Source organism: Staurois parvus, unplaced genomic scaffold, assembly GCF_062004578.1.
Source record: "Staurois parvus isolate SC_StPar_1 unplaced genomic scaffold, SC_StPar_1.0 ptg000697l, whole genome shotgun sequence".
NCBI lineage: Eukaryota > Metazoa > Chordata > Amphibia > Anura > Ranidae > Staurois > Staurois parvus.
In genome coordinates, this window is record NW_028318493.1 from 707445 (window position 1) to 1771961 (window position 1064517).

At 43.0% G+C, this 1064517-nt stretch overlaps 4 protein-coding genes and 2 pseudogenes across 5 annotated transcripts; 2 read left to right on the forward strand and 4 right to left on the reverse strand.

Annotated features, from left to right (window-relative positions):
- Nucleotides 1–34910: 34910 nt before the first annotated feature.
- Nucleotides 34911–892203, reverse strand: ATRNL1 (attractin like 1). 2 transcript variants are annotated; one of them, XM_089653036.1, is made up of 29 exons: nt 890783–892203; nt 742503–742586; nt 725893–726006; nt 722864–722992; nt 722534–722742; nt 701371–701545; nt 698866–698953; nt 687952–688207; nt 667071–667254; nt 651034–651188; nt 615564–615648; nt 609195–609406; nt 600005–600123; nt 597942–598074; nt 585164–585345; nt 570237–570450; nt 561431–561619; nt 547437–547655; nt 539452–539589; nt 462755–462848; nt 440057–440109; nt 429490–429584; nt 427300–427378; nt 405054–405211; nt 358810–358871; nt 343240–343318; nt 228435–228542; nt 105199–105313; nt 34911–37665 (listed from the first exon to the last, which is right to left on the reverse strand). In XM_089653036.1, exons 1-29 carry the CDS (start codon nt 891007–891009, stop codon nt 37541–37543), a joined length of 4080 nt encoding a protein of 1359 aa, XP_089509162.1. In that variant the 5' UTR covers nt 891010–892203; the 3' UTR covers nt 34911–37540. The 2 variants fall into 2 exon arrangements, with proteins under 2 accessions (XP_089509162.1, XP_089509161.1); XM_089653035.1 differs by having other exon boundaries at nt 599972–600123.
- LOC149446066 (uncharacterized) lies at nt 126641–128826 on the forward strand. The gene has a single exon (XM_089653025.1). The coding sequence runs from the start codon at nt 126667–126669 to the stop codon at nt 128695–128697; it is 2031 nt and encodes a 676-aa protein (XP_089509151.1). The 5' UTR covers nt 126641–126666; the 3' UTR covers nt 128698–128826.
- LOC149446067 (U2 spliceosomal RNA) lies at nt 769585–769700 on the forward strand (annotated as a pseudogene).
- A 67709-nt stretch (nt 892204–959912) lies between the features above and the next one.
- On the reverse strand, nt 959913–996252 carry TRUB1 (TruB pseudouridine synthase family member 1). The gene is made up of 8 exons (XM_089653037.1): nt 996095–996252; nt 990470–990562; nt 988688–988743; nt 984472–984553; nt 976410–976482; nt 974935–975074; nt 969963–970019; nt 959913–960589 (listed from the first exon to the last, which is right to left on the reverse strand). Exons 1-8 carry the CDS (start codon nt 996201–996203, stop codon nt 960390–960392), a joined length of 810 nt encoding a protein of 269 aa, XP_089509163.1. The 5' UTR covers nt 996204–996252; the 3' UTR covers nt 959913–960389.
- A 14849-nt stretch (nt 996253–1011101) lies between these two features.
- On the reverse strand, nt 1011102–1036788 carry FHIP2A (FHF complex subunit HOOK interacting protein 2A). The gene is made up of 17 exons (XM_089653038.1): nt 1036580–1036788; nt 1034474–1034552; nt 1032565–1032734; nt 1028249–1028353; nt 1027507–1027629; nt 1024754–1025023; nt 1024476–1024672; nt 1022621–1022735; nt 1022040–1022116; nt 1021753–1021945; nt 1019705–1019874; nt 1018708–1018848; nt 1017813–1017903; nt 1017564–1017707; nt 1014292–1014432; nt 1013045–1013148; nt 1011102–1012293 (listed from the first exon to the last, which is right to left on the reverse strand). The coding sequence occupies exons 1-17, from the start codon at nt 1036622–1036624 to the stop codon at nt 1012188–1012190; spliced, it is 2271 nt and encodes a 756-aa protein (XP_089509164.1). The 5' UTR covers nt 1036625–1036788; the 3' UTR covers nt 1011102–1012187.
- Nucleotides 1036789–1039585: 2797 nt separating this feature from the next.
- On the reverse strand, nt 1039586–1039706 carry LOC149446070 (U2 spliceosomal RNA; annotated as a pseudogene).
- Nucleotides 1039707–1064517: the final 24811 nt, after the last annotated feature.

Here is a 1064517-nt window from a genome sequence, read left to right on the forward strand (position 1 = left end):
AGGTCAGTGTTTCTCAACCAGTGTCCCATCTGGGTTCCCCTGGGGAGTCATGAGCACAGAACCCAGCTTATCCTGCGTCAGTCTTGTTAGTTGCCATGGTGCGGATAGGCTGGTCTCCAGCCCATAACAACCAATGACACTTTAAGGTCAGGACGCATGGGGGTTTATTTACTAAAGCTGGGGAGTCCAAAATCAGACTCACTTCTACATAGAAACCAATCAGCTTCCAGGTTTCATTGCCAAAGCTTCATTGAACAAGCTGAGGTTAGAAGCTGATTGGTTTCTACGCAGAAGGGAGTCTGATTTTGGACTCTCCAGCTTTAGTAAATAAACCCCATGGTGTCATTCATCACTATGGCAACAGCAACTGGTTCGCATGATCCAGAGGAGGTGGCACGTGAAGAGGGAGTCATGTGATTGGAGGTTTTGTGATGGGGTGGTTGAGTGATGATTGGGGTCTTCTGAGAAGTGGGGGAGGACTAAATAATATGGTTGCATAAGTGTGCGCACCCTTAAACTAATACTTTGTTGAACCCTTTTTTGATGTGATTCCAGCACTCAGTCTTTTTGGGTATGAGTCTATCAGCATGGCACATCTTGACTCTTCCTTGGAAAAACATTCCAAATCTGTCAGATTGCGAGGGCATCTCCTGTGCACAGCCCTCTTCAGATCACCCCACAGATTTTTGATTGGATTCAGGTCTGGGCTCTGGCTGGGCCATTCAAAAACTTGAATCTTCTTTTGGTGAAGCCATTCCTTTGTTGATTTGGATGTATGCTTTGGGTCGTTGTCATGCTGAAATATGAAGTTCCTCTTCATGTCCAGCTTTCTAGCAGAAGCTTGAAGATTTTGTGCCAATATTGACTGGTATTTGGAACTGTTCATAATTCGTTCTACCTTGACTAAGGCCCCAGTCCAGCTGAAGAAAAACAGCCCCAAAGCATGATGCTGCCACCACCATGCTTCACTATGGGTATGGTGTTCTTTTGGTGATGTGCAGTGTTGTTTTTGCGCCAAACATATCTTTTGGAATTATGGCCAAAAAGTTCAACCTTGGTTTCATCAGACCATAACACATTTTCCCACATGCTTTTGGGAGACTTCAGATGTGTTTTTGCAAAATGTATCCGGGCTTGGATGGTTTTCTTTGTAAGAAAAGGCTTCCGTCTTCCCACTCTACCCCATAGCCCAGACATATGAAGAATACGGGAGATTGGTGTCACATGTACCACACAGCCAGGACTTGCCAGATATTCCTGCAGCTCCTTTAATATTGCTGTAGACCTCTTGGCAGCCTCCCAGACCAGTTTTCTTCTCGTCTTTTCACCCATTTTGGAGGGACGTCCAGTTCTTGGTAATGTCACTGTTGCGCCATATTTTCTCCACTTGATGATGACTGTCTTCACTGTGTCCCATGGTATATCTAATGCCTTGGAAATTCTTCTGTACCCTTCTCCTGACTGATACCTTTTACCAGTGAGATCCCTCTGATGCTTTGGAAACTCTCTTTACTCCCCCCTCCCCCCCCCCCCCAAAAAAGCTTTCGGTTCGTTTTTCAATTGAGTTGTACAGTTTATAGGTCACATTAAAGGTGCAAAAATTTCTGAAATGATTTATCTTTGTCTCATGTTTACATCACAGAAACCTGACATTTTAACAGGGTTGTGTAGACTTTTTATATCCACTGTATAGGGGAGACTCTGATGGGGGATCTCATGTATTGGGGGAGCTCTGATATCAAGGAGACTCTTTGATGGGGGCTATCAAGTTAGAGGGGTGACTAATGTGACAGGGACTGTCATGTATAGAGAAGACTGTTGTAATGGGGGCTATCATGTATAGGGGAGACTCTGATATGGTGGGGGATGTCATAGGGTAGACTCTAATATGATTGCGGCCCTCATATATAGGGTGACTCTGATATGATGGGGATCTCATGTATAGGGGGGCTATGATATAAAGGAGACTCTGTTGTGATTGAGGCACTCAGGTTATAGGGGTGACTAATGTGATGAGGGCTGCAGGGGCGGAATGACCATTTGGAAACTCGGGCACTGCCTGAGGGCCCAGGGTCAGTAGGGGGCCCCATGAGATGCCCCTGGTACCTTTTTTTTTTTTTTTTTTATAGGCTTTTTTGAGTTTGGGCAAGGACACGGGGCCCCATGATCCCCTATTGCCCGGGGGCCCCATGAGTTGCCAGTCCGCCCCTGGAAGGCTGTCATATATAGAGGATACTCTGATGTGATAGGGGATCTCATGTATAGGGGGGGGACATCAGGACGGGTTCTGTTTCCCGGGGATAGGCAAGGCTCAGTTCCACTCTACAGGAGATCAGATCCAGACATCAGCCGGGTTACTTTTGGCTCCCCTCAGTCACTGGCTATCTGGGCTGAGTATTCAAAAGGGGGAAATAAAATTACCTAGACAAAAAAATAAAACATTTAAAAGTCAAATAACAAATCCAGACACCTCCTCCGCGTTCTAAAACAAGAAAATATGAATTAGCAACTTTTTTTAAATGAAAATGTGCGAAACCTGACACGTATTTTATAAAAAGCATCGCTGGAGGAGCGCGGGCTGTACAAGTCATGATTTATTCAGAGCAATCCATGGGAAGGCAAATGGCTGGGATGGGGAAAGTGGCATCGGTCTTTATTTTTAGCTTGTGTTAACACATGTTTATTCAGTAAAGAACCGTCTGATTCCAAGGAATCTCCAAACATGAAATTGTAGCATCCATGCTAACGCAGAGACTCATCCTATCGGCTGATTGGTCCAAGTTTGCGCTGCCGTCCATTGTCTACGCCTGGCCATATCTTCTGAGCCTGTTGTCTGCATCCAGTGTGTCTGCTGGTTCCGGCTCTGAGGAGAACAGTATGGAGTCATGAGACAAGAGGTTGTAGTGCACCGTAAGCATGGATTAGACTACAGAAACCCTGTGAGGAGAAAAAAATATTCAGGCCATTATGGCTGTTGGCAGTGCTGTTTGCTGTGCTGTCATGCTAATCATCAGGCTTCAAAACGGCACCACTGACCTAAAGCACTAATGTAAATATTAGGACTACTGCTTCACTCTGACTTTGCTGGTTGCTCTCATTGAAGGCACCGATCACTCACTGTGTTCATTCATGAATATCCACTTGAGCTCTGGAAGATTTTACCTTCTTCATGGCCAAGACATTTTTTCCAAATGGTACTATGCTACTTTAACTGGTAATTGCGTGGTTATGCAACGCTGTACCAAAATTAAATTTGTAATTTTTTCCCCTACAAATAGAGCTTTCTTTTTGTAGTATTTGCTCACCACTTTTTTTTTTATTTGTTATTATTTAAAGGAAAAAAGACTGTATGTTCTTTTTAAAAATATGTTTTACTTTCTGATATAAAACATTCAATAAAAAAAAAATTCTTCATAAATTTAGGCCAAAATGTATTCTGCTACATATTTTTTGGTAAAAAAAGGATACAGAATTTATTTGTTTATTTATTTTACATACTAGTTATGGCAGCAATCAGCGAATTGTAGTGGGACTGTGATAGTGCGGCGGGCAATCTGACACTGACTGACACTTTGTGGGCACTGACATCATCAGTGATCAGTGCTAATACTATACACTGTCACTGTACTAATGACACTGGCTGGGAACGGTTAACATCTAAGGGCAATCAAGGGGTAAATTGTGTGTTTAGCAAGTGTTAATGTGTTTACTGTGTCCTGCAAATCGATTTATTTCCTGCTTAGCAGGGAAAAGAAACCAAGCAATCACTCCCTCTGTATAGAGCTCTGTGTTGTTTACCAACACAGAGCTCTAGGCTGTGTGGAGACAGCCGATCAGCAGGTCCTGGGCATGAATCATCTGCCAGGATCTGTTGATGAACTTCCACTGTGTCAAATCACAAGGGAGTAGGCTGGCAGGGGTGGAAATGGGCAGCAATGTACCAGTATGTTGCGGTGCCTGAAATTGCTGCCCCGCCGCTTTAAAAGTACTTTAGCGGATCGGCAAGTAGTTAAAGTGTAGTACATTGTGTTGTGAGTGAACAGGGCCCCCCCCCCCACAACATTGTAAAAACTGTAACTGCTGACTTTTAAACAGCCACTTACCTGTCCCACAGTCCCACGGTGTCCTCCCCGCAGCCTGTTTCACCAGCCGCTCTGTGTTCCTGGCACCGACATCTGCAGTGTGGGTATCCGGCTATGTTAGCTTTGTGGTTTCACAGCCGGGTGCCCACTGAGCATGTGCGAGAAGCGCTGTGTCTTCTGAATGGTCCCGTAGTCTTCTGGGACCTGTCATGTGTCCCAGAAGACTATAGGGAGGGAGGACACCTTCCGCTTCCAATCACCTAGGTGATCGCAGCTGAAATGGGAGTGGGTACCTGTCAATTTCAGGTACCCGCTCCCTACCCTCCCCCCCCTCCCCCGCCAATGTGCCAATCCTTAACGGGGAGCAGGGGACCAGTCCTTAAAGCGGAACTTTCATCTTTGGGAGGAAGGGGGGGTGGGAAGGATGGGGAGAAGGGAGAAGAAGAGGAGTAGGGAAAAGAAGTGGGTAAGGAAAGGGGGGGGAGGGAGAAGAAGTGAGTAGGGAAAGGGTGGGGGAGAGGGTAGGGAAAGGGGGGGGAAGGGAGAGGGTAGGGAAAGGGGGGGAGGGAGAGGAAGTGGGTAGGGAAAGAGGGGAAGGAAAAGCGGGTAAGCAAAGGGGGTTGGAGAAGTGGGTAGGGAAAGGGGGGGGAGAAGGGAAAAGAAGAGAGTAGGGAAGGGGGGGTGAAGGGTAAGGTGGGGGGAGAGGGTAGGGAAAGGGGGAGAGAAGGGAGAGGAAGTGGTTAGGGAAAGGGGGGGAGGGAAAAGTGTGGGGGGGGGAGAAGTGGGTAGGGAAATGGGGGGAGAAGGGAGAAGAAGCGAGCAGGGAAAGGGGGGGGGTTTGAAGGGTAGAGAAAGGGGGGGAGAAGTGGGTAGGGAAAGGGGAGGGAAAAGAAGCAGTTAAGGAAAGGGGGGCAGGGGAGAAGGGAGGAGAAGTGCATAGGGAAGGGGGGTGGAGAAGGGAGATGAAGCGGGTAGGGAAAGGGGGGAGAGGGAGAAGAGGAGGGTAGGGAAAAAGGGGGGGGGGGTAGGGAAAGGATGGGGGAGGAAGAGGGGGAAAAAGGGGAGGAGGGAAGGAGCAGAAGGAAGATTGTTCAATATTGTAAAACTACCAAAAATTGGAAATTAACCCCCCCCCCAGGAGAGAAGTGTGTGTATGGATGGTGCAGTGAAGTGAACACCTGCCATAGTTTGTCCAATACAACAAAGGATTCGTCTTTGAGGTTCTGGGTCTCCATCTTTTCTGGCTGACCTATGCTAAGCTTGGAAGCTGCCATTGCTGACCTCTTCTGCTGGAAATGCTGTTTGCCTGGCTGTCATTTCAATCCACTCACTTTAATAGGTTCTAAACACTATTCCAGAACAAGCATGCAGCAAGTGAGGCTGGAGTGAAAAGCAACTTTTGATTGCGTACTACCCCCATGTTACCCCCATGTTGCCTACTACCCCCATGTCTAGTGGATTGATGAGGCCAGTGGATGAATATGACAGCCAGGATGCTAGTATTTTTTAAAAGCCACATCAAGAAAAGACTCATGGGAAAATGTGTATTTGTGGTGTTATAATAACTCTTCCTGTGACTCATAAAAAAAGAAGAAATAAATGTCCCGCGATCCCTCTTTGTGTCTTTTCATATTAAGCTCTTCTTTCCTCGCAGACATGAAGTCGTGCGCGGCGTTTTCTTCTGAGCCGCCGTCCGCCCGGCTGTTTACATATAAGAAGAAAGACGCACGGCGTCATCTTTTTTGATTTTTTTTCATTAGCAGAGAGCGGTGGAGGTGACACGACCCGCTACCCAGACTGCCTCCGCCGAGTTATCAAATAATTGAGAGGGATTTATCTGGGTCAGGTGCTCTCTCGGCGGCTCCGAGCGTTTATCGCATTTGATGGCGCACCGGATCGTGCCGGATACACAGGTCAGACCGATGACATTTCAGGTGAAATTGCAATGAGAATAAGCAGATTGCCGACTTCCTCGGCGCAGTGCTTTATCTAGAGAGATTTCTCCGGGTGTTTTCTGTTTACAGCGCGGCGTGCATCAAGACGTGGAGGTCCAGCAATAAAGATTAGTATTCTCCATTCTATGGGGACAGACTACGTGAGGATCCGTGTGAATGTATTCCCAGGGGGGGTGTCAGAGCTGCTCCATGAGAACTGTCAGCGGCATTCATCCATAATACATCAGGTAAAGGTGCGCTTGAGGCGATGGTGCTTAGGGGATAAAGCAGTTGTAACTCTAACTGGATGAGATTTACTAAAATTAGATCACTCAGGATCTGGTGCAGCTGCAGCCAATCAGCTTCTAACTTCAGCTTGTTCAGTTAAAGTGCTACTAAACCCACAACAGTACAATCAGTCTGTATATACAGTAACATGCTTGTTATACTCAGTGTGGAACCTAAGGGGTTAATCCTCTGCATTGTGTAAAAAGGCTGTTTGATCCTGTCTTCTCTGATCCTCCCCTTCTTCCAGTGCCCCCTCTTATCTCCTGATAAGACATATCATGTGGGGTCACTCTGGATCTGCTCAGTTTGGTGTATATTGCTGTAGAAGTTTTTTTATTTTTTTTATTTTTTTCTTGGGAGAGTGCATGTGATCAGCACAGGGCCAATCAGCACTGTCCAGACAGAGGTCAGGGTCCTGCATCCTCCTAGAGAAAAATGAAAACTCCTCCTACAAGCTTTAACCGGTGCTTTGCTAGACACTGATAGAAGTCACAAGACTGCTCTTAGGCTAGGTTTACACCTATGCAGTTTGCGTTTCTCCCATTTTTGCGTTGCGTTTTGCATTTTTGCACCTGCGTTTTTGCTGCGTTTTGCAGGGTGTTTTTTTCTTGTTGCTAGGCAGATCTAAAACGCTGCAAAAAAGCACAACATGCTTTTCTGCAGAGTTTCCATTGAAGTTTATAGAACCAAAAATGCAACTTTTTGCATTTAAAAAAAAGTTCCTGACCCTTTCCAAAAAACGCACCGGGTGAAAACGCGGTGATGTGAACGTGTCCTATAGGAAATCATGTTAAATGGACTGTACTGCGTTTCTGCAAAACGGTGTGGAAACCGTTTGGGGACCACTGTTCTAAACCAGCAAAAACATTTCATATTTAAATTCTATTTCTGAAGTTGTTGCAGGTACAAATGAATAACCTAAGATCACAATGGAGGACCGCATGAGCAGACAGCACTAATATCACTATGCTGCACATGACATATTGCTGCCTAAAGCTCACACATTATAATACATCACTTACCTGCCTCGGACAGGTAAGTTTCCACCTCCTTTCCCTCGTAGACTGGCAAAGGGATCCCCCTTACCCTAAAGGTAAACTTGGAAAGTTTTCCTTTCACATATATAACACACAGCAGGTAAAATAAGTATTGAACACATCACCATTTTTTTTTGGTAAATAGATTTCTAAAGGTGCTATTGACATGAAAAGTTCACCACATGTCAGTAACAACCCATGCAATCCATACATACAAAGAAACCAAAACAAGTTCAGAAATTAAGTTATGTGTAATAAAATGGAATGACACAGGGAAAAAGTATTGAACACGTGAAGAAACGGAGGTGCAAAAAGGCATAAAAAGCCAAGACACCCGCTGAAATCTATCAGTAATTAGAAAACAATTCTGCCCCTTGTCAGTGCAAATTAATATCAGCTGATTGTCTCAACTGATGGCCTATAAAAAGGTGTCTCATTACCAAGAAACATCTCATGATGAGTAAAAGCAAAGCGCTCTCTCAAGACCTTCGCAACCTTATTGTTGCAAAAACATTCTGATGGCATTGATTACAGAAGGATTTCTGAATGTTCCAGTGAGCACTGTTGGGGCCATAATCCAGAAGTGGAAAGAACATCATTTCATCATAAACCGGCCACAACCAGGTGCTCCTTGCAAGAGTTCTGACAGAGGGGTGAAAATATTATCAGAAGAGTTGTCAAAGAGCCAAGGGTCACTTGTGGAGACTGTCAGAAAGACCTGGAATTAGCAGGTACAATTGGTTCAAAAGAAAACAATAGGTAATGCACTCAACCCCCATGGCCTGCATGCAGGCTCACCACGCAAGACTTCATTGCTGAAGAAAAAGCATGTTGACCCTTGTTTAACGTTTGCCGCACAACCACCTAACTAATTACACATAACTTAATTTCTGAACCTATTTGTTTTGGTTTCTTTGTATGTATGGATTGCATGGGTTGTTACTGACACGTGGTGAACATTTCATGTTAAAAGTACCTTTAGAAATATATTTACTGAGAAAAATGGTGATGTATTCAATATTTATTTTACCCGCTGTATAATAAAACTTCGATACATAGAAGGTTGATGGCAGAAAAAGGAGTATAGATCTTTATTTCAAGCATGTTTAAATTCAAGACTCAAACAATAAAAAAAAAAAAAAGAATATTTGTGATGTATACATTTACCACCAACACAAACATAAAAGTATCTCCATTTTTATTTTTTACATATTAAAAAAGTCATTTTGACAATCATAAATTCCTATAATTAAAACCATAAGAAAAATGACATGTCATGCGTCACAGGTTATCTGGCATATTTGGAATTTCATCCACAGTCATGGAACCAAGTCCACTTTTTCAGGGATGCACAGGCAGTTCGAATGATGATAATGTACAAAAAGAACAGATATATGAGGCAGTACCACATGTATATATCATACTATAGCCAACCATAGACGGTTTAAATCTCAGCTGGTTCAGCAGGGACTGGGCGAGATTTGAACCATGTATGGGTAGGCCGAATGTACCCAAGCTGATTGATCAACTTGGGTGCAACAAGCTTGTCGGATTTTACATGTGACTATTTCTAGGGGTTATAGCCGCTAGCAGGGGCAGACTGACAACTCATGGGGCCCCTGTGTCCTTGCTCAAACTAAAAAAGGCCTATGAAAAAGGTACCAGGGGCATCTCATGGGGCCCCCTACTTACCCTGGGCTCTCGGGCAGTGCCCAAGTTTCCAAATGGTCAGTCTGCCCCTGGCCGCTAGTAATAATCACTGTGTTCCCTCGGCGAGGGGGCGGGGGTAGCACAATGGCTCAGTGGGAGGGATTCCCCCATCAACACAGTCAGCCATAACCCGTGGTTGCAGGAAAGAAAATCGATCAATCTATGGCCAGCTTTTGTCATTCTATCTTACTAGATCCTCAAATACAGACTTCAGGTAATGAATAATAAATTAGTTATCCTTAATACCAAATTCCAGGGACTTCGGGTGTCTTCTAAGAGGTGATCTGACATTTTGCCAACAGTTAAATATTGTTGCAGTTATGGCTGTTTTTATATAGTTACGTTGGGCCAGCTTGGTCCAGTATATGTAAGTGCCATACCTGTGGGATCCCCTTGGAAGCTGGAAATCACTGTAATAGACACCACTACTTCACTGATCTCCCTTAGCTTTCCATTTTCTCAATGAATGAAAAGTGTTCTCTGATGGAGCAAGGTGGGGATTGTGACATCACCTCCCTGCCTTTCCAACTTGTCTCATCTGAGAACGCTTTGCATTCTTTGAGAGATGAAGAGTGTTCTTAGAGTTGCACCCATGCCAAATGGGTGACCTCCTGTGTTCACAATGCAGCAGGGCAGCCGCTCGACGTGGGACCTGGAAACAAGTGGGGATCACTGGAGTAGTGGTGTGTACTTCAATGATTTCTAGCTTCCAATAGGATCCTACAGGTATGCCACATACAGGGGCGGACTGACTATTTGGAAACTCGGGCACTGCCCGAGGGCCCGAGGTCAGTAGGGGACCCCATGAGATGCCCCTGGTACCTTTTTCATAGGCTTTTTTGAGTTTGGGCAAGGACACAGGGGCCCCATGATCCCCTATTGCCCAGGGGCCCCGTGAGTTGTCATTCCGCCCCTGGCCACATACATACTTACATTGGTCCAAGCTGGGCCAATGGGACTCTTACGCTTAGAAGATCACCTCTTAAGCTGTCCATACATGTCTCAGTTTTTTTTTCAATCATCCAGCAGGCTGATTCAAAAACAAACTGAATGGATTCCCCATCCACACGTAGGAGGTGGATGGAGGAATCCTCCCCGCTGTGTGTTTCTGTTCTGACAGCGAGGACTCTTCCCATTCACAAGAAACTGATTGTTAGAACGACTTCTCTGCAACAGGATTGACCATAGATAGATTGAAATTCAGCAGGGTTCTGCTGAACTGGGTGAATTTTGATCCATCTATGGCCAACTTTTAAAGGCACCAAAATAGAGGGACCATCACCAAAAGAGGTCAAAGAAGAAGATAAATAAAAAAAGATCCCATTAATTGCAGTGAAATGGCTAGATAGCCAAAGTTGTAAAAACCTCACACATTATTCCCCCAGATTAATCCCCAGAAGTATCATTTCTGTGTACCATGTGAGAAAAGGACTCCCTAACAAGATGCTGGGCTACATAAGAGAACAAGTCTGCCCAGTACCAGCCGCCATCTGCCAAGGGAAAAAGAGAGAGAGCACAGTGGCTAAATAGTTAGCACTTCCGCCTGGCAGTACTAGGGTCATTGGTTCAAATCACAACCATGGCACCACCTGCCTGGAGTTTCTATGTTCTCTCTGTGCCTGCGTGAGTTTCCTCTGGGTACTCTGGTTTCCTCCCACACTCCAAAGACATGCTGGTAGGTTAATTGGCTCCGGTCTAAATTGGCCCTAGTATGTGTATGTATGAATGTGACTTGGGGACCTTAGATTGTACGCTCCTTGAGGGTTAGGGACTGATGCGAATGTACGATAAATATATATAAATTGATGGCACTATAGAAGTACCTCTAGTAATTCAAATAAATAAATAGGCACCGCTCCCCTTTTAAGTGGTCACATGATGCACATGCCAACATAATGATGCCATTGGTGCAATGTAATGGGGTCCTAGGCCCTCCACATCTGCCCAATGGTATCCTTATTCATGTTTAAATTCACTTACTGTTGACTGACTCGCTGGAGCTGACTTACTAAAACTGGAGAGTACAAAATCTGGTGCCGCTCTGCATAGAATCCAATCAGCTTCTAACTTCACCTTGTTCAATTACGTTTTGACAATAAACCTGGAAGCTGATTGGATTCTCCGCAGAGCGGCACCAGATTTTGCACTCTCCAGTTTTGGTAAGTCAGCCCCACTATCTCTGTGGAAAGTCTGTTCCAGCAAAGGTAAAGAAACCAAAATAATATATATTCATGCATAATTACTGAAAATCACAATGATGTAAACTCAAAGTTCTCTAAAAAAACATTTTTTGTGGTGCTGTTCATGTTGACACCGCAGGATATCGATTTTCTGCAGATGAAAATGGACCTTCCAGGTCAGCTGCTTGAGATGCAGAATTTGTCGCTGACCAGTACTAATAAAAGTCTGTCTTGGCTTCTCCGCTTGACCGTTGGATAATCCGTTTAGTTTAGGATCCTCTTTCCGCGGTCGCAAAAGATAAACCTGCTTTAGGTCTGCCTGTTTTGTTATCTCTCTTCGTTTCTGAGATAATATTGGGAATCTTTTTGGAAAGTGTACGGCACGCATGTTACTGAACACAAAATATTGGGAGGTATCAAAAAGGAGATATAGTCATGTGATTCCAATGTTGTATCGATTTGTAGGACCATGCCTAGAATTTGGGGTCCAGATTTTGGCTTCTGAGGAGTTACAGAAAAGGTTCAAAGGCAAATTCAATTAACAAAAATTTGTTCTTATATGAAAAGGTAACAAAAAAAAATCTTTAACCACTTGAGCTCCAGAGGATTTAACCCCCTTAATGACCAGGCCTTTTTTTGCTGTTTGGCGCTGCACTAATTCAAATGATAATTGCGCGGTCATGCAATGCTGTACCCAAACGAAATTTACGTCCTTTTTTCCACAAAAATAGAGCTTTCTTTTGGTGGTATTTTATCACCTGTGCGCTTTTTATTTTTTGCGCTATAAACAAAAAAATCCACGAAAATGTTGAAAAAAAACAATATTTTCTACTTTCAGCTATAAAAAATATATCGTAAACTCAAAGTTAGTCATAAATTTAAGCCAAAATGTATTCTGCTCCATGTTTTTGGTAAAAAAAATCCCGTGCATTAGCGGGCAAACTGGCGCTATCTAGGAGGGGCGCTAACACTATCGGAAGTCACCAGTGACACTAATACAGTGATCAGTAAAAATCTGTTCACTGTAATCAATGACACTGGTGACAGGGCAGTGAAGGGGGTAACTGGGGGGGGGAAGGGGGGCGATCAAGGGGTTAAATGGGATTTCTGGTGCACTAGCGGGCAAACTGGCGCTATCTGGGAGGGGCGCTAACACTATCGGAAGTCGCCAGCGACACTGATACAGTGATCAGTAAAAATTGGTTCACTGATCAGTGACACTGGTGACAGGGCAGTGAAAGGGTTAACTGGGGGGGCAATCAAGGGGTTAAACGGGATTACTGGTGTACTGTCGGGCAAACTGGCGCTATCTTGGAGGGGCGCTAACACTATCAGAAGTCGCCAGCGACACTGATACAGTGATCAGTAAAAATCGCTTCACTGATCAGTGACGCTGGTGACAGGGCAGTGAAGGGGTTAACTGGGGGGGGGAGGGGGGCGATCAAGGGGTTAAATGGGATTTCTGGTGCACTAGCGGGCAAACTGGCGCTATCTGGGAGGGGCGCTAACACTATCGGAAGTCGCCAGCGACACTGATACAGTGATCAGTAAAAATTGGTTCACTGATCAGTGACACTGGTGACAGGGCAGTGAAAGGGTTAACTGGGGGGGCAATCAAGGGGTTAAACGGGATTACTGGTGTACTGTCGGGCAAACTGGCGCTATCTTGGAGGGGCGCTAACACTATCAGAAGTCGCCAGCGACACTGATACAGTGATCAGTAAAAATCGCTTCACTGATCAGTGACGCTGGTGACAGGGCAGTGAAGGGGTTAACTGGGGGGGGGGCGATCAGGGGGTTAAATGTGTCCTAGGTGTGTTCTAACTGTTAGTGTAGTGCTTTGTACTCACTTTTACTGTGTCGTCTTCTCTGTCTGGAACGGAATGTGTCCAGGCAGAGAAGAATGACATCATATCCTGCCCTGTGTAAATGTCAACACAGGACAGGATAGGACAGGGACCGATCATCTGATTTCAGCCAGAAATCACTGGCTGAAATCTAATGGTTGATCCCTCCTGGATCGAATCGTGTCACCCGCGGATCGGCGGGAGCGCGCACGCGCGCCCCCTGCCGGCGAAAACGTCGGGAGCGCGGAACCAGTTTTAAAACATGGTTTTGCGCTCCACTGCCGCCCTGCACACGTATATACACAGTGGCAGGGCGGCAAGCGGTTAATCTGTTCAGTTTGGAGTAGGTGTGTGTGTAGGTGTGTGTGTAGGTAGGTAGGTAGGTGTGTGGGTAGGTAGGTGTAGGTAGGTGTGTAGGTGTGTGTGTGTAGGTAGGTGTGTGTATGTAGGTAGGTTTGTGTAGGTAGGTGTGTGTAGGTAGGTGTGTGTGTGTGTAGGTAGGTGTGTGTGTGTGTGTGTGGGTAGGTGTGTGTGTAGGTAGGTGTGTGTGTAGGTAGGTGTGTGTGTGTAGGTAGGTGTGTTTGTGTAGGTAGGTGTGTGTGTGTTTGTGTAGGTAGGTGTGTGTGTGTGTTTGTGTAGGTAGGTGTGTGTGTGTGTTTGTGTAGGTAGGTGTGTGTGTGTTTGTGTAGGTAGGTGTGTGTGTGTGTAGGTAGGTGTGTGTGTCTGGGTAGGTAGGTGTGTGTGTGTGTAGGTGTGTGTGTGTGTGTGTGTAGGTGTGTGTGTGTAGGGGTGTGTGTATGTGTAGGTGTGTGTGTAGGGGTGTGTGTGTGTGTGTGTGTGTGTGTGTGTGTGTGTGTGTAGGTGTGTGTATGTGTAGGTGTGTGTGTGTGTGTGTGTAGGTGTGTGTATGTGTAGGTGTGTATGTGTAGGTGTGTGTGTGTGTGTAGGGGTGTGTGTGTGTGTGTGTGTGTGTGTGTGTGTGTGTGTATGTGTAGGTGTGTGTGTGTGTGTGTAGGTGTGTGTGTGTGTGTAGGTGTGTGTGTGTGTGTGTAGGTGTGTGTGTGTGTGTAGGTGTGTGTGTGTGCGTGTAGGTGTGTATGTGTAGGTGTGTGTGCGTGTAGGTGTGTATGTGTAGGGGTGTGTGTGTGTATGTGTAGGTGTGTGTGTGTAGGTGTGTGTGTAGGTGTGTATGTGTAGGGGTGTGTGTGTGTGTGTGTGGGGGGGGGGGTGTAGGTGTGTGTGTGTGTAGGTGTGTGTGTGTGTAGGTTGTGTGTAGGTGTGTGTGTGTGTGTAGGTTGTGTGTAGGTGTGTGTGTGTGTAGGTGTGTGTGTGTGTGTGTGTGTGTGTGTGTGTGTGTGTGTGTGTGTAGGTGTGTGTGTGTGTAGGTGTGTGTGTGTGTGTGTGTGTGTGTGTGTGTGTGTGTGTAGGTGTGTGTGTGTAGGTGTGTGTGTGTAGGTGTGTGTGTGTGTGTAGGTGTGTGTGTGTGTGTGTAGGTGTAGGTGTGTGTGTGTGTAGGTGTGTGTGTGTGTAGGTGTGTAGGTGTGTGTGTGTAGGTGTGTAGGTGTGTGGGTAGGTAGGTGTGTGTGTGTGGGTAGGTAGGTGTGTGTGTGTGTGTGTATAGGTAGGTGTGTGTGTGGGTAGGTGTGTGTGTGTGGCCAGTCCACTGCTTGCAACGAGACTGAGGGCTCTTTAGAGGGCTACTGAGGCAAGAGGCTGTGATGTTTTCAGGAAGCTATGTACAGCTTCCTACTGGCCCTTCCCACCAGCCATATTCTTCATGCATTACATAGAGTAACACAGAGACCAAGTGATAAGGTCAGTGGGTCTGAAAGAAGGTATGTAAAATAAAAAAGATGGATAGTTTTTATCTGATGTCTTTGGGATGTTGATAGAGGAAGAGAGGATCCAGGGAAGGCAAAATATTAGTAGATTAAACTCCATTTTTTATGGTCGGGTCAAAAGAGTGTGCCAAAACCTGGCTGTGTCTCATTAAACATCCCTGACATGTAAATAGATGGATTTCCTATCTGTCCTCTCTGTTTTGTTATGACTTGACTGATTCCCACAACACCACTTCTCTCTCCCATTTACTATGTAAATTGGATTTACAGGTGGTGATAATTAAAAAGAACCACAAGAGCTAACACTCCAATTAGAGTGTGACCTGTTCTGTCTGTGGATAGATTTCTTAGATTTCTCCTGTTTCTTTAGACATTACATTATAGGTTATTTTCAAGTTATGAATTATGTTTACAGAGTTTTTTTCTTTTTGTTGTATTTTGTTTTTTAATTTGTTTGTTTTTTTTAGTTTGTTTTTGTTGCATTTCCCCCTTTTTATTTTTTTTTCCTTTTTCACTAATTTGTTACCATTTTTTACAGTTTAATTCCATATTGTAACTTTTATGTCAGACGTGGGCCTCATACACAGAGGACGTTTTTATAACTCTCCTAGAAGTCTTTCTTCCTTTTGGCAGAAAAAACGCCTGTCGCTTGTGAAAGTGTGTTGCGGGTCTAGGCACATTTATCCGCGTTTTGGGCATGAATTTGTTTCATTGGCCAGAATAAATTAATTTATATTGGCCTTTAAAGTGAATTAATGGGCAGCACAGTGGTTAAATGGTTAGCAATTCCACCTGGTAGCACTAGGGTCATTGGTTTGAATCCCAACCATGGTACCACCTGCCTGGAGCTTGCATGTTCTCCCTATGCCTGCATGGGTTTCCTTCGGGTACTCCGGTTTCCTTCCACACTCCAAAGACATGCTGGTAGGTTAATTGGCTCCTGTCTAAATTGTCCCTAGTATGTGTATGTATGAATGTGAGTTAGGGACCTTAGATTGTACGCCCCTTGAGGGTTAGGGACTGATGTGAATGTACAATATATATGTAAAGCGCTGCGTAAATTGATGGCGCTATATAAGTACCTGTAATAAATAAAATGCTCGATCGCTAGAGTAGACGCGTTTACGTGTGTTTTATTTTTTTCTTTTTTGCAAAACTGCTGCTCCTGGATGCACTGGTAGGTTGTTTCCCTGCAGGAAAGGAAAACCGGCAGATGCCTCCTGAAGCAGCTGTAAAGACACCCGTGTGCATGAGGAATACATTTATTGGTGCCGCATTGAAGTCCTTTGTTTCGCTCTTCCTTAAAAACACAAAATGATTTGTTGGGATGATAAATATTTGGTTTTCTCATCAGCCTAAAATAGGAATAATTGTTGGACTTGCAGTGATGATTTTTCTGTAAATGAATATATCAGACGTTAAAGCATCACTCCACCTGAAAACAATGCTCAGTAATCAGTGGAGCCCAGTGAGCTTGTCACCAATGGCTTCTATGGGACTTGGAAACTCCAAAAACAAAGGATTTCCCAGCAACACTTACCAGCCAGCCTGCAAAACAACCAAATTGCCAAGTCTAACAGTGTGTGTTAAAAGCAGAGGGTTTTGTTTGCACGTATTTGCACATCTATGCGGAGTCCGCAGTGCCCACGTCCAGGGACCCCTGTATAATGCGGGTGTAGCTCTGTCCATGATGTGCGTTGCCTGTCTGTGTGCACCTTGCTGCAAGGCCAGTTATAGGTTGGGGTGCTTGATGCTGTTTTGTGACTTGGATACTCTAATGGTGAGTTCTTCCAACGTTTTATTAACTTCTTCAACTGTTCCTTTTGGATTTGTGGTTTCCCCTCCACACCTTTATGCTCCTTCTAGTCAACTTTCTATAATATAAAATAAATCCAGCAAGGTTGATGGGCACAGCAGGTGTACAGACCCGGGAACTCAATACAGGGATGGTGGGAACCCTTCATAATGGGCACAGCAGGTGTACAGACTCAGCACAGGGATGGTGGGAACCCTTCATAATGGGCACAGCAGGAGTACAAACCCAGGAACTCAATACGGGGATGGTGGGAACCCCTCATAATGGGCACAGCAGGTGTACAGACCCAGGAACTCAGCACAGGGATGGTGGGAACCATTCATAATGGGCACAGCAGTTATACGGACTCAGCACAGGGATGGTGGGAACCCTTCACAATGGGCACAGCAGGTGTACGGACTCAGCACAGGGATGGTGGGAACCCTTCATAATGAGCACAGCAGGTGTATGGACTCAGCACAGGGATGGTGGAAACTACAAATATTGGGCACAGCAGGTGTACAGACTCAGCACAGGGATAGTGGAGACTCCAAATAATTGGCACAGCAGATGTATGGACTCAGCACAGGGATGGTGGGAACCCCAAATAATGGGCATAGCAGGTGTACAGACCCATGAACTCAGCACAGGGATGGTGGGACCCCCTCATAATGGGCACATAAGGTGTGTAGTCCCAGGAACTCAGTACAGGGTTAGTATTAACCCCTCATAGTGGGCACAGCAGGTGTACAGACCTAGAAACATAGTGAATGGATGGTTGGAACCCCTCATAATGGGCACAGCAGGTATACAGGCCCAGGAATTCAGTGCAGGGATAGTGGGAACTCCTCATAATAGATTCTGGGGGTGTGCTGTGCTGTGCTGGCGAAAAAAAAAAAAAGGATGAAGGCATTGTCAGGGGAGTACTGTGAGAGGTAATAAATACCTGGAATTGTTACACTGACATACTTTCTATGCTTGACATGAAAAGTATATTTGATGACAGGTTCACTTTATTAGTCAGGCGCTCTCTGAGTTGTTTAGGTGTTGGGTGGTTGGTATGATTTGGCCGTACTCACTGTAAGCCCGGGAGACAATTTCCCTTTTCTGGCTCTCAGACAAAAACTTCAGAGGGCCCCGCGAGCCCCGTATTGTTCATGCAAATGCAAACTTTTTGAAGTGTATTTTCCCAGCCCGTCGCTGACTTAAACAATTCATTCTCTATCTGGTTGTCGGGCCGTTTTCATCTCCGCCACTTAAAAGAGATTTGCTATTCCCGCGTCGCACAATGTTTCTCAATGAGCAAGTCAACCTTGAAAATGGATTTCTCCCAAAAACACGCGGCGGCCGCTGAGCGCGTCACACTGAGTTTTTCCAACGCGGAACTCTTATTACCGCCAACGACTGGCCACCAGGAGTGTAGTGACAATCGCACAGTGCCTCTCCTGGTCAAATCACCATCTTTACTGTTCATACTATGGGGAGACGCCACTGAAATCACACAGAGGGAGTCTGATCATTCATTGTATATATGTTTATATAGCTCTGACATATACTGCAGTGCTGTACAGAGAACACCGAGACATCCGCATCAGTCTCTGCACCAGAGGAGCTTACACTCTAATGTCCCCACCAGGGGCAGACTGACCATTTGGAAACTTGGGCACTGCCCAAGGGCCCGGGGTCAGTAGGGGGCCCCACAAGATGCCGCTTGGTACCTTTTTTATAGGCTTTTTTGCGTTTGGGCAAGGACACAGGGACCCCATGATCCCCTATTGCCCGGGGGCCCCATGAGTTGTCAGTCCGCCCCTGGTCCCCACTAAAGACACACATTATTATTAACATTCATGTAAATAGCTCTGACCTATTCCATTGTGGTGTACAGAGAACACTGAGCCATCCGCATCAGTCTCGGCACCAGAGGAGCTTACACTCTAATGTATCATCGAATTCACACACTATTATTATACATGTATATAGCTCTGACATAGTCTGCAGTGCTGTACAGAGAACATGGAGCCATTCATATCAGTTTCTGCACCAGAAGAGCTTACACTCTAATGTACCCACTAAAGACACACATTATTATTAATATTTATGTAAATAGCTCTGATATATACCACAGTACTGTACAGAGAACATTGAGTCCTTCACATCAGTTTCTGCACCACAAGAGCTTACACTCTACTGTCCCCCACAGAGACATGCGCCCTTAAGGCGGTCCCAGCTTCAGATATATTTTCCATGTCCATGTTGAGGGCATGTGGCTTGTTATGGTAATCTGCGCTCCACTAGCTTCAGTTGAAGGCAGGTCTAATAGACCCCTGATGTCTTACTAAAGAGAACCTGTCACAGCAAACTGCTAGCACTCAGGCAATGTTTGGTCACCTATGTGATAATTCAAGTGTAAAAAATGTAAGTATTTAACCCCTTGCCTACCGGGCACTTTTACCCCCTTCCTGCCCAGGTCAATTTTCACCTTTCAGTGCTGTCGCACTTTGAATGACAATTGCACGGTCATGCAACACTGTACACAAACTAAATTTTTATCATGTTTTTGAGATGGATAGAGCTTTCTTTTGGTGGTATTTAATCACCTCTGGGGTTTTTATTTTTTGCTAAACAAACTACAAATGACTGAAAAATTTTTTTAAAAAAAGTTTTTTCTTAATTTCTGTTATAAAATTTTTCTCCTTCACTGATGTGCACTATGGAGGCTGCACTGATGAGCACTGATGAGGAGGTACTGGTGGGCATTGACAGGCATCACTGATGGGCACTGAAAGGCAGCACTCTGTGACTCTGTGACTGTGTCCGGTGGTCTGACTGTCTGGTGGTCTGGGTGTCGTGTGACTGTGTTCGGTGGTCTGACTGTTGCGTGACAGTCCAGTGGTCTGACTGTCCGGTGGTCTGGGTGTCGTGTGACTGTGTCCGGTGGTCCGACTGTCCGGTGGTCTGACTGTTGTGTGACAGTCCGGTGGTCTGACTGTCCGGTGGTCCGGGTGTCGTGTGACTGTGTCCGGTGGTCTGGGTGTCATGTGACTGTGTCTGGTATTTATCAGGCTCTCCATATTCCTGGTCTCCAGCCTCCACTGTTTACAGGACTCTATTACCCGCTCTCCTTGTTGTTCTGCGTAATTGAATTTCTTTTCCATCATCTTGAATGTCAGCGAGCTAACACACAGCGCCTGACAGCCGAGCACACCGCGAGCCGAGCGCCGTATTGGACTTTTTTTTCCATTCCTGCAGAATTTCTAAGTATTGTCACCTCGGCCCAGAGTCACATCACAAATACAAATTACACGTCCGTATCATGCTGCGCTGAGCCGAGAGAGGAAATCAACTATACAATTGCAGCAAAGGATGCGACCGAAACGTGGGGGCCGCATGAGGTGACAGCAGCAGATAGGGGGCTGGGTTCAAGAAGTAATCTCCGTATTCACAGGGCGCCCATAATTAACTTCAAGGCCTCTGCATGCCGCTAAATATTCTTCTGTACCTAAAGGAATAAATAAATCATCTTATATTGAAGACATGCAAGAACACACCATGTTTGTAAAGGAGAATCCAGAGAAATTCTTATAGCTCTGACATATACCACAGTGCTGTACAGAGAACACTGAGCCGGTCACACTTGTTTCTGCAGCAGAGGAGCTTACACTCTAATGCCCCCACATAGTCTCACGCTAATATTATTATAGATTTATAAAGCTCTGACATATTCCATAGTGCTGTACAGAGAACAGTAAGCCACTACACTCTAATGCAAAGATGTCAAACACAAGGCCTGACGGCCAAATTCGGCCCCCCCAGGCCATTTTACATGGCCCTCACACCTCTCCTGCAACTGCTGCACCCCATCGTCTCCACCCATCCATCCCTTCTTGTCTCGGTGGTCAGCAGCAGAGAGGAGGACAGAACTCCTCCACCAGATCCTGCACATCTCCATGCAACCACTTAGAGGCTTGTCTCCCACCTAGCAATTGGCAGCAGAGAGGAGGACAGAACTCCTACCGATCCTGGGCCTCTCTGTGCAGCCGCAGCACCCTCTTGTCTCCTCCTCCCCTGGTCTCTGCATTCAGCAGACTCTGGCAGCTGACTCCAGCACTCCTCTGGTCCTACTCAAGACTCTGCACTGTGGGGGTGCACTGTGATGTGAAGGAGGGTGAGGGACTCTTGACTTCTAATGGTGGGGGGAGCTCTTTACATCTGGGGGGGTGGGGTGCTCTGTACATCTAGTCTTGCTAATACAACCATAATGCTGATGCAGCCCCTGATGAAATAGTTTGACACCCCTACTATATTGCAACCCCCACAGTCACACACAATTATTATTCTTATTAACTATTGTTATACATTTATGTATCTCTGACATAGTCCGTTGTGCTGTAGAGAGAACAGTAAGCCACTTAAAGCAGAGGAGCTTACACTCTAATGTTCAATCACAATCACACACTATTATTCTTCATATGCACTTGTATAGCGCTGACATATTCTGCAGTGCTGTACAGAGAACACTGAGCCCTTTACCTCTGTACCTGCACCAGAGTCACTCACACCCGCCACATTCACATGCCGTCATTATACATGTACACGGCTCAAATAAATGAAAGGAACACTTTGAAAACAGATCAGATCTCAATAGGGAAGAATCTCCAGCTGGATCTCTATACTGATATGGACTGGGTAATGTGTTGGGAACGTAAGGATGCCCCATCGTTTGATGGAAATGAAAATGATCGACCTACAGAGGACTGAATTCAAAGACACCCCGATAATCAAAGTGAAAAATGATGCAGCAGGCGAGTCCATTTTGCTGAAATTTCATTGCAGCAACTCAGAATGGTCCTCAGTTTGTATGGCCCCCATGTGCTTGTATGCATTCCTGACAACCTCAGGGCATGCTCTTAATGAGACGACGGATGGGGTCCTGGGGTATTTCCTCCCAGATCTGGACCAGGGCATCACTGAGCTCCTGGACAGTCTGAGGTGCAACCTGGCGGCGTCGGATGGACCGAAACATGATATCCCAGAGGTGTTCTATTGGATTTAGATTAGGCGAGTGTGGGGGCCATTCAATGGTACCAATTCCTTCATCCTCCAGGAACTGCCTGCATACTCTCCCCACATGAGGCCGGCATTGCTGTGCACCAGGAGGAACCCAGGACCCACTGCACCAGCGTAGGGTCTGACAATGGGTCCAAGGATTTCATCCCGATACCTAATGGCAGTCAGGGTGCCATTGTCTAGCCCAGGGGTGGGCAAACTTTTTGACTTGAGGGCCGCAATGGGTTCATATATTGGACCCGGAGGCCGGACCAAGAGTAGATGAATGATGTGTATGTGTCATCCATAGTAAGTATAGTAATATTCCCCCATAGTAAGCATAGTAATTAATCCCCCATATAGCAATTCGTCCCCCATATAGCAATTCGTCCCCCATATAGCAATTCATCCCCCATATAGTAATTCATCCCCCATATAGTAATTCATCCCCCATATAGTAATTCATCCCCCACATAGTAATTCATCCCCCATATAGTAATTCATCCCCCATAGTAATTCATCCCCCACATAGTAATTCATCCCCCACATAGTAATTCATCCCCCATATTAATTCATCCCCCATATTAATTCATCCCCCATATAGTAATTCATCCCCCATATAGTAAGTCCCCCATATAGTAAGTCCCCCATATAGTAATTCATTCCCCATATAGTAAGTCCCCCATATAGTAATTCATTCCCCATATAGTAAGTCCCCCATATAGTAATTCATTCCCCATATAGTAAGTCCCCCATATAGTAATTCATTCCCCATAAAGTAAGTCCCCCATATAGTAATTCATTCCCCATATAGTAAGTCCCCCATATAGTAATTCATTCCCCATAAAGTAAGTCCCCCATATAGTAATTCATTCCCCATAAAGTAAGTCCCCCATATAGTAATTCATTCCCCATATAGTAAGTCCCCCATATAGTAATTCATTCCCCATATAGTAAGTCCCCCATATAGTAATTCATTCCCCATATAGTAAGTCCCCCATATAGTAAGTCCTCCATATAGTAATTCATTCCCCATATAGTAAGTCCCCCATATAGTAATTCATTCCCCATATAGTAAGACCCCCATATAGTAATTCATCCCCCATATAGTAAGTCCCCCATATAGTAATTCATTCCCCATATAGTAAGTCCCCCCTATAGTAATTCATTCCCCATATAGTAAGTCCTCCATATAGTAATTCATTCCCCATATAGTAAGTCCCCCATATAGTAATTCATTCCCCATATAGTAAGTCCCCCATATAGTAATTCATTCCCCATATAGTAAGTCCCCCATATAGTAAGTCCCCCCTGTGTCAATTCACTTACCTTTGCTCCTCCGCGCGTTCCTCTCGTATTCCCGCGCCGTTCTGGTCTTCAGGGAGGACTGTGAGAGAAGAGTTCGTCACGCTGCCCCGCCTACATCCTGGCTGCCCCGCCTACATCCTGACAGCTGCAGAGTCCTGACGCCCGAGAGGAGGGAGGGGGCGGCCATCCTAGAGGGGGGGCGGCCATCCGAGGGGAGGGGAGAGGAGGAGAGGAGGTCGCCCGCCCGCCCGAGAGGAGGGAGGGGAGCGGGCGCCCGGCACACAGGAGAGCCGCATCTATTGTAAAGAGCCGCGGCTTGCCGACCACTGGCCTTGCGGGAGCCTAGCTCCGCGGGCCGGATTAAAAGGTCCGCCGGGCCGTATACGGCCCGCGGGCCGTAGTTTGCCCATTGCTGGTCTAGCCTGTAGAGGTCTGTGCATCCCTCCATGGATATGCCTCCCCAGACCATCACTGACCCACCACCAAAACAGTCATGCTGAACGATGGTACAGGCAGCATAACGTTCTCCACGGCTTCTCCAGACCCTTTCACGTCCGTCACATGTGCTCAGGGTGAACCTGCTCTCATCTGTGAAAAGCAAAGGGCGTCAGTGGCGGACCTGCCAATTCTGGTGTTCAATGGCAAATACCAATCGAGTTCTATGGTGCCGGGCAGTGAGCACAGGGCCCACTAGAGGACATCGGGCCCTCAGGCCACCCTCATGAAGTCTGTTTCTGATTGGTCAGAGACATTCACACCAGTGGCCTGCTGGAGGTCATTTTGTAGGACTCTGGCAGGGCTCATCCTTTTCCTCCTTGCACAAAGGAGCAGATACCGGTCCTGATGATGGATTAAGGACCTTCTATGGCCCTGTCCAGCTCTCCTAGAGTAACTGCCTGTCTCCTGGAATCTCCTCCATGCTCTTGAGACTGTGCTGGGAGACATAGCAAACCTTCTGGAAATGTCACGTATTGATGTGCCATCCTGGAGGAGTTGGACCGCCCGTGCAACCTCTGTAGGATCCAGATACGGCCTCATGCTGCAAGTAGTGACACTGACCCTAGCCAAATGCAAAACTAGTGAAAAACAGAAAAGATGAGTAGGGAAAAAAAATGTCAGTGGCCTCCACCTATAAAACCATTCCTGTTTTGGGGGTTGTCTCATTGTTGCCCATCTAGTGCACTTATTGTTAATTTTGTTAATCCCAAAGCAGCTGAAACTGATTAACAACCCCCTCTGCGACCATAACTGACCAGATCAATATCCCAGGAGTTTCATTGACTTGATGCTATACTCTGATTACAAAGTGTTCATTTCATTTTTTGAGCAGTCTATATAGCTCTGACATATATCATTGTGCTGGACAGAGAACACTAAGCCATTCACATCAGTCTGTACACCAGAGGAGCTTACACTCTAATGTCCTCACTCCAGCCATATTTAATCTGAAGCATATGATTCCTCTGTTATGCTTTCTTGGCTGTAAGAGAAAACGGAAACAATCCGATAAACAAAACCACCAACATTGGGAAAACCCGACTTCAAAGTGCGCACAGAGCCCGGTGGGAGGTGACCCCAGGACGCCATCAATGAAGACTTCAATGTCTGCAATATGGTAAAACATCCGCCTGGATACATTCCCTCCTTCCATCTTTTGTTCTCGTTTATTCAGGGAACACACAGGCTGCTACATGTGACATATACAAAAATATTATCGCCGTGTGCTGCAAACTGCCGCTAATTAAACGTCTTGGCTGAGCAGTAAAAGTTCCTCTGAAGTTGCTAATTGCAGGGCATGTCTGCACATTCACACGTCTCGTGTTGTTCTAGTAGCATGCCACGTCTCGTCTGTGTGAATCCATCATGTGCCAGGCACTGGTGGGCAGAGGCCCCGCTGGCAGCTTGATGAGATCCAGGCACATGACAGCAATGTGTGCATTAATAGCAGCAAAGTGAACCTGTGCTTTGTCCATGCAGCGCATCACCGGGCACCAACACTGACACTTAGAGGAAGGAGGGATTGCTGTCCCTTCATACCTGGAAGTACTGGGAAGGTTGTTTGGCTCCCCAGAGGGGTGGGGGCAGGGGAGGACTGACAACTCATGGGGCCCCCGGGCAATAGGGGATCATGGGGCCCCTGTGTCCTTGCCCAAACTCAAAAAAGCCTATGAAAAAGTTACCAGTGGCATCTCATGGGGTCCCCTACTGACCCCGGGCCCTTGGGTAATGCCCGAGTTTCCAAATGGTCAGTCCGCCCCAGGGTGGGGGGCAGGGAAGTATTTAGTATTATAGAGCGTATTTGTTAAATTGGGGAGGACATTCTGTAATGCAAGTTACTCAAGTACCATGTCAGTAGCATTTTGTAGTAATCCAAGCATATGAATGGAGTAGTGTGCCATCATATGAGATTGAGAGCTGCCACAATCAGTTGTGTATGTTACTCCATAGGGGGCCTATGTTCTATGTCTGCCTTTCTCAACCTTTTCAACACAAAGTAACCCTTGAAAAAGCTTTACACTCTTCAAGAAACCCCTGCTAAGAATGACTAGATCTACAACTCATGATATATTCGTGTGATGGTAAGTAGGAAGAATACCCCCCCCCCCTTACAGATCGCTAAAAGGATCAACGGTGTCAGTGGGAACTTATCTGAGAGGCAGAACTTGCTCCTCGCTCAAGGAACCCCTAGCAACCTCTGGAGGAACCTTGGTTGAGAAACCTTGATCTATGTAGGGACCAATTGGTCCTTCCAGCAATTCATTGTTGGGTATTTTATCTTCTGTATAGGTCTAGCCAATAAGGGGAGGAGGAAATGGCACGAGAGGAAAGATGAGGCTCACCTTATTGGCTAGGGCTATGCATTGGATCTTTGGTTGCTCAAGAATGCTTCTTACATATTCTGTGATTAATTACTAGAAGTAGCAAGTGGTACATCTCCCAGTAGTAAGTGATAACAAGGGCCAGTTTATCCCTTACCTCCCTCCATACCTACCCTTTCATCTTTCTTTTGTCCACCCCGTCCTTTCCCTCCTTCCTGTTCTTCTCTCTCTTCCCTCCCACTTCCATCCTGCTCTTCTCTGTCCTCTCCATTCCTCCCTCTCTTTTTCCTTCCATTCCCTCTCCTCCACCTTCCCCTTCCTTTCCCCTCTACTCTTTCTACTCACCATTCTGCCCTTTTCCCCTCTCCTACTTCTATCCTCTTCCCCTCTACCCTTACCCCTCTCTCCTCTACCCAGCCCCTCTCCTCTACCCTTCCCCCCATTCCTTGTCTCCTTGCCCTTCCCCTTCTCTCCCTTCCATTACCCCCCTTCTTGCCCTCCCCCTTGCAGCCTTTTACCCCCCTCTTTCTTCTTACCTCTCCCACACTCCCCATCTCTCTCCCTATTTCCCAATTCCCATCTTCCCTCTCCCCTCTTCTTCCTCTCATATAGCAGACATAAGTACCTCTTCTGAATTCACAGCCTAATTTGCTTATTTTTTGCTCACTTTACTGTTCAGTTGCTGATCTGCCGCCTCTTCCCGTCGTATCTGGAGAACATTGTTCAGGGCTGTTGTTTCTTCTGCCATTTCTTGTTATTGAAAAATCTCCATTTGGGAGTGTTACACCCCCCACGGGATAATCTGAGCATTCACTTTGCAAAAATAATCTGAATCTGCACAGGACTGGAGGGGAAAATCAAATTCATACAAATCTTTAATTCTAATTCACAAGGCAAATGAGCGTTGGGGGCCCTTCACAGAATACAGTGAGTGGTGGTGTCCTGTAGAGTATTCAGTGAATGTGAGGGTCCATCATAGAATATAGTGAGTGGTGGGGTCCTGCAGAGAGGATACAGTGAACGTGAGGGTCCATCATTGAGAATAGTGAGCATGGATTCTGCAGAGGATACAGTGAGTGGAGGGGTCCTGCAGAGGATACAGTGAACATGAGGGTCCATCATCATCATTGAGTATAGTGAGTGGTGGGCTCCTGCAGAGGATACAGTGAACGAGAGGGTCCATCACAGAATACAGTGAGTGGTGGGCTCCTGCAGAGGATACAGTGTACGTGAGGGTCCATCATTGAGTATAGTGAGTTGTGGGGTCCTGCAGAGGATACAGTGAACGAGAGGGTCCATCACAGAATACAGTGAGTTGTGGGGTCCTGCAGAGGATACAGTGAACGAGAGGGTCTATCACAGAATACAGTGAGTGGTGGGGTCCTGCAGAGGATAGAGTGAATGTGAGGGTCTATCATTGAGTACAGTGAGTGGTGGGGTCCTGCAGAGGATACAGTGACCGTGAGGGTCCATCATTGAGTACAGTGAGTAGCATGACAAAGGTGACAGAGGACCCAGTGCCTGGCTCTCCCTGCTCAGGACAGCATTATTCCAGATGGCAGCACGTTTCTCCTCATATGATATACGACATCCTTCAGAGATTAGTATGGAATGAGCGGAGATACATAATATCCATCTGCAGATAATGCCGGGATACATTATGTCTCCTGAATGTGAATGAGGATGATGATGTTCTATTGAAATACAGAACATTGATCTATCTATGGAAACACAGACAATAAATCCCAGACAGAGAATTATGTGGATCCCACATACGACATTTGTACTTCACTTACAGTGGAGACGTATTTCCAGATTTACTAAAGGAGACAAGGCTGTTCATATAGTTCAATGAGTAAGAAGTTGATGTGTTCACTTCAATCAGCCAATCGTGTGCAAGAAGAATCCTGTTCTTATTTTCTTTTGCACGTGATTGGATATTCAATATGTATGAAGTCATCTCCTACCCTGCATATTCCTCTCCAATACACACTGCTCAGTGTCGTACACTCCTCTCCTGTACATTCTGCCAGCTGTCATATCCTCTACACTCTTCTCCTGTTTATACTGCCCGCTGTCGTACCCTCCACATTCCTCTCCTGTACATGCTGCCTTCTGTTGTACCCTCCTCATTCCTCTCCTGCACATGCTGCCCTCTGTCGTACCCTCCACACTCCTCTCCTGTACATGCTGCCCTCTGTCGTACCCTCCACACTCCTCTCCTGTACATGCTGCCCTCTGTCGTACCCTCCACACTCGTCTCCTGTACATGCTGCCCGCTGTCGTACCCTCCACACTCGTCTCCTGTACATGCTGCCCGCTGTCGTACCCTCCACACTCCTCTCCTGTACATGCTGCCCTCTGTCGTACCCTCCACATCCGTCTCCTGTACATACTGCACACTGTCGTACCCTCCACACTCGTCTCCTGTACATGCTGCCCGCTGTCGTACCCTCCACACTCTTCTCCTGTACATGCTGCCCTCTGTCGTACCCTCCACATCCGTCTCCTGTACATACTGCACACTGTCATATCCTCCACACACACTGACACACTCCCATACATTCTCCCTTCCTCTGTGTTGCCCTGTTCATCTCCCCTTTCCTCTTTTCCCTCACTTTGCCCCCTCCCTCTTTTCTTCTGTCATCCTCTTTCTGTACCCCCTAATTTCTCTCTCTCCTCCCCCCTCCCTCTCCCCCCACCCTCTCTCTCCCCCCTCCCTCTCCCCCCCCCTCCTTTCTCCTAGAAATAAAGAAGGGATCTGATTGTGAAATGGTTAAGGACCACTAACATCTATTTGATGTAAAAGAGTTTTTAATAATGTGGATGTCAGAGTTTCCAGCGATGCTCTGAAGATGTATGAAGAAGTCCACTTTCATTAAATTGATAAATCACATATAATTGCTGCATGAGCTGCTTTGTAATTTAACCTGATTAAAAATGACCTTTTCATCTCATTCTGCATCCGGCTACAATTTTCTGTAACTGCCATTAGTATTACAATTTTTCATCATAAAGTTTGCGTGCAGCTTTTCCCCACCCCCTACTCCTGTGATTGGTGCATCGCTTTCAGCAGGAGCCTGCACGGATCTTAAGGTAAAATTCCAGCCATCCCCTGCATGGCAAATAGGGGTCTTCACTAGCACACTCTGGCATAGTGATAATCTTGGCCCTTATTCATATGAAGTAACAAGCACCACAGGGCAACGATTCAAGGCTTTGCATGGTATCTTTTTCAAGGTATTTTCTTTTGGAAAAGACATTCTGCGAAGTCCAAAAATGTCAGCCTGTGGTATAGAGGCGTAGCTTGAAGCTTGTGGGTCCTGATGCAAAAGTTGACCTGGGGCCCCCAACTAACTTCCACCGTGCGCCTAGATATGATAGCTGTATGGGGGCTGTCTCTATCTATCTCTCCTGCTGCACACCAGGTAGAGGCAGACAGGCCACAATGTATTCTGCTCCATGTCTTTGCTAAAAAAAAAATCCCCGTAATTAATTGGTTTACTTGAAAGTTATAGCGTTTACAAATGGCGGTGTATATATACTGGAGTTTTTTTTTTCTTTATACTAGTAATGGCGGCGATCTGCAGCTTGTAGCGGGACTGCAATGGGCATTCTGACACTGGGTGGGAACTGTCACTGACATCCCCAGTGACACCAATACAGTGATCAGTGCTACTAAAAAGCACTGACACTGTACTAATGGCACTGGGCAGGAAGGGGTTAACATCTTGGGCGATCAAAGGGTTAACTATGTGCTGTTGTCAGTGTGTGTGTTGGAAGTGTCACAGGCAGGCCAAAGCACAGCAGGGATCTACGAGCTGTAAAACATCTCTGAGCTGGGTCCCGGGTGGTTTAAGAAGCTGAGCAATCTGGCACCTCGTAAAAGGATAACCCAAGCCTTCCCCTGAGTTCAAAGACATTTCAGAAGAGTAAGAAACTAGATGACACTTTTAAATCCATTTTTCCCCTATGTCTCATATCTTGGAATATGAAAGACTTACATAAAAACCAGGCATATCTTCAGATTGGCCACGAGAAGACAAACCGTTTGATATGTCACTCTCCTTGGCTGGAATATATAGGAAAGCAGAAAATTACATCTCTTGAACAATTCAAGTATGTATTTCATATTTCACATCTAACCGTTCCTCAGATGCGTCTGCATATTAATCTACCCGCGGGTGGAATGTTACTTGTGCCTAAGAAAAGTTATGAGCCAAAATATGAACTAGGAGAGATTTTGGTTCTAGTTTTGGTCTCTTAACATCAGAACCAACTTGGGAGACGGTGCCCTTTTGCTCTGAAACTTGATCTGCTTAACCCAGGACATTTTGGCAAGTACTTATCTACCTAAATTTCTTTCTGTTATCTTTTGCTGTGCTGTTGTTCTCTGTATATTTATATATATATATATATATATATATATATTGGTTACATCTTTTTTCTGTAAATATTTTTATTGCACCCTTTTGACCTTTTAAGTAATAAATCTTTCTTTCTGAAAGTGTTGAACTGTTTCTTTTAGCTCGTTAATGCAACTTACGAATTCCTGCTGCTGAAGAGCGCTACTATGTGTGTTTAACCCTCTGTATAACCTGTCTGCGGTGACAGTGGTATACAGACGATTATTTCAACCATTCTAGTGTTATTGCTGATATTGCCGAGTTTCCTCTTTCTCTGTACAAAAAAGGAGGTGGTGGCAGTGTGAAGGGTTAATTACGTAATTAACCTGACCCAGTAACAATCGCCCTCAGGCTGCCGGTACTTCGATTTGGGGTCCATGAGCTGGAAGATCATTGTGCAGGGTGCAGCTGGGTGTGGCATTGTTATGCACGTGACATCGCGGTTTTAGATTGGCTAGTCCTTCGATCACAAGTTTGGTGAGAAGGACTGGGGTCTGACGCGTGATCATCACAATCCACCCGGTATCTTTTTATCTCCCCAATGACAGCAGCTCCTGGATGGTGCTCTCCTCCTCCACTCAGCCTGGTGCCCATTCTCACCTGGTGTCAGTACTGACACTTTCCCATCCAGCAGGGCTGGCCTCACCCCATGATTCCTCCGCTACTCTCTGGCTCCTGCCACTTGAAAATTGAGCCAAAAGCTCAGAGCTTCTGCTTCCCCCCCCCCCCCCCCCCGGAGCATGAGCTAAAATTACTACATTGTGTAGAACTGAGCCTCAAAAAAGATTAATTCTCGTCATAAAAATATGGAGTTGCATTTTAAAGGTCAACTTCTGCTTATAAAAATTACTATAATGCTGCGAGGGTAAACAATAGACACCAAGTCCTATAAATCTCCAATGATCCCCTGCAGAGTGGAGCCTTAACATCTATCCGTGATTTACAAGAATGTTATTCTGAGTTATTTATAGCAGACCTTCCCAGGAGCAATTACCCCACCCTGGAGAATATCTGCCCCCATACACTGTACACAGAGATGGTTCAACTCCTTTTCTCAGAAGATAGGAATCTACAGCCCCCCCCCCCTCACTTGTTGACCTGAATGTCCCCACAAATAGCAATACAGTTTATCTCCGAGTGCTCTTTTTTCAGCCGCATTGCTGCATGCCGCAGTTTTGATCCAACTTTTTTTTGGAATACTGTAAGCTTAGGACCAGGAAATAACAAATGTGGTACAATACCCCCATTAGGAGCCAAACTTCATTCTCATGCTACGTATGCTACTTGAATGCCTAGTAATTGACTCATTGAAGCAGTATTAAAGGATAAGTTCACCTTTAGGGCTCATTTTCACTTGCTTCTACTTTAACACACGTTAAAGGACCTACCGCTTCAACATGCTCTTTTGATGTGTTTTTGGTGCTTCAGTGATGCTTTTTTGAAGCTTTCATGAAACCTGGTAAATGCCGTGTGTGTTGATTTTCTATTTGTTTTAAAGGGGCTCAGTAGTACCCCCAGTTCTGCTGATCCCCCGCTCAGTGGTAACCCCCAGTTCTGCTGATCCCCCGCTCAGTAGCAACCCCCAGCTCTGCTGATCCTCTGGTTTGCAGAAGTTGCTCTCTCTCTGCTCACCTCTAGATTGCTCCCACACTGCGTACCTTATGTGAGATTGGTAGTTTCTCCTGCTCCGGTCCCTCAGCTCCGAGGGAATACCCCAAACGTTTGCCCTGAAAAACTGTATGTTAGTGCAAATAAAAAAATGTATTTTGGACTAGTAGTACTCAGTTGTTTGTTGCAAGTGCACTAATATGGCTACAATCACCTCTGACTTGTTGCAGCTCACAGTGTGCCGTGAAATCAGAGTGAGCCATTTCAGTTCAGGAGAGGAGCCGGTACAAATGTGCAAGGCTGGAGGTCAGCTTTAACTGATTCCCCACCGCCCTATAGCACAAATACAGCTACAGGGTGGCAGAGCTGCACAAAATCACGTGATTTTGTATCTCTGGGTAGGGGGCGTGCGTGCCCCTACCCGCGCCACCATTGGCACCTACAGCTGTCAATCATTGGGTCCCAGACAGAGATTCCCCGTTTTTTGTTTTTTTTTCCCAAACTTCTTGGTCTTTTTTTGTTTATAGAGCAAAAAATTAAAAAACGCAGAGGCTTTCAAATACTACCAAAAAAAAGCTCCATTTGTGGGAAAAAAAGGACTTAATTTCATTGGGTGCAGCGTTGCATGATCGTGCAATTGTCAGTTAAAGTAACGCCATGCCATATTGCAAAAAATGGCCTGGTCCTCCGGAGGGCAAGTGGTTAATTTAAATCTTCTTATGGTGGTGTGTTAAAGTAGATGTAAACTCTACTTGGATGACATTTAGATTGTGCTGCGCATCAGCAGAGGTCTGTTACCTTTTTTTTTCCCCCTTTGTTACATCTCAGTGTTGCTGAATTCCTGCATCCTCCTTGCAGCCACTTGTGGTCTACATGCATTCCAGGAAGGCTGCATGGAGGGTATCCTGATGGTGACAACAGTGAACTGTGTAATGTGTTCTGTAGTCTCTATTTGAAGCTCGTGTGATAAGGTGACAAGGCAGGCGTACAGTTGGGAGGTGGGGGACAGAGCATTGCTTGTCACCTTACAACATGAAGTGCATAAACAAATCTTCATGGCAGAATAATTTTAATGCATATTGAATACATTTGAAAATATTAATACATTGGGAATGTGGTGGCTGGGTCCACATCTACTCAGTGCTGGATTTATGGGGGGGTAAAAAGGAGCAACTGCCCTGGGCCCTCCTGACAGATGGGGTCTATCTCTATACAAAAATAATATAAAACAATATATAAAAAAAAATAATAGAACAAATGATAAAATATATAATAATTACTTTCTTTTATTAAATGTATATTGGGAAGTAAAATGTTACCAACTATCAAGCTCAAGCAGACTATGTGGCTCAAGCAAACAACACATAGAGCGCTTACACTCAGTGTTACTAAACCCACAATAGTAAAATCAGTCTGTAGATGCAGTAAAGCAAGCTTGTTATACTCACTGTGGAACCTTCTCTGATTTTCAACTTCTACTGTCCCCGATCCATCTGCCATGGTTGGAGCAATGGGAAGATTGCACATGCTATGTCTGGTGTATATTGCTAAAGAGGTTTTTTTTGGGGGGGGGGGGGTAGGTGCATGCGATCAGCACAGGGCCAAACAATGCTGTCCAGCCGGAGGGTGAGGGGCTATGCAGCCTCATAGGACAGTCAGAGGAGACTGAAAACTCCTCCTACAAGATAAACCAGTGGTCAACTGGACACTGACAGAAGTCACGACTGCGATATACTGCTGATGAGAAAAGGTATTTGGCAGTTTATATTTATTTAAATAATTACATTCCCGTGCTGTGTATATTGTGGGAGACTAGATATAGTGAATGCAGGGTCTGGGGAGAGCGGATATAGTGAGTGCGGGGTCCGGGGAGAGCGGATATAGTGAGTGCGGGGTCCGGGGAGAGCGGATATAGTGAGTGCGGGGTCCGGGGAGAGCGGATATAGTGAGTGCGGGGTCCGGGGAGAGCGGATATAGTGAGTGCGGGGTCCGGGGAGAGCGGATATAGTGAGTGCGGGGTCCGGGGAGAGCGGATATAGTGAGTGCGGGGTCCGGGGGAGACTGGGTATAGTGAGTGCGGGGTCCGAGGTTTAGGCTGTACTCCAGCCTCTCCTTCAGTCTTGCCCAGTTGTATGCACTGTGTGTCCGTGCAACCACTGTATCCACTTCAGAGTCCCCCCTTACATCATAACTACTCGTTACATCATAATCCCCCTTAAATTAGTTACCCCTCACATCAGGGTCCCCATCACATCAGCGTTACCCCTTACATCAGGGCTCTCATCAGAGTCCCACTTACATCAGTTACTCCTCCCTTCAGGCTGAGATCGGATATAGTGGATCCTGGGTTTGGTAACACTTTAAGGAAGGTGGCCTATGAGTGTGTGTGTGCGCGCATGCGTGACAACAGAATGAATCATACATTTTATAAATGTGTGACTGTCATTGAGAATGTAAACCTATTCTATGTATGAAAGGCCCCCCAAACTGCCCCAGGGTCTTAATGTGGCCCTACATCTACAAGAGTCAGCGCACCTACTATAATTAAACTGTCACTTTGGGTGGAGAGGCCTATAATGGTAAAAAATAGTTAAAAAAAAAAAAAACAGGGAAAACCTCCCCATTTCTTCAGCTGCCCCATAGATGATTTGAAATTCTACTGGTTCAGCAGGGACCCCCTTTTGACCCATATATTGGCACTGTGGTTGTACGATCAACTTCTGTACAACCGCCATGCTCAAAAATGTTCTTTCCATCAGTGCATTCTGATAGCAGGGATGGTCTCCTCAACCCCAAAGGTGTGGATGTGGGAATTGGGTCGGTTGTCTGTTGTTCAATCTGCTGACTGAACAAAAAAATCAGACCCATCTAGGGCTAGATTTAGGCAGCACTAGTTATATTAATGCCCCCCTCCCCCATATGCTGGATTTTATCCAATCCGGAAGTCCATTGATCAGGCGATACAATTAACCTTTTCAGCCAGAGAGATCCACAAAACACAAACAGAGGGACGTTGAAGGCTCTTTTTATTTCTCTGTGAATTCTTGTCCCCGTGCGTCATTCAGACATTTGACAAAACCGCACAACTGTCATTTGAATTCCAGTGTGAACAAGAAAAAGACTCAAAATACCAAAAAAGAATTTTCAGCTTCGTCTCGATAAAAAGTGGAGCGCCCTCCAGCCTGACATCAGGAAGTTGCATATGTATCACCATAAAAACACATTTTTTTTTTTTTTTTTTTTAATAATTGGAATACTGTCGCATTTCCCAACCGAATGCAACGGCGAGAGTCCCTCCCCACCCCCATATATGACGTAGTTACAAACTGTACATCGTGTTCTATATATAATATTGTACATTTTCAGCAAAAAACAAAAAGCTGAATTTTCCCATAGGAACAGAATTACAAAATGAAACACATAAACAAATAATAATAATAAAAAAACCAGAAGAGGAATATAATATTCCATTGCACCAGAACGGCATGCATTACCTATAAAGTCCATTGTAAACAGTAAAAAATAAAACCCCGCCCCTCCCCCCACAGGAGAGAGATGGGAAAATGGGACATCCGGATCGCAAAACATCATTTTTCATTTCTGCTTCAGTATGTCTGTGATATTTACTATACCCCTCTGTGATACAAAAGGTCCTTGTCGCAGTGATCGCCTCGGCGCTACCACAACTGCAGCATGTATAAACAATGTCGCCGGTCACCCGTGATATCTTGTGTCAATATAAAGGAGCATGTTTCAGGTGCGTGCAAGGTGTCTGCCTCCGGCTTGGTACAAAGGCCCATCAAAATAGGTGTCGCTAGGAATAACAATCCGTTACATCAATCGCTTTGCGTCCTGACATCAACCAGCGAACGGCTTTGTACGTACACAGCGGCTTCACCTGCCTTTTAAGAGATTAGCAGTACCAGGAAACCGAGTTATGTAAATAAAGCGCTATAGAGATAAAAACTGTCATAAAAACACTCGGGTGTCCTTAACGTTAAAAAGGCTGTTTATTGCACTAACCCATTAACAAGAAAAAAAAAATCTAACTGAAAAAAAAAAGTTGAACGTTCTGTAATAATTACAAAAAAAAAAAAAAAGTGGGAGAAATTTGCAGCTCCTTGTAGTAAGTGGTGGATTTTTATTTATTTTTTTTAAACAATGCCGCTCGATAGTCTGAAATGGGAAATTACCCGCAGAAAAGTACAAAGCATAACCACATACTAAAAATTGGAAAGAATGTGGGGCTCCTTTTTGGGGATACTAGGTTTTTGTTTTTTTTTTTTAAATGATACCACTAGTTATTCTGGGCTGGGAAGCAAGTTAATGAAAAGCACACAATTCCTGACATGGATGCTGTAAAAAGAAGAAAAATTAAACCAACAGGAAAACGAATTCTAGTAACAGAAATAAAGTGGAAGAATCATGAGACTCCTTATTGTAAGTGGTGGACTTTTTATGAACGGTACCGCTAGACAGTCTGAATAATAAAATAGTGCAGGATTACTGATCTGGATGATTATTGTCATTTGCAATAAAAAGGACAAAAAAATTCTTACAAATAAAAAAGAAATTCCCATTCCCTCTTGTAACTATTTGGGTGTTCACTAGTCTAGAAATGGGTCCACTAAAAAAAAAAATCTACCCACAGGAAAAAAGTCAAAAGCAAAACCACATTTGAAAAACATGTGGGGATCTTCGTTGGACATAGTGGGTGGGTTTTTATTTTTTGAATGATACCACTAGTTATTCTGGGCTGGGAAGCAAATAATAAAAAGCACACACAGAAAAAAAAAAGAAAATTAAAAATTAAACCAACAATAAAATAAACTATTTCTGGTAAGAGAATCCTGGAAGAATCATAGGACTCCTTATTGTAAGTGGTGGACTTTTTTTTTTTTTTTTTACCGCATGGGGGGAGTGGATGATAAAACAGAACATGATTCCTGATCTGGACTATTACTGTATTTTGTGGTAATTCAAAAAAAAAAAAAAAAAACTTTTTCCTTTAAAAAGAAAAAGTGGTAATTCCCCAATGTTGGGTGTCCTGTAATCCGTACCGGGAAGCATATGAATAAAGTGAACGCAGGCCTCATGGTTGCCCGTCACCTGGTCTGTGTATTTTGCGCCGGGCCGGTGGTAGAATTATGTACATTGACTGCTCTGCTGTCCCTTTTGACAATAATTTAAAAAGTCTAGATAGTGCTTATCTTGTTCAAGTACCCCTTTTAATATCTACCCTCTCCTCGTTACTGGCTACGGACATGCTGCAAACTCACATTCCACCTTCCGTGGACGTTCACAATATATTTACACAGAATTATATTTGTCCATTTGTCCTTTTTTATCTGAACATTCGTCGGCTCTTTCAAGTCGCTCCAAGATGGCCCAACGCCAGGATTTCCTCCACTCGGGACACACACGGCGGCCTCATGCATGGATGTCCTCCCCGCAGCACCTGGAAGGTCCTGATGGCGAGAGTTGGTGGACCCATGTCGGAGGAGACAAGACGGCCGGTGGTGGCAGACCTTTCAGCGGAGGCCGGTTTTATTTTAGGTAAAGAAAACAACGACAACAAAATAGAAAAGAAAATCGACACTGTCAAAATCCGTCTGGGTTTTTTTCCTTTTTGGGTGGTTTCAGACACAAGTCCCCTGTCTGGTCGGCGGGTGAGGCTTCCGATTTCGCACACATGAACTTTTATCCTTACAGTCCAATGACTTCTGTTGGGATATGTCTATCAATGCGCTAGCGATTGCCAGACCTGAACGGAGAAAACAAAAAGGAAAAAAAAGTTACAATATGACCTGACAGGTATACTAGAACTCGGTTTGTAGAAAATATCAGCAACAATTCAACAGTTCATCAAATGTTCTCAATGAGACACAAAAAGAAATACTGACAGGGCCTCTGAACATTCTCTACTCAAAACTGAAAATCATTTTGAATTTAGATACACTTTAAAGGAAACTGTACAGAATCCCTTGACAGACACTGCACCACGGGGGGGCTTTGGTTCCTGCATGGCAACAAACAGCACTCTGACATTGTTCATTGGGCAAAACTGATCCTTCAAGATCTCACACAGACATAACAAGATTTTACACGCGCACATACCCCCTAAACACATGGAAACTCTACATGATTTTCAGGTGTGAAAGGGACCACGTTTTGTGTTAGAAGCAGAAGTGATGTAACATTTTTTTGCTTCAGCTGTGTGATGAGACACCTGGCTAACTGGTGGGAAGCCTCACTTTCCTCATTCACTGAGTGCGCTGCTAGTAATACAGAGTTTTGTCAGCGCTTACTGAGCATCAAAGAGGGCAAATTATTGGTGCTGCTTACCTGGTGGCTCTGTGACTGAAGTTGCCAATTTATTTGCCGTGTCGCGAGGTACAGTATCAAAGGTTAAGACAGTATATACACTTGCCGGGAAATCATCATCTGATGAACATAAGCGCGGTCACATGATCAACTGACCGAAAGAGACAAAAGGATAGTGTGCAGGATTGTGAGCCGGACTAAGAAAACAGCAAAAGTGACTGCAGAGCTCAATCTCAGTCTTCACGGGACTTAGATTGAGCTCGGCAGTCACTTTTGTAGCAGTTGTTTCTAATTTCCAGGTCACAATCCGGCGCAATGTCCTTTTCTCTCTTTCAACCTCTTTCTGAATGCCTCATCCAATAAAAAAAGAAGCATTTCTAAAAATGCTTTTGTTTTTTTTTAATCCCAGCAGTCCCTGTGTGTAAATAAAGATAAAGTAACATAAATATACTTCATCCTACACCCCACAATCCTTCTCTCAAGAGGAGGTGTGATAGGTAGAAACGTTTACTGAGCGGTTAGAGGTCCGCCTTTCTTGCATTTTCCAAACAAGTTGAAAAAAAAAAAATGTTTTGATCACCTAATAAAAATGGCTCCAGACATCAAACAAAGGCCAGGACATGAAAAGAAACCCTCACATGTAAAGGGAATTCATTGTCATTGTTTGAAATAAATGGAGGCAATTAGGCGGCACATTCATGTCCTAATTATTTCCCTAATTAAAATGTGTGTAGATTACAAAGGATGTGTACTGTCAGACTTGGAGGAGATGAATCGATCTCCATCCACACAGAAGTAATATAGGAGCGGTCCCGGGAAAGGATCAGATGGACCAGCGTCTTAAATCACCCTGTCATGGCTTTCTGATTGAAAAGTGACAAATGCAATATCCTGTTCAAAAATTCATTTATTTCTATCATTTCTTGGACGCAGTCAGATATATAACCTCATTCGCTTGATGTACGCGGCACACACACACTCTGCTGACAAACATCGCCCTTCTGTCTATCCTACGCTATTTCTGCATTTCATTCCGAGAAATACTAGACCGCGGATTTATTCCACCCTTCATTGTCCCCAACCTATACCGTGTATGTTCTAAGCTCTGGACGTTACTAGATTTATGGATATTTGCCCCCTCCAATTTTTTTAATTTTTTTCCCCTTGCAGAATTTCTGTTGCATTTGAAGCTTACATAATTAGATTGAAAGAAGACAAACTTTTACAAGCTCACCAAAGAGACAGAAAAGAATACATTATAGTGCATGTAACCTCCTGCTAGTCTGGTAAATACACCCTGTTCCAAATTATTATGCAGATTTTATTTATGTGTCACAAAGATTAAATATTTTGTTTTTCGGTTTAACTCATGGATGGCATTGTGTGTCAGGGCTCTTTTGATCTCTGAAAACAATCTCGGACACCTGTGATAATTAGATTGGCCGGTGAGCCCAATTTGAGGAAAAACTACTAAAGGAGGGTGTTCCACATTATTAAGCAGAGCACTATTTTCAAGCAATATGGGGAAGAAAAAGGATCTCTCTGCTGCCGAAAAGAGTGAAATAGTTCAATGCCTTGGATGAGGGATGAAAACATTCGATATTTCACAAAGCTGTAAGCGTGATCATCGCACTATTAAGAGATTTGTAGCTGATTCAGAGCACAGACGGGTTGGTGCAGATAAAGGCACATTGAGGAAGATTTCTGCCAGATCCATGCATCGGATCAAGAGAGCAGCTGCTAAAATACCATTACATAGCAGCAAACAGATATTTGAATCTGCTGGTGCCTCTGGAGTCCCACGGACATCAAGGTGTAGAGTCCTCCAGAGTCTTGCAAGTGTGCATAAACCTTCTATTCGGCCACCACTAACCAATGCTCACAAGCAGAAATGGCTGCATTGGGCAGAAAAATACATGAAGACTAATTTTCAAACAGTCCTGTTCACTGATGAGTGCCGTGCAACCATGGAGGGACCAGATGGATGGAGTAGTGGATGGTTGGTGGACGGCCACCCTGTTCCAACAAGGCTGCAACGTCAACAAGGCGGTGGTGGAGTCATGTTTTGGGCTGGAATCATGGGAACAGAGCTAGTCGGCCCCTTTAGGGTCCCCGAAGGTATAAAGATGACCTCTGCAAAGTATGTGGAGTTTATGACTGACCACTTTCTTCCCTGGTACAGAAGGAAGAACTATGCTTTCCGTAATAAAATCATCTTCATGCATGACAATGCACCATCTCATGCTGCAAATACCTCTGCATCAATGGCTGCTATGGGGATAAAAGGAGAGAAAGTCATGGTGTGGCCTCCATCCTCCCCTGACCTCAATCCTATTGAGAACCTTTGGAGCATCCTCAAGCAAAAGATCTATGAGGGTGGGAGGCAGTTTACATCCAAACAGCAGCTCTGGGAGGCTATTCTGACATCTTGCAAACAAATTCAAGCAGAAACTGTCCAAAAACTCACAAGTTCAATGGATGCAAGACTTGTGAAGCTGCTATCAAATAAGGGGTCCAATGTTACAATGTAAAGTGACCTGTTCAAATGTTTAAAAAGTTAAAATGTTGTTAAAAGTTTGATTGAAATAGCTTTTGATTTCAGTAAATATGCTGCAAACACAACAAATGACAATTTTCAGTTCTTTACATCCTATAAAGTGTTTTGAAACTTACTGTGCGTAATAATTTGGAACAGTGCATTGGAAGTGTTTTATGTTTAACAAAAATCCTGTTATCATTAGGAGGTTTGTTCAATAAAATGTGAATTGTACTCTTAATAGTTGATAACATGAGAATTATGCTGCCTGTTATTTACATCAATTATTTAGGTAAATGAGAAAAATATCATTTGCATAATAATTTGGAACAGGGTGTATATCATGGCAAGTGTTTCGTTATATCTGTTCAGTAAGCACGAAAAAAAAAATAACATCAGGTCCTGCAAGAAAAACCACAGGCTGCCTGTGCCAACTGTTATCAGTTATACTGTTTGTAACTATCCCTGAGGACTACAGAGCCCCTCCACTCTGTAAAGCTCGGTTCACACCTATGCAGTTTGTGTTTAATCCATTTCTGCAGTGCTTTTTGCAGTGCGTTTTTGCCGTGTTTTGCTTTTTTTTTTTTTTTATTCTTCAACTTGTTGCTGGGCAGAAAAAAAACACACAAAAAATGCATCAAAAAACGCACTACATGCTTTTCTGCAGTATCTACATTGAAGTCTATAGAGACAAAAACACAGCATTTTGCATTTAAAAAACTCCCTCACCCTTTCAAAAAAACGCACTGGGTGAAAATGCAGAGATGTCAACCTGTCCATTAGGAAATCATGTTAAATGGACTGTACTGCATTTCTGCAAAATGCATAGGTGTGAGCCTAGACTTACAGAAATGCAAAGAGGTTGAGGTGCTCTGTAGTCCTGTCCTAGGGTGAGAACACTGCTCATCTATACATACATTACCCAGGGAATCTATTCCTTAGAGAAGCACAGTGGTGTGCACATTCATGGATGGAGCTCTACTTAAAGGAGAAGTATTGCCAAGGCTCTTTTGGCTCTACTACTTCTATGGATTGCAGGAGTGCAGTTTGTCCTGCACTCCTATGACCCGTTTTCCATCAAGAGTGGGCTGAAGCCTGCTGTCGACTGACATCACAGAGCCAGAGCAGGCTCTGAAAAGATGCTGACCACATGGTTGGGATCCACCCAGAAGCCTGAACTAGCACCTGGCTCAGCCTCTCAGTGATCCCCCGAGAGCCAGCAGCTCCCACCCCCTCCACAGCCCAGCGCAGTGATCCAGTGAGCACTGGAGAGGCAGAGCAGGGAGCCAGAGACTGACTGTCACCGCTCTCTTCTCAGAGCAGAGGGGGAGAACTGAGCGATTGTGGTCTTTGATCGCTCAGTTCTCTGTATAGTGCCAGCTGGGGACAGATACAACATCAGATTGCTGCTGCATCCACCTAGTTGAGTATAAAGTTGTTGTTTTTTTTGTTTAAACCCATACTTCTTGTTTAAGGGGGCAGGGTAAATAAGGTAATGTCATGAACATAGCCTCGCTCTAGATGGTTCAGAAAAAAATGAAAGGTGAGCTAAAACCGTACACCTTCCCCACCCCTCATTCCCTGCTGTGCTTACCACCACTGGTGATGAGCTGTCAGTGTCCACACAGCCAGTGTAGTGGTCTGGGGATTGAAAATCGCTGTTCTTCTCTCTGCAGGGATTCCAGGACAGATCAGAGTGAGATAGAAGAGCTGAGAGTTCACATTTCTAGACCACACCAGCTGCTTGGGCGCTGACAGCTCATCAGCCACAGAAGTACAGCGGGGACCGGGGAGAGTGGACGGTGTTCACCTTTCCATTGTTTCTGAAAAGGTGAACTTACACTTTAACTCTCACTAGCAGACTGACAGATGTGATCTGATTCAGTGAAGTAAGGGTCCTTTTTTTTTCCATTATATTACAGCAGCCATGAAGTGAGACTGTCCTAAATGAAGAGAAAATGGGAATGGATGATAGACTGGCATTATGTGCTACCAGCTTCACATCTATACATTACATATACAAGTAAGTAAAAATGTTTATTCATGGATATGCAAAAGTAATGCTGACTGTGCTATTTATTTGATAAGAAAAACAACTTCTGCTCATGGCGAAGGTTTGAGGCCTTATTCACACTTTGTGTAGCGGAAATTCCTGTTCCCATTTGTGATTTTGTTGGGTGATTTTCACTCGATTCTGCATGTCATGCATAGGGCAGCCCATTCACTTCAAAAGACTGCTCTATCCGTGTTTGTTGCTGAAAAGGAACTCCTGATCCATTTTGGGTGAAAATCTTCATGCAATTTTTAAAGAAGCAATTTACCGCGATCACAGCACAATTTTGTTGTGTGACCAACACTGCAAAATCACACCAGATTTAGGGCACCATTTAGAAGAAATGGCACCCAAATGCATCTTGCACTGATTGCCTAGTGAATTGGAATCGCAGGCAGAATCTCTGTGATTCTGTCTACGATTCCAAATTGCTGAGTGTGAATGGGGCCTGAAAGTGGCCTGAAAGTTTATTTAGAAAAGAATAGTTACAAAATAAAGATTAGCAGTTGGAGAGAATAACGCACATGGAGATCCTTAGACATGGCAGTTGTATGAAGAATCTGACCTCTAGGTCAAATAGGAGGCTTTTAAAGTGGAATTAAACTCTGCTGTTTTCTATGAAATGGGTCCCCAGGAGCTGTTAGCTCTAGTATCAGCACATTATGACAGACTTACCTGTCAAAGGATGCCCTCCAACGCTCCCATTGGTCACATCCACCATCTCCTGGTCCTATTTCCAGGTTTGGTCTGTTTGGCCACTTGAATGGCTGGGCCTTGAGGACAGCACTCCCATGCAAGCGTACAGGAGTAACATCATCATGGCCATCAGATGAAAGCAGTCAGGCTCCCAGTCGCTTCTATGCAACCCCGGTAAATTTGCCTCCGCCCATGTCACAAAAATAGTATCACATAGGGGTACCTTTTTGTCCTTTACTTTCTTTTTTATAATAAACTTTACTTTCTGTCACATAAAGTCACACCGAAGTACTTAAACCTACCCATTTACCCTCCCAAAAAATACATGCACATATGTAAAATACATTACAGGGGCACCTATGAAAATGTTGACTGCCATGGGCAGAGCTTGAGGAGTCGCAATGGCAATTCCGCCCATGTTCCAGCAGCCTGTGCAGCTTTCCCATTATATTAGGCTTTATACTGCATCGCTGGGGAAAAGCAGCGCTTGCCGCGTTGTGCTGCGTAGCCAATTCAATTCAGCTGACTCACAGAGCCCGGGTTGAATAGGCTGGGGTCCACTCAGGCCCGTTGTGGATGCTCTGAGTTTCCAATTTCACCTACAGAGGGTGACAGGGACCCTAGGTCAGCTTTTGCATCGGGGCCCACGAGCTGTGCACAGCAGAGTGAGAGCAATAATTTGAGGACCATGAAGCTCTAAACTGATGACCTGTACAGGCTTTTAAAGCTTTGCCTATGAAAAATTTAAGATGCCAAAATTTTGTTTTCATTTTACTGGCGTGCACAGTTTTAAGGATTGACATGTTGGGTATCTATTTAATCGGTGCAACCTCATCTTTTATATTTTACCAAAGCATTTGATAATATAATGGATTTTTGTGCCCTAAAATTACCTTTTAGTGTATTTTTCATGTGACCCAAATAATTAGAACTGCCAGCATTTAATTTTTCAGGATCTCTGCTTTGAGAAATATGTTTTGGAGGTTTTAAGTAATCTTCAGGCCTAAAATGATTTTTAAGTGTGTGGCAAAAACCCCAAAAAACACAAAAATGGCAGCAAAAGGGTTAATCATTAGTACTGCATATAATCGCAATTTTCTTCATCATATCTGTCTTAAGGGCACTAAAGCCCCATACACATGATGAGAATATTGGATGAATGATCACTTTCGATATGAGACTAGCATGCAAAAAAAAAGTTCTGAAAATTCTTGTGTGACAGAATAAAAATTTGGAAGTTATGTTATGTATTATATTTTCGGACAAAAACTGTAATTAAAATGAAATTTGTACGATCTGGTATCGTACAAGAAACTTTTTTGTGCTTGTCCTTTCAAATAATATTGCAAGAAAGCTGCCTACTAACGATCAGATTATTGCACAATCGCTTCGAAAGCGGTATTTTTTTGTGCGATTTTCTGATCGTGTTTAATAGGCTTTAGAGGATTAGAACAGAATAAAAGCCATTGCAGTTTTATTCAAGTCCTCCACGTGCCTGGATGTCCTGCTGTGATATTAAAGTGGTAGCAAACACTTCTTTAATAATTGTACCTACAGGTAAGCTTATAATAAAGCCTGTAGGTAAAAGTAATATCTCCTAAATGTGAACCTTTAAGGAGATATACACCCCCTTCTGATAGCTGGCTCATGCGCTTTGAAGGAACGGCATACCCGTACCAAGCCTTCAGAGCACTGTGCCGTGGCCCGGGACTCCCATGCACATGTAAAGGACTAATGTCACCACGGCTCGGCCAGTCAGCCAGCTAGAGCTGATTGGCTACCAGGCACAGCTGCACCAGTTTTAGTAAGGTTACTCTCACACTGAGGAGTTTTTGTAGCATTTTTGCATTAAAAAAAGCGCCTGAAAAGCTCACCAAAAACGCTTCCCCATGTATGTGAATGTATACCTACGTATGTGAATGTATATCTATGTATGTTTTCACACTGAAGCATTGCGGTGCGGAGTAAAAAGTCCTGCTTGCAGCATCTTTGGGGCTTGTTCAGTGATTTCAAAAAAATGCCTCTTCCCATTGAAATCAATGGAAAATGCCTGAAAATGTGTCCCAAAAATGCCTCTGACAAGCGTTTTTGGTGCAGTTTTTAAGTCACGTGTCCTTTAAAAATGCTCAGAAAGCTGACACCCAACTCTCACAATGACACAGTCAAAATATGAAGAGGAGAATGAGGGATTCTATGGCCTGATAGGTGGAGGGCAGTCCTGAGCAGTGCAGGGTATTCCAGGAAATGATACCTAATGAAAAGAGCAGTCTAAGGATTCTAGGGCAGCAGTGCCAACCACTCAGCAACGAACAATGTGATTTTAATTAGTGCTGAAATCTGTGGTGACCCCCTGACATCCACTTCCATTTGTGTCCTATAAATCATGTCAGGTTGGGGGGGCCACCAGAGCCGCCTGGGCCTCAGAGGCTGAGATGTGATCCGGTTCCGAGGCTGACGCACAGCATCTCAAGTTTCACATGTGCTAAAAAAATATGCTCTCAGTCCCTTATGTAACCTGATCGCCGAGTTATAGAAAACGTAAGACTAATTAAGCAGCAGAAGATGATAAAATTGCCATTGATTAATTGGTCCCCCTCGCCACCAGGGGCCGGATCAAATGACGGCGCGGCGTTCAGAGGAGACTCGCCATCCATTTATGAAACACAAAGCAATTTCTCTGCTGATTACTCTGGAAATGAAAAGCCACATGCAGCAGACGTGCTGAGTTTTTATTCCGCTTATTTTTATAACCGGAGCAAGAAAAATGAAGGTAAGAAAAGTCGGATGCGGCAGGGAAGAGGCACAAAGATGTGCGCCCGACGCTTGTGACCTTCTGCTGCATCTGGAGAAAAGCAGAAAAATAATTCACCCCCGGGATCAGGTGGTAATTCTATATCTGGAATGAATACCTTCCTGACCCCAAAATGGAACTGTGATTTCTCTCTGGATCGTGCCATGTCTTGGAAGTAAATTAATGGTGTAACCCTTGATACTTCCCGGCCTCGATAACGAATTGCACAATTTTCTGTCCAGCTGCAAACACAGATAACCTTCCATGTCCAACCATCACACAGTTTTTTATAATGCTCTTATGTCAAGCAGCCCATCGAGAAGCGGGGCCAGAAGGACACTGGGCCCAGCCTGAACCACAGGGTGATGCTTCATCTCAGCTTATGGGTTCAAAGTCCTTCAAAGTTCTGGTTTTTGAACATTGCAGTTAATGGAACGTGCTTCAAGTACAAAGAAGTATTGTATTCCACCATAGTGAGATCATCAGAAGTGGACTACAAATGAAGAGATCCTCTTGAGGTATATAGTCTGATAATCAATGACAACCAGATAATGTAGAGAAAGAGACCAAAGCTCCAATCCTCTTCCAAAGCTCATCTGAACATAACCCTTGATAATCGCCTCAAGCAATACCCAGCCCAGTATTCATTCATCTAGAAAAGATCTATGATGAACATCACCAGAAACATTGATCATAGGGAGTGAACATTTTTGTCCGTTTTTTTTTTCATTTTATTTTTTTGATCATACATTTTTTTTAGCGTGGATGCATGAGACCACTGTTGGGATTTTATTGCTGTCAGTCTTCCCGCTGGGAAGATTCAGCTATATATGACACCAGGATAAAAATGAAGGACATACCTGGGAACTAATCAGAATTTCCCTGGAGAGACAGACTTTTTCCTCATGCTGCAGCCCTACAGCTCTGTTTTCTGGTTGCCTGCTGACTTACAGGATTGACAGCTTCTTCGCTCCCGTCAGACAGAGTAGGGGCCATTACAGTTACTAGAGGAAGCATTATGCTCTGTCCTCCCTCCAATGGCAGCCTACTGTGGGCGGAAGAGATCAGGGAGAGACCGTTTGCTGAGAATAGACTTTTTTCTCAGTATGGATGCCCACTGGGGTGCAAGGAGTGGACTTCCATTCTAATTGTCTGCCCTTGTCATATGACGTCACATGACCAGATACAAGGAGGAGAAGCTGTCTTTCTTCCCAGGCGGGTGCTGCACTGTGAGTACACGGAGGGTGGGGATAGCAACCCAGCCCCAGAGTTGCCCTCAAAAACCCAAAGAGCCCCATATCCACCCTGCCTCCCTCAGAGCTCTGAAGTTCCTCTCCATTCCCTACAGCAAAACAGGACCCCTTAGTTCAATGCACCCCAAAGAGCCTCCTGGCTCTGCCCCACTGACACATATGCCGAAGCAGTCCTCCAACTGACTCCAATGCAGCAGCATTTTTCCCCACTGCAATGACACAGGGACAATTTTTTACCTTTACCACTGTTAGCCCCAGAGGACAGTATGTGCGCTGCTATTAGACTCTTCAATTCACTGCAGCATTCCATAACCATTGTAACTATTTTGGCGCATGCCTCAACCATTACATACTTTTTTTGTGTAGCATGCTGCTAATAACCCCACCCCCATTCTCGGGCCCACTGTTTTTCTAAAGTTCCTAGATATTATGAAGGGAGATTACATTTTTTGCGGTTGTCACTGGACCAGGAAATGAGAGAAAAAAAGGACACCTGCCTAAGAGGGGATAACAGTCACAGAGATTTCTTCTCACTTTCTGTTGTGTCTCAAGACAGGAACTGAAGGGAAATTTCCTCTATAGGACAAAGACAACACAAAGAGAAAAACACCTGATCTGATTTCTAACTGTTCTCTGTTCTATCCAAAACTTTGCAATACAGCTATAGATCTACTTTAAGATAACTATACAATTGTGTATGCAAATTGTGGGAATATTTCCTGTATCTAGAAGTATATTTACATACAGTTAGTCTGGTTGAAAAAAGACACAAGTCCATCCAGTTAAACCAATTTAAAGTGCCATCCGATACCAGCATGAGTATTGTTTAAAGTGTATCTAAAGCCCAAACGTTTTGCTGTTGTTTCTGATAGAGTAGAGCAGCCTTTCTAAACCTTTTCAACAAAGAGGAACCCTTGAAATAACCTTTTGGTCTCAGGGAACCCCTGCTAAAAATGACTATATCTACAGTTCATGATACATTAGTGTGATGGTCAGTGGGAAGAATGTTCCTTACATTGATGGAATTTGAGAAGAGTTACCCTCTTACAGATAGCTATGTAAAAAGATCAATGGTGTCAGTGGGAACTTATCAGAGCGGTAGAAATCTCCCATTGCTCAAGGAACCCCTAGCAACTTCTGGAGAAACCCAAGTTGAGAAACCCTAGAGTAGGGAATGGAAAATACCTAATGGGAGTTTCTTTTGTGATCTGTGTTACATTGGAGAGATTTCCTTTTACTTCCTGTCCTGTAATCACAATAGGAAGTTAGAGGAAATTTCTCCAAAGTGAAGGGAAATCATCTCTTACACAGCAGTCATGGAGATAGAATCCTACTGTTGGAGGTTCTGTTTTCTCCCCTTACTTTTACAGCATTTTATGCATGGCACATCTAAAATGAACGTTATAAGCGCTTTTTGATCTTCCTTGGCTGTGGAAGTCAATTTACATATTGACTGTTGTGTGTGTGATTGGGCTGGAATGATAGAAATGAAACTTGGCTCTGATAAATATACAATGGAATACATCTTCCTTCAAAGAAGCTAACCCATGATCAAGGTGTTGTGCATTGGGACCTTGTTCTGGTCCTAGGCTGCTACCTCTTTAATCGCAACAAAGGAACGCTTAGCAGACGATAAACTCTGGGGTGGGTATTGAGGAGCGCCTAGTACAAAAGACCAAATCACTTAAAGCAGAATGCCACCCAAAAGGGGTAGTTTCGCTTGTCTGCCTCCCCCTCCACTTCCACATTTGGCACTTTTTAGAGGGGAGTGGGTACTTGTTTTTTCTCCCCCCTAACCCCCGCAGCCTTCTGGGACACTTCACAGGTCCCAGAAGACTGTGGCTCATTCACAAAGCACAGAGCTCTTTGCACATGTGCAGTAGGAAACTGGCTTCACTTGTGGTTTCCCTTACTGATGATGCTGGCTCCAGCACCCGAAGTGGATTGAAGAATTGGCTTGGGTGAGGACATCGCTGGACCCCTGGACAGGTAAGTGTCATTATATTAAAAGTCAGCAGCTACAGTATTTGTAGCTGTTGACTTTTAATTTTTTGGGGGGAGTCCGGAGCTCTGCTTTAACCTCCCTGGCGGTATGATCATGTCAGGAATTTTGTGCTGAAAGCGGTACCATTTTTTTGCATGGAAATATGTAGTTTTTAATTGTAGGCTGTAATTTTTAGGAATAACTCACTGAAATCTGTCCGAACAAGAGTCTATTAAACATTCCGGATATGATAAAACTTGAAACACAAAATCATAAATTATAATTTAATTAATAATCATAAAAAATAATAATATAATAATAATCAATTTAATTCAATAATATAATCAAACCAAAAACACTGAAATGTGAAATACAGAGGCAAATTCGCACATCGCTGAGCAAAGTCGCAAAATCGTTTTCAGTGTCTGATGACGAATTTCCCCACTAATCATTATCACTCAATTCTGCAAGTGGTTCTGATTTACTATCGCTGTTCTAAAACCGCTTTTGATGTAAAGGGACGCTTTTTGGCCGCCATGGACTTTTCTAAGTTTCCAGGCAGAAAGAACAGTCAAAATGCAGGCAGGGCACAGGACAAAGCAGTAGGGACAAAATGTATGTGAAATGCAGTGAAAAAGCAATGACAGCAAAAATGTAATTTTTTAAAAATTTCAAATTTCCCGCCGGTTCCGCCACCCGAACGTTCCGACGTCACGGGGACCGGAACACGGAAGTCAGATGCCGGCATCCGCCGGAGGAGATGGACGGGGACGCTGCAGGGGACACATCGTGGGAGCGAAGGACAAGGTAAGTGCTGCAGGGACCCCCAGAGAACGCTGCATGGTAAGCCCGAGTGTAGCTCGGGGTTACCGTTCTTGGTATAGAAATTCTACCCCGAGCTACACTCGGGAATACCGCTAAGGAGGTTAAAGGTCTTTTTGAAATGTTTATTGGTTAAGAGCATCAAAAACACTTTGGCTTTACCTTGACCCTCTTAACCAATAAATGTTTCAAACAGACCTCTAAGTAATATGAACCCTTGTACTAGGCGCTCCTCAATACCCAAACCAGAGTCAATATGGCGAGGAACTGTCCATTTTGAATGGAGACACAAGGGGGTTTATTTACTAAAGCTGGAGATTCCAAAATCAGACTGCCTTCTGGGTAGGGAGTATGGGGAGTGCGTCAAAAGAATATTCTCCTCCCAAAACCAACTGCTCTCTAGCTCCCTTGTTACCTCCTCCCATGCTCGCCTCCAGGACTTCTTCAGAATCTCTCCCATGCTCTGGACCTCGCTACCCCATTACATCCAGTTTGCTCATACCCTGTCCTCCTTTAGGCGAACCCTGAAAACTCATTTATTCAGGGAAACCTACCCCACCTCCATGTAAAAACTGTACTTCCTTCATCAGATCATTCCCTTCAGCTATTACCTTTTGTACCACCTTCTTTAGATTGTAAGCTCCACGAGCAGGGCCCTCCTAATCCTTCTGTATTGAGTTGCATTGTAATTGTACTGTCTCCCTTTAAATTGTAAAGCTCAAACTGTTGGCACTATATAAATCCTGTATAATGATAATATTCTAAAAGAAAATTGTAAGTAGTGCAATTCCCCAGATAAAGTCCAGAGTCCCGGAAGTACAAGGAATGAAGAATTCCCTTTTTTTTTTTTTTTTTGTTGCTCATCGTATCAGATGTATTGCAGGTCCACATTTCTTTTAAGATGGGTTTAATTTGGCTCTTGATTAAACTGGATAAAAAATTTTAATGGCAAACACATTTTATTGCTGTCGCTTGGGGAGAAATGTAATCTTGGTGACCACAGAGGAAGGTAGGGAATCTGAGAAGGTGTTCAGCTTCCCATACTATCATTATACTATGTTGGGGAGATTTTCTTAATTCCTGTTTTGGTGACAACACAGAAAATAAGGTGAATTTTCCCCAATGGTTACAGAAAGCTGACAAAGTTTCCATTCTGTTAAAAAGAAAGAAAAAAAAAAAAGGTTTAGCTAGAATTGTGCTTTCAAGTGGTAGTAAATCTAAAACAAACATGTAATATATTGCAGCTTACTAGTTCTGAGATGTGGTGAATGCATTTGTCTTCTTTTTTAGGATTCCTTGGCCTTTATGTTCTGGCCAGTAAGTCTGTAATTTTTCCTTTCCTTTCCATTACAAGACCAAACTGTCCAGCAAATGCGGTAGTAAAAGGGTTGAGACAAACCATTTAACACTGACAGATCTGCTTACAATGGTGGGCTTTTTTTTTATTTATGTAAAACCTTTATCCCAAATGGAGAAAAACTGCTGCTTTTAAAAAGTGTTAGATGGAGTTTTTTGTTGGAAAAAAAAACTATTCAAATATGTATTGTTCAAAAAAAAAAAGTCCCCTTTTATTGCGGTCAGTCTGCTCCAAATTCCTTCTTTTTTTTTCTCTTTCTTTTTGCTGCTGTGATCTGACTTCCTGTTAGAGGGTGGCTCTGCTCATTCCCCAAGGTCCCTCTGTATGTGGTCACCTCTCTTGCTCATTCCTGAGTATGGGATTTGTAGTGCTCATTCTCACAAGGGAAGTACACTGCTTTTTCAAAACAAATGGAAATGAAGGGAAAGGAGGGGTTTGGGAGCTCATGCAGGACGTTACAATGAGGCAAAAAAAACACAGTAAGCAACAATTTATTGAAATAAAATATAGGTTATAGAGTCATTACGTAGTGGAATTGTATGGATTAGTTTTGGAGAATTAAGCCTAATACACCCGGTCAGAAAATCCTGCAAAAAATACCGCTTTCAAAGCGATCGTACCATAATCTGATCATTAGCACAACGTTTGTCCGAAATTATTCGGAGGGACAAGCACGAAAATATTTCTCGTACGAAATCGTACAATTTTCGTTCAATCAGAACAGTTTTCATCCAGAAATATATTACAATACATTATATTACTTTGGAATTTTTTTATTCTGTCCTTCGAGAATTTTCATAACTTTAGTAACCTTTTCATTATCGTTATGAGACTAGCATGCAAAAAAATGGACAATCATTCATCCAATATTCTCGTCGTGTGTATGGGGCTTAAGGATATCGTTTAGTGTGACTTTAATTCATTAGTCATCTGCTGGTGCATCTAACACTACCTTCTCCCAGACTGACAATGCTTCTGTCCAAGGGTAGCTCCGTTGCTCCTCCAGTCCTAATACAGGAGGTGTGTTACTGGCTGGATCACCAGGTAAAAATAAAGGAAAACAAACCTAAAAAAGAAAACTAATGCAACCACCACATTTAAAGAGTAGTAAGCTGCAATATATTAGGTTTTGTTTTTGGATTTATTACAGTTTTAAGTGAATGGGAGGGAATGTATCAGAGGAGAGACCAATGGTTCCAGCTAATCCCACGATTGCACAAGATGATTAAACCTCTGATTGATTTTCCCCTTAAGAGCTTTTAACTGGCAGGAGTCTTCTGCTGCCAATATGTGAGATTGTCTGTCTGCGGGCAGCTAATGAGTGAAAAACAATGACTGCTCATTCACGTGGGTGCATTTTGGTAATGTGCACTAAAAAGCATGAGTTGATGCATGTTGCCACAAATGACCATGCACCTGCTCTATATTCAATGCCTTGTGGTGCCATTCATTGTGAATAACACACCAACTTACTGTACAGTAGATCCCAACATACCACAATGCATGCATATGCTACATTGTTCAAAAAAAAGAATCATATGTTTCTTCATCCACTGTGCTGCGTTGGCAGCTCATTCACAATAAATTGGCTGCCGAAGCGCAGTGCACATTAACGTACTATAAGGAACTGCAATGAAATCTTAGGTGTGAATGGGCCCTCAATGTAAAATAAGATCAGATCTCAGATGGTGATTAAGGGTTCATGTACACTGCAGCTGATAAACTGACGTTCAGGAGATGTTCAGCGTTTTATTCAGCAGCCCCTGAACTCACCCTAATGTTTTCCTATGTGTCCATGTACACATCGTCGTTTACAGGTAGTTGAGTTTCCAGTTGTTTTTTTGAACGCAGAAAACTTGCGTCCAGGAGTAGATTTTATCAGCGTTTCAACCGTAAAACGCTTGTAAACGCGGCTAACCGCGTTTATAGGCGTTTACGTTTGAAATTTTTTTTTATAACTCTTCCATTTCCAGATGCTGTCCAGAGCCTTTTTTCATCATGTAAAAGGCATGCAAAGCGTTTTCCCGGTGCCCAAATGGACCCAGTACACCATACTTTGAGGTTTCGCATGAAAAAAAAATATGTTAGACACTGCTCCAATAATTTCTGCACAGAAAGAGCTGGAACACATCCGAACACCACAAAAGAGAAAAAAAAAAGACAGCTAATCTAAACAAATGTATTTATTTATTTCAGGTGCTTATATAGTGCCGTCAATTTACAGAGCGCTTTACATATATATTGTACATTCACATCAGTCCCTAACCCTCAAGGGGTGTACAATCTAAGGTCCCTAACTCACATTCATACATACACATACTAGGGACAATTTAGACAGGAGCCAATTAACCTACCAGCATGTCTTTGGAGTGTAGGAGGAAACCGGAGTACCCGGAGGAAACCCACACAGGCACAGGGAGAACATGCAAACTCCAGGCAGGAGGTGCCGTGGCTGGGATCCGAACCAACGACCCTAGTACTGCCAGGTGGAAGTGCTAACCATTTAACCACTGCGCTTCCCATATCTCTATTCCTCTCAAAATGTCTGAAATAGTTAATTTACTGTTTTTCAGTGTTTTCTGGGCATTTTGGAATGTCTCCTGAGGTTATCTATAAAAAAATGCTTATAAACGCGGTATGCAAACGTGGCTAAACAGACATTTTTTAATCTGTTTTCCAGCAGTTTCCATTGTTCAGAAGTGTCACCTGTACATGGGGCCTAAGTCTTTTTTTCCAGTAAACGTATTTTTTTCATGTAAATCTTCATATTGAAAGGATTTTTTTACTACTCTTCCCAAACAATGAGCGGGTATCATCTGTTTGACCTGTTCACAACTGGCAGTCAATCTCTGATTAAAGTGTATTTTCCATAAATATTATCATTCTTATATCCACTGATAACTGGAAAATTAAAGTTACACACAGCAGCTGCTCCATCCCGTACTAGAGGGTGACTGTATGCGACAGCAAATACAATCTGCAGATGAAGGGGCGGCCCCACATACCTGTCCCTCAGATCCCCACTAATAGTGTTGGATTAAAGTGAGGGTGGGGGTGTCCCCATGCTTTTCCCTCATGTCCTCTCTGATAGGGTTGGATTAATTTGAGGATGGATAGGGGGGTGTATCTCCATACGTGTCCCTTCTAATAATGTGGAAATGTTCCTGGATTGTTTGTTGGGGAGAAGATAAGCAGAGCTGATCAGGAGAAGAATCCCCCCAAAATTGAAAAGGAAATACAACAGCATGCTGGCCCAACCTAGTAGGGCACTAGTAAATATTGACATTTTCAGCCAGGGTACAAGAAAACCATAAAATGGTAAGCAGGTCAATCCATTATGATGAGCAAGGTAAATGTGGTGGGAAGCTCAGTTATTGGTCTAAAAAGGGTCATGGCTAAGTGCTGTATTAATCCCCAAACCAAAAATGTAATATATTACCACTTACCAATCATTAGGTGTGGTGGCTGCATTAGTTCTCTTTTTAAGGCTTTTTCCCTCTACTTTCACATGCACACACCTCCTGTATTAAAGTGCCCCCACTCTGGATGAAGGAGCACAGGGGGCACCTTTGGAAAGCAGCATTGTCAGTCAGATTGTCAGGGCAATGTCAGATGCATTTACTATATTTAGATACACTAACAAACTGAAGCCAAACTCTAGCTCACACTTTATAATCAGTTACAGCAACAGGTTTTTTTTCCTTTTTGGGATAAAGGTTGTACATAAATAAAAGCTGCTCATTGTAATCCCCCCTGTCAGTGTTAAATGGTTACATCTGGAAGAGAGATTGTTCTTTTGGGGGAAAAAAAACAAACTTACTGGCTGGATCGTCAGATGAAAATAAAAGAAATAACGCCTAAAAAAAAAGAAAACAAATGCAGCAATCATATGTAAGACTTGGTGAGCTTTAATCTCTCCCTCTCCTCCGGCACTTTCCCCTCCCCTCTGAAACATGCACACATCACCCCCATACTTAAAAAGCCCTCCCTGGACCCCAATGACCCGAACAATCTCAGACCCATCTCCCTGCTCCCATTTACATCTAAACTCCTCGAGCGCCTAGTCTACACCCGCCTATGCTCTCACCTCAACGACAACAACCTCCTTGATCCCCTACAGTCCGGCTTCCGTCCCCTACACTCCACCGAAACTGCCTTACTCAAACTCTCCAACGACCTGCTAACTGCCAAAGCTAATGGCCACTATTCAGTGCTCCTTCTCCTTGACCTCTCCGCAGCCTTCGACACAATCGACCACCCCCTCCTCCTCAAAGAACTACACTCCCTCAGCCTCAGAGATTCTGCTCTCTCCTGGCTCTCATCCTACCTGTCACAATGCTCTTTCAGCGTTACCTATAATGCTACCACCTCCTCCTGTGCCACCATCCCCTCCCTCCTAGATTGTGAGCTCGAAAGAGCAGGGCCCTCGATCCCCTCATGTTTTGCATTGTATTGGTATTGTTCTGTCACATGTTCTGTCCCCCTTTGTAATGTACAGCGCTGAGCGAACTATTGGCGCTTTATAAATACTGTATAATAATAATAAAAAAACCGTTTGGTTTCAATATCGCTTTAAGGACCAGGGGGCTATGGCTAAGGAAGTGGTAGGGAAAGTGGGAACCCCTCATAATGGGCACAACAGGTCTACATACCTGAGAACTCAGTGCAGAGATGTTTGGGACCCCTCAAAATTGGCACAGCAAGCATGCAGACAAGAGAGCTCAAGCCAGGGATGGCGGGAACTCTTCATAATGGGCACAGCAGATGCACAGACCTGGGAACTCAGAGCGGGGATCTTATTTACAGAGTTCCAACAAGATAGAACAGACTGTCATTACTGGACTTTTAACACCAAACATTAATATCTCCCTTTTGGGTGGAGTGACCCTTTAAAGCATAGGATCTACAGCCTCATGATGACATTTTAATACTGAATTATTTTCCAGACAAAATGATTACAGAGGAGCTGAAGCCAGCAGCCTGACTCACAAATCACACATTTTCCTGAATGAGCAGTGACGTTGTTGCTCTCCTATTGAACAATAAAGGTGAAATGATCTTCTAGAAGGAGAATCTGATGGGAGGACAATACAACGTCTTATGCTGGAGGTTGGTGGTCAGGCTTGATGTAACAATTGGAAAAGAAGCAAGGGGCAAAACACGGGGTGCAGAAGGCCAGCCAGTCACCTGTCACTATTCTGTGTCTTCTACAATAGATCAACTAGGAAATTTGATTGGCTGCTACTTATATGACTTTGCGTGTGATATGTGATCTTAATAAATAAACCCCAATGTACATTCTTATGATAAAGTTTGCTCAACACAACCTCCACAGAGGTCAAACTGACGTAAAGTTTTGGCAAAGTTGCACCAAACTTGGCAGATAGAGAAAAAAAATTATTCATAGTGTGCCATGTGCCTTTTAAAGTAGATGTAAACCCCAACTGGATGAAGGCTTCATGCAATGTCCCTGGGAAGGTTTCCTGATGGTGACAACAGTGTTCCATGTAAAGTGTGTTGAAATGGCTACTTGTAGTATCTACCGGAAGCCCATGTGACAGGGTGATAACACAGGAACACAACTAGGAGACCAGGGCAGAGCATTGTCACCCTATAACAGGAAGTGCCTGAACAAAAACCTTCATGGCAGAATCATCAGGCATTTGTTGTTTTTTTTTTTTTTAAAGCTGAAGACTAAACATGACCTTTTTGAAGTGACATTAACATGTTAAAGTGTCTATGAGATTCTAGTGATTAGGTTTACACCTATGTTAACCCTTTCCAACCGGCCATTTAAGAAATCTAAACAGTGGAGGCATTTCTTGGGCTTCCTGATCATGTGGTCACTGTGATTGGCTGTCACATTGATCAAGTGATCAGGAGCCAGTCACCCTAGTGGTTACTGCATGACCCGGGGGTTGTCTGCGACAGCACAGTCACAGTGCTGGAGGCAGTGGTGTATTTAGGTTTTGTGCTGCCCTAGGCAACACAAGAATTGGCGCCCCCAACCCTCCCCCCCGGCATAAAGAGCCTGATATTGACCAAGAGCACCCCTGCCCTCCACCCGAGCCTTCCACTACCACTGCCCCCCGTACACCAGCCACCATCCCCCATGACGAGAGAGAGAGACATTCACCTTCGTAGCTCATCCCCAGGAACGAGAGTCAGACTATGCATACGCCGTCATGAAACCCACAGCATCTCCCGGAGCCCACCAGGTCTCCATGCCGCGTATGTCCCTTCTTCTGTCCCTTCTTCCAAGGGGCAGTGCTGCCCCCCCCCCCCCCCCGAAATATGCCGCCCTAGGCAAATGCCTTGTTTGCCTTGTGGTAAAGATACCCCTGGCTGGAGGTGTACAATTAAACATCGTGTGCACATGCGGCAACACAGAATGAGGCTCACCTTCATGTTGTCACACACATGCATATGGCTGGTGGGAAGGGGTTAAGGCTATTAGTATCTATAATTATCCCTTTTTAAAATGCAATTATCACTTTACAAATGATACAACTTTGAAATACAAATACTGTTTACAGAAGCGCCATTGTCACATTTATTACTACTTTAATTCACTGGATACAAATTGCTTGTTGCTAAATCTTTGCCTGAAGTGAAGAGACAATACAGCAAAGACACAGTAGGGCGCCGTATGTAAACAACCACAACAAAAGGCACCAAGTGAAAAGGAAGCTGAGCTGGGCTGAGTTCTTCCTGACACAAACAAAATATTCGATTTCTTAATGTCTTTGTTCAAGCCTATACAATGGGCTGGATGGAGGAGCCTGTGGGCACCTCCAGGGCTGGCGTAGAAGGAGGGGGGCGGGACAGTGACCAGACATAGCTTGCTGATTTGTTATTTCCACTGAGGATTGCCCACTGGCTGTGTCTGCAGTCAGCTGATGTGTATGCTGAGCTTTGCCTAGAGTGGCGGAGGTGGCAGACTGCCCCGGCTTATGTCAGTGACATCCACAGCAGTCAAAGCTGCGACCAACCATACATCTTATAGAGGCAGAATTACAGGATTTAAACTTTTTTTCCGTGGCTACGGAGGAATGAGGACACACAGCAGGCCAGTTATTTAATCCTTCCACTTGTGCTTGTCAGACAGTCACCTGAAACTCAACAAGTATGCTAAAGCTGCTACTATCTATTACTTTATAGTGGAGATAAACTCCATGATACTTACCTCCTTCAACAGTCCGATGTCCCTTTCCGGCATCTTCTATCCAGCTTCTTCTTCTGGGTCCCAGGCTGAAGCTTTTCTCATTGGCCAGTGCAATATATCACTCCTGTGCATGCGCAGGAGTGCAGTCATTCCGAAACACAGACGCTGTGCCATAATGTACATTCCACAGAAGACTGCGGAAACTGAGGCTTACCAAAACCACATGACCCTCAAAATATAGAGAAATTATGTTTGGCATTACAATCCTATGCAGACAGGACCAAGGATCCACTCCAGGGGCTACCAATTGCATATGGACAGGACCCAGGATACACTCCAGGAACCATCAATCATATATGGACAGGACCAAGGATCCACTCCAGAGGCTACCAATTGCATATGGACAGGACCCAGGATACACTCCAGGAACCATCAATCATATATGGACAGGACCAAGGATCTACTCCAGAGGCTACCAACTGCATATGGACAGGACCCAGGATACACTCCACAAACTACCACCTGGGGACACCGCCAAGTTCTCACTTTGCACTTCCATATAGATTGCACTCAGAAAGAAAAGAAAAGTAGACCCATGCTCCACATACTGTTTGTCCAAAAAAGTCCTTTATTAAAAAAAATCAATTATACTCACATTAATAAGAATAACAGCTCTGTATCATACATCTGGACCAGCCAAATTCTGATTCTGGGGACACTCTGACACTTCCAGTGGGTGAGGATGTCACATAGCATAGCTCTGCTCGATGCATTTCATCTAGCAAGGTACCCCCCCAGTGTTAAAAAACTTGTGGCCTAGTATGGTTCAGGAAAGGAAGGCCGCATGTTGCATGCCTGTGCTTCCTGGGCACCCTGGCTGCATGCTTTGAAAAGGGCTTTGTATGATCTGAAGAGGAACTCTACAATTTTTTTGTGTTCACTCCTTTTAAATAAATGGTGTAGGATCCCGCTTAAAATTTATACCAGGCCCTTATCCTGTCCATCCTATCACCTAAAAGGGAAGTGAGAGTTTGCAGGGATGGCAGGTACTTATTGGAATCTGGAATATTAAAGGGGATCCTCAGATATCCACTACCCCCCCCCCCCCCAAGGTGAAGGAGTACAGCAGGGACCATAAGAGATTTGATCCATTATGGCTGGTTTAAATCTGCTATTGCATCTAACACTCCCCTCCCCCCAGACTGACAATGCTGCTGTCCAAAAGAGGCCCTTGTGCTCCTCCATCCAGAGTGGAGGCACTGTAATACAGGTGGTGTGTTACTGGCCAGATCACCAGATGAAAACGAAGGGAAAAAAGCTTAAAGACAACTAATGCAGCTACCACATCTCATGATTGATAAACTGCAATATTTTACAATTTTGGTTTTAAAACCAATTCAAAAACTACTCCTCCGGCAGACAGAGACAACGCCTACAGGGGAAACACCACCAATGGATAATATATCCTCAGCTATCCGTAATCTGTACCCCAACATCTATTCACAGCATAGGAAATTGCTCCAGATGGAGGCATTCGACCTTATGTCTTTTCCATATCACAGTTGCCACATCAAGGGGTGTGTATAGTAACCTCCTTGCATATACTCTATATGTCCTGAATACAGGTCCGCAGTCTCTCCTCCCCAGTGGCTACAGCCCAATACCACTACTCTTATGCCAGGGTGTATACTAACTTCTAAAGGGAAGAGACTGATCACCAGCATGGCTGCCCTATGGTACTCTGTAAGGGATTCGAATTTCAAGGTCCCCAGGAAGAATCCACCCATGTGTTCAGAACCCGGAAACCTCCCAAATGGTACAAAGCAAAAAAAAAACTCCCTAATCTATTGAAAACATTGTCTAGATATACTGTATGTTATGTTTAGATCACATGTATACCTAAAAACATTATAAGAGAAGTGCAGGAATACAAAATAACAAACTTTATACTTATCTAGATGGCTGCAGGATCGATCTCATGCTGCATCTGTCCCTTGCCAGCTCTGCACTGAGAACCGAGCGATCAGAGCATTGATTGCTCAGTTCTCGGTCTTCAGTGAGCAGAGAGCTGTCAGTCTCTGGATCTCTGCTCTGCCCCTCCAGCGCTCACCTGGAGCGCTGGGTTGTAGAGGAGGCAGGAGGGGCTGGCTGAGAGGTTAAGCCAGATGGCAGTCAGGTATATGGGCAGATCCTGACATTATTGTCTGGATCCCTGCAGAGCCTGGACTGGCTCTGTGATGTCATCCAACAGTGGGCTTCAACCCGCTGTCGGCTGAATCTGGTTTACAGGAGTGCAGTTTGTTCTTCCTTTGATCCAATGGAAGAAGTATAGCCAAAACAACTTTAACCATACTTGTCCTTTAACAGGCTGCAGTTCGAGGTGATTTCTATTTGTTATATTTTGTAAGGTCTGCCAATTCCTCTACATTTTCACTTTATTTTTACACGTTGATTCCACATTAAACATTTATGAAATGGAAGAAAACCAGGGGATATTTTTCTGTTATATTGCTGATCTTATTAAGCAATATTTTGTTTCTTAGTCTATTTTCATCAGAGGAAGGTGTTTTCTATTCTAATCCAAAACGTTAGGTGTGTAAAGATTGATGACTTAAAGAGAACAAAAATGCACTATATTTCAGCTTACCAGTCCCTGGATGTGGTGACTGCATTAGTTTTAATTTTTCTGGTGATCCTGCCAGTAACACACTTCCTGTCCTAGGGTGACAACGCTCACTCACTGCACTGTATGTATGGAGGAGCAGTGTTGTTACCATAGGAAAAGATAGCAGACCACCTCCCCTATCTCTATAATATAGGGGGGAGATGTTCAGTGTTTTTTTTTTTTTTTTACACCTCTAAAATAACAAACACTTTCAAAAAATATTTTTTGACACACCAAAAGGGAGCAAATATGAGCAGTTTATTGTTAGGGATTGCATATCCTTTGACTAAAACCTGTAAACAAACTCCCTGGCTAATGAACACACTACTCTGGGGTCCCGCTAGTTAGCAGAAAGCGCTATTTATGAAGAATCTGCTGTCACACAATAGAAATTTTATGCAGAATCCCAACAAAATAGAGTTTATAGAAATTTATACGACCGCATCGGCACAGGAAATTTTATGCGTTTTATACAGAATAAAAAGCAATAAAACCTCAGGATTGTTGACAAATTTTGTAGTCTCTTGCCGGGCGACATCTCTGTGCTAGCTTTTTTTCCTTCTCCTTTTGTTTCGGCTAATAGAAACCAAAACATTTTGAACAGCCGCTCGAACGCCGACAGCCTAATCATAAAATTACTGGTGTGTGCTTTTAGCATTACACGGGACAATTAATAAGTAAAATCATAAAACAAGGCACATGACAGCAGGACGGCTCCGGGTGGAAGTGTCTTTTTGTTTCTGCCAAGAATGCAGTACTGTACGTCTGTATTCAACTAGAAAACTCCGCAGGATGGCCGCGCAATGTCTGGATTCCGCAGGGGGCGCTGTATATTTTTATACCGCCGCTAACGGCTTGGTTGTTGAGTGCGGAAGGTTGATAAGAGGTCATTAAAGGGATGCTAGGCTTGAAAATTTGGTTGGCTTCACAGCGTATAAAACATAGGAAAGTACATTTTCCTCCATATGATAGAGGAGCAAATTCAACAATGTGAGTGCTTTTCTTTTCCTGTTGTACAGTGTTGTCATGCCCCTCCCTCATTTACAAGCTGATGTACTGTGAGAGTAATAAGTACAAAATATACATGATAAAGGAGTAAAGAACAAAAACTATGGAAGGGTACATAAGTAGTAATATTACATGATATCATTATAATGTTGGTTTAGAGTTCATCTTGTGTCTCTACCCCTCCTATGTGGGCAAGATTTCCTTAAAGTGGTTTGTGTCACTGTCCCTCCTACATGGGAGAGATTTTCCGACAGCAATTTGTGTCACTGTCCCTCCTACATGGGAGAGATTTTTCTACAGGAGCTTGTGTCTCTGCCCCTCCCACAATGGTGACATTTCCTGAAGTAGTTTGTGTGTCTGCCCCTCCCACAATGGTGACATTTCCTGAAGTTGTTTGTGTCTTTGCCCCTCCCGCAATGGTGAGATTTCCCTGCAGTAGTTTGTGTCTCTGCCCCTCCCACAATGTTGAGATTTCCCTGCAGTAGTTTGTGTCTCTGCCCCTCCCACAATGGTGACATTTCCTGAAGTAGTTTGTGTCTCTGCCCCTCCCGCAATGGTGAGATTTCCCTGCAGTAGTTTGTGTCTCTGCCCCTCCCACAATGGGGAGATTTCCTGCAGTAGTTTGTGTCACTGCTCCTCCCACAATGATGGCATTTCCCTACAGCAGTCTGTGTCTCTGCCCCTCCCACAATGGGGAGATTTCCTGCAGTAGTCTGTGTCATTGCCCCTCCCACATGAACATATTTGAGTATAATTTTCTCCCACTTAGACTCAGCAAATATTTTTTTTCTATAGCACAGAATTTACCACTTATTGGCTTTGTAATGACAATGGTGTTGGGTGGAGCTGGGAATTTTGGTGAAGAGATCACTGAAGTCCCTGAAAGTTATAGGAAACCACTGAGTGGTATCTCTCTCTATACCATCTAAACCTCAAACATAAGTTTTGAGTGGACTGACTCAATTATCACTCTGATTTTTTGCCCACATGCTCCTTTTTTTTTTTTTTTAAATCCTAAAATGTGCAATGGAATCATAATGATCAAATCTGCCAACCAATTGAATAGCCATAACTTCCCTTCTGATCAACTTTAGACTCAAATTCAATCAAACTAATTCGATCAGCCAGGGCAAAATATTATCAAACGTTTTGTATCAATTGGCAGCACTGAGATACATGAATATGATCATGCTTTGAACAGATTATATTTCCATGGTGGAAACAGAGATGTGATCAATTGCTTCCGATCACAAGTTATGATAGTATCTTAACTACTAATCAACACTCGCTTCCCTATGTGTGACATAATTGGATCATTGGCTATAAATCGATTATTCCTATCGGAAGAGATCGATTGGAAAAGAGATTGATCATTTATTGAAGGGTATACGACCATCATTAGTCAGATAGTTGCTCCGATTTGTCCATGCAATACAGTCATCGTTGTTTAGGTTCCTGTAGCTCTCATATAATGGGAGCTGATAGAACCCAGATTGTGCTTAGCATAAAGCAGATTCACAGTTTGAATTTAATGTGTTTGTAAACGTTTAATATTCCGCAGCAATCAGGGCTCAACGACAGCCATCTCTAGTGAATTATTTCCTCCTTCCTCATCGCTACAGGAGAAAATGAAATGAAATTATGTGGGCATGAAACGGGACGGTTTAGCAGTGGTGCCACCTGCTCAGCGGTTCTGTCTGTGCAGAACAACCGCCAACTCTGTGTCCTCGCACATCACAGATTATAGGATGGCCTGCCTCACTGTGAAAGGTCAGCGGTACGGGTGACAGCAGCAGGGCAATGCCATCACTCCAACCAATACAATTGACCTGTAGATGTTAGATCACAGTTTCTCAACTAGGGTTCCTCCAGAGATTGCCAGGGGTTCCTTGAGCAATGAGAAATGTTTGCCTCTCAGGTAAGTTCCCACTGACACCATTGATCTTTTTAGCTACCTGTAAGGGGGTAATTCTTCCCAAGGAACACAAGTGTAAGAAGAATTGTTACCTCTGACCATCACACTAATGTATCATGAATTGTAGATAGTCATTTTTAGCAGGGGTTCCCTGAGACCAGAAAGTTATGTCAAGGGTTCCTCTGCGATGAAAAGGTTGAGAAAGGCTGTGTTAGATGATGGAAGTGACCTGTTGTTACAGAAGATGTACCAATACAAATGGTATGTAGATGTTGGACACTACAGTATGAATAAGCATTGAAGTGCAACATCACTGCTCAATAGTCCACATCCGGTTTTATTTCAAGTAAAAGTCAGATGAACAATCAAATAGGGGTGTCCCACGTGTTTCGGTGGTACAAAAATGGCTGCTAAACCAGCTGCTGATGAGACTTTTGCAGTTCCAAGTGTGGCCTTGGAAAAATACCACCTGAATGAGTTAAAAAGCAGTCCTTTAAATTGTTTTCAATACCAAGCCCTGATCAAGTGGATGTTTAACTCCCAGAATGCACTGGATACCCTCCTTTTGATTGTTCGTCTGACCTTTAGGCTAGGTTCACACTAGTGCAGCTGTGAATTGATCCGATCTTCTGGGTGATTATGCAGTGTGACTTGGTTGCATTTTGGACATACTATGTGTTTTTGGTAGGGGAAGGAGACTGGATACTGCTTGTTAAGAAACCGTAACAACCCACACCAATTGCATCAAAATCGCATGTACATGTGTTTTAGGTGCATTTTCATTGAAGTCTATGGGACAAAATTGCACTACAATCGCACCAAAGTAGCACAAGACCATTTTCCAAAAATGCACCCTGCTGTGTTGCATTCATGTGAATGGGCACAATAGAGAATAATGTGATTTTTATTGTCATGCGATTCTGTGTGACTCATTTTGCATCTGAAATCGCAGTAGTGTGAACCAGGCCTAAACTTTATCTGGACTATTGAGTGGCAGTGTGGTGATTTTAATTCTTATTTGTACTGGAGTACATTACAAACCAAGAAACTGTTTAGATTATCTGGGGTGTGGAGCTGCCTGCCTGGTAACCAGATCACCTACACCTTCACCTTTGTCGGATTTTCAAATGCACAATGTAAGAAGCTCACAGTGTGCAGTGAAATCATACTAAGCAATTTTAGTCCAGATGAGCCTGTACAACTGTGCAAGCCTGGAGGGAAGGCTTGAGTTATCTCTTCCTCCGGTTCCCTTCCATCCCAAGCAGCATCAAATATGTAAACAGCTAGGTATTCTTAAGAGTTGTTGCAGTTTCTCGCAAGACAAACCACACACTGGCCTAACCTTTACATATTTTCCCCCAAATACATCAAGTAGAAAAAGATAAACCTAGATCCAGCCAAAGTTTTGGTTAGATTGAAGGTGCCAAAAATGTTTAGGCTTCTTCAATCTTGAGGACCTCATCACCAAACTGTACCTTCCATAGTCCCTGGTTTGGTTTCTGCACACCTTGCAGTTTGGGCTGTTCCTACTCTTATTCTTCCATTCTTCTTAACATAAAGCAAATTAGGAATCCAACAGGGAGAGTAGAACCCCTTCCATGATGGGATTAGCCATATAGAAAAAATCCACGTGAGCAGGTCCCATGAATCACTAGCTTGGGCATTTCCAGTTTTACCCAAGGAGTCACTTATTGTCAAGTGAACTGATAGTTCAACAACAATCCAGGGTTTTTTTTTCAGCGGGAACGTGGGGAACACTGTTCCGGTACCCCCAGCACTAAATACAGTTGTGTTCAAAATAATAGCAGTCAGACATCACTAACCTGATCAATCACTGTTTTTGGTAGAAATGATATTTCTACATGGCAAATAATTTACTAGCCGATGTAGTAGAGTAATAGAAATCCAACAGACCCAACAGTCATGACATGCATGCTGCTGATTCTGTGTAATTGAATCACTAATTGAAAGGGGCATGTTCAAAATAATAGCAGTGTGGAGTTCTATTAGTGAGGTCATTTATTCTTTGAAAAACAAGTGGCAATTATTGTCCTTATTTAAGGAAGGAAGGCAGCAAATGTTGTACATGCTGGTTACAGTGCATTTCTCTCTGAAATTCTGAGGAAAATGGGTCGTTCCAGACATTGTTCAGAAGAACAGCGTACCTTGATTAAAAAGTTGATTGGAGAGGGGAAAACATATAAAGAAGTGCAGAAAATGATAGGCTGCTCAGCTAAAATGATCGCAAATGCTTTAAAATGGCAACCAAAACCTAAAAGACGTGGAAGAAAGCGAAAAACTACCATTCAAATGGATAGAAGAATAGCCAAAATGGCAAGGACTCAGCCAACAATCAGCTCCAGGAAGATGAAAGAAGGTGTAAAGTTACCTGTGAGGACTGTTACAATTAGAAGACGCCTATGTGAAGCCAAGCTATCTGCAAGAAGCCCCCGCAAAGTCCCACTGTTGAAAAAAAAAGACATGTGCTGAAGAGGTTACAATTTGCCAAAGAGCACATTGACTGGCCTAAAGAGAAATGGCGCAACATTTTGTGGACTGATGAAAGTAAATTGTCCTTTTTGGGTCTAGTGGCCGGAGACAGTTTGTCAGACGACCCCCAAACACTGAATTCAAGCCACAGGACACTGTAAAGACAGTGAAGCATGGTGGTGCAAGCATCATGATATGGGGATGTTTCTCATACTACGGTGTTGGGCCTATTTATCGCATATCAGGGATCATGGATCAGTTTGAATACATCAGAATACTTGAAGAGGTCATGCTGCCTTATGCTGAAGAGGAAATGCCCTTGAAATGGCTGTTCCAACAAGACAACGACCACAAACACACCAGTAAACGTGCAACATCTTGGTTCCAGACCAACAAGATTGACGTTATGGAGTGGCCAGCCCAATCCACGGATCTTAATCCAATAGAAAACTTGTGGGGTGACATCAAAAATGCAAAACCAAGAAATAGAGAAGAACTGTGGAATGTCGTCCAATCATCCTGGGCTGGAATACCTGATCACAGGTGCCAGAAGTTGGGTGACTCCATGCAACACAGATGTACAGCAGTTCTCAGAAACAGTGCGACTACAACCAAATATTCATTAAGGGATTCAAAGGAAAGCAAAATCTTCAAACATTTTTCAGTTTATATAGTGAATGTTTGAGTTTGTAAAGAAGAATACAAACACTGCAATTTTTTTGAACAGTCTAATATTCACTTTTCTTAAATTTTTTTAGAGGAACAACACAAATTTGATCTATTTTTCTTCATGTTTTGATTTGGAATAGAATGTGTCGTGTTCTCAATGCATTTGTGTGTATGGAAATAAAAGCTATTAGAAGGATTTTGAGCTTTATTCACTTTTTTCAACACACTGCTATTATTTTGAACAGAACTGTATATGTAATGGCAAAGGCTACTGAGGTGTGCTGGAGGGTCTATTGTTGCTGGGGGAGATCTATTTTTGCATGGTGGTCTATTGTTGCAGGGACAATTGTTGCTGGAAGGAACCTACTATTGAGGTAGGGAGGTCTACTGTTCCTTGCTGCTGAGGGATCTATTGTTACTGGAAGAAATCTATTTTGTGTGGCTGTCTATTGTTGCTGGGGGGATCTATTGTTGCTGGAAGGGATCTGCTGTTGAGTTAGGGGTGTATTGTTGCTGGCTGTTAGAGAGTCTATTGATGCTGGCTGCTGGGGAATCTGTTGTTGCTGCCAGCGGTGGAGTCTATTGTTGCTGGGGAGGGGGACCTATTTTTACTGCTTTTCTTGTTATTAACAAATTACTTAGCACCACATTATGATACTTGGCTGTGTATTCTTCAAAAGGGGTGGTACTGTTAGGTGAGTAGGAGGTGGAACCAAGGGATGGAGCTCGGAGGTAGGTAGAGGGCGGAAACAATAAGTGACTCAGAAGGGGAGAGTTCTTGCACCTATTCTCTGAGAAAAATTGCCAAAAATTAACCACTTCCCGTCCGGCCGCTGTTTATAAACGGCAGGACGGGATACCTACAGGAGCGGGTTGCCGTCTCTAAACGGCACCTTGTATCTGAGGCTCGTCCGCGGCTCCTAGAGCGCGCACCCGCGAGCCCGATGATCGCCGAGTCCGACGGACACGGTGGATTACGTGACATGGTATGGGACCAATGAAATCGGTCCCATACCATGTGATCAGCTGTGTCCAATAAGGACACAGCTTAAGTGTAAACAAAAGCCGCATGGTGCGGCTTCCGCCTCCTTCTCCTCTCACGGAGTTGTCTGTGAGAGGAGAAACAGCGAAGAAGAGGGTTGTAGCTAACTGCCCTCCACCTCAGTGACACCTGATCGCCCCTAAAGTGTCCCAGATCACCCCTAAAGTGGCCCTGATTGCCCCACGTGTCCCTGATTGCCCCACGTGTCCCTGATTGCCCCACGTGTCCCTGATTGCCCCAATAAGTGTCCCTGATCGCCCCAACAAGTGTCCCTGATCGCCCCCACAAGTGGCCCTGATCGCCCCCACAAGTGGCCCTGATCGCCCCCACAAGTGGCCCTGATCGCCGCCCCAAGTGTCCCTGATCGCCGCCCCAAGTGTCCCTGATCGCCGCCCCAAGTGTCCCTGATCGCCGCCCCAAGTGTCCCTGATCGCCGCCCCAAGTGTCCCTGATCGCCGCCCCAAGTGGCCCTGATTGCCCCAAGTGGCCCTGATTGCCCCAAGTGGCCCTGATCGCCCACAAGTGGCCCTGATCGCCCAACAAGTGGCCCTGATCGCCCAACAAGTGGCCCAGCAGTGTCCCTGATTGTCAGTGTCCCTGACCACCACATAGTGGCCCAGCAGTGTTCCTGATCGCCACAGTGTCCCTGATCGTCACAGTATCCCTGATCGCCGCAGTGGCCAAGCAGTGTCCCTGATCGTCACACAAGTGGCCCAGCAGTATCGCCGCAGTGGCCAAGCAGTGTCCCTGATTGCCACACAAGTGGCCCAGAAGTGTCCCTGATTGCCGCAGTGGCCCAGCAGTGTCCCTGATCACCGCAGTGTCCCTGATTGCCGCACAAGTGGTCCAGCAGTGTCCCTGATCGCCGCAGTGTCTCTGATCACCGCAGTGTCCCTGATTGCCGCACAAGTGGTCCAGCAGTGTTCCTGATCGCCACAGTGTCCGATTGCCGCACAAGTGGTCCAGCAGTGTCCCTGATTGCCGCAGTGTCCCTGATTGCCGCAGTGGCCCAGCAGTGTCCCTGATCGCCACACAAGTGGCCCAGCAGTGTCCCTGATCGCCGCACAAGTAACCCAGCATTGTCCCCGATTGCCGCACAAGTGGTCCAGCAGTGTCCCTGATCACCACAGTGGCCCAGCAGTGTCCCTGATCACCGCAGTGTCCCTGATTGCCGCACAAGTGGTCCCGCAGTGTCCCTGATCGCCGCAGTGGCCCTGATTGCCGCAGTGGCCCAGCAGTGTCCCTGACCACCACACAAGTGGCCCAGCAGTGTCCCTGATCACCGCATTGGCCCAGCAGTGTCCCTGATCACCGCATTGGCCCAGCAGTGTTCCTGATCACCACACAAGTGGCCCAGCAATGTCCCTGATCACCGCATTGGCCCAGCAGTGTTCCTGATCACCACACAATTAGCCCAGCAGTGTCCCTGATCCCCACATTGGCCCAGCAGTGTTCCTGATCACCACACAAGTGGCCCAGCAGTGTCCCTGATCGCCGGATAAGTGGTCCAGCAGTGCCCCTGATCACGAAGTGTCCCTGATCACCGCAGTAGTCCAGCAGTGTTTCTGATTGCCACACAAGTGGCCCAGCAGTGTCCTGATCATCGCAGTGGCCCAGCAGTGTCCCTGATCGCCGCAGAAAAGTGGTCCAGCAGTGTCCCTGATCGCCGCAGTGTCCCAGCAGTGTCCCTGATCACCGCAGTGTCCCCGATTGCTGCACAAGTGGTCCAGCAGTGTCCCTGATCACCGCAGTGTCCCTGATTGCCGCAGTGGCCCAGATCACCACACAAGTGGCCCAGCAGTGTCCCTGATCACCACACAAGTGGCCAGCAGTGTCCCTGATCGCCGGACAAGTGGTCCAGCAGTGCCCCTGATCACCGCAGTGTCCCTGATCACCGCAGTTGCCCAGGAGTGTTTCTGATCGTCACACAAGTGGCCCAGCAGTGTCCTGATCATCGCAGTGGCCCAGCAGTGTCCATGGTCGCCGCACAAGTGGTCCAGCAGTGTCCCTGATCGCCACAGTCTCCCTGATCGCCACAGTGTCCCTGATCGCCACACAAGTGGCCCAGCAGTGTCCCTGATCACCGCAGTGGCCCAGCAGTGTCCCTGATCACCATACAGTGGCCCAATCAGTGTCCCTGATCACCTTACAGTGTGCCTGTTCATAAAGTGTCCCTGATCTCTGCCACACCAGTGGATCCTGTTCACTGCCATCGTCTGTGAGGAGAGAGATCCAGTACAGCTAACTGTGAGTAATTTTCAGCCTTTGCACAGAGTTTACACACACTCACAAAACATTGCCAGCCACCTCACTGTATCTCTGATTTTTGCCCAACAGTGACTAGTGTGAACCAACTGCAGCCAGATATCTGTCCCTCACTGCAACACCATCCTGATCACTGCCATACCAGTGGGTCCTGATCAGTGTCAAAAATATGGCCAAAAGATCATATACAAGCGAGGAGGCATTTCAAATTCTGAGTATGACAGATGAGAGTGACGGAGAACTTAAAACATACCTTGGGGTGTTTGCTTTCCAAAATGGGGTCATTTTGTGGATAATTCCATTGCCCTGATGCTCCAGGACCTCCAAAACGGCAATAGGTAGTCAAGAAATTAGATGTGTAATTTTTGCCCTTAGAACGCTAACAGGTGCTTATTGGATGTGGAACCCCTCTATGTGGCCAGACTGTGAAAAAGTCTCACACATTTGGTATCGCCATATTCAGCAGGAGTTAAAGAATGCGTTTTGAGGTATCATTTTAAGTATGCCTATGCTGTGTAATAGAAATATCTCATAGATTGACAACTTTGCGTAAAAAAAAATACATTTTCATTTTCTTTTCACATTTTCCAAAAACATGTGGCAAAAAATGAAGTCTTCAGAGGACTCCCCATGCCTCTTAAAACATACCTTGAGGTGTTTTCTTTCGAAAATGGGGTCATTTTGTGGGTAATTCAATTGTCCTGGTGCTCCAGGACCTCCAAAACTGTGATAGACAGTCAAGAAATTAGATGTGTAATTTTTGCCCCTAGAACGCCTAAGGGTGCTTATTGGATGTGGGGCCCTTCTATGTGGTTAGGCTGTGAAAAAGTTTTACACATGTGGTATCGCCATACTCAGGATGAGTAGCAGAATGTGTTTTGGGGTGTAATTGCAAGTATGCCTATGCCGTGTGAGAGAAAGAACTTGTTAAATGACAACTTTGTGGGAAAAAAAAAAATAATTTTTTTTACTTTCATCATTTCCTTAAAAAATTGGCAAAAAATGACAACTTCAAAAAACTCCCCATGCCTCTCATTAAATACCTCAGACTGTCTACTTTCCAAAAAGGGGTCGTTTGGGGGGTATTTGTACTGTCCTGGCATTTTAGGGCCCCAAGAAATTATATAGGTAGTCCGTGCATCAGGATTGATACATTTTCAAATATATCAAATATATATACCATGGTCTGTGGACTCTATAACTTTCACAAAGACTAAATAATACACACTGATTTGGGTTATGTCTACCAACAAAATGTAGCACAATGGATTTTGGCCTAAATTTATGAAGAAAGTATATTTATTTGCAAAATTTAGTATCAAATACTAAGAAAAACATGTTTTTTTTCAAAATTTTCAGTCTTTTTTCATTTTTCTAGCAAAAAATAAAAACCCCAGTGATGATTAAATACCACCAAATTAAAGCTCTATTTGTTTGAAAAAAATGATAATAATTTCATTTAGATACAGTGTTGTATGCCTGAGTAATTGTCATTCACAATGTGAGAGCGCCGAAAGCTGAAAATTGGCCTGGACAGGAAGGGGGTAAAAGTGTCCGGACAGGAAGTGGTTAAAATGATCTTGGGTTCTTTCATCTGGTTTTGGTCTGGTGCTCCTTTCTACGGTTTGGGCTACTGTTGGCTGCCCATCGAGGGAAGCCCTCCTGTGGGAGAGCCACTAGCCAGACTTTTCTTCACCTGACAACACGTACAAGTCAAGAAGTTCCCATTGCCTCTTTGTTGTTCTTGAGTCCAAAAATGATGATAGTCCTTTTGTGATGTCTACTCCCAGAGATCATCCCCACACCCCACCAATTTTACATGGCAGCTACGTCTGCCATTGTACATGCTTATAGCGTGGAGATGCATTCTACCAAACATAATCCATATTGTATCTGAAGACAAAAATGTTTAAAAGAAACGACTTCTTCTCACTAAACCCAAGTGGGGACTGCTGCAGAACGCACCCCGGCACAATGTAATCTGTATAACACCTGGAAATAACCTTTCTTTATCCCGTCACGCCCCTCTCCATCAGGCAGCAAATGTCACAATAACAATAGTTCCTGGCAGGTCGGATGATGGTGTTTTATTGGTTCAGTTGCTATAGAAACTTTCAGAAAATAAGTGCTGAACTACTAGTCAGTAAAGGTTAATTGAAGTCTAATTACTAGTATGCACCGGCTGGAAAGCTGTTAGTACCTCATCTACTAACACTGTTATTTTCTTTGTCATTTAATAAAGCTTCCAAACAAAAGCAAAGTTTAGAGAACAAACCCGTAGAAGTCATAAACCGAGACATGCACCCTCAATTACCGCCACGCTGCTCTCCTTTCAAAGTATGATGACAACTTTTTCACCAGCCTCCATTTTGGTGCAAAACCGAGCACTCAGCTCTAAGGGGAAATCTACAAATAATGCAGGATTGTCTTAAAGGATAAGTTCACGTTTTGTAACATGTTACACCCATATTCAGGATGTAACATGTTATGATCAGACCAGCCCCCTCTCCTCCCTGATCCCCGCTTTGACAGCTAGCGGGGGATCTTCTTCCCCCTCACTAGCTGTCAAATTTAGAAAAAAAAGTGGCCATGTGAGGCTCCGCTCACTCGGCCACGTCACTTATTTACAGTCATCTGTGAATGAGAGACTACAAGTCCTGACAGCCTTAGCGGTGGTCAGCGTGTAGTCCTCAATGACAGATGATGGCTGGCAGAGTTCTGAACTAACTTCCTGAAAACATCACAGCACCCTGCCTCAGTACCCCTCTTAATAGCCCTCAGTTCTGATGCAAGCAGTGGGAGGAGTTATGCAAATATCAAAATGCTAAGATGGATGTCGGTCTAGAGGAGTGGGCGTTCCTAGGCAAAATTTCCATGCAGACCGCCCTAGGTAACGCCCACATATGATGAGACTCCATGATTGAAAGAACTGAAACCCCATGACTGAAAGGAACAGGCCAAGGATAGTTAGGATGGGAAGGACTTGCTGACTTGCAGCAGCTTGATTAACATGCCGTCTTTTTACATTAATTGAAAAGGGAAAAAAAAATAAAAAATACACCAACTGCCTTTTTTCAGTCCCATCATCCAAAATTAGGACCAGCCTCTACATATGAATAGATGAGCCTCCATTATTTCTTATCGCTACTCAATCCAACAATCAGGCCCATGTGCAAAAACTGAGAAAAGAAGGACCTGGTTATGGCTGCTCCTCCTCATCCACGTTTTACTGCACAGGGGAAAAAAAATAAAAGATTGCAATCCCACAAGGGTCTTCCCTTGTGAACAGGACAGGTCAGACACACTATTTGTGAGGGTGTACAATACCAGACTGTGTCAGCCGCCTTCCAATTAAAAGCATTAGCCATAGGTGGTTGCGCTTGTTCATTTTAGCACCTCCTCCATTTATTTTTAAGATACTCAAAGCTGAACTCCCGGCACAAACCTTTTCATTTAAAGCAGTAAACCCAAAACAAAAAATGTAATATCTTGCAGCTTACCAATCATTAGATGTGGTGGCTGCATTTGTTTTCTTTTTTAGGCTTTTTTTCACCTGGTGATCTGGCCAGTAACACAATTCGTGTATTAGAGTGCCCCCACTCTGGATGAAGGACCAACAGGGAGCACCTTTGGAAAGCAGCATTGTCAGTCTGGGGGGGAAGTGAGATGGACTAGCAGATTTAGATACACGAACAAACTGAAGCCAGACTCTAGCTCACACTTTATAATCAGTTACAGCAAACAGTTTAGTTCCCTTTTGGGATAAAGGTTTTAGATAAATAAATGAAAGCTAATCATTGTAATCACCCCTGAAAGTGGTTAATTGTTTTTTCTCTTCCCTGTTAAGTGATATGTCTGGAAGAGATCTTGTACTTTTTAAAAGCAAAACAAAAGACTTACTGGCTGGATCACTAGATGAAAGTAAAAGAAAGAAAACCTAAAAAAGAAAACAAATGCAGTTATCACATCTAAAAATGGGTAAACTGCGATATAATAAAAGGTTTGCTTTTGGGTTTAATACTGCTTTAAATATATTCCTCAGCAACCACAAAAAAGCTATAAATCCTCTTTTTGTGTATCAAATGCTGGGCTGTGGGAAGAGCCCAGCAGGTTCCACCCACTACAAGATGCCTGCTGAAAACTACAGTACGGGGCGGAGACAAGACCAGTCACCCTGCACAAGGAGAGAGAGCATCAGTGAGCGGTCTTTATTACAGGAAAGGTCTCACACTGGATTACTGCACAGATCTGGAAGAAATACACAAAGCACACCGAGATCCAAGGAAGAACACACATCTCTTGTATATTGACAATAATTCTTTATCCCAGCTTTAAAAAATTAAATTTTTTTAACAGAAAAAAAAGATGGCATACTGGTTTTACTGATTGCTTTAAGAAATTTCCCTTTTGGGACCACTGTATCTGGCGAGTCGCAGCGATGTGCACGGATTCTGGCAAACGGCTAATAAAATGCCGGCTGCAGCACTTAAGGCTTTTATTTCTACTGTATAAAGGTGTGTGGCTTTGCCATTGATCCCCTACCATGGTTAGCGGCGATGCGGCTGTCGTTATCAGACCTGCGTCTATGGCAGGAGCCAGTTCTGGGGGCGCCTGGAGTGAAGCCTGCTGTGCATGGCTGAGAATTAAAGCAATCAATGGCTTCTTCACCCCTGCAGCTCTCCGCCCGGGTCTCCTCTCCACATTGCCATTCCTCCCGCACCTCTCCCGCTTTACTATCGACATCTGGAGCGCTGACAATGTCTTTTACACACTTTCAGAGGGCATAAAAAATAAAGTGCACATTTGTCTTCCCGGCCTCATTTCCAGAACAGGTAGCTTTTATGTGACTTATAAAAAAAGAAACAGACAATTCTTTCAAGTGTTCTGTTGCTGTGTTCTCCGGGGATGAGGATTCACAAGGCTCAGCAAGAGGAGCTGAGCTACCAGAGGGGGAGCACTACCTATATGTATCCTCTTAAAGAGGACCTGTACTAGGCGTTGCAGACCGGGGAGCTCAGAGTAGGGGTGACGGGAACCTCTTAAAATGGGCACAGCAGGTGTACAGTCGCATAAATAGAGTGCAGCGATAGTGAGAACCCTTCATAATTGGTACAGCAGGTGTACAAACCTGTGAAAATGGGGCAGGAGTGGTGGGCAGGCCAGGGAAATTCAAGTCAGCAATGGTGGGAACGCCTCATAATGGGCACAGCTAGTGTGCAGACCTAAGAGCTCAACATGGGGATGGCCAGAATTCCTCAAAATGGGTACAGCAGGTATACAGATTCGGAAACACATGGCAGGGATGTGGGAACTCCTCATAATGGGCACAGCAGGTAAGAGACCTGGGTACTTAGTGCACAGATGATGGGAACCCTTCATAATGGGCAGAGCCAGTGTGCTCACTCAGGAACTCAGGGATGAGACAGTAATAGGTCTTTATATCTAAGCACAGCAGGCTACGGACCAAGGAACTCACTACAGGGATCTCACTAATAGAGCCGTTAAGAGATGGTGGATTAGTTCTTCAGTAGGTATGAACAAAATCAAGATTTTTTTTTTTTTTTTTTTTGCTTCCTCTACTTTTAGCAAAAATCACCATTTTGACAATATGCATTGGGAACCATGCCCAAGGGAAAAATAAAGTTCATCGTAATCACTCTGCTCATCATTACTCTCAAGCATTTACCAAACAGTGAACTATTAGCTTTGGGTGGAGTGACCCTTCACTATTCAAATAGCTGCTAAAATATCTTTTACCAGAAAATGGGTAGGAGGAGACCCTTCAGTTAATAAAAAAAATAGAAGTACTACCTGCGAATTTGCAGCGTTGAGTCTCCCAACATATGTGGCCATTAAACCTAGACTGCAAAAATCCTCTTTGATGCATTCTAAAGCTGATGGTGGTTTAGGACTTCCTAATTTTCTGATATATTAATATGCAGCCCAGATAACTCAACTGCTTAAAATATCATTCAGCCCAAGACATCCTACATTGGGTATGCCAGGAGACAATAGGGTGTGACCCTCTTATTCTCAATAATATCTTATGGCTCAAGCCCTCCAATTGCAAACATATCATTAATGCAATCATGCTGCACTCCTTTGGGCTCTGGGACAAACTTTGAGGCATATCTGAGCTAATGTTATCCCATGTAGCACTGCTTTTTTTTCTCTTTAAAAACCTCTCCCCAGCTTGCGTATTCTGGATATCTTTCCAAATATGGGCAAATTTGAACCTAACAAGGCTACATTACCTGTCACTATCTGGGTCCCTGAAGACTTTTCAAATGTTACATGACCAGCACAAGTTTACCAATTGGTAAACATTCCATTACCTTCAAATCAAACATTTCTTTAACAGATTCCAGCAGGTGGAACGTTAAACCAAATGACTGTATGTGAACACGCATGTCATACACTTGCATGCTCCAGGCCTCATCTCTAAATTATATGATCATTTACTGACTAACCTTCCAACATCCCTGCCTACATACATGACCCAGTGGGCAACAGACCTCAATATTTCCATAAAGAGACTAGGTCCTTCTCTCAAATGTTCTGACACAAGCAACAAACTTTAAAGTATCGGCCTGCTAGTATCTAGTCTGAGTCACCATGGTGGCCATAACCTTTGCCAAGGCCTGCAAAACTCACACAATCTGTATGCTTGAAACTAAACACAGGGTCACTCAGGCAATGATGCAAACTAAGATTGAAGGGACACTAGAGGACAAAATATACAAATAAACAAAAATCTGGCAACCATAGATTACCCATTTCCTCCCATCTAACTCTGATGAGTCTTTACTTGAGCCTTGATCGCTACAGTGATTGTAGTTGGAACCATTGGCGCCCAATTGTGTTGCATGCTAGGAGAACTCGGGGACTCTATACACCCCTTCCTCTTCCCTTTCTTGTATATTTTTTTCTCAATGAGTTACTCACGTTATATGACATGCTATCTATCCTGCTTGTAGGGTTCCCAAGTTGTGTAAATATTATCCAGGATGGATATTATTGCAAACTTTTATTCTACAAGGTTACCATCTTTCTTACTGACCTGTACATTTGCTCTATGAATATATTGCACTCAATTTTTTAATAAAAATGTTGAAGAAAAAATTAGAGGAAACATTACAATTTCATACCGAGAAATGCAAAATGATCTGATTGAATTGAAAATGTAAAAAAAAAAAAGTCACCATGGATTGGGAAATGCTTGAAAAACAATACAAAAAAGCGTGAGCCATAATGCTGTATTCCACATTTTACATTTTGTTTTGAATGGTGAGGGCAATAGTGAAAACCTATGGGGACAGTTCTACTGCAGTCAGAACAGAAAGTGATGGGAAAATCTCTCAACCACATACATCAGTAAGAATCTAAACCATGCTGTGATGGCATGAACCAGTGATTGCTAAATTACAAGCTATAGGGGGCCTTAACTGTGACCCATGACATCACAAAGGAGTCATTCACATACTTAGCAACATTTCAGCCAGAATGTTTCTGCTTTATGTCCTCTTCCTCCCCCTTCCTCTACCACATTAAACACATAGGTAACTGCTCCCACTTCAACTCAGACTGCCTACACGATCCAAGTGGAAGTTTGGCCCCCATCTCTTTGCCAGCAGCCTTGTGGGACACATCACAGGACCATTTACAAAGTTCAAATTGCCTTGCACCGTGGGAAGCAGACTGTGAAGCCACAGGGAGTCACATCTGGCTTCCCACAGTAAATATACTAGTGATGGGGACCTGAAGACCAGAGGATGATGCTGGATCTCTGGACAGGTAAATGTTGTTTTAAAAGTCAGCAGCTACAGTATTGGTTTGGCTGAGATCAAGTGTAGTGTCTGTTCTTGTCGGTGTCCAGTAGGGGTGCTCCACCATCATTCCTGCTTGCGGGGATGATTGGTTGTATAGTACCTGCTGGTAGGATGGGGGTCCTGGTGGTTGGTATAGGCTGGAGCAGAGACCAGGGCGCCCACAGGCTGCTGGGGCCCGGGAGTAATTCCCCCTGAAAAACCGGAGGGGCCCAGTTCCTCCTGATTTGAACGGATCTACCTTGTCTGGCCAGGGGCTGGGGAGGCAGAGAGTCCGCAAACCAGTGCCCCCCTGAGAGTGGTTGCCTCAGGGGTGCTCTTAGTAACACTTAGGTGTGGGACCCCAACGTGTGAAAAGGCACATGGTCACTGTTTCTAACACTTTTTCTGCACTGCGCCTTTTAGGGCTGGGCCTTTTGGCTAAGTCCTGGTCAATTTTTGCTACGGGCCTCAGGGCCTGGCCAGTGCACAATCTGCATGGCCACTTATTTATTTATTTAATTCATTTTCTCCCACGTTTGTCACTTTTCACTTTTGTGTGTGTTTTCTTTCTCACAGGATGGTAGGGTGTGGGTCCTCGGGCCTACCCTGACGTCTAGGAGGAGGATGTGTGGCCTTTTGGTTCTTTCCTCCCCTGTCCCTAGGGGGTTTTCTCTTCGGGAGAGCCCCCTTACCAAGTACTTGGTAGCTGGCTACAAGGAACGGGGTCCGCCAGGCCTTTTGGCTAGGCGGACCACATGGGAACCTTGTCCCTGGCAGGAGCTTCGTGCCCCGGGGGATCAGGGTAGAGGTCCATCCCCTTTGGGTGAAGGACAAAGCACACCCCTAAGTGCACTTTTTTGTGTGGTGTTTTGCACTTGCACGTTTTTTGTGAACACTTACAGTTTTTTCGTTTTTCGCACGTTCGCGGACTTAAAAAAAAAAAAAAAAAATTGGTAGCTGCTGATTTTTTTTTTCCTTCTAGAGTGAGGACCCTCTTTAAGTATATAATACTACAAGTGTGGTTAGAGATTGAGGAAATTCTACAGTAGACTGTGAATGTTCACGTTTATGTATGTCATGGGTCTCCAAACTTTTCAGTACCAGGGCAACATTGCATACTTTACAGATATTTTAGGGACCCAAATAAAATTCCCATAAGGGTCCCCATTAAAGTCCAGCTTACATCAGGATCCCTGTCAGAGTCCCCCTTTACATCAGCATCCCTAGTTACACTGGGGGAGTTGAAGCAGAGACCAGAGGGAGCTTCTGCTGACCTTAATCTTTGAACTGAGCATTACTGACCCTAGCTATGAGCTGGATACAATCTTGTGGCAGACCAGATGTGGCCTGTAGATCACAGTTTAGAGACCTCCGATCTAGGTCATTATGATCTAGCGGTAATTAGTCAGTCACATTCAACTGGACTTGTTCTGTAATGTTGAAGATGTTTTGTAGCTTGCCCAAGCTACTTCAGTAAGACTTGAAGAAGTGACTGTTAAAAGCTACAAAACATCAACATTATAAAATATGTCCATTTAAACATAACTACTATTTGATATCTACAGTAGACTGTTAAGTTCACTGCAGTTACAGTACAAGTCAAGGCTCCTACTCCCGCTGTTGACTTCTGGACTCCAAGGGCTGCATAGCAAGAACTAAAGTGCTGCATGCAATCCTAAAGCTTCAGGTTAGGCAAGAAAGGAATAACCTTCCTACTGCTGATTGCTGGACTCCAAGAACAGCACAGCAAGAACTAAAGTGCTGCATGCAACCCTAATCTTCAGGTTAGGCAAGAGGGGAATAAACTACTATCAACATTTTTGGAAAAAGAAAAATAGCAGTAACTATGTACAAATTGGTTAAAAAAAGATCTGCTAATGGCATATTTTCACTGTGGTAGAAGTGATGATGACAAAAGATGAGAGATAACAAATGGCCGACAGCAACTTTAAAAGACTCAAAACTATGTGTCTCTCCCAAAAAAAAAAAAAATAAAAAAGCCAATTTCCAGTTTTCTACAGTCTCCTCCATCTCTCGCCAATTGGTTTGAAAATGAAGCACAACCGTCAGATAAGACGTGACTGCTGCGACTTGCAAGCATTTTCACCTTTTAAATCTTCGCTGTCACATCTGTCGATCGGCCCCGAAACAGTCAGCATGGTAAACAGATCAATTTATAGATACGCAGCTAAGTCCATGAAACGGCTTCATAATTAACCTTCTCCCGACCAGAGCGTGAAATTGGAAGAGGGGGTGGCAGGTGGTATATAAATCGGTGGGAGCAGGTGGCATGGGAGGCGCTGGTTGGCACACTGGCACAGGCTGTCTGGCTGGTGCAAAAATAATGATATGTTTAACAACGAGAATCAACGTTGTGTCATGGATGTTCTGTAGGAAACAACAGATTTATAAAGACCCTGATGGAGGGCCAGGGACGGAGGTACACCGTGAAATTACGGCGGTGGCTGGCGCAGCTGCTTGCTGGCACACATCATACAGATTATGATGTGGAGAACCAAAACTGCCCTTTGGTGCGATTCATTAACGCTATAAATAAACAGATACAATTCAAGGTCGTTGTAACACAAAGCATGAACTGCAACTGGCTGCTGAAAGGAAGTTGTCAGAGGGAATTTCAGAGTCATAAAGTTCTTTCAGACTCCATGTATTGACGGCTTGAGGTAAAGTCTTTATGGTCTTCTGAATCTATTGTAGTTGGAATAGACATTAAAGGGAATGCACCCCCATTTCACACATTTCTTTGGCTATAATGTACTTAGAAATGTAAATATATTTATTAAAAGCCAAGTCCTCCTTTCTGTCCATTTTTTATGTTACACCAATATTTAATGGGGTTCTTCTCCCGCCAGCTCCTGTCAAATTTGAATTTGGCACAACTGTACATGTCGTTTACAGAGATCTGTATGAGAAAACTACCATCTGCCACTGCAGTTCTCAATGAAGCACATATGTGGGGACACCATCATGTCCGTAGACCATTGAAACCATCTGCAGGAGTCAGATCACTGCACCTGTAATCCACTGAACACAGTTACAATGCTTTGCAGGCTCCAATGTGAAAAAATAACAAACACACATTTTTGCAGTAAGGATGCATGTAGCCTGTAGGGTGTTAATATAGTAATATTAAATAATTTATTTAATATTAGTGTGATTTATAGATTTTATTTATACGGCTCTGGCCAGTCCCTGGGAAGTTGCCCAGATGGTGACTGGGAGTCTGTATAAATACTGTGAGTCTGAGAGCAGTCTGGTTTTTTTCCCTGAGGAGGAGATCACAGTCTTGGAGGGCTGCTAGCCCCCTAGGCACTGCTGTTACGTGCCTGCAGAAAGTTAAGGCCTCAGTTGGGTTAACTGAGGGCCTATGCAACCAAGAGTTGCTGAAGCTGACTGAGGAAATATTATCAGAGGATCTAGTCTGGTATCAAGGGTGAAAGTGTTGCGTAGATATTGGAAGGAGGAAACCAATTTCTAAGGACATTTCTGAGCACAGAACAGTGACAGAGATCCTAGAGGTGCTGAGGCCATCCCTCTCAAGTCACTACTCCACTTTTTATTTTTTAAGGGCTTGGCTAACTTCGACAAAAGTGAGTTCAGTGTCCTCAAATCGTTGCTAAAACCCCATACATGTGATGAGAATATTGGACGAATGATCATCTATTTTTTTTTTTTTGTATGCTACTCTTAAAATAGAAAATTAAAGGTTACGAAAATTCTTATATGACAGAATAAAAATACAGAAGATATGAAATGTATTGTATTTTCGGATGAAAACTATACTGATTGAATAAAAATCATATGATCTGTTATCGTACGAGAAACATTTTTGTGCTTGTTCCGTAAAATAATTTCAGATGAAAGCTGTGTACTAACGATCAGATTATCACACGATTGCTTCAGAAGAATATCCTACCATTACCTGCTACCTATGCAAGTTCTCAATAAAGCATCAGAAAAAGTATACTGTTAGACTGGTCAGTGTGTTTGCTGCAAAGAAATTACTGGGACAAGGATACAGGCAATCTACTTAGTAGCTCCAATGGGGGCGGGGTTGTGTACACACACACACACACACACACACACGTACACACACACACGTACACACACACACACACACACACACACACACACACACACACACACTTTAATCAATATCTCAATGAACACAAGAACAATTTCCAAACTATTGACAAAACTGAATTTTATAGAACATTTGTTTAGCTCATTACATGAAAGTATGTTTAATAATATAACTTAGATTACACAATCTTCAGTTTTACTCAAATTAGTTGATGCAAAAATGAATACACCCCACAACAAAAACTACTCCATCTAGTATTTTGTATGACCACCATGATTTGTAAGGACAGCACAAAGTCTTCTAGGTATGAAATGAGACGTTGGCAACATATTGCAACATATTTTTTTTTCTTTCTTCAATAACGACCTCCTTTAGAGGCTGGATGGAGAGTGATGATCAATTTGTCTCTTCAGAATTTCCCACAGGGGTTCGATTGGGGTCAGATCAGGAGACATACTTGGCCACTGAATCACTTTCACCCTGTTCTTCTTCAGAAATGCAACAGTGGCCTTAGATGTGTGTTTTGGAGCATTGTCATGTTGAAAAAGTGCAGGACGACCAAGAGCACGGAGTGATGGTAGCATCTTCTCTTTCAATATAGAGCAGTACATCTGTGAATTCATGATACCATCAATGAAATGCAGCCCCCCAACACCAGCAGCCCCACAGAAGGACACTGCCACCATCATGTTTCACTGTAGGCACCATGCATTTTTCTTTATACTCCTCACCTTTGTGACACTATATGGTTTTAAAACTATCAGTTCCATTAACCTATATCTTGGTCTCATCACTTCAGGGTACAGAGTCCCAGTAGTCATCTTTTTCAGCATGGGCCCTGGCAAATTCTAGGTGGGCTTTTTTGTGCATGGGCTTTAGGAGAGGCTTCCTTCGTGGATGATGCTCAATCGTGCCATTCCTCTGCAGTGTATGCCGTATTGTGCCACGGGAAACAATTACCCCAGTTTGGCTTTCTACTTCTTTAGCTAACTGCAGTGAACGTGCACAGTGATTTTCTTCAACCCTTCTCATCAGAAGACGCTCCTGAAGAGGTGTTAACTTCCGTGGATGGCCTGGATGCCTGTGAGATGGTTGCAGATCCATCTTTGTTAAATTTTTGTATCACTTTTGCTACAGTATTCTGACTGATAAGTAAAGCTTTCCTGATCTTCTTGTAGCCTTCACCTTTCTTGTGTAAAAAAAAAATATTTTCTTTCTAAGGCCTTTTGACATTTCTCTTCCATGTGGTGCCATTGCTGACACCATAAAATGGGAAGGGGTTTTCTTTGTTAAGCAACACCCTTTTATAATCATTTTGTCTGCTGGAACCCTGTTTAATGAATAATTAGACTCACCTGTAGTTGAATTCTTTTTAATTAGGATTTTGTTGCCTAAAATTTAGCTTGGCTCCTAAGACTTTCATTGGGGTGCATTCATTTTTGCAACATGGTCTTGAATGAATCTGTTTGGAAAAATACGTGTGTAAAAATTAACAAATCTTGTTTGCAATCAATGGCCCGCATTTGTGGGAGTATTTTGTAGTCTACTGCCCCATAGAAAATGTTGATTCTGAAAGGACAAGTAAACGTTTTCTGACAAATATGTTGGGGTGTACTCATTTATGCTAAGCATTGTATGTATGTATGTATGTATATATATATATATATATATATATATTTCATACACACACACAGAATATATATAGGCTTCTGCTTGCAATCTTCATAAAAAACCCAGGAGTCCCTCTGAGAACTTAGAAATCACATCAGGCCTTTAGTTACCCTTAGGACACCCCCAGGTCACCAGAAATCAAGATCAGAATCTACTTATCTAACAGGTAATACGGTCAGCAGCGAAAGCCCTGTAATTTTGGTGACATGACACTCCGTGGCTGCTTTATAAATGTCCCCTTCTGACATTCTCTGTCATGAACAATGAAACATTTCTGGTGAACCCTCTGCTGGTCCCAAGACACTTCTCCCAGGATCCAGCTCTACAGTTTCTCTTTTGGCAATCGATCTCCAGGGATGGGATTAACAGCTCTTATTTTCTTCTCTATCCTATGATGAGGGTTAAAGCTGGAGAATATGATGATGTCTCCGGGGAGCTGTAAAATGTAGATGAGAGTCAAGAATTCTGAAAGACGTTAAAACCACTTGTCTGCAATGTGCAGAGTGTATGTGCAGTAATATCTGAGAAGCACCTGCATACAATAAATGTCACGACTGCTCCATATTGTACGGGGAGAGCAGAACCCTCGCTGGGCTGATTCAGCGCACACGTCTTCGAGGTGTCGTGGAAATTAAGGGTACTTAAAGGGAAATGTGTCCTGATGTAAGTTTGTGCAGAAAAACACAAGGCATGTGTACCAGGCTTTAGTGTGCTTCCACCAATCAGATTCATGCTTTAAGGGTCCTTTCACATGGGCGTTCTGTTTTTTTTCATCCGTTCAGTCAATTTTTTCCAAAAAAAAAACCAGATCAGATTACATCAGTTTTTCATCAGTTCACACAAGTTTTTCACCAGTTTACATAAATTTTTCATCCATTTTATACCCTTTACAAATGCAAAAATGGACTGTATGTCCGTTTAGATCCGTTTTTTGTCCATTCCGGGTTTTTCTTACAGAAGAAAAAAAGTATGTTAAGGATGCAGACATTAATGGATGTAAACAGATGATCATCTGTCTACATCTGCTAGTCCATAGAAATACATTGGTGTCTGTTTTTCATCCATAAATGGACAGATGAAAAACGGACATATGGAACGCCCGTGTGAAAGGGGCCCAAGGGTCCATGCACACTGGGCTTAAAAAATGTTGTTTCTACAGGAGTTTTCTGTTTTGCTGTAGAAGCAGCTCACCGTTCTTATGTGTCCATGCACATTAGGATGTTATTTTTAGGACATATTTGAAGCTCAGCTTTTAGAGGCATACAAAAAGCCCTTTCTGGCTGGAGTTTTTGAGTGGAGTTTTCTGGCAGAAAAGCGCTGAACAAACTGTTGACGCTATATAAATCCTGTATTATGATAATAATAAATGCCTGTACAAAAATGCTCTATATCAGCGTTTTTCAACCACTGTGCCGCGGCACACTAGTGTGCCGTGAGATATTGTCTGGTGTGCCGTGGGAAAAATTCCAATTTCATCTGTAACATGTGGCTTCGGCTCACAAATAGACCAATCATTAGAATCTAATGATTCAGTGGTCGGCAAGCCGCGGCTCGCGAGCCACATGCGGCTCTTTACCCAGTCTAATGCGGCTCTTCTGTGTGCCGGGCGCCTGCTCCCCTCCCTCCTCTCGGTCGGCCGCTCCCCTGCCTCCTCTCGGTTGGCAGCCCCAAAAGTCCGCGCGGACCTTTTAATCCGGCTTGCGGATGTGGCTGTCAGGATGTGTGTAGGCGGGGCAGCGTGCCGAACGTGAGGGGAGGGGAGCTAGGCTCCTCTCACAGTCCGCCCTGAAGACCCGAATGGCGCGGGAAGACAGCGAGAGGAACGCAAAAGGTAAGTGAATTGACACGGGGGACTTGGCTTACTAGAAGGGGGGGGGGGGAATAGTACTGTGGGGGATGAAATACTATATGAGGGATGAATTACTTTATGAGGGATGAAATACTATATGGGGGGATGAAATACTATATGGGGGATGAATTACTATATCAGGGATGAATTACTATATGAGGGATGAAATACTATATGGGGGGATGAAATACTATATGGGGGGATGAAATACTATATGGGGGGATGAATTACTATATGAGGGATGAAATACTATATGGGGGGATGAAATACTATATGAGGGATGAAATACTATATGGGGGATGAATTACTATATGAGGGATGAATTACTGTATGAGGGATGAAATACTATATGGGGGGATGAAATACTATATGAGGGATGAAATACTATATGAGGGGATGAAATACTATATGGGGGGATGAAATACTATATGGGGGATGAAATACTATATGAGGGATGAAATACTATATGAGGGATGAAATACTATATGAGGGATGAATTACTATATGAGGGATGAAATACTATATGGGGGGATGAAATACTATATGGGGGGATGAAATACTATATGGGGGGATGAAATACTATATGAGGGATGAATTACTATGGGGGATGAATTACTATATGGAGGATGAATTACTATATGGGGGATTAATTACTATGCTTACTATGGGGGAATATTACTATACTTACTATGGATGACACATACACATCATTCATCTACTCTTGGTCCGGCCCCCGGGTCCAATTATAAAATACTTTATTATTTCATAATAAAGTAATTATAAAATAATTTCTTTGTGTTTGATTCCTATTCAAGAGAATTACTTTATATATAGTCAATATAGGCACAGAGGTAAATTTTTTTAACATTTTCTAATGGTGGTGTGCCTCGTGATTTTTTTCATGAAAAAAGTGTGCCTTTGCACAAAAAAGGTTGAAAAACACTGCTCTATATAACCATTTTCTTCTACCAAGGGAAGTGGTATTTTTTTTAAGCTCAGTGTACATGGACCCTTAGGGTGGATTTGATGCCGATTCAAAACAACTGCACTTCCTTGAGAGAACACACTGATACATGCAGCCAAATGTGTCCAGGAATGCCTCCTTTTTTAGCCCCATTTAAACGATCAGAATATCATACGAAAAATGCTGCTTTTAAGCGCTCATACAATAATCTGATCGTTAGTACCCAGCAATTGTCCAAAAAAAATAGAAGGGACAAGCACAAACATTTTTTATCAGGCTTTTTTTTTGCAAGCTATTTAAATGCAATCTGTGTATGACGTTAGCTAGTAGACGTACCCCTGAGGACGTGCATGCATATGAAACACGTTGGGTGGCGCCTTACCTGCTGACGTCACGCCTCCGTTGCTGGAGCTTGGAGCGGTGGCCATCTTGGTATGATTTTATATACACATTAATGAATGTATCCACGTGGATTGCTTTTAAATTTTTACAAATAAATACTACACTATAAGCCATACCTTCGGCTCTTTTGGTCAGCTTCTTTCCCCTAGGAGGATCCTATATTGGTTTCTGTAAGCCCTTTTCTGGAGAAGTCCGGTCCCTGCTTATGGCTTTCTGAGATCCCTCACAAGGATCAGCACAAACACAACTATACCAGTGAAGTTCTGGTGAGTGCATATCCATAAGAGGTGGTGGATTTCCACTCTGGATCATGAATACTTTTGAATATCCCACTTGGTATTGCTGCCCCTTGTAGTACCATGGATTTCTTCACTAGATAAAAAGCACTTATATCACCTTGACATTTCTGTGATTTGTAGTACCACGGACTGTGTTTGCCATAATTAACCCTGTCTGTGCAGGCAGACCCTCATCAATTGTAACTAGATTTGTCTGTCCTAACAAAGGGTTAACATTGTAGAGGCTTGGCTTCTTCCACTGTATGTTAATGAGGACAGACTTGAGACATGCTCATTCTAACATTGTTCAAAAAACCTTGCAGTTAGCCATCATGACATATCCTCCTGAGAAACATCTTCGGGTGCGCACTCACACTGAGATAATTTAAAACTGAACAGCACCCAAGTTCAATTCTCCTCCCTCCCCCGCTGGTCTGCGCTCACCCTGGACCATAAGGAAGTGTTCCCAGGTAAACTTCTCTGCTAACCCGCCAGTGACCTGTGCTTCAGTACATAGTCATCTTTGGAGTGTTTTAGGCTTTGGCATGGTTTGCACTCACAATGGAGCATACTGTATTGAACTAAAAGTGAATCATGTCCATGTGGTCCCAGGCAGAATATGCCTAACCGATGCAGGGTGCAGCTCAGAGCACTCATGTTACACAAACAAAGCAGCCCAAGGGGCCGAATAGCGCCCAGAATCACTTCCCCGTTGTCATTGCATTTAGGCATAGAACATAAAATAGTTTTTACAAGACAATATCACAAAAAAATCCCAGAAAAAAAAACCCATATGTAATACACTATTTTTAGTTATTGCTGCATTTATAGACCCCTAGCAGAAATGTAAAAATTGCTTTTGGTTCATGAAGGGTATACAGGTGCAGGAGCTGAAGAGGTTAAAACATGGACAAAGTGGGGGCTGTTTCATGTCTGTAGCAAGAAAATATAGGGTTTTTTGTTTTGTTTTTTAAAAGCTGTTTGCATTTTCTGCTGATTACATGGCACCATGAGCCAAAGCAGAAAATAGAAACTTTTCAAACTGTTTATAAAATGTCACCAACGCATTCAGAAGATAAATACATGTTTAGAATAATTATACTCTCGCCAACCCAGATCCTTCATATCAAAACAAAGTATATTCATTATTCCCTTTGAAATAGGACGTCTGCAGACACACGAGGCCTCCAGATCCCAGTTCTGAGACGTCGATTCGGCGCACCACGCGCTGCCAGACGCTGTCACCGAGGAACGCCGCCCGGGACTGGGTGTCGAGTGTGTTTCAAAGAACTTCGCACACCAAGAATAAAGGGTAGGGGTGTTCAAAGATGGAGATGACAGTTGAAGATTTTTGTCACCACTCTTATGTTATATTACTGTGTTTGGGGGTCAGTTACAAGTTTAACTATTTGAAGGCATTACGCAGTCAGCCAATCAGATCTTCCTCTGTGTCTTGAAGGAAATTTTGGTAATGGACAACACGGAGAAGATGCAGCACATGTGATCACCACTGGGGCCCCGTTCTCCCCTCTCCTTCCAACGCTGCAAAGGATGGCATCGATGGTTGCCAGGCAACATGCCAGAATGCTGTGGTGATGCATAATGATGGCGGAAGGTTCAACACTGCTGTGTCTTTAAAACAGCCACGCTAAGCCTCCTTGCACATATTTTACAGCGAGCAAAGAAAATGGGAGCGGGGAATGGTAGAACACAACAATGTGGGATGACCTGGCTCCAAGGTCCTTTGTTCTGTGACCTTGCCAGGTGTACAGTCTGCACAAAGAAGAAGGATGGGGTGTCACATTAATTGTTAAGAGTCCAAACAAATGTTTATTTCCTCAGACGATACAATCCAAAGCATTTTGGAGGCTTCCAAATGCCCCCTTTCATCAGGGCTTCAGTAACAGTAATAGAGCAAGAGAACTCTTGATGGTTAGAGACAACTTATTGTAGCCAATATTTCTTCAAGTCATCTACATAGAGAACCTATAAATCCTAATACTCCGTCTATAACGATTTATTACAGTGCAAAGCAGATAAGCAGCAACAAGTTACAAGTGCGAAATCCTCCATAAAGAAATGCAGCGTTTGGAGCTGCTAAATTGGCTCTTTTTTAAAACATGAGTGACTTGCATTTCTTTACAGAAGATTATGTTCTTTGCCTTGTTGCTGCTTATCTGCTCTTCATTTTATTAAATTGTTACAAGGGTATGGACTGAGTATTACATTTGATAAGTTCTTGTGGCTGTGGAAGATTTTTGTTTTATTGGAGAATTGTTTGTCTAATCCATTTAAGCTGTCCTCTTTTGCCCAAGGTATTCATTGTATGATATACTGCAGCCGTAGCAGTGTTTAGGCCAGAATGTAGCTGTTGTTCTCAGCAGCCCCAAAGACAAACTGCTGCTGCACAGGGCAGATCTAGCTTGCCTGATGTGGGGGTACAGTAAAAAAAATGTCAGAGGGGCAAAGGATAGGACCAGCAGTTTATAGGCCAGTGTACCGGCCCACATGGAAGAAAAATATATTTGAAATATATTTTAAAAATATTCTTCCCAAATACATTGACATATATTTTGAAATATATTGAATATGGCCAAAATTGTAGCATTTAAAATATATTTCAATAAATAAATAAATACATTTATTTGATCCTCTGCTGATTTTGAATGTTTGCCCACTCACAAAGAAATGATCAGTCTAAAAATCAAATGGTTCGGTGTATTGTAACACAGAGAAACAGAATAGCAACAACAAATTCAAAAGAAATGCATGTCTAACAAATGATGCACTGATTTGCATGTTCATGAGGGAAATAAGTATTTGATCCCCTTCACAATACATGACTTAGTACTTGGTGGCAAATCCCTTGTTTGCAATCACAGAGGTCAGATGTTTCCTGTACTCACCCAAGCTTTGACGATGGTGGTGGAAACATTCTGCTTTGGAGGTGTTTTTCGGCTAAGGGGACAGGACAACTGTACCGCATCAAAGGGACGATGGATGGGGCAATGTACCGTCAAATCTTGGGTGAGAACCTTCTTCCTTCAGCCAGGGCATTGAAAATAGGTCGTGGATGGGTGTTCCAGCATGACAATGACCCAAAACACACGGCCAAGGCAACAAAGGAGTGGCTCAAGGAGAAGCACATTAAGGTCCTGAAGTGGCCTAGCCAGTCTCCAGACCTTAATCCGATTAAAAATCTGTGGAGGGAGCTGAAAGTTCGAGTTACCAAACGTCAGCCACCAAACAATGATTTGGAGAGGATCTGCCAAGAGGAGTAGGCCATAATCCCTCCTGAGATGTGTGCAAACCTGGTGGCCAACTACAGGAAACGTCTGACCTCTGTGATTGCAAACAAGGGATTTGCCACCAAGTACTAAGTCATGTATTGTGAAGGGGATCAAATACTTGTTTCCCTCATTAACATGCAAATCAGTGCATCATTTGTTAGACATGCATTTCTTTTGAATTTGTTGTTGGTATTCTGTCTCTCAGTGTTACAATACACCAACCATTCAATTTTTAGACTGATAATTTCTTTGTGAGTGGGCAAACGTTCAAAATCAGCAGCAGATCAAATACTTATTTCCTTCACTGTGTATATGTATATATATATATATATATATATATATATATATATATATAGAATATGGCCAAAATTGTAGCATTTCAAATATATGTCAATATATTTGGGAAGAATATTTTTAAAATATATTTCAAATATATTTTTATTCCATATGGGGGAAGCTATTAGTTTTAAGGACAGCGTACACAGGTCGGCAGGGGAGTGCACAGGAATTGATCGTAGCTGTGTATACTTCCTTATACACAGCTACGATCTGCACAGTGTGTAGCTGGTTACTATGTTGTACTTCTGCTCTCTGAAATCCCCTGGTTGGAATGGCAGCATGGCTACAGTAACCAGCTACACACGGTGCAGATCTTAGCTGTGTATAAGGGAATCAGATTTCAGCTGTGTGAAAAGGACCCGAGAAGAAGATCTTGCTGTCTGTGCTCAGGCTGTGTATGTATGCTCAGGGATGGGAGACGTTTCGGCAAAGAGTCAGGTGTGGTGGGGGGTTGTGGGTGGAAAGCTTTGTGGGGGCACAGATGAAATCTGGGGAGGCACATGTCAAGTCTGGGAAGAGCTAAAGCGTGTCAACTTCTTCCATTCAAGCCTATGGTAACACTCCACAAACACGCCTGTAGTGTTTATAGTGCGTTTGACAGGCATTTAGCAAATATAAGTGAGGTGGAAAAAAAAAAACACTTTCCCCTTAATAGAAAAAAAAATTGATTGGAGGGCATCTGTGGGGCATTTTTTAACGCGCCTTAAACACATTAAGAATGCACATTAATGCTATAGGCACGTTGGTTTGCGTTCGTTTTGGCGTTAAGTGTGAAATTAGCCTAAAAGAATGTCTGTTCCACCCACCAACCGTTGATCGACAGCTGATCTCTGCTTCTGCACAGTTACGATATTTAGTATGCTGTGGGGAGGAGACCAACAAAACGTTTCTTGCAGTCACTGACAGTGCGCATACGCAGTACAATACACACAAGAGTGGTCCCGATGTCAGGGCTTGAGGAGGTGATTGTGCATGTTCTCCAACAGGAAGTTTGTGGAAGAGCTGTGAGAGGCAGATAGCAGCAGCAACAGGTTTAAAGGGTAAAAGAAAACTTTACAACCACAAGATTAAACGGTATTCTTGAACTTACAAAATGGTTTTAGGGAAGAATTATTTCACACAGTAATTAACCCTGTCAATAACTGTCACCAACATAACACATCTGCCTGTGACAGCAGTGGCTGCAGCAACTGGGAATGCATGTGAGCTTGTCAAGCTGACTGCAAGCTTTCTAACAAAAAAAAACCACCACCAGTAAAAAAAAAACAAAACAAATGTATATCCCCCTCTGCATCTACACTCATACATAATGCATAGGGTGTACCAAAACAACATTGTGCTATGTGTTACATATCGCTGTGCATGCCAGTGAAAGCAAAATCTTAGAGCCATAATTTATGGTCAACTCTGAACCAGGGTCTCCAAACATTCTAAACAAAGGGCCAGTTTACTGTCCTTCAGTTTTTAGGGAAGCTGAACGGGGGCCATTGCAGTAGAAAAAGACCCAACATCAGTGGGAAATGCCCCGTCTTTGATGTCAGTGGAAGGAATAGTGGCCCGTTGTTTGTGTCATTGGGAGAAATTGTGCCCCTTTATTAGTGTCAGTGAGGGAAATTTTGCCCTATTGTTGGTATCAGTGGATGAAATAGTACTCCAGAGACTGGATAAATGCAAGCAAAGGGCTGCATTTGGCCCCAGGGCAACAGTTTGGAGACCACTGCTCCATACTGATGATCTGTAAAAGGTTTTTGAAATGTCACCTATGGACAATTTTGGGAACAGAGGTTAATTGCCATTTCACAGGTTCACACAATTTTAAGGCTTGAAATGTTGGGTATGTATTTACTTGATGCACCTGCATCTTTTATATTTTATAAAAAAAATGGGCAATATATTGTGTGCCCTAAAATTAATTGTAATGTGTTTTTTTTACTGAAAATACTGTATATGTTTAATAAACAGTGGTGCTAATATTGTGTTGTATAAAAACTGCAACTACCACCCTCCAGGGTCTCTGCTTTCAGAAAATGAATAATATTTGGGGGTTTTAACTAATCTTCAGGTCTGAAAACCTAATTGGTTCCCTAAAACAATTTTTAGTGTTCACACAGCATCCCCAATACATAGTCTACAAATCTTTAAGTGTAAAATGAGCATTTTAACATTTGTGCAAAAATATGCAAAAGCAACTCTGCAGCAAAAAGGTAAAAAACACTTTAAAGTCAACAGTGAGCTGGATAGTAAATATTAATACTGTCCATATAACATGGTTACAGAGGTTCTAATGATTTTAAACACCCCACCACTTGTCCTAACCTCCTATCCCTGAACATGTACCGGACTCCTGTCACTGCTCCAGTACTGTCTGGGCTGCAACACCATTTCCCTCACTTCCTTGACTTAAAGGACACACAGAGTAATGGGAAACATAGGCTCCTGCTGCTGTCAGTCAAACTCCTGTAAGGAGGGAGCAGGGTGTGGCTTGTCAGGGCTCTGTGTGTCCAAGGATGCACACAGTCTAGCTCAGAAGTGCATGTGAATGGGTGCCTCCTTAGGACCCAGCTTGCTGAGGAGGCACCTAGAGGAGGGGGGAGGAGTGGACAGTGCTGGGGAGGGACTGCCAAAGAGGAGGCAAGGAACCCGCTCTATGCAATATCATTGCACAGAGCAGGCAAATATAACATCTTTTTTTGTTTTAACAACAACAAACACCAGCCTATAATATTTTATTTATTTCAGGTACTTATATAGCGCTGTCAATTTACACAGCGCTTTACATATATATTGTACATTCACATCAGTCCCTAACCCTCAAGGGGCGTACAATCCAAGGTACCTAACTCACATTCATACATACACATACTAGGGCCAGTTTAGATAGGAGCCAATTCACCTACCAGCATGTCTTTGGAGTGTGGGAGGAAACCGGAGTACCCGGAGGAAACCCACGCAGGCACAGGGAGAACATGCAAACTCCAGGCAGGTGGTGCCGTGGTTGGGATTCGAACCGATGACCCTAGTACTGCCAGGCGGAAGTGCTAACCATTTAGCCACTGTGCTGCCCAATATCATTTTAAATTGTCTGCAAAGGTTGTACTTATTACTGCTGGTTGCTTTAGTTATTATCACCTCTATCAAAATATGGAGAATAAAATAGAAGTATGAAAAAAAAACAAGCAATATAAATTTTGACCTTTATGAAAAGGCCCCTAAAAGGATTTAGAAGAATCTGGCATTTTAAATAAAATAAATAGTCCATTTTATAGAATAATTGCAGATTACAAGTCCTGGCTTCATGTACCTAGGAATTAGAGAGTGAAGGATCCAGGCACGGCGCCGGGAACCCTGCCGTGTATCAGTAGCCAGTCTGGTATTGTGCGGCTGAAGTGTTTGCACTTATGTTAATTTGTATTCTGTGGCGGAGTCATCATGAGCGCAGGCTGCCTGGGATGATGCTATTCACCGGCCGTGCAGAGAAGGTCACTCAAAACAAATGCAGAATCAAGAAACTCTGAAGTGGAGGATTAGACACAAGTCTGGGAACCCTGTGTTGTCGGCTCATTTACCAGAACTGTTGCACGGCTCTGACCCTTGCCAAGACTGCACAGCTTCTTTAAGATTTGGCCGGTGTTCTGAAACCCACCTAGGCAACAAAGGAGGTAAAGTCCAGCCTTGGACACCCACTGGAAAGTGCTGAGTTTTTACAACTGCCACAGACAACCAAGCAGCACCTACAAGGTGGCCAAAATAGAAAAGGAGGATATTTTTCCACTCCGGAAATGTTATGTTTTTTTTTCAGTTTGCTGCCTTACATAGAGAGCCTCTGAGGTCCTGGTCCATTCATACGCCCAACACTGCAATCTACTTGGGGCCCACTTTTTAGGTCCAATGCCTCTTTGAACCCTTCAAGCCTCACCTATGAAAGTTAAGCATTCATGTCCTCAAGCCATTGCAGCATTCAAGATAGCAGCCAAACCCCACCATCTGGTAACTGCCATTAACATTGCCAGCAGTAAGTGTGCCAATAAGTGTCAACCTAGCCTACAGGATCTGCCATGGCAGATAACATATGACTTCATCAAACAAAGGTTCAATACACTATATTATAGGCTCTATTCACAGTACCATGTCTCCAAATTCGCTCGATTTCTAGTGCGACTGTGATCTGACATTACATTCTCTGAACAAAGTCACATCTAAAGTCGCACCAAAGTAGTACAGGTCCCTTTTCAAAATTGTTGCAACTTTAAGTCGCACACATTTGAACGGGTGCCATTGAAAATAATGGGCTGCGACTTATGTGACTTTGAGAAGTCGCACAAGTGTGAGTGGAGCCTAAATAGTGATTTTAGGTATGTGTATGTATTTTTTTAGATGTGCAATGTGAAGCTATACTCTGGATAGGTTCATCTCTATATCGCTTTGTTTTATTGTTAGCAATGAAGATAGGAGAAATGTTTGCCCCTGAAACACTTTATTACAATACATTTGTATCTGGACTATTCTGTGGTTTGGCGCTACAGTGCCTTGAAAAAGTATTCATACCTCCTGAAATGTTCCACATTCCGTCATGTTACAACCAAAAACGTAAATGTATTTTAATGGGGTTTTATGCGATAGACCAACACAAAGTGGCACATAATTGTGAAGTGGAACGAAAATGATAAATGGTTTTAAAAAATTTTTACAAAGAAATTTGTGAAAAGTGTGGGTGCATTTGTACTCAGTCTCCCGGAGTCAATACTGTCTAGAATTACCTTTTTCTGCAATTACAGCTGCAAGTCTTTTTGGGGATGTCTCTACCAGCTTTGCACATCTAGAGAGGGACATTTTTGCCCATTCTTCTTTGTAAAATAGCTCAAGCTCTGTCAGATTGGATAGAAAGCGTCTGTGAACAGCAATTTTCAAGTCTTGCCACAGATTCTCCTTTGGATTTAGGTCTGGACTGTGACAGCCATTCTAACACATGAATATGCTTTGATCTAAACCATTCCATTGTAGCTCTGGCTGGATGTTTCGGGTCGTTGTCCTGCTGGAAGGTGAACCTCCTCTCCAGTCTCAAGTCTTTTGCAGACTCTAACAGGTTTTCTTCTAAGATTGCCCTGTATTTGTCTCCATCCATCTTCCCATCAACTCTGACCAGCTTCCTTGTCCCTGCTAAAGAAAAGCATCCCCACAACATGATGCTTCCATCACCATGATTCACGGTGGGGATGGTGTGTTCAGGGTGATGTGCAGTGTTCGTTTTCTGCCACACATAGCGTTTTGCTTTTAGGCCAAAAAGTTCAATTTTGGTCTCTTCTGACCAGAGCACCTTCTTCCACATGTTTGCTGTGTCCCCCACATGGCTTCCCGCAAACTGCAAACAGGACTTCTTATGGCTTTCTTTCAACAATGGCTTTCTTCTTGCCACTCTTCCATAAAGGCCAGATTTGTGGAGTGCACAACTAATAGTTGTCCTGTGGACAGATTCTCCCACGTGAGCTGTGGATCTCTGCAACTCCTCCAGAGTTACCATGGGCCTCTTAGCTACTTCTCTGATTATTGCTCTCCTTGCCCGGCCTGTCAGGTTAGGTGGACAGCTATGTCTTGGTAGATTTGCAGTTGTGCCATACTCTTTCCATTTTTGGATGATGAATTGAGCAGTGCTCTGTGAGATGTTCAAAGCTTAGGGTATTGGTATATGCTTTAAACTTCTCCACAACTTTATCCCTGACCTTTCTGGTGTGTTCCTTGGCCTTCATGATGGTGTTTGTTCAGTAATGTTCTCTAACAAACCTCTGAGGGCTTCACAGAACAGCTACATTTATACTGAGATTAAATTACATGCAGGTGGATTATTGACTAATTAGGTGGCTTCTGAAGGCAATTGGTTCCATTAGATTTAAGTTAGGGGTATCAAAGTAAAGGGGGCTGAATACAAAATGCCGCTACACTTTTCAGATATTTATTTGTAAAAATTTTGAAAATCATTTATCATTTTCCTTCCACTTCACTATTATGTGCCACTTTGTGTTGGTCTATCACATAAAATCCCTATAAAATATATTTACATTTTTGGTTGTAACATGACAAAATGTGGAAAATTTCAAGGGGTATGGACTTTTTCAAGGCACTGTAGAATCATACTGCAGATTCTTTTAGTTACATTACAAACCAAGGAAACTGTGTATATCCCTTGGTGTGAAAAAACCCAGAAACCATATTCACATGCCACTGCAATTCTTTGGATAGCAACACCAAAAGGATTATCCATTTCTTTCAACAAAAATATAGATTGATAGGGGTCCTAACCCTTCACTAATCTATGCAAACGCCAGAAAAAAAAAACATTTTGGGCTACAGCTATACATAAACATTAGGCGGAAGGCAAATTTTAAAAATGAGCGTATCTTATGTGATCCGTTTTAGTCTAATAGACATGCTATTGAAAGTCTTTTGCTATATATTTATTTACTACAGGTACTTGTATAGCACCATCAATTTAGGCAGCGCTTTTACACATTTATTGTACATTCACATCAGTTCCTAACCCTCAAGGGGCGTACAATCTAAGATCCCTAACTTACATTCATACACATACTAGGGACAATTTAGACAGGATCCAATTAACTTACCAGCATGTCTTTGGAGTGTGGGAGGAAACCGGAGTACTTGGTGGAAACCCACGCAAGCACAGGGAGAACATGCAAACGCCAGGCATATAATGCCATGGTTGGGATTAAAATAAGTGCCTAAAATGCCTGTTGATCCTGCCAAAAGTCATGAAAGAAGATAACTTCCTATGCTAATTTCTCATCAGTGAGGAAAGGGTTTCTGTAGTCCTCTCCTAGGCTGACAACACTGCTCCTCCATAGATTCAGTACAGTGAGTGTGTGTTGTCATTATAGGGCAAAAAGTGTGTCCGCCAGGTGAAAATAAAGGTGGGGTAGTAGGGATTTTGTGGGTGAAGAGACTTTGCTTGAGAAAAAAACCTTCTTTGTTCCCCAGAATTGTTTTGTTGACTGCTTATAATGTACAGTGCATGCTCTCAGCTCAATAACAGCATCTGTAAGATTGACTCGGCTGCCAAAAACAATGGGGGTTAATGCATGGCACAAAATCTGGTGCAGCTGTGCACAGAAACCAATCAGTTTGGAGTGGAATGTGCTGAAGTTAGAAGCTGATTGGCTCCCATGCACAGTTGCACCAGGTTCTGAGTGCTCCAGTTTTAGGCTGGCCATACATTATACAATTTTCTTGAAAATTTTGCTTTAGATTTACCAAAAACTATATAATAGGGAGTCAAACCTAAATAACACATTGAATTGTATCCAATTAGGCAGGCCCTTGCACTACATAGTTGAAGGTAAATCTAAAGGAAATTGGGCAGAAATTGGAAAGAAAATTGTACAGTGTATGGCCAGCCTTAGTAAATCTCTCCGTGTGCACAAGAGTTACAGTACATCATCAGTGACCACCCAGCAGCTGAAAAGGGTTGCCACAGGACCCAGAAGGGCATCAGAGATGGAGGACAGGAGAAGCAAAGGCAACAGGTGCCTGTACCTGCCATAGTTGGAGGACAGCACAAAAAGAGGTGGCTGTGTGGCTCAGACTGCAGGTTTGCTGTGCATACTTGCAGAATATAGTAAAGGTGCAGCCCACCAATGAGTTTTCCTCCACTTTTCAAAAAGTATTTGTGAGTGAGGAGGAAAAGCTCACAGCTGCTCTGCTCTCATTACCAGCTGCTCAGAACTCTGACTTTTCAAATAGACTCCACCCTGTGTACGATTCATACCGCCAGCGGCTAAATAAAATGCCTGGCTGTTAACACACTCCAAGCGCTGTACTGTAAGTTTCCATATTTGCTGCATCTATCCCATTAGAAGCGCGTGAATAAATCTGCAGTTCATCGTCTGTCGTGCTGGAGGGGGCGAGGCACAGGACAATGGGAGCAGATGCAAGGACATGATTCCTGTGTACATGATAAACTCATTACACTCCCCTGCTGCCTTCTAACTCAATAGACCTTCACTGGTTCCGTAGATTAACAGATGGAGGTCACCAGGTGCCAAGACATGATGGACACACTGGCGTTCACTGCGATTCTCCCAGACCGCAAGAGCTTGACGTTGAACTCCAGACCTTCCTTTCACTCTTGCACAGCTGTATTGGCTCCTCTCCTGGACTGAAATGGCTTACTCAGATTTCACAGCACACTGCGAGCTTCTCACAATGTGCATTAAAAGCTGCAACAAGTCAGAAAGAGCCCGCCTCACCTGGCAGGAGAACATCCAGCAATATCTAGCGCTTTTTTCCCCAGCCTCATTGTCCCTGTCCAGCCCATTTCGATGGTGTTCGGTTCTTTTATTGACAGAGGCTCAGCTTTACATATGGGTCACTACCTATGGTGGTCTGCTGTTTTCAGGGTGTACAGCACCCTGCTGCCCCCTCCCACCAGTCATGATCTGCCTGCATTGCATAGAGAGGCACAAAGAACCAGGAGTGGACACTACTGGATCAAAAACACCTTAACAAAAAAAAGGATTTTTTTTTATTAGCATGTTGATAAGGGGGAGAGAGTAACCAGGGAAGGCAAAATCTAAGCAGATTAATGATGAATTCCAGGTGTGGATATTTTTACATTGTTACATTAGTCCAGCTTGGACCACTGTAACTATATATCATTCATTCAGAAAAATCAAAGCATTCTCTAACTGGTGCCTGTGGTGAGGGGCTGACCTCCTGTATGCACATTACATGAGCTTGGCCGCTTAGCACAGGACCTGGAAGCAAGTGGAGATCACTGGAGTAGCGGAGTCCACTTCAGTGATTTCCTGCTTCCAGGGGCATCAGTCAGGCAAGCCGGAAAATACACTATATTGCCAAAAGTATTGAGACACCCTTCCAAATTATCGGATTCAGGTGTTCCAATCGCCTCCATGGCCACATGTGTATAAAGTCAAGCCCCTAGACATGCAGACTGCGTCTACAAACATTTGTGAAAGAATGGGTCGCTCCCAGGAGCTCAGTGAATTCAAGTGTGGCCCTGTGATAGGTTGTCACCTGTGCAATAAGTCCATCCGTGACATTTCCTGGCTACTAAATATTCCATGGTAAACTGTTAGTGGTATTAGCACAACAACAGTGAATAGAGAGCTTCATGGAATGGGTTTCCACTGCCAAGCAGCTGCATCCAAGCCTTACATCACCAAGTGCAATGTAAAGTGTTGGATGCAGTGGTGTAAAGCACACCGCCACTGGACTCTAGTGCAGTGGAGACGTGTTCTCTGGAGTGACAAATGACGTTTCTCTGTATGACAATCCAATGGACATGTCTGGGTTTTGCAGTTGCCAGGAGAACGGTACTTCCCTGACTGCATTGTGGCAAGTTTGGTGGAGGGGGGATTATGGTGTGGGGTTGATTTTCAGGGGTTGGGCGTGGCCCCTTAGTTCCACTGAAGGGAACTTCTAAGGCGTCAGCATACTAAGAAATGTTGGACAATTTCATGCTCCCAACTTTTTGGGAACGGTTTGGGGACGGAGGAACTTGCCTGGCCTCAACCCGATAGAACACCTTTGGCATGAATTAGAACTGAGACTGTGAGCCAGGCCTTATCATTTGACATCAGTGCCTGACGTCACAAATGCGCTTCTGAAAGAATTCATTCCCATAGACACACTCCTAAACCTTGTGGACGGCCTTCCCAGAAGAGTTGAAGCTGTTATAGCTGCAAAGGGCGGGGCCAACTCAATATTGAACCCTAGGAACTAAGACTGGGATGCCATTAAAGTTCATGTGCATGTAAGGCAGGCCTTCTAATACTTTTTCCAATATAGTTTACATAACTACATCAGTCTAAGCTGGACCAATATAACTATGTAAAAATATCCGTACCAGGAACTAGTTTTTAAACTTTAGTTTTAAAGTAAAACATATTCACATTGGAGTATCAAAGACATAACGCTACACCCTCCAGAGCAGTGTGTATGGCATTGAAGGGTAAGTGCACTTATCATTTATTACCCCTCCCAGATGTCTGCTCCGCTGTGGGTTCCAGCAATGTATACCTGCTTGGAGACCTGAGAAGATGGCCCCTTAGAAGTCCGTGGCTATTGCAGAGAAAATTTTCCATGGAGGCATGGGGGGCACAGTTTAATGGTAAATATACATCTGGGGAAAGGTGATGCATGAGGTACATTAGATCATAAAACGCACCCTAGGGTGGGACTGCAGAACACCTCCAACTCTCCTCTTCTCTAAAAATAAAGGGGCGGTGTTCTATAGTTCATAGAGAGAATTGTGAGCAATGCTAACTGATAAAACTCAGCACAGGCAGCAAGCACAGGAAGTTATCAGCTTACTTAGAGAACACATACAGTCATGGCCGAAATTGTTGGCACCCTTGATATTTCTCCAGGAAATCATGTATTTCTCACGAAACGTATTGCATTAACACATGTTTTGCTATACACATGTTTATTCCCTTTGTGTGTATTGGGACAAAACAAAAAAAGGGAGGAAAGAAAGCAAATTCGACATAATGTCACACAAACCTCCAAAAATGGGCTGGACAAAAGTATTGGCACCCTTTCACAACTGCGGATAAATAAGAATGTTACAAGCATGTGATGCTCCTGTAAACTCACCTGGGGCAAGTAACAGGTGTGGGCAATATAGAAATCACACCTGAAAGCAGATAAAAAGGAGAGCCGTTCACTTAACCTTTGCATTGTGTGTCTGTCTGTGCCACACTAAGCATGGACAACAGAAAGAGGAGACGAGAACTGTCTGAGGACCTGAGAACCAAAATTGTGGCAAAATATCAACAATCTCAAGGTTACAAGTCCATCTCCAGAGAACTAGATTTGCCTTTGTCCACAGTGCGCAACATTATCAAGAAGTTTGCAACCCATGGCACTGTAGCTAATCTCCCTGGTCGTGGACGGATGAGGAAAATTGATGAAAGATTGCAACGCAGAATAGTCCGGATGGTGGATAAGCAGCCCCAAACATGTTCCAAAGACATTCAAGCTGTCCTGCAGGCTCAGGGAGCATCAGTGTCAGCGCGAACTATCCGTCGACATTTAAATGAAATGAAACGCTATGGCAGGAGACCCAGGAGGACCCCACTGCTGACACAGAGACATAAAAAAGCAAGACTACAGTTTGCCAAAATGTACTTGAGTAAGCCAAAAGCCTTCTGGGAAAACGTCTTGTGGACAGATGAGACCAAGATAGAGCTTTTCGGTAAAGCACATCATTCTACTGTTTACCGAAAACGGAATGAGGCCTACAAAGAACAAAACACAGTACCTACGGTAAAATATGGTGGAGGTTCAATGATGTTTTGGGGTTGTTTTGCTGCCTCTGGCACTGGGTGCCTTGACTGTGTGCAAGGCATCATGAAATCTGAGGATTACCAAAGGATTTTGGGTCGCACTGTAGGGCCCAGTGTCAGAAAGCTGGGTTTGCGTCCAAGATCCTGGGTCTTCCAGCAGGACAATGACCCCAAACATACGTCAAAAAGCACTCAGAAATGGATGGCAAAGAAGCGCTGGAGAGTTCTGAAGTGGCCAGCAATGAGCCCAGATCTAAATCCCATTGAACACCTGTGGAGAGATCTTAAAATTGCTGTTGGGAAAAGGTGTCCTTCCAATAAGAGAGACCTGGAGCTGTTTGCAAAGGAAGAGTGGTCCAAAATTCCGGGTGAGAGGTGTCAGAAGCTTATTGATGGTTATAGGAAGCGACTGATTTCAGTTATGTTTTCCAAAGGGTGTGCAACCAAATATTAAGTTAAGGGTGCCAATACTTTTGTCCAGCCCATTTTTGGGGTTTTGTGTGACATTATGTCATATTTGCTTTTCTGCCTCTGTTTTATATTTGTTCCAATACATACAAAGGGAATAAACATGTGTATAGCAAAACATGTGTTAATGCAATACCTTTTTTGTGTGAAATACTTGATTTTCAGGAAAAATATCAAGGGTGCCAACAATTTCGGCCATGACTGTATAACAAAACGCTTACAATGGCAAATTTAACAGACCTAATGGGAGTCAATAAGAGAAGTTCACTGATTGAAAATACTTACCCTTTAAAGTTGTATTAAACCCAAAAGCAAACATTTATTATATACTGCAGCTCACCAATTGTTAGATGTGATGGCTGCATTAGTTTTTTTTATAGGCATTTTTCCTTTTTTTACCTGGTGATATAGCCAGTAAACGCTCTTGTAAATGTATGCTACAAGGATGACACAAACCATTTACCACTGGGAGGGGTGCTTAAAATGATCAGCTTTAATTTATTTTTCTAAAACATTTACCCCAAAAGGAAAAAAAAATATTTGCTGTAACTTCTTATTAAAGTGTGAGTTGGAGTTTGGCTTCAATTTGTTAGTGCATCTAAATCTGCTAGTACATCTAACACCCCCCCCCCCTCCATAGACTGACAATGATGCTGTCCAAAGGTGCCCCTTCATCCAGCCTGGAAGCGCTCTAATGCAGGAGGTATGTTACTGGCCAGATCGCCAGGTGAAAACAGAGGGGGAAAAAGAACTAAAAATAGAAATCTAATGCAGCCGCTACATCTAATGATTGGTAAGCTGCAATATATAATATTTTTGGTTTTGGGTTAAATACCACGTTAAGTAATGTACATCCTGGGCCTTCTGTAACCCTAATAACTTCCTCCTCCTGCCCATTATCCTAAGACTGAGCACTCCTACTGCAAGCCTGAATTCAGCCTTCTAGTTTGTGGTATTTAAATATAAAGAATGTTTTCAGGAAGTTCAACTTGAAATACTCTCACGACAATCTCCAGAATACATAATTGAACTAAATGATGTATTTATTTTCCTTCACATCTTTTTGAAACGGCTCAGATTTGATTCCACAAATTCCCAGAAATGTTTTGTGTCGGCGGTAGAAGCGTTCGCTGTTTTGTATTTCTTTGTGCGCAAGTTTCTGGTCCCTTTCCAGTGCTCATTACCATCAGACGTTATTGAATTTATCGTTTCTTTCCTTGTTTGGCCATAACGAGCATTAATTTATATTAACTGGCGGTTTCCTGTCAGGACAATCTGGACGTGGGGGATTTATGATGTGTTTCTGGTAAGATGACAGGACATTCGCAGCTGTGAACTCACAGTAACCCTGTCACGCGGTCCTGGTGACAACATACCGCCTGCGAAGCATCTTTAGAAAAAAAAAAACTGGGAGGAAAGGCCAGCATAAAGAGGGCCTGTCACTCACTGGTGGCCATTTTAATGGATGTCGGAGGAAATTCACCATCTAAGAATGAGCTATTGCACTATGGCACAAAGGGGTTGATTTACTAAAACTGGAGAGTGCAAAACTTGTGCAGCTGTGTATAGACGCCAACCAGCTTTCAGGTTTTTTGTTTTTCTTGACAAAACTTAGCTGAACAGGCTAAAGTTGGAAGCTGATTGGCTACCATGCACAGCTGCACCAGATTTTGCATTCTCCAGTTTTAGTAAATCTCCCCCAAAGGATCTTTGTCCCTTAAAAATGGCAGAGTGTCTACAAGGAAATATCAGAATGAAAGAGTCCCTTACCTGACTGCCCGGGCGGAGGAACCCCACTTATCCCTCTTGGCAAACAGAGGAAAACAGTGAGGACAGCGGCCTTATTTCCACAACACGGTTCTATGGCGATTGGTTTTGGCACACCCTGGAGGGAACAGAAAGGAAAACAAAATTAGACAAGATCCTATAATAAAAAATGTTCAATCAATCTCACATTCAGAGCAGAATGGCAAGAAAAATATACTCAATTATTATAATAAATATGCTCATTTTATCAACTCAGAAACCGTTGTCTAAAAATAAATTGTATATTTCTATACTAAACTCTTTTATTGACAGAATCAAACAACACAAAAGTAAAAAAACAGAAACATAGTACAACTGTATCTAAAGCCCACCTCCTGCAGTGGTGATGTGCCGGAACGGCAAGGTTAAAGTGGAATTCCAGTCAAGTAGCCTAAACCTAGCCTCCCCCACATTCTAACATGATTCTATCTACCCTGCTAAAGAAATGTTCTCTATACATACCTATGGTGAGGCTGCTGCGGTCTGGTCACACGATCAGGTCCGAGCACTGGCTTCGGTGTAGAGGGCTAGTCGACAATGGATGCCCCATACCTACCTGATCTTGTGTTCCTCCCTGCAGCTAGACCAGCCCCCCACCGCTTCTGCACCCCCACTCTCCACTGGTCTAAGGTCCTGACGTCATCAAGTTCGGAGCAGGGTCCATTGCCCTGTTCTGGACGCGAGGACACCGAAAAACAGTCCACTGCTGAATTGTGGGGGGTGGCAGTCTGCTGGGGGAGCAGAGGATCAAGTAAGTAAAAATGTTTCTCCTTACGCCTGGAAAAAAGTGGGCACAGCCTCACTGCAAGGGATAATTTTTATTTACCTGGTGTTGGGCCCTAAGCAAGAAACCAAGTAATTTATAAAACATAATGCACATGAATGCTGAATACATAGATACATACTGATCATTATCATAGCCTCATAACAACACAAAAAAGCACCTAATACTGCAGAAACCCAAACGATTTACATGGCGCAACAGAGAGGGTCTATGGCACACAACCATCATCTATGTATTCACCCATTTTCAAACCTATTCAAGTAAAGATTTGAAAAATTCTAGGGTAATAAGAGATAGATAGCATCACCCCGAAAGTGAGACTCCTGGAAGTCAGGAAGGTCAGTAGCCCTCCACGCCTTCAAACACGCCTGCAGCCCACATTTTTCTCCCTTAATCCCCCAAATCTTCCCCACATCATGGACAACAATGGACAAAACCACCTGGAAGACTATACATGCTAAAAAGAAACCACAGGCATTTATTAATGACAAGATCAGAGACTTTTGCTTGATTCATTGCCAGCTAATACTTTCCTTAGCCTCCAGCCCTGCATTACTTCAAGGCCTCCCTCTCCTGAAATACTCTGCTCTGCTGGAAGAGTCTGCTCTCTCCTCTATCTAACACTCATCTCCCAAAATACTCTGCTGGAGGACTCTCCTCCTTTCTCTATCTAACTCTTATCTCCTGAAATACTCTGAGCTTCTGGATATCTCTGCTCCTTCCTCTCCTTAAATACTCTGACCTGCCAGAGGACTCTATTCCTTTCTGTATCTAACTCTCTTCTCTTGAAATGCACTGGTGTGAACTTTAGAATGATAGGATGGCTGTGCAGGTCACCAATAAAGTTGTGTTGAGAAGCAGATGCACAGCAGAGATATTTGTTTTGTCTGTCTCTGCAGTGCGCACAGTGTCAGTGTCTTGTGATGTTTTGCTGTGTGACATTCTTCTACAGTGTAATTACAGTATGTCAGTGAGCACGGCATGCCGGTGGAAAGACGAATGAGGCCGTGGATCTGTTTATATGCTGACAAGATAAATGTGAGTACAAAATCCCCCCTACCCCCCCTCCAATCCTACCAGCCTCCGCTAACAGCAACACCTTGGCTGGGATGCCAGGATAGAGAACTCCGACAAAATTACTGTACTGCCAAACAAGTAGCATGAAGGCCATACCCAATATATTCTGGGAGAATCAGAGGATGGTGATGACGCGCTCAACTTCTGGAGAGGCCCTCAGACCTGATTCAAATATATAACTGCTCCAATATTTTATTTATAGATATGATTTATGTGATTTATAGGTATGCAGACATTACAGATATGACCATGGTTACCTTTTTATGATTCAATAGATTTTACATATTTGGATACAAATTATTATTATTATTCTATGTGTGTGTATAAACAATACCACTTTAATGATGACCTTATAGATATTTATATACATATGTATATTTATTTTACAATAGATCACATATCTTTGGCCTAAATAGTATTGATTTTAGATCCTTTCATTTACAGTATGTTTTGTTATCTTGTTTCTTAGCCCTGACAAAGGGGGACCTCTGATATGCTTCAGGTACATTTTCTGTGACTTTTAGGTCTAGTTCACACGGGCATTGAAAGCAGGAGTTTGAGGGGCGTTTTTAACGCTCCTCAAACGCCTATGCAGATGATACTATGGGCAGCACACAGTGCAGTTCACATTACCAAAACATGAAGCATTAGCGTCGCTTCAAAATTTAAGCCTCATGTCGAGTCAGGAGGAGTTTGAAGCCTTCCAATGCCTCCCATTCAAGTCTGTGGTGACGCTCCTCAAACGCACTGGTAGATGTTTGTGGGGTATTTGCGGTGCGGTCGGGGCGCGTTAATAACATTACAGTTTATGGAGTTGTGGTGTGGTTTTTCCATTTGTCAAACGCTTTTAAAACTGTTCAAAACTGCACACAGGGCGTTTGGGGAGCATTTTTAATGCTTGTAAAAAGCCAGTCTGACGCCCATACTAAAGCTCAATAACACCTACCAGGGGTAGGCAACCTGCGGCTCTCTAGCTGTTGTGGAACTACATTTCCCATGAGGCATTGCAACATTACAAAACTGACAGCTACAGCTATGACTTGCAGAGGCATGATGGAACTTGTAGTCCTGCGGCTCTCAGGTTGCCTACCCCTGGCCCATACTAAAGCTCAATAACGTCTATGATAAAGCTATAGGAGCGTTCGGTAAGTTAGAAATTGTCCAAGTGTGAACAAGCCCTTAGATGTACCTTATCAGGCAGATGACAGGGATTTGTGTACCCCACTTTGAGCAATGCATCCTCCCCCCACCTCCCGGAAGGTCACACTGGGTAGCTGCCTCATATAGAGGTCTCATTTGCTTCTGAGAATACTGTACCATCGCTAATTATACCGCTTCGTTTATGGAAGTGTCTGGCACGGTGAAATACAGCCGCTTTTACAAATATAATCTGCTGCCATAAAAATAGACTTGAAAAACAAATGAAAATCAGTAAAAAAAATGCCTCTAAAAGCTCCTCTAACAAATGGCTTATTAAGAAAAGAGCACTTCCCGCTGAAAACCTGTTATTTCAAATCAGCTGCTTTTATGAAGTTAAATCTGTAACAAAGGCGGATCATTATCATATACTGGAGGGAGAAGCAGACAACACGGAATGGGCAGGTAACAGCCAGGGCAATTTACTGGCCATATACACAGGCAAGCGCACACATACAATGAAGAAGACAGGCAAGGAGAACACTGACCAGCACACATACAATGATGAACAAACACATATACACAGAAAAGAACAAAACAGAGACTTACACCCAATACACACAATGAGAATATTGGACAAATGAATCTGCATTTTTTTTTTTGCATGCTAGTCTTACAGTTGCAAGAAAAAGTATGTGAACCCCTTGGGATTACGTGGAGTTTTGCATGAATTGGGCATAAAATGTGCTCTGAACGTCATCTAAGTCACAACAATAGAAGAACACAGTCTGCTGAACATAATACTACACAAACATTAGATGTTGCCATGGTTTAATTGCACATAACATGTAAACATTCACAGTGCAGGGAGGAAAAAGTATGTGAGGCCCTAGCTTAATGACTTCTCCCAGAGCTAATTGGAGCCAGGAGTGAGCCAACCTTGACTCCAATCAGTGTGATGATATTGGATGTGTTGCTGACAGCTGTCCTGCCCTTAAAAAACACACACCTGTTTTGGGTTTACTGGTTTCAAAAAGCACTGTCTGATGTGAACCATGCCTCGCAGAAAAGAGCTCTCAGAAGACCTACGATCAAGAATTGTTGACTTTCTTGAAGTTGGAAAGGGTTACAAAAGTATCTCCAAACGCCTTGATGTTCATGTGTCCATGGTAAGACAGACTGTCTACAAATGTAGAAAGTTTAGTACTGTTGCTACTCTCCCTAGGCGTGGTTGTCCTGTAAAAATGACTGCAAGAGCACAGCGCAGAATGCTGCATGAGGTAAAGAAGAATCCCAGAGTGTCAGCTAAAGACCTACAGAAATCTCTGGCACATGGTAACATTTTTGTTGACACATCTACAATAAGGAAAACATTAAACAAGAATGGAGTACATGGGAGGACACCACGGAGGAAGCCATTGCTGTCTAAAAAGAATATTGCAGCACGTTTGAAGTTTGCAAAAGAGCACCTGGATGTTCCACAGCACTACTGGCAAAATATACTGTGGACAGATGAAACCAAGATTGAGTTGTTTGGGAAGAACACACAACACTATGTGTGGAGAAAAAAAGCCACAGCACACCAACATCAAAACCTCATCCCCACTGTAAAACATGGCGGAGGAAGCATCATGGTTTGGGGCTGCTTTGCTGCCTCAGGGCCTGGATGGATTGTTGTCATTGATGGGAAAATGAATTCCAGAGTGTATCAAGACATTTTACAGGAAAACGTACGACCATCTGTCCGCCAACTGAAGCTCCGCAGAGGATGGGTGATGCAACAGGATAATGACCCAAAGCATACAAGTAATTCAACAAAACAATGGCTGCAACAGCACAGAATACGCCTTCTGGAGTGGCCCAGTCAGAGTCCTGACCTCAACCCCATTGAAATGCTGTGGCATGACCTTAAGAGAGCGATTCACACCAGACATCCCAAGAATATTGCTACACTGAAACAGTTTTGTGAAGAGGAGTGGTCCAAAATGACTCCAGATCGTTGTGCAGGTCTGATCTGCAACTACAGGAAACGTTTGGTTGAGGTTATTGCTGCCAAAGGAGGGTCAACCAGTTATTAAGTCCAAAGGTTCACATACTTTTTCCTCCCTGCACTGTGAATGTTTACATGTTATGTGCAATTAAACCATGGCAACATCTAATGTTTGTGTAGTTTTATGTTCACCAGACTGTGTTCTTCTATTGTTGTGACTTTCAGAGCACATTTTATGCCCAATTCATGCAAAACTCCACGTAATCCCAAGGGGTTCACATACTTTTTCTTGCAACTGTATATAGAAAGCGAAGAGGTTACTAAAGTTACAAACATTCTTGTACGAAAGAAAGAAGATTCAGGAGTGATGTAATGTACTTGTATTGCATTTTTGGACAAAAACTGTACTGATTAAGTGAAAATTGTACAATCTGGTATCGTACTAGAAAAATTTTTGTGCTTGTTCCTTCAAATAATTTAAGCTAAAAGCTGTGTACTAACAATCAGATTATCGTATGATAACTTCAAAATCTGTATTTGTCATACAATTTTCCATTGATGTGTACTAGGCTTAGGACAATGATGCTCCAACACAGACAAGCACAGATATACATTGATGAACACACAGAGGCAAACACACACACAGATAAGAACATACACAAACAAGCACACATCGAAGAACACACACAGACAAGAATACACACAAACAGACAAGAACATATTCAGTACAAATAAGCACACACTCACTGACAAACCCACACAGGCAAGCATACACGAAAACAAGCACACACATTCACGAACACACAAAAGCAAGCACACATACGTGTACAAACAAGAACATACACACAATGACAAACACACAGCGACAAGAATACATACAAACAAGCACACACACATCAACAAAGACATACAGGCAAGCACACACAGACAAGAACATACACACACAAGCAAGCACACATACCTGCACAGACAAAAACATACACAAACATTCACACACAAGCATTGACAAGCACACAGAGACAAGAATACATACAAACACACACACATCAACAAACACACACAGGCAAGCACACACACACACACACACACGAATACATACAAACACACACACATCAACAAACACACACAGGCAAGCACACACACACACACACACACGAATACATACAAACACACACACATCAACAAACACACACAGGCAAGCACACATACACACACAAGAATACATACAAACACACACACATCAACAAACACACACAGGCAAGCACACACACACACACACGAATACATACAAACACACACATCAACAAACACACACACAGGCAAGCACACATACACACACAAGAATACATACAAACACACACATCAACAAACACACACAGGAAAACACACACACACACAATACATACAAACAAACACACACACACGCATGAACACCCAAACAGAGAACATATACAGTACAAAAAAAGCATGCACACACACACACAATGAAGAAAACACACATTCAAGCAAACACACAAACAAGCACACACGTTTTAACAAAAACACACAGGCAAACACACACACACAGTCAAGAACATACACAAACAAGCGCACACACACATTGAAAAACACATAGAAACAATACATACAAACAAGCACACATACATGCATTGACAAACACACACAGGCAAGCACCCACACACAAAGACAGGAATACACACAAAAACATTGTAGAACACTCAGACAAGTACATACACACACACTGATGAACACACACAGGCAAGCACTCACACACATAGACAGATGAAAGGTAAAAGAAAGACAGAAAGACGCATATGCAAAGAAAAGCACGCACATATAACAAATCGTACATGCATAGCAGAAGAGTCGGAGCTGTCATCAAGCACTGACCAAGGGTGAATGGGACTTTGTAACTTTAATGGGCTGGCACCTTTACCAATAGGCCATGCAAATACAGGTGAAACTCAAAAAATTAGAATATGGTGCAAAAGTTCATTTATTTCAGTAATGCAACTTAAAAGGTGAAACTAAATATATGAGAGAGACTCATTACATGCAAAGCAAGATCGTTCAAGTCGTGATTTGTCATAATTGTGATGATTATGGCTTACAGCTCATGAAAACCCCAAATCCACAATCTCAGAAAATGAGAATATTGTGAAAAGGTGCAATATTCTCGGCTCACTCTAATCAGATAATTAAGCCATAACACCTGCAAAGGGTTCCTGAGCCTTTAAATGGTTCTCTCAGTCTGGTTCAGTAGGAATCACAATCATGGGAAAGACTGCTGACCTGACAGTTGTGCAGAAACCATCATTGACACCCTCTATAAGGAGGGAAAGCCTCAATGGTAATTGCAAAAGAAGTTGGATGTTCCCAAAGTGCTGTATCAAAGCACATTAATAGAAAGATATGTGGAAGGGAAAAGTGTGGAAGAAAAAAGTGCACAAGCAGCAGGGATGACCGCAGCCTGGAGAGGATTGTCAGGAAAAGGCCATTCAAAAGTGCTGGGGAGTTTCACAAGGAGTGGGACTGAGGCTGGAGTCAGTGCATCAAGAGCCACCACACACAGACGGATCCTGGACATCGGCTTCAAATGTCGTATTCCTCTTGGCAAGCCGCTCCTGAACAACAAACAACGTCAGAAGCATCTTACCTGGGCTAAAGAAAAACAGACCTGGTCTGTTGCTCAGTGGTCCAAAGTCCTCTTTTCTGATGAGAGCAACTTTTGCATCCATTTGGAAACCAAGGACCCAGAGTATGGAGGAAGAATGGAGAGGCCCAAGGACCCAGAGTATGGAGGAAGAATGGAGAGGCACAATGACCCCGAGTATGGAGGAAGAATGGAGAGGCACACACTGCAAGATGCTTGAAGTCCAGTGTGAAGTTTCCACAGTCTGTGTCGATTTGGGGAGCCATGTCATCTGCTGGTGTTGGTCCACTGTGCTTCATTAAGTCCAGGGTCAACGCAGCCGTCTACCAGGACATTTTGGAGCACTTCATGCTTCCTTCCGCAGACGAGCTTTATGGGGATGCTGACTTAATTTTCCAGCAGGACTTGTCACCTGCCCACACTGCCAAAAGCACCAAAACCTGGTTCAATGACTGTGGGATTACTGTGCTTGATTGGCCAGCAAACTCGCCTGACCTGAACCCCATAGAGAATCTATGGGGCATTGCCAAGAGAAAGATGAGAGACATGAGACCGAACAATGCAGAAGAGCTGAAGGCCGCTATTGAAGCATCCTGGTCTTCCATAACACCTCAGCAGTGCCACAGGCTGATAGCTTCCATGCCACGCCGCATTGAGGCAGTAATTGCTGCAAAATGGGCCCAAACCAAGTACTGAGTACATATGTATGCTTATACTTTTCAGAGGTCTGATATTGTTCTATGTACAATCCTTGTTTTATTGATTGCATGTAATATTCTAATTTTCTGAGATTGTGGATTTGGGGTTTTCATTAGCTGTGAGCCATAATCATCACAATTATGACAAATCACGGCTTGAACTATCTTGCTTTGCATGTAATGAGTCTATCTCATATATTAGTTTCACCTTTTAAGTTGCATTACTGAAATAAATGAACTTTTGCACCATATTCTAGTTTTTCAAGTTTCACCTGTATAAGTAGTGTTGGACATAGTTCCCCATGATGCCAGCTCTGAAGAGAGCAAAGAAAAAAATAAAGGGGGTCATGTAGACTCCTCTCCCTTGATTGTCTAAATTTATGTTTAATTATTTAGTCCGTCTTCAGTTATCTACACTCAAAAAAGAGTCAAGATCTAGAAACACACAAAGAGAACTAAGCCTAGGTTCACACTATTGTGGGTGAGGGAAAGTGTATAAATTGCACTTGTTCACAAACCCACAGGTAACTGCAGAAAAAAAACGCACTACTGTTTACTACATGTTTGGAATGGCACCCCATGCATTAGAATATGTTCAAGACACTTGGGGACCCAAGAGCAAGGGCACACTGCCATTTTAGTGTTCCAGAACACTGACACTTGGGGGTCCAGAACAATCGCACACTGACATTTGGGGGTCCAGAACAATCACACACACTGACATTTGGAGGTCCAGAACAATCACACACTGACACTTGGAGGTCCAGAATGATGACACACTTGACACTTAGGGGTCCAGAACAATCACACACTGACACTTGGGGGTCCCAGAGCAATGACACACTAACACTTAGGGGTCCAGAACAATCACACACTGACACTTGAGGGTCCAGAACGAAGACACACTGACACTTGTGGGTCCAGAACAATGACAGACATACTGACACCTGGGGGTCCAGAACAATGACACAATGAATCTTGGGGGTCCAGAACGATGACAAACTGACACTCGGGGGGGAAGGGGCAGAACAATGATACACTGATACCTGAGGACTTTAGAGTAATAACACACTGACACTTGGGTGTCCCAGAACAATCACACACTGACACTTGGAGGTCCAGAACGATGACACACTGACACTTTGGGGGGGGGGGGGGGCAGGACAATGACACTCTGAGGGTCACAAAACAATGATACACGGATACCTGGGGCTCCAGGACAATCACACACTGACACTTGGAGGTCCAGAACGATGGCACACTGACACTCTGGGGGGGGGGGCAGAATAATGACACTCTGGGGGTCACAGAACAATGATACACTGATACCTGGGGGTCCAGAACAATCACACACTGATACTTGGAGGTCCAGAACGATGGCACACTGACACTCTGGGGGGGGGGGGGGGCGCAGGCCAATGACACTCTGGGGGTCACAGAACAATGATACACTGATACCTGAGGACTTCAGAATAATGACACACTGATACTTGGAGGTCCAGAACGATGGCACACTGACACTCTGGGGGGGGGGGGGGCGCAGGCCAATGACACTCTGGGGGTCACAGAACAATGATACACTGATACCTGAGGACTTCAGAATAATGACACACTGACACATTGGTTTGTAGAGTCTGGAATAAGGCTTGTCTGGCAATTCTGCATCATGAAATCATCTTTTGTTTGTCAAACAATGTTTGTCCTCTTCCGATGCAGCAATTAAGCCGTGGGTGCGTTTGCATTTTAATATTTCAGGCACATTGTAGATCCATAATTCCTGGGCGCTGTAAAACTTTCCTTTGCTCCCTCTCTCCATAATTATTCCGACTGGCAGGAGGAACCCAGACCCATCAATCCTCAATTCCTCCATCCAATTTTCTAATTGCCTTCTTGGCATGCGGCAGAGCCCCCGACTCACATGATGCATTTGTTGAGCGCCGGAGTAATGTACTTCTTAAAATTAGATGCACTTTTTAAAATGACTCAAATAAAAGAGGAAATATGAAGCGGCCCAACATTGCTCGTTGGCGAATAAAGTTCTGTCCAAATGGAAGGACAATGCGATGTGAGAGAGAGCCAGTTGAGTCACGGATCTGCCAAGATCTTAAGATGGCTTTTACAACATTCTGATTAATGAGTCCTAATTTATTGGACCTCTGCAGCCTCACATATAAAAGATTTAAATGTGCCCCCTTATTTAACTTTACTGACATTGAGGATAAATCTGGAGGTGAGAGTCAAGAACTCAGAACCCCCGAGGTATGACAACTGCTGCACTGACAAGTGCCTGACGTCATTCTGAGACTCCAACTGCTGAGTCTGCATATGTGTAAAATTACTGGGCCTTGTCATGGTTTACAAATCTCTTAAGGTGCAACTTTCATGTTGCAGTGTGATCACTGGAAAGACGAGACTGAGGAAATGCTTCATCCGGACTGCAGCAGACTGACGACATCATCTCAGTTTATGTAAAGTATCTGGATGGAATTCAAGGGCGGCTCTTTAATTAGAAAAGGTGGAGCTTTTCTTAAAAAAGGTAACTGTTGCTGTTTATAGTGCTGTATATTTAAGAAAAAAGAAAATGTCTAAAAAACTGAATACAGTGATTGTTTTTTTTTTTGACATAGTGTCAGCAGTCAGTATCCCTGATCACCACCATACCAGTCATATGATGACACTATACTGCACTGGTAACAGTATTATATACAGTGTATTATATAACAGTATACTTTCCGAAAAAGGGGGATTTGCACTGTCCTGGCATTTTACGGCCTCAGGAAAAGAGATAGGCCTTCAGTATATCGGGATTAATCAATTTTCAAATATATAAACTATTGTTTGTAGACATTATAACTTTCACACAAACCAAATAATATACACCTATTGGGATTTTTTTTTTACCAAAGGACATGTCGCATAATACATATTGGCCTCAATTTATGAAGAAATTTGATGTCATTGGATATGTTTTATAACAGAAAGCAGAAAATATTTTGTTTTTCAAAAATGTCCTTTTTTTTGTTTATGTAGCAAAAATAAAAAACCCAGAACTGATTAAATACCACCAAAAAAAAGTTCTATTTGTATGAAAAAATTATATAAATTTCATTTGCGTACAGTGTTGCATAATTATGTAATTGCCAGTTAAAGTTGCGCAGTGCTGAATAACAAAAAATGGCCTGGTCATGAAGGGGGTAAAACCTTCCGGAGCTCAAGTGGTTCAATTAATTAAAAACTGGTGCTCCAATTCCACTGTGCCCGCACCAAATTGTTCCGCACTCACCAGACTGATTTGACCCTTGGTCAAAACAGCAATTGCCTTCACACGGAGCAGACTCCAAGTAGATCAGCAGGGGATCTTTCAGCTGGTCTCTTGCTGATCAGAGCAGAGCAGGTGTCTGTTCTGTTATGCAGAACGGACATGGACTAAGCCAGCTCCGCTCTATGTGTGACCAGATATAAACAGACTCAGGATTCCATTTACACCCGACTGCCCTCCAATCAGATCTGCCTAGACAGAGGGCAACAAAATCACTTCCATTTTTTTTTCTTTGGCAGAGGTAGGTGGGTGTATGCGAACACAAGTCTGTTTACACCTGCTGGTACATAGGGGTGAATGGAGGACCTGATCAGGTCCACTTGAAAAACTGACAGACGAACATAACCGACCCTTTGTGTGAAAGGGGCCATAAAGCATTTGATCATCTTTAAAGTATTATCTATGGTCCAAATCTGAAATCCTATATCCTTTTCTACATTGTATATCACTTATGTCTAACCTATTCTTATTTTTTTGAACAGTCTTGAAGTGTGTAAACTTACTTTCTGAATGACACACACAAACTGACACTTGAGTGTTCCAGAACAATGACACACAGACACTTGGGGGACCCAGAACAATGACACACAGACACTTGGGGGGACCCAGAACAATGACACACAGACACTTGGGGGACCCAGAACAATGACACACAGACACTTGGAGTGCCCAAAAAAATGACAGCTCTCAGAAAATTATGTACTAAAACTCCAGGTTCAAAAACAACAACACCCGGATTTTTAGAGGTCCGGAGACAATGACACACTGATGCTTGGGCCCCAAGAGCAATGAAACACTGACAATTAAAGGACCCAAAAAGATGTGTGAATATTCGGAGGTCCAGAATGATGACACACTGACACTTGGGGGTCCAGAACAATCACACACTGACACTTCGGGGTCTAGAACGATGACACATTGAAACTTAGGGGTCCTGAACAAACACACACTGACACTTGGGGGTCCAGAACAATGACACTATTGGGCAACTATGTGGTAAATGAGGTTTAATGTTGATAAATGTAAGGTTTTGCACTTGGGGGCTAAGAATATGCATGCATCATACATACTAGGGGGTGTACAACTGGGAGAATCAATGGTGGAGAAGGATCTGGGAGTTCTGGTAGATCACCAGCTTAATAATGGCATGCAATGCCAAGCTGCGGTTTCTAAAGCGAGCAAAATCCTCTCTTGTATTAAGAGGTATAGACTATATGATCTCCATGTATAATACATAAGGGGGGATATGATCACCATGTATAATACATAAGGGGGGGATATGATCACCATGTATAATACATAAGGGGGGGATATGATCTCCATGTATAATACATAAGGGGGGATATGATCACCATGTATAATACATAAGGGGGGGATATGATCACCATGTATAATACATAAGGGGGGATATGATCTCCATGTATAATACATAAGGGGGGATATGATCTCCATGTATAATACATAAGGGGGGATATGATCTCCATGTATAATACATAAGGGGGGGATATGATCACCATGTATAATACATAAGGGGGGATATGATCTCCATGTATAATACATAAGGGGGGATATGATCTCCATGTATAATACATAAGGGGGGATATGATCTCCATGTATAATACATAAGGGGGGGATATGATCACCATGTATAATACATAAGGGGGGATATGATCTCCATGTATAATACATAAGGGGGAGATGATCTCCATGTATAATACATAAGGGGGGATATGATCTCCATGTATAATACATAAGGGGGATATTATCTCCATGTATAATACATAAGGGGGGATATGATCTCCATGTATAATACATAAGGGGGGGATATGATCTCCATGTATAATACATAAGGGGGGATATGATCACCATGTATAATACATAAGGGGGAGATATGATCTCCATGTATAATACATAAGGGGGGATGTGATCACCATGTATAATACATAAGGGGGAGATATGATCTCCATGTATAATACATAAGGGGGGATATGATCACCATGTATAATACATAAGGGGGAGATATGATCTCCATGTATAATACATAAGGGGGATATTATCTCCATGTATAATACATAAGGGGGGATATGATCTCCATGTATAATACATAAGGGGGGATGTGATCACCATGTATAATACATAAGGGGGGGATATGATCTCCATGTATAATACATAAGGGGGGATATGATCTCCATGTATAATACATAAGGGGGGGATATTGGGCACACTCCCTCATCGTATCACGACTCGACTACTGCAACTCCCTCCTCACTGGCCTGCCTCGCCGCTGGCTATCCCCGCTTCAGTCGATCCTGAATACGGCTGCCAGACTCATTCACCTTTCCAACCGCTCCATCTCCGCCACCCCCCTCTGCCAATCCCTCCACTGGCTTCCGATTGCGCAACGGATCAAATTCAAAATCCTAACGCTGACGTACAAAGCTGTCCACCATACTGCCCCGAACTACATCACTGACCTAATATCCAAGTACCGCCCAGCACGCACACTCCGCTCCTCACAAGACCTCCTTCTCTCTAGTTCCCTGGTCTCCTCCTCCCATGCCCGCCTCCAGGACTTCTCCAGGGTGTCACCCATCCTCTGGAACTCCCTGCCCCAACCCATCAGATTATCACCTACTCTCCTCTCCTTTAGGCGCACCCTGAAAACCCATCTCTTCAGGGAAGCCTACCCCACCCCCTGCTAACTTGCCGACCTCCTCCACTCTTCCTACCACTCCATCCCCCACAGCTATCTCCTCCTGTGCCACCACCCCCTCCCTCCTAGATTGTAAGCTCGAAAGAGCAGGGCCCTCGATCCCCTCATGTTTTGCATTGTATTGGTATTGTTCTGTCACATGTTCTGTCCCCCTTTGTAATGTACAGCGCTGAGCGAACTATTGGCGCTTTATAAATACTGTATAATAATAATAATAATAATAATAATATGATCTCCATGTATAATACAAAAGGGGGGATATGATCTCCATGTATAATACATAAGGGGGATATGATCACCATGTATAATACATAAGGGGGGATATGATCTCCATGTATAATACATAAGGGGGGATATGATCTCCATGTATAATACATAAGGGGGGATATGATCTCCATGTATAATACATAAAGGGGGATATGATCTCCATGTATAATACATAAGGGGGGATATAATCTCCATGTATAATACATAAGGGGGGATATGATCTCCATGTATAAATACATCAGTGGTTCATATAGTGAACTTGGTGTAGAGCTATTCACCCTGAGGTCATCACAGAGGACAAGGGGGCACTCTGGCACTCTTTATATCTGGAGAAAAAGACATTTAATCTCCAAATATGGAAAGGCTTCTTCACAATCAGAGCTGTGAAAATGTGGAATAGACTCCCTCAAGAGTTGGTTCTGGCTGGCTCAGTGGATTACTTTAAAAAAAGTCCTGGATTCTTTCTTGGATACACAGAATATAACTGGATACTAACATTTATAGGTAAAGTTGACCCACGGAATATCCGATTGCCTCTTGGGGGATCAGGAAGGAATTTTTTCCCCTGCAGCAGCAAATTGAATAATTCTTTGCTGGATTTTTTGCCTTCCTCTGGATCAACTGTGGGTATAGGATTATAGCTTTTTGTTTAATGATTGAACTAGACACACTGACACTTGGGGGTCCAGAACAATGACACACTGATATTTGGGGGTGTCAGAACAATGGCACACTGACACTTGGGGGGTGTCAGAACAAAGACACACTGACATTTGGGGGTCGGTCTCAGAACAATGACACACTGACACTTAGAGGGTTTCATAATAATGACACACTGACACTTGAGGGTCCAAAAATAGTGACAGACTAATACTGGGAAGAGGGGGGGGGGTTCTGGAATAGTGACACACTGATCCTTACATTTGGATCTTATTAGGGTGGAAGGACAGAGTTTCCGCCATCGCTAAGTGCTTCTCGTGGATGACAAAAGCTGTACAGCAGTGGCGTTTAATCGTCTCTTGGCATATGCTCTGTTTACCAGCAGCCTCTTCTTGCTAAGCATGCAGAAAACAAGCGCACGCTTCACAGCTCATCAAACCGCCGACACCAGAGGATCAGCGCGAGAATTTGTACACTGAACGACAGACAGGAGCTGGCATTAGACGGGATCGGCACGTGGACAGATTGCCAGCACAAAGGCACGTAACAAATCCTCATTATCTGCAGAGTTACGGAATATTCACAGATCCCTAATCATTCACTTCACATTCCGCTCAGTTCAAAGATTTTTATATACAAACCGCGACTCCTAATGAATTGCTCTCCTGCCAAAGTGAAAGCTCCCATCTCGCTGCAACGCAATTCCCTGAAGGAAAGTGAATTAATGAGACACGGCCATATTTCATCATTTTAATGGCAAGTATATTGCAGCCTCTCCGGCAGGGAGATGGATGTGTGTGTTGAACAGACAGCCATCCATCCATTCTCTATTGATAACTCCGCTATTGATTGGAAACAAGCTTTTTCGCTCAGCGCTCCCCTCTGTCAATTTCCCCAAATGTAAATTAAAAGGAATTTAAGAAGTAACAGACGCAGGGGAGGAATATGTGATTGGCAGCGCTGATTGAATGCAGATGGTCCAACAACAAATACCCATTATTTACCGTACAAACACAGAGGACAGTCACATGTGACAGTGTTGGTAGTCCAACAAAACAAGCAAGGACCTCTCTCAAGTTGTGACATATGGCGATGAGACTCCAAATGTCTGTGAAACACCAGCACAGCTTTGGAAAGAGTAAGGAAGAGTTAAAGAGTGTGTAAACCCTAAGAATGAACTTCTCTTATTTGAAATTCTGAAATCAGGCTTGCAGGAGGAGTGTCCAGGCTAATGAGCAGAAGGGCGGAGGTACTTAGCTAAAGATACAGGTAGAAGCTGCTCAGGATGTACATTACTTAACAAAGTTCCTATCAGGTCACTTTTGTACATTTTTTGAACAGATTTTAAAGCCTTCAAAAAATGTATATAAATAAATAAAAATTACTGTATTCCCCCCAAAAGTATATATTTTTTTAAAGTAGAGACCATAGAGAATAAAATGGCGGTAGTTGCAATAATTTATGTTGCGTGGTATTTGCATAAGCGATTGATCAAATGCATATTTTTGGGAATTAATACACTATTAATTTCAATGCAAACAATATCATACCCAGTTTTGTGGTAAAATATACAAAAAGATTGGGTTGCGTTGAGTAAATAGATACCAAACATTTCAAGCCTTAAAATTGCTCACACTCGTGAAATCGCAAAAAACTATGGAAGAAAAATTTACAGGTCATCAGTTTTGAGTTTGTATAAGGAGAATGACAGGCGCATGGTTCAGCAGTCCATGTATATATTATAATAGGTTCCAATGTGGGCAGGGATAATCCAGTAGGCACTAAGGGCAGGCTGCGATGGAACAAAGAAAACTCTGCAGTAGAAGAAACAAAAGGGACACAGCGCCTCTAAGTGTAAACTGTGTGACAATATTTAATAAGAAGGGAAGTATAGCAATTCACATCTTGGATAATAAAAACAGGCTCATAGGGAGGTGATTTAAAATGTCTGTAGCCAGATGTAGATCGGGAGAGGAGTGAACCTTGGTCCGCCAGCAGGTGGTGCTGCATCAGGTGAAGCATAGATGGTGAAGCCTGGCTGGGTCTCCAATATGTCTGCAATTAGTCACGTTGGGCGCCTGACATCATCGGGGTGTGACACGTTTCTGAGCATGTGCGGGACCAGTGTCAACCGGCGCGCTCTTTCATCAGGCAAGCTTGCCTGATGGAAGAGCACGCCGGCCAACACTGGTCTGCGCTTTCATCAGGCAAGCTTGCCTGAAGAAAGAGCGCGCCGGCCGATGCTGGTCCCACGCATGCTCAGAAACGCGTTGCACCCTGATTACCTCAGACGCCCAACATGCCTAACTCCGGACATACTGGAGACCCAGCCAGGCTTCACCATCTATGCTTCACCTGATGCAGCACCACCTGCTGGTGGACCAAGGTTCACTCCTCTCCGGATCTACATCTGGCTATAGATGTTTTGAAATCACCTCCCTATGAGCCTGTTTTTATTATCCAAGATGTGAGTTGCTATACTTACCTTCTTCTTAAATATTGTCACACAGTTTACACTTAGAGGCGCTGTGTCCTTTTGTTTCATCAGTTTTGAGTTAACTGTGAATTATGACCATCATTGCTCTCAATCTGAAATTCATGACGATGATGCCTCACATGTGTGGTGCATCTGATGATTACATACATGTGATCAGCCTCCTAAAATGAATGGTATTTATTTTATTGAACTTGTATTTATTTTATAGAATTTATGCTATATAATAAATACATTTCTTTTATAGAATAAAAAAAAAATAACTTTAGTGCTATCACGAGGGGCTAACCTGCCCTGTACGTGAATAAGTAATGCAAGAACTACTTTAGAAATCACGCTGCAGCAAATCACACATGTTAAGACACTGACATTCACATTCATTAGATGCGATTTGACTTCCCAAATTGCACTTGTAATCGCACAGGTATGACTGGCACTTAATACCGCTTTAGGAACTAAGGGTATGCAAACTTTTGAACATGGTCATTTTGCAAATTTCTTTTATTGCTATGGTTTGATTTTTGCTGCTATCATAAATGATTCTGCCAGACACTGTCCACCTCCCGTCTACCAATTCTTTTACTGGCTTCCTATCGTTCAATGGACAAAATTCACAAACAATCACATAAGAACCCATTCACAACTCTGCTCCCGGCTACATCACACCTCATAGTATCACCCACAATCCATCCTCTTGCTCCTCCCAAGACTCCCTGTTCTCTAGCTCCCTTATCCTCACCTCTCATGCTCACCTCTAGGACTTCTCCAGAGCCTCTCCCATCCACTGAAACTTCCCACCCCAACCTGTCTGGCCATTTCCTACTCTGTCCACCTTTATGGGATACTTGAAAACCCATCTCTTTGGGGAAGCCTCTCCCACCTCCACCTAAAAACTGAGCTTTTACTTTCTCCATCATCTCATCCTCCCACAGATATCACCTTTTGTATAACTTACCCCTTCCTTAGAGGATTGTGAGCGCTCATAAGCAGTGCCCTCCTAACCCTATTAAACTGTACTACCTCCCCTTATATTGTAAAGCGCTGAACAAACTGTTGGCGCTTTATTAATTCTGTATAATAATAATATGCTATTCTGAGATGCCTTATAATTTAATTTGAATTCCATTCAAATTAAAAGAAATGTATTTGGTCTGATCACTCAAGTTTTCTTATTAAATACTCACAAGTCAAACAGATAAAAACTTTTGAGCACAACTAGAAATTGTGAGAAAGCAATTGTGACTGATACGGCTCATAAATGAACTCTTCTATAGAAGGAATATTAAATTATCATATTATAATACAGATGGGGGGTGAATTAAAATCCTTTATCTCAGATGATTTTACATTCTATGGAATATATTTGCATATATTTGCATATGTCAGGGAAGAGTGGCAAGGGCTGCTGGAGGCGTTTCCGGCGATCAACACAACAAAATATCACGATGAGTGTGAGATCATCGCTGGAAACCTTTCAGAATCATCACTTCTGCTTATTTAACAATAGTGAATGATATTTCTTCTATAGAATTATAGAGCAAAATGATAGATCCACCATAACCTGATCTATGATCGCAGCCAGGGGTGATAAACAATATACCGGATACTGAGAATTACACCCGGCATACAGGACAGGAGAAGTGGGACTGTGCAGAGTCCATACATAGAGAGTAAGGACAGATACTGAGAATTACACCCGGCATACAGGACAGGAGAAGTGGGACTGTGCAGAGTCCATACATACAGAATAAGGACAGATACCAAGAATTACACCCGGCATCCGGGACAGGAGAAGTGGGACTGTGCAAAGGGTGTGGTTTCCTGTGGAGCAGCTGCAGGCTGTGTGGTGCTGACCTCCTCTGATGTCTGGTACAAGCCCAGGGTTGGGCTGCCCTGGGCTGGGACACCTCCTAGGAGAGTCCCAGGCTTCTCGGCCTGCTCATGGAGGTGAAGCTGTGGTTGGTGGTGAAGCTGGAAGACAGAGTTCGGTGAATGGAAAGCAAATGGCAGAGACTGTGAGTAGATGTGGGAATGTTGGTGATGGAAAGTCCAGTGTAAGAAGTTCTGGTAATACAGAGAAGATGAAGTCAGTCCAGCAGTGTGATAGTGTCTCTCAGCAAAATGTCAGTTCTGGAAGTGCAGCACATGGCAGTCCACCATTGCAGCCACAGCATGCCCAGCAGAGAGGGGCCCAGTCAGTTCAGTCCAAACAGCAATGTAATGTTGTCACCAAGCAAACTCCAAGCTCTGGAGGAGCAGCTCAAGGCAGTCAGCCATTGCAACCACAGCAAGCCCAAGCCGTGCAGAGCGGAGCCCATGCCGTGCAGAGCGGGGCCCATCTAGTTCAGTCTGAACAGCAATGTAAGGCTGTCACCAAGCAAACTCCAAGTTCTGGAGGAGCAACCCAAGGCAGTCCACCATTACAGGCACAACAAGCCAAGCAGAGGAAAGTTCAGTCTGTCCAGCAATGTGATGTTGTTACCCAGCCTAGTCCAAGCCTTGGAGGTCCAACTCCGGGCAGTCCACCATTACAGTCACCGCAAGCCCAGCAGAGCAAAACCCATGCCGTGCAGAGCGGGGCCCATCCAGTTCAGTCAAAACAGCCATGTAAGGGTGTCACCCAGAGCACTCCAAGCTCTGGAGGAGCAATGCAAGGCAGTCAGCCATCGCAATTACTGAAAGCCCAGCAGAGCGGAGCCCATGCCGTGCAGAGCGGGGCCCATCCAGTTCAGCCTAAACAGCAATGTAATGTTGTCACCCAGCGCACTCCAAGCTCTGGAAGTGCAACTCAAGGCAGTCAGCCATTACAGTCGCAGCAAGACCAGCAGAGCAGAGCTCAGTCAATTCTGTTTAAACAGCAATGTAATGTTGTCACCCTGCACAGTCCAAGTCATGGAGGCCTAACTCCATGCGGTCAGCCATTACAGGCACCACAAGCCCAGCAGAGTGGGGCCCATGCCGTGCAGAGCGGAACCCATACAGTCCATGCAGCTCAGGAATGTAAGGTTGTCACCCGGCATGCTTCAAGTTCTGGAACTGTAAATCAAGGCAGTCAGTCATTGCAACAAAAGCAAGTCCAGCAGAGTAGAGCCCATGCCATACAGTGCAAAGTCCATGCCGTGCAGAGTGGTGATCACATAGTCCATATGGCTCAGGAAAGTGACACTATCACCCAGCACACTACCAGCTCTGGAGTAGCAACAAAAGGCAGTCAGCCATTGCAAACAAAGCAAGCCCAGAAGAGTGGAGCCCATGCCGCACAGAGCCCAGCACAGGCCGTTCAGAGCGGGGCCCATACAGTTCAGAGCGGAGCAGAGACAACTGTCACTCCCAGTACTCCGCGCAGATCTGCAAGGACTACGTTGGAGCAGAAAACTCTGAAGGAGAACTTACAGCAGTGTGTAATGGTGGGCAGTGGCAGGAACGCTCATTACGCCCCAGGTCCCGGCAGAAGAAAGATGATGGAGCCAATAAGCCTCCACAGTCTGGCCCGGAGAGTCCTTCTACATCCAGCAGAGACCCTTCACCCAGTACCGCTGATGGGGATCAGAATTTCAAGCATCCTGCGGATAGGAAGCAGAAAGTGTTGAAGTCACCTGTGCTGCGCCTGGCTGACAGGATTCCTGCTCTGGAGAAGAGAATGAAGACCTTGAGGAAAGCTAAGGCTTCGACCCAGAAAAGGATTGACTCCATCTACAGACTCAAGGCTGCCGACCCCGGGAATGAAGTCCTACATGACAGCGAGCTTAACGCCCTGGGCATTGAACTGGCCGGTATATCGAGGAACATTGATGCTGTTCTGGAAGAACTGGGACCAGGGGGGGAGGTGTATCGGGATTGCGATTGGGTTGGGGCACAATTAAGTGTAAAGATGGAGTCTTCTTCAGAGTCGGACTCTGGGGAACTGATCCAAGGCACGCTACCAGCAAATGTGCCTTCTGAAAGACAGACTCCAGTTCTGGAGGATAGCGGTAGCGTCAGCTTCACCCAGCAGACTTTCATAGTGCAGGAAACCCAGAGAAGCGACATGGACTCCCAGCACATGGACTATGGGGACGGTGTTGCTACCCCCGGTTCTCATGGTGGAACCAATGCTGAGGGGACTGGTGTTCGGGATGGGGTAGTTGATAATTATGCAGATGAAGCTGCTGATGCTAGTGGTGATATGGCCAGTGCTGATATCACTAATATTGATGTAGGGGTTCCTGATGTCATTAACACTGAGGTAGGTATGTCTGGATGGGGTCAGGACCAGTCTGAGGACCCTGTGAATGTGGCGATGGAGGAGTCAATTCAGGATAACACCCGTGATTTCCCCCCTTTGGTTGAGTCGCCACCTGCATCAGAAGGGAATAGTGGTCCATCTGGCCATGTCCCTCCTCGGAATGCCTGGAGCCGTGGGGCTCCTTCTTTTTCCAACAATGCCGGTTATACTGGTCAGGCCTTCAAGAGGAGGAACGTGGTCAGGTTGAAGCATAGGGGTTCCAGAGAAGAGCTCCCTGATAGGAGGTTTGTAGTTAGGGAGTTGCTGTGTCAGCAGATGGGGTTTGTGCCTGCAGATATCTTGGCAGTCATCAACCTCCCTGACAGACAGGGGTATGATGTCAGCTTTAAGCTCATGGCTGCCTTGGACAGGTTCTGGGCCGGCTTTAGTGGGTTTCGGGATAAAGAGGGGTGGAAGATTTTCACCTTCATCCCCATCTCCAAACCTGACACAGCAAACGTGAACATCATTTTCTGGAATGAGTCTGTGCCCCCCCAGGATATTGTAGTCTGGCTCAGAAGGCATTGTGAGATGGTCTCTGATCTGACCAAAACTAGGGACAGTGATGGGATCTGGACTGGAGGTTGGAGGGTTCTTGTCAAGCTGAGGCAGAGTAACAATGTCACCCATCACCTTCCAAACTCCTTTTTCATTGGGCGGGAGAGGGGAGTTTGCTTCTATGCAGGTCAGCCCAGGCTATGTTTCAAATGCGGTAGGTCGGGTCATGTGGCGAGTGTCTGCTCTATCATGAAGTGTAATGTGTGTGGGGAGGTCGGCCATGTCAGTTCTACCTGTGAGAACATCAAGTGCAATCTATGTGGTAGGCTTGGCCATTTGCACAGAGATTGCCCGGTGGCTTTCCACAATAGGGATGAGGAATCAGTGGATGAGGAATTTCTGGTGGTAGCAGAACACCTGGAGGAGGAAGCCTTAATGAATGGGGTCATATCAACTGAGGGGGAGGTAAACCCAGAAGTCCAAGGGGCCAGCCTCGGGCAGGAGGGCAGTGTTCAGCAGACTGAAGAGCAGCGGCCATCTGTGGCCATCCCATCCGTTTCAGTTCCTGCCTCTGTGGAGAACATTCCCAGGCAGAAGAGAAGGAATAGGAAGGACAAGGCCACCCGTAAACCTGAAAGTGAGTGGACCCGAGTGCAGAAATCCGTTAAGAAAGTGAGAAGGGTGCCAGAAGGTAGTATGGCAGTCAGCAACCAGTATGATGTCCTATCAGAGTCAGATGCCAACTCCTGTGATCTAGAGGCCCAAATGGAGGAAGAAGTAGAAAGGGAATCTGCAGCTAGTTCAGGGGAGGACCCGCCCACTAAGAAGCGCCCGCCCCCGGCTCCCGTATTTGTAGAATCCGATATGGAAACTGGTGGTCGGCGGAGTGACTCAGATTCTGATTTATAAAAAGAGTTTAGAGCCGAAAGGAATATAAAATGGGAGGAATTTATTTACAGCATCAAATTCTATGCAGAACTTTCATTAGTTTAATTTGTTGACTTTCTGTCGTGAAGATGTAGGCAGTTGTTACATTGTTGGTTTATGTGTTTTTTATGATGATGGTTACAGTTTTGTTACCTTGTAATTTGTTTGTTTATACAAATAAAAATATCCATACATACAGAATAAGGACAGATAGTGAGAATTACACCCGGCATACAGGACAGAAGTGGGACTGAGCAGAGTCCATACATACAGAATAAGGACAGATACCGAGAATTATACCCGGCATCCAGGACAGGAGAAGTGGGACTGTGCAGAGTCCATACACACAGAATAAGGACAGATACTGAGAATTACACCCGGCATACAGGACAGGAGAAGTGGGACTGTGCAGAGTCCATACATACAGAATAAGGACAGATACTGAGAATTACACCCGGCATACAGGACAGGAGAAGTGGGACTGTGCAGAGTCCATACATACAGAATAAGATAGCTTCCAATACCATTTCTATGCTGATGACACACAAATCTATATCTCGACTCCTCAGCTCACCCCATCAGTTTCCACACGTATTACCGATTTACTAACAGACATATCAGACTGGATGTCACTCCACTTCCTAAAACTCAATCTACCAAAACTGAGTTCATATTATTTTCTCCCCCACGTGCCCTTCCCCTGATTTCTCGGTCAGGACCAATAGCACCACTATCAACCCATCCCTGCATACCAGGGTGCTAGGTGTAACCCTGGATTCTGAACTATCCTTTCAGGCCCACATCCAATCCCTGTCCAAATCATGCCGCCTCAACCTCCGCAACATCTCCAGAATACGCCCCTTTTTAACCAATGATACCACAAAGCTGCTAATTCACTCCCTGGTTATCTCTCGACACAATTACTGCAACTCCCTCCTCATTGGCTTACCTTTACATAGGCTATCCCCCCTCCAGTCCATCATGAATACTGCTGCCAGACTCATCCATCTTACCAACTGTTCAGTGTCTGCTACCCCTCTCTGCCAGTCCCTCCACTGGCTTCCAGTCAGTGTCCTCCACCCCTCTCTGCCAATCCCTCCACTGGCTTCCAGTCAGTGTCCTCCACCCCTCTCTGCCAATCCCTCCACTGGCTTCCAATCAGTGTCCTCCACCCCTCTCTGCCAGTCCCTCCACTGGCTTCCAATCAGTGTCCTCCACCCCTCTCTGCCAGTCCCTCCACTGACTTCCAATCAGTGTCCTCCACCCCTCTCTGCCAATCCCTCCACTGGCTTCCACTTGCTCAATGAATAAAATTCAAAATACTAACAACAACTTACAAAGCCATCCACAACTCCAATATCCTATTGAACTTTCTACCCCAATCTCTCTGGTTGTCTCCTAATCTATTCACCTTTAGATGATCCCTGAAAGCCTCTCTCTTTAAAGAAGTCTATCCTGCTTCTATCTAGTAAACCATCATTTATTTCCTCCATCAGCCCATCCCCCCAAAACTATTACCTTTTGTATCACTCAACCCTTCTTCCTAGATTGTAAGCTCTAACGAGCCGGGCCCTCTGTTTCCTCTTGTACCGAATTGTATTGTAACTGTAATGTCTGCCTTCACTGTTGGCGCTATATAAATCCTGTATAATAATAATAATAATAAGGACAGATACCGGAAATTACACCCAGCATACAGGACAGGAGAAGTGGGACTGAGCAGAGTCCATACATACAGAATAAGGACAGATACTGAGAATTACACCCGGCATCCAGGACAGGAGAAGTGGGACTGTGCGGTGTCCATACATAGAGAATAAGGACAGATACTGAGAATTACACCCGAAATCCAGGACAGGAGAAGTGGGACTGTGCAGAGTCCATACATACAGAATAAGGACAGATACTGAGAATTACACCAGGCATCCAGGACAGGAGAAGTGGGACTGAGCAGAGTCCATACATACAGAATAAGGACAGATACTGAGAATTACACCAGGCATCCAGGACAGGAGAAGTGGGACTGAGCAGAGTCCTTACATACAGATACTGAGAATTACACCCAGGATACAAGACAAAAATATCCTGAAGACAAGGTGAGCGGTGACTTGGAGGTCGTAAAACGAATAAGGACACAGACGCTCATTTTTCTCATCCAGTGTTATACAATTTCCTGCTTTTGTCTGAGAAATCTGTGGAACAGTTCCCACTCTGCGGATGCTCATATGTGGGATATTTATGACACCCTCTATGCGATACATTGTATTTCCCAGACCACTAATCCAGCAGACTATATTCACACATCCAGCGAGCCGCAGCCGCAATATCACCACCATTAATTTCCCGGCAATCCCGGCTGATTAAAATACATTTGTTTCCCTGCAGCTGAAGTTCAGTAAAAGGCCGGAGAAGGTTGTCGCGGTGGGCTGAACAATTATTATTGAAAGATCCACTCCGATTCACAGAATCACTCCTACACCGCTCATACAAAAGAAGAGAAGACCCCATTCTCACTGACGGAGACAGGAACGCCCAGCTTCATTTAGGGCTCATTTACACTATAGTGTTGCAGTAATGTGTGCGTTACTGAAACACATGTTACTTGTGTTGTGGTGCTATTCCTTTTAATGGCACCTTCACACCCTAAGGCAAAGGACATCCGACATTATCTAGCTCTGTCCTCCCCTACTTTACTGCCCCTCGCCCGCCCTTTCATTCCTTGGATTTTAATTCTGTCAATCATGGAGGCCCAGTATCACGTGTGGGCGATACCTCAGGCAGTCTACCAATCATTAGCTGCAAGGTAAAGCGCAGGTCAGTGCTTGACGCTGTTATAAATGAGGTGCCATTCTAATTGATGTTCCTGATCAAAGTGGAATTAAAGTGACATTAAAGGCATTTTTTTTAAATAACAAACATTTTATACTTACCTGTTCTGTGCAGTGGTTTTGCACAGAGCAGCCTCGATCCTCCTCTTCTAGTGTCCCCCACTGCCAAGTGCCCCCAGAGCAAGCAGCTTGTAATAGGGGCACCCAAGCGGGCTCGCTCCCAAGCCACTGCTCTGCACATCCGTTCACACACAGAGCAACGGCTCAGCCCCCAGAAGAGGGCGGCACGCCGATCGCTGTACGGGACCGCTGTGTGAGGTCCTGATCATGTGATCACTGGTTGGCCAATCAGTGATCACATGAATAGTAGTAAGCAATATGTCACTTGCTGACATCATTGCTTACTACTAGTGAAATCTATGAAGGATCACAGAGGTCACATGGTACAAGGCTATTCGCAACAGCCTTGTACCATGTGACAAGCTGTGACCAATCACAGCTCGTACAGTATTTCTCAATGGCTACAAGAATGCAGTCAGAGAGAAGGAAGAAGGAAAAATTATTGCTTTTACAACCTTTATGGGTGTAAAAGCAATCAGTGTAAAAAAAAAAAAAATATCTTTATCACCCCCCACAAGTAGTACAGTGTCACTATGGTGACACTGTACTGCTAGGGTGACAGTATGTTAAATAAAATAAATAAATAAATAATAATATAAACAAATAAAATAAAAATGTAAAACATTTTTTATGAAAAATTATAATTTTTGGTTATAAACTAATTTGGGTTATTTTGTTTTTACTAAAAAGATAGCTGAATACATTTTGGCCAAGATTTATGAAGAGAGATTATTTATTTGCAAAATTATATAAGAAAAACATTTTTTTCAACATTTTTGGACTTTTTCATTTATATAGCAAAAAAAAAAAACAAAAACATTCCAGTGGTGAATAAATATCACTAAAATAAAGTTTTATCTTTCTAAAAAAATGCTAAAAAATTCATATGGGTACAGTGTTGCATGACCGCACAATTGTCATTCAAAGTGTGATAGCATTGAAAGCTGAAAATTGGCCTGGACAGGAAGGGGGGAAAGTGTCCAGACTTGAAGTGGTTAAAGCCTAAACATTTTTTACCTTAATGCATTCTTTGTTTAGGTAGTATTATCCCCCCTCACCCCTCCTTATACTTACCTGAGCCCTTATTTGATCCAGCGCTGTGCCCGTCTGCAGCACCTCTCTCTGTGGGAGCTGCTGCAGACAGCTTCCTATGACGGCACTTGCTGGAGAGGTGGAGCCAAAACGCAGGTAAGGAACCTGATAAAAAGAGGTTCAAGGCTGCTCTGTGTAATTTCATTACACAGAGCAGGTAATAATACATTTTTTTTTCATTTATGATCACTTTAAATCTCCACCTTTTTAGATGGCCCCCAAGAACCTTTAGCCATAATGTGCTAGTATGCACAGCTTACTTACCTGGCAAGTGAATGACTCCACCTCTGCGCTGTCAGCACTCGCCAGTCACAGGTGCTTCCATCTTCTCCTAGTCTACCTTCTTGGTTCTGAATCTTCAGCCACTTGCTTGAAACTCCTTCACATGCATGTGGGAGTCATGACATCACATAACAGAGTGGTGTCATAAATGTATACTGAGCTACGCATGCATGGCTCAGTGTACATAAACATTGACAGGCAGGGGGAAGGGTTTATGACAGAAGAGACTGATAGGGTTTCTTGTGTCATTAAAATTCTGTCAGCTTTTTTTTTTTTACAATTTTTTAATAGCTTTAATTCTACTTTGAGCCTGGGTTCACACTGATGCAGTGCGGCATATCGCACGTGATTCACACAAGAACTGCACCACATTCCTGTGCAAATCATATTTTGTATGGCTCAATTTGCACCAAAAAAATGCAGGATCCTTTTTTTGGCCCGTACTAAAATTGGATCGCATGGGTATTCACAGCCATGCGATCCGATTCTACACATGACACCACGGTTTGCGAACCGATTTCAGGGTGTTGTTAACTTAACATTTGCATGAACGGGGAAAGATTGTGATGCGGTGCGGAATTTGCACAGAAACCGCCACAAATTCCACACTGCATCAGTGTGAACCCAGGCTTAGCATATGGAAACATGTGAAAGTCAAAGTTGACCTTGTTCACCCTGAATTTGATACCCAAATTTCCTCCCTGTTATGAGCCCTATGGGGAAGAAGGAGATGAAATTGCAAGATGACAGCAGATTTTTAGTCACCCCCTTTCACGCTGCGCTCTTGTAAACGCTGTATTTTATATGTAGTGCAGTGGAACCTAAAGCAATCATTTAGCCAATCTCCACCAATGAGCCCCAGAAACATCAATTGCACTAAATGAATTCTGGATAGTTTATTACATTAAGGGAGACGTCTGGTATCATATATCTGCTAACGAGACCGGCTCAGCCCGCTGCACCCAGGCCCACAAAAAAGTTTTTTAATGCCGTTCCGACTCCGCGCATTGTTCCAGCCTCGTGGTCTCAGGGGACCCCTTTAATTTGATTCAGGTAACATCCTTCTCCAAATTGCTGAGCAATACAAAGCTGTTAATTGGCTTTTTCTTATTACTATCAGCAGCTCAGCGAAGATTTTAATCAGCCGTCAGGTTTCCGCTGGGAAGACGCGATTTCCTCCAGAAAAATTACACATCAAAGTTAACAACAACTAGGTCACTCGTTAACCCCGTCCTGTGCGGCCTCAGCCCCCTGCTGGGTAGATGGTGGGGCAAAAAGTTTTTAAAATTTTATTGCTGTGCTATCAGAGGGAAAGTAAGGCCGGACATACACATACAGACAAAGCTGACCGATCCAGTGGTGATGGAGCCCTGCGTTCAATTTCCATTCAGGCAACTATCTACATGGAGTTTGTTTTGTTCCCCAAACTTTGTGCTTACCTGCCCAAAAAACATGAGATTATCTTGAAGCTGACTAAATTGTATTTCTGTGGCCATCAGAGTGTTAGCTCCTTTGGTTCAAAGACTGATGTGAATGGCTCCTTCTTCTCTGTACAGCACTGCAGAATATGTCAGAGATATAAACAGCAAATTTATAAAAACTATAATGTGTGACTCTGTGGGGACATTAGAGTGTAAGCTCATCTGCTGCAGAGACTGATGTGAATAGTTCAGTGTTCTCTGAATAAGTTAGAATACATATAGTGTATACATATTTTCAGTATACAGTATAGTAAAGTACAAGTTGGTCTTTTATCAAGATATTTGCAAACAAACATCACTGTGAACTGTAAAAGAATCCCACATTGTAATTAAGGTGTACTTTTATGGTAAATAACCGTTCCTATGTTCTTGGCATTGTCAGAGGAGACGGCTTTCCTCTAAGTGCCTGTTAATGAAGGTGTGCAGATCACTTCTCCTGATGAGGAAAGAAGCGATCTACAAACACTTTGAACTCTGGAAAATGGCTGTTGTTGTTGTAATCTCGCGAGATTACAGTAACAAGAGATTAGTAAAAAACACAGCTATCAGTTTATTTAGCAGTGGTAAATTACCTCTGCTGGGGTGGCGGCTCTCCTCAGTACATACATACACAATAATACATTTTTTTTATATATATACTGTATATACACAAATAATACACACACACATATATATATAAATATATGGTGTGTGTATATATACACACACAAACACATATATACTTATAAACTGCTCTAGGGTTTTGGGGGTGTTGTGAAAGGCAGGGGGGCTTTCCGACTGTCTTGGAGGCTCTGAAGGAAGAAGAAGAAAGTCCAAAAACTTCCTCCTTCTTCCTCAGAACTCCAGTAATTCTCCCTTTGCTCCCCGATTCTCCACCTCTGGGCTGGAGAATCTGGTAGGGAGAATTTTCACACAGATCGCCAGTGAAGGGCTGACATTGCTCCTTCATAAACTAGCCGTTTCTGTGTCTGTCGATTGCAGATTCTCTGTGTGCAGAGATGATCAGCAGAGAACATGTTTTTCTGCTGAACTTCTCTGTTTCATAAAACCACTAATGTACTGAAATCAGCAGCGATCCTCAGGATCTCTGCTTATCTCAGTTTCAGTTTACAGTTTCTTGTGTTAAGTAATATAAAACATTGAAAGGCATTTTGGAACAAGAGCTTGTATTTATACAAACAATATGAAGAGAAGATTCTGATTTCCAGCTTTCTCTGCTGGATCGAGGTTAAAGAATAAGTTCACCTTTAAAACAAAAATAATAAATGCATATCTTTTCTGCAGATAAGAAAAAGTGAATTTATTTACTTTACTTGGAGCCTGTGAAGCATTGCACCCGCAATCATCAGGTTGCATGTGCCATGCAGGACTCCTGAATTGTCAGTGTATCTGTCTGCTCATGCTTCATACAGGCAGGCAGTTACTCACTGACAGGAAGAGACAAAGAACTACCAGAGGTCTCAACAGCACCAGGCTAATTCATTGAGAACTACATGCCGACAGCCTGTCGTTACTTGTAGTTTCCCATTCACAGAACTCTGTGAATAAAAGAAGTGGGCAGGCGACAGCTAGCAGCGGGAGAAGGGAGCAGAGCAGGTGGCAGCTGTAAGAGTGGGAATATGTTACATGTTCCACCCTAAAAACAAGTAAAACATAAAATTTTCCAACAGGTGAACTTACAGTGCATCCAGAAAGTATTCACAGCGCTGAAGTTTTGCCACATTTTGTTATGTTACAGCCTTATTCCAAAATAGATTAAATACATTTTTTCCTCAACATTCTACAAACAATACCCCATAATGACAATGTGAAAGAAAATTCGTTTTGAAATCTTCGCAATTTATAAATAATTAAAAAAAAACACATGTACACAAGTATTTCTAGCCTTTGCCATGATGCTCAAAATTGAGCTCTGGTGCATCCTGTTCCCACTGATCATCCTTGAGATGTTTCCAAAACTTGATTGGAGTCCATCTGTGGGAAATTCAGGTGACTGGACATGATTAGGAAAGGCATAAACCTGTCTACATAAGGTCCCACAGTTAACAGTGCATGTCAGAGTGCAAACCAAGCCATGAAGTCCAATGAATTGTCCATAGACCTCAGAGAAAGGATTGGATCAAGGCACAGATCTAGGGAAGGGTACAGAAAAATTTCTGCAGCATTGAAGGTCCCAATGAGCACAGTGGCCTCCATCATCCCTAAATGGAAAAAGTTTGGAACCACCAAGAATCTTCCTCGAGCGTGCTGCCCGGTCAAAATGACTGATCGAGGGAGAAGGACCTTAGCCAGGGAGATAACCAAGCACCTGACGGTCACTCTGAAAGAGCTCCAACATTTCTCTGTGGAGAAAGGAGAACCTTCCAGAAGAACAACCATCACTGCAGCACTCCACCAATCAGGCCTATATGGTAGAGTGGCCAGACGGAAGACACTCCTCAGTAAAAGGCAAATGGCAGCCTGCCTGGAGTTTGCCAAAAGCCACCTGAGGGACTCTCAGACCATGAGAAACAAAACTCTCTGGTCTGATGAAACAAAGATTGAACTCTTTGGCCTGAATGCCAAGCGTCATGTCTGGAGGAAAGCAGGCACAGCTCACCACCTGGCCAATACCATCCCTACAGTGAAGCATGGTGGTGGCAGAATCATGTTGCGGGGATGTTTTTCAGCGGTAGGAACTGGGAGACTAGCCAGGATCGAAGGAAAGATGAATGCAGCAATGTAAAGAGACATCCTTGAAAACCTGTTCCAGAGCGCTGTGGACCTTAGACTGGGGCGACGGTTCATCTTTCAACAGGACAATGACCCTAAGCACACAGCCCACATAACAAAGGAGTGGCTACGGGCCAACTCTGTGAATGTCCTGGAGTGGCCCAGCCAGAGCCCAGACTTGAACCCAATTAAACATCTCTGGAGAGGTCTGAAAATGGCTGTGCACCGACGCTGCCCATCCAACCTGATGGAGCTTGAGAGGTACTGCAAGAAGAATGGGAGAAATTGCCCAAAAATAGGTGTGCCAAGCTTGTAGCATCATACTCAAAATGACTTGAGGCCGTAATTGGCGCTAAAGGGACTTCAACAAAGTATTGAGCAAAGGCTGTGATACTTGTGTACATGTGTTTTGTTTTTTTTTTTTTAAATAAAGTGCAAAGATTTCAAAACGAAATTCTTTCTTGTTGTCATTATGGGGTATGGTTTGTATTATGTTGAGGGAAAAAATTAAATAAATCCAGTTTGTAACAAAACAAAATGTGGCAAAAGTTCAGCGCTGTGAATACTTTCTGGATGCACTGTATCCTTTAATGTGATAATAAACACACACTGTTTAATTTCCATTATCCCTTATCTTTTTGTTTGTGGATGATGGCACTGTAATTATTTTCATAAAAAACAAAACAAAACATCTAAGTACCTTTTTCGTAAACAATATACAGTCACCCAGCTCTTTCCCAGCCTGTCTGCAGGGAAACAGTGGCAGTTGCAGCTTCCAGTCCTCTGCTGCTGGTCACATGTTCAAAAAAAAAAACCTACTATAACACTCTCATCAAGACCCTCTCATCCAATCTTCGGCAACTCTTCTCTACCCTTAATTCCTTACTCCACCCCCCACTGCCTCCACCCACCAACTTACTTTTTTTTTTTAATTCAAATATTTATTAAATTTTCATATTTATAATTAAATATAAAAATAAAAAAGAGGAACATGAAAGAAGAACATAATACATTTCATCTACATTCTCATATAAAATTCTTACTCTTATTCTCTTTCTATTACCTCCTTTTTCTTCTTTTCCCTTCCCTCTACCCCTATACCCTACCACATCCCTCCACCCTCCCACTCTGCATTTTTTTCTTACTTCCTTCTCTATAAAATTAAGAATCTTCTCTTAGCATTACTTCATATATACTCCTTTGGTGTACAAAATCTTCCCATTTCTCCCATCTCCTATTATATATCTCCATCTTATCTTCCTGGATATAGTATAGTTTCTCCATCCTACTAATCTGATTTACTCTCTCTACCCAGTCCTTCTCTCTCGGAACCTCTAAGCTATGCCAGAATTTAGGTATCAAACCCTTCGCTGCATTCACAAAGTACCATATACCCGAGTTTTTATATTTATTCACTGGTAAATCTGTTTTATGTAATAAACACACTTGTGGGTCTAATCCTATCTTTATTCCTGAGATTTTCTCAATTGAGTTGACCGTTGTCTCCCAAAAGTTTTGTATCCTTGGGCACTCCCACCAAATATGAAACCATGTACCAATCTCTCCACACCCACGCCAACACTCTTGTGTTCTCTCTATACCCATTTTGTGTTCCACAATTGGTGTAATGTGCCATCTTACTAAACTCTTATAGTTTACCTCCACCTCTCTCATGCTAATGTTCTCGTGTGTGAGTCTATATATCTTCCTCTGTTTATCCTCATCTATCTCCACTCCCAAATCCCTTTCCCATTTTTCTATATAGCTTGGTTTTAGTTCCGTGACTAACTCAGTGAGAATTTTATAAATTTTTGCCATGCCCCGTTTTCCATCTCCCCACCCCCCCCCCCACCAACTTACTTACTGCACAGGAGATTGCCTGTCACTTCAAGAAGAAGATCGACACAATTCGTGATGAGATCTCCAGTGTCAAGCTTCCTCCTCTAACCAACATACCAGGCCCAACACCAAACTCAACACTCTCCTCCTTCGACCCTGTTACCTCCAAGGAAGTTACCGATCTCCTTTCCAAGGCCCACTTCACCACCTGTCCCCTGGATCCTGTCCCCTCACGACTGTTGCAGCCTCCTTCCTGCTCTATCCTAAACTCTCTAACCCACATCTTCAACATCTCACTCTCCATGGGCATCTTTCCCTCCCCACTCAAACATGCACTGGTTACCCCCATTCTCAAAAAACCCTCGCTGGACCCCACCTGTTTGAATAACTTAAGACCCATCTCCCTGCTCCTGTTTGCCTCCAAGCTTCTCGAGCGCCTTGCTCATAACCGTATGAACTGCTACCTCACCGACAACAGCCTTCTTGATCCCCAACACTGTGGCTTTCTCCCACAACATTCCACAGAAACTGCCCTGCTAAAACTCACGAATGACCTACTAACTGCTAAAACCAACATCCATTACTCCATACTCATACTCCTTGACCTTCCCGCTGCCTTTGACACAGTCGACCACCCGCTCCTCCACAGTAAACTCTACTCCATCGGCCTCCGTGACTCTGCTCTCTCCTGGTTCTCTTACTTTTCTCAGCGCACTTTCAGTGTCATATACAACTCCTCCTCCTCCGCTCCTCTTCCCCTTTCTGTTGGGGTACACCAAGGTTCTGTTCTTGGGCCCCTCCTTTTCTCTCTCTATACCTCCTCCCTGGGCCAACTGATAACCTCCCATGGCTTCCAATACCACCTCTATGCTGATGACACCCAGATCTATCTCTCCACTCCCCAGCTCGCCCCCTCAATCTCCTCACGTATCACAAATCTACTAAGCGACATATCAGCATGGATGTCACATCACTACCTCAAACTCAATCTTTTAAAAACTAAGCTTGTAATATTTCCTCCTCCCTGTTCCCCCACTTAAGATCAACAGCACAACCATTGGTCCTTCCCCTCATGCCAGGATGCTAGGCGTAATCCTAAACTCTGACCTCTCCTTTGGGCCCCACATCCACTCACTGGCTAAATCCTGCAACCTCCGTAACATTTCCAAAATCCGCCCCTTCTTGACCAATGACATTACAAAACAACTTATTCATGCCTTGGTTATATCCCACCTCGATTTCTGCAACTCCCTCCTCACTGGTCTACACAGGCTATCCCCCCTTCAGTCTATTATGAATGCTGCTGCTAGACTCATACACCTTACCAACCGATCAGTGACTGCTGCCCCTCTCTGCCAATCCCTCCACTGGCTTCCAATAACCCAACATATAAAATTCAAAATACTAACCACAACATATAAAGCCATCCACAACACTGCCCCTAGCTACATCACCGACCTCATCCACAGATACCACCCAAATCGCCCACTCCGCTCTTCCCATGATATCTTCCTCTCTAGCTCCCTCATCACCTCCTCCCACGCTCGCCTCCAGGACTTCTCCAAAGCCTTTCCCATCCTCTGGAACTCCCTACCACAGCATGTCCGGTCAGCCGCCACCCTGTCTGCCTTTAGGCGATCTTTGAAAACGCAGTTCTTCAGGGAAGCCTACCCCCACCTCCACCTAGGAACTGTACTTGAATCACCTCCACCAGATCATCCCCTGCAGCTATCACCTTTTGTATCACCTTCCCCTTCCTTTAAATTGTAAGCTCCACGAGCCGGGCCCTCCTATTCCTTCTGTACTGAAATGTATTGTAATTGTACTGTCTTCCTTATATTGTAAAGCGCTGCGCAAACTGTTAGCGCTATATAAATCCTGTATAATAATAATAGTGAGGAAATGCTCACCATAGAAACTCACTGAAAACTGAGCAGTAGCTGCCAACATTGCTCTGCAAAATCCCAAACTGCATTGGGGACATGAACAGATGGAGGAGATAAAGAACGACAGGATCAACCAGGTTATTCGCAGCATACAGAAAACAAATCCCATAGTGACCAAGTGAGTGTGAGCAGCATGTAGTACATCATTTGATAATTTTATTTATTTTTTTATTTATTGCAGGTACTTATATAGTGCCGTCAATTTACACAGTACATATATATTGTACATTCATATCAGTCCCTAACCCTCAAAGGGCATCCATTCTAAAGTCCCTAACTCACATTCATACATACACATACTAGGGCCAATTTAGATAGGATCCAATTAACCTTCCTGCATGTCTTTGGAGAGTGGGAGGAAACCAGAGTATCTGGAGGAAACCCACGAAGGCATAGGGAGAACATGCAAACTCCAGGCAGGTGGTGCCGTGGCTGGGATTCGAACCAACGACCCTAGTACTGCCAGGCAGAAGTGATGTAGGTTTTATGACATTTTAAAGCAGAACTTTACCCAAAACAACTTGACAAAAAAAAAAAAACACGTTCTTTAGCAAGGAAGATACATTCCGCATTAATAATTAAGCTACCAAAATGGGTGTAAATTGCCTCCAGCATTGTTCCTGTTTCTGAAGGCTGCCATTTTGCTGAAGCCCAGAGCCCCTGAGCAGCTGAGAAGGCCGTCAGCAGATCAACCTCTAAGTTTTCGGCACAGTGCAGAAAAATAGAGAGCAACTGAGCATACGCAGGGTTAACCCTGTGAATTCAGATGTTGCAGTTGTCCCCTCTACAAACCCCCTCCAGTCTTCTTACATCATGGCACCAAAACCCGTCCCCATATTCTATGGCCAGCAGAGGGTTAAAGTATCTGAGTGTTTCTTATATTCAACGCACGGAAGAAAACATGGGTTCCGCGTAATTGTGATTGTTTCAATATATCATCATTTTCAGATAAATGTAACCTAACAGTTCATCAAATCCTCTGACAGGCGTGACAAATTACAAGCAAGTGCATGTTGAACCCGGGCGTACCGCGGGAAAGCGGGGATGCACAACCGTAACAATAGGATGTTTGTGGAGAGAAGGAACCTTTAATTAACTGAGGAAATTAAAAAGTGACTTTTACAAAGCAGCTCTAATAAGAAGTCACAGTTAAACGCGCTCGCTAACATGTGTTAATCGAGTGCGCACTTGTTAGGGGGAATATCAATGAGGCGGTGGACGGTTCCAAACCAGAGACTCCCTAATGACACAATAGGAGACGTTCCCTTCGATCATGAAGCGGATCAGTCACAGAGTCTCTATGTCCATCGAAAAGGGTTCAGCGATCGGTTAGAAAGGCTGCCTTATCCTCTAGGGGGTCCCAGGGCAAAAATCACCAGTGGGCAGCAGTCACATGCTTGCAGTAAGAAATGTGTGTTATCTTTCTTGGCATTCCAACCCTACAATTTTTTTATAAAGCTGAAAAATAATCACTTTTCATTTCAACACACTGCAATTAACTAGTTCAGCTCTCACAGCTGTACAGCCCCTATGGATCCAGACAAAATCTACATTTCTGCTATGGGCCTGTTTATTCTGCAATAATTTTGTCATTACTGAAGATAGCAATATATATATACAGTATCTCCCAGAAATGAGTCCACCCCTCACATTTTTGTAAATATTTGATTCTATCTTTTCATGTGACAACACTGAAGAAATGACACTTTGCTGCAACATGACATAGTCAGTGTACAGCTTGTATAACATGTAAATTTGCAAATTTACATGTTATACAAGCTGTACACTGACTAGGTGAAAAAAAATGTTTTCTCCTTTAATCAGTGTTTGTTTTAAAAAAAAAACATGTTACTGTAGACCAGGGGTCTCCAAACTAGGGTCTGCGGGCCACACCTGTCCCGCTACCAGATTTTATCCGACCTGCAGTTAGGGTCAGTAGGGTTTCCTCAATGTGCAGTGGCTGCCTATGATCTTCATTTCTGATGCAAGGGGGGACTCTCATGGGGACCCTGATGAAGGTCAGAATCTGAAAGAAACCCTGATGTAAGGGGAGACTCTGATGGGGGCTCCGATATAAGGGGAGACTCTGATGGGGATCCTGATGAAGGGGGAATTTGAAGGGAACCCTGATGTAAGGGGTGACTCTAATGGGGACCCTGATGAAGGGAAGAATCTGATAGAAACCCTGATGAAAGGTGATACTCTGATGGGTGTTCTGATATAAGGGGGGACTCTGATCGGGTCCCTGATGAAGTGCGGAATCTGAAAGGAACTCTGATGTAAAGAGGGAATTTGATGGAACCTAGGTGGATGTAGGGACTCTCATAGGAAAGTTATTTTAAGTAATATTACATGGGCTTTCAAGGTGCCCAAGGAACTCACACACATACTAAAGGTTAAAAAGGGGGGGGGAACTTACTCCCAAAAATGTATTGATGTATTATGAAAATAAAAGAATGACAAAAATCTGAGATGCAATACATGTGTAGTGTATCTCAAATTCTTTTATCTTTTGTAAATTATCAGTATACTACATGGGGGAGAACCCCCCCCCCTTTTCAGCCTTCAATATGTGTGTGAGTTTCTTGGGCACCTTGAGAGTCCATGTAATATTATTTCAATAACTGTCCTATGATGTTGATTAGGATGTGATGCCAATGGTAGATTGTCCATTGTAACCATTACATTTGGTTTGATCTAAGTGGGGACTCTGATGGGGACCCTGATGTAAGGTGGAATATGAGGGGGCTCTGATATAAGGGTGGGTGTGGATGGGATCCCTGTTGTAAGGGAGGACCCAGATTGGCACCATGATATAAGGTGGGTCCCAATGGGGATTTTTGTTCTGCCCACGTTAGTAAAATATATGATGTGGTCCTTGTACTTAAAAGTTTGGAGATCCCAACTTTACAAAGGGCTTCATTTACATGAGCGCTGAGGCCTGTAGTCCGGGAACTGGCTGCCAAGTGCTGAGTGCAGGCAACATGTAACTATATGGGGATGCAATGGTTGCACGGACAGAGATGCTTGTCCCAATTTAAAAGGAGTGTGAGTGAGAGGCCCCAAATACAGACTGTGCTTGGAACCGCTCAACAACACCAGCACGTCTGTCAAATCGGGATTAGCGGCTACACCACCATACACTATAGGCTGCCCGCATACAGCACCTGGAGGCTCAAGCTGCATGAACACAGGACTTGCTCACAAACTAGGGGCCTCAGAACTCATGTGAATGAGGCCAAAAAGCGTTAAAGTATACATCTTTTACATACATTTAAAATTACAATAAAATCTGATTCTGGTACACAGCATTGCAAAGTTATTTACAAATAAAATAAAGGCTTTTTTTCAATTATGCCCTATTTTATAATGCGACAATGAAAAAAAGACAAACCAAACAAGTAAAAAAAAAAGCAGAAAATATCAGTAAAGGGGAAGAAGGTGTTAATTAGGTATAATTAAAGGTTAATAAGGGGTTAAATAGCTGATATCATATGGGAATAGAAGCTTTATCTGCAGATGAATGAAAGAGAGATAAGAAGTAACAATGTTTATTTCTTGCCTGAACAAGGTTTATAAACACTGTGTCACACGGTCCATTATGTAACACCAGCAGCAAGGCCTGGCGGAGGGGGAGGGCAGGGCAGGGCAGAAAGTTGGAGTGTTCTATACACATCCTACAACAAAAGTCCTCTCTTAACATAAAAACAACAGATTTTTTAAATTTGGCGCTTTTCCTGATATTTGGACAGCAAATGACTTGCAGACAAACAATATATGCTACATTTTTTAACAAAAGCAGTTGTTTACTTTAAAAAGCCAATTCGTCCAAAAGTAACATGTTCATTATAGGTATAGCCTGGTTACTTCTATGTCAAATGGGACATACAATATCAAATATCTTACGGTATATTAGTGGATGTTGCCGGATGCCGCATCTCACAGTCAGCTCCCAGCCCAGATTTAATAATATATTGGTATGGCTGGTCCTTGGCCTTTGTTACAGATGGTAAGCAGACGCTCTGGAGCAACTTTGTGAACTTTTGGATAAAAATCACTTTCACTCGGAGTTGATTTTTTTTTTTCAAATGATGATGAATGGAGGAAACTGTACAAGTGAAGGAAATCACAGCCGCTTCATCCTCATAAAACAAATGTTCCATCCTCAGTGTGGGCGCATTTGAGAGCACAAAGTGCAGATCTGGGCGGGTGCCCGTGTGAGGGCATCTTACCCAGAATTCCAGGCAGTAATGGCCTCTAAAGATACAAATTCAGTCGATCACAGTGTTGTGACCGAGGAGCAAAATGACTTGCACAGGACATAGCATTAAAGACACATATCTACAAAGACTCCCATGATTCATTGCATCTTCAACGCTGCAATGGTACATGAGAGCTCATAATTGCTGGCAATGCGGTTTTCCTGGTCCTGCTGTCATTCATTTAGCCTGTGGGCAGTGCTGTGACGAATGGGCGGATTTCAGAGTTTTTACACGCAGGAGCTGGATGCATCGGCACATACAAATGTCGTCCATTGTGGGAATGTGTTATGATGGTTAGCTTACAGACTACATACAATGGGATCATGTAGAGTCATGCGTGTCACATAAAATGTGGGGTCAGAAGACATCTTTAACATTTTTACTTTGGCATGTACTGTCTTGCTATTCCAAGATATCCAGGATGAGCCCATAGGAAGGAATGGAAAATGTTTATATTTTATTAGGTTTAGTGGCACTTTGTTTATATGAGCATAGTCTTCTCTTAGCACCCTTGCAAAGTTTTACAACTACCTGTTGATCCTGCAAGTGAAGTTCACATAATGCAGCTTACTGTGATGGGGTGGCAACGATGCTGCACAGCTCCTGAATTCAGAGCAGAATTGTCACCCTCATGTAGGCCAAGCCTGTTCCCATTACAGTTGGATGAGAGGGCATGGCTATCAGCATTGTCACTGCTGATTTGCAAGCTTGTCAATTAGCATCTGGCCACACCTAGTCCTACCCTTTGCTTTCTGGATTGACAGCCCTGCCTCTGTTTTTAAAACTCTCCCACTATGAGCTGCAGTGTCTGGGAAGGGGAGCATGTGAGACACAAATGAATGAGGATTTCTCGCAGTTAAGGAAAGTAGAGGAAGTTTTTTGTTGGCTTTATTTGGCTTGTGCATCACATAGTAACTGGATTTGTTTTTTGTTTAGGCTGTTATATAGAAGCCTTTAGTTGTACTTCAAGCAATGATGGTACAGGTGATAACTCTGTTTTTAGGGTTCAAATCCAACTCAAATGTAGGATACAAAAGGAAATTGTTGAAAGCGTGTCCATGCAGGGGAAATTTCACCTTACTTCCTGTTTACTCATTAGGACAGGAGGTGGATTTTACTGTTATTTGTTGATTCTTAACAGTAAGATATATAAAAAATGTAAAAGTGTATTGCCGCTAACATTTAGGTTGTCATTTGTTTTTTTTTTCATGTTGTCTAAAAAAAAAAAATCACCAAGAATCCCAAGCAATTATAATTTGCTTTTCAATTCTTATTTAGTTGGTGTATTTTACTGTTTATATGTAAAATGAAAAAAACAAAAAAAACAAAACAAAAATCGACAGTGTACTGAAGATACTATTTTTCAACATTCTTTGGTGTAAAACAATTCAAGTAACAACAAACTCCACTTAAAACAAAGAACTGTTAGTTTACAGCAGAGTTGCATTACTGCAGCCCGCTCATTCAGAATGGTTTTTCAGTGTGATTGTGTAGTGCAATTTGGATGCAGTTTGCATATTCTATGGAGTCAAAATACCACTGGAATCACACCAAAGTAGTACAGGAACCTTTTCCAAAATCGCTCCATGCTCAGATGTATTGATGTGATCGGGCACCATTAAAAACAATGTGATTTCCATGGTCATACGATTCTGTGTGACTGATCTGAAGTCGCATCTGAAATCGCACTAGTGTGAACGGTGCTTTAGATGGATTTGACCAAAAAATGAAAGCTGAACTTGAGCTTTTTTCTATTTATTAACTAGTTAAAGTGATTCTAAAGGCTTTTTTTTTGTTAAATAACAAACATGTCTATACTTACTTGCTGTGTGCAGCCCGGATCCTCCTCTTCTCGGGTCCCCTGCTGGCACTCCCAGCCCCTCTTGCCTGTCGGGTGCCCCCACAGCAAGCAGCTTGCTATGGAGGCACCCACTGCTCTGTGTGTCCATTCCCACACAGAGCCGCAGCTCGGCCCCGCCATCTTTCTCTTCTCATTGACTCACTGGTCATGATTGACAGAAGTGGGAACCAAGGGCTCCCGCTTCTGTCTCAGCCCATGAGAAGAGGGAGTCACAGGATAGCTGAGACTCCAGTGCACATCGCTGGATCGAGAGGGAGGGGGCTTAGATGAGTATTAGGGGGGAAAGCTGCACATAGAAGGTTTTTTTACCTTTATGCATAGAATACATGGGGGTAGAAAACCTTGAGCCTTTACAACCACTTTAATAAAATGAACAAGAGCTGACCATTGTAAGCTAAATGGTAAATGGTTTGTCTCAACACTCTAACTACTGCTTTTGCTGGAGAACTTGGTCTTTTAAAGGAAGTTGAATACTAAACATTAATGGCCAGATCACCAGGTGAAAGTAAAAGAGCCTTAAAAAAAAGAAAATAAATGAAGCCACTGTATCTAATGATTGATAAGCTGCAAAATAATACATCTTTGTTTTTGGGTTTAATTCTGCTTTAAAATTTTTTATCAAATGTCAACTGTGGAAATTCTGGTACAATTTGAGATTGAATCAAACCCGATCTCAACACTCTTGGAAGACCAACACTACCATGTTTATTATACCAAAAACATTTGGATTTAAATTGATAAATACTGAAATGGCAAGAGTCTATCCAACAAGGTGAATAACTGAATGCACCCAACACACAGTGTTTATCCACCTGAGGAATATGAATGTAAGAGATGCAGCCTACAGTTTTAGGATGCACTTCTTGCTTCAAGATTCTTTTCCCCTGCCAACGCTCCCCCTGCCGCTATTGCTGGCATATTCCAGTTGACAAAATGCAACTTCACCTATAAAAAATGACATTTTCAGTCACAGATTGTCTGCAAGTGTCATTAAAATGACATGTTTTGCATTGTATTGGTATTGTTCTGTCACATGTTCTGTCCCCCTTTGTAATGTACAGCGCTGAGCGAACTTTTGGCGCTTTATAAATACTGTATAATAATAATAATAAATGTTACCCTAAAAATTCTAATCAGATTTATGTGCCTGTGTCTTCATTTTGTTAATTTGTAAATCAAACCTTTTTTTAATTCTTTATTTGCGCCTAAATACCCGGTAATCCTGCCAGTTCTGCACAGAAGCAGATCCATACATTACTAACGTACAATAACTCAATGTGTTATTACACCGTATTTACTATTTTGATAATATGTAGCTCAGTTAAATAAAAAATGTAAATAAACTATAATCCTATTTAACCCTTTATTACACTGTTAGTTAAACCTAATCCGCTAATTAACTCAATTCTAATCAGCTAATTAACACTAATCAGATAATTAACTCCTTCCCCCCAGATGATATTTTTCAGTTGATTTTTTTTTTCTTACTATGAATACTTTTTTCCATTTTATTTTGTTAAATGAAGAAAATGAGCAAAATCTAAAAAAAAGAAGAAGAAACTTTTCACATTTGCTAGCTTTTGTACCAGCAACCTTTTTTTCATTGTGTCATTTTAAATGGTAAATATTACAGAATAAATTGTATATATTTTATTTACACTTTATTTTAATAAAATCAACAATAGCTTTTTTTTAATAAAATCAATAACACTTTAGTCTTTTTATCTAAAGATTCCATAAAATGATAAGTTTTGTTTTTCCCAAAAATACAATGTACTACTTTGTTATCTTGACAAAGTTATTCCAGAGCAAACTCGCCCATAGTGGAAATGTAAAAATTGCTGTGGTCCATAAGGGGCACACAGGTACGACAACTGAAGCGGCCAGTTAAGGTCTATTTTCAGGGACAAACATGCACTGTTGATTCACTGAAGCTTTTAGCATTAATCCCCTTTAAAAGACAGTAAAACACGTTCAAGAAAGGGAGATGCTAGGTCTGGTATATTTTGTTTGCTGCATTGAGGATATGTCAGGCAGATGGGAGATAAACACAGATGGGGCACACATGGTCTGTAAGAGATCGTTATCAAGATAAAATGCATTTATTATATTCTCTCCCGGCCATCTTAGTGATGGAGGAATGTGTAGAATCAGGACAGAGCATCATACATCGGGAAGGGCCATCGCCGGTACAGACTACCAGAGAGAAAACATTCCAAGACCCACATCTATTATTTTTTTTAATTTAAAATAAAAAAAACAAAAACTATACATAAAAAAAGTTTTAGATAAAAAAGAAATATGTAAAATTAAACAAAAACTCATAATATCATAAAAAACTATAAATAAAATAAAAAAGAGACTGGAATTGTCCCTGTAATTCAGTAACATCTTGTGACAATGTAGATTACCAGGAATCTTAGTGATGGTGACCAAAGGACAGAAGAGACCTTGCAATTGGTTCCACATCAAACATGGTTGGCTGAGTGGTCACAATTACCTCTGGCAGAAGGAACTGCGGGGCAGACCGTGCTGGCTCTGGCTAATCATGGCTGAAAATGGGTCTTCTAAGATGTCCAATCATTTATTCCCCCAGGAGAAAGTCAAATGAACATTTTGTCTTCTATGGGATTTGAAATTCTGCTCAGCCAGTCTTAGGCTAAGTTCACACTTTCTTTGTTAGCAGGCGTTAGACAGGCGTTTGGGAAGCATTTTTAATGCTCCTCAAACGCCTACGAAAATTCTCCATGTGGCAGCACACAGTGTTGTTCACACTGAAGCGTTAGCATCATGTTGCGGCAAAATTGACACCTCAGGGTTTTTTTATTAAAGTTGGAGAGTCCAAAATCAGACTCCCTTCTGCATAGAAACCAATCAGCTTCTAACCTCAGCTTGTTCAATGAAGCTTTGGCAATGAAACCTGGAAGCTGATTGGTTTCTATGCAGAAGGGAGTCTGATTTTGGACTCTCCAGCTTTAGTAAATAAACCCCCTCATGTCAAGTCAGGAGGAGTTGAAGCCTCCCATTCAAGTCTATGGTGATGCTCCTCAATGCCTGGCAGGCGTTTGCAAGGCGTTTGAGAAGAAGTAATACCATTAAACTTCATTATAGGCATTTGTGGTGCAGTTTTAACGCTTGGCAAACGCCTATCAAATGCCTCAAAAATGCTCATAGGGTGTTTGGGGAGCATTTGAGGAAAGTTAAAAACGATTCCCAATTGCCTGTCTGATGCTATAGGGGCTTTTGGCAAGAGTTAGTAATTAGTCAAGAGTGAAAGAGCCCTTAATATAAACTCACATCTATGTATCCAAGGGACCTGACTTTTCTCCCCTGCAGCTAAGGCAATAAAGTTTGGTGACCTTCCTGTCCCCCAGCCTGTGATTGGACAATGAAGGATCAGCTGTACACTGGTGATGCCCTCATGTTCTTTTCTCTGTGGTAGATCGCACTGGAAATCACAGTAGAATCTGAATATTTAGGTCTTGGAGAATTCCTGCTAAAATTAATTATTTGGGGTCAGCAGGAGGAATGCCGTGACATGGATGGTCAGTGAAAGAATTCTCACTTTACAATGATGGCCAGAATCCCACCTTTACAAACAATTACAAAGATCATTGGTGTCATGGTGCTGCCTCTGCTGAGTGGCGTTGGACCCAAAACTAAATGGGCACTGTCAGATCAGCCACAGCTTAAGGAACCTTTAGGGCAGCCTTTCTCAATCTTTTCAACACTCTTGAAAACATTTTTTGGTATCAGGGAAACTCTGCTAAAAATATATCTACAACCCAAGATACCTTAGCGTGGCCAATGGAAAAAATTCTCCTTACACTTGTGGCCATTGGGAAGAATTACCCTCTTACAGATACCTAAAAAAGATCAATGGTATCAATGGGAACTTATCTGAGAGACAGAAATAACTCATTGCTCAAGGAACCCCTAGCAACCTCTGGAGGAATCTCAGGGTTAAATGGAACCCTGGTTGAAAAACCTCATTCTAGAGGAACTCTAGGATTCCACAGAACCCTGGTTAAGAATTGGTTGGTTTACAGCAGGGGTTTCCAAACTTTTTAAACAAAGGGCCAGTTTACTGTCCTTCAGACTTAAGAGGGGAGGTCTTTGGCCATTGGAAGTAGAAAAGGTTACAACGTCAGTGGGAATAAACAATTCCCCAATGTTGGTATCAGTGGGCGGAATAGTGTCCCATCATTGGTGTCAATGGGAGGAATGGTTCCCCATTGTTGGTGTCATTGGGCCCCATCATTGGTGTCACTGGGAGGAATTGTGCCCCTTCATCAATGTCAGTGGGCGGGAATTCTTTCCCACTGTTGGTATCAATGGATAAAGATAGTGCCACAAGAGCTGGATAAGAACAAGCAAAGGACTGGATCTTGCCCCCGGGCTGCAGTTTAGAGACCACTGGTCTACAGTGATTCCCCTCTAACTCCCCATTCTGTCATGTATAGGATTACAAGAGACCAATACCAAGCCACATTCAAATATTATTAAAAATTAAATTTCAGTACATTATCAATCAGTACATCCCAGCATAGGGTTGGTAATCTATATCTGCCCATAGTTCTGCCCAAAGATTTATTGTAGGCAGCAGCAAGTGAGAACAAACATCTGGCAAATCCTGGAACTGCATATAGATCAAGCCCGAATTGGCAAATTTTTTTCTGACCTACATATTGTCCGCATACTTTTCTCCACATTTATACATTATGGCCTAGTCTAAGCAACAAGATGGAAACTTTCTGGGGATTTCTAAGATCCCAGTGTATTAACACAATCGTCCTCTTCTGCAAGGTGACCCGCCATGCTGGAGAGTTAAGAAATTCTCATTTTCATATCCGCCTCATTTGCTCAGCTCCTAATTAGGTGTTTTAAGCCGGAGTCACCGCGGTAAACGGCACCCCATGGACACAACCAAGTGCCATTTCATAATATTATCCCTGTGAAGGCTCCTTCTGCATATTAATTGAGCTAATCGCTCGAAATAAATAAATCAGCGGCCTTTTTACTCCGCCATGACAGCTGCAGCTCGGAGCAGGCATTCGATTGTTTGGGTGGCATTTTGATGCTGGGCTTGGCATTAACAGGAGCATCATGACACCAAGTACCTCTCTGGGACAACTCACTGAACAGCATGTGGGCCCCAACATTGGAATTTTAGGGAGCAAAGAAGAAAAAAAAAACAACAGTTAATCATTGCTTGAACACATCTAATACAATTCTTAGTCATGATTTCCATAAATGTCAAATATAATGAAGGGCTGAAAAAATGGAGAAATAAATAAAACTGGGAAAGGGAGAAAACAAATGAAAGACATAAAAAATACTATTTTTCCACTCCGCAAACAATGTGTGTATATAGAAATTGTAACAAGTTCGGGTCTAAAAAGAAAAAACTTCTAGAATGGAAGAGCGCAAAAGCCTATTAACTTTTATCTGGGTGTCCTATTAATATGCACTCCTAAAGCAAAATGTTTTTTATATTTTAGTTTTGAATGGATTAGGGAAGGTTATTAACAATGACAGTTTTTGTTTTTAAATTTGTGTCTCATTAGGTGGACTTCCCTGCACTTCCTGTCCTAGAGACACAACAGGAAATGACAGAAAACTTCTTTAAACCGAAGGAAAATTCCGTCTTAGGCAGTTGTCACTGGAACAGATGTCCCCATTGGGAGTTTTCCCCTTTCTTCCTGCTCTAGTGACAACTGTAAAATGCTGGCTTTTCTGTCACGTTCTTCCTCAGTGACACCAAGTCTAATATAAAGAACTAATCTCAGCAGAAGCTTACACAGCAATAAAACATTAAAGGGATCTGAGACTGAGGTGCCACACCATGAGGTAACAGTTCAGATACAAATTTATTCCAATGTAAAATCAGGTGGAAGACTAAATCAATGCGTTTTGGGGGCCAAAACTCACCCACTTTCATCAAAGCCTAGTATCAGGTGCAAAAGATCATCTGAGAGATTTCTCAGACAAAGGATCTGGGGGGGCAAGAGAGTCTGCAGAGACAAGCCCAGATTGAAATACCATATATGTTGTATCCTCAATTCAGTCTGTATACATTTGGGTGGATTTACTAAGGCAAATAGACTGTGCACTTGTGCAGTTGCACTTATTTTCCTTAGTAAATGTAATGTGGCAAAGCTTCACTTTGTAAAGAATACCCAATCAGGTGTAAGGAGAAAAAAACAAACATCATTGTTACTTGCACAGGATTGGATGATGGAAATCAGCAGAGCTTTACCACATTTACTAAGCTCCAGGGGAAATGAGTGCAACTGCGCACAAGGTGCACAGTCTACTTGCCTTTAGTAAATCAACCCCAATTGCTTCCTTTCGTTAAACCCTGATGAAGAAGGCAAGTTTTAGCCACTGAAAAGCTTTGGCTTTCTTGTATAGCCTACCACTTGTTCTTACAATAGACTATATCATGATCAATGAATATAATCATGATGTGCAATTCAATCTCAGATCCATTTAGATGAATGCATCAAAGGAAACCATGGGAATTCTTTGATGTGTGGAAGCTGCCAGTCCAAGATCCAGACACCCAATATAAGCACCACTGCATACTACTGCACAGTAATAACAATTAAACAATTCTGGGGTTCCTACACTACCTATTTATTGCTCCATTCACTTAAAAAAATGACAGGGGTTCTAACCCTTCTCCTTCTTATCCAAAACTAAGAAAAAGTTCTGAATTAGATAAAACAAAGGGATCATACACAAGGCCATTTTTATCTGTTATTATTATTATTATTATACAGGATTTATATAGCGTCAACAGTTTGCTCAGCGCTGTACAATATAAAGGGAGACAATACAGCAATGTTACAGTTCAATACAAGAGGGTTAGGAGGGCCCTGATCCTTGGAGCTTACAATCTAAGAGGGAGGGGCTAGTGGAACAAAAGGTAATAACTGTGGGGGATGGACTGGTAGGAGGAATAGAAGATTTGGTTACTAGCTGAGGGCAGGATAGGCTTCCCTGAAGAGATAGGTTTTCAGAGATCGCCTAAAAGTGGGCAGAGTAGGCGATAGTCTGATAAATTGGGGCAGAGAATTCCAGAGGATGGGGGAAGCTCTGGAGAAGTCCTAGAGACAAGCATGGGAGGGGAGATACGGGAGCTAGAGAGCAGGAGGTCTTGCGAGGAGCGGAGAGGACGGTTTGGGTGATATTTGGTAACAAGATCGGTGATGTCATTTGGGGCAGAGGTATAAATGGCTTTATATGTTATTGTTAATGTTTTGAATTTTATCCGTTGGGCAATGGGAAGCCAGTGGAGGGACTGAAAGAGAGTGGTGGAGGACACTGATTGGAAGCCAGTGGAGGGATTGGCAGAGAGGGGTGGCAGATACAGAACGGTTAGTGAGGTGGATGAGTCTGGCAGCAGCATTCATGACAGACTGAAGAGGGGATAGCCTGCGATGAGGTAGGCCAATGAGGAGGGAGTTACAATAGTCAAGGCGAGAGATGACAAGGGAGTGAATAAGTTGCTTAGTGGTTTCCGAGGTTAGGAACGGGCGTATCTTGGAGATGTTGCAGAGGTGAAGTCTACAAGATTTGGACAATGATTGGATATGGGGCTGCAAGGACAGATGGGAGTCTAGGATTACACATCTGTAAACTTTTATGCACTTACTTCAACACAGGTGTATTGCTTTTTATGTGCCTGTGCACACAGCTGCATAAAGATCTGTAAAAGTGCACAGCAGTCAGATCCATAAAAGAAACAAAAAGGACGTAAAAGCCACTGGTGTTCTAGTAACAAAATAGTATGTTGGCTTCTTTGAGAAGCTGCTGGCATCCTAGCAATAGAAGATACTAGTTGACTTCCTAAAGAAGCCTCCTGAGTTCTAGCAACAGAAGACGCTAGGTGGCAGTAGCCCTTTGTGTCCTAGCAACAAAGGACGCTAGGCAGTAATAGCTGCCTGTGTCCCAGCAACAGAGGATGCTAGGTGCTTTTCTTGAGAGACTGCCTGCATCTCAGCAACAGAGGATTCTAGGTGGTTTCCTTGAGAGACGGCCTGCATCTCAGCAACAAATGATGCTAGGTATCAATAAATACCAGCGCAAACCCACATAATAAATTGCATCACCCAACCTATTAGACAAACTAAAAAAACGTGACCACTTATATGCTAATGAAATAATAAAAAAATATATATATAAATAAATACATAAATAAATAAATAATTATTGAATTAATAAGTCCAGTGACAAAAAAATCCCAAAATAACAGTCCTGTGACAAAAATTGTAATTATACTGTAATTTTCATTGGATTCTTCCGTGCTTTTGATCCCTTCACCATCCACCAGTGCAAAAACCAACATTAACCGCACTCACCAGATATTAGTGAGTCACACGCCTTTCAGGAATATTAAGGGCTCCTGGACCCCCTTTACTTTATATAGGACCTCCAAATAATACCTCCTTTCAGATCTGGGTACCTCTTCTGGTTACTCCTCTCACCGAATCCCCCAAGGAAAATCAGGAAGAAGAAAAAACCATAGCGTAATACCGTAGTGATTTCTCATCAAAAAAAATCTCTCCAGACCACTCACATTTTAGCAGGATATAACCCACATTTTATTTGAAACAACAATGATCTTTCTTTAAAAACGATCCTCTTTCCATGTACAGCGACTCTTGCATAAAAGACCCCACAGCCTAGTATACAGCAGGATGGCAGACCTCAGATGCAGACTCATTCACTATTCAAAAATGGCCCCTTGGAACGCACACCGCTCGGCGTGCGTTCCACTCACCGGAAATGACGTCAGACGCCGGAACAGGCAACCGGAAGTGCGTCGTGTTATTTTGGGATTTTTTTGTCACTGGACTTATTAATTCAATAATTATTTATTTGTTTATATATTTATTTATATATATATATTTTTATTATTTCATTAGCATATAAGTGGTCACGTTTTTTTAGTTTGTCTAATAGGTTGGGTGATGCAATTTATTATGTGGGTTTGCGCTGGTATTTATTGATATAAGTTTTTTTGGTTTTTGCACCTGTGTACAGCAGCATCTCACGGGGAATTGTGTGTCTAATAAGAGAATCCTGGGCGCTGAGGTTTTTTCTTTTTGTCTACATAAATGATGCTAGGTGGTTTCCTTGAGAGACTGCCTGCATCTCAGCAACAGATGATGCTAGGTGGTTTCCTTGAGAGACGGCCTGCATCTCAGCAACAGAGAATGAAGGTGGTTTCCTTGAGAAATTGCCTGCATCTCAGCAACAGAGGATGCTAGGTGGTTTCCTTGAGAGACTGCCTGCATCTCAGCATCTATTGACTGTCATAGAGGATGATAGTTGGTAGCAGTTGCCCTTTGTACCCTAGCAACGGAGGATGCTAGGTGGTTTCCTTTAGAGACTGCCTGCATCTCAGCAACAGAGGATGATAGGTGGCAGTTGCCCTTTGTACCCTAGCAACGGAGGATGCTAGGCAGCAATAGCCACCTGCATCATAGCAAGGGCGTAATTTACACTGTAAAACTGTATGCATGTAAACTTTGTTCAAACGTTACATACATACAGGGCATAGAGCACTTTGTTATGCAGGATCTTGCTGGTACGCCTCTGCCAGAAAGGTATTGCGTACTAGTTACAATATTTTCAGATGGCTGTGTGCTTGTACTTTTAAAGAGTAACTCCACTTTTGTTGAGAAAAATCTCCTCTGGGTGAGCAGGGTACATTGCAGGATTTTTAACAAACTTTGTAGCAGATTCCTACCTGTTTCTTCTCTGAATAAATAGCTGTTTGTTTCACCATGTCCTGTGTAGACTGATTCTGAAGGGGAGGGACTGGTTCAGTATAATAGCCTGGTGCATTCTCAGTGTTCATGATGAGGAAAACTGCAGGGTCTGTATCCCTTTAGAAGTATTTAACCTTAGGGAGTATCTCACCAAAACTGATTTCATATTGCAGGGTGATGCCTAAATTTTGACTTTTTGTCTTAGTACAGACTTCTGGGAAAACCAGAAGCCAATTACACAAGCGGGAAATTAAATTTCTGGGGGTGTTCCGTACACCAACTATGTGTAGAATGCCTCCAGGCTGCCATATTGCATTACATTTTACGGAAAATTACAGCGACTGCAGACTGAAAATGTCATTTATAAAAACATTAAAGAATATGTCAATCCAACATTTCATATTCCTGATATGTGCCTGTTGTACCATGTACTTGTATGAGAAATGATTCCCTTTGCATTGTTCCTTTGTGTGAAAACCCTGGTGATCCTGCCAGTCCCCTATTTAAAAAAAAAAGAAAAAAAGCTGACCGCACTAGGCTTAAGAGCACAGCATGCTCTGTTCTTAAGCTGTGCTGAGAACTCAGCCTGCTTTCCTCCAATGATCAGAATTCTACTGAGAATTGCCCCCTCATTCACTGGGAAGACCAGTGTGCTACTGTTTCTCCCAGCCCCCAGTTCTCTGAGCTCCTTATGCAGCTGAAAACAGAGGGCATGTGATCAATTACTTAAAAAAAGGGAGGAAAAAGGTATTTATAATTTTTTTATATCTATACACAAATGTTTTGCTTTCCATTTCTATATTTAAGCTGAATGGATTGTTTTACAAGGTGATGGTTCAGATATACTTTAAAGTAGAACATGGCTTATAAAATAAATTGTATATGCTGCATTATTAACTTTATTTCCTATATTTGTTTTTCACTAAAGTGGAGTTACCCTTTAAGGTTGGCTTTACTCCTATATGTTACTGCAACACACGGTAACTTATGGCACTCCCCACATGGAAGAGAAATATATTTCCAATATATTTAGAAAATAAATTATATATGTGACATATATTTACAATATATTGGCCTAAGCTAATATTTTAACATGTATTCTAAAAAATGTAAATTTAAATATATTTTCTAAAGGCATATATTTAAAATTATATATTTTTTATCTATATTCTTCAGATTTTTTTTAACACATAAAAAAAGTCATTTTAACATATATTTGTTCCAAAATCTATTCCTACATTCCAAAACTGTAGATTAAATGTATTTTCAAAGACATATATTTGAAAATGTATTTTTTAATATATTAAAAAACGCATTTCAACATACAGTATATATATATTGAAATATTTTTGAAATATATTGAATACGGACAAAACTGTAGTATTTGAAATATATGTCAATATATTTGGGAAGAATATTTTTAAAATATATTTAACCACATGCCGCCCAGCCACTGTAGAAATACGGTGGCAGGGTGGCACGGCTGGGCAAAACCACGTTTTAAAACGTGTGTTTTCAAAACAGGTAGGGGGTGCGCGCGAGGCGCGCCGCCGCCCTACCTGTCCCGACGATCATGGCCGCGGATGTCAGTCGCTGGGTCACAGCCGGTCGTTACCGGCTGTGTCCCGGCGGTTAGTGGCAATCACTGACAGAGAGCACAGCTGTAGTAGCTGTGCTTTCTGTAAGTTCCCTGACAGCTCCTGACACGCTGATCGGGACAGAAGAGTTTATCTGTCCGGATCAGTGTGTCTCCGTGCAGTACACACCCCCGTCTCCTAGTAAAACACTCCCCTCACACAGTTAACCCTTTCAGTGAATAATAAAGTTAACCCCTTCCTCCCCAGTGCCATTAGTACAGTGTCAGTGTTTTTGTTTTGCACTGATCACTGTATTGGTGTCACTGGGGATGTCAGTGATCCCAAGTCAGTTCCCCCCCAGTGTCAAAATGTCCGCCGTAGTCCGGCAGTCCCGCCATAAGTCGCTGATCGCTGCCATAAGTCACTGATCGCCGCCATACGTCACTGATCGCCACCATAAGTCGCTGATCGCCGCCATTATTAGTATAAAAAAAATTAAAAATCCCAGTATCTTTCCTGCCATTTGTAAACGCTATAACTTTCATGTAAACCAATTTACACATATTGGGTTTTTTTTTTTAGCAAAGACATGTCGCAGAATGCATTTTGGCAGAAATATATGACTAAGTTTGATTTTAAATTTTTTTTTACTGGACTTTATAGCAAAAAGTCCAAAATATTGTTTTTTTTCTCAAAATTGTCAGCTTTTTTTTTATAGCGCAAAAAATAAAAACCGCACAGGCGATCAAATACCACCGAAAGAAAGCTCAATTTGTGGGGAAAAAAAGGAGGTAAATTTCATTTATGTACCGTATTGCATGGCCGCGCAATTGTCCATTAAACTAGCGCAGCGCTGTATAGCAAAAAAAATGGCGTAAATTGCAGTATCTATACCATAGTTTGTAGACGCTATAACTTTCACACAAAGCAATCAATATACACTCATTGGCATTTTTTTGACCAAAAACATGGAGCAGAATACATTTTGGCCTAAATTTATAACTAACTTTGAGTTTACTATATATTTTTTATAGCTGAAAGTAAAAAATATTGTTTTTCTTCAACATTTTTGGTCTTTTTTTTGTTTATAGCGTGAAAATATAAATCACACAGGTGATCAAATACCACCGAAAGAAAGCTCTATTTGTGTGACAAAAAGGACGTAAATTTCGTTTGGGTGCAGCATTGCATGACCGCGCAATTATCAGTTGAATTAGTGCAGCGCCGAGTAGCAAAAAGAGGCCTGGTCATTAAGGGGGTAAATCCTCAGGAGGGCAAGTGGTTAAAATATATTTTTCTTCCACGTGGGTCTGTGTGATGCAACGCAGTATGGAACCTCAATGAGCAGCATAGGTGAAGATGGACCTGCACAGCACACCACGCACTGGGTGGTTTAGTACGTTGCATTTACGGAAAAAAAAGTGCAATTTTAATTTTCACTGCTGCAATATTTGCTTGTTAACGTGCATCGGTTAGCGCAGTGCAACAGAGCAGCACAGTGTGACAGGGCCCTGAGGGTTTCCAATCTTATCTGCTTAAATCCATTCAATTTTTTTCGTTCCTCTCTGAAATGATATTGTTTCCTTACATGAACAATTTAAAAACCAAGCAAAACGCATAAAAGTAACAAATAGCGAGGAATTGCGGAGCATTTCACCTGTCATGGAGCGGCCATCGCCTCGCCCTGCTCCACATAATCATTTCCGTTACCTCTCGGACACAGGGCGAGTGGAGCCCATAATTCTGGAGCAGGGCGCAGACGTACGCGTCGGAGACGCCCCCCCCCCCCCAGTCCAGCCAATTCCCCAAATAAATAAGATTATGGCAAACAATCAGTGATATGCAGAGCCGTCCGCTATGGGGGCTATAGGGCGGCTCTGTACATACACACAGGGGAGCCAATAAAAAATGAGGACAAGCGCCCAGCCGCACCGGCCGAGTAATTCGGCTCCTTTCATTCCCGACAAGACCCGTCGGAATGTGCTGACATCTCAGCCTCGTATGCGCTGCGCTGACATTTTGCCTCCGGTAGACAAATAAAACGAGCTTGTCATATATTTAGCAGCGGAGAAATATATATTTCTGATTCCTGTCCTAGAACAGTGGGGGAGGGGAGAGGAGCCTTGTTTGTCACATCATGTGAAGCCTCCGAGACGCGGGGCCCCTGATGTTCAATCGCCTCGAATGCGGCCGGCTATTTTAATCCCTGCGCTGATATTGTGCAGGATGAGAACGCTTCCTCTGCAAGCGACAGAATAAAACAAAGCGCTGCGCGGCCGTGTTCAGAGACGCTTTGAAATGCGGAGGACAGATCGCGATAATGATCCGGGTGGTGAAACCCCAATGCTTCTTGTGATTCTCACCGTACACTCTAATGCTCCCCCCATTTCACATTTTCCTTGTGCATGTTTTTCAGGTGCCAGCACACAATATTATAAATACATAAACCTTATCAGTAAAATCTCACAAAACTTTTAACATATTAATTTTTAAAAAGTAATTCAGACTTCAAGGACGGCACCATCTTTGTTCGGGCATCTTTCAGGGTCACCCTTGCCTTTATTGCTTACTCAGTAGTCATGTAAATCCTTGTGGCTGTGCAGCTGCTGGCTGTGTTCACAAATGTCTGACACAGAACAGCCTCTCACTTTGTGACCTGCTACAAAGTCACAATATTGCAGTCTGATCACTGGGGGAAGAGAGATTGAAGAAATGCTTCCTCCTGCCTGCAGCAGACTGATGACATCATCTCAGCCTAGGCAAAGTTGGAGGCTTTTTAATGATAAAAGGTGGAGCTTTCCTGTTGTATATTGTGACATATCTGGAACGTATTCATGAAAACTTGTAAAGCTATTGACAGGTCCTCTTTGAAGCTGAAGCCCAGGAATTAGACAAAATCTAGTATTGCAGTTGGCCCCCTCGCCACGCACTGCAAGGGTTAAATGCTGATTTATATTATGGGTGCAGGGATAAAGCTTATTACTTGCTCTACTCTCTGTTCTGGAACTGTTCTCTTCTACCCACGCTCCATGCTATGGGTGGTCTCTTGGGGGAGATTTATTGGACTACAGAGTGCAAAATCAGGTGCAGCTCTGCATAGAAACCAATCAGCTTCCAGGTATTATTGTCAAAGCTTAATGAAACAAGCTGAAGGTAGCCGATTGGCTCCCACGTATAACTCCACCAGATTCTGAGTGCTCCACTTTTAGTCTAGGTTACACCTAATCGTTTTCCGTTGCATTTTGCAGAAACGCACAGCAGTCCATTTAACATGATTTCCTTTGGGACAGGTTCACATCTCCGTGTTTTCACCCGGTGCGTTTTTTGGAAAGGGTCAGGGGCTTTTTTTAAACGGAAAACGTTGCGTTTTTGGTTCTATAGACTTCAATGGAGAAGCTGCAGAAAAGCATGCATTGTGTTTTTGATGCTTTTTTGATGCATTTTGCGTTTTAATGTGCCAAGCCAGAAGTTGAGAAAAAAAAACCGCAAAATACACTGCAGAAACGGATGAAACGCAAAACTGCATAGGTGTGAACCTAGCCTTAGTAAATCTCCCCATGTGTCATCATGTACAGTGCAGGGCTATTAACTCTGCATTGTATGTGGAGAAGGCAAGCATGCACCTTATCACAGAGGCAGCAACTCTGGGCCAGTTGTATGGATATGGATGGAAATAATGTGCGGAGACAGAAATAGGACAAGTGTCACACCTTAAGCAGCCCACACATTAGTCATATTTTTTGTTCAACCAGCCGGTTGAATGAAAGAAAATGACTTGATTCCCCCATCCCCACATTCAATGTGGATGGGGGGATCCCCTCCACGGAGCCTTTGTATTATAACAACGGAGAGACTGCCCTGCCATCAGAATTCACTGATCAGCGATGCTGGCTATGGTGCTGATCATGTGGACATTTTCCAACAGGCCGGTTGTACAAAAGTCGTTCAGTAGGACAACTTCTGTACAACCAGTGTGCCCATACATGGACCAAAAGCTCTATTCCTGGGGGAAGGGGTGGGGTTAGCTGCAAGGGTGGATTTTGTATAGCTTTAGTAATGCTGTATAGTGTTTTTTCTTTACAGTTCCTTTCTTTGCTCCAGTCTAGAAGTCTGTCTAGCCTGGTGTTCTCTCTCAGCAGTTCTTTATCAGGAATGCAAGCTGCATTGCCTAATACTTCAAGTGATTGTAAACCTATTTTTTTTCTTTAAAATAACAATATGTCATACTTACCTGCTCTGTGTAATGGTTTTACACAGAACAGCCCTGATCCTCCTCTTCGCAGGTCCCCCGCCAGCACTCTGAGCTCCTCGCCCCTGCCAAGTGCCACGATTGCAAGTCGCTTGCTATGGGGACACTCGTGTGTGCTTGCTCCTGAGCCATCTCTGTGTGTCTATTGACACACAAAGCACAGCTTGGCCCCACCCCCCGCTGTCTCCTCACCGACTATGATTGACAGCAGTATGAACCAATGGCTCCCACTGCTACCTCCATATCCAGTGAGGAGGGAGAGAGCTGAGAGAGCCGCTGGTTTTGTGCACAGTGCTGGATTGAGAATGGGCTTAGAGAAGTATGGGAGGGCTGGGGGTGTAACCCGCAGGCACATGTTTTTCACGTTAACGCAGAGAATGCATTAAGGTAAAAAACCTACAGCCTTTAGAATCGCATTCAAACTACCAATGGAGGTGAAATCCACACAGCTGCGGAAAGATGTAAATATGGAACAGCATGTGAAATATGTAGTGACAAAATGACTCTCAGAAAAAAGTGACAACAGCTCAGAGAACCCCCCGAGGCGTACAGCTAAAAGTCTCAGGCGCTTGGTTTCGATGTGTAAGGGTAGGAGACGAAAGTCACATGATCCACAGTTCCTTCAAAGCCACGACCCTCAGAAATAAGAGTTGCTATCGGTGTCTTCAAATCCAGCGGCCCTCGGTCTTATTATTCGACTTTAACAAAATCTATTATTCCATCGCCGTCTTTCTGGTGGATTACGAGCTAACAATCCCTCACTTTACTGTCAGCCATCTCCGCGCCTCAATACGCTTGAACCCTTTTAGCGGTAATTGTCGGCGAGGACGGGCCGCTCCTGTGTTATTATCGCCGGTTTCAGGCACCACGCTGTAATTTCAGCTGTGTGTTCTCCGGCTAAAATGTACCGCGAGATGGAATGATTCGGGCCTTGCGTTTTCCTTGACAATAGATTAATATTTGCTGCTCGTTAGACTGTCAAGTCGCTCCCTGACAGGTGGGATAGAATTGTACATACACATTCCAGGAGGAAAAACAACATTGTTTGGCTCAATAGCGACTCTAGAAAAACAGAATGTAGAGGAAAATAAAATATAAGAAAAAAATAAAGAGGTAATCATTTCATGGCAGAAGGTTCGTAGACAGCGGTTAAAGAGACACTCCGGCCAAACAGTTCAAATACATGTGGATGGTTCTTACTGGTGAATTATTGGGAACTGTGCTCAGCCAGTCTTGTTCTGGGTTTGCCGTATTGCAAAAGGATTGGTAAAAACAGTAACTTCCCCTTGTTAAAGGAAACACAGGCTGCTAATGCTGAGCCGAGATATTTTATCGTATCACTGACCCTTCCAGACGCATTCCAACTAGCAATTCTTCCTTTCCCAAAATCAGTTGTTACAACAGTATTGAAGACAGATTAGCATTGACAGCACTCTATGTACAGCACTGCAGAATATATCAGAACTATAAAAATTTATAATAATATTAACCACTTCCCGTCCGACCCATGTACATAAACAGCCGGACAGGAGCAGTGCAGGAGCGGGTTGCCGTTTATAAATGGCTCCCGCAATCACTGCCTGTGCGCGCGAACACCGATCGCTGTATGGGACTTCTGTGTGAGGTCCCGATTCATGTGATCCCTGATTGGCCAATCAGTGATCACATGAATAGTAGTAAGCAAGATCTCACTTCCTGACATCATTACTTACCACATGTGAAATCTGTGAGGTCACATGGTACAACAGCCTTGTACCATGTTGCAAGCTGTGACCAATCAGAGCTCTCACAGTATTTCTCAATGGCTGCAAGAATGCAGCCAGAGAGAAGAAATGGTTGTTTTTACAGCCTTTATGGATGTAAAAGCAATCAATGTAAAAAAGATAAAATAAAAATCTTCATCACCCCCCACAAGTAGTACAGTGTCACTATGGTGACACTGTACTCCTAGGGTGACAGTATGTTAAAAAATAAAAACATAATTATTAATATAAAAAAATAAAATAAAAATGTAAAAACATTTTTTTAAATATAATTTTTGGTTATAAACTAATTTGGGTTATTTATTTATTTTTATAAAAAAATAGCTGAATACATTTTGGCCAAGATTTATGAAGAAAGATTAATTATTTGCTAAATTTTATAAGAAAAAAACTTTTTTTTTCAAAATGTTTGAAAAATCCCAGTGGTGAATAAATACCAACAAAAGTTTTATCTGTCTCAAAAAAATGCTAAAAAATGAATGTGTGTACAGTGTTGCATGACCGCGCAATTGTCATTCAAAGTGTGATAGCACTGAAAGCTGAAAATTGGACTGGACAGGAAGGGGGTGAAAGTGTCCGGACTGGAAGTGGTTAATAGTGTGTGACTGTGGTGAGAACATTAGAGTGTAAGCTCCTCTGGTTCAGAGACTGGTGTGGCTGGCTCAGTGCTCTCTGTACAGCACCATGGAATGTGTCTGAGCTATATAAATGTATAATGATAATAGTAGCATGTGACAGTGGTGGGATATTAGAGTGTTAGCTCCTTTGGTGCAGAGACTAATGTAAATAGTTCAGTGTTCTTTGTACCGCACTATGAAATATGTCAGAACTATAGAAATGTATAATAATAATAATAGAATGTGACTGTGGTGAGGACATTAGAGTGTAAGCTCCTCTGGTGCTTAGACTAATGTCACTGGCCCAGTATTCTCTGTACAACACCGTGGAATATGTCAGAGCTATATAAATTAATACAATATATTAATACTGCACCAAATTTCTGAATAAACCCGACAGCTCAGCGATCTTTTTTCAGCCAATGAATTGAGCAATTTTCACCCAATTAGATTTGATCCCAGAACAGCAGGGAGACTGTACAGAATATCCCCGGCTGAGGGTTCTGCATTCAGAGCAATTTCCCAACCTTGTAAAAGATAAACGGATTATGTCGGAGGATCAGAGCGGAAAGGCTGCGAGGAAATGTGGGGTGATTGGAGAGTCATATCTGCAGTTACTGCAGCCATTTTATCTGGGCAGATAATGAGAAGAACAAGGAGGTAATTAGAGATGAAAGAGGACTCTGAATGGTGAGAAGGTTTATTCATACTAGGCAGAGGGATGACAGAGGAGTTATAAAACCCTTTGCATTAATCAGGATGCCAAGTACAGGATGAATATTTAGTGGACCATGGATATTGGGGGATGGTTGCAGACTCCGAGATGGGGTATCTAAACAGTAAAGTTCCCCCATTTGGTGCGACTCCACTCTACTGCAGTCCACAAGGGCTGTATTTGAACCAAGGGTCTGCACAGAGGAAATAGTTTTACTGAACACAACCTTGTTTCTTCTTAGGTAGAGGGAGTCTAAAGCTATGGAAGAAACACAACCCTTCCATAAGGAGGTCTCATCCACTCTTCCTTTCACTCTTCCTGTGCCTCACTTCCCCTGTCTCTATCTCTTAGGCTACAGATAAGGGATAGAGAACGTGGAAGAGCTTACCTTGTATTGGGGTATGAAGCCGGCCATAGATGGATCTAATCTTGGTCAGTTCAGCAAGGATCGTCCGAGATTCACTTCATCCATGGGCAGGCTGGTTGTACCCAAGTGGATCCATCAATTGATTTGGGTACAAGCAGTTTGTTGGATTTTTTGCATGTGATTACTGCTGGAAGCTATAGCCGCTAGCAGTATTCATTGTGTTCTGCCGGCCAGGAAGGCTCCCTGCCTGCAGAACACAATAGCTGCGCGAGAGGGATTTGAGCGATTTTCTTTCCTTCCAGCTGTGAAGAGCTTACATACTATTTGAGTATTAGAGAGGATACAGAATGTAGAAGTGCTTAGGGTATAAGTGTGGATATTGGGGTACAAGGGAGGATACAGATGGTGAAAGAGCACACAATATTAGGGTATAATATAAAATACAGAAGATGGGAGAACGTACAGTCTATGACAGTATAAGGGAACACAACTATGTAGAAGCAGCCTAAACCTGTGGAAGGACCATAATCCTTCCACAAAGAGGATTTATTAGGGAACAAGCAAGAGACACAGAAGGCGGAAAAGCCTATAGTCCATATGGTGCAGAAGGAAGGGTATGGAACCACTCTTCCTACCACTCCATCCCCCACAGCTATCTCCTCCTGTACCACCATCCCCTCCCTTCTAGATTGTAAGCTCAAAAGAGCAGGGCCCTCGATCCCCTCATGTTTTGCATTGTATTGTATTGTTATTGTTCTGTCCCCCATTGTAATGTACAGCGCTAAGTGAACTATTGGCGCTTTATAAATACTGTATAATAATAATAATAATAATAATAATGGAAGGTAGAAAAGCTTACAGTCCATATGGTGTAGAAGGAAGGGTATGGAAGGTAGAAAAGCTTACAATCTATTGGGGTGTAAGGGAAGATACAGAAGGTAGACTAGCTTACACTCTACTAAAATATATGGGAAGACAGAGAAGGTAGAAGATACTACAATCCAATAAGGTATAAGGAAGGATACAGACAGTGGAAGAGCTTACAATCTATTGAGGTTTAAAAAAAGAATATAGAAGGTGGAAGAGCTTACAATCTATTAGGGTATATAAGGGAAGATATAGAAGGTAGAATAGCTAACACTGCTAGAATATAGGGGAAGACAGAGAAGGTAGAAGATATTACAATCTATTAGGGTATAAGGAAGGACACAGAAAGTGGGATCAGTGCCGGATTAAACTCTGTGGAGGCCCCTAGGCAGCGGAAACCTTGCCTCCCCCCCAGCTTTCTGTAGATTTCTCATGCACGCACTCTAGTGGGATAACATTGAATTAAGTAGTCTGCAGCTAGATGGAGATGACCATCGCCAATGTACACCACATGTATGTAGGTTGCACCAAAATTTTTTACAAAATAGACAGCTGAAAGAAGATGAGCTTTATAATATCTTTTGTAAACAATTTAAGAAAGCGTAATTGATTTTCTTTCAAGATCAAATTAATATTATTTTGATCAGTTGTCACAAGGCCCGTAAACAGAGTGGGGTCCATATGCCGGTGCCTACTAATCCAGCACTGGATGGGATGGATTGCAAGCTTATCTGCCTTCTGCATTCTTCTGTATACCCCAATAGATATTTTTTTCTTTGAGGATCAGGGAAGTTTTAACACCTGAGTGATCCCAGTAGCAGACATCATGGAAACCTGCCTTTGGCCATCTTTTTTCATGAAACAAATGTGATTTTAGAGGTGGTTGGTAACTGTGTCCCGATCACCATCAATGTTTTTTTTTCTCTGCCTTCCTCACTCTGCCCAACCCAACCACTAACATATGAAATAACGTATTCATTGTTAACATCAATTTAAAAAAAAATCATTTTCAGTATTTTAAAGCGGCACAGCTTTCATTAAAAGAGAAGCATGCTTTTTTTTTTTTTTAAATCATACATACCTAAGTGAATGCAGCACTGTTCTGATGCTGTATCTGTCCCCTGCTGGATCTAAGGGTAAAAACTGAGCAATCAAACACCACTGATCACTCAGTTCTCGCTGCCTCTCTGAGCAGAGAGCGTTGACTCTCAGTCACCGCTCTCTGCTCTGCCCCTCCCCAGTGCACACTGGAGAGCGGGACTTTGGAGATGGCGTGGGCTTTTGGCTCAGGGTCTCAACAGCTCGGTAAGAGGCTGAGCCAGGTACTGGGCCAGACTCCTAGGTGGATCCCGACCATATGGTTGTGAGCTTTCCCCAGCCTAGACGGGCTGAATGATGTCAGCCGACAATGGACTTTAGCCAGCTGTCAACTGAAAACGAGTCACAGGAGTGGAGAACGCACTGTACTCCTGTAAACCAAAGGAGAAGTACAGCCAAACAAGCTTTGGCTGTACTTCTCCCTTAAAATGAAACCTGGTGATCCTGCCATGAACGATCAGGCATTTCCGGATTTTCCTCTACTCCTTGTCTCCCAATTATGCTTGCGGGTTGTCACCTGTGACCTGCACCCATAGTGGAGACTAGAAAGCTAGATGGGGGAGATTTACTAAAACTTGTACACTCAGAATCTGGTGCAGCTGTACATGGGAGCCAACCAGCTTCTAACTTCAGCTTGTTCAATTAAGCTTTGGCAATAAAACCTGGAAACTGATCGGTTTCTATGCACAGCTGCACCAGATTTAGTAAATAAACCACATTGTGTCATATTACACAGACATGGTCCACTGTTGTCAGGAAACCCACCCTGAAAAATGCCATGCAGCCAGTGCTGAAATGCATGTAGACTGGAAGTGGCTGCAAAGAGGTAGCATGAGATCAGAAGCACTGAGATAAAACAAGGGATGAAAAAAATGAAAAGTAACATAAAAAAAATAGTTTAGCGAACAGAGCAAACCAAAATGTCATTTAGATAGGGTTTACATCTGCAATAACATTCACGGCCAGTAAATTGGTAGTTTGTGTATGGACATGAGAGATGCAGAGGCAGAAGGCTGTCTCCAATCACAAACACTGGAAATCATTAGAGCCAGAGAACCTGTTCCGCTGCCTACGCATCCATATTAAAAGCCCTGTGAACAATAGCACCCCCTGGTGCTCAGCCTGCAGAAGCAGCACTCGCACCCTGCCTATTCTCTTCTGCAATATTTTTGAACAAATCTCTCTCTAAATATAGTGCAAGACACAGCAGAAAGGAGCCTAATGTGATAATTATGAAACTTAAACAATATCTTTGATGATGATGTGCCCAGCCTGCCCGCCGCTGTCTCTGAATTAATAAACGGCATCACCCTGAGCGCTTAGCTTCCAGTGACACCCACAGATTCTGTGTAATTGTAGCCTGCATATACTGTACAAGGTATAGGACTTGCCGTAATGTATATAATCCTCCTCCGTACTGCCGGGTGACTGGAAGATTGCTGCCTGACAAAATCCATATAATCCCCTGTAGGTATCATCGTGCACAGCTGACGAAACTGCTATTGCTCGAGATCCGATCAGTATATACAAGCAAACCGACAGCACAAAGCCCCTCAAGAATATATAGATATGCATAATGAATGTATGGATTTATTTCAGGTATTTATATAGCGCCATCAATTTATACAGCACTTTACATATATGTTGTACATTCACATCAGTCCCTGCCCTCAGTGAGCGTACAATCTAAGGTCCCTAACTCACATTCATACATACACATACTGGGGCCAATTTAGACAGGAGCCAATTAACCGACCAGCATGTCTTTGCGGGAAACCGCAGTACTCGGAGGAAACCCAAGTAAGCACAGGGAGAACATACAGGTATTTCCAAGGCTGGGATTCAAACCAACAACCCTAGTGCTACTAGGTGGAAGTGCTAACCACTTGGCCACTGTGCTGTCCAATTGTTCTGAGGACCTGTTCATTACTGCAGGATAAAGAGGTGGACAAAATTACACAAACCCCACATGGAAAAGAAATTTAACTTTGCAGCATTTAAATCCCAATTCCCATCAAATTTGCAAAGGAGAGTCAAGATATAGTAACTGCCAAATGTCATGAGACAGGAACCTCTTTTGTGTCATCCTGGGTATGGACTCCCTCCAAAACACAACCTGGGGGCATTGGTTCTTCACTGAAAGCAGTAAGGAAACCTTATAGGGAACCTTATATTGGAAACCTTATAGGGAACAACTCATGGAAAGCCCCTGGAGAGGCACTGAAGCGGTTTGGGTGCCAGGTGGATGGTCAGAGCTGATGATGTTTAATTAAGCCTGGGTTCACATTGATGCGGTCCAGAATTCACAGCATTTTCTGTGCGAATTCCGCACCGCAATCGCACCCCGTTCATGCTAACCGCTGAGGGTGTGCATGTTAAGTTAACAACACCCCGAAATCGGTCCAGAAAACATGGTGCAATGTGCAGAATCGGATCGCATAGGTGTGTATACCCATGTGATCTGATTCTAGTGCGGACCAAAGAAAGGGTCCTGCACCTTTTTGGTACGGGTGCGGTGCGATTAGAGCCATACAAAATGTATGTGACCAATAAATATTATTTTGAAATTACCAAAATATACATGCAGCGTTCTGTAAATTATAAAATAAATTATATAATAGAAAAATTAATAAACAAAACGTCCATCAATAAAAAGTCCTTTTTGAATTCACCATGTGAGTTGAATTTTTCACCACTTGACTGTAAATAAAATATCCAAACTTGCTTTATTTGCCTCCCACTTTCATAGTTGGCAAAATGCGCTTTTGTTTAAACATATATTTCTCCAGACCAGGATAATCGCTCATATACATCGACTCTTCCCAGAGTAATTCCAACACTTCAAACCAATAGCCTCAATGTCAGACTTTCCATAGTAATTTCCCCAGAATGGCTCCAACACTCCAGACCTAGAATTCCTGGAGATGATTCTCCACATCAAGTGAAAGAAAGGAAATAGAGACCCAACATAGTGTAGTATCCTTTAAAACCTTTTAATCTCTGCTCAAAGAAACTCACTTACAAGAATAAAATTCCGCACAAGCCCTCAATGCTGCCGATTCTCACTCTCAAACAATGTGTGTCACTTCCGGTTTTTGCTTAACCACTTCCAGTCCAGACACTTTTACCCCCTTCCTGTCCAGGGCAATTTTCAGCTTTTAGCGCTATCACACTTTGAATGACAATTGCGCGGTCATGCAACACTGTACCCAAATGAATTTTCTACCATTTTTTTGAGACAGATAAAGCTTTATTTTGGTGGTATTTATTCACCACTGGGATTTGTATTTTTTTGCTATGTAAATGAAATGTCCAAAAATTTGGAAAAATTTTTTTTTATATAAAATTTTGCAAATAAATAATATTTCATCATAAATCTTAGCCAAAATTTATTCCATTATCTTTTTAGTAAAAAAAAAATGCAAATTAGTTTATAACCAAAAATTATAATTTTTAAACATTTTTTTTTACATTTTTATTTTATTTTTTTATATTATTTTTTATTTTTATTTTTTACATACTGTCACCCTAGCAGTACAGTGTCACCATGGTGACACTGTACTACTTGTGGGGGGTGATGAAGATTTATTTTTTTTTTTACACTGATTGCTTTTACACCCATAAAGGATGTAAAAGCAATCATTTCTCTTTCTCTGTGTGCATTCTTGCACTCATTGAGAAGTGCTGAGTGAGCTGTGATTGGTCACAGCTTGTCACATGGTACAAGGCTTTTGTGAATTTCCTTGTACCATGTGACCTCTGTGATCATTCACAGATTTCACACGTAGTAAGCAATGATGTCACAAGTGACATCTTGCTTACTACTTTACATGTGATCATTGATTGGCCAATCAGTGATCACATGATCGGGACCTCGTACAGAGGTCCCGTCCGACGATCGGTGTTTCACTGTGTCCGGAGGACACCGCGGGCACCGGATCGCGGTGCTGCGCGCTCCCAGGGAGCACGCACAAGCAGGGTGCGGGGAGGCCGTTTATAAATGGCCACCCGACCCTGCAGTGCCACCGTCCAGCCGTTTATATGCAACGGCCGGTCGGGAAGTGGTTAACCATTGACGCGTTTCGTCACATCCGGACTTATTCATAGGGGTCTTAGAGGAAAATCAGAAGGAGGACAACGTAAAACAGATAAAGATTTAGAAGAAGAGGACCCGGGTAGATGATTCCAGGAGTGGGGGGAGAGAAAAAGGAAGAAAAGAACTGAGAGGGGGATACCCATGGAAGACAACAAATTTTGATATCAAATGAAAAATAGACCTCCCCCCCACCCCAAAACCAGAAATGCAGAAAACTGAAATAGTCCCTGGCAGATCCTTTACTGTGCAGCCATCTTGCAAGAATCAAGGTAATTTAACCAGTTCTTGGACACTGGGCATGTATAGTATGCCTTGTCCTTCTGCCCTGGTGCCACTCCTCCCCCTTGCACTTGCCAGTAATTCTCAGCTATCAAAATTATAGTAAGAAGTTAGGCCACTTTCACACGAGTGATCCAATCAGTTTTTCAAGTGAACCTGATCAGATAGAAACATAGAAAAGTGACGGCAGAAAAAGACCGAGCAATCCATCGAGTCTGCCCGGATTTTTTTTTGTGTGTGTGGGGTTTTGTTTTTTTTGTTTTTTTGTATTAACTTTTTTGTCTGAGTAGATCTATGTTTGTGCTAAGAATGTTTGAAGCTATTTACTGTTGACTGGCTCACTACCACTGCTGGAAGTTTAAAGCATCAACTACTCTTTCAGTAAAATAGTACTGAGGTGGTCCATGTATTGCTATGGACCAGCGGATGTAAATAGACTTGTGTCCGTTTACACCCACCTACCTCCAATCTAATCCATTAAAAAAAATGGATAATGGTTTACACCCGGCTGCCCATAGAGCATAGCAAGCTGTGCTGGTGTTGGACCTGTCATCCGCCCGCCCGCTCTGCTCAGTGGGGGATCCCCCGCTAAGCAAAGCGGTGTCCACCCCATGTGAAAGGGGCCTTTCTGTGTCAATACAGATGATGTAGGAGCTGCTGCTTTCAAAAAATAGACCACCTGACACAGTGTCTATAAGCATTGTTCAGACAACAGATAGATAGCAAGTAACATTGTTTTCCTGCATCTACCCTGTTCCATTCATCTGCCGGTTAAAAGAGGTGAGTTTCCAACTGCATATGATGTCATTTAAAGAAACCTTAGATGTTAAAAAAAAAGTTTATTTTTTTTAAATAAAATTTGTTACTATTTAACACCTTATTACCCCTTATTGTGGGAAACCCCAAAATGGGCACTGCAGATGTACATGCATGGTAGGAACTCCTCAAAATAATCATAGAAGGAGTGCAGACTAGGGAACTCAGTGCAGAGATGGTGGGAACCCCTCATAATGAGCATAGGAGGTGTGCAGAGCCCTGAACACAGCACAGGGATGGTGGGAATCCCTATTAATGGGCACAGCAGGTGCTCAGCCCCTAGATCCCACCAACAGAACCCCTTATAAAAAAAAACTGTCAAGGAATCTTACTTTTTAGCATCTACCAAACACTGAAATACGGTATGAGTTCTGTTATCTATTTCAGAACAGCGTGCAGAGCATGGTTCTCCCTCCTGTACCTCGGAATGATATAATTAATCACCTTAAGCACTAAAAACAGGAAGAGGTCTGAAAAAGGTGAAAACCAACAATTTTAATGATAAATATAACTTTGGGCAACTGCTGCTATTTCTAAAGCTCTGTGCATTCCTCCATTCATTTCCGCCCCATTCGCCAAAATAGAAAGAAATTAAATTCAGCCGATAAATCTGAAAGTTTACAGGGACTGAAATTCTTCAGGAATGCGCTCCACCCTAAACCTGGCGTAACCTGTCATCTGCCTCCCTACCTTTTACTGTCATATCGCAAATTCACATATCAAACTTTTTAATGTGGAGTGAAACCGTATGACAGATAGTGAAATGGGCGCAGTTATTTCATCTGTTTTTACCCACTGCCCCAGAAGTGTAAAATGAGCTATACATAGAAAAACTGCGTCAGTTGTCCCTGACAGCCAAGCAGAGCGATGGCAGAGAGTTAATACAGCTTAGGTGCGGACTCGCTGTCACTTTATACTGCTGTTAACTCACGACAACCGATAGATGACTCCGCAGATTGCGTCTTCGGGACGGATATATACCATCGTTACAATAATCCAATTATCTCCCGGGACATAAACTGCTTTTATGGACTCCTCCGCTGCACACAGGACAGCCATATAGATCTTACTCTAAGGTCGCCTTTATTTGATAAGTCTCAGAGCCTCACAAATGACAAGTTATGTGTCCCTTTCCCTGCGGCCCGAAATACACGGTTAGCGTTGTTGGTTACAACAGAGCTGCAAAAAGGGGGTTCTCAGAGCTGCCCCTTGAACTATAAAGATGATGTGGGGTGGGCCAATTGTGAAGCCATTGTGTTCTGAAGATGCATTGGGGTGTCATTCAAAATAAACTCTTTTAAAGCGGAATTAAACACCACGATATATATTTTTTCAAAAGGGCCCCCGGGAGCTTTATGCCTCAATGTGCTAGTATGCACAGCATATTGGCACATTATGGCAGACTTACTGTACTTGTCAGATGAGTCGTGCAGCACTGTGTTGTCAATGCTCCCGCCGATCACTAGGTCTTCTCCAGGTCTTCCTCCCAGGTTTGCTCTGTTCTGCTGTTAGAATGGCCTTGCCACGATGAAGGGGTGCTTACAATAATCAGCTTTTAAGCATTTATATACAGCCTTTCTCCCACAAAGAAAAAAAACCTGATAATGTAACTGCTTAAAAGTGTTAGCTGGAGTTTGGTTTTAATTTGTTAGTCAAGTCCTTTTAAAACGGCTGGTGCACCTAACACTACTCTCTTCTTAGATTGGAAATGCTGCTTTCCAAAGGTGTCTCTGTTGCTCCTCCATCCAGAGTGGAGACACTCCAAGACAGGAGGTGTGTTACTGGCCAGATCACCACGTGACAACAGAGGGAAAAATAATAAAAAAAGAAGACCAATGCAGCCACCACTTTTAAGAATTGGTAAGCAGTAATATATTATATGTTTGGGTTTAGCTATCACTTTAATAGCTCATAGGGAAATGGAGCGCACTTTGGCTTTTTCGCCTTGGGTGCAAAAGAACCTTGTCTGGGCACAGAACCCTCTTGATAACCCCCAATGAAAAAATGAATCCTCCCCAAACACAAACTCTAACACCAAAACTGCCCTCAATACAGTATATACCTCTAAATTGGAGCTTCAAGCATGAATACATTCCTGGCATGTCTGAATATATAGAAATAGTAACTTTTTCAGAAACATTCCACTTTTTATCAGTAAGAAACCTGTCCTTGAGTCCAGCCAGTGACTTTAACTAGGCTGAGATTATCATCAGTCCGCTACAGACACTCCCCCTTCCTTTGTTAAATTGTGAATGAACTGTGATTAACCACATTTGTTGAAAAGCGAAGTTAAATTTCACATGCCACACCAGGGCTTGAATACCGCTAGACATGTTGAATCAAGAAATCAACATCATAAATAGAAGCTGTCAGACAAAGTGAAGTACACTATAAGATTTCAAATAGCAACACATCATGCTGCAATCTAAAGAAATTAAAGAACAGATGAAAAACAAAGTCATTGACGTATCAGTCTGGAAAGGGTTACAAAGCCATTTCTAAGGCTTTGGGACTTCAGCAAACCACGGTGAGAGCCATTTCCACAAATGGAGATAACTTGGAACAGTGGTGAACCTTCCCAGGAGTGGCCAGCCTACCAACATTATTAAAAGAGCACAACTTGTCCAGGAGGTCATAAAAGAACCCTAAACAATATCTAAAGAACTGCAGGTCTCAGTTAAGGTCAGTGTTCATGATTCAACAATAAGAAAAAGACTGGGCAAACATGGCATCCATTTCCAAGGTGGAAGCCACTGCTGACCAAAGAGAACACAAAGGCTCATCTCACATTTGTCAAAAAAAATCTTGGTTATCCCCAAGACGTTTGGGTAAGCATTCTGTGGATGGATGAGACAAAAGCTGATCTTTTTGGAGGTGTGCGTCCTGTTACATGTGGCAGAAAACTAACACCGCATTTCATAATAAGAACATCATACCTACAGTCAAACATGGTGGTGGTAGTTTGATGGTCTAGGGCTGATTTTCAGCTTCAGGACCTGGACAACTTGCCATAATTGATGGAACCATGAACAAAAAATTCTGAAGGAGAATGTCTGGCTCAAAAAAACCCAAAAAAACAAAATTGAGGTTATAGAGTGGCCTCCAGACCTAAATCTAATTGAGATGCTGTGGCAGGACCTTAAACAGGCCATTCATGCTCAAAATCCCTCTATTGTGGCTGAATTAGAACAACTCTGCAAAGAAGAGTGGGCCAAAATTCCTTCACAGCGATGTGAAAGACTCATTGCCAGTTATCTCAAATGCTTGATTGCAGCTGTTGCCACCAAGAGTGGCACAACCAGTTATTAGGTTTAGGGAGCAATTATTTTTTCACACAGGGCCTGGCAGGTTTGGACAGCTTTTTTCCCTTAATAAATTAAATAAGCATTTAGAAAATGCATTTTGTATTTACTAGGGTCATCTTTATGTAATAAAATTTGTTTGATGATCTGAATCATTTAAATGTGACAAATATGCAAAAAAAAAAAAAAATCAGGCAGAGGGCAAATACTTTTTCACAACACTGTATATAATGAATTTATAGACATTGTAATCTGTGTTTATGATGGACAAATAGATATCAGACTTAGGAAGGAATGATCGACAAGCTTGCTCTAGACATCCATCACTAGTTATTTATCCTACTGTTTATCTGACCAACTCTACCATAGTGCTCTCCTCATCAACCAGAGAATAGAGAAAGGAGGGGAAAAGAGAGGGCAAGAATGAGGGAGAGAGAAAGGAAGAAAAAATTGGTAGAGTTCAGATACAGGGACAGAAATTGGACATATCAGGGAGAGATAGATCAGAGGAAAAAGAGAGGGAGAGATCAGAGAGAGGGATAGAAGGGACATATCACAGAGAAAGATCAGAGAGAAAGAGGGAGAGATCAGAGACAGGTGGAGGTCAGAAAGAGAGAGATTAGAGAGGGGGGGGGGAGATCAGATAGAGGGAGAAATTAGAGAGAGAGGGGAAAAGCAGAGATCAGAGAGAGAGGGGGAGATGAAAGAGAGAGTGAGATATTAGAGAGAAAAGGAGATCAAAGAGACAGATAAAGGGAGGGATCAGAGAGAGAAAGGGGAGGATCAGAGAGAGAAGAGAGGAGAGATCAGAGAAAGATAGGACGAATATGTCAGAGAGAGAAATCAGAGAGAAAATAAGGGAGTGGTCAGAAAGTAAGGGGGAGATCAGAGGGAGAGGGGGAGAGAGAGATAAGGGGGAGATCAGAGAAAGGGATAGTAGATATATCAGAGGAAGAGATCAGAGTTGGAGGGAGAGGTCAGAGAGAGAGGTAGAGGTCAGAGAGATAGAGATATCAGAAAGAGAGAGCAAGAGGGAGAGGTGGGGGGGGGGGCACAGAGAGCCAGAGACCATACAGAGAGGGAGACAGAGAAAGATCAGAAAGAGAGAGGAAGAGACCATACAGAGAGGGGGGGGGGGCAGAGAGAGAGAGAGGGAGAGACCATGGGGGGGGGGGGCAGAGAGAGAGAGATTAGAGAGAGAGGGAGAGACCATACAGAACAAGGAATGGGAAAGACAGAGAATGATAGTGCAACAAAAGAAAAAGAAAAACAGGGAGGAAAGGGAGCAAGGCCCAGGAGGAGAAAGGGAAGGAGGGGGAAAAAGTTGGGGAAAGAAAGAGAGAGTCTAAAAGAAAGAGACAGAAAGAGTAGAAAGAGATATGGAAGGGAAGAGAGAGAGAGGGGGGGGGAAAGAGATTTCAAGAGAGAACTGAAGTGAGACTGAAAGAGTGAGAGAAGGACAGAACAAAGAGAGAGAGAAACTAAAATAACAAAGAAAAAGATGGGGATGGGGGTGCTGGAGAGAGAAAGAGAAAATGAGAGAGATGGATGTTAGGTAGACAGATAAATTTATAGATAATATTGGTTTGAACATCATCAGCTAATGATCACCTATGCTATTAACACTCATCAGTGCATTAAGTCTTCTATCATTTCTATGCGGTTCTCGGTAAGAGCCAGGAGCGATATAACTGCAGCTCGATTACCAGAAGGGAGGCAGAAAAAATAATTAAAAGCATTTGACAAGCGCAGGAAACGTGCTCTAATGTTCCTCACTGAGGATTTTTATTATACCTGGAATTTAGATACATTTGTACATTTTAATAACGTTCACGCAAATGCAATGCAAGGCAGCAAAACAGCAATGAAATAACAGATGTTCACCAATAAAACAGACCCCGAACTCAATGCCTGCGCCTCAAACTGCACGTATCAGAGGGAGCTGCAGAGACCCAGATATATGACACTACCTAAAACTGAATCAACTCCCTCCTCACTGGCCTGCCTCGCCGCTGGCTATCCCCGCTTCAGTCCATCCTGAATACGGCTGCCAGACTCATTCACCTTTCCAACCTCTCCGTTTCCGCCACCCCCCTCTGCCAATCCCTCCACTGGCTTCCGATTGCGCAACGGATCAAATTCAAAATCCTAACGCTGACGTACAAAGCTGTCCACCATACTGCCCCGAACTACATCACCGACCTAATATCCAAGTACCGCCCAACACGCACACTCCGCTCCTCACAAGACCTCCTTCTCTCTAGTTCCCTGGTCTCCTCCTCCCATGCCCGCCTCCAGGACTTCTCCAGGGTGTCACCCATCCTCTGGAACTCCCTGCCCCAACCCATCAGATTATCACCTACTCTCCTCTCCTTTAGGCGCACCCTGAAAACCCATCTCTTCAGGGAAGCCTACCCCACCCCCTGCTAACCTGCCGACCTCCTCCACTCTTCCTACCACTCCATCCCCCACAGCTATCTCCTCCTGTGCCACCATCCCCTCCCTCCTAGATTGTAAGCTTGAAAGAGCAGGGCCCTCGATCCCCTCATGTTTTGCATTGTATTGGTATTGTTCTGTCACATGTTCTGTCCCCCTTTATAATGTACAGCGCTGAGCGAACTATTGGCGCTTTATAAATACTGTATAATAATAATAATAATTAGTTCTGGATGGACTTTAGTGGATCAACCAAAAGGTTTTCACATCCCTCAGATATTTCAGTAGTGCGATTTAACTGCAGTGGTTTGTGTCTGCACCCCCCGCAAACGTGAGATTAATCAATATCAGTTTGTGTCTCTGCCCCTCCCGCAATGGGGAGATTTCCTGCAGTAGTTTGTGTCTCTGCCCCTCCCACAATGGTGAGATTTCCTGCAGTAGTTTGTGTCTCTGCCCCTCCCACAATGGAGAGATTTCCTGCAGTAGTTTGTGTCTCTGCCCCTCCCACAATGGGGAGATTTCCTGCAGTAGTTTGTGTCTCTGCCCCTCCCACAATGGTGAGATTTCCTGCAGTAGTTTGTGTCTCTGCCGCTCCCACAATGTGGAGATTTCCTGCAGTAGTTTGTGTCTCTGCCCCTCCCACAATGGTAAGATTTCCTGCAGTAGTTTGTGTCTCTGCCCCTCCCACAATGTGGAGATTTCCTGCAGTAGTTTGTGTCTCTGCCCCTCCCACAATGGTGAGATTTCCTGCAGTAGTTTGTGTCTCTGCCCCTCCCACAATGGGGAGATTTCCCTGCAGTAGTTTGTGTCTCTGCCCCTCCCACAATGGTGAGATTTCCCTGCAGTAGTTTGTGTCTCTGCCCCTCCCACAATGGTGAGATTTTACTGTAGTGGTTCTTTTTCTGTGCCCCGCTCACAGTGGAGAGACCCCACTCATTCACCCACCTGCTAGCCCATTGCTGCCAAGGGATTCTTACACAGCACATCATTAACTCCTCATGTATCTATCACTTCAGAGCAGAACCCTATATATGTCCAAAGCCAGCATATACCGAGTGCTGACACCAATTTGTTACTCTTCATTATGTAAATATCGCTCTTCATGGGAAGAAGTGTTAATTTATTTCAATACTTAATTATTTTGTATTTGAAAGATTAAAAAAAAACACATCTGGTGATTTATGGAAATATTTGATAATTTATGATAATTTCATTGGTGCGTACCGTTTTAATATCTCTTAATTCCGCTCGCTTTTATTAACACAGCTGTCAGTCGTGGGGATCTCTACGTTCCCTGAAGGAATGACTTTCTCTTATTTACTGGCTACATGGAGAGGTTACGTTTATGAACAGTGAAGCCTATTTAAATATATACACAGTAGATATACAAAGTGTTTGTATGTATATATATATATATAAAACATTTTTAAGAAATAATAAAGTGAATTTGATTTGAAACAGCCCCCAATGATAATACTAATAATAATGATAATAAGTTCACCTTTAGTAACATGTTACAAATGGACCGGACCCCACTCCCCAATGTGACAGCTGGCGGGGGATCTTCTCCCCGCTGTCAAAGTTAAAAAAAAAATGCGGTCGTACAGGGCTCCGCCCGCCTGTATCATTCAGAGTTCTGTGAATAAATGAACTACAAGTCCTGACAGCCTTGTAGTTGTCAATGGACTACCATAGAACTGTGGAGTGCCGTGGTAGTTCACTGATCCTTCCAGTCAGTATATCTGCTTGCTCGTACATCCCATACGGCCAAGCAGATACACTGACAGGTCTGCAGCAGACCTGCATGGCATCAGCGATCTACTGATCACTGGTGCAATGCTTTACAGGCTCCAGAAAAAAAAAATAACTGCAGATTTTTTTACCTGCAAAAAAATGTGCATTAATTTTTCTTTTGTAAAAAGGTGAGTGTATCCGTTAAAGATTTCCATTGCACTGAAAGAGAGAAATCCGTAGATTTCCCTATCCATGCTGGCAGTGTGAATGATGACTATCCCGTCAGCTATTGTATTCTGACAGCGGGCACCCTCAGTGGCTGCATCCCTTTGGCACAATCACTGTTCACCCAACTTTTTTTTTTATACCCAGCACCTATGATTTCTTATTCAGTTTGTCAAGCTGGGTGATGTTCACATGGCTTCCCATGACTTGAATTTCAGCCGATTCACAGGGTTCAGCCACAATTCGAGCCTCTATAGCCAACCTCAGTAAGAACTTCACCCCCCTATGGTTAAATTTTGATCTTAACCCCTGCTTACCTCGCCCTCTGGGTTGAGCTGAAATAGTATACACTTCAGCCAAGTGAACCCACTGCTGTCCTGCCGCCATCTTCCTCTTTGACATCATTAGGAGATCCTATCAGGCAGCCCTCTGATGACACTCTACGTGGGGGACACAGCAACATGTGGAAGAAGGTGCTCTGGTCAGGGGAGACCAAATTTTCACTTTATGGGCCAAAAGCGAAAGCTATGTGTTGCAGAAAACTAACACTGCACATCACCCTGAACACACCATCCTCACCGTGAAACATGGTGGTGGCATCATCATGTTGTGGGGATGTTTTTCTTTAGCAAGGACAGGGAAGATGGTCAGAGTTGATGGGAAGATGGATGGAGCCAAATACAGGGCAATCTTAGAAGAAAACCTGTTAGAGTCTGCAAAAAACTTGAGACTGGGGCGGAGGTTCACCTTCCAGCAGGGCAACGACCCGAAACATCCAGCCAGAGCTACAATGGAATGGTTTAGATCAAAGCATATTCATGTGTTAGAATGGCCCAAAGTCCAGACCTAAATCCAATTGAGAATCTATGGCAAGACTTGAAAATTGCTGTTCCCAGACGCTCTCCATCGACAGAGCTTGAGCTATTTTACAAAGAAGAATGGGCAGAAATGTCCCTCTCTAGATGTGCAAAGCTGGTCTATCACATTAAATCCCAATAAAATACATTTATGTTTTTGGTTGTAACATGACAAAATGTGGAAAATTTCAAGGGGTATGAATACTTTTTCAGGGCACTGTAAACAAGATTTTTTTTTTAAATTTTATTGTTTCACTGTTTATTTCCTGCATCCTTGTCTAGGCACAGATGAGGTAAGCAACATGATCTCATACCATAGAGGGTCCAAAGGTCCTGGCATAAACCCACAATGTGTCTGTGTGGGACGACGGTCCAAGGTGGTGGTCCCAGAGCAGAGTGATAAGAACATTGGACTGGAAGGAGGACAACGCTGGACTTCATGGACTAGTAAGTATGTATTTTTTAATTTACATACAGAAATAATTACCAGAACTACAAATACAATTTTAGCTGGGTAGGGTACAGATCCTCTTTAAAGTGGAGGTTTACTTTAAAAAAAAAGTTTTGAATAGGTATATGCTTTCTAATTATGAAGAGACACTTTCTGGGAGGGAGTGATGTCATCTCTGCCTGACCAATCAAACCCACCAAAGATCAGAACAAGGAAGAAAACCAGCCAAGAGTGTCAGAGGCCGGCAAAGGCGCTCCTAGATATCGCACCACTGGATTGTACAGTTTGCACTGCTCATTACCCACTTGCCCTCCTGAGGATTTACCCCCCTTCCTGACCAGGCCATTTTTTGCGTTATGGCACTGCCTTACTTTAACTGACAATTGCACGGTCATGCAACGCTGCACCCAAATGAAATTTACGTCCTTTTTTCCCCATGAATAGAGCTTTCTTTTGGTAGTATTTGATCGCCTGTGCGTTTTTTATCTTTTGTGCTATATAAAAAAAAAAAAGACCGACAATTTTGAGAAAAATTTTTTTTACTTTTTGCTATTAAATGTCCAGTAAAAAAATCTAATTTCCTCATAAATTTAGGTCAAAATGTATTCTGCGACATGTCTTTACTAAAACAAAATCCCAATACGTGTAAATTAATTAGTTTATGTGAAAGTTATAGAGTTTACAAATGGCTGTATAGATACTTTTTAATTTTTACTAGTAATGGCGGTGATCTGCGACTTATAGCGGGACTGCGGTGGGCATTCTGAGACTGGGGGGAACTGACTTGGTGTCACTGACATCCCCAGTGACACCAATACAGTGATCAGTGCTAACAAAAAGCACTGACACTGTACTAATGACACTGGGCATGAAGGGATCGATCAAAGGGTTAACTGCGTGTTGTGTGCCATTTTACTAAGTGTGCTGTGTTTGTGCTTCACTGTAAGCACACTGCTTATGGGCGATCAAAAAGTTAACATAACATATGAGGTGATCAAAGAGTTAACTGTATGTTGTGTGCCATTATACGAAGTGTGCTGTGTTTGTGCTTCACTGTGCTGTGCACAGCCATGCAAAGTAGTGTGCAGGAGCTGAAAGGGAAGAAAACAGTTTTGTTTACTGGAGTTCCTCGGCAATCACCGGGCACCGACGAGTAATCACTGCCCAGGATCCGGCGGCATGGGTAGGGTGCGTGCTTTTATACGTGATTTTGCGCACCGCTGCCGCCCTGTAGCAGTATTTCTACTATGGGGCGGAGCTGAAGCAGTTAAATATAAAAAGAAACAGTACATCTACAATACAATTCAAGATAAGAGGGTAAGGAGGGCCTTGCTCTGAACAGCTTACAATCTAAAAGGGAGGGAAAGTGATACAACATTTTTGGGGGGACGAATTGATGAAGAAACTAAAAGTACTGTTGTGAGGTGGAGGCAGGACAGGCTTCCCTGAAGAGATGAATTTTCAGGGATCACCTAAAGGTGGACAGAGTAGGAGATAGCCAGACAAATTGGAGTAGGAAATTTCAGAGGATGGCAGAGGCTCTGAAGTCCTGGAGACAAGCATGGCAGGGGGGGACCAGAGAGCAGGGGGTCTTTGGAGGAGTGAAGAGGATGGCTTGGGTGATATTTGGAGATGAGATTGATGATATGGCTAAGGGAAAAGTTGTGGATGGCTTTGTATTTTGTGAATTTTATTCGTTGGTCGAGCGGACATCAGTGGAAGGACTGGCAGAGAGGGTTAGCGGCACTGAGTGGTTGGCAAAGTGGACGAGACTGGTAGCAGAATTCATTGACTGGCAGGAGGATAGCCTGTGTAGGTGTAGGAAAACGAGGAGGGAGCTGCAATAGCCAAGGCAAGAGATAACCATTGAGAGAATTAATAGCTGGGTGGTGTCAGTGAATAAGAAGGAACAGAGGAAGATTCTGTAGCGACTGGATGTGGGACCAGAAGGAGAGGTCAGAGTCCAGGAATACACCTAGCAGCCTGGTATGAGCAGAGTGACTGATAATTATGCTATCAATCTCATGCATCCTGGTGCCCAACCTGTGGCCCTTTGACACTCTGTGCAGCCCTCAGGACCCCTGCAGACACTAATCTGTGATTCCTGATTGACTTATTATAGCAATCATTTCTAGCAGCCAGATGAAATATGTCTCCAGTCTATGCCTGTCTTCTGAAGCATGTCCCCAGTCTCCAACACCACTGGTAGCATGTTTGCAGCCTCCTGTATCATGCCCATAGTCTAACTATATTCTGTATGCCTGCTGCCTTTAATAATGAATATTTACTGATTTCTTAGTTCAGCCCTTGGTTATGTCGCTGGCCACACTTGTGGCCCCCATATCAAGAAAGTTGACCACCAAAGTCATATATAATGTGAATTAATTTCCACGCAGTGCCCTTTTAACGTATGAATTGCCCACTTGACATAGAAGGGTTTCTCCCTCTGTGCTGCGGCTGCAGAAAGTGATCCCCCTCGCCCATTGCATGGAAACCGCAAACATGAGGCAGAAGATAATTATGATATAATATATCCCAGATCAGATCTCAGCTTTCTCCTCATTTTGTCTGAAATACTAACTAGAAACTCAGGATAAAATCCATCAGTTCCCCCTGGAAGGGGGAGGGGAGACAATCAATTCTTAATGAGAACGGGAGAAAATGTTTCTATTGCGATTAAATTTCCATCTGCATGATATTTCGCCATTATAAAGAAATACAACAAAAAAAGAGACGATCACCTACAATGTGCAGACTTCATATACCATCTACAGCCCGAAATATTCTACATGATGGCTTCTGAGTCACAAAAAATACAATTTTAATAAAAAATGTATTGGATATATCTAAGTTCAGTGTCATGGTAAATCATAGGGTCAGACCACCCAAAAGTAGTGTCTTGGGCTTAGTCAGACTCGGTGAACTCCCTCTCTATAATGCCCAAAATGATCCTGTCCACCTGGGTGTTCCCACTCATCTCCCATCTCTCACTCCTCTGCATAGCAGATCTACAGATCTAGGAACTCAGGGCAGGGATGGTGGGAACCCCTCATTATAGGCACAGCAGGTGGCAGACCCAGGAACTCAGGACAGGGATGGTGGGAACCCCTAATAATGGGCACAGCAGGTGGGCAGACCAAATCATAATAGGCACAGAAGGCCGGCAGACCCAAGAACTCAGTGCAGGAATGGTAGGAACCCCTCATAATAGGCACAGCAGATGGGCAGACCCAGGAACTCAGGGCAGGGATGGTGGGAACCCCTCATAATAGGCACAGCAGGTGGGCAGACCCAGGAACTCAGGACAGGGATGGTGGGAACCCCTCATAATAGGCACAGCAGATGGGCAGACCCAGGAACTCAGGGCAGGGATGGTGGGAACCCCTAATAATGGGCACAGCAGGTAGGCAGACCCAATCATAATAGGCACAGAAGGTGAGCAGACCCAGGAACTCAGTGCAGAAATGGTGGGAACCCCTCATAATGAGCACAGCAGGTAGGCAGACCCAGGAACTGAGGACAGGGTTGGTGGGAACCCCTTATAATGGGCACAGCAGGTGGGCTGACCCAGGAACTCAGCACAGGGATGGTGGGAACCCCTCATAATGGGCACAGCAGGTGGGCAGACCCAGGAAATCAAGACCGGGATGGTGGGAACCCCTCATAATAGGCACAGCAGGTGGGCAGACCCAGGAACTCAGTGCAGGAATGGTGGGAACCCCTCATAAGGTGCACAGCAGGTGGGAAGACCCAGGAATCAGTACAGTGAAATCCCCTTCTATAATTCCCAACTTAATCCTGGCCACTTGGGTGTTCCAACTCACCTCCCGCCTCTCACTCCTCCTATTACATTAATATTATTATGCAAAATAAACAAAAATCACCAGACATAGTGGCAGCCAATCATAATGGTCATAGCAGGTTTTTAGACCCTGGATCCTGGTGCAAAGATGGTGGGAATCCCTCATAATAGACACAGCAAGTGTACAGACCTGGGAACGCAATACAGGGATGGTGGGAACCCCTCATAGTGGGCACAGCAGGTGTATGGACCCAGAACTTTGGTTGGAGTGACTCTTTATATATAAACTCACTTTTTGTGAGAAAGCAGAAAATATATTTTAGTAGTGAGTAATGAAAATGATCAATACCGCGCTGAATGATCAATATAACGAAACAGAATAATGAGACAATGATCGCGGGATAAAACACAGATCGCAGCTTGCACAACTTAGTGAACGACCCGTCACAGATCACCTGTACCTACAGATCTTCATAATACGCAGAGTTTTTGCGCAATGTGGCGGAGTCTGTGGGAAGCAGCGAGTTGAAGGATATGAATAAAGGTCTTCTTGTAATCTCCCTGACAAATCTTTGATGTTTCCTGTGATGCCGAGTAATAACATGACACATGCAGTGGACAGCCTGGGCTGCTGGTTGGCTTATGCGTCGCTTCGCTAAACAAAACCATTACTCTCCTCCTGATTGGCCCGAGCCGCCAAGCTCCGCTCAGATAATTAGTATTGACAGCTCAGAGAAGAAAAATAAACATTGCGCTCCTTTGTCAGCCGCCCTGTTTTAATTATATGTCATAAACTGCAGAAGAAAAAAATCATCAGTGAGGGGTCAGAGAATACTAATGAGGATATATGGAAAACAGACGGTGCAAAGTTCTCTATCCTGCCAAGAGGCTTTAAATCATCTAGATGCCACTGGGAGCGTTCCAGCTTATACTGGGTCTCTGTGCTTGTCTATACATGGCTGGTGGGAGGGGCCGGCAGGGTTCTGTACATAACTGAAAGGTTTAAAAGTGAACCTGTCCTGAGATATATGTATGTTAAAACGGAAATATACTCCCATGTCCCGGAGCGCCCTGCAGGCTGACATCTTCAGCCGGTCTGCTTCCAGGTATTGATCATCGGCCATTTTCATTGCCCATGACTAAATTACACTGTGTTCATTCATCTCGCCATTGCTGAAACTGTACACTGAGTTGCCTGCGTACGGTGCAGTCTACAGGGTGGACAGGCAGGTAACAAACTAGTGCCGGTTCACATATATGTGGATTAGATGCATTCAGTCTGCATGACATGTGAAATACCATTGCTTCCTATGGTGCCTGTTGACATATGTCCGGTGTACTGGCGGTGCAGATTCAGTGCGGTTTGAAAAAGAGTCCTGTCCGATTTCTGAGCAGTGCCTTCAGGTTCAGGTGCAGATTACAGGCCAGGGGCGGACTGACAACTCATGGGGCCCCCAGGCATAGGGGATTATGGAGCCCCCGTGTCCTCGCCCACACCCAAAAAAGCCTATGAAAAAGCCAATGAAAGGTACCAGGGGCATCTCATGGGGCCCCCTACTGGCCCTGGGCCCTCGGGAAGTGCCTGAGTGGCTAAATGGTCAGTCCACCCCTGTTACAGGCTATTGACTTCTATGGGAACCGTTCCTAAACTGTATATGTGTGAACAGGATAAGATCCTGAGCTGATCCTGTCCTGAACCTGATGTAAACCTGACGTGAACCGCTGAACAACTACTGTATAAATTAGTTGTGAAACCTGAGCTTCAATCCGCACCGCACATGTGTGAATCAGCTCAATGCAGAAGAGACATGGGTCGAAATTCAACCTATTTTTTGTCCGAAAATCGGACCTAAGAATAATCGGCCAATTTTCTCTCCATTAGTGGGTCAATGGCACTGGCCGATTTTTGTGGTTCCTCTCCTTTTCGGTGATTGGGCATGTTGAAAAATTTGTTAAAAACAATCGATGGTAAAATCATATGATCGGTTTTCCCGAAAAGAATATGCGCATGAGCCGTGACCTGGAAGGAACAGAAGTTTCACCTGTTATATGGGGTGAACATTATGACTTGGTCGGCCTGATTTTCTAAATCATTGATGGCACCATTGGATTACAGAGCGATCGACGTTTTCGATTTACGGACTTCGAACCATGTATGGCCTGAAAAAGTATGTCCCTTCTGCCTTGAAAATCCTGCCTGTTCACCATGTTTTTTCTAAAGTTCCAAGTGCAGCATGCCGAGTAATGTGTCAGTTTAACACTTCCAGGTATTTATTACCTTTCACAGATTTCACAGTACTCCTCTTAGCAATGCTTAATCTGCTTCCTTCTCCAGAAGGATGGCATCATCTTGGTTCAGGCATCATCCAGTGTTACACCACCTACTTCTTAGAGATATTGGCTCAGAGATGACATAACCATTTAGATCCAGACGGCTGTGTTCACAAATGTCTCACACGGATCAGCCCCTGCTGAAGACTATAACTATATTCCCTTCGCATACATTCCTGGACATATGGCTCATCAATAGCGGGTGCTGTAACGACTACCAGCTGGGACTGGAAACATCATAAGCAAACATACATATTCGCCAGCACACCACAGATCTCCAATATGGTCTACAAAAGGTTTTTATTGCAAAAAAGATCACAAAAGAAAGTGCAACGTTTCGGAGCCACGCAGGACCCCTTAGTTAGACATCACATGCCTGATGAAGGGGTCCTGCGCAGCTCCGAAGCGTTGCACTTTCTTTTGTGTTGTGATGTGATCTTTTTGGAATAAAAACCTTTTTTGTACCATATTGGAGATCCCTGCTGAAGACTCACACCTTTTGGCTTGTTGCAGACCAATCACTGGGGGAGAGGAGACTGAGGAAATGCTTCCTCCTGCCTGCAGCAGACTAATGACATCATCCCAGCCTAGGCAAAGTCACTGGAGTAAAGATTTTTAATGATAAAAGGCAGAGCGAAAAAAATGATACTCTTGTCATATATTGTGACATGTCAGGAATCGATTCATGTAGACCTGGAAAGTTGTTGAGGGGTCCACTTTAAGAAAGGATGAATCCAACTACCTGTGATCAAATACTGAGTGTAAGAATGCAAAGTTTGACCCCTGTCTCAGACCAGGGCCCACAGACAACATGATGAGGAAATGATGATTTATCTAGCAGATCAGCCAGGTGTAGAATGGCAGGATGAAGATTATAGATTGCTCACTCCCTATCTGCACCCCCCCCCCAATCTTCTTTGTGTTTCACCGGAGTTTGCCTTTAAAGCTCGGACTGATGTCACAGTGCGCTGCACTCTATAGGTGATGGAGATAAATGGATTTTATATCACTAGCAGCGGAAGGTTAAAATGTAATCCGTCACTTCTTGTATAAACCGTTCTCTCCGAGTTGGCTTCCTAGAAGTTGGATCCGGACCATTAATGAGCCAGCCAGGCAGGTGGAAAATGCTAGTTACCAGGTTACCCAACCCCGGGGCCGGAGACATTGATTAATCCCGGTTACTTGTCACATTCATCCACTTTACATCCATGCGATAAATAATGCATTTATTTCCATAACACCGCCAGTGTATAGTACGTGACGAAGGACTGTAAAACCAACTTTACATCCCAGAGACAATACTAGAAACACCTGTCTGCGTCTGAGAGCACCGCTGCATCCATTCCAGACGAGTTCTGGGGTCCCTCTATGGTGTCACATGTTCCAGAGTGTTCTCAGCAATTACACAAAATTATTTCACTTTTTAGCAAAATAGAAATAAAAAAACACTCATGGGTTTGTCAGCAGCACAGTGACATGGCTTTACTGTTCCATTATCAGACCAATCCCATCCTGATAGCCTGATATGTTTGTTCTGGGTCAGTGAATCACCAGGCAGTGAAGGGAGGATGAAAATGACAGCCTTGGGGGACCTTCAAGTAGCAATGGTTGTCCCCATATCTGCACCATGACAGGCGCTTCGGACAACACACCACTGCACAGATCAGTAGTCCATACCACACTCCCAGATTAAGTCTAGGGTCACATTTGTGGGTTGCAGGAGCATGTGCAAAATGGGGCCACATTGCAACCGCCCAGCAACCTGTGAAATGCATGGGGTTGAGCCCCATTTAGGGGGTAAAACAGACAGTGAGAAGGCAACATATTGCCTCCTTGCTGCCTGTCAAATACCTATGAAAAGTGACCCAAGCATAGATTGCTTTTCAAAGGTGCGGCAGTCCTTGCTGGTAGCCTAAATGAGTCCTTAGACCAGGGGCACTCAACCTTTTGAAGAGCGAGGGCCACTTAAGTGATTTAGTAACCAATCATGGGACACAATGAAATAAAATGGTTCAGAATTCAGAATTTTTTATTAGCATAATGGACATTTATCACCTGCAGCTGCTGAATGCAGACGGGAAGGAGAGGAGGAGAAGCTGCCTTTCAGCTGTTGCAGGAGGAAATGGAGAGGATCAGTTCCTGTATATTTCTCCCCTCCTGTCCAAGTGTAAAACAGAATGTGACAGGGAGGCCGCATGGGCACCCTGGAGCAAGGGGTAGGGTCACCATTGTGACCCCTGACGCTACATCTGGGTGATTAAAATGCATATCAGCTATTGGGCTTTACCTCCCCCCCCAAAAAAAAACTGCAAATGTAAATGAGCCCTTACTGTCCTGAGACCCCTTTAAGGCTTCCTTCACAGTGATGCGCTGCGGTTTACCAAAACTGCAGGTGCAGCTCAGTGCACCTGCAGCGTTCCTACGGGTTAGCTGCACTTTGCCATAGACTTCTATTATATCTTGAATTCAGTAGGGGGTCGAGGGCCTCTTCAGAGGGCTCCGAGGGCCACTACAGAGGGCTCCAAGGGCAGAGGGTGTGCAATCCTGCCTTAGAAGGTTAAGGAACACTGTCATCTCTGTAATTTACAATTGAATGTATTTATTTTCTTTTAAATTAAAAAAGTTTAAATATTGATGGTTAGATAAAAAGAATTAAAAAAAGATTAGCAGGAAAACAATAGTTATGGGGAGAAGGAGAAGAAGGCGTTAATTAGGGCTGATTAGGGTAAATTATCTATCTGACAATGTACTCTGTGTTCTGATTGGTGATCACAAGTTTCAAAGAAAGAGTATAGTTATTGCACGAAAAACTAATTCATGAACCAACACAGAAAAAAGAAACATTTGGTCAGGATCCAGCTTCCGCCCTCACCTTGGTCGTGGTGACGTCACTTCCAGAGCGCCGCGTTCCCTGGCTGCCTCAGCCGCACACTGCAACGAAGTCCTTCTCCCTGCTTGAGATTCGTGAGGAGCGGACAGTTCCACCGCACCACCCTGGCTGCCACTTTTCTATGTAAACAAAAATATTCCCCCTGCGCTCCACTGGTATAAACAGACACAACCCCAAATATATGCAAGCTGCTACCACCTATTCCCAATACCACAGGATGTATAACATAAAAAAACAATATTTGTGAAGCGCTTCACATAAAAAATTTGACATATAAAACTTGATGTGTAAAGTACAATGATATAAAATAAAGTGACCACACTGTAATGGTAAACTAAATATACTAGTGCTTAATATTCCCCCCAAAAAATATAAGTGCCAAGTGCTAAAAGTGCAAAACAGGTCATGCGGTTGCTGACTAAACAGTGCCAAAATACAGTATGTGCAAAGTAAACATGATTCAAAAAGACATTGCACACTCTACATGAAAGTGACAAGTGCTAAATATGGGTATAAATATGGGTCAGAAATGAAAGTCCCCAATAAAGTGCAATAATAAGTGCTTGACAGTTGATGTGCAAACAAACACCGCAATATCAGTGCTTCAATTCTTCACTCCAAACAAGAATGAGTGTTAACATGCCACACGTGTATATCTTAATCCAAAAGTGGCTAGAGTGCCTCCTCACCTTAACTATGCGTCCCCTAAGGGCCACAATGCTTAAAGCAATATTGCTCCACAAAACTTGGGATCTCTGTTAATTGGCTCCTGTAGTACCACTCAGCCTCCTCTGCCAGGTCACTTGTGCCCTCAGATGGTAACAACCCCAGGATTATCACCAGGCATGGTGCTGGGAGGAGGAAGGTGCAGCCATGGAGGTGCGAGGAAGGAGCATCCTTGTTTGGAGTGAAGAATTGAAGCACTGATATTGCGGTGTTTGTTTGCACATCAACTGTCAAGCACTTATTATTGCACTTTATTGGGGACTTTCATTTCTGACCCATATTTATACCCATATTTAGCACTTGTCACTTTCATGCAGAGTGTGCAATGTCTTTTTGAATCATGTTTACTTTGCACACTGTATTTTGGCACTATTTAGTCAGCAACCGCATGACCTGTTTTGCACGTTTAGCACTTGGCACTTATATTTTTTGGGGGGAATATTAAGCACTAGTATATTTAGTTTACCATTACAGTGTGGTGACTTTATTTTATATCATTGTACTTTACACATCAAGTTTTAGATGTCAAGTTTTTTTATGTGAAGCGCCACTTTTCTATGGTATTCATTTATGATCTTGCCATACACCAATAAAAGTTACACCTCCTTGGGATGTGAATATTATTCCACCATACTCTTACAGTGCTGTTTTCTTGGATTAATAAACTGTTTATCTATCTACAGTATCTACGCTAATCTCTGTCTTTACACATTTTCCCACTATTTCCCAGTATCTCTTAGAATCTCCGCCAACAACAATGAACATAAACCTTCCAAGTCAAAATACCCAGAACACCATTCCTCTGGGCCCCATCCATCTCTCTGCGCCTGCACTGGCTCCCCACCTGCTCCTCCTGTCATGTGCTGAATGAAGGTCTCCATTTGTGTGAAATCCCCATCCAGGAATAAGGGGAGACATAGCCAGCTCAGTTACAAACATGAGAAGTCTCTATTCCCAGTTCCAATCCCCTCCCTCAGGGACCTCCGACTCATCAATTCTCTTAACAGGATACCAAAAAAAAGCCCATTTCATGGCTACCCTGAGTCTGGTGCACTGGGCACAGCTGGGCCGCGTCTCCGCTACCTGATGACATGAGAGAAAATGCACAAAAGACCGCCTGCTGATGGATGACGCTGCTTTTAGAGAGGCCATGCATAAGGATTGTGTCATTAGAAGGATAATGACAGGTCCTCTTTTATGTCTCCGAACGCTGCGTTCTCTTTAACATTTCCATTCCCTCTTCTATTATCATAATTCTCACACTTCCTAAATAAAGAATTTACACAATCACACACAGGCGCTCGGGTTCATCTGGCTGTGTAGGAATGCAGACGTTGCGGGAGGGAGAACGGCACATGTGTCAAGGTTATTCTGCCAATTACCGGGGTTTGTTAGCAAGACAATTAAGCAGCCGCAGCGCACACGCTCACTTCCCGGCTATTTATGATCTCTTTACCCAACTAAATGAAGGTGTTTCTTCCCTGTTACCAACACAAAGCATCGGCGCTCTCTGCGCTGAGCAAACACTGCGAGCACCAAGGGCATTGTGTCAGTTTAGTGTCAGCAACAATTTAGCAAGTGAGCAGCTACAGAGCTCATTACTGTCTCCGCGCTATGCGGAGGAGGGGCCGGCCATTCCGTGAGTGGCTTTATCAATCAAGGCTACAAAGTGCACCTGTCTTGCCAACATTATGGGGGTTATTTACGAAGACTTTTTTCATACTGATCCTAGCAAAAACATATTGACGTTTTTGCCACATTTTTACAGGACTCAAAAACGCACAAAAAATGCACCACGGGGGGCATTTTTGATGCATTTTCCATTAATTTCAATAGGGAGGTGCATTTTTGATGCATTTTCCATTAATTTCAATAGGGAGGTGCATTTTTGATGCATTTTTTTTTAACCGCACCAAACATGCAGCAAGCAGGATTTTTTAAAAATGCACCTGACCCGCAATGGATCAGTTTGAAGAATTCCATAGGAATACATGGTCACACATTTTTATTTTGCTTTATTTAGTGTACAAATGGAAGAAAAATGGATCAGTGTGAAAGCAGCCTAACCCCCGGTTCACATCTATGCGGCCGTGTGGACCGCGTTTTGTACAGGTACGAGAGCCCATTCATTTGAATGGACTCCCGTGCCCATGACACGCAGGGAAAGTCATTGCTCCACTTCTTTGGAAAATGCAGCCTGCACGGGAACCTCGTATCCCAGTACAGTTGCGTTTTCTAGTGCGGGTGGCGTGCCATTAGAACTAATGGCACCTGCCCGCGGGTCCACATTTCTCTATGCGGGTGGTGCGGCTGCACGGATTTTCGTGCGGATCCGCAACGGCACCACCCACACAGATGTGAACCTAGGGTAAAGCTGGAGAGTGCAAAATCTGGTGCAGCTCTGCATAGAAACCAATCAGCTCCCAGGATGTACTGCCAAAGCTTAATTGAACAAGCTGAAGTTAGAAGCTGATTGGCTACCAGGCAGAGCTGCACCAGATTCTGAGTGCTCCAGTTCTAGTAAAACTCCCCCTATGGAGGCAGATATGCAATAAGCTAGATTGTTGATGTCAGTCCCTACATCAGAGGAGCTTACAATCTAATGTCCCCTCACAGTCACACACTATTATTATATATTTTTATAGCTCTGACTTATTCCACAGTGCTGTACGAAGAACACTGAGCCAGTCACATCAGTCTCTGCACCACAAGAGCTTACACTCTAATGTCCCCCCACAGTCATGTACTTTTATTAGACATTTATATAGCGCTGACATATTCCACAGTGCTGTACAAAGAACAATAAGCCAGTCACATTAGTCTGCACCACAGGAGCTTACAATCTAATGTCTCCCACAGTCACGTACCTTTATTAGACCTATATATAGCTCTGACATATTCCATAGTGCTGTACAAAGAACAAATGAGCCAGTCACATCGGTCTCTGCACCAGAGGAGCTTACACTCTAATGTTCCCCCCCCACAATAGCATACTATTATTATCACACATCTATATAGCTCTGACATATTGCGCAATGTTGTAAGGAGAAAACTGAATCATTGAAATTAGTCTCTGGACCAGATGAGCTTACGCTCTAATGTCCCCCCACAGTGACACACTATTATTATTATTATACATTTATAACTGACATCACAGTGCTGTACAGAGAATACTGAGCCAGTCCCATTAGTCTCCGTACCAAAGGAGCTTACACTCTAACATCCCACCACAGTCACACACTATTATTATTATCCATTTACATAGCTCTGACATATTCCACAGTGTTGTACAGAGAAGACATAGGAGTATCATGAAGTAAAACCCCAAACTCTTTGTGGGAACTGCTGACACTCTCAGTGTCCCCAATGTGGGACCCAAACCTCTGGCTGGTAATCAATAGGACCCCAATCCATCGGAGACAATTGTTCAGATGTTGGTCTGATCTTTGGCTGGCAGCGCCTGATAGTGCTTCAAAAGCATGGTGGAGCAGAGCTCTAGGAAGGGTTCATTCACAGTCCCGTATCCCTAGCAAAGGTCAACAAGAACATACAGTGCACAGAAGAGGAAATGGCTTCAATGGCCAAATACTCTTTCTCCACTTGGCCCGATATGGTATGTGTTTGCCACATTTTACAGTAAAGTGACTTAGGAGGCTATAGGAGAAGGAAGATTGATAACAGAGACAACCTCACCCTTAGCACCCATACCATCACACTTTATTACCCATGATCCCCTGGGCTCATCCTCTGGAGCGCCAAGACGATGTAAAGGGCAGATTGTACACTGATGTGAGCGCTGAAATATCACTCTCAGAACTTTCTCCTCCGAGGATTAGAGATCAGTCAATAGAATGTTCTGTCACTCTTCCACCGTGTTCCGATACAGTGAAGAGATGGATCAGCGGAGATCTACGACACGTCCACTGCTGCGGATTATACTGTAATGTCACCAACACAAACCCATCTAAATGTAAAATGGATGAAATGTTAAACCTTTCCTAATATGACCCCATCCTCCGATAATGACATCCGTCCACAGTGTTCAGTCTGGGCTGACCTACAGCTGCGGAAAATCATTGCGGAACTTTATCTTGGAGTAAGTTTGTAATAATATGCAGTGCAAGTCTTTTCGGTTGCTGAACAAATATGTGATGTTTTGTATGTGTGTGTGTTTTATTTACTTATTACAGGTACTTAGATAGCGCTGACAATTTACACAGCGTTTCACATATGTATTGTACAATCACATCAGTCCCTGTCCTCAAGTAACACACAATAAAAAGGTCTCCAACTCACATACACTCACATACACTCACCGGCCACTTTATTAGGTATACTGTACCTGTTTAATTGCTTGGTAACACAAATTGCTAATCAGCCAATCACATGGCAGCAACTCAAAGCATTTAGGCATCTAGATGTGATGAAGACAACTTGCTGAAGTTCAAACCAAACGTCAGAATGGGGAAGAGAGGAGATTTAAGTGACTTTGAACATGGCATGGATATTAGTGCCAGACGGGCTGGTCTGAGTATTTCAAAAACTGCTAATATACTGGGATTTTCATGCACAATCATCTCTAGGGTTTACAGAGAATGGTCCGAAAAAGAGAAAATATCCAGTGAGCGGCAGTTGTGTGGATGAAAATGCCTTGTTGATGTCAGAGGTCAGAGGAGAATGGGCAGACTGGTTGAGATGATATAAAGGCAACAGTAACTCAAATAACCACTTGTTATACCCAAGGTATGCAGAATGCCATCTCTGAATGCACAACACATCGAACGTTAAAGCAGATGGGCTACAGCAGCAGAAGACCTCACCGGGTGCCACTCCTGTCAGCTAAGAACAGGAAACGGAGGCTACAATTCGCACAACCTCACCAAAATTGGAAAAATGTTGCCTGGTCTGATGAGTCTCGATTTCAGCTGCGACGCTCAGATGGTAAGGTCAGAATTTGGCATAAACAACATGAAAGCTTGGATCTATCCTGCCTTGTATCAATGGTTCAGGCTGGTGGTGTAATGGTGTGGGGGAGATTTTCTTGGCACATTTTGGGCCCCTTAGTACAAAGTGAACATCGTTTAAACGCCACGGTCTACCCTACCTGAGTATTGTTGCTCACCATGTCCATCCCTTTATGACTCCAGTGTCCCCATCTTCTGATGGCTCCTTCCAGCAGGATAAAGCACCATGTCACAAAGATCAAATCATCTGACTGGTTTCTTGAACATGATCATGAGTTCACTGTACTCCAATGGCCTCCACAGTCACCAGATCTCAATCCAATAGAAGACGTTTGGTATGTGGTGGAACGGGAGAGTTGCGTCATGGATGTGCAGCCAACAAATCTGCAGAAACTGCGTGATGATATCATGTCAATATGGACTAAAATCTCTGAGCAATATTTCCAACACCTTGCTGAATCTATTCCACGAATTAAGGCAGTTCTGAAGCAAAAGGGGGTCTAACCTGGAACTAGCAAGGTGTACCTCATAAAGTGGCTGGTGAGTGTATATACATATATTAAGGCCAATTTAGACTGGAGCCAATTAACCTACCAGTGTGTGTGTGTGTGTGTGTGTGTGTGTGTGTGTGTGTGTGTGTGTGTGTGTGTGTGTGTGTGTGTGTGTGTGTGTGTGTGTGTGTGTGTGTGTGTGTGTGTGTGTGTGTGTGTGTGTGTGTGTGTGTGTGTGTGTGTGTGTGTGTGTGTGTGTGTGTGTGTGTGTGTGTGTGTGTGTGTGTGTGTGTGTGTGTGTGTGTGTGTGTGTGTGTGTGTGTGTGTGTGTGTTTACTTTTTTTTTCATATGTGCTAAATCTCCAGCCACAGGTTTTTATGTTCAATATTGCAATGGCATATTTGAGTGCTGTTTTGAGCCAGTCACATCAGTCTATGTACCACAGGAGCTCACACTCTAATGTCCCCAGCACAATAACACACCATTATTATTATACCTGTATATAGTGCTGTACAGAAAACACTGAGTTAATCACATCAGTCTCTGCACCAGAGAGGCTTATACTTTAATGTCCCACACTATTATTACTGTATATGTTTATATAGCTCTGACATAATCCGCAGCATTGTATAGATACCAATCCCAGAGGCATGTTCATGGATTCATACCTAGGAATTAGAAGTTTCTACCCTCTGTGGAGAGTCAGCCTGCGGCAGGGTCAATAGGGGGTAGTTGTAGAAGCCAGGTACTTCCCCTTCAGCTGGTTGATAAGCAGGGCTGAATGGGAAGTACCTGCCCTCTATGAACACCCTGCCCCAGACTGACTCTTCACACACCGTTATATTATGGAGGTATATATTAATACACACTCCCACAATACAATGGAAACTTCCCTGTTCATGCATGCAACCTTAGTCTTTTCTCATTTCAGGAGATTACCGAAATATCTCTGAAAAGTTACAGATCCCCATCAGTTAATTAACCACTTGCCCTCCTTACCCCCCTTCCTGACCAGGCCATTTTTTGCGGTATGGCGCTGTGTTACCTTAACTGACAATTGTGTGGTCATTCAACACTGCACCCAAATGAAATTTACTCCTTTGTTTACCACGAAGAGAGCTTTATTTCGGTGGTATTTGATCGCCTGTGCGGTTCTTATTTTTTGCAGTATAAAAAAAAATTTTTGGAAAAAAACAATAATTTTGACTTTTTGCTAGTAAACATGTCCAGTAAAAAAACGTAAAAAATCAAATTTTGTCATAAATGTAGGCCAAAATGTATTCTTCTTCATGTCTTTGCTAAAAAAAAAAATCCCAATACGTGTAAATTAATTGGTTTACGTGAAAGTTATAGCGTTTACAAATGACTGATATATACTGGGATTTTTAAAAAATCTTTTACTAGTAATGGTGGCGATCAGCGACTTATAGCAGGACTGCAGCGGACATGCTGACACTGGGGGGAACTGACTTGATGCCACTGACATTCCCAGTGACACCATTACAGTGATCAGTGCTAATAAAAAGCATTGACACTGCACGAATAGCACTGGGCAGGAAAGGGTTAACATGTGGGGCGATCAAAGGGTTAACTGTGTACCGTTTTACTAAGTGTGCTGTGTTAGTGCTTCACTGTAGGCACACAGCTTTGCATGGCTGTGCGTAGCACAGCCATGCAAAGCAGTGTGCAGGAGCTGACAGGGGAGAGAACTGTTTTGTTTACTAACAGTTCTCACCCCGTTGGAGATGCTTGGCAATTACCGGTTGGGAGCCAGTGATTGACAGCCAGGGCCACGAATGGCGGCGCAGGTAGGGCACGTGCCACCTACCCAGAAATGCAAAATCCTGTATATATACATGATTTTACTTACAACTACCGCCCTGTAGCAGTATTTCTGCTATGGGGCGGCGCTAAAGCGGTTAAGAACACCAAGTTACATCAAGTCTGGATGTCATCAGGTGGCCCCTTTACAGAAACTATACTCTACTATAAAAAGATCTGAACAATTTTCAGTGATTTGGCGCAGTACAGGTTCCAACAAAACACAGCACCTGAAATTCCTGTCCTGGGTTGAGCACCCCTTATATAGGGAGTGTTAAACACAGCACTGTACAAATTTCAATTACTTAGTAAAGGAATTACAACAGTACAGGCCAGCAGTGGACAGGATAATATACTAAAATAGATGCATATTCATGAGGAGGGAGATGTGAGCTGTGATTGTAAATCAGTGTGGATTATGTGTAGAGGAGAATATACACCGGATGCCAATACAGCTCATTAGTCTTCAAGAAGAGTCTTCCACCATAAACAAGCACCATTGGATAATAAGACTTACTAAGTGTGGGATTGTTCACTGTAATACAGATCCCACCACACACACACCGACTACCCACTAATCCACACAAGATCAACAACTACCCACTAATCCACACAAGATCAACCACTACCTACTAATCCTCATCACAACAATGACTACCCACAAGCCCCCTTTTCATGAGATGGATGGCTACTCACTAATCCCCATTACACCACTGACCACACAGTAATCCCAACCACACCACTGACTATCCATTATCCTACTTACCAAATGATGGATGAATAACCACTAATCCCCAGCACACCAATTACCCAGTAATGGACACCAGATCAATATATACATACTAATCTCCACTGCGTCAATGACTACTGTCTGATCCCCACCACAAAAATGACTACCCAAAACTCACTTTCCCATCAGAAAGATAACTAATCACTAACCCTCACTACATCAATAACTACACACTCATACCCACCACACCAATGACCATCCCACTTCCCAGAAGATGCTTAACTACCCACTAATCCCCAGTAAACCCAGGACTTCCCATTAATTTCCAGCATTCCATTGGTGATCCACTACCTATTTATGATGACTTCCCAACATTCCCCCATCTCACCAGATTGATGAATACCCATCACTCCTCATTTCTAACAGAACTGATGGTTGCCCACCATTCCATCTTACCCCACCTAAGCAGTCCAATTCTGTATCCCTTCCTTGTCCTACCCATGCTCAATGATTACGTGAACAGACCAATAGGTATTCACCAATTATATGGTCCAAATAAGGGCAATGACATCACAAGCGCCACCACCTCATCACAGACAATCACCTATTCCATTTATAGTGCACATCAGTTTATTCATCCAGGTTAACCAGTCCAACGTAATAATGACTCATGCTCCACCCAACATAATGATGACCCCCGCTCCCCTGTTCCACTTTAGAGCGAATTGCCATCAACCCAACCAACCTACCCCCACCTCCCACCAAAACCTCTGCACTATTTAAACTCCCACATTTTTAATATCAGAGTCGGGAACCCATGGACCCTCCTCTAATAATGTTGTATTAATTTAGCAAATCTTCCAGCAAAGCCCACTTGATCGCTTTGTAAATACGGCTTAATCAGCAGATGATGTGAAGAGCAAAAAAACAAAAAGAAGACAACAGCAGAAAGTCAAATTGGTGAACTGAATGGGTTAAATCATCAAACTAAACTAACGAATAAGCTTTAATAAATAAGTGTAAAATAATTAAAAGTTTGAAGGAAGAAGCATTAAAGCGATCGTTCTGTCTCTTTATAAATAGGCCTTTCTTCTTTTAGCACTCCTCCTATTTGAAACATTTGTTATTTTCAAAGGCGTTTATAATATAAAGGACAAGATTACAACGTATACATCGAAAATTCAAAAGAGAATAAGTTCATAAAGAAAAGATACCATGTATATGTTAGCGGAGTACAAACTGTTACAGTGATCAAAGCCTTTTATCTATAGTACATGGATAGAGGAAAAGAAAGAGAGCGCTGTATCTTCCAGTTTTATGTTTAAGTAACAAAAGGTTTAGTAAGAGGCAATTTATTTGTCATTTCTTTTAATTAAACAGAAGGGAAATCTCCCCAGCGGGGGGCTCAGACGGGTAAGAAAAGCACTTTGTCTCTAGTAATGTGAGGAGGGATTGAAATCTCTGCCTGGTCCCATATGTTGGAGTGGGAAGGGATCTTGGAGAAACCCTAGAAGAACCAGAATAGGAAAAAATCTGGCAGCAAAGTGCTCAACCGACGAGCTGGCTCAGGAAAACTTATACAAAGTACTATTTCATTGGTATGACTCTAGACCATATAGCCAAGTTCTTCGCTAGTGCTTAACAAAATCGCTTTTAAGGCTGCAACGTATGTGGTATGTCCATGGACATAGGGTCAGATTTAAACCTTGGGAGGCCCGGGCTCTTTATGTTCATATAAGAGTTGGTTTACAATCTCAACGACAATCACACATTTTCAAAATGCATGACACATAATTTTGAAGTCACGTGTGCGCACACACATGCAGTCATAGGGCCCTATCCTTAAGTGATCTATGTTAGGTTCGCTTGAGCTGCCAAAATTCCTTTTAAAAAATGATACAATATACCAGTCCAGAGTAAAAACTATTACAAATGATACCCAGCAAAATCTTACTTCCAAAGATACATTTAATAAAAGAAAGTAATTTGTAATTATTATATATTTTATAGTATTATTTTTTTATTTCATATCATTTTTTATATTGTTTCATATTATTTTGAGATAGAGGGGGGCTCCTTCTGTCAAGGTAGCCCAGGGTACTTGCTCCTTTTGCCCCTTGTACATCCGGCACTGCATGCACATCTGGTGGCAATGCCCTAAGGCTCAAAAACTTTAGATATAATTATATATCTTAATCAGAATCATACTTGCTACAACATAACCCCAAACTCTTGGGAAGCCCAACTAAATAGACCAATCTCTAGCCTCCCTAACTATTAAAATAACACTTGAACCCTTCGTCTTTTTTGGCCACCAGAAAATGCTAACTAAAACATGGAAACAACTGATAATGGGCACTATGGTACTGAAGAAAATCCCAGGTATCCTAAACAATGCTCAAAGCACATTTCTTATGAACCCTTCGGTTAGAATACAATTGCCAGACAGGTTTTCTGTAGTTCTATCACTACTTTAGGTTTGAACACGCTATGCAACTCCATTGGGGCACCATGCATCCCAGCCTGTTCTTACTCGATACTTTAGTGTCCGCTTACCCACTCCCCTCCCCACCCTACCCCAAATACCACCTGTATCCAACCCCCCCCGCCCTCCGCCCCCCCCTCCACTGAACTCCAGCTATCATTTTATAAGCAGCAAACTGTTTTTTTTCCCTCGTGGGCTAAAGGTTTTATATAAATAAAAGCTGAACATTGTAAGCACCTCTTACAGTGGTAAACGGTTTGTCTAACTGCTACATCTGCAAGAGAGCTTGTTCTTTTGAAAAACAACAGATTTACTGGCCAGATCACCAGGATGAAAATAAATATTATAATAATAATAATAGAATAAAAAGCCTAATGAAAACTAATGCAACCATCACACCTAAGAATTAGTAAGTGGCAATATAATAAATGTTTTGCTTTTGGGTTTAATACCGCTTTAGGGTGAGTATTCCTCTCTGCTAGATTGCCTAGATGCAATAACCTTTTCGGGTCTAGGTCGGAAGTGAGTATAATACTGCTTCTATTGCAGGAGACTGACTTTAGAATTTTTGAAACTTTACAGGATCGCCTTAGCCTGTCTTCTTTTTATTATCCCTAATGAGATTCTCAAAGTAGCAAAATCTGCCTTGGAATTGCAAAATACAACCAAACAAATAAAATTGGCAAAAAACATTAAAGCAGAATTAAATCCCAACACTATCCCTAAAAATATTACCCCTGCCCCCCGCCCCCCCCCCCCCCCACCTATCTTGCCTACCTAATGTAAAAAAGATCTGTGTACTTACCTTTTTCCAAGTCTAGCCTGGTCAAGAGGTCCTGTTTCATGGAGTTCTCAACAATGGCTGGGAAGTCTAGGAGCTGTGATGTCACCCATAGGCTCCCATGTTTCAGCCGCTGTCGACGCTTCCTCCTTTCCCCTGCAGCAGCCGCTCACCGACACACAGGAGCCTAAGCTGCATGATCATGTGACCGGGCCAGAGGGTAATTAATAGCTTTTTTACACAGGATAGGCAGAATAGGTAGGAAGGAGGAGGAAGAAACATTTTTAGGAAAAGTTAATGTTAAGCTTTATTTCCACTTTAAGGCAGGATTCACACTGTTTTGGTATGTTAAAGCACCGACGTTAACATGAATTCCCATTTGTGCCTAAGAGTTCATTCATATCACTTGTAGTGCATTGTGGTGTGTTAAACATACGCAGGTTATGTCAAGTATTCATGTGTGCCATGTAACGTCAGCCCATTAATTTGAATGGGCTGCCTACCCTACAACAGGCTAAATATTGCGATTGCACCATTTTCTTCATTAGGAGGGCACGTTGAGGTGACGTCCCACTGACAAGCTTCCACAACACTATGGAGTGAATGGGCTCCTAATGTTTAAAATGAATTCTACATGGATCAAATTAGCATGTTTAAGCTTTAAAAGCCAGATTTGTCATGGTTAAGCAGACTTGGGAGCTGAGAAACAGGGAAGCGCAGAGAACAGGTCTGTAACAGAACAGAGAAATCAACCACACGTCATCATTTGAAGAATATTAAGTTAACCATCCTGCAGGGTCTCATTTTCTCCTGGAAAATACAGAAACACCAAAAAAAGTGAAGGCAATCAGCTGATAAATATCAATCCAGCCAGAGGCCCAGTGAAGGTCCGATGATGAGGGCCATGACGACGCACAACACGCAGGCTAGTTAGATGGTGCAGCTGTCTTCAGCGGTACAGAGCTCCCTTTCACTCTCAATCACTGTCAGCAAATATAATTTGCGCACATCAGACACCGCCGCCTGCGTGCCAATGAGAAAAGAGGGACCGCTGCGGTCACATCTAGAGCAACTGGGGTGATGGAGAAAAGTAATTTCCTCCTTGGAGAGAGAGAAAACAAAACACTTCCCACCCGAACGTCTCCCTTGCAGACAGAATGCCACTACCCAGAGATCTCAGACAATTGTTTTTCAGTTGTCAGAGAAGGAGGAAAAACTGACTGCGGAGGTGGAAATAATATGTACTAAGAGATGCCAGTAAATAAAGATGAGAGATGACGGTCTGCAGAAGGGACCCCGTACTCTTTACACCATCAGTCAGCACAGATTCCAAATAATGAATGTGAATATGGGGTAATAAAGGTACAAATTTGCAGAAAATGTAAAAAGGACATATATGTCTCTAATGCTGAACCTAAAGGGACCCCATTAATTCCAAATGTTACTCATTTAGTAAATATCTTTGTATTCATTTGCTCATATTCACTAAAGGTCAAACCATACCTTTCTGCTGCAGTGTGGTATTGTGTGTTACTGCAACACATGATATGTGTGTTATGTCTAAAATGTGCTGCGTTAATAAAAATTAACCTATACAAGAAGTATATTTATTACAAACCAACATTTAGTGATCAATGAAAACAAATAAATCAATGAATAAAAATGAGAAATAGCCCAGCACACATACACTATATTGCCAAAAGTATTGCTCCCCCTACAAATCATTAGATTCAGGTGTTCCAATCACCTCCATGGACACAGGTGTATAAAATCATCACCTAGGCATGCAGACTGCTTCTACAAACATTTGTGAAAGAATGGGTCGCTCTCAGGAGCTCAGTGACTCCAAGCGTGGTACTGTGATAGGTTGTCACCTGTGCAATAAGTCCATCCGAGACATTTCCTTACTACTAAATATTCCACGGTCAACTGTTAGTGGTATTATAACAAAGCGGGAACAGCAGCAACTCAGCCACCACGTAAAATGACAGAGGGTGGTCAGTGCATGCTGAAGCGCACAATACGCAGAAGTCGCCAACTGTCTGCAGAGTCAATAGCTAAAGACCTCCAAACTTCGTGTGGCCTTCAAATTAGCACAACAACCGTGCATAGAGAGCTTCATGGAATGGGTTTCTATGGCTGAGCAGCTGCATCCAAGCCTTACATCATCAAGTGGTGTAAAGCACGCCACCACTGGACTCTAGAGCAGTGGAGACATGTTCTCTGGAGTGATGACTCACGCTTCTCTGTCTGGCAATCTGATGGACGTGTCTGGGTTTGGCAGTTACCAAAAAATTGGTACTTGCCTGACTGCATTATGCCAAGTGTAAAGTTTGGTGGAGGGAGGATTATGGTGTGGGGTTGTTTTTCAGGGGTTGGGCTTGGCTCCTTAGTTCCAGTGAAGGGAACTCTTAAGGTGTCAGCATACCAAGACATGTTGGACAATTTCATGCTCCCAACTTTGTGGGAAGAGTTTGGGGATGGCCCCTTCCTGTTCCAACATGACTGCACACCAGTGCACAAAGCAAGGTCCATAAAGACATGGATGAGCGACATGGATGATTCCCATAGACACCCTCCTAAACCTTGTGGACAGCCTTCCCAGAAGAGTTGAAGCTGTTCTAGCTGCAAAGGGTGGGCCAACTCAATATTGAACCCTATGGACTAAGACTGGGATACCATTAAAGTTCATGTGCGTGTAAAGGCAGGCATCCCAATACTTTTGGCAATATAGTGTATATTCCAGTGGGTTAATCAAAATACATACACTTCTGTAAATGAAATCCCCAAAGTCCATATGACATCTAAGGAAAACCAGAAGAAATGTCTAAATCTGCTTCATTCCCAAAATCCATTCCACCAACGTGTTACTATTAAGAGGCTTAGCAGAAACATATGACCCCCAATCACAGAGAAGTCATATTGCGCATAATTTTATTTATTTCAGGTACTTATATAGCGCCGTCAATTTGCGCAGCGCTTTTACACATATACAGTGAGGAACAGAAGTATTTGAACACTCTGCGATTTTGCAAGTTCTCCCATTTAGAAATCATGGAGGGGTCTGAAATTCACATTGTAGGTGCATTCCCACTCTGAGAGACAGAATTTAAAAAAAAATTCAAGAAATCACATTGTATGATTTTTAAAGAATTAATTTGTCTTGCACTGCTGAACATAAGTATTTGAACACCTGAGAAGATCAGTGTTAATATTTGGTACAGAAGCCTTTGTTTGCAATTACAGAGGTCAGACGTTTCCTGTAGTTCTTGACCAGGTTTGCACTGCAACAGGGATTTTGGCCCACTCCTCCACACAGATCTCCTCTAGATCTGTCAGGTTTCGGGGCTGTCGCTGAGCAACACGGAGTTTCAGCTCCCTCCAAAGATGTTCTATTGGATTTAGGTCTGGAGACTGGCAAGGCCACTCCAGAACCTTGATATGCTTCTTACGGAGCCACTCCTTGGTTATCCTGGCTGTGTGCTTCGGGTCGTTGTCATGTTGGAAGAGCCAGCCACGACCCATCTTCAATGCTCTGACTGAGGGTAGGAGGTTGTTGCTCAAAATCTCACAATAAATGGCCCCATTCATCCTCTCCTTAATACAGTGCAGTCGTCCTGTCCCCTTTGCAGAAAAGCACCCCCAAAGCATGATGTTACCACCCCCATGCTTCACAGTAGGGATGATGTTCTTGGGATGCAACTCATCCTTTTTCCTCCAAACACGACAAGTGTTTAGACCAAAAAGTTCTACTTTGGTCTCATCTGACCACACGACTTTCTCCCATGCCTCCTCTGGATCATCCCGATGGTCATTGGCAAACTTCAGACAGGCCTGGACATGTGATGACTTGAGCAGGGGAACCTTCCGTGCAATGCATGATTTGAAACCATGACGGCGTAGTGTTCTACCGACAGTGACCTTTGAAACTGTGGTCCCAGCTCTCTTCATGTCATTGACCAGCTCCTCCTTTGTAGTTCTGGGCTGATTCCTCACCTTTCTTATCATCAGTGATACCCCACGAGGTGAGATCTTGCATGGTGCCCCAGTCCGAGGGAGACTGACAGTCGTCTTTAGCCTCTTCCATTTTATAACAATTGCTCCAACAGTTGATCTATTTTCACCAAGCTGCTTGGCAATTGCCCTGTAGCCCTTTCCAGCCTTGTGCAGGTCCACAATTTTGTCTCCAGTGTCTTTTGACAGCTCTTTGGTCTTGCCCATGGTAGTAGTTGGCGTCTGACTGACTGTGGGGTGGATACGTGTCTTTAAAGAGCTCAGACAGGTGCTACTAAGTTAGATTGAGTGGAGTAGAGGTGGACTTTTTAAAGGCATAGTAACAGGTCTTTGAGAGCCAGAATTCTTGCTGTTTCTTAGGTGTTCAAATACTTATGTTCAGCAGTGCAAGACAAATAAATTCTTTAAAAATCATACAATGTGATTTCCTGAATTTTTTTTTTTATTTCTGTCTCTCGGAGTGGGAATGCACCTACAATGTGAATTTCAGACCCCTCCGTGATTTCTAAGTGGGAGAGCTTGCAAAATCGCAGGGTGTTCAAATACTTCCTCACTGTATATTGCACATTCACATCAGTCCCTAACCCTCAAGGGGCATACAATCTAAGGTCCCTAACTTACCTTCATACATACACATATTAGGGCCAATTTAGACAGGATCCAATTAACCTACCAGCATGTCTTTGGAGTGTGGGAGGAAACCGGAGTACCCGGAGGAAACCCACGCAGGCACAGGGAGAACATGCAAACTCCAGGCAGGTGGTGCCGTGGCTGGGATTCAAACCACTGTGCTGCCTAATGGGAATAAATATTACTTTCACAGGTATACACCCCCCTCCAGCCAACATGTACATGCCAAGAGAAAAAGAAAAAAGTCAAACACTCTCAATAGAGTAAATTCGATGATAACATTTATTAAAAGGTGCTAAAACCACTCACATAAAAAGATTGTAACCCCCAATTATGTCAATTATGATGAAATGCATAGGGCAGAGCTAAATGTCGTGATGTCACTACATACACTGGTGTACATGGATCAGGTCCCAGTAGTTTTATACTGTACAGTGCTGTTACAATCTTTTTATAGGAGAAATTTTAAACATTTTTAATACAATCCAAATTCCTGTGTAAAATCTACATAAAAACAGAATGCAATGAAACATCAAAGCTGAAAGATATATCCAGGTTTTAGAGCAGCATATGCTCCCATCCAGATGAAGTCTTTTTCATCAAAGGCCTTGCATATTTCAACAGGACAATGATAAATCACATGACAACAGCATGGCTTCATAGTAGAATCTACTAGTGCATCTTGACTGTTGAGTGATTCAGGCAAGAATGGGACAACATTTCTCCCCAAAACCCCAGTAACTGGTTTCCTCAGTTCCCAGACGTTTAATGAGAAGTTAAAAGAGGGGGTGCTAAACTGTTGTAAATATGGTCCCAACGTTTTTGAGGCATATTGCTGCCATCAATTTCAAAATGACCTTATTTTTTTCTTAAAATGGTACATTTTCACAGTTTAAACATTTGATGTTTTCTATTTTCTATTGTGACTAAAATATGGGTTTATGAGATTTGCAAATTATTGCATTTTTTTTTATGTTGATTTTACCCATCGTCCCAACTGAAATTGTGGTTGTTTTTCTTCATTGGTTTATTTATTTTCACTGATCACTGAATGTTGGTTTGTAATTAGCACACTTTGATAACAGTTCATTTTGATTACTGCAGCACTTTTTACACATTATATTTATGCTGTGTATAATTCATCCAATCATTGAACATTACAATGAATTTTCGAACGAATATTGTCATCCAAAAATCTACTAATGTATGGCTAGCATTAGGCGGACTCAAATAAGCAGATTCCAAATAGATCTGTGATTTACAGCTTGGAAGAGTTTCTTTAGAGCAGGTTAGGCCAGTGTTAGTTAATACAGCAAGTAATGTTCTGTTACCAACACAGAAAGGCAACGAAGCACCAACTGCAAACTCTACTTTACACAGAACATGTTAGAGTGCAGAAAAAATGCTCGCTAACACATGTGCAATAATGTAACACACCAGGACGCCGATGTCAGAATGGGCCCTAAGAATCTGCAAAGGAAATATAAAAGGGTATAAATACCAAAAACTTAAATAATATTTACCAAATTAATGTAATTTGAAAAGTCATTTTTAGGGCCCTTTCATACTAGAGTTCAGTCTGGATCCGTCTGTCAGTTTATCTGATGGATCCAGACTGAAGCACAATGTACGTCTATGAGTGGGCAGATGTAAACAGACATATACCCGTTTACATCTGCTTACATCCGAGTCCATTTATGTCTGCAGAAAAAAAACCTGACAGGTACAAATCCTTAGTGGACATAAACTGATGTAGTCTGTTTTTAGGCAAGAAACATATACTGTCCAGCTATTACTTTTTTCATCAACAACTAACAAAAATGATAAAAAATGGATGTATACTGAAGATGGATGTATAAACTGATGTAAAAGAATTCTATTTCCATACATTTTTTAAAATTAGTTTTCATTGTGGAACTGATGACATTTGTGTGAACAGACCCCGGTATTATATAATTATTATTATTATTACATATAATAATAATATATTGCAACTTACAAAATCTTAGATTAATTTTTTTTAAGTTGTTTTCCTTTTATTTTACTTGGTGATCCAGCCAGTAAATCTGTTATTTTTCAACTTCTTTTAACAGACAAAGCTGTCCTGACAAAGTAGCAGTTAGAGAATCAAGATGAGCCATTTACCACTGATGGACACAGCCACTGCTCCCAATTTGACAGCCGTGTGAGTGCAGGTGTGTGCGGCTGCCAAATTGGAAGCAGTGTCTGTGTCTGTGCAGTTGCTGTGACCCAAATGACAAGGATAGGACAGTTTGCGTGGGGAGGCAGTGAACACCTGTACATCCTTGTGGGGGAAAACATGGCCCTTGAACTGGGTTATGCCTAATAAGCTGCAACATAGAGATGTACTGTACATTGACGCGGAGAGGATATGCTGAGACACAGTGATGTACATGGAGGAGGAGCAGATATGCTGGCATGCAATGATGTACATGAATGAGGATTGCTATGCTGAGACGTAGTGATGTACATGGATGAGGAGCGGATATGCTGAGACATACTGATGTACATGGATGAGGAGTGGATATGCTGAGACATACTGATGTACATGAATGAGGAGTGGATATGCTGAGACATACTGATGTACATGAATGAGGATTGGATATGCTGAGACATACAGTAGTGATGTACATGGATGAGGAGTGGATATGCTGAGACACACGGATGTACATGGATGAGGAGTGGATATGCTGAGACATAAAGATGTACAGTTGCAAGAAAAAGTATGTGAACCTCTTGGGATTACGTGGAGTTTTGCATGAATTGGGCATAAAATGTGCTCTGAACGTCATCTAAGTCACAACAATCGAAGAGCACAGTCTGCTGAACATAATACTACACAAACATTAGATGTTGCCATGGTTTAATTGCACATAACATGTAAACATTCACAGTGCAGGGAGGAAAAAGTATGTGAACCTTTGGACTTAATAACTGGTTGACCCTCCTTTGACAGCCATAACCTCAACCAAACGTTTCCTGTAGTTGTAGATCAGACCTGCACAACGATCTGGAGTCATTTTGGACCACTCCTCTTCACAAAACTGTTTCAGTGTAGCAATATTCTTGGGATGTCTGGTGTGAATCGCTCTCTTAAGGTCATGCCACAGCATTTCAATCGGGTTGAGGTCAGGACTCTGACTGGGCCACTCCAGAAGGCGTATTCTGTGCTGTTGCAGTCATTGTTTTGTTGAACTACTTGTATGCTTTGGGTCATTGTCCTGTTGCATCACCCATCCTCTGCGGAGCTTCAGTTGGCGGACAGATGGTCGTACGTTTTCCTGCAAAATGTCTTGATAAACTCTGGAATTCATTTTCCCATCAATGACAACAATCCGTCCAGGCCCTGAGGCAGTAAAGCAGCCCCAAACCATGATGCTCCCTCCGCCATGTTTTACAGTGGGGATGAGGTTTTGATGTTGGTGTGCTGTGCCTTTTTTTCTCCACACATAGTGTTGTGTGTTCTTCCCAAACAACTCAATCTTGGTTTCATCTGTCCACAGTATATTTTGCCAGTAGTGCTGTGGAACATCCAGGTGCTCTTTTGCAAACTTCAAACGTGCTGCAATATTCTTTTTGGACAGCAATGGCTTCCTCCGTGGTGTCCTCCCATGTACTCCATTCTTGTTTAATGTTTTCCTTATTGTAGATGTGTCAACAAAAATGTTAGCATGTGCCAGAGATTTCTGTAGGTCTTTAGCTGACACTCTGGGATTCTTCTTTACCTCATGCAGCATTCTGCGCTGTGCTCTTGCAGTCATTTTTACAGGACGACCACGCCAAGGGAGAGTAGCAACAGTGCTAAACTTTCTCCATTTGTAGACAGTCTGTCTTACCGTGGACACATGAACATCAAGGCTTTTGGAGATACTTTTGTAACCCTTTCCAACTTCATGCAAGTCAACAATTCTTGATCGTAGGTCTTCTGAGAGCTCTTTTCTGCGAGGCATGGTTCACATCAGACAGTGCTTCTTGAAAACAGTAAACCCAAAACAGGTGTGTGTTTTTTAAGGGCAGGACAGCTGTCAGCAACACATCCAATATCATCACACTGATTGGAGTCAAGGTTGGCTCACTCCTGGCTCCAATTAGCTCTGGGAGAAGTCATTAAGCTAGGGCCTCACATACTTTTTCCTCCCTGCACTGTGAATGTTTACATGTTATGTGCAATTAAACCATGGCAACATCTAATGTTTGTGTAGTATTATGTTCAGCAGACTGTGTTCTTCTATTGTTGTGACTTAGATGACGTTCAGAGCACATTTTATGCCCAATTCATGCAAAACTCCACGTAATCCCAAGGGGTTCACATACTTTTTCTTGCAACTGTACATGGATGAGGAGTGGATATGCTGAGACATACAGTAGTGATGTACATGGATGAGGAGTGGATATGCTGAGACATACAGTAGTGATGTACATGGATGAGGAGTGGATTTGCTGAGACATACAGTAGTGATGTACATGGATGAGGAGTGGATATGCTGAGACATACAGTAGTGATGTACATGGATGAGGAGTAGATATGCTGAGACATAGTGATGTACATGGATGAGGAGTGGATATGCTGAGACATACTGATGTACATGGATGAGGAGTGGATATGCTGAGACATACTGATGTACATGGATGAGGAGCGGATATGCTGAGACATACTGATGTACATGGATGAGGAGCGGATATGCTGAGACATTATGATGTACATGGATGAGGAGTGGATATGCTGAGACAGTGATGTATATGGATGAGGAGTGGATATGCTGAGACGTAAGGTTGTACATGGTCGAGGACAGGATATGCTGAAACGTAATGATGTACATGGATGAGGAGAGATATGCTGAGACACAGTGATCTGCATGGAGAAGAGATATGTTGACATTCTAGGCAATAAATGTATGTTTTATAGCTGGCTGTAGCGGCGGGGGTCCCACTGCGAAATGTTAGGAAAATTATCAGTACATAAGGACTAACCGCCTCTGTTTATGACCCAAAATTGCAGACTCCATGTGTTTCCTGGCGCATAAGTTTGTTTTTCTCCTAAATTTATGAGCGCCCCGTCCATGTCTGCTGGGCGCACATTTCATCTGTACATCATCATTCGCACCATCTGACTGCGCCGTATCGTCTCACCCGAGGTGTCTGTCTGAACACCGCTGAACAGGAGACATTCGGAATGAATCTCTGCAGGGAGAGGGATGGAAATGAATATTATCTGGATTGAAATATATCTGGGAATATTCCGGAACACTTATAAGGAGTCCCAGCAGAGGCGCTCATCACATGATGGAGCTGAGACGACACAAAAGGCGACTTCGAATTCTCTCTAAAACTCAAAAGGACTCTTTATTGATGCCTACAAATTTGCCGCATCTTTGTAGATGTCAAGGGAGCAGCATGTGAGATGTCCCCCACAGGGCTGCAATACATGTTAGGGTAGGGAACAATGGGGGCTCTGACACCACAACATCAGGCAAGTGCATATAAGATCAAAGCCAGAGCCCCAAAGATGTTTATATTTCTTTCATCTACGGTGTTATGTTATTTGCAGCTGAAGTTTAATTTGCTTATATTTTGCCTTCCTTGTTTTCCCCCCTTCCCCCACATCAACATGCTAATGATATTTTTAAACAAAACATTAGATTTTTTCATTACATAACCAACTTTAGGCTCAGTAAAGTCATTAATGGCTCTCTGTGCTTCTATATGCATTACAGGCAGATCATGGCTGGTGGGAGGGACCTGCAGAGTGTTGTACTTTCTAAAAACATCACAACACATCCAATCAAGAGTCCACAGTCCTGATGCAAGTAGTAGGATGGCTCTTGGGAGGAGTTTTGCAAATAGTAATTCGACTTGATGGGTAGATAAGTTAGTTGGAGGAGTGGGTATTCCTAGACAGACTATATTTGCATGCAGAAAGCCTTAGGTAATGTCCAGATGTAAAGCCGAGCCTCCATGACTGAAAGAACTGAAATCCAATGAAAGGGACAGGCCAGGTTCAGCAAAGCTTTGAAGGAAAGCCTAGATGATGCTGAACATCCTCCATCCAAGAAATGAGGCGGGCTCTATCTGACTTGCTGCAGCTTCTAATGCACATTGTGAGAAGCTCACAGTGTGCAGTGAAATCAGAGTAAGCCATTTCAGTACAGGAGAGGAGTCGGGACAACTGTGCAAGCATGAAAACAAAGTCAATAGTTCAATAGCAAATTAATTGACAAAAAAAATTTTGCAGGGGTCCTCTATAACCTAGGCAAATTCTTCTGCTGATCTGTGCAGGTCTGGTGAGAGATCTGGGGATGGAAAGAAGATCTGGGGTCATAAGGCAGATTTGAGGACAAATGGAAGATCTAAGATTGGAAGGCAGATCCGGTGAAAGAAGGAAAATCTAGGGATGGACGGCAGATCTGGGAACAGAAGGAAAATCTGGAGTCGGAATGCAGATCTGGGGACAGAAGGCAGACTTGAGGATGGAAGATATAGGCATGGTAGGCAGATCTCGCGAAAGAAGGCAAATCTGGGAAAGGAACGAAGATCTAAGGAAGGAAGATCTATGGATGGATGGAAGATATGGGAACAGAAGGCAGACGTGAGGACGGAAGGAAGATCTAGGAAAGGATGGAAAGATCGGTTGACAGAAGGACGATCTGAGGACAGAAGGAAGATCTGCAGACAGAAGGAAGATCTGGGGACACAAAGCAGACTTGAGTAGGAAGGAAAATCTAGGGAATGAAGGCAGACCTTGGGATGAAAGGCAGATCTAGGGATGTATGTCAGATCTGGGAACAGAAGGAAGACCTGGAGAGAGATATAAGATCTGGGGAGAAAGCAGACTTGAAGACTGAAGGAAGATCTAGGGATTGAAGGCAAATCTGGTGAAAGAAGGCAGATCTGAAGATGGAAAGTAGATATGGCAATCTGGGAAAGGAAGGAAGATGTAGGGTTTAATGGTGGATCTGGGGACAAAAGAAAAATCTGGGGAGGAAAGGCAAATCTGTTGACAGAAGGCAGATTTTGGGAAAGAAGAAAGATCTAGAGACAGAAGGAAGATCAAGAGATGGAAGGAAAATCTAGGAATGGAAAGCAGATCTGGAGACGGCAAGCAAATCTGGGCACAGAAGGCAGATTTGGGGATGTAAGGTAGATCTAGGAATGGAAGGCAGATCTGGTGAAAGAAGGCAGATCTGGAGGCAGAAGGCAAGTCTGGGGGAAAAAAAGGCAGATTTGGGGATGGAAGGTAGATCTAGAGATGGAAGGAAGATCTAGGAATGGAATGCACCTATGGTAAAAGAAGGCATATTTTGAGACAGAAGGGGGTTCTGGTTTTTTTCTACCCCCCTCAATATGTCTCCTGACAACTGGCAAATTTAGCACCATGCGACCTCAAGAAACACCTCACAGGTGTTGCTGCATCTTGACACCCTCTGAGCTTTCCTAATATTTCTCCACCACGTCGTAAAAGTTTACACAGAGTAATTTCTACATGACCCGCGACGCAGTGAACGCATTATCCTAATGTAATCTCAGGATATCGTTATACGTGATTTATTGCGCAGACCTCTTTCCCCATAAAATCCATTATGGAGTAAAATATTAATACAGAGAGCAGCGTTCATTCCCAGAACTCTCACCGGAGTCATCAGCAAACCGTGACAAGTTCTCAAGTCTCCTTCCTGTGATGGGAGCGCAGAGGGGGGCCCCACATGGTGCAGAATGGAAGTGCACAGTACAAGAGGAGTAATGGATACTGAGAATTACACAGTGGTACAGTGCAGAGTCCATACATACAGAATAAGGACAGATACTGAGAATTACACCCGGCATACAGGACAGGAGAAGTGGAACTATGCAGAGTCCATACATACAGAATAAGGACAGATACTGAGAATTACACCCGGCATACAGGACAGGAGAAGTGGAACTATGCAGAGTCCATACATACAGAATAAGGACAGATACTGAGAATTACACCCGGCACACAGGACAGAAGTGGGACTGTGCAGAGTCCATACATACAGAATAAAAGCAGATACTGAGAATTACACCCGGCATACAGGACAGGAGAAGTGGGACTGTGCAGAGTCCATACATACAGCATAAAAGCAGATACTGAGAATTACACCCGGCATACAGGACAGGAGAAGTGGGACTGTGCAGAGTCCATACATACAGAATAAAAGCAGATACTAAGAATTACACCCGGTATACAGGACAGGAGAAGTGGGACTGTGCAGAGTCCATACATACAGAATAAAAGCAGATACTAAGAATTACACCCGGTATACAGGACAGGAGAAGTGGGACTGTGCAGAGTCCATACATACAGAATAAGGACAGATACCGAGAATTACACCTGGTATACAGGACAGGAGAAGTGGGACTGTGCAGAGTCCATACATACAGAATAAGGACAGATACCGAGAATTACACCCGGCATACAGGACAGAAGTGGGACTGTGCAGAGTCCATACATACAGAATAAAAGCAGATACTGAGAATTACACGCGGCATCCAGGACAGGAGAAGTGGGACTGTGCAGAGTCCATACATACAGAATAAAAGCAGATACGGAGAATTACACCCAGCATACACAACACCCTGGAGGATCCTTTGTCATCTGGTAAGCCCAGCATCCCCTTGTGTGCATCCCATGACTGAGTGCATCTACAGCAGGAGTGACAAACTCAATTTCATCACGGGCCGCATCAGCATTAGGTTGCCTTCATCCTACTTCGTATCTGTCAGACTATGTAAGCAGAGTTCAGGAGTGTTACGTACAGAGTGCATAGTTTACAAGTATGTGTTGTGCAGAGATCAGAAGTGTGCTGTGTACAGAGTGCAGGGCTTAGGGGTGTGCTATGCACAGAGTGCAAGGTTCAGCTCTCTTTCAAGGGCTGTCCACATCTCCTTTACACCTCCTCCTTTTCAGCTTTGACCTCTGCACAACTCTGCCACTTTTTGGCTAAAAAAGCCCTGGGTGTGAGGGCCATAGGAAATGGCTTGGCGGGCCAGATTAGGCCCCCAGGCCTTGTGTTTGACACATGTGATCTAGAGCATGCTGTGTCATCTAATTACTCCAAAATCAGCCCAGAGCACTCTGTATCATCTCCCCAGTACACCCCCATAATTCTGGTGCTTCCTTGAGTATCCTGTGTCATATAGTGACTCCAAGTGCCCCCCCCCCCATGTCCTCTAGTGACACCGAAGCACTTCTGTGACAACTGTGTCTCCACGCAGCATTCAATATGTTTTGCCATAATCTAATTTACAAAAATATCTTAATGATAATAAAAAAATACATTTCTTCTGAAAATGTTTTTAAAAATCCTACAAATAATTTCTACTTTCCTCCACCCGGTGGATGCGGAAGAAGAAACTATCAGAGTGCAGTCATTGATTTGACTTTGCTGCCATTTTTTTTTTCCCCCACAGAATTTCACATTTCGGTTATTAATAATATAAAACCTTTTATAATCTTATATAATATAGTAATATATAATTTCCCATGAAGGTGGAAATTTTTTGGTAGTCAGAGAGACGTAGAGATGTTTTTGTATCTCCTCCATTGTCTCCTTGTCTGGTGCCACGTTTCCTCGTATTGGTGACACAGAAGATGAACGCAAGTCACGTGCAAAATCAATCACTCCTCACAATCGCCTTCTGATGAGATACAACGTACCTCGGCTCTATATTCCTCTAGAAAGCATCATTCAGAGCGCTGGATCGATTGTGCTAAGCAGAGACCTGTAACTCCGGATACATCAATAAATCCATCACCAGATTTACAATATTTACTTAAACAAACGTGAATCTCTCTCGGGGAAGGATTGCAGAGTCAGTGCAGAGATGGGCAGAATAATATAGAGGAACGTCAGTGAGTACAGTGATTTTTTTACACAGCAGAACAATATAAAAATACTCTGCAGCTAGTCAGAGTAAAGAGCCTAATAAAACTGGTTTAACATTTTCAATTAAAAACAGAACTCAGCTTATCTAGTTCAGCTCTCACACTTGTGCACTGCCTATGGACCAGAGTTTTTTTCACATTTTGCCAATAAGCCTATTGATTCAGCAATAGCTTTTTAATTACTTAAGATAACAAAGTCATATATATAGTTTTGGTGATATTGTCTTGCAAAAATTATTTTATTTTATATGTTATGCAGCGACTAAAAATAAGGAAAGATTTCAATGAAAAAAAGAGACCTCCGCACAAGGGACACATCCTGCTTACTGTGGGTTATGTCCCTTGTGCTGATTTTTCTGGGTTTTTAATTCTATTCTAGCTACACTTACACCCCGATCACATCAAATCCGATTTTGAAATCGTGCGACTTACAGTGAAGTAGCACGATTTCAAAGTCGGATGACTTGCCGATTTGAGGTGCGATTTGTAAGACATCTGACACAGATGTCTATGCAAACAGCAATAAAAATAATACATGTACTACTTTAGAAATTGGTGCGGCTCCGGCCAAGTCGGAACCGCACCAATATGACCGCTCTAATAGCGGACAATGGGGTGCGACTTGGCATACAATTTGCAAGTCGCACCCAATATGACCGGGGTGTTAGTGGTGCATTACTAAATCTGGAGAGTTCAAAATCTGGTGCAGCTGTGCATGGTAGCCAATCAGTTCTAACTTCAGCTTGTTTAATTAAACTTTGACAAAAACACCTTGAGCCTGGGTTCACACTGATGCAGTGCAGAATTCGCAGCGGCTTCTGTGGGAATTCAGCACTGCATCACAATCGCACCTCATTCATGCGAACCACTGCAAGTGTGTATGTTAAGTTAACAACACTCTGAAATCAGTCCGCAGAACGCGGTGCGATGTGCAGAATCAGATCGCATAGGTGTGAATACCCATGTGATCAGATTCTAGTGCAAACCAAAAAAAAGGGTCCTGTACCTTAATGGTGCAGATGCAGTGCGATTTGAGCTATACAAAATGTCTGGCTCAAATCACACTGCACAGAATTCGCATGTGATTTGCACAGGAATGCGGTGCGATTTCTGTCCAAATCACATGCAATATGCCGCACTGTACAAGTGTGAACCCAGGCTGAAGCTGATTGCGTTCTATGCAGAGCAGAACCAGATTTTGCACTCTCCAGTTTTAGTAAATCAATCCCTTAGGCTTTAAAAAAAAATTTTTTATAGTAGATACAAGCATACATTTTATTCTACTGTTTTTCTCATTTAAAATTACGCTAAAATAATGATTCCAGTACAAAACATTGCAAAGAGGTTTTTTTCATTTTTTTATTTAGACACTAGAAAAATATATTCAACAGAATGAGTAAAAAAGGAAAAATCGTTTAAATAATAAAATTAAATAAAAAATCGGGAGGAAAATAATAGCCAATTGAAGAATAAGAAAACAAAGAAGGTAAGCTAAGAGTTAATAAGGAGCTAAACAGGATCAAGTTTTATGAAAAAAAAAAATGTTTTACTTGATAGGTTGCTTTAACGGACATCACCTGCAGATGTAATCTCACCACTTTATATTCTGCAGATGTAATATCACCCCTTTATGTTATGCAGATGTAATCTCACCCCTTTATGTTATGCAGATGTAATATCACCCCTTTATGTTATGCAGATGTAATCTCACCCCTTTATATTCTGCAGATGTAATCTCACCCCTTTATATTCCTTTATATTCTGCAGATGTAATCTAACCCCTTTATATTCTGCAGATGTAATCTCACCCCTTTATGTTATGCAGATGTAATCTCACCCCTTTATGTTATGCAGATGTAATCTCACCCCTTTATATTCTGCAGATGTAATCTCACCCCTTTATATTCTGCAGATGTAATATCACCCCTTTATGTTATGCAGATGTAATCTCTCCCCTTTATATTCTGCAGATGTAATATCACCCCTTTATGTTATGCAGATGTAATCTCACCCCTTTATATTCTGCAGATGTAATATCACCCCTTTATGTTATGCAGATGTAATCTCACCCCTTTATATTCTGCAGATGTAATCTCACCCCTTTATATTCTGCAGATGTAATATCACCCCTTTATGTTATGCAGATGTAATCTCACCCCTTTATATTCTGCAGATGTAATCTCACCCCTTTATATTCTGCAGATGTAATCTCACCCCTTTATATTCTGCAGATGTAATATCACCCCTTTATGTTATGCAGATGTAATCTCTCCCCTTTATATTCTGCAGATGTAATATCACCCCTTTATGTTATGCAGATGTAATCTCACCCCTTTATATTCTGCAGATGTAATATCACCCCTTTATGTTATGCAGATGTAATCTCACCCCTTTATATTCTGCAGATGTAATCTCACCCCTTTATATTCTGCAGATGTAATATCACCCCTTTATGTTATGCAGATGTAATCTCACCCCTTTATATTCTGCAGATGTAATCTCACCCCTTTATATTCTGCAGATGTAATATCACCCCTTTATGTTATGCAGATGTAATCTCACCCCTTTATATTCAGCAGATGTAATCTCACCCCTTTATATTCTGCAGATGTAATCTCATCCCTTTATGTTATGCAGATGTAATCTCACCCCTTTACATTCTGCAGATGTAATCTCTCCCCTTTATATTCTGCAGATGTAATCTCACCCCTTTATATTCTGCAGATGTAATCTCACCCCTTTATATTCTGCAGATGTAATCTCATCCCTTTATATTCTGCAGATGAATGAAACATAATAAATACAAAAAGTAATAATGTTATTTTGTATCTCTCTATCTCTGAAGGGTATATACTGTATAAACACAGTATTAGATGGTGTGTTTTTTTGTCAGCGGCACTATTGCTGTCATTTTGACAGCTGGGGATTGCTGGCAAGTGTTAGAATTAAGGAAGAAAAAGAGAGATAGGCGCTAAAGAAACACGTAGTGCTTGAGACCAAGTAGGAGAAATAACCATAAAAAATCTCATTAAAAGTCCATAGTAAATCCATCAAAAGTCCATTGTTATAAAATATATAGACACCAGCAGCAGCACCATCCAGAGTGAAGCTGAAGCTCTAGCTGCTGTATGTAAAGAAGACACAGAGGGGCGCCAGACTTGTCTTAATACTGCACTTAGTCTGGCGCCCCTCTGTGTCTTCTTTAGAATTAAGGAGCGCACTCTGTAAAGGTAACTTTGCACAGCAGTGCAGCATTAAAGGTAGCTTGAAAAGAGAGTAGTACTGAGACACGGAAACACGGAGACACACACCAAGTAAGGGGTTGGGCATAGTTCTTCCTCGGCTCTGATCACATGACACAGCTGTGGGAGGACTTCCCCTCTCTTTGAAATGCTTTGTCTGGTGAGTGGATTTCATGGATGGAATGGGAGGACCTGTACTGGTGGGATGGGTAGAGGGGAGGTCTGAGCTGGAGGTATTGATTCTGTATTGTGGAGGGGGGGATCTTTGCTGGGGGGGGGGGGGGGGGTGGCTGTACTGGTGGTGGTAGGATGGGAAGCTGTATTTGGGGGAACTGCAGTGGTGGGGGAAAATCTCTTGGCATTTTACAGAGGGGGAGCTGTATTGGTAGTGGTGATTAGAAGGAGTGGCAGGGCAATGAACGTACTGGTGGCAGCTGTACTGGTGGGGGAGAAATCTGTACTGGGAGGGGGGACTACATACTGGGTGGAGAAACCTCTACTGGGATGGAAGTCAGCAGAGCTTCTGCTCATTTACTAAGCTCTGGAGCAACTGCACTTTGCAAAGTACACAGTCTATTTCCTTTTAGTAATTCAGCACCGCAGTGGCCTCACCTGTGCACAGCACACACAATGACAGAAATCTGTATTATAGATTGCTGTAATGAATAATTCCTCTGTCTTACCAGAAAAAACGATGCAAATGTGTAAATCAAATGTACACTCTGACCGCAGCCACAATTAATGTCATTATGTTCTGAAGATTGACTGCTCGTTAGAACGGATCAATCTGCAAACCATAATTACCATAATGGCAGCCGCGATCGGTTGTTTACATTTAATCCGGAGTTTGGTGGAAATTTACGCAGCATTTATGGGATCCGCTAAACATCAACAAAGTAACTAATTACAAGATGAGTTCTTTCTGTTATCTGAAGCCTCTGTGATCAGCAAATTTCCCTACAAGCTGAAGAAATACAATTTTATTGTCTGCGTTTGCATCTAATGAATATACAGGCTCCCAATTAAAGAGAACCAGTCATAGCTGAATTTGAAGTGTACATAAACACTCACAGTGAACTTCTCTTACTTGCTTGATCTTGGTCTGTGTAGGTAGAACTCCAGGATTTATTTTAATTTGTAGATTCCCTTTCTAGTCTGCATAAACAAAGTATTGCCAGTCATCACTACTCTAAAGCTGTCCCTGACTTCCTCCTTGGTCCAGCACTGGCAATCCTCTATGGGCAGAAAGACACTCTGTGAGCCCAGCCTATTGTATATTCCCCCCCCCGAGGCATGTCAACACGCAGGTGGGGTTCACAGTACTTGAAGACTGAGCAGTGCTCACGTAAATCTGCTTATATAGTAGAGGACCCACATGAGATGTCACTGGGCCAGTGAGAAATCTTCAAGAATTCTGCTTTAAATATACAACTGAAATCGTTTTGTTATCTGTTGATAAGTGCAAAAAAAAAAAAAAATCCTGTAAGGCAAGCCATAGATGATGCAATTTTCTTTACTGCAACCACAGATTTCAGGAAACAAAATCACTCGATTCCCCCAACAACTCAGTCAGTGTTGATGGGGGAATCTCTCCCACAGTGCTGTTGTGTTCTGCCAGTGGGGAGCCTACTCTGTTGACAAAACACAATGATTACTGCTGATGGCTATAGCTGCCGGTAGTAATCGCATGCGAAAAACTCCACAGTCTGGGTGTACTGAAGTCGATCAATGATCGACTTCACTACAAACAGCCTGCCCACAGATGGATCAAATCTTGGCCAGTCCTTGCTGAAAAGGGTGATATTTGATCCATCTATGGTCAGATTGAGTCTATAAATTCCTGTTTTCCCTACCTGTGCTGCACTCTTTTCAGTCATATTGTTCCCAGCTCTCTCTGAGGACTACAGGACCCCTCTCCTCTATGTTATAGAGATGAGGAGAGAGGAAGGTGTTAAGCTCTCCAGTTCTAGAGGCACAACACTGCTCCTCAATAGATACAGTAAACTAAGCGTGTATTGCTGCCAGAGACCTGCTGATTCATGGGATTCTCAGAGCACTATGGGATAGCTAGTGAGCACAGTTCATGTACAAAAAGAAACAGCTTCACTTTCTATCAATCAACCCGCTGGCAGATCAAAAATACTTGAGTTATCTATGGCCTGCTTAATACAAAAGCCATGTTAATCGCCAAATCACCAGGTGAAAACTGCAGCCACCACATCTAATGATTGGTAAGTTGGAATATATTACATTTTCAGTTTTGGGTTTATTACTGCTGCTTTAGGTAATGACAGTTGATGCTGAATAAAGAGGCCTATAGCAGAAATGTAATGCTGCTACAGGGGGTGTACAGGGCTGAGAGCTCACTGGTTAAAAAAAACAAACACTTTTTGGTCCGAAATAATTTCACCTCACTTTGCCGCAAGATAAAGTCAAAGACCAATTTTGATGATTTTGAAATGAGTAATTTTGTAGTAAAATCAAGTTGGGCAAAATTGTCCGCTCATCCCTACTGCTTGTATGCCTCTGTTCCAGCATGAGCTACTGAGCTCTGTAAACACCAAGCTTATTTTCAGCCACAGGGGTCAAGGAGAGCCTCTATAAAACATGTGAAAAGGAGCACAGAGCACGAATAACACTTTGGGAGGAAATAAAGATAGGTGCAGGCTTTATGTTTCTTCTAAACTGCAGCTCCCAATTAAAAATAATGTAAGCCCCTTTGTTATTTAGGAGTGATCTTCTCCCTGCTCTATGCTGTGTCTTTGACAGATACAGCACAGAGGGAAGTTCAACTGAAGTGATCTACTGACAGTTCATATTCCGTATGCCAGGTCTGAGACCTAGTGGAGCTCTGCAGCAGTTCACTATAATTATTAGGTGAAAAAACCATCCAAAGTTTCTATTTCACTCTGAAATAGAAACTGACATTGGTGGCTCAGATAGACCTGCAACAGGTCTATCTGTTCAGTTAATGTAATGCACGCTACTCATGCCAGTTTCCTGATTATCAGAACCAAAAATGTAATATATTGCAGCTTACCAATCCTTAGATGTTGTGGCTGCATTAGTCTTCATTTCTTTGCCTTTCTACCTCGGTTTTCACATTGTGATCTGGCCAGTAACACATCTCCTATATTAGTGAGACACCTTTGGAGTGAGCACAGGAGGCACAGCAGACAGCAGCCTTGTCAGTCTGGGGGTGAGGGTTGTGTTAAATGAATTAGCAGATTTAAATACACTTAACAAATTATTATTATTATACAGGATTTATATAACGCCAACAGTTTGTGCAGAGCTTTACAAAATGAAGACAATACAGTTACAATACAATTTGGTACAAGAGGAAACAGAAGGCCCTGCTTGTTAGAGCTTACAATCTAAGAGATTGAAGCCAAACTCCAGCTAATGCTTTATAATCTGCTTTATAGTCTACTACAGCAAACAGTTTTTTTTTCTCTTTTGAGGTAAAGGTTTTACATAAATAAATAAAATCTGATCATTTTAATCACCCCTGTCAGTGTTAAATGGTTTGTCTCTTCCTTGTAAACGGATACATTCTGCTGGGGAGCTTGTGCTTCTGAACAAAAACAGACTTATTGGCTGGTTCACCAGATGAAAATAGAAGAAATAAATAAAAATGAAAACTAATGCAGCCATCACATATAGGAATCGGTTAGCTGCAATATAATATTTTTATGTTTCATACCGCTTTAATTCCCCTTTTTGAATTCAACCTGATGTATCCATTGTGCTCCTGTTTAAGGTGAGGCCCCTCATACAACATTCCCCATAACTGATCTCAGCCCAGTATTGGTACACGTCTTCCATTCCATTATAGAAATAAACATTTCCTGTAAACAAGCCTGTCTAGGAATTCCTGATCACCATTCGTGGAGTTGCGCTGTTTATATAATCCAGTAAAATCAGGTAGATGGCGAAGGAGGTGATATGAGTTCCAGCTGCGATATAGATGAGGTGGCCCAGACCCAGATCATGGCTCCTATAAACAACTCTGCGCTGTTTACTGACTCGTCTTACAATATGACAAGAGCTGACTTGAGCAAACAAACCCAGAAGACAGATAAAGCTGAAGAATGTCGGCTCCAATTAAGTAATGGCTAACGGAGGACCCCCAGAACACAGATCCGCTAAGTTTAAAGGAGAACTCCAGGTGGAACTACATGTAAGCCTATTTAATGACTTCATTCTCATTAAACAATGAAACAATTAAAAAGTGTTATTTTATTCAACTATACTGCTTTATTTATTTTTATTTCTTACAAGTACTTATAAAACACCATCAATGTACGCAGCGCTTTACATATATTATACACTAACATCAGTCCCTACCCTCAAGGAGCGTACAATCTACGGTCCCTAACTTACATTCATACATACACATACTAGGGACAATTTAAACAGGAGCCAATTAACCTACCAATATATCTTTGGAGTGTGAGAGGAAATTGGAGAACCTGGAGGAAACCCACGCAGGCACAGGAAGAACATGCAAACTCCAGGCAGGTGGTGCTGTGGTTGGGGTTTGAACCAACAACCCTAGTACTGCCAGGCGGAAGTGCTATCCACTCAGCCACTGTGCTGCTTTCCTTAATAATCTCCGGTGACCCTTCCATGAAGGTTCTTGTATGGGCATTCCCTGTTATAGGGTGACAACACTTTTTCCCTGTCTCCAGTTGTGCTCTGCGTTGACACCCTGTCACACAGGCTTCCAGACTACAAATAACCATTTAAAGACACATTACACACGTTGCCTCTGTTGTCGCCATCAGGAATCCCACCCTGAGAATTGCCATGCAACCATGGCTGGAATGCATGTAGATAGGAAGTGGCTGCAAAAACAAGGATTTAAAAAATGGCAACTTCTTATGATACACACAACATAGAGCAAGAGAAGTGAAAGGAAAATAAAGATGAAAAAGGAAAGCCTCCTGAATTTGTTTTCTGTATTTTAAGAAAGCCTCCTGAATTTTTAGACAATAAAAATATACATTAACATGTATCATAATTCATTTAAAAAAAAAAAAAAGATTTCAGCAGGCACAGTATACACAGGCAGTGACCCTGGGAAGGCACACATGAGCAGTGACCACTGGGAGGCAAACAACGAGAGTCACTCAGGGAAGCCCACAAGGGTGGTGATCCCGGGGGAGATACACAAGAGTAATGACCCCTGGGAGGTAGACATGGGTGGCAACCCTGAGGAGGTACACACATGAACGCTGACCCCAGGGAGGTACACATGATCTGTGATCCCGGGGGAGATACACAAGGGTAATGACCCCTGGGAGGTAGACATGGGTGGTAACCCTGAGGAGGTACACATGACCGCTGACCCCAGGGAGGTACACGTGATCAGTGATCCCGGGGGAGATACACAAGAGTAATGACCCCTGGGAGGTACACGTGATCAGTGATCCCGGGGGAGATACACAAGAGTAATGACCCCTGGGAGGTGCACGTGATCAGTGATCCCGTGGGAGATACACAAGAGTAATGACCCCTGGGAGGTAGACATGGGTGGTAACCCTGAGGAGGTACACATGACCGCTGACCCCAGGGAGGTACACGTGATCAGTGATCCCGTGGGAGATACACAAGGGTAATGACCCCTGGGAGGCAGACATGGGTGGTAACCCCTAGGAAGTACACATGAACGCTGACCCCAGGGAGGTACAAATGAGCAGTGATCCTGGGGGAGATACACACGGGTAGTAACCCTGAAAGGTACACATGGGCAGTCACCCAAAAAGGTATGCACAGGCAGTCACCCCAGGAAAATACACACAGTTAGACACCCCACGCAGACACACACAGGGGGAGGTACATATGGGCAATGAACCCCAGGGATGTATAAATGAGTGGTGATTCCAGGGAAGACATGCACAGGTAGTGACCCCTGAAAGGTAGACATATGCAGTCACCCCAGGAAGGTACAAATGGGGGTCACTCTAGGGAGGCACACACATTTTTTTTTTTTTTTCCGCAAACGTGCAAACACTAACGAAAAACCCGTAAGTGTTCACAAAAAATGTGCAAGTGCGAACACCACACGAAAAAGTGCACTTAGGGGTGTGTTTGTCCTACCCCCGGAAGGGTTGGACCGTTACCCTGATCCCCCGGGGCACGAAGCTCCTGACAGGGACAAGGTTCCCATTTGGTCCTCCTGGCCAAAAGGCCTGGTGGACCACCGTTCCTTATGCCCAGCCGAAGCCGGACATCCAGTACTAGGCAAGGGGGCTCTCCCGAAGAGAAAGCCCCCTAGGGATCAGGGGAGGAAGGAACCAAAAGGCCACACATCCTCCCCCTAGACTTCAGGGTAGGCCCGAGGACCCACACCCTCCATCCGTGAAAAACACACACATAAGTAAAGTAAAAAGTGACAAAACGTGGGAGTGCGTAATAAATAAATAGAATAGTAAAGAAAAAATAGGAGGCACACACATGGGGAGGTACACATGGGCACAGACCCCAAGGAGATATACATGGGTGGTGATCCCAGAGGTACACATGGGTAGTCACCCCTCAGCGGTGAACTAGGGGAGTTACACAAACTACAGACTGAAGACATTCACTTTAAACATCTGTTTTATGTTTTACCATGAAGAGGACAGAAGAATGCTGACCACCTTGCCACCCCTTGCCTCCTTTCTGCGTTTTATAAAAAAAATCAGACTGATGTTGCGGCGAGGAACGTGGTACATTGTAAATCACAGCGGGCCATTTGTGATCTTTGCATGTTTCTGCCTCTTTGTGGATGACAGTAAAGGGCCCATTTCACGGGCGATTGCATTCTTGTAACACTACGCACAGCAATTTCCACTTTCTCCCTTCCATTAAGACAGCTAGAGAGTCGATAGCACGGCCATTAGCTGCAAATGAAAACATCGCTCGGCGCTGATACTCCTTCAAACTCCCAAATGAAGAGGCAGCGCTGAAGTGCGGCTTCACACACAGAAAACAACTAATAAAGGTGCGTTCGGAAACAAGGTGATCCGAATAAATGAGGTGTGAACATGTTTAAAGAGCGGCAGCTGCAAGAAAACAGCGGGCACACTCTACTGTGTCTAGTGACATCGAGGCGACAGGCCGGGCTCCTTTCATCCCTGGCCTTCTAAAACTGCTGCTGTTAGCCAACACAATTTCAGTGATTACTAAGATCGTACAGGGTTTCCATATCGTTGGTAAAGCAAGACGGAATTGGCAGCTCCTACCTCCACCGGTGCTCGTAAATATTCCACCTGCTCTGCTCCCACTTCTAGCGTCACGTCCACGGATGCAAAAGGACGACTCGCCATCTGCTGACGCTCTCGCATGAGTTGCTGCAAGGAACGAAAAAAAAAGGATACTATAAAAGAAATAATATCAATTTATTATTTATAATAATATCATAATTAACACCTGGAACAACGTAACAAAGCAAAACACTGAGAACATTTTCAATGTGAACTGAGGAAAATGAATCATTATAATGTTTCCTTTTAACCCTTTCCTGTCCACCCTGGCATCCCTTTAAAAGCTGCCAAACGCCCAGGGAAGGGTCATCAATCATGTGATCACTATGATTGGCTGTTACATTGCTCACATGATCAGAAGACGGACAGTAGTTGGGACCAAGTCTCTGTGCTGGAAGAACAATCTCAGCACATGAACATCAGCCGCCCAGTGACACATATGTACACATGTGGGCATTAACATCCACCTTTTTGCCAGCACACATGTTTAAGTGAGCGGCCACAGGTTAAGGTTACAACAAAAGCTTTATCATTTAAAAATTTCAAAACTGAATATACCCAACACATTGTAACCATTCACATCAAATTCGGCACCAAAGGAACTTACACTCTAATGTCTCACCGCAGTCACACACCATTATTATTATACATTTCTATAGCTCTGACATATACTGCAGTGCTGTACAGAGAACACTGAGCTGTTCACATCAGTCACTGCACTAGAAGAGCTTACACTCCAATGTCCCCACCACAGTCATACACCTATTCATTTATATAGTTCTGACATATTCTGCAGTGTTGTACAGAGAACACTGACCCAATCACATCAGTCTCTGCACCAGAGGAGCTTACATGCTAATGTGCCATCACAGTCACACACCATTATTATACATTTCTATAGCGCTGACATATTCCATAGTGCTGTACAGAGAACATTGACCCGATCACATCAGTCTCTGCACCAGAGGAGCTTACTCTCCACATTGGGCCTACAACACAGCAGTGCCCCTCATGTATGGCCTCTTCCGTGGCAGTTCAAGGACTACTCCATTTTCATAGCTCAGTTTCTATAATTTAATTATAGGCAGAACTAGCTGCTAATTAAATGTCTTCTAATTACGTGTCTCTAATAATGGATAATGTATGTGTAAAGCATCTAATTCACGACAAGAGGGAAATTAGCCATCACTAATTGTACGCTCATTAAAGGCGCCTCCCCTTAACGGGTTAAACGAGAGGATGAAGCATTGTTTGGAGATTCATCAGAGTGCAGTGCAGGGACAGTCAGCACACAACTGGGTGAAACTTCTAGGATGCCATTCACTGGTTACATAACACCAACCAATCAAAGGATACGATATCAGATTAACATTAACAGATTTATATATGGAGGAGATCAGCTTGGTGGAAGTGATTCTATGAGTATCTGCTCATGTTTATAAACATTTTTCCTCATTCTAAAATGTGCGATTATACCTGTATATGTTTACGGGGAAGACATATTTATTTATTACATAGGCAATCTCTTCCTGCTGCTTTTATTATTATTATTATTATTATACAGGATTTATATAGCGCCAACAGTTTGCTCAACGCTTTACAAAATGAAGGTAGACATTACAGTTACAATACAATTTGGTACAAGAGGAAACAGAGGGCCCGGCTCGTTAGAGCTTACAATCTAGGAGATAATAGACAGATGGATATCAGATAGCTAGAAAGTTAGACAACAGACATGATAGATAGATAGATAGATAGATAGATAGATAGATAGATAGATAGATAGATAGATAGATAGATAGATAGATAGATAGATATGATAGATAGATAGATAGATAGATAGATAGATAGATAGATAGATAGATAGATAGATAGATAGATAGATAGATAGATAGATAGATATCATAGATAGATAGATAGATAGATAGACAGATACCATAGATAGATAGATAGATAGATAGATAGATAGATAGATAGATAGATAGATAGATAGATAATCATAGATAGATAGATAGATAGATAGATAGATAGATAGATAGATAGACAGATATCATAGATAGATAGACAGATATCATAGATAGATAGATAGATAGATAGATAGAGAGATAGATAGATAGATAGATAGATAGATAGATAGATAGATAGATAGATAGATAGATATCATAGATAGAGAGATAGATAGATAGATAGATAGATAGATAGATAGATAGATAGATAATAGATAGATAGATAGATAGATAGATAGATAGATAGATAGATAGATGCGATAGATAGATAGACAGATAGATAGATGCGATAGATAGATAGATAGATAGATAGATATCATAGATAGAGAGATAGATAGATAGATAGATAGATAGATAGATAGATAGATAGATAGATAGATAGACAGACAGACGGGGAGAGATATACTGTAATAGACAGACAGACATATAAAGAGCAATATAGCGGGTAAAATAAGAACCTGTTTGTTTTGGTTTCTTTGTATGTACGGATTGCATAGGTTGTTACCGACACGTGGTAAAACTTTCTTGTCAATAGCACCTTTAGAAATATAGACTAGAAATATAAACACTTTTTAATCAGAGTCTAGCATCAAGTCAATGAAACTCCTGGGATATTGATCTGGTCAGTTAAGTAGCAGAGGGGGTTGTTAATCAGTTTCAGCTGCTTTGGTGTTCATGAAATAAACAGGTGCACTAGATGGGCAACAATGAGACGATCCACAAAACAGGAATGGTTTTACAGGTGGAGGCCACTGACATTTTTTTCCCTACTCATATTTTCGGACTGTATTTCACTTGTTTTGCATTTGGCTATGGTCAGTGTCACTACTGGTGGCATGAGGCCATATCTGGATCCTACATAGGTTGCACAGGCAGTCCAACTCCTCCAGGATGGCACATCATTACGTCCCATTGCCTGAAGGTTTGCTGTGTCTCCCAGCACAGTCTCAAGAGCATGGAGGAGATTCCAGGAGACAAGCAGTTACTGTAGTAGAGCTGGACAGGGCCTTAGAAGGTCCTTAACCCATCAGCAGGACCGGTATCTGCTCCTTTGTGCAAGGAGGAAAAGGATGAGCACTGCCAGAGTCCTACAAAATGACCTCCAGCAGGCCACTGGTGTGAATGTCTCTGACCAAACAATCAAACAGACTTCATGAGGGTGGTCTGAGGCCCAACGTCCTCTAGTGGGCCCTGTGCTCACTGCCTGGTACCATAGAGCTCGATTGGCATTTGCCATTGAACACCAGAATTGGCAGGTCCGCCACTGGCATCCTGTGCTTTTCACAGATGAGAGCAGGTTCACCCTGAGCACATGTGACGGACGTGAAAGGGTCTGGAGAATCCATGGAGAACGTTATGCTTCCTGTACCATCATTCAGTATGACCATTTTGGTGGTGGGTCAGTGATGGTCTGGGGAGGCATATCCATGGAGGGACGCACAGACCTCTACAGGCTAGACAATGACATCCTGACTGCCATTAGGTATCGGGATGAAATCCTTGGACCCATTGTCAGACCCTACGCTGGTGCAGTGGGTTCTGGGTTCCTCCTGGTGCACGACAATGCCCGGCCTCATGTGGCGAGAGTATGCAGGCAGTTCCTGGAAGATGAAGGAATTAATACCATTGAATGGCCCCTACGCTCGCGTGACTTAAATCCAATCACCTCTGGGATATCATGTTTTGGCTCATCTGACACCACCAGGTTGCACCTTAAACTGTCCAGAAGCTCAGTGATGCCCCGGTCCAGATCTGGGAGGAAATACCCCAGGACCCCATCTGTTGTCTCATTAGGAGCATGCCCCGATGTTGTCAGGCATGCCTACAGGCACCTGGGGGCCAAACAAACTACTGAGGACCATTCTGAGTTGCTGCAATGAAATTTCAGCAAAATGGACTAGCCTGCTGCATCATTTTTTCACTTTGATTTTCGGGGTGTCTTTGAATTCAGTTTTCTGTAGGTTGATAATGTTCATATTCATCAAACGATGAGACATCCTTACGTTCCTAACACATTACCCAGTCCATATCAGTATAGATATCCAGCATGATATATGATATTCTTCCCCATTGAGATCTGATGTGTTTTCAAAGTGTTCCTTTAATTTTTTTGAGCAGTGTATTTACCTAGAAAAATGGTGACCTGTTCACTACTTATTTTACCCACTGTATATAAATACATACAAGCATACATAGAAACTATAATAGATAGATATCTGAATGATAGATGGATTTTTTTTAAATAAAATGCGTTCCCAGCGAACCCTTTATTAACCCTTGCTTTACCCTAATGAACCCTAATTTACTCCTTCTTTCTCTTCTCCCTTTAACTTATTTCCATGCTAATTTTTTTTTCTTTAATTATTTTTTTCCAACGATTAATATTTATTCATTTTTTATTGTTTTGTTCATTTATTTTTTTAGTGCTGAATCAAAAAATGCACAAAATAAAAAAAAAAAAAAAAAACTTTGAAACACTTTGTATCAGAATAAAAACAGATGTCTAAAATACTTTGCACTCTATTTTCCCCTCTAGCAAAAATTTTCTCCTCCAACCCTGTACGGTGGCTCATCTCCCTCTCTAGCCATTTAATTGGATGAGATCTGCAACAGTGAACGGAGTCGATTGAAGATCACAGCGCACCTAATCACACTTTCCTGCAAATGAAAGGCAATTAAGCACATGGTCTGGGCTGCGCAGGAGAGTTCGCGCAGCAGGCGCCATGTCACTGTGACTGTGTCCTTCCTGCAGATTTATACCTGCATTATCCCGGTGTATCCTAACAGCGGATGTCAAATGTGACCAGGATTAAGAGATGTTTATAACGACAGGGTGCAGGAGCCTGAGCCATAGGAACATTCCTGCTATCCCTTCTGCTTGCTGAATGTTATATCTGACCAGCCAGAGGAGAGAGAACTGTCCATGTTCCTGTTACTCTGACCATATCCTGAACAAACTCCCCCACTACTAAGTAACAAAAATCAGAATCAAAGAAATCTGGGTGCTGTTGGCTTGTAGAAGTCCATGCTCATGGTCCATCTACGGTCAGAATGGGGGGCAAGTACACCATATAAATTACCTCTAGGACTTTGCTTATACAGGCAGACGGGGGCGGTAAAAATTGGTGGTTGAACCATGGATTACCACTTCCTGACTGCCTAGCTGCAAGTTACCACAAACTATGATATTACACACTGCCAAGATGTGGCGGAACAAAAATGATGACACAGGTCACATTCAGCAGGCAGTAACCGCCACCAAACACAACCCACTCAAGTCAATGGGGCAGCTCTGCAACCACATGTAATACACATGGGTGCAACGCAGTGCTGAAGTCTTTCAAGGGTTCACTCACACTTGCATTGGTTTCTGAAAAGGAATTTGCATTCAGGTCTCTCTTCAGAGAGCATTTGACAGGCAGTGAGAAGGTTATGTATCACTTCCTTACTGCTAGATTTAACCCCATGAATCCCACACTGCAAGTATACGGTTGTGGGGCTGTGGCAGAGTGGCCCCATTTATTTGCATGGGTCATGCTTTGTGGGTGCCATACCAGCTGAAAGCGAAAGGAGGTATAATTTCTACGGCAACTGTGGCATTTGTACACCCCGAGCTGCTGCCTCTGCAGCTAAAGGGGGAGCAGTTGGGATGGCGGTAAAAGCAGCTCAACTGTGGGGTTTTACCACCTCCCAACTGCTAATGTGAACCAGCCCTAAAAAAGGCATCCATGAGGGAACACATCGCCTTGGAGCCACCTGTCAAGTGCCTCTAAAAAGTGATCCAACTTGGATTGTTTTTCACAGGGGCAGCAAACACAGTTGCTAATGTAAATGATCCCTTCCCCTAACATTGCCTTCATCTGCTTTTCTCTGAAGAAAGATTTCATCATCTTTGTTCAGGCATCATCCAGGGGTCATCATCTACATTTTGGACTGCGATGCCAGCTCAGACATGACACAATCATGTAAATCCTGATGCCTGTGCAGTTCATGCCTGTGTTCTTGACCGCGGTCACTATGAGAAGCAGAGGGGTACATTTTCTCATCAGAGAGAAAGACAGGTGGCAGGGGGTGGGAGGTAGAAAAGCAGTAGTGCCACACCAAGAGGCAGGGGCATCCCTAGGGTTGGTGTCACCCGGTGCGGTAACACCCCCTTCGACGATCCCCGTAGGATGGATCGGCTCTGTGGATTGAGCATAATGGATCAGAGTCCAATCCATTATGCTCCCTAATCCGCAGATCCGATCTATCCTGCGGGGATCGTCAACATGCAACATATAGGGGGTGACGCCGGACCCGCTCCATGAAAAGAAAAGTTGTAAAGAAAGCCGATGATCCCCGCAGGATGGATCGGATCCATCATGCTGGGATCGTCGGCTTGCTTTACAACTTACCTTTTCGTGGAGCGAGTACAGTGTCACCCCTTGCGGCAGGTGTCACCCGATGTGGTGCGCACCCCCCGCACCTGCCTCAGGATGCCACTGCCAAGAGGTTAGAGTCCAAAGATTGCTTATTTAATGTAAAACATACACACAAGAGTTGTAGATATAGCCAACACGTTTCAGGAGTCCAAGACTGCCCCCCTTCGTCATGGACACTCTCTGGGACTGCAGCTTAAAGCACAAATATTAACGGTATTATCAGGTACAATTTCCTTCTCACTTCTGAATGACGCTGGTGGGGGCCTCTTTGGTGAGATTTATGGTGCAGGCTCTCGGAGCCCGGAATAACCTGAAGGAGGCGGAGCAGGTGACGGAGCAATTTGCAGGATATCCATAATGTAGATGAGAGCTGAGCAGTTCAATGTGCTAATAGCAGAGTAATCACATTCCGCAGCAATTTTACATTTTGAAGCCATCCGGTAATGGCCGCACTCAGGTCATTTGTGCCATTACAAAGCGCTGTTTGCCGAGCACAAGCAGTTGTTGTGCAGAGCTATTAAAGAGCTTTACAGACCAGCAATGTCTTTTTTTTTTTTTTAAAGCCACAGTGTCCGCCGTCTGCCTGGATTCTTTTAAAGCGTATTTTATGATCTGACTGTGGCAAAGCCACCAGTTTATTTGTTAAATCTGAACTCTGGCCTTTCCCTTCAGTTTTGCACAGTTGTACCAACTCCTCTCCTGTACTGAAATAGCTTACTCTGATTTCACTGCACACTGTGAACTTCTCACAATGTACATTAGAAGTTGCAGCAAGTCTGACAGAAACCATCATACAGTATTTCTTGGCTGGCAAGATGTCCAGCATCATCTAAATATTTCCTCCCCAGCCTGACTGTCCCTAGCCTGCCCCTTGTCATTCATCATACTTACATAGTTAGTTTGGCTGAAAAAAGACAAAAGTCCATCCAGTTCAACCAAAAAAAAAAAGGTAAAATACTTATGTTCAGCAGTGCAAGCAAATAAATTCTTTAAAAATCATACAATGTGATTTCCTGATTTGTTTTTTAAATTCTGTCTCTCAGAGTGGGAATGCACCTACAATGTGAATTTCAGACCCCGCCATGATTTCTAAGTGGGAGAACTTGCAAAATCACAGGGTGTTCAAATACTTCTGTTCCTCACTGTACATGGTGATCATATCCCCCCTTATGTATTATACATGGTGATCATATCCCCCCTTATGTATTATACATGGTGATCATATCCCCCCTTATGTATTATACATGGTGATCATATCCCCCCCCTTATGTATTATACATGGAGATCATATCCCCCCTTATGTATTATACATGGGGATCATACCCCCCCTATGTATTATACATGGTGATCATATCCCCCCCCCTTATGTATTATACATGGTGAACATATCCCCTTTTATGTATTATACATGGAGATCATATCCCCCTTATGTATTATACATGGAGATCATATCCCCCCTTATGTATTATACATGGAGATCATATCCCCCTTATGTATTATACATGGAGATCATATCCCCCCTTATGTATTATACATGGAGATCATATCCCCCTTATGTATTATACATGGAGATCATATCCCCCCTTATGTATTATACATGGAGATCATATCCCCCCTTATGTATTATACATGGTGAACATATCCCCCCTTATGTATTATACATGGTGATCATATCCCCCTTATGTATTATACATGGAGATCATATCCCCTTTTATGTATTATACATGGAGATCATATCCCCCTTATGTATTATACATGGTGATCATATCCCCCCTTATGTATTATACATGGAGATCATGTCCCCCCTTATGTATTATACATGGAGATCATATCCCCCTTATGTATTACACATGGAGATCATATCCCCCCTTAATCTCCTCTTCTCAAGAGAGAATAAATTCAGTTCCTCTAATCTTTCCTCATAGCTGATCTCCTCCATGCCTCTTATCAGTTTGGTTGCCCTTCTCTGTACTTTCTCCAGTTCCCCAATGTTCTTTTTGTGAATTGGTGCCCAAAACTGACCTGCATATTCCAGATGAGGTGTTACTAATTATTTGTAGCGGGGGAAATGATATCTCTCTCTGGAGTCTATACCTCTCCTAATACAAGAGAGGATTTTGCTCGCTTTAGAAACCACAGCTTGGCATTGCTGCCATTATTAAGCTTGTGATCTACCAGAACTCCCAGATCCTTCTCCACCATTGACTCCCCCAGTTGTACCCCCCTAGTATGTATGATGCATGCATATTCTTAGCCCCCTAGTGCAGAACCTTACATTTATCATCATGGATTTGAGTTTTGTTTTTCAACCATGGAGGCTCAGCATTGCATGTGGGCATTACCTAGGTTAGTCTGCAAGGAAAAGCAACCTGCCTAGGAACGCCTACTCCTCCAGACTCCAAACAGAATAATCCCAATGCACATGTTCCTGAATATGGCTGTAGATGTAAAGGGGTGCTGCAGCAGAGAAAATATGTAACCAGCACACCAAGGATCTCCAGAATGGGTCAAAAGCTTTATTCAGCAATCATATTATAGTTACAAAAGCAATGTTTCAGAGGCTTGCAGGACCCCTTCACCAGGCATATGATGACATTGTGTGACATCAGGCACTCCTCCAGACTGTAACCCACCCCTCAAGGCATTTTTAAATTTGCATAACTCCCCCCAAGAGCTATCCCACTGCTTGCTGGGGCAGGCTACTATGATATTTTCAGGTAGTAATGTACAGCCCCCTGCCAGCCCCTCCTACCAGCCATGATCTGCCTGCATTACATAAGGAAGCACAGAGACCCAGTGATGACATCACTGGGTCTAAATTAAGGTATGGAATGGAAATGAAAAGGATTTATTCAAAAATTTTAATTAGCATGTTGATGGGGAATGGGGACCACGGAAGGCAAAATATAAACAGATTTAAATTCAGCTTCATTGCAATATATGGTATGTGGGTTGCAGTGCAGTATGGATCCATTGAAACCTACTTTACTTGTGTGTTGAGATCTCACTGTAAATGAAGAGTGCAGCATACTGTGGTAGTGCACTTAAAAAGTACATTTTACCATACCTGCAATGCATAGGTTGAAGGCGCTCTTAGGAAGAGAGAGCAGAGCAGGATGGTCATACTCATTCATAGTCCAATGAACAGGCTGGAGACAGTGGAAAACACAAGAAACTGCCAAACTGAATCTAGAGATCCACAGTGGTAACTTCAACAAATTACAAACTTTTTTTGTCAATTTAGTATTTCTACTTCAGCAGGAATTTCACAATAAAGAGATACATGTCCTTATTGGATGATAGAGGACATGGACAGGCAGCCATTGATATAATCGGGCCAATAAGAAATGGCTCCTGGGTTGCCATGGGTTACAGCCCCCAGCGCTCTTTAACATAACAATAATTATATGGAAAGGCGCAGTCGATTATGATCCAGCTGACATGAGCGATACATAATTGTCATAAAATCAGGACTATTCATTACTATAACACGGGACGTCTAATCTACAACAGATGATCCTACTGTTAACGGCGCTCATGTATTAAATTCCCGGCGAGTGTTTACAGGCAATAGCGCCCATTAATCACGGCATGGAGATAGTTGAATTATTTTCCAGCAGCTTTATTTCACTGACGCTGCTGATAAATAGAGAGGAGATTGGAGCTGTGCACTGCAAAATGAATTGTGACCGCAGAATAAAATCCAGGTGTCTTCCCAACCAAAGTTCTGCGGTCGGGAAGAAATGGCATTAGGGAGATATGGAACAAGCCAACTACTACAGTTTTCACAGACAGGTGTCTGTCTTCCCCTGTCAAGGAAAATACTCCATTTTAGTGCCGTCACCAGAAAAGAGGAAAAACCTCCTAAGGAGGAGTACCTTTTGGTGACAACTCTTTAAAGACTATAAGCCGTCCATTGACAGAGTAAAATTTGGTCGGTTCAGCAGAAACCAACCAAATTTTGATCCATCTATGAGCAGGATGATTGTACTGAAGGCGATCTACCAATTAACTTCAGTACAAGCAGCCTGTCGGATTTTTTTTCATGCGACTAGCTATAGCCACTAGCCATGATCTTTGTGTTCTGCCAGCAGGGATGGCTCCCCACTGGCAGAACACAGTAGCTCTGTGGGAGGGAGTCCCCCATCAACACTGACTGATGGGGGAATCAAGCAATTTTTTTTCCTTCCACCCATGGTGGGAAAGAAAATTGCATAAGCTATAGACTGCTTAATTTCACCTTTTGGACCATGTTACATGTTTGGGGTGTAACATGTAACATGGTGCAAATAAGATCCACTCCTCTGCCCCTGCAGGAACTGTCACTCCACCTGCACAGCCACACCATTCATTCACAGAGATCTGTGATGAATGAACTACAAGTTCTGTCTGTTTTTTTGTAAAAGGTGGACTTAAATAGGGTCCCTGCCCCTTGCTTAGGCACTTCCGGTTATAGGGTGACAACACTCTGTTCCTGTCTCCTAACTGTACTCCTGCATTTACACAATGTCACATGTGGAGAAATCAGTAGCACTGAGTGAAAAAAGGATAAAAAGGTGAAAACAGGATGAAGAAAAACAATTTGTTTATGAAACACAGCGTACAGAGCAAACTAAAGGCAATCCATAGGGTTTACATCTACTTTGTTGAATGGGGGTCAGCCATAGGGGTTGATTTACTAAAGGCCAATAGACTGTGACCTTTGCAAAGTGCAGTTGCTCTAGAGTTTAGCAAATGAGCAGAACCTCTGCTGGCTTCCATCACCCAATCATGTGCAAGCTAAAATGCTATTTCTTCCTTGTATGCGATTGCGTATTCTTTGCAAAGTGAAGTTTTACCTCAGTTACTAAGCTCTAGAGCAGTGGTTCTCAACCTTCCTAATGCCGTGACCCTTTAATACAGTTCCTCATGTTGTGGTGACCCCCAACCATAAAATTATTTACCCAGAAATTATAATTCATGAATGTCGTTTTACCTCCAATACTGCTGCTTTCAACACAGTAGCTGCTTTTAACAGAGTAGCTGCTTTCTACACAGTAGCTGCTCTTTACACATCGGAAATATGTGTTTTCTGATGGTCTTAGGGGACCCCTGTGAAAGGGTCGTTCGAACCCCAAAGGGGTCGTGACCCACAGGTTGAGAACCACTGCTCTAGAGCAACTGTACTTGCAGAGTGCACAGTCTCTTTGCCTTTAGTAAATCAACCCCAGTATGCACATTGATCCTCCTCTTCATCACATGACCAAATACCTAGGCTTTTGGTCACATGGCCAGGACTTGTGGGAGCCTGGAATAGCAGTTTCCCTAGGAAACGTAAGCATCTTATCACTTATATTACTCTTTAATCCTCTAACCAAGCAGGACTATTAACATTGCTCCCAAATGTAGGACAAAAAAAAAATGAATATTACATTAAAGTAGAACTACACTGCATCTGAGTACCACAAACCATTAACTCTATTTAATTAATTGTTAATATTCAAAGCAAGCCCCTTGCTCCATCCATCCATGTCTCTATGCTTTACTTTGCTGAGAAATCACTTTGAAAAACAATGCCTAGCATTTATGGCTGTAGCCATCTTGAATAAGAGCAGAGGACTCATGTAGCATTTACTTCCTGGATTCCATCTGCCCTTAGCTCAGGCATGCAGACAGCAGGGTGAGCTTAGCTGAGAAACCCTCCTCTCCTCCTGAAGACTCCTGGGATATATGACATCATTTGCCTAGGACTGGAAACCAGGAAGTAACTGAAGAAAAAAAATGTAAAAAAAAAAGTTTAAAACAAATACCTGATATACATTCCTATTTATTTACTAATGCTAGCACCATAAGGATTAAAAATAGTCAATGTTGATTGAGAGACTGAAGTTCCGCTTTACCATGTTAAAGCTTCTATGAAGTTTTAGTAATTATGTTAAGATCTACTGTAAGCACAGACCCACTGCCTAGAGTCCAGCAGCACTGAAAGGAATGTAGAGCAGCATTTTCTCCAGAAAGGGTAAGCATATCAGCCATCAGTGGTTGAGTTTATTATTATTAATATTATTATTATACAGTATTTATAAAGCGCCAATAGTTCACTCAGCGCTGTACATTACAAAGGGGGACAGAACATGTGACAGAACAATACCAATACAATGCAAAACATGAGGGGATTGAGGGCCCTGCTCTTTCAAGCTTACAATCTAGGAGGGAGGGGATGGTGGTACAGGAGGAGATAGCTGTGGGGGATGGAGTGGTAGGAAGAGTGGAGGAGGTCAGCAAGTTAGCAGGGGGTGAGGTAGGCTTCCCTGAAGAGATGGGTTTTCAGGGTGCGCCTAAAGGAGAGGAGAGTAGGTGATAATCTGATGGGTTGGGGAAGGGAGTTCCAGAGGATGGGTGACACCCTGGAGAAGTCCTGGAGGCGGGCATGGGAGGAGGAGACCAGGGAACTAGAGAGAAGGAGGTCTTGTGAGGAGCGGAGTGTGTATGCTGGGTGGTACTTGGATATTAGGTCAGTGATGTAGTTCGAGGCAGTATGGTGGACAGCTTTGTACGTCAGTGTTAGGATTTTAAATTTGATCCGTTGCGCAATCGGAAGCCAGTGGAGGGATTGGCAGAGGGGGGTGGCGGAAATGGAGCGGTTGGAAAGGTGAATGAGTGTGGCAGCCATATTCAGGATCGACTGAAGCGGGGATAGCCAGCGGCGAGGCAGGCCAGTGAGGAGGGAGTTGCAGTAGTCAAGTCGTGATATGATGAGGGAGTGGATGAGCTGTTTAGTGGTTTCTGGGGTTAGGAGTTTAGATGTTTTCGGTGAAGAGTACTGTTCATACAACAGCATACCATTTTTGGACAATTCTGCTCTTCCAACATTGTGATAACCGTTTGGTGACGGTCCTTTTCTGTTCCACCATGACTGTGCCCTGTGTACAAATCCATCTCCATAAAGTCATGGTTTGATCAGTTTGGTGTAGAGGAACTGGACTGGCCTGCACAGAGCCCTGACCTCAACCCTCCTGGACACCTTTTGGATGAATTGGAACACTGATGGTGAGCCAGGTCTTCTCATCAAATGTTGGTACCTGACCTCATAAATGGGTACAAATTCCCACAGACACCCTCTAAAATCTTGTGGAAAGCTTTCCCAGAAGAGAGGCCAGAAAAGGAGGACAAGTCTATATTAATGTCTATGGTTTTGGAATGGGATCATGCAATAAGCTCGTATAGGTGTGATCGTCACGTATCCACAAAACAATGGTTCATGCAGTGTATTTTTGTCCAAACTTAGACATGAAATCCTGAACACGCAACCCAAGGCTGCAGCAAAAATATTTCTGAAACCTTTCTATCAGGACAGTGATGGGACTCAAAAATCAGTAAAGCATCCACAACCCCCAAAGCTGCTCTAAAAACCAGCGTGCCAATACACACCCTCAACGTTGCCGCTCACCCTCAGCATACCAGCGGTTTTAGCTGGTACTCATTACAGAAAACCGCGAGTTCCACAGAACCCATGATCAATCCTTCAGAATATTTTTGCTCCCCCGAGAATTAATTTGCTGCGAGCTGATTTTTTTTTTTCTTTTTTGGCGCTTGAAGAATCAATAATAAGCCTGAGATTCAATTGTGAAGAGCCCAGCACAGTCTTCGCACTTTAGAAGCTCTCAATGAGGTCTAATCCTGTTATCTTTTTCACTTAACGCTCCAGCCTCCATCCTCGTCCCGCGTTTAAGCGGCGACCGGCAATTATCATTCCCAACCCTCCTCTCGAGAGGCACTTAAGTCTTCCTACAGGCAGAACTGACCCGACTCCCGCACCTCTCTCTCCCTAATCAAGTGCCTTTGAAAAATTATATTTGCCGAGCAAATGTCATTATTTTGCTGTTAGCGCTGTCAGTAATTTGGCAGTTAATAGCGGAACGGGCTAAAACAGGGTTCCTTTTAAAGTCTCTCGACCGGACTGGATTAAAAGGTCTATGAAAATTTGATCAAATAAAAAGGCTTTCATTTCAAATGGTGGGTTAGAGAGAGTTTAAGGAGGAAGGAAAAAAAAAGGACTTCTGCTCATTAAATAGATTCAGCATAAGGAGCCGAAGAAATGATCTGAAAGGGAATTTAAATGTGAATTAGTTTTGCCTAGTTTGAGAATTCTTGCTAAAATTGGACCTGAAATGTTTGCGCTGCGCCGCCGGGTGCTGTTAGCGGTAAGCGAAAACTTTGAGAAGGAAAAATAAATAAATACATTGCACAGTATAAAAAAAGTTTCTATTAAAAAAAAAAAAGTACAGAAGATTGCAGATCTCATTGATCAACAGCAGTTGTTGGCAAAGGTGGAAAGCAGCGTTTTCTTTGGGGAAAAGATATAGGAAAAGGAATTACGAGATTCCTCCTATATACCTCTGACTATGAATGGGGCTTTGCTCTACTCATAAATGAAATATCAGGTTTTGGGGCATCAGATTGCAATATTATAACTTTGCAGCAAGTCACAAGGTGACTGATCTGTGTCAGATAAGAATTGCACAGGCCCCAGGACTTATGCAGGCCATACATGGTTCGAATTCTGAACGATTTTGCGTCCGAAAATCAAAACGTCGTTCATTCTGTAATCCGATGGCGCCACCAATGATTTTGAAAATTGGTCGTTTTTCACGAATTTTCCAGCATGCCCGATAAACGAAATGGGGAGAAACTAAGAAAATCGGCCGATGCCATTGCCCCAATAAGAGAGTGAAAATCAGCCGATTATTCATCGTTCGGAATTCGAACCATGTATTGCCTGCATTACATGACTGTGTTATCTCTGATCTGGCATCTCAGGCCAGGAGGTAGATGGTTGAGGAAATGGACAGATGGCACTGGATTGCATGAAACTTTGCTATTGCTGCACAATAGGGTAGAGACTGTTTATGTCTATGGTGTTTAACCAAAGGAGGGACAGCTTTTGCACACCAACGGGCTTCCTGGGTCACCATGGGTTGTGACTAAATAAAAGGATTGTAGAACTGAAGCACAACTCCGCAACAATGGAGTCTAGATAGCAGGCTTATTTAAATGTGAACTGTACACACATTCAATGTGCTTTGGGGTTATGCACTGCTCCCTTCACTAGGATTGGACTAAAATGTTTAATATGGAAAGTTATCAACTGCTGGTTGTTGTTGTGCTTCAATTCCACATTCACCTTATCCAGGAAGTAGATGGTGCTTCTGGAAGGTGCCTGAACAAAGATGGTGCAGTGCTTCCAGGGAGAAAAGCAGGTGAAAAGATTGCCAGGGGAAGTACTGTGATCTCTGTGAAAGGTAATAAATACCTGGTTAAGTGTTACATTGACACATTACTGAGCATGAAAGCAGAGACTGAGTGCCTCAGTGTTTTCTGTACAGCACTGCCGAATATGTCAGAGCGATATAACTGAATACTAATAATAATAGTGCATATTTATGGTGGGGCATTAGAGTGTAAGATCTTCTGGTGCTGAAATGAATGTGACTGACTCAGTATTCTCTGTACTGTATCACAGTTTATGTCAGAGCTATATAAATGTATAATAATAATAATAGTGTGAGACTCTGGTGGGGACATTAGATTGCAAGTTCCTCTGGTGCAGAGACGGATGTGTTCTCTGCACTGCACCATGGGATAAGTCAAAGATATACAAATGTATAATAAAAATAGTGTGCGACTGTAAAAGGACATTAGAGTGTAAGCTCCTCTGGCGTAGATGTTGCTGATATGATTAGCTCAGTGTTGTCTGTACTGCACCATGGAATATGTCAGAGATATATACAGTTGCAAGAAAAAGTATGTGAACCCCTTGGGATTACGTGGAGTTTTGCATGAATTGGGCATAAAATGTGCTCTGAACGTCATCTAAGTCACAACAATAGAAGAACACAGTCTGCTGAACATAATACTACACAAACATTAGATGTTGCCGTGGTTTAATTGCACATAACATGTAAACATTCACAGTGCAGGGAGGAAAAAGTATGTGAGGCCCTAGCTTAATGACTTCTCCCAGAGCTAATTGGAGCCAGGAGTGAGCCAACCTTGACTCCAATCAGTGTGATGATATTGGATGTGTTGCTGACAGCTGTCCTGCCCTTAAAAAACACACACCTGTTTTGGGTTTACTGGTTTCAAGAAGCACTGTCTGATGTGAACCATGCCTCGCAGAAAAGAGCTCTCAGAAGACCTACGATCAAGAATTGTTGACTTGCATGAAGCTGGAAAGGGTTACAAAAGTATCTCCAAAAGCCTTGATGTTCATGTGTCCACGGTAAGACAAACTGTCTACAAATGGAGAAAGTTTAGCACTGTTGCTACTCTCCCTAGGCATGGTTGTCCTGTAAAAATGACTGCAAGAGCACAGCGCAGAATGCTGCATGAGGTAAAGAAGAATCCCAGAGTGTCAGCTAAAGACCTACAGAAATCTCTGGCACATGCTAACATTTTTGTTGACACATCTACAATAAGGAAAACATTAAACAAGAATGGAGTACATGGGAGGACACCACGGAGGAAGCCATTGCTGTCCAAAAAGAATATTGCAGCACGTTTGAAGTTTACAAAAGAGCACCTGGATGTTCCACAGCACTACTGGCAAAATATACTGTGGACAGATGAAACCAAGATTGAGTTGTTTGGGAAGAACACACAACACTATGTGTGGAGAAAAAAAGGCACAGCACACCAACATCAAAACCTCATCCCCACTGTGAAACATGGCGGAGGGAGCATCATGGTTTGGGGCTGCTTTGCTGCCTCAGGGCCTGGACGGATTGTTGTCATTGATGGGAAAATGAATTCCAGAGTTTATCAAGACATTTTGCAGGAAAACGTACGACCATCTGTCCGCCAACTGAAGCTCCGCAGAGGATGGGTGATGCAACAGGACAATGACCCAAAGAATACAAGTAATTCAACAAAACAATGGCTGCAACAGCACAGAATACGCCTTCTGGAGTGGCCCAGTCAGAGTCCTGACCTCAACCCAATTGAAATGCTGTGGCATGACCTTAAGAGAGCGATTCACACCAGACATCCCAAGAATATTGCTACACTGAAACAGTTTTGTGAAGAGGAGTGGTCCAAAATGACTCCAGATCGTTGTGCAGGTCTGATCTGCAACTACAGGAAACGTTTGGTTGAGGTTATTGCTGCCAAAGGAGGGTCAACCAGTTATTAAGTCCAAAGGTTCACATACTTTTTCCTCCCTGCACTGTGAATGTTTACATGTTATGTGCAATTAAAGCATGGCAACATCTAATGTTTGTGTAGTATTATGTTCAGCAGACTGTGTTCTTCTTTTGTTGTGACTTAGATGACGTTCAGAGCACATTTTATGCCCAATTCATGCAAAACTCCACATAATCCCAAGGGGTTCACATACTTTTTCTTGCAACTGTAAATGTATAATAGTAGTGTGTAGCTGTGGTGGGTACATTAGAGTGTAAGCTCCTCTGGTGTAGAGGCTGATATGATTAGCTCGGTGTTGTCTGTACTGCACCAAGTTATATGTCAGAGATATATATAAATGTATAATAGTAGTGTGTAGCTGTGGTGGGGACATTAGAGTGTAAGCTCCTCTGGTGTAGAGGCTGACATGATTAGCTCAGTGTTGTCTGTACTGCACCATGGAATATGTCAGAGATATGTCACTCTCTGCTCCTTTGGTGCAGAGACTGATGTGAATAGTTCAGTGTTCTCTGTACTGCACCATGGAATATGTCAGCTACACATCTCCTGTGAGTATCATTGAGTGGTTCTGGTGACAGGTCATCATCTTTCTGACCCGCAGGAAATAGAACAATGAAGATTTCTTGCTTTAGATGACATTTAAATGAGTCTCTGTCACCGTCCCGTACTGACAGCTTTCATTTTTTTTTATTTAATTCACAAAGGACGGCGGAGAGTGACATCGTCAAACAATCACTTCTCCGGGTTCTCAGAGATTAATGAGAGTTCTGTTCTTTATGAACGGCTCACAAAGACTCCCTGAGATGTACTGCACATGGCAATCTGCTGAAGTGATGAGGATGGGTTGCTGTGAGAGCGCCGTGGAATTCTCAGGGAGCAACAAACTTCTAAATAGCCCGGGATAAATTACAGATGTACCCAATGTACAGAAATTACAAGACTTTAACTGGATGCCATATAGCTTGCTCTGTGCACCATGTACTGTCCTTGTATTCCAAAATCCTTTTTTCATCTTCTTCCCCATCTCAGTGCTGCTGATCTCCTTCATCTTCTTTTAACCACTTCCCATCTTTCATGCTCTAGCTTCAGCATCGGCTGCACATCATTACTCTGAATCAGCTTTCTTGCAGTGACAAAACTTGACCATGCCAGAGCAATATGTGTCTGTACAGCTGGTTGTGGCAGGGTGACAACGCAGTCAAAATGAGAAGAGAGGGAAAGAATGGTGTCACCTATAACAGGAAGTACTTAAAAGAAAAACTTCACTTCCCCCAATTTTTTTCCCTTCTTTTTAAATTGTTGGGTTATCTTCAAAACACATTCTCACCCACTCATCGAATCCAGCATTCTCCTGCTGTAATATGCTGTTCAGGTGACATACCCTGGGTCCCATACCACCATCTTGATCCTCCTCACTGATGGAAGGAGGCTGCCTGTTCTGGATTCAGGTAGCAACTCCTGGATAACACCTGTCAGGCCCACCCTCTGTCTCTAGTCCTGTAGCCTCCTGGAAGACGAGGTGAGGGTATCCCAGAGGGCTGCAGGACCAGCAATGCATCATTCACCCCTAGGCAACAAAAGTGGTGGAGGGGGAGTCAGAGAAGGAAACAAAGTCCCTTTTGAGAGGTAAAGTCCGCTTTCTTTAAACAAGGACCTCCATGGTGAGATCACCACAGATTTTTATAATGAAAGCCAAAGATTTAAGAAGATAGAAAACAACTTTTGGAATGCCATTGAAGCTCAACTCCGTGCATGAAAACATTAAATATATTCCTAAATTCTCTTTGTGTGCACAAAATGTCTTTGCAAACCCAGATGTTACACTGAAAAGTAGCAGTGACATCATCACTGTGCTGTACATAGCTTGTGCAGAGAGCAGAGCTGTGGGAGGAGCCCAACAGGCCCCACCCACTACTGTCTGCCTGCAGAAAACTATAGGAGGGGGCGGAGACAAGACCAGTCACCCTGCACAAGGAGAGAGAGCAGCAGTGAGCGGTCTTTATTACAGGAAAAGTCTCACACTGGATTACTGCACAAATCTGGAAGAAATACACAAAGCACGCCAAGATTCAAGGAAGAATACACATTATGAATGGATTTAGACAATGTTTGCTTATTCCAGAGTTCAGCTTTAACCTTTTAAAGTTTATATGAGATTGTAGTGATTGGGTTTCCTTTAAATCTCACACAATAGAAGGAAGCACATTGCTGAAGACTATAAAGATGCTCAAACACATAACATCCAAACCATAACATTTCCAACAAATCTGGTAATCTGATGATGATTGCGATAGTCAATTTAAAAAAGCCATAAAGAAGAAAAAACAAGAGAGGAAAAATAAATCAGCGGGAGTACAATCAGTATTATAAACATCAACTGAATGTAATTTAAATCGGTCATCAAACTGAAGATCGACTGTAACCTGAATGGACAACATTGTAATGATGTCATTGTTCCTAACATTCATATAGCGCATTTATTTTAGGGGCCATTCACACTTAAAGCAGAATTACACCTAAAGGTTGTGAGCAGGCAGTACTTTATATGTGTTAGAATCTAGCGTGCAAGTCCAACATAAATAATTATCAACCTTTCACAGTCATATATTGTTTGTGCTGCAAGATTGTTTTTAACCACTTGCCCTCCTGAGGATGATTTCCCCTCCTTCCTGATCAGGCCATTTTTTGCGTTACGGAGGAGCGTTACTTTGACAATTGCGCAGTCATGCAACATTGCACCCAAATAAAATTTACGTCCTTTTTTTCCCATGAATAAAGCTTTCTTTCTGTGGTATTTGATCGCCTTTGATTTTTTTTTATTTTTTGCGCTATTAAAAATAAAGACCGTCAATTTTAAGAAAAAAATCAATATTTAAAAAAAAAAATCAAATTTTGACATAAATTTAGGCCAAAATGTATTCTGCTACATGTCTTTGCTAAAAAAAAATCCCAATACATGTAAATTAATTGGTTCATGTGAAAGTTACAGCGTTTACAAATGGCAGCATATATACTGGGATTTTTTTATTTTTAATAGTAATGGCGGTGATCAGCGAGTCATAAAGGGACTGCAGCGGACATTCTGACACTGGGGGGAGCTGACTTGGTGTCACTGACATCCCCAGTGACACCAATACAGTGATCAGTGCTAATAAAAAGCACTGACACTAGAGTAATGGCACTGGGCAGGAACGAGTGTGAGTACAATAGCACTGTCAGTGTTCTATTGCTATCAGGAATACTACGACTGTATGCATATTTTGTTTGTTTGGGAGAGTTGTTTTAAGCAGTAAAGAAAAAAAAAAAAGAAGAAGAGGGATGCAAGATCAATTCATGTAGAAGTAAGAAAATTTGGATTGGAGGGTAAAAGTAAGGATGACAGATATTGGGGTGTTATCATGAGGTGGATAAGTTGGCACAATATTTGCATGGGTTATGTGAGTTTAACCACTTTGAACCAGCGCCTCCTGGCCATTTAAGAGTTTCAGAAGCAGGGAGGTGGGGCAGGGTTTTAGGGTCATATGACTGCCGTGATTCGCCGTCACGGCAGTCACATGATCGGAAAAGGTCCCGATCGAAAGGGGAGATTGGGACCTTTCCGTGAGTCACAGACATATGTGCTTGGAGCGCGCGCTCTCAGCACATATGTATTTTCTAATTGCACGCAAATATGCGGCCGCTCGGCGTCAAGGCCCAGATGTCGAGAGGCCGTATATTTGCGTGCACTCGGCGTCAAGGGGTTAATACATAATTTAAATTGTGATTTAAGGAGATAATGCACTATATGCGGTTTTTGTATGTATTTTTTCATGAGGAGAGAGAATTACCCTAAAAGAAGAAGAGGGGTTCACACTTTTACAAATTCACATATGAATTGGAGTATTTGATCAACTTTGTTATGTGGTGAGAATTTATGGAGAACTGAAGACAATCTTGCAGCACAATCTCATAGGACTGTGAAAGGGGACTAATTATTTATGTTGGACATGCACACTGGATTCTAACACATATATATGCACCTTCCCGGGGGGGAGGATTGTTCTAGTGGCTGGAAACTTAATTTGGATATTATTTGATCTCTTTTGATTTATTGTATGCATTTTGGTGGCAGTGACTATAGATAGTTCCCAGGCACGGGTTTCACCATACATTATAGGTAGCTCTTTATAGAAGAGGAGACATGCAGACACTTAGGGTCGGTTCATACTGGGATCACCCAGAAAGGCGCATGTGTTCCTATGTAATTCCTGTGTGTTCCTGCGCAGGGCGATTTTACAGCCCATTCATTTAAATGGGTTGAAATCACACCAGAAGGCAGAAAAAGTACTGGGGTACCATGCAATTTGATGTCCGCAAATGTACTGCATTTGCGATGTGCGTTTGGGTGTCGTTAACATTACATTGGCACCTGCAGCAGATCGCAAAGGCAGCACATGGAATGCGCCTTTCCCACACAATGTCCTGGTGTGAACCAGCCCTTACCTACCTGCTCACAGTCTTCTATTGAATATTATTATTATTATACAGTATTTATAAAGCGCCAATAGTTCGCTCAGCGCTGTACATTACAAAGGGGGACAGAACATGTGACAGAACAATACAGACACTGAGATGCACGTGTGCAGCACAATGTGCATTCCCACCACACTCTGACTGTGCCAGAATGACTGACTCCTGTGTACGTGCATGGAATGACCACCAGCCAATCACGAGGCCAATAATCCAATACCTGGAAGACGATGACAGCAACCGGCAAGGGATGTAACCATGGCATTGCTGATTCCACTATGTGTTGGGTTGCGTTGCATTAATGCAAATACAACGGAAATTATAGTAAAGAATATGTAATCCCAACATTTCATATTCCTGATGTGTGCCTGCTATACCCTGTACCTGTATGAAAAAGTATCTTGTTCTCTTTGTATTGCTTTTCTTTGTGTGAAATCCCTGGTGTTCCAGACCGTCCTCCTGCTTACCTATTAAAAAATTACCACACTAAGCATGAGAACACAGTGTGGTCAGTTCTCTAGCTGTGCTGGAAACTCAGCCTGCTCTCCTCCAGTGATCAGACTTGTCCTGACACCCCCCCCCACACAGAAATTCACTGGGAAGTTCAATGTGCTGCTGTTTTTACCTCCCTCACCTTTCTATGCAGCTGAGAACAGAGGGAATGTGATTACTTATAAAAAAGAAAAAAACAGAGGTATTCATATCTATACTAGCATTTTGCCTTTCATTTCTATGTTAACCTTTTCAATACCAGGTACTTTTACCATCTTCCTGCCCGGGCCAATTTTCAGCTTTTACCTCTGTTGCACTTTTGACTGACAATTGCGCAGTCATGCAACACTGTACCCAAATAACATTTTTTTGCATTGTTTTCACACAACTAGAGCTTTAGTTTGATGTTGTTTTATCACCACTAGGATTTTTTTATTTTTTGCTAAATAAATAAAAAAAAATACCAAAAATTGTGGGGAAAAAAAGTGTTTCTTCATTTCTGTTATAACATTTTGCAAATAATTAAATTTTTCTATTTTTAAACAAACTGTGACTAGGGCAGTACAGCGCTACCATACTGACATTGTATTACTCTGGGGAAGTGATCAGGATTTTTTTTAAATATGATTGCTTATAGCAGAGAATTTAATTGCTATAAGCAAGCCTTTTAACTGAATGAAACCGATTCATTCAGTGTGTATTGCTGTGATTAGCTGTGATTGGCCACAGCTAGTCACTTGGCACAGATGGCTGTGATTGACCCCGTCTGAACCATGTGAACACTGTGACCAATCACAGCTAGCAACACAATTGTACACAATGAATGGCACGATTCAAAGCCATTCATTGTTTACAACTGTTATGTGATCTGCTGTGATTGGTCACAGCGGGTGACAGATCATGTCCGCCCAGTCAACTTATTACAATAGGCTGGGTGGGACGTGGCAGACTGACGACACCAGAAATCTTAAGCGACATACTCGTGCGCTGGAGTGACTGTGGTGTAAAACCAAATCTCAGCAAGCTTTCACCTGATATAAATCTGCTTTCTTAACCTACAACCTCCCTCCATGTTGCCAAACAAGCCTACTTTGTCACTCTCATCAATACCTTGTCATCCAGTCCTCGCTGTCTCTTCTCCACTTTTAACTCTCTACTTTCTACTCCTCCACCCAGTACCTCACTCACTGCTTACGAGATTGCAAATCATTTCAAAAACAAGATTGATGCAATTTGTAGGGGCATTTCCACTGCACAGACATCTATCCCACTTAGCATACCTTATACTAAACCTCCCTCAATACTTTCCTCTTTTAACCTTGCTACTACTGAAGAGGTCACTAAGGTTTTCTCAGAAGCCCATTTCACTACCTGTCCCCTGGATCCTGTCCTCTCTCAACTACTACAGTCACCCTCTTCTTCTATCCTATGCTCCCTCACTCACATCTTCAATCTCTCCCTCTCTAACGGTGCCTTCCCTCCCCTCTAAAGCACGCACACATCACTCCCATACTTAAAAAGCCCTCCCTGGACCCCAGCAACCTGAACAACTTAAGACACATTTCCCTGCTCCCATTCACCTCTAAACTCTTACAGCGCTTTTTCAACAATCGCCTGAGCTCCTACCTCACTGACAACAACCTTCTTGACCCTTTACAGTCTGGCTTTCACTCACTACACTCCACTGAAATTCACTAATGATTTACTAACTGCTAAAACCAATGGCCACTACTCTGTACTTTTACTACTTGACCTCTCTGCAGCTTTTGATACTGCAGACCATCCCCTTCTCCTCAAAAAACTCCACTCTCGGCCTCTGAGACTCTGCTCTCTCCTGGTTCTCCTAGACTCCCATCTGTCCTTTCAGCCCCAAATCCAATTGCTGTCCAAATCTTGTAGACTTCACCTCCGCAACATCTCCAAGATACGCCCGTTCTTTACCTCGGAAACCACTAAGCAACTTATTCACTCCCTTGTTATATCTCGCCTTGACTATTGTAACTCCCTCCTCATTGGCCTGCCTAATCGCAGGCTATCCCCTCTTCAGTCTATCATGAATGCTGCTGCCAGACATATCCACCTCACTAACAGTTCTGTATCTGCCACCCCTCTCTGCCAATCCCTCCACTGGCTTCCCATTGCCCAACAGATAAAATTCAAAACATTAATAACATATAAAGCCATTTATAACTCTGCCCCCAATTACACCACCAATCTTGTCTCCAAATATCACCCAAACCATCCTCTCCGCTCCTCGAACAGCCTCCTGCTCTCTAGCTCCCTCGTCTGCTCCTCCCATGCTCGTCTCCAGGACTTCTCCAGAGCTTCCCCCATCCTCTGGAACTCTCTACCCCAATTTATCAGACTATCGCCTACTCTGCTCACTTTTAGGCGATCTTTGAAAACCTATCTCTTCAAGGAAGCCAATCCTTCCCTCAGCTAATAATGGAATCTTCTATTCCTCCTACCAGGCCATCCTTTTGTACCTCTAGCCCCTCCCTCTTAGATTGTAAGCTCCAAGGAGCAGGGCCCTCCTATCCCTCTTGTATTGAACTGTATTGTTGCTGTATTGTCTCCCGTTATATTGTAAAGTGCTGAGCAAACTGGCGCTATATAAATCCTGTATAATAATAATAATAATAACAGTTTGTTTTACATGGTGAAGGCTCACATATACTTTAAGGCAGCTTATTCATTATAAATGGTTGCCAATATACCTCAATGGCTAAAAAAAAAATGACCCTATTTTGAGAATGCAGCACACCACACAACACAATATTTGTGTTGTATGTGTTGTGGTGCTTTTTACAATGAATGGCTCTGGACGCACCTCACAGAAAATAGGTGAACTTGCATTGTGGTAACACACATTAACACAAGTGTTTTAGCAAACATTGCCACAACACACCATTGTAAATGGGTACTTAAAATGGACCTTAGTAACTTTACAGCTGTGATGGAATCGATTCCTGGCATGTCACATCACCTTTTATGATTAAAAAGCCAGCTTTGAGCTCCAGTCAGTGACTTTGCCTAGACTGAGATGATGTCATCGGTCTGCTGTAGGCAGGAAGAAGCATTTTCTCGGTCTCCTCTCCTCCACTCATTTTATACCTTGAAACTCTGTAGTAAGTCACAAAGTGACCAGCTGTAGCAGGGGCTGACCTGTGTCACAGACATTTGTGAACACAGCCACCAGGATTTACATGATTCTGAGCCAGTATGTCAAATCAGGGAGTAAATGATGACCGTGGGTGATGCCTGAGCAAAGATGGTGCTGTGCTTTTGGGGTTAAAAACAACAAAAAAAAAAAAGATGAGGGCACTGTCATGGGGAGTACTGCAATCTATGTTAGAGGAAATAAATACCAGGAAGTATTATACTGACATATTACTTAGTTTGCCGCATAAATCATGGAAAAATAAATCTGATGATAGGCCCACTTTAAGTAAGCTGCAGTTTTGATTCATCTGCTTCCTCAGTGACAATATATTCCTGTGAAGAATGGCAATTTCACTCATAAAGGGTCCCTGGCTCATACACAACCAGCCTAAAACAAAATCATCCCTGGAAATCCTTTTATGGTACTGACGCATCACTGCGCTGGCCTAAAGCAGAATTCCGATACGTAAGCGCTTTGTGGAAATCCAGCAACATCAAAACACGCAGAACGCTTTTCTCCCTGCGCCTCCTATTCTATGTGCGCCCCGCGGCATCTTGTCTGCATTCAGTAGAGCGCAGCTTTCCTCGCCTTGCCGCACGTGTGCCAGAGCGTCAGCCATTATAAAAAAAAAGAGTCTGCAGAGCCTTTCATGTCACGCTGATACGCCCGCTGCCACACTTCAAAGGTCATTTTCTATTTATCAATTATTTTCATAATAATAGCTGCACAGCACCAGACCCCCATCGATCCGCGGTCACAGGGCACGACACTGAGAAAAGACGCACCCAATGTTTTTTAAATTTGTTTTTGTGGTGATTATCTAGATTATCTCTGCTCTCTCCTAAGGGTTCTGTTCAGAGTCACCCACCACTCTGAGCTTTAAGAATGTGGAGTGGAGGAGTGACATGGCACTCAGAATAAAGGGCTAATTCCATCCAGAACCAGAATTCACTGGTCTGCACACCCGCTGTACCCATTAAGAGGGGTTCCCACCATCCCTGTGCTGAGTTCCCAGGACTGCACATCCCCTGTGCCCATTATGAGGGGTTCCCACCATGTCCGCGCTGAGTTCCCAGGTCTGTACAACTGCTGTGCCCATTATGAGGGGTTCCCAGCATCCCTGCGCTGAGTTCCCAGGTCTGTACACCTGCTGTGCCCATTATAAGGGGTTCCCACCATCCCTGAGTTCCCAGGTCTGCACACCTGCTGTGCCCATTATGAGGGGGTCCTACCATCCCTGTGCTGATATCCCAGGTCTGCACACCTGCTGTGCCTATTATGAGGGGTTCCCGAGTCTGTACACCTGATGTACCCTTTACGAGAGGTTTCCACTATCACTGCACCCTACCAACCTGAAAGAGATAAAGAATTATAACCAAAACAGCAGCAGGGTATTGCTTGTAACTAGTTCAGTGCTCACCCTGTACACCCTCTATGGACCAGAACAAATTTAGCATTTTCACTATGGGCCTACATTTTCTGAACTTTGTCATTAAATAAAGAGTAATTTTGTTGCAGATTCCTATTTTTTCTTATTCAGAAGATATAGTTGATTGTCTGTGTCCATGTGCAGCATGAATCTGTATGGGAGTGGATTTATAATTATCAGTTAGCTGCTGCACCTGTAGTGCTTTAATAAGGAAATTGGCAGGGTCTGCATCCATTTGGATGTGAATTCTCTTTGGGAGTATCTCACCAAAAATTAAATTTTTGTTGCAGGGGATGCCAAAAATCTGACTTTTATCTTCAGACTTCTGGGAAAGTCAGTGAGTCAATCACACAAGCATGAAATGACATTTTTAGGGGGAATTTTCTACACTATCTACACTGGTACACTGTACAGAATGCCTCTAGGTAGCCATATTGTATTGAATTTAACCAAAAATTACAGCGCTGTAGATTGAAAAAGAAAAGGTCTTTTTTAATAACATTCAATTACAATATGACTTGAGCTGCAATTGTATACGATATATAATTTTTTTTTTATTTGACATTTTTTCCCATGAAATTGGAATTAACCTTTAAGATACCAAAGAAAAACATGTTATTTCTGGTCTTATTTTTTAAAGCAAACTGCAGCCCATAGGCCAGGCCCTTTGTTTGTCTTTTTCTAACTCATGTTTACTCCTACCATTACCAGGGCATTTTCTACTCCCACTGGGCACAGAGCGGCCCCCTAAAGTGTGAAGGGTAGTAAACTGGCTCTTTGTTTTGAAAGTTTGGAGACCCCTGATAGACAAACATACAGGTTAAACTCGAAAAATTAGAATATCGTGCAAAAGTTCATTTATTTCAGTAATGCAACTTAAAAGGTGAAACTAATATATGAGATAGTTCAAGCCGTGATTTGTCATCATTGTGATGATTATGGCTTACAGCTCATGAAAACCCCAAATCCACAATCTCAGAAAATTAGAATATTACATGCAATCAATAAAACAAGGATTGTACAGAGAACAATATCGGACCTCTGAAAAGTATAAGCATGCATATGTACTCAGTACTTGGTTTGGGCCCCTTTTGCAGCAATTACTGCCTCAATGCGGCGTGGCATGGAAGCTATCAGCCTGTGGCACTGCTGAGGTGTTATGGAAGACCAGGATGCTTCAATAGCGGCCTTCAGCTCTTCTGCATTGTTCGGTCTCATGTCTTTCATCTTTCTTTTGGCAATGCCCTATAGATTCTCTATGGGGTTCAGGTCAGGCGAGTTTGCTGGCCAATCAAGCACAGTAATCCCAGGGTCATTGAACCAGGTTTTGGTGCTTTTGGCAGTGTGGGCAGGTGCCACGTCCTGCTGGAAAATGAAGTCAGCATCCCCATAAAGCTCGTCTGCGGAAGGAAACTTCACACTGGACTTCAAGCATCTTGCAGTGTGTGCCTCTCCATTCTTCCTCCATACTCTGGGTCCTTGGTGTCCAAATGAGATGCAAAAGTTGCTCTCAACAGAAAAGAGGACTTTGGACCACTGAGCAACAGACCAGGTCTGTTTTTCTTTAGCCCAGGTAAGACGCTTCTGACGTTGTTTGTTGTTCAGGAGCGGCTTGACAAGAGGAATATGACATTTGAAGCCCATGTCCAGGATCCGTCTGTGAGTGGTGGCTCTTGATGCACTGACTCCCGCCTCAGTCCACTCCTTGTGAAAGTCCCCAACACTTTTGAATGGCCTTTTCCTGACAATCCTCTCCAGGCTGCGGTCATCCCTGCTGCTTGTGCACCTTTTTCTTCCACACTTTTCCCTTCCACATAACTTTCTATTAATGTGCTTTGATACAGCACTTTGGGAACATCCAACTTCTTTTGCAATTACCTTTTGAGGCTTTCCCTCCTTATGGAGGGTGTCAGTGATGGTTTTCTGCACAACTGTCAGGTCAGCAGTCTTTCCCATGATTGTGATTCCTACTGAACCAGACTGAGAGACCATTTAAAGGCTCAGGAACCCTTTGCAGGTGTTATGGCTTAATTAGATGATTAGAGTGGGACACTTTGAGCTGAGAATATTGCACCTTTTCACAATATTCTAATTTTCTGAGATTGTGGATTTGGGGTTTTCATGAGCTGTAAGCCATAATCATCACAATTATGACAAATCACGGCTTGAACTATCTTGCTTTGCATGTAATGAGTCTATCTCATATATTAGTTCCACCTTTTAAGTTGCATTACTGAAATAAATGAACTTTTGCACGATATTCGAATTTTTTCGAGTTTCACCTGTATATAAAAGAAAAAACTTTGCTTGGTGCAAAAAATATTAAATAATAACCATGAGAAAACAAATGTATGGCAGCACTCAAAAACCTAGATAAAACCATTTAATACATCCAAAAACAAAAATGGTTGTGCTATACCTTTAAATTAATAAGGCATACATATCACCCTTAAGTGCAAAAAATGTGTATATAAGTACAACACATCCACACATCCAACATAATTGTGATCCAGTAATATGGAAGCTTCTTCAAAATCCCTTATGACTCCACCACTGATATATAAAATGGCAGCCTCTTATCAGATGAAAAGACCTCAAAGCTTCAGAGGTCAGTTCACACACCATGCAAATGCCTTATGATGATTCGGAACCACACGGCACACCAGCAGAGATCAAAGGAATTCTGCTACAAGCTACTGACTTTTGATTTTTTTTGGAGACCAGAACGCCACTTCAGACTGCAGAGTATATCAGCACAAAAAACCCAGCTACTGCTCATTCCAGCCGCACGATGTCAGGACAGGCCCCACCCTCTTGAAAACATCTTTTGGGACGAAACATGTCAGGGTAAGATTCTGTCATTTTACATACTGGTGGTGAAGCCACAAGGGATTTTGAAGCAGCTTCCATGTTACAGGATTACAATTATATTGGATGTGTTGGACATATATACACATTTTTTGCACTTAAGGATGTTATGTATGTTTTATTAATTCAAAGGTATAGCGCAACAATCTATAGACAAAAGCATGTAAAAAAAAAATTAATAAATAAACACAATTTTATTTTACTTTGACTGGTGTCAGTTTGGCAGACATCACACATCGTTGTGATCTGTGCAGGGCAATGGCAGATCAGTGGAGGTCACTGGGACAGAAAATGGCAGCGCAGCACAACGCAATGGCAGTTAATGACAAATCGCTGCTTCGACTGACATTCAAACTGGTGAAACCTCATAAAGGGGCTTTGCATAGTCAGGTGACTTTATAGTAAAGTTCAGTAAAAGTTCCCTTTGGAGAGTTAATAAATTCATCGCCTGAGTCCCATCACTGAGCAAAAGAATAAAATGAACAGGGAAAATCCACAGGTGTGTAGAGCTACAGCAGGACAACAAGTACAGCAAAATGGATTGACATAATAGTGATTCTGCTAGTACCAGAAAACACTTGCTCTCCTGGATTTACTGAGGAGCAGCACTGTCACCTTGGACAGGACTACAGAACACCTCCCTCTCTCCTCTTCCCTCCTTGGGGAGGGGAAGTGAGCTGGGTTATGCAGTCCTCCAAACAATGTAACTGATATAAGTGCAGCACAAGCAAAGGGTTCAGGAAGTCATCAGCTCTCAAGATTCTGGCTGGATCAACAGGTATTTTAATGTACTTATTGGACCCCCCCCCCCCATATGTTCCAGGCTCACCTGTCCCTCTCCATGAGGGGTATCAAAATGGAGAGTGGTGGGAGATCAGAAATGATTTGTAGTATGAACCTGGAAGCACTCAACTCTGATCACTTCCAGGTTCAGAGCTGCCAATACTGTAAAGTGAAGCAAAAAGAGAGCGCACCAACCTTGCACATTACCTCAGTAAACTGTGATTTTATTGAATAAAAAAAGAAGTATAACATGCATTACAGATCCTCAAAGGAACTGGAAGTGTAGAACCAGTGCAAGTCACATCACGAGGGTAGACTCTCAAAGTGAGGCTGACACATTTCAAAGGGGGACCCTTCTGCATCATGAGCTCTGATGACGAAGGGTTCCCCTTCGAAACGCGTCAGCCTCACTTTGAGAGTCTACCTTTGTGGTGTGACTCGCACTGGTTCTACAATTCCAAGTTCCTTTGAGGATCTGTAATGCATGTTATACTTCCTTGTTTGTGAGTATATTTTTTATTCAATAAAATCACAGTTTACTGAGGTAATGTGCAAGGTTGGTGCGCTCTCTTTTTGCTTCACTTTACAGTATCGGTTGGGCTTCCCCAGCATTGTTCTAGAGCTGTACAACCTTCCATGCATTTGTGGAACTGTTTCAAGGTTCCCTTCCACCCTTGTTCTGAGTCCTAGAGTGCAGGAGGCATCGTTTCTGTTTCTATCAGATCTGCCAATACCTGACTTCTCTGGCCAAGAGAAGGTTCTGATTGAGAATAGTCTGTGCTCAGTTGGCTTCAGCAAAGTGCAAAGGTGACACTTGGTGTCTAAAAGGTTCCTAATATCTCTTTAAAGAGAACCTGTCATCTGCACTATGCTTTTGCAAATCCTGTTAAAAAAAAAAAAATAAATTACACACGCACACACACACACACATATATATATATATATATATATAAAAAAAATGTTTTTAATAAACATTTTAAATGTTTTTAATAAAACTTATGTATGAAAAAGATACCTTATTAGGTATGCCACACAGGCCCAAGTGAGTGAAATACTTAAACTTATATCTAAAGTATATGTGAACCCTTTTTTCTTTTATTCAATATGTATTCACGACCTATGTTCTCATCTGCATAAAGGGCTTAGAATGCTGGGGGTGGAGACTGCAGTGGGGCATGTCAGCACAAGGAAGAGTAACAGCAGTACACCAATTTTCCCAGTGATTACCTGTGCAGGGGGCGTATCAGCACAAGTCTGACCAATTAAGTACAGGCAGGCTGTTCTCCCAAAAAGAATGCAAAGAAGAAAACTGACCACGCTGTGTTCTCATGTCTAGTCTGGTCAGTTTTAAACAGGAAAGTAGAGGGACTAGCAGGATTTTACACAAAGGAAGCAATAAAATGAGAAGAGGATGCTTTTTTATACATGTATATGGTACACGGTGTACAAACAAGTACATGGTACAACAGACACATATCAGGAATATGAAATGTTGGGGTAACATACACTTTAATTATAAATTGATGAACTGGAAAGTGTTGACTATGGACAATTTGAGGTACTGAAGTGTTTGCCTGCTTCACAGGCACATGCCATTTTACAGCTTGACATAAAGTATTTGGTATCTATTTACTCAACACAACCTCATCTTTTAAACCTTGCAAAAAATGTGCTATTAGATTATGTTTGTGTGTACTAAATTTAACTTGAGTAGATTTTTTACCAAAAATATATGTTGCCTATGTGCACCCCAGATGCACTGAGCAGCTACAATGTGTATTGATTATAAGAACAAAATATTAACGCTCAGAGCAAAAATGCTGAGAAAAATAAACATTTACCACCCAAACTTTGGAGAGAAGATTTGCAGCGAACAGGAAAGGCTCAGAGAATAAAGAGTTTCTCTAGCGAAGACAGGGAGATCCTTGTTTTGTGGACTAAACGGCTGTTCAGCCCAATGACCCAGAACAGCACCGGATCCCGCTGTGTCCCCCTCTATTCAGTGATTAAACCCTCTTCATCCTCGCTCTGCGGCCTCTTTGTACAAGAGGAAGGGCTCGTCTTTGGTGGGCTTCGGCCTCCAGCAAAAGTTTACTGAGAGGTTACAAAGTTTTATCTTGTTAGCGCTAACGGGAGGTTTATAAGTAGACCACTACGCTCCGCTAGTCTGAACAAAGTTTTCATTACTCATACAATTGTTCAACAGGATTCCAATGACAAACAACTGATCAAAGGGGGCCGGTGAAGGGGGGATAATCCTGCTGTCACAGTCCAAGTGCGCTTCACAATCTGTAATCCTAAAGGTACAGCCATGGCCAAAAGTTTTGAGAATGACACAATTATTCATTTTCACAGTCTGCTGCCTCAGTGTTTTTAAATCTTTTTGTCAGATGTTACTATGGTATACTGAACTATAATTACAAGCATTTCATAAGTGTCAAAGGCTTTTATTGACAATTACATTAAGTTTATGCAAAGAGTCAATATTTGCAGTGCTGACCCTTCTTTTTCAAGACCTCTGCAATTCGCGCTGGGATGCTGTCAATCAACTTCTGGGTCACATCCTGACTAATGGCAGCCCATTCTTTCAAAATCAATGCTTGGGGTTTGTCAGAATGTTTTTTTTTTTTTATTTTTTGTTAACCCGCCTCTTGAGCATTGACTACAAATTCTCAATGGGATTAATGTCTGGGGAGTTTCCTGGCCATGGCCTCAAATTTTCGATGTTTTGTTCCTCAAGCCACTTAGTTATCACTTTAGCCTTATGGCATGATGCTCCATCATGCTGGAAAAGGAATTGTTCACCACCAAACTGTTCTTGGATGGTTGGGAGAAGTTGCTCTCGGAGGAAGTTTTTCTACCATTCTTTATTCATGGCTGTGTTCTTAGGCAAAATTGTGAGTGAGCCCACTCCCTTGGCTGAGAAGCAACCCCACACATGAATGGTCTCAGGATGCTTTACAGGACGCTTACCTTAGCGCTTACCTTTTCTTCTACGGAGAAGGGTTTTAACAGATTCCCCAGTCAGAATGGGGATTCATCAGAGAAAATGACTTTACCCCAGTCCTTGGCAGTCCAATCCCTGTACCTTTTGCAGAATATCAGTCTGTCCCTAATGTTTGGCTTCTTTGCTGCCCTTCTTGACACCAGGCCATCATACAAAAGTCTTCGACTCACTGTGCATGCAGATGCACTCACATCTGCTTGCTGCCATTCCTGAGCAAGCTCTGCACTGGTGGTGCCCCAATCCCGCAGCTGAATCAACTTTAGGAGATGGTCCTGGCACTTGCTGGGCACCCTGAAGCCTTCTTTACAATTGAACCTCTCTCCTTGAAGTTCTTGATGATCCGATATACTGTTAATTTAGGTGCAATCTTAGTAGCAATAATATCCTTGTCTGTGAATCCCTTTTTGTGCAAAACAATTATGACTGCATGTGTTTCCTTGCAGGTAACCATGGTTAACAGAGGAAGAACAATGATTTCAAGCACCACCCTCCTTTTAAAGCTTCCAGTCTGTTATTCTAACTTAGTCAGCATGACAGAGTGATCTCCAGCCTTGTCCTCATCAACAATGACACCTTTGTTAACAAGAGAATCACTGACATGATGAAGGGCAGGGCAGAAATGCAGCGGAAATGTTTTTATTTGTGGGGGATTAAGTTCTTTTTCATGGGAAAAGGGGGCTATGCAAATAATTGCACTTCATCTGATCACTCTTCACATCATTCTGAAGTATGTGCAAATTGCCATCAGAAAAACTAAGGCAGCAGAGTGTGAAAATTAATATTTGTGTCATTCTCAAAACTTTTGGCCATGTATGTACACTCCGGTCAGATGTTGCAGTTTCGCATTTAAATTCAGGGGACCCCGGGTCTAATTTCTACCCTAGAATTTACCCTCTGTGCCTGGTTGGCTGGTTGTGGATTCCAGTGTCCTCGTCTCCATTCTGAGCCTGTAAAAATAGAGGCTCGGGGATTGGGGTCTATTAAAGCATTCTGATTGCTACTGTACATTCATCAGTCCCTGCCACCAAGTAGTTTATAATCTAAGGTCCTTATCTTGCATACAGCCTAGGGCCATTTTGGATTAGGGCCAGTTAATGCTGAATTCCAGGTATGGCTTCTATTGCATAGTTACACTGGATCAGAATGGACCAGTGTAAGCATACATATTTCAAACCCGTGGGACTGCTGTGGAAGTGAGGAAACACTGTAATAGCTGGAGCTACTACAGTGATTACTGCAGTCTTCTGGACCCTATGCAAAGCGCCTTCCCTTCTGCGCAATGAACACAGGGGGCATGGCCGCCATGTGTAGAATGCTTGTATTTTCTAATAAATACAAGGCATTGTTTTATTGGATGAGGTAGAGATAGTGATGTCACCTCCCGGCCTCTTCACACCTTGATGCTGTGTTTTGCGCATTTTTGGCCACAAAGACTTTAATTGAGCCTCATATAAACATGCAGCATAAGCATTTTTGTGTATTTTTTCACATTGTTTATGCGCCTAAACAACGGTTCTTCCCCAAAGCAAAACACTTGAAAAGCATGCGTTTACACATACAAAAACTTTTTCAAGTTGTCTGAAAAAAGCTTAGGTGTAAATGGGACTTGGGGCCCACTATGCTGTCTGGCTGCTATTGAATTACAGTTTGCCTTAGCATTGGTGGCTCTTTGCATCTTCTCAGTCTACTTAGTTCTGCATAATGATGTGGCACATCAAAGGCTTCCTCCAAACTGTGAAGCTGGAGAAAGCTGTAGGGGATGGTCCAGAGTTGGCACTGTCAGACATTCCACATGACAAACCTTTGTGTGATTATAAGAAGAATTCAAAGTGATTGTGTGATCAGGGGAAGCCTTCAATGTGATTGTGTGATTAGGAGAAGCCCCCAATGTGATTGTGTGATTAGGAGAAGCCCCCAATGTGATTGTGTGATTAGAGGAAGCCTCCAATGTGATTGTGTGATTAGGAGAAGCCCCTAATGTGATTGTGTGATTAGAGGAAGCCTCCAATGTGATTGTGTGAATAGAGGAAGCCTCCAATGTGATTGTGTGATTAGGAGAAGCCCCTAATGTGATTGTGTGATTAGAGGAAGCCTCCAATGTGATTGTGTGATTAGGAGAAGCCCCCAATGTGATTGTGTGATTAGAGGAAGCCCCCAATGTGATTGTGTGATTAGAGGAAGCCTCCAATGTGATTGTGTGAATAGAGGAAGCCCCCAATGTGATTGTGTGATTAGAGGAAGCCTCCAATGTGATTGTGTGATTACAGGAAGCCTCCAATGTGATTGTGTGAATAGAAGAAGCCTCCAATGTGATTGTGTGATTAGAGGAAGCCTCCTGATGTGATTGTGGGATTAGAGGAAGCCCCCCGATGTGATTGTGTGAATAGAGGAAACCTCCAATGTGATTGTGTGATTAGAGGAAGCCTCCTGATGTGATGGTGGGATTAGAGGAAGCCCCCCGATGTGATTGTGTGATCATAGGAAGCCTCCAATGTGATTGTGTGAATAGAGGTAGCCTCAGATGTGATTGTGTGATTATAGCAAGACTCCGATGCAATTGCGTGATTATAGGAAGACTCCGATGTGATTGTGTGATTAAAGGATGCTTCCAATGTGATTGTGTGATTATAAGAAGACTCCAATGTGATTGTGTGATTAAAGGATGCCTCCAATGTGATTGTGCAATTAAAAGATGCCTCCAATGTGATTGCATGGTCAAGAAAATGAGTGTGATTATAAGAAGAATTCAAAATGATTGTGTGATCAGGGGAAGCCTCCGATGTGATTGTGTGATTAGGAGAAGCCCCAAATGTGATTGTGTGCTTAGAGGAAACCTCCAATGTGGTTGTGTGATTAGGAGAAGCCCCCAATGTGATTGTGAGCTTAGAGGAAGCCTCCAATGTGGTTGTGTGATTAGGAGAAGCCCCCAATGTGATTGTGTGATTAGAGGAATCCGATGCAGTTGCGTGATTATAGGAAGACTCCGATGTGATTGTGTGATTAAAGGATGCTTCCAATGTGATTATGTGATTATAGGAAGACTCCAATGTGCTTGTGTGATTAAAGGATGCCTCCAATGTGCTTGTGTGATTAAATGATGCCTCCAATGTGATTGCATGGTCAAGAAAACTTCTGATATGGTTGTGTGAATAAAGGAAGCCTCTGATGTGTTACGTCATTATATACAACTAATTATATGGAGTAGATGTATTATATCTGCCTTTGTGTCAGCGCTCTTGGAATACACGCCCATCATCTACAGAGGAAAGGGCGCGCACTATATGATCAAAAGTTTGTGGACACCTGACCATCACACCACAATATATGAGTTTGTTAAATATGCCATTCCAAACCATGAGCATTGATACACGACTGAACAACATTTTGGGTCTATAACAGGTTCCACTGGAAAGCATGTCTGTGGGAATTTGGCCCATTTAGTAAAAAGAGCATTTGTGAGGTCTAGTACTGATGTTGAATGAGAAGGTCTGGCACGCAGGAGTATATCCCAAAGATTTTCAATAGGGTTGAGGTCAAGGCTCTGCGAAGGCAACTCAGGTTCCTCCACACCAAGCTCATCAAACCATATAATTTTGGACCTGACATTTGGGCACAGTCACTTCCTAAAACTGTCATCACAAGGTTGGAAACACACAGTTTAATATTTCTTTGTATGCTGTAACATTAAGAACCTTCATTGGAAACATCTGCACTCAATAATTAGGAGGGGGTGTCAGATAATTTTTGCCATATACTGTAGTATATGAGACTATCAGGTGTCCACAAACATTTGATCATATAGTGTAGAATGGAGGGGTTTGTGGAGTGCAAATAAAGAACAAAAAACAAAGCATTTATTCTGCAATTTTAAGAAATCCATTTTAGAGACTGAAATAGCAATGTCACTTGACCTCCTTGTTGCATTTAGTCTTTTCAACAACTTTAATTCTACTTTTTTGCCATATAAAATGTCACTCTGAAATTCCGTGCAATATACAAAGTGCTGTTGTCATATCGCTGCTATTTATTGAAGAGTTTTATTGTGTGTGGTCTATTTTTGTGTCAGACTGTGAGAACGCACACATTAGCATTTTACTGTACTTGCTACATAATTAAATAGAAAGGATGTGAAGCTGAACTCCAGGCAGATACAAAGGACTCTGATTAATGCAGCTCTGTGGTCATTAATACATCATTAAATGTAATTTTCGATTTGGCTTGGTATTAGTCCGTGCGCAGATTGGAGAAGAGAGAAGCAGCACAATGGGCCAATCAGTGTGCTACAGTGCTCATGTGCTAACAGGAGAACAGAGAAACAGAAAAATTAGCTCATCAGTCTGCTGCTTCTCCTTTCACTGTCCATTCAAAGGCTGGGTTAAGGACAAGACCTGTAAGTGTTACTGAACTGAAGCAGAGAAAAATCTGGTCCACTGACCTGTCAGATCAGGCTGAGCTGTGGCAGAGCTGTGTAAATATCAGGATTGGATGGACAGAAATACATATATTTCATCTGTATATTTGGCTTTTTGTCTAGAGTTCAGCTAGAAGACGAAATTAATAAATTATTCGGCAAATCTTTGCAAAATGTAAGCGTGCAGACCGTTCTTATGATGAATACAATATTCATCTCATGATTACAAATGGAGCTAAATGCAGTTTGATTTTTATAAACGAGTCTGGAATCCCTCAAAAATATATTATTGTTCCATTCATAATTGTCGATCCATAATGCGGCACTCATTCCTCTAATAATACTTTATTGATCGGGCCCAGTAATCTTACATAAAGAGGGCATAAATCAATTCTTATCAAAAGAGATCTTGGCATGCCGTAGTGTGCGCTGTAAGCGTGGAAACACAGCGAGGGAGATATCAAGGAGAAAAAAACGATTATAGAAGGAAGTTTTTACCATATTTGGAGATTGGGGGGGTTTATAATCAGTGATTGGGCGTACAGCTGTGATGGGGAGCGGGAGGCGCATAGTAATGTAGGACCAACTGACTTCCTGTGGGAGGAGGAAGCCACATTCTTCTCTGTGTTAAAGTGACCAAAGCACTAAGATCCCATATTGGTCTCCAGAAGAGTTACTTCCATCATTCCACAGTTTATTAAACTTGACCTCCAGCCTTCCATTCAGTCTTGCTTAGTTGTACCGGCTCCTTTCCTAGACTGAAATTACTTACTCTGATTTCACTGCACACTGTGAGCTTCTCACAATGTACATTAGAAGCTGCAGGGAGTCTGACAGAGCCCACCTCATTTCCTGGCTGGAGAGCATCCAGCATCAGCAAGGTCTTTCCTCCCCAAACCAGCATGTCCCTGGCCCACTCCTTTCATTTATTGGATTTCAGTTCTTCCAAACATGGAGGTTCAGCATTGCATGTGGGTGTTATCTAGGGCAGTCTGTCTGCATGCAAATGAAGTCTGAGGAGGAAGGCCACTCCTCCAGACTGACATTCACACAGCTGCTGATAGATTGCTGAATGAATTCACTTTGATCCCTTGATAAAGGGGGCAGCAGCACAGTCCTTGAAACACTTTGGTATTTAAATAATTATATTCTGCTCCATGTCACCCATTGTTCACTTAAAAAATACAAACACTCTAGTGAGGCATTTACTAAATGCTGCCAAATTTATTATTCCTTGCCAATGAAAATCCTCGTATACTCCTAAGATTAACCACTTGCCCTCCAGAGGATTTACCCCCTTCCTGACCACGCCATTTTATGCGTTACGGCCTCATTATTTTAACTGACAATTGCGCGGCCATGCAATGCTACACCAAAATTGAATTTTTTTCCCACTAATTGAGCTTTCTTTCGGTGGTATTAGATCGCCTGTACGTTTTTTATTTTTTGCGCTATAAGCATAACAAACCTGACAATTTTGAGAAAAAACTATATTTTGGACTTTTTGCTATTAAAGATGTCCAGTAAAACAATTTAAAAAATCAAATTTTGTCATAAATTTAGGCCAAAATGTATTCTGCTTCATGTCTTTGCTAACAAAAAAAATCCCAATACGTGTAAATTAATTGGTTTACGTGAAAGTTATAGCGTTTACAAATGGCAGCATAGATAGTGGGATTTTTTTTTTTACTTGTAATGGCGGCGATCAGCAACTTTTAGAGGAACTGCGGAGGACATTCTGACACTGGGGGGAACTACCTTGGTGTCACTGACGTCCCCAGTGACATCAATACAGTGATCAGTGCTAAAAAAAAAGAACTGACCCTGTACTAATGGCACTGGACAGGAATGAGTTAATGTGAGGGGCGATCAAAGGGTTAACTATGTGCTGGGAGTGATTTACTAGGGGGCGGGGGTGTGCTTTACTGTTCTGTGCACAGCCATGAGCTGACAGGGAGGAAGACTGTTCCCCTTCGGTGACTGTCGGTAATCACCAGGCATCGGCGGGTAATTACCGGCTGGGACCCGGTGACTGTCATCCGGGGCCGTGAATAGCAGTGCAGGTAGGGTGTGCGCCCCCTACCTGGAAATGCAAAATCACGTATATATACGTGATTTTGAGCACAGGTGCTGCCCTGTAGCAGTATATCTGCTATAGGGAGGTCCTTAAGCGGTTAAACAATGGCTCTGTTAAATATCATACGATGTGGAGGCCTTGGGTTATGTTCATGCACTCTGACTTTTATGACCGTCTTTACACTGGCTGATTAGGCTGATATTCAAAATTCACATTTTTGCCTTTTCATGATTGAGTTGTTCTTGACCATGTAACATACTATACAGTAGTTTATGATTTATGTTTTCTTTTTATCTTCTCTTCCATATCTTTTATGTCATATTTCTTCTCCTCTATATAAAAACTAAATATTTAACACAACTTTAGCTGCTGTATTGTAACTCCTTGTTTCTGTAATGCTTAATTACTGATACGTTTGTTTATCAATGCATTTGTTTCATGTACTACTTGTTTTCTGTACAATGTGTTTTGCTACAAATACACTTATATTGGGAATAAACTTTTACGTGTGCTGCTTCAGTTAATCCCACCATCCACTTATCAAACCATTTCTGATAATTCTACAACTCCTACTCTAAACCCAGAGATAACATCACTTGGTATAAAATAGGGTCTGTAATGGAAACGGAAAGGTACAATTAAAAAAATGTCATTAGCATGTTAATGAAAGGAGAGGGGGGAAAAAGAAAGACAAAATATAAGCAGATTGGGCTTCAGAAGGCTGGTTCACACCAGAATGCAGTGGGGGAAAGGTGCATGCCACCTGCGTGCATTTCCTGCACCATGTTCAATACCCGCTTCCTTTGTGATCTGCTGTGGGGGCCAATACATTATCAATGGCAACCCAAATGCAGATTGCAAATGCAGTGTGTTTGCCTGCACCAGATGGAAGGATACCCTTCTTTCTCTCCTCCAAGCTACCCACCATCATCCTTTGGGATTTCAACATCCCTGTCAACATCGACAACCCTGCCACATCACAATTCCTCCACTTAACCTCCTCTTTTGCACTCACACAGTGCATACACTCCACCACCCACTCCGACGGGAACATCCTGGACCTTGTCTTCTCCCATCTCTGCGCTCCCCACAACCTCACAAACACCCCCTTCCCTCTCTCTGACCACAACCTGATTACCTTCTGTCTCCTCGTCCTCTAACACTTACCCCTCCAAGTGTCATACTACTACCAGCCGTAACCTCCGCAACCTGAACTCTGCCCCTCTCCACTCCGCAGCTGATCAACTCTATGACAGAATCCTTCCCCTGTCCTGTCCCGACCTGGCCATGACTGCCTACAACAACTCGCTGTCAGCCGCCCTTGACTCGCTAGCGCCTTTAACCACAGGAAACATCAAACCCCGACCGCTCCAGCCCTGGCAGACTGAACACACCAAAACTATCAGTGATGCGCTGGAGCGACTATGGCGCAAAACCAGATTTCAATTAGCCTTCACTCGCTATAAATCTGCCTTCCACACCTACACCTCCTCCCTCCACACTGCCAAGCAAGCCTACTTCCTGACCATCATCAAGACCCTCTCCTCCAATCCTCGCAGGCTCTTCTCCACCTTTAACTTTCTACTCTCTCCGCCCCCACCTCCACCCAGCTCCTCACTCACCGCCCTTGAGATTGCCAACCATTTCAAAAATAAGATTGACACTATTCGCAGGGACATCGCTGCTGCTCAAACTTCCTCCCCACCTGTCCCCTCTCACACAGCAACCCCCTCATCACCCCTCTCCCTCGGCCTCACCACTGTTCTGACCTCCACCCCAGCTAACATTCCTCACACTGAAGCCCCCTCAACACTCCACTCCTTCGACCTCACTACCATCGAAGAGGTCACCAAGGTCTTCTCTAATGCCCGCCTCACCACCTGCCCCCTCGACCCTATACCCTCACAACTCCTATGACCCCCCTCCTCCTCCATCCTACGCTCCCTCATCATATCACGACTTGATTACTGCAACTCCCTCCTCACTGGCCTGCCTCGCCACAGGCTATCCCCGCTTCAGTCGATCCTGAATACGGCAGCCAGACTCATCCACCTCACCAACCACTCCGTTTCCGTCACCCCCTCTGCAAATCCCTCCACTGGCTTCTGATTGCCCAACGGATCAAATTCAAACTGCTAACACTGACGTACAAAGCTGTCCATCATACTGCCCCAAACTACATCACCGACCTAATATCCAAATACCACCCAACACGCACCCTCACAAGACCTCCTTCTCTCTAGTTCCCTGGTCTCCTCCTCCCATGCCCGCCTCCAGGACTTCTCCAGGGCGTCACCCATCCTCTGGAACTCCCTACCCCAATCCATCAGACTATCACCTACTCTCCTCTCCTTTAGGCGCACCCTGAAAACCTACCTCTTCAAGGAAGCCTACCCCACCCCCTGTTAATTGCCGACCTCCTCCACTCTTCCTACCACTCCATCCCCCACAGCCATTTCCTTCTGTACCAATATCCCCTCCCTCCTAGATTGTAAGCTCGAAAGAGCAGGGCCCTCGAACCCCTCGTGTATCACATTGTATTGTTTTGTACTGTCGCATGTACTGTCTCCCATTGTAATGTACAGTGTTGAGCGAACTGTTGGCGCTTTACAAATACTGTATAGTAACAATAATAATAATTTTAAAATAGTAGTGCATGCACTATTTTTCTGCAACTTGAACCCATTCAAATCACACGGGACAACGAACAGCGTTAATGTGTGATTCAGGTGTGAACTGGTCCTAAAAAAGCTGCTTGCTGGCATCAGAAGTCTAATCATTGGAGGAAAGCAGGCCAAGTTCTCAGCAGAGCTAGAGAACTGACCATGCTGTGCTCTCATGCCTCGCGTGGTCAATTTTTAACAGGAAAGCGGAGGGACTGGCAGGAACACCAGAGGTTTCACACAAAGGAAGCAATACATAGAGAACAGGATGCTTTTTCATACACGTACACTGCTCCCACGCTTGCCTCCAGGACTTCTCCCAAGCCTCTACCATCCTCTGGAACTCCCTACCACAGTATGTCCGGTTAGCCCCCACCCTGTCGGCCTTTAGGCGATGTTTGAAAACTCACTTATTAAGGGAAGCCTACCCCACCTCCACCTAAGAACTATACTTGTGCCACCTCCATCAGAACATTGCCTACAGCTATCACCTTTTGTACCACCTCCCCCTACCTTTAGATTGTAAGCTCCATGAGCAGGGTCCTCCTATTCTTTCGGTACCGAAATGTATTGTAATTGTACTGTCTTCCTTATATTGTAAAGTTCTGCACAAACTATTGACTCTATATTATCGTGTATTATTATTATTACATCAGGCATATATCAGGAATAGGAATTGTTGGGTTTACATATTCTTCAAAGTGTATCTAAAGCCAAAATGTAGGTTTTTTTTAATTCGATTAGGGAAATTAAAAAAAGATTTCCTTTATCTTTTGGTCTTTACATACATCAGGAAACAATAGGAAATCTCTCCAAAGTAAAAGGAAATGACATCTTAGACAAGCCTTTTTCAACACAGAGGAACCCTTAAAATAAGTGGGATAATGAATAAGCGCTGTCTTTAGCTTGAAACGCGTTTACCTGCCAGTCCCCCACTGTATTTCCACCTGTCTGTATTGGTTTAATATTGTTTCAATAAAGTGGATAGTTTAGAGTGCAGCCGATCGGACGTCCTTTGTTCTCATCTACACAGCACACGAGCTGGGCTAGCACCTACAGGAGGAGTTGTGTTTGAAGATTGGGAGTCTCTCTACGTTGAGCAGCGGTAAATATATATGTGTGTGAACCCTTCAAATAACTTTCCAGTCTTAGGGAACCCCTGCTAAATATTACTATATCTACATCTCATGATACATTAGTGTGAGGGTCAGTGGGAAGTACACGCTCCTTACACTTGTGATCATTGGCAATAATTACCTCCTTGCAGATAGCTAAAAAGAGCAATGGTGTCAGTTGGAACTTTTCTGAAAGGCGAAATTGCTCATTGCTCAAGGAACCCCTATCAACCTCTGGAGAAACCCTGTCTCATACAGTTTTCACCAGAACTAGTGTCTCCATTGGATGATTTCTCCAGTTTTCCTGTTCTGGTGATAAACACAAAATTTGGGAGTTTTTCTGTCTTGGTGATAATGGTGACCAAGATAAACAGAGAGGGTGAATCACCGCAGTGGGGACACAAACAGCAATTAAGTCCTAATAGGGGTTCTCATCCCCCCCCACCACCACCACTCCATCCAAAAGAAAAAGATTTGGTTTTATAACTTTAACTTTCCAAATCCTCGACTAGATGCCTGTAAGTTTTTGTCACCTATTTATAACAGAGTGTTCCTGTGGGATGGTTCAGCCACACACCCAAAGCACTTAAATATAAGTCCTGTGGTTTCACCGCCCATAGCCATTAATTGTGACGTGCTCCTGTGTGTCACACTTTGTCGGAATTGGTGGCGTACTGGGCTGCGTATTCGCTCCCTGCTCGAGCTAACACAGATCCCTCCACCAGATGCTCTGACACACTCATTAACTTCCACATCTCACTGCTCCTATTCCCCAACAATAACTGGTTTATTTAAGCCAACAAGCTCACGGCGGTAACAAGACTCAGAGGAGTTCTGCCGCTGTAGCGGGACCCGACGTCGCCATGTGCACCGGATTCTGACAATTAGACTTCTCCAAACTATCTGCTGTCGGCTGGCCTGTGGGCTGTACTGTGCCAACATGGCTGCTGGGTGGGAATAATGATTTGGGGCTCATTCTCATTTAGATGTGTGATTCAGCGTTCCTGGTAATGCTCACAAGTAGGTGTGAATGATACCCAATAGTTTCCATTTATAAATAGACAAAACCAGCCACAATGTGATTTATAACTAAAATGCAAATTAAATAAATTCCTTCATTTTACTGCATAAAAATGAACAAGATTTGAAAAGACGCTCACAGCTACAGTAGGGAGGAATGTGAAGCTAAGGCCGCTGATAACATATTTCCAGACTTAGAGGAATAATCCCAGTGTAAGTGTCCACAATGGAATACCGAATGCTCCATCCAGGCTGAATATTTGATTACCTACAGATCTTTAGACTGGAATCAATTTTGGAAAATGATGTTGTAGGAAACTGCCAACAATAATAAAAAAAAAAAATCGGGCCCCAGCAGGTTGAAGTCATATTGCACTAGTATTCACCACATACTATTACATTATGACAGACTTTCCTTGGCACGCAGCACTGTCACAGCAACCGGGCGTATACAATTTTCAATCGGTCTTCCTTCCAGGTTCGCAGACTCTGGCTGTATGGATGGCCTGGGCCAGGATGACATCACTCCCATGCATGCACGCAGGAGCCCCGACATGGAGTTCTGAAGGTACAGTACGGGTATGCCGTCCCTTCAGAGAGCACGTGCGAGTGACGACACCGGCTCCATGCTGTGTGAAGGGGTATCCAAATATTCTAAACAAAGGGTTTTGTTTACCATCCTTCAGATTTTAGGGGGTTGGACTGTGACAATCAGAAATAGAAAAGGTCCAGATGTCAGTGGGAATAAGCAATGCCCCTTCATTGGTGTCAGTGGGGGGGAATTATGCCTCATTGTTGGTATCAATGGAAGAAATGGTGCCCCAAGGGTCAGATAAAAGCAGGCAAAGGGCCGGTTCTGGCCCGTGGGCCACAGTTTGGAGACCACTGTCTTAAACAGTGCGAGTTTAGGAGGTATTCGCTGTACCTACAGGTAAGCCTATAATAAGGTTAAAAAGTGGAATTTACTTCCACTTTAAAAGCGTTTTTTTACTAAACCTGGCGCAGCTCTGCATAGAAACCAATCAGCTTCCAGGTTTTATTGTCAAAGCTTAACTGAACAAGCTGAACTGAAAGCTGAAGCGGAATAATGTACAACTGTACCAGATTCTGAGTGCACCCATTTTAGTAAATCCCCCCCCAAGTGGCGCTAAAGCCTAAATATTTTTTATATTAGTGGTATTAAACCCCAAACTAAAAATATAATATGTTGCAGCTTACCAATCCTTAGATGTGGTGGCTGCATTAGGTTTCCTTTTTTAGGCTTTTTCCCTCAGTTTTTACCTGGTGATCTGGCCAGTAACACGTCTCCTGTATTAGAGCACCCCCACTCTGGATGAAGGAGAGCAGGAGGAACAGCACACAACAGCATTGTCAGCCTGGCGCAGGGGAGTGTTAGATGTACTAGCAGATTTAAACACACTAGCAAATTGAAGCCGAACTCCAACTAACACTTTATAAGCAGTTACAGCAAACAGTTTTTGTTTTCTTTTTCAAATCATTGTAAGCACCCTTCTCAGTGGTAAATGGTTTGTGTCGACCCTCTAATTGCTACATCTGCAGAACAGCTTGAGCAGTTGAAAAACAGCTTAATATCTGGATCAGCAGGTGAAAATGAAGTAAAGAAAGCCTAACAAAGATAAGTAACACAGCCATCACATGTACGAATTGGGATTATTACTACTTCAATGCATTAAGGTAAAAAAAAAACCACACACCCCATTACATATCCTACCCACCTCTATCTATAAACACTTACCTGGCTCCATGTCTCCGCCTCCAGCACTGCTCCCTTCACTTTCTGCTTTCATAGGAGCCATAGGCTCCTGCTGCTCCTCAGTCATACTCCTGTGACAAGGGAGCGGGCGCAAGGCTTACCGCTGTGCACAGTGTGGACACGCACAGCCTAGCTCAGGACCCAGTGGGACTGGCTTGCTACAGGAGGCCCCTGAAAGAAGGGAAGTGCCTACAGCACCAACTGCCAGAAGAGGAGGAAATTGATCTTTCTGTACGCAAAGCAGTAAGTATAACCTTTTTTTAAAATAATTTTGCCTTTAGTATCACTTTAATATTATATGTGAAATATGTGATGAGTGTTATTTTCTAAATAACAGTTGGGATGAAACTAGTGACACCAAGGCACAGTACTGCATCAGACTTGACTGCTAGATGTGTGTTGAGAGAGTGGAACAGTAAGGCTTAATTCACACTGGCAGCAGAGGGCCAGTAGAAAAAAAAAAAACACGGGCAGTTGATAAACCTTCTACTGCCCATCTCCAAATTTACATGGTGTTGGACAGGGGCAGTTCTTAATTTTATCTCAGCATGTCAAGTCTGACAGGCATCACCATCTGTCAAACCTGCACTATGAAGTCAATGGGACCACTTCACAACAGCATGCCAAAACTGGCCATGGCCATCTCAATGTAAAATCCCAATTGTGATAGGAGATTTACAGGAAATGCCATTCCAGCCCCTGAATGTGTGTAAATCAGCTGAAAACCATGATCTAAAAAGCCATCCATTGTAGATCACTTTTCAGAGGGCGGTGAAGCATGCCAGCCATGTGAAGGTGGCCTAAAAGGAGAAGCAATGTTAGCACTACTACAGAAACTGTGTATGCAATAAACAAAAATAGGCTGTTCCCCCGTTTGCATATAATAAACTATACACAGCCATAGGGTTTATAAAACATTTATATATACTGGTAACAATATTTTGCTCTCCTACAGTCTGATCACTGGGGGGAGGAGACTCCTGAAATGCTTCCTCTTGCCTGCAGCAGACAGATGACATCATCTCAGCCTAGGCAAAGCCACTGAATGGAGCCCAAGGATGGCTTTTTAATGATAAAAGGTGGATATTTTCAGAAACATGATACTGTTGCTGTATACTGTATACTGAGACGTCAGAAATGTATTCATAGAAACGTATAAAGGTAATGGCGGATTACATTACGTTTTAAAAGACGTTCCACTATGTACAAATCTCAGTGTCTGTTGTGACAGAGGAGCACCCCGAGCCAACACAGCATAGCCCGGAGGCTTTCTCCTGCTCTCCATGCTTGGATGACCATATGGCCAGCTGGACGGAGGCCCAGGGAAGGACGATTCTGGAGTACATAATGACTTTGGGGGACAAGACATCACTTTCCTGCTGTCATGATCTTTGTCCACCTGCTTTGCTACTCCACCTGACATATGTGCATGACAATCCGCAGGGCTCGACGTGCGTAGCCAAATCACTGAGGTCATATGTTACAGCTGAGTGTAATATATGAGTGAGTGGGATGGAGAGTGACATATGAGGACTGCAGAGTCCAGTAAATCTGTTCCCCGATGGACAGTATATAGAGACACGCAGAATGTATTGTGAGGTTTATAATGGTGATGACAGATCCGTCTGCGGCCTGTTATCTCATGGAGTTATTGATGGCCTTTAGTCATCTATTTGGTTGTTTTCAGTATGTAATACATTATAGGGAATTAAAGTGGAACTCTAGATATAGCATAGAGCAGTGGTCTCCTAACTGTGGCCCTTTGCTTGCCTTTATCCAGCCCTTGGGGCTCTATTCCTCCCACTGATATGAGGAACTATTCCTTCCACTGACACCAACACTGGGGCACTATTCCTTCCACTGACACCAATATTGGGGCATTATTCCTTCTACTTGCATCAATGGCAGGGGAATTTTCCTCTCACTGACACCAATCATGGAGTACTATTCCTCTCACTGACACCAATGATGAGGCACTATTCCTTCTACTACTACCAATGATGGGGCACTATTCCTTAGACTGACACCAATGATGAGGCACTATTCCTTAGACTGACACCAACGATGGGGCACTATTCCTTCCACTGGCACCAACGATGGGGCACTATTCCTTCCACTGGCACCAACGATGGGGCACTATTCCTTCCACTGGCACCAACGATGGGGCACTATTCCTTCCACTGGCACCAACGATGGGGCACTATAGCCCCTCCCTCCTAGATTGTAAGCTCCAATGTGCAGGGCCCTCCTATCCCTCTTCTATTGAACTGTATTGTTGCTGTATCATCTCCCATTATATTGTAAAGCGCTGAGCAAAGTGTTGGCGCTATATAAATTCTGTATAATAATAATAATTCCTCTCACTGACACCAATCATGGGGTACTATTCCTCTCACTGACACCAATGATGAGGCACTATTCCTTCCATTAATACCAATGATGGGGCACTATTCCTTCCACTGACAATAACGATGGGGCACTATTCCTTAGACTGACACCAATGATGGGGCACTATTACTCCCACTGACACCAACAATGGGGCACTATTCATCCCCCTAATACCAAAGATGAGGTATTATTTACTCCCATATCAGGACATTTTCCACTCCCAATGACCACAGTCCGGCTCTTCTTGAAGTCTGAAGGACAGCAAGTTGTCCCCTTTGTTTGGAATGTTTAGAGACCCCTGGTATAGAACATTACACTGAAAGAAGACACCCCCATCCTGTGATGCATTATTTCTTAAAGTGAACCAGAGCTCAAAAAGTGAAGATTTAGAGAACATCCAGAAATGCTCATTGTGCCTAAGCAGTACCGTTTGATTTGAATTCCTCCTGAAAACCAACGTACTTTCTGTGCCTACGTACTTCTGTTTTGTAGCCTCATAACCATAAATCTGCAGTGTGAGATCATCGAAGACACTTCTGCCTCTTTCTACTAGTCCCTGCAGATTTGGAGAGAAATTTGGTGACGTCACTTCTCTGCTGCTCACTGTTCTCCTTGCTGGAGAAGAGACTGTACCTGAAGATTTGCAGTGGAAAGACCTCCCTGCTTCATCTATTCTGTGGATCTGTACTTTCTCCACCTCTGTCATTATCCAACCAGTCATCAGGGAAGCAGTTCTGACACAAAGAAGCAAAGCCCTGCCTCTAACAAGATGGCCGTCTCCACACAGAGAAACAGCAGAACACAGCATGGTAAGTCAGTAATAGAAAAAAATATCAACTGCAGAGAGACCCCATGCAATACCAGTGACTAGTCATTTGTCCTCTGCTTGTCTTTTTTTTTCAGCACAGCCTCCAGAGTTCAGTTCCTCTTTAAAATTTTCTAAAGTGGAGCTGTCAGTAACTTTCAGAGTCTGCATAAATAAATTCCTGATATGTCACAATATTATTTTGGAGAAAAGCCCCACCCTTTATCATTAAAAAAGTTGCCCTATCAGTGACTTTGCCTATATGCAGTTTACAAGTAACTGGTAACTGTGGGTTAACATTTTGCAGAAATATCTTCTATTTAAATGAATTCTCAGTAGATGTTGTGTTAGTTCTTTACATTAAAAGCTGATTAATTTTACTAGGGGTGCCAAGACTTTTGCATTCAGCTATATCCCTTTATTATGCACTCTAATGCACATTGCCACAGTCTCCATGCAGAAATTTTAATTCAGCGTATGGCAGGCAACACCGTCTGTCAACCCGCCCATTGAAGCCAATAGGACCACTTTGCAAAAGAATGCTACTCTAATACATGGAATTTCTCCTGGAAGGTTTTTTAATTTTGGTTACCTAGCTGCCTACACACAGATATCTCCATCCCATCTTTATTCACAAATATCTCACATAGACCAGCCCCGGTCACAGACTCTCACCTTGTGACTTGTTACAAAGTTATAATGTTGCAGTCTGATCACTGGGGGAGAGGAGACTGAGGAAATGCTTCCTCCTGCCTGCAGCAGACTGATGACATCATCTCAGTTTTGGAAAAGCCACTGGATTGTAGCTCAAAGTTAGGTTTTTAGTGATAAACAGTGGAGCTTTTATGGGAAATAATTGTTATTGTTTATTGTGACATGTCATGAACTTGTTGATGCAGACTTGTAAAGTTACTGATAGGTCCACTTTAAACTGCAATTGATCTTTCTAGAAAAAAAAACATTGGCTCTGCAATAGTACAACAGTAAGAAAACGTTGGCTCTCTGTAAATATTGGGCGATTGTGTGATTTTTATAGAGACAGCTCCAAAGAACGGTTACAACACATCATCCCCATTGGAAACAGATAACGACGTTCTCATCCTAAATCGTATCTCTCAGTGAGTGTTCGGACATGTTGATCAGGTCTCTGTGGGTCTTATTTGTCTACTTCCTTCCCATTAACTGTTGGTTTATAGATCCCTGAAAATGACGCAGAGCTGCAAGACGGTAATAGGGCCTCTGTCACTTCATCTCACAACTGCCAGGGTAAATGGGCCTGAAGGAACTGTATTAAGAACTTCACCATACTGGAGAGGGAGTGCCGTAGCTCAGCGCTCCAGGACACAATTGTGTTTGTGAGAATCACCCAGTTGTACAGGCTCTCCTCCTGTACTGACATTGCTTACTCTGATTTCACTGCACACTGTGGAGAGTGTGATGAAGCTGAAGCATTATGGGTGGAACTGCATATGGATGTGCGTAGTTCAAAGGTAATCATTGGAGTTTGTTACAGGCCACTGAGTGTTAAGGAGGAGATGGAGATTCAGCTCCTTGTACAGACGGAATGGGCTGCAAGGGCTTTGGACAGTGATAATAATGAGGGATTTTAGCTACCCTGATATTAATTGGAGTATTGGCAATGCTGGCACAGTTAAAGGGCAAGCATTTCTAAACCTATTACAAGAACATTTTATGGTACAGTTCATAGAGGTCCCAACTAGGAATGATGCTCTGCTGGACCATGCAGAGCTTATTACTAATGTTCACATAAAGGAACATCTGGGCAGCAGTGACCATAACATGGTTTCATTTAATTTTAGCTGTAAACAAAAACACATACTAGAAAGGTAAAAACACTCAATTTTAAGAGAGCAAATTTTCCAAGGATGAAGGCTGCTCTCCATGACTTAGATTGGAAGGGAATATGGGCATTGATTAACACAGAACATAAATGGGAATTCTTAGATTTGCGAAGGTGTGGAACCCCTAGATTGCATACCTCCAAGCCCACTAGCTGTCAGGACATCTTGCGGCCGGAGATCCAGATCGAGAGGACCAATTCTCTTCCAATCCTCTTTCCTTTTCTTTCCTCCACTTTCTTTTCACCTTTGGTTAATATTAGAAGATTGAATATGGATGTTAAGATGGGGACCTTGGAGCCCCCCCCCCAAACTTTTATGTTTAAGGGAGCACGGCTCCGGGCTTCGTGGTATTGGGAATATCTCCTGACCTTCTCACTCCCTCATCTCTTCATGAAACTGAGATGTTGTTTGGTCTACACTTCACGCTAATGTTCATTCACAATGGTATCTTTAATTGTCTTTTGCGATTGAGTGACCACATTTATTGAGCTCCACACCCTTGGTGTACTGTTGCTCCATCTTGCAGGGCTAGCCTGTTAGACTTGGTTTTTATGGCTTGTATGAAGTATGATAGTTACAATCTGGCCTTGGATTGTACTGGAGGGTGCATCCACCTCTTTTATCTCCCTCCCCCCTCTTTTATTTTTCTTTTGACATCTGCTTGATAATGACTGTATCATTGTCTTATCTTAAAATTTGAATAAAAAATCTATTGAAAAAGATTGGGAATTCTTCCAAAAGACTGTATGTGAACTCACTGCAAAATATATCCACACGGGCAATAAGTATAAAAGACTAAAAATTAAACCTATGTGGCTCACACTCAAAAGTTAAAAAAGCTATAAATAATAGAAGAACTTTTAAAAAAATCTAAAAATGAAGGAATATTGTCATTGTTTAAATGTTACAAAGAATGTGACAGAATATGTGAAAAGGAAATCAAGGATGCAAAAAATCAAATCGAATGGTTGCAAAAGTAGAACAAAGACCCCAAAAATTTTCAAATATATTAATAGTAAAAAGGTCAAGTCTGAGCATGTAGACCCTTTACAAAATAATCCAGAATGGGTGACTGGGGACAAAGAAAAGGCTAATTAATTAAATACCTTCTTCAGCTCTGTGTATAAAAAGGAGCATGGGGGAGCTCAAGTCCATAATGGATGATATTGACACAGCTCCAGATGATCCACAATGGTTCAAAACTGATATGATCCAGAAATATTTAGATAGAATAAAGGTGAATAAAGCACCTGGACCGGATGGCATATATCCACAGATCCTAAAAAGCTTAAGCTCTGTCATTTCAAAGCCATTGTTTCTAATATTTAGAGACTCTTTAATGACTGGCATAGTACCACTGAACTGGCATCATGCCAATGTGGTGCCTATATTTAAAAAGGGATAAAAGTCTTTACCAAGTACTTCAACTTCTATAGTTGAAAAGATACTAAAGAGAGTTTTATTAAAAACCATGTAGATGAGTTCTTGCTAGAAACAATATTTTAAGTAACAGACATCATGGATTAATGAAAGACAGAAGTTGTCAAACAAATCTGATTTCTTTTTATGAGGAGGTAAGCAAAACCTTGGACAGAGGGGTGGTGGTGGACGTGGTATACTTGGACAGAGGGGTGGTGGTGGATGTGGTATACTTGGACAGAGGGGTGGCTGTGGACATGGTATATTTGGAGAGAGGGGTGGATGTGGACATGGTATACTTGGATAGAGGGGTGGCGCTGGACACCGTATACTTGGTGAGAGGGGTGGCGGTGGACGTGGTATACTTGGATTTCGCAAAAGCGTTTGACACAGTTCCCCACACATGGCTAAAGTGTAAGGTAAAGTCTACGGGCTTGGAAAAATCTGTATATAAATGAATAGAAAGCTGGCTAAAAGATCGTATTAAGAGAGCAGTGGTTAATGATTCATACTCTGACTGATCTAGGGTTGTCAGTGGTGTTCCCCAAGGTTTAGTGTTGGGACGCTTACTTTTTATATATTTATAAACAATATCGGGTCTGGGATTAAAAGTATAATTTCAGTCTTTGCAGATGACACCAAGCTGTGCCGTGGAATAACGTCCTTACAGGATGTCTCCAACTTACAAGCCGACCTCAATGCTCTGTGTAATTGGACAACTATGTGGTAAATGAGGTTTAATGTCGATAAATATAAGGTTATGCACTTGGGGGCTAATAATATACATGCATCATACATACTAGGGGGGGTACAACTGGGGGGGTCAATGGTGGAGAAGGATCTGGGAGTTCTGGTAGATCACAAGCTTAATAATGGCATGCAATGCCAAGCTGCGGGATCTAAAGCGAGCAAAATCCTCTCTTGTATTAAAAGAGGTATAGACACCAGAGAGAGAGATATCATTTCCCCCGGTACAAATCATTAGTAAGACCTCATCTGGAATATGCAGTTCAGTTTTGGGCACCAATTCACAAAAAGGATGTCGGGGAACTGTAGAAAGTGCAGAGAAGGGCAACCAAACTGATAAGAGACATGGAGGAGCTCAACTATGAGGAAAGATTAGAGGAACTGAATTTACTCTCTCTTGAGAAGAGGAGATTAAGGGGGATATGATCACCATGTATAATACATAAGGGGGGATATGATCACCATGTATAATACATAAGGGGGGATATGATCACCATGTATAATACATAAGGGGGATATGATCTCCATGTATAATACATAAGGGGGATATGATCTCCATGTATAATACATAAGGGGCGATATGATCTCCATGTATAATACATAAGGGGGGATATTATCTCCATGTATAATACATAAGGGGGGATATGATCTCCATGTATAATACATAAGGGGGGATATGATCACCATGTATAATACATAAGGGGGGATATGATCTGCATGTATAATACATAAGGGGGGATGTGATCTCCATGCATAATACATAAGGGGGGATATGATCTCCATGTATAATACATAAGGGGGGATATGATCTCCATGTATAATACATAAGGGGGATATGATCTCCATGTATAATACATATGGGGGGATATTATCTCCATGTATAATACATAAGGGGGGATATGATCTCCATGTATAATACATAAGGGGGGATATGATCACCATGTATAATACATAAGGGGGGATATGATCTGCATGTATAATACATAAGGGGGGATGTGATCTCCATGCATAATACATAAGGGGGGATATGATCTCCATGTATAATACATAAGGGGGGATATGATCTCCATGTATAATACATAAGGGGGGATATAATCTCCATGTATAATAGATAAGGGGGATATGATTACCATGTATAATACATAAGGGGGGATATGATCTGCATGTATAATACATAAGGGGGGATATGATCTCCATGTATAATACATAAGGGGGGGGATATGATCTCCATGTATAATACATAAGGGGGATATAATCTCCATGTATAATACATAAGGGGGATATGATCTCCATGTATAATACATAAGGGGGGATATGATCTCCATGTATAATACATAAGGGGGGGATATGATCTCCATGTATAATACATAAGAGGGATATGATCACCATGTATAATACATAAGGGGGATATAATCTCCATGTATAATACATAAGGGGGATATGATCTCCATGTATAATACATAAGGGGGGATATGATCTCCATGTATAATACATAAGGGGGGATATGATCTGCATGTATAATACATAAGGGGGATATGATCTCCATGTATAATACATAAGGGGGGATATGATCACCATGTATAATACATAAGGGGGATATGATCTCCATGTATAATACATAAGGGGGGATATGATCACCATGTATAATACATAAGGGGGATATGATCACCATGTATAATACATAAGGGGGGATATGATCTCCATGTATAATACATAAGGGGGATATGATCTCCATGTATAATACATAAGGGGGGATATGATCTCCATGTATAATACATAAGGGGGGATATGATCACCATGTATAAATACATAAGGGGGATATGATCACCATGTATAAATACATAAGGGGGGATATGATCTCCATGTATAATACATAAGGGGGGGATATGATCTCCATGTATAATACATAAGGGGGATATGATCACCATGTATAAATACATAAGGGGGATATGATCACCATGTATAAATACATAAGGGGGGATATGATCTCCATGTATAATACATAAGGGGGGATATGATCTCCATGTATAATACATAAGGGGGGATATGATCACCATGTATAAATAGATAAGGGGGATATGATCACCATGTATAAATACATAGGTGGTCCATATAGTGAACTTAGTGTAAAGTTATTCACTTAAGAGGGCACTGTTTATGTCTGGAGGAAAAGAGATTTAATCTTCAAAAACAGAAAGGTTTCTTCACAGTAAGAGTTGTGAAAATAATGAATAGACTCCCCCAAGAGTTGGTTCTGGCCAGCTCAGAAGATTGGTTTAAAAAAGGCCTGGACTTTTTCCTAAATACACATAATATAACTGGTTAGAAATATTTACAGGTAAAGTTGATCCAGGGAATATCCGATTGCCTCTTGGGAGATAAGGAAGGCGTTTTTTTCCCCTGCTGGACCAAATTGAATCATGCTTTATTGGAATTTATTGCCTTCCTCTGGATCAACTGTGGGTATAGAATTGTGTATATAGGATTGTATACTTTTTTCCCCTTTAATTGGTAGAAGTAGATGATCTGGTTTCAGCCAGGCTAACTGTGTAGCTATGTAAGAAACTGTAGCAAGTCAGATAGCGCTCAACTGACTTCCAGGCTGGGGGGCATCCAGCATCAGTTAGTGTTTTCCTCCACAGCCTGACTGCCCCTGACCGGCCCCTTTCAGTCATTAGATTTCAGGTCTTTCAATCCCGGAGGCTCAGCATCACACGTGGGCATTACCTAGGAAATGTATCCTGCCTAGGAAAACCCACTCATCCAGACTGACACCCACCCATCAAGGCATTTTAATATTTTTATAACTCTTCCCAAGAGCCATCCCACTGCTTACATCAGGGCTGAGAGCTTTTGAAAGGTGTACTGAGGCAGGATGCTGTGATGTGTTCAGGAAGCTATGTACAGCACCCTGCTGACCCCTCCCACCAGCCATGATCAGCCTGCATTGCATAAAGAAGCACAGAGACCCGATGATGATATCAATTGGTCTAAAATAAGATACAGTATGTAATGAAAACCTAAAGGTTTTATTTAAAATGTTCTATTAGTATGTCGATGAGGGGGAAGGGGCAAACTAGGGAAAGCAAAATCTAAGCAGATTAAACCTAATCTCTAAAATCCTGAATTGTATTCCCACAATGCACATCCACCAGCCGGATGAGATCATTTCCAAATGTCGAGCAATGCAATTGTGGCAAGATTTGGAGATGAGTTTTCTCTTACTACTTTGATGCAAATACAGATTTCCCTACAAGTGGAGCCTTTGTGTTTAGGAAGGCTGGCGGCTGGAGGGAGGTGAATGATAGCAAATCCTGCTGTGCAAAGTCTGAGGTCACATGAAATGGCTGTTGAAGGAAAACTCCAATACAACAGATACATGCTGGTTGAACTACAAAAAAAAAAACTACATGTATACCCAGCTTTAATCTGCATCTCAGTCCAGAAAGTAGATGGTGACCCTGGATGATGTCTTCCTTCTGGAGAGAAAAGCTGATAAAGGCATTGTCAGAGGAAGCACTGTAGTCTCTGTGAAAGGTAATAAATTCCTGGAAATGTTAAGCGGACACATTACATAGCGTGGTTCACATGAAAAAAAGATGATGTGACAGGTCTGCTTTCAGTAAACAAGGGAGTATGTAAAAATCTCAGCTCTATGTTCTTGATAAAGTTTTTAAAATTAGATTTTTCCAGCAAAACCACAGAAATCCCAGTGTGACGGTAAAATTATTTTTTTTAATAGTCTCTCAGCAGGGTTTACCAGATTAAATCTTTAATAGCAGGCAATATGGGCTAATAAAGCACATTGTAATGTGTACAAAACAAGCCGTTAACACCTGACGCATGGAAAACATCTATCAGCCAGTCGATTGGATAATTAGCGATTTTCAGATCGGCACAAAGCACTTGTCAGCGAGTATAACAGACGGATTCCTCGCAGCCGGGGATTATCACATTAATGCCTTGACGAGCTAATACCAGAATCGTGGAACGTTGTGTAAGCGTTTAATTAATACCGCTCCGCCATTTATCACTGGATGTGGTGTGATGAGATTAGCAGACGTTCTGTGTGTTTGATTATGTACGGAGTAATTCTCCGAGATTAAAGGGGCAAGGACAGGAGAAGGCAGGTCACACTGCTGGGCTTCCGTGGATGGAATTAACCTCAAAAACTCCAACCCTATCTTTTCTTTGCCACACTTGTAGCAAGTCCTCTTCTGTGTTGAAAATGATTACTCTCAATTCCCTATAAACTGCAACAGCAAACTTGAGCCTGCTTCACTGCTTGTATGACTTGAATCATCATTCATTCCCTCTGAGCTGTGCTGTTGTTGCTCCCCTGCCCCCACCATGGGTATTAGCTTTTTTGCCATTAATCGTTATGCTCTGGGTGTGATCTTTAGCATTGGGGACAGTCACTGTACAACTTTACCCAAGAATGATTACAAAGAACTCATCCCCTGCATCCTTTGAGACATGCGGACATACTAGCTACTGGGTGCAGCAGACTTTAGCTGTGTAATACACTGATCACTTGCTTTACACTTTATTAGACTGATCAGCAGATTGCACAGCTAATATCTGCAGCACTCAGCAACAAACATGTCTAAAGGGATGTCATGGATCTGTACTTGCAAGGTAGGCAAAGGCCAGCAGACAGACCTAGTGATGATATCACTGGGTCTCAGAAGACACATTTTTTAAAAACAGAGAGATTTAATAAAAAAATTTAATTCCAAGTTAATTGGGGAAAGGTAGGAAGGGGGGAGGAGTTAGGCTACAAAGGGAATATATTATTTGCCTACATCACACCTAAAGTGGTTGTGAAGGCTAAGGGTGCTTTACCTTAATGTATTCTATGCATTAATGTAAAAAAACGTTTACGTACAGCTCCCCTCCAACCCCCTCAATACTTACATGAGCCCGATCCTGAGCTGCTCTCTTGCCTCACTGGACTCAGCAAGAACAGAGTGAGCAGTTGGCTCCTGCTGTTGTCAATCAAAGTCAGTGATGGGGTGGGGCCGAACCACACTGTGTGTGTCAATAGAAGCACACAGTGCAGCTCAAGTTCAAGCCTGTACGAGTGCCCCCATAGCAAGCAACTTGCTATGGGGGACACTCAGAAGGCAGAGGAAGCAAGGAGTGCCGGTGGGGGACCCCAGCAGAGAAGATTTGAGGCTGCTGTGTGCAAAACCATTGCACAGAGCAGGTAAGTATGACATGATTGTTATTAAAAAAAAAAAAGAGCATTTACAGTCATTTTAAGCTTTAATTTGGAGCATAAAAAATGTGTGCTCTGAAAGATGCTGATAGACCGAGCAAAGCAAATTAAATGTGCACTTCAGTTCACCACAAAAACCTTTACATTTGAGGGCTCTTTGTTACTGGCCATTCCTGCTTATGTTACATTTTAAAATGTGGGCACAAAGCACATACTCAAACATCTGTGTTGCAGGGTGCAAAAGAAGATCCCCTATATAAAATATCAACTTGCTGTCTTTCGCTGTGACATTAAAATTAGTGTCTGGAACAGTGTGCATACCCCTTGGTGTGAATTTCTGTACATTTCTGCTAAAATAATCCCTAAAGTGAAATAATAAAGGGCTTTGATCAACTATAAAGATCTTTTAAAAATGATATAGAACAGTGCGCAGTCTGATCTGACTCTCCTGGCAAGCTTAATGGCATTACAGTAAAACCAGCTGGAGAACACTTGAATAGGACCCCTACAAGTTGTGGCATGGTGCACGTGGTATAAATTGCTGTTGAAAAGGAGCCCAGAATGGAGATTATCATAGGTTTTGGTCACGTCTAGTACCATAAAAAAAGATATAAAAGTTTCTAATCTAATCTCCCTGGCTCTTCTAGTATGATTTATGGCATCACAGTAAAACCAGCTAAAGGACAGTTGAATGGGACCCCTATAATTTGACAGCCATGTAGGAGCAGGTGCATGGCCTCAAACTTACACTGTCTGGATTTGGGACCATGCACCTGCTCCTGCATGGCTGCATGCGGATATCTCTGTGCAGTCGCTGTGTCTGCAGCTGGGGGGGGGGGAGGGGGAGTCGCAGAGTACAAAACAAATGCCTTCTGCACACAGTACGGGTGCCAGCTTCCATCTGAACGTGGTCTAAGTATGACTGTGCAGTCCAGTGCACTCAGTAATTAGCAATGGCCAGGCACGCCCTCTCTGATCACACACACGTCTGTTCCCGATTTCTGCAATACACATCTGTGGGAGGATACTTGTGCTGAGGGGTGTGGCCATTACTCAACTCTGTTAGTAGACAGCACTGGAGGGGGAAGGAAGGAAGTAGTATTTTCAATGAGGGAAAATATATTTTGACTGATTTTAAAGTGTAACTACAGTGCCTTGAAAAAGTATTCATACCCCTTGACATTTTCCACATTTTGTCATGTTACAACCAAAAATGTAAATGTATTTTATTGGTATTTTATGTGATAGACCAACATAAAGTGGCACATAATTGTGAAGTGGAAGGAAAATGAAAAATAGATTTCAAAATATTTTACAAATAAATATCTGAAAAGTGTGGCATGCATTTGTATTCAGCCCACTTTACTCTGATACCCCTAACTAAAATCTAGTGGAACCACTTGCCTTCAGAAGTCACCTGATCAGTAAGTAGAGTCCACCTGTGTAAATTAATCTCAGTATAAGTACAGCTGTTCTGTGAAGCCCTCAGAGGTTTGTTAGAGAACATTAGTGAACAAACAGCATTATGAAGGCCAAGGAACACACCAGACAGGTCAGGGATAAAGTTGTGGAGAAGTTGAACTACATGCCGCCCAGCCACTGTACATATACGGCGGCAGGGCAGCACTCGCAGGTAAAACCACGTTTTAAAACGTGTGTTTTGTAAACAAATAGGGGGCGCGCGCGAGGCGCGCCGCCGCCCTATTTGTCCCGCTGATCACCGCCGCAGATCTCAGTCGCCAGGTCACAGCCGCTCCTTAGCGGCTATGTCCCGGCGATCGGCGGCAAACAGTGACAGACAGCACAGCTGCAGTAGCTGCGCTGTCTGTCATTTCCCTGTCAGCTCGAGGATGAGCTGATCGAGAAAGAACAGTTTCTCTTTCTCGATCAGCCTTGTCCCGCCCAGCACACACCCCCGCCCCCTAGTACACACTCCCCTCACTCCTATAACCCTTCCCTGCAAAATAAAGTTAACCCCTTCCTCCCCATTGCCATTAGTACAGTGTCAGTTTTTTTTTTTTGCACTGATCACTGTATTAGTGTTTTTGGGGATGTCAGTGACCCCAAGTCAGTACCCCCCAATGTCAGAATGTCCGCCGTAGTCCCGCAGTCCTGCCATAAGTCGCTGGTCGCTGCTATAAGTCCCTGATCGCCGCCATAATTCGCTGATCGCCGCCACCATTATTAGTATAAAAAAAACCCTAAAAATCCCAGTATCTTTCCCGCCATTTGTAAATGCTATAACTTTCACGTAAACCAATTAATTTACACGTATTGGGTTTTTTTTTAGCAAAGACATGTTGCAGAATGCATTTTGGCAGAAATTTATGACTAAATTAGATTTTTGCATTTTTTTTTTACTGGACATGTTTTATAGCAAAAAGTCCAAAATATTGTTTTTTTTTCCTCAAAATTGTCAGCCTTTTTTTTTTATAGCGCAAAAAATAAAAACCGCACAGGCAATCAAATACCACCAAAAGAAAGCTCAATTTGTGGGGAAAAAAAGGATGTAAATTTCATTTATGTACCATATTGCATGACCGTGCAATTGTCCGTTAAACTAGCTCAGCGCTGTATAGCAGAAAAATGGCATAAGTTGCAGTATCTACACCATAGTTTGTAGACGCTATAACTTCCACACAAAGCAATCAATATACACTTATTGGGTTTTTGTTTACCAAAATCATGTAGCAGAATACATTTTGGCCTAAATTTATAACCAACTTTGAGTTTACTATATATTTTTTATAGCTGAAAATAAAAAATATTGTTTTTCTTCAAAATTTATGGCATTTTTTTGTTTATAGCGTGAAAAATAAAAAGCGCACAGGTGATCAAATTACACCGAAAGAAAGATCTATTCGTGTGAAAAAAAGGACGTAAATTTAGTTTGGGTGAAGGATTGCATGACTGCGCAATTATCAGTTGAATTAGTGCAGCGCCGAGTAGAAAAAGAGGCCTGGTCATTAAGGGGGGGAAATCCTCTGGAGCTCAAGTGGTTAAAGCAGGGTTAGGTTATACAAAAAATCCCAAGCTTTGAACATCTCATGGAGCACTGTTCAATTCATCATCCAAAAATTGAAAGAGTATGGCACAATTGCAAACCTACCAAGACATGGCTGTCCACCTAAACTGACAGGCCGGGCAAGGAAAGCATTAATCAGAGAAGCAGCCAAGAGGCCCATGGGAACTCTGGAGGAGTTGCAGAGATCCACAGCTCAGGTGGGAGAATCTGTCCACAGGACAACTATTAGTTGTGCACTCCAAAAATCTGGCCTTTATGGAAGAGTGGCAAGAAGAAAGCAATTGTTGAAAGAAAGCCATAGGAAGTCCTGTTTGCAGTTTGCGAGAAGCCATGTGGGGGACACAGCAAACATGTGGAAGAAAGTGCTCTGGTCAGATGAGACCAAAATTGAAATTTTTGGCCTAAAACCAAAATGCTACATGTCGCGAAAAACACTACACATCACCCTGAACACACCATTACCACTGTGAAACATGGTGGTGGCAGCATCATGTTGTGGGGATGCTTTTCTTCAGCAGGGACAAGGAAGATGGTCAGAGTTGATGGGAAGATGGATGGAGTCAAATACAGGCCAATCTCAGAAGAGTTGATAGTGGTGTAGAGGTTCACCTTCCAGCAGTACAACAACTCTAAACATACAGCCAGAGCTGCAATGGAATGGGTTAGATCAAAGCATATTCATATGTTAGAATGGCTGTCACAGTCCAGAACTAAATCCAATTGAGAATTTGTAGCAAGACTTGAAAATTGCTGTTCACAGACGCTCTCCATCCAACCTGACAGAGCTATTTTACAAAAAAGAATGGGCAGAAATGTCCCTCTCTAGATGTGCAAAGCTGGTAGATACATCCCCAAAAAGACTTGCAGCTGTAATTGCAGCAAACGGTGGTCCTACAAAGTATTGACTCCACATATTTACTTGTAAAAAAAATTTGAGAGCCATTTCTCATTCTCTTTCCACTTCACAAATATGTGTCACTTTGTGTTGGTCTATCACATAAAATCCCAATAAAATACATTTATGTTTTTGGTTGTAACATGACAAAGCGTGGAAAATTTCAAGGGGTATGAATACTTTAAGGCACCGTAAAGGCACATGTTAGGTTTTTACTGCTGTCTGTGTCCCCGTTAGGGAGATTCACCCTCTCTATTTGTCCTGTGTATCATTAGCATTGAAAGTGAAAGAAAAAGAAACCCCAAATTTTGGATTGTCCCAGAAAAGTAATAGAGGAGAAATATTCCATTGGGAACACTAGTTCTGGTGATCTGGGGGGCCTCAAAGATTTCCCTTAATTTGCAGAGATTCTCTCTCACTTCCTGTTTTGACTATGGGACAGGAAGTGAAAGGAAATCTCCCCAATGGGACACAGATGGCAAGAAATCAACGGACAGGGGTTATAATAAATCTCCCTCACTCTATCCAAAATGAAAAAAAAAGTTTTGCCTGTTCTACTTTAAGGCAAAAAACACTTATACTGTAAATGATAGCAAGTGGGGATACGGGACTATGAAAGACAAAAATGTGTGAGATTTCAGTTGAGCTCTTAGTAGGGATGCGGCTTTGTAAAAAAAAAATTCATAAAAATGCCAAATTTGGAACCCATATGAATGATTTTTTTTTGTCCGTCATCCTACCACCAACATGCCAGCACCGCCTAACCCGTGAGACGCGCATACATATTTGTGTAATTCCCTTGACATCCTTGTCCGCCCGCGACTTACAGAGATCTCACGTCTTATTTCCACAATAAACTAAAACAATTCGCCCGGCAAACGCCAAGCGATGGCGTAAATACCCAACCATCTGGCAGGAATAATTAAGGAAGCCTGGATATAAAACATTAATTAGCGCAGTATTTCAAACGACCTTCAGCAGCTATTTCTATGGTATTCAATCCAAAATCTGTAATCGCTTCTTCCATGTTGCTGTTAAATTTAACAAAGCACGCATAAAAAATATCGCCGTTCTATTTTTTGTTTCTTAATAAATAGACCTAAATTGTGGATGATTCAGTCACAGAGTGTTCAGCCTGCGTATAGGACGTCAAGCTAATGCAATGGGGAAAAAGAAGGGGCGAGGGGGGGGGGGGGGGGGTTTCAAGGCATGCTGGAAAAGGGATGACTTCAATTAAAGGAGAATAGACGATTTAACATTCACTGGGGAATATTTAGAAGGAGCAATCGACTGGGGGGGGGGGCAGAAATAGAGACAATCCGCATATTGCAATATACAAAAACATCCAGAATATAAAAATGGATCAACAAAAGTGAAAATGTTGCCAGCCAATTCACCATCATTTTTTTTTTTTTTTGAGCTTATCAAAGGCTCCTGACATGTCACAATATACAGCAACAGCATCATTTTTCAGAGAAGCTCCACCTTTTATTATTATAAAGCTCCAGTAAGTGACTTTGCCTAGGCTGAGATGATGTCATCAGTCTGCTGCAGGCAAGAGGAAGCATTTCCTCAGACTCCTCTTTCCCAGTGATCAAATTGTATCTTTGTAGGAAGTCATCTCTGAGACAGCATCTCAGTCCAGGAAGTAGATAGAGACCCTGGATGATGCCAGAAAAAATATGGCTCTATCCTGAAGAGAAAAGTATATGAAGGAAATGTCAGGAGGGGGTCATGTGATCTGTAAGAAAGGTAGCAAGGCCTCATGCACACTGGCGTATTTAAATACTTCTATCTAAGCTGGATCTGTCTGTCAGGAGATGGCAGAAAAATCAAGCATTAAAAAAACGCTCGTTTTGGCGCACAACTACACGCCTTATGCGCGTATACAGATGTATGGCGTTAAGCATAAACTCATTCTACTGGCGAGAATATGAATTTATTCTGACCACAAGAATACATTTACATGTTTTTGCACATATGCATGTCAATTCTCATGCTCATAAGCTGAAAGTGGGTTCATTTTTTATGCCTATCAACTCTGCTCTTAAAATACCGCTGTAAATGCTCGACGTGCATGGCCACATAGGCGGACATAGAACTGCGTTTAAAGGTATAGAAATAAAATGCTGTAAGCATGCCAGCGCAGTCCCATGGCACCCCCCACCACATTATTTACATCACGCCTAATGGAAATGTCTGGTCTCCGGTGTGGCTAGTTCACACCACTGCATTGAAAAAAAAAGTAGCGCATGCAGCACTTTTCACCAGTGCAGCGCAATCAGCACACGCCAGCCAATAGAATTTTATGAAATGTCACTGTGTGACATTTCAATAAAGTTCATTAAAAAAAAAAAGTAAACAGTGCGATGAGCCAGGATCAGTGCATCAGCACTGCCTGCACTGCAAAGCACACCAGCCACTGAGTTGTAATGCAGCAGCTGGTGTGAATGAACCCTTACACTGACATATACTCCGCATGCAGTACTTACCTTGAAAAAAATATATCTGATGGCAGGTTCACTTTGGCATCTCTTTGTTAATGTACTTGAATGGCAATGTGAACAGCTGTATCTCTGCAGCACTGAAAAAACGACCTACTGTATGACTGATAATAATAATGATAATAGTTTGCTCACAACATGTCTGACACAGATCAGCCCCTGCTGCAGTTTCTCCCCTTGTGGCTTGCTACAAAATTACAATGTTGCAGTCTGATCACTGGAGGAGAGGAGATTGAGGAAATGCTTCCTCCTGCTTGCAGAAGAGTGATACATTCATCTCAGCCTAGGAAAAGCCACTGCCAGGAGCTCAATGAGAAAAGATACGGTTGCTGTGGGGCCTTATTTACTGTACATTAATGGTTGGGAAGCCACACAGTTGAACCACCGTATTACCACTCCAAATTGCACCCCTTTTAGTTGCCAAGGCAGTGGAGGGGTGTGTAAATATGCAATGGTCGCATTGCTTTGGACAGTGGCACAGCAAGAATTAACCCCGCTCACAACTGAATGGAAGAGTGCTGCAACTGGATACAATGTGGGTGCAGAGTTCAAGGGGTTAAAGCAGGTGGTGAGGAGGCGATATGGCATCTCCTCACTGCCTGTCAAATTCTCTCTGAAGAGCAATCTGAACGTGACTTGCTTTCCAAAAAGCACCATAAGTTTTAAAAAGGCCTTAAAGTGATTGTAAACCCTTGCAGATGCCCAGTGAATTGACTGGCCTCAGGTGATACACAGAGATGAAACTAATCCTCCTACACAAGTTGTATCTGTTTATCTACACCATCTGTCCCCTACATCCATTCAAAGTGCAGAATGTACACAGGATCTCTCTTCTATGAAAAGCAGGGGGTGGGAAGCTGAAGCTACATCAGGCGGGAGAGCTCTGAGAGCTGATTGGAGGGAAGGGACATCCCCTTTTGCACAGCACACAGGAACAGAGATAAGGCTGTCAATCAGCTGGAGATCCCACTCTGTCACTTTTTTTCTCTTGGTGTGAGGAAAACATGCCAGAAGTGACTTCTGCAGATAGCAGAAGAATGAGGCAGCAGACAGAAATTACACTTGGTGCTCTGGATTGAGAAAAGTACACACTATCGAGGGATATGCTTTGTTCATATTGTATGTCAGGGATTACAACTATTTTAAGTGACACAGAGGTAACAGCACCAACAAAGTAGAAGAGACCATATTAACTTTTTGTGACCTTTGTGATTCTTCGTGCATGCAGGCTGTAAAGTTACTGACAGGTCCCCTTGGGTGACATCTTTTCTCTATCCTCCTGAACATTCCACTGTGCGCACAATTATTAGGCAAGTTATATTTTTGAGGATCAATTTCACTATTGAACAAGTACAGTGCTCTCGGTCAATCCAAAATGTTAATAAACCTCAAACCTGAATATTTAAGAAAATAAAAGTGAGGTTTTGGATTTCTTAGGAGAATATCTGTGTACAATTATTGGGCAATTATTAGTCTGCAGAATTATTATGCAACTAAATGAAAAAGGAAAACTTCCCCATCTCACTTGTTTATTTTCATCTGTTAAGGTGAGAATAATTAACAAACAATTCACAATTTACAAATAAACATGTCTGATAAAAAAAAAAACAGTGACCAATACAGCCACCCTTCTTTTTCTTTCAATACATTTTTATTGTAATAACTTTTGTAAGATATACATTTGTTACCACTAACAAATATACTGATAACAGCCTGCTTTTCAAGAACAGTCATAAACCTTTCATTCATGGAGTCTGTCACTTTCATGATCTGTTGATGAACAACTTTCTGTGCAGCAGCAACCACAGCCTCCTAGACACTGTTCAGAGAGGTGTACTGTTTTCCCTAACCGTAAATCTCCCATTTAAGAAGGACCCACAAGTTCTCAATTGGGTTTAGGTCAGGTAAGGAAGGGGGCCATGTCACTGTTCTTTCATTTTTAAGACCTTTACTGGCTAGCCATGCAGTGGAGTACTTTGATACATGAAATGAACCATTGTCCTGCATAAATATTATGGTCTTCTTGAAAGATGCAGACTTTTTCCTGTACCGCTGCTTGAAGAAAGTGTCTTCTAAAAAGTAGCAGTAGGTTTGGGAGTTGATTTTGAGTCCATCTTCAACCCGAAAAGGCCCAACTAGCTCATCTTTAATAATACCAGCCCATACCTTGCTGGCGTCTGCGTCGAAGTGGAGCTCTGTGTCCGTTACTGATCCAGGCATGGGCCCATCCATCTGGTCCATCAAGAGTCACTCTCATCTCATCAGTTCATAAAATCTTTGAAAAACTATCTCCAGATATTTCTTGGCCCACTCTTGAGGTTTCAACCTATGTGTCTTGTTCAGTGGTGGTTGGGTTTCAGCCTTCCTTACCTTGGCCATGTCCCTGAGCTCTGAACACCTTCTGGGTACTCCAGGTAGGTTGCAGTTCTGGGATATGACAGCAATGGAGAATAATGGGTTCCTGGTAGCTTCACGTTTGATTCTTCTCAAATCTTTAGCAGGTAATTTGCATCTTTTTTTCTCAACACGTTTCTTGCGACCCTGTTGACTATTTGCAAAAAAACGTTTGATGGTTCTGTGATCACACCACAATATCGTAGCAATTTCAAGAGCCCTGCATCCCTCAGTCTAATAATTATGCACACCTTGATGTAGGGTGTTGATCTCTTTAGGCCACACCCTCCCTCCTTACACAAATACACATCACCTGATCTGCTAAATCCAATAAGCATTCAAGTTTTTACAGCCGGGAATTGGACAATATCCATAAAAATGATGATTTGGTCAAAATACTCATTTGCCTCATAATTGTGCACACAGTGTATGACGCATGGCGCTTCAAAAATGTCTGCAGACATCTTTGTACTCCGGCCACATCTGACAAACACAATTCTAACCACCTTGACTGGCTCTGCACTCCAATTCGACAATTAGCGCTCCTATGGTGTGGCGGCGTGCTCACCAATCATTGCCACAGGTGACTGATGGACGGGTCATTCTGTCTATCATTAAAAAGCCAAAATGCCTCCCAAAAGCATTTATTATCCCAGAAAACCTCTCCCAGCAGCATGTGGCGCTCCGCACAGCTCGGATAAGCAGATCATTTTATTTCCTGTACTATGTCACCATAAAGTGGTACGCCCCCGCAAAACGTGTAATATATCTAAAGCCGCCCGGTGCTGGGAAAAGTATTTCCATTAGGCGTAATAGACTGTTAAATTATAGAGATTTGCTGCATGTTATTCACTCGCTAATACCGCCATCTGAATATGGCCTGAACCCCCGCCGATTGGAGCCGATCCCCATCACAGTGGCTGCATCACACTCAACACTGACAGGCTGAAGGGAAAATCAGATGTGTCAAAAATAAAGAAACTGTCACTTTGCAGCACTTAACTGCCATTTACCACCCGCAAAGCTAAATGGAATGAAAAGTAAGAAACGTCAGCCTGATACCTTCCAGCTGAGGAAGAACTACATGTCCCAGCATATCCTGTCCCGTAAAGGGTTGTCAGCAAGACAGGAAGTCAGTGGAAATCTCTCTAAACAAGCCCTGGATAGCAGTACAAACCTGACAGGGGCTCTAATCTTCCCCTACTCCATTCACAAAGAGGAAATAGTTTAGGATAGAGCGGAGATGGATTAGAACGCCTGTCAGTATTTGATGCTGTGTGTGTCCCCGATAGGAAGAGTCACCCTCTCTATTTGGCCTGTTTATTGTTATAACCCAGAGTGAAAGAAAATCTCCAATTTTGGGCTGAAACCAGAACAGGAAGAGAGGGGAAATCTTCCAATGGGGACAATATTTCTAGGGATTTCCTCACTTTGGAAAGATTTCCTCGCACTTCCTGCTTTGGCTGTGGGACAGGAAGTGAAGGGAAATATCCCCAATAGGACACAGGAGGCAAAAAAATTGACAGAGATTATAACCCTCCATCCCATAATCAAAAAAAAAAAAAAAAGAGTGGCCTTTGGTTCCACTTCTGTCCTCCAGCCTTCCTCTCAGTTTTGCACAGTTGTACAGGCTCCTCTCCGGTACTGAAATGGCTTACTCCGATTTCCTTGCACACTGTGAGCTTCTCACAATGCGCATTAGAAGCTGCAGCAAGACAGACAGAGCCCACCTCATTTCTTGGCTGGAGGACATCCAGGATCATCTAACCCTTTACTCCTCAGACTGACTGTTTTCTGGCCTACCCCTTTGATTAATTGGATTTGAGTTCTTTCAGTCATAGAGGCTCAGTATCAAATGTGGGCATTATCCGAGGCAGTCTGCATGCAAATACAGCCTACCTAGGAACACCCACTCCTCCAGATTGACTTCCAGCTACCAAAGCATTTACATAACTCCTCCCATGAGCCAGCCCACTGTTTGCATCATGGCTGAGGTCTCTTGAGAGTAGTACTGAGACAGGGTGCTATGATATTTTCAGTAAGCTATGTACAGCACCTTGCCAGAACCTCCCATCAGCCATGATCTGCCTGTATTGCACAGCAATGCACACAGACCCAATGATGATATTGCGATCACTAAAAAAGGTATGGGATGAAAACAAAAAGACTAACTCCATATATTGAAGGCAGGCACTAATACAACCTTTATATATACTCCTAAACCACCTTAAAGTGTTACTAAAGCCACAACAGTACAATCAGTCTGTATATGCAGTAAAGAATGCTAGTTATACTCTCTGTGGAACCCAAGGGGTTAATCCTCTGCATTTTGTAAAAAGGCTGTTTGATCCTGTCTTCTCTGCTCCTCTTGTTGAAATGACCACCTGATACAGACTGAATCCGTAGTCACATGAACATGCTCAGTTTGGTGTGTATTGCTAGAGAGGTTTGTTTTTTTTATTGGGAGAGTGCATGTGATCAACACAGGGCTAATCAGCACTGTCCGGACAGAGGGTCAGGGGTTCTGCATCCTCCTAGAGCAGAAAGAAAACTCTTCCTACAAGCTTTAACCAGTGCTCTGCTGAAGTCACAAGACTGCTCTAACTGCTGATGAGAAAAGGTATTTAGCAGTTTATATTTATGAAATTAATTGCATTTCCATGTTGTGTGTACTGTGGAAGACCAGATATAGTGAATGCAGAGTCCAGGGAGACCAGATATAGTGAATTCAGGGTCCTGGGTTTAGTATCACTTTAAATTAAATATGTGAAATAAATGGACACCACAATCTCAGAAAATCCAAAGTATATATTCTGTCCATAAATCAAATCAAGTGTGTCCCCACACTGCATATATTTTATTCTTGCTACCATGCAAGCCGGTTGATAATGGAAACACACTTACTGAAAAGAATCCTGGCTTGAAATATAATCATTACAAATTGGCAATAGTCTCCCCATTTAAAAAGGTATGTAAAAACAAACTTTTTTTTTTAGTTTGGATTCCGTGTTACAGGGTTAGTGTCTGACCCCTGTCAGACTTTTATTGCTGTCCGTGTCTTCAGTGGAGACCTCCACTCTCTCTATTTGTCCTGGTGACCATTGTCACTGGTACAGGAAGTGACAGGAAATCTAAAATTTTACAGATGTGATGTTAACAGGAAACGAGTTAGACACCTGTTCTGGAGGTACCTGTCTAAGAGAATTCCCCTCACTTTGGGAAGATTCCCTCCACTTCCTGTTGTGTCCCTGGAACAGTAAGTGAATGGAAATCTGTCCTGTGAGACACAAAGCAAAAATTAACTTGAAAGTGGATTTTACCTTTTTCTATCCTATAAAAAAAAAGTTTAGCTTATACCTACACTTAAATATACAAAGAACGGCGATGCTGGTCATTGTTTTGCATTAGGTGTTCACACTGCGCATAACTCAGCAGCTCCAGCGCCGATGCGGATGGAGACAAGCGACATTAATATTCACAGCGTGGACAACTTTGGGAATCATTTCAATATATACATCAGTTCAGCTCTGGTGGCGTCTCCCGCTAATTGAACGACCCCATAAATACAGAGCACCGCGTGGCCTTATCGTGATCTATTATGCAATATAGCCCCGAGTGCTGCCGGATGGACCCGGTCCAAACACAAATAGCTGGGTCAGCCACCCTGTCAGCGACAATTAACCCAAAGAACGGCTGCCATACTTCTGCCCGTCTTCCCCTCCCCTGCCGCTTCCTGCAATCAAACAAACTTTTATACCGGAACATAAAACTCCTTTAACTATAGTCATGGCCTAAAGTGGACCTGTCATTACAACTCACACTTTCCATAAACCATTGAAGCAGAGCCATAACTGTGTGTGACAGGATGCCTAGCAAAACCCTTAAAGTAGAACTAAAGGCAAAACTATTTGTTTTCATTTTGGATAGAGTAAGGGAGGGTTAGAGCCCCTGTAAGGTTTATTTTTGCCATCGGTGTCCCACTGGCAGGATTTCTCTTCACGTTCTGTCCCATAGCCAAATCAGGAAGTGAAGGAATCCATGGTTGTCACCAAGATCACTAGAACTAATGAGCCCATTGGAATTTGTCCAGAGCCTGTTTTCATCATGAAAAGTGCATGCAAAGCATTTTCCCGGTACTCAAATGGACCTGGGACACCATACTTTGAGGTTTTGCATGAAAAAAAATATGTTAGACACTGCTGCAATAATTTCTGCACTAATGAGCTGGAATGAGCTGGAACACATCCAAACACCACAAAAAAAAAGACAGGTAATCTCAACACATACTGCTCTCTCTGCTTCTCCTCTCTCTATTTCTCTCAAAATGTCTGAAATAATACATTTTTTACTGATTTCAGTGCATTCTGGGCATTTTGGAAGGTCTCCTGAGGTTATCTTTAAAAAACGCTTCTAAACGCAAACGCTCATTAATGCGCATAAACGCAGTATGCAAACACAGCTAAACAGACGTTTTTTCACCTACGATTTCCAGCAGTCAGTTTCCATCGTTCAGAAGTGTCTCGTATACATGGGGCCTAAATGGCACCCCACCCCAGCCCCTTCAATCTGCATCACAAAGGCAAGAAACTGAACAACATACAAGGGAATTTTATCAGAATTCACAAACTAGAATGATACATTAATTGCATCCAGATTTGTTTGCCAAATGCATAGCTCACCATGGCAGTTGTGGGCCCCTTTGCAGTCCCACAGTCTGCCATGCCTTTAGTTATATCTCATTCTTGCCATGAAAACAAAACCAGCCTTGGCACCCAAGATCACCTGATCTCTGACTACCAATTACTATTGCAGAAGGTCTATTAGGTCCAATCAGCAGGCAGATAACAAGACCAGGAACGGGCACCCACGTCAATGGATTATTACAGAGCAGACATAGGAACGGCATCTTAACACTCTACAAGAAAGAGAAAGTTGAGGGCTGCCATCGCTGACCCCCTTTTAAAAATGCTATTTGCCTGCCTTTTGGCACTATCCAGAAAAAGCATGTAGCCAATGAAGTAAAAAAAGTAGAAGATTTAATAAAAAAAAATTTTAAGGTCGGTGATTCAGAAAGTATTAGGCTTCATTCACATGGCTGTAAGAAAAAAAAAAAAGGAATATACAAGTGGGTTTTTTTTTAAACCCTCCACGGCAGCAGCTCCTGGCCCTTTAAGGGGTTTCTGACGCCGGGGTTTAGGGTCATGTGACCACCATGATTGGCTGTCACCGCAGTCACATGATCAGAAAGATCCCAATCACAAGGAAAGAATTGGACCTTTCCGTGGGATGCCGACATGTTCTGGGAGCGCGCTCTCAGCACATTTGTTTACAAATGGTACACAAATATGCGGCTGCTTGGCATCAAGGTCCAGCCATCGAGAGGCCACACATTTTTGTACTGTCAGGGTGAAGAGGTTCAATTATGGATCTGAATGCAGCTACATTGTTTTCTATGAAGCCAATAAAACTGGGGCATAAACATGAGCAGCTTTTAGATCCGTAACGCAGAATCCAAATATCTGCATCTAAGAACATGTACTTACGTGTATAAAGGAATGTATTTCAGTTTGTGAGTTAATTAAGTCTAAACAAAAAGGAAAAACAGATTATTATGTGCGCATACAGGTTTTTACGTGTTTAAAAGCATCTATATGCAAGTATTTTACTGATCATTACGCAGAAACTTTTCTCCTAGAAAACACATGTAATAACTTCAGTAACATTTTTATGGTCATGTGAATGAGGCCTTAAAGTTTCAGTGTGACAGCAAAGCAACGAGTCTTTTCAAAAGGGGAGTTCAGGAATGACTACATTCCCTCTTCTTTTAGACATGCATTCTTTGTGATGTAGCAGCACTGAACCTTATGGAGATGAGTTATAATGCAATGGGTGGTTTACGGTCCTACAGGCTGCTCACCAGCAACTGTGAGGTCTTGCTGGACACCCAGAGGTGTTTATTGAAGTTCTGATAGGATGGGAGCAGCACACCAGCTAATATAGAACTTTTAAAAGATTTTTATTTTGTAACCGCCAACTTGTTTCAGGAGCTCAGCACTTCCCCTTCATCACTGATAAGATGATTTACATTTAAGTGGACCTATCAGTAACTTTACAAGTCTGAATGAATACATTCCTGATATTTTCCAAATATACAGCAGTATTATTGTATAGAAAAAGCTCCACCTTGTATCATTAAAAAGCTATTCTTGAATTCTAGTCAGTGACTTTGCCTAGACTAAGATGATGACATCACACTGCTGCAGGCAGGAGGAAGCATTTCCAGTGTCTCCTCTTCCCTAGAGATTGCTCATACTGTACAATAAAACTTTGTAGCACGTTAATAGGCCCTATTTGGGGCTGATCTATGTTAGGCATTTGTGAATTTGTGAACACAGCCAAAAATGGCACGGGCACCAGGATTTACATTGGGCCCATATCTCAGTTGTTGACCCTGGATGGCGCCTGAACAAAGATGGCTCTGGAAATGTTTCACTGACACTAATATATACAGATTTGGCACTGGAGAGGTATGTATATATGGAGCTAAAAGAAAGTCCAATATGTCCATCAATAAAGTCCCGGGGGGGTGGAGGAACTATGAGTGTTCACAGTGGCACATCACCAAACACACCCCTGTGCAGTATCCTATCTGTCACATGAGAAAGTCTGATGTATTAACGTGCATCAGTACAGGAACTTTATCGCAGAATAAAGAGGGAGAGAAAAAGAAGAGGGAGAGAGAAAGACAAGAGAGAAGGCAATGAATAGGGGTGGGGAGAGAGAGGGTGGGGGGCAAAGGTACACAGCGAAGGCTTCAGGAAGCATACCCACTCACCACACCTGTGTGGAGCTCTCTGGAAACTGGATGCCGTTTACAAATTACTCAAGGTGAACTGAATGATCTTCCTGAACTAAACAGTGTTGGCTGAATAGCTAAGCTGCTCTATGATTTGCTGTTCTTGGTGCCTGGAATCGCTCTGTAATAGAATGCACAATAACACAATAAAATGAGCATGCCTCTTCAAGCAGCCAAGTTAGGATATACAGAGTCATCCTGAAGCTTCCTAAGTGACTGTGTGTGTGTATATTGGGATTTAGGAACTGTATGTAAGTAGACAGGCTTGTGTCTATGGTATCAGTCTAAGACACTTATGAGATCATTCAGAGTTCATTAAAAGGTGCATTTGGCCTACAGTTGATCTCCTTCTGACCTGTAGTTATTCACCTTCTGACCTGCAGTTGTTATCCTTCTCACCTGCTATTGATCATCTTCTGATCTTAAGTTAATCTCCTTTTGATCTGCAGTTATTCTTCTTCTGCCCTGCATTTGATCTCTTTCTGACCTGCAGCTAATTTCCTTCTGACCTGCAGGTATTCTCCTTCTGACCTGCTGTTGATCTTCTTCTGATCTGCAGTTGATCTTCTTCTGACCTGCAGCTGACCTCCTTCTGACCTGCACTTATTCTCCTTCTGACCTGCAGTTATTCTCCTTCTGACTGGCTGTTGATTTTCTGATCTGCAGTTGACCTCTTTCTGACCTGAAATTATTCTCCTTCTGACCTGCTGTTGATCTTCTTCTGATCTGCAGTTGATGTCCTTCTGACCTGCAACTGACCTCCTTCTGACCTGCAGTTCTTCTGACCTGTTGTTGATGATCTACTGATCTGAAATTGATCTTCTTCTAACCTGCAGTTGATCTTCGGACCTGCAGTTATTCTCCTTCTGACCTGCTGTTGATCTTCTTCTGACCTGCAGTTATTCTCCTTCTGACCTGCTGTTGATCTTCTGATCTGCAATTGATCTCCTTGTGACCTGCAGCTGACCTCCTTCTGAACTGCAGTTGTTCTCCTTCTGACCTGCTGTTGATGATCTACTGATCTGAAGTTGATCTCTTTCTGATCTGCAGTTGATTACCTTCTGCCCTGCAGCTGACCTCCTCCTGACCTGCAGTTATTCTCCTTCTTACCTGCTGTTGATCTTCTGATCTCAAGTTGATCTCCTTCTGACCTGCAGCTGAACTCCTCCTGACCTGCAATTATTCTCCTTCTGACCTGCTGTTGATCTTCTTCTGATCTCAAGTTGATCTCCTTTTGCCCTGCAGTTGATCTCCTTCTGACCTGCAGTTGTTCTCCTAACCTGCTGTTGATCTTCTCATCTGAAGTTATTCTCCTTCTGATCTGCACTTGATCTCCTTCTGACCTGCACTTGACCTGCTTTAAGCATGTTTTGCATTCCCATAGACTTGAAATAGACACTAGAACTGCAAAGCCCATCAACACAGGCCCTAATGCTGACTCGCCAAAGCTTTCCTGAAAATCTCATTCCGCATGCCCTGGCCGTGTATCATTTTACCAGCAATCACATTACATTCAGTACATCTCTGGCACAGGCCGCTGCACAGAGGCGCTATTCCGGAATCATCATGAACCTCAAATGACAAACCGCTCAGGCGGACGGCGATGGCCCAGGTCTTTGAGAGAGAAAATTCTTTTCTTTTACAATTAAAAGTCACTGATTAGGAAAAGAAAGCCGCGCGCTGACTTTTTATGTCCCCCCCATTTGTATTAGTCTGCTTATTTAACAAGCCAATCTCACGGGCAATTGAGCAATGCGCAGAGAGGTGTGCGGATGTCCGACCCGATCTGTTCCACCCTATTAGTTTTCTCTTTGTTGAGAAATGCAGCGGCCTCCTCTGTGGCCATACTGTATGTTTCTGTGCTGAGAGACTCAGCGAGTGTATGGAAGAAAGCGACTGTGTTTATCTTGCGTCTACGGAGAGATTGAGCTATAATACGCAGAACAAGAGGTTACACAGATTTCTGCTGCTTCTCAGTAATAGGGATGCATGCTGCTTATCTCCTACTAATAGTACCTTTACATGCTAGCTGTGTTCACAAATGTCTGACACAGGTCAGCCCCTGCTAAAACATTTTACCTTGCTACTTTCTACAAAGTTACAGTATCGCAGTCTGATCACTGGGGGAGGGGAGACTCTGGAAATACAGTACTTCCTAAACATGGGCTTATACTTACTCTTAGCCCCAATTTATCAATATTACCACCAGAACTGAAGCTGACTGACACCTCTTTATTCTGCGCATGCACGCCATGACCTATTCATTGATATGGGAGAGCCGTATGACAAACGACTGCTGGAGGCAGTCATTGGTATGGCTGCCAATTAAAATGAATGGGGCCTAAAGAGGGCATAGGAAGGCTGATAAGGGGCCAGCCAGGTTCATGCTGAAGGTAAGATCGCTGGATGGTGGAGGACTTTATTAAAGGTGAAGTTGTCCTTAAGAACTGCAATGTTACTGGCTTACAGGAAATGTTTCTTCATTCGGACATATTCTCCTGGCACTTTTTAAAACTGACAATAATATAATATAAAACGCTCTGCTACCCATCTAACTGTAACCTAATAGTATCAGCAGCTGTATTTATACAGATCAATCTGATCTGCATCTCACCGCCACCTAGCGTCCTTGTCGCCCATGACAGCTGCCACACGATACATCACACATTTAAAAACAAAACGGATATATAAGAGCCAGGCCTCGTGGGGGAGGAAGCTTTGAAAAGTGATTACACCAACAAAGCGTGCACCACATACCTGCGGGCCCTCTCTGCGCGCCTGCCTTTGTTTTAATGACTCCGCGGGCCTCTGTTAGCGGGAGAGCGGAGACGGCGTGGCACACATGAACAGACAAGACGCACATCAAGGACTGCCGAGAAGCCGATTTGAAAGAGAATAAAAATGTTTCACATTTGCTTATTGTTGTGAAAAGTACAATAACTGCGGGCGAAGAGACGATTACAAGAGACTGAAATGCGAGTGACTGCGTGAAATATCACAAGTTACTGGAGCAGAAATCAGTCGGAGCATGAAGACTGCCAAGGGGGGAGAAAAACCAGAGTGGGAGCAAGATACAAACACTAGAATAGTTAGGGCGTGCTGAAATCATTTCCAGGGACTGCATTGTTCTCCCCTCAGTGATTTAGTCCCCAGGACACCTTGGCGGACACAGCACGGTACAGAGCAAGGAGGGCGAGTTAGCGATTGCTTATTTTAAAAGAGAAATGCAAGGCAGTAATCAATCAGTGACCTTATAATGCGATATAACAAATTCTGCAGCTGTGTGAAAGTCAGAAAGTTCACCTGATTTGTTGCGATCACCACTGCAGCCATTTTCCTGAGTGCTGCTAAGATGTGAGCTGGGTGGGTCTGCTTCCTGGAACTGGATGCATCATCAGACCTACCAGATTACATGTGATTGGTATCTTGTAACTTGTTGGTTATAAATATTTTGATACATCATACTTTCTGTATTTGAGCAGTAAAGAGACTGTAGTGGGTGTATCTGGGAATTTCTGAACTGAATTGCAAGTCAGGGGTCCCAGATCACCAGATCATAGACAAAAGAAGTGGGGTAGACAGGACTACAGCAACATCTGGACAAACAATGAGGCCCTGAGCAGATGGAAGTCCAAAATAGCAGAGAGTTCCGACCACGCTTGAAGCTGCAAGCTCACTGGGGTTTTGCATGGAATGTGTCAGATTTGGCTTTTTGTTACTCTACTTTTTTGTGTCATACCAATACAAACAAAAGAAATAAACATGAGAAATGCCAAAGCATTTATATTTGCAACAATTTTCTGAGCAAAGTGGTGCATTATCTGACAGAAATGCAGGGGTGCCAATATTTTTGGCCATGACTGTATGGTCCATTTGGTAATGTTAGGGGGCGCCTCTATGCCTGGTAAGATGACTACCACTGGTCTAACCCATCCACACTCCATCCAAAATTGCAAAACACATTGCCTTTAGATAACCTTGAACAGTTATTGAAACATTCAGGTACATCAAGTATTGTAATTTGCTCTCTACGTAGAATGAGGCACATCCCCCCAACTCAACCCAAATTCCCAATTCTGGCCACAGTCATCCAGAATTCTACATTTAGCTAATATATTTCTGTATGCTGTAAAACAGGAGTCTCCAAACTTTCTGAACAAAGGGTCGGTTTACTGTCCTTTAGACTTTAGAGGGGCTGGATTTTGGCCAGGGGGATAGAAAATGCCCTAGGCCTGGCATCAATGGCAATAAACAATGATTCAGGTGTGGTGTTCAGTTACAAAGTGCCTGTGGCCAGTAGGAGGAGGAATAGTGCCCCATCATTGGTATTACAGAGAAGAATAGTGCCCCATCATTGCTATCAGTGGGAGGAAAAGTGCCCCATTATTGGTATTACAGGAAAGAATAGTGCCCCAGCATTGGTATCAGTGGGAGAAATAGTACCCCATCATTGCTATCAGTGGAAGAAATAGTGTCCCATCACTGCTATCGGTGGCAGGAATAACGCCTCATCATTGATGTCAGTGGGAGGAATGATGTCCCACTGTTGGTATCAGTGTTAGGAATAATGGCTCAAATCAGTGGGAGGAATAGTGCCCCATATTTCCTATAAGTGAGAGAAATAGTACCCCTTCACTGCTATCAGTGGGAGAAATAGTGCCTCATCACTGCTATCAGTGCAAGTAACAATACCCCATCATTGATGAAAGTTAGGGGAATTATGCCCCACTATTGGTGTTCGTGTTAGGAATAGTACCTCAAATCAGTGGGAGGAATAGTGCCCCATAATTCATATATGTGGGAGGAATAGTACCCCATCACTGCTATCAGTGGGAGGAATAGTTCCCCATCACTGCTATCAGTGTGAGTAAAAGTACCCCATCATTGATGTCAGGGGAATTATGCCCCACTATTGGCGTTCGTGTTAGGAATAGTACCTCAGATCAGTGGGAGGAAAATTGCCCCTAGGACAGATAAAGGCTAGCAAAGGGAAGCAGTTCAAAGACCACTGCTGTAAAAGATAAATCAGAAAACAATCACTTTACATACACATACTATAACCCTCATAGGAGACAACTGAATTTTCTGCTTCAAGGGAATGGGTGAGGGATACATTATGGGAGGTCTCTGCCTGAATCTGAACTCAGTGTCGGTCTGTAGATTGTGTCACTTTGGAATGAGACATCTGACTGTCAGAACAGAACAGCGATTCTTCTGGCTGAACGAACCCCTCTGATCTGGTTGGGTTCTGCATTCATGTAAAATGATCCTGACATTTGTGCCTGGGAGAGACACTTAGGACCTTGTATTATCGGCACCCTGTGGCTAGAGGCCTTTATGTGTCCTTAACAATTGCATGCTTTGCAGGAGAGAGATCTATTCCGGGGAAGAGAATTTTGCTGATGGAGACAAAAAGCAAAATACAGTGAAGGGTCATCTGCAAATACTGAAAAAAAGCTCAGATGGCATGCTATGTTAGCCCTCATCTGCCTGAAAACACTACAGTACTACTGTCACTGATTTCTAGAAAGAAGTTAACATCAAACTTGTTTCTTTAAAAACTCGATTTAAATTTAACTATATTTTGAGGGATATTTACTAAAACTGGAGCTGATTGGTTTTAATGCAGAGTTTCACCAGATGTTGCACTCTCCAGTTTTAGTAAAGAACCCTCTTTATCATCCCTGATTTTTCCATAAAAAATGTTAAATACAATCTTTCTATTTGCATTATTATGATTATTATTATACAGGATTTACATGGCATTCCTTATTTTGGAGCTAGTGACATTATTACCGGATCTCTGTGTTTTTCTACTCAGTACAGGCAGATCATGGCTAGGGGGAGAGGGAGGGGTCAACAGGGTGCTGTGCATAGTTTTCTGAAATCATCACAGCACCCTGCCTCAGTACTCCTCTTAAGACCCCCCACCACTAGTCCATGCAAGCAGTGGGCTGAGCCCTTGGAAGCAGGTATGCAAAAATACTTAGTACTCCTTTCTCAAGTGGGCTAGTTTCTGGGCAGAGTTGTATAAATATAAAAATGCCTTGATGGGTGGATGTCAATCTGGAGGAGTGGGTGTTCCTAGACAGGATGGATTTTCATGCAGACCACCCTAGGTAATGCCCACGTGATGCTGAGTCTCTATGGTGAAAGAACTGAAATCCAATGAATGAAAGGGGTGGGCCAAGGACAGTCATGCTAGAGAGGAAAGGGCTAGAAGATGCTAGACGTCCTCCGGCCAGGAAATGAGGCGGGCTCTATCTTACTTCCTCCAGCTTTTAATGTACATTGTGAGGAGCTTACAGCGTGAAATCAGAGTAAGACATTTCAGTCCAGAAGAGGAGCCGGGACAACTCTGCAAGACTGAAAGCAAGGCTGGAGTTCAGCTTTAAGGGCCCTTACACACCCATAAGTGGATCTGTTTGCTCAGGATCTGTCCACTGATCCCCGCTGAGCAGGCAGATGACAGGTCAGTGTCCGCGCAGCTTGTGCAGAGCAGACACAGACACAACCCACTGTTCTCTATGGTTCGGTCAGATGTAAATGGACCACCTGTCCGTTTACATCAGACTGTCATCAGATTTGCTAGGCAGGTGGGGAATGGCTCCGCCATCCGTCTGTTTTTAGGAGATTGGATTCAGACGAGTGCAAAGGGGCACGTGCCCATTTACATCTGTCTCCCCACAGAGAACAATGGGGACCCGAAAAACGGATAGGTGAACCCAATCGGTCCACCCATGTGAAATGGTCCTAAAGGTGACCGTTCTTTTAAAACTCAAACATCGTAGCAGATATAACCTCTTACCTCTGCCTTTTTTCCTGTGCTTTGAGATCTCATTTCTGTGACATAAACACTGCATTGCTTACATTCATCCTACGCAAACTACACTCCATTTGCAGACTAGGACTTAGAACAGCATGGAAAGCATTTACTCCCATTTCTCCAGTGAAGAAACTAGAAGTTATTTTCTTAGCTGAGCTGCACTCATATAATCACCAGAGAGCCAATTCACAAATTGCTGGAAGCAGGCATGCCTATGCCGATCTTCCAATGCCATGCAGTTCCATCCAGGCAAGTGTCCATCTGTAAGGATCCTGGATTCTTTTCTTGCTCTCACTACTGATTCCACCATATGTCTCTCTGTATTGGAACTAAAGATATGAGGGTCTACAAGCAGTTTGTGGTCTTTTTCTGCAGTGATTACATGAGGACAAGAGGTCCGTTTACATCTGATCGACCCCATAGAGAACAGTGGGTTGTGTCCTTGTCTGCTCTGCACAGTACAGTACAGAAATCACCGCTTTTGCACCTGGCAGTAAATAAAACAAGAATGTGTACAGATTATTTCCATGCTGTCGTCAGTCCTGGTCTGCAGACATGCGTCTTTCTACCTTGTGATGCTGATCAGTGCAGACTGCAGACAGGCTGAATGTAAACAATGTAATGTTTACAATGTCCTGGGCATGTGATAACACCTCTCAAAGCCCTACATACACTTACAGATGAAGCAAAGATCCTTCCCCTGTGAGGCAGCCTTTGCCCTCCAGCAGAGAGAGTGAAGTTGGGCAAAGTCTACTGTGGTGCATCCTCCCAGAGCTGAAGCCCCAGATTGCTGCTGTAATGGTTCAACTTAGAGGAAACTGAGCTTGGGTGGGGGAGCTCCTGGGGACCCTTAAAGTATGTGTGAAGCCTTACCTTGTAAAACAACCTATTCAGTTTAACATAGGAATGCAAGGCAAAACATTTGCGTACATATAAAAAATATATATACAGTTGTGTTCAAAATAATAGCAGTCAGACATCACTAACCGGATCAATCACTGTTTTTGGTAGAAATGATATTTCTACATGGCAAATCATTTACTAGCAGATGTAGTACAGTAATAGAAATCCAACAGATCCAACAGTCATGACATGCATGCTGCTGATTCTGTGTCATTGAATCACTAATTGAAAGGGGCATGTTCAAAATAATAGCAGTGTGGAGTTCTATTAGTGAGGTCATTCATTCTTTGAAAAACAGGTGGCAATTATTGCCCTTTTTTAAGGAAGGAAGGCAGCAAATGTTGTACATGCTTTTACAGTGCATCTCTCTCTGATATTCTGAGGAAAATGGGTCGTTCCAGACATTGTTCAGAAGAACAGCGTACCTTGATTAAAAAGTTGATTGGAGAGGGGAAAACATATAAAGAAGTGCAGAAAATGATAGGCTGCTCAGCTAAAATGATTGTAAATGCTTTAAAATGGCAACCAAAACCTGAAAGACGTGGAAGAAAGCGAAAAACTACCATTCGAATGGATAGAAGAATAGCCAAAATGGCAAGGACTCAGCCAACAATCAGCTCCAGGAAGATGAAAGAAGGTGTAAAGTTCCCTGTGAGTACAGTTACAATTAGAAGACGCCTATGTGAAGCCAAGCTATCTGCAAGAAGCCCCCGCAAAGTCCCACTGTTGGAAAAAAGACATGTGCTGAAGAGGTTACAATTTGCCAAAGAGCACATTGACTGGCCTAAAGAGAAATGGCCCAACATTTTGTGGACTGATGAAAGTAAGATTGTTCTTTGTGGGTCTAGTGGCCGGAGACAGTTTGTCAGATGACCCCCAAACACTGAATTCAAGCCACAGTACACTGTGAAGCAGGGAAGCATGGTGGTGAAAGCCTCATGATATGGGGATGTTTCTCATACTACGGTGTTGGGCCTATTTATTGCATACCAGGGATCATGGATCAGTTTGAATACATCAGAATACTTGAAGAGGTCATGCTGCCTTATGCTGAAGAGGAAATGCCCTTGAAATGGGTGTTCCAACAAGACAACGACCCCAAACACACCAGTAAACGTGCAACATCTTGGTTCCAGACCAACAAGATTGACGTTATGGAGTGGCCAGCCCAATCCCGGATCTTAATCCAATAGAAAACTTGTGGGGTGACATCAAAAATGCAGTTTATGAGGCAAAACCAAGAAATAGAGAAGAACTGTGGAATGTAGTCCAATCATCCTGGGCTGGAATACCTGTTCACAGGGGCCAGAAGTTGGGTGACTCCATGCAACACAGATGTACAGCAGTTCTCAGAAACAGTGCGACTACAACCAAATATTCATTAAGTGATTCAAAGGAAAGCAAAATCTTCAAACATTTTTCAGTTTATATAGTGAATGTTTGAGTTTGTTTAGAGAAACAACACAAATTTGATCTATTTTTCTTCATGTTTTGATTTGGAATAGAATGTGTCGTGTTCCCAATGCATTTGTGTGTATGGAAATAAAAGCTATTAGTAGGATTTTGAGCTTTATTCACTTTTTTCAACACACTGCTATTATTTTGAACACAAGTGTAAGTACACATAATCTCTGTTGTCAGCTGCATAAGGGGCTCAGGGAGGTGGGGGTGGAGAAACAGAAGTACACTGATCTCCCTAGTGAATGGTTGTGCAAGGGGGCAGGTGGTGTGACAGCACAAGTCTTGGCCATTGGAGGACAGGCAGGCTGTGCACCCAGCACAGCCAGAAAACTGACTATGCTAGAATGGATATGCTCTCATGGCTAGCGTGGGCAAATTGTAATAGGAAAGCAGGAGGGCTGGCAGAACACTAGGTATTTTACACAAAGGAAGCAATACAAAGATAACAGGATACTTTTTAACACAAGTACACGATACAGCAGGCACAGATCAGTAATATCAGATGTTGGGGGTAGGTAACATATTCTTAAATAATATCGGGACACCCAGCAATTGCCCAGTTTGCCTATTATTAATAAAATCATGATGGGGCTTGCAAAGAGGTGACATAATAGGGATGTTATGCTTAAGATGAACCCATGCTGTTAGCTCGACTACTGGATGGATTTCACACCAGACATTCTGTAGTTGTTGTTACCTGCAGCCTTAAAGTAATTTTGTCTTTTAACGTGTGTCATTTTACAGCCACATACGGACCAGGAACAATGGCTTACGGTTAGGGTGTGACAGACAGCATCATACGCAAAATGATTCCAATTCTAAACTCACAGAAATTAATAAGCCATGTCCTGTGTTAGCTGTCCGCTGAAAGTGTTAGTTTTCTCCAAAAGGCAAAAAATCATTTGCTGTGAACACAATAACCCATACATTTTTATTTTAGGTTTGTGCCATGCATGGTGTATATATGCTGTATATATATTGTGAGAGTGGGAAAGGCGAGGTGATTGATGGACGCTATGGGGTTTATTTACGAAAGATGGAGAGTGCAAAAACAGGCTCACTTCTGCCTAGAAACCAATCAGATTGCAGGTTTTATTGCCAAAGCTTAATTGAACAAGCTGAGGTTAGAAGCAGATTGGCTCCCATGCACAGCTTCACCAGGTTCTGAGTAAACCCATTTTAGTAAATCTCTCCCTATGTGTCACCTCACATGCATTCATATGTGGGAAATGAAGGTGGAATTGCCTTCAAAACTGCCTTAATGCTTCATGACATAGATTCAACAAGTTGTTGGAAACATTCGTCACAGATTTTGGTCCTGTTGCCTTTCTATCATCTCCAACCAGTCTGCCCATTCTCCTCTGACATCCACAAGGCATTTTCATTCACACAACTGCCGCTCACTGGATATTTTCTCTTTTTTGGACCATTCTCTGTAAACCCTATAGATGGTTGTGCGTGAAAATCCCAGAAGATCCGCAGTTTTTGCAATACTCAGATCAGCCGGTCTGGCACCAACAACCATGCCATGTTCAAAGTCACTTAAATCCCCTTTCTTTCCCATTCTGATGCTTGGTTTGAACTTCGGCAAGTTGTCTTCACCATGTCTAGATGCCTAAATGCATTGAGTTGCTGCCATGTGGTTGGCTGATTAGCAATTTGTGTTACCAAGCAATTGAACAGGTATACCTAATAAAGTGGCTGGTGTGTGTGTATATATATATATATATATATATATATATATATATGTGTGTGTGTGTATTGTGGCAGAGCGTCCCAAAGGAACCCTGGGAAAGTCCTGTTCGGGGTTTATAGATCTCCCAGGTTCCTTACCTGTACCTTTAGAGATCTCTGATGTGAGGTCCAGTGCAGGGTTTACCTCTCTCTCCTTGGGCAATTTAATCCACCTGGGACCTGTAGCCAGAGGTCTTGGCCTGGGAATCAGACAAGTCCTCTCTGGAGAACTGAAAGGATGGTAGAAACGAACTAGCTATGTATGTTGTGGCTGACAAGCAGTAGGCTTGATCAGCCTGGTAGTTAGGACCTGCAATACTGTGTAGTGAGAGCCGGGACACGGCTAGGGTTTTTGCTTGATATTTTCCTGCCCTGTTTATTTTGGTTAAACACTGTACAGCACTTTGTATATAGTTTTGTAAATGGCACTAAAAAACACCTTCACTGTTTGCCACTAATCTCATTGGACTTGGTATCTGTGCCTGAAAGACTGCTTAACCCAGGAAGCATATATCCTGGGCTGCCTATCCCCACCTCTATATATATATATATATATATATATATATATATAGTTATATCACACATACATATTCTTGCATGTCGAAGTTGGAAAAAATGTAATTCAGCGTCTCTCGAACGGAAGGAATGATTCTGATTAGCTTTGCATAATAACGCCTTTAACAGGGAGTTATTTTCATTGCGGTGGCCTCCATGTGAACGGATTAATGTGTGTGGTTGTCACCGCCACCAGCACTCTTCTGCCTGTCTGCTCTCATCAGACGCGCTCCTCGCAATCATCGCTCTGTGAGGCTCTGCATACATTGTGTACTACGGCGCTCCACTGGTCACTGACCGCACAGGATGGAGATGCTGTTCTGGGGAGGACAGGGGTTGGCTTCAGATGCTGGATACCTGCTGCCTGGTGCACAAAAGGAAAAGTCTAGTTTTGTCACAATGATAAAAGATACATAGCGGCTACATGAGTCATTTTATAAAGTAAATTCCCATGGGTTTACTGCCCTGTGAAGTCATTGTTGGTGAGATGCTGGCATTGGGAGCTGCAAGCTTGTTCTCGCTTGCGGCAGCCCTTGTCAGCCCGTGGTGGATCATTTTCCAGGGGGCAACTGACAGGCAGTGAGGAGGCATTATGTTGCATCTCCACTGCCTGATTTAACCCTCAAAAGACTGAACTAACACAGCGCAACCACGTGCATTGCATTCACTTGCAATGCAGCCCCATACATTTAAATGGGTCAGGTTCTGCGGCAGTACTACTTGTCAAACGCAACATGCAGTTTAATTTGAGACTGCAGCATGTTTGAGATTGGGTTGGAACCCGTTAGGTCTTTATTTCAGTCTGCACCACTAGGGGAGAGTTACCCCTCTAATTTCTTGGTAAATGTTATCAAGTGAGGGAAAATCAAAAACTTTGAGTTGTCACAAGAAAAGGAATAAAGGAGAATTCTTTAAATGAATCCACCAAAAACTGAAATCACCTTTGTGGGTGGAGTGGCCCTTTAAAGAGAGACACTTAACACCAAACTCACTAGCATCAGAAATGCCCATTGCACACAAATCTATGGAGCGTTAATGACAGGGAGGAAGGTGGACCCTGTACCGAGGAAAGAGATGTTGTACGGGAGATAAAACGTATCCAACGCCAGCAGATGGCCAGGTGGCGATATAATGGCTTGTTAACTTTGAGGCGAGGGCATAAATGTTTTCTCCTTGAATTACTTGATTGACTCGGCTCGGAGAGAGACGGCGTTTTATGATTCACTGGATGGAAGTTTTTCCATCTCGCTGGAGATGCCGAGCGGCACTTTCCGCCTTCCCCGGAACACAGCTGTAAACTTTATGAAATATCCAGAAAGTGATTTCAGCTTTCATTTATAACTCGGAACAAGCGAGACGGCGAGAGAGAGAACTTTCCAGATCTCATTAAGTTCATCCATCTTCCCTCCAGTTCTGAAGGGCCGACCAATGTATTTACCGCCGAGATGACGGCAAAGGAACATGGAAAAGGACAGATATAGACAGACGGACAGGCCAGGTGGCTGGTATGGGGCCCAGGAGTGAGAGGTTGCTGAGGCAACGTAAAGTGCAAATTCACCTTTTCAGAAAAAGTGAACACCCCACACCCTCCCCACCCCCTGGTCACAACTGTACTTCAGTGCCCAAGCAGCCGATGCAGTGGTTTGAGGATTTGAAATCCCCACTCCCACTTTGGGACCAATCAGAGCGACGATCTGTGATGGTGCTGACCACTCAGAATCGCTTTGATCTATGCCAGAAGCTCTGCAGAAAGAAAAGGGAGAAGAGCAAAGATTTCAATATCTCAGACCACTGCACCGGCTGTGTGGGGCACTGACCGCTCATCACTCATGGAAGCAAATACACCGGGGGTGGGGAGGGTGTAGAGTGTTAGTTCATAGTACCTTGCTGCCTGCAAGCAATGATTCCTGTACTGACTCCGCCTCCTGAAAAGCCTCCTCTCAGCACCTCTGTAGTTCAGAAGGCAGGCTCTGTGAAATGTGTGGCACAGCAGTGCTACTCAGATGGCATGGTGACTACAGGTCACAGAAGTAAATGTGTGGGGATCTTCCCAAAGTAAATTTACAAACTTCAATATCTTTCAGACTAATAGGAGGAGGTAATAAGTAATTGGAAAACAATGTGGAAAGGAATATAATTTTACATTTTGACTGTTTAAGGTCTAAAAGCAGCCAAAATAAAAAGCAGAAAAATCAGTACAAGGAACATAACTTACAGTGAGCAGGATACGTCCCTTGTGCTAATGCCTTTTCTGTTAGGTGAAATGTGATCTATAAATGGAGGGGGTGGACCTTTCAATCATATCGCTGTCCTCCGTTCATAGAAGCTGTAGTACAGCTTCTATGAATGGTAGCGCTGTGCGGAAAGTCATAGTGGGGCTCTCTTGATGGGAGCCTCTCATAGTCCCTTAGTTCTACTGACACCCTCTGCACCAGAAGGTTAGGGCATGGATAGATACACTATACTGCCAAAAGTATTAGGACACCTGACTTTACACACAAATGAACTATAATGGCACCCCAGTCTTAGTTCGTAGGGTTCAATATTGAGTTGGCCCCGCCCTTTGCAACTATAACAGCTTCAACTCTTCTGGGAAGGCTGTCCACAAGGTTTAGGAGGGTGTCTATGGGAAGGTTTGACCATTCTTCCAGAAGCACATTTGTGAGGTCAGGCACTGATGTCGGACGAGAACGCCTGGCTTGCAGTTTCCACTCTAATTCATCCCAAAGGTGTTCTATCGGGTTGATGTCAGGTCAGTCAAGTTCCTCCACCCCAAACTGGCTCCTCCATGTCTTTATGGACTTTGCTTTGTGCACTGGTGCGCAGTCATATTGGAACAGGAAGGGGCCATCCCCAAACTCTTCCCACAAAGTTGTGAGCATGAAATTGTCCAAAATGTCTTGGTATGCTGACGCCTTAAGAGTTCCCTTCACTGGAATTAAGGGACCAAGCCCAACCCCTGAAAAATAACCCCACACCATAATCCCCCCTCCACCAAACTTTACATTTGGCACAATGCAGTCAGGCAAGTACCGTTCTCCTGGCAACCGCCAAACCCAGACACAGCCATTGCATTGCCAGACAGAGAAGCGTGATTGATCACTTCAGAGAACACGTCTCCGCTGCTCTAGAGTCCAGTGGTGGCGTTCTTTACACCACTGCATCTGACGCTTTGCATTGCACTTGGTGATGTAAGGCTTGGATGCAGCTGCTCGGCCATGGAAACCCATTCCATGAAGCTCTCTATGCACTGCTGTTGTGCTAATCTGAAGGCCACATTAAGTTTCTTTAGCTATTGACTCTGCAGACAGTTGGCGACTTCTGTGCACTGTGCGCTTCAGCATGCTCTGACCCCGCTCTGTCATGTTACGTGGCCTACCACTTGGTGACTGAGTTGCTCTTGTTCCCAGTTGCTTCCACTTTGTTATGATACCACTAACAGTTGAGAGTGGAATATTTAGTAGCCAAGAAATGTCACAGATGGACTTATTGCACAGGTGGCAACCTATCATGGTACCACGCTTGGAGTCACTGAGCTCCTGAGAGCGCCCCATTCTTTCACCCATTTTTTTTTATATGCAGTCTGCATGCCTAGGTGCTGGATTTTATACACCTGTGGCCATGGAGATGATTAGAACACCTGAATCTAATGATTGGAGGGCTGGCCCAATACTTTTGGCAATATAATGTAGACTAGATTGGGTAGACTGAGAAATGAAATTAGTAACTGATATTATATTATTGTTACTGTCATGAATACACCTCCATTATTATTATGATTTTTTGTCCTCGATCCCCGCTCCATCCACTTTCATCACATCACCTGAACGGGCCATAAAGCGAATAAAGTAGTGAGGAATAAATTGTCATGTGCTGGTGGATGGTGTACTGGTGGACGGTGCGCTGTGTGTTCTCGGTACTGTTGGGCTCAGCACTCAGCACTTTCCCCGACTGGAAAGGCAGCCACTGGAGTAATTATCTTATAAATGTTACAGGGAGGAAAGTCATTACTCGGGTACAGCTCGTCCTGTTGGCGTCCCCGGGGAGTGGAACAATATGTAGTCACTACAGAGGGGAGCGTTGCGGCCAAACATACAGCAAGCGTCGCCCGCAGGTAATGTGATGTGGACGCAGGGCCTGCACTGCCATCAATCCATCTCGTTAAGTGGCGGCAACGCAGCTGCCATGTAAGCGGAGGCGAGTGGAAGGCGGGAGATGGTAATGGCAGGAGGACCGGGGGAGCCCTACAGCTGATATTTATCACTATTTTCTGTGTTGCCGGACACGTCTGTGACCCCGCCGGGAGACGCGTATTGTTCTCTGTGCGATATAAATATAATACTGTCCGGCTGCTGCTGAGAATGACACCAAGTTCTCCATCCATTACATGGCTCTGATGACATTGCAACACACAGGGCAGAAATGTACCAAGTCAGGCTGTCCAAACGTGATCCAATCTGACTGCTTTTCTTTTCAAAAGGATGATGCCATCTTTGTTCACATATCATTCAGGGTCACCATATACTTCCTGGACTGAGATGCCAGCTCAGAGATAACACAGTCATGTAAATAGTGGTGCCTGTGCAGTTCTTGGCTGTTCACAAATGTTTGACACGCACCAGCCCCTGCTTCATCCTTTTACCTTTGACTTGCTACAAAGTTAGTGTTGCAGTCTGATGACTGGGAGGAGACCCCTCTCCCCTGCTGCTTGCAGGTGACATATTTCATAGTCTCAACCTAGGCAAAGTCACTGACTGGAAATGAAGGATGGCGTTTTACTAATAAATAATACATAATTAAAGCTTTTGTGAAAAATTATACTGTTGCTGTATATTGTGAAATGTCACAAATTTATGAATGCAAAGTTATAAAGGTACCTTAGTTATGTGTCTGTATGGCTTGAGATCAATGAGTGTGTCCAGAGGTCAGAGGGAGTGTCTGGATGTCAGAAAGTGTACCCTGAGATCAATGAGTGTCCAAAGGACACCTGACCATTTGGAAACTCGGGCACTGCCCGAGGGCCCGGGGTCAGTAGGGGGCCCCATGGTACCTTTTTCATAGGCTTTTTTGAGTTTGGGCAAGGACATAGGGGCCCCATGATCCCCTATTGCCCAGGGGCCCCATGAGTTCTCAGTTTGCCCTTGATCCAAAGGTCTGAAGGTTTATCCAAGGATCAGTCAGTGTGTCCTGAGATCAGTGAGTGTGTCCTGAGATCAGTGAGTGTGTCCTGAGATCAGCGAGTGTGTCTGGAAGTCAGAGTGTGTACCCCGTGATTAATGAGTGTCCAGAGGTCTGAAGGTTTATCCCAAGATCAATGAGTGTATGCAATAATAAAAAACAAACAGAGGGCACACTGGCCTAGTGCATTATCCTTTAAAGGCTTTAATATATAAAAAGGTAAGTTAATATATAAAAAGGTAAGTATTATACTCACAAAGTAAATAAAGGTATAAGTTCATTTTATGAGTACAGTACGCAAACATCAAGATGTGACAGAATGATGGAACATCCACAGACTGACGCATTTCGAGGACTTATCCTCTTCCTCAGAGCGGTCCTGCACTGGCAATCACCAGCATAGGTGTGAACCTAGCCTAAGAGGAAGATGCTGGAATCGCTACAATCTGGCGACATGTTGACAGTTCCCTGTAAGCTGGTCAAACTTGTCACAATCTAATTTTACAATTTTCTTTAGCTCTCCCAACAGCTATGTGCCATAAGGTCCTGTCTGATATAGAAATTAAATGAAATGTTTAGTCAGACTGTCATCTGACTGGCCATTTTAAATGAGATTGTATGCAGAAAGTTTAGAGTTTAAGTAATACCCTTAACTGGCCAGATAGAATGTTTACATTTCATTGCCCTTCATTGTCACTGTGTGTATAAATACCTGGATTTGGAATCATTTTAAGAACTGTAAAGGCCAATCAAGTGCCGGTGTCACCACTCTGAAATCGCTCCAACGCTTCACATCTGACGGTCGGGACAGCTGTGGTGTTACAATCAAGCAGCGGCGTCTGTTCTGAGTTCCCCTGAACGGCTAAGTTATTAAGTTTTCGTTGATTAGCGAAAGGTTTTTAAATATACATAAAGCTTCCGGCAGACACAAGTCAATTGTGTTTGTGGCAGTTTCATTTTGGTTAATTACATGTTTAAATTGATTGGTGGAAGAGTCGGGGCTAATTTGCCGGGGTTATAATTTAGTTTTCTCGGCTGTCAAAGTAAATGCATTAAAATAACACACCCGGCCCCAAATCTCACCATTTTCCCCGGCCCGACGTACATATTAATTAAACACAGCTGATTAAAATAATGGCGCGTTCAAATATTCATCATCTTCCCAATAGAGGCTCCTTGCCGTCGGTCCCCGAAAATATCGCGGCATGAATTTTAATTTCGTTTTGCATTTCAAAGCTTCTCCTTTTTTTCTTACACGAGACTTTTTAATTCACACCGACTTCTATCAATACTTCAAGATAAAAGACGAGGCAAAGGTTTTATGTAAATTATTAATTACGCAAAGAAAGGCAAAATGAAAGCGGGTGCGGGCTTTGGGGGCTCTCGGTTTTGTCAAACAGCCAGGTGACGCGAACGGGCAGGCATCGAGGGGTGTTAAGCACTTTTAAAAGATAAATTGTTTTAAATGCATTTTCTAAACGAATCTCAGTTGGCTTGTCGAGGTTTCCTACAAAGATTTTGGCTGATTCCTCTGTTACACTAATTTGGGCTTGTAGATATAAGATGTCTGAAGTCAGAGAGTGTAGCCGGAGGTCAGAGAGTGTGTCCACAGATTAATGACTGTGTCTGGAGGTAAGAGAGTATGACTGAAGGTCAGAAAATATGTCCAGAGATCAAAGATCTCTTCTTGATCTCAGAGAGTATGTCCAGAACTCAGTGAGTGTATTCAGACAGAGAGTATGTTCAGGGACCAGAAATTATGGATAGAGGTCAAAGACCTTTTCTTGAAGTGACAGTATGTGTCCAAAGATAAGGGTGTGTCTGAAGATCAAAGAGTGTGGCTAGAGTTCAGAAAGTATGGTCAGAGGTCAAAGACCTCTTTTTTGAGGTCAGAGAGTCAGTTTGGAGCTTAAAGAGTGTATCTAGAGGTCAAAGAGCATGGCCAGAGTTCAAAAAGTATGACCAGAGGTCAAAGACTTCCTCCTGAAGTCAGAATTTATGTCCAAAGGTCAATGGGTGTGTCTGGAAGTCAGACAGCATGGCCAGAATTCAGAAAGTATAGCCAGAGGTCAAAGACCCCTTGAGATCAGAGAGTAAGTCAAGATTTTAATGAGTGTATCTCGAGGTCAGAGAGTATGAGCAGAGTTCATAAAGTATGGCCAGAGGTCACAGACCTCTTCCTGAGGTCAGAGAGTGAGTCCAGGGCTTACTGAGTATATCTTGAGGACATAAACTAAACTGGCCAGAGGTCAAAGACCCGTTCTTGAATTCAGAGAGTGAGTCTGGATCTTAATGGGTGTAACTAGAGGTCGGAGAGTAAGGAAAGAGGTCAAATACCTCTTTTTGACTTCAGAGAGTGTGCACAGGTGATAAAGGAGTGTGTCTGGAGGTCAGAAAGTGTGACCAGAATTCATACAGTATGATCAAAAGTCAAAGACCTCTTCTTGAGATCAGAGTGTGTGTCCAGAGAACAATGAGTATGTCTGAAGGTTAGAGAGTATAATCAGAATTTAGAAAGTATGACTAGAGGTCAAAGACCTCTCCTTGAGGTCAGAGAGTGAAGCCAGAGCTTAATGAGTGTATCTAGAGGTCAGAGAGTATGGCCAGAAGTCAAAGACCTCTACTTGATGTCAGAAAGTGAGTCCTGGGATGAATGAGTGCGCCTGGAGGTCAGAGAGCATGTCCAGAAATCAAAGACCTCTTCTTGGGGTCAAAGAGTGTGTTTGGAGCTTAACAAATATATCTAGAGGTCAGAAGTCAGAAAGTTTGGCCATAGGGGATATACCTCTTCTTGAGGTCACAAGAATATTTGGAGATCAGTGAGTGTGTCTGGAAGTCAGAGAGCATGGCCAGAATTCAGAAAGTAGGGACAGAGGTCGAAGACCACTTCTTAAAGTCAGAAAGTGTGTCTGGGGCTCAATAAACATGTCTGGAGGTTGGAGAATGTGTTTGGAAGTTAGAGAATTCAGCCACAGTTCAGAAAGTATGGCTAGAGGTTGAAGACCTCTTCTTAAGTTCAGAGAGTGTGTCCGGAGGTCAAGGAGTATGGCCAGAGGTATGGCTAGAGATTGAAGACCTCTTCTTGAGGTCACATAGTTTGGCTATATGTCAAAGACCTCTTCTTGAGGTAGGAGCGTGTGCCTAGAGGTCATAAATGGTGGCTGAAGTGTGTGTACCGACCATGATGTACTGTAGCTGAGTAAGTTCACATCTAAGAGAAAGAAGAAAGCGTCTGAACAATTTTCTTTGGATCTATCAATAACTATGCAGCACAAGGGCACGATTGAACAAACACAAATAATTGTTTAGCTAGAATGTCATATTACACACGTATGCTGTACAAGTACAGTGTATGCTGAGTACAACCTCAATAGAATAACCACTAAACCAACATCTGTGCAGTGTGAGGTGCTTTTATGATTTATACAATGTATCAGTTTACACAATGTGGTCAAACATCATCCTTCTGGATGTGGAACCCAAGGGCACAGGACCCTTAACCATATCCCTTTTTTATGCAGAAATCGTTTTTTATACAGAGGATGTGAAAGCAACTATTCTGTATAATTCCATCTTAAGGGTAAATTTACAGGACGGTGAAAACCTATAAGCCATGGTTTAAGGAGGAACTCTGGTAAAGGCCATCTCTATGATGATGACACTCAAATCTATCTCTCCACCCCTCGCCTCACCCCATTAGTCTCCGCCCAAATCACTAGCCTTTTGAACGACATATCAGACTGGATGTCACTCCACTTCCTTAAACTACTCCTTGCTAAAACCGAGCTCCTAGTTTTCCCCCCAGCCCGCGCCCCCCCCCCCCGACCTCTACATCACGACCAACAACGCCACCATCAGCCCCACCCCGCAAGCCAACGTACTAGGTGTCATAGACTCCAATCGGTCTTTTCAGCCCCAGATCCAATCACTGACAAATTCATGCAGACTCCACCTCCGCAACATCTCCAAATACGTCCGTTCCTAACTCGAGACCACAAAGCAACTCATTCACTCCCTTATCATATCACGACTTGACTACTGCAACTCCCTCCTCGCTGGCCTACCCCAACTTCAGTCTATCCTGAATTCTGTGGCCAGAATAATCCACCTCACCAACCGCTCCGTATCTGCCTCCCCCCTCTGCCAATCCCTCCACTGGCTTCCGATTGCCCAACGCATAAAATTAAAAATATTAACATTGACGTACAAAGCTGTTCAGAACACTACCCTAAACTACATCACCGAGCTGATATCCATCTACCACCCAAAATGCACTCTCCGCTCCTCACAAGACGACCTACTCTCCAGTTCCCTGGTTTCCTCCTCCCATGCCCATCTCCAGGACTTCTCCAGGGCTAACCCCATCCTCTGGAACTCACTACCCCAATCCATCAGCCTGTCACCTACCCTTCTCACCTTTAGGCGCACCCTGAATACCCATCTCTTCAGAGAAGCCTACCCCGCCCTCACCTAATTGCTGATCTCCTCCGCTCTTCCCACCACTCCATCCCCCACAGCTATTTCCTCCTGTACCACTCTCCCCTCCCTCCTAGATTGTAAGCTCCAAGGAGCAGGGCCCTCGAACCCCTCGTGTATTGTATTGTAGTGTTACTGTACTGTCTAGTGTACTGTCTCCCATTATAATGTACAGCACTGAGCAAACTATTGGCGCTATATAAATACTGTATAATAATAATAATAGGCAAAAAAAAAAATATCATCCATCTACACAAAACACTAAACCGTTTGATAGAATTTTGAAAATCTTTACCATGTCGGAGAAAAGTATTTTAATTTTCATGACCTCATCTCTGTAATTCAAAAGATAACAGCCTCTGCTCTGCCCGGGAGGAGGTGAAACAGCAAGGACTACATCATATCCTCTCCTCTCATTCTCTCTGCAGTAAAAGGAAACTACAGTTCCCATCATGCACAGGGAGTTGTAGTAAATGTGAGCTGGGGGAATAGGCCTGTATATGTTGAATGTGTGTCCGCTCACCACTGCAAGTGGGGCTGATTTACACCACTGCTTCCTGGAGAAAGAACTACAGAAGGGATGTGCCAAGACCAGTGGTTGGGGGAATAGGAGTCATATCGGCCATTGGTCTTACAAACAGGAAACCAAAGAGAATTAATGGTTTCATCTGAAAACATATAAGCTCTTTCAGAGCAACTGTAAAAGTGGGACTCAGCGAGTGCTTAATAGAAGCTAGTACACTAAAAAGGAAACCGTATACCTTCTAAATGACAAATAAATATATATATGTGCAGCGCTAAAATGGATATGCGTAAATGACTGTATAATCTCAAGGATATATAAAGTGCTAGATATACAGTACTGATGATCCGGAATAAATAACGGAGGAGCCTGCACGCCGTGTCGTCGCGCCGCCGGATCACGGAGGTCCAGCGGCCATCTTTGCCTACCAGCTGGACAGTGTATTAGGCAGCTTTAAGCTGCATGTCACTCCTATTCATACCGATGTTTTCTGGATTTTAAATCTTTGCACAATAAAACCCTATAATAATACCAAATTACTACACTATGGGCACCATCTTTTTTTGCTCTGTATCAAGCATTTAATCTCTCAGGAACCAAGGTGACCATCCCAGTATCCAGAGGAGGGAGATCCACATCAGGCCATATTCCAGCTTACCTTAAAGGGGACCTCTGGCTGACTTCTTACCACCCCAGGCTCCAAAGGAGGGTTATCCATCCCAGGCTGTATTCCATCCTACTGTAGAGGGGACCTCTGGCTGATTACTACATATTAACATACTGCGCACTTAAAATGCGCATCTGGTGAGTGTGCATTTTTACTATACCCCGCACATCACCAGAATATTTGTTTAATACTGGGTTAAAGAGGTTCACCTTTATCTGGATTACTGATATTTATTGGAACTCTCATTTATCTTTCAGAGAAACTGCTGAGTGACCAGAAGATGGATGACATATTAAGTGAAGTTAGGAAATCAGCAACAAGGACATGTAAATAATTTTTTGCCCAGAGCTCTGCTTTAAAGTCACTAAGCAGAGAAGTTCTTAGTGAAACTGTGTTTCATTTACTCCTACTCTGCCCTCTCATTTATCTTTCAGAGCAACTGCTGAGTGACCAGAAGATGGATGACATATTAAGTGAAGTTAGGAAATCAGCAACAAGGACATGTAAATAATTTTTTGCCCAGAGCTCTGCTTTAAAGTCACTGAGCAGAGAAGTGCTTAGTGAGACTGTGTTTCATTTACTCCTACTCTGCCCTCTCCTTTTTTCAGCTGCCAAGCTCCTCTGCTGCCAGCCTGATCTGAAATTACAGATGAGATGATGGGAAATAAACAGATATTATAAGAAAATATTACACAAACAACAGGGTTTTTATGCTTGCACAACATATACGTGGAGTAACTCTTATGCATAAAACTGGTTTGGATTACAAATCCCATCTTAGTCCTAATGATGTCATCATTGGGTCTCCATTCTGCTCTATGCAATGCAGGCAGAGCAAGACTGGTGGGGAAGGTCCAGCAGTACATACAGTAGCTTCCTGAAATCATCCCAGCACCCTGCCTCAGTACTCCTTGGGAGGAGTGAAAATAAATGATCACGAAGGTTGGTGTGAGTGTGGAGGAGTGGGTATTCCTAGACAGGCACATGAAACACCCACATGTGATGCTGAGCTCCTTAATTGAGAAGTAAAATCCAATGAATAAAATGGTGGGCCAGGCAGGGAAGCAAAGATGCTAGATGATGCTGGACATCCTCCAGCCAGAAAATGAGGTAGTCTCTCTCTCTCTCTCTGACTTGTTGCAACTTCTAATACACATTCAGTAAGTAATTTCAGTACAGTAGAGGTGCCTGTGGAACGGTGCGTAATGGAAGGGAAGGCTGGAGTTCAGCTTTAACACTGAGGGTCGGGAAGCCCTGGCAATGCCCCCAAAATCTCAGCTCTGTCTGAAAGTGTTTATTAATTTTTCTACCGTTCTTAATGGGGTTATCACACTGCTCTGCTCCCGCCTGCAAATACTGCTGATGAGAACATTAATTTCCACGTAATTTGTGTATTTTAAGGATCTTCTGCAGGCAAGTGTCTCATTAATAAAAATGTGATTAAGAAAACCGGGGCGGCTGTCTTCATTAACACCAGAAATGAGGTCTGATGAGTTCTCGAGGAGGAAACGTCTTCCGCATCACATCAGGAGGAATGCTCCTACGAGCGACCGCGGGAAAGTGAGAGAAGCAGGGGGTGCACTGGGTATTAAAGGGGGATTCCAGACCACATTGTGACATTTGCAAACAATACAGAAGAGGCAAATGAGGGTTGGGTTTCATATGTGTGCTCTGCATTTTTGGCATGTTTTACACATATTTTTAGGCATGCTCTCATTGAACTCTATTAGAATGCGTGGTTTCATGAAAACGCATCCAAATCCTTCATGCTGCATCTTTCATAAAAACACACGATCTAATAGGGGTCAATTGGAAACACAAATGTATAATGTGCCTAATCCTATGCTGCATTAAAAACCCAGAGCACACATGCGCACCTGGCCTTAAGAGCTGAGCTGCCCTTCCACCCCAATAGATCAACAAGCCCTTGTAGACAGTACCGCTCCCCTCTTATCATTCTCTCATCTTTTGTACAAGTGATATATAGTCCAGCACCTTACACCCTCATCAACTTTGTGTTCTTCCCCACTGACCTGCACAGGAGCAGAGCAGGGAAAATGGTGTGCCATGGGAAGCAGGTTTTCTGAACTAGATCAGCACTGGTTATAGTGGACCTAGGGTCAAATATACAGTGCTCAGTATAAATGAGTACACCCCTTTTGAAAAGTAAGATTTTAATCAATATCTCAAAGCACACAAGAACAATTTCCAAAATTTAGAAAAAACTGATTTATAGAACATTTGTTTAGCTCATTACATGAAAGTAAGCTTAATAATATAACCTGGTTTACAAAATCTTTAGTTTTACGCAAATTATTTGATGCAAAAATGAATACCCCCCACAACAAAAACTACTCCATCTAGTATTTTGCATGACCTCCATGATTTTTAGGGACAGCACCAAGACTTCTAGGCATGGAATGAACAGGTTGGCGACATATTGCAACATCTGTCTTTTTCCATTCTTCAAGAACAACCTCTTTTAGAGCCTGGATGCTGGATGGAGAGTGATGCTCAACTTGTCTCTTCAGAATCACCCATAGGGGTTCGATTGGGTTCAGATCAGGAGACATACTTGGCCACTGAATCACTTTCACCAACAGTAGCCTTAAATGTGTTTTGGATCATTGTCATTTTGGAAAAGTGCACAACAACCAAGAGCACGGAGTGATGGTAGCATCTTCTCTATCAATATAGAGCAGTACACATCTAATGAAATGCAGCTCCCTGACACCAGCAGCACACATGCAGCCCCAAAAAAGGACATTGCCACCACCATGTTTCACTGTAGGCACCATACATTTTTCTTTGTACTCCTCACCTTTGCGATGCCATACAGTTTTGAAGCCATCAGTTCCAAAAACATTTATCTTGGTCTCATCACTCCAGAGTGTAGCAATCGTGTACACAAATATGGACGTGGACGTCCATGTTGCTAAGGATCCTCCATCTTGTGTCATTCTCACTCCAAAATCAGCCCACCTCCATTTCTGTTGAGTGACATGTGGTCTGGTGTGGCTGAGTTCAGGAGTGCACAGGGCACAGCTGGATACCCTTGATGGTTGTAAACCCAAATAGCTGATGCCAGGGTGTTTGTTCCACTCTTGCTCTGAATGCTCTGAAGCTGATCATAAAGCTATAAACCCATCAGTCACTGGACTTCAAACACATTCCGAAATAGCAGTAAAACCTGCATCCCATGTGAAAACACTTTTTCATACAATTTCATAATTTCTCGTAGGTAACACATGCAATAAAACAAGACATATATTCAGAGAGGTAATTTTAATACAAGTCACCTGATACCTTACACCCCAAGATTACGTCTACCTGAGAGCAGAAAGCGATATCTCCTTAACCGTCACAGCCAGATATGTCATATGTGATCTCTGGATGTTCAGAATATCGTTCTGCATATTATCCTGCCAGTGGATAGAATGCTACATGTACCTAGGGAAGGTTATTGACCATGATATAAACTGGGAGGGATTTGGTCATAGCCTGAGTTCCCCGCCTAAACACCCCTCCCCAAATGAGGTGATTGGTTCTCTGCTTTAAGGAGACACCCTGCTAGGTTTCTAGAAAAAGGCTGTTATGCTTGGAGAAGTAATATGAAGAACTCTCCCTTTTTAACATCAGAAACCAACTTGGGAGAACGGTACCCTTTTGTTCAGGACCTTGATCTGCTTAAACCAAGGCTGACGGCAAGTATTCTACCTCTCTAAACTTCTTTCTGTTATCTCTGTTGTGTTATTGCTCTCTGTATTTATATATATATATTGGCTACATCTTTTTCTGTAAATATTTTTATTGCACCATTTTGACCTTTTTAGTAATAAATCCTATTATCTGAAAAGTGTTGAACTGTTTCTAAAGCTCTTTAATGCAAACTAAGAATCCCTGTCTCTGATGAGCACTACTGTGTGTTTTTAAACTTCTGCATACATCTGCCTGCGGTGACAGTGTGTATACAGACGCTTATTCAAACATCATAGTGTTACTGCTAAAATAGGGGAGTTTCCTCCTACTCTGTACAAAAAGGTGGTGATGGTGGCAGTGTGAAGGGTTAATTGTGTAATTAACCTGACCCAGTAACAATCGCTCTCAGGCTGCGGCACATAGGTTGTGGTCCAGTGAGCTGGAAAATCTTTGTGCGGGGTGCAGCTGAGCGTGGCATTGTTACGCACATGACAGCGCGGTTTTAGATTGGCTAGTCCTTCGGTCACAAGTCGGTGAGAAGGGCTGGGGGTCTGACGACACGACCATCACACAGAGTACTAATAGTCTTCTTCTTTTTCAGCATGGGCCCTTGAAAACTCTAGGCAGGCTTTTTTGTGCATGGGCTTTAGGAGAGGTTTCCTTTGTGGATGACACTCATGCATGCCATTCCTCTGCAGTGTGTGCCCTATTGCGTCACAGGAAACAATCACCCCAGTTTGGCTTTCTACTTCTTTAGCTAACTGCAGTGAACTTGCATGGCAATTTTCTTCAACCCTTCTCATCAGATGACGCTCCTGTCGCAGCGTTAACCTTCGTGGATGGCCTGGCCATCTCTGAGAGATGGTTGCGGTTCCATATTTGTTACATTTTTGTATCATTTTTGCTACAGTATTCTGACTGATAAGTAAAATTGTGCTGATCTTCTTGTAGCCTTCACCTTTCTTGTATAAAGAAATTATTTTCTTTCTCAAGCCTTGTGACATTTCTCTTCCATGTGGTGCCATTGCTGACAGCATGAAATGGGAGGGGTTTTCTTTGTTAAGTAACGCCCTTTTATAATCAACTGTCTGCTGGACACCTGTTTACTGAATAATTAGACTCAACTGTAGTTGAATTCTTGTTAATTAGGATATTGTTGTCTTAAATTTAGCTTTGCTCCTAAGACTTTCATTGGGGTGTATTCATTTTTGCAACATGGTCTTGAATGAATTTGTTACAAAAATACTTTTTTGTGTGTGCCAATCTTGTTTGCAATCAATGGCTGACATTTGTGGCAGTATTTTGTAGTATAGTGTCCATTGAAAATGTTGATTCTGAAAGAACAGTAAAGGTTTTCTGACAAATCTGTTAGGGTGTTCTCATTTATGCTGAGCACTATAATTATGCATGATAAGTACATTTAGGTGATTATTACCTCTCACAGAGATCACAGTATTCCCCTTGACAATGCCATCATCTGCTCTTCTCTCCAGAACAATGGCACTATCTTTGTTCATGCATCGTCCAGGGTCACCATCTACTTTCAGGACTGAGATACCAGCTCAGAGATGACACAATCATGTAAATCTTGGTGTCTGTGCAGTTTTTGGTTGTGTCCACATATATCTGACACAGATCAGCCCCTGCTGCAGCCTCTCACCTTGTGATCTGATGCAAAGTTACAAAGTTGCAGTCTGGTCAGTGGGGGAAAGGAGACTGAGGAAATTCTTCCTCTTGCCTGCAGCAGACTAATAATATCATCTCAGCCTAAGCAGTTCTTAAGTCACTGACTAAAGAACACAAATGTCAGCTCAGAGAGCTCTAGATTATTCACCCACCCCTACAGAGGAGAAGAGCTTAAAACCGTATGCACCTAGCTGCTGTGTCCTAATATGACATCCGTGTGGGTACATGCACTTACACAGGTGTCTTATTGCGACACAACACCTGACATATCGTGTCCGCATACCTGCTGTGACCCAAAAACAAATTAATAGGACTGCCTGCACGTGCAGGTAAACACAGCCCTGCATGGGTATACAGTACAGTACACCCCCCTGTGAACAAAGGCCATAGCCCTAGCATATCATAAATAGTTGGTTTTATTTTTATTCAAATCTGATTATAGAAGCACAGTCTGTCCACACACAGGCAGTACTTTACAGATTTCCTCTACAACATCTTTTCTGGGGAAACAATATCAGATACAAATAGGAATGTAATAATTAGGACCGATCCCGCCGATAATTAATTCTACTTCTCCCCTCGCTGGCAGGTGTCTCAGGAATCAGTAGGTGTAAAGAACCTCATCTCAATGCAGTGATACCCCACACAGAGCTCCTCCATTAATTACAGCGACCCCACACAGACTCCCGCCCAGTGTAGCGCCAAGGGCTGCTAATTACTGCGCGCAGGCGGCACATTACCCGAGATGTGACAATGGTGTGTCTCATCTGCATCGTGTGTCACAAGAGCGAAGGTATACAATGATGTAAACATAGATCTGTGACTGCGCTGGTGACATTATTATCGGGAGAATTATTGTATAGGTGGAGAATTCATTCCACAGGTCGGCGTCTAAAAGGGCTGCTGAACACGGCGCTGAGATTTCCACTGGAAAAGTTGTGAGCAAGTCGAATCTCGTAACAAATCAGGGACTCCGCAACATACAGCTCCATTTAACTGCCATCACACAAATCGATGGTGTCACTCTCTTGCATATTGAGAATAAATAATAATGGTAACGTTCACCATTGTGGCAGGGGAAGAGAAACAAACTACTGCAGGAAATGGCACCATTGTGGGAGGGGCAGACACACAAACTACTGCAGGGAAATCTCACCATTGTGGGAGGGGCAGAGACACAAACTACTGCAGGGAAATCTCACCATTGTGGGAGGGGCAGAGACACAAACTACTGCAGGGAAATCTCACCATTGTGGGAGGGGCAGAGACACAAACTACTGCAGGGAAATCTCACCATTGTGGGAGGGGCAGAGACACCAACTACTGCAGGAAATGGCACCATTGTGGGAGGGGCAGAGACACAAACTACTGCAGGAAATGGCACCATTGTGGGAGGGGCAGACACACAAACTACTGCAGGGAAATCTCACCATTGTGTGAGGGGCAGAGACACAAACTACTGCAGGGAAATCTCACCATTGTGGGAGGGGCAGAGACACAAACTACTGCAGGAAATCTCACCATTGTGGGAGGGGCAGAGACACAAACTACTGCAGGAAATCTCACCATTGTGGGAGGGGCAGAGACACAAACTACTCCAGGAAATCTCATCATTGTGGGAGGGGCAGAGACACAAACTACTGCAGGGAAATCTCACCATTGTGGGAGGGGCAGAGACACAAACTACTGCAGGAAATCCCATCATTGTGCAAGGGGCAGAGACACAAACTACTGCAGGAAATATCCCCATTGTGGGAGGAGCAGAGACACAAACTACTGCAGGAAATCTCCCCATTGTGGGAGGGGCAGAGACACAAACTACTGCAGGAAATCTCCCCACTGTGGGAGGGGCAGAGACACAAACTATTGCGAGAAAATTTCACCATTAAATGGAAAGTATCACAAAATAAAGATAAAGGAGCTGATACTGCTCATGTGCTTTTCAGCTGCATGTTCCACATCTGGTAATCAAACTTTTGGTGCACTACCAAGCCCGATTGGGAAGAAGCCTGTACTTATCAGGTGTCCTGACACTTACATGTGCACATGCTCTAGGTACCTGGCCCTCTAATGTAGGATGTGAAGTATGACAGCCCTGGAGCATGTCAGCAATGACAGCTACCATATGTCTATCCTACAGGTTCTTTTTATACATCATTGAACCTTTATGTTACATGCATTTGGTGATGCATGAGACTGTCTCTTCACAAACTCATTATAGTCCAATTCTAAGAGTGAATATTTTCTTTCTGCATCTCCTATTCCTCTTCACCTGCACTGAAGATGAAGGGTTAATGTACGAGCAGCCATTTATTTTTATCCTGAAATATCACAGACGGATAATGCGATTAGAGCGGGCGCTGACAGCTGCCATCGCAGCACTGTGGCATTATCCAGGCTCCCTCAGCCTGATTTGGATACAATTAAGTAGCTAGATATTGATACGAGGACAGGCAGAGAGATAATCAGGTACAGACATGAAAAGTTTATTTTTCTAGTTAAAGATCAGGAAATGTGAAGAAAGGACGATGTTTACAGGAATTTCTCCGATACCATCTCCTGTCGGAACTGATAAGTACGAGCGTCCTGGTGAAGGACAGACGACAAGTGGCGGAGAAAAGTACAAGGAGGGAAAATGCAAACATGCATCTATTTCAAGTAATAGATGGGGTAAAACAAAATATGTACATTTTTATAATACACAGTACTTATTATTAATACAGGTATATACACACAGTATGTTTTACATTCACATCAGTCCCTGCCGTCAAGGAGCTTACAACCTAAGGTCCCGAATGGCCTGTGCACACGGTAAGAAAATCGGACGAAAATTTCCATACAAGGAACGATTGGCCGATTATCTGATCGTTAGTATAGTTCTTTCAGCAGCTGATTCTGACTTTTCGGATGGCAAAAAACAAGGGTGCAAGCGAGAAATTTTTAATGTACATGAACACAACATTCAATTTTTGTTTAATGTGTATAGTAATCGTACGGCAATAATTGAATAGAAAAAAATGATCAGATGCATAGAATAAGCCTACATTTTCTCTGCTACTATGCTAATACATAGCTACAGTCACTTTTGTCACCCAAGAGTCAATATCATTTCAACTACATCATGATATGCACTTTCATAGAAAATCAGACGATCGGTCATCTAATTTGCTCATAGTGTGTACTAGGCTGTACTCATATGAATACATACACATACTAGGGCCAATTTAGACAGGAACCAATTAACCTACCAGCAAGTCTTTGGAGTGTGGAAGGAAAACAGAGTGTGGGAGGAAACCGGAGTACCCGGGGTAAACCGTGGTCGTGGCTGGGATTCAAACCAACTACCCTAGTACTGCCAGGTGGAAGTGCTACCCATTTACCCTAGTACATCACCAAAGTCAAAAGACTTGCAAGCAGCATTACGTAGGGAAGATCAAGGGATGCCTGACATTTTACCTCAAGCTTTATTATATTTATGAGGAAGGTAGTGAGCCAATCAGCAAAGCAGAAAACTACATTCCGGTTTCTTTGGTGACCCCAGCATCTCCAGGAACCCCTGTGCTCCTGTTTCAAGATAGTTTCCAATCTCCCCAGTGACCCATACGCTTGTGGGTCTCCAGTGACTCCTGTCGAATGACAGTGACCCCTGTATTCCTGTGTCCCAGTATCTCTGGTGAGCCATGCACTCTTGGGTCTTCGAAGACCCCCAGCATTTCCTATGACCCCTGCATTCCTGGGTCTCCAATGACATCTGTGTTTCCAATGGCAACTACACTCCTGTGTCACCCATTCCCAGAACATCCTGTGTCATCTAGAGATCTCACAGCACCATGTGGCTGCCAGCGGCTCCTCAGCATCCAGTGTCACCCAGTTATCAGACCGTGACCCCAGAGCATCCTGTGTCATCCTGGGACTCCAGTATTCCCTGAGCACATTTGTGACACCTGTGTATCACGCAGACTCAGGTATGCTCCTGTATATTCTGGACTGTCTCTTTCTCTCTTTTTCACTATGGGTACGGACCCCTGTCCATGATTAAAAAATGATATACATTTTAACCCTTAGGAGTTAGCATTAGGTTTCGGTTATTTTGAGGTTTCAGATTATATGAGGGTTTGGGGATGGCTGATTTCACTTCTTAAATCTGAAATATTACTTGGCACCAAAACTGAAGAGCCCAAAACCACCACAAAGAAGCAGTCCAGCCTTGGGCCCCGCTCAGAGGCGAAGCCAGGGTAATCCATCGATCGTTCCTGTTCCTTTCCTGCACCATTGACAATCTAGTGCAGACTCGCCATCTGCAGTGTCTCTGAGCCGCCGGTCCCCACGGCACATATTGCCTCCGGAACCGCCCGGCCGTTTTGAGGAAGAATAAAGCCTTTTCTGATCCAGTCTGTGCGCCCCGGGCAGGTTTCAGGCTTTTGATTTTATGCTGTATTACATGGACTGCCTGAAGCCAGGAGCCGTATAATCTGCAGCGGAGCAGTAATATAATATGCAACATTCCGATTAAACTGGGGTTAATCTTTCCCTTTCTACGAATAAAGGTTCAGCCACTGCAAACAGTAAAGATCTGTGAAATAATGAGATTTAGCACACTTCATAGTGTACTGACCCAAGGCTTGGCTGAAAATGGCGAGCTGAAGAATAGCGCTGTCATCCATTATCTTTAGAACTGTCCAAGAGTCGCCAGCACACCGTATAAAATCAAAAGGAAAGTATTTATTTTGTCACAAAGAAAAAAATGTGACGTTTTGGAGCCTCAAAAGGGACCTTCATCAAAATAGCGGTAAAAATTGTAAAAATATTGTTACAATATACAGTATTTTGTTAAAGTGGAATTTCACAAAAAACATATTCTTTGCACCTGACTCCAGCCCCTCCCTCCCCCACAATTGGATTTTTAAAAAAAGTGATTTGGACTTTTTTATGCTGCGCGATAGCAATTCCTCCTTTCCCACCTAGGCAAGAATGACATGCAGTTGATTCCACGCATGCGCAGAAAGGCTCTGGCCAACCTTCAAGGCCTGGAAAAGACCTTCAGAACATCTGCGCATGTGCAAGTTTTGCCCTAATTCATGCGCAAAGATGGTGCAACTAACGAGGCCCCATATCTATATTTTTATGTGCATGTACAGGGAAACTCAGCACATACATAGATCTGCTACAGGGCTCTGCCAGGTCCTGAAAGCCAGCCAGAGCCGTTCCGCATATCTGCCCATGCACCGAGCCTTCAAAACCTGCAAGACAATGGCAGATTGTGCTAGCATGTATTGCATACTAGCACATTATAAGAAACCTATCTTAAAACGAAGCCCTCCAGCGGCACGCTGTCGCTGCTGACAGGGCTTCCATCTTCACCAGTGCTTCTTCTGGGTTCACAGGCCAAGTCGCAAGAGTCACTTTTTACAGCACACAGCTCTGAAGGAACAACACAGGCATGCCGCTCCTTCAGATCGCATGTGTCGGTGCTCTAGACAGGTAAAAAATCTCCTAAACAGTGCACATTTAGAGGATATATACAGTACCTACAGGTAAGCCTTATTATAGGCTGGGTAGGTACAAGTACAAAAACTGACTTTACTACCACACTAAACCCAAAAAGCAAACATGTATTATGTTGCAGCTTATCAATTCCTAGGATGTGATGACTGCATTCGTTTCCTTTTTAGGCTTTCTTTATTCTATTTTCATTTAGCGATCCAGTCAACAAGTCTATTGTTTTTCAGAAGCACAAGCTCTCCAGCAGAATGTAGCAGTTTACAGGGATGAGACAAACCATTTAACAGACAGAGGTGATTAAAATAATCAGATTTTATTTATTTATGTAAAACGTTTATCTCAAAATGAAAAAAAACGGTGTGCTGCAACTGATTATAAAGTGTGAGCTGAAGTTTGGCTTAAATTTGTTAGTGTATATCAATCTGCTAGTACATCTAACAGTCCCCTCCCCCCTGACTGAGAATGCTTCTGTCAGCTGTACCCCCTGCCCTATTTCATCCAGAGTGGGAGCACTTTAATACAGGAGGTGTGTTACTGACCAGATCACCAGGTGACAACAGAGGGGGAAAAAAAGCCAAAGAAAAGAAAACTAATGCAGCCAGCACATTTAATTATTGGTAAACTGCAATACATTACATGTTGGTTTTGGGTTTAATACAACTTTAAATACTATGCTTCAACCAAGTGGTTCCACGTCAAACTCCTGCTATCAGCACTAAGGGCAGGTCAGATGGGAAATTAACTGCTGATACAAACCACTAATGCCAGTTAACAGCGATTTGCAGCTAGTCATTTCATTGCTAGAGTCGCTGACATTTTGCTGCAAAGAAGCGACTGGTCGCTGCTACAAGTTGAACTAGTACTACAGCACTGGGGTGGTGTGCTCCACTACAAATAATTCTCTTTCATCTATCTCTAGTAAAGCCATAAATGTGAATGCAAAGTGTTTGTCACTTGCAGGCTGGTTGCTGACATGAAATGCTGCTCAAACTCAATCACTGAGCTACTAAGCTGCAAACTAACTTACAATTACTGAGTTAGCAATTTTGTAGAATTATCTATGATTTCTTCAGCCAGAATCCTTTAGGGGAAAAAAAAAAAAAAAAAAAAAGATTACTTCAAATAAATCATTTGTCTTACATGGCCCTAAGAGCCCTGAAGAAGGGGGGAGCCGATATCACTGAAACTCATCGGCATTATTCCTTTTACTCATTATCATTAACCCTGGAATCAAATCTTTCCAGCGACCTGGCAAGTAATACAAAAAATGCTATTTTATTATTATTATACAGTATTTATATAGCGCCAACAGTTTGCTCAGCGCTGTACATTACAATGGGAGACAATACATGCGACAGTACAATAACAATACAATGCGATACACGAGGGGTTCGAAGGCCCTGGTCCTTGAAGCTAACAATCTAGTTATCCCTAATTGGAAACTTCCTTCTGTTCTGCCTTCAGCTAATATTTTTTTGCACAAAATGAACAGAATTTAGCATAATGAACATTATGAAATTTGCACTTTTTATCGAAACTAACACTGATAAAACTAAAAAAAAAAAGACTTTGGGCTTTAAATAGCATAAAAATGAATGCAAATCCAAAAAAAATAGGTGTTGATGCTGAAGTGGATAAACTGGTTGTAAAGGCTGAAGGTATTTTACCTTCATGCATTCTACGCAAGAAGGTAAAAAACCTTCTGTGTGCAGCAGCCCCCCCCCCCCAAATAACCACCTGAGCCCCCCTCAATCCAGCAGGAGCCTCGGCTGTCCCGGTCTCTCTCTCCTCTTTGGCTAAGACACAGCAGCGGGAGCCATTGTCAACCACATAAAATAGGGAAGCACTTAATGATTTGCAGGTGTAAAAGTGATGACGTTTCACGTTGCATGCGGAAGTGATGTAACATACTTTTACTTCCACTGTGTGATGAGACACTTAGCTAACAGGTGGGAAGCCTCACTTTCCTCATTGACTGCATGCATTGCTAGTAATACGGAGTCATGTCAGAGCTTACTGAGCTTCAAAGAGGGCAAATTGTTGGTGTCGGCGTAGCTGGTGCCTCTGTGAATGAAGTTGCCAATTTATTTGCCGTGTCGCAAGATACAGTATCAAAAGTTATGGCGGCATATACAGTTTTTGTGAAAACGTCGTCTTATTAGCATAAATGCAGTCACATGGTCAACTGAATAAAAGAAACAAAAGAACATTGCGCAGGATTGTGACCTGGAATAAGAAAACAACTGCTGCAAAGGTGACTGCAGAGCTCAATCTCAATCCTGTGAAGACTAAGATTGAGCTTTGCAGTCTTATTTGCAGCAGTTGTTCTCATATTCCGGGTCACAATCTTGTCCTCTTGTTGCTTTCAGTCAGTTGACCATGTGACCGCACGTATGCAAATTAGACAATGTTTTCCCAAAAACTGTATATGCCGTCATAACCTTTGAAACTGTAGCTTGCAAAACGGCAAATAAATTGGAAGCTTCATTCACAGAGGCATCAGCTAAGTGGGTACCAACAATTTGCCCTCTTTAAAGCTCAGTAAGCCCTGACATGACTCCATATTACTAGCAACACACGCAGCAAATGAGGAAAGTGAGGCGTCCCATCTATTAGCTAGGTGTCTCATCACATAGCGGAGGTAAAAGTATGTTAAATCACTTCCGCTTTCAACGTGAAACACTTCATCACTTTCACACCTGCAAATCATGAAGGGCTTCCCTATTTTTGCCTAACCCTTGCTAAACCCTGTATATCTAAAAAACTTTGAAGGGACAATAAGCACCCTTAATAGAAGTTGCAGGAGAGCATGTACATGCCAATGCATTAAAGCTGCCTGAAGGTGGAAATTTCCATTCATCCTCCACTTCCAAACAAGACGTATTATAAAGGTTAAATCAAACATCCAGCATCACAGGTGTGTACGAGGAGACACTTGCACTAACAATGTTATGGTGTACTTGGGTTACTGGTGCACCACATGGCACTGCGCATCCCCATCTTCTCCTGGGGGTTGTTGGGGACAGCAGCGGGCAGCTTGTCTGCGTGTCAAAGGCAATCCCTTAGCGTGCATACACCTGTCAGTACATCTGCCATATGTACCAGCTCACAGATCAAACGTCTGTTTTCCATTTCAGAGACAAGCGCTGCCCGTAATTACGGCGGAGATTATGCAGCTGCCCAGCAACACAGGGAACAGGAACTCCGGAATACAGTGACAACTCCCTGAGCAAGGCAAAGCGTCCTGGCCATGCGGCACCCGCTCACCTAAAGCGACACTTTGGACTTGATTTACTGAGGCATATGTGCGTAAGATCATGTATAGATGCTGCGCCAACATCCCAATGCTTTGCTCATGGAATGTGTTATTCAACCACAATGTCTGCCAGTGCCCACACAAGATACAATAGAAAAATGTGGAATTTATTAATGGGGGGTCCTTTGCTTTACAATGTACGCACCAGCAGCCAGCTGTACGCCAGCCAATTTACAGTGTGCCCGAAAAAAAAAAAAAGATTTTTCTCTGTGGTTTTTGGGTCTATTTATTTATTTATTACAGGTGCTTATATAGCACTGTCAATTTACGCAGTGCTTTACATACATACATATATACATACACATACTAGGGCCAATTTAGACAGGAGCCAATTAACCTTTCAGCATGTCTTTGGAGTGTGCGAGGAAAGCGGAGTACCCGGAGGAAACCCACACAGGCACAGGGAGAACATGCAAACTCCAGCCAGGTAGAACTATGGTTGGGATTCAAACCAGCGACCCTAGTGCTGCTAGGCAGACGTGCTAACCACATAGTCACTGTGCTGCCCACAGCTTTATTAACCACTATAAAGAATTGTGGTGCACTCAGCTATCGGTAAAGGAAACTGAAAAAAATATTAACAGTGAACTGTATGCATGGGGTACTGTACTACGCATCCAAGGCCTTGACTACAAGTGTAGAAGATTATATGTGCCGGTGCTAAGAATAGAGATTCCTGTGGTTAAAATGTATACATTACTAATGTACAGGTTCTTGATATATGCATGCGTAATGAGATGTCATCCCTCTTTTATTGTATTTCTTTCCTGAGATGGACTATAGACTATGGGTGTGTGCCTAGAGCAGTGCACATGACCGAAACGAACATGCACTGCTTGGACCAAACAACTGGGCGTGAGAGGTAAAGGGAGAGGTTCAGGAGCTCACGGAGGATGTTACAAGGAGGAGGAAAAACAATTTTGTGAAAAAATAAATTACAGGACCACACACTTAGGTTTCATCTGCTGGCCCCTACGTCACTGCTATGTCCTGCAGTGATGTAGGCATTGTTGGATTTAATAGGGAATGCAGGTACAGTTGTGTTCAAAATAATAGCAGTGTGTTGATAAAAGTGAATAAAGCTCAAAATCCTTCTAAATGCTTTTATTTCCATACACACAAATGCATTGGGAATACTACACATTCTATTTCAAATCAAAACATGAAGAAAAATATATCAAATTTGTGTTGTTCCTCTAAAAAAATTTAAGAAAAGTGAATATTAGACTGTTCAAAAAATAGCAGTGTTTGTATTCTTCTTTACAAACTCAAACATTCACTATATAAACTGAAAATTGTTTGAAGATTTTGCTTTCCTTTGAATCACTTAATGAATATTTGGTTGTAGTCGCACTATTTCTGAGAACTGCTGTACATCTGTGTTGCATGGAGTCAACCAACTTCTGGCCCCTGTGATCAGGTATTCCAGCCCAGGATGATTTGACGACATTCCACAGTTCTTCTCTATTTCTTGGTTTTGCCTCAGAAACGGCATTTTTGATGTCACCCCACAAGTTTTCTATTGGATTAAGATCCGGGGATTGGGCTGGCCACTCCATAACGTCAATCTTGTTGGTCTGGAACCAAGATGTTGTACGTTTACTGGTGTGTTTGGGGTCGTTGTCTTGTTGGAACACCCATTTCAAGGGCATTTCCTCTTCAGCATAAGGCAGCATAATCTCTTCAAGTATTCTGATGTATTCAAACTGATCCATGATCCCTGGTATGCGATAAATAGGCCCAACACCGTAGTATGAGAAACATCCCCATATCATGATGCTTGTGCAACCATGCTTCACTGTCTTCACAGTGTACTGTGGCTTGAATTCAGTGTTTGGGGGGCGTCTGGCAAACTGTCTCCGGCCACTAGACCCAAAAAGAACAATCTTACTTTCATCAGTCCACAAAATGTTGCGCCATTTCTCTTTAGGCCAGTCAATGTGCTCTTTGGCAAATTGTAACCTCTTCAGCACATGTCTTTTTTTCAACAGTGGGACTTTGTGGGGGCTTCTTGCAGATAGCTTGGCTTCACATAGGCGTCTTCTAATTGCAACAGTCCTCACAGGGAACGTCACACCTTCTTTCATCTTCCTGGAGCTGATTGTTGGCTGAGTCCTTGCCATTTTGGCTATTCTTCTATCCATTCGAATGGTAGTTTTTCGCTTTCTTCCACGTCTTTCAGGTTTTGGTTGCCATTTTAAAGCATTTGTGATCATTTTAGCTGAGCAGCCTATCATTTTCTGCACTTCTTTATATGTTTTCTCCTCTCCAATCAACTTTTTAATCAAGGTACGCTGTTCTTCTGAACAATGTCTGGAACGACCCATTTTCCTCAGACTTTCAGAGAGAAATGCACTGTAACCAGCATGTACAACATTTGCTGCCTTCCTTCCTTAAATAAGGGCAATACTTGCCACCTGTTTTTCAAAGAATGAATGACCTCACTAATAGAACTCCACACTGCTATTATTTTGAACATGCCCCTTTCAATTAGTGATTCAATTACACAGAATCAGCAGCATACATGTCATGACTGTTGGGTCTCTTGGATTTCATTTCTACCAAAAACAGTGATTAATCAGGTTAGTGATGTCTGACTGCTATTATTTTTAACACAAGTGAGACCGTACCTCTACAAAGGAGTGAAGATTAGAGGAAAAGGGGGATGGGGGGGTGGAAAGGTGAGTATTAAAGCATTTTCTAATCACAAGCAGCAGATGTATTGTTAGTGTAGTTTACCTTCAGCTATGTAGTGCAAGGGTCTGCTGATTGGATACAATTTTAAAGTATTGTTTAGGTTTGACCTCATATTTTATGGTTTTTGGAAAATCTAAAGGAAAATTGTACAAGAACATTTTAAAATATAAGGCCAGCCTTAGTATCCTTCATGTATTTCCTCTGCAGAAGAGCAGTAATCCTGCTTGAAACAACTTCTGTACTTTGCCACAATGGAGCCTCCTGTAACAAAGACCAGCTGCTGCTGCTCTCTCTCCTTGTGCAGGATGACTGGTCTCATTTCCGCCCCCTTGTAGTTTTCTGCAGGCAGCCTGTAGTGGGTGTGGCCTGTTGGGTCCCTCCCACAGCTTTGTTCTTTGCACAGGCTATGTACAGTACAAATCTACCATTGTACTTTATGCCTGCTCTGCATATCAGTCTCATTTTAACTTTATGCAGCAACAAAATAATGTTTTATGGGTATAAGAAAATTCCAAAATAGACAGACCTCTCTCCGCCGCGAGGCCCAGCACGTTTGCTTAATCTTCCAAACCACCGCAGCCACCAGCAAGAGCGACAGGAAACAGCTAAAGAGAGATAATCAGATAAGAGATGAAAATATTACACTAAGATACAACAAAACAATCACTGAGGACAAACACTAAAGCAGATGTAAACCCAAAATCCCATGTATTCTTTAACATGTTAATGTCATTTCAGAAGTCATTTGCAACCTTTTTTAAATCTGCAGCTTTCATTCAAATAATCCCTGGTGATCCTGTCATGAAGGTCCTTGTTCAGGTGCTTCCTATTATAGGGTGACAACTGTTCTATACATTTTAATGAAGAAAGGAGAGCCAAAACCAAAAGATGAGAGTCCAAAATGTCCAACACATTTCAGGGGCCAGACACACCCACCATTAGTCAGGGACTAACGAGACGAAATAACGACTTTGGTGGACTCACAGGGGGTTATTTACTAAAACTGGAGAGTGCAAAATGTGATGCAGCTCTGCATAGAAACTAATCCGCTTCCAGTTTTTATTGTCAAAGCTTAAGTTAGAAGCTGGTTGGCTACCAGGCACAGCTGCACCAGGTTCCAAGTGCACCAATTTTAGTAAATCTCCCCCTATGTGTCACCTCACATGCATTCATATGTAGGAAATGAAGGTGGAATTGCCTTCAAAACTGCCTTAATGTTCCATGGCATAGATTCAGCAAGTTGTTGGAAACATTCCTCAGAGATTTTGCTCCATATTGACATTAGTTCCTGTTGCCCATCATCTCGAACCAGTCTGCCCATTCTCCTCTGACATCAACAAGGCATTTTCATCCACACAACTGCAGCTTACTGGATATTTTCTTTTTTTTGGACCATTCTCTGTAAACCCTATAGATCAGTGGTTCTCAACCTTTCTAATGCCGCGACCCCTTAATACAGTTCCTCATGTTGTGGTGACCCCCAACCATAAAATTATTTTCATTGCTACTTCATAACTGTAATTTTGCAGTGGGAGGAGTAGTGCCATGTCATTGGTGTCAGTGGAAGGAGTAGTGCCCCATCACTGATGTCAGTGGGATGAATAGTGCCCCATTGTTGGTATCAGTGGGAGGAATAGTGCCCCATCGTTGGTATCAGTGGGAGGAATAGTGCCCCATCACTGATGTCAGTGGGATGAATAGTGCCCCATCATTGGTATCAGTGGGAGGAATAGTGCCCCATCGTTGGTATCAGTGGGAGGAATAGTGCCCCATCACTGATGTCAGTGGGATGAATAGTGCCCCATCACTGGTGTCAGTGGGAGGAATAGTGCCCCATCACTGGTGTCAGTGGGAGGAATAGTGCCCCATCGTTGGTGTCAGTGGGAGGAATAGTGCCCCATCGTTGGTGTCAGTGGGAGGAATAGTACCCCATCGTTGGTATCAGTGGGAGGAATAGTGCCCCATCGTTGGTATCAGTGGGAGGAATAGTGCCCCATCGTTGGTGTCAGTGGGAGGAATAGTGCCCCATCGTTGGTGTCAGTGGGAGGAATAGTGCCCCATCGTTGGAGTCAGTGGGAGGAATAGTGCCCCATCGTTGGTGTCAGTGGGAGGAATAGTGCCCCATCATTGGTGTCAGTGGGAGGAGTAGTGCCCCATCATTGGTGTCAGTGGGGGGAGTAGTGCCCCATCATTGGTGTCAGTGGGGGGAGTAGTGCCCCATCACTGGTGTCAGTGGGGGGAGTAGTGCTCCATCACTGGTGTCAGTGGGAGGAATAGTGCCACATCATTGGTGTCAGTGGGAGGAATAGTGCCCCATCATTGGTGTCAGTGGGAGGAGTAGTGCCCCATCATTGGTGTCAGTGGGAGGAGTAGTGCCCCATCATTGGTGTCAGTGGGAGGAGTAGTGCCCCATCATTGGTGTCAGTGGGAGGAGTAGTGCCCCATCATTGGTGTCAGTGGGAGGAGTAGTGCCCCATCATTGGTGTCAGTGGGGGGAGTAGTGCTCCATCACTGGTGTCAGTGGGGGGAGTAGTGCCCCATCACTGGTGTCAGTGGGAGGAGTAGTGCTCCATCACTGGTGTCAGTGGGAGGAATAGTGCCACATCATTGGTGTCAGTGGGAGGAATAGTGCCCCATCATTGGTGTCAGTGGGGGGAGTAGTGCCCCATCATTGGTGTCAGTGGGGGGAGTAGTGCCCCATCATTGGTGTCAGTGGGAGGAATAGTGCCCCATCACTGGTGTCAGTGGGGGGAGTAGTGCCCCATCACTGGTGTCAGTGGGAGTAGTGCCCCATCACTGGTGTCAGTGGGAGGAATAGTGCCACATCATTGGTGTCAGTGGGAGGAATAGTGCCCCATCATTGGTGTCAGTGGGAGGAATAGTGCCCCATCATTGGTGTCAGTGGGAGGAATAGTGCCCCATCATTGATGTCAGTGTGGTGGAGGGGAGAATAGTGCCCCATCGTTGGGGTCGGGGGGGGGGGGGGAAATAGTGTCCCATCGTTGGTGTCAGTGGGGGGAGGAATAGTGCCCCATCATTGGTGTCAGTGGAAGGAATAGTGCCCCATCATTGATGTCAGTGTGGTGGAGGGGAGAATAGTGCCCCATCATTGGGGTCAGTGGGGGGAGGAATAGTGCCCCATCGTTGGTGTCAGTGGGGGGAGGAATAGTGCCCCATCGTTGGTGTCAGTGGGGGGAGGAATAGTGCCCCATCATTGGTGTCAGTGGGGGGAGGAATAGTGCCCCATCGTTGGTGTCAGTGGGGGGAGGAATAGTGCCCCATCGTTGGTGTCAGTGGGGGGAGGAATAGTGCCCCATCGTTGGTGTCAGTGGGGGGAGGAATAGTGCCCCATCGTTGGTGTCAGTGGGGGGAGGAATAGTGCCCCATCGTTGGTGTCAGTGGGGGGAGGAATAGTGCCCCATCGTTGGTGTCAGTGGGGGGAGGAATAGTGCCCCATCGTTGGTGTCAGTGGGGGGAGGAATAGTGCTCCATCGTTGGTGTCAGTGGGGGGAGGAATAGTGCCCCATCGTTGGTATTAGTGACACAAATGATGGGGCACTATTCCTCCCACTGACACCAATGATACTTACTTTGCTGACCCCTGCTCCAGCCTGGGCTCGCTCTCTCACTTACCTGTCAGCTGTCTTCCTTCTCTGGCCGCTCTCCTCTTCACTCGCTCCGGCAGCTCCCTCGGTCTTCTTTGATGTACGCGCGCTGCCGCTCGGCTCCTCCTCTCCAAGCTCCACCTCCTCGCCGGTGATTGGCCGCCTGTGTGCCTCTCCTGAGCTACAGTTCCGGTGGCCAATCAGCGGCGAGGAGGTGGAGCTGCTGAGCGATCCCGGAGGTGTGGCCAGGTGACAGCAGCGTATCATCCCGCCCACACATCGCCGTAGACTGCAGCGGTGTCTCGGTTCCTAAGACCATCGGAAATATGTGTTTTCCGATGGTCTTAGGCGACCCCTGGGAAATGGTCGTTCGACCCCCAAAGGGGTCGCGACCCCCAGGTTGAGAACCGCTGCTATAGATGGTTGTGCGTGAAAATCCCAGTAGATCAGCAGGTTTGCAATACTCAGACCAGTCTGTCTGGCATCAACAACCATGCCATGTTCAAAGTCACTTAAATGTTTCCCATTCTGATGCTCAGTTTGAGTACTACAGTATTAGTAAATCTCCCCCAAAGGGACTAGTCATTAAGCAGATCTGTAAAAAGACTGACTTGAAACCTTCATATCCTACAGCTGATTTTATCGACACAGCAAAATACATTAGGAGGTTCAGGGCCAATCTAATTACAGATTGGCACTTTGATTACACCAAAGTCCTTATTTTGTTTTGTTTTAAAATCTGATGAAAGTGGCGCGTTTCAGGCCCCGAAATGTATTGGGTGTTTTGTGTGCTTAAATTCTTGAAGTAGTAAAAAGCATATTGGGTTCCATTATCTGTTGGTTTTGGTACTGATTTCCATATTATTATGGTTTGAGTCAAACCACCCATCAAGAGAAGTTGTAATGCATGGGAGCTGCCTGACCAGAGCCAGTGAACTTGTCCAAAAGTTTCCTTTAGTTTTTGAAGTCTCAGCACTTTCTGAATATGTCTTTCTGGACATAGTGCTCTTGTGTTGTCACTAGGATTGCACAGATACTGGTATCGGTGCCGATACCAAGTACTTGCACGTGTAAATGCTCCTGATAACCGAACCAATAGGTTTGTGGTGAGATTAGAGCCCATACAAGATTAATGGGCATAAATTGCACTGCAAAGAATCCTGTCTTTCTATGATGGGATCACATGGGAGCAGTGGGGCAAACCGCATGTGATTTTGACAGGAATCGCATGCAATTCTTTGCAGTGTGATTTGCGCTCATTAATTTTGCATAGGCTCAAATCTCACAGCAAATGTATCGGTACTCGGTATCGGCAAGTACTTGACCGAACTTATCAACCCTAGTTGTCACCATGTCACACAGGCCGTTTCACCATATAGATATGGTTCATTGTCATCACCATCAGGAAACCCACCCAGAGGAATGCCATGCAGCCATCGCTGGAATGAATTTACACATGAAGTGGTTGCAAAGAAGCTGCAGGAGATCAACCCCACCGAGATGTAACAAAGGATAAGTAAAAGGTGAAAACAAGGATTATATTTAAATAAATAACAATGCTCAGAACAAACTATTTGTTTCTACATTAAAGTGGTTCTAAGGGCAGAAAATATTTTACCTTAGCATGGAAGTCCAGTCAAAAGCTAACTACACTTAAATGTACTCCCACCCTCATTCTATGTCATTGTCTACCTACCCTGTAAAGGAAAGATATGTATAGTTATCTATTCTGAGGGCACTCCGGTATGGTCATGTGATCTCCTCAGCGGCTAACTTCAGTGAAGAGAGAACGCCAACAACGGCTGCAGTGCCTGGGAAGTGACACCACGCAAAAGTTTACTATGGGACTTCCGCTGTTAGCTGACTATCCTCTACACTGAAGCTGGTGCTGGGACCTGATCATGTGACCGGACCAGAGTTCCTTCGATTAGGTAAGTATATACATCTTTCCTTTACAGGGTAGTCAGAATAAGCTTAGATGGGGTTAGATTTAAGCTTAGTTAGCTTTTGACCAGACTTTTACTTTAATGCATTCCCTGTATTAAGGTGAAAAGAAGTCCTAGTAATTGTATCGCCCCTTCACCTTCCTGTATACATGCCTACCTCGATCCAGTGCTGTGCCCATCTGCAGTAATGCTGGCCTGTGTTCCTCTTTTCACAGTACACAGAGGCAGGAGCATTAGCCATTGGCTCAATCAAATCCTATGAGGAGGGGGCAGGGGGGGGGGAGTGAAGGACCAAAAAACTGCACTGTGTCTATGGACACACACAGTCCAGCTCGGGAGCGAGCCTACAGGTCCGTCCTCAAAGTTTGAGCGGACAGGGAGACCCTAGAAAAGGAGGTTCAGGGCTGATCTGTGCAATACCAGTGTACAGAGCAGGTAAGTATAACACATTTGTTAATGTATAAAAAAAAAACAAGCTTTTTACAACCGCTTTAAAAAAATCACTCCAAGCAAAAAATGAATCCATCCTTCTTTCTTTTCTTAGTTTATTTTATGTCTTGGGGACACCAGAGAGTTCTCCCAGGTATACATGAACAGAGTCAGAATTATGGCAAGGAGATCTCAGGGCTGGATTATGCAAATTACACAAGAGACTAGGGGCTGTCTCAGCACACATAACTAAAATGTAATTTTTGTGACTCTTTAGTCACATGAATATGTCATTCCAGGCTAGACAATCTGAGGCCTGTTGCATACGGGAGTAAAAAATGCTGAGTTTTTTACTGATCTGAAATGAGACATTGCACACAGCTGAGTAAAGATCAGTGATACAGCATCGAGTACATAGCAGTGAAACAAAAAAAAAATTTTTCAGTTTACTCGCTTAGGCCTCTTGTACACAGGCATCAAAAATATAAATGAGAACATTACAATACTGGCAATGAAGAAGAATATTGCTCATCTATACGTTTACACACCTTTACTCACCTATACTCAACAGTACTCAGGTCTTTACACTGAGTTTTTGTGCCCTTGCACATGGGTGTCACAAGTTGCTGAGTATATATCAGTAAATTATGATGCCCATGTGCAAGGGGCCTAAGCCGTTCCAAGCACCAAGTGAAATCAATCTATGGACTGCTAATATCAATCAGAAAACTAAAGTGTCCCCAACTTGTGTCATTTCCCACGATCCCCTGCAGCAATTATCACCTAATAAAGTAAGAATATTATACCAGGCTCCTCTCTCCTCCAGCGTTGCTGGAACTGAAGGCTTCTAAAATGTTTGCCGACAATGTCATGATACAATTTAGATTTTAATTTTACAAACGGAGGCAAGTTCTTTAGTAAAGTGACATATAATAAGCCATGTCGCCGAGCGGAGGGAGCGAGCTGCAGAACACCCACACAGCGCCGGGTGATTGATGGCGGCTTAGCTGGGGAATAAGAGACGAAGTTCAGGCAAACCGCTCCTCCGCTTTAATGCAATAAGTCGATTTCCACTTAATGGACAGAGCCAAACATCGCAGTCCCTTGAGCTTGAAGCGCAATTTACTTCAGAGGGTGAATAGATGGCAGAGAAACTAAACAAAGTTCACCACGTCCCAAATGAAGAGCGAAGAATTTTAATACGGCTCTCATCGGCCAGAGAAAGTACTTGGCGGAATGACCCTCTCGGAAGATATGATTATGACTGCAGGAAAACATAACAAGTAATGTTGTTGTAGCACAGGAAGGACACAATGTTCCATCCTACCATTACAGAGATCTTATAAGGTGATCCAGAGCTTGGTGATGCATTTCAGAGTGCAAACAAAAAAAGACCTTATTCTCATGAACAGGATAAATGGGGGAGTTTTTAAAAGGTTGTGATCATCAACAAAGGTACAGAGTATGAGATCCTCATGAAAACTAAACATAATATACAGATGGTAAGACTTACCTCTGAAGGTTCTAAGAAACCAAATATAATGGAAGATGCAACCTATGAGAAACTGTATCTGTCTCTCCACGCATGTGTAAAATTGGTTGTGCTTGATGCTCGGGGACCAGTCCAATGTCCACTTGAATGGTAGGTGAAGTTGGTGTGTTCAGATAATAAACAAACATTTTGTTGCACAAGTACCCATAGGAGGATAAAGTACTATTGTGTTAGACAGCGAGGGAAGAAATATTTTGACCAACCGTTTATTGAAAACCCCAATGACGTATTTATGACAACGTTTTAAAAAAACTGGTGTGTGTGACAGAGATTCTCTGTCTAATAGAGCAGGTGTCTCCAAACTACAGGCTGCTACCAGATTTTATCAGGTCCGCAGCAAACCTGGCTGGCTGGCACTGGATATGCCAGTCTGTGTATCTCAATACAGAGTCCGGCACATCCACTGCTAGCATGATATGCCCCATTTCCCAACACAGATCTCCACTCACACTGTGGTTGGTTGCTAGGACCCCCAGCATCTGAGCAACCAGTGACACGACTGCCCCACTCCCAGCATTTACAGGAGTACTGAGCCTCCTTCTTCAGGATCTACTCCTACCTCTTGGCTTCAGTACCACTGCTCTGCCATTTGAAAGGGAAGAGTGGACTCTGTTGGGCACTCCTGGATGTAGGAACAAACTCTGCTGAGCACTCCTGGATGTAAGTAAGGGCTGTACTCTGCTAGGCAATTCCGAGGGTAAGAGGGGACTCTGCTGGACAATTCTGTATGTAAGGGGGAACTTTGCTGGACACTCACAATGGGGGGGGGGGGGGGTCATCGATTAATTTAAGTTGTATGCATTTATTTATAAAATTATTTTTTATTTGCAATAATTTGTAAAATATACAATGTGGCCTTCCTACTTACAAGCTTGAAAGTCAATAGAAGATAGGGAATTCACCGGATTCCCTTCTTGCCGTTTGTCCTTACTAAGCCAGTATACAGAATTATGCCATAGAGGACAAGAATGATGCCTGATCCCCTTCTTGTCTCTACTCCCTACTACACTAACATGGGTCCATAAAAAATAAGGATGAATCCTATTCCTATTCTTGTCTCTCCTCCTTACTACACCAGCATGTAGTACTGGTCCATGGAGGATAAGGATGACACCTGATTCTCTTCTTGTCTCACCTTACTACACCAGCATACAGCATAGGTCAATAGAGGATATAATGAATCCTGATCTCCTTCTGGTCTCTCCTCTATACTACACCAGCAAAGGTCCATAGAGGATACGAATGTCGCCTGATTCCTTTCTCGTCTCTCCCACTTACTACATCAGCATGTAGCATGGGTCCATAGAGGATAAAGATGATGCCTGATCCTCTTCTTGTCTCACCTCCTTATTATCAGCATGTAACATGGGTCAATGCCAGTGTAGTAAGAAGGAGAGGCATGGAGGATAGTAGGAGTCATCCTTGTCATCTATGGACCCATGCTACATGCTGATGTTGTAAGAAGGAGAGACAAAAAGGGGAACAGATGTTATCCTAATACTCTATAGGAGGGTTGTCTGGAAATGTGTAATTGGTATTAACAAAAAGGTCGAGACATTTCTGCCTGTTTACTATACCGGTACATTACCCACCTATGGGAACCTCTGTGACAACACTTTTGGATTTTTTCTGACAACACCGTTTTTTTGAAGAAATGTTCATTCTGTAGCACATCTCGAATGCATGGCCATAATATTGAATATCTGTTTTATTATGCTTTATCAAATTTGATAGAAATTGTTCTATACATACATAGTGATCTGCTTATGGGACTTCTACACTTCTCCATCTGATCATCACCTTTCTATTAGAAGTAATGAGCCATCAAGTGAACTAATCCAAACTCTTCCTACGCTCCATGACCATTCTCCAGGTAGAAGTATTAGCTTCGAGTCCGGGATATTAATGGTCATACACTGAGCGCTGAGCATTGGTATCATCCCGCTGTAAAATTATTTTTTCCACTTATACACCCAGAGATGTGAATGGCTGGCAGAGTGAGGCGGCTTCATCCTGTATGCAGAATAATTTGAGGGCACTCTTTATCGTCAGCCCATTTTGCTGCTTGGCCTGCTATGTTATCTACTCGATTGTTGAAAATTCCAAATTGCTGGATGGTAAGTGAAGGAAGGCAAGAGAAAGTCTGAGCCAACTTAATAGCGCTGGAAGTTATCGAGTCATTTGTGCACTCGACGGATTTTAAATAGATCTGTACAAAACACATCTCGCAATTCTCCTTCCCGCCGGGGATGAAGAAGATCCCTCTTGCAGCACAACGGTTATTGCTGATATTCAGAGAGGGGAAAACGGGTGCAATTTAATCGCTAAACTGAATTCATGACCCCGAAGCTAAATGTTTTCTGTATAATATTACTTTTCTAATGGCAGCCATTACTGTACATCGGACTGACAGTGACCTAACATGAATGTGACAATTCAGTATGATGGCGAAACCAGGTTCCAGACCCAGTGCCAGGATGATGTCCTTTAGCACCCAAGGCAAAAAGGTCACAATGTGCCCCCATGAACTGGGAACTTCTTCAGCAGCATTAGCTGCAAATCCTGCCTTTTTTGCACCCCTTCCTGCTGAAAGTGTGGTCACCTCTTCGGCAAACCCCTCGGCCAGGCTCTGCCAAAACCACATCCTCAAAAATCAGATATTAGAGGACCTCGAGGTATAATTTTTCACCTTGGGTAGAGTGTGGAAGGGTCAGGACCTCCAATGGACTCTTACTTCTGTGTTGAGGATGCAAGTGGAAGTTTATTCTATCTCCTGCATATTCCATCCAAAACAGAAAATTCCAGTTGGAGTTCTAATTTTAATTCAAGCTTGCTGCTATTCTCCCATGATCAATTGCAGGTAGATTACTAGAAATTTCACATTCTGAATCACGCCATATCACTCAGTCTCCTTGCTTTAAATATGCATCTCCCCACACAACAGAAGCAGACTGAGATGTGAGAAATTTTGGAATAATGACAGGTACAAAAAAATTGAAAAGTAGTGAGATTGATGGAGGAAGCTAAGAATTCCTGGCCTGTGGAATAAGCCGAGGATTAAATGTTTTCAAAAAATCACCATTTTTTTAAAAGCTGATCAACAGCCTTCCACAATTGTACAGGCTGTTCTTCTGTATTAAAATTGCTTACTCTGATTTTACTGCACACTGTGAGCTTCTTACAAGGTGCATTAGAAGCTGCAGATACAGCGTGCCTCATTTCCTGGTTGGAGGACCTCCAACATCATCTAGCCTTATCCACTCCAGCGTTATTGTCCCTAGCCTGCCCCTTTCATACACCATAATGGTCAATACCCAGAGTGGTTGCATGCTAATTCAGCCTGCCTTGGAATACCTAGTCATCCCAACTGGAACCCAACGATCAAGGTATTTTGATATTTGGTGGTCTACTTGTTGATTACATTGGGCCTTAAGTGCAGCCCCTGACATATCCAGAAGGTTGTACTATACTATGTGTAAATGACAACATACCCCTCTTAGACCCCACTCACATATATTTAGTCCGGTGTGTTACACATGCACAGTGACATGCGTTAACATGTGGTGTGGTAAGGCAGCTCATTCATTTTAAATGGGCAGCCAAAGTACCACACAATGGACCAGAAGCTGCACCTACACTATTTGTTTTGATGCATCATACCACAACATGATTATACAATACTGTGCATTGCCATGTGTTGCAGGCAGGAGCATTCCATTAGTGCGCTGGGGTTCTATTCAAAATGAATGGAACTGCAGTGTACTAATTGGTGCAAAGGTGTGACCCTAAAGAGTTATCTTCTCCAGCATGAGCAAAGTGACATTGTCTCTAATTTTCTCTGCAGCTCTCCCTCTCATTTCACAGGGGTGGACTGAGCCATTGTAGGGATATTAGTAAGAGCACCACACAAGCAGACCACCTCCTGACATCCCACCTGACTGGGGCTGTATAGGAACTGCAGGAGTGGGGACCCACTATGTACTACGGTAGTAATCAGATTCCTCTGGTATAGCGATTCAGGTGGCATTTTAGTAGCTGGCACCTGTAGATTGATGGGCCAGTGCATCGATGGCTTGTTTCCCTGGTGGAGGCTCAGAGGGCTGTACACACAGAGGTGGCAGGCCACATAAAGGCCATGGCATACACCAACTCAACACCAACTCAACTCAACCTGTGTGTAGCACAGTAAAGACCTGGAGGAGACATGTCTCACCCTCATGCTTTCTAGTTGGGTCCTAAGCCCTGCTCCATAGAAGCCATGGTTTCCATACACTGCACTGATGATAGCCAAAAAGCCTTAAACAGCTATATAGAGCTTTTAATCAATGGCTCTATAGTATTAGACTGTATCTATTATACACCAGCAGTTCTGGATGTAGAGTTAGCCATTAAGGCATAAAGGAACAATTCTCATGCCTTTGACGTCGGTCCTGAAATGAGAAATATTCCTCTTATTTTTGGGATATGTGGTGAAATGAGGTATGTGAATACCTTCTGTTTCAAGAAGGATCTACTGTACTACTTACTCTATGTACATTTCTAAACAGTTGGCAACAATGTTTCCTGATGCTAAATTTTTTCTCTATAAACCACTGATGTCTTCTTGTCATCTGTACAGTCATAGGTATCAAAGTTCATCGGCCTTGATCTTACATATATGAGATCACCTTTAAGACATCCTTTCCCCAAACTACTTAAAGTAGAACTTCATTCTCTCACTCAACATGGACTATTTTTATTCCTTATGCTGCTGGCATTAGTAAATAGATAGGAAAGTATATCATATTTGCTTGTTTTAAACTTTTTTTTTTTACATTTCTTCAGTTACTTCCTGGTTTCCATGCGTAGGCAAATGATATCACACATCCCAGGAGCCTTCAGGAGGGGAGGGAGGGTTCTCAGCTCAGGTATTGGCAGATGGATTCCAGGAAGTAAATGCTACATGAATCATCATCTGCCCTTACTCAAGATGGCCACTGCCAGAAATAACAGGGGGTGTTTTTTAAAAGTAATTCTCAGCAAAATAAAGCATGGAGACATGGATGAATGGATGGGGGAGTTTGCTTTGAAAATTAACCATGAATTAAATAGCATTTTTGGTTTGTGGTGCTCAGATGCAGTTCAGTTCCACTTTAATTTCAGCATTTCCAATCTTTCATCTCTTTCTGAATGAGCTATTCCCCTCGTACGCCCCCATCTCAAGTTTCCATGTCCTTTTGAACCCCCGTAGTCTAGACAAGGCCTCATCACTGACGCCCTACTGAAAGAGTTTGTAAACTCTGGTGCCCTCTCTATGGACTTAAGTTGGGCACACAAACCACAACAAACCCATCTGCTAAACAATAAAAAAAAAAGCTTAAATACCTTTTCTTAATGCGATTTTTGTACGTCACATCATCACGATCCCTCTCCTTCACTCTGTATGGCCCAGGTTAGTGGGCGGGGTTTGTTTTCAGCATGTCACATGTCTTGGTGACATCTTTGTTGCTTATTTTCATTCTCTAACCCCAGCCGTGAAAGGCAGTATGCATAAAATGTGATCATCTGACTTATAACATATAAAAATATAATGAAAGTTTATCCTGCACAGCTTAATTGTGCATTTTATTTAGGGTTTGAGGTTTTTCAGCACTTTACCATAAATAACTGGAGATGGCATCAGGTATAAAATGCAAAACAGCAAAAGCTCCCTGGAGGTGCCACTGTCACTCATGTGCTTAGAATTAGCCAGGCAGGCATTGCTGTATGTGACATGGGACAGCTGAATAATTGAATGAGACACAGCACACATGGTAGAATGAGAGCATGCACAATATTGTGACAACACTGCATAAGCTGGATCAGCCTGTAGATGGTTTCTACCAGGGACATGGATGTAAAAGTGACTGAGAGAATAATTAGGTATTTTTATCCACACTGAAAGGTTTTTGAAGTAAAGGGCGCACATAGTTATACTAATTTTATAGAGGGGCTTTTATGATTAATTTGTTTTTGGGTGTACAGACAGTTTCAAATATTTTTAATACCCATACCAAATATTTAAGATGAGGAGAGCTAGACAGAGGAGGGAGCAGATTCACCGAAGAGTGCAGAGTATGTCAGGAGAGGAGAGTAAAGCTGGCCATAGCCAGTTTTTTTTACTCAGCCAGTGAATGGATGGGGTATCCCCATCATCACCATCATGGGACTTACCGCAGTCAGAACACCTTAACCAACAAATGCAGCTGCTGATCGGGGAATATGTTCCCCTGCCAAACCCAATACATTTTGCTCTGTCTATGGCCAACTTTAGATAGAGGTGCAGAGTAGTTCTGGAGATTAGAGAAGTAACAGAGGCCTCCAGCAGGTCAGATTATTTCAGGAGAGAGACTAAGGCTGGCCATACATTATACAATTATCTGCAGATTTTCTGCCCAATTTCCTTTAGATTTACCTTCAACTATGTAGTGCAAGGGCCTGCCTAATTGGATACAACTGAAAGTGTTGTTTAGGTTTGTCCTCCTATTATATGGTTTTTGGTAAATCTAAACCAAAAATCTGCAGATAATTGTATAATGTATGGCCAGCCTAAGGCTGCCCATACACTATACAATTTTCTTTAGAAAATTCCTTTAGATTTACCAAAAACCATATAATATGAGGTCAAACCTAAACAACACTTTCAATTGTATCCAATTAAGCAGGTGCTCTACACAGCTGAAGGTAAATCTAAAGAAAATTGGGCAGAAAATGAACAGAAAATTGTATAATGTATGGCCAGCCTTATGCAGGCCATAGATGGGTCGAAAATCGGCCGAAAATAAAATCGGCCGATTTTCGGATCGTTAGTGGGCGATTTGGTCGGCCGTTTTTCGGTATTTTGGCCGTTTTTTTTTTCCGGTAAAGTTGGAAAAAAATCGGCCGATTTTGCCGATCGGCCGATTTTCGCGGCAATTAGTGGGCAAATCGGCCGATTTTTTACCGATAAAAAATCTGCGCATGAGCAGTGACCTGCAAGAGGAAGACAAAAAGAAGAAAAAGAAGAAGAGGAAGACGATGAAGAAGAGGATGAAGAAGAAGAAGAGGAAGAAGAAGAGGATGAAGAAGAAGAGGATGAGGATGAAGAAGAAGAAGAGGATGAAGAAGAAGAAGAAGAGGATGAGGATGAAGAAGAAGAGGATGATGATGAAGAAGAGGATGAGGAAGAAGAAGAGGATGAGGAAGAAGAGGATGAGGATGAAGAAGAAGAAGATGAAGAAGAGGATGAGGATGAGGATGAAGAAGAAGAAGAAGAGGATGATGATGATGATGAAGAAGAAGAGGATGAAGAAGAGGATGAGGAAGAAGAAGAAGAAGAAGAGGAGGATGAGGATGCAGAAGAAGAAGAAGAAGAGGATGATGAAGAAGAAGAAGAGGATGAGGATGATGATGAAGAAGAAGAAGAGGATGAGGATGCAGAAGAAGAAGAGGATGAGGATGATGAAGAAGAAGAAGAGGATGAGGATGAAGAAGAAGAGGATGAAGAAGAAGAAGAAGAAGAAGAGGATGAGGATGAAGAAGAGGATGAGGATGATGATGAAGAAGAGGATGATGATGAAGAAGAGGATGAGGATGAGGATGAAGAAGAAGAAGAAGAGGATGAGGATGAAGAAGAAGAAGAAGAAGAGGATGAGGATGAAGAAGAAGAAGAAGAAGAAGTAGGATGAAAATAAGAAGAATTCCAGTCCAGCAAAAAGTGTCTCTGCAGAGAGCTCCGCTATTTCTGACAGTTCTCTGACAGTTCCTTGACATTTACAGCGGTTGAAACATTGTATCTATTTGTTTCCGAATAAAAACATCTGTATCCTAAATGGAAACAAATAGATACATTGTTGCAACTTCTATAAATGTCAAGGAACTGTCAGAGAACTGTCAAAGAAATAGCAGAGCTCTCTGCAGGGACACTTTTTGCCGGCTCTAGACGGGTAGAAAATCGGCCGATTTTTTTTACCATTGATGGTAACGTCGGCCACTTGAACAACCGATTTTTCGTGTTTTAAAAGAAAAATCTGCAGTTTTTTTCCCCATCTATGGCCTGCAATAGATAGAGGAAGGGACTACATTTTTACAGCAGACTCAGTGCCGGATTAAACTCTGTGGCAGCACCAAGGCATTTGAAACCTTGGAGCCCCTTCACAGATTTCTCATGTGCATGTTCTAGTGGGAAAACATTGAACATGTATGTAGGTTGCACAAAAAATGTTTTACAAACTGACAGCTACAATTAGATGAGCTTTTAAGAGACAAAATATAATGTGAACCTGATGTCTGTGGTTTATACATTTTAAGCTGTTATACATTAAAACAGTATTTTCTCTATAGGATATAACTGTCAAGTTTTTGATTCTTTGAGTTATTTTTTGTAAACAATTTAAGAAAACTTTATTGTAATTTTCTTTCAAGATCAAATCAATATTATTTTGATCTGTTGTTGTAGGGCCTTTAAGCGGCATGGGGCCCATAGGCCGGTGCCTACTCTGCCTATCTGGTAATCCGGCAGTAAGCACACAAGGGGCAGGCACATTACAGTGCAAATCAGATCTTACCTGAAGAAGGTGACAAAGAACTGGACCAGGTCCATGATGGTATTGTGTTGGGAGAAGGCAATCTAAAAAAAATAGAGGAATGAGTCAGAGCAGGTTCTCATATGTGTGTATACAGTCTGGTTAACATTAGGAAAAACTCTTAGCTGAAAAATCTGCAGTTCAACTCAAAACCCTTGGACAGAATACAACTGACAATGCGAGAATTTAGCTGCTAGAAGAGGGCAAGTAAACATGACATAGTCCTTGGCAATTCAAACTGAGATCCCTTTATATTGTAAAGCACTGAGCAAATTGTTGGCGCTATATAAATCCTGTATAATAATAATAATAATAATTATGATGGCAAAAATCCTTAAGTAAAGGGTACTGTAAAGATGGCCACAGGTAACTCCATTTTTTTGATCAGCGGGCTGACTGAAAACAAAAACTGAATAGATTTCCCCATCCACATAAGCGAAGTGGATTGGCAAATCCACCCTGCTGTGCTATTGTATTCTGACAGTGGACACTGCTCCTCCGATTGGCTGCATGTGCTGACTGAACAAAAATGTACCAACAGTGCCGTTCAGGAAGAATCGATCATAGAATCAACTCCTCTCGAACAGGAAAGGCTATGGATAGAAATTCAGCTGATCCCTACTGAACCAACTGAATTTCAATCCATCTATGGCCAGTTTCAGCGAGAAATACATATCAAACCAATCTGTAGATCCTGGAATATGGTCATCTGAACTTAAGCTGACCGCATACTGTGTGAACTTCCGCCAGTTCCCAATGAACCAGCCAAAGTTCACTTTGTGGGTAGCCCTGTTGAAACCCATCTGGCTGACTTCCTGAGACAGAAAAATGGAATGAGCTGTGCAGAAAACTGTTGGCCAAACAGAGGTTCAACCAGATGCAGTCAATGTTCAGGTATTTTGATATCTGCCCCTGGCGGCTGGCAGAATATAGTATCTCAGCAAGAGATTTCTCTATTCGTGCTATTGAATCCACAGGTTAAATGGAAACTATCTTGATTTTTCTGATAAAACTTCTAAGTATCCCTATTATCTGTGAATGTGATAGACAGCCTCCTCATCAACAAGGAAGCTTGGGAAGGGGTAAGCAAAGGTAAATTATACAGAAATAGTTAATTCTGAAATTTAATCTGCATATATTCTGCCTCTCCCCCATAAACATGCTAATAAGATTTTAATAAACAAACTTTATTTTTTAATGGCATTCCTTTAATTAGACCCAGTGATGTCATTACGAGTCTCTGTGTGTCTCTATACAGAGCAGGCAGATCATGGCTGAGGGGAGGAGCCGGCAGTGTGCTGTATATAGCATGAAATTGAAATTGCAATTGTTTGATAGAATTGCCACTTATATGGGTAGCTCAAAGTGTATGTAAATCTAAGCACAAAATGTAATATATTGCAGTTTTCCAGTTATTAGGTGCTGACAGCTGAACTAGTTTTCTTTTTCCAAGACCTGACTCCACACATGATACGTTTCACCCAAAATCAGGGGGCCAAGCATGATCCCTTACCCTGAATGAAATGTGTCAGTAGAGTCACAATTGGTGGAACAATTAAAGAAAAGCCATATATTGATGTAAAACAAAGTACACAAAATTTCGACACACAATATCTTCTCCAGTATACAGTAAGTTTTATTTCATGTCATCTTGTCCATAAAACAGTAACTTTATGCATTTTCAGTTATGACTTAGGCCAAAGGAGCCTGAAATAAAAGTTACATCAGAGAATAAACTGTGTGCCCGCGTTCACATATTTGGTCTTGCACATCCTGAAAAGGAAGATTAGTTTTGTACACCATAAATGAGGAGGAGGGGTGAAGTTTACCGTGGAGTGATATATCCTTGGAATTTATTCATATAGTAGCATCAATAAAGTTTATTGAAACTCAAAAAAACCAACAGTGAGCGTCTTTGCCTTTAGTTTGCCTGTAAAAAATCTTTCTAGATGCCCTTGATTTGTCTTTTTACTCTTCCGCAGGTTTTTTTTGTCCGGCTCACCCGCTCGGAGCTGACCATATGTTCTGAGATACATCCGGAGCTCCTCCACCTGACAGCTAGGTCATCAGCTGCATATCCACCCCACAAGCACAACCTTCCCCACAAATCACCTCCAAGCATGCAGCCAAACACAAGTCCCTCTCAGAGGCTTTAAAGTTGGATAACATATGAGACCATAGTGCACGAGGTGAGCAAAGCCAACTCCGTGGCTGTTGAGAGCCAAGACTCAAATGTTGGCATCCCAGCGCTAAATGGGAGAATTGACATTCAGCTCAGGATAAACTCTATGTCTGGGATAAAAATGTCATTAGGATGGAGCTCAGGAAAATGTACATTGAACGCAGGAGAAGCATATAATATTAGATTAGTCCGAGCGCTGAGCGCCAAGTCATAATGATAATGTGGAGTGGTCAGTTCCATCTGCAAGAACTCTGCTCCAAACTAAAACTTTTCTCTAGTATCTTTACAAAAGGCTTAATGATTTTGAGACTCCTTTAAGCCATGTTTTAGCTCAGCTTAAAATGTTGTTGTCTCGTTATTGGAAGGAAATAAGATCACTTTGTCGGTTTTGCTACACTGGGAATATCCAGAGTGGAAGAACACAGCCAATTTAGCGAGTTCTAGTAACAATCTGTTTTCCTTGTAGCAGACCTTTCCGAGCTGCCCACTCAGGTCGGCAGAGACCCCGGTGTATTGGGGCTTGTTCTCCGCACACCGTCCAGCCGGGTGACATTTCAAACACAAATTCATTTCTCAAATCTGTGTCATCGGTTTGTTTTATTCGTTTGTTTGCGGCGCTGACAGAAAGGCCACCTTATGAAATGTTAATGTCTGGCTGAGGGGGGAATTATCCGCAGTGTAATGATACAATAACACTCCGACACTGGCAGCTCCTGCCGTGCCCAGCCCTCCGTAATGTGATTATTCTCTATCACCGGGGACAGGGCTCCGCCACAAAGTTGGTACAGTGTTACAAATTGGATGCGGTTATTATCAAAGGCTGAAACTGGGGTGCGTTTAGCAGAGGAGAGAAACCACATGAAAAATAAATGCCGAACCTAAAATACTGTTCAAATAGCCTTATATAAAAAGGGTCAATAAACAAAATTGGCTTATAAGTTACAGAAGAGCAAGTTTGTAAAACTAAAAGTTACAAATAAATGCAGGGACTGCAGTCCTTAATACTGTGAAACGTCCTCACTGTTTTGGTAGCCAGAGACCATGTGACCTAGGTCTGAGGAACTTACACTGTAAAGTCTTTACCACAGGTACACAGTTATTATACATAGCACTGACCTATTCCATATTCCATGATGTTGTACAAAGCATATCAGTTTCTAAAAGAGAGGAACGTGCACTTAAATGTCCCACCAAAGTCACACTTTATTATTAATATAGACGTACTTATATAGCTCTAACATATGCTGCTGTGCTGTACAAAGAACATAGAGCCAATCACATCAGTCTCTAGACCCAGGGAGCTTATGCTCCAATGTCCCACCATAGTCACACATTATTATTATTATTATACATTTATATAGCTCTGACACTGATACTGCAGTGCTGTACATACTGTAGTCATGCCAGTCTCTGCACCAAAGTTTCTTACACTCTACTGTCCTGACACAGTCACACAGTTATTGTTATATATATATATATATATATATATATATATATATATATCTATCTATCTGACATATTCTGTTGTGCTCTAGAGAAAACCAAAGTACAATGTACACTGTACACTATATTGCCAAAGTATTGGGCCAGCCCTCCAAACCATTGGATTCGGGTGTTCCAATCACCTCCATGGCCACAGTTGTATAGAATCATCACCTAGGCATGCAGACTGCTTCTACAAACATTTGTGAAAGCATGGATCGCTCTCAGGAGCTCAGTGAATTCAAGTGTGGTGCCGTGATAGGTTGCCACCTGTGCAGTAAGTCCATCTGCGAAATTTCCTTGCTACAGCATCATGGTTTGGGGCTGCTTTGCTGCCTCAGGGCCTGGACGGATTGTTGTCATTGATGGGGAAATGAATTCCAGAGTTTATCAAGACATTTTGCAGGAAATCGTACGACCATCTGTCCGCCAACTGAAGCTCCGCAGAGGATGGGTGATGCAACAGGACAATGACCCAAAGCATACAAGTAATTCAACAAAACAATGGCTGCAACAGCACAGAATACGCCTTCTGGAGTGGCCCAGTCAGAGTCCTGACCTCAACCCGATTGAAATGCTGTGGCATGACCTTAAGAGAGCGATTCACACCAGACATCCCAAGAATATTGCTACACTGAAACAGTTTTGTGAAGAGGATTGGTCCAAAATGACTCCAGATCGTTGTGCAGGTCTGATCTGCAACTACAGGAAATGTTTGGTTGAGGTTATTGCTGCCAAAGGAGGGTCAACCAGTTATTAAGTCCAAAGGTTCACATACTTTTTCCTCCCTGCACTGTGAATGTTTACATGTTATGTGCAATTAAACCATGGCAACATCTAATGTTTGTGTAGTATTATGTTCAGCAGACTGTGTTCTTCTATTGTTGTGACTTAGATGACGTTCAGAGCACATTTTATGCCCAATTCATGCAAAACTCCACGTAATCCCAAGGGATTCACATACTTTTTCTTGCAACTGTCGCTAAGTAGTCCGCTACTACATGTGGAATGCACGGTGTCAGGTTTCTATTCGCAAAAAAGTCCTTCCTGTTGAGGTGGTGGTGCATAACATTCTGGGTGAGGTTGGGAAAATTCAGGGTCTTGAGAAGGACGGGTGGTGGCCGGGGGCATGGACAAAGGCGTGGAGGAATGTCAGGTCCCCGTAGCTCCTGTCTGTCAGTCTCTGGGGGGCATGGCTTCTCTGTCCATTCACGTCCCCTAGATTTTTGCAAGATCAGATTTTTGAAAAAAGGCTGCATGCATGGGAAAAATGTTTAATTGTTTCTTAGCCTGAGGGGGTGTAGCTTGGTGTAGGCAAAATAGACAGTTGACTTCCCCGACCTACAAGAAGAGGACTGGGAAGACATACAATTCAAATTTCTACATTGACTCTATTTGACACCTGTCATGTTACTTACCCAGGGCTATCTGCTGATTGTTGGCAATGCCCCAATTCTCCAGCTGATTTCACTCATGTGTTCTGGCATTGTACAGCGGTTCATGTGGTTTTGGTCAGAAGTGACTAACTGCACTCTAGATGTTTTGGTTTTGCCTGTACCGATGACAATTTCTGTATGCTTACTGGGATTGGTCCCGATTATAGCATTCCGAACCTTACTTACTTTCCTTTTATTTTACGCCCACAAGGCGATCATCTTACACTGGAAGAAATTTACAGCACCCACCTTAGCCTCTTAGAGAGCCCTGGTAAGTGCCATAGTTTCATTTTATAAACCCACATGTCCCAAAAAGTTTGTTAGGGCATGGCAAAGCTGACTATCCACACCCTTCACAAATACCAAAGTGTTCTCCTGTTTAATCTCTTCTGTTATACTGCTGTACTTACTGAATTGTCCTTACTGCCTTGTACTGATTAGTCTGGATAATATACCCTGAATGTGCCCCATGATGTTTCTGCTGTTTGTTTTTTATGGTCCTGTGCATATTTACTCATACGGCATTGAAGGAGTCACTTCAGATAAGTCCCCTGTCTGGGGACCAATATTAGTGTCCTTTCTTATTTAACCTGGCTCTATATATTTGCCCATGCTTGTTCATTCGAGCTATGCCATCCCTGTGTTGAGGAGCAATTGGGATTGGGCAGGTGAGAGGTGGGGGACTTTGCCGTTAATAATTTTTTTTTACTTTTGTTTTGGTCTTTTACTAGTTTGTATATGTGCACAATTGGTAACTTCGTGAAATGGCTTATCAGTATCTTGTTTTTTGTATTGGGGCCCTGCATTGCTGAATTTTGGCTGGGTCACTTTGTGCATATTGATTTTTTTTTTTCATTTTTCTTGGCACCTATCAGTACAAAGTTTGCAATTTCTTAAGAAAAGATGGGGAGCCCAACTTACTACATTGTAAAAAAAAATGTGCAAAGAGCAACAAGTACAGCCCTGTTTTACTTGAATTGGCCATCACTAGGTGGTCTATTGGGACTGAACAGTTCAGCAAAGCTTGGACAATTGCTGAGCTACTAGATGGTAAGGTGTTCCGTGAATCCCCCCCCCCCCCCCTTGACGGAAGCATAAATTGAACACAGAAAACAAAATGGCTTCTACTTGCTTGTGCGGAACATAACAGGTGCAATAAATGATCCTTTGTGGTCATATCTGATTATCTGACTGTACAAGATTGACTCGTCTCTCCTGATAGCGGTTTAAGCATTGTAGAAAATCAGCAGGTGATAAGGCTCGACTTTCGACAAAGATGACAGAGGCAATGCATCGCGCCACGCTGCAGTGTCGTTTACCTTTGTTAACCTCGTGTTATCTTACTTCTCAACACCATAATAGTTGAGTGAGAGCTGCTGCGCTAACAGTGGCAAATTATAGTCATTTCCAAATCTAAGGGTGATCAGAAAACAGAAGTGTCATTTCAAGAGGACAAGCAGTGGCATAAAAATAACCATATCAGCCCACACGGCTGCTGTGGTGCTGAGGGGTGGAAGTGGCCCCATTAGGAGGCTACTGAAGCAGTTTAAACATAACAAATCTGTGTGCATGTGAAAACAACGCACATCCGATACTATAATATTGGAGAATGAAAAGGTTGCTGTTGACACCGACCGTGTACCTCCTGTGACATTTCCGGTCAAGAATGGCTGACATCAGATGTACAGGAGGAAACTTCAGAATCATTGTCGCCAGTCAGATATACACCTTTGCAGGCTGTGCAGTAAGGACAATCTGTTTAGCTGCCTTAGTAGTGCATATTTATTACCCTTAGAGCTTCTGGTCATCCTAGCCAGCACTGAAATTAACCCTGTATGTCTAACAGTCTTTAACAGGGTGTAAAAATCCTACAGCATCTCCTCAGCTAAAAACTAAAAGCTATGGGGCCCCATGATCTGCTGTTATGCCCCTTGTGACATGCAGAAAAAAGAAATGGGAGAAGTGCAGGATTATCTCCATACTGGGCCCTCTGATGATAGCACCTGGGCCTTGGAAGGGTGGAATGAATACTATACACTGTCACTGTACTAATGACACTGGCTGGGAAGGGGTTAACATCTCTGGGTAATCAAGGGGTTAAGTGTGTGCCTAATAAGTGTTAATGTGTGTATTGTGTGCTGCTTTTTGGTAAAAATCCCTTTGTTTCTTCTTCCTGCCTTACAACAGATTGTTCCCCCTGTACAGAGCTCTGTGCCATTTCTCAATATAGGGCTCGGGGCTGTGTTTGGAGGGACCTGCTGACAAAACCCTGCTGTGTACAATCACAGTGGGAGTCAATGGGCGGAGGGAGGGTCTGGGGGTTCTGCGCCCCGAACCCAGAAACCATCAGCAATATACACTTGTACCTGTTTATCTATGTTCAAAGTCAAGAATTTATAAAGCTTGTCTGAGCTGTCAGAAAAAGGGGGTGGGAGCTGAAATTACACTCTGCAGAGCTCAGTGAGGAGAGCTCTGAGAGCTGATTAGAGGGAAGAGACACCCCCCTCCACACAGGTCACATGAACAGAGCAAAGGCTGTCAATCTGCTAGAGGTCCCTCCCATCACAATTTTTCTCTTGGTGTTAGGAAAACTTGTCAGAAGTGACTCATGCTGATACCAGAGGAACGAAGCAGCAGACAGAAATGACACCTAGTTTTCTGGATTGAGACAAGTACACACTATAGAGGGATATGCTTTGTTCATATTTTATGTCTGAGATTTACAACCACTTTAAGTAAAACAGCACCAACAAAGTAAAAGAAATCATATTAACCTTTCGTGACCTTCATGACTTCTGGTCAGATGTCTCTGCTGGTGTGAAAATCTGATTTTTTCACAAAAAAGATGTCTGCAGAGATTTCCCATCAGTAAACAAACACGAACAACAACTTGATACATCCACATAAATAGAAGTCAGGGGATTGGGTGTCCGGTACATATTACAGAGGTTACAGAGCTAATTAGAGGACAAGCTGCCATGTTTGTACTGCGCAGATAATTAACACCACCAAACGTGCAGGTATTATGTTTCTATAATCATTAGTGACCGCAAACCCTTAGCATCATTTGCCGGATCCCAGATATGTATAGAAGGATGTACCTTGAAGAAATACGATATATGACATCCATCTTACATCTGGTTCTCGTCTGTTGATGACTGCACATTTATCATTTTATAAAGGTGAACTTTAAGGATAAAGAGCACCTGTCATCAAGAGATAGCAGTCTTTGTGCTGAACCAAAATGGAACCATCAGCTTAGAGGCAATAATGACACAACTGTGCTGTGCTTCATATCACAACCCCTAGAATATGCCAAACTGAAAGTCTGGGCTTTCTTAAATATTGATCCAGACCCATTAAATGACCAAGTTAGGAGTGACAGGTCCACTTTACAGAGTCAGTCCAACCAGAAGTGATATTTTAGTTACCACATGGAACCTTACAGGCCCAGGAAGTCCCTGGCTTCCTTTCTATAAAAGTGAGTGCAGAGCTCAATCTCAGTCTTCACAGGACTCAGTCTTCACTGGATTTAGATTGAGCTCTGCAGTCACTTTTGCAGCAGTTGTTTTCTTATTCCGGGTCACAATCCTGCACAATGTTCTTCTGTCTCTTTCGGTCAGTTGACCATGTTTATGCTTATCAGACGATGTTTTCCTGGAAACTGTATATTCCGTCATAACCTTTGATACTGTACCTCGCAACATGACAAATACATTGGCAACCAGTCACGGAGGCATCGGCTAAGCGGGCACACTTTGAAGCTCTGTATTACTAGCAGCGCACGCAGTGAATGTCAAAAGTGAGGCTTCCGACCTGTTGGCTAGGTGTCTCATCAAACAGAAGAAGCAAAAGAATGTTACATCACTTCCGCTTTCAGCGTGAAACTTGTCGTCACTTTTACACCTGCAAATCATGTGGTGTTTCCATTTTTTTTCTCTAATCCCCTTTATCAACAGCAAAGTCTCCTGGCCAAAATTCCCAGCTCGCAGTTTTGGATGTTTCTGCGTTTTCCTACTGTTTTTGCAGTGCTGTACCAATCTGATCACCACAGAAGCTTACACTCTAATGTGCCGACCACAGCCACCCACAAACTATTATACATTTACATAGCTCTGACATACACTCCAATGTCCCCAGCACAGCCACACACTATTAATATACATTTAATATACAGTAGCTCTGACATTATCCACAGTGCTGCTGAAAGAATCCTCAGACAGTACCATTATCAGAAGAGCTTACACTCTAATGTCCTATTACAGTCACACACTATTATTATACATATATCTGACATATACCGCAGTGCTGTACAGAGAACACAGCCATTACCATGATCTGCATCAGAAAAGCTTACACTCCAAGGTCCCTCCACAGTCACACTATTATTATTAGACATTTATATAGCTCTGACATACAGTCAGGTCCATAAATATTGGGAAATTGACACAATTCTAACATTTTTGGCTCTATACACCACCACAATGGATTTGAAATGAAACGAACAAGATGTGCTTTAACTGCAGACTGTCAGCTTTAATTTGAGGGTATTTACATCCAAATCAGGTGAACGGTGTAGGAATTACAACAGTTTGCATATGTGCCTCCCACTTATTAAGGGACCAGAAGTAATGGGACAATTGGCTTCTCAGCCGTTCCATGGCCAGGTGTGTGTTATTCCCTCATTATCCCAGTTACAATGAGCAGATAAAAGGTCCAGAGTTCATTTCAAGTGTGCTATTTGCATTTGGAATCTGTTGCTGTCAACTCTCAAGATGAGATCCAAAGAGCTGTCACTATCAGTGAAGCAAGCCATCATTAGGCTGAAAAAACAAAACAAACCCATCAGAGAGATAGCAAAAACATTAGGCGTGGCCAAAACAACTGTTTGGAACATTCTTAAAAAGACGGAACGCACCGGTGAGCTCAGCAACACCAAAAGACCCAGAAGACCACGGAAAACAACTGTGGTGGATGACCGAAGAATTCTTTCCCTGGTGAAGAAAACACCCTCCACAACAGTTGGCCAGATCAAGAACACTCTCCAGGAGGTAGGTGTATGTGTGTCAAAGTCAACAATCAAGAGAAGACTTCACCAGAGTGAATACAGAAGGTTCACCACAAGATGTAAACCATTGGTGAGCCTCAAAAACAGGAAGGCCAGATTAGAGTTTGTCAAACGACATCTAAAAAAGCCTTCAAAGTTCTGGAACAACATCCTATGGACAGATGAGACCAAGATCAACTTGTACCAGAGTGATGGGAAGAGAAGAGTATGGAGAAGGAAAGGAACTGCTCATGATCCTAAGCATACCACCTCATCAGTGAAGCATGGTGGTGGTAGTGTCATGGCGTGGGCATGTATGGCTGCCAATGGAACTGGTTCTCTTGTATTTATTGATAATGTGACTGCTGACAAAGCAGCAGGATGAATTCTGAAGTGTTTCGGGCAATATTATCTGCTCATATTCAGCCAAATGCTTCACAACTCATTGGACGCCGCTTCACAGTGCAGATGGACAATGACCCAAAGCATACTGCAAAAGCAACCAAAGAGTTTTTTAAGGGAAAGAAGTGGAATGTTATGCAATGGCCAAGTCAATCACCTGACCTGAATCCGATTGAGCATGCATTTCACTTGCTGAAGACAAAACTGAAGGGAAAATGCCCCAAGAACAAGCAGGAACTGAAGACAGTTGCAGTAGAGGCCTGGCAGAGCATCACCAGGGATGAAACCCAGCGTCAGGTGATGTCTATGCTTTCCAGACTTCAGGCTGTCATTGACTGCAAAGGATTTGCAACCAAGTATTAAAAAGTGAAAGTTTGATTTATGATTATTATTCTGTCCCATTACTTTTGGTTCCTTAATAAGTGGGAGGCAAATATGCAAACTGTTGTAATTCCTACACCGTTCACCTGATTTGGATGCAAATACCCTCAAATTAAAGCTGACAGTCTGCGGTTAAAGCACATCTTGTTCGTTTCATTTCAAATCCATTGTGGTGGTGTATAGAGCCAAAAATGTTAGAATTGTGTCGATGTCCCAATATTTATGGACCTGACTGTATTTCAAAGTGCTGTACAAAGAGACCTGAGAAATTCACATTATTTGCACAAGAGGAGCTTACACTCTAATGTCCCACTACAGTGTGGAGCAGAACAGTGGCTTAATGGTTAGCACTTTCCCCTGGCAGTACCAGGGTCGCTGGTTCGAATCAAAGCCACAGCATCACCTGCCTGGAGTTTGCATGTTCTCCCTGTGCTTGCGTGTTTCCTCCGGGAACTCCAATTTCCTCCCACATTCCAAAAACATGCTGGTAGTTTAACTGGCTCCTGTCTAAATTGGCCCGAGTATGTGTATGTAGTTAGGGACCTTACATTGTACACCCCTTGAAGGTTGGGTACCGATGTGAATGTACAATATATGTATGTAAATTGACAGTGCTATATAAGTACCTGACATAAATAAATACAGTCACACACTATTATTATTGTACATTTATAGCTCTGACCTATTCCGCAGTGCTGTACAGACAACACTGAGTCAGTCACATCTGTCTCTGCACCAGAGAGGTTGCTTGTGCTGTTGCTCTCTCTCTCCAGACACTAGGGGGCCAGGCCTGCTTGCCTGGCCCCAGCGAAGATGAATGGTTTTGGGAATGGCCCAGGCCATGTTCCCCCTGAGGGACCCAGCTTGTGCTCTCAAGCTTCATCTACACCTGAAGACCTTGGCTGTGGCCCTAAAAAAGGGGAATCCCTCCCTGCCTTCAGAGAGCAGGTTGCTGACTATTTGGTGAAAATTGCAAAGGAGGTGGAAAAGCTGGTGAGCCTAAAAGCAGATTAAAATAAAAAGAAAGTTTTGCATGATAAGGCATAGAGCAGCAAGCAGCAGAGTCTGGAGCCGGAGATGAACGTTTTGGAGGATGCCATCAAGAAGAAGCAGAGTTTGGTGAAAGCACTGAAAGAAAAGAGTGGAGCTTTCAAGGAGAAATTCCAGAATGAGGAAAGTTTCCAGAAAATGAAGGGAGACACCAGTAAAGTTTCAGCATCAGCGGTCGCAGTATGGGTGGAGAGCGTGGAGGGGGTCCTGGATGCTGCCCCTGCTATCCCATCCACCTCAGCATCTGCTTCACCAGAGGAAATGGCAGCCTCTGGCTCACTCTCTCAACAGCAAGCTGGAGGAAACGGCACAGGAGGTAGAGGAAAATGGAGGAGGGCTGCTGAACTTTAATACAGAGATGGAGTCTCCATTAAGTGGAAGAACCTTCCGGTTTTCAAAGGATTATGCGGATGAGGATGATGATGAGGACTCTGTACCTGGTCCTGTAAAGGAAAAACCTATAGAAAAGCCATTCTTCATTAAAAGTGACAGTATGGACTCCAGTATGGAGAGCGGTATGTCAGGAAATCCTCCTGTGTCTGCACAGAGCTCTGCAGGGAAGATGGCTGCTGTGCTTGCAGGACTGCACTCTGCTCAGACTGTGATTTCGGTGACTGTGGACTCTGCTGGGAGGAAGGTAAAGGTGGGATGTGACATTTTGGCTGAAAAATCCCTGCTGGTGGCTGCAAGTGCAGCAGAAAATGGTGGGAAGAAAAATGTCAGCTGCATTGTGAAAGGTGTTGCTGAAACCCGGGGGAGAGTGACCAGGAGTGGAAGGCTTTTGCCTAAGAGGAGTATGTTGGGGGAGGAGGAGGTGAAGACAGGAACATCTGGTGTAAGTGGGTCTGCTGGGAACAGTAGTGCCACAAGTGAAAGAAAGTATGTGACTGATAAAAGTGCTTGTAATGCTGGAAAGGGGAATGCATTTGTGGTGGTGGATGGAATGACTGCTGCTGCCTCTGATAGTAATTTGCAGAGCAGGGGTTCTGAGGCTCCTGCAACCAAAAGGCAGGGTGCAGCTTTAAGGTCTGGTACATCTCATGCTACAAATAAAACCTATGCTGGGGCTCTGCCTGGGAGGGGGGGTCACATCAGGCTGTCAGCTCTGGGGGAAGACTGCACCCCTGTCTTTCAGGCAGTGAAATGTGGTGCAGTTCAGGTGGGACGGTGGGGGTGCTTCCCCTATTAGGAGGTTGGTTGTGGACAAGATTTTGGTGATGGGTTTTAAGGCTGCTGACACCCTTGCTTTGATCAGTCCGGTGGGCTCCTATGAGTATGACTTGTCCTTCGTGCTTGCTGAGTCTCTCAATATTTTCTGAGAGAAGCATGAACATGTGTATAGGGGTCTGCCATAGTGGAAGGGACTCATCCCAAAACTTGTCTCACGCCAACCTCTTGTTAAGACTGTCACCATCCTAGTAAGGAATGAATCGATCCCTTCTGCTGACCTGGCTGTCTGGTTGAGAAGCTTTGGGGAGCTACTGACCCCACTGAAGAAGATTGTGTAAGAGATGGGGATAAGGACTGGTGGGTGAGCGGTGCAGATGAGACTGTATGTGTGTGGGAATGTGGTCCAGCATCTGCACTCCTCAGCCTTCTTTGGGAAGGATAGGATTTTTGTGTTCTACTCTGGACAGCCTAAGCTCTGCAATAAGTGCGGTTCTCTGGGTCATTTCACCTCTTCAGGTCCAGAGATGAAATTCTCTCTGTGTCAGGATCTGGGGCATCTGGCTAAGGATTGCAATATCATCAGGTGCAATCTTTGTGATAAGGTTGGCCATACGTACAGCCAGTGCCCTGAGGCCATGAATAGCCTATCAGCTTTGGTGGAAGAGTTTTTGCGCCTGGGCATGGAGGAGGCAGAGGAGAGGGGGAGTCACCAATGTCTCTGTCCCTGTTGTCTCAGTGATATCGGTGTCTAATGATCCATCCAATGTGTCATCTCCTTGTCTTGTGCCCTGAGTCAGTATCAGTGGATGTTGTGTCTGATCCCCCTGTGTCAGTTTCCCCAGAGATAGTGGAGGCTGTGGAGGGAGCTGGACCAGTGTGTATGGTTGCACTGACCCCCGCTCCCCGGCGTCTGAGGATTGGAGGGCGTGAGGCACTGGGGGGTGGAGTGGATGATGGTGGGGGTGCTGGGATAAAGGTTGGGGGGACCATTGTAGTGAATGGAGAGAGTGGGGTGGATTACGTTGTGGGTGATGGTGGAATGAAAGGGGAGGGGGCTTTGCAGTCTGGGTTGTCAAATGATATGGAGGCAAAAAGAAAAGTCTGGGAAGAAGAAGAGGAAGAAGGGTGTGCCTGTACCTGAACCTGGGAAGGTGGAGGTGTCTAACACATTTGATGTATAATCTGAAGAGGAGGGTGAGGGTTCTTCGGGTGATGAGTCAGTGGTTTCCATGGAGGAGGAATCACAGAGGACACTGAAGACTGGAGGGTCTCCAAGTAGGGAGGGGGGTAAGCAGGCTAAGAAATGTGTACCTCAATCATCCTAATGACAGTTCCCACTCCTTTGAAGGTGGCGACCATTAATGTTGCCAGCATAAAATCTGTAAGTGCTTGTAACATGACATTATTTTTGCTTAGCAGGTTTGATGCTGATATTTTCTTTTTGCAAGAGACCAGGCTGTCCAGTTTGGGGGATATTCGTATGGCGAAGAAGAAGTGGAGGCGAGGCCCCTCCTTGTGGTCTCTTGTGGCCAAGCCTTACACCGGAGTTGCGGCACTTTTTTCTGGCATGGTAACTTGTCGACGGATTATTGAGGTAGAAATGGGGAGATGCATGGTCTTAGACGTCTCCATGGGGGGGGCAGGACCTGCGCCTGATTAACATCTATGGGCCCCAGACAAAATGGGACAGGAAACTGAACGCCTTAGCTGCCATTGTGCTACATGCTGGATGTCCAGTGTGCTCCTGTACCTTTTAAGGAGGTGTGGGCTCCCTCAGGTTCATCTGCCCTTGGTCTATCCATTAAATACATGTGCCTCTACTATGGGGGCTCTTAAAATTGGAGAGTTAGGAACTACAGAATACTGGGGTTCTGTAAAGAGGCTCTGTAGCTTATGCATGTATTTGCAAATGTGTGCTAACTAAACCAGTTTAATTCGGTTTGTTTGCAGGCTGGCTGGCAAGCTAGAGCTGGGAATTTTTATTTTTTGTTGTTTGTCTTCTTAGGAAGGGCTGGAAGAATCTGGAGAGAATCCCTTTAAAGTTTCGTGATTTGGCCTGGCTCTCGTTCCATGCAAACTCTACATGAAGGGCAACCTGGAGCATCGCTCTGCGGACAACCGTGGTTGTCCAAGAGTGGAGTGTGGTGGGGTGGAGGAGACGATGGACCATTTCTTGCTTCAGTGCCTCTTCAATATAGAAATCTATAAGCGGATGGGTGGGGCTCTAGGTATCCCTTTCCTTTTCTGCTTGAGTTATGCGGAATGGTCCTACAAAGCCTTTCAAACTCATCGGGACTTTGATTTCGAGACACTTTTTCTAGTTAGCTCTAGTCCGTTGTGACACATGGAATGCACAGTGTCAAGTTTCAATTCGCAAAAAAGTTCTTCCTGTCATGGTGGTGGTGCACAACATTCTGGGTGAGGTTGGAAAGATTCAGGGTCTTAAGAAGGATAGGTGGTGGCTGGGGGCCTAGACAAAGGTGTGGATGAATGTCAGGTCCCCGTAACTGCTGTCTGTCAGTTTCTGGGTGCGTGGCTTCTCTTTCTGTCCTTTCGCGTCCCCTAGATTTTTGTAAGATCAAATTTTTTAAAAAAAGGCTGCATGCATGGGATAAATGTTTAATCATTTCTTAGCCTGCGGGTGCGTTTAGGTGGGGGATGGGTTTGTTGAGATACAAGATAAAGATAATAATATTAAAATATGACTAGTTCTGTTTATGTTTTCTCCCAGCAAAAAAGCAGTTTCCTGTTTTCTATGCTGAAGTAAGCTATTTTTGTTTAATTATATATATTTATATTTTATTTATGCTTTATATATGTATGTTTTTATTATATTGTTTGTAAGATTTTTAATAAACAAAAATTTACACTCTAATGCCCTACCAAAAAAATAACGTGAAATAACTGAAAAATTACTGTAAATTCTGTTTGAGGAAAATAAACGTGAAACTCTAATATGTGACATCTTATCTGTATTTCAAACAAATTTCTGTACAATAAACGGGGGGAAAAAAATTACACATTATGCATTTGTTGTAAATAACTAACTTCACAGGACATAGCTTCCAGCACCCCTCTTAAAGGACATTTATTGGTTTTATCAAACTTTTCTTTTTATCTTTCACTATTGTCTAAAAAAACAACCATTATATGAAAAAAAACACAATTTGTGCAATTTTCCCAGAAACTTCTATGCAGCAACCAGAACTTCTGTAGAGAATCAAAAAGAGCTACAAATTTCCAATTGGTGGCTAGTAGATGGTAAACACACTGGTAAACGTCTTATTATTTTCCTGCCCAGGAGGTCACTAATAGCTAGTATTTAAAACCTGATTCAGCAGCTCTATAATTTTGTGACTCCGCTTTTTTCACCACATTACCGGTCCGGAGAAGGTAAAAGCTTCTTACCAACATCCCTGCTGTTTGTGAAAGGGCAGTTTTCAGCTAAACAAACACCCCACAGCTCCTAGAAATGTACTTCATATTAACATCTGATCACTGATGGCACTTTACAGACTAACTGCAATTCTGCTGATGTTTTTGCAAGATACCGCGCATATAAAGGGACAGACCCGGCGCAAAAAAAAAACAAAAAACAGACATTTACCAGAAAAAAATATATATATACATATAATTAAAAATAAGAAGAAAACAAAAAGGTATAAAATACATGCAATAATATACTGTATTTCAGCATTTAAGAGCTATAACATATTCTACAGTGCTGTACAGAGAACACGGAGCCAATTACATTATCTGCACCAGAGGAGCTTACACTCTAATGCAGGGTTTATAATTTCAAGTCCTGAGCTACTAGGCAGGCCTTAAGAGTTACTCGCCACCAACCAACACACACAAACAGACACCTGTACACACACAGAGACATGTACATACACATACACACACAGAAACATATACACACACACGCACAGAGACACATGTACACATACATACAGACACATGTATACACACACAGGCACGTATAGACACGCATACACACCGATACATGTACATACACAGAAACACACACACATGTACATACACACAGACACATGTACACACAGACACATGTACATACATACACATACACACATGTACATACACACAGACACATGTACACAGAAATACATGTACATACACGCAGACACATGTACAGATACACACAGACACATGTACATGCATACACAGATACACACACATGTACACACACACGCACGCTGTTAAGTGCTCTCTCCTCTCCCCTGAAGCCACGACTGGCTGACAGAGGATCATGTGACCAGAGTGAGCTGACATTAGGTAGGGCACACACACACAGCACCCTATAAAACGTTGCTGCACTTCGTTGTTCACTGCAGAGCTGGGTACTGCACTCTAGGGGGAGGCAGAGAGCAGAGCACACTCTCCTTCCTTTGCTTTCACTGCGCTCAGCTATTGAGCAGTCTGACAGCTCCCAGTGCCAATGGCAGATCCGGCCTGAGCTCTGAGCCTGCTCAGCAAGACGGCTCTGGGGGACACACTCGCCCCCACCATAATTTCCACTCGCCATTGGCGAGCAGGCAATTGGAAATTTCAAGGCCTGCTCTAATGTCCTCACCAAGGTCACACACTATTATTATTAGACATTTATACAGTGCTAACATATACCATAGTGCTGTACAAAGAACCCTGAGCCACAGTCTCTGCACAGGAGGAGTTTACACTCAAATGTCCCAGCACAGTCACATGCTATTATTATTATTATAGGTTTATATAGCTCTGACATATACCACAGTACAGTATAGAGAACACTGAGCCAGTCACATCAGTCACTACAGCAGGTGGTGCTGTTCTGCAAGGTGCTGCTGGCTCACTCTGCCCTGGTCACAGCTAGGAGTAACATCCATCCTGGGGCTCTACTATAGCCCAATCCCCAGCCAGGATGCAACAGGCTGGGGAGGATGAAGGCAGGGGCTCTTCAGAGGGACTGAGGCCTATGCCGCATGCTCAAGCTGCCATGGATCCTAAGCTTGGCCCTTTGCTGGGGAAGTCCTTACCAGCTTTCCAGGACAGAGTGGTGAATAAACTTTGCCGTATAACTAAGGAGAAACAGAAGCTTGCTGCCCTGAAAGCAGAATTCAGGAAAAAGAAAACGTTGCAGGGCAAGACCTGGAGCAGTAAGAAGAAAGATTCCAAGCTGAAGTCTTTGCAAGAGGCATTGAGCCCGGGTTCACATATATGCGGTGCGGTACATAGCATGTGATTCGCACAGGAACCGCACCGCATTCCTGTGCAAATCACATGCGATTTGTGTGCAGTGCAATTTGTATGGCTCTAATCGCACAGCACCCGCACCAAAAAGGTGCAGGACCCTTTTTTTGGTCCACACTAGAATCGGACCGCATGGGTATTCACACATATGCGATTCGATTCTGCACATCGCACCGTGTTTTGCAGACCAATTTCGGGGTGTTGTTAACTTAACATACACAGCTGCAGCGGTTTGCATGAACGGGGTGCGATTCTGATGCGGTGCGGAATTCGCACAGAAATCGCTGCAAATTCCAGACCGCATCAGTGTGAACCCAGGCTGAAGAAGAAGGAGAAGTTGGTTACCTGTCTGAAAGAAAGCAGAGGTGTGTTCAAAGAAAAATATGAGAATGAGGAAAGGTTCCAGCAGATGAAGGTGTGTGTGCAAGTACCACCCAGATTAGGGGTAAAGAAGCGGTTTCACATGGTGGCCCCAGTACTACCCATCTCAGGATCTGTGGCAACCGAGTCAGGATCTGCCCCCCTCCCCAGCAGCCTGGGTCATCCCAGGAGGAGGTAGAGGAAACAGCGGATTGCTGCAAGCCATTGAGGAAATGGAATCTCCCTTGAGTGGCAGGAAGTTCCGATTTTCCTCTGACTCGTCAGATGAAGATGAAGAGAAAGATGTAGTCCCTCGGTCTGTAAGGAGAAAGTTGTGGAAAATGTACCATTTGTTAAGTCTGATCAACATAGCGGCAGTATCTGCTGATGGAGGATATGCTGGAACTGTTTCAGTTCAGGAAAATGCTTGCAAGGGAATGCTTATGAAAAATCTCCATGCGTGGAGGACTTTCCTATGATTGCTGCTACAGAGAAAGAGACTGCATCTGCGGACAGACCCTTTCAATCGGACTCAAAGTTTCTTAACAGAGGACTTTATCTGATAATGGAACTGCTAGTAATTGTGGTAATTCTGGGAGTATGGTGAATGGGATGGGATGGCTGTGCTGGAGGGGAGGAGGGGGGATCAGGTGGTGAGTAATCTTCCAAACCTGAATTCTGAGGTTCTTACACAGCCAGTAAATGTACCTAAATCTGGGAATTCTGTGTCATCTGTCTCGGGTAGGAGCTATGCTAAGACTGTGTTGGGACAAAGTAATGCTGCTGCTGGAAGGGAGCCAGTTGTGGGACTTTTACCTGATGCACCTTCTTCCTTTAAACGCGGGAATGTGGTACAGGTCAAGTTGACAGGATCCTAGCCATGGGATTTAAGGCTGAGGATAGTTATGCTCTAATCAGTCCGGCGGGTTCCTATAAATACAATTTGTCATTTGTGCATCCAGAATCACTAGATCGCTTTTGGAATGATATGAAAATGTGTTTAGGGGCCTGTCGGCCTGCTAGGGACTAGTTCCCAAGGTAATATCAGGACAACCCTTGATTTAAAATGTGACTATCCTGACTAGGAAAGAATCTATACCCCAGAGGGTTTATGAGTCTGGTTGAGGAGGTTTAATGAAACATTGTGTCCCTTAACCACTTCAATACTGGGCACTTTTACCCCCTTCCTGGCTAGGCCAATTTTCAGCTTTCAGTGTTGTCATACGTTCAATGACAATTGAGCGGTCATGCAACACTGTACTCATAAAAAAATATATAATTTTTTTCCCACACAAATAGAGCTTTCTTTTGGTGGTATTTAATCACCACCTAGTTTTTTATTTTTTGCTAACTGAACAAAAAAATAACTGAAACTTTTGAAAAAATATATTTCTTCGTTTTTCTTGATTGGTCAGTGATATGTCATCGGCTGTGTCCCATGGGCACAGCCAGTGACAGATCACCTCGCTGTGCGGCCCCGTGAGCAGCTGCTTTTGACAGGACGTCATATGACACCCAGTCACAACGGGGAGCGTCCCCCCCCCCCCCGCTCATCACTCTGCTATAGGTCGGACGGGAAGGTGTTAAAAAAGATTGTGGATGATAGAGGAATAAGGACGGGTAAGTGGTCGGTGGCGATGAGGTTGAGAGTGTGTGGGAATGTGGTCCACTATTTGCCTTCCTCTGCATTTATTGGTGGAGAGGATTACAGTCTTCTACCCTTGACAACCTAAGCTGTCATAAATGTGGAGTCAAGGGACATTTCTCCTCTTCCTGTCCAGAGCAGAAGTGATCTGTGTCAGGGCCTGAGGCATCTGGCAAGAGACTGTAAGATCATTAGATGTAACTTGTGTGATGAGATTGGTCACCCTTATAGCCAGTGCCCCGAGGCTATGCACAATAACCAAAAGTTAGTGGAGGAATTCTTTCGCCTGGATAGGGAAGAGTCTGAGTTGGCTGAGGTTGTACCTGGGGACCCTGGTCTCTCTGTCCCATCAGAATCTGTGAGGCCGTATGAGGTGTCAGTGTCCCCCCAGTCTGTGGTTCCCCAGTCAGTGTCAGAAAGTGCGGTTGTCAAGTCTGTGTCTAAACCTTTTTTTCCTACAGTAGTGAAGGGTCCTGGACCAGTGCATCCCCTCTGGTGCTGGACCACTTGTTGCACTGACCCCTCTTCCTCGGTGTGGCAGAAGTGGTGCAGCAGATGCCGTGGGTGGAGTGGTTAATTGATTGGATGATGGGTGTGTGTGTGTGTGTGTGTGTGTGTGTGTGTGGGGAGGGGGGGGGTGTTGTTGGGAAGGGGATGAAGACGGCTGCTGTAGAGTGTGGGGAAGACAGGGTGAATGATTTGGGGAAAGGAGTAAGCGGGAGAGGTTTGGCTGAGGAAGTCCTGTTTGGTGGGAGAGGGGGGAAGGGGATCTGCTATCAGGATTGTCAAGTCAGGATAGGGAATGGTTGGAGGCTAAAAAGAAAAAGGTTAAAAGGAGGAGTTGGGAGGATGTCAGTGTTCTAGAACCAGTGAGGGTGGAGGTGTCAAATATATTTGAGGTGTTTTCTGAGGTGGAGGGTGAGGGTTCTTCTGCTCTGCTGAGGAATTGGTGATTTCTATGGAAGAGGAATCACAAAGAATATTGAAGCACGTAGGATCTCCAAATAAGGAGGAGAGCAAGTAGGCCAAGAAGCGTGTAACTCAAGCATCCTGATGGCAGTTAAATGTCTATACATTTCTTAGCTTGGATTGTGTTTAAGTTGAGGTTAGGGTTTTGTAGTCTTTTATATTAGTTTTTTTTTTTGTAATAAAAATATGTTTCTTTCTAAGGTATTTTGTCAAAAAGCCGTTTTCTTTATCTGCAGATGTAAGCATGCTTGTTTTATTTATATATATATTTATTTTGTTTGTATTTATATAAATGTATTTTTATTAATAAGTTGCATGTTTGTAAGCTTTTTTTTAATAAACAAATGTCCAAACACAGTCACACAATATTATTATTATTTGTATTATTAATATACATTTATATAGCTCTGACATATTTCACAGTGCTGTACAAAGAACACTGAGCCAATCACATTATGTGCACCAGAGGAGTTTACACTCTAATGTCCCCATCACAGTCACACACTATTATTATTATACATTTATATAGCTCTGACATATTCTGCAGTGCTGTACAGAGAACACTGAGTCAGTCACATCAGTCTCTGCACTAGAGAAGCTTACACTTTAATGCCCCATCACAGTCACACACTATTATTATACATTTATAAAGATAGGCCAATCAGATATCCTGCAGTAAGCACATGCTGGCAAATGGAGAGCAACGGTCTGTGTAAATCAAAGAAGTAGAAGGATAGAAATACAAATCCTTTGATAGATAAAACACCTCCAATAAATGTATTTTGCCTATGAATTTTGCGGTTTGCATGGAGTTCATTTTTAAGCCAGTCCCCCCTCTGACATGGGAGAGTAAAGCTGTCCTTAGGTTGGTCAATCCCCAATGATTCATGAGAGACGGTTGAAATGATTTTCTCAACAATCATATTTTTATGAAAGGTGATATATCAAGTTTTAATGACCATTTCCCAATGGGCGCATCCAGCCCATCCCCAGGCCGCACACATAATCCCACTCCCTCCCTTTCAGTGTGAATTTTGTCAGTCAACCCAGAAGCGGATCAGATCTCACCCTGTGATGTGAGCATGAAAGCTCGGCGTTTCTCCAACAACAATATATTCATACTCCGACAGATGGGGAGACCTGCCAACTATCCCATAACAAGAAATTACAAGATTAGCATCTTCATAAACAGACGTTAAACACTTTGCCAAGACCCCGCAGAGAGAGATTCGGCATGAGAAGATGATGGCTCTGCCACAAAGTAAAAGTTCATTTTGTTAATGAAATATCAGCAGGATGAGGCTTCTGTGGCATGACAAAATAGTCTTTTTTCCAAAGTTACCGATGAATACAGAGACCCCCCGATACTTGCAAAGCGGGAAAGTAATGAATGTCAGCCGGTGACAAACAATATAAGTTTTTTGGCCAATCCATGTCTGACATGAACATTCTGTAATGAAAAATGACTTGGCTGACTACGGAATGCACATATAAAACCGTCATAAGATGGTACATGGTTCCAACTAGATTAGCACATGTCTATACATCTATTTCTGATACATGCTCTGATGATAGCCTCTGGCGATGTTGTGCACACGTGTTCCAGGCTCACAATGTTCTGCAGCAAAGTCCACAAACTATTACAGAATCTATTCAAAAGCCCCTCTCAAAGGACCCTCGGTTCACACTGCTTTAGCTCAACCCACAAACATAACTCAAATCTTTGGTGACATACAGTACTGTGCAAAGGTTATAGGCAGATGTGAAGGAATGCAGTAAAGTAAGAATACTTTTAAAATATATATTTTAATTGCTTATTTTTATGCATTTACAAAATGCAAAGTGAGTGAACAGAAGAAAAATCTAAATTAAATCAATATTTGGTGTGACTACCCTTTGGCTTCAAATCAGCATCAATTCAATTCATCAAGCTCTTTCGAAGATGCACAAAGAAATGAGCAACGTTGAGGACCGTAGATGCAGTTTTGGTCACCCAGAGCAACTTAATGCAACAGATGAAAGACATATCATGATTACTTCCCTTCAACATTGGAAGATGTCCAGCAGTGTCATCAGCACAGAACTGGCAGAAACCAGTGGGTCCCAGGTACACTTATCTACTGTCCAGAGAAGTGTGGTCAGAAGTGGTCTTCATGGAAGAATTGTGTACATACAATGTTGAAACAAGGCTATGTGACTCAACTATGCACAAAAACAAGAACTGGGTGCAGAAAAATGGCAACAGGTGCTCTGGACTGATGAGTCAAAATTTGAAATATTTACAGTAGTTGTAGCAAAAGGCAGTTTGTTTGCGAAGGGCTGGATAACCATCATTCAATACCATCCAGGAGACGTGTGATTGGCCCCAAATGTATTCTTCAGCAGGACAACCACCCCAAATATACAGTCAATGTCAGCGTAAACAAAAACAAGAAGTCCTGGATGTGATGGTTTGGCCCTCACAGAGCCCTGACCTCAACATCATGGAGTCTGTCTGGGATTACATGAAGAGACAGAAGGATCTGAGACAACCTACATCCACAGAGGATCTGTGGTTAGTCCTTAGAGATGTTTGGAACAACCTTTCAAAAACTGTGTCCAAGTGTACCTAGATGAATTTAAGAATTAATACTGTTTGGAAAGCAAAGAGTGGTCACACCAAATATTGATTTGATATGGATTTCACTTCTTTTTATTTACTTTTTACATTTTGCTAACTGATACAAAAATAAACTTATAAAACTTCGATTTCTGAAAGCATTCTTCATGTACAGCATTTTTTCACAACTGCCTATTACTTTTGCACAGTATTATACATCCTATTGGCTGCCAAACAAACCATAGCAAAAGCTTGGAATAAACAATTCACTTGCTTTATAGAAGCCATCGTATTGATGCCTTCTTCATTAACAAAAACTTACTAGCATTCTTCTGAACACTCATATGAAATTCCTTGCAGTGCGGTCCCCTTAGATTCGGTATACTCAGCCTTCAATGTCCATGGCATGCTACGTAGCCTTTTAGGCATAGAGTTCTATGCTCCCTCCAGAGAGGCCTCCTTTTTATTTCTCCCTACCCTTTACCCTTCTTTCTGAACCCAATATATTGATCTCTATCCCAATTTCTTACCCCTTCCTGTTTACCTACCTATCTTCCTTGCTACTACAACTCTCTGTGCTTTCCTACTCTTTTGCCAAAAGGGCTTCCTAGTTTTTTCTAGCCTTTTAGCGAGTCATGCCCCCTACAAGTTCCAAACTTTCTCTGGACCTGCATTTAGCCAACCACCTACATATCTTCAAGATGCTCATTTGTTTCTCATATGTCACTAATCTGCCTTCCATTATACCTATTGACTCCTATCCTACTTACTTATAACCTAATATCACTTACTTTGGCTTTTGTAGTTACCTGGTATTCTACATATTTATGTGCACAAATTGTCTAACTATTGTTTGTATTTTGAAATTTTCTAAATTTATTGAACCTGATTGGCCGGTGATTGGCTGTTTGTCTTCCACATCTGGCATTCATCTTCCACATCTGGATGCCCTGCCAGCTTAAACCTTATCCAAGTACATACAAAGAGAGATGCTAGATCTTCTATTACTACTATTCAGTATTATAAAGGACTCATTTCTACAACTGACTTGCATTGGTAAGGCTGCTCATATACGGGGGTTGGACAAAACTATGGAAACACTACAGGATTTGCAGGTGTAAAAGCGATGACGTTTTGCACTAAAAGTGGAAATGATGTAATATTCTTTTGCTTCCGCTGTGTGATAAGACAACTAGCTAACAGGTGCGAAGCCAAACTTTCCTCATTTACTGCGTGCGCTGCTAGTAATACAGAGTACTGTATGAGTTTACTGAGTTTCAAAGGGGGTAAATTGTTGGTGCCGCTTAGTTGGTGCCTCTGTGACTGAAATTTCCAATTTACTTGCGGTTTCAGGGAAAATGTCATCTGATAAGCATAAGCACGGTCGACATGGTCAAATGACTGAAAGACAAAAGGACATTGCGCAGGATTGTGACCCGCAATGAGAAAACAATTGCTTCAAAAGTGACTGCAGAGCTCAATCTCAGTCTTCCAAAGTCCACAAAAACTGTGTGGAGGGAATTCCATAACTAAAACATTCACGGGCAAGCTGCTAAGCCAAACCACTAGTGACCAATATTAATGCTCAGAAGAGAAGAGAGTGGCGCAACACCCATTAATCATGGATTATTATTATTATTACTACAGGTACTTCTATGGCGCTTTAAATTTATGCAGCGCTTTACATATACACTATATTGCCATAAGTATTGGGATGCCTGCTGTTACACATACTTGAACTTTAATGGCATCCCAGTCTTAGTCCATAGGGTTCAATATTGAGTTGGCCCACCCTTTGCAGCTATAATAAGCTTCAACTCTTCTGGGAAGGCCGTCCACAAGGTTTAGGAGGGTGTCTATGGGAAGGTTTGACCATTCTTCCAGAAGGGCATTTGTGAGGTCAGGCACTGATGTTGGACGAGAAGGCCTGGCTCGCAGTTTCCACTCTAATTCATCCCAAAGGCGTTCTATCGGATTGAGGTCAGGACTCTGTGCAGGCCAGTCAAGTTCCTCCACCCCAAACTGTCTCATCCATGTCTTTATGGACCTTGCTTTGTGCACTGGTGCACAGTCATGTTGGAACAGGAAGGGGCCATCCCCAAACTCTTCCCACAAATCATGAAATTGTCCAAAATGTCTTGCTATGCTAATGCCTTAAGAGTTCCCTTCACTGTAACTAAGGGGCCAAGCCCAACCCTCTGAAAAACAACCCCACACCATAATCCCCCCTCCACCAAACTTTACACTTGGCTCAATGCAGTCAGGCAAGTACCGTTCTCCTGGAAACCACCAAACCCAGACACATCCATTGTTTTACCAGACAGAGAAGCATGATTCGTTACTCCAGAGAACACGTCTCCACTGCTCTAGAGTCCAGTGGCGGCATGCTTTACACCACTGCATCCGACACTTTGCATTGAACTTGGTGATGTAAGGCTTGGGTACAGATGATCAGCCATGGAGACCCATTCCATGAAGCTCTCTACGCACTGTTGTTGTGCTAATTTGAAGGCCACACAAAGTTTGAAGGTCTTTAGCTATGGACTCTGCAGACAGTTAGCGACTTCTGCACACTGTGCGCTTCAGCATGTGCTGACCTCGCTCCTGACCCATTTTACTTGGCCTACCACTTCATGCCTGAGTCGCTGTCTTTTCCAGTTGCTTCCACTTTGTTATAATACAACTAACAGTTGAACGTGGAACATTTAGTAGCCAGGAAATGTCACGGATGGACTTATTGCACAGGTGCCAACCTATCACGGTACCACGCTTGGAGTCATTGAGCTCCTGAAAGCGACCCATTCTTTCCTGAATGTTTGTAGAAGCAGTCTGCATGCCTGGGTGCTTAATTTTATACACCTGTGGCCATGGAGGTGATTGGAATACCTGAGGGGAGGTGTGTCCCAATACTTTTGGCAATATAGTGTATATTGTGCATTCACATCAGTCCATAACCCTTAAGGGGTATACAATCTAAGGTCACTAAGTCACATTCATACATACACATACTAGGGCCAATTTAGACAGGATCCAAGCATGTCTTTGGAGTGTGGAAGGAAACCGGAGTACCCAGAGGAAACCCATGCAAGCACAGGGAGAACATACAAGCTCCAGGCAGGTGGTGCCAAGGTTGGGATTCAAACCAACAACCCTAATCCTGCCAGGTGGAAGTGCTAACCATTTAGCCACTGTGCTGCCCCAATGAAAGACTGTAATATGGTCAGATGAATTGAGCTTCACACTGTTCCCAACCACTTGATGTGTTTACGTGTGGCAAACATTCTCCCAAGCTTACGACCAGGACTGTTTTGTGCTAACGCTAAAGCATGGTGGCGGCACAATCATGGTTTAGGCAGCCATATTTTGGTATTCTGCAGGCCCCATCATCACCTCGAAAGATAGAGTCACTGCCAGCAACTATGTACAAATTGTGGCCGACCATGTGCACCGCACACTACAGACATTATTTCCAGCAGACAGCGGAATTTACCAAGATGACAATGATCTGATTCACACAGCTGGTTTGACGAGCATGCAGACGAAGTCTCGCACCTTTCCTGGGTGCCGCAGTCACCGGACTTCAATATCATAAAGCCACTATGGTCAATGTTGGAGAACAAGGTTTGGGCTCAATTTCCACCTCCGGCATCTCTGAGAACTGGAACGATTTTTCCATGAAGAGTGGTAGCAGGTTCCATTATACACCATCAAAGACTTATATTTGTCAGTTGCCATGAAAATTCAGGCTGTCTTGGATGCCAAAGGTGGTATTACCACATTAGGTAATGATTTTGTTCTTTTACCTGGTGTTTCCATAATTTTGTCCAACCCCTGGACAAAATTAAGAGAAACAGCCCCCAAGAGAGGGGGCTCCTTATGAATGAGAGAGAGCCAACATGTATCAGGGCTACAACACAATTAGGAAAATATATGGAAATGAATGTGAAATATAACATACAATGTATGTTATAAAACAAAAAAAGAGAAAAATCGTATTTAAATACATCACTGGTGTAAAATTTCCACCAGAGAAAACTTTATGGCTGCCAGTATCTAAATCTTCTTAATGGCTATGATTCTGAGACTGTTTCTATGTTCCCTGGAAGCATGATAAAAAGCCTACTGAATGTGGTTCAAAAAGATTAAATAAAACTCAGAATAAAGGTGGAATTATTAGATCTTCTGACTGCAGCACATTTGCAGTGTTTCTGGAGATCATTTGCAACTTATTTCTGTTGGAGATATCCTTTAAATGTCTCTATCATTATTTTCAATAAAAATAGGGCATCTTCCATCCTAATTGACCTCTTAAAGTACCACAAGGCCTCCAGTACTGTACCAAACTTATATTAAAAACTAATATGGATACCTACCATATGTCCATATGTTTTTTGTGAACCATAACTCATATTTAAAGTGACAGTTCTGCTAAATTTGAGGATGAAGCCTTGTAATGTACAATGGTTAAAAGTGCCAGATCTGCAGTCCAGTTTTTCTTTCAGGTATTGTTCATTTACACCAGTCCCTCTCTCCCGTGTCAGTAATCTGGAGATCTGGTAAACCTGGTTTGAGATGGATGGGAGGAATTTTCAAATATTCTCAAAGCAAAGGGAACGTTTTAGGGAAGATTTACTAAATGAAAAAGAACAAACGGTGACAGACTAGTGGGATAGTCCTATAAGCTCTGTTTATGATTTAAAAAATTTGCTTCAGGAGTTATAGGGACCCCTTTAATGCTTCAAACATTTGGGAAATAGGAATACTCGGGCTGTAAATGACTCCGATTTGCAGATGGTGGGATCACTCCAGCAGCTGGCAAACCAAACAACCCAGAGTTCTCCCCTTCTTTAAAGAAGAACTCCAGGAAAAAATCACCCATTAGTACACCCCTCTACACGAAACACTAAACAGTTAATAACATTTTGAAAATACTTACCATTTAGGAGAAAAGTCTAATTAAATTTTCATGACCTCATCTCTATAATTCAAAAGGAGGAGGTACAACAGCAAGGATTACATTATATCCTGTCCTCTCTCTCTGCAATAAAAGGAAACTGCAGTTCCCATTAACCACAGGAATTTGTAGTTAATGTGGGCAGGTACACTAGGCCTGTACATGCTGAATGTGTCAGAGTCTCAATCCGCACACCACTGCGAGTGGGGCTGAATTACATCACTGCTTTCTGAAGAAAGAACTACAGAAGGGATGTGTCAAGACCAGTGGCTGGGAGAATAGGAGATATAGCAGCCACTGGTCTTACAAACAGGAAACCAAAGAGAATTAACGGTTTGATTTGAAAATAAATAGGATATTTCAGAGCAACTGTGAGTGACCAGAAGATGAATGACATATTCAGTGAAGGTAGAGAATCAGCAACAAAAGATATGTAAAAAAGCTTTTGCCCGGGGTTCACGTTTTAAAAAAAATATTAAATGCACATCTTTTTGCAGGTTAAAAAAATGTGCATTTATTTATTTATTTTATTAGGAGCCTGTAAAGCATTGTACACGTGATCAGTAGATCGCGGGTGCAATCTCAGGCTCCTGCAGACTGTCAGTGTACCTTGTATGGGCAGGCAGTTACATGTAACATGTTATGAAAGCTGAACTTATCCTTTAAAGCTGACCTTCCTCCTACTTGACAACTTAAAGGGGTTGATTTACTAACTGGAGAGTGTAGTATTTGGTGCAGCTGTGCATGGTAGCCAATCAGCTTGTTCAAATAAGCTTTGACAAAAAAAACTGGAAGCAGATTGGTTTCTATGCAGAGCTGCACCAGATATTTCACTCTCTAGTTTTCGTAAATTAACCCAAAAGAGTCTATTAACAACTCAATACATTTTGGGGAATTATATGGAAACTTTTTTTATCAGGCATTAAAACTTTCAAGAGATTAAAATACTTTGAGTAGCCTTTCTTTGCCTCTGACCTTGCCTCTGGACAGCTTAACAAATTCAGTAACAAGCCAACACATTTCAGGGGTTTATATGGGACCCTCCTACATTAGGGATTTAAACTTTCAGGGATAGACGTACTGACCCTAGCTTTTCTCCACTTCTCACCCAAGGGCTTAAAAAATCCAATAACAATTCAATGCATTTCAGGGATCTACAGAGGAACCTCCTTCACCAGAGATTTAAAATTTCAGGGATAGACTTACTTTGACTAGTCTTTCTCTGCCTCCCATCCATTGTCTAAGTCCAATAACAATCCAACACACTCCAGAGGTTTATACGGAAATTTCAGAGATAGACAGTAACATAAGACACTGGGACTTGTCTTCCTCTGCCTCCCACCCAAAGGCCTAAACTGCCACCACTCAGTGAAATAGAAGACATGGCTAGATTGAAAAAAACAGAAGATCCAATTGTGCAATAGACAAGCAATTAAAAAAACAAAAAAAATATTTCTATATCATCTTTGACTTCTCTGAATTAACTTACAAACTACCAAATTTATTATTAAATCCTGAATATTTATGGCTAAGTTGATGTGACTGACGGGCCCGTTCCTTTTAAGAGCAGATATCGTTCTGCCCAGGGCGACGCAGTAGGACTGCGATGCCTTTCTAGGTACTATTTGCCTTATCCCCCACCCGAGCTGCTAATATGTCTATTTGTGCAGCGGGAGCAGTCCTCTAACTCTGGCTGTGTAAGTACATTATTAAGACGCATGGCGGATCATTCCCGCTAATGATGTAGAAGCTCTTGGTCCTTAACGAGTCGCTTAACCGAGCGTACAATTACCGGCCACCAGCTGAGTCCGAGAGCAGCTCCTCCACTTTATGAAAATTCATTTTATCAGCTTGATTAACTCAGGAAGACAGAAAATGAAAAAAAATAAATAAAAGAGGAGAAAATGTAAACTGTAGCTCCGTGGTGAGTTTTGACAAAGACTGCCGTACAAAGCCGAGAAAGCGGCGGGACAAACAAAGAGAAATTGTGTTCACTGCGTCTTAATTCATAGAGTATCCGCTGCTAAATTAATTCAAGGACTTTGTGAGTGTGTGTGTACGGACTGTGCCTGCTGTTACGGCAATAGTGCAGACGGCTATACAGAATTGCAGCGTACGACCGCAAAAATGAGAGTATAATATATTAAACAGACACATCACACTCCATTGACCTAAACAGCCAAACCAAAAAGGAGAAATTAATGGGGCAAAAAAAAAAATATCCTCCCGTAGGATGAATGTATGTACCCACCACTAAAGAAGAACTCTCCACTTGAATTTATAAAAAAAACTGTCTTTAGATTATTTTAGCTTTTAAGCATTTTTTTTCCAGGCAAGGCTTGTTAGTGCCCAGCTGAGGGATGATATCCATCACTGGTTTCAAAGTACTTTCCCAGTAAGGTGTTTTCTGAATTCTGGTTAATGCAAGTTCAAATACTTCAGTCTATTTTGAAAATGCAGCCTTGAGATGCTACAGAGAATGAAGACCACTTAAGATTTGTCCACCCCACTCCCTGGTGTCCATTGGTGATTTGAGAAGATGTCACTCCCAGCAACCAATCTATTAAATCTTGTCTTCCACATGTGGATATTATTGGTGATACAGGAGCAGAGAAGGCCTTAGCAAGTACACTCTGAGTGAACATGTGAGGTGCCCTCTGGAACCTGGCTACAGAGGAAGCCAGATATAGTTACATTGAGAGGACCTGCTGAATTAAACACAGCTGCAGTTATTGCAGGATAGACTTAGCAGTTCAAAAATTGCTTCTCATATTGCTTGGAGTCAGGGGCATATGTACAGGGGTCACAATTGTGACCCAGTCCTATGTTCCAGTTCCCTGCACACCTGGATAGGAGGAACGGCATGTAGAGAAACAGATTCCCTCCATTTTCCTCCAGCAGCTTCTAAAATGGAGGGGATCAGTTCCTCTACATGCCACCCAACCACCCTTCCTATCCATCTCCTGCTGTGTTTGGGCTGCTGTGTGATCCCTTGCCCCCCCCCCCCCCGCACCACATCGCTATCCCGTTCCCCCTCCCCTCTCCCACCAGCTGCTGCGAGGGATGTTGTCAGGATGGAGAGCAGTGAAGGAGCAGGTAAATGTATCATTTACTAGCCCCTTTCTTGTCTTAATAAATAGAGTCAGTGACCAGTACCAATCATTGACTCTAATTCATAACTAAAGCATAGTAAACTGTTTACTTTTCAGTTTGTGAATAAACGGGAAGTTCAGTACAGAGCTATTCCTGTCCAGTCATTCGGTGTTGCTGAGCCTGCAGAGGAGAATGAGGGTGGTGTCCTCAATCTCCTTTCTTTGACTCAAAGGTGAAACATCAGAGGTGTGTTTAGGCCTCGGATATCTCACCAAAGCCCCCAACTTTGGAAAGATAATACTGGAAAAAAAAAACCAAAATGGTGAAAAAAATAACAAATAAAAAACTACTGACACTAGTGGCAGAACTACCAGGGTTGGTAAGGATACACTTGCAACTTGGCCCTGGCGTTCTGCCACCCTGGGGGCCCCAAAATGGCAGGAATAGGGCACACTGTAGAACATGTAAATTGGTTCTGCTGTGGGACTGTAATAAAGGACCACATAACGAGAATAAAGGGCCCTGAGATCAGTGGGAAGGGCCCTGGACATGGGTCAAGGAAGCACTTTATGGTTTCTTGCACCGTGGTCCTGAAGGTTATAGTTACGCCTGGAGCTGCTCTTAAAATTTAAGGCTGACCTACAAGTGCTTGCAGATAAAATGGCAAGATCAATGCAGAGCTTGGTGAAAATAGCAAACAGTTTATTATAAGCAGCTGGAACTGAACGGGAGAGACCGAACATGCAATTGCCTACCGAAACATGACAAGATGGAGAAGCACTGATGACCTGAAGACGGATCTTAGGAGCATCCAGAGTCCATCCTTTCATGTATCAGAGAATGCTAACAGGAGATAATGGCATACACTGATGAGCTGGAATAGCCACAGCAGATCAGTCATTTTGCTCCAGGTGATATAATACAATCAAAATCTGCATTTGGAAAATCGAAGATGACTAAATATAGAATGGCCATAAAGTCGATATTAACAGACTCGGCAGAAACATGAAGCTTCAAGCAGAAGGGAGGAAACCGCCTGGGAGAAGGAAAATTTCAAGGATAATCTGCGTTCCAGGTTGGAAGATGAAGAGAGAGAACTAAGAACTAATGAGGAACTTGCAGTGATGTACAAAGTATCGGACACTGGAATCAAGGTGAAGAGATGAAGGTGGATGGGCGGTGAAGGAGCCAAGGAGGAACATGACAGAGATAGAGGAAGAGCACAACAGACTGGCTGTGCAAAAGAGGGGAGCGGGAATAGGTTGGAGGATGGGGGAGAGAGTGAGTTAGAGGGAAGATATATAGGATGAAGGGAGAAGAGAAAAAATATTTAATATTCCCAAAGTAATTGAGGAATTACTATTGGCTGGATGGGGAAGGGAGATGAAAGGAGTAAGTCCTAGGACATTACCAGGGTAAGAAATAATAGAAAAGGAATAGGAGGTAAGTCCAGAGATATTATCGGGGCAAAGGTTAACATAAAGGGAATAAGGGAATAGGAGGTGAGTCCAGGGACATTATTGGGGGTAAGGGATAATATAAAGGGAATAGGAGGTGAGACCAGGGACTTTATCAGGGGTAAGGGATATTATGTAGGGGATAGGAGGTGAGTCCAGGGACATTGTTGGAGTAAGAGATAATATGTAAGGAATAGGAGTTGAGTCCATGAACATTATCAGAGTAAAGCTGGGTATAAATGGACCGAAAATCGCCCGGTTCAGCAGGAGCCGGACAAATTTTGTTCTCTGTGTACCGCTTAACAGAAACTGGTCAAACGACCAGCTTCTGACAAACTTTTCCTGGAAAACCAGCCTTCAAACTGCATTACTGATCTGAGTATTTCTATTGTATTGTCAGAATATAATAGAACATCAGGGGGGATTCCTGCATCTACATCGCTTGTGTGGAAGCGGAGATCTATCAGGTTTTTGGGTTGAACATAAGAAAAAAAAAAAAAAAACTCCCTGTGTATACCCAGCTTCGAGAATATAATAAATAGGATAATACAGTCCAGGGATATTATCAGAGTGAAGTATAATATAAAGAGGTTTGGAGATAGGTCCAGGGACATTATCAGGGATAATATAAATGAGATTGGATATGAATCCAGGGACATTATCAGAGATAAGGGATAATATAAAAGGGATTGGAAGTGAGTCTGGGGACATTTTATGGGTAAGGGATAATATAAAGAGGACAAGAGGTGAGTCCAGGGACATTATCAGGGTATGGGATTATACAGTTTTGCTCAAAAAATTACATATCCTGGCAGAAATAGTGAAATTTTGGCATTGATATTGAAAATATGACTGATCATGCCAAAAAAAAATTTTATTGAAGGATTATGATCATATGAAGCCATTTATTATCAAATAGTTGTTTGGCTCCTTATTAAATCATAATGATAACAGAAATCACCCTAATGGCCCGGATCAGAAGTTTCCATCCTCTGGAATGTTTGGCCTTGGTACAGACACACAAGGTGACACACACGGGTTACAATGCCAATTAGAGGTTAATGTCCCACATCTGTGGCATTTTAAATTGCAATTAGTGTCAGTGTATAAATAGTCAATGAGTTTGTTAGCTCTTACGTGGAAGCACTGACTAGGCTAGATACTGAGCCATGGAGATCAGAAAAGAACTGTCAAAAGTCCTGCGTAACAAGGTAATGGAACTTTATAAAGATGGAAAAAGACAAAAAAAGATGTCCAAAGCCTTGAATATGCCAATCAGTACTGTTAAATCATCCAGTAAGAAGTGGAAAGTTCAGGGATCTCTTGATAGCCAAGGTCAGGTAGACCAAGAAAGATTGCAGTCATAACTGACAGAAAAATTGTCCAGGATTCAAAGAAAAACCCACAGGCAACCTCAAAAGAAATACAGGCTGCTCTGGAAAAAGATGGTGTGGTTGTTTTTAAGGAGTACAACACGGTAATACTTGAACAAAAATTAGCTGTTTGGTTGAGGTGCCAGAAAGAAAGTTTTACTGCTCCCACACTGTCTTTTTCCAGAGCAGCCTATATTTTTCTTGTGGTTACCTATGGGTTTGGCTTTGTATCCCGAACAATTCTTCCGGCAGTTGTGGCTGCAATCTTTCTTGGTCTACCTGTACTTGGCTTGGTGTCAAGAGGTTCCTGAATTTTCTACTTCTTAGTGAAAGTGATGACTGGCATATTCAAGGCTTTGGACATCTTTTTATGTCCTTTTCCATCTTTATATAGTTCTATTACCTTGTTACGCAGGACTTTTGACAGTTCTTTTCTGATCCCCATGGCTCAGTATCTAGCCTAGTCAGTGCTTCCACAAACTCATTGACTATTTATACACTGACACCAATTGCAATCTAAAAAGCCACAGATGTGGAACGTTAACCTCTAATTTGCATTTTAACCCATGTGTGTCACCTTGTGTGTCTGTACCAAGGCCAAACATTCCAGAGTAACTTTTGATCATGGCCATTTGGGTGATTTCTGTTATCATTATGATTTAAAAAGGAGCCAAACAACTATTGGTTAATAAATGGCTTCATATGCTCATGATCCTTCAATAAAAAAGAGTATTTGTGGACATGATCAGTCATATTTTCAATATCAATGCCAAAATTTCACAATTTCTGCCAGGGTATGCAAACTTTTGAGCACAACTGTATAACAGGGATACCTTAATCAAAGCACAGAAAACAAATGGATAAAAGGTACATATTTTATAATTGTTTTATGTGGTTTCTACAATTTTGGGGTAATTAGTTGCTCTGATCATTTCTGCTCTGAATAGTAAATTCTAAAATATCTTGTTTTTATTGAGCTGTACCGGGGCAGTTCAAGCAGAAAGCCTGGAATTCAGTGCTCAGATCCGCTCAGAAGTTCAGTGCCAGAATGAATTAGGTGGGATGCCGGTATCGCTTTAAATTAAATTCCATTTAAAGGAAGACTTAGCAGGACCTGGTGAGGGGTTGCTGGGTAATATAAGTCAAGCCCTGACAGTAATGTAGCTAGCTAGGCGAGGCTATGCAAGTCAATCAGACTCAGGAGCGCCATGCGGATCGGCTGAGGCTGGGTGGAATGGTTGAACTCCGCTATGATTTACAGGACCATTATGGAGCTCATAAAGAAAGCAGCAAAGAGCGGGCGCTGTCTGCAGACCCGGCTGATTTATCTCAGCACTGTGGCCATCTCTGCTGAATGAGAGAAAAGCCTCCTTACAAAACCCAACAGAATATTGAAATGATTTGGATAACTTTACGCCCGAACGAAAAGGGCGAAGCCAGGGCCAATAAGATGGTGACGTTGATTTACGCGAAGACTGTAAACCGCTGCAAGGGAGCAGATTGCAATGGATGCAAGCCCATGGCAATAGTCGCAATAGGAGCTAACAGCTCAGTGGGATAGGAGAGATCGTAGGGGAGATTTATTATTCACCTGGAACATTTCCGCAATCTGTCACCCCATAAAGAACGACATCTGCAGACGAAGACTTTCTTACTCCTCTCACTGTCACGTGTCACCACCTGCCAGTGAGGTGAGGAAGAGGGTCATAAAACAGCAAAACCCAACCACCAACAAATGACATTACCTGATACTCACTACTGATGTAGAATCATCTTCCAACAAGGACATAGATAAAATCACTGAAGGCAAAAGGTCAAATGCAAGAAAAAATAATGTTTTGGATGGAATTAATAAGCACTTATAGCCAAAGGGAGGAAATGTTTAAGACTATCTATGGTTAAAATGTAAAATCATATATTAGTGTTCACATTTTCTTTCAATTATTTCTAGCCTACTCCTAATAATCTGAACAATCTTGATATTTGTAAACTTATTTTGTGAAGATCCGCACACATTTCCTTGAATTCGGAGACACGTTAACTATGCCTTTTGAGTAGCACTGCTATGTCACACATTTCACAAAGCCTGCCTTCTGAACTTCAGAGGTGCTGACAGTAGGCATTCCGGGAGGTGGAGTCAGTACAGAAATCTGTTTGATTGACAACTGTCTAACAGAGGATGCTCTTTTGCTTCAAAGCAAATTTTTATCACTTACTGTGTCAGGACCTGGGTCTGAACCTGTGACCTCTGCATTGCCTTTTCTTGCTGAGCCATCTGAGATGATGGACAGTTCCCTGCCTGAACTCTTAAGACAACCTTGCTTTGTGTCTTGTTTGCCTTTAAACCCTTGCTCCTCCAATGAACTTCCTATTAAAGCCATACCTTTGCACTTCCTGTTTGCCAGATTATTGTACTCTCTCCAGCCAATATCTTGCTCTTGTCTCTCCTACTGCTGTCTATCTTCGTTATCACTTGTTACCGACCTTTGGCTTGTTGCTCGACTACACTACTGCTTGATCCCAACCTGCAACAACTCATTACTGACCTTTGACTTGTTTACTGACTACACTTCTGTGTGATACCTACCTGCTATATCTGCTACTAGCCCCCAGCTTACTCAACTCCTAGTGGGGCCGTTCTGGGGACCATGACCTGGTATTAACACACAGCAAAACCCATCTCCACCATCAGGAGCTCTGACGAATACTAGTTAGTACCTAGACCCCAAGCCTCGGGTGACCCTGCTTCATCCACCAGGGTCACCTGCCTGTGTACTCTCCTTGTTGGCCTATCTACTAAGGTAACTACTGTTCTCAGAGCCTGACCATGACACTGTGGTGTCTTTGGTAAAGTACATGAAATCTGGGAAAAAAACTAACAGGAGTTCTAAGAGTCTCTTCAAATGGCCTTCCTCTAGGAATTCGCAAACAGATCCCTTGCTGAACAGAAGCCCCATGGAATGGATATTGCTTTTGTGAAATCTATGTCCATTCACTGTTGTTCATCCAACTTGTGACAGAACCATTTAAGGTCTATGGCGGTGTTCGCAAATCTGCAGGCCATGGGTCAGATGTGGTCCCTTGCTTGCCTTACTGGGGCACTATTCCTCCCACTGACACCAACAATAAGGCACCATTCCTTCCACTGACACCAACAAAGTGGGCATTATTCCTCCAACTAATACCCATGATGGGGCACTATTCCTCCTCTTACTGACCATCAATGTAATCAAATTTTTTCACTCCTACTCACCACCAAGGCTGAAACACTGACTATTCCCAATGCTAGAGCATTTTTTACTCCCACTGGCCACAGTCCAGCCATCATAAAGACTACAGAACAGTAAACTGGACCTTTGTTTAGAAAGTTTGGAGACCCCTGGTCTGTAAGGAGGCAGATGTAAACAACCATACATCCGTTTACATCCTTTTACCTCTGATTCCTTACATTTAAATAAAAAAAACCACAAAAAACCACAAAAAAGGACTCAAACCTTTTCCTTCCAGACCTAGATGGACTAAGAGATTATCATACTCCTGTCCACAGACTGCCATCGAGCTTCCAATCAGATCTGCTTGAAAAACTGACCAGCAGAACTAATTGGCATGCTTGTGTAAAAGGACCATTCCCTACTCCATCCAAAACTAATGCTTTAAGATAAACTTTAAATTGTATTTAAGATTTATTTTATATAAAGTTTCTCTCTGGTTCTTTTGAGGCCGACTACACACTTCTTGTTTTTCAGTTCACTGAGTTTATGTATTTTGAAGCTGTTCACTTGAGTAACATTTAATGTGTTTATCTAGTGTTGTGAATGACTTCTCAGTGTTTGATGTTGGGTCATCCAGGTCATAAACAGAAGAACAACAATGTAATGCCTGTGTTCTGACCTTCAGTACATCACTTATAAATATGTTTGTATAATGTCTCATATAGATATAAAAGTCCTTGAGAGTCAAGCATTCTCATCAGACCTGACAACACAGAGTACCAATTATCGGTAGGGGAAACAGCTGCATACAAGGGCCCCATTATAGTAACTGGAGCATATCCTGCGCAGCTCTGCAATAGAAACATTGTTCAAGGTGTTCTAGTACTGCTAACTACCAGAAAAGTGCACAGTGATTTAAAAGTGATTTCCTGTGTGTGTCCACTACTGCTCTCAGCTGAGCAAATCTGAACCAGGCATGAACATGCAGCCTTAATGCAATTAGATGAAGATAGGATTGGATCCATCTGGTTGACCTGTGTATCTGATTTTGACCTTTGTAATAAGGGTCAGATGGACAGGTGAGAGCACACCTTTGTGGGACCTGGAGGAGGAATGACTGCACTTACTCACAGCATGCTTTTGCATTTTCAACACAAGTTTGTGTTTTAATTATGTTTCTATGAACTTTAAATACATCTTTTTCATGGACTTTAAGCACGTTCGCATGCATTAAATTTTTTAGTTTTCAGTGATTATTGATGTTTGTTTTGCAACATTGACATTTTTATTTGATAATATCGATACTTTGTATACTTGTGATTCTTGATTACATTGTTTATTCATCATTATCTGTTAGTGACACAGTCGTTCATTTCACAATATTGATATTTTATTTCATTTATTTTCTATATTAGGCTTTGTTATAATAAGTGCAGCACTTTATAATTAATATTTAGTTTGCACCATTTTGTGCTAATGCTAAATGTACTATTACTGTAGTGAACTGTTTTTAATATTGCATAACAAGTGCTCAACGCATGTCTATATATATATATATATATATACACACACACACACAGTTGTGCTCAAAAGTTTGCATACCCTGGCAGAAATTGTGAAATTTTGGCATCGATATTGAAAATATGACTGATCATGCCACAAAATGCTCTTTAATTGAAGGATTATGATCATATGAAGCCATTTATTATCAAATAGTTGTTTGGCTCCTTCTTAAATCATAATGATAACAGAAATCACCCTAATGGCCCAGATCAAAAATTTCCCTCCCCTGGAATATTTGGCCTTGGTACAGACACACAAGGTGACACACACGGGTTATAATGCCAATTAGAGGTTAATGTCCCACATCTGTGGCTTTTTAAATTGCAATTAGTGTCAGTGTATAGTCAATGAGTTTGTTAGCTCTTACGTGGAAGCACTGACTAGGCTAGATACTGAGCCATGGGGATCAGAAAAGAACTGTCAAAAGTCCTGCGTAACAAGATAATGGAACTTTATAAGGATGGAAAAGTACATAAAAAGATGTCCAAAGCATTGAATATGCCAATCAGTACTGTTAAATCTCCTTCTAAGAAGTGGAAAGTTCAGGGATCTCTTGATACCAAGCCAAGGTCAGGTAGACCAAGAAAGATTGCAGCCATAACTGACAGGAGAATTGTCCGGGATTCAAAGAAAAAACCAAAGGCAACCTCAAAAGAAATACAGGCTGCTCTGGAAAAAGATGCTTCCACTGACCAAATGAGCCAAAAGGACATTGTGCAGGACTGTGACCTAGAATAAGAAAACAACTGCTGCAAAAGTGACTGCAGAGCTCAATCTCAGTCCCATGAAGACTGAGTCCCATGAAGACTGCGATTGAGCTCTGCAGTCACTTTTACAGAAGTTGTTTTCTTATTCCAGGACACAATCCTGAGCAATGTCCTTTTGGCTCATTTGGTCAGTGGAAGCAAAAGAGTGTTACATCACTTCCACTTTCAATGTGAAACATGTTGGCACTTTCACACTTGCAAATCATGTAGTGTTTCCACTTTTTAATAGTCTAACCCCTGTGTATACAGTATATATGATATAATGGAGGGGGGTCTTCAAGGGGGATGTTAATATAAAGGGACTCTAATCTAATGGGGAGGGGGGGGTCTCTGAGAGGGGTGCGAATATAAAGGGACTCTAATCTAATGGGAGGTCTCTAAGGGGGTGATGCTGATATAGGGGGACTCTGATCTAATAGGTGGGTGCTGACTTCTGATAAGCAGTCAGCACCCTCCCTTAGAGACCCACATTAGCTCACAGTCACCTTATATCAGTGCCCCTCCCCCTCAGATACCTCCATTAGATCAGACCCCCCCTCCTTCCTACATTAGCACCCCTGCCTTACCAGCGGGACTCAGGAGCAGCTGCAAGCCAGTAAGTGTCTAAAGCTGGGAGCCGGAGCTAAGGGGCAGAGTTGGGAGGCAGCTCTAGGCCTATGCTCTTCCCCTTCAGTGTGTGCTGGGTGCAAAGGAGATCACTGAGGTGGAGGGGGGGGAGCTTGGCAGGGGAGAAGGCAGAGACCACAGGAAGGCAGGCACTTGGGTTGTTTCACCTCTCACCTGGAAAGTAGAGTTTAGCCAGCTCTCAAGCCTACCGGGGCTCACTATCAGCTCCTCCATCAAAGTTCACCCTTACAATAGGGTCCCCATCAAAGTTCTCCCTTACAATAGGGTCCCCATCAAAGTTCTCCCTTACAATAGGGTCCCCAGAGTTCCCCCTTACAATAGGGTCCCCATCAGAGTTCCCCCTTACATCAAGGTCCCCAATCGGAATCCAAAGGCAGCCTCTGCTGACCTTAATCAGTGCATATTGAGGATATCCCTCTGACCCTAGCTACAGGCCAGATAAAATCTAGAGCCAGTAAAGCCATGTCTTGCACTGATGATGGCTAAGAATCCTGAAACAACAATATGCAAGCTGGTAATAGTGGTAAATCTATGGCTACATCTAGGCTATTCACCATCAGGTCAGGATACGGCGACAGCTCAAAGTGGCAAAAAGGAATGATTTGCATGACTCTGCTCACTCATCCATAAGCAGAGACTAGGGTCCTTGTTTCTGGATTTTGTTCTGGAAGTGAAGACGTGTAAATGTCTTCTGTTATGGGAATGCAATATTTTATCTTAGAGGTGGAAAAACGACATGTACAATACACACAGGAGGTCACTTTTTATGATGAACAACACACCAACTTCTAATGTTTGCCTACAGTTCTACTTTAAACATCCCATACTTCATAATCATGCATCATTTTCCGCCGGTCATCCATATTATGGCAGTTTATTCTTGACAATTCTGGGAAGTCTTTTTTCTGTCAGAAATGGGAGATTTTGTAAGAAATGATGTGCCTGGATGGAATCCATCTCCCCACGCTCTGGCAGCCGTCCCGCTCTCTCCCTCGCCTCCTCCTTAACTATACATTAAAGCCGTCATAAATACTCTTTATAATACTGGAGAAGCGGTGTATCGGGCCAGACGCACCCATAAAACCCATCGTATTCCTGGAAGTACTGGAACACTGGTGCCACAGCTGCCTGGACATTGCAATTCACAGCTCCTTATCAATGCCCGCGTCATGCAAAATGTGCCAAACAGCAATTAGTAATTTGTGGGAGATCAATGCTTCGTATCTGTCCACAGTAAATCAGGCAGCATCTACGAGCTAGCGGAATAAAGGAAGAAAGGATGGGCTATGTGTGCCCGGGCCCTAACAGGCAAGACCTTTTCTTACTGTTAGATTTCCATGCACATCGTATAAGTCATGATCCATTAATTGAAATCCCTAAATTTTAGCTAGCATGATAACTTCAGGCATGCTCAGTAATGTGTCAGCATAACCCTTCCAGGTATTTTTTACCGCTCACAGAAATTGACGAAAGCTTCCCCTGATAACGCCCTTATCTGCAGGATGGGGCCATCTTTGTCCAGGCATCAGCTAGGTTAACCACCAACTTCCTGCCCTGATATGCCAGCTCAGAGATGACACAATCATGTAAATGACATTGATATTGTGACATGGTTCTAAACTCTACTGTCAAAGACAGGGGTGTGCATGCACAGAGAAAGAGTCTGTCTAGAAGGTTACAGGAGTGTACTGAAGGGTGTACATACATAAGTGGCACACAGAGTGCACAATGATGTACTGGATGATATAAGGCACACTGGGTCTCATTAGGAGACACAGGGGCAACCAGGATACAATAGGGTCTCTGAGAGACACAGGGTGCTGTGAGATCACAGGTTAACACAGGAGACATTGGCGGTTATTTACTAAAATTGGAGAGCGCCAACATCTGGTGCAACTCTGCAACCAATCAGCTTTCAGGTTTTATTGCCAAAGCTTAAATGAACAAGCTGACATTAGAAGCTGATTGGCTACCATGCACTGCTGCACAAGATTCCGAGTACTCCAGTTTTAGTAAATCTCACTCACAGAGGTTACTGGAATGCACAGGAGGGACTGCAGCAGGGGGCTCAGCTTAGGTGTAGCAAAATATTGCCCAATCTTGAGCTCCGTGATGTTTCACCATCTAAGGCAGGGGTTGCCAACCTGCGGCTCTCCAGTGTAGTTCCACAACAGCTGGAGAGCCACAGGTTAGCCACCCCTGATCTAAGGCATTGCCAGCACTCTAGGTGAAACCCAGAAGTCCTAGAAACTGCACACCAGAAAAGGACCCAGTGCTACAACTGAGGAGAGGTGAGTGTTATCTCTACATTTCTAAGTACATTTTTGTACTAACACAAACATTCAAAAATGAGAAGTAGGAAAGCCATCCAAATTTAATTTATTTTTCATTTTACATCTCTTGAGATCCTGTCCTTTCGACATCCCCCTCACTCTCAGAACCTTTTTAAGCCTCTCAGATAATTGCTAACAAGCCCGACACTTAATAATCCTCCCCCAGGATAAAGCCTTTTCCCTGCACATTGGGGGATTCCAACAACGGAGAGAAAAATCGGTGAGGTGGAACCATGAACAAGGACAGCGGCCAGGAACCCTCCTGGCTCTGCTGACACTGACAGTGATGAGGAACTGATGAACTAGCCACGAAGGAGGCTTCGCCACGCTGGGTTTGTATTGGAGCTCATCCAACCAATGACTGGGCGCGTCTGATTAATGCCCGTCTCTGAGGACTCACAGGGAGGAATTCCATAAATTATGTAAAACAAATTCACAGATTGCACAGGTAATACGGCAAGGAGACATGCCGGTGGATATGCGGAGAGATGGTGGAAAGGAAGTGCTCAGATACAACAGCAACACACAGAGAGGCACTAACATACCATAATGTAATTATCAATCCTCATACTTACACAATACTCCAACTTAAAGTGATAATGCAGTTACAGATGGAGGCTGCTAGACTGAGTCAACCAGGACAAGATGACAGGTTTTCTTTATAGCGCAACCCCAGTCAACCTGTTCTCCCACTGAAGTTTAAAGCCCTGTGTGAGCTCCAAGCTGATTTGTGATGGAGCTTACACGTGATTAAACACCTTCCTTTCTACCTCCAAATAACAAGACTTAGGCCTGGCCATTGGCTGATCAATCCTGGTGTGCTGCATCATAGAAGGGAGGAGAGAAGCTCATATGCTTCCCAATACCTGGAAATAGCATGTATTTCCAAGAGCTCCCGCTGGTGATTGGATTGGTGGGGGAGCAACACAAGGTAAGTATCAGCAGACAGGGGAAGGGATCTCAAAGGAACCTGCTACTTTGCCCTATATGGTTATGCCCATAGGGAAACTGTGGCATTTTCAACCAACTTTCAATAGCAAAAACATCTGGACAGATTAACCACTTGCCATCTGCCCTATAGCAGAAGTACTGCTACAGGGCGGCATGGCTGTGCAAAATCACGTATAAATTTGCATTTCCAGGTACGGGGCGCAGGCGTCGACCTACCCGCGCCGCTATTGGCAGCTGGGGATGGGCGATTTCCGGCCGGCACTCAGTGATCGCCGGGGAAAGCTGACAGGGCAGAGACCTCTGTATAAACAACACAGGTCTCTCTCCTGTCAGGATGGACATGCTGCTTTGTATCTCTCTGCACAGCAGAGAGATAAAAAGCAGCATGTCTCCTATGTAACAGTACACAGAACACAATGTAAAACACACACAGTTAACCCTTTGATCGCCCCAGATGTTAACCCCTTCCTGTCCAGTGTCATTAGTACAGTGTCAGTGCTTTTTATTAACACTAATCACTGTATTAGTGTCACTGGGGATGTCAGTGGAAGTTAGTTCCAACCCAGTGTAAGAATGCCCACCGCAGTCCCACTATAAGTCACTGATTGCCACCATTACTAGTATAAAAAGAACTAATTATATATAAATACAAATTCCAGTATGTACAGTATACCGTCATTTGTAGATGCTATAACTTTCACATAAACCAATTCATATACAATTATTGGGATTTTTGTTTAGCTAAGACATGTAGCAGAATACATTTTGGCCTAAATTTATGAAGAAATTTTATTTTTTCATTGGATATGTTTCATAGCAAAAAGTCAAAAATATTGTTTTTTTTTCAAAATTGTCGGTCTTTTTTGTTTATTGCGCAAAAACTAAAAATGCTGAGGTGATCAAATACCACCGAAAGAAAGCTCTATTTGTGGGAAAAGAATGACAAAAGGGGGGATGGCTACTCTTAAGAGCTGTAATTCCTAAACCCTTCCTCTAATTCAGATGTACATACCCTCAAATTGAACCTGAGAGTGTGCACTTTCAGCCCATATCCATTATATAACTATAGTTTGAATATGTTTTGGTCAATACCTGAAAAAACTAAAAAATTGTGCCTGTGTCCAAATATATGGACCTAACTGTATGTGTGTGCATACATTTGAGATAGGGACTTTACATTATAAGCTCCTTGAGGGCATTTAGAGCAGGTATATTGCCACAATACTCAAGTGTGACTAGGTCCCAAAATAATATAATGTGTGTAGCTAGCTTTAATGGATGTTAGTTTAAAGTGGTTGTAAACCTCAGGCATGAAACATGAAGACAGCATATCCGTCTATAGTGCGTATGTGTCCCAATTAGGAGCACTAAGTGTTATTTCTGTCTGCTGCTTCATTCCTCTGATATCAATATGAATCACTTCTGACAAGTTTTCCTGACACCAAGAGAGCAATAGTGACTGAGGAGGGACCTCCAGTCTCTTCCCTCCAATCAGCTCTTTCCTCACTGAGCTCTGCAGAGTGTAATTTCATCTCTCCACCCCTTTTTTCTGAACTCTCGGACAAACTATATAAATTTAGCACTTTAAATGGATGTAGAGAAGAGAATACTGCAGGTAAACAGGTACAATTTATGTAGGAGAATTTGTTTCATCTCTTTGTATCACCTGAGGCCAATCGTTTCATTGGTAAGTTTACAACCACTTTAGGGAACACAATACCACTTAGTAAGCAAAACCCAAATAAATTTCAATGCGAGGGATACATGGTGACCCATATCAAGTTGGTGTTTTCTAAGGAATGGTAAATATGTAACAAACCTTCTGTGTAGCAGAACATGGTGGAGACAACTCATTGGGTCACTGTGGTAAGACCACCCTCCACCACAAGTTTATAAAGGATCTGCATGGAAAAGCAAGAGACTCACCTGGATTTTGATTGGCCAGGAGAAGTTGCTGACATAGACATAGAAAGTGATGTTGGGATTACTCCGGAAATTAAACTTCTCACATGAGAAACTGTCCCGGTATTCTTTAATGTTAGATCTAGCCACCAGTGGAACCTCTTCCCCTGATATCGTGCCAGCTGCAAACACAGAAGCAACATGGGTTAGAACTGTGACACTATACAATATAAGAAACCACCATATTTTATAAGTAGCTAAAATTGTTCAATATAGGAAACAGTCATTGTTTTATATATTATATGCAACTCTACAAGTTAAGAGGCCATCTTCTATAGTGTGTTGGCATTTCACACATGTTATGGTGGGTTTAATTTAGTAAAGCAGATAAGGTTCACTTCATAAAGTGAATTTTCACTTATCTTAGTGAATGAGGTTAAACAAAGTGAATAATCACATTGGAAAGAATACCCAAAAGACATGCAAAGAAAAAACATAGCTGAAGTCCACAATAGGTCCATGTTGTCTAAATACATGGATCATATGTATTCTTCCTTGAATCTTGGAGTGCTTTGTGTATTTTTTCCAGATCCAGAGTGAGACTTTTCCTATACTAAAGACCAGTCACTGCTGCTCTTTTTCCTTGTGCAGGGTGACTGGTCTAGTCTCTGCCCCCTCCTGTAGTTCTCAACAAGCTTCTAGTAGATGGAGCCTGCTGGGCCCCTCTAACAGGTCTGCTCAGGTTATGTACAGCACAGTGATAACGTCACTGCTACATTTACAAGGTAAAATCTGGGTTTGCAAAGACATTTGGTGAACACAGTATGGTTTCATAACCTTTATAGCGATTGAGGAATACATTTAATTTAATTGTTTTGTGTCTATAGCCCATTTTTTTAAAAAACAGAATTTTTACTTGCACATGATGGATGATTGAAGTCATTACAACGTCACCTCATTCAAGCTCAGTGAAAACTTTCTTTGCAAAGTGAACAAAGTCCACTCCATCACTGTACTGTATATTATAGTGTATGCTAAAACTGTACCACAGTACATTACATATTATATATTTATATATATAAACCCAAAATCTGTTTTTAGTATGTTTGCCATCATGCCTCACTGTGTACAGTTTTCTTAAACTAAATTATTCTTTGTGACTTTGTTTTAAAGTTTCCTATTTGGAGAACCTGCCAATAGCAGCACTTCCTGTTGCAGGCTGATAACACTATGGGGTTGATTTACTAAAGCCAAATAGACTGTGCACTTTGCAAAGTGCAGTTACACTCTCCATGTGGAGTCGCTCCAGAGCTTAGTAAATGAGGTAAGGTTTCACTTGGCAAAGAATTACCAATCACATGCAAAGGAAATTTAAAAAAATCAACGTTTTTGCTTGCACATGATTGGATGATGAAAGTCAGCAGAGCTTCTGCTCATTTACTAAGCTCTAGAGCAACTGCTCTTACAGAGCGCAACTGCATTTTGCAAAGTGCACATTCTATTTGCCTTTAGAAAATCAACCCCTAAGTTGACCATCTTCAAAGTGAATTTTGAGCGGTTCCTAATGAACCAACTCAAATTTGAGCTCTAGGTGCCCCTGTAGGCACCCTCCAGCCTGACATACTTAGATCTGAAAATCAAAGCAGGGGGTAAAGAATTATTTGCCGAACAGTGGTCACATCCAATCAGCTGCAGCCACTGTGCGGGTATTCTGACAGTAATGGGTGTCGGGTGTCAAAATACAATAGCCGACAGCGGGAGATCCATTCATCCACACTGTTTAGTGTGGATGGGAGAATCAATACATTTAGCTTGCTAAACCTGCGGGCCCGAACGAGACAAATCTTTTAAGGCATATGGCTAGTCTAAGCTGCTGCTGCACAATTAGCAACAGAGTTGTCAGCTTGCGCCCTGCCCTCCTTCAGTTGGCAGTTAGGAATTACAGTGACCACCTGAAGAAACTCCCATAGCAGGCTGACAACACTCCTTTTACTTGCGAGGCACTGGCCGCCCCTAGATGGTTGGAATCTCAGCCAATTTAGCAGGGAATGTATGGGCAGGCTGGTTGTACCCAAGTCAATCCATCAATCGACTTGAGTACAACCAGAATGTTGGATTTATAGCATGCGATTTACTGCCAGCGGCTATAGCCACTAAGAATAATCACTGTGCTCGCCATACAGGGACAGCGTTCCCACCCCCCTATGAGAGAACACAATAGCTCTGCAAGAGGGATTCTTCCATCATCACTGACTGTGTTGAAGGGGCAATCGAGCAATTTTCTTTTCATGGTTGCATCTATGGCCTGCCTTAGCGGTGTCAGCCTTGAACAAGAAGTTTTTCTATTGGCAGGATCTCCAGGTAAGAAAATTTGCAACAGATTTCAAAAATTATTTTCTTTAAAAAAAAAAAAACAACAAACTTTATCCAGCGCAACATGGTGGCAACTGTACTGTAACATAGGTTCCCAGATTGCATAGTATTTATTATGACTAATTATTACCACTGCTTTATAAATGAGCCCCTAAGTGTCATACATCTATTTTAAAGCAGAATTTTACCCAAAAGGGGAACGCTCCTCCTTCTCCCTCCCCGCCATATTTGGAATGAATTTTTTGGGGGACTATTGGGCTGGTACTGTACCTGGTTGACAGGTACCCGCTCGCACTTCTGGTCAGATCACTGCAACAATTCCACCAGAAGTTCTCCTCCCACCAACCTTCTGGGACATGTCGCCGCGGAATGACCCGAAAACCAGTGAAGAACTGGCCCAGGTGTGGACGGTGCTGGATCCCAGGACAGGTGAGTGCCTGTTTATTAAAAGTCAGCAGCTACAGTTTTTGTAGCTGTTGACTTTTAATTTTTGCAGAACTGACTGAAACTCCTATATAACCACTTACCCCCTTCATGACCAAGCCATATTTTGCTATTTAGCAAAGCACCACTTTGATTTGTAATTGCACGGTTATGAAACACTGTACCCAAATTCACATAATTTTTTCACATGAATAGAGATTTATTTTGGTGGAATTTAATCACCAGTTTTATTTTTTTATTATACAAAAGAAAAAGGCAGAAAATGAAAAAAAATATATATTTTTTAATAAATTTAATTTAGGCCAAAATGTATTCTGCTACATGTCTTTGATTAAAAAAAAATTCCCAATAAGTGTATACTGATTGGTTTGTGTGAACGTTATAGCATCTATAAACTATGGTCTATATGCTGAATTTTTTATACTAGTAATGGCGGTGATCAGCGACTTATAGTGAGACTGTGATAGTGCAGTGGGCAATCTGACAATGACACTGGGTGGGAACTAACTGGCACTGACATCAAAAGTGATAATACTGTACACAGTCACTGTACTAATGACACTGGCTGAGAAGGGGTTAACATCTCGGGGTAATCAAGGGGTTATGTGTGTAACTAACAAGTGTTCATGTGTGTATTATTGGCTGCTTTTTAATAAAAATCACTTCGTTCCTTTTCCCTGCTTTGCAAGGAGAAGAAACAAAGAGATCATTCCCTCTTAACAGAGCCCTGTGTTGATTGTCAACGCAGGGCTCTGGGCTGTGATTGGACACAGCCGATCAGCAAGTCTTGGCCATGGATCATTGGCCGGGAGCTGCTGACAAACTGCTGTACAATCACAGTGGGAGTCAGTAGAGGCCAGTGACATACAGGTACATGGATGTGCCTGTACAGGCCACCCGTTCATAGTACAATGTGGGCAGGCAGTCCTTAAGTGGTTAGGAATATGTAAAACCAACATTTCATTTACCTAATATATGCCTGCTGTACCATGTACTTGTATGAAAATGTATCCTGTTCTCTTTGTATTGCTTCATTTGTGTGAAATCCCTGATGTTCCTGCCAGTCACTCTGCTTTCCTAATAAAAACTGGCCACACTAAGCAAGAGAACACAGCATGGTCAGTTCTCTAGCTGTGCTGGGAACTCAGCTTGCTCTCATCCAATGAACAGACTTGTTCTGACACAGCCCCCGCACAGCCATTCACTGGGAAGATTAGTGTGCTGAACTTTCTACTCCCCCAGCTCTTATGCAGCTGAGAACAGAGATTATGTGATCACTTATTAAAAAAGGGAAGAAAAGAGATTTAGAATGTTTTTTATATCTATACACAAATGTTTTACCTTTCATTTCTATTTTAAACTGAATGGGTTGTTTTACAAGGTGATGGTTTACAATCACTTTAAGGTCTCAGACAATCCTTTATCACAAAAAATCAGCCAGAAATACGCTAAGGGTAGGAAAGGTTCAGCACAAAATTTTCCTGCTGTATTTACAGAGTCCGTTGATGAAATGTATGCAGATTACACGTTGGTGGTAAATGGACTTTTTTTTCTCTGAAAGGTTGCAGCATCTCTGTCCTTTAATCAGCAGCATCCTGCCACTGTGTCCGATGCCAGGCTCTGCCACCAGGACAGCAATCATGCCGGGTCAGCAACGTCACTCCTAATGACTGGAGCGCGATGTTCTGCGTATAAATATGGATGAAATCATCCCTGCGCAATTCATTTCAGAAAAACAAAAGCTGAGACGTCAAGAGAGGAAAAAAATCAGAACTAAAATATGCTCCAAGCAAACTGGGCAAACTCATTGATAGGTCAGGAGACGGGACTTTTTAGGATAACATGGCGTAAAGCAACTAAAAAATCTGCAGCCACTGAGACATTCCCCCTTTGGAAGGAACCAGATCCTGCTCTCGTTTTTGGGAGGAGTACAATCTCTATCACATATCAGACATGAAACATTATTATTATTATTATACAGTATTTATATAGCGCCCAAAGGTTTGCTCAGCGCTGTACATTATAGTGGGGGACAGAACATGAGACAATACAGTAACAAGGGTTTCGAGGGCCCTACATTAAAGCTGAAGATTCATCTCCTTATATTTTACATAAAAACTTTCTGTTTTCACTGCATACCAAATTATAGGCCCAGTGAGGTCATAACTAAATTGTTATACTTCTCTATGCAATGCAAGCAGATCATGGCTGGTGGGAGGTGCTGTACATAGCTTCATGAAAACATCACGGCACCCTGCCTCAGTACTCCTTGCAGGAGCCCTCAACATGTAATGCTGAGCCTTCATTATTGAAATAAGTGAAATCTAATCAATGAAAGGGGCAGGTTAGGGACTATCAGGGTGGGGAGGAAAAAGTTAGATCAGTGGTCTCCAAACTGCGACTCGGGGGCCAGATGCGGCCCCTTGCTTGCTTTTATCTGGCCCTTGGGGCACTATTTCATATACTGATACCAACAATTGGGTATAATTCCCCCCACTTACACCAATGAAGGAGGCACAACTCCTTCCAATGACATCAACGATGGGGCAAAATTCCTCCCAGTGACACAAATGATAGGGTCCAATGACACCAACCATGGGGCAGAATTCCTCTCACTGACACCAAACAATGATACATTATTTCTTTCCTACTGACATCAGGACAGTAAACTGGCCCTTTGTTTAGAAAGTTTGGAATCCCCCAAGCTCGATGATGCTGGACATCTTCCAACTAGGAAATTAGGTGGCATTTGTCGGACTTGCTGCAGCTTCTATTGAACATTGTGAGAAGCTCACAGTGTGCAGTGAAATCAGAGTAAGCCATTTTAGTCCAGGAGAGAAGCCGGTACAACTGTGCAAGACTGAAGGGAAAGCTGGAGGTCAGATTTAAACTAACAATGTGAGTAAAAGCCCAACTCTAGCCAAAACTTGTTATAATGGGACAAAGAGACAAAATAAAAAATACATTAAGGACGGCTTAGAACTTCCGACATCATTTACTAAATATGTCTTCTTGCCCCAGGGACTAAACAATTAAAAGAAAAAAAGAAACCCTGCAAGGAAGGTTAATGCAGGCTGCTTGTGGTCGTCCCTGAAAAAGGAATCTGTCTTGTAGGTACCTGTGCTGGTTCACATAAACCACCTTTATTCTCTGGGGGGAGGCCCATTAAGAACACCACACATTTTTCCCCCACATTATACAGCACTTAATAGGAGGACTGAGGACACCCCAAGCTAATTGCCCGGATCTATGGCCTGAAGCGCTCTTAAAGAAGGGGGGGTGACTCCACCTATAACTGAAATATTTTTGGATGGATTGTCTCCTCTATGTATGTAAAACACATCATTCAGAAGAAACACAAACTGTCCTATGTTGAAATCATTTCTGTAACAATCTTTCTGGCTGCCACGGGTGTTGCAGTCAGTGCTGTTTTACAGTATGAGCCTCGCGGTGTCATACACAGCGCCATTGTACAATGCACGGCACAGATTTGCTTTTTAAATCAATATTTTTTTTTTTGCTCCTTTAGGGCTATAACAAACTGCGACAGCTCAAAATGTCTTAATTTTATGGGTGGAAAAATTTGAGCAGATGCTGCGTTCTATAGCCTTGACTAAGAAAAAAAAAAATGAATGAACTAATATATTAGGATATAAATTTCCCGATAAACAAGTCCTGTTTAGTACCCTCTCTAGCGCCGACCCGCCGAAAATTTACTCCGTGTGTCAATAAAAATTCACGGCTTGGTGCACCAGAGAGGGAATGTTCGCGGGCCGGGGGGGCAGTCCAGGGAAAGAACACATTACATACCGATACATTGTGACATTTACGAGCCGCATTTAACAGCCCGGCAGTTCTGTTTGATCAGGGAGATGGATTGGTAATTACGGCGGGAGATCGCACAGCGAAGGTCTTCGCATGTCTGAAGGTGGAATAATTGTATTCATTTGCTAAGCCACTGAGCCACATTGGTAATTGTTTTTGATCTGCACACAAAAGAATTCTATGGCCAATGGGAAAAATTTCACACTTAACCACTTCAGCTCTCACTTCCTATGAACCAGAGCAATGTTTACATGGGCCCTTTTTATTTGGCAATAACTTTGTCATAACCTGAGATGACTAAAAATATATATATATAAAAATATAAATATATATATATATATATACACATTATATACATACACACATATATACACACACACAGTTAGGTCCATATATATTTGGACACAGGCATAACTTTAGTTTTTTTCAGGTATTTACCAAATATATTCAAGCTATAGTTATATAATGGATATGGGCTGAAAGTGCACACTCTCGGGTTTAATTTGAGGGTATGTACATCCAAATTGGAGGAAGGGTTTAGGAATTACAGCTCTTAAGAGTAGCCATCCCTCCTTTTTCAGGGAACCAAAAGTAATTGGACAATTGAATCAAAAGCGGTTTCATGGCCAGGTGTGGGCTACTCCTTCGTTATTTCTTCATTAATTAAGCAGGTAAAAGGTCTGGAGTTGATTCTAAGTGTGGTATTTGCATTTGGAATCTATTGCTGTGAACCTACATCATGCGTTCAAAGGAGCTGTCCATAAAAGTGAAACAGGCCATTGTGAGTCCTCATGCACACTGTACGTTTTTACAGCGGCTGTTTTTGGCTTTTGACGGTTTTTTCTACAGCTAGTAAACCCCCCAGCATGTTATCTTATGTGCCCATGCACACAGACTGTAGTCAACGTTTTTTGGCTAGAAAAAAAAACAGGACTAGTGGGTTTCCAGAGGAGTTTTTTAGCTGTAAAAACGCTGTAACACTGAGGGCGGATGAAGCTAAGATTAATCTGTACCAGAATGGTGGGAAGAAAAAAGTGTGGAGAAGGCTTGGAACAGCTCACGATCCAAAGCACACAACGTCATCTGTAAAACATGGTGGAGGCAGTGTGATGGCATGGGCATGAATGGCTTCCAGTGGCACTGCGTCATTGGTGTTTACTGATCATGTGAAAGAAGACAGAAGCAGTCTGATGAATTCTGCAGTGTTTAGAGATATACTGTCAGCCCAGATTCAGCCAAATGCAGCAAAGTTGATTATAGGGAACTTCACAATGCAGATGGACAATGATCCAAGACACTCTACAAAAGCAACCCAGGAGCTTTTGAAGGATAAGAAGTTAAATTTTCTGCAATGGTCAAGTCAATCACCTGATCTCAACCCAAATGAGAATGCATTTCACTTGCTGAAGGCAAAACTAAAGGCAGAAAGACCCACAAACAAAGAACAACTGAAGTCAGCTGCAGTTAGAGAATGGCAAAGCATCAGAAAGGAGGAAACTCAGTCTTTAGTGATGTCCATGGGTTCCAGACTTCCGGCAGTCATTGCCAGTAAAGGATTCTCAACAAAATATTACAAATCAACATTTTATTTATGATTATATTCAATTGTCCAATTACTTTTGGTCCCTTGAATAGGGGGGGGGTGGCTACTCTTAAGAGCTGTAATTCATAAACCCTTCCTCCAATATGGATTTCCATCCCCTTAAATTAAACCTGAGAGTGTGCACTTTCAGCCCATATCCATTATATAACTATAGCTTGAATATGTTTCAGTAAATACCTAAAAAAAAAACTAAAATTTTGCCTGTGCCCAAATATATATGGACGTGTGTGTATACACACAAATACAAACAATCAATCCTGTCTTTCGGTGATATTATCTTATAAAAATTATTTGGAGAGGCAGGGCATTGACGTCACTATCTCCATCTCATCCAATCAGAGCACACTTTGCATTTATTAAGAAGAACCTATACTGTGAATGGCGCCCATGCCAGGCCAACGACCACCTGTGGTTACTATGCAGTAGGGCAGCTGCTTGGCACAGGACTCAATAGACCACAGCGATCACTGTAGTAATGCATACTACTACAGTAATTCACAGCGGTCACACAAGTATATTAACAAGCTAGACCGATGTAACTATACAATAAAATCCATACCTGAAATTCAGCTTTAGGTTTGTGGTCACACTACAGCAATGCGGCAAGGAAGACACCCTGTTTTGTGCATGTAAAAATGCACATCTAAAGAAAATGCACAAAGCTAAAAGAGATACATGAGCTTCTTTGCCGCATTTGTCATGTGTGGGGCAGCCCATATTTGCACAGCGCAAAAATTCATGTGTATGTGACGAAGTACATAATGCAAATAGGGGCCAACTGGCAACATAAGCGGATTGAAGCTTATCCCTTTTGTCTGCAGATGAATGAAATGGCAAAAATGCAACAGAAACAATGTTATTTTGTATCTCTCTATCCTGTGTCTGAACAATATTACTTTGTATCTCGGAACATTGTTTATAAACTCTGTAACTGATGGTCCATTTTTGAGAGCAGTAGTTTCTACAGCTAAGGTATTAACACAGCAACTCCCACCTGCCATTCTGACATTTAGGAATTGCCACCAAATGAGAGGGGGGGAGCGGCAGAGGGCAAAAGAACAGGTCACTCTACACATGCCCTGTGCACCTGGTTACATTGCTGTTGTTTTTTTGTTCATGTGTAGAATGCCCAGTGTCCAAAACTTGTTAAAGATAAATTCAGGTATAGCATGACATGGTCCACCTTGGATCAATGTAACTATGCATATACCATAGCTGTGGCATCCCCATGGAAGCAGGAAATCACTGTAGTAGACACCAATACTCCAGTGATCTCCATTAACTTTCGGGTTCCATGCTGTAAGGCAGCCCTGCTGCACTGTGAGCACAGGAGGTCACCCGCTCAGCGCAGGTGCCATTCAGAGGACATGTTGTATCTTCTCAGTGAATGCAAGGCATTCTATAATTGGACAAGGTGGAGAGTATGAAATCACCACTCCACCCCTCCTCCTCATTCAACCAGGGAACACTTTACATTTACTGAGAAAATGTAACTTCTGTGAATAGCACCCTTGTGGAGTGGTCAAACTCCTGTGTTCACAATCCAGCAGGGTAGCCACTCAGCACGGAAACAGAAAGCTAATACTAGTAGTTCCAACTACAGTGATTTCCAGCTTGTATATGATATACGTATTGATATATTGATCCGAGTTGGACCAATGTACAGTTGTGTTCAAAATAATAGCAGTCAGACATCACTAACCTGATCAATCACTGTTTTTGGTAGAAATGATATTTCTACATGGCAAATAATTTACTAGCCGGTGTAGTAGAGTAATAGAAATCCAACAGACCCAACAGTCATGACATGCATGCTGCTGATTCTGTGTCATTGAATCACTAATTGAAAGGGGCATGTTCAAAATAATAGCAGTGTGGAGTTCTATTAGTGAGGTCATTCATTCTTGAAAAACAGGTGGCGATTATTGCCCTTATTTAAAGAAGGAAGGCAGCAAATGTTGTACATGCTGGTTACAGTGCATTTCTCTCTGACATTCTGAGGAAAATGGGTTGTTCCAGACATTGTTCAGAAGAACAGCGTACCTTGATTAAAAAGTTGATTGGAGAGGAGAAAACATATAAAGAAGTGCAGAAAATGATAGGCTGCTCAGCTAAAATGATCGCAAATGCTTTAAAATGGCAACCAAAACCTGAAAGACGTGGAAGAAAGCGAAAAACTACCATTCGAATGGATAGAAGAATAGCCAAAATGGCAAGGACTCAGCCAACAATCAGCTCCAGGAAGATGAAAGAAGGTGTAAAGTTCCCTGTGATGACGGTTACAATTAGAAGACGCCTATGTGAAGCCAAGCTATCTGCAAGAAGCCCCCGCAAAGTCCCACTGTTGAAAAAAAGACATGTGCTGAAGAGGTTACAATTTGCCAAAGAGCACATTGACTGGCCTAAAGAGAAATGGCGCAACATTTTGTGGACTGATGAAAGTAAGATTGTTCTTTTTGGGTCTAGTGGCTGGAGACAGTTTGTCAGACGACCCCCAAACACTGAATTCAAGCCACAGTACACTGTGAAGACAGTGAAGCATGGTGGTGCAAGCATCATGATATGGGGATGTTTCTCATACTACGGTGTTGGGCCTATTTATCGCATACCAGGGATCATGGATCAGTTTGAATACATCAGAATGCTTGAAGAGGTCATGCTGCCTTATGCTGAAGAGGAAATGCCCTTTAAATGTGTGTTCCAACAAGACAACAACCCCAAACACACCAGTAAACGTGCAACATCTTGGTTCCAGACCAACAAGATTGACGTTATGGAGTGGCCAGCCCAATCCCCGGATCTTAATCCAATAGAAAACTTGTGGGGTGACATCAAAAATGCAGTTTCTGAGGCAAAACCAAGAAATAGAGAACTGTGGAATGTAGTCCAATCATCCTGGGCTGGAATACCTGATCACAGGGGCCAGAAGTTGGGTGACTCCATGCAACACAGATGTACAGCAGTTCTCAGAAACAGTGCGACTACAACCAAATATTCATTAAGTGATTCAAAGGAAAGCAAAATCTTCAAACATTTTTCAGTTTATATAGTGAATGTTTGAGTTTGTAAAGAAGAATACAAACACTGCTATTTTTTTGAACCGTCTAATATTCACTTTTCTTCAATGTTTTTTAGAGGAACAACACAAATTTGATATATTTTTCTTCATGTTTTGATTTGGAATAGAATGTGTCGTGTTCCCAATGCATTTGTGTGTATGGAAATAAAAGCTATTAGAAGGATTTTGAGCTTTATTCACTTTTTTCAACACACTGCTATTATTTTGAACACAACTGTACGTACATTAACAGTGTTGTAGCTGGAATTCAGTTTTAAACTCAATGCAAGAACTGTATAGCTCTGATGCTGGCATTCCAATTCTGCAGCTGAATGTCCTATTTCTCCATATACTGAATCCATTCCCCCATATTCTCCTCTCCAGTATCCCCTCAGCTTGAAAGACGCAGAAATGCCAATGCAGTCAGCGTATTCCGTCCTCTGTAGTTCTACAATAGAGTGCTGCACTGAGAAATGCGGAGGTCAGCTAAAATCTGAGTATAGATGTCCAATCAACAGCTTGAATAAACATACCAATAGTTAAAGTGTAACTATGGGCAACTTCAAACATTATACATATGATGCAATCTATCAGTGACAATAATATTAAAATAGTCTGCCGTAGTATAAAGTATCTTCTAATATCAGCAGCTGGCAAAAGAAGAATAGATGTAGCCCTTATATACAATTTTCAGCAAATCTCAGCACTGCGGATGAGAGTAATTTACGCCACTCTCCAAGTCTACTGACCCCAATGTGTAAGAGAGCAACAAGCTTAGAGGTCAATCTATACTGCACTATCGGACGTTTCTGCACTGCTATTGTCTTTTTTGTTGAACATGTACATAATCCATTTTCAGGGATTTCTAAATGATCCAGGACTCCCTTTATCTATCTGATTATTTGGAATTATGAAAGTGGTTGTAAACCTCTGAAATGGAACATGAACAAAGCAGATCCCTCTACTGTGTGTACATAACTCAAACCAAAGCACCTAGTGTGGTGTTTTCTATGCCAACACCACAGAATCCTGGAGGATAGCTCCGCGACCCCCTTCCCTAGCACACAGAATGTGATTGCCTGCCTCAGCTTTCCTATGACACTTTGTAGCCTGAGACCTGAGTGGAGGGAAAGGCGACATCCTGTTACACTCAGCACCCTGCTCTGTGCTGTGCAGTGTGTGACATGAGAACCCCATCCACTGCCTGCTCAAGCTCCAAATTACTGTGTAAAATGTGTGCTTTAGGAGACTGTACATGAAACAGGGCAACAGATAAACAGGTACAACTTTTGTAGGAAGATTTGTTCCATTTCTGTGCATCACCTTCGGTGTGATGAGGTCCTATGTTCTGGTGAGTTCTTATCTACAGTCCCTGGTGATCGTGCTGTTGTCCCACCACAAAAACCACTAAGACCCTGCCCGTGATTTCATAGATCTCTAAGCTTGTATTGGCCTCTTACACATTTGGGACAGGAGATTTGGTGAGTTGTGTAAGTTTCCTTATTCTTAGGGTTTGGACTCTACTGGATGTGGAAGGCATGATTTCAACCTGGTCGATTTCACTCAAAGTGCTGCAATTTGATGAATATATATTTACTACCTGTTGATACTGCTAGTAGAGATTTTATTTTTCACTTCCTGCAACAGAATGAAAACATTGTTCATTCTGCAAAATCATACAGCTCTGGACAAGAGAGTTATAATTGGACATGTAGTTTAAATAGATTTTAATTAAAGCTTGGTACGCAATGTAAGTTTTTTTTTTACGTTCAACTCAGTGGGTCGAATGAAAAAACAACTGAGAAGTCATCGTACTAAGCAATGTTAGTACAGCCATTGGCTGCAAGCACTGATCCAATGCTGATCAGCTGCTGTTTTTCAAGCATGCTCATTCAATAGAAGCCGGTCATGAGATTGGCTTCTGTTGGACAGCCAACCATACACACGGGCTGAAAGTTGGGCGGTTTCTCCTGTACCAGCTGATTTCAGCCCATGTGTACGGAGCTTTAAACACAGAGATCAACTCAAAATAACACTTTTTAGGCAGTTAAAATAACATTTTGTCTTCCTTTTGGAAAAAGGTTTTACACCATTTGAAATAAAGCCATTTTAGGAACCAATGGCAGTTTTATATAGATTGTCCCAACTCCTGCAACTGTCACTTTTGCTGGACAGTATAAACTGTTACAGGAAGTGAAAAAATAACACGTCTATTCACAGGATTAAAAGGAAATAAAACAGAGGGACTAAGAAAAACAAAAACTGATCTATTAGGCTGGCCGTACATTATACAATTTTCTTGTATTTTCAACTTGTATGCAATCAGGCAGGCAACTTGCACTACTAAGTTGAAGGTAAATCTAAAGGAAATTGAACAAAAAAACTGTATAATGGATGGCCAGCTTTAGGCCTTGTTCACATGGGCGATCTTTAATAAAATTTGCATTACTAAAGATTTGCGAACACTTTGCAAAGCAAATGGTTCAGTACACACAGCATGTTTGCACTGCTCTGTGTTTGAGGTCATTTTGATCTTGTCTGCAATGTTGGGCAGGAGTTACAACTTGCAAAACTTACCAAACGCCTCCATAGAAGTGAATAGAAACGCAACACAAACGCGTAGACACATGATTTCTGAATCATTATAGCAAGGCTCTTTTCGATGTTTTCCTCTCCCACCCCCAAAGCACAGGCACTTGGAGATCTTCAGCTATAGCCTTCAAAACACATCTAAAGTTCATCTGAGCAAACCAATACTATAGGGGTTTCAGAAGCATTTTAGTTCTAACACCCGTGAGCTTTAGTACTCATATACTCAGTTTGGAAAACTCTTCTGAACGATGGAAACTGACTGCTGGAATATGTAGGTTAAAAAACATCAGTTTAGCCGCGTTTGCATACCGCGTTTATGAGCGTTTGCGTTTAGAAGCATTTTTAAAAGAGAACCTCAGACCTTCCCAAATGCCCAGAATGCACTGAAAAATAGTAAATAATTATTTCAGACATTTTGAGAGAAATAGAGAGAGCAGAAGCAGAGAGAGCAATATGTGTTGAGATTATTATTATACTTTTTTTATTATTTTTTTTATTATTTTTATTATTTTTTTTTTCTGGTTGTATTCACTATGGATCCCATCATGAGCATAATGCAGCACATTCTACCATTTTTTCCTTTACGCGAAACCTGGAACTGACTGCGCTGATGTACTGGGTCTATTTGAATACATTAAAAACGCTTTGCATGCATTTCTGATGATGAAAAAAGGCTCTGGACAGCATCTGGATATGGAACAGTTAAAAAAACACTGCTAAACGCAAACACTTATAAACGCGGTTAATCACATTTACAAGCGTTTGAAACGCCAGTAAAATCTACTCCTGAACGCAAGTTTGGTGCGTTAAAAAAAATGACTGTAAACTCAACTGCCTGTAAACGACTGTGTACATGGACACTTAGGAAAACATTAGGGAGAGTTCAGGGGCTGCTGAAAAAAACGCTGAACAGCTCCTGAACGTCAGTTTATCAGCTGCAGTGTACATGAGCCCTTAAAGTGATTTATATCTGTATTCGCTCCCACTTACACAATCCTTGCCATGGGTGAGAGGATGATGTCTCTTGCCCTGCAGCCTCCTGGGACATGTCATGTCCCAGGAGGCTGCAGGGCCATTTACAAAGCGCTACATGAGCTTATGCGTGTGCATTGGGAAGCCGGCTGCGGTTCCTCAGGAAGCCACAGCTGGCTCTCCCATCCAAAATGGCAGCGCCAGCAACTTGCAACGGTAAGAAGAACTGACTGCAGGAAGGCAGCCGACTCTAGGCACTGCTAAGTACCTGATTTTTAATAGTAAGTAGCTACGGTATTAGAAGCATTCAAACTGACATTACTCTTTAAAGTGGAACTAAACCTAACTTGTCCACAACTGTGAGCAATCAGCCCTTTATGGCAGAAGAGATTTGCTATGTCTCTTCTGCAATAATACCTACTTACCTGCCTTCTCACAGTGTTCTAATGAATGTACCCAGCACCCAGAAGTAGCCCGGGACAGAAGATGACAGCAGCTGGTGAGGGATGCAACTGCTGCATTGCTGGAAGCTGAACTTTAATCTACTGACAGACTGCACTACATGTGTTATTACACTACAAATTACAGAGCGGGCATTAGAGTGTCTAGTATTTTATGCATTTTTGATGCTTCTGAGATTATTCAGAATTGCGGCTGACCTCCATCTGACCTGCAGGGTTTTGCATTCCTATAGATTGTTTGGCCGGTTCACACTAGAAATGGGCTCAAATAGAACTACATGTAGTGCATGCAGTACTTTTGGAAATGCACTGCAACCGGATCCCATGGTACCTCTGTACCATGAGATCCAGTGCAGACAAATGCACTGCATTTGGGAAGTCGTTAACTTAACACTGACACCTGCTGCAGATCACAACTGCACTGCATTTTGAACGCAACATGGAAGAGCACATCAAACACGGGTTTACCTGTAAATGAGGGCCCCTAGGTACACAATAGGAAGCAATGCATTAGCTCAGGCATTTGGCAGGGCAGCAACTGTCAGACCTTAGGTAACATCTCACCCCTGACTCTAAGATGAAGAATCAAACTCATACCATGTAAGTAAAGCTAAATAAGGGGATATAAAATGGCTTTTGTGAATCAGCTTATACAATGATCACAAGTTAAAACTGAGGTACTCTCCATAAGCCACATTGTGACTGGTTATCTTTAAAACCTAATTAAAAGTTCTCCAAACTCTTCCTGCAATGTGACTTCCAGAGAGCGTTTTTTCCTTTCCTGTGATTCAGATCTCATCAGGGTCCCCAATGGAAGGCTGCTTTATCTTTGAAAATTCAACTTTTATCCGAGTTCATTAATATATGTAAATATATTTGTAATGCCACAAGCTCTCGGCTTTCCTGCCGGCACATGGAAAAACAATGGCAAGATTTTTGCTTGCTCTCATTTACAATCAGTCCCACCGGCTCTAAGCCCCCTTCATGACGTCTCTTTCTAAAGCCTCCAATGCAGAAAGCGGGGGGGGGGGGGGAAATAAAAAGGCTCCAGACAAAGACCCTTCCATCCCCCGAGACCAGGGTGCCGTAAAGGGGGCAAACACACACCCCAGAGAAGTCACGCTTGAAAAGGCTCTATCTACCCCGGCAGGATGACTTCTATTGTCTGCCATCAATGTTAAGGTTAATAATTAAAAGTGAATTTGAAATCTTTGTCTCTGGCTGGTGAGAAGCAATTTATCTTAATTAAATCACATTTCATAACGCTGCCATTTTCTCTCAGCTTTTGAATATGACAATGCCGTTTGCCACCAAAGTCATTTTAATTGAATAAGGAGAAAACTTAACATGTTAATGAAGCTTTATTCAAAGAGTAAATTATCTCCACTATAAGTAATATCATTAAAAGAAGCTGAGCAACAATGCCCTGAGAATAGGAGAGGAGCAGCAATACAAAGTTTAGAGAGAATAATAAGAATTCAGAGTGTCTTGCAATGACAATTTGGTGGCAAGAGGAACTTTTATCAACAAGAGAAAGGATAAAGGGTCAGTCCACCCAAAATTGATGCTGTTTCTGTGTTTGATGGATGCTGAAGAGTGAAATCATCTGATGGTTTCTTATACTCTATACCTTAGGTATTCTTCACAATGGCACTTCCAAACCTGCATTTATTTGCATTTAGAGGACATTTCAAAATGCATGCAATTAATTTTCAGTGGTGCCATTCACACCAGTGTTTAGGTGCAGTCAATCTAGCTGCATCCATAGCTAAAAGAATGTAAACACAAATAAATTTAGGTGAAATAATATGATATAAACTGGCTTTTTAAAGCGATATTAAAGGTTTTTTTTGGAAAAAAACAAACATGTCTTTAGTTACCTGCTGTGTGCAGTGGCTTTGCACAGAGCAGCCTGGATCCTCCTCTTCTCAGGTCCCCTCCTGACTCCTCCTGTCGGGAGCCCCCATAGCAAGCAGCTTGCTATGGGGGCACCCGAGCAGGTATGTTCCCAACCCGCTGCTCTGTGTGTCCATTTACACATGGAGCTGCAGCTTGGCTCAGCCCCCTCTCTCTTCTCATTGGCTGACTGATGATCGATAGCAGTGGGAACCAATGGCTCCCACTTGCTGTCTCAGCCAATGAGGAGGCAGAGACTCGGGACAGCTGAGGCTGTCATTCACATCAATAGATCGCGATGGGGCTCAGGGAAGTATTGAGGGGGTTAGGGGCGCTGCTGCACACAGGTTTTTTACCTTCATACATAGAATGCAGGAAGGTACAAAACCTTCAGCCTTTACAACCACTTTAACGTCCAAAGAGTAAACTCTTAAGCAAATGCTGATAGCTGCAGTAGCTGTAGCCTGTGCCTGTTTTGTTCAGCCGGCCTGAAAGTGATGCAGCTGCTGTATAGCTTACAATCACTTTCACAGAGCAGGCAGTGCAGTGCCTCCCCCCGATCTCCCATGTACTGAACGAAATGGGATTGCTGTGAAGGGCAAGGGAGACATTGGGGTCTATTAAACCCCTAATATCTCCATAAAGTGTACCTGTCACCTGCCCCATGCTATTACATGGGAGTTTATTAACTCACACTGGTGTGACTTGTCAAAAGATTTGACAGTTCAAAATTGCATGACAAGTCATACCCCAATGGGACCGTTCATATTGCAGCGATTATGAAAAAGGTTCCTGAATTACTTTTTGCTGATTTCATTGCAACTTGCATAGACTTCTGTTATATGAAGTCGCAAGCCACAATGAAATCGGCAGTGCAAATGTGCCTTTGAAATTGTGATGAAGTAGCGCAATTTCAAAGCTGTGCCAGTCTGAACTGGGGCTTAGTGATAACAATAAAAATAGATAAATGCAAGAAAGTAAGTTTAAAAACCAATAAAATTATAATAAAATACATTTAAAATTCTCTCCTGGTTAACTCTAAACTGATGAGCTGTAAAGGCTTTTAAAGCATCACCTATAGAGATTTTTGGGTACCGTAGTTTTCTGCGCTATCATGGGTGCATGCAATTTTAAGACTTGACATGTTTGGCATCTACTTACTCAATGCAACCTCATCTTTTATATTTTACAAAAAAATGGGTATTGTATAGTGTGTTTGCACTAAAATTAATTTTATTTTTTTTCCCTGAAAATTTGTGTTTGATAAACACCTTTGCAAATATTATGCAACATAAAAAAATGCAACTATCATTTTGCTCTAATGCCAAACTAGTTAAACCAGGAACATCTAAATGCAGGAGAAAAAGATCTGGGAACATAAAAGTTGCATATACCGTATTTTGCGCTCCATAAGAAGCACCTGACCATAAGACGCGCCTAGGTTTTAGAGGAGAAAAACAAGAAAAAAAATATTCTGAACCAATGGACTGCAGACATAGTACAGGAAGTGACCAGACACTGCGGACACAGTACAGGAGATGACCAGAGACTGCAGACAGTACAAGAGATGACCAAAGACTGCGGACACAGTACAGGAGAAGGACCAGAGACTGCGGACATAGTACAGGAGATGGACCAGAGACTGCGGACACAGTACAGGAGAAGGACCAGAGACTGCGGACACAGTACAGGAGATGGACCAGAGACTGTGGACATAGTACAGGAGATGGACCAGAGACTGCGGACACAGTACAGGAGAAGGACCAGAGACTGCGGACATAGTACAGGAGATGACCAGAGACTACAGACACAGTACAGGAGATGACCACAGACTGCGGACATAGTACAGGAGATGACCAGAGAAAGCAGACACAGTACAGGGGATGACCAGAGACTGCGGACACAGTACAGGAGATGACCAGAGACTGCGGACACAGTACAGGAGATGACCAGAGACTGCAGACACAGTACAGGGGATGACCAGAGACTGCGGACACAGTACAGGAGAAGACCAGAGACTGCGGACACAGTACAGGAGATGACCAGAGACTGCGGACACAGTACAGGAGATGACCAGAGACTGTGGACACAGTACAGGAGATGACCAGAGACTGCGGACACAGTACAAGAGATGACCAGAGACTGCAGACACAGTACAGGGGATGACCAGAGACTGCGGACATACTACAGGAGATGAGCAGAGACTGCAGACATACTACAGGAGATGACCAGAGACTGCGGACATACTACAGGAGATGACCAGAGACTGCGGACATAGTACAGGAGATGACCAGAGAATGCGGACATAGTACAGGAGATTGATCAGAGACTGTGGACACAGTACAGGAGATGAACAGAGACTGCAGACAGTACAAGGGATGACCAGAGACTGCGGACACAGTACAGGAGATGACCAGAGACTGCGGACACAGTACAGGAGATGACCAGAGACTGCAGACAGTACAGGAGATGACCAGAGACTGCAGACAGTACAGGAGATGACCAGAGACTGCAGACAGTACAGGGGATGACCAGAGACTGCAGACAGTACAGGTGATGACCAGAGACTGCAGACAGTACAGGGGATGACCAGAGACTGTGGACAGTACAGGGGATGACCAGAGACTGCAGACAGTACAGGGGATGAACAGGGACTGCAGACAGTACAGGGGATGAACAGAGACTGCGGACAGTATAGGGGATGAACAGAGACTGAGGACAGTATAGGGGATGAACAGAGACTGCGGACAGTATAGGGGATGAACAGAGACTGCGGACAGTACAGGAGATGACCAGACTGCAAACATTACAGATGACCAGAGACTGCAGACAGTACAGGGCATGACCAGACACTGCGGACCTTTAGGGAGGGAGGGGGAGCGGGTACCTGAATTTGAATGGGACCCGCTCCCACTTCCGCGGAGTTCTCCTTCCTATACTGTGGGCACCCAACTTTGACAGCCAGGTGCCCACTGCGCATGCGCGAGAAGCGCTGCGCTTTGTGAATGGCCGGGCGTCTTTTGGGACCTGTCGTGTCCCAGAAGACACCGGACCATTCACAAAGCGCAGCGCTTCTCGTGCATGCGCAGTGGGCACCCGGCTGTCACACATGCCGGGGCAGGAAGAAGTCGGCGCGGGAAGACTACAGCGCTGGAGCGAGGAACAGGTGAGTTCCTGCCGCAGAGAACAGCTGAGCGGCCGGCCCGGTATTCTGACATGGTGGCAGCGGAAAAACCGGACCGGACACTTTATATTCGCTCCATCAGACGCACTGACATTTTCACCCCTTTTTTGGGGGGAAAAAAGTGTGTCTTATGGAGCGAAAAATACGGTACTTCCCAGCTAACTTCTTCTGCATTTAAAAAAGCTATACGCAAGAGTGGCAGTGTGAATGATTCTGATACTGAGATTTGTAACTGAATTCCTGGCTCTTCACACCTTATGAGTACTAAGCTGAAGGACCACCACACAAATATAAATTCAGGTATAAACACCCATACTCTACCACATATGAATTAAGTGCAACGCATCATAATGCTAAGGCTTCATTCAAAGGGGTGTACTTATGTGTACGCCCATGAGAGGGCTGTGTTTGCCCACATGGGGATGCACAGGTATGCTGTGCATCCCTGTGCAGGCAGTATCATTCAAATCAATTGCTGCATGGAAGTAGTTGCTGGTCCCAAATTGAAGAGCCCTGTGGATACATGGTCCCAAGTGTAGACTGTGTGTGTTCAGAGCCATGCACCCGCACAGCTGGCAAATGGGAACCAACATCTGTGTTCCAATTGACATGAATGGAACTGCTTACACAAGTATGCATGGAACACCTGTGTAACCGCATGTGGGAAAACACAGCCCTCGCACAGGTGTATGCTTAAGTACGCACATGTGAACATGGCCTAACTGTTAAACTCCTAAAATTCACGCTCTAAACATAACCTACCCCTAAGGTTTACAGAGGACCTTGTAAGTAATTTTACAAGTCTGCATTTCTGGCACATCCCAATGTACACCAGCAATATCATTTTTCAAAATAGTTCCGCCTTTTATTATTAAAGAAACTTCCTCGAGCTCCAGCCTGTGACTTTGCCTAGGCTCAGATGATGTCATCACTCTGCTGAAGCCAGGATGAAACATTTCCTCAATCGCTTCCACCCCCCAATGATCAGGCTGCAACATTCATTGTGAAATTGCAGCAAGTCACAAGGTGAGAGGCACCAGCAGAAGCTGATCTGTATTTGTGAATACAGTCAAGTACTACACAGGCACTAGAATTTACATAATTGTGTTTTCTCTGAGCCGGCATCTCAGTCTAAGAATTAGGTGGTGACCCTGGACGATACCTGTCACCCTCTTGCTACTGCCTCTACCTTCCCCTCTGGTCTTCCAAGCTCTTGCTATCTTTCTTGGTAAATGTTTACCCTGAAGAATATAAAGCTGGCCATTGATAGAAATGTTCGTATGTAGAACACCTACAGTAGCTGATCTGCAGACTCTCACATCAGTGCTGTAGGTCTTGAAATTCTATTGGTGAATTCACATTAGCTCAGTATGCTGTCTTGTGATCCTCTTGCTCTAATCTTTATGGACCAGCAACACAGAAATGACACCATTTCCATTGAGGGCACGGACAACTGAGCATGCATCATCTCCAGGGGCGGACTGACCATTTGGAAACTAGGGAACTGCCCGAGGGCCCGGGGTCAGTAGGGGGCCCCATGAGATGCCCCTGGTACCTCTTTCATAGGCTTTTTTGAGTTTGGGCAAGGACGCAGGGGTCCCATGATCCCCTATTGCCCGGGGGCCCCATGAGTTGTCAGTCCGCCCCTGATCATCTCCAATGTACCACTAACCCCTCCCTTTTAGATTGTAACCTCCCAGGATCAGGGCCCTCCTAACCCTCTTGTATTGAACTGTATTGTTGCTGTATTGTCTCCCATTATATTGTAAAGCGCTGAGCAAACTGTTGGCGCTATATAAATCCTGTACTATAATAATAATAATCTCCAATGCAGAACATGTGCTCACAGTGACTCATCTTACCTGTAGATCCGATGGACCACGTGATGTTGAGGTTAAAATTGTTGGATGCATTAATAGAAATATCCAAATTCTTGTTTGCCTGGAAAGAGAAAAAAACATTGTTTGACCAGATAAGCTCAAGTGAACTCCTCATCAGTTCAATGTTATACTGTATTAGTCCTCATGCACACTGGACGTTTTTACTGCGGCTGTTTTTGGCTTTTTTTTCTACAGCCAGTAAACTCCCCAGCATGTTATCCTATGTGTCCATGCACACATAGGCTGTAATCAGCGTTTTTTGGGAGGGGTGATTTTTAGCTGGAAACAAAACCCCAGAACTAGTGGGTTTCTAAGGGAGTTTTTTAGCTGTAGAACACTCGAACGATGAAAAACGCTATAAAACGTGGCAAACCAGCTTTTTGGACTGTTTTTGAGCAGTTAAAAAAAAAAAAAGCTAACAAACATGGAAAAACGCAGCAAAACACTAAAGCAAAAGAGCTAAAAAATGCTGAAAAACTTGCGTTTTAAACATGACTTTACACAGCTAACGCTACCAGTGTTATTAAAATGCCCAGCCTGATAGCGAAAGATCTGATAACCTCAAATCAAAATGAACAACACACACATACACACTGCAATCCAGCAATCAAATATAAAGCGCATTAAATGAGCAGACAATCATACAATCACACTATGCTGTGTGTGGCTTTAGTGTCTATTAGCAGAAATGTACCAAGAGGTGTGAGCGCAGCCTGACACCCGATGACATCACACATCCCACTTATAAACATTGGTGCCCGGGTCAGCTTAGCGGGAGATCTGGATGTAATAATAACTAAATTAGCAACACAAGAGGAAGAGAGCGTCAGGGAGGAAATTACATCCTGCAGTATTAATAAGGATGTAAAATAATGTGTGCACATAACAACCAATCATACGGAGACTGTGCAGACACAGAACATGTACATAGTATAGGATGACGGGGAAATTAGGAGAATGGGAGAGATCTGTCTGCTACAGGTCATACAGCGGACAAGGGCAACATTGCGAGGGACTACAATTCCCAGCATATAGCGCCGTCATAGCTGTCAGCGGCGGTAGGTAAGGGCTGGTGATCTGAGTAATGACACCTATTCACAAAGGTTAAAAATATGTAATCACCCTATTCCTCCTGACTGAAAAGGAAGTTATAATCTTACAAATGTGTTTCTAATTTTTAGATACATATATGAAGGCGATTAACTTAATGTAAATATTCAAATGCGTTTGAATTTGTGATGTAGTAGGTGTTTTGGGGCAGTGATATACAAACTACTGCAGGAAATCTCACCATGTGGGAGGGGCAGAGACAAAAACTACTGCAAGAAAACTCCCTATTGTGGGAGGGGCAGAGACACAAACTATTACAGGAAATCTCTCCACTGTGGGAGGGGCAGAGACACAAACTACTGCAGGAAATCTCCCCATTGTGGGAGGGGTAGAGACACAGACTACTGCAGGACATCTCCCCATTGTGGGAGGGGCAGAGACACAGACTACTGCAGGACGTCTCCCCATTGTGGGAGGGGCAGAGACACAGACTACTGCAGGAAATCCCCCCATTGTGGAAGGGGCAGAGACACAAACTACTGCAGGAAATCTCCCCATTGTGGGAGGGGCAGAGACACAAACTACTGCAGGAAATCTCCCCATTGTGGGAGAGGCAGAGACACAAAATACTGCAGGAAATCTCCCCACTGTGGGAGGGGCAGAGACTCAAACTATTGCAAGGGAACCCTCCCCTATGTGGGAGGAGAGGAGGCACAAATGTCACTACCAACACTTGTCCAGAGCTAAAATCTTAACTTTAGGTTGGAGAACCTTTTTCTTTTGTTCATTCTGTAAAGATTTCAGATTTTTGTTTCACTTTCTGACATAAATCCCAATGATTTCCTCCACTCTGACTTGTCTTGTTAGCTGTGAATAAGTCGCGGGGTCCTGCTCAGCCTCTCCTGTCATCACATCCATTTTGTCACGTTCGTCATCCACATATGACATCTGGGATGTGACTCAAGGATCACGGCCCAAATGGAATTTGTGAGACCATCTGCGCCACAGACCAGGCTGCTGGCTAATTATGGACGATCACAGATGCATGACACCGCTGTGCTGGCAAGCTACAGACACGGACTGGCATCCAGTGGCGATGATGCGTTGGATGTAGTGGCTCACCTGCTCGGGGTTGGCGATGAAGTTGATAGCTGTGTGGTGGCGATCATCCTCCTGGATAAGACTGAAGGTGAACTGATAGTCAATCAGCAGACTGTCTGTGGAGAAACATCAGAGATCCAAAATTAGAAGAGAGTGGAGAGGGAGAGAGGGTGAGAGAGAGAGAACGCCAGAAATAAATCTGCCTGTTCATGTCTGCTTGTGTTTATATTGTTACATTGCATGCCTATTACATTAGATATTAACCCTGCCTGACTAACATATAGTTTGCTCTGTTCAATGTGTATTAATAAACATGTATCATCCTCAAAATATATCCATTTAGCTACATGAAAGGTTTCATCTACATTTTCACTCTCCTATGATAAACAATTGTTATTCTGTATATATAGAATCCTCTTTTCATCTTTGTTACACCTCAGGGCTGCTGATCTCATGCAGCCTCTTTGCAGCCACTTCATGTCTACAAGCACTCCAGTGATGGCTGCATGGCATTTTTCCAGGTGGGTTTCCTGATGGTGACAACAGTAGACCACATCTGTGTAATATCTGTTGAAGCAGGCATTTGTAGTCCTCATAGAAAGCCTGCGTGACAATGCAAGAACACAACTGTGGGAAAGGAACAGAAGACTGCCACCCTATAACTGAAATGCTTCATTCCAGGATCACCAGGGATTATTTTAATTACAATTGCAAACTTAACAAGGTTGAAAATTACTTTTAAAAGGAGATACCATATTAAATATTATATGAGGTTTGAGTTATTAGGTTTACATCTACCCTAAAGCAACCCTGTTGCTAGTACGGTTAGGTATATATATATTTGGACACAGGCACAATTTCAGTTTTTTTCAGGTATTTACCAAAACATATTCAAGCTATAGTTATATAATGGATATGGGCTGAAAGTGCACACTCTCAGGTTTAATTTGAGGGTATGTACATCCAAATTGGAGGAAGGGTTTAGGAATTACAGCTCTTAAGAGTAGCCATCCTCCCTTTTTCAAGGGACCAAAAGTAATTGGACAATTGAATCAAAAGCTGTTTCATGGCCAGGTGTGGGTTACTCCATTATTTCTTCATCAATTAGGCAGGTAAAAGGTTTGGAGTTGATTCTAAGTGTGGTATTTGCATTTGGAATTTATTGCTGTGAACCTACATCATGTGTTCAAAGCTGTCCATGAAAGTGAAACAGACCACTGTAAGGCTTCAAAAAAATGAAACAATTCCATCAGAGAGATAGCAGCAACATTAGGAATGTCTAAATTAACAGCTTGGTACATTCTGAAGAAAGAAGAACGCACTGGTGAGCTCAGCAACATAAAAAGGCATGGACCTCCATGGAAAAAAACAGTAGTGGATGATCGCAGGATCCTCTCTATGGTAAAGAAAAACCCATTTACAACATCCCGACACTCTCCAGAAGGTGGGTGTATCACTGTCAAAGAGAAGACAATGATACGATCAAGAGAAGACTTCACAAGAGCAAATACAGAAAGTTCACCACAAGGTGCAAACCATTCAGAAGCCTGAAGAACAGAAAAGCCAGATTAGACTTTGCCAAAAAACATCTCAAAAAGCCAGATAGGTTCTTGAAAGCATTCTTTGGGCAGCTGAAACTAAGCTTAATCTGTACCAGAATGACGGGAAGAAAAAAGTGTGGAGAAGGCTTGGAACAGTTCATGATCCAAAGCACACAACATCATCTGTAAAACATGATGAAGGCAGTGTGATGGCATGGGCATGCATGGCTTCCAGTGGCACTGGGTCATTGGTGTGTATTGATGATGTGACAGAAGCAGCCGGATGAATTCTGCAGTGTTAGAGATATACTGTCAGCCCAGATTCAGCCAAATGCAGCAAAGTTGATTGACGGCGCTTCACAGATGGACAATGATCCAAAACACACTGCAAAAGCAACCCAGGAGCTTTTGAAGAAAAAGAAGTGGAATATTCTGCAATGGCCGAGTCAATCACCTGATCTCAACCCAATTGAGCATGCATTTTACTTGCTAAAGGCAAAACTAAAGGCAGAAAGACCCACAAACAAAGATAAACAGAAGACAGCTGCAGTTAGAGGCGGACAAAGCATCAGAAGGGAAGAAACCCAGTCTTTGGTAATGTCCATGGGCTCCAGACTTCAGGCAGTCATTGCCAGTAAAGAATTATCAACAAAATATTAAAAATGAACATTTTATTTATGATTATATTCAATTGTCCAATTACATTTGAGCCCCTGAAAATGGGTGGACTATGTATAAAAATGGTTGCAGTTCCTAAAATTTGTACTTGATATTTGTGTTCAACCCCTTGAATTAAAGCTGAAAGTCTGCACTTCAAAATTCATTTGGTTTGTTTCATTGTAATTGATTCTGGTGGCATACAGAGCCAAAAGTATGAAAATTGTGCCTGTGTCCAAATACATATGGACCTAACTGTATAACAAAAAAAGGGATTCATTCTTAACTGTCTGGTGGAAAAATATTTGCTTTGTTCAAGAGCTACGACCGCCCCTATTTTCTTTATTATAGGCATTTATATAACACTTATCATTTCCACAGAACTTTACATATTGTACACTTACATCAGTCCCTGCCCTCAAGGAGAATACAATCTAAATTCCCTATCTGCCATACATATAAACTAGGGCCAAGCTCGACAGAAGTCAGTTATCCTACCTGCATATCTTTACAGTGTGGGAGGAAACTGGAGTACCTAGAGGAAAACCACCTAAGTGCAGGGAAAATATCTAAACACCATACAGGCAGTACCCTGGTTGGGATTTAAACTGTTGGGGTCATGTGATAAACCTACAACTGCTGACATTACCCTCCAAGAAAATTTCAATATTGAGCTGCTGCAAAACAGACAAGGCCATGCTTTATAAAACATGATCGTTGACTTCTATAAAGTCATAAGAGTCTGTATCTGAGGGATGGAAATGACATAGCTCAGTAACACTAAACAAACTGTCAATCCAATTCTCCACCTTCACAATCATGTCAACAAACATGTCCATGATCAGTCAGATTTGAAACTTCAGCTAGTGTGTCTCAGAGATGAAGAGGATCACAGCACATATTGAAGGTAACGTGCACTATTTCATTTTTATTAAATAACCTATTCACTAAACTGAATTTATTTTGGCCGGAGTTCTTTATATTGAAAAAAAAAGACAGCAGAAAAATGAACAGCGGCTTCAAGGAACCCAGAACAATGACCCTGGAAATAGTTTAAAAAACGGAGATTCTAATACTGTCTCTCCTCTAAGTGATTTATGTGATTTAAATAAACACCCCACCCACACTCTGCCTATAAATAATCCTTTAAATTAAAAAAAGAAAAAAACTTGGGAGCAGTATTTCACAACTTCTTTTGCTCTCTGTATGGCACCATAGAATATGTTGGAGCTAAATAAATGCATGTTAATAATGTGTGACTGTGGTGGGACATTAGAGTGTAAGCTCCTCTGGTGCAGACTGATGTGACTGGCTCAGTGTTCTCTGTACAGCACTAAAGAATATGTTAGAGCTATATACATGTAGAACAGTGTGTCAGTGTAGTCAGACACTAAAGTGCAAGCTCCTTTGGTGCACAGACAGATATAAATGGTTCTGTGTTTTCTGTACAGCACTGCAGTATATGTCAGAGCTTTATAAATGTATAAAAATAGCGTGTGACTGTGGTGGGACATTAGAGTGCAAGCTCCTCTGGAGCAGAGACTGATGTGACTGGCTCTGTGTTCTCTGTATAACACCGTGGTATGTCGGTGATATATAACTTATAAATCTCTCTCACTTTCTGACATTTATAATACATCCCTTTGTCAAATGTAGTGATTTTCATTCTAATCCACGGATTGTGCGTGGGGTCCTTCCACGCATATAGATGGGTTAGGGTCTGAGTGGCCATTCTGCCAGATCTGTGGTTTTTTGTTTAGATAATTTTTTAGTTTTTTGCGGAGGTGACTTATCCCCTGAAATGTCTCCGTCCCAGCATACAAGTCTGTCATCCCAGGCCATGTCCTTTGTTATTCCGACACGCGGGATAACCATTTGGCCTGACACTGGGCTTGCTGCATCTGCTTCGTCTCTAATGGGACATACATGACAAGAGACGCTAATTGACAATCCGCTCCATCTCTGTCTGACTGGGAGAACATAAAATCAAATCCCCTCTGAGAGTTAATCTGGAGTACCGCCACAATCTGTGGCTTGCCAGATATTGTAGTAGACTGAAATCACTAAATAAGTTACCATTTTACCTTCTTTCACTGCAAGGAGAAAAAGCACGCCCTGCAAACTGGTACCTGATTCACAAACCATGTGCCCATCCCCAGTTCTTCCACTACATTTTGCTGACAGCGCAGGTCATGCAGGATAGGGACTAGGGGGTGCCCCCTGCTTATGACAGCTGAGATTAGTTCTGAGACAAGGTCCTTGAGCATCCAAGGTGTGCAGGTCCCATGGGATGGGGACTATTTCAGCAGCATAGGTTGTTGGTCTTGCCCTTTTTGTGCCGCTCTGTGGCTGAAGCACCCAGCTCTACTGTTTGGCCTGGCGGAGATGATTTTTTTTCTGTTTCAGACCTTCCCAGCAAAAGAAGATGACTATGATGAATATGAGTGTTAGTAGCTCCTGGTCATCAAGTAATTGGATGGTCTGGTCTTGTATCATTGGCCTACAGAGTTCATGGTGCACCGTGATTAACAGGGACAGGGATGACAGTGCTGTGTGGGATACATGAAGACATATTCTGTGAGTCAGTTAGCAGTGAGCAGATCATATAATCTGCTGCAAGTTCAGATATCGAAAGGAGACAATGGGAATTGTTCAATAATCTAATGCTTGAGCAGATAATACTTTGTACAGAAACCAAATACATTTTGAATTTCACATGGCCTCCAATAAATCCCCCCCCCCCCCCGCCCCCAGAAGATGAACAACCCCGATCCTGCAGATTCCCTGGAAGAAAAAGTATTAAAGTATTGCTGTGAGTGTGGGGCCAGGAAGGACAAGACTGCCCCCTTCTGGATGAGTTTTGATGTGTGCGGATGCAACATTGTAACACAGCAATCCCCAATCACTTCCTACCATCCTTGCCAGTCTCTCGAACACAAACACACCGGAGTTCAAAGCTGTCCGCGGGCCCCAGAGGATGAGAGGGACATGTAGGAGTGAACCAGTCATCTACAGAGGTTATTGGGCCCAGCTTCAAGCATAAACAAATGCTGATTGCTAGGCAAACAGCTAAATACACTTAAGGGATCTATTTTACTTGAAAAAGGGGTTGTATTTCTGTTCATCTAGTCTTGCGATTTATAGAGCTCTACCACACAGCATGGCTCTGCCTGATAGGGGAGGAGATTTGATTTTTTTCTGCTGCAGTTAACACTTACAGGTCTTGTCCCTCCCACAGCTGACTGGACAGTGAAATGAGAAGCAGTAGACTGTTGAGCACATACAGTTGTGTTCAAAATAGTAGCAGTCAGACATCACTAACCTGATCAATCACTGTTTTTGGTAGAAATGATATTTCTACATGGCAAATAATTTACTAGCAGGTGTAGTAGAGTAATAGAAATCCGACAGACCCAACAGTCATGACATGCATGCTGCTGATTCTGTGTAATTGAATCACTAATTGAAAGGGGCATGTTCAAAATAATAGTAGTGTGGAGTTCTATTAGTGAGGTCATTCATTCTTTGAAAAACAGGTGGCAATTATTGCCCTTATTTAAGGAAGGAAGGCAGCAAATGTTGTACATGCTGGTTACAGTGCATTTCTCTCTGAAATTCTGAGGAAAATAGGTCGTTCCAGACATTGTTCAGAAGAACAGCGTACCTTGATTAAAAAGTTGATTGGAGAGGGGAAAACATAAAGAAGTGCAGAAAATGATAGGCCAGCTAAAATGATCGCAAATGCTTTAAAATTGCAACCAAAACCTGAAAGACGTGGAAGAAAGCGAAAAACTACCATTCGAATGGATAGAAGAATAGCCAAAATGGCAAGGACTCAGCCAACAATCAGCTCCAGGAAGATGAAAGAAGGTGTAAAGTTACCTGTGAGTATTGTTTCAATTAGAAGACGCCTATGTGAAGCCAAGCTATCTGCAAGAAGCCCCCGCAAAGTCCCACTGTTGAAAAAAAGACGTGCTGAAGAGGTTACAAATGTTTGGCGCAACATTTTGTGGACTGATGAAAGTAAGATTGTTCTTTTTGGGTCTAGTGGGCGGAGACAGTTTGTCAGACGACCCCCAAACACTGAATTCAAGCCACAGGACACTGCGAAGACAGTGTAGCATGGTGGTGCAAGCATCATGATATGGGGATGTTTCTCATACTACGGTGTTGGGCCTATTTATCGCATACCAGGGATCATGGATCAGTTTGAATACATCAGAATACTTGAAGAGGTCATGCTGCCTTATGCTGAAGAGGAAATGCCCTTGAAATGGGTGTTCCAACAAGACAACGACCCCAAACACACCAGTAAACGTGCAACATCTTGGTTCCAGACAAACAAGATTGACGTTATGGAGTGGCCAGCCCAATCCCCGGATCTTAATCCAATAGAAAACTTGTGGGGTGACATAAAAAATGCCGTTTCTGAGGCAAAACCAAGAAATAGAGAAGGACTGTGGAATGTAGTCCAATCATCCTGGGCTGGAATACCTGTTCACAGGTGCCAGAAGTTGGTTGACTCCATACAACACAGATGTACAGCAGTTCTCAGAAACAGTGCTTATACAACTAAATATTAATTAAGTGATTCAAAGGAAAGCAAAATCTTCAAACATTTTTCAGTTTATATAGTGAATGTTTGAGTTTGTAAAGAAGAATACAAACACTGCTATTTTTTTGAACAGTCTAATATTCACTTTTTTTCAATTTTTTTAGAGGAACAACACAAATTTGAGATATGTTTCTTCATGTTTTGATTTGGAATAGAATGTGTAGTGTTCCCAATGCATTTGTGTGTATGGAAATAAAAGCTATTAGAAGGATTTTGAGCTTTATTCACTTTTTTCAACACACTGCTATTATTTTGAACACAACTGTATCTTTGCTCCCTCCTCCTGTCAGCGTTCCTTGCACTGCAGCACAACTGATTGGCTCCTTGTGCTGCATTATCTTCCTACAGTCTAAGTTCTGCTTTACAAGGACTGCAAGAAGCTGATACCAAGTCAAATTCAGATATTTGCACTACTTAAAAATACATTTAAATGTGTATTCATGAATGCAGAGCTGCATTTATTTGTGCCTTTTAGATCTGCCTGGAGTTTAGTTTAACAATCGAACCTCCCAACATTACAACCTTCCAGCTGCCGACATCCGAACAACCAACAATGTCATCAGGAGTACGTCAGGCAACTGCACAGCATCCTTGTTTGCCCCTCCCCTGCCCGTCGCTGTCCACACTGGGATCACATTAGCTGAGCGACGGAGAGAAACTGAGGGAGAGGAGAAAGACTGGAATACTAGTCAGTACCAGTGTGCAAAGCTGTGTTTGCTTTCTAAGGCTAAATCACCTCTAATGCTGGGTGTCCTATGTGTGTTGCTGTTGCTGAATTATGGAAAACTATTAGTTTAGTCTTTTTTTACATTTTAGAATGAGGTGTTTGAGATTTTGTTTAGATGCACACACATTAAATCACTGCCTAATGTCTGACCCCCAAAACTGGTATTAGCAGCCACAATAACAACTAGCAGTACTGGTGTCAGCAGCCGCACTAACAACCCCCACCTTGGTGGTCATTGACAGTGCAATTTCAAAGCCCCTTTATTGGTGGTCACTGGCAATGTTGTTACACCACATACTCTGCGTTGGTGGTCAGTGGCTGTGAGTTTAAACCTCACCCTTCACATTGGAAGTTAGTGGCAGTGCTGTTAACCACATTTATTGGTGGTTAAATCCTCCCCCCTCCCTGTACTGCTGGTTATTAGCAGTGCTGGTAACCATATATTGGTGGTCAATGGCAGGGTCTCTCTTCAAGAGTATCCAGGATTTATACTGTCAGTCTCACCATTTGGCATGACAATAATGGCCTCCTTATAGTGCTGGCTGTAGCAATGCATACTGCTTCCCACTACGCTGCATCCCAGTGCCACTTTGCACTGCTGCCCAACAGATGGTGGACCCAGCCTGGGATGCAGTGGTCTGCAAAGAGCCACCAGGCCGCATGTGACCCAGGGGGTGGTCACAAATGGTCTAAGGTCATCATCTACTTTCTGGACTGAGATGCCAGCTCAGAAATGTAAATCCTGGAGTCTGCACAGTTCCTGGCTGTGTTAACAAATGTCTAGCACAGATCATCTCTTTCTGCTGCCTCCCACCTTATGACTTTTGAGTTACAATGTTGCAGTTGGATCACTGGGAAATATGAGACTGAGGAAATGCTTCCTCCTGTCTGCAGCAGGCTGATGACAACACCTCAGCCTAGGAAAAGTCACTGACAAGAGGTCATGCAAGGCTTTTTAAATATAAAAGATGGAGCTTTCTGGGGGAAAAAAAAGATATATTTGCTGTATACAGTGAAACATCAGGAATGTATTCAGGCAGACCTGTAAAGTTACGCACAGGTCCACTTTAAATCCATGAAAGCCATTGTCTGTAGCGCTGGAAGATGTACTTACAGTTCAGCTCAGTTGACTCTATAAAGAATGTTTATGAGAAGATATATATATTTTATCTGTGTATTGATTGAAGGATTTCCAGCACAGAGCAAGTTCTCTCCATCCAGATCATTAAATCTCTTCAAGGCTCCCTCCCCACACTCTCGCCTTGCGCCTCCCATACTGTAACAAGGTAAACCACACTCGGCAGTAATTGCATTTCTTAATACGTATCGATCCTCTAGGTTAAATGTTCCTCTCTCCAAAGCTACAGAGAATTCTAATGAAGATATGAAAAGGCCGACTGTATTTTATTTCCGATAAATTGGAACTAATAAACTTTAATAGGCTCAGCCTTCTGAAACCACCACGGCAGGTTAACCTTATGGATGATATTCACTCTGGACGTCACCGGCTGCCTCTCCCTGGTCTTGTGCCGAGCTCTCCAGTGAGTCTCCAGTCATAGATCCCAGGGAGTGGTGGAGAAAGACTGGACAGGATGAGGGATTTTTGGGGCTATTTGTTTGAGGTTTGCACAGAATAGGGACCATTGTTAGGAACAGACTTCGGCTTACATTCCAATGTGCAGATTGTATCATGAAATATGAAATTTGGTTGATGCACGCATCATCACTCAAGGATCAAGAAAAAGTAAAGTGAAACGATGAACAGAAGTCACATCCAGGCAAAAATGGGATTTTGAAACTTGAAATCCAGCCAGGTACCTTCCACCCACTCCTACTAACTCACTGAAAAAAAAACCAAAAACACCTTGTTAAATGCCCCTAAAACTCACCTTAATGTGCAGTCAAGTGATGCTCCATGTCCCGTGTCTTTTTGCATCTTCACTGGTGAGAGGATCCCTTTTCAAGTGTCCACACTGCTACCAGGTGGCATGGATATTTCCCATTGGGTGCATAAGAGGGATACCCAAGGGGTCCTAAAGACGTTGGCAGCGTGGTGACATTTTGATGGTGCCGCAACATGACAGGTCAGCGGTGGGCATGGACTGCATTGGTGAATCACCACTCTAAACTCAAAGAGGAGGTGCTGTGAAGGGTCATGTGGAGGCAGATGTAGGTGGATAAAAAGGGCATGGGAGTTTTTTTTTCTTCTTTTTTTTCACTGCTTATAGTGCTCAACACCAAAGCAGCCTACCAGCAAACCTCAGCATAGACCTATAGCCGGGAGCAGTGTGCACAAACCTGAGAAAGCCTCAATTGTGAAAGAGGAGCAGGAAAACAAGATTCAAAGGACAGGTTCAGCTTAACGTACTATATCAACATTTTTCCCTCCCCCCTCCTACTTACACAAATGGTTAAAAAATGTATTAGAATTTTTACTTTTCTGTTCTTTTTTGTGTGTTATCTGGTTTCCAGCCTAGGGTGGGCACCCTTTGCATCCTTGGATTGCTACATCACAGTTATTGTATACTTGGAGGCAGTGTGTTACTAAGCTACAACTTTGCGGCACATCTGCGCATGCGCAGCAGCTTTCTGCTGGGTGGCATAGTGCCAATCTTTCAGAAGCTGACAGCACTTGTGTGCATGCGCAGAAATCCACTGCACATGCGCAAGTGTGCTACCGGTCTTTGTAAATGTGCTACCGGATTTTGTAAAATTACAGTGTGGAAGAGGGGAGGGCAGAGGACATTCAGTGTTTAAGTTCCATTTTAAGCTCACTGGCAGCCAGTGAGAGGCAATCTATGTCTGTACAGGACTCCCACCACAGACCAATATACAACTCCTATTTTTTTTTTTTAATTCTCTCACTTTTGTACAACTGTTAGAGGCCTGAGAACCCAATGAACAAGTTGTATTCAATAAAAAGAGTAGAATTCCGACTCTTTGTAGCTTTCGATATGTTTTGTGGTGAGTTTACAGGTATTTCACTGATAAAAATAAGCAACACAAAAAAAAAAGATATTGTTCGCTAAGAAAAAGTCCAGTACTTACAATAGCAGGTTCCTCGCAGCGGATTCCCTAGATACCGGTTTTCAGAATCACATCTGAAAAGGAAAACAAGATGGTTATTGCAATCACATGACCTGCTCCCCCTTGTGTCAATACTGTAACAAGGTATATGTCATGCTAAAGATACGGCATTAACTATTGATTAACTACTCATGGGGGAAGTGGTGGGCTATCATGAGGGTTGACAAATCTTTGTTCACAGTTGTGAAATATGAGTTTAACCACTCCCCTGTAAAGTGCTACTCACAAAATGGATCACAGTAAGATTTTACAGTTTGCTGCTCAATTTCCATGGTTAACATTCAGAAGTGTCATTAATAACAACATTATATCACATTAATAATGTGTGGCTGTGGGGGGACATTAAAGTGTAAGCTCTACATGTACAGAGACTGATATGACTGGCTCAGTGTTCTCTGTACAGTACTATAGAATAAATCACAGATATATAAATGTATACTAATAATAGTGTGTGACTGCAGTGAGACATTAGAGTGTAAGCTCCTCTGTTCTAGAGACTGATGTGAATAGCTCAGTGTTCTCTGTACAGCACTGCTGAATATGTCAGAGCTATATACATGTATACTAATAATGTGTGACTGTGGTGGGACATTAGAGTGTAATAGGTGAATAGTTCAGTGTTCTCTGTACAACACTGTAGAATATGTCAGAGCTAAATAGATAAAACATGAACACAGATCGTATTCATTTGCTGTATATATCTACATATAGGATATTAGATCAGCAGGTAGAAGAGGTGACTGATACTACAAATCTAATTGTATTGTATGACGTGGTGTGAACACACAGCTGGGAAACTGTGAGTGGAGGCAGTCAGAATTGGGCTCCATGACCTGCCATTATGTTATCTATGCCAATGTAAACAGCATCACATGCTCCATCTTCCCAGGATCCGTGGCCAGAGTTTGGCACACAGAAGGAAACTTTAGTCGGCGGTGATTTATCAGTTAGTTCTTGGCGGAGATCCAGTTTCTTCCCTCATTTCCAAGGACAATTAAGAAGAGCCTTAAGCAGCCAATTCTTTATGGTCCTGATGTGAGTGGAAGAAGGGGGGGGGGCACATCTATCACTCTGAACATTATGGCTAATGACCACCCCATCTATCTCATGCCTACTCTATTTGTTAAAAGCCCCTTGTTCCGCAGAGAGTAGCACTAACGCCATCTACTGCTGTCTGCAGGACGGGACACAATATGGCTTCAATCACACTCCTGTAGTGATACAAATGAGGAACAGAAAGATTTAGACTGAGGCTATAGTTGGCTTAAAGGAAGAGATTTTCTGTTTGAGACTGAGAAATATTACTGGAGTCTACAATCCAAATACAGGACAGACAGTTCTCTGTCACCCAATGTCTTCATCTTATAAATTCTCAGCACATGCTGATCAGCCAACTGAATGTCCTGCTTAACCTTTACATAAACCCAATCATTAAAACCTAGTGCAGCCACAAAGAAAAAAAATCAGCACAAGGGACGCAACTTATAGTCAGTAGGGTGAGTCCCTTGTGCTGATGTCTCTTCTGTTAGGTGAAGTTCTACTCCATCCATGTCCTCTTATCCCCCACTGCCGTAATCTTTTGGTGCAAAGGGACTGTCACAGCTCCCCGACTATGCCCGCCCTTCCCCCCCCCCCCCCCCCATTTAAAAAAGCCATACTACAGCTTCTTTTAAGTAAACATGATCCATTCATAGATCACATTTCAATCATAGAAGCAGTAGTACAGCTTCTATGAATGATAGAGCTGGACAGAAAGGGTGGGCATAGTCAGGCACTCCTGATGAGAGTTTGTGGCAGACCCTTAGTTTTATCAGCCCCTGCCTCAACACATGATTATGGATGCATGGGTGGGGGGGGCATGGATGGAGGAGGACTCACCTAAAGGAAGAGGCATCAGCATAAAGGACACATCCTACTGACTGTATGTTATGTGCCTTGTGCCGATTTTTCCTTTTTTTTTATTTTGGTTCAACTTAGTCTTTAACAAGTTAATTTAATTTCACAAGTCATTTTCAATGTGATTGAATCTGCAGTAAACCGATTTGTGCAGTGTGATGGCACCGCTCCAAGCTGGAGCTGAATGATCACCTTACCAGTATGAAGGGGGAATGGTGTCCACAATAGTATCCAGTTTAGTAAGCGTGATGTGAGAAAGGACGACGCTCTAACTGCACTTGGAATCTTGTATGAAGATGGCCTCAGCTGTCGCTCTGGCCACATTCGCTGTTCCCCCGGTGTCGCTCCGGCCACACTCTTTACCGCGTTTCTCCCCGCCCACCGGGGCTTGGTCACAGAGATTAGATTCCAGGTTTCGGTTAGAGTGGTGTCCTTTCTCACATCATGCTTGATTGAATCTGCAGCTTTCATTTAAATAATTCCTAGAGATCCTGCCATGATGGTCCTTGTTCTGGCACTTCCTGTTATAGGGTGGCAATGCTCTGTCTTCCAGTTGTGTTCCTGTATTATACATGCACTTTGATGTGCAAGGTTTGACCATTTCACACCACATCCCCAAAAAAAAAAACATATTCCACTAAATCCCTTTGTAGGGATAAGACTTTTGAGATGTCAAAATATAAATTTCTAACTATATGGAATCATGTGGAAGATGGAAAGCACCAAAATAGACACCACTATTCCAGCGATCTCCACTTGTTTCCGGGTCCTGTGCTGAGCGGCAGCCTGCTGCATTATGAACACAGGAGGTCGGTTGTTCATCACAGGCGTCATTAAAGGAACACTTCACATTTTTCCAATGAATGCACAGCATTCTCTGGTTGGTTGGATGAGGTGGGGAGAGTCATGTCACTGCCCTGTCTCTCTACCTCATCTATTCAGAGAACACTTTGCATTCATTCAGAAAATGCAAAGCATTCTCTGAATGGTGCCTGTGCCAAGTAGCCAAATTCCAGTGTTCACAATGCATTAGGCCAGAGGCTCAGCACAGGACCCAGAAGCTAGTGGAGATCACTGGACTAGTGGTGTCAGCTTCAGTGATATCCAGGTACCAGGGGCATCGGCCAGGTATGGTATTCACAGTACATAGTTACATCGGTCCATACCTAGAATTCTTCTTTATGAACAGGCCATTTCCATTATAACTGCCATCTCACATTTTATATGTGAACTCTCTTCCCAGCTGCCCCAAGCAAGAGGGAGTTAATCACTACACTGCGGGTGCAGCTTTGACCCCGCTAGATTACTAGAACTAGCCATTTTGTTTTTTATTCTTCATGTAAGTCCTATAAATGTAACTATCACCTTTTACATGTTCATTACCTAGATTGCCTCTCTCTCTCTCTCCTCAGGAAGCAAAAAGTGAAACGCATTGAGAACACAACCACTGTCTTTATATGTTACATAAGAAAGTGGACTTCTAAAATAGATAAAATTGTTACACAGTTATGGGTGGAGTTTGCAGGCACTCCCTTAGGTACCCTATGTGTGGCTGAGAGGCAAAATAAACAATTAGACCTGCATTTTAGGATTTGTTTAAAATATAAATTGAGGAATTAATATTTTGGCATCTCAAAAGTCCCATCCCTACAAAGGGATCTAGTGGAATATACAGTATGTGCTCCTGTGTTGTCACACAGGCTTCTGATAGAGACTAAGGCTTTATGCACACAGGAAACATCACTTTTAGAGGAATTTTGGGGGTTTTCTGCCTCTAAATGCCCCTAAATGTTAGTTTATGTGTCCAAGTATACATTGGCGTTTATAAGCATTTAGAAGCAGGAGCATTTAGAGGCAGAAAAAAAAAATTCCAGGGCCAGCGCGTTTAGAAGAGCGTTCCAGCAGCAAAAAAAGTGTGCAAACACATCTAAATGCCCTTTAGTGCTAGGCTTGTCAAACGCTTGGGTGTTCATTCGTTCCAAAGGTCAAAGTAAATTACAACATTGTAATTTTCGGTTCAATGGAATGAATGAACATCCAAGTGCTTGACGCACTTAAACGTGTTTTTAACACTGCATTTTCTTCCAACTGGAACACAGGTGTCCAGGGAAGTTTTAAAAAAATGTCCTGTGTGCGTGGGGCTTAAAAGTAGCTGTTTCATCACCCATTACACAGGTATAGTCCACCATTGTCACCATCAGGAAACCCGCCCTGTAAATGCCATACAGACACTGCCGTAGTGCATGTAGACAGAAAGTGGCTGCAAAGAGTCTACAGGAGATCTGCAGCTCTGAGATGCAACAAAGGATTAAACATTGTGAAAACAAGAATAAAAAAAAAATGCAAATGTTTATAATACACAATACTTTTCGAAAACTAAATGTCATGTATATAAACCTACAATCTTTTAGATTGTAATCTCTAACGAGCAGGATCCTGTTTCCTACTGTATTGAATTGTATTGCAATTGTACTGTCTGCCCTCATGTAGTAAAGAGCTGCACAAACTGTTGGCGCTATATAAATCCTGTATAATAATAACCTAGGATAACTGAAGGGGTTTAGTCAAGATCATGGCTGCCACATCAGTATCGAGCTGTTACCGTTTTGTTCAGCCGGCGTTCTATCTAGTAAAAATGATCCAAGCACCTGTAGAATTGCCCAATCACTTTTATAGGACTGTGAAGGTGACGCAAACCTACATCCACCCCCCATACAGCTCCCCTCGAGCAACCACCACATCTGCCATTACAAATCACCCCATATAAGCTCACATACAGTATCAGGGTAGAAATTGCCTCAAAAAGCTAAAGATAAAATATGGTCAGATTGGATTGATGCTTATGCCTCAGGTGTATCTGAAGATTGAAATAAGTGGTGTATATTGATTTTGCCTCTGCTATCTTGCCCCCTGTTTATCTTTCGTTTTCTAGGTTTATCCCCCCCCCTTTTATTTTTACCTCCCCTCCCCACTCCTTCCCTCTCTTCCCCCTTCTTGTTCCTTGAACTCTAACAACCTTGCGAGTTGCTATAGAGAGCTTTTTCTAGAGCTATATATTGAATAGAAACCAAGCTAATAATACAACTCTTCAATCTCCCCTGATTTCATTCGCTCTGGTTGAGAAATCTCTCGACAGGATGGCGCCAATTTCTCCCCTACCTAATTTGTGACTTGGAAGGGATAGGTCTGCAGTGGCCGTTACCTGGCTGGTGCACTATTCTGGTCAGTATAGTGTGTGGTTGCCTGCAGGATTTGCAGGGTTAATCTAGCCGATTTTATTTTCTCTGTATAACTGTGTGCCTGCATCTTCCCCTCTCTGTTTACATGAATATATTGTACCATGACCTGTTGTAGCTTTTTTTCTACAGCTCCTTTTTTATGACCCAAATGGATTGGGTTAATTGCGTACTCTACCGACTGTGCTTCTGTTTTTATTCTGTGCATAACTTAATAAATGTTATACCTGTAAAAAAAAAATCACCCCACGGTTAAAGCTGTTTAGATCATTATCTTTTTTATTAGAATAACAACTGAACCTCTTGACCATGTCTGCATGCTTTATGTACTTAGTTGCAGCTGCCTGATTTTCTGATTGGAGTGTACCTATTAAAGTGTCCGCTGAGTATATCAGTGTTACAACAGCTGTGTGTTTAGACGGAGTTCTGCTTTAAAAGGAAGCTTGTCCAATGAGATTTCTGTTAGCACCACCTGTTTGAATACCGAATCCCCGGACATGACAAGGGCCAGTTTGTATGACAGATTTGATGCTGATGGGATTGCCTGCAGTGTGAATTTTAAACACAAGAGGAGGACTGACCTTACTGAATTCCCCTTCACTGTCAGGGGTCAGCAAGCCTCGGGTCAGAGGTCAAGGTTTCAAACTCTTACAGCTCAAACATGGCAAAACAGCAGGAAACAAAATAACAAACAAACACTTCCCACAACTCCGGATGAGTAATTTAAGACATCTTTAATTGCCTTTCCCAATCAGGCCAAATGAGACTGAATATCAGCAGAGTGAGAGAGTGCAGCTGGAGGAGGAAGACCGAGCCCTTGCTGCAAAGTCCAGATAAAGGTGGCGTGATTAAACAGCGTCGTAATATTTTGCTGTATCAATCTTTCTCAAAGTGAAGACTGACATTTACTGTAAGAAATACAAAGAGAAAGCACAGCAAAAGCACAAGGTCCGAGCCAATGAGAAAAATGGACATCTGGAATATATTATTCATTTCCAATGTTTTATAGCTCTGACATATTCCACAGTGCTGTACAAAGAACACTGAGCAAGTCATGTCAGTCTTATAATCACAGGAGCTTACACTCTAATGTCCCCGCCACAGTCACACACTATTATTATTATACAGTTGTGTCCAAAATTATTCAACCCCCACTGAAATTGAGTGTTTTGGCCAGTTTGACATTGCTTTTGATCATTCAGTCATCTTGCTTACATTTACATTAAAGAGGCACTTGTAGGTCAGACAAATATAACATAACAGTTATAATGAAATAACCACAAATGTCTTTTCTGTGCTCACAGCATTATCAGTTTTATTCAACCCCCAAGTGACATTCAATCTTAGTACTTAGTACAGCATCCTTTTACAGTTATAACAGCTTTTAAACGTGAAGCATAGCTTGACACAAGTGTCTTGCAGCGATCTACGGGTATCTTCGCCCATTCTTCATGGGCAAAGGCCTCCAGTTCAGTCACATTCTTAGGCTTGCGCACTGCAACTGCTTTCTTTAAGTCCCACCAGAGGTTCTCAATCGGATTTAAGTCTGGTGACTGCGATGGCCACTCCAAAATGTTCCAGCCTTTCCTCTGCAACCATGCTCTAGTGGACTTGGAGGTATGCTTGGGATCATTGTCCTGTTGAAAGGTCCAACGTCTCCCAAGCCTCAGGTGTGTGACGGACTGCATCACGTTTCCATCCAATATCTCCTGGTACTGAAGAGAATTCATGGTACCTTGCACACGCTGAAGCTTCCCTGTACCTGCAGAAGCAAAACAGCCCCAAAGCATGATTGACCCTCCACCATGCTTCACAGTAGGCAAGGTGTTCTTTTCATCATAGGCCTTGTTCTTCCTCCTCCAAACATAGCGTTGATCCATGGGCCCAAACAGTTCTAATTTTGTTTCATCAGTCCACAGAACACTATCCCACAACTTTTGTGGTTTGTCCACATGGCTTTTGGCATACTGCAGTCGACTCTTCTTATTCTTTGGAGACAGCAAGGGGGTACGCCTGGGAGTTCTGGCACGGAGGCCTTCATTACGCAGTGTGCGTCTTATTGTCTGGGCTGAAACTTCTGTACCCACATCTGACAAATCTTTTCTCAGTTCCTCAGCAGTCACACGGGGACTTCTCTCCACTCTACGCTTCAGGTAGCGCACAGCAGTCGAAGTCAGCATCTTCTTTCTGCCACGACCAGGTAGCGTTTCAACAGTGCCCTTTGCCTTGAATTTGCGAATGATGCTTCCTAAGGTGTCTCTTGGTATGTTTAACATCTTTGCAATCTTCTTATAGCCATTGCCCTTCCTGTGAAGAGAAATCACCTCTTCTCTTGTCTTCCTGGACCATTCTCTTGCCTTCACCATGTTTGTAACCACACCAGTAAATGTCTAGAAGGAGCTGAGTATCACAGTCATTTTAAAGCTGCCTAATTGGTGCTTATTATGCTTGATTGCTGCTCGGTGACATCCACAGGTGTTTTCAATACCTGATGGAAAGCACCTGTATGAACCTCTGTTCTTCAGAGTGGTAGTCTTTAAGGGGTTGAATAATTGTGGCAATGAAGAAACCACATAAGAACCATTTACTACTGTATTACATAAACAATTGATGTCATTTTAGTTGCATTTGGGTAGTTACAACGTCCTTGTAGGATTTGATTCTGAATACAATTCCAAATGTACACTATAGTCCCTAAACCCCTTTACAGCATTGGGGGTTGAATAATTTTGGACACAACTGTATATATTTATATAGCTCTGACATATTCCGCAGTGCAGTACAGAAAACACTGAAACACTGACCCATTCATATCAGTCTCTGTACCAGAGGAGCTTACACTCTACTGTCCCCGCCACAATCACTCACTATTACTATTATAAATGTATATATATATCTGACTTATTCCATAGTGCTGTACAGAGAACACTGATCCATCTACTTCAATCTCAATCTCTCACCAAAGAAACTTACACTGGGTCATTCACATCAGTCTCTGCACCAGAGGAACTTACACTCTAATACCCCACCATAGTCACATTCTATTATTATACATTTATATAGCTCTGACATATTTTGCGTCACTGTAAAGAGAACAGGCAGTCCCCAGATCCAGTCGCTGACAAATTCATACAGACTCCACCTCCGCAACATCTCCAAAATACGCACGTTCCTAACTCCAGAAACTACAAAGCAACTCATTCACTCCCTTATCTCCCGACTTGACTACTGTAACTCCCTCCTTGCCGGCCTACCCCAACACAGGCTATCCCCGCTTCAGTCTATCCTGAATTCTGCAGCCAGACTCATCCACCTTACCAACCGCTCCGTATCCGCCACCCCCCTCTGCCAATCCCTCCACTGGCTTCCGATTGCCCAACGCATAAAATTAAAAATATTAACATTGACGTACAAAGCTGTTCATAACACTGCCCCAAACTACATCACCAACCTGATATCCATCTACCACCCAAAACGCACTCTCTGCTCCTCACAAGACGACCTACTCTCCAGTTCCCTGGTCTCTGGTCTTCCATGCCCATCTCCAGGGCTTCCCCCATCCTCTGGAACTCACTACCCCAATCCATCAGACTGTCAGCTTCCCTCCTCACCTTTAGGCGCACCCTAAAAACCCATCTCTTCAGGGAAGCCTACCCCACCCTCACCTAATTGCTGATCTCCTCCACTCTTCCCACCACTCCATCCTCCACAGCTATTTCCTCCTGTACCACTATCCCCTCCCTCCTAGATTGTAAGCTCCAAGGAGCAGGGCCCTCGAACCCCTCGTGTATTGTATTGTTACTGTACTGTCTCGTGTTCTGTCTCCCATTATAATGTACAGCGCTGAGCAAACCATTGGCGCTACATAAATACTGTATAATAATAATCACATTAGTCCCAGCACCAGAGGAACTTACACTCTAATGCCTTATTACAGTCACACTATTATACATTTATAAAGCTCTGACATATTCCATAGTGCTGTACAAAGAACATCGAGCCAATCACATCAGTCACTGGACCAGAGGAGCTTACACTGGATTGCCTTACTGTAGTCACACATTATTATCATACATTTATATAGCTCTGACATATTCTGCAGTGCAGTACAGAGAACACTGATTCATCTACTTCAGTCTCTGCACAAAACAAAGGCATAAACTATTGAAATACAGGGAGCTGGTTAATTTTACTTTGTGGAAATTAATCTAGTTGCTCAGGACAGTTTTATAAATTGGTTGTAAATCTGATGAAATAACTGATTAAAAAACAAAATCAATTTAGAATGTTCGGAAACAGCTACTTTGTATACATATTATGACTTTGCTGTATACGTTTAAAGCCAGCGCAGGTTAGCGATGGATCATGATGGCACCATGGATGATTTTAGCTCCTCATTAGTGACTATAACTGCTCGCTAAAGTACAACGGGATCAGAACTCTTTGCTGCTTGCTAGTGATGGCCATTGTAATTCTCTTTTCTATAGGAATACAGAGGAAAGTCTATTGAGCTCTCAGTCAGTCAGCTAATCAGCAGGACGCAATGGTGGTTACACGCAGACACACGACAGGCTCACATCTCCAGCCTGAGAGGCCATAAAAGGACCCTTGATGTTGTCTCGCTGGGCAATAAAATGCTCAGAAACCGAGGAGCGAGTGGAATAAATTTGCCACTTCTTTATTAAGGAGAACGTTAAACACACACCTGCTTAGGAGGCGTTAACACGCTCCTAAATAAAATGTTAATAGTCGCATTCCTGCAAAACGGAGAGGATGACACTTTTATGCTGATGGGTTTTAGTGTGTGAGCCGAGCTAAGCACTAATTAGCTTCATCCCCTTCAAAGACACAAATCCAATTGCAACGAAAAAATAATATTTGTCTGGATTATAACGCCTTATAAATTCAATTCGTCTTGATATTTCCACTTACTTCACCTCCTGCCTAGAACGAAATTACAACATTAACGTCTTCTGGGGGGTGACAGAACTCTGCAGGGTTTAAGCAACCCATACTGATGACCCGACAACTGCTTTGTACCCACAGTCTGGCCCAATGAGCATGCTACTCATATCAATACCCAAAAGTCCTCTGGTACTGCTACAATGTTACAAGCCCCCCATTACATATTGAGGGTTTTAGCATTACTGTAGACCAGCCTTTTTGAACATTTTCAGTACAGGGGAACCCTTGAAACAACTTTCTGGTCTCAGGGAGCCCCTACTAAAAAGGGACTATATCTACAAATCATGATACCTTAAGTATGATGGTCAGTAGGAAGAATGCTCCTTAGACTTGTGGTCAGTAGGAAGTATTACCCCTTTACAAATAGATAATAAGATCAGTGGTGTCAATGGAGAGGAAAACATTGCTCATTGCGCAAGGAACCCCTAGCAACCTCTGGAGGAACCCTGGTTGAGAAACCCTGCTGTAGACTGTTGGAGACTGTCGATTGTTGCAAGTTTCTGCCAGGACAATGCTGCAAAGCTACAAGAGAGCATGTAAGAGAAAGCTGCCACGTTAGAGAAGACTGCTGCGAGATTACAAAAGACAGCTAGAGGTCATAACTAGGTTATAGGAGATCTACTAACGAGTTCTAAGGGACATGTTTAAATTTCTGCAATGCTATGAAAGACTCAGATAACAAGCAACTGCTAGAGACTGTTGCATGTGTAGAGGGACCACAACTCTCCTGGCCAGCCCATGAAACAATAGAGTGAGGAGCAACCTCAGCCTCCAACAAATCACACCCCTCTAACATGTTTTACCTTACCTACCCTGCAAAACCACTAAGCCCCAGGGGGTGTGGTGAAACATCAGAGGACCTGGTTTAGCAGAGACATGTAGGCTGAAGCCGCTTCTCATTCCCTTGTAGCACAGGCTGGCCAGGAGAGGGGTGGCCCCTCTATTCAAGCATGTGTTACTTTCTTGATTGGTACACAGACATGCCGACACCCAGTTTCCTTGTGGATCCAGGGAAGAGGTTCCTCTTCAGCTTTGAGTGGAGCTACAAGCATCATAAACTAGGTTGCTAGAGACTATTGCTATATAACAGGAGGCTGCTACAGGCTGTTCTCTTGTTACAGACTACTGGCTGATGCCAAGGTACCGGAGAGAGTCATGTATTGCTACCAAATTGCATGATACTGCTAGGACATTCGTTTATGTTATGGGTGGGGCTCAACTGTGACCTCTGACGTCATCAAAGGGCTGCATGTAATGTTCAGTACACTATATGCTACAAAAAAGACTGTCTGTGGATGTGCTAAAACAGAAGCCTTCGACATTGCTTCTATGCTACAGATGTGGATGTAGACTGGAAACATGCTGCAAGACACAAAGACTGGGAACATGTTGCAAGAGACAGATCACTTCCATTACAGTCCCTTTACAAATCAGTGCTTCCATTACTGACTGCTGGGCCCTGGGGGCCACACAAGTACCAAAGGGCCACGGGTTGGGCACGTTGGTTTAAATTTATTTTTTACATGCTTAAAGTCGATTACATGTTTATCCAAGATTACCCTGTCCAGAGGGTGACAACGCTGCTGTGTGATTTCACTGCAGAATATACAGCGTTTTCACCTATGTTCTAGAAGTGACTAAAAAAAAAAAAACTGTTAATGTTAGTGACACACTGCACTATACAGTAATATGTCCTATATTAACATTTACTTTACCTGGAGTTCAACTTTAATGTACTGTTATTAACCACTGGAACACTAAAGCCAGGGGGGCACAAAATGATGGGTGAGGGTCAGTCTGGAGGAGATGGTGTTCCTAAGCAGACTATATATGCACCCACATGCGATGCTGAGCCTCCATGATTGAAAGAACTGAAATCCAATGAATGAAAGGGATGGGGCCCCGGGACGACTGGGAAGGAAAACGCTAGATGAATTAGTATGTCCTCCAAGCAGGACATGAGGTGGACGCTATCTGACTGTTGCAGCTTGTAAAGCATACGGTGAGAAGCTCACAGTGTGCATTAAAAGTAATTTAACTACAGGAGAGAAGTACAACAGTACAAGACTGAAGGGAAGGATAGAGTTCAACGTTAAGGCTGTAACAGATTTCTTAGAGAGAATATCATAAACACATTATAGAGGTAATACTGAATATTGGACATTATTACAGCCATGTAAAATTATACATTGGAGAAGTTCCAGGTCCAGAAAATATCCTCGGTAAAGTTTTGTTCGATTAAAAAACACCTTGCTCGGCTCACCTCGGATGGAGCTAATGATGGTGGCTTATAATTATGAAGCCAATTTACATTTTGAAGCCTTTGCAGAATACAATGTGCCGCCTCCCAACAGCTGCCTTATAATGGGCTCCGGTTATAATCCTGAAGATTTTTGCGTTCTAATATTAAGTGTCCTATTTTTAGCTGAGCGTTAACAGTGACGTAATGTGACTCCAGAGAGGCTCCACTTTTTTTTTTTATTCCTGAAGAAAATGAGCTCATGGAGAACATTTGGCAATAGGAGGCTCATTAAAATGTTCAATTCTGTACAAAAATGCAAGCTGGACTGCGCCATTTTCCACTGATCATAACGGCTGCTTCTTGACTCTTATCGCATTTGGTACCAATTAAAGAAACTTTTCATGGAAGCTGATAGAACAGAAATGATTACAAAGTAGTTGGTTGTTAGCACCTATTACCTGTATTATTATTGTCAGGGGCTGCACCTGCACTGAAGGTTGCAGATAAGCTCAGACAGAGCAAAACGTCTTCTTCTTTGTGGTGTATCTAGGTTGCATAATCCCTTTCCTAGGAAAATGAAATTGCAGCACCACAGTCCCAAGGCTAAACTAGGATAAAGCCCTGAACCATCATGCTTTTTTTGCCAGGTATTCACCTGTATGGCCAATAGTTTGTGGACTCCTGATACAAACTTGTTGGACACTGGTTTGTATTTTCACATAAAACCCATGACGTTCTGTAGAGTCACCAAAATTTATGCAAAGTTGCTCAGTAGTTCCTATAGCTCTGCATATGTTACACAGCCGCTTCCTGGCATTACTCTGCAAAGCCTGGCTGCTTCCCTGGTGAACTCTGCATTCTGCAGTAATCTTGGGATTACTTAACAGTGAACCCTACAGCAGGATGACGTGCCCATTTTTATTTTACTACAGGGGAGTGCAATTGACTTTTTTACCACTTGTTTTTAATAAATCTACACTTAGACGGTCGAACCCCTTGATTCATCTTGTTCCTATAAACTGCATCTGTCACTGCAGAAAAAGTGGAAATATTTGGATTTGTTCAGTAAAGCCGTGAAGAGAATAATGTGATATTTCTTTTTCTCTGCATCCAATGTGTCACACGCCTCTGTCATCTTAGGGGTCAGGTAAAGTTTTCATTTAAAACTGCCCCAAACTTTCTCTTGCTATGATCTTCCAACCAAAAGATGAGAATGCCCGACAGAGCTGCTAGAAATTCACATGTAAGAGGGCATCTGCCTGTTGCAACCCTTTAGTCCTCATGCACACGGGACGTTTTGACAACGCTGGTAAGGTTAGCTGTGCAAAGTCACGTTAAAAACTTGGGTTTTCAGCTTTTTTGCATTAGTGTTCAGCTGCGTGTTCCCGCGTTTTTCCGCATTTGCGTTTTTTAGCATTTTTTTTTTACAAAAAAAAAAAAATTTTGGTGAAAAAAAGTCCCAAAACGCCGGTTTGCCGCAGTTTACCATTTTACCGCGTTTTGCAGTGTTTTTTCAACGTTAGAGTGTTTTTACAGCTAAAAAACTCCTCTAGAAACCCCCTAGTCCTGAGTTTTTTTCCAGCCAAAAACGTCCCAGCCAAAAAACGTTGATTACAGCCTATGTGTGCATGAACACATAGGATACCATGCTGGGGGGTTTACTAGATGTAGAAAAAAATGTCAAAAGCCAAAAACAGCCGCTGTAAAAATGTCAAGTGTGCATGAGGACTTATCATTGAATAACAAACAGGTTTCAAGATTCAACTCAGCTCAGATCTAGAGATCAGTGTAGCTCAGTGTTTCTCAACTCCAGTCCTCATGGACCCCCAACAGGTCATGTTTTCAGGATTTCCCTCAGATGAAACAGCTGTGGTAATTACTAAGGCAGTGAAACTGATCAAATCACCTGTGCAAAATAATGGAAATCCTGAAAACATGACCTGTTGGGGGTCCATGAGGACTGGAGTAGCTATTCCTTGTATCTGGCCAATCAAAAATCAGCTTTGACCCCTCGCTGGACCTTACTCATCGTGAGTCATGATGACACATTCAATCTAAGTTTAAAGTAAACCCAAAATCTGTATTTCAATATGTTTGGCATCATGCCTCACTGTATACAGTGAATCTAATGCAAAGGTTCCTATTTGGAGATCCTGCCATTAACAACATTTCCTGTTGAAAGCTGAAAAAAAAGCAAAGCCTCTGCCTTGTAATGAACAGAAACCTTTCCAGCCTCACACGCATGCTCCTGCAGTTTGCTGGGTGGCTGCCTATCTGCCAGACCTATGAGGCAGCCCAATGAAAAACTGAAGGAGTGCACATAGCACTGAAAACAGTGTCAGCCCATTACATAGCATTTTCAGATGGCGATCAGCATAGGCAGAGCCCATACTTCTCCATTATGAATAATCCCATGCTCTGTCTTTGTTCCCCTGGTCTGCACTTATAATTATTTACAGTATATTTGGCAGATGAAAAGTACTTCTCAGTCTGTCAATCAAAGTTCAATGACACACCAGTAGCAGTTCATCTGATCTGTCGGAAGATCCATAACATACTAATAGTGGAGTATGTGTGGCACTTTAAAGGTTATCCCCTGATATTTTTTTGCAATTGTATGTAAAATAATACAAGAACAAACCCCCATTTATGAGGTCAGAAGAGGAACCTGGTCATGGAGACAAGCAGATCTACTGCACAGGGAGCTACGTCAGTGCTGGATATAAGCAGCAATATTTGTTCCATGTGATGCCCAACAAATCTTCACACATCGCCTGAAGGCATCATGGGGCAAGGGTATCAGACCATATCCCATTACCCATTCTGATGGCCCCTGTCACCACCAGTAAACTCTCACTAGCAGTCCTGGAGGAAACACTATGGGCATACTGTAGTCTACCAATGGTCAGGAGAGCGTACATGTGGTTGACAAGGTGCCCCGACACCCCACAAGCAAGGGCATAGCTACAGCCAAGGCAGATCAGCCTTTTCTGGAAACAGTTTCTGGAGCCTGCTCTCAATACAGAGACTTTAAAAAATATGTAAACCCAACATTTCATATTCCTGATATGCGCCTGCTCTGTCATGTACTTGTATGCAAAAGTATCCTGCTGTCTTTGTATAAAATCCCTGGTGTCCTGCCAGGTCCTTCTGCTTTCCTATTAAAAACTGATCACATTAAGCAGGACAACACACCCTGATCAGATCTCTAGCTGTGCTGGGAACTCAGACTGCACTCCTCCAATGATCAAACTTGTCCTGACACTCCCCTTCCACTGGACAGCCATTCACTTGGAAGATCAGTGTGCTGTTGTTTCTCCTCCCCAGTACCCTATGCAGCTGAGAACAGAGGGAATGCGGTCAGAGGAAGAACAATGTTTATAATGTATATCTTTACACAAATGTTTTGCCTTTAATTTCTATTTAAAACTGAATGGGTTGTTTTACAAGGTGAGTATTTACATATACTTTAATGTTTATACTATTTAACCAATCCATGCCCAAAACCATCCATATTCTTGCAAGTCTAAGAACTGATGAACGAGGCATATCTGAAGGATGTTAGCTTGTCCTTTTTCTGTTTTATGATGAAGTAACTCAATCTTTAGTCTAGCACTCCTATTTTGCTGTAACACATGTAAATGTTATGTGGGACTTGGAGCTGTCTGGCAGTGATACATGCAGGTTGAAAAATCACTGGGGTAATAAAAAAATATCATATAGAAAATGTAGCTTGATAGAACCTCTATAGGAGTGCCTTGAAAGCAGCTAGTATTCTATATCACCTGGAGCATTGTCTTTGAGATGGAGACTGGAGGAGTGGTGGGGCCAGGCATTGCACATAGTAAGGAAACCTGGCCACACCTAGGCACTGTGACACAGACTCCATAGAAAGCCACAGGGATTCTGGGAATGGGGAAAGGGAAATTCCAGGGGAGCTAATATGGATTAGACTAGCCTGATCCAGGCCTAATTCCAGGACCATCTGTGATAGGTGAGGATGATAGCTTACAGCATGACGATGACAACTGTAACAAAGAGTTCTGCAATACACCGGAACACCTCTCAGCAATGGACTCAACCTATTCCATGGAAAAGAAGAGAAGGAGGTGTTACCCGCACATAGGTGTCCTTTTATGAAACTGAGATCAGCGGCGATCCTGAGGATCGTTGCTGATCTCAGATCATTAGTGGTTTAGGAAACAGAGATGATCATCGGAGAACATGTTCTCCGCTGATCATCTCAGCACACAGACTGCCAGTGTATGATGGAGCAATGTCAGCCCTTCACTGGCGATCTGTGTTCTCCCTCCAGATTCTCCAGCCCAGAGGTGGAGAATTAGGGAAACCGCAAACGAAGCAGCAGTAATTTACCTCTTCTTAGTAAACTGTGTTTGACTGATCTCTTACTGTAATCTCATGAGATTACAGTGACAGGAGCCGTTTTCTAGCGTTCAAAGCGTTTGTAGATCGCTTCTATCTTCATTCGGAGAAGTGATCTACACCGCTTCATAAAAGGGCATTCAGAGGAGAACTGTCTCCTCTGAGAATGCCAGAGAACTGAGCAGCGGTCATTTACCGCTGCATGATAAAAGGACACCATTTTGACTAGATTACAAGGTTGATTTACTAACACTGGAGAGTGCAAAATCTGGTGCAGCTCTGCACAGAAACCAATCAGCTTCCAGTTTTTTGTTAAAGCCTAACTGGACAAGCTAGATTGAGAAACTGATTAGCTACCATGTACAGCTGCACCAGATTTTGCACTCGCCAGTTTTATTAAATCAACCCCTTCATGTAGTACTTTGTCCCATCTCCCTAGGCGCCCTGTAACACCAGCTGCAATGCCAGACAGGATGCTCCCTCTCTTGACGCAGGTCGCCAAATGCAGCAGCTAGCGCGGAAGGCGGCTGCTTTGATGGTGAGTGCGTATCTGAAGCAAACAGCACTTCTCTGTTGCACGCACGAGAAAGAGAAATATAGAGGAAAGGGGGTGTGTCAGACTCTCATCCCTTTGCTTTCCCTGTTTCTTAGCTTGCCTCGAGCAAGCGCTGGGAGCAAGAGACAGGTACTACCTTATCAAAGCAGCCATCTTCCATGCTAGCTGTGGTGTCAGGCGACCTGCACCAAGGCGGGAGAGGGCGCCGTGTCTGACATCACAGCTAGTGTTACAGGGCACCTAATAAGCTGGAACAAAGTATTACATGTAGTGTGTCTCATCAGGAAAATCTTTATATATATATATATATATATATATATATATATATATATATTTATTTATTCTTTAATGATTTGCCAAGGAACAAGGTGTTCTTACCACCCATCATTCTCAGAAAAATATGGTGAGAAGGAAAGGAACCTCCACCATTCTACACAAAGCATAAATAAGATTTTATGTGGGATTTGCTATGTTTCTGTGCAGACAAATGATGGTAATTTTAATTTCTTGCAGCAAGGTTCTCCTGCGTAAGATTCGTGACCTACGCAAATGAGAGCTGTCACGAGGGCCCCCCCGGGGTTCACGTAGCCACAGGGTCCCCTACGGTTCTTTGTGCGTGAAGGCAGCACAGAATTTCTAGGTTCTCCAATGTGCGATGATCGTCCGCATAATGTGACCTTCTGAAAAGTCAGCCGTTAGTCATATTATGGGCTGAACTACTAATTGCTGTAATGTTACCTCCCAATCAAATACTCCGACGCTCATGGCCAGGGGGGATGTTATTCCATCCTGTCCAAAGTTAAATAGACTCATTGTGGCGTTTTCGTATTTTTTTGTTCTCTCTCTCCTCCCACGCATTTCACGCTGTGGCATTCTTAAGCCAGAAAAATTGTTAAAAGTCATTTCATCATATTAATTATACATCCCTTCGCAATCGGGGACAGACGGGGGCTCATTAATAGCATTCTCACTCGCCATGCGCCAATCTCTCTCCTTTGCTACGTGTGAGAGTCTCAGTAATGCAGCCGGGGAAAGGGAAGCCAATCTCTCCCGCCTTCCCGGCACTTCCAGTTTCACAAGACATTTGTTTCGTCAGCAGTCATAATATTGTAACAAGATATTTGCAGGCGGCGAAAGGAAAATCACACACGAGCGCTCCGAGATTAAATTATAAGCGCAATGTAAGCAGAATGACATAATAAATGTATTAAAATGTGTTTCGCTGGCATGCTGCGCCTGGCCGCTATGAATCGAGGGCTGTGTTCACTAAAGGATGCTGCGCAGGAGCCCTCATTTTCTGGTAATGTCGGAGTAGCACTCCTTGATCATTCATCTGTTAGCACAGACCTAGACTTAAAGGGGATGTAAGCCTTAACTGGATGGCATTGCTTTACTCTGTGCACTGTGAATCTTGAGCAAATGCCTTTTTTTTTGTCACCCCATTGCAGGAAGCGTCCGAACAAAAGACTTATGGCAGGATCAAAGGAGTTATTTTAAAAAACAATGTTTTGAATGGCAGTTTTATCAGAGTGGCTCTGTGTCTTGTGATAGCTGTGAATCAGTCACAGTGATCACAGGTTTGAACACAGCAGCCAGCCCTCCTCTTCCAGCTCTGCCGGTTTAGAATGAAGGAGAATAACCAGTGGTCTCGCCCACCAGACACCCAGCCACAAGCAGCCAAGTGCCAGCACTGCAGTCACTGCCCACATTGCCCACCCACAGACACCGAGAGAAAGTGATATCCAATGCCAGAAACAGAGGGAAAGCCCTGCAGCCATGCATGCCCTCCTCACCGCTGAATATTCATGATCCCCCGTACTCTGTGGCAGCAGCCGACCCTGCAGACAGTCCGCCCTCAGTGGCTAAAAATAGGTAAAAAAAAGTTTGCACCCTTTTGACCTTTTAGTAATAAATCTTACTTTCTGAGAGTGTTGAACTGTTTCTAAAGCTCTTTAATGCAAACTAAGAACCCCTGTCTCTGAAGAGCGCTACTGTGCATGTTTAAACCTCTATATACCCTGCCTGCGGTGACAGTGGTATACAGACAATTATTCAACATCATAGTGTTATTGCCGATATTGCCGAGTTTCCTCTTTCTCTGTATAAAAAGGAGGTGGTGGCAGTATGAAGGGTTAATTGCGTAATTAACCTGACCCAGTAACAATTGCTCCCAGGCTGCAGATACACAGATTGTGGTCCATTAGCTGGAAAATCTTTGTGCAGGGTGCAGCTGGGCGTGGCATTGTTACGCACGTGACAGCACGGTTTTAGATTGGCTAGTCCTTCGGTCACGAGTTTGGTGAGAAGGGCTGGGGTCTGACGCCGCGATCGTCACAATGCTAGCAGCATAAGGATTAAAAATAGTCAATGCTGATTGAAAGAGTAAAGTTCTACCTTAAGTACCACCAAGAAAAAGCGCTGTTAAAAAAAAAAAATATATATATATATATATATATATATATATATATAAAATTAATTTGGGTAAAGTGTTTCATGACGTATCCAAGATGTTGATCGGAGCGGCCACATAATACAGAGCTCTGCCCCTTGCATCTGAATCCGGCACCATCCGTCGGATAACACCGCTCCAACCTGCCCCTCTGCCTTGTCCAATGTGGCTGCTGTCTGGGGATGGCAGTGGATGAGCTCCTGGCCACTGTCCCGGACTTCCACGGCCTCAGCACCCGCGAGAGTTGTGGCCTACTTGCTATCCTCCTCCATCCGTCGCCCACACCACCTCAGATCCTAATCTTACTTCACTGACTGTGGATGCTGACAGGGAGGACTTCACAGTGGACTTTATTGCCCTGATACCAGGGATCTTGCTCCCTGTATCAGCCTCAACAGCCGCAACAGCCTCCAGATCCATCTAAGGAATGCAGCCTGCCTTTTCCACCTATCATCCGGCCTGCAGTGGAGAACACCCAGAGGAGCCCCAAATGGTGGGCAAATATCCTCTGACTGCTGCCCTGACCCCTGATCAACTGTGACCGAGTACAGGCTGGCTTGTGCCCACTTAGTGAGGTCACCTATCATATGGCTCCAAGTCCCACTTGTAGCGGATGACGCTTGGGATGCCCAAGGGTAGGCCTCTGGCATCTGGTAAGCAATCCAGCATCCCTCAATCCCCTAGGTTTGCCACGTCGGTGAGACCTAAAGTGGCCCCAGACATGGCTACGCAAAAAATCACCTGAGCCTCCACTGCCTCCAACACCTGCGGACTTTACACCACTTATGACAGCTAACATCACCTGACAGGTGGCCCTTATTGAGAAAATCGAACATCTGCAGACCGACCTTGGGCTGATACGAAGAGACATAGAGGGTCATGTGGTGGTGGTGGAGCAACGGGTCAACGCTGCGTAGGACACAACTTGTGACCATTCAATTGAATTACACACACTGCGGGTCAAGGTTAAATATCTGGTGGCCAGGGCGGAGGATGCGGAGAATCATAGTAGGCGCAATAACCTGCGCACCGTTGGCCTACCTGAAAGCTCAGGAGACGACACTCCGCGCTTCATTGAGACCTTGCTCTGCTCTTTGCTGTCTCGCACCAATTTCTCTGGCTTATTTGTTGTGGAGAGGGCTCATCATATGCCAGCATTGGCCTGTCTAATCTGTTCCTCTAAGATGGTGTGGCGATTGCCTGTAGGTGGTTGGGAGGACCGTATCTCCCTTTGGGCATATGACACCCTGCTGTATCTGGAGAACTGCAATGTATCTCTCTCAACGGCGCTTGATATTCAATGGTGCTTGATATTATTAATCAATTTGGGCTTTATTCTGGGGTTTGCATAAATTGGGAGAAATTACTACTCTTTCAACTTGCACCGTGTACCCTTCCTGCTGTTCCCTTTGCCCCATTCAGGACGGTAACACGATTTAAATATTTGCTTCCTCTTTTGCGACACATGCAGACCAAATGTACCGCCTGGACCTCTTTACCCCTTAGCACCCTTGGCCGGGTTAATCTTCTAAAAATGACTTTCTTATCCTAATTTCTCTATTTCTTAAGATAGACTCCTTTTCCTATCCTTGAGATCCATCTTGCATCGCATAGACAGTATTGCCTCTGCATTTCTTTTGGCTTGGGGGACGCCTAGACTCTCACAATCAACCCTGTACTGTATTTACCACTTAATCCTGGAGGTCTGGCATTGCCTAATTTCTTTCTGTATTACTGTGTGGCTGTTTTGGTTACAGTATGTTGGTGGTTCTCTCAGCCTAGGGATAACGCAGCGATGGTCCTGGAGGCAGCCATGCTGGGCTCCTACACTGAGCTCAGTAACCTTGTATACAATGGGCCAGCTTTCAGCCGGGCAATTACAATCCCTATGCGGACGACCCTGAGGGTATGGAAACAGGCCAGAGTCCAGTATGGTATGAATACCACTTACTCTCCCTATACCCTGCTATGGGGCAACCCGGCTTTCCCCCATCTGCTCACTGCGCAGGATCCTGTCATTTGGGCTAGCTATAACAAAGACACTGCAAAATATAATGCCATGGGGGGGCCTTTTTACCCTTTGATGAACTTAAACGTATCTACAACCTGCCTAATCAGATGTTTTTCCATTTTCTACAACTGCGGCACGCAGTTGCTGCTCAATTCCCAACACTCTCCAACATTAAGACCGATCCTCTAGAAGGCATGTTAATAGCAGAAGACCTACCTAAATGTTTGTCCTCTATTTACTCCTTACTGTCTCCCTTGACCACCCCCAAAATAGACTCACTTTATAATAAATGGCATGTGGACATCCCTTCTCTCTTGGAAGATGACTGGGAGGACTGCCTTCTGCACTTTGTCCCTACCATGATCTCTGCCAGAGATAGATTAATCCAACTGAAATTTATCCATAGAGTATCCTATATCCCTCAGCAACTAGCTGCAATTTATCCTGGCAGACCCAACGGCTTGTCCCCACTGTGGCATGGCTGAGGGCATGTTTGATCACATGTTTTGGTCCTGCTCAAAACTATGTACTTTTTTGGGCAGGAGTGTTGGATACCATTAACACATTTGCCAACCTGTCTGTTTCTATGGACCCCTTAGTACTACTACTTGGACTTACTGATTTTGTGGAGGAATCTAAACATGACAAACTATTTTCTTTTTGGCATACTATGCTAGAAGGGAAATGCTGTTTAAATGGAAACAGTCTACTCTGCCCTTCTGGCTGGAAGGCGGCGGTCAACAGTGCTCGTCCCCTATATACTGTAAGCTTTCATGCCTAAGCCAGACCTGAAGTGGTTAAGAAAACAGTATACAGTGAGACAGGATGCCAAACATACTTAATATAGAAAAAAACACCATGTCATAAATACCCCTCACTATCTCCCAGACATTCAGAGTTAAGCCCCGGCACAGTACTCACAGCTGGCAGTGGTCTCCTTTAATCCCCTTGGTGGTGCAGTGGCATTTTCCGGTTTGCATTTCACAGATATTGGCGTGTCCGTTACACTCGCAGGCTGTGGAGGAGAAGACAGGCGTGAGACACAGAGCGCAAATACTTTCCAAACACAGTTCTCATGTTATGACAAAGATTTGAACAGAGATGGAAAACCCAGAGCCCATGTGACACCTAGAGTACTATAGACATTCTTGAATTTGTAGTTCCCCATAAATGGAGAACAGAGGGATGCCAAGATGTTTGTAATTTCGTTTTACAGCAACAATTGGTAACGAAAAGCTGAAAATCCAACTGTAACAATTAAACCACAGCACATTGTTATACAAGAAAATACCTGGCAGCCTATCCTCTCACCATGATTCTACAGAGTGGGATGGTGTGACCAGAGATTTGATACTTCCTGTTTTGTATATCACATATCGTCATTGTGTTGAGTAGGGAGCCATCTATTGGTTGTTCACTGCAACTGTACCTGTTTTTATTATTCCGTTCCCACAACAGGAAGTGTTTTATGTTTGTTAAGAATAAAGTTTTCCCATAATTCACTGCAGCCATTTCAGCTTCTAGAAGAACAACTTTGATACACATATGCCTGTAAGTTCTTTCATTGTATTCGTTAAAATCACATACATAGCTAGATCGCATTTAAATGTATTCAATGTGACCTGTAGGTAGCTGTTTGCAAGAAATGTGTTCATTGTATGCATTTGTGAGAGACATATACTGTATACTAACATATTGTAACTTCAGTTTATGTGATTGTATTGCAATTTTACAGAACTATTCACAGAAGTAAATTCAATTTGAGAATGAAACACAACGCTGCTTCTGTCAGTTTTGTTAGCTAACCATTAGTATGACCTTCCTGTTCCCTATTAGATGTAAGCTGTAATGATCAGGACCCTCTTAAATACTATTGCCTATTAGATGCATGCTGTAACAAGCAGGACCCTCATACCTCCAGTTCCATATGAAATGGATGTGATAACAAGTAAGGACCTCATACCTCCTTTTCACCATTTGATGTAAGCTTCAATGAGCAGGACCTTCATACCTCTTGCTCCCATTAGACTGTAAACTGTAATGATCAGCTCCCTCATTCCTCCTCTTCCATGATAAATGCAAGCTGCAATGGTCAGTACCCTCAAACCTCCTGTTCACTATTAGATGTGAGCTGTAATGATTAGGACCCTCATACCGCCAGTTCCTTATTAGATGTAATGATTAGGACCCTCATACCACCAGTTCCTTATTAGATGTAATGATTAGGACCATCATACCTCCTGTTTCCTATTAGATGTGAACTCTAATGACCAGGACCACCATAGCTTCTGTTTTCTATTAGCTGTATGTTGTAATGGTCAGGACCCTCATACATCCTGTTCCCTATCAAATATAAGCGGTAATGATTAGGAGCCTCATACCTATTTCCTATGAGATGTAAGCTGTAAAAAGCAGGACCCTCTTACCTTCTATTCCTTATTATATGTAAGTTGTAATGATCAAGACCCTCTTAACTTCTCTTCCCTATGAGATGTAATCGGTAACAAGCAGGATCCGTCATACTGCCTGTTCTCCATTAGATGTAAGCTGTAATGACCAGAATACTCATACATCGTCTTCCATATCCAATGTGAGTATTCAATACTGTGAGTATATCCAATGTATGTGAGTAGGGCTCCCACACCTTCCATTCCGATTAGATGAAAGCTGTAATGAGTAGAGCCCACACACCTCCCATTCCCTATATGATGCAAGCTATAATGAGTAGGGCCCCAACAACTCCCATTCCCTATTAGACGTAAACTGTAATGAGTAGGGCCCCCACACCTACTATTCCCTATTAGATGTAAGCTGTAAAGAATAGGGCCCCCACACCTCTCGTTCCCTATTAGATGCAAGCTGTAAAGAGTAGGGTCCCCACACCTTAAGTTCCCTATTAGATGCAAGTTCTAAAGAATAGGACCCCCACACCTCTCGTTTCCTATTAGATGCAAGCTATAATGAGTAGGGCCCCCACACCTCCTGTTCCCTATTCCAAGCAAGCTGAAATGTGTAGGGTTCCCACACCTCCCATTCCCTATTGGATGTAAATTAATGAGTAGGACCCTCATACCTCCTGTTCCCTTTGATCACTGTATATGAATAAAAGAAAGCATTTACATAACCATTGGCCATAATTCCCTAAGGTTTCGGTGCCCTGCCTCATACCGGGGTGGGAGGGAGAAGCCATGAGTGATCATACAATGGATATTCATTGGTTTGTAGCCCTCCCCAGAGGTACTGAGGATAATGCCAGTCTATAGGTTGGGCAGCTGGTGGTATTTAGACCTGTGCCAGTATGCAGGTGGGGGAAGACAGATAAAGTCTGTACATTGCCCAGATATTACCTGTAATAGATTGCAGTGTGGGACTCCAGGGAGACAGGACTAAACATCTGGCTATCAGCACTTGGGAAATGTACATGACTAATGGCTTATACAATGACACCCACAAGATACAAATGAGCAATCGATAAAACACAAATGTCTTAGTGAAGATTATTATTACTTGTAATAGAGTCAAACATCCTTCAAAGAGACTGTGCTGCAAGCTTTCAAACAACGCTTCCATGTTGCAGTGTCAAATTCCATCACCCACACATCTATGGGTGCTCTATTATTTAGAAATCTGTACTTGAGTCCCTAGCTCTGCTGGCATTATGCAGAGAATACAGCAGGAAGAGTGAGACTCTGTCGGGGTGGTGGCCAGAGTGTTCATATCTGGCAGGAAAAGATATTACAACTAATGTGCCAAAGAGATACATGAACAGAGCGGGTGATTCCACCCAACTGCCTCCACACATACCTTTTAGGTAAAATGCCCCTTTAGGCTTGGTTCACATATAAGCAGGTGGTGCCGCTGCGGATCCGCACAAAAATCCGTGCAGCCGCACCACCCGCACAGAAGAATGCGGACCCGCGGGTGGGTGCCATTAATACTAATGGTACGCCGCCCGCACTGGAAATCGCAACCGCACTGGGAACCGAGGTTCCCATGCGGGCTGCGGTTTCCAAAGAAGTGCAGGGACGTCTTCCCTGCGTGTCATGGGACACAGGAGTCTATTCAAATGAATGGGCTCTCGTGCCTGCGTACAACGGGGCACGCATAGTTGCATATATGTGAACCAGGGGTAAGGGTGCATCTAAAGCCCAGACTTTTTTTTTCTAGTCTAGATGAAATGTAGAAAGATCAGATCCTCCATCAGGGTTTTATTGATGAAGAAATTCCCTCTCTATATTTGTCCTGGTGATCACTGTTGCCAAGTGAAAGTGGGAAAAAAATTCCAAAAACAGTAGAGGGGAAACCTTAAAGCAGAACTTAAAGTGGAACTAAACTCTCTCAAACAACATTAACTATTATTATCCTTTTGTTGCTGGTATTAGTAAATAGGAAGGTCTATTATATTTACTTGTTTTATATTATGTTAGCAGCAAAAGGATTACAAATAAAGTGGTATTAAACCCTAAAACACACATTTATTATATTGCTTACTTGTTCTTGAATGTGATAGCTGCATTCATCTTCTTTTTTAGGCTTTATTTCTTCTATTTTTATCTGGTGGTCCAGCCAGTAAGTCTGTTGTTTTACAAATGAACAAGCTCTCCAGCAGAATGTATCAGTTACAGAGATGAGACAAACTATTTAACACTAGCAGGGGTGCTTAAAATGATCAGCATTTATGTAAAACCTTTATCCCAAAAGAAAAAAAAACTGTTGCTGTAACTGATTATAAAGTGTGAGCTTGAGTTTGGCTTCAATTTGTTGGTGTATTTAAATCTGCTAGTCCATTTAGTCCCCCCCACCCCACCCCCAGACTGAAAATGCTGCTTTCCAAAAGGTGCCGCCTTGCTCATTCATCCAGAGTGGGTATGCTCTAATACAGGAGGTGTGTCCCTGGCCAGATCACCAGGTGAAAACAGAGGGGAATAAAAGCCTCATTCATCCAGAGTGGGGGCACTCTAACACAGGAGGTGTGTTACCAGATCACCAGGTGAAACCAGAGGGAAAAAAAAGCCTAAAAAAAGAGAAAACCAATATGGGGGAGGGTATTGGATCTCTGCAGAGAGACCACTGCTTCTATAAACAGAGCAAGGGTCCTTTCCCTGCAGCAAACTGAACGGAGGCAGGCTTTTCTACTCAGGCTGTGGCTGCTTTCCAATGAACTGACTTTGTACACATTTGTTTTCATGTACCTAAAACCTATTTAGCTGGTTTAAACAGAAAGTTCAGTTAAGCTCTAAACAGAACATAGATGGCAGAGCTTGGCATGGTGAGCTCCTCACCCTAGGGTTTATTTGATGCCAGGTGGGACTTCATAAACTGATGCACAAATGCGAATTGCTCAGAAGTCAGCTGCTCACTGTGAAACAACAAAAACGTTTTTGGAAGCTGGCAATGAGCTTATTAAATTCCGAGAGGTAAATCACCATTATGGCACAACGCAGGACGGAGACTGAAATCCTTGGTGCGGTCTGCTAAGCGGCTGCGTCTGAATTATTAATCGCATTCTACACCGCGCTGTAGTTTATTATGAACAATTGGGGAATAGCTAGGGGGATGCGGAAGAAATTGAATTTAGATTAATAGATCGAACTTTAATTTTGGGGAAAATGCGGCCAATATTCTGCATTTCGGGTCGCCGCAGATACATAGCATCACAGAATTGGCTTCCAAAGAAAGGTGAGTGACGACAGGAGTTACATGACGGCAGAAAGCTACAATGTGCAGTTGCTTGAGAGTCAAAAATCCATCAAGGAAACCCGTAACATCAAACTAAAGCGTCCAGCTGCCAATGACTCATGGAAAATCCTCAACAGCAAACTAAGGCGTTGATTTACCAAAGGCAAATAGACTCTGCACTTTGCAGTTCCTCCAGAGCTTAGAAAATGAGATAAAGCTTCACCTTGCAAAGAATACCCAATCACATGCAAGGAAAATAAAAAAAACTGCATTTTTGCTTGCATATGATTGGATGATGGAAGTCACCAGTGATTCCCCTCATTTACTAAACTCTGGAGTAATTGCATGTGCAGAGTGCACAGTCTATTTACCTTTAGTAAATCAACCCCATTGTGTCCAGTTGTGTGAGAGCCACTGACTGATCATGGAAACCCATATCAAACTAAAGAATCCAGTTGCCGCTGATCCAACCTAGAACATTTAGCATATATAATATACATCAATTCCAAATCACATATAATCTCATAAAAATATTAATCACTGGAATTTTTCAGTGCTTGATTATTGTTAAAGAGCACAATTGGGAAAGAAGTTAAATCAAGAAACTGCTACTATCCAGGGAACACTGCAGCTGTGCTAAAGTCATTAAAGCATTGATGAAGTCAAAACTCTTTTTTTAGTTTTAGATAGTGTGAAAAGAAGGGATTAGAAGCAATCAGATATTTATTGCTGTCAGTGTCCTCATTAGGGAGTTGCACCCTCTCTGTCCTGGTGATCTATATCCTCAAACATAAACGAAAGTAATAGAAAATCCAAAATTTTGAGTGGTTAGAATAAAATGAATAGTTTCCAGTGGGGACACTAATTTTTGTGAACCTGATGACAACCAGGGATTCCCTCACTTTGGAGCGATTTTCTCTCACTCCCTGTTTGGCTATGGGACAGGTAGTGAATGAAGATCTTCTCAGTGGGACACAGATGGCAAAACAATAAACCAACTAACCCTCCCTTACTCTATCCAAAATAGGAAAAAAGTTTAGTTCTATTTTAAGACCATCCAATTTACCCTCATTAAGTTTTATATAACCATCATAATCCAAATTCAGCATGATTTTCACAGTGTTTCTGGGAGACTATTGTCATATGATCCCACTGTGCACCCAAAGGCAGTGCTGGAAGTTAGAAACTTTATTTTCGGCTTAGATTCAGGGCTAGTTGCAAAATGTAAAGTGATACTAAACCCACAACAGTAAAATCTGTCTGTATATGCAGTAAAGCATGCTTGTTATACTCACTGTGGTACCTAAGGAGTTAATCCTCTGCATTGTGTAAAAATGCTGTTTAATCCTGACTTTTATGATCCTCCCCTTCTACTGTTCCTCTCTTATCTCCTGATAAGACATATCATGTGGAGACACTCTGCATATGATCAGTATATTGCTAGAGAGGTTTTTTTTTCTCTTGGGAGAGTGCATGTGATCAGCACAGGGCCAATCAGCACTGTCCAGACAGAGGTCAGGGGTTCTACATCCTCCTAGAGCAGAAAGAAACTCCTCCTACAAGCTTTAACATGTGCTCTGCTGAACACTGATAGAAGTCACAAGACTGCTTTAACTGCTGATAAGAAAAGATATTTAGCAGTTTATATTTACTAAAATAATTGCATGTCTATGTTGTGTGTACTGTGGGAGACCATATATAGTGAACGCAGGGTCCTAGGTTTTGTAACACTTTAAGCAATCATAGGTATCAAAAGGTCCTATCTCTAGGAATTAAATTTAACTCTGTCTTAAAGTGGTTATAAACCCGTACATATACTCAATAAAGTGACTGGCCTCAGGTGATACACAGAGTTGAAACAAATCATCCTACATAAGTTGTACCTGTTTAGATGCAGTTTTCTCTACATCCATTCAAAGTCCTAAATATATAAAGTTTGCCTGAGAGTTCAGGAAAAAGGGGTGGAGAGCTGAAACTACACACTGCAGAGCTCAGTGAGTTCTAAGAGCTGAATGGAGGGAAGAGACACCCCTCCCCCCCCCCTCCACATGGCTCACAGGTACAGAGCTGAGCCTGTCAATCTGCTGGAGGTCCCTCCTCTGTCATCTTTTTTCTCCTGGTGTCAGGAAAAGTTGTCAGAAGTGATTCATGCTGATAGCAGAGGAACAAAACAACAGACAGAAATGACACTCAGTGCTGTGGATTGAGACAAGTACACACTATAGAGAGATATGCTTTGTTTATATTTCATATCTGAGGTTTACAACCACTTTAATACCCTTCAATGTGGTGAAAAAAAAATCTCAATGGCTGACTATGAAATGGTGTACCATAATATTCCTAAATTGAGCACATGATCTATGCCACTGTGTAGGTCATTCATTTGACTCATGGTGGAATTCTGCAGAAACATGCAAAGTAGACCAGGAAGAGGTTAGTTACATTCTTCTTTGAAGCATATTAAAAGCACAAATCTTTTTTCCCTCTTTATACTTTTCATTGGATTTGGAAATGGTTAGAACCCCTGCTGTTTTTTTTTTTGGTCTGTTCCTCATAGAAGAGATTTCCCTTCACGGTGTACCATAATATTCCTAAATTGAGCACATGATCTACGCCACTGTATAGATCACTTATTTGACTCATGGTGGAATTCTGCAGAAACATGCAAAATAGACCAGGAAGAGGTTAGTTACATTCTTCGTTGAAGCATATTAAAAGCACAAATCTTTTTTCCCTCTTTATACTTTTCATTGGATTTGGAAATGGTTAGAACCCCTGCTGTTTTTTTTTTTTTGCTCTGTTCCTCATAGGAGAGATTTTCCTTCACATCCTGGAGATGTCAGAGCAAATCCCTTCTTAGACAAATGTCACCAGAATAGGTGTCCTCCTAGAAAGATTTCCCTCTCTTCTTGTACTGGTGACAACTGTAACATTTCAAATTTCCCCACACTTTATGGGGTTGATTTAATAAAGGCAAATGAATTGTGCACTTTGCAGTTGCTCCAGAGCTTCGTCCAATCATGTACAAGCAACCATGCGCTTTTTTTTCTTTGCATGTGATTGGATATGTTTTGTAAAGTGAAGCTTTATCTCATTTACTAAGCTTTGGAACAACTGCACTTACAAAGTGCACAGTCTATTTACTTTTAGTAAATCAACCCCTTTGTGTCTCAGTGAGGACAATGACAAAGAGAAATAGGGTGGAAATCTCTCCAGCAGAAACACAGACAGGCATAAAAAATGTGAAATTGAGAATAATGGGCCCGCACATGGAATCAATTGTCCAGAAATACGATTCCAAAATAATATTAGACTATCACAGTCCAACGCGTTTCGGGGATCAGAGATTAGAGATAACACATATTGGACTGAATACAAAGTATGCAGTTTTTAAACTGGGCAGGTGTTGGCACACAAAGTATGTAAGCAGCTGTTTTAGCCTGCAACTGCTAGAAATCCGTCGCCATCTCAGTAGTGGGCGCGGTGGCGGGAGAAGGAGCAAGGTTTGTGGTTTGTAGAAGTTGTCTCCCATGTTATTCTCTTTTATACCAGCAGATTCCAGTGACGACTCTCCAGTCCCCCATTAGAGGATTATTCTTTTTACCGGATCAGAAGACTGGATGGCGGTTGAGCACAATAACGATATCAGTTCCTTCTTAGACTTTATAATTCTCCCTATAACGGCTGGGGGGAGTCTCTCCCGCTCTGAGCCTTTCTTATTAAGTGCTTAAATAATGGTTCCGGCAGTGCATGGCGTTCCATTGTGGAAAGTGCAGCGGGGAATGTGGAATATGGGGCGGATCCGCTTCCCCCTCACATCTCCCTTACCATTTCATCACAATAGCTGAGCTGGCCCGGGCCTCCTTCTCCTCAGTTTCTTATCTGACGGCGGTCCTTTGTGTCCCTCTCAGCATGAGGCTTCTCTCAATTAAAACTGAAAGGAGGCGGACACCCTAACCCCCGCCTTGGCTCAGAGAATTCTAAGCCTGTCCTCAGCTTCCCCTTCCATCTACAAATTATCCGCAGGGCTCCAAAAAAGTGCAACAGGCATGTATACAACGTAACTTTATGGCAGCCAAAACTAAAGTTATTTATTGTGACGTTTAAGGACAAACTCCAGGCACAAAAACCTTTATTTAAATATATGCCTCCATACCCACAGAGGATATAAATCTACTTTGTGCTCACAAAATTCATTTGCAAACCTTGTAAAAGTAGCAGTGACTTCAGCACTGCGCTGTACATAGCCTGTGCAAAGAGCAGAACTGTGGGAGGGGCCCAGCAGGTTCCTCCCACTACAGGCTGCAGAAAACTACAGGAGCGGACGGTGACAAGACCAGTCCCCCTGCACATGGAGAGAGAGCAGCAGTGAGCGGTCTTTATTACAGGAAATGTCTCACACTGGATTACTGCACAGATCTGGAAGAAATACACAAAACACACCGAGATTCAAGGAGGAATAAACATGATGAATGGATGTCCATACTATTTGCTGATCCCGGAGCCCAGCTTTAAAGCTGAAGTTTTTTGGGTAGGGAGATACAACACCAAACACAATATTTAGGTGTAATTGTGCGTATTCCATTATTGCATGCTGCTGCTGGTTATACCTTCTCTGCTGGGCCTACTTCAGAGCTGCTAGATCTGTCCTTTACGGCACTGTAAAGTTTAACAGCAGCTGTGAGAAAAGTTACACCCCTTCTCACAGCTGCATTCTATAAATGGGCAGGGGAGGTCCTATCATTCAACAAGTCCATATCCATAGAATGCATTGTGGGACCAAAAAGCGGATTATACACTAGTAGATATTTTTCAACATTTGTTGCAAGAACATTGTAAGAACGTTCGTTTGTTTTTCTAATCATTAATGGAATCAAATCAATGTTTGCTTTTGACCACAGGGACGAAAAAATTCAAAGGAACATGATGGAAATTTTTTCTTGAATGTACAGATTTCTAATAGTGTAAGTCCACTCATTACAAAATTAAATGTTAAAAACATCTTAAACTAATATGAACTGACATTCAAATGCTCTGAAAAATGTGTACACTACCAGTGTATGTCCAGCTTAAAGCTGGCCATAGATGCAGATACTGGTTCTGCCAGTAGAACTGGTGGAAACAGTGGGCCACATGCAGCCCTCAGAGCCCTCTAATGGCGCCTTTAACCTCAAACCAGGGATCCTGACTAAGCTGGCCCAAGTATATATGAATGTGTGTTAGGGACCTTAGATTTCAGAACGTGCACCACACCTGCAAGATATAATAGAAGTCTATGGCAAAGCTCAGCTAACCCACAGGAAAGCCGCAGGTGCACTGCACTGCACTCACAGTACAGGTTAAACGCAGCGCATCATTGTAAAAGCAGCCTCATAGGGGTGTTGGCAAAGCCCCATAGTTGAGACATGTTTTACCACATCCCACCCAACCACTGGTGTAGCATCAGAGGTCTCAATGGTGACCCTGACCCATTCTCCAAGGGGCCTGTGTTGCTTCCCTGTCACATTCTGTTTTACACTTGGACAGGAGGCGACAAGTGCTGAAAGCTGGCTTCTACTCGTCTCCCTCCTTCTGGCATTCAGCAGCTGCTAGAGGAAAATGATCATTATGCTATTAAAAAAAAAATGTGAAATTCAGGAACCATTTCATTGTGGCCCATGACCGGATACCAAATCACTGAAATGGCCCTTGCTCTTCAAAAGGTTGAGCACCCCTGCACTATAGGCCACCTGCAGAAAACTACTGGAGGATGAGACCAGAAGGCGCTTCTAAGTGCAGTATATCCAAATTCACCTTGATGACAACAGTTAAAAAAACTTAAAGTAGCAGTAAAAGCAGGCTCTGTATAATCCGTCATGATGCGGGGGCTCTATGCACGAAGCAAGAACCCGCTGTGCTGACCAGCAGCTGCAGGGGGAGCTGAGGATAGGATGATAGGGCAGCACAGTGGCTAAATGGTTAGCACTTCCGCCTGGTAGTACTAGGGTCATTGGTTCAAATCCCAACCACAGCGCCACCTGCCTGGAGTTTGCATGTTCTCCCTATGCCTGCGTGGGTTTCCTCCGGGTACTCTGGTTTCCTTCCACACGCCAAAGACATGCTGGTAAGTTAATTGGCTCCTGTCTAAATTGTCCCTAGTATGTGTATGTATGAATGTGAGTTAGGGACCTTAGATTGTACACCCCTTGAGGGTTAGGGACTGAATTGAATGTACAATATATATGTAAAGTGCTGCGTAAATTGCCGACACTATATAAGTACCTATAATAAAATAAAAATTACAAAGATGGCCGCCGCTCTTCTGGGGCCGCTGGAAAGCACACTGGAGCACACGCTATCCAGGGGAAACGCAAACTAGAAGTGACATGGGTGTGGAACGGTGACACGTTTCAGAGCATGCACAGAGCTCATTCTTCTAGACCGAAAACTACAGGAGGGGGCGGAGACCAGACCAGTCATCCTGCACAAGGAGAGAGACCAGCAGTGAGCGGTCGTTATTACAGGAAGTCTCACACTGGATTACTGCACAGATCTGGAAGAAATACACAAAACACACCAAGATTCAAGGGAAAATACACAAGACTCTTGTAGTTAAACACTACTGGCTTATCCCAGAGTTCTGATTTAAAAAAGGGGAATTCCAATCTAAATGGCCTTCTTTTTGTTAGTTTTGGATGGAGCATAGTAAGGTAAGAACATATTAGGCTTTTGGGTCTATGTCCCCTCTAGGGAGATATAGCCTCACTTCCTGTCCTGGTGTCACAGACTACATCTGAAAGGTTTTAAAGCTTTCTCACTTTATACAAACAGAAAAACATTTTGGCTTTACTTCTTCAGTCTAACTTTTTCAATGTAAACAACCTCAAAACCTCAGCCATAAATAACAGATTTCTTTTAATATTGCCAATTGTAAGATAGGAGGCCATGCACAGATGGATCTGTCATGTCTGCCATGAACCTCGCACAATGCTATGTGCCTTCTCCTCCATACTGTCCACCAGAGAATAGATTTACTGGACTTTATGGGCCTCATATGTCATGCTGCATCCTCTCCCTCATATTTCACACTTAACTGTAACGTATGACCTCAGTGATTTGGCTGTGGATGCCGAGCCCTGCGGAGTGTCATGCACATATGTCAGGTGGAGTCACGCAGCAGGTGGACATGACAGCAATAAAGTGATGTCTTGTCCCCCATAGTGATTACAGAATCGTTCCACTTGTCCCTTACACAACTCCAATAAATAACAGTCGCTGTAAGATGCTAAATTTGGCATGCCGTGCCCGTCACCAATCCGTTGGTCACATGGTGCCTCCAGAAGGGAGGGCCACTGTTGAGGCAGAGCTGCATCCCTCTATAACTGAGACCATGTGAGCAGTTCAAGAGAACACAACGTGACAACTCATCTCTCAATAACAAAATGTTACCAACAAACGTCCCAGTGCAGCTGCTGCGGGAAACAGTTCATTTCTGCTACACCGCCATGCTCCCAGGTAGAGAGCGCCAAGGACCATTTATCAGAACCTCCTGAAATACAATCACCGGGAAAGTGAATAATAGTCCCCACATCTCCTAATCCGCGTTATATGTGAGATAGGATCTCACTCTCCACTAATATTGGACAACGCAGGAGAATCTCAGCTGCTGATTTTGTCTCTGATATTATTTCAGGACTCCAATCACATCTGTACAATATCTCATTTAAAGGCCAAGCACGGCCAGCAGTAAGGGGGGGGGGGTTCTGTAAAAAAGCAATAGTGGGAAAATGCTTGGCGGTGAGCACCAAGTCTACAGAAAGCAGTGAACGCCATAAGCAAGCTGTGGTCAGGGCAGGCAGCAACTAAAACTGAAACACAAGGACAGGCTGTTGTTGGGGCAGAATGCATTCATACAGAATATCAAGGCAAACAGTGGTCAGGGCAGGAGGGATTTAGACAGAATCTTACAAGCTGTGGTAAGGGCAAGCATCATGGTAAGAAAGGAGGATGTCAGGGCAGGCAGGATAAGACAGGCTGTGGTCAGTGCAGACAGTATGATAAAACAAACTGTGGTCAGTGTAGGCAGTATGATAAGACAAACTGTGGTCAGTGCAGGCAGTATGATAAGACAAGTTGTGGTCAGTGCAGGCAGTTTAGGACAGGCTGTGGTCAGTGCAAGCAATATAAGACAGGCTGTGGTCAGTGCAGGCAGTATGATAAGACAGGCTGTGGTCAGTGCAGGCAATATAAGACAGGCTGTGGTCAGTGCATGCAGTATGATAAGACAGGCTGTGGTCAGTGCAGGCAGTATTATAAGACAGGCTGTGGTCAGTGCAGGCAGTATGATAAGACAGGCTGTGGTCAGTGCAGGCAGTATTATAAGACAGGCTGTGGTCAGTGCAGGCAGTATGATAAGACAAGTTGTGGTCAGTGCAGGCAGTTTAGGACAGGCTGTGGTCAGTGCAGGCAATATAAGACAGGCTGTGGTCAGTGCAGGCAGTATGATAAGACAAGCTATGGTCAGTGCGGGCAGTGTAGGACAGGCTGTGGTCAGTGCAGGCAGTTTAGGACAGGCTGTGGTCAGTTCATGCAGTTAAGGACATGCTGTGGTCTATGCAGGCAGTATGAGACAGACTGTGGTCAGGGCAAGAAGCATTATGAGACAGGCAGTGTTCAAGGCAGGCGGTATAAGACAGGCTGAAGACATTAGTTCAAAAAAGCAGCTTCATAAAACAGGTTGGGGTCAGGGTAGGCAGTATATGACAGGCAGTGGTCAGCAAAGGCAGTGTTTTAAGACAGGCTGTAATCAGTTCAGGCCTGAGGTCTTGGATGGATGGTGAACTTAGCCCATTTTCTAACTAACCTGTTTACATTTAACAATTTTTTTTACACTGTATTGTGGCATACCAGTCTAATAGAAGAAATGGCAAGAAGAGTTATCATTTTATGAACCTTAAAAAAATTAAGAGAAAAAATGGCTACAATGGCGGTTTATTTAACATCACCTATTCTATTCTGTTCTTTTGTTCCTGCTGTGACTGTTATTCAAAATAGATTAAGGGACAGTTCACACCACATGCAGCCAAGTGCGTCTTATTCTTTTTTTGCATCAAAAATGCATGGATAGTAGCTTATATGGTTTCCAACTGCATAGTTCACACCAGCGTAGTCAGTTCCAGTGCATTTCAGAAAAAAAAGTACAACATGCTGCATTTTTTCTGCACTGAAACGCATCAAAAACACACCAGTATGCACAAAAAATGCACAGGAATGCACATCTCCTTATTAGGCTGAAGAACAAAGAAGGAGAAAATTAACCAGAAAGCATCAAAAACGCGTACAAAACACAGCGAAGCGCATTAAAACAGCGTCAAAATCACACATGCAGAAAATCCTCTGGAATGCATCCGGACTGCATATCTATGGTGTGAACTGACTCTAAAGGAAATAAAATGTTCATTAAGTACTGTGAAAAAACATCTATTAAATAGTAGTTTGTGTCTCTGCCCCTCCCACAATGGGGAGGTTTCCTGCAGTAGTGTGTGTCTCTGCCCCTCCCACAATGGGGAGATTTCCTGCAGTAGTTTGTGTCTCTGCCCCTCCCACAATGGTGACATTTCCTGCAGTAGTTTGCATCTCTGCCCCTCCCACAATGGAGAGATTTTCTGCAGTAGGTTGGGTCTCTGCCCCTCCCACAATGGAGACATTTCCTGCAGTCATTTGTGTCCCTCCCACAATGGGGAGATTTCCTGCAGTAGGTTGGGTCTCTGCCCCTCCCACAATGGGAGATTTCCTGCAGTAGTTTGTCTCTGCCCCTCCCACAATGGGGAGATTTCCTGCAGTAGGTTGGGTCTCTGCCCCTCCCACAATGGGGAGATTTCCTGCAGTAGCTTGTGTCTCTGCCCCTCCCACAATGGTGAGATTTCCTGCAGTAGTTTGTGTCTCTGCCCCTCCCACAATGGGGAGATTTCCTGCAGTAGTTTGTGTCTCTGCCCCTCCCACAATGGTGAGATTTCCTGCAGTAGTTTGTGTCTCTGCCCCTCCCACAATGGAGAGATTTCCTTCAGTAGTTCGGGTTTCTGCCTCTCCCGTAACGGTTCACTTTTCTTTGCAAGTAGTCTTTGTCTCCGCCCACAATGCTGAAATTACCCTGCAATAATTTATCTGCCCCTTCAGATTTTCTTTTCAAAGCAACAAAAAAATGGAGCTTTCCTTTAAATAGTGAAAATGTTGAGTTTTCTTGTTTTCAAGAGAATAAAAAAACATTAGATTCTGTCCAATTCCCGCACATCAGAGATGTCAGGCTAGAATTCATTTACACAGGAATGAAATTTCTGGTTTTTCTGCCGCGCAGCCTGCGAGACCAATAAATTCCGGGGTGAAAGTGTAATGTGGGTCAAGCTGCACCATGTAGCATGCTGGAAGATTAATTCACTCCGGGTGTATTCTGTAAACCGGCGACTTGCCGGGCTCGGAGGAATTTCGCCTCGACTCAGGAAATGGGGAAAAATTGCAATCTGTCTCCAGCCAGAAACACGAGATCTTTGAATGAAATGTTGCATTTTAGATGATGGCAAATGGCCGCAGGCCGTCCTTCTGATGCTGAAATGATACACAACAAATTTACCAGGATCCACCGGGCTCCGCCACCCTCACACCGCTCTCCTTTCAAGTCTGCCGTGTCGACAGATCAAAGAGCCGAGCACGCTGATTAAATGCCGTGTGTTCGACAAGGAAAGGAGATTAGATTTTGGTTTAGGTCAACTGAAGTTAGTCGACAGAAAATACTTGATGGAAAAGTCTTAAACAATGAAAGAACGGAAGACAACGACCGCCCGCCAAAGGGAGAGTTCAAAGAGAACCGGTTGTGACCAGGAGAACAGAATGGGAATAGTCCATCTTAAATTATTATAACTGCAGGATTACTTGTGAAAGATTTCTATATGTTGTCAAATACACAATGGGTTAGTGATTAGCACTTCTGCCTTGCAGCATCGAGGGTCCCTGATGTAAATACAGGTCAGGGCACTATTTGCATGGAGTTTGCATGCTTACCCTGTGCTTGTGTGAGTTTCCTCCAGGTACTTCCGGTTTCCTTCCACATGCCTGAATGCCTTCTGACTAAATTGGTCCTAGTGCATGTGAGGGACCTTATATTGTAAGCTCCTTGAGGGCACCACCATTATTCATCCTGGCAGGGCACTTTGGCATGTCTGTGCATATTATATGTGTATAGACCTGCGCTTGAGGAAATTATAATATATGATAAAATATAATAAAATATAAAAGTGTAAACATAGCAGCTGAACACCAAAACCCCGATACAAGGCTGTGAACAATATACAGTATATATATATATATATATATATATATATATATATATATACATATAAAGTGCAGCTCTTATTAAAGTGTCAAATAATTAGTGAAAAACACAATGAAAAATATATTATACATAAAATTGTCAATCAAAAATTATTCAGATAAAGAAAAAGTCCCCAGAGGCCGTGATGAAACAAAAAGGAAATCCAAGAACAGCTGTTGTATCACCAACCATTCATATGAAAGGTCTGCGCATATACAAAGATGGCAAAGGTTTGGGACTTCCCTAAAGGGCATCTTGACAAATGCAAAAGGAAAACCGCACAAGTGCAAATGGTCAGGGAAACTTGCATTTGCACAGATGTGGCGCACGGCTCACTTTGGACCGGAAGCCCTCTGGCACATCTGCACATGTGCAGGGGGGACCCAGATGTCATTCTTGCCTAGGCAAGACATGAGGATGTGCTCCTTTGCAGCACAAATAAATGGCATCAATTAAAAAATATACAGTCATGGCCGAAATTGTTGGCACCCTTGATATTTCTCCAGGAAATCATGTATTTCTCACGAAACGTATTGCATTAACACATGTTTTGCTATACACATGTTTATTCCCTTTGTGTGTATTGGGACAAAACAAAAAAAGGGAGGAAAGAAAGCAAATTCGACATAATGTCACACAAACCTCCAAAAATGGGCTGGACAAAAGTATTGGCACCCTTTCACAACTGCGGATAAATAAGAATGTTACAAGCATGTGATGCTCCTGTAAACTCACCTGGGGCAAGTAACAGGTGTGGGCAATATAGAAATCACACCTGAAAGCAGATAAAAAGGAGAGACGTTCACTTAACCTTTGCATTGTGTGTCTGTCTGTGCCACACTAAGCATGGACAACAGAAAGAGGAGACGAGAACTGTCTGAGGACCTGAGAACCAAAATTGTGGCAAAATATCAACAATCTCAAGGTTACAAGTCCATCTCCAGAGAACTAGATTTGCCTTTGTCCACAGTGCGCAACATTATCAAGAAGTTTGCAACCCATGGCACTGTAGCTAATCTCCCTGGTCGTGGACGGATGAGGAAAATTGATGAAAGATTGCAACGCAGAATAGTCCGGATGGTGGATAAGCAGCCCCAAACATGTTCCAAAGACATTCAAGCTGTCCTGCAGGCTCAGGGAGCATCAGTGTCAGCGCGAACTATCCGTCGACATTTAAATGAAATGAAACGCTATGGCAGGAGACCCAGGAGGACCCCACTGCTGACACAGAGACATAAAAAAGCAAGACTACAGTTTGCCAAAATGTACTTGAGTAAGCCAAAAGCCTTCTGGGAAAACGTCTTGTGGACAGATGAGACCAAGATAGAGCTTTTCGGTAAAGCACATCATTCTACTGTTTACCGAAAACGGAATGAGGCCTACAAAGAACAAAACACAGTACCTACGGTAAAATATGGTGGAGGTTCAATGATGTTTTGGGGTTGTTTTGCTGCCTCTGGCACTGGGTGCCTTGACTGTGTGCAAGGCATCATGAAATCTGAGGATTACCAAAGGATTTTGGGTCGCACTGTAGGGCCCAGTGTCAGAAAGCTGGGTTTGCGTCCAAGATCCTGGGTCTTCCAGCAGGACAATGACCCCAAACATACGTCAAAAAGCACTCAGAAATGGATGGCAAAGAAGCGCTGGAGAGTTCTGAAGTGGCCAGCAATGAGCCCAGATCTAAATCCCATTGAACACCTGTGGAGAGATCTTAAAATTGCTGTTGGGAAAAGGTGTCCTTCCAATAAGAGAGACCTGGAGCTGTTTGCAAAGGAAGAGTGGTCCAAAATTCCGGGTGAGAGGTGTCAGAAGCTTATTGATGGTTATAGGAAGCGACTGATTTCAGTTATGTTTTCCAAAGGGTGTGCAACCAAATATTAAGTTAAGGGTGCCAATACTTTTGTCCAGCCCATTTTTGGGGTTTTGTGTGACATTATGTCATATTTGCTTTTCTGCCTCTGTTTTATATTTGTTCCAATACATACAAAGGGAATAAACATGTGTATAGCAAAACATGTGTTAATGCAATACCTTTTTTGTGTGAAATACTTGATTTTCAGGAAAAATATCAAGGGTGCCAACAATTTCGGCCATGACTGTATATTTATATCCAATTGTCAGACAGGGAGGGGGAGAAGGCAGGGAACCATGACTATTTTACTTTGTTGGGAAGCTCTGCTTTATTATTGGCTTTTATTATCTAGTGCTGTTAATGCACTCTAATGAGATGGGGGTAGTTTGTGTCTCTGCCCCTCCCATAAAGATGAGATTTCCAGCAGTAATTTGTGTGTCTGTTTCCTTAACTATGAAATCTCAGAGGACATACTCTGACTTACAAGGCATGCTGCGACTTGTGGTGCCTCAATAACCAGGCATGCAATGATAACATGGTCTCTTGTCTGTTCCCCCTTAATTCGGTGCAGGGTAGTGGTACATTTTTACTTTGGACTCAGTGAGAAAGGAATAAACAGCTTGTACCTCCCAGGGGAACAGAGAAAGGCGCACATTAGCTGTGAGCGCGGCTGCCTTTGGCGGGGAGCCAGGGCTCGCAGACAGAGATGAGAGGAAGAGTGGCAGGTGTTCCACGGCCCAGCTTTTATTCAACACGCCATTGATCCATGCCATTGATTTTTCAGGGTCCCTTTTAAAATATTTCTGTTAAAACTAACAGTGGTTTAATGGTGGCCCCTCCACCGTCCCTGTGCTGGGAGTAGGGTGTGCAATGGCGCCTGCTGCAGAGCCCAGCCAGGGAATGGATAATTTATTATTACAGGTACTTACAGTTAGATTTGGCTTTTTGTTTCTCCACTTTTTTGAGTCATACCAATACAAACAAAAGAAGTAAACATGAGAATGCCTAAACATTTGTAATTGCAGCAATTTTCTGGGCGAAGTGGTGCATTATCTGACAGAAATGCAGGGGTGCCAATATTTTCGGCCACGACTGTATATGTTTTTCAATTTATGCAGCACTTAACATATTTTTTCTACATTTATATCAGGCCCTGCTCCAAAACAGCTTACAATCTAAGGTCCTAACTCACATTCATACATACATATACTACGGTCAACTTAGACCAGAACCAGTTAACCTACCAGCATGTCTTTGGAGGTGGGAGGAAACTGGATTACCCGGAGGAAACCCACACAGGCACAGGGAGAACATGCAAACTCCAGGCAGGCGGTGCCGTGGTTGGGATTCGAACAAACGACCCTATTGCTAGGTGGAAGTGCTAACCACGCAACCTCAGTTAAACGGGAGCTGCAGGTAAGATACAGAATTTAGTAATATGAACATATGCCCTCATCTGCACTTTGTTTTCTGCATACCCCATGTGAAAGATAAAATAGTGGCCCACATTTACACAGCAATGTGGCTATGACATCAGCCTGCCATTGCACACAATGCTGTCTGATTTACCAATATGTCTGCCACCCGGGTACACATACACAAGGCATTATTTATGATGATCAGTGATATGTCATTTTGACCAAATTTTACTTTAAAGTGAACCTGTCATCATAATTCACACCTCACAGGTATCATTAATATGTCAGCAACATCCAATGCGATTATTGTTAGCAAAAATGGTCCCTTTAATATCAGGACTTAATCAAATGATGTCCACAAGATCCCTCATGTCACCAGAAGCCCAGGCAAAGATCACATGGTTTCTGGCTACCAAGGGTATTGTGGATGTTTCATGTCATTAGAGATGGGCGAGAGTCTATTAGTTTTCTATCAGACAAACCTTGTTGTGTAGACCTGCAGTAATATACTGTAAAAGGACACAATAGGTACAACTACTATGCAGGAAGCAGAGACGGGATATGCAATGAGGCAACTGTGTCTGTAGCTGTGCAATACATATACAATCTACATACAGAAAATAAAAATTTAAAACAAAAACAGAAATAAATGATATTATTTCATTAAATTGATCACTTTCACATAGCTTATCTAAAAAATGAACAAAAAAGGCTACATTTCATCCAATCTCCATTTACACCTAAGCTTTTGCTGCGTGATTCCCAAAGCACGGCGGCAATACTCAAGATAAAGAACCCCATGATTCTCAGGCTGGGTTTACACAGAAACGCAGAGTTGTCACAGCAATTCACCACACCAGCAGCTCTCCTTTCCCGGCTGCAGTAGGGGGCAGTGTGGTGTTCAATTTTTTTTTTGTACAAACTTTATTTGAAGTGTATAAGACATACACTTCATTCATGTCAGTGTACTGCAGTGCAACGTGCTGCACGGCTGTACATTGCCATGTGATTCCATACCATGCACTACGATAAAATGCAGCATGTCTGCATTTTAGCGCAGCCATAGGATGCATTGCAGTGTGAATGGGACTCATAGGAAACAATTGTTTCCTGTGTGTCCCTGCGGTGACAGATGTTTTACAATGTAGTAAAACATCTGTCACTGCACATAGTGTGAATCAGTCCTCACGCACACTTGACGTTTTTACAGCGGCTGTTTTTGGCTTTTGACATTTTTTTCTACAGCTAGTAAACCCCCCAGCATGTCATCCTATGTGTCCATACACACATAGACTGTAATCAGTTTTTGGCTGGGATGTTTTTTGGCTGGAAAAAAAATCCAGGACTAGTGGGTTTCTAGAGGAGTTTTTTAGCTGTAAAAATGCTCAAACACTGAAAAATGTAAAACACCAAAAACCGTTTGGTCAAAAAAAACGCTAAAAAACACAGGAAAGCGACGTTAAACCCTAATGCATAAACGCTAAAAAAGCTGAAAAAATCATGTTTTTAACATGACTTTACACAGCTAACATTACCAGCATTATCAAAACGTCCCGTGTGACTTAGGCCTCAAGGGGTCTGTTCACACCTGAGCAATGTGTCTCTTGTCACCTGTTGGCTGAAGCTAAAGTACAAAATCTTCTTTGGTGTAGATTTAATCTTTTTTTGCCCCCTTAGACTTTGTTTAAGCGCATTTTTTTAGGCACTCAGATTTAAATTTATGGACAAAAGGAAAAGTTTTGCACCTGTATTGCAAGTCGCACGTACAAATGCACATAAAAAAGCCTATGAAGTCACACTGTGCTCAGTCACATTAATTAGGACATGCACTACTGAAAACGATGTGATTTCCCTTGACATGTGATTCTGTGTGACTCCAGTCATATCAGAAGTCGCAATAGTGTGAAATGGGGTTAAATCACCTAGCTACACTCAAGTTAAGTGTGAATGGGGAAAATCACAAGGTGAGAGGCTGCAGCAAGGGCTGACCTGTGTCTAACATTTTTGAACACAGTCCAGAATTGCACAGGCACCAGGATTTACATGATTGTGTCATCTCTGAGCCAGCGTCTTAGTACAGAAAGTAGATGGTGACCCTGGATGATGCCTGAACAAAGATAGCACCATCCTGCGGAGAAAAGCAGATTAAACAATTGTCAGGGGGAGTATTGTGATTACGTGAGAGGTAATGAATACCTTGAAATTTTACAATGACACATTACTTAGTATGCTGCACTTCACATAAAAACATATATCTGATGACAGGTCCAAATTATTACCTTGACCAATAAAACACACACATGGATTCTGGCAGTTATTTTGCTGTGTTGCTGGAATCCTGCTTTCACCAAGTGTGATATTTATTGCACATATGGAAACATGAGAACATGAACGCCATCCTGTGTTCGTCAATTACTGTTACACAGAAGACATTTCTCACTATTGGTTTTCTGTTGAACAGACTAAATAACGCACATTGATCGGAGATCCATCCATACAATCCTCTCTGGAGTCCCAGGAGGATGGAGAATGTACCAATGCAGCAAAAAATTCAGCATCACCTCCAACATGAGTGACAGCTGAATGATTAGGGAAGCGAGGTTTTACTTGCAGTTAGCTTGTGAGGTGTTTATAAAGAGCCCAAAAATAATATATTGCAAAAAAAACTCAAAAGGGATATCTGGAAGAGGGAAAATGAAACATCAACTCTGATCTATATAAATGGGCAGCACAGTGGCTAAATGGTAAGCAACTTCCGCCTGGCAGTACTAGGGTTCTCGGTTCAAATCCCAACCATGGCACCACCTGCCCGGAGTTTGCATGTTCTCCCTGTGACTGCGTGGGTTTCCTCCGGGTACTCCGGTTTCCTCCCATACTCCAAAGACATGCTGGTAGGTGAATTGGCTCCTGTCTAAATTGGCCCTAGTATGTGTATGTATGAATGTAAGTTAGGGGAGTTAGATTGTACGCCCCTTGAGGGTTAGGGATTGATGTAAATGTACTATATATGTAAAGCTCTGAAAAAATTGACCGCGCTATATAAGTACCTGAAATAAATAAAATAAGCCAAAAGATCTAATCATTTGATTATATGTATCTTCTGTATTTAAAGTGACAGAAAATCCGAACCTGTATAATAATGATAATAACTATTCTTAAAGATGTTCCCACTTCCCTCCTCCTTCCTATTCTACCTGACCTGTATGAAAAAAGATCTGTGTACTTACCTATTTTCAATCTGCTCCGGTCCAGTCATGTGATTCTGCAGCTCTGTGTAAGGGAGCACTTGACAACAGCTGTGAATTCCAAAAGCCGTGACCCCACCAATAGGCTCACATGGCCAAGCCATTGTCAGTCCTCCCTCTGCTCTCCTGCAGCAGCAGCTCACTGACACAGGAGCTGTGGGATCATGTAATCATGTGATTTAAAAAAAATGGAGGTAAAGTGGTCTTTTTTATACAGGTTAGGTATTATACAGTAGGTAGGAGGAGGGGGGGTGAACATTTTTAAGAACAGTTTGGGTTTTTCTACTTTAACCAGTTAGGAACACTGGACTTACTACAGTATAAGTCCTCATGCACACAGCTGCTGTTTTTGGCTTTTGGCTTTTTTTTTCTACAGCCAGTAAACTCCCCAGCATGGTGTCCTATGTGTCCATGCACACAGACTGTAATCAACGTTTTTTGGCAGGGGCGTTTTTTGGGGAAAAAAAAACAGAACTAGTGGGTTTATAGAGGAGTTTTTTAGGTGTAAAAACGCTCTAACCCTGAAAAATGCAGTAAAACGCGGCAAACCAGCATTTTTCAACTTTTTTTGAGCAAAAGAAAAACATTTTTTGGTTGAAAAAATGCGTCTAAACGCTAATGCAAAAACGCTAAAAAAATGCAGAAAAACTCAAGTTTTTAACATGATTTTACACAGCTAATATTACCAGCATTATTAAAATGCCCCATGTGCATGGAGACTAAGGGGTTTATTTACTAAAGCTGGATAGTCCAAAATCAGACTCACTTCTGCATAGAAACCAATCAGCTTCCAGGTTTCATTGCCAAAGCTTCATTGAACAAGCTGAGGTTAGAAGCTCATTGGTTTCTATGCAGAAGGGAGTCTGATTTTGGACTCTCCAGCTTTAGTAAATAAACCCCTAAATGTCCAAATAGACATTATCAAAATACACAGGACATGTGTAGTTCATCCTTTTGCACCTTTGCATTACATTCTCACAACTGTCAAAGTGACAGCCAGGAGTTGCTCTGTAAACACAGAAGCTGTTGCTGCTGTCAAAAAACTTACACAGGGTTTATAATCACCGTTCAGACACAAGATAGGCCCCTTTCATACGCCCGTTCTAACCAGATCCACCTGGTAGTTTATCAGGCAGATCCGCACAGAAGCTCAAGGTAAGGCTATGGGCAGACAGATGCAAACTAACCTCCAAGTCTGTCTAGGTCTAAAAAAATATGAAAGGTTTGATTCCTTTTCTAGTTTTTTTTTTGCCTCTAAATGTGGTGGATCAGAGGTAACAGGATCTAAATAGATGTACACTTGTTTAAGTCTGCCTCCCTATTTACCTAACATGGGCCTGTTAGGCTCTGTTTTTAACTCCATCACAAGATGGAGGAAGAAACTGAATGGACATTGATGTCACAACACTGATAGCCATTCCATTCTGCTCTGATTAAGCAGGACATCAGTTCATGGACCCCCAGCTGACGGAACTGACGCCAAAGGTGTCAAAGAACTCATGGGCAGATACAAAGTAACATATTTCGTTTTTCTAACTATTTTGTTTTATTGATCTACAGATCAGAGGAATGAACTTTCATCTGTGTATGATGTCAGTGAAACCAACTTTAATTTGTAAATAACTTAAAATAATTTTAAATCTGACAAACCATAGAATAAAATGTACTTTATATGTATTATCTACAATAACTAATTTTTCTAAGTTAACATATAAAGATAAGACTTATATAGATATGACACATAGATATGACTAGAAAAAAATGTATCTTGGTACCTTTTTTTGGCCAAGGATTGCAAAAAATAAAAAATAAAATAAAAAAAAATAAAAATGTTATGTATACAGTGCTCAGCTTAAATGAGTACACCACTTTTGAAAAATAAGATTTTAAATCAATATCTCAATGAACACAAGAACAATTTCCAAAATTTTGACAAAACTGAGTTTTATAGAACATTTTTTAGCTCATTACATGAAAGTAAGGTTAATAATATAACTTAATTGCAAAATCTTCAGTTTTACTCAAATTAGTTGACGCAATAAGGAATACACCCCACAACAAAATTTACTCCATCTGTAAGGACAGCACAAAGTCTTCTAGGCATGGAATGAACAAGTTGGCAACAGATTGCAACATCAATCTTTTTCCATTCTTCAAGGACGACCTCTTTTAGAGCCTGGATGCTGGATGGAAAGAGATGCTCAACTTGTCTCTTCAGAATCACCCATAGGTGTTCCATTGGGTTCAGATCAGGAGACATACTTGGCCACTGAATCACTTTCACCCTGTTCCTCTTCAGAAATGCAACAGTGGCCTTAGATGTGTTTTGGATCATTGAAATATTGGAAAAGTGTACAACGACCAAGGGCACGGTGTGATGGCAGCATCTTCTCTTTCAATATAGAGCAGTACATCTGTGGATTCATGATACCATCAATGAAATGCAGCTCCCCAACACCAGCAGCACTCATGCAGCCCAACAGAAGGACACTACCACCACCATGTTTCTCTGTAGGCACCATGCATTTTTCTTTGTACCCTCGCCTTTGCTATGCCATACAGTTTCAATGCTGTCAGTTCAAAAAATATTTATCTTGGTCTTATCACTCCAGAGTACAGAGTCCCAGTAGTCTTTTTCAGCATGGGCCCTGGCAAATTCTAGGTGGGCGTTATTGTGCATTTGGCTTTTTTTGGAGAGGATGACACCCATGCATGCCATTCCTCTGCAGTGTACGCCATATTGTATCACGGGAAACAATCACCCTAGTTTGGTTTTCTACTTCTTTAGCTAATTGCAGTGAACTTGCATGGCGATTTTCTTCAACCCTTCTCATCAGAAGATGCTCCTTTTGCTAACGTTTGTGGACGGCCTGTACATCTCTGTGAGATGGTTGTGGTGCCATATTTGTTAAATGTATCACTTGCTACAGTATTCTGACTGATAAAGTTTTGCTGATCTTCTTGTAGCCTTCTACTTTCTTATAATGAAATGAGTTTCTTTCTAAGGCATTTCTCTTCCATGTGGTGCCATGGCTGACAACAAAGAAAACCCCTTCCCATTTCATGCTATGTAACACACTTTTATAATCAACTGTCTGCTGGACACCTGTTTATTGAATAATTAGACTCATCTGTAGTTTAATTCTTGTAAATTAGGATTTTGTTGACTTAAATTTAGCTTTGCTCCTAAGACTTTCATTGGGGTGTATTCATTTTTGCAACATGGTCTTGAATAAATTTGTTAGGAAAAATACTTTTTTGTGTGTGCAAATTAACAAATCTTGTTTGCAATAAATGACATTTGTGGGAGTATTTGTAGTATAGTGTCCCATAGAAAATGTTGATTCTGGAAAGTAAAGGTTTCCTGACAAATCTGTTAGGGTGTACTCATTTATGCTGAGCACTGTGTGTAGATTTACTTATCTTTTTTTTTTGTTTTTTTCTTTGTGAGACAATATCACCAAAACAAGCTTGGGTTTTTAGGTGCTCAATTTAGTTTCACAAAATTTCCAAAACAGAACACTGGGACAGGCAACTACCTCCCCTGTTGACAGTAATATTCTCCAGGATAAGACCTCTCCTGTCACCTTATACCATGAGCCTGTCCCATTAGAATACTAAGGAGGTTTGATCTCAACTGCATGTGTGCTGCTTGCAGCCTCCCTTTTTGCATATCCCAGAGGTCCTCCGCACTCTACCTTTCTGTACTGGCGTATTTGAGCAAGAAAAGTTGCATGTAAACCTCTCCCCATTTTCCTGATGAAGCTGGATATGTGAAATGCGTTCAGACAGTAGATACCTGTGTTAACGTAAAGAATGCTGTTTTTTGGACTGCTAATTTGATAATCTCCATAAAAAAGGGAGGACTGTATACAGTAATAGTTTTATATGTATTAAGCAAGGTTCACATGAAGACAATGGATTTGAAATTTTAAAAGATGTATTAATAAATATGATCCCACAGGTATGGTAGATGCATAGTTACATTGATCCAAGCTGGACCCATGAAAACATATAAAAATATGAAAACCCTGGAATTCTTCTTTCAGTTATAAATATTTCAGCTATTTAGTTTCACACCTTTGTTTGCATTGATTACATCTATTGTATTTATATGGATATTTATCATGTTTATGCTCATTTTTACTGTGGCGCTGATGAAGGGTGAAGGGAGTGCTTTGGCCCTCATAATGCAGTGGATATTTTATGCAAATGCACTTTAAACCATTGAAGCAATTTGTACTCCATCTTTTGTATCATACATCAGGGCTGATATTGGGGTGAGCCTGATAGTTCTGGCATTCTTTGAGGTCACCCATGCAATGCCAATAACACCAATGAAAAGACAAGATGGCATGCTATGAGTGAGACCCTCTAAAGCAGGGGTGTCCAAACATTCTAAGCAAAAGGCCAGTTAACTGTCATTCAGGATTTGGGGGGGAAGGGGGGGAGGCCTGTGGCCACTAGGATTAGAAAATACCCTGGCGTCAGTGGGAGTAAACAATGCCCAATGATTGGTTTTAGTGGGAGAAATAGTGTCCCATTCTTGGCATTTAGGGGAGGAATGGTGGCCCAAACATTGGTGTCAGTAGATGCAATGGTGCCTAAAAAAGGACAGATAAAAGCAAGAAAAGGGCCAAATCAGGCTCGCGGGCCACAATTTGGATACCAATGCAGTAAAGGAAAAGAATGTGGTTGTCCAGAGTTGGGAAGGGGAGGGGGGTCATTCTCTGCCAGAGATTTACTTGCAGCTCTTAATGTGTCAATAATTCCTTGAAATAAAATTGCCTAACAAGGTGTAAAGCAGGAATTATGTGACGCCAATAGCTGGAAGATGGACGGCTGCTTCTTGGAGGGCAATTTCTGAACACATAAGTTTGGTCCTTAAATCAGCATTTATATCCCAGGGATTTATTCTTACAGGATTCATCGATTTGGACAAATCTATAGATTTGCTTTGTTCGCAAATACAAATGATAGTCCTCTGCAATGCTGTCAGCAGGAAGATTGACCACACCTGATTCACTATTCTGCATGAAGGGCATAACTAGTCTGCGAATAGGGAGAGACCACCGCCAATCTTTAGGAACTTGTAGCAGGCAGTATTAAACTTCCATTGTCTTATACACATTTAACTTGAGTAGATGAGGTCTAGCAACTCTCAGTGACCTCCCATGGGCATCCACAAATCATCTGCCACCAGCCATCATCCAGGGTCACTATCAAATTCCTGGACTGAGATGTTGACTCAGGAGATGACACTGACAAGTAAATGACAATGCCTGTACTGTTCTTGGCTGTGTTAACAAATGTCTAACACAGATCAGCCCCTGCTGCAACATTTCTCCTTGTGACTTGCTACAAAGTTACAAAAAGTACAGTCTGAGTGAATAGTCGCTTGCAGCAGACTGATGATATCAATTTACCTTATGCAAAGTCAATAGACTAAAGCTCAAGGATGGCTTCAATAATAAAAAGTGAAGCTTTCCTGAAAAATTACAGGCGACACATCTGAAATGTATCACAGGCAAATTTGTAAGGTCCACTGCTGTGAGTAAGCACTAGTGTAGCATGAAACATGTCAGTGGTTCAGCGTGCTCCTCCACTGTCATTTGCTGAATGCTTTTACCGTTTGGCAATTTCTAAATAAAGGTAATTTCAGCCGTCTGAACTTCCTTTTTCCTTCACTTTATTAACAGCTTTGCTTGTATCTCATCCCATGGCCCGCGTCTGACCTTTCCCTGTACACTGTGCTACGGAGCACTCCATGCATCATACGTGTAATATGCGATCGACCTCGCCTTTGTGCCTGAACCCTCTGATAAGATTTACATAGCATGATTAGGAAAGAATGGAAACATAATGGAGGATAGAAAGAGAAAGGAGAAAAAAATGGTGGCGAGGAAATAAAAGCGCTGTGCGTTCATTCATCACTGCCATAACCCGCGCAGCACAATAATATGTAGGAGTGCGAGATCGCTGATATCAATGGAGGCAATTATAAGATTATCATTAATCCTGGGGAAACAGTCAAATGAGTATGAGCCAGATAAAGGGAGAGATCATAAATCACCTTCGCCAATCTTTTTTATTTTTTTTTTACCGTTAATCTAGGCGGGGAGGACTCATCAATTACGAGACCCCGACTTTTCTCGGGCTCACAGCACTGCTGAGTAAGCGCCGACCGCCAGCCGGGTGCCGGGTGTCTCACGGTGCTCAAAATTATTAGTATTCAAGCGATATTTTTTTTCCTCCTTTTATCGGAGAGATGGAGCAGATAGCGGGAATATTACAAAAAACAAAGAGAAGGCATTTGAGGTTTATCGCAAAGGTTTATCCGTCATTGTCAGCAGAAGGGGGCGAGATTTATCCCGCATTATCGATCGCCGCTTGGTTTTGGTGGGAAATCTGTTTGGCTTTATGAAAGTGGCAAATAAAGAGGGTTGTTAATGTTTAAAAATAAAAATGGTGTTGACAGAGGGAGCATGTAGCATGTTTGTGTACAATGCAATGAATAGATAACAATGACTGTCAAGCAGGATATTTACAAGGGCACTCTGGTGTATATTTACTCCATGCACATGTAGTTATAATGTTGAGGCAGAGCCAGTTTGAATGCAGCTTTCACATGCTTTGCTGTTTCATATTTCCATTATTCCATTTCTGTTTCAATATTTTTATTAAGAAAGTTTTGTTTTAAGAATACAACAAGCTCAAGATACGCCCTCACAGGGGCAGAGCAGAACAAGAACACATAATTAGATACATCCTGCTGACTTGTATTAGCCAAATAACGGAATGTCCAATGACATCAAGAAGGGACAGCAAAAAGCCGAACCAAATAATAGCAGCAGCAATCCATCATAGTACCGGAAAAAGAAGAGGAAAGAAGAAGAAAGAAGAAGAGAAGAAAAAAAAAGAATCAGAAAGAAAACATGGAGGAAAGGGAAACTAGAAGAATCACTGATCCAGGGCTAGCACAGGCAGCGACTATAGGAGGCCATAATTAGTAGGAGGCAGGGATGGCAAGGAATAATGTATCCATGGTTGCCAAACTTTAAGGAATCTCGAATGAGAATCATGAAGAACGCTAGACATCTGTTCATTGATCAACATAGCATTCATCCGGGTCTTCACCTCCTGGAAGACAACCGAAGGAGTTCTCCAAGCTTGAGCTATAGCACGTTTGGCCGAAATAAATAGGTAGGATGCCAATTTCTGCTGAGACCTAGACAGACCCAAAATTGGGCAGTGCAGGAGGGCCACCCCTGCATCCCTACGGACCATAATATGAAATAGCGTTTGCAGCAAACCAAAAACCCTAGACCAGAAGCCTATCAATCGTGGGCACGACCACCGAATGTGCAATACGTCCCCACGTGGACCACAGTTCCAGAAACACCTATCTCCACCAGTCAGATTAAAGTGAGCAGTCTGAGCCAGGACCCAGTACCACCGCAGGAGAACTTTGTAGGCTGCCTCAAGAGTGACTGTATTTAATGAACATTTCGCCACTATCCCCCAGGCCCTACGCCAATCCTCCGCCGCAATCGAGACACCCAGATCTCGCTCCCATTGAGAGACATAAGACAGGGGTGGTGAGGAGGACCTACTGTTAAGGGAGGCATAAATTACAGAAATGAGATCAGGGGACCCTGGTGAATGCTGACAGATGTGTTCAAAGGGCATTTTGCGGCAAGGACATGTAGAGGTATGATGGAGGGATGAGACCCATTGGCACAACTGCAAATACCGATAATATTCCCGTGGCAAGACCCCCCTTGATTCTCGAAGAGATTCCCATGATGGAAACGTACAAGCGCTCAGAAAATCATGTACAATGACAAAGCCATGGGAGGTCCACCAAGAGAAAGAAGAGGGATGTTCTAGGCCTGGTGGAAATAGAGGATTATGTGTAATCGGCAAAAGAGGTAGAAACGATATCAAACTATCCGAATATTTAACAGAATCCCAGGTTCGTAAAATGTGAAGCATGATAGGGCTCAAATCTGGAGGGCGCAACTTAGGTTGGAGCCAAAGCAATGTAGTTAAAGAAAGCGGAGCACAGTTTGATAATTCCAAGAGTACCCATAATGGGATATCTGTCTTGGCATGAAGCATAGACTATGAGTATACAGAGTGGCCCAAATGAAATGAAGAATCCAGCTTTGCAGTACATGAACAAAAGACGCAGGGACCTGAATAGGGAGAGTGCGGGAAAAAGTACAGGATCTTCGGCAAGATAGTCATCTTGACAGCATGTATCAGGCCAATCCAAGATAAAGAAGGAAATTGCCAGAATGAAGCAGGGAAGTAACAGAGCACAATAAGGGGTAAAAATTAGCCGAAGATAAGGCAGAGTAGGAGGAAGTAAGTGTAACGCCAAGATAAGCCAGGGAATGGGATGCCCAATGGTAGGGAAATTGTGTCTGCAACCGTTCAACCAGGTCGGCAGGAAGCGCAATATTCAATGCAGTAGTTTTAGACAAATTGATGCGAAGGCCAAATATAGTCGAAAAATGGTCCAATATGACCTGGAGATTGGGGAGAGTGATGAGAGGATTGCTTAAAACCAAAACAGCATCATCCGCATAAAAGTTGGCCTTGTATTAAGTGCCAGCATAGGGGACACCAGAAATATCTGTGTGATTTTGAATGGCTGCAGCTAGAGGTTCAAGAGTGAGAACAAAAATAGCAGGTGATAATGGGCATCCCTGTCTCATGCCCCTGAAAACAGGGAAAGATGAGGAAAAGAAACCTGCATATTTAACAGAGGCCAAGGGAGACGAATATAAAGCTGAGATCCAAGCCAGAAATGCATTACCAAACCCCCATCTAGACAGCGTATATGTCAAGTACTCCCAAGAAAGCTAATCGAACGCTTTATAAATGTCCAGGGATAAAAGGAACCCCGGTATCCTGCGGCGGTGCAAAATATGAACGAGATGGATGACTTTACGGATGTTATCAACATGTTTGTCGCCCCAGAACGAAGCCAACCTGATCTCGATGAATGAGAGTAGATACTTATTAATTTGGGTGCTCAGAACCTTTCCCTGAATCTTCAAGTCCACATTTAGCAGCGAGATTGGCATAGAAGCTTGCGGTTCAAAAGGCATCTTCAGATTTCTTAGGGATCATAGTAATATGCGCCTGAAGAGACTCCAAAGAAAGCCAGGAACCCTGCTTCAAAGAATTAAAAAAGGCCGTAAAGTGAGGAATCAAAACAGTGGCAAATATTTTATAGTAGAGCCCAGAAAACCCATCTGGGCCTGGAGCCTTGGAGGCCTTCAAAGATTTGACGGCTTGATAAAGTTCAGATTCAGAGATATCTGCATTCAGGGCATCACGGGCTGCAACAGATAAAGAGGGTAGATGCAGCTCACCGAACAAACTATCAGCATTTTCAGCGACAAAAGTGTTCGGTTTTTGGTAAAGAGAGGACAAAAAAATCCGCAAATCTATGAGTAATCCTCATAGGGTCCGAGGTAAGGCCACCGCCCCTCATTCGGAGTTGAACAGGTTTATGCACGCGACCTAGCGAATTAGGCTTCTTGGCAACATTGGCCCCGGTTTATTGGCGCATGTATAAAACCTATGTCCGGCCCACCGTAAGGCCTTCTCAGCTCGTGTAGTGGAAAGAAGATAAAGTTCAGCAGCTACCACATCTCAAGCTTTCCTATTGGCCGTAGTCGGGCAGGCTTTCCAAGTAGCGTCTACCACAGCCAATTTCGAGGTCAATTCCAACATCCTCTTCTCTCTGGCCCGTTTCCTGGATGAGGTAATCTGAATCAAGTGACCCCTAATGGTGGCTTTGTGAGCCTCCTACAGAGTGACGGCCGAGGATACAGAACCCACATTGTCCGTAAAATAGGATTGAATGTGCGAAATAGCCTGGGAGCAAGAAGCCTGAGTGGTGAGCAGGGATTCATTGAGTCTCCACAGAAAACAGGGCTGAGCCATACCAGAAAAAAACCAATGGGCCATGATCAGAGCAGGGTGAGGTCGAGATGGCAATCTTTTGAATTAAAGATAAATAGTGGAAGGAAATGAAAATGTGATCTATTCTACAAAAGCTCAGGTGTGGGGCCGAATAAAAAGTGCATTCCCGCGACGTAAGATGCATTTCCCGCCAGACATCAACCAAACCATAAGCTTGCAGCGTATCACGCACGATTCCTGAGCCATTATTCCATTTCATATAGAGATCAGAAGGTTACCCTTCTAGAGTCTATGTTGTGCTCAAACTCAGAGATAGAAGGATCAGGAAAAGCAATGTCGAGACAGTGCTAAAGGAAAAAAGTTTTTAACTTTTGCAAAAAATGGCCCACATAGGCAAGGGACCCTAGTAGGTTAAAATGTGCTGTGCTATTTTTGTAAATATTATTTAATGTAATTGCCCACCTTTGTGTGTCTTGGCTCATGTTACAAAACCCATAACATAAAATAAATTCAGCAAGGACATGGGAACCCTTGATAAATGGCACAGCAGATGTGCAGACCCAAGAACTTAGTGCAAAGATGGCAAGAACCTCTTATAATTCTTATAATGAGCACAGCAGGTGCGCAGAGCTTGGGACTGGGAGTGGAGGGATTGTGTGAAGCCCTCATAATGGGTACAGGAAGTGTGAAGACCAGGGAACTCAACACAGGGATGGTTAATAATATAGTGCAGCGCTACAATAAATTTAACCCGACATCAAACCATATAAATAATCAATACATTCAAAATAAAATATATATAAAGTGATACGAGACACTAAATTCCATGTATAAATAAAGTGCCACAATGTGCTCCAAAAAGTGTTCAAATACTATGTGACCTGAGGTCCTGATAAAACTTCAGAACCCGTGCAGTAATGACCAATCAATACGTGTATCATTACATATAAACAAACCCCCTTGGATATGAAACAATCCCAAATCCAACCACGCTTTAAGTGACCATTGAAAAAAGTGACCAAATTGACTCAAATATATAACTTCAAAATATATTACACTCAAATAAAGTTCATAAATCCTCCAGATAGTGCTCCAAAGAGCAATAATTCATGCAGAGTGATAGAAGTGATGATTTCTGTGATGGTGTCAGCACACTTATCCTCCGTGGCTAAAATGCCCCCTCACCTCCACTCTGCGGCCCAAAAGGGCCACTAAGCCTCCGGGATCACTTTTAGATCCTTCTCCAATAATGGCTGGTATCCTCTGTACTCCTCCTGTGGTTCCTCTCTCAGGTAAGTACTCTGTACTCCAGACCTCTCAGGATAGGTACACCAGCTATATATACCACTCACCATGACCCATGGTAAGTGAAAAAAAGATCCTTCATAGTGCAGTAATTTTGGGTAAGTCAGACTCTTTAATAAAATACAAAATACCCACTCACTTGTTACAAGACAAATCACAGCAAAAAAACCTCATGCTTGGGTGTACCGCATGGTTTAGGACTCATCTGGGTGTGCCAAGATGGCGCCCACGCCGGATGTGCGTCACCACGGACCGGAAGCTGCGTCACGGCGTATCTACGCGTTGCGTCACTATACCACGTGACTTCATCAGGATAAATAAGATATAGGATTTCTTATTCATCCTGATGAAGTCACGTGGTATATAGGATATCTTATTTATCCTAATGTGATTTGTCTTGTAACAAGTGAGTGGGCATTTTTTATTTTATTAAAGAGTCTGATTTACCCAAAATTACTGCACTATGAAGGATCTTTTTTTCACTTACCAAGGTCATGGTGAGTGGTATATATAGCTGGTGTACCTATCCTGAGAGGTCAGGAGTACAGAGTACTTACCTGAGAGAGGAACCACAGGAGGAGTGCAGAGGATACCAGCCATTATTGGAGAAGGATCTAAAAGTGATCCTGGAGGCTTAGTGGCCCTTTTGGGCCGCAGAGTGGAGGTGAGGGAGCATTTTAGCCACGGAGGATAAGTGTGCTGACACCATCACAGAAATTATCACTTTTATCACTCTGCATGAATTATTGCTGTTTGGAGCACTATCTGGAGGATTTATGAACTTTATTTGAGTGTAATATATTTTGAAGTTATACAGTCAGGCCCATAAATATTGGGACATCGACACAATTCTAACATTTTTGGCTCTATACACCACCACAATGGATTTTAAATGAAACAAACAAGATGTGCTTTAACTGCAGACTGTCAGCTTTAATTTGAGGGTATTTACATCCAAATCAGGAGAACGGTGTAGGAATTACAACACTTTGCATTTGTGCCTCCCACTTGTTAAGGGACCAAAAGTAATGGGACAATTGACTTCTCAGCTGTTCCATGGCCAGGTGTGTGTTATTCCCTCATTATCCCAATTACAATGAGCAGATAAAAGGTCCAGAGTTCATTTCAAGTGTGCTATTTGCATTTGGAATCTGTTGCTGTCAACTCTCAAGATGAGAGCCAAAGAGCTGTCACTATCAGTGAAGCAAGCCATCATTAGGCTGAAAAAACAAAACAAACCCATCAGAGAGATAGCAAAAACATTAGGCGTGGCCAAAACACCTGTTTGGAACATTCTTAAAAAGAAGGAACGCACCGGTGAGCTCAGCAACACCAAAAGACCCGGAAGACCACGGAAAACAACTGTGGTGGATGACCGAAGAATTCTTTCCCTGGTGAAGAAAACACCCTTCACAACAGTTGGCCAGATCAAGAACACTCTCCAGGAGGTAGGTGTATGTGTGTCAAAGTCAACAATCAAGAGAAGACTTCACCAGAGTGAATACAGAGGGTTCACCGCAAGATGTAAACCATTGGTGAGCCTCAAAAACAGGAAGGCCAGATTAGAGTTTGCCAAACGACATCTAAAAAGGCCTTCACAGTTCTGGAACAACATCCTATGGACAGATGAGACCAAGATCAACTTGTACCAGAGTGATGGGAAGAGAAGAGTATGGAGAAGGAAAGGAACTGCTCATGATCCTAAGCATACCACCTCATCAGTGAAGCATGGTGGTGGTAGTGTCATGGCATGGGCATGTATGGCTGCCAATGGAACTGGTTCTCTTGTATTTATTGATGATGTGACTGCTGACAAAAGCAGCAGGATGATATCTGAAGTGTTTCGGGAATATTATCTGCTCATATTCAGCCAAATGCTTCAGAACTCATTGGACGCTTCACAGTGCAGATGGACAATGACCCAAAGCATACTGCAAAAGCAACCAAAGAGTTTTTTAAGGGAAAGAAGTGGAATGTTATGCAATGGCCAAGTCAATCGCCTGACCTGAATCCGATTGAGCATGCATTTCACTTGCTGAAGACAAAACTGAAGGGAAAATGCCCCAAGAACAAGCAGGAACTGAAGACAGTTGCAGTAGAGGCCTGGCAGAGCATCACCAGGGATGAAACCCAGCGTCTGGTGATGTCTATGCGTTACAGACTTCAGGCTGTAATTGACTGCAAAGGATTTACAACCAAGTATTAAAAAGTGAAAGTTTGATTTATGATTATTATTCTGTCCCATTACTTTTGGTCCCTTAACAAGTGGGAGGCACATATGCAAACTGTTGTAATTCCTACACCGTTCACCTGATTTAGATGTAAATACCCTCAAATTAAAGCTGACAGTCTGCAGTTAAAGCACATCTTGTTAGTTTCATTTCAAATCCATTGTGGTGGTGTATAGAGCCAAAAATGTTAGAACTGTGTCAATGTCCCAATATTTTTGAGTCAATTTGGTCACTTTTTTTAATGGTCACTTAAAGCATGGTTGGATTTGGGATTGTTTCATATCCAAGGGGGTTTGTCTATATGTAATGATACACGTATTGATTAGTCATTAATGCAAGGGTTCTGAAGTTTTATCAGGACCTCAGGTCACATAGCATTTGAACACGTTTTGGAGCACATTGTGGCACTTTATTTATACATGGAATTTAGTGTCTCGTATCACTTTATATATATTTTATTTTGCATGTATTGGTTATTTATATGGTATGATGTTGGGTTAAATTCATTGTAGCGCTGCACTATATTATTAGTCATTTTGTTTCACTGATTGAGGTTTCAGTTTAAAGTGTGAGCTGCTTTACTTTTTAGGTATATTCCATATAAGCACAGGAGGAATTTGTATAAACACAGGGATGGTGTAAACCCCTCATAATGGTAACATGACATTTGTGGAATTTGCAGAGATCTCATCATTAAGCAGGCCATAGATTATGTGATGCTCTATTCCCCCATCAACACAGTCAGTGTTGATGGGGGAATGCCTCTCGCGGAGCTATTGTATTCTCCCGGCATACTCACATGCTAGAAATCCGACATACTGGTTGTACCAAAGTTGATCGATGGATACAATCATCCTGCCCATACATGAATCCTGCTGATCCAGCCGCAATTCGAACCATCAATGGTGGGCTTTAGAGATAAAAGATACTCTAATGCGGTTTCACTCCCTGTCATCTGCTAAACATGAAAATATTCGTTCTGGGTGGAGTGAGTCTCTAATAAGAGATTGTATCAAAGTAAATAACCTTACCAATCTGTGAAGCCAATGAAGCCTTTTAGCAATGTACAAAATTTGTCTTGGCAGCCTTTTAGCAGAGACGCTAACAACATTCTCTAATATAGAGATTGCAACTAGATAGAGAATCTGTTCATCTATGTACATAATATAATTAAGAAAATATGGAACAGCAAAGTATCTCATCAAAAATTTAGTACTTCCTGTAAAGCACAGCGTTGCTTGTAGAATCACCTCGGAGACAGCGCTGCAGTAAAATGATCCTAAAATCCGCCATCCCCTCCACCCCCACATCTATCCTCGTTTGTACTTCTCCGACACGCAACAAATATTTCTGCATTACGAGAAGCACCAGAGACGCTTTACAGGCGGAATTCTCAGCGGCCGGCGAGGAATACTCCGAGTGATAACTCGAGGAAGCGGCAGGAATAATGGCGGTGAGCAGAATAAGACGTGGCGGTATTTCTGTCACCATAAGATGCATTATATGCAGCGTCCGGGGGATTTGCTACTGCGCCATAAATAAAGCCTCCGCTTGTTAGGCAAAGCAGCTATTGATCTGCGTTCTTTATTTAATGTCAAGTTTTAACCTGACAGCGAAATATTTACTTCGCTCTGAATTATGGCTGTGATGGAGTTTTCCTGCAGCTGTGCTCTGAGAGATGTGATACAAAAGCAGATATTGCCGCATATTTATTAAAGCTGGAGGCTTATCAGAGCGATCGCCAGTTTCACTGGACTCTGAACTTGAATGTCACGAACAATGAAAGTACATTTTTCAGTAAGTTTAAGGGATAAAAGTAACTTTTCTGTTGCAGTGCATTGTGGTAGCATGCTGTAGTCTGTTGCAATGCCATTTATATTAAATAGCAACCCAATGCACTAAGGAAATGCAGCTCCAACACACATGTTGTGGTGAGCTGCCTTGCCAAAAACGATGCGTTTTCTTCTTTTGGTGCCTTGCCATCCCATTCATTTCAATGGACTCCTTTAGGCGAACACACACTTACTGTATGCATGCAGAAATGGGTGTTAAAGCACAGGTTTGAAGAGGGAATAGGAGTCTGCATGAATAAATTCCTGAGCTGTAATGATATACAGTAACAGTATCACCATTCAGAAAAGTTTCACCTTATATCATCAAAATCCAATCAGTGACTTCAGCTAGGCTGAGATGATGTCATCAGTCTCTGCAGACAGGAGGAGGAATGTTCTGTCTCTTCTCCCCCAGTGATCAGACTGCAAAAGCTGTAACTTCACGTCACAAAGGTGAGAGGCTGCAGCAGGGCCTGATTTGCGTCCAGGGCAGCCAGAGGAGATGATTGCCTTGGGTACTTGATCAGGAAGTGGGGCAAAAAGGGGCTAGACCTCTCCGGCTGAGGCAGCTCATGGGGGTGGAAAGCGCATTTTGTAATTTTTGCCTTTGGTGCAACAGGACACTGTCCTAGCACTGTTGTCAGACATTTGTGAGCACAGCCAAGAGCTTCACAGGCACTGGGATTTAAACAACTGTGTCATCTCCGAGGCATCTCAGTCCAAGAAGTAAATGATGAACCCTGGATGATGCCTAAACAAAGATGGTGGCATCCTTTCAGGGAGAGAAAAAACTCAGATGAAAGCATTGTAAGAGGGAGTACTGCCATCTTTATGAGAGGAACTCAAAGATTTAAACAGTTTCATTATTTGTGCAGCCATTATTGGATAGATTCAATAAAGAAACCACTGCTGTCAAATGCTGGCCATACACAGAAATTTTTTCTTGGCTATTTTTAAGCATTCTTTCACCTTTCAGCCACACAAGGCCCCCCTCCCCCAGTTTCAATTGTTCCCCTGGACCGGCACAGTGATGGTTTTTATTTCACCAACAATTTTGATGATTTGGTTCCTTGGAAGTGAAGAGAAAAAAGGTTGGGATGGCAGATTGCAGCAGTGAAAAAATGATAGGAAATGAAAATTGCCAACATGATTGCCTTGTGTATAAACCCTCGTGTATAAACAGCATGTGTCATCACCGGAAACAAAGCCAACTGATTTTTCTTTCCTCGAGAATTTTTCATTGAATGCCTAACTTCAGGCTGCTTCTATTTAAATGTCACCCTGGACAGCTCAGACTGCAGTACATCAGTCTGGAGCTGCCCTCCATAGTACCTCTTCTTCACCACAGGATGTGACTGTGCAGGGTGTCATGGCCCCACCCCCTGAGAACAGCACCCTGCACTTGTGTATTGCCATAAAGAGCATCATCTCGGATCCACTATCATGAGGAGGAAAAAAAAAGGAGGGGGAAAAAAGGAGGAGGAAAAAATAGAGGAGGAAAAAAAAGAGGAGGAAAAAAAAGAGGCGGAAAAAGACCCAGCGCGTTACGTGTCTACCACGAAAACAGCAGGAAAAGGTGTTTAAAAAAAGAAAATTCAGCTGTCAGTGACCTTTAAAGGGGCAGGGAAACACGGTTCCTGGTGGTCTCTTTGTTCATCCCTAATAGTGATCAGATCAGTTGTGTGTGGGGCCCAATAGCCTGGACAAACATAAGATCTTTGGGTTTCCCAGCATCTCTTGTCACACTTAAAACCCTGCTTCTATGTCCATTCATATTACATGTGCACACGGTGATAACATGGACCATGCCTGCATAGTGTATGTTGAAAGAGCCACTCTATTTGAGGTCCATGTGACAGGATGACATTTTGGAAGAGGGACAGTGCACAAGGAAGTGCCTGAACATAGAGCTTCATGGCAGGATTACTAGAGATTATTTTAATGAAAACTACACATTTACATGTAGCACTCTCCTAGGTTAGAGTAAGCTGTTAGGTAAATTTTAGTTTTGGCTCCTCTCTAACCAGAGGAGCAGGGCTCGATTAATTGGAGCTGCTCAGGGTTTCACAGGCTGCTGCTCTGCTACCTCCTCCCGTTTTTCAGAGTGTTCCGGAACATAGAGGGAAAAAGGACACAGTCTGCAGCCTGAATATTTATAGAACTTCAGCCAATCCCTGGGGAGGTGTGCCCAGAAGGTGGGGAACAGTCCATAAATAGTTTGAGGCCTTTTCAGCAGGGGGGCAGCTTGCAGCATGTGTGTGTGGGCAGTGTTCCTGAGTCCAGCTTGCAGGAGGAGACCTATGTTGAGGGGCCTTGTCCTCCAGGGTAGAACTCGAAGAAGGTAGCCAGCCTGAAGACATTGGGGTCCCAGCTAGGCTTAGCTGAGGGGCCTATTTGCAAAGCCAACCCAAGAGTTTAGAGCAGGGGTGTCCAAACTATGGCCCTCCAGGTGTCGAGGAACTGCAAGTCCCATGAGGCCTTGCAAGACTCTGACATCCACAGGCAAGACACCCAGAGGCAGAGGCATGCTGGAACTTATAGTACTTCAACAGCTGGAGAGCCATAGTTTGGACATCCCTGGTTTAGAGGGTCAAGTAGAGCTCATGGGTTAGAATCAGGAGAAAACTATAGGGGAGAGCCCAAGTGGCCCAGAGGCGATGTGAGTCTACATCTCCATCAGTAGGAAGAGCCTGGAGGGAACCCATGGCCCTGATAGCTGAGTGAGTACAAGACCCCAGTGTTGCAGTGACAGTGGGTAACAGTTCCATGACTTGAGACTTTAAATGAAGTACAGGTCCCAGGCAGCTGGAGATTCTATGGGACTTTGCTGGGAAAGTGCACGTAAAGGTTGTGCACTACAGCCAATACAGCCAGGAGTTGTACAGTGCAGCCAAAGTTGGGCCAAGCCTTCAACACTTGTGGAGAGCATCCAGAAGTTTAGCAGTCCTCTAGTTGTTTAAGTTCCAGTTTTCTTCAGTTTTGAGGTATCACATTCTCCCTATCCCTATCCAAGTTTATCGTTCCCCAATAAAAAACAAAATAAGAATCCCCTGGACTGATTTTTGAGCCAGATGAAGAATGCCGAAAATGCTCTAAGGGGGAAATAAACCCAAACTTCACCAGAGGTTCTTTAGGAGGTGGGCTACATAATAAAAAAATTACTTTCAGGTAAATGTCATAATAAGAACTTTACCTCATTAAATATACATGGTTTCGCTGTCAGGCTTTCCCATGATGGAGTTTTATTTCCACTGGAGAGGGACTACAAGTCTCAGAGCACTCTAAGCTGCCGGAAGGCAAAGTTCCTTGCAGCGGGAGAACGTTGGGTCTGCTTCTTTCCCATAAGAAGTGTCCAATGTCATCATTCCAGTGAATTAATGTGTAAGCCTCCTAGAGACTCCAGACATCACCTTTCTTCCTCGGTTACAGCCGGTTTACCGTCCCGTCTAATAGAAGTCGTTCATTCTTTGTCAGCGCGTGGAGCCATTTATCGCCGCGCATCCAAAGACGTCCCTGTCACCCCGCCATTTCTAATGTACGACTCACGGTCAAAGCGTGTGTGTGCGCAAGGGCCAAATGATTCCTCTCTCTAATGTGGAGCCGAGTTAGCTCCCTCCTCCCCCCACCCCGCCGCCCCCATGAATTATGAATGTCAAACCTCGTCTGCCCACTCCAGTCAATAAACCCTCCATCCCGCTCGGCGCAATGAGATTCTGCCACCATTTGTTTGGCGAAGTGACACTCGCCGAGCTCCGTTATTAAAAAAGACGCAGGACATTTTGCACGCTGACGGAATGAACATCGAGGAAGACGGCAGCTGAGGTGGCAGCAATGGATGTGTCTGAATATTCTGTTCCCTGGAGTGACACCGAGAAACATGGCAGAGCTGGGGCCCCACCCGCTTAATGCTCGCATAGAAAACACGGATCCCTCTGTGATCTCTGGCATGCAATTAGTCCAACGCGCCAATCTCCCGCTCTATACAAACCATTACCCTGTTTTGTGTTTATATATAAACCACAAGGAACCAGAAGTCGCAGTCATTGTCTTTTTTTTTTTTTTTTACTTTGCCGTTAAAAATGTAGTTTAAAGCATTACTGCAAAAATTCCTTCTTGACAAATTCGGAACATTTAAGCTGGAAAAGTAAAGGCGGTGCCAGATAATATCATATTGGTGTCACTAACGGGAAGTGATGTACAGGAAGTAGACAATCTTTGAATGTATAATAGTTTTCTACATAATATCCTTTTTTTATTATGGTCAGGACTTAAAAAAAAACAATTACTGGATTGGATTTTATGTCTAACAGTCAGGTGGAGCGTAAAGCTCCTTTAGACTTGTTTACCTGATTGACCTTTACATACAGTATACCCAGTGAGTGGCCACAGGTGATACACAATAATTAAAACAAATCCTCCTACATAAGTTGTACCTCTTTATATGCATCTCTTCTCTAAATACAAAGTCCAGAATTTATAAAGCTTGTCTGAGCTGTCAGAAAACAAGGGGGGGGGGCTGAAAGTACACACTGCACAGCTGAGTGAGGAGAGTTCTGAGAGCTGACTGAAGGGAAGGGACGAATCCCCCTTCATACAGCACACAGGAACAGACCTGAGGCTGTAATTTACAGTCTGTGCCCTCCCCTGTCACCATTTTTCTCTTGGTGTCAGGAAAACTCATCAGACGTGATTCATGCTGATAGCAGAGGAACAAAGCAGCAGACAGAAATTACACTTAGTGCTCTTAATTGGGATGAGTACATACTATAGAGCAGGGATTTCAAACTCAATTTCATTGGGGGCCGCATCAGCAGTATGGTTGCCCTCAAAGGGCTGGTTGTATCTGGGATGTGGTGTGTACAGAGTGCAGGGTTCAGGAATGCATTACGTAAAGAGTGCAGAGTTGCAGAGTTTAGGATTACACTATGTACAGAGTAAAAAGTTCAGGAGTGCGCTACATACAGAGTGCAGAGTTCAGGAGTGCGCTACATACAGAGTGCAGAGTTCAGGAGTGCGCTACATACAGAGTGCAGAGTTCAGGAGTGCGCTACATACAGAGTGCAGAGTTCAGGAGTGCGCTACATACAGAGTGCAGAGTTCAGGAGTGCGCTACATACAGAGTGCAGAGTTCAGGAGTGCGCTACATACAGAGTGCAGAGTTCAGGAGTGCGCTACATACAGAGTGCAGAGTTCAGGAATGCGCTACATACAGAGTGCAGAGTTCAGGAGTGCGCTACATACAGAGTGCAGAGTTCAGGAGTGCATTATGTACAGAGTGCAGGGTTCGGGGTTGCACTATGTACAGAGTGCAGTTCCAAGGGTGCCCTAAACACACAGTGCAGGGTTTAGGGGTGCGCTATGGACAGAGTGCAGAGCTCAGGGGTGTGCTGTGTACAGAGTGCAGAGTTTAGGGGTGTACTATGCACAGTGTGCAACCCAAAGCTTCCTTGCATCTTTCTCACCTACCTGTCCCAGCTATAGTACCTCCCTGTGTAGGCGCCTATGACTTGCCTTGCAGGGATATCATTCTCTCTCTCGGATTCTGGAGATCTGTCCCCTCTGTGAGTGTGTGCAGGTGGCAGAATGGAGTTCTGTCATGTTTCGGATGCAAAACTGGGTGTGAGGGCTACATCACAAGGCCTGGTAGGTCGGATTCGGCCCGCAGGCCTTTTATTTGACATATGTGCTATAGAGGGTTACGCTTTGTTCATATTTCACGCCTGAGATTTACAAGCACTTTAGTGTTACTAAACCCACAACAGTGAAATCAGTCTGTATATGCAGTAAAGCATGCTTGTTACACTCACTGTGGAACCTAAGGGATTACATTGTGTAAAAATGCTGTTTGATCCTGACTTCTCTGATCCTCCCCTTCTTCCAGTGCCCCGTCTTATCTCCTGATAAGACATGTTTGAAGACACTGCACATGCTCAGTTTGGTGTGTATTGCAAAAGAGGTTTTTTTTTTTTGCTTCTCGGGAGAGTTGATGTGATCAGCACAGGGCCAATCAGCACTGTCCAGGCAGAGGTCAAGGGCTCTGCATCCTCCTAGAGCAGAATGAAAACTCCTATAGGCTTTAACCAGTGGTCTGCTGAACACTGATAGAAGTCACAAGAATGCTCTAACTGCTGATGAGAAAAGGTATTTAGCCGTTTATATTTACTAAAATAATTGCATTTCTATGTTGTGTACTGTGGGAGACCAGATATAGTGAATGCAGGGTCCGGGGTTTTAGTAACAATTTAAGGCTCAGATTCAGTCAAACTGACCATTTTCCATCGTTCAGCAGTGCTATGTTTTGGTCATGAATCCAGTCACAGTCTGATCGATCAGATTTTTGGATGACAGAAACAAAATCAATAATCGACAATCATATCTTCCAACTATCAATCAAAATCCACTTCTACCCATGTGTAGCATATCCATCGATTGGGTTGTTGACTATAGATGGATTATCACCATAAAAGCGGGCTACTGTGGTTCTGCTCTCTCTATAGAAACTCAGAGTGCTCTGGGAATCCTGTATCATGTTTATAGATTTATATGTCAAACAAAGATTTAAAAATCCTCTGCCAGGTGTACATTGCTAATGAATGGATTCGGTACTGGCATCTTCTATACACCAAAGGATTGCCCAAGTATCCTTGATTTGTTGTACAAATCAACAGATCTATGTTTAAAGAGCCACACCACAAATGAATAGTTCAGATACAAATGTATTCCAATGTAAGGTCAGGTAGAAGAACAAATAAGGAAGCCAACATGTTTTAGGGGCCCAAACCTGCCCCCTTCACCAGGGCTTAAAGATAGTAAACAAGTAAAATGGACTGAATTGAGGACACAATGTTAGTGGCCTACTGTATTGAAGTGTAACTGTATTGCTTATCCTCACGTTGTAAAGTGCTGCACAAACTGTTGGTGCTATATAAGTCCTGTATATTATTATTATTATATAGGATTTATATAGCGCCAACAGTTTGCTCAGCGCTTTACAATATAACGGGAGACAATACAGCAACAATACAGTTCAATACAAGAGGGATAAGAGGGCCCTGCTCCTTGGAGCTTACAATCTAGGAGGTATATTATTATTATTATTATTATTATTAATAATGATAAATGTCTGGAATGAAAAATTAACAAAGCATATCACTCTATAGTGTGTACTTGACTCAAAATAAAACACCTAGTGTGATTTCTGTCTGTCCTCTCATTCCTCTGCTATCTGCAGGAGTCATTTCTGACAGTCTAACTTGACACCAAGCAAACTTGGGAGATGGTCCAGCCCCTCTTCCACCACACAGCATGTGATTAACAGTCTTAGCTGTGCATGGTTCTCTATAAGACTGCGTAGGGGGTTGTCCATTCCCTCCACTCAGGTCTCAGATTACACACAGCTCCCTGTTCTATGTTATGCAGTGTGTGACATCAGATCCCAACACCGTCTTCTGGAGCTGAGAAATGCTGTGTACATTCTGGACTTTAAACAGATGTAGGGGAGAGAGAGCTGCAGATAAACAGGTACAACCCATGCAGGAGGATTTGTTTCATTTCTGTGTATCACCTGAGGATGGTCCCTTCACATGGTCTATGTATGGGTTTACATCCATTTTAATTGTATTTTGACAAGTATTGTATCCAGCAAAGGACTCGTCAGCAGCTGGTTTTACATCCCTACATTGGAATAAATTTGTACCTGTACTATTAATGTGTGGTTTGGTGTGGTGTGGTGTGGTGTATGTTATTCTTAGATCCATTGATGTGTACAACAAACCAAGAAAACTGTTGAAATCCTTTTAAGTGCTGAAGCCTCGGAATCCAAACACCTTGTGCAAACACCAATGCAATACTACTGGATACTAATACCATTAGGAGAAGCCTAAGGTGGCAGCACTACCTATCCACAACAAGTAAAGAGGGACAGTGCGTTGTCACCCTATAAAAGGAAGTGCCTAAACAAGGACCTTTATGGGAGAATCACCAAAGACTATTTTAATGAAAGCTACAGATTTTAAAATGGTGAAAAATACTTCTTAAAACAACACGCTAGAGATTATATAAGATATTAGGCACAAGTTCCTCCATTTCAGTCCATGGCAAGGTTAGAATGGCGCATCAAATTTCAGTAATTTGTTAAATGTAGGTTTGCTGCAAAAATCTCTCACTTGGAAAAAATGACCCCACATTTTACAAATCGCCATGGAGAGCTGCCTGCAAATTTGATGTCACTTCTGATTATTACGGATCATGTTTCCGAAGAGTCGCTAATCTCGGGGGATGTCAGAAAATCATTATTTTAGTAAATAGCTAAAAGTGTCTCAGAGCCGGAGTGAGATTGCTAAGCAGGGAACGATGTTCCCATCTATACATCCTCTTATTATAAGTTTCATACAACATACAATGTTGTCTGCTTCAAACATTTCTGCTGGGATACATGAGGATTCTACAGGTTGAGAAGGACTGATCAGGTGTTCCCGCTGCATACACAGGAGCCGCAGACTGGAGCAGATCAATGCCCAGCTAGTCTGTTACCAGTGTCAGCCCAGACGACGAGACAATGGCTGTTTTACCCCGTGTGCACCAGGAATTATAGAGTACCTGTCAAAATAACCTAGGCATTAGAGTGTGATAGACAGGTACAAATGACACAGTATTTCTGAAGGGTATAATTCTGTGAAGAGACATTATAACCACAAATAAATGGGACATGTGAAAACACACTAATACATCTGATGGTCATTTTTTCTGAGAAAAGGAATTCATATAAAATAAAGAAGATACTATAAATATTCTGCCTATGCAGATAAGGGGCATCTATAGTTAAAAACAAACTGCAGCGTTGACTAAAGCCCTTGCTATAGGTATAGGCCATATACATACCTCCTGAAGCCTGACCTAAAGAACTCCCAGGACATTTCTGAGTGAGGCCTAGCCTTTACTGTTCACCTTCACCATCACAGGAGTGAGCTCTCAGAATCTGAGCTCATAGCTACTGCATCAGGGGAGAGAGAGCACATGTGAGGAGGTTTGAATGAGAAAACAGAACTCACTCCTGTGATGGTGAAGATGAACAGTAATAGCTAGGCCTCACATAGCAACAGCCTAGCATTGTCCTGGGAGTTTTCAGGTCAGGCTTCATGAGGTATTTAGTATGTATATGGCCTACACCAATAGCAAGGGCATTATTCAATTTTGGTCAAAGCTGCACAGCTTGTTTTCATCTGCAGATATCTCTTATCTGCACAGGCAGTTTTTTTGGTAAAGGTGAAGTAACCCTTTAAGAAGAAACAAACCTTCTCAAATTTTTCTTCATCCTTTTACCTTGTCCACTTGGTTGTCTACCAAAAACAGTCATCCGTTCAGCAGATTCAGCGTTGTCTCTGACTTCATCTAGAGGCCAGTTATTTCTTCCTGGTCCCTGCAGTATGCGCAGTGAGGTAGAGATAGCCCAATGCATGCATAGTGTGGTGAAGACTGACCCAAAGCCTCCTTAGATGTGTAATACTGGTATCACAGGAGGGTTCGGGTGGAGTAATTTTTGCCTAGGTGAGAAAGCAGAAATGTGGGTCTGGGTCCCACAGAAAAAATTAACCCCCCCAAAGGGGAAGTTCTGCTTTAAGCCTTTGTACCCCACTCCCCATTAAGGATTGGCACTTTTGGGGGGCAGGTACCCCGAATTTAACAGGTACCCACTCCCACTTCTGCTGCAATCGCCTAGATGATCGGAAGCGAAAGTTGTCCCTCCCTCCCCGTAGTCTTCCGGGATACGTGACATGTCTTAGAAGACTACGGGGCCATTCACAAAGTGCAGCGCTTCTCGCGCATGTGCAGTGGGAACTGTGAAGCCGCAAGCTGCCACAGCCGGGTTCCCACACTGAAGATGCCGGCGCCAGGGAACTCCGCTTTAAAGCCTAAGTTCACCTTTATGAACAGGTTACACCTGTATTTAGGTTGTAATATGTTCAGCATACACCCCTCCCTCCATGCACCTGCTGTCAAAATTTGAAAACAGCACAGCCATGTGGGACTCGGCACGCACAGCCGCGTCATTCATTTACAGTTTCCAGTGAATGAATAGACTACAAGTCCCATCAGCAACTGCGGCTGTTGGCTTTTAGTTCTCAATGAACTGAGAGGGTGCTTGTGAGATTAGTTAATTGAACTTCCTGCTGTCAAGCCATTAGTTGCTGGTATCAGAGGAACGGGCAGACAGCTATCCTGAGAGTCTGCAGTAGCCTGAGATTGCACCCTTGATCTGCTGATCATGAGTGCAATGCTCTGCAGGTGCCCTAGGAAAAAAATTGTAAATGCATATTTTTTTTACCTGCAAACAATTGTGCATTTATTATTTGTTTTTCAAAAGGTGAACTTATCCTGTAAGTTGGCCATATACTCACCAGCCACTTTATTAGGTACACCTTGCTAGTACCAAGAAAATATCCCCCACACCATTATACCACCACCACCAGCCTCAACTGTTGATACAAGGCAGGATAGATTCATGCTTTCATGCATGTTTACCCTATTATCTAAATGTCGCAACTGAACCAATCTGCCCATCAACAAGGCATTTTCATCCACACAAATGCCGCTCACTGGATTTTCTCTTTTTCGGACCATTCTCTGTAAACCCTAGAGATGGTTGTGCGTGAAAATCCCAGTAGATCAGCAGTTTTTGAAATACTTAGACCAGTACGTCCGGCACCAACAACCATGCCATGTCCAAAGTCACTTAAATCTCTTTTCTTCCCCATTCTGATACTCGGTTTGAACTTCAGCAAGTCATCTTCACCACATCTAGATGCTTAAATGCATTGAGTTGCTGCCATGTGATTGGCTGATTAGCAATTTGTGTTACCAAGCAATTGAATAGGTGTACCTAATAGAGTGGCCGGTGAGTGTACACTAGTAGTTTTTAAAGTGAACATTCCTACAAGCATTCGATTTTGGAGTGAACAGACTTTCACAGTTAGAAATTTGGTCAGAAAATTTTTTCCATCTTGCTTCTTGGAATTTTATCAATAAGGTCAAAATATGAACACTGATTTGAGCCCCCTATGGGGAACAGAAAGGGGACAATTCTCAAATATGTGTCCTGTCTCAAACATTCAGTCACTCGACCTACAATCTTTATGTTGTCCCGCAGCCAGATCATGTAGCAGCGATGCGTTCCTCACAGGTATAAATGAAAACCCGTTCTCTATTGAATGGCTGGTTGCTGCCTAATTATGTTTATAGAATTGCAAGGAAACCCCCAAAAAGTAATTAAGCATAATACGACACGTTGCCTCTCCGAGACCTGCTCAGCATTGAGTATTGGCAGACAGCGAGCGCACACACAGGCCATGGAGACAGCGCTGGAACTCAGCAAATGATTTATAGGTGTTTTTATGAGATGTGAGCGTACATATCTCCCTCCTCAACCATCAAATATCCGTCAGTTACCAGTATGGCTGTCCAGTGTCGCCCTGCACACATCCATCACCCAGACATTATCTGAATTCACAGATCTCTAACCCAAAATTATATTGATACAATAGCGACACTCTGCGGTGCCTTGACCTGGAGAAGAAATGGCTCATCATAAATATGTTAGTTATTTCATTTGATGTTTGAGAAGCTGATGAATGAAATCTGACTTAAAAATAAAACTCGTCCTAAAGATAAACCCGAAGGATTTCCTTATAGGGAAGAGGGCCTGACGCTGGAAGTGGCTTTCTGCACCATCATGCCACAAAAATGCATATAACAACAAACATTAAAATTCAGGGTTGGCCTTTGCTCACTCCTGAAATGTTTAGTCAGGTCCTTCTAAAACAGGGTCTCCAAATATTTGAAACAAAGGATCAGTTTACTGTCCTTCAAACTTCATGGGAGCCGGGCTGTGGGAGTAGAATATGCCATAGGCTTGGTGGTCTGTGGGAGTAAAAAAATGACATCATTGGTGTCAGTGGGAGAATTAGTTCGCCATCTCTGGTGTCAGTGGGAGGAGTAGTACCCTTATGTTGGTGTCAGTTGAGGGAATAATGCTCCATCTTTGGTGTCAGTGGAAGAAATAATGCCCTAAGGGCTGGATAAAGGCAAGCAAAGGGCCACATCTGGCCCGTGGGCCACAGTTTGGAGACCCCTGTTCTAAAACAAGAGTCAAATATTCAATTAACATGGACAACTTAAAGCTGTATGAGCAGAGGTATGATTTGCTGAATTTTGGGGAAAACAATTGCAAGAGAAATTTCAATCCTTTACATGACACATTTGTAAATCTGAACTACTTCAGTCCACCCAAAAGCGTCATCTAAAATTTAAATTCTAAATCATAGCTGAAAGTCATGGCTGCATTTGTCCCTAAGACCTCATTTACACTGCCTTCTGTGAGCAGCAAAAATAGAAGGTTGAGCCACTGTTTTACCAACCCCAACCACCGCCGTAACCCAGCATGGAGCCTGGAGGGGATGAATACATGCTGACGCTGCAATGCTTTACTTTGTGACTGAGCCAAAAAAAATGACCACGTGTTGCGTTCAGCCGGCGGTACCAACGCCAAACAAGTCAATGTGACCATGCTGAAACCTGGTCTAATGCACGGCACTAAGTTGTGGTGCTTCAGTCTTTCATTGTTTGAAACAGGCATCCAGGAGGTGAAAGGTCTCCTCCAATCTGCCTCTCAACTGCCACAGCAGACCACTTTTCAGAGGGCACCACAAGAATAACCGAGGCCTAAGAGATTCTATTAACAAGATCTGTCAACCATAATTCTACCTCAAATCCAACCAGACTTTGATTCAGAAACAGATTTGACGGGTCTGGTGTTCTCTGTACAGAACTGGGGAATAAGTCAGACCTATATAAATACACAAGTGTGGGACTGTGATGGAGACATTAGAGTGTAAGCTCTTCTAGTGCAGATGCCCCTGTGACTGGCTCAGTGTACAACACCTTGGAATATGTCAGAGCTATGTAAATGTACAATAATATAATGACACTGTAGAGGGACATTAGAGTGTAAGCTCTGGTGCAGAGACTGATGTGAATGGCTCACTGTCCTCTGTACAGCACTATGGAACATGTCAAAGCTATATAGGAGAGCTGTAGTTGTTGGGTAACATCCAGCTTGGATACATCAGTTGGACAGCCATCGATGTACATATCAGGCACGACTTGGGTTGGTCCCTGAACTGGTTCCGCACAGAGCCACCTTGTGAGTTTTACGGCACAGACAAATGAATACCAGCCCCCCATCCTCAGTCCTGATGATCTGATAACAGAACAGCACAGGAGCCCAGCTATGATCCTCCTATCTCACTCCATATATAAAAATACACTATATTGCCATAAGTATTGGAACGCCCCTCTCAATCATTGGATTCAGGTGTTCCAATCACCTCCATGGCCACAGGTGTATACAATCAAGCCCCTAGGGATGCAGACTGCTTCTACAAACATTTGTGAAAGAATGGGTCGCTCTCAGGAGCTCAGTGACTCCAAGCGTGGTACCGTGATAGGTTGCCACCTGTGCAATAAGTCCATCCGAGACATTTCCTTACTACTAAATATTCCATGGTAAACTGTTAGTGGTATTATAACAAAGTGGAAGAAACTGGGAACAACAGCAACTCAGCCACCAAGTGGTAGGTTACATAAAATGACAGAGCGGGGTCAGTGCATGCTGAAGAGCACAGTGCGTAGAAGTGGTCAACTGTCTGCAGAGTCAATAGCTAAAGACCTCCAAACTTTGTGTGACCTTCAGATTCACACAAGTGTGTAGCGAGCTTCATAGAATGGGTTTCCATGGCCGAGCAGCTGCATCCAAGCCTTACATCACCAATTGCAATGCAAAGCGTCGCATACAGTGGTGTAAAGCACGCCACCACTGGACTCTAGAGCAGTGGAGACGTGTTCTTTGGAGTGGCGAATCTTGTTTCTCTGTCTGGCAATCCGATGGATGTGTCTGGGTTTGGTGGTTGCCAGGAGAACGGTACTTGCCTGACTGCATTGTGCCAAGTGTAAAGTTTGGTGGAGAGGGGATTATGGTGTGGGGGTGTTTTTCAGGGCTTGGGCTTGGCCCCCTAGTTCCAGTGATGGGAAGTCTTAAGGCATCAGCATACCAAGAGATTTTGGACAATTTCATGCTCCCAACTTTGTGGGAACAGTTTGGGGATGGCCCCTTCCTGTTCCAACATGACTGTGCACCAGTGCACAAAGCAAGATCCATAAAGACATGGAGGAGCGAGTTTGGGGTGGAGGAACTTGACTGGACTGTACAGAGTCCTGACCTCAACCTGACAGAACACCTTTGGGATGAATTAAAGTTGAGACTGTGAGCCAGGCCTTCTTGTCCGACATCAGTGCCTGACCTCACAAATGCGCTTCGCATAGACACACTCCTAAACCTTGTGGACGGCCTTCCCAGAAGAGTTGAAGCTGTTATAGCTGCAAAGGGCGGGGCCAACTCAATATTGATCCCTAGGGACGAAGACTGGTTTGCTATTAAAGTTTGTGTGGGTGTAAAGGCAGGCGTCCTAATACTTATGGCAATATAGTGTAATCAAATCTCAGAGCACAGACCTGGAGAGAGAAACACAAAGTGCTGCAATGTTCGGTGTTACATTATTCACCTAAAACAATGCCTACTGCAACCAATTATCAGGTGCTGAAGAGGCAGCAGAAGAGCCGCCAAACAAGCCAACGTAATCCCAAATTGGAATACAATATACATTAAATATTCCCTATTCGCTGCACAAGACTTCTCTCCACCAAATAAGTGCTAATAAAGTGAATTTCACTGAGAGCAGATTTGAATTACTATTTCAGTGTTTACCATAGAGTAAGTTTTTATGTGATTTTCACATTCTTACACATTTGTGCCGTCTTATTTTTGCCATTGTATTATGTAGATATTTCTGGAACAATCAGTAAAAGAAGCTGTTAGCGACTCAGTTCAATTACATTTCTTTCTTTAAAGTAAATGTCAACTCAATCACTAAAATCTTATATAAGCTTGCCAGATGTTATTTTCATGTCCCACGATCCCTGCATTGAGTTCCCAGGTCTACACACTTGCTTTGCCCATTATGAGGGGTTCCCACTATCCCTGCACTGCGTTCCCGAGTCTGCACACTTGCTTTACCCTACCTATATGAGGGGTTCCCATCATCCCTGCACTGAGTCTGCACACCTACTGTGCCAATTATGTGCCACCATCCCTGTGCTGAGTTTCTAGCTCCGGGTACCTACTGTGTCCATTATGAGGGGCTCCCAAACTTCTCTTTCACCTGTTAAGTGTCAGAGGTAATTTTCATTACTTTCATGTCCCACGATCCCTTCACTGAGTACCTGTGTCTGCACATCTGCTGTGCCCATTACGAGGGATCCCCACCATCCCTGTTGGATTTTCTATTTATTCTACAATATTAGGATTGCAACAGGAGGTTCCAAAACCCACAAATATGGAGACACTCAATACTTTTGGTGGACAGGAACAGAGCTAGGAATTCGAACAGAGAGGTTTATCTTCTTGTATATTCAAGACATAAAATAGCCCAGGGAGTACAAACAAACTCCATGCAGACACTGCTCCAACCAAGATTCAGTTCCAGGATCTGTTAGGTACGATTTAACCACCTAGTCACTTTGCTGCCCCAGCATAGCTAGCATCTCCGGAAAGACGGAGCACAGGAAACTGATTTATAAGTGGACTTTTTCTCTAAACGACCCAGCAGTAGACCTTTCTACAGAAAAAAACCCAAACCATTTTCAGTAACGATGCTGCACGGCACAGATTTTATGGGAGAACAACATCTGTAGAAGAGGAGAGCACAAAGCCGCAGGTGCCGCGCAGACACTAATGTCAGCAGCTGAGAAAAACGTAATAAAATTCCCTGACATTAGAATGAAAGTCCCAGGCCTGTGGTGATCATTGAGTTGCAGCGTCTCCAGGGAGGTGACAGCATGGAGAGTGTAAGATCGGCATTCCAGGCTCACCTGCTTATACCAAGAGCTGTGATCTTGAAAGATGTTACTGCAATCATAGAGACACCCCCCCCCCTCCACCCTTTTACTTCTCATTGCTAAACTTCCCCCATGCTGCACCTCTGCCAGGAACTCTTCAACCCAATAACTTTATCAGTCAGCTCAATTCCAACATTTTAGGACTCCAATGGCCATATCTTCTAGCTAGAACTCATAGTTATCCCCAACCACAAGCCTCACTCCATCTGATACATTCTCCATGAAGCCAAACTCTGGGTTCACATCTCTTGTGCATTTGCACCTCCATTTTAAGCCCCTATGCAGCATACATGCACCCTTAAAAAAAAATCTAAACACCTCTTTTTTTTAAGTGTCATTGACACTGTACAGCAATGTCCTAGGTCCTTGAGAAGAGAGAAAAGAGAAGTAGGGTCAAAGCTTTTATGGTCCTACTTCCCTTCTGGGTCACAGAAGTGCACTTACTTTTGCTCTCCTGTGACCCAGTGTTAGCTAATAGAGGGCTATTACCTGCTGTCAGCTGATGGCACAGAGCAGCTCAAGCTCTGGAAGGATCCTGACAGTTTTGTTGGGATCCTCCCAGCTGTCTGGTTGACAGCTGGCTCTGATACTCAGCCCGTGACAATGAGCCAAAACCAGCTCATGTTTGTTTTTTTATACACCCCAAACGTCTCTTTTAAACCTTCTCGTTCATTTACTGGTGGGCTGACCCCAAATGCTATAGAACATTCCGCTGAATTCGGGGGGGGGTGTTGGTTGCAGAGACTTTATGCCCTGGGGCTACAAGAAGTGGGTTAAATGATGCTGGACATAAAAGGATCTGGACACTGAACCTGTGAGCAGGTGAGTCTGAGAGAGACACTGCTGGTAACTGGCTACAGCACTCACAGCTGCTTTTTTTGTTTTAAAAACTACCTGGGATCTATTTTTTTGTGTTTCTTGTGTAAGCTGGAATTAGTTTCTAAATTAAAAATAAAACCCAACCAGCTTGCAATTAAGCTGGAGAGTATAAACATCCCCCAAAAATGTTTTAGCATTGGATACACCTAATGGGTTAATTTTAGGTATTCAAATGAGGGAAGATTGGGATTGGAGTCAGCCAATGGGTTTGGTTAAGGTTGGGAGCGGTCATGTAGGGTCAATATTTCCTTTTTTACCTTTTTCCTGTGCTGAAAATGTCATGGTAAACACTGGGTTCCCATTACCAAAAACCTATGTACCATGTTCACAACCCTTAAGTAACTTCACAAGTCTGAATGAATGCATTCCTGAATATGTTACAATATATGGCAACTGCCTTTTATCACTAAAAAGTCACCTCTGAGCTTCAGTCAGTGACTCTGCCCAGACCGAGGCGATGTCACCAGTCTGCTGCAGGCAGGAGGGAGCATTTCCTCAGTCTCCTGTACTCCAGTGATTAGGCGGCAACATTGAAACTTTGTAGCAAGTCACAAGGTGAAAGGATGCAGCAGGGGCTGACGTGCGTCAGATATTTGTGAATATAGCAGAACTGTACAGGCACCAGGATTTACATGATTGTGTCATCTCTGAGCAGACATCTCAAAAAGTACCTTTAAAAATGTGTTTATTAAATATAAAAGAAGGTATTGTACTCACAAAAGTACATGAAAATAAACACATCATATGAGACCGCTCTGTCCAATTCACACTGCGTTTCTGAATGGTGATAAGAATGATGGACATCCAAAATGGCTCCGTCTTCCTCCATAGTCATGTCCGTCCTCTTCCTCCATAGTCACTGTGAGTTGTCATCCATGGTAGTTAGGCTCTGAGGAAGAGGCTAGTCCTCGAAACGTGTCAGCCATTTTGGATGTCCATCATTCTTATCACCATTCAGAAACGCAGTGTGAACTGGACAGAGCGGTCTCATATGATGTGCTTATTTTCATGTACTTTTGTGAGTAGAATACCTTCTTTTATATTTAATAAACAAATTTTTAAAGGTAATGCACAAGGCCGATGCACCCTCTGTTTTGTTTTTCTCTATTAGTACTTTTGGACTCCCCAGTTCTTTGAGGGCAGCAAGGCGTGCATATTCCAAGACATTCGTTGTATGATCCCTATGACAAAGTCCATCCCTTAGCGCAGGAGTATTTGGGTTTTCCACTTTTTCATCTCAAAAAAGTACATGGTGACACTGGATGATACCTGAACAAAGATGGCACCATCCTTCCACAGGAGTTGGGGAGTTCTGTATACTCTGTGAGGGGTAATAAATACCTGTCAGAGTTGCGCTGACATATTACTCAGCATGTATCGAGCTAGCATGGAAGCATTCTGAATGACAGGTTCACTTTAAAAATAACAATCCTTAAGAGGTGACAACAACATGCCTGCAGTGACTTGTGTCATCCAGAGAACACTCCTCAGAGAGCCCCTTTTGAATATATACTAGGAATTGGCCTTCCCTGCCTTTGGAAATAAGCCCCACCTACAAAGAACTCTCTTGTCCAATGACACGAGCAGAAGCCAATTAATGACACTGACACTTCAGTTTAGCAGATATATTCTCCCTGTAGCGGGATTTATCTACAGATGTGTATTCATAAAACGTCAACTTTGATATTTCATGCCTTGTTCTGGGTAATATCAATGATGACAATTTCTCCTCGTTATAAAGCTTTTCCAGGAAATTTCTCATCTCGCTGATAAAGATGAAAACGTACAATTAAGTCTATTTTGCAGATAATTTTTGTCTATTTTAACACTTTAATGATCAGTGGTCAACAATACCTACATGCCTAGTCCCTTTACAGCAACATCAATTACCTGACAATAACTCTCTCATTAATATGCCTACTGAAACCATTTATTTTTACATATTCAGTTGTATTTATTTTTAGGAAGAATATAGTGCACGTGCAACAAGGTGCAGAGAATAGGACCGTGCACATCTGCTGTACACTTGAAATTACAAACGACCATCACCATATCAAGTAATACACAATACTGAAACCAGTTATGTTGTTTTTGTAAAAAGCATATGCAATTCTTTGGGTGGTGGGGGGATAAACAGGTTTATTAAACCAGTTTTTTTTTATTATTATGAGCTAACATATGGAGAAATAAAATGTATTTCTGCTTTGTAGTACTTAATGACTGCATTTTGGTTGCAGCCAGCACTGTGCTTCCCTCTCTGTGCACTAGTAGGTTTATATTAAACCAGTTCAGCTCTCTTATACCTCCTATGGAGCAGAGCAAATTTACCTCTCTGCTATGGGCTCGTTAACTTGGTAATAGCTTTGTCATTGCTTAACCATTTGCCCTCCGGAAGATTTTACCCATGACCACGCCATTTTTTTGCTATTTGGCACTGCGCTACTTTAACTGACAATTTCCCAATCATGCAACACTGTACACAAAATAAATTTATATCATTTTTTCACACAAATAGAGCTTTCTTTTGGTGGTATATGATCACTGTTTTTTTTTTATTTTTTGCACTATAAACAGACAAAAGACCGAACTTTTTTTTTGTTAACTATTTTTTTTAACTTTTTAATATAAAAATATCCAATTAAAAAACATTTTAAAAATGAAATTTCTTCATAACTATAGGCCAAAATGTATTCTGCTACACGTCTTTGGTAAAAAAAAATCCCAATAAGTGTATATTAATTGGTTTACGTGATTTACAGAGTATTCATGACACTGGGCAGGAAGGAATTAACATCTGGGGCGATCAAAGGGTTAAGTGTGTGTTAGGGAGCGATTTAACTTTGTACTTTGTTGTGTTTTACTAGGGGATGTGCTGGTTTTTATACCCCTGCTTTGCAGAGAGACAGGAACCAGCAGGTCCCCACTAACAGGAAAAATATCTGTGTTGTTTACACTCACAGATCTCTCTCCTTCAAGATGCTTCAGATGCTTCCCCCCCGAGTCCCAGCTATGAATTATTGGCCGGTGAGTGACATCTACAGGAGCCAATGACAGCACGGGTAGGACAGCGTATGCGCTCTCTACAAACTATGATATATATACTGGAAGTTTTATTATTTATTTTACTAGTAATGGCGGCGATCAGCAACTTATAGCAGGACTGCGATAGTATGGTGGGCATTCTGACACTAACTGACACTGGGTGGGAACTGACTAACTGCTACTGACATCTCTAGTGACACTAATACAGTGATCAGTGCTAATAAAAAGCACTGACATTGTATTAATGACACTGGGCAGGAAGGAATTAACATCTGGGGCAACCAAAGGATTAAGTGTGTGTTAGGGAGTGATTTAACTTTGTACTTTGTTGTGTTTTACTAGGGGATGTGCTGGTTTTATCTCCCTGCTTTGCAGAGAGATAAGAACCAGCAGGTCCCCACTGACAGGAGAGATATCTGTGTTGTTTACACTCACAGATCTCTCTTCTGCAAGCTACTCGCCCGAGTCCCAGCTATGAATCACTGACCACTGATTGACATCTACAAGAGCCAATGACAGCACGGGTAGGACAGCGTATGCACTCCCTACCCTGAAATGCAGAATCACGTATATATATCAGGGAGATTGGGACTGCTCGGTGCATAACCACTGCACACAGCAGGTAAGTATAGACATGTTAATTATTTTTTTTAATTCTTTTACTATCACTTTAAACAGTGGGTTAAATAGGTGCAAATTTATTTTTAAAAAAAACTTAATTTTTTTCTATTTTACGTGTCAGTTTGCTTTAACTGACATCAAAAAGTTCACAGAGTAAATACAAAAATAAGAGCTCATTAATTCGGGTGGCAGCCCTTGGCCCCCTTCTAAAAACTGACTAGCAACAGATTGCTTTTGAGAGGGCAAGAGCTAAAAACACCTATTTTTAGGGCAGGGTCACACCTGAAATGCACAGGAACACAGTCCACAAGTTCTTGTGCGATTCAGTGTGATACAATTTTCCATTCATTTGGAAGGGCTGAAATCACACCAAAAGTACTGCATATATTACTAATTAACATTATGCAAACTGTGGTACCATGCAATCTGGTGCAGGCAAACACACTGCTTTTGTGATCTGCGTTGGAGGTGTCGTTGGGATTACATTGGCATTCGCAGCAGATCGCACACCCAGTGCCTTTGGAATATGGTGCAGGAAATGCACACGGAACGCAGATTTCCCACTTTGTGTTCTAGGGTGAATGAGTCCTTACTGCCCACCCCAACTGCCTGTGTGAATAAAGCTTTATTCACTTTGTATTTCTCTATCTTGCACCGGAGCATCATTTATAAATAGTGTGTCAGACGGTCCATTTTTTGCAGGAACAGCTTCTTTAAACAACTGCATTTATACAGTAACTCCCAGCTGTCAAAGGAGGCCATGGCAGTAGCGCAGAATGGCAAGGCATTCTACATATTCTTGATTACATTTTTTGTACACATGCCCAGTGTCCACAACTGGTTGAACACACCTAATGTGATCACCATCATTGGCTGTCACGGCGATCTCTTGACCTGGAAACACACTGATTATTACGTTCATGTGAAACCTCTAGCAATTGGTGACACAAGTGCAGCTTCAGATGGAAGGTAGGTTAACATACTCTCAGTATAGGGAACTGTGCCTGAGAACACTAACCTACAGACCTCTGGGAATAAAGACTCTACATCTTGTTTAGTCAAAACTGTGCTGAGAATGCTCGCCGCCCTAGTCTTGGTTTACTGACCCCCATCTTAATCATCAACATATCTGCCAATTTTACCATATTAGCAAAGAACAATTCTCCTGACTCTGCAGTTGATGAAATCTCTTTACAATCCTCCAGCGGCTTTGGTTTTTATGTCTGTTGTTAAACGCATCGTGCGTGTCACACGGGACAGACTCATTATCATACAGGGACATTAAAGCATAAGACACTTGTCAATTTGGGCCACATCATTGTGACATCTATTAATAAAATGTGTTTATGCTGCCGGCATACAAGGGGGGGGGGGGGAAACGCATGGCGGTTTGGCTAATGGCTCCTTCAAGAGTACAGCAGCACTCGACCAGAGAGAGACGCACCTGTCTCACTTAACAATGCACACCGGAGATGTAGACAGGGGACCCGCTGGAGCGTGAAGCACGCCATGTCACTCTGTACCTCAAGAAACAACAGATGTACGCTGTTGAGGAACCATCCAGTGCGCCTGTAAGGGATTCCGCGAGTTTTCTTTTCAACATGCATTCAGCTAAGAACTGCTGTGCCATTAAGCTGCAACTTCAGGCAAGTATTAATATATTAGACCAAGTTTTGGGTCATAATTATTAATTAAAAATTTAAAAGAGTTTGTCTTGAAATTGTATGGCTGATGTAAACCACTGATAACCGATCAGGGAAATTGAGAGCTTTCCCTCCCAAATTTCACTATTTTCACAAAACGCATTGGAATTAGAGCAATACTGTTTTAATGTATTTTCTATTTTTTTTTATTTTCTCCTGTACTAAACAAATAAAAAAAAAAAGATTGTCCATCTCTACTTAGCCTCTACAAACTCTAGTATTGTCCCCAAGTTCATCCTCGGTCCAGCGCCTGAGGCCCTTATTAGGCAGTCTGGCACTTACCAAGTGGCACAGAGCGGGTTGGGCCACAGGGGTTTTCAACAAAATCCACGTTTTCCATGGATCCAGGCCAAGTCTTGGAGCCCACTGCCATCACACATGCTAGAACTTGCTCTACAAATTCACCCGGCAGGGGCGCGCTACTCCCCGACGAACAGGGCACCTGAACCGTACCTTCTGAAGGATGTCCCTGGGTCCCTAGCACCAAATGTCAGAGCCGAGGGAATCTAGGCTCCCCCTCAGCTCTGACATGTATTATGTAAATGACGAAGAGACAAAGGCAGGAAAAGGGATGTCCCCCTGTATTGAGCTGAGCTAATCTGAGGTCTGTTCGAGGATTTCAATGTGGGAAATTGCACTGGGAAGCCAGGCGAGAATGGGGGGGGGGTTCAGCTAAAGATTTTTTGCTGGTGGTGGAGTGATGCTGGGAGAGGAAGTGGTTGGATGGGTCAGGTCGGTAAGAGGATTTGTGCTGGGGGGTTACCTGGGAGGGGGCGGGAGACGGTGATTATATGGTGGAGGATTTGTGCTAAGATGGAATGGAGGGGGAGGATCTGTGCTAAAAGTGGGATGGGAGGAAAAGGGGGTTGAAGGGACTGAAGGGAAAGTACTAATAATACTTGTCTTGCCCCTGGCACTGGCAACCTACACTACGCCACTAGACTCACATCATTCTATCTATTACCTCTGAGCCCAACCTACTATTTACACATCCCCAAGGGGTGCATCACCACAAAGGGCTCACAGTACCCCAGGAGTCAGCACTGCTCAGTCCTGCTAGAATGCCTGGCCCCACCCCACCACTGAAGGAAGAAGACAAAGCTGCCATTACATCACTGGACTGGCTAGACATCTGCAAGAAAAAAGTATGCATAATTTTATTCTTTCAAATAAAAAACACCTGGTGAGTTGGGTGGAAGCCGAAACGTTGGAGTTCCAAAAAAAGCTCACTATTGTTTTATGAATTTTTAAAAGAAAAAATTGATTTTGAAAAATGAACAAAATTGAAAAAAACTCCTTTTTTCAGCTGCAAATAACTTGGCCGTGATTTGTAGCAGAAACATTATTTTATTGTTATTTTAAACAGACAATATGGGGTTTATTTACTAAAGCTGGAGAGTGCAAAATCAGACTCCCTTCTGCATAGAAACCAATCAGCTTCTAACCTCAGCTTGTTCAATGAAGATTTGGCAATGAAACCTGGAAGCTGATTGGTTTCTATGCAGAAGTGAGTCTGATTTTGCACTCTCCAGCTTTAGTAAATAAACCCCTATTTGTCAAGACAATATTGCCTGGTTTGTCCCCCAAAAAACAAAAACAATGTATGTATTACTTGTGTTAGCTTGAGTACTGATAATATGATTGCCAAAAAAACAGGTGCATAGTGGAAATATAAAAATGGCTCAAGTGAATAAAGGGTACACAGATACAGGGGTTGATGTGGTTATTACACTAATACATTGATAACCTAATTGATCTAATTAAAAATACATATAAGATGACCATAGATTTAACTGAGCCTCACCAATGTATTTGAACATTTACATCCTGGAATCAGTTCAGATATAAATATTGAACACCTGAATTCTGTTGCCATACAGTGTGTCTAGAAGAACACCACCACCAATATGGCAGGTGACATTACACCAGTGTAGATGAGCAGCAAGCGGTCGGCAAGCTGAGATTGCTGACCGCAGCAATTGGCAGGAAAAGACGAATGGCCCAAGAGGATTTCCTGAGCAGGAAACATGTAGAAAGGATTGTAGGAGTCCATTGTGATCGATCCCGATCAATCAATACCGACCCGTAAAACATAAACATTCAATTAAGGCCGAACTGGCGCTCCACACTTACTCACCTCACAGTTGATTAAAGAAGGAGCGAAGTGTCAGATATTAACAAGCGTAAGTGTGTTCTCCGAGCCCGGTATAGATTAACCTGTCAGTGCACTGTGCGTGCTGGGACATAAAGGAACACTCCAGTTCTAGTAGAAGAAAAATAACCCATTTACAATCACTAAGTATGCCACTTTGCGATTAAACCTTTTTACACTTATGAGCAGCAGCCAGTCATCATATTTTAAAACTACCACATTTGATCATTTCCCTTTCTTGCAACCATGACAGCGCAACTAATTTTGCAGGCAGGGTTAGTTTGATTTCTCATCCTCTGCTCCTGTTGTAATGAATTCACACAAATGTCACATTATTGGCAGTAAAGTGGCATCCTTTGCCGTGTCCTCAGGTTGGCTGCACTGGCAGTGTCACCTCTGTGCAGATACTTAAAGAGAGCTCAACATCTATAGCAGGCTTTCTCAACCAGGCTTCCATGGAACCCTAGGATTCCTCCAGAGGTTGCTAAAGGTTCCTTTAGCAATGAGCAATTTCTGCCTCTAAGATACATTCCCACTGACACCACTGATCTTTTTGGCCACCAGTAAAGGGTAATTCTTCTCAATGTCCACAAGTCTAAGAAACATTCTTCCCAATAACCATTACACTAATGTGTCATGAGTTGTAGCTATAATAAATGTTAGCAAGGATTCCCTGAAACAAGAAAGTTATTTCAAGGGTTCCTCTGTGTTGAAAAGATTGATAAAGGTATCTGGTCTTTTCAGCAACTAAGAGATTCGCATCATATTCCAGATTCAGAGAGATTTCATTATCTCTAGATTCTCTACTTTATAGAGTCTTTAACTAAAAACCAAGACTGGACCATACCCCAGACGTCATTCAAGTCTACATGCTGCACAAGCCCAACAACCAACGGTCTAGTTTCACTTATATGCGCTTCCATCTTAGGCAACACAAACATACAAGTCCCAACCTACTGACAGCAGTGGGAGCGGGACTTTGAAGCCTTTAAGCCTCCTGAAGAGTGGAACAAATTATGGGACACACTTCATATATACTCTTGCAATTTTTTGACACTGGAGAACTCTTCTAAGGTTCTGTCCCGGAGGTGTTACATTGAACAGGATTGCCAGGTGTCGTCCAACTTACCCCACTACCTGTTTTTGGAGCGGTTCAGACCTTGGTGATGTGAAACATATTTGGTGGACTTGCCCAAAGGTTAAGAGGCTATGGATATGGGTGTACTGGATGGTCAATGTGATTCTTCATGTCAATGTGTGGAAAAATTCATAGGAAGCTCTTTTACATCAAACTACACAGAATATCCCCAGACATGAACGCACATTAATCATGCACATATTTATGGCTACTAAACAAACAATAGTGAGAATATGGAAATCGTCAACACTTAGCTTTGACGCGGTAAAAAAAATTGAATACAATGATTAACGAAAAACTGACAGCAGTCTTAAATGACACATATGATATGTTTTTACGTATCTGGCAGCCTTGGCTTCACCACTTCACATCTACTCCGCTTACGATTCAATTTCTAGATATTTGACCAGATATGGGTGATCCCAGGGGGTAGCAGAGGATGGGGTTCCTCCTTGACCCCTCCCCTTCCCTATTCTAGCTTCCCCTTCCCTATTCTAGCTTCCCCTTCCCTTCCTCTTTTCCCTTTCTTCTGTCCTCCTCCCACCTCTTTCTTTTTTTACTTCTTTTCTCCACCTAGTCTTTGCTTTCATTGCTCTCTCTTACAGCAAACACAGCATATCTGTATAATTCCTAAGTCCTAGTGGGACAATTGGTGAACCCTTTCTCTCATGGGCTACTTTTTAGCCTAGGTCACCACAAGCATTTGTGTGGGTATAACCACTCTATAAGCCCTGTACAATTAGATTGTACCCACACCTGTGGATGATACTATGATGTCTCTTTTGGTTCACTTTGTTTACTCTAATCTAATGGCATGTTGTTTGACTTTATCAGTCTAAATTTGCTTAGTGAGAGAGCCTGGAATTAGGTGATATTCCTTGAGCATTGTTTTTTTTCTGGTAAACTGAATACTTTACTATTATTTCAAATGTGTGCCTTAAATGTACTGTATATGCACTGATGCATTATTTTTCTAATATAAACAAAGTGAAAAAAAGGGTTGAGAAAGGCTGATCTGGAGGGATGTCAGAGGTTGTGTCAAGTTTCCCACAACTCTGCAAACCCTCATATGATTGATGAGAGTAAAGAAACTTCTCTCATATACAAATGCACCTGTATTGTGTATTTCAGTATCTCCATGACAGAGGACTGAAAAACTGCTATGACTCCTTGCAAAAAACACAGATCAATGGAAGCTATTTTTTCCCAATAAAACTGGAGCACCACAAAAGCCTGAACAAAACAAATGTCTAAATGTATTATTAGCTCTGCAATAAGATGTTAGTGCCACAACAGTGTCATGTGAATTTATATCACCAAAAGGAAACTCTTGCAGAAAACATTGCAGAACATTGCAGAAAATGTGACCCAAAGCATTAAGCAGATGATATATATATATATATACATATATATATACATATATATATATATATATATATATATATATATATATTATTTTTGTTTTTTTTAAATATTTATATTTTGATGTTTTGCTGCCTGAAATGAAGACAGATACAGTATTTATTTTATGCAGTTATGTTTACATCCAAGTGAAAGATATAACACCAACATGTCAGAAAAAAAAAAATAAGAAACAGAATCACTAAGTTGGAAAAAGGATCACCCCCTTGTGTCAGTATTTTGTTGAACCACCTTTTGCTTTCATTACAGCCATTAGTCTTTGGGATATATACTACTACAGCCTTTAAGCCGGTGGGGGTATATACTCTACTAACTTTGCACATCTAGACTTTACAATACTGTATTTGCTGCTCAAGTTCACTTAAATTTGATGATGACAGTTTGTGGACTGCAGTATTCAAGTCTTTCCACAGATTTTGTAAGGGATTTAAGTCTGGGCTCTGACTAGGCCATGCAAGGGCATTCACCTTTTTCTCCTCCAACCACTGTGGGGTACTTTTTGCTGTGTGCTGTGGCTCATTGTCATGTTTGAAGGTAAACCTTCTTCCCATTGACAACTTACTGGCAGAGAGCAGCAGATTCCTCAGGAATGTGACAGTATTTTGCTCCATCCATTTTTCTTTGTATCCTGACAAGTGCTCCAGTCCTTGCTGCAGCGACCCCCTTCTCATAACAGGATATTACCACCTCCATGCATTACTGTAAGAATGGTGTTATTTGGATGGTGAGCTGTGTTGGATTTCCGCCAGACATATCGTTTAGTGTTGAGGCCAAATAATTAAATTTTAGACTCATCTAGCCATAACACCTTTTTCCATGTGGCTTCAGAATCCTCAAGGTGTGTTTTGGCAAAGCTCAGTCGTGTCTGCATGTGGCTTTTCTTGAGGAGCGGCTTTTTTCCTGCAACTCTCCCATACACGCCACATTTGTGGAGGATTTGTGATATTGTTGTCACATGCACACAATGACCACTCTTGGTCATACATTTCTGCAACTTCTTCAGAGTTGCTGTAGGCCTCTTGGTAGCCTGACCAGTTTCCTCCTGGCTCTTTCATACAGTTTGGAGGGACGTCCTGATCCAGGGAGGGTCTGTGTTGCACTAAATACCTTCCACTTCCTAATAATAGACTTCACTCTGCTTCTAGGCATTGATAAAGCCTTTGAATTTGTTTTGTATCCATCAACCCACTTGTGCCTGTCCACAACTTTATCCCGGAGATCTTTTGACAGTGACTTGCCACCTATAGTTGATTGTTTGCTTTAGTTGCACTATCAGAGGATAAAATGCTCCAGGAAAGCTCTAATCAAAATGACCACAGCTGATCACAGTTAAAAGTCAAATGGCTTTGTGTGCCATTGAGAAGATGATTAGCTATTAGAGAAGATTGTGTGCGGTCTTCATTAAAAACAAACCATTTATATTCTTTCCTTATTTAGCTTTACTAAATAGAGATGACAATCAGAGCTAAATGGTCCCTGAACTCCGACAGTTGCCACCCTGTCATTCTGACAACAGACAAGACACAGTATCTCAGCTCCTGAGTGTGCATAACAGTGACACTGTCTCCTTATCAATTCCTACTACAGGGCTTGTTACTTTATGCTGGCATGTACACTCAGAAGATCAGAGACAGGATGTGCTATTAGCATGAGGTCAAAACGTGTACAGAGCAGAAACAGAGAGCCTCTTACCTGACTTTTAGGGCCAAGAGGTGGCATCAGACACACATCTAATTACAAAGGTCTCCGAGTAATCATCATGATAATATAAGACAGAATATTCCCATTCATCCATCAGCCAGCCTATGACAGGTTCCATGGTTTGAAAAGACACAGCTTATGATCATGTATATCAATAGTCAGTTACGGGAACCACAGTCAATGAAAGAGCACGCAGAGGAGAAGCAGCGAGGTACATCTATATAATGAATGTAAAGCAGCTGTGATACAATTAAATATTTAAGCAAGTTAACAGACTTTATTGGCTAACTGAGTGGATTTTAATTGCAGACACTCAATAGAGGTCAGTGATCTCCATCAACTGGATAGGAAAGTTCACTCTTTAAGCCAAGGGAAACCAACAAACATAATTCACTACAATCTAATTTAAAATTGAAGTGTATTGTATGCATATTATACCTTTATTTGTTTCCCCACCCCCAGATCAACATGAAGTTAAACATTTTCAATCAAGTAATTTTGTTTTCAAGAAATACTTCTTTTGAGACACAGTAATATCATCACTGGGATTTCTGCTCTGTGAGAAGATCGAGTTACGTGGAAGGGGGCAACAAGCTCCTGTAAAGATCACAGCACTCTGCCTTGAGCATTATATGATAGAACACATCCCCAGCATCCCTTTAAATTAGTATGCTCATCCCTACTGACCAAAGGGTACTGCAGACCTTAGATGTGCAATCTGCTGATCAGCTGCTGGATTACCCAGTAGAATTTAATCAGGCAACTGATCAGCAAATTTCACAGGTAAGCAGAAGCATGCATATTTAAAGGAGTGCTGGTAATATGTTCTTTCATATAATGCTCAGAAACATCAGTACAGTGACTGACACTAGCCCTAAAGATCATGCCCACACATAACAAACAGCAACTTTAAATGATGGCAGAGAAGACTAATAGCTGTGAGAAGCAGCCAACAAATAGCAGAGATCAAGAGAAGACAAACAGAATGAGAATATTGGAATATTTAGGTGATTCAGACAGAAAATGGCAAGACAGCTGCTGCAACTTCAAAGGGTTATATTGTGGATATGGAAGTTTGCAGGAAATTAAGAGCAATTTGTTTCAACACAGAAGAGGACTTATGATGAAATTATGGGAAAAAAAGGTAAGGTTGGAGTTTGCCTTTAAGCTCCATTTTCTGATTTTCACACAATGTGCAGATACTTTCCACATGAATCTGAGCTATTTTCTGGGTAATTTAACCAGCAAACTTTCAATCTGGGGAAAATCTAAAAGCAATTTGCTACTTTATACAACAGCCGAGCTATTACTGTGCAGTGATCAGTTAAACTGTGAATATTACAAAAGAAGCAGCTACGGAACACAAAGGATATATTCTTGATTCAAGATACGGTACATTAATGCACAGAAATAACATACTTGCTTATACACCAAACGGATCCTCTGGCTGGTCCTGGATCATCAGACAGGCTGGTCCTGGACCATCACATAGAAGCATGACCAAAGTTTGAAAATGATACTGGATAAGTCCTCCTGCGCTTATATGGATAATCCTAAAAGTATTGAGCTGCTATCACCTGACCTGGCCTTAATAGGTGAAACAACACTGACACAACAACCATTTATTTAGTTTGAAAATGCTGATGGTCTGCACTCTTGACTTTGGAGTGCTAGACTTCAATGTGTCAGCAGATTCATCCAATAATCATTAAGTGATCAGAAAAGCGAAACAAAGAGGGACATACAGTACATTCATAAAAGTATTCGGACCCCCTTCACTTTTTACCATTGTGGTATGTTGCAGCGTGATACTACAGTTGTTTAGATTATTTTGTCCTCATAAATCTACATTCAGTACCCCATAATGACAAAGTGAAAGCAGAATTTTAGAAATATTTGAAAATGTATGAAAAAGTAAAAACTGAAATATCACATTAGAATAAGAATTCAGACCATTTGCAAAAACACTTAAAAATTTAGCTGAGGTGTCTCTCATTTCTCTTGATCATTGCCAAGATGCTTATACACGTTGACTGGAGTCCACCTGTGGTAAAATAAATTGATTGGAAATTATTTGGAAAGACACACACCTCTCTATAAAAGGCCTTGCAGCTGACAATACATACTGTATCAGAGCAAAAGCCATGAGGTCACAGAAACTGCCTTTAAAGCTCAGAGACAGGATTTCTGCAAGCACAGATCTGGAGAAGGCTACAAAAAATGTCTGCTGCACTGAAGGTTGTGAAGAGTGCATTGGTCTGCATAATTCTCAAATGGAAGAAGATTGGCACAACCAGGAGCATGGTCACCTGGCCAAAACTGAGCAATCGAAGGAGAAGGGCCTAGGTAAGAGAGGTGACCAAGAACCCGATGGAGAAGGGCCTTAGTAAGAGAGGGGACCAAGAACCCGATGGAGAAGGGCCTTAGTAAGAGAGGGGACCAAGAACCCGATGGAGAAGGGCCTTAGTAAGAGAGGTGACCAAGAACCCGATGATCACTCAGACTGAACTCCAGAGATCCTGTGTGGAGTTGGGACAAAGTTCCGAGATAACCATTACTGCAGTCCTCCACTGATCTGAGCTTAATGGCAGTGGCTAGACGGAAGCATTTCCTCTGTGCACATGAAAGCCCGCTTTGCATTTGCAAAAAAAGCACATGTCCAATCAATTTAATTGACCACAGGTGGACTCCAATCAAGGTGTAGAAACATCTCAATTAAGATTGAGAGAAATGGCACCTGAGCTAAATTTCAAGTGTTGTCGCAAAGGGTCTGAATACTTATGCCAATGTGATATTTCACTTTTTTCTTTTTCATACATTTGCAAACATTTCTAAAATCCTGTTTTGCTTTGTCATTATGGGGTACTGAATGTACATTAATGAGAAAAAAAAGCATTTAAACAACTGTAATATCAGGTTGCAACATAACAAAATTGAAAAAACTGAAGGGGGTCTGAATATTTTGTAAATGCACTGTATATGATTCAGTCTGCCAGTTAACATAGCATTTTTGGGGGTTTTTTTAGTTATTTTTTCTGTTGATCCTACCAGTAGACAGTATATTTTTCTACTTACTGCGGCAGACCAAGTTGGTCAGGTACAGTTACAGCGGCTAGGACAAAACCATATAACACTACTAGGAAGGGAGGTAGATCAAAAGAAAGTCCGGGAGGCCACACTAAAGCACATATCCACTTGATTGTATAAAAAAAGAAGCTTAAAAACACCATACTGTGTGCCAGTAGAGGAAAAAAAGGTTCATGCGTATCGCACTAACCTCTGCGTTTAATCATAACCCACAATAGGAATGATGCAAAAGTCTTTTTAAGCTGCTTTTCTATACAATAATGTGGACATGTGCTTTATTACGGCCTCCCGGACGGAGTGGCGAGCCTACCTGGAGCAGCGCTACCTTCTCTTTTACCAGGAAGGCTTACAACAGTCCACTTGAATACATATGACTTAAAACTTAAGGACCTGTTCACACTATAAGCAATTAACTATTAACTGTGTTTTTCCGCATGGATAAAAGGCAGGTAACTGCAATGACACACAGAAATGAATACTTTTTTTGTGTGTCATGTTCACGTCAGAATGCAGTGTTTCTCTGTATTTATATCACACTGCTCCGGATGGCCGTGCATGTAATCATAGCACATCACACTGCTGTACAGTGACATGAATGAAGTGTCACTTTGTGCACTTCTCATAAAGTTCTGCACTTTGAAACATTGGTGTCCGATTCTGCACACTAAACTACTCCGGTTTAGTGTGTGGGCAGCAACATTGTGGGCTGCGGGCTAGCGTGAATGGGCCCTAATTAAAGAAAAACTATTGCTGTAACTGCTTGAAAATGTTAGCTGGAGTTGGGCTTTATTAATTTTTTCTAATTAAGTTCACCTAATGCTACATCTATGACAAGACTAGCAAAACGCTGCTTTGTGATCTTACTGCAGAAAGAACAACTTCGGCACCCTATTACAAGAAGTGGAACAATAACTGGCACAATCAACAGGTGTTGATGGTGCTAACAGACTGCACCATATCTGTCAATTTTTTCCGAACTCGACTTTAAAGCAGAAATCTGGGCAAATTTATTTTTGAACCATGCAGTGGGGCTGTGGCCGCACTGCATGAGCTAACTGCTCGTTTTTGTCTGAGGGTGAAGGTATACTTACCGAATCCACCGATTCTCAAAGCGCAAGACCGCTTCCTGACGCTTCTACCCCCCTGCATGCTAGTGGTCTTGTGAATGGACTGTTTCTGAGGTCATCATGCCCATAGACTGACTCCAGGCATGAGGACGGAAGAAACACTCCACTGCTGGACATGGGGGAGCGTTTTTTTTCAGAGGATTGGAGGACAGGGTAAGTACAGCTCTTCCCTAAACCCTTAAACAAAATGAGTAGTTTTCCCATGCAGTGCGGGCACAGCCACACTGCATGGGAAAATAAAAAATGTACATGGAGTTCTGCTTTAAATGTATTTGTAAAAGTGTACCTGTCAGGACATCACTTACTTGTGACAGGTGAGGTTCCTGCACTGAGCCGTTGGCCACCATTGGCTGACTGCCATAATCAGTGCTGATTTCAGGCATAGCACACTGTACCACAACTGTATGGTCCAGGAAACAAATAGGCTTCTCATAGTTGGGCTGGAGAAGTACCAGCATAACTGAGGACTAAAAATAGGCTGCAGTCAATCACCGAGATACGTATATGTCATTAGCATCTATGGTCAACGGCTAAAATCTCATATCATGGCGAGAGACACATGCTACCCCCCTCTGTCATCCTTCCTTGATAACTTAAGTTATGTTTCTTAGCACTCATCCCGCCTTCCCTACTCTTCCCTCCCCCCCCCCCCGTTTTTTTTTTACTTTCTCTCTCTCTCTCTCTCTTTTCCCTTTCTTTTGCTGGGACGGTGCTTTCAGCATGCTAAACTTAACATTTTCATACCTGACCTAGAATCACATTATCAATTAACATACCTCAGTGTAATTTCTCCACATCCACCGTTCTCAAACATTTTCTCTAATGTCAAGGATTCCATGTTCTGGTCTATCATGAATCTACGCACAATATTGACAATAGGTTCTTATGACCATAGTTACTCAAAACCTCTTAATTTTTTTGTCCTTCTAGATTCACATCTTCCTCTTAGTTCTCTAAGTTGTTGTTTGGGGTCTGCCCCCTCATTCTGTGTTCATCTTCCATGCCAAGTTTTTTTTTCTTTTTCTTTTTGTCTGACTTACTCTCATTATAATGCTAGATGCTTCTAGAAAACTGTCTCATCGATACAACCCATGCTTTTGTCTATGTTTTTCGATGCTCAATAAATCTTTATTGGACAAAAAAATCTCATATCATTTAGCCAGTAAATCAGGGTCTAAAATGGCTTTGTTGTAAGCGCCTATACTGTATTACCTGTTAATTCTGCCAGGTGGACAACTTGCTGTTTCCCTCTTCTCAAAATCTGCATTCCCTATAGCCACCATCAGATAACTAATTGTGTCCTAAACTACAAGTGTATGTGGCTACCCAGCAGCATTGCACATTACTGCAATATACTGCATGTATCGCCACTCATAGCCAATAGGATGCCCCTACTTATTATGCAGACCACAAAAGCTGCTGGGAAGTATTGTGTAAAGGTGCTAGCAGCGCTGCTCAGCGAGGTAATGCTTACCCTGCACTGCAGCTCATGCTTGTGGAGCGGAAATATAAGAATAGTCAGGGACAGAGTTCTTGCTAAAAATTAAGGGGCTTTTCTAACCATGCTATGCAACGCTGTGATGAACTTTGGTACAGAGCTTATACAGGTGTTGAGATAACAACATGGGATTCGTTTTTGTTTTGTACTTTCTATCTTATTCTGCTACTTACAAGGTTCAGATTGTTTGACACGTCTCCCTCCCCCTCCACACTCAGCTTCATCCCCAAGTACAGGATTTTTGTGCAGATTTCATATATCAATATCTTTCTGCCCAGGTCGTCTCGCAGGATGTTGTTATACAGTTCACGAGCTGATCAAGATTTGTTGGTGATAACTTATTAATCTATTCCAACATAAAATAAACAATAGGCTGTCTCAGAAGCCGCCACATTTACTGTCCACTATACATCACCCTGCATCGATTCTGCGAGATGTAGAGAGCGCTCTGCATCAAGTCCCTCAGTGACATGGCCATTGCTATTACTACACTACTTGTATAATTTATTGTGGAAGAACATTTAGAACACAACAAAATTCCATTATCTAGTTTTAGTATTTATTGTTCTAACACCCCTCTGAGCCTGATATGAAACCATTATTTCATCAACTATCCTACCATTTACAGCACCTGAGGTACACTTTTAGTAGCGTTTGATACTCTGATTCATTCTGAATGGCTTCTTTCACTGTATCATAATTGCAACATCAATGAATTGTTTCTTATACTGTATTATGTAATCTACAGACAATCTCAACATCAATCTTCAAGCGTAAACCAAGAAGTTTGACTTACCTGTAAACTTCATATCTTTAAGTATAAGGCAGAGTATTCACAAACCCTGGGCGCTTTACAGGACTTGCCCCCAGGCGCCTTCCCTAAAACTCTACCCTACTTCATGTGTCCTCAGTTTTGTAGCAAACAATACAAAGTATGCAAAGGAATGGAAGGGAGGTTGGCCTGCGTCCTATACTATACTCCAAGATATGGAATTTACAGGTAAATCAAAATTCCTCTAGTCTTAATCATACAGTACACAGGCTGAGTATTCATACATCATGGGACAACCTCAGGCAATGAATAGGAAGGATAGGCTACAATTAGGAAATAACTGTGCCAACAGGCCCAAACAAGAAGGGTCAGAAGACTCAACTTTAGAGTGCAGCTGTGAGAGGCATTTGGCAAAAACTTGCATCTGCAGAAGTCTGGACATCCACCTGGTAAAACTTTGAAAACGTATGGACCAAGGACCAGGTGGTGGACCTACACAGCCGAGCTACAGAAGCTTGGTGCTAAAATGCCCAGGAAACTCCCACCAATCTGGTGGAATAAGTGCATGACAGGACAGATTTTTCTTTTGAGAATGTAAGCTCTTGCAATCAGATTCCTTAGCCATCATGAGATGTGGACTTTGAAGCAAATTGTCCCTTGCAATGTCCCGAGGACAGGACAAACACAACATCTGTTTGTCTGATTGGAGCAATAGATTTGAGGCATAAACTAATGGCTCTGACTATATCCAGACAATGTAGAGAGATTTCCTTTTGATGTTTAAAAGCAGGGCACATGGATAGTAGGACAATGTCGTAATTGAGGTGGAATACTGAAACCACAAAGAAAGGCTCTCTACAAGAACGTCCACCAGTTCAGAAAGATATCAGTTTGAAGGAGAGATCCTCTAGAGGAATATCTCTGATAAGTTCAAATGGTGGTTTCTGCAGGGCAGAGAGAACCAAGTTGAGATCCCAAGAATGCACAGGGTGCTGCAATGGGGATTTAACACAAGATACATCTTGAAGAAGGGTTCTTACAAGGGATAGAGAAACCAGAGGCCTTGGAAAAAAGAATTGATAAAGATGAGACTTGCCCTTAGAGCACACAAGGCCAAGTTATGGCCATGACCCGTTTGTAGGAAGGCCAGAAAGTGAGACACAGAATAATCTCTGGGATGAAGTGATTACACCAGGACAAAAAAGGATTTACAGGTATGGTAATGGATCTTCCTGGAACAGGTTTTTCTTGCTGTTGGCAAGGTAAGAATCACAGACTCAGAAACTCCTCTATACCTTAAGGCCTGGGTTTTAACAGCCATGCAATTAGAGACATAGATTGAGAAAAGGATAGAATAGAGGGACTTGAGATAGCAGATTTGGCTTGTTGGGAAGAGGCCATGCGTTGTCTGGTAGAAGCCTGGGTATTTCTGTGTACCATGTTCTTCTGGATCAGTTTGGTGCAAGTAGGATCATCATTTTCCCCTCTTGCTCTATTTTCTGGCTCAGACAAGGCAGAATACAGTCTGGCAGGAAGGCATAAATTAACCAAAATTGAGACTAAAGGATTATTAAGGCATCCAATGTTAGAGCTAGAAGATTCCTGGTTCTAGCCACAAACAGAGGTAGTTTGTTGAATCTGGAGGATAGGATGTCCACCTTTGGAATCACTGGAACCAATTTTGTCATATCAGGTTAAAGACATTTGGATGAAGGGACCAAAAATCTTAATTAATCCAGTGGCAGCTGAGATAATCAGCTTTCCACTTATTTCTTTCACCCAGTGACCAGAACTCTAGAAATGTAAAATTTCTGGAAATTTTGAAACCATTAGAAAAAAAAGGTTTTTCCCCTGTTTTTTTTTTTCTGGAAAACAAAATGGAAACTTTTGGAAAAATTGAAAAAAAAATTCAGTGTGCAGTAATTGTACAAATATAAAGCCATTTTGTTACACTGGGAACAGGAAATGCATTGTATATAGGAAACATTTTATGGTTATAAAGATAAACTCATTTGCCAGACACATTTACCCTTTTACCTGTCAATTAAGGCCTGACAGGACAGAAATTATCTACTGTATCCCAACCATCACCTAACTGTATGAGGTACAAGATGCAGCCCACTAGCAAACTAAACTGGAGCCTTTCAACCACAGTGCCCCCTAGTGGCAAAAATGCATATTTCACTTGTCTGAGCACTGCATTGAGAAGTACAGTGTTGCTTGAATTGTATTCCAGGATTTACTTGTCTTCAGCTGAGAGAATTTGCATTAATTTAAGACAGTACATAACGTCTCAGAAATATTTCATTAATGTCTTCATGTTACATAGTTTGAATGCCATGTCACAGATATGAAAAATTATAGTCAATTTTTCAAAATGTTTTTTCCCAATTTTTTAAATGTTTTTTCAGGCCTTCCCATCTCTACAGAACTCTCATGCAGAATTGTCTAGATAACCTGCAGCTTGGTTGCCCAAGTTTTGAAAAATGCATGCAGAAGTGCAAAGACCGTTGAGAACACTCTGGGAGTAGAGGATTGGCTAAAAAGAGAAGTGAGACAAGTGAGACAATGTGATTGTTCGCCACTGAAAAGCACAGAAAGCGTTGATGAGGTGGGTAAATGGGAATATGCAGATGCAATATAAATTCCTCTTGTCTCGGAGAGGCAATTATATCTTAATATGAACAGGATATATATAGATCTCAAGTTTACAAGTCTTTCTATATCTCTTTTTTTAGCCCTGAAGAAGGGAGATCTTTGAGTCCTTGAAATGCACTGGCTGCTTCATGTTTTCCTGCTATGAAGTAATAACAGTATTAAAGCTGTGGGACTCCCAAACCTGTTATTTGGAGTTCTCATTAGACTTTATACATTTCATCAACGATGTATGTGAATATTTCATACAGGTGGACTACAGATCATAATTTAAATGGTTAGATGGCCAAGGTCTTCTCTTTGTAGGAGCAAGGAGGTAGGATCCAAAAGGGCACCAAGCATCTGAATAAAATATTGCAGGAGCGCCCCCTAGGATCTCTCCTCCTGCCTTTGGCAGACCCAGGTCACAGATCGACAATGCTGATAATCCTCCTCTTCAGTCTACATGAGAACACAGCTGCAAAGGGTGACAACGCTGCTGTCAAATTATGACTGGAGAGATAGCATTGTCATTCTGCAGAGGAAGGGGCTATGTACTGGCAAAATTACAATGAATAAATATGGTAAATAAATAACAAGTACAGTTAGACGAATGTAAAGGCCTGTGTTAGCTAGCTTTCGCTTGTTTCAGGCAGATTTTACACTTCCATACCCACTTGAAGCAGGTCAACTGCAATTAATTCTCAATGGTATCAAATGTGTGTGATACCGATTCCACTGACACAAGCCCAAAGCCTCACCTAAAGAGATCAGGACAATGTATTTTTTATTCCAATGGTCCCTTCTTCCCAAAAACCGCATTCTTCCACATTCCCCAATCATATCACATTCCTCAGCCAGGTATCACCTCCTGAAATGAAGGTTACCATAGACCACGTCACCAGCCTGTGCCCAGTCTGCATCATCAGCCACTCATCACACAGAAGTCAGACATGGAATATGACAGGATAACCTGTATTACTCACCTTCACACTCGCCACCATTGGTGGGGTTACCATGGAACCCGGGCATGCAGGTCTCGCAGTGTTTACCCGTTGTGAGATTTTTACACTGCTCACACACGTTGTTGTTGATGCATGTACTGTGCCCGTTACACTGGCAGGCTGGAAGAGAGAAGATAAGGGTCAGAGGTCACTACAACATCAAATCGCGTTATCAGTCCATAACGGATGAGAAATCTGCAACTCTGACCACTAAAACACATATAAGAATACATTATTTTCAATATTCCCCAAATCTTCCTAAGAGATAATACATGATCTGTAATGTATATAGGCAAAAGGAGGATCTACCTGAACTGGAGGTAAAGTGCGTCTAAAATCACATAGTTACTTAGTCTGGTTGAGAAAAGACACAAAACTGTCTAGTTTGACCAATAAAAGGAGAAAAAAAAATGTACAATCCTATATACACAATCCTATACCCAGAGTTGATCCAAAGGAAGCAACAAAACCCCCAGAAAAGCATGATCCAATTTGCTCCATCAGGGGAAAATATTCCTTCCTGATCCCCCGAGAGGCAATTCAAAACTTTTTTTTAGTTTTGGATGAAGTGATAAGGGCTTAGAACTCCAGTCAGTTTCCTGAAAGAGAAAGAGAGGGAAAACCGCAAGCTCGACAGAACACCCAGAACACCTGGCTGGGCTATACAGTTTCATAATTCTTCTACTGCATCATCCATAACATACAATAAACATTTAAGAGGGCTGTGGGAATCCCTTGTAATGGGCACAGCAGGTGTACAGACCCAGGAATTCACCGCATGGATGGTGGGAACCCCTCATCTCTGGAGGTTCACTGCAGGGATGGGAACCCCTCATAATGGGTACAGTAGGTGTAGAGACCCAGGAACCCAATGCATTAATGGTCGGACCTCCTATAATGGGCAAAGCAGGTGTACAAATGCAGGAAATCAGTGCATAAGGGGCACACCAGTTGTAAAAATCCAGGAACTCAGTGCATGCATAGTGGGAATCCCCCATAATGGACACAAATGGCGTACAAAGACAGGAAACCCCCATAATGGGCACAGCAGGTGCACAAACGCAGGAACTCAGTGCATGCATGGTGGGAACCCCCCATAATGGACACAAATGGCGTACAAAGACAGGAAAATCCCCGTAATGGGCACAGCAGATATACAAACGCAGGAACTCAGTGCATACATGGTGGGAACACCTATAACCAGCAGAGCAGGTGTGTGGCGCTGGGAGCTCAGTGCAGAGATGGTGAGAACCCCTTATAATGGGAACAGCAGTCTTGCAGACCTTGAAACTCATGGATCGTGAAAACATGCATGGATCGTGAAAACCCCTCATAATGGGTACAGTAGGTGTAGAGACCCAGGAGCTCAGTGCATGCATGGTAGAAATCCCCTATAATGGGCACAGCAGGTGTGTGGAGCTGGGAGCTCCTCATGATGGGCACAGCAGGTATAAAAACGCAGGAACTCCATGCATGAAACTTCCATAATGGGCACAGCAGGTTTGTGGAGCTGGGAGCTTAGTGCAGGGATGGTGGGAACCCCTCATAATGGGCAGAGCAACTGTGCAGATATTGGGAATCAGTGCAAGGATCTCGCCAATAGAATGCCCAAGAAAGAGAAGATACTGTCAAATGATTTAAATCTCCAGTATTTAGCAAACACCAGGATATTAGTTTTGGGTGAACTGACAAGTACTAGAATTATGTCCTATGGCCAGTTTACTAGTAATGGAAATTCACATCATCTGTGACCACCTTGCAGCTACATGACACACTTTCCCACAGTTTACTCATTTTAGGAATGAATAAAACTGACTGTTGAGACACCCACACATTGAACCAAACCCGCGACAATTTAGTCTTATGCGCCACTAAATACACCTCGAGGATTCCTGCTGAATGGAATGTATTTAAATCATCCCGATAAAATCGCTGTGTAGAAGTTCATTCCTTTCTATGATCAAGCTTGATAAGTGAAGAGAATATTTGTGCAGGACCAGCGATAAGAATTTCACACTGTCCGCTGGAATGTAATTACGTACTTGCAGCGACATTACAAAAATAAAACGATAAGGAAAAAGGCCTCACTCCAACGCTTAATTTGTCTTTTACATATAAAATAATATTGTTCAGTGACAAATCATTCAAATACAGCAGGAAAACATTGTATTATTTATGAGGGAAAGGGGGCTGAGCAGTGTGGTCATGTATTATTCTCTACACGAAGAATCCAGAAATACAGAACGGTCATTTTATCTATTCACACACAATCTGCCAGAATACATAAATTATAGAATTATTTCTATAAACTTGAGATACAAAATAACGGATTTAGTGGTGACAGCGAGAAACCAGCAGACATACCACAGAAATGAAAGAAATTCCCAAATTCTGACAATTAGGTCCCTCTACTAATGACAGAAAACATACGATGAACAGATGGTATAGATTTGTAGGCATGTTCAGGTACGTATATTCTATAGGTATGTTATTTTGCTCTACTATTCATTTCTAATACATATAAATAACTCTGATTTAGGCTGAACTCCGGGTAGATAGAAAAGAAACATATTAATCTCTGTATTCATTAATACATCATTTAATGTCGTTTTTAAAAGTACCCAATTGTGACCTATTATAAGCCTTGCAGTCTCTGTACAACAGAGCTCAATCTAGGAGAGGAAGAAGCAGCACAGGCAGCTATTCAGTTGTGCTGCAGTTATGTGCGAACAAGATACTTGTTGACTGGAGCAGATAGAGTGACAGAGAAGTGAGCTTATCAGTCTGTTGCTTTTCCTTTCACTGTCCAATCACAGATTAGGGGAGGGACAAGACCTGTAGCAAGCTTCTTCTTTTAGGGCTCATGTACACTGCAGCTGACAAACTGACATTCAGGAGCTTTTCTGCATTTATTTCAACAGCCCCTGAACTCTCCCTAATGTTTTCCTATGTGTCCATGTATACTATGTCGTTTACAGGCAGTTGAGTTTACAGTCGTTTTTTTGAACGCACCAAACTTGCGTTCGGGAGTAGATTTTATCAGAGTTTCAAACGCCAAATGCTTGTAAACGCGGCTAACCATGTTTATAAGCATTTGCGTTTAGAAGCGTTTTTTAACTGTTCCATATCCAAATGCTGTCCGGAGCCTTTTTTCATCATCAGAAATGCATGCAAAGCGTTTTCCATGTATTCAAATGAACCCGGTATACCAGCGCAGTCAGTTCCAAGTTTTTGCGTGAAGGAAAAAATGGTAGAATTATGCTCATGATGGGATCCATAGTGAACACAACCAGAAAAGACAGGTCATCTCAATACATACTGCTCTCTCTGCTTCTGCTCTCTCTATTTCTCTCAAAATGTCTGAAATAGTTAATTTTTTACTGTTTTTCAGTGCATTCTGGGCATTTTGGAAGGTCTCCTGATGTTATCTTTAAAAAACACTTCTAAACACAAACACACATAAATGCGCATAAACGGTATGCAAACGTGGCTAAACAGACGTTTTTTGATCTACGTTTTCCAGCAGTCAGTTTCCATCATTCAGAAGTGTTTTCCAAACATCCTGTGTACATGGAGCCTTACTGCCCAATCACAGGCTTGGGAAGTGTCAAGACCTGACCTGCAGCAAAAATAAATCAGGTTTTCTGCTCTACTAGACAGGACTGTGATGTGTGGCAGAGCTGTGTAAATCGCAGGACTGTGTAAATCTTTAACAGGTATTTAGCTTGTTGACTAGAGTTCAGCTTTAAGGCAGTATAAAATCCAAAAGCAAACATTTATTATATTGCAGCTTACCAATTCTTAGACGTGATGGCTGTATACGTTTTCTTTTTTAGGTTCTCCTTCCTTTATTTTTACCTGGTGATCAAGCCAGTTTAAAATAATTCTTCTAAACCAAACACAGTCCAGAAGTAATGGGAAGTGTCCCGATGCCATCCAGACAAGTTTATTTATCAGAAAACAGATGTAGCAGTTAGAGGGTTGAGACAAACCATTTACTACTAACAAAAGGTGCTTACAATAGCTTTTTTGTTTTTTTTATATAAACCTTTATCCTAAAGGGAACACAACTGTTTGCTGTAACTGATTATAAAGTGTCAGCTGGAGTTTGGCTTTAATTTGTTAGTGTATGTCAGTCTGCTAGTACATCTAACACCCCTCTCCTCCAGACTGACAATGCTGTCATTTAAAGATATCTCCTGTCAAATGTAAACTCCCTCCCACCTCACCTAAAACATAACTCGCTTATTACATGGCGGGAAGTCGAACGTAAATTGGGGGTCTCTCCGTGGCTCTCTCTTTTCCTTCCTATCCATCATAATCCCTCCTCTCCCCCCACAATCCTATGCAGCCTATGAAACCTGGTTCGCTCATGAATTAACTTTGGTACAACATCTATATGACACCTCTATGGGTTCCCCAAAGCCTCTTAACAGCCTCCTACAAACCTATGAACTACCATCACACCATTTTTTTTATATGCTACAAGTAAGGAACTTTGTCAACTCCGCCACTTAAATCCACTAGATTCCGTACGACATTAATTGATATCTTGGCCTCTGAATCTCCTGTACGTGAAACCCTTCGTGGCATATAACTCTGTAAAATCCTGGGTCAAAGACTTTGACAATGCCTTTACAGCTGACCAACTACTATCAGGCTTCAACTCCACATGCGCCTTCAACCACAACGAATTCTGGCGCGAACAACAACTTCACTGTGCCTACATGCCCTGTCTCTACTCGAGAACTGATTGGCTCTGTCCACTTGCCCTCTCTGTGGTAGCCACAAACCTTCGCTACGCCACAGACTTCGGCTCTGCTCTGCTATATCCACCTTCTGGAAGCAAGTGATCAACTTCATAACCTTTATCACTACCTCCCAATTGACCATTGATTCGCTACTTCTCCTCTTCGGCTACATGGAACAGTCAGCTACAGGACCCTCTCCCTCTCAACTGTTAGCTCTCAGAAATAATAAACCTTGGATATCTATTTGTCTCTTGATAGCGAGAAGGGCCATTCTCCGGAAATGGGTCTCCAACTGTCCTCCAACTTTAACGGACATAACACAAGATCTTAACTCTTAACTCCTTACTACGCCTTGACAGGCTTAACCTAATCACCTCTCCGACCAACTCCAAAGCGACTCATTACCGCCGAAAGCGGAAGTCCTACATTACAGGATCCCTCTCCGCACAGGAGCAGGCATTTTTTCTCCAGGATCCCAGCCTCTTGAGCCGTTCTACGAAACCTCTCACATATCCTTCCTGCTGCAATGGTGCTTCTCTCATAATAATCAGCTGATTTTGGTTAATTATGATATGCTGTCGATGTGTAATATTCTCTCTCTACTTTCCACTTCTCTCTTCACTCCATTTCTCTCTTTGCCTTCAACTTTGACCTGATCCCTCGATAGGCCTTCCAACACTGGGTCATTCGTTCACTAGCTAATAACATATACCATAGACCTATACCAGGCAACTGGAGCTGTACACTCCCCATACACCACTCCTTGCGAAACTCGAAGCCACTGACCTCCCCCTTCTTTGCTCCCAATCAAGCCACTACTCTCTCGAAATCAACTCCAACTCATACACATTTTACTCTATCCTTCTTCCATTTCTCTCCAGCTTATCTGGGTCCCTGGGTAATAACCCCCTCTTCCTTTATACTCCCCTCCTCTTCTTTTTCCCTGGCTTGTCTTTGGCTCTTCCTAATTCTCACCTTGAACTTCAGCTACTCCACCTGCTTTCCCTTCCCCCCCCTCACACCTTTAGTTCTCTTGCTCTCCCTCTCTCTTCAGTCCCCTTCTTCTTCCATATTCTAGTACTTCTCCCCTTATGCACTCTTTCTTCTATTATCCTCCTATCCAGCCCCCGTTCTCCTGCCCTCGTTTATTTTTTTTTTTTATTTCTAGAGGAGATCTGTGTGGAGGAGTGGGCCAAAATCCCTGTTGCAGTGCAAACCTGGTCAAGAACTACAGGAAATGTTTGACCTCTGTAATTGGAAACAAAGGCTTCTGTACCAAATATTAACTCGGATCTTCTCAGGTGTTCAAATACTTATGTTCTGCAGTGCAAGACAAATTAATTCTTTAAAAATCATACAATGTGATTTCTTAAATTTTTTTTTAATTCTGTCTCTGAGTGGGAATGCACCTACAATGTGAATTTTAGACCCCTCCATAATTTCTAAGTGGGAGAACTTGCAAAATCGCAGGGTGTTCAAATACTTCTGTTCCTCACTGTATATGTCATATGTGTACTCGCCACTTTGCAATATTCTGTTTTGAGAAAACCCAATAAATATTCTTTAAAAAAAAAAAAAAGATGTCCCCTGTGTATCTTCATCTAGAGTGGGGGCATTCTAATACAGGAGGTGTGTTATTAGCCAGATCACCAGTTGAAAACAGAGTGGAAAAAAGTCTAAAAAAAAACAAAAAAAAAACTAATGCAACCACCACATTTTATGATTGGTAATCTGCAATAGAGAGTATTAGATTTTTGGTTTAATTCCAATTTAGGGCTTATTCACACCATACGCACATGAAAACTGATGGGAAATCTGCACGGATCCAGCTTGCAGACACATGAGTTTACATCTGTTACACATCAGGTTTCATGTGCGTTTCAGTGAAATTTTATGCATGTTGACATCAGTTTTTAGGCATGTCAGTTATGTGCCCTGTTCACACCACAAGGTTGTTGTCACGTTAGTTTATTTCTGCACAGAAATTTGCATACACATTGCAGATTCCTGAACAGAAAAAAATCTGCACATCATACCAGTGATACTAGGAAAACGGATGTCCCAGCAAATGGTGTGAACGGGGTCTCAATGTTACACTGTGCAACAATAACAGCACAAAAACTGCACATACATAAAGATATGCGCAATGGAAGCTTTGCTATTGTATTGTAACTGTTAGCTTACAATCTTCTTTTTAGTTACACTTTATTAATCTCATTATATGACCTTTTTATGTTTATCCGTGAAGTACCCTCTGGGCTGACAAGTGGTAAATAATGTGTCTGATTAAATCAAGAGATCCACATTCTCAAAATGTTATGACTGCAAATACACTTCACACAGTCAATTTTTTAATACATTTGCAGAAAACAGGAATATGAAATATAAGAATTATTGACCGATGAACTCTGCAGCTACAACCACTGTTCATCAGGATACAATCTGCAATATCCGCTCTGCCTGATGACAGTAAAAAAACATCCTTCATCAGTATAGAGAGGATTCTAAGGGTATTGTGTACCATTTAGTCAGGACTGATGTGTGTGGTTTAATGTTCACAGCACTGCAGAATATGTCAGAGCTATATAAATGAATAATAATATTAGTGTGACATTGGGGGGGGATTAGAGTGAAAGCTCCTATGGTGCAGAGGCTGATGTGATTAGCTCAGTGTTCTATGTACAGCACTGCATAATGTCAGAGCAAATGAAAGAAATATATATTAATAATAGTGTGTGATTGAGGTGAGATTCAGAGTGTGGGCTCCTTTGGTGAAGAGACTTATGTAGGTGGCACAGTGGTCTCTGGGTTGCATTATGAAAGATGTTAAGGCAATATAAATGTATAATAATAATAGGTGTAACTGTATTATGATATTATAGTGTAAGCTCCTCTTATGTAGAGACTATTTGACCGGCTTAATGCCCTCTGTACAGCACTGCAGAATATGTCAGAGCTATATAAATGCATTACAATAATAATAGTGTGTGACTTTGGTAGGACATTAGAGTGTAAGCTCCTTTGACGGAGAGACTGATGTGATTGGCTCAGTATTCTCTGGACAGCACTATTTAAATTCAGAAAATAAAAATAAAACACCTTAGACAAAAAGTTCTATTTTAGGATTTCATATATTAACAAGACACAAGAGGCTGTGACAATAGGGCAGTAATACCCCCTTAGTTGGGATGGCCTGTAAGTGGGTGTCACTCTTACCTGGGCAGTGTATAAAAGACCACTCATAGTTCTTCTCCCGGGAACACAGGCCAGTATCCAGGACCATCTCACTGGAGTGCCTCCCCTGGGGCTTCATAGGACCCCTGGATGAGCCTTCAATGCATTGTCCCTTTCCTGTATTTGAAGGATCGTTGCACCATCCACAGCCGGGGTGCTCTAGGCACTGTGCACAGGTGCGGAACCCTGAGCAATTTTGTGCTGAAATAGGAAAAGATTAAGATAAGCTAATATATATAGACAAAGTGAAAAAGTGCATAAATTCTATTGATTCAGTTCATGAAAACAATGCTCTCCTCTATCGCTGGAAAATATCTACACTAGTTTCTGCCCTGCATAGGAACCCAGAAATACTCCATAGATTTTACTGGAGAAGGAGCTTTCCAAAGCAGAAGTAAACTCAAATCACTAAAAACTCAGAGACAAAAGTGACTGTAACTGAAGAAGTGGTTTGGAGAAGCTGCGGTGTCTACTACTAGCATTTTGAAAAGTCAATTTAATTCCCCCCCATATGCAGGTTTCATTAAAATAGTACTGGAGGATCCTGCTATGAAAGGTTCTTGTTAAGGCACTAACACTAAAACAACATGATTCAACTGAAAGAGTTAGACCCCTTTTACATAGGCGTTCTGATCATGTCCGCCTGTCAGTTTTTCCAGACAGACCTGATTGGAAGGTCCATGCATTCCTACTGGGCAGCACAGTGACTAAATGGTTAGCTCTTCCGCCTGGCAGTACTCGGGTTGTTGGTTCGAATCCCAGTCATGGCACCACCTGCATGGAGTTTGCATGTTCTCCCTGTGCCTGCATGGGTTTCCTCCGGGTATTCTGGTTTCTTGCCACACTCCAAAGACATGCTAGTAGGTTAACTGGATCTTGTTTAAATTGGCCCTAGTATGTGTATGTATGAATGTAAAGTTAAGGACCTTAGATTGTACGCCCCTTGAGGGTTAGGGACTGATGTGAATGTACAATATATATATGTAAAGCGCTGCAAAAGTTGATGGCGATATATAAGTACCTGAAATAAATAAAATAATGCTGAAAGGCGTGTGTAAAGAGACAAGTCCATTTACACGCACCTACCTCCGTGTCTGAGCCGGACAGAAGGGGCCTTTTGTGCATTGTGCTAAAGGCAATTGTAATAATGTCTACAAAGTATCTTTGTGCAGTAAAAATCCATACAGTCCCTCTCATATGCCGAGAAAACAACACATGAAAACCAGCTGCACAGTAAGTATCTCCAGGCAAGCCATTCTCAACTATGGTTCCTCCAGAGGTTGTTAGGGGTTCCTTGAGCTGTGGCTGACAGATTTCCCACCTGATGGTGCCTTCATAGTTTTGGGCAACACCACCGGCATGACACCAATGATCCTTTTAGCTGTCTGTAAGGGTGGTATTTAAGTGACGTTGAATGTGGCATGGTTGTTGGTGCCATACAGATTGGTCTAAGTATGTCTAAAACTGCTGATCTACTGGGATTTTCACACATAACCATCTCTACGGTTTACAGAGAATGGTCTGAAAAAGAGAAAACATCCAGTGAGCAGAAGTTGTGTGGAGGAAAAAGCCTTGTTAATGTCAGAGGTCAGAGGAGAATTGGCAGACTGGTGTGAGATGATAGAAAGACAACAGTAACTCAAATAACCCCTCGCTACAACCAGGGTATGCAGAATACCATCTCTGAACACACAACATGTAGAACCTAGAAGCAGATGGGCTACAGCAGCAGAAGACCATGCCAAGTAGCAAGGAGTACCTAATAAAGTGGCCAGTGAGTGCAGACCTAAATTGGCTGCTAAGAGGCTGCAGAAGATAAGCAGGACTTAGATGGAACAATTTTTCTAAAAATGGCAATTGCTTATGATGCACAATGCACAAAACAAACTAAATATCATTCAGGGTTTACATAAAGTAGCCCTGTTGCTTTTCCCTGTATTGCCCATTGCAGGTCAGTGATTTACTAAGTTTAGAAGGATGAAGAGAACAGCCATGAACCCTTTAAGGTTTGTGATTTATAATTTATCAAACACAACTTATACATCAACTATTGAACTCTCTGCGGCTCATTTCGGTCTATTCCAGCATCAGTCTGTGATGTATTTGTCTGAGTGATCACAAATCCAGCGTCCTGCCACCATAAACCTTTGCGACAAGGTCAAGCTAACCTCTCAGCAGTGTGCAAGGCTCCGGCGTCTGCTCCCTCCACGAAGCGAGACCCCGCCGCGAGACATTAGGTGCTTTATAGGACCGATATTATTGTTGTTATTACTGAATTCGTTAGGCGCTACGGCTCTAGCTGGGCGATGACAAAGGCGCGCTGTGCGATACCAAGGTCTGCCACATCTAATGTCTTTAATTTTAGAGCGCACATAATCACCGCCTGTAAAAAGCCGTAAATCTCAATGCCGCATAGAATATTGGATTTCCAAGAGATGAGGCTGGAGTGAAGAGTCAATTTACCAATTCCCTGATCCATTCCCTGCCCCCTACGCTAAGCTGTATTTGCATCCAAACTGACCATAAAATATAACCATTCAGAAAGGAAAATAAAAACTTCTATTAAAAAAAAACTTTACTTGTGGCATTCCCATGGCTTTAACTGCCATATACAGGTAGAAGATATATAACCATCCTTTATAGCATTTATATCATCCAATCAGGTGGGCAAAGTCACAGCATGCCCTCTCGCTGACTCATAATGATAACATATGGCCAAAAGTATGTGAACCCCCTTCCAAAGGATTGAGATCAGGTGTTACCAGTGAAGGAAACTGTTAAAGAATATCTAAACCCAACATTTCATATTCCTGATATGTGCCTGCAGTACCATATACTTGTATGAAAACGTATCCTGTTCTCTTTGTATTGCTATCTTTGTGTGTAATCTCTGGTGTTCCTGCCAGTCCCTCTGCTTTCCTATTAAAACTCACCACATTAAGCAGGAGAGCACAGCGTGGTCAGTTCTCTAGCTGTGCTCGGAACTCCTCCAATGATCAGACTTATCTTAACCCCCCCTCCCCCAACTACACAGCCATTTACTGGGAAGAACAGTGTGCTGCTGTTTCTCCTTCTCCACCTCTCTGAGCTTCTTCTGCACCTGCACCAAGAGACAGTATGCGATCACTTACAAAAAAGAAAAAAAGTGTTTATAATGTTTTTCTTTATATCTATACACAGATGTTTTTCCTTTCATTTCTATTTTAAACTGAACAAGTTGTTTTACAAGGAGAGGATCATATACAGTATACTTTAATGCTCAATTTTTACGTGGTTTTCAACAGAGCATTTCGGACAGATCACAACATATGTGTTGCATCACTAATGATGTATTTGTGATCACCTGTTTCTAGACTGATCACAAATCAATAAGTGTATGGCTACCTTTAGGGCCCATTCACACAACCACATTGCAGTAACACGTTAAATGCTTTGGTGCTATAAAGGGTATCATTCATATTGAATGGCACCCCAACACACCTTGCTGATAGACATGCGTTGCAGTGTAGTGCAGCATACTAACGTGCATTGCAGTGTGCTGGCAAAATATCTGCATGTAGGATTTTGGGCTGTTGCGCATTCTTTAGAATGGACTGCCCTAACACAATGTACTTTAACACAAACCACAGCAGATCAGGATGGTGTGAATAGGCCCTTAGACAATTATATTTTCAACCTTAATGGAACAGCTTGGGGAAGGCCTGTTTCTGCTCCACTTTGATTGGTCCCTGTGTACAAAGCCAGATCCATGAAGACATCACTAGACCAGTTTGGTGTGGAGGAACTCAAGTGTCCTGCACAGAGCCCTGACCTCAACCCTAATTAACACCTTTGGAATGAACTGAAAATCTGATTATGAGCCGGGTCTTCTCATCCAACATCGGTCCCTGACATTACACATTCCCACAGATATACTCCAACATCGTGTGTAGCGTAAAGTCTTCCCAGAAGAATGGAGGCTGTTATAGCCATAAAGGGGGATGGTAGCAACTTCTTATTAATGGCTAGGATTTTGGAAAGGGATGTCCAAAAAGCTCATATAGATGCAATGATCAGACGTCCACAAACTTTGCCCATATCGTGAATCTCACATTAAATAAGGCAGACACCACAAATTGTATGCTTTAGGAAGTCAGTCAATTTGTTTATTTGCATCACAGAACTGAAAACTGTGTTCTCTCTCTCATTCTCTCTCTCGCCAAAAGTATTGGGACACCCCTCCAAATCATTCCAATCACCTCCATAAAATCAAGCACCTAGGCATGCAGACTGCTTCTACAAACATTTGTGAAAGAATGGGTCGCTTTCAGGAGCTCAATTAATTCAAGCGTGGTACCGTGATAGGTTGCCACCTGTGCAATAAGTCATCCGTGAAATGTCCATGCTACAAAATATTCCACAGTCAACTGTTAGTGGGAATATAACAAAGTGGGAACAACAGCAACTCAGCCACAGTGTGCTAGGCTTCAGAAAATGACAGAGCGGGGTCAGCACATGCTGAAGCGCACAGTGTGCAGAAGTTGCCAACTGTCTGCAGAGTCAATAGCTAAAGACCTCCAAACTTTGAGTGGCCTTTAGATTAGCACAACAACAGTGTGTAGAGAGCTTCATGGAATGGGTTTCCATGGCCAAGCAGCTGCATCCAAGCCTTACATCACCAAGTGCAATGCAAAGTGTCAGATGTAGTGGTGTAAAGCACGCCACCACTGGACTCTACAGCAGTAGAGATGTGTTCTCTGTAGTGATGAATCACGCTTCTCCGTCTGGCAATCCGATGGACGAGTCTGGGTTTGGAGGTTACCAGGAGAATGGTACTTGCCTGACTGCATTGTGCCAAGTGTAAAGTTTGGTGGAGGTGGGAGTATGGTATGGGGCTGTTTTTCAGGGGTTGGCCTTGGCCCCTTAGTTCCAGTGAAGGGAATTCTTAAGGTGTCAGCATACCAAGACATTTTGGACAATTTCATGCTCCCAACTTTTTGGGAACAATTTGGGGATGGCCACTTCCTGTTCCAACATGACTGCACACCAGTGCACAAAGCAAGGTCCATAAAGACATGGATGAGCAAGTTTGGGGTGGAGGAACTTCACTGGCCTGCACAGAGTCCTGACCTCAATAGAACACCTTTGGGAAGAATTAGAGTGGAGACTGCAAGCCAGACCTTTTTGTCTGACATCAGTGCCTGACCTCACAAATGAGCTACTGGAAGAATAGTTAAGCATTCCCATAAACACACTCCTAAACCTTGTGGACGGCCTTCCCAGAAGAGTTGAAGCCGTTATAGCTTCAAAGGGTGGGCCAACTCAATATTGAACGGACTAAGACTGGGATGCCATTAAAGTTGATGTGCATGTAAAGGAAGGCGTCCCAATACTTTTGGCAATATAGTGTGTGTGTGTATACATTTATTTATTTTACTTTTACTATATTTAGATATCTTAAAAGCTCTGTCATAAGATGCTACATGAAGTATTTTTGCTTCAACTTTTAAATACACCTTCAGCAAAAAAATGCCACATGATTGCACAATAAATATTAGTGTCAAGTTATATTTTCAGAATAAAAAGTGTTGAAACCCTGAGGTTTCTTTATATGCTTCTTTTTGATTTTTGTAATTGTTGTCCTCCAATAATGTGGCAATAGTGTATATACAGAGAATCTGAATATTGAGATGGTGGCTTCTGCACACCGAAGAGCTTCCATGATTACCTTGGGTTGTGATAGGGGTGAGTGAATTCAGAACTGAAATTCCATACAGTGGTATTCAAGTCAAATACAAGCTTATTCCAATAATAGATTGCTTGCAAAGTCATGCATATTGGGGGGCTGTAATTGATTGAACTAGCTGAAGACAAATGCTGTGCAAACTCATTTCACTTCAATAACATCAAACTACATATTGAGCAATGAGTCCATAGACACGGAGCCACTGGCTTCACTTCCTTAAACTCTAACAAAACAGATGGATTTTCAGCCCCTTGAAAGGTCAAAATGCAGACACTTTAGCCAGAGTAAATATTGGACGAGTTTAGCTTCACCTTTAGCAGCACCTTTTCCCTTAAGGCAAGCTGGACTACCATTACTAGGTTGCTCCTCAGGACTTAATATGCAAAACTGGGGCAGCACAGTAGCTAAATGGTTAGCACTTCCGCCTGGCAGTACTAGGGTTGTTGGTTCGAATCCCAACCTCGACACCACCTGCCTGGAGTTTGCATGTTCTCCCTGTGCCTGCGTGGGTTTCCTCTGGGTACTCCAGTTTCCTCCCACACTCCAAAGACATGCTGTAGGTGAATTGGCTCCTGTCTAAATTGTCCCTAGTATGTGTATGTATGAATGTGAGTTAGGGACCTTAGATTGTACGCCCCTTGAGCGTTGGGGACTGATGTGAATGTACAATATATATGTAAAGTGCTGTGTAAATTGATGGCGCTATATAAGTACCTGAAATAAATAAAACTATAAAGTCAAGCTGCAGAATGTCACAAGAAGAGCCAGGACAGAAAACGGGAGATGCACTTTAGCAATGAAACAAACAAGATGGGGGCACTCCGGTCAAGTGAGGACAGGTGGCAGATAGCGGGCGTAGTTTGTGGGCATAGCAAAAGCCAGGGAAAGTTGCAGACCATAAAGATATCTGTGGATGTAGCAAAGGTCAGGGCAGGTGGCAGACAGTAGAGGTATCTGTCGACATAGCAGAGGTCAAGACAGACAGTAAAGGTATCTGTGGGCACAGTAAAGTTCAGGGCAGGTGGCAGATAGTAGAGGCACCTGTGGACATAGCAAAGGTCAGGGTAGGCAGCATATAGTAGAGGTATCCATGAACATAGCAAAGGTCAATAAAGGTGGCAGGCAGTACAGGTATCCATGAACGTAACAAAGGTCAAGGCAGACAGTAGAGGTATCTGTTAACACAGCAAAGGTCAGAGCAAGCAGCAGACAAAAGATATCTGTGGACAGAGCAAAGGTCAGGGCAGATGGCAGACAGTAGAGGTATCTGTGGATGTAGCATAAGTCAAGGCAGACAGCAGAGGTATCTGAGGACGCAGCAAAGTTCAAGGCAGGCATCAAATAGTAGAAGTATCAGTGAACATAGCAAAGGTTAGGGAAGAAGACAGAAAATATGGGTATCCATGGATGCAGCAAATATCAGGGTAGATGACAGACAGTAGAGGTGTCCATGAACGTAGCAAAGGTCAGGGCCAGCAGCAGACACTAGAGGTATCCATGGACATAGTAAAGGTCAGGGCAAGTGGCAGATAGTAGAGGTATCTGTGGACGTAGCAAGTACAGGGAAGCCACCAGATAGCATAAATGTTTGTGAACATAACAAAGGTAAGGGCAGATGACAGATAGTGGAGGTCTCTGTGGACATAGCAAAGGTCAGGGCAGGTGCCAGACAGCAGAGATATCTGTAGATGTAACAAAGGTCAGGGAATGTGGCAGATGCAGAAAAGGACAAGGCAGGCAGCAGATAGAAGAGGTATCCATGAATCTAAAAGGTCATGGCAGGCAGCAGACAGTAGAATCTAAGAAAAGTTGGCAACAAAGCAGGTGCACTTGGTCAGCAGGAAACACTATCACACTAAGCACAGAGGCATAGGCTGATGAGTTTCAAATAAGACGTTTCCTTCACCAGGGGCCAATCCCAGAGCTGATGTGTGCCAAGAGGTTGACAGGCAGCCAACAAGGCAGCCACAAATAGTGTTGGGAGGAGTTTTAAGGCTGCCCACCAACCAAGACATCAGCTGGAAAAAGAAGAGTGGGGCCATGTCCTGTTGCCTGGCAATTGCAGTGCAAGCCAGTGCAGGAAGGAGAGACTCCCGTTGTCTGGAGAGAGAACTGGATGCAGACAGCAAAGGTCACCGGCAGACAGGTTAACTATGCAGGGTACCTTACAACCCAGGAAACACACTGCATTTGCAAACAAGTTATCATTGGAATAAACTGGTATTTAGACCTGAATGTTACGGAGTGGTGCTTCAATTCTAAATTCACTCATACATAGAATTTTAGGATGACAGTTCCAGAAAGATCTGCTCACTCTGCTATTCTGATCCTTGGTGAAGCTCTGGTATGGAGCACTATGCACAAAACAGAGGTGTGTGTGTGCGCTGGAGTGAAGAAATGTTCCATATTTTTATCACTTTTTACTACTACAATCAACATGAAATCTTGTTTTCTAACTTTGAAAAGTTGAACATCGACAGCCAAGAGTTTGGGAGGACATAGAAAAGGACTTGAAGGACAGCCGAGTTATTTTGGAGTGTATGAGGAACATGAGAAATAAGGCGCTAAATATGGTTTACTGCTTTAAATCTTCTCTTTCTAGAGTCTGCTAAAGTATGGAAATCGCGTCTAATCCTGACAATAAAAATCTTGCTGAGAGCCCTGTCTGTGCAGCGCCGTACGGACAGCCTGCAAATTTCATTAGGATTATTTAATAAAAATATGCATTTTTTTCATCAGACAGCGCTGAATGAAAAGTGAATTAAATGCCAGTGCTTTTGTTACAGCGGATATGCAGGTACTGTGTGAATACAAATGCTGTAATTATTATGGATGGAACCGAGCATAAAGCATTGTGTTTGAGGAGAAAGACCGGCGGCCTCAGCAAGGACGTGTTGCGGGGTTATCAGGTAGTAAATATAATTGTAACATGCAGCATTGTCTGTGGCGTTCAGTGAGCGTGGTTACTCGCGACCTCCAGCAAGCACTCTGCGCCATTCTATAGAAGTGATTCTACAATTTATTCATTTACTTGTAATCCCATTCACTTCCCCACCATCAAATGTCACCCTGACACTTGCCAAGAACCGGTTTGTTCCTATTTGTTTGCAGACCCCTTCGGTCCGTTTCCCATCTGTCTGTAATCACCACCAATATCTGTGCTATACAACTGGCTGAAGAGCTTCACATAATTACTAGATTCGGGAGGCTGGCCAGGAGACATTTAGACCATGTACTTCCTTTCCTGCCATGGCATTGTCACCCAACATCCCCATATTCTCTGTAAGGGAAAGTAGTATGGATTTGTATCAAATGTACAGTCAGGTCCATAAATATTGGGACATTGACACAATTCTATACATTTTTGGTTCTATACACCACCACAATGGATTTGAAATGAAACGAACAAGATGTGCTTTAACTGCAGACTGTCAGCTTTAATTTGAGGGTATTTACATCCAAATCAGGTGAACGGTGTAGGAATTACAACAGTTTGCATATGTGCCTCCCACTTATTAAGGGACCAAAAGTAATGGGACAATTGGCTTCTCAGCCGTTCCATGGCCAGGTGTGTGTTATTCCCTCATTATCCCAATTACAATGAGCAGATAAAAGGTCCAGAGTTCATTTCAAGTGTGCTATTTGCATTTGTAATCTGTTGCTGTCAACTCTCAAGATGAGATCCAAAGAGCTGTCACTATCAGTGAAGCAAGCCATCATTAGGCTGAAAAAACAAAACAAACCCATCAGAGAGATAGCAAAAACATTAGGCGTGGCCAAAACAACTGTTTGGAACATTCTTAAAAAAAAAGGAACGCACCGGTGAGCTCAGCAACACCAAAAGACCCGGAAGACCACAGAAAACAATTGTGGTGGATGACCGAAGAATTCTTTCCCTGGTGAAGAAAACACCCTTCACAACAGTTGGCCAGATCAAGAACACTCTCCAGGAGGTAGGTGTATGTGTGTCAAAGTCAACAATCAAGAGAAGACTTCACCAGAGTGAATACAGAGGGTTCACCACAAGATGTAAACCATTGGTGAGCCTCAAAAACAGGAAGGCCAGATTAGAGTTTGCCAAACGACATCTAAAAAAGCCTTCAAAGTTCTGGAACAACATCCTATGGACAGATGAGACCAAGATCAACTTGTACCAGAGTGATGGGAAGAGAAGAGTATGGAGAAGGAAAGGAATTGCTCATGATCCTAAGCATACCACCTCATCAGTGAAGCATGGTGGTGGTAGTGTCATGACGTGGGCATGTATGGCTGCCAATGGAACTGGTTCTCTTGTATTTATTGATGATGTGACTGCTGACAAAAGCAGCAGGATGAATTCTGAAGTGTTTCAGGCAATATTATCTGCTCATATTCAGCCAAATGCTTCACAACTCATTGGACGCCGCTTCACAGTGCAGATGGACAATGACCCAAAGCAGACTGCAAAAGCAACCAAAGAGTTTTTTAAGGGAAAGAAGTGGAATGTTCTGCAATGGCCAAGTCAATCACCTGACCTGAATCTGATTGAGCATGCATTTCACTTGCTGAAGACAAAACTGAAGGGAAAATGCCCCAAGAACAAGCAGGAACTGAAGACAGTTGCAGTAGAGGCCTGGCAGAGCATCACCAGGGATGAAACCCAGCGTCTGGTGATGTCTATGCGTTCCAGACTTCAGGCTGTCATTGACTGCAAAGGATTTGCAACCAAGTATTAAAAAGTGAAAGTTTGATTTATGATTATTATTCTGTCCCATTACTTTTGGTTCCTTAATAAGTGGGAGGCACATATGCAAACTGTTGTAATTCCTACACCGTTCACCTGATTTGGATGTAAATGCCCTCAAATTAAAGCTGACAGTCTGCAGTTAAAGCACATCTTGTTCGTTTCATTTCAAATCCATTGTGGTGGTGTATAGAGCCAAAAATGTTAGAATTGTGTCGATGTCCCAATATTTATGGACCTGACTGTATGTGGAATAGCTTTACCCCTAAATGATCAATATTAAAACTGAAGAGAAGCCTTCCCATGCTGTTGTAGGGAAGGTAGGAGCTGCAGGGGAGCATTTACAGGCTTAACATAGGGAGGGCCCATTTACAAAGATACTCACATTTTGCCCTTCATTGACAAGGTTTATGTAACACAGTGCCCCTTACTATTCTGTCCAGTAAAAAAAAAAAAAAAAAAAAAAAAAAAAAAGCAAAAACACCCTGGCATTGGTGGTCTGTGGAAAAAAAAATTTCTAGCAACATTGATCAGAGGGTAGAAAAGGGCCCAGTGTCATAGGTCAACAGGAGAAAAAAAAAAACACCTGGCATGATTGGTCAGTGAAATAAAAAATAATCAGTGGAGTCAACTACTAAAAAAAATTGTCACTGGTCGTGCCCGCGATTGATAGGCTTCTGGTCTAGGGATTTTGGTTTACTACAAACGCTATTTCATATTATGGTCCGTAGGGATGCAAGGGTGGCCCTCCTGCACTGCCCAATTTTTGGTCTGTCTCGATCTCAGCAGAAATTGGCATCCTACCTATTTATTTCGGCCAAACGTGCTATAGCTCAAGCTTGGAGAACCCCTTCAGTTGTCTTTCAGGGAGTGAACACCCGGATGAATGCTATGTTGTTCAATGAACAGATGTCTAGCATTCTTCATGATTCTCATCCAAGATTCCTTAAGGATTGGGAACCTTGGATACGTTATTCCTTGCCATCCCTGCCTCCTACTAGTTATGGCCTCTTATAGTCGCTGCCTGTGCTAGCCCTGAATCCGTGATTCCTCTAGTTTCCCTTTCTTCCATGTTTTCATTCTGATTCCTATTTTTTTTTTGTCATTTTATTTTATTTTTCCTTTCTTTTAACCTTTTTTCTTTACTCTTCTTTTTCCAATAATATGTTGGATTACTGCTGCTATTATTTGGTTCGGCTTTTTGCCGTCCCTCCTTGATGTCATTGGACATTTCGTTATTTGGCTAATACAAGTCAGCAGGATGTATCTGTTTATGTGTTATTGTTCTGCTCTGCCCCTGCATGGGCGTATCTTGAGCTTGTTGTATTCTTAAAACAAAAAAACTTTCTTAATAAAAATATTGAAACAGAAAAAAAAATGTCAGTTCGTGTAAGAAAGAAAAGGCCCACCATCAGTGGGAGAAAAAAATGCCCTCCCATCAGTGTCTGTGGGGAAAAAAAATGTCTTCCCATTACTTGTGTGTGTACCAGCAAACCTCAGATCAGAAACTTCCTTCTTCCCTAAAGCTTCAACCAAAAGAGGAAGTTCTGCTTTAAGGCCTCCACCCCCCACTCATCTTTCAGTAATGGCACTATTGGGGGGGGGGGGCAGGTACACAATTTGGACAGTTACCCGCAATCGGAAGTTCTCCCAAGCTCCCCCACAGAGTCTTCTGGGACACATGTCAGGTCCCAAAAGACTGCAGGACCATTTACAGTGCACAGCACAACTCACACATGCGCAGTGGGCACCAGCTGTGAACCCACAAGCTGTTATAGCCAGGTGCTCACAGTTAAGATGCTGGAGCCGAAAACAGGAGATTGGAGGTGAAAATGGCTGGGCTGAGCACATCACTGAATAGTGGGACAGGTGAATGGCCGTTTATTAAAAGCCAGCAACTGACTGTCAGGGAGACTGAAGCTCCCTTTCAAAGTGGTTGTAAACCACATACCTAAAATATGAACAAAGCATATCCCCTCTATAGGTGTACTTGTCTCAGTCTAGAGCCCTAAGTGTCATTTATATTTGCTGCCTTGTTCCTCTGAGAGTTTTACTGACACCAAGGGAAAAATAGTGAGAGGGGAGGGAGCTCAAGCACACAGCCAGTGATTGCAAACTTAGCTCTGTTCCTGTGTGCTGTGTGAAGGGGAGTGTCCCTGCCCTCCAATCACTCCAATCACTCCTCTCCTCACTGAGTGTAACTTCAGCTCCCCACCCCCTGCTTTTTGTGCTGAGAGATGCTGTGTAAATTCTGCACTTTGAATAGATGTAGGGGGCAGATGGCTATCAATAAACTGGTACAACTTATGTAGGAGGATTTCTTTCATCACTACTGTATGTATCAGCTGAGGCCAGTCACATCATTGGGTATATGTGAGGGTTTACATCCACTTTAATTCCTTCCAATCTCAGATCTGCTACTCCACCCTTTCACCTTTAAACCCTTCCGACCTCATATCAACACCCGTTTTAGACTTTCTTCAGACGGCAGTTCAGTCCCTTCCATCTTCTTTAACCTTTTCATACCTCAAATAACACTCCCCTCTCTAAGCCCTTTAGACCTCAGATTCCCCCCTTATCCCTGTCAGACTCCTGATCAGCCGTCTAATCCCTAGAGACCTTAGATCAGCTCTCCTCTAATCCCTTCAGACCTCAGATCAGCACCCCTTTCTCCTTACCTCTTCCTCAGTTTCTTCAGAATTCTGCTTGGGGTACCACAGAGCACACTGAGAAACTATATTACAGGCTTTGATGCAATGCTATCATGTGATGCTTCATCATGTGACCAGAAACAAGAAGAAGGTATAGATTTCCCCACTCTCTTGTACTGTGGGTCCATCAATCTGAGTTCTGCTACCGACACCAGGCATTCTATGACATGGCACATTTGCACCGTGTTTGAGGGTTCCATTAAAAATTAATGACACACAAATGTGCATTGCGTGATCTGACTCTCTGCTGTCTTTTTTAGGCTGACCATACATGTTACAATCTAATTGAACAATCTTCTTTAGCTCTTTCAAAACGATATCACATTAGAGTGTACCTCAAAGCTATAGTCCAAACAAACAACTACACACACATGCCCATGGTTGCAGGAAAGAAAATCGCATCATCTATGGCTTGCCTTAGGACATCCTCCTACATAGCTGTCATTTTCAGCCTTCCCATTGATCTACCTCCAACAAATCTGACTCCACCACTGCTCATCTAATGGAGACCAATTCATTCAGAAGAGGAAATGCTAAGAAGCATCAATAACTCCACAATGTGCAATCCCAGGACTTAAAATATCTGGAAAATGTTGATCAGCAAGTTATTTGTGCTTCTTGGATTTAGTCGGAATACAGTATGTATATATATTATTATGGAATCTATGTGGATGCTATGTATATTTTATTTATATTGTTTACATGATATATGCTAATGACATTTTTAAATAAAACCTCTCGGGGACAAGGGCAGTCCACGTTCATTTTGAATCCTTGGTTGTTTGGTTTACAATTAACAGCAGAAGACACTACTTACGGGAACATGTGTTGGTCTGCCATTCCAGGCACTGGCCATAAGGGAAGGAGATGATGTACGCATTGGAGTCCACGCAGCGCCGGGTGTTGCTGCACCACATACACTCCATGCCGTTGCTGGTGCAGTTGGAGCATGAGGTTCTTAGGGAGCAGGGCAGCTTACAAGGCCGGGCATTCTGATTGGGGCTGACTGCAAAGAGAAGACAGAAAACATATCAGAACCAAACGCAATGCCATGGACTTATCAAAGCAGAATTTTGGAATGATATAAATGAAAAACGTTTATTGTGCTGCCACGTTTGATAGGTGCAAAAAAGGTATATAGAAACACAGCCAGCTATGGGTTAGAGTTAGTATATCACTCTAGTAGGAGGAGTGTATTTGATCTAATCTCCTGCTATTTAGATTCATTTCACAGCATACAGTATCTAAAGCCCAAATCATTCTTTTAAAATTCTGAACTACAGCCTTCCCTTCAGTCTTACACAGTTGTACAGGGTCCTCTTTTGTACTGAAATGACTTACTCTGATTTTACTGCACACTGTAAGCTTTTCCCAGTGTGCATTAGAAGCTGCTGCACATCAGACAGAGCCCACCTTATGTCCTATTTGGAGGATGTCCAGCATCTTCTGGCCCTTTCTTCCCCAGTCTGATTGTCCCTGGCCCAACCCTTTCATACATTGGATTTCAGGTTTGTCAATTATGGAGGCTCAGCATCACACATAGGTGATCTGCATGCAAATACAGCCTGTCTAGGTACGCCCACTCCTCCAGAATGACATTCACCCATCAAGGCATTTTCATATTTACATAAATCCTTCTAAGAGCCAGCCTACTGCTTGCATCAGGGCTGAAAGGTCTTCAGAGGAGTACTGAAGCAGGTTCTGTGATGGTTTCAGTAAGCTATGTACAGTGCTCTTGATGGTCTCTCCTACCAGCCATGATCTGCCTATATTGTATAGGGAGGTGCAGAGACCCGGTAATGACATCAAAAATCTAAAATAAGGTATGTGATAAAAAGAAAGGCTTTATTTAAAAACGTAATTAGAATGTTGATGAGGGGGAAATGGAGAATCTTCAGCATTAAGGGTTTGATGAAGTGTAGAAGGATTAGAACTCCTGACATGTTTTTATTGTTGTCCAAGTCCTGCTGGGGAGAATTGCTCTCTCCGTTTGTCCCAGTGACCCTTGTCACTGAGATTGAAAGCGATGGAAAAATCCAAAAGAGTTGTCACCCAAATTTGGAATAGAGAGAAATCTTGCAGTTACATCAAGCAGAGTATTTACTTGCACTTACTGTTATATTTTCAGAACAGGAAATGAAGGAAAATCTTCCCAATGGAATACAGACAGCAGAAGGCAGAATTACCTTTCGCTATACATATAAATGTACATTATATTCTCTCTTTAGTGTTCAGTACACATAAGGATCCTTTACACAGCAGCCTGTGTACTGTACAGCACTTTCACATACTGCAAAGTACACTGCTCAAAAAAATTAAAGGAACACTTTGAAAACACATTAGATCTCAATGGGGAAAAATCTCATGCTGGATATCTATACTGATATGGATTGGGTAATGTGTTAGGAACGTAAGTATGCCCCATCTTTTGAAGGAGGAAATTAAATGCATCAACCTACAGAGGACTGAATTCAAAGACACCCTGAAAATCAAAGTGAAAAAATGATGCAGCAGACTAGTCCATTTCATTGCAGCAACTCAAAATGGTCCTCAGTAGTTTGTATGGCCCCCAGGTGCTTGTATACGTTCCTGACAACGTCGAGGGAGGCTCCTAATGAGATGATGGATGGTGTCCTGGCGTATTTCCTCCCAGATCTGGACCATGGCATCACTGAGCTCCTGGACAGTCTGAGGTGCAACCTGGTGGTGTCGCATGGACCGAAACATGATATCCTAGAGGTGTTCTATTGGATTTAGGTCAGGCAAGCATGGAAGCCAATCAATGGTATCAATTCCTTCATCCTCCAGGAACTGCCTGCATACTCTCGCCACATGAGGCCGGGCATTGTCGTGCACCTGGAGGAACCCAGGACCCACTGCACCAGCGTAGGGTCTGACAATGGGTCAAAGGATTTCATACCGATACCTAATGGCAGTCAGGGTGCCACTGTCTAGTCTGTAGAGGTCTGTGCGTCCCTCCATGGATATGCCTCCCCAGACCAACACTGACCTACCAACAAAACGGTCATGCTGAACGATGTTACAGGCAGCATAACATTCTCCATGGCTTCTCCAGACCCTTTCACGTCTGTCACATGTGCTCAGGATGAACCTGCTCTCATCTGTGAAAAGCCCAGGACACCAGTGGTGGACCTGCCAATTTTGGTGTTCAGTGGCAAATGCCAATCAAGCTCTATGGTGCCGGGCAGTGAGCACAGGGCCCACTAGAGGACATCGGGCCCTCAGGCCACCCTCATGAAGTCTGTTTCTGATTATTTAGTCATAGACATTCACACCAGTGGCCTGCAGGAGGTCATGTTGTAGGGCTCTGGCCGTGCTTATCCTGTTCCTCCTTGAACAAAGGAGCAGATACCAGTCTTGCTGATGTGTTAAAGACCTTCTATGACACTGTCCAGCTCCCCTAGAGTAACTGCCGGTCTCTTGGAATCTCCTCCATGCTCTTGAGATTGTGCTGGGAGACACAGCAAACCTTCTGGCAATGGTACGTATTGATGTGCTATCCTGGAGGAGTTGGTTTGCCTGTACAACCTCTGTAGGGTCCAGGTATCTCCTCATGCTACCAGTAGCGACACTGACCATAGCCAAATGCAAAACTAGTGAAAAACAGCCAGAAAAGATGAGTAGGGAAAAAAAATGTCAGTGGCCTCCACCTGTAAAACCATTCCTGTTTTGGGGGTCGTCTCATTGTTGCCCATTTAGTGCACCTGTTGTTAATTTCATTAACACCAAAGCAGCTGAAACTGATTAACAAACCCCTCTGCTACTTAACTAACCAGATCAATATCCCAGGAGTTTAATTGACTTAATGCTAGACTCTGATTAAAAAGTGTTCATTTAATTTTTTTGAGTAGTGTATATTTGCGTTTGCTGTGTCATTAATACAACGTCAAAACTAGCAGAGATCCTCGGTAGGTGGTATGCCAAGTCTCCTCTCTTCGCTGATATGGGTTTGCTGGTTACCTCTATAAAGCACTTAAATGGAAATATAATTAAGGCAGAGGAGCTGCGTGTGTGAGAGGCACCATACCATCCAGATAATCCAGTTATATTCATACACATTATACATTATCATTACAGTAGTATAGAGAAGGCGGCTCACAGTGACCTTCACCTCCCTCCTTTCATTAGCTAATAGCTTTGCACACGGCGTCATCTACAGCTTTCGTGTTTCGTGTGTGGTGCATATTATGGCGAGTGTTCACTCTGACTTTAAAAAAAAAAATGTGTCTTTTTCTGGATTATTAGGGTCACACCAGCCAAAACAGATATTTCAGTGGATGCTGGCAAGTTAAACCTTTTCTGTCAGTCAGGACCACTATTAGTGAGATCTCTGTGATGAGTTCCTGGCTCTCCACTCCTGCTGTGCCCATTATGAGGGGCGCCCACAATCCCTATGCCGAGTTCCTGACTCTGTACACCTGTAGTTCCCATTATGATAGATTCCTATCATCCCTGCATGGAGTTCCTGGGTCTGCCAGCTGCTGCGCCCATTATGAGGTGTACCCACCATCCCTCTGCTGACAGGGACCAAATGTTGGCACCCCATAGCAGGAAGTCCCTAAACAAGGATCTTCATGGCAGGATCACCAGGAATTGTTTTAAATTGTTACTAAACCCACAACAGTAAAATCAGTCTGTATAAAGCATGCTTGTTATACTCACTGTGGAACCTAAGGGGTTAATCCTCCCCATTGTGTAAAAAGGCAGTTTGATCCTGTCTTCCCTGATCCTCCCCTTCTTCTACTGCCCCCAATCCATTTCCTGAGCTCCAGAGCCTTGGAGGCAAGCTGCACATGCTCAGTTTTGTATGGATTGCTAGAGTTTTTCTTTCTTAGGAGAGTGCTTGTGATCAGCACAGGGCCAATCAGTGCTGTCCAGACAGAGGGTCAGGGTTCCTACAGCCTCATAGGACAATCATGGGAGAATGAAGATTCCTCCTACAAGCTTTAACCAGTGCTTTGCTGGACACTGATAGAAGTCACAAGACTGCTCTAACTGCTGATGAAAAATGTTATTTAGCAGTTTATATTTTCTAATATAATTGCATTTACATGTTCTGTGTACTGTGGGAGGACAGAAATAGTGAATGTAGGACCCTGGGTTTAGTAACACTTTAATGAAAACTGCAGACTTACAAACACTAAAAATTACTTTAGAAATTATTATACCATGTTAAAAATCAACTTTTAGGGGAGGTTGTTTTGCCTCAATGGATGTGTATCCAACATTTATGAACTATTAATAAAGATTTTTTATGGGGGAGGGGAACAAATGAAGCTGAAGTTTAATATGCTTTTATTTTGTCTTTCCTGCCACAAATAAAACCATTCTATTTTCATTACATACCTTATTTTAGACCCAGTAATGTCAATACTAGGTCTCTCTGCCTCCCAACACAATGCAGGCAAGACCATGTCTGGTGGGAGGGGCCAGAGGGTGGTGGACATAGCTTCCTGAAAACATCACAGCACCCTGCTTCAGTACTCCTCTAGAGAGCCCTCAGTCCTGATGCAAGCAATGAGAGATGAGTTATGCAAATATTAAAATGCCTTGACGGGTGGAAGTCAGTTTGGAGAAATGGCTGCTCCTAGGAAGGTTATGTTTGCAAGCAAACCACCCTAGTTAACATCCAGATGTGATGCTGATCCTGCATGATTGAAGAACAAATGTCCAATGAATGAAAAGGATGGGCAAGTGACAGTCAGGCTGGGGAAAAAATGGCCAGATGGTGCTGTAGATTGTCTAGCCAGGAAACAAGGCAGCCTCATTTGCTGCAGCTTCTAATGCACATGTGAGAAGCGCACAGTGTGCGGTGAAATCAGAGTAAGCAATTTCAGCATAGGAGAGGAACCTCCACAACTGTGCAAGACTGAAGGGAAGGCTGGAGATTGATCCATCCTGTAGAATAAGCCTCGTTTTATGATTCTGCATGGTCTTAACTGCCATTTTTATTTTCTGAGACCAGAAAAAAAAAAAACCTCTTTTTTCTGCATCTCCCAAAGTTTTAGTGCCATCAGCGGACTTTAGAAGTCCATGCCAGGTTGACAGAACAACCCACCCTTTATAGCTGCCCCTCAAAGGCACAGTAAAAAGAAAAAATCTGCTTCGTTCCAAGTTTGATTGTTCGCTAAATAGCGCAATCCAATTTCCCAGAGCACCATGCTCCTGTCCAAGATCACAGAATGTTCCGGTTCTAAAATTGGAACTTTTTTTTTTCTCTTCTAGAAGTTCTAGGGAGATGTCGGAGATAAACTTACAGAGCAGGTAATGGACTTGTAGCAGATTTAATAATGCCCGCAGGGATGACGAACGTAACATGGGGTGAGTGACCCTGGAGGAGGAAGTACACAGCAAAGTACAACAAGACAATTTACTGCAACAACGCAGAAAAATACAGCACAGGAGATGGGGAGGGGAGGGGGGTATTCTAGGAAGCACAATACACAGCTGGGGAGATCGCTGCGCTCATTACACGGAATGGTAAAGCTGTATCCGATGCCAACACATCCAGCTCAGCTCTCCTGAGTCCTTCATTATGACGCAGGTAACAAGGAGAGACACTACTGGGATTAGATGATGGGGGAGTCGGGAATAACTTTATAACATACCAAGGAAACATGGAGCTCGGTGTAGTTTCATTTCTCCCTGTTTGATAATTAAGGAGCTGGCCATCCTCCTAGGCTGCTGCCTATGGACTGTGCCATGAACTTGGAACCAACTATGACTTTATCACACAACAACTCCTGTGTAATTAAAGGATAATTTCACCTTTGGGAACATGTTACATGTTCCCCACATTTTTAGGGTGGAACGTGTAACAAGTTCCCACAGATGCAATCACTTCCCACTCTCCCTGTGACAGCGGTGTGGGGAGAAGTTCCCTGTACTAGTTGTTACAGTTTAAAAAAAGCGTGGATGTTCTGTTAATGAATGAACTACAACTCCCGACAGCCTTTGCTGCCGTCAGCTTCTCAATGAATTGCCACAGTGCTGCTGAGAGTTGTGGTAGTTCATTGATTCTGCCTGTCACAGTGTATCCACTTGCCTGTATGAGGTATGAGTACACAGATACACTGACAGGTTTGCAGGAGTCCTGCATGGCACCAGCGATCTGCTGATTGCTGGTCCAATGCTTTCCAGGCTCCAAAAAAAAATAAAAAATAGCAAATGCACATTTTTGTACCTGCAAAAAAATGGTAATTTATTATTTTCTAAAACGAGAACATATCCTTTAAAGAGTCTAGAAAAACAAGATATATTCTCTGCACATGCATGTTATCAGCAGCAACTTGGACAACCAATCAGCATATTTCAGGAAAATGATGGTTCCCTTCATTAGGTGGTTGCCATTTTTCCCTGGGGAACAAGTGTACTCTGCCATCAGGCACAAGCATTTCTTGCAGTGAGCCTTGGGTCCCAATGCTGTGACCACTCAACTTTTATTTTTTTTTTATGCTTCCCCACTGGTGTGCCATCTGCTTGTTCAGACACAGCTCCTCCTCAGATTTGATGTGCTGAGGACTTCCCCCTCACTATGGTCCAGCACTGTATCTGCGGTCTGGTAAGTGGACTTCAGGGGGATAGGTAGGGAAAGTCTGGGATTTGTAGAAGGGGGGTCTGTATTGACAAAGGGGGGAGGGGAGAAGTCTGTACTGGGGGCGAGTTCTGTACTGGGGAGAAAAGGTTTGTATCTTAGAAGAGGTCTGTACTGGGGGTCTGGTGTCTATACTGGGCAGGGGGAAAAGTAGAGGTATGTACTAGGAGGAGAAGTTGGTACTGTGTGTGTGGGGGGGGGGGGGGGGGGGATGGGAGTCTGTACTGGGAAAGAAAGTCTTTACTGGGGAAGGGGAGATGGGGAGTCTGTACTGGGGTAATTCTGTGGCAGAGAGAACTATGTAATGGGAAGGATTTGGGTAAAGAGATTTATAGTGGGGGATTTTCGCTGACAGAAGAAGATCATTTCTTTTACCCCTGCACTCTCTGCAAAACATTCGTCTGATTAGCGTACTCTGAACCTTTGGAAAATGCTCTCAGACAAGCACCTTAGTGGAGGTGCATCTTTATTGGGTGAGATAAAGTAGCAAGTATAATAAAATTAACCAGCCTGAAGTGGACAGTGTGATTCCAATGGACGGCCCGTCCGCTCTGAGGGGAGCTGAGATCAAAGAATGCTCCTGTCGGCTTCAAATCACGTGGTGTCAGCGTACCAGCGTCCTGGGTGGTGTCACCATGTCTTGGTAACCCCACATATGCTCCCAGCTGAAGCCAACGCCGGACACTGCCTTCGTTTGCCATGGTGACACCACCCAGGACGCTGGTACGCTGACACCACGTGGTTTGAAGCCGACAGGAGCATTCTTTGATCTCAGCTCCCCTCAGAGCGGACGGGCCGTCCATTGGAATCACACTGTCCACTTCAGGCTGGTTAATTTTATTATACTTGCTACTTTATCTCACCCAATAAAGATGCACCTCCACTAAGGTGCTTGTCTGAGAGCATTTTCCACAGCGCCTTTTTTTTTTCCAGTTCTCTTCATCATGCATATGATTAACAAGGCAGCAGTGGTGAGCTCATGATTAACTGTTCACGTTTCCATCTGGAGTGGCCTCTCTGCGCTCATTTGTATGAGTACTCTGAACCTTACACTTTCCTGATCCCTTCATTCCATAATTTACACATTCCTGAACACTGCACTCTATACATTGCATACTCCTGACCCCTGCACTAACACTCCTGACCATGCACTCTGTATGTTACACACTTGTGACTCCTGCACTCTATTTTCATATTCCTGATCCCTGTGCATTATGCACACTGTGTGTTACCCACTCCTAGTCCCTGCGATCTGTGTAGTATACACTCTTGACCCCTTGGCCTTACATTCTCCTGACCCCTGCAATCTGTGTTACACACTCCTAAACTCTGTGCATTGCATACTCCTGACCTGTGTGTTCTGCATTACACACACATGAGCCCTACAGTTTGTGCAATACACAAGCTTGTCTCATAGCCGAGTAGGTTCAGGTTTTATTTAACCATACACTTTTAAGACCCTTCCACTGTTACCCCAATTAGATTACACAATTCACTGTTGTGTGCTACATCATTTCTCTACTCGTACTGACAAGACTCCAAGTGCCAAATTCCTTCAATGTCTGTCTCTTGTTCTAAAAGTCTGTGGTTAAAAATGGTCATGGTTATTAGAGTGTTCCACATTTCATTTTGAAGAACTGGTAACATTACTTCATCATGAATTGTCCAATCGTGATGAACAAGACTGTGATTTTCCTAAAATGCATTGACAGCCCTTGGTTATTACTGGTAACATACATGTGCATGCACAGTTCTTTCTTTCAGACTCCCCTCCCTCTGTCCATGGGTAAACCATGTCCTGGCAACACTCAGCAAATACCTAAATTAATTGCTGATTTAAGGTTGTGCATTAAAACCTTGCTAATATTTCCTACTGTTAAATGTGTTGAAATTTCTTGAACACGACCATCCAGTAAACCTCTGAGGCAGCAGAAAACAGTACCAGCCTGCTGACAACGATACAGATTATCACCATATCTTCTTTGCCAAAAAATTGTATTCCACCTACCAACTGGCTTCTCACACACCAGGCCATCTGTTATGGCAGTGCATGGGTTGGCCTTCAGTCCTGCCACCTCAGCCCTTGCCAGATAAGCACAGAAGCCGGAGTCGCTTGGCTCTCCTGGAAGCCACTGGAGAGTGGTGTTGGTGAATGGGCACATATCCTCCCAGCCCCAATAGGACACGTTGATCTTCCGTAAGCCCACCCAGGGTGATAGTTTCTGCAATAAGAAAACAGAGAGAAAATTAAAGGAACAGTTCGCCCGAAGATTATATTTCAGCTATTGGTGATGTCTTTCAGGTGCTCTTCCTGTTACATAATCTTTAATATTAAATACAATGCAGCAAGGAGAGTGGGAGACCCTCATAGCAGGCACAGCATGCAAGTCAATGATGGAGAAGGATCTGGAAGTTCTGATCTATCATAGACTTAAAGTAGAACTATGGCCTCACATTCATCAAAATATGTCCTACCACAACTTAATTATACAAGTTTTCTTTTTTAGCTTTCTGTGATGGTGGAGCAACAATGCTGCACTACTCCTGAATTATGTAGGGTGTCCCAACTTGCACTATGAATAGATGAAACATTTCTGCAGTGACTGTGGCTATCAGCATTCTCACTGCAAATTCACAGACCTGTAGCTTCTCTAGAACACACAGAACACTTTCTTATAAAAGTAGTATACACAATATTTCCCCATACAAAGCATTAGTAATACCTCATCTGTAACATGCAGTTCAGTTTTTGATATGAATTCACAAAAACGATGTTGGGGAACTGAAGAGGGTAAAGTGCAAAACAACTAATAGGCATGGAGGAGCTCAGCTATGAGGAATGATCAGCTGAACTGAGTTTATTTTTCCCTGAGAAGAGGTTTTTAAGGGGGGGATATGAGCACCATGTATTAATACCTAATTGGTCCACATAGCAAACTTGGTAAAAAGTTGTTTAGTGATTGTAAAGGCAGATGTTTTTATTCTGTAAAAAATAAAAAAACATGTTATACTTACCTGCTCTGTGCAATGCTTTTGCACAGAACAGCCTGATCCTTCTCTTTTCAGGTTCCCCAGCCAGTACTTCTGGCTATGGGGGCACTTGTGCATGCTAGCTCCTAAGCTAGGGAGAATGTCACCAGCACACCGAATATCACCAATATGGGTCCAAAAGTCTTAATGAACGATCACATAGTTCCAGCAAGGCAACGTTGCAGACTCTCGCAGGACCCCTTCATCAGGCATGTGATTATGAAGGGGTCCTGCGAGATTCCGAAACGTTGCCTTGCTGGAACTATGTGATCGTTCATTAAAACATTTGGACCCATATTGGTGATCCTTGGTGTGCTGATGACATTCTCCCTTGCTGATTCTGTTCGGTTCCAGCCGACGGTTGCTGCAGCACCCACTTATACACACAGCCAATTTTAACGCAGGAACGTGTGCATTTGGATTGTACACTTGCATTCTAGCTCCTAAGCTGGCCCTGCGTGTTCATAAGACACACAGAAAGCAGCTAAGCCCGCCCCCTGCTCCCTCCTCACTGGCTGTGATTGACAGCAGTGGGATCCATGCCTGAGCCAATGAGGAGGGAGAAAGCCTCTGCTCTTGTACACATTGCTGGATCGATCGAGATGAAGCTCAGGTAAATATAAGGATGGGCTGGGGAGGATATGCATGAAAAAGGTTTTTTTACCTTTCTGCATAGAATGCAGGAAGGTAAAAAACCATCTGCCTTTACATCTACTTTAAGCTCATTGCAAAGGACAACGTGCACTCTTTGCATTTGGGGAAAAGAGGCCTAACCTTCACATACAGAAAGACTTCTTCCCAGTACAAGCTGAGAAACTGTGAAATAGAATGCCCAAGAATGAGTTCAAGCCAGATCTGTAGATTGCATCGAAAAAAAGTGCTAGATGTGCTTCTAAAAGCAGAGTGTACATCTGGCTTGTACGTGATATTTATAAGTAATAACACTGTAGATTGTTGATAAGGGTAATATCCAATTGTCAATTTTGCTGGGAAACTGAAGACTCCAGATCATTTCTTTATTAGATAAAATGATCCGACAGATTGCCCACAGCAACTTCTTAAGCCAGAAAAACTCCCAGAAATGAAATTACTCAGAAAGAAAATTACTTTCAATTCATTATTGTACATTTTTGATCTTTTAAAAGCAGGTCCCCTAAAATGTAATTTAATATCTTTTCTGGGTGCAACGAATACTTCAAGAGCGCATGCAAGCGTTGCGACATTATACCTAATAAATACTATTCGCACAGTTGATTAGTTCACATTCACGACTCACAAGGTCCCATTAGCCTGAAAAATGGAGTTTAGCTTTTAAAATTTAGAGTTCCCCCCAACGGCAGCTGGAAAGTATCATTTTAAATCCTCGGCTTGCCACTTGTGCTGTGATAATGTACATTTATACACAGACGTGTTTTAGGAGTGCCGAGCCAGATTAACATAAACAAAAAGACTTTCTTGTGCACAAAAGCATTGTTTTATCTGCCTCGTCATAAAACCTTAGGAACGCCGCACCGCTCTGTACATTGTGCTGACCTTGTACGCAGTATTGGAAGAAAAAAATATTTTTAATGTGAAGCATAAAACGTGCCCTGACTGAGCTGTGAAAGGAAAGGATGGAGAGCACTTCCCGAGGATTATAAGGGTTTTATGGTGTTTCCATGTGCCCGTATGCTGAACTGCAGAATCTTAACCCCATAGTGGACCATACATATTGTCTTGTCTTGGATTTGTTGCCAGTATTTATACAGTGCACATATAATATGCACTACATTCCAAAGTGCATTGACTCATTTAATTCAGTCATTGATTTGGACTAGTTCATTCAAAACTATATATATATATTTGCCAAAAGTATTGGGATGCCTGCCTTTACACCAACATAAACTTTAATGGCATCCCAGTCTGTTGACGTGGTATGTTGATGCTTTAAAAGTTCCCTTAACTGGAACTAAGGGGCCAAGCCCAACCCCTGAAAAATGACCCCACACCATAATCCCCCCTCCACCAAACTTTACACTTGGCACAATGCAGTCAGGCAAGTACTGTTCTCCTGGCAACTGCCAAACCCAGACACATCCATCAGATTGCCAGACAGAGAAGTGTGATTTGTCACTCCAGAGAACATGTCTCCAATGCTTTAGAATTCAGTGGCGGTGTGCTTTACACCACTGCATCCGACACTTTGCATTGCACTTGGTGATGTAAGGCTTGGAGGCAGCTGCTCGGCCATGGAAACCCATTCCATGAAGCTCTCTATGCATGCTTGTTGTGCTAATCTGAAGACCACACAAATTTTGGAGGTCTTTAGCTAATGACTCTACAGATAGTTGATGACTTCTGCACACTGTGAGCTTCAGCATGCGCTGACCCTGCTCTGTCACCTTACGTGGCCTACCACTTGGTGGCTGAGTTGCTGTTGTTCCCAGTTGCTTCCACTTTACTATAATACCACCAACAGTTGACCGTGGAATATTTAATAGCAAGCAAATTTCACGGATGGACTTATTGCCCAGGTGGCAACATATCACGGTACCACGCTTGGAGTCACTGAGCTCCTGAGAGTATTCATACCCCTTGAAATTTTCCACATTTTGTCATGTTACAACAAAAACATAAATGTATTTTATTGTGAAGTGTGCACATAATTGTGAAGTGGAAGGAAAATAATAAATGGTTTTCAAAATTTTTTACAAATAAATATCTGAAAAGAGTGGCGTGCATTTGTATTCAGTGCCTTTTACTCGGATACCCCTAACTAAAAATCTAGTGGAACCAATTGCCTTCAGAAGTTGCCTAATTAGTAAATAGAGTCCGCCTGTGTGTAATTTAATCTCAGTATAAATACAGTTGTTCTGTGAAGTCTTCATAGGATCATTAGAGAACATTAGTGAACAAACAGCATCATGAAGGCCAACGAAAACACCAGACAGGTCGGGGATAAAGTTGTGGAGACGTTTAAAGCTGGGTTAGGTTACAAAAAAATATCTCAAGCTTTGAACAGCTCACGGAGCACTGTTCAATCCATCATCCAAAAATGGAAAGAGTATGGCACAACTGCAAACCTACCAAGACATGGCTGTCCACCTAAACTGACCAGCTGGGCAAGGAGAGCATTAATCAGAAAAGCAGCCAAGAGACCCATGGTAACTCTGGAGGAGCTGCAGAGATCCAGAGCTCAGGTGGGAGAATCTGTCGACAGGGCAACTAATAGTTATGCACTCCACAAATCTGGCCTTTATGGAAGAGTGGCAAGAGAAAGCCAATGTTGAAAGAAGACCATAAGAAGTTTGCGAGAAGTCATGTGGGGGACACAGCAAACATGTGGAAGAAGGTACTCTGGGCAGATGAGACCAAAATTGAACCTTTTGGCCTAAAACCAAAACGCTATTTGTGGTGGAAAACTAACACTGCACATCACCCTGAACTTACCATTCCCACTGTGAAACATGGTGGTGGCAGCAACATGTTGTGGGGATGCTTTTCTTCAGCAGACACAGGGAAGCTGGTCAGGGTTGATGGGAAGATGGATGGAGCCAAATACAGGGCAATCTTAGAAGAAAACCTGTTGGAGTCTACAAAAGACTTGAGACTGGGGCGGAGGTTCACCTTCCAGCAGGACAACGACCCTAAACATACAGCCAGAGCTACAATGGAATGGTTTAGATCAAAGTATATTCATGTGTTAGAATGGCCCAGTCAAAGTCCAGACCTAAATCCAATGGAGAATCTGTGGCAAGACTTGTAAACTGCTCTTCACAGACACTCTCCATCAGATATGACAGAGCTTGAGCAATTTTGCAAAGAAGAATAGGCAAAAATGTAACTCTCTAGATGTGCAAAGCTGGTAGAGACATCCCAAAAAAAGCAGCGAAAGGTGGTTCTACAAAGTATTGACTCAGGGGGGCTGAATACAAATGCACGCCACGCTTTTCACATTTATTTGTAAAAAAATTTGAAAAGCGTTCATTATTTTTCTTCCACTTCACAATTATGTGCCACCTTGTGTTGGTCTATCACATAAAATCCCAATAAAAATAGGATTACGTTTTTGGTTGTAACATGACAGAATATGGAAAATTTTAAGGAGTATGAATACTTTTTCAAGGCACTGTGTATATATATATATTTAAACAAAGGTTGGACAAAATTATGGAAACACTACGTGAAAGAACTAAATTACCTAATCTGGTGTTGAACCACCTTTGGCATGCAACACGGCCTGAATTTTCCTGGGAATTGACACATATACTCTTCATGCAAAAAATTGTTCCAGTCGTCAAGAGATGCCGAAGGCGTAAAATGAGCCCGAACCTTGCTCTCCAAAACTGACTAATGTGGCTCTACGATATTGAGGTCCGGCAACTACGGCGCCCAGGAAATGTGTGAGACTTCGCCTGCATGCTTGTCAAATCACGATTTCACAAACCAGCTGTGTGAATCGGAGCATTATTGTCTTGGTCTTCTGGAATAAATGTCTGTACTATGGGGAGCACAAGGTTGGCCAAAACTCATTACATGCAAAGCAAGATAGTTCAAGCCGTGATTTGTCATAATTGTGATGATTATGGCTTACAGCTCAGGAAAACCCCAAATCCACAATCTCAGAAAATGAGAATATTGTGAAAAGGTGCAATATTCTTGGTTCAAAGTGTCCCACTCTAATCAGCTAATTAAGCCATAACACCTGCAAAGGGTTCCTGAGCCTTTAAATGATCTCTCAGTCTGGTTCAGTAGGAATCACAATCATGGGAAAGACTGCTGACCTGACAGTTGTGCAGAAAACCATCATTGACACCCTCCATAAGGAGGGAAAGCCTCAAAAGGTAATTGCAAAAGAAGTTGGATGTTCCCAAAGTGCTGTATCAAAGCACATTAATAGAAAGTTATGTGGAAGGGAAAAGTGTGGAAGAAAAAGGTGCAAAAGCAGCAGGGATGACCGCAGCCTGGAGAGGATTGTCAGGAAAAGGCCATTCAAAAGTGTTGGGGACTTTCACAAGGAGTGGACTGAGGCTGGAGTCACTGCATCAAGAGACACCACACACAGACAGATCCTGGACATGGGCTTCAAATGTCGTATTCCTCTTGTCAAACCGCTCCTGAACAACAAACAACGTCAGAAGCGTCTTACCTGGGCTAAAAAAAAACAGACCTGGTCTTTTGCTCAGTGGTCCAAAGTCCTCTTTTCTGATGAGAGCAACTTTTGCATCTCATTTGGAAACCAAGGACCCAGAGTATGGAGGAAGAATGGAGAGGCACACACTGCAAGATGCTTGAAGTCCATGAAGTTTCCACAGTCTGTGTTGATTTGGGGAGCCATGTCATTTGCTGGTGTTGGTCCACTGTGCTTCATTAAGTCCAGGGTCAACGCAGCCATCTACAAGGAGATTTTGGAGCACTTCATGCTTCCTTCCGCAGACGAGTTTTATGGGGATGCTGACTTCATTTTCCAGCAGGACTTGGCACCGCCCACACTGCCAAAAGCACCAAAACCTGGATCAATGACCGTGGGATTACTGTGCTTGATTGGCCAGCAAACTCGCCTGACCTGAACCCCATAGAGAATCTATGGGGCATTGCCAAGAGAAAGATGAGAGACATGAGACCGAACAATGCAGAAGAGCTGAAGGCCGCTGTTGAAGCATCCTGGTCTTCCATAACACCTCAACAGTGCCACAGGCTGATAGCTTCCATGCCACGCCGCATTGAGGCAGTAATTGCTGCAAAAGGGGCCCAAACCAAGTACTGAGTACATATGCATGCTTATACTTTTCGGAGGTCCGATATTGTTCTCTGTACAATCCTTGTTTTATTGATTGCATGTAATATTCTAATTTTCTGAGATTGTGGATTTGGGGTTTTCATGAGCTGTAAGCCATAATCATCACAATTATGACAAATCACGGCTTGAACTATCTTGCTTTGCATGTAATGAGTCTATCTCATATATTAGTTTCACCTTTTAAGTTGCATTACTGAAATAAATGAACTTTTGCATGATATTCTAATTTTTCGAGTTTCATCTGTAGTCGCCCGCAGTGACTCTGCCTTTTAAGGTGATGATGTGGCCTGCAGAATACCAAGATAAGGCTGCCCAAACCATGATTACACCACTACAATGCTTTACAGTTGGTACAAGACAGTCCTGGTCGTAAGCGTGGGACAGTGTTTGCCACATGTAAAAACATCCAGTGGTTGGAAAGTGTGAAGCTTGATTCACCAAACCATATTACACTCTTCCATTGATCAATAGTCCATAATTTATAGGTGTTGCATCACTCTCCTCTTCTGAACATTAATATCGGTCACTATCGGTTGTTTGGCATTTGCAGCTCGCCCGTGAATGTTTTGGTTATGAAGTTCCCTCCTCACAGTTTTTGTGGACACAGGTTTTGGAAAACTGAGCTCTGCAGTCACTTTTGCAGCAGTTGTTTTCTTATTCCTGGTCACAATTCTGCACAATGTCCTTTTGTCTCTTTCGGTAATTTGACCATGTTGACCATTCTTATGCTTGTTAGATGATGTTTTCCTGCAAACTGTATATACCATCACAACGTTTGATACTGTACCTCATGACACAGCAAATACATTGGCAACATCAGTCACAGAGGAACCAACTAAACGGCACCAACAATTTGCCCTCTTTGAAGCTCAGTAAGCTCTGATATGACTCTGTATTACTAGCAGCGCACGCAGTGAATGAGGAAAGTGAGGCTTCCCACCTGTTAGCTAGGTGTCTCATCACATGGTGGAAGCAAAAGAATGTTACAACACTTTTGCTTTCAACATGATGTTGTCACTTTTCACACCTGCAACTCATGTACTGTTTCCATATTTTTGTCCATATTACCTGTTGATCTTGCCAGTAGATCTGTAATTTTTCCCACTTCCTGTAGCAGGCCAAGCTGCCCTATAAAAATGACAGTTATAGAGGCTAGGACAAAGCATAAAACACTGCTGGGGCTTGCCTATGGTTAGCTGTTATTAATAAGGTTTCAACCTTTATTCCAAAAGAAAAAATAACCTGTTGCTGTAACGTCCTAAAACGTGCTATCTGGAGTTAATGTGTCTTTTACTTAAAGTGGAACTCAAATGTATCTGAGCACCACAAAGTGAAATTGCTATTTCATTAATTTTATAATCAAAGCAAACTCCACTATCCATGTCTCCATGGTTTATTTTGTGGAGAAATCACTTTGGAGCACACCGCCCTAGCATTTCTAGCTGTGGCCATCTTGTGTAAAGGCAGATGATTCATGCAGAATTTACAATACTTCCTGGAATCCATCCACACTAAGCTCAGACACACATGCAGGAGGGTGTGCTTAACAGAGAAAACCCCACCTCCAAATGAAAAAAAAAAAGTCCATGAAGACTCCTGGGATGTGTGACATTATTTTGGCCTAGGCCAGAAAGCAGCTGAATACAATTTAAAAAAATATTGAGAGAGTTTAGTTCCGCTTTGAAGTCCATTTAAAACTACATGTCCATCTAAGACTACCCTACTGTACAATTTCACTGGAGAACAGTGTTGTCACTGTAGCAGGAAGTAGAAAAATAACAGATCTATAGTACAGAGAAAACTTAAGAAAACAAAAACTTCCTATGTTAACCACATGCGCCGCCTGTTTTCAGGTTTTTGGGCACGTGTGTGTGCACCCCCTGTTGACCCGTGCTGTGATTAGACATAGCAGGAGTTTGTCAGCAGGTTTCAGCCAATGATTTTGGCTGTATATCTGTAGATCGGTTTTGGCCAATCACAGCACAGAGTTCGGTGTTTACAAACACACAGAACTCTGTACACAGAACAGCAATCTGGCTGTTTCTTAACCACCTCCCACCCGCCATATAGTCCAATGACAGGAGCAAGGTGGTTCTCTCGCTCTGGGAGGACGGCTCAGGGAGCGCGCAGCGCAGCGATCGGCGGCGCGCTGTGTCCCTCGAACACAGAGGATCACCAATCCACGGAAAGAGCCGAAGATGTCGGCTCGTTCATGTGATCAGCTGTGTCCAATCACAGCTGATCACATGTAAACAGGGAAATGCTGGTTATCGGCATTTCTCTCCTCTCGAGCTGTCACACTGACAGCTCGTGAGGAGAAGAAAGCTGGTAATCGGCATTCCGCGGAGGGGACATGTACACTGATCATCAGGGCACTGATGATCAGTGTGCCCTGATGATCAGTGTAGCCCCAGCAGTGCCACCTGTCAGTGTCCATCAGTGCCTTGTATCAGTGCCAGGTGCCAGTGCCCATCAGTGCCACATCAATGCCACATATCAGTGCTTACCAGTGCACATCAATGCCACATATCAGTGCACATCTGAGCTGCCTTTCAGTGTCACCCATCAATGCCAATCAGTGCCACCTATCAGTGCCAGTCAGTGCCGCCTATCAGTGCCAGTCAGTGCCGCATATCAGTGTGCATCAGTGCCGCCTATCAGTGCCAGTCTATGCCACCTATCAGTGCCATATAGCAGTGCTGCCTTTCAGTGCCCATCAGCGATGCCTGTCAATGCCCATCAGTGCCACCTACCAGTGCCTCCTCATCAGTGCCCATCAGTGCCACCTATCAGTGTCCATCAAAAACTAAGAAAAAACTTTTTTTTTTTCAAAATTTTCCATGGTTTTTGGTTTAAGAAAAAATAAAAAACCCAGAGGTGATTAAATACCACCAAAATAAAGCTCTATCTGTCACAAAAAAATGAAAAAAATTTCATATGGGTACAGTGTTGCATGACCGCGCAATTGTCATTCAAAGTGCGACAACACTGAAAGCTGAAATTGGCCTGGGCCTGGGCAGGAAGCGGTTATAAGTGTCCTGTAGGCTTGTGGTTAAAAGCAGGGAGAAAATGCAGCCAGATCTGTGAGTGAAAACAGCAAACATTACACATATTAACCCCTTAGACCAGGGGTGGGCAACTGTGGCCCTCCAGCTGTTGTAAAACTACAAATCCCATGAGCAATGCAAAACTGACAGTTACAAGCATGATTCCAAAAGGCAGAGGCATGATGGGACTTGTAGTTCACCAACAGCTGGAGGGCCACAGTTCACCCCTGCCTTAAACAGTTAACCTCTGGACTGCCCTCTGATGTTAACCCTTTCCCAGCCAATGTCATTAGTACTAGTGTCACTAGTGTTATATACCAGTGTCAGTTAGTGTCCCTCCCAGCCAGTGTCTGTTAGTGACAGATTGCCCTCCACACTATTGCAGTCGCTCTATAAGTTGCTGATGACCGCCATTATTAGTAAAGCGTCTATTGCTGTCTAAATTCCACTATATATACTATAGTTTGTAGACACTATAACTTTCACACAAACCAATTAATATACACTTATTGGGATTTTGTTTTCCGCACAGACATGTATCAAAATACATTTTGGAATAAATTTATGAGGAAATTTGATTTTATTTGATATGTTTTGTAGCATAAAATATAGGGGTTGTTTTCTAAATTTCTGAGCCTTTTTTAGCTATACAATAAAAAATGCAAAATAAAATAAAAAAATAAAAGGGTGATCAAACACCACCAAAAGAAAGCTCTGTGTGTTAAAAAAAAAGATGGAAATTTCATTTGGATACAGTGTTGCATGACCAAGAAATTGCTAGTTAAAGTAGCATAGTGCTGAATAGCAAAAAAATCTGGTCATGAAGGGGGTAAAACTTTACTGAGCCCAGTGGTTAATGCTAACCTTTCTGGCTAAAGATGGCCACATGTACAGAGATTTTACAATCAAGTTGCAGTACAATTGCTAAGGAACCACCTTACTGCTCCAGTGGTAAAAGAGCAGTGATACAGAGACACTCTAAGATTTATTACCATCATTTCCCAGTGAGGGACTACCAAAACCACCCTTCTCTGCCCTGAGAATGTGTCCATGTCGCTTTGCCCAATATATGCATTTTTTGTTTTGGCCAAGTTACCAAGTAATGAGGGAAATATTATAGCCCTATTCCAGAAATAACTTCTTTTAAATGCTGAAAAAGAAAAGTTAGAATCTTTGTTAGGTTTTAGAGCTTCATCAGTGTTGTCAGCAGCAAAGGGAGGAAGAGGAAATTTTGCCCATGAGGGTGCTAACAGCAATGAAAAAACATCCAGAGGTCCTTTTAGACCTGGAATCAGAGGGCTAATATGAGAAATTTCATGGGAGGGAAGTAGGGGGAAGTTCTCCATTAAAATTGCTGGCTCCCAAAGCTCTCCACCAGTGAACACAAATTTAGGTTCCTAAGGCCGGCCATACATGGGTCGAAATTCGACCGATTTTTTGTCCGAAAATTGGACCCAAGAATAATCGGCCAATTTTTGCTCTGTTAGTGGGTCAATGGCACCAGCCGATTTTCGTGGTTCCTCCCCTTTTCGGTGATCGGGTATGTTGGAAAATTTGTGAAAAACGACTGATTTTTGACTCAATGATGGTCAAATCGTACGATCAATTCTCCGAAAAGAATATGTGCATGACCTGTGACCTGGAAGCAACAGAAGTTTTGCCTGTTATACGGGGTGAACCTTATGACTTGGTCGGCCGATTTTCAAAATCATTGCTAGCACCATCGGATTAATGAACAAACCACGTTTTTGATTTTCGGACGGAAAATTGTTGGAATTCGAACCATATATTGCCTGTATAAGTTCCATACCTCCTACCTTCAAACACTGTCCAGTGAACACAATGCCACTTTAAGGCTGAAGTCTACTTTGCTTATTTGTTGCTTATTTTATTTCCCTGGTTCCTCCTTTGCCCCCTCATCCACATGCTAATGACATGGCAAGCCAGGAACAGTCAGGCTGGGAAGGAAAAAGCTAGATGGGGCAGGATGTACTCCAGCCTAGAAATGAAGCGAGTTCTATCTGACATGCTGCAGCTTCTAATGCACATTGTGAGAAGCTCACAGTGTGCAGTAAAATCAGAGTAAGCCATTTCAGTCCAGGAGAGGAACCTGTACAACTGAGCAAGACTGGAGGGAAAGCTGGAGGTCAGCTTTAAGCTAGCTATAAAAAGAAGTCTGAGGATACTTTTCTGACTCTCTGATCTCCTTATTTATTCCTGGCTGTCCCAGCACCTTCCTTCCAACTAATCTGGATCATTCATCATTGTCACAGTTTGAGGCTGTGGCTAATGGCACCATTTGTTGCTGTTGTAAAGTGCTGGTTATGGCTCTTGCTCTCATTGCTGGGCCTCATCTGCTGCTCACTAGCAAACAAAGTTTTGGAGGCCAAGAGAGCACAGGGGCCAGATTACAGCAGCAGATGAGATCGATGAATAATTTACTGTAACAAACTGAGTGAGATATATGGCGGTATTAATAGAGAATTCCCTCCCCCTGCGATTTTCTCCAAACAGACGAATGTTGCGTAGGTTTATATCAGCACACTGGACACTGATCCCCCAATCCATCTGGCAATGAAAAATTGGATCATCAAACCAAAAATGATTCAGCTCCTTGAGCAGATAATCTGAAGGGCCACCAGAACATGTTTTATAGGCCTTTCCTGACATCTTGCCGAGAACGCACACAGCTGAACTTCAGGCAGATACAAAGAAGAGAGAAATTAATGCAGCTCTGTGTTTATTAATATATCTATAAAAGTATTTTTTTATGGAAACAGTGTATGTACCTGAATCTTATCTGGTATCGCCCTCTTAAGAGTCGCTGTACAGCAGAGCCCTGACTGGAGGAAGGAGAAGCAGAAAGGAGCCAACCAGCTTTGCTACAATGCTCATGTGCTTACAAGGAACATGTCAATATGAATGACAGAAAGATGAGCTCATCAGTTTGCCGCTTCTTCTTTCACTGTCCAGTCATAGGTGGGGGAGTGACATGACCTGTAAGTGTTACTGAAGTGCAGCAGAGAAAAATCAAGTCTAAATGGTTAGCACTTTTGCCTGGCAGTACTAGGGTCATTGCTTTGAATCCCAGCCACAGCACCACCTGCCTGGAGTTTGCATGTTCTCCCTGTGCCTGCGTGGGTTTCCTCTGGGTACTCCAGTTTCCTTCAACACTCCAAAGACATGCTGGTAGGTTAATTGGCTCCTGTCTAAATTGTCCCTAGTATGTGTATGTATGAATGTAAGTTAGGGATCTTAGATTGTACGCTCCTTGAGGGTTAGTGACTGATGTGAATGTACAATATATATATATATATCGTATTTGCCGGCGTATAAGACGACTTTTTACCCTTTGAAAATCTTCTCAAAAGTCGGGGGTCGTCTTATACGCCGGTATACGACATACTGACACTTTTTAGAGGGGCAGCGCGGTGCCGCCGCCGCCCCCCCCCCTTCCAACGGAAGGGACACTAAGTACAGGGGTGGGCAGGGGCTGTTTCTTACCTGGTTCCGGTCCCACGACGATCTGGTCCAGGAAGCGCGGCTGCGCCTTCAGTCCGGCCACTGGATGTTCGCGCGGCTGCTCGGCTCCGCCTCCTCACCGGTGATTGGCCGCCAGAACTGTAGCTCAGGAAAGGCACACAGGCGGCCAATCACCGGCGAGGGGGCGGAGCCGAGCGGCCCCGCGAAAATCGAGTGCAGGACCAGCAGGTAAGTGGTCAGTGTAGAGGTGCTGCTGCAACCACGTATGCTGGCTACAGCAGCACCGTACGAGAACAGGGTCAGCAAGTGTCAGTGAGAGGAATAGTGCCCTATCATTGGTGTCACTGATACCAATGATGGGGCACTATTCCTTCTACTGATACCAATGATGGGGCACTATTCCTCCCACTGACACCAACGATGGGGCACTATTCCTCCCTCCCACTGACACCAACGATGGGGCACTATTCCCCCCCCCTGACACCAATGATGGGGCACTATTCCACCCCCCACTGACACCAATGATGGGGCACTATTCCACCCTCACTGACACCAATGATGGGGCACTATTCCTCCCACTGACACCAATGATGGGGCACTATTCCACCCCCCACTGACACCAATGATGGGGCACTATTCCACCCCCCACTGACACCAATGATGGGACACTATTCAACCCCCCACTGACACCAATGATGGGACACCATTCCTCCCACTGACACCAATGATGGGGCACTATTCCTACAACTGACACCAATGATGGGGTACTATTCCTCCCACTGACACCAATGATGGGGCACTATTCCTTCCACTGATATCAATGATGGGGCACTATTCCTGCCACTAATACCAATGATGGGGCACTATTCCTCCCACTGACACCGATGATGGGGCACTATTCCTCCCACTGATACCAATGATGGGGCACTATTCCTCCCACTGACACCAATGATGGGGCACTATTCCTCCCACTGACACCAATGATGGGGCACTATCCCTCCCACTGGTGTGCATTGGAAGAGGGGTAGTCTTATACGGCGAGTATAGCCCAAACACTACATTTTAGCAGGAAAAGTAGGGGGTCGTCTTATACGCCCAGTCGTCTTATACGCCGGCAAATACGGTGTATATATATATATATATATATATGTAAAGCGCTGCGTAAATTGACGGTGCTATATAAGTACCTGAAATAAATAAATAATAAATAAACAAGTCTGCAGTCCTGGCATGAGACACATGCCATGAGACACACTCCTATACCAGCATCCTAAATCCGAAATTATATAATTATATCCAAATACCAATTCTGTAAACAGGCCCTCGGAGATGGGGCTTTAGGCAAGGATTGCTTTTTAGCCATTTTTTATTGTGACAAAAGTTCAAACAACAACAAAATAGACACAAAAAAATATATAAATGTTTTTCTAACTCCATCACAAAACCCTCCTGTTGGTCCTGTTCATAACACATCAGGGTTACTGCAAAACTAGTAGATGGAATGTGATTGGATTCAATTCTACAGGACAGCCCCTGACACCATCCCTTCCCTGTCAGCATAGTGTACACCAGTGTTTTCTGACCCCTGCATGTTACCTGCACTGTGTACTTCTGCATTTCATCCAGGACGAATTCCACTTCTTTTGGGGTGGTGAGGGAGGCCAGACTCCCGCTCAGATTATGGCAGTACACTCTGGCATTGTCGTAGCTGTCTCTGCTAGAGTTGATGCGCAGACAGGCCTCACCGACATGGCTCCACCCCTCTCCGCACAGATGAGCTGTGAGAAAAAAGAAATACAATGAAGTCGTGCAACAATCACCATGATGGCAATAAATGTTTGGATGAGACATGTCTGCCTGTAGATCATAGAGGGATTGGCAGAGCTCAGGCCATTTAAAACTTTCATTATTGTGTGGTGGCCTAAAAGAATGATGAGACAAATGTGAGATTGTAATACTGTGTTTCCCAAACTAGTCATCAGGGACCAGCAAAGGTTCATGCTTAACAAGTGCAGGACCTAGGACTTACCCAGCATGCCCTATAATCCCTTCCTCCTAAGCCTACGTATGTACGTGTCTTTTTACTGCAAAAAACAAATCTGAATATTAAAGCGGAACTAAACTCTCTCAATCAGCATTAACTATATTTAATCCTAATGCTGCTAGCCTTAGCAGATATCTAGGAATATGTATTACATTTACCTGTTTTAAACTTTTTTTTACATTTCTTCAGTTGCTTCCTGGTTTCTAGCCTAGGACAAAATGATGTCATACATCCCAGGACTCTTTGTGGCATTTTTTTCCTTCATCTGGAGGAGGAGATTTCCAAGCTAAGCACATCCTCCTACCTGCACACCTAAGCAAAGAGCTGATGGATTCCAGGAGTTAAAGCGGAACTTCACTCTCTCAATCCACATTGACTATTTTTACTCTTTATGCTACTAGCAATAAAATAGATAGGAAAGTATATTATATTTACTTGTTTTAAACTATTTTTTTATGTTTATTCAGTTACTTCCTGGTTTCTTGCCTAGGCATATGATGTCAAACGTCCCAGGAGTCTTCTGGAGGAGTTTTCTCAGCTAAGCAAGCCCTCCGGCCTACATAAATAAATAAATGGAAAAACGCAGCGCAACAATATATATACAAAATATAGTGCTAACAATAAATACGTGCAAAAACAAAAGACTGTGCTTCTGAAAATCAATGTGTGCTATATCAGATGTCTAATCAATACATACATATAGGACTCCATGAACTGCACATAACCAGTTCTCTAAATGAATTGTGCACACAAATAACAAATAAATTGTCCTTAATAGTGAATTGTCCCTTTAAATCTTGAATATCAGCATGTGGACTTGTTTGGTATATATCCCATAAATCGTGATCCAAATACACCAACTACACCCTGTTCCAAATATGCAAATTCTATTTAAGTGTCACAAAGATTAAATATTTTGTTTTTCAGTTTAACTCATGGATGGCATTGTGTGTCAGGGCTCTTTTGATCACTGAAAACAATCTGGGACACCTGTGATAATTAGATTGGCCGGTGAGCCCAATTTAAGGAAAAACTGCTAAAGGAGAATGTTCCACATTATTAAGCAGAGCACTATTTTCAAGCAATATGGGGAAGAAAAAGGATCTCTCTGCTGCCAAAAAGAGTGAAATAGTTCAATGCCTTGGACGAGGTATGAAAACATTAGATATTTCACGAAAAAGTAAGCGTGATCATCGCACTATTAAGAGATTTGTGGCGGATTCAGAGCACAGACGGGTTGGTGCAGATAAAGGCACATTGCAGAAGATTTCTGCCAGATCCATGCATCGGATCAAGAGAGCAGCTGCTAAAATACCATTACATAGCAGCAAACAGATATTTGAAGCTGCTGGTGCCTCTGGAGTCCCACGGACATCAAGGTGTAGAGTCCTCCAGAGTCTTGCAACTGTGCATAAACCTTCTATTCAGCCACCACTAACCAATGCTCACAAGAAGAAACGGCTGCATTGGGCAGAAAAATACATGAAGACTAATTTTCAAACAGTCCTGTTCACTGATGAGTGCCGTGCAACCATGGATGGTTCAGATGGATGGAGTAGTGGATGGTTGGTGGACGGCCACGCTGTTCCAACAAGGCTGCGACGTCAGCAAGGCGGTGGTGGAGTCATGTTTTGGGCCGGAATCATGGGAACAGAGCTGGTCGGCCCCATTAGGGTCCCCGAAGGTGTAAAGATGACCTCTGCAAAGTATGTGGAGTTTATGACTGACCACTTTCTTCCCTGGTACAGAAGGAAGAACTATGCTTTCCATAATAAAATCATCTTCATGCATGACGATGCACCATCTCATGCTGCAAAAAATACCTCTGCATCATGGCTGCTATGGGGATAAAAGGAGAGAAAGTCATGGTGTGGCCTCCATCCTCCCCTGACCTCAATCCTATTGAGAACCTTTGGAGCATCCTCTAGCAAAAGATCTATGAGGGTGGGAGGCAGTTTACATCCAAACAGCAGCTCTGGGAGGCTATTCTGACTTCTTGCAAACAAATTCAAGCAGAAACTGTCCAAAAACTCACAAGTTCAATTGATGCAAGACTTGTGAAGCTGCTATCAAATAAGGGGTCCTATGTTAAAATGTAACGTGACCTGTTCAAATGTTTAAAAAGTTAAAATGTTGTTAAAAGTTTGATTGAAATAGCTTTTGATTTCAGTAAATATGCTGCAAACACAACAAATGACAATTTTCAGTTCTTTACATCCTATAAAGTGTTTTGAAACTTACTGTGCGTAATAATTTGGAACAGTGCATTGGAAGTGTTTTATGTTTAACAAAAATCCTGTTATCATTAGGAGGTTTGTTCAATCAAATTTGAATTGTACTCTTAATAGTTGATAACATGAGAATTATGCTGCCTGTTATTTATATCAATTATTTAGGTAAATAAGAAAAATATAATTTGCATAATAATTTGGAACAGGGTGTATAAGTGTCATCGGAATATGGTCTAAAAAAATGGTGACCCATCCCTTTAAATCTGCTGTCTATAGACCAGTGTAACACACTACTGTATACACGTGTGCTCCTGTGTCACCCCTTAGTGCTCATCCACTGCGTTCACCTCCAAGTTTGACCCGTAATGACAGGTCAAACTGTGCTTTCCCCTTTAACCGGGGAGGGTATACTGGTACATAGGTCTTCACCACCATTAGCCAGCACTTTTAAACATCTCCAGATCGCTCCACATCCATGTGAAAAAACGCTCAATATAGTGTAATATTGCCACTCAAAACAGCCTTTATTTAACTACCTGCCGACCGCAGATAGCCGAATGACGGCTGCACTGCGGCCGGCCAGTTCTGGGTGGACGTCATATGACGTCCCCCCAGAACGCGCTCTCCTGCGCGCCCCAGGGGGTGCGCACCCGGCGATCTCCGTGATCGCTGTGTCCTACGGACACAGCTGATCACGAGATGTGGTAAAAGGCCGATCATACCGGCCTTTTACCACGTGATCAGCGGTGTCCAATGACACGCTGATCACAGGGAAATGCAAGTGCCGGTTCTCGGCTGCACTTTCCTCACGCTGTCAGATCGTGAGGAAAGTACTGCCGAGAACCGGCAGTTGTCAGAGCGGGGATCGGCACCGATCATCAGGGCACTGATGATCAGTGCCCTGATGATCGGTGCCCAGCAGTGACACCCGCAAGTTCCGCCCAGCAGTGCGCCCACTAGCTCCGCCCACCCGTGCCCAGCAGTGCCCCCACCTGTGCCCAGCAGTGCCCCCACCTGTGCCCAGCAGTGCACCCACCTGTGCCACTCTGCAGTGCCACCTACCTGTGCCCAGAAGTGCCACCTACATGTGCCCAGCAGTGCCACCCACCTGTGCCCACCCACCTGTGCCCACCAGTGCCACCCACCTGTGCCCACCAGTGCCACCCACCTGTGCCCACCCACCAGTGCTGCCCACCAGTGCCACCCACCAGTGCTGCCCACCAGTGCTGCCAGTCAGTGCCACCAGTCAGTGCCCAGGGGTTGTGCCAGTCAGTGCCGCCAGTCAGTGCCCAGCAGTGATGCCAGTCAGTGCCGTCTATCAGTACCCATAATCAGTGTCACCCATCAGTGCCGCCTATCAGTGCTGCATATCAGTGCCGCCTATCCGTGACCCCTAATTAGTGCTGTCTATCAGTGCCGCCTATCCGTGCCACCTCATTAGTACTGCCTATCAGTGCCCTTTAGTGCTGCCTATCAGTGCCCATCAGTGCCACCTATCAGTGCCCATCAGTGCTGCCTCATCAACGCACATCAGTGATGGAGAAAAAATACCTGTTTGAAAAATTTTATAAAAGAAACAAATAAACTTTTTTTTTTTTTTCAAATTTTTTGCACTTTTTTATTTATAGCGCAAAAAGTAAAGCGCCCAGTGGCGATTAAATACCACCAAAAGAAAGCTCTATTTGTGAGAAAAAAATGATCAAAATTTCATATGGGTACAATGTTGCATGACCGCGCAATTGTCAATCAAAGTGCGGCAGCGCTGAAAGCTGAAAATTGGCCTGGTAAGGAAGGGGGTATAAGTGCCTGGTAGGCAAGTGGTTAAATCAATCTGGTAAAACTCACATTAAAATGTGTCCTCCTGGGACACTACAGGGTTAAAAACTCACTATACAGTGTTTGCTGTAAGAAGTGTGCAGAAATCCCTTGTCCAAAATGGCGGCACGTGCACTTCCGGTTTGCGTTCTGACCCTACACATTACGTCATATCATGTGACTTCTTCAGGAGTAGCCGATTGGATGTCAAGCCTACCATTTATATCTGTTTACTAATTGTAATGTAGTTCATCTGTGTTGGCGCCATTTTGTTAGAGACCAAACATGGTCTTGGGCGCCATTTTCTTGTGGACTTCTACATAGCACTAATGCATCGGTCTCACGCTACCAGGAGAGATTGCTATGATAACCGACATGGCAAGTGCATGGACAGGGATGAGCACAGAGAGGTCTACCATACATTAGATCACTCTGTATGCTCTCCTTAAGGAAATATGGATATTAAATATATATTAAACTGTAGACATATTAGTATTAGGAGAAGGGATATTTAACCTGAGTGAAATTACCCTTAAAAAAGAAGAACTACAGGTTCTAGATAAAGGTTTAAAATATGCCCCGGTTAAAAACCTCAATAAATTTGAAACATTCATCAATATTCAAAAGTATATTCGAAATATTAATATACAAGTATATGCTGTTGAATCCCCAAATGCAGACGAATAGAATAGCAAACAGATAGGATAATCCATACAGGGCTAAGGAATAGATCCACATTCAACCCCCAAATTGGAAATTATAAATATGTGGACTTCTTCAAATGGATGGTACTAGAAGATCTAAACAAATTAAACATTAAGAATTACAACAACCCAGATAATATAAGAAGGGGAATCAAAGAAATCGAAAAAAGAAATGAGGTGGTGATACGTCCATCAGATAAAGGAGGGGGTATAGTGGTTCTATCGAAAGAGAAATAGAAAGCAGAGATGGAAAGGATGGTGAAAGATGAAAACACAAACTCCCTCCTACCACGCAATCCGACACTAGGCTACAGAAAAGAGTTGACAAAAATAATCAAATAAGGGCATGTTAAATGCAAATTAAGAAAAATACTTGGTACCAACAGCATGCAGAATACCTATTATATACTCCATTCCGAAGATACACAAAGATAGGGAGAACCCTCCAGGGAGACCGATAGTCAATGGTATGGGCTCGGTCACTGAAAGATTGGGACAATATGTAGATGTTTTTCTGCATCCTGAAGTGCAGAATACCAAGGCCTTCTTGAAAGATACAAAGCATGTTCTACAGTTATTGGAGGAAATCAAGGATGTAAAGGATTTAATATTTGCTACAGCAGACGTGGGATTACTGTATACAATTATCAACTATAGGGAAGCAATGGAAGCGGTCAAATGGGCCCTTGATAAGAATAAAAAATTGGATAAACAGAAGAAGTATATAAGAAGATGCTTAGGCTTTTGTTTGGAACATGCATACTTCTGGTATGATGGTAAATACTACAAACAAGAAATGGAAGTATCAATGGGATCTAAATTTGCTCCAAGTGTTGCAAATTTGTTTCTGTCAAAATGGGAGGAAGAGGTAGTATTTAATCATAAACCACAAGAGCTCATCTTATACTGCAGATTTATTGACGATATTCTAGTTATATGGAAGGGTAATGACAGCTCCCTAAATAACTTCATAGCGAAAATGAACAACAACCATAAAAATATCGTGCCAACGAGGGAAGTCCGTAAAGAATCCATACATTTCCTAGATTTAGTAAGATCAACGGGGCAAAATATGATCATTACCCGCTTATACTTCAAACCAACGGACAGAAACAGTTACATCATGATGGATAGCTGTCACCATATCACTTGGTTGATGAACATCCCAAAAGGGCAGTTCATGAGACTTAGAAGGAACTGCACCGAGAAAGAAGAGTATACGAGGGAAGCAACAAAAATTGGAGAAATGTTCGTCAGAAAAGGATAAACAGAATGTATATTGAAAACCAGAAATAGCAGGTTGATAATCGTGACAGAAAAGACCGCATTAACAACATAGAAAAGAAAAGAGAGGAAGATTACATAGGAGCGATCGTATTGCATTATAATAAACAGTACAAACAAGTGGAAAAGATCATATATAAACATTGGGACATTTTAACAGTAGACAAATGGTTAACGAACATCAGCAGAACAGCAGCAATAAAATTAGAACTTTAAAGCAAAAGGAATCAAAATGGATCTTCCAATTACAAACGATGGTACCGCAAGGGTTAAATATGGACTTCGATCTTAACTGCTTTATAGAAGACTTAATAGCCCAGAGAGAATAGGAACATATACCCATATAGCGTATTGATATAGTGGGGTTTTTACAGTACCTTAAGGGCATTGCGCACACCAAAATACCAGGTTAGGCATATATGATCTCTATAGTTTATATATTACGACATCACTATGTAGTATTTACGTACATATAGAAGTAAGGATCTATAACATATGGATGTATGAGTCGTAAGATTTAGATATACCCCTCCATCAGGGTTCCATGTAATATTGTTTACGGTGGTGTACAGAGTTCTTCTTGATTTTACTTATTATGTTTATATAGTGTGGCCCATAACCCTCACCACATATATTAATATTATAGCATTTCTGCGATCTGTAGGGTGCATTAGGCACATTAGGGTGATATATAACCTCATATATTCACCTATTCGGCACATAATATGCAGCTTATTAGGTTTACGCTCACGACTCATAAGATACACATACGAGGCATTTTATTCTGGATGATAGTTTGTAGTATTTATTATTTCATTATATTCTCCCTATGTAATTTTATGGATATATTTAGTATTGGCAACATATATGCATGGGAGTGCAGAAGAGACATATATACACTCCCACTTTAATTTAATTCTTTAATAATTTTTTAATGATTATTTATATGGTATCAGATATAGCTAACAGTGGGTACACGGTTAATATATACATACATGGCATCAGTAAGAGTGTACATTAGGTACATGTATACAACTATATATGCATATGTCACTATTAGAGACACATTGAGTATCCTTATTATGTAGAGATTCAGGTTTTTAGGTTATCCCCCTGTCCTATGTCCATGTAGTAGAGAAACCAATTACATTACCCTGCCATATTCAGTAATTCATGTCCTCATTGTTTTATATATACTTATTCATACTTCTACGGGTTTAATATCCATATTTCCCTTAAGGAGAGCACACAGAGTGATCTAATGTATAGTAGACCTCTCTGTGCTCGTCCCTGTCCATGCACTTGTCATGTCGGTTGTCATAGCAATCTCTCCTGGCAGAGTGAGACCGATGCATTAGTGTTATGAAAAAATCCACAAGAAAATGGCGCCCGAGACCATGTGAAGGTCTCTAACAAAATGGAGCCAACACAGATGAACTACATTACAATTAGTAAACAGATATAAATGGAAGGCTTGACATCCAATCGGCTACTCCTGATGAAGTCACATGATACAACATAACGCGTACGGTGCGCCGATGACGTCAGGCCGCAAACCAGAAGTGCACGTGCCGCCATTTTGGATAAGGGGTTTCTGCACACTTCTTACAGCAAACACTGTATAGTGAGTTTTTAACCCTGTAGTGTCCCAGGAGGACACATTTTAATGTGAGTTTTACTAGATTGATTTAAATAAAGGCTGTTTTGAGTGGCAATATTACACTAGATTGAGCATTTTTTTCACATGGATGTGGAGCGATCTGGAGATGTTTAAAAGTTCTGGCTAATGGTGGTGAAGATCTATGTACCAGTATACCCTCCTGGGTTAAAGGGGAAAGCACAGTTTGATCTGACATTATGTGTCAAGCCTGGAGGTGAGCGCAATAGAGTGTTGGAAGTGGATGAGCACTAAGGGGTGACACAGGAGCACCGCACACGTGTATACAGTAATGTGTTACACTGGTCTACTTGAAGTACAGCGGATTTAAAGGAACGGTTCACCACTTTTTGAGACCATATTCCGATGACACTTATAGCTGGTGTATTTGGATCACAATTTATGGGATATATACCACACAAGTCCACATGCTGATATTCAAGATTTAAAAGGAACAGTTCACTATTAAGGACAATGTATTTGTTATTTGTGTGCACAATTCATTTAGAGCACTGGTTATGTGCAGTTTATGGAGTCCTATATGTATGTATTGATTAGATGTCTGGTTTAACACACATTGATTTTCACAAGCACAGTCTTTTGTTTTTGCACGTATTTATTGTTAGCACAATATTTTGTATATATATTATTGCACTACATTTTTCCATTTATTTATTTATGTTGTACATGTGGGAACACATTATATGCTAGCCGCACAATTTTTTTTAGGAGGTTCATAGCGCTGAGCGTTTTCTATACACCTCCTGCCTACATGCCTAAACTAAGGGCAGATGGATTCCAGGAAGTCAATGCTACTTGAATCACCTGCCCTTACTCAAGATGACCACAGCCAGAAAAGCTAGGTAGTGTTTTTCAAAGTGATTGCACAGCAAAATAAAGCATGGAGACATGAATGGATGGGTTAGTTTTCTTTGAATATTAAAAATGAATTAAAGAGAGTCTTTGGTTTGTGGTGCTCAGATGCCATCTAGTTCCGTCTTAATTGCTTCAAGATGTTCACAGCTAGAAATGCCAGGGTGATGTTTTTCAAAATAATTTCTCAACCACAATAAGCATGGAGACATGGATGGATGGATCAGCTTCCTTTGAATATTAACAATGAATGAAACAGTGTTTTCAGTTTGTGTTGTTCAGCTACAATTTAGCTCCACTTTAACACAAAACATATACAAATATACAGTGCTCCTCCTAGACTCCCTTAACCACTTGCCCTCCAGAACATTTCCCCCCCCCCCCCCCCTTCCTGACCAGGCCATTTGTTTTGCGTTACGGCACTGCGTTACTTTAACTGACAATTGCGCGGTCATGCATCACTGCACCCAAATGATATTTACATCTTTTTTTCCCACGAATAGAGCTTTCGGTGGTGTTTTTAATTTTTTGCGCTTTAAAAAAAAAGACCGACAATTTTGAGAAAAAATTTTTTTTTTGACTTTTTGCTATTAAACATGTCTAGTAAAAATTAAAAAAAAAAATCAAATTTCGTCATAAATTTAGGCCAAAATGTATTCTGCGACATGTTTTTGCTAAAAAAAAAATCCCAATACGTGTAAATTAATTGGTTTACGTGAAAGAGCATTTACAAATAGCGGTATATATACTGGGATTTTTTTTAATGTTTTATTTTTACAAGTAATGGTGGTGATCAGCGACTTATAGTGGGACTAAAGGACTGCAGCGAGAATTCTGCACTGGGGGGAACTGACTTGGTGTCATTGACATCCCCAGTGACACCAATGTAGTGATCAATGCTAATAAAAAGCACTGACAATGTACTAATGGCACTGGGCAGGAAGGGGTTAACATGTGGAGCAATCAAAGAGTCAACTGTGTGCTGTGTGTGTGCTTTACTATAAGCACACTGCTTTGCATGGCTCTGGTATGCGTGTGCAGGAGCTGACAGGTGAAAGAACTGTATTGTTCACTGGGTGCCGGTGAGCAATCACTTGCCGGGGCACGGTGATTGACAGCCGAGGCCACGAATAGCGGCGCAGGTAGGGTTCGCACGCGCCACCTACCCAGAAATGCAAAATCACGTATATATACACGTGATTTTGCGCATTCCTGCCACCCTGTAGCAGTATATCTGCTATAAGATGGCAGGAAAGTGGTTAAAATGTGCTAATTATAGCCAGTCTAAATACTCTAATGCACAAAACAGTGAATAAATATAACATACACAAACAATCATTATTAAAAATACAAATTAATAGAAGTAAAAAAAAAAACAAAAACAAACAACATTTGAGACAAATAAACTTCAGTGTTTCAAAATAAAATTTAGTGCAAGTAACATGTCTCACACGCTTCTTGCACTTAACATTGTATTCATGTTTACATTTGTGTATGTTTTATGTGTTTATGTGTGAATTCTGCATATTGAGGTACTTAGGCTTGCCATAATTAGCACATTTTAAGAGAGGATAAAGTGGAGCGCTGTATGCTTATATTTGTTTTTTCCAGCTGCTAAGTAGTTGTTACGTTTCACCTTCATATTTATCTTTAGTGCAAAGCATTGCATGTCTTAATATAATTTTTCAACCGCTTTTCTACCAGGCACGGTAGCCTACATTTATTGTATTTGTTTTGTTTGGTCAACATTATTATTTATCTTCTTTTTTGATTATTTTGGTGTTTATTTTGAAATGGCACACATGCACACCTAGGCAGGGCACGACAATGCACAGATGTGAGCAATCTGTGTCCTGAGTTTTAAGGGCAGGTAGGGGGCAGTAAAAATGGGCACCTGAGCCGTAGTTTTACCACTCCCAACCTGCCAGCCGAACTGTAAAATAACAGCTGGATTAGGCTGTTCACATGCTTCAGTTGCAATGTTGTGCTTTGTGGCCAATTTTTACTTATAGTGCAGATGTTTAAACTTGTCAAACTTGTCCACCGAGTTTAATGGGGCTGTGCCGCAACTGCGTGCAATTTGCAGAAGTGAAACATTATGGGGTTAAATCAGGTGGCAAGGAGGTGATATAATGCCTCATCACCACCTGTCAAATGGCTTCTGAAAAGTGATCTGAACATGGATCACTCTATAGAGAGCACCACACTCCACAGGGAGTGTGAAAGAGCCCTTTAACAAATTGCATATCCTGATTTAGGCGCATTTTTTGCAGTGCTTTGGCAGCCCATTCAAAAGCCAGCACATGTTGGATATGTAAATATTGCAAGTTACACACACAGCAATTCACTGGTCTGCAGTTGTCAGAGGAACTAAATGCAGCTGATCGCTGGTTTGGAGTATCTGAAGAAACCCTCAAAACAGAAAAAAATTAGCTTTGTTAAATCCCCCTATCTACTTCACTGAGCACAGCCATTACAAAAATAACTGCCCTTTTTAATTACCTAAAATCGTGATTGCATGACACTCCAATCCCGAGTCTTCTCTATTTTTTTTCTGTTTACAGGAATTTGTAGCATCATTACAGACTCCTCTTCTGAATACTGAGAGGACCCCTCAGCTGGATAGCCAATAGAAGTTGTGCACATAATGCAGGCAGTGACACTCCGTATTGGCAGTCCATTGTTGGTTCGTCCCAGGACCCAGAAGAGGAGTCCACAGCTGAACATCAGCACGAGGAGACTATCAGGGACAGGCCAGATCAGTTTCATCTATAGCAATGGAATATAGGTCCCCCAAACCCGAATGATATGAAGAACCTACATGGGCATACTTAAATGACAGAGATGAAGCACAGCTTTAGATCGAAGTTAAGCAAAAATAAACTATCTGAGCACCACAAACTTAAATACTATTTAACTCATTTTAATGTTCAAAACAAACTCTCCCATCGACCTATCCATATCTCCATGCTTTATTTTGATGAGAAATCAGTTTGATAAACAACCCCCTAGCATTTTTAGCTCAGGCCTTCTTGAGTAAAGGCAAATGGTTCATGTAAAATTTACTTTTTGGAATTCATCTGCCATTAGCTCAGGCATGCAGGCAGGAGGGTGAGCTTAGCTGAGAAAGCCCCCCCTCCAGTCCTCCAAATTAAAAAAAAAAAAAATGCCATGAAGACTCTGGGATGTACGACTTTTTTTGGCCTAGTGCGTTTGTGTGTGTGTTCTGATGCCTTTTACTGCGTTTAAGTACAGTTCAGTGCAAAAAAAATGCAGCATGTTCTACTTTTTTTCTGAAGTTGGAACACACTGGAACTGACTGCACTGGTGTGCACTATGCCATTGGAAGCCATATAACCTACTATCCACACGTTTTTGATGCAGAAAAAAAAACATGCATTGAACTGCATGTGGTGTGAACCGGCCCTAAAATAAAATTGAATAGAATTTTTAAATTATGACTGATCAAACAGAATTTTTTTTTCTGTTTGCATCGTATTGCCTTTCAAAAATTTCGAAAATAAATCTAGGAAGACAACGTCACAAATGAAGCAAAACAAAATGTTGCCTCACTTTTGTATCATAAGTAGTAAAGCTAAATTACTCTATTCATAGGCTAGAAATAAACAATAAAAATACCTCTGGAGCTTAACTGTCTAAGCCACACCTAAAGCCATTATTTAAAATTTTGGATGGAGTACTTTGTGTCTTGCCCAGACAATACAGGTACAGGGGAAGTGAAAATCCCTGCTGGCTTTATACGCACCGGGCAGTGCTTGGCATTCCTGCTGGCGCTGGTCCCACTGGCAGTTCAGGTTGAGCGAACAACTCTTACAGCTTGTCAGCTTGTTGCAGATCTGCTCATTCCTCACATAACACTTCATATAATTCTTCACAGACTGCAAGGAAGCACAAAGGAAAATATTACCAGCTTTATCTTTCCAAGGCTCTGAGCAATTCACCCAACAGACCTAGATCGGCAAGTCCCGTCTAATAATCTACCTCTTAGCATGTTAACTGCACAAATACTGTACATCCATAACCTTCTTTTCAAGTTTGAATGGCTGGGGAAGGGCTATAATACCTAGTTGAGTCTTGCTAGTGTCCCTGTTGGGCAAATTCACCTCACTTCCTGTCTGGGTGACCAGAAAAGGTGGACATCTTTTTAACAGTGAGTAAGATAGCAGCACAAGCAAAAAGGTTACTAATAGAGCTGGGGAAAGGAGGGAGGCTAGCTAAAGCCTCTCTTATGGTTTTATTGTTGTTTGCGTCTTCCAATCCCAGTGAAACCCTTTGTTTTTTCTCCTGGTGTCACAGAAATCAAAGCTGAAGGGAAATCTCTCTAACAGGGGTTATAAACAGCCTTCAAATCTGGAGTTTGGGAAGAGATAGTAACAGAAACAATTGAGTACTGTCCGTGATACTTTTTTTATTTGCACTAACATACAATTTTGAGGACAAGCTTTCGGGGAGTGTCCCCTTCTTCAAGGTCCAAGCAGTACTATACCAAAATATATATATTTACTATTTATAGTACTGCTTGGACCTTGAAGTACTATTTATAGTACTGCTTGGACCTTGAAGAAGGGGACATTCCCCGAAAGCTTGTCCTCAAAATTGTATGTTAGTGCAAATAAAAAAAGTATCACGGACAGTACTCAATTGTTTCTGTCGCAAATGCACTAATACGGCTACAATCGCCTCAAGCAAAATGGAAGAGATAGCAGTGATTTTTACGGCTCGTTCACACTAGAATGTGGTGTGGGAAAACCCGCGTTCTCGTGAGGTTTTCCGCACTGCATTCCAATCGCACTGCTCTTGCTACGTGCAGTGGGTGTCAATACAAGATTAACAACACCCCAAATGCAGTGCGTTTGCCTGCACCTGATCGTATGGTACAAAAGTAACATGTAATCCAGTTGCAGTGGATTTCAAAAAAGAAGTGCATGCACTACGTTTTCTGCGGTGCAGTACAGTGTGATTTCAGCCCATTCAAAATGAATTAGCTAAAATTGCACCGCACAGAACTGGATGTGAATTTCACATGCAGTTTCTAGTATGAATGCACCCTTACATACATATTTATATGAACTATTCATATTTTGCTTTTTTGTACACTGGCCCTGAGGAAGAGGTAGGCATTTCCCCCAAAACACATTGGCTTCACCTGATGCCTTTTTAATAAACATTTCAAATTGACCCCTGAGTGTGCTTTTGTGCTGGGTGCTCCCCAATGCCTACTCCAGTGTTAGTCATCTAATGAACACTGTCATTAAGGCTATCTATCTGAGAGGAAGCTGCCCAGGACCAGAACAAGATCCATCTATACTGCACCTTCAAAGTACATTAGCCTCTTTGAGGGAGGATTCACTTGATTTCACATTCACCAGTCCAATACCTCACTTTTATCAGTCCAGCACTATCATATACACAAATCAGCTGGTCTAGAAAAGTGGGCATTCCTAGGAAGACCATTGGCATGTACAGCACCCAAGGTAACACCCAGCTGTGATGCAGAGCCTAAATGATTGAAATAACTGAAATCCAAATAATGAAAGAGCTGGGCAGGGAAAGTCAGGCTGCGGAAAAAGGGCTAAGTGATGCTGGAAATACTCCAGAGAGGTAATCAGCTGGGCTCTATCTGACTCAATACACCTGCTAATGCAGTGTAATAAGCTCACAGTGTGCACTAAAATCATAATAAGCAATTTCAGTACAGGAGAGGAGCCTGTCCAAACTGTGCAAGACTGAAAGGAAGTCTGGAGTTCAGATTTAACTGAGAATTGTGCACACTACCTGTAGTAGAGAAAGTGAAGATTGAGTGCTCACCACGCTGCAATTGCTACTCAAGGACACGCACTTCTTGTCGTCGCACCATTGGCAGCCATTGGTGTTGGCGGTGCAGCTGGCACAGTCCGTGTTCTTGTAGCATCGGTCGTCAGCTGGCGCTGTGGACAGAAAAGGTTTTATGTCATTTTATGTCATTAAAAAAAAAAAAATGACTAGCAAAATGTCCACTCCTACCTGACAGAAAAAACTCCACCACAAAGATCGAGCTACTGCTGTACACAGGCACAAGCATGGAGCAAGTTCCTAAAACTAATTTTGTCTGGAAAGTTTTGGATATGTGTTTTTTGTTTTGTTTTTTATATATACGACTAAAGCTTACCTGTTTTTAACTCAGCCAATCCCAGGAGAGAGGAAAGGGTTAGTGATCCTAAAAGTGATATTTGAATTATAGGTGGAGTCTACTGGCAAGCGTTGCCTACCATAGTTCCTGGCTGTTACAGCCCACTTCACAGTTCAGGCTGTACCACACATCTTGGGTCATGCTTGTTGTTCCTTTTAAGTACAAAATATATTCAAAATTCCCAGAAGGATGGTGTCTAACATCCAATGCAGGGGCGCAGAGCAGGAACTTAGTGTAGGGGTTTCTCCAATTAATGGTTTACCCTTCTGGCATCCATCCAATAATGAACAGCTTTGGGTGGAGCAGTCCTTTAAAGCACTGGAACTTTTGATTAGCCTGACCAGGCATTTGAAGTGAATGTAACTGGTCAAACACTGACCCCTTCAGTAAACCTCTGAATTCACTTTCTATTCAGCATTTAATACATATTTTATTTCCTGTACAGGCTCTTGAAAAGCCCATCCAGTCTGAAGAGAATATGTTCAGCTTCTTCTTGCTGCCATGGCAGAAACTGCAAATATTTGAAATATTCTCAATAACTGACCTGGCCAACCAATATCTCCCAGTTTGGCCACATGGATACATCATGAGACTGCACAAGCCTAGCAGGAGAAACGAAAGGTTCCCTTTTTTGTGATCTTTTTCCATTTTAAATGGAAGGCTGGGATGAGGCTACGGGGTGGTCACTCGGGAAAAGTCTTCTGTCTTACATCATCAGAACATTGTAACAGATATTAAAAGTATAAATTAAAAATGTATTTAAAAATGATGTGTGAGTCTATAACATGCCTGATACAGAGCAATAAATTAATAAGAACTCCATTCCGGGTGGATGCTAGGCAGTGGCGCTGGTTAGGGAGACATTTTTATTGGATGCAGAGCATGAAAATTAATGAGATTATTTCCTTGAGTTAAGTACATGGCACCCCAGACAATTACAGCTGCACTATATATAACTTGATGCAGAGACGTATGGAGGCCCTGCAGAGTGGCCAATACAAGTGTATTGATCTATGTGTATATGAAGTGTGGGTCATACCTAAAGCGGACCTGTTATCAGATATATTTTTCATGTAAATGTGTGTATGCTCATTAATGTGTTTAAAACTTCTAGGTTTTTGTAACCTCTCACAGAGATCACAGTACTCCCCCTGACAATGCCTTCATCTGCTTTTCTCTCTAGAAGGACTGCACCATCTTTACTCAGGCAACATCCATGGTCCCAATCTACTTCCTGGACTAAAATGTCAGCTCAGAGATGACACAATCATTTAAATGCTGGCACAGGAACTTTATTCCTAGACCATGGGGTGTCCCCAATCAACAAACTGGAAAATCAACAAATTGGGTAACAAAAGCCAAAATGGCCACACAAGCCCTAGCAAGACAAGGTATCCAACCAGCCGGGTGGAAGAGAAGGGAGGAGCCCCACAGAGAAACCACCCTGTGAAAGAACTGAAGAATCCGTTTCCAAGGAAGATATGGCAAAAAGTCATAGATGACTATTCTGATGCCATCTGTAAGGGTTACTGGGAATTGTTAGACACACCTTTAGGGCAGGGCATGGGATTGGAGAATGACACTTGACAAAGGAGTGTGCATACTACGAAATGCGTTGCCATAACAGCGCAGTGATGTCACTTCGCTCACATTGCATTCCATGGTGGTTCCAGAAGGGAAGATGCTGCTGATCCCTATGCGAGTTTCTGCCTGAAGACATACAGTGCGGATCTAGCAGTGATGATTTCTACCATCATGAGCATTTTTGTTTTATACAGATGAGTCTTTACACTGTTTCTTACATGTGAGTGGACCCTAGGCAAGTTTTATTAAACTTATTGATTCCTTTTTCTCTCTCAGAGAAACATAAGAAGCTAGTTTTTAGAATAGTTTGTCCTTATGTAGCAGAGGTAAAAAAAAGAGAAGGCTCCTAGAAGCAGTACTAAGCCAGTGTATTAAGATGATGGTAATAAATGTCTTTTTGTTTTTATGTTTGTTTTTGTATTGAGGAGACAAGAGCAGCAGCATGGCTTCTCGGGTCATAAGGCAAGCAACCTGATAGCCCGCAAACCTTGTACAGGGGGAAAGGCTTATCAAAAGTTCAGAACAGAGTCTGAGGGTCATAAGCCAAGGTGATATGAATAAAATGGGATCCAGATAAAGGAGTTAACCTCTCAACTTAATGAAGAGGAGGGTACCCATCGATGTCACCAAGTGGGAAAAATTCAGACATCGGCTGTCTCAAAGAATCAGCCATAGACTTAAATCGTGCTGAACAAAACCTGAATAAGTGTGTCGTCAGGATTAAATCTGATCATCCTTGGCAGTACAAGGATCCTATTAGGGCTCCAAAAAGGGAGTACTTTAAATTTGTGTTGCAGCTGTCTTGTAAAACTTTAGTAGGGGTTAAAGACTTATTCGAACTGGAGAGAACTTTTGGGTCAAACAGTCCATATGGATCAAACAGTTCTCAGGAATCTGTAAGGAAGACATCCACAAGACATTTTGTGCTCTGAATGTTCAGGGTGTGATCAGGTGTCTACGATATAAAGCACAACAGAGTGTGTTTTCTTTTTCAACAATGTAAGGATTACACTGATGTATGAATAGTTGGTGATATAAACCATCAATCTGCATGAGCTGTACAATTAGAAAATCTCTCATTTGAGAGATAATTTGACAGGTCAACAGGAGACCATGCAGAGGCCTAACTACTGCAGTAATTTTGATATATATGACATGACGGGACATGCATCCCTAGATTGGTAAGATTTCCGGTATACGATTTGAAAGTCCTTGCAATGCTTCCTGAAAAGAGAAGAAATGCCCATCCCGTTACAGTAGGGCTGATAGGAGGTGTAGGGAAAGTAAATAAATGGTTTGAGGAAAGCAAATAGAGAGGACAACAATGGACGCTCTTTGTTTACCTCTCTGAAAGATCAAAAAAAAAAAAGATGTGTTAGACATCCTAGCACCTGCAGGGATGAAGGCAAAACCTTAACGTGTAGAAGGTTTATGAATAGGTCCAGAGGACTTAGAAAGTTTACCACAAAAATATGGACCTGTAGTAGAAGATGATGCCTTGAATGGGCAAACAGAACATACCAGTAAGGGAGATGTGGACAAGTCGATGGGGAGGTATAATTGTGGTCTCACTTTGTTTGATCGCTAGGCTTTGCCTACCTCTCGTGTAACTTCCCACAGTGGTGTTTGGAGATGAGGGGGGAGCTACTTTTTATTTTTTTGGGGGGGAGGGGGGCTCTCTGGCCTCTTGCACCGTCTCCCTTTTTTCCCAAGATGCATGTGTACATTAATGCCCACATTTTTCCATTCTATTTCCACTCACTGGTTTGATGCCTCCATCCCCACCACTCATTGTCTAAGCCATCGCCTTCTTAGCTCCGGCTGTATGCCCCCCGACATGGCTTATCCAGTCCGCTTCACAGCTCCCGGAGAAAGCACCAACCAAGCAAGTCCATCTTGACTTGCTTGGTTGGTGCTTTCTCGTTGCATCCTGGGATTTTCGGTCCAGCGTATCTACTATTGTTTTAATATTTGGTGCCTTTTTTGGTGTGCCTTTTTTGGTGTGTATTAACCAACTACCATTATTGGTTGCAGATTTATATGTGGGGGGAGTGTTTATTTTTACTTTTGAAAAACACACACAACCTGGTCTCTGTAGACACTGTATCATCACAAGTTCTCACATCTCCTGAAGAAGTAATCGTTGCTGCAAGAAAAGCAACAAGATTTGTGAAAGAGCTTGCTTAACTTCAATGTGCAGAACATGTCGAATGTATTTTAATGATTCATTTGTATATACACCAAAAAAAATTGTGTTTATATTTTGGTTTGTAGCATTTTAATATGTATATCTTTGAATAAAATGTAATGTTTTTTAACCTTATCTTTATGCGTGACTCTTAAAGTACCTAGGACACTTCCCTTTTTTATGTATTATTGTCCCCATTAAAAGATTTCTCCTCTATTACTGTTCTGGTAACAACTTTAAAATGTTGGATTTTCCTTTATTTTCTAACTTTTTTTGACAATTAATCTTTATTATCATTTGCCAAAGTCTAACAAGCAGTTGTAAACAAGATTCTCTTTTAAGTTTCACAATTTCATTCTTAAAAACAACAAAATAGTAGAACTATAACCACTTTACTACCCCATGTTTATATATCTCATGGAATAGATCTACTGCATTAGCTCCTAAACATTTCAAAACATAAAAAAAAATGCTAGTTACAGTATACACTTAGACTATTATTATTTCGTAAAGAAAGTAAAAAAAAACAAAAAAAGAGGAAAAGAGAAGGAGAAAAAAAAAAAAGATCTCAGAATATCAGAGTTCATAAACTCAACCCAAGGGAACCACACCGACAGATACTTATAACATTCATGTATGGTTGCTGTCAGTTCTTCCATTCTCTTTATTCTATTTATTTCATCTATCCACTCCTTAATTGAGGGGAGAACTTGGGTATTCCAATATCTTGGTATTACTGTATGTGCCGCAGAAAACAAATAACGCGACAGTCCTCTTTTTAATGCTCTCCCAGATTCTGGAAAAACAGATAATAATGCTATTTCTGGGGACATCTGATAAGATGTGCCAGTAATATGTGAACAAATCGGAATACTAATTCCCAAAATGGTTTGACCCTAGAAAAGGACCACCATATATGCATCATTGTGCCTACATCCTCCCCATAACCCCAACATTTTTTAGGATAGTTTGAAATTATATTATGTATTCCCACTGGGCATCTATAACACCTTGTAAGTATTTTTCTCTTGAATGGAAGTTGAAATACTAGATTTGTGTGTTAGCCTGAAACACCTTTTCCACTCCCTCTCAGTTACCACATGGCCTAGTTCTCTCTCCCAGTCTCTGGTATAGTAAGGTTGGTGTGGAAATACATGAGATAATAATATACCATATATTGTTGAAATAGCACGTGAACCCACCGAGCTCCTCATACAGAGTGATTCAAAAGGGGTTAGATCTCTCTGTAATGAACCTTTTTTAGATAAATGTTTGCAAAAATGTTGAAGCTGAAAATAATGGAGCCAACGGCCAGTATACAAATTATCTACAGGTGACAATTCGCTAAGTGGTAAAAGACCCTCAGTAGCAAGAGTCTGTTTAATCGGAGAAGGGGCCACAGGCATCCAGCATTAAAATCCAGCTACCGTTAACCCCGGCTCAAATTCTGGGTTCCCAATGATCGGGGTAAGAGGGCCAGGTGTTGTAGAAATACCCAATTTTTGAAAGGTCCAATCCCAGGTTTTCATCACAGATTGTGTCAGGAATTACATTTTTTGTCTAGGAGGATGCAACATAGGCATGATCCATGGTAGGGAAGTCAATTGAATTGGGGACATTAGCTGTTAATTAATTTTCTAACTTGGTGAGAAGTGGCCAGGGAAAATACAGAGGGTGAATCTCCCCAGCTAGAACTGAAATATAAATCTGACAGGAGTTTCAGTCTGCCCACAGAAAATAAAAAAAATAAAGTCTGGTTATAGACATGATTTCAACACTATTTACAAAACTGCTCACAATTATGCTCATTTACCTTTCAAAACCCAGGTGACAAAAGGCTTACACAATGGAATTCTGTGAAATACACAACTTTTACACTGGCTATATACATTACAATCTGATCATTCAAGCAATGTACAGGTAATCTACCAAAACTATGTTACATAGTTAGTCTGGCTGAAAAAAGACAAAAGTCCATCCAGTTTAACCATTAAAAAAAAAAGTTATAATCCTATACCCACAGTTGATCCAAAGGAAGGCAAAAAAACCCAGCAAAGCATTATCCAATTTGCTCCTGCAGGGAAATAAAATTCCTTCCTTCCTAGACCATTCAGAGTATGAATCATTAACCACTACTCTTTGAATACAATCTTTTAGCCAATTTTCTATCTAGCCGTGTGTGAGGAACTGTGTCAAACGCATTTGCAAAATCCAGGTATACCACGTCCACCGCCACCCCTCTGTCAAAGGTTTTGCTCACCTCCTCATAAAAATAAATCAGATTTGTGTGACAACTTCTGTCTTTCATGAATCCATGCTGTCTGTTGCTTAAAATATTTTTTTCCAGCAAGAACTCATCTATGTGGTCTTTTATTAAACTCTTCAGTAGCTTCTCAACTATAGAAGTTAAACTAACAGGTCTGTATTTACTTGGTAAAGATTTGGACCCCTTTTTAAATATTAGCCCCACATTGGCCTTATGCCAATCCAGTGGTACAATGCCAGTCATTAAACAGTCCCTAAAAATTAGAAATAGCTTTGAAATGACAGAGCTCAATTCTTTAAGGACCCGTGGGTGTATGCCATCCGGACCAGGTGCTTTATTCTGTCTAAATATTTTTGGATCATATCAATTGTGAGCCAATGTGGATCATCTGGAGTTGTGTCAATACCATGCCCCTTATGGACAAGAGCTCCCCTATGCTCCTCTGTATACACAGAGCTGAAGAAGGGATTTAATACATTTTTCTTCTCTTTGTCTCGAGTCACCCACTCTAGATTATTTTGTAAAGGGCCTACATGCTTGGACCAAACCTTTTTACTATTAATTTATTTGAGGAATTTTTGGGGGGTTGGTCCTGCTATCTTTTTCAATCTGTCGTTCGTTTTCAATTTTTGCGGCCTTTATTTCCTTTTTGCATATTCCATTATATTTTTTGTAATGTTTAAATGATGATAGCGCTCCTTCATTTTTATATTTAATAACAACTCTTTTCTTATTATCTATAGCTTTTTTAACTCTGGCCGTAAGCCACATAGGTTTGATTTTTAGCCTTTTAAACTTGTTGCCCATGGGAATATATTTTGCAATGTGTTCACATACAGTATTTTTGAAGAATTCCCATTTCTGAGTTGTGTTCATGGATGCCAATATTCCTTCCCAGTCTAAGTCTTGGAGAGCAGCTCTCAGCCTTGGAAAATTAGCACTCCTATAATTGATCCTTTTTATTTTTCCCGTATGTGCTCGCTGTTTACAGCTAACAATACATGAAATCATGTTATGGTCACTGCTACCCAGATGTTCTTTTATATGGACATTCGTAATAAGCTCTGCATGGTTTGAGATTACCAGGTCCAGCAGAGCATCATTCCTAGTTGGGGCCTCTATGAACTTTATCATAAAATTGTCCTGTAGCAGGTTTAAACATTTTTGCCCTTTAACTGTTCCTGCAGTCCCATTACTCCAGTCAATTTCCAGGTAGTTAAAATCCCCCCATTTTTATCACTGTCCCAGCCCTTGCAGCCCTTTTGATTTGTGCAAGGAGGTGAGTCTCCACCTCCTCATTAACACTGGGAGGCCTATAACAAACTACAATGATTACCTTTGTACTATGCACCCCCATGTGCAGGTCAACCCATAATACCTCAGCCTCATCACACTCTCCATCAACTAGATCCTCTTTCACACTCATTCTGAGATCACTTCTCACATTAAGACAGAAACCACCACCTTTCCTATTTACCCTGTCTCTCCGAAAGAGAAAATAGTCAGGCCCAGTCATGTGAAGAATGAAGCCAAGATTCAGCAATACCAATTAAATCATAGTACTCTTCATGCACCAAATCTTCCAACTCACCTATTTTGCTTGGCAGACTGCTGGCATTGGTGAACAAACACTTTAAAACATTAACACCTTGTTCACATGCATTTTGCATATTTTTTCTTTTCAAACAAATGGTACCAATTCCACTGGTTGTTTGTAACATGGGAACCTTCTTATCTGCCATAGCCTTCCCCCCATCTGTCCCCATTCCACCCACCAATAAGTACTGGCCCCTGTCTGATCTGTCTACCCCGTTATAATCTAATTCTTCCTCCGTCCTTGATCCGAGTTTAAATACTCCTCCCGCCTTCCCATAAACCTCTCCCCTAGCACAGCAGACCCCCTTCCATTTAGGTGCAAACCATCTCTAGCATATAGGTTGCACCCCAATGAAAAGTCAGCCCAGTGCTCTAGAAAACCAAATCCTTCCCTCTTACACCTGGTCTTCAGCCATGCATTGAGTTCTCTAATCACCCCCTGTCTTTTTTGAGTTGCGCATGGCACAGGTACTATTTCAGAGAATATTACCTTGGAGGTCCTTCAATTCAACTTGCAGCCTAGTTCTTTAATTTGATTCTTAAGGAGCCTCCACCTTCCATGTATTCTGTCATTGGTTCCAACATGAACCAAGACAGCTGTGTCATGCCCAGCCCCTCCCAGTAATTTATCAACCCGGTCCACCACTTGCTGAACCCTGGCACCAGGGAGACAGCAAACCATTCGGTTGAGGCGATCCTTGTGACAAATTATTCTATAAGTCCTTCTGATTATAGAATTCCCTACTACCACCAGCTGTCTAGGCCTTCCTGCCTGTGTGATGTGGCCCTATAAACAACCCAATCAATCTGCATCCAATCAGGCAGGCCCCGTAGCTGCATACCTTTTGGTTGATCTAAAAGACATTGTGCAATCTCATTGCAAACTATAAGGTCAGCTTTGACAGCAATTCAGTCCAGCTAACTGTCTACACAATCATTTTTAAATGTGGATAAGATAAAATGCCAGATAAGGAAAAAAAAAATTATAAATGTATTTATTGTAAATTGCACCATTGCAACCGATGTAAGTTAATGGCTTGTATATACAAGGCTCAGTGCATAAAACTTTACACAAGGATAAGGATCTTCATTTTAGCCATATGACTGTCATTTTCACATCTCACTAGATTGTTTGCAAAGCTGAGTCTGGCAATATGGTAGACAGATAAGTGCCCAAGGCAGACCACTAACTTACCAGACTTATTTGGGCAATAAGCACGGAAAAGGGTGCTGCTGGCATGTGCGGTCTCCCAGGAGACACAGTGACCGCGGTCCCACAGACAGCTGATCCCCTGTACGGCACCAGTGCACTGCTCCTGGGTGTGGAAGGCCTCGCAGCTTGGAGGTTTGTACACTAAGATGTCATTCAGGAGTACACTGGAGAATCCTCCGAATATGTACATTGACCTGCAGGGAGACAAACCAAGATTTTATAAGATGAAAACCCAGCTCTGCTGTGGTTAGAGAAGCAGGAAAATGTGTGTGATGATATTATAATGTTGAGTCATGTGATAAAGAGTACTACTGCTTTTTCCTACATCATAATAAAATATCTACATAGTACCATCATCTAGAGTGGTGCTGTACAAAAGAACAGATACAAGGGTAAGTACAGGTAACGTAATACAGAAATATAGTAAATGACATTATAACGTAAGGTCATGTAAGAGAAAGGACTGTTTTTCTTACAGAAGAATATAAAATTAATTTACAATGGATATGTACAAACCAATAGATAAAAAACAAGATAAAGAAAGGAAAGGAAAAGGGAAAGAGAGGAAAAGGGAAAGAGAGAAAAAGGGAAAGAAAGGAAAAGAGAAAGAGAGGAAAGGGGAAAGAAAGGAAAAGAGAAAGAGAGGAAAAGGGAAAGAAAGGAAAAGGGAAAGAAAAGGGGATAGATCAGATAGATAGATATAGATAGATAGATAGATAGATAGATAGATAGATAGATAGATAGATAGATAGACAGACAGATAGATAGATCCTTGCTAATGTTATTTCAAGTGGGAGTCAATAAACCAATCTTTTATGTATTCTTATCAGATCTACAATAATATCCATGTGTAGGCATTTTATGATTACTTTCTGTAAACCTTTGTGAGGAAGAGTTTGTGCAAGGATGATTTTAACCAGTCCTACATTAAGAATTTGGATCTAATCAACAGAAAAAAATAGATAAATAGAAGATAAATAAGCAGTTACAAATACAACACAGTAGTTCCAAATATGACTGAATAATCAAACTTAATAAAAAAACACATATACACACTAAAATATTTAAAAGCTTTGCAGTTATCTTGTCAGTTGGGTATTTACATCTGACAGATTTCATGTAAGAATGAATTTTTGTTGACACTCCAGGTGGAGTTCGCATGTTATTCATTACTTCCTCCAAATCCGCCTTTAATAAGAATTGTGTCTTGCTGCTGTCAGATACATTTGTCAAAGTCATCGGCTATCATTTATCAATGTTTCCTGAACCCGAGGCAATGATAATCGATTCTGATAATTGATAACAGGCTGGAGTCAGCTCAGGTGACATCTCAGCTCATTTACATATCAACCTTCTGTGTGCGCCCTACAAGCTCATTCATCAGCGGACGGCAAAGCTCAGCACTCACTTCAGGAACCTGAGAAAGCACTTTCTTCTCTGATCAATCTTAAAGTCGAGTTTCAGCAAAAGATTTGTTTTTCTCTAAAATTTGCAGTGAAGAAGATTCAAAAACTCCAGCAACTCAGGCTTATAATACAAATGATTTAAATATGAAATCACCAAACGAAACAATTATAGCTGGAATGTAATCTCCTTATATTTTGCCTTCCTTGGCCCCCCATTCCCCTTTCTATTAACATGCTAGATATAGTGTTCATATAAAACCTTTTTATTTTCATTATATACCTTATTTTAATCTCAGATGTAATCACTGAGTCTCTAAGCTTCTCTATGCTATGCAGACCATGCAGATCATGGCTGGTGGGAGGGGCCAGAAGGGTGCTATATATAGCTTCCTGAAAACATCAAAGCACTCTGCTTAGTACTCCTCTCAAGAGCCCTCAGCTCTGATGCAAGCAGTGGGATGGCTCTTGGGAGGCCTTAAGCATATATCAAAATGTCTTGATGGGTGGATGTCAGTCTGGAGGAATGGGTTTTCCTAGGCAGGTTAAATTTGCATGCAGACCATCCTAAGAACCGCCCACATGTGATGCTGAGCCTCCATGATTGAAAGAACTAAAATCTAGTGAATGACAGGACGAGCCTGGGACAGCCAGGTTTGGCAGGAAAGGCTGATGATGGGCATCCTCTAGCCAAGAAATGAGGCGGGCTCTTTCTGACTTCTGCAGCTTTTAATGCACATTCTGAGAATCTCACAGTGTGCAGTGAAATCAGAGTGATCCCGTTCAGTACAAGACTGGAGCCTGTACAACTGTGCAGGCCTGGACAGAAGGATAGAGTTTAAATATAAAGTCCAGAATAAATTTGTTTTCAAAATCCTATGCATTATAGATCCAACATGCTTTATGATTTAGATTCAATACAACAGCTCCCTTCAGCAATGCTAGAAAAAAATTACACAGTTTCTAAAAAAGGGTTAAAAGAACTGAAAGTGCTTTTAAAGCCAAATTTTATTTTTACCCTAATGCATGGGTCTCCAAACTTGAACAAAGGGACGGTTTACTGTCCTTCAGACTTTGAGGGGGCCAGTGTGATTAGAAAATGCCTCGACGTCAATGGGAATAAACAATGCCTCATCACTGGTATTGATGGGAGGAATAGTGATCCACTGTTGGTAGTAGAGTAAAAAATAGTGCCCCATCACTGGTATCAGGGAAAGGAATAGTGCCCCATCCCTGGTATCAGGGAAAGGAATAGTGCCCCATCATTGGTGACAGTGGGAAGAATAGTTCCATACCATAGGTGTCAGTGGGAGGAATAGTTCAATAACATTGGTGTCAGTGGGAGGAATAGTGCCCCATCATTGGTGTCAGTGGGAGGAATAGTGCCCCATCATTGGTGACAGTGGGAAGAATAGTTCCATACCATAGGCGTCAGTGGGAGGAATAGTTCAATAACATTGGTGTCAGTGGGAGGAATAGTTCAATAACATTGGTGTCAGTGGTACGAATAGTGCCCCATCATTGGTGTCAGTGGGAGGAATAGTGCCCCATCATTGGTGTCATTGGTAGGAATTGTGCCCTATTTTTGGTATCAGTAACGGTAATTATACCCCATTGTTGGTGTCTTTAGAAGGAACAGTGCCTTGTATCAGTGGGTGGAATTGTGCCCCAAGGGCCTGATAAAGGCAAGCAAAGTAGCACGTCTGGCCCCCAGGCCGCAGTTTGGAGACCACTGCCTAATGCATTACCTGCATTAAAGCGGAACTTCACTCTCTCAATCAACATGGACTATTTATCTTTATTTAATATTTATTCTGCTAGCATTGATAAATAAATGCAATTCCATGCCTAGGCAACTGATGTCATAAATCCCAGGAATCTTCAGGAGGGGAGGGTTCTCAGCTCAGCCAAAGGGCAGATGGATTCCAGGAAGTGTTAAACTTAATCTAAGAAATGCACATTTGCATCCAACCAATAATGTTATATAAATATACAATGCCACATATAACAAAATATACTAATATAGTTATTTTTTTATGTGAATGTAACTGAGCACCTTCTCTTACTACCCAAGAATGATTTATTGCTTCCGGAGGATGCCAGATTGGCGAAACATGTAGAGGCCGAATGTTACATCCAGGTCCATTGATGTCACTTTCAGTTCTGGCCATTGGAACGCACGTCGACTCCAGGGTGAGGAACGGTGGCGGTGCAGTAAAGCTGAGTGCATTAGTGCCGAGGATTGGGCACCAACAAATGTTAAGTGCACCTTGATGTTTACATGGAAACTCATTTTTAATAAACTTACTACACCATGATAATTTTCTTTTCTGATTCATGGTGATTTGAAACTGTAGAACCAAATGGGGAGAATATAGAGAGGAAACACACTGAGAATATAAACCCTGGTGACACAAAGTGTAACTGACCTTCTTTTAAGTAAGGGGTCATGGATGGTTGGTGAGTGCAATGTTTTGGCACATGGTGGTGGAGCACAAGGAGGAATCGCATGAAGATATACTGTATAGTAAGCACTAGAAGAATCTTTGGCACACTATTTGGTGTGGGACTTTTGATTATTTATGAACTGCTCACAAACATAATTTGGTATATATAATTTTTTCTTTGTTGTGAAGCGACAGGCCTTTATTTAGATTTAGATAGTTATTTTTTGGTTTCTATGGTGGAGAGGAGACGTTTCAATAGAACACAGATCTTCAACCTTGGTGCAAGTGGAGGAGTAACATAACGCAAAGAAGCGTTTGATTACCTACTTTTTGATTGAGGTCATTCTGGTCTGGTGAGTGATTCATATTCATGAGCACAGTTCTGGTGGCTTAGTTTTTGGAGGTGGAACATAAGAAGATTGTTGAAGATATACATATGTGGAAAGGACTCTTGATAAAAGGGCATTCGTACACACTTTTATCACTTGTATTTTGTTATATGTGGCATATATCTATATAACAATATTGGTTGGATGCAAATATACACGTATTAGATGGAGTGTATTTATTACATTCAAAGGGTGACAGCTTTAATTCTACATACATTTTAATGGTAAAAAAACACATTATTATTTCACAATACTGTTTTTGGCACGAAGTCACAAGTTAATATGGATTGCAGGGAAAAAAAAAACCTTCCACTAGATGTTCCTCCATCTTCCATCCCTAAATACTAACCTGTGGTCCTGTATCGATCCACCAAATTGATTCATCCAACCACACTACACAGTTTGTTTTCTGATAGCCAACCCTACAGCTCTCAAAATACCCAATCAGATTGGATGCAAGCTCTTTCTGGCCACTAATTTTTACGAGGGATGTCAGGTGGGAGGTAGCCAATAGGCACCCGCTGAACAAATTTTTGGCTGGTTCATCAGGAACTGGCTGAAATTTGTTCAGTACATGGCCAACTTAAAGCTCACCATACAAATTATAATCTAATTGTACAATACCCTTTATATCTACCAACAACTATGGCGTGTGAGGGACTCCCCAATTAGATACAAACTGATAGATTAAATTAGACAGGTCCTCATAGTACAAAGTTTTGGTAAAAAATAAAAGTGATTGTACAAAGGATGTTTGGTCAGATTATAACATGTATGGTGACCCCCTTCTACAGATTGGAATAGCTGGTTTAAATTACAGAAGTGGGTGAAGTCAAAGTCATTGGCTGAAGTCACTAACTGCATGTGAATGCTTCCCTGAGGCTTGCTATAGGCTATATAACAATCCTTGTATGTACCTTTATGTGCCTTTTATATATCGGTTTTGGTAGTTTTTGAACATATAGAAGTGAGATTGGCTATGTACACCAGGTTTTAATTTTGCTTCAAGGTGATTTTGTTAATAACCAAATACTGGAAAGGGTATTATTTTATTTAATACACTGAAGAAGCAGAATATAGATGTCCCCAAGGAGTGCCAAACTTATACTGCCGTTAAAGGTATATTCATGCAAAATAAACTCTAATCAACGGTGTGAAAGCTGCCTTCCTTTGTATGCAGAGCGCACTGTAACTGCAATAAAGGTCTAAAATCAAAACTCAACAAACCAGTTTAAATCAATGTCCTTAACATTTATATAATTACTAGAGATCATTAACTGCTAGATTCAAGAAACACCCACTACGAGCAAATTTTACCATTGTGGGAGAGGCAGAGACACAAACTATTGCAGGAAATCTCCCCATTGTGGGAGGGGCAGAGACCCAAACTACTGCAGAAAATCTCACCATTGTGGGAGAGGCAGAGACACAAACTACTGCAGGAAATGTCCCCTTTGTGGGAGAGGTAGAGACACAAACTACTGCAGAGAAATCTCCCTATTGTGGGAGGGGCAGAGACACAAACTACTGCAGAAAATCTCACCATTGTGGAAGGGGCAGAGACACAAACTACTGCAGGAAATCTCCCCATTGTAGGAGGGGCAGAGACACAAACTACTGCAGGAAATCTCCCCATTGTAGGAGGGGCAGAGACACAAACTACTGCAGGAAATCTCCCCATTGTAGGAGGGGCAGAGACACAAACTACTTTAGGAAATCTCCCCATTGTAGGAGGGGCAGAGACACAAACTACTGCAGGAAATCTCCCAATTGTGGGAGGGGCAGAGACACAAACTACTGGGGCAAATCTCACCATTGTGGGAGGGGCATAGACACAAACTACTGCAGGAAATCTCCCCATTGTGTGACGGGCAGAGACACAAACTACTGCAGGAAATCTCCCCATTGTGTGACGGGCAGAGACACAAACTACTGCAGGAAATCTCCCCATTGTGGGAGGGGCAGAGGCACAAACTACTGCAGGAAATCTCACCATTGTGGGAGGGGCAGAGACACAAACTACTGCAGGAAATCTCACCATTGTAAGAGGGTGGGGACACAAACTACTGCAGGAAATCTCCCCATTGTAAGAGGGTGGGGACACAAACTTACCCATTGCTGACAACTGCTGAATGGCCAAAACGATTCACATCGCGATGTAGGTTGGGCTTCTGTAGAACTTTCCATTCATCGCAGGCTGAAAAAAACAACAAAAATAAGAACAATATTCCAACACCATGGAAAAATCATGGTTGTATAACTTTAATTATCTGTTTACTAAATGATCATTTTGACTCGGCTTTCCCTTTAAAGAGGAATGCCAAAGCATGTCCCAGACACTGTGAGATCCTGTTAGAACACTTACCTGAAAGCCTTTCTTTCAGGAGAACTTCCTATTTGTATTATCTTGTTGTAATTCATTTTCATTGTTGTATTTTATATGCTGTTATAACTGCTCTCTCTAGTTTTGTGTTTATTTAAAGCTTGTACAAATAGAAAATGACAAAACCAAAAGTGATATCCTACTTCCTCATCACCTTCTGTGGTGGTGACAACAAGTTAGAAGAATCTCTCTAAAAGGGACAAGTTAGAATCTGTTAGAATTGTACTGTGCCCCCATTGCCCCATTGTAGGTTTCATATCACTTCCTGTCCTGGAGTTACTGTATCATAATTTATCACAGCCCTGATATGCCCATTTTATGCAAGAATACTTTGTAAGGCCTCATGTACATGGGTGCTTAGGCCCATACACCGTTAATTTCCCATTTGTTTAATGGCCCGGAGCCATCAGGTGCTGAGAGCAGGCAGCCCATGTAAGTATATGGGGACACAGCAGTTGCTCAGACAGACTACTAATTAGACAGGTGTATGGGTGTAGGTGAATGCCCAAATACAAACAATGTACAGATCCCTTCCAGTCTAATTTTCAATGAACACCCCCAGATCTTCTACAATCTGTCCACACCACAAACAAATGATTTTTACCATTATTAAATAGCAGAGACTATTCATCTATGGCCCTCTATTGTATAAGGGTGGCTGTGAAGGTGACGGCTTTATACGATACAATTTAGAGGCCATACCGACACTGCAATCATTCAGGAAGAGAAAATGATGAAGGTATAAATCTTAGCAACTACACTCCCATCTAATGTACATAAGTCCCAATCCATTCCTCCACAGGTAAAATTATTCGTAAGTTGAAATTCGCTTGCCAAGCTACATCATGAAACCATTATTAAAGGGAGGTCTTCAGATAAGAGAGCCCGTCGGATGAAAAATGCAATAATTCCTGGTTGTGTGCAGAGATTTATCACCAGAACAATGCCTACTGGAGGGGAACAAACGCTCAACACAGACCTTTATCTCCTTCGCTGATAACCGGGCAACATAGAGAGCGCCACCGGAGGAGGGACCAAACTAGGCCTGCCTGATACACACAATACTGGTCATTCAAGTGATGCTGAGCAAGCTGAATGTTACCCAACAAGCAAAGCTTTCAGGTCATGGAGTAAAATATTCAACATTGTATCAGACACTCGTCCCTCGTATAATATACATGTGTGCAGCATATTATAACTCCATTGACATATCTAACACCACCACAGTCAGACACTACTTTTATTAAACATTTATATATCTCTCTGACACATTCTGCAGTGTTGTACAGAGAACACTGAGCCAGTCACATTAGTCTTTGAATCAGAGGAGCTTACACTCTAAAGTCCCACCACTGTCACACACTATTATATGTTTATAAAGGTGTGACATATTCTGCAGTGCTGTACAGACAACACTGAGCCAGTCACATCAGTTTTTGCACCATAGGAGCTTACGCTCTAATGTCCCCACCACAGTCATACACTATAACTATACGTTTATATAGCTCTGACATCTTTTGCAATGCTTTACAGAGAACGCTGAGCCAGTCACATTAGTCTGCACCACAGGAGCTTACACTCTAAAATTCTATTACAGTCACACACTATTTTACATTTATATAGCGCTGACATATTCCGCAGTGCTGTACCGCAGTGCCAGATGAACTTACACTCTAATTTTAGTGGTTATAAAGGCAGAAGGTTTTTTTTTCAACCCTAATGCATTAAAGTGGTTGTAAACCTCAGACATAAAATATGAACTAAACATAGGCCTCTTTAATATTTACTTGTCTCAAGCCAGGGCATTAAGTGTCATTTCTATCTGCTGCCTCGTTGCTCCCTATCTGTATGAGCCACGTCTGACAAGTTTTTCTGGCACCAAGAGAAAAATGGTGACAGGAAAGGAACCTCCAGCAGATTGACAGTATTGGCTCTTTTCCTGTCGAGGGGTGGGTGGGGGTCCCTTCCCTCCAATCAGCTCTCAGAGCTCACCTAAGTTCTGCAGAGTGTAATATCCGCTCTCCACCCATTTTCTGACAACTCAGACAAGCTTTGTAAATTATGAATGAATGGATTTGAAGATAAACAGGTACAACTTATGTAGCAGGATTTGTTTCATCTCTGTGTATCATCTGAGGTATATGGAAGGGTTTACAACCACTTTAAGATACAAAAACCTTTTGTGATAAGCTCCCCCTAAATACTTATATTTGATCTCAATCCAGTGCTGTGCCTGAGATCAGTCCGGCTCAGGATTGAGCCCGCAAGAGTGCCCCAATTGCAAGCAGAAGGGAGGAGGAGACAGGAGCGCCAGCAGAGGAACCCAAAAGAAAAGGTTTGGGGCTGCTCTGTGCAAAACAATTGCACAGAGCAGGTAAGTATAGCATGCTTATTATGGGGAAAAATGTACCTTTACAATTACTTTGATTTGGACATTGACAAATGTTATTAAATTTCTTAATAGGGAATTGCATCATGTCCAGGTGCCTTTCCCTCTGACAGAGCTTTAATTTAGCAGATAAGATGATTTTGGACTCTTGCAGGCAGAGATGGACCTAATACAAAATGTTCCAGCAGAAAAATAACTTCTCATTTTTTTTTTCTTTACTCTGAAAAGCATTTCTTGAAAATATCAGTTACCCCAGAAAGGTTCTCTAACAAATGGTCCACATCGAGTGGTATTAGGCGGCACAAAATGATCTTGCTGCACAGTTCCGCTACCTGAGCTGCCAAAATGTCCCATTGCAGAGGCCACATTTTCTAGTGGAGCTGTAGAAAAGGCTGCGGGTGTGAGGCGAAGCGTGTAATCGGCGCAGTAATGCTCCAGAGCTCATACTGACACGAGAGACTGAAACTGTCGTGTGGCCAAAAGCACTGGAAACAATATCAGATCCAAAGTGTATGGCTCAATCTCACTGCTGAAACCCAGTTATGTCTCCATGATCTTCCCCGTGCCCCCAGTGGGAGCCTGCATCCTAACACCTTTGAGGAACTACAAGTCACAGCATGCTTACAATTAACGTGACACTGAGCCCTGGTTCACAGTGATGCAACTTCGTTGGAGTCGCGCCAATTTGAAAAATAGTTCTTGCACTATTTTTGCTGATTTCTGGTGTGACTTGCATTGACATCTGGGCATGAAGTCCCACAGATGGCTTACAAGTCGCACCTGAAATCGCACTGACATGTAACTTGTGTGAAATTGTGTGAGAAAACTGAAGTCGCACAATTTCAAAGCAGTATTCAGTGTGAATCAGGGCTTAGGGGTAGATTTACTAAAACTGGTGCACTCAAAATCTGGTGCAGCTGTACATGGGAGCCAATCAGCTTCTAACGTCAGCTTGTCCAGTTAACCTTTCACAATAAAACCTGGAAGCGGATTGGTTTCTATGCTGCACCAGATTTGCACTCTCCAGATTTAGTAAATCTCCCCCTCAATGATCTCCATAGTCACCAGATATACTCCATACACATCCACTACTTAATGGCCCTGTATTATATTTTTCATGAATAGGTTTGTGCCCCTTTGTAATGTTCTCTGTGACTCCCCAACATCTCCTTTCCCCCTCTCACTTCGATTTGCTTGTAATGAGCAGTCTACTTTGGTTGAAGTCATGCGCACTGCTCCATGCACACTACAAATCCCATAGTCCATCTCAGGAGCAAACAACAGAGGGTGGCTACATTCCTAAATACAATGGGATCGTAAAGAACAAACGTAGCCTCCTTCACACAGAAAGTTGGATTAAAGCAGCACAAGAAAAAAAAAATAAAAAAGGAATTTGAAGTTGTTTTACCAGCAAATATAAAATATTTGTAGATCTGTCTAACTGGACACCGAAATGGCAAAGAGAGAAGCCATCTACGAATCCCCCCCCCCCCCCCTTCGTGGAAGGCAAGCATATAGCATGCAAGCCCCCCTAACTTTGCCAACACCCTTACCTGGGCAGCATTCCATTGCAATTGGGCACCAGTGCTGTAAGGATGCTTTATTTATTTTTTTTTTGGGGGGGGGGTTCTTAGGTCCTATTTATATCTTTGCATTGTGGTAACACATTTGTTACGTCCATTGTGGTACCCTACATTTTAAGTGACTTCCAAACACTAAGGGTAGATCTCTTAGATTGTAAGCTCCAAGGAGCAGGGCCCTCCTAACCCTCTTGTATTGTTGCTGTATTGTCTCCCTTATATTGTAAAGTGCTGAGCAAACTGTTGGCGCTATATAAATCCTGTATAATGATAATATTAATTTAGAAATGCGTCTAGATCTCCCTTGCCTCTAAAGACTTATATGCATTTGTATCGCGCGCCAGAGGCTACTGACAGGTGGTGAGAAAGCGGTACAAAACCCCCTCACTGCCTGTTTTAACCCCATTTGTGCCAACAATCATGCCGCAACCACATGCATTGCACACGGTTGCAGAGCGTTTGCGGGGCTTAAGTATTTGCTATAGACTGTGTAGCGTTCGCTGAGCTTGCCACCCAAGGACAGGCCAAGTGAACTTTGCATTGGGCGTGAAGCGAAGCATCATGGCCTGTCAGCTGCCTATTGCACCTTAAAGCAGAGTTCAAGTCAAAATAAAAAAAATAAGTCACCAGCTACAAAAACTGTAGCTTCTGACTTTTAAAAAGCAGGCAAACACCTTTCCCCCAATCCAGCACACCGCTCACCACAGCCGGTTGCATCGGCTGTCCTCGCTCCCTGGCACTGGCATCCTAAGTGTAGGCACCTCGCTGTGATAGCTTGTGGCTTTACAGCCGAGTTCCCACTGTGCATGAGCGAGTAGCAGTGCACTTTGTAAATGGTCCCATAGTCTGGGACCTGTCATATGTCACAGAAGACTACAGGAAGGGGGGAGGACAACTATCGCTTCTGACTGCCTAGGCAATCACAGCAGAAGTGGGAGCGGGTACCTGTCAAAAATCATCTACCCACTCCCCAAAGGTGCCAATTCCTCACGGGAAGTGGGGGACCACTACTTAAAGTGGAACTTCCCCTTTTGGGTGGAGCTCCACTTTAAGGAGGAAGTGGTTGGCAGTCGGCAGACCGTAGCTCGACCACACATTTTTGCTGCCCCCCCAACCGCAGGTCCAAAGGAGGCAACACATATGCACTGTGTATTAGTGAATCGCCCTGCATACAAATTGTGTGACATGTCTGATTTTCAGGACTTTTTCACTGGGCTGCCTTAATACAACATGCAATAAAGTAAGCGCATTAACGCACTAAAACTGCAAATCCTAAGCATTCTCCCATTTCTAAAAGACAAGTGGGCTGGTCAACATGAAAGGGACACACACACACACAATCGTTCCTCCATGATATGAATAAGAGAGAGGGAGGTGAAGGGATGGATGCTGCTCAACCGACCCCAGGAGTCTAATGTTGAGGAATGGCCTCAGCTGCTGTTCTGGCCATGCACTCCGATGCATTTTGCCCCGCCCATCGGGATTTGGTCACAAGAAGAGAGAGGGAGGTGTTCTGTTGTTGTGTCCTAAGGTGACAACAGTGCTCCTACATAGATACAGTGCAGTGGTTGAGCGTTGTCAGCCTAGGACGGAGTATGTTTTACTGGCAGGATCACCAAGTGCAAATAAGAGAATAAAAGCCTAAAAAAGCAAATGCAGCCACCACATTCAAGGACTGGCCAACTACAGTATATATTACATTTTTGTTCATTTGACTTTACTGAAGATCCATAGGCCAAATTACGACTGGTTCAGCTTCAAGTGATTTTACTTTAAGACTTCTCACTGCTGGAAACCCCCTAGCACCTCCAGGCGCCCCGTGTTTACATACATCAAGGTAGCAAATCTATACTTATCTACAAATAGAAAAAGACCGCAATATCCATCTAACAAAAATGCCTGCCCAGCGCACAATAGGAGAAATGTCACCCACAATGATTGCTTGACCGAGGACATCAAAGCCTGATTATGTATTAAAGGCACAATTATCTCTCATCAAAGGTCGTTCTTCTGTTAATATTAGCCATCGCCTTTTGCGGCAGCTCCCGCCGCTTTGAAATCAAATCCCTTTTTTCTTCAGAGGGAGGTGTTTGCCTCTCGTTAAAACACAATTAAAACTCAGAGAATGAAAGGCATTTAGGCCATCAGGAATTCATTGAACCTAATCAGAGGTCCTTTCAGACATTTATTCGCACTTGCGGCTCATTTTTTCAATATCGCAGTGCCCAGATATAATGTGTTTAACATCAAGACGCATGGCTGACAGAGAACATATTGGAGGAATTGGAATGGTTTTAAAGCTGAAATTTAATCGACTTATATTTTGCATTCGCTGGTATCTCTTTCCCCCCTCATCAACCTGGTAATGAATTATTGAAGGATAAGTTCACTTTTGGAACATGTTACATGTTCCACCAGTCTTTAGGGTGGAACATATAACATGTTCTCATAGCCGCAGATGCTCCTGCCGCCCCCTCCCTCTGACAGACAGTATGGGAAGACTTCTCCCCATACTATCTGTCAGATTTGAAAACAGAGCGGCCATTCGGCTGCATCATTCATTCACAGAGTTCTGTGAATGATTGCCTACAAGTCCCAGCAGCCTTAGAGGCTGTCAGCTTGTAGTTTTCAGTGAATCACCACGGTGCTGAGGGGCGCCGTGGTAGTTCATTGAAGCTTCCTGTCAGAATATCTGCTTGGCCGTACATTCCATACAGCAAGCACATATTCTGACAGGTCTGCAGGAGACCTCCATGGCATCAGCGATCTAGTGATCGCTGGTACAAGGCTTTCCATGCTCCTGCAGACAAAAATAATAAATGCACATTTATTATACCTGCAAAAATACGGGCATTTATTATTTTTGTCCAAAAGGTGAACTTATCCTTTAAATAAAACCTGTTTTCATTACAAACCTTATTTCAGACCCAGAGTTATCATCACTAGGTCTCTGTACTTTTCTATGCAATGCAGGGATGGTGGCAGGGACTGGCAGCTTTCTGAAAACATCACATCACCCTGCCTCACTACTTCAGTACTCGTTTCAAGAGCTCACAGCACAGATGGAAGCAGTGGGCTGGCCCTTGAGAAAAGATATGCAAATATCATAATGTACAGCGCTGAGCGAACTATTGGCACTTTATAAATACTGTATAATAATGCCTTGATGGGTGGATGTCTATCTGGAACAGTGAGTGCTGATTCACACATGTGCGGTGCAGATTGAAGCTCAGGTTTTAGAGCTATTTATACAGTAGTTGTTCAGTGGTTCAGGTGAGGTTTAGATCAGGTTCAGGACAGGTTTAGATCAGGTTCAGGTCAGGATTTTATCCTGTTCACAGCTGATGACATATGCAGTTTAGCAACACTTCCCTTAGAAGTCAATAGTCTGTAATCCACCTGAACGGGACTACACTGCTCAGAAATCGAACATGACTCTTTTTCAATCTGCATTGAATCCTCACTGCCACCGGGCAAATGTCAACAGGCACCTTAGGAAGCAATGTTATTTCACATGTCATGCGGATTGGATGCGGTTCAAACTGCATTGAATCCAGATATGTGAACTGGCACTAAGCTCAGGTTCACACTATACGGTGCAGGACACCGCATGTAATTTGCACAGGAATCACAGCGCATTCCTGTGCGAATTACATGCATATTTTTGTGCACTGCGATTTGAGCCATACATTTTGTATGGCTCGCATCGCATCTGCAGCCTCAGGACACATTTTTAAATCCGCACCTGAATCACATCGCATGGGTGTTCTCACCCATGCAATGCAATTACTGGCAATCACATTGCGTTTTGCAAACTGTTTCAGGGTGTAAATTTATCATTCACACCCGCACCAGATCGCATGAACGTGATGCGATTGCAATGCAGTGCGGGAAATGCACAGGATTCGCACCGTTTCCCGCACTGCATTTCTGTGAATTGGGGCTTAGTGTTCTTAAGAAAGCTATATTTTCATGCAGGCCACCCATGGGATGCTGAATATCCATTATTGAAATAACCGACAACCAATGAATAGGCCTCATCCACACTCAACTTTTTACAGCTGCTCCTAGGGGCATTTAGAACTTTTTACCATTAAGCGATTCTAAAGGTTATTTTTTTTCTTTGGAAACTAACAAACATATCTATACTTACCTGCTGTATGCAGTGGTTTTGCACACAGCAGCCCGGATCCTCCTCTTCTTGGGTCCCCCGCAGGCTCTCCTGGTCCCTCCCTCCTGTCGGGTGCTCCCACAGCAAGCCGTTTGCTATAGGGGCTCCACCTGCTCACATTCAAACTTGGAGCCATGGCTTAGCCATGCCCCCCTCACTGGCTGTGATTGAAAGCAGTGGGAGCCGATGGCTCCAACTTGCTGTCTCAGCAAATGAGGAGGCAGTGACCCGGGACAGCCGAGGCTGTCATTCACATCGCTGGATCGCGATGAGGCTCAGGTAGGTATTGAGGGGGCTGGGGGCACTGCTGCACACATTTATACAGTCTTACAAATACAAGTGGCTCTTTGATGGCAACCATAATGCTGATATGGCACGCTATTTGACACCCCTGATATAGTGTATATACACAGACACACTATATTAGGTCCAGTTACAATCTGTAACTGCGGTCCATTCATACTTGAAGTCAATTAGTCAGTAAGGACATAGGAACTCAGAATGTCAGTCCCCAACAGCCATATAACTAGCATTTTCAGAAGTAGGTCCACAATAGCATGGCATCTCATATCCGGTTAACTTAAAAACATAGGTGTTTCTACATACACTTTGCACTTGTTCTGCATCAAGCTCACCTACTACTTTACAGTAGATGTAGCCGTACCGCAGTAACTGAATGGAATTTATTTTGTGCAGTGCACTTTGTTACATGTGTGTGAACCAGGGCGGCTCCATTCACACCTGGGCAATTTGGGATTGCTGCAATTCAGCCAGCGATTGCAAAACACGGGTTCAGGTGCCATTACTTCAATGGCACCTAAAATGTGGTGCGGTTCTGCCGCGATTGTTGTGTGGCAAAAGGCATCGCATGAATCTTGTCCCCCAAAAGAAGTTCCTGTTCTTTTTTGGGCAACAAGCTTCAAGAGATGCAATTTGCTGCAATTGCACAGTAAATCGCTAGGCAAAACCGCACTGTGATTTAGGTGAAACTGAAAATAATGACACCTGAACCCACATTTTTCAATAATTGTGCGTTTCGAGATTGCAGGCAGAATCGCAGTGATTCTGCCACAATCCCAAGATGTCCAGGTATGAACGAGGCCTAACGGAGTGCACATTGGAACTTGATTCGGCTACTCAGCAGGCACTAGTACTGAGCGCCTAAGTGTTTCTGTGTGCACGGGTAACCTGAAGGAATGTTTTTTACTCATTGGGGCCAATGCCTTATTTACTCGCTCAGCAGATGCGCTTCTGCGTAGCGTTGAGAGAGCCAGACACTACCCTTTCTGGACGGTGCTCATCACACTGCAAGATCTCTCCCCTCCATGATAGTCCCCAGGTGCCGTGCTGAAGACAAGCAAGGAGGTGAGAAGGAGATAAACATCGCAATGTTAAAATCATTAAAAGTTTAAGTTGCCATAAAGCCCATTTTGGTTTTTAAAAGCCCCAGACATTCCTAAAAGCACCTCCTTTGCCTAATAAAAAAAACATCAACCCGGTATGAGATTTTATTGAGCTTGCATCTACATCAACGGTGTAATGATTTTACATGCAAAAAAATTATATATATATATAGTTATGCTGATTGCCATGACATAAAATATTATTATACTGTTACACTGAACTGAAGTCAGGTGACGATTATTTCCATGCACTGATACACTCTGTGACTCTCCCAAGGACGCGGAAAATGGTCCTGGAGCGTTGTGTCATTGTTGCATCCCCCCACCTGCCATATAGAAGAACCTTTACCGGGTAATTCCACGGAGCGGGTTATTTCATTTTAACAGATGGCTCTGGACGGGAAGGAAATAAATGAAGCTGGCAATCTGCGGAATGGAATGCCAGAGCAATGCTTATATTTCAATGCAATCACACTCTGAATACTGAGCAAGATGAGATGGATCAAACCTGCCAGGTAATGACTCTTCAGAGTGCAAGAGAAAAAGGTCAGAACAGAGACGGAGAGGGGCGCAATACAGGGAAAAGAGGGTGCAATACAAGGAGAAGAGGGTGGAATACAGGGAGAAGAGGAAAGCAATACAGAGAGTAAAGGGAGAACAGGGCGCAATACAAGAAGAAGAGGGTGCAACACAGGCAAAAAAGAGAGCAACACATGGAGAAGACGGGCCGAAACAGGGAGAAGAGGGCACAATACAGGGAGAAGAATGAAAAACGTTCCAAATTCAGAGAGATATATTCCAGTAGAAGAGAGGCATAACAGGTAAAGGCCGAGGAGAGTAGCAGAGGACAACTATCCTTAGTTTCAACACAGAATGAATGTTTTGAGATAAGGAAGAGGATTTCAGCAGAGGGTGGCTCTTTTTGCTACAGAGGAGGATTTTAGGGACTAGCAAACTAGTGATATTTAGGGTAACAAGGGAGGAGTTCCAGATCCAGAGTGAAGTTATATTTAAAAGAAAGAAGAGTTCAAGCAGAGGAGGGATGTTCAGGGTAAGGGAGAAGAGTTCCATCAGAGGATGAATCTTCAGGGTACAGGGAGAGGAGTTCTAGCTGATGAAGGATGTTCAGGGCACAAAGAAGAGCAGAGACAAGAGCGGTGGGATGCTTGGGGTTCAAGGAGAGTAGTTCCAGCAGAGTAATATTGTTAAAAGGAAGGGGATTTCTAGCAGTGGAAGAATGTTCAGGTTACCAGATGATAAAGAATATTCAGATTACAAGCAGAGGAAGGATGTTCAAGGTGCAGGACAAGGAGGTCCCGCAGAGGGAAGATGTTCACGGTACAGGGAGAGGAGTTTCGGCACAGGAGGGATGTTCAGGGTACAGGGAAAGAAGTTCCAGTAGAGGAGGGGTGTACTAGATTCATGGAAAGGAGTTTCATCAAAAAAATAACAGTAACAGCAAAGTGATGGAAAAAAGATCCTAAGGAGGGATGTTCAGGGTACAGGGAGATGAGTTTTAGCAGAGGAGGGATGCTCATGGTACAGGGAGATGAGTTTTAGCAGAGGAGGGATGCTCATGGTACAGGGTGAGGAGTTTGAGTAAGAAGAATGTTTTAGTTACATGGGGAGGAGTTCCAGCAGGGGAAAACCATGCAGGGTAAAAGGAAAGAAAAGAACTGCCAGCGAAGGAGAGATGTTCAAGGTACATGGAGAGGAGTTCCAGAGAGAAGAAATGTGAAAGGTAAAAGGAGAGGATTGCTGGCAAAGGAAAGATGCTGAAGGTACATGGAGAGGAGTTCCAGCAGAGGAGGAATGTGCAGGGTAAAAGGAGAGGAATGCCAGCAAAGGAGAGATGTTCAGGATACAGGGAGAGAGGTCTCAGCAGAAGAGGGGTATTCGTGGAACTGGAGATGATATTCAGCAAAGTAGGGAGGGTTCTGGAAGAGGTGTTCTGACAGAAATCCCCAGCAGAGGAAGAAGCTGTGTACAGAGATTAATTCCAGCAGAGGGGGAAAATTTTAGTGGCAGTGAGTAGACCTCCAACAATGGAAGATGCTAATAGAAGCTTTTGGAGTAAAAATCTATCTAAATATAGTTTTCTATTTAAGACACATTCATAATTTAGTTTATTCAGCATGAAATGGAGCTTAGTTATATAGCATGAGGCTGTATACTCTGCAATATTTACATTTTTGGTAAACTCATTAAGCCTGGGTTCACATATATGTTGTGCGGTATATCGCATGTGATTTGCACAGGAACTGCACCGCAAACCACTTGCAATTTGTGTGTGGTGCGATTGGAGCCATATATTATGTATGGCTCTAATCGCACAGCACCAAAAACGTGCAGGACCCTTTTTTTGGTCAGCGCTAGAATCGGATCACATGGGTATTCACACCTACGCGATCCAATTCTGCACATCGCACCGCGTTTTGTGGACCACTTTCGGGGTGTTGTTAACTTAACATAGACACCCGCAGCAATTCACATGAATGTGGTGCGCAATACGCGCAGAAAACCCTTTGCATCAGTGTGAACCAGGTGTCAATGAATCCAAGCTCTGCAAGCTGAAATAAAATGTACTGCATTGATGCATTCACACAATTTCACAGTAATCATGAGAAAAAAACATGAAATAAAAGAATTTGAGTACCGTAGTTCTCCAACTATTTGTGATTAACCTATTCACCTAAAATCGGTTCTGATATCACTGTTTGACAGCTTATTATTCTAAAAAGGAAACCTTCATCTGGCTTTCAAATATTAAAAATTCTAACAACCAACAAGAATGAGTTGGATTCCTTACATTTAAAGAGCACCTGTCATTTAGATACATCATGGCAGCTCCTGTTAGCGAGCATCCACTCACCTGCTGCCACCACGTCCCTCACCTTGTTGTGTCACTTCCGCATCAACAGCCATCCCATTAACCACCTCCCGCCTGCCATATAGTCCAATGACGGGTGCAAGGTGGTTCTCTCGTTCTGATAGGACGTCATATGATGTCCTTCCATTCTCACTGCGCATGCGCGGCTCAGAGAGCGCGTAGCGCGGCGATCTGCAGTGCGCTGTGTCCCTCGGACACAGCGGATCACCAATCCATGGTAAGAGCCGAAGATGTCAGCTCGGTCATGTGATCAGCTGTGTCCAATCATAGCTGATCACATGTAAACAGGGAAATGCCGGTTATCGGCATTTCTCTTCTCTTGAGCTGTCACGCTGACAGGAGAGGAGAGGAGAGCCGGTAATCGGCATTCCGCGGAGGGGACAGATACACTGATCATCAGGGCACTGATGATCAGTGTGCCCTGATGATCAGTGTGGCCCCAGAAGTGCCACCTGTCATTGTCCATCAGTGCCAGCTGTCAGTGCTGAACAGTGCCACCTGCCAGTGCCCATCAGTGCCACATCAATGCCACATATCAGTGCCTACCAGTGCACATCGGTGTCCATCTGAGCTGCCTTTCAGTGTCAACCATCAGTGCCAGTCAGTGCCACCTATCAAAGCCAATCAGTGCCACATATCAGTGCTGTCAGTCAGTGCCGCCTATCAGTGCCAGTCAGTGCCACCTAACAGTGCCATATATCAGTGCTGCCTTTCAGTGCCCAGTGATGCCTGTCAATGCCCATCAGTGCCACCTACCAGTGCCTCCTCATAAGTGCCACCTATCAGTGTCCATCGGTGCATCTTATCAATGGCCATCACTACACATCAGTGAAGGAGAAAAATCACTTATTTACAAAAATTTTTAACAAAAACTAAGAAAAAAGGTTGTTTTTTTTTCACAATTTTCAGTGGTTTTTGGTTTGTTTAAGAAAAAATAAACTCAAGAGGTGATTAAATACCACCAAAATAAAGCTCTGTCACAAAAAATGCTAAAAATTTTATATGGGTACAGTGTTGCATGACCACACAATTGTCAAAGTGTAACAGCGCTGAGAGCTGGAAATTGGCCTGGGCAGGAAGGGGGTATCAGTTCCTTGTAGGCTAGTGGTTAAAGTGAATGGAACTGTTGATGCGTCAACAGTGGGTCAGAGGAGGAGCTGCTGCGGGACAGAGATGACAGTTGTTCTTTAAAAAGTATGATTTAAATGGAGCCTTTTCACTAGGGATTTAAATTTTGATTTAAATCAAATCCATCCTGCAACAGTTTGAACAAGGAAACTTGATTGGCTGCTATGGGCAAGTATATTTTATTCTCTTCTCCAAGGCCCAAAAGAATTGACTGCACATTAAGACTCCCCAGACACTGCTATCGGACGGCACATCTCGTTGCAGAAGAATTTGGACTGTGCAGATCATTATCATGCCAGGTTCCAAATGCTCCTCTAGGCGAGCCTGTCCGATGTGACAAGCCCTGCACAGCTCCTCCGAGAAACAACTAACTGACTACTCTATCTGTTTCATTGACTGTGCCATACACCTCGGTCTGTGAAACACGAGGACCCCCATCGATCTCCAGACTTGTCTCCATCCCGGATCCAGCGTCATGTCTGCTTCAGCAATTAAAGCATCGATGCCACTGAAAGCAGCCAGAGGAATCAATATCTCCCTAATAGTGGCTTTATGTGAAGATGGAAGAAGTTTACCACCCTCACATCATCACTCACAGTGCCAATAATGAAAAGATGGGCAACATAAAGCACTTTCCAGACTCCCAGGGAAAGGGTCAGCTCCATGGACATTGCAGCCTCAATGACAGCACCAAGCAAATGCTCTGTTGTCTATATGTGTATGTACATTTTATGCTGTGTACTTACTGAAATGGCTTCTTAAGGTCACTGCAAAAATTAAAAATTGGGTGCCTGGAAGAAAATATGTTTTAAACTCTACATTCAGAAAGGTTTCTTTAAAGTAAGAGCTGTAAAAACATATCCAGGAGCTAGATGAAGCCATTTCCTGTAGATTTATTCAGAAAGGCCAGATGTATTTCTAAATGCACAAAATATACTAGCTATTAATATTTATTAGTAATACTACTGTAGAATATCGATCCAAAAAGCACCTGATTGCCCTTAGAAATCAGGAAGGAAATAATTCAGTTTTTACAACAAACTGGAGCGCACTTCCTCTGGATCAACTGGTGGTTTAGGGTTCTGAGGATGTTCAAGTAAAATTTACAGAGCAATGAGAGCAGAGTCCTCCTCCTCCCCAGTGATATAATTTAATGATTATTTGTAAAAATATTTTCTATGGCTATATATGACTCCAACATATTCTGTAATGCTGTATAGGAACACAGTGAGCCCACCACATCAGTCTCTGCGACAGAGGAGAATTATTATTATTATTTTACATTTATATGGCTCTGACATATTCTTCAGTGCTGTACAGTCTGCACATCAGTCTCTGCACCAGAGGAACTTACACTCTAATGTCCCACCACAGTCACACACTATTATTATTGCACATTTATATTGCTCTGCTATATACCACAGTGCTGTGCAACACTGAGCCAATCACATGACACTTTGTACTAGAGGTGCTGAGTTCCAATGTCCCCACAACAGTTTATCAAGTAAACCTACACTATATTGATAAAAGTATTGGGCCTCCTGCCTTTACATACACATGAATTTTAAAATGGAGTTCCAGTAGCACTGTGAAAAAATAAAAGTCAGCAGCTACAATAACTGTAGCTATCTCATGATCCCGCGGTGTCCTCCCGCAGCCCGTTTCACCAGCCACGTCACCCGTCCCCGAAGACTACAGGGAGGGAGGGTAGGAGGACAACGTCCGCTTCTGATCGACTAGGCGATTGCAGCGGAAGTGGGAGCAAGTACCTGTCAATTTCAGGCACCCACCCCACTCTCCGCTCCCCAAAGGTGCCAACCCTTAACCAGTCTTTAAAGCGTAACTTTCCCTTTTGGGTGGAGCTCCGCTTTAATGGCAGCCCAGTCTTAGTCCGTAGGGTTCAGTATTGAGTTGGCCCCGCCCTTTGCAGCTATAACAGCTTCAACTCTTCTGGGAAGGCCGTCCACAAGGTTTAGGAGTGTGTCTATGGGAATGTCTGACCATTCCTCCAGAAGAGCATCTGTGAGGTCAGGCACTGATGTCAAACGAGAAGGCCTGGCTCACAGTCTCCGCTGTACTTCATCCCAAAGGTGTTTTATCAGGTTGAGGTCAGGACTCTGTCCAGGTCAGTCATGTTCTTCCACCTCCAAACTTGCTCATCCATGTCTTTATGGACCTTGCTTTGTGCACTGGTGTGCAGTCATGTTGGAACAGGAAGGGGTCATCCCCAAACTCTTCCCACAAAGTTGGGAGCATGAAATTGTCTAAAATGTCTTGGTATGCTGACGCTTTAAGAGTTCCCTTCACTGGAACTAGGGGGCCAAGGCCAACCCCTGAAAAATGACCCCACACCATAATCCCCCTCCACCAAACTTTACACTTGGCACAATGCAGTCAGGCAAGTACCGTTCTCCTGTTAACCGCCAAACCCAGACAAGTCCATCAAATTGTCAGACAGAGAAGTATGATTGGTCACTCTAGAGAACACGTCTCTGCTGCTCTAGAGTCCAGTGACGGCGTGCTTTACACCACGGCATCCAACGCTTTGCATTGCACTTGGTGATGTAAGGCTTGGATGCAGCTGCTCGGCCATGGAAACCCATTCCATGAAGCTCTTTATGCACTGTTGTGCTAATCTGAAGGCCACATGAAGTTTGGAGGTCTTTAGCTATTGACTCTGCAGACAGTTGGCGACTTCTGCGCACTGTGCGCTTCAGCATGCGCTGACCCCGCTCTGTCATTTTACGTGGCCTACCACTTGATGGCTGAGTTGCTGTTGTTCCCAGTTGCTTCCACTTTGTTATAATACCACTAACAGTTGACCGTGGAATATTTAGTAGCCAGGAAATGTCACGGATGGACTTATTGCACAGGTGGCAACCTATCACGGGACCACGCTTGGAGTCACTGAGCTCCTGAGAGCGATCCATTCTTTCACAAATGTTCGTAGAAGCAGTCTGCATGCCTAGGTGCTCGATTTTATACATGTGTGGCCATGGAGGGGATTGAAACACCTGAATCCAATGATTTTGACGGGTGTTCCAATACTTTTGGCAATATAGTGTATGTGGATGCCACTAATCTACATTTTTCCTCTTCACATAATGTGTTAAAATCTACACATACCTAGGGAGATAATACAAACTCCATGCACAAAGAGTACCTGATTGGAAATAGTGGCAGCACTAGGGTCGCCCTAGTATGTGTATGAATGTGGGTTAGAGGCGTTAGGTTGTAAGTTCCTTGTGGGCAGGGACTGATGTGAATGTACAATATACAGTATATACTATATACAGTATATAGCACTGTGTTGCAGTGCTGCAGCAGGATGACCAACTTGGTCCAAACAAACTATTTAAAGCAATATTAAACCCAAAAACAAACATTATATTGCAGCTTACCAATTCTTAGATGTGATGGCTGCATTAGTTTCCCTTTTTAGGCTTTCTTTCTTCTATTTTCCACTGAGCATTCAGCCAGCAACTCTGCTGTTTTACAGAAGTACAAGCTCTCCAGCAGAATGTATCAGCTTACATGTATGAGACAATCCATTTACCACTGGCAGGGGTGATTAAATGCTCATCTTTTATTTATTCATGTAAACCTTTTATCCCAAAAGGAAAAAAAACAGTTTGCTGTAACTGACTGAAGTGTGAGCTGGAGGTTAGCTTCAATTTGTTATTGTATTCAAATCTGCTATTACACTTAACACTCCCATTCCCCCCAGACTGACAATGCTGCTTTCTACTGTGTCCTGTGCTCCATCATCAGGAGTGGAGTCTCACTAATACTGAGGGTGTGTTACTGGCCAGACCACCTGGCAAAAACAGAGGGAAAAAGCCAAAGAAGAGAAAACTAATGCAGCCACATCTAATAATCGTTAAGCCACAAAATAATACATTTATGATGTTGGGTTTAATACTTCTTTAAACTTCACTAAAAGCTGGAAATCAGCTTAAGGGCTCGTTCACATCAGTTTTTCTGCATGCGTTCTGCAAGGGCACAACTAAATCAACTGTTCTCTGTGTGCCCTGTTCACACCACAACACTAGTAGCATGTGCAGAATTGTTCTGCGCAGGAATCCGCAATGTGTATAAAACACTTTGCAGCGTGCATGAAAGTTGATGTGAACTGATATCTCTGCAAATAACATCTACATGTCAGTTTCCATCAGTTTTACTGCACGTATGGTGTGAACGAGGCCTTAAATCCAGAAACCCAGCGTGTTAAGTAACAGAGCAAGGAATAAAGCCAATGTATTTGCATTCACATTTACGATTTTGTTTAGACCCGGATAGATGCAGGCAGGATATTCTGTTCACTTTTCTTGCTACCAATAACTCTCTTACAGCATAATGTAATCACCAAGAAAAAAAAAGTGGAAACTGTCATCCAAATGAATAGGATACGTACATTCGCCATCACAGCACACTGTGCATCAGCCATACTGGATCCATCCAATGACCATGCACTTAACCCTCAATAAATATTTTATTTCTCAGCAGAAAGTGTCCTTATTTTATAACATTCTGAATGTCACCGGCGGCGCTGGCATTATCCTTGAATGGGGGCTCACAATTGTTCTGGGGGGTGGGGGGAGGATTAAATATCCTCCCTTTATTCTCTCACTGACATAAAATAACCATATAAAACAGTATAAAACAAATGTTCACAGCTGTTCCTGCAATTGTCCATCCATTAACACGCTATGGCTTCCAGCCTGGACAGGACCGCTCCACGCTGCAGCTTCCAGGACATCTGAGCGCAGCGTGGCAACGCCTGGCTTTCCCGTTAACGTTTTGGAAAATTTTGAATTAACAAAGCGTATGATGGGGCAGCAGTGATATCTGTTTCTGGAACGTTCTCACCACTCTTCACATTGATAGACAACTCCTAAACCTAATCAGAGCACTGTGGGGGAGATATACATTAACATGCATGTAGCAACTGCAGCACACCACCCACCTGTATAGGGGGCCTAAATGGATGACATTTAGTTTGCACTATTTAGTACAGGTACTTCTATAGCACCATCAATTTATGCAGAGCTTTATACATATATATTGTACATTCACAGTCTCTGCACTCAAGGAGCTCACAATCTAAGGTCCCTAATTTACATTCATACATACTAGGGCCAATTTAGACAGGAGCCAATTAATCTACCAGCCTGACCTTGGGGTGTGGGAGGAAACCGGAGTACCTGGAGGAAATCCACACAAGCACAAGCAAACTCCAGGTAGGTGGTGCTGTGGTTGGGATTCAAACCAAGCACCTTAGTGCTGCCAGGCAAAAGTGCTAACCATTTAGCCACTATGCTTACCTGTGTTGTTTATTATAAACAATTGCCTTTTTTAAATCTTATTTTCACCTTTTTTCATATTTTTTCCGATCTGGGGAATGCTGCTCATCTCCTCCAGCTACTTCCTGTCAGCATTCAATTGCATTACCCCTGGTTCCCATATATAAGGCCCGCGTTTAGAATGGGCACGAGAGCCCATTCATTTGAATGGGCTCCCGTGCTCCATGACACACAGGGAAGAAGTCCCTGCACTTCTTCTGAAAACGCAGCCTGCACGGGAACCTCGGTTCCCAATACGGTTGAGTTTTCCAGTGCGGGCGGCGTGCTATTAGAAATAATGGCACCTGCCCGCGGGTCCGCATCCCTGAGTGCGGGTGGTGATTTTTGTGCAGATCCGCAGCCGCACCACCCGCACATATGTGAACCTAGCTTTAGCGTCCTCCACACATCATTGCTCTGGATCAGGTTCCTGCAAGTGTCAGTTGTGTACCATGTTTGTGCAATGTGTGTTGACAAACACCAGGGGGGGGGAAATTGGACAGGGTGACAACAAAGGAGCACAATTAGTAGACACGTGTCCCCCCCATAATCAAAAGTACCTGCACAAGGACCTTCATTAAAGGATCACCTAATATTCTTTAAATAAAAGATTTAAAAAATAAAATAAAAATGACATTTAAAATTACAATAACATGTTAAAGCTTATATGGCATTTTAGTGTTTGTTTTAGATGTACTTTAACTACTAGTTGGTTTGGCATTGTGCCTAATGGCTGCTCTGCTGTCCAAGCTCCATGGAAGCTGAACCTTGCTGGAGATGGGATCATTTTCTTCTGAAGCTCTGAGCTATTTTAATGATGAAATGTGATTTTTATCTTCAAAAAACAAACAGGTTTTCACTTGGCATTTTTTTGTTCTTCCAGTACACCTTTACAGGAATTGATCTTTAATTTATTATCCATTAATAACTGGTAGGATGACATGGAGTGCTGACCCAGTTCTAGCTTATCTTTCACCTTGTGCATCGATCAAAGCACCTCCGGCCATCTATGTCCACCTGAGAAAGACATCTGCTCCTGCAACATCCCGCTGGCTCGCTCAATGCTGGCCGGATCCCACTGCATGGAAGAAGGTCACTTTCTGTGTTAATCAAACCTGAAGTAAATGGGAACTTATTTTCCATCTGACAGGAAGGAAAGTTGCAGAATCTCTGTGTTCTGACAGTTACCATCTATTTTTAACAGACAATTTAGGTCTGCACAAATATAGTAACTAAAGACAGTTAGGGCTCGTTCACACCGTGGTGCAGAGCTGTCAGTTTTTCTGCATGCGTTCTGCAAGGTCACAAGGGAATCAATTGTTCTCTATGTGCCCTGTTCACACCACAACACTAGTATCACATGCAGATTTTTTTCTGTACAGGAATCTGCAACATGCATAAAACTTGAAGCGTGTATGAAAACTGATCTCTGAAAGTGAAATCTGCACATATGGTGTGAATGAGGCCATACAGTAGTATTATCTTTACTGGCTAATTCATCTTTTTAAAGACATACAGTGGGTATAGAAAAGAATCCACCCCCCCCTTCCCAATAAACACATTTTGTTGCTTTGCAGCCTGAAATGAAGACAGACACAGCTTTCGTTTTATCCAGCTGTATTTAAAACTCAATGCAACCATTAACATCCAAGTGAAAGATGTAACACCAACATGTCAGAAAAGAATTTAAAAAAAAAATCAAAAACAGAATAACTGAGTTGGAAAAAGGATCACCCTTCCTCCTAAAAATGACTCAATCAGGTGTAGCTAATCACCTTCTCAATGGCACACAAAGCAATCTGACTTTGATCAGCTGTGGTCATTTTGATTAGCTCAGCATGAAAAGGGCTTTCCTGGAGCATTTCAGTCCCTGATAGTACAACTGAAGAGAACAATCAACTATGGGTGGCAAGGCGCTCTCAAAGATCTCTGGGATGAAGTTGTGGACAGGCACAAGTCAGAAGATGGATACAAAAAAAAAAAAAAATTAAAGGCTTTTTGAATGCTTAGAAGCACAGTGAAATCTATTATTGAAATGGAAGTAAAGTCTACGTTTTATGTTTTACCTACAGGTAAGCCTATAATAAGGCTTACCTGTAAGTACTGTAAATATCTGCTAAATATGCACTGTTTAGGAGATATTTACTTTTGTAGCACTGGTGATTTCACCGCCGCATGCGCACTGTACTCTCAAAGGGCAATGTGACATCATCATGGCTCGGCCAGTCAAACGGCCACAGGCCGCGAACCCAGAAGGAAGACTGGGTGAAGATGGAAGCCTCGGGAGCCATGACAGCTCTCCACTTGAGGGCTTAGTTTTCAGGCAAGTTTTTTATAATGTGCTAGTATGGGGTGTTTCTCTGAAACAGGGACTGGAGCACTTGTCAGGATAGAAGGAAAAATAGAAGGGGCAAAATACCGTCAGATTCTTGAGGAAAATTTGCTGCCCTCTGCCAGGTTGTCAATGGGAAGGATTTTTACCTTCCAACATGACAATGACCCAAAGCACACAGCAAAAACGAGCACACAGTGGTTGAAGGAGAAAAAGATGAATGTCCTTGCATGGCCTAGCCGGAGACCAAACTTAACCGTTTTAATACCGTGCAATTTTACACCTTCCTGCCCAGGCCAGTTTTCAGGTTTCAGCGCTCTCACATTTTGAATGACAATTGCGCGGTCATACAACATTGTACCCAAACTAAAATTTGATCATTTTCTTCACACAACTAGAGCTTTCTTTTGGTGGTATTTAATCACCGCTGGGGGTTTTATTTTTTGCTAAATTAACAAAAAAAGACCAAAAATTTTGAAAAAAAAACACATTTTTCTTTGTTTCTGTTATAAAAGTTTACAAATAAATAATTGTTCTTCATAAATTTAGGCCGAGATGTATTCTGCTACATGTCTTTGGTGAACATAACCCAAATTAGGATGTACTTTTTAGTTTGTAGGAAAGTTATAGAGTTCACAAACTATGGTATAGATCTGAATATTGATCAATCCTGAAGTACTGACAGCCAATCTAATATCTTGAGGTCCAAGAATGTCAGAACAGTACAGATATCCCCCAAATGACCCCTTTTTGCAGAGTAGAAAGTCCGACGTACTTCATAAGAGGCATGGCGAGTTTTTTGAAGTTGTATTTTTTTGTCATAGTTTTTCGGAAAATGAAAAAATTAAAAAAATTATTTTCACTATTTATTTTTTTTACATACTGTCACCAGTGCAGTACAGCGTCATCATATAACTGGCATGGCGGTGAACAGCGACACTGACTGGTGACAGTATGAAAAAAAATATATATATATTTTTTTTTTTTATTATTATATTTAATTTTTTATTACATTTTTTTTATTTTTTTTAAGATTTTTTTTAAGATTTTACTATGACCAAAATAGTACAATGTTACCATAGTAACACTGTACTACTTTGGGGAAGTGATCAGTATTTTTTTTTTTTTTTTTTTTACACAATTTGCTTATAGCAAAGAATTACTTTGCTATAAGCAAGCATTTACCTGAATGAAATCGATTCATTCAGCTTTTTTTTTCTTTTTTTTTTTTTTTTTGTGCTTAGCTGTGATTTGGTCACAGCTAATCACATGACATGTGCATGTGATTAGCTGTGACCATTCACAGCTAGGCACTAGTATACAATGGATGGCATCATGAATGAAGCCATCCATTGTATACAACTGTCATGTGACCTGCTGTGATTGGTCACAGCAGGTCACATGGTACCGGCAACGGGAGCCGGTACTCGGATCTGTCATCGGCCGTGTCCGAGGTGCACGGGCGGTGACAGATCGCACTGCTGCGTCGCTCTGCAACCGCGCAAACCGCGCATGTGCGGGACCACGCCAAATTGCGTGCACCCGGAAAGCTGCAGCGCTTTTCAAGCCGCCAAACGGCCATTGGCCGGGCGGCTAATGGTTAAACCTCATTGAAAATCTATGGAATGACTTGAAGACTACAGTCCACCAATGGTCACCATCAAATTGAACTGAACTTGAGCAGTTCTGTAAAGAAGAGTGGGCAAATATTGCAAAGTCTAGATGTGCAAAGTCAGAAGAGACATATCTCAACAGACTAAAGCTTGTAATGAAAGCAAAAGGTGGTTCAACAAAATACTGACACAAGGGGGTGATCCTTTTTCCAACTCAGTGATTCAGTTTTTGAATTTTTGTTTTTTCTGACATGTTGGTGTTATATCTATCACTTGGATGTTATAACTTGCACTAAGTAAATACAGCTGGAAAAAAACAAAAAAACTGCGTCCATTGTCATGTCAGGTTGCAAAACAACAAAATGTGATTATTTTAAGGGGGGTGATTCTTTTCTATACCAACTGTAAACCTGTGAAACACATTGGGTTTGCTTAAGGGGCAAATGGGGTTTTAAAAGCTTTCTAAAGCCAAACTTTTTTTTTTTTTTATATTAATGAAAGAGACAAATTGAAACCTTTGTCATTTTTTGCCATCTATGCCCAATTAGGGAGATTTCACCTTCTGTTCTTTGAACACAACAGGAAGTGAGGAAATCTCTTTGAAGTGAGGGAAAAGACCTTTAGGTTGCCACCAGAACAGGTGTCCCTATTGGAAAGTTCCCCCTTTATTTGCCTTATGGTAACAAGCCAAAATTATGAGTTTACTCTCACATTCAGTTCAGTTGGACACTGTTCATCATGATAAACAGAGAGGAGAAACAGACAGAGGTCAAATCTTTTTTTTTCTCCATCCAAAACTAAGAAAATAAGCTTTGGGTTTAGATAGACTTTTAATACTTGAGCTAGCCAATGGAGGTGTCATAGTTTGTAAACTTATTATGTCAGCTATGGGAGCAGATTCTTCCAAAGTGTGATCCTGGAGCATTAGATCTTCATGGATAATGTTGAGGATAACATGAAGCTAAAGCACTGGATGCAACTCATGGAAAGCCTGGAGTGCCAGCCAGCAGCAGACAGATCAGACACTGGACAGGTACAGATTCCAGGCAGCTGGGCCAAGTAACACTAGCAGCAGGCAGATGATCTGAGCAAATACAGACTGAATCTAGAGCTGTAGACAGATATACAGTTGTGTTCAAAATAATAGCAGTGTGTTTAAAAAAGCGAGTAAAGCTCAAAATCCTTATAATAGCTTTTATTTCTATACATGCAAATGCAATGGGAACACTGCAAGATCTATTCCAAATCAAAACATGAAGAAAATTGTTTCAAATTTGTTATTACTTTACAGAAAGTGAAGAAAAAGGAATATTAAGCTGTTCAAAAAAATAGCAGTATCTGCATTTTTCTTTACAAACTCAAACCCTAACTGTATAAACTGAAAAAGGCTTGAAAATGTAGCTTTTCTGTGAATCACTGAACTAATATTTATTTGTATACCCACTGTTTCAGAGAACTGCTTCACATCTGTGTTGCATGGAGTCACCCAACTTCTGGCACTTGTATTCCAGCCCAGGACAATTGCACTCCATTCCACAATTCCTCTGTATTTCTTGATTTTGCCTCAGAAACTGCATTTTTGATGTCACCCCACAAGTTTTCTATTGGATTAAGATCCGGGGATTGGGCTGGCCACTCCATAACGTCAATCTTGTTGGTCTGGAACCAAGATGTTGCATGTTTACTGGTGTTTGGGGTCGTTACCTTGTTGAAACACCCAATTCAAGGGCATTTCCTCTTCGGTATACAGCAACATGACCTCTTCAAGTATTTTGATGTATTCAAACTGATCCATGATCGCTGGTCTGCGATAAATAGGCCCAACACCGTAGTATGAGAAACATCCCCATATCATGATGCTTGCGACACCATGCTTCACTGTCTTCACAGTGTACTGTGGCTTAAATTCAGTTTTTTGGGGTCGTCAAACAAACTGTTTGAGACCCACTAGACCTAAAAAGAACAATTTTGCTTTCATCAGTCCACAAAATATTACGCCATTTCTCTTTAGGCCAGTCAATGTGTTCTTTAGCAAATTGTAACCTCTTCAGCACGTCGTTTATTTCAACAGTGGGACTTTGCGGGGGCTTCTTGCCGATAGCTTGGCTTCACATAGGTGTTTTATAATTATTACAGTACTCACAGATAACTTTAGACCTTCTTTGATCACCCCGGAGCTGATCATTGGCTCTGTCTTTGCCATTTTGGCTATTCTTCAATCCATTTGAATGGTAGTTTTCTGTTTTCTTCCACGTCTTTCTGGTTTTGGTTGCCATGTTAAAGAATTTGAGATAATTTTTGCTGAGCAGCCTCTCAGTTTCTGCACTTCTTTATATTTTTTCCCCTCTCCAATCAACTTTTTAATCAAATTACGTTGTTCTTCTGAACAATGTCTGGAACGACTCATTTTATCCAGATTTTCAGAGAGAAATGCACTATACCCAGCACATACAACATTTGCTGCCTTCGTCCTTAAATAAGGGCCACCTGTTTGACACCTGTTTTTTCACAGACTGAATGACCTCACTAATTGAACTCCACACTGCTATTATTTTGAACATGCCCCTTTCAATTAATGATTTAATTACATAGAATCAGCAGCATGCATGTCATGACTGTTGGGTCTGTTGGTTTTCTATTACTCTACTGCACCTGCTAGTAAATTATTTGCCATGTAGAAATATAATTATAGTTTATACGAAAAAAAAAGTGATTGATCTGACTAGTGATGTTGGACTGCTATTATTTTGAACACAACTGTAACTAAGAAGGAGTGATCCAGACAGGTGCAAAGAGTCTAGAGTCTTACAGCACCTGTTGATCTGGCACAAGCCCCGAGATCTGGCTTCATTTTAAAGTAAAATTAAAAGTACATAAAAAAAAAAAAATCAAAACCTAAAATAAAAAAGAACACTTACCTGATCTATGCAATGATACTGCACAGAAACCTCGCTTTCATCCTCTTCTAGTAGTCCCTGCCAGTACTACTCTCCCCTCCTCTCCCCTCTTTTGGGTGCTTCCTGTGCTCCCGTTGGGTCCTGCACCAAGGTGTGTGTCCATAGACACACACAGTAGCATGTACCAGCTACATCCTCTAGAACAGATAGTGGGCATTTTTTATCTTATTGTGGAGAATGCATTAACATAGAAAAAAACATTTAGACTTTAGTACTAGTTTAAAGATTGCTAATGAGGCCAAGTGATATTAAAGGGCAGAATTTTTTTGTTTAAAAACAATAAACATGTCATACTTGCCTGCTCTGTGTAATGGTTTTGCTCAGAGCACCCCACTCCTCCTCTTCTCAGGTCTCCCGCTGGCTCCCTTGGCCCCTCCCTCCTGTCTAGTGCCCCCACAGCAAACAGCTTGCAATGGGGGCACCCGAGCCGCTGCTCTGTGTCCCCATTCACACATGGAGATAAGCTCAACCCCACTCTCTCCTCAATGGCTGTGATTGATAGTAGTGGGATATTAGGGAGAGACCCAGGAGAGCCAAGGCTCTCATGCACATTGCTGGATCGACATAGGGCTCAGGTAAGTTTTAGGGGGCTGCCGCACACAGAAGGTTTTTAACTTCCTGCATAGAATGCATGAAGGTAACAAACCTTGAGCCTTTACAACTTTACCACTTTAAGTTTCAATCAAACTGCAGGAGAGCCATAAAAACTAGCTGTCGGAGATCTGTGAGCCTGATGCATTTGGGAAATAGATCCTTACATAGCAGTATCATTTCAGCTCTAAACTTTATGCTATGATCAGTGGTAAATATAGTACAATGTTCTGCTACTGCCATTAGTATCTGCCACTCTCCCACTCACCTACAAGGTGGCTGAGCTTTGGGACTGAAAAATTTCCTAGTAGACTTTGCAAACACCATCACATGTGGGGATGATTTCCACTCCCTTTTAAATATTGCTTTTAATTTCTGCTTTTAGCTTTAAGGGCCATTGTTGAAGTTCCTTTTCAGGAACACAAACTGCTTGACTCCAGATACTTGTTCAGCACCAAATAAAAAAAGATAAATTAAACAGAAAAAAAAGAAGAAAAAAGAAGGTATTTTGTATCTAAATGATAAAGGAGATATAACTGTATTCATCAAGAGATAAATCATGAATTCTAACATAAGAAATCTTATCATAAAGTACGTGAATTTCAATGGTCCAGAGGAAGGATAAAGGGATATTAGACAACAAAGGATCCTTACTTATAAAGCTATAAGACAGTAAAGAGGTGGCTATTTTAAATGTGGTATTTTATAAAAGGTGCACACATTTCATCTTTGGCTATTCCACATATTTCTGAAAGGAAGGTATCTAAAAGACCGATTGTCGAGATCTGAAAATGATCAACTTCAGGGAGGTTGATCACATAACATTCACATTCAGTTAATTTTGAAAACAACCCTTTGAGTCTCTGGGTCAGAAAGCATTTTGGATGAAGAACTGGCCATTTTTTTTTGTTTTTGGAAGGAAAGACCAATTCTGATGCGCATACGGGTTAATACTGGTGGATTCTTTACTGCACTCTGTCCCCATGGCACCTTGCTGCACTCAGTCCCAACACCATGCCACAGTCTGTCTACTTGAGATCCAGCCACACATTGTCTCCCGTGTGCCCTGCCGCACTCCGTCCACGTGACGCCCTGCCGCACTCTGTCCACGTGACGCCCTGCAGCACTCCGTGCACGTGACGCCCTGCCATGCTCCATTCCCGTGACACCCTGCCATGCTCCATCCCTGTGACACCCAGCCACACATTGTCCTTGTGATCTAGATTGTCACATTATAGAAAGTTACAGGAAATGATGAAGACATAGGCAGTGGGAACAAAGGAATAATTAAAACACCTAATAGGAGTTCTAACACATCTCCACTTTACCCAGAACTAAAAACAAAATACATCTTAGCTGGAGCAGAGGCTTTAAAACCAACATTAGTTTACATACAAGCTTTATTTATGTGTTTTGATGCAAGGCCTGCCTTGGCTTAGGTTTCCCACAATCTCACAAATTAATCATTTCTTTTACCTTGTTCTTTACAAACAAAACCCAGAATTATACCTTGTCCTGCATTTTATGAGTGCATATAAAAGTACTAAACCAGTATTAACTGCTAATCAAAAACGATGCAATTTACTGCTTCTTTCAGAGGTGCATTAGAGCCTCGCACCAACACTACCTCTAAAAGCGTCGACAAATGAGCTCCATATTCATGCACACAATTGGCCAAAAAAATAAACGATTTTTCTTTGCCAGTACAGAAACCAGAGCTGCATTATGTGCTTCTCAAACATAAATGTCTCGGCATTTAAAAGAAGGCGTAAGTAACACAAGGCAGCTCTGAGTGTGAAAAACAAACCTGGCCTTTCAAACATACATGTGGCCCCTAATGGAACCAAATGGTCCATTATTAAGTATTTGCGATTGATTAGTAACATGTGCAGCAAAACACGAACGCATTTGGAAAAGAATGGGTCCTCTTAGTCAATAGAACCCTATTCGCAGGAAGAAGACAGAGAGGGATTAGCTCAAACATTTTGATTATGGAAGACTCAAGCAACCGGTTGTGTGTGAGCGGCGCGGGCAGGCGTTGCCGCTCTCTGTTAATCAGCCTTAGAGTGCTCGCTAAACACAGTTATTACATCCTCTCTCCCGATGCGAGAAAAAGCACCAGAAAGGAGAAAATGAAACTGTACAATAGCGCAAAGCCCCAAAAGCTGTGAAAAGAAAAATATCATTAAGCTTTTATTTACAATAGATAGACGATCTCAAAGCCTGGAATTGCCAGGTAATTTTGCACCAGCGAACAATGTCCTGGCGCTCGGAATCAAGTGCTCCATTGTTCTCCACCGCTGACACGTGTCAATTACATGCCTGTCAGTGCACAGGGGCCTTGTTGGGACCGCAACGACTACAGATGCCGACAAGTGGCCAACTAGACGCTAATACACTGATCTGATTGCAAGGTGAACACTGTAGAAATATAAAATACAAGATTACTGGGATTATGACCTACATTGTGTAAACAGAGTTGTGGAAAAGATTTTAAGCAAAAGTTTCAACACACAAAACAGCAGTGAATGCATTTAAGCATTCTTTAAAAGTCATTCCATGTATTTTTAAATACAGCTAAGGTAAGGCTAGCTCACCCCACACGACAACACATGGCACATAATACCTAAGCACTGTTGTGTGGTGTGAACGAGCGCCACAATGCATCTTTTTAATGTATCGCAGTACTTGGGATTTTTTTTATTTCTTCTTGATACCTGCATTATACTATCACAAAGCACACCAATATAGCATGTGGGTATGAACAGGCTCCATACAAAAGCAAGGCTTTTTGCCTTGTCTATGCATTGGTCAACACTGCCCAATGATATCCCAATGGGACTGTTGTGAACAAGTCTGTTCATTAAAGTGTCTTTAAACCCTGACTATGAGAAACTCTCATGACATACAGTGCCTTGAAAAAGTATGTATACCCCCTGAAATTTTCTACATTTTGTCATGTTACAACCAAAAACGTAAATGTATTTTATTGGGATTTTATGTGATAGACCAAATGGCACAATGGTGTCCGTTTATGACACAGAGAATAGCTGCGATTCAACGGATCTCAGCTATTCTCTGGTCATTCACAGTTTATGACACTCAGGAGATCATGTCAGCCCTTCTCTGGAGATCTGTGTTCTCCCTCCAGATTCTCCAGCCCAGAGATGGAGAATCAGAGGGACCGAAAACTAAGCAGAGATAATTTACCTCTGCTTAGTAAACTGATCTTTTACTGTAATCTCGTGAGATTATAGTAAAATCAGCCGTTTTCCAGAGTTTGTAGACCGTTCTCCAGCGTTTGGAGACCGTTCTCCCTTCGTTTGGAGAACTGCTTCATAAACTGCATTCACAGGAGAACTGTGTTCTCCGAGAATGCCGGAGAACTGAGCAGCGATCTATTACCGCTGGTCCATAAACGGACACCATAACTGTGAAGTGGAAGGAAAATGATAAATGGCTTTCAACAATTTTTACAAATAGATAGCTGAAAAGTGTGGCGTGAATTTGTATTCAGCCCCTGGGAGTCAATATTTTTTTTTACAGAAATTCCAGCTGAGAGTCTTTTTGGGGATGTCTCTACCAGCTTTGCACATCTAGAGAGGGACATTTCTGCCCATTCTTCTTTGCAAAATAGCTCAAGCTGTCAGATTGGATGGAGAGCGACTGTGAACAGCACAGCACTGCTCCTCCAGGCTGTAAATTGGGAGGATTAAGGTGGGGGAGCTTACAAAGGTGGAAGGGGTGCTTGGGATGAGAGGAGGCTATTTGTGCTGGAAAGGGTAATGGGGGGATTTCTGCAGGGGGGGGGGGGATTTTTGTGCCTATTTGGACTAAGAGGGGTTGGGGAATTTGGGCTAAGAGGGGGCAGAGCATTTGGAAAGGGAAAGGATTTGTGCTTGGAAGGGTACTTTGGAGGGGATTGTGCTAGGATGAGGAATTTAGTGGAGTTTGTCATAGGGAGGGGGGATTAGCGGGGGGATTTGTACTAGCAGGGGGATTGAGGGGATTTGTGCTAGGAGAGGGATTAACAGATTTGTGTTAAAAGGAGGGATTTGTGCTTGAAGGGATTTGTGCTAGGAGGTGCTATTTTTGGGGGGATTTGTGCAAGAAGGGGGATTGGGTGGTATTTGTGCTAGAAGAGGGGATTGGGGGAATTTGTGCAAGGAGGGGAGATTGGGAGAATTTGTGCTAGGAGATGGTGAGAGAATTTGGGCTAAGAGGGGGACTGGGGGGGGGGTAATTTGTGCTAGGAGGGGGGATGGGTGAGATTTATGCTAAGAAGAAGAATTTTTGGGAGATTGGTTGTAGGATGGGAAATTCCAGTGGAAAGTGGATGTGTGCATGGAGGGGTGATTTTTTGGGTGAGGGAGATTTGGGATTGATGTGGGATTGTGTGGAAAATAATTTGTGCTGGGAAGGTGGGTTATACTGGGAAGAGGGGACATTTTTTTTGAGGGGGAGGGATTTATGCTGAAATAGGATGCTCACACATGGGGGGGGGGCTTAGTTTGTCATCTTTGCCCTGGGAGCTAGATGAACTTGTCCTAGCACTGCCCGCACCACACACACAGGGCAGTCAATATCTCATCCAACCCACACAGCGTAGATCAGATTCCCTTACAGACACAGCCTCTATCTGCAGTGTATAGCTGGCTGCTATGTTGCAGTTCTGACCCTGTCCTCTTCTCCTCTGACCCCTGTCCTCTACCTTGCTGACCCTCTGTACCCTGCCCTGCTGACCCCTGTATATTGCCCTTATGACCACTGTCCTCTGCCCTGCTGACACCCTTTCTTCTGCCCTACTGCCCTGTCTTTTGCCCTGATAACCCATGTTCTCCATCCTGCTGACCCTGTCATCTCTTCTGGTGACCCCTGTCCTTTGCCCTGCTGACCGCCTATCTTATGCCCTACTGAACCCCTCCACACTGCCCTACGGACACTTGTACACTACCCTGCTGACCTCCCATTCTCTGCCTTGCTGACTTCCTGTGCCCTACTGAACCCCTATATACTGTCCTACTGACTCGTATGCACTCCCCTGCTGATTTCCCATCCTCTGTCCTGCTGTCCCCTATTTCATGCCCTATTGACTACCTGTATACTCCCCCTGCTGACCCCCAGTACACTGCCTTGATAACCTACTGTAAACTGCCCTACAAACTAATGGCCTCTGTACTCTGCCCTAAAAATTGCTGACCCTATCTCTCTGCCCTGCTGGCCCCCCATACACTGCCTCACTGACTTCTATACACCGCCCTGTTGACCTTGCATCCTCTGCCTCCCTGACTTTTTTTTACTGCACCCCCAAATTAGACAAGCTAGATTAGGCCCTGTGATGGACTGAACAGTGCTCTGTGAGATGTTTAAAGCTTGGGATATTTTTTTATAACCTAACCCTGCTATAAACTGCTCAACAACTTTATCCCTGACCTGTCTGGTGTGTTCCTTGGCCTTCATGATGCTGCTTGTTTACTAATGTTCTCTAACAACCCTCTGAGGGATTCACATACTGAGATTAAATTACACACAGGTGAACTCGATTTACTAATTAGGTGACTTCTGAAGGCAACTAATTCCGCTAGATTTTAGTTAGGGTTATTAGAGTAAAGAGGGCTGAATACAAATGCATGCCACACTGTTCAGATATTTATTTGTAAAAAAAAATTGTAACACCATTTATCATTTCCTTCCACTTCACAATTATGTGCAACTTTGTGTTGGTCGATCACATAAAATCCCAATAAAATATATTTACGCTTTTTGGTTGTAACATGACAAAATGTGGAATATTTCAAGAGGTATGAATACTTTTTCAAGGCACTTTGTAACAGAGTACTCATACTCACAAAGCCACTAAAGCATTAATTTTGTGTAGAGTGAAATATACCTGGTTGGTCCTGCCTTCAGCTGTCCCTCTCTATCTTCTCTGTTTCCACTGGAGCCTGAGATTGTGTAGACCAGTTGTTGTCATCTACTCATCATGCTCCAGTTTCAGTTCCCTTCTAAGGTCTTCATTTCCTCCTTTTTCTTATCTATGCAACCCACATGACTATAGAGTCACACATGTGGGCATATAAATTCCACATAAATGACACTCCCCTCCCTCCCTCCTCCTCCATGTCCTCACATTCTTAAACACTATGGGGGTGAGATATAGTATGCTGACTGATTACATTCACTAAAAAACTAGAAACATTTTACAAAAAAAAAAAAGCTTAGTTTTAATATAAATCAGTAATAAATATATAAAATGTAATTGCTAATACCTGTAAAGTAACAAAAAGAGCAGGTGGCATGGATGCTAGCTTGAATCATCTTTGACTCTGCCTACACCATATTAATGCACATAAACACACATTTGATGTTCAATAAATATGTATAGGGAGTTGTAAAACAGTTTTTTTTATATTTATAATTTAATTTGAACTGTTCTTCTGAAACTGTTTTTTTTTTTTTTAAGTCATGTGACTGGCACAGCACCAATCAGGGCTGTGCAGACACGGACTCATTTTGTATATAGCATACATCAATAGAGTAATAAAAGCCCTCAAGGATCTTTTTTTGCTGATGCCAAAGAACAGGGAGATATCATGTGAACACACAACAGTGCTGCAGGAATAAGGTGCTTAGAGGATTTAAAAAAAAACAAAAATACTGTGACATGATATACTTGATATGATTTATGTGAATGAATTATGGCAATTAGCACTTCTGTGTTTAGTATCACTTTGATTTGACTTGCTATCAGCTTTGTAACCTCCTGGATGGTAGCACTCAGACTGAGAGAGGGAGGTGCTGTATGCATATGCTGACAAGGCAAGAGAGTAGAGTGATGCCTCATTGGTCTGCCTCTGCTCCTTCAATGTCCACATACCAGCTGGGGACACAGAGGTAACCAAGATGTACTGCTCTAACTGCAGAAAAAAAGTGAGGTCACCAAACTCTACTAATAAGCTCCAGATGGAGTGAAACGCATTAGGGCTTGCGGGACAGGTGAATCGGCTTGTGCAAGGAATACTTTATTACACATACTGTACATAATGTTTGGAAGTGCACCAATCTATTTGTGCTGCCTGGCAGTGTAAATAATAGGACTGGATGGAGGGAAATACAAATTGTTTAACTGGAAAACAGCTTCAGTACAGGTCTCTCATTTGTATATTCAGTGGTTTGCTTGGAGTTCATTAAAGCCCAGCTCCAGCTAGGTTTCCCTCACTGGCCTCAGAACCGCTCCTTACAATAAATTTAAAAAATGTTCACTATACAATTCTGAAATTTGGATGTTTTTCAGCCAGTCATGAGGCAAGTAATGTATTTCCTCTTCTATAAAGAACATACATGGGTCAGTGCTTTTATTCAACCACTGCAGTGAACAAAAAAAAAAAAACTGACTCGATTCCCCCATCCACACAAGTGGATGGGGGAATCTTCCCAGCTGCACTTTTGTATTCTGTCAACAGGCAGACTTCCACACTGTCACAATACACAAGAAAGTACTGCAGCCTATTGCCTTTTTGGCTTTTATCCAACAGGGCGGTTGAGCAGAAATCAATTGGTTGATCGACTTCTGTTCAACTGCAGTGACCACAAATGGACCGCAATTCAGCTGATCCCTGCTAAGCCATGAAGGTCCTTCTGAAGAAGCCCTTATGGGCGTAACATGTAAAGGCGTTGTTGTCTCGCTGTCCTGCAGGATTCCCTGGTGATCTCTGCAAAGTTTAATGGCTTATACGACACTAAGGGCTGGCTGAATATTGCATTGACCATTTATTTCTGTGGGTGCCGTCGCTGAATTAGATGCTGCCGTTTTTATTATTATTAAGCAAGTGTAATATATGGCACAACAGCGATATATTAAACATTACAACAGTGAGTACTATTGTTTGCAGTCTTTGCCTCCTTACATGTATATGTGGATCCTGGGGCTGAGATAAGACAACCCTTTGCTGCCATGGTGGCTTATGGTTTCTGAATACTGCTGCAGAAGACTGTTAACCCTTTTATATGTCAAGCACTTTTGGACCTCCTATCATTGGGAGTTCTAAATTTGACATGAGCCGTTTCTCCTACACAAGGTGAAGGGGACAATCTGTGGTGGCACTCGATTTGTGTGTGGAAAAGAAGACCGATATACTGCAGTACAGTTTTACACCTAGGAACTTTCACTATTGATTCACACGGTGTTTTGAACATTTAGTATATCGGTTTTATTTGGACTGAAGGACATTATTTCTTGAATATATTTTATATACATTCATGTTGAACATTGTTTTGCTGATTTATATTTTAACCACTTGAGGCAAATTCTGGCACTTTTTGTTTACATGTACCAATCAGTAATTTTTGCTAGAAAATTAGTTAGAACCCCCAAACATTATATATTTTTTTTAAAGCCCACTCCCACTGCTTGTACAAGCAATCAGCAATAGTTAGCCATTTGAATTGCTTGCACAAGAGAGACGAACGCCAGCTTTAAAAAAAGGTATCGGGGTGATGCCTGCAGCTACCCATATGTTAATTGGCGACAAGTGGTTAAAGGCACTTTGCACATAATTATAGGATCGTCTGATATTATAGATTTTTAGGTGTGCTATCAGTTTTTAGATTTACACAAGTGCATAGTTTTTGATTCAGCACTGCACTTTGACATTTTTCTATTTACAATAATGAATAGTGTGGAGAAGGTGAATCTCCCCAGCAGGGACAAAAACAGCAAAAAAAAAAAAAAAACTAAAGAAAAGCTATGGCTATCCATACAGTATACTTTATTGTTAAAATTATATTTGAGATGCAGACTCACCAATGTCGTAAGCCAGGAAGTCAGCAGAGAAGCACTTAGCGCCATTACTGAGTGATGTGTCGTTGTGGGTGTTTCCACCAAATACCAACATAGCGCCACTGATGACAACTGCCGAGTGCAGGTACCGAGACAATCCACTCTCCTTCAGGATCATCCTAGAAGACACAAAAGTCACTATATGGATGAAACGAGAGACAGAAAGAAAGAAAGAGCGAAAGAAAGAAAGCGAGCGAGCGAGCGAAAGAAAGCGAGCGAGCGAAAGAAAGAAAGAGCAAGAAAGAAAGAGCAAGAAAGAAAGAAAGAGCAAGAAAGAAAGCTAGCGAGCGAGCGAAAGAGAAAGAAGGAAAGAGTTAAGAAAGAAAAGAGAAGAGAGAGGAAGGATACTGTGGATAGAAAAATAAAGATAGATATTGTGGTTTTCAAACACATTTGCAAAATGTATAGAGCTGAACCCTCCGACATTAATAAAATGATACACACAGGGAACCCTGTTTGGTCGCTGACATACAGTATATACACGAACATATATCCTATGTATCTAAACACACATTACTTTACTCATAAATATTTGTAATATATTATTTTCTTATCTTCAAACACTGTCAGAGCTGTGACTGTTTGTATTTTCATTCATTATCTAGTAAAATAAACTGAACGTTATCAGTGAATGCGGAGGACAGGGCCATGATGGCCCCGGGAACACACTCGCTCCCTCTCTCCCTCTATCTTATGTTTTCAATTCTCCTGTACAACAAGGCGGTAAAGGGAAGAGTAAATGGAATGGAAAGGTCATGTAATATATAGACTTGTGTCAGCTACAAATACGAGGAAAATCAATAAAGGTTTCCAGCGAGTTTAATAAATGGGTCAGTTGTGGTGGTAAAGGGCACCGAGCCTCAGGCCGCTTCTGCCCTTTCCGGGGTAATATATTTGCTTAATTCTCAGCCAGGGGCTGCAGCACGTGAGATATAAATTGATGAATAAGTAATCACAGCTGGAAGAAAAGATAAATGCCGAGTGCATCAAATACTTGTCTGCTTCTATTAACGTTTTCACAGACACAACAGCGGAGCTCAGCAACAATGGAGTAATGCAGTGTGTGATCTGGGCGATATGAGGCTTACTATAGGTGAGGCGGAGTACGAACTGTAAATTAAACAGAGAGAGCAAAAGTAACAAACTGAATTATTCAGTCTATACATTACTGACATTTACAAAATATATGGGTATCAAACAGCAAAATGTATGGACACCTCTCGCTTTACTACCTTCTAATGCCCCACCTCATCTACTACTACATTATTATACCCTGTCTCATTTAATTTTGTCACCTTCTAATACTCCACTTTCTTTCCTATTACCACCCACTAATACCCTACCTCCTCTCCTATTACCACCGACTAATACCCCACCTCCTCTCCTAATATCACCTTCTAATACCCCACCTCCTCTCCTATTACCACCTTCTAATACCCCACCTCCTCTCCTAATATCACCTTCTAATACCCCACCTCCTCTCCTATTACCACCTTCTAAAACCTCGCCTCCTCTCCTATTACCACCTTCTAATACCTCGCCTCCTCTCCTATTACCACCTTCTAATACCTCGCCTCCTCTCCTATTACCACCTTTTAATACCCCACCTCCTCTCCTATTACCACCTTTTAATACCCAAACCTCCTCTCCTATTACCACGTTCTAATACCCAACCTCCTTTCCTATTACCACCTTCTAATACCCAACCTCCTTTCCTATTACCACCTTCTAATACCCAACCTCCTCTCCTATTACCACCTTCTAATACCCAACCTCCTTTCCTATTACCACCTTCTAATACCCAACCTCCTCTCCTATTACCATTTTCTAATAACCCACCTCCTCTCCTATTACCACCTTCTAATACCTTACCTCCTCTCCTATTACCTCCCACTAGTAACCCATCTCCTCTCCTATTACCACATTCTAATATCCCACCTCCTCTCCTATTACCACCTAATAGCCCACCTCCTCTCCTATTAACACCTTTTAATACCCAAACCTCCTCTTCTATTACAACCCTCTAATACCTCACCTCCTCTCTTGTTACTACCTTCTAATAGCCCACCTCCTCTTCTATTACCATCTTCTAATAGAACCACCTCCTTTCCTATTACCATCTTCTAATACCCCACCTTTTAATTCCCCACCTTCTCTCCTATTACCACCCACTAATAGCCCACCTCCTCTCCTATTACCACCTACTAATAACCCACCTCCTTTCCTATTACCACCTTCTAATACCCCACCTCCTCTCCTATTACCACCTTTTAATACCCCACCTCCTCTCCTATTACCACCTTTTAATACCCCACCTCCTTTCCTATTACCACCTTCTAATACCCCACCTCCTCTCCTATTACCACCTTTTAATACCCCACCTCCTCTCCTATTACCACTTTTTAATACCCCACCTCCTTTCCTATTACCACCTAATAGCCTACCTCCTCTCCTATTACCACCTTCTAATACCTCACCTCCTCTCCAATTACCTCCCACTAGTAGCCCACCTACTCTCCTATTACCAACTTCCAACAGCCCACATCCTCTCCTATTACCACATTCTAATATCCCACCTCTTCTCCTATTACCACCTAATAGCCCACCTCTTCTCTGATTACCACCTTCGAACACCCCACCTCCTCTCCTATTATCACCGAATAGCCCACCTCCTCTCCTATTACCACCCACTAATAGGCCACCTCCTTTCCTATTACCACTTTCTAATACCCCACCTCCTCTTCTATTCCAACCTTCTAATTCCCAACCTCCTCTCCTGTTACTACCTTCTAACAGCCCACCTCCTCTCCTATACCTTCTATCAGCCCACCTTCGCTCCTATTACCATCTTCTAATACCTCGCCTCCTCTCCTATTACCACCTACTAATAGCCTACCTCCTCTGCTATTTTCACCTTCTAATACCCCACCTCCTCTCCTATTACCACCTTCTAATACCCCACCTCCTCTTCTGTTACTACTTTCTAATAGCCCACCTCCTCTCCTATAACCACCTTATAACACCCCACCTTCTTTCCTATTACAACCTCCCACCTTCTCTCCTATTACAACCTAACCACTTTAGAATACTCCGCCTCTTCTATTACCACCTTATAATATCCACCTAAATCATCTATTACTATCTTCTAAAACACAGCTTTATCTCTCATTACCAGCTATTAATACCCTGCCTCCTTTCCTATTACCACTGTATAATACCCCACCTCTTCTCCTATTATTACCTTACAACACACCTTTTCCATTTCTACCCTGACTTTTCTCCCACTACCATCTTTCAATATCCTACATCGTCTCCTATTACTACCTTCTATTACCCCACCTCCTATTCTATTACTGCCTTATAATATCCTGCCTCCTGTCCTATTATTATCTTCTAATAACATGCCCCATCTCCTATTACCACTGTGTAATACCCTGCCTTCTCTCCTATTTCTACCTCACAATATCTGCCTTGTTTCTTATTGCCACATTCTAATACCACCTCCTCTTCTATTCACGCTGTATAATACCCCACATCTTCTTCTATAACTGCCTTACAACACTCCACCTATTTCCAGCTTAGAATACCGACACCTCTGTCAACTCTCCTATTACCACCATTCAATATCCCACCTGCTCTCCTAACACCAGCTTCTAATATCCCACCTTCCTTCTATTGCTGCCTTATAATATCCTGCATCCTCTTCTATTACTAGCTCACAATACCCTGTCTTCTCTCCTGTTGCCACCTTATGATACCGCTGCTCTTCTCCTATCATTCCCTTATAATAAGCCATCTCTTCTCCAACAATAAAAGTATAAAACCCAGCATCTTCTACTATAAAAGTAGGAAACCCCACCTCTTCTCCTATTACCACCTTATGATACACCACACTTCTCTTATTACTCTCTTATAATATCAGTGGCCAACCAATGAAGATTGGCTGACAACCGAAGACTCCGGAGAGAAGACTAAGAGGGAGACGGCAGCAACAAAGCGACAAGGGAGGGGGGGAGTGGGTGCAAGGACCTCACATTGCTGGTGGAGAACACTTAAAGGTAGATCTGCATGATGCACAAACGTGATGTGCATGAGAAGAGCTGATCTTCTCTGCACTCCTGTCCTCTTTACATAAACTGACACCCCTAAATCTGAATGGATACTCACAGTGGGGCCATTTCAACACATCTTACATCTATGCTCCTTCTAATACACAAACAGTATCTGACTGTTTGATGAAATTGATGAAATTGTTGGAAAATTCTGGCTCAATCAAGAAATTGCCATTTTGTTTTCACTGTCAATATGATCACTTTTGATCAATTTTCAAGAATTAAAGTGAAGGGATCACTTTCATTTTTGTTGACTTTTTCCATTAAAGCAGAACTGAAAAGGTATCTGAGCACCACAAACCAAAAATGCTATTTCTAATATTCTGGTACAATAATGTTTTATTTAGAAATGTAACTAGGTACAAGCAGAACAATATGGTCCCTCGTAGGGGACCGTAGTGGAAACAGAGATAAACAAAACATATAAACAAACTAGTCCCTCACAAATAGTTTCCTCATAAAGATTGGGCATGACCATCTAACTTTAGACGCTAAAAGCGACAAAGTATGGTAGAGGGCTTTAAAAAAGAGAAAAAAGAAATTGGGGGGGGGGGGTGAAGAAGAAAGGGAGGAAAAAATAGAGAAGAGAAAAGGAGTTGCAGAAGGAAAGAAAGTGAAGGACGATAGGGTTGAGAGAGAGGGCCTGTGAGCAGGAGCCTCCCCTAATAAATAGAAGTACCCAGACTAGATGCGGGTAGAGTTGGATAAGTATAAGACCACCATGGATCCCATATTTTCAGAAATGTAGAGTGGGAATCATTCAGTACACTCAACATTTTCTCATGGACCATGAGGGTGGTCATGATATTCCTCACTTCTGCAATCTGAACGGCGGGCTTCTTCCAGGCCTTAGCAATAGCACGTTTAGCCGCTACGAAGAGGTAAGTGGCCAATTTCTGCAGATGGCACAGGGAGAGGGCAATGGAGAAACGCATGAAAGGAGGCTGTAAACCCGGGACCAAAAGCCCACCAAAGAGGGCAAGTCCACCCTATATGGATCTCATCCCCACGTAGGACACAGCCTCTAAAACATTGATCATCACAGGATGGGTTCGCGTGTGCTATGTGAGCCGGGACCCAGTACCAACGAAGGAGAACTTTATATGCTGTCTCGCTATTTCTAATATTCAAAGTAATCCCCCATCCATCCATGTCTCCATGCTTTATTTTGTTGAGAAAAACACACCCTAGCATTTCTAGCTGTGGCCATATTGAGTAAGGGCAGATGGTTCATGTAGCATTTACTTCCTGGAATCCATCTGTCCTTAACTCAGGCATGCAGGTAGAAGGATGTGCTTAGCTGAGAAAATCCCTCTTCCCCTTCACCAGAAGAAAGGAAAAAAAATGTCCCAAGAGGTCTCCTGGGATGTATGACAACATTTTGGCCAAGGACAGAAACCAGGAAGCAACATAAGAAATGTTGAAAAGCAGTTTAAAACAGGTAAATACTGGGGGGCGCTCGTGAGCAGCCTGAAGAATGGCTGCTATTTAAATTTGGCTGCTTGACCACCGGCACATCGGCCGATTTTAAGCCCTCAGGGGGGGGTTTCTCGCCTCTCCTCCAACCTCTCCTGGCCCCTCGTCCCCTGGTGCCCCAATGGGGAAAAAAACAGCCTCCTCCCGCGCTTCCAGCGCCCGGCAGACCGTTTTTAAAGTTGCGGCCTACCCGCCGGAGATCGCGGGTGAAGCCACGGCCTCGATTTTTGGCCTGCCGCCGGAGAGTTCCAGAGCCCCGGCTGCGGGATCGAGTCTTCCCCCGGAGACCACGGTTGAAGCCCCGGTCCTGATTTCGGGTCCCCCACTGCCCCTACCCGCGGGTGGGCTGGATCCCAGGGGTTAAGATGACCTGGCATCAGCGGCATCCCTGCGGTCTTCTCCTCCAGGTCTGAGAGACGCTGAGCTTCTGCACCGTTTCAAGAGGATGCTACAGTCGGAACTGTCCTCCGCTACCTCCAAGCTTGCTGACCGACTTTCACGTGAAATCCGAGAATTGGGCAATCGGACGAATGATCTTGAGGATAAAATGGATGCGGCGGCCACGGTCATTGAGGGTCATGAGCAGGATTTGTGTGACCTCAAGAAAGAATTAGCGGGTGTGCTGCTCTGACTTGAGGATTTCGAGAACCGTTCCCGTCGTGGCAATTTGCGGTTAAGGGGTATTCCTGAAACGATCACAGATCTCACCTCCACCGCTACTGCTCTGTTTCAGGAGCTGACACCTGCAATTCCCATCGACCGGCTCGAATTTGACCGCATTCATCGTGCATTGGGCCCCAGACGACCGGATGGGCCACCGAGGGACATCATCATCAGGTTCACTTTCTAACGCACTAAGGAAACCATTCTCTTGGCGGCCAGAAACAAACCAGATCTCAGATTCCAGGGACATCGCTACCAGCTCTTCGCGGACCTCTCCCAGACCACTCTGCAGAAACGACGTCAGTTCAAGCCCTTCACTTTGGCCCTGGTGAACCACGGAATTAAATACGCCTGGGGCTTTCCGTTCCGCCTCACCTTTAACTACCAGGGCCGCGGTCATTCTGTTGTTACACCGGAGGAGGCCCATTCGCTCCTGGAATCTTTGCACCTTCTTCCGCCGGGGATCGCTGCTCGGAGCCCGGCTCACTCCACTGGATCCCCAGCAAGGCCGCTTCCACCAGGCCGCCTCTGGGAGCAGTCATCCAACAGAAAGAGGGCCCTCTCTCAGACCCCTCAACGATCAAGTCCATCCTGCTCTTCTCCAGGCTGAAGATGCATCTCGGATTTCCCGCGTTGTGTTTCACCGTTGGACTCTCCTGGTGGGACTGTGAGTTTGGCCCCTAGGGCTCTTCCAGTTGTTAGAGTTCCAGGCTAAGCCTGATCCAGCCTACTCCCTTGGGTTCCGCCACTAAATAGGAGGGGGTCTCCTTTTGGACTCGTGGATTATGACTTTTCGCTGTCCTGGCCTATCTCGGGTCCGGGTGCCGTTGTTCGGATTCCCGTTTGGGTATGGGGTGATGGCTCCTTCGGACTCTGGTGGGAGGTTGGCCTGGTGGGCCTGCTCGAATGTTGGCCTTTTTGGGAGGTGGGTGGGGGACCACCTGGGCGATGTAGAGGTTCTACGGTGGCCTGTGGCCGTCCTCCTGGAGGGGGTTGGCCCCTAGTGTAGCTGGGTTTTCTAACGGGAGGTTGATGCGGAAGTGCTCTTAGTTATTACTTTAGTGTTCTGTTCTACTGTGTCAATTGCCTTTTTGCCCCCCTGGGGGCTTATGTTTTTGTTGTTTTCATTTGCAGCCATGTGTCCGGTGGTAGAGCCACCCCCAACCGGTATCCTTCAGGTATAGGAGGATGCATGTCACCATTGACGTGACATGTTTGTACTGTTATATATATTTCTTGTTTCTTTTTTTTCTCCCTTCTTTTCTTTTCCTTTTTGTTTTTTTTGTTTTCTCCTCATGCAGGGTTTCAGGATGCCATAGTCCGTGCGCTATTGGGAGTGGTAACTGGTGGCCAACCTATGCTTTTTCTCCTGAGCGTGCTGTGCTGATACCGCCATGGCCTCACCCCTTCTGAAAGTATACTCACAGAACGTTCAAGGTTTCAATTCGCCTCAGAAGCGGGCTAAAGTTTTTCATCACCTCAAATTGCAACAAATTGATGTGGTATATTTACAGGAGACCAGGTTTTCCCAGTCCTCTGCTCCGCGGTATCTTTCGCCTCACTTTCCCACCTTTTACACTGCCGCGGCCCCTGAGAAACGCCGGGGTGTACTAATAGCTTTCAAGCGCAATCTTCCTTTTGTCTGTGCTCGGAATATAGCGGACCCCACGGGTAGGTACTTACTTCTGCAGGGCACCCTCTGGGATCAGGAGGTTACCTTTGTCTCATATTATGCACCCAATCGCTTTCAACATAAATTCTTTTCTCATCTTTGCACCATTGTCTCCCGACACTCCAAGGGTCTTCTTTTTCTTCTGGGAGATTCTAATGTTACCTTGGATTCTACATTGGACAGGCGATATGCCCAGGGGACGGCCCCTTCTCACGACTTAGTGCTAGAGGAACGTATGCGCTCTCTCTTGAGGACGGCGGGGCTGGCGGACGTTTGGAGAGAATTTCACCCAACTGAGCGCGACTTTACATTCTACTCTAACCCTCATGACAGTTTTTGTAGAATTGACCATATATTCATGCGTGTTCAGCAGCTTCCTTTGGTCAGGCAGATAACTATTCCCTCCTCGCCCTGGTCGGACCATGATCCCTTGGTACTCCTCCTGGCCCTTTCTGGGTCGGTGCGGCGCCCTTTTCACTGGCGCATTAATGATTCCTTATTGACCACTCAGGTCACTTGCCAACAAATAGAATCTTTTGTACGCACATATTTTGCGGAAAACTCGGGATCTGTTTCTTCGGCAGTTCCCCTGTGGGAGGCGCATAAAGCCACGGTGCGGGGTCAGGTTATACAGCTGGCGGCGGTTCGGAAGCGGGAACGGGAGCGCCGACTTTTGGAGCTTCATTCTCTGTTGGCCTCTGCGGACGCTCGTTGGAAGTCATTCCCATCCATGGCCCGTAAACGTGCCCGGGACACCCTGGCAGCAGAGTTGGATCTACTCGCCTCTTCAGAGGCGGAGTGGGCCCTGCGTTGGACCAAACACAAATTTTATTCCTGTGCGAATAAGCCTGGTCCGATGCTGGCCAGGAAACTCAATTCTGTGGGGAAACCCCACAAACCGATCCGATTGCGACTTCCCGTGGGTGGCTGTACTTCTAATCCCCAGATTGTCTCCCGTTTTGCGGACTTTCTCTCGCGTCTTTATGCTAAACCAAATCCCTTCCCTGTGGCTCAGGCAGAGGCATTTTTTCAAGACCTCCAACTCCCTGGACTATCTGAGGCAGCGCAGAAGGCCCTCAATGCCGGTGTTACCGTACTGGAAGTGCTACAAGCTATTAAATATCTACGGTCCACCGCGGCCCCAGGTCCAGATGGCTTTTCCGGCCTCTACTATAAGAAATTTGCAACTCTGTTAGCACCCTTCTTGACTGATTATTTTAATGAGTTACGACAGGGCTCCTTGCCCTCTCCAGACGCGCTTAGAGCTCATATCTCTATGATTCCTAAGACAGCCGATGATGTGCAGGAACCGCAAGCCTTTCGGCCCATTTCTCTTCTTAATGAAGACCTGAAGATATTAGGCAAGATTCTCAGCTGTCGTATCAATAAATATTTGCGTAGCCTGATTCACAGGGATCAAGTGGGTTTCATCCCTGGGAGACAGGCGGGTGATAATGTTCGTAAGGTGGTTCATCTTATACATTTTCTACAACAATGGAAAATACCGGGATTCCTACTGTCCTTAGACATATATAAAGCCTTTGATTCTCTATCCTGGGACTATCTGCGGTTTGTGCTGTCTCGCTGGGGTTTTGGGGATTCTATTCTTTCTTGGATTCAAGCCTTGTATTCTTCCCCGTTGGCTTCCGTTAAATACACTGGGTATTTCTCAGATTCTTTTCCTATTTGGCGAGGTACGAGACAGGGATGCCCCCTGTCCCCAGCACTCTTTGTCCTGGCGCTTGAGCCGTTGGCAATGGCGCTCCGGACTGATTGCAATATTTCGGGGGTTCCATACGCTGGACAGGAGTTCAAGTTGAACCTTTTTGCAGACGATGCCCTCTTGACTCTCACTAACCCCTTGACGACGCTTCCAAATTTGCAACAGGTTCTTGAGCGCTTCTCCTTGATTTCGGGTCTCTGTATTAATTTGGATAAGACTGTCGCGCTTAATATTACTTTGGCCTCAGATTTGGTTTTGCGCCTACAGTCCCACTTCCCTTATAAATGGGCTTCTTCTTCTCTTGAATATCTAGGCATCCGCTTGACCCCCACCTATGACTCACTGTTTGCTGCAAACTACTATCCACTGCTTCGCTCTGTGTCCTCTCTTATGCATTCTTGGCAATTTCCACACCTGTCATGGATTGGACGGATTAATTCAGTAAAAATGACCATCTTGCCGAAACTGCTATACTATTTTCGCACCCTCCCAGTGCGGGTTCCTCCTCATTTCCTTCGGTTGCTTCAGGCAAAGATTATGCGTTTTATCTGGGCCAATAAACGCCCCAGAGTTTCCAGAACTACGCTTTTTGTCCATAGACTTCAGGGTGGCCTTGGGGTTCCCAATGTTACTAAATATTATCAGGCGAGCCAGATCGCCCCGCTATCTATGTTGCATGCTTCCTCAGACATACCTCTCTGGGTCCTCCTGGAACTACCTAATTGTGCCCCTATTGCGATATCAACACTTCTATGGCTTCCCTCTGCCCTGCGTCCCACGGCACTGAGTCCGATTTTGCTCCATGACTTGCAAGTGTGGGACTCGGTACGTTACTCCAGTGGCCTAATGTCACCTTTTTTGCCTTTGCTCCCAATCACTAACAACCCCCTCTTCCCACCAGGTTTAGATCAACCAAGGGCGTTTTCTTGGTGGGTGACCAATGGTTTTTCCCAGGTACGACACTTTTTGACCTCTCGGTCCTTCCCTACCTGGAATTCTCTTCGGGAGTCACGGGATGTCCCTCCGGCGGAGTTTTTTCGTTACCTTCAATTGCGGCATTGGCTGATCTCATTGCGGGGCACGTCTGTCTTCCCGTACCAGAAATCTGCCTTTGAACAGCTTTGCCAACAACGGCCAGGCGCCCCAGGCCTTACTTCCCTTCTTTATGCAGCTTTGAATAGACGCTCGCCGCATACTTCTCTTTCATATGTCGTTCAGTGGGAGCGCGACCTGGGAGTGGCCGTGGATCCGGAGGACTGGAATAAGGCCTGGTCACTCATAGCTAAATGCTCATTTAATATGACCACGCTGGAGGCAGCCTATAAGGTATTGTTTCGCTGGTACTGGGTTCCGGCTCGGTTGGCCCGGGCTAACCCTGCCTGTAGTGATCAATGTTTTCAGGGTTGTGGCCATCGTGGAGATGTATTGCATATCTGGTGGTCATGCCCGAGACTGTTTCGTTTTTGGTCTTGTGTGTTTGGCCTCCTTTTCACCTTGTTCCATCTCTCCATCCGCTGGGATGCTCGGTATGCTTTGCTTCATTGCCCCATACCGGGCCTCTTGGCTCATCAGCAGAAGTTGGCTTCCTATCTGTTTTTATCGGCCACTAGAACAATTGCTCAGGCCTGGAAGAGTCCGGTTGTCCCTCTTCAGGGGGTGCGGGATCATATGACCACTATGATGCTCAACGAACAGATGTCGAGTATCCGCAACGACTCCCAACATAAATTTTTGAAAATATGGGAGCCGTGGTTGCAATATGCCTTTCCCACACTCTCCCTGGCTAGTCTGGGGATGTAATGGCTTTCGGTATTGGCGCTCTTGGACCCCTGCCCCTTGCCCCTCTTTTTTTTTTTTTTCATTCTTTCTCTGTTTTGGTGTGACTGGCCTGCTGCATTTAGTTGTTATAGTCAGTTACAGTAATGTTTTGTAATTTATGTGCCATTGATAGCCTCTGTGTGGGCGTACCTTTTGCCCTGTTGGCATTAGAGCACTGTTTTTCCTTTTTTTTTTATTTTGCATTTTTTTTATCTGTGCAATTGATAGCCTCTGCGTGGGCATGTTTTATTGCCTCTCTTTTATACTGTTTAAAAATTAATAAAAACCATTGAAATAGAAAACAGGTAAATACTGTATGATATACATTCCTGTCGATTTACTAAGGCTAGCAGCATAGGATTAAAAGTAGTTCATGTTGATTAAGAGAGTTTAGTTCCGCTTTAAAGTGGCTCTAAAGACTGAAGGTTTTTTACCTCTATGCATTCTATGCATGAAGATAAAAAACCCTTCATGCAGTCCCCTCCCCCCCAGCTTCCCTTTATACTTACCTGAGCCCATTGTTGATCCAGTGATGTGCATGAGAGCAGAGGCTTTCCTGGCTCGCTCCCTCCCCATTGACTCAGACAGCAGCCTGAGCCACTGTCTCCTGCTGCTATCAATCACAGCCATTGAGGAGGGAACAAGGGACACACAGAGCAGGGCTCGGAAGCAAGTATGCAAGAGTGCCCCCATAGCAAGCGACTTGCAATGAGGGCACGTGGAAGGGGCCAGGAGTGCCGGTGGGGGACCCGAGAAGAGGAGGATCGGTGCTGCTCTGTGCAAAACCACTACACAGAGCAGGTAAGTATAGACATGTTTGTTAATTTACAAAAAATAAAAAAATAAACCTTTAGAATCACTTTACATGCTATAAGTGATTGGCGTGATGCCAGCAAATTTACCATTTGTGTTGCTAATCTAAATTTCCAGGTAATTAAACTGGTCAGTTTGACAGTCGACAAATTGTTGCATGTGTGGTACACTAGAGAGAATCTTGTTGGCTCCAGAAGCTGTTCATCTCATGCCATTTAGTCTGTAAAACAAACTACTCACAGATCCTCCGTTATTAAGTCACCTAGTTTTTCCCTCGCCTCACCTTCACAATCTGCCGTAGTGGGTGTATTATCTAACCTATAATGAATTCGAGGTCAGGGATTTCACACTGCGTCTCACATTATCATCCTTAATAACAGCACAATCACTTCAGTCTCAGCTGAATCCATTAACATTAAGTTCTGATTTTCTACACGCCCTTTCAAGAAAACAAACACGATTTCTTCCATCAGCATTGCCAAGTTGCCACCAGCTAATGGCATTTCAATTGGAAAGTGTGTGCGGTCACCAGCGAGGCAAGCTGCTGCCCCCATCCTTTTTCCACCAAGGCAGTCAGGTGGGGGCATCTGTGTGTCTGCAGGCAAAAATTAAACCAACGAGAGAGAAAGTTCCTGCAGAGGGAACTTAATCTCCAAACAGCTTAGAGGAAAGCAGGAACTAAAAGGTCAACGTGTGCAATGTAGAGCCCAAACGTCACCATCGGCAGCCATGATGGATCAACAGATTAGTGGTGGTGCTGCTCGCGTGGAGTTTGTAACTCCACAATCTGCATGTTTTATATGCAATTCAGATGTCTGGAGGCAAAAAAACAAATAGCAGCAATTCCTATGAGTGCAGAGACTGCCGTAAAACCAAACACAGGGCTCCGGTAGCTTCATCTCAGATTGGCATTTTCCAAAGAGTACTCAGGACCAAACTGCAGTCATTTCACAATTCTATTCATCTGGTTTATTACCATCAACAGTGCCAAAGATCTGGGCAGTAACAGAGACCATAGAGGGATATTAGCATGCAGAGGTGCAAGTATTAAACGCTTGCTTGCAGTGTTTTTCCTTTCTATAAATTATTTTTTTATTTACTGTGCCTCTGAACCTGTAAATTTGATTATTACGGTCACTGCTGGCCCAGCTCCTCTGCCCCTTACATAGCTTTTAATGTAGCTACCAAGGGAGCAGTGAAGGGGAATATTTTAAGAGTGACAGTTCTGAATCTGCTGGAGCTGCTTACATCACATCCAAGATAGAGGTGTCGAGCAGCAATCTCAAGCCTCTTTTTTTTTGTCAAAACAAGGGAGGATTTTACAAGGATGTACCAAGCATACAAAAATAATGCACATATATTCTTGTGCAGTTATATTCTTGTATAAGCTACAATGTTATGGAAAGATCGTAGATGAAATGAATCGTCTGGTGACCGGGTCTCTGTACACCATACTCTCAGCTGCCTGCTAGATCCAATGAATATTCTCTGGCAGACAGATTTTAGGTTGGTACATTGTCAGCAGATGCCATGCTATTATATCACAAATTTAGTAGAAAATGTAAACATTTTGTTTACCACTGAAATTGTGCATGTATATATTGCTGAGGAAATTTCACTTGACATCTCATGCTAGTTTTTAGCATGTAGGTCATGCTACAATTAAACCTATGCAGAAAATTGAATATTCACTCCTAAAGGTGTACCTAGCATCAGATATATTTTTTCACGCTCAATAATGTGTCAGTTTACCTTTTCCAGTTATTTATTACCTCTTAACCCTTTGAGGACCGTAAGATTTTGGACCACCAAAAGAATAAATTTTTTTGTTTTTAAAGTTCGTACAGTTCAGTTGCTGTAACTAAGCCATTTCATGAAATAATTGGCAAAAAGCTACATCCATTGTTGTTTGTTGATAAGAACTAATATTTTGACTCAAACCAAAAAAAAAAAAAAAAAGAGTTTTAAGTTCTTAATCAGATAATACACGCAACTAAAAACAGGGGACAAATACGTCCCTTGGTCCTCAAAGGGTTAAAGGATTCACAGTACTCCCCTAGAAAATGCCCACATCTGTATTTCTCTCTAGGACAGCGCCATCTGTGTTCAGCTATCATCCAAGTTCACCATCTACTTTCTGGACAGAGATGACGGCTCAGAGATCACACAATCGTATGAATACAGGTTCCTGTGCAGTTCTTGGTTGTGTTTCCAAAGCCTGACACATATCATCTTCTGTTGCCAACTCTCACCTTATGGACCTTTTCACACAGGGTGGACTGTGCTTGCTCAGCACAGGATCTGCCTGCTGGAACTGTCAGGTAGATGCCAGTTCTGTGTTGATTCTGCTTATGCCTATGTCTTTCTACAAAGTTACAATTTTGCAGTCTGATCACTGAGGGAGAGGAAACTAAGGGAAATCCTCCTGCTGCCTACAGCAGATGGGTAACATCATGTTCAACTAAGCAAAGCTCAAGTACAGCTTTTGCTTTATGTTGTAACATATTAGGAAATTATTGAGAAGTTACTGAGAGGTCCATTTTATCATGTGAATGAAAACTTCATAAAGTATTCTATTCCACCTTATTTAGCTTACTCTGCCAGTCTAGCGCTTCACTCTGTGTCAGGGATTCAAAGGTCACTATAATTTGACAGCTGCTGCCCTGTCAACTACCCATACTCACTCAGAAGAAGGGAGACAGTAGGGAGATTTACTAAAACTGGAGAGTGCAAAATCTGGTGCAGTTGAGCCTGGTAGCCAATCAGCTTGTAACTTCAGCTTGTTCACTTAAGATTTGACAATAAAACCTGGTAGCTGATTGGTTTCTATACAGAGCTGCACCAGATTTTGCACCATGCAGTTTCAGTAAATCTCCCCCAGTGTGTGAGCTTAGCTAGTTAAGGTGTCCGTTTATAACACAGAGAATAGCTGCGATTCAACGGATCTCAGCTATTCTCTGGTCATTCACAGTTTATGACACTCAGGAGATCATGTCAGTCCTTCACTGGAGATCTGTGTTCTCCCTCCAGATTCTCCAGCCCAGAGCTGGAGAATCAGAGGGACCGCAAACTAAGCAGAGATAATTTACCTCTGCTTAGTAAACTGATCTTTTACTGTAATCTCGCGAGATTATAGTAAAATCAGCCGTTTTCCAGAGTTTGTAGACCGTTCTCCAGCGTTTGGAGACCGTTCTCCCTTCGTTCAGAGAACTGCTTCATAAACTGCATTCACAGGAGAACTGTGTTCTCCGAGAATGCCGGAGAACTGAGCAGCGATCTATTACCGATGGTTCATAAACGGACACCTAAGAGGGCAGGCACTGGCAGGACTTCAGATGACCTCTGACCCTCTGTTTCATCAATGGAAGCTCCCATAATTGTATCCTGACAGATCACCTACAAGGGTTAGATTTATGGATTAGTACTAAGGTGGTTACATTGCTGTTATTGGTTACTGGGTGACAATAGCTTAAATTTATCAAGCTACAAAGATCATTGTTTGCTATAATGACAATCAGGTTTAGCACAGAACACAAAATAGAATGTAAAGATAGATATATTGCTGAAAATAACACACAAGTGTGCGACTCGAGTTTTACTTTAAAAATAAAGTGCAACTCACACTACCCTTCGATCAAAAAATCATCCATCTAAGAACAGACGCTGCTCTTCTACAGGATATTCCCAAAACTTTGCAGCCCTCATACATCTCTGTAATACTCACCAGGTCCGGGAGTTCACCTCGTATCGGTACAAATCATCCACCAAGCCATATTTGTTCCCTGGCAGAGCCTTGTACCCTCCGTGCACATACGCAGACTTTGTAATCAGATCGTAGACACTGGTGTGGCCATAACCTCCCTGGACAATGGCGCCCCGCGTCTCTGGAACCAGCCAGGTGTTGGAGCCTGAAAAAAAACAAAGGGCAGCCTTAGCCAAATGTGCAACCAAAAACCAATACAACGTATCAAAATTTGAAACAATCTGAAAAAGTAATTGTTACTGTTTTATTATTCTTGGTATTCATATAAATAATATTAATAGCGTGAGAAAATAGGCAGAAAAAATAATCAATATCAATACAGGGCCTGACTGGTTGGGGATCTAGGCTTAGGTCTTCAACCTACAAAGGCTGAGTGGTGTGATTGGCTCAGTGTTCTCTGTACAGCACTATGGAATATGTCAGTGCTATATTTATTTATTTATTTCAGGTACTTATATAGCGCCATCAATTTACGCAGCACTTTACATATACAGTGGGGATCGAAAGTTTGGGCACCCCAGCTAAAAATTTGTATTAATGTGCATAAAGAAGCCAAGGAAAGATGGAAAAATCTCCAAAAGGCATCAAATTACAGATTAGACATTCTTATAATATGTCACCAAAGTTAGATTTTATTTCCATCATTTACACTTTCAAAATAACAGAAAACAAAAAAATGGCATCTGCAAAAGTTTGGGCACCCTGCAGAATTTATAGCATGCACTGCCCCCTTTGCCAAGCTGAGACCTGCCAGTGTCATGGATTGTTCTCAATCATCGTCTGGGAAGACCAGGTTATGTCAATCTCAAAGGTTTTAAATGCCCAGACTCATATGACCTTGCCCCAACAATCAGCACCATGGATTCTTCTAAGCAGTTGTCTAGAAAACTGAAACTGAAAATAGTTGACGCTCACAAAGCTGGAGAAGGCTATAAGAAGATAGCAAAGCGTTTTCAGATCTCAATATCCTCTGTTCGGAATGTAATTAAGAAAATGGCAGTCATCAGGAACAGTGGAAGTTAAAGCAAGATCTGGAAGACCAAGAAAAATATCAGACAGAACAGCTCGCAGGATTGTGAGAAAAACAATTTAAAACCCACGTTTGACTGCACGATCCCTCCAGAAAGATCTGGCAGACACTTGAGTTGTGGTACACTATTCCACTATAAACAGATACTTGTACAAATATGGTCTTCATGGAAGAGTCATCAGAAGAAAACCTCTTCTACGTCCTCACCACAAAAATCATCGTTTGAACTTTGCAAATGAACATATAGACAAGCCTGATGCATTTTGGAAAGTTCTGTGGACCGATGAGGTTAAAATTGAACTTTTTGGCCGGAATGAGCAAAGGTACGTTTGGAGAAGAAGGGGCACAGAATTTAATGAAAAGAACCTCTGTCCAACTGTTAAGCATGGGGTTGGATCAATCATGCTTTGGGGTTGTGTTGCAGCCAGTGGCACAGGGAACATCTCACGATGTCTCACGATAGAAGGAAAAATGGATTCAATAAAATTTCAGCAAATTTTGGATGGTAACTTGATGCCATCTGTGAAAAAGCTGAAGTTAAAGAGAGGATGGCTTCTACAAATGGATAATGATCCTAAACACACCTCGAAATCCACGGGGGATTACATCAAGAGGCGTAAACTGAAGGTTTTGCCATGGCCTTCACAATCTCCTGACCTCAACATAATTGAAAATCTATGGATAGACCTTAAAAGAGCAGTGCGTGACAGACAGCCCAGAAATCTCAAAGAACTGGAAGACTTTTGTAAGGAAGAATGGGCAAAGATACCTCAAACAAGAATTGAAAGACTCTTGGCTGGCTACAAAAAGCGCTTACAAGCTGTGATACTTGCCAAAGGTGGCAGTACAAGATATTAACTCTGCAGAGTGCCCAAACTTTTGCAGACGCCATTTTTTTGTTTTCTGTTATTTTGAAAGTGTAAATGATGGAAATAAAATCTAACTTTTGTTGACATATTATAAGAATGTCTAATCTGTAATTTGATGCCTTTTGGAGATTTTTCCATCTTTCCTTGGCTTCTTTATGCACATTAATACAAATTTTTAGCTGGGGTGCCCAAACTAGGCTTAGGTCTTCAACCTACAAAGGCTGAGTGGTGTGATTGGCTCAGTGTTCTCTGTACAGCACTATGGAATATGTCAGTGCTATATTTATTTATTTATTTCAGGTACTTATATAGCGCCATCAATTTACGCAGCACATCAGTCCCTAACCTACAAGGGGTGTACAATCTAAGGTCCCTAAGTCACATTCATACATACACATACTAGGGACAATTTAGACAGGAGCCAATTAACCTACCAGTATGTCTTTGGAGTGTAGGAGGAAACCGGAGTACCCGGAGGAAACCCACGCAGGCACGGGGAGAACATGCAAACTCCAGGCAGGTGGTGCCGTGGCTGGGATTCAAACCAACAACCCTAGTACTGCCAGGCAGAAGTGCTAACCATTTAGCCACTGTGCTGCCCATATATAAACGTATAGTAATAGTTTGTGACTGTGCGGGGACATTAGAGTGTAAGCTTCCCTGGTGCAGAGACTGATGTAACTGAGACAACATTCTTTGTACAGCACTGCAGAACAGGTCAGAACTATATAAATGAATAAGTAGAAATTGATTAAACAAGTAAACAAAATTGAGCAGTGTGTAATTCTCCCTCCTGTGACCGCACAGCCAGGAGGAAGAGCTGAATTATAATTCTGTTTTTCTAGATCTAACCATTTCTTTGAGCCTGATTGCAGCACAGCCAATTAATATGAGCATGCTTGAAGCTGCGGGCGGTCAAGTCGTTTATAAATAATGTATGGCTCAGGACTGGGATGGAGGATGAACGAACTGCAACACTGCTGAACGGTGCTCGGGGATCGGGAGAGATCACAAGTCTGTTCATATAATCTAAGGAAATTGTGTGATGTCGGATGGCAGGCTTCACAGTCTATGCTATAAACAGAATGGAAGTGAAACAGAAGTAGGAACAGCCAGATGCTGAGGAGGGTTTACAAGATGGAATTAGTGGACCTTTAGCTCAGGGGTCAGATACGTGGGCACAAATTAACTGTTCCAGGACAGATCTCTCACAAAATTCCACAATTCATTCATAAGCAATTAAACAATGCAACAGGAGCTAGAGATGGTCCACACAAATCCACAATTCTTCTTCACATTATTGCATACTTTATGCCATGGGTCTCCAAACTTTTCAGTATATTCACAGGTCTGAAAAAATCCCCATTGGGGTACTCATCAGTTTCCCCCTTACATCAAGGTCTTCATCATATCCCCTGCACCCCCCCATACCAGGGTCCCCATCAGAGCTCCCCATTACATCAGGTTTCCCACCAGAGTCCCCAACATAATCCTCCCTTAAATCAGGTTCCCCCTTAACTCAGGTTCCCTATCAGAGTTCCTTCTTACATCAGAAGCAGAGACCACTGGAAGCTTTTGCTGTCCTTAATCTTCAATCAGTACACATTGAGGATACACTACTGACCCATGCTGAGGCCCAGATAAATTTAGAGACCCCTGGTTTACATCACAAAAACACACACTGGTTTATTTTAGGATTCCAATCCAGCACTCTGATAACAGTACACTTAAAGTAGATGTAAAACAAATCAATACAAGCTCATATAGGCTTTAACAGCCTAATGCCCAATTTGCAGCCCTTTGATACTCGACGTTTGGCCCTTTACATACCCCCAGCAGCCAGTAGTGGAAGCATTCATTTATAAAGAGGCCATGATGAATGTGATCTCTAGAAGTCTCATGTAGTTTGTCCCCAATCTCTGACTGTTTCCTGTTGTGGCTCTTCACTTCCCAAGCACCTATTGTCTCCTCTAGCATACCTGAGGTCTCCGACAATCTTATGTTGTATAAATAATATCATGTGCAGCCATTTGGAGTTGTCAGGGGCCACAGTTGAGGCCCCCAACACCTTGTAAGTTGTCAACCACTGCTTTAGCATGTTAATGTCAATATCTCAAAAACCTCTTTTTTGCCTTTTTAAAACTGCAACTTTTATTAAAACAGTTCTAGGTGTTCCTGCCATAAAGCTCCTTGTTCAGGTACTTCCTGTTATAGTGTGACAATGCTCTGTCTTTGCCTCGCAACTGTGCTTCCGTGTTGTCACCAGTTTCTGATGGAGATGACAAAAGGCTGTTTCAAAACACATTACGCAGTCCACTATTGTTACCATTCGGAAACTGGCCCTAAGAAATTCCATGTAGCCATCTCTGGAGTGCATGCAGATCAGCAGCACTGAGATGGAAAAAAAAGATGCTTTCGGTATTTTACTTAAAAAATGCTTATGATACTCACAGAAAACTATTATATCATGCAGTTAGGTAGTACTTCTACTGCAAATGATTTTACACTAAATAGACCCCAATTTTTTAATTTTATTTCCTAGATTGTAAGCTCCAAGGATCAGGGCCCTCTTATCCCTCTTGTATTGAACTGTATTGTTGCTGTATTGTCTCCCGTTATATTGTAAAGTGCTGAGCAAACTGTTGGCGCTATATAAATCCTGTATAATAATAATATAAATCCTGTATAATAATAATAATATAAATCCTGTATAATAATAATTTTATTTATTTTTTAATTCTGTTTTTATGCTGTCTGCAGTTTCATTTTCAGTGTCCTTTCTTTTTCATTTTTCTGATCTGATAAACATGTATTGCTGGAGAAGAAGAGGTCAGGGCTCTGTGCAGGCCAAGATTTTGGAGTGCGTCTCTGGGAATTTCTGCCAATTTGTGAGGTCAGGTGGTGATGTTGGATGAGATGACCTGGCTCGCAATTGGCATTTCAATTCATCCCAAAGGTGTTCAGTAGGGTTGAGGTCGGGGATCTGTGCAGCCCACTTGAGTTCCTACATACCAAACTGGTCTAACAATGTCTTTATTAAGCTGATTTGTACATAGGACATAGTTATGCTGCAACAGAAATCTGTTACTGCTGGGTTGGAATTGTACAACTGTCACTGAAAACACCAGAACGCAATCATTTGAGGGCATGCTTCTACTTTTGGCTACATGGTGCACCACTAATGCAGATTACCATCCTGTGTTTAGCTGTCGAAGTAGAAGATGGTGACAGAGTATCTTTAAAGTAGTCCACCTTTTTTGCAACACTGTAGAAAATGCAGCAACATTAATCTCCTGATCATGTGCATTTATTACATTTTTTAAATGAAGCCTGCAGCACACTGCATTGTGATCAGTGCAGTGCAAGTGCAAATACACAGGCTCTTACAATGTCATCCACCAGCCTTAGGTCCATACAAAAAGGTACAAACATGCTGTAATAGGACTGAAGGAAGTGTGGCTCAACTACATTCAAATTGACAAACTGAAGAGAAAGGAGGGATCGCCGGCGTTCTCATCCGAAGTGGCAGACAGGACATGTAGGAATTACCGGTGAGCACAGCCATGCTGAATTCAAATCATCACAAAAAGCTGCCATAAGAAGCACCCTCTAATGTTGTCACGTATCATAGGTGTCATGATTTGGGAATTGGGAATGTTGTAAGCGACCAAGCTTAAAGAATAATTCCAAGAAATGGTATGTTATACATAATTGCATTGGTCCAGCGTGCTGTTAGTAAACTTAAAGTATATGTGAATTCTCACCTTGTAAAAGAACCCAACCAGTTTAAAACAGAAATGAAAAGCAAAACATTTGCGTATACATAAAAAAAACTATAAAAACCCTTATTTTTAATAAATGATCACATAATCTCTGTTCTCAGCTGCAATAAGGGCTTAGAGAACTGGGGGTAGAGTAAGAGCAGTACAGTGATCTTTCCAGTGAATGGCTGTGCAGGATGGGGAGGGGGGGGGGGTCAACACAATTCTAATCATTGGAGGACAGGAAGGCCAGAAAACTGACCACATGTGCATCTATGTTTATTGTGGTCAGTTTGAAATAGGAAAGGAAGGGGGTTGGCAGGATCACCAGGGATTTCACACAAAGGAAGCAATACAAATAACAGTATACTTTTTAACATAGGTACATAGTACAGCAGGAACATAACAGGAAAATGAAATGTTGGGGTAACGTGTTCTTTAACAGACCATAAGAGTGTAAGAAATGCTCATTCAATTTTTAGCAGAGATAAGAATCTTCAACTGTAAACAAAGTAAAACATATTTCAAAATGAATGTATGTGTGACTTACAAATATATTATTATTACTACTATTATTATTATCACTATTAATAATAATAATAGTATTTCAGCAATTTTATAATAATCACACGTTATATTATAACTATTATTATTTTCATCATCATTAAAATATCTACTATTAGATGCTAATATAAAAGAAATAAAGAAAGAAAGATATTGTAAAATATGGTGAACAAAGAGGTAATAAAGAAACTGGTGAATGTTTCCGGAATAAAATTGGTGAAAGTGAGTTTTTAGAAATGGGCCTCACACGGACTTATTGGTCTTTGACCATTGCTGGTAATCTAGGCTTCACTATAAGCCCTTTAAAAACTACTCCAGTCTTCCAGACAGAATATCAGACAAAAAGTGGAATCAAAGACCTTGGCCGTGCTCAGTGGGGCAGAATTGGGAGGGGGGGGTACCAGAGTTTGTGGTCAGAGTTCACACAAACTTTTTGCTCTCTTTTTATTTTTGGATTTCAATAAAGAAACCATTTTGGCGGAGCAGAGGGTAGAGAATTCAGTGAAGCGGACCCCTGTGATCTCGCTAAAGCAGGTCAACACTGCCGAGTTTATAAAAAGAGGCACAAAGTTCCTGCGGATTACAGTGAGCGCGGTAGCACAACAAACAGGGATTCTCAGCTGCCAGAACAGAGGGCGGATAAAACCGGCTTCACAGGCTGCGCTGCGGCTATCTGCGCCTGTACTGCTTTGAGACACGAGAAATTTATTCCATTTCAGGTCTATTCGGCTTCAATCGCTGAAAGCAGGCAGCCCCGTCTTCATTATCCTTCCTACAGAGAACCACCAAACAGCGACCGAGCGGCTAGACAAAAGCATTTAATTTCTGAGCAATAAAAACCTCTGGCCTATTGGCAAAAATGTTATAATATTTTAAATTAATGTAGGCCTTTCGGCAACTTCAGAAGCCTGCGTGAACACTTTTCTGACATGTCACAATATACAGCAACAGAATCATTTTTCAGAAAAGCTCCAACTTTTGACAAGGACAAAGCTGTCCTTGAGCTCAGTGACTGTGCCTAGGCTGAGATGATGTCATCAGCAAGAAGGAACTGCATCTCTCCTCTCCCTCAATGATCAAACTATACATTGTAATTTTGTAATAATTCACAAGGTGTGAGGCTGCAGCAGGGGCTGATCTGTGTCACACCTTTGTGAACAATGCCAATAACTACACAGGAAGGCTAGCCTGCCATAAATCTGTTTCTTTCATTTACTTTTTTGAAGGTAGTAAGTAGAGAAGACACTCCATCCTTTAAAGCGGTATTAAACTCATAATCAAAAATGTATTAAATTGCAGCTGACCAATCACTAGATGTGGTGGCTGCATTTTTTCAGTTTTCTTTTGTTAGGCTTTTTCCCCTCTGTTTTCATCTGGTGATCTGGTCAGTAACACACCTCCTGTATTAGAGTGCCTCCACTCTGGATGAAGGGGCGTAGGGGGCACCTTTGGACAGCAGCACTGGCAGCCTTGGGGGGAGGTGAGTGTTAGATATACTAGCACATTTAACTACACTAACAAATTGAAGGAAAACTCAAGCTAACACTTAATAAGCACTTACAGCAAACTGTTTTTTTTTTCTTTGGGATAAAGGTTTACATAAATAAATAATCACTGTAAGCACCCCTGCAAGTGTTTAATGGTTTGTCTCGTTTCTCTAACTGATACATTCTGCTAGCGAGCTTGCTAGAGAACAGACTTACTGGCTGGATCACCAGATAAAAGAAAGCCTAAAAAAAAGAAAATAAATACAACCATCATATCTAAGAATTGGTAAGCATGTAAATAATAAATGTTTTACAAATTAAAGCCAAACTCCAGCTCACACTTTATAATCAGTTACAGCAAACATTTTTTTCCTTTTGGTATAAAGGTTTTAAATGAATAAATAAAAGCTGATCATTGTAAATACCCCCGGTCAGTGTTGCATGGTTTGCCCCATCATTATAAACTGATAAATCTGTAAGAGAGCTTCTTTTGAAAAACAACAGACTTACTGACCAGATCATCAGATGAAAATACAAGAAAGCAAGCCTGAAAATGAAAACCAATGCAGCTAGCACATCTAAGAATTAGTAAGCTGCAATATTGATTTTTTGATTTAATACCGCTTAGACATCACTGATGCATTTTGCCCCTTACTGGGACTGTCATAGGGGACAAAATGCGTCAGTTGAAGTAAGCAAGTGGAGTCTCTTCACTAATTAGATCAATAAATAGATTGCGGGATGAGAAGAATCCAAAATTTTGCACGGCCCCTGCAGCTAGACTGCATAGTCGAAGTGGAGGCGATAGAGAGGAGTCAAGGGACTTGTGGCAAGAACTGCCCAGGCACCAGATGTACATGATTGTGTCAGCTCCGAGCTGATGGTTTTTAGTAATGTGCTATTCCTTGTTCACTGCCCAATCACAGGCTGGGGGCGGGTCCTGGACCAGACTAGTGCTTAAGCACAGTTTGCAGGTCCATGATTTGGCATTGCTGTTTGACACAGTTGTTGAATCATAAGATGGCTGAATAAAATTGCTAATCTGCCAGAAGAAAAAACCATCCAAAAACAGCTGCTTGCTCAGAGCTCCGTTTCAAGTATCTGCCCTTCCCATTCAGCTCTGTAAGCCGAGCTCAGGCCGCAACCAAGAGACGCCACACTATTTTATTCCGCTCATCATTTTAAAGTACATTTATTGTTGTAAGATGGATGTTAGCACTAGAGAGGTTTATGGGATGGAAGTTTTGGTGACAGGCCCGCCGTAAAGCTCGGGAACCCAGAGACAAATCCTTGCTTAGTGACTTAGCGACAGCTGTGCAGTTTTATGTGCTACGGAAAGGTCAGGCAAGAGTCATTCCTGAAATCTGACCACATAAAATGCTGGAAAAATAAATGTATATACGGGGTGGGTCTTCTAGGCAAATATTGCTACGTTGTGATAGATAAAATCAGATAAAATAATGATTTACATTACAATGGAGATGAGAATATTTAGGATTAACCAGTTCAGCTCTCACTGCTGTACATCTCCCATAGACCAGAGAAATGTTTACATTTCTGCTTTAGGCCGGTTTTTAATCAGCAATAGCTTTGTCATTAATTACTTAACCTCCCTGGCGGTATGATTATTTCCGATTTTTTGTGCTGAAAGCGGTTCCATTTTTTTGCATGGAAATATGAAGTTTTTTATTGTAGGCTGTAATTTTTAGGAATAACTCACTGAAATCTGTACAAACAAGAGTCTAGTAAACATCCCGGGTATGATAAAACTTGAAACACAAAATCATAAATTATAATTTAATAAATAATCATAAAAAATAATAATATAATAATAATAAATTTAATTCAATAATATAATCAAACCAAAAACAATGAAATTTGAAATACAGAGGCAAATTCGCACATCGCTGAGCAATGTCGCAAAATCGTTTTCAGTGTGTGATGACGAATTTCCCCACGAATCATTATCACTCAATTCTGCAAGTGGTTCTGATTTACTATCGCTGTTCTCTAGCTGGTCTAAAACCGCTTTTGACCTAAAGGGACGCTTTTTGGACGCCATGGACTTTTCTAAGTTTCCAGGCAGAAAGAACAGTCAAAATGCAGGCAGGGCGCAGGACAAAGCACTTGGGACAATATGTATGTGAAATGCATTGAAACAGCAATGTTTTACTATGTAATAATCATTTTTAAAAAATGACATTTTTAAAAAATTTCAAATTTGCCACAGGTTCAGGCGCCCGTACGTCCCGACGTCACAGGGACCGGAAAACACGGAAGCCGGATGCCGGCATCGGCCGGAGGAGATGGCCGGGGACGCTGCAGGGGACACATCGTGGGAGCGAAGGACAAGGTAATTGCTGCAGGGACTCCCTGAGCAACGCCGCATGGTAAGCCCGAGTGTAGCTCGGGGTTACCGCTTTTGGTACTCAAATTTTACCCCGAGCTACACTCGAGAATACCGCTAAGGAGGTTAAACTGCTAGTTAACCACAAGAAAGGGAAGAAAAAAAAAAGTCCCCTGCAAGATAATGTCATAAAGTGCTAGTATGCGTCGCACAGTATGTAAAACTTACCTTAAAACAAAGCCCTCCAGTGGCATGCTGTCACTGCTGTAGAGGCTTCCATCTTCACCCGTCTTCCTTCTGGGTTCCCGAGCTCTGGCCATCTGACAGGCCAGGCCACGATGACGTCACTTCCGCGCATGCACGTGGTACTCCCGGGCCATGGCACACAGCTCTGAAGGAATAGCACGGATATGCCGTTCCTTCAGAGCACATGCACCGGCTTACAAAGAGAAAATCTGCTAAACGGTGCACATTTACCCCTGATTCACATATTCGCTTTCCTGTGTGCCGTGTTTTGCACGGGCACGTGAACCCATTCATATGAATGGACACCCTTTCCCCTGGGACATGCAGGGAAGAAGTCCCTGCATTTATTCTGAAAACACAGCCCACATGGGAACCTAGGTTCCCAGAGCGGTTGCGAGTTCCAGTGCAGGCGGCGTGCCATTAGAATTAATGGCACCCGCCCGGCCGGTCTGTATTCTTCTGTGTGGGCAGTGCGGATCCGCAGCGGCACCACCTGCACATATGTGAATCTAGCCTTAGGAGATATTCATTTTACCTACAGGTAAGCTTTCCTATAGGTACAATTAAACAAATCGAGTTTACTACCACTTTAACATACCAAACTAATACATAGATCACTTTTTGGGACAAACAAGGGCTTTTTGTGAAATTGTCTTGCAAAAATTATCAGATTTGTGCATTTTTTAATGGAACACTAAAACATTGACTAGCGAAGCTAAAATAATAATGCTCAAATATAATACCTAAATATTAATAGTTTGAAAAAGATCAGCAGAAAATAACAGGGGAAAAGGGTAAGAAGTAGCTATTTAGGGTAAACATAGATAAATAAGGGTAGACTAAAGATTAAGGGATCTTTCACACAGGTTCCAATCGGGTCTGCCTGCCCGTTTTTTCAGGAGGACCCGATCGGAACCTCCATTCCCCTCCAAGGAGCGGCAGGTGTAAATGGATGTGTCCGTTTACACCCGCAGACATCTGATACGCTAAAAAGAGACGGATGGGGATCTAATTCCCCTTCTGTCCATCAGACCAGATGAAAACGGACAGGCGGTCCGTTTTCATCCGACCACCCATTGAAGTGAGCGAGCAGCTCTGTGTCTGCTCTGCAGAAGCGGAGCGGACACAGAGCTGCCATCTGCTTGCTCAGTGGGGATCAGCAAAGAGATCTCCCGCTGAACAAGCAGATCCGCTAAACAGGTCCGCCCCATGTGAAAGGACCCTAATAAGAAGGTACATTGGAACAAATGTAAAAGTATAACTAAAAGGCAAAACTTTTTTTCTAGCTTTGGATAGAATGGAGAGGGATTAGAACACCTATTAGGTTTTCATTACTGTCTGTGCCCCTTTTAGGGAGATTCACCCTCTCTATTTGTCCTGTTTACCGTTAACATTGAAAGTGAATGTAAAAGAAACCCCAAATTTTGGGTTGTTCCCTGAAAAGTAGTAGAGAGGAACTTTTCCAATGGGGACACTAGTTCAGGTGACAGTAATGGTGTGAACCTCCTGCGCTCCCAAGTGTTTTAAACTGAAAAATAAATATGTGTATAAATCCCAAGGGGAGCTGCTAACATTAAATCATATACCAGTGATTATGATAGATAAAAGTAATAAGGAATGCAGCGCTACATTCAAATCATAAAAATATGTGAATGTGGGATCCCAAAATATCATATAAATTAAGTAAATGTGACGGTGTTAACAATAAATATTAATAGGTGCTCATCAATAATACCATCAACACAAATATAATAGATAACTCCAAACATGTGAAAAAACATATGAAAAAACCATATCCATATATATATGCATAAAACAAAACTACACATATATATGATGTAATCACACGTGCCTGTTGTGAAGTGAAATAACCATAATAATGGTACACACGAAAACGTATCTCAAAGTCCAAAAAATATTATTGGTGACAAAACAGTAAACGGTGCTTCCAAATAATACTGTTAGTGACCATAGGTGAAACTCGTGCAGATTTCTGAGTGTGTACAAATCTGAGAATCCAACCACCATCTGGATTAGCCTCTCACCTCATCCCTTCGACCCTTGCGGGTCAAAGAGCAGTAGTGGATCCCTCTCACGGATCCTCCAAGTACCAAATCACTCCAAAGGCAGTTTTCTCAGAATTTAGTATTCCCACTCTGGCTCTTCTCCAGGAAAAGTTGTAGTATCAATCACAAAGACATACAAACAGGGCGTTGTATGTATACAGATGGACATCAGGGCCTGGTCAGCAACTAGGACAGCATCCGGTCACCATATGAGACTTCCAGGAATGGTGGAAACCCCCCACGGTCATCTCCGGTTTTACCAGCAGGTCCAACGAAGTCCTCTCCACACAATGCTTCTCTGGATCGCTCCACAAAATTGGAGAACACAGCCCAGGTCAAACGAAGAGGTTCCCTGGTGATCTGTGGCTCCCTGGTAATCAAATGGCGTCTGTTGGGTGGATCCCCCAACATGTTTCGAGCCACGCTCGTTGTCAAAGGGGTAAAAGCACCAAATAATATTTTGTTTCTGTTTTGTCACCAATAATATTTTTTGGACTTTGAGATACGTTTTCGTGTGTACCATTATTATGGTTATTTCACTTCACAACAGGCACGTGTGATTACATCATATATATGTGTAGTTGTGTTTTATGCATATATATATGGATATAGTTTTTTCATATGTTTTTTTTGTTTGGAGTTATCTATTATATTTGTGTTGATGGTATTATTGATGAGCACCTATTAATATTTATTGTTAACACCGTCACATTTATTTAATTTATATGATATTTTGGGATCCCACATTCACTAGTTCAGGTGACCTCGGGGTCCCCAAGGAATTCTCTTAATTTGCAGAGATTTTCTCTATGGGACAGGAAGTGAAGGTAAATCCTCCCAATGGGACACAGATGACAAAAAATAAATTGTCAGGGGTTATATCCCTCCCTTACGCTATCCAAAACGGAAAAAAAAAAAGTTTTGCCTATAGTTTAACTTTAAAAAAAAAAAATTCTTCATTTTTTATGTTATGTTATTGTCAGTTTGCTTTAAAGAGGAACAAAAGGCTATAATTTTGGATAGAGTGAGGGAGAGATATTACCCCTATTATCTGTGTCCCACTGGGGAGATTTCACTTCCTGTCTCATAGTCAAAACAGGAAGTGAGAGGAAATCTCTCCAAAGTGATGGAATCCATAGTTGTCACCAGAACTGGTGTCCTGATTGGCCAAGGACAATTTCCTCTTGATTACTATTCTGGGGGCCAAACAAAAATGTAGGATTTTCTTAAACGTTCAATGATTATAGTAAACAGGACAAACAGAGAAGGTGAATCTAACAGGGGCACAGACAGCAACTCAAACCTGACAGGTGTATTAATCCCTCTCCATTCAAAAAACAAATATTTTTGCCTTTAGTTATACTTTAACTGTCATCATATGTAGATTGAAGGTAACGGATGGCTGAGACAGGCAGGTAGAGCCCACATTGGAGACTTAAAGTCATACACAGTATATAAAGACTTTAAACTGATTCTGACTCTGCCACCGAATGTTCATAGAAGTCACCTTGAGCCTCCCGCTGCAATTCTTAGAAATTTTATGAGGTATTACTAACTGAAACCAAAATAAATTTTCCTCTAGACAGTCTCGGAGAGAGAAAAAATAGAAAAGGCTTTATAATTTGAGTTAGTAAAATTCTCTTTTGAGATTTATGAGTGTTCTGGCAGACAGAAAGGACAGCACCCAATTCAGAGTGTCCAACTCTGGATGGCTGAACTGCCTGCTGTACACACAGGGCCTGTTTGCCTACCACATTCAATTGTCTAGCACAGAATATTTCAGGAAAGGAGAGTTAAGAGGAAGGAGAAGAGTTCCCCAACAGTGCAGAGTATTTCAGGAGAGAAACGCTAAGATGGCATATACAGATGTTTTCCCTTCAGCCTGCAGGCTGAGTAGAAAAAAATCTAACAGATTTCTCCATCCATGCTACACAGCGTAGATGAAGGAGTTCGCAGCTGCAGCTATTGTATTGTGACAGACGACCTGTGACAGCTATCAAAATATCAGTGCCTTCATCTAATTGGATGCAGATGCTGTTCAGATTACAAGTTTTTCAGCCAGCTACTTTAACTTTTCAATCGAGGTATGTCTTGCAGAAGGTGGTTGATAAGGTCACCTATTGAGTGGGTTTCTGAAGAACCAGATGAAATTTGCTCTTCGCATGACCAGCTTTAGATAACAGAGCAGAATCCTCTGTATCAGTACAGAAGTGCAGAGTCCATTGTTTTATAAATCATGTGTAGGTTGGAAAGGTGTCACCTTTAGTGACATAAAAGGTAAAATCACATTATATATGGATCATCCGTATCCTTTCTTTCCTCTTCCTAGAATGAATAAAGCTGGAATCTTCTCTCCAGGAATGACACTGCTCAGTGCTGTGATGACACAGATTGCATCACATGAAATCTGAGAAATAAAATGCTGATATTTTCACACATCATCTGAGCTGACAGGGGATGTGACTGAGCAGGAGTACCCCACAGCATGGCCATACCTGGGTTACCTATCCCAGGTGACCATCACAGGTGCCCCTTCCAGCCAGATGTAACTTTTACAGGTAAAAACTACAAACAGATTAAGATTGTCCATAAAGTACCCAATGAAAAAAAGACTTTAAAAGAAATTGATTTGTCTCCAGGGTTTGTCAGCTCCTGAACTTTACAGGTTGATGCCAACATTCCTGGACATTGCTCTTCACACACAGTGGTTAAAGGGAACTGCCCTGGCATTTGATCAATTGGATTGCAGTTAAATTTTTTTTTTTTATTATTATTTGGATACAATGTTTATTTTCAAATGTGCATCATTTACATTATACAATCTAGACATTTAGACTTGGTTCACACTATAGCAGCTCTGCAAACCGCGCTTTGAACAGGTAACACAGTCCCATTCATGTGAAAAGGTTTCTGCTCCATTTCTGAAATTGCAGCCCACACGGCAACCACAAGTGCAGTGCAGTTGCCAGTGCTGGAAGCAGCTGCTGTGATTTCCAGTGTGTGTGGGTGCCATTAGTTTGTGCAGGTGTTTACACAGGAATAGATGTGGTCCTGCAACAGAAATCACCTGCACAGATGTGAACCTAGCCTAAAGTGTATACCTCAGCAAAAGAAAAAAAACACATTCAGGATATCTCTGCAATACATGGATGTCTTCCCACGTTTGCTCCATTAAAAAAAGAAGTAAAAAAAATACCTGTTAATCTGTGGGAAATCAAGCAAGCTCCATGCTTCCTGTAGTAAGCAGACAATGCTGTCGCTGCTGCACTGAAAACCCAAGCAGTGTTGTCAGCCATGCCCAGCTTTTCCATGAGGGACTACAGAACCCCTTCCCTTTCTCTTTATCTCTCTAACGTACAGGGGATCCTATAGTCCCTCAGGAGAAAACTGGGCAGGGCTGACAACACTGCTTGGGATTTCAGTGCAGCAGATCAACCGACATTTTTTAGTACTTTCAGCCTTTTTAAAGAGATAAAACATGAAGAAATGTGCGTGTATTGCGGAGACCTATTTAACCACTTGCCTACCTGGGAAATTCTGACATTTCTCTCCTACATGTAAAAATAATCTTTTTTTTGCTACAAAATTACTTATAACCCAAAACATTCTATATTTTTTAAACAAAGGCTCTAGAGAATGAAGTCACGGGTGTTGAAATTTTGAAAAACTGCATGACATAAGAAATTGCAAGTTTTTAAATTTTTTTTTACAAATACTTTAATGAATTTTAGTGAACACAAACACAATAGAATATAAATGTTTTGGTAAAATAGAAAAGATGATGTTATACCGAGTAAACAGATACCAAACATTTACAATTGTGCACGCTTCTGGAATGGTGACAAACTACGGTACTTTAAATTATCCATACACGACGTAAAAGCCTTTACAGGTTACCAGTTTAGAGTTACACTGGAGGTCTAATGCTAGAATTATTTTTTTCTCACTCTGATGTTTGCGGTGATACCTCACATGTGTGGTGTAATCACTGTTTACAGTGCAGGATTGACGTCTGCTTTCACCTTTGCGCGTGAGCACATGGGGCGGAGGCACTTTATTATTTTTTTTAAATGGTTTCTTTAATTGTTTAATCACTTTTATTGCTGTCACAAGAAATGTAAACATCCCTGTAACAGCAATAGGCAGTGACAGGTACTCTGTATGGAGAGTTCTGGGGTCTATTAGACCCCAGATCCCTATATTTGGCCTCAATATGCACAGATCGGTCTGATCAGCTGCTTCACTGGCCTGTAACCAGCCAGTAAACAAAGAGGCGAAACCAGAAGTGACAAAATCGTTGTCACTTCCAGTTTCTGGCATCACACAGTGGGAAGAACAACATCAGTTCCTCTCACTGTGTGCCCAGAGCTTGATGCCACTGGTCACATCCTTACTGGGTTCCCCCATCGCTCAGGAGAGCCAGGCAAAAGCAACAGCGGCAAGGGGGTGGGACCCCCTTCCGCCACCTGTAAAAGTAATCCAGCAGCTGCATAGCCACTCGGATTACTTTTACTCAAAAGAGAATATACGGCAGGTAAAAATTATGCCAGGATCATGGCTGTAGCCTCAACCAAGAGCCAGGTATAACTTCTTCCATAACAAGCCATATATACCATATATATATATATATATATATATATATATATATATATATGTGTGTGTGTTTACAGCAGTAGGGAAACAGTTACAGTATAACTAAAGGCAAATTTGTTTTATTTATTTTGGCTAGAGTGGAGATGGATTAGAACACCTGTCAGATTTTTATTGCTGTCTGTGCCCCAGTTGAAAGCGAAAGTAAAGAAAATCCCAACTTTCAGGTTGTCCACAGAAAAGTAATAGAAGAGAAATCTTCCAAAGGGGACACTAGTTCTGGTGACCTTGGGGTCCCCAAGATATTCTCCTGATTCGCAGGGATTTCCTCTCACTTCCTGTTTGGCAATGGGACAGGAAGTGAAGGGAAATCTCCAAGATGGGATGCCGATGGCAAAAAAAAAAAATCTGACAGGAGTTATTACCCTCCCTTACTCTATCCAAAATGAAAAAAAAAAAAAAACCTTTTTGCCTTCTACTTTAATGGGCTTTTTTTTATTGTTATCATTTTTATTATTATTTTGTCAGACATACACTTGAGGATCTGTTTATAAAAAATTAATTGGACAAATGCAAAAAGCATTTACCTATCTTTGGCAAATTCTTACCTAAAAATCGTCAATTCCATCAAGTGGATCTATTGGCTCTATTGCGGTACTTTTCAGGAAATACCTTAGTCAGAAATTACACAAATTATGGTCTTATGGTCACTAGATGGAGCTGATCATAGGAAATCTATATGGTCAGAATTTATCAAGGAAAATGCAAATACTTGTCACATTTGTCCGACATTTTTTCTTTTTATAAATAGACCGCATTAGGTTTGCAAAGCATGCTGTATTATCTCACACATAGACTGCAATTCCTTCATGCTTACTGGCAGCTGGCAAAAACAAACTGACTAAAGCACTTGCTATCTTATGGGCCCCTAGGGGCCTCCATAAGGTATCTAATATTATGATGTTTGTCCCACTTATAAGACCCCATATACACAGACATCTAGAGCCTGCAAAGTCCCCCTTTCTTTTCACCTGGTCTTCCCTCTGGGTTCTGTCTCCTCAGCCACTTGAAAGACTGGGTCATGATGATGTCACTCCCATGCATGTGCAAGACAGTCACATCATCAGGCACAGATTGGGTGCCATAAGGGCTCCTGTACACGGGGCATCTGGAAAACTCTTCTGAACAATGGAAACTGCTGGAAAACGTAGGTTAAAAAACGTCAGTTTAGCTATGTTTGCATATCGCGTTTATGTGCGTTTGCCTTTAGAAGCGTTTTTAAAAGATAACCTCAGGAGACCTTCCCAAATGCCCAGAATGCACTGAAAAATAGTAAAAAAATTAACTATTTCAGACATTTTGAGAGGAATAGAGAGAGCAGAAGCACAGAGAGGAGTATGTGTTGAGATTACCTGCCTTTTCTGGTTGTATTCACTATAGATCCCATCATGAGCATAATGCAGCACATGCTACCATTGTTTCCTTCACGCAAAACCTGCAACTGACTGCACTGGTGTGCTAGGTCCATTTGAATACATGGAAAACTTTGTATGCATTTCTGATGATGAAAAAAGGCTCTGGACAGCATCTGGATATGGAACAGTTAAAAAAACGCTTCTAAACGCAAACGCTTATAAACGCAGTTAACCGTGTTTATAAGCGTTTGGAACACCGGTAAAATCTACTCCTGAATGGAAGTTTGGTGAATTAAAAAAAAACGACTGTAAACTCAACTCCCTGTAAACGACGAAGTGTACATGGACACATAGGAAAACATTAGGGAGAGTTCAGGGGCTGCTGAAAAAAACGCTGAACAGCTGCTGAACGTCAGTTTAGGAGTTGCAGTGTACATGAGCCCTAAAAGGTGAGCTGACAGGCAGGGGAAAACATTTATAACGAAAGAGACCAATAGTGTCTCTTCTATCATAAAAGAACCTATCTGCAACTTTTAAAAATTTGAGTTTAATAGCACTTTAAACGCATGTTCATCTGTACTTCTCAACACATTTTACAGTACAGTCAAGCAAGACAAACAAGAAAATGCTCTATTTCCCTGAAATTTTTGTGTAATTAATTAGGGACAGAGGGAAGGATACTGCGGGGGCTGCCCTCCTCTGATATATTCAGGTCTATTTTTTGCACAAAAGCTGCAAAGACAGCCTGCTCCAGAAAACGTTCACCACCTTGCTGAAAGTGATAAATGTGAAATGATATTAGTAGGTACTGTTAGGCAGCATTTCAATGGTGCCTAATTAATAAGAAATAAATATGAAAAAAGGTTATTTATCAGTGCTGACCATTATTAATAAATGAAGATAATACATAAAAACTAAATACACTCAAAGTGAATCTGGGATGCCAGAAAAGTTAAATGGTACACTAACTGGTGGCACTACCACCTGGGGGTTCCTTTTTAATTGTAGGTTAACTGACTCCACTCAGTTCCCAGAATTTGGTCCAACTTAGGCCCCTTTCACACGGACATTCCGATTGGGTCCACCTGCCTGTTTTTTAGGCAGACCCGTTCGGAACTTCTATTCATCCACTTGCTCAGCAGGGATCAGCTGAGAGATCCGCCGCTAAGCAAGTTGATCCGCTGACAGTTCCACCCCTTGTGAAAGTGGCCCAACAGATTTTTTTCGTTCAGTTTGCTGGGCTTAAGGGCACTTGGAAACTCAGTGCAAGAATGGTGAAAATCACTCATGATGGGCTTAGCAGGTGTGCAGAACCCGGAACTCAGTGCAGAGATGATGGGAAGCCCTCATATTGGGCACAGCAGGAGTGCAAACTTGGGAACTCAGTGCAAGGATTGTGGGAACACCTCCTAATGGGCACAGTAGGTGTACAGACCTAGAAACTCAGAGCAATGATCTTATTTCACCAATAGAGTCCCTGAGAGACAGAAGAAACCACTAATGATTTACCTCTCCAGCCAAAGTTAAAAGGTTCACCTTTTTAAAAAAAATAATAAATACACATATTTTTGCAGGTGTATCTGTGTGCCCTTATATCGTACGGGCAGGCAGGTACACACTGACAGGAAGATTCAATGAGCTACCACAGTGCTCAACAGTGCCGTGGTAGTTCACTGAGAACTACCAGCCAACAGCCGAAAAGGCTGTCGGGACTTGTAGTCTTCCACTCGGAGAATTCCGTGGGAGGAATAGTGACAGCTAGCGGGGGGAGAAGATCCCCTGCTAGCTGTCATGACATGCAGCTTAATGGGCGGCAGCTCGGGGAGTGGGAACATGTTATATGTTCCAAACTAAAAACGTTCCCAAAAATGTACCCAAGGGTAAAAATAACCTTTAAAGTGATTGGAAAGGTATTTTTTTAAAATAACAAACATGTTATACTTACCTGCTCTGTGTAATGGTTTTGCACAGAGGAGTCTCGATCCCTCTCTTCTCAGGTCCCCCGCTCGGCACTCCTGACCCCTCAACTCTGCCGTGGGCGCCCATAGTAAGCCACTTGTTATGGGGGCACTTGTGTGCTTGCTCCTGAGCCAGCTGTGTGTGTCCATAAGACACACACAGTGCAGTTCAGCCCCACCTCCCGCTCCCTCCTCACAGGCTGTGACTGAAAGCAGTGGAAGCCATTAGCTCCGGCTGCTGTGTCTAAACCAATGAGAGGAGAGAGCTTGGAGAGCAGCTGCTCTCGTGCACATTGCTGGATCAAGATTGAAGGACAAAAATATTCAGCCTTCAGAACCAATTTAACACAAAAATAGTCACTTATGGCTACCTCAAATATCATTGGTGAGGTCTGAATAGATTATATATATTATTTATGCAATTGTTCTTCCCCCATAAACCAACCCACCTTCCCCCATAAACCCCCTCCCCACCCCCACCCTTCCTTAGGAGGATGATGGAAACTCACGTAGGTGGTACTCCTGCACATTGCTGATGTAGCCATAGACTGAAGAATAGCCGAATACGATGACCATTATCACCTCCCGGTTGTCCAGCTCCACAATGTGCGCTGTGTGGCCCTCCACTGCATAGTGCTGTCCATGATTCAGCACCATGGGGGTTCGCGTCGTCCATGATTGACTGGAGATGTTAAATACCCAAAGCTCATCAGTGACATTCCCGGCATTGGTCTCAATTTTCCCACCGTACATGTAGATCTCATCCTGGGGGTAGCAAGAGAGAAAATAACAGTTACTAAGCCGGGCAGAAACTGACATTTATATTATGATAATCATCAAATCCATCCATACACACACAGCCTTTCCCAAAGCAGTAGCTATAGTAGATGTAAAAGACTTATATAATGCAGTAATAAACCTCCACTATGTAGGAAAGCAGGCACTAGAAATGTCTGCGTGTACTGACAGATACCTTCATATAAGTCTCAGGAGTCGCCACACCTGGGGTGATCAATAACAAAAAGTTGAGTGATTCTGGCAACATTTAATTGAAAACTACTGATTCTGCTAAGTGCCCCCATAGAAAGTAAGCTCCAAGGAGCAGAGCCCTCCTATCCCTCTTGTATTGAACTGTATTGATGCTGTATTGTCTCCTGTTATATTGTAAAGCGCTAAGCAAACTGTTGGCGCTATATAAATCCTGTATAATAATAATAATAATAGAAAGCCGCTTTCTATGAAAGCACTCATGCAGGATTGCTCCTAAGCCACCATGTCTGCATCTATTGACACAGGCAGAGGGGCTTGGTCCTGCCCCTCATTCCCTCATCATAGGAATTGATTGAGCCCTTTATACAGTACTGCATGCATCACTGACTTCGAATAAGCATACAAATCTGGAGCTCTGACTTTCACATACTCATTAATTCAACATAATCACTCCAGATTCCATTACAAGTATGGAAGCCATAGACAGTCAGGTAATTAGCATTTTAGTAAAGGTCAACAATGGAAACCTCCTTGTTGTTTCTCCTAGTACACTGTAAAGTAGAACTAAAAGCAAAACTTATCTTTTTTTTAGTTTTGGACAGAGTGGAGAGGGATTAGACCACCCATATGGTTTTTATTGCTGCCTGTGCCCACTTTAGGGAGATTTGCCCTCTATATTTGTCATGCTTACTTGTATCCTTTAAGGAGAAAGAAAACCCAAATTGTGGGTTGTTACTAAACAGGAATAGAGGAAAAATCTTAAAATGGGCACCAAATTTTATGACCCTGATGACAACCAGGAATTCCATCACTATGGAGGGATTTCCCCACACTTCCAGTTTTGGTTTGGGACAGAAAGTGAATGAGAAACTCTAATATAGAATACAGATTGCAAAAAAAAAAAAAAGACAGGGTTATTACCCTCTTTCACGATATCCACAGTGAAAAAAAGTAGTACCATGTGCCAAGGTAAGTGCTAAACACAGGATCCAATGCCTAAAGCAAACATTACAGGCTGTGGTTTCTAAGGTGTACTCGAGGGACACCAAGCCCAGATCTGCTAGTGACCCATGGAGACAGTAAGCAGTCAAATCTTGCTAGAAGCGTTGAAGGAGGTAAATGAATTTGGTAAAATAAAACAATAAAAAAAAAAGTTAGGAAATTCATCTCCAAGAGAAGAAGGCATCCATCACCTAAGGATAGCAGCAAAAAACTGAAGCCCTAAATAATGAGTGGTGTTATATGGGGGCAACAGGGGGAAGATTCAGCAAAGCTTGCCAGTGCACAAACCCTTGAAGGCAGAGGCATATAATCCATGCTCTATGACAGTGGTCTCCAAACTGCAGCCCAGGGGCCAGATGCGGCCGTTTCCTTTATTCGGCCCTCTGTATCCTCACACTGATTCGAGACACAATTCTGCCAACTGACACCAACCATAGGACACTATTTCTCCCCTTGACACCAACAATGGTGCACTATTCCTCCTGATGATACTGTATCAAAGATGGGCAACTATTCCTCCCCCTTACATCAAATGTGGCAATGTTTACTCCCACTGAAGCCAGGAACATTTCCACTCCTGCTGGCCACAGCCCAGCCCCCCTAAAGTCTGAACGACAATAAACTGGCCCTTTATTTAGAAAGTTTGAAGACCCCTGGTCTATGATTTTATCTGTGTACTGTACCATACGATAAATATAAATAGTTTTACAATTCGTTCTCCTTTAATTTAGATTCAAGAAAGAAATAAATATTTCAGAGGTTAATTACATGAGGAAGTTTTCTCCCCTGTGTTTTACCTCCTGCATTGTCTCTCTAGCAGATAACACCTATTTCTCACAGCAATTAGCAAAGCAACGCCATGTATGTGCTAATGGCGTGTTAGCTTTTCTTCACATGAAAAAAGATCCTGGGGAGCATTCAGCACCAGGTTGGGGTGGGGGAGCACGCTATTTTGGGTCTCCTCTTCTTCAAATAGAAACAGTGGAGTGCATTGCAGCTGTCAGCACAACAGCCCTCTCCCATGTGTAAAGCTGGCCGTACATGGAGGGATCTTTGGGGAGCTTCTGATGAATCAGACAAAATACAAGTTGTGGGTGGGAATCTTTATATGCTCAACTTTTTCTTTAAAGATATGTATGCTAAAAGTAACTATTTGAAGGGGAAAATTATATAACCCTGACATGTGATACTGTATGTGGCTTTTTATTAACGTAGGTGTGTGGTTATATAGGGCAGGGGTGTCATTGTGAGCGGCATCAGCATTATGGCTGTCCTCAAAGGGCTGGTTGTATCTGTAAGACTACATAAATACATCTACTTTTTATCATAATAAATAATTGCCTCTGCATTCGATTATCACTGGTTTTACTAATAACTTAATAACTAGCTCTGAAAGTACATCAACAATGCACTCCCGTTACCTTCTGCCGGGAAGAAGCTGGATGCGGAGCTGGGAAACAGAAAGTGCAGGGTCTAGCTAATAAAAAGCACTGACACTGTACTAATGACACTGAGCAGGAAGGGGTTAACATCTGTGACCAAAGGGATAACTGTGGGCTGTGTGTGTTTCACATTGTGTGCTGTGTGTGTTTTACTAGGCAGACATTCTGTGCAGAGAGATACAAAGCAGCATGTCCATGCTGACAGGAGAGAGATTTGTGTTGTTTACACACAGATCTCTACCCTCTCAGCCCTACCAACGATCACCCAGTGATTGACATCCTGATCAGCCAATAGCAGCACGAGTAGGACGTGGGCGTCCCCTACCAGGGAATGCAAATCGTGTATATATACGTGGTTTTGTGCAGCCCTGTAGCAGTACTTTTGTAATAGGGCAGAAGGCAAGCGATTAATACATTGCAAGTGCCAAAAAGACTGTTGATCTATCGGAAATTCTAATTACCATAGAGTTAGTTGGTCAAAAACAGGTACTTCCTGTCTCTGTTAGATGGATTAGAAATTCCAACTGGAGGACTATGATGTTACATAAAGAGGAGTTTCAAGGAAGTAGACATGGAGAACTGAACCACTTTACCTTAAACATCCAGAAGCTTCATGTATTGCACCCAGGCCAAGAGCAGAGACTATTAAGCAAGTACTCCTATGTTCTAATAGTTCAACTGCAGCTGCCCATAGAATTTATTTGCAGCTCCTGTTATTTTAGTTAGCCCTGCTCCTTCTGACCTGGCATTCTATTGCTAGATTTAGCTTAGGGCTCATAAACCAGCCTAGGCTAGAGCTCAGTTAGGAATCCAAGGGCCACTTCTGAGAATCAGGGGTCCAGTTGTATGACAGATTAGAACCTGCTAGGGACTAAGATACAGAGTAGAAAAGGCTGACTCTGAGTTCCAGTGCCACGCCACCAAAACTAAAATTCAAATATCAGGTGAAAGTAAAATAACTGTACATATATTACTGTATTATATATATACTGGTGTGCATCTATATACTTATGGTAAATGTCTTATGCTGGCTGCAGTAGTTCATTCACTACCAATTATTTTGATCAGACTACTGGTTAATTTCCCAGGAAGAACATCTCCTCTGTTCATAGAGGCCCTGTCCCGGGTGGAGCCGCTGCCCATTCTTCCACTTAGCAAAAGTTCTAGTTCTCTTCTTCACCTACAGGTTTAGCACAATATCAGGTTTGGGGAGAGCCATTTCTCATACACAACCCCCACCCCCATGAGAGCTAGAGAGATACGTGTGTTTTTATCTCAACCCAGTTTAGCTTTAATAAACAGACACATTTACAATAATTTTTATGAAGCAATGTGTGACTGCAGCTCTACGGTAAACTTTGCACTCACACGTGGAATTATTATAGCTGACAATTATCGCTTAGTACTGCAAGCAAATCTCCCTTTAACACATGTAAATGAATCACAAGTTAATTCAAAAGCAACTCTGAATGATAATTTTGCTGTAACCAAGGCTCACTTCACCGTTTTAGTCTGTAAAGTGTAAACACCAAAGTCAGAAAGGTTCTGTCAGAACTCCGACAGTCTCAGCACCATCTGCTCTATAAATGTCAGCAGGATTTTAGGAGGATGACGGCTCCTTGGTCCATTTTTTTCTGTATTGTTCCATTTCTCTGCAGCGTATTAATTGCAATAATGTGTCACGAATGACAGCATGAAAGCAAAAGACGTTAAAAAGCAGCATAAAAGCCCGTCCAACAGCCCCCTGCAGAGTGTAATTACAGACAGAAGCTTTATACCAGATTATAAGATTTCCATCCTCGATAATCTGATATTAAACATTATGACGCAGCACGTGGCGAGTTAAGGTTTCCCTGAACGCAACAGGAGAATGAAATGAGGACGTGGAATGGAGATGTGCCCTTATCTGTAAGCTGGATGCAATATAGTAATTGTGTTTAACAGATTGCAAAGTGGCATCTTTATGCTGAATACAAACAGGGGGTTACTGACAGACTGAAGAAAAATTTAAAGAAAAGAACAATCCCTCCAAATGGCCATCTCTGCCGACTGGTCTGGTCTCCTGATCAGAATCTCCAATGCTTTATAGCACTACAAAACAGAAACCTGCTGTTATGTGCCCAAGAAGGCAGCAACTTAAAAGCTGATGTTCGGGATTAATAACGCAGCTGACTGGCGCAAACTTTGGTGGGGAGATCTCAACCAATCAGTGGTAGAAGCCTCTGGAATTTTCAACGCCATATAAAGTTGGGAAGAGCTGCCAGATTCTTACTTCGGTTTGTGATCCTCACTGGGGAGGTTTTCTCTCATTTCCTGTCTTGGTTACACCAGGAAATAAAGGATGGGGGGAGGGGGCTCACGTGACAGAAAGACAAGCACAGAAAGAGTGCCCACAGAGATTTTTTATCATTTCCTGATGTTTTTGCTATTGGGCACATAAAGGATTGAGAAATAGTGATAATGAGAAATTGAGAAATAGTGATAATTTAAAATGGTTGTAAACCTTAGACATCAAATATGAACAAGGCATATCCCTCTATTGTGTGTACTTGTCCTAATCCAAAGCACTAAGTGTCATTTCTGTCTTCTTCCTCTGCTATCAGCATGAATTAATTCTGATATGTTTCCTGACACCAAGAGAAAAATGGTGATGGGGAGGGCACAGCCTGTGATTGATAGGCTCAGCTCTGTTCCCGTGAGCTGTGTGGAGGGGAGTGTGTCTCTCTTCCCTCCAATCAGCTCTCCTCACTGAGCTCTGCAGTGTGTAATTTCAGCTCTCCGTCCCCTTTTTTCCTGAACTCTCAGACAAGCTTTACAAATTCAGAACTTTGAACAGATGTAGAGAGGAGAAGACTGCAGGTATGCAGATACAATTTATGTAGGAGGATCTGTTTCATCTCACATCATGCCACCTGAGGCCAGTCACTTCACTGAGTATATGTGGGGTTTACAACCATTTTCTGCCAGCCCGCACTTCTGCCCATCCCCCATCAGCGCACATTTCATACTTCCCTTTTTCTGATCTCGTGCAAGAAAGCATAACTCATCAGCATCACCCATGGGTTGATTCAAGGTGACCTTGGATTGCAGAAGCTGTGTGGACTGGATGGATCTTTACATTTTAGTCCTTAAAAAAAGGGTAAAGATTATAATGACCCACAGGTGTCACTATAACACATTAGAACCTTGGGTGACGCAGTCGTATGACCTAGTTGCCTATCCTGGTGTTCTATTTCTCTGTTGTTGGGTGCAATCATTCATAGATAAGCCATAGGCTAAGTTTCAACAAATCATGGGAACATGACATGCTACAGCATATAAGACAGGTCCTCAACATATTTTGGTGAATGGCCCCTGAATCACAACAAGAGCTCCTTTCTACAGCAACCGCAAATCTCATGATATCTTTATGCCACCCCATCCCAAGCTAGCTTTTTGTAAACGTAGACATGTTTTGCACAAATGCAACGCATGAACAGAGAGGGGCAAAATTAGTTCTAACACATGCAGTATTTAATTTTAATGCACCAGATTGGAGAAAGCTGTATGTTTCTGTACTGTGACCTGCTTCTATTCACCATCTCCTTATGCTGCTCCACAAATCACACACATCCCAAAGAAAGAAACACCACTGCTATTATTTGAAGTGCAATACTGCCACCTAGTGGACAATCTACAGTGACACAAGCACAGACATTCTTTGAATGGCTTTGCAACCACAGACAGACGTACAGACACAATGCAACTACCAGTAGGTGTCTTTTGGCCTAACTCTGGTCATAAACAGGAATGCTCATATAGTTATTGTGCTTCTGTTTAAGTGATGCAAAAGTTCGACACAGCAGAAGTGCCTTAGACTGTTCCACAGACAGGGGAAACTAAAGGAATTGCACAAAGTTTTGTACGTTGTTGAACCACTTCTTCCATCAGCAGCTGTCTGGTACCATACGAAGCTGCCATCTGACATAAATCATAGATGAATCAAAAAACTAATTTTAAACTGGACCGGTCAGTATCTTTACTAGTCTACATTAATAGATTTCTGACCCGTAACTATATACAGCAACAGTATCATTTTACAGAAAAGCTCCACCTTTTATCATTAAAAAGCTGTCCATAAAGTGGAACGCAAGTCAAAACCTAAGCTTACATTTGCTCTCACCCCATTCTAAGCCTAGTCTATCTGCCCTGTGAAGGAAAGATGCCTATACTTACCTATTCTGAAGCTGCTCGAGTGTGATTACATGATCTCTCCAGCGGCAGCTTCAGTGTAGAGGGAGATCGCCGATAATGGCCACAGAGTCTGCACAATGACATCACCCATAGGCTTACTATGGGGATCGTTGTCAGTTGTTCCTCCTCTACACTGAAGCCGGTGCTGGGACCCGATTATGAAACTGGAGCGGAGCAAATTCAGAATATGTCAGTATAGGCATCTGTCCTCTTACAAGGTAGACAAAATAGGCTTAGAATGGGAGTGAGAATTCCACTCCGTGTCTTCGCCTAGGCCAGGGGTGGGCAAACTTTTTGACTTGAGGGCCGCAATGGGTTCATATATTGGACCCGGGGGCCGGACCAAGAGTAGATGAATGATGTGTATGTGTCATCCATAGTAAGTATAGTAATATTCCCCCATAGTAAGCATAGTAATTAATCCCCCATAGTAATTAATCCCCCATATAGTAATTCATCCCCCATATAGTAATTCATCCCCCATATAGTAATTCATCCCCCATAGTAATTCATCCCCCATATAGTAATTCGTCCCCCATATAGTAATTCGTCCCCCATATAGTAATTCGTCCCCCATAGTAATTCATCCCCCCTATAGTAATTCATCCCCCATAGTAATTCATCCCCCATATAGTAATTCATCCCCCATAGTAATTCATCCCCCACATAGTAATTCATCCCCCACATAGTAATTCATCCCCCATATTAATTCATCCCCCATATTAATTCATCCCCCATATAGTAATTCATCCCCCATATAGTAAGTCCTCCATATAGTAATTCATTCCCCATATAGTAAGTCCCCCATATAGTAATTCATTCCCCATATAGTAAGTCCTCCATATAGTAATTAATTCCCCATATAGTAAGTCCCCCATATAGTAATTCATTCCCCATATAGTAAGTCCCCCCTATAGTAATTCATCCCCCATATAGTAAGTCCCCCATATAGTAAGTCCCCCCCCTGTGTCAATTCACTTACCTTTGGTCCGCGCGTTCCTCTCGTATTCCCGCGCCGTTCTGGTCTTCAGGGAGGACTGTGAGAGGAGTTCGTCACGCTGCCCCGCCTACATCCTGGCTGCCCCGCCTACATCCTGACAGCTGCAGAGTCCTGACGTCCGAGAGGAGGGAGGGGGGCGGCCATCCGAGAGGGGGGGCGGCCATCCGAGAGGAGAGGAGGGGAGAGGAGGGAGGGGAGCGGGCGCCCGGCACACAGGAGAGCCGCATCTAAATTTGTAAAGAGCCGCGGCTTGCCGACCACTGGCCTTGCGGGAGCCTAGCTCCGCGGGCCGGATTAAAAGGTCCGCCGGGCCGTATACGGCCCGCGGGCCGTAGTTTGCCCATTGCTGGCCTAGGCTGAGATAATGTTATCAGTCTGCTGCAGGCAGGAAGAAGCATTTCCTCAGTCTCCTTTCCTGCAGTAATCAGGCTGCAACATTGTAACTCTGAAGGCAAGAGGCCACAGCAGAGGCTGATCTGTGTGAGACATTTGGGAACACAGCCAAGGTACCAGAATTTACATGGCTGTGTTATCTCTGAGCCAACAACTTAGTCCAGGCAGTAGATGGTGAACCTGGATGATGGCTCCGTATTTCTGGAGAGAAAAGCAGAAAGAGATTTGTCAGAGGTCATCTTTGTGAGAGGTGATAAATACCTGGAAGAATTACACTGACATATTACTCAGCATTTACATGCTTAGCATGTTGGAAGAACTGAAATGTGCTTCTATAAAATGCCCAACCAGGAGAGATCATAATATAGACCTGGTATTGATCAACAGGGATAAACAGATTGATTTACTAAAACTGGAGAGTGCAAAATCTGGTGCAGCTCTGCATAGAAACCAATCAGCTTTCAGGTTTTATTGCCAAAGCTTAATTGAACAACTTGAAGTTAGAAGCTGATTGGCTCCCATGTAAAGCTGCATCAGATTTGCACTCTCCAGTTTTAGCAAATCAACCGCAAAGTGTCTAATGTTGAGGAGGGAGAAAATGTGGGTTTAATCACTAACATCTTTCATTTGTATTAGAATAAAAACTGAAACTGCATAAGAAAACAAAAGTTTCAGATTTAGCATATGTCAGGTATATTAATAAAATGAAGACAAAAAAACTTTTTTTAAAATTCACTACAGATGTAAGTAGAATATTAAAGTGTAAGTGTATCTGAGTACCACAAAAGGAAAATGTTATTTAAATCAATTTTAATATTCAAAGCAAACTCAATGCTTTATTTTGTTGAAAAATCACTTTGAAAAAAAAACAACCTACCCTGGCAGCAGCCACCTTGGGTAAGAGCGGATGATTGTCATGTAGCATATACTTCCTGGAACCCATCTGTCCTTAGCTCATGCATTCAGACAGGAGTGCATACTTAGACGAGAAAGCCCCCCCCTTCCCCTACTCCAGATTAAAGAAAATAAATGCCCATGAAGACTCATGAATGTATGACATAATTTTGGCCTAGGCCAGAAACCAGGAAGCAACTGAAGAAATGTAAAAAAAAAAGTTTAAAAACAGGTTGTCATAGCACCCGGTTTCCCCCTCTGTACCCCACACATCTCCCATCACCCCACACCACATACATGCAGGGAGACATGCAGCCAACACCTGTCACCTTGCACACAGTTCCCGCCACTCAACACTTCCTGTGTGCGAGGCGTCAGTCTATCAGATCCCCTGCTCTAGCCAGTGTATGAATCTCCTCCCACCGGCCACAGTATTGGGTTGCCTGAGGATCAGGCCCTGACTCAGGTATATCTACCTGGGCTGGGGGAAACATTGGTAAATCCCTCTGTGCCAGTCTCCCCGGATGGTGCATGTGCCTATGAGGACCTCAGACTAAGGATAGCCCTCCAGGAGCTGCCTCTGCCTCCAATTGCTTTGCCACCTCTCTGCCTGTGCCCTCTGCTCTGAATTGGTGGCCAGGGTGCCCAGCACTCCTCTCCTTCTCTCTCTAGACCTAGCAGATGCCTGCCCAGGGACCTACCTCCACAGACCATCCTGGAGATGTTCTGTTGCCCAGACCGCCTCCGCATCAATAAAATAAAATTGTAAAAAATAAACACGTACATAAGGGCTCCTTTACATTAGTTCTCTGGCCCATATAGTATGAATGAGCGGTATGAAAGGCTCATTCACACTGTACAGGCCACAGCTCCCACATGAATAAGCCCCAAGACCTCATTCACACACACAGTTATTTATTAACAGGATTTTATCTTAAGTTATGTTGTGTTTGTGCCTGCTAATAATGAATTTAGTTTTTAGCAAAAATATAATTTTGATATTTTCGGGGAAAGGAGGGGCCCTGTCAGGTAGGCTATATGGGGCCCTGTGATTTTTAAGTGTCGCTGACTGTGTCAAAACTATAATACAGCAACAGACTGGTTGTGCAGCAGAAACTCCTCGCTAAAATACATGTACGTGTATTTTTATAGGCACCCTCTGAAGTCTATGGGGCCAAATTGCACTAAGGTGACCCAAAAGAAGCACTTGCACCTTTTCAGAAGCGCACTGCATCATATGTTGCACTAATGTGAACAGGCATCATAGAGAGAATGCAATTTCTATTATGCGTTGCAGCTCGGCCACTAACGCAGGACATAGTACACTAGTGTGAACAGCGCCTAAAATAAGTCTTTGTCTCCGTTCCAGAAAGAAAATGATTGTGTTGATATACACAGGCAGACCAGCAATGACTGTAATGCAGAGACCGATGGATAGAAGAGATGGACAGCCAGTACTATGTGCCCACCTGATATAGGGCCAGGGAGTGTCCATATCGCTGAAGTGGCCCCCGCAGAACCGGCACAACGTTCCAGATGCTGCTCTCCACATTGTAGCTGCAGGAAGACAAGAACAGATCCAGATCAAAAACAAATGTCTCAATTCACTGAGCCATAACAATTAGTACTTGCCACAAAGATATTTTATATTTGCAGCAAATGTCAAAAAAAGCTAAAAACAGCAATCGCCATCAAACAACAGTGAGTGGAATACTAAACAATTACTAAGTTTTGTTAGCATAGAAAGAAGGGAGCAGGCCATTGCTGGCTTGTTCTGTGTCTGTGCAGAACAGTGAAGAGATAGTTCCTAGTGCAATTGGAGACCATTATAACGGGGACTGCTGACCAGTGTTGGACACACTGCCATCATAGGACAATTGAGCACATTGAGCTGATCAGTAATGAGAGGCAATAAAGTGCGGTGAGTGAGGTGGCAAGAAGGGAGTGTGATTCACCTTAAGCACAGTGGTGGTGTGAATTACTCAAGGGGCCGACAATCAAACTTTTAGGGACTTTTTTGAAGGACATTACTATTGCCTACTATATTATTACACATTTTTGTCACAAGGTGGTGGAAGTGTAATGATCTTTCTGTATAGATCTGTAGAATGCTGCTAGAGTAACTAGCGTGTTTCACTCTTGCTTGTTTGAGTATATTGCTCCAACCAAAAGCTAAAAAGGTCCATGGAAGTGTCTCCACTACCTATTCTTAAAACCCAACTCAAGGAAGTTTTAAAAGATCCACCCTTACAATGAGGATTCCCCACACTACAAGAGTACATTCTCATTACGTCAATGGGTTAAAGTACAGGCTGTGGTACTTGCCTTACAACCCGGCTCCAACCTAGTCTGGCATTCACCTTCTTTGCCCAAAACGCAATTCTGTGGGTGGAGCCTCAGCATCATCATGTACAATACAGGAACATTAACCCTGTATTGTACACTGGGGAGACTGAAGCACAACCAGAGCTGGCCAAAGTTTACAGAGCAGACTGCGGGGGACCTGTCGCATTGCTGGAGGGGAGAATAAGGTAAGAATTTTCACTGTATTCATGCACCCCTAGACATAAAAAGCATTTAAGTATTGCAGTGCAGAGGAAGGAGAGAGCACTACAAAGATTGATCTTTAAAAATCAAGCTTTAAAGTGTTACTAAACCCACAACAGTAAAATCAGTCTGTATATGCAGTAAAGTATGCTTGTTATACTCACTGGGGAACCTAAGGGGTTAATCCTCCATTTTGTGTAAAAAGGACGTTTGATCATCCCTTCTCTGATCCTCCCCTTCTTCCAGTGTCTCCCAAATATCTCCTGATAGAACAGAGGCTAGGAACAAGCTGTGCATGCTCAGTTTGGTGTGTATTGCTAAGGAGGTCTTTTTTTTTTCTTGGGAGAGTGATCAGCACAGGGCCAATCAGCACTCTCCAGACAGAGGTCAGAGGTCCTGCATCCTGCTACAGGAGAATGAAAACTCCTCCTACAAGCTGTAACCAGTGCTCTGCTGGACACTGATATCAGTCACAACACTGCTCTAACTGCTGATGAGAAAAGGTATTTAGTAGTTTGTATTTACTAAAATAATTGCACTTCCATGTTCTGTGTACTGTGGGAGACCAGATATAGTGAATGCAGGGTCCAAGGTTTAGTAACACTTTAAGGGATGCGCTCCCACTGTGCTCACACCACCATTTTCAGAAAGGCACGCTCAACACAAGAAATCAACCTCAGATTATACAGGTCAAAAGAGTGCAAGTTAACATTCATGGGTTCCGAGATCCTCTCTGTTCGGATCTTTCGGAGTGTGATGTAGACACAAGCCCAGGACCCATGGCAACTGAGGAGAAATAGTAGGTGTTGTTACAGAAGGACAGGTGGGATGACATGATTGCTTTCTGCATTTTATGTACTTTCAATACTGAGAGAGATTAATGGATATGAAATGATCAAAAAAGGGAATCCTATCTGGAGCTTATTATTTGGATGTCTATATCTGTACCCAGTATGAAGAGCATAGAATACACTAATGCATTAGTCTGAAAGGTTTCTAGGAGCTGTAAACTATAGTATAAACATTTCAACATACTTTAAAGAGAACCTTTCACCATAACTGGATAATTACCAAGCTATGGACCTTATAGGAGGTACCACACCGCAAGGCCAATGTTGAGCTCCTCCGGAGGTGAACACAAAAACTGGGCGTGAGCTGTATGCAAATTCTGACATGGGAACAATCCCTATCCCTCCAGAGCACTGCACAGTAAGACAGGCTCCAAGTCACACCAGAATCTGCATACAGCGTAAAGTTAGGTTCAATGAACAAATGCAGGGAAAGGAGCAAAAAATAATACATTTTGCTCCCTTTCTAATCTTATATAAAATCATGTTTTTCTTTAAAGTGTTGCTCCACCCTGTCCCTTTGGCTTCTCAGGACAATTATCCCTCTTTTTTTCAGGACAATCACCCATCACCACTTACTTCAGTACCATCTGGAAGGCGCTGTAGTTGAACGAGTAGCCACCAATCACCCACATAAACTTCCCGTGCATGACTGCCTTGTGCGACGCCCGGCCCACTGAGGGGCTGAAGGGTTTTACATTGGGCAGAATCCAGTACGAGTCAGTCGAGGGGACATTCAGTGAACAATCTGGACCTGTCAATGATAAGAAAATTAAAAGGTCAGTCAGGTGGACAACAGAATGGCCAATAAAAGACCTAGATCCAACATCAAACTGTGCAAGCAAGTAAAATAAGCACCACACCAATAGTTATTATTATACAGTATTTATATAGCACCAATGGGTATGCTCAGGGACATAACATGAGACAAGACAGTAACAGTACAATACACGAGGGGTTCAAGGGCCCTGCTCTTTCGAGCTTACAATCTAGGAGGGAGGGGAAGGTGGCACAGGAGGAGATGGCTGTGGGGGATGGAATGGTGGGTGGAATGAAGGAGGTTGGTTGTGAGGTGAGGTCGGTGTTAGGAGAGGTTGGGGTAGGCTTCCCTGAAGAGGAGGGTTTTCAGGGTGCGCCTGAAGGTGAGGAGGGTAGGTGACATTCTGATGGATTGGGGTAGTTATAGTTCTCACTGCTGGTGGTAGAATATGACTATATACATACACTATTATTACAACCCAATTGGAGCCAGCCATACTTGAGGTTCCATTAAACATAATCCCTGATGATGAAGTGGGGAGCGCCTGAGCCCCCAAAAAGCTGTTGGTTTGCTTAGTCTACTAACAAAGCTGGACTTCTCTCATGATTCCCAATCTCTTGGGGGGGGTAACTCTGGTAGATGTGAGCAGCCTCACTGAAGCAAGTCAACTTGATGACTGAGGTTTTTTACAATACTGGGTATTAATAAGAGAAGATACACCACCTCATATACTTTATGTACCTGGATTAATCCAACATCCCACGGAAAGATCTAAAAATGGAAATATTTCTTGGCAGTCAAAACAAGAGGCCTCAGAATTGTGTTGTATACAAACTGCACAACCTTGTGTACCAAAATCCCTTTGTAAGCTGATGTTACTCCTGTAAAATATAACTTATATCTGCAGAGCGGAATACTACTTCTGTAATAAATTACTTATTTCTGGAGAGCAGAGATGTCACTCCTGTACAATATAACATATGTGGAGAGCAGCAATGACACTTGTATAATATAGAATTTATATTTGGAGAGCGGTGATGTCACTCCTATATAAAACAGCTTGCATGTGGAGAGCAGTGATGTCTCTCCTGTATATTATGACATATTTGGAGAGCAGTGATGTCATGCCTGTATAATATAACTTATATCTGCAGAGCGGTGATGTCATGCCTGTATAATATAACTTATATCTGCAGAGCGGTGATGTCACTCCTGTATAATTTATATCTTTAACTTTAATATATATATATATATATATATATATATATATATATATATATATAGATAGATAGATAGATAGTTATATAATGGATATGGGTTGAAAGTGCACACTTTTAGGTTTAATTTGAGGGAATGTACATCCAAAAAGGAGGAAGGGTTTAGGAATTACAGCTCTTAAGAGTAGCCATCCCCCCTTTTTCAAGGGACCAAAAGTAATTGGACAGCTGTTTCATGGCCAGGTGTGGGCTACTCCTTCGTTATTTCTTCATCAATTAAGCAGGTAAAATGTCTGGAGTTGATTCTAAGTGCGATATTTGAATTTGGAATTTATTGCTGAGAACCTATATCATGCGTTCAAAGGAGCTGTCTATGCAAGTGAAACAGGCAATTGTAAGGGTTCAAAAATGAAACAAATCCATCAGAGAGATTCAGGTAAGATAAACGAGCGCTGGGTGAGTAAACAGATATATGAAAAAGCTGCTCGCATAAAAAGGTAAACCTCTGGGACCTCTTCATAAAATATATAAACATAAATATATGCAGCAATAGCAGAAATATTAGGAGTGGCCAAATCAACATTTTGATACATTCTGAGGAAAGAAGAACGCACTGGTGAGCTAAGCAACATAAAAAGGAATGGACGTCCACGGAAGACAACAGTGTTGGATAATCGCAGGATCCTCTCTATGGTAAAGAAAAACCCATTCACAATATCCAGACAAGGGAAGGACACTCTCCAGGAGGTGGGCATATCATTATCAAAGTCTACAATCAAGAGAAGACTTCACGAGAGCAAATACAGAGGGTTCACCACAAGGTGCAAACCATTCATAAGCCTGAAGAACAGAAAAGCCAGATTAGACTTTGAAAAAACATATAAAAAAAGCCAAACCAGTTCTGAAAAAGCATTCTTTGGACAGATGAAAATAAGATTAATCTGTACCAGAATGACGGGAAGAAAAAAGTGTGGAGAAGGCTTGGACCAGCTCATGATCCAAAGCACACAACATCATCTGTAAAACATGGTGGAGGCAGTGTGATGGCATGGGCAGGCATGGCTTCCAGTGGCACTGGGTCATTGGTGTTTACTGATGATGTGACAGAAGCAGTCTGATGAATTCTGCAGTGTTTAGAGATATACTGCCAGCCCAGATTCAGCCAAATGCAGCAAAGTTGATTTGACAGCACTTCACAGTACAGATGGATAATCATCCAAAACACACTGCAAAAGCAACCCAAGAGCTTTTGAAGAAAAGAAAGTGGAATATTCTGCAATGGCCAAGTCAATCACCTGATCTCAATACAATTGAGAATGAATTTCAAGACCCACAAACAAAGAACAACTTCAAACAGCTGCAGTCAGAGCCTGGCAAAGCATCAGAAAGGAGGAAACCCAATCTTTGGTAATATCCATGGGTTCCAGACTTCAGGCAGTCACTGCCAGTAAAGGATTCTCAACAAAATATTAAAAACAAAAACATTTTATTTATTATTATATTCATTTGTCCATTACATTTGAGCCCCTGAAAATGGAGGGACGGTGTATAAAAATGGCTGCAGTTCCTAAAATTAGTACTTGATATTTATGTTCAACCACTTGAATTAAAGCTGAACGTCTGCACTTCAAATTAATTTGGATTGTTTCGTTTTAATGTATTCTGGTGGCATACAGAGCCAAAAGTATGAAAATGGTGCCTGTGTGCAAATATATATGGACCTAACCTAATTGTGTGTGTGTATATATATCATATATATATATATATATATATATATACACACACACACACACATATACACACACACTATATTGCCAAAAATATTGGGACACCCCTCCAAATCATTGGATTCAGGTATACCAATCACCTCCATGGCCACAGGTGTAATAAATCAAGTCCCTAGGCATGCAGACTGCTTCTACAAACATCTGTGAGTTTGGGGTGGAGGAACTTGACTGGCCTGCACAGAGTCCTGACCTTAACATGATAGAACACCTTTTGGGATGAATTAGAGTGGAAACTGCAAGCCAGGCCTTCTCATCCGACATCAGTGCCTGACCTCACAAATGCACTTTTGGAAGAATGGTCAAACCTTCCCATAGACACCCTCCTAAACCTTGTGGACGGACTTCCCAGAAGAGTTGAAGCTGTTATATCCGCAAAGGGTGAGCCAACTCAATATTGAACCCTACGGACTAAGACTGGGATGCTATGAAAGCTCATGTGCATGTAAAGGCAGGTGTCCCAATACTTTTGTCAATATAGTATGTAATTTAGGCTAAACTTAGGCCTTCACATAGAATATGCCTTATGACCCATCCTTAAATAGTTACTGTAATTTGTATATGTGTGCAACAATGTAATATATCTCCAATGCCGAGAGACAATTCTATTATCTTTACCACATATTACAACCAAATATAGTACTGGTCAATGTGACGCACTTTGGGGCAAATAAACCGCTTCTTCAGGCAGTTATTGGAAATGCTGATCTAAAATATACAGGTGAAACTCGAAAAATTAGAATATTGTGCAAAAGTTCATTTATTTCAGTAATGCAACTTAAAAGGTGAAACTAATATATGAGATAGACTCATTACATGCAAAGCAAGATAGTTCAAGCCGTGATTTGTCATCATTGTGATGATTATGGCTTACAGCTCATGAAAACCCCAAATACACAATCTCAGAAAATGAGAATATTACATGCAACCAATAAAACAAGGATTCTACATAGAACAATATCGGACCTCTGAAAAGTATAAGCATGCATATGTACTCAGTACTTGGTTTGGGCCCCTTTTGCAGCAATTACTGCCTCAATGCAGCGTGGCATGGAAGCTATCAGCCTGTGGCACTGCTGAGGTGTTATGGAAGACCAGGATGCTTCAATAGCGGCCTTCAGCTCTTCTGCATTGTTCGGTCTCATGTCTCTCATCTTTCTCTTGGCAATGCCCCATAGATTCTCTATGGGGTTCAGGTCAGGCGAGTTTGCTGGCCAATCAAGCACAGTAATCCCACGGTCATTGAACCAGGTTTTGGTGCTTTTGGCAGTGTGGGCGGTGCCAAGTCCTGCTGGAAAATGAAGTCAGCATCCCCATAAAGCTCGTCTGCGGAAGGAAGCATGAAGTGCTCCAAAATCTCCTGGTAGACGGCTGCGTTGACCCTGGACTTAATGAATCACAGTGGACCAACACCAGCAGATGACATGGCTCCCCAAATCAACACAGACTGTGGAAACTTCACACTGGACTTCAAGCATCTTGCAGTGTGTGCCTCTCCATTCTTCCTCCATACTCTGGGTCCTTGGTTTCCAAATGAGATGCAAAAGTTGCTCTCATCAGAAAAGAGGACTTTGGGCCACTTAGAAAACAGACCAGGTCTGTTGCTTTAGCCCAGGTAAGACGCTTCTGACGTTTGTTGTTCAGGAGCGGCTTGACAAGAGGAATACGACATTTGAAGCCCATGTCCAGGATCCGTCTGTGTGTGGTGGCTCTTGATGCACGGACTCCAGCCTCAGTCCACTCCTTGTGAGAGTCCCCAACACTTTTGAATACCCTTTTCCTGACAATCCTCTTCAGGCTGCGGTCATCCCTGCTGCTTGTGCACCTTTTTTCTTCCACACTTTTCCCTTCCACATAACTTTCTATTAATGTGCTTTGATACAGCACTTTGGGAACATCCAACTTCTTTTGCAATTACCTTTTGAGGCTTTCCCTCCTTATGGAGGGTGTCAGTGATGGTTTTCTGCACAACTGTCAGGTCAGCAGTCTTTCCCATGATTGTGATTCCTACTGAACCAGACTGAGAGACCATTTAAAGGCTCAGGAACCCTTTGCAGGTGTTATGGCTTAATTATCTGATTAGAGTGGACACTTTGAGCCGAGAATATTGCACCTTTTCACAATATTCTAATTTTCTGAGATTGTGGATTTGGGGCTTTCATGAGCTGTAAGCCATAATCATCACAATGATGACAAATCACGGCTTGAACTATCTTGCTTTGCATGTAATGAGTCTATCTCATATTAGTTTCACCTTTTAACTTGCATTACTAAAATAAATGAACTTTTGCACGATATTCTAATTTTTAAATGTATATTTATACATCCTATAATTATTAACGCTACTATTGTTTAAACATGTTCACGATTACACTTACAAAGATGTGGTCTCTGTAAAAGCATAGAAAATTCCCCTACTGGGATTGTAGTGGGGACAATAGAGCGGAGGAAGACCCATATTTATAACTAAATCTTTATTTTCTTTTATCTTTCTTAATGTGAATAAGGGTAATAAGCATTATTGCCTGTTGAAAAATAAATGTAACTCCAAATGATCTATTTATATAATAAAGAAGTTTGTAAGCGAACGTCTGAATTTATATATTCTGTATCAATATGGCTTCATTCATACGGCCATAAAAATATTATTACACGTGTTTTCTATGAGAAAAGTTCCTGTGTAATGATCAGTAAAATACTTTTGCAAAGATGCATTTAAACGCGTAAATATGCATATGTATACATAACTTGTTTTTATGATAATTCATTTTTCCCCTTTGTTTAGACTTAATTTATGTGCGTACAAATGTGTATACATGCATTTATATGTGTAAGCGTGTAAATAGCATGTTCGTAGATGCAGATTTTTGGATCCTGTGTTACGGATCTGAAAGCAGACCTGTAATTTAAAAATACTATTTTACAGCCATGTAAATGAAGCCTATTACCTCAATATATCATATACCTGTGATAATTCACTCTTGGCCACCAGGGATCACTATGCAATTGCTATTCATATAATAAATCACAGGGATGTATCTTGGCTTCCCATTCGCTTACAAATAAAAAAAAAAAAAGGAAACCATATCAATGATTTTTTTGCAATACTCTTTTGTTATTATATCACACACATGCACGCACACACACATGAACGCACGCACACACATTTATACATATACAGTGTGACACCTGTGTGTAGTATAGGTACGTGTGACAATAACAAAAGAAGAAATCATTGAACTGGGTTTCCTTTTTATATCTTAAAGTATACCAAAGGCAGAATGTTTTTTTATTTATTTTGGATAGAGGAGATGGAATAGAAGCCCCGTTAGGGAGATTCACCCAAAATCCCCAAATTTTGGGTTGTACCCAGAAAAGTAATAGGGGAAATCTGGGGGTCCCCAAGGAATTTCCTTAATGTGCAGGGATTTCTTCTCGCTTCCTATCTGGCTATGGGACGTGAAGGGAAATCTCCACAATGGGACACAGACAGTGAAAAAAAATCTGACAGGGGTTGTAACCCTCCCTTGCTCTATCCAAATGAAAAAAAATAATTGGTTATAGTTCTACTTTAAGTGAATGGAAATCCAAGCCGCACTCTTAAGCGAGCATGGCATAAAACTAAATCCCTGAAAGACTTTACCCTCTACAAATCCACTCTTTTCAAATAAAACTCCAGCCTCCACGTTGCTAAGCAAACCTACTATAACACTCTCATCAAGACCCTCTCATCCAATCTTCGTCAACTCTTCTCTATCCTTAATTCCTTACTCCACCCCCCACTGCCTCCACCCACCAACTTACTTACTGCACAGGAGATTGCCTGTCACTTCAAGAAGATCGACACAATTCGTGATGAGATCTCCAGTGTCAAGCTTCCTCCTCTAACCAACATACCAGGCCCAACACCAAACTCAACACTCTCCTCCTTCGACCCTGTTACCACCGAGGAAGTTACCGAACGCCTTTCCAAGGCCCACTTAACACCTGTCCCCTCACGACTGTTGCAGCCTCCTTCCTGCTCTATCCTAAACTCTCTAACCCACATCTTCAACCTCTCACTCTCCATGGGCACCTTTCCCTCCCCACTCAAACAAGCACTGGTTACCCCCATTCTCAAAAAACCCTCGCTGGACCCCACCTGTTTGAATAACTTAAGACCCATCTCCCTGCTCCCGTTTACCTCCAAGCTTCTCGAGCGCCTTGTTCACAACCGTATGAACTGCTACCTCACCGACAACAACCTTCTTGATCCCCAACAGTCTGGCTTCCGCCCACAACATTCCACAGAAACTGCCCTACTAAAACTCACTAATGACCTACTAACTGCTAAAACCAATGGCCATTACTCCATACTCATACTCCTTGACCTTTCCGCTGCCTTTGACACAGTTGACCACCCGTTCTTCCTCAGTAAACTCCACTACATCAGCCTCTGTGACTCTGCTCTCTCCTGGTTCTCCTCTTACCTTTCTCAGTGCACTTTCAGTGTCACATACAACTCCTCCTCCTCTGCTCCGCTTCCTCTTTCTGTTGGGGGTACCCCAAGGTTCTGTCCTTGGGCCTCTCCTTTTCTCTCTCTATACCTCCTCCCTGGGTCAACTGATAACCTCCCATGGCTTCCAATACCACCTCTATGCTGATGACACCCAGATCTATCTCTCCACTCCCCAGCTAGCCCCCTCAATCTCCTCATGTATCACAAATCTACTAAGCGACATATCAGCATGGATGTCCCCTTTCTAACCAATGACACCACAAAACAACTTATTCACGCCTTGGTTATATCCCGCCTCGATTACTGCAACTCCCTCCTCACCGGTCTACCGTTACACAGGCTATCCCCCCTTCAGTCTATTATGAATGCTGCTGCTAGACTCATACACCTTACCAACCGATTAGCGACTGCTGCCCCTCTCTGCCAATCCCTCCACTGGCTTCCACTAACCCAACGTATAAAATTCAAAATACTAACCAGAGATTACTAAGCCATCCACAACACTGCCCCTAACTACATCGCCAACCTCATCCACAGATATCGCTCAAATTGCCCACTCCGCTCCTCCCATGATATCCTCCTCTCTAGCTCCCTCATCACCTCCCCCCACGCTCGCCTCCAGGACTTCTCCAGAGCCTCTCCCATCCTCTGGAACCCCCTACCACAGCATGCCCGGTCAGCCCCCACCCTGTCTGCCTTTAGGCGATCTTTGAAAACTCACTTCTTCAGGGAAGCCTACCCTACCTCCACCTAAGAACTGTACTTGAATCACCTCCACCAGATCATCACCCACAGCTATCACCTTTTGTATCACCTCCCCCTTCCTTTAGATTGTAAGCTCCATGAGCCGGGCCCTCCTATTCCTTCTGTACTGAAATGTATTGTAATTGTACTGTCTCCCTTATATTGTAAAGCGCTGCGCAAACTGTTGGTGCTATATAAATCCTGTATAATAATAATTCCTCTGCGATTTATTATGTGAATAACAATTGCAAAGGGACCCCTGGTGGCCAAAAGTGTTTATTACAGACATATGATAAATTGAGGTAATATTGATCTATAAATTCAGGCATTACATTACTAACCCCTCTGATATACAGTACTGTTTAAATTGCCAATTTATCACTTATATCTATGTTTATTTCTCCAGAGGCAAACATCCTTATTACCCTTATTCACATTGAGGAAAATTAAAGAAAATAAAAAGGTTAAGTTATAAATACGGGTCTGAATCCTTAACAGCCATTAAAGGTAAATATAAATATAAACCACACTTAGGTGTTAACTAGGTCTGATCAAAAGCTGGAATATTAAGGGGATTATAATTTCTTTAGAGGGAAGTTTCTCCACATTTCTCATGTTCTTTTGTCCCCCTCTTTTTCTATGCTTTTACAGAGACCCATAGAAAACTTAATCATGAAAATGTTTAAACAATAGTAAATATAAACAATATTTGACCATGAGTATATGATGTATGAATATATTTTTACAGAATTTATATATTGCAGATCAGCATTTCCAATAACTGCCTGAAGAAACGATTTATTTGCCGTGAAGCACGTCACAGTGGTCAGTATCTCTACATTTTACTGCAACATGTGGTAAGGATAACAGAATTGTCTCTCTGTATTGGAGATACTGTATATTACTTTGTTGTACCCAAATACAAATGAAATGATAGTAGGATGTGGAAAATGTAAATATTTTAGATAAATAATTATTTTAAAAAGGATAGTTTTGCTATATGTACAAATAAAGATTCATGAGTTTTTTGTTTTTTTAATATAAAAACAAAGACTTTCATTGTTGCAAATTCATTGATCAACAAAAATATATACTGGGTTCTACCTGTTGGCTTTCTGTGCTATATTCACTGAGCAAATATTTTGAGCCATTATTGCAGCATTTATTTTGTTATGAGAGTTTAACATTTTTAAATGCTTGCAATTTCAAATGTTTGTTATTGCATTAAATACAAAGAATTGAAGATTGAGCTTTGCATCTAGTTTAGCTTAATGTAGTATCTCTACTTAAAGGATAAGTGCACTTAAAAAAAAATTAAAAAACAACAATATTAATAAAAATAATAAATGCACATTTGTTGCATGTAAAACAAAATGTGCATTTATTATTGCTTTTCTTAGAAACCTGCAGAGCATTGCACCTGCGATCAGCAGATTGTAGGTGCAATGCCATGCTCCTGAAGACTCTCAGCATAGCTGTCTAGCCATAGCTCCTATACCAGCAGAGAGTTACTGAAGAGCAAAAAGATCAATGAACTAGGAGACTGCTCACCAGTGCCCTAGCAATTCATTGAGAACTACAAGCCATCTGCCATCTGCAGTTCTCAAAGACAAGATCTCTGACCAAAGCAGAAAATGGTATTATTGGAATGACTTTAAATTCTGCTCTAGATACCAACAATTACTTAGCTAAAATTGGCTAGAGACACTGGGACGATGTCCTGGCTCTGGCCTTGTAACACATCAGGATAGGGCTAAAATGATAACCTGGGAAATATTTCCAACATTGTTGTCCTTATTTTATTGTATTATTATCACTATCATTATTAGTATATTTTTTCTTTTCCCCCTCCTCCCATTATTTCCAATTCCCCTTGGGAAGAAAGCTGTGTATCTTGCTCTCTCTCTTCTCAGTTCTGCAATTCTGTTCCTATTTCCCTCCGATCTGGGGTGTTCCCAAGGACACCCGATGCTTGTCCTATCTCTGTATTTGAAAAGCGGAAAATGTTGAGTATCATCATAATAATGTACACTATATTGCCAAAAGTATTGGGCCATTCCTCCCAATCACTGGATTCAGGTGTTTCAATCACCTTCGTGGACACAGGTGTATACAATCAAGCCCCTAGGCATGCAATCTGCTTCTACAAACATTTGTGAAAGAATGGGGTCGCTCTCAGGAGCTCAGTGACTCCAAGCGTGGTACCAGGATAGGTTGCCACCTGTGCAATAAGTCCATCCGTGACATTTCCTTGTTACTAAATATTCCACGGTCAACTGTTAGTGGTATTATAACAAAGTGGAAACAACTGGAAACAACAGCAACTCAGCCACCAAGTGGTAGGCCATGTAAAATGACAGAGCGGGGTCAGCGCATGCTGAAGAGCACAGTGCGCAGAAGTAGCCAACTGTCTGCAGAGTTAAGACCTCCAAACTTCATGTGGCCTTCAGATTAGCACAACAACAGTGCGTAGAGAGCTTCTTGGAATGGGTTTCCATGGCCGAGCAGCTGCATCCAAGCCTTACATCACCAAGTGCAATGCAAAGCGTCAGATGCAGTGGTGTAAAGCACACTGCCACTGGACTCTAGAGCAGTGGAGACGTGTTCTCTGGAGTGACCAATCACGCTTCTGTGTTTGGCAATCCGATAGACGTGTCTGGGTTTGGCGGATGCCAGGAGGATGGTACTTGCCTGACTGCATTGCGCCAAATATAAAGTTTGGTGGAGGGGGAGCATGGTGTGGGATTGTTTTTCAGGGGTTGGGCTTGGCCCCTTAGTTCCAGTAAAGGGAACTCTTAAATCATACCAAGATATTTTGGACAATTTCATGCTCCCAACTTTGTGGGAATAGTTTGGCGATGGCCCCTTCCTGTTCCAACATGACTGCACACCAGTGCACAAAGCAAGGTCCATAAAGACATGGATGAGCGAGTTTGGGGTGGAGGAACTTGATTGACGTGCACAGAGTCCTGACCTCAACCCGATAGAACACCTTTGGAATGAATTAGAGTGGAGACTGTGAGCCAGGCCTTCTCGTCCGACATCAGTGCCTGACCTCACAAATGCACTTCTGGAAGAATGGCAAACAGTCCCATAGACACCCTCCTAAACCTTGTGGACAGCCTTCCAAGAAGAGTTGAAGCTGTTCTTGCCGTAAAGGGCGGGGCCAACTCAATATTGAACCCTACAGACTAAGACTGGGATGCAATTAAAGTTCATGTCTGTGTAAAGACAGGCCGACCAATACTTTTGGCAATATAGTGGATATTTTAATAAACAAGAAAAAAGGAGACAGAGGCCTCCTGCGCTACCAAAGATAAAGCTATCTGTCAAACGAAGTGGCTGCTAACACCTAGCTAAATGAATAGTAAACCACAATAAATGACAAAAGTGGTGCTGCGCTACTTCACAGTCACTTCAAGACAATAAACATCAATAAATCAGTGCACAAAAATGCAAATTTAGGAAGTGAACAATCCACATAAACCTATAAATGAGAGTGCAAATACTGACACAAATGTGAAAATCACAATAAAATAATCCCGTGACAATAAATGTAAAAAAGGTGCATAAAAGAATAATAAGTGCAAATTGCTACTGATGAAAATTTATTCAAATGTGATGACATAAACACCGCTATAATAGCAATAACGTGACTTAAAGGAAACTATTATATCACAAGAGGGAACAACTCAGATATGCAGTATATAAATGAATATATAAAAAATATAAATATATAAAAATGAATATATAAAAGTGATCACAAGACATGACAACAAAGAATGAATGTGATCAAAAATAACAAATGTGCAGTGAATAAATAAATCACTACCAAAAATGTGACATCAAAACCGTGACATCAAACAATGTAACCAATAGGTGATCTAAATGTGAAAAAAAGAAAGAAATAAAAAATTGTCACAAACGACAATGTAACAAACAAAGAAAAAAATATATAAATAAAAAAAAACCCCAATGATGGGCAACAATAAGTCCAAAAGAAACAGTCCCAAACGCATAAAAGTCCAAAACACTGGAAACATATAGTATTCCAGCCAAAAAGGAATATGTGTATCTTCAAACGTGAACCAACAGTGATCACAAACTTTATTGTGATTTTCACGTTTGTGTCAGTATTTGCACTCTCATTTATGGATTTATATGGATTGTTCACTTCCTAAATTTGCATTTTGGTTCACTGATTTATTGATGTTTATTGTCTTATCACTGTGAAGTAGCGCAGCACCACTTTTGTCATTTATAGTGGATATTTTGCCACATTGCATATGACCTGCTATATCACCCATGCAGTCACTTCCTTTTTTATACGATTGTCATCTACTTTTCTAGGTTTGTTTGCACTTTGGCCTATATTGTACATGATGGCGAATGATCTAACAGATGTGAATTTCAATGTGTCTGTTATGATGCATGCCCTTTAAAATAAAGAATTGATAAAAAAAAACATTGTGTACATGGAAAGAACCTGTATGTTTGAAAATATTGGTAATACAATACATATATTTCTATATAAATATAGGTTGTATCGTGTATGTACCGTAGATACAATGTCAGCATTATTGTACTTGCCCACTGGGTGTCACTGCAGCTCAGTAAATATAAGGACTTTCATAGCAGGATATCAATTGTACTTAAGATAAAACAGATCTGGACAGACTCTTATAAAACTAAGACAAGATGAAATGTTCCACTTATTTATCCACTTTTCAGCTCCCACACCTGCCTACTGAACCCATCACAGCGACAGGCAGCCTCTCTAGTAAGGGAGATCCTTGCGGGTACCTCCAAGGAAGTGCAAAGAGGGAATCTGGTTTCCTAAAGGAGGCAGTAGCTGAGAGACGAACAGAACACACCACCTCCAGGCAGATTCCTTAGAGCAAGAGCATACAATGGGGGTAGCTATAGTATCCTCAGATGAAATCTCTGTAATGGCTGTGTCATGAGATCTGATGTCTCAGAAACCGGAGGATTCTCCTTAACGGTTACCTACTCCTTAGGCACTGTGTCTGGCTCAAGGGCAAAATCAAAGTCCGATTTAGGAAAGGAGGTCAAAGAAGCACAGAAGTGACCCCTGCCACCTATGGCTTCAGTAAGGCCAGAAATTCTGCCTATGAAATCCAACATTGTGGCAGAAAATTATTTTCTAGATAGAAAAGAAGAAACTGGTGTGGATGATGGGCCAGCTGAATAACTAGAAAGCAGAGGTTAGAGGGGGGCAACCATCAGAGGTAAGGGTACTACCACCCCCAACTGAACTAAACGCTAAGCCTGAGCTACAAAGTCCATCTGACCCTTTTTTCCCTGCACTTATGATCTGATATTCCTTTAAAAATTGTCCCCAAAGGGAATACTGACAACCCCTGTAGCGAGGAAGTAAATGCCTCAGAGCGAAGTACTTATAGTTTGCAGTAACCCAGATATTGTGATAACACACGCTGTAATGTGCTCTTAGCAAAGAGCAAACCAGGAGACGTAGCCAGTAATCCCAGCCCGTCAGTACAAGGCATCATATTAAGCACTCGAGCCATGCAGGTGCAGCGGTGCCTGGGTAGCACAGGAGCACTTGATGCCCCTTGGGGGATACATGTGTACCATTTTAGAAAATGGCTCCAAGTTTAAATTTCAACCTCAGCAGTCCAGGTCCCCTGCTGAGACCGCCGAAAGGGTGGTGTTCAGCTCCCACACACCCCAAAGGTGTTTCAGAGGAGGAAAGGCACTCTAAGCCTAAAGTAAAAGACACACTAAGATATTAAAGGCAATTTAAAAAAACAAAAAAACAAACATGTTATACTTACCTGCTCTGTACAGTGGTTTTGCACAGGGCAGCCCCAATCCTCCTCTTCTTGGGTCCCCAGCCGGTGCTCCTGACCCCTCCCTCCTGCCAAGTACAGAGTAAGCAGCTAGCTATGGGGGCACCCAAGCAAACTCACTCCGGAGCCACTGCTCTGTGTCTCCATTCACACACAGAGCCAAGACTTGGCGCCACCCCCTCTCTCTCCTGATTGACTCACTGGCTGTGATTGACAGCAGTGGGAGCCAATTGCTCCCGCTGCTGTGTTTCAGCCAATGAGGAGAAAGAGTCCCCGGATAGCCAAGGCTTTCATGCACGTCGCTGGATAATGATGAAGTTCAGGTAAGTATTAGAGGGACTGCTGCATACAGAAGGTTTTTTACCTTCATGCATAGAATGCATGAAGGTAAAAAACCTTGAGCCTTTACAATCACTTTAATGTTTAAAGGGATTCCACCTTGTACTCACCACAATACATGTGGACAGGAGGATTAACTTTGCCCTGCACAAAGGGCTTACCCTGGCAGAGGTCTTCATTGACAACACTCTGCACCAGACAGACCATGGACCTGGACCTGTAAAGCACTCTGGAAGAGCATTATTATGTCCCTATATCAATAATATCAATGATATTAAGGTGAGTGGGTGCACTGGGCGCCCTGACTGCCATTGTGCTACATGCTGGGTGTTCTTTGCACTCCTGTACCTTTAAGAGGGGTGGGCACCCTGATGTGCACCTGCCCTTGATCTATCCTTTAAATGCATGTGCCTCTACTATGGGGGCTCTCAAATTTGTAGAGTTAGGACCACAGAAAACCAGGGTGCCATGATGTGGCTCTGTGGCTTACGTATGTATTTGCAAATGTGTGCATTTGTAATGAAATGAAATGAAATGAAATTTGTAATGAAAGTCAGACACCACCTTCGGTAGGAAGGAGGGACGCAGATAAAGAACCACCTTTTACCTGTGTAAAACCGAAAAGGGAGACTTACAGGACAAGGTTGCCCGCTCTAACACACGACATGCAGAAATGATAGCAGCCAAAAAGTGCAACCTCCTGGGAGAAAGCAAGCAAGGGAATAACCCACATGTGCTCAAAGGAAGGCTTCTGTAGAGCTGACAGAAATGCATAACACATTCTGACAGACCTACCTGTGAAGCAGAGCTCTCCAGCATCGTACTGTCAATGCTGCAGACAAGTCCATCTTTTGCCAGTCTTCCCTCTGGGTTCACGCTCTCTGGCCATTTAAAAAGGCTGGGATAAATTGCAGCACAGCACGCTCTGCACTCATGGATGCAAAGTGCACCTCACATGTGTAGTGACATAATCGGCTCCTACCAAGGTGAATATCTGCTAAATGGCGCACATAAATGAGATAATCACTGTACTTACAGGTATGACTTCTTATAAGCTTACTTGTAGGTACAAGATAAAGAGTTTACTAACACTTTAAATAGAAGAATAATAAATCTAATGACACATTTATAAGCAAATTGAACTACATATTAGTAAACAATGGAAGAGTGTAACATATTCCTCTTCTTTCGAACAGTATAGGAACCCAGCTGAAAACCTTGAGATATCTAAAAATATTCTTGGTTTAAATAAATATAAATTACAGCAATGTTCTAAATATCAAATTTTGTGAGTGATCCTTTTTTGTGGACCTCAAAGTACTTGCAGTGGGTATCAATATGGTAAGGGTGCTACACAGTTCTGTAAAGTAATAACAGTAAATGTTTTATAAATACAGTATACACAGAGAGGGGTGAGTGTGTTGATTCCAGCAAAACTAAATACACCTTCAATGATTCTCTTAAAATGGTTCTAAAGGTAAAAGATTTTTTTACCTTAAAGCATTTTCTGCATTAAGGTAGAAAAAAAACCTTTTAATATCAGCTTCTCCCCAGAACCCCCCTTAAACACCATTCTCGATCCAGCAATGTGACCATCTGCTGCAGCTCTTCTCCCTTCATTTTGGTCTCACTTGAGACTCTGACAGCAGCAGAAGCCATTGACTTCTGCTGCTGTCTGTCAAAAGCAGTGAGGAGAGAGCAGGGGCCGGGGCCAAGCTGCAGTTTGTATGTCAATGAACACACACAGCTTGGCTCAGTAGCGCTCCTGCACAAGTGCCCCATAGAAATCGGCTTGACATAGGGGCACTCACAGAAGAGAAGGAGTGGACAGAACCAGTGGGGGACCCCAGGAGAGGAGGTAAACATAACATTTTGTAAAATAGAAAGCCTTTAGAATCACTTTAATATTGCTACTATTTATTTTTCTTATTTAGAGGGTGTGTTTTTTGGGGGGTGTATTTACTAAGTTATTATATAGTTTTCCTTTTTTTTGCACATTTGATCATTATTTTTGTACTGTTACTTTAATTTTATTTTTTAACTGACTGTTCTGTGAAAGAATAAGATAAAACATTGATGGCAGGGCCTCCATTAAAAATCATGAGGCCCCATACGGGACCCACAGCTGCCAGCTCTGCCTGGGCATCTGGAAACCAAATAAGCTGCCCCTTACACTGCCCAGATAATCACAATGCATCTTTATCACTCCACAAATCAGCGGCCACCTCGCTGCCTACAAGAGCAGTGCTTCACAGCATGTTCCCACTGGAGTTATGCTACACTGGGGACTGCTAGGCCCAGGCCCCTCTGCTAGTTTAATTTCGGGGATGAAATTCTGTAACTCAGCTTCACGTGTAAAATCAAATTCAGCCACTAGGGGTCAGCAACAGATAAGTTATGGAGGCGAAGCAATCCATTCATGAAAAAAGTAGTCAGAAATGATACACAACACCAATTCTAATAGCAGATCAAAGCGAGATAATAACCCATCTTCAACATCACATTTAGCTTTGAATTACCTTTCCAATGTCAGAGAGCTACAACCTATCCAAGATATAAAAAAAAAAAAACAATTTTCCCTCCTCCAAAGCAAATATTATTTTGTATTTTCACTTAATTTTTTTGAATATTTTTCAATTCGTACTGTGAATTGTCAAATTTGAAGTAACCCATCACTCAAACTAAAAGTCCCCAGAAAGTTCCATAATATACGTGACCTGCACAAAAGGTGCATCTCCAGTGTTTCCAGTTTCCAGTTCGTTAACATCATCACTGAACCTAGGGGGGTCTATTTGTGGCTGACAGTGTGGTCCTGTACATACACAGGAACCCTTATGTCACAAACAGCCCTTGAATTTAGAGATTTATAGGCTCAAATCGTATGAAGATTGTCAGCTTTCCTACCAAGCTGTGATGCCATGCGAAAGGCAGACACAAATCAAAATGTATTCTTATTGATAATTGATTTGGTGTTCCACAATATGCTTTGTTTTCGGTGTTAGTTTGGGAGTCTGCTTCTGTACAGTCCACTAGCCAGCTCCTGGTCCAGACTGCGGTCCACATTGGAGATCACGGTAGTGTCAGTCCTGCTGGAGGAGGGAATATACCTGTTTCTGCTTCCCCTGAAGACATCATTTCTAACGAAAAATGTGAAGCGAAGGGCACGCGATTTGACCTCACTGTACACCTGCGCCGTATGGCAGAATGTGATGAGCTCGGTTTCTTTTGCTGCTTTTGGGGTACTTTAGGTTTACAATAAATTTAGATCCATTTTATAGGATTACGCTATGTATGGCCTTTTCTTTGAGGAGATGAATTTAACATGAGCATTCCTTGAAGTGAAGAACAATAACCTGGGGCTGTTGAAGTGATTCCCTTGCAGGCTACCATCTGCTTAATGTTATGAAAGAGCGCTTGTGACCTCCATAATTAGAGTCTCTGTATTCGGTAAGAGGCATATTTTTAATGGTGGTGGTGGTTAAGGAGGGTCCCCAATGGTGATTCACTGGGCTTTGGAGAACTTAAGTGGTCACAGGAAGTCATTATTACATATTATATCATTTTAGCAAACGTTTACATAATAAGTTAGTTTGTATGGCATTCACTAATGCATATGTAATATATTCCCTATTCTTAGACTCCAATCACATTAGTGTGTCTCCTTCGTCACACAATTTCCAGTGAGACTTTGGAGCGCGACTCTGATGTGGCGCATCAAAAGTCACACCAAAGTAGTGCAGGCACCTTTTCAAAATCGTTGAGACTTTTTAAGTCTCAGATTTGAACAGGTGCCATTGAAAAGAATGAGCTGCAACTTGTAATGCAACTTAGATGTCCAAAGTTGCATGACAAGTCGCGCAAGTGTGAATGGAGCCTGAAAAGGATAGTACTACACGTTTATTTATGTATACATGTTTAAAGTATTGGTTTTTGGATACTGGTGGAAGCAGCTTTCCTGACTGTGATATTGGTTACACAATTTTTATGTTACTTTATATAACTTTTCTTGATATTCTTGAGATAATTTTTCAATTGCACTAGCGTAGAGTTCACTAGGATTTAGTATTGGTATTTTCTGGAAGATGATGGATTGCAGAGAAAATTAAACAATGAAATATGAGAATCCCTGCATTAAATTTCCAAAAGCAGCATACAGTGAAGGAAATAAGTATTTGATCCCCTGCTGATTTTGAACATTTGCCCACTCACAAAGAAATGATCAGTCTAAAAATCAAATGGTAGGTGTATTGTAACACCGAGAGACAGAAAAGCAACAAAAAATTCAAAAGAAATGCATGTCTAACAAATTATGCACTGATTTGCATGTTCATGAGGGAAACAAGTATTTGAACCCCTTCACAAAACATGACTTAGTACTTGGTAGCAAATCCCTTGTTGGCAATCACAGAGGTCAGACGTTTCCTGTAGTTGGCCATCAGGTTTGCACACATCTCAGGAGGGATTTTGGTCCACTCCTCTTGGCAGATCCTCTCCAATACATTAAGGTTTGGTGGCTGATGTTTGGCAACTCGAAATATCAGCTCCCTCCACAGATTTTCAATCGGATTAAGGTCTGGAGACTGGCTAGGCCGCTCCAGGACCTTAACGTGCTTCTTCTTGAGCCACTCCTTTGTTGCCTTGGCCGTGTATTTTGGGTCATTGTCATGCTGGAAAACCCATCCACGACCCATTTGCAATGCCCTGGCTGAGGGAAGAAGGTTCTCACCCAAGATTTGACAGTACATTGCCTTATCCATCGTCCCTTTGATGCGGTGCAGTTGTCCTGTCCCTTTAGCAGAAAAACGCCCCCAAAGCAGAATGTTTCCACAACCATGTTTGACAGTTGGGATGGTGTTCTTGGGGTCATAGGCAGCATTCCTCCTCCTCCAAACACTGCGAGTTGAGTTGATGCCAAAGAGCTCGATTTTGGTCACAACCCTTTCAACCAGTCCTCCTCTGCATCATTCAGATGTTCAGTGGCAAACTTCAGACGGGCCTGGACATGTGCTTTCTTAAGCAGAGTGACCTTGCGGGTACTGCAGGATTTCAATCCTTGTCGGCGTAGTGTGTTATCAATTGTTTTCTTGGTGACTGTGGTCCCAGCTGCCTGGAGATCATTGACAAGATCGTCATATGTAGTTCTAGGATGATTCCTCACTGTTCTCATGATCATTGACACTCCACGAGGTTGAGATCTTGCATGGTGCACCAGACCTAAGGAGACTGATAGTTGTTTTGTGTTTCTTCCATTTGCGAATGATTGCACCAACTGTTGTCACCTCACCAAGCTGCTTGGCGATAGTTTGGTAGCCCAGTACAGCCTTGCTTAGGTCTGCAATCTTGTCCCTGACATCCTTGGACAGCTCTGTGGTCTTTGCCATGGTGGAGAGTTTGGAATCTGATTGTTTGATTGCTCCTGTGGACAGATGTCTTTTATTCAGGTAACAAAATGAGATTAGCAGCACTCCCTTTAAGAGACTGCTTCTAATCTCAGCTTGCTACCTGTATGAAAGACACCTGGTAGCCAGAATTCCTGCTGAATGATTGGGGATATAATACTTATTTCCCTCATGAACATGCAAATCAGTGCATAATTTTATAGACATGCATATCTTTTGAATTTGTTTGTTGCTATTCTGTCTCTTCTCAGTGTTACAATACACCTACCATTAGATTTGTAGACTGATCATTTCTTTGTGAGTGGGCAAACATTCAAAATCAGCAGGGGATCAAATACTTATTTCCTTCACTGTATAATTTGTTCCAAAAAAGTGCATCTAAACCCTACTAATGAACTTCTTTTATTGACTCACTTTTGACCTGCAGAACTCAGGGCAAAAACTTTTCTGTCCTTGTTTCCGATTTCCTACCTTCACTAAATAGGTCATCCATCTTCTGTTCACTCAGCAGTTGCTCTGAAATAGCCTATTCATTTTCTTATCAAACCGTTAATTCTCTTTGGTTTCCTACTTGTAAGACCAGTGGCTGCTATGCCGCCTTTTTCTCCAGCCACTGGTCTTGGCACAGCCCTCCTGTAGCTGATGTAATTCAGCTCCACTTGCAGTGGTGGGTGGACCAAGACTCTCAGACACATTCAATATGTACAGGCTTAGTGTTCCCTGTGATTGATGGGAACTGTAGTTTCCTTTTACTGCAGAGAGATGAGAGGATGTGATGTAATCCTTGCTATTACACTTCCTCCTTGGCAGAGTAGATGCTGTTATCTTTTGAATTACGGAGATGAGGTCATGAAAATGCAATGAAACTTTTCTCCTAAATGGATAGGATTTTCACAATTGTATTGACTGTTTAGGGTTTTGTGTAAGGGGGTGTACTAATGGGCGATTTTTTTTGCCTATTCCTTAGTTCTCCTTTTAATATACCATTAAAAGGGTTTTGTTATATCTTTTCTATAAGTACAAATAATATCTATTGATCTTCCATAAATCGAATGAGATCAAAAAGAGCCCCTGCTGCGCTCAAGTTAGATTAAGTGTATAACAAAACAGGAGTACGCTCAACATAAACAAGAAAACACCCGTCCCTGCAGTGCAGCAGAAAACATATACCTTGCCAGCTGTCGTTGCACACACACAGCTTTTCTCCTGTCAGGTCGCAGTAGCCATGGTCAGGACTGCCACAGTTGTTCTTACAATAGGGGATATCACAGGCTTCACCCTTCCAGTACTTGTCACATTCACAGTATACTCTTCCAGGGACCGAGCTGCTTGTCGTGCACTTGCCATGTCCTGAGCAATTGTTTGGACAGGAGTTAATGCTGCACACAAAGAAAAGAAAAATCAGACAAAAAGACACGATAAAAAATTCATAGTTTTATTATAAATGTAATAGATCATTCTTCCATCAATATCCCTACAGGGATTTAACCGCATACATACGAGTAGAAGATATTGAAGCCGGTCAAGTTGTATGCAGCGTCACTGAAAAAGTGAAGCAAAGCGTATCCGGACGTGGTGACGACTTCCGGGACCGTCTCATTCCCCGCTGCCTCTGGAACAATCAGACCACTAAGAGAGGGACAAGGAGGGGGATGGGCAATAAGGAAGAAGGGTAATTGGGACAAGGGAAGGGAGAAAAAAAAACAAAAAGGAATAGCGAAGAAAGGACAGAAAAAGAGGAGAGAAAAGGAGAGGTGGGGAAGAAGAGAGCACAGGAAAGGGGGAGGAAGAAAAAGGAGAGGAAGAGAAGGGGAGGACGAGGAAGAGGAGAAGGAAGAGGAGAGGAAGGGAAGAGGAGAGGAAGAGGGGAAGAAGAGAGGAGGAAGAGGGGAGGAGAGGAAGAGAGGAGGGGGAGAGGAAGTGAGGAGGGGGAGGGGAGGAAGTGAGGAGGGGGAGGGGAGGAAGAGAGGAGGAATAGGGGAGGAGAGGAACAAAAAGGGGGGAAGAGAAACATGAGAGGCAAGGAACAGGAGCAAGGAGGGGTGAGAAGGACAGAAAGCAGGGATGGAGGAAGGAAAGGAAAGGAGAACAGTAAAGAAAGAAAGGGAAGAGGTAAGGGAGGAAAAGGGAAGAGAAGGGTGTGGGGTATTAAGAGAAACCGGATAGTTGGAAATAGGGAAGGGATTGAGAGAAGGGTGGGAGAGACAAGTGACAAGGAAAAAGGCATTGTAGTCATTAAGGCATTCTACATGTTCAGATAAACCCATAAAAAACAGGCTTATTCCTTTGGAAGTCCCTGCCTAGCAGAAACATTTAAAACTAAAATCCAGTAAAATATAATATGCAATTATGTTTTCATTTACAAGAAAAAAAACAAATAGAGGGTTTTTTTTTTACATTTGTACTCTTCCCCAACTGGATCTTGCTATTGCTGTTCATATTTTATAACACAACTGTACGTACTTCTCCCTGGAAATGTTTTATGCCTTGTATTATCTGTTATTACCCTCGTTATTTCATTTGCACCGCACAGCACCACAGGAGATGACAGCGCTAAATAATTTTTTAATTATAACAACAATTAGAAGAAAATATAATTACACAAGCTGACTCTAGCAAAAAATCTTTATAATACAAAACTAAACGAGAGAAACAAAAGGCACAAAAAGGACAAACTTGATGGACCGATCAGGTCTTTTTCTGCCATCACTCATCTATATTTCTAATAGGCAAATACTAAGATAAATAAAAAGGCAGAAAATATATAAGTAATTTAACAAAAAGATCTAAAATGTATAAAAAAGACAGAATTTTGGGGCGAGTCCAGTCACGACAAAAGGAAAAATAGTTGGGGGGGGCAAGGGAATATAAGGCCAAGCAACCTATAAATCCGTGTTTCTTGAGTACAAGCTGATTTCTGATTGCCGTCACTATAGTTGAGACTTATAACTGAGCGCCTCCTGCCCTGTCAGTGCCAGCGCACCCAGCGTAACCCACTCTGGGTATAATTATCCGCCTCCCAGTACATAATGAAGTGCGTACAGAGCCGCACAGAGAATAGCGAGATTTTGTGGCCTACTTAGCAGACACCTGGGGACACATCCGTGCTGCATGAATCAATACCGACACATGGCACCGGCTTCACTCCTTATTATCTCCAAACCCGGCCATTGCCCGAACAGACGCCACCAAGCGGATAAAAGGGACACAACTGCTGGTAGCAGTACTAGGGGAATAAAGACTGACACAATAATACAGAGTACTGCCGATTAGTCTGTGTATAGAACACAAATCTCCTCTGTCCAAACCCAGCCGCTGGATAATCTACCAAAAAACTGACTGACCAGACATAAACTGACTCATATTTTTCTGTTATTGAGCAACTTTCAATATGTAAAATGTAGATTATATATTTCTTAGAGTGTTATAAATACTTGTCAGACAATCCAGTGTAAGGTCTACCCCACATTAGCTGAAAGACAAAATCAAGCTTGCAATGCTATGCACAAAGCAGGTTGAACTCCTAATAATTCTGTTTGGCAGGTCTTGTGGTTCACAGACCCCCTGCCATGTCATACAGCCAGTATAACGACACCATTATGCAATGTTGCAAATTCCAGCCTGCCCAGTGAACTAAGAAAGCCTTTAATCTGTACAATGTAGGTGAAATGCTTTCAATTTTGTCTGGCCACTCTTATGATTCACAGACCTTTGCCACACTGTGGAGCTAGTCCAGTCCATGACACCACAATGCAGTATAAATACAACAACAAAACTTTTTACAGTGCCACACTTTTCACATATTTATTTGTAAAAAAATTTTGAAAACCATTTATTATTTTCCTTTCACTTCACAATTATGTGCCACTTTGTGTTGGTTTATCACATAAAATCCCAATAAAATACATTTATGTTTTTGGTTGTAACATGACAACATGTGGAAACTTTCAAGGGGTATGAATACTTTTTCAAGGCACTGTAAGTGGACTTTACCGGTACAAAACAGAAACACAAATTTAAAATAGTATAGTTTTTTTTTTATATCAATAAAAATTATAATATTTAAAATATGTGTCTCCATTTGGTACTGGTAAAGTAAACGCAAAAGTATTTTTTGTGGTGTGTGAATAATAAAGATGTGGTACATAGTTGGCCCACATCTCCGTGTACACTCTGAAATATTGTAGTACGACTCCCCAGGTCACCTTCAGCCTGCCCAGTGGACAATGAATAAGCAATATTCCACGATTGAGCTTCTCTTCCTGTAAAATACTTGGGACACCTTTTCCTTCAGCCCCTGATGCCTGAAATATGTTAGTCTTACAACGTGCAATGCCCATGATGCAAAGCCTTCCATTTGTTTTCTTTAACTTGCCAGCATTAACCGAAACTGAAAAATTAGTTTTAGGTGGATGTTGTAGAACAAGAAATGTACAGATTGCAGCTCTGTAACTTTGATATCCGGGAATATCAAGACTGAACCTATTTGGGTAATAGGATGACGTTTACCAGACAACAAGTCGGCTCACCTGAGTACTGCGATCAGAGGGGAGTATATGGAGTCTCCATCATAGACATACATGTGGTCCCAGCTGCACTCTGTGGCAAAGTGATTGAACCGCAACCGCAGGACGGCGTTGGGGCTGAAAAACAAGAAGAGGGAGATGAGGTTACAGCTCTACATTAAAGATCCTTAGAGGGTCCGTATTATTTCCAGATAGAGAAAGACATCCGAGAAGGGAAATGTTTCGGTGAAAGCGCAATCCAGAGACCTCCACTGGGGGGGATCAACATTAAGATTCCATTAACACTTCAGAACTGAGGCAATGTGCGATAAAACATGTGTTGCAGCAATGTATCTCAATAGACTTGCCCTATGTGCGTTGCCATTCATTGTGAACGGCACCCCCACACACTGTACAGCAAAGTGTATTGCACAGTATAGAATGCCATAATATGTGTTTTGTTGTACTACATTACTATAAAGGAATCATGCATTTTTTCATTCACTGTAATGCATCGGAAATGGGCTGCCTTAACGCAATGAACAATACCATCAGAACACAAGTCAGTGCAAAGCAATAGATCACTTCTGGCCCCATTCACACTATTGTGCTGCAGTAATGTGTGTTAGTTTGATGCGGTGCCACTCATTCTGAATGTCACCCCAATGCACCTTCTCAGCGAGTATGCATTGCCATCTGCTGCCGTGCCCAAAATGCTCCTTGCACCTTTTTCGATATAGAAACGTCTTGACGATGTCATCCTGATGACGAAACACATTGGGTGGAGCTTCGGCGTGTGACGTCACCGCGTTCTGGAGGGACGGCGGCCATTTTCTAGGTTTGAAACTTTTGTTCATTCAGTGCTGGTTATATTATGAGTTGATGTACGTGGAACTTTTAATAAATTGGCCAAAGTTTTGATTGATTACTACACTATGAGTTCTTTCTGTTCTTTATTCCTTTTCTGATTGCCGGATGGGAGATTCTTGGAAGCTTAATGAGTTTAAAGTGGACCGTTCTTCCTATATGTGCAAGAGGATTTCCTTTGTGGATCGCCTGCCATTCTGAGATCCTACTATATGGTGCTTACTGACCGGTGTTGTTGGGGATTTTATTTTTAGCGGAATCATTATCCTTATCTGGGAGACAATATCCATTGGGAATTATTTGCTACATCTATTCCTCATTACACTGTGCATACCAACCGCTGTATACAGTCAAAGTGTCTGATGTGTATGATGATGGTGTATAAGATCAAGACCATTCTCCTTCATCTTGTCTTATTTCTTTGAGGGATTTTAAAGACTTTAATTTGGACTTTATAATTTTCTAATTTAATTTCTAAAGTTTATAACCTTTTTTTTTTATATGTTTCAGAGTGTTAAGATACCCATTTTAAAAAATGGGCTGCCGTGATGCAACGCACATCAGCACTTGGAATAACACCTGTACGCTAGTGCAGTGCAACAATGTGAACAGCTCTAGTTGGGAAGAGGCCCTAAAAGGAATATTACTCTTCTGCATTCAGCCTCAACACATAAAAAGGCAAATACAGCCACCCCCAAACTAGAATGTTTTTTAAAAGTAATATCGTATCCTAGATTGTAAGCTCTAACGAGCCGGGCCCTCTGTTTCCTTTTGTACCAAATTGTATTGTAACTGTAATGTCTCCATTTTGTAAAGCGCTGCACAAACAGTTGGCGCTATATAAATCCTGTATAATAATAATATAATTAGAAAGCCATGCAATTTTGTGGACATAGAGGAGAGGTGTTCATACCTCAGGTTTCAGCTACGGATCAGGTTTTTATTACTGTCTGTGTTCCTGGAAAAGAGATTTCCTTTATTTCCTGCCATAGTGACCACACAAGTAATTATAGATCTTTCCTCTGGGGGTCACGGACAGGGAAAAAAATGGACATGTTCACCACCCAATTAAAAAAAAAAGTGGAGAATTTGCTAACTCCATTAGAGATTTTTTTCTCACTTCCTGTGACAACCATACAAAAAATTCAGGGGGCAGTGGTCACCAGGACATGAAAGCACAGACAACAATAAAACACTCTCAGAAGTTCTAACCCACTGGTTAATATAGGAGGCATCATGGCACCACCAAAGAGCCACACATAATGTTCTGTGTATGTAATGCTACAGAAAACGGTCAAAGACTGGACATACTATGGGAGATACTTAAGGACCACCTGCATGCTACAGGTGATGGTTCAAAATTTGCAGACATGCAGGTGTGTCGGGAGACTGGGGACATGTTGCAGGAGACTGTCAAAAACTGGGGACACATTACAAGGCACTGCTACAAATCACTACCCATAAAGATCATTTAAAATTAACTGCTCCATACAGACGCCTTAAAAATAACCACGTATGACCCACATCTCAGCATGGTCCATTATAACAGATCAGAGAAAATAAATCACACAAGAGAAAAAGAATAGACAGCTAAAAAGTAAGAAAGTGTTAAATAAATAAAGTAAATCATTTAGTTAATGGAAACCAGTTCAGTAAATATTTTTATTCATTGTCCCTTGGTAAGCACCTATGTTAGGTCTCATTCACATGGGTGTACTTAGGCATACACCCAAGTCAGGGTCATGTTTTGCTTGCATTGAATGGACAGGTGTTCCGGGCATCTGCATTCATGTCAATAGGGAATGGACACAGCCAATGCTCCCAATTTGACATTTGTGTGTGTCCCTAAATGCTGACATTGTGAGTTCGGGGACACAAACCCACATGCATCCTCATACGCAGAGATCTCAAATTTGGGGCAGCCTCTACGTCCCAATTGACATGAATAGGACTGCCTGTACGCAGTATGCACAAACAGCTGTGCATGCCATGCAGGCAAAACACAGCTCTCACATGGGTGTACACTTCAATGTGCCTGTGGGAACACCGACCACTGGCTGCTGAAGCCCAAGGGGCTGCATGCGGACCTCAAGCTGCAGGTTGAGCACCAACCCTTCCTTATGCTACTATAAATATGTTTGTTTTTCTTCTCTGTGTGCGCACTCAGCCATAAGTCCCAGTCATACCTGTCCATTAACCTGCACTAAAACAAAGGGAAATACGTCAGTATAGTGGTGCAATTATTACATTTTCCCTGCACCAAATTAATAATGTTAAAAGACAAATCTTATAGGCTGTTGTGCCCAGCCATGTGAAATCATGTCAGAAATGCTTTTTGACAGTTTCTATAGCCCCTGTGCTCCTTCATCCAGAGTGGAGGCACTCTAATACAGGAGGTGTGTTAATGGCCAGATCACCAGGTAAAAACAGAGGGGAAAAAAGCCTTAAGAAAAAGAAAAAACTAATGTAGTCACCACATCTGATGACTGCCAAGCAAGACATTACTTATTTTTGGGATCAATACCTCTTAAAACTGTTGTGCCCACGAGTCCATTGACATCACTCCCCAGTCTCCTACGTGAACTAAAAGTGTATGGCGATCTCTCCAATTTTAAAGTGAACTTGTTTAAATCCTTTGCCCTTAATGTTTCTTTGAAACCTGCTCTGGTCTCACAATGCCAAGCCACTTTCCCTTTTATCTGGCAAATGTCTATGATGACGTACTTGGGCATCCAGCTTCCTGCGTGTTTGTCAGACCTATATAGTAGCAATTTTCTGCCCCTTTTAACATCTCTTCAAGCGGATATCGCATCGTGGGGTAGACCAAGCTTTTCGTGGTTTGGGAAGGCTGCTATTGTGAAGATGACGGTTCTCCCTAGACTGCTGTGTTATGCACACAATCCCTATTACATTGCCTTCTTGCTTTTTTCAAATTTTGCAAGCTTTGATCAACTCTTTTGTATGGAGTAAGAGACCCCCCCAGAATCGGGCTTCAATGTCTGATGCGTCCTAAGCCGAAAGGGGGCATTGGCCTCCCTAACTTGCGACGATACCATCAGGCATGTCTGCTTGTTCGCTTGGTAGATTGGCATATCAATGGTAAGACTAAGATCTGGATTCCCCTAGAACAGGCATTTTCTATGTACTCTTTGACCGTAATCCCGTGGAATACACGCTCCTTTCTGACGGAGATTCTTAAGGCACACCTACTGATTGCAGCAACGCTGCTTGTTTTTTTGCTTTGTGTGGCAGACCTAAGATATCTTCTGTCCCGGGACCCATGACCTCTATTTTCCAAAACCCCTCATTCTTGCCAGGCTTATGTCCGCAGTTTCAGCAAAGGTGTGGGCTCCAAGGGAGTCCCAGGGCTGGGGAGTTTTTTGTCAAGGGCAAGTTCGCTTCTCAACAGCTTCTTTCTTCGTGGCCAAATGCAGAAAACCTTTCGGTGTGGTCGTATCTTCAGATATGTTCGTTTTTGACTCATTCCACCCGACGTGTGGCAGTTCAGAGACCTACTACCCTCCTGGAAGACCTATGTTTGCTTTATTCTCCACGCCGCCACCTTATCTCCTCTATCTACTTGCTGTTACTCGAACTTGAGCATCCACGCGAGGATGTAGCTTTGCGAGCCTGGAATGATGATTTATCTCAGCCTCTTTTGGAGGATGAATGGGAGACGGCAAATGTAACTTCTCTTAAGGGCTCTTTGAATGTAGCGGTACAGGAACATTGTTATAAAGTGAGCTCCAGGTGGTATAGGGTCCCCTCTCTGCTGCACAAAATCTCTCCCTTGGTACAGGACACTTGTTGGCAATGTGCGGAGGAAAAGGGATCTTTTCTCCATATTTGGTGGAGCTGCCCTCATATTCAGATCTACTGGAGGCAGGTTCATGACGTGGTTTCCAGGGTATCTTCTCACCCTCTGGAGTTCTCCCCTGAGCAATTCAGCTGAACCATTCCACGGTCATGAAGGGGTCATATAGGAAATCTCTGGCTATGCATTTCTTAAATTCGGCAAGGCAATGCATTGCAGGTGACGGTCAACAGTTCTGTCTATGAGAGATTGGTTCCTGAGAGTGACTCGTGTGTCCAAAATGGAAGAACTGATTGCTATCTCAAAAGAAAGTATGCCGAAATATTGTATGACCTGGGCTTGTTGGTTGGATTTTCTGACCACAGTGGAGTATGCTACTGCCTTGGGGAGACATTGATTGGAAGACGATGGGTTTTTACCCACGCTTTTTCTTAAGCGGTACAGGACAGGAGCCTTGCGGTGTTTTACGGGCGACATGAGAAGTCTGTTACCCTCTGGACGGGACTTTTGGGTCCCCCTTTTGGCCCTTGGCCACACTATTCCCTTCTCCCCTCCTCTTTTTTTTTTTTTCCTTTCTGTTTTCTCGCCGCTTTGCTTTCCCTCTTTACTGCCTTTTCTTTTTCCCCTCCCCCTTCTTATCCCTTTCTCTTTTTTCTCAGATTTTTAACTGCTGTTCGGCTGTTTTCTCTCTGTTCCTTTTTTCTTTTTTTTTATGTTCCTTTCACTAATATTTAGCAAATGTTGAACACGATTCTGGCGTCTCCTCATACACCCTCCAGGATTTTGCAGAATTGTATTGTATTGTTAATTATATGGGGGATGTTTTTTTTTGTTTTTTTTTTTTAAACTGTTGTGCCTCAATTTTATTTATTTGTTGCAGTAAATGCTGATCAGTAGTGTAGCACCGTTGCTGACACCAAGCTTTTGCACAAGTATTTATACAAATGCTCCAATACCAAAATCAATACCTGTGTTGCAATGGGATTTGAGCCCATACAAAATGAATGGGATCAAATCACACTGCAAAGAATCGCATGTGATTTTAACAGGAATGTGGCGCAATTCCTGTCTGAATCACATGAGGTTTCCTGCACCGCAGGGCCTGGAGAGAAGGGGGGGGGAGTCCCCTGTCAGCACTATGTCCTCATGTCTCTGCTCTGCACCTTCCATAAACTCTCCATAGACTGTGCAATTTGGGCTGCTCAAAGATGGCCGCTGACGCCTAGAGGAGCAGGCTGCTTTGGAGACAAAAATTCTCCTCTAGATGATGGAAAGCTGGGAAATGCCCCGAGCTCAAATTGGGCAGATTTGCACATTTTCATAGAAAAGAATTGAACGCGCAACTGGCACATTTCTCTGCTCAAATGAAGGGAGTTAAGGTTAGGGGATAATTATTGTTTATTTATTATTACATAGTATTTATTTATGATTATTTTTATTTACTTGTGTAATTAACATTTATTTATTATTATTATCAACCTAACAAAAAATAAATTCATAATAATAAAATACATTATTATTATTATTATTATTATTATTATTATTATTATTATTATTAATAATAATAATAGAAATAAAAGCTGATGGAAAAGCTGAAGCAGAAAAACCTAGCAACAAATAATGCAACAGATTATATTTTTCTCTAAGAACCGCCAAAGCTCAAAAATGGCTAAAAATTCTGTATGAAATGTGCAAAAATTGTGGTACAATATGTGCGAAAAATGCTGGAAAACGATGTGAATGGAGTCTACCAGTGTTAAATAGTTTGTCTCATCCCTGTAACGAATACATTTTGCTAGAGAGCTTATACATTAAAAAAAAAACACCGTCTGAATTACTAGATGAAAACAGAAGGAAAGTCTAAAAACGAAAACTAATGCAGCCATCTAAGAATTGGTAAGCTGCAATATAATAAATGTTTCCTTTTGTGTTTAATACTGCTTTACTGCTCTGGAGGTGCAGAGCGTTGTGTGTAAGGGTTTAACAAGGTGTATTGCAATATTGAGTGTATTCGGTATGGAGTATATTCATAATGTAATGCAATATTGAGTGTATTCGGTATGGAGTATATTCATAATGTAATGCAGTATTGAGTGCACTGCTGTAACAGAGTGTATCCAGAATATAATATAAAGTATCAATTTCACCGAATCCTCCATCTATCAAGAGCAAACATGGCCAAATAACACCCTGCTATATACATTTTATTATTATACAGGATTTATACAGCACCAACAGCTTGTGCATCGCTTTAGAAAATGAAGGTAGGCATTACAGTTACAATACAATTTGATACAAGAGGAAACCGAGGGCTCTGCTCGTTAGAGCTTACAATCTAGGTATTGTTCCTAAAAGCTGTCCATGCGGCCCACAATCAAATTTGAATGTTCATCTTATGGGGTGGGAGAGAAGTCATCTTATAGCACCTGCTGGGGCTGTAGACACCACTGTAGTTAATGTGGACCTGTACACTGTTCATACTGGGAGAATTCACAGGTTTACATTATGTATAACACTAAATGGCCCGTTTTAGACCTGTTCATCTTGTTGCATTGGGTTAAGGCACAAGTGTTAAACTGCAACGCATTGGAATGTAAATAAAGGCTTTTTTTTTTTTTTTTTTTTTTTAGTTTTGGATAGGGTAGAGAGGGAGATTACAACACCTCTAAACTGTTATTGCTATCAGTGCCCCTGTTAGGGAGATTCATTTTATTTTACCTTCACAACTTTGTCTTCTCTTTTCCACTCTGCAACTGACCGCCTCTATGACAGAATCTCTCCCCTGTCCTGCCCTGCCCTGGCCACTTCTGCCTACAACAGTTCGCTTTTATCCACACTAGAATCACTTGCTCTTCTAACCACATGAAGCATCAGGCCCCGACCATTACAACCTTGGCAGACTGACGGCACCAGAAATCTTAAAAGACATAGCCGTGCACTGGAGCGATTGTGACGTAAAACCAAATCTCAGCAAGCTTTCACCCGATATAAATCTGCTTTCTTAACATACAAGTCCTCCCTCCATGCTGCCAAACAAGCTTACTTTGTCACTCTTATTAATACCTTGTCATCCAGTCCTCTTCTCTACTTTTAACTTTCTACTTTCTCCAGCTCCACCTCCACCCAGCAACTCACAGCTTATGAAAATGCCAATCATTTCAAAAACAAGATTGATGCAATTTGTAGGGGCATTTCCACTACACAGACATCTATCCCACTTAGCATACCTTATACTAAACCTCCCTCAACACTTTCCTCTTTTGACCTTGCTGCTACTGAAGAGGTCACTAAGGTTTTCTCAGAAGCCCATCTCACCATTTGCTCCCTGGATCCTGTCCCTTCACAACTACTTCCTATGGTGGCACACATGCAGGTTCGCTCTTGAGCAAGGCTGTGTGCATCCATAGACACACACACACACAGCATGGCTGGGCCCATCCCCCCTGCTCCCTTGTCACTGAATCTGATGGACAGTGGCAGGAGCCGATGGCTTCCACTGCTCTCAGCCAAGCCTGTGAGATCAGAGAGAGGAGAGAGAAGACCTGCAGACGAGCACAGTGCTGAATTGATACAGAACTCAGATAAGTATTTAGGGGGGAGGGGGAGAAACTACTGAAAGGTTTTTTTGTACCTTAGTGCATAGAAAACATTAAAATAAAAAAGTATGACTTAAGAACTTAAGAGAATTTAAAGGATAAGTTCACCTTCGGGAACATGTTACATGTTCCACCCGTTGTTAGGGTGGAACATGTAACATGTTCCCAATGCTGCAGCCACAGCCTGACCCCCCCCCCCCCCACTCCCTATGACAGCAGTATGGGGAGAAGTTCCCTGTACTAGCTGTCACTTTTTAAAAACAGCATGGCCATGTTGGACTCCGCCCACATGACCACGTCTTTCATTTACAGAGTTCTGTGAATGAACTACAAGTCCCAACAGCCTTAGTGGCTGTCCTCTTGTAGTTCTAAATAAACTACCACGGAGCTATGGAGCTCCGTGCTAATTCACTGAATCTTCCTGTCAGTATATCTGCTTGCTTGTACATCCTGTACGGCAAGCAAATATACTGACAGGTCTGCAGGAGACTAAAATGGCACCAGCGTTCTGCTGATCGCGGGTGCAATGCTTTACAGGCTGCTGCAACAAAAATTAATACATGAACATTTTTTTTAGCTGCATAAAAATGGGCATTAATTATTTTTTGTCAAAATGTGAACGTATCCTTTAAGGCAAACCAGTCAATAAACTGGCAACACACAAAAATATCCAAAAAAACAGACATGCAACATTTTTGGCAGTGCAGCACAACACACAATAGTGTATTACCATGCATTAGAGCTGTGAAGCAGAAGTATGTTAGGGAGCCATTCAAAAAGAATGTCACCACAGCAGACAGGTTTGTTTTGGCCCTTAAGGAATTCTCTACTTGTCTTCTCTGAGACCCAATGCCCTGATTTGCAGTCAGGCCCCTACTTCTTGAGGCCAGCCCAAACCTTTTCTTTTATTTTGTTTTAGATGGAGTAGGGAAGTATTAGAATCCCTGTCAGATTTGTACTCTTATTTGGAGATCCATTTGAGAGATTTCCCCTCACTTCCTGTCCTGTTGCTAACAATTCACTATACAGGAAGCGAAAGGAATTCTTCAACAGAGAAACAGAAATAAAGAGCTGACAAGGGTTCTAGCCTTCCCTTACTTCTGTCTGTGTCACCGTTGGATATTTCACTTCAACTATAACTAAAAGGCATTTTTTTTTCATTTTGGAAGGAATGGAGAGGGATTAGAATGCCTGTCAGATTTGTATTGCTGTCTGTGTCCCCATTAGGGAGTCACTCTCTCTATTTGCCCTGTTTGCCATTATCACTGAGAGTGAAAGTGAAAGAAAATCCAAAATGTTGTGTTGTCCTCCAAACAGCAATAGAGGGGATATCTTCCAAAAGGTTCTTGTAACAATTAGGGATTGCCTCTAACTTTGGCTATAGGACAGGAAGTGAAGGGACATCTCTCCAATGGGACACAGATGGCAAACAAAATTGACAGGGGTTATAACCCCCTTACTTTATGCAAAATGTTATGCACTTAGTTCTACTTCGTGAAATTTTGAGTAGACCATAGAAGGATCCTCTGTCAGCTTTTAAATGCTATTTGTGTCCTGGTGAGATTTGTTTCCCCACTTTCTGTTCTAACAACCCTAACCTGGACAGGAAGCATGTATAAATATCCCCAAAGGAGACACAGACAGCAACAGCCGTGGCTACAGTCTCTCACTTTGTTACAATGCTGCACACTGATCACTGGGGGAGAGGAGACTGAGGAAATGCTTCCTCTTGCCTGCAGCAGACTGATGACATCATCTCAGCCTAGGCAAAGTCACTGACTGAAGCTGAAGGATGGCTTTTCAAAACTTTGCTGGAAAATACACAGAATTTACTAAAGAGCCCAAATATATTCCATGGACAATTCTTACTGCTTACTGGCCTTTTATTGATGCCTTTATTGGTGAGGAATCCAGTCAGTGAGAAATTTACAAGGCAACAGTTAAGATTTACAAGGTAACGAAGAAGTAACAATGATATAAAGAAAAGTAGTAAATCTACAAGTGCAAAGAATACTCAACAATAATCTAAAACACCCCATTCGGGACGATGTAGGAGCGAAGCAGGGAAATGCCTTGTTGCATTTTTTTTTTTTCATCACGCTGAAGCCACATGAGACAAAATGTAAAATCCTACACATGGACCTGACACCTGGAGAAGCTCATTTCTTTTTTTTTGTTAAACAGAAATGGTGATATTCCTCTTTATTGCTGATAAGGTCATGCCGCGTGGCCGTGGTGGCTGCACTTGGAGCCGGCCATTAAATTACCAGCAGGTGACAAGTCCCTCTAAGACGCAGGGCTGTGATTTTCCGTAGACGACATGGAGCTGTCAGTGGGATTTGAAATCAGGTTCCCCGTTGGCCCGGAACCGTTACATAAGTCTTATCCGAACGACAGCTCAACCGTCCTAAACTGCAGTTTCCGTGGAAACCAGATCTGATGATTTGTAACGCGGCGAGAAGTGTTAATGCAGCAGTTAATGGTCGTTATGTCACGTTTGTGCAAAGATTTCACACTGGTATATGGGAGCACTCTGGTGATGCTGGCTGACCCTGGCAGACAGGTGGGCAAGAGACAGAGAGCATTGGCAAGTACCCACAGTCGTTGGAGAACACTCACCCACATGGCGGTCAGGTCACCCATTCAGAGACAGTCACCACATACTGCCTGTCGGCAGCTCCACACAATGATAATTTACTCTAATCAAATCTGTCATGATAAAAATAAATGTCCAACCCTGCCACTTCACCTGGGTTAGGCAAACTCCACTGCCAACCCTTACTGTTAAAACCACTCTGATCCCTGCTGCCATGCAGACAAAGCTCCAGTATTGCTGGGTACAGGAATGCAAATGGAAATCCCCTGCTTCCTGCACCCAAACAGCCTCTCTCTAAAGAAATACCTGCACCACCATGTACAGTTGCAAGAAAAAGTATGTGAACCCCTTGGGATTACGTGGAGTTTTGCATGAATTGGGCATAAAATGTGCTCTGAACCTCATCTAAGTCACAACAATAGAAGAACACAGTCTGCTGAACATAATACTACACAAACACTAGATGTTGCCATGGTTTAATTGCACATAACATGTAAACATTCACAGTGCAGGGAGGAAAAAGTATGTGAGGCCCTAGCTTAATGACTTCTCCCAGAGCTAATTGGAGCCGGGAGTGAGCCAACCTTGACTCCAATCAGTGTGATGATATTGGATGTGTTGCTGATGGCTGTCCTGCCCTTAAAAAACGCACACCTGTTTTGGGTTTACTGGTTTCAAGAAGCACTGTCTGATGTGAACCATGCCTCGCAGAAAAGAGCTCTCAGAAGACCTATGATCAAGAATTGTTGACTTGCATGAAGCTGGAAAGGGTTACAAAAGTATCTCCAAAAGCCTTGATGTTCATGTGTCCACGGTAAGACAGACTGTCTACAAATGGAGAAAGATTAGCACTGTTGCTACTCTAAACCATATAAATGCTGCGCTACATTCAAAAATAAAAGTGAATGTGGAATCCAATGACATAAATCAATATAGTGACAATAAAAAACCATATAAATGCTGCGCTATATTCAAACTAATTAAAGTGAATGTGGAATTAAATAACTTAAATAAACCAATAGCAATAATAATAAATATAAAAAATTGTGCTTAGTGATAACACAAAAATAATGGCAAAACACAAACTAAAATCAATACGCATGTGCATAAAAATGCACATACATATATTACACGTGCAAAATGTGAAGTGAGGTCAATCTAAATAATACACACAAAACTCAAAATCCAATAATGGAATATTAAGGTGAAAAAAGTCCAATAATGAAATATTAAAGGTGAAGAAATTTTGGTTTTGGTAAACTGTGTTTCCAATATGCTGTAAGGTGACCACAGGTGAAACAAAACGTGCAGGTATCTGGGTGTAGATAACTTGTGAATCCAACCACCTTCTGGATTAGCCTCTCACCTCATCACTTCGACCCTTGCGGGTCACAGAGCAGTATGGATCTCTCTCACAGATCCTCCAGGCACCACAGCACTCCAAAACCACTTCTCAGGATACAATATTCCCACTCAGCTCTTCTCCAAGTGTAGATGAAATATCACTTTCCCAGAATAAAACAAATGGATCCTCCCATAGTGTAGTAAGTTTATTATACCATAGGAACATCACATGTATAATAAAAAAGCACTCACGTAGCAGCCAGTCCACATTAAACCCTCATGCTCTCAAATGAGGATATGTGTATGTAAGTTGGGTGTACAGCTGAGTCCACAGGTGTACCAAGATGGCCGCCACGCCGGAAATACGTCACCGCGCTACGCCGACGCGTTACGTCACAATGTCACGTGACTTCATCAGGGCCCTGGTGAAGTCACGTGACATTGTGACGTAACGCGTCGGCGTAGCGCGGTGACGTATTTCCGGCGTGGCGGCCATCTTGGTACACCTGTGGACTCAGCTGTACACCCAACTTACATACACATATCCTCATTTGAGAGCATGAGGGTTTAATGTGGACTGGCTGCTACGTGAGTGCTTTTTTATTATACATGTGATGTTCCTATGGTATAATAAACTTACTACACTATGGGAGGATCCATTTGTTTTATTCTGGGAAAGTGATATTTCATCTACACTTGGAGAAGAGCTGAGTGGGAATATTGTATCCTGAGAAGTGGTTTTGGAGTGCTGTGGTGCCTGGAGGATCTGTGAGAGAGATCCATACTGCTCTGTGACCCGCAAGGGTCGAAGTGATGAGGTGAGAGGCTAATCCAGAAGGTGGTTGGATTCACAAGTTATCTACACCCAGATACCTGCACGTTTTGTTTCACCTGTGGTCACCTTACAGCATATTGGAAACACAGTTTACCAAAACCAAAATTTCTTCACCTTTAATATTTCATTATTGGACTTTTTTCACCTTAATATTCCATTATTGGATTTTGAGTTTTGTGTGTATTATTTAGATTGACCTCACTTCACATTTTGCACGTGTAATATATGTATGTGCATTTTTATGCACATGCGTATTGATTTTAGTTTGTGTTTTGCCATTATTTTTGTGTTATCACTAAGCACAATTTTTTATATTTATTATTATTGCTATTGGTTTATTTAAGTTATTTAATTCCACATTCACTTTAATTAGTTTGAATATAGCGCAGCATTTATATGGTTTTTTATTGTCACTATATTGATTTATGTCATTGGATTCCACATTCACTTTTATTTTTGAATGTAGCGCAGCATTTATATGGTTTATATTCACTTGATCACTGGTATATGATTTAATGCTAGCAGCTGTTTGGGGTTCATTTATTTTATTTGTTAATTGTTTAAACACATTATTTGGAGCGCAGGAGGGTCACACCACTATTACTGTTGCTACTCTCCCTAGGCGCGGTCGTCCTGTAAAAATGACTGCAAGAGCACAGCGCAGAATGCTGCATGAGGTAAAGAAGAAGCCCAGAGTGTCAGCTAAAGACCTACAGAAATCTCTGGCACATGCTAACATTTTTGTTGACACATCTACAATAAGGAAAACATTAAACAAGAATGGAGTACATGGGAGGACACCACGGAGGAAGCCATTGCTGTCCAAACAGAATATTGCAGCACGTTTGAAGTTTGCAAAAGAGCACCTGGATGTTCCACAGCACTACTGGCAAAATATACTGTGGACAGATGAAACCAAGATGGAGTTGTTTGGGAAGAACACACAACACTATGTGTGGAGAAAAAAATTCACAGCACACCAACATCAAAACCTCATCCCCACTGTAAAACATGGCGGAGGGAGCATCATGGTTTGGGGCTGCTTTGCTGCCTCAGGGCCTGGACGGATTGTTGTCATTGATGGGAAAATGAATTCCAGAGTTTATCAAGACATTTTGCAGGAAAACGTACGACCATCTGTCCACCAACTGAAGCTCCGCAGAGGATGGGTGATGCAACAGGACAATGACCCAAAGCATACAAGTAATTCAACAAAACAATGGCTGCAACAGCACAGAATACGCCTTCTGGAGTGGCCCAGTCAGAGTCCTGACCTCAACCCGATTGAAATGCTGTGGCATGACCTTAAGAGAGCGATTCACACCAGACATCCCAAGAATATTGCTACACTGAAACAGTTTTGTGAAGAGGAGTGGTCCAAAATTACTCCAGATCGTTGTGCAGGTCTGATCTGCAACTACATGAAACGTTTGGTTGAGGTTATTGCTGCCAAAGGAGGGTCAACCAGTTATTAAGTCCAAAGGTTCACATACTTTTTCCTCCCTGCACTGTGAATGTTTACATGTTATGTGCAATTAAACCATGGCAACATCTAATGTTTGTGTAGTATTATGTTCAGCAGACTGTGTTCTTCTATTGTTGTGACTTAGATGACGTTCAGAGCACATTTTATGCCCAATTTATGCAAAAATCCACGTAATCCCAAGGGGTTCACATACTTTTTCTTGCAACTGTATCTTGTACACAGTATAAAGCAGAGTTCCTCAACCTTTTTTTCAGTTTCAACCTTTGAAAATATGCAAAAATCATGAGGCACCCCAGTCCCGAGACATCGGAATCCCCTGTTTCACATCAGAGTCTTCTGCCCCCTCCCCTCACCTTTACATAAGAATCTTCAGTTAGACCCCCCCCATCCTTTTAGGTCTTCACTTTCTCCAACCCTAGTTCCTATCACCCCTTGACATCAGGGTCCTCATCCTGCCTTTTCCTTCTTCATCACACATCAGATTCCACAGTCATACCTCCCCTCCTTCCACATCTCCCTTCACACCAGCACAATCCTGGAGGCAGTGCAGCACCCCTGCCAACCCCAGATAGCACATCCATTGGCTCCCTGGTTGAGAAACAATGGTATAGACGCCTTTATTGAGACCATATTAACCCCTTTATGCTCCAGTAACACATGTGCGGCAGCCAAAAAGATGGCCTTCAACATCCACATGCTGCATATTTGCGCCACTGGGTGGCCAATTTTTTATGTGCTGGGAGACCACTCACTGTATGCTCCCAAGCTATGGAAGACAGTTATCAGTCCTGACTAAAACATCGATAGCTGGCGAGACTAGATTCTGTTCATGTGCCCACTGTGACAGCCAATCACAGTGGTCACATATACGCTGATCCTTCCTGCTCCCCTGAGTGTTCAGAACTTTTAAAAGGGACCCCAGGGTGGGCGGGAAAGGGTTAAATGTATTTATAAATGTATAAGATGATCCTAGCAGAAAAAGTGAACAGTCATATATTTGTGGCTTAGTAGTTAGCACTTCTGCCTTTCTGGGACTGGGGGTCCTTGGTTCAAATCCAGGTTAAGACACTACCTTTCCTTGTAGTTGTGTGGGTTTTCTCTGGTACTCTGGATTCCACCCACACCCCCAAAGACATACTGGTGGGTTAACTGGCTCCTTTCCAAAGTAGCCCTAGTATGGGTATGAGTAACAGGATTCCCCCAAAAAGATGCACCTGCTATTCAGCAGTTTTGGGGATGTGTATACAACCATGCTTCATGTTATACTGGAAATGTGGGTGTAACATGAAACATGGCCCAAAAAGCCTTTAAAGCTCTTCTCTATGTACATCAGCCTTGTTGTCAGTAATTGCAGGGGACTCTTCGAGGGTGGGGATTTGAGCTGCAGGGGAGGGGCTCTAAATGTAACCTTACACTTATGGGGTTCCTGAAGCACTGCACCAAGGATAGTTTTGTCTTTTAGTTATTATGATAAGCTGGTTAAATTTGTCTGATAAATTCTTGAAGTTATAGGAGTTTGTGGTGGCCCCGACTGTTGGCTATTCCACATTTACTTTACTGGGCAGCAAAGTGGCTAAATGGCTAGCATTTCTGCCTGGCAGTACTAGGGTCGTTGGTTCGAATCCCAACCACAGCACCACCTGCCTGAAATTTGCATGTTCTCCCTGTGCCTGCGTGGGTTTCCTTTGGGTACTCCGATTTCCTCCCACACTCCAAAGACATGCTGATAGGATAAATAGATCCTGTCTAAATTGGCTCTAGAATGTGTATGTATGAATGTACATTAGGGACCTTAGATTGTACACCCCTTGAGGGTTAGGGACTGATGTGAATGTACAATATATATGTAGAGCGCTGCATAAATTTACGGCGCTATATAAGTACCTGAAATAAATAAATTATTTACTAACGCTGAGGATAAAAGTGAAGTAAATGAGCGCAACACAAAGCGCATTTCAGTGCTTTCTGGAAATCTTCCCACCAACAGATATACAAAAGTCAGGCCCTGATTCAACACCCCACCCAATCCTGGAATATTCCTTTTTGGATGGATTTCCACATTCAACGTGTAAATAAGAAATGCGTCAGATACTCACTACCCTTCGATCAGCCATGTGCACTTTGTCTTGTACTTGTAGTTGATTGGTCCATCGGTGAGGAATCCTGAGGGCTCCGTCAACCTGGAAAACACAGACGTGACAAGATTACTATTACAGAACGAAGACGGCATCATTGATCGATCTGTGCGATATTTTTAGTTCCTCTATTTAAATGTTCCACTGCAAAAAATAGCACAGGCCTAAAAGGACGAGCTGTGTTCACTGTGCATCGGTGTGGAGTTTGTGTGACTTTTCCCCATGTGCTGTCCCAATGCAATTGTAATCACCATTCACATCACAGATAATAGGCTGAAATCACAAAGCTAAATGCACCAGGATCTTTATCTTCAAAAAAAGGGACAGTTATATGATGAGAGAAGCAAAGGGAAGCAAAAATGACAGTCAACATAGTGGAAAATAAGGATCCTCATTCCTGTATAAAGACTTTTTCACACTACAGTTGCAAGAAAAAGTATGTGAACCCCTTGGGATTACGTGGAGTTTTGCATGAATTGGGCATAAAATGTGCTCTGAACGTCATCTAAGTCACAACAATAGAAGAACACAGTCTGCTGAACATAATACTACACAAACATTAGATGTTGCCATGGTTTAATTGCACATAACATGTAAACATTCACAGTGCAGGGAGGAAAAAGTATGTGAACCTTTGGACTTAATAACTGGTTGACCCTCCTTTGGGAGCAATAAGCTCAACCAAACGTTTCCTGTAGTTGCAGATCAGACCTGCACAACGATCTGGAGTCATTTTGGACCACTCCTCTTCACAAAACTGTTTCAGTGTAGCAATATTCTTAGGATGTCTGGTGTGAATCGCTCTCTTAAGGTCATGCCACAGCATTTCAATCGGGTTGAGGTCAGGACTCTGACTGGGCCACTCCAGAAGGCGTATTCTGTGCTGTTGCAGCCATTGTTTTGTTGAATTACTTGTTTGCTTTGGGTCATTGTTCTGTTGCATCACCCATCCTCTGCGGAGCTTCAGTTGGCGGACAGATGGTCGTACGTTTTCCTGCAAAATGTCTTTGATAAACTCTGGAATTCATTTTCCCATCAATGACAACAATCCATCCAGGCCCTGAGGCAGCAAAGCAGCCCCAAACCATGATGCTCCCCCCGCCATGTTTTACAGTGGGGATGAGGTTTTGATGTTGGTGTGCTGTGAATTTTTTTCTCCGCACATAGTGTTGTGTGTTCTTCCCAAACAACTCAATCTTGGTTTCATCTGTCCACAGTATATTCTGCCAGTAGTGCTGTGGAACATCCAGGTGCTCTTTTGCAAACTTCAAACGTGCTGCAATATTCTGTTTGGACAGCAATGGCTTCCTCCGTGGTGTCCTCCCATGTACTCCATTCTTGTTTAATGTTTTCCTTATTGTAGATGTGTCAACAAAAATGTTAGCATGTGCCAGAGATTTCTGTAGGTCTTTAGCTGACACTCTGGGATTCTTCTTTACCTCATGCAGCATTCTGCGCTGTGCTCTTGCAGTCATTTTTACAGGACGACCACGCCTAGGGAGAGTAGCAACAGTGCTAAACTTTCTCCATTTGTAGACAGTCTGTCTTACCGTGGACACATGAACATCAAGGCTTTTGGAGATACTTTTGTAACCCTTTCCAGCTTCATGCAAGTCAACAATTCTTGATCATAGGTCTTCTGAGAGCTCTTTTCTGCGAGGCATGGTTCACATCAGACAGTGCTTCTTGAAACCAGTAAACCCAAAACAGGTGTGTGTTTTTTAAGGGCAGGACAGCTGTCAGCAACACATCCAATATCATCACACTGATTGGAGTCAAGGTTGGCTCACTCCTGGCTCCAATTAGCTCTGGGAGAAGTCATTAAGCTAGGGCCTCACATACTTTTTCCTCCCTGCACTGTGAATGTTTACATGTTATGTGCAATTAAACCATGGCAACATCTAATGTGTGTGTAGTATTATGTTCAGCAGACTGTGTTCTTCAAATTGTTGTGACTTAGATGACGTTCAGAGCACATTTTATGCCCAATTCATGCAAAACTCCACGTAATCCCAAGGAGTTCACATACTTTTTCTTGCAACTGTATATGCGGTGACAGGGGTTTTTTTGCGCCTGATCAACACAAGTCACTGCAAGGGCACAAAGAAAACAAATGTTTACTATGTGAGCTGTTCACACCACTGTGCTGCCTTGCAGTGTTTTGTGTTAAAATGCAGACTTGCTGCACCAGTACTCACCTGAAGTCACCATGGGGTTTATTTACTAAAGCTGGAGAGTCCAAAATCAGACTCCCTTCTGCATAGAAACCAATCAGCTTCCAGGTTTCATTGCCAAAGCTTCATTGAATAAGCTGAGGTTAGAAGCTGATTGGTTTCTAGGCAGAAGGGAGTCTGATTTTGGACTCTCCAGCTTTAGTAAATAAACCCCCATATGTCACCACACCACTGCTGGGAATGAATGAAATCTCAATTCAAAGCAGTGTTAAACCCCAAACCAAAATGTAATATACTGCAGCTTACATCATTAGATGTGGCAGCTGCATTAGTCCTCTATTCTTAGGCTTTTTTCCCCCTCTGTTTTCACCTGGTGATCTTGCCAGTAACACACCTCCTGTATTAGAGTGCCTCCACTCTGGATGAAGGAGCATAGGGGGCACAGCAGATAGTAGTTGGGGGAAAGGGGAGTGTTAAATGTATTAGCAGATTAAATACACTAACAAATTGAGGCCAAGATCCAGCTCACACTTTATAATTAGCTTCAGTAAACAGTATATTCCTTTTGGGAAAACGGTTTTACATAAAGAGAAGCTGATCACTGTCAGCACCCCTGTCAGTGGTAAATGGTTTGTCTCATCTTTGTAAACAGATATATTCTTCTGCAGAGCTTGTGCTTTTGAAAAAACAATGGACTTTCTGGCTATATCACCAACTGAAAATAGAAAAAAGCGTAAAAAAGAACATGAATGCAGCCATCACATCTAAGAACTGATAAGCTGCGATATAATAAATGTTTGCTTTTGTGCTTATCTTTTTTTTTTACTTTATTGCAATGTAACAAAGCAAAGTATGACCAGCATATGATTGAGACCAGCCAGTATGCAATATCAATTAAAAAATTAAATTTAATGTGATAAAAATAAATGCACGAATATCATTACAGTAGGAGGCTAAATAATAAACCAACATTTCATTGTCCCCTTCCCTTTTCCCCAACAGCACTGCATACAATATACCTTTTTGGAGATTTTCTATGCAGTAATGGGACCTCAAAGCTCCGGATTCTTTGAGTAATGTGAAGGGCAAACAACAGGGATGGAATCCATGGAGAAGTGATGTCACCTACCGTCCTCTACACCTCCATGCAATTGTCGGGGTGGGGGGATTTACCTCCATCCAGTTGCACCAGAGGTTAGAGCTAGAGCAGGAGCTTAGTGGTCACATGGCCACCTAGAAGAACTCTGGGGGGGAGGGCATTCACATTGGGATTTGGTATAAAATATATGCAGAACCGTGGGGTAAGGTTACCAGATTATTAAAATAAAATCCAGGGACCACTTATAACCACAAAACCCAGAGACTTTTTAGAACAAAAGCCAGACATTCTCAGTATAAAGACAGATTTCGGCTCTGCTGATTCTCCGCTGCCCAGTCCCCTCTCTCTGACCCGCACTCACCCTCCGCTATAGCATTTCCATGTTACGCACCAAGTGTGCCGTCTGCTAGTTGCTCTGCTCCTGTACGGACCGCGCTCACCTTCCTACTGCTCAATTCTGAACACCAGATGTAATGTCTGCACCAGACACTACCATAATATATACAAATGAACTGGAAGTGACAGTTGATGGTGCCCTTCCACTTTGCTTTCTGGCTTCCCCGTGCATCTTGGAATATCTCATACCTCCAATAAAAGTGAAGCTAGCTCTGAATAAATGTCCCTCAAAAGCTACAGGTGTTAGTGAGCATTGTCATAGACGTCTATGGAGGCTGTGGAGATGCATTGAAGCACCAAGAAAGTGACATGGGATATAGGTGTCCATTTATGAACCAGCAGTAATAGATCGCTGCTCAGTTCTCCGGCATTCTCGGAGAACACAGTTCTCCTGTGAATGCAGTTTATGAAGCAGTTCTCCAAACGAAGGGAGAACGGTCTCCAAACGCTGGAGAACGGTCTACAAACTCTGAAAAACGGCTCATTTTACTATAATCTCGCGAGATTACAGTAAAAGATCAGTTTACTAAGCAGAGGTAAATTATCTCTGCTTAGTTTTCGGTCCCTCTGATTCTCCAGCTCTGGGCTGGAGAATCTGGAGGGAGAACACAGATCTCCAGAGAAGGGTTGACATGATCTCCTGAGTGTCATAAACTGTGAATGACCAGAAAATAGCTGAGATCTGTTGAATCGCAGCTATTCTCTGTGTCATAAACGGACACCATAGTTTTTGAAACAAAGCAAACACAACAGTGTGAACAGGACTGTAGGGCAACTATTTCAATTAATGAGAGGAGCAATGATTGGCATGCAGATCGCTCTAAAAAGTGTGTCAAATGCCACATTTTGAGGCAAGTATAAACGAGGACTTAGGATGTTGCACTGCATTTTACGGTGTTTTTAAACACTTTTCTGTACAGGCCAAATCAAAGGTAAAAATAGTAACATGGCACAGAGATCTGCTGATCACTGGTGCAATATTTTAAAGGCTCCTGAAACAAAAAATAATTTAAAAAAATAAATAAATAAATGTACATTTTTTTTTACTTGCAAATAAATGTGCATGTATTATTTTTTGTAAAAAGGTGAATTTATTTAATTTGCAGAGATTTTCTCTCACTTCCTGCTATGGGACAATAAGTGAAAGGAAATCTCCCCAATGGGACACAGATGGCAAAAAAATAAACTGACAGGGATTATAATCCTCCCTTACTCAATCCAAAATGAAAAAATGTTTTGCCTATAATTCTACTTTAAAGGATGCAACTAGCTACACATAAAATGTTATCAAACTGTACAATATCACACCACATAAAAAAAAAGAAGACCCAAACGTCCACCTGGTTACTTTAAAACATAAAAATGCAACAAAATTGGGAATATATTACAGCTATATAAATTAATAATAATAATAATAGTCATCATGTGTGACTGTGGGGGGACATTAGAGTGTAAGCTCCTCTGGTGCAGAGACTGATGTGACTGGTTCAGTATTCTCTGTACAGCACTATGGCTAGAAATATGTATAATAATAATATGTGACCGAGGTGGGACATTAGAGTGTAAGCTCCTCTGGTGCAGAGACTGATGTGACTGGTTCAGTACTCTCTGTACAGCACTGTGGCTATAAATATGTATTATAATAATAATGTGTGACTGTGGTGGGACATTAGAGTGTAAGCTCCTCTGGTGCAGAGACTGATGTGGTTCTCTCTTGAAGAGGAATGTATTTTCATGAAATAAATCAATAACAAAGACATGAAGAGGTTTCCTTGGTATTTTTATCCCTCCATCCAGGAAATCCTTCTCTCATGTGGTGACAGACAGGCATTATCCCATGTGCTGCATACACACAGAATCAACTAAGTGACTTTAATTTGGTTTTCATTAAATCATTCAGCAAGGGGCAGCACAATATTTTGGCAAGTCACCAAATATCGGCATCCTTAACAACCACTTTCACCTCGGCTGGGTGCGTCAGCACAGCGAGCTGAACAATCTGCGGATAGGAGGAGTGAGCAATAGGGGGGGATCTAGGCCGCATTATGGCAGTGGGGTCCAGGCGCAGCACACGCGTGTGGTTTAATGAAAGAATTGACAGCGTGAAAGGGGGCAGAATTGGCTCCCTGCCACGTCTGACATCTGACAGGAGAGCATATACTGTACCAACTGAGAAGGTCTCCCCGTGCAGCACTTAGAGATGACAGAAAATGAGATGAAGGGAAAATGGAGGTGCACAGCTGGCACAGGCGTGTGGCTCTGGAGCCAGCAGTAAAGCTGAACAGCACTTATAATCCCTACAGGGGGTCGAAAGCTGTGGCTGTTGGAGGTAGAAAGAAAAATAAAATCGCCATCTAATGTAGTTATGCATTACAAAAAAAAAATTGATGGAATACAAGTTTCCATACAGCTAGTTTAAGTACCCTGATCTGTCTTTATATAAGCTTCCAGAAATCCTCTGCACAACAAAATTCAGACAGGAAGAAGCAGGGACAGCACTCTGCAACTTTATGGTGCTGTCAGTCTAACACTGGCAGCATACCAACAGGAAGAGGGAGCAGAGCAAAGAATTTTCAATGTGAGCAGGTACCTTCACCAGGCTGTGCCACTTAAAGGAAATCTGTGCTTAGAGAAATATGTAGGCTGCTATTGCAGGAAGGATGTCTCGGGCCTCAAGACTTTGAGCCACTGACAGGGAACAGGCATGAAGCAAGTGAAGTTGGAGGAAAGTCACAACTTGTAATCAGTGTTCTTGTTTCAGGTCAGTAATTTTAAGCAATGAATGGATCTGCTCACTGGCCAGGCAACTAGCAGCCTATGTAGTTTTGGGAATACAGGTTCCCTTTAACTGCAATGATGTCACAGAGCCAACTGAGCTGTCCGCAAGTGGGACTGGACCACCAAAGTGGCCGTGCAAGATTAAAAATCCCTTGGTAAGGAAGACAGTTCACTCTAATATTATGATAGTTACTAGAGACCCCCTTTAAATTTCTGTTCCTGAAACTTAGTTTAAATTGTTAGAACTTCCCTGCAATCTCATTCCTCTGCTTGTGTAACTATTTTACCTGACAAAATATCTGAAATGTAATGTGACCCCTCTCCCCATTCCCAATACTGGTCAGATCCCATAATTCTGCAGATTTTGCCCAATGCCACTACTCCTCTTTGCTGTATAGTCTGTGACAACTGGTAACACATACCCTGAACCACCTAAGAATCTCTTCATCTACCCATGAAGGCATTCCACATTGTGAGCCCGATTTCAGATTTCAGCTGGTATGCGACAACTTTTGAATTAAAAAAAATGTTGTGTTCTTTAGGACCATAGTTTTTGTTTAAAGCAGGGGTGTCCAAACTTTTTTGGAAGAGTGCCAGATTTGATGAAGTGAACATGTGCGAGGGCCGACCATTTTGCCCGACATTCTGATGAACCATTAACATTAAATGCAAATGAACTATTTTATGCAAAAGTTTATTGAAAACGGCATACTTTTCATTTTGTGACTTGGATGACAAATCTAAACAGGTGTTAAATCACTCTGCCAGCACAGGGAGAAGGAAAGCCCAAATCTCGCGAGATCTCGGAGGTCGCGAGATTTGGGCTTTGTTTCTCCTTGCACTGTCTGATGACATCAAGCGATCCTGAGCACCAATCCATTATAGCCCAAATTGATACCGTATTTTTCGCTCCATAAGACGCACCTGACCATAAGACGCACCTAGGTTTTAGAGGCGAAAAACAGGAAAAAAAAATTCTGAACCAATGGACTGCAGACATAGTACAGGAGATGACCAGAGACTGCGGACACAGTACAGGAGATGACCAGAGACTGCGGACACAGTACAGGAGATGACCAGAGACTGCGGACACAGTACAGGAGATGACCAGAGACTGCGGACACAGTACAGGAGATGACCAGAAACTGCGGACACAGTACAGGAGATGACCAGAGACTGCGGACACAGTACAGGAGATGACCAGAGACTGCGGACACAGTACAGGGGATGACCAGAGTCTGCGGACACAGTACAGGAGATGACCAGAGACTGCGGACACAGTACAGGAGATGACCAGAGACTGCGGACACAGTACAGGAGATGACCAGAGACTGCGGACACAGTACAGGAGATGACCAGAGACTGCAGACATACAGTTGTGGCCAAAATTATTCAACCCCCACTGAAATTGAGTGTTTTGGCCAGTTTGACATTGCTTTTGATCATTCAGTCATCTTGCTTACATTTACATTAAAGAGGCACTTGTAGGTCAGACAAATATAACATAACAGTTATAATGAAATAACCACAAATGTCTTTTCTGTGCTCACAGCATTATCAGTTTTATTCAACCCCCAAGTGACATTCAATCTTAGTACTTAGTACAGCATCCTTTTACAGTTATAACAGCTTTTAAACGTGAAGCATAGCTTGACACAAGTGTCTTGCAGCGATCTACGGGTATCTTCGCCCATTCTTCATGGGCAAAGGCCTCCAGTTCAGTCACATTCTTAGGCTTGCGCACTGCAACTGCTTTCTTTAAGTCCCACCAGAGGTTCTCAATCGGATTTAAGTCTGGTGACTGCGATGGCCACTCCAAAATGTTCCAGCCTTTCCTCTGCAACCATGCTCTAGTGGACTTGGAGGTATGCTTGGGATCATTGTCCTGTTGAAAGGTCCAACGTCTCCCAAGCCTCAGGTGTGTGACGGACTGCATCACGTTTCCATCCAATATCTCCTGGTACTGAAGAGAATTCATGGTACCTTGCACACGCTGAAGCTTCCCTGTACCTGCAGAAGCAAAACAGCCCCAAAGCATGATTGACCCTCCACCATGCTTCACAGTAGGCAAGGTGTTCTTTTCATCATAGGCCTTGTTCTTCCTCCTCCAAACATAGCGTTGATCCATGGGCCCAAACAGTTCTAATTTTGTTTCATCAGTCCACAGAACACTATCCCACAACTTTTGTGGTTTGTCCACATGGCTTTTGGCATACTGCAGTCGACTCTTCTTATTCTTTGGAGACAGCAAGGGGGTACGCCTGGGAGTTCTGGCACGGAGGCCTTCATTACGCAGTGTGCGTCTTATTGTCTGGGCTGAAACTTCTGTACCCACATCTGACAAATCTTTTCTCAGTTCCTCAGCAGTCACACGGGGACTTCTCTCCACTCTACGCTTCAGGTAGCGCACAGCAGTCGAAGTCAGCATCTTCTTTCTGCCACGACCAGGTAGCGTTTCAACAGTGCCCTTTGCCTTGAATTTGCGAATGATGCTTCCTAAGGTGTCTCTTGGTATGTTTAACATCTTTGCAATCTTCTTATAGCCATTGCCCTTCCTGTGAAGAGAAATCACCTCTTCTCTTGTCTTCCTGGACCATTCTCTTGCCTTCACCATGTTTGTAACCACACCAGTAAATGTCTAGAAGGAGCTGAGTATCACAGTCATTTTAAAGCTGCCTAATTGGTGCTTATTATGCTTGATTGCTGCTCGGTGACATCCACAGGTGTTTTCAATACCTGATGGAAAGCACCTGTATGAACCTCTGTTCTTCAGAGTGGTAGTCTTTAAGGGGTTGAATAATTGTGGCAATGAAGAAACCACATAAGAACCATTTACTACTGTATTACATAAACAATTGATGTCATTTTAGTTGCATTTGGGTAGTTACAACGTCCTTGTAGGATTTGATTCTGAATACAATTCCAAATGTACACTATAGTCCCTAAACCCCTTTACAGCATTGGGGGTTGAATAATTTTGGCCACAACTGTAGTACAAGGGATGACCAGAGTCTGCGGACACAGTACAGGGGATGACCAGAGTCTGCGGACATAGTACAGGAAATGACCAGAGACTGCGGACATAGTACAAGGGATGACCAGAGACTGCGGACACAGTACAGGGGATGACCAGAGTCTGCGGACACAGTACAGGAGATGACCAGAGACTGCGGACATAGTACAGGAGATGACCAGAGACTGCGGACATAGTACAAGGGATGACCAGAGTCTGCGGACACAGTACAGGGGATGACCAGAGTCTGCGGACACAGTACAGGAGATGACCAGAGACTGCGGACACAGTACAGGAGATGACCAGAGGCTGCGGACACAGTACAGGAGATGACCAGAGACTGCGGACACAGTACAGGAGATGATCAGAGACTGCGGACATAGTGCAGGAGATGACCAGAGACTGCGGACACAGTGCAGGGGATGACCAGAGACTGCGGACACAGTACAGGGGATGACCAGAGACTGCGGACATAGTACAGGAGATGACCAGAGACTGCGGACACAGTACAGGAGATGACCAGAGACTGCGGACACAGTACAGGAGATGACCAGAGACTGCGGACACAGTACAGGAGATGACCAGAGACTGCAGACATAGTAAATAATGGTAAATGGTAGCCCCAGTAGTAATTCCCTGCGCACCACCTGGGATCACTCGGCCCACGTTCCGGACCCCACAGATGAGCTGCCCAATATATAACTTACGGCCCTCCACTAGCGATTCTGCGAACGCCACTGAGGACTCCAGGGATCTGTCGAGCGGGAATTGACGTCATCAGCCGGCACACAGAGAAGGAAAGCAGAAATCTCACGAGATCTCGGACGTCGCGAGATTTGGGCTCTCCTTCCTGCACCAGCTGATGATGTCAAGAGATCGCTGGAGTCCTCAGTAGCTTTCAGGGAATCACTACCGGGGGCCGTAAGTTATGTATTTGGGTAGCTCACCTGTGGGGCCGTTTCAGTCCGGAACGCGGGCCGCAATTGGCCCGCGGGCCGGACTTTGGACATGCCTGGTTTAAAGAGACAGAAGAAAATAGACAGGAGGCGCCCGTCTAACTGTAGTAATAACACTGTATTTAATAGCAAAGGATTAAAAACACTCACAAAGGAAGTAATAAAACAAGCTCATCTGTGTATATGAGAGATGACCGTTCCTCAAACCGTCCTGCAAGCTCCATCGGTGGTTAGTGCAATAGCAGCTGGGCTGATGGAGATGGTAAGAGACACTGTAGTGGTCATTACTTGCAGAGTGGTGGTGTTGTAGAGCCGATCCAGCGGCAATTGTGCAGGAAGGAGCCTAGTAACCAGTCCGGAACACACCGCCAGGATGTGACATCACAGGACGAGGCGGAGGGTCAGTGGGGAGGAAGAGCACAGACGTGGGACAGTCAGGCTATGCGCTCGGAGCCTCTAGCTCTCCTTTTATTGGCCTCTGTTGTTTAAAGAGACACTTCATAAAGTATAAGCAAACCCCACTTTAACCACTTCCTGTCCGGCCCATGTACATAAACGGCTGGACAAGAGCAGTGCAAGAGCGGGTGGCTGTTTATAAATGGCCTCTACATTCACTGCCTGTGCACACTCCCTGGGAGCGCATGGCACTGCAATCCAGTGCAGGCTGTGTCCGATCGCTGTACGGGACCTCTGTGTGAGGTCCCAATCAAGTGATCACTGATTGGCCAGTCAGTGATCACATGAATAGTACTAAGCAAAATGTCACTTCCTGACATCATTGCTTACTACTAGTGGAATCTATGAATGATCACAGAGGTCACATGGTACAAGGCTATTCACAGCAGCCTTGTACCATGTGACAAGCTGTGACAAATCACAGCTCGCACAGTATTTCTCAATGGTTGCAAGAATGCAGCCAAAGAGAAGGAAAAATTATTGCTTTCACAGCCTTTATGGGTGTAAAAGCGATCAGTGTAAAAAATAAAAAAAAATTTAAAAAAAATCTTATGGTGACACTGTACTGCTATGGTGACGGTATGTTAAAAAAAAACATAAATAAGAATATAAAAAATGTAAAACAAAAATTTTGAAAAATTATAATTTTTGGTTATAAACTAATTTGGGTTATTTTTTTTTTACTAAAAAGATAGCTGAATGCATTTTGGCCAAGATTTATGAAGAAAGATTTATTTGCAAAATTTTATAAGAAAAACACTTTTTTGAAAGTGTTTGGAATTTTTCATTTAAACAGCAAAAAAATAAAAATCCCAGTGGTGAATACATACCACCAAAATAAAGTTTTATCTGTCTCAAAAAATGCTAAAAAAATTCATATGGGTACAGTGTTGCATGACCGCGCAATTGTCATTCAAAATGTAATAGTGCTGAAAGCTGTCCTGGACAGGAAGGGGGTGAAAGTGTCCGGACTTGAAGGGGTTAAAATATAAAATGTGGTAACATAAATATGTAAAGTATGAAATGGGACATATTTAAAAGTAGTACACGGGTTTTATGTGCAGTAACCCTAAAATATACTGGATTTCCTCCTTAAGAAGTGTCAAGAAGGCCTCTCCAGTTCCCCTTTAAGAAGCTGTAGGTGGACCTCAAGGAGTAAAACGTGTCTGACATATGTGCTGGTTGCTTCATTAACAACATCAGATTATACTGCTGGTGATGGCAGGTCAGAAGGTGTAATCTGTCACAATCACTAAATGCTGCTTAGCTATAAGACCCTTTACAGGCCTGAGCTACAGACATCGCACACAATGCATACCAACACTGGCTTAGCACCACTAAGTTGACGAGGATCTCTAATTGGAGAAGCAGAGAAAGGCAAGACCCCCAGAGAGCATATGTGGAAAGTGGTTGTAAACCTCAGCCATGAAATGTGAACAAAGCATATCCCTCTATAGTGTGCACTTGCCTCAATTAAGTGTAATTTCTCTCTGCTTTCTCCTTCCTCTGCTATCAGCATTAATCACTTCTGACACGGTTTCCTGACACCAAGAGAAAAATGGTGACAGGAGAGGGGCCTCCAGCTGATTGACAGCCTCAGATCTGTTCCTGTGAGCTGTGTGTGTGGGGGGGGGGGGTGTCTCTTCCCTCTGATCAGCTCTTGGAACTCCCCTCACGAGCTCTGCGAAATGTAATTTCAGCTCTCTGCCCCCTTTTTTATCAACTCTCAGACAAGCTTTAGAAATTCTGCCCGATTAGCAGATGTAGAGAAAAGAATGCTACAGATAAAAAGGTACAACGTATGTAGGAGGATTTGTTTCATCTCTGTGTATTACCTGAGGCCAGTCACTTCACTGAATATATGAAAGGGTTTACAACCATTTTAAACTGATAAAACATGGCTACATTTTTTAATATATTTAACAGTCAGACATAAAAATACAATTTATTCATTAAATAATTTCTCATAAAACTGCCATGATTTATCATTAAAAATTTGTTCTTGATCGCTAGTCAGTGACTGCCTAGCTGAGATGATGTCAGCAGTCTGCTGCCGGTGGGCAGAAGCATTTCCTCAGTCTCTTCTTGCCCACTGATCAAACTGCAGGATTGCAGCAGAGGCTGATCTGTGTCAGACATTTGTGATCACAGTCCAGAACTGCACAGGCACAAGATTTACAATGATGTCACCCACTTGTTTGATAGGATGGTCTGAAAAACTACACTGGCAGAACAGAATTACACATTTGCCAGCAGGAAAAGCTGTTTATAAACATGTATTCAGCTCTTTGCTTAGAGCAAGGTGTAAGAGCAGCCATTATGATAAACCCCGGTCTTGTGGGTGAAACGCGTCAGTCTGGAGGCACCAGGCAGGGACTTTCTGTTCATGTTGTCCCGATGAATAAAGTTGCCAGCATTTCAATCTTTTTTGGAGTGCAGCCAGTCTTTTCCTTTGGATAATTGCACTCCCTGATGACAGCCCAGCTGCAATGTTACTCGGTTATTATATCACAGATTTGATCTGCACTTCCTGTCAAAGCCTGAAAACAATGGGAGCCGATATAAAATGTGAATAAACCACTCAAAGCCATGCTGGTGTGGGCAAAGGCACCATTGTGCACTGAACAGGCAGTGAGGAAGAGGACACGAGGCTGATCTGTGATTTCAGGACCCAGGGTGGGGTCACAATAATCTACACCGGAGGGGTGAGAGGAGCCCACACACAGGACATGGTGTGCTTGTGTTGGCAGAGATCCTGAACAACTGCTCCACCCACACTGGAAACAAACAAGACAGGATCCAGCCATGAGAGGGATGGCAGAGAGCCCAAAGGATGCCCCTTCTTCACACCGACCGAACACAGAATAGAGGAGACTGAAATATACTGATATAGGATACTGCACTACAACTCCCAGCATGTCTACCCAACCACACACAATGCATTGAGAGGATTCTTCCATAGCTTCTAATTATTGCTGAATGGCTCTGTTCCTTCCTCTAATTCTCCTCTCCTGAAATACTCTGCTCTGCTGGAGGACTCTGCTCCTTCCTCTATAACTCTCCTCTCCTGAAATACTCTGCACTGCTGGAGGACTCTGCTCCTTCCTCTATAACTCTCCTCTCCTGAAATACTCTGCTCTGCTGGATGACTCTGCTCCTTCCTCTATAACTCTCCTCTCCTGAAATACTCTGCACTGCTGGAGAACTCTGCTCCTTCCTCTATAACGCTCCTCTCCTGAAATACTCTGCACTGCTGGAGAACTCTGCTCCTTCCTCTATAACTCTCCTCTCCTGAAATACTCTGCTCTGCTGGAGGACTCTGCTCCTTCCTCTATCTAACTCTCCTCTCCTGAAATACTCTGCTCTGCTGGATGACTCTGCTCCTTCCTCTAATTCTCCTCTCCTGAAATACTCTGCACTGCTGGAGGACTCTGCTCCTTCCTCTATCTAACTCTCCTCTCCTGAAATACTCTGCACTGCTGGAGGACTCTGCTCCTTCCTCTATAACTCTCCTCTCCTGAAATACTCTGCTCTGCTGGAGGACTCTGCTCCTTCCTCTATCTAACTCTCCTCTCCTGAAATACTCTTCACTGCTGGAGGACTCTGCTCCTTCCTCTATAACTCTCCTCTCCTGAAATACTCTGCTCTGCTGGATGACTCTGCTCCTTCCTCTATAACTCTCCTCTCCTGAAATACTGTACTCTGCTGAAGGACTCTGCTCATTCCTCTAACTCTCCTCTCCTGAAATACTCTGCACTGCTTGAGGACTCTGCTCCTTCCTATACAACTCTCCTCTCCTGAAATACTCTGCACTGCTGGAAGACTCTGCTCCTTCCTCTATAACTCTCCTCTCCTGAAATACTCTGCCCTGCTGGAGGACTCTGCTCCTTCCTCTATCTAACTCTCCTCTCCTGAAATACTCTGCACTGCTGGAAGACTCTGCTCCTTCCTCTATAACTCTCCTCTCCTGAAATACTCTGCTCTGTTGGAGGACTCTGCTCCTTCCTCTATAACTCTCCTCTCCTGAAATACTCTGCACTGCTGGAGGACTCCGCTCCTTTCTCTATAACTCTCCTCTCCTGAAATACTCTGCACTGCTGGAGGACTCCGCTCCTTTCTCTATAACTCTCCTCTCCTGAAATACTCTGCTCTGTTGGAGGACTCTGATCTTTTATAGAAAAGAATCAAAGCAACAAAATTGTATACAAAAGTAAAAAAAAATCATAACCATAGTACAGTCATACTTCAACAGGAACAAAAAGGAATGTACATCCATGTCCAGAATTATATAGTCTACTACCAAAATTTTCAAACTATAGAAAACTATTTACATAAAGCAGCAGAGAGGGCCTAAGCGTCACAACCCGTCACCTATGTACGCAGCCATTTTGAAAAAATTAAGCATCGAGGAAGAAAAACTAGGGTGATAAGAGACAGCCAGCCACACCCCGGAAAGAGGATCCTGGTAGTCAGGGAGGCTTGAAACCCCTCCACGCCTTCTACCAAGCCCCCTGACCCCACTTGTCTCTCAAGCACCCAAATCTTCCCCACCTCATGCAAAATGTCACACACCACCACCTGAACAAGAAGCTGTTTACACTGAGTGGTGACATGACACCATGCGTTCCAGTTGAAGAAACAGACTACTAGGCTAACTAAAAAAAGTGTATCCAAACAAAAAACCCCAGCAGTGTTGAATGCTCCGTACACCCACTCAGCATACCCCAGCCTAGAGAGGAAAGGAACACCGAGGACCCCCCCCACCTGTTTGTATATCTCTATGTTAAAACAGCAATGAAGCAGAAAATGGTCCATAGTCTCCTCCTCACCTGCACACTCCTCCCAAGGACAACCACGATCCATCTCACTGCGATATTTCAAATTGCCCCGAACATAGAGCCCCCCATGGAAGCACAGCCAGGCCAGATCCCTAAATTCAAGTGGGACTCTATTCAAATTAACCCTTCCCTCATAATTTCGCCTGGGCAATCCCTTAAGGCCAGTGGGTCATGAAAGACATAGCTCAAGACTCAGCTCATAAGGACTTTCCTTGAAGCGGATCTGAGATCTTCAGCCGACAATCACCAGTGCCGCAGCAACTTCAGGCATGGAGAGACGTTGGCTGGAAGCTGACCACGATGACCTCTGAGATTCTTCACTTGGACACTTTCTTCCCAAAGTCATAGAAAAGGCCAAAACCAAGATCTAAACATGCCCGTCCATCCCGGAGGTTCCACCTCAAGCATATTACCAATGTTTAACTTGAGAAAAAGCAGTGAAAAGAAAAGAACTGGGTTGACCATACCTAAGCCTCCCTCCCAGACAGATAGGTGACATTCCTCTTGATGAGGTTCAGTCTGTTCCCCCACAGCATCTGGAAGAACACTCTAGAGACCGTAGCATAGAGAAGAAACTAGCAAGATGAAGTCAAAGCTGACATACAAGACGACCAGAATCAGGTAAGTCTTAATCAAATCAACCCTTTCCCTCAGAGATAACTTCCATCTCTTCCAGCTGATCACCTTAGTATTGGCAACTTCCAACCTGCCTTCCCAATTTTTAAGGCCATAATCAATGGGTCCAAATTCAATGCCTAGTATCTTAATTTTTTCCTGGGGATTGGAAAGGCAAACACTTCACCTTCCTATGCTATCCAGAAAACTTTACTCTTAGCTTGATTGATCTCTTAGATTGTAAGCTCCCAGGATCAGGGCCCTCCTAACCCTCTTGTATTGAACTGTATCGTTGCTGTATTGTCTCCTGTTCTATTGTAAAGCGCTGAGCAAACTGTTGGCGCTATATAAATCCTGTATAATAATAATTGATCTTGGAGCCTGAAGCTTCAGAGTACCATGATGCCAAAGAGACCACCTCCTCTGCTACATCCGTCCCAGTGACAATCACTGACACATTATCCGCATTAACGCTCAAAAGGTGGCTCACCTGAGAGCCCCACTGGTACCCCACACAACATACTGCTCTCTATGCTCCTGATGAAGGGGTCGATTGCAAACACAAAAAACAGGGGACTCAGAGGACAACCCTAGTACACCTCAGAGCCAACCTCAAAGGACTGCCCAACCCAACCATTAACAAGAGGGAAGCTTTCCGCCCCCTTATACAAGACTTTCAACCAATTTACAAGAAAGAATTTCTCAAAGGATTGTCTAACATGTTCTTCCTCGATGAGAGTCGAATTTAATCTCCAGATGCCCTAGCCCCTCTGAGGAGCGTCTAAAGCACTCAAGACCACAGATAGCATACAGTGATCAGAGAACTCTACTGCCTGCACCACTGGGGGAGAAAAAGCAGAGGTCTCCTTTAAAAAAAAAAACCTATATATCCTACTCTGGCTATTACCTCAATGAAAGGTGAACCCTGTGTCCTCTGGGAGGTGCTTAATGTGCACATCCACAAGATCAGAGTCCCTAACCATACTATTAAAAAAAAAACACTATCATATCCCAGCTTGTCTTTGAAGTCCTTCCTGTCCTTGGGCCTAGTCATAGTATTGAAGTCACCACCAAAGACCACTTGCCAGGATGTAAAAAGAAATGACTTGATCCTTGTAAAAAGGCATTTCTTGTCCCACTTTGTGTGCACCCCATAAACATTAATTAGTCGCAGGTCCTGCCCTCCCACTAGGATGTCTAAGACCATACATCTCCCAATCGCCACCTCAATAACCCGCCAGACAGTTGCCATGCCAGTTTTAACACCGCCACACCACTGTAAGGCTCAACCGCAATAGACCAGCAAGATGGACCATACCGCCACTCTCTCTTGGCCATATGAATATCTGCCAAGGAGGTGAGCCTAGTCTCTTGCAAAAATAAAATTTCAGCATCTAATTGGCTGAACAAAAAGATGGCCATAGAACGAGCGTTTACTGACTTAATGCTGGAGACATTTCTTGTCACCACTTTTAGTGGAGGGGAATCGCCATTTGGGTTATTGGGTGGATTGCTTCTTAGCTCCCCTCTGCTGCTCATCACCAGAAGCCTCTCTCTTTCTCGAGGCCCCCTCAAACTTCATTTCAGATTCTGAACTATGCTCAGAAGAAGCACCTGATGAGGAAATATTTAAATTGGAGACAAAAAACAGTTGGAGACAGGCACTGGAGCTTCCCGTCCCTACCACCCACCTCTTCTGCCTCAGAACCTTCCTTCTCCCCTCTAGGTACTGCCAGTCAGATGTTCTCATCTCTTGCGTTTTTGTTAGAAGTCTTCACAGAAGATGTTTTACAGAAGAGACAGCAGCACAATTTTTGCCACCCTCCACCACTCCTAGTGGGGAGGGGGGCCTTCCTTCAAGTCAGACTTGGGAGGGGAAGACTCACTGGGGATAACCGACTCAGCAGGTTTGGGATGTTCTGACACAAGTGGAGCGGGTACAGTAGGTTGGGGGGACACCCCAGTGGAGCGGGTACAGCAGGAATACTTACAGACACAGGAGTGGTGGCCAATGGAACTGTGGAGGGTTCCTGAACAGAACCAGGGGAATCAGTCACAGGAGAGGAGGATGTTACACCAGGGGCCTCACCCTCCAACCTGCATATTTGCGTTCTATTAAAAAAAATTTGTGCTAAGAGCGCGTGCCCTGAGTGCTCCCAGCACACACGTTCGGTACTCACGGAAAGGTCCCGATCTCCTCTTCCGATCAGGACCTGTCCCGATCATGTGACCGCCGTGACAACGAATCACGGCGGTCACATGACCCTAAAACCCTGCCCCGGTTTCTGGGACCCTTAAAGGGTCGGGAGGCGCCGGCACCAGGGAGTTAAGGTCCAGTTCACACCACAAAAACACACTGGATGCGTTCCGGATGAATTTTTGCTTACAGTTCACACCACACTCCGTTCCGGTGGGTTTTTTGATTCATTTTGCTATGTTCCAGTACAGTTCTGTGCAGGAAAAAAATCAGCATGTTCTACTTTTTTCTGCACCGAAACTGCACTGGAACTGACTGCACTGGTGTGAACTAGGGCCATAGGAATACATGGAAAACATGGTGCATGCATTTTTGATGCACTGGACTGCATTTGGTGTGAACCAACAGTCATAATTATGTTCCTGTCTTTGGGAAGCAGGCAGTACCAGTGGAGCAGAAGTCTGATGCTGGTGACTCCTTTTACTGATTATTATTATTAGATATCAGTCATTACTGAGTATCTTTCTTCAGGACGTAGGCAGCACCAGGGGAGCAGTAGATCAATCCTGGTATATGCTTTTTTGCTCCTTTTATTGATAAATCTCCATCTATCAATTCCAGAAATTCCATCCTCCCCACTCATCCAGTAACACATTTTCTCAGATTTTGCTCAGCACAGCAAAATCTGATGCTTGCATCCAATGAGTCACCGCAGAGAGGCCGGATAAACACCAAGTACTATGTATCAGTATTATCCTACAGATCCAAAGGAACCCAAAAATAAATACAATATTTTATCAAATCCATCAGCCTAAACCCACAACAGTAAAATCAGTCTGTATATACCAGGGGTCCTCAAACTTTGGACACTGCAATGCACTGTACTCTGTAACACACTGGACACCGCAATGCACTGTACACTATAACGCACGGGACACTGCAATGCACTGTACACTATAACGCACGGGACACTGCAATGCACTGTACACTATAACGCACGGGACACTGCAATGCACTGTACACTATAACGTACGGGACACTGCAATGCACTGTACACTATAACGTACGGGACACTGCAATGCACTGTACACTATAACGCATGGGACACTGCAATGCACTGGACACCGCAATGCACTGTACACTGTAAGGGCGGGACACTGCAATGCACTGTAACACACTGGACACCACAATGTACTGTAACGTACTGGACACTGCAATGCACTGTAATGCACTGGACACGACAATGAACTGTAATGCACTGGACACTGTAACGCACTGGACGCCACAATGCAATGTAATGCACTGGACACCGCAATGCACTGTACACTGTTGTGCACTGGACACCACAATGCACTGTAACGTACTGGACACCACAATGCACTGTACACTGTAATGCACTGGACATCGCAATGCACGGTAATGCACTGGACACCAAAATGAACTGTACACTGTAACACACTGGACACCAAAATGTACTGTACTCTAATGCAATGGACAACAAAATGCAATGTACTCTGTAACACACTGGACACTGCAATGCACTGTAATGCACTGGACACCGCAATACACTGTACACTATAATGCATGGGACACTGCAATGCACTGTAATGCACTGGACACCACAATGCACTGTACACTGTAAGGGCAGGACACTGCAATGCACTGTAACACACTGGACACCGCAATGCACTGTAACGTACTGGACACTGCAATGCACTGTAATGCACTGTAATGCACTGGACACGACAATGCACTGTAATGCGCTGGACACTGTAACGCACTGGACACCGCAATGCACTGGACACCGCAATGCACTGCACACTGTAATGCACTAGACACCACAATGCACTGTAATGCACTGGACACCACAATGCACTGTAACGTACTGGACACCAAAATGCACTGTAATGCACTGGACACCAAAATGCACTGTACACTGTAACACACTGGACACCAAAATGTACTGTACTCTAATGCACTGGACAACAAAATGCACTGTACTCTGTAATGCACTGTGCATGGTGCCTGGTGTGCTCAGCCTGAAGTCACGGGGTGATTCTTCACCAGGCTGCTGCTTGCATGGTCTCAACGGCCAAGGACCCAGCAAGCAGCCTAGCTATTTGCCAGCACCATTTTTTTTCTTTTTTTAGGCCAGCCTGGCAGGCAGGGTAAATAGCTTTGATTGGCCGCATGCGACCCGCGGGCCATAGTTTGAGGACCCCTGCTATATACAGTAAAGCATGCTTGTTATACTCACTCTAGAACATAAGGGGTTATTCCTCTGCATTGTGTAAAAATGCTGTTTGATCCCGACTTCTCTGATCCTCCCCTTCTTCCAGTGTCCCCCTCATATCTCCTGATAAGACATATCGTGTGGAGTCACTCTGCACATGCTCAGTTTGGTGTGTACTGCTAGAGAGGTTTTTTTTTTTTCTTTTTTCTTGGGAGAGTGCATGTGATCAGAACAGGGCCAATTAGCACTGTCCAGACAGAGGTCAGGGGTTCTGCATCCTCCTAGAGCAGAAAGAAAACTCCTCCTACAAGCTTTAACATGTGCTCTGCTGGACACTGATAGAAGTCACAAGACTGCTATATACTGCTGATGAGAAAAGGTATTTAGCAGTTTAGACTTAATAAAATAATAGCATTTGCATGTTGTGTGTACTGTGGGAGACCAGATATAGTGAATGCAGGGTCCGGGGAGACCAGATATAGTGAATGCAGGGTCCGGGGAGACCAGATATAGTGAATGCAGGGTCCGGGGAGACCAGATATAGTGAATGCAGGGTCTGGGGAGACCAGGTATAGTGAATGCAGGGTCTGGGGAGACCAGATATAGTGAATGCAGGGTCTGGGGAGACCAGATATAGTGAATGCAGGGTCCGGGGAGACCAGATATAGTGAATGCAGGGTCTGGGGAGACCAGGTATAGTGAATGCAGGGTCTGGGGAGACCAGATAGTTTGGGTTTAGTAACACATTAATAATATTCATGAAGTGTTCATCATCACTACAAACAATTTTATTTCCTCTCGTTTGACAAGTGAACAGATAAGGGTGACCATAGGGTGAGTTTGAGCTACTAATATAGCGTCTTTCTAAAAATCTGAAAGTGCAGTAACCAATCAAAGCACAGGGAAATTCCGTCCCTTGTTTCACACACTAGAATAGCCACGCTGAAGAACACACATTACTTCCAGCATTGGGCGAGGAGTGTAGCAAATCCTGGGGCTTGTGCAGTTCACACAAGGACAGGGAGATAGTCCTTCACCAATTGTTTGTTTAAATAAATAGAGAAACAAAATTACAGAAATACAAACTAAGCAGGAGAACCCTACAGAGAACTAAAGGAACAGTACAAAATATACAGCACTTTACATATAAAAAGCATATAAACACCCTATATGTCAAATGCAATAAATAGGAAGGAAAAGAGGCCTCAGAATACAAATTAATAAAGCCAACAGAATCTAAAAATATAAAATGAGCAAAAATGGTGCTCAGCATTAACCTTTGTCCATCTATGACCAACCTCACATGACATTCAGGGCCAAATCCTCCACAGAGACTCTGTACTTGCTCTGTGCATTGAAGCTGACAAAGAACAGAACAAGGGGAGCCACTGTAATTCTGTAGTAAAGTATATGTGTGTATATATATATATATATGTATATATTGGTATTATTATTTTTTTTAATTATTTTTTTTTACACACATACATACCTGCTCCAGACCAAAAGTGGACCTGTCATCGGATATTTCTATATTTGTCATCTGATATTTATGGTAAGTGCAGCATTTTCAGTGTATTCACTACCTCTCACAGAGATCACAATACTAACCTTGACAATGCCTTTGTCTGCTTTTCTCTCCAGGAGGACATTGTCTACTTTGTTTAGCCGTCATCCAAGGTCCCCATATACTTCTTGGACCAAAATGATGGCTCAGAGATGACACAATAATGTATATCCCGCTGCCTGTGTTCACAAATGTTAGACACAGATCAGCCTCCTACTGCAGTCTCTCACCATGTGACTTGCTACATAGTTACTAAATTGCAGTCTAATTGCTGAGCAAAGCAGAGACTGAGGAAATGCTTCTTGACTGCAACAGACTGATGGTTTCATCTCAGCCTGGACAAAGTCACTAACTGGAGTTCAAGGACGACGCTATAATAATAATAAAAGGTGGAGATTGTCTGAAAAATAATGCTGCTGTATATTGTGACATATCAGGAATTAAGAATGCCCACGTATAAAGTTACTGACAGGTCCACTTTTATTATTTATATATATTGTGGGAACTCGCTTCAAGTGGTAGAGCTCTTCTCGTTAAAGCACACAGCAACTCGCTTCTTTAAGGGCCTTTTAGCCCAATTTTATTTAAAAGAAAGTTCACATAACACAAAAGCTTCCCACACAGGGGTATCCACGATCAAACAAATTCAGCCTTCTGGCTCTTTCAGCTACACAGCTCACTGTCTGTCTCCTGCAGACTCTTCCCAAATTATGACCACTAGCACACAGCTAGTCTGGCTTCCACCTGCCTCCAAGGCAGAGACCTCCCGTCTGCCAGGCTGGAGCCCTCCTGACTCTGTTTGCCGGGGTGGAGCTCAGACTCATGGCCTGGCCTCCACAAAAAGGCCTGCACACACCTGTGCAATCAGCACGCTGGCTGCTCCCAAAATATGGGCCCAGGATTGGAGATTTCATCCCTCCCAAATCTCTAAGAAATCTCCAGGCTACAGGTCCCAAAACAGGCTTTACAAACCAAAGAGGAAACTGATAAACCAGTTTCCTCTGCATTATGAGATCTGCCTGGAGCCCCTCAACCTGTATGGTTGAGAATCCTGGGTCTCCATCGTGCTTTCCACCGTGGCAGGATACCGCACTGCCACAATATATATATATATAGTAAAACTGGAGGGGCCTGGGACTGACATAGCAGGTGTTCCTGATCTGGAAGCGATATGTATGTCACTACCTGGTCCCCATCGCCAGTGTCCCTGGGCATCAAAGCTGGGAAAGAATGTAATGCAGTGTGTACTGCATTGGATTGCATTCAGTGAAACACGGAGAAAACATGCAGGGTCTTTTGGACTCTGGATATCTTATTAAAGAAAACCTGTCATCAAAAAATCATCACGTAGGGGACTTCTGTCCCCTATGTTATGGAAAAAAAGGTTTTAAGTAAAAAACATTTTTTTTATTTAATTGTAAACAATCAAGGTTAAACCCAAGCACATAGACTACCCCCCCCATGAGAAAAAACTTGGAAGCCCCCACCCCCACATATATGCATGTAAAAACGTAAACGCACATGTCGGATGCATATGCATGAAAACATCGATTGCGATACACATGTTACATATCGTCGCAGATGCCGGAATGAGAACAATAATTCTAGCACCAGACCTTCTCTGTAATGCTAAACTGATGACCTATAAGGGGCTTTTAAAGCATCACCTATAGAAAATATAGGGTACTGAATTTTTTTGCCAATTTGTGGGTGCATGCAAATTTAAGGTTTGACATGTTTGGTATCTATTTACTCGGTGCAACCTCATCTTTTATACTTTACCAAAATTGGGCAATTTATTGCATTATTGTGGCCTAAAATTAACTTTAGTGTGTTTTTTACTGAAATTTTGTGTTTCCTAGACCTGTGTGGTAATAACGTGTGACATACAAAATTGGAACTCCACAATTTATTCTATAGGGTGTCTGTTTTCAGAAAATATACAGTCATGGCCGAAATTGTTGGCACCCTTGATATTTCTCCAGGAAATCATGTATTTCTCACGAAACGTATTGCATTAACACATGTTTTGCTATACACATGTTTATTCCCTTTGTGTGTATTGGGACAAAACAAAAAAAGGGAGGAAAGAAAGCAAATTCGACATAATGTCACACAAACCTCCAAAAATGGGCTGGACAAAAGTATTGGCACCCTTTCACAACTGCGGATAAATAAGAATGTTACAAGCATGTGATGCTCCTGTAAACTCACCTGGGGCAAGTAACAGGTGTGGGCAATATAGAAATCACACCTGAAAGCAGATAAAAAGGAGAGACGTTCACTTAACCTTTGCATTGTGTGTCTGTCTGTGCCACACTAAGCATGGACAACAGAAAGAGGAGACGAGAACTGTCTGAGGACCTGAGAACCAAAATTGTGGCAAAATATCAACAATCTCAAGGTTACAAGTCCATCTCCAGAGAACTAGATTTGCCTTTGTCCACAGTGCGCAACATTATCAAGAAGTTTGCAACCCATGGCACTGTAGCTAATCTCCCTGGTCGTGGACGGATGAGGAAAATTGATGAAAGATTGCAACGCAGAATAGTCCGGATGGTGGATAAGCAGCCCCAAACATGTTCCAAAGACATTCAAGCTGTCCTGCAGGCTCAGGGAGCATCAGTGTCAGCGCGAACTATCCGTCGACATTTAAATGAAATGAAACGCTATGGCAGGAGACCCAGGAGGACCCCACTGCTGACACAGAGACATAAAAAAGCAAGACTACAGTTTGCCAAAATGTACTTGAGTAAGCCAAAAGCCTTCTGGGAAAACGTCTTGTGGACAGATGAGACCAAGATAGAGCTTTTCGGTAAAGCACATCATTCTACTGTTTACCGAAAACGGAATGAGGCCTACAAAGAACAAAACACAGTACCTACGGTAAAATATGGTGGAGGTTCAATGATGTTTTGGGGTTGTTTTGCTGCCTCTGGCACTGGGTGCCTTGACTGTGTGCAAGGCATCATGAAATCTGAGGATTACCAAAGGATTTTGGGTCGCACTGTAGGGCCCAGTGTCAGAAAGCTGGGTTTGCGTCCAAGATCCTGGGTCTTCCAGCAGGACAATGACCCCAAACATACGTCAAAAAGCACTCAGAAATGGATGGCAAAGAAGCGCTGGAGAGTTCTGAAGTGGCCAGCAATGAGCCCAGATCTAAATCCCATTGAACACCTGTGGAGAGATCTTAAAATTGCTGTTGGGAAAAGGTGTCCTTCCAATAAGAGAGACCTGGAGCTGTTTGCAAAGGAAGAGTGGTCCAAAATTCCGGGTGAGAGGTGTCAGAAGCTTATTGATGGTTATAGGAAGCGACTGATTTCAGTTATGTTTTCCAAAGGGTGTGCAACCAAATATTAAGTTAAGGGTGCCAATACTTTTGTCCAGCCCATTTTTGGGGTTTTGTGTGACATTATGTCATATTTGCTTTTCTGCCTCTGTTTTATATTTGTTCCAATACATACAAAGGGAATAAACATGTGTATAGCAAAACATGTGTTAATGCAATACCTTTTTTGTGTGAAATACTTGATTTTCAGGAAAAATATCAAGGGTGCCAACAATTTCGGCCATGACTGTATGTTTTAGGGGTTTTATATCATCTTCAGGTCTAAAATGATTTTTTTCAAACGTGTGCAAAAAAATTTAAAAACGGCTCTGGTGGCAAAAGGGTTAAAAGTAAAATTCCCCTTTGGGAACATGTTACATGTTCCACCCATTTTTAGGGTGGAATATGAAACACGTTCCCACTCCTGCAGTGGCTCAGCAATCCGAGCCCTGTGCGTGACAGCAGTACAGGTTATAAGTCCCCCCCTCCTGATATGAGATGCCCGGCAATCACCGGGTGCCGGCGAGTAATCATCGGCCAGGACCCGGTGATTGACAGCGCGCGCTCCCTACCTGGAAATGCGAAATCACGTATATATAGGTGATTTTGTGCACCCGTGCCACAATGTAGCAGTACTTCTGCTATAGGGCGGACAGGACGTGGTTAACAGAGCAGATACTGGAGCTTGATTTGGCTGCTCAGCATGCGCTTGTTCTGAGCACCCAAGTGCTTTTTTTTTCCCTCTCATTGGCGCCGGCGCCTCATTTACTTGCTCAGCAGGTGGGCTTCTGCTGAGCGTTAAGAGAACCCGATACTCCCCTTCCTGATGAGCACCCAATCGGCGCTCATCACACTGCAAGCTCTCCCCCCTCCCTGCTAGTCCCTGGGTGCAGTTCTGGAGACAGGCAGGGAGGTGAGTAGAAGGTAAATAGCTCAATATTAAAAATATTAAACGTTCAAGTCGCTATAAAGCCCCTATCGTTTATAAAAGCTGCAGACGTTCCTAAAAGCACTTCAGATTTAAATACAGTTTTGGTTAAAATTATCTTTTTTTTTATCAAGACAAGTAGATTGTCACGAGGGACAAGTAGATTGGGACCCCAGTTTAGTCCCTTGGACAAGTAGTTTTTTAAGAAATTTTCATACCCGTCTTTGATATTCTTAGAAAGGGGAAAGGACGCACTCGAACAAAAAAGTAAATTAATGAAAGTGTATCTATTTGCATACAAATACAGCGCTTTACATATATATTGTACATTCACATCAGTCCCTAACCCTCAAGGGGCGTACAATCTAAGGTTCCTAACTCACATTCATACATACACATACTAGGGACAATTTAGACAGGAGCCAATTAACCTACCAGCATGTCTTTGGAATGTGGGAGGAAACTGGAGTCGCTTCTCGGCCTTTTGGCTAAGATCAAGTGTAGTATCTGTTCTTATCAGTGTCCAGTGGGGGTGCTCCCGACCATTCTAGCTTTGCGGGGATGGTTGTTGTATAGTACCCTCACTGGAATGATGGGGGTCCGGAAGGCTAGTACCGGAGGGACAGAAACCGGGGAGCGCCACGAGTTAAGCTGGGGCCCCGGGAGTAATTCCTCTGGGAAGACTGGAAAGACCCAGTACCTCCTGATTTGAACAAGCTACCTTGGTCTGGCCAGGGGCTGGGGAGGCAAAAAGTCCGCAAACTCAGTGCCCCCTGGGGAGACGCGCTCAGGGGTGTCACTAGTAACACTTGGGTGTGGGACCCCACGGTGTGAAAATGACACTTGGTCACTGTTTTTACACTCCTTTTTGCACAGCGCCCTAAGGACCAGGCCTTTTGGCTAAGTTCAGGGCAATTTTTGCTACGGGCCTCAGGGCCTGGTCTGTGCACAATTCGGCACGGTACCACTTTTTTATTTTTTTCTTTCTCTTATTTATTATGCACTTACCCACGTTTGTCACTTTTTCTTTGCCTTATGTGTGTGTTTTTCACGGATGGAGGGTGTGGGTCCTCGGGCCTACCCTGAAGTCTAGGGGGAGGATGTGTGGCCATACGGTTCCTTCCTCCCCTGATCCCTAGGAGGCTCTTCTTCGGGAGAGCCTCCTTGCCTAGTACTGGATGTCCGGCTTTGGCTGGGCATAGGGAACGGTGGTCCACCAGGCCTTTTGGCCAGGAGGACCAATTGGGAACCTTGTCCCCGTCAGGAGCTTCGTGCCCCGGGGGATCAGGGTAAGCGGTCCAAGCCCCTTTAGGGGTAGGACACAGCACACCCCTAAGTGCACTTTTTCGTGTGGTGTTTTGCACGTGCACATTTTTTGTGAACACTTACGGGTTTTTTCGTTATAGTTGCACGTTTGCGGACTTTAAAAAAAAAAAAAAAAAAGCATGTCTTTGGAGTGTGGGAGGAAACCGGAGTACCCGAAGAAAACCCACGCAGGCACAGGGAGAACATGCAAACTCCAGGCAGGTGGTGCCGTGGCTGGGATTTGAACCAATGACCCTAGTACTGCCAGGCGGAAGTGCTAACCATTTAGCCACTGTGCTGCCCATTTGGGAGCGATTGGAGATCATGTGACCACTATCATAGTGGTCACAAGCTTGGAAGCCAGTCCCACTAGCTACTGATCTTTAGCTGGACTGAGAGCGGTCTTTGACAGTTCAGTCTTTGTTATGTGAGCGCACTCTCAGCACATAAACACTGGCCGCCCAGCGACATATGTGCATGGGCATTATAGCTCATCCTCTTGCCACCAAACCTATGTGTTGTGCAGTCGTAAAGGGGTTAAAGTATACCTGTTGTAAGGGCCGCTTCACACCATAGAAACGCAATCTGGATGCATTCCTGCATACGTGTTAATGCATTTCAGTGCGTTTTGGATGAGTTTTTGATCCGTTCCAAAAGCTTTTTTTCCTCCATTTCTTGGGTCATTTGAGATCCAGTGCGTTTTTTTTATGCGTTCCAGTGCGTTTTTTGTATGTTTTAGCATGTTTCAGTACAGTTCTGTGCAGGAAAAATGCAGCATGTTCTACTTTTTTTCCTGGAACCGGAACGCACTGGAACTGCAAGAACTGATGTGAACCATGCCATTGACAACCATGTAACCTACTTTCTGTGCATTTTGGATGCAAAAAAAAATGCACTGGAAGGCATGTAGTGTGAATCAGCCCTAAAAGAATCATAAGGCTTTCAATACTGGCTCCTTCTTCTGGATGAACTGGTTTCCTGACTGCTATACTGATCTTCAACCTTCAATATTTTTTTTTTACATAAGTATGGATCAGGAAAGCTGTGCCCCAATGAGGAGATTTCACTTCCTGTCTTGCAGGCATAACAGGAAGTCGGAGGAGTTTTCCTGTTAACAAGTTGTCAGACAGCTGACCCCATTGGAAGATTTTTGATCTATTCCTGTTTTGGTGACAAGTCAAAATTTTCAGTCTCCCATCACTTTCAGTTAACAGGGATCACCAGGAAATATAGTAAGTATAAAATCTCCCTGATGGGGACACACAGCAATAAACACCTGTAAAGGGGTATAACACCTTACTGCTCCACCCAAAAAAAAGAAAAAAAAGAAAAGGTTTTGCATGCCTGAATACAAATCTGGTCAGTGCCTATTTTGTTATACCCTGTACACGCGATCAGAAAATCAGATGACAAAAATCGGTTTTGGAGGGATCGTACGATAATCTGATTGTTCGTACACAGCTTTCAATAGCCAATCACAACAGTTCATGCGACAGTATCCGAAGGGACAAGCACAAAATTTTTTCTCGTATGATTTTCGTTTAGGCTCGGTTCACACCTATGCAAGTTGCGTTTGAGCTGTTTCTGCATTGCATTTTTGATGTTTCCCTTTTTTAAAATTTTTCATGTTGCTAGGCAGATTTAAAACAAAGAACGCAGCAAAAACGCAATACATGATTTTCTGCTGCATTTCCATTGAAATCTCTAGAAACAAAAACGCAACTTTTTGCGTTAAAAAAAGTCCCGGACCCTTTCGAAAAAAAATGCACCGGGTGAAAACACGGAGATGTGTCTGTCCTATACCATAGGAAATCATGTAAAATGGACTGTACTTCTGCAAAACACTGCAGAAAACACTTAGGTGTGAACCTGGGGTTAATCAGTACAGTATATAATTATTTAAAAAAAAAAAAAAATAGAGAGACCAAGACCACACATGCTCAGAAACGAAATAATTCATTACAATACAAATACATTACATCACTTCCAAAATTGTATTCGGTCTTACAACAATTTTAGTAACCTTTTTATTTTCGATATGTGACTAGCATGCAACAAAAAACGAACGATAAGTCGTCCAATTATCTGATCGTGTGTACTAGGTATTAGTCAATATGCTCTTTCTCTGCCCTCTGCTTAGCAGCTTCCTCTAGTGACTGTACACGTCCCTTCCACTCTCTGTGGGAGGTTATGGGACTGGTCCAACCAACTGTAAACAACAGGCTCTTTATGAGGCTGATTTTATCTCAGTAGGTGTGTGAAGAAAGGGTAAACCGTACTCCCTGATAAAGGCACAGCCACTGGGTGAAAACACAAAATCTGTGCACAAAAGAAGATAATGACAATAATATGGCACAGCCAAGGAAAACCCATCAGGCTTACAGCTCAGGACATGTGTTTGATGAAAACACATGGGAGTTCCCCTTTAATAATGCCACAGGCTGCCTGCAGACAATTAAACAGGACTCTGACCATATGGGGAGCAGAAAACACAGCGGCTGAAATAAAACCGCCACTTCGGGATTAACCCTTCATGCCCTCGCTTCATCCGTGCTGCTTTTATCCGACCAGGACTGGATGCAACCCAGGCTCAGCCATGACCAGCCATCCGCTCTGGGATCCATCTTTGTGCCTCCTCTTGACACAGCGCCGTGCGTCCCGTGTAATGCGCAGTGACAGCGCCGCTTCTCCAGAAGAACTGGCCCCAGGCGCCAGGCACAGAGGCGGCACTGGAGCGTACATGACAAGCACTCGCCTCTCCCACTGCGTCTGCCGGGTCACGCAAGGAAAGCGGAGGAGCCAAATCCAGTCATTGCACAAACCGCACCGCTTCCCAGCGGCGTCATTACTAACCAGAGCCCGGGACTGGTTATTTCACAGCAGATTCATCATCGACTCCGCAAAACATACCAGACTGGATGAGGGAACTTTGCAGGTTATTTACTAAAACTGGAGAGTGCAAAATCTGGTGCAGCTGTGCACAGGAACCAATCAGCTTCCAGGTTTTATTGTCAAAGCTTATTTGAACAAGGTGAAGTTAGAAGCTGATTGGCTCCCATGTACAGCCGCACCAGATTCTGAGTGCTCCAGTTTTAGTAAATCTCCCCCTTTGCTATATGTGTTGCTGATGCAGTGAAATGTCAAGAATAGATTTTGTTAGGTGAAATACAGATTTTTTTTTTTGTCTTTACTTAATGACCCTGTTATGACAGAACTATGGGGGCTGCCATTGCTGGCCTTTTTTGAAAATGCTGTGCCTTGTTTCAATACCCCAAAGCTGACCTCCAGCCTTCCCTCCAGTCTAGCACAGTTGTCCCGGCTCCTCTCCTGGACTGAAATTATTTACTCTGATTTCAGTGCACACTGTGAGCTTCTCACAATGTGCATTAGAAGCTATGGAAAGTCAGATAGAACCAGCCTCATTTCCTATCATCTAGCCTTTGCTCCCTAGTCTGACTGTCCCTGACCCGCCCCTTTCATTCACTGGATTTCAGCTCTTTCAGTCTTGGGGGCTCATTATGACATGTGGGCATTACCTAGGGTTGTCTACATGCAAATAAAACATGCATTGGAACGCGCATTCCTCCAAACAGCGGTCTCCAAATTATGGCCCTCCAGCTGTTGAAGTACTACAAGTCCCATCATACCTCTGGCAGTCTTGCCTGTGACTGTCAAGAGTCTAGCAAGGCCTCATGGGACTTGCAGTTCCTTCAACACCTGGCGGACCATAGTTTGGAGACCCCTGCTCCAGACTGACACCCCCCCATTAAGGTATTTTGTATTTGCAGAACTCCCAAGAGCCAGCTGACAGCTTACATTTAGGCTCCATGCACATGGGGCATTTTAATAATGCTGGTAACGTTAGCTGTGTAAAGTCTCATTTTTCAGCGTTTTTGTATTAGTGTTTAGCCACATTTTTTCGCATTTGCATTTTTTAGAGGTTTTTTTTTGACCAAAATATTTTTTTTTTTTGTCTAAAACGCTGGTTTGCCGCGATTTACCTCGTTTTTAAGCGTTAGAGTGTTTTTACAGCTAAAGAACTCCTCTAGAAACCCACTAGTCCTGAGTTTTTTTCCAGCCAAAAAACGTTGATTACAGTCTATGTGTGCACGGACACATAGGATAACATGCTGGGGGGTTTACTGGCTGTAGAAAAAAGCCAAAAACAGCTGCTGTAAAAACATCCCGTGTGTATGAGGGCTAAGGCTGAGGGGGTTTGAGAGGAGCACTTAGGCTGGGTGTTGTGATGTTTTCAGGGAGCTATGTACAGCATCCTGCTGACCCCTAACACCAGCCATGATTTATCTGCATTGCATAGAGATGCAAAAACACCCAGTAATGATATCACTGGATTAAAAAAAAAAGTATGTAACAATCTTATTAGCTTTGATGAAAGGAGAGGGAGGAACCAGGTAAGGCAAAATATAAGCAGAATAAACTTCCCCATAAAGCTCGTCTGCGGAAGGAAGCATGAAGTGCTCCAAAATCTCCTGGTAGATGGCTGCGTTGACCCTGGACTTAATGAAGCACAGTGGACCAACACCAGCAGATGACATGGCTCCCCAAATCAACACAGACTGTGGAAACTTCACACTGGACTTCAAGCATCTTGCAGTGTGTGCCTCTCCATTCTTCCTCCATACTCTGGGTCCTTGGTTTCCAAATGAGATGCAAAAGTTGCTCTCATCAGAAAAGTGGACTTTGGACCACTGAGCAACAGACCAGGTCTGTTTTTCTTTAGCCCAGGTAAGACGCTTCTGACGTTGTTTGTTGTTCAGGAGCGGCTTGACAAGAGGAATACGACATTTGAAGCCCATGTCCAGGATCCGTCTGTGTGTGGTGGCTCTTGATGCACTGACTCCAGCCTCAGTCCACTCCTTGTGAAAGTCCCCAACATTTTTGAATGGCCTTTTCCTGACAATCCTCTCCAGGCTGCGGTCATCCCTGCTGCTTGTGCACCTTTTTCTTCCACACTTTTCCCTTCCACATAACCTTCTATTAATGTGCTTTGATACAGCACTTTTGGAACATCCAACTTCTTTTGCAATTACCTTTTGAGGCTTTCCCTCCTTATGGAGGGTGTCAATGATGGTTTTCTGCACAACTGTCAGGTCAGCAGTCTTTCCCATGATTGTGATTCCTACTGAACCAGACTGAGAGACCATTTAAAGGCTCAGGAACCCTTTGCAGGTGTTATGGCTTAATTATCTGATTAGAGTGGGACACTTTGAGCCGAGAATATTGCACCTTTTCACAATATTCTCATTTTCTGAGATTGTGGATTTTGGGTTTTCATGAGCTGTAAGCCATAATCATCGCAGTTATGACAAATCACGGCTTGAACTATCTTGCTTTGCATGTAATGAGTCTATCTCATATATTAGTGTCACCTTTTAAGTTGCATTACTGAAATAAATGAACGTTTGCACAATATTCTGAAACAGCAAAGTCCTGCCAAGTGGTCATTTCAGATTGAGATTGCACTAATTACCCCCCCCCCCCACTAAAAAATACCATAATCACATTATGATATAGGGACAGAAGATAACATTCCAAACATAAGAAACAAACCCAGATCACTCAGCAGTGATGATCTGCCTGCATTGTGGACACACCTGTTTATCCAGCAATAACATTTCCTGCAGGGTCTCCGAAGACCCCATAACCGCTCAGTGACCCCTCTCTGCCTCACACGCCCCCCCCCCCCCACCCGTAGGGCGATCAGTCAAATCGAGCATAAAGCACGGCACTTACCCCCATGTCTGAAGACGAGGAGCCTGTTTATCCCGGATGACAATAATACCACCAGGCACCCGTCTACCCAAAACCATCTCCATCCGAGCGGAGAGCAGCTGCCAGCTTGTTAAAGCAGACCTCCTCTTACAGAGATTCAAAGTGAACGTGTCCCTTAACCACATGGGGCATAAAACAGGTTCACTGTATAAGAGGAAACTTCAGACTTTTTTTAATTTTTTTTTTTGATTCGAGAAAGTTTAGGCCTGGTTCACACCAATGCATTTTTAGTGCTTTTTGCAGAAATGCACTACAGTCCAATTAACATGGTTTCCTATGGGGCATGTTCACATCTATGCTTTTTGTGAGCTGCTGCATTTTTGTAAAGGGTCAGGGACTTTTTTTCTTAAAGGAAAAAGCAGCGTTTTTGCTACAATAGATTTCAATGGAGAAGCTGCTGAAACATATATAGTGCATTTTTGCCATGTTTTGCATTTTCATTCTGCCCAGTAACAAAACAATTTCCCCTTTAACCAAAAAAAAAAAAACTGAAACAAAAACACAAAAAGTGGTAAACGTGTGGCAAAAACACACAGCAAAAATCACAATGCACTGGGATGAACCAGGCCTCAGAGCCTTTGACATGTTTTATTGCTGCCTGGAAAAATGTACCAAGACACTCTTGATAAAAATCTGCTGCCATCTACCAGGATGAAGATGAAACGAAGGCGGACATTTCAGCAAGACAATGATCCCAAACACAAAGCCAAGGAAACTCTCAATTGGTTTCAAAGAAAGAAAATAAAGCTGCTAGAATGGCCCAGCCAATCACCTGACTTGAATCCAATAGAAAATCTATTGAAAGAACTTAAGATCAGAGTTCATAGAAGAGGCCCACAGAACCTTCAGACCGGGTTCACACTGATGCGGTTCGGCACATCGCATGTGATTCGCACAGCAAACGCACCGCGTACCTGTGTAAATCACATGCGATTTCTGTGCGGTGCAATTTTGTATGGCTAATATTGCACCGCATTTGCACCAAAAAAGTGCCTGTATAAAGTGTGCTAAAGGTGACAACACAGGAGCACAAATGGAAAACAATATTTAAATTCAACATTTCCTATTCCTGATATGTGCCTGCTGTACCATGTACTTGTATGAAAAAGTATTCTGTTCTCTTTGTATTGCTTCATTTGTGTGAAATCCCTGGTATTCCTGTCAGTCCCTCTGCTTTCCAAATAAAACTGACCACACTAGGCATGAGAGCATAGCGTGTTCAGTTCTCTAGCTGTGCCTGCTCTCTTTCAACGATCAGACCTTTTTTTAGTCCGCACCAGAACCAGATTCTATGGGTGTTCACGCTCAAGCGATCTGATTCTGCATGTCGCATCTCGTTTTGTGAACTGATTTCGGGGGTGTCGTTAACATAAAATACACACCCGCAGTGGTTCGTATGTACGGGAAGCGATTGTGATGCGGTGCAGAAATCGCACAGAAATCAGTGCGAATTCCGCACTGGATCAGTGTGAACCCACGCTCAAGATTTGATGACTATTTGTGTGGAAGAATGGGCCAAAATCACAGCCGAGCAATGGATGTGACTAGTTTCTCCATACAGGAGGCGTCTTGAAGCTGTCATTACCAACAAAGGATTTTTTACACAGTATTAAATACATTTCAGTTTGCGTGTTCAATACATTTTCCTGTATCATTCCATTTTATTACACATTACTTATTTCTGAACTTATTTGTTTTGTTTTTTGTATGTATGGATTGCATGGGTTGTTACCTACATGTGATGAAAATTTCATGTCAGTAGCACCTTTAGAAATATATTTACCAAGGAAAATGGTGATGTGTTCAATACTTATTTTACCCGCTGTACCTTGTTTCATGTTACACACATATTTAGGTCCCAAAATGGTCACATTCCCCAACCCTCCACCCTCAAACTGTCCCCCACATTCACCTCCCTAATTTGCAGGGTGCTTTTCCCTGCATCATCTTGTGAAATATTAGACAAAGGCCAAACATACGTTCTAGCTCTCCCATGCTGTTTTCAAAACTGACCGTTTTGGGTGGAGATACATTTTAACTCTTTTCAGCTCTCTCTGCTATCATGCCTGCATAAAGTGTGCTAAAGGTGACAACACAGGAGCACAAATCGAAAACAACATGTAAACCCAACATTTCCTATTCCTGATATGTGCCTGCTGTACCATGTACTTGTATAAAAAAGTATCCTGTTCTCTTTGTATTGCTTCATTTGTGTGAAATCCCTGGTGTTCCTGCCAGTCCTTCTGCTTTCCAAATACAACTGACCACACTAGGCATGATAGCATAGCATGGTCAGTTCTCTATCTGTGCCTGCTCTCTGCCAATGATCAGAATTCTGCTCACGCCCCCTGCAGAGCCATTCACTGAGAAGATCAGTGTGCTGCTGTTTCTCCTCCCCCAGCTCTTATGCAGCTGAGAACAGAGGGCATGGGATCACTTATATAAAAAAAAAGGGGGGGGGGTATTTATAACTTTTTTTATATATATATATATCTTTACGCAAATGTTTGCCCTTCATTTCTATTTTAAAATGAATGGGTTGTTTTACAAGGTGAGGGTTTACAAACACTTTAACTTCTGCATGGCTGTATGTGACTCCTGCACAGTTGAGTCATTCAGATCGATTTATGCAGATTTTTGATTGAAAAGACTACAAGTCTCATCTGCAACAGCAGCAGAGGGGCACACAGATCACGCAGGAGAGGAATGACATTATCACAGAGGCTCCTTACCATCATATGGACCTGGGGCTGGGGGTAGGCACTGCACCCACAACACACTGATCCCAGTTACAATGCCCTGCAGGTTTCAATGCAAAATATAACAAATGCACTTTTTTTTTTCTTTTTTAATGTGGGCACATTTATTACATTTTTGTTGGAAAGTTTAAAAGTTGGACTATGCCTTTAAAAAGCGAGTAGTAGCTTAGGGATTCTGCTGCTCATGTTTCTCTACTGACCACTACAGTACATGGACCATCCAATTCACCGTCTGTGTTCCTATCTGCCCATTATGATTTGCTTCTGTTTGTGCAACGAAAAACATGCACAGCTTTTACATTAATGAATTATATTTTTTATGTATTTATATATCTGCAACTTATGGATCACGCTAACATACTGCAAGCTGTAGATATAATTTGTTTTCACAGGGGATCCCTGGGAGCTAAAAACTATTTCAAGGGTTCCCCCCATGGTAGAAATGTCAAGACAGGCTGTTCTAGAGATATCCGATACAATGTAATAAGGAAGTCAGAGAGTTAATCCCCTTCCTTCCCAGGAAAACAACTCCGGCTGTATATAGCAGGCGGCTGACAAGTGATCCCGTTCAGAGCGGCGGTCTGCCGCACATCCTGTTCCCGCGCGGGGACTGGTTGCTACGATACACGACGGAGAATTAAAAAAAGATGTTTCTTTACATCTCCGGACCCTCTCTTCCCGGGGAACCGCATATTGTGCCCACAAACTGACGCCTGGGAGGAATTTCTATGTATTTGCATGCTGGGGGGGGGGGTGACCAGGACGTCCGCTGGCATCACTTATGCAGTACTGAAGAAAATATATGTCACCAGTACACCACGGATTAATATCATATGGTCCAGACAGTTATTAAAGTGATCACATCACAATTAGTCTCAGTGAAACCGTTTGGGCCCACACAGAACGCCTTCTCCAGGCATGGTGACACGCTTCATTATGTGGACATGGGCCCAGCAACGTCTCTTCACTATTGCAAATAATAAATCCAATATAAAATGATAATATGCATACAGCCTACAACAGTGGTCTGTAAACTGTGGTCCTTTGCTTGCCTTTATCTGTCTCTCAGGGCACCATTTCTCCCACTGACACCCACAATGAGGCACCATTCCTTCCTTTGACACCAATAATGGAGCAATATTCCTCCCATTGAGACCAACGATGAGACACTGTTCCCACCACTGACACCAACAATAGGACACTATTCCTTCCAGTGACACCAATGATGTAAATGTATTCTTTCCACTGACACCAACAAATGGACACTATTCCTTCCAATGACACCAATGATGTAAACGTATTCTTTCCACTGACACCAACAATGGGACACTATTTCCCCCACTGACAACAACAATGGGGCACTATTCCTCCCAGTGATACCAACGATGGAAACTTATTAGTTCCACTGACACCAACAATGGGACACTATTTCCCCCCTCTGAAAACAATGGGGCACTATTCTTCCCACTGGCACCAACAAAGGGAACCTTATTCCATCCATTGACACCGATGATGGGACACTGTTCCTCCCACTGACAATGGTGGGGCATTATGGGACTCCCGCTGACACCAACGATGGGAACCTATTCTTTCCAATGACACCAATGATGGGACACTATTGCTCCCACTGACACAAACAATGGGACACTATTCCTGCCACTGACACCAACGATGGGAACCTATTCATTTAACTGACACCAACGATGGGACATTATTCCTCCTACTGACATGAACGATGGGAACTTATTATTTCCACTGACACCAATGATGGGACACTGTTCCTCCCACTAACACCAATGATGGGAACCTATTCTTTCAACGAACACCAACAATGGGACAGTATTCCTTCCACTGATACCAACGTTCGGAACCTATTCCTTTAACTGACACCAACAATGGGTCATTATTCTTCCTACTAACATGAACAATGGGAACTTATTCTTTCCACTGACACCAATGATGGGACACTATTCCTCCCACTAACACAAACAATGGAACACTATTCCTCCCACTGACACAAACAATGGGAACCTATTCTTTCAACTGACACCAATGATGGGGCACTATTCCTCCCACTGACCCCAACAATGGGACAGTATTCCTCCCACTGATACCAACGATCGGAGCATATTTCTTCCACGGACACCAATGATGGGGCACTATTCCTCCCACTGACACCAATGATGGGGCACTATTCCTCCCACTGACACCAATGATGGGGCACTATTCCTCCCACTGACACCAACAATGGGACACTATTCCTCCCACTGATGCCAACGATGGGGCATTATTCTTCCCACTGAGGCTGAGGGCTATGACTAAAGCTACAGAACAAAACACGTAATCCCTGTATTATTTTGTACCATATCTGTATTAATAAATGTATTTATTGTGGAAGATCGTGCTGCCGACTTCCTTTTATCTACATATTTCTCCCACTGACACCATCAATGGGACACTATTTCTCCCATGGCATCAACAATGGGATACTATTCCTTCCATTGACACCAACGATGGGTCACTATTCTCTCACTGACACCAATAGTGGGGCACCATTCCTCCCACCACCACCAATGATGGGGCACTGTTCCTCCTCCTACTAACCAAGGGCACTATGTCATCTTCCTATTTCCTTGGACAACCAAGCCTGAGGCATTGTTTACTCCCACCAGGACCCCTGGTCTAGGATAAAGGAGGTCTTATTTTTTCTTAAGGAAATTGTCTATGAAATATTGATGGTTTTCTGTCTCACGGAAAGCAAAGGATTTGCAAATCAGCAGCCGCCCAACCCCTCCACAGATTTAGTATCTGTGCCACCCAGTTCATGTCAGGTTGATCCATCATCCCCAGTAGTCCACCAAATTAAAGGTCAAATTGGGAGTTACAGAAAGAAGGACAGGTGGGGCCAAGGTAACTTTTACAGGAACAGTGCAGATTTGGATAGGTTTGTGTTTATTACTTATTACAGTTATTTATATGGCGCTGTCAGTTTATCCAGTCTTTTACATAATATTCATTCACTTTAGTCCCTGTCCTCAAGGAGCTTACAATCTAAGGTTCCTATCTCACATAAATACACACACATACAAAGGCTAATTTACCCTAGGTTCACACCTAAGCGTTTTCTGCAGTCCAGTTAACATGATTTCCTATGGGACATGTTCACATCTGCGCTTTTTCGGTGCGGTTTTTGGAAGGGGTCAGGGACTTTTTTTACCGCAAAAAGTTGAGTTTTTGGGTCTATAGACTTCAATGGAAATGCTGCAGAAAAGCATGTATTGCTATTTTGATGCGTTTTGCATTTTAAATCTGCCTAGCAACAAGAAATAACAATAGCAAAAAAAAAAAAAAAACCCTGCAAGACGTGGCAAAGACGCAACGCAAAATGCAATGCAGAAACAGCTCAAGCGCAACCTGCATAGTGTGAATCGGGGGGGGGGGGGGGGGTTGTGGGTCCACTCAGGCAAGTACAAGGGGAATATGCAAACTCCATACAAAAAATGTCCTGCCCAGGATTCAAACCTTGGACCACATTGCTGCAAGGCATTGCATGGCAAAAAAGAGGAATCTGCTCCCGCACTGTCTGCGAGTGTAACATCTTCCCTTGCTAATGATTGAGTAGCTGTATACTCCATCCCACTGCTGAAGGACCGCCATTTGAAACTGGATTTGGAGTGAAGCATCACAGTCTCAACAAGAGCCAAGTATCAAGGCAAGTTCTGGAAAGGATGAGGTTTACTGGAACTGATGACTGCCACGGCACAGCTCCCAGCCCTCCATTCTCTAACAGGCTTCCATGCCAGGTCTCTCCCTAGTCCGCTGGCCATCCTTTCCTCGGGTATGCAGTTGTGCCACCTGCGGTGCCAAGTCATGACCTGCTGTGCACATTGCGGCCTGTTTATATCCTCTGGTGCAGATTCAAAGTGCTTTGGGATAACAGGTTCGTTTAAGGTCCTTCTTAACGTTGCTTCATCCTGTTTTGGTATTTATCTGCTCTGCTACCCCACTTATGACCTCAATCTTATATTATTTCTGTCCATGCCTAAAAACAGCCTGCCCTGACTTTGGCCTTTGTAAGGATTATGCTTCTGCCTGGTGATGTGGCACAATTATTCAGTTTCCTGACAACTCAATGACTGTTGTCAGTGGAGAAAACCACCTGTCAGCCTCAACAATCTTGCAGGAGTCCCTGTAGAGAAAATGTAAAGGGGACCTTTCAGGAACTTTACATATCTGCAAGAATACATCCCTGACATGTCATAATGTACAGTAACATTATTATGTTTCAGAAAAGGTCTACCTTTTAACATAAAAGACCACCCTTGTGCTCTAGTTAGTGACCTTGCCTAGGCTGAGATGATGCCATCAGTCTGCTGCAGGCAGGATGAAGCAGTTCCTCAGTCTCCTTTCCCCCAGTGATCAGTTTGTAGTCTGGAAGTGTTATACTAACACATTACTTAGTATGCTGCATTAAACTAGGTTCACATATATGTGGATGGGGAATGCATGTAAACCATATGCATTGTCGCATCAAAAGGCGAAACGCACTGCTATTAAGCAGATGCACAGGGGTGCCAATAATTGTTAATGGCCCCCCCACACATCTGAAAACGCAGCATGTTTTTGGGTGTGGGAAATTGCATGATTCAAAAGCACTATAAGATTTCCCTGCGGCTGCGATTTGAAAAAGGTGCACGGACCTTTTTCCTGCTTTGACTGCATGTACAGCAAACCATTCGAATGAACACAACACACAGAAATCACACATATGTGAACCTAGCTGATGACAGGTCCACTTTAAACTCTGTCCCATGGGAACATTGCTACTAGTAACACTGACAATCACCAACCCAAAAAATGTTACATACATTTGACTATAAACAACTAAACTATATTAAAAACATCTGATATGAGCATGTGAAGAAAAACCCAATCCAAAAAAAGTTGGGATGCTGTGTAAAATCTACATAAAAAGAGAAAACAATGATTTGCAAATTTCATAAACCCATATTTTATTCACAATAGAAAATATAAAACATATCAAATGTTTAAACTGAGAAAGTCTACTATCTTAAGAAAAAAAGAAGGTCATTTTGAAATGTATGACAGCAACACATCTCAAAACAGTTGGGACAGAGCCATGTTTACCACGGTGCAGCACCCCCTCTTTTAACAACACTCTGTGAATTGTATATGAAGAGACAAAAAGAGGGCAGACGGTGACCTCTGGATAGCTGACGGCAGACGCGTTTCTTCCTCAGAGCCAATCTGGTACAACCTCAAAACGCGTCAGCCATTAGCTATCCAGAGGTCTACAGTCCCCCACCAGACTACCTTCAGGGGTTTTGGACCACAGTGCATCTCTTGTGACATCCTCTCCATTTGATTTTATTTCTCTTCTGAGTATTACTTTTTATCAATAAATCTCATTTTGAAAGGTAATGCACTAGGCCCGTGTGCCCTCTTTTTGTCTCTTCATATACAGTTCTCTTTGGATTTCCCTGGTCCGTTGAGGGCAGCAAGGCTTGCATTCCTTTCATACACATGTGGCCATATTGACATTGTGGAGTCCATTGTCCAACGCAGGAGCTCAGGCATTCGGTTGCTTTTTTCTTCCTACAACACTCTGTAAATGCCTGGGAACAGACAAGACCAGTTGCTGGAGTTTTGGGAGAGGACTGTTGTTCCATTCTTGCCTGAGCATATTCTGAGCTAAAACCTGGATATATCTTTCAGTATGATGGTGCCTTTCCAGATGTACAAGCTGCCCATTCCCTGCGAACTGAGAACTGAAAACAAAACCATAAGGTCCTTCTCCTCTTTAGTCTGGAGGACGTGGTGTCCATGATTACCAAAATGAATGTCAAATTTCGATTAGTCTGACCACAGAACAGTTTTCCACTTTGCAACCATTTTAAGTGAGCATTGGCCCAGAGAACAGGGCAGCGTTTCTAGATTATGTTCAGATATGGCTCATTTGCACGATAGATCATGGGCTTCCAATACTGTTTCGGTCTTTTCCCTCCCGTACAGATTTCTACAGACTCTCTGAATCTTTTGATGATAATATATGTAGATGATTATATATTTAAAGTCTTTGCAATTTTACATTGAGGAACATTATTCTGAAATTGTTTTACAGTTTTTAGACACAGCTTTTAACAGATTGGTGCCCATCTTTACTTCTGAGACACTCTGACTCTCTAAGATGCTCTTATTATGCCCAATCACGTTACTGACCTATTGCCAGTTATCCTAATTAGTTGCAAAATGTTCTCCTTGTTAGAACCGCTTACTTTACCAGCTTTTTGTTGCCCCATCCCAACTTCTTGAGACTTATTGCTGCCATCAATTTCAAAACGACCAGAATTTAACTTTTTGGCCAAAGAGTAAAACGATATATGTGGCGAAAAGCTAACACTGCACATCACCCTGAACACACCATCCCTACCGCGAAACTAGGTGGCAGTATCATGTTGTGGAGATGATTTCCTTCAGCAGGGGCAGGAAAGCTGGTCAGAGTTGATGGGAAGATGGATAGAGTCAGATACAGGGCAATCTTAGACGAAAACCTGTTAGAATCTGCAAAAGACTTGAGACCGGGGTGGAGGTTCACCTTCCAGCAGGACAACGACCCAAAACATACAGCCAGAGCTACGATGGAATGGTTTAGATCAAAGCATATTCATGTGTTAGAATGGCCCAGTCACAGTCCAGACCTAAATCCAAATGAGAATCTGTAGCAAGACTTGAAAATTGCTGTTCACAGACGCTCTCCATCCAATCTGACAGAGCTTAAGCTATTTTGCAAAGAAGAATGGGCAGAAATGTCCCTCTCTAGATGTGCAAAGCTGGTAGAGACATCCCCAAAAAGACTTTCAGCTGTAATTGCAGTGAAAGGGGGTCCTACAAAGTATTGACTCCGGGGGGGGCTGAATACAAATGCACGCCACACTTTTCAGATCTATATTTGTAAAAAAAAACGTTTTTTTTAACCATGTATCATTTACCTTCCACTTCACAATTATGTGCCACTTTGTGTTGGTCTATCACATAAAATCCCAATAAAATACATTTACGTTTTTGGTTGTAACATGACAAAATGTGGAAAATTTCAAGGGGTATGAATACTTTTTCAAGGCACTGTATGGGTTTATTAGATTTGCAAATCATTGCATTCTGTTTTTAAGTAGACTTTACACAGCTTCCCAACTTTTTTGGAACGGGAGTTGTAGAAAAAAAATAACTAGAGCTACTTGAGACTTTAAAAAAAAAACTTTGGCAATATGTAAAAAAAAATATTCAACACCTAAATGTTTCAGAATAATTTATGTACACAATTCCGCTGCAAAGAAAAATATGAAACACGGAGGTCTGAAGGGAGTCACAAAAAGGAAATCACAGCCCCCTGTACAGTAATACAACCTGCTTTCCACTTCAGTTAACTCTGCACGGTTTTAAATAATTAATTCCGCCATGACCTGCTCACTCTTAGATGTCGGTGAACCGTCCATAACAGCCAATGTGATTAAGCTGAAGGATTCTTAGAGAGAAGTATGGCGTGAGAGAGATCATGAATTGAGATCGTAACCTTCAGCGTCATATTCCCCCTACTAAATACTGACAAGGATCAGACAAACACAATGGAACAGGCAGAGAAGACTTAAAGTGGATTTTAACCTAACAAATATATATTTAAAAAAATATAATTATATACACCCCCTCAATTCATTGGTGTCAGTAGAACTGTAGGCCTCAGGAGAGACTACCCCCCTCCCCTACATCACTGGTTTTCAAAGGATTACGACCACAGAAAAAAAAATAGTCCTTCAAATAATCGGTGTCAGTGGGATTGTGGCGCTGATGAGAGAGAAGCCCCTAAGTTCACTCATGGCAGTGAAATAGTGGACCCCAGGGGACAATACCCATCCCCCAACCATTTGTGTTGGTTGGATAGTGGCCACCAGGGCAAAATAGCTCCCCAAATTATTGAGTCAGTTAAATAGTGACCCCCTAAGGGAGACGAGACTATCATATCATTTGATTCAGTGGAATAGTGAACCCCAGGGGTAAATGCCCACCTCACTTCCTCTCTGGTGTCAGTGGGAAAGTGGCCACAGAAGACAAATTCATCAAATTATTGGTGTCAGAGAAATTTTGGACCCCAGGGAAAAAATGCGCCCCCCCCAAATCAATGGTGTCAGTGGGATAGCGGCAACCAGAGAAGACTAGCTCCCCAAATCATTGGTGTAAATGGTATGGTTACCCCCAAACCCCCCCTTCCCCCCAGGGAAAATATCCCTGCTAATCATGGAACGTGGAGCTGGTGTCAGTAGTAGTACATAATTTATCTTAGGACGGGAGCCAGTGTCTCCTGCAGATGACTAATGATCCCGAGCACTGCCCGCCAGTGCTTCTAATGACGTCTTTCTGTCTACAGGCGCAGTAACACAGAAATGGTTTCTTATCCATCGGATGTAGATCAATCCGCGCAAAAAGGAACTTTCATTCATAAAAGCAGTAGTAGCAGTAGTAGTAGTGGTACCACAGCTTTATCGATGCACAGTGGGCAGGTCCCCCACAGCGGCCTCAGGCTTGGACTGGCTCTCCAGAGGTTTGAAGGATCCTTGGTGGGTCAGTATGAACCTGAGACTGCGAGCTGGCAGGAGGGAGGGCACTTCCGGTAAAGCTTGGTGATTGAGAACCACGGCTCCAGACCAGGGGTCTCCAAACTTTATAACCAGTTTACTTTAGGAGTCTGTGTGCCATCATTGGTTGGTGTTGGAGGAAGGAATAGTGTTTTATTGTTGATGTCAGTGGGGAGAATAGTGTTCCATCATTGGTGTCAGTGGGGAGAATAGTGTCCCATCATTGGTGTCAGTGGGGAGAATAGTGTCCCATCATTGGTGTCAGTGGAGGAAATAGCACCTTACTTTTGTTGTCAGTGGAAGGAATAGCAGCTGGTACCAGTGGTGGGAAGAGTGTTCCAAGAGATGGATAAAGGCAAATAAAAGGCTGCATCTGGACAACGGGCTCTAGAACAGTGGTCTCCAAACTGTGGCCTGGGGGCCAGATGCGGCCCTTTGCTTGCATTGATCCAGACCTTGAGGCACTATTCCTCCTACTGACATTAGCAATGGGACATAATTCCTGCTTCTGTCAACCAACAATGCGGTACCATAGGGCACTATTCCTCCAACTGATACCAAAGATGAGGCACTATTCCTTCCACTGATACCAACAATGAGGCACTATTCCTCCCACTGATACCAACAATGGGACACTATTTCTGCCACTGACACCAACCATGTGGCACTATTCCTCCCAGTGACATTAATGATGGGACACTATTCCTCCCACTGACACCAATGATGGGGAACTATTCCCCCCACTGACACCAACCATAGGGCACTATCCCCCCCACTGACACCAACCATAGGGCACTATTCCTCCCACTGATACCAATGATGGGACACTGTTCCTCCCACTGACACCAACATTGGGGAACTATTCCTCCCACTGACACCAATGATGGGCACTATTCCTCCCACTGACACCAACAATGGGGCACTATGCCTTCCACTGACACCAATCATGGGGCATTATCCTTCCCACTGACACCAACCATGGGGCACTATTCCTCCCACTGACGCCAACAATGGGGAACTATTCCTTTCACTGACACCAATGACACGGCACTATTTCTCTAATACAAAAACAGGGCATTGTTTACTCCCACCAACGCCAGGACATTCTCTACTTCCAGTGGCCACAGTCCGGCCCCTCCAAAGTCTGAAGAACAGTAAACTGGCCCTTTCTTTAGAAAGTCTGGCGATCCCTGCTCTGGACTAATCAAACATTGCAACCCTATAATATGAAGGAGAGGGAGTACCCAAATATTATTATTTTTTTTTTTTTTTCAACTGATCAAATTTCATCTTTAAAATACAATCCAAAGTCAAAAGACATTTTTTACCAGATAATCAGCCTGCCTCAAGAGAGAATTAGGGAAGCAGAATCACTTTGCAGTACTGTTCAGAAAGCAGAGTTCACATATGTAATACACTTGTTAAAAACTACATGCAGAAAATGTATAACTGATCACATTACTTATGCTCATTTGCATCTAATTTGATTTATTTGCTGACCCCCCCCCTTCCCAGGAAGACCCCATCAATAATTCCTGCTTATAACACATTTCATAGGATTCAGATGAGGCAAACAAGTCCAGGCATCATGAAGTAATCATTTCCCGGAGTTGGATTCCACGGATAATTTATCCCAATCACAAATAAAACAGTTTACGGAATTTATCCTATCACTCTAAAAAAAATATTCCAGCTATTTCCCGGACCTCCCAGAAGACCTCCACCCAGATCCAACCAAAAGGTCCTCATACAAAACAACATACAACACTCTAGCCAGTAACAGAGAACTTGGCTCTTCTGTTTCTCATTAACGTCTTCCAGATCGTGTCAAATATAAGCTGGTTTCCAACCAACGCTTATTTTCCTGCCCACGACTGGAGTGCTTGTAATGCTGGTGGGTAGTGAAGCATAACCGGTTTGTAATGTGAATGCCAAAAGAGCACCTCTCACCGTAAGATGGCCATCCACATGGGAAGCACCATGTGATCTCTGTTTATGCCCAATTTACCAGGAATTATCAGCAGAATATCGGGGAATTATCCAAATCACATTACTGCACTCACCGTGAGATGCACTTAAAATGGTTATAATGCTTAGGGATTAGATGCCACTTTCACTAGAATTTTGTGGCTATCAGGTTCTTTTTTTACCGCAATGCTAGAATAAGCTAAAAACAAATTTAAAAATCCCCCCTTAAAGTTAGGAGTGTGCTGTGCTCCTAGTTACGACACAACTCTGTTAAAAGTGGTTGTAAACCTCAGACATGAAATATGAACAAAGCATATCCCTCTATAGTGTGTAGTTGTCTCAATCCAGAGCACTAAGTTTCATTTTTGCCCGCTGTCTCGTTCCTCTACATGAGTTACTTCTGACAAGTTTTCCTGACACCAAGAGAAAAATGGTGACAGCAGGGTCGGACTGACAACTCATGGGGCCCCCGGGCAATAGGGGATCATGGGGCCCCTGTGTCCTTGCCCAAACTCAAAAAAGCCTATGAAAAAGGTACCAGGGGCATCTCATGGGGCCCCCTAGTGACCCTGGGCCCTCGGGCAGTGCCCGAGTTTCCAAATGGTCAGTCTGCCCCTGTAGGAGGCAATACAGCAACAATACAGTTCAATACAAGAGGGCAGTGGCCAAGTTTCCAAATGGTCAGTCCGCCCCTGGGTGACAGGGGAGGGACCTCCAGCAGATTGACAGCCTCAGCTCTGTTCCTGTGAACTGTGTGAAGGAGGGGGGGAGGGTGTCCCTTCTCTCCAATCAGTTCTTAGAGCTCTCCCCACTGATGTAACTTTAGCTCTCCACCCCCTACTTTTCAGAGCTGAGAGATCCTGTGTAAATTCTGCACTTTGAATGGATGTAGAGGACAGATGGCTACAGAAAAACAGGTACACCTTATGTAGGAGGATCTGTTTCATCTCTGTGTATCACCTGAGGCTAGTCACTTCACTGGGTATACATATGTCAGAGTTTACACCCTGTTCATATGGAATGCTACTTTGAAATCACTCTATTTCACTTGAAGTAGTGCAATTTCAAAGCCGCAGAGAAGTGTGATTTGTACCTCCGATTTCACTGCAACTTACAATTTCATTTAACAGAAGGTAATGCAAGTCACAAAGAAATCGGAAAAAAGTAGTACAGGAGTGATTTTTGAAACTGTGCTACTTCAAATCACACAGATTAAGACAGTGCCATAGAAATACATTAGATGTGACTTCAGGTGTAATTTGTAAATGGCATATCTCACCTGAAGTAACCCCGATGCAAACCAGGGCTACAACCACTTTATTAAAGCCATGTGATAACCCTGTATGCATTGAAATGACCATCACATGACTTTGTTTGTAAATAAAGGGTTTGGGCTACGGCTATAGTTAGAGGCACAAGAGCCAGTCCAGGATAGGTGAATAAAGTTTCCATAACCCTCAGGAGCCATTAAAAGCACATTGTACCCTTAAAAGACACCTTAAAGTAGCACTAAAGGTTTGTCTGTTTATTGGCAACAATTTAGAACTGATTAATTTGGCACAGGACAACAATCTGTGCCGTTCGGCAAAGTTCAGGAACACATTTTTGCCTACTTTTGCTGCTGTTTCCCAAAACTTCTGGTCAAGAAGCACATGCTCAAGTCACCTGATCACATACTTTGGGACACTAAATGTCCCATCCATCATTGCACCAACGCAAATGCCTACTCCATCACTGATAGATTGGGCAGAGTGAAGAGGCTGCCTACACCGACACACATGTAGTCTGAGAGGACAACACAAAGAAGACATACCTCTGCTCCTCCTCCAAGAGAAGAGTTGATAGGTGCTCCCTAAGCTGCCTCAGAAGCCGCTGTCCATCATTTCCCTTGGAGGAGGGGCAGAGATGTGTCTTCTGTGTGCTGTCCATGGTTGCCCATGTGTGATGGTGAAGGCAGCATTCTCACATCAGCCCATAGTCCTCTCCCAGGAGTGTGCACGAAAGGGTGTCAACCACAGGCTCCAAATAACCCTGCAAGCCAAGGAACCACCCTTTCACCAGATTAAAGGGCCACTGACCAGTGGACCAAGTAAACTTCCATCACTTCTGGTTTGCTGCACCATCACGTTCTGACGCGTTTCGTCATTTCCTGACTTACTCATAGTCAGGCCCCTATGAGTAAGTCAGGAAGTGACGCGACAGCGTCTGGTCTGATAGTTCCGACTGTGGTGAGAGCACCTAGTGGTTCCCCGCTGTTCATATACTTTATGGGCTTGATAATATCTTACATATTGTAAGTGAAATTCTTTTAGCAATAAAGTGATATATATCTTTTGTACTACACCATTGGATCGGTCCTTGTTCCTTCTTTCATTACATGATGTGGTTGGGCATGAAGTGACAACGAAGTGGATACTTTGTGAAACCCTAGCACATGATTGTTGAATGAGTCAAGTTTGGGGACTCCCAGTACTTACCAGTTGAAGCTCTCTTCTGTTTTCTACATGCTTAAGGAGGAGGACATTAAAACACTGGTAAGTGCACACCTGTATGGGGGCGGTACTGTGACCACTCTGTTTTTCATCACTGTATTATCTTTTTATCATTTTCACTGGACGTTTGTTTCATCACTGGACTTTTTTTGCTTTGTTCACTGGATGTTTCTTTATCACTGAATTTTTATTTTTTATTTTATAAATTTTCACTGGAATTTGATTTCAGTATATATACTATTATGTTTGGGATAGTAGGTTTCAATTTTTTATGATTAGTTCAGCACTGCGAAGTGTGTGTGCCACTTTTCACATTATCACTGTGGGCTTAATATTAATTTTAATTTATTTATATAGCGGCAGTGCAATATTAATATTTACACATGATTTCATTCTATCAATTTAATTTATCTCTTGCATCTAGCGCGATTTAGTGTTATTCACAGTTTTTTCACTGTTTACACTGAGATTTTGATTAAATAATAATAATACTGGCTTATGGTAAGAATGGCTGCATCCTTACGGAGAGAAAAACAGAAGGCTGATGACAAGTCCACTTTAAACTTTTCCTTATTTAAATAAAGGCCTTTTTTTTTTTCTTTTTTCTTTTTTTTTTTTTTACAAATAAACACATTTTTCCAATAGAAGAGTGATGTTTCTGAAAGCATACACAAACACAGCTAAGCAGATATCTCATGCAGCTGGACGGCTGGGGAGGGGAGAGTGAAGAGACCCGAATAATAAAAGATCAAATTACACAAGCTATTCACATCATAGTAATAAATCCACAAAAATGCCAACCATTAGGTATTTATAAGCAATACTTAATATTTGTTTGACCAAAAAAAAAGAAAAAGTTAAAATTGTATTTTTTTTTTCTGAAAATAACAAATACATACAAAAACAATCTATATTCCCTTTAAGTCTGAATGTAAATGTTATTGCGGTGACAAAATCTTCTTCCGCCATCATTCACAGCAATATGACAAAAGATGTGACAGAAATGTTTTCATAATCCATTCCCTCTGTGTGCCTCGAGGGACGACGCTATTAATATACCGGGAACGCACAGAACTGAGTTTTATACAGACATAATAATAACTGTTTACCCTTCTTCGTGTCACACACACAATCGGAATAAAATATTCCGGAGGATATAAGAGTGACTGTAGGCAAAGTGGGTGTAAAATAAGATGAAGTGACAACATACAGGCTGCTGAAAGTACCAAAAAAAGTAATTACCAAAAAAACAATCTTTATTTTGGAATTGTTTTGTGACCGATTACTACAGTTCTTCATCTGCAACATGCAAATGCATCACTCAGAAGTGAATTAATGAGAACTCCAACCAAAACCTTTTGCTTTCATTTTTGAAGAATGGGGCGGTGGCAAATCCTATTTTGGGATTGTTTTGCTGTGTCTCCCCTGGGAACATTTAGTCCCACTTCCTGCCCCAGTGATAAAAGTACCCCTGGGACAGGAAGTGAAGAGACATCTTCCCAGTAGGGGCATAACAAAATGACCGTTGGCCTGGCCCTTTTAGTTGCACTAATCCAACCAAAGCTGAAAAAAAAATCAGAAACTTAGACTTAGGAGCTCTGAACACACATGGAAGTCATTCAAAATGGCCAAACCAACAGTAAATCCAGAATTTTACTGAGATAGGTGACTTCCATTGCATCTGACAGATTGTTGCATATTGAGTCTCTTTAACCCCTTCACGCCTAAGGGTAAAACAAATCTAAATGCCTAAGCACAATTTTGCAACTTTGACATGTGTTAGTAAAACCGTACATATCATCACCACTACTTTGTACATCCAGGTGGATTATGCCTTGTTTTTTTCTGGACAAATTGGCCTTTCATTTGGTGGTAAATGGTAATGGATATTTCCTGATTTTTTTTTATTATCAAAGGAAAACTGGCCCAAAATAGTACAAAAATAATATTTTTTTTCTATTTAGCTGTGTGTTTCTTGTTACTACCATAACCTACCACCAAAAAACCCAAAATAAATTCTCCAGCTCTTGGCGATCACAGCGATACCATATATGTGTATATTATTTGTTGTTTTTACCCGTAGTACGGCCCAGAAACAATAGTGCAAATTTGTTTTTGTCCTTTTTTTCTACTTAAAACACACTGACACCAATTTTTTTTTTTTTTTTTAAATCTTGACCTTTGACCCTAACCTTGATCCAAACACTAACCCTGGCACTGAACTAGATCAAACCTTGATCTAGGTATTTTTTCTTTATTTTTTATTTTATTTTTCATATTTATTTATTTATCTTTTTATATATATATATATATATACTGTATATATATATACTGTATATATATATTTTTTTTACAAACATATTTTTTTCCCTCTATGCCAGGAGTTAGAGAGATACAATGTATCTCTCTCCTCCATTCATAGAGAAAAAAACAAGGGGGCCAGGCTGTACAGTGACTGATCACTGTGATAGCCAATCAGAGGCTACCACAGCAATCATGTGACCCGGGATTTAGAGTCCTGGGTCCCGATCGTTAGAACGGGACCCGGTGCTCTCAGTGACACCGCGGTGCTGTGTGCTTACAGTGTGCACTAGAAGCTGCAGCCAGTCAGATAGAGCCCTTCTCATTTCCTGGCTGGAGGACATCCAGCATCATCTAGTTTTTCCTCCCCAGCCTGACTGTCCCTGAAGTTCAGTAATCTCAATCTTGGAGGCTCAGCATCACATGTGGGTGTTACGTAGAGATGTCTACATGCAAATTACCTGCCAAAAAACACCCACTCCTCCAGACTGACATCCACCAAACAAGGCATTTTGATATTTGTATAACTCCTCCCAAGAGCCAGCCTACTTCTGAGGTCTCCTGAGAGGACGACTGAGGCAGGGTGCTGTGATGTTTTTCAGGAAGCTATTTACAGCACCCTGCCAGCCCCTCCCACCAGCCAGGATCTGCCAGCTTTGTATAAAGAAGCACAGAGACCCAGCGATGACATCATCGGGACGAAATTAAGGTTTGTAAAGAAAATGCCATTAGCAGGTTAATGAGGGGAGAAAGAAGGGACCAGGGAAGACAAAATACAAACAGATTAAAGTGTTACTAAACCCAGGACCCTGCCTTCATTATATCTGGTCTCCCACAGTACACAGAACATGGAAATGCAATTATTTTAGTAAATATAAACTGATAAATACGTTTTCTCATCAGCAGTTAGAGCAGTCTTGTGACTTCAACAGAGCACTTGTTAAAGCTTGTCGGAGGAGTTTTCTTTCTGCTCTGGGAGGATGCAGAACCCCTGACAATCTGTCTGGACAGTGCTGATTGACCCTGTGCTGATCACATGCACTCTCGCAAGGAAAAAAAAAAGCTCTCTAGCAATACACACCAAACTGAGCATGTGCATGTGACTACGGATTCAGTCTGTATCAGGTGGTCATTTCAACGAGAGGAGGGGCAGAGAACACAGGATCAAACAGCCTTTTTACACAATGCAGAGGATTAACCCCTTAGGTTCCACAGTGAGTATAACAAGCATGCTTTACTGCATATACAGACTGATTGTACTGTTGTGGGTTTAGTAACACTTTAAATGTCATATTTAAAACCCTCATCAGGTTTATTTACTGCCATCTTTGACCTACTAGAGAGAATTCCCTTCAATTCCTCTCCTGAAGACACAACAGGAAGTGCGAGCAAACTGCTCTATAGTGGTAGAAAATGTCCTTTTAGACATTGTCAAGGGAGCAGGTGACCCCGCTGAAAATGTTCTCCTTTAATCCTGTTCTAGTGGCAATCTTAATATTTGCCATCACTTTCAGTTTCAGTAAAAATTGGGATCAGATCTCAGTCTCTAGACTACTCTCCAATGTGGCTTATAGCTGACTGGTTTATAAAATGTGACACTTATCTGGTAATTTTGCACTTTGTAGGTTGTGTACTCTCTGTAAACCTCCTTTTTGTTTGAAGTTTACCTGGTATTGATACCTCTTTGTTGTTTTCTCATATACTGTACTGCTTTCTTGGATATTTTAGTTGTATAAATAAAGAATTAAAAAAAAAATGTAATGAGTACAAATAAAGAGGGTGAACCTCCTCAGTGTAGACACAGATCGCACTAAAAGCCCAACAGAGGTTCTAACCCCTCAACACTCCATCCAAAACTTAAAGCGGAGCTCCACCCAGAATGGAAGGTTCCGCTTTAAGGACTGGTCCCCCTGCTCACTGTGAAGGAATGGCACCGTTGGGGAGTGGGTACCCGAAATTGACAGGTACCCGCTCCCACTTCTGCTGCAATCGCCTAGGTGATTGGAAGCGGAAGTTATCCTCCCTCCCTGTTGTCTTCTGGGACACGTGACAGGTCCCAGAAGACTGTGGGACAATTCACAAAGTGCAGCGCTACTCGCGCATGCGCAGTGGGCACCCGGCTGTGAAGCCACAAATCTGTCACAGCCAGGTGCCCACACTGAAGATGCCAGCTCCAGGAACACAGAGCGGCTGGTGAAACAGGCTGCGGGGAGGACACCGTGGGATCAAGGGGCAGGTAAGTGTCCATTTTTTAAAAGTCAGCAGCTACAGTTTTTTGGGTTTTTTTATTATTTTCACTGGAACTCCGCTTTAAGGAAGAAAAGGCGACTTTAAATACAATTTATTCTGTAGTTGATTAATAGACTCAATCAGGTTGATAGAAATTTCCCATTTCCTCATCCCACATTGGGAGCAATTAAATTGTATTTGAATAGAATGGTGAAGGATTAGAACCTCCGTCAGGTTTTTCTTGCTATCCTTGTCACCGCTGAGTAGATTCGCCCTCTCTGTTTGCCCTGGTGTCACCGAGAAAGTGATGGGAAATCCAAAATGTGACAGTTGTCACCAGAACAGGAATAGAGGGGAAATCTTCCAATGGGGACGCCTGTTCTGGTGACAACTGTCAGATTTCCTTTTCAGTATGGCGGGTAGCAGTCACAGGAAGACTTTGACTTTTCCCAGGCAGGAGCCAAGCCCTTGTCTGAGCTCAACAGCCCATTTCACATTGCTAATCTCCAGGAGAGCAGAATGACACAGACAATACAGCACCTGCTCCTTCCACACAAAGGACAGCACATTGTAGTGTGTGCTGCAGATCTCAGTGTATGCACCCACGTGGAGGGATGTGTGTGTCCCAGGGGGCCTTCATCATTCAAGAGTGAATACACTCCCAACGCTGCAGCTGAGCCGTATTTCGAGATACTTCGCTTTGTCCACTGAAAACTGACATCTCAGTGTTTGGCGGATGCTGGAGGGTTAAGCCACCTGACAATTCCTCATATCTTTAAGTCGTATGGTCTTGGCATTCCCGGGTGTTCACCATGATAAGGGGCTTTCACCATCCTTGCTGGACTCTCAGGGGTGACTCTCAGGCTGCATTTATATTTTGCGTTTTGTAAGCACGTGTGAAAATCCTGCTGCATTTTTGAGCCATACACATTGGAAAACTCATTGATATCAAAGGGCTGTCATATATGCGACAAAGTAGCTTGTGTATCTTTTTCAGCGTCAAGCTTTGTGCGATTTTTAAAGTGCTACTAAACCCACAGCAGTAAAATCAGTCGGTAGATGCAGTAAAGCATGCTTGTAATACTCAGTGTGGAACCTAAGGGGTAAATCTTCCACATTGTGTAAAAAGGATGTTTGATCCTGACATCTCTGATCCTCCCCTTCTTCCTCAGTCCCTAATCCATCTGCTGATAGAACAGAGCCTTGGGGGCAAGCTGCACATGCTCAATTTGGTGTGTATTACAAGAAAGCTGTTTTTTGGGGGGGAGGGTGCAAGTGATCAGGATCAATCAGCACTGTCCAGACAGAGAGTCAGGGGCCCTGCAGCCTCATAGGACAATCATGGGAGAATGATAACTCCTTCTACAAGCTTTAACCAGTGCTCTGCTGGACACGTGTAGAAGTCACAAGACTGCTATATACTGCTAATTAGAAGAAGTATTGAGCAGTTTATATTTACTAAAATAATTGCATTTCCATGTTGTGTACTGTGGGAGACCAGATATAGTGAATGCAGGGTCCGGGGAGACCAGATATAGTGAATGCAGGGTCCTGGGAGACCAGATATAGTGAATGCAGGGTCCTGGGAGACCAGATATAGTGAATGCACGGTCCTAGGAAACCAGATATAGTGAATGCAGGGTCCTGGGAGACCAGATATATTGAATGCAGTGTCCTGGGAGACCAGATATAGTGAATGCAGGGTCCTGGGAGACCAGATATATTGAATGCAGTGTCCTGGGAGACCAGATATAGTGAATGCAGGGTCCTGGGAGACCAGATATAGTGAATGCACGGTCCTAGGAAACCAGATATAGTGAATGCAGGGTCCGGGGAGACCAGATATATTGAATGCACGGTCCTAGGAAACCAGATATAGTGAATGCAGGGTCCGGGGAGACCAGATATATTGAATGCAGGGTCCGGGGAGACCAGATATAGTGAATGCAGGGTCCTGGGAGACCAGATATAGTGAATGCAGGGTCCTGGGAGACCAGATATAGTGAATGTAGGGTCTGGGGAGACCAGATATAGTGAATGCAGGGTCCTGGGAGACCAGATATAGTGAATGCAGGGTCCTGGGAGAACACTTTAAACTTTTTTATTGCAGCATTTGGGGTGTCATTACAATGAGGCTCTATTCTCATTTTGGGCTGTGTTTTTGCATGTCTCTGCTATACACATAGGGCAGCCCAATGCATGCAAATGATCTGAAGGTGCTGCCCAATGCACAACAAATGCAGCAAGGTAGTTTTTGAGCACCTTTTGCTGCGTTTGACAAGTACTTTTCTTTTTTTGCCTTTTTTTTGCACCGCTTGGGGTCTCATTAACTGTTAATCGAATGCAAGTGCCTCAGACAATTGTCGCACGTTTCACAAATGCACACAGAATCATGCGATTTTATGCACATTCGCAAAACACTAAATTGTGAATGCAACCTGAACGTCAATGCAAGTGCGCCAGCAAATTTTTGCCCGATTCATAAACGCAGGCATAATTGTGTGATTTTATGCACGTTCACAAAACGCTAAAGTGCGAAGGCAGCATGACAGTAATTTGAATCAGCCCATGAGAAGGCGTTGGAAGGTTCTTAGCTGGCAGATTTCCAGCTAAGGAAATTTGTGTCAGGAAACAAGGATGAGAAAGTTGCAAGTTACATGGCTTATATAGGTTACATGGCTTATACACACAGCCATATGTGGCCGTACTGCATAAATCCAGCGTACTTACACGCTGCCATTTTTTAAATATAACGTCATCAGTGGCCAGCTTCTTGTTCTGTGTTGGCTCACCAAGAACTTCATTGTTATTATCCAATACTGAAGGATAACAAGATGTGCCAGAGGGTGGCAGAAGGGTGCCAACAAGGCTACCCATGGCTCTCTTCATCAGGAACCAGCCGAAATTCATTCCGTGTCTGTTGTGAATTTTTGGAGGGGGGGGGGGTCTTTGCTAGCTTTTCGTGAGTCCATTCAAGTCCAAACTGTGTTTTAGGGTTTGCCGGCCTAATTTTAATAATCAAAATCAAAGTTCAACAGAAAAGCAGTTGCTCACAGCACAATAAAAATAATACCAACCCACCTGGCCTCCTCGTTACTTATACTGTCTCACACAGTACCTCTGTATTTCTGTGCCCCTCACTGAGCTCAACCAGCTTTCCTGGCAATTTGCAGTTCCCTGCACACTCTTGGTGGGGAATCTCCCGACATCCTGGGCTTTCCCAGTCCTCTGAGACTTCTAGATTCCCTCAGTCCCTCTGGACTCTGTTGTCATATATCAAATCACAATATACTACAGACTCGTCTAGTCATCTTGGCTCTCTCAGTCCTCTGGGAAAGGAATCTCCTGTCACCATCATGCCGTACTGTCTCCGAACGAGTGCTCTGAACTATCCCCAAGCCTATCCCGGTCATTACACACACCGGCCACTTTATTAGGTACACCTGTTCAATTGCGTGATAACGCAAACTGCTAATCAGCCAATCACATGGCAGCAACTCAATGCTTTTAGACATCTAGATGTGGTGAAGACAACTTGCTGAAGTTCAAACTGTGCATCAGAATTGGGAAGAAAGGGGATTTAAGTGACTTTGAATGTGGCATGGTTGTTGCTGCCATATGGGCTGGTCTGAGTATTTCAAAAACTGCTGATCTACTGGGATTTTCATGCATAACCTTGTCTAGAGTTTACAGAGAAAGGTCCAAAAAAGAGAAAATATCCCGTGAGTGGCAGTTGTGTGGACTAAAATGCCTTGTTGATGTCAGAGGTCAGAGGAGAATGGGCAGACTGGTTCGAGATGATAGAAAGGCAACAGTAACTCAAATAACCACTCGTTACAACCAAGGTATGCAGAATACCATCTCTGAATGCACAACACATCGAACCTTGAAGCAGATGGACTACAGGAGCAGAAGATCACATTGGGCAGCAAGGTGTACCTAATAAAGTGTCTGGTGAGGGCAAAAAGGCTGTAAACACACTCTGCTGGTCTTCAGCAAGACCTGAACACTGGGTTGGAGACTTCTTTCCTCCCAAAGCTCTTCAAGGTCTCTAAACTCCAGAATCCAATCCAGGAATACCGAATCCTGGAGAAAACCAACCAGTCATTTCTATCTGTTTTAAATTGATATTCCAGAGCCCCTCACTCTGCATACGTGAGAACCTTGCCTCCCTTCTACCCCCATTTACACTGTGCCAGGGTCTTGCACTGTCACAATGGTTGGAGTGACTCACTAAGTCTACACTGATCAAAACCTGGGTGAGACTTCCATCCTCCCCTCCCAAGAAAAAATTGTGTCAGACAAATTATGAAAGAATTTTCCATGTAGTACATAGTTTGGTTGAAATATAAAGACATATGTCCATCGAGTTCAACCCCCTCAGTCTCACAAGAACTGTCCATAAAGAGAATGCAGGCAATAAAGTATCAGCTGAAACAATAGGACAGAGAACTGTTACCAGCGCACCCTGTAAAATTTCAGAGAGATCATTTATTGAGTCACAAATAATGAAGTGAAAAAGTAGCCTCACTTGTCGGGGCGAAGCTGCCATATAGCATGGAGGACAGACGGAAGCAGGGACTGTCTACAGAACTGGAAAAGATTTTACAAGCAGTTATAACTGCCAGAAAAGAGATTTAAGGCAGCTCCTAAGGGCAGCTTATGGTAACGATGAAAGTCCTTTTATCTGAACTGTCACATGTAATAAAAAAAAGTACAAGATTTTTGGCTTTTTAAAGCCATGTCCAATGATATACTGCAGCCTCATACAGCTACTGTATCTACATGGCCTAAAGGAGAAGATGCCCAGGGCCACAGGTCCAGGGGCCCACTGTACCAAGGGTGGTTCTGGCCCCGGGTGAGCTGCCATTAGCCTGAGGGCACAAGGATTGGGAGGTCAAGAAAATAATCTGATATATTGATGGTCTAGCTTTTTTTTTTTGGTAGTGACCTTTTGGAACCAGACCACAGTGACACCACTGCATGATTGCACAATCATTCCTTCAAACAGTAATAAACACAAAAGCAAACATTTATTATATTACAGCTTACCAATTCTGAGATATGATGGCTGCATTAGTTTTCTTTTTAGGTTTTCTTACTTTTATTTACATCTGGTGATCCAGCCAGCAAGTCTCTTGCTTTTCACAGCATGAGCTCTCCAGCAGAATGCATCAGTTACACAGATGAAACAAACCATTTAACAGTGGCAGGGGTTTATTCATGCAAAACTTTTATCTCAAAATGAAAAAACACTGTTTTCTGTAACTGATAATAAAGCTGGAATCTGGCTTCAATTTGTTAGTGTCTTTAAAGCTGCTAGTACATTTACCACTTCTCTCTCCCCAGAATGACAATGCTTGCTGCTGCCTGCGGTGCCTCCCATGGTCATTCCTCCAGACTGATGTCTCACTAATACAGGAGGTCCGATACTGGCCAGATCACCAAGTGAAAACAGAGGAAGAAAGCCAAATAAAAGAGAATGCAGCCACCATATCTAATGATTGGTAATCTAAATTATAATACGAATATTAGTAATATCTGTATTATCATACGCATATTAGAAGGAAAACTTTCAGTACATTCAACAGCTTGACAAATGCCGTTCAAAAATAGATCAAAATTTAATTTGCAATTCCACCCTTGTAACACATATGCATTGCTGGGAAGCCAAAGTTTCTGTGCTGAGAGCGTGCTCACTGCAAAATCCCAGCACTGAGACCGAGCTGTCTAGAACAGCTCTTAGTCCATTCTAACGAACAGTAGCCGGATGGACTGCCTCCCGATCATGTGACCACTGCAACAACCAATTACAGCGGTCACATTAGTACAGATCTTTCCCGGCCTCAGGGAATTTGGAACTTTTTAAAAGAACTCCGGGGTGGACAGAAAGGGGTTACCATTTGATTTAGGAACGAATGGACTTTACCAAATGAAAATGACATACACTGATAGAAGTTTGTTCATTCAAGGAAAACTTTCCATCTTGCTCCTTTGAATTTTCTTGTCACTGCAGTCAAATGAGAACATCAATTTTACCTCACTATCAAATACATAATTGGATGAATGTTCTTGAAATTAAAAATTTCTAAAAGAAAAACTTTTATGTTTATACCCAGCCTAAGAGGGCAATTTTCCTAACATTGAAGAGGTTTCTTCTCACTTCTTGTTGCATCTCTGGGACAGCCAATCCCCCCCTCCCCCCCAGTTCATGTCCTCGAGCATAAATGTATAAAATACACCAATGCTTCACCCCAGAAAAGAGAGAGTACAGCATATGTTGTACCTCGGACTTTCACAAAGCCAAATCAATATTAAAGTGCCACCATATTTTTTGTATTGTGGGAATAAAAAGGATTAAATAGGGGCTACCAATGGGAGGTTGGCCCTGGACCCACCAGTGTATTAAAACAACCCGAAGAGAGTTCCCACCAACTCCTGCCTCGAGCACCACTGATGTCCAGACCCCACAATGTCCTACTAATTGACAAGGTCTGGGAGGAGGTGAAAGTCATAAAATAGCAACTTTTACTGGCTGGTTCATTGGCCCATGCAAGGTGCACACAGGTGATATCCGGATATCAAATGCCAGCACTCGATGTCAACCATTTTTCCTGCTGACACCCAGTCATTCAAGCTCACTCAATAAATAGAATTCAGCCTGACATGCGGGATGGAGCCACAAAAAAGGTCCCTTAAAAACCAGCCAGTAAAGCATTGTATCTATTATTCCTATTTCTATAAGGACCATGTATTTATCTATGGCTTGAGCTCTGTTTTAATTGTGCTGCAGAGCATGAAATGTGCGGATGTTAATGAGATCCTCCAGGAGAGCCGCGAAGGTCAAGCGCTTAAAGACTGGCAAGGCTAGATGGACAGCACTTCATGGAGGCTCAGCAGAATGGGCTTTGTACAGGGGACGCCCTCTGGACAGCTGGCTGTCAGCTCCCCGACAAAGCTGGTTTTGTGCATGGAAGAGACAGATGCAGCATCCTGTGAATGTCAATAACTGCAATCTGCAGAGGAAACAAGGAGAGCCAGGCACGGTGCCAGAGGCCTTTGTGTTATAGACACTGGGGCCACTTCATTAAGGAGTTCATTGCTGACTGATACTACATAGGACAGAGAAGGAGAGTCATCCTTCTGTGTACAGGACAGCGAAGGAGAGCCATTCTTATGTGTAGAGGACAGCGAGGGAGGGCTGTACGATATAATATGATATGGTATATGACATGATATATGAAAAGAGGTAGGATGAGATAAGTAGATAGACAGAGATATGATACTGATAGGAAGATAGATATATGACATGATATAGATAGATTGATATAATAGAGATAGGACATGAGATAGAGGGAGGAAGGAAGAAAGGACAGGAACGGAAGGACAGGACAGGAAAAGAGAAAGGAAAGGAAATAGAAAGAGAAAGAGAAAGAAAGAAAAAGAAAGAAGGAAGGAAGGAAAGGAAAGGAAGGGAAGGAAGGAAAGGAAGGAAAGGAAAGAAAGAAGGAAGGACAGAAAGGAAGGAAAGGAAAGAAAGAAGGAAGGACAGAAAGGAAGGAAGGAAAGGAAAGAAAGAAAGGAAGGACAGAAAGGAAGGAAGGAAATGAAGGAAAGAAGGAAGGACAGAAAGGGAGGAAGGAAAGGAAGGAAGGAAAGGGAGGAAGGAAAGGAAGGAAGGAAAAAAAAAGAAAAAAAGAAAGAAAGAAAGAGACCTTAGATTGTACGCCCCTTGAGGGTTAGGGACTGATGTGAATATATAATATATGTGTAAAGCGCTGCGTAAATTGATGGAGCTATATAAGTACCTGAAATAAATAAGAAAGAAAGAAGTCTACTCCTACGGAAGAAGTACTTGCTCAAGAGTACATTAAATATGCACATATATGAACTTCACAGCACTCAACTTGTATGTTATTGAGCCATTTCTTGTGCAGGTCAAATGCTTTTCATTATTTTAAAAGAGGAAACAATGGAAATTCCTATAGTACTTAGTGCACCTTTGTGGCAAAATTCAATATTTTCTTTTTAAAATCACTGAAAAGTATTCAACTAGCACAGGAAATAGACTAATAACATTGGGGTTTGCCCCATTCACATAGAACAAATGTACGCACTTTCACTTGCCAAACTCGTATGGGAATTTTTTTATATAAATACACCCGTGTGTGTCTGGTGCAATTAAAGTCACATTAATTAAAATCTGCAATAATTACAGAGTGTCAATTGGCTCCTAATCTTTAATCTGATCCAATGTTGCATTTTCTCTGACCACACACATCTTTTTTTTTTTTTTAATTCAAATTCTCAATGGACAAAAAATAAATCAAGGGAAAGAAGATTAGTGCTGTAATAAAATTTTAAATCAGGAGGTTGGATTTAAAATGCTGATCCAACACCATACAAACAGCATAGAAAACTAGAAAAGCTACAATTTCTGGGGAAATTGTGTGAAGTGTTCTTGCCTCCACCAGTAGTCTACAACTGGAGTGGGCTGAGTAACTGGGTGGAGTGGGCGGAGTAACTGTTGTGTGGTTGGAGTGGGCGGAGTAACTGTGAAAAGGTTGGACTGGGCAGAGTAACTATATGGAGTGGGCAGAGTAACTATATGGACTGGGCAGAGTAACTGTGTGGAGTGTTTGGAGTGAGTAAAGATAGTAAACATTACACTAACCAATTGATTGATCAAATTTAAAAAGTGCACATGGCAAGCTTGATAGAGTGAGAAATGCATGTCAACTTTTAATTATTTATATAGCACATTTAATTGCAATCTTGTTGCTCAAAGTCCTACACAGTTACATTAAAACATACATTTATAAAAACATTAGCAGCATTATCACCACAAATACTCTCAACTGTAGAAAACTTATTTCCAAACCTTAAACCAGAAGCCGGCCAAACTGTCACCAATTCAAAATTAGATTTCAAATAGGGCAGAGAAGAGCGGTTAAAAACAAACTGCTCCAACTTGGTCACTTCACTTGCATCTTCAAATGGTCACAGTTTTAAAAACTATAAATCCTACAGCGAAGAGCTTTACATTGTGAGAATCACAGGACCCAGACCTATATTTTGAAGCATAGTATGTCTCTGAAATATTAAAAATGAAAGCACAGTCGCAGTTTAGAAATTTCCCTTCAAATTTGAGGTGGCTAGAATGCAGTTTCAATGAATGTCAATGGGCGGTGTGAGTTGCAAACAAATGGTCATATTGTAAAAACTATCAGGACTATGGCTTAGCTGTGAACATTTTTAGTGGCAGCAGGGATAGCTGAACATTTTGATATAAGATTTGTGTAGGTGGGACTTGAAAATGAGGGAGTGATGGCAGTTTAGATATCATGTCCTGATTTTTCATCTCACATTCTAGCTTTTGTCAGCTCCCACTCTAGTTTTGAACATTCCGCCATTCATTTCTATGGGACCAATTTCACCACAAAAACGACGATATTTTGTGAACCATTCGGCGAAACGTTCCACAAAGTATTAGCACACCAATCAGGAACAATCCGCACGTTTCGGTATATTACTGTCTATGTAGTGTAAAAACTGTGGGAGGAGTTAGGGTGGTAAATTTGGCTATAATAATAAGAATATATATGTGAGATAACAGTAAGTGGTCTTGCCATGCAAGAACACTTAATAACTAGAAAAGCTACAATTTCTGGGGAAATTGTGTGAAGTGTTCTTGCCTTCACCAGTAGTCTACAACTGGAGTGGGCGGAGTAACTGGGTGGATGGCTTGAGTAACTGTTGTGTGGTTGGTGTGGCTGGAGTAACTGTGAAAAGGTCAATCGGTGGCGTGAGTTGCAAACAAATGGTCATATTGTGAAAACCATCAGGACTATGGCTTAGCTGTGGACATTTTTAGTGGCAGCAGGGATAGCTGAACGTTTTGATATACGATTTGTGTAGGTGGGCTTGAAAATGAGGGAGTGATGGCAGTTTAGAAATCATGTCCTGATTCTTCAGCTCCCACTTTAGTTTTGAACATTCCGCCATGCATTCCTATGGGACCTATTTCACCACAAAAACGCAGATATTTCGTGAACCATTCGGCGAAACGTTCCACAAAGTAATAGCACACCAATCGGGAACAATCTGCACGTTTTGGTATATTACTGTCTATGTAGTGTAAAAACTGTGGGAGGAGTTAGGGTGGAAAATTTGGCTATAATAATAAGAATATATATGTGAGATAACAGTAAGTGGTCTGCCATGCAAGAACACTTAATGATGGGAAACTTGCAGTCCATTCTCCCATGCTCAGACCCCCTTCTAGATCACAGATGAATCTGGCTGCCCGCAGCACACTGCTCTTCTCATATGGCATTTCACCCACATCATCTGCAAATAATAAATCTCTCAGGAACGGCACAACTTCCTGAAAATTTCCAGCACTGAAATCAGAGACAGGCAGAGCCTAGCGCTGTGTTTTGGAAGTGATGTCATCACAGCTGATTCTTTACATCTGGTGGGATTCTCCTTGAGGACAGAACTGGGAACAACCAAACTAGTTCAACAGATTCGCAGCCACTAAAACACACAGGGAATGTTAACACAGGTCCTTCCAAAATAAACTTTTTGGTGTTGGGCGGGTATTGTCTGCCTGGATTCACTTCTAATATCTCATAGAACCAAAACTAGCAATTTCCCAGCTTTGTCTCTCTGCTCCTCCCACAATGGGGAGATTTCCTGCAGTAGTTTGTGTCTCTGCTCCTCCCACAATGGAGAGATCTCCTGCAGTAGTCTGTGTCTCTGCCCCTCCCACAATGGGGAGATTTCCTGAAGTAGTTTGTCTCTGCCCCTCCCACAATGGGGAGATTTCCTGCAGTAGTTTGTGTCTCTACCCCTCCCACAATGGGGAGATTTCCTGCAGTAGTTTGTGTCTCTGCCCCTCCCACAATGGGGAGATTTCCTGCAGTAGTTTGTCTCTGCCCCTCCCACAATGGGGAGATTTCCTACAGTAGTTTGTGTCTCTGCCCCTCCCACAACGGGGAGATTTCCTTCAGTAGTTTGTGTCTCTGCCCCTCCCACAATGGTGAGATTTGCCCCAGTAGTTTGTGTCTCTGCCCCTCCCACAATGGGGAGATTTGCCCTAGTAGTGTGTCTCTGCCCCTCCCACAATGGGGAGATTTCCTGCAGTAGTTTGTCTCTGCCCCTCCCACAATGGTGAGATTTCCTGCCGAAGTTTGGGTCTCTGCCCCTCCTACAACGGGGAGATTTCCTGCAGTAGTTTGTGTCTCTACCCTCCCACAATGGGGAAATTTCCTGCAGTAGTTTGTCTCTGCCCCTCCCACAATGGTGAGATTTCCTTCAGGAGTTTGGGTCTCTGCCCCTCCCACAATGGAGAGATCTCCTGCAGTAGTTTGGGTCCCTGCCCCTCCCACAATGGAGAGATCTCCTGCATTAGTTTGGGTCTCTGCCCCTCCCACAATGGGGAGCTTTCCTGCTGTAGTTTGTCTCTGCCCCTCCCACAATGGGGAGATTTCCTGCAGTAGTTTGTGTCTCTGCCCCTCCCACAATGGTGAGATTTCCTGCAGTAGTTTGTGTCTCTGCCCCTCCCACAATGGTGAGATTTCCTGCAATAGTTTGTGTCTCTGCCACTCCCACAATGGGGAGATTTGCCCCAGTAGTTTGTATCTCTGTCCCTACCACAATGGTGAGATTTGCCCCAGTAGTTTGTGTCTCTGCCCCTCCCACAATGGGGAGATTTGCCCTAGTAGTGTGTGTCTCTGCCCCTCCCACAATGGGGAGATTTCCTGCAGTAGTTTGTCTCTGCCCCTCCCACAATGGTGAGATTTCCTGCCGAAGTTTGGGTCTCTGCCCCTCCCACAATGGGGAGATTTCCTGCAGTAGTTTGTGTCTCTACCCTCCCACAATGGGGAGATTTCCTGCAGTAGTTTGTCTCTGCCCCTCCCACAATGGTGAGATTTCCTTGAGGAGTTTGTGTCTCTGCCCCTCCCACAATGGAGAGATCTCCTGCAGTAGTTTGTGTCTCTACCCCTCCCACAATGGTGAGATTTGCCCTAGTAGTTTGTCTCTGCCCCTCCCACAATGGTGAGATTTCCTGCAGTAGTTTGTGTCTCTGCCCCTCCCACAATGGGGAGCTTTCCTGCTGTAGTTTGTCTCTGCCCCTCCCACAATGGGGAGATTTCCTGCAGTAGTTTGTGTCTCTGCCCCTCCCACAATGGTGAGATTTCCTGCAGTAGTTTGTGTCTCTGCCCCTCCCACAATGGGGAGCTTTCCTGCTGTAGTTTGTCTCTGCCCCTCCCACAATGGGGAGATTTCCTGCAGTAGTTTGTGTCTCTGCCCCTCCCACAATGGTGAGATTTCCTGCAGTAGTTTGTGTCTCTGCCCCTCCCACAATGGTGAGATTTCCTACAGTAGTTTGTGTCTCTGCCCCTCCCACAATGGGGAGATTTCCTGCAGTAGTTTGTGTCTCTGCCCCTCCCACAATGGTGAGATTTCCTACAGTAGTTTGTGTGGGGGAAGAAAAAATTCTAAATGGTTTTCTGAGAATCTCTACAACTGTGCCAAGAATTCTAAGTTTTAATCAGATGATGGTTCCATACAAAGGACACAATTGTATAATACAACACAGACAAATATTATAACATTTTCCATGGAAGGAAATATGATTTGTAAACACATTATATTGCTATTTATTAAAAACATGATCTGCGCTACAACAGTCCTCATAACACCATTTAACCTCTCCTGAGAAAAGTAGAAATATTTCATCCCATCCAATCCTCTTCCCCTGGAATGGAAGTGGAAATACTTTCAGCATATTTGCCAGTCGGCCAAATACTGAGCGCTGTGCTGTCAGCGGACACTTAGGGCAGACTTGCAATTCTTTCCAAGTTTTCGGAGAAGTGTCAATGTGCAAGACAGGCGGGCAAACTCCACATGCTGGCACCGTGCTGTGCAACGCTAGTGAATGACCGCACGCTGGCACCCGCTACTAAACCAGACTGGCACGGGGGATTCATTGTGGAGAGAAGGATTGGAAAATTATCCTCTTATGACATTATTTTTAATAAGGACCATATGAATAAAACAATAACCGAATGAATAAAAAATGTGCCACATTCCTATGAAGTCCAACACAGGGTCACCCTGTCAAGTGCAAAGCCAAAGCAAAATGGGTTTTGATCTGCGAAAGTGAACTTATCCTTTAACCCTTTCATTGCCAGAGCTGTTATTGCCTCTTTTCCACACATTAAAATAATAACAATTTTAGGCCTGAAGATTACGTAAACCCCCAAACATATGTTTACTGAAAGCGGACACCCTAGAGCGGGGGTCGGCAACCCGTTGGTCGTGGTCTACCTGTTGACCGTGGGCAGGTGACAGGTAGACTGCAAACAGGTACCTGCGTGCAACCTGTCGCCGGTCCCTCTTCCCCCCCCTTTCCCCAGCCTCCTCCACTGCTGCTGACATTCATGCACAGCAGGGAGCAGAAGATAGCAGGGCTCAGGACAGAGGGTGGGAGGAGGATCTGGCCAAATGAACTTTTCACATTAACCCACACTGATTTGTTGCTAGGTAAGTCCTTGCTGGGGATGGGGGGGGGGGAGAAGGGGGGCAGTATTTTCCTCTGCCCCCCCTTTCCCCCATAGCAGTGACCTCTGGCCCCCTTCTTCCCCTCCCCAGCAGTGTCCCCTACCCCCCCCCCCCCTCCCTCACATGGACAGGTATTTCAGGTATTTTAAAGATCTGAATTCCCAGCAAGTGACTGGAGATTGTGATTTTTCTGCCCCCATCCTGGTACCCTAAGGCAGCTGCCTAAGCAGCCTTATGTTGGTGCCAAGGCCTTAGGGCACCAGGGTAGCTGGGGGGGGGGGGCAGCAAAATCCCAATCTCCAGCCACTTGGTGGGAGTTCAGATTTTTAAAAAACCTGCCTTCCGATGATCACCTTTATTGCCCTCCTGGAGCAGCTGAATGCTAGCATCTCCTCCTCGCCCTCCCACCAGCATACAGCTGCTACAAGAGGAAAATCCAGGGGATCGGTTCAAGTAAATGCCTCCCACGCTGCCCCTCCCATCCTTGTTCCTCCTTTTTTCTGCTACCTGTCCTTCAAGTGCTCCCCTTTCAACAGGGCTCCTAAAAAAACAGAAAAATATGAAAAAGCAAAAATGTAAAAATAAAAACTACTGACACCATCCACTGCCCTACTGACACCAACCTCAGCCATACTGACACCATCCACTGCTCTACTGGCTGACACCAACCTCTGCCCTGCTGACACCATCCACTGCCCTGCTGACTGATACCATTCACTGCTCTATTGACTGACACTGTTCATTTTTAAGGTAGGCTAAGTTTGTATTTTTACAGTGACATTTGTTTTATTATATTTTTCTACATTTTCCTTGCTATTTAGTTAGGCCTTAAATGGCCCTGAACCCCAGTGATCTTTGATCTCTTTCATGTTGTTCAGGTAGATCTCCACCTCTCAAAAGGTTGCCTACCCCTGCCCTAGAGAAATACAATAATGGTAGTTCCAGTCTTTTATGTCACACCACATTAGCGCAACGGTTTATGAAATGCAAAATTTCCATTAAAAAAACACATTGCTTTTAAAGCACACAAATGCAACAAATAACCCATTTTTGTTAAAATATAAAAGATGAGATTGTGCCAAGTACATAAATACCCAAACTTACTGCTTGCTGACCACCTCACATAGGAGTACAGTGGCAGACCGGCTCTCCTGAGCCGAATCACGTATCTGGCACTTCCAGGTGGGAGGGGCGAGCTTAGCACAACACAGAACAAGCAGATCAGTGGGTGCCGGTCAATGATTGACCGCTAGCACCTGCTGATCGGAGAGGAGGAAAACAGGGCAGGGCACAGCTCTAGCCTGTCAGTGGGGATGTGCCAGTTTTTGTTTCCCTGCAGGTAATAAAAACAAACACATCCCTTAGTGAAGCACTTTACAGTACACACATAAACACTGGTTAGGCACACATTTAACCCTATGATTGCCCTATATGGTTACCCCTTTCCAGCCAGTGTATATTTTTATCACTGATCACTATACTAGTGTCACTGGTTCCCACAAAGTGTCAAAAGTGTCAGACTGACCGCCATACTATCGCAGTCCCACTATAAGTTGCTGAACGCCGCCATTACCAGTATAAAAATAAAACATTAAAATTTCAGTATATACACACACCATAGTTTACAGATACTATAACTTTAAAGCAAATCAATCAATATACACTTATTGGGATTTTTTTACCAAAAATATGTAGCAGAATAAATATTGGCCTACATTTATGAAGAAATTAGATTTTTTTTTTTTAATTGGATATATTTTATAGCAGAAAGTAAAAAAAATGCTTTTTTGTATTTCTTTTCAAATTTTGAGACTGTTTTCGTTTATAGCACAAGTAATAGAAAAATACTACCAAAAGAAAGCTTTATTTGTGAGAAAAAAATTATATAAATTTCATTTGTGTTCAACGTTGCATGACGGCGCAATTTCCAGTTAAGTAACGCAGTGCCATAAAGCAAAAAATGGCCTGGTCAGGAAGGTGGGTAAATCTTCCAGAGGACAAGTGGCTAACATTGAGCGCGCTTGTATAATGGTGACAAACTTCAGGATCCTATACTTTCCATATAGATGAGGTTTTAAAAACCCCTGAAGGTCATGAATTTAGAGGTAACTGTGAACAATGGCCCTGGACTTTTTGTTCTTACTCTGGTGTGTGCGGTGATATGTAACATGTAGTGCAACCAATGTTTTTCATGCATAGGCACCCTCAACGGATGTATTTACATTTGTTCATGAACGTTCATGTATATAGGTGCTTAGTATAACTTATTATTATTATTATTATACAGTATTTATATAGTGCCAAAAAGTTTGCTCAGCGCTGTACATTATAGTGGGAGACAGTACTTGAGACAATACAGTAACAATACACGAGGGTTCGAGGGCCCTGCACCTTGGAGCTTACAATCTTTTTACTTGTTTGAATGCATACACAATAAAAAGAGAGAACACATTCACAAAGCAGTGTTCATACATCAAGCTTGTACCAGGTTTCAAAACAACACTGAATCAGGTGCATATAAATCAGTCAGAGTGTGTGTAACAAATAAGCCTCGCTTGAACAGATGTATATAACACATACAAGCTGTAGTTAAGAAAAAGGTTACAAAAAAAACCAAAAAGAAAACACTTGGGTGTAGCTTAAATATCTTTATTTTTTTTATTTTTTTAAACTATTTTTACTATTTAACTATTTTGCATTTTTGGTGACAGGTTCTCTTTAATGAGACATCAGGGGTCTAAAAGGGGTCCTCCAATTAAACTACATTACAGATCGCTTTCTATTAGTTTCTGGGACCTGGAAGTAACTTTTTGCACATTGAAGTCAGTAACAGGATGGGGAGATCAGCAAATGGATGTTCTCTGATCTCCCTCCCCTCTACCTGGCAACTCCCACAATGATGATCCTGAGTCCACCAAAGGACAAGAAGAGCCTGGGAGGACCAGGAGTTACTGAGGTGTGTGAAAGTCGATAGTTGGCTTGTCAGGATTGACGCTCCTTAAAGCCACCAACAAAGTATTTATGTTGGTGGCAGTGAAAGGGTTGAACCTGAATTTCTGGCAAACAGCTAGATACACTCAAAAGGATTTGTATTTCCACAGATAATCCCAGTTCTGTCAGAAAGCAGAGCCAGGTGGATGACTTGACTTTTTAGTAATGAAGTGTAGCAATACAGCCAGATCACATTCCCCACAACTGCTTGTGATTGGACAGTATGGGCCCATCTATACTACTGCATTAGAAAATACACACGTGTCTTCCTCAGAGTGCATTTTTAGTGCATTTTTAATACACTGCTTTAAGCCTCATTCATATGAGTGCTGAGACTTGTACACCGTGAATCAGCTGTTTGTTTATGGGACTGCAGTCAACAGGAAGTCCATATAAGTCTACATGGCCAAAGCGGTAGCAAGGAAACAGCCACTTACCCTAATTTTACCCTCTGTGCTCAGGAGAACGTACCTGCAAGCCTGTGTGCATTCTGGGCCACTCACCAGCATCCACAGGCCTATTAAATTAGGACAAGTGGCTGTGCAGCTGCTGCATCTCCATACACTTACATGGGCTGCCGATGAGCAATTCCAGGTGCATGAACACACAGCCAATTCACAAAATATGGGCCTCAGCACCCATGTGAATGAGGCCTAGAAATGTAATGCAATGCAAGATCCGATCTGCATGTGTTTCAGGTAACTTAAAAGGGTAACTACACTTTCATGGAGGATAAAATAGCAAATGAAAAAAAAAATAATATAATTGCTAAACAAATCATATTGTAATTGAATGTTATTAAAAATTGCTTTTCTGGACAATCTCCTGTATTTATCTTCCTGGTGGTCCCTATGGTAGCTTTGTCTCGTGGGTACATGAGGGAGCTCTGTTCCCCAATTAAACACTCCCTTGTGTCCATAAAGACATGGATGATTGAGTTTGGGGTGGAGGAACTTGACTAGTCTGCACAGAGTCCTGACCTCAACCCAATAAAACACCTTTGGAATGAATTAGAGTGGAGACTGTGAGCCAGGCCTTCTTGTCCGACATCAGTGCCTGACCTCACAAATGTGCTTTTAGAAGAATGGTCAAACCTTCCCATAGACACCCTCCTAAACCTTGTAGACAGCCTTCCCAGAAGAGTTGAACCCGTTAGAAGGGTGGGCCAGCTCAATATTGAACCCTACAGATCAAGGGATGCCATTAAAATTCATGTGCGTGTAAAGGCAGGCGTCCCAATACTTTTGGCAATATAATGTACATGCCACTCAGCATCCTACAAAACGTTTTCATACATTGACTTGACCTTTGGGGGTCGGGGGTCTGTCTTGCTCAGGGTAAGAGACATCACTCTACTGCCTAGGAGGAGTCTCCAACCACACTCCACTCTTGCTTCATATTGTGCTCTCAGACAATCCCTCTGATAAACTATGGCGTCTTTCCAGGTACTGGAAATCTGATGTTAAGATGGAACCACATTTTCGCAGCCAGCTTCAGGTTTTCTAGAGCACCAACCCCGCTTTGGCCTGTGTAGCCGTGCTACTGGACAACTTTAAAGCTTATACTAGAGGACAATACCAGCTACTGATTAGTGAGGTGTGTGGAAAGCTTAGAGAACTTACAAAGACTGAATCTGCTGCCGCTGTGCAAGAACAGTTGTATGTTCAGACTAAAGAACCACAGTGCTATAGTAGAGTGCAGGCTCTTACTAATGAAGTTTTACTCCTCCACAAGTAACAGACTAAAAATGCATTTTGCATCAATCCCAAAGCATTCTTGAACAGGGGGAACATAACGGGAGACTGCTGGTCTGGTTGGTCAAGGAACACTTGGCGTCCATAAGTATACTACAGATCCTTAATTCAATGGGGACATTGATTACTAACCCTTCAGCAATTAATAAGTGTTTTGCCTCCTATTACCAAAGTTTACATAGCTCTAGGTCTAGGGTGACTTATGCTGCCGATGACCTCCATCTCTATCTGTCCAAGGTTGACTTTCCAGTTCTGACTCCCTTGTATTGGGACACTGAAATATAACCCAGTTCCCTACCAGAAAAAAAAACTACTAGGATTTTCAAGGTATCACACTATATGTAAAAAAGTGGCAATGTAATTTGGAATTCCCTTGGCCAACAGCTAATTTTTAGATTTTTCTACATTGGACCACTGTTAACTTCTTTCCTCCCACTCCTGCCATTTCTATACAGGTATTATTCCTCTATCCATCTTTCTGTCTTCGCTCTTTTTTTCTTAATTATTATTTTTGGGGGGGTAACATCTAAGATGTGTGGAAGGCTTATAACATTGTATTTTGACATTTGATTATCATTACTCTATAGGGTACTGATGTGCCTTCTGATGTTTGACAATATTGGATCCTAATCATTTTTTGGAATGATCCGGGTCTCCCAACCTGTATGGTGTTTGTGGCTCTCCCTATCTGGAAACTGCTGGTAAGCCTTATGGTTTTCTGCAATAGGTAATACGTGTACTGTATCCAAATGTTGGAATATATGGATTATTGTTGTTTATTATTATTCATATTGCCTTCTTTTTGTAATATTTGAAAAATATATGCCAGAATCCCTGAGGAAGCAGGCTTGTTCTGCAAAACACAATGGAGATGAATGCCCAAAAGCTTTTTTCCCCACGACCATTGTAGGAAGCAAATATGAATTGCTGGCATATTATATGACTGTGTTGTTTTTAACAATATCTCAATGTCTGTTGTCTTCAAAGTTTATTATTTTTGTACAATAAATATATGAATTTTTTTACATATGGTGTGGTACCTTGAAAATTCTAGTAGTTTTTCTTCTGGTAAAAAACTTGACTTACAGTTGTGTTCAAAATAATAGCAGTCAGACATCACTAACCTGATCAATCACTGTTTTTGGTAGAAATGATATTTCTACATGGCAAATAATTTACTAGCAGGTGTAGTAGAGTAATAGAAATCCAACAGACCCAACAGTCATGACATGCATGCTGCTGATTCTGTGTAATTGAATCACTAATTGAAAGGGGCATGTTCAAAATAATAGCAGTGTGGAGTTCTATTAGTGAGGTCATTCATTCTTTGAAAAACAGGTGGCAATTATTGCCCTTATTTAAGGAAGGAAGGCAGCAAATGTTGTACATGCTGGTTACAGTGCATTTCTCTCTGAAATTCTGAGGAAAATGGGTCGTTCCAGACATTGTTCAGAAGAACAGCGTACCTTGATTAAAAAGTTGATTGGAGAGGGGAAAACATATAAAGAAGTGCAGAAAATGATAGGCTGCTCAGCTAAAATGATCACAAATGCTTTAAAATGGCAACCAAAACCTGAAAGACGTGGAAGAAAGCGAAAAACTACCATTGGAATGGATAGAAGAATAGCCAAAATGGCAAGGACTCAGCCAACAATCAGCTCCAGGAAGATGAAAGAAGGTCTAAAGTTACCTGTGAGTACTGTTACAATTAGAAGACGCCTATGTGAAGCCAAGCTATCTGCAAGAAGCCCCCGCAAAGTCCCACTGTTCAAAAAAAGACGTGCTGAAGAGGTTACAATTTGCCAAAGAGTACATTGACTGGCCTAAAGAGAAATGGTGCAACATTTTGTGGACTGATGAAAGTAGGATTGTTCTTTTTGGGTCTAGTGGCCGGAGACAGTTTGTCAGACGACCCCCAAACACTGAATTCAAGCCACAGTACACTGTGAAGACAGCGAAGCATGGTGGTGCAAGCATCATGATATGGGGATGTTTCTCATACTACGGTGTTGGGCCTATTTATCGCAGACCAGGGATCATGGATCAGTTTGAATACATCAGAATACTTGAAGAGGTCATGCTGCCTTATGCTGAAGAGGAAATGCCCTTGAAATGGGTGTTCCAACAAGACATGACCCCAAACACACCAGGAAACGTGCAACATCTTGGTTCCAGACCAACAAGATTGACGTTATGGAGTGACCAGCCCAATCCCCGGATCTTAATCCAATAGAACACTTGTGGGGTGACATCAAAAATGCAGTTTCTGAGGCAAAACCAAGAAATAGAGAAGAACTGTGGAATGTCGTCCAATCATCCTGGGCTGGAATACCTGATCACAGGGGCCAGAAGTTGGGTGACTCCATGCAACACAGATGTACAGCAGTTCTCAGAAACAGTGCGACTACAACCAAATATTCATTAAGTGATTCAAAGGAAAGCAAAATCTTCAAACATTTTTCAGTTTATATAGTGAATGTTTGAGTTTGTAAAGAAGAATACAAACACTGCTATTTTTTTGAACAGTCTAATATTCACTTTTCTTCAATTTTAGAGGAACAACACAAATTTGATCTATTTTTCTTCATGTTTTGATTTGGAATAGAATGTGTAGTGTTCCCAATGCATTTGTGTGTATGGAAATAAAAGCTATTAGGAGGATTTTGAGCTTTATTCACTTTTTTCAACACACTGCTATTATTTTGAACACAACTGTATATGTGAATACCTAGCAGATGCATCCTCTATTTCATATTTGGTCTTAGCAATTAGAGATCATATTATTAGGTTTTCTGGGATCTGTATTAATTGGGACAAGTCATTGCTTTTTCCCCGATACATCCCTCTGTTCCCCATTCTGGTACGGGCATGCCTCTTCAGTGGGTAGATGAGTTCACTTACTTGGAAGTGAGAGTGGGCAAGACTATTGACACCAAATTGGTTTTCACCAAGCTAGATAGCATAGTGATCTCTGGGTCGGGTAGATCCCTCGATTGGCAAAATCCACTCTGCAGTTGCCTTTATCCCGTGGAGGGTTAGCGCTTCCTAACTTCCAACTGTATTTTTTCTGCAAATAACTGTATTGTAACACAAGTGTAGACAAAAAACAGCAGGGGAGAAAAAACCCACCGGAACACATTGAAAATGCCTCAAAATGCACTGGAATGCATCACAAACACGCATGCAGAAACACATATGAAACGTGTTTCCATGGTGTGAGCCAGTCCTCTGAATACATGCAACTATAAATGTGAGTAACACCTGGAATAGAGCCGCGTACAGCAGCCATGGATTTCAGCCTGTCATTGCAAGGTTGCTCACAGCCAGAATCTGCATCTGCGCCTCATGAGCACTGGAATGGAATGCACGCGGTAAAAGCACCTGTGTGAATGAGCCCTTAGCTTGTGGTCCTGAAGTAGTGAAAAATGTACAAATTGTCAGAAGATATGCACATAGCTTTCTGCTTATGGAGTTTGGCTCAGAAAATCAGTCTCCTGGGGAAGCTCCGAACAGTCTCGGTGTTATGGCGGGGCGTTCGTAGTCTCATGGGTAACCCCGCAGAGACGTGGCGAGCCTCTGTATAGTGTAATTAATGAACTGTTTATTTTGTACAGTATCATGTTCCCTTAATGAGGAGTCCTCGCCGGGACGGCACTGTGCCATTACGTGAATAAAGTAAACCTGTCACCAGAGCGCAGCGGAAAAATGTCTGCAACAACTGGCAGATGTCTATTGCTGCTGTGACACTTATCGGGTGACAACTCCGCTCCACTAGTGAGGGGGAGAAAGTCTGCTGCACGCACGAGACATCAGGCCGCCCATAGCGTGACTGTCTACCTGTCAGACTTATGTTTTTCATATTAAAGTGCAGCATGCTCAGTACTGTGTCATTGTAACACTTCACAATTCACAATACTCCCCCTTACAATGCCTTCATCTGTTTATCTCTCCAGAAAAACAGTATCATCTTTTTGCAGGCATCATCCAAAGTTACCATCTACTTCTTGGACTGAGACTCTGGCTCAGAAACAACACAATCATGTAAATCCTGGTGCCTGTGCAGTTCTTGGCTGTGTTTACAAATGTCTGACACAGTTCAGCCTCTCAGCCTGCGATTGCTACAAAGTTACAATGTACAGTTTGATCACTGGGGGAGAGGAGACTGAAGAAATGCTTCCTGCTGCCTGCAGCAGACTGATGACATCATATCAGCCTAGGAAAACTAACTGACTGAAGGTCAAGGGCAACTTTGGAATGATAAAAGGTGGAACTTTTCTGAAGAGTGATATTGTTGCTGTATATTGTGACACGCCAGGAATTTATGAAGACTTGTAATGCTACCAATAGGCCACTTTAACTTAAAGCAACAGTCTTACTGGGATGTTTAAACAACAAATGACACAAAGGCTGAATCGCTTTGCTTTCCTAGAGAAAATGGAACGCCACTCTGGTCACATGACCTCTGATGGTCATGTGACCAGAAGCCTCGGCATCTGGTCATGTGATAGCTGCTGTTTGTATCCAAAAATCTACCAAACTCTGCTTCTTCCTCTCAACAGAGATCACATGACCACATGCCTAGGCTGTGAAATATGTGACCAACCTCTGAATGGAGCCCATGACATTTTTCGTTTCTAAAAATACTGGCTCCTTGATTGACTTTGGCTTCAATACTTTCTGAACCACTGACCCAGAACAAGCATGCAAAGTTGAAGGGTTTTTGGAACACTGAATCTGCATACTCATTCTAGGTCAGCAACATACAGTGTACAGTGAAGTGACTGGCCTCAGGTGATACGCAGAGATGAAAGAAATCCTCCTACATAAGTTGTACCTATTTATCTGTAGCCAGTTCTACATCTGCTGAAAGTGCAAAATTTACCGAGGATCTCTCAGCTCTGAAAAGCAGGGCGTGGAGAGTGAGGAGAGCTATGAGAGCGGATTGGAGGAATGAGATACATCCCCTCCTCACAGCACACAGGAACAGAGCTGAGGCTGTCAATCTGCTGGAGGTCCCTCCCCTGTCACCATTTTTCTCTGGGTGTCAGGGAAACTTGTCAGAAGTGACTCATGCTGATAGCAGAGGAATGAGACAGCGGAGATAAATTACACTTTGTGCTCTGGATTGAGACAAGTATACACTATAGAGAGAAATTCTTTGTTCATAGTTCATGTCTGAGGTTGACAACCACTTTAAACTACTGAAAGCACTGGAACACAGCATCCAGAAAAACAGCACTGGCAGCCAGCATGAACTCTCAGTGACGGCTTCATGTGAGGCTCTACCACATACTACAGACACAGTAAACAACATGGGGAGGTAAAAATAACTGCTAACCAGCCCGAGTTCCATCATTAATGAGCTATGGACAGATTTAGCAGCTCTTAAGGATTTAAGACATGAAGGAGGTGTAAATTCGACGCTCTTAATTGCCAAACAAGCAGGCGTCCAGCAGGGAGACTGGCAGGAATCTGGGGCGCTGCCCAGACACAATGCAGCAGAGTCTCCGTATTGATGCCCCGTGGAAGACACCACGAGAGCTGAATTTACTGGAGCACAGCCGAATGGAGAGCTGGCAGGGACTCCACTTCTACAACTCTTAATGTATGCATTCAGCAAACAAAATTAAAAATTCTTGGTTTTGGATGGTGTGGGGAGAGATTAGAACCCATGCCTTTTTTTATTGCTATCCAGGTAGCAGAGTGGCTTAGTGGTTAGCACTTATGCCTTGCAGCACTGGGTTCTGGGTTTGAATGCCAGCAAAGGCATAATGTGCATGGAGTTTGCATGTACTCCCTGTGTTTTCATGGGTTTCCTCCCATACTCCAAAAACATATTGGTGGGAAAGTTGGCTCATCTCAGTTGGTCCTAGTATGTTTGTTTATATATGCATATGTGATAGGGACCTTAGACCTCAGAAACTGATGTGAATGTGAAATATGTAAACTGCTGCGTAAATTGTCGGCACCATATAAACACCTGTAATAATAAACACATATCTTATAGTCCACCCATTCTAGGGTGAAAACACTACACCCCCCCAAAGATACAATAAAACAAATGAGTGTTGTCACCTTAGGACAGGTGGTTACTGGTAGGATCCCCAGGTAAAAATAAAGGGAAAAAAGCCAGGAAAAAGAAAACAAATGCAGCCATCACATTTACAGTAGTAGTAAAGTCTTATTTTTCTCTTGTACCCACAAGTAAGCTTTAACAAGGCTTATCTGTAGGTACAGAATATATCTCCTAAAAAGCGCACCATTTAGGAGAGCTTTACTTTAGCAGCGCCGGTGATGTCACCGGTGCACGCGCATTGTGCTCTCAATGGACGGTGTATGGAATAAAAACCGGGTGAAAATGGAAGCCCCGGGCAGCCGCGACAGCGTTCCGCTGGATGGCTTCGTTTTCAGGCAAGTCTTTCATAATGTGCTAGTATACAATGCATACTAGCACATTATGCTCTTACCTTGCAGGGAGATTTTTTGCTGTTTTTTTTTTTTTTTGCACTCTACTACCACTTTAAGGACTAGTAAACTACAATATATTGCATTTTGGTTCTTTATTTAGATACCCTTTGTTGCTAATACCATCAAAGTTGAACAACACTGTATCAAAAAACACTATTCAATTAATTTTTAAAATTCAATTCAAACTCCCCCATCCATCCATGTCTGAGATATCGCTTGAAAAACACGCCCCTAGCATTTCTATCTGTGGCTATCTTGGGTAAGGGCAGATGATGCATGCAGCATTTACTTGTTGAGAGTGAAGTTCCGCTTTAATAATGGTTTGCTCTCACTACAGCACGCGCATCAATGCATGCATTTTTTTTTTTTTGCGGTTTTAACACAGTGCATCCTGCAGTATGTAGTATCATGCTACAAAAAAGCCTGCCTCATTTTTTATTTCAGCGTGCACCAATGCAGCATATTGGTGTTCAGAGACACAATACAGAGCAAGGCTAAGCGTCTGAAATGGAATTGACCAATGCGTGTGGTGTCAATAGGCCCTAAAGTGTGGAGCTTTACAAACATAGCACAGAAAGCAAAAAACAGACATGAGATACACAAGAAATAGAAAAAAACAAAGCACAAGCCATATTTTATGGCTTGCTCTTCCTCGTGGGGGGGGGGGGGTTGTGGTCACTCTTTGAAGCCCCACAAATACCAGCAGGCAGCACGGGATGTCATGCGCTCTTCGCTGGAAGCTGGACGTGCTCCACCAAATCACACGCTCTAATCTTGCACTCTTCTTTTTCTCTTAGCTGGCTGAGAGTTCTGAGAATTTGAACAATTTTTTCCAACATTACGAGAGGTACAGATACATTTTCAGGCAGCGAGCCATCACTGAAAACTTCTCAGTGAAATGAAAAAGAAAAACAAACACTTAGTCAGAGAGGAAGCATTAGTAAGGAGGGGAGGAAGCCGATCGCAGGAATCTCTCTGCTACAGACAACAGGTTAAACGCAGCCTCCGTTCCCATCAATAATTCACACATCATTACAAGTGTTTGTATCTCTCCTTTCAATTGACTGCAATGCCCTACATTAACTGCTGGGAACAGGAACACAACGCAGCGACACCCCGGCCTGTGACACCCTGAACACATGTCACCCTAACACACTTTCCAGAAGTTGTTGCACAGTCTGGAGAGATCCAAAACAACTATTCTGGAAAAAAAAGAACACAAGGTTTTCCCAATTTTTGGGATTAACCAATTTAAAAGTTTCTACCAATTTATTTATGATTTAAGATTGAATGTTTTAGGGCGCCATCTGCGCATTATGGATTGAAACCCAGCTTACCGAAACAGCTTCTACTGCAGATTGTTAAAGTGGACCTGTCATTTCAACCAAAAGGGTAGATGTCAGAGTAACCAAATCACATCATTTTAATTTCAAGTTTGCTCTCCAGCTCCCTCATATGAGCTAATGGTTAGCCAAAAATCATATGGTCTTTGGCTACCATGCATTGTGGGTGTTTCGGGTTTCAAGTGGCTGCTGCTTTCAGTGAGCCAGATGACTATTTAAAAGGAAGATGCAAGGTGGCTTAGACTACCTGCACATGGGGCCTCTATCCTATGCGCATCTAATTGCAGCGTTTTGGTGTGCCCAGGAGGTACAGGCGCAGTGTCCACCTTGGTTTTCTGAAGCCTGTCAAGGTCTATGTCTGGCGGAAATATGCTGCAGCTGATCAAGGCTGAGCACTGTACAGAGGGATACTCACATTTAGGGCCTATGAGCTCAGGATGTATGCGCAGAATGCAGAATACTTGCATTCCATGCATACATCCTTTAAAGTGGCGGTAAAAACCTTCTGCATGAAGCCACCCCCGCAGGACCCCTAAATACATACCTGAGCTCAATCTCAATTCAGCAATGTGCATGAGCGCTGAGGCTCTCTCGCACCTCATTGGTTCAGATACAGCAGAAGGAGCCATTGGCTTCCTCTGCTGTCAGTCAGAGCAAGTGATGAGTGGGGGCAGGGTCAAGCTCCATTCTGTGTGTCTTTTGGACTCAGGAGCGACGCACGAATGCCCTCAAAGAAAGCAGTTTTGCGAAAGTGGGGGATGGAGCCCAGATCGCCGACAGGGGACCCTAGAAGAGGAGGATAAGGGTTGCTCTATGAAAAACCATTGCACAGAGCAGGTAAGCATGGCATGTCTGTTATTTTAATTAATGAATTAATTATTTAATTTAATTTAATTTAATTTAAAACAAAAAAAAAACTTTACAATCACTTTTAATGCATAGGGCCCTAAACACGACAATCAGTACAGTGTTCAGGCCCATCCGACACAGCATATTTCAGCCTGTGTAACCCCCGGTTCACATCTGTGCAGGTGGTGCCGCTGCGGATCCGCACGAAAATCCGTGCAGCCACACCACCTGCACAGAGAAATGCGGACCCGTGGGCGGGTGCCATTAGTTCTAATGGCACGCCGCCCGCACTGGAAAACGCAACCGTACTGGGAACCGAGGCTGCGTTGTCCAAAGAAGTGCAGGGACTTCTTTCCCTGCATGTCACTGGCACTGGAGTCCATTAAAATGAATGGGCTCTCATGCCCGTGCAAACCGCGGCCCGCACAGCCGCATAGATGTGAACCGGGGGTAAGGCCTGCTTCACACGAGCTTCAGCTTCTATAGGAGAGTTAGAGGAGCAAGCATTAACAAAGCATTTGCAGAGCTTTCAGCAAGCTTCTAAAGCAAATATAGGAAGGATGTAAAGATCCCCCAATCCTGACACATTGTGGTATTTTTCATTGTCCCGATATGCCTATAACAGGATAAAATGATGGCGGGAAAAGTGTATGATTAGCTTTATCAGTAATCTGGCTGATTAGCATCAAACAAGTACATATATAATAACATTCATGTGTTTATTAAACTCTTCCCTTTATAATGGGCTGAGAACATCTGCTCCGCTCCCTCCTCTTCTGTCATGCTCATCCTTAGGTGATAAATGAGCGGATGCAGCGGACCAAGACAGGCTCAGAGCAGGCAGGTGATGCTGGAAGAAAGCGGTGACAATTCCCAAACTGCTGACAACAACTTTCCTGTTCTGACAGAGGACAAAGTGATGGTCCTCAGAGGCAGCGAGAGGGAGCTGCAATCTCTCCCCAGCAGCAGGGGAAACACTAATCGCCTGGCAGAGCGACTTCTCCCCCGTCATTTCCTTGGTTTGCTGCCCAAACCCAAATTCCAGAGTGCAGAGAGGCCATTTGTAAAGCCAGCGCGGCACAGATGACTCTCTTTGAGGATCCCTGGCTGGCCACCACTCAAAGGGCCCTCACGTGGTCAGCTAAGCGCTGGATAAACATTGTGTTATGCTGACTTCATTTCCAACACACAGAAAACTATGATGCCTGAATTTAATGTGCAACTCCGGCCAAACTTTCCCTTTTCATTGGAGTGGGGAAGAGTTAGTTACATTGTAATTTTTTTATTGCTGTCTGTCTTTCCGCTGGGGAGATTTTTCATCACAAATCCCAGGTGCCAGATGACCACGGCGACTAGAAATTGCGTCCGGCACCTGAGCTTTTGTCAGCAGTCTGCTGTCAGACACCTGAACGTCACTTCACTGCTCCAGGGATTTGAAATACCCGTGGCCTAATCCATACTTCTTAGTGTACAGACAAGAGGCATTCTAATTGGTCAGCACTGTCACATGGATGGACGCTGACCAATCAGAATCGCCTGCCTCTTCTCCACTCTCACCACATCCATAGGATGCACTGCTCGCTTTCTGTCATTCCTCATCGCTTTCATATGGTACACACCTGTCTGTCATCAGGTAGGAGCACCAGGCCCAAAGTGGAGCCGTGTGTGAGCGGGAATGGTGCACCAGGCCTGGGGTCTGCACAGATTTTCATGTGTCAGCCGCTCCCTGTCTAACTACTCCAGTCTGACTGCCTACCTGGGTGTCACTGCTTCCTCAGCCTCTGAGCGGGGGGGTATTCAGGTCAAGCCTATTCTGCCTTGGCTGAGGGAAGGGTATCACCTACAAGTAGTTTGGAGGCACAGTGTACCTACTACTCAGCCCTCCTCCTATAGACACGTGTGTGGAGGAGCAGAGCAGGCTGTGTTCTAGGTGTATGTGAGGAAGGTGGAGGTGGGAGAGTGCGACACTTCCGGAGGATTCCTCTGTATAAACCATGGAGCTGAGGGGACCTCACTGTACATATACGGGACTGAATGAGTCTCTCTCGAACACCCCCAGAAATGTCAACTCCTGCTTGTGTGATTGGCTTATTGATTTTCCCAGAAGTCTGTATTAAGATACAAATCAGATTTTGAGCATCCCCTGCAATAAAAATGTCATTTTTGGTGAGATACTCCCAAAAGGAAATCACATCTAAAAAGGATGCAGACCTTGCAACTTGCCTCACTAGAGCCGTGCAGGTGCAGCAGCTGATGTATAATTATAAAACCACTCCCATACAGATTCACTCTGCACATGGACACAGACAAACAGCTATTTTTTCAGATTAACAAAAGGTGGGAATCTGCAGCAAAGTTTGTTCAAATCCTTACAATGTACAGTGGAGATCGAAAGTTTGGGCACCCCAGCTAAAAATTTGTATTAATGTGCATAAAGAAGCCAAGGAAAGATGGAAAAATCTCCAAAAGGCATCAAATTACAGATTAGACATTCTTATAATATGTCAACAAAAGTTAGATTTTATTGCCATAATTTACACTTTAAAAATAACAGAAAACAAAAAAATGGCGTCTGCAAAAGTTTGGGCACCCTGCAGAATTTATAGCATGCACTGCCCCCTTTGCAAAGCTGAGACCTGCCAGTGTCATGGATTGTTCTCAATCATCATCTGGGAAGACCAGGTGATGTCAATCTCAAAGGTTTTAAATGCCCAGACTCATCTGACCTTGCCCCAACAATCAGCACCATGGGTTCTTCTAAGCAGTTGTCTAGAAAACTGAAACTGAAAATAGTTGACGCTCACAAAGGCTATAAGAAGATAGCAAAGCGTTTTCAGATGTCAATATCCTCTGTTCGGAATGTAATTAAGAAATGGCAGTCATCAGGAACAGTGGAAGTTAAAGCAAGATCTGGAAGACCAAGAAAAATATCAGACAGAACAACTCGCAGGATTGTGAGAAAAACAATTCAAAACCCACGTTTGACTGCACGATCCCTCCAGAAAGATCTGGCAGACACTGGAGTTGTGGTACACTATTCCACTATAAAGAGATACTTGTACAAATTTGGTCTTCATGGAAGAGTCATCAGAAGAAAACCTCTTCTACGTCCTCACCACATAAATCATCGTTTGAACTTTGCAAATGAATATATAGACAAGCCTGATGCATTTTGGAAACAAGTTCTGTGGACCGATGAGGTTAAAATTTAACTTTTTGGCCGGAATGAGCAAAGGTACGTTTGGAGAAGAAGGGGCATAGAATTGAATGAAAAGAACCTCTGTCCAACTGTTAAGCATGGGGTTGGATCAATCATGCTTTGGGGTTGTGTTGCAGCCAGTGGCACAGGGAACATCTCACGAGTAGAAGGAAAAATGGATTCAATAAAATTTCAGCAAATTTTGGATGGTAACTTGATGCCATCTGTGAAAAAGCTGAAGTTAAAGAGAGGATGGCTTCTACAAATGGATAATGATCCTAAACACACCTCGAAATCCACGGGGGATTACATCAAGAGGCGTAAACTGAAGGTTTTGCCATGGCCTTCACAATCTCCTGACCTCAACATAATTGAAAATCTATGGATAGACCTTAAAAGAGCAGTGCGTGACAGACAGCCCAGAAATCTCAAAGAACTGGAAGACTTTTGTAAGGAAGAATGGGCAAAGATACCTCAAACAAGAATTGAAAGACTCTTGGCTGGCTACAAAAAGCGTTTACAAGCTGTGATACTTGCCAAAGGGGGCAGTACAAGATATTAACTCTGCAGGGTGCCCAAACTTTTGCAGACGCCATTTTTTTGTTTTCTGTTATTTTGAAAGTGTAAATGATGGAAATAAAATCTAACTTTTGTTGACATATTATAAGAATGTCTAATCTGTAATTTGATGCCTTTTGGAGATTTTTCCATCTTTCCTTGGCTTCTTTATGCACATTAATACAAATTTTTAGCTGGGGTGCCCAAACTTTCGATCCCCACTGTACATAGATCACCCAGAAAGGGAATGTTTTCCCCTGACCAATCAAGATGGCCAAAGACCAGCACCCGGAAGATTCTGGTGAGGAACCTCATGGCTGTCAGACCTCCAGAGCTAAAATAAACATTGCACACTTTAGTTGCACTTTGGTGGAGTTCCAGCTGAACAAAAAAAAAATAAAAGTCAGCAGCTACAAAAACTGTAGCTGCTGACTTTTAAAATACAGCCACTTACCTGTCCCTCAGTCCAGCGGTGTCCTCACCATCGCTGGTTTCACCGGCTGGCATCTCTAGTGTGGGCACCAGGCTGTGACAGCTTGCAACTTCACAGCCGGGTGCCCACTGCACATGCGTGAGAAACGCTGCGCTTTGTGAATGGCCCCGTAGTCTTCTGGTACCTGTCACGTGTCCCAGAAGACTATGGGGAGGGAGGACAACTTCCACTTCCGATCACCTAGGCGATTGCAGCAGAAGGAGCAGGCACCTGTCAAATTCGGGTAGCCGCTCCCCAAAGGTGCCAATCCTTAATGGGGAGCGGAGGACAAGGCATTAAAGCGGAACTTCCCCTTTTGGGTGGAGCTCCGCTTTAAAGTGGTAATAAACCTAACAACAAAAATTTAATATACAGTGGATATAAAAAGTCTACACACCCCAGTTAAAATGACAGGCTTCTGTGATATAAAAAAAATTAGTCGAAGATAAATAATTTCTAAACTTTTTCCACCTTTAATGTGACCTATAAACTGTACAACGCAATTGAAAAACAAACTGAAATCTTTTAGGGGCAGAAGTAAACATAAAAAACAAAAATAATGTATTTGCATAAGTGTGCACACCCTCCTATTAGTGGGGATGTAGCTGTGTTCATAATTAGGCAATCACATTCAAAATCATGTTAAATAGGAGTCAGTACATGCCTGCCATCATTTAAAGTGTCTCTGATTAACCCCAAATAAAGTTCAGCTGTTCTAGTAGGTCTTTCCTGACATTTTCTTAGTCGCATCCTACAGCAGTAGCCATGGTCCGCAGAACTTCCAAAGCATCAGAGGGATCTCATTGTTAAAAGGTATCAGTCAGGAGAAGGGTACAAAAGAATTTCCAAGGCATTCGATATACCATGGAACACAGTAAAGACAGTCATCATCAAGTGGAGAAAATATGGCGCAACAGTGACATTACCAAGAACTGGACGACCCTCCAAAATGGATGAAAAGACGAAAAGAAAACTGGTCTGGGAGGCTGCCAAGAGGTCTACAGCAACATTAAAGGAGCTGCAGGAATATCTGGCAAGTACTGGCTGTGTGGTACATGTGACACCAATCTCCCGTATTCTTCATATGTCTGGGCTATGGGGTAGAGTGGCAAGACGGAAGCCCTTTCTTACGTAGAAAAACATCCAAGCCTGGGTAAATTTTGCAAAAACCCATCTGAAGTCTCCCAAAAGCATGTGGGAAAATGTGTTATGGTCTGATGAAACCAAGGTTGAACTTTTTGGCCATAATTCCAAAAGATATGTTTGGTGCAAAAACAAGACTGCACATCATCAAAAGAACACCATACCCACCGTGAAGCATGGTGGTGGCAGCATCATGCTTTGGGGCTGTTTTTCTTCAGCTGGAACTGGGGCCTTAGTCAAGGTAGAGCGAATTATGAACAGTTCCAAATACCAGTCAATATTGGCACAAAACCTTCAAGCTTCTGCTGGAAAGCTGGACATGAAGAGGAACTTCATATTTCAGCATGACAACGACCCAAAGCATACATCCAAATTAACAAAGGAATGGCTTCACCAAGTTTTGGAATGGCCCAGCCAGAGCCCAGACCTGAATCCAATTGAACATCTGTAGGGTGATCTGAAGAGGACTGTGCACAGGAGATGCTCTCGCAATCTGACAGATTTGGAGTGTTTTTCCAAGGAAGAGTCAAGATGTGCCATGCTGATAGACTCATACCCAAAAAGACTGAGTGCTGGAATCACATCAAAAGGTGCTTCAACAAAGTATTAGTTTAAGGGTGTGCACACTTATGCAACCATATTATTTTAGTTTTTTATTTTTACTTCCCTCCACCTAAAAGATTTCAGTTTGTTGTTCAATTGAGTTGTACAGTTTATAGGTTGCATTAAAGGTGGAAAAAGTGCTGAAATTATTTATCTTTGTCTCATTTTTTTACATCACAGAAACCTGACACTTTAACAGGGGTGTGTAGACTTTTTATATCCATTGTATTGCAGCTTATCAATCATTAGATGTGGTGGCTGCATTAGTTTTTATTTTTAGGCTTTTTCCATCTGTTTTCAACTGGTGATCTGGCCAGTAACACACCTCCTGTATTAGAGTTGCCCCCATTCTGGATGAAGAAGCACAGGGGACACCTTTGGACAGAAGCATTGTCAGTCTGGGGCGATGGGGATGTTAGATGTACTATCAGATTTAGATACACTGACAAATTGAAGCCAAATTCAAACTCACACTTTATAAGCAGTTACTGCAACATATTTTTCCTTTTGAGATAAAGGTTTTTCAAGACTAAATAAAAGTAATAAATATAAAAATGATCACTGTAAGCACCCCTGTCAGCAGTAAATGGTTTGTCTCAACAATCCAACTGCTACATTTACATGACAGCTTGTTAAAATGACAGACTTACTGGCCCGATCACAAGATGAAAATAAAGGAAAGAAAACCTTAAAAGAAAAGTAATACAGCTTCCAACATCTAAGAATTAGTAAGCTGCAATGTAATAAATGTTTAACGCCACTTTAATATAGAGTTGCCCCCTTTGTGGCTGCAACATCCTGCACTCTTCTGGGAAGGCTTTCTACAAGATTTCGGAGTGTGTCTGTGGTAATTTGTGCCCATCTATGAGGACAGGAACTGATGTTGGATGTTTATTTGTTTGTGTTCAGCTAAAAAAAAATGTTGAGGGTTTAGTACTACTTTATATCTGTACTTTTCCACGTAAACTGAAGTTGTCTGTAAGCAGACGGGCTGCCCATAAAGTGAGATCTGTTTATTTTGTGATTTCCTGATTTCTTCAATCTGTTTATAGTGGCGAGCGTAAGGCGGCTCCGCCTGCAAAACACCCTTCTAGAATACCTAAACAAAATTACACAGCAATGTGGTTTATCAATGTTTCCCCTCTGTTTTTTCTGATCTAAGTCAATTGTTGAAAATTGTTATGTCAAAGAAGAAAAAAAAAAGTGGAAAGTAATGATCAGAGAAAAGCAGAAAAACAAAACATCAAATGAAAAAAAAAAAGTGCACACAAACACAGTTACACCATCTGAAACAAACGTCCTTTGCCACCTTCCCTTGGAAAACAAAGCCCTGTAATCTTGGCAAAAAGGAAAAGAAGGAATGAATTTACAAACTGGTGAGTAATATTTTAAAAATAGAGACTACCGTATATACTCGAGTATAAACCGACCTGAATATAAGCCGAGGTACCTAATTTTACCACAAAAAACTGGGAAAAACTATTGACTCGAGTATAAGCCGAGGGGGGAGGAATAGTGCCCCATCGTTGGTGTCAGTGGGGGGAGGAATAGTGCCCCATCGTTGGTGTCAGTGGGGGGAGGAATAGTGTCCCATCGTTGGTGTCAGTGGGGGGAGGAATAGTGCCCCATCGTTGGTGTCAGTGGGGGGAGGAATAGTGCCCCATCGTTGGTGTCAGTGGGGGGAGGAATAGTGCCCCATCGTTGGTGTCAGTGGGGGGAGGAATAGTGCCCCATCGTTGGTGTCAGTGGGGGGAGGAATAGTGCCCCATCGTTGATGTCAGTGGGGGGAGGAATAGTGCCCCATCTTTGATGTCAGTGGGGGGAGGAATAGTGCCCCATCGTTGGTATTAGTGACACCAATGATTGGGCACTATTCCTCCCACTGACACCAATGATACTTACCTTGCTGACCCCTGCTCCAGCCTGGGCTCGCTCGCTCCCTCCCTCTCCCATGGTACACACTTACCGGTCAGATGTCTTCCTTCTCCGGCCGCTCTCCTCCTCTTCACTCGCTCGATCTTCGCGGTGCCGCTCGGCTCCTCCTCTCCAAGCTCCACCTTCTCGCCGGTGATTGGGCGCCTGTGTGCCTCTCCTGAGCTACAGTTCCGGCGGCCAATCACCGGCAAGGATTGATCCCGGGGATGTGTCCAGATGACAGGGACGGCATGTCATCCCGCCCACACCTGCAGACGTTGACTCGAGTATAAGCCGAGGGGGCCGTTTTTCAGCACAAAAAATGTGCTGAAAAACTCGGCTTATACTCGAGTATATACGGTAGATTATTTTCAGCATAGGGTAAACTATGGAGACATTTTGGCAACAAAGGATTTTCATCTAGCGGAAAAATATCTGCAAATGCAGATTTGATTTATCAGTAGTGCAAGAATGATCAGGGGGCATAACATTCAAGATCCATGTATAAAGAGTCTAATGAGAGTGCCAGACCAAAGATCCAAAATCTTTTGTTAGTAGTGTTCACTCATAACATTGGAACTTTTTTTTGTTTTGCATTGTATTGGTATTGTTCTGTCACATGTTCTGTCCCCCTTTGTAATGTACAGCGCTGAGCGAACTATTGGCACTTTATAAATACTGTATAATAATAATAATAACTTAGAACAGCTTACACGTTTCAGGAGTTTAGATTTCATCAGGAGTTATGAATGCTGTGACTGAACTCAACAGGGTGCTTTTAGTATTTGTATGCGTAGTGCAGTATTCGCAAGTCTATCTGGTATGCGACCTACTACTACTAATATTGACATTTATTATATGCCCATGGGTACTAAAGTACCCTATGGAGTCCTATCGCAGTATTCATAAGCCCTGAAGAAATGTCTAAACCCTCAAAATGTGTTGGCTGTTCTAGTTTTCCTTGTTATGAGCAAACATTACCATGAAACGATTTTGCCAACTTAGATCTTTGGTCTGGCACTCTTATTAGACTTTTACACTCAGTAACAATTGTGACCAGGACAGGTAGTAAGGGTAAATCTCAACAACTGGGACAAAGATGGCTAACCCTTACAACTCTATCTAAAAAATGTTAGCTCAATTCACACAATCCAAGCCACATACTGCAGCCTGTGTGTAAATTCTAGGGATGAGGCCAATAGAACTCTTAGGCCTTGTTCACATGTGTGACATCCATGTGGGTGTATGGCCCCAAACACATCCTGGGTGCATTCAGAGGGACATGCATAGGCAACCTCATGGATGTCACACTGAGAGCAGCGGCTATGTCCCATTTGACAACAATGGGACTGCCTGCATGGGGATACCCTATACGGGTAAACACGGCCCTCACACGGGGTTCAGATTCATAAGCCCCGTGTGAATCTGCCTTACAGTGTAAGTTCATCTTCAAGTCCCAACACTTGTCAGCAGTTCCAGCTAGACTTTCCTCAGAAATGATGGCAGACTTTGACTGTCAGAGTCTGGTACATCACCACTACACCGGCAGCCAAGCTAGTACTGCGTGGGGGAGAAGGACAGAAAATCAATAAATGCTGGGCAGGCTTTACAAAAAACCACTTGCGCCAGGGATTTTTAAACTGCCAACATTAGCCATCAATGCTGCAGTGAGGGTTGGAGCTGGAGCTAAGCGAAAATCATCAAAGTTTTCCTCACTTTCAGAAACGAAGACTTCAACTTCAGCTACAGCTGGATGCCTTTTCTCCTATGGCTAAAGCATTGGACAGGGTATAATAGAACTGAGGTAACCCCAGTGAAGTAGTAGAAATGTAAGTGGTCAGTTTTGTTAGCATATATACATTTGTTTTATATAAGCAGGGCTCTGTAGCTAGGTCTAGTGGTCCCAGAGGTGTTGGGGTATAGTTACTGGCTCATCCACCTTAGCTATCTGTTCCATATTTTGTGGAATTTTGCTTGACATCCTCTGGATTCACAGGTAAACGTATAGAGAAGTATGGCCCGATTTATCAAAGCTCACTCACTCAGAGAATTTAGATGTCTTTGGAAGCTTCCACTGTATTGCTATCAGCCCTTACTCCTAGTCTTATCCGTAACTCTGACCCTAATCCTGTTCCTAACCCTGGCCCATCCCCTACCCTTGACTCCAACCCTACTCCTGTTCATAATTCTATTCTTACTCCTAGACCTAACCTTGTCCCTTGCTCTGGTTCCAGTCTTATACATAATCCTGGCCCTTACACTATTCCTAACCCTTTCATTGGTTCCAAGCCTACCCCTGTCCAAACCCTATTCGTAATATTATTGCTAAATCCTGACCCAAACTCTATCCTTATCCCTGGCCCTAAGCCTATGCCTAGCTAAAGCTCTAAACCTAACCTGGGCCCCAAACCTATCACTTAAAGGAGAAGTACATCCAAAGCTCATTTGGCTGTACTTCTCCTGTGGATGACAGGAGTTCAGTACGTTCTGCAATCCTGTGGCCCGTTTCTGTCACGTCATTCATCCAGTCCAAGCTGGGGAAAGATCCCAACATTAAAGTCGGGATCCACCAAGGATTCTGGAACGTCACCTGGCTCAGCCTCTCAGCAATCTGCTGAGAGCCTGAGCCAGCCGCTCCCGCCCCTCCACAACCCAGAGCTCCAGTGAGTGCGGGAGGGAAGCAGAGAGCGCTGACCGACAGTCACCAGCTCTCTGCTCATGGATCACTGTGAACTGAGCAAGCAGCGGCCTTTGATCGCTCAGTTCTCAGTCTTTCACCTACATAAGATGTGCACTGGTAATGCAGTTTCATGGTGTCATTTTTTGTCCGGTATGTATATAAACCTTAACATTCCGTTGTCAGCAATTTGTGCACCATGCAGTCTTCCATCACTTTAGCACTTCCACATTTGTGATGCAACACAGAGGAAATGACAAGTCATGGATTGTGACCAGCAACAAGAAGTTGCTTGTCCCTTAAGAGAATAGGGACAAGCTAGGTTTATTAATGCATGGATATAGGGGAATCGATCGGCCATGACACTACAAATTGCAGCCAAACATGGGTGCACTTTATTACAATTACAAACACCAAAGGTAATATAACTGCACTAACATCTAGTTAAAACAACAAGGCAAGGCTACAGACCTCTTTCCCAGACTCTTCTTGCCTACTCTGCTGTAAAAGACCTAGAATTACAGAGCCCAGGCAGACATTTACACACACAAGTGATCCACCCCCTACACAGCAGTGACTGTCTCCTTCCTATACACAGTAAGGTTTCAGTCAAAGAAGGGACATCTGCTTTCACACCAATATGAACTTGCTTGGCATCTTATTCCGACACCATGGCAATTAATAAGGAGTTGGCCATCTCTTTGTGGCTGTATCAACCTCAACTCTCATGGGAATGCTTTTGGCAAGGTTTTCGAGTGTGTCTGGGGGAATTTGTGCCTATTTTTTTAGGTCAGTTACTGATGCTGACTCGCTACTGGCATTCCAGTTCATTCCAAAGGTTGAGTAGGGTTGAGGTCAGGGTTCTGTGCAAGCCACTCAAGTTCCTCCACACCATAATGGTTAAACCACAGCTTTATGGCTGTATTTTTGTCGCTCACATAAAAAAATGGGAGGTAACAAAAATATATAGGAAAATATAATGGAATAGCACTACTAATATCTGGGTGGGTTGCACTCACTACATAATGAAAATCAGACCTTAGTACTTTAAGATGGGCTGTGTCAGAAGGGGGTGGTGGAAAAAGAGATGTGCAAAAAAAAAAGGTATGGAAATGCTTGTGTTGCAGTAGAGCCCAGTATTGATGAAAATTCCACACTGAGCAGATCCTCCATAGGTCCTACCATGGATTCAAGTCTCCTACATTGTTTGCTTCATAAGGAAAATCCTCCATTACCAGGCGTCACTGTGACACAACCATTTCAGAACCTTTTATTGCAGAACTCATGTCCATATGGGGATACTGTAGCTCTGCACACAGAGGCAGATGCTGGAAAAAGAGATATAGATAACATAAAATATCAGTAAAAGAACACATAAACAAATATCTGAGCCAGGCTCACATGCAGACACGAAACAGTGTGCAGGTGCACCTATAAGACATGTTCTGGATATCCTCCACTATCCATGTATAGGTTCTGTATTGTCGGAGGGCATTTTATATTGCTTCTGCTGTCACAATCTGATAAAAACCATAAAGCCTATGGCGACAGACAGAGAGGGTGCAGACCGGGGAGGGAAATATCTATATATAACTCACACCGCCATATGCAGACATCTAAGAAAGTAATTTCTGTTTTCTCAATGCCTTAGCAGTAGAGGGGTCAGTTGTGTACCCGCTCTCAGTTACTATGGCATCAGCCACATCTCTACTAATTCTGACTCATCTTGTTCCAAAGGTTTCTCTACCAATCACAAATATCATTATTGTTTTACTGACAGTAATAAAGTATGGAAGCTGAAGAAATTTCCCATATTGATACCAATACAATTAAAATACAACCAGGTAATCCAAACATAAAGTTGGTCCCTACTGCTTAAAGTATAACTAAAGGCAAAACTTTTTTTTTAGTTTTGGATAGAGTGCAGAGGGATTAGAACCCCTATCAGTTTTTATTACTGTCGGTGCCCCATTAAAGAGATTCACCCTCCTTATTTGTCTTGTTTACCGTTATTGAAAGTAAAAGTAAAGAAAACCCCAAATTTTGAGTTGTCCCTAGAAAAGTAATAGAGGAGAAATCTTCCAATGGGGATACCAGTTCCGGTGACCTGGCAGTCTCAAAGGGATTCCCTTAATTTGCAGGAATTTCCTCTCACTTCCTTTTTGGCTATGGGACAGGAAGTGAAGGGAAGCTCCAAAATGGGACACGGATGGCAAAAATAAATCTGACAGGGGTCATAATTTTCCTTGCTCTTTCCAAAATTAAAAAATATGTTTTGCATATAGTTCAATCTTAACTACCTGACCTCCGAAACATTTTTCCCCCTCCATGACAGGCCATTTTTTGCTATACGGCACAAAAGCGGTCATGCAACACTGTACACAAATTACATTTCTATTATTTTTTTTTGACACAAACAGAGCTTTCTTTTGGTGTTTTTTTTTTTAACTCTTTCTATTTCGCTATAAATGAAAAAAAGAATGAACATTTTGGAAAAAAAAAACTGTATCCAATAAAAAAAAAATAAGAAAAATAAAATTTCTTCATAGACTTAGGCCAAAAAGTCTTCTACTATATGTGTTTAGTAAAAACAAATCCAAATAACACAGGTCTGCGACTAAAAAGCTGTTTGAATTATTTTCATCTAATTTCCATGTATTTTGGTGTGCTGAAAACAAATAAAATATTGAAAAAACTCCTAGACGTCATGATTTGTAACAAAATGCAAAATTGTCTTCAAATTTATCAAATTTTTAAAATTTTTGGTATTTTTTTTATATTATGGGTTTTTAACCAAATTACTATTAATTAATTCACATAAGTGCATTTAAGATATAAAATGCCAAAAAAACCTTAAAAGGGGTTGTCCGAGTTATGTAAAAAAAAAATATAGCACTGTAAATCTGATGGTCAGCAATATATACATAAGCTAAGCAAGTTTTAGGGAAAAAAAATTAAATTTCCTCATTTCCCTAGTTCTCTTCTGGCCCTTTGTTGTTATTTGCAGGTAAATCCAGTACCCAAGCCCCCTGCTACCTTAGAAGAGATACCTAGCTCCGATGAAGGTGAAGTCATACCTGAACCAGATGACGAATCAAGTTCTGACTTTGAAGATGATACAAGACCAAAATTTTTTTCTCAGGAGGAGATGAATAATTTGGTAAGAGACTTGAATCTTCCCAAAGATGCTGCTGAGTTACTCAGATCAAGGCTGAAAAGCAGGAATTTATTGTTGCCAGGAGTGTCATCTTCATGGTTCAGACATCGTGAAAAGGAGTTCATTCCTTACTTCGCCCAGGAAGACAAGTTGGTTTATTGCATCGATGTCGAAGGTCTGATGGGTCAATTTAAAATCCAATATGATTCAGAGCAATGGCATCTTTTTATAGATTCTTCAAAAAGAAGTCTCAAAGCAGTTTTACTCCACAACGGTGGTGTTTACGCTTCCATACCTGTAGGTCATTCCGTACACTTGAAGGAAACCTACGAGAACTTGGAATTTGTTCTTCGTAAACTTAAATATGAAGACCATGGTTGGCAAGTGTGTGGAAACTTGAAGTTCTTATGCATGCTGCTCAGGCAACAAGCTGGGTATACCAAATACCCTTGTTTTCTGTGTCTATGGGACAGTCGAGACCGACAAAATCACTGGACCAAGAAGAGATAGCAGCCGAGGGTGCTAACAGTTGGTGAAAGAAATGTCCTCCGAGAAACTTTGGTACCTTCCCATAAAGTTCTTCTACCACCTCTCCACATAAACTTGGGATTGATGAAGCAATTCGTAAAATCACTTCCAAGAGATGCAGAATGCTACAAATACTTGGTCACCAAGTTTCCAGGCCTGTCGGAGGCAAAATTGAAGGAAGGTGTGTTCGTCAGACCAGACATTAGAAGGCTTATAGATGATCAAGAGTTTGTCAATACCATGACAGATCCTCAAAAAGAAGGGTGGATTGCATTTAAAGAAGTCGTACAGAAATTTTTAGGCAATAACAAAGATCCTCACTACAAAAAGATCGTCGGACGAATGCTGAAAGCATTTCAAGCTTTAGGTTGCCTGATGAGTTTGAAAGTGCATTTCCTCCAGTCCCACCTTGACTACTTTCCTAAAAATGTGGGAGCTGTGAGTGAGGAACAAGGTGAACGAATCCACCAAGACATTAAAGAGATGGAAAGGAGATACCAGGGAAAATGGAGCATTACAATGATGGCAGACTACTGTTGGATGCTTCAGAGAGACATTCCAGATGCTACTCACAAGCGTAAATGCACCAAGAGGAGCCTCACAGGGAAGAAGAATCGAGTTTAGTGTGTGTAGGTGAGCTCATTTCAGTTCAAAAAAAGGATTTTCATGAAAAAATTGTAATAAAACTTTAATTTTATAAGTCTATTTCCATTTATTTTGAGGTATTGCCTTATTTAACCTTTTCAATACCGTGCAATTTTACACCTTCCTGCCATTTTTCAGGTTTCAGCGCTCTCACACTTTGAATGACAATTGCGCGGTCATACAACACTGTACCCAAACTAAAATTTTATCATTTTCTTCACACAACTAGAGCTTTCTTTTGGTGGTATTTAATCACCGCTGGGGTTTTTATTTTTTGCTAAATTAACAAAAAAATACCAAAAATTTTGAAAAAAAAACACATTTTTCTTTGTTTCTGTTATAAAAGTCTACAAATAAATAATTGTTCTTCATAAATTTAGGCCGAGATGTATTCTGCTACATGTCTTTGGTGAAAATAACCCAAATTAGGATGTATTTTTTAGTTTGTAGGAAAGTTATAGAGTTCCCAAACTATGGTATAGATCTGAAAATTGATCAATCCTGAAGTACTGACAGCCAATCTAATTTCTTGAGGTCCAAGAATGTCAGAATAGTACAGATATCCCACAAATGACCCTTTTTTGCAGAGTAGACAGTCTGACGTACTTCATAAGAGGCATGGCGAGTTTTTTGAAGTTGTATTTTTTTGTCATAATTTTTCGGAAAATGAAAAAATTAAAAACATTTTCACTATTTTTTTTTTACATACTGTCACCAGTGCAGTACAGCGTCATCATATAACTGGCATGGCGGTTAACAGGGACACCGACTGGTGACAGTATGAAAAAATATATATATTTTTTTTTTTTTAATTTTTTTTAATTTTTTTATTATATTTAATTTTTTATTACATTTTTTTTATTTTTTTTAAGATTTTTTTTTCATATTTTACTATGACCAAAGTAGTACAATGTTACCATAGTAACATTGCACTACTTTGGGGAAGTGATCAGTATTTTTTTTTTTTTTACACAATTTGCTTATAGCAAAGAATTACTTTGCTATAAGCAAGCATTTACCTGAATGAAATCGATTCTTTCAGCTTTGCTTTTTTTTTTTTTTTTTTTGTGCTTAGCTGTGATTTGGTCACAGCTAATCACATGACATGTGCATGTGATTAGCTGTGACCATTCACAGCTAGGCACTAGTATACAATGGATGGCATCATGAATGAAGCCATCCATTGTATACAACTTTCATGTGACCTGCTGTGATTGGTCACAGCAGGTCACATGGTACCAGCAACGGGAGCCGGTACTCGGATCTGTCATCGGCCGTGTCCGAGGTGCACGGCCGGTGACAGATCGCACTGCTGCGCTGCTCTGCATTAGCGCAAACTGCGCATGTGCGGGAGCACGCCAAATGGCGTGCACCCCGAGTGAAGAGACACATCTGAAGCCGCCAAACGGCCATTGGCTGGGCAGCTAATGGTTAACATAGTTACTTATATTGTCAGGAAACGTGATGTCCTATGACAAAATGGAGGTCATTTTCAGATTCAGCGCACCAAAAAACATAAAGATTACGTGGAATAACCAAAACAGCTCTTGAAAAAAAATGTTTTGCAGACCTGTGTAATTTTATATTAATTGGTTTGCGTGAAAATTATAGAATCTACAAGTGACGGTATATATTGGAATTTCTTTGTTAGTAATGGCAACGATCAGTGACTAATAACAGGACTGTGAGAGTTGATTCATATATATGCAGTGCAGACTGAAGCTCAGGTTTCACAGCTAATTGATACAGTAGCGATTCACAGGTTCACGTCAGGTTCACGTCAGGTTCACGTCAGGTTTACATCAGGTTCAGGACAAGATTAGCTCAGGATCTTATCCTGTTCACACATATGCGGTTTAGGAACGGTTCCCATTGAACTCAATAGCCTGTAATCTGCACCTGTACCTGAATCCACTGCTCAGAAATCGGACAGGACTCTTTTTTAAAACTGCACTGAATCTGCACCAGCCATGCACCGGACATATGTGAACAGGCACCACAGGAAGCAATGGTATTTCACATGTCATGCAGATTGGATGCAGTTCAAATCACATCCAATCCACAAATATGTGCACAGGCACTGATAGTACATTGGGCAATCCGACACTGGCTAACTGATATCACCAGTGACACTAATACAATGATCAGTGCTGACAATATTCAATGTCACTGTAGACACTGGGTATAAAGGGGTAAATATCTGAGAAAATCAAAGGGTTAATTGTGTGACTAGTACGTGCTATTGTATTAACTGTGTGCTGTTTTAACTAAGGGATGTGATATTTTTTTCCCCAAAAAAAACACCAAGTCCCCGCTGTCAGCAGAGAGATCTGTGTTGTTTACGAACGCAGATCTCTCTCCTGTCACTTGCTCCGTCAATGGTCGGGTTCCAGCCATGAATCATTTGCCGGGATCTGCTGATCAGCGTGTAAGGGAGCCAATAAGAGTGAGGCCAGGTGGGTGGGTGTGCACCCCCTATCCATAAATAAACAATCATGTATGTAAACGTGATTCTGCGCAGCCTGCCTGAACTGTAATAGTAAAACTACAGTGCGCTGTCGGCAAGCGATTAATAAGGCAGAGAACTGTGTGTGTGTGTGGTGGGGGGAGGGTAGTCCATAGCAAATGCTAGATGATCATAGATAACACAGAATTATCCTCTGTGCTGGAAGGTTTCTGGGATTCACATTGCCCAATCCCATCACATAGTGAGTATTAGGAATGGAAGGAAGGAAAAGATGAGAGGAATAAAAGAAAAAAAAGAAAAAAAGAGAGGGAGGAAGGGAGTATAGATATATGTTTGTCCAAAGCATGTTTAAATTCACCTACTGTTGACTGACTCGCTTCCCCTGCTGGAGCTCTGTTCCAAGCAACAACTACTCTTTTGGTAAAATAATACTTTCTAAGGTAATTCCTGAACTTTCCCGCTTGTTTGAGGTCATGTACCTTTGTTCTTAGATCTTAGCTTCATATCGAAAATACTTTCCTCCTGAACCTCATTCACACCCTTAATGCATTTAGGATTTCAGTCATGTATATAAATGTATATGTTAAGTTCCTGATCAGTCTCTCCTGACAGGTTTTATCCCCCAGACCATTTCACCATTTTTGTGGCCCTTCTCTGGGCTCGTTCTAATATATCAATATCTTTTTGTAAGTGAGGTCTTCAGAATTGGACACAGTATTCCAAATGAGGTCTCACTAAAGATCTGTATAGGGCAGGGGTGGGCAACTGTGGCCCTCCAGCTGTTGTAGAACTACAAATCCCATGAGGCATTGCAAAACCAACACCTGGAGGGCCACAGTTGCCCACCCCTGATATAGGGGAATCAGGACCTCCTTCCTCCTGCTGGTGACCCCTCTAGTGATAAGATCTATATAGAGAAATCAGGACCTCCTTACACCTGAAGGTGATCCCTCTAGTGATAAGATCTATATAGAGGAATCAGGACCTCCTTCCTCCTGCTGGTGATCCCTCTAGTGATAAGATCTATATAGAGGAATCAGGACCTCCTTCCTCCTGATGGTGATCCCTCTAGTGATATAAAGATCTATATAGAGGAATCAGGACTTCCTATCTTCCTGCTGGTGATCCTTCTAGTGATATAAAGATCTCTATAGAGGAATCAGGACCTCCTTCCTCCTGCTGGTGATCCTTCTAGTGATAAGATCTATACAGAGGAATCAGGACCTCCTTCCTCCTGCTGGTGATCCTTCTAGTGATAAGATCTATACAGAGGAATCAGGACCTCCTTCCTCCTGCTGGTGATCCCTCTAGTGATAAGATCTATATAATCAGGATCTCCTTCCTCCTGCTGGTGACCCCTCTAGTGATAAGATCTATACAGAGGAATCAGGACCTCCTTCCTCCTGCTGGTGATCCATCTAGTGATATATCCTAATTTTTACTTTCCCCACTGCCTGGCCACACTGTTTGCTCATTTGGCATTTATCTGAAATAAGCAATCCTAAAATATTTTTCCTGTGTAGTTCTTGCCAACACTGTACCTCAATATTGTATTCTATTTAAGCATTATTTTTCACAACTACCCAACTCATCTGTTTTACACTTGGAAAGGTTGAACTGATTTTTCCAGTCTTCCAGCAATGCCAAATCATGTTCTATATTACAGACCCCTCTCTTACAACAGATTACAACGGGACCTAGTACAGAGCTGTCTGGTTTCTGTTCTAAATGAACCACATTCTGATATCTATCCTTTAGCCACGTTCATATTCACTTAATCACCCAAAGGTCAAGTTGTCGCCTGTACAACTATTTTATGAGATTGTTAAATGGAACCATATCAAATGCTTTCCTGAAATAAAGTGTTACTGAACCCACAACAGTAACATATGTCTGTAGATGCAGTAAACCATGCTTGTTATACTCACTGTGGAACCTAATGGATTAATCCTCTGCATTGTGTAAAAACACGGTTTGATCCTGTCTTTTCTGATTCTCCCCTTCTTCCAGTGTCCTCCTCTTATCTCCTGATAAGATATATTATGTGGAGTCACTCTGCACATGCTCAGTTTAGTGTGTACTGGTAGAGAGGTTTTTATTTTCTTGGGAGGGTGCATGTGATCAGCACAGGGCCAATCAGCACTGTCCAAACAGAGGTCAGGGGTCCTGCATCCTCCTAGAGCAGAAAGAAAACTCCTCCTACAAGCTTTAACATGTGCTCAGCTGTACACTGATATAAGTCACAAGACTGCTCTAACTGCTGATGAGAAAAGGTATTTAGAAGTTTATAGTTACTAACATAATTGCATTTCCATGTCCTGTGTACTGTTGGAGACCAGATACAGTGAATGCAGGGTCCTGGGTTTAGTAGCAGTTTAACATACCAACCTGAAACAAACTGTTTTTGATATGTCAAAAAATTTATATCAGGTTAGTCTGATATGTGCTTTGGGTCCAGCAAGTTGTGCATTTTTAATTCTATTAATTTCTCTACTACAGATGTAGCTGCAAGCTTCTTCCTTACTACAGATCAGATAATGGTCCAAAAACTAAACCTCAAAGTTTTCTTAGAATTCTGGGATGAATACCATCTGGGCCCATTGCTTCATTAGGCTTTAGGCCAGTTCATCTACTACCTCTACATCAGTGGTTCTCAACCTTTCTAATGCCGCGACCCCTTAATACAGTTCCTCATGTTGTGGTGACCCCCAACCATAAAATTATTTTCATTGCTACTTCATAACTGTAATTTTGCAGTGGGAGGAGTAGTGCCATGTCATTGGTGTCAGTGGAAGGAGTAGTGCCCCATCACTGATGTCAGTGGGATGAATAGTGCCCTATCACTGATGTCAGTGGGAGGAATAGTGCCCCATCACTGATGTCAGTGGGATGCATAGTGCCCCATCGTTGGTATCAGTGGGAGGAATAGTGCCCCATCACTGGTGTCAGTGGGAGGAATAGTGCCCCATCACTGATGTCAGTGGGATGCATAGTGCCCCATCGTTGGTATCAGTGGGAGGAATAGTGCCCCATCACTGATGTCAGTGGGATGAATAGTGCCCCATCACTGGTGTCAGTGGGAGGAATAGTGCCCCATCACTGGTGTCAGTGGGAGGAATAGTGCCCCATCACTGGTGTCAGTGGGAGGAATAGTGCCCCATCGTTGGTGTCAGTGGGAGGAATAGTGCCCCATCGTTGGTGTCAGTGGGAGGAATAGTGCCCCATCGTTGGTGTCAGTGGGAGGAATAGTGCCCCATCGTTGGTGTCAGTGGGAGGAATAGTGCCCCATCGTTGGTGTCAGTGGGAGGAATAGTGCCCCATCGTTGGTGTCAGTGGGAGGAATAGTGCCCCATCGTTGGTGTCAGTGGGAGGAATAGTGCCCCATCGTTGGTGTCAGTGGGAGGAATAGTGCCCCATCGTTGGTGTCAGTGGGAGGAATAGTGCCCCATCGTTGGTGTCAGTGGGAGGAATAGTGCCCCATCGTTGGTGTCAGTGGGAGGAATAGTGCCCCATCGTTGGTGTCAGTGGGAGGAATAGTGCCCCATCGTTGGTGTCAGTGGGAGGAATAGTGCCCCATCGTTGGTGTCAGTGGGAGGAATAGTGCCCCATCGTTGGTGTCAGTGGGAGGAATAGTGCCCCATCGTTGGTGTCAGTGGGAGGAATAGTGCCCCATCGTTGGTGTCAGTGGGAGGAATACTGCCCCATCGTTGGTGTCAGTGGGAGGAATAGTGCCCCATCGTTGGTGTCAGTGGGAGGAATAGTGCCCCATCGTTGGTGTCAGTGGGAGGAATAGTGTCCCATCATTGGTGTCAGTGGGAGGAATAGTGCCCCATCATTGGTGTCAGTGGGAGGAGTAGTGCCCCATCATTGGTGTCAGTGGGGGGAGTAGTGCCCCATCATTGGTGTCAGTGGGGGGAGTAGTGCCCCATCACTGGTGTCAGTGGGAGGAGTAGTGCTCCATCACTGGTGTCAGTGGGGGGAGTAGTGCCCCATCACTGGTGTCAGTGGGAGGAGTAGTGCTCCATCACTGGTGTCAGTGGGAGGAATAGTGCCACATCATTGGTGTCAGTGGGAGGAGTAGTGCCCCATCATTGGTGTCAGTGGGGGGAGTAGTGCCCCATCATTGGTGTCAGTGGGGGGAGTAGTGCCCCATCATTGGTGTCAGTGGGGGGAGTAGTGCCCCATCACTGGTGTCAGTGGGGGGAGTAGTGCTCCATCACTGGTGTCAGTGGGGGGAGTAGTGCCCCATCACTGGTGTCAGTGGGAGGAGTAGTGCTCCATCACTGGTGTCAGTGGGAGGAATAGTGCCACATCATTGGTGTCAGTGGGAGGAATAGTGCCCCATCATTGGTGTCAGTGGGGGGAGTAGTGCCCCATCATTGGTGTCAGTGGGGGGAGTAGTGCCCCATCATTGGTGTCAGTGGGGGGAGTAGTGCCCCATCATTGGTGTCAGTGGGGGGATTAGTGCCCCATCATTGGTGTCAGTGGGGGGAGTAGTGCCCCATCATTGGTGTCAGTGGGGGGAGTAGTGCCCCATCATTGGTGTCAGTGGGGGGAGTAGTGCCCCATCATTGGTGTCAGTGGGGGGAGTAGTGCCCCATCATTGGTGTCAGTGGGGGGAGTAGTGCCCCATCATTGGTGTCAGTGGGAGGAATAGTGCCCCATCACTGGTGTCAGTGGGGGGAGTAGTGCCCCATCACTGGTGTCAGTGGGAGTAGTGCCCCATCACTGGTGTCAGTGGGAGGAATAGTGCCACATCATTGGTGTCAGTGGGAGGAATAGTGGCCCATCATTGGTGTCAGTGGGAGGAATAGTGCCCCATCATTGATGTCAGTGTGGTGGAGGGGAGAATAGTGCCCCATCATTGGGGTCAGGGGGGGGGGGGGGAATAGTGTCCCATCGTTGGTGTCAGTGGGGGGAGGAATAGTGCCCCATCATTGGTGTCAGTGGGAGGAATAGTGCCCCATCATTGATGTCAGTGTGGTGGAGGGGAGAATAGTGCCCCATCATTGGGGTCAGGGGGGGGGAAATAGTGCCCCATCGTTGGTGTCAGTGGGGGGAGGAATAGTGCCCCATCGTTGGTGTCAGTGGGGGGAGGAATAGTGCCCCATCGTTGGTGTCAGTGGGGGGAGGAATAGTGCCCCATCGTTGGTGTCAGTGGGGGGAGGAATAGTGCCCCATCGTTGGTGTCAGTGGGGGGAGGAATAGTGCCCCATCGTTGGTGTCAGTGGGGGGAGGAATAGTGCCCCATCGTTGGTGTCAGTGGGGGGAGGAATAGTGCCACATCATTGGTGTCAGTGGGGGGAGGAATAGTGCCACATCGTTGGTGTCAGTGGGGGGAGGAATAGTGCCACATCGTTGGTGTCAGTGGGGGGAGGAATAGTGCCCCATCGTTGGTGTCAGTTGGGGGAGGAACAGTGCCCCATCGTTGGTGTCAGTGGGGGGAGGAATAGTGCCCCATCGTTGGTGTCAGTGGGGGGAGGAATAGTGCCCCATCGTTGGTGTCAGTGGGGGGAGGAATAGTGCCCCATCGTTGGTGTCAGTGGGGGGAGGAATAGTGCCCCATCGTTGGTATTAGTGACACAAATGATGGGGCACTATTCCTCCCACTGACACCAATGATACTTACTTTGCTGACCCCTGCTCCAGCCTGGGCTCGCTCTCTCACTTACCTGTCAGCTGTCTTCCTTCTCTGGCCGCTCTCCTCTTCACTCGCTCCGGCAGCTCCCTCGGTCTTCTTTGATGTACGCGCGCTGCCGCTCGGCTCCTCCTCTCCAAGCTCCACCTCCTCGCCAGTGATTGGCCGCCTGTGTGCCTCTCCTGAGCTACAGTTCCGGTGGCCAATCAGCGGCGAGGAGGCGGAGCTGCTGAGCGATCCCGGAGGTGTGGCCAGGTGACAGCAGCGTATCATCCCGCCCACACATCGCCGGAGACTGCAGCGGTGTCTCGGTTCCTAAGACCATCGGAAATATGTGTTTTCCGATGGTCTTAGGCGACCCCTGGGAAATGGTCGTTCGACCCCCAAAGGGGTCGTGACCCCCAGGTTGAGAACCGCTGCTCTACATGAACCTGAAAATGAACCTTTACCACTAGAACCACTATGATTCTCTAACTTGTTTTTGTTGATATCATTTACTTCTGAAAAGCCAAAGATGAAGTTGTTTACATGGTTTGCTATATCCATGTCTCCGTCAATTGTAGCCACACACGCAGGAAAAATGCTGCACGTGGCCTTCCAGGTCAAGAGGACACTGATGAGAAATACAGAAGTGAATAAAAAAACACATATTTATAAAGTGCCAGATTGTGCTGAATGAAAAAAGAATTTTCTCTACCAGCAACATTCCTGATGAAACAATTCCTTATTTCACACTACCAGCTTACTTAAATTGACTCAGTGATAAGAAAAGTATAGCGGCTGACAATACTGGCTGCTTTTATAACAATGTTAGTTGACTGGTTGTGCCTAAAACTTAATAGATAAGTTCACCTTTTGACCAAAAATAATAAATGCACATTTTTTTGAAGATAAAAAAAATGTGCATTTATTATTTTTGGTTGCCGAAGCATGTAAAGGATTGCACCGTCGATCAGCAGATTGCTGGTGCCATGTAGCTCTCCTGCAGACCTGTCAGTATATCTGCTTGCCCGTATGGGATGTACAGGCAAGCAGATATACTGACAGGAAGAATCAGTGAACTACCAAAGCACTTCACAGCACCGTGGTAGTTCATTAAGAACTACAAGTCGACACCCGCTGAGGCTGCCGGGACTTGTAGTTCATTAATTTACAGAACACTGTGAAGGAATGACACGGCCGTGTGGGCAGAGCCTGTGCTGTTTTTTAAAAGTGACAGCTAGTATGGGGAATTTCTCCCCATATTTCTGTAACAGGGACGGGAGGGGGGGGATCGGGCAGCAGCTGCAGCACTGTGAAGATGTTACATGTTCCAACATTTTTAGGGCGGAACATGTAACATGTTCCCAAAGGTGAACTTATCCTTTAAGTCACAGACCAGGGCATGGTGTAGGGTAAGAAAAATGTCAGAATTCCTTATTTCTAAGCTGCTTCAAGAACTTACATTTCTAGAAGAGAGTTGACCAATGGCAGCCCCCACATGGTTCTTATAAAATCAATTTAAATGTACATTTATTATCTTTTCTGCCGGAAAGCACTGTACCTGTGATCAGTGGATCAGGAGTGCAAAGTCAGTCTCCTGCAGACAAGCCCTGCAGCTTTCAGCCCGTACCTCCATACGGGCTGTCAGTTTGAATGTTGCCGTGCTTGTGAATGAGCTATAAGGGCGCTCATAAGCACCCTCACAGGTAATTCAGAACTACAAGTAGCCTTCTACGGTGACTGACATGGCCATATGGGGGAAGCCTCACACAACCATGCTGTTTTTGAATTGTGACAGCGAATACGAGGAGAAAATCCATCGCCCACTGCCACACTGAGGGGGTGATCAGGGGAGAGGTGCAGGAACTGGAACATGTTACATGTTTCACCCTAAATACAGGTAGAACATGTAACATGTTCCAAAAGGTGAACTTATCCTTTAAAGAGATATTCAAAAAAAGGCAGTCAACTATATGTGCAATCCAAAGATCAATGACCATGGCCATCATTAAAGTGACTCAGTTACTAAAATCATTGTCCAAATAAAATCTCTCCTGGAAAGAAGGCACAGAATACTCCCCCTTTCTTACCCCACCTCCGCTGGTTTCTGCATAAGTGAAGAGAAAATGCTGGCTTAAAGTGGAAGGCAAGTCAAAACCTAACAAAGCTTAAAGTGGAGCTCCACCCAAAAGGGTTCCGCTTTAAGGACTGCTCCCCCGCTCCCCATTAAGGACTGGCACCTTTGGGGGGCGGAGCGGGTACCCGAATTTGACAGGTACCCACTACCACTTCCGATCCGATCGGCTACGGAAGGTGTCCTCCCTCCCTCCCTGTAGTCTTTAGGGACATGTGACAGGTCCCAGAAGACTACAGGACCATTCATGAAGCGCAGCGCTACTCGCACATGAGCAGTGGGTACCCGGCTGTGAAGCCACAAGCTGTCACAGCCGGGTGCCCACACTGAAGATGCCGGCCTCCTGGAATACAGGACGGCTTGTGAAACGGGCTACGGGTCCAAGAGGCAGGTAAGTGGCTGTTTTTTAAAAGTCAGCAGCTACAGTTTTTGTAGCTGCTGACTTTTATTTTTTGACAGTGTGAGTGGAACTCCGCTTTAAATCCTCTCCCACCCCCATTCTAAGCCTATTCTTTCTACCCCGTGAAAGGAAAGCTCCCGAATACTTAACTATTCTGAAGTCACTCCTGTCCGGTCACATGATCTCTCCAGTGCCAGCTTCAGTGTAGAGCAGAGATCACCGACCACGGCTGCAGACCCTGGGCAATGACGTCAACCATAGGTTTACTATGGGGCATTTGTTGTCAGCTGCCCCTCCTCTACACTGAAGCCAGCGAATGAACCTAATCATGTGACCTGACCAGGATGACTTCAGAATAGCTAAGTGTAGGCATCTTTCCATCTACAGCGTAGATAGTATAGACTTCGAATGAGGGTGGGAGTAGATTTAAGCACACTTTCTACTTTAAGATTCTGAAGAATCTGACATTTGTGGTAGTGTCAATTTTTCACCCCCCTGACTGAAGTTCATACCTTTAGAACCATGATCAATAGCCCTTTCATATTTCATATTTGGCTATGGTAGACCTTAATCCTAAACCTCAGCATCCATATTGTCAAATAATGGATGATTTCGGCACATCTCGCCTGTGTGAAATAACCAATATATCTAAACATGTCCTATTAGATGGGACAGCTATTTTTACAGCCTTATGAAAACCCAGAGAACCAAGACGGACAATGAAAACAGACAGATGGGCAACCATTTCCACTGTAAATAATTGTATGTGACATGTTTAGTGTGGGTTACCAGGTATTTATCCTTAGAAAACCAGAACAAACCCTTGGTGAAGGAAATCTACAATGCTCCCGCTTGATCTTCATCTGCATCAAAACATGGAGAAAATACTTGATGGAAATGGCTAAAGCAGCTTTATAGAGTAAGTACCTGAGTCAGTAATTCCCCGGAGATTGGTGTATGGACAGTATATATACATAGGCTTCACACTTTAACTACTCCTAGGTGCCATTTTAAAACAGCACAGGGACAGCAGCTTTTTGGCAGCGCTGTTTCAAAACGGCACCCAGACTCCGTGGCTGCTGTGGGTCCTGGCTGGCACTTGGGCCAAAACTGCCGGATAGAACTGACAGCACCTAGGCATCAGATTGTGCTACAAAGGCTCCAAAGAAGCACTTGTAGCAGCTCACTGTAAACACAATTCTACATTGTGCAACACCAGCATTGACCTCACAGCATGTTGAGTATGAAGGCTGGTCTCTCCAGTGTCTTCCTACAGCAACAGATCATTGCTATACCATTAGAAATGATCTGTTGCTGAACAGCTGCATGAGGGTTCTTAATCAGGTGTCCACCATTTTAAAACCCCAAATAGGCCTGGTTTAACCACTTCCTGTCCGGACACATTTACCCCCTTCCTGTCCAGGGCAATTTTCAGCTTTCAGGGCTGTCACAATTTGAATGACAATTGCGCGGTCATGCAACACTGTATCCATATGAATTTTTTACCATTTTTTTGAGACAGATAAAGCTTTATTTTGGTGGTATTTATTCACCGCTGGGATTTTTATTTTTTTTGCTATGTAAATGAAAAAGTCCAAACATTTTGAAAAAAAGTGGTTTTCTTATAAAATTTTGCAAATAAATAATATTTCATCATGAATCTTGTCCAAAATGTATTCCGTTATCTTTTTAGTAAAAAAAAAAAAATAAGCCAAATTAGTTTATAACCAAAAATTATAATTTTTAAACACTTTTACATTTTTATTTTATTTTTTTTATATTATTATTTATGTTTTTTTGTTGTTTTTTTACATACTGTCACCCTAGCAGTACAGTGTCACCATGGTCCCCCAATCCATACCTAAGCCCCCTCCATCCAACAACATTCTTGACAGCCTCTGCTGTCTGGAAACTCTTCCTCCTCATTGGTTGAGACAGCAACGGGAGCCCGGGAGCCAATGAGTAGAGGGGGCGGGGCAGAGCCACGGCTCTATTTTTATTTATTTCAGGTACTTGTATAGCACTGCAAACTCCAGCTCTTTGTGTTATATGGACGTATAAACCAGCAGTTCGGGAACGAGCACGCAGATGTGCCCCCAGGACCCTGTGGGCACTGCTCGAAGAAGAGGAGCCAGGAGCGCCGGAGGGAACCCGAAAAGAAGAGGATCGGGGCTGCTCTGTGCAAAATCACTGCGCAGAGCAGGTAAGTATAGACATGTTTGTTATTTTAGAAAAAAAAAATACAAAGCTTTAGCGTCAGTTTAATGGCATCCCAGTCTTAGTCGGTAGGGTTCAATATTGAGTTGGCCCGCTCTTTGCAGCTATAACAGCTTCAACTCTCCTAGGAAGGCCGTCCACAAGGTTTAGGAGGGTGTCTATGGGAAGGTTTGACCATTCTTCCAGAAGTGCATTTGTGAGGGCTGCCTCTCAGTCTCCGCTCCAATTCATCCCAAAGGTGTTCTATCGGGTTGAGGTCAGGACTCTGTGCAGGCCAGTCAAGTTCCTCCACCCCAAACTGGCTCATCCATGTCTTTATGGACCTTGCTTTGTGCACTGGTGTGCAGTCATGTTGGACCAGGAAGAGGCCATCCCAAAACTGTTCCCAAAAAGTTGGGAGCATGAAAATTGTCCAAAATGTCTTGGTATGCTGACACCTTAAAGAGTTCCCTGCACTGGAACTAGGGGGCCAAGTCCAACCCCTGAAAAACAACCCCACATCTTAACCCCCCTCCACCGAACTTTTCACTTGGCACAATGCAGTCAGGTAAGTACCATTCTCCTGGCAGCCACCAAACCCAGGCACGTCCTTCAGATTGCCAGACAGAGAAGCATGATTCATCACTCCAGAGAACACGTCTCCACTGCTCTAGAGTCCAGTGGCGGCGTGCTTTACACCACTGCATCCAACGCTTTGCATTGCACTTGGTGATGTAAGGCTTGTATGCAGCTGCTCGGCCATGGAAACCCATTCCATGAAGCTCTCTACGCACTGTTGTGCTAATCTGAAGGCCACATGAAGTTTGGAGGTCTTTAGCTATTGACTCTGCAGACAGTTGGTGACTTCTGCACACTGTGCGCTTCAGCATGCTCTGACCCTGCTCTGTCATTTTACGTGGCCTACCACTTGGTGGCTGAGTTGCTGTTGTTCCCAGTTGCTTCCACTTTGTTATAATACCACTAACAGTTGACTGTGGAATATTTAGTAGCCAGGAAATGTCACGGATGGACTTATTGCACAGGTGACAACCTATCATGGTGCCACGCTTGGAGTCACTGAGTTCCTGAGAGCGACCCATTCTTTCACAAATGTTTGTAGAAGCAGTCTGCATGCCTAGGGGCTTGATTTTATACACCTGTGGCCATGGAGGTGATTGGAACACTTGAATCCAATGATTTAGAGGGGTGTCCCAATACTTTTGGCAATATAGTGTATGTTTGTAGCTAAATATCTGGGGCTGGCCAACTTGTATAAATGCTGTTTTGGGAAAAATTATAGGAAAATTTATTTTTTCCAAATTTTCACATTTTGTTTCTTAACTCTATGAAACAAAAAGCCCTATCTAACAAGCAGAAGATGGCATAAAGAGCAAAACTGAGACATCTCCTAAATAAAAAATAAAATGCTCTGGGACTCTTGGGGGGATTAAGAGAGAAAAGGCCCAGGGACTCAAGTAGTTAAAAACACTTTTGTTTTTAAAAAAAATGCAATCATGTAGCGCAATAGCTGATGTGTTGTGGTTGGCTTGGACTGGGCAATGAGGATGAAGCTCAGAACTTCCACAATGTATGTAAATGGCTTGCATTCCTTCAAATGGGACATTTCAGTGTCTAAGACAAAACAAAGGATGAGCGACTTTAACAAAGAAAAAAAAAAATGCTGCTAAGATCTGAGGGCTCTCCGTGGCCACCTGCCCCACACAAAGATGTCTACCAGATGCTCTCTATTGAACAAAAAACACTTTCTCAGCACTAAGCCATTTTTTTTTGTTTAAGGACAATAAACACAAATGTAATGTACAAGCCAGAGGAGAGAAACGTAGTTAATCATTGACAAAGAAGGATCTGCTGTCCTGGTAGATCACAGACCTAATAAAATCACTCAATGCCAATCTACATCATCAAAAGCCAGCAAGATACTTCCTTCGGGTAATAGAGAAATAGACTTTAATGAGACACACAATCTGCTCCCATACATAAAATAAGCACAGCCTTATCTAAAATAAGTAGTTCCGTTTTGGGCACCAACTCAGAACGGATGTTGTGGAACTGGAAAGAATTCAGAGTTAAGCAACTAAATGAATAATGGGCATAAAAGAGCTCAGCTATGAGGAAAGATCCAATTAACTGAATGTATCCATCATTGCACAAAGGTATCCAAATCCAAAACTTTTTATTTACTTTTGTTCTCATATTGTATTCATATGGAAGAGTTAGGACCCCTATCAATTTTTTACCTTTGTTTTTACCCTGAGTTGTTGAAACAGTTTAGTTAAAATTTTTGTACTGACTTGCCAGAAAGTGTGCTGACAAATTTTTGCTCCATAGCAGAGATTCATCCTTTCAATTTGTCCTGGTGTCCAATGTCAACAGGAAAACAGTGATGGGAAATCCAAAATTTTACAGCTTGTCAACAGGACAGGAGATGAGGGGAATTCTTCCAATGGGGAAACTAGTTTCAGTAATAACTGTGTAAGGGATTTCTGTCCATTCACCTCTCTTCTAACCCAGTACCGGATCTTCTCTCCGATGTACAGCCATGGCCACATCCGGGTTTCCTCAGAGCACCAGCGTTGCGACCAATCAAGAGAAAGCTCTCCTGATTGGCACAGCTTGAAATTGTGAAAGTGACATGTGGCTTAGCGTTTGAGCAACATATCACATGTCACCCAGTGAGCCCCCAGCATCCCGTGTCACACAGTGAACACCCAGCATTCTGTGTAACCTAGTGAACCCCCAGCATCCCATGTCAACCAGTAAGCCCGTGTCACCCAGTGAACCCCCAGCATCTCGTGTCACCCAGTGAGCCCCCAGCATCCTGTGTCATCCTGTAAGTCCGCAGCTTCCCGTGTCACCCTGTAAGCACAAAGCTTCCCGTGTCACCCTGTAAGCCCACAGCTTCCCGTGTCACCCACTGAGCCCACTGCATCCCGTGTCACCCAGTGAGCATTTTGTATCATCCTGAGTCTCCAGTGCCCTCTGAGAGCCTCCATGACTTCCATGTCCACACACAGCCTCATGTATGACCTTGTGTCTCCAGGACTATCTCTTGCAGTGGATAAGGATCCCTGTCAGTGATACCTTCACTGGGAGGGAGAGATTTTCTCACTTCCTCTTGTATTTCTAGGACAGAGAAATATCCTCAATATGATACAGATAGCAAAAGAAAAAATAACTGACAAGGGTTCTAAGCATTCCCTTTTTTTTCCCTATCTAAATATTTTGAATTAAGATACACCTTAAGGTATAATCACTTGCATGTGGCGAATGAGCCATACAGAAATTGTAGTGAAAAGCTGTTAATGTTTACACAACCACAAAAGTCATCCTGAGAGGATGAAAGCCAAGAGGTTGGAATTAAGGCTTCTATAAAGGGTTCTTTACTGTAAGAGCTGTGAAGCTGTGTGGGGAATAGCTTTTCACAGGAATAAGTTCCAGCAGAATGTTCTAAAATGGATTGGATGTTTTTCAAACAGCAATTTTACAGTTATAAAAAGAAATAGTTCATTTATTAATTTACTTGACTTCATTTAGGTAAGAAAGGGATTTTTACCTGTTGAAGGGAACTGGACTACAATTTATAAAATATTTCTATGCTTTTATGATCCAACTAGTAATGCAAATCTGTCTGAATAAATTCCTGGCATGACAAAAGATACAGCAATAGTTTCAGTTTGCAGAAAAGCTCCGCCCTTTTATCATTAAAAAAATGTCCCCGAGCCATCAGCCTGCTGCAGACAGGAGGAAGAATTTCCTCAATCTCTCCTCTCCAGTAATCAGACTGCAGCACTGTAACTTTACAGCAAGTCACTGTGTCTGAGATTAGTGAACACAGCCAAGAACTGCACAAACATCAGGATTTACATGAATGTATCATCTCTAAACTGGCAACTCAGTCCGGGAAGTAGATGGTGACCCTTAATGACAGCTGAACATATCTGGTGCTGTCCTTCTGGACAGAAAATACAGGTGAAGGCATTGTCATGGGAAGTACTGTGATCTCTGAGACAGGTAACAAATACCTGAATGTGTTACAATGACATATGGAAAATATATAGGATGATAGGTCCACTTTAAGGAAAGTATCAATTAATGTGCTTTTTTTTTTTAACTACTAACGATGTAACAATGTAATTATTAATATGACATTTGGTAGTATTTAAGTTCATCATGGTTAAAGTGATTCTAAAGTCTCAAGAGTTTTTACCTTTATGCATCCTATGCATGAAGGTAAAAAACTTTCTGTGTGCAGCAGCCCCTCCCCCCCCCCCCCCAAACACTTACCTGAACCCCCTCTTGATCCAGCGATGTCCACGAAAGTTTCGGTTCTCCGGGGACTCTCACTCCTGATTGGCTGAGGCAACAGCGGGAGCCATTGGCTGATTTGCTATCGAGGCACCCGACAGGATAGAGGAGCCAGGAGCGCCATCGGGGGACCCGGCAAGAGGAGGATCCAGGCTGCTCTGTGTAAAACTACAGCACAGAGCAGGTTAGGTCACTAACATGTTTGTTGTTTTTCAGGAAAAACAAAAGACTTTAGTGTCACTTTAAGCCTAAAGAGTTGAACTTACAGCTAAACCTTTTCATTTAGACCCCATCCACACCTGAGGTTGAAGCTCCAAAACGCTCAAGGAGAAAAAAAAAATCAATGTATCTCTATGATGGTAGTTCATATCTCCACTCTAAAATGCCTAAAGCTCAAAAAAGTTTTGGAGTCGGGCAGATTGCTCCATTTTTCAAGTGTTTTTTTTTTCCTGTGGAAATGCACAAATTGTGAGTTTTGTCACACCTTTAGGCGCGTTTCTCTGCTCATATGTTCAGTTACCTACCCACAAAGAAATTATCAAATATTGCAATGATCTCTTAGATTGTTATCTCTAATCAGCAAATTATTGGACCTATATATACAGTTGTGTTCAAAATAATAGCAGTCAGACATCACTAAGGTGACCAATCACTGTTTTTGGTAGAAATGATATTTCTACATGGCAAATAATTTACTAGCAGGTGTAGTAGAGTAATAGAAATCCAACAGACCCAACAGTCATGACATGCATGCTGCTGATTCTGTGTAATTGAATCACTAATTGAAAGGGGCATGTTCAAAATAATAGCAGTGTGGAGTTCTATTAGTGAGGTCATTCATTCTTTGAAAAACAGGTGGCAATTATTGCCCTTATTTAAGGAAGGAAGGCAGCAAATGTTGTACATGCTGGTTACAGTGCATTTCTCTCTGAAATTCTGAGGAAAATGGGTCGTTCCAGACATTGTTCAGAAGAACAGCGTACCTTGATTAAAAAGTTGATTGGAGAGGGGAAAACATATAAAGAAGTGCAGAAAATGATAGGTTGCTCAGCTAAAATGATCGCAGATGCTTTAAAATGGCAACCAAAACCTGAAAGACGTAAAAGAAAGCGAAAAACTACCATTCAAATGGATAGAAGAATAGCCAAAATGGCAAGGACTCAGCCAACAATCAGCTCCAGGAAGATGAAAGAAGGTGTAAAGTTACCTGTGAGGACTGTTACAATTAGAAGACGCCTATGTGAAGCCAAGCTAACTGCAAGAAGCCCCCGCAAAGTCCCACTGTTGAAAAAAAGACAAGTGCTGAAGAGGTTACAATTTGCCAAAGAGCACATTGACTGGGCTAAAGAGAAATGGCGCAACATTTTGTGGACTGATGAAAGTAAGATTGTTCTTTTTGGGTCTAGTGGCCGGAGACAGTTTGTCAGACGACCCCCAAACACTGAATTCAAGCCACAGTACACTGTAAAGACAGTGAAGCATGGTGGTGCAAGCATCATGATATGGGGATGTTTCTCATACTACGGTGTTGGGCCTATTTATCACATACCAGGGATCATGGATCAGTTTGAATACATCAGAATACTTGAAGAGGTCATGCTGCCTTATGCTGAAGAGGAAATGCCCTTGAAATGGGTGTTCCGACAAGACAACGACCCCAAACACACCAGTAAACGTGCAACATCTTGGTTCAAAATTGACGTTATGGAGTGGCCAGCCCAATCCACGGATCTTAATCCAATAGAAAACTTGTGGGGTGACATCAAAAATGCCGTTTCTGAGGCAAAACCAAGAAATAGAGAAGAACTGTGGAATGTAGTCCAATTATCCTGGGCTGGAATACCTGATCACAGGGGCCAGAAGTTGGTTGACTCCATGCAACACAGATGTACAGCAGTTCTCAGAAACAGTGCGACTACAACTAATTAAGTAATTCAAAGGAAAGCAAAATCTTCAAACATTTATCAGTTTATATAGTGAATGTTTGAGTTTGTAAAGAAGAATACAAACACTGCTATTTTTTTTGAACAGTCTAATATTCACTTTTCTTCAATTTTTTTAGAGGAACAACACAAATTTGATCTATTTTTCTTCATGTTTTGATTTGGAATATAATGTGTAGTGTTCCCAATGCATTTGTGTGTATGGAAAAAAAAAGTTATTAAAAGGATTTTGAGCTTTATTCACTTTTTTCAACATACTGCTATTATTTTGAACACAACTGTATATATCCTGTATTATAATAATAATGAAATCAACAAAATCCATTTTGGTCAGCAATACCAAGCAAGATGGAGGAAATAGTGGGGGAGATTTACTAAAACTGAAACACTCACAATCTGGTGCAGCTGTGCATGGTAGCCAATCAGCTTCTAACTTCAGCTTGCTCAGTTAAGTTTTGGCAATAAAACCTGGAAGCTGATTGGTTTCAGTGCAGAGCTGCACCAGACTTTGCACTCTCCAGTTTTAGCAAATCTCTCCCAATGTCTCTTTTCGAGCCCTTTATCCGAATAGTGAGGGAGCACCCCTATCTATATGATCCACAGTACTCCTGTTAGAAGTTCCAAGTGAGCAAGAGGAAGGCATGGGAGCAAATTGGCAGGAAAGTCCTTTCCAACTGGAAGATTTTACTTGCACGGCGGATGAATGATAAAAGGTAAGCTCAATGTTTTGCATCTGTTCAGTAATGACACTTTATGGTCCCCCCATTGGTTGCAACCTGTGTATTAGTTTGCTTTAAGCCGCCATGCCTGGATTGAAATTCAGCTGGTTCTGCAGGGACCGGCCAAATTTCAATCCATGTATGGGCAAAGGCTGGTTTTACACAAGTCGATCTATTGGCCATAGTGTGCAACACTGATCATTGTATTCGGAAGGCCCCCACAATCAGACTACAATACATCAAATGTGTAGATGGGGAAATCGAGACATTTTCTTTTGCTCAACCTACTGGTTGAATGAAAAAAAAATGCATAATATATGAGCTGCCTTACACTCAGGGCTGCTTTTAGATATCACAGGGCCTCTCTACTCTACAGCCCCCCCCCCCCCCCAAGAAAACGTTAAAGCAATATGTACCTAAAAATATGCACAAATCATTATTAATTTTAAATATATTATGTATTTTTTTATGTATTGTTTTGTTTATGGAATATTTGTCTTCATGTTAACGTAGGTCGTTGTACATGACCCAGAAGTACCCCCTCTGTTTATAATCAGCAATGGCGGGATGGACCCAGTATCCTCCTGTTCTCCTCTTTCTCTCTTCGTCTCCCATTAGGAAATATGAGGTTACTGTGGCTGACGGCTCTCCGTCATTGTCTGGAGAGCAGAAAGCACCACAGAACACAGAGAAAACCAGAAAGGAGATGAAAATAACCCGGGTAGCAGAAGCACACAAAGCAACAAATGATGTCACAGCTGATATTTTTCTCTACTGGCTAATACAAAAACACTAGAGCTCCAAAAACACTTAAAGACCCTGTGGAAAAACGTGCAAAAATGCACACACAAATGCGGAAAAAAGTGCAAAAATGTGACACTCAGGTGTGAATGCAACATTAAAGTATAATTAAAGGCAAAACGTTTTTTTTTTTTATTTTGAATTTAGCGAATAATTTGAACACCTGTCAGGTTTCTCTTGTTGTCTGTGCCCCCATTGGGGAGTTTCACTCTCTCCATTTTTCCAGTTTACCATTATAACTGAGAATGAAAGTGAAGGAAAATCTCAAATTTTGGGTTGTCACCAGAACAGGAATAGGGACACTTCATGTGATTCAGGTGACAACTAGTGATTCCCTCATTTTGGAGGAATTTCTACTCACTGTTTGTAAATGTCATTACAAACCAATATATTACCTTAAAAAGTAGCAGTGACATCATCACTATGATGCTAATAGCCTGTGCAAGCAGCAGAGCTGTGGGAGGGACCCAACAGACACCACCCACTATAGGCTGCCTGAAGAAAACTACAGGAGGGGGCGGAGACAAGACCAGCCATCCTGCAAAAGGAACATGATTAGCAGTGACAGGTCTTTATTACAGGAAGCTCCTGCACAGAGGGAGTTTCACACTAGATATCTGCACTGATCCTAAAGGAATACACAAAGCACTCCAAGATTAAATAATACACATGCATCTTGTATTTAGACAATATTTACTTATCCTGGATTTCTTCTCTAAAAAATTTTTGGCATACTTAAAAATAAATAGTGAATCAGCCCTATAAATACATTCAGGATGCAGATTATTCAATAAACCCCAATCTGAACTGGTCACTAGTACGAATTGCTGACATTCCTTCCATCAAACATTCACCCCTCCGTGCGTATGAAAACTGCAATTTGTTATCTTGTGACACTGGATAAAAACATCTTGAATATTTTTTCCTTACTCAAATCACATTTTTCCCAGCAGAAGAAATCCAGCCAAACCCAACCATGAGATCTCCTGGGGGCAAGCTGTCAAAGGTTAACTATTTGAGAGAGCTCAGCACAATGATGATTATAGGAAGAAGGAGAAATCTCAAATGAAGTGTGGCACATTTCTAATTAAAGTGTGACTATGTACCTCTCCTCTCACCTCGGCTGCCATTTTCAGAACGCAGCGTAGAATTAGTTTCTGTAGTTGGAAGGTGTCATCAGAATCTCTTCTTGGTGTGACAAGGAAGAAACATGAACCAACAAAATATCAGAGCAACAGATCCACAAATATCCTTCTATACACAGAGGGTGCAGATAATTAATGATTGCGGGACTACAAGTATCAGCATGTCCTGCTTGCTCACGGATAGCTAAGCCCATTTCACACAAAAGGGTTCAAACCGGTCTGCCTGCCAGTTATTCAGGCAGACCTGATCGGATGGTCCATTCACCCCTATGGACTAGCGAGTATGAACATACTTGTGTCTGTTTACACCCACCTACCTCCGGTCTGATCCAATCCGCTAAATAAAACAGAAGGAGACAGCAGAGTCCATTTACGCCCATCTGCCCATAAAGCAGAGCGGGCTCCGTCCATGTCTGCTCTGCATAAACTGAGAGGATGTGCATGGCTCATTTGACTGCTCTGCCCTGATCAACAGGGGATCGGTGAACAGATCCCCTGCTGATCTCAACGGAGTCCACCCCGTATGAAAGGGACCTAATACAACTTGGGATCTTGCTACAAACTGAGCTGATATTGATGCAGATGTAAACTCTCATATAATCTTTAATGCCAAGGAGACAGCCTGACTTCTGTATCATGTGACCGCTGTGACTCTCACAGTGGTCACATGACCGGGGGCTCATCTTGATTGCTCCCAATCAGAAGCTTTCATGGACATCCATTGATGAGAGCTTGGTCAGTGAGCTGGGAGCATGCAATGAGCATGCTCTCAGTGAACAACCTCCTGCCGCCGTGGTCACATATATGCAGCACATGGGTGTTAAAGCCACTCTTGCTGCCGCATATGCCTTTTAGTTTTGGTTTTCATTTTGGAGCAGCTTTTTGGGGGGGTGGGAATGGGGACAAGGAAAACAGCTTTATTGTAGCACTCTGCAAATGAGTGCCAAATGCTTTAGGATTTCAAAATCAGCTTGCGTCCCCCTTCCACTGACTTGGACAGAGGCATCTGGCAAGCCTTTCAAGTTGTAAAAACATCGCAGGCAAGATCAGAATTGAGGCAAAGTAATGCAAGAGTGCTGTGGCTTTTCATGGAAAGAACAGGCATTCAATGTATTCATGAGAGGTATACACCTGTTCTTTATGCCAATGTGAATGAGGCCTGAATTTGTAGCCTTTACTAAAATAATCCCTGGTGTTCCTGTCATGAAGCTCCTTGTTTAGGCACTTCCTGTTATAGGATGACAACGCTCTGTCCCTGTCTTCCAGTTCCTGCATTGTCACATGGGCTTCCAATGGAGACTCAAGTGCCCGTCAGAACACATATGACACGGTCCATCATTATCACCATCAGGAAACCCGCCCTAAGAGATGCCATGTAGCCATCAATGTTGTACAAGTACATAGAAAGTGGCTGCAAATTCAGCAATGCAGGAAAGTCTTTCATTGATTCTCAGTAGTCACATGATTTTTCCTGATTCAGATCTGCCTAAATAGGACATGGTGACGAGAAGCAGCTACATATGCAAATTAATAATTACATTTGAGAGCATGCATTTAGCAGTTGGAAGTTTTTGAAAACAAAATTGTGTTCACAGAAAGCAAAATGACAATAAATAAGTTACAAGTAAATAATAACTGACATCTACTTTTCACTGTTGTCACAATCAGCCCTGGAAGAATTACTGGCGGATAAGAGGAGAGAGCCATCTGTCACACACTGAAGGGTCCTCACCAGAAGATATTCTACAACTCAGGAGAAGCTGAATGAAGCAGATCCATTCACAGGATTCCTGGATGGGGAATATCTGTCTGGGGTGAGATCCCACCAACCCCCACAGAACCTTTGTCACACAATTGTCAGGGTTCCATCTGCAGCGGAAAAGACAAAGGTTTGGGGAGACATTCCCATACTGTGCCTCTATTCTAGAATCTCCCTTCAACAAATCCATACATCATTCAGTGTCAGTGTATCATCATTCTGGAACCCCCAAGTGTCAGTGTATCGTTGCTCTGGGACCCCCAGAGCTCAGTATGCCCATGCATTAGTATCCCCAAGTATCAGTGTATCATCATTCTGGGACCCCCCAAAGCTCAGTGTGTCATTGCTCTGGATCCCAAAATGTCAATCTGTCATTGTTCTGGAACCCCCAAGTGTCAGTGTGTCATTACATAGTTAGCCTGGCAAAAGACAAAAGTCCATCCAGTTCAACCATAAACATAAAAAAAAAGTTATAATTCTATTATAGTTAACCCACAGTTAATCCAGAGAAAGGCAAAAAACCCAGCAAAGCATGATCCAATTTGTTCCTGCAGGGGAAAATATTCCTTCCTGATCATCCGAGAGGCAATCGGATATTCCCTGGATCAACTTTACCTATAAATGTTAGTAAACAGTTATATTCTGTGTATCTAGAAAAGAATCCAGAACTTTTTTAAAGCAATCCACTGAGCTGGCCAGAACCAACTATTGAGGGAGTCTATTCCATATTTTCACAGCTCTTACTGTGAAGAAACCTTTCTGTGTTTGAAGAGGTAAATTTCTTTTCCTCCAGATGTAAAGAGCGCCCCCTTGTCCTCTGTGATGAACTCAGGGCGAATAACTTCACACTGAGTTCACTATATGAACCACTGATGTATTTATACATGGAGATCTCCAGTTCCCCAATGTTCACTTTGTGAATTGGTGCCCAAAACTGAACTGCATATTCCAGATGAGGTATTAATAATGATTTGTACCGGGGGAAATGATATCTCTCTCTCTCTGAAGTCTACACCTCTCCTAATACAAGAGAGGATTTTGCTCGTATTAGAAACCGCAGCTTGGCATTGCTGCCATTATTAAGCTTGTGATCTACCAGAACCCCCAGATCCTTCTCCACCATTGATTCCCCCAGTTATACCCCCCCTAGTATGTATGATGCATGCATATTCTTAGCCCCCAAATGCAGAACCTTATATTTATCAACATTAAACCTCATTTGCCACATAGTTGCCCAATTACACAGAGCACTGAGGTCGGCTTGTAAATTGGAGGCATCCTATAAGGACGTTATTCCACGGCACAGCTTGGTGTCATCTGCAAAGACTGAAATGGGATTTATAATCCCAGACCCGATATTGTTTATAAATATATTAATAAGTAAGGGTCCCAACACTGAACCCTGGGGTACACCACTGACACCCCTAGACCATGCAGAGTATGAATCATTAACTCCTACTCTCTGAATACGATCTTTCAGCCAGTTTTCTATCCATTTACATATGGATTTTTCCAAGGCTGTAGACTTTACCTTACACATTAGCCATGTGTGGGGAACTGTGCCAAACTTTTGCGAAATCCAAGTATACCACGTCCATCCCCACCCCTCTGTCCAAATATACCACGTCAACCGCCACCCCTCTGTCCAAGTATACCACCTCCACAGCCACCCCTCTGTCCAAGTATACCACGTCCACAGCCAGCCCTCTGTCCAAATATACCATGTCCACCGCCACCCCTCTGTCCAAATATACCACGTCCACCACCACCCCTCTGTCCAAATATACCACGTCCACCACCACCCCTCTGTCCAAGTATACCACGTCCACCGCCACCCCTCTGTCCAAGTATACCACGTCCACCGCCACCCCTCTGTCCAAGTATACCACGTCCACCGCCACTCCTCTGTCCAAGTATACCACGTCCACCGCCACCCCTCTCTCCAAGGTTTTGTTCACCTCTTCATAAAAAGAAATCAGATTTCTTTGACAACTTCTGTCTTTCATGAATCCATGCTGTCTGTTGCTTAAAATATTTTTTTCCAGCAAGAACTCATCTATGTGGTCTTTTATTAAACTCTCCAGTATCTTCCCAATTATAGATGTTAAACTAACAGGTCTATAATTATTTGGTCATTGTTCTGGAACCTCCAAGTGTCAGCGAGTCTTCGTTCTGGGACCCCCAAAATGTTATTGAGTCCTAATTCTGGGACCTCCAAGTGTCAGTAACTCCTTGTCCTGGGACCCCCAAGAGTAAGTCCTCATTCTGGAACTCCGAAGTGTTAGTACATCATTATTCCTGATCCCCAAGTGTCGGTATGTCATTGTTCTGGGATCCCAACGTGGCATTGTGTGATATCCTTTGTAGATAAAGTCTACAATTCTCATCCATATTGATATAAATCTGCATTTTTTCCCAGTTGCAGAACTCTAGCCCTCTGCTGCCAATAAAAATGGATTCTTCCTGGTTTTAAAGTGATTCTAAAGCCAAACTGTTTTTTACCTTAAGGCATTCTCTACATAAAGGTAAAAACACCCTATTAATTCCCCCCCCCCTCCCCCCATGCCTAAACACTTAAGTGGCTTCTGTCACCGATCCAGCACTGTCCTGGCTGCAGCGCTGCTCTGCTCTCTTCCTGGTCTCACAGGAGACAAAGGCAAAAGGTTCCTGCTGTTGTCAGTCAAACTCCAGAGGAGGGAGCGTAGGTGTGGCTAACCAGCATTGTGTGTGTCTGTGGATGCACACAGCCTGACTTGGCACCATGCCCCCATGGGTGCCCCTACAGCACACAGCTTGCTAAGGAGGCACCCAGAGAAGAGAGAAGCGGACAAAGCCAGCGGGGAACTTCCAAGAAGGAAGTAAGGGACCGCTCTTTGCAATATCACTGCACAGAGCTAGTAAGCATAACCTCTTTTTTGTTTTAATTAAAAAAAATATATCATTTAATATCACTTTAATCTGTAGTGAAAAACATTGTTATCGTCTCCCTTTATACATGGACAGTTGGCCATAAACATGATTTCAATGACATCAGCCCTGACCTTTTGTTTGTGTACTTTCCACGCTGCAGAAAAACTAAATATCAATTTAAAGAAATTAAGACTTGAAAAACAGTTCGCTCCATGGTGTGGTCACCTAGATACAGCACAGGGGGCTAAAACCGCCCTCCATCCATTCTAACCTGAATATTTCACCCTATTGGAGATTATCTCAGAGAACAGGAGACATCACTCCCAGGAATACTGCATTGTCACGGCACATATACTGTATATATATAAAACATACAGGCTGTACTTAATTGATGGCAGACATGCTGGAAAAAGCCAATTATCCACTTTCTTCAGGAATCTGCCTATAATACATACTGTGAATTGCAGCTATTTCCATGGTAACTTGTTGTTGACTAAATCCAGCAGCCTCTGCCATCAGTCACCACTTCCACCATTAATTTATAACGAGAAGAAGAGCATGGAAAGGAAAAGAATATTTGCCTAAAGGGGCGCTACGCATGTACGTATAGGAGATTGCAAGAATACTTGTACATAAATATGTAAAACCTCTATAAGATGGCTAAAGACAGTCGCTGCTGCAGCCTCTCACTTTGTGACTTTCAACAAACCTACAATTTTGCAGTCACTTGGGGAAATGATCGCTCCTGCAGCAGACTGATGAGATCATCTCAACCTAGGCAAAGTCACTAAATGGAGCTCAGGGATGGCTTTTCAATGATAAAAGGTGGAGCTCTTCAGAAAAAACAATAATGTTGCAATATATTATGACATGTCAGGAATGTATTCAAGCAGATTTGTAATAATACAGACAGGTCCACTTTAATCTCAAAGTGGAACTTCATCCAATGCTTAAAAAAATAAAAGTGAGCAGCTACAAATACAAAAAAAAACAGGTATTTACTAGCCTTTAGAGTCCAGCGCTGTCTTTCCACAGCCAGTCCTTCTCGCCACTGCTGGATCTCCAGCACCACCATTTTGGAGCCAGCTTTGACTGCTGAATCATCACTGCGCATGCATGGGATTGTGCGGTACAGGGAGACCATGCTCCTGGGTCATGTGATGTGTCCCAGGAGGGGGGGGGGCAGGACGAGGTGATGTCATCCTCGTCTAGGCAATGGTTGAAGAAGTGGGAGAGGGTACCAACCAAAGAAGGTACTCCCCCCTCAAAAAAAAAAAATGCAGCTTCGTTATAGGCTGGTAGGAGGAAGAGAATGTTTGGTACTTCACTTTTTGAGTGAAGTTCTGATTTAACTTGAACCCATGCTTTGCAGGGCATAGCCACAGGTTTGCTTAGAACTGGAAGATTAAAAACTTGCAGTGGGGCCACCCCAAGGACTGAATGGTTTAAAGGCTCATTGTGTCTAGGAAGAGGTGAAGAGGCTGCATTGCAGACCTTACCAAAAGCTTTGGAGCTGTCCCCTTTTCCTTCTGACACTCTGGGCTGTGGGCAATCTCTCAGCATAATCACTTACAATGCGAGGCTGTTCACTTTGCATTGTACATGGAAGAAGCAAGAGTGCAACCTGGCCAGGATCACCTTCGAGAGGGACCTGCTGTGTGGGACCTGTCACACCACTGGAGGGACCGTATTAGAGCGAGAAATACAGTAAATATTACACCTTATTCCTCTTTTGGGTAAAAGATTTTACCCAAAGGTGGGGAAGGGTGGGGGAATCATACTGTAAGGGTAGTTTTTTTGGTGCCCAGAAGTTGGCCTTTAAAACCTGTCACCTCCAAGTGCTCCAAATACTGCCCCTTCGCTGGATAGGAAACAACCAGATTCACCGATATTGTCAGAATGATGGTAAAAATACTGCCAATGGCAATGTCAGCACATCCTAATTATAAGCATGAAAATACCAGGTCAACAATCGGCCAGGAAAACATTGTATCAAAATTCTGGCATCCAATACTAAAGTTCCAATAGGTGATAATTTTGCTTCCACTCGTGTTTTCTTATTTCCATTTTTTGTACAGCCCCCACCCTCCCCCCAACACAAATGGCTTTAAAAAGCCATTTTCAAACAATGTTTGGTCAAAAAATACAATTAGGATATCTCGCACCAGGCCTTCAACATTTTTCCGTGGCGCAGGTGACGTCCCTAAGGCTCCTCACAGAGCTGGAAGTTTGAAATCCCATGAGAATGCACTCCAGCTCATTGAAAGAATGCATTCACGTTTGACTTGAAGCTTCTGGCTCTGCCGGGAGGCACAGTGACATCAGCTGTGAAACCAAAGTGTTTTTTTTTTCGTGCGGTTTGTTTACATATTGCTTTTTAAAGTTATTTATGATTGAAGGGGGGGCCGATGGATGGCAAATAAGTGGACCTTCTCGTCTTCACGCTGCCTCTGTTCTGAAGTATGAGACAGATGTTTGTAACTCGGGGACTGCCTGTACAACGATGGCTTCCTGCCAGTACAATCTAACTACGAACTATCTGTTGTTTTTTTGGAAGACTGAAGTAAGATTCATGTCCAAAATGTAATATAAATCAGGAAACTGAACAAATATTATGGTACATGGCTCAATTCACAAAGCTTTAGCACAAAGATGAGGCTCTTTAGGGTAATATGATTGGTTTAGACAAGTGGTCTCCAAACTGTGGTCCATAGGCTGAATGCGGCCCTTAGCTTGCCTGTATGTTGCCCTTGTGACACTATTCCTCCTACTGACACCAACCATGAAGCTCTATTACTTCCACTAAAACAAACAATGGGGCACAATTCCTTTCACTGACACCAACGATGGAACGTTATTCTATCCACTGACAACAACAATGAGGCACTATTCCTTCCACTTACACTAACAATGGGGCACTATTCCGTCCACTGATACCAACGATGGAGCACTATTCCTTCCATTAATACCAACATTGAGACACTATTCCTTCCACTGATATCAGCAACGGGGCACTATTCCTCCCAATGACACCAATCATGGGCCAAAATTCCTCCTCCCACTGACACCAACAATGAGCCACTATCCCTTTCACTGATACCAACAATAGAACACTATTCCTTCCATTGACACCAACGATGGGCCGCTATTCCTTCCAGTGACACCAACAATAGGGCACTATTCTATCCACTGACACCAACAATGAGGCACTATTCCTTCCACTGACACCAACAATGGGGCACTATTTCTTCCACTAACACCAATGATGGAGAGCTATTCCTTCCACTGATACCAACAATGAGGCACGATTCCTTCCACTGACACCAATGATGGGACATAATTCCTCCCATTGACATTAACAATGAGGCACTATCCCTTTCACTGATATCAACAATGGGACACTATTCCTTCCACTGACACAAACGATGGAGCACTATTCCTTCCAGTGACACCAACAATAGGGCACTATTCTATCCACTGACACCAACAATGAAGCACTATAACTTCCACTGACACCAACAATGAGGCACTATTTCTTCCACTAACACCAACGATGGAGAGCTATTCCTTCCACTGATACCAACAATGGGGCACTATTCCTTCCAATGACACTAATAATGGAGCATAATTTCTCCCACTGACACCAGCAAATGGGGCATAATTCCTCGTATTGGTTAAAACGATGGAACACTATTCCTCCCAATGACACCAATCATGGGGCACTATTCCGCCTCCATCTGAACACAAATGCTATTTAATTTTTTTACTCCCACTCACCACCCAGCCTCCCAATAATGCTGCAGCTTTTTGCACTCCCACTGGTCACAATCTGGCCTCCCTAAAGTCTGAAGGACAGTAATTTGGTATATCGATTACAAAGTTTGGAGACCACTGGTTTAGACCAATAAAAGTGTACCTGTTATAAAAACAAACAGTATAAACTAACAAAGTAGTGTTCTAGAAGGGGCCCCACAGACATAGAGGGGACATACTCATCCCTTGTTATAAGTAGGGTCTAACGTAATCCAGGAGACTCGGTGGGGCAGCTCAGTATGCTATATTTTTCACATATAACTCAGCACCCCACCCTCCTACATCACACTAAGCAGTTGGATTAAACTGGGGTTGTGTAATGTGATGTGATCCTTTCCTTCTGCTAAAAGAAACAGAGACTTCTTTCCTAGAAGGGTATTATTTACGTATTCTGAATATCTGCTGGCAGTTTCGCTGTCCCCTCTGCATGCCTTTGGCACTCCAAACCTCATCTCTGCCACTACAGATGCGCACAAATGACAGTTACAAAAACGATATCATCTCTGAGCTGGAAATGGATCTGGCATTCACGGCATGTTTATTGTCAACAGAGGTGGTGGTGGGAGGGTCCGATGGGGTTTTACCTGCATCTTTGGCATATGTTGACAACACAGGCATTGTGAATGCCAGATTCATTGACCAATGTTGTGTGATGTAGATTTATGGTTCCTTGCATGGATCCGAGTACCGTGGGGAAAGATATATCTGTAGCGGGAAAATACAATCTCCTACGCCAAGGAAAGCCTCAGCTGCTGGTCTGGTACACAGGTGCTTAACAGCAGAAGAATTAGAAGATATACAGTCTATCGGCTGTGATGGGAGACTGGAGTTAAGGAGCCAAGGCCTTGGAACAGTCTTTCCCAACCTTTGAAATAACTTTCAGGTCTCAGAGAACTCCTGGTAATATGTTTTCTATCCGCATCTCATGGTATGTTAGTGTGGCCAGTAAGTTGTACACATAGGAATAAATAAAACACATTTGCATTTTAGGACACTCATGGATGCTATTAATTAGGGATGCACTGATACTTGTTTTTTTACTGGCGATTGCGAGTACCAATACTTGTGCTCAAGTGCTCGCCGATATCCATTACTGATACCTTTGTGGTGCGATTTGACCCCATACATAATGACTGGGCTCAAATCGCAGTGCAAACAATCACATACGATTTGAACAGGTATGTGGTGCGATTCTTATCCGAATCATGTTAGGTTTCCCGCACCGCTCCTGTGTAAACCCGGCCTGACGTTACTATGACAAGCCTGGGTTCACACAGGAGCGGTGGTAGAAACAGCACGTGATTCGGTGAGGAATTGCACCACATTCCTGTTCAAATCACGTGATTCTTTGCAGTGTGATTTGAGCCCATTCATTTCGTACATGTACCACAAAGGTATCTGTTTTAGGCACTGGAGCATTTGCATGAGTACAAGCGCTCAATGCTTCGTATAGGAACCGATACCGTATTGGTATCGGTGCAAACCTACTATTAATGAAAAAATATTTTCAGTATTAATAATGAAATTAAAAATTAAAAACAAATGACAAGAAAAGAAACCCAGACAGTCGAAATTGTAGTGTTTTCTCACATTCAGTAGAAACTGACTGGTGGTCAAATAGATGAGAGTCCTCTTGAAGTGATGGTCAGAGGGAGAAGGGCTCCATTTAACTGGTGGCCAATGGGAAGGATGCTTCAATATTGGTAGTCAATGGGAAGAGTGCTTTAATACTGGTTGTCAGTGGGAAGAATGACCACCATACAGATAGCTAAAGTGATAATTGGTATAAGTGGTTACTTCTCTGAGAGGCAAAAATTGCTCATAGCCCAAGAAACCCCTAGCAAACTTAGAAGGAACCCTTGAGTTCCATGAAACCCTGTCGAGAAAGGTGCCCTAAACAGTGTCGTTATATAAAAGCTGGAGGCTATAGAGATCTTGAGACCAGGTCAGTTATCGTCCAATAAATCTGCACTTTTTAACACAGAGGAACCCTTTACATAATTTTCTGGTCTCAGGGGATGCCCGCTAGTAATTGTTTAACTATAGCCCACAGAAAATTGGTGTGATGGTCACAGGGAAGAATGCTTCTTACATTTGTGGTCACTGGGAACTGTCCCCCCCTTCCTTAGAAATAGATAAAAAATAATTGGTGTCAGTGGTTGTTTTTCTGAGAGGCAAAAAAATGCCCATTGCCCAAGGAACCCCTAGTAACCTCTGGAGGAACCATAGGGTTCCACAGAGCCCTGGTTGAGAAAGGCTGGCCTAGTGGGTTAAGGAAGACATCATAGAAGGGAAAGGGAAAGAAAACCAAGGAAAGGTAGGACTCTTGAGGTATGGATGCCACCTGGAGATGCCTAAATTTGATGGTCTGAGTCCAGGACTGTAGTACCAGGCCAAAAATATTTAGGGACTGTTTAATGATTCTAGAATTTTGTCTATAGTTGCCTTTAGAATGGAATATTTTTCATTAGACTACTTACAAGGCTAAATCCATCTCCATCAAATTGGATCATTGGACCATTTACAGACCCACACCAACTTCTAACCAATCAGGCAATTACACCACCAACTAACATCCAATCAGTCCTCTGGCCTGCTAAAATATCAGTACAGTGGAGAGCACTAAAATTTCTAGGGCATATAGAAGGATAAATACTAATACAGAAAATCTAGTTCTAGATTCTGCTTATGTTACAGATTCACACCAAGGAATATACAGAGAACATTACCACTTATGCAGCCAATGAGGGATTAGTAGAATGGTCTTTTACAGGTGTGTAATAAAAATGACATGCCATAGTAACAGGAACCTAGCAGAGATCCAGATTACTGCATGACTGGGCACGGGGCAGAGTAAGGGCTGCGTCATAATGAACATACTGTATAAGATACCACTTGTCTTATGACATCAATACTTTGCTGGCTTAACCAATGAAATGTCATTTTTCAGCTTTACAGCATTTTGGCTGGTATAGAGGTGACACTCATTAGGAAAGGTATAAGTTGCATATCGGGGGTCCTGCCACCTGGAAGGATTGTGCCATTGCTCTACTATCAATACCTTATTACTGCCCTTGAGGGCAATTCAAGGTGTCTGCAAGAATATTTACCATTGAGTAATCCTCTTCTGTACAGCTTTGGTGCCACTAAAGACAAAACTTTTTTTTTTTGGATAGAGTGGATAAGGATTAGAACACCACTCAAGTTTTATTGCTGTCTGTGCCCCTGATAGGGAGATTCACCCTCTCTGTTTGTGGTGGACAGCAGAACAGTAAGGGTTCATGTACACTGCAGCTGATAAAATGACGTTCAGGAGCTGTTCAGCGTTTTTTTCAGCAGCCCCTGAACTCTCCCTAATGTTTTCCTAAGTGTCCATGTACACAGATCGTTTACAGGCAGTTGAGTTTACAGTCGTTTTTTTAAACGTACCAAACTTGCATTCAGGAGTAGATTTTATCAACGTTTCAAACGCTTGTAAATGTGTGTAAACGCGGCTAACCGCGTTTAGAAGCGTTTTTTAACTGTTCCATATCCAAATGCTGTCCAGAGCCTTTTTACATCATCACAAATGCATGAAAAGAGTTTTCTATGTATTCAAATGGACTTAGTACACCACCGCAGTCAGTTCCAGGTTTTGTGTGAAGGAAACAATGGTAGACTGTGCTGCATTATGCTCATGATGGGATGCATAGTGAATACAACCAGAAAAGATAGGTAATCTCAACAAATACTGCTCTCTCTGCTTCTGCTCTCTCTATTTCTCTCAAAATGTCTGAAATAGTTAATTTTTTTACTGTTTTTCAGCGCATTCTGGGCATTTTGGAAGGTCTTCTGAGATTATCTTATAAAAACGCTTCTAAACGCAAATGCTCATAAACGTGCATAACCTACGTTTTCCAGCAGTCATTTTCCATCGTACAGAAGTGTTTTCCAAACGTCCCATGTACATGGAGCCTTGTAGATAGGAAATCTACTAATAGTGACGTGAGACCCTGGTTGCACCCTAGGATTCCCTCATTTTGGGGGCATTTCCTCTCACATCCTGTTTCCACTGGGACACGGGTGGCAGAAAAAAAACAACAGGGGTTATAACCCTGCCTTACTCTATCCAAATGAAAAAAAAAATACCTTTAGTTCTACTTTAGGTTTCCAAGAAACGCCTTTGCATCATTTAGTGCAGGTGCATATCAAAATACTCACTGACTTCCAGCATCTGCTCATCTGCATATACATTTATATAGCTCTGAAAATTGTCAATGCTGTATAGAGATTGCTGAGCCATTCACATCATTTTCTGCACCTGAAGAGCTTACACTCTAATGTCCCCAGCATAGTGCTGGAAAGCCAAACATGAAGGTGTACTCCGAGTCCATGTACATGAGGCCTGCAGGGGCGATTCAAAGCAAAAACAACACGGCACTCGTTGCAACAAAGCCTTGGATGCGGCTCGCTGTAAATGTTAAGATCTCTTTTTGCTGTGAAGTTAATTAAAATCCGAAAGCACAGCCAGCTTCACCGCCATCTCCATCCGGAAGCTCCCAGACATGGCTATGGAAAGGTCAAGTGAAAATGCCAAGGCAGGTGGAGACAGGAATAAACAACAAACGCACCGACCATCAACAAAGTGGAAAATAAACAAAAATAAACTGTCGGAAGTAACAAAGATAAGCTTTATAACACATTGGATCAATGACCCGCTTTAGTCCAATGTGAAGTACACATTAAAAGCCCAACTCTATATCCCACATAAGAAGTAAGGGGTGCACAGACGGCAGTAAAAACTTGACAGGGCTTCTAAACCTTCCCATCTCCATACCTTTCTTCAGTAGTCCCCACCCCTCGCCAGCATCTTCTTCTGGGTGACAGTTTTCAGCCGTCCTCATTAGCAGGAGCGAGATGACATCACTCCTGCACATGAGCAGGAATCAGTCATCTAGGCACACAGGGACCATGCTGGCAATGTAAGCTGAGCTGCACATGCACAGCTCAGTTTACATGCCCGGGACGGCAGTGAGCAGGCAGGTACGGGTGTATTTTATTGCAGAAGAGGAGACATTACATGTCTTTTCTGCAACAAAGAGACTGCTTGAAGTTTGTAAGTGGAGATTCAGTTATTCTTTAAGTCAGAAAAAAGCCATTGATGATTGATAACTCGACCTGTTCTTTGTTTCTTTGTATCCAGTTGCCATAGGTGCAGTCAAATGCATTGCCTTCAGGTGCCAGCGTGCATTCCACGTGAAGTAACAGACTACTAAGCTAACTAGAAAAAGTGTCTCAAAATCAAAATCCCAGTGAGTCTGAAAGGCTCCGTAAGCCCACTCCACGTAACTCAAGCGGGAAAGGAAAGGGATACCCAGAGCTCCACCCACTTCTAGACTTCTATACCGGAGGGACACTGCAGCAAGAAATGGACCATCATCTCCTCCACCCCACCACACTCAACTCTTGGACAACCATGATTTTCCACAGAGTGATGCTTCTGGTTGCCCTTCACATAGAGTCTGCCATGGAATAAGAGCCAGGCCAAATCCCAAAACTTTAAAGGGATTCTCTCCAGATTAATCACACAAAGACCCTCCCTCATTACAGGGCCTGGGCAATCTCTCAAGGCCAACAGCTCGCTAAAGGAGGACTCAACACCCCTCCTCTCCACAGCCTTCCTAGGAAGAGACTTAATTTCCTCCACCGTCACTCGCCACTGCCGAAGCATTTTCAGGCACGGGGCAACATAAGCCGGTAGCTTACCATGTTGGACCCTCAGGCTTTTCACTGGTCCACCATTTTCTAAGCACCCGAAAAATACCAACTCAGGTGGTTCCTCTGCCAGAATACTACCAAAATAATGTTTCAAAAACATCAGAGAAAAGAAAACCACCGGGTTGATCATACCTAGGCAATCCATCTGCCTAGGAAGGTAGGGTACAGACCTCTTAATGAGGTTCAGTCTGTTCATCCATAACAGTAGGAAGAAACAGCTGTAGATCTTCGCATAGGGATACACTGGCAAAACAAAAAGCTGCACTACAAAAATATCGGGATCAGGTAAGTTTTAATCAGGTCAATTCTTTTCCTGTAAGAGAATTGACAATCCTTCCAGCTGGCAACCTTGGCATCGGCATCTTGTAGCCTGCTTAACCAAATTGCAAGGACAATCGCCACTAACAAATCTGATGCCTAAAACTTTAATTACCTCCCGGGGCTCTGGGAAGGCATCTGGCAGTGTAAAGAGTTCACCTTCCTCTCCCATCTAGAAAACCTCACTCTTTTCCTGATTGATCTTTGAGCCAGATGCCTCAGCATATTATTCCATCACCAAGACCACCTCTTCCGCCTCCTCTGTTCCAGAGATGAAAACAGACACGTCATCAGCATAGGCCACAACTCTCAGAGGAGGCTCCCAGGGAATGCCCAAAGGAACTCCATACAACGGTTCACTCTCTAACGTCCAAATGAAGGGATCGATTGCGAATGCGTACAGCAAAGGACTCAAAGGACACCCATGATGCACACCTGAGCCAACATCAAAGGGCCGCCCGATCCAACCATTTACAAGCATGAAGCTTTCAGTCCCTCTGTAGAAACAATTGAGTATTGTCCGTGATACTTTTTTTATTAGCACTAACATACAATTTTGAGGACAAGCCTTCGGGGTATGTCCCCTTCTTGAAGAAGGGGAAATACCCCGAAAGCTTGTCCTCAAAATTGTATGTTAGTGCAAATAAAAAAAGCATCACGGACTGTACTCAATTGTTTCTGTCGCAAGTGCACTAATACGGCTACAATCACCTCAAACAAAATGGAAGTCCCTCTGTATAATGTCTTCAGCCAATTGATAAAGCCCCCCTGCAGGCCACACTTGCAAAGAAGCAGCCATAGGTACTCATGATTGACTCGATCAAAAACTTTAGCCTGATCCAATGCTATCAGGAACTTTCCTTAGCCTTCAGCCCTGCATCGTTCCGGGGCCTCCCCGACAGCTAATAACGCTGAAAGAGTGCTTCTACTGTGAACCGAACAGTGCTGATGGCGAGAAAGTAAATTGCCTGCAACAGACAATAAACGCCAGAAAATTATTTTTGCCAGTATCTTCCTATCAACATTCAGAAAGCTAATGGGCCGCCAATTCTCAATTTTCTAAGAGTCTTTACCCTTTGACAGAAGAATCACTGCAGATTATAGCATTTCAAGCTTATCAATAGTTTTAACATTAGAGACATTAGAGTGTAAGCTCCTCTGGTGCAGAGACTGACGTTACTGGCTCAGCGTTCTGTGTACAACACTGCAGAATGTCAAAGCTATATAAATGTATAGTAATAATAATGATAATAATAGTGTGTGACTATGGGGGGACATTAGAGTGTAAGCTCCTCTGGTGAAGATAATTATGTAATAGGCTCAGTGTTCTCTGTACTGTGCTGTGGAACATGTCTGAGCTATATACTGTAAATGTATAATAATAATAATGTGTGACTGTGGGGGACATTAGAATGTAAGCTCCTCTGGTGAAGATAATTATGTGAATAGTTCTGTGTTCTTTGTACAGCACTGCAGTATATGTCAGAGCTACATACATGTATGATTATAATAATAGTGTGTGATTGTGGGGGAACATTAGAGTGTATGCTCCTCTGCTGCAGAGACTGATGTAAATAGGGTTTTGTAAGAATTATCTAATAATACAATAATTGTGAACAAACAACAACATGTGTTTCCTATATTCTACAACACACTTAGATACCAGAGGGAATTGTAATCGTTCTCAGACATCATTAACTGCCCATAGCAGGCAGAAAATTGATGCATGTCATAAATCTAATAGTCTGGAGTATCTTACAATCGTTACCGATTTCCATTGGAATTGTAGAAGCAGCACAGAACAATCACTCTGTGTATGCCATTAATGATTCACTTTTACACTCTTTTCAATTTCATGAAGATATTGAATCTATAGGCAACACAATTGCCACAGACATTGGATGGAAATTGGACTTTTGGCTTTGTCTGTAAATAACTGCTGCAAGAATATAGACATTCATACCTCGCAAGCTGATCCAATGCAACACACAGAAAGCACACCAGCTTTCAGGTACAAAAAGCATGAATTTTGAGCATTTTGGGTACTACACAATGGACCCGTCATCAGATATATTTTGTACATTAAGTGCAGCATGCCTAGCAATGTGTCATTGTAACACCTTCAGGTGTTCATGACCTCTCATGCAGATAACAGTACTCCCCATGACAATGCTTACATCTGCTTTTATCTCCAGAAGGACAGCACCATCTTTGTTCAGCCATCATCCGGGGTTACCATCTACTTCCTGGATAGAGAGGCCAGCTCCGAGATGACAAGATCATGTAAATTCTGGTACCTGTACATTTCTTGGATGTGCTCACAAATGTCTGACACAGATCAGCCCCTGCTGCAGCCTCTCACCTTGTGACTTTCTGCAAAATTACTTTGTACTGTCTGATCACTGCAGGAGAGGAGACTTAAGAAATGTTTCTCTTGCTTACAACAGAGTGAAAACATGGTCTTAGCCTAGGCAAAGTCACTAACTAGAGCTGAGGGACGGCTTTTCAGTAATAAAAAGTGGAGCTTTTCTGGGAAAAAATAAAATGATATATATTGCTATATTGTGACATCTCAGAGATGTATTCATGCAGACTTTAAAGTTTCTGTCAGGTCCACTTTAAGAATGAATTGTGCAGACGACACTGTAAATGAGAGGGTTGTGGTGCTGACTGCGCACACTGTAAATATCCATTACCAGGCTATGCTCACTCTGCTATGCTGCTTTAGTAAAACTGAAGAGTGTAATACGATCACGCCTTCTTAGAGTACATCAAGTGCACAGATTAACACTCTTATCCCCCACATAGTGTACGGCTGACATTCCGACTCCACATACTGCACCCAGATGTGCCAGGACAACCCAAAACAGAGAACTTTCCTGTGATGACAAACAGGAGACGATTCTGATTGACACAACCAATTATCATTTCCGCCAAGTGGGAGGTGCAAATGTACAAATCCCACACATGACACCCTGACAAACTATGTGCCCACACCAAACCTCTGTACTACAAGATCCTGGGGTGAGTAGCATAGCTCACACAGAGCAGAGCACTCCGCACTGTATTTATCAAACCTCATAACTAAGATATGGAATTGCTTCTTCTCAGCCACCTATTAGCTTAAAATATATCTAGAACCGAATGTTTTCTCTACTTTCAGATGGAGTGGGCCCATCAGGTTTCTAGTACTGTATCCCCGCTAGGGGGATTCACTCTCTCCGTTTGTCCTCGTCACTACTGTCTCTGGAACAGAAATCCTGAGGGCTGAGATACTTTTGTGCGCGTGCATTGCAGTAACTTGTGCATGCCATTTTGAACAGCACCCCAATGCACTAAAGCACAGTAGCTCTACACATTGCACTGTATAATTGGGCAACTATGTGGCAAATGAGGTTTAATGTTGGTAAATGTAAGGTTCTGCACTTGGGGGCTAAGAATATGCATGCATCATACATACTGGGGGGGGGGGGGTATAACTGGGGGAATCAATGGTGGAGAAGGATCTGGGAGTTCTGGTAGATCACAAGCTTAATAATGACATGCAATGCCAAGCTGCGGTTTCTAAAGCGAGCAAAATCCTCTCTTGTATTAGGAGAGGTATAGACTCCAGAGAGAGATATCATTTCCCCCGGTACAAATCATTAGTAAGACCTCATCTGGAATATGCAGTTCAGTTTTGGGCACCAATTCACAAAAAGAACACTGGGGAACTGGAGAAAGTACAGAGAAGAGCAATCAAACTGATAAGAGGCATGGAGGAGCTCAGCTATGAGGAAAGATTAGAGGAACTGAATTTATTATCTCTTGAGAAGAGGAGATTAAGGGGGATATGATCACCATGTATAATACATAAGGGGGGGATATGATCTCCATGTATAATACATAAGGGGGGATATGATCACCATGTATAATACATAAGGGGGATATGATCTCCATGTATAATACATAAGGGGGGGATATGATCTCCATGTATAATACATAAGGGGGATATGATCTCCATGTATAATACATAAGGGGGATATGATCTCCATGTATAATACATAAGGGGGGGATATGACCACCATGTATAATACATAAGGGGGGATATGATCTCCATGTATAATACATAAGGGGGATATGATCACCATGTATAATACATGAGGGGGGATATGATCTCCATGTATAATACATAAGGGGGGATATGATCACCATGTATAATACATAAGGGGGGATATGATCTCCATGTATAATACATAAGGGGGATATGATCTCCATGTATAATACATAAGGGGGATATGATCTCCATGTATAATACATAAGGGGGGATATGATCTCCATGTATAATACATAAGGGGGGATATGATCACCATGTATAATACATAAGGGGGGATATGATCTCCATGTATAATACATAAGGGGGGATATGATCTCCATGTATAATACATAAGGGGGGATATGATCACCATGTATAATACATATGGGGGGATATGATCACCATGTATAATACATAAGGGGGGATATGATCTCCATGTATAATACATAAGGGGGGATATGATCACCATGTATAATACATATGGGGGGATATGATCACCATGTATAATACATAAGGGGGGATATGATCTCCATGTATAATACATAAGGGGGGATATGATCTCCATGTATAATACATGAGGGGGGATATGATCACCATGTATAATACATAAGGGGGGGATATGATCACCATGTATAATACATAAGGGGGGATATGATCTCCATGTATAATACATAAGAGGGATATGATCTCCATGTATAATACATAAGGGGGGGATATGATCTCCATGTATAATACATAAGGGGGGATATGATCTCCATGTATAATACATAAGGGGGGGATATGATCTCCATGTATAATACATAAGGGTGATATGATCAACATGTATAATACATAAGGGGGATATGATCTCCATGTATAATACATAAGGGGGATATGATCTCCACGTATAAATACATCAGTGGTTCATATAGTGAACTCAGTGTGGTTATTCATCCTGAGGTCATCACAGAGGACAAGGGGGCACTCTTTATGTCTGGAGGAAAAGAAATTTAATCTCAGAACACGGAAAGGTTTCTTCACAGTGAGAGCTGTGAAAATGAGGAATAGACTCCCTCAAGAGTTGGTTCTGGCCAGCTCAGTGGATTGCGATTTCTTTAAAAAAGTCCTGGATTCTTTCTTAGATACACAGAATATAACTGGATATAACATTTATAGGTAAAGTTGATCCAGGGAATATCCTATTGCCTCTTGGGGGATCAGGAAGGAATTTTTTTCCCTGCAGGAGCAAATTTGATCATGCTTTGCTGGGGGGGGGGGTTGCCTTCCTCTGGATCAACTGTGGGTATAGGATTATAACTTTTTTTTTTTTTTTTCTATGTTTGAACTGGATGGACTTTTGTCTTTTTTCAGCCAGACTAACTATGTAACATTGGTTTCAGTACACCACAACAAATGGTAATGCGCTTCCATGCAATGTGTTGCTCTACATCAGAAAAATGCCATGTCCACTTTTTGATTCGTTCCTGAGCATTGGCTGACATTCAAAATAAATGAGATGTCTTAGCGCAAGGCACATTAATGCACAGCAAAATATGCCATAAAACACATTACAGAGGAACAGAGAAGGGCCCAATTAAACCTTTGCCACACAGTGCATTGTGGTAATACGTTACATATAATAACGTGTTGGGTTGTCCGTCATTTTGAATTTTCACCCCAATGCACCAAGGTAATGCAGTGCCAATGCACACACATTACAGTGCACCAGAAAACACTACTACACAGTTTGTTTGTTTGTTTTCTTAATGTTGTGGTGCATTGCCACCACATTTATTTAAAGCGTTGCTAAACACAGGACCCTGCACTCACTATATCTGGTCTCCCCAGGACCCCGCATTCACTATATCTGGTATTCCCAGGACCCCGCATTTACTATATCTGGTCTCCCCGGACCCTGCATTCACTATATCTGGTCTCCCCGGACCCTGCATTCACTATATCTGGTCTCCCCAGACCCTGCATTCACTATATCTGGTCTGCCCAGACCCTGCAGTCACTATATCCACTCTCCCAGGACCCTGCATTCACTATATCTAGTCTCCCAGGACCCTGCCTTCACTATATCTGGTCTCCCCGGACCCTGCATTCACTATATATGGTCTCCCCGGACCCTGCATTCACTATATCTGGTCTCCCCGGACCCTGCATTCACTATATCTGGTCTCCCCGGACCCTGCATTCACTATATCTGGTCTGCCCAGACCCTGCAGTCACTATATCCGCTCTCCCAGGACCCTGCATTCACTATATCTGGTCTCCCCGGACCCTGCATTCACTATATCTGGTCTCCCCGGACCCTGCATTCACTATATCTGGTCTCCCCGAACCCTGCATTCACTATATCTGGTCTCCCCGGACCCTGCATTCACTATATCTGGTCTGCCCAGACCCTGCAGTCACTATATCTGGTCTCCCCGGACCTTGCATTCACTATATCTGGTCTCCCACAGTACACAACATGGAAATGCAATTATTTTAGTAAATATAAATTGCTAAATACCTTTTCTCATCAGCAGTACATAGCAGTCTTTTGACTTCTATCAGTGTCCAGCAGAGCACTGGTTAAAGCTTGTAGGAGGAGTTTTCGTTCACCCCTGATTGTCCTATAAGGTTGCAGGACGCCTGACCCTCTGTCTGGACAGTGCTGATTGGCCCTGTGCTAATCACATGCACTCCCCCCCCCCCCAAAAAACAAGAAAACTCTCTAGCAATACACACCAAACTGAGCTCGTGCAGCTTGCCCCCAAGGCTCTGTTCTATCAGCAGATGGATTGGGAACAGAGAAAAAAAAAGGGGGGGAGATCAGAGAAGACGAGATCAAAAAGCCTTTTTTACACAATGCAGAGGATTAACCCCTTAGGTTCCACAGTGAGTAGAACAAGCATGCTTTACCGTATATACAGACTGATTTTACTTTTGTGGGTTTAGTAACACTTTAGTAACCTGGTTCACATTGATGCGGTGCGGAATTCATAGCGTTTTCAATGCGAATTCCGCACCGCATCAGAATCGCACCCGTTCATGCAATCCCGGTGCGATGTGCAGAATCAGACCGCATAGGTGTGAAAACCTATGCGATCCGATTCTAGTGTGGACCCAAAAAAAGGGCCCTGCACATTTTTGGTGCGGGTGCAGTGTGGCGCCAATCGCACAGCACACAAATCGCATGTGATTTGCGCAGGAATGCGGTGCGGTTCCTGTGCAAATCACATGCAATATACCCACCCAGGCTAAATGGGCTGCTGTAACGTAATGCATGTTAACGTGTTAGAAAACCTGCACCGTGCCATTAGGCTTCATACACACTGGACACTAAAAGCAAAAGCCCTACATGCCTTTCTCCTACAGCAAAGAAATGCTTGACACTAGTAAACACATGTATTATGTTTACCCGTGTCAAGCGCTTAGGCGTTTATTCATTTCAATGGCCAAAATAATAATTTATTCTGGCCACTGAAATGAAAAAATGCCTAAGCGCTAAACGCTTATTAAGACGAGGCAGTGTATGCCGTTTTGCTGCTAAAACACTCCTCTCCTGAACACGGTTCTTCGAGTGTTTTACTGCCTCTAACTCTGCTGCTCCTAAACTCTAGTGCATGGACACATAGGCTTTTATTGAGTTGAGTTTAGGCGCTTTGGCAAAAAAAAACACCAAAAGGTCCAAAAACGTGAGTTTAGATTAAGCAGTGTACATGAGAACTAAAGGTGGTGAAATGGGCACTTAACCTCCCTGGCAGTATGATTATTTCAGATTTTTGGTGCTGAAAGCGGTACCATTATATTGCATGGAAATTTAGCGTTTTATATTGTAGACCTGTAATTCTTAGGAATAACTCACTGAAATCTGTCCGAACAAGAGTCTAGTAAACATCCCGGGTAGGATAAAACTTGAAACACGAAATCATAAATTATAATTTTAATAAATAATCATAAAAAATAATAATATAATAACTAGAAAAGCTACAATTTCTGGGGAAATTGTGTGAAGTGTTCTTGCCTCCACCAGTAGTCTACAACTGGAGTGGGCGGAGTTTTAGTGGCAGCAGAAATAGCTGAACGTTTTGATATACGATTTGTGTAGGTGGGCTTGAAAATGAGGGAGTGATGGCAGTTTACAAATCATGTCCTGATTTTTCAGCTCACACTTTAGCTTTTGTCAGCTCCCACTCTAGTTCTGAACATTCCGCCATTCATTCCTATGGGACCAATTTCACCACATAAATGCCAATATTTTGTGAACCATTCGGCGAAACGTTCCACAGAGTAATAGCACACCAATCGGGAACAATCCGCACGTTTCCGTATATTACTGTCTATGTAGTGTAAAAACTGTGGGAGGAGTTAGGGTGGTAAATTTGGCTATAATAATAAGAATATATATTTACTGAGATGACAGTAAGTGGTCTTGCCATGCAAGAACACTTAATAAATTTAATTCAATAATATAATCAAGCCAAAAACACTGAAATTTGAAATATAGCGCCAAGTTCGCACATCACTGAGCAAACTCGCAAAATTGTTTTCAGTGTCTGATGACGAATTTCCCCACGAATCATTATCACTCAATTCTGCAAGTGGTTCTGATTTACTATCACTGTTCTCTAGCCGGTCTAAAACCGATTTTGACCTAAAGGGACACTTTTTGGACGCCATGGACGTTTCTCTGTTTCCAGGCAATAACAGTAAAAATGCAGGCAGGGCGCCGGACAAAGCACTCGGGACAAAATGTATGTGAAATGGTTTGATACAGTAATGTTATACTATGTGATTTTAGTGATTTTAGTGAATGTCACTTTTTGTCATTTTCAAATTGCCCGCCATTCCGTCCCCCGTACGTCCCGACGTTCGCAGGGGACAGAACCCAGAAGACAGATGCCGGCATCCGCCGGATTACATTGCCGGGGACACTGCAGGGGGGACATCGCGGAAGTGCAGGACAAGGTAAGTGATCGAGGGATCGTGGAGCAGCACCGCATGGTATTTCCGAGTGTAGCTCGGGGTTACCGCTTGTGGTACTGAAACTTTACCCCGAACTACATTCGGGAATACCGCCAGGGGGGTTAATATTACAGTTGAAATTGTCCTTCTGTGACAACTGCTCAATTGACAACCTAAATTCCTCTCGCTTGACAGATCACCTCTCACTTCCTGTTGTGTCTACATGACAGGAAGTAAAGGAAAATCTCTAGATGGTACCAAGAAAAACGGGTGCCCAAGCTTGTCTGCACTCCGCAAGACAGGTAATCTTTTGATGTCCACAGTACACTGTGATGAAAGCTGTAAAGCAGGTATAACCAGGGCCATCCCTAGGGCTGGTGTCACCCGGTGTGATAACACTTAGTGACACCCCCTTCTGATAATCCCCGCAGAATGGATCGGATCTGCGGATTGAGCATAATGAATCGAACTCCGATCCATTATGCTCCTCAATCCGCAGATCCGATGCATCCTGTGGGGATTGTTGGCATGCAACCTATACGGGGTGACCCTGGACCCGCTCCACAAAAAGGTAAGTTGTAAAGAAAGCCGTCGATCCCCGTAGGATGGATCGGATCCATCCTGCGGGGATCGTCGGTTTGCTTTAAAACATACCTTTTCGTGGAGCTGGTCCGGTGTCACCCAGTGCGGCACACACCCCCCGCACCTGCCTCGGGACACTACTGTGTATAGCACATGTTTGTGGACAGACCTGCATGATGTTGTCCCCCTGAGGACATACCATGGTGGTCACTCCCTGTAGAACTGATTATGGTCAGGGTCTCTTCCTGACCATCGGGCTTCACCGACAATGTAACAATGTTTGTTACAGACACAACAGAGATATATAACATTCCAGCTGCAGGGTAGAAAGTCAACATCTGCTTGCCATGGCAACTGTACCGTGCTAGGCCTAAACTGCGCGCGGTCTCCCAGGAGCTAATGATTAACCATTTGTTGATTAATGTATTAACAGCTCAATGCAAGACAAAAAATGCAACTGCCGACATGAGTTTAAAGGGAGCTGGTCAACTCCTGGGGTGGATGTGCCCGTTGTACATTACTCCTTGAAGCAATGATGGTTTTAGGACAGGTTGTTACTTCTTGTAATGCTGCATCAGTGCCCTCTGCCCCAAAACCAGCACTGCTTTCAGAATTGGACAACAGTCGCTGTCTGGTGCTGGACGGGACCTTTGGCTATGACAGGTAAAGAAATGTAGCAAGGTCCCTTTAATCCCTTGGATGCAGAAGTGCTCACAGCAGAGCGGCTCTAGGGCCACTTCCGCTTCGGAGCCCTGGACATGAACTTCTCTGGTGCTTCTGTCATACAGCAGAGCAAAGTGGAGCAAATCCTCCAGCAAGGGCAAATGTGGCGTGCCACTTAGAGGTCGTCCTGGAGCATGTGCAACGACAGCTCCCTTCTAAAGGCTGTCTTGACTTGGGCTTAAAAAAAAAAAAAAAAACAACACGCCAAGTCTGCATTTTCCAACAGCACAGAGGACATCATGCAATGAGCAGCAGTTGTGGGTTTTGGAGCTGCACTGAGTTGCCATTCACAATGAATGGCAATGCACAGCGCCAATGTATGTAGTATGCGGTACTGAAGTGCAGTGGTGTTAGCGGGCCCTAACATGCACAGGTTTTATACAGAATGAATACAACAATGACTGAGCATAGATGAGCCAAGCATCATCATGCCGAAAATAAAAACCATTAATGATTTTAAAGGGTTAGTTCACCTTTGAAAAACTACTTTTGCAGGTAGGGGCTCATGTACACTGCAGCTGATAAACTGACGTTCAGGAGCTGTTGAGCGTTTTTTTCAGCAGCCCCTGAACTCTCCCTAATGTTTTCCTATGTGTCCATGTACACATCGTTGTTTACAGACAGTTGAGTTTACAGTCGTTTTTTTTTTATGCACCAAACTTCCATTCAGGAGTAGATTTTACTGGTATTCCAAAACACTTGTAAGCGCTTGTAAACGCGGTTAACTGCATTTATAAGTGTTTGCGTTTAGAAGCGTTTAACTGTTCCATATCCAGATGCTGTCCAGAGCCTTTTTTCATCATCAGAAATGCATGCAAAGCGTTTTCCATGTCTTCAAATGGACCTAGCACACCAGTGCAGTCAGTTGCAGGTTTCGTGTGAAGGAGAAAATGCTCTCCCTGCTTCTGCTCTCTCTATTCCTCTCAAAGTGTCTGAAATAGTTAATTTTTTACTATTTTTCAGTGTATTCTGGGCATTTGGGAGGGTCTCCTGAGGTTATCTTTTAAAAACGCTTCTAAACACAAACGCACATAAACGCGGTATGCAAGCGCAGCTAAACTGACGTTTTTTAACCTACGTTTTCCAGCAGTCAGTTTCCATTGTTCAGAAGAGTTTTCCAATGCCAAACGCTTGTAAATGTGTATAAATGCGGTAAACATTTGTGTTTAGAAGCGTTTTTTAACTGTTCCATGTCCAAAGCCTTTTTTCGTCATCAGAAATGCATGCAAAGTGTTTTCCATGTATTCAAATGGACTTAGTACACCAGCGCAGTCAGTTCCAGGTTTTGTGTGAAGGAAACAATGGTAGAACGTGCCGCATTATGCTCATGATGGGATCCATAGTGAATACAACCAGAAAAGACAGGTCATCTCAACATATACTGCTCTCTATTTCTCTCAAAATGTCTGAAATAGTTAATTATTTACTATTTTTCAGTGCATTCTGGGCATTTGGGAAGGTCTCCTGAGGTTATCTTTTAAAAACGCTTCTAAACGCAAACAAGCATAAACGCGGTATGCAAACGTAGCTAAACTGACGTTTTTTAACCTACGTTTTCCAGCAGTTTCCATCGTTCAGAAGAGTTTTCCAAACACCTCGTGTACATGAGCCCTAAGAGGCACCTGTAGATAAAAACAAACTGTGCAGCTTTGCTTAAGTTGGACAAAGCCCCGACTATAAGTGTTGGATATCTGCATAACTCCTGAAGCCCAGCTCACAAACTTCCCATCCATTCTTGCTGCTAGGGCATTGCTAAGACACTACCAGCTGTTACTGCTTACCCCCACCATCACAGGCACACATATGAATAACACAGGTTCTGAGGCTAATTTAATACAGATAAGGTATTAAGTGAGTTTAATCACCACCTTAATCAGCCACAGAACCTGTGTAATTAATATTGTTTTGGTTTTAAAAGGATGAGGTAGCAACCCTAGCAGGTTTTCAAACCCCCGCACATGTAGTCCACAAGCTCCTGTCAAAACATTGATGAGCTCAAAGATACTACAGCATGGGAGTGTCTTAGCAACATCCTAGCAACAAGGAAGGGAGAGCCATCTCTGGGAGTTGTTCAGCTAGGCTTCAAGAGCTACATAAATGGCCTAATAGCAGCTCAGTGTTATCCTATGTGTCCATGCACAATAGGACGATTAGAGGCATATTTTAAGATCAACCTTTAGAGGCAAGAAAAAAAAAACCCTCTGGTTTGAGTTCCTGATTGGAGCTTTCTGGCAGTAAAAATCGCTAAACTCCTCTAAACTCGCCTAAATTGTGTACCAAAACGCTCTATATCAGCGTTTTTTTTGCCAAGGGAGCTGGCGGGTTTTTTTTAATCCCAGGGTGCATGAAGCCGGTTTTGCATTGTATCTTTCTAGACGCAGCATATCTAATTTGAGAAGCTTTTGCACTACAAGCAAAGCAGGTCAAATGCGGCCTTTTGCACGCAAACGCATGCTTTGTCAGCATTGCAATTCCAAAGCCTGTGTTTGACAGCAACATCCAAGTTTGATGCAGAGAGCTGTTCAATATTTAAATTTTCAAATACTTTTTCAGAACATTTTCCTAGATACAAACAGAGGGCACAGACACAACTTTTTTCTGGACATTTAACAAGCACCATACGCACAGAACATCAGTGTATGATCAACTAGTTAGGTTCAGTGATCACAAAAGCTATGTGCGCAAACACCTGCATGCCAGCCTCCTACCCAAGCATGCTGAAATAATTCAGTACTGCATAAATTCATTTGCTTTAGTCCATCAGGCCAAATGCATCCCCAGAACGAAGAGTTAGGGCCAGTTCAGACCAGAGCATGTATGTACTGCAGTGCTGTGCATTGTGTTGCCATTAAGAACAGCACCCAACCCAGTGCACTGCACATGTGTTGAAACGCACCACAGCACATTGGTGTAAATGATTTGTATGTTGTGTTGCAACATACAAAATGACTAGGCTTCCGAATGAAACACACGTTCACTGCATTTGCATTGCTGCAGTGCACTGGTGTGAACAGGCCCTTAATGGTGTTCTAAAATATAGAGAGTGTGAAAACGCATAGAAAAATAAGAATATTTCAACAGTGACAATAACACTCTAGAAAATAAAAAAGGAAAAGCTGTAAGCCTCATTCCTTTAAGTAGTTTGTGATGCTGGGAGGCAGGGCGGGGTTTATGATCATGTGACTGCCGTGATTAACTGTCATAGCTGTCACATGAACGTAAAGCTTTCCGATAGGAGCCGGTAACTATGCAGGGAGCGCTCAGGGCATATGTTGGTTTACATCTGACAAGGCCCACCCGCCGAGACGCCACATATTTACGTACTGCTGGCACCAGGAGGTTAAGCGTACACCAGTGCGAGGTCTATGTCATACAGGCAGTCCCATTCATGTCAACTGGGAAATGGTGGCAGCACAGACACAGCCACTGCTCCCAATTTGACATTAGTGTAGTCCCCTAAAGCACATTGTGTGCAATCGGGTACCCACACCCACAGGGCTGTCAAATTGAGAGCAGCGGCTGTGTCCGTGCAGCCGCTCCATACCAATTGACATGAATGGGACTGCATGCACAGGGATGCATTGAACGCCTGCATTACCATACGCTTAAGTATGCCCATGTTAACAATGCCCTATTCAAGAAAATGGTGCGAGATAATATCTGAGAAAACAAACCTTTGTATCTCAGGAGATAACAGTCAGTTCAAAAGTGTTTAAGATATTAATAAAGTGGTTGTAAAGGACAGGTTTTTTTATTTTTGTTTCTTTTTTTTACATAAATGCATTCTCTATAATTCGGTAAAAAAACCTTCTGTGTGCTGCTCCCCCTTCCCCCAGCTCCTCCTAAATACTTACCTAAGCCTGATCTCCATCCAGCGCTGGGCCGGAGAGTAGCAGCTCTCTCCTCCCTGGAATACGGAGGCAGCAGCAGAGCAATTGGCTCCTACTGCTGTCAATCAAAGCCAATGGCCAGAGAGCATGGGGGTGGGCCAAAGTCAAACTGTGTGTGTCAATGGACACACAGCATGGCTTAGGATCAAGCCCACACAATTGCCTGCAGCTTGCTATGGAGGCACTTGGCAAAGGGGGGGGGAGGAGCCAGGAGCACTGACAGGGGACCCAAAAAAAGGGGGATTGGGGCTGCTCTGTGCAAAACCATTGCACAGAGCAAGTAAGTATAACATGTTTGCTATTAAAAAAAAAATAAAAATTTGACAATCACTAAAATATTCCCTGTTGATCCTGCCATAAAGGTCTTTGTTCAGTCACTTCCTGTTGCAGGGTGACAACACTCTGTCCCTGTCTTTAAACTGTGTAAAGCGGATGCAGAAGTGCTGAGATGTAACAAAAGATATAAAAAAAAACAAAATTTAATTTATAAAATTGCCAATCATTTATGCTACACCATGCAGGGAGCAAACTACATTTCATTCATTTAGGGCTAACATCTAATTGAAATACCATAAAGAGAGAAAAGTTTCCTGAAAACATCTATGGGCATTGCGCCAAAGAAAAAAAAAAAAAGAAGAAAAGAAATGGGAGGGGAACAAAGCCATTATCGAAAACCATAATCCTATTCCAGAAAACAGGCAATGCAATGTTCCTAACAACAGGTTGCAACAGTCCACAAAACACCAAAATATATCGGCAAACAGGCAACAAACTCTCCTAAAAACAAACCCCACAACATTCCAGAAAGACACCCCCACCCAGCAGTGTTACTCAAAGCAATAAAAATAAAAACAACATGTGACAGAACCGTTCCAGAAAAATAGCGTGCTATTCCAAAAAGCTGCAGCTGCAGTAATATTCCGGAACGCAACAAACACATGACCTTAAATATTCCCAAAAAGGGCAGCATTGATCTGGAGCACACTAACAAAGAATAGCATCCATGTTTATCGTGAGCGCCACGGTATTCCAAGATCCAGAATATACATCATCAGGAGCAGACACACAGGTATTGTTACACGCTGCGCCTCAGACACGGGAAAAACAGCATCTCAGAAAGGAAACAAAGGAAAAAAATATATATTTTATATAAGTACATTTTTTAAATTTTTTTTATCATTTTAATATTATAAATTTATTTTAAAGAATAAAAAAAAAATAAAAAAAAATTCAGAAACAATAAAAGCAAAACCTGTTATTGAAGATATGGGGTACAACAAATAATAATAATAATAATAATAAAGCAAATTAATATACACATTTTTAAAACCCATCGGGAGATTATTGTCACAGCACATTTTACGCTGTGAAAACACACGAGTGGGCATAATAGTCCAGCCAAGGCCAAAGCACGTGGTGCTCAAAATGACAGGGTACACCAGGTGCTGGCACTGCACAGATCCTCCGGCTCTTGAGGAACTAATGGTCACCATACACATTAAAATCTAACCGTACAATCAACTTTAAATTTACCAAAACTATGTACTACCTAATCTACCCAATTTGTGTCCAATCAGGTTGGCTCTTGCACTACTTAGTTGTTGGTAGATCTAAAGGAGATTGTACAATTCGATTGTAACGTGTGTGGTAAGAGGCAGCACATTGACCACAAGGAGACTGCTGAGACTTGTAGTTCCGCAGCAGCCGAAGATGACTGAAACAGGGCACAGCCATGACATGACGATGGGGTGGCGCACACACACACACTGAGCTGGCACTTACTTGAATCTCCCCTGGCAGTGTTGGCACTGTTCCCCCACCCATCCGGGGTCGCACACGCAGGTGTTGTTGACGCAGCGGCCGGAGAAGCAAGGGCTCTTCTCGCAGGCTTTGCCCTGGGAGCTGTGAGCGAAGAGCAGCAGGTAGAAGAGTCCGGACCTCAGCAGGGAAACCCCGGGGCATCCTGGGCACATGATGGCCGCCTGTGGCCCCAGACCTGCGGAGAGCATCGTCACAAGGCCCGATCCAATGAAGGGGGGCCCACCTTAGAGCAGCATGGAGAAAGCTACATAAAGTGCATGTAGGGCCCGACAGGAACGTATGTCACCTACCTATGGCTTACTGTAGCAGAGAACGTCGCCAGCTGTCTACAGCCGAGGCATCTATAGGGGCCTGTGGGGAAGATTCTATACATAGAAGCAGTGTAAAGGATATGGCAATACTTGTGGTTAAAGGTTCTGGTGTCGCCTATAGATCTGACATATAGATCTGGAATATTATACAAACGGTAGTCGTAAACCAATTAATGTTTGGGGCTTAGTAGCAATGTGTACCCCCTAGGTATGGGCTGCACCTATAGACCCTGTACAGGAGGATGTCACCAGCCCAACCATCCATAGGGGCCTACCAGCTGCACAATATATGGACACTATAGAACTCTGATTTATTTACCGCCAGCTGTTGGTTCTGTTTAATACATCGACCCCTATAGGGCTGTCCTATGGACTGGGAAAGTCATAGCAATTTTAGCTATAGGATAATATAAATCACCCTGATATAGGGGCTCCATTATATCGAGAGATGTAAAAAGACATTATAGACTATAGGAGTTATCTATACAAGGACTGTATGTGAGAGCCGGCCCCAGGGTCCTATAGGAGACAAATCTACATCTATAGATCCGGATCCCTATTATCCTTCCATAGGCTCCAGCTTGGTATACACAATGATATCCTTTGAGGTGACTGAGATGGCTCTATAGGCTCCAGGCGGTATGGAAATCCTTATGTACAATCCAGTCTTGGGAAGAGAGAGCGGAGGATCCTTCTATAGGGTCCAGGAGGGTATAGGATCCCCCATGATGGGTCAGGACAATATACAATCTCCTTGTGTAGGGTGACAGGCTTCTTCTATAGTCTCCAGGATGATGTGCGATCTCCTCCTGGACACTATACAATCCTCTATATGGTCCAGCACAGGGAGGAGGAGAGGGTCCACCTTCCCTCTATAGGATCAGTGCAGATGTCCCTCCTATAGGGTTCATACCGGTCTATAGGCTCCGGACGGTGCTCTCCTCTCCTCTATGGGGCCCCAGGGAGGGGGCAGCCGATGATCTCTTCCTGGGAACAATGCTGAAGAAGAGGAAGATGATGATCAGTCCTGAGAATCCGACCAGCATCACTCAATCTCCTACAATGTATCACCGAGAGGGGAACTGCGCATGTGCGGGGGAGGAGACTCCGAAAGAGGAGGGCGGAGCACCAACTGCACAGAGACTCTCAGCAATATTACACTAACTGCTAGAAAAGCACAGGCAGTGACCAGTACAGTCGGTTATAACTGCTTTACAGGGACACATAGCTGCACTGAATGCTCCTCATATCACTGTTCACCTCATATCACTGTCCCCCTCACATCACTGTCCCCTAATATCACTGTCCCCCTCACATCACTGTCCCCTAATATCACTGTCCCCCTCACATCACTGTCCCCTAATATTGTCCCCTCACATCACTGTCCCCCTCACATCACTGCCCCCCTCACATCACTGTCCCCCTCACCTCACTGTCCCCGCACATCACTGTCCCCGCACATCACTGTATCCCTCACATCACTGTCCCCTCATATCACTGTCCCCCTCACATCACTGTCCCCCTCACATCACTGTCCACCTCACATCACTGTCCCCTCACATCACTGTCCCCCTCACCTCACTGTCCCCTCACATCACTGTCCACGTCACATCACTGTCCCCCTCATATCACTGCCTCCTCACATCACTGCCTCCCCTCATATTACTGTCCCCCTCACATCACTGCCCCCCCTCACATCACTGTCCCCCTCATATCACTGCCCCCTCACATCACTGCCCCCCCTCACATCACTGCCCCCCTCACATCACTGCCCCCCCTCACATCACTGTCCCCCTCATATCACTGCCCCCTCACATCACTGCCCCCCCTCACATCACTGCCCCCCTCACATCACTGCCCCCCCTCATATCACTGTCTCCCTCACATCACAGCCCCCCCCCCCTCACATCACTGTCCCCCTCACATCACTGTCCCTTCACATCACTGTCCCCCTCACATCACTGCCCCCCCTCATATCACTGTCCCCTTCACATCACTGGCCCCCCTCATATCACTGTCCCCTCACATCACTGTCCACCTCACATCACTGTCCCCCTCACATCACTGTCCCCTAATATCACTGTCCCCCCCACATCACTGCCCCCTCACATCACTGCCCCCTCACATCACTGCCCCCTCACATCACTGTCCCCCTCACATCACTGTCCCCCTCACATCACTGTCCCCCCCACATCACTGCCCCCTCACATCACTGCCCCCTCACATCACTGTCCCCCTCACATCACTGTCCCCCCCACATCACTGTCCCCCTCACATCACTGTCCACCTCACATCACTGTCCCCCTCACATCACTGTCCCCCTCGCCTCACTGTCCCCTCACATTACTGTCCACCTCACATCACTGTCCCCCTCACATCACTGCCTCCTCACATCACTGCCCCCCCCCCCCTCATATTACTGTCCCCCTCACATCACTGCCCCCCTCACATCACTGTCCCCCTCATATCACTGCCCCTCACATCACTGCCCCCCCTCACATCACTGCCCCCTCACATCACTGCCCCCCCTCATATTACTGTCTCCCTCACATCACAGCCCCCCCTCACATCACTGTCCCCTCACATTACTGCCTCCTCACATCACTGCCCCCCCCCTCATATTACTGTCCCCCTCACATCACTGCCCCCCTCACATCACTGTCCCCCTCACATCACTGTCCCTTCACATCACTGTCCCCCTCACATCACTGCCCCCCCTCATATCACTGTCCCCTTCACATCACTGGCCCCCCTCATATCACTGTCCCCTCACATCACTGTCCACCTCACATCACTGTCCCCCTCACATCACTGTCCCCTAATATCACTGTCCCCCCCACATCACTGCCCCCTCACATCACTGCCCCCTCACATCACTGCCCCCTCACATCACTGTCCCCCTCACATCACTGTCCCCCTCACATCACTGTCCCCCCCACATCACTGCCCCCTCACATCACTGCCCCCTCACATCACTGTCCCCTCATATCACTGTCCCCCTCACATCACTGTCCCCCTCACATCACTGTCCACCTCACATCACTGTCCCCTCACATCACTGTCCCCCTCACCTCACTGTCCCCTCACATCACTGTCCACGTCACATCACTGTCCCCCTCATATCACTGCCTCCTCACATCACTGCCTCCCCTCATATTACTGTCCCCCTCACATCACTGCCCCCCCTCACATCACTGTCCCCCTCATATCACTGCCCCCTCACATCACTGCCCCCCCTCACATCACTGCCCCCCTCACATCACTGCCCCCCCTCACATCACTGTCCCCCTCATATCACTGCCCCCTCACATCACTGCCCCCCTCACATCACTGCCCCCCTCACATCACTGCCCCCCCTCATATCACTGTCTCCCTCACATCACAGCCCCCCCCCCCTCACATCACTGTCCCCCTCACATCACTGTCCCTTCACATCACTGTCCCCCTCACATCACTGCCCCCCCTCATATCACTGTCCCCTTCACATCACTGGCCCCCCTCATATCACTGTCCCCTCACATCACTGTCCACCTCACATCACTGTCCCCCTCACATCACTGTCCCCTAATATCACTGTCCCCCCCACATCACTGCCCCCTCACATCACTGCCCCCTCACATCACTGCCCCCTCACATCACTGTCCCCCTCACATCACTGTCCCCCTCACATCACTGTCCCCCCCACATCACTGCCCCCTCACATCACTGCCCCCTCACATCACTGTCCCCCTCACATCACTGTCCCCCCCACATCACTGTCCCCCTCACATCACTGTCCACCTCACATCACTGTCCCCCTCACATCACTGTCCCCCTCGCCTCACTGTCCCCTCACATTACTGTCCACCTCACATCACTGTCCCCCTCACATCACTGCCTCCTCACATCACTGCCCCCCCCCTCATATTACTGTCCCCCTCACATCACTGCCCCCCTCACATCACTGTCCCCCTCATATCACTGCCCCTCACATCACTGCCCCCCCTCACATCACTGCCCCCTCACATCACTGCCCCCCCTCATATTACTGTCTCCCTCACATCACAGCCCCCCCTCACATCACTGTCCCCTCACATCACTGCCTCCTCACATCACTGCCCCCCCCCTCATATTACTGTCCCCCTCACATCACTGCCCCCCTCACATCACTGTCCCCCTCATATCACTGCCCCCTCACATCACTGCCCCCCCTCACATCACTGCCCCCCTCACATCACTGCCCCCCCTCATATTACTGTCTCCCTCACATCACAGCCCCCCCTCACATCACTGTCCCCCTCACATCACTGTCCCCCTCACATCACTGCCCCCTCCCTCATATCACTGTCCCCCTCACATCACTGTCCCTTCACATCACTGTCCCCTCACATCACTGTCCCCTCACACCACTGTCCCCTCACATCACTGTCCACCTCACATCACTGTCCCCTCATATCACTGTCCCCCTCACATCACTGTCCCCTAATATCACTGTCCCCCTCACATCACTGCCCCCTCACATCACTGTCTTCCCTCACATCACTGTCCCCTAATATCACTGTCCCCCTCATATCACTGTCCACTTCACATCACTGTCCCCCTCACATCACTGTCCACCTCACATCACTGTCCCCCTCACCTCACTGTCCCCTCACATCACTGTCCCCCTCACATCACTGTCCCCTAATATCACTGTCCCCCTCATATCACTGTCCCCCTCAAATCACTGTCCACCTCACATCACTGGCCCCCTCACATCACTGGCCCCCCTCACATCACTGGCCCCCCTCACATCACTGTCCCCTCACATCACTGCCCCCTCACATCACTGTCCACCTCACATCACTGTCCCCTCATATCACTGCCCCCTCACATCACTGTCCTACTCACATAACTGTCCCCCTCACATCACTGTCCCCTCACATCACTGTCCTACTCACATAACTGTCCCCCTCACATCACTGTCCCCTCACATCACTGTCCTACTCACATAACTGTCCCCCTCACATCACTGTCCCCTAATATCACTGTCCCCCCCACATCACTGTCCCCTCACATCACCACCCCCTCAAATCACTGTCCCCCTCACATCACTGTCCCCCTCACATCACTGTCCCCTCCACATCACTGTCCCCTCACATCACTGTCCCCTCACATCACTGTCCCACTCACATCACTGTCCCCCCCACGTCACTGTCCCCCTCACGTCACTGTCCCCCTCACGTCACTGTCCCCTAATATCACTGTCCCACCCACATCACTGTCCCCTAATATCATTGTCCCCCTCACATCACTGTACCCCTCACGTCACTGTCCCCTTACGTCACTGTCCCCTCGCATCACTGTCCCCCTCATATCACTGTCCCCTCACATCACTGTCCCCCTCACATCACTGTCCCCTAATATCACTTCCCCGCCCCCACATCACTGTCCCCTAATATCATTGTCCCCCTCACATCACTGTCCCCCCTCACATCACTGTCCCCTAATATCACTGCCCCCCCCCCACATCACTGTCCCCTAATATCATTGTCCCCCTCACATCACTGTCCCCCTCACATCACTGTCCCCTCACATCACTGTCCCCCCTCCTATCACTGTCCCCTCATATCACTGTCCCCTCATATTACTGCCCCCTCTCATATTACTGTCTCTTCATATCACTGTCTCTTCATATCACTGTCTCTTCATATCACTGTCCACCTTATATCACTGTCCACCTCATATCACTGTCCACCTTATATCACTGTCCACCTCATATCACTGTCCCCTCATATCACTGTCCACCTCATATCACTGTCCCCCCTCATATCATTGTCACCTCATATCACTGTCCACCTTATATCACTGTCCACCTCATATCACTGTCCACCTTATATCACTGTCCACCTCATATCACTGTCCCCCCTCATATCATTGTCACCTCATATCACTGTCCACCTCATATCACTGTCCACCTTATATCACTGTCCCCTCACATCACTGTCCACTTCATATCACTGTCCCCTCATATCACTGTCCCCTCATATCACTGTCCCCTCATATCACTGTTCCTTCATATCACTGTCCCCTCATATCACTGTCCCCCCTCATATCACTGTTCCTTCATATCACTGTCCACCTCATATCACTGTCCCCCCTCATATCACTGTTCCTTCATATCACTGTCCACCTCATATCACTGTCTCCCCTCATATCACTGTCCACCTCATATCACTGTCCACCTCATATCACTGTTCCTTCATATCACTGTCCACCTCATATCACTGTCTCCCCTCATATCACTGTCCACCTCATATCACTGTCCACCTCATATCACTGTCCACCTTATATCACTGTCCCCTCATATCACTGTTACCTCACATCACTGTCCCCTCATATCACTGTCCCCTCATATCACTGTCCCCCCTCATATCACTGTTCCTTCATATCACTGTCCACCTCATATCACTGTCCCCCCTCATATCACTGTCTCCTCTCATATCACTGTCCACCTCATATCACTGTCCACCTCATATCACTGTCCACCTCATATCACTGTCCCCTCATATCACTGTCACCTCACATCACTGTCCCCTCATATCACCGTCCCCTCATATCACTGTCCCCTCATATCACTGTCCCCCCTCATATCACTGTTCCTTCATATCACTGTCCACCTCATATCACTGTCCCCCCTCATATCACTGTCCCCCCCCATATCACTGTCCACCTCATATAACTGCCCCCTCATATCATTGTCCCCTCATATGACTGCCCCCTCATATCACTGGCCCCCTCCAGTATCTCTGTCCCCTCATATCACTGCCCTCCATTCTATGTTCAGGTCTCACGTGGCCCGGACAATTCCTGGACATTCTCCATGTCACTCTCCCACCCTACACAATGTTACAGTATGGTTCTCCCATGTGTGGCCCCACAGCATCTCTCATGTGGCCCAATCTTCCACATCTGCAATGTATAATGATTTTAGTTTCCGCAGATCCTTCTCTGCGTTCCTGGGTGACGCCATCCGCGCCGTCTGGTTGGGTAATGGTGATATATGATTGGTCTGGTTTTTGTCCTGCTGTTTCTATTGATTCCTCCAGCTGGGAGTTCGCCACAAAAACAGTTACGCAATTCTGCAAAATAAAGTTGTAGTTAATGCTGTCACCGGAGTGTGCCGATGTCACCATCTGCTGCAACAATGGCATCTGAGATGGGTGAAAGCAACAACAAGGACTGCTTCTGGGTTCATACAAAATGAATACATTGCTCCAGACAGACAGACAGAAGCTACATGGTGTCATCTGGTGTCATCTGGCCAGTGTTTTGTTTGTTTCAAGTGGTGCCAAAAGCACCTCTTTTCAGTCCACCTAAAAGTGAGCAAAAAAAACAGTTTTCTCATGCAGCTGAGGTGTGCCTGCACTGCACGTGTCGACTGCTTGTTTTGTCTAGGGTTGGGGAGAAAGCTTATACTCAGCCAATCCTTCGCTCCACCGGAAAATGGCACTCCCCCACAGTCCAGAGGTGGACTGTCCCTGGTCTATGGAGCCTGCTCTGGGCTTGATGACATCAGGTTCAGTCCACAGCTGAAGACTGCTGGAGCGAGGGATGCTGATAATCCAGTACAGCTGGCCCTCCTGTACTGGGCCCTGTCAGTTCAAAAGTGGGGCCCTGCTGAGAAAGAGGGCCAGCTGTACTGCCTTATTACTCCTCTTTCAGCTCCCCTGCAGTGCTGCTGGCTTTTCCCTTTTTCTCCCCATTCAAGCATCTGTGCCCCCCTCCCCCTTGCTGTCTGGTTACCCCTATGTGCCCCCCACAGTGCTGCCGGCTTCCCTCTTCTCTTGCCGGCAGCTGCTGAGGGCACACAGGGGGCTTGTTTCAGGATGGAGAGCAAGGGGGGGCATAAATATTTCTTATTTACCTCCTCCTTCTTTTCATGAATGAACACAGTGGACTTACGATACAATCACTTCTGTGTTCATTCATAACTAAAGCCTATTAAACAGGTAGGCTGTATGGGGCCCTATGATTTCTAACAGCAGCCCTGGCTGGAGCGTGGGGGTGCTGGACCAGTCTTGTGCTGGGAGGATCAGAGGATTAGATAAGTATATCTCATACAGAGCAGGCACAGCCCCACTGCATGGGAAAACTTTTAATATTCAAAGAAAACTCCGCCATCCACCCATGTCTCTATGCTTTACTTTGGTGAGAAATCACTTCAAAAAACATCTGGCATTTCTGATTGTGGCCATCCTGAGTAAGGGCAGATGATTCATTTAACATTTACTTTCTGGAATCCATCTGCCCTTAGCTCACGGATGCAGGCAGGAGGGTGTGCTTATCCTAGAAAACCCCTCCTGAAGAGTCCTGGGATGTATGACATCATTTGGCTAGGCTCAAAAACAGGAAGTAACTGAAGAAATTTAAAAAATAAAGTTTAAATCAAGTAAATATCATTTTCTTTCCTATCTATTTACTAATTCTAGCAGCACAAGGATTAAAAATAATCATTGTCATTTGAGAAGAGTGATGCTCTGCTTTAAAATATATCTTAGACCTTTTTAAAGCTGAACCCACCCTTCCCTTCCACCAGCCATGATGCATAGAGAACTACAGAGATGCAGTGATGATATTTCTCAGTCTAAAATAAGATATATGTAATGTTGAAAGATTTTATGTGCATGTTGATGAGAAGATGAGAAGGTACCAGGAAGGTAAAATAGAAGCAGATTAAACTTCAGCTTTTTTTTTTCATTGTGGATAGCATAAGGGAGGGTTATACCCCCTGTCAGTTTATTTTTTTTCCATCTGTGTCCCACGGGGGAGATTTCCCTTCACTTCCTGTCCCATAGCCAAATCAGGAAGTGAGTGGAAATCCCTGCAAATTAAGGATCACCAGAACTAGTGTCCCCATTGGAAAGTTTTCCCTCTATTACTTTTCTAGGGACAACCTAAAATTTGGGGTTTCTTTTACTTTCAGTTTCTAGGATAATGGTAAAACAGACAAATAAAGACGTAAATCTTCGTAACGGGGACACAAACTGCAATAAAAACCTGGCAGGCATTATAATCCCGGCAGATAAAAACTGAGTGAGCATAGAATCTGCCAACTTTAGGGGTTTTTTTGTGTTGTTTTTTTTTTTGGGGGGGAGGGGGTGTTTATATTTTTTCTTTTGTTTTTTTTGTTTTTTTTTATTGTTTTCTTTTTTTTTTAACTTTTTTGTCTGAGTCTAGATCTATGCTTATCCCCAGCATGTTTGAAGCTATTTACTGTTGACTGGCTCACTACCTCTGCTGAAGTTTATTCCAATCATCAACTACTCTTTCAGTAAAATAGAACGTTCTGAGATTAGTTTTGAACTTTCCTGCAGGTAATGTCCCCGTGTTCTTGATTTTGATTTCATGTTGAATTTTGGTTTCGTGTTCACTCCATCCAAATCCTTTAAGATTTGGTTAGATTAGGGAATGGCCAGACATCTTTTCTATTTTTTTTCCTTTCTTGCTGTCTGTGTCCCAATGGAAAGATTTTCCATCACTTCCTGTGCTTAAGGCACATCAGGCAGTAAAAGACAAACTTCAAAGTAAAGGTAAACCCCCTTTAGACAGGTATAACCTGAACTCCTGTACCAATGAAACATTCCCTGTCTTAGTGACAACTGGAAAACTTTGAATTCCCATCACTTCTTGTTCTAGACACACAACCAGGGCTGGATCTAGCCTATCTCATCTAGGGGTGCAGTAAAAAATAGTCAGGGGGCATAATGTCAGCACTGTGTGTAGGTCACTGACAGTCTGTCACGACCTGCCCCTTTACATCAGGAGAACTCATCAGAGTGCCCCCCTACATCAGGTGTCCCCATCAGAGTCCCCCCCTTACATCAACTGTCCCCAACAGAGTGATCCCTTACATCAGGTGTCCCCATCAGAGTCCCCCCTTACATCAACTGGCCCCATAAGTGTGCCCCCTTACATCAGGGTCCTCATAAAAGTGTCTCCTTACATCAGGTGTCGTATTCACAGTGCCCCCTTACATCAGTGTCCCCATCAGAGTCCCCCCTTACATCAGGGGTCCCCATAAGAGTGTCCCCTTACATCAGGGTCCCCAACAGAGTGCCTCCTTACATCAGGGGTCCCCATAAGAGTGTCCCCTTACATCAGGGTCCCCAACAGACTGCCTCCTTACATCAACTGTTTGTATCAGATTGGCTCATGGATTGGTGTATGCATTCTCAGAGACCTGGGGGGAGGGGGGCACAACTAAAATCTGGGGAGGCCACAACCCACCCCAGCACCCCCCTATATCCGGTCCTGCATACAACACAACAGGAAGTGAGAACAAATCTCTCTAAAGTTAGGAAAATCCTCTCCTAGACAGTTGTGACCAGAACAGGTGACACCATTGGAAAGTTTTCCCTCTATTCCTGTTCTGGTGACATCACTTTCAGTGTCAGAGCAAATATAGAGAGTAAACCTGACCTAGCCTTCCCATTCTTTATTCAAAACTAAAACTCTGCTATAGAAACATTTTAACAAGCAAACACAGAAATAAAAAATGTGGGAAAGTTTTAGTGACATATTTAAGACTTGACGCTAAATCAAAGGGGGAGAAGAGTTTCATAGGACATCCTGGTGTCTTCAGAAAAAGCTAATGAGATTAATTTACTAAAACTGGAGAGCACAAAATCTGGTTCAGCTGTACATGGGAGCCAATCAGCTCCAAACTTCAGCTTGTTCAATTAAGCTTTGACAATAAAACTTGAAAGCTGATTGGTTTCTTACAGAGCTGCACCAGATTTTACACCATGCAGTTTTCGGAGACAACACCAACAGAGTCTTAGAATCAACAGAAACGTGTCAACATTTTAATGTACCTTCCATTGCATGTTGATGCATTCATAAAATGCATTATTAAAACATGCATTTTGATACTTTTTCAATGGATTGGCAAAAAAAGTGAGAATGAACCTTCAGACTATTTTGCTGTGGAAAATGGTCATTATACAGTTACTGCAACACACATTTAACTACTTCCTGTCCGGACACTTTTACCCCCTTCCTGTCCAGGGCAATTTTCAGCTTTCAGCGCTATCACACTTTGAATGACAATTGCGCGGTCATGCAACACTGTACCCATATGAATGTTTTACCATTTTTTTGAGACAGATAAAGCTTTATTTTGGTGGTATTTATTCACCGCAGGGATTTTTATTTTTTTTCTATGTAAATGAAAAAGTCCACAAATTTTGAAAAAAAAAGTGTTTTTCTTATAAAATTTTTCAAATAAATAATCTTTCATCATTAATCATGGCCAAAATGTATTCCGTTATCTTTTTAGTAAAAAAAAAAAATAAGCCAAATTAGTTTATAACCAAAAATTATAATTTTTAAACTTTTATTTACATTTTTATTTTATTTTTTTATATTATTATTTGTTTTGTTTTTTTACATACTGTCAACCTAGCAGTACACTGTCACCATAGTGACACTGTACTACTTGTGGGGGGTGATGAAGATTTTTTTTTTTTTTTTTTTACAGTGATTGCTTTTACACCCATATAGGATGTAAAAGCAATCATTTCTCTTTCTCTCTGTCTGCATTCTTGCACCATTGAGAACTACTGAGTGAACTGTGATTGGTCACAGCTTGTCACATGGTACAAGGCTGTTGTGAATAGCTTTGTACCATGTGACCTCTGTGATCATTCACAGATTTCACATGTAGTAAGCAATGATGACACTTTGCATGTGATCACCGATTGGCCAATCAGTGATCACATGATCGGGACCTCGTACAGAGGTCCTGTCCGACGATCGGTTTTTCACTGTGTCCGGAGGACACAGCGGGCACCGGATCGCAGTGCTGTGCGCTCACAGGGAGCGCGCACAGCTAGAAACGGCAGGTGCCGTTTATGAACAGCAACCCGCCCCTGGAGTGCCACCGTCCTGCCATTTATAAACAGCAGGTGGACGGCAAGTGGTTAAGGCTTCATTCACACTTGTGCACAGTGGCAGACTGACAACTCATGGGGCCCCTGGGCAATAGGGGATCATGGGGCCCCTGTGTCCTTGCCCAAACTCAAAAAGCCTATGAAAAAGGTACCAGGGGCATCTCATGGGGTCCCCTACTTATGGTCAGTCCGCCCCTGCTTGTGCCACTTAAAGTCACACGATTTCTAGTTCAACTTTGGAATGTGACTTTGATACGTCTTTACACTATCTGGAAATCACAGCAAACGTTGCATCAAAGTAGTGCAGACACCTTTTCAAAATTGCTGTGACTTGAGGCTCCATGCACACTAGCGTTTATTTAAGCTCCTAGTAGCTATTATCAGCATATTTTTTCTGCTCCTAGTCCGATTTTTGCTTTACCTAGGGTAGCACAAAACCTGGCCCTGGACCCGAAGACTGGCAAAGAGCTATGTCGAGTGAGCATATTGCTGGATCCTGGGACAGGTAAGAGTATGTTTTTTTAAAAGTCAGCAAGCAGCTACTAGTATTTGTAGCTGCTGACTTTTACATTTTTGTTTACAGGGTGAAGATCCTCTTTAACGCATGAAGACAGTGCACCCTGGCGAGGCCCTGCAATGTACAGATGTGCACTGAAAAGCTAGTAGAAATGAATGGGCTGCCATAATGAAACATATCTTAACATATAAAACCCATTGTGGTCTGTCAGTGGCCCATCCTGTATATTACAGAATGAGATGGAATAATTTTCTGGGTTCCTCTAATTGTTTTGTAACTGACTCTATTGATCAACTGTAACCAAAAATAGTTCCCATAAATATAGAGGGCTAAAATGTCAAGTGCCTTATAAAAAAGAGCACTAAGAAGCACAACCACCTGTGAAACAGGTGACAACTAACAAGGATTCCTCATGGGATCGATGTTACACACACAAGCAACAAGTATTAAACTTAAAATATAACTAAAGGAAATTTTTTGTTTTGGATAGAGTGGACATGGAGCTTTGCTGTCTGTGTCCCCGTTAGGGAGATTTGTCCTCTTTTTGTCTTGTTTATCATTATCACTGAATGTAAAAGTAAAAGAAATCCCAAATTTTGTGTTGTCCCCTGAAAAGTACTAGAGGGGAAATCTTCCAAAGGGGACACTGGTCATTTTGTGATGGAAACTCCTGTGTTCTTCATGCTTAGCACCCTAGACCTGTGTGCCCCATGTCTCCATGTGTGTCCCCTATGCTCTCTGCATCTCCAAGGGCGCCCCTGTGCACCCCGTGTCTACAAGTGTGATTCTGGTGGCTCTACGCAGCCTCCAGTACTCCCCACAGTTGTCTGCCAACCTGCTTTGCTTCACCGTTTGTACCATTTGCTCGCTGCCCTTTACCTTTAGGTAGGTTCCTGCAATCACCAAGACTATCCTTTTCCCCTGATAACAGACCCTTGTCTACGACACAATTAAACAGTAGTTTCCAGCAATGTCATCCTTTATATTCCTTTCATGGACAGCTTTCCTGAAATAAATGTAACACCCTGCTATAAATGTCTAATGCAGGACGTTGAAGCCTACACAAGATAGCAGAACAGTAGCAGTCACATGTTGAAGAACAGCCATATTGAACTTGTATGTTGAATTGCAGGACTTTGCTAAAGAACAGAATATCTGGAAACTACAATTCCCAGAGGAGTTTGAGTGTGGGCGGGGGCATATATATTTCAAAGCCCGGGAGACTGAGCAGGAGGTGAGAGGGGAGAAGTGTGCTGATTGCTGGAGTATTGAACCAGGCCACGCAGCCAGAGTCAGAGTGGGAGGAGGAACAGAAAGAGTCTGCTGGTTGTCAGTCTTGCCATGCTGCCAAACGAGCCAATCTGTAAGCAGGAAACCAGACGGGATGCCAAGTCAAAACTGGATAGTCTGTTCGGGCCCCCATCCACAGAGAAAGATGGACCGCTAAGCTCCTCTGGACACCATTGATTGGGTGAGAGAGTCCCATACACCCACTAAGTGAACCCTGACAATTTCATCACATCTGCTATCTACCTGTACATAGTTGCAGACATTATATATAGTTGCCTCAGTATGAGGCCTAGTTCTCCCAGCTGCCATTGTTGGAACACATGTGCATTACAGTCTCATCATCCAAGCAGAACGCAGGACATATAGCTGCAGGCCACAATACAGCAGTGCCAACTGAAATAACAGTTTACCCTTCCCACCGAATGGGGTTTCTTACTGTTGCCTTTGGCCCTTGTCATCCAGAAAGAGAGTTGTGCTTGTTCATAGACACTTGTGACAACTATTACACTTCACTACTTTGACTCTGTCCTTGTTTAGTGCCTTAAAGGGGACCTTACATCAGTTCACTATCATTAAGAGAAGAAGTACTTATTAACTATTATCTACATCTCAGATTATCTTTAAACAAATTGGGCCCCAACTAGCGTGCAGAAGACTCCATATTTTTCCTAGAGGGACATTTGTTGATTTTAGGCGAGAGCTCTCTCCATATTCAAATCTATCCTTACCATCAGGTCCTGAGGACCCGCAGTGAGCTTACCTGTGTTATTAATAGTTGTTCTCGCTGTTGGGGATTCTACAGTCACCTCAGATTGGATGCAGTGGATTATTTCTGAAAGCAGGCCTGCTAACGGTTATTGGAACTTTGCTGTGGATGTTGTTACTTTTACATAACCACTTGTACTCCAGAGGATTTACCCCCCTTCCTGACCAGGCCATTTTTTGTGATACAGTGCTGCATTACTTTAACTGACAATTGTGCGGTCATGCAACACTGCACCCAAATGAAATTTGCATCCTTTTTTTCCCACAAATAGAGCTTTCTTTCAGTGGTATGTGATTGCCTCTGCTTTTTTTATTTTTTGCGCTATAAACAAAAAGAGACCGACAATTTTGGAAAAAAAAACTACATTTTTGACTTTTTGCTATTAAACATGTCCAGTAAAAAAAATTAAAAAAATCTAATTTTATCATAAATTTAGGCCAAATTGTATTCTGCTCTATGTCTTTGCTAAAAAAAAAAATCCCAATACGTGTAAATTTATTGGTTTACATGAAAGTTATAGCGTCTACAAATGGCGGTATATATACTGGAATTTTTTTATTTTTACTAGTAATAGCGGTGATCAGCGACTTATAGCAGGACTGCGGCAGGCATTCTGAGGATCAAAGGGTTAACTGTGTGCTGTGTGAGTGCTTTACACTATAAGCACATTGCTATGCAGAGCCATACAAAGCAGTTTGCAGGAGCTGACAGGGGGAGAGATCTGTATTGTTTATACACAGGTCTCTCCCCCATCAGTAATACTTGGAGATCTCCGGGTGCTGGCAGGACCCAGTGATTGACAGCTGAGGCCGCAAATGTGCACGTCCCCTACCCGGAACTGCAAAATCCCATATATACGTGATTTTTGCATACACGTGCCGCCCTGTAGCAGTATTTCTACTAGAGGGTGGCGTGAAAGCGGTTAAAGTTGCCAAGAGTGATTATATATGCTGCATATGCCAATGCTATTTTGTTTTGTTTTATATCAAGTAACTTTCAAATTCAATATAAACTTCATATTGGTTTACGCTAACTTCTGTGTGAGTCCGTTTTGCAGTGATGACTTATTCTGGTCACAATAGTACGGTGGTGTCAGCAGAGGTTGGCCTTTCAGACAGAGGTCCAAATTGACAGGGAACCGGAAAACTACTAAGCAGCTCTTAAGGGGGTAGTGCTATTTAAAAAATCTACAAAAAGGGAAGGGGGGTCTTGTTATTTGTCGTACTCTTATCCCCCCACAGTAAAATCCAATTACATCCTGGGATAATTGCCCTTAATAAACCTCAGAAATTCTGCTGCATTCCAATACTAAGTAGAATCACACACAGATCTGTACAATGGAGGCGTATCTTCCATCATTCTGTATTGCAAGAGGAGGGGGTCTGTGGAAAAAGACCCAGGGGTTACTTATAGAAATTACAGGAATAATCACTTTTTTTACTTTGTTCACTGCAAACATGTTTCTGTCATTTTCTCTAATCTACAGAACTTCCACATGGAAAGTGGTAATGGTAAAATGTATCAAATTATTTGCTTTCGATCATTTCTAATAGAAGGATTTTGGCATAGTTACAGAAAGTTACATTGTGGTCACATTCATTGTTAATAAGTTTATATAAAATGAGAATGTTTGTGAAGTGTCGCATACTCATCTCCGCTTAAAACAATATAATGCTAGTGATTGCAGGTGGAAAGGAAGAAAAAGAGGAGAAAAGAAAAGGAGAGGGGATGGAAAAAGGAGAAGTGAAAGGTGATGAGCCAAAAGAAAGGGTTCTCATAAGGGGTAGGCGAAGAAAGATAAAGACCTAGGGAGGGAAAGAGAAGGTTTTATCACCTACCTGGTAGCAGAGCCCGATATGATGACCTCTCTTAAGCAGGCCATAAACGTTTTTAGCATTATTAGTGTGCCAGCAGTGACACACGATTTTTGTGCCTCAATCGAAAGTGCCTGATCCAACATTATGAATTTGTATTAGAAAAACAAAACAATTGATGGCACAATCAACGTTTGGATTTCGACTCATCTATGGAATGCCTTACACCTCTCATATACACAAAACAGCGCACAGCTGTCCTTCACAGATCTTCATATATTCTCACCAGAATCTTCCCAATAAGAATGTGTTGTATATCATGATCTTCTCTATGTTTTCTTCTTGACCATCTGCTCGACTGCTCCCAATCTCCAAAGCAAAAAAAAACTAATATAATGTAGTAATTCCACACATAATATAATACATGATATACCCGTGCATGCATACAGGACACTTTGTGAATCATATCCACCACTAGCCACACTAATTACTCTTACCCTCACAGGGTGAAAATGTGCATAAAACTCTTCATCAATATGATTATCCTCTTAAATAAGAGTGCGACCATGCACCATCCACCTCCAATGTGCAAATAAATCAACATGCTCTTCCCTTCCCCTTTAGGCATGCACCTTACCCTGTATACATCGATAAGTGCTTTCAATACTCAGTAATCTTCACTCTGTTTTCTCCTCACCCGCTCTTCATAAACTCTCAATCACCATATATAAGCAAACATACAAGGTCATAGTATGTGGGCTGCACAGTGGCTAAATGGTTAGCACTTCCACCTAGCAGCACTAGAGTCTTTGGTTCAAATCCCAGCCATGGCACTGCCTCCCTGGAGTTTGCATGTTCTCCCAGTGCCTGTGTGGGTTTCCTCCAGATACTCCAGCTACCTCCCACACTCCAAAGACATGCTAGTAGGTTAATTGAATACTGTCTAAATTGGTCCTAGTATGTGAGTTAGGGACCTTAGATTGTACACCCCTTGAGGGCTAGGGACTGATGTGAATGTACAACATATATGTAAAGCACTGCATAAATTGACAGTGCGATATAAGTATCTGTAATAAATAAATAAAATAGTACAGCAGTAGTTTAAAATGATAAATTAAATATTAAAATTACACTTACATAAAAGTACAAACAACCTTTACCAAAATGGGTACTTCCAGTTACATCTGATGTCACATCCCTCTGACGCATTTCATCATCAAATTGACTTCCTCATAGGCAATAGACCTATGGAAGGCAATTTGATGACGAAACACATCGGAAGGATGTGACATCAGACATAACCGGACGTACTGCGGCGGCTATTTTAGTACAGATTGTTTGTACTTTTCTTTCATGTATATATGAAGATCTGTGAAGGATAGTCGTGTGCTGTTTTATGTATATGAGACTTTTATGCCCAGGGGGGTTTAAATTTTCAGCTGCACACTATTGACTTTGGGTGCTTGCGACAACCAAAACAAAAACAATGCCTTACACCTCTGACTCAGGGCCCCTGGTAGTTTTAACAGAAGGCACAGGAGTGCAGAGTGGCACGAGTGCCTGGAAGTGTTGCTTGCAGCAGGGCAGGTGTCCACGCTGCGTAGGTGGAGTAGTCAGGGGTCTTCAGTAAAGCAGGCAAAATGACAGGCAGCTGGTAGGCAATGGATTACAGCAGACTGGTACTGGAGACAGCGGGCAGATGAGACGGTTGCTGGTAGTAGACTGTAGATCAGCAGGAACAGCAAGGTGGTTGGCAGGTACTGGTGACAGCAGGTACAATAGCGGGTCATACACAGCCAGATGGATCAAGTACATGGGCACACACAGGAGCGAGGTCAGGGTACAAGCTGGGTCTGGAACCAATCAGTGAAGCAGATGCCAATGGAGCAGACAGGAGCGGAGGTCAGAGGACTAGCCAAGGTCAGTGCAGACAGAATTCAGAGGGTAGTCAGGACAAGCCAGTTCAGCAACTGGAATCAGGATACAGGATTGCAGGGTCACAGTATAAACAAGAGGCTGAAACACAAGGCAGAACTGATCTTGAGCACCGGCACAGTTTAAATAGCCCGTTTGGCACCAACATCTGTCACGAGTGCATGTCAGCACACACGGGTGCATGAGCATGTGCCCAATTCCTGCGTACATGAGAAGGAACATGTATTAGCCTGTGAATGTGCACAGAAGCCATCTCATCTACTGGCATGCCCTTCATGATAGGTATGGAATCCCCAAGTACCACTAGTGATTGCTGGTGGAAAGGAAGTGGAGAAAAAGAAGATAAATGAAAAGGAGAGGTAATGAAGACAACAGTACCAAAAGGTGATTGCTCATGACATGAGCCAAAAGAAGGGGATCTCATAAGGGGTAGGCAAAGGAAGATAAAGACCTAGGGAGGGGAAGAGGACTACAAGCTCCAGTAGAACCGGAAAGCTTTCAACTAAGGGCAATAGACTCTTACTTAGTTTTAAGAGTTCATTGAAGTCAGTGATTGAGTGGGACTACTGGCGGGGAGCACAGCATATGTAGTTCACTGGCACAGACTAAGACTGCACTTTTGCACAGGTTTTATGGACTATTAATAATGTTATTGCATAGACTATGTTGTATATTATGTTTATGATGATGTAATAGTGCAGCGCTCAACTACCAACACTTATATACATGTATGTAATAAGTTTAAGTTGTGATTTGATGAGATGCAAGCCAAGGGTCTTTAGAACATTTGAATAAGGTATGTAAAAGTTTAAATACTGCAGTCCAAAATCTGCCCAACATGGGGCAAGTCGACCAAATATGAAGTACATCACCAACGGCATAACAGCCTCCAAAAGCCAATCATAATGTAACACATTTTTAAAGTGTATTTCAGACTAAAACCTTTTTTTTTTCAGGCCAAACATTTTGGGGAGAGTGGAGAAAAATTAGACCCCTGTTTGCTTTACCTATCCATCATTTATCAAGAATAATACATCTATACTGGTTTTATTGTAAACCTGGGGCACTCTCATCCTTTACTCTTTCTATGGATTTTACTGCTAACTGTGGCTCCATTGGGGAGATTTACCCTCATTTCCTGTCCTATGGACCTTTTATCATACAGGAAGTGAGTGGAGCTCTCCAATTGCAACACAGATCAAAACGAGACCACTTTTTTCTTCTAAAGCAGAGTAGGTAAAGGCTAGAACCCCTGTCAGCTTTGTATTGCTGTCTATTTTGCTGTTGCAGATTTTCCATTACTTACTGTCTGGTAACAAGTGTCATCAGGACAGAAAGTGAGGGGAAATCTCTCTAACCGAGCCCCAGACATCAATAAAAACCAAAACAAGGGTTCAAACCCCACTGACTACAAACTAAGTTAGAACACCAAATAAGAATGAGGGCACAGACCACTGACCACCAATGAGGGCACAGACAACTTAATATCAATTTTAAAAGAAGTACTCACCAGTAACCAACAACATGCTGTACATTTAATAGCCCTGACTGCTGCACCCTATGTTGTAGGTTACAGAGTCCTGTACACATATAAGCCAAACAGTGTGTTGTGGTATTGCACACAAACCTTCTATATGGCATTTGTCCTGCAGCTGGCTATTCACTTCTACCATTCTTCCAGCAGAGATGTTTCAACCATTGGCAGTATGCAACCCAACAACATCTGCATCCAGTGGCTGCCTGAACCTGAAGTCATGGAACCTCATGATAGTCTGATCAGGCATAGGCTGAATGTCCATCAGTCAATTTAAGCACGTGGTATTACAGCAGGTGTGCACTGCAGTGTCCAACTGCCCTTATCCACCAGCATAGAGGAGGAGGAGGAATGTTTTCCACTTTTTACCTCAAAGTTGGAAACGTCTTATGTGGTGGAGCAGTGTTTAGGTAGGTAGCATAACACTGTAGAAAAATGTGCAACCATTTGAGATGCAGCCAAAATCTAATTAGAGTCTATAAAATAGTGCACTATACTGTTATGAGATAGGACCTCTGTGATTGGCTCATACAAACATTCAGTGCTTTTTTGCAGCATTCATTTTTTCACAAACTTTGCACACAACATTTTTGGACAGTCATTAAATTCCCGGACAGTTGGCAGACCCAAGTATTGGTCCCCCTGGCAGTTAGTGATGTGGTTGGTTGCACCGCACTGACATATCTGAAGCTGCACAGAATTCTGTTGACATTCAGTAACTTGCAGCAGAATAAAATCCTCTCCTCCAAGACCCCCCCACACCACAAGGGACCCTGAAATCTCTGCTTCCCACAAATTGCAGTTTTTGTGTTCAGTATTTTATCACATAATTGTTAATTTCCTGTTAACCCAAATGCAGTTGTCTTTATTCTTCCAGGATTTAGCAACAAAGGAAATCAATTTAAAATTGTTTTTGGGAATATCAGATATTTATGAAATGTAGTGAGGTCTCTAAAGCAATTCAATTCATTTTCAGATGAGTTACTGAATATATCAAACTACAAAATTTATCCAAATAATATTTCATGGCATGTTAATGGGAAGACCCTTGAATTTTTGGATTTGGTGCAGACACACAATGGACGTCTTGTAAAGGCGATGTCTCGGCTTCTGGTGAATGGGTATACCTTTAACCCCCTCCCATTCACAGGCTGTATACGGTCTCAGGAGCAAGTGATTCTACAAGGCTCATGGCTGCAGCTGTTCTGCAACCACCCAATCACTTTTACACGGCTTGGAATGGGCCGTCCCCCACCATCATTCCCCGATTCCTCTGTTCCACCGTGTAGTCCAGGACCACTGTAAGTGGACAGGCTGGCTGCCCACAGAGGAGATGGGGGAACATTGACAAATGAAACCAGAAGCAATGAGAATTTCATCACTTCTCGTTTCAGTGTTGTGTTACTCTGATCTGTTTGATCAGCTGTCTTTGGAGGGCATAGGAGGAATCAGGGGTCTAACAGACCCCAGATTTCTCCATAAATGGTACCTGTCACTACACAAGCTAAAAGTGGTGTTCACCCGTTGTGATGGCAATAAAATTGAATAGAATTTTTTTTTTTTAAGTGTAAAAAAGAAAATAATGAAAAAAATGTAAAGCACCCCCTACTCTCCCCACCAGCTTAGGCACAAATGTAAATGTGCATGTAGGTTCAGCATATTGGTTAAGCATACATTTGTAAACAGTGATCGCCAGGGGCGGACTGACAACTCATGGGGCACCCGGGGCAATAGGGGATCATGGGGCCCCTGTGTCCTTGCCCAAACTCAAAAAAGCCTATGAAAAAGGTACCAGGGGCATCTCATGGGGCCCCCTACTAACCCCGGGCCCTCGGGCAGTGCCCGAGTTTCCAAATGGCCATTCTGCCCCTGGTGATCGCACCACACATGTGAGGTATGGCCACAAACGTGAGAGTGAGTGCAATAATTATAGTGCCAGAGCTCACTTTTAACTCTAAACTGATAACCCGTAAAGTCTTTTAATGTGTCACCTTTAGATAATTTTAGGTACCATAGTTTTTTGCCATTTCACAGGTATGTACAATTTTAGGTATCTATTTACTCAATACAACATAATCTTTTATATCTTAGCAAAAATGTGGGCATTATATTGTGTTTGTATGCATTAAAATTAATTTAAGTGTATTTTCCTCAAAAGTTGCATTTGATAAACGGCTCTACAAATATCATGTGACATATAAAATTTGCAACAGCCACCATTTTATTCTTCAGGGCCTCTGCTTTCAGAAAATATATAGTGTTTGGTGGTTCTAAGTAATTTTCTAGCAAAATCATGCTGATTTTACCAAATACTGTATGTGAGAAATATCAAAATTGCCCCGGGTGGCAAGTGGCTAAAACTGAAGTTAAATCTTATATTTTGCTTTCCCTTGTTCCTCTATCCTCTTCACTAACATGTTAAAAACATTTTTAAATAAAATCTTGAAAAAAAAAACAAGTTTTTCTTTGTTTCTGTTATAAAAGTTTGCAAATAAATAATTGTTTTTCATAAATTTAGGCCAAGATGTATTCTGCTACATGTCTTTGGTGAAAATAACCCAAATTAGGATGTATTATTTAGTTTGTAGGAAGGTTATAGAGTTCACAAACTATGGTATAGATTTGAATATTGATCAATCCTGAAGTACTGACAGCCAATCTAATTTCTTGAGGTCCAAGAATGTCAGAACAGTACAGATATTCCCCAAATGACCCCTTTGTGCAGAGTAGACAGTCCGACGTACTTCATAAGAGGCATGGCAAGTTTTTTTAAGTTGTATTTTTTTTGTCATAATTTTTTGGAAAATGAAAAAATGTAAAAAATTATTTTCACTATTTATTTTTACATACTGTCACCAGTGCAGTACAGCGTCATCATATAACTGGCATGGCGGTGATCTGGGACACTTACTGGTGACAGTATGAAAAAAAAAATTATAATTTTTATAATCTTTTTTTATTTTTTTTTATTATTTTGTACATTGTACTACTTTGGGGAAGTGATCAGTATTTTTTTTTTCACACAATTTTCTGATAGCAAATAATTACTTTGCTATAAGCAAGCATTTACCTGAATGACATCGATTCATTCAGGGTTTTTTTTTTTTTGTGCTTAGCTGTAATTTGGCCACGGTTAATCACATGACATCAGGGCTGTGATTGGCCCAGCTTGTGCATGTGATCGCTGTGACCATTCACAGCTAGACACACTAGTATACAATGGATGGCATGAATGAAGCCATCCATTGTATACAACTGTCATGTGACCTGCTGTGATTGGTCACAGCAGGTCACATGGCAACGAGGCCAGTACTCAGATCTGTCATCGGCCATGTCCGAGGTACACGGCCAGTGACAGATCGCGCCACTGCGCGGCTCTGCAGGCGCGCAAACTGTGCATGCCTGAAAGGACGCCATATGGCATCCACCCGGAAAGGTGAGGGATTTTGCCGGCCGCCATTCGGCCATAGGCCAGGCGGGAAGAGGATAATATAGACCGAACTAAAAAAATAAAGTATATAGAAAGTTTTTCCAATTTTTGTTTACATGTAAATATTTAGTGTTTCATTTGCAACCAGTGGGTGGCATCCTGGGCTTTTTGTAATATTAACCTGTCTGTTCTTAGCTGCTTTGTTGAAAATGTTCTGTTGTTTTGCAGAAACTAGTAAATAAAGGTCAGATTTACATACACAGCTAAATAAGGCAAAGCAATGACTCCTCCCTTCCCACTACCTCTTCTGTTCAGACTAAATGCTAAAACATGAATAAGAGAGAGACAGACTGATGGTAAACAATTCCAGTCTCTAAAAGTCCCATAATTCTCTGTGGTGGCTGTGTCATGAGTTCTACATACATTCTAAACAAAAAAGTAACAGAATTTACTCCAGACACTAGAGTTTCTCTTTAACACAAAGGGGTGTATTAATAAAGCAGAGAATCTAACATTCCCTGCAGGTGAATCTACTTGGCCCCAGTATTTTAAATGACAGTGATTGATTCTCCATCACAGGATGTTTGGTGAAAGTTACATTCACTTCTTTATAAATGATTACAGATCAATCACTTATGATTTTATAAATACCACAAAATAGATGTACCACGGAATTATCATGTAAAATTTCTAACATAATGCACAGCATATTATATGGGTGCAATTAGCTTTTCCATGAGCTTTAGTCAGTGAATATGCCTAGGCTGAGATGATGTCATCAGTCTGTTGCAGGCAGGAGGAAGCATTTCCTCAGTCTCCTCTCCCTCAGTGGTCAGACTGCAACATTGTAACTTTGTAACAATAACAAGATGAGAGGCTAAAACAAGGGCTGATCTGTGTCAGACATTTGTGAACAAAGCCAAGAACTGTAGAAGCACCAGGATGTACATGCTTGTGTCATCTATGAGCTGGCATCTCAGTCCAGGATGATGGCTGAACAAAGCAGGCGACATCCTTCTGGAAAAAAAACAGATGTAATGTGGCTACTGTAATCTCTGTGACAATGAATGCCTGGAAGCGTTACACTGACACATTATGGAGCACGCTGAACATGAAAAAATCTATCTGATAACAGGTCCACTTTTAAGTTGTGTGAACTCCTTCAGCTGTGATATTTCAGTGTAACCCCCAGTTCACATATATGCGGCTGTGAGGGTCGCGTTTTGCACGGGCACGAGAGCCCATTCATTTGAATGGCCTCCCGTGCCCGTGACACGCAGGGAAGAAGTCCCTGTACTTCTTTGGAAAACGCAGCCCTTACGGGAACCTCAGTTCCCAGTACGGTTGCGTTTTCCAGTGCGGGCGGCGTGCCATTAGAAATAATGGTACCTGCCCGCGGGTCCGCATTTCTCTGTGCGGGTGGTAGTTTTGTGCGTATCCACAGCGGTACCACCCGCACAGATGTGAACCTAGGGTTAGGTGGAATGATGAAGAGGTAACCCCCATGAAAGTCTTTTTTCTTCATTGATGAGATTTATTTGTTGGGTTTCTGACTCTGTAGACCTCCTTTACCCAATATTTTTATGTATGTATTATTATGCAGAATGTAATAGGAGCAGCCAGAATATACAAATATGAGTGGACACATACCATACTGTATGTCATAGAAAGTGGTTCATGTCCACAAGAAGAGAAACAGTACAGGAGATATAGGAGCACACACGAGGCTGTATGGAAATGCTGGTGTCACAGAGGTGCTTAGGGCACACTAGAGTCACAGGATGTTATTGGGGTCACTGCATGACAGGGGCGGACTGACAACTCATGGGGCCCCCGGGCAATAGGGGATCATGGGGCCCGTGTCCTTGCCCAAAGTCAAAAAAGCATATGAAAAAGGTACCAGGGGCATCTCATGGGGTCCCCTACTGACCCGGGGGCCCTCGGGCAGTGCCAGAGTTTCTAAATGGTCAGTCTGCCCTTGCTGCATGACACAAGATGCTCTGGGGTCACTAAAAGTCACAGAAGTCACTGGAGACACAGGAGCACACAGGGGTCACTTGTGATACAAGAATGCACAATGGTCATTGGGGTCACTGAAGACACAGGAGTCACTGGAAACACAGGAGCAAGCAAGATTCAACACAGGTACAGGAGTGAATGGAGACACCAGAATACACAGGGAACACAGAAGACACATGAGAGAAACAGGAGCACACAGGGTTCACAAAAGTCAATGTACACAGAAGCACAGAGTCGTTGGAGACACAAGGGTCACTGGTGACACAGGAACACCCAGAGGTCACCAGAATTACAGGAGTGACCAGGGGCGGACTGACAACTCATGGGGCCCCCCGGCAATAGAGGATCATGGGGCCCCTGTGTCCTCACCCACACTCAAACCACACCCAAAAAAGCCTTAGAAAGGTAACAGGGGCATGTCATGGGGCCCCCTACTGACCCTGGGCCCTCGGGCAGTGCCCGAGCGCACGACCGGTCAGTCCACCTCTGGGAGTGACTAGAGACACCACACAGAAGGAACATAGCAGACACAGGAGTACACAGGGGTCACTGAAGATACAGGAATGCTCACAGGTCATTGGGGTCACTGGAGACACAGAAGCACCCAGAGGTCACCAGAATTACAGGAGTGACTAGAGACATCACACAGCAGGAACATAGGAGACCCAGGAGTGCACAGGGGTCACTGGAGATACAGGAATGGGTCATTGGGGTCACTGGAGACACAGGAACACCCAGAGGTCACCAGAATTACAGGAGTGACTAGAGACACCACACAGCAGGAACATAGCAGACACAGGAGTACACAGGGGTCACTGAAGATACAGGAATGCACATGGGTCATTGGGGTCACTGGAGGCACAGGAGCGCACAAAGATCACAGAAGACTCAGGAGTCAGTGGGTATGCAGGAGCACACATGGGTCAACAGAGACACAGAAGTGACTGGAGGCACAAAAATGCACAGGGAACACAGAAGGTGCAAAAGACACGGGATCACACATGGTTCACCAAAGTCAGTGGACACACAGGAGCACAGAGTTGCTGGAGACACAGGGGCCACTGGAGACACAGGAGCACACAGGGGTCACCAGAGACACAGGAGTGACTGGAGACACAAAAATGCACAGGGAACACAGAAGGTGCAGGAAACACAGGATCATACATGGTGCACCAAAGACAGGGGACACACAGGAGCACACAAGAGTCACCAGAGACTCAGGAGTGACTGGAGACACAAGAACAGAGAGGGAACATAGAAGACACAGGAGCACACAGGGTTTAGCAATCAGTTGAGACACAGAGTCATTGGAGATATAGAAGCACACAGGGGTTACTAGAGACACAAGAATACACAGAAGACGCAGGAGACACAGGAGCTCACATGGTTCACCAAGGTCAATTTAGACACAGGAGTGCAGGGTTGCTGGAGACATAGGGGGAACTGGAGACACAGGGGTTCATAATCACTGGAATCAAGAAGAACAGTGGAGGCACAGGCAGATGTTGAGGGCACAAGTGTGCTCAGCTTAGGTGTAGGGACACATGGCTCAAATGCCAAGCAACGTGTCGCCTAGTTCTTTAAGGCTGAGACTGTTTTAAAAATGGCCATAGTACAAAGAGATCTGGCAATGGATCGGTGAGCAGCTGAATGTAATACCATGGGGATGGGGACTGTAATACCATGGGGATGGGGACACAAAAAAGGTGGTTGGGAACATCAAGAACTTCCAGGTGGACAGAAACACAGCCTGGAATTGTGAATGGGAGATTTTACTGTTGGAACATTGAAGGCGTATGAGAAACTGCTCCCACCTATAACTAAAATAGAGTTTTTGGGTGGATAGTCCCTTTAAATAAATGTTATCATACCACAGCATATGTTTCCCACAAATTGCAGATTTTCATTCACTATTTCATTTATATAATTTCCCGTTAATCCAAATGCTTTTTTGCTTTATTCTTCCAGGATTTGAAAATAGAGGAAATCAATCTGAAATTGTTTTTGGGAATATCAGATGTATATGAAATGCAGTGTAGTCTCTGAAGCAATTTCATTCAATTTCAGATGAGTTACTGAATATATCAAACTACAAAGTGTATCCCAATAATATTTCAGGCTATGTTAATTGGTTAATGGAAAGTCTCTTTATTTCAACAAGATTAGGCATCTGAATTGTGAAACTTTCTGTCCTCCTTTTGTTACTTCCTGTAACTGTCATTATTTTATTTTAGCTGTTTAGTGATTTATTGGTCATGTATTAAAAATAGACGTAAACCCAAACTGGGTGACTTTTAGTTTGCTCTGTGCACTGTGTGTCTTAAACATGTTACCTTTCAGTGCTGCATTTCTCCTGTATCCTCTTTGTATCCATTTCATGTCTACATGCAGTCCAGGGATGGCTGAATGTCATTTATCAGGGCAGGTCTGCTGACTGTGACCATGACTGTGTAATGTAATGGGTGGTGGCATGGCCACTTGGAGATCAACTGGGAGACATGGACAGAGCATTGTCACCCTAAACAAAATGTCTGAACAAAGACTGTCATGGTAGTATCATCAGAAAATGTGTTAATGAAAGCTACAGATTTAAAACATTTCATTTTGAAATGAAATGCATGTGTTAAAGCTTATTTGAGACTTTAACTTCCTCCAACGCTTTTTAATTTCACCCTTAACTTCTACATAAACTTTATTCTTAACGTTGAAAATGTACTCCTCTATTTCTGTTCTGGGGACAAGTCAAAATATGGGATCTTCCCTCGCTATTTGCCTGGTGACAATGATCCCCAGCATGGACACACAGACAGCAACAAACACCTGAGGGGTCTAAACCTTCACCACTCCATTCATGGATTTAGATACACTTTAAAGTGGTTGTAAAGGCTGAAGGTTTTTTTATCATGATTTCTATGCATTCACCTTCTGTGTGCTGCAACCTCCCCCCATACTCACCTGAGCCCCCTCTCGATCCAGTGATCTGCATGGAAGCCTCGGCTCTCCCGGGTCTCTGCTGTCAGTCACAGCCAGTGAGCCAATGAGATGAGAATGGGGGGGGGGGCTGAGCTACAGCTCTATGTGTCTTATGGACACATGGAGTGGGGCTCAGGAGTGAGCATGCACCAATGCCCCCATAGCAAGTATCTTGCTATTGGAGGCACTGGTCAAGGTGTAGGAGCCAGGAGCGCCGGCGGGGGACCTGAGAAGAAGAGCATCGGGGCTGCTCTGTGCAAAACCATTAAAAGAAAATCTTTAAAATCACTTTAAGGTCTTTTACCTTAATGCATTCTCTGCATTAAAGTAAAAAAACCTTCCCCCAGCAACCCTCTAAATACTTACCATAGCCCACTCTCAATCCAGTGCTGTGCCCGAGAGCAGCAGCTCTCTCCTCTTTCTCTCTCTCCCCATTGGACATGGAGGCAGAGCCATTAACTCCTGCTGCTATAGAGTGGGGCTCAGGAGTGAGCATGCACCAATACCCCCATAGCAAGTGGCTTGCTATTGGAGGCACTGGTCAAGGTGTAATAGCCAGGAGCACCGGCGTGGGACCTGAGAAGAACAGTATCGGGACTGCTCTGTGCAAAGCCATTTAAAAAAAAAAACCTTTAGAATCACTTTAAGGTCTTTTACCATAATGCATTCTCTGCATTAAGGTGAAAAAACTTTCCCTCAGCCCCCCGTTAAATACTTATCTTAGCCCACTCTCAATCCAGTGCTGTGCCCAAGAGCAGCAGCTCTCTCCTCTTTCTCTCTCTCCCCACTGGACATGGAGGCAGAGCCGTTGACTCCTGCTGCTGTCAATCAAATCCAATGAGGAGGAAGGGGAGGTGGGGCCGAGTCGCAATGTGTGTGTTAATAGGTGCCCACAGCCCAGCTCAGGATTGAGCCTGCACATGTGCCACCGTAGGAAGCAGCTATTATTGGTGGCAAACAGAGAAGAGGAGGACCCGAGAACGCCAGCAGGAGGCCCAAGAAGAAGAGGATCGAGACTGCTCTGTGCAAAATCATTCCACAGAGCAGGTAAGTATAACATATTTGTTAATTAAAAAAAAAAAAGTTTAACTTTACAATTACTTTAACCTCACCCTAACTATTAGTATTATTGGTACCATAAGGTTCCAATAATCAACCTTACATAAACCAACAGAAAATAATTTTTAAATTGCATTTAGCTTGAGGTGATTGTAGCTGTATTAGTGCACTTGCGTAAAAAAAAGTATCGTGGACCGTACTCAATTGTTTCTGTTAAAATGCATTTAAAAACTTTCAGACTTTCATTTCTTTAAAAAAAGAACACAAAAGCTCCATTCACACTTTGCATTTTCAAATCACAGGCTGAATTGCCGTGATTCTGCTGGTGATTCCAAATCACTTGACAATAGCAGCACAACACACGTTTTGGTGCCATTATTCTTCAATGTCATCCCAAACGCGATGTTGTTCTGCAACGATTGTCACACGACAGGATTGTGCAGCATTCATGGCAAACCTTTCCTTTAAAAATTGCTTGAAATTTGTCACCCGAAAAGGTGCAGGAGCTTCTTTTTGGGCGATAAACATGCATAAGGCAGCCCATTCAGGTGAATGTTTTGGCCCTATGGAACGCGCAGAATTGCATGAACATTGTGCTGTCAAAAACCGCATAGTAGGAACGCTTATTCCCACTACGTGATAATATGAATGGAGCCTAAAAGAGAAACTATCATATGAATACAAAACAGAAATAGTATTTAAAGGTTTCCATCAAAAAATACACCTACAGTATGTATATAGTATGTAAAGTGTTACTGTATATACTGTATATCTACACTTGGAGGTTACCAACAATGCTTTATTATTTACTATGACGTTGAAAAAAGCCCCAAAACTTTAAAATACCTTCTGCGGGGCCCAGCATCATTCTCTATTTGTATAAGAACATATAATGAATTTTAAATATAGCTTAGGCTACATTTTCATGGGCAACTAGCACACCCTGCGCTTTTCAGCAGCAAGAATTTGCAGATTCCTGTGTCTGGGATGACAGGCACATGCAAATAGCTGTGATCACTTAGGCCATACAATGCAATGACAGGCTGGCGGTGGCCACTAACATTTATGAGTGTTTTCATAGCCAGCGATTATATATAGTTAAGAAAAGTGATCCTGGCTGGATGCATTCTGTGTGCCCAGTCATGATCACCGCAGGTAATTACTGGCTATGCTAATGGTCACTAATAGCCATAGTCACCGTCAGCCTGTCACTGCAATGGCAACAATTTGCCCATACAGTACATTGCAATGACAGGCTGATGGTGACTTATTTGTAAATGTTTGCACAACCAGTGATTACCTGCAGTGATCATGACTGGACACACACAGAAAACTTCTAGCTATAATAATTTGTTCCTAACCGCAGGTAATCGGCTGTGCGAATAGTCATAAATAGCTGTGGCCACCATTCTCCTGTCATTGCATTGCATGGGCTGAGTAGCCGCAGCTATTCACACAAACACCTGTCATTCCGAACCCAGGAATACATAGATTATTGCCACTGAAAATCGCAGGGTGTGCTAATCGTCTGTCTGAACATAACCTAATAAATACATAAAGACTTTTATTTCTGTTTATATAAAAACATATTAAAATTACCATTTTACACAAGATTGCATTCTGTTATATACTTATTGTTTTTAACACACTTATACTGAATATCTCGAAGTAACCTCCAATAGTCTTAGATACCTCCTAATTGGCGTTTTCACTTGTTACTAATGCATATTCGGTTATCATATCATTTTCCACCAGATACTTGCAGATGGAGGAGACCACTTCTCAACACATTTCGCAGATATTAAATCTGCTTCTTCAGGAAAGAGAGGTAATGGATAGTTTTGCTTTTGCACTAGGCTAAAAAGGCACATTCAATCAAACCAAGCATCCCATATGGGGAGGAGTGGCCCCAGGAAACAAAGATCTTCAGGGGACCATATTTGTAAGGGATCTGCTGGCCTCTACTGTCGGCTGCAGATGTATTATGTATGCATTTCTTGTCTTTGGGTTGCTGGGTTGAAAACCCCAGAAGAAGGAAGTGTTGCTACTCTAGACCAGAAGCAGAGGTTATTGGGCAAGTGCTCCTATGCTAGCAGTTTAATATTGCTGCCCATAAGTTCTGCAGGTATATACTATATGTATATACTGTATTTAACGACTGGTGACAGAAGTATGATTTGTTCCCTTGTTGATACCTCACATGCACTATTGTGGTCACCTTGTTGGTAGGTGAACCTGTTTCTTCTTCTGAGCTATGCTAGGCACCTTGGACAAGTCACTTGCCATGCACATGGAATACCTTTACTGTGCTGTGCTCATCAATGCTCTGGGCCATGGCATATGTCATTTTCAGGGACAACTCAAGCTTAAGATGGACCTCCAAATCATAGATGGCCAAACACTTGCATAGGTAAAGCGAACTCCATGCTGAGCTGATGCCCACTTGACCCACCCAGCATATCTCTTTCACCTCCCTCCCAGTGACAGAATGGGGTCCCGCCATGCACCTAGTGGAGACCTCAGGCATGCACTTTTTTCTACCTCTTCCATACCTATTGGCCAGGCTGAGGTCCTATGCGGCACTGATCTACCCCCATTGCCATGGGAGACAGACCACTCGGAGAGTACCAACAACAGTTCCCTCATTGCTAGAGGACAGCCTACCTGTCACAGGTACACACTTCATAACAGGCTGTGTGCTCTAGCTTCTATTACCCTTGGTAACCACTTGCTGCTTTCTGTACCACATTGACCCTTGTACCGCTGTCTTCATACCCCAATGTGTTTCAAGGATAGGTTCACCTTTGGGAACATGTTGCATGTTCCACCCGTGTTTAAGGTGAAATATGTAACATGTTCCTGTAGCCGCAGACATCGCCCGCTGACCCCCCCCCTCCCTCTGACAGATAGTACTATCTGTCAAATTTGAAAGCACCATGGCCATGCGGGACTCTGCCCACATGGCCACATCATTCACTCACAGACTTCCATGAATTAATGAACTGCAAGTCCCGACAGCCTTAGCAGCTGTCAGCTTGTAGTTTTCAATGAACAGTGCCTTGGTAGTTCATTGAAACTTCTTGTCAGAATATCTGCTTGCTCATACATCCTGTACAGCAAGCAGATATTCTGACAGGTCTGCAGGAGCCCTGCATGGCATCAGCGATCTATTGACTGCTGGTGCAATGCTTTCCAAGCTCCTGTAGACAAAAATAATAAATGCACATTTTTTTACCTGTAAAAAAAAATTCATTTATTATTTTTGTCTAAAAGATGAACTTATCCTTTAATTGACCCAAGCTGCAGATGACTACGTATAATGTGCCGGTTACTTTCATACACCCTTTGAATAACTTCAGACCAGGCATTGAAATGTTTCAATGCTTAGAAAACTTCAGCATAACAGGCAAACAGTGTAACAGTTCTTTCCTAATCTAGTCTCTAAAACAGGCTTGACTGCCCAAGCGTACCTGCACAAGTGAAGTCCATGACATAAAAAAGTCCCTTTAGGCGGTTCTCTAGCAACTGGAGTTCTTCAGGGCAGACTGCAAGTCCCAGCAGTCCCCCTACATGACGGTCGTTGCAGACTTCGGCAAGCTGGGCTACCAATGTAGGACAGAGCCACTTTCCTCTGTGAAAAAGCTGGAGATTACATGCTGTGTCTTCTTCACATGCAGCAGCCTTGGACTGGGCAGAGCACTCCCCCTTTTTATTTACAGAACAAGGAGGCAGAGTTAAGAAAACGTGTGGGAACTACATTAATCCTTCCCTCCCAACTAGGGCAGTCAGCTGTCTCACTAACCCATCTTTCAACCTGCTTACAAGCTAGAGCCAGGGAAGGTTTTTGATGGCCACTTCTGGTAGTTAGAAGTCCGGTTGCATAACAGATTAATGATTCTAGGGACTAAGCGCAGAGTATACCGGTTGACTCTGAGTTCTAGTGCCACACCATAGTTCCTGCTAGTGCAAAAGCTATGTTCCAGGCAGGTTGGACAACAGCTTGAGGGTCTCCTCATCACCACAGATCTTATCTTCAGGTCCCTGACTCCAAGATAAACGCCGCATTGCGATAATCTACAGGGGCCCTTGAAAATTAACTTTGCTGAAAAATTCATCTGGAGGTATCTTTATTATTAACTATATATACCCAGGTATACAGTTGTGTTCAAAATAATAGCAGTCAGACATCACTAACCTGATCAATCACTGTTTTTGGTAGAAATTATATTTCTACATGGCAAATAATTTACTAGCGGGTGTAGTAGAGTAATAGATATCCAACAGACCCAATAGTCATGACATGCATGCTGCTGATTCTGTGTCATTGAATCACTAATTGAAAGGGGCATGTTCAAAATAATAGCAGTGTGGAGTTCTATTAGTGAGGTCATTCCTTCCTTGAAAAACAGGTGGCAATTATTGCCCTTATTTAAGAAAGGAAGGCAGCAAATGTTGTACATGCTGGTTACAGTGCATTTCTCTCTGAAATTCTGAGGAAAATGGGTCGTTCCAGACATTGTTCAGAAGAACAGCGTACCCTGATTAAAAAGTTGATTGGAGAGGGGAAAACATATAAAGAAGTGCAGAAAATGATAGGCTGCTCAGCTAAAATGATTGCAAATGCTTTAAAATGGCAACCAAAACCTGAAAGACGTGGAAGAAGGCTAAAAACTACCATTCGAATGGATAGAAGAATAGCCAAAATGGCAAGGACTCAGCCAACAATCAGCTCCAGGAAGATGAAAGAAGGTCTAAAGTTACCTGTGAGTACTGTTACAATTAGAAGACGCCTATGTGAAGCCAAGCTATCTGCAAGAAGCCCCCGCAAAGTCCCACTGTTGAAAAAAAGACAAGTGCTGAAGAGGTTACAATTTGCCAAAGAGCACATTGACTGGCCTAAAGAGAAATGGTGCAACATTTTGTGGACTGATGAAAGTAAGATTGTTCTTTTTGGTTCTAGTGGCCGGAGACAGTTTGTCAGACGACCCCCAAACACTGAATTCAAGCCACAGTACACTGTGAAGACAGTGAAGCATGGTTGCGCAAGCATCATGATATGGGGATGTTTCTCATAATACAGTGTTGGGCCTATTTATCACATACCAGGGATCATGGATCAGTTTGAATACATCAGAATACTTGAAGAGGTCATGCTGCCTTATGCTGAAGAGGAAATGCCCTTGAAATGGGTGTTCCAACAAGACAACGACCCCAAACACACCAGTAAGCGTGCAACATCTTGGTTCCAGACAAACAAGATTGACGTTATGGAGTGGCCAGCCCAATCCCCAGATCTTAATCCAATAGAAAACTTGTGGGGTGACATCAAAAATGCAGTTTCTCAGGCAAAACTAAGAAATAAAGAAGAACTGTGGAATGTAGTTCAATCACCCTGGGCTGGAATACCTGTTCACAGGTGCCAGAAGTTGGTTGACTCCATGCAACACAGATGTACAGCAGTTCTCAGAAACAGTGCTTATACAACGAAATATTAATTAACCTCCCTTGCGGTATGATTATTTCAGATTTTTGGTGCTGAAAGCGGTACCATTATTTTGCATGGAAATATGTAGTTTGTTTATTGTAGGCTGTAATTTTTAGGAATAACTCACTGAAATCTGTGCGAACAAGAGTCTAGTAAACATTCCGGATATGATAAAACTTGAAATCATAAATTATAATTTAATAAATAATCATAAAAAATAATATAATACTAATAATAAATTTAATTCAATAATATAATCAAACCAAAAACACTGAAATTTGAAATATAGCGCCAAGTTCGCACATCGCTGAGCAAAGTCGCAAAATCGTTTTCAGTGTCTGATGACGAATTTCCACACAAATCATTATCACTCAATTCTGCAATTGGTTCTGATTTACTATCGCTGTTCTCTAGCCGGTCTAAAACCGCTTTTGACCTAAAAGGACACTTTTTGGACGCCATGGACATTTCTAAGTTTCCAGGCAGAAAGAACAGTCAAAATGCAGGCAGGGCGCCGGACAAAGCAGTAGGGACAAAATGTATGTGAAATGATTTGAAACAGCAATGTTTTGCTATGTAATATTAGTTTACAAAAAAATGAAATTTTTTAAAATTTTTAAATTTGCCGCCGGTACCGGCGCCCGTACGTCCCGACGTCACAGGGACCGGAACACGGAAGCTGGATGCCGTCATTGGCCGGAGGAGATGGCCAGGGATGCTGCAGGAGACACATTGCGGGAGCGAAGGACAAGGTAAGCGCTGCAGGGACTCCCTCAGCCACACCGCATGGTAAGCCCGAGTGTAGCTCGGGGTTACCGCTCTTGGTACTGAAATTTTACCCCGAGCTACACTCGGGAATACCACCAGGGAGGTTAAGTGATTCAAAGGAAAGCAAAATCTTCAAACATTTTTCAGTTTATATAGTGAATGTTTGAGTTTGTAAAGAAGAATACAAACACTGCTATTTTTTTGAACAGTCTAATATTCACTTTTCTTCAATTTCTTTAGAGGAACAACACAAATTTTATATATTTTTCTTCATGTTTTGATTTGGAATAGAATGTGTAGTGTTCCCAATGCATTTGTGTGTATGGAAATAAAAGATATTAGAAGGATTTTGAGCTTTATTCACTTCTTTCAACACACTGCTATTATTTTGAACACAACTGTATGTGCAGAATTCCACTAGGACTTTTGTTGGGCCTTTGCTGATAATACCTGTTTGTACATTGGATATACAATATATATTATTTGTATTAATCTTTCTTATATAAATCTTTTATTATTTCATACTGGCATGCATCTATATACTTATGGTTAATGTTATATGCTTGTTGCAGGAGTTGCTGTGCTCCCAATTACTTTGATTAGATTACTTGTTTATTTCCTAGGAAGGGAATCCCTTCTATTCTATTCACTAAGGCCCTATTCTGGGTGGAGGCACTTCCAACTTTATTATTATTATTATACATAATAATATTATTATTATACAGTATTTATATAGCGCTAAAAGGTTTGCTCAGTGCTGTACTATAGTGGGGTACAGAACATGAGACAATACAGTGACAAAACATAACACGAGGGATTCAAGGGCCCTGCTCTTTCGAGCTTACAATCTAACTTTATCATCAAACCCAGTCTTCCAATTAGCAAAGGTTTTGATTCTCCTACAGGTTTAGCACAATATCTTGTTTGGGGAGGCCCATTTCTCATAACTCCCCTCCAAAAGAGGGTTACATTTGTGTCAAAAGGAAAAAGGTATCAACAAATATCTATAAAAGGTTATGATTTCACTGCTTATAAGGCTGTAGATCAATCAAAGAATCCGATACTCTAAAATTATCCATGGTGTAATGAGATCAACTCATCCAAGCAGGCCAGTAGATGTGCAACAATTAGGCCCAAAAAACGCCACTTAGACTCTCCCAGGAAAACAGAGGGCAGCAAGGTCCCATCAACCTATATTATGTAACCTTACCCTAACACTATGCAGCCTCTATATACTCTACTCACTGTGCTCACACTATAGTTTCCCTCATTTCTCCTTCAGGTCTAGTAGTAAAGCAATTGACAGCCATCAGCACTAATTACCAGGTAATTTGTATTTTTTCTTCCACCCAATGTAACCCTGGCCTGACCTCTTCATCAATTAGTAAGATCAGATTCCCAGAATCCTCCGTTGTTCAGACAGTGGTTGGTCACCCATGAACTGACATCTGTGCTCAGCACTGCAAGGTCACAGGTCTTTACAACGACAACCTTTCTATTACAATAGGGCCCCTCTGCATTCATTTTATCTGATAAGCATTCTTATTCTTGGGTTGAATTTGAATTAGATGGCACCAAGGTCACAACTTTGTCTATTAATGTAACCGTCAGGGCATATTTTGGATTAAAACTACATTTGCTCTAATCTCATGTAACGTTGAATAAGTAATTCATGAGAAATTGTGATTAAGATATCTGGACAGCATTTTTACTTGGTGCATTACAATACAATATTGTATTTTTCCCATGATGCTCCAGGAATAGAGGAATTATTTTTTTTGTATTGCCATTCTGTACAAGCAGTCGTGGTTAGAAATGGAGATAAACGAATTTCTGAAAAGTTTGATCAGTTGTGGTGTGGCTGAATGTCTTAAAAAATTGTGAATCTCCAAAATTCTGAACTACTGACCCTACAGTCCCATTTAAAGTCAATGGAAATCCAGGCCAGGCTCCAACAAATTGTGCATTATAGAGCAGCAAATGATATAAAATTGTGCAGATATGTTTGGGAAACTCCTTGCATACCCAAATGATGAAATGATGAAGCTATAAAAACAGACACATCTTTCCACTATCCTTCTACCAGGGATACTAAAGCTGGCCATAGACTTGCAGATTTTCAAACTAATTTTTGAATGAACATTTGTGTGAAAATTCATAGTAAAATTCTCCGTACATTCAATGACTGGATGAATGTCTTTTGAATGTACTCCAAAATTTCATATGATTTTAACATTTAATTTCTACAGTTATAAATGTGCTAATTTGAGAAACGTTTTCCATCCTACTCCTTCAATTTTCCTGCTTACTGTGGTCCAAAAACATCAGTTTGACCCCACTAATGATTAGAAAATAGAAGGATTTTTTTTAAAAAGAAATTTTCAAACAAAATTATACTGGTGTATGACCAACTTAGGCTAGAAGGATGGGACCTGGTGGGCCTGGAAGTCAAGCTAAAGGTGCCCAGCTGAATCAGATATAAGACAAAAACAGCCTTTGAAGTAGTTCCCTTTTCACAGAAGCCTCTTGGGAATCAAACCTGGAAACTGGAAAAAAATAACTCTGATATTTTGATTTAGCTCCAAAATACAGGATTGACTCAAGCTGGAATGGATTTCCTCAAATAGGGGACCTTCCATTGTTTTTTTTCTTCTAGATTTCTGGTTTTTGGATGAGCTCACACTTAAAACAGAAAGTTGTCCCTTGAAAAACACATCACAACTCTGTTTTCAGAGTCCATTTCTACTCCATGGTTACATAGTTAATCTGACTGAAGAAAAAAGCTATTTCAACCAATAAAAGGGGGATAAAATTATAAAATCCTATGTACACAATCCTATACCCACAGTTGATCTAAAAGAAGGCAAAAAAACCCCAATAAAGCATGATCCAATTTGCTCCAGCAGCGGAAAAAAAAATCCTTCCTGATCCCTCAAGAGGAAATTAGATATTCCCTGGATCAACTTTACCTATAAATATTAGTATCCAGTTATTACGGTTATTATAGTGTAAATTTAGGAAATAATCCAGGCCTTTCTTTAAGCAATCTACTGAGCTGGCCAGAACCAGCTCTTGAGGGAGTCTATTTCACATTTTCACAGCTCTTACTCTGAAGAAGCCTTTCCATATTTGGAGGTTAAATCTCTTTTCCTCCAGACATAAAGATTGCCCCCTTGTCCTCTGTGATTACCTTAAAATTAATAACTCTACACTGAGTTCACTATATGGACCACTTATGTATTTATACATGGAGATCATATCCCCCCTTATGTATTATACATGGTGATCATATCCCCCTTATGTATTATACATGGTGATCATATCCCCCCTTATGTATTTATACATGGAGATCATATCCCCCTTATGTATTATACATGGAGATCATATCCCCCCTTATGTATTTATACATGGAGATCATATCCCCCCTTATGTATTATACATGGTGATCATATCCCCCCTGATGTATTTATACATAGAGATCATATCCCCCCTTATGTATTATACTTGGAGATCATATCCCCCCTTATGTATTATACATGGAGATCATATCCCCCCCTTATGTATTATACATGGTGATCATATCCCCCTTATGTATTATACATGGAGATCATATCCCCCCTTATGTATTATACATGGAGATCATATCCCCCCTTATGTATTATACATGGAGATCATATCCCCCCTTATGTATTATACATGGTGATCATATCCCCCTTATGTATTATACATGGAGATCATTTCCCCCCTTATGTATTATACATGGAGATCATATCCCCCCTTATGTATTATACATGGAGATCATATCCCCCTTATGTATTATACATGGTGATCATATCCCCCCTTATGTATTATACATGGTGATCATATCCCCCCTTATGTATTATACATGGAGATCATATCCCCCCTTATGTATTATACATGGAGATCATATCCCTCCTTATGTATTATACATGGAGATCATATCCCTCCTTATGTATTATACATGGAGATCATATCCCCCCTTAATCTCCTCTTCTAAAGAGAGAATAAATTCAGTTCCTCTAATCTTTGCTCATAGCTGAGCTCCTCCATGCCTCTTATCAGTTTGGTTGCCCTTCTCTGTACTTTCTCCAGTTCCCCGACATCGTTTTTGTTAATTGGTGCAAAAACTGAACTGCATATTCCAGATGAGGTCTTACTAACAATGTGTACAGGGTAAAATGATATCTCTCTCTCTGGAGTCTATGCCTCTTCTAACACCAGAAAAGATTTTGCTCGCTTTGGAAATCACAGCCTGGCATTGCATGCCATTAAGTTTATGATCTGTTGCTGAATCACCGGTTTCCTTCCTTGGAACACTTTTGGTTGGTTCTGACCACTGCAGACCGGGAACATCCCACAAGAGCTGCAGATTTGGAGTAGCTCTGACCCAGTTGTCTTCTAGTCATTACAATTTGGCACTTGTCAAAGTCAATCAAATCCTTATGCTTGCCAATTTATTCTGTATTCAACACATCAATTTCAGGGACAACATGTTGACTTGCTGCCTAACATATTCCACCCACTTCCAGGTGCTATTGTAAATAAATTATCAATGTTATTCACTTTACCTGTCAGTGGTCATAATGTAATGGCTGATCGGTGTACATGTGTCATTACAGTTCTTTCAGACCCTTGTAGCATGGTCTAGTAAGAAACAACAGTTTTCAGAAGAGAAAAGCAGGGTCGAACAAAATGAAAGAGGGGAGGAGTTGGTCATGCTGACACCTCAGTGTCAATGGTGAACTTAACTCAAGATAGGGTCAGTTGTAAGCGAAATTGCACTTTACATGGGACTTCTCCCAGAGCTTTGTGAATGAGGTTAAACTTTGCTCATTTCAATCATGTTCATGTAAAAATGCTGGATTGTTCTTTGATTGGGTATTCTTTGCAAAGTGAAATTTCACCACATTCACCATGCTCTGGGGAAAATTCCCATGCAAAGTGCATCTCCCCTTCCAAGGTGAACATCTTATTTGCCTTTAGTAATTCAAATCCATGGCATTATTATGTATTACAGGTATTTATATAACGCTGTCAATTTACTATAAGCAAGGACAGAAGATGAAATCAGGTCTGGTGAGCACATCGCTGGATCATGGGACAGGTGAGTGGCTGTTTTTTTTTTTTACAAGTTTTGTAGCTGCTGACTTTTTTTTTTTTGGTTTGACTGAAGCTCCGCTTTAACTTACATCAGAGTAAGGAAGCTAGAGAGTTACGCTTTGGCAATGGTTTGTTTTGTGGCTGTAAAAACGTGTGGTATCAGGATGAATTGGTGTTTTGTAAGACCTTCTTGTTTCAGATTAAGGAGCACCTTGGTTGGATTCATAGGTATAGGCACTTGTAATAGAGCTTGTAGCATAATGTCATTGCTGATCAATACGTTTTGGACAATGTGGCATGACCACTAGGTGTGGAAAAAGGTGCCTGGCATTCAACAACCCCTAAAACAGGGGGTGCCCCGGTGCCATATATGCTATTCTAGTGGAGATACAGTACTATTGGGTTAGAACCTTAAAACTGGTTTCCAGGGCATTCACATTTACAGAGAACAATCTGCACCATATTTGGGGACCACATTTTGCGGTCCAACTGAAATATCTCAAAACACTTAATTTAAAATATTATTTCTATAAAATCTGTGGGCAGACGGATGTTTTTAGGGCAGCAATGGCTCAACTAAATATGAAAAGCAATATAACTCTTTTTTTACTTTTATCGCAAAGCTTGCCTTTAAGGTTTCAGTTTTTCTATTATTAGAGACATAAATCTTCAAATTATAGTTTGCTCACAGGCAGACACCCCAGCACTGAGGTAACCGTCATGTCTGGACCGGGACAATCGCAGACTCAATTAACAGGGAGAGGAATGCGGTCACACCGGTACTGTCACATTTTGTGGATATATATCTCCATCAGCTGGCATGAATTTGGCTCCGGGATAAGGACATCTTTGTTTTGTACATGTTACCCGGGAGAAATAATTCTGTACATTAGGAAATGCAACCTGCAGCTTTATAGAGGCTGTAGAATAACTACAATTTCCAGCATGTTATCTCAGACAATTCCTTGTCACTATTCCTAATTACCAAATGTACTAAAATATTAATAGTAAAAAGACACAAGCGGTAAGAACTCTACCTGCTTAAAGCAGAATTTCGGCCAAAAAAAAAACATTTGTACCATGCAGTGGAGCTGTGCCCGCACTGCATGGGCTAACTGCTCGTTTGTGACTAGGGGTGATGAGAGCAAAGGTATACTTACCTAATCCACCGATCCTCCAAGCTCAAGATCTGTCCCTGTTGCTTCTGCCCCCCCGCACGCTCGCGGTCTTGTGAATGGACTGTTCCTAACATCATCACACCCATAGACCAGCCCCAAAGGAATTCCCTTAATTTACTGGAATTTCCTCTTACTTCCTGTTTTGGCTAAGTGACAAGAAGCGAAGGTAAATCTCCCCAAATGGGACACAGATGGCAAAAAATAAATAACCCTCCCTTACTCTATCCAAAATGCCTATAGTTCTACTTTAAAAACACAAACATAAACAGTAGAAGAGAAAATAGTTATCTATGAATAAAGTGTGTGTGTCTTGTCAGTGCAGAAGTAAGCAGTACTGGATCAGCAAGCTCTTTATAAGATCATCATGCAGTGTCTGTCTTGTCAGATGGTGGAGGAGGATGCAGTGCCGAACCAGTAAAGTTGGCCAAAGATAGATCAAAATTCTTCAGGTTCAGCAGGAACTGGCAGGGTTTTACCCATTTATGGCCATTCCCATTCATAAAAAGTTGATCTATTGATCAACCTCTCATGGAATGGCTTGTTGGAAAATTTTGCTTCAATCAGTGCATGCAGCCAATCAGCTGCAGTGCTGATCAGTGTATTCTGATGGGGGAGTCCTGCTGTCAGAATACAGTAACAAAGTGGGGGAGGATTCCTTCATTAACCTTGAATGTGTGGATGTGTAAATGTGGATTTTTTTTTTCATTCAGCTGCTATTGCTCGCTGGCTTTCACCTAAAAAAGGATGTTCCATTTGTTCTCTTCCTCAACCTCCCCTTCCCAACCATTCACCCTCCCACCTGTATTGGAGAGTTGTTGTTTTTATTGCAGGAAGCAGGTACCTAGTTTTGGCAGGTACCCACTCCTACTTCTGATTGGATCACCTAGCACTACCTCCCCCCCCCACCCACCTACAACCTCCTGGGACATGTGACATGGCTGCAGGTCTATTGAGAAAACACAGCTCTACTTGTGTATGCTCAGTGGTAAGCCGACTGTGAAGCACCTGGAAGTCACAGCTGGTTTACCACATCCAAGATGGTGGCGGATGGATCCCTGGATTGGTACATGCATGTTTATAAAAATGAGCTGCTACAGTAATTGTAGCTGCTGAGTTTTAATTTTTTTTTTGTAGAATGAAGTTCCCCTTTAACCTCTTACTGACCCGCAGCAGTACATTTACTGTGGCAGGTCAGCTCATACAGGCACAATAATGTAGCTGTCTTTCTTCTGGATCCACTCTGGCATGATTAATGGCCGGAACTCGCTGATTGGCTCAGGGAATGATAAGCGAGAGCTCTGTGTTGGTACTGAAAAATACAAAATCCTAACCAGAAAAACTACTGGGACTTTTGATGTACCATACCAACAGCCAATCATACAAATGTTATAAAAAATAACTTTATTATATAATATTAAAAGACATGATTGTAGTGCAAAAACTGAGCATAAACATGCCTTCTAAAAACATATACCATTACATAGTGTGACAATAGGAAAGTTAGACTTAATGTAAAAAGTTCAAATGCTGCATATATAGCCAGTAAAGAAATTAAAGTTTGATGTATATAACTTCGACGCATTTCACAGGACATAGCCCACTTCCTCAGGGAGATCTGGTATGTATCTCCAGAATCATAAGCAGAGCCATAATGAACAAACAGAAAAAACAAGGACATGGGATACATTCTACATTTTATAGTGATACATCTATATATCCCAGTAACTGCGCTACTTGGCTAAATATAATAATCACATCAATATATTGAGACCCAAATAACTTCAAACTTCACCCATACTGGTCTCAAACGGTTCACATAAGGGTCTATGAGATTATCTGTATACAATCAACAGACTATAATGATTTCAGTATTATCACTGACCATTGTATTAGAGTCACTGGAAATGTCAGTGGCAGTTATCATCCCCCCAGCAGCAGTTATTCTCAGATTGTCCACTGCACTATCGCAGTTCCACTATAAGTTGCTGATCACTGCCATTACTAGTATAAAAAAAAATTCAAGTATATATACCATAATTTGTAGACGCTATAACTTTCATGCAAACCAATCAATATACACTTATTGGAATTTTTTTTACCAAAGACATGTAGCAGAATACATTATGGACAAAATTTATGATGCTTTTTTTTTTTAATCAAGATTGTCATGTTTCACATGACTGTCATATTGACTGTCATATGCCTTTAAGTGTTTCTATATTTTGTTTCTGCTCCTCCCTTTCCATTGGTTTAGTTAATGCTGTATAGATAGCCCTTCCCCTTTCCCAGAAATGCATTGCAGCTCTATCCTCATGTCATGAAGTGGATCACATTATGATATTTTGACCTATCGAATGTTCATTGTTGTAAGATTCTCTCAGTTTATGGAATAAACTTCACAAGATCTACAAAATATCATTTCGATTGAGTCACTGATTGTGGTATCCAACTGATGTTGAATTTACCGCTATCTCATCACAACTGTAAGTTACAGAGATCAAAGTTTCAATGCTTAGATTGGAGAGACAAAACAGTCAAAAGATCTGTGGAATGCTTCATAGGATCCTGGCTAGTCAAAAGATCTGTGGAATGCTGCATAGGATCCTGGCTAGTCAAAAGATCAGTGAAATGTCTTCATAAGAATCCTTGCTAGGTATAATACACAGTGAGATGTTACATGGATACTGGATAAACCCCCCCCCCCCCCCCCTTGCTATTGTACAACGCTGAGTAAACCCTTTGGCGCTATATAAATACTGTATAATAATAATAATATAACAGCTATAGAGAGTGCAGCCGCCTCTACACAAGTCTGTACATGTCTCCAAGTGTAGCCCAGCATAACACTCATCAGTGTCAGGACAAATTATTCATGTGAAGGTTTTACAACTGCAAGTTTATTCACTGCATCTGTATGCATTACCACATGGCTTGTCTGTGAACTTATAAGAAAGAAAAAGAAAACCTTTCTGCAATCATTGCCTAGGAAACCTGAACTCACCCACAGAAAAAGTGACACATTTCTCTGTAAACTTTCCATCAACCCCTCTCCTTGTTAACATGATGTTTCAGGAAAGTAATATACAGTCTGGGGAAATCAATACACAACCACAATCAGAGCTTCATGCAGAGCAGTACTTAGATAAAAGAGAAAAATGTTTAAGAAATCCAACCTGGAAAGTTCAAGAAAATCTTAATGCTGACAAAGAAGAATTGCTGTCGAATATTAATGACTTTTGGTCTAATACTGTTAAATGCATGTCTTCTCTCTCCCAACAATCTCATGAGCCAATACAACTAGAGGGCGCTATCCAGCAATTGAATATTGCTTATGAGAATTATCAAAGATTGTGTGTTAAATATATTGCTCTGTTAAAGTGGTATAACACTCAAAGGTCATTGGAAGAATTAATGAGTTTTGAGGATCTCAATCTTGAAAGAGACAATTTAGTGGTGCGAACAAAGACATAGGCAGAAGTGAGAATAACACAGCTCCATGAATCCAGATCTTATCTTATCAGATCTGCCTACTAGACGCTCCTCAAGATCTTCCAAATCCCTACAATCAAGGTCTTCTACACTCAGTCAACAACTAATAAAAGCCCGTGCTGAAGCTTCTTTCACCCAAAAGAAAGCAGAAATAGAGGCTCAGGCTGCAGAAATGGAGGCTCAGGTTGCACAGCAGAAAGCAGAGAAAGAAGCTGAAGCCACACATCAAAAGGCAGAAATTGAAGTTTTGGAAAAACCAAGTGAGCATGCCACAGCCATGGCAAAGGTAAGGGTCTTAGAACAAGCCGCTAGTGAACACGAAAGAGACAACAGTTCCAGACACTCAGTTGTATCTTATGTCTCAGAATCTTCACACACCTCTCCAGAACGTCAACTCCCTGTCACAGCAGCTAAAGTACTCAATCAAAGTCTTTTCTCTGCACCTACCATACCTCAAGACGATTTGCCCTTATATCCTCCAATAGATCAGACTGCAACATCTCAGCTAGCCGAAGACACTGGTATGTATTTAACAGACCGTCCATCATACTTTGGCACCAACAGAGTACCTCCTATCAAACGCACTACTCTACAAACCAACAAGCCAATGGACTTTAAGCCAGCTCCGGCATTGAATGCCCTAGCAGCAACATATGTTCCCAAGTCACTCCACGTAAGTCCACCAACCGTCACAGCCAACTCTGTTCCACCTGCAGTCATGCACCCATTATATGAAAACACGGACATGTCACAGTTTGCTAAATACATGCTCCGCAGAGAGCTTGTTAAGACAGGCCTCACCAAGTTTGATGACAAGCCTGAAAATTACAGAGGCTGGAAATCCACTTTTAAGGCCACAATGAGTGACCTAGACATCAATTCCACAGAGAAATTAAATCTACTCATCAGATGACTAGGTCCCCAGTCTACTGAATCACATCAGGAGGCTCAAAGCAGTTCATATTGACAACCCTGCTGCAGGCTTGAATGCTGCTTGGGGCAGACTTGAACATACCTTTGGCAGCCCAGAGGCCATTGAAGATGCTTTATTCAAAAGCTTGCAAAGCTTTCCAAGGATTTTTGCTAGCGACAATCTAAAGTTTCAAGAACTCCGTGATGTTCTATTAGAGCTTCAGCTTACTAAGGCTGACATCAACTTACCTGGTCTCAGTTACCTTGATACCTCTCATGGCATCAAATCTACTGTTCTCAAGCTACCATATGGAATTCAAGAAAGATAGACAGTGCTTGGATCAAAGTATAAGGAAGAACATAGAGTTGCCTTTCCTCCTTTATCCTACTTCTGCGAGTTCATCAAAAGAATTGCAGACACTAAGAATGACCCAAGTTTCTCATATGGGGACTGTAACCTTCTCAGTACAATCTCTCCAAGACCTACGAACACACTTATGTCGCACAGAGACCGTAGAGGTCCAGCGTTAGTGAAAAGGACTAATGTTTTACCTGTACCTGCTACAGTTCTTGAAAAGACTGATCAAAACAAGAGAACTGAGGACCCAAATCGCCAGTGTCCAATACATAACAAGCCACATCCACTTAAGAAATGTATCAGCTTCAGAAAGAAAACCCTCCAAGAATGTAAGGAACTTTTGAAGAAATTTGGGGTTTGATACAAATGCTGTGCCTCCACAGAACACTTTTCAAAGGGCTGTAAAGCGATCATCAAATGTATAGAATGTGACAGTGATGACCATGTGCAAGCTCTTCATCAATATTCGCACAACTCTACTACGCTCACAAACAATCTTCCTGAGGCAAAGCAAGGCAGGGAGCGCCCAGATCAAGCAGCACCTACCACCCCAGTGTTCTCTACATGTACAGAGGTCTGTGGAGAAGGATTCTGCGACAAATCCTGTGCAAAGATATGCTTGGTCCGTGTATACCCCAAAGGTCAACCAGAAAAGGCCATAAGACTGTTTACTATTTTGGATGATCATAGTAACAGATCTCTTGCAAGAACACAGTTTTTTGAACATAACTGGAGATGCTCTGCCTTATACTCTAAGCACTTGTTTTGGCACTACAGAAGTCTTAGGTAGGAGAGCCAGTGGTCTTGTAGTTGCTCCTCTGAATGACAATGTGGAAATATCTTTGCCCACTATCACTGAGTGCAACCAGATTCCAAGCATTAAAGAGGAGATCCCTACTCCTGAAGCTGCTTTTCACCATTCTCACTTAAAGCACATAGCCAACCAAATACCAGCCCTCGATGAAAGTGCCGATATGTTAATAATGCAAATAATGATGGGGTGCTAATACCATGTGAAACCCATAAGCGTGAATACAAAATAATAATATATAAAAAATAAGAAATATGAATAAACCGTGCAAGGTGATAATAATGACAAGTGCCACTCACACAAACGTGTATACAAATACAGAGATTGAAAGTGCCAAAAAAAAGTCCAAATGGAACCAATAAATCAATATTGCACATAACTGCACATAAAAGTGCTGAGAAAACCCTCCAAAAAATGCACTCTGGCATAAATTCCAAAATCCCCATAAAAACAAACAATGTGACACACAAAACTAACATAACCCACCTAATTGGTGCATGTGTGATAATAAACAACAAATAATCGCATAAACATAACGTGCATCAAAACACAGAAAAAAATGCATACCACTAAATGTGTATAATGAACACAAAATACAAATGAAAAGTCCAATGTGGTGAATAACACTTTAAATCTCTATAATAATAAACCCTTTGTGACTGTGAATAATAGGTAATATCAGGTGCCAGAAGGTATCCAAAAAATGGCTGCAATGCCCACTCACCTCCTTGTCTTGACCCACAAAGGGCCAAAACGCCTTTAGGATCTCTACAGTGGATCCTCCATGTATGGAACTCCTCCGAACACTCGTCACTCTCCCCGCAATGGTCTCCCCTCAAGTATAGGCTCAATGACAGTAGATCTCTTCTCCCGGCAGATATGCAATAAGTGGCCTATCATTCCATCATGAAATATAAGTAAACACTTCCATAACCATAATACTATTTATGAAAGGAATATGATAACAAACGTCTGCAATATGCACTCACATTCTGCTACATCTTTCTTGCAGCATTGATTTTTTTCAAACCTCATGTCAGATGTAGTTGCATGTGTGTCTCAATATGGCGTCCAGACTGGAAGTGCGTCACCACGTGCCGACGCGTTGCATCACGTTAATCACATGACTTCATCAGGAGCCTCAAGACAATCTTCTCACTGAGCCTAATCTGAACAACAATCTCATAGGAGTTTTACTTCGCTTCAGACAAGAGCCAATTGCTGTTATGGCTGACATTCAGCAGATGTTCCACTGTTTCATCGTCTGTGAAGACTACAGAAACTTTCTCAGGTTCCGATGGTACCGCAATAATGATGTCAACGATGAAGTCATAGACTATTGAATGAAGGTACATGTTTTTGGTAACAGTCCTTCTCCTGCAGTAGCAATTTATGGACTGAGGAAAACAGCTCAAGAGGGTGAGAAAGAATTTGGATCTGATGCAAGACAGTTCGTCGAAAGGAATTTCTCTGTAGAAAACGGACTTAAATCTCTGCCCAATGAAGAAGCTATTGACCTTCTTACCAGAACCCAGAAAATGCTTGCCACAGCAAACCTCAGACTTCACAAAATCATCTCTAACAGCGACAAGGTCATGATAGCCTTTCCATCTGATGGCCATGCTGTCAGTTTGAAGAAATTCCAACTAGGATCTGACCTTTCTGTTACACAACGTAGTCTTGGATTGCTTTGGAATGTTAAACAAGACACATTCACATTTCAAGCATCAACCTGTGACAAGCCCTTACAAAGAGAGGAGTATTGTCTACAGTGAACAGCCTTTTTGATCCGTTTCATTACACCTCTCACCGTTCAGGGTAAGATACTGCTGAGACAACTTACTTCTGAAAGCTCAGACTGGGATACCCCCTTACCCAAAGAGAAACAACAAAGGTGGGAATCCTGGAAACCTCGCATTCGGTCATACTTGGCAGTTTAAGGTGAAATCCACTCTGGGTTTTCTGGGCCACTATGGCAGAGGTTGTTTCAGACCTGATTTTAAGGTCCACTGATGACCACCAGCAGGTGCTATAAATAAGGCAGGGCTGGAGCAAGGAGCTGCTCGTGGCCTGGGACTCAGAGAGCCATTTCTGAGAGAGCTGTGTATGAAGGTGTGTGTTACACAAACAGAAAAGGTTTGCTTATGGTTTTGTTTTGGTTGGTGACAGAGAAGCCCTTCACCAGTGAGAGAGGAAAAAGTTCTATGTTTAGTTAGTGCCTGGATGGCAAGGGTTTATTTTGATGTTTTGTTTGTTTTGATATTTTGCAAACCTTTTAAATAAAACTGACAACCAGTCAGAATTTTAAGAAAGCCTGCTGTGCGGTCTACCTTTTTCCCAGGGAAGGAGATCCCCCACCTGAGCTACCCCCACACCAGTTAAAGTAGTGCAGCGTAGAAAAGCAAAATAATGGCCTGGTCATGAAAGGGGTAAAATCTTCTGACGCTCACGTGGATAAGTTGTACTTATGGTGACAGTGTGTACCTTGTCAGATAGTGGAGGAGGAAGCAGTGCTGGTCTAGTGAGCTGTATTTAAGGTTACAGTGTGTGACTTGCAGGGTTAAAAAGCCACTAAGTGGAAATAGCTTTATAAAGGAAATCTCGGAAAATATGTAGAATCCATAGAAAGGAATCTGGGAGAACACATAGTAGGTGGGTCCTGTAGTGATTCTTCTTTCTTTTGTATATTTCTTTCCCAAGGACACATTCACAAATCAGCATATATAATATGAGCTCTGTATAGGGTGAGAACAGCTGCGGCAGCTCATCTCTGCATCACAATGGACAATCAGTGAACAATTTTCAGCCAGCCTGATACTGTATCGTCCAATCCTGGTGTGTCGCCATTATTAGCCGCATTCCTTTATATTCTGTTCCATCAAATTGTGATGGAGAGAGATCATCATAAGTCTTCATTTGGGAAAAAAGGTCTCAGAATGTGCGGAACTGTGTGATATATAGTTTAAAACATGGTAAATATACAGTAATATCTATATATAGATATATATCTATTAATACACACGCGCACTAAATTGGCAAGAGTATTGGGACATGCCTCCAAATTATTGGATTCAGGTGTTCCAATCCCCTCCATGGCCACAGGTGTATAAAATCGAGCACCTAGGCATGCAGACTGCTTCTACAAACATTTGTGAAAGAATGGGTCACTCTCAGGAGCTCAGTGAATTCAAGCATGGTACTGTGATAGGTTGCCACCTGTGCAATAAGTCTATCCTAGATATTTCCTGGCTACTAAATATTCCACGGTCAACTGTTAGTGGTATTATAACAAAGTGGAAGCAACTGGGAGACACAGCAACTCAGCCACAAAGTGGTAGGCCACGTAAAATGACAGAGCAAGGTCAGCGTATGCTGAAGCGCACAATGCGCAGAAGTCACCAAATGTCTGCAGAGTCAATAGTTAAAGACCTCCAAACTGAAGATTAGCACAGCAACAGTGTGTAGAGAGCTTCATGGAATGGGTTTCCATGGACAAGCAGCTGCATCCAAGCCTTACATCACCAAGTGCAATGCAAAGTGTCGGATGCCGTGGTGTAAAGCACACTGCTACTGGACTCTAGAGCAGTGGAGACGTGTTCTCTGGAGTGACCAATCACACTTCTCTGTCTGGAAATCTGATGGCCGTGTCTGGGTTGGATGGTTGCCAGGAGAACAGTACATGCTTGACTGCTTTGTGCCAAGTGTAAAGTTTGGTGGAGGGGGGATTATGGTGTGGAGGTGTTTTTCAGGGGTTGGGCTTGGCCCTCTAGTTCCAGTGAAAGGAACTCTTAAGTTGTCAGCATACCAAGACATTTTGGACAATTTCATGCTTCCAACTTTGTGGGAACAGTTTGGGGATGGCCCCTTCCTGTTCCAACATGACTGCACACCAGTGCACAAAGCAAGGTCCATAAAGACATGGATGAGCGAGTTTGGGGTGGAGGAACTTGACCGGCCTGCACAGAGTCCTGACCTCAACCCTTTAGAACACCTTTGGGATGAATTAGAGCAGAGACAGAGAGCCAGGCCTTCTTGTCTGATGTCAGTGCCTGACCTCACAAATGCACTTTTGAAAGAATGGTCAAACATTCTCATAGACACCCTCCTAAACATTTTGGACAGCCTTCCCAGAGTTGAAGCTGTTATAGGTGCAAAGGGATGCCATTAAAGTTCATGTGCGTATAGAGGCAGGTGTCCCAATACTTTTGGTAATATAGTGTGTATATATATTTGCTATATTATGACATGTCAGAGATGTATTCTTGCAGACTTTAAAGTTTCTGACAGGTCCACTTTAATAATGAATTCTGCAGATGACACTGTAACTAATCTTAGCTAAACTAGTCTGTAACAATTTACTGATGAATATACTCTCACCGGCCACTTTATTATACACCTGTGCAATTATTATTATTAATACAGGTACTTACTGTATATAGCGCTTTACATTTGTATATATATATATATATATATATATATATATACACATATCGTGTTTATTCACATCAGTCCCTAACCCTCAAGGAGCGTACAATCTAAGGTCCCTAACTCACATTCATACATATCCATACTAGGGCCAATTTAGACTCAATTAACCTACCAGCATGTCTTTGGTAATGCAAATTGCTAATCAGCCAATCACATAGCAGCAACTCAATGCATTTAGGCAGCTAGATGTGGTGAAAACGACTTGCTGGAGATCAACCCGAGCATCAGAATCGGGAATAAAGTGATTTAAATGACTTTGAACATGGCATGGTTGTTGGTGCCAGATGGGCTGGTCTGAGTATTTAAAAAACTGCTGATCTACTGGGATTTTTACGTACAGCCATTTCTAGGATTTACAGAGAATGGTCTGTAAAAGAGAAAATATCCAGTGAATGGCAGTTGTGTGGATGAAAATGCTTTGCTGATGTCAGAGGTCAGAGGAGAATTGGCAGACTGCTTCAAGATGATAGAAAGGTAACAGTAACTCAATAACCACTTGTTACAACCAAGGTATGCAAAATACCATCTCTGAATGCACAACACGTCGAACCTTGAAGCAGATGGGCCACAGCAGCAGAAGACCACACCGGGTGCCACTCCTGTCAGCTTCAATTCACACAGGCTCACCAAATTGGACAATAGAAGATTGGAAAAATATTGCCTGGTCTGATGAGTCTCGATTTCAGCTGCAACATTCAGATGGTAGGGTCAGAAATTGGAGTAAACAACACAAAAGCATGGATCCATCCTGCCTTGTATCAACGGTTCAGGCTGGTGGTGTAATGGTGTGGGGGAGATTTTCTTGGCACACTTTGGGCCCCTTAGTACCAACTGAGCATTGGTTAAATGCCACGGCCTACCTGAGTATTGTTCCTGACCATGTCCATCCCTTTATGACTCCTGTGTACCCATCTTCTGGTGGCTACTTCAAGCAGGATAAAGCACCATTTCACAAAACTCAAAAAATTTCAACCTGGTTTATTGAACATGACAATGAGTTCTCTGTACTCCAATGGCTTCCACAGTCACCAGATCTCAAATTCAATAAAGCACCTTTGGGATGTGGTGGAACGGGAGATTCGCATCATGGATGTGCAGCCAACAAATCTGCAGCAACTGCGTGATGATATCATGTCAATATGGACCAAAATCTCTGAGGAATGTTTCCAACTCCTTGTTGAATCTATTCCATGAAGAATTAAGGCAGTTCTGAAGGCAAAAGGGGTCCAACCCGGTAATAGCAAGGCGTACCTAATAAAGTAGCCAGTGAGTGTATAAATCTAGAGACCAGAAATTACATCAGTTAGATACAAAGTAATCATTGGTCATAAATTAATATTACCAACAGAGAGCCAACAACAGATGAAATAAAATGATTCCCAATCAGAGTTCAACTGAATGTCTCCTACTCTGAATGGATCTGAAATACAAAGAACATAAAATAAAATATATATAGTATATAGAATAATTGTTCCTAAATAAGCAAATAAAGATCAAGGTTATGATTGCAACTTTGTGGTAAAAAAGAGTATGCAATGTCATGTATCCAGCATGTCTGTAATATGATCACCGCCTCTCTTAGGTTTAACAACCTGGTCTATAATCATGAATCTCAAAGCTACATCTCTCTGTCCAACATCTAAAAAGTGTCTGGGCACAGAAAGCTCAATCTGCCTAGACCTGATAGAATATCTGTTGTGCGAAATCCTATCTCTAACCTTCTGGGTAGTTTCACCAATATAAAAAAAGATTGCAAGGACACCTAATTCTGTATATTATTATTATTATACAGTATTTATAAAGCGCCAATGGTTCGCTCAGCGCTGTACATTACAAAGGGGGACAGAACATGTGACAGAAAAATACCAATACAATGCAAAACATGAGGGGATCGAGAGCCCTGCTCTTTTGAGCTTACAATCTAGGAGGGAAGATATAGTGGTACAGGAGGAGATAGCTGTGGAGGATGGAGTGGTAGAAAGAGTGGAGGAGGTCGGCAGGTTAGCAGGGGGTGGGGTAGGCTTCCCTGAAGAGATGGGTTTTCAGGGTGTTCCTAAAGGAGAGGAGAGTAGGTGATAATCTGATGGGTTGGGGCAGGGAGTTCCAGAGGATGGGTGACACCCTGGAGAAGTCCTGGAGGCGGGCATGGGAGGAGGAGACCAGGGAACTAGAGAGAAGGAGGTCTTGTGAGGAGCGGAGTGTGCGTGCTGGGCGGTACTTGGATATTAGGTCAGTGATGTAGTTCGGGGCAGTATGGTGGACAGCTTTGTACGTCAGTGTTAGGTTTTCAAATTTGATCCGTTGCGCAATCGGAAGCCAGTGGAGGGATTGGCAAAGGGGGGAGGCGGAGATGGAGCGGTTGGAAAGGTGAATGAGTCTGGCAGCCGTATTCATGATCGACTGAAGCGTATATTGATCTTATTTGTACTTTGACCTGTAAGGTGATGTTTAGGTGTACATTTATTAATCCGTGAAGAGCAGTGATAATAACCCTTTTCACAGATAATCACCGTGATCATTGCCTATACTGTATCTGAACCTTATTCAATCAGCGCAACACACCATAAAATAATATGATAGTGCTTTAAATAGTTGCTGCCAAAACACTGTTAGTGACTTCACGATGAATAACAATATAATTTAGCGCAACAAACTAATATCTCATATAAAAAACAATCAAAAACAATAATTAAAGTCCCATTAAAAAGTCTTATAACACCACTGTGTAATGTGTACACAATAAATCCCTCTTCTTCCATGACAACAGTGCCACCATCATTAAGTGAAAAAATTGCTCAGCTCACTTTATGACCTCATCAATAGGTCACTATATGCTCAACTTATGGACAAGGTGGAAGGAGCCGAGCCCTAGAGTTTTTGAATTGATGACCATCCAGGAGAGCGGGGCTGTGATCCATGTAACGAAAGATACATTATATGCTGGCTTATTTCTTACATCTAGTAAGTGTTTTTAAACTGGGCGCTGATAAATAATTTTATAAATAGAGAGCACTATGGGTTTTTTTTTGTTTTACATAATACATATTATATGAGAGCATCAGCTGGAGGAGTGTATACTGTGGCGATGCTAGGAGGAAGACTACAGAGGGTGTACACCATTAGGTGAAAAACCTGCTCACCTCACCTTATGACCTCATCAGTAGGTCATTGTGCGCTCAACTTATGGAATCACTTGTGTAGACCCTCTGTGGTCTTCCTCCAGCTCCTCTCCCAGCTTCGCTACAGTATACACTCCTCCAGCTGATGCTCTCATATAATATGTCTTATGGAAAACAGAAAAGTGGAACCATAGTGCTCTCTATTTATAAAACGATTTATCAGCTCCCAGTTTAAAAACACTTACTAAATGTAAGAAATAAACCAGCATATAATGAACATTTCGTTACCTGGCTCACCGCTCCGCTCTCCTGGATGGTCATCAATTCAAAAAGTCTAGGGCCCGGCTCCATCCACCTTGTCCATAAGTTGAGTGTATAGTAACCTACTGATGAGGTCATAAAGTGAGGTGAGCAGCTTTTTCTTTTACAATGGAGTTTATTGATAGAGTCAAGTCATCAGATAAATCCAAAGGTAGAAATAACAGCGAAGAGGAAATAAACATACAGTTCCTCTAATTAACATAAAGCATAATAAAGTTACAGAAGCAAACATAAAATGTGATTACAATGTGTAATTAAATGATGAGATACATAACAAAGTGCAGTGTTGAATAGCATGTGAAGGCCTAAGATTCATGAGTTTGAATCCGAAGGCAGGCATGAGAACAGTGTGCAAAGCGTTATGTATAACCCCATAAGAGAAGTGTGGATACACCAATCCTTTGGGCCCAGAATGGGTCCAGTGAATATACAAAACACTTCAGGTACCAAAAAGAAAAATCAAATTCAGCTCAATTACAGAATGAAAAAGAAGATGAGCAGCTTTTTCACCTAATGATGGTGGCACGGCTGGCTTTGGAGAGATTTATTTTATACACATTCCACAGTGGTGTTATAAGAGCCTTTTTGATGGGAGTTTAATTATTGCTTTTGATTGATTTTTATATGAGATATTAGTTTGTTCCACTACACTATATTGCTATTCATTTTGATAACTGCCTATAGTTAGGGGCGTCCCTAGGGTTGGTGTCACCTGGTGCCGGAACACTTGGTGACACCCCCTCTCTCTCTCTCTGCCCTCTTTCTCCCCCCACCTTTCTGCCCTTCCCCCCTCTCTCTGCCCTCTTTTCCCCCCACCTCTCTGCCCTCTTTCTCCCCCCTGTCTCTCTGCCCTCTTTCTCCCCCTCCTCTATCTCTGCCCTCTTTCTTCCCCCCTCTCTCGCTGCCCTCTTTCTCCCCCCCTCTCTCTCTGCCCTCTTTCTCCCCCTCCTCTATCTCTGACCTCTTTCTCTCCCCCCCCTCTCTGCCCTCTTTCTCCCCCCCTCTCTCTGCCCTCTTTCTCCCCCCCTCTCTGCCCTCTTTCTCCCCCTCCTCTATCTCTGCCCTCTTTCCCCCCCCCTCTCTCTCTGCCCTCTTTCTCCCCCTCCTCTATCTCTGACCTCTTTCTCCCCCCCCCTCTCTCTCTGCCCTCTTTCTCCCCCTCCTCTATCTCTGCCCTCTTTCTCCCCCCCTCTCTCTCTGCCCTCTTTCTCCCCCTCCTTTATCTCTGACCTCTTTCTCTCCCCCTCCTTTATCTCTGACCTCTTTCTCTCCCCCTCCTTTATCTCTGACCTCTTTCTCTCCCCCCCCTCTCTGCCCTCTTTCTCCCCCCCTCTCTCTCTGCCCTCTTTCCCCCCCCCTCTCTCTCTGCCCTCTTTCTCCCCCTCCTCTATCTCTGACCTCTTTCTCCCCCCCCTCTCTCTCTCTGCCCTCTTTCTCCCCCCCCCCTCTCTCTGCCCTCTTTCTCCCCCCCCCCTCTCTGCCCTCTTTCTCCCCCCCCCTCTCTCTGCCCTCTTTCTCCCCCCCTCTCTCTCTCTGCCCTCTTCCCCCCGCTCTCTCTCTCTGCCCTCTTCCCCCCGCTCTCTCTCTCTGCCCTCTTCCCCCCGCTCTCTCTCTACCCTCTTCCCCGCGCTCTCTCTCTACCCTCTTTCTCCCCCCTCTCTCTCCCCTCTCGCTCTCCCCCCTACCTACTACACAAAGCTGCAGTGCTGTTACCCGGGTCTGGGGATTACACACTGACCTCCTGAATACTCTGCCCGCCCCTCAAGTTCTCCGACTTCAGCACCCATGGCAGGGATGTGGACCCACCCATGCATAAAAGTGGCCACCCGCCCAAGTCTATAACTGGCTTATGAAGCAAGGACACATAAACAGGCATCACATAGTGAAAAAAAGGGGGAGAGAACAATGTTCTTGGACAACTTGCCAGCCAGCTTGCTAACAACCGAATTAACCTGTCTAACAGTATGCGTTTATAACAGGGGTTTAGTTAGCACACATTTGCAAATACATACGTAAGCCACAGAGCCACGACACGGCACCCTGATCATCTGTGGTCCTAACTCTAAAATTTATGAGTCCCCATAGTAGAGGCACATGCATTTAATGGATAGATCAAGGGCAGGTGGACCTGAGGGAGCCACCCCTCTTAAAGGCAAAGGAGTGCACTGGCCTTTAAGAGGGGTGGCTCCCTCAGGTCCACCTGCCCTTGATCTATCCATTAAATGCATGTGCCTCTACTATGGGGACTCATAAATTTTAGAGTTAGGACCACAGATGATCAGGGTGCCGTGTCGTGGCTCTGTGGCTTACGTATGTATTTGCAAATGTGTGCTAACTAAACCCCTGTTATAAACGCATACTGTTAGACAGGTTAATTCGGTTGTTAGCAAGCTGGCTGGCAAGTTGTCCAAGAACATTGTTCTCTCCCCCTTTTTTTCACTATGTGGACCCACCCCCCTGCTGAAACTCTGAGGAGGAGAGGTGTCCAAAGTGCCTGCCCCACTGCCCATCCCCTCAATGCTTGCTTATTTCAGCAGTGGCACATACAGGGACGGACTGAGCCTCTCATGGGGCCCTGTAGTGACCCCGGGCCCTCGGTCAGTCTGCCCCTGGTGGAGTGGGTCTGGAGTCACCCAGTGCAAAAGGTGTCACCTGGAGAGGCGCGCACCCCCCGCACCTGCCTAGGGATGCCCCTGCCTATAGTATCACTATTTGATCCATGAGCATTAGTAAAGATTACTTATTTACTTTTTCTGGGAAAAAAATGGAAATTTTGGAATTTTACAAATTGAAAGTAATTTTGTTACAGTGGGAATGTAAAATGCAGTGTATATAAAAGTATTATGCCTGAAATATAAGTACAGCTTATTCAGTAAATAAACTAAACTTGCTTTTTAAAATGAACTGTCATCTACTGTATCCCAACAATCCTCCAACTGTAGGAGGTACAAGATGGAATCCACAAGCAAACTAAACTGGAGCCTTTTCCCTGCAGTGCCCCCTAGTGGCAGAGATGAATATTTCTCTTGTCTGAGAACTGCATTGAGATATACAATATTACTTGAATTGTATTCCAGGATTCTCTTGTCTTCAGCTGAGAGGACTGGCAATAATTTAAGACTTTACATATAGGGGCAAAATGTGGTGCAGCTCTGCATAGAAAGCAATCAGCTTCCAGCTTTTTCTTTGTCAAAGCTTTAATGAACAAGCTGAAGTTATAAGCTGATTGGCTATCATGCAAAGTTGCACCAGATTTTGCCCTTTCCAGTAGTAGATCAACCCCAAAGTCTCAGAAATCTTTCATTAAGGTCTTTATGTTATATAGTTTGAATACCATGCCATAGATATATTCTTTATCATTATAAAAGAACATATTCCACACTTCTTTTTTTTATTTTTTCCCGAAAAAAAGTGGCTTTAAAAAAATGGAAAAAAATCCTATTTTTTTCCAGACCTTCACATCTTTAGGTGTGATCCACCCTTCCAAACTTTGTGCATTATGTATATATAGGCAGCACAGTGGCTAAATGGTTAGCATTTCTGCCTGGCAGCACAAGGGTCCCTGGTTTGAATCCCAACCACAGCACCATCTATCTGGAGTTTGCATGTTCTCCCTGTGCTTGCGTGGGTTTCCTCTGGGTACTCCGGTTTCCTCCCACACTCCAAAGACATGCTGGTAGGTTAATTGGCTCCTGTCTAAATTGTCCCTCGTATGTGTATGTATGAATGTAATTAGGGACCTTAGATTGTACACCCCTTGAGGGTTAGGGACTAATGTGAATGTACAAGGCTGTGTAAATTGACAGCGCTATATAAGTACCTGAAATAAATATAGGAGTTGGTGGGACAGCAGGTGGAGTATTTTTTTCTCCATGGAGGAAGCTACAAGGAGGTGGGGTGGTGACATTATGGTCTCCACCCATCCAATCACATAAAGCTTTGCATTGATTGAGAAAAATGCAAGATGTTTTCTAAATGGTGCCCATGCTGAGCAAGCAACCCCTTGTGATAACTATGCAGCAGGGCAGCCGCTCGCACTGGATGCAGAGGATGCTGAGGATCATTGCACCGGTAGTTGCTACAGCGTTTCTCTGCTTCCACACAGATTGGTCAGGTCTGGCTTATGAATACTTAATGCTAGTCCAAGCTGGAATTCAGCTTTAAATCCCCGAAAAGGAGACACTTATTACAAAAAGACATTCCTAACTGTCTGCAACAAAAATGTACTCATTATGTTTGGTTTGTTGGGAACACACCAGGTTGCATGCACGGACTTTCTGTACCCTCCCATTGTTGTGCTGTTCACCTTTCCAAACTTTCTATATAAAGGGAGATAGAGTATTACTTTTTTACAACTTTGAGTAGCAATGTACAGAGTACAATACCCATAGTGGCCATTCCCTGCTCATTATGCAGTTGGTTATGAAGGTCATCCATTCTTTTTAACACTTTCCTTAAAATATAATTTACTTGTAACAATTATTAATCGCAAACTTCATTGGGCAGATGGATCTTTCTCCATCCAAAATGCTTTGTCCGTCGCTCGTTCAGCATCTGTGCCATTGTTGTTTTCTTTCACAACAGCAAACAGAACAAAATATTTGAACATTGTCTGCCAGCTCCTGAGCAGAAGGTCCTGGAGAATGAAATATTTATTGGGATGTTTATGCTCTGACTTTCCTGTAAATCAGGGGAGGAGGGGGGGGGGGCACGTTGGCCAATTTCCACCAATCTCATGGAGCGTTGTCTCTTGTGCTGGCACTGTGATCGCTGATGCTGGCACTACCCTGTGCCCTGCGGACTGCACGCCTTGTGACCAGGACAGGAAGGGCCCTCCAACATTTCGGCTTGTTCTGTTCGGAAACTGTAGAAAAGAGTTTATGATATCACCTAATAATACAGCGAGTGGAGTGAAACCTCGAAATGTTACCAGAAATACCATTCACATTAAAGCGATATTAAACCCAAAAGCAAACATTTCTATTATTGCAGCTTACTAAGTCTTAAATGTGATGGCTGCATTGGTTTTCTTTTTTAGGCTTCCATTTTCATCTGGTGATCTGGCCAGTTACAGAGATGAGGCAACCTATTTAACACTGGTATATGTGCTTACAATGATCAGCTTTTATTTAGTTATGTAAAACTTTTATCCCAAAAGAAAAAAAAAAGTTTGCTCTAGCTGCTTAGTGTTAGCTGGAGTTTGGCTTCAATTTGTTAGTATATTTAAATCTGCTAGTGCATCTAACACTCCCCTCCCTCCAGAATGACAATGCTGCTCTCCAAAGGTACCCCTGTGCTCTTTCATCCAGAGTGGGGACAGTCTCATACAGGAGGTGTGTTACTGGTCTTCACCGGAAGAAAACAGATGGAAAAAAGCCTAAGAAAGGAAAACGAACGCAGCCACCACATCTAAGGATTGGTAAACTACAATACATTACATTTTTTCTTTTGGGTTTAATACTACTTTAAACCAGAGCTCCATCAAAAAATGGAAGCTCCGCTTGTTTCCACCCCCCCCCCCTCCGCTGCCACATTTGGCACTTTTTGGGGGGGGGAGCGGGTACCTGGTTTTGACAAGTGCAAGCTCCATTCGCCTAGGACCCCTCCCCCCCCCCCCCCCACAGTATTCTAGGACACTTCACAGGTCCCCGAAGATTACGGGACCAAACACAAGGTGCAGTGCACATGAGCAGTAGGAAACTGGCTGTGAAACAGCAAGGATTCACTTCCGGTTTTCCTTACTTGCAATGCAATGCTGACCCCGGGAATCTGGAGGCTACTGCAGAACTAGTCCGAGAGACAATAGTACTGGACCCCTGGACAGGTAAGTGTGCTGGGACCTGGAGCTCCTCTTTAACTGTTCCATTGCAGCATATTGATGCATACCTGTTAAAGCACATTATGGCACAGGTTAACATGTGTTATGTTAAGGGTTGAAAAAAAGACACATCCAATCAATAAAAGAAAATGGAAAACCTCCATACACAGAATCCTATACCCATAGTTGATCCAGAGAAAGGCAAAAACAAACCTCTATAAAGTTGAACTTTTCTGAGTGAGTTTTATTTTTTATTGCAAACATTACATTATCTGTCCAATGTAATTGTTGGGATCTCAGAGTTGATGTTTTTGTACATATGCAGAGTGAAAATAAGTTACCTGTAATGAAGTGTGCCCCACCTCTGGCTACTACAGCTTTCATTAAATCCCTTACTTTTATTAAGCCTGCAGTCTCCTCTAGGTACACCCAGTGCAAAGATTTCTAGTTCCAGCTGCAGTGCACGGATCACAGTGGGTTGCTCACTCGGCACCTCCTCTATTGAGAAAATTCCTTATGTTCTTTTTCACAAAATGCAAGGTGTTATGTGAATAGAAGAAATGCAGATGAACATCACAATCTCCCCTCCTCCAATCACACCTTGTACGCTGTAAAAAAGAATGCAAGGATCTTTCTAAATGGAGGATGGGGTACAGCAAGCGGACCATTGTAATCTGCTACCTATAGCTGGAATTACAAGTTCTGATGCTGGTAGGGGACTATGGGCTGAATACCTGTTATTACCTTTACTACCGACCTGTCCCTCTGCAACCTGACTTGATGAACTATGCAAATCTCGACTTACACAGAGAAAGTTGAGTACTGGCCTGCCTTCAGTACTTCCTATTGGTTCTTCTATGTGCTGGGAGACCTCAGTGTCCAATAGGGAGCTGTACCAGCAAATAGTGTTCAGAAAAAAATAAAATTTACATATTAGAGAGTTTCTGAAGATAGTGAGAAGTAGAGTCAGACCTGAGGCTATATGCATTCCATTCCAGCAACTGAGTTTATTAGGTTCATGATATAGCCCAGCTGAAGTCACATAAATAGATATGCAGCTGGATAGACTTTGTGCTAAAACTTTGCCCAATTCCATATTCCTTTCTCCACATTCTGTTAGAGCAGTTGACCAGAGCTGGACCTAGTACACTAAATACTCATTAACTATCACATACCTGGTGAGGGAGGCCAGTGGAGAGAGGGCTTCCCTTGCGGCTAAGTTCCGGACTCCCCTGAGAGTGGGACAGCGGGAGTCTGGCCCAAAGTTGCACAGGTCGCCTTTAGGAGTGCTGGTTGGTGGTCTACTCAGAAGCACAGCTGGTGCACGGAGATTGGTCTGCAGACAGGAGGCGCCTGTGCGTGGTATGCAAGCCCTTCCGGGATTTGGATGTTTACTGGCTAGTCGGTGCAAGCCGACGTCAGGTACCAGGTGGGCAGTCATAGTCAGATGGGATAGCCGAAGTCATTCACAGAGCAGCGAGAGGGAGAGAGTATCCGTAAGCCAAGCCGAGGTCAGAGCAGGGGTAAATCAGAGTAGACATGTCCAGGAGCAAGCCGAGTCGGTAACAGGAAATCACAAGTCAGAACCACAGGAATCAGGAACAGGGCACAGGGAGCTAGAGATCATTCAGCAACCAGGGGAAGTGATGAGCCTCCTTATAAAGACCATCTGGCACCAGACTGAGGCTGATGTGTACTTCTGCGGCCATGCAGAGCATTGGTAGAAACGCCAGATCTTCCAGAACTCCTGCCATGGACAGGACCCTGACAGTAACAGACCAGGTCAGACACACCCCTCCACATCTCAGCAGTATATGTTTATGTGGAGGGGTGTGGCTGTTACTCAGCTCTGCCAGCACATAGCCCTGCAGTGTGAGGTCAGGAAGCAGCATCTTCAAGCAAAAATCAGTCACAAATCATTAAACGTGGGGGTAAAGGAATGGAAAAAAGGACGTTATTGGTCTTTAAGGCAACTATACTAACATACATAGTTTTTTTAAATTAATATTTTTTTTATCAAATAAATTATATCTCACGTTTTAGGATCTTCTGTCCATCAAACTGATTAATGAATAAAAGATTTGAAAAGTCGAGGGATAAATCACTGAATTAGCTGCTTCTTTTTTAATTCACGGTTTACACTCATCCGAGGAGTTACAATGAAGGGACGGGGTGTGCGATTCTTGCATCACTCTCTCCTTTTCCATAATCTGTCTGCTCTGTGGAGATAATGTTGAAGCTCTCGCTCACCCACACCAGGCTGAATGACATTTTTATTGTAATAACAGATAAAATTTATACACAAATCTCAGCAAATCCACCGTTTCCAGCAGTCAATGTGTGGATTTACAGCTAATCTGTCCCTAGCTGCAGTATCAGGGATTAGTACGAGAGCACAGGAGGCACTGCGGTCAGTGTCACAGTGCAAAAGGGCCCTGTGGTCAGTGTCACAGAGCAGGGAGTCCTGCAGTCAGTGTCACAGTGCAAGAAGGGGGAGTATCACAGCATGGCAGGGGAGAGCATCTTGCAATCAGTGTGGCAACGCAGGGGGACCCTACAGCCAGTGTCACAATTTCAGGGGGGTCCTGTTGTCAGTGTCACAATGCACTGGGGCTCTTCAGTCAGTAGCACAATTGCAGGTGAGATCCTGTGGTGGGTGTCACAGTACAGAGGGGCCCTGTGGTCAGTGTCACAGGGCAGGGAGGCCTGCAGTCAGTGTCACTGTGCACTGGGGTCCTGCGGTCAGTCTCACAGTACATTGGGGCCCTGCGGTCAGGGTCACACTGCAGGGGGCCCTGCAGCCACAGTCAAAAGGACAATGCTCTTCATACAACTGTGTCCAGAATTACAACCCAGGAGGAACTGCAGGACAGAACAGGAAAGTCCTTCTTTATGAAAAATTGTATTTCCTGGCTAAACAGAGCTGGTCACGGACAGACATGAAACAATAGCCGACTGTATTCCAGCCTATTAGGGTTGAGTCAGTACCATATACTAGTAGTCTGCAAACTTTGGCCCTTTGCATCACTTTATTTGGCCCTTGGAGCACTATTCCTCCCACTGACACCACAAACGATGCGCCATTCTTTTTTTGCTGACACCAACAGTGGGTCATTATTCTTCCCAATGACACCAACAATGAGGCAAAATTCCTCATATTTACACCAATGATGGGGCACTACTCCTCCCACTAGTTCCAATGATGGGGCATGGGGCACTATTCCTTCCACTAAATCAATGATGGGGTGCTATTCCTCCTACTAAAGCAATGATGGAACTCTATGGGCTTGATTTACTAAAGAAAAACTGGCTGTTCACTTTGCAAAAACAGTTTAATTTTGCATGAGAATGTGCCCCAGAGCTAGATAAATAAAAAAATTTCACTTTGCAAAAAATAACCAATCACATGCTTGCACATGATTGGATGATGGAAGTCAACAGAAACTTCCCTTGCAAAATGCAACTCCCTTTGCAAAGTGAAGTGTCTATTGGCCTTTAATAAATCAACCCCGATTCCTCCCACTAAATCAACAATGGGGCACAATTCCTCCTAGTAAATCAATGATGGGGCACTAATCCTCCCACTAACATCAACAATGGGGCACCGTTCCTTCAAATAAATCAATGATGGGGCACGATTCCTCCCACTAAATCAGCGATGGGGCACCATTTCTCCGTATAAACCAATGATGGGGCACTATTCCTCCCACTAAGTCAGCGATGGGGCACCGTTCCTCCCACTAAACCAATGATGGGGCACTATTCCTCCCACTAAGTCAGCGATGGGGCACCATTCCTCTGTATAAACCAATGATGGGGCACTATTCCTCCCACTAAATCAATGATGGGGCACTATTCCTCCCACTAAATTAATGATGGGGCACCATTCCTCTGTATAAATCAATGATGGGGCACTATTTCCCCCACTAAATTAATGATGGGGCACAATTCCTCTGTATAAATCAATGATGGGGCACTATTCCTCCCACTAAATCAGCGAAGGGGCACCATTCTTCTGTATAAATGAATTATGGGGTACTATTCCTCCCACTAAATCAATGATGGGGCACTATTTCTCCCATTAAATTAATGATGGGGTTCTGTTTCTCCCACAAAATCAGCGATGGGGCACTATTCCTCCCACTAAATCAATGATGGGGCACTAATCCTTCCACTAACATCAACAATGGGGCACTATTTCTCCCACTAAATCAGCGATGGGGCACTATTCCTCCCACTAAATCAATGATGGGGCACTAATCCTTCCACTAACATCAACAATGGGGCACTATTTCTCCCACTAAATCAATGATGGGGCACTATTTCTCCCAATGATGGGGCACTATTTCTCCCACTAAATCAGCAATGGGGCACAGTTCCTCTGAATAAATCAATGACAGGACACTATTCCTCCCACTAAATCAGCAATGGGGCACCATTCCTCCAAATAAATCAATGACGGGGCACTATTCCTCCCACTAAATCAGCGATGGGGCACCATTCTTCCAAATAAATCAATGACAGGGCACTATTCCTCCCACTATTATTATTATTATACTAAATTAATGAGGGGGCACTATTCCTCCCACTAAATTATTGATGGGGCACTTCTCCTCCCACTAAATTAATGACGGGGCACTATTCCTCCCACTAAATCAATGATGGGGCACTATATCCCAACAATGGGGTACTATTCCTCCCACTAATACCAATAAAGGAGCAATCCTACTGACCACAGCCACTATGAAATTTTATTACTCCACAGTCCGGCCCCCCCTAAAGTCTGAAGGGCAGTAAACTGGCCCTTTATTATTATTTTATTTGTTACAAGTACTTATATAGCGCCGTCAGTTTACACAGCGCTTTACATATACATTGTACATTCACATCAGTCCCTAACCCTCAAGGGGCGTACAATCTAAGGTCCCTAACTCACATTCATACATACACATACCAGGGCCAATTTAGACAGGGTCTAATTTACCTACCAGCATGTCTTTGGAGTATTAAGATAGTTTGGGACTCCTGCCATATTCCGTCCTCAGGGACCCCTAACAGTACACGAGTTTCAGTTCATAGACCTACCCAAGAGATGAGTGCTGTTTTCTTATCCTGGTCACATAAAAACAAATTATGTATTATTTAAAAAAATGATTTTAAATGTATTTGTGTTTTTTTGTGATTTCCTCCAAATTATGATTGCAATTGTATTTGAAGTCACAATCTCTAACAAAATAATCATTTTTTTTTTTTTTGCACATTGTAAAAATCAACAAAACAAAGTTGCTCTTTTATTCCACACAAAGTATAAACAGCTCAGTTTGCAGCTTTGAAGGTAGTTCAATATCATTTACAATAGTCAACAAAAAGAAAGACACAAAAATAATGCACAGCTGCTACACCTTATATACAAGTAAATATATTGTTGTACAAACAGTGACTTCAAACATCAAAACACCTATAGAGGAGAAATTTTCCAATGGGAACACTAGTTCTGGCAACCCTAGTGACACACCCTGTTTAGGCTATGGCACAGGAAGTGAAAGGAAATCACCCTAATGGGACACGGATGAAAAAAAAAACTGACAGGGGTTATAACCCTCCCTTAGGCTGGCCATACGCTATACAATTTTCTTGAGATTTTTGGTTTAGATTTAATAGGAGGTCAAACCTAACAACAATTTCAATTGTATCCAATTAGGCAGGCTCTTGCACTACATAGTTGAAGGTAAATCTAACAGAAATTGGGCAGAAATTGGACAGAAAATTGTATAGTGTATGGCCAGCCTGACTCTATCCAAAATGGGAAAAAAAAAGTTTTTCCTTAGTTATACTTTACTGAAAAGGTTATCTATAATACTATAATGGATCCCCCATACCATCTACCACTGAACATTTTACCTCCAGGTCTTCTAATACATGAAATCTGAACTCCGAGATAAGTAAATATTGTCCAAATTACATTCATCATGTGTATTCTTCCTTGAATCCTGCTGTGCTTTGTGTATTTCTGCAAAATCTGTGCAGTAATCCAGTGTGGTAATTTGCTTTCTGTAATAAAGACCGCTCACTGCTGCTCTCTTTTCTTGTACAGGGTGACCGGTCTTGTCTCCGCCCCCTCCTGTAGTTTTCTGCAGGCAGCCTGTATGGGAAGAATTGCTGGGCCCCTCCCACAGCTCTGCTCTCTGCACAGGATATGTTCAGCACAGTGATGATGTTTCAAGGTGATATCTGGGTTTGCAAAGGCACACAAACTGGATTTATATTGTTTGTGGCTTTTTTTTTTTTTTTTAAATTCAAACACTTTAAAATTTTACATTTTTGCACAGCAGCTGAGAAACCAATTTAGAAAACCACTAGACACAGTTTTGCATTTATTATTTTTAACTTGCAATTTTAGAGTGTTTGCATTAAAATCAATACTTTAGTTCTGCTTTAAAGAAGACAATTTTAGTCAAGTAATCCCTTTTATTAAGTGTTTTCCATAAAGGAAAAGCAGATTACTCATCAGCAATACGTGCACTAAGCACACCACGCAGTGTTTCAGACATCCAGCACAGTGTCATGACGTGCAATGCCAGAATTCTCTTTGTCTTCCAGTATAATTCTATGCATTGCTGAGTGCTTATGTTGAAGTTTAATCGGCTTGTACTTTGCACTCTCTGGTGTCGGTGTCTCCCCCATTATCAACATGCTAATGACAGTTATGAATAAAACTTTTCTATTTTTATTGCATACTTTATTTTAGACCCAGTGATGTCATCAATGGGTCTCTAGGGCAGGGGCAGACAGGCTGAGGAGGAAAAGAGTAGATGATGCTGGGCGTCACCCAGACAGGAAATAAGGCATGATGTATCCAGTTTGCTGCAGATTCTAATGCACATTGTGAGAAGCTCACAGTGTGCAATGAAATCAGAGTAAGCAATTTCAGTACCGGAGAGGAGCCGGTACAACTGTGCAGGACTGAAGGGAAGGCTGGAGGTCAGCTTAAAGCGAAGCAAAGCATGGTTGATGGTGCAGAGAGTCCATTATACTACAACAGACCTTCTTTCAGTTTTCTGTCCGTGTTCCTGTGGGCGAGATTTGCCCTCTGTTTGCCCTGAGGGCCAATGTCATGGAGACAGAAAGGGGGGAAAAACCCAACATGTTACAATTGTCACTAGAACAGGAATAGAAAGGAAATCTTCCAATGGGGATACCTGTACCAGTGACAGCTAAGGACTCATTTACACTAGCAGCGTTCTTTGAAGAGCACTGAACAGGCAGTTAGGAGGTGTTGTATTGCCTCTTCACCGCCTGCTTTAACCCCTTGATCCCTGCAGTTGCACAGCAACCCCATTCACTTGTGACAGGGCGTACAATTCTGGCTGCGGCTGCAAAGCATTGCGTCTGCAGCACGTATAAATACCCAGCTGCTGCCTCTGCAGCTTAAGGGGGTAGCAATAAAAGCATGGCTCAAATGTGGGGATTTACCACCCCGTAACCTCATGTGTGAACGAGCTACAAGAGAGGACTACTCATTCTTAGGAGAGATTTACTTCCTGTTGTGTCTCTTGGACAGGAAGTAAAGGGAAATCTACCAGTTGGGGACAGAGGCAGCCAAAAAACAAATACTGACAGATCTAGACCCCCCCTTCCCCAGAAAAAAAGAAAAGGCTACAGATACACTTTAAGCACCACTGGGATAAAATGTATTTTTTTTTCCATAACATTTATTTAGATTTTTGGGTAAAAAGGAAGCCCATGACCATCCATAGTCAAAGGCAATAACATATGAAAAATAGCATCTGCTATGTAAGAAGCAAGCACTAAAACAGTACTATAGGTTACGGTTTGGTGCCAATGATATACTGGTGGCATACCGGGAGTGACTGGCCCCATTCATTGTTCTCTATTCAGGGGTATCCATGTATCATGTAGGGGAAATGTATTTTTATTCATTATGAATGTTTCCTACACTGCCCTGCTGTCCCGATTCCTGAAGCATCAATGTTATCGGTGCTGATGATTCAGCAAACTGATTCCCAGGAAGCCGAGGCTCATGAATCTGCCAGATTGAAATCTCTTCCGAAGGGCTTTTTTTCTATCTTCCTGGAAGTGCAATTCACATGTGGACAGTTTATAAACCGGCCATCCAGCCTCACTCCCTGGCAGGCTCCCGCTCCTCTGTTTTAAGCCGTTTGGCCGCTGGCTCTGCGGTCAGGAGATGGGAATGTTCCTGTAAGGACTGGGCGACCTGTTCGATGCTCCAGCTGTCCTCTCTCAGCGCGTGCTCCTCCAATGTGAAGGGGCCCTGCTTGGTGCGGATCAGTTCCTTCACGTAGGCACAACTTGACAGGGCTGGCAGGGGAAAGAAAAAAAGATGACATGAAAACCACAAACACTGATGCTGTGAAATTATCAACCGCTGAGGATTTAACTCTCATCAGCTGAAAATCATCCCGGCGAGCCGGGAGGGTCTGAACTGGCAGACACGGGGCTTCTCTAATGCGGGATTATAGACTTTCATGGGTGGGGGAAGGTTTATCCGTTTATGCCCAGAGAAGTAGAGGGTGGGTGAGGTTGGAAGAAAAATTCTATTGAGAATCAGAGTTATGCTGGAAAAAGACAAGAAATCCATTGAGTTCAACCAATAAAAAAAAAAAAAAAAAAGAATAAATAAACTGAAAACCTGCTTATACAGAACCCTATACGCATGGTGCATCCAAAGAAAAGCAAAAAAAAAAACAAAAAAAACCCTTATAAAGCATAGTCCAATTTGTTCCAACAGGGAAAATATTCCTTCCTCTAGGGCAGCAAGACATTTCCTGGATCAACAACCTCCGATGTTATTACATATACATGTAATATCCAAATTTAATTCTATGCACTTAGGAATGCATCCAGTTTAAATTAGAAAAAAAACTGAGATGGTTGAACTAGAACTAGTTTCTGGCAAGTCTATTCCCTATTTTCACAGCTCTTACTGTGAAGAAGCCTTTCCATATGCAGACGTTAAACTTCGTTCTTCAAGAGTACCCCCTTGTCCGTTACACTGAGCTTAAAGAATATGTAAACCTTACATTTCATTTTCCTGATATGTGCCTGCTGTACCATGTACTTGTATGAAACATTATCCTGTTCTCTTTGTATTTCTTCCTTTGTGTGAAAATCCCTGGTGTTCCTGTCAGCCCATCTGCTTTGCTATTAAAAGCTGACCACACTAGGGCATGAGAGCCCAGCAAGGTCAGTTTTCTGGCTGTGTTGAGAACTCAGTTTGCTCTCCTCAAATGCAGAGATGTCTGCTTACATGTCCCGTCCCCGTCCCCCCACACAGCCATTCACTGGGAAGACTAGTGTGCTGCTGTTTCTCTTCCCAAGCTCCCAAGCAAAAAAAAAAAAAAACAAAAAAAAAAGAAAAAGAAAAAGGTATTTATGATGTTTTTTATACACAAATGTTTTGCCTTTCATTTCTATTTTAAACTGACTGGGTTGTTTTACAAAGTTTATATATACTTTATAGTGAATTACCTCCAGAATATACTGTGGCTGCAGCCTTTGGGAACTACAAGTCTTAGCCTGCCAGGCTGGGGTTAGACTATTTTGTGCTCCAGATTAGAGTAAAAAAAAAAAAAAAAACTTCCCTGATTTATCGTAGACAGACCCCTACAAGCCTTAAAGTGCACCCAAAGACAAACTATTTTTTATTAGTTTTTTAGGGTTAGAACTTCTGGGTTTTCATTACTGTGTCACCTAAGGGGAGATTCTCCCACTTTATTGTGTTGGACAGAAAATGATGAAAAGCTTAGAATGCAAGAGTTGTCACCAAAAGATGAAGACAGAGGGGAATCTTCCAGCAGGGACCCTTAAGCAGGCCATACATGTCAAATTCCGAATGAATTTTCTTGAGAAAATCAGAAATTTCATGCATTTTGTAATCTGGCGGTGCCACCTTTGATTTTGAAATTCAACCAACCAAGCCTTCAATTTCACCTCATGTTGCTACAGAAAAGAATTTTCGTGGCCAAGAATTTTCTTTTCTTTCCAGGTCACAGCTCATGCTCATTTCTTTTTTGTTTATATTTCCTGCACGATTCTCCCATCATTGATTCAAAATTAGTTCCCTTTTCAAAAAATTTCCAACATGCCAATCACTCAAATTCGATGGTCACATTAAAATCGGCCGTTTCTGTGACCCACTAATGGTGCGAAATTCAAACAAAAATTCTTAGAAGAGATTTTGAATGAAAAATCTTTCGGAATTTGACCCATGTATGGCCAGCTTTAGGCAGATCATAGGCGAAGCAAATTTATTTCCAGCAATCACAGTGTTGACAGGGGAATCGCTCCTACCCCCAACCAGGAGAACACAGTGATTTTTGCTAGCGGCTTTAACAGCCGCTAGCAAAGATGGCATGTAAAATCCGGCAGGCTGATTGTACCAAAATTTATCGATCGATGAACTCGGGTACATTCAGCCTGCCCATACATGGTTCGAATCTCGGGTGGTTCCTGCTGAACTGGCCAAGATTCAAACTGTCTTTGGCCGGCTTTGTTCCAGTGACTTGTTGTTATGTCTTTGGGACAGAAAGTAAAGTGAAATCATTCCGATGGGACATGAACAAAAAAAAAAAAAACTGGAACAGAGGCTTTAACCATTCTCTACTCCATAGAAATAGATAAAGTATAGGCTTTAGTCATACTTTATGGGAACCTATGAAGGCAGAAAAATGGATATGGATATGGATCTGCCTCTGCGTATATGTGAAGAGCTTTAGGGTCAGCATTCTGATCCATTCTGTAATACAGCACAGCAGAGGAGGGGACCTCATCTTTCTCTGCTGTAGTTAAATAACATTTCCGGGTCTTGTCCCTCCCCCAGTCCATGATTGGACAGTAAACGGATAAACAGAAGACTGATGAGCTCATCTTTGTCACACTGCTCCCTCCTCTATTAGCATGTCCCTTGTCAGCACATACAGTGTTGTGAAAATGCATTTGCCCCATTCCTGATTTCAGATCAGACTAATTTTTTTAAAATTACACATAAAAATAACCCCAGTGAATACAAAATGCAGTTTTTTAGTTTCATTTATTGAGGAAAAAAAAAAACTGTCCAAACCTGCCTGGCCCTATGTGAAAAAGGACCTGGATGACTTGCCAGATTTGATAGAACCATAAATTCTGCACTCCACCAGAAAATCCTGAAGGATAATGTCCGGCCATCAGTTCATCACCTCAAACTCAAGTGCACTTGGGTTATGCAGCAGGGAGTTTAGGGGGTAATTACTTTTTCACATTGGGCCAGGCAGGTTTGGCCAGCATTTTTTCCCTTAATAAATTAAATCATCATTTATAAATTGCATTTACTTGGGTTATCTTTGTGTAATCTTAAAATCTGTTTGATGATCTGAATCATTTAACCTCTTCCTGACCGCTCTTATAGTAGAACTACATCTACAGGGTGCAAAATCATATTTTATATATGTATATATACACACACACACACTCATGATCTTGTATTTCCGGGTAGGGGGCAGACTAGAGCTGTGATGCGCACAAGCGGCTTCAGCTGTCAATCACCGGGTCCCGGCCGACCGCCAAGTATCACTGACAGGGGGAGAGGTCTGTGCGTAAACAATACAGATCTCTCCCGTCAGTTCCTGCACACTGCTTTGTATGGCTATGCATAGCACAGCCATACAAAGCAGTGTGCTTACACAGTAAAGCACAGCACACAATTAACCCTTTGATCACCCCAGATGTTAACCCCTTCCTGCTCAGTGTCATTAGTACAGTGTCAGTGCTTTTTAATAGCACTAGTTACTGTATTGGTATCACTGGGGATGTCAGTGACAGTTAGTTAGTTCCCCCCGCCCCAGTGTCAGAATGCCCACCGCAATCCCGCTATAAGTTAATGATTGCCGCCATTACTATTAAAAAATAAATAAATAAATAAATAAAAATTCCAGTATATTTATAACTTTCACGTAACCCAATTAATTAAAACACATATTGGAATCTTTTAAGCAAAAACATAGAGCAGAATACATTTTGGCTTAAATGTATTGTTTATTTTTTTACTGGACATGTTTAATAGCAAAAAGTCAAAAATGTTTTTTTCTTAAAATATTCGGTCTTTTGTTTATAGTGCAAAAAGCAAAACAAAAAAAGCACAGGCGATCAAATACCACTGAAAGAAAGCTCTATATGTGGGGGTAAAAAAAAGGAAAAAATGTCATTTGGGTGTTGCATGACTGCGTAATTGCCAGTTAAAGTAATGCAGCGATGTATCGCAAAAAAAAATGGTCTGGTCAGGAAGGGGGGGGGGGGGGGTAAATTCTCTGGAGGGCAGGTGGTTAAAATGCGACAAATATGCAAAAGAAAAAAAAACAAAACAGGAAGGGGGCAAATACTTTTCATAGCACTGTAGCTCAACTGATTGGCTGCTTCTTGTGCTGCTTTGACCTCACAGGGACTGCATGATGCTGATATATATATTTATTGATATATTAATGAGAACACAGCTGCAATAGGGTGGTAGGCACAGGCATCCTATTGCACATCTCACAGCAAAATACTCCAAGTTGCAGTAATTGCATACTGTCACTATGTGCTGAGACAGCTGCATGGAACTGTAAGACAGGAAAGTGGCCGATTTTTTTCTTTTATTTTTACAGAGTGCCCCACAAGGAAATTTTCGGGGCCACTTTCCCCTCCCCCACCAGGAAATATAAAGGCCACTGCCCCCTCTAGACCACTCGGGAATTATGTTTTTTTTGGGGGGGAGGGGGGGGGGGGGGAGTGGTACAGGGGCCCCAACAGAGGCTACGTAATTTCGATGGATGTCCTCTCTGCAGGGTTGGGTAGACAAGATGGTGAATTGGATACAGAAGGCGAGCTGGAGGTGAATCTGCTGTTGGCCTGTAACCAGCGGATAACAGACCAAGCGGCCGTTTCAGCCTGGAGAGGAAAGCATACATGACACACGACTCACCTGCCGCGTGCGCTCCAAGAGGGGCTCTGTTAACAAGTAGCAGCAGGAGGCGAATATCTGGGTCTGAGGGTCAATGGCAACCAGGAGGCGGGAACACAAGACAGGAGAATTCACAGACCTTTCATGAGGACCGCAAGGAGCAGAAATCAATATTCTCTCTCCGTGACACCCCATGATACCACATGTATGAGGCTAAAAATCTGCTTCATCCAAGAGCTAATCAATGCAGAACAATAAACACCCCCCAGACCCGAGCGACTTCAAGGGGGCCACAACCCTTTCTGTGATAGGGAAAACCAAGCAGACCTGGTTATAAATGGGCACAATGGAGACAACTTTTATTTTTTATCATTTACACAGTTTTTTTGTCAGAGATGAAAATAATTGAGCAAAACCTATTTTGTCAATACATTTTTTTTTTAGAAATATTTGTTGATATATTACATTTACACTTTCTCTAAGTAAACTATAAAAACAGCAGCAGCACCAGATAATGTTTATTGCGGTGTTTGTTCATTTGAGAAGCCCTGTAAAGTGACAGAATTTACCTATTATAATTATGTCCAAAGCAGGTTTTTTTTTTTTGGTTTTTTTTCAATTCCTTGCTCTGCACAGTAGCGACAGCACGTCCGCCTCCTCCCCAAATACCCCATTGCCACAGTTTGAGTCCACCAACCTATCTTGGACCACAGCACAATGCAGTGACATAATGCAATCATGTGGTATAGATTTTTGGTGGTATACTTCATCTCGTCTTCAGCAATGGCCAGCACTTATCTGCTACCTCCACTGGAGTAGATTTACACATAACACCCACAGGGCTGCCAGGGACACTCCCACAAATAGGGCCCCTTCTAAGGAGCTAGCGTTAGGAATGCTGGGAACTGTAGTTTGATGTAGTTTCCAGTGATTTCTGGTAGCATGGTGATGGATCAATCCTACCCTCCCACTCTTTCAGACTCAGAAGCTGTAATGGGAACTGTACAATTTTTTTTTTTTTGCAAAAACTATGAAGATGTGCAAGATATGCATCATGATATTGATTTATACTGCAAAATGCTGAGCTGTTGCATGTGTAATGTGAAATACCAACACGGAGACCTTATTTGTACTTTAATCAATATTATGCTGTATCACAGATACTTTCATCAATAAACATTTCTTGATAAATCACAGTACCCTAAAATGGGTGTATTTTATTTTTTACCCCCCTCCCACCACCATTTTCTATATTTGTGAATAATCATATGCTACCTACACCATATATAAATCTCCAATCATATAATAAATTAAATATTTTCCAAAATTTGAATAATAACAAAGAAAATGTCCAACTAAGGCAAACATAAAATTGTGTCCTTCAAAAAAAAAAATTTAAAATTTCTAAAAAAGAAAATATAAAATATATACCGTATTTGCCGGCGTATAAGACGACTGGGCGTATAAGACGACCCCCTACTTTTCCTGCTAAAATGTAGTGTTTGGGCTATACTCATATATAAGACTACCCCTCTTCCAATGCAAAACAGTGGGAGGAATAGTGCCCCATCATCGGTGTCAGTGGGAGGAATAGTGCCCCATCATTGGCATTAGTGGCAGGAATAGTGCCCCATCATTGGTATCAGTGGGAGGAATAGTGCCCCATCATTGGCATTAGTGGCAGGAATAGTGCCCCATCATTGGCATTAGTGGCAGGAATAGTGCCCCATCATTAGTATCAGTGGGGGGAATAGTGCCCCATCATCGGTGTCAGTGGCAGGAATAGTGCCCCATCATTGGTATCAGTGGGAGGAATAGTGCCCCATCATTGGTGTCAGTGGGAGGAATAGTGCCCCATCATTAGTATCAGTGGCAGGAATAGTGCCCCATCATTGGTGTCAGTGGGAGGAATAGTGTCCCAACATTGGTGTCAGTGGGGGAATAGTGCCTCATCATTAGTATCAGTGGCAGGAATAGTGCCCCATCATTGGTGTCAGTGGGAGGAATGGTGTCCCATCATTGGTGTCAGTGGGGGGTGGAATAGTGCCCCATCATTGGTGTCAGTGGGGGGGGGGGGGGAATAGTGCCCCATCGTTGGTGTCAGTGGGGGGGAGTAATAGTGCCCCATCGTTGGTGTCAGTGGGAGGCTGGCGGCCAATCACCGGTGAGGAGGCGGAGCCGAGCAGCCATCCGAACATCCAGTGGCCGAACTGAAGGGGCAGCCGCGCTTCCTGGACCGGATCGTCGTGGGACCGGAGCCAGATAAGAGACAGCCCCCGCCCACCCCTGTACTTAGTGTCCCTTCCGTTGGAAGGGGGGGGGGCGGCGGCACCGCGCCGCCCCCCTAAAAAGTGTCAGTATGCCGTATACCGGCGTATGAGACGACCCCCGACTTCAGAGAAGATTTTCAAGGGGTAAAAAGTCGTCTTATACGCCGGCAAATATGGTAGTCATATATATTCACTTTCTCTCTCTTTGCAGTTTTACAGAGTGTATTTATTTATCCAGTACATTTTTAATGGACACAATTTTATGTTTTTGCACTGATTTATATTTGGATATTTTCTTTGTTATTATTCAAATTTTGGAAAATCTTTAATTTATTATATGATTGGAGATTTATATATGGTATAGGTAGCATATGATTATTCACAGATTGTTACACTTTTAGGGTGAAAGTGTCTATTTATGCTATTGGATATACTTTTTGATGTAGTTTTATTTAGGGGATACCGTAAATTTAGATATTCTATATTTCCCTATTCCGCCGGCTTTTCGCCCTTTTTTTGCTTCACTTCAGCAGCACAGTCTCAGAATTCAAACTTTTATAAACTGGAAAAATGTAGCAGCAAAATGAATAACAATTATTTCACGTCTCTTCATAAGATGGCATCATATTCTAAATTCTCAACAATATACAAAAAGCAAAAACAACAAAGCAGCAAAATACAAAACAAAAAGTCCAACGTTTGCTTGGCCATTGGAGGAAGGGAAACTCTGAACACTCAGCTAATCCCCCTGGTTGTCCTCTCCTCATTATTATACCCCTTCACACAAATTCCCCCCCCAACATCTGGCCACCCCACCAGCTCACAAGGTACCATCTCTTCCTTTGCTGTGCAGCAGCCTGGTGCGCTCAAAAGCACCAGGTAGACCAGCAGGAGCAGCACAGTAGTGGTTGCAATTCCATGGATTGCTGCTGGTCACCCCCATACCCCACATTCTACTGTTCTACTCCAGCCCACATTCTACTGTTCATAGCCAAAACCTTCACTGCAGCATATCCTGTGCTGGTGGTATATACCGTGTTGCTGAAGTGAGGGAAAAGAGTTCTGTGTGCTCAAATGCTGGAACAACGGCATTGGGCTACTTTCTGCAAGTTGCCACCAGCACAGTTCATACCACCTCAGCCCTATCGATGAAACAGGGGGATCTGCAGGATGTGCTGTAGTGAAGGTCCTGGCTCTGAGTAGTGGAATGTGTTAGGGTCAGTAGTATGTGGGGGAGGATGTCACCGGCACACTCATGATCACCAATATGGGTCCAAATGTTTTAATGAACGATCACATAGTTACAGCAAGGCAACGTTTCGGAGTCTCACAGGATCCCTTTATCAGGCATGGGGTCACATGCCTGATGAAGGGGTCCTGCAAGACTCCAAAACGTTGCCTTGCTGTAACTATGTGATCATTCATTAAAACGTTTGGACCCATGTTGGTGATCCTCGGTGTGCTGGTGACATCTTCCTTGGTGATTCTGTTCAGTTCCAGCCAACAATCACTGCAGCACCCACTTATACACACAGCCATTTTTAATGCAGGAACGTGTGCGTTTGGATTGTACACTTGCATTCAGGGTCAGTAGTACGTAGCACAGAGTGTAGGGGTCAGCAGTAACACAGAATTCATGGGTATGTAATGAACAGTGCAGAGGTCAGGAGTAGGTAACAGAGTGTAAGGATCAAGAGTACATAAAACGTTCTGGGATCAGGAGTAAGCCAAAGTGCAGAGGTGAGGAGTAACGCAGAGTTCAGCAGTATGTAATGCAGACTGCAGGGGTCAATACTACGTAATGTAGAGTGCAAGAGTCAGTAGTAAGTAATGCAGAGTGCAAGATTCAGTAGTAATTAATGCAGAGTGCAAGAGTCAGTAGTAAGTAATGCAGACTGCTGGGTCAGTAGCGCATAACACAGTGCAGAGGTCAGCAGTAACACACACACATATTCTCCCATAAACAAAAAGCCCCTGTTCCTGTGCAAACATCTACCGAAGGTAAAATTGACAAGAGCACAATTGCATCTTCCCCTCCATTGTGTGAAAAAAAAAAAAAATCACTTCTGAACGCAAATGCACATACAAATCAGGGCCAAGGAGGAGCCTAGAACTAGGACTTCTGTCAGTTCTGTAATGCTGATTAGTTCTCTGATCTGAGAGACTGCAGATAGTGTCAGGAGCTGGCAGATGACACGATATGAGCGCTACCCTTCAAATGGCTGCGATAAACAAATAGATCCTGACTGACCAGTTGCTGACCCCTGGTCTAACATGTTTCAAGTACTAGGGGCTGGAAGGGGAGGGGACTTTAGGAGCATTGGCACAATCCTCAGTGGAGTGGTGACACTCATTCACAGACTAATGTGCATGCAGATGGTTAGATGATATAAGAAGATGAGAATCTGCAGGCTGCAAATAACAGCGTCATCGCCTGATTATATGTGTATTTAGTTCTTTGGGCTGGAGTACCCTTTAGGGAACTCACCTTTGCCAATGTCTCTGATCAGACTGCGGACATAGAATCCGCCTCCGCATTCTATGTCTGTGGGGAGAGAAAAGCATATTATATTGTCAGACATAGTACAAGCAAAACCAGAGACAAGATAGGAACAGAACTGCTTTATGTCTATAAGAGGTTATAACTGAATAATTCATTTGTCTGTGTAATAAAATGTTCAGGAAAAAGAACAGTAATTAAATATGGGTAATACAGTATTGACCATCATGGACTGACGTGAACAGAAATCTGCATAAACTCTAAATTTCACTCTGTAGTCTCATCTTAATGTTATCAGGAAGTGAGCTAGGACTACAGAACCCATCCCCATATTATGGAGAAGAGGGATCAGAAGGGTAGTCCTGTCCTAGGATGACAACGCTGATCCTCTCTAGACACAATACAGAGAATGAGTGTTGTCACCCTAGGTCAGGAAGTGTGTTATTGCAGGATCACCAGTTAAAAATAAATGAAAAGGAAACTAATACAGACAACACATCTAGAGACTCATAATCTGCAATATTATATTTCATTTTGATCTTTGGTTCAGATACACTAAGGAACTACAGGCACCCCTCATTGCCCTTAAAGATTACGATTATTCTGGAAGGCTATTTGCATCCAGACAACCCTAGGTAATATTCACATGTGATGCTGAGCCTCCACGATTGAAACAACTGAAATCCAATGAATGAAAGAGGTTGATCAGGGACAGTCAGGCTGAAGAGGAAGCTAGATGTTGCTGGATGTCCTCCAGCCAGGAAACGAGACATGCTTCATATCAGAGGCGGACTGACCATTTGAGCACTAGGGCACTGCCCGAGGGCCCGGGGTCAGTAGGGGGCCCCATGAGATGCCCTTGGTACCTTTTATTGGCTTTTTCATAGGCTTTTTTGGGTGTGGGCAAGAACACAGGGGACCCATGATCCCCTATTGCCCAGGGACCCCATGAGTTGTCAGTCCGCCCCTGCTTCATATGACTTGCTGCAGCTTCCAAAGCTCAGTGTGCAGAGTAAGCAATTTCGGAACAGAAGAGGAGCTTGTACAATTGTGCAACACTGAAGGGAAGGCTGGAGCTAAGCGCGATAGGTATATGACATATATAGGATATCACAGATATGACGGGACCTGAGCAGTTCGGGGAATGAGATAAGATACTGAAATCTTCCAGCAGCATACAGTAGCTGAACATCATGAATTTTGTAGCGGTACACTCTTTTTCTTTCTTTAAGTGACTCCCGCGCTGTCAGATGTATCTATACACATCTGATGCATCTGATATTTTTTTGGACATCTCTGGGGAAAAGGTCACAGGAGGACAACCCAGGACCAACCACAGTGGGAAACATTCACAAACCTATGTTTTATGTATAAATAGATTTGTGATGGGGAGACGGCAGGCAGCACCTTCAACTGTGTTAATGCAGAGCGGTGCTGAGGAATAGCGGGAGACAGCATGCTACCTCGTACCTCTTGACAGGTCTGTTCTGCACCAATTCCTCTGCACATACAGTGCTGCAGGGAAACAACATCCAAAGCGATCTGCTCAAAGCAGGGTGATAAACAATAAAAAGCTGACACTACACATTAAGATGTTAGTCCAGAGCAAAAGAGAACATGGAAGCCTATCTTACAGATGTAAGGATGTAGTGTTTTTCCAAGTTCCCTTTTTGTATTTTTGTGATCTTGCTTTAGACAGCATGGCTGTGTATCTGTTAAGCCGGCCAAACATGGGTTGAAATTTGGCCAGTTCAGCAGGAACAAGCCAAAAACTTCAATCCATGTATGGGCAGCGTGATTGCACAGAAGTCAATCTACAGATCAGCTTCTGTACAACTGCCGTATTGGAAAATCTCTGTTCGGTCGGTGCTGCCCGCTATAGCTGGCAACGCCAATATTCTGACAACGGGGAAGTCCCCCCACTGTCAGAATAACAAAAGGCACAGTGGGAGGATTTCTCCATCCACATTGAATGTATGGATTGGGGGAATCCAGTAAATTTTTTGGTCAACCCAATGGTTGAAAGGAAAAAAAAAATGAATCATCTATGGGCTGCCTTAGTGTTCTCTAAGCACAAGGCAGAGAGCCGCCTTAGTGTTCTCTAATCATGGAGCTGGGTGTACTAGAGCAGGGCTGCTGTTAGAAACCACGGGGTCCCATACAGCCAATCTGACAGCCCCCCCCCTCCCGCCAAAAAAACCCACAGTTTTCTATGCTTCAGTAATGAATGAACACGATGAGTGATCGCTACCAATAACTCATTGTGTTCATTCAGGATAGGAAGGGGCTGGTAAATGTGATATATTTGCCAGACCCTTCCCCCTCTCTCCATCTTGAAGGATCCTATTGTGTGCTTGCAGCTGCCAGCGGGAAGGAGAGGGGGGGAAGCCAACAGCAGTGCGGGGAAGGGGGCACACGGGGACCTGGGTAGGAGGGGCAAAATGTATGGTGCACAGGGAGGGTGATGGGTGCAGTGGGGAAGGGGCCTTTACTGAATCCGATCCCCTGTATGGCTCAATGCAGCAGCTGAAAGCCAGCAGGAGGAAGAGGAAAAGAAGCCAGACTTCCGCTGCTGCAGAGAGAGTCATACAGATGATTGGTTCCAGTAATTATCCCCCCCAGCCATGCCAATCACTCTCTCTGCCCACATTGGATTCACACAGCTACCCCCTGCTGGTCTGGGCCCCACACAGGATGACCGGTGGTACCCCCTTATCCACGGCCCTGTACTAGAGATTTAAATACCGGGCCAGTCGGCAGGCTTAGGCAGTCCCTCTGGTGCAAGCTGGAGGAGAGATTAAATATCTGAAGCACCTTCTACCACATAGTCTTCCCTACTAGGTTTTTGTCCTACGAGGATGCATCTATAAAATCTGTCTCATCATAGGTTTTAGGGCTCGTTCACACCATGGTGCAGAGACGTCAGTTTTTCTGCATGCATCCTGCAAGGGCACAACAAAATCAATTGTTCTCTATGTGCCATCTTCCATAAGAAACACTAGGATCACATGCAGATTTTTTCTGCGCAGGAATCTGCAACATGTATAAAACTCATTGAAGCGTGTGTGAAAACTGATGTAAACTTATGTCTCTTCAAGTGAAATCTGCGTGTCAGTTCCCATTAGTTTTCATGCATGTATGGTGTGAACAAGCTCCTAAGACCTAGAAATCTGGGGTGCTGAAAGAACCATTGCAGATACTGGCTGCCTTGGATGCTCTACTGTGGACCTAGAAGAAGCAGAGTGCAGTTGTCTCCTACTGAGAAAATACTGGGAAATTCAACACAGGAACTTTTCCAAGCTGTCCCACCTTGAATTCTAAGACTGAGATACCACTAGGACCTCAGTTGTCAAAGAACCCCAATTGAAATGTAAGAGTCCAGCCAGCTTAGACCAGTGAGTGACCCAGAAGGTTAGGAAGACATTCAGAAAGTAGAATCTGTAGGCATCCTGTGTTTCCCTCCACCCTCCTTCCTGTTATTCATGTACTAGTTCAATAAGGCTCCATGCACACTAGCGTTTTTTAAGCTCCTAGTAGTTATTAGCTTTTTTTCTGATTTTAGAATCTAAATAGTGTTTTCGAATGTGTTCATGCACACTTCTTAAGGCTATTAGCATTTCTTGAGCTTCAGCGTCTAAAACGCTAAACGCTCTTAAATGCAGCTAACAGCTTTTTTTAACATGTACTGTAAAAACGCTATAAATTGCTCATGCTCCTAACACTTCTGAAAGGCTACTAAAGACAGCTACTGCCAGCGTTTTTTTTTATCCAGCATTTTTTGAGCTTAAGAAAATGCTAGTGTGCACGGGGCATAAAATCTACAAAACCTTAATAAAAAGTAAATGGTTGGGTTTAAAAAAAAATAAAAAAATAATAATATGCTCACCTAGGTGGATGCAGCATTGGTCCAATGCTGCAGCTGTTCCTTGCTGTTTCTAAGACTAAGAACTGAGTGATCAAAGACTGCTGCTCGCTCAGTTCTCAGTCTTCAGTGAACAGAGAACCAGTGACTGTCAGTCATCGGCTCTCTGCTCTGCCCCTCCAGTACTCACTGGAGCGCCGGGCTGCGGAGGGGGCAGAAGCTGCTGATTAGGGCTTTTAGCGGCTCGCCAAGAGGCTGAGCAAGATCCTGGTCTATGCATCTGGGTGGATCCCAACTTTAAAGTTGGGATCTTTCCTGAGCCTGGACCGTCTGAAAACAGGTCACAGGAGTGCAGAAGGAACTGCCCTCCTGTGATTTATAGGAAAGGTAGGGCCAAAAAAAGCTTTGCCCATACTTCTGCTTTTCCTAAAGTGACTGGTACCCACCATTCTGAGTATCCAGTGAAAAGAACCTTGCCCAGAAATGAATATGTGAAAGGAGGACGTTCACAATATAGTTACTGTAAGCTGAAGATCAACATATAGTTGTATCTATTGAAGATAAATACCAATAGCACTATAAAAAAACAATGGAAAAAAAACTGCTTTCAATATGTGTCTGCAGCACTCATCATTTCTGGGTTCTGGCCTCCGTAGGGCCCAGCTCCACTTCTCAGCAACACATGAACAAAAGGAAAAAGAGCCGCACATCAAATCTCTCAGCAGCTGTATACTTTTATTGATCCACTAGATACAAGGCAGACCATGTAGAGCTCGGGCTGGTCTACCTTGTACCTGGTGGATCAATAAAAGTATACAGTGGCTGACAGATTTGGAGAACCGCTCTCTTTTTTTCTTTAGAACAGGAAAACTACTGAATGAGAAATAAGGGAGGTGCAACGGGGGAAAAGCAATGACACGTAAACAAATTTTTTTGCTGGACAGCAACAGGCATGTACTGCCTTAAAAATAAAAGTAAAATTCTCTATTAAGTCAATATGGAACAGCAAACAAAAAAGTCACAAAAAACTGTACTTAAAGGAGAAGTATACTCCCACTGGACACTTGTACCTACAGGTAAGTTTATAATAAAGCTTACCGAGTGTGAACAGAGGGGGCTGGAAGTCTGTTATGGACAGTCCATAGACCGTGACCTGCCTGGCAGGCTTTTCTTGCACTTCGGCCCCTTCTCTAACCAGGCAGGAGAGCCTCTTCCCATCCTTCTTCAGAGCTGAGAAACTTAAAAAGACAAAACAATAAATTAATAAATAATGGTCTAAATCTCTGTCACTGCGTCCTACTATCCACAAACTAGAACATGGAGAGGAGACCAAACTAGCTATGACTCTATAATCAAAAGGGACTCAGTCATTCTGACCTTGTCACCAGTCCTTGGATACCGAACAGTGCAAATATAATGAATTCTTAACAAATTCAGCTCCCAACACCTTCATGCCCCTTATGGACCAAACTAATTTTAAAATGTACACTATGGGCTGGTTTATTTGGCAATAACTTTATCATTATGTATGATAAATATCTCTCTCTCTCTATCCATATATATATATATATATATATATATATATATATATATATATATATATATACATATATATATATATATATACACACACACACACACATGCACCAGAGTTGGCTTAACAAAAAATATTTTTACAGCAAAGAGTATACATCTTATTAAATATAATCTCCTCTGTTTAAAATGACACCTAAATTATATTTCTGGAACAAAGAATGGCAAATTATTTGCAAATGATAAAAGGCCCTTTTTTCCATTTTGCACATTTTCTTTTTATAAAACAAAAAAGAATATTACCAGTAAAAGAAATAGCAGTTAAAAAAAGACCAGCAGAAAAATAGCTAAATGGAAATCTATGGTCACAGCTAACTAGGCCTGGCCAAAAATTGATAACATTTTTTGATCAGCCAGCAATTGAAAGTGAGGTGGATGGAGGAATCCTCCTTGCTGCTCTGTTAATGAATTCTGACAGCAGGCACTTCTCTGCTGTAAGAATACAGTGTTCAGCAGCTGCAGCCTATTGACTGCAGCTGCTGATCAAGAAAAATGTTCCAACAAGGCCATTCAACAAAAGTTGATTATTAGATTGAGCACACATTGATTGAAATTGGCACGGCCCCTGCTGAACTGACCGAATTCCTCCCCCCCGCCTCTGACATCATCAGGAGCAGAGCTGACTTGTTTGAGTTGCTTCAGCTAGTCCCCAATGACATGCACCAGGCCATTGAAAGCCCCCTGCTCCTGGATATGCGATTCAAACAACCCAAGAGGATGTGGGAGCGGGGACACTTCAGCTCACCTAGCCAAAAATGACAGTAGGGAGCAGGACTGTATAGAAATAAAAACTAAGGAAAAAAAATACTGTCTTTTTGTACTGCGTAGGATGGGGAGGTTGCAGGAAGCAAAGCTTCCTTTTGAGAGTAAAGGTCCTCCTTAAGCCAGAGTATTAACAAGACAGCCAGGCAACTGGCATTTGCAGAAGTAGTCAGCAATCCCAGCCCTTTTTTTCTCTCATACAGTAGAGATACACATACAGCGGAGGGACCTGCATGATGTTTCCTGTAAATGTCTTCAGCACCTTCTCCAGGTCCTTTCTAGTGATGTGATCTAGAGGGGGAAAAAAACTATTACTAAATATTTAGGAATGGACGCACAGAGATACAGGGGAAGGGGGAGGGATAGATAGATACAGTGCTTTGAAAAAGTATTCATACCCCTTGAAATTTTCCACATTTTGTCATGTTACAACCAAAAAGGTAAATGTATTTTATTCAGGTTTTATGTGATAGACCAACACAAAGTGGCACATAATTGTGAAGTGGAAAGACAATGATAAATGGTTTTCAACATTTTTGACAAATAAATCTGTGAAAAGTGTGGCGTGCATTGTATTCAGCCCCATCCCCCCCCACCCCGGAGTCAATACTTTGTAGAAACACTTGTCACTGCAATTCCAGCTGGACGTTTTTTGCACATCTAGAGAGGGACATTTTTGCCCATTCTTCTTTGCAAAATAGCTCAAGCTCTGTCAGATTGGATGGAGAGCGTCTGTGAACAGAAACTGCAAACGGGTCTTCTTATGGCTTTCTTGTTGTCCTTTGGACAGATTCTCCCACCTGAGCTGTGGATCTCTGCATCTCCTCCAAAGTTACCATGGGCCTCTTGGCTGCTTCTCTGATTATTGCTCTCCTTGCCCGGCCTGTCAGTTCAGGTGGTCGGCCAAGTCTTGTTAGGTTTGCAGTTGTGCTATACTCTTTCCATTTTCCGATGATGGATTGAACAGTAATTTGTGACATGTTCAAAGCTTGGTATATTTTTATATAACCTAACTCTGCTTTACACTTCGCCACAACTTTATCCCTGACCTGTCTGGTGTGTTCATTGGCCTTCATGATGCTGTTTGTTCACGAATGTTCTCTAACAAACCTCTGAGGGCTTCACAGAACAGCTGTATATATACTGAGATTAAATTACACACAGGTGGACTCTTATTTACTTATTAGGTGACTTCTGAAGACAATTGGTTCCACTAGATTTTAGTTAGGGGTATCAGAGTAAAGGTGGCTGAATACAAATGCATGCTACACTTTTCAGATATTTGTAAAAAAAATTGAAAAACATTTCCATTGTTGGTTTATCACATAAAATCCCAATAAAACACATTTATGTTTTTGTTTGTAAAATTACAAAATGTGGAAAATTTCAAGGTGTATGTATACTTTTTCAAAGCACTGCAGACAGATCGATAGATAGATAGATATGCAGGACACAGTGTAGTTCATCCATCATTCTCTCTGTACATTTTAGAGATCCAGTGACTTTTTCCCAATAACAGGATCAGAAGTGTGACATCAGCGTGTTACAAACACATCTGGCTTCTCAGTGATGGCTAGCTGGATGGGAAGACAGGAGATTTCTGAATTGTTCTGTATTCTATTTGGGCCCTTTCACACTGATCAGTTTTTCAGTTAAATAAAAAGCAGAAGAAAAATGCATCCCTTTAAATCCTATGGAACTCTTCACACCAAAATTGGTTGCATTTTTAAAAGTCCTGCTTCCTGCATTTTTGGTGCGTGTTAACTGCTTGCTTGCCACCCTATAGCAAAAGTACTGCTACAGGATGGCATGGCTGCACAAAATCACATATAGGGGGCGTATGCGTGTGCCGCCCTACCCGTTGCGCTATTGGCGGCTGGGGATGTCAATCACCGGGTCCCGGCTGGTGATTTCCAGTTGACAGTTGGTGATCGTCGGCAAAGCTGACAGGATAGAGACCTGTGTGTAAACAACACAGATCCCTCTCCTGTCAGCATGGACACGACACAACACAGCACAGCGCACTGTTAATCCTTTGATCGCTCCAGATGTTAACCCCTTCCTGCCCAGTGTCATTAGTACAATGTCAGTGCTTTTTATTAGAACTGATCACTGTATTAGTGTCACTGGGGATGTCAGTGGCTGTTAGTCAGTTCCCCCCCAGTGTCAGAATGCCAACCACAGTCCCGCTATAAGTTGCTGATCGCTCCCATTACTAGTATATATATATATATATATATATATAATTATTATTATTATACAGTATTTATAAAGCGCCAATAGTTCGCTCAGCGCTGTATATATAAAAAATTCCAGTATATATACACACTACCATTTGTAGATGCTATAACTTTCATGTAAGCCAATTAATATACAATTATTAGGATCTTTTTTTAGCAAAGACATGTAGCAGAATACATTTTGGCCTACATTTATGAAGAAATTTTTTGATTTTTTAAAAAAATGTTTTATTGGATAGGTTTTATAGCAAAATGTAAAAAAAATAGTTTTTTGTTTTAAAAAAATTGTCTTTTTGTTTATAGTTCAAAAAATAAAAACCACAGAGGTGGTCAAATACTACAGAAAGAAACTTCTATTTGTGAGAAAAAAAAAGACATAAAATTAAAATTATGTACAGCATTGCATGACTGCGCAATTTTCAGTAAAGTAACGCAGTGCCGTATCGCAAAAAATGGCCTGGTCAGGAAGGGGGGTAAATCCTCTGGAGGGCAAGTGATTAAAGAACCATACCAAAAACATCTCCCTACTGAAATGAATAGAAAACACATCAAAAAACACACGTGGTAGTGTTTTTGGTGTGCTTTTGAGTCACATGCCCACGTTTCACAGGTGCATGCGGGGTAATAGGCAGCCTGAAAACACACAGAAACCGCAACAAAAATGCATAAGCATTTTTACCACTTTTTTTTTTCCACAGTGTGAAAGCAGCCTTTCTTCATTGTTCATTTTCTGTAAATTGCCCCTAACAACTTTCCTCTACTAGTTAGAAATGGACTCAGCAGCTGCCACTTTCTATTACTACAATAAACAAAGACACCGCTGTAATTCTCTAAGAATGGAGATTCACACCCAGACGGGACATTTCCTCAGTGAATTTCGAGGGACTGTCACAAATAACTGTCCACTCTAAATATCATCTAGGTTTGAGTTCACTTTATTACACAGACAGTGTATGTACATTCCATATCAATGATGTTGGTTTGATATACTGTATGCACTGTGTATCATTAACAACTAAATGTAATTTTCCATAAAATCCTTTTTTTTTCATTCTTTGTTACATGTCAGAGCTGCTGATCTCCTGTAGCTTTATTGTAGCCACCTCCTGTCTACATGCAGTCCAGTGATGGCTGCATGGCATGTCTCAGGATGGTGACAGCAGACTATGTCTGTGTACTGTGTGATGGCATTGCTATTTGTAGTCATAATGGGAAGCATATGTGATGGGGTGACAATGCAGAAACACAGACAGTAGTCACTGCATTACAGGAAGCCCCTAAACATGGATTCTCTAGCAGGATTCAGATTAAAAAAATAATGAAAACAGCCCTAATAAAACAATCATATTAAATTTGAATTTTTTTTTTCTACTTGTAGCTACAAGCCTATAAAAAGGCTTACCTGTAGGTACAGGGAATATCTCCTAAACTTGCACTGTTTAGGAGATACAGTTGTGTTCACAATAATAGCAGTGTGTTGAAAAAAGTCCGAGGTACACGGCCGGTGACAGATCGCGCCGCTGCTCGGCTCTGCTGGCATGCAAACTGCGCATGCCTGAAAGGACGCCATATGGCATCCACCCGGAGGGACGAGGGTTTTTGCCGACTGCCATTCGGCCATAGGCTGGGCGGGAACTGGTTAATAAACTTCAAACCTGAATATTTAAGAAAGTAAAAGTGAGGTTTTGGCTTTCTTAGAAGAATATCTATGTGTGCACAATTATTGGGAAATTATTAGTCTGCAGAATTATTATGCAACTAAATGAAAAAAATAACATTTTCCCATCTCACTTGTTTATTTTCATCTATTAAAGTGAAAAAAATAAACAAGCAACTCAAAATGTACAAATAAGCAATTAAAAAATCTGTGACCATTATAGCCACCCTTCTTTTCAATAACAGTCATAAGCCTTCCATTCCTGGAGTCTGTTAGTTTTTTGATCTGTTGACAATCAACTTTTTGTGCAGCAGCAACCACAGCCTCCTAGACACTGTTCAGAGAGGTGTACTGGTTTCCTTCACTGTAAATCTCCTGTTTAAGAAGGGACCACAAGTTCTCAATAGGGTTTAGGTCAGGTGAGGAAGGGGGCCATGTCACTATTCTTTCAGCTATAAGGCCTTTACTGGCTAGCCACGCAGTGAATACTTCGATACTTCTGACAGTGCATTGTCCTGCATAAATATTATGCTCTTCTTGAAAGATGCAGACTTTTTTCTGTACCAGTGCTTGAAGAAAGTGTATTCTAAAAACTGGCAGTAGATTTGGGAGTTGATTTCGAGTCCATCTTCAACCCGAAAAGGTCCAACTAGCTCATCTTTAATAATACCAGCCCTTACCAGTACCCCACCTCCACCTTGCTGGCGTCTGAGTTGATGTGAAGCTCTGTGCCTCTTACTGCTCTAGCCACCAGCCCATCCATCTGCTCTGTCAAGAGTCACTCATCTTATCAGTCCATAAAACTTTTGAAAAACCTGTCTTCAGATATCTCTTGGTCCAGTCTTGACGCTTCAACGTATGTATCTTGTTCAGCTGTAGTCGGGTTTCAGTCTTCCTTACCTTGGCAATGTCTGAGCACTGAACACCTTGTACTTCTGGGCACTCCAGATAGGTTGCAGTTCTGGAACATGACAGCAATGGAGAATAATGGGTTCTTGGTAGCTTCACGTTAGATTCTTCTCAAATCTTTGGCAGTTAATTTGCGTCTTTTTTTTCCCCACACATTTCTTGCGACCCTGTTGACTATCCGCAACAAAACGTTTGATGGTTCTGTGATCACACCCCAATATCTTATCAATTTCAAAAGTGTTGCATCCCTCTGAAAGACTTTGTACAATTTGTGACTTTTCAGAGTCAGTTTAATCTCTTTTTTGGCCCATTTTGCCTGAGGAAAAGAAGCTGCATAATAACTTGATATAGGGTGCTTATCTCCTTAGGCCACACCCTCCCTCATTACACAAATACACATCACCTTACATCTAAAAAACATTCAAGTTTATACAGCTTGGAGTTGAACAAAATGCATAAAAATGATGATTTGGTCAAAAATATTCACTTGCCTAATAACTGTGCACACAGTGTAGGTCACCCACCGCTGTGACATTACATGTAACATAGAGATTCTCACCTCAGTCCTCAATATTTTCAGGATTTACTTCACCTTGTACAGGTGCTTTAAAGTGTTTGAAAAGTCTTTTTTTTTCCTTTTAAAATAACAAACCGGTTATACTTACCTGCTCTGTGCATTGCACAGAGCGACCCCGATACTCCTCTTCTCTGGACTCTAGTTGGTGCTCCATGCTCCTCCTTTTCCTGGTGTGCCACCATAGGAAGCAGCTTCCTATTGTGGCACACCTGCAGGCTTGATCCTGAGCCACACTGCCTGTGTCTACAGACACAGACAGCAAGGCTTGGCTTCGCCCCCTGCTCCCTTGTCATAGGATTTGACTGACAGCAGTAGGGGGGAGCCACTGCAGACAGGCACTACGCTGGATCAAGATCAGACTCAGGTAAGTATGAGGGGGAGATACACAAACTGAAACATGTTTTTCCTTAATGCAGGGAATGCAGGAAGGTAAAAAATGTTTAGGATTTAAAACCACTTTGAATACGTGTCACTGGCTTAGTATTTATGACAGCTACGAGAGGCGTTCAAGTCAAACTGGGACTTTTGAGTTTATATAATAAAAGAACAAAATTCAAGGAGTGGAAACTGCATTTATTTTTTTACATACTCCCCTGCTATATTTATACACCTATCTCACTGATTAACTAATGCCTGGAAAGTGTCTGCATAGAAAGATTTGTTAGTACGCCTGAACCATCCTAGGACAGCCTGCTTCACCGCTTCATGATTGTGTTCACCGTTCCCACAAAGATTAATCTCTTGTGCAATTTCAGGACAGGTTAGGCGTGGATTATCCAGGATCAGGCGTTCCATGGGCTGAATGTTCACAGGAGTGACTGCTGTGGGCTGGAAACCACCACGGCCAGGATCGTCACTGACAGACGTACAGCCATCTTTGAAACATTTGCATGATTCAAATGTCTTACTGCAGCTGAGCGTCTCATCACCGTACTGTGATTAAAATCCTCTGTAGATATTGGTGGGTTTTACACCTTCATTCACAAGAAACTTCATCTCCACATGCTGTTCCATGCACACACTAACACTGTTGTCTGCCATCTTGATTAACGTTCTCTGGACTGGCCCACGACATTTGTGCCACCTATCAGTAATAGGACACACTTTCCACTTACTACTGCATGTAGTACCGGCACGCTAGCATCCCTTTTTATACCTGTAAAATTAAAAGTCCCGGTTTGATCTGAATGCCCCTCGTATTTTATCTAAAAGGAAATTCTCAAAAAAGGCCTGTTAGTGGTACTTGAGGACTGAGGATGGAAAACAATGATGTAATGAATTGCATCACTGAACATTCACTCCTACTATGGCAGGCAGGAGTTGGAGCGCCCCCTGCTGACTCAGGATACAAATCTCCAGAACTGATGTGTGCTTCTCATATAACAATTGCTGGAGTTCTCAGTTGCCACACAGCAGGCACAACAAACATCAGAATAGAGCAGATTGCTACATTTTACTAGCACACAGGTTAAACAATGAAGTACAATATATGGTCCCGTGGAATGCAATATGTATGCCAAAAATAGAAAATTCCTATTCGCAACATTTCACAGAAATATGATTTGAAATTGAAAAGATTGCTTTCAATTTCCGTGGACAGAAAAAACACATCAGTGTGCCAAGTGGCAGATGGCTCAGAACTTATAAACTGAGATCAGTGTTCTGTAATAGATAATTTGTTGCGACTTTCCCACACAATGGACTTGATTTACTAAAACTGGAGCACTCAGAATCTATTGGTATCTGGCATGGTAGCCAATCAGCGTGTAACCTCAGCTTGTTCAATTCAGCTTCGACAATAAAACCCGGACGCTGATTGGCTGCACCAGATTTTGCACCATGCAGTTTTAGTAAAACAACCCAATTTGTTAGCCAGAATTTCTCACTCTCTGTGCCTCCAATAGTTCATTGATGCCAAGGTCTTAATAATAAAAACTGCTGAGTAGTACATAAAAATAAATTCTGTATTTCCAGAGGCTGAACAATGCACTTTATTTTTATTTTTTTTGTTTTAGTCTTAGGACCATCTGGGCAACATTATTATTCATTATGATGTTCCAGCCTCTCCTCCTTTAGCAGTCTCTTTTTTGACAGAATGCTAATATTTTTATATGGTATAAGAAAAATGTTTTGCAAATAAGACAGTGTTTAACCACTTGCCCTCCTGAGGATTTCCCCCCCTTCATGACCAGGTCATTTTTTGCATTACGGCGCTGCGTTACTTTGACAATTTCGTGGTCATGCAACTCTGCGTCCAAATGAAATTTACGTCCTTTTTCCCCACGAATTGAGCTTTCTTTCGGTGGTATTTGATTGTCTGTGCATTTTATTTTTTGCACTATAAGCAAAAAAACCCAACATTTTTGAGAAAAAAAAACAATATTGCTATTAAACATGTCCAGTAGAAGAAAATGCAAAAAAAAAAATCTAATTTTGTCATAAATTTAGGCCAAAATGTATTCTGCGACATGTCTTTGCTAATAAAAAGATCAGCTTCTATGCAGACCCTTCCTGTCTAAATGCACTGCAGCAATGTCTGCATGGATTTTCTTAGAATGGGTTTCCTGTTGGTGACTTCAGTAGACCTGGGTAATGTGTGTTGAAACAGCCACTTGCTGTTTCTATGGGAGATCTATGTAAAAAGGTGACAAATAGGAGGTCTGTGTGAAAGGGTAACAATACAAGAGCACAATTGACAGACAAAGACAGACAGTTGTCACCCTATAACAAGACCTGCCTAAAATTGACCTTCACATCAGACCACCAGTTATTATTTTACTGAAAGCTGAATATAAATAAAAAAATATTTTTAAAGTTACAATAGCATGTTAAAAATTATAAATAATTTGTGATTTTAGTGACTGTGTTTGCATCTACTTTAAAAGTGCAGCCCATACCATAAGGTTTCTCTTCTGTCACAGTCCCTGAGTCGTCCAGAGTGTCAGTTTCCTTCCCCAGCTCACCAATCACACTGTATTCCTGAATAGAGGAGAAGAGGAGGGGAAAAAAAATAGTACAACAGTGGCTAAACTTCTGTAGCATTTACGTCTAAGTCAGGAAGGCCTGATGCCAAAATGAATTTCAGTTACATAAATCTCCTGCACAAAAGAGGCTGCGCAGGCTAAACGTTTCTCTTCCTAGGCTGTGGCCGATGTCACCTGTATTAGATACAACCAAGCGTGGTCACAACCAGATCTCACAAATATGGACGCTCCTTCTATTTGCAGGTAACAAGAGCCAGATACGGACAGTGAGACCCAATATAACGTTTGGTTCTGGCTGTTCAATATTTTATATATGATCCGGTCAGTTTCTTAAGTTGGCCATACATGGATTGAAATTCAGCCGGTTCAATAAATCGCTTGATTTGTTTACAACCAGCCTGTTGGGTTTTTCCCAAATGATCAGTACAGCTGGCTATAGGTGGCAACAGACAAGTCATGTCTGAGAGAGTTGCAAGCCTTTTCAACTTTTGCAGCCCCAGAGTGATCCCTGTACCAGCTCCCGAAAGGGGGAACTACATCTCTGTAAAGATTTCTCTGACCTGCTGGACCTCATCTTCTCCACACGAGAGCGCTTCATCTTTACATTTTCCAGCTCCTGCCCATGATCAGACCAGAAAAGAGAGGGGAATCTTCAGGATATTTTATACACATGCGTATTACCAATACGCTTCTGGTTAGTGTGCATTTCTACCATCTGCACTGGGAATCAGCGAGCACTTTCTTTTGACTGTGACTTATTTTATTCCATATATTTATTCATTTGCATTTAATATTTTCTTCACTTATGTGCTGACATCATCGTAATTGCCTATAGCATAACAATACCAGATAGCGCTGCATTTTCTATATACATATTCCTTGGGACTTTTTATGTGTTTTTCCTTGAGTGTTCAGCCGCTAACTATTGAGAGCGCTCACTGCATTTGTATATTTACTCCAACACTGACCATTGTATTCTGATGGAAGGGAGGGCTCCTCGTCAGCAGCATACGATAGATCTGCGTGAGTGATTCCCTCATCCACATCAAATTATATATATATATATGTATACAACAGGCTGCCATAACAATGGCGGGGATGGCGGACGTTCCCGCCCCATTATGGCAACCTGTAAATCAAAACACACCACAGGGAAGGCAAGTGTGGTGACCACATCAGAGTCAAAAATCACAACGCACAGACAAAAGATAATTACCGCACCAAAGTGCCCAAATTACATTAACAGATCGCGCAATATACACACTCTGCGAATGTACAGTTTACATAGCTTAGCAAAGTCCACAGCACAGTTGTTGCACTTCCTCCCCACAGATAGGTCTCTGGTAAAATGGCGCCAAACTCCTCCCATTCGCGTCATTTCCAGTTTTGCGTTAACACGATAGTCAGCAACTAGAGATCCAAAGGACTCCTGGGATACAAGACCCAAATCCCAGGAGACACTGCAAATCACCTAAATATGTCATCGCCTAGGCGGCCGGGGCCGGAAGTGCCATTTTTACACATTATTTACAGGTATTTGTAAAATTAAAAACAATATATGATTATCCTAATCATGAAGGACACAACAGGAACAGTATGAACAGAAGGACAATACAAAAAAAGAGTGGAACTACACTTTAACATTTTTTCTCTCTGTGCCCCCATTAAGGAGATTCGCCATCTCTATTTGTCCTGTTTACCATCATCATTGAAAGTAAAAAAAAAAAATCCCAAATTTTGGATCGTCCCCAGAAAAGTAACAGAGGGGAAATCTTCCAATGGGGATACTAGTTTTGGTGACCTGGTGGGGGTCCCCAAGGAATTCCCTTTAATTTGCAGAGATTTCCTCTCACTTCCTTTTTGGCTATGGGACAGGAAGTGAAGGGAAATTTCCGCAATGGGACACAGATGGTGAAAATAATTCTGACAGGGGTTATATGCCCTATCCAAAATAAAAAAAAAAAAAATGTTTTGCCTATACTTCTACTGTGCTAGCAGATCTTCACTTAAAATTGAGAGTAGCGCTAATCCGCCCTACCAACCCACCCCCCTCGACAATTCTTGCCTAGGTGAGAATTCTATAAGTTTGTCCCACTCTACCCCAACCTTCTGCGACTCGTCACATTTCCCAGGAGGCCGCAGGACCAATCCGACAGTGCGACCTTGCACATGTGCAGTGGGAAGCCAACAGCAAGTAGTCACAGCAGACTCCCACAGCTAAGATGGTGACGTCGGGGATCTAAACACTATTGATAAACTGGCCAGGATGAAGACAGCATGGCAGACAGACTTGTAGTATCAATGGGCTGTGGGGGTGCTAATGAGTGCTCTCGTAGTGCACGGACATGTCCCCTGTTTTACAAACAGAAAGTCCATACAGAGGTACAGGCTGGAAGCCAGAGGACATGTCTGCAAGGTCCCACATTGCACGCGTGATCTACGGATCGCAAATGCAATGCTTTCCAGGCGCCTGCAGGAAAAAATAATGACTACACATTTTTTTTTCTATTAAAATATGTGATTTTATTATTTTTTCCATAAAAGGTGAACTTATCCTTTAATAGTGGATATACAGTACAGTAAGTAATTTGAAGTCTGCACATACCTTCATCTCTTCAGCCAGCAAGCTTGATGCATGATCTGTACTGTCACTTCCACGACCAGAACATTTCTGAGACAGCCAGCGAAGTAGGAAAGGAATTTCCCTGCACAGCTCTCACCATGTAAGATGTTTAACAAGCAAATCCCCCCTCCCCACAGTTACCACGCTGCAGCCTCTGTATGTCACCTGCCCTGTAATGCATTTTCTGTGACCAGCACCATTAGCGCAGCGCTGAGGAATCGACCACAACCCTGGCAACCTCCACCTTTCATCTGTGGGCAGCCAAAAGGGGCTTTTACAAAGTACGAGAGAGGATTACGGAAAACAGGAAAAGATGAAAGACTGCCTGGGAGCTCAATCCTTTCAGACGCAGCAATTGCTCCGTCCAGAACTGTAATCTGTCTAAACTGATATTCTGACTTCAAGTGGAGCTGTCATTAAAATTCACACATCACACGCCTGCACTTCGAAATCACATTTTTATTTTTGAATACTAAGTCCCTCTTGTTTGTCATGAACAATAAACTTGAGCTGCCTTAGGGTTCATGTACACTGCAACTGATAAACTGACGTTCAGGAGCTGTTCAGCGTTTTATTCAGCAGCCCCTGAACTCTCCCTAATATTTTCCTATGTGTCTATGTACACATAGTTGTTTACAGTCGTTTACAGGCAGTTGAGTTTACAGTTGTTTTTTTGAATGCAGAAAACTTGCATTCAAAACGTTGATTTTATCAGCGTTTCAAACGCCAGTAAACGCGGCCAACTGCGTTTATAAGCGTTTGCAATTGTTTTTAACTCTTCCATTTTCAGATGCTGTCCAGAGTCTTTTTTCATCATGAAAAATGCATGCAAAGTGTTTTCCCGGAACTCAAATGGACCCGGTACACCATACTTTAAGGTTTTGCATGAAAGAAAATATGTTAGACACTGCTGCAATAATTTCTGCACAGAAATGAGCCGGAACACATCCAAACACCACAAAAAAAAAAAACACAGCTAATCTCAACCACTGCTGCTCTCTCTGCTTCTGCTCTCTCTATTCTTCTCAAAATGTCTGAAATAGTTCGTTTTTTACTATTTTTCAGTGCATTCTGGGCATTTTGGAAGGTCTCCTGAGGTTATCTTTAAAAAATGCTTCTAAAACACAAACACTCATAAATGCGCATAAACGCAGTATGCAAACGCAGCTAAACAGATGTTTTTAACCTACGTTTTCCAGCAGTCAGTTTCCATCGTTCAGAAGTGTGCCATCTACATGGAGCCCTAAAGCCCGGGCAAAGAACAGTCTATCAAGCACAGGGCAAGTGTTTCTCATGATTAGAGACTGCAGAGTATCTATTGGAGATTAGGCAGACCTTGTCTGCTATATTTACAGTGATATAGGAGGATCTGCAAGCCACAATCACTGTGTAGCATTACTAAGCAGGAAGCAGAATCTGCATATGTAATGAACAAATAAAGCAGCTCCTATGACCATATAGAATTAAAAACCAGAAACAGTAATTAAATATTCATACACGGCTTACCTTGCTCCCACTCAGCATGGTACCCAACATTTTTGTCCCGTCTCCGATGCCAACCACTGCATAAAGAGAACAGGAGAGGTTGAGGGGCGAGTGGAATCCACCAATGCCCTGTATACACCTAGAGCCACATAAAACATGGGCAGATTCTTCAGCCTGTCAGAGCCTAAAGATAATCTGTCTAATGAATAAAAACACAGGGACTGCCAGAGCGGACTTCCTGAAAATGCTAGGTGCCTGGCTGGCATGCTGACACTCATGGGGTTGATTTACTAAAACTGGAGAGTGCAAAATCTGGTGCAGCTCTGCATAGAAACCAATCAGCTTCCAGCTTTTATTGACAAAGCATAATTTAATGTGCTGAAGCTAGATGCTCATTGGCTACCATACACAGCTGCACCAAATTCTAAGCGCCCCAGTTTTAGTAAATCTATCCCTAAAGCAGGCCATTCATGGGTCGAAATCCGAACGATTTTTCAATTGACAATTGAAAACATTGTTCATCTGTAATCCGATGGTGCCACCAGTGATTTCGAAAATCGGTCGTTTTGACACAAATTTTCCAGCATGCCCGATAAACGAAATGGGGAGGAACCACGAAAATCGGCCGGTGCCATTGCTCCACTAACAGAGCAAAAATCGTCCAATTATCGAACGAAAAATAGTTTGAAAATCGAGCCATGTATGACCGGCCTTAGAGCCCAGCGCTTCTTGGTTCACTGACCTGGGCAATGACAAAGCCATAATGAAGTTAAAATGCCATATGTCGCGCATATTCGCATTTTTTTTTGTCACGCTACACGCATAGGGAAGCCCTTTTATTTCCATGGGCTGCCCTATCCATGGCAAAGTAGTTCAGACACCGTTTTGAGCTTCACACATTTTTTACGTGAAAAACGTGCATCTGTTTTGCCATTAACACTGAATAGTAGCGCATGCGCAACACGTGTTTTAGCACAGTTTTGAAAACGTTGTAGTGTGAATGCAGTCTCAGAAAGTATGAAATCCAGACATCAGGCATTTTCAGAAGGTGGTCAGCAATGGCAGGATTTCCGTTCTTCTCATGACAGGTTTCTTCCAAAAGGGAAGGAGGTAGAATGTGTAAAAAGCCTCACATGGAAGCTGCCATCCTCTCTCTATCTCGCTCTCTTTTTGCCTTTACATGCCAGTCCAGTGGCAGTGAAGTTGAACCATCCCTGTTTTGGATCTATTGTGATGCTGGAAGTCTGGCCACTGGCTGCTCCCACCCAAAGATTTTCACACAGGCCTTAACCGCAGGTTCACACCTAAGTGTTTTCCACAAAACGCAGTACAGTCCACTTAACATGATTTCCTATAGAACACGGTCACATCTTCGCATTTTCACCCAGTGCGTTTTTTAGGAAAGGGTCAGGGACTTTATTGAAGTTGCGTTTTTGGTTCTATAAACTTCAATGGAAATGCTGCAGAAAAGCATGTAGTGCATTTTTGCTTTTTAAATCTGCCTAGCAACAAGATAAATAATAATAATAAAAAAAAAAACGCAACACAAAATGCAATGTGGAAATGGCTCAAATGCAAACTGCATAGGTGTGAACCTAGCCTAAACCAGAGGGGAAATCATTTTCCTGCACACAGCCCACTTCCAGTCTGTAGCCCTAGTGGAGGGCACGTGAGACTATTCCATATTCAGTGTGGCGCCCCTCCAGTCCCCTATAGGTGGGTACAATTATACCCACTATCTACAAACTCTGTATAAATTCTTTGCAGCCCGATTCATCCAAAATCCCCCCTGCAGATGCTCACCCAGCACGCCGGAGGCAGTGCTATCCAGGGTTCCGCCATGTCCAAGTTTTAGCGTCTGCTTCCTCCTTTTCCCATGTTCCTTTAGACCGGCCTCTGCAAGTTGGAGACAAGCACAGTGAGTTCACAATGTCCTCTAATGGTATCAGAGGTTTAAAAAGGCTCTCCATCCTAAAGGTGATATTTAGGTTATAGGTGGAGTCTGGAGGGATGAGTTCTTCTATTATAAGTTTCTCTCTCTCAGAGATTCCAGTGGAGATACTCCTGCCATTGTCTGGCTCCACTCCTGTAAGCCTTGTGTGTATTGTAGACCATTGTATTATTCCTGGCTGTGTCTTGCTTTAAACAAAAGGTACAGACTTTATTATTATTATTATTATACAGTATTTATAAAGCGCCAATAGTTCACTCAGCGCTGTACATTACAAAGGGGGACAGAACATGTGACAGAACAATACCAATACAATGCAAAACATGAGGGGATCGAGGGCCCTGCTCTTTCGAGCTTACAATCTAGAAGGGATGGGATAGTGGTACAGGAGGAGATAGCTGTGGGGGATGGAGTGGTAGGAAGAGTGGAGGAGGTCAGCAAGTTAGCAAGGGGTGAGGTAGGCTTCCCTGAAGAGATGGGTTTTCAGGGTGCGCCTAAAGGAGAGGAGAGTAGGTGATAATCTGATAGGTTGGGGCAGGGAGTTCCAGAGGATGGGTGACACCCTGGAGAAGTCCTGGAGGCGGGCATGGGAGGAGGAGACCAGGGAACTAGAGAGAAGGAGGTCTTGTGAGGAGCGGAGTGTGCGTGCTGGGCGGTACTTGGATATTAGGTCAGTGATGTAGTTCGGGGCAGTATGGTGGACAGCTTTGTACGTCAGTGTTAGGATTTTAAATTTGATCCGTTGCGCAATCGGAAGCCAGTGGAGGGATTGGCAGAGGGGGGTGGCGGAAATGGAGCGGTTGGAAAGGTGAATGAGTCTGGCAGCCGTATTCAGGATCAACTGAAGCGGGGATAGCCAGCGGCGAGGCAGGCCAGTGAGGAGGGAGTTGCAGTAGTCGAGTCGTGATATGATGAGGGAGTGGATGAGCTGTTTAGTGGTTTCTGGGGTTAGGAACGTGCGGATTTTGGCGATGTTGCGGAGGTGGAGTCTGCACGAGTTTGTTAAAGATTGGACTTGGGGCTGGAAGGATAGGTTGGAGTCCAGAAAGACTTGAAAGGATTCCAATCTGAATACCTTTTCCAGATCCATGGTTCATAAGTCAAAAGTATTCAAAGTTAGAGGAATGCAGGCTGGAGAACCTCCAGCATCTGTTAGCTCTTTCCTCCCTATCCTAGATGTCTCTGGCCTACTTGTATGGATTGTACCTGCCCACATTTCTGTGTTACAGCTACTCCGGTTACATTTTCCATTATACAAGTAAAAACTTCAGCAAGGACGGTTGGAACCTCTCACAATGTACACAACAGTTGTGCAAACCCAGGAACTCATAATGGGCACAGCAGGTGTACAGACCCGGGAACTCAGTGCAGAGATGGTGGGAACCCCTCATAATAGGTACAGCAGGTATGCAGACCCGGGAACCCCTCATAATGGGCACAGCAGGTGTGCAGACCCGGGAACCCCTCATAATGGGCACAGCAGGTGTGCAGACCCGGGAACCCCTCATAATGGGCACAGCAGGTGTGCAGACCCGGGAACCCCCTCATAATGGGCACAACAGGTGTGCAGACCCAGGAACCCCTCATAATGGGCACAACAGGTGTGCAGACCCGGGAACCCCTCATAATGGGCACAACAGGTGTGCAGACCCGGGAACCCCTCATAATGGGCACAGCAGGTATGCAGACCCGGGAACCCCTCATAATAGGCACAGCAGGTGTGCAGACCCGGGAACCCCTCATAATGGGCACAGCAGGTGTGCAGACCCGGGAACCCCTCATAATGGGCACAGCAGGTATGCAGACCCGGGAACCCCTCATAATGGGCACAGCAGGTATGCAGACCCGGGAACCCCTCATAATGGGCACAGCAGGTGTGCAGACCCGGGAACCCCTCATAATGGGCACAGCAGGTGTACAGACCCGGGAACCCCTCATAATGGGCACAGCAGGTGTACAGATCCAAGAACTCAGTGCAGAGATGGTGTGAACCCCTCATAAATGGCACAGCAGATGTGCAGACCCAGGAACTCAGTGCAGAGATGGTGGGAACCCCTGATAAAAGGGCACAGCAGGTGTGCAGACCCAAGAACTCAGTGCAGCGGTGTAGGGAACCCCTCAAAATGGGCACAGCAGGTGGGCAGACCCAGGGACCCTGTGCAGAGATGGTGGGAACCCCTCATAAAAGGCACAGCAGATGTGCAGACCCGGGAACCCCTCATAATGGGCACAGCAGGTGTGCGGACACGGGAACTCAGTGCAGGGATGGTGGGAACTCCTCATAATGGGCAGAGCAGATGTACAGACCCAGAAACCCCCTCATAATGGGCACAGCAGGTGTGCAGACCCAGGAACACCTCATAATGGGCACAGCAGGTGTGCAGACCCGGAAACCCATCATAATGGGCACAACAGGTGTGAAGACCCGGGAACCCCTCGTAATGGGCACAGCAGGTATGCAGACCCGGGAACCCCTCGTAATGGGCACAGCAGGTGTGCAGACCCGGGAACCCCTCATAATGGGCACAGCAGGTGTGCAGACCCGGGAACCCCTCATAATGGGCACAGCAGGTATGCAGACCTGGGAACCCCTCATAATGGGCACAGCAGGTGTGCAGACCTGGGAACCCCTCATAATGGGCACAGCAGGTGTGCAGACCTGGGAACCCCTCATAATGGGCACAGCAGGTGTGCAGACCCGGGAACCCCTCATAATGGGCACAGCAGGTGTGCAGACCCGGGAACCCCTCATAATGGGCACAGCAGGTGTGCAGACCCGGGAACCCCTCATAATGGGCACAGCAGGTGTGCAGACCCGGGAACCCCTCATAATGGGCACAGCAGGTATGCAGACCTGGGAACCCCTCATAATGGGCACAGCAGGTGTGCAGACCCGGGAACCCCTCATAATGGGCACAGCAGGTGTGCAGACCTGGGAACCCCTCATAATGGGCACAGCAGGTGTGCAGACCCGGGAACCCCTCATAATGGGCACAGCAGGTGTACAGACCCGGGAACCCCTCATAATGGGCACAGCAGGTGTACAGATCCAAGAACTCAGTGCAGAGATGGTGTGAACCCCTCATAAATGGCACAGCAGATGTGCAGACCCAGGAACTCAGTGCAGAGATGGTGGGAACCCCTGATAAAAGGGCACAGCAGGTGTGCAGACCCAAGAACTCAGTGCAGCGGTGTAGGGAACCCCTCAAAATGGGCACAGCAGGTGGGCAGACCCGGGGACCCTGTGCAGAGATGGTGGGAACCCCTCATAAAAGGCACAGCAGATGTGCAGACCCGGAAACCCCTCATAATGGGCACAGCAGGTGTGCGGACACGGGAACTCAGTGCAGGGATGGTGGGAACTCCTCATAATGGGCAGAGCAGATGTACAGACCCAGAAACCCCCTCATAATGGGCACAGCAGGTGTGCAGACCCGGGAACACCTCATAATGGGTACAGCAGGTGTACAGACCTGGGTACTTAGTGCAGAGATGGTGGGAACCTCTCATACAGGGACACAGGAGGTGTGCAGACCCAGGAACTCAGTGCAGGGATGTAAGAAACCCCTCATAAAGGGCACAGCAGGTGAGGAGACCCAGGAACTCAGTGCAGAGATGGTGGGAACCCTTCATAATGGGCACAGCAGGTGTGCAGACCCGGGAACCCCTCATAATGGGCACAGCAGGTGTGCAGACCTGGGAACCCCTCATAATGGGCACAGCAGGTGTGCAGACCTGGGAACCCCTCATAATGGGCACAGCAGGTGTGCAGACCCGGGAACTAGATTGTAAGCTCGAAAGAGCAGGGCCCTCAATCCCCTCATGTTTTGCATTGTATTGGTATTGTTCTGTCACATGTTCTGTCCCCCTTTGTAATGTACAGCGCTGAGCGAACTATTGGTGCTTTATAAATACTGTATAATAAATAATAATAACTCAGTGCAGGGAACTCTTCATAATGGGCACAGCAGGTGTACAGACCCAGAAACCCCCTCATAATGGGCACAGCAGATGTGCAGACCCAGAAACCCCCTCATAATGGGCACAGCAGGTGTACAGACCCAGAAACCCCCTCATAATAGGCACAGCAGATGTGCAGACCCAGAAACCCCCTCATAATGGACACAGCAGGTGTACAGACCCAGAAACCCCCTCATAATGGGCACAGCAGGTGTGCAGACCCGGGAACACCTCATAATGGGTACAGCAGGTGTACAGACCTGGGTACTTAGTGCAGAGATGGTGGGAACCTCTCATACAGGGACACAGGAGGTGTGCAGACCCAGGAACTCAGTGCAGGGATGTAAGAAACCCCTCATAAAGGGCACAGCAGGTGAGGAGACCCAGGAACTCAGTGCAGAGATGGTGGGAACCCCTCATAATGGGCACAGCAGGTGTGCAGACCCGGGAACCCCTCATAATGGGCACAGCAGGTGTGCAGACCTGGGAACCCCTCATAATGGGCACAGCAGGTGTGCAGACCCGGGAACTAGATTGTAAGCTTGAAAGAGCAGGGCCCTCGATCCCCTCATGTTTTGCATTGTATTGGTATTGTTCTGTCACATGTTCTGTCCCCCTTTGTAATGTACAGCGCTGAGCGAACTATTGGCGCTTTATAAATACTGTATAATAAATAATAATAACTCAGTGCAGGGAACTCTTCATAATGGGCACAGCAGATGTGCAGACCCAGAAACCCCCTCATAATGGGCACAGCAGGTGTACAGACCCAGAAACCCCCTCATAATGGGCACAGCAGGTGTACAGACCCAGAAACCCCCTCATAATGGGCACAGCAGGTGTACAGACCCAGAAACCCCCTCATAATGGGCACAGCAGGTGTACAGACCCAGAAACCCCCTCATAATGGGCACAGCAGGTGTACAGACCTGGGTACTTAGTGCAGAGATGGTGGGAACCCCTCATAAAGGACACAGAAAGTGTGCAGACCCAGGAACTCAGTGCAGGGGTGTAAGGAACCCCTCATAAAGGGCACAGCAGGTGAGGAGACCCAGGAAGTCAGTGCAGAGATGGTGGGAACCCCTCATAATGGGCACAGCAGGTGTGCAGTCCTGGCGCAGGGTTCTCCCCAATAGAGTCCCTGAGAGAAAGAAGAGTCATTAGTGGTATAAAGCATAGGCACACTATGGGAAACCTCTTGGGCCCTCTGACACTTTTCCATTCTGGTGGGTTATAATGCACATTAAGGTCTCTGGATTGGCTCTCATTGCAGCAAAATGGCCAAAATAGCCCCCACCTGCACCTCTTGTGTCCCATGCAGAGCTACATTACCATGCGTTCTCATGCATTATCTCAGTGTGTTGGGCTATCACTAGAAATGAATGGCAATGTACTAACACATGCACTGTGCACTTTCCTGTTGTCACAACATATAGGGGGACCTTCAGGAAGGTACATAATAAATACACATCCTATAAAGAGGAGATTCATACAGATAATCATCCCCTCCCCCCTACCTTTCAGCAGCTTCTGCTTCAGCTCATTCAGGTTGTGGGCAGAAGTTGTCCCTTTAGGTTTGTAGACACAGAAGATCCCATTCAGGGACAGCAGTTTTGCAGCAGCCATGCCTTCTCCTGGAGGCAACACAACTCTGACATCATCAATAGGAGCCAAGGCCAGGGGGATTCTGGGAGTCGTAGTCTTCCAAGCAGACAGAAGACACAACAGCTCTCGTGTAATGAGTGAATCCGGTTTTCCATATTACACCCCTCGCTGCTCTGATGTGTGAAGGGAATGAAAAATATAATGGTGATGTTTTTGCATTTTCTCTCCTGCGGAAATTAAATTTAAATTAATAAACATGCTGCACATCAAAAGTCCTCCATCACATCAGACCGAAGTCCTATCATACTAGAGGAGCCCATCGTATCAGACCGAAGTCTTCATATCATACTAGAGGAGCCCATCATATCAGACCGAAGTCCTCATATCATACTAGAGGAGCCCATCGCATCAGACCGAGGTCCTCACATCATACTAGAGTAGCCCATCATATCAGACCGAAGTCCTCACATCATACTAGAGGAGCCCATCATATCAGACCGAAGTCCTCACATCATACTAGAGGAGCCCATCATATCAGACCGAGGTCCTCACATCATACTAGAGGAGCCCATCCTATCAGACCGAGGTCCTCACATCATACTAGAGGAGCCCATCGCATCAGATCGAAGTCCTCATATCAAACTAGAGGAGCCCATCGCATCAGATCGAAGTCCTCATATCATACTAGAGGAGCCCATCGCATCAGACCGAGGTCCTCACATCATACTAGAGGAGCCCATCCTGTCAGACCGAGGTCCTCACATCATACTAGAGGAGCCAATCGCATCAGATCGAAGTCCTCATATCATACTAGAGGAGCCAATCGCATTAGACCGAAGTCCTCATATCATACTAGAGGAGCCCATCGCATCAGACCGAGGTCCTCACATCAAACTAGAGGAGCCCATCATATCAGACCGAGGTCCTCATATCATACTAGAGGAGGCCATTGCATCAGATCAAAGTCCTTATATCATACTAGAGGAGCCCATCGCATCAGATCGAAGTCCTCATATCATACTAGAGGAGCCCATCGCATCAGACCGAAGTCCTCATATCATACTAGGGGAGCCCATCGCATCAGACCGAGGTCCTCACGTCAAACTAGAGGAGCCCATCATATCAGACCGAGGTCCTCATATCATACTAGAGGAGACCATCATATCAGACCAAGGTCCTCATATCATACTAGAGGAGCCCATCATATCAGACCGAGGTCCTCATATCATACTAGAGGAGCCCATCATATCAGACCGAGGTCCCCATATCATACTAGAGGAGCCCATCGCATCAGACCGAGGTCCTCATATCATACTAGAGGAGCCCATCATATCAGACCGAGGTCCCCATATCATACTAGAGGAGCCCATCGCATCAGACCGAGGTCCTCATATCATACTAGAGGAGCCCATCCTGTCAGACCAAGGTCCTCACATCATACTAGAGGAGCCCATCGCGTCAGCCCGAGGTCCCAATATCATACTAGAGGAGCCCATCGCATCAGACCGAGGTCCTCATATCATACTAGAGGAGCCCATCACGTCAGCCCGAGGTCCTCATATCATACTAGAGGAGCCCATCGCATCAGAAGCCATCCCTGCATGTCAGACTCCACCCCCCATATCACATCAGAAGTCATCCCTTCACATCCGACCCCCCCACCCCATATCACATCAGAAGTCACCCCTTCACATCAGACCCCCCCCCCATATCACATCAGTAGTCACCCCTTCACATCAGACCCCCCCCCATATCACATCAGAAGTCACCCCTTCACATCAGACCCCCCCATATCACATTAGTAGTCACCCCTGCACATCAGAGATCATCCCTTCACAATAGATCCCATCCATTTCTCATCAGAAGTCATCCTTTCACATCAGACACCACCCCCACCCCACCCCATATCACATCAGGAGTTATCCCTCCACATTATAAGTCATTCCATCACACCAGAAGTCATCCCTTCATGTCAGAAGATCCCATCATATCAGAAGTCCTCTTTTCATATCAGAAGACCCCATTACATCAGAACTTGGCATCCCTTCACATGAGAAGCCCCCCCTCCCCAATTCACATCAGAAGCCCCTCATCATAACAGGAGTCACCCCATCACATCAGAAGTACTCATATCATACCAGAAGAGCCCATCACATCAGAAGTCACCCCTGTACATCAGACACCCCCTCCCCATATCACATCAAAAGTCATCCTTCACATAAGTCCCCCCATATCACATCAGAAGTCACCCATTCACATTAGAAGTGCTCCCCCCCATATCACATCAGAAGTCATCCCTTCACATCAGATACCCCCTATTACATCAGAATTCCTCATATCATACCAGAAGAGCCCATCACATCGGCAGTCATCCCTTTATACAGGGGCGGACTGACAACTCATGGGGCCCCCGGGCAATAGGGGATCATGGGGGCCCTGTGTCCTTGCCCAAACTCAAAAAAGCCTATGAAAAAGGTACCAGGGGCATCTCATGGGGCCCCCTACTGACCCCGGGCCCTCGGGCAGTGCCCAAGTTTCCCAATGGTCAGTCCGCCCCTGCCTTCATATCAAAAGACCCCCTCCCTCATATCAACACAGGTTTCACCTTCCAGCTTCCTCAGGGGACCCCCTTGCGTATATTGTACGTAACCAAAGATGTCTGTATAGAGTTACACCATCTTGCCCTCTGTAGTCACCATCATCCAGAGTGCCAGGTATGCCAAGACCAGGGGCGGACTGACCATTTGGAAACTCGGGCACTGCCCGAGGGCCCAGGGTCAGTAGGGGGCCCCATGAGATGCCCCTGGTACCTTTTTCATAGGCTTTTTTGAGTTTGGGCAAGGACACAGGGGCCCCATTATCCCCTATTGCCTGGGGGCCCCATGAGTTGTCAGGTTGTTTTGGAGTTGGACAAAAGCAAGGCAACACTATGTCCTAATTTCAGTGAAACGAGGAGACCACCTTAGGCAGGAAGGCATTTCATGGTCTCAAAACAACCTTGTCCTTGTGAATTATTAGAAAATGTTCCGTACAGGAAAAGCCGCAAGCTGAAATGCCCTCCTAATTGAGGTGATAGCCACAAGAAAAGGCAACTGCACGACAAGAGAGGGAGATATCCCAAAACAGTGGTCTCCTAAAGGCTAAGTTCACCTTTTTTTCCCCCCTAAAATTCAGCTCTCCTATGCACCGATATACCATTAATGTACCTCAGTTGCAATAATATACAATCTATCTTTGATCTGGAGAGCATGGCCTTACCTTAGCCTTTGGAAAATTTCTTAGAAAGCTTTTTCAATTCCTGGAATGTAGACAGAGAAGCCAGTAGGACCCTGGAAGCAGATTACCTGCTGATCTCATTAGCACACACACCCTTCACCTATGAACTATTTTTTCACAGCATCCCTGGTATCTCTCCCCATGTGCATTTGCTTAGCGACCCCAGCGTTTCTACAGACGGGCTCAGGCCGCTAAACTCCCTGGGCCCCCAATGCAAACCACGGGACACCCCTGATGTAATGCAAGGGCCTGCTTGATTTGATACAGAGTGATTTGATAGATGGTGTGTGCTCCTGTTATAAAGTTTTGGTAAATCTAAAGGAGATCGTACAGAGATTGTATAAGCAGATTGTATAGTGTATGGCCACCTTTATACCTACCTAAAATTAACTAGGTGCGCTTTCAGTGTCATTAATTATTAACGGCACATCAAACACAGAGACAAGCACACATTTTGCCACATAAAAAACAGGTGACAAATGCAGGAAAATATGTGCAACATGCACAATGCCAAAATGTCCCATGAGCTACTTTGCGATGTGTAGCGCAGCCCATAGAAATTAACGGGTTGCCCTATGTGTGTCACTGGAAAACGAGCCAAAAAACCTGCCCTCCCACTACTCTCTGTGTGAATGGGGCCTGAAAGTGAAATTGGTGCGTTTACACAAGAACAATGAGGCTCCATTCACATCTGTGTGTTGTCGAATGCATGGCAAACTGCACAGAAAATGCACTCTTTGTCATATGTTTCAGAAACACGCTGGAGAATGTGCATTGTGTTTGTGTTGTCATTACATGTTAAAGACACCCCAAGTGTGGCAAACACACCAAAAAGTTCAGTAAGACACGTACTCTGCTCTGAAAATTGGATTTTGTTCTACATACTTACCTGTAAAATCCATTTCTTAGAGTACATAACGGGATATCGAGCAGGCTATTCATGACTATGTGGGTTACATAGTCATAGGTGAATGGACAACGGCCGACCAATTAGAGAGAAAGTCCCAAACTACAGTGGATATCAAAAGTCTGGTCCGGTTTCTGTGATGTAAAAAAATGAGACAAAGATAAATCATTTCAGAACTTTTTCCATGGTCCACAGACAGCTTCCAAAGAATCAGAGGGATGTCTTTGTTAAGAGGTATCATGATCAATTGGCGGATCCAATGAGAAATAGTCGCCTTGGATGTTGCCTGCCCCTTCCTAGGATCCTCTGGCAGTACAAATAGAACATCTGACCTCGGGACTTGTGCTGTCGCCTTCAAGAAGACCGTTGCTGACTGAGGCCTAGGAAATGAAGGCAGAACTATGTCCTGTTTGAGATGGAAACTAGAAACTGCCTTCGGCAAAAAGCATGGATGAGGTTCCAACACCACCTTATCCTGATCCAAAACCAGAAATGGTTCTCTGCAAGATAGAGCTGCCAGCTCCGACACCCTTCTTGCAGAAGTGATTGCCACTAGAAACAACACCTTAGAAGTCAACAGGACTAGTGGAATGTCTCCAATAGGTTCAAATGGTGGTTTTTGCAAAACCTCCAAAACCAAGTTCAGGTCCCAAGGACACAAAGGCACCTTGACAGGAGGAGCAAAACCAAAGAGCGAGAGATGCTTAAACCTGGCCCTTAAAGTACTACTTAACCCCGGACCCTGCATTCACTATATCTGGTCTCCCCGGACCCTGCATTCACTATATCTGGTCTCCCCGGACCCTGCATTCACTATATCCGGTCTCCCACAGTACACACAACATGGAAATGCAATTATTTTAGTAAACATAAACTGATAAATACCTTTTCTCATCAGCAGTTAGAGCAGTCTTGTGAATTCAGCAGAGCACTGGTTAAAGCTTGTAGGAGGAGTTTTCTTTCTGCTCTATGAGGATGTGAAACCTCTGACCTCTGTCTGGACAGTGCTGATCACATGCACCCTCCCAAGAAAAAAAAAAAACACCTCTCTAGCAATACATGTGCATGTGACCACGGGTTCAGTCTGGATCAGGTGGCCATTTCAACAAGAGGAGGGGCAGAGAAGACAGGATCAAACAGCAGTTTTACAAAATGCAGAAGATTAACCCATTAGGTTCCAAAGTGCTCAGCACCAACTGCCTGGGTTTGTGTGTACTTGAGGCTTTGCCTCAGATTGGGCCTTGTTGCCCAGTCTGTCTTTCCAAAGACACATAGAGCACTGTTCCATCAACCATGGCTAACAACCTCAGCCCATAATTCCCATCTGGGTTTCCTCCTTAGGTTCCACAGTGAGTATATCAAGCATGCTTTACTGCATACACTGACAGATTTTACTGTTGTGGGTTTAGTAACATTAATGGTACCAACAGCCAATTTCTTCTGCAACCGTTTAAAGAAACAAAAGAGCCAATCCAGCCAACCACATACTTTCGTGGGTGCCATTTGTGAACCTCACACCGGACAATGTAAGCCCTCCAGGTTCTATAATAAATGTTCATAGAAACTACCTTTCTAGCACCCAACATGATGGGGATGACAGAATCCGACACTCCTCTACCCTTCAGGATCTGGGTCTCAATAGCCACGCCGTCAAACTTACCGACCGTAAAGCTAGGTGCAATATAGGACCTTGAGACAACAGGTCTGGCCAATACGGCAGGGCCCACAGCCCGTCTACTGCCATCTTCACTATGTCCGTGTACCAGGCCCTCCTGGGCCAGGCCGGAGCAATCAGTATCACCTTCAATAGATTCCTCCAGAATCCTGCGTAAGAGACACAGCAGCAGCTGGATCGGAGGAATCCCAGATAGGAAGTATGGGCTGAGGCTGTCAGCCATGGTTGATAGGACAGTCCTCTGTGATTTTTTGGAAAGACAGACTGGGCAACAAGGCCCAATCTGATGCAAAGCCTCAAGTACGAACGAACCTAGGCAGTTGGTGCTGATTGCAGGCAGCCAGGGATGACCAAGTCAATGTGGGCAGGCAGCCAGACCAGAGATAGATGTACCATGCAGCCATCTCTGGAGGATAGTAAGTGGCAGGAGGAGATAAAACAGCACTGAGGTGTAACAAAAATGAAAAAGGTAAAGGCACAGATTTTATAAAAAAAATGGCTATTGTTTATGATACATGGTGCACAGAGAACATTAAATGTCAGTTAGGTTTTTTTTATATATTTTACCTAATTTTTGTCTTTTATAAATCTGAAATAATTTTCTATAACTATATGTTCATATTTGATTGATAATAGGAGTTCTCTCTGTGCTGATGATAGTGGCCCTTTACACCCATGGGAGGTCTGGGCAGGGAGACAGGAGGGTGGTCATTCCCCTGGGCCAGTACAAATATATGTTGGGCTGGTAACCCTAAGTGGTGACACTCCCCCATTCAGACATGGATCAGTGCAGGACCCACAGTCATTGACACATGGTGTGTGTTATGCATCTTTCTGCTCCCTGTACAGAACTGTGATCGCAGCGTCTGCAAGACGAAGCCTTCCAGCACCTACTTCCTGCAGTTATATACAGTTGTGTTCAAAATAATAGCAGTCAGACATCACTAACCTGATCAATCACTGTTTTTGGTAGAAATGATATTTCTACATGGCAAATAATTTACTAGCAGGTGTAGTACAGTAATAGAAATCCAACAGACCCAACAGTCATGACATGCATGCTGCTGATTCTGTGCAATTGAATCACTAATTGAAAGGGGCATGTTCAAAATAATAGCAGTGTGGAGTTCTATTAGTGAGGTCATTCATTCTTTGAAAAACAGGTGGCAATTATTGCCCTTATTTAAGGAAGGAAGGCAGCAAATGTTGTACATGCTTTTACAGTGCATTTCTCTCTGAAATTCTGAGGAAAATGGGTCGTTCCAGACATTGTTCAGAAGAACAACGTACCTTGATTAAAAAGTTGATTGGAGAGGGGAAAACATATAAAGAAGTGCAGAAAATGATAGGCTGCTCAGCTAAAATGATCGCAAATGCTTTAAAATGGCAACCAAAACCTGAAAGACGTGGAAGACAGCAAAAAAACTACCATTCAAATGGATAGAAGAATAGCCAAAATGGCAAGGACTCAGCCAACAATCAGCTCCAGGAAGATGAAAGAAGGTGTAAAGTTCCCTGTGAGTACTGTTACAATTAGAAGACGCCTATGTGAAGCCAAGCTATCTGCAAGAAGCCCCCGCAAAGTCCCACTGTTGAAAAAAAGACATGTGCTGAAGAGGTTACAATTTGCCAAAGATCACATTGACTGGCCTAAAGAGAAATGGCGCAACATTTTGTGGACTGATGAAAGTAAGATTGTTCTTTTTGGGTCTAGTGGCCGGAGACAGTTTGTCAGGCGACCCCCAAACACTGAATTCAAGCCACAGGACACTGTGAAGACAGTGAAGCATGGTGGTGCAAGCATCATGATATGGGGATGTTTCTCATACTACGGTGTTGGGCCTATTTATCGCATACCAGGGATCATGGATCAGTTTGAATACATCAGAATACTTGAAGAGGTCATGCTTCCTTATGCTGAAGAGGAAATGCCCTTGAAATGGGTGTTCCAACAAGACAACGACCTCAAACACACCAGTAAACGTACAACATCTTAGTTCCAGACCAAGATTGACATTATGGAGTGGCCAGCCCAATCCCCGGATCTTAATCCAATAGAAAACTTGTGGGGTGACATCATAAATGCCGTTTCTGAGGCAAAACCAAGAAATAGAGAAGAACTGTGGAATGTCGTCCAATCATCCTGGGCTGGAATACCTGTTCACAGGGGCCAGAAGTTGGGTGACTCCATGCAACACAGATGTACAGCAGTTCTTAGAAACAGTGCGACTACAACCAAATATTCATTAAGTGATTCAAAGGAAAGCAAAATCTTCAAACATTTTTCAGTTTATATAGTGAATGTTTGAGTTTGTAAAGAAGAATACAAACACTGCTATTTTTTTGAACAGTCTAATACTCACTTTTCTTCAATTTTTTTAGAGGAACAACACAAATTTGATATATTTTTCTTCATGTTTTGATTTGGAATAGAATGTGTAGTGTTCCCAATGCATTTGTGTGTATGGAAATAAAAGCTGTTAGAAGGATTTTGAGCTTTATTCACTTTTTTCAACACACTGCTATTATTTTGAACATAACTGTACAAGCCAGGATGAGGAACCACATCATGCTGAGCAAGTATTCAACACACCCGGAGGTACCAAATACCTGCAGCTGGAGGGCAGAAAAGCAGCAGTTTGAAGACACTGACAATCAGAAATGTAAGTATAGGTACTTTTCCTTTTACAGTGGAGACCTTTGCATAGAAATGACCCTATGTTGACAGAGTTAGACCACTAAGGCCCTCAAAGTAGCACATGGATGGATACAAGGACCAAAAGGCACCAATTTGAGATGCCTGGCAGAGAAGAGTGACAACTTTTACCTGTATGCTTCAATTAATTTATAATAGCAGCTAATACAAGACTACACAGCAAAGTTGCAACAACTTTTTCAAGTGACTTAACCCGACCATAGATGATTCGAATCTTGGCCAGTTCAGCAGGGACCATCCGAGATTCTATATCTATGGACTGGCCGATTGTACCCAAGTCGATTGTTGTACAACTTGGGTACAACCAGCACGTCGATTTTTACATGTGATTATTGCCAGAGGCTATAGCCGCTACCAATAATCACAGCGTTCTTCCGGCTGGGACAGCTCCCCCCTCAGGAGAATACAACATCTCTGTGGGAGGGATTGCCCCATCAACACCGACTGTGAACCCATGGTTGCAGGAAAGAAAATCGCATGATCTATTGCCAGCTTTAATCCCACAAGACATTTTTGACAGCAGGGATGTTACGCTGTCATGCTGGGTCTGCCAGAGGCACCTTTACGTATGCATTCCCATCCTGGAACTACAATTTACCCATGATGCTCCTTGCACCCACGTGCACTGGCAGCCCTGAACGCTAAACACTCCAGTGCTCCTCCTCCAAGGCATTTCATTGACTGTTGTTCAAAAAACAGTGCTGTCTGTTCAGCATACACAAAGTAAAATACTCAAGAGAACATGTGACTATTATATAAAGTAAATAATACATGCTGACAGCACCACTGAGCGATACAGAATCAAGAGATTTTTCTTACTTCAAAATGTAAATGACCAGAGGCATATTCAGGCTTTATTAAACCTACCTTTTGTCTTGAATTCCTCCTAAAAAATAGAAGTGCCCTTCCTGTACATGTGCACGCCATTTTTTACTGTAAAACTAAAGGCAAAACTTTTTTTTTTTTAGCAATGGATAGAGTGAAGAGGAGTTATAATACTTGTCAGGTTTTTATTGCTGTGTCCCACATTAGGGAGATTCATCCTATCTAACCTTGTGACTTGTATCACCAAAACTAAAAAATCCTAAATTCTGAGTGGTCACCAGAAGAGGAATAGAAAGGAAATCTTCCAATAGGGAGACACTAGTTCTGGTGACCTTGTGAATATCAGGAATTCCCTCACTTTGGAAAGATTTGCTCTCACTTCCTGTTGTGGATATGGGCACCAATTCAGAAAAAGAACATTGGGGAACTGGAGAAAATACAGAGAAGGGCAACCAAACTGATAAGAGGCATGGAGGAGATCAGCTATGAGGAAAGATTAGAGGAACTGAATTTATTATCTCTTGAGGAGATTAAGGGGGGATATGATCACCATGTATAATACATAAGGGGGAAATGATCTCCATGTATAATACATAAGGGGGGATATGATCACCATGTATAATACATAAGGGGGATATGATCTCCATGTATAATACATAAGGGGGGATATGATCTCCATGTATAATACATAAGGGGGAATATGATCACCATGTATAATACATAAGGGGGGATATGATCTCCATGTATAATACATAAGGGGGATATGATCTCCATGTATAATACATAAGGGGGATATGATCTCCTTGTATAATACATAAGGGGGATATGATCTCCATGTATAATACATAAGGGGGGATATGATCTCCATGTATAATACATAAGGGGGGATATGATCTCCATGTATAATACATAAGGGGGATACGATCTCCATGTATAATACATAAGGGGGGATACGATCTCCATGTATAATACATAAGGGGGGATATGATCTCCATGTATAATACATAAGGGGGATATGATCTCCATGTATAATACATAAGTGGGATATGATCTTCATGTATAATATATCAGGGGGGATATAATCTCCATGTATAATACATAAGGGGGGATATGATCTCCATGTATAATACATAAGGGGGGGGGGATATGATCACCATGTATAATACATAAGGGGGGATATGATCACCATGTATAATACATAAGGGGGGATATGATCTCCATGTATAATACATAAGGGGGGATATGATCTCCATGTATAATACATAAGGGGGGGGGGGATATGATCACCATGTATAATACATAAGGGGGGATATGATCACCATATATAATACATAAGGGGGATATGATCTCCATGTATAATACATAAGTGGGATATGATCTTCATGTATAATACATCAGGGGGGATATAATCTCCATGTATAATACAAAAGGAGGGATATGATCACCATGTATAATACATAAGGGGGGGATATGATCACCATGTATAATACATAAGGGGGGGATATGATCACCATGTATAATACATGGGGGGGGGGGGGTATGATCTCCATGTATAATACATAAGGGGGGATATGATCTCCATGTATAATACATAAGGGGGGATATGATCACCATGTATAATACATAAGGGGGGGATATGATCACCATGTATAATACATAAGGGGGGGGGGGGGATATGATCACCATGTATAATACATGGGGGGGGGGGTATGATCTCCATGTATAATACATAAGGGGGGATATGATCTCCATGTATAATACATAAGGGGGGATATGATCACCATGTATAATACATAAGGGGGGATATGATCAACATGTATAATACATAAGGGGGGATATGATCTCCATGTATAATACATAAGGGGGGATATGATCTCCATGTATAATACATAAGGGGGGATATGATCACCATGTATAATACATAAGGGGGGATATGATCTCCATGTATAATACATAAGGGGGGATATGATCTCCATGTATAATACATAAGGGGGGATATGATCATCGTGTATAATACATAAGGGGGGATATGATCACCGTGTATAATACATAAGGGGGGATATGATCTCCGTGTATAATACATAAGGGAGGGATATGATCTCCGTGTATAATACATAAGGGGGGGATATGATCTCCATGTATAATACATAAGGGGGGGATATGATCTCCATGTATAATACATAAGGGGGGATATGATCATCATGTATAATACATAAGGGGGGATATGATCTCCATGTATAATACATAAGGGGGGATATGATCACCATGTATAATACATAAGGGAGGGATATGATCACCATGTATAATACATAAGGGGGGATATGATCACCGTGTATAATACATAAGGGAGGGATATGATCTCCGTGTATAATACATAAGGGGGGATATGATCTCCATGTATAATACATAAGGGGGATATGATCTCCATGTATAATACATAAGGGGGGATATGATCTCCATGTATAATACATAACGGGGGATACGATCTCCATGTATAATACATAAGGGGGATACGATCTCCATGTATAATACATAAGGGGGGATACGATCTCCATGTATAATACATAAGGGGGGATATGATCTCCATGTATAATACATAAGGGGGGGGATATGATCACCATGTATAATACATAAGGGGGGATATGATCACCATGTATAATACATAAGGGGGGATATGATCTCCATGTATAATACATAAGGGGGGATATGATCTCCATGTATAATACATAAGGGGGGGGGGGATATGATCACCATGTATAATACATAAGGGGGGATATGATCACCATGTATAATACATAAGGGGGATATGATCTCCATGTATAATACATAAGTGGGATATGATCTTCATGTATAATACATCAGGGGGGATATAATCTCCATGTATAATACAAAAGGGGGGATATGATCACCATGTATAATACATAAGGGGGGATATGATCTCCATGTATAATACATAAGGGGGGATATGATCACCATGTATAATACATAAGGGGGGATATGATCTCCATGTATAATACATAAGGGGGGATATGATCTCCATGTATAATACATAAGGGGGGATATGATCATCATGTATAATACATAAGGGGGGATATGATCTCCATGTATAATACATAAGGGGGGATATGATCACCGTGTATAATACATAAGGGGGGATATGATCTCCGTGTATAATACATAAGGGGGGGATATGATCTCCATGTATAATACATAAGGGGGGATATGATCTCCATGTATAATACATAAGGGGGGATATGATCACCATGTATAATACATAAGGGGGGATATGATCTCCATGTATAATACATAAGGGGGGATATGATCTCCATGTATAATACATAAGGGGGGATATGATCATCATGTATAATACATAAGGGGGGATATGATCTCCATGTATAATACATAAGGGGGGATATGATCACCGTGTATAATACATAAGGGGGGATATGATCTCCGTGTATAATACATAAGGGAGGGATATGATCTCCGTGTATAATACATAAGGGGGGATATGATCTCCGTGTATAATACATAAGGGGGGGATATGATCTCCGTGTATAATACATAAGGGAGGGATATGATCTCCGTGTATAATACATAAGGGGGGGATATGATCTCCATGTATAATACATAAGGGGGGATATGATCTCCATGTATAATACATAAGGGGGGATATGATCATCATGTATAATACATAAGGGGGGATATGATCTCCATGTATAATACATAAGGGGGGATATGATCACCATGTATAATACATAAGGGAGGGATATGATCTCCATGTATAATACATAAGGGGGGATATGATCACCGTGTATAATACATAAGGGAGGGATATGATCTCCGTGTATAATACATAAGGGGGGATATGATCTCCATGTATAATACATAAGGGGGATATGATCTCCGTGTATAATACATAAGGGGGGATATGATCTCCATGTATAATACATAAGGGGGGATATGATCTCCATGGATAATACATAAGGGGGGGATATGATCTCCATGTATAATACATAAGGGGGGATATGATCTCCATGTATAATACATAAGGGGGGATATGATCTCCATGTATAATACATAAGGGGGGATATGATCTCCATTTATAATACATAAGGGGGGATATGATCACCATGTATAATACATAAGGGGGGATATGATCACCATGTATAATACATAAGGGGGGATATGATCACCATGTATAATACATAAGGGGGGATATGATCACCATGTATAAATACATTAGTGGTTCATATAGTGAACTCGGTATAGAGTTATTCACCCTGAGGTCATCACAGAGGACAAGGGGGCACTCTTTACGTCTGGAGAAAAAAAAATTAATTTCCAAACATGGAAAGGTTTCTTCACAGTGAGAGCTGTGAAAATCTGGAATAGACTCCCTCAAGAGTTGGTTCTGGCCAGCTCAGTGGATTCCTTTAAAAAAGTCCTGGATTCTTTCCTAGACACACAGAATATAACTGGATTCTAACATTTATAGGTAAAGTTGATCCAGGGAATATCCGATTGCCTCGCGTGGGATCTGGAAGGAATTTTTTCCCCTGCAGGAGCAAATTGGATCATGCTTTGCTGGGTTTTTTGCCTTCCTCTGGATCAACTGTGGGTATAGGATTATAACTTTTTTTTTTTTAATGGTTTAACTGGATGGACTTTTGTCTTTTTTTCAGCCAGACTAACTATGTAACTATGTAAATCCTCCTAATGGGATACAGATGGCAAAGAAAAAAAAGAAAAGTGATGGGGGGGGGGTTTAACCCTATCTTACTCTATTAAGTGAGTAAACGTAAGCGGGAAATAAAAACATTTTGCCTTCAGTTCTATTTTAAATTTATAGTTGCATATATGAAATTTCAAGGCGTTTGTTGCCTCTTCTTTAAGATTTGGTGTTGTCACTACTGTGCCGCTCACTGTTCTTTCGGCTTGCGAGGAAGCTGTACCTGAGGACATGCAGTGCAAGGATCTCTCTGCTTCATCCATTCTGTGGATTTGTGCTTCCTCTATCTCACCCTGCTGCATCTTCATCATTACCCCATCAGCCATCACATAGAAAGTCATCAGACATCACTGGGGTAGTTACAACACGAGGAAGTAAAGCCCTGCTTCTACCAAGATGACACAGAGCAAATCAAAGTATGGAAAATCAGTAATGGAAAAAAAAAAAAACATCTCCCCAAGGGCCAATGTCATTTTTGAAATCAGTGAGATGACAGCCTTGTCTGTCATACATGGAGAATGAATGAACTAAAAAGTGCCATTGCACTTGTAGTCCATTAACATTTCCTCCAGCTTTCCAACTGAGAGCTAGAACCTTGGTACAGATAGAGAGCTGGAGGAGGACTCTGCAGGAACATGGCATTGCACTTGGGACCCACTGATCACAGCTGCAATGCTCTGCAGGCTCCTGTGCGAAAAATATTAAATGCATAGTTTTGTTTTTTTAGGTGGATTTAGCCTTTAAACAAAGTAAATGCTTACAGATAGGAAATGAGAGCGCACATCATCTTGATCTGAATGATCTCCTTCAAGGGAAAAGCTTTATATGCATGTATAATACAATTAATACGATACATATATACAGAATATAATGATAAAATAAGACACTGTTTCCGACATCTAATGTTTCACGTCCCCTCCTGAAATATATTATCTTTTTACAAGCCTTGCATCGCAAAAAAAAAAAAAAAAAATAAGACATTTGCAACATTAATATTAAATGAAAAAAAAAGGAAAAGTGACTTAATATCATAAAAAAAAAAAAATCAGGTGGCAGTTTAGAATCTAGCAGCACATTAATTAGCGACAAAACCGGGCACCAGAGCAAGTTATGTATAATGCAGTCCAGCTGTGCTCTCACGGGGTATAAAATGACGGTGGACCATGTGGCTACTGTGGAGTCTGTTCTATCCATTGCAACAAAGTGCATTTTTGCTGCTGCAGAACAGCCAGGCTGCAATGGCGGTTGTAAAGTACAGCAAAACACACTTCCATACAAAGATTTTATACAGGTGAAGAGGTTTGTCCTGGCACATTTTTAATTATAAAATATATGCATTTTTAAAACTTTTTTTTGCAAAGTGATGACTTAAAGCCAACAGATCCAGGCTCTGCGCCCCTTAAAGCGAAGTAAAAGTCTTAATGACTATGAATGTGGTAATATTGCTCACTTGATTCACCACGCTGTAATGTAAACGTCATTGGAATTAACCCCTTCCATGACATCAGCAAAGTCAGGTATAAAGGTAACTCCGAGGAAATTAAAAATAACACAATTTTTTTATGTGCAGAAGCTAGACATCAGACAGGAAAATCCCTGGCACGATTAAAGTTCTGTAAAACACTCGATTGTAACGGAAGATATAGAATTCATCATTAAAGCGTCTCCTGTACAACGAGGAAAAGCTTTTCCCTTAGTCACGTGTCATCAGGTCCATGTGGGAGGAGAGAGCAGCGACTAAGCACTGGGCCCCTCTCTACAGACTTTGTCAATATTCCCTTCTTTCCAAGGTTCGGTCCTTGCACAATGAATAAAAACAAATAAAAACAGATTTGGTCTCGTAGTTGTGACATCATTGGAGGGTGGTGAAGACATCACGGGGTGGTAGAGCTGTGATACTTGACAAATGCGATGGCAGCTAGCTCCTTACAGAACTCCTCCAGGACAATCACTCCTTCTAACAGGGTCATGTGGTCAACTCTGAAATAAGAAGAGTGAGTAAATGAGAGAAAGAGAGGAGAGAATGAGAAGAGGTAAGGGGAAGACAGGAACATGGGGAGAGAGAGGGAAAGGGTGAGTGAGGGGGGAGGGGGAGAGAAAACCATGAAGAAAGTGGGAGGGAGAAAGCCAGGGGAAGATGTACTGAAAATATCAGCTAAAAGTTCAACCAAACCCATGAATATGGAAATATATATTTCTTTGACGATATCACTGCTATTAATTAAGCAGGGTGGTGGGTCCCAGGTGCAGAGAAAGTACCAATATCACTTGCAGAAATGGTTCTAATGATTAGCAATACTAAAATGCCAACACCTCTTCTATGTAAACAAACAGAACACATCCAGTCAAACCATAATTATCACCCCTCATCCACTCTCCCTTTAGCTGGAAAGTCAGCAGCTGAGGGTGTTCACATGCCACGACAGTGATGCTTTGCTTTACAGCCATGGCAGGAATTACACCCTCTGTTGCATTCAACGAGCACCACTGCCTACAACCCATTCAAGTGCACAATCCAGCTGGTAGTGCCACATTAACCGTTTATTTAAGGGGTTAAAATAGCCATAGAAAAGAACAGAATGCCTCCTCACCACTTGCCAAATGCTCTCTGAGGGGGAACAGAACAAGGATCACTCTTCAGAGAGCAATACAAATGTAAACAAGACCTTACTGACATTTCCATATCACAGAATCTGACTGTTTGATTATAAATGGAATATGTGTTTCTTACATCGGCCCGTCTGGCTCTAACCCCAGTAACCTCTTCCGTACAAGCAGGAGTTTTGGGGTGAAGTCTGGGATCCGCTGGATTCTCACCATCAGATCTCCCACCACCTAGGAACAGAAAAGACAACACAAGGTTTACTAATCATAAGTCTGTTGGCCTCAAACATATACAAGTCAGTAAGAGGAGAGTGTTGCTTTACACTTTCCAATTCCTATCCTGAAACAAAATGTCAAATCAGCAGGATGGGGTACGAGTAACATTTTTGGAAACAGTGAACAATTTGTGATCCATCCTACTAGACGCTATAAACCCCATCCTACTGAGTTCCACCTACCCAGTAATGAGATCTATACTCAGAAGGCATTTCCTGGGCTTCCAGACTGGCTGAAACTGGCTGTCACAGTGGTCAAGCGATCAACAGCCTGCCCCACCAACTCATGATCATTGTGTGACTCAACTTGCCCCTGGCGCAAACTGCTATACCAGCAGCAGGGACGGACTGACAACTCATGGGGCCCCCGGGCAATAGGGGATCATGGGGCCCCTGTGTCCTTGCCCAAACTCAAAAAAGCCTATGGAAAAGGTACCAGGGGCATCTCATGGGGCCCCCTACTGACCCCGGGCCCTCGGGCAGTGCCCGCGTTTCCAAATGGTCAGTCCGCCCCTGACCAGCAGTAGGCATATATGTATCAGCATGACATAACGCCCACAACCATGCTGCCACAAATATGTTTATGACCAGCATAAAGCATTAATGGCTCTGAACTAAACACACTGACCGTTTGAATCAATTTTTGTATCAATTTTATTAAAATAATTCGGAATTGTCAAATGTGTTTGCAAGTTTTTGGTGCCACAAACATTTTTATTTTCTCCTATTTGTTTGAAATTGAGTTTTGTTTTTTTCCCCCCAATTGCCACTCAACTGCACAGTAGAACCGCAATGAAAGCCAGCAGCAATTTTTCTATATAGCTTCTGAATCCTTTAGAAAGACACAGTTTGCATTGGCCTACAGCAAGGTCTATTACACAGCCGGATAGGTACTTGAACTGTGCAGAAGCTACGATTTATTTCTTATATTTGTTTATTTGATGTTGGAAATACAATAAAGCTGCTTGTGGGCGATGTTAAACCTGAAATACTATGGGAACTCTTAACCAAACATCTATCAGAGGGCTGGCTACCCAAAGAGGCAGGAAATCCAGGCTGATATCAGTATAACACACACACAATAGGTGACAGGACTCACCCTGACAATGACTGAGAAGAGGGAGCGGCACCCAGGGGCCAGGTTGACGTAGGGGTCCAGCAAGAATTCATGGATGTGAGGGTGAGGGAAGAGGGACAGTTTGGACAACACTGAAGTAACCTGTAAATTCACATCATAGGGCTGGAGGAAAATAAACAAAAATGGAGGTTATCAATACCCAAAAACTAAAATATTTTATTTTACAGGTTTGACAGACCTAAACTTTTAACTGTGAGGAAAGACATAGCCAAGCAGGCTTGCTTTGGACTTGATTGTAAAAGGTGCAGTCATTCCATCCTTGCTTCATTATTTAGTGAGTCAGTAGCTTGAAACAAACGCAGGGTCCCAGTATTTGTGTATGTTGTTACAGGTAGGTGATCTAGTAGGAAGTGAAGCAGGGATAAGCATGACAGCACCAGCACTTCACAAACAAGTCCACATGGAAGCTTTCATATGTCTTCATTTTTTCTAATTCTTTTTTCCTTCATTGCTCAAAGATTGACATACATATTCCTTCTGTACTGAAATGTATTGTAATTGTACTGTCTCCCTTATATTGTAAAGCGCTGCGCAAACTGTTGGCGCTATATAAATCCTGTATAATGATAATAATAATAATTAAAAAAGACAGTAACAAGTACATAGTAAAGTTGGCAATCAGCACCGATACAAATTTTCTGGAAGATGAATAACAATAGTACGAGTAAACAATAAAGAAAAAAGCAATGTGGTGGTCAGTGTCGGAACTGCCCATGAGCAGCACTTTATAAGCACTTTAAAGGATGCCATAAAATGAAGAGATATAGTATAAACAATGTCCTGAATACCAAACCTAGTGACATTCAGATCTAGAGGATAACAGGTGAGCTTCGCTGGTTAATAGAAATCAACTGAAAGGACTTTATGCTAAGGTGAGAAGACAGCTTGCACACCCTGGTTGGGTTGGTGTTATATGACTTAGGGATTACCGTTAATGGGAAAATGGGAAGAGAAGGAGATAAAAAAAAAAAAAAAAAAAAAAGGGAGGTGGTGGGGGGAAGGGTCTCCCCCCCCTCACACACCTCCTGGGGGTAAAGGGTATTTGCGGTATGGATGAGCTACACCAATCAGACATCAGAGTGTATATATCAAGGAATTGGTGTAGAATGTCAGGACATGTCCTTGAAGTATTTATCCATAGGCGTAAAGTATCCCCAGGGTCTCCGGGTTGTCCTAAACTTCTCTTCTGTGTGGTGTTGTGTAAAGTGGAAGACAAGTCCTCTATATACTGAATCTTGTTGGTATGTCATAGGAATTTAGAAGGTGGAGAGAATTGCTTGCACTTTTGGGGGTATAGAGGCTTTTTCTGCATTTAGCATATAGATGGTAATGGAAGCTTTGTATTTTGAGGAAGATCACTCTATAAGATGGAGAAGGCATGCAGCCAATTTTTGTCATAGGTCCACCTGGGTAAGCTGTTTAATCGTGGAGATCCCATCCTTCCAAAAGGATGTAAGTTTGGAACAGGACCAAAATATGTATAATATGGTTCCAGGCTCTGTTCTGCAATGCCAGCACACTTCTGGGATCTGTGGGTTCATTCTGTGAAAGGTATGTGGGACCTTAACCTATCTGTAAATGATCTTATATCTCATCTCTTGGAATCAGCTGGTGATAGATGATTTATGAGAATGTACAATATTTTCTCTCTCTGTTGTATATCTTCATTTTTCTTACACGGATGATCTAACAAACTGAAAACAAATATATGAAAAACACCCAGCCTCGAGTTTGCTCTTATGTCACATGTGAGCTTTTAGATTTATTTAGATTTGGGTGGCAGTGTAGAGAGAGGATCAGGGTTTTTCCCAGACAAAGGACTTATTTATAAATCACTCTATCATGGGGTATATCATTCAGGACAAATCTTATTTTTAAATCCAGTATGAGCAATTTTCACACCACAATTATTCATATTTGGTTTACAACGAATAACACCCCAGAAAAATCTTTTTTGGCAACTCATTCTGGTAATTAATAAAGAATTTTAGAACTGAAGTTTTTGTTCATGAACTTTTATATACCCCAACCCAATGAAACTCACCTTTCCAGTGCTCCCAAGGCATTCCTTCCTCTGTCACCGGTGGCTGGTGACGGAGCTGAAAGGCGATGACCTCACCCACTTTGTCACATGTCAAGTGCTTGGGCCTATTGGGCAATCACACATGGGAGGAAGTCACATTTTCCCCTGTACCTGGAAGTATCAGGTATTCTGCCCTGGCAGAGGAAGAATCGGCAAGGAATTCCTGCAAACGTGAGCATCAGTGGGTTCAGGCTGGCCCACTTACACGAACACGGTCACTTTACACTACTTAGGAACTGACAGTGTTTCTTTAGCAAACAAATGCACTTTCAGTACTTATTCTTTCTAGTCCAGTAATCTTGCTTAAACAGTCAAATGCAAAAGGCACCAGGCTTGCTAATAAACAGAAGTTTCAGACACAGGACCCCTACCCTGGAAGCAGTCTGTTTACATCTTCTCTTTCTGCAGCTCGTGCCCTGACCACCACTAGCAGGAACCCACACCTTCCTGTCATGGCCAAATGCCTGGCTGTTCTGACTGGTAACGCTTCGGTACTTTCTGATTGTGCCAAAGTCTGTCCACTAGTTCCTGCCTCTTACACATTCCTATTGAACAATGGGGCCGCTTATCATGGTGATGGGCTAATAGGAAAATAATGGGGCAGCGCTTAGCAGCAAGCACTATCTGAAAGTGTTGAAGCTTTGCCTAGCAGAACAGGCTGGAATTCGGAAGTGACTGGAATGTTGGAGAATATGATGTAGGCATGTGCCCCTCAATGTTCCTGCAATTCATACCTGCAGCACTTAGTATCACTTTGGTAACAGAGCATCTTTAAAGCAGAATTAAACTCAAAATTTAGGTGCACTTTTAACAATCAGGTGGGGTACCAGAAAGTTCATACTTGATAGCTGTAATGAACAGATACCATGTCACTCTGATTGTGGCTTTGTAACCTAAACCCGGGATTAGGAACAAGACCAGCAGCAGTGTGGGTTGATATCAGGAGAGTCACTGAATCACTGAAAATTCCGCTGATATCAGCACTCCAGCTCCAGGTTTGGCAGTTGGATCATGTAACCTGGTATTGGATCACCCCAGGATCTTATTGTTACACTGGATGTGTAAATTTATGGCCATTGTATTATACTAATCTTCTCTGTCAAAATCAGATTCATCTTTTGAGAACTTTCACAGTGGAATGGGATTGTACCTGGTCTAGTATCCTGCCCATTCTGTCAAACAAGACTTTCAGGAAATGTCCCTCGAAGAATGGAGCCTCTAAATTGCACTTTTCAATGGCCTTCGCTGAGCCAGGCCAATCCCAGCGCAGGCATATTGCACAGTAATCCCGGAACTGAACAGAGAAATAATGAGAAATGTTATCACACTGTCTTCAATGGGTTTATAAAAAGATGGTGATGTTGGTCGCTGTAAGATAATGAGAGGAGTCCCAACCTACCTGTCTGTGTGCGTCCCTGAGGTAAGTGTCATAGCCAGTGCCCTCTACATGGTAAGAGGACTTGGCTTCATCAGGGACCAGACAGAGAAAACTGCAGAACACAAAGAAGAAATTTTCCAGGGTCATCCAAACTGTAAACTGCTAATTAAATACATTAAAGAAAAAGCAGCCATATGAGGAAACCATGAGCCAAACTACCCATTCAACTTAAAGCCCTACTTCAGGCTCAGTCCATCCTCACCACCCATAAAGGAAAATGTGACTCACCAACAGCACTGGGTCTGACAGAACTGCCACATGGGAAGGCTATGCATGATAGGTCAAAGAGAGCAAAACATAAAAAATCCTTAGGGGTCCAAACTCTTTATTGTTCATCTGGTTACAAACAACACAGCAAAGGAATCCCAATGCATTTTAGGGGGCACACAACCCCCCTTCATTAGGGCTGGGTGAAATGGCAGAATGCTAAATGGACTCACAAGGACTCCTAAGCAGACTGCATGCAGAGGATGTTGTAAACAACAGTCAGAGCTGGTGCTCACAAAAGAATTGGAAAGCGTATTGTGTGTTATCCTTACTAACATGTATGTATGTCCTTATTTCAATGCACATACATTGCCTACTAATAGGACAGGGCACTATATTATATTTAATTCAGAACATTACAGCGGAATAAAAAAAATCCTTAATGCCTCTTGCACTAAAGCGCTTAGTCATAAAGCTCATGGTTATGCATTGTAGTGGAAAATGAAGCTAGGCAAGTACAAGGGTTGATGAACAGGAGCAAATGTGGAAGCTGGCCAGTCCAATAGTGGCATCTGTTTCTGCATATGTTCATGATCACTTCAATCTAGTGCTGAAGGGGGAATGATTTAGATGATGATGGAGGGCTCACCTATTGACAATCTTGTGCACCTCTGTCTTCCCATCATTCTTCTGGTGGTCAGGGGTGACAGGAGGTGATGAGCTCAGCCACTCCTTGGACAGCGTATTTTCAGGGGACATATCGGTAAAAATTGGGTCTTCTTCCAAATCTCTGCAACCATGAAGAAAGATACAATCAATTCCACTACAAGAGAAGAGAAATACTTGATATTTTCGGGTATTGGGGGCAATTGACTCTTTCCCATCTCTACCACAATACAGCACTGGATGCCTTAGTGACTAATAGACAGGCCTGAGCCCTGTCACATGGGGTCAGAGGGAGACTCTTCTGCCTTGCAGAAGCTCTGAACAGCGAGACATGAATACCACATAGAGAGAGTGGTGACAAAGTAAGCATATATTAATGTGGGCACCAGCATTTAAAGAAGTACAGCCAAAGCGCTTTTGTCTGTACTTCTCCTGTGGATCACAGGAGTGCAGTTCGTTCTGCACAACTGTGACCTGTGTTCAGCTGACAGGAGGCTGAAGCCTGCTGTTGGCTGACATCACTCAGTCTGTCCAGGCTCTGGAAAGATCTCGACTTTAAAGTCGGGATCCACCCCAGAGTCTGGAGCGGCACCTGGCTGAGCCTCTCAGTGATTTTCTGAGAGCCTAAGCCAGCAGTTACCTCCCCCTCCACAGCCTAGAACTCCACTGAGCCTGGGGGAGGGGGGGGGGGTTAGAGCAGACACCGCTCTCTGCTCACAGCACTGAGAACTCAGTGATCATGTGATCGCCGAGTTCTCACACTTAGACCCGGCAGGGGAAAGATGCAGCATCAGATCCACCTAGTAAGTAAAATTTGGAAAAACAAAACAAAACCCACACTTCTCTTTTAAATGTACTTGTTGCATTTCCCTGTGAAGTCAAGGCACAGGCTCATTTAACAGGAAAAAGAATGTATAATTTATACCCTCAAACCCCAGAGAGGACCCCTGAAGCTATACCATGATGTGATAGTGACATACACAGCACCAGCTATCTGCCCATTCTCTACGATGTCTTTGTCTTCTGGACAGGGAGGTTTGTACTCTGTATAGTTTCGCTCTTCCAGATTCCGAAGGACCAGGTTATAGAGGATGTGCTCATTGGGTTTCTGTAGAAGGTGCTCAAACAGTCGAAGTGTCATAATACTGATCTGCAGGGAAGAGAGATCCTGGGGTGATATATACTAGAAAATATAATACAACAAAAACAGAACTGTGTGCATCCGCAGATAAGGATTGAGAAGTCCCCAGCACTCCCAGGATGCCTTTCTATGATTTATTATAAATATATATCGTAAAGGTCAATTTACCGTTCCATTGTTAGGAGGCTTTGCAGGGTCCTCTTTTTCAGGGGTATCAGTGACAAGGGAAATGCAAACACTTTAAGCATGTTTGTTCATAGGTAACCCAAAACAACAAATACCAAACAAGTGGGTGGGTTGGGGGGCTTCCTAGCCCTCTAAAACTAATTGGGCAGCTGTATATCGCTGGCACCAAAAAAAAAAAAAATGGTACCAGGATCCTGTACAATATTTATCCGTACACTGGATGGGAAGGGATTAAAAATAAGACTGACCTTTACTATTTGGCTCAATTATCCTTGTCCTCAAAGATGAAGAAAATAAAGGCCCAGTGGAAAACTGATATTCCCTCAATGGTTGATGATATTTGGGAGGATGTTATTGAAAACTAGATTTCAGAAGTTATTTCAGCTATCCCCAGAAATGCATTACGACTCTGGGAATTTTTTTCATATGGGAGTTAAGACAGTTTTGGTCAGATATTAAATAAAATAAAAAAAGCAGCGCTAATATGAACCAAGTAATCATAAACTCCAATAAATCATCAAATATAATAGTGAACATATAAAAAAAAAATGCAAATGTGAAAAGAAAGTAAAGTGCATGTACGTAAAGTGCATATATAGTCGATATGACCATGGATCCAGAAAAATAAAGTACATAAAACACAGTTCTTCGAAATGCATGTGAATTCAGTCCATTCATATGTGAACGTGCTTCGGAATGCACTGCCGACTTCACAATGTGTGTACAAGATTTATTAGAGTTAATGATTATTTGGTTCGCATTAGCACTGCTTTTTTTTTATTTATGTCAATGACTGGTAATACAGTTGCACAAGTGGCTGCTTAGTATTTTATTAGTGCAAAATGACTTAGCGCAGATTCATTTTAACTTTATTGCTTTGGTTGGATATTACCAGGTTTATGGAGAAGTTGTCGCTTCCAATTATTTTTACCCCAATCCACTGACTTTTAGTTGTTTTTTCTTTTAGGAGGAGCTGTATGGTTTACAGAAGATATTATTCCGTTTTCTATTCTTTTATGCTAAAAAAAAAAAGCTTGGTCTTTGAAATGGAAAAAGGTAGACCCTCTCACCATCCAATTTTGGATAGATCTTATAAATGAGGCTTTGCCTCTATATAAAATTACATATTCCTTTAGAGGCTGTCTGAAGAAATTTGACAAAATTTGGTCAGGGTGAAGGTCAACAATGTCCACTACCGTAGAGGTGTGATATATTCAATGTGTGCCTAGAGCTGATAACTGACTGTATTGATGAGCAGGCTTTTGTATCATTTGTTATGATGGTTTTTCACTGTGAACCCATTGGAGTTTATATATTGTGTAGTATTGCCTTCATACTGAGCATTTAAATTGCTACTATGTGCTTATGATATCTTACATGTCTGAATTTTCACCACTTTATGCCCCCCCACCCCACACTTTCCCTTTATCTTTGTTGGAAATAGAAGGCGAACCACCTGTTCTGGCCACATAAGTTGTGGACACTGACTCACAAAATGTAACTTAATACAATGTACTGTGACTTGAGGATGTATTATCTTCATTTACCATGCACATGATTCTGTGTATTTGTGCCTTTGTTTGTTTTGTATACCTAGTACTACCAAAATTACCCCTTAAACAAAAAACTGACCCACTAAAAAAAGACCATCAGCATCTAACATGGAAACCGATCATCCAGGAGAGGAAGGATTGCTCTCACCTCGTCGGAGATATGGTTGCAGTGTTCTATCAGACGATGGCGGAGTGGAATTTTTTGAATCCTGCTCAGTGTCTCAGGATCTCGATCCTCGCCCAGCAGAAAACAGACAATCTGTTCTAGAAGGGCATCAGATGTGACCTGTCGCACTATCCTGTGCAGGAGCGACGTGGCTGTTAGAATGCCAATCTCCGACCTGCGAGAAGGGAAGGATGGAGATGACAGGCTTTGATTAATCACTGTACAGGGAGCTGAAAGAAAATGAACTGCAAATAAGAATCAACACTCACGTCTGCATCAACTGCGGCTCTATCACACCAACCAAGAATCTCTCCCGCACAGATCTGGCCATTGTGGCAGCTGCCATCTTAAAGGAGACAAAAGAGACATTTCTTGAAAAGTGACAAACATACTAAGCTCACTCAAGTACACTCAAAAGTAAAATTAAAGTTTATCTAAACACAAGAACAAAAATTTACCAGCTTTACTGTCAGGTTTTGATAATTCAAACATAGAAAACCTCATTTTACTGTTCAGATTTTTATCTACTTCCCTGGATTTGTTTGAAAATATTTCCTAAAAATCAGCATTATTCTTCCCACTTACTGCTTTCACTAGCTTGCTGGCTGGTACATGGCGATGCTTTATAAAATTTCTGATGAAGAGCTGCAAATCTGTGAAGCCACACACCTGCCTCCATTCACAGCACATATATAAATTAATTTACGTGTGTAACCGACTCGTCTGTATCAATCAGTGAAAAGCCAACTCTGACTGGTTGCTGGAAGCCTCCTTGCTAAGTAAGGTTGGATAAAGGGTATTAATAAGAAATTGTTTCCAATACATATCATAGAATGACGTCTTCTCTCACCCTCTGAGCTTCTTTAATGAGCTGGTCACAATAGTCGAACCAGGACAAGAATGAGATGAGCGCTCTTTTCCCTGGAAAGGCCGAAGCATCTTCCTTAACACTGTATGAGTCTAGACTGGGGAGGGGACAGAAAAGAATGGTCAGTGTACACAATATTTAAACCTGTTGCAGAAACAGCCAACCACCAACTGAGCTGATCACCGCAGTTTGCATGGAAACTATCCTGCGGGAGTAAAGAATTTTAAATGTGGACCTGCACCATCCACAACAGAGATACCCAGCAGGAATCACATCCACAGTGCTCCGTGCAGCAAGTGAATCTGTGCTCCAATGGGACCGACCTTCTAATTTCTGGATCCGTTAGCTCACACCACCTCCCTCCCCCCCAATTATCAGTGCAAGTATGGAGTCAATCTTTTGTGCTGCAGGGCTAATGTGCTAACAAAAATCATGCTGATACAAGAAATCAGAATGACATAAATTGGCTCATACGCCTGCTACGTCTGAGAATCTTAACCTCAGATTCTTCTGAGGGGAATCTGAGGTTAATGGGGATGTCTCCAAAACATGTCGACTGCGACTGTTGCCCTGATGTACAATGGGGTGGGAGAGGCCTTCTGACAACTTCCACCACAAAGATAGCCAGCATAAGTGCATGAGAGGTGTCTATCACAAAGCACCTGGAGACCCCTACCCTGCCTATTTCCAAAGCTAATGGCCATGAGCAGCTGCATCAAAAGTCAGACACTTCTGCCTATATGCCCTGTGTGAAAAGTTTTATACTTACTTAAGCTTTTTTTTTTTTTTTCATCTGGATCAATGCTATTACTCTAGGCTGGTGTGCAGTTCTCTCTTTTGTGTTTCATAGCAAAAGAGAGCTAGACTGCAAGTTGACGTGGTGGAAATCTTTCTTTTCACAAGTTACAAATAAAAGTGATCAGTGAGAATTGTTTGGAGCTTCGATACAATTACATATTACCTTGTTGAAGTTTTCTTTCTGCAGTGTGTGCAGCTTAGACCCAGAAGTTTGTTTCTTAATATAACCTTTTAATATATATATATATATATATATATATATATATATATATATGGACACACACACAGGATTTGTAGGAAGATGGGATGTGTTACATACCAATGCATGATGGAGAGAGGGAGTGCCAGGATCCAAGCCCAGGGTTTCTGCTGCGCCAGGCAGCGGCTCTTCCTTTTTACCCATCTGAAACTCTTGCATACTTTGTTACCTGAACTCTGAATTATTTAAGGCATGCCTTTGCCAGTCTCGTGTGCCAGATTATTGTGCTTATGTCAGTATCTTGTTCTTTGTTGCTATTGGTACACTGCATTTTTATTTACCATTAGGCAATTTCTGAACCTTGGCTGATCCATTACTGATTACTTTTCAATGTTCTCTACTTCAAATCCGATACCTCTGGCTACCAGCTTTGGCTTGATGTCTGACTACACTTCTGCCTTGCTCACATAGTGCTACAGCTACTTGTGTACCGAACCTGGCTGTGTATAACCAAGAACTTGTCTGCTGTTTCAGGTACTTAACTCAGAGGCTGATCCCGCACTGTGACAGAATGATTTGGCAGACAGGAAACACAGAGGCATGGTTTACATAAGGATTTCAGGGTTCAGCAAGAAATTGGGTATCAGTGAAGACAAGAGATTAGACAAGAGCTATCCAGATCTTTAGGCGGTTTAGTAGGAAGAGCCACTGCCAGGCAGAGTGGAAACCCTGGGTTAATATCCTGACAAGAAGGCTCCCTTATAAAAAGATAGTTGCAGGAGAAATGGAAAAAGACAATGATCTGAAAAAATATAACAGTAGTGAAAAGCAGATTTTTACCCCCAGTTAATCCCCTCCACAGTCTCGATATCCAGTGGGTCAATAGACTGAGGCAGAGCGCGGTACAGGGAAGTCAACCGGTCGGTGAGCAGTTCACATAAACTGGTGTTCTGTGTAAGGCACTTGGCGGCAGCCGGTTCAGGCAGGCTCACTAGTAACATAAGGCCCTCACAGGCTTTCACTGCAATCCGGCCATCCTGAAGGATGAGAGCACACATCATATAAACACCATGTCCTCCATGGCTCTGGAAATACTCTCAGTGGGTTTTGTCACTCACCGGGCTCTTGGTCAGGTTGAGTAAGGAATTCACCAGGTTATAATCCTGCTGTACATGATTGGCCGATACTCCGCTGTCAGCCCCATCATCTGTAGAGCTACCACTGGCATTAGCTCCGGATACATTCAGAGTCCCATCTGCCTCTGCTCCAACACTGGGATCGGGCGGAGGAGGAGACTGCCCTGTGTCATTAGCAGGTACTTCCACATTGCCCCCAAGTCCTCCGAGGCTGTTTGAGGATCCAACTGTTGGAAGGGGCTTCACCTTATTCTGAAAAACATTCAGAACAAAATAAACGGATGTGTGGTTAGGAGAGCATACAATGCTTGGTAGTTGGTTTGCCTCCCTCTCCCCTCTGATTACCCCCACATTTGCTAACCATGTCCCTTACCTTACCCCAGCTAGACCTCCCTAACCCCCCCCCCCAACCTTTTTTCCCTTAATTCAGTTTTAACCTTCAGTTTTATGTTCCATAGCCTCATTCCATCCCAAACTTACTAGCAAATTCTGTGCAGAACCAATCACCAATTATTTGCATTTGATTGGCCCACCCCAGCCATAGCTCAGGGCCTTGGTTGAGATCCAACCAACGCCACAAAGGTGGGCTGAACTGTCATATTTTATATTTTTAATTGCCTTCTAAATGTTAGCCTTAAAAGTAGAGCTATAGGCAAACACGCTTTTTTTTTAAATTATTATTTTGGATGGAGAAAGGGAGGATTATAACCCATCAAATTTTTTTTTTCTTTGCCATCTGTGTCCCATTGCAGGATTTCCCTTTACCCATAGCCAAACATGAAGTAGGAAGAAATCCCTGCAAATTAAAGGAATTCCTTGGGAACCCCCAGGTCACCAGAACGTACAGTGGGGCAAAAAAGTATTTAGTCAGCCACCAATTGTGCAAGTTCTCCCACTTACAAAGATGAGAGAGGCCTGTAATTGGCATCATAGGTAGATCTCAACTATGAGAGATAAAATGAGAAAAAAAAATCCAGACAATCACATTGGCTGATTTGGAAAGAATTTATTTGCAAATTATGGTGGAAAATAAGTATTTGGTCACCTACAAACAAGCAAGATTTCTGGCTCTCACAGACCTGTACCTTCTTCTTTAAGAGGCTCCTCTGTCCCTGCCCCACTGTATGTCCCCATTGGAAGATATTTCCACTATTACTTTTCTAAGGACAACCCAAAATTTGGGATTTTCTTATCCTTTCACTTTCAATGATAATGGTAAACAGAACAAATAGAGAGGACGAAGCTCTCAAACGGGGCACAGACAGCAATAAAAATCTGACAGGCGTTCTAATCCCTCTCCATTCTATCCAAAACTAAAAATATTTTAAAGTATAACTAAAAGCAAAACTTTTTTTATTTTAGTTTTGGACAGAATGGAGAGGGATTAGAACACATATTAGGTTTGTATTGCTGTCCCTGTTCCCATTAGGGAGATTCACCCTCTCTATTTGTCTTGTTTACTAAAAGTACTCTCCCTTAAAATTGAAAAAAAAAAAGAAAAGAAATCACAAATTTTGGGTTGTCCCCAGAAAAATAATAGAAGGGAAATCTTCTAACTTGCAGGGATTACCTCACTTCCTGTTCCGGCTATGGGACAGGAAGTGAAGATAAGTCTCCCCAACAGGGCACAGATTGCAAAAGAAAAAAAAAACAATTGAAAGGTGTTCTAATCCTCCCCTTTGCTATCCAAAATGGAAAAAAATAAAGTTTTACCTATAGCTCTACTTTAAGAAATGGTAAGCCCTTCCCCCGAAATGCATTGGCTATGTAGATTAATTTAAAGCCCATCTCTTGGCAAATATTAACCCACCCCCACTAACTGGTTGCAACACTTTCAGCGAAGGAGAGCGGAAACAGCTACATGTCCACTGGCTGAACCTGCTATCTTAATGCTTTGAGATGTACAGCCCAGTTCATAGTATAGGCCGGGTGCAGGGGCTGCTTCAAAGGTTCTTCCAAGGGAAGAGAAAGGGGCTGAGCTGGCAGCATAGACAATAATTTATGAGATTAAGTAATCCTTTAGCTGTGTGGGCAAAGACAGGGTTGGGCTGCGGGATTAAGCACCCTCAGCACACATTTAGCTGCGCTGGCTCTGTGTGGCTTCTTGTGCAGCTGTAATCCCGGCTGGGAGTATGTATGTATGGATGTATGGGTGGCTATGCATGCCAGGGCCCAAAGGAGACCCAGTAAGGCAACCTTCCATATTATGTACAGGTGTTGTCACCCTGTAGGAAATGTGGACACTGATTGGCAGTATTTGCAGCAGCTCCCCTGCTCTCAGGTTCACTTAGATCTTGAAAGAAAAGAGAGCTGAAGAGGAAATGACATGGTGGAACCTAAGAAAGCATGCCCAAGTCATTGCTACCCGAGGTAAAATGGGGTCAGAGCAGTCACGTGACTGTTAAAATAGAGGAGAGCAACAACAATTATGCATCTGTCACGTTCCTGCTGAGATATTACTGGACCTTGTGCATTCTACACTAACCAGGGGCGGACTGACCATTTGGAAACTCGGGCACTGCCCGAGGGCCCGGGGTCAGTAGGGGGCCCCATGAGATGCCCGTTACCTTTTTCATAGGCTTTTTTGAGTTTGGGCAAGGACACAGGGGCCCCATGAGTTGTCAGTCCACCCCTGACACGAACATAAATATGCTGATGAACCATTCTCTGTACTTCAGGCAGTTCATAGTTCAACAAATTTATAAAAAGTTTGGCACAGGGACACAGGAACTGACCTCCAAGAAGAAGTTGACTAGATATGGATCTTGTTTTAGTTTGGCGCATACAATACACAAGAACTGGATCTCTTCATTCTCAGTTGGATTGGCCAACACTTCTCCGCACAGACGAATCAACTTCTACGGACAGAAAATATACCAGATGTCAAAGTCTAAACAGGTGCAGGATTAATATGGTGACAAACAGATAAAAGTTGTGTGGAGTGTACGTTTTCTGTACAGCACAGTGGAATACGTCAGAGCTATATAAATAGTGTGTGACTGTGGTGGGACATTAGAGTGTAAGCTCCTCTGGTGCAGAGATGTGACTGGCTCAATGTTCTTTGTACAACACTGTTGAATGTATAAGAGCTATAAAAATTATAAAAATAGTGTGTGACTGTGGTAGTACGCTTTAAAGTGTAAGCTAATCTGGTGCAGATACTGATGTGAACGGTTCAGGATTCTTTGTACAGCACTGCAGAATATGTCAGAGATATATAAATGTATTATAAAAATGATTGTTTGTGGTGGGGCACTAGAATGTAAGCTCCTCTGGTGCAGAGACTGATGTGACTGGCTCAGTGTTCACTGTACAGCACTGCAGTATATGTCAGAGCTATATACATGTATAATATTATTTGTGTGTAACCATGGTGGGGACATTAGAGTGTAAACTTTTCTGGTGCAAACTGATGTGATTGACTCTGTGGTGTCAAGTACATGGACAAACCGAGGTGTTGGGAGTTGCTGGATGTACCTGTACTGGTCGGTGGACATTAATATGCGGCAGCAGAGGTTGTTTAATCCTCCCGAGGAGCTTAGTGTAGAACATTAGGACTTGCTGTTTCATGCCCGGTGGACACTAGCAGAAGAAAGCGGCACGTTACACAAAACAAAAACATACAAAGTACGATATGAGAATTTCTTATCTTTGATTCCGCATTGTTTTATTTTCTGCTTACTCTGTACAATGAAAGGAAATCACTGTTATCACTTAACATTCAGGAAATGAAATCTGTGTTTTTTGTTTTTTTTTTTAACTGATTCAATCAGTTCCAAGCAACACAAGCATCTCTTTCTCTAAGCGCAAAGTAATGTTTGTTGTAGTTCGATGCAATATCTGATAACAATCCGACAGACACTGTAATGATTACAGACTTTCCTGTCACAATAAAGAGCATTTCTGCACCAGTGCTGATAACTCATCTAACTGTCAGTATAATCTTTGCGTATACGTTACAAAAAAATATTCCTCTATTCTAAAACAATCCGAAATTGCTAAATTTTTCTGATATGCTGCAAACTTTTCTGCTGCTCAAATGGATTTGGTGACTGGAAATGCAAGTATGGAGGAGATATGAGATGATTCCTCCAGCAGGCAGATTCTGGTTTGATCGGGTGACATTCTCATGTCTACAGGCACCTTTCAGGCACACCCGGCCGAAATATGTCAGGAAATACCTAGGACATGTTAGACAACCGTATCCAATCTACTGCAGTTGTTGTCAACTTACATAGTATAGGGGACCTCAGGTGTGGCCCCTGATATCACCCAAGGGCTAAAAATAATGCTCAGTATATGTAATGCTAGAGAGGACTGAGAGGAAAGTGCAGACACACCTAGACTAGATGGTCAGAGACTGCGGAACTGCTACAAGTTTGGTTGGAGACTGGTGACACACTGCCTAGGACAGTGAGAGACTAGGGAAATGTTACATGTGACTAGTAGAGATCGCTGCTATTACCTTTTTATGGCCTGCACACGATAGGAAAATCGTACTAAAATTTTCATACGAGGAACGATCGGCTGGTTATCTGATCATTAGTATAGTACTTTCGACAGCCGATTCCGACTTTTTTGCACAACAAAAAACAAGGGTGCAAGTTAGAAAATGTTTATTGTACATGAACACAACAACTGATGTTCAGTAATGTGCACAGTGCTCAAACGGAAATAATCGAATAAAAAACAAAAAAAAAAAATGCATGATCAGAAGCAAAGAACAACCCTACCCTCAATACCATTCTGATAACATCATGATATGCACTTTCGTGGAAAATCAAACGGTCGGCCGTCTGATTTTCTCATAGTGTGTACTAGGCTTGTCTACAACCTTTTACCTCCCACCTTGTAAGAAACTCAAATTTGATGCAAATATTCCCATTATGACTAAAGCTGGCCCTTCAGGATTGTACTACACATCAATTGTCCTCTGATGTCTGTGCTCAGTCTTATGCCTGGTACACACCTAGCAGTTTTTTTCTTCATTCAACCTAGCGGGCAGAACGAAAAAAAAAATGAAGAGATCTGACAATCTCCACACTGAGCTATTGTGCCCTAACAGGGGTGATGCCCCTCACCCCTGCCAGAACACACCGGTCAGCACTGGCAGCCATTGGCTGCTAGCACTGACTGGATGACAATTAGATGCTGGATTTCCAGCATGCCCATTCGGCCGGCTTCTGTCAGACAGCTGGTGTACACACGGGTCAAATGTCGTCTGGTTTCTGTTGAACAGGCTGATATCAGCAGATATTCAGCCTGTGTATATGGGGTTTAACCTAGCACATGGCCTAAAACTGATCTGATTAATGTGCAAATGTTTCCTGTGAAAAGTGCAGACAGGACTGAACTCTGTTCTGAAAACGGAAAAGGATGAGAAATTGCAAATGGATTTGGCCAAGACAGGAATAGCAGAGTGGCCATTGATGGATTTGAGAGCCGTAGGCTCTGAAGCCATTGTCCTTACCGTAGCCTTACTACTTAAACCTAAAGCCTAATCTGCTTATATTTGGCCTTCCTGCTTGCCCCCTCAGCAACGTGCCAACACAATTTCTACAGTAGAAGTCTACTTTAGCAACTTATTGAGGCTTCCAGGTCTTACATTCCTGTTTCCACACTCCTTTTCTATGCTTAATTTCTTCCTTTATTTTCAGTCAAATGTTATAGAGATGAATATTTAGAATTCCTGGAAACACTGCTGCTAAGTATGTTCCATTTTTTAAATGTCAGCATATTGGCTAATAAAAGATATTGTTATGTACTTATTACTTTTTGGATGACGGAGCATTTTTAGTTTACACGTAAAATCTGAAAGCAGTCCTGCAATGCTTAAAGTTTCATTTTCTAAAAATGTACTGTAATTCTAATGTTTTCTAATCAAAATACTGAACATGAGAAAAACTGAATATATTCTTTGCCCATTGTCCTGACCTTACCTAACAGTCCCCCCCCCTCCACAGATAAATACTTATCCCAATCTGACTGGAATGCACATACACAGAACAATTGTAGTTTTAGCGATCACCCCTCCTTATCCTTCATTCATCACTATTCACTTAGATTCTTAAGCTCAAAAAGTAACCACCATCTTTGCAAATAATAGTAGCTTTAGCAATCACCTCTCTTATTTTGCACACAGCACTCTGTATACCGATTTTTTTCACATAATCAAAGCAATCACCCATGCTATCCCCATAAAAACATGTGGGTTTATCAGTCACTCATTGACTGGAATGGCCTCTTGTTTTGGCTTATATCCTGGTCACGCCTAGATTTTACAGCTCCTTAGACTTCTATAGGGTTTTGTCTGGAGGTCGGAGACAAAAGGAGGAGAGGACCCTATAGAGGTCTATGAGGCTATAAAGTGCAGGTGTGGCCAGGATGTAAACAAACCCTTGAGGCCACAGCCAAAGGGTTGCGGGAGTATGCATCTGCAGTGGGGGAAGATGAGTTTGGTTAGGTCAAGACAAAGGAGACAAAAGGATATGTGCAATTTGTTTTAACTTAAATAAAACCTTACCCGTTTCATTGTGATCCTTATTTTAGACCCAGTGACATCATCACTGGTTCTCTGAGCTACTCTATGCAACTATTATGTCATGGCTAATGGGAGGGGCTGTACGTAGCTTCCTGAAAACATCACAACACCCTGCCTCAGTGTTTCTATAAAGTGCCCTCAAACCCTGATGAAAGCAGTAGGAGTCATGCAAATTTCAAAATGCCTTGATGGGTGGATGTCACTATGGAGGTGTGGGTGTTTCAAGGCAGGCTGCATTTGCATACGGACCACCCTGGGTAACTCCCACATGTGATGCTCAGCCTCCACGATTGAAGGAGCTGAAATTCAATGAATGAGACAGACATGCTGGGAGCAAACGGCTATATGATGTGGGTTGTCATCCAACCAGGAAATGAGGTGGGCTCCATCTGACTTGCTGCAGCTTCTAATGCACATTATGAGAAGTTCATGGTGTGCAGTGAAATCAGATTAAAGCGGAGTTCCACTCACACTGTAAAAAAATAAAAGTCAGCAGCTGCAACAACTGTAGCTGCTGACATTTAAAAAACAGCCACTTACCTGTCCCACAATCCCGCGGTGTCCTCCCCGCAGCCTGTTTCACCAGCCATCTGGTTTTTCAGGCAACAGCATCTTCAGTGTGGGCACCCGGCTGTGGCCCCGTAGTCTTCGGGGACCTGTCACGTGTCCAAGAAGAATACGGGGAGGAAGGGTAGGAGGACAACTTCTGCTCCCGATCGCAGCGGAAGTGGGAGCGGATATCTGTCAAATTGGGGTACCCGCTCCTCAAAGGTGCCAATCCTTAATGGGGAGCGGGGGACCAATCTTTAAAGAGGAGCTTCCCCTTTTGGGTGAAGCTCCGCTTTAAGTAATTTCAGTCCAGGAGGAGCCAGTACAACTGTGCAAGACTGAAGGGAAGGCTGGAGCTGGTCAGGAAGGGCCAGAACCTTTAGCACATTTCAATACCACCCTCCTGGGCTAGATCTCCACTAATTTCCTGGCCAATGACAAGCAATGAGTGAAAACCCTCAATTGTGACAGAGAAAAAATAAAGCAGAAGGGAGTTTTGGTGTGTCTGTAGTGAATTACTTGCAATAGTCTGCATCACACCAGAGCACAGAAAAGTCATTCTGTAGTTGGTTGTGAGCAGATCACCAAAGGGAACCTGTGCTGCACATTTTCTGTTATTTCACAAAAATAAGCTGTGAGATACCTACAGACCCCCCATGCACAGAGCAGACTGCACAGGTAGAATATTCTGAATCACACTCACGTCGGCTTTGCCTAGGGTGTAGAGGGTCTCCAGGACTTTGTGATGTAATAAATACTCCATGCATGGCCCGGTCTCCCCTGATTCCCGCTCATTCTCCTCCTGAACCAGAATGTCCAGCATTTGCTCCAGGTGAGAAGGGATGTTGGTGTCCGTCACTGGGGCCTTGTCATCTGTGTCACAGAACAAGAGTCTATCAGGTGATTGAAATACAATTCATAACACACTAAAGTCTCAGAAATACTGTACCAACATCCTCTACATTAATTGTCCTACCTCCGCTTACAGCAGTTGTGCAGGGTGCCCAATATATACATATGCAAGCCAATAGGCACCAGAGGACACGCTACCTACCTCCATGGTCAAACATGCCCTCTCTGTTTGTAATGAAGGCTGTGGCTGTTACGTAGCTGTGCCAACACAGAGCACTGGAGGGAGAGGGCAGGAAGCAGGAATTTTACTGACGGAAAAAGGTACCTAAGGCATTTCCTAGAAAGAATCATAACATGCAGGTGTGATATAGAACATTTGGGCCAGACCAGAGCCAGCCCCCCCTCATCTACTCCAAAGGCTACTGTGTGGGGGCTTACAGTAGGCCAATAAGAGCAGATTCCAATACTTATTCTATTTATATATAAAAATACATTTCATGATTTTAATGAATACATAACTGGATTGGAGGGAGTTCTTTTTCAACTAAATTAAACTGGTTGGCGTTCAGCCTTAAAGAGGATCTTCACCCTAGGTACAAAAACAATTAAAAATCTGTAGCTACAAATACTGTAGCTGCTGTCTTTTAATAAAAGAACACTTACCTGTCCAGGGATCCAGTGCTGCCCTCACCCAGGCCGGTTCTTCACCGGTCTTTGGGTCCCCTGGCATCTTTAGTGTGGGAAGGCGGCTGTGACTCTTTGTGGCTTCACAGCCATCTTCCCACTGCGCATGCAGGAGCCAAGCTGCACTTTGTGAATGGTCCCGCAGCCTCCTGGGACCAGTGATATGTCCCAAGAGGCTGCAGGCAGAAATGGAGGGGCCGAACTTTCGTTCTGATCGCCTAGGCAGATACCTATAAAAACTAGGTACCTGCTTCTTCCTCAAAAAAAATGAATGTGCCAAAAGTTAGAGGGGAGGGGAGGAGGAGGAGGCAGAAAAGCAGAACTTCCCCTTTTGGGTGAAATTTTTGCTTTAAAGTGAAGGGAGTAAGTCACATGCTGACCCATATCCAAAAGTGCTGGATATTTTTTTTTTTCTTGTCCAACAGCTGGATAAAGGGACGAGGGAGCAAAGGGAGTATGTGCTGCTGGTGGGGCTGCTGCTTAAGCCTGGATGGACAAACACAGTTCAGGGATTTATTATGATCCTGTTATGTATTTAGGAAAATCATTAAAAACGTATTATAGCATAGAACTACATGAGTACCTGAACCAGTCTTATCAGCCTCCTGAAAGCCCCTGCACAGCAGCACTTACACTGGGAGTAAGTGGAACAGCACCAGCAGCCAATCAGGGCTCAGCTACTGAAGAATGGCGCCTGAGGATGACATCTTCAGTGTCTTCATGATACTCTATTGTCCAATCCCATTATTGGCATGTCCTAAATAAGGTGGTATTGTTAATCTGCAGTGTAATACAAAGGATGTCCAGGGCCCAGCTGTGCTGTCTGGATCACAGGACTGGCTGAACAGAGATACCTTCACAGATAAATTAGTTTCCATATAACTATTTCAGTGGTACATCTAGTTGCCTGATTGGAGTTCATCTTTAATGCCAGAAAGGAAGATTTCAGACTCTATCATGTAATGCAGATAAAGTGAGACAGCAGGTTGTACCAAACCTTCATCGAAGTCTCCTTGCAGAGCACACACACTGTACAGACAATGAGGAGACAGACAGATCCTCCCGCCACCTCTTACCGGTTGTCTCTATGTAGTAATGAGTGATGGCTTTCCAGTGATACACAAAGTCCTCCTGCAGCGGCAGCGATGGGGCAAGCTGAGAAAAAAAGAGAGAAACACATCAGCCTCTGCACCAGAAGAGCTAACACTCTAATGTCCCATCACAGTCACACACTATTATTATGCAATTTATAGAACTCTGACATATGCTGTGGTGCTGTACATAGAACAATGAACCAAACACATCAGTTGCCGTACCAGAGGAGCCAACACTCTGATGTCCCCCCCCCCCCCCCCCTGGTCACACACTATTATTATTATTATACAATCAGTTGGTAACGCAGTCCATGGAAAGAGGATGGACATGTGAACTCGGCAGCTGGCAGATCACACTAAGCACTCGCTACAGTATAAACTGTTCCCATCTCCCACCCCACCCTCACGTGTGTGTTCTGCCAGGAACCCCAAGTGACTGAAATATGTCAGCGTGAGGCCAGGTACAAACAAGTATTCTGTAATCTTATAAACACAGTCAGAGTCATGTTCTGAATTACAGATGTCGTGTCTTATTCTTGCAGACCCCAGAGCACCCTTCATCTCCAGTCTGGGGGGGCTGAACACATTCTTATGGGAGAAGGCTGTGACCCCCATTTAGGATGAAGTGACAGCGTCTCTTACTAACCCCCTTGATGATGTCATCCGCTGTCGTGTGACAGTGCTGAAGTCCAAAAACTGGCCACTGAGGCCCAATCACTGCATGATGGAAGCTGGTCATGGAGTATATACAATTCAAGAAGTATTTATATTGAATATTGAGGGGGATGTAACATATGACACTGCTGGGGGGGGGGGGGGTATAGAAGTATGTTATATATATGTGACAGTACACAGAATACTAAATAATACATTATAGGATGTATATATATATATATATATATATATATATATATATATATATAACAGGGGCATATAGAGTTGTAATATGGAGTGCACACATGACATGGGGGGGAATATACATAATAATGGGGGTAATATATATTGGGGTGTACTAGGGTATAATATAGTGTATTTATAATAGGGGGGTATAGAGGTGTCATATGTAGTACATATATAATATGGGGGGTATACATAATATTGGGGTGTACAGGGGTATAATATGGTGTGTGTATATATAATAGGGTGTATAGAGGTGTGCACATATAATATGGGGAATATATCTAATACTGGGGGTATAGAGGTATGTTATGGGGTTATATATATTGGGGTGTACAGGGGTATAATATGGGGTGTATAGAGGTGCAATATGGAGTGCATATATAATGTGGGTGGTATAGAGTTATATTATGGGATTATAAATAATATTGTGGTGTAGTATGCAGTGTATATATAATAAGGGGGGTATAGAGGTGTTATATGGAGTGCATATACAATATGGGGGTAAACATGATATTGAAGGGCATAGAGGTATAATTTGGGTTGTGTATATATAATATGGGGGTAAAGAAGTATAATATGGAGTAATTATATATAATAGAAGGGGGTATAGAGATAACATGGGTGTATATATAATATTGGGGGTATAGAGGTATAATTTGGGTTTTGTGTATATATAATATGGGGGTATAGAAGTATAACATGGAGTGTATATATAATAGAAGGAGGTATAGAGATAACATGGGGGTATATATTGGGGGTATAGAGGTATAATTTGGGGTGTGTATATATAATAGGGGGGTATAGAATTATAATGTTGGGGTGTATAGAGGTATAATTGTTGCATGTAAATATTTATGCCATCATATTGGGGGGTAAGTTTTATATTGGGGTACAATGTGTATATACAGTGAGGTGTATAAGATGGTTATATATAGACACACACTGTACATAGATGATGATTACACACAGTGTGGGGGAGGGGAGCCCCATATACACACACCTGGAGGGGTGATGATTGGACAGCACACTGTATACAGGGATCTCTCCCCGGTCAATGTACACATTACACTCAGGTCGGTGCTCTGCGCTCAGTTCCGGCCACATCATCACTGCGGCCTGCACTCCCCCCCGGATCCCCGGACTGTAGTACGCAGTGTACGGCCTCCGTCCTCCCGTCCCCGGACTCACCGCCTCCACCGCCTGCTGCAGGATGGAAGAGATCCGAGAGAACATCTTCCGCCTCTGCTGGGCCAACCGATCTGACACCGGCCGCCTCCCCGCCAGCCTGGCACACCGATCGAAGCGATACCGACACCTCACACCGACCGGAGCAGTACCGACACCTCACACCGACCGACCGGCTACCATACAACACACACAGCGCCCCTGCCGGACAGATCCGTACAATGCACTCTGACAGACACACAGCGCCCCTGCCGGACAGATCCGTACAATGCACTCTGACAGACACACAGCGCCCCTGCCGGACAGATCCGTACAATGCACTCTGACAGACACACAGCGCCCCTGCCGGACAGATCCGTACAATGCACTCTGACAGACACACAGCGCCCCTGCCGGACAGATCCTTACAATGCACTCTGACAGACACACAGCTCCCCTGCCGGACAGATCCGTACAATGCACTGACAGACTCACAGCGCCCCTGCCGGACAGATCCATACAATGCAGACTGACAGACACACAGCGCCCCTGCCGGACAGATTCGGACACTGCACTCTAATAGACACACAGCGCCCCTTCCGGAGAGATACTGACACTGCAGTCTAACAGTCACGCCGTCTGCCGGAAATATTTGGGTAGTGCACGCTGACAGACACACAGCGCCCCTGTCGGAAAGATTCGGATACTGCACTCTACCAGACACAAAGCGCCCCTGCCGGAAAGATCCAGATACTGCACGCTGACAGACACACAGTGCCCCTGCCGGAGAGATTTGGATACTGCACTTTGCCAGACAGAGCGCCCCTGCCGGACAGATCCGGATATTGCACTCTGACAGACACAGAGCGCCCCTGATGGAAAGATCTGTGCACTGCACTCGGTACCCCAGCCCCCAGAGGACACCAGAGTCCTTTTGATCTCATAGAAAAGTGATGGCAGAAAACAATACATGGTCCATCAAGTTTGCCCCTTTTCTTCTTTTCCTAACTTTTTTTCTGAGTATAGATCTATGTTTGTCCCAAGAATGTTCAAAGAGGAACTATGCCCTATAATTTGACACCCCCCCCCCCCCGCAGTACCGTCATCAGTAAAAATCTGGCTCATGCGCAGATGCTCTGGAGGTCAGTGTTAGTGTCAGATTGCCCGCAGCACTATCACAGCCGGCTATAATTCGCGGATCACTGCCAGTACTAGTATATGTAAAACAAATTCCAGTATATATAGTTTGTAGACCGTTCCCAACCTCGGAAACCACTAAGCAACTCATTCACTCCCTTATTATATCACGCCTTCACTATTGTAACTCCCTCCTCATTGGCCTACCTCATCGCAGGCTATCTATCTGCCACCCCTCTCTGCCAATCCTTCCACTGGCTTCCAATTGCCCAACGGATAAAATTCAAAACACTAACACTGACTTATAAAGCCGTTCATAATTCTGCCCCAAAATTCATCACCGACCTTGTCTCTATATACCACCCAAACCGTACTCTCCTCGCAAGACCTCCTACTCTCTAGCTCCCTTGTCTCCTCCTCCCATGCTCATCTCCAGGATTTCTCAAGGGCTTCCCCCATCCTCTAAAACTCCCTACCCCAAGCTATCAGGCTATCGCCTACTCTGCTCACCTTTAGGCGCTCCATGAAAACCCATCTCTTCAGGGAAGCCTACCCCGCCCCCAGCTAATACTGGAATCCTCCTACCACTCCATCCCCCACAGCTTATTACCTCTTGTACCACTATCCCCTCCCTCCTAGATTGTAAGCTCCAAGGAGCAGGGCCCTCTAATCCCGCTTGTATTGAACTGTATTGTTACTGTACTGTCTCCCTCCATAATGTAAAGCGCAGAGCAAACTGTTGGCGCTATATAAGTCCTGTATAATAATAATAATAGACTCTATAACATTCACGCAAACTAATCAATATACACTTATTGGGATTTTGTTTTACCAAAGACATGTAGCAGAATACATTTTTGCTTAAATTTATGAAGAAATTAAATTTTTTTATTTTTTATTGGATATGTTTTATAGCAAAAAGTTAAAAAATATTTTTTTTTTCAAGATTTTTGGTGTTTTTTTGTTTATAGCACAAAAAAAAACAAAAACTCAGAGGTGATCAAATACCACCAAAAGAAAGTTCTATTTGTGTGGAAAAAATGATAAACCTTTCATTTGGGTACAGTGTTGCATGACCGCGCAATTGTCAGTTAAAGTAGCACAGTGCTAAATATAAAAAAGAAAATTTGGCCTGGTCATGAAGGGGGTAAAATCTTCTGGAGGGAAGCGTTGTTTATTTTTTCCAAGGAGTCCATGGAGGTGTGAAAAAATGAAAACCCGTAAGTGAAGAGAAAACGTGCAAGTGCGAAACACCAACACAAAATGTACACAAGTGCACTTAGGGGTGTGTTTTTGTCCACCCCCCCCCCCCCCAAAGGGTTAGGACCTCTACCCTGATCCCCTGGGGTGCAAGGCTCCTGACAGGGACAAAGGGTTTCCAACATGGTCCACCTAGCCAAAAGGCCTGGCGGACCCCTTTCCGTGTGGCTAACAGAAGCCGATCATCAAGTACTAGGTCAGGGAGCTCTCCCGAAGAGAGACCCCCAAGGGACAGGGGAGGAAGGAACCTAAGGGCCACACATCCTCCCTGTAGACTTCAGGCCCTGAGGCCCGTAGCAAAAAAATTGCCCTGGACTTAGCCAAAAGGCCTGGCCCTAAAAGGCGCAGTGCAGAAAAAGTGTTTGGATCAGTGACCATGTGCACTTTTCACACATGGGATCCCACCCCCAGGTGCTACTAAGAGCACCCCTGAGGCGACCACTCTCAGGAGGCACTGCTCCGTGGACTCTCTGCCTTCCCAGCCCCTGGCCAGACAAGGTAGACCCGCTCAAATCAGGAGAAACTGGGACCCTCCAGTTTTCCCGGGGGAATGACTTACGGGCCCCAACAGCCTGTGGGCGCCTCAGTTTCTCTTCCAGGTGGTACTAGCCTTCAGAGCCCCCATCATACCAGGAGGGGTACTATACAGCCAGCCATCCTCACCAAAAGTCAACAATGACAGTGGAGCACCCCTACTGGACACTGATAAGAACAGATACTACATTTGATCTTAGCCAAAAGGCAGAGGAGCGAGGTCAAGTGGTTAATTCACTTACTGTTGACTGACTCACTACCTCTGCTGGAAGTCTGTTCCAAGCATCAACTACTCTTTTGGTAAAATAATCCTTTCTAAGGTTAGTGTTGAACTTTCTTTCTGCCTGATGAGGTCACGTCCTCGTGTTCCTGATCTGAGCTTCAGAGTCAAAATCCTGTCCTCCTGAACCCTATTCACACCCTCATGGATTTAAAGATGTAATTTATATCCCCCGTCTCTCTTCTTTTCTTCAGACTGTACATATTGCATAGTTATATTGGTTTAGCCTGGATGAATGTATATCTGTGCATCTGAGTGATCACTCACTGTGGAAGCACAAATCACTGTCCTCCCGGTCCTGTGCTGAGCAGCTGCAATTCTGCATAGTGACCATGGGGTGGAGCACTCGCTCAGCACTGCCACCAATCATAGAATTACATATTTTGTAATTAATGTATTTATTTATTACAGGTACTACGTATATAGACTGCTAAAAAAAATGAAAGGAACACTATTTAATCAGAGTCTAGCATCAAGTCAATGAAACTGCTGGGATATTAATCTGGTCAGTTAAGGAGCAGAGGGGGTTGTTAATCAGTTTCAGCTGGTTTGGTGTTAATGAAACTAACAGGTGCACTAGATGGGCAACAATGAGACAACCCCCAAAACAGGAATGGTTTTACAGGTGGAGGCCACTGACATTTGTTCCCTACTCATCTTTTCTGTTATTCACCAGTTTTGCATTTGGCTAGGGTCAGTGTCACTACTGGTAGCATGAGGCCAAACCTGGACCCTACAGAGGTTGTACAGGCAGTCCAACTCCTCCAGGATGGCACATCAATACGTGCCATTATCAGAAGGTTTGCTGTGTCTCCCAGCACAGTCTCAAGAGCATGGAGGAGATTCCAGGAGACAGGCAGTTAGTCTAGGAGAGCTGGACAGGGCCGTAGAAGGCCCTTAACCCATTAGCAGGACCGATATCTGCTCCTCTGTGCAAGGAGGAACAGGATGAGCACTGCGAGAGTCCTACAAAATGACCTCCAGCAGGCCACTGGTGTGAATGTCTCTGACCAAACAATCAGAAACAGACTTAATGAGGGTGGCCTGATGGCCCGTTGCCCTCTAGTGGATCCTGTGCTCATTACCTGGCACCATAGAGCTCGATTGACATTTCCCACTGAACACCAGAATTGGCAGGTCCACCACTGGCATCCTGTGCTTTTCACAGGTGAGAGCAGGTTCACCCTGAGCAAATGTGACGGACGTGAAAGGGTCTGGAGAAGCCGTGGAGAACATTGTGCTGCCTGTAACATCGTTCAGCATGACTGTTTTGGTGGTGGGTCAGTGATGATCTGGGGAGGCATATCCATGGAAGGATGCACAGAGCTCTACAGGCTAGACCAGGGGTGGGCAAACTTTTTGACTTGAGGGCCGCAATGGGTTCATATATTGGACCCGGGGGCCGGACCAAGAGTAGATGAATGATGTGTATGTGTCATCCATAGTAAGTATAGTAATATTCCCTCATAGTAAGCATAGTAATTAATACCCCATATAGTAATTCATCCCCCATATAGTAATTCACCCCCCATAGTAATTCATCCCCCATAGTAATTCATCCCCCATATAGTAATTCACCCCCCATAGTAATTCATCCCCCATAGTAATTCATCCCCCATATAGTACTTCATCCCCCATAGTAATTCATCCCCCATAGTAATTCATCCCCCATAGTAATTCATCCCCCATATAGTAATTCATCCCCCATAGTAATTCATCCCCCATATAGTAATTCATCCCCCATATAGTAATTCATCCCCCATAGTAATTCATCCCCCATATAGTAATTCATTCCCCCTATAGTAATTCATCCCCCATAATAAGTCCCCAAGTCCCCCCTGTGTCAATTCACTTACCTTTGCTCCGCGCGTTCCTCTCGCCGTGTTCCCGCGCCGTTCCGGTGTAGCATGAAAATCTGTCTCCTATGAGGATCTGTCCCCCTCGACGTATCTGCGCATGTGCCAGTTTCAGGCATTAGCAGCCGATCGGCGATCTCTGGCACATGCGCAGATACGTCGAGGGGGACAGATCCTCATAGGAGACAGATTTTCATGCTACACCGGTCTTCAGGGCGGACTGTGAGAGGAGCCTAGCGGGAGCCTAGCTCCGCGGGCCGGATTAAAAGGTCTGCCGGGCCGTAGTTTGCCCATTGCTGGGCTAGACAATGACACCCTGACTGCCATTAGGTATCGGGATGAAATCCTTGGACCCATTGTCAGACCCTACGCTGGTGAAGTGGGTCCTGGGTTCTTCCTGGTGCATGACAATGAACAGGCAAAATGACAAATGAACAAATGATTAGTGTTCTGTATTCTCATCATTGTGTTGAGAAGGGAGCTATCTATTGGGCATTCTCTGCAATTGCACCTGTTTTTATTATTCCTTTCAACAAGAATAGGGAGTGTCTTGTTAATAAAGAAATCCCATCTGCCACCGCAAAGCCATTTTAGCTTCCTGAAAAACACCATTGAAGGCCTACTCCAGTCTCCCTTTGATACACATATGCCTGTAAGTTCATTCATTGTGTTTGTTAAAGTCATTTGCATAGCTAGATCACATTTCAATACATTTTAATGTAATTTGTAGGTAGCTGTTTGCAAGAAATGTATTAATGGTAGGCATTTGTGAGAGAAATGTATACAAGCATATTGTAACTTCAGTTTATGTGCTTGTACTGCAGTTTTACAGAACCATTCACTGAAGTAAATTCAGTTTTGGAATGAAACACAACGCTTCTTCTGTCAGTTTTGTAAGCTAGCTGTTGGCTGACCATTAGTAGGGCAGAGCAATCAGCATACTAAAGGTCACAGTTTCACAATTTATAAAAATGATCAGATCTAAACTCATATTGTAGTGGATTTACTAAAGGCAAATAGGAGAGGTCAGGGGTGGTAAAAAGGCGACTCAACCAGGGGTTTTACCATATCCCAGCTCCTAGTGTGAATGTGCCGTTAGACTGGAGTATCCAAAAGCTGGAGCGGCTGTGCATGGCAATCAATTGGCTTCTGGCTTTTAGCTGATATTGGAAGCTGATTGGTTACGAAACAGACCTGCTCCAGATTCTGTCTGCTCCAGTTTTGATAAATTCCCCCCATGTGTCAAAGTATGTTGAGCATACGTCTTCCATCTTAAGCCCCATACACATGATAAGATCGTTCAGCGGCTGTAGAAGGAACATGGAGAGATTGGTTTCTCTATGTGCAGCCGCCCCCCACTGCTCCTCCTATCCTCCTTTTTTCTGCTCTCCAGCCCCCCTGAAATCTCCACCCCTGTATCCCCCCTGCTCACTGCCCCCTGTACCTTTTCCTGCCCCCCCCATGCTTTCTGGCCCCCTGTGCCCTTTCCTGGCCCCCCTCGTCCCCTGCAGCTCTGCTGGTTCCCCCCCTCTCCCATTGACTGCTGCGGGGGATCTGTCAGAATGGAGAGCGGGTAGGGGCTGGTAAATGTGTAATTTACTGGCCCCTTCCTTTTCTGAATGGACAGTTAGTGTAAACTGCGTTCACCAAACTTCATTTTATGAATGGACTGGAAGCTTTGTACAGAGCTACTCCTATCCATTCATTTAGTGCAGCTGAGGCTGCAGGGATGGAGATTGAGGGCTTTGTCCTCAATCTCCTTTCTCTGTCTCAATGTTGGAACATCAGAGGTCTGTGTAGACCCCTGATATCTCTCCAAAGCCCCCCAACAGGGCTCCAAAAAAATTGTAAAAAAAAGAAAACAAAAAGTACTGGCATTCCAACACAGGCCTTCGACGGAAGGACCCCGGTCAAGGATCAGGGTGGCCCTTCATGGTTTCCCTGAATGTTCTAGATACACCACTGCCTGCAGAGTTGGGTCTCCTGCCTGTAAAAAGAAGTGTGAGTTGGCAAAAATTGGGTGCGGTTTCCATTGTGCTGAATATTGTCTGTAACGTAAATGGTTGTAAACCTTTACATATACCCAGTGAAGAGACTGGTGATACACACTGAATAAAGCGGTTCTAAAGGCTCAAGGTTTTTTACCTTCATGCATTCTATGCAAGAAGGTAAAAAATCTTCTCTATGAAGCATCCCCTCCCCCTAACCCCCCCTAATACTCACCTAAGCCCCCTTCCTCTCGATGCAGCGATGTGCACTGGAATCTCGGCTATCCCAGGACTCCCTCTTCTCATTGGCTCACACTCAGTCAATCATAGCCAGTGAGCCAATGAGAAGTGAGAGGGGCAGAGCGGGGCTGAGCCGCAGCTCCGTGTGTGAATGGACACACGGAGCAGCGGATGCCCCCATAGCAAGCTGCTTGCTGTGGGGGCACCCGACAGGAGGGAGGGTCCGGGAGCACCCGCGGGGGACCCGAGGAGGATCCAGGCTGTTCTGTACAAACCACTGCACACAGCAGGCAAGTATAGACATGTTCGTTATTTTTTCTTAAAAAGAAAAATAATCACTTTAAACAAATTGTCCTACATATGTTGTACCTGTCTATCTGCCCTCTTCTCTTCTCTAGAGCCATTCACAGTGCTGCATGTATAACGTTTGTCTGAGTTCTTAGAAAAAAGTGGGGCGGAGAGCTGAAATTACACTCTGTAGAGCCATGTGAGGGAGACTCACCCCCCCCCCCTCCACACAGCTCACAGGAACAGAGATGAGGCTGTCAATCTGCTGGAGGTCCCTCCTCTGTCACCTTTTTTCTCTTGGTGTCAGGAAAACTTGTCAGAAGTGACTCATACTGATAGCAGAGGAACAGAACAACAGACAGAAATGACAGTGCTCTGGATTAAGACAAGTACACACTATAGAAGGAGATATGGATATATATAGAAGGTATATATAGATATACAGTATATACCTATATATATATATATAGGTATATTTTACTGACTGCTGCACTGTTGCTGAGCAGTGCAGAGGCATTGGGAACTTGGGTAGTGTGTTGTGGGTGAGGTTTGGACCCCTCTAACCCCCCCCCCTTATCTACGCCCCTGATCCTGTGCAGTATACAATCATAAAACCTTCAGTAGAAGCCTTGTGGCCTAAGGGAAAATCTACAGGCATCAAACATGATAATTTCATGGTAAAATATGGGGAATTATTCATATTTGGGTCTCTTCAGTCTTGTCTTTTTTTCAGACCTATAATTCATAACTGGGGACAGTTATAGGTTTGGAAGAGTTTTATTACCAAAATCCTATCTAGCCCCTTCCATGCAACTATGGGGTGTTAACTCACTTTAAACTCTATATTTTTCCATCGGAGAGCTGCAAAATAATCTTGATCTTTAGGTGTTGCATCGATGGGGGAAGGGAGGGTTTGGTCCGCATGTTTCATCCAACCCTGGAAGCAGGAGAAGGAATTTTTCATTCATTTATGTGGAAAAATGCAAAAACACTTCACCAGGAATGCATGCCTGGGACATTTTTTTCTAAATTCTAGTTCTGATTGAAGAATATTTGGGTCCTTGCAATAATTCTCTAGCATGCTGGATGTTATCTTGCATGCTGTCTGGCAACCCCCCCGCCTGTGCTCATAAACCTTGGTACCCTCTGATCCATCCATGACAGCCCTTGTTCAGGTGCTTCCTAATATAGGGTTACAACCTTCTGTGCCTATCTCAAAAATACAACCAAGCCCCGCCTTCTGCGATAACCATGACTCATAAATAAAAACTATATATAATGTAATCATGTCAGTTTATACTTCATGTTCCTCTCTACGGGTGTCAACAATAACAAAAGTTTATGTAAGTTTATACATTTTGGTGACACCCATGCAGATGTGTGAATTATATTATATATAGTTTTTATGGTTTGAGTCATGGTAGTCGTGGTAGGAGGGGCTGGTCGTATTTCTGAAGTTGTAAAGCACATTCATGGCCAAAATGTAAAATCTTCGATTCTTAGATTCATTTCCACACTGTATTTCAGATACATCTTGCCTGCTCCCATTCATCGGAATCACCTTGAAGTTGGTAAACTAAAATTACTTTCACACTGAGAATTTTTGAAGCGTTTTTGCGTTAAAAAAGCACCTGAAAAGCTTTTTGAAAAGATGTATATCTGCGTATGTTTTCACACGGAGATGTTGCGCTTGTGGTGTGGTGTAAAAACTCTTGCAGCATCTTTGGGGCATACTTGGAGTTAAAATAAACACCCCAAAAAAGCCTCTTGAAATCAATGGAAAACGCCTGAAAAGCGCCTCAAAAACGCCTCTGAGAAGTGTTTTTGGTGCAGTTTTTAACCGCTTCCCGACCGCCCTATAGTAGAAATACTGCTGCAGGGCGGCACAGGTATGCAAAATCACGTATATACATACGTGATTTTGTATTTCCGGGTAGGGGGTCCACATTCTACCCGTGCCGCCATTCGCAGATGCCAATCACCGGGTCCCAGCCGGTGATAACTCGCTGGCGCCTGGTGATTACCGAGAATCTCACCAGGCGCTGGCAAGTAATCACCGGCCAGGACCCGGTGATTGGCGGTCACGAATGGCGACGCGGGTAGGGTGCGTGCCCATACTCGGAAAGACAAAATCACGTATGGACAGCACAATGGCTAAATGGTTAACACTTCCGCCTGGCAGTACTAGGGTCGTCGGTTCAAATCCCAACCACGGCTCCACCTGCCTGGAGTTTGCATGTTCTCCCTGTGCCTGCATGGGTTTCCTCTGGGTATTCCGGTTTCCTCCCACACTCCAAAGACATGCTGGTAGGTTGATTGGCTCCTGTCTAAAATTGGCCATAGTATGTGTATGTGAGTTAGGGACCTTAGATTGTAAACCCCTTGAGTGTTAGGGACTGATGTGAATGTATAATATATATGTAAAGTGCTGCGTAAATTGATGGCGCTATATAAGTACCTGAAATAAATAAATCTCTGACTGTTTTGTTTACTAACAATTCTCCTCCCTGTCAGCTCAGGCTCACTGCTCTGGATGGCCACAGCACAGCCACCCAAAGCAGTGTGCTTACAGTGAAGCACACAGACACCGCCCCCCAGTAAAACACACCAAGCACACAGTTAACCCTTTGATCGCCCCTCATGTTAACCCCTTCCTGCCCAGTGCCATTAGTATAGTGTCAGTGCTTTTTTTTTAGCACTGATCACTGTATTGGTGTCACTGTGGATGTCAGTGACACCAAGTCAGTTCCTCCCAGTGTCAGAATGTCCGCCGCAGTCTCGCTATAAGTCGCTGATCGCCACCATTACTAGTAAGGAAAAAAAAATCTCATACACCTCATAAGTATATATACCGCCATTTGTAGAAGCTTATGTATTGGGATTTTTTGTTAACAAACACATGGAGCAGAATTCATTTTGGCCTAAATTTATGACAAAATTAGATTTTTAATATTTTTTTACTGGACATGTTTAATAGCAAAAAGTAAAAAATATAGTTTTATCTCATAACAGTCGGTCTTTTTTTTTCCATAGCACAAAAAATAAAAAACACACAAGCAATAAAACACCACCGAAAAAAAAAGCTCTATTTGTGGGAAAAAAAGGACAGAAATTGAATTTGAGTGCAGCGTTGCATGACTGCGCAATTGTAAGTTAAAGTAAAGCAGCACCATAACGCAAAAAATTGTCTGGTCAGGAAGGGGGGGATCCTCTGGAGGGCAAGTGGTTTAAGTACGTGTCCTTTAAAAAACGCTCAGATAGTGCGGCACGAGCATGGTAAAAACGCCTATCAGTGTGAAAGTAGCCTTAGCCATGCATTATACAATTTTCCTTTAGATTTACCAAAACCTTGTAATATGAGGTCAAACCCAAACACGTTCTATTTGTATGCAATTGGGCAGGCGGTTTCACTACATAGTTGAAGCTAAATCTAAAGAAAATTGTATAATGTATGGCCAGCATTACTTTGTGAAGACTCCCACACAGAGGCTCTATGCACACTAGCGATTTTTTTAAGCTCAAAAAACGCTGGATAAAAAACGCTGGTAATAGCATTCTTAGCAGAGTTTTAGGAGTGTTAGTGTTTACAGTACATGTAGAAAAAACCTTGAAAGAAGCTGTTAGGAGCATTTTAGTAGCGTTTAGCGCTTTTTTTTCTGCTGGAAAAATGCTCCAAAAAACTCTTTTTTTCTGCTCCTAGATGGTGAAGCTCAAAAACTGCTAACGGCCTGTCTGCAGGTCACAGAATTCAAGGAAGTAAGGCTCCTAGAAGCTGTCATTAGCATTTTTTTTCTGCTCCTAGAAGCTATATAGTGTTATCCTATGAGGTTGATTTACTAAAGGCAAATAGACTGTGCACTGAAAGTGCAGTTGATCTAGATCTGAGGTGAACATGTAAGGGAAATAAAACAACAGCATTTTTGCTTGCACATGATTGGATAAATCAGCAGAACTTTGCCTCATTTCAGGGCTTCCCCTTGGATTTAACCATTAGCCGCCCGGCCTATAGCCGTTTGGCGGCTGCAAAAATGCATCAGCTTTCCGGGGTGTACACCATTTGGCGTGCTCCTGCACATACGCAGTTCGCGCGGTTGCAGAGCCGCGCAGCGGCGCGATCTGTCACCGGCCGTGTACCTCGGACACGGCCGATGACAGATCTGAGTACCGGCCCCCGTTGCCGGTACCATGTGACCTGCTGTGACCAATCACAGCAGGTCACATGACAGTTGTATACAATGGATGGCTTTATTCATGCCATCCATTGTATACTAGTGCCTAGCTGTGAATGGTCACAGCAGGTCACATGCACATGTCATGTGATTAGCTGTGGCCAAATCACAGCTAAGCACAAAAAAAAAAAAAACATGAATGAATCGATTTCATTCAGGTAAATGCTTGCTTATAGCAAAGTAATTCTTTGCTATAAGCAAATTGTGTAAAAAAAAAAAAAAAAATACTGATCACTTCCCCAAAATAGTACAATGTTACTATGGTAACATTGTACTACTTTGGTCATAGTAAAATCTTTAAAAAAAATCTTAAAATTTAAAAAAAAAAAATGTAATCAAAAATTAAAAATAATAATAAAAAAATATATATATATATTTTTTTTCATACTGTCACCAGTCAGTGTCCCTGTTCACCGCCATGCCAGTTATATGATGACGCTGTACTGCACTAAGAAAAACAAAGAATAAGTGAGCGCTTATGTGATAGTATATAATGTATAATAAGCAGCAGCTGTACACCCAAAAGGCACCGTATCAAACCTTCAATAGCATATATGTGAACAGGGAGGTGCAGCGCTGTATAACCAAACAAATAATAATTACACAATAGTGAACAGTGACTGTAAATTAGTAATGCCACTATATGGTGGCTCTAGGTGAAGAGAGTGAAAAACAGTCCAGTGAAGGAGTGCTCTTAAGATCCAGGGTGATCTTCAGACGTCCAATATACAGGACCATCGGGTGATAAAATATAAAGACTGCGCACTCACCAGATACGCAATCTTTATGCGCATATGTGTAAAATTATCACTAGACCTCCTGTATCGTCATCCTGGTCTGGTCAGATCTGGTCAGCATATCCCTCATGGCCCGGTAACTGGATGGATGAAGCTGTTCCGTAGACTTGGCCGGTTCTCACCAGAACTCTATTTCTGTGATGTACACAACTTTCTAGAATCCTTCTGCGAAGCACGTTCTAGATAAGATCTCTCCACAGTGCGCACACGTATCCCTCGCCCGGAACCTTTCTGTCTTGGCTCTGTGCGCTGCACTAGTGACAGTATGTAAAAAAAAAAAATAGTGAAAATAATTGTTTTAATTTTTGAATTTTCCGAAAAATTATGACAAAAAAAAACTCGCCATTCCTCTTATGAAGTACGTCTGACTGTCTACTCTGCAAAAAGGGGTCATTTGGGGGATATCTGTACTGTTCTGATATTCTGGGACCTCAAGAAATTAGATTGGCTGTCAGTACTTCAGGATTGATCAATTTTCAGATCTATACCATAGTTTGTGAACTCTATAACTTTCCTACAAACTAAATAATACATCCTAATTTGGGTTATTTTCACCAAAGACATGTAGCAGAATACATCTCGGCCTAAATTTATGAAGAACAATTATTTATTTGTAAACTTTTATAACAGAAACAAAGAAAAACGTGTTCTTTTTTTCAAAATTTTGGGTCTTTTTTTGTTAATTTAGCAAAAAATAAAAACCCCAGCAGTGATTAAATACCACCAAAAGAAAGCTCTAGTTGTGTGAAGAAAATGATAAAATTTTAGTTTGGGTACAATGCTGTATGACCGCGCAATTGTCATTCAAAGTGTGAGAGCGCTGAAACCTGAAAAATGGCCTGGGCAGGAAGGTGTAAAATTGCCCGGTATTGAAATGGTTAAAGCAACTGCACTTGCAGTGCACAGCCTATTTGCCTTATTTGTAAATCAACCTCTAAGGGCCGGTTCACACTATAGAAACACAGTCCAGATGCATTCCCGCATGCACGTTTTTGGCGAGTTCCGGTGTGTTTTTACGTGTCCCAGTGCGTTTTTGATGTGTTCCAGTCAGGGGCGGACTGACAACTCATGGGGCCCCCGGGCAATAAGGGATCATGGGTCCCCTGTGTCCTTGCCCAAACTCAAAAAAGCTTATGAAAAAGGTACCAGGGGCATCTCATGGGGCCCCCTACTGACACCCCGGGCCCTCGGGCAGTGCCCAAGTTTCCAAATGGCGAGTCCGCCCCTGGTTCCGGTTCATTTTTTCCCCCTCTCTTTTTATTCAATTTAAATAGGGACATGTGCATTCCAGTGTGTTTTTGATGCGTTCCGATGCATTTTTGATGCGTTTTACCACGTTCCAGGTTTGACAGGTACCCTCTCCCACTTCTGGCTCACTTTGCTGCGGCGAAGTGAGCTAGAAGTAGGCCCCCTCTTTCCTATTGCAGTCCCCTGGGGACTTGGACAGGTCCCAGAAGACTTCTGGACCAATCAGAATGTGCAGCGCAACTCGCGCATGTGCAGTGGGCACCCGGCTGTGAAGCCGCTTTTCCTGCTGGAAAAAGGCGCATGTGCCTTTTTGAAAACACGGCTGCAGGGAAACTGCATGGTCTGCGAGGTTCCTGCACTCCAAAGACATGCTACAAGCTGAGATGTGTGGGGGGACCATTCACAATGACTGTGTCTCACAAGATCAGCGCGATTTGGGTGGTTGCGGGTGCGGGAATGGGTTTGATTCCTGTTCCCGCACCCTGCAGGCCAGTTTGAACCTTGCCTTAAAGCGACTGTCCAGGCAGAACTGTTTTTTAGGTTTTGGATGGATTCAGGAAGGCTGATTACCTCTGTCAGGGTTTAGGCCTCATGCGCCTTCATTAAACAGAGAAGCACTGCCGCTAGATGTGAATCACCTCTCAGGGATGGCTCACTTAAGCACCCCACAATGTCTCCAGCTCTCCCAGACCAATAAGATCCACAAAAATCATTGCAATGTCATGTGCCTAATGTGGGGCTCGAACCCACGACCCTGAGATTGAGTCTCATGCTCTACCAACTGATCTAGTCAGGCCACAGGGTGGAGCTTATTGCTCCGGGAGAGAGAGCTGCAGACACTGTCGGCTGATATGCCACACAGTGATGATGTCACTGCTACTTTTACAAGGTAATATCTGGATTTATAAGAGCATTTGGAGTGCACAAAGCAGATTTACACCCTTTGTGGCTATTGAGGAATAAATTATATATAAGGTTTATGTGCCTGGAGTTCAGATCTAATCTAACACTGTTACCATCTGAGTATATGTGATCTTTAATAGATGGTGTGAATTCTTTTATGAACGGTCCTTTAATTCCGTAGGCTTGGTCTTTAAAGGATAAGTTCTTTGGAAACATGTTTCCTGTTCCCGCAGCTCCCCCCCCCCTCCCCGATCACTCTATCCCTGTGACAGCGGGTCGGGGGTCTTCTCCCCGCACCTGCTGTAATAATATGAAAAGAGCGTGGCACTGCTGGGCTCCGCCCACAAGACCACGTCTTCCATTCACAGAGTTCTGTGAATGAATAGACTACAAGTACCAACAGGCTTTGCTACTGATGGGTTGTACTTCTCCATGAACTATGAGGGCGCTGGTGAGCATCCTTGTAGTCCATTGATTCTTCCTGGACTGAGGAACTTATCCTTTAACTCAGATTATCATTAGGGTGAGTGCACCTCCATTAGTGATCAGAGCCCGTGTGTATGAGAGACATACCAGGTTGCAGTTTTCAGTGAATTACCACGGTGCTGTGGGGTGCTGTGGAGTGCTGTTGGGTGCTGTGGGACACTGTGGGGTGCTGTGGGGCGTCGTGGTAGTTCATTGAAGCTTCCTGTCAGAATATCTGCTTGACAGTACATCCCGTACAGCAATTCTGACAGGTCTGCAGATGCCATGCATGGCATCATTGATCTACTGATCGCTGGTACAAGGCTTTCCAGGCTCCTGCAGACAGAAATAATAAATCCACATTTTTTTTACCTGCAAAACAACGTGTATTTATTATTTTTGTGTAAAAGGTGAACTTATCCTGTAAGGGCTGCATTAAGCTCTAAGATGGCCTTTCCCTATGACCTCACCTATTATTCACAACGGATTTTGTTTTCTTTCTTAGCAAGGAGGTGCATGACACCTCCTGGACTGATTTATATATTATAGGTACTTGTATAACGCCATCAGTAGAGATGAGCGAATCGAACATGGCGAAGTGGAATTCGTTTAGAAGATTAGGAAAAATTCGATTCGCGCCGAATCCGAAAATTAGCAAACTTCGGATGCACGAATCGAATTTTCCCAAAAATGGCGGCGACATGTGTGGCGACGGAGCGGGGATCTCTGGGAAGGCGCGCAGACAAGGCGCGCTGACCCATAATGCATTCATTCATGACATGTGATCGCATTAGCCAATCAGCAGCCAGCCAGCCAGCACTGTGTAATGGTGGAGCTATAAATTGCGGCCATCTTAGAATTCTCCATTAGCCTCTGGTCATTCAAGAGAGACAGACCTCTGTGTATTAGGGACAGAGTTAGGGCCACAGAGACTTTAGGGCCACAGAATCGTTACTTAGGGACACAGAATCGTTACTTAGGGACACAGAATCGTTACTCAGGGACACAGAATTGTTACTCAGGGACACAATCGTTACTCAGGGACAGACACAGAATTGTTACTCAGGGACACAGAATTGTTACTGAGGGACACAGAATCGTTTAAGAGAGACAGACCTCTGTGTATTAGGGACAGAGTTAGGGCCAAAGAGACTTTAGGGCCACAGAATCGTTACTTAGGGACACAGAATTGTTACTCAGGGACACAGAATTGTTACTCAGGGACACAGAATCGTTACTGAGGGACACAGAATCGTTACTCAGGGACACAGAATCGTTACTCAGGGACACAGAATTGTTACTCAGGGACACAGAATTGTTACTCAGGGACAGACACAGAATTGTTACTCAGGGACACAGAATTGTTACTCAGGGACACAGAATTGTTACTGAGGGACACAGAATCGTTACTCAGGGACACAGAATCGTTACTCAGGGACACAGAATCGTTACTCAGGGACACAGAATTGTTACTGAGGGACACAGAATCGTTACTGAGGGACACAGAATCGTTACTGAGGGACACAGAATCGTTACTCAGGGACACAGAATTGTTACTCAGGGACACAGAATTGTTACTCAGGGACAGACACAGAATTGTTACTCAGGGACACAGAATTGTTACTCAGGGACACAGAATCGTTACTGAGGGACACAGAATTGTTACTCAGGGACACAGAATTGTTACTCAGGGACAGACACAGAATTGTTACTCAGGGACACAGAATTGTTACTCAGGGACAGACACAGAATTGTTACTCAGGGACACAGAATTGTTACTCAGGGACACAGAATCGTTACTGAGGGACACAGAATCGTTACTGAGAGACACAGAATTGTTACTCAGGGACACAGAATCGTTACTCAGGGACACAGAATCGTTACTGAGGGACACAGAATCGTTACTGAGGGACACAGAATCGTTACTCAGGGACACAGAATCGTTACTGAGGGACACAGAATCGTTACTCAGGGACACAGAATCGTTACTCAGGGACACAGAATCGTTACTCAGGGACACAGAATCGTTACTGAGGGACACAGAATCGTTACTCAGGGACACAGAATCGTTACTCAGGGACACAGAATCGTTACTGAGGGACACAGAATCGTTACTCAGGGACACAGAATCGTTACTCAGGGACACAGAATCGTTACTGAGGGACACAGAATCGTTACTCAGGGACACAGAATTGTTACTCAGGGACACAGAATCGTTACTCAGGGACACAGAATCGTTACTCAGGGACACAGAATCGTTACTGAGGGACACAGAATCGTTACTCAGGGACACAGAATTGTTACTCAGGGACACAGAATCGTTACTCAGGGACACAGAATCATTACTCAGGGACACAGAATTGTTACTCAAGGACACAGAATCGTTACTCAGGGACACAGAATCGTTGAATTAAAGAGTATGTCAGACAACACGCAGAGGAGTGGCAGAGGAGGCAATGTTTCAGGAGCGAGCAGACGTGGCAGCAGAGGAAGGGGTCGAGGCAGCACTAGTCGCAGCCAGAGGCCAGTGCTCCCGGTGTCATCCAGCGGTCGTGTCTCCACCGACAACCCTGCCGTCATCGATTGGTTGGCTCGGTCGTCTTCCTCTTCCCAGGTCACCTCTGACACCTACAGCCAACGGTCGGTGGGTACGTCAGACACAACCGTTAGTTGGCATGGCCCGGGAGCAAGCCCACTGAAATCACGTGTCCTCTACCTGCCCCTGTCCTTTGGTGTTCCCTCACCAAGCGAAGTATCGCATGCTGTGGGCTCAGCCCCACTGTACAGTGAGGAAGAGCTAACAGAGGGCGGTCAGGAACGGGGGGAGACATCCGCCTCTTCAGCAGCCAGGCGAAGAAGTACTGGCGAGGAGAATGGCTCGGTAGCCGGTCTAGAGACAGGTCTGTCTCCTGACCCACACGCAGCCGAGGGGGCTAGTAGTGAGGCGGAGACCCTAATTGATGATGATGAGGCTGATCGCACTTGGCAGCCTCGTCGTCATCTGCCAGGCCCGTAATCTGCCATGGGCCCCCGTACCGACTCCTCATGCTGCTGCCAGGCTCGTAATCTGTCATGGGCCCCTGTACCGCCTCCTCATGCTGCTGCCAGGTCCAGAGTGTGTCATGGGTCCCTGTACGGCCTCCCATTGCTGCTGCCAGGCCCGTAATCTGCCATGGGCCCCCGTACCGACTCCTCATGCTGCTGCCAGGCCCGTAATCTGTCATGGGCCCCTGTACCGCCTCCTCATGCTGCTGCCAGGTCCAGAGTGTGTCATGGGTCCCTGTACGGCCTCCCATTGCTGCTGTCTCCATCGCCACACTCTGCCATGTGCCACTTTCAGGTCTCCTCACACTGCTGGTGGGTTCCATTTTGTCATAGGGTGCTGGCAGATTACGGGCCTCCCATTGCTGCTGCCAGGCCCGTAATCTGCCATGGGCCCCTGTACCGCCTCCTCATGCTGCTGCCAGGTCCAGAGTGTGTCATGGGTCCCTGTACGGCCTCCCATTGCTGCTGTCTCCATCGCCACACTCTGCCATGTGCCACTTTCAGGTCTCCTCACACTGCTGGTGGGTTCCATTTTGTCATAGGGTGCTGGCAGATTACGGGCCTCCCATTGCTGCTGCCAGGCCCGTAATCTGCCATGGGCCCCTGTACCGCCTCCTCATGCTGCTGCCAGGTCCACAGTGTGTCATGGGTCCCTGTACGGCCTCCCATTGCTGCTGTCTCCATCGCCACACTCTGCCATGTGCCACTTTCAGGTCTCCTCACACTGCTGGTGGGTTCCATTTTGTCATAGGGTGCTGGCAGATTACGGGCCTCCCATTGCTGCTGCCAGGCCCGTAATCTGCCATGGGCCCCTGTACCGACTCCTCATGCTGCTGCCAGGCCCGTAATCTGTCATGGGCCCCTGTACCGCCTCCTCATGCTGCTGCCAGGTCCAGAGTGTGTCATGGGTCCCTGTACGGCCTCCCATTGCTGCTGTCTCCATCGCCACACTCTGCCATGTACCACTTTCAGGTCTCCTCACACTGCTGGTGGGTTCCATTTTTTCATAGGGTGCTGTATGGCCTCCCATTGCTGCTGCCTCCACCGCCACACTGTGGCTCCACACTCTGGTTTTGGCCCCGTGACTGCCCAAATGAGTGAAGTGTGCGGTGATTCTAAGATTGACGGCACTCATCTGCATGTCATACTGACTGACAGTATTATTTCTCTTCCCCAGCAGACTCCAAGGGCATTTAAATTAAAGGTACAGTGTTCTGCACTAATATAAAGGCTCTCTGAAGCCTAGAAACACCCTTTTTATATGTTAAATTCGCAGCGAATATATTCGACTCGAATCGAATTTATTCCGCGAATTCGCCGAATCAGCCGAATCGAATTTTTGAATACTTCGCTCATCTCTAGCCATCAGTTTATACAGCGCTTTACATATACAGTATATTGTACATTCCCATCAGTTTCTGCCCTCAAACAGCTTACAATCTAAGGTTCCTAACTCACATTCCTACACCTACTAGGGCCGATTAATCTACCAGCATGTCTTTGGAGTGTGGGAGGAAACCGGAGTAAAATGCTAACGCTTCTGAACGCTACTAACAAACACTATTTCCAGCATTTTTTTTTCCAAAAAAACAGAACAAAACGCTAGTGTGCATGGAGGTTTACCTCTTTGAATTTTGTGACCTGTAGTCACTATGCTGTGTGAGTATCACTGCTGGGTCACACATTTCACAGAGCCTGCCTTCTGAACTACAGAGGTGCTGAGAGGAGGAGTCTCTGGAGGCGGAGTCAGTACAGGAATCACTGCTTGCGGGCAGCAAGGTACCATGGGATATGTAGTCCTTAGAAATTGAAAGTAACTAGCAGAGAGGAAGCTGCAAAGCATGCTGGGAATCCAGGAAGTGGGGGAAAGAGATGGCCAGCAGGCAGGCAGCATGTTCAGCACGAAAGGAGCTTTTTCAAGTAACTGTATATTGTATTGTCAGATATACCTGTTGTGTGTATTGTCATTACCATGCTGATGTTATAAAATGAAAGTGCGTGCCGCAATCATACCGCTCAGCTGCCCGCTGACTCCGCCCATTTCCTTCATTTTAGACTAGTGTCCTGTTGTATGAAAAGCTGGTGAGGTCTGGCCCTGCCTTCCAGTGTCACTCCTGTGTTGTCACCCTGTCTGCATTGTGTAAAAAAGATGTTTGATCCGGACTTTTCTGATCCCCATGTCATCTCCTTATAGAACACGGCCTCTGGGACACTCTGCACATGCTCAGTTTGGTGTGTACTGTTAGCTTTTTCTTGGGAGAGTGCATTTTTTCCCTTTTTTTTCTCTTCAATTTAAATAGGGACATGTGAGTTCCAGTGCATTTTTGGTGCGTTCCAGTGCAGTTCTGTGCAGGAAAAATTTAGTCTGTTCTATTTTTTTTCTGCAACCGGAACACACTGGAACTGCAAGCTCTGATGTGAACTATGACATTGACAACCATATCACCTACTTTCTGTGTGTTTTGGAAGCAGAAAAAAAGCAACTGAAGCGCACGTAGTGTGAACTGGGCCTAAAGGCAAATAGCAAGTCACATGGCGTGGCAAATCGCATGCCAAGTCACACCCGGTGTGACCGGGGTCTTAATGTGTATGGCCAGCTTAAAGTACTAAAAGTGTTACTAAAGCATGCTTGTTATACTCTCCGTGGAACTTAAGGGGTTAATCCTCTGCATTGTGTAAAAAGGATGTTTGATCCTGACTTCTCTGATCCTCCCCTTCTTCCACATCCCCATATCATCTCCTGATAGAGCATAGCCTCTATCAAGAGTTTTTCTTTTTCTAGGTAGAGTGCATGTGATCAGCACGGGTTAATCCTCCATGTTGTGTAAAAAGGCTGTTTGATCCTGTCTTCTCTGATCCTCCCCAATCCATCTGCTGCTAGTATAGAGCTCTAGGAGTCACTTTGCACATGCTCAGTTTGGTGTGTACTGCTAGAGTTTTTTTTTCTTGGGAGAGTGCATGTGATCAGCACAGGGCCAATCAGCGCTGTACAGACAGAGGGTCAAGGGTTGCGCAGCCTCATAGGACAATTAGGGGGGAATGAAAACTCCTCATACAAGATTAACCAGTGCTCAGCTGGATACTGATAAAAGCCACAAGACTGCTCTAACTGCTGATGAGAAAAGGTATTTAGCAGTTTACATTTACTAAAATAATTGCATTTCCATGTTCTGTGTACTGTGGAAGACCAGATATAGTGAATGCAGGGTCCTGGGAGACCGGATATAGTGAATGCAGGGTCCGGGGAGACCGGATATAGTGAATGCAGGGTCCGGGGAGACCGGATATAGTGAATGCAGGGTCCGGGGAGACCGGATATAGTGAATGCAGGGCCCGGGGAAACCGGATATAGTGAATGCAGGGCCCGGGGAAACCGGATATAGTGAATGCAGGGCCCGGGGAGACCGGATATAGTGAATGCATGGTCCGGGGAGACCGGATATAGTGAATGCAGGGTCCGGGGAGACCAGTTATAGTGAATGCAGGGTCCTGGGAGACCAGATATGGTGAATGCAGGGTCCTGGGAGACCAGATATAGTGAATGCAGGGTCCTGGGAGACCGGATATAGTGAATGCAGGGTCCTGGGAGACCGGATATAGTGAATGCAGGGTCCTGGGAGACCAGATATAGTGAATGCAGGATCCTGGGAGACCAGATATAGTGAGTGCAGGGTCCGGGGAGACCAGATATAGTGAATGCAGGGTGCGGGGAGACCAGATATAGTGAATGCAGGGTCCAAGGAGACCAGATATAGTGAATGCAGGGTCCAGGGAGACCAGATATAGTGAATGCGGGGTGCGGGGAGACCAGATATAGTGAATGCAGGGTGCGGGGAGACCAGATATAGTGAATGCAGGGTCCAAGGAGACCAGATATAGTGAATGCAGGGTCCAAGGTTTAGTAACACTTTAAATTGCTCTCAGCCTCCTCCAAATCCCTTTTTTTTGCTGCTGTCATCTGCCTTCCTGTTAGATGGTGGCTACGTTCGTTCTCCACGGTCCCACTGTATGTAGCGACATAGCCACCCTTTCTTGTTTACTGCTGAGATGGGAGTATAGACTATGTACTAGTGATGCACCGATATATATTGGCCACCAAAAATTATCAGCCAAAAATAGAGTTATTGGCATTTTGCCAATAGAAAAAAAAAGTTGGCGATAATGGACTTCAATGCAAAATCGCGTCCCATTGACTTCAATGCAAAAATGCCTCTATTTAAAGTAGAGCTCCAGTCAAACTCACCTGTCCCACGATCCAGCGGTGTACTCAGAGCAGCCAGTTTCACCTGCTGTCCTCTCTCTCCAGCACCGGCATCTTAAGTGTTGGCACCCGGCTGTGACAGCTTGCAGCTTCACAGCCGGGTGCCCACTGTGCATGTGCAAGTAGCTCTGTGCCTTGTGAATGGTCCGGCAGTCTTCAGGTCCCAGAAAACTATGGGGGGGGGGGGCGACAATTTCCGCTTCCAATCGCCTAGGCAACCTGTGGCTCTCTAGCTGTTGTGGAACTATATTTCCCATGAAGTATTGCAAGGATTACAAAACTGACAGTTACAGCTATGACTTGCAGAGGCATGATGGAACTTGTAGTCCTGCGGCTCTCAGGTTAGCTACCCCTGGCCTAGGCGGTCGCAGCGAAAGTGGGAACGGGTACCTGTCAAGATCAGCTCCCCCCTTCTCCCCAATGATACCAATCCTTAACCCCTTGGCGCCAGCGCCTCCTGACCCTTTAAGGGTTCCAGAAGCTGGGAGGCGGGGCGTGGTTTTAGGGTCATGTGACCGCCATGATTTGCTGTCACGACGGTCACATGATCAGGAGATCGGGACCTTTCCGTGAGTACCGAACGTGTGTGCTGGGAGAGCGCAGGGCTTGCGTTCTCAGAACATTTTTTTTCTATAGAACGCAAATGTGCGGCCGCTCGGCGTCTCGGGAGGCCGCACATTTGCGTTCGGCCGGCGCCAGGAGGTTAACCGTGAGTGAGGGATGAGACATTTTGGGTAAAGCTCCGCTTTACATTTTTTAATTGTATATATATTTCATTATATTTTCTGTCCAATTTTTGTGTGTTACATTCAATAAATGTCATTTTATGTTACTGGATTGTATGTTTTAAATTCATATTCATTTAAATTCATGGTATTAATAAAAAAAGTTGAACATAATACAATTTTATATATATATACTGTCCATTTTGGTTTTCAGCCAAGTGCATCCTGATTTTCCAGTTCCGGTCCACCACTATGTACTATGGCAGGGCTTGACAAATTTGCTTTGAATCTAGTAGCCAGCTAAAAAAGTTAGGAGCCAACCTTCAGTACTCTATATTTTTTTACAGGCGATGCTTTAAAAGTCCCCTATAGGTCATCAGTTATGGTGGAGGTGATGCTAGAGATATTGTTCTCATTCCAGCGTGTATGGTGCTATGTATCATGTGTATTGCAAGGAATCAGGAACACGATGGGGAACACATGGGCAAGCGAAGCCTCGGATACATAGTGGGGGTGCATGCAGGGGGCACATTACCCTTGTGTGTGGAAGCAATTGAGCGACAGTGGAGCCGCCCAAATGCTTTCACCTGACAGATGAGCTTCTGTTTTCACCTGGTGGTCTGACCAGTAACACACCTCCTGTATTGGAGCACCCCCACGCTGGATGAAGGAGCACAGGGGTCACCTATGGACAGCAGCATTGTCAGTCTGGGGGGATGGGAATGTTAGATGTACTAGCAGATTTAAACACACTAACAAATTTTAGCCAAACTCTAGTTAACATTTCATAAGCAGCTACAAACATTTGTTTTTCCTTTTGGGGTAAAGGTTTTACATAAATAACCACTTGAGTTCCGGAAGATTTTACCCTTTCGTGACCGGGGCATTTTTTGCTAATTTGCACGGTGTTACTTTAACTGGCAATTGCGCGGTCATGCAAAGCTGTACCCAAACAAAATCTATATCAGTTTTTTCACACAAATAGAGCTTTCCTTTGGTGGTATTTGATCACCACTGGGGTTTTTTATTTTTTGCGATATAAACGCTACAAAACATATCCAATAAAAAAATGTAAAATATAGATTGGTTAGCATGAAGGTTATCACGCCTATAAACTATGGTATATATACTGGAATTTTTATTAATTTGCTTGTTTATTTATTTCTTTTTATACTACTAATGCCAGTGATTAATGCCTTTATAATGAGACTGTGATAGTGCGGCGAGCAATCTGACACTAACTGACGCTGGGGAGAACTGATTAACTGCCTTTACCAGTGACATTAATACAGTGATCAGCGATCAGGGGCAGACTGACAACTCATGGGGCCCCCGGGCAATAGAGGATCATGGGGCCCCTGTGTTCTTGCCCAAACTCAAAAAAGCCTATGAAAAAGGTACCAGGGGCATCTCATGGGGCACCCTATTGACCCTGGGCCCTCAGGCAGTGCCCGAGTTTCCAAATGGTCAATCCGCCCCTGTCAGCGATACTATATACTGTCACTGTACTGACACTGGCTGAGAAGGGGTTACCATCTTGGCCAAACGTGTGCCTAACTATGTGTACTATATGTAAAGTGTGCTACTTTTACTAATAGATCCCTTAGTTTCTCAGCACTACTTTGCAGGGCTCAGAAACAGAGAGGTTGGTCTCTCTGTACAGATCTCTGTGTTGATTGTCAACACAGAACTCTGGGCTGTGGTTGTACACAGCCGATCAGCAGGTCCCAGCCATGAATCATTGGCTGGAACTTGCTGACAGGCTCCCGCTTAAACTATGCAAACTGCCCGTCTTCAGTACATTGCAGGCAGGCAGTCTGCAAGTGGCTAAATAAAAGCTGATTATTGTAAGCACCCCAGTCAGTGTTAAATGGTTTGTCTCAACCCTTTAACTGATACATCTGCAGGATAGCTTGTTTTGTTGAAAAACAGACTTACTGGATGGATCGCCAAGTGAAAAACAAAGGTGAGAAAGCCTAAAAGAAAGGAATGCAGCAAAAACATCTAAGAATTGAAAAGCTGCAATATAATAAATGTTTGCATTTGGGTTTAATACGGCTTTCAATCAAAGCGGTCTTCGAGAGTTTTGTATAGATATGACTGCACTGATACAAATGTTATGTTTCTTTTAACGCCTTTTTTTTTTTGAGTATGTCAGTAAACACGGCAGCTTTGTGCGTGTGTCAGGAGCAGGACGAGAGCTGGAAAATTCATGTATATTGCATAAAGTGTCCCAGCGTGTTCTCATTACTGACCTCTAATAATGTATTGTGTAAGACGGATTACATAACGACACACGTCCAGTGCCAGGTGTGCTGGGGGGTTATAAAAACAGAGGGATGGCAAATCTCCCTGAACAATGAAATAGTAATAAGGACTCTGTACATATAATGCAAATCAACCTCACGGCTTTAACTGCAGCTCAGCAGGTCTCCAGCAGGTGGTGACAGACAGCAGCAGACAGAATAACATTGGCTCAGATACAGGGACCTGTTGTGCGCTCCTTCTATTCCTGACCGCATTTCATATTTGGAAACATAAAATCATCCTTCCTCGGGGACTGCTGAAACAAAATCAATACTCATAAACCGTGAGAGAAAGTTAAAAATCAGAGATAAAATTGGATCGCTGGAAAAAGCCACCAATCAGAGTTTTAATTTTAATGCTTCCATAAACAGTGAAACCTGATTGGTTGTTGACAGCAACACTAAAGCGCACCACACGTTTTACTCTGATTGTACAATCTCCTTTAGATCTACCAAACAAGCATGTAGTGCAAATGCCTGCCTGATTGGATACAAATTGGTTGGATAGGACAGGTAGTTGCTTATACTGCATCGTTTTGGTAAATCTGAAACTTATTGTAGATGGTATGGTCAGAATGTAACGTGTATAGTGGCCCTAAGGGTTATATATATATATATATATATATATATATATATACTGTGCGAATGTCTGAGCATCTGCTCAGCCATCATAAATAATTCTTGTAATTTTTCTGTTTATTTTCTATGATTGTCAGCTCCATCTAGTGGACATAATGCAGTGTTTTCCTGAAAGCCTTAATCAGGAAAATACTGCGTATGAACTACACATTATTATTATTATACAGTATTTATAAAGCGCCAATAGTTCGCTCAGCGCTGTACATTACAAAGGGGGACAGAACATGTGACAGAACAATACCAATACAATGCAAAACATGAGGGGATCGAGGGCCCTGCTCTTTCGAGCTTACAATCTAGGAGACATCAGAAAAAGTATGGGGATTTTTTGTGATGGCTTTCCAATGCTCAGATATTCCCCACATGAATTTCTTATGACTATACCCCAATGTTTTCTTTTATTTTATTCCTTATTTTTAAAAAAATTTGTTCCATAGAATGTTATTTTTAGACAGAATGATAGATTTATGTCATGAGAGAGAGACACTGTCTGGCTCTGCTCAGACTAAACGGTCTTTTTCTGGTTCTACCCTGACTAACCTGGTGCGGTCTGGTTTTACTACAAGTAAATAGGCACTCTGGTCCATTCCTGACTAACCTAACACTCTCTGGTCCATTCCTTGCTAACGTGGTACTCTCTGCTTTGTTCCTGACTAACTGGCACTCTCTGGTCCGTTTGTGACAAATCTGGCACTCTCTGGTCCGTTCCTAACTAACCTTGCACTTTCTGGTCCATTACTGACTAACTTCTCACTCTCTGGTCCATTCTTGACTAACCTGGCACTCTCTGGTCTGTTCCTGACTAACTTGGCACTCTCTGTTCCATTCTTGACTAACCCAGCACTCTCTGGTTCTCTCCTAACTCACTTGGCACTCTCTGGTTCTCTCCTAATTCACTTGGCACTCTCTGGTTCTCTCCTAACTCACTTGGCACTCTTTTTCTCTCCTAATTTACCTGACACTCTCTGGTTCTCTCCTAACTCACCTGACACTCTCTGGTTCTCTCCTAACTCACCTCACACACTCTGGTTCTCTCCTAACTCACCTGACACTCTCTGGTTCTCTCCTAACTCACTTGACACTCTCTGGTTCTCTCCTAACTCACCCGACACTCTCTGGTTCTCTCCTAACTCACCCGGCACTCTTTGGTTCTCTGCTAACTCACTTGACACTCTCTGGTTCTCTCCTAACTCACTTGACACTCTCTGGTTCTCTCCTAACTCACTTGGCACTCTCTGGTTTTCTCCTAACTCACCTGACACTCTCTGGTTCTCTCCTAACTCTCTTGGCACTCTCTGGTTCTCTCCTAACTCACCTGACACTCTCTGGTTCTCTCCTAACTCACCCGGCACTCTCTGGTTCTCTCCTAACTCACCCGGCACTCTCTGGTTCTCTCCTAACTCACCTGACACTCTCTGGTTCTCTCCTAGCACACCTGACACTCTCTGGTTCTCTCCTAACTCACCTGGCACTCTCTGGTTCTCTCCTCACCTGACACTCTCTGGTTCTCTCCTAACTCACCTGGCACTCTCTGGTTCTTTCCTCACCTGACACTCTCTGGTTCTCTCCTAACTCACCTGGCACTCTCTGGTTCTCTCCTAACTCACTTGGCACTCTCCGGTTCTCTCCTCACCTGGCACTCTCTGGTTCTCTCCTCACCTGGCACTCTCTGGTTCTCTCCTCACCTGGCACTCTCTGGTTCTCTCCTAACTCACCTGGCACTCTCTGGTTCTCTCCTCACCTGACACTCTCTGGTTCTCT

What these genes read in the sequence shown, in the direction of transcription:
- LOC149446066 (XM_089653025.1), top strand. Translation starts at nt 126,667, where the DNA reads ATGAAGACCTTGAGGAAAGCTAAGGCTTCGACCCAGAAAAGGATTGAC.
- ATRNL1 (XM_089653035.1), bottom strand. Translation starts at nt 891,009, where the DNA reads ATGCTCTCCGCAGGTCTGGGGCCACAGGCGGCCATCATGTGCCCAGGA. An exon ending in TGCAGAAGTACACAGTGCAG is followed by an intron (nt 570,451 to 585,163) that starts GTAACATGCAGG and finishes TTCTTATTGCAG; the next exon opens with AAACTATCACCCTGGGTGGG. An exon ending in TCCTCCGCCCGGGCAGTCAG is followed by an intron (nt 37,666 to 105,198) that starts GTAAGGGACTCT and finishes TTCTCCGTTCAG; the next exon opens with GTCTGGCAATCGCTAGCGCA.
- TRUB1 (XM_089653037.1), bottom strand. Translation starts at nt 996,203, where the DNA reads ATGGCTGCTGCAAAACTGCTGTCCCTGAATGGGATCTTCTGTGTCTAC. An exon ending in GCCCCCTCTGTTCACACTCG is followed by an intron (nt 970,020 to 974,934) that starts GTAAGCTTTATT and finishes CTCTCCCCACAG; the next exon opens with ACATAGAATGCGGAGGCGGA. An exon ending in GATCAGAGACATTGGCAAAG is followed by an intron (nt 960,590 to 969,962) that starts GTGAGTTCCCTA and finishes TTCCCCTGCCAG; the next exon opens with CCCTGTCAAGTTGTGCCTAC.
- FHIP2A (XM_089653038.1), bottom strand. Translation starts at nt 1,036,624, where the DNA reads ATGTTCTCTCGGATCTCTTCCATCCTGCAGCAGGCGGTGGAGGCG. An exon ending in TTACTACATAGAGACAACCG is followed by an intron (nt 1,032,735 to 1,034,473) that starts GTAAGAGGTGGC and finishes TCTGTGACACAG; the next exon opens with ATGACAAGGCCCCAGTGACG. An exon ending in TCAGGGACGCACACAGACAG is followed by an intron (nt 1,017,708 to 1,017,812) that starts GTAGGTTGGGAC and finishes TTCTCTGTTCAG; the next exon opens with TTCCGGGATTACTGTGCAAT.